Below are 1,099,388 nucleotides of genomic sequence, written 5' to 3' on the forward strand. Positions count from 1 at the left end.
ACCTTTGAAAGTTATCTCATTTAATCCAAGAATGTGAAAAATACTTTTTTTCATTAAGCACCGGTCTCGAGTGTCGCTGGCCAATACTGTCATGGCTTTAAAAAATGAATCTGGGACACCTGAGTGGCTCAGTGGTTGAGCGTCTGCCTTCCGCTCAGGGCGTGATCCTGGAGTCCCAGGATCAAGTCCCACATCAGGCTCCCTGCATGGAGCCTGCATCTCCCTCTGCCTGTTTCTCTGCCTCTCTCTATATCTTTCTGTGTGTGTCTCTCACAAATAAATAAATAAAATCTTTAAAAAAATAAAAAATGAGTCTTCTTTTCCAGGTGGTTTAATTTGTAACAGGGAGCCTTTTGGCCTCGTCCTAGCCTGGTCCCCACCTGTGAGGACAAAAGGCCGCTTCCGTGTCTTGTGGCAGCCACTAGATGGGGCGCGATGACAGTTCTTCAGTGCTTCATCCCAGAACGTTTTCCTTCTTGGGAGCTGCAAAAATTGTAAACTCAAACATCCTTCTAATTTATGAATTGTATTTTTAAAATGAGGACTCGATCCCTTAATTGCTATTGGGCCGACCTGGTGCCTTACCAGTTCTGTGTTTCTAGCTAGGCCTTTGCTCTGTGCCTGCCTTTCTCGCTCCTTGCTGGAGCCATGCCTTCCAGCTCCTTCTGAGGACCGGCGGAAAATGCCCTCAGCACTAAGGGAACCCATGGGGACAGAGCAGCAGTGACTTGTACGTGTTGGCAATTTAGGGAATCAGGACCAGGAGGACGTGTAATAATAACATCCTAATATTTTCTCTAAAGGCCCAAGAAGGAAGAACTGAACCTTAAATCTTTAAAGCAATGATTCACTGTGATGTCTTGTCTTTGCTGTTGGAAATGCCAGCACATAAAGGAGCTTACATCGTTGGCTGCCATTGTGGAAGCGAGAAGTAGACACTTGGCTGTCACATGTAAGAACACCCAGTGCCGCACTGTCAGACCAAACAAACCCAAACAAAACTATGCACCTTGAGAAAAACAGAAAGTAACATGTCATCCATCCTGAGGAGTTCCAGTCCCCAAAATGATGAAACCGTGGCCATCTTACAAAAATCTAAACTTCTATGCCTGAGAAAGTGAGTCTGAAGGATGGTGGCTTTCATCTCCAGGAGGTCACGTGTGGTGACCTCGGCTAATGGCAGGGCCTGGGTGATGTGCCAGGACATCCTCGGAGGCTGGAGCTACCCTCAGCTGCTGAAGCTCTGCTACTGGCAGAGCCCTAAATGCTCCTGCTGAGCTCCTGCCTCTAGTCCTCCAGGAACACCTCTCAGCGGTAGCATCTAAATTACAATCCTTCAGGTAAGCCTGGGAAGGTAGCTGTCAGACTTCCAGCCCCTGTAGGACGAGGGGCCGTATGGATGTGGGCAGGAATATCCTTGTGATGGACACAGAATCTCCAGCACAGCCCCTATTATGAGGATACCCGAACTCAGTCCGCATACTATACTCACTCAACGTTGGGTGATCTGTCCTCACCATGAGTCCCTCGAACAATTATTTGTGAAGTGCAGCTATAGAGTCCATTTCAAAAGTATGCTGTATATTTTCCTCCTTGGAGGCCAGGCTTTGGAAGCAAGCACATTTGAGAATGCCTCCTAGGTGCTCCATTTCCAGCTGCACGACATGGGATCGCCACCTGGGCTTCCTAATGGGGCCAATCACATCCTGCACCTTCAACCATGTTGAAAATTCGCTGATATAAAATATGTGAAAATGCCCTTCTGCTTGACCCACTAAAGTGTTCAGTAAATGTTAGATATATATATATTTTTTATTATTGTGCTTACGTATTTCCATTGGAAATTAGTTATTCACATGCTGGCAGGACTGTTGAGACCTAATGGTCAAGGGTCTTATGTTTTCTGTCTTGTACCAGCGAGCAGCATAGAATCTAACATTTAGGGCTTGTTAAATATTGTCATCATTCTTCTCAAATGACAGCTCCAATTCTAAAGATTTTCAAGAGGTCTTGAATTAATTCAATCAACATTTCATGGATAATTTTGAGGTTAAGCCTGTAGATCTTCTAACAGTCATTGGAACACCTAAATTCTGGTATTTTTATATTCCTATAGGCAAAGAGATTGACAGTACAAAGTGGTGGGACCTCTCAAAGGGCATAAGTGTTGGAGTGGAGAGGGAGGTATCATGTAATAGGAGTGCTTGACTCTGTCCAGTAAGAACGAGGACACTGTTAGAGAGTAGGTCTTCAGAGGATGTGTTAAGGAGTCTAACACTCATGTTGGGTACAACAGAAGTGACATTATCATTTGTAAGATGATGTTGGCAGCTCTGCAGTAGTTGGTTTGTCACGGTGAGAAAGGAAACAAGGAAATCAGTGAAGAGGGTCTGCACCCTGGCAGTCATGCAGAGGACATGACGGAGCAGGTGGGCAGTGGGAATACTTGGGAGGTAGAGCCATCCCGATGATGGCCCTGCAGCCTCCCGGGTCAGAAAGAAATAACCAAGGAAGGCGTGTGACCCACACAGGGTCTATCCTTTGTGGATAGTCCACAAAGACTATCCTTGGTATAGTCTTGGTGGCATCCCCAGTCTCTAGTGGGAAAAGGGTGAGTCTGTAGTTCTGGGCCTCCATGGCCTGCATGGTCTGCACTGACCATGAAGTCCCACAAGTTTTGAAGAGTCCTGTGGGGTGAGAGGACCCTGTGTCCCCCATGAAGCCTTGACCCTGTTTCTATGGTTTCATGGCTTACTCACTGGTTGGGGGGGAGGGGTAGTGTTCAGCATCCATCCTGCCCTGAGCCCCAGCTAGTCTTGTGAAGGCCTCACAACAAGATGGTCCAAGATAAGACCAAACATTTCCAACGCATCTCCTAAGGAGATCTCTGCTGCCCTTGGTGAGAGCAGTTTTAATCCTGCAAGAGCATCAGGGGATAGAGAAATTGATATAGATAAGGATGTGGGGACATAGAGTGCATTTCATTTCATTCAATAGGCTTGTCTGTGAAAGGAAGGAAAGAGATAGGAGAAGCAGCCTGAAAATGTGTCTCTTCATTTGGTCAATTGAAGTGTCCTTTATATTCGGTCAGATAGATGGCACTTCATTTTAATGTTTTGCTATAAAATAAGCCTTTGATTATGTGAATAAGTATGAGAGGCCAATAAAAATGGCCTTCAATTCTGTTATTTTTCAAGTCACTGAAGTTCTCCCTGGTGGCCAATAATCATATATTCGGTACTCACCAATAACAAAACATTTGTTTAAGACATGCCCTCACATGAGGCCAGCCTTTTCAAAGAAAGCAAATACTTACATACTGTGCTCTGGGGGACCTGTTTCAAAATATGCCTCCTCCCTCATCTGCCATGGACCAAAAGAATGCCCCCCACCCTGGAAACACAAACACAAAACGCCTGAGCATTCATTGCTAGCAGCAAATCCTGAAAAAAAAAAAAACATCCTTGGAGACAGGGAAACACTACATGGGGCTCTAAATCTAACTCTTTAGCAGTTCAAATTTACTGCATTTTTTTTCTTTCTGGTAGACTTTTGAGAATAGTTCTAGATTTATAGAAAAAAATGAAAAGTTAGTACAGAGTTCTCACATATTCTGTACCATGTGTCACAGTTAATGAACCATTACTGATACAGGATTAATGACTATGTTCCACAATTTGTTTCTACTTTCTTAGTTTTTACCTGATAACCATTTCCTGTTTCTTACCTGATGGTCCCACCCAGGGTAGCATATCACATCCAGCTGCCGGGTCTCCTTTGGCTTCTCTTGTCAGTGACTGCTTTGCACACTTCCCTCGTAGAGGAGGACCCTAATAGTCCTGGGGAGTGATCCTTGGCCACTGCTTTTCTATTAGGATTTGCCTGATTTTTTTTTCATGTTGAGACTGGGGTTATGGATTCTTGGAAGGAAGATCACAGACATAAGGTGCCATTGCTGTCCTGTCTTGTTGAGTGTACATGTTTGTTTTTTAAGATTTTATTTATTTATTTGAGAGAGATAAAGTGAGAGAGCAGTGGGAGGGGCAAAGGGAGAGGGAGAAGCAGATCCCCCGCTGAGCAGGGAGCCTGAGACAGGGTTAAATCCCAGGACCCTGAGACCATGACCTTAGCCAAAGGCAGACACTCAATCTACTGAGCCCTCAGGTGCCTCACTGTTGAGTGTACATGTTATCAACATGATTTATGACTTGATGCTGGCCCTGAGCGCCCTTCCAAGGTAGTGTGTCAGATTTCTCCACTGTAATACTTCGGAAGGAAATCATATTCAGCCCACACCTAAAGGAGAATTTGCCTTCGTTTGAGGGTAGACTAGTTAAATTATGTGAAATCATTCTGCATGGCAAATCTGTTTCTTCTCCCATATCTATTAATTTATTCAATCACTTACTTATATCATATGGATTTGTGGATGTTTCTTTGATGCTTCGGGTTATAATCCAAACTACTTTTTTGTTGTTGTTGCTTCAACTATTCCAGCTTTGGCAATTCGGGGCTCTTTCAGTTGGATCCTGTATTCCTTTGAAATCCTCCCATCACTGTGGGATTTCCTTACCTCCTGCTCATTGTGGGTGTTTTTTTTTTTTAATAGGTGGAAAATGCATCTAGTTATAGAGATACTTCTCTAAATTGCACTTGGGGTCTTTCATATTCTTTTTTATTTTTTGTCCACTGGATATCTCCTGCACCAAGAGTATGTTTCTGGTTCTCCCTCACCTCCCATGGTTTTTGCCTTATGGAGGAGTAGATGTGTTATTTGGTGCATAAGTATTCATACTTTCTATATCTTAACATAAAATATTGAAAATGATGAGATGGTATTGAATTGGTTTCATGGAAGTTTTTTGATTCAAATTCTACTTTGTCTCTATCAGGATCGACATTCCAACACTCTTGTGTCTCCCCTGCTGAATCACTGCTCTGAGTGTATCTCTAGTGTGTGGCATGTAGAAATCTCTTGCTATGGATGGGACCGGGATGATTGGTCTCAGTTCTTTCCTGTTATTTTTGTTGAACAAAAATGTGTTTTCCATTACATAATTTTGCTAAACGCTTAATATTTTGGGGGTCTATTTGTTTTCTGCAGTGATGTATAGAGTTTTGGAGGATATACAAAGTGATTCAGGTTTAAGTGACTGTTATTACCTATGTTACGAAAAGTTCCCCACCAATATTTCCTTTTAACATTTATCATTCCTTGCTTGCTTTCAAGAATGCTGTAAAAAACCAAAATACCTTTGGGATGCCCCAAACTGTTACTTTGATTTGTCATGTCCTTTTTTTGTAAAATCATTAAAAAAGCCCTTTATAAAGAAATTAAAAGGTATCTGACATTTTCAAAAAGCGAGTCATAATAAAGAACATAACTTATACCACAATGTCAATTGTCAATATCAATATGTAAATTTAATTAAATATGCAATTAAAGTTACAAGACTTCATCCAATTTGAAATTGGATGACATGATCTGAAAATTCATATGAAAATGCAAATGTTTGAGAATAGCCAAGAAAACTTTTTTAAAAGCCTATTTGTCAGATGTCAGTAAATACCACAAAGACAGTAGAATCTTTTAAAAGCCTATTTGTCAGATGTCAGTAGATACTACAAAGACAGTAGAATCAACTCAATATGGTGTTGGCATAGGGATAGATAAATAGATTAGTTTAACCAAATAGCAAACCATATAATTTTGGCCATATAAAATCCAGGAATTCCACCCACTATACATGAGATAAAATATCAGACAGAAATGGCATTTTAGTTCAGTGGCACAAGGGTGGCTTATTTGACAAGATTGGCCTGACTGCCCGTCCATATGAGAGAATGTCAGGCCACAGAACCATGAGTCCCAGCAGTGGCACACACTTCCATATGCACCTGGCCAGAGGGAAGGGCGATGGCAAAGCTAGCAAGTGAAGTGGCTTTTAGACTGTGGAGGTCTTCACAAGTCACAGAAGGAGCGAGATTCAACCTTGTAGGAAAATGGGGACCATTTTTTCCATGAAGTAGAAGGGAGACAATGATAGGTATGTTTTAGGACAGAGCTGGTGGACATGTGAAGGGTCTGTTGGAGGGCAGAGACTTAATGAGGCAGGTAGCTGGACAAGAGGGCTTGGGGGAGGCAAGATGTGGGAATGTTGGGTTTCAGGGCTCCGGCGATGATCTCAGATGGCTGGGGAACAAACCAGGACGCAAACTTGCCTGCATTATCATTTTGCCAAGAGAATCATTCCTTCCTCTGCTTTCAAGTATTTCAAGCGCACTCCCCGGTCTCAAGATCTTTTCTCTCCTGTTCAATAGCTGTAGGGACCCGAAGAGTGCAGAGTGTGTGCTTGGCCACCAACAGTTTCTCTCACACTATATACAGTTCTGCCCTTTCCCAGCTCCTGGAACCAGCTTCCATTACACTGACACGCCCCACCCCCCATCCTGTTTGTTGTAACTGGATTGTAGCCATTAGCTCTCTGGTAAAGAACTCCCTCATGGGAAACCAAAGATTTTGTGGTTCAAAACCTGACCTGGAATGTTCCCAATTATAAGAGAAGGTGCATCGCCCAAATGCTGTCTTATGACGATGAGTGGTGGCACCAACTGGCAGGGCTACATTTCTTTCTGCGACTCGAATTCGGCTGCTGGTTGTCCGAAGCAGCAGGTGGGACCCAGCTGGACACAACAGACCTACAGCTGTTCTACTAGGATGGCTGAGGTGTAAATCTTTTCCAAAACAAATCCTAGATGAGGTTTGAAGTCCATTCAAACTTCATCATGCAAAAGGTCTTCGTAAAAGCATAGAACATAAAGCTGAAAAAGATCTTGAAAATAAACGTCTTTATGTCTTCATGTTATTCTGAGGATTTCTGTTTTCTGTTTTGCAAATCAAACAAAGGCAGATGCTCAACCACGGAGCCACCCAGGTGCCCCAATTCTCATTTTATTCTTCACTCTCAAATCATTTTGCTCTCAGAACCATAATTATTTATCAGCAAGATTAGTCATTTCTCTATAGTCACACAGCAAAAAGGGAAAATGTTGCCATTTAACTCAAGTGTATGCGACCCCCAGGGAACACACTCTCTCCACATTATATTTCCTCCTGGTTAGGCCAAAGCAACTAGTATGAATAGAGAAAAGCCAGAGTAATTTTGGTAATGCATTTTGCCTTTAATGCAAATTGCTTTTGTGCCTATAATCTTAATTTAACTGGATGAACCATTTAATCATGTTGATGTGAGCACTGGGTCTGAAGAGAGTGACACTGTTTTCAGGATTTTTCCTAGTACCCATACTTACTGGCCAGGTTTAGAATGTGGAAGTCATGACACGATTGTTTAGGACAAGCTACTTAAATTTTTTAAACTCCGTTTACTCATCTATACAATGGTTTCTCTAGACATTAAGTAAGAATAGATATAAACAAATCTAGAGAATAAGATTACCTAAAAAAAGCAACACTCTCCTTCCCCTCTGTTATACTTTCCCCCTCAGATCTGGAGTGTTCCTCAACCCCTAACAGATTGTACTTTACGCTTTAGATAATGCTTTTGTGGTGAGGATGGTATTCCACCCCCAAAATAAACATCTCATAGTGGAATTTCAGGACTATGGTAAACAAAGGGGGGAAGGGTAGGTTGGAAGATGCTCCTGTAACATTTTCAAATCTCAGTCACCGGGCATCTGTTTCTTTAAAACGCATTGTGGGGAGGTCTGGGGGGCTCAGTAGGTTGAACGTCTGGCTCTTGGTTTGGCTCAGGTCATGATCTCAAGGTCATGAGTTGGGGCTCCAGATCAGGCTCTGTGCTAGGCACAGAGTCTCCCTGGGATTCTACCCCCTTACTGTTCCCCCAGTCTCTCACGTGTGCACTCTCTCTAAAACAAATAAGTAAGATCTTTGAAAAAATGTGTTGTAGAAATGTAAGTTTGAGCTAGTGTTCATGATACAGTCTGGCATGGTAGAGAAGGGAAGAAGTCTTTGGAAGGGAAAGAGCAGAACAAGCATACAGAGAAGTGAAGATGAAAATTTTCTAAATGAAAACATACAAAAATCAGTGAGAAAATGGTGAAGAAAGAAACTATTTTGATGGACAGCTTTTCATGTTGTTAGTGTGTAATGTCATTTTATCTCTTGAGGTCATAGTGTTCATAATCATTTTTACATCCTGTTCATTTGGATATGAATTGAAGAATCACTATGGATTGCATCAACCAGAGAGGCAGAGGCTGGAGTGGAAATAAAGGATCCCTCAATGCTGAGGTGCAGGAGCTGCCACTTCCACTGTCACAGGACACAGAGCAAGGAGGGATCCAGACAACAGAGCATTCAGCTTCTATTTTTCTGGAAAGTGACAGTTGTGCATTACAATTGTCTGCAGGTGGAAATCGTAACATTGTTCCTCCAGAGATTTTGGTATGGTTCCTCCAGAAGACAAAGCACTGTCCCCTACCACAGTTTGTCCTCCTGCCCTTTGGGGATACAGCACCTTATTTCAGGAGACCAAGTTTCATTGGGCTGTGTTTCAAAGGTTCTGGAATTCTATGAAGACCACAGGAGAAAGAATGTCCTTGTGCCTTGGCAATTTGTAAGTAGAACTTGAAATCTCTGTCAAGTGCACCTCTTTCTTGGGTAATCCTCTCTGAGAGCCATTATACTTAAAGTCAAAACAGAGCCAGGGATGCATTTAACCTCTTCCTGGTGACTCGAAGAGGTCTCTCTGATGAGTAAGGCACTTATGTCCAAAGTATATACACAAATGTTCAGAACTACTGAATGTCAAAGAAGACAGATTGTTGGAAGCATCTGACATATTTTGAACTTTGATGTACAGGAAATAGGCTAGTCAAAAGCATCCTGTTGTCAAGCCTAGGAAATTGGAGAATCACTGAGTTGAAGCCTGAACAGAAAAACACAGGAAGATGAATTTAGCTTTCCTCTTCATCAATGTACTATTGACATGATGACTAACAATACAGCCCTTGGATGAGAAATTGTAAGTAAGGCTGCCAGATACACCGGTGAGGTCTGCTCACCTGCTTTGTCCTCATGAGCTGACCTCAGGCACATCAGCTTTTATTTAATGAATAAAGAGTTGGTATATGATCATTTATTCTGAAACCTTCCCATGTCTCCTTCCATTAACAATCATTTTTAGTACGTGCAAAATGTATGTCAGACTCACAGCATTCCATATGGAAAAGACCTGGACCCTCTTTCCAATGAGTGCTCAATCATTGGGGCACTAGATTCCCTCCCTACAGAATGGAAATTGGTAGGCATTTGTGACATTGTAATCTAGCTCTTCCCTTGTGAGTGATCGGTAACTAGGGAGGATTCCTGGGGGTTATTTGGTGACTTCCTGACACTTTTACATTAGACTTTGTTCTTCTGCTAAAGATGAAGCCAAAGAAGAATCGTGTAGAAGGGGATATTCATCCAATGAGGGTGTCATGACCTCAAGTGCAGGCGGTCAACTACTCATTGTTCGTATTTACACATCTCCCGAGCAACAGGAGGTAAGATGCTCGTAGAGTCACCAAGCCCTGTCTTCAGCCATTTGAGGAGTGATTGTAGCTTAGAGCTCTTGGCAGTGATGAACTCTGCTGTGCCATTTTATTTTGTAAGGATGCTGTGCGAGGCATAACGGCTGTCGTGACATATTCATGAGCCTGGCCAGTCTCTATCTGAGGGAAGGTGCTGTTTTTGCTTCTCTGACCAACCAAATAATTTGTAAGAAACTCTCATCAGTGAGAAGGTGGTACCATAATCACAGGAGAAAAATTCATGAAATCCTTTGCTCCAGATACATTTCATGTTTATTGTGGTAAGAACAGAGGACATGAGATTTACCCTCTTAATGAATCTCTCTGTATAATACAGTGGTGTTAACTATAAACCCAGTGTTGTAACCCAGATTTCTGGCTCTCATTTGTCATCTTGTGTAACTGGAACTCTCTGTCCCATGAACAATTACTCTTCATTTCCCCTTCCCCTCATACTCCTCATTCCCCACCCCCTGGAAAGCACCATCCCACTCTCTACTTATTAGAGGTATCTAAAATAGTCAAACTCATGGAAACTCCGGAATTTTTTGAAACACAGCCAATCATGACTCAGACCTGAAAAGGTACATCCAGTCTATGTCTCCATAGGCTATTGAGTTAACGGATCACAAGAGTGGATTCAAATATGAGTTAACTTTGCTGCTTTGTTCATTTATTTAACTGAATAAACTCCTCCAATCTGCTGTTCTTCTGCTGCCTGTGCAAAACCCCAGTCCTGTGCTTTCCTCTCTGGACACAGCTCTTGAAGGCTTATCTTTAAAGCCACTTGTGGGATAGTGAAATACATTTTAATCAGCAGCCTGTTACGGGTCACTGTGTTTTAGTTTGGGGAGATGTAGTGGCAAACAAGACAAAACTCTTTGCTCAGGGAGCTTATATTCCAGTGGGGGAGACAGACAATAAGCATGTTGAACACACAGAGCGCACAGCATAGGTAAAAGTACTATGTGCTTAGGATAAAATACAAAAGAGGGAGGAGGCATACAGAATGTTCGAGTTCAAGGCAGGTATGAGTCGTGACAGTTTAGTGATACAGAAGTGCCAAGCCTCACAGATGGAGGGACTTCTGAGTGCATACTGAATGGGAATATGGGCTGGGGCCCGTCTTGTGGTGATGGGGGCATGGTGAGCAGCAATCAAGCAGGAGCTGGCCAGGTGCTGAAAGAGGGCCTGGCACATTTGGGTAACCGAGCACGGGAGTGGAGGCAATGGTGGGAGAGGCCGGGAGGAGAGGTCAGAAAGGCCAAGGGGAGCCTGTTGGGAGAAGCCCTGTGGGGATGGAAAGGAACTTAGTTTTTTCTCTGAGATGGGACTCTCTTGTAAAGTTGTGCACAGAGCAATGCCAGGAGACGCTGTGACAGGTTTACACTGATGGTTGTGTGGAGAATATACTCTAGAGGAGCCACAGCAGAAGCAGGCAGGAGGTTAGATGTCAGGGCAATAATTAAACTGGGGGTTAGTTCTAGTTTTCCTAGGGTGTTAGCTGTGAGGATGGCAGGAAGACAACAGGACTCACAGCTGGAAGGAGAGTGGGCAGGAGGGCAAGAGACTCAAGAGCCAGGACTTGCTGGACTAGTGGCCTTTGCCTGAGTCTGGGAAAACTCCTAGGGCGAGATCCTATCTGTGGGAATAGAGAAGTCTGCTTTGGGGCAGAAGTTTTTGGTATTAGTATGATTCTAAATGGAGGGACCAATAGACAAGTGGACAAATGGTTTCAGGAATTGGGTGGAAGAAAGTCTGGAGTGTAGACAGACATTTGGGACTCATAAGCAAACAGGGACCATCTAACACTGTCCAACTGGATGATCCCAGCTAGGGCATGAGGAAAAGTTTTTTAAGCTTCCTCAGAAGAGACAAAGAGGCAGAGATTGCAGCAGAGGCTTGGCCCCCTTGGAATGTTCAGAACAGGCCTGAGGCGGCTACCAGAATGTGGGAGGAATTCCAGGCACCGCCTTGGGAGCAGTTTCCATGCCAGCCTCTCACGGTGGATCCCCTGGCTCCGTTAAAGCTGCATCTTGGGTCTGAATATGACTTACCTGCAGAATCCGGGTCTTCACTGTGTGCTGAGAGGGGTGGTTGAGGTAGCAGAAGTGTCCACTCATTAGTAGCTCTGCTGATGCAAATATGCTGTCACAAATGTAACGAATACTGTAATACTCACCTGTGAAAATACAGCCCCACAAAATTGAACACCTTATTTTGTTCTGAATTCTTTTATTCATACCACTTGGTTACAACTAGACAATAAAGTGTTGTTTTTTGGTTTTGTTTTTACAAACAAAGGATATTTTTTTTTTGCATAATTCACAGGAATGTTAGACACCTAGTAAGCAAAAATACTCCTTGTTAAGAGATAGTAATTTTATAGTCATGTTTTTTTTTTTTTCTTTCACCAGAAATGATCAAGGTCCTGATTTGAACTAGGGTTACACCGAGAGTACTGAAGGTATCTGCACAAACTTCATTTGCACAAGTGTATCTTGGTGGTAACATTGAAATAAAGTACTTTTTCAACTGTATTAGGGTTACTTATTTGCATAAAATCAAAGTAAAAAAAAAAGAAAGAAAGAAAAAGCCTAATTCCCTTCCTAGCACCTCCTAAATAATATTATCTTTTAACTATATTTTGACTTGTGCCTCCTGCATTTAGAGAGTGTCCTGCTAAAAATACCATCTGAGACAGCTGGGTAGTGGATTACAGAAACTACAGCTGTTCTGGGGTAAACTTTTGATCCTTGTCATCAGAGGACCAGTTGCTAATTACTACCATAGCAAAGGTTTTCTTTTTCTTTAAAAAAAAAACTGAAATAAAAGTGACAGAATTAGGCTTTTCATGCAGCGTGGAATACTTTAAAGAACCCTCATGGTACTATGCCACCATATAATGAAGTATAGAAATAGCATGTCTGAATAGAGAACTGCTAGAGGCATCGACAGTTAAAAGCTAAATATATGCAGCATAACTGCATAAACTGCTGGTGAGAGACACATAATCAGGGAGCCAGGACACATACCTTACATAGATTTATAAATTCATTTACAATAAGGTAAAATACATATGGCAAGCACAAATGCTGATCATCCTAAATCAGCCTTACTGAATTGATCTGGCCCCTAATTGAGTGCTTTCAAATAACATGTGTTGAGCACCTATGGCAGCCCAGGCATTTTGCTGGGAACTTTAATATCCATGAGCTCTGTGTGATAACTTTTGGACTATATATTATTTTCCACTTTTTATAGATATGGGAACTTATGCTCACATAGAATGGAGTACTGAGCCTAAATCACTCTGTAGTTCTTATAGATTCACAATATAGAATTAAGAGTTACAACTTGAGTATACAAAATTAATATACAGAAATTTGTTGCATTTCTATACACTATAATGAAGTAGCAGAAAGAGAGGTTAAGAAAGCAATTTCATTAAAAAGAATAAAATATCTAGGAATAAACTAACCAAGAAGGTGAAAGACCTGTACTCTGCAAACTATAAAACATTGATGGAGGAAATTAAAAATGAAACGAACAAATGGAAAGACATTCCATACTCATGGATTAGAAGAATTAATATTGTTAAAATTCCCATACCACCCAAAGCAATCTACAGTTTTAGTGTGACTACTATAAAAATACCAAGAAAAATTTTCAGAGAACCAGAACAAATAATCCAAAAAATTGGAATGGAGTCAAAAAAGACCCCAAATAGTCAAAGCAAACTTGAAACAGAGCAAAGCTGGAGGTTTCAGAATCTCAGATTTCAAAGCTGTAATAATTGAAACAGTATGGTACTGGTACAGAAACAGACACATAGATCAATGGAACAGAATAGAAAATTCATGCATATATATGGTCCATTAATTCATGACAAAAGAGATAATAATATACAATGGGAAGTGGACAACCTCTTCAACAAATGGTGTTAGGAAAACCAGGCAGCTACATGCAAAAGAATGACACTGGATCACTTTCTTACACCATGCACAAAAATAAACTCAAAATGGATTAAAGACCTAAAAGTGAGACCATAGGACCATAGCAACCATAAAACTCCTGGAAGGAAACACAGGCAGTAATGTTTTTGACATTGGCTATAGAAACATTTTTCTAAACACGCTTTCTCAGACAAGAGAAACAAAAGCAAAAATAAATATTGGGACTACACCAAAATAAAAACCAGCAAAGGAAAAGCCATCAACAAAAGGACAAGGCAAGCCAGTGAATGGGAAAAGATATTTGCAAATGATATATCTGATAAAGGATTAGTATCCAAAATATATTTAAAAAAAACTTCTACAACTCAACACCAAAACAAAAACAAATAATCTGATTGAAAATGGGCAGAAGACTTGAATAGACATTTTTCCAAAGAAAATTCACAATATAGAATTATTGGCCATCCAGATGGCCAACAGATATATAAAAAGATGCTCAACATCACTCATCATCAGGGAAATGCAAATCAAAATCATAATGAGATAGCACCTCACATCTGTCCGAACAGTTAAATGATAAGTGTTGATGAGGATGTAGAGAAAGGAGAACCCTCATGCACTGTTGGTGGGGATGCAAACTGGTGCAGCCACTGTGGAAAACAGTATGGAGGATCTTCAAGAAATTAAAAATTGGGATAACATATGATCCATTAATTATTTACCCAAAGGAAATGAAAACACTAATGCAAAAAGATATATGCACTTCTGTGTTTATTTGAGCCTTATTTACAATAGCCTAATTATGGAAGGAGCCCCAGTGTTCAATCGATAAATGAATGGAAAAGGAAGTTGTGTCACACACACACACACAATGGAATATTAGTCATAAAAAAGAATGAGACCTTGCCATTTGTAACAACATGGATGGACTTAGAAGGTATAATGCTAAGTGAAACAAGTCATAGAAAGTCAAATACCTTATGATTTCATTGATATGTAGAATTTTTAAAAATGGAGTTCCTGGGGGGTTCAGTGGGTTAAACATCTGACTCTGGTTTTTGCTCAGATTATGATCTCAGGGTCATGAGATTGCGCCCCAGGTCAGGCTCTGTCCTGGGCATGGAGCCTGCTAAAGGTTCTCTCTCTTCCTAGGGCACCTGGGTGGTTCAGTCAATTAAGTGTTTGCCTTCTGCTCAGGTCATGATCTCGGGGTCTTGAGATCAGGCCCACATCAGGCTTCCCCCGCCTCAGTGGGAAGTCTGCTTCTCCTTCTCTTCCTTCCCCTATTTATGCTCACTCTATCTCTCTCCTCCCCCCTCAAATAAATAGTCTTCCAAAAAAAAAGAGATTCTCTCCCTCTCCCTCTGCCCTTCCCCTCCCCCACTTGCACTCTCTTGTGTGCTTGCTCTCTCTCTGTCTTAAAACAAACAAACAAACGAACAAAAAAGAGACGAGCAAAATAGTATCTTAAATACAGAAAACCAACTAGTGGTCCCTAGAGAGGAGGCAAGTGGGGAGACGGGTGAAATAGATAAAGGTGATGAGGAGTACACTCATCATGATGAACACTGAGTGATGTATAGAATTGTTGAATCACTATATTGTACACCTGAAACTAACATAATCCTGTATGCTAATTAAACTTCAATTTTTTAAAAAAAGTTTCAATTTGAAAACAGAATTATAAGTAGTACAAAGTAAGGACAAAAGAAGCAGAAATTCACATGGTGTGTTCAGCAAACCCATGCACCCTACAGAGGAGGCTCCCAGGACAAACCCTCCAACAACAGGTCAGAAATGTCACCTGTATACCAGAGAGAGGACATATTGAAATGAACAGGTTGTGATTTTTGAATCACAAATGGGCTGGTACTACTATTTTTACCTCTAAAAGGAGGCGACAATGACATTCTGTGTGGCACATTATCAGGCAACTGTCTTATAGCAATAAAAGTATATACTTAGAAGGCATTTCAACAACAGCAAAATATCAAGAATGATGACACTCTTTGTAGAGTGCCCATATATTTGCTCTGAATTAATTTCTGCTACTGCTATTTTGCTGGAATGCTAATGTATTCGGCTAGGGCAGAGGTGTAGCAATGCATAACACCACAGCAAAGGATTTTCTCTGAGAGCTCCTCACTTCCTTTGCATTGTCCCTAACTTTAATGGACCTGTTGTTAATGATGACAAACGTGTAGAAAAATAAAAACAGAATCACAAAAATGGGCCTTACAGGGAAAAAGGAATCTCATCCTACTGTGTAGTAGATGGTAGACCTGTGCCTCTGTCTAGAGAGTGATCAGGGCTGAAGATGACACCTTCTACCTTGTCAACACTCACATCTGTGATGACCTTGAGTCCTACTCCTTGACCTCTAACCTCCACTTTGTGCCTACCCTCTGCAAAACCCAGAGTTTCAATGGCCAAGTTTCCCCACCATGTTGCAATGAAGAAAATGTGGTTTGTCTTGACTCCTTCTCAGGGATCCTATGAGCATAGAACAAGGAGGAAGTGTGGGGGGTAGAACCACATCTCCCAGGGTGGGGTGACAAGCAGGGACGGTCTTCCCCATGCCAGCTGCACATTTGAAACATCTATGGGGGCTTTAATATTCCTGAAGCCCAGGCCACACAGCAGACCAGTACAGTCAGATACTTTAGGAGTGGGGCCCTGGCATTAATGCATTAATACTTCTTTAAAGTAGCTCTGGGGATTCTCCTGTGTAGTGAAGGGATTGAGACCCATGGGGTTGGAGGATGTTCAGAGAACCTCTATCGCACAATGTGCTACTTCTTTTATTTTTAAATATTTTTATTTTTATTTATTCATGAGAGACACACAGAGAGAGGCAGACATAGGCAGAGGGAGAAACAGGCTACCTGTAGGGAGCCTGATGTGATGTGGGACTCAATCCCAGGACCCCAGGATCATGACCTGAGCCAAAGGCAGACATTCAACCACTGAGCCACCCAGGCATTCCACAATGTGCTGTCTTCTGACATGCCTCCATGGTCACTGAGGGCAGGCTACTCACCCCAGAGAACTAGGCTTAAGACATATCCTTACTCGCATCCAGAGCTGTAGCTGTGGTTTGACACAGATTACAAGATAATAGGGACCAGCTGACAACTTGAGGCCTGATGAAATGACATGCAAAGGAGGGATCACATCATGTCTTGGAGACAAACACATGTTAAACATTTTTTCCCCAAGAGCCAGTTCAAAATACAGACTGTCTAAATAATGAAGTATTTCTGACCCAGGGTAGGAATAGCCACCTCTTCAATATATGTGCCTATCTCAAAATTCAATTTTTAAAGATTTTTATTTCTTTATTAAGCTGTACTTGACATATGCATTATATTAATTTCATGTGGACAATGTTATTTATGATTTGCTGTTTGTATATATTGTAAAATGGTCACCACAATAAATCCAGTTAACATCAACACACATGGAAGATGTTTATAAGAATTCATCCCAAATTTAGGGAGTGGAGACAGTTAAAGACATCAATATAAAACTTAGAATCAAATGTGAACTTCCTGATTGTAACTGTGCTCTTAATAAAGTGAGTCAATTATTCTTTGGGATGGTTATGGTAAGCTGTCTGTATGGCATTTGGAGTTTTAAATCTTTATTCCTGAAAAAAAAAAATGTTTACCCACTCAATCCTGGAGAGTCCACGGAATCCAAGGAGGCTTTAAAAATGCACTTGAAAGAGAGCAATTCGTTTTTGTGAAGTCAGCCAGCAGCTACCTATTCATCAATGGAGCAATTAGCAGTTAGCAGTCCCATTTACAAGACGGGAGTTTTAACGATACTATTTCAGAGTCGGTCTGAAGCACTAAGAAAAGCAATTTCAGCGTGGACTTGCCTTCTCCCTGTCATGGTTCATCACGTACAGCAGTAATATTCATGGAAAGTATACATACCGCATAAATATGACCAAAGAGGGTTGTCAATTTTAGGATACCAATCTGGCAGGGGTCTATCATTAACCTTTGGATTTTATTCTTGGGAAGAGCAAACAGCACAGTATTCAGAGTAGGAAATGCTGGTACCTAAGACTTAATGCTGTTTGCACAGTTCGAATAAGAAAGGCAATGTGGGTTTATGAGCTATAATAAATCTGTCTTATATCCTATGCCTACTTGTCTTCCAAACACCTGAAAAATCCTCTTTGCCCTGAATGGATGAGACAAGCATATACCTGAAAATTATTTAGATAATCCAGGTTCCCACAGTTGAGGAAAACTCTGTGATTCCTGAGTTTTATTACCTATCATCATCACTTTGAATTCTATCTTTCATAGCATCGATCTGATAACTGTTGAGCAAGCACAGGAAATGAATATATTGGAAGTCCCAGCTTTTAGGCATCCTCTGAGGGCCTGGAGGGGACGACAGAGTGCATTGGGATTTTCTGTTGGAGGAAGGGTACTGAGTATTCTGTGTTTCTATTCTGAAAGTACACATCAAGTTCACTCAATGTTTGTTCAATACCAGTGTGGTCAGCCACCTTCTCAGGCAGAAAATAAGGCTGGGGAAATATGAGATGGGGTGAAGCAGATTCCAGGCAGGAGCAAAGCCAGTGATGATGCAGAGTAAGCGGGTGGGAAGACCAGCTGAGGACACAAGAGGGACAAGTGTTGAAGTGGCTGCATGTTGCACCTGCCAGGCTCAGTGTAGGGCGATCACACCAGTTGCTTACATTACGGGTGGGAAAGAGCAGTCAGTGAGAGAGAACACATGCAGGGCTCTCATGACAGGACCGTGACAAATGGGCGACCTGTCATTTGAGTTGCCATGGGACCTTCGAGTGTGAAATGCAGACCACAGTGAGGAACGATTTTACCCTGATTTACTTCTGCATCCCCTACACTAATATGTTTGCAGAGAATAGGTGGGTGTGTACCCATCAATGAATATTTTAGTCTACACAGTGAGTGATTCAAAACTTCATTCCCACAGAAATTCAGCAAACGTTTAACTGCGTGGCTGAGCATGCCTGAATTTAGCCCGTGGGTGTGAATCCTGGTGGTGCTGCCACTGCCCAAATGTGTGACAATTAACATAACCTTTCTGTGTCTCCATTTCTGCACGTGGGTGACTGGAATTATGATAGTAACCATCCATAGGGCTGTTGTAAAGATTAAATACATGCATCCTGAAGAAAAACACCAAACCAGAAAATAATACCAGCTACTACTTTCTCAAAAGCCATTTAACCAAGTAGACTAATAGATACCATTATCAAGCCACTGGCTCGTTGCTGTTTTCCCATCTTGGCCACTTCATCAAGTGAATTAGCTCAGGGGCAGAGCTACGGCTCTCAGAGCATGCTTCGATTCATGGATTGCATTCGTCTCATTATCAGGACTGCAGCAAAAACCTGGAAAGCTTCTTTAGAATATATAATTAAGAGAATACCCAACAAGTGATCCATACATTTAGGAAAGCAAGTAGCACAGAAGGACTTAAAATAAAAGGAAATTGCTGATCCAGGTAAAAATATGTTTCTTACTTTCAGCCCTTACTCCAAAGCAATAAATTCTTTTTTAATTTGAAGAATAACATAGACGTACAGAAAAAGCCACAAATTTTCAGCGTCCAGGTGGATTTTTGCCGAGTGGACACACCCACGTAACTAGCAGCCAGGCTGGGCTGGAGAACGGCTATGTCCCATGCAATGCCTCCAGCACACCAAGTGGCCCCTGGGCCTTTACACTGGCCCTGCTCACAAAACCTGGTAATTGCAACAACCTGAGTGTGTGAATCTACAAAATGGAAGTATAGGTCAAGAATTACTGTTGAAAAATTAGCATCTGAATTGAGGAGAGCTGTTAACATAAAAATGACTGATTGCAAAGATTTTGTAACAAAAAAATGTAAACTATCTCAATAATGGTGATGCTGTTTTCATAGTAGGCTAAATACAGTGTATAAAAATAGTTTTATCTGTTTCTTTTTACTTATTACAAAATGGCTAACAGGCATTTCCAATCAGACCTAGCTCACAGTCTTGGTTACACTGGTCAGGGCTAACTGACGATGGAGTAGTACCCTAGTCCACCTCATGCCCATGGCTGGCTAGTCTTTACTGTTCTCGAATATCCCCTTGTTTTACAACCCCACATTTTCTTTATTTATCCATTGTACTGTGAATGGTCCTCTGCATTCCTGCCTCCTCCTTTTTTTCTATTTTCCTGATAACTATGTTCTAGAAACTAGACTTCTATAGCCCTTGAAAGATCCAGGTTTTATGAAATTTCCCTATTACAATTTTTGTATGCCTGTGCTTCTCCTGTTCTTTCTGGAGCTCATTTATCAAATATACTCCACCTTTTACTTGGATCCACGGTATCACAGGCTGGGGCTGCAGTCTTACCAAATGTTTTTCCTTGGCCCAGCATGCATTTTCTGCAATCCACCTGCAAAATCGTCTCCCGACTACCGCACTCTGTTGTAATGCCCACGCCATGTATTTTATAGCCCTGACTCAAGTCAACATACCAATTTTTATTTTAGTCAGAGTGTTTGAACTGCTGAAAAAGCCCCCAGATCTCAGCTTAACATAACAACAGTTTGTTTCTCACTGCCTCACAGAGTTGGCTCAGCAGTGGGTGGTTGCCTGAAGCCTGCCTCTGAGCTCAGTGGTATGTCCCAGGAGAAGAGGAATAACATGAGTAGTAATGACCCGGACATTCTCTGCTGCAAAGTCCTATTAAATCCCCTGCGGTGTCTTCCTAGTGAATTCCTCTACCCTTCAACTTTGGAAATGATCACGTTTCACTCTTTGGTCATTTATTCCCCTCTTTTTTGGGAAATTGCTATCAATTGTAGATGGTACCTCCTGTAACAATAGCCTATGGTGCTTATCTCTTGCTTTCATTTTCTTTTTCCTCTTGCATTGCTTGAATTTGAATGCACCTCTCCATTAAAGTTTTCTTTCCTCTTCTTTTTATTTTCCGTTCCTTGAGGTGTCTTCCTGGGTATTTTGTCTTTTGTCTTAGATTTTCCCCTTCATAGTAGAGGAGCTCTTAAAATAACTGGTTCCTCTACTGTTTGCCTCAAAGAAGATACAACTGCTGAATGAGAAGTGTTATTCGTTGGTGGGCTTGTTAGCTAGACAGACCTCCCTCTCTAGTGATCAGAGAAGTGCCAGGACCCTTAAGTATGGAAAATGGATCGCCTTTATCTAGGGATTCTAAAATCATCTCCATTTCCTTGTTTTCCCCTCACAATTATCTTCAAAGAATAACTGACAGTTACCTGCTTTGTCTTTATGCTTTAGGTGTTATCCCAATGCATATGTTCTGTGTGTCGTTTCCAGAGATAGCCTGTTGACCGCATCCCCCTTCTCTGCCTCTCCCCACATCTGAAGCCTCTCGTGGGCTTTGCCCCTTCTGGCCCTGAGACCACTTCACGGGCCACTTCATCATTTGGATCTCCTTTGTCTACTTTCTGCCTTTGGTTACTGGGTCAAAAGACTTGCCCTCTGATGGCTCATCCTGTATCTCTCCGTTTTAATGCACTCAAGGACTTTTGCTCTCCCTTATTTTCACCTTTGTCAGGTTTGCAAAAAGAGAGAATACTCTTGTCACTTGAACAGAAGATCCAGGTAGTTACACTTAAATTGATCCAACAGAGGATACATCTTTCCCTAGAGGCCAATTGAGCAGTAAGATGGAGCGAAGAGTTAGACATTGTAGAACATTAGGCAGAATATTGATTTCACTGGGCTGTTCAAGTAGTCAGGTGTGCCCATGGTTCCTTACTCTATTTTGGTGTGTAGAGGGTCCATTACTGTCTATTTGAACTGAAAGCCAGGAAATGACCTTGTATTCATGGAGCTCAGGTATTAGTGTAATTTTGAAACTGTGTTTTGAACTAAATTTTATTTGGAGGCTAGTGATAAATGTGGTCTCTCTGTGTGTTCTCAAAGGATTACTAGCCATTTATTCTGGCATATTGATTATATGGGAAATTTCTCAACTTCTCCCAAAGCTCAGGACTTAAAATATGATCCACAGTTTCAACTGATGGTGATTTAGTAGGAATTGTTGCCAAGTAGTTAATAGATAGGGGTGCTTGCTTAACAAGAGATCAAATCTTGTCTTGTGTACTCTACACTAGAGAGTACATTTTGTGGTTAGCTCTGCTGGCCAGCACTTATTAGATGCCAGGAATCTGACCAAGAATTTCACATAAAAGGTCTTGTTTGGTCCTCTCAACAGTCTTATAAGGTAAAAAGCATGATTAACTCCAATTTAGAGATGGCATAGTGGAGTACTAGAGGATTTATTTGCCTAGGATTCCAGGATTGGTAAGTATGAAACACAGGATTTAAGAAGAGGGAATCTGGGCCAGGGTCCAGACACTGAATGATCATGTGAGCATTTCTCCAACATCAGTTGCTGCGAACGATCATTGTGATGTCTGCTATGCCCATTCCTTCAAGCACCATCTTCATGCTCTTTGGCTATATTTGCATACTATCAGAGCTGGTGATAAAAAAAAAAAAACACTTATTTTTTAAAGCATTCACTTTTCTATTTGACTTAAATTTGTTATTTTACAAATAAACCTTCTACCTCCAACTCAAGAGGATAACAGTCATTGTTTGCTGTGTTGTTACTAGGGTGACTGTGGTATGATTGAAAGAAAGATACAGATGATCAAAGGACTAGAATTTTATTTGGCCAATGATGGGAAATCAGAGCATGACACAAAACAAAAGTCAATTCAACACATTTACACATGGAGATATATGGCTTTGCTGGGTCTCATGAAACTTCCTGGTGCTTATGAGAATTCTCCTAGGTGTCCAAAGATTAGCTTTTCCATCCTGAAGGTGTGGGGCTTTTTTTGTATGTTTTTTAATGCCATCCTGGTTAGAACTACTGACAGCCCTGACTGCTCTGGAGACCCCAATGATATAAGTCTCTACAAATAACGTGCCAAAAACCCCCAGTGTGTTCTCAAGTTTCACTGCAAGGGAATGGCTCTCACAGCAAATGTCAGTTAATAGACTGAATCCAAGGTCAGTCCCTGGGAGCAAACCCGAGCTTCATCTCATCGCAAACCCGAGCTTTCAGGCCTGCCTGAGGTGCCTCCCTGCACACAAGATAAACAAAAGTGTTACGTAAAACACTTTTAGCTAGATGTTATCGTCATTCCATGCTAGAAGCCTAAATCTGCTCTCTCTTTTCTGGAAAGGAATTTTAGACTCCTCGGACACCCTAACATCCAATGTAGATTTATTCTTCTAAATTATATTGTGAATTTAAAGAGAAGTGAGAGTGGTAAAAAAAAAAAAAATTTCCATTTTGTGATGATATTGAACGACCTTGCACATATTGTCTCAATTAGCGGGGGCACCCTCTGTCTTTCTTGTCTTGTGCTTTGGGAAATGCCACTCAGCTCTGGCTGTCCCCAAATCAACCAAACCGTTAGTGGACACAGTGAGACATGCTAGCAAACTGTCCCATGAACCAGTTGGTTACCAAGCATTTTCATTTTTTAAAAAAAGTTGCATAAAGTAAAATGACTTTTCTGGGTATGTATATCCTATGGGTCTTAACACACACACACACACACACACACACATATATTTTAAAGATTATTTATTTATTTATTCATAGAGACACACACAGAGAGAGAGGCAGAGACACAGGCAGAGGGAGAAGCAGGCTCCATGCAGGGAGCCCGACTTGGGACTCGATCCTGAACTCCAGGATCACACCCCAGGTTGCAGGCGGCGCTAAACCGCTGCACCACGAGGGCTGCACAACACACATATATTTTTGTGTAACTACCACAATCAGGATCCAGGACAGTTCCATTGCCCCCAAAACTCACTTCTCTGGCTTCTTTGTAGACAGACTTTCTTCCCAGCCCAATGCCAGCCAACCACCAATCTGTTCTTTGTCCCTAGAGCTTTTTCCTTTACCAAAATGTTGTATAAACAAAATCATATCATATGTAACCTTTTGAGATGGACTTCTTTCACTGCATGTATGCTTTCGAAGTTCATCTACCATTTTGAATGTATTAGCAGCTCTCTTCATGTTATAAAAGTGCACAGATATACCATGTTCTGTCCATTCATGCACTGACTAGAGAACATTTGTACTGTTTTTGTTTTTTCACCCCTACAAATAGAAATGCTATAGACATTCATGTACAGGTTTTGTGTGAACATAATTTTATTCCTAGGAGCGGTATTGCTGTCCATAGGGTAGGTGTGTGTTTGATTTTATAAGAGATTGCCAAAATGTTTTCCAGAATGGTCGCTCTGTTCTGCATCCTCAAGGCTGTGAAAATTCTGGCACTGCACATCCTCACCAGAGTTTGTTGGTTATCACTCATTCCTTCACTTGCCCATTTGTGCATTTGTTTAAAATTGTAGCAATTCTAATGCGTAGTGCTATCTCATTATGATTTTAATTGGCATTTACCTAATAGCTTGATATGTTGAACATCTGTGCACGTGTTTACATATTCATTGGTCAAGTGTCTATTCAAATTTTTTGCCACTTCTTTTATTGGATTGTTTGTTTTCTTACCGTGGAGTTTAGAGAGTTCTTTAAATATTTGGAATACATCCTTTGTCACATGTGTAATTTGCAAATATTTTCTCTTAATCTGTCTTTTCATTTCTTTAACTGTGTCCCTCGCAGAGCAAACATTTTTAATTTTGATAAACTCCAATGTATTTTTCTTTTAACAATTTTGCTTTTGGTTTTATACTGAAGCATCCCTTGCCTAGAACAATGTCACAAATTTTTGTTTTCTTATAAAAAATGACAGTGTTACCTTTTGTATTAATTCTATCAACCATTTTGAATTACTTTTTACATGTGAGGTTTACTTTGTGGTTCATATTTTAAAAAAAGCAACCTTTATTTTATGTACTTATTCAGAGAGTGTGTGTGTGTGTGTGCACAGGTGCAGAGGAGAGGGTGGAGGGAGGGTGAGAGAGACAGAGAGAGAGAATCTCAAGCAGACTCCATGCTCAAAATAGAACCTGCCGCTAGGCTTGATCTCACATCCCTGAGATCATGACCTGAGCCAAAATCAAGAGTCCCGCATTTAACTGAGTAAACCACCCAGGCACCCCATGGTTAGTTTTTGTTACTTTGTTGGCATAGATACCCAAGTGTTCCATCTCACCATTTGTTGAAGAAGTTATCCTCCATTGTTTGCTTGGTCTGTTCTGTGTCTTTTCTTTTCGTTTTTTTTTTTTTTTAAGATTTTTATTTATTTATTTATTCATAGAGACAGAGAGAGAGAGAGAGGCAGAGACACAGGCAGAGGGAAAAGCAGGCATCATACAGAGAACCTGACGTGGGACTCGATCCAGGGTATCCAGGATCACGCCCTGGGCTGCAGGCGGTGCTAAACCGTTGTGCCACTGGGGCTGCCCTGTTCTGTGTCTTTTCTTCACCAGTACTATATCCTCTTGATTAAAGTTGCTTTATGATAAAAGTTAAAATTGAGTACTTTTGGGGCACCTGGGTGGCTCAGTCAGTTAAGTGTTCAACTCTTGATCTCAGCTCAGGTCTTGATCTCAGGGTCTTAAGTTCAAGTGCCATATTGGGCTCCACATTGGTCATGGAGCCTATTTTAAACATTTTTATATTTAGTACTTTTGTCTATTCCAGTTCTTTTACCTTTTGGAATAAATTTTAGAACCAGCTTGTCTGTATCTACAACCAGGCCCAAGAACTCAGATCTTCATTTTCTCTTTGATCTGTGGTGACCTTTCCTCAACACCAACTACCTCATTATCCTAAGACTCTAACTGGAGAGTCTAGCTCCAGTTACTGCTCTGCTTTGAATGGGGCTATAGGTTATATTGAAAGGTATCTAATATTTTTCTAGAAACATCTCAATGACTATTATGTAGTAAGTTCTTTCTGAGAAGGGAGACACTCTCCAATAGTTACTCAGTGTTTGACACTCAGATGCATGAGTGCAGCTCTTGATCTTTAAATTGGCCTTTGTTCTAAAAGGTTTGGAAAGGTGGGGAGTTAAAATGATGCATATATATCATGTGTGAAATTTACTCTGAGTTTTAGTTATCCCAGATACGAATATTGGTTTTAGCCATTGTTAAAGAGCAAGTGCTTAACTTAACAATTTATTAAATGAGAAAGATCAGTATTGAGTGTTTTGTTTTCTTTTTGAGGTTTTGTTTTTGTCTTTGTTATTTTTTAAAAGTACCTATTAAAGGTACACATCACAATAGGCAAATGGATATTTTGACCATAAATTCTATGTTTTCGGGTGTAAAAGATAGTAAGTCAATGAGCAATCCAGCTTTCTTTAAAGAAATGAAACATGTTTCTCAAACTTAGTTTCAATTTTCTGGTTTACATTTTTATGGAGATTGGCCGGTTGTGATTCATATCAACGAGTTAAGTCCTACTCTGTTTCAATTTTAGTACCCACTCTACATATTCAGAACATACGCATTAAGAAAAAAAAAGTATTAATAGCAAAAATTGTTAAATACGTAATATTCACACACTCTAAAGTTGGCTTGGGAATTGTCTGACCACCAATTTCCCTAAACAGATTGATGCGATGAAAGCTCTATGATATTATGCTCCAGCCCCAGGTATTTTTGAGATGCTCTACCTTCTAGAACATCCACATTACAGTTGTTCTACTATTTAAGTTTGGGTACACTGCTGTGTTTGCTTGGGAAGAAGAAAAGCCAGCACAGGAATCATCTATGAAGCACATGGGCTGTAAGACTCATGGATTTCCTCTGAAGCCAATGAGGCTGTGGGGTGTGACACCTCCTGGGTGGAGTTGTTAAGGCTAAGAACAAAAGTGTCCTTTCATATGGCTTGGCTGGATTGTGTCCACAGTCATTAATGGGACAACAATTTCACTTTCTGTGAATGCAGTGGCTAGATAATACCAGTCAGGAAATTGGATATAAAATGCATACAATTTTATTTCCCCAATTATTACATCCTCTTCTAAAATTTTCTCCCTTAAGAAGTTTATTGTCTAATTGGTAAAGTGTATTTAGAGCGTCTCTTACGTACATTATAGCCTTTTAACTGATTAAAGAATGAGTTAATAGTTGAAGAATTTAAAAGATTTTACATACTTCCATTCAGATTTGTTAACTAGTTAAATCAGGTTTTCTCATCTGTGGCACAGTTGACATTTGGGGTTGGGCTGCTCTGTGCATCATAGGATGCTCTCTACCCACTAGATGCCAGGGCACTCCCGCTCCTTCCCCCACCACTTATGACCATTTACAAATTTCCCCAGATGTCCCTAGTTGTCCCTGAAGGGTAGGCAGTGGAACTGTCCCCAGCTGAGACTGAGGTAGAGCACAGAGCTGTAATGTATATTTTCACAGAGTTTGTGACTTCAGTTTGGAAACAAGGTTTGTTAAACAAAAGACAAAAAATCATGTTTCAGAAAAATCATGTTAAAATCGGCACATTTACGATAAATGATGTATTGAAATATCTCAATGCTATATCATTTTCCAAATGTCCCAATCTCTCTTTATAAGCATGAATTACATAAAAATCACGTGTTGCTTATAAGTACCAAATTTATTTATTTATGTGATTTATTTTTGCTATAAAATGTTTACTTTTCTGCACAAACAAGCGTATTTTTCTGGCTGCTGGATATTTCTATTTTATGCTGAACTCAATGGGCCATTACAGAGCAGCTGTTTGTGGAATCGTATGAAAACACTTGAGTCATTTTATTTTAGAATCTCACATCTTCACATTCAGCGGTGCAATTTTAAGCAGTTCACTTATGAAATGATGCTATTCTGGTTATTTGGAACTCATTTACATGCCTCTAAGTACCCAGCAGGAAGTCTTTAATAATTGTGGTATGCTATCGTTCTGTTTTACTTTGTTCATCATCCTATAAGAGACTAGTGACTACTAATCTAATTCTATCTTGTTCCTTCTCTATCATGTACTGGGTGAAGTTATGCTGATTTCTGTTAGGCTTTAAATGGAGAACAGAATTGTTTGCTTGAGATAGTAACAGAAAAGCCTTTTATTCATATTAGAACTATTTACGTTCCAAGGGCATGATCAACAAACAAACAGCAAGGAAAAACAGAAACAGAATGAAAAATAGAGGGAACAAACTGCAGGTTGCCAAGGGTGGGGGGAGGGGGGAGGGGCCAAAAGGGTGAAGGGGATTAAGAAATAAAAGCTCCCACAAAATAAATAAGTCATGGAGATGGAAAGCACAGCATAAGGAATACAGTCAATATTGTAATAACGTTGTATGGTGACAGATGGTGACTGCACGTATCATGGTGAGAACTGGGTAATGTACAACTGTGGAATCATGGTTGCACACCTGAAATCAATATAACATTGTATGTTAACCATACTTAAATAATAAAAAGAAATAAATACATAAAAGTGAAAAAATAGATTCAAGGGTAGGATTAAAATGCAATGGCATTCCTTGTCTCATGATAATTTTTTTATTAGAAAGTACTTTTTTTTTAAATTTTAGAGAGAGAACATGCTCACAAGTCAGGAAGAAAAGCAGAAGGAGAGGGGGAGAGAGAATCCCAAACAGACTCCCTGCCAACTGTGGAGTCTGAGGCAGGGCTCGATCCCACGACCCTGATATCATGGCCTGAGCCATGTCAATCAAGAGTTGGACACTTAACCACCAGGCACCCCTAGATAGTAGTACATTTTAAGAAATGCCCCATAAATGATATATCTTAACATGTTTACTCTTAGAAAGCCTCAGGTAATTTAGCAGTAATAAGAAATGGTTTCATAATTTTAAAATGTATTCACCATCGTAGTACAATTTAATGATATTAAAAATATAAAATTTTAAATCCTTTTTAAAAATTCCTTATTAGAAGGACATGGGATAACTGGTGTTGAAACAGTCCATTTAGTGTACTGAAATCCCAGGTAAAGAGAGTCACTTCTTTCTTTGGAAATCAGTAAAAGAGTTGTAAATGATATGTTGACTGCACACCAGCCTATGTCATAGAAGTATGGTTCATCTTTCCCCATCTCAGTGAAGATGACTTTCACCACGGCCTTCAGACATAGTAACTTGACAGCGACTGCAAGCAATTGTACTTAAGAGCTCCAGATTTCTAAAACAAAAACAAACACAAAGCACAGGCCCAAGATAAGAATGTAATTTTAAATTCCTCATTAACTCAATAGTACTCAAGCACCAATTTCTTGCTTCTTTTTGACTACAGAGCCCAGCAAAGGAGTCTGTTGGTGGTTGGGAATGGGGTACACTCTGAAGAGATTGCCAGTGGCCCCGGGAAGGTATGAAACCACAGGTTGGTTATGGGGAGAAGGGTTTTGAGTAAGTGCTACAGGGCAGGGGAAGCAGCTTACACCGGAAACAGGAGGCTTGTGGGTGTGTGGGGTCCACTTCCAAATCCTACAATTTTTAGTGGAACATCCAAAAACATGAGCAGACCTGAACAAAACTGAACTAGCTCTCAGGGATGAAATAAAACACATTAACATTATACAATTTATTAGGGTATCAAGAAAAGCACCTGCAGATGGATCAATCTCTTGCTGGAAGTTTGGAGAACTGTGTACTGCCCTCGCATTACTCTCTCATACCTGCCCACAGCACAATGCACAAATATCCCAGGAAATAGGTGATCTGTCTTGGCAGTTACTTGGCCCTGAGCACTGCTTCTTGCCCTCTGAGCTCAAAGCTAGTCGTACCACCTCTACACTGCCTCACAGGATTTACTCAGTGAGATGCCCTGGTTGATGTGGGTCTCCAATCAGTGGAACAAATGGTGATTACATTTTCATGGTGTTTGGCAGCATGCTTGTGCAAGAGGTATGGGATATGGGCTAGTGAACAGGGACAGGCATCCTTCCTGCGCCCCTCGCACCTGCAGATGCTACCAATCCATCACTGCACTAACCTCAGTGAGGCCTGGGTTTCTTCATACAACAGTGCCCAGGGGACCCAATTCTTTGCAAATTTATTGAGTTGGGACTAGAGTTGAAACCTCTGCATCATCTCTATTTTAATTCTCTCTAGGACACTGACGAGCTTACCATGCCTCTTGGTCTTGACTTTTTTATCTGTAAAATAAAAGGAGGCACATTTTTCAAATCCATCATCATTAGTCTGACTGGAAGAAGGAAGGTGGAATATATAAATTCAGGCTTCGTCCAACTCATGGTTTAATCATAAAAACATATAATATTAGACTGCTTAGGAGAATTCAAGTATTTCTCTTGCTTAGTATGGCTTATCTATGGGAAGATTACACTATTCCAAAGTATTATTAGAGCTCTTGAAAAACATGTATAATAATTCTATTTATAAGGCAAAATTAGGTTATTACCCAGAAATTATTTCTTAGTACTGAGCAGGAATTCTGAAAGTTAAGACCAATTAACAGTAAGGCAATGTCTTTTTTAAAATAACTCATTTTTTCCAGCATTCCTTTCTAAAAATTTTCAAGTCTTAGTAATTAACTCTAGCTTCCGATTGTGCTGTTTTTAGCACTCAGTGTTCACATGAGAGCAATCTGACCAAAATTCACTTAACATATGGAGCTGCAGCTGTTCTAGAAAAATGAACCGAAGAAGACTCTGATGTTGGCCCCCTAAGTCCCAGGTATGGTGACTAAAATGTGAAATTAAGAGTTGCAATCAGGTTCCAGTTGTGCAGCACTGAAAGAACTACCATTGTTAGCAATTTGATTACATAAGAAGCATTCCCTTTAGAAATGGCTAGACCTTTGCAGAAGGGCCAGAGATGTACTTTTGAGGGATGAGGTCATGGTGCCCAAAACTAGCCTCTAGAGACAGCTGTCTTGGCACAGGCACTTCTGTAAGTATGTGTGACCTTGGAAAGCTTTGAAATATCTTTGTGTCTTATTTCACATGTACAAAAGAAAGATAGCACCTACCAGTGAGTGTTCTTGTGTGGTTCACTTGGGTAATCTATGCACAGTTCTTTGAACGCGGTCACCTGACAATGGTCCAACAAATTTTAGCTATTAATATGGGAAAACATGAAAACTATATGTTCCTTTGTGTTTCCTTTTTTTAAATATTTTATTTATTTATTTATTTATTTATTTATTTATTTATTTATTTAATCTTAGAGATAGAAAGAGCACAAGCAGGAGGAGAAGCAGAGGGAGCACAGAGCCTGATGTGGGGCTCACTCTCGTGACCCTGAGATTATGACTTGAGCCAAAATTAACAGTCGGATGCTTAATCAACTGAGCCATCCAGGCACCTCTGAGTTTCCTTTTTTTTTTTTTTAACTTGAAGATTGTCTTATAGAATGAGATACAAAGCAACATATTTGTAAGCTGTACAAGAATGGGTGGCAAAAATACTGTAAATTAAATTCAAAAATAAATAATACCTCAAGAAAGTCTACACAAATAACTTGAAATAGTATTTAAGGCATTGAAAGTATTTAGATATTTAAGTATTCAAGCTGTTCACTGTGGATGAGAAAAGATATGGCTCATGAGCATGAATATCTGGTTAATGACATAGGTGTAACACCAGAGTTGATGATGAGGTCCATAGTCATAGTATGGTGGCCAAAGCCATTCCTCATTAACCAACTGCTCTTGCTGCAATTTGGCTTCCATGATATCCCATTTATGGAGCAAGAGTGGTAATTGGGGAGTACAATATCCCATCCACTTGGAAGATATTTTTATGTAAGTTTGAGTTTCAGTGATTTCTGAATCCTGGAAGGTGATAACCTCTGGATACACTAATAATCAAATGTCAACACTTGCAGTAATGAGCACCACATGGAATTGGGTCACTGTACTTGATTAGGAGCTCTCTAAGGATGCTCCCTATCTGGGTGACCAGAAAAATTGTCACTAATAAAGCTTGATTTCTCCCCATAAAACTTTTCTTTCAAGCAGAAATAGTTTGGTGGGCAGATAACTATTGCAAAGTTTTTATTGGGCAATCAAAATAATGAAAGTGAACTTGAGCAACACAGTGGTTGGAAGCTTCGTATTCTGAAATAGATGAGAGACTTATTAAATAGGAAAAGTTTTAAAATTGCTATTCAAATTGTAAAAATAAAAAAGTAATACTTGACTACATGTAGGGTAAGTATAAAATATAAGATATATCCCTTCATATCTCTGTGGTCTTTGACTGATCTTTATCTCCCCAGAACCAGTTTCTTCACCCCTGAAGTGGAATCACCTAACTTTATCTCAAGACAAGTTTCTCTCTGAGGGCTTGGCCACTACAGACAGAGAAGGCCCTTCAGCCCATGCTCCATGTCCACAGAGTTCTGTGATTGCACTTAAAATGATGAAAGGATCTTTACCTGATCTGATACCTACCCATTCAACACTCATGGACACACACACACACACACACACACACACCACACACATGTACGCACACACACACTCATGGAATTTTAGGTGTTTTGGAGGAAAGAAAATGTTCTTATTGTATTTCCTGCATTAAACAAGGTGACTCCATATGTTTTTGATATTATTTGGAATTAACTGAAAAGTATTAGTTTCCTGGAGAAGTTAAATAAAATCCCTAATGTGAATGCAGTGAATAATGCTTCATTCAATTTAGTGTTCAGTGAAATATGGTGTTTCTTTTTTTTTAAGATTTTATTTATTTATTCATGAGATACACAGAGAGAGAGAGAGAGGCAGAGACATATAGGCAGTGGGAGAAGTAGGCTCCATGCAGGGAGCCCAATGTGGGACTCAATCCCGGGACTCCAGGATCACGCCTTTGACTGAAGGCAGGCGCTCAACTGCTGAGTCCCCCAGGCATCCCAAGTATGGTGTTTCTATTTTAGTTTCCAAGTGGTACAAAATAACCATATCCCAACTCAACAAGATTTTATGGTAAGCAACATTCGGTGAATGAATTAAAGTAGAGGCACAAAATTGCCTTCTGCGTGTTGGACTTGGGAATTAGAGTGAGGTGCTTACATACCGATCTGCTTTTCAGCAGTGGTTTTGAGAAGATTCGACCATGAGTGGTCAAAATATCAGGGCCTCATACTCATTTTTTCTCTCAGCAAGTGTCAAACATTTCTCATTCAAAGCCACTCATAGAAATCAGGATACACAGACACAGAGATAAAATAGAATGTATAAAGAAGTACTACAAAATATGTAAGAACAGACAAAATGGAAGAGTAAATTTACAATGAACATAAAAAAGTTCTGACCTTTACTCCAGAGATTACAAACTCAGATCCATCCAGGAATATATCAGCAATGACTGAGTGACACCAGCAGATGATTGTAGCAATCTGGAGTCCACATGCCCTCTCCCAAAGGGAGACTAGAAACCAGCCCCTGCTGGTTGTTGCTGATAGGAGCTCAGGTAACCCAGTGAGGGTTTTCAAATAAAATTAAATTTCCAAATTTTTTATGGGAGGTCTCTCGATGTTTTTAATATTGTGTGTGCCAAACAAAACATGTCTGTGGGCCATATGTGGCCCAGAAAAGCCAAGATATAACCCTATTCATGTAAATAAGAGTATATTAAATATTTATATCTAAAAATGTAAGAAACACTAGTTTTAATAATCATAAAGGTAATATTTTACCTTCGGACTTTGACAGAACAGGAAAGTAAAATCAAACAATGCAAACAAACAAAAGCAGATATGCATTATGTATATATAAAATTTAGGCCACAATCAATTAGGTTCATCTTAGAACTGTAAGTTCAGTTCCACATTAGGACATCTTAAGTGATATAAAATAAACCTCTGAGGGCAAAAGAGGAGGTAGCAAAATTCAACATCCATTCCAGTTACAAAATAGTACTGTGTGAGACTTAAGGATAAATGAGAGGATTGGTTATTGGAAAGTCTGGTTTCAGGTCAGTTAGCACTGTCCCTCCAACTCTCCCCAGTACCTAGATGCCTACCACTAGACAAAGCATTGCAAAGGTCTTGTTTATAGAAATTTGCCCCCAAATACTCATATTATGGTCTTTAGAGTTATTCTCCTGCCTCTTTACCTAAGATGAAGCTGCTAATTGACAAGACTTGCCCATACAAAGAGAGCTCCCAATTAGCTTTTATTGTTTCCATCTCAAATATAAGTAAAACTTTGGATTACTTAGTGAAACCCTTGTAATAAGAAAGTCTCCATAAGGATTACCTGGGTGACTCAGTTTGTTGGGCATCTGCCTTCAGCTTAGGTCATGATCCCAAGGTCCTAGGATCAAGCCCCACATTGGGTTCCCTACTCAGTGGAGAGCCTGCTTCTACCTCTCCCTCTGCCTGCAGGTCCCCCTGCTTGTGCTCTCTCTATCTCTCTGTCAAATGAATAAATAAAATCTTTTTTTTAAAAAAAGAAAGCCTCCAAGATTAACTTGATCACAAGAGCAGATGATACTGCACAAAATAGATGAGACTCAAAGAGAAAAAAAATAATGTCTATAGAATGATTCAAGAAGATAAGTTTCAAAAAGAAAGTTCATCCATAAAGTAAGAAAAAGGTGCTATACAAAACTGAAAACAAAGCAGCACCAGGAAATTAAACTATGATTTAAGAGATTTTTAAATTATATGATAACAGTGGTGGGAGTTTGAAATAAAGGAGCTATCCTAGAAAGTGGAGTAATAATCAAAAGCATGGAAAATATGAGTGAAAAGATAAACAATACAAAAAATCATTCCAAGAAATTGCACCCAATTCCAATAATTCCACTCAAGAAAAGAACAGAAATAAATAGATGGGGAAATGATAAAAAATCACAAAATAACTTCCCAGAACCAGTGATCAGGAGTGACAGGTAAAAGAAGACCAACAAATGTCCAACCAAATGAATAAGAAAATAATCTCATTGAGTGTATCACCACAATAATTGAGAACAGCAAGTTTAAAGAGAAGTTCCTAAAAGTGCTAGAATAAAAATCACCACAAAGAGATGGGAAGAAGAAAACTATCAGATTTTCCCATTACTAAGAACAGAACTTCAAGTCAAAGGATTTATGCTTCAGAACTGTACATAAGAGAAACTTCTTAGAATTTTGTTGCAGCATGACTTTCAGTGAAGTAAATTTTAAGAACAGATACACTTTCCAATTCTAAGGGTTCAAAGTCTATTCCTACTCATCTTCACTTTTGAATGTGCTTTTTGGGAATAAGCGATGGCTCCTCAAATGGAATCAATGACTGGATACAAGTAGTAGTACTCCCACTTAGAGTAGTGATGAGGGAAGATAAAACAATAGTATACAGATAGTAGACACAGAGAATCTAGAAAGCCAAGGAGGACTGAGGACTCCAAGACATAGTTACATTGAAAAGAGGGTGTATAAGACGTTTGGAATCCATTTCAGAATGTGCAACATCTAATAAAATAATAAAGTCAGATGATACAAAGAAGAAAACGTAATCATAAATGATGTAGTATTTACAGTAATTAGAGGCAGTTCTGGAGAAACAAACAAGGGCACACACACCAACAGAAGATGAAAACTATCTCCATAGTTAATAGATGATAGATTGATGACTAGATAGATAGATGACTAGTTATATGATGGATGGATAATGATGAATGGATAGATAAAGACAGATAAAGTGATATACATCATATTAAGAGAAGCTATTGGTTTATTTATTGCAGCATGATTGACAATAGCCAAGATATGGAAACTGGCCAAGTGTCCATCAACTGAAGAATGGACAAAGAAGATTTTATATATATATATATATATATATATATATATATATATATATATCTAATATATATAATTTTATTATATATCATATTCTATTTATACATGTTATATATAATTATTATTCTAACTACTATTCTATAAAATATATAGTATAAATAGTGTATATATATACTACTATATAGTGTGTGTATATACATATAGAATAGAATATTACTCAGCCATAAAAAAGATTGCAATCTTTCCATTTGCAACAATATGGGTAGAGCTAGAGAGTATTAGGCTTCAGGAAATAAGTCAGTCAGGGAAAGATAAATACCAAATTATCTCACTTGTATTGGAATTTAAGAAACAAAACAAACGAGCAGAGGGAGAAAAAGAGAAAGAGACAAAACAACAAAGAGATTCTTGATGACAGAGAACACACTGATGGTCACCAGAAGGGAGTAGATGGGTCATATGGGGATGGAGATTATGGAGTGCACTTGTCATGATGAATACCGAGTGATGTATGGAATTGTTGATGAATCACTATCTTGTATGCCTGAAACTAATACAACATCGTATGTCAACTGAGATTAAAATTGAAAAAAAAAAAACTTTTGAAAAAAGAGAAGCTATCAAAAAAGAATAAATGTAACAATTGTTCAACCATAGGAATAAGACTGTATACCTGTGAGAATAATTTTGGTTTTGCATCAGGAAAAAAAAAACCCTTATAAACTCTTGTAAAGCAATAAAGTCATAAAAGTAAGGGTAGTTTCATGGAGGGTCATAGAAAGAAATAGAAATATGTTAATTTCACCATCTTTCTACTAGGAAATCAATCAGTAGTGTCTGATATTGAAATCCATCTTTAAAAAGCCAAGAGCAGGACCCCGAACTTTTAAATATTTTTGTAATATCTTTTTGCTTATCCTTAAGAGCATATACTACAAATTCACACCTCTTGTGGTAAAGGAACATTTATCTGAATTTCAAAAATGTCTTTAGCTTCACTTTTTCCTTCTTCTGTTAAATTCAACTTATATTAAATTGTATACCATTAATTGAAATGCTGCATGTTTATTAGTGAATTTATTGGTAAAAATTCCTGACTTAATAGCTGCTATATTTGTAATTCCACAACTGAGAGATTTTTCTGCAGGGACTTCATTTCCAACTTTCCAATGTCATCAAGACATTGAAACTTTTAATTTCACACAGGGCATTATTAAAGTAAATTCAATCTGAGACTTTAGTCAAAGATAGAGAATCAAACTGCAGACTGTCAGTGATAAAGTATTTTTGAGTGAAGAGGTTGTAGTTACAGTAAATGACTTGTCTTTGAAGTCTTGTGCTCCTTGAGTGTTACTTTACTTATCTTTCAAGATGATGAAAGCTTTGGTCCATCACATTCTTGATAGATCTCCATGCCATCACCTTATTTTTTCTATACCTCCTTTCCTAAGAAGACGTATTTTTTATTTATGCAATTTTACAGTTAATTGATATTGCCATGTAAAAACTCAATGTTTGATTTTAAGGTATTCTTAAAGCTTCAGTTATATCCTGAAGGGTCTTGGTTTAAAATGTTGATTACTACCAGTTTGGTCAGTTCAATAGATCAATTGGGAGATCTGACCTTAAAAATGTTGTATAGTTAGACTACTTGGCACTATGACCAGTAACCCACTTGTAAACCAATCAACATCATGTTTTCTCATACAGAATTTTAGATCAATTTGGCCTTACATGAAGGCTGTGCCAAAACATTTGTGTATACATCTTCTATGATGAAGAGTTATAATACATCAGAGATTTCCAGCACAAGTTTAGATAGATGAGGAATTGGGTTTTCAGTAATCAAAAATGCCCAGGATGAAAATTGTTTAATTGGTAGACATTCGTTTATACTTACCAAAAACTTGGAGATACAGATTCACATGCATCAGAGCCAGTAAAATATTATAGCCAAGCGTATATTGATGCCATTTTAATAAAGTTATTTTTACAGTTTCCCACAATTCCCTCAAACTGGAAAGTTACACACACACACACACACACACACACACACACACACACACTTGGGTGTTTAGGTGTTTTCTGAGATTAAGCCAGGCACATGATTCTATAATTTTAGGTAAATGCAGAAGTCCAAAAATCCCAAAGTCATAAAGACAAAGAAGAGTTCCATATTTTCTAATTCTAGACTATAGAATTGGCCAATAGAAATGTCACCAGTTGTAACCATTACTATCAAATGGAAGATTGACAAATCTGACTGCATAAAAGTGTATAACTTAATACAGAGAGTGACATCAGATACAAAGTAAAAAGACAAGTCTTCCAGATACGACAACATGGCCAGTCATGAAAGCTAAATGACATTCCTACTACAAAATACTGAAAAAATGCAGGCTGATATTTTCAGACTTTTTAATGCATGGCTAAGTCCTGTAAATACAAAAAAGTTTTCAATTTTTGGAATTTCCAAAACCAGCACCTTGTCCCTCCCATTGCTGTGGGGCTTAAGTTCACTCCACCTGTGTGCTTTTCTTTTTCTTTTGCAGTAGTATAAACTAAGCTAACTTTATGGAAGTTGATCGGGCAAAAGGAATAAAAATTAAAGCGTATATATGTTTTGAGCCAAGAATCCTACTTTTAGATTTATCTACTCATACAGATGTACACAAAAATACCTACAAGGATTTTTTTTTAATAAAATACACAAATAGAAAACAAATACATGCCCATCAATAAGGGTGTGAAACTATAAGTTAAAGAATAGCCATTTTTCACAATAATAAATACTGGGCAGCTAATAAAAGGTGGGTCTGGGGTGCTGTCATGAAACATGGCCAGTGAGCATGAAATAAATATAGTGTGAGTTCATTAAGAAGTGTGTACATGTTCTCATGCAAATAAATTTACAATATACATATCATTGTGAAGGGTGGTTACCTCTTAGAAAGAGTAGATGTCATTTTGTAATATGATTGCAAAGATCTTTTAAACAAGTTTAAGAAAATCTAATTTTTTATTTGATTTTTTTTGGTGAGAATTTAATCAGGGTCAGTGTTGAAAAACCTGTGCCCCTTTATTTGTTGTTTTCTGCTGAGATGGTGACAGACAGAAGCACTGACTATTTAGGGCACCTGGGTAGCTCAGTGGTTGAGCATCTGCCTTTGGCTCAGGCCCTGATCCCAGGGTCATTAGATGGAGTCCCACATCAGACTCCTCGCAGGGAGCCTGCTTCTCCCTCTGCCTATGTCTCTGCATCTCTCTCTGAGTCTCTCATGAGTAAATAAATAAAATCTTTTTTTTTAAAGCACTGAATATTAAACCCCATTCAAGAAAAAAAATCTGGGGGAAACATCTCTGTAGCTGAAAAAAGTGGAAGTTTGGAGTAAAATAGTATTTATATAATAAAATGTTGAACACAGATATCAACAAAATTCTAAGCTTTATATAAGTGTAGGTGGTATGCCTCTCAATCCATACACTCAGGTCCGCAAGGTATATATAGGATTCTAAGCAGAAAATAGAAAATTCAAGTTCATTTATTTTCATGCTCTGAAGCAGGGTGCCTATCCAATGTTTTATTAAGCATCAAGCCTACTCATTGGCCTGGCTGACTCATGCCAACCACACATCTCCCTGGCCCCTATGAGGCCAGCAGGCTTGACACGGGATGCTGTGGACCTACACACCCACCTTTCAAGGTACACAGACATGATTTCCATCAGAGTCTTGCTACCTGTAGGGGCTCCTATATGCCTAGCAAGGAGGCACTGAGGCAGCAAAGCGCCTGGCCACGATACTCTGCTCTCAGGACCCATAGACTCCCTCCCCTTCCAGGTGTTCTGGAACTCCCATGTCCTGTTCTCTGTCTTTCAAGGTTTTCCTCCTGACCAGGACCCTCTGGAAATGCCATGGTAACATCTCCAATGGGTTTAGTTTTTATACTAGTTGGAGAGAGACAGATTGCCTTTGCTTTCATCCCAGCCAAAATCCCCAGAGGAGGGACATATATAAAAGAATCACAAAGCCTGGCTACTTGCTCAAAATGAGGAGAAAGAAGAAATTATAGGAAGTACCAAAACAATGTTTTATTTCAATAACTTATTTTGGACACATGAAGAAAGCAGATTTAAGCAAGGCAAATTTGAACCACAGTGAAAATGCTAATGGCAAGAAAGCATCAGAAGAAATAAAGATTTGTTTTCTAATTTAAAATCAAATTTTAAATAAAACCATAGCATCCAGTTAAAGGAGAAAGGCAAATGAGCTTTTGAAGCCAACAAAAAGCTAAGATAGATGATCTGCTGGACCTGCCTTCCAGCAGAGCTATTTCCCTGTATGTCATTGTGCTTGGCATGTGGTCCCTGTTCTGGAGGGTCAAGGAGCAGCTGGAATGGAGCCCCAGGTCCCTCTCTCTACCTGGTCCACCATGCCTGAAGCTGCCTGGAGGCAGCTAGAAAACATCCTGACCCCCAGAGAGAGCCTCCAGCCCAAACAGATCAAGTCCCCCAAGCTGCCCCTGAGGTCTGCTACACAACGGGCAGGTGTTCCCAGTTCCCACCTTCTGGGTCAAGGTAACGTCCAAGAAAAGGAATCGTGTTTATCTTTGCATTTCCTGCACACTAGATAATGTCGACTGGAAAACATAACTTACTCTCACATTTCACAACCCTGACGAAAAAATCTAAATAAACAAATAAAGGCAATTCACAAATATGCTGCAGGACAAGGGGAGGAGAAAGGTCTCTGTTTTTGCAGTGATGAGAAACCTACCGAAAACCAGGTGGGGCAGTGAGAGGTGCAAAGGCAAGGGGCTTGGGCTTGGTTTTGTCTCTCTGCCCCATCAAGAGAATTAAAAGCTGAAGTGATGCTGGTGATGAAGCAGAAAAAGGCAAGAGCTACTAGCATGGAGCCCTTGAGCAGGTGGAGGGAATGATGCCTGCCTGCTGGTGGGGAGCAGGACTGGAGACAGGGGACCTGGAGCCTGAGCACCTGTGTGGGGAGCCCTGGGGAGGTGGCTCCAGGAGGGTCTCTTCCAGGTGTTCTCACTCCCTGCCAAATGGGGCATAAGAGCATCAGCTGCAGGTGAGGAAGTCGTGGAGAGAAACCCACCAGCTATTTGACAGATGCAAGGCCTTCTGGGGATCCTCCACCTCCTGCTCTCTGCTGCTCCTCCTGCTTCTCCTGTTCCCCTTTCCTGTAGGACACGTTGCAGCAGGTCCCACTTTATTTTTTTTTAAAGATTTCATTTATTTTAGAGAGAGAGAGAGAGAGAGAGAGAGCACAGGCAGGTGGAGGGGGAGAGGGAGAAGCAGGCTCCCCGATGAGCAGGGAGCCCCATGCAGGACTCCATCCCAAGACCCTGAGATCATGACCTGAGCCGAGGGTAGACACTTCACCCACTGAGCCACCCAGATGCCCTGCAGGCCCCACTTCAACCACAAAAACAATTCTCCAGATTTTAACAACTCTGGCTACTGGTAACCTCCACACTAATAATTTGAAAATTGGACAAAATGGTGATTATCTAGGAAAAACGAAACATTTAAAATTGACTGCAGAAAATATGTGAAATCTATAGAAGAAATTACCAAAGAAAAAATTTAAGAAAATAGGCAACTATTTTCCTCTTTTGAATAAAGTAATATATTATAAAAGCAACATATGATCAAGGCTGAACATCTAACTGATAAAATCCTACATGATCCCTGATAAAATGACTTCTGCAAGTGAAGTCAGGCTATACTGCCCTTTTCTCTGTAAATTAATCCAATGGATCTCTTTTGTCCTGTAGATCATCTACAAACTCCTTGTATAAGCATACACATAAAGACCCCTTAATGAACTAACCCTTCTCTGCCATTTTACTTCCTTCCCTGTTCATTTTATTACACTTCAAGCAGGCTGAGTAATTTGTGTTTCTCTGACCTTGACATTATCTGTCCATTACATCGTAAGCAATTTCTCCTCTAGAATGTCCTTTACTTTCTCATCTTGTTAAATGCTAACTCATTCTTCAAGGCACAGGTCTAGTGTCCATATGCCCATGAGCTTAAATCCATCCTCTTACTGTTTTGTATTCACCTCTATTTTAAATTTTATGCTATCTTTGGGGATAATTATCACCATTCAGTAGATTAACTTCTTTAAAACAGTGATTTTGTTTTAATCATCCCTGTGATGCCCAGAGCAAAGCACGATCCTTGGTTCTTGAAAGCTATGTCTGAAACAGAGTCAATTAGTCCTCATGCCTGGATATATCCACTCTCAGAGCTCTCCTTTTATCCAGGGCTTTCATATGGCACTTAGCAAGAAAACATCCCATTTAAGTCTGTCTTGGCTAATTTATTTGCCTCTTAGAGACACAACATTAATATAATAATAATAATAAACCCCTAATGATTAAAATTACATTATAGCACGACATTGAAATGACATTTTGTGGTTGACAGAATCAAGCACATGACTCAAGCCACTAACTTAAGTCTGCTAGGCCTGCCTTGCCCATGTGCAGAGTTGGAGAAGGCAAAGAGAAAAGGGTGACTTGGGACAGGAAGAAGGGCTTGTTTGTTTCTGCTGCTTATTTTTATTTCTTAATATTTCTGATGGAGGCATTGACTTTGTATTCTCTCTGTTCACATCAGTAAGTCTCAAGTTGAAGAGCCAGCTTTCCTGATGGGGTGAACAAAGTTTCTAATGAGGAGGCCCCTCCATAGAGGAGGTATTTTCCCCTTCCCCTCACCCTCCATGGTTAGTGAGAGTCACTGTTGTGGGGGATTGCTTTTTACCAGCCACTTATTAAAGCCTACTGCACTTACTTTGATCACATCTGTTTCGTTCTCAGGATAAGTAGAGTAACTATACCATTTTGTAGTAACTATTCTGCTATAATCATTGCCCTCCCCATGTACTGAGGGACATGCATACTTCCCATATATAGTTTCCCCTCTGTCTCAGGCAGAAGAAATTGCTTTCTTGTAATAGTTAGTCCCAGTAAAGACAGAGTAAACATATTCTTTAATCAGAATATGTTACAACCTAATATTTATTAGTAATTTGTTTTTGCTAATTTTGATTACCTATGCAAACCCTTAAACAACCGGGCAAATGGATCAATTTGACAGGAAATATCAGTTAACCTAATTGTTTGTCCTTGATTCACTGGCATTACCATGGGATGGCTTTGAGATATTTGGTTTTAAAAGAAAGAAATGGAATAAGGTCAATCAATATCTTTTAGTTATATGAAATTTTAAAGGATTGTCATCATTACAATGTTTGCTTTTAGACGGTAGATGCAAGGATCTCCTACTTGTGCACTAACTTATAATACAACTTTCTAAAAAGAAAATAATATGACAGTGAACTAAGGTGAAGTGATATGTTTCTATTCAGGAGTAAGTCCATTCTCATTTGAGAGTATAAAGCTTGTGCCCCCATATTTCATTATTTCATTCATGTAAAATGTTCTGACTGCAAAATACAGAGAGAGAAAGGAGATTCGTGTTTGTCTGAGAGAGAAGGACATTGGGGGTTAGTGCTAACTGAGATAGTGTTTCTTTTGAGGGTGTGAGATTGTTCTCAAATTCGATGGTCGTAATGATCACACAACTCTGAATATACTAGAACCACCACATTGTATACTTTAAAAGGGTAAATCCTATGACATGCAAATTGTATCTCAATAAAATGTGGTATGGAGAGATTATATCTATGCTGTATTTCAATTGGCCTCCATAGTAAAAGCACAGTAATTCTTTTCTTGAACTATGTTCATTGTTTTAAGACCAGAAATATCATTTTAAGGCTGATATTATTCTTATACCTATTAATTATATAGCTTATTCAAAAATTCTTTTTTTTAAAGATTTTATTTATTTATTCATGAGAAACACAGAGAGGAGAGAGAGAGAGAGAGAGACAGAGAGAGAGAGAGAGAGAGAGAGGCAGAGACACAGGCAGAGGGAGAAGCAGGCTCCAGGCAGGGAGCCTAATGTGGGGCTTGATCCCAGGTCTCCAGGATCATGCCCTGGACCAAAGGCGGTGCTAAACCACTGAGCCACCTGGGCTGCCCTAACTTATTCAAATATTCTTATAACTTTTGACTACCTTCACCTATTTTGCCCACTGGGCACCACCACCACCCGCCCTGGCAACCACCAATCTGCTGTCTGTGTCTATGAATTTGAGTGTTTTAGATTCCACAGACCAGTAAGATAATACAGGATTTATCTTTCTCTGATTTATTTCACTTAGCATAATATCCCATTGGTTTTCATGGCTGGATAATATTCCATGTATACGTATCACAATCTCTTTATCCTTTCACCTGTTGACAGACACAGAGGTTGTTTCCATCACTTGGCATTATAAATAATGCTACAATGAACATGCAGTTACAAATATCTCTTTTAGAGAGTGATTTTGTTTCCTTTAGCTATGGGCTCAGAAGTGGGATTGTTGGATCATATGGTAGTTTCAATATTAATATTTTTAAGGAACCTCCATACTGTCTTCCAGGGTGGCAGCACAAGTTTGCACTTCCACCAACAGTGCACAAGGGCTCCCTTTTCTCCCCATCTTTGCCAACACCTGTTATTTCTCATATTTTTAATGACAGTCATTCTAACAGATGTGAGGTGATATCTCATTGTGGTTTTTACTTGCATTTTCCTGATTGTTAGTTATGTTGAGCACCTTTCATGTATATGCTGGCCATTTTTTAATCTTCCTTAAAACTTGTCTAATTCAGTCCTTCTGTCCATTGTTTAATTGAATTCTTTGAGTTTTTGTAATTGAATTGTATAATTTCTTTATGTATTTTGGATATTAACTCCTTATCAGATACATTATTTGCCATATTTTCTATCATCCTATCGGTTGCCTTTTCATTGTGTTGCTGGTTTCCTTTGCTGCGTGATTAAAGCTTTAAGGTAATTTGTCCTTCAATAAATTTGCTCAGACTCTAACCAACAGCTTATATGTTCTTCCTGCAGCTATCCTTTCAGCCCTGGCTGGGTCCCAGGCAGAGGAGCAGAAGTCTGAAAAGATAGCCTGCATAGGACCCCTTCCACCACTATACCACCTCACCTCTCAAATCCTTGCAAATCACATCTGATTCATTGTTCAACTCCACATTTCCTGGAAGGGTTGCTCTCTGAATCTTCCCCCCAAAAATACCTACTTTGCATCTCTGGGGGGCACTCATTAGGAAACACTGCTGCACGAGCCCATGCTCTGCTGGCATCATCTTTCTGAGGATGAGCCCCTTTGCTCTATTAGGAGAAATGGACTCATGTTTAGCCTTAATAAATAAAGAGCAAGAAGTGATGATTGTGATTCTGTTGAATATTTTTCCTTTTAATTCAGAGAAAACTGTACGGAAAGCAGAAGAGTAAATCCATATAAAAATGAAAAAAGTATTCAAATATTGACCAAGAGCATCATTTGGTATTAACACACAAGCCAGTCTAATCTATCCTTGATTAAAGAGGGAAGATGTATATTGTAGGATTTTTACTAATGCAAGAAGCTATGCCTGGGCCTTTTCTTTGAGAATTTAGCTAAAATTAGTTTCTTCTCCATGCAGAATTTGAATACATTAAAAAAATAAAAGAATAATTGTCTTTCATACAATAAATTGTATTTATATTTCTTTTCTGTTCTTTTTTTTTTCACCAGAGGATAAAATAGATGCTGGAGCCAGGTTTACAAAATACTAACAGCCAAAGCCAATAAAGATTATGATAAAATCCATTTTTTTCTGCAGCTTATAGAGAGGGCTGAAGAAAAATATACTTTACCCAAGACAGCAAGTACAGCCAATCTAGCAAAGCTTTATCAGCCTGTGTATAAAAAGAGGCTGATTATTCTGCAGTAGCTGGACTTTGATGTGTGAATGTTTTATATATATATATATATATATATATATATATATATATATATATACTTTAAAATCATGGTTTAAGTTCAAGTGAACAGGAAGCCAGAGGCATCTTATCTAGTAGTAGGAACATACTAATGTTTAAAGCGTTTCTTTTTTATCTTTTCCTTTTTATCTTGTTAAAAATAATTTTGTAATTAATATTTCAAATGCTTGGCTTGTTAAAAGTCTTAAACGTGAGAATTTAACAATTTTGAGTTCAAAACATTCTAAACAATTTATAATCAAGATACCTATCAATAAAATACACAACAAGCTTGTCAAATCTTTTATCTTGTCATCTTGGTCTCCAAAGAGAGCCAAGGTAAATATGTCATTCTTGGTCTTTTGCATGTACAAACTTGCACATCTCTGGTCAGGAGTTACATGATATCCACCACAACTTTTAATAAACTGGTTCAAAAATAGTTTACAGGTGTAGAAAAATCCCTGCTACAGAATACTTTAAAGAAAATCTCTAAGAGATAGTTCAACAGATTATTGATTTGAAAAATGCTAAAAATAAGTGAGTGGTATAATTCATTTGGATATGAAAGTCTTTTCATTGTGTAAAAATAATCATTGTTTCCAGTATATACACAGTATAAGAAGACTTGATTTAAACCAGAGGCACCTGCTTACAAAATGTGAGCAGACATATAGCTCATATAATTTACCTGGTGATAAATGATGAAAAACCAGCATAATAGAGAGGGTCCTGGGGAGATTTGTTGTTTGCCTAGTTTGCATAATATTTATTTATCTTTGTAAAGGCTGAGGGAAGTCATTCGAGAGCTGAGGTGTGGATGGAGTGGAGTTGTTTCTCTGGGAGAAAGCTCAGCATAAGCAGTGAATGGAACAGTGGGGACACCCACCCCTCTGTTTCAGCACACAAGCCTCAGATGCTCTTTTAAGATGACAAAAGATTTTGGGGGAAAGAATTTGTCTGTCTTATTCACCACAACATCCACAGAGTCTAGAAAAGTGTCAGGAGCATATTAGATGCTCAGCAAATATTTGTGAAATTAATATCTATTTTGAGCAAGTTAAATTTTTAAAAAAAATAAAATTACTTTTGTTTTTCTTGTATGTGAATACATCATAGAAGCTTTGATAGAGAATTTCTATACTCTTTCCCTCTGCTGGAAACGTTGGCCAAAGATTGACTTTCCTCTGAGCTCTCATTTCTTACTCATATAATAGCTCTTGGTGTGGTTTAGGGATTGTTGGGTCTCACGTGAGACAACAGCTGACTGGTTTACTCCCATTTTTCTGGAGCTAACATTACTAAAAATTATGTTGTTTTGAGATGTTTTCAACTTATTCTTTTAAAAGATGTTTTTATTTTCTTTCTTTCTTTCAAGGTTTTATTCATTTGAGAGAGAGAGCATGTGTGTGCACAAGCAGAGGGAGGGGCAGAGAGAGAGGGAGAGAGCCTCCCCAAGCAGCCTCCCCACTGAGTGTGGAGCCCAACAAATGACCCCATCTCATGACCCTGAGATCAGGACCTGAGCTGAAACCAAGAGCCAGATACTTAACCAACAGAGCCACCCAGGTGCCCCATCTTTCTACTTTCTTTCTTTCTTAGCACAATAGTATTTGCTCTATTTATGTCTGTGGCAAATGACTAGAGAATCAAAACTCCTTTTTTGACCATTGTATCTTTTATCCTTGCAGAAATATTAAATAAAATAGTCTTCAATTCATTTAAACATACATGGATAGTTAATCCTTTTTTTTTTTTTTTTTTTTTGATAGTTAATCCTTATAAAGATAATTCTGGTTGCAGAAGTGTTAGAGCTGTGTATAGTTTCCTAAGATTCAGTGCCAGTTGCATTTGAGGGGCCATCTCACTTTTGGATATATGTGTTTATGGGTTTTGTTTCTAATGATGCTAACTTTTAGTATTTCCTAATTCAAAGTTGCTGCAGTCACTTAAATACATCTAGTTGGTGGCTGTAAACTTTCCCATTGGACTTAGCTGCAAGGGATTCTGTAAAACATGGTTTCAGCTTTCCTACCCTTTCTGAACAGAAGAAATCTGAAATGGCTTTGTGGGGAGCCAATCCAGGCACCAAATGTATTTACCTACTGTTGACCAAAGGATGGCTGCCTCCTGCTTCAGGCATCACCTCTGTGGTCAAGGCAAGATGAAAAGGGCAAGGCCAGGCAATCCCTGTCTGTCCTTTAACCATAGAAACAAAATATTTCCTTATACTGGACACCCCTTCCCAGGTGTACTACTTACATCTCCTTGCTCAGAAAGGCTCCCAGGCCACATCGAGCTGCAAAGGCAAGCAGGGAGATTTCTGAAATACTTTGGTTAGTCCATGTATACTGTTTACCACGTGAGCTGAAGTGTCATTCAGGAATAAAAGTAATAAATGATACTTTCAAATAGTCATGCTTGTAGAGATGAGGCACTCTTCCTGAAAGGAAATCATTTGATAACAAATCAGTCCTGGTAACAAAATTCATCCAAGAGATGAATGACAGTGTTGGATTAAAGGATCAACGGTGAGCACTGAATCCATTTCAGTCCCAAAGGGAAGGCACAGAACAGGAAATACAGGGTATAAATATGACACCACATCAGTCCAACCTGGAGTTGGAAGGGGAGACCCCGGAGCAGGACAGCCGAGCTCCAGTGTTCTTATCTTTCATTATGGGGAATCAAAAGAATTACCTAAATCTCATAACTTAATTAATAGAAGCTTAAGAGCAAAAATAAATAGAAGCATAAGAAGCTTAGAAATACAAATTATAGTAATGTAGTCAATTCTATTAATGACTTTAATTACTTTAATTTTCTCATCTGGTAATTACAGGAAAGCAGAGGTGAATATATCATTATTTCTTATTATTGTTCACTGGGATCCAGTGCCCAAGATTCCTTTAAAAAACTGCACGTACATTATTAAAATTTAAAAAGGAATTTTCAGGATAAAATAAACTCAGACTTAAATCTTCCTAAACATGCAAAAGGGAGATACCCACATTCAAACACAGTAAATTGATGACACAGACCTTGGGGAACTTATGTGGTTCAGTTGGTTAAGTGGCCAACTGCTCAGATCATGATTTCTGCTCAGATCATGACCTCAGTATCCTGAGGTCGAGTCCATGTTGGGCTCTGTGCACAGCAGGGAGGCTGCTTGATTCTCTCTCCCTTTTCCTCTGCTTGGAACTGCTTTCTCTCTCTCTCTCTCTCTCTCTCTCTCTCATAAAGAAAGAAAGAAAGAAAGAAAGAAAGAAAGAAAGAAGAAAGAAAGAAATCTTTAAAAAACAAAAACAGAAACAAACAAATAAAACCTCCACAGAGACCATGGAGCAAAAATGAAAAAAAAGAATAGAAGAATCTTTCAAAAGGAAATGGGAAAGAAAATGTGAGAGAAATGATAAAACAGAGATCAGACTTTCCTGTCATATCAGTGAATGTAAATTAAAACTACACCAAGTCATTAATGGAAATGTTTCAGTTTTGATAAAAAACAGAAGCCCAACCTATATGCGCAAAGCAATTCAGTCTAGAGTATCTTTACAAAAAAATTGTCAGACATAAAGAAAAAGAGAAACATTAACTGATAAATGTATACAAAAAGAACTCCAGAGTCATGAGATTGTGTTTGAAGGCAAGGCAACAATATTGGAAGACAGAAAGAGCCACTTTATAATGATTACCATTCACTGTGGAATAAAGGTCTGGATCCACCAGGAATCCAATGGCACCAGTAAACTGTATTCCAAGCAGAGGCCTCTCCTAAGCATTGCGCCCTGGACTCTGATATATATGAGACTTATTGCAAGTCTCTGCAAGGCTGCAGAAGGTGAAGGAGACCAAAGCCAGGAGATGGAGCATAGGGCCATCCAGGGTCAGAAGTCTACTGGGAATCCCTGCATAGAGCCAACCCTAAAGGATTGCCACACATTCTGTGAAGGAAAACAAGTAAATCTGCCACACCAAAGAGGGCAGGAAGGAAACCTGACATGCATAACTTCAGCCTTGAGTGACCGTATAATAGATCTCCCACAGAGGGACACTTTTGAGGGGAAAAGACACTCTAATTATGTTCTAACAGGTTGGAATGTATACCACTTTAGGTGGAAGGGAAAGGAAACTAACAATTTGTAACCACAACCTCATTCTTCAGCCAGTTTTCAACATGTGTTCACACTACCTAAAAGTCTGTAAAAAACCTAGGCAAATAACCTAATTTCACATCATCCTAGATGGTAGTGACCCCATGAGAAGGCTGAAATAAATGTCATCCCTCTTTGGAGGAACACAGTCTCAGTCTTAAAATAGGCCCCAAAGAATTTTCACAGATGAAATGAAATATGAATTTAGGGGCAGATGTCAGAAAACACACAGGAATAAAATAAATTTTGAATGAAAATACAATGAAAAATACAACTGTAGAAAGAGATCCTTACCCAAATAATGAAAATAATTCTATAGAAGGAGAGACAGGGGCACCTGAGTGGCTCAGTTGGTTGAGCATCTGCCTTCAGCTCAGGTCATGATCTCAGGGTCCTGGGATTGAGCCCCGCATCAGGCTCTCTGCCAAGTGAAGAGTCTGCTTCTTCCTCTCCCTCTGTCCCTCCCCCACTCATGTTCACTCTCTCTTTCTCTCTCTTTCAAATAAATAAACAAAATGTTTAAAAGAGAAAGAAAGAGATAAGCATAAATGCTACAATTAATTACTAATTCAGAAGTTCTATAACCAATGTACAAATTCAAGAATTGGTCATTTACAGAGCAGCCATAAAGTAATTAGTTTAATCAAGATTAAAAAATACAAAAGAAAATAAAACAACAATAAAGAGATACAAAACAGAATCATGTGATTTCATGACATTGGAACATAGCCACATTGGAGCACACTTTGATGGTTTCTTACAAAACTGATCATACTGTTAACATATGATGCAGCAATCATGCTCCTTGATATTTACTCAAAGGAGTTGGAAACTTCTATCCACAAAAATATCTCCGCACAGAAGTTTATAGCAGTTAGTTTGTAATTTTATTCATAATCCCCAAAACTTGGAAGCAAGTAAGATGTCCTTCAATAGGTAAATGGATGGGATGCCCGGGTGGCTCAGCGGTTGAGCATCTGCCTTCCGGCTCGGGGGTGTGACCCCAGGTCCTGGGATCGAGTCCCACATTGGGCTCCCTGCATGGAGCCTGCTTCTCCCTCTGTTTGTGTCTCTGCCTCCCTCTCTGTCTCTCATTAATAAATAAATAAAATCTTTTTTTAAAAATAGGTAAATGGACATATAAATTGTGGCATATCCTGACAATGGAATATTATTCAGGGCCAAAGAGAAATAAAGTATCAAGCCATGAAAAAATATGGAGGAATCCTAAAGGCATATTACTAAGTGAAAGAAGTCAATCTGAAAAGACTAGATACTATATGATTGCAACCATATGACAGTTTTGGGAAGTATATGGAGACAACAAAAAGATGAGTGGTTGCCAGAAAGTAGCAGGGAAGGAAGGATTAACAGAAGGAACACAGAGGGTTTTTAGGGCAGTGAAACTACTCGGTCTGATCCTATGATGGTGGATACATGCCATTAGAAGGGGAAGGTGATTCAGATCTGGGGGAGGGGGTCTATGGAAAACCTCTGTACCTTCCACTCAGTTTTGCTGTGAATCTAAAAGTGCTCTTAATTAATTAATTAATTTTTTAAAAGTTTATGACCCTAAAGCAAGAAATTGCTCAAAACAAACAAATGCCATACAGACATGTCTGAAGAGCACAAGGAAGCAGCTGGAAGGGTTGCTACTGGCCAAATCTAGGAGTGGACTCTGCTAAAGGACAAAGAAATCAACACAAAACAAAAAGATTCTTCAGAGAATATTACTGGGACATTTGACAAATTTGGAATATACATGTGGAATTAAAGTATTTTAACAAGATTAAATCTTCTGAATCTGATAACTATACTGCAGTTACATAAGAGGAGAAGACAATGTTCTGTTCTTAGGAAATACACTTTGAAATAGCAAAGGATCAAGAGCATGATGTTTCCAACCTTGCTTCAAGGAGCTCTGAAAAACAACAAATTGTGGCATTTGTCAAACAATTGGTGGATCTGGTATAAGATTACTTATAAGTTCTTTCCATGGTCTCCAACTTTTCTGAAAGTATAAACCTATTTCAAAATAAAACCGAAATAAAAATAGGAGAAGATCCCCTTGTCTTCATTCCCTGTGTTATGGAAAGCACAGAGCAGAACCCTCTCAGGTGCAGCAGAGCTCACAATTGCTGTGTCAATGTGTGAGTTTCACCCACACAACATGGCAGCTCCAGCTCCCAACAGGGTTCTGGGAAGCCGGCGGTTGCTGCAGGTGCGGGCGCCAGGCATTTTGTGCTTCCTGTGCCACAGGGATGCTATTCTTCTGACGGACTCCACCTGTCCTTAGCCCTTGAGTGTCAAGTGGAATGGATCGGTGTTTAGATGAAGGGAAGGAAATAACATAGTATAGAGCCCAGCGTACAAAGTGCTTGTGAGCAAGTGTGTCTGTTTAAGGCTTTTCTTTTAAAGTAGGCTCCACACCCAGTATGGAGCCCGATGCAGGGCTGGACTCACAAGCCTGAGATCAAGACCTGAGCTGAGATCAAGAGTCAGATGCTTAACCAACTGAGCTGCCCAGGGGCCCCTGCTTTCTCTATCTTTCTTGACTTACGTGTGCTGGTTAGACATCACCTTAACCTAGTTAACAACCTGTGATTACCTGATGGCAGCTAACCAGAGATGAAGACGGAATAATAAAAAGAATGTAGTCTTTCTGTGTCTTCCAGACAAATAACCCTTCAGCTGTCACAGATACATCACAGTGATTTTTCAGAGTCTCGCATTTTCCTGGAGTCATTAGCGGATTTGAGACAGGATCCGGCAGGGTTTTGGCCGAGGCCCTTAACTCTGAGCATGATAAAAGAACAAGTTACCAGGAACATGCATGTGCTAACAGGAACGCTTATAGATTGTACAGTGTTCCTGCCAGCCCACCGTCCACCTTGTGGATAAAAGGGGCACAAAGTTGAAGATACCAGAAAGTGAGAAAATTATTGCCTTCCTGTGGCCTTTCTCTCCTTACCTGTGTGAGACGGGAGGGGGATTTCCCCTCACCCAACACCAAATGAGAGGAGATTCCCAGAGCATCTTGGGGGGTTTGACTGGTGACCTTGTGATGTTGAGAGACATGGCCTCACATCTAAAGATATGACATTTTTGGTTGACATCCATCTAAAAGGCCTAATTGCTTCCTAGCCTTTTGGCTAAGACCAAGTGTGACACCTAAAAGGCCTAAAGGCAAGAGCTAGAAGTGGAGCTGCCAACTGAATGCTTGAAAGGCAAAGCCAAGTGGCTGTGCGGACACACTAGCTAAGACATCCACAGTGCCAGGAAATGTCTGCGCTCCCAGGGCCAGCCACGAACCCTGCAGATGGGGGCTGGCTTGCACTTAACCCAAAAGGGATCCCATCCAAGAAAGGATGCCTTGGGGGAGGGAAAAGATCCGCCAGAGGAATGGGCCTCAGGAAATCCAGGTTGAAGCTACATTTTAAGCCATTTGGGAAAGAGGCTTGTGCCAAGGAAATTGAGTCTGGGTCCCCAGCTGGAGATATTCACGAAAGCCGGGAAAGCGAGCTTTGCACACATCCAGCACATTGGGGATGTGGGGCACCAGTGCCAGGGCAGAACTGGGGAATACATACAATAGTGTCATTCCCCGGATCAGCTCCACATCGTGGGCCACATCCTGGAGAAGCCAAGTACGGGAACCAGGAGATAAGGGAAGAGAGACTGAAGAAAGAGCAGATCCCTTTTCTGCTTTGCAGACTTCGTAGCCAGAAGCAGGCCAGGCCTGGGACAGGGAGAAATTCAAATGGGACGAGAGCTTAGGATTCTGATTGTATCTTGAGTAAGGACACTATGAAGCCAAAATGAAACTGCACCCATGACCCAGAGAGTGGGGAAGGCCCCCCTGGGTTCTTTCCAGGCTGGATCCATGGGCAGAAGTCTGTCTGCAGCCTTCGGAATCCAGCATGTTCAATAAAGTGGCTAAATGCTTAATATCTTCACCTGGAGATCCCACAGAAATTTCCATTTCAGGATCCGCAGGCCTGACTTCTTCATTATCCAAGTCTTATCTCCTCTTTTATCCATATGGCAGTGAACAGACCAGTATCAACAGACCAGTATCCCAGGCTTGAGGCTACACACCAGCACCCGTGTTTCTACTCCAAGCTGGCAGAGGTGAAGGAAGCTATCTTGCAACCCCAGCAAGACCTTATTTTACTAAAAAATCCATTCACACTAATTCTTGTTATGAAATCACCTGTTTTAGTCTAGAACCAGGTACCTTCCTGTGAAGGTCCTATATATCTATCTTACCTACACACTTCTCCTGCCCCCTCCCAGAGGCACCAATCACTCCAGGACCACTGTACTTTTTGGGGTCCCCAATTATATCGTGTTTCATGACTCTGTGGCATCATACATCTTGTTGACTCTTTCTTCGATTATATCTTACCCTACACAACTCAATCTATGATTTGAGTTTGTTTAACCTTTTCATAATGCTACATTGTGGTTTTGAGGCTCCACCTTGGTTCCCCCATTATGTCCTGCAATTTACTTCATTGTAACTCATATCACGCATCTTGCCAGGAGTAAGGATTTACTTCTTTTCCCTCACCACACTTCATGCTTGTGTATGCCTTGTTTGACACCGCATTTCCTCACCCAGGAAGATACTTGACACCAATTATACATTCGCCAATTGTTGAATAGATGAATGAAGGAAAGATGGATGAGGGATTTTGTTAACACAGCATATTGTCATTACTGTGATGATGATGATGTATAATAGTAACATATCAGCAATCATTGTAGTTTGCAATGTTTTCATAAGCATTATTCTATTTTTTTCCTTGTAAAAAAGAGAAGGGAGATTAAAGAATGTACACAGTATAAAAAAGTATTTCTTTTTTTCTTTTAAAACAATCATAGCTTTATAGAAAAGTTGGATTACTGTGCAGAAAAAAATTTTTTTTTCCAGAGCCACTGGAGAGTAAGGAGCCAACCCATCATTCCATCAACCCTGAATACTCTAATGTTCCAACAAGGAAAACACAAAGCAAAAGGCAACATTAAACTCAGGAAATTAATACTGTGTTAAAAACCCTCAGGCATGTCTTACAGGTTCTCCTAACTATACCCACAATGTCTTTTGTTTCAAAGATCAGAAGAAAGCACTGCAGTTGTCACATCTTCTCCAACTTCTCCAGCCTGGAAAAGTCCTCTCTCTTCCTTCAAAGTCATGCTCTTGATGCTTTTGGAGATCACATAACAGTTATTTAGTGGGACAGTCCTCCAGGTGAACCTGATACTTAGCCATGATTTAATTTAGGGCCTGGGTCTCTGGCTGGAGAATTGCAGAAGCAACACTGTGTTCTTCACAGTCCATCCTTCAAGTGGCACAAGATGTTGGTCTGTCTACACTGGTGATGTAGGAACTTTGATCATGAATTAAGGTGATGTCTTCCAGGTTTTCCACTGCTAAGCTAATCTTTTCTCCCTTATAATCAGCGCATACTTTGTGAGCACATCCTTTGGAAATACAAAAATAGTTTGTGCTTCATCATACTTTCAAGTTATTAACTTGCTTTTGGCTCTATGTCTCCAGGTCATATAGGGTAAGAGAACTCATTTTTATCCAATGGATTGCAATCTATTACTCTCAATATGTGTTTTCATGCTTCACTTGTCCTTGAGCTGACCAGTGCTGTCCCTTCAAACTGGCTTCTGTGTCCTTTAGATATTCCCAACCATACTTGGAGCACTTCTTTTTCTTCTGGCAAAACAAGATTTTGTGGGGTCATTAGGTAATGCTTTTGGTCCAGCCCTGAAGCCAACCATTTCCCCAAAGAGTCTTGGTTCTTCATATTGGAAAATGGGCACTGGGTCTGCTCATTCTCATGGGGGTGACACTGCTCTCAGTTTTCCTTAGAGGACAGAGTTGGGGGAATATACACATGTGCACATTTATATTTCTTTCTGTATCTAGATACAGGTATTGAAAACAGTGAGTTCACCTCAGCACATCCAACACAATCAGCCCTGAGAGTTTCATTCTAGTCACCTTCTTTACTGTTTTTTGTAACTCTTCCTTTGACAATAAAAACTCCAGTTCTGGGATGCCTGGGTGACTCAGCAGTTGAGCCTCTGGCATGATCCTAGAGTCCCAGGGTAAAGTCCCACATCGAGCTTCCTGCATGGAGCCTGCTTCTCCCTCTGCCTATGTCTCTGCCTCTCTCAATGTGTCTCTCATGAATAAAAATATAAATCTTTTTTGAAAAAAAAACCTAATTCTAATCACCTTAGATATTTACTTTTTGAGTCACTCATCCTATGGATGACCAGTTTTCTGTCTCCCTTGCTACTCTCTTCCCTCCTCAACCTGCTTGGGCTTCAACCTCCCGGCCTGACCACCCTTCAGGGAAGACAACTTCTTCCCACTGCTGAGACCCTGACATTCCATGGCAGACATATCCCTTCCTGAGGAGCACCACCACTATACACCAGTGGGAGCCCCACTCTGGGCCACCATGGCTGTCTATCTTCTGCTATCCAAGCAAGAAATGACCTTGCATTCAGTCCACACAGTGGCACCAGGCTTGAGCCGTTCAGCACAGAAAGGGAAGGGAGGAGGAAGAGGAAGGTCTAGTGAGTGGTTTTAGTAGCAAAGAAATAAGGAATAAGAAATACAGGGCTTTCAATTTTAATTTTCTTGCCCTTTAAACAACTCCCTGGTATTTCTATACTTATAGAGGCTAAAGGGCCTCAGTTGGCTCAATCTAGTGAAGCATGAAATAGCCATATGCCTTAACGGTATTAACGGCTAATTTCAGGAACAAAATACTATTTGGATTCTCCATAAAGGGCTGATCAAATTGAAGAGGCTCACTGAAAGTGTTAGTTACTGATTTCCATTTTTTTTCTTGATGAGTAATGCTTCAACAAATATTCTTGCAAGAAAAATCTGATAATTTCCCTAGGATGAATTCCTGGAACTGAAATAAATTATTGGTTCAAAGAATGAATATTTTTGAAGATATACATGTATATATTCATACTTTGAGGTATATAATTATATATACACATATATATACATATATATATATATATATATAATTGCCCTAAAATATACTAGTTTTACTATAAAATATGTACAAAAGCAAAACAAGTAAAGAACTGGCTTATAACACAGAGACAATTATGTATCTCTTTATATATCACAGAAATTATTTAGAACACCTAGAACTGTTCCCCATGCAGAGTAGATGCCAAACACATCTACTGAACAAATAGTGTTTTCACAAATGCCACGTGACATATGAGTGTATGTGTAGGTACCTACCTACATACACATATACACATGGAATTTTGCATATACCACTATGAAATATATGTGAATATACACAAAATATATATTTGAATATACATAAGAAACATATATATTATGTTTCACAGACTCTCAATGTTTGGCCATTTACATTTGGTTGAAACATATAGGCAAGTTCTAGACATTCTTCTGACTTTAATGACTATTGGAACTTGAACAAATTACTGATACTGTCTGAGAAGACTCCAGAGACCCCAGGCAAAAGAAATATCATAAGAGCCAACAAAGGAGCTATAGAGAGTCTGAACTTCTACTCGGGAAAACAAAAGGGCATTTAATGAGATGAGATGCATGTCAAGTCTAACAATGCAATGCTGGATCAGTTGCAATGTCTTTTCCACCTCTAGATGGAGTCTTGAGAGACTTGAGGTGAAAAGAAATTTGATTACTGGGGCACCTGGGCGGCTCAGTCATTTGAGCATCTGACTCTTGATTTTGGCTCAGGTCATGATCTCAGGGTTCTGAGAAAGTTCCAAAAAAAAGAAAATTTGATTATGATAAAATAAGCCTTAAGAACGAGATATGTTCAATAATGGAAATGGTTGCTGTCTGAACCCAAAACACCCTAAACCTTGAGCTGAGCACAGCTAAAGCCAAAGCGTCAGAGGGAATGCCACACCATGGTCACTTCCGTGAAGGAAGAAATTGAATGCGCTTCAGCCAGGAGTTAGGGCCCTGCTTCTTAAAATGTTACTACATAAAGTTCAAAACATCATTTTGTTGGGGCAGCCCTGGTGGCACAGCAGTTTGGCGGCGCCTACAGCCTGGGGTGTGATCCTGGAGACCCGGGATCGAGTCCCACATTGGGCTCCCTGCATGGAGCCTGCTTCTCCCTCTCCCTGTGTCTCTGCCTCTCTCCCTCTGTGTCTATGAATAAATAAATAAAATCTTTAAAAAATAATTTTGTTAATTTTATAAATGACAAAATGCAACCATTGTGTATATAAGAGCATAAAACACTCATCTTCAACCAATGTAACTGCCACACAGGAGGGAAACTTTGGTCCAGATGTAGACCAATATGATACTCAGTGTACCAATGAACCAACCAAAGGGCCTACTACTGAAATGTACGTTTACAATTTCACTATTCCCTCCTCCACCACAGCATTGTGTAGCTTCTCAAAATAAGGAAACTTCCACATTCGATTTATTGGTAAAACACTTGTTTCTATTTTGTTTTCATTTTTTTAAAGATTTTATTTATTTATTCATGAAAGACAGAGAGAGACAGAGACAAAGACAGAGATAGAGATACAGGCCAAGGGAGAGGCAGGCTCCATGCAGGGAGCCCGAGGTGGGACTTGATCCCAGGTCTCCAGAATCACACCCTGGGCTGAAGGTGGCGCTAAACTGCTGAGCCACCTGGGCGGCCCTCTATTTCATTTTAATTTAAAGTAGGACAGATCTATGAAATTCAAGAATATAATAGGAGGAAGAGAGTAAATAACAGTGCCAACAGATACTAGCAAGAATTTAGAGAAGCTAAGAGTGGGGGTAAAAAAAAAAACCCAACCTAATAAGCATTCATCTCAACCAGGCTGTTTTGAGATTGGGAATGGGCTATCACTCAACTTGAACTTCTGCCATTGGTAGAGAAGACTGGAATCTTTTGAGATAGAATTATGTTGGCTTGGGTCTAAATTGCCACTGAATAAATTGTGAGTGACTTCAGTTCTCATCTCCATCCTGAAGCTTCAACGGACGGCATGATTTGTCATTGATGCACTGCTGGTTCTACTTGACTTTCAAGTATATAACACATTTCTTTACATAGCTCAGAATGCTAGCAACTCTGTATTTTTTGCCTAGTTTCTGCAATTTTTTTTCTACCTAGGACATTTTATTTCGTAAACACCACAGTACTGTTGCAGATGTCATTAGTTATTAATTTTCTGTCTGTTATTTGAATCGTAGATAGAAGTAGAAGCCATGGTTCTAGAAAAAGATGTCTTTCAGCATAGACCAGCTCCTGGCTGAAATTCCCATTATTACTGAATGAGATTAAGCCTACATTGAATTTTATTTAGATAACCTTGTCACTTTCCATTACCTACTTGTAAACAGTTATGAATAAGTGAAAGCCCCGAATGTCCTTCTCAGATTATGCCAATGTCAGGGAAATAAACAGTATCGACACTATATTACGGGCATGCCTTCAGCAGTTAACAGATTCTATTGAAACAAGATTGACAAACTATTATTAGATATTTTGTGGGATCAAACATTATTCTCATATAGGTAGAGTCCACTTCTCCCTTAATTTGGACTTGGTAAATTTAAAATTTCCATTCTCCCAAACGGAACTCTGCTTTTCTTACTGCAGAGCTCAGGGGATTGTGCTTAACATTGAAGTCTCCAGGAGCCAGGGCAGTTGTGTAACAGACATGAAGGCTGAAAGAGGGAGGCTAAAGTTTATAGTGCGCTCCCAGACCTGACTACTGAACAGCAATTTCAGTAACCCATCACGGCACTGCTCAACATGCTCTGTGGGTAGGCTTTGAAACATCCCCTTTCCAGGAGCACACACAATAGATATCCTAATCACTACAATTATCTCTGGATATTGACAATGACCAGATCATATCCAAAAACCATTTTAAAGTAAGGCATTAGGTTTTTTTTAATTGTTGTCTGTTTGTTTCTTAACATACTAGATCAGGGGTCAGCATATTTTAGCCTACAAACCAAATCCCAGTTTCTTTTGCATAGTCCCTCAGCTATGAGTGGTTGATATATTTGTAAATGACTGGAAATTATCAAAAAAAAAGAGGAAGATTTCATAAAACATATAATTTATAAAAAATTCAAATTTTGATGTCCATAACTAAAGTTTTGTTGGCACATAGCCACGCTCTTTGGCTTGTATAGTCTGTGGCTGCTTTCAGGCTGCAAATACCAAGGGTTCTGGCCTTAATCAGTCTAGATACAAACAAACTCTCTGAGATGGTCCTCATCGGAGCTTTGCCAACAGGCATGTCTGATCATCATTGTTTGTGTCTTCATGATGAGTTGAACTACAGGCTCATGCCAGCTGGGTGGCTAATTAATTACAGGGGTCTCTTTGTGTTCTGACAACTCAGAAAATGTCACCAGGTGCTGCCACCCACATGACCCACATGTCCCTCCCTCAGAGCGAACTACACCAACGGCGTTACTAGTGGTTGTTGTCATCAGAAATTATATATAAGCTTCTTTTCTTATAATAAAACCACTTCTTTTTTTTTTTAAAGATTTATTTATTTATTTATTCATGAGTGACACACACAGAGAGAGGCAGAGACATAGGCAAAGAGAGAAGCAGACTCCCTGTTGGGAGTCCAATGCAGGACTTGATCCCAGTACCTCAGGATCACATCCTGAGCTGAAGGCAGACACTCAACCACTGAGCCACCCAGGTGCCCCACGCCACTTCTTTATGATTGGATGGGTAGTACATAAGGTCAAAGTACATATTTGTATCTTTGCTTTAGAAAGTATTACTTCAAACTCAATGACTGCTTCAGAGGAGCAGATACATCAGAAGCACAGATCTCTCTGTGGTGTGCAATATGCAATATGCAATATGCAATATGGTGTGCAATATGATGTACATCCTGGTGATGTGTTCATCCCACCAATGCATTCAGTTAGTTTGGGGGACATTCTCCAATTCACCTAAAACCATGGGCTGGTTTAAGGTTAGGCAGACACAAGCATAGGTCTGGGCTATGACACAATATAATATTGTGAGTTATAAGAAATATATATTTGGTCTTCATCCCCATGTCTGGCACAGAGCTCCTAAAACTCTTGGAATTTCTTAGGCCAAGAAGCAATGAAGTCTTTTGTGATGTTAATGAGGTGACTTTTGGAAAACACCTAAGAATGAGGTCTGGTTGCCAAGAGAATCGACCATGAATAGAGAACTTTCAGGTTGAATCCATCACTAATAGCCAATGCTTTAATCAACCATGCCTCTGTAATGAAGCTTCCATACAGGATGGGACTTGAAGAGTTTCCTTGCTGGTGAACACCTGGAGGCTTGGGAAGAATGTTGCTCTCTGAGAGAACATCAGAAGCTTTGTGCCCTTTTCCCATACCCAGCCCTAAGCATCTCTTCTATCTGGCTGTTCCTGAGCTATATATTTTCATAATGAACCAATGGTCTAGTCTGTAAAATGTTTGAGTTCTGTGAGCCATTCTAGTAAATGTAATGAACCCAAGGAAGGGGTCATTGGAACCTCCAATCTATAGCCAGTCTGTCAGAGCATGGATGACAGCCTGGCTAGTGATGGGCGCCTGAGGTGGAGGGCAATGTTGTGGTACTGAACCCTCAACCTGCAGAATCTGATTCTATCTCTAGGAGATGGTGTCAGGACTGAGTTGAATTGTTAACATCCTGAGCTGTTATCACTGAGAATTGCTTGGTGGTTTGGTAAACTCTCCCCACCCCCGCCACTCTCCCACGCCCTCACCCTCCCACCCGCCCCCCACCTGGTGCCAGACCCACACTGGAATTTGATGATCAGAACCACCAATAGGCACTAATCCCAGAGAAAGGGGCTCTGGGGTCTCCCCACTTGAGGTGTGGATACCAAGAATGCAACTCATAGGATTCATGGGAAATTCACCGGAAAATCTCAAGATAGAGCATTCCAATCCCAACAGGAAATTCTATTGATTATCAATTTCTTATCACTGTCAGTCTTCCTATTTTGATGGATTCCATGTGTATTTATAACTTCCTAAACTTCAGATAAGAGACAAAATAATAGAGAATCATCCCAGAGATTCCCCCCCCCCCCCACACACACACCCATCTTACCAACCTAGTACAAACACAAGCTGGGTATCATCTGCACAGCCTCTGCTCATATCTCTAGTTATTAAATATCCACCCCACTCTTTTTGCACCTTTATGAGTGTCTTCTTCTGTGCCCCGAAATAACACTGTTAAACATAATCCATTTTCCCCAGCCTGGCATTTGAACGCATACCAGGTGATTTGCTACTACACAAAAGCATGAGGCAAAGTAGTGTTCAAGGTAAAAACAAATCTCTTCAAGCTACTTCCATATGTTGTATGGAAGTAAGAAAATAGATTGAAGAACTGAAATTAACTCACAATTACTTAGCATTGAAGAGCCAAACCCTGACAAACTCAACTGAATTATGATGCGCTGCTTTCAAGACAAGTTACTATCAAAAAATCAACACTACACCAAATTTATTATACATCTTTATTTTTGGCTGGGAAAATGAGGACAAACAGCAATTGCTTTGTTCTTTCTAAACTGGTCTCAATTTTGGAGAATGTTGTAAACACCATCAAAGAAAGGAACCTAATATTTAACATGTAACAAGAAAAGTTCAGAATTCTCATGGGAAATAATAAGATAATGGTTAGCCTGGGTAATTTGAGTTAATAGATCCAGGGACCAGCAATCCAGATCCCCATTGATCAGCAGGGGATAAACTTAGAAAGTCATGAGCAACAGTGCTGAAAAAGACATGTTTATGTAAAATAGTTTGCAATTGAAGAGTAAGCAAATCCAGTGTGACTTCAGCTCTAACCAAGAAATCATCATACCCTGAGGTGTATGTAATCCTGCCGTCTGCCATACCAATGAAGCTGGAGGTTTCTAAGACAGAATTAACCCTATGACATTAGGTGAACCTCAGTGGCATAAGGATGTGACAAAATTTGTTGTATATGAGTATTAAAGGAAGAAAACAATTGGCTTAGAGAATACTTTAAAAGAATGGAGTCTGCTTGAATACACTAGCCTATTACTTTATGTGTGGTGGAAAAAAATAATGAAGATACTTTTCAGGGGATGCTTTTCCAAGAACACAGTAGTTTGTGAATCATTTAATTGCATGCAAATGATAGATTCAAGCTAAGAGCATAAGTCATTTGCATTCCCATCACTAGATGTGAGACTTCCACTTTAAAATATTAGAAAGACAGAAACAGGAAGGAGAAAATTCTGGATACAGGGAGAATCAGAGTTTCAAACACAGAAATGGCACATACTGAGAATGCATGTGTTTCAAGATAAATGGTTTAACCATCCTGCCTTATTTCAAATATATTGTAGCTCATTCTTATTTCCTCTAATACCACTAGGCGCACAGCACAAGACAGATGGCCTTAATGCCCCACTATGCCAATATTCGAAATTCCCTGCCCAACTGTAACAATAACGTCCTTTCAAATTTTAATAACACCTGTCACCCAGGGGACTCATGACCCTCTCGAGTTTCATTACATGCAACATTTCCATTAGGTTGGTTGTCTGTTTTGTTATCCTCTGCCAGGGAGGAAGCACATTGGAGTATGCAAATTGGCTGATATTATGACTCGAATTAGTTAATTTAAAAAGAAGTCTATAATAATTGGGCCCACAATCCCCTACACATTGGTTCATCATATATATAATTACTATACTAATTTTTACGGCACTGCACCTTGACGATTAATGTATTTAAAATTGAACTCTAAATGTGATTTCCTTTCAAACATAAGCGAAATCAGTATCTTCCTATGTATTCACACTGGTTATGAGACTTTTCTTGTCAGCTCTGTGTGTATTTATGGAGGACTGTGGACAGACTTTGAACTTACTCTTTCACTATTTCACAGAAACATTGTCCTTCCCCTCCATGGAATGTAATCTCCTTGGGTTTGAAAGCCAAAAGAAATGGAGCCACTTAGATGACTCATGTGGGGACAAGTTAATGGGATAGTGGATCCGTGGGTTCACAGAACACAAATATTAGTGCTGAAGGACACAGAGGACGATCTCATGTCCATGCCCACACTCCTTCTATCAGGTGTGCCCTTCCTGTCCCTGTCGCCACCTGCTGCCTATCTCCTCCAAAAACCCCAGGGCTCACTCTTTCTTATGCTCCAGACGGTCCCCACCTGGATAATGAGAATATTACTCATGGTTAGTATCTGTTTTGAGCAGAACAAACACCTATCTATATTCCACTGATGGGGCTAATTTTAAGTCCTCACAGCCTTAAATATTAATGTATGAGTCTGATTTATCTCAAAGGTATATAACCAACCAGTCACATCAATTATTTCACTGAAAGTGTAAAAAGTGACCTTGAGTCTTTGATTGATGGATTTTACACATGCAACTCGGTGAGTCGAGTACTGAATGGGTAGGGTTGTTGGCAGTCTGGACTGGATTTTTTTTTTCCTTAATACTTTCACACTAATGGCAACAAAACAATAAAAACAATGAAAGGGACAGGTAACATGTGCACTACCCATGCCAGGCATAGTGATGAGAACTTTCCATGGTAATCGAGGGGATCCTATGAAGTGGGTCCTATCCCATCCCCATTTTAGAGGTGAGCAGCCAGAGGCCAGAGAACTTAAGGATCTGACCCAAGGCATGTAGGCACCAGGTGGAGCCAGTGGCAACTCTTAATACCTTAAGAGTTGGCTACACCAACCATGGAAAAGACAGCAACCCAGGTGCCTGGGAGGATGGTATAGTTTGCAGAGCCAGTGGGAAATGAAATAAGGGTGGATTTCGATGTCCAAATCCACGAACAATTCCACAGCAGTGACAATCACAGCTGTCCTCCTAAGGGTGTGGCCCCTGTGCAACTGCATAGGTCTCAGCCCCATGAGCCAGCTCTGCTCAAAAGCCTCAGCTTCCTTGGCTAGCAAATGAAGTGCTGACTACAAATCCCCTTTCTGTTCAGTCATTCCATGATGTCTGCTTTCTTCACTCAGTCTCCATTTCTGTCAGTAGGAGAAAAGAAAGGTGTCTGTGTTTCCTGAATTAACTAGTTTCATTGACTAGTTATATATTCAGGTAAAATCTGGTTTCATGGTTGTATCATATCATGTATCCATCCCTGTGCAACCCTGAAGTTGACTTGGTTGACCTCTTCACTGTACACACATGCACACAGTCATGCACACATTTTTCCTCATATATACTGCCTGTGTCCAAATGAACCTGATGCTTCTCACCTCCCCTAAGTACGGAGAGTTTTGCACCTTTCTACAGATGATGAGACTCATGAGTCACCTATGGTGGATCATCTACAGGAGCTAACAAATCATTTTTTCAGGAGCTTCCAATGTTTTACCTTTTTCAGAAACACTAGTGATGGAGAACTGATAGTTTTATGTTCACATTTATTTTTTAATCTTTGCCGATCAAGGAACTTCAGATTTATTCCTTTCTCATTTTGTATATTTTAAGACATGCAATCTATAATTTTTCTCATAAAAAACGTTTAGTTTATTTATATTGGATGGCAGTGTTTGTGCCTGACATCCAATTCAGATCTCACATCCAAGAACTTAAAAGTGACAATCGCTCCAGATTCTTCACTTTCCACTTCATTTCACGGAATCATGAATTCTCCATCTGTCCCCTGAACTAACATCACAGGACACATCCTACCAGTATAATCCAAACACTTATTATCCAGCTCGATTGCTCTATAACATAATAAACATCACTTGCATTACAAAGACTATGATTTTGTGCTTAAATTTTTTAGATATCTTAATTTGTGTGCTAAGTAGTCCTTAAAAATGCTTTATATATTATTTTGCTAAAGTAAACAAAAAAAATCATTGACTATTTTACCAACCATTTCTTCGTGAACTGGTAAGAGTAAGCTCTTCCCCATGTACACTTTTAATCCTCACACCTATGTGAATCTATTCCTCACATTCATTCTATACCCCAAATTTTACTTATGGAATGACAAAAGCAGTTAACTTTGGCTGATACACTTCAAGATAATACAAATGCTCAACTTAGAATTAATTCCACAAAAGAAGGTATATGAACAGCAAACTAAACTCCCAAATGATTTGAACCTTTAGTTATTTTCATAATGAAAATAAACAGGTGAAAGCTTATTTCATCTTGATAACATAAAGAACACATTTTTGTGTAATATTGACAAAAGCTAATATATTTTGGAGCAATAGCACAGTCAGTTTCCAAGATGGCCTCCAATTGGTCTGCATAATGCCCTCTTCTCTTTTTCTGTCTGTCTCTCTCACTCACACACTCTCTCACATACACTCTCACATACATGCATCCTCTTCCCTCATACACTCTCACACACATTCTCATACATTCTCTTTCTCACATGCTCTCACACTCTCACTCTCACACACACTCTCTTTCATACACTCTCTCATACATACGCACATTCTCTCATACATGCACACACGCTTTTCATTTAGTATGTGCTAATTATGATTCTCTTTAATATGATGAACTTTTAAAACACGAGGATTCTACATTCAGCTAGCTCATCACAGAATATAGTTGAATCCCATAATTAAATTCTGGTGGATTAAAAAATGCATATGACCAAATGATAAACACATTCTATATAGTGCTTTACAGCTTATAGTAACTTTTGTGAATGTTATCTCATTCACCTTTGTGACAACTCATTCAACTGCGACACTGTTCTAGGCTAACTTGTGTCCCCCCGAAAAAAATTCATATGTTGAAGCCTAGTACCTCAGAATGTGACTGCATTTGAAGAGAGGGCCTTCAAAGAGGTCATTAAGGTAAAATGAGGTCATGTGGATGGGCCCAGTGCAATCTGACTGGTCTCCTTTGAAGAAAAAGAGATAGGGATCCAGGCACACAGAGGGAAAACCCTGTGAACACACAGGGAGAAGATGGCCGTCTGCATGTCAAGGAGAGAGGCCTCAAAGGGATATCCTGATTTCAGACTTCTGTCCTACAGTACACTAGAAAATTAACGTCTGTGGTTGAGGCCACCCCATCTGGGGCAGTCTGTTCCAGCAGCTTATACAAACACAGGCACTCCACTGAGGTGAAGTAATGAGGTCCATGTCTCCTTACCCAGCAGGCCTAGGACCTGAGCCCCAAACTTCTGACTCTGTACACAGGCCTTGGGGCATGTAAGCACCTTGATATCTAGAGATAGAAGCTTATGGAGTATGTTTTACCTTTATTTTATGGTCTTGATTTTATGCTAAAAGGTTCACCTTATAGGTCTTTCCAAATACAGTTTACCAAATCTGTTAGAGCCAAGCATAAAACCATACTAACTTCTTTCTTCATAATGAAATGAATAAAGATTTAAAATAAGGAGATACAGCTGGTGCTTCAGTTATTTTGATTGTAAAGGTGGAAAAAATAATCCACTGTATTCATGTTTGAGGTTTTTGGAAAAAATACGGGTAACGTGAATGTAACATCTTCCACTGTGCTCCTGACTTCTAGTCATCACTCCAATGCTGAGTTATATAAAACAATCTATTTGGAACATTAAGAAGGTGGCAAGGTTATCAGATTATGTGGCATGATGTCTGATACTTGCTTTCAGTGTAGTGAGGGAGATGAAACAAGATTGGGAAAATGTTAATAATAGTTCAAATTAGGTGATAAGAACATGGAATTCATTCTACTATTGTGAATTATTTTATGTAAGTTTGACTTTTTTTTCTAATAGAAAAATAAAGGACAAACTCTCCAGAACTTGTCCATGGACTGCTGACTTTAACATTTGGCAAGTGTAATTATCGATTTCCTGATAGACACAAACACAGAGAAAGGGTTCAGGTCTTACTGTGTTGCTGAGGCAAAAGGAGAAACTTGGGACTTTTACCCAGAGCTCAGTACTACTCTGAGTACTGAGGTAGTACTATAGTACTCAGTCGGTCAGTAGTACCTACTGAGTACTACTCAGTACTCACCTATTACCCAGTCTGTTTCATAAACTTTTCCCTCAACAATATAATTTTTTTTCTTGGAAGAATTGACAGAGAATTTACCTCTTAGCTACGGCTCAGAGTCAGACTGTGAAGTGTGCTGAGTTGACTAGAAGCAAGACAAGCCAATGAGAAAACAAACTGTGTGGTGAAAGGATTTAAGAGCCAGGGTAGCTGAGCTGGCCAGAGAACAGGGTTCTGGGTAGAAGACACAGGGAAGCTGGGCAGCAGCATCGGTCCAAGGGCAGTTGTCTTTGACCTGACCCTAGGCCCAAGTATTGCTACAGGCGTGACACAGTGGAGAGAAAACCATTCAGCTGTGGTTGTACAGCCAGGTGGCATGGGAATTGATGTGAAATCCATCTCCAGATGACAAAACCCAAGGCTGGAGTTTAAGGGAACAAGTCCAGCTTCTAAAATGGAGAGTAGACTGGAGACACAAAGATGACAGTGCCATGACTTATGCTGTGCTGTCCCTATGCCATGGTTTGTAAATCTGATCACTCTCCTCTGTAAGCCCGCCCCCTTGCCTTTTGGACTCCATATTCTTCCTGCCTGTAGCCACATTCCTGCCCTGGACATATTCCAATTTTTGCTGTCCATCCCCTCTTCTATCATGTTGCCTTGGGTAATCACCTGATGCTTCTTGCTTCCACAGAAGGTTTACTAATGTCACTAAAACAGATAGAAGTGTCTTCTATATGGAGGACGGGACTAGTAAAATCAGGGTAAAAGAAGAGTGAAACTGAGGTCAATTGGTCAGAGACAATATCCACACAGACTGCCAAAATAAAAGGGAGATATGGAGAGACACAGAGAGAGATGAACAGCAGAAACAGACATGGAGGATTCAACAGAAGCACAGGTTTTGACAGTCAGGAGTTCATTGTTAACTAGGAAAGTAGTCTTGGGACTTGAGGCAGAGACAACCTCTAACATTCATTTTGAGGTCGCTATGGAGTCTCAAGTCATAAGAAGGAAGCATCCCCTCTGCTTAGGAGGCCAGGAATGGGACAGACAACTCCATCTTACTTGACCTACAATTGAAGGAGAATGATGCCATTATTCTTCTAGCTCGGGGAAAGACAGTTCTCTTCCTATTGCCAGCTTGCCAAGAACATCTTGTCTCTCCTTCATTCGTGAATTTGTTTACCTATCACAAATATCTTACACAGCTAGTGTGTGCCAAGCACTACGGCTGCGACTGGGAATTGGATGCACTCTGCATCTTTGAGGAGTTTCCCATGGCGTGAGATGTACAAGAAAATACAATTTCTATGCAAAATAATTTATGGAGAAAGGACTGTATCCTGACTTGAGATAAACTGATAAGAAATCTGTGCACCAAAGTCATTCTCAGTTAAATTAGTGATCTATGCCATAATGGTGGTGAGTAATCAATGATACCGAAATGAAGTGAGTTCAATAATTAGCACACATTTACCTCACAAGTTTGCAGTTTGGTGATTTAGGCTAGTCCTGGCTGGGTGTTTCTTCTGGCCTCAAGTTGCCTTGCTCACATCAAGTGTCAAATGTCTGTGGCTGATGGAGGATGGCTTTGGCTGGATTGACTCCTTTCTGCTCTGCATGTTCCTTGTCTTCCAGTGGGCAGTGGGCTAGCCTGGGCACATGCTCATGGTGGTGGTGGAAGTTAGAGAGACTCAACACACTGGTGGCTAAATGCCATCAGCCAAAGCAAGTCACATGGCCAGTGGGAGAAGAAAGTGAAGGCACAGTACAGAGGGTGGGAAATCAAGCCACTGAGATAATGAAGCTAACACACTGCACTGGGGTGCAGCAAACTGTCATCTTGGTTCTGTCACCAGCATCCAGCATGAAGAAAGGTATCCAATCATGTTATCAATGAATATTTTAGGTATTTAAGATTTAGAATATTCTTGGGGCACCTGAGTGGCTCAGACAGTTTAGCATCTGCCTTCAGCTCAAGTGATGATCTCAAGGTCCTGCGATTGAGCCCTACATCAGGCTCCCTGCTCAGCGGGGAGTCTGCTTTTCTCACTTGCTCCCCACCACCACCACCACCACTCATGTTCACTCACTTTTTCTCTCAAATAAGTAAATAAATTTTTTAAAGTTAAAAAGAAGAATTAGAATATCCTTATTCTATTCTGTGTCAAAGAATTCTTATTCTTATTCTTCCTTAACGAATATTTAAGATATTTAAGAAACATTAATGGTATTTAAGAATATCTCTAAGTAGATACAGACTTGGGGAGCTGGGTGTTCATACTTTACTCAGAACAGCCTAGGATGTGTCATTTAAGCCAAAATATCTCCGTGAGAGGTTCTGATAATCTGTCTTTTTGTTGTTGTTTCTGTATGAGAGACAGACAGAGGGCTCATGCATGCACATGCATGTGCATGATGTGAGGGGGTGGGCCCTCAGAAAAGGGAGAGAGAATCTTCAGCAGGCTTCAAGGCCGACCCAGGGCTCCATCTCATGACCCTGAGATCATTTCCTGAGCTGATATCCAGAGTTGGATGCTTAACCAACTGCACCACCCAGGTGCCCCAATAATCTGTTGTTTTGTGCTGGCTTCCCCTTTGTCACACAGCCCTCCCCAACACTGGGCTCAGCCACACTCTGGATCATGGGGAACAAAGGGTTTCACTGTGCAGGGGGCACATGGAAGTGGGCATAAAGGGCCATGCCACAGCTTTCAAGACTCCAGCCTCTTCTTGTAGTGTCTTCAGATCACACAGGGGCAGCGCTAAGACACAGGTCCCTGCCAACCTGAGAGGGTTATACAAAACAACCACCACTTCTCTGTGACCCAGAAAAGAACACTGCCATGACAGCACCAACAAATGGGTGTTCTAGAATGCAAGGGGCCCTTTATTGTCTGTAGATCTCATAATTAGCTCAAAGGAGACAGAACAAGAAGGCCTTGCTAAGGGTTCTTCAAAGCACTAGGTGAGTCCTTGGCTACTTAGGGAGAGGCTAATCCAATTCATCATCTGTGAAGAGAGAGCAAAGGTGATGGCCTGATCACCCCTAGAATCAAAACCACATAAGTGAAGGGAACAAACATTTCAGAGAGTTACAACTACTCAGTAGGTGTAATTACGTGTCTAAGCATCCTGATATATTTTGGATCCTTGAAATAAATTTGGTTTATTTCAGACTTAATTATGCATTATAGATTTTGTGTGTGTATATGTGTATATAAACCTTAAAGTGTCTTACTTAATGTATATTTATATCTTATACATAAATTTCACATACATGTACATATACACATGTATATTTACATACACACAAGATATTCATATATATCCACGAAAATTCAATCAAATTAACTAAGATTCTCAAAAAATATCTTCTTTGAAAATATTTTATTTATTTATTCATGAGTAACACACAGAGAGAGGCAGAGACATAGGCAAAGGGAGAAGCAGGCTCCCCATGGGGATCCTGGTGCAGGACTTGATCTCAGGACCCTGGGATCACCACCTGAGCCGAAGGCAGATGCTCAACCACTGAGCTACCTAGGTGCCCCCCAAAATATCTTTTAATATTTGGATAAAATAAACTGAATTACCTAAAGGGAAACATACTCCCCCTCTATCTTTTTAACAGAGAAAATCCTCCCATTGCCATTATGTCACTTCCTGAGTATATAGCATAGTGGTTAGCATCATATCATTTTTCAGTGATGCACACTTTGGAGAATTATTCTATCTCTGTAATTTACAAAAGGGCAATATCAATTATAATTACACACAAGTTTGTTGTGGGAATTAAGAATGTATAAAAAGCTTAGCACGGTTCCTGAAACACTGCACTGGACCACACTGGTGTAGTCAAGACTCTATCCCTAACTTGGTGATTCTGATGTTGAAATCCCCAACATTTAATTTAAATAAAATTCATAAAGGACCGATAGTGCACAGAATCCTAGCAGACTCTGTATGGATATAACAAGGAAACCACTATGTGGCAGTTGCCTTACTACATAGAGGAAAACAATATGTTATAATGAAATGACACACACACAAAAAAAACAAAAGTCAAGGGCACTAGAAAGATCTTTGAGCAGTGATGGCTGGAGAATGAGGTGGGCATCCCAGGGGGGTTGAACTTTGGGATTCCTTGCAGGGAAAGGAGGGATTTTGAGAAGCGACAAAGGCAGGGAATGCAAACACTATTCATTTATTAAATCAATTGACATTTATGTTGTGCTACTGGGTGCCCCGCACCACAGGAGGAACTCAGAACACAATGGAAGATATACAGTTTGCTCTGGAGATGTGTTCAGTAGTAGATGGAGGGAGAGAGACATGGCAACAGGCCATTACGAGTTTGTGGGATGGTCCTAGGAAGGCAAGGTAGCTCAGATGACAGGAGGGTAGTAAGGAGGACAGAGGGGTTTCTGGAAGAGGTGACCCATGGGCTCCACCAGGCAGGATAAAGTGGAATCAGAAAGGCAGGGGAAAGGGGGCATTTGCAGCAGAGACTGGAATACGCACACGGCTGGAGGCCTGAGGATAAAAATTAGAAGTATTCCAAGCTGTGAGGACTGCTCACATGTAGAATGAGAAAAGGAGCTGATGGGACTTAAAGCTGACAAGATAAGCAAGGGACACATAATTAAGGGCCGTCTATGCTAAGGATTTAGACTTGTGTCCTGTAGGAACAGGAACTGAAGAAAGGGTTTCAGATAAGAGAGAAAGCATTTGCACTTAGAAAGGCCACTTTGGCTGCAGTGTGGAAGCTGATTGGTAGGGTCAGTTCTGAAGGTGGGTACAGCAGGGGTTCAGACCATGGGAAATGATGGCTTGACCTGGAAGCCTGCTCTGAGGATGAATGGTAGTAGAGGACCCCGCAATAATTGAATCTCACTGTCATGGGATTCCTGGGTGGCTCAGCGGTTTAGCGCCTGCCTTCAGCCCAGGGCATGATCCTGGAGTCCCGGGATCAAGTCCCACATCGGGCTCCCTGCATGGAGCCTGCTTCTCCCTCTGCCTGTGTCTCTGCCTCTCTCTCTGTGTCTCTCATGAATACATAATAAAATCTTAAAAAAAAAAAAAAAAGAATCTTCACTGTCAGGGGAGGGGAGAAGTTACAGATGTCTCTTGGGTTTTTCACATGCTGTTTGTATTAGTCAGGAGAATGAACCAAAGCTTCAGTAACAACACGTCTAACACTGCAGGGGCTCAACACAATGAAGTTTTACTTTATTTGGCACTCAGTGTGCAGTCTGAGGCCAGCAGAGTGACACTCCACCAAACTTTTGTCCTGCAGCATGTCCTGGGAGAATTCTTCCTCTGGGCCCCAGAAGAAGTATGTGAGTGATGAGGGAAACCTCAGGACTAGGAATCTAAGGAGCCACAAAGCTGCTGTCCATGGTTCTCTGCCAGAACACGGTCACACCATGCCCTCGTAGGTGCAGGGAGGCCTGGGCAACATGGTGTTTCTTTGCATCAGGCTGGAAAAGAAACCAGTGTAGCCCAGCGTTGTCTGTGCCAAAGTATCCTATTTTGAGACAGGAAACACTGGAAGAAAAACAAGTTGGGAGAATAAAGCAGAGTTCAGTGTTGAACCTACTGAGTTTGAGTGACCCATAGAACATTTTGGGTCTACAGATGGAGACATGGAACATTAATTCTAAGTGTCAGAGCTCAAAAGATGATTATGCATTGATGTTAGCCATTCCAGGAACAATCAGTTTTTGCTTGGTAGACAAAGCAGGTGCATGTGTGGGGGCACACAGGGAGAGCACCCAGTGGGAGGACCTCGGGGGAAATTAACTTCTAAGGAAAGTGTAGAAACACAGGAGGCCACAAACAGGAATGAGAAAGAGGTACCCAAGACCTATCCTATCGTCCCAGAAGCAGAACCATGGATTAGATGGCTGAAGCGGTAGCAGAATGTACTGTTCTTTAGTATTGCAGAGAAGTCAAGAAGTTAAAACAGAAAAGTCCACTGGCTACAGCAAGAGTGTCCATCAACATCCTTAGAGAGAACAGTGTTGGTTGCCTGTTGAGGCAATTTGCTAGATTTCAGTCAATGGGAGACAGGAAAATAGAGAGAGGGATAGAGCCAGTGAAAGTAGGTGTATCTTTCCAGTGCACCTGCTGTGTAGCTCGGGAAACGGGGAGGTTAAAGAGAATATTCTGTCATTTTTTCTGCATTTTTTTTTAAGGGAGAGACCTTAGTAATTTTAAATATTGATGTGCAAAGGGGGCTTGTTGAGAGAAAATGCAAAGCAGGGTGTATAGGATAACTGACGTACCTAGCACTTTGAAGGGCTCAAGGAGAACAGATTCTGAAGGTGAAAGGATCAGTTTGGAGAAAAGCGAGGCCCTCTCCCCCTTGCACAGGGAGGTGCTTGCTGGAAGCCATGGCAGGTGCAGAGGTGCACACTTCAGGGGGGTGGGGGGGAAGCGTGGCCGAGCCCTCTGGAGTCGGATACTTTTGCACAGATTGATAATCAGCTTCTCCAAGGGTTGATACCCATTCTGTATGGTTTTGCACAAGGGGAGTGCAGGATTTAAGGAGGAACAATCAGAGTCCAGACCACTCTTATCAATGACTTTCCCAAGGGCAGAAATAGGCTGTGTACCCAGCGGGAGAGGTCCACTACTGGCTGACTCACCCAAGCAAGCTGGTTGTGAGATGTTCCTGGTGAGCACCTTGCTTATCAGGCACGTTTGACATTGTTATAAAATATTTTATTTGTGAGTAATCTCTATACTCAACGTGGGGCTCAAAATCACAACCCCAAGATATCATGCATGTTGGGTATTTTTAAGGTGAAGATTGGGTCAAAGGTTGTAAGTATGTTGTATATACTTTCAAAATTTGGGAGAATTTTTTTTTTCAAGTTCTCTAAATGTTTTGCCGACTTTGGTATGGGTAGTAACAATGCCAGGAATAGTGGCAATGTGAGTTCTTGTGTCTCCATATTGTCAATCTGGGATGTGATTTTATATTAAACTTTTGTGGATTGTGACATCTCCTGTCTCATTGTTACTTTTATTTTGATTTTTTTTGTACTATTAGTAAAGGTAAGCATCTTTCCATATATTATTCAGCATTTTAATTTCTTTTTTTATGTATTATTTGGACATGTCCTGCTTATGTTTAGGGTTGTTTATAATCTTTTTGTCAATTCTTAAGTTCTTTTAAATAAAAAAAAAAATGCTATTTCCTCTCCTATGAGTGGCCTACAATTTTTAAGTATACTTTTAAAATTCTCCCCAACGCATACTGCATATTTCTTGCTAAATTTAACCTCCCTTCTGGGAGGACATTATTGTAAATTATATTTTCATTTCAATGAAAGATAAAAATATTAAACAGTGTTTTTGTCTGGGTATATTAATGAAGCCAACCACTTTCTGACCTGTGTTTAATAGTTTTTATTGTATTTATCATACTCGTATATAATAGCTGGTGTTTTTTCGTTTAATTCTGTGATGTTTAAGTATAGAGTTATACATAACACCTGTAAATGATCACTTCACCCCCTCCTTACTAGTTTCATATATTTTTAAAAGATTTTATTTATTTATTCAGAGAGAGAGAGGCAAGACATAGGGAAAAGCAGGTTCCCTGCAGGAAGCCCAAGGTGGGACTCGATCCCAAGACCCAAGGGTCACTCCCTGGGCCAAAGGCAGATGCTCAACCACCGAGCCACCCTAGTGTCCCTAGTTTCACATTTTTTCCACTCTTGTGTCTGTCTGGTTTGACTAGTAACTCCTGAGACAGGGAAGTAATGCCAGCAGATGCTTTCTTGCCCTGCCCTGATCAGCCAGGATTGCTCTCAGCTCTTCTCCATTAAGCAGGAGGCAGGTTTTGACTTCATGTGTGTTCTCACCCAGTAAGGAGTGTTTACTTCTTCCTATTTGATAAAAATGGTTTTCTTTAATCAGGCATGGTGTTGGAATTTTTCTTATGTCACTTTTGCATCAACAGAAATGACAAACCAGTGTTTTCATTGTGATGTATATTAATTTCTTACCAAGGACTTCACTACAATTGCATTCCTGAATAAACCTCTTTGTGTGGGGTCATTCTTTTCATATGTGTTGGAGTCTATTTACTCTGCGAGGTATTCACACGTTGCTGTGTTTTCTTCTCTATGAGCTGAAGCTTCCTTCTGACTCACTCATCCCTTCCGATGCCAGCAACTTCCTGGAGGGAATCATAATGGCCTCTCTCTGTGTTTTTCCCTGGCCTTTCAAATCTACAATGAGACACTCTTACTGGTGGGCTCAAAACTCTGAACTCTTACGGGAAAGGGCGTACTGAGAACTGTGCCTCCCTGATTCTCCTGGACATAAGACGAGAATGTATGGGTGGTTTGGCTGGAGTAGTTAAGAGACATCATTACAGTTATTGCCAAAGAATCGACTTTCAGGTCTCTTCTGTTTTACTTCTTTTTTAATTTTAAATTCCCAACTCATTGCTTTTTTTGAAAAATATATCAGTTCTTTTCTTCTCCTTTGCTTTGTTTTGACATGCAAATCCCAGGAAATGCCTTATTTGTTTTAATCTATTCCTTTATTTTTTAAAATTTCTTTTATTGTTGTGTTCATGTAATTACTTAATTTTTTAGAAAGTAGACTCCACACCCAACGTGGGGCTTTAACTCAGGACCCTGAGATCAAGAGTCTCTGTGCTCTACCAACAGGTGCCCCTTTAATCCATTCCCATTGATTTTTTTTCATTCCTATTGATTTAATCCATTATTTAATGACATCAATGAATTTTATCTGAGTCAGTGAATTTTATCTGAGGACTGCTATATCTACATCTTAAATTTCTGTTACTTAGTGAAATACATATGTCTTCTCCTGAAAAGACCATGCGTCCTTCAAATTTCAGTGAAGTCAAGCCAGAGTCTCTAAAAGGGATGAACGTAAACATTTCCAGCCTGTGCCAGGAGTGTGTGTTGACACTTTTTTTTTTTTAATTTGGGCACACATACAAAATACAGTGTAAACTTTATGTCTTTTCATTTGATAATGACACTCCTAATTTATCCTAAGGAGACATTTAGAAATACACAGACAGCTTTATATAAGAAGTATGTTGGGGTCTCTGGGTGACTCAGTCGGGTTAAACATCGACTCTTGGTTTTGACTCAGGTCATGAGCTCAGGGTTGCAAGATCAAGCCCTGTGTTAGGCTCCATGCACAGTCTGGAATCTGCTTGAGATTCTCTCTCTCTCTCTCTCTCTCTCTCTTTTTTCTTTTTCTCCCTCTGCCCCTCTCTCCCTCAATAGATGAAGTAAAATTTATTCATTTAAAAAAATAAATATATTTTTAAAATAAGAAGACTATCAATCTCAGTTCTATTTACAAAATTTAAAAGCAGCAAAAAAATGTCAAACATTGGAACCATGCTTAAATATAAGCTGTGATACATCCATATAATGGAACATTCTGCAGATGTTTTTTTTTTAATTTAAAAAAATTCTAAGGCACTAAAAGTTATCTTCTTGAAAATAAAGATTCAGGAAAATTATTAGATTTTAAAGTGGAAAAAGAGTTTAAATCTCTTAAGAATAGTATGTCTCCAATTTTGTAAGACAACTATTTCAAAAATACATGTCAACATGTTTATAACAATCATTTATGGATGTCAGAGATATAAATACATTATATTTTAAATATTTTTCTCAATTTCTTCATGTTATTCATTCACTGTTTTTATAGTAGTAGAAAAAAATAAACATTTTTCAAAACAGGTAGGAAATTAATAAATCCAGTTTAGTAAGCAGCCTGGACATATAACTCACCAAATAAAAATGTTTGGAAAGCAGCCTGGTGCTGCTTTTTTTCTAGAACATGCTATCTGTAAATCTTCTGGGTCTCCTGCAGTGATCAAATCTTTCACTTTCAAAATTATTCCTCAGCATGTACATTTAATTGTTAGTTGAAGTGATATACCAAGTAAATAGATTTTAACTGAAGTACTCTCAACTAAACAGGAGATATCTGGTCTTGTGTTTTATAAGATGGAAAGCAGATGTGTATGTTTGGGAGCAGGAGAGAAGAATCTCCCATTTCTTCCTTTTATTAATGGGAAAAGTCTATAAAATAGTTTTGGATATTATTTCCAGACCTGAATGACTGATAGGCAAGGTTAGAACCGTGGGCCACATTTCATAGGAGATATTCATCAGGTACAAAACCGTAAGACAACTGCATGGTAGCATTCTTGATTTTTCCAGGCTCAGTCTTAAGTTTTTAAACATTTTATTGTGGAAATTAAAAAAAAAATAGAAAAGGAGTTAATGTTGTATAAAACTGTTCTCATGAATACTATTCACAACTTACATGGAAGAATTCAGAGTTTCTATAGGACATGAGTCAGAGAGTGGATGAGCTTTCTTAGATCTATTGTAGCAAGTCATTCTAAGTAGAAAGAGCAAGACAAAAAAAAAGGTGTGTGAGTGTGTTTGAATTCCCCTGGAAATTATTGACATTTGAAAACTATTTCTGTAAATTAAAATAGACCTCATGAGGCAAGATGGTGGAGGAGTAGGGTCCCCAAGTCACCTGTCCCCATCAACTTCCCTAAATAACTTTCAAATCATCCTGAAAACCTACGAATTTGGCCTGAGATTTAAAGAGAAAACAGCTGGAATGCTACAGAGAGGAGTTTGTGCTTCTAACAAGGTAAGAAGATGGAAAAATAAATAAATAAATAAATAAATAAATAAATAAATAAATAAATAAATAAAAGAATCCAGTGCGGGAGGGGCCCCGCAAGGAGCCAGGCTAAGGTCGGGCAGCAAGATCCCCCAGGACAGGAAAGCTCAGTCCTGGAGAAGCAGGACTTTAACAATCTTCCCAATGGAAAGGCCCTCGCAGGGAACTCGGGCAAAACTGCTGGAGGGGCAGTGGAGCCTCCAGGTTCTCGGCGTCACTAACAGAGGAGGGGCCTCCAGGGGAGAGCCCACCACACACCGCAGGCCCAGTGCGGTTAAGGACTGGAGCGCGACCCGCAGGGCCTCGGGACTGGCTGTGGTGGAGGCTCCAGGCAGAGGGGGCTGCGCAGCCCCGGGAGTGCGATTCCAGTGGTGCAGGCCCGGGATCCCAGGGCGCTGGGGGACACAGCCCAGGACTCCCCCCAGGACAGGTGGAGGTGGGAAGGACACAGGACAGTGAGGATGCTCCTGCCGCCAGGCTCCCCAGAGCTGTGCATATCAATGCCCCCGGCCCCTGGAGCATCCAGGCCAGTGCGGACTGGGAGCTGTGGTAGTTACTGCAGGAGCTGACTCCAGGGCTGGGGACCTGGCCGCTGCCCCTGATGCTGTTCCTCCTGGTGTCACCTTGTGCCTGGGAGGATCAGGGCTGCCAGGAAACAGGGGCCTCACAGGATAAACAGCTCCCACTGAGCCGTGCACCTGGCAGGGGATGGGGCAGCTCCCCCAGGTGCACACACCTGGGAATCAGCACAGCAGGCCCCTCTCCCGGAAGACCAGCTGGAAGAACAGGGGAAGAGCAAGTTCTTGACCGAGCAGTGCTGGAAAGCTCCAGGGGAAGTCGAGGGATTTACATTATATAGAACCAGAGGATAACCCTCTTTGCTTTTGTTGTTATTGTTGTTCTTTGTGTTTTTGCTAGTTTTCCCTTTTCTTTTCTCTTTTTTTCCTTCCTTTTTCCAATACAACTTGTTTTTAGCCACTCTGCACTGAGCAAAATAACTAGAAAGAAGAACTCACCACAAAAGAAAGAATCAGAACCAGTACTCTCTCCCACAGAGTTACAGAATTTCGATGTCAGAAAGCAAATTCAGAAGCACAAGCTACTGGTGGCTCTGGAAAAAAAGCATAAAGGATTCAAGAGACTTCATGACTGCAGAATTTAGATCTAATCAGGCCAAAATTAAAAATCAATTAAATGAGATGCAATCCAAACTGGAGGCCCTAACAACGAGGGTTAATGAGGTAGAAGAACGAGTGAGTGACATAGAAGACAAGTTGACAGCAAGGAAGGAAGTTGAGGAAAAAAGAGAAAAACAATTAAAAGACCATGAGGATAGGTTAAGGGAAATAAATGACAGCCTCAGAAGGAAAAATTTACATTTAAGTGGGATTCTAGAATGCGCCGAAAGGGACAGAGGACCAGAAAGTGTATTTGAACAAATCATACCTGAGAACTTCCCTAACTTGGGGAGGGAAACAGGCATTCGGATCCAGGAGATAGAGAGACCCCCCCACCCCCCGCGTAAAATCAATAAAAACTGTTCAACACCTCAACATTTAATAGTGAAACTTGCAAATTCCAAAGATAAAGACAAAATCCTTAAAGGAGCAAGAGACAAGAGATCCCTAACTTATATGGGGAGAAGTATTAGATTAATAGCAGACCTCTCCACAGAGACCTGGCAGGCCAGAAAGGGTCGGCAGGATATATTCAGGGTCCTAAATGAGAAGAGCATGCAGCTAAGGATACTGTATCCAGCAAGGCTCTCATTCAGATTAGAAAGAGAGATAAAGAGCTTCCAAGATAGGCAGAAACTGAAAGAATATGTGGCCACCAAACCAGCTCTGCAAGAAATATTAAGGGGGACTCTGTAAGTCCAAAGAAATGATCCACAAAAACAGGGACTGAATAGGTATTATGATAACACTAAATTCATATCTTTCATAGTAACTCTGAATGTGAAGGGGCTTAATGATCCCATCATTAGATGCAGGGTTTCAGACTGGATAAAAAAGCCAGACCCAACTATTTGCTGTCTACAAGAGACTCATTTACCATCCAAATGGTCCTCAAAAAAAAGCAAGGGTAGCAGTCCTCATATCAGATAAATTAAAGTTTACCTCAAAGACTGTAGTAAGAGATGAAGATGGGCACTATATCATACTTAGAGGATCTATCCAACAAGAGGACCTGACAATCATGAATATTTATGCCCCTAATGTGGGAGCTGCCAAGTACATCAATCAATTAATAACCAAAGTTAAGACATACTTAGATAATAATACACTTATACTGGCAAGACTTCAACATGGTGTTTTCTGTAAATGACAGATCTTCTAAGCACAAAATCTCCAAAGATACAAGAGCTTTAAATGATACACTGGACCAGATGGATTTCACAGATATTTACAGAACTTTACATCCAAATGCAACTTTTCCCAAATAGACCACATACTGGGTCATAAATTAGGTCTTAACTGATACCAAAAGACTGGGATTGTCCCCTGCATATTTTCAGACCATAATGCTTTGAAACTAGAACTCGATCACAGGAAGAAATTTGGAAGAAATTCAAACATGTGGAGGTTAAAGACCATCCTGCTAAAAGATGAAAGGGTCAACCTGGAAATTAGAGAAGAATTAAAAAGATTCATGGAAACAAATGAGAATGAAGATACAACCATTCAAAATTGTTGGGATACAGCAAAAGCAGTCCTGAGAGGGAAATACATCACAATACAAGCATCCCTCAAAAAACTGATAAAAACTAAAATACAAAAGCTAACCTTACACCTAAAGAAACAGGAGAAAGAACAGCAAATAAAATCTACACCCAGTAGAAGAAGAGAATTAATAAAGTTTTGAGCAGAACTCAATGAAATCGAGACCAGAAGAACTGTGGAACAGACCAACAAAACCAGGAGTTGGTTCTTAGAAAGAATTAATAAGATAGATAAACCATTAGCCAGCCTTATTAAAAAGAAAAGAGAAAAGACTCAAATTAATAAAATCATGAATGAAAAAGGAGAGATCACCACCAAGACCAAGGAAATACAAACGATTTTAAAAACATATTATGAACAGCTATGCGCCAATAAATTAGGCAATCTTAGAAGAAATGGTCGCATTTCTGGAAAACCACAAACTACCAAAACTGGAACAGGAAGAAATAGAAAACCTGAACAGGCCAATAACCAGGGAGGAAATTGAAGCAGTCCTCAAAAACCTAAGACACAAAAGTCTGGGGCCAGATAGCTTCCCAAGGGAATTCTATCAAACGTTTAAAGAAGAAACAATACCTATTCTACTAAAGCTATTCTGTAAGAAAGAAAGGGATGGAATACTTCCAAACTCACTCTATGAGGCCAGCATCACCTTAATTCCAAAACCAGACAAAGACCCCTCCAAAAAGGAGAATTATAGACCAATATCCCTGATAAACACAGATGCAAAAATTCTCAACAAGATACTAGCCAATAAGATCCAATAGTACATTAAGAAGATTATTCACCATGACCAAGTGGGATTTATCCCCGGGATGCAAGGCTGGTTCAACACCCATAAAGCAATCAACGTGATAGATCATATCAACAAGAGACAAACAAGAACCATATGATCCTCTCAATAGATGCAGAGAAAGCATCTGACAAAATTCAGCATCCATTCCTGATCAAAACTCTTCAGAGTGTAGGGATAGAGGGAAAATTCCTCAGCATCTTAAAAGCCATCTATGAAAAGCCCACAGCAAATATTCTCAATGGGGAAAACACTGGGAGCCTTTCTCCTAAGATCAGGAACACGACAGGGATGTCCATTGTCACCACTGCTATTCAACATAGTACTAGAAGTCCTAGCCTCAGCAATCAGGCATCAAAAAAGGGGAAAAAAAGCATTCAAATTGTCAAAGAAGAAGTCAAACTCTCCCTCTTTGCAGATAACATGATACTGTACATAGAAAACCCAAAAGACTACACCCCAAGATTGCTAGAACTCATACAGCAATTCGGCAGTGTGGCAGGATACAAAATCAATGCCCAGAAGTCAGTGGCATTTCTATACACTAACAATGAGACTGAAGAAAGAGAAATTAAGGAGTCAATCCCATTTACAATTGCACTCAAAAGCATTAGGTACCTAGGAATAAACCTAACCAAAGAGGTAAAGGATCTATGCCTTAAAAACCACAGAACACTTCTGAAAGAAATTAAGGAAGACACAAAGAGATGGAAAAATAGTCCATGCTCATGGATTGGAAGAATTAACATTGTGAAAATGTCAATGTTACCCAGGGCAATTTACATATTTAATGCAATCCCTATCAAAATACCATGGACTTTCTTCAGAGAGTTGTAACAAATAATCTTAAGGTTTGTGTGGAATCAGAAAAGACCCTGAATGGCCAGGGGAATATTTAAAAAGAAAACCATAGCTGGGGGCGTCACAATGCCAGATTTCAGGCTGTACTACAAAGCTGTGATCATCAAGACAGTGTGGTACTGGCACAAAAACAGACACCTAGATCAATGGAACATAATAGAGAATCCAGAAATGGGCCCTCAACTCTATGTCAATATTCGACAAAGCAGGAAAGACTATCCACTGGAAAAAGGACAGTCTCTTCAATAAATGGTGCTGGGAAAATTGGGCAGCCACGTGCAGAAGAATGAAACTAGACCACTCTCTTGCACCATACACAAAGACAAACTCAAAATGGATGAAAGATCTAAATGTGAGACAAGATTCCATCAAAATCCTAGAGGAGAACACAGCCAACACCCTTTTTGAACTTGGCCACAGCAACTTCTTGGAAGATACATCTATGAAGGCAGGAGAATCAAAAGCAAAAATGAATTATTGGGACTTCATCAAGATAAAAAGCTTCTCACAGCAAAAGGAACAGTCAAAAAAACTACAAGACAACCTACAGAATGGGAGAAGATATTTGCAAATGACGTATCAGATAAAGGGCTAGTTTCCAAGATCTATAAGGAACTTATTAAACTCAACACCAAAGAAACAAACAATCCAATCATGAAATGGGCAAAAGACATGAAGAGAAATCTCACAGAGGAAGACATGGACATGGCCAACATGCACATGTGAAAATGCTCCGCATCACTGGCCATCAGGGAAATACAAATCAAAACCACAATGAGATACCACCTCACACCAGTGAGAATGGGGAATATTAACAAGGCAGGAAACCACAAATGTTGGAGAGGATGCGGAGAAAAGGGAACCCTCTTACACTGTTGGTGGGAATGTGAGCTGGTACAGCCACTCTGGAAAACTGTGTGGAGGTTCCTCAAAGAGTTTAAAATAGACCTGCCCTACGACCCAGCAATTGCACTTCTGGGGATTTACCCCAAAGATACAGATGCAGTGAAATGCCGGGACACCTGCACCCCAATGTTTATAGCAGCAATGTCCTCGATAGCCAAACTGGAAGGAGGGAGCTTCGGTGTCCATTGAAAAATGAATGGATAAAGAAGCTGTGGTCTATGTATACAGTGGAGTATTACTCAGCCATCAGAAATGACAAATACCCACCATTTGCTTCAATGTGGATGGAACTGGAGGGTATTATGCTGAGTGAAGTAAGTCAATCGGAGAAGGACAAACATTATATGGTCTCATTCATTTGGGGAATATAAAAAATAGTGAAAGGGAATAAAGGGGAAAGGAGAAAAAATGAGTGGGAAATATCGGTGAGGGAGACAGGACATAAGAGACACCTAACTCTGGGAAACAAACAAGGGGTAATGGAAGGGGAGGTGGGCAGGGGGTTGAGATGACTGGGTGATGGGCACTGAGCGGGGCACTTGATGGGATGAGCACTGGATGATATGCTAGATGTTGGCAAATTGAACTCCAATAAAAAAAACCAACTAGAATACATGAAAGAAATTTATCTTTCTCATCACTGAGAAAAGTAGGTGTGTGCCTATAACCCCCATGAGAATGGATGCCTTCTTTTTGTCCTGGTTATAACACAAATTTTAACATTCTTCTTTCTGTCTTTATTAGTCCTTTCCTCCACTGAGATGTTTATTCCATGAAGGCAGCTGGTCTGCTTCTTATGAGAACTTGTGTACTCATTACATATCTTACATTTCTATTTGATGAAAGAATAAATGAATGATCATGCCTCAGAGTCAGTGACATTTAAAATCTGTTCAGATGATCACATGTGTAACTGGGTTATTTTAATCTTTTCAATGGAAAAGTAATTTCAATAACAAGGAAAAGAAAACTGGGTTTCAAGTATACAATTGGGACAAAATAAACTTCGTTTCTGCCACAACAAAAACAGACAATGTAAGGCAAAAGAGCTTGTATCTATCTGTAAATGGAAATATAAAGTCCTAGGGGAGAAAGACTTCTGATCCAGAAACAGCTTATTAGACCACTGTGAGCTTTCCGAATGTGTTTTAAGAGCGATGATGATGGAGACAGAGGAAATGGGCCATTATATTTATTATTCCTATTTTGAAACATAGAGTCTAAACTTCTCTAATAGTGACTTTTGTTTCTTTTTATGAAACAAGCCCTAGAGCATAACAGTGAAATCATTGCTTCTAAATAAGTCTAAAGGCATTTTCAAAACTACCTGGTTAGAAGGCTAAGCCACACATCCTCAGAAGCACTCCATCTTGAGATTTGTTTCATCAATGACTCTTGGATTTCTAATAAAATTCCTGCAGTGTCTTTCAATTTCAAGTAATTATTGGGAGTCAGTTTGGAGCATTATTTAAGAATGCAGTCTTGGTGCTGGACAACCCAATCAGAAGCTGTGTGACTTGGGGCAAGTTACCATCATCAGGTTCTATTTTAAAGTGTGAATTAATAACCATGGCACCAACGTGAGGATTAAATGTTGGAAATTCGTAGGTACAACTGGAACAGTCTACATAACAAGGTTGCTGTTTCTTCACTGCTCTTATGATATTACCATGATTATTATCTGATTCTCTAGGAAGCCACCACTCACCTTGAGAGCTGCCTAGATGATCAAGGAGCACATGTGCTGAGTGACATCCATGGCCTTTCTTTTGCATTTATTTTCAGTTTCTCTTGTCATTTCTGGTTCCCTCTCTTTAACCCCAGGAAGTTCCCAGACGGGCACCTGCTCACTGACCTTGCCTGTTCCACCAGGAAGGATCATGGCAGCAGGACACACAGTGAGGGAATTCAGTAAGTCCTTTCCACCCAACATGTATTTCAAGAAGGAAGAGCTAAGAAAAGCAGGGCTATTACAGTGAAAATCAAAGTTTTCAATAGTGGGTAGATAGATGGCAATGTAATCCAACCTGATTTTATCTAGGTTAAAGATCATTTTGTAGAATCCTGCATTAATCATAATACTAGTTTACATAGTTGCACCAGGCATGGTCTAATTATTGCATCTATTAATTTATTTGTTCTCTTCACAAACTTACAAGGCAGTTGCTATCATTATGCCTATTTTATGGATAAGCAAACTGAGGTTCAGTGTAAGCTCCTTGCACCAGAACACTCTGATTTTAAGTGGCAGAGCTGTGGAACCATAGTGCATGCCTGTGGTCAATGCACTGCAACTCAAGCCATGCATTCACACACATGTGCATTACACATGTTAACCCAGGAGACTCATCTGCTTGAGGGACCTCAGATGTATCATGACACTTACTGAACTCTTGTGCTACCTTCCTTTTCTTCTGAAAGTAGGAAATCTTAGGCAGTGGCTTTCCTATATACCCTATGGTTTATTCTGAATAGTGTCCATTGTTTGATATATCCTGACACCTTCATGACTAGTAGTTTAACCTATTTCCCAGTTTAAACATTAATAGTCTGAAGTATTTCTCAGCGTATCATGCTTAGGGCAGGCTGCGTCTAGACCTTTTCTCTGACAAGGAAAGCAGGCCTGAGGATGCAGTAGGAACTGAAATATGGAAGTATCTGGGTTGTAGAAATGCATCACGGAATATCCATGGAGTGCTGCTGGGCCTTCTGTCACCTTGCCCCATAACTTCAGCTGTGGCTGTTGAAAAGGCATCAAATCTTGCAAATCTCAGGTCACCCTGGCATGATTTTTTAGGTTATAAAGAACAAGGGGACTCCCCCTGTCTGTGGCCTCCAGGTTCTACCTTGCATCAAGTAAGAATTCATGAGGGGAGAAAGTGAGACAGGATGCTCACACACAGCCGCATGTGTCCAGGTTTGCACCATGTGGTAACCAGTCTGATAATCACTAAGTGCAAGTAACCAGAGCCACGTTAGAAGTTTTTACTGTTCTTGAAATCAGAGGCAGTTTGATGGTCATTTCTACTTATTTCTGCTCTTAATAGAATATAATTAAGTGTTCTGAAACCAAAAACACACGATTATACATTATTGGTGATCTCTTTAAAATATTACTCTACATTTGTTTTCATCTTCAAGTGAAACAGATTGCAAATTCCTAGAATGCTTTTTATATATTAAGGTACAATAAGGGGCTTTATCATTGTGAAATGAACATCAGAGTGATTGGGTCACCAAAGGTTTCTACATTATTCCACATTAAACATGAAATGATCAGTAAAAGTAAGACTAAGGTGACTATGAGTGCATTTATCAGAGAGAAGAAGCCCGGCTACTCCAGCAAGTTAATTATTTCTCTGAAGAGTCGTTACATTTTGGGGAAAAAAAATGGGTAAGTCCAAGCACGTAACTGTATGAATTCTTTTTTGAAACTTATTTTTTGTGGCTGATGACTAAAGCCTATGGCCCTTCCTTGTTCCTCACAAAACTGTTTCAATTGCTTGATTGCACACTTAGCAAATTCCTAAAGAAAAAAGTCACCGAAGGTCCCCTCTCTATAGCAATCGCCATCTCCACAGGCGTCGGTCCAAGGCTGCTCAGAAACATTCATTGCTGATTTTCTGGGTCCATTTCTTTCACTAAACCATTAGCTAGTGTGTGGCAGGGAAACAGACTCGGCAGACTCCTGGTTTTGAATAATCACAAGTCCAGAGCAGAGAAATGATCTGTCAATAGAGTGACTCCCAGCAGATGGCAGTTCTGCTGTGCAGACCTGCCCATTGGATGCCACTGGCACTTGTCACCAGGTATTATGGTCGGCATTGATGGAATTATCAACTTTCTGATCCTCTTCCTGAAGACCCAGTATGTGACCTGCACTCTGCAAAATTTGGCTTCAACCTGCTGCATATGTCACAGAGCTGGACATTCCTACCAGAACTGGGATTTGGGAAGTTTTATGCATGGAAATGATATGGGAGCTTGTTGGCTTGTTGAATGTGCTGCTAACACCACAACACTCGACAAAGTTCTGGTGTGCACTGTCAGTATAATAACATTGTCGAGAGAAGAAATAGATTAGTTTGGCAGACTTCAGTTTTAGAAAACTAGAGAGAATGGCAGTGTGATAAAACGTTGTGCTGGAAAAGACCATTATAATTAATGACAAGAGAAGTAATTTCTAAAGGACTAGAAGGGGAAGAAACTGCTTATTTTACAGGGACAGGGGAGTCCAGTCCTAGAAGAGGATTTTCATTTTGGTATTTGGTTTCCAAACCCTGTGAACCTGTCGAAAATATGGGTTCCAAGAAATAAAGACAGAAAAAAAAAACAAAACCCCAAAAACTGGGCTCTGAAAATGAGGGCTAACACTTTTGTAAATCTGCCAAGATTCTCAATACAACTGCCAAAGTTTTGATGTTCAGAAAAACACAGAGGAACTGCTAACATGCATGCCGCATAAATGACCATTCAGCGAATGAATGCTGTAGCTTATATGTGCCTGCTTTCCCTGGCTGACTAATATATCAAGCATGGTACTTGTTTTGTGCTCTGAAAAACTTTCCCCATTACCATAGTAACCTCTACATGTTGGCGGAAGCTGATGTCATTCAAGGTATTATTCATTCTTAGTGAATTGATACTCAGCGTGCTAATAAGTCTCAGGAAGATAAAAAGCTCTGAGTATACATACTGGTTAAACATTACTTAACCCTTTTACCTCACACAGTCCTCAAATGCCCGCTGAGGGGATTACTGAGGGAAATTAAAATGTGGCCTGGACTTGGGATGATTTTATAGCAAGGGTCACTGTCAAATAACAGCTTACTCTGCTCAGTGGGTTATATTATTGTGTTAGTCTGCTCAGGTTGCCACCAGTAAATGCCACACATAGGGTGGTTTAAACACTAGAAATCTATTTTTGCACAGTCCTGGTGCTGGAAATTTTTATTTCTGGGATACCCTTAACAGTTAGCTGCCTTCTGGCTGTGTTCTTACGTGATGAGGAGAGAGGTTCTTGTGTCTCTACCTCTTCTTATAAGGACACCAGTCCTATTGGATTAGATTCCCACCCTTATAACATCATTTATCCTTAATTATCTCCCTGAAAGCCCTATTTCCAAATACCATCACATTGGGTATTAGGGCTAGAATATATGAATTGGGGGGTGGGGAGGACACAACTTAGTCCCTAGCAATCATCCTACCTCTCTTGTATTCAAGAACAAAAACCTAGTTAGTACATTTTTAGTGTACTAATTTTATTTGAATAGGAAGCCAAGACCGAGTTAATGGATAATAAAGACCAAGATAATCTTGACCTGAACCTGAGCACCAGCCTGGTATCGCTGTAAACCTACCCCTGCGTCTGTATGTTGTAATTGTATGTATACATAAGCGTACATTAAAAATACTAAAAGTTCATTGGCATTTAAGTATAAGAACAAAAGGAAAGAATTGTGACGTTATATTTTTTTACCGATTAATATAAATTCAAACATTCTCCTGCATGTCTCAACTTAGTTTAGTTTTTTTTTTTTTTTAAGGTTTTATTTACTTATTCATGAGAGGCACAGGGAGAGATAGAGGCAGAGACACAGGCAGAGGGAGAAGCAGGCTCCATGCAGGGAGCCCGACGTAAGCCTGGATCCCGGGTCTCCAGGATCAGGCCCTGGGCTGCAGGCGGCGCTAAACCGCTGAGCCACCAGGCTGCCCTTAGTTTAGTTTTATATTTGGATTTGTCTTCTGTTGGAAATATTTATTGTAGTGTTGACAGGAACTCTAGGAGTCAAAAGCTGGATTAACTTTCCACTGAGAATGTGCATAGAACCAATCACCAGGGCCTCCTGGGTGGCTCAGTGGCTGAGCGTCTGCCTTGGTCTCAGGGCATGATTCCAGGGTCCTGGATCGAGTCTCACATTGGGCTCCTTGCAAGAAGCCTGCTTCTCCTTCTGCCTATATCTCTACCTCTCTCTCTCTGTGCCTCTCATGAATAAATAAATAAAATCTTAAAAAAAAAAAAAAAAGACCCATCACCAGTATATTCCAGGTAATGAAGACCCGATTTAAAGTATGCTGTGGGCAGAGCACAGAAAAACTGGTAATACACAATAGTAGTGACTTCCACTTCACTGAGTCATTCAGTAAGTGTGTATACATTTGGTAGGTAGGCAATAACCTTCTAGAAAGCCTTAATTTCAGGAACAGCAAGCAATGCCTAGGTCTGAAACAGAGAAGAAGCATTAGTAACTGCTATGGTCTGAGTGTGTGTGTGTCCCCCCCACCCCCCACCAAGTTCACCAGTTGAAAACCAATTGACCAACCTGATGGTATTAGGAGGTGGGGTCTTTGAGAGATGATTATGTGAGGGCAGAGCTTTCAGGGATGAGATTAATGTCCTTAGAAAAGGAATCCCACAGAGCTATGTGAGGACACAGTGAGAAGTGTGGCCTCCTTACCCTTATCCTTGCATCCTGATCTCTGACTTCCAGCCTCAGGAAATATGAGAAATACATTTCTATCGTCTGCAAGCTCCTCAGCCTGTGGTGTTTTGTTCTAGCAGCAGGAACTAAGATTGGAACTAATGAGGCCAGAGAGGCTAAAGGAGCCATGTCTCTAGGGCCTATGCTCAAATCAGAGGTTGACTTGGACTCTACCAGAGGCCAAAAAAGGAAGAGGTTTGTGTTGAGGGATGTGGCATGCCAAAATTTCATTTGGGAAAAATAACTCTGATGAGATGTTAAAGGTCCCTGGCTTTCCCTTGTCCATTCTTCATGACTGGGCCCTTCCTGCCATTTAGATCTTATCTTAGATACCATCTCCTTAGAGAGGCTTTCCCTCTCCATACAATCTAAATTCTTTGAATAGAACTTGTCTCCAACTGATATTTGACTCATGGGTTGTTAGTTTCTTTGTTTTGTTTGTTTATTTGGTTGGTTGTCTGTCTCTCCCATCTAAAACAAAAGCTTGACAAGAGATGACCCATGTCTGCATGACCATTGTTGGAAAGGAGGTGGTCACATAGGGGTGGTCAATAAGTACCTATTGAATGAAGGAATGAATAAATCTGGGCAGGGCTGGTGACAGGAAAGCCAGTAAAAACCTTATGGCAGTAATGTAAGCAAAGAGTAAGAAAACCCTAATTAAGTTAGTAGTATGGAGGATGATTTGGAATATAGATATTTGAGAAACATTTAAGATGCAGACTCAACTGTATTTATTGCCTAATTGAATATAAACAATGGCTATGAATACTGACACAGAGATCGTGCCCTAATGGGCATAAAGGACCACTTGGGGTCAATGGGACAGGAATGGCAGAAGTTGATGATATGATTTCTGATTGGGGCAATCTGCTTTTTTAGAGGGATAGTATTTAAGTGAGAATGACTTATCAGAGTTGAATATACTGATCTGACTTTAGAAGAAGTGCGATAACACAAGGAATAGATTCAACAGAAGACTAGGAGTGAAATCTGCCAACTTTGGCATGAAAGGATGAACAGGAAGAGAGGAGTCCATAAATAGGAGAGCGGGCAGGGAAATAGAAGGGAAACAAAGTGTGGGATGATTATCAAGGCCCAGAAAGAAGAGACTTCCAGAAAAGTGGAAAGGATTACCATCATAGGGGCAATAGGGAGTCACATAAAATAAATGGAAAAGTGCCTCTGGGATTTGACAATATACAGTTTATTGCTGATTATGGAAACTATGGTTTTAATGAAGTGGTGGAGACAAGCACCGTATTTTGATGGCTTGAGGAGTGAAGAGAAAATGAGTCAGGAGATCCACAGAATTAAGTTATAAAGAGTGAAAATGGCAGAGTGATAACTCAGTAGTGATGGCCAGTGACTGGAGCACAATTTCCTGGGACATATTTGAGTGTATTTATAACCAATAGAGAAAAGAAGTAAAAGCAGGAGACAGACTGTCATGAAGTTAGTTCCCAAAGAAGAGAGGAAGTCTTAGTGGAGAAGCAGGTACTAGTCTTGGAAGGACCCTGGAGGAAACACAGGAGCACACATGAGAGGCATGTGTGCGACTTCATCCCCTGGACTTCTGCTTCATTGCAGATGGGCCAAAATTAGTTGTAGAGGCTCAAATTCTGGTTTGGTTAAGAAAGAGTGACAGAGATGGGATCTATCTACTTACATGAAGCAACTAGAAAATGGGACAGAATATATGAAACAATAGTTGTCAAGAAATGGAGCATCAGACAATGAAGGAGAGCAATTCCTAAGAGATGAGAAGAAGGAGAGCCCCAGGGGTGCTGTGGTGCAGGGGATGATGAGGCATGAGGTGGAACCTGGTGGACTCCTTGACTTGACAAGATGGAGTAGAGAGTCAGGGTTGACAAGAAGGGCTAGGTTCCTATGGGAGACTTCTAGAGAAGACAACGCATGAAAAGATCTCCAAACATGCAGAGGGTCCCCACTTGTGTCCTGAAGAGCACCGAAGGGCCACATTGTCACTGAGAGGGAATTATCAGGTGGGAGAAAGCACCAACTACAGGAATTAGAATGAACACTTCTCGAAGTTTATGTGTCTGTGTCTACAGGTCAGAGTGGAAAGCCTCACTCTAGCCATCCTGCGTTGGGTAGAATACTCAGAAGATTTGGGTCTCTCTCTACTTTCTCTCTCAAATAAATAAATAAGATCTTTTTTAAAAAATTATCAGGCTTGCAAAGAAGCAGGGAAATTCTATCCATAATGAGGAGAAAAGTCAATCACTTGAAACCAGAACTGACAGGGATGTCAAAATCAGAAAGCAGGGCCACTAAACAGGTATTCTAGCTGCATTCCATGCATTCTAGAGCTTCAGGGAAGACAGGTGGGTGAAGTAGAGACAGGGACTATATTAAACCATCTGAATTTAACTCCCAGGAATAAAACTGACAGTGTCTGATGTAGAAAATATATTGGGTGGCTTTATTAACAAATTAAAAAACACAGAAGAAGAGATCATTGAACTTGTAGACATAACAATGGAAATAACTCAAAACAAAATGTGGGGATAGAATCTAGAAGGCCCCAGATACTGTGGGCATCAGTGAACTGTGAGGAGTCCTAACACAGCCTGATAATATGCAAGTTACTAGGATCGTCACAAGGAGTATCCTCCTGTAACTCCTACTCAGTATCTTCTTGGAGGTTCCAGCCAGTTCAATAAGGCAAAAAAGAGAAACGTACAGTATCCAGGCTCAAAAGAAGTAAAACTGTGTAATCTGCAGATGAGATGTTCATCTACACAAAATCATATAGGAGTACCCAATAAACATTTACATATTTGTGGATCGCCATAATCAATTATACTGCAATAAGGCCGTTAAACGTGTCAATTGTTGGAATATTTTCCCCTCCAATAAGGCTTAGGTTTTGATCTTTACTTCTATTCCTTCGAAAAAAATGACTAAGAGAATAGGTCTTTCTGGTGTTTCCAGGGACCAGCGAGGCAGTTCTAGCACTGTAGTGAATGTTACTGAAGTTTTAGGCAAGAAGGAGAGGAGTCATTCATTTTCAAGGCCAGGAGTTGCTTCAGGAAAGTGGAATAAATGGGAACGAATGTCTGTGGGTTATTAACACATTTGCTCTTTTGAAAAATAACTGACTCACAACAATGAGTACTAGACACAGAGGGTACAGAAATGAACAAGAGACCACGTTTCCACTTCTAGGGAGTTCACTTCCTGTTTTAGGGGACAGAAATCCAGCAAGCAAGTGAGGAAACACATCTTAAGAAAATAAAGCAAAGAAGAGAAGACAAGTTTGAGTATGGGGGACAGGAAGTCCTCTCTAGCGAGGTGGCATTTGGGAAGAGACCCATAGAAGTGAACAGATGCACCACTTGCCTGCACCTACAGTGGGAGATGGAAGAGCACCAGGGACTGTGAGCCCAGAGAAGGCAGGGAAGGAGTGGGAGGTGATGACAAGCACAAAGGCCATTAAGACTTTGAAATGGATGGGAAGCCCTGAAAGGGTTTTGGTAAAGGGGAAATGAGACCCCATTTGGATTTTAGAAGGATTGCTCTAGCTACTATGTGCACATGGACTGTAATGTAGGTAAGAGTCACACAGATTGTGATCTAGAGGCCATTCAACAACCCACATCATGGACAACAACGGCTTGGACCAGGTGATGATACAACAGGGTGTGATGAGAAGCTGGGAGACTCTGCCAGGGATCTGAAGGGGAAGCCAACAGAATTTGCCCCTGGACTACATGTGCAAGATAGAGAAGGCTCCAGGCTGACTCCAAGGGGTTTGGCCCAAGCACATGGAAAAACAGCATTGCTCTGTCCTTTGAGGGGTAAGAGTGGAGGGTGCTATGGAACAGCCTTGAACAAATGGGTAATGAGGAGTAGTTCTGTGACACAACCAAACAAAATTGTTTTCATCTTTATGGGGGAAAATATTAGTCTGATTAAACCCAATATCTGATTACTAAGGTCCTTGCTCCACAGTGGTAGAAAACAGGCCACATTGAACAGACCAAAGTCTTGAAGGAACAGCACTCTACATATGACCAATTCAGTCTTTGAATTACCATTCACAGAAAAAAAAAAAATAACAACAACTCCCAAAAATGCGATTTTGAGACCAAACATGAGCATGTATTCATTCTGTAAATTAAATCCTCTAGGTTTGGGGTTTACTGGCCATGTTAAGAATTCGTTTTAAAGGGAGAATGGGATTCTGGTTGCATGCCTGAGATCCCTAAACCCTCTTGCTTAGTTTTCTCACCTTCCCTCCTAAGAGCTGTGAGTCACTTAGACAAGGATCCCTCGTTCAGGCTCTGCTTCTTGGGAGCTTGACCTGAGACATGTAAACACACAGACAGCCTTACCAGGGATTTAGAGATCTGATCACCTAAGAAAGCAAGGACTGCTTTTCATGGTATGACATAGAGATGAACAAGGAAGATAAAAATCACTTGAGCCCCACCATCCACAGACAGGTGCTCCAAGCATGTTTTACGCATCCTATGTCTTTTGCATGTGTAGTAGTTGGCATAGGATTAATCGACAACACCAGCTAGGCTATTTATTCCACACTTGCTTCTTCACTAAACAAGAAAGCTTAGACCCCCTCATCTGCCGTCAACTTTCCTCTAAGGCTTCATTTATAAGGGCTGCATAGAATTCTATGATTTGGGAGATTGAAATAGCAATTGGGGTCACCCGACTTTCTCAGCTGTAGATAAGATTGGCTCAAAATCCCCAAATAATAGACAGTAGAAAGTCCACTGCCCTCAGCAGGATTTCTGTAAATTACTAGGGGTGTTATTTTCTTACCATCAATCCTGACTCTATGTTCAGGCTTCTATTCCATTATTTCTATCTTACCGTCTTCTCACTGTCTCATACAAGTTCTCCTTGTCTGCACTACATTGACCTATATATGAATTCTAGATATTTTCCTTAATAGAAATATCACAGAAGGCATTTGTTTGCACAACTGAAGATTTGGGGAGACGAGGGGCTCCTTTTGCTGCATGCAGACCTCCTAATGCTAACATTAGACATCACTGTTTCTAAGACATTTCTCGGTGGAGGAAATTTCAACTGATCCTTTATTTCTCAGCATTGATTGCTCTTCCTTCCACTCTCTTCCATTTCTTCTCCTTTTCTCCCCAGAGCAAAATGGAGATTTTTTTTTTCTTTTATTTCCAGACACATTTTCAACATTTGGCCGTGCCCTGCCCCCCTAGCTGGGCTGGGCCCCTTTCCTTGAACATTCTCAGACTTAAAAGAGAATCCTTCCTATTTTCCCTCTTATTAGGTGAGGGGGTTGATTTTTTCATGTACATAATTGCTATAATGTCGAATATTTAAAATGCTTCCACATTTTTGCCAATACAAGTAACTCTATGATAAATATGTTTGTGGCTAACTCTGCATCTACATTTCATATCTTCTTATTCTAGACACCTGGGATAAGAATTTCTATATAAAATGTGTGAATGCTGTCATATTTGTTGGAAACCTGCTTTGTAGAAAAGCTATACCACATTGTACCACCACTGGTATTGTAGGTAAAGACCCCTGTCTTCTCTGGATGTTCTCATCCTATTTAATTTTTACCTCTCTAGTAGAGCATAATCTCACTTTTTAATTGGTGTTTCTTTAGTTGCTACTATGCTTGAATATTTTTTCCCATATTTGGTGGAAATATGAGCTTCTTTTCTGAACTGCCATTCAATCTCCTGGGAGCTCTACTGTTGAGTTTAATTATTTTCTTATTAATTTTTAAGAGTTCTTTGCATATTTAGGCCACTAGCAAGCTCTTTGTCAACTATTTTATTTTTCAGCCTGGTACATGTCCTGTGGTTTTCAAGCCTGCAGATGTGGAACGATTTTAGGTGGTACTGTGAGGAGTCATCTTTTCCTTCATGCTTTCTGACTGTGGTGTGATCTGCGGTCTCTGAGGTTGCCGATGATCCCTGCTCCCCACCCCCCATGTAGAGCCTTCCTTTTGAGTGTGGGTTCAACATACTGACTTGCCTCTGATAAACAGAGCACCCAAGAGTGATGCAATGTCATCTCTGACATTCCATGACAAAACAACTACAACTGTGGCTTCTCTCCTGAGCTCAATCTCTCTCCCTCTCCCTCTCTCAGGGGAACCCAGGAAAAAGCTCTGGGGAGAGGTCCACATGAATGAATTGGAAGTGATCCTCTCCAAAAGATCCTGGAGATGCTCAGAAGTGTGCCTGACACGCTGATGGCAGCCTCTAAAATGAACTTGAGTCAAAACCACCAGACTAAGCCGCTCCAGCCCCCCACCACAGAAACTGAGACAATCCATGTTTATTGTTTCAAGCTGCTAAATTTTGGGAGGAAATTTTACCTATCAATAGATAACTAAAATAATGGTTACCTTGCAAATCTGTAAGCTCAACATTTTTTGAAACCCACTTATCTTCATCCTAGTTCTCTTATACCACAGAGCACATGAGCATTATTCACACCAGCCATTCTTATTGGTGTAATAATCCACAGGCATCATTCACACCTGCCTATTCTGCTCCTTCCTGAAGAAACCACAAAACACGCTCTTGCCCGTGTTTTCCCCTCACTCCCTCTGCCTTCTAATGGACCCCAGTGCTTTCCCATGGGGTCCTATGTGCATGGCATGGCATGCTCCCTCCTCCTGGGGTCTGTGAATATAATAAGCTATCTTTTCAATGAGGCCTCTCTTGATCTATTGGCCAAACAATGCCTGAATAATAACAACACTTGTATTTCACTTTATTTTTATTTTTTTAAAAAAGATTTTATTTATTTATTCATAAGAGACACACAGAGGGAGGCAGAGATACAGGCAGAGGGAGAAGCAGGTTCCCTGCAGAGGAGCCTGATGCGGGACCAGATCCCAGGACCCCGAGATCACGACCTGAGCTGAAGGCAGACGCACAACTGCTGAGCCACCCAGGTGCCCCAACAATACCTATATTTTAAAACATACTTATATGTGTGTAACTGTGTATGTATATAGTTACTCTATTACATATATGTGCCCATACACACATGTGTATATATGTATACATGTATGCATATATATATGTATATGCAGTCACATACATACAATACATATATAAAATATATATAGTTGCCCTTGCTTTTAATATAATTACTATATTAAGGTTATTTTGGACAAGGAATTATACTATCTTTTTTTGTATCCCAATGCCTGTTATGCTAACTAACTGGGTGAACTGAGAAAAAGAAGACAGTTTTGTAGTATGCAGTAAAACTTCCTAAATCTTCTTTGGTGACGACAGACCTCGTTTGCAAGCTGCATTTCTATAATTACATTACTTACGGACATCACGAGACACCCACCAGATTCATCGTGTGGGTGTCGGAGAAGAGCCTTGCCGCTCTGGACTGGGATGTCACCTTGCTATTCCGTATATCACTGCAGGTTTTTTCATGGGAATTTATAGTGTTTCTCTTATGGGCAGTAGCCAGTCACACCTTTTGAGCTTACCATGAAATGATACTGCAAGCATCATTACCATCATTCAACATTTATGGGCCATGCAGTGTGAGGATGGGACCCTGAGGTACAGCACTCGGCTGAGATCAATCAACCCAATGCAATATATCCTTCTGACCGTGATGAAGACAATCTTCTAAGAAAATCAGATAGGCGGTAAAACTTAATAGAGGAGATTAAAAAGCAAAAGCACTAAAAAAAAATAACCCTGATATACTGCATTTCCCTCCCAAGAAAAAATAAATACCTAACAATGTATTTTCGACCACATCGCTAATCATATGGGAAACTCTCCTCTTTGTAGAGCTTTAATAGAGACAAAGGAGGCAAAACCAAAAAACTCCTTATCATTATGGAGCAGGGAGGAAGTGACAGGGTTGAGTAAAGCTAGAGGAAGGGTCAGAGAAAGCAGAGGCCTGGGTTGAAACAATCTTGGCTCAGAAGATGAAATGGATGGACTCAGAACAGGTTGAAAGGGTCTCAGAATCCTAGAGAGGAGCATCACCAGAAAGCCACACCTGCCTCAGGGGGCTTAGGCAGGGCTGTCTCCAAAGAGGCTGAGCAGGAGCTCGTGTAGGGAGGCACTGGGTGGTCCCTGCCAGCCTGGCTCAGCCCCACCGCACTGCCTCCTGCACCTGCTGACCCACAGCTGACAGCCGAAGGTCCCAGCACTCTCTGTGGCAGTGGCAACAGGCTATAGAGAGCTTTGGAATCAGAAAACCGGACCTTTATAACTGCCTCACCAGCCAGCTGAATGGTTTTGAGCTCCCCTGGACCTTCTTGAAAGATTCATTTTATTAGAAAAATAAAATCAATGATAGGAATTCAAAGCTTACACCTGAAAGAAGGTGGCTGTGAAATTCTCAAAGGAGATACTCTAACCTAAAATTTATGAATGGGAAAGAGCTCCAGAGAGCCATGGAGCATGCTGAAAACGTCACAATGTCAGCCAGGCCCCGCTGTGTCTCCCGAATAGGAATCTTCGGGTTTTACCAAGACTTCCAGATGATTCACATGCACACTGGGAATTGAGAAACAGTCTTTTAAATCACCTCAGTAGACAGGAGACACTCACCTTACTTCCCAGGCTCCAGAACTCCTGGAGCTCCTGTGCTTATGAAACTCTTCTCAATGCATTGAGATACATTTACCTCTGGCCAATATTCAGGAGAAAAACTTCTTCATGTAAACAAAAAATATAAGTGGTAAAGTTAGAATAGAAGTATACCTCTGTGCCTCCAGTTCAGGAGGGGTAAATGTAAAGAGCATACACTGTGGAATCGTGGGATGGGAGTCGGAGTCCTGAATCTTTCCATCATCCAATCAGGCCACTGGTTCAAGGGCTGCAAGTCCAGGGAACTCACACATCAAATGGGATGGATAATAATCCTAGTTTTCTAAGAAGGATGACATTAAAAGATCTGTCATATATAAAAGTGATTTGTAAGCTATCTAGCCATGGGCACACATTGTTAGTTTTGTTTTTCCTATCTTGAAATGCTCAACATTTTCTATACCTGTGTATTGTTACAGGTAAAATTAGCTACTATCATTCTTGAAACACTGCCTCCTAGATGACTAAGTTATGTATGTCTCTAAATAAAATGCCCATGGAAGATTTTTTCCTAGACCAAAATGACAAGAAAGGAAAGAGTGCCTTCTCCACAGCAAATAGTACACATTTATCTTCTGAAAAGTGCAAATGTTGAAATAGATTATATTTACATTTATTTTTATTGCTTAGATTGAATCAACTGTGAGGTCCATTTCTAGCCACTCATGCTCACAATATTCCTAATCTCTTATTTATGATAGATGCCATTCTGTATGACTTTATAACACACAGGGTTGTGCACCAATTATTTCTCTCATTTTATGGCTTTGCCTCTGTTTTGCTTTTGCCTTTAAGTCTATTCATCTCTTTCTATTTTATAATACTTCTGCTTATAAGCTTCCTTATGCCTTTTCAGAAAGAGAAGAATAAAAAAAACTATATAAATATATCAGATAAGCAAGTTATGTTCGAGATAAGTGTACATTATATATCTACATTACATCCACACACACACACACATATATATATATATACACTATAGAGATTTTTAAAGGCATTTTATGATGGAAGCCAACTGAGAATCTTGAGTCACATAATAATCATGTATCACAATTGTATTGGTATTGTTAATAACACAATATTTAATTGTTAAAAGTCAAGTTTTTGAATATTGCGCTTTCAGAGATCAATAGTGTTTTTCTTTTTATTGTTAGCAATTTTCTAATAAAATGGGAATAAAGAACAACCACAGGAAATTCTAGTGGCTAAAACAAACCCCTTGGGTCTCTAGAGATTTATTTGAAACGATGCCTCATTTTCTCTGGCAAATGTAGTCTACTACAAAGAAATTTCTAAAATGCCCAGAGGTAATGGCATGTACACAATAGATCTGAAACAAAGCAAAATGATTGATTACAGGGATTTCGACATGAGAACAAATGGGGTCTCAGCTGCAAACTGGCATCCGCAGTTCAGGTTTAAGCACAGTTAAGAGAGGCCTGACCTTGGTTCAGAATCCAGCCAGCCCCCAGGCAGGACATGGTTTTCCGAGAGTCATGTGGATGTGAAATGCTTTAAGAAGAACTTCTATCTGCCCTTGCCTCCTGATGATGAGTGAACAGAACTATAGAATCAGAAAAAGTGGCTTTAGGAGTTTCCAGTCTTTGCTTGGCTGCCTCCCATTCTTCAGTGGTATCTTTTTTTCCCCACTTTGTAAAAGTAAAAGTATCCCAGGACTTTGTAACAAATGGAAAAGACATCGTATCTTCATTCACACTGATTAGGAGGGAATTCTCTCTGGTATGTTAGCTCTGATTCTCTCAAACGTTTCTGTTGTTAAATGTGTTCTTTTTATTTTTGGAAGAATTTGTTGCTAAGAAATTTCAGCTAACATGAAAGTAAGAGTTTGTTTTTTTAGTAGGAGGATGATATTCTTCCTTAAGATAGTATCCTACTTACAAGCAGCCTGACACTGAACCAGCTTACTTTCTTTTTTTAATGATTTTATTTATTTATTCATGAGAGACACAGAGAGAGGCAGAGACTTAGGCAGGGGGAGAAGCAGGCTCCATGCAGAGAGCCAAGTGTGGGACTTGATCCCAGATCCCAGGATCCCAGGATTACACCATGAGCCAAAAGTTCAATCACTGAACCATCCAAGTGCCTGTGAACCTGCTTTATTACTTATTTTCATGGCTGCATAAGAAAGAGGAAGCAGAATCCAGAAGATGAGCAGATCGCTGAGACAGCTCTGTGGTGTCCCTTTACTTTCCCTTCTGTGGCACCTTTCCTAAAATGACCCCCCCAAGCTGCTCCTCTGATCCCCCCGAGAACCACTGCTTAGGATGGCCTCTCTTCTGCCTGGCACTTTTGCTTCCCTTTAGTGCTCCTGAGCAAGCATGCGGTCACTTGTGGAATTCCAATCCTACCATCTCCGTTTTGGCACTTTCTTGGATTTCTGACCCAACCAGAGAGGACAGAAAGAGTAATTTTAAGTGCCTGTCTGATATGTGTTTGCAGGATCTGGAAAAAGATTTGATAGACCCTCATGGATGAGCTTCTAAGGTTGTCTAAGGTTCTAAGATCATGGGGGAGGCAGATTAGGGACAGGAGAACTCAAGATATTTAAGAATAAATATTTAAAAATGCTTGCCTTTTAAATTCTAGAAAAGAAATAGTTTTTAAAAGATTTTATTTATTTATTTGACAGAGAGCAAAAGCACAAGCAGGGGGAACAGCAGAGGGAGAGACAGAAGCAGGCTCCTCGCTGAGCTGGTTGCCCCATGTGGGGCTTAATCCAAGGACTCTGGGATCATGACCTGAGCCAAAGGCAGATGCTCAACTGACTGAGCCACCCAGGCTCCCCAGAAGAGAAATTTTAAATATAAGATGGTAATGATCATAAACAATATATCTTCTTGAGCTCAGTATAAATGCTATAAGCCTTTTTTAAAAAATACTTTATTTATTTATCAGAGAGAGAGAGAGAGAGGGGCAGAGACATGAGCAGAGGAGAAGCAGGCCCCATTCAGGGAGCCCGACAAGGGACTCCATCTCGAGTCTCCAGGATCACACCCTGGGCTGAAGGCGATGCTAAACTGCTGACCCACCTGGGCTGCCCAGGTCTTTTAAAAAACCTATAGGGAGAAACTAAAAGCTGTTTTGGCTACGAGAAAATACTGTTCATCACAACAGTTTAAATGAATATCTTACCTTGTCTAATTAGCTTCAAGTACCATAATAGTTATATAAATATATATATATTTTATATATATATAGTTACATAAATATATATATATTTTAAATATATTTTATATATATTTTTTATATATATATATATTATATATATATATACACACACACACACACACACACATACTATTTAAGGACTATTGGAATTGTAATAAGGTTTCATGATCACTTATCCCTGTCACTTAATCATACCTTTAAAAATATGTAGATAACACTCATAAGAAATGACAAAGAACATGGTGCCCTGTGTAGATTAGCAATATAATAACGAATAAAATACCAACCTCAGAGCAGAAGGAGCTACTCCCGATTTCATGACTTTGGAGATAGAATCAGTTTCAGCATGATGGTGCTGACGTGGGAAGAAAGTTTTACTAGAAATGAAAACAAGGCTCAGAGTCTTGGTTCAGGAAATGCATTTCATTTTAGGTCAGCATATAAAAAGTCTATATGAAAAGAGAGGGGTAACTGAGGGAGTAATTAAACTGGCATCAGAGTCTGTGTGGCCACAGGACTAGGCCAAGGGCAGTAGACCCGTGAGACCAGTGTGTAGGGCAGAGTGAAGACCCCGGGGAGGAATGGAGCTGGCGTAACGTTATGAGTCATATCTGGATTGCAGAGCTCATGCGATAAACACGTCCATAGGGTCACAGCTCAAAGAGCGGGATACTCACACTAGGAAAGCAATCTGTCCTTTGTTTGATTAAGTGAACACATTTTAGCCTTAGACCCTTTGTTGTAACTGAAATAGTTTTAATGTAAACTGCACTCTATGTAGCAGTGCTAAACATGCTTTTAGTAAGAGAATGGAGCAGAAACGCGTTGTTAGCTTCTTTGCCTCTGGGTGTTTCAGCAGCACTGATCCTTGTCCTGTCCAGACAGCTCAAATCCAAAAGCAGTGAGAAGAAAAAATAATGGGTAATTATGAGTTATAATGGTGAAATATATTTAAGTTTTAAAAATCACGCTCTAAAGTAAGAATATTTTCAAATTAAAAATGTTTCCAGACAGATGGTAGCTATACTTGTGGTGAATTGTAGCATATCAACTTGTCAAATCACTCAGTGTTTCACCTGAACTAATGTAATATGGTGTGTCAATTACACTCGAATTAAAAAAAAGAAAAGAAAGTTTCCAGATCATTCTTATATTTAGAAGATTGTAAATACTTTCATGAACTCATAGATTTATGTTTTATTTTTTTTTTAAGATTTTATTTATTTTAGCGAGAGAGAGAGAGCAGGGGGAGGGGCAGAGGGAGAAGGAGAAGCAGACTCCCGGGTGAGCAGGGAGTCTGATGCGAGGCTCGATCCCCAGGACATGAGATCATGACCTGAGCCAAAGGCAGATTCTCAACCCACTGAGCCATCCAGGGTCCCAACTCATAGATTTATAAATAGATTTCACACCACATATGTGGGTCTCAATGGCCACTATATCTTGTATGAAGGTTTCTAAACCTCATCGCATTGTCAATAAGCTGTACATATACAAATGACAATAGTGTTTCCATGGTAACTCATGTACGTTAATATTGGCTTGCAACCTCAGGAGTTGGGGGTGGGGGACAAAACTGGCAACTGGCCTCCCATCCACAGAAGGCAACGGGTATCAAAGAAAGAAGGAGACCACTGCAGATTGGTGGGTGGTGGGTATAATAAGCAAGGGAACTTACAAAGCGGGGGCTTGTCTTGGGTTGCTGCAAGGCAAGCAGATCTCTGCATCAGCCTGCCAGAACCTTAAAAGTTTATATAGAGGCCTTAACAATGTGGTTCAGTCACGTAGTCTCCAAGTGATCTCAGGAACATATTACTCTCTCAAGTCTTTGTCCTGGAAAACAGCTCCTGGTGTGGGAATGGTGGGTGGAATGTACATTCAAAGGACAGGAGAGGGAGTTGGAATTTCCAGCTGCCCAGCACCAGCTCACAAGGCCACTTGTGCTCACCTCCTCTGGATGACCACCCTCAGCAGAGAATAGGTACATTTAAGAGGCAAATAGCTTAAAATGAGAGTGAAACTGACATAGCAAAAAAAAAAAAAAAATGTGTACTTGGCTGTAAAGCCTGAGAAGTAGTGCCCAGTATTATTTGGAGAAACCAAATTCTTGCAATCTAGAGGAAAATAGGAACTTCACAAATGATATAGCTCAGGTAACCTATAGTTCAGGGAATCCAAATGTGTTACTTACTCACGTATGGCACAGTATCATCTTTGCAGAGACTTATGAAAGATCATCTACTCTTAAGAAGAAATATTAATTATTAGATGAATTTGAATTAAAATCTGGGAGGCCTCAACTGATTATGTTTATAAGATAATTGCTGGAAATCGTATCATTTGCTCCTGGTATTTTGCTATGCACTACACTTGAGGTAATTTATTTTTAAACTGATTCATTCAAAATGGATGATACACAGACAAGTGGGGTTTTGGGGCGTCATTCTGCATTTTAGAAATTTTGACATTTCAATTGATTTTCCTCATTTCCTTTCATCACAGCCAGTGATTATTCAAGGAAATTCTTACAAGTGGCCTGATGGCAGCCTTAAAGAACACGTAAGTAAAGATTTCTACTCCTGACCAAGAAGGAGTTGTAAAAACCAAATGTACCCTCCTGCCCAAAACAACCAAAAAGTGATACAAAATGCACAGAAGAATATTTTTTAAGGTGCTGTACACTAGTAGTGAAGGGCAATGGTCCCTGAGCCTAGTGCCCGGAGCAGATGGTCAGATGCTGAGCAGGGAGAGTAACCCAGGGGGAGACACAGGCTGAGAACCTGAGGACACCACGAGGACACCAGGCTGACCAGAGTCTGCAGACAGGGTACCAGAGGTGAGAGAGATGAACTAGGAGAAAACCCCAGAAATCTGTAGGCAATCCTCCTCAATTCTTTACGTGAGTATTGATCTGTTCACACATGAAGAAAACACCCAAGGCTGGGAAGTAACTACTCAAAGAATCAGAGAGCAATCGATGGGGTTCACACTGAGCTGTTCTACTTCCAACAGTCATGATGCTAAACCTCATAATTTGGGGAGCATTAGATAGAGAACTTCACATGGATACTTATGTAGCTCAAATGCAGGGGACAATCAGACCTAGATGGAGCATGGCTTTTGTCTACCCATCAGTTTCAAAGTAACATCCAAAAGGATCAGACAATTTCTAAGTAACTTAACTGTGTCACAGAACAAAGCTTAATAATATTTATAAGAATGCAAAATATCTAGCAACCAGAAAGGAAAATTGCAGTGTTTATGCAATCGAAAATAACCAGTCATGCAAAGAAATACAAAAATGTGTCTCATAACAAGAAAAAATAATCAGTGGAAACCAAACCAGATGACAGAAGTAGTAGATAAGGACTTTAAGATGGTGAACTAGAGGCCAGTCCTCCATGCTTGGCGTGAACACAGGGCTGTGGTACCCTGGGAGCTGATAATCATCTTTAGAATGGTGGAATGGGCATCGTGGAAGAGCTTGGATTTTCTGCAACACTGTTATAAATCAAGGATTTCCACCAGTTATTGGAGGAAATGTCACCCAGGTTGTGCTCCATATGGATTTGTGTGTGTGTGTGTGTGTGTGTGTGTGTGTATGTGATTTTACCAGAATATTTGTATTTGACAGAAGAGTTAACAATGGATGATACAGCATTGAGTTATGTTAGTTACAACCAAGTTGTTGGTTATGGAAGAAAAGGGAACTCAGCCCCATCTTCTTGTTTATTGTCTTGTCCTTAGCTTGGACATAGCTTTTCTTTAAAATATTACAAGGGCTATTTGTTTCACATCCTGGCAAGTTAAAGTGAAGATTTGAACAATAAGGTTCTCAAATATTTAAATGATTTCTATGAATGGAGCCATAGGATGGTTTTGTGGTTGTGGATTACATTATTCCCATGGCCCAAGGGAGTGTGCCTTCTCTGAAAGCCATGCAGCCATCAAATATTACAAGAAAGAGGGACGCCTTGTGGCTTGGTGGTTGAGCATCTGCCTTCGGCTCAGGGTGTAATCCCGGGATTCCGGGATCGAGTCCTATATTGGGCTCCCCGCATGGAGCCTGCTTCTCCGTCTGCCTATGTCTCTGCCTCTCTCTGTGAGTCTCTCATGAATAAATAAATAAAATCTTAAAAAATATATTACAAGAAAGAGTCTGGAAGTTCTGAAACATATGCTTTTGGGGAAATATATGGTGCTCTCCTGGATGACCTCTGGTGGTTTGACATTAAAACTATGTCATGGTCAAAAGCAGAAGTGAAGAAACAGCAGTTGGTGCCACTGAAGTTTTTATTTAGCCTCGTTATAAGGAGAGAATGTATACATCTTTGGTTGGATGGGTTCTGCACACAGAGGACAATATTAAGACCTTGCCTCGTGATTGTGGATGACAACGTACCAGTTCATCTTCTCATCCGGATATAGAAAGGTGGACTATACTTTAGTGCCAGATTCTTGGGAAGATTGAAAAATCCCATTAAGTCTAAGAACAAAAGCTAAAAACACATGCTGTTTTAATCAGTGGGCAGTTGTATTTGGGGGATGGAAGAACTGGCCATGAAAAAGCACAGAGCAGTCAGGTACGCAGCAAAGATCTTTGCTGTCTTGATACTGAGGAACCACTGGCACTATGCCGAGTTCAGCAGCTTACAGCGACTGCTATCGTGTGCCGAGCAGGTGTCATGAAGTGCCTGCAGGTGAGGACGGCTTTCGCGGTGAGATGCCAGCGCGCTGCAGAGATCAGTCCATAGCTAGATCCTGCATCGCTGCATAGCTAGATCCCTGGGCAGCACCAGACACGAGAGGATTCAGAGTGGGTGCTCACAGACAAGGCACTAGTAATGCTGTTCCCAATCGTACTCACGTTTTCCTGTCTAAATAACTGCTTGCAGCCTTTGATAGAGTACACAGTGGAAAATCTGGACGTATACAGGGAAAGGGACTCCAGGGGAAAGAAAAGAAAGCAGATTCCCACGTACCGACTGCCGCAGTGCCACTTCATGGTTATTCTGGCAGCTAACGTTTCCTGGGTGGATATGCTAAAGGAAAAATGAAAATCCTCACACTTCAACCAAGGTGGATGGGCTGAGGAGTTGCCTGGGCTTGAGAAACTTCTGCGTGTAGCAACAGCTGGGAGCACACTGGCTGTAGTGCACTCTTGCGTCTGACATGGTTAGTAACCATCCTCCTTGGAGGTACTTCTTCCAGCCTTTCTTTGTAAAAGCACTGGGCTCTGTCAACTTTTATGGGTTCATCTGTGATGCCAACATTACTAAATATGTGATTTGATTCCTCTTAACTGCTTATAAGTAGCATAGGGCTTAAGGAATTACTACAGAGATGCAAATTCAGAAATTGTGTCTTTGGTGTTTTATGATTTTTCTGAAGATCATGGTTAAGATTCAAACTGAGTAAGGGATTTTCTGGATTCTTTTCAGATCGATATATTTGACTATATTTGGGGCTGATTCATTTACCTAATTGTAGCCTTCAGTCCCTTCATCAATGAAATAATTGACCTTTAAGATCTTTTTTCAAACCATCATTCTGTCTTTTCATGAAATATCAAAATTTTCTTGAGGCATAGAACTGAAACTGTCATCTTTTAAAATTCCAAATTAAAGTACCTGTCCCTCTATTGCAGAAAGGATGAAGAATCTTCAGAAGCTTCAGTTCTACCTTAAAGATGTGGGGAAGCATCAGGAGCCTGCTGTGGCAGGTAACTTTTAAATCCTTTAGGAATGGCCCGGGGCCTCTGGGTGGCTCAGTTGGTGAAGCGTCTGCCTTTGGCTCAGGTCATGATCTCATGTCCTGGGATTGAGCACAAGGTCAGGCTCCCTGCTTAGTGGGGAGTCTGCTTCTCCTTCTCCCTCTGCCCCTCCCTCTTTATTAAAAGATTAATAATTTTTTAAATATTTATTTATTTATTCATGAGAGACACACACACAGAGAGAGAGAGAGAAGCAGAGACATAGGCAGAGGGAGAAGCAAGCTCCATGCAGGGAGCCCGATGCGGGACTTGATCCTGGGCCTTCACGATCACACCCTGGGCTAAAGGCAGGCACTAAACCACTGAGCCACCCAGGCATCCCAAAAGATAAATAAAATCTTAAAAAAAAAATCCTTTAGGAGTGTCCTGGGCCTCCTGCTTGTTCAAATCTGGACTATAATTGCAGCATAGACATTTCAAGCCACCAGCTGCAAACATTGCAGAAGCCTGTGTTTTTTTCACACCTATGTCTATTTAGTTTGACTGAGTAGCCCTGTACCCCAAATTCACATACAAAACTGAGGCAAAGGTGGGTTCATTTTTCAGGATTGATTTGTATGGGTCCTGTTGCTATTAATTTATAATATATGGAATATTTAACATAGAGTTTTTGTAAAGAACTGGGATTTGCTGTACTTCAGTATGTACATACATATGTATGTATTTTTAAAGGTGTATTTATTTATTTTAGATAGAAAGAGAGTGAGTTACAGGAGGGGCAGTGGGAAAGAATCTCAAGCAGATCCCTTGCCAAGTGGGGAGCCTGACGTGGGGCTCAGTCTCATGACCCATGAGATAATGACCTGAGCAGGAAAACAGGGAGTTTGACACTTAACCAACTGAGCCACCCAGGCATCTCTCTTATACTACAGTATTTATAATTAATGTGTCTCATTCTTTTGCAAAAATTATGCAAGCTGTTAGATGCATAATAAGAGCTTTCTGAACTTTAAAGATAAAATAAATGTACTGCCCTAATTCAGTTAGACTTTCTTTTTTGTGGCTGCACGAATCTTTGATCACGTAACGCGTGCTGACAGAAGCACCCCTGGCTTCTTACGCTACGCCCTCCTCCGTGAAAGCTTTGCCTTAGATTTATTGAACTCATATGCTTTGCCTTTGGCTCATGTCTGCTTTTTTAACTAGTAAAACTACCTTGCCTCATTATTGTGTTTTTAATCATTTGGGCACATTTAATCAATTGTGTCTGAAACAGGCTAAAACAAATACTTAACCAAAGTTATATTTTAAATAAATAGCAAATAATTGTGTACACATTGAATGTTGGTAATTGTTGAATGTCTATGTGTGTGTAGATAAAAAAAAAATATGAATGAGGGCAGCCCTGGTGGCCCATCAGTTTGGTGCCGCCTTCGGCCCAGGACATGATCCTGGAGACCCGGGATCAAGTCCCGGGGGGCTCCCTGCGTGGAACCTGCTTCTCCCTCTGCCTGTGTCTCTGCCTTTCTTTCTCTTTCTCTCTCCCTCTCTCTCTCTCATGAATAAATAAATAAGATCTTTTAAAAAATATATGAATAAAAAGTCATAGTAAGTGTGTGTTTCAAGGAAAATTGTTTAACAAACTATTTTCATTGTAAAGAAAAACTGGATTTTTAACCCCTTTTTTCTGAACAGTAATTAGTGATTTGTATCTTGAAGAACTTCTCTCAGTGGCAAGGCATTACTGATTTTAAGCAAAGCAGAGAATATTTGATTAGGCGGTGGATATGAACCTGTGGCTTTAACAAATGAATTCACTTGTCCGAGAGGAAGGTGGCATTTCTATACCAACAGATTTACTAAACTAAATAAATGTTCCCAGTTTGAGAATTAACCAACTGCTGTTATTCTCTGGCATTTGTGCATTAATCACTAAATACATTCATCTCTGAAAGAAGTGACTGGTAACCTAGAGATATCACTGAGATATCTCTGTGGCTTTAATATTATTTGATAGATGGTCAGAAGTAAAAAAGAAATCGATGTCAATTTGTCTCTTACAATTTGCATATTTTTCTAAATCAAGATCATTTTGTACAGCAATAAGCATGGTATACAGATAGACTTTTCCATAAGAGATTTACACTGAGTGAAATTACTATCTTTACACCTAATAATTGGATGCGCAAATTAGACATAGTCAACTTCTAAGCCATAGCCCTATTCCTATGTTCTGTGGCTTTAGTCCATATATGGAATATATGAAAGAATATTGCTTTAAAATTCTTTTCTTTTGATGTAAAATTCTTCTACTTTATGTAGACTTGAGATAAATGTAAATTGTACAAATACTCTAAATAAAATGTAGAGATTGTAACATTGGATAAAAAAAAATGACCTGAATATATGGTTTTCATAAGAATCTGTTGGTTTGCAAACTTGGAAGCTTCCTTGGTAAAATCTGGAACCTGCTCCCTCCCATACCCAGAAGGCAAAGAGAGACAGAAGAGAAGCCTGCCAGCCACTCCAGATGGGTCGGTGGAAGTTTAATAAGTGAAGCTTTACACATGAGGCTTGTCTTGGGCTGTGGCAAAAGAGGTAGATCTCTGCATCTGTCCACCAGAATCTTCTAGTTTATAACGAGATTACCTGCATGCAGTCATGTGGACCCTTCCGATGATCTTTTTTTTTTTTTAATATTTATTTATTCATAAGAGACACAGAGAGAGGCAGAGACATAGGCAGAGGGAGTAGGCTCCTTGCTGGGAGCCCAATGTGGGACTCGATCCCAGATCCTGGGATCAGGACCTGAGCCAAAGGCAGACGTTCAACCGCTGAGCCACCCAGGCATCCCTGCCCTTCTGATGATCTTAACAGCACCTTGCTCGCTCAGGGCTGTGCCCCTGAAAATGGCTCCCACTGTGGAAAGAGTGGGCAGAAGGTAAATTCCAAGACCAGGGGAGAGTGAGGTGAGGAGCCTCTGATCGCCCTGGGCCAGCTCACTAGTCACCTGGTGGTCATGTCCTCTTGATGCCCATCTCCAACAGAATCACACTTTAAATATAAAGATACAAAGAATTTTTAAAAGTGAAAAGATGAAAAGAGATACTACGGTAACAACAAAAAGAAGATTGCAAGTGATAAAGGAATCATTTCCTTAGGAGTACATAACAGTTATAAGCATCATGTGCCAAAACCAGAAATTCTAAATATGTGAAATGAAAACTGAGCGAATTGCAAGAAGAAATATAAAAGGTCACGGTTAGAGTCGGGGATCTCCCCCCCTGAGTAATTGAGAGGATAGTGCCTTAGTCAGTTAGGGTTGCTATGATCAATGACCAGAGGCTGGGTGGCTAATCAAAAACACACACTTATTTCTCAGTTCTGCAAGGTGGTGTCTGACATAGGGTCTGGCATGAGGGGTTCTGGGCTACCGGAGACTGTCTTCTCATTGTGTCCTCAAATGGCAGAGAGAAGATAAGCAAGCTCTTTGTCTCTTCTCATAAGGGCACCAGTCCCCTTGGTGAGAGCTCTGCCCTCGTGACTGAATCACCTCCCAAATGTCCTTCCTTCTATCACCATCACACTGGGGGTTAGGATTTCAACATTCTGATTTTGGGGGTACAACAAACATTCAGTTCATAGCAAAGAGATAAACTGGACTTTTATACAAATTGTCAACCATGGGTTAAAACTGTGTGGTGATTTAGAAAACTATACTGTGTTTCTCAGTAATATGTATGAAATACTCCATTTGCTGGCTCCTAAGGACACTTGTAGAGACATGACCAAACTGGATGTGTTGCTTTATGGGGAATGAGTGTCTCCATTCCCGAAACCAATAAGAATTAGCAAATTACTTTATTTCTGTGTTTAAATTGCTGGTTCACCTGAGAAAGATGTATTAGCGGGACAGTAGATTATGAGTGTAGGAAAGCACAAAGAATTCACTGCACACACTTTTCCATAAGATCATTTATGTTCTGAAAAGTGACAAAAACTTTAATTTAGGATGTGCACATAGCCAGGTTCAGTGGGGTTTCTATTTAAGACATTCTTTTACTAGCATGTAACTCATAGGGTTGCTGAGCTGGGTAATGACTGCTTCTGTGCAAGCAAAATAATTACTATTCCAGCATCAGATGTCTCCATGTAAACAGAGCACTCGCCAACAGCAGACCAGCATTTATATCTGAATTTAAAGAGAAAAGTCATCTTCAGGAACTGAACCAATATTGACATTCTTAATAATATATTACCTGTATGCTTAGATAGAATTATTTTTTAAAATCTTATCGAAGTCAGTTGTGTATTTGAAGCCACTGTGGTGACTGATGACGCAGACTGTAATGGGAATTGCTGGAATGCAAACATGATGCTTTTCATGATTTATGGGTTTTTCTTTACACATTTCTCTCTTACTTTCTTCTTCTAAGGTACTAATGTAGACCTTAGATATATAATAGATACATATATCAAATACATAATCTATATTTCAGAAATATAAGCACTTTAGGGACACCAAACATAAACTCTCCTGCTGAATCCATATTAGTATTTTAACTGACACCTCTTGTTTGATGTCTATCAGTTTTCAGTGCTGGTTACCACTGGCATGATCTTGGTTTGGCTCAGGTTGTGATCTCATGGTGCTGGGATTGAGCCCTGCATCTGGCTCCAGGCTCAGTGTGGAGTCTGCTTGAGATTCTCTCTCTCTCTCTCTCTCTTTTCTCTCTCTCTCTCAAATAAATAAGTACAATCTTTTTTTTTTTTTTTTTTTTAAAGTGCTGTTTACTGGAGCTAACTTTTGGTAGAGTAAATTTGTGCAAGTTTCTTCTATTATAGAAATCTTATAATATAGAGAGAAATGGGATGGTTTCACGTAAATTGCAACACAGTAAATATAGAAATGGGCAACAGTCCTCACAGCACATTGCTATTTCTTGGTGCCAGTGTATAAAACGTCAAGATAACAATTAGGTGTTGAAATATTTATTTTATTTTTAATTCAGAATCATTCTTAGTAGTCACTACTTAGTACTATTGTTGAATTGCTTCGATAAAGTCAATGATCCTGTAAATTCATTTTGTAAGAATTGAATCTGACTTGAGACAACATTTTTGTCACATTATGAATGGAAACATCTCCATATCATCTCATAGTATATAAGGTAAGTTAATTCACTTAACTGATCCCATCTTAGCATTCACAAAGTGTATCTCAAGTCACAGGAAAACATGAAATCTAAATGAAAATTAATATGGTATCTCAAAGTCTCAAAGTCACCATTGAATCCACTCGTGAACATGCAGTGTATAAGGTTATTTAAGTATGAAATTTCGTATTCCATCAGAGAACTCCAAATTCTATATTTTTATATGCTCATGTATTATGTTTTATTTAGATGAGAACAATCTGAATAATATGATTATAAAGTCTTTTGAATAAAGTTATTGCATATGTGTTTTACATAAGGCCCTTTGCTATTATGTACTATAAAGTGTGTGTGTGTGTGTGTGTGCGCGCGTGTGTGTGTGTGTGTGTGTGTGTGTGTGCGCGCATCACACTAACCCTGGGATTAATACCGCCTATAGCTCTCATGGCAAAATGCGGACTGTGAAACGTGTTTCCAGGGCCACGCAGAAACACAATTTTGGGGGGTGGGTGTGGAAATCATCTCTTCTGTCGTGAAAACTGCTACAGAAAGCAGATCCCTAGAGAGAGGCTTGACCTTGCCCAGGCTCATCTTCTCGTCCCACGCGGAAATTCATGTTTTGGAGAGTCCAGGAGCGTCTCAGAGGCCCAAGCGCCGGAGCGGGAAGGACGGTAAGGCCCCTGCGTCTCTAGAAGGGTCCCTCGTGTCGCCTGCTGACAACTGCCACCGTCCCCGCGACGGCCTTTGTTCTGGTCGGACTGTCCAGGAAGCGGGGTGCCAGCGCCGGTCACAAGTCCGGGCCCAGCGCGGGGCACCGCGTCGCCGCCCCCGCTCCCCTCCAGCTCCCCGCCGCCCGCCGCCCGCCGCCCGCTCCCCGCCGCCCGCTCCCCTCCAGCTGCCCCGCGTCCCGCACGAGTCAGGAAGGAAAAGTTGGACGAGGGAGCCCATTCTTAGACTGTCGGCAAAGCGAGGGGCGGGGGCCGGGGGAGGACCCGCGGCGCGGGGAGCGGGGCCAGAGGCGCGGTCTCCGCGCGTGAGAGCGTGGGAAGGAGGGAGGCGGGGGCGCGGCGCGAGCGAGCGGGAGCGGCGGGCCGGGGCCGGGGCCGGGGCCGGGGCGGGGGCCGGGGCGGGGGGCCGGGGCGGGGGCCGGGGCCGGGGCGGGGGGCCGGGGGCGGGCGGGGTCGGGGGCCGGGGCCGGGGCGGGGGCCGGGGGCGGGCGGGGGCGGGGGCCGGGGGCCGGGGCCGGGGGCGGGGGCGGGGGCGGGGTCGGGGGCCGGGGCGGGGGCCGGGGCCGGGGCCGGGGGCGGGCGGGGTCGGGGGCCGGGGCCGGGGCCGGGGCGGGGGCGGGGGCGGGGGCCGGGGCCGGGCGGGGGCGGGCGGCGGGCGGCGGGCGGCGCCCCCGACACCCGGAGCCGAGCCGGCGGCCGGGCCGGCGGGGCGCGCGGGGAGGGGCGAGCGCGGCCGCGGGTCCGGGGGGCGGGCCGAGCCAGCGCAGCCCCGCGGGCTCCGAGCGGCGGGCGCCCGCCTGGCTCCGGCCCCGCAGCGCGCCCCGCGCCCTTCCCGAGCGCGCCCCGGCCCCGCCCGCGCCCCGGGAGCCGTCGCCCCGCGCCCCTCCGCGGCGCACCCCGAGCAGATCCCCGCGTGGGCGCCGCCGGCTGCGCGCGTCTCCCGCGGACCCTCCTCCGGCAGGTAGGGCGGCGGCGGCGGCGGCGGCGGCGGCGGCGGGGCGCGGGGCGCGGGGCGGGTCTGGGGGAGCCCCGCGGCGCCCGGGGCTCGGGCAGGGTCCGGGTGCTCCCCCTCGGTCGCGGGGCTCCCCGCCCGGGTCCAGCGCGGAGGGGGGCGCGGGGAGGACGCCGCGGTCCTTGCCCGGGAGGGGGCGGCGAGGAGGGGCGCGCACCGGCCCGGCCGGGAGCAGGAGCCCCCGAGTCCGGACCTCGCCGGGACGCAGCGGCACCGGCCGGATGGGGCCCGGGGAGCCCGCGTCGCTGCGGGAGACGGGGGCGGCGCGGCCCCCCACGGGGCCGTGTCCTCCTCTTTTCTCTGGGCACGGAACCGAGCGACTACTTGGGAGAACAAAGGTGTGGGCCGAAGGAGCGCTCCCGGCGTGGCCTCCGCCGCGCACCGCGCCGACCCCGACCCCGACCGCGACCCCCGCCCGAGGTCCCCATTGTCTCGGCGGCCGGGCCGCCCCCTGGCCGGGTCGCGGGGCAGCGAGGGACCCATCCGGGGCTCGGGGCTCGGGGCTCGGGGCTCCCGCGCCCCTCGGCCCCCGCCCACCGTCCCTGGCTGGGCGAGACCCACCGGCCGGGGGGGGGGGTGGGGGTGGGCTCGGCGGCACCTTGCACGCCCCGAGGGGTAAGGGAGACGGTTTGGTCAAGTTCTCCCGGTGCATCTGCCCTTACCCCGGAGCTGCAGCGCCCCGCTCGCGGCTCGGATCTCCTGTCCTGGGCGTGAGCCACCACGTTTGAATTGTGTGTGCATCGTTTGCCACCTGGTGATTATTTTGCCATTGGAAGAGGATGGACGGTGTTTGGCCGAGCGGGGCCCGGTAACACTGAGCTGTTGGAATGGGCCGAGGGCTGTGCTGAGGGGCGGCGCCAGGGCGGGCCGTGTCCTGCCGGACGGCCCCGCAGCAGCCCGGAGCGCGAGCGCGGGTCCTGCGCCGCCTTCCAGGACCGCGGAGACGTTTGCGGTCTCTGTTGGGGGGAACGTTAAAATGCCCCGCGCACGTTAGCCGTGGGTTCCTGGGGTACTGATGAAGCCCCCACAGTCTGCCTGTGTGTCTCCCAGTGGTTTTCACTTACAATGAGGAGTAAGAACAGGAGACCCCAAGATCAGCCCTGAGCTCCTGAAGTCAGAGCCACGCATGACCCACCTGGACCACCAAGTTTCCTTTGACCGAATAAATTAAATTTTGCTCTCGATGCTTTAAGAGGCTTGGGAGATGATTTGTCAACCATGAGTTAAGAGTCCCTTCAAAGCATGTCAGATTGTGTGTTTGAAGTTTAGTTTATTAATATTATGCAAGCATATTTAACATGTACTTAACATTAACCAGCTACGGTCCCTCCCAACATGTAACCGACCTGTGTGAGCCGCCGAGGTGTACATCTGAAGGACTTTCTGGAAACCAGAATATATGGCCATTGTTTTAGAGATAATGCCCAGGGATATAGTCCTTGCTACAACAATCATCCAGAGTGTGATAGTTACTCACTAGTGGAAAAATAAGTTTAATCAGTAAAATTTCACCTAGAGGGCAAAATGTTAGGGTTCAGTTTATCCCTGTCCTTTGAGAATTGGGGGAGTGGAATTTGTTCAGCACGTACTAAAATAGCCAAAGTGTTTTATTTTGCGTGTGAAATAATACTGTAAAGATTTTCCCTCCCTCTGATCTGAGAAGGCTCCTGTAACTGCTGTGGCAGGCCATGAATGTGGTCTGTGGGTAAGTCAGTACTCCTACAGATAAAGAATGTCCAGCAAATGTGAGCCCACTGCAGGACATGAATGTTCTTTAGGAATAGAAGCATTTCCTTCTCCTTAAGTAATCAGAAGATAAAATGTGTTGAATAAAAACACAATACATAAAATGCACACAGGATCCTAATATATATGCCTACGTGTAGGTGTGTGTGTAACTTGTGGGTCATTTAACGTGTTAAAACATTTGCATAAGGGAGAAAATATATTTCACTGGAACTGGGATATTTAAAAACGGCAGTTTTTTATATTTGACCTCTGGCAAGCTGAGCACCTCAAAATATGTATCTGCCCTTTTGGGATCTTCTCGCCATGGCAGAGGACCCAGAAGACCTACGTCTTGTTTTCAAGGTCAGAGAGTTAGATCTTGGCAAGGTCCCTGGGCCTTGGTCTTTCTACCAAACAGGAGCATCAGACCGGCCAGAAGGTTTGACTCTTACCCCCTAAGAGGGAGACACATGGGGTGGACCTTGCAGAGATGGTATGTTTTTAACAGCAGTGATCAAACTCCTTATATCTCTTCACCCCTTTCTCCTATGGTTCTCCTTCCCCCAACTCTTGTGGCCACTCCTCTGTCCTGGGTCCTTCTCTGTTCTCAGATTAAAACGTCATTCTATACAAGTTTCAGAGAGCAAAGGGTGAGCGTGTCAAGAGAGCAGAAAACCTTTAATTGAAAATTACTTATTTAGTTTCAAAATGCATATAACTTACCTATATGGATGAAAGAAAAAAAAGGCCAGGCAGTTAAAAAAAAAAAAAGGTGATTTTCATCCCAGGTGCATTGAGATGAGGAAGCAGTCCTAGAAGTCTAGTGTCTACACCCTCAGAAATTGAGAAGCTCACAAAAGCAACACTGGGTCACTTGGAAGCTGTTTTCTCACCTGAGTTCTCTCCCCAGATCCTCTCAACTGCCCCTGGAAGGTGAGTGTAGGCAGGGCCACTCACTCCACATTCTCAATTTCCCTTCACTGAATTCTGTTCCAGCTACATGTGTAGATGGCCCCAGACAAAATTCAGCGTCCTTCCGGAGCTCGCCTGCTGGGGGGTGATTATCACACTGTGTTCTGTTTTCATGTGCTCTTGCAATCTCCTGCCTGGGGTGAGACCCTCTGTGTGGACTCAGTCTATATGCCTTTTGAATATTGAACTGGTTCATTAGATGAAATCAAGCCCTTCCACTCACTGGCCTCTTTAAGCAGGGACATTTTTCAGAGACGTGCTAAAGATTTTTGACCATGAAAAGTGATAAAAATGGATTAACAATTCTGTCGTGAATTTCCTGAGAATGAGCAGTCATACAAGTGCATAGAGATTTGACTTTTGGAAAGAAGGTCACCCTCCTTCAAAGACTAGGCTTGTGCTCCCTGGTCTGATGAACTAGATGCCTCCAGAGGAGTCTGGTCAGAGTGGATTTCCTGAGCCCTCCAGAGACGGGTAGAATCAGAGCCTGGGATGGGGCACAGGCAGTCCCTCTGGCTAGCCCTGAGCGGTTTCCACGAGCATTTCATTTCAGAGCCACTGTGACAAGGCCACTCAAGAGTTCATATTTTGCCTCCTCCAGCCACCTACAAGTGCCTGTCTTTCCCAACACAGAGAGCAGTCTGCAGAGATTTTCCAACTTGGTTATTTTCATATTTGATTACAGTAACTCAGAAGACCCACAGCAAATCAGGCCACTGGTTCTAAGGAAGGGTAGGTTCCCAGTATCTAACTGTAACAACAAAGATACATAGACAGAGTGTTGATATTTTCTAATAGGTGGTAATTTTCTAATAGATGGTAAATTTCAAGTGACAGGATCCTATCAACTGGTCTATTTTATATTCCATGCTGGATTACTATACCTTCTATATAATTGTGTTAAAAAGGACATGGTTTTCAGAATTGCAGTGTGCTTGCTTCTGTGGAAATGGAGAAGCTGGGCTCCCTGGATCACTCCCGTTCATTAGAGTTAGCCCAATGCTGTCCAGCTTCTATTCAGACGGAGCCACGGAAGCCCACCTCCACTCATATCCCCTGCCAGAGTAGTGTATGACAACAGACCCTCACCCCTTAGCGGCTCCTGATTCCTCAGTCTCCTGCTCTGTGTTTCTTCCCTCCAGTGGCCCTAGTGTGGCTCTTTGTGCAATCCCTTTGGGCCCTGCTTCTCCCCCATCCTTGTTCCATGAGGGTTCCTCTCCCACTGCATGCAGCTTCGCACCTGCATCTCCTGCACTGCCCCTCTGGGTACTTTCAGGCCTGCATCTGCCTGTGGGACCATTTACCTGGACGACCCGGGCTGGCCTTCAGTGCCCCAAGTGGACTTTAGAATATCTGTTCCTGTCTCCAGGTCTCGTGCATGTGTCCCCTGACCCAGGGGTGGAATGCCACAGCAGCCTTCCCTCCCCACGACTGTCTCATCTGCCACTGTCCCTTTCCCTGGCTCCCCAGGTCAACCTGGTCTATCTGAGAGACACTGCTGAGAGTAGTCTTCTTCATTCTGACCCTTTATGGCTGTGCTTGGGCACGTCTTCATCTCCTTCCATGGCTGAGGGATCCGTTTGTCATTGCTGTTCTAGGCTGTCCCCTCAGATCCTGTCACAGAAGCCAGAGTGATTCGTCTTAAATGCCAGTTTGGCCATGAGGCCTTTTGCTGATAATACTTCAGTGATTTCCTGTTAGCCACAGTATCCAGTACCTGGTCCTCTGCACAACCTGTGCTGTCCTTCTTGAGCCCCTCCTGCCGACCCTCCAGCCTCCTTGCATCAGTCCTTATATCTGCTACCTTGGGACAACACTGAGTTGCATGCAGTTCCCTACTCAGAATTTAGCCTTCCTTCCTTCCTTCCTTCCTTCCTTCCTTCCTTCCTTCCTTCCATTCTTCCTTCCTTTTGTTCTATTTATTTAAAGATTTTATTTATTTGAGAGAGAGAGAGAGAGTGCACGCAAGCACAAGCAGGGGGAACACCAGAGCAGTGGGAGAGGCAGGCCCCCTGCTTAGCAAAGAGCCCAATGTGGGGCTTAATCCCAGAACCCTAGGATCATGACCTGAGCAGAAGGCAGGCACTTAACAGACTGAGCCACCCAGGCGCCCTTCTTTCTTTATTTTTAAAGATTGATTGATTGATTTGACAGAGAGAGAAAGAGAAAGAGAGAGCACACAAGTAGGCAGAGTGGCAGGCAGCGCAAGAGGGAGAAGCAGACTCCCCAGTGAGCAGGGAGCCCGACATGGGGCTTGTTCCCAGGACCCCAGGACCATGACCTGAGCTGAAGGCAGACACTTAACCCACTGAGCCACCTAGGATCCCCGTATTTCGCATTTCTTAATGTGGAGACTTTATTAATTATCGTGTGTGCCAGGAATGTGCTTCTCACTCTGCTTAGCCCGAGTCAGATCCACATCTTTCTCCAATCACCCACAGCCCGGGGATGTCCCTCTTCTGACATCTCCTTACTGCATGCACATCTTGTGCTCGTCCTTAGCGCTACTTGCTCTGCTTGAACATCTGACTTCCTGCTACGCGTCCTTGTGCACCTGTGTGTATGCACGTATGCATGTGTGCGTAGCTTGGTAGATGTTGTATGAATGGTGTCAGCCCTGCAAAAGCAAAGCTGCTTGGCGCCCTGCGAATGCCCTTTCAGATTCCAGAACTGACTGCTCCCTGTGCTCCGACCACGTGGAGTCCTGTCTCACATTTTACTGGGCCTTGCCTCTCTGCCACCACCCCAGACCCTGCCCCACGGATCCCTCTGATTGTGTCCTTCTCCCTCCCATGGAAGTCATCCGCTCATTTTACTGATAAGGAAAAGAAACCTAGAGAGACGGAGTAATTTATTCAGAGTTACACTGCTAGCTCAGGATGGATTGGGACTTGCATAAAGGTCTGGTTATTAATACTGTGCTCTTATCACTAAGCAAAAATCCAGGTTCCTTCTTTTTAAGAGAGAAACAGTTTTCTTTTTGTAATGCTTCTTTAACAAGTACCATATAAAAAACCATCTACAGCCAGGGGCAGCAAATTGTAGCCAAATATAACCTGTGGCTTGCATGCATTGTAGCCTGTAAAGCTATGCCTTGCCTTTCATTTGTAAAGGAGAGCAGAAACAGACAATAGGACACAAGACAACAAAGAAGGTGTGACCAGGTGAGACCTTCTCCTAACCTAAAGCACTTGCTGTCTTGCCTTTTGCAGAAGATGACTGCTGAGCTTAATCCAGACCAACACTGGGGCCCGAAGGTCATGTTCAGTGTAGTTAATACGGAAGTTGACTTTGGTGAATAATCATCATCCCTCCAATAACTGGACATATAAAAAATAAGTTGCAGATTTGCTGCATTTTAAGGAGACAAAAATGAAAGAAGAACCCACATTTCATTCTTTGAATGAATTGTATCCATTGCTTGTTTGGTATTCTTCTCCTTACCCCCCCCCCCCCACGATTGTCATGTAGATATTATCACTATTAAGTAATGTGAGTAAAAAAGTCAGTTATGTCCCACCAAAAAATCGCTGAGAGCACCTTTTGGTTAAAAAATATGATTAAAAGTATGGATGAAGGTGAGTTTGATATTCAGATTCTGAAACTAAATTGAATTATGCGTAAAAATAGGCATTTGAACATACTCTTTTTCTAGAACTGAAATGTTGAATGCCTTCTATTTCACTTCTATCACTAGAATTAGTGTTTTAAAAATAAACTTGGTAGGTTAACGCCTTTAGCATGTGGCACTGTATGCCTTTAATGAACACATTTGAAATATTAAATAATTCCTTTAAGAATGATAAAGTCTTATTCAGGCATGCTCATTTTCTTTTTAATTTAGATTATTGGTTATAAGCAGCTCAGTTATATGTGGTTGAGAGTCCCTGGGTAGAAATAATTCTGTGAGCTCTCAAATCTTCTTTTAAAAAGTCTATTAATATGCCTTTTATCTTTATGATTTGGGACAGCGAGTCATTAACTTTACATTTATTTCCAGTGATTTAAAACTAAATGCAAGAGCAAGACAAAGGAACTTTGGCGTAAGAAATAAAGAAATTTAGCAGAAGAGAATACCAGGAGGGTATTTCTTATGGACCGAAGCTTGCTGTTTTATTTTATAGCTTATAGAAAGAAACAAGTAACAGTTTTCTGGAGTGAAACAAAGACATTTCTCAGGAAGGGGTTCGCTGAAGCTACGCAGACATGAGAATTCAAAGGCGGATGATAGAGTTTTCCTAATATAGATGATAAAAGAGGCACTGAGGCAGGAAATTGCAGTCTGGATAAGACACAGTATGAATGTATAGTATAGTGTAAGTGGCCAAAAGGAGGTGAGCTTGAAACAGACAAGCATATGTTGGAATTCTGGCCCCATGAATACGAGGAAAAACCTTCCTAGACCTCATCTGTGAAATGGGGTGAACAGAGTGGCTGCTTTGTAGGGTAAAATGCGGGATTAAATGAGATTCGGCTTTCTGTACCTGCTTAGCTCAGGGCTTATCCTGGGCAGGAGCTCTGTAAATCCAGGTCCTGGTGTCCTGCCTGGAGAAGAGGGTAGTGTGCTAGGACTTTGGCTGGAGTTTCATTCTTGGAAAGTCTAGGTTACTTAAACAAATTGGAGCACTGTCTAAAAGCTTATTATTCAGAAGCAACGAGAGCGAGTTCTTTGATGGACTTGAATCTACTTACGAAATAACAACTTGGTGGCAGAAATGTGGTGAAACCTTGGGAGAAAAGGATCCCACTAGCTTGTTTTGTACGAAGTTGAAATGGTCTTATGCCTCGCAGATCAGAGTGGATTTTGAAATGCCTAGAGGAAGGAGCCCAGGGGACAGAGGCTATACAATCAGACAGCAACATCATGGCTCTGCAGTCACATATTGTCCTCATGAGGAAGCAAAGGAAGTCACATAGGAAGGGCACATCACTCCCTAGGGTCTGTGAGGTGACATGTAGCGGGGGTGGAGCAGGAGCAGGTGTCCAAGTAAAGTGAAAAAGAGTAACATGAAACCCATAAGAAGAATGTTAGGACTGCATCTCATCATGAGGGCAGGTTTGGAAATGCAAAGACAATAAACAGGCTATTTTTGCAGTGTTTAGAATAAGAAGAGCAAGGCCATGATGAGCCTCTGCTTGGGTCTAATGATGTAAAAAGCAAAGATCACATAAAGATGGATCTCATCATTGTAATTTTGTTCTCCCTCCTCTAAACTAGAGAATGAGCTTAAACAAGGAAAACAAATCAGAATCTTGTATTAAAGCCCTAGATGAGGAAATTAAAACAACAATTCACTTATTTCTTTTAAGTGAATTCAGGTGAGACCCAGGTGAATCGAATGCCAGGGTACAGAAAGAACTACAGGTGTGATTGGGGGTGTCCTCAGCAATTCTGGGACATGATGTAGAATGATGAAACCTTAGAGAACTGGGCAGGTCAGATGTCCTGAGCTTCATAGGACTTCCTAGTGGCTATAGATTGGTGTGTAGATTCCTATAAAAAATAGTACATTATATACATTACATATACATTATATAATATATGTGTGTGTGTGTGTGTGTGTGTGTGTGTATATATATATACACACACACACACACACACACTCATCACAAATAATTTTTAAGCCATTACAAAAACAAGGAACCAGGATAGTTCACAAAAGTTAGTCATTACAAACTCACCTGACAACATATTTGAAAAGCCAGTTACAATTAATGCTTCACTCTGCTCATCTACAAAATCAGGTGAATTAATTTCTAAGGTTCTTATTTATAAGAATTTATATTGGAGTTTAGTTTGATTTTTTTTTTTTTTTTGCTTTATGTCGTGTCAGTTTTTTTTTTTAATTGTGGCAAAACACACAGAACAGAAAGTTTACCACCATAACCATTTTTTTTAAAAAAGACTTTTTGTTTCATGAGAGACACAAAAAAAGAGGCAGAGACATAGGCAGAGGGAGAAGGACCCAGGGATCACGACCTGAGCTGAAGGCAGACTCCCAATCACTGAGCCACCAAGATGCCCCCATTTTTAAGTATACAGTAATGTTAATTGTGCAACAGATCTCTAGAAGTTTCCCCTGTCACACAACTGAAGTCCTGTACGCACTGAAAAACAGCTTCTAATCTCCCTACCTGCCTGCAACCCTTGCACTCACATCCCACTTTCTGCCTGCAAGTTTGACTATTTTGGGTGCCTCCTATAAAGAGAAATCATGCCCTATTTATCTTTTTGCGACTGGTTTATTTCACTTAGCATAGTGTCCTCAAGGTTCATCTGTTTTGTAGCATTTGACAAGGTTTTCTTTTTTTCTTAAGGCTGAATAATTTTCTGTTGTTTGTATGCACCACATTTTGCTTATCCATTCATGTGTCAGTGGGCAGTTAGGTTTCTTCCGCTTTTTTGGCAACTGTGAATAAATAATGCTGCAGTGAATATGGGTGTGCAGATTTCTTTTTGAGATCTTTTTTTCGATATATATCTTGAAGTGGGATTACTGAGTCATATGATAATGCTATTTTAAATTTTTTCCAGTTTTATTGAGATATAATTGACATATACTGTGTAAATTTAAGGTACACAGGGAAATGATTTTATATGTGTACATATTGCAAAATGATCACTGCAATATAGTTAACACATCCATCACCTTACATAGTTACGATTTTACATGTGTGTGAGCACTTTAAAAATCTACCTCTTACATACAAATTATAGTACATACTTATTACTTATGTATAATATAGTATTGTTAACTATGGTCACCATAGTGTACATTACATCCATAGAACTCATTCATTTTATAATTGGAAGTTGACCTTTGACCATCATCACTCATATCTCCCACCTTCCACTGCCTGCCCCTAACAACCACTAATTTATCATCTCTTTTTATGAGGTTTTTGATTTGTTTTAGATTTTGACCTGTAAATGAGATCATATAGTATTTATCTTTCTGTGTCTGACTCATCTCATTTGGCTTAATGGCCTCAAGGTTCATCCATTTGTCGCAAGTGTTAGGATTTCTTTTTATGGCCGAATAGTATTCCATTTTAGTGGCTGAATGGTATCCGTCTATCTGTCTATATCTATCTATCTATCTATCTATCTATCTATCTATCTATCCACACATACTGGAGAACTCTGGTGAAGAATTGAGCAGGACAGGACAGAGCACATGTCTGCGTGGCAATACCCCACTGGAGGAAGGTGCAAAAACATGGCATATATATATGCTTTTTTTCAAAAGATTTTACTTATTTATTCATGAAGACACACAGAGAGAGGCAGAGATATAGGCAGAGGGAGAAGCAGGCTCCCTGTGGGGAGCTCAGTGCAGGACTCCATCCCAGGACCCCAGGGTCACTCCATGAGCTGAAGGTGGATGCTCAACCACTGAGCCACCCAGGCGTCACTATATATGGTTTTTGAGAATTTCCACACAGTTGTCCATAGTGGCTGCACCAGTTTACATTCCCACCAACAGTTCACTAGGGCACCAATTTTTCCACATCCTTGCCAAAGCTTGTTATTTTTTGTTTTCTTGATAGTGGCCATCATAAGAGATGGGAGGTGATATCTTGTGGTTTTGATTTGCATTAGTGATATTGAGCATCTTTCCATACGCATGTTGGTCATTTGCATATCATCTTTTTGTGCGTGCGCGTGGTTTTTTTGTGTTTTTTTTTTTTGTGTGTGTGTGTGTATCATCTTTGGAGAAATGTGCATTTAAGTCCTATGTTCATCTTAAATAGGGTTATTTTATTTCTTATTGAGTGGTAGGACTTATTTAAATATTTTGGGTATTGGGCAGCCCTGGTGGCCCAGAGGTTTAGTGTAGCCTTCAGCCCAGGGTGTGATCCTGGAGACCCGGAATCGAGTTCCGCATCGGGCTCCCTGCATGGAGCCTGCTTCTCCCTCTGCCTGTGTATCTGCTTCTCTCTCTCTCTGTGTCCGTCATGAATAAGTAAATAAAATTTTAAAAAAACATATTTTGGGTATTAACTCCTTCCTGTATATATGGTTTGCAAATATTTTCTCCTATTCTATAGATTGCCTTTTCACTCTGATGACTGGTTCCTTTGCTGTGCAGAAATCTTTAAGCTTACTTTAGTCTCATTTGTTTATGTTTGCTTTTTGTTGTCTATGCTTTTTGTGTTATATCCAAGATATCACTGCCAAATCTAATGTCATGAAGTTTATTTCTTGTTTTCTTCTAGGAGCTTTATAGTTCCAAAGGCTGTTTGTTCTTTAATCTATTTTGAGTTGGTTTTTGTGTATGGTGTAAAGTAAGGATTCAACTTTATTCTTTTGCATGTAGACATTTGGTTTTTCTAGACATTTGGATTTTCCTTCCCCTGTATGTGGCCTTGGCACCCTCGCTGAAGATCATTTGACCACGTACAGAAGGATTTATTCCTGAGCTCTGTATTCTGCTCTCTTGGCCTCCACATCTGCCTTAATGCCAATACTATTCTGTTTTGATTGTTATAGCTATGTAATGTGTTCTGAAATCAGAAGAATGAGATTTCCAGTTTTATCTTTGTCAGGATTGTTTTTGCTATATAGGGCCTTTTGGGATTCTAGGAATTTTAGGATAGTCTTTTTATTTATGCAAAAAATGCCATTGAGATTTTATTTTTTTTATTTTTATTTTTTTTAAATGTTTGTTTATTTATTTATTCATGAGAGACAGAGAGAGAGAGAGAGGCAGAGACACAGGCAGAGGGAGATGCAGGCTCCATGTAGGGAGCCCGATGTGGGACTCGATCCCGGATCCTGGGATCACGCCCTGAGCTGAAGGCAGATGCTCAACCGCTGAGCCACCCAGGTGTCCCCCATTGAGATTTTAATAGAGATTGCATTCAATCTATATAGATCACCTTGGGTAACATGGGTATTTTATAATATTAAGTCTTGCAATCCATCAACATGCATTGTCTTTCCATTTATTTATATCTTCTTTAATTTTTTCAACAGTATTTTATAGTTTTCAGAGTATAGGTCTTTCATCCCCTTAGTTAAGTTTATTCCTAAATATTTCATTCTTTTTGGTGCTATTGTAAATGGGAATGTTTCCTTACTTTTCTTTTAAAATTCTTCATTCCTAATGTATAGAAAACACAACTGATTTTTGTTTGTTTATTTTGTATTCTGAAAATTTGCTGAATTTGTTTATTCTAATAGTTTTTGGTGGAATCTTTAGGGTTTTCTACATATGAGAACATGTTGTCTGTGAACAGAGATAATTTAACTTCTTCTTTTCCAATTTGGATGTTTTTGATTTTTTTATCTTGTCTAGTTGCTCTAGCTAGGACTTCCAGTACCATGTTGAATTGCAATGGTAAGAATGGGCATCCTGACCTTTTTCCTGGTCTTAGAGGAAAAGCTTTCAGCACATGATGTTAGCTGTAGGCTTTTTGTGTATGGGTTTTAAAAACATATTGTGGTAATTTCCTCTTAGTCCTAGTTTGTTGAGCATTTCTGTGGTTAAAGGGGGTGGAATGTTGTCAGATGCTTTTTCTTTGTCCTTGAGATGATCATGTAAATTGTGTCCTTTGTTCTCTTAATGGGGTGTATTATATTAATAGATTTTCAAAGACTGAAATGTTCTTGCATCCCCGGAGCAAATCCCACTTGGTCATTTTGTATATTGATTTTAATGTGCTGCTGAATTTGGTTTGCTAGTATTTACTTGAGGATTTTTCATCAATATTTACCATGGATATTGGTATGTCATTTTCTTTTCATGTGGCATCTTTGGCTTGGTATCAGGGTGATACTAGCCTCATAAAATGAGATTGGAAATGTTTCTTCCTCTTCTACTTTTTGGAAGAATTTGAGAAGGATTGGCATTGATTCATTGTTAAATGCTGGATGGAATTCTCCAGTGAAGCCATCTGGTCCTGGGCTTTTCTTTGTTGGGAGGTTATGATTACTAATTTGATCTGATAACTTGGTATAGTTCAGCTCAGATTTTTTAATTTCTTCTAGATTTAGCATTGGGGTATTTTATATTTTAGGAATTTATCCATTTCTACTAGGTTATCCACTGTTGGCTTGCAATTGTCTCTTATAATCCTTTTTATTCGTATGGCATTAGTGTCCTATCTCCTCTTCATTTCTGACTTATTTGAGTCTTCTCATTTTTCCCTTATTCTAGTGAAAGATATCTCCATTTTGTTGATCTTTTCAAAACCCAACTCTTAATTTCATTCATTTTGTTTTTTCTATTCTCCATTTCATTTATTTGTTTTAATCTTTATTATTTCCTTCCTTCTGCTAATTTTTGGCTCAGTTTCTCTTCTGGTTCTTTGATATGTAAAGTTAGGTTATTGATTCCTGATCTTTCTTCTTTTTGAGTGTAGGTGTGTACTGCGATTAACTTCTATCTTGATACTGATTTACTATATCCTGTAGGCTTGCTGCATTGTGTTTTTATTTTTATTTGTCTCAAGATATTTTCTAATTTCCTTTGTGAAGTTTTCTTAGGCTCATTATTTTTCAGGAGTTTACTGCTTAATTTACACATATTTATGAATCCTCTAGTTATTCTTTTGTTATTGATATTGTTAGTTTAAAAATTCTGTTGTGGTCAGAAAAGATACTTGGTATGATTACATATCTATCTTCTTAATTTTTTCAATATTCTTAAAATTTTAAGACTTGTTTGTGGCCTAATATGTCCTAATATATGACGTGTCCTGGAGAATGTTTCATGTATACTTGAGAATAGTGTGTATTCTCCCTTCGTTGGGTGGAATGTTCTGCATATGTTGGCTAGGATAAATTGGTCTATAGTGTTCAAGTCCTTGCTTTTCTTATTGGTATTCTGTCTGGTTGCTCTAGTCATTATTGAAAGTAGGGAGTGTTAGTCTGGGTTAAAGAAAGAAAAGGAAATTTTTTGTCAAGAATTGGATTGTGTGATTATGGAGGCAGAGAAGTCCCATGATATGATCTCTGCATATTAAAGGCCTAGGAAAGCTGGTGATGTAATTCATCCTGAGTCCTATAGCCTGAGAACCAGGGGAGCAGGTTCCTACTTGAAGGGCAGAAGATGAAATGAGATGTTCCATTTAAGTGAGACAGGACGAAAAAAGGGACAGATTCCTCTTACTTTTGCCTTTTGTTTTCTTCAGGACTTTAATGGGCTGGATAATGCCCAACCTATACTGGAGAGGGCAATAATCTACTGTCTGAGTCCACCAATTAAAATTTTAATCTTATCTGGAAACACTTTCATAGACATAACCAGAAACAGTGTTTCATCTGGGAACCCTATGGTTCACTCACATTAACACATAAAATGAACCATCACATGAGGTATTGAAATCTTCTGCTGCTGTTATGTTATATTCTATTTTTGCCACAAATTATGTCAATTTTTTCTAGTATTTGCGTACTCTGATATTAGGTGTACTTATAATTGCTATATATTCCTGGTAAATTGACCCTTTGTCATTATATCATGTCTTGTCTTTGTTTGAGAGTTTAAACCATTTACTTATAAAGTAATTATTGACAAGTGAGGACTTACTATTGACATTTTGTTGTTTCCTGTATATATTAGTTACTTTGTTCTTTTCTTCCTTTCTTGCTGCCTTTCTTTATGTTTTTTCAGTCTTTTGTAGTGACATACTTAGTTTCCTTTCTTAGTGTATCTTCTAATGTTTTTTCCTTTGTGGTTTCCATGGGGATTACATAAATTATAGTTATATAAAAAAGAACCAATCTCAGATGAAGAACACAATAAATGAAATTAAAAACACACTTGATGGGGCAGCTCCGGTGGCTTAGCACTTTAGTGCCATCTTCAGTCCAGGGTGTGATCCTGGAGACCCAGGATCAAGTCCCACATCAGGCTCCCTGCATGGAGCCTGCTTCTCCCTCTGCCTGTGTCTCTGCATCTCTCTCTCTCTCTCTCTCTCTCTCTCTGTGTGTGCGTGTCTCTCTCATGAATAAATAAATAAAATCTTTAAAAAAAACCACACACACTTGATGGAATAAATAAGCTGGAAGAAGCAGAGGAACAAATTAATGAACTAGAAGACAGAGTAATGAAAAGTGGGCAAGCTGAACAAATGAGAGAAAAAAGAATTATGCAAAGTGAGAATAGACTTAGGGAACTCAGTGAATGATCCCATCAAGTGTAATAACATTTGTTTAATAAGAGTCCCAGAAGGAGAAAAGAGAGAAAATGGAGCAGAAAATGTATTTGAAGACATAATAACTGAAAAATTCTCTAATTTAGGAAAGAAAACATACCCAGATCCAGAAGGCACAGAGATCCCCCCAAAATCAACCCAAGGAGGTTCACATCAAGTAATAAAAATAGGAAAAAAGTAATGGTAAAAAAAATTAAAAGCAGCAAGAAAAAAGAAGTCAGTTACATACAAGGGAATCCCCATAAAGCTATCAGTGGATTTTTCAGCAGAAACTTTGTATGATAGAAGGGAGATACATTCAAGGTGCTAAAAGGGAAGAAATGTACAGCCAAGAGTAATCTATTTAGCAAAGCTGTCATTCAGAATAGAAGGAGAGATAGGGGGCACGTGTCTGGTTCAGTCAGTAGAGCACACCACTCTTGATCTCAGGGTTGTAAGTTTGAGCCCCACACTGGATGTAGCAACTATTTAAAAATAAAATCTAAAACAAATGAAGGAGAGATAAGGAGGTTCTCAGGCAAACACAAACTAAAGGAGTTCATGACCACTAAACTAGCCCCATAAGAAATATTAAAGAGGATTCTTTAAAAAAAAATAAATAAATAAAATAAAGAGGATTCTTTGAGTGGAAAGGAAAAACTGTGAGAGTATGAAAAAGTAGAAAACTCAAAAGCAGTAAAAACAAGTATTTCTATAAAACATCAGTCAAGAGATTCATAAAATAAAAAGAAGTAAAGTATAACACTATATACCTAAAATGTTGGGGGAAGAGGAGTAAAGAATGGTTTCAAACTTAACCAACTATCAACTTAATATAGACTGCTATATGCACAATATGTCACTTATAAACTTAATGGTAACCGCAAATCAAAAACCACTGACATTCAATGAATAAAGAGAAAGAAATCCAGGTATAGCACTTAAGAAAACCAGCAAACCATGAAAGAGAACAAGAGAAGAAAGGATCAGAGAAAAACTACAAAATAACCACAGCACAAGTAACAAAATGGCAATTCATATCTATATCTATGAATAGTTACTTTTAATGTAAATGGACTGGGCACTCCAGTCAAAAGACATGGGGTGACAGAGTGGAAAAACAAAAACAAAACAAAACAACAACAACAACAAAAACAAGACCCATCCATATGCTGCCTACAAGAGACTAATTTCAGACCTAAACACATCTTCAGATTGAAAGTGGTGGGATGAGAAACATTTATCAACTGGATATCAAAAGAAAGCAGAATTAGCAATACTTCCCTCAGACAAAAGAGACTTTAAAACAAACACTGTAATAAGAGACAAGGAAGGACAGAATTACTCTGATACCAAAACCAGATAAAGATATCACAAAAAAGAGAACCACAGGCCTGTATCCCTAATGAACACAGATACAGAAATCCTCTACAGAATACTAGCAACTCATATCAAACAATACATTAAAAACAACATTCACCACAATCAAGTGGGATTTATGCCTGGTTCAATATTTGCAAATCAGTTAATGTGATCCATCACATCAGTAACAGAAAGGATAAAAACCATATTATTATTATTGCACCAGACACAGAAAAAGCCCTTGACAAAGTGCAACATTAATTCATGAAAAAAGCCCTCAACAAAGTAGGTTTAGAGGGAACATACCTCAAGATAACAAAGGCCATATATGGAAAACCCATAGCTAACATCACCCTCAATGGGGGAAAAATTGAAAGCTTTCTCCCTAAGGTCAGGAACAAGATAAGGATGCCCACTCTCACCACTTTTATTTAATAAAAAAGTACTGGAAGTATTGGAAGTCCTACCCATAGCAATCAGACAACAAAAATAAAAGGCATTAAAATTGGTACGGAAGAAGTAATATTTTCACTATTTTCAGATGATGTGATGCTATATATAGAAAACCTGAAAGATTTCACCAAAAAAACCTAGTAAAGCTGATAATTCAATAAAGCTCAGGATACAAAAAATCAATGTGCAAAAATCTGTTGTGTTTCTATACACTAATAATGAAGCAGCAGAAAGAAAAAATAATAAAACAATCCCATCTAAAATTGCACCCAAAATAATAAGATATCACGGAATAAATTTAACCAATGAGATGAAACACATGTACTCTGAAAACTGTAAAACATTGGACAAACAAGTTGAAGATGACACAAAGAAATGGAAGGACATTCCATGCTCATGGATTGGAAGAAAAGATTTGTTAAAATGTGTATACTACTTAAAGCAATCTACAGATTTAATGCCATCCTTATCAAAATACCAGTAGCATTATTCACAGAAATAGAACGAAACATCCTAAAATTTATATGGAACAACAGAAGACCCAAATAGCCAAAGCAATCTTGAAAAAAAAAAAAAAAAAAAAGCAAAGCTAGAGGTATCACAATTCCAGATTTCAAGTTATATTATAAAGCTGTACTAATCAAAACAGTATAGTAATAGCATAGAAATAGATAGCATTATTTACAATAGCTAAATTATGAAAGCAGCCAGAGTGTCCACTGGTAGATGAATGGGATAAAGAAAAGGTTATATAAATGATAGAATAAAATATATAAAATGGAATATTGTTCAGCCATAAAACAATAAAATCTTGACCTTTGCAATGACTTGAATGGAGCTAGAGAGTATAATACTAAGTGAAATATCATATGATTTCACTCATATATGAAATTTAAGAAACAAAACAGCAGATGCCTGAGTGGTTCATTTGGTTAAGTGTCTGCCTTTGGCTCATGTCATGATCCCAGGGTCCTGGGACTGAGCCCTGTGTAAGGGCTCCTTGCCCAGTGGGAGTCTGCTTCTCCCTCTCCCTCTGCCCCTCCCCCCTGCTTGTGTTTTCTTGCTGACTCTCCCTCTCTCTCTCTCAAATAAATAAATAAAATCTTAAAAAAGGAAAACACATGAACAAAGGAGGAGAGTTCCTGTTTTAAGATGATAATAACTTTATAAGAAAACCTCTACTCCTTTATATCTCCCCCCTCATTTTATGTTCTTGATGTCACAAATTACATTTTTATGCTGTGTGTCCATTAACAAAATTTTATAGTTCTTTTTTATGCTATGATCTTTTGGGTTTTATATTATAATTAAGAGTAATTTATGCACCAATACAGTGTTTATAGGATTCTGTGTTTGAGTACATCCTTCTTATCAGAGTTTTATGTTTTCATATGCTTTCCTTTTTATGTCAGCATTTTTCATTTTAATTTGAAGGAGTCCCGTTATCATTTCTTGTAATGAAGTTCTAGTTGTAGTGTATCTCTCATCTTTTGTTTATGTGGGAAAGTCTACTTCTCTGTCTATTTCTGTTTCATATTTGTAGGATAGTTTGGCTGGGTATATTCTTTTTTTTTAATTTTTATTTATTTATGATAGTCACAGAGAGAGAGAAAGAGGCAGAGACACAGGCAGAGGGAGAAGCAGGCTCCATGCACCGGGAGCCCGATGTGGGATTCGATCCCGGGTCTCCAGGATCGCGCCCTGGGCCAAAGGCAGGCGCCAAACCGCTGTGCCACCCAGGGATCCCTGGCTGGGTATATTTTTAATTGTCAAGTTCCCCCCCCCTTTACTACTTTGAATATATTATCCTATTTCTTCCAGACCTTTAAGATTTATCCTAGGAAATCTGCTGATAATGTGAGAGCTCCTTAGTGCATGATGAGTCATTTTTCTCTCGCTATTTTGAGGATTCTCTTTTCATCTTTGACTTTTGACAGTTTATTGCATGTTTCAGTGTGTGTCTTTTGGGTTCATCCTAATAGGGAACTATTGAGCTTCGTGGATTTGGTGTCCCTTTTCTTCCTTAGCTGTGGGAAATTTTTAGCCAGTATTTCTTCTGATAGGCTTTCTCTCTCTTTCTTTGTCTTTCTTCTAGGAAACCCATATGGATATATTGCCTTATAATGTCCCATATATCCCTTAGGCTTTTTCATTTTTCTTCATTTTTTTTCCCTCTCAGATACCAAATTATCAGTTTCTGAGTTTTCTGGTTCTTCTGCTTACCCAAGTCAGATGTTGAACCTTTTTAGTGAATTTTCAGTTATTATATTCTTCAGCTTCAGGATTTCTGTTTTGTTTGTTTGTTTGTTTGTTTCTGTCTTTCGATGATATTCTCATTCCTCATTTTCCGGGTTTTGTTTAGTTTTCTCTTTTTGTTCTCATCAAGCTCATTGAACTTCTTTTGTTGTTGTTGTTGTTGTTGTTTTTTTCATTGAACTTCTTTAATGGGGTTATTTTGAATTTGATATCAGATATTTCATTGATTTTCATTTCTTTAAGATCAATTTCTGGAGATTTATTTTTTTCCTTTCTGTCATCTTTTTCTTTCTTTCTCTTTTTTTTCCTGAGGCTTGGGATTATGAAAAAAACAGCCACCTCTCCCAGTCTTCTTAGTCTGGCTATGTACAGGGAGATTCCTTCACCAGTCAACCTAGTTGAAGACTCTGGGACACATCTTCTCTGTGTGATCTTCCAGTTAGATTTACCTTTTTTTTTCAGGAACTTGTAACCTCTTCCTTCATCTGGTGTCTGTTTGTGGTGCTGCAGGCTCTCTGGTGCTGCACATGTTACTCAGCTCTCCACCATTCTCAGTGGTTCCCAGGCATCCAGAGTATGCTGATTCTGTCTGCACCCCACATCAGGCTAGACAGAAATCAATCCTCCAGTATCCTCCAAAAGCTGGAACACTGCATTCATGTTCCTTTCTTTTTTTTTTTTTAATTCCCGAGATAGAAGTTAGGTACTTTCTCTCAGTCATAAGAGGCTGTGCCAGCTTAGGGGCAGGGCAGCTGTGGGTAGAGAGCAAAGGCTTTCCTTACTCATTTCAATGCAGCTCCTCTCAATGTTGTGCTTGCCTGGCCTACTGTAACTACTTTGAGGTATTTTGATCTCTTTATTATTTTTATAAAGTCAGTATATCTGTGGGAACAAGGGATGAGCTTCTTATTCAATCCCCTTGCTGATGTCACTCCATAGGCTCGAGTTCAGTTTGATTTTAACAAGGCATTATGCATATTTTTTGGGGATTTGACAGAAGGCATCATTACCTTGATCAGCTGTGACCCATATCTGTGTGAAGAAGACCCTGGGTAAGGTGAGATAGTTTAATTGAGCCCAATTGCCTTTAGGGCAAAGTGTTTAATTGACTAGTGTCAGTCTTGAACAATCAAAGATCAACTTTAATGAGACATAATTGAAAGAACAGACAGAGAGGTGTGACTATTATAAGACGAAATATAAGTAGAAGATTGATCAAGGTCAAATCATTGGGGAACAAAATCTCATAGAAGTGGGATCCCAGGTAACCATCAAGACCAGTAAGATATGTATACAACATGAAAGCACTTTGTGAGTAGAAGTTGAACTCATGCACAAACTAGATACAGTGTATTGATTGGTATAGAAACATTACAAAATACATGCAAACTGAAAGAAAAAGTGTACCGATTCATGTTGCCCCTACTCTGTGGAAATGTACTCTTTACACCTTGGTGTATATTCCTCTGTAACAGTGTCTCTATGTATGTGTGTGTATGATTTTGTATACATGTATGTGTGCGTATGAATGTATATCGATCACCATTCATTTTACTCTTTCCCCCATTGCTTAGTATTCAAGTGGTTTGGGTGAAATTGAACCAAATCAAACTTTAGATGTGGACTGTGATTTGGCTGAGGTTTATCAGCACAATAGTATTCTGCTTGCTCTGGTGATTTTTCAGGGGTAAGAATGTGATCCTGGTGAATGTGGTAAGAATTTTCTTCTATTGTTGAGTCAATATCCATCTATCCATCCATCCATTCCTCCATCCATCCATCCATCCATCCATCCATCCATCCCATCCCTTCTCCCTCTTTACATTGTCCTACTACAGCCATGTTTCTGTCATGACAGGAACTGGCCTCTGAAGACCACCAGGAGATACAGTGGACGTTGGATGAGAAGAGAAAGGGGCTAACACTGTCATCAGACAACACCTGACACACTCCCCTGGCACAAACTACCTCTGATTTAGGATTTCTGTGGGTTGTAGAAGGATAGTCAATCTAATTAATTCTTTTAATTTAATCTTAGTCTTTTTTTTATTGACAACTATAACACAAGAGAAAAAATGCATATAACATAGTCAGTTAAATAAATTATTATAAGGTAAGCACATGTATCCAGAAATAAACTATTGTAAGCAACTCCACCACTCACTGTCTTTACTTTTACAGTATTTCTTTCTTTGCTTTTTTTTTTTTTTTTTGGTGTAGTGTTATTATCTTTGCCTTCCTGAACACTGGTTTTGTCCAGACTGTGAATTTTGTGTGAATGTAATCATTGACTATTTGTTGCATGAGTTGTATGTTAGTCAGTTTCACTGATGGATGTATCTCTTCTTCTGAGTATACCAGAATGTATTTATCCATTCTACCATTTCTGGCTTTGGAGGTTTGGGTTTGCAGTTGGGTGTATTGCAAATAATGCTACTCTGTCAAGTCTTAGCATGCTTCTAGATGCATACATGCACATGTGTATGTATGGTGTATACCTGGAAGAGAAGGGCTGGGATAATGAAAATGAATATTTTAGATGATTTAGATCAACATTTTATTTTATTTTATTTTATTTTTAAATTTATTTATTTATTTATGATAGTCACAGAGAGAGAGAGAGAGGCAGAGACACAGGCAGAGGGAGAAGCAAGCTCCATGCACCGGGAGCCCGATGTGGGATTCGATCCCGGGTTTCCAGGATCGCACCCTGGGCCAAAGGCAGGCGCTAAACCTCTGCGCCACCCAGGGATCCCTAGATCAACATTTTAAAGACCTTGGTAGGCTGATATCTGGGTTTAAGAATAAAAGAATTTATAGGGAGAATTTTAAATCTTACTGGCTGTTTCAAAATATTAATGGCATAAGTTCAGAGTGTCAAAGACATACCTTGACCTCAGAATATTTGGAATAAATTGGTGAGTGTTAGTTGACTGGTGCTTAGCATAATGAACCCAATGTTGCTATCATAAATGCACATGTGCTATCAATATTGAAATCTAGTGCCTAATATCCTAAATAAGTGAGTTCACATGTAGAGTAGTGTATTCCTTTTGGGGAATCATATGTAATGAAGGATTTGACAAACTGGAGTATGTATAGAGAAAATAAACTACGATAGTTAAAGCCTGGAAGAAGCAATGTGAAAAGCTTCTCCCAAAAAGGTTTATCCTGGAAGAGGGTAGAGAGAATGTTGTACCTTTCATGTAGAAAATTGGTTACACCAATTTTGTTTTCTCTCTATGGTTGACCTTGGACCAATGGGTGGGGTGGGAGAAGATTGTATGAAAGAATGCTTTATTTGCCTCATATTTTAATATAAATGTGAGCTTTGATAATTCCAAGGAAAGGAGAGGATGATTTTAAAATGTAGAGAGCTCAATACCAAAGAAGTTTCAAATAGAAATGGGAAAAATATATTCCTGAGATGTCTAGATGTCTTGGGTCTAGGATTGTGACTTTTTTGTCTTCTCAGTATGTCTTTCTTGCAAATGAGGCAGAAAAAATTCACAGCCTCAACCAGGGAAATCCTGGATAACCTTAAATATCCTGTGTAGAGCATTTCTCTACATTTTGAACAGAGAAACATTTCTTAGTTCTAAATTATAGCTTCTACTCACCATGTATAACATGACAACTGCACCTGTTTTCCATATGAATAATTACCACTTGAAAAAGGAATGAAGTCAAAACACAGGGACAACTAACCCCTAAGGGTAGGTATGTGTCAAGATGTACAAAATCACATTCCATAGTGATTAACCTTACATGCGGTCTTCTTTAAAGTTCTGGCTTACTTATTACAGAGCAATCTTAATTTATAGAAGTGAGAATTTTGATGGATGGATTTCTCATTGAGAAAAAAAGAATGTCAGAATTGAAGATGTTTTAGAAAGTCAATGATTATTTTAATTTTCTAAAATGATTTAATAAAATTAAAACTGTCAGGCCAAAGGATAGACATAGAGTCAGTGATGTGACCTCAAATTGATACACTTAAAAAAGAAACCATATTCCTGAGCATCTTGGAATAGATGCTGTTTTTAAAGTATTGAAGAAAATAGAAAAAAAGAAATCCTAGTGCTTAGATGACTTTGTACTCTCAAGAGATCAGTAGCATAATAAGTTTCTTAAATCTGCATCAAGATCATCTTACCAGAGGCAAGAAGTCCAGATTTCACACAGGTGAGCACAGAATAGTTTAATCTTGCCTACCAGATGGCTCCAGGTCAGTGGCCAATAACAATTTGTAACACACCAATGATAATATAAGGCAGCCAGCTCTCTCCTTGGAGTGCAACCTGCTTTATAAAAATAAAACAGGCTGGTGACTTTTTCTGTAGCGTAGAAATCTATCCTCTCCCTCTTTCCCTCTTTTCCTTTCTCTCTTTCTTCCAAACTATGGATTTAACTGTACTTAGTTGTTCCTTTATTTGCATAAAAATACTACATATATAAGCAAATTAGATACTTAAATATATATCATATATGGGTTCAAACTATGTAAATAAAAATAAGATTCACATGACCAAAATCAGCCATAGGAACAATATCACACACACACACACACACACACACACACACACACACACCAGGAAAAATTTCCAACTTTGATCCAAAATCCAAATGTTTTCTTAAGAGTTTACAAAAGCTATCTCATAAATAGGCATCATGTAAAAATAAAGTGGGAAGACCATTTGTGGGATTCAAAATAAATGTGCTGGGGAATGAATGGCTCTCCTGCCACATCTTGCCCTGAAAAGAAGGAACTGAAGTGACTGGCATTATATAAATAAACTGAAGATATGAGTTTTGAAAAGTTAAGCATGTGTGCATTTTGTATTGTATCTGTTTTTTAAAATATTTTATTTATTTATTTCACAGAGAGAGGGAGGGAGAGGGAGAAACAGGCTCCCCACTGAGCAGGGAGCCAAATGTGGAACTCAGTCCCAGGACCCTGAGATCATGACCTGAGCTGAAGGCAGATGCTTAACCAACTGAGCCACCCAGGTTCTCCTGTATCTGTTTTAATAAGGGATTTGACTTAATGCAGTCCCATTGAAAGGAAGCCTACCTTCCATCCTTGACACTGTGACTCTGGGACCATCAATTTACAGGGTAGCAGCTTACTAGAACTTTAAGTACATTATCATTGAGGAAATTAGAATGATGATGATCTATTCATTTTCTCTGGCTTCCCATGGCTCTCTCTTTCCCTCTCTTCTTTCTCTCCTGTCCTGCCTTAAGTCATGAAGGACCATCGTGTGACAGTGTCTGAAGTATTATAGCATGTGTCATGAGGTCTTTCAGGTCTGCTCCAGTTTTAGTGAGAATCAAACGAAGTGATGCACATGAAAGTCCTTTTCAAAACTGTAATATGCAGTCTGCACACACTATCATCTATCTATCAATCAATCAGCCAATCTGTGCTACATCTGTAGGGAAAAATAGGAAATTACAACCATAATGAAACCACAGGTCATTTTACATGGAAAAATCCCCCTCAGTATGTATGTGTGAATAGATATTGCCAGACTGTATCTGTTACTTGGATATTAGAAATTAGTTCTTATGTCAGCATTGTGGGTTTGAGTTTCTCATTTTTAAGAAAAACTTTGCAAATAACTACTTATTTGAAGGAGTTACCGATCTCAATACCTTGGGTCAGTAAAATTCGACACATTGAATAAAATTGGTGTCAAGAGGAAAATTGGCTGGTAAAGATCTAGTGACAATTGTATCTATTTTTAGCATTGTACTAAATTATAATATATGTTGAAATTCCCCTTACTCTCGGATGCATGTAAGGCCAGAAGCTTTTCCCATTCTCTGTAGTGTGAATACAGACAACTTAAAAGCTTTCAAAACTTTTGCAGGGCCCTAAGCCCCCAGCCCCCCAGCAATGTCTCCAGCAGGTGCCTTGACACCCCTTTTCTGGGAGCAGAGGACCACCATTCATGAGGGTCGAGGACCCAGGTTACTCCACATCATGGGCACATCCCATCTTGTGTGTGTCTTCTCCCTTGTCCCTCCTCTTCCTCCTCTCTTCTCTCCCATCCTCTCTCCCCTCTCTCCTCTCCATTCCTTTCTTCCAGTTTCTCTCTTCCCTTCTCTTGCTCCTCCAGCATGGCACCTGTAGCCCTCTTGTGCTACATGCAAGACAGAAATAGCACAAGACCTATCCTCTGAGCTTGCATGTTCTGCTGTCCAGGGAGAGAGAGGCAAGTGAGCACAAGGACTGGGAGGGCAGAGGAAGAGCCAGTGTCTGTCCTTGCAAGAGGGGAGCAGACCAACAGGAAGAGGGTGGGTTAGTGAAAGCTGAATGCATAGAAAGACTTCGTGGACACGTCGTGGGGCTTGTGGGGTGCCTGCAGGACACACACTATGATGGTCTGTGGACAATTAGTAAGGGTTATATGATAAGATTTTGTCATTTATTAATGCTATTTTGTCATTCAGTGTTAGTTGACGAGTAGGGCAAACAATAATATTTTAGAATGCAATCCAACTTAGTTTAATTATCAACAAAGCCTGTGTTTAACACAGATGTCTGTTAGAGGAGGAGAGTCTTGCTTTTTGGTTCTTTTTTTCTCAAACGTAATTGGCTGCAATGTAAATGTAGTAGGGGCGGCATGCTGCTTACCCCACTCACCTCTGTGCAGCTGTGTGGTAAATAGCACTGTTCAAACTGATAACTGTTCTCTTTATGTCTAATAATCTGCCTCTGAGCCTGGCATTTGGGACCGTAAGTAGTTTTGTTTGTAAATGTAATTATATTTAATGATCTGTTTTGTAAATACAATGGTTTTTCCTTTTCTGTGGTCAGTCAAGTGAATCTGAATGTAGAAAAAAGAAATGCAAGCTTTATACATTTCAGAAAATACAACCATTACTGTGTATATTTGATACTTTGTTCTAGATTTACATTAAGCACAATTTCATTACCATTAATCTCCAACAACGTAAATATCACGCAGATTTATATAAATGTTGCTTTGCAATTTTCACAAGAGTTCTTCTCCGTATGATATATCTGAAGAGTGCTAAATAGTTATCAATTATTTTCCAAATGTAAAAGCAAAATCAAAGTCATGAAGAGAAGGAGAAAAGAGACCCAAGAACAGGGACTATTTTGCTTAGGTACTGATGATATGCTAGGAAAGATCATCTGTTTAATGTGCTCTGGTACAGCCCAGAACTGGGCCAGAAGTTTGGAAATACACAAATTCTTCCCTGTTTGGAACGTAAAGGCTTCTATGAATTATGTGATCTAAATAACATGCTGGAAAGCAAATCTCTGGCAAGTGTATTCCTGTTTGACTACCGAATGAATAAACAAATGAACATATACATAAATCACATTTAGTATCTGTTACTTGTCTTCCTCATGGATTTAAAATTGTATTTCAGGAGAATCTAGTTCTTGAATCCCATAATGCCTATTTACATACCAGTATCTAATTTTACATGAGTGTATTGGTTTGCTAGGGCTAACGTAACAGAGTACTGCAGACTAGCTGGCTGCAACAGCAGGCATTCATTGTTTCACAGTTCTGGAGCTGGGAGTTCAAGGTCAAGGTACTGAGAGGGTGGTGAGAGCCACACTTCTCCCCTACCTGCTGGTGGTTAGCCTGAGGTCTTTGGCATGCTAACTAATTATGTCTGCAATGACCTGATTCCCAAATAAGGTCAAATTCAGAGATGCTGGGAGTTAGGACTTCAACATATGTATTTGTGGGGTGGGGTGAAGTGGTACAGAATTCAGCCTATTACAGGATATCAAAGAAAGGCCCCAATCCTTTCTACATAGGAGTTATCTGGATGGAGAATAAGATTAAATACAGATTGGGGGATGGAACAGACTCTGTAAGAGGAATACCAGAGTGAGAAGAGCTCTCAGGTACAGCAGTGGGAGCGATGACACAGCTGCCAAGTCTGGTTGCACTAAGTCAGGGAAGTCTTCACAGAGGAGATGGAGTTTGAGAGTTGAAGGATGTGTAGACATTTGTCTAGTGAACATGAACCTCAAATTTAGTTTGCCTTAAAGCAAACTCAATTTTCTAACTATACTTGTTCCGTCTCTTGAATTGGTTGAACTGGATTAGTTCTATTAGTGGAGCCAGTGGAATCTGAGTCTTCTCTTTCCTCCATCACACCTGTTTATCATGAATGTCATCTCTTCTCTCCTCACAAAATCACTGTGTTCTTTCCCTCTCTTACCTTCTGACTGCTGCTGCCCAGCATCAGAGCTTCCTTCCGGAATGCCAAGGATGTGGCTGATAGTTTTCAGTGATATCCCTGAATTTTCATCTTTTCTTCATCATTCATCTTGGACATCACCACCCAATTGACCTCCTTAGTACCAATTTGGTCATTACTCTGCAGGCCCCAGACCTTTAATATCTTCTGCCTGCCTGCCAATCTTAATCAGGCTATCCCACGTCTTCTTACAGCCTACAGTTTCAACCTGAATTTTTTTTTAAAGATTTTATTGATTTATTCATGAGAGACACACAGAGAGTCAGAGACACAGGTGAGGGAGATGTAGGCTCCTTGCTGGGAGCCCAATATGGGACTCGATCCCAGGACCCTGGAGTCATGTGGTGAGCCAAAGGCAGACACTCAAGCACTGAGCCATCCAGGTGTCCCTCAACCTGAATTTCTCAGGTCAACATTAAGTAGAGTTAAAGAATCCCATCTTGAGAATGGAATTTAAAAGTCATGTGGTTGATGTGTCTGCCATATGCATGAATCCCTCAGCACATCCTAGCTAAATGGTCACATCTTATGTCTGTCTGCCCCCAGTTCCAGGAACCTTGCCTATCACCCTGCTTACTTGTGATCATAACTATTTTGAGCTCGTTGGTATGCTTCTCATTTCTGCATCTTTGTTTGTGCTGCTATTATATCATCTTCTTCTTAGACATCTTTGCCCTTGCCTATTTCCTGCCCCCCATCATTCAAGACCTGGCTCTCATGCAGTCTCTGCTATGAAAAATGACTGTGGCATGCAGATTATAACACCTGAACCAAGGATTGTGTTGTAATGACAGGGGATAAATGACAAATAGGATGAAGTGTTGAAATAAAGATTGAAGTGGGGGATCCCTGGGTGGCTCAGCAGTTTAGTGCCTGCCTTCGGCCCGGGGCATGATCCTGGAGTCCTGGGATCAAGTCCCACATCAGTTTCCCTGCATAGAGCTTGCTTCTCCCTCTGCCTGTATCTCTGCCTCTCTCTCTCTCTCTCTCTCTCTCTCTCTGTGTCTCATGAATAAATAAATACATTTTTTAAAAAAATAAAAAAATAAAGATCGAAGTGGTAGTAGAGCATAGGAGAGAAAGAGACGTAAGTGGAATTTGGGTGTAAAGGTTTTTTTTTTTTGTTTTTTGTTTTTGTTTTTTTTTGGGGGTGTAAAGGTTTTTGTAAAAGGTTTTGATGAAGATAGATACTTCATATAAAATTTGCTTTTGAAAATACGAAGATGACTTTTAACATCAACTTGCCTAGTTAACATTATTTCTGATTTTGAGGTAAAATGATTGCCCAGTGGTTTATATTTTTAAAACTTAAGAAAAGGGGATTCCCGGGTGGCTCAGTGGTTTAGCTCCTGCCTTTGGCCCGGGGTGTGATCCTGGAGTCCTGGAATCAAGTCCCACATCAGGCTCCCTGCATGGCACCTGCTTCTCCCTATGCCTCTCTCTCTCTATCTCTCATGACAAAATAAATAAGATTAAAAAAAAACTTAAGAAAAAATAAGACTCCAGTGATGTGGCTAGCCCATGTCCAGAGTATGAGGACCAAGGGTCCACACATAACAGGCATGGAGATTACCCCTGGGTCCCAGTGAGAGCAGTAGTCAAAATCACCTTAGCACATCACTATACAAGATGTGACTGAACACAGATGGTGCAAGGGAAGCTGCCTCATTTCACCTGTTTCTCTCGTGGGTATGTTTTACAGAGGAGCTCTACTGCCGCAGAAAGAACATCTTAATATATGTATTAGGAAGCAAAACGTAACTAAATTATTTGGATCTGCCAACTTTGAAAAATGGTGTTAGGCACTTTTAATTTATAATGGAAATAATTACATTAATGAAATAACAGGTACCATTTACCAATACTTGTGAAAGTTATGCTCTGTTCACAGTCCTGGGACCATGGGGGGATATTGCCTCATTTTATAATTTTATTTAAATCTGTGTGTGGATGTCCTTGTATTGCAGCAGCCTTTTATGGTCCGTACTTCCCATCTAAAGAGGTTGGCACAATATGAGAAGTGAGTCCTGGCTCCCCAGCCTCTGATACTGGCCATCAACTGGCTGGCTATGTAACATTTACACACATCTTGATCTAAGTGGTGTGTTCTGATTCTTCAGAAGCATCACTAGGGGATTTAAAGTGGTAGCTTCATTAGCACATAGATATCTACATCAGGGAAGATACCTACTATTGACATTTTGGACCAGATCATTCTTTGTTTTGGGGACTGTCCTGTGTATCGTGAGATGTTTAGCAGCATCCCAGGACTCAATCCTCTGTGCCAGAAGCACACCCCTCCCACACACAGTGTTGACAACTAAAAACATCTCTAGACATTGTCAAAGTGTTTAGAGAGCAGAATCACCTCCAGTTGAAAACCACAGAACTAGATATTAGCACCAATGCCATAATTTTATTTTTCATTACATCGAGGGGCCATATATTTAGTGGAGAACACCTACTCCCTGAGTCACTACTTGATTGCTTAGCATGACAGGTAGGCTTATTATCTTATTAAAGGGGCTTTAACGAAAATCCCAGAAACTGAAACCCATACATTTATGATTCCTTCAATGGGTAGATTGCATGTAACTGAAATGATATGAAATTACTTACTTTTTACTCATTTTACACATTTTTCATGTGTATTGCTTAAGCAAATGATGCCAGTTTTTAATTTTCTTCTTTCAAGTCTGGCAACAGACGCTGCTCTTCATCTCCCTATGTCTGTTTTTTTTTTTTTTTTTTTTTGGTGGGGGGAGAGGGAGCAGGAGTGATACCAGCTGGTGAATACAGAGCTAATTACAGATTGTTTCCCTCAAAAAAGACACACGTGGGTGACTAACCTCTAATGATTTTGGCAGCTGTTTTGGTCCTATTAAGATAACTAGTAACTGGACAGATACTTCTTTTCTTGGAAGTGTGTGTTGCAATTTTGGGGGATTTGGACACTAGGAGCTTTGTTACAGATGCCACATCTGATGAGAATTTAAGACTATACAAACCACTGCCTCAGAAATCCATTATGTAGCTTATTAATTCACAACCTTTTTGGTAATACTTGACTTTCTGTTAAATACAAATGTACAAATAAATACATTTCAGAAAACTACAGACTCAGAATTAAAACATATATGCTTTAATGTTTAATGTTTAATTTATTTTTAATTAAAAAAATTTTTTAAAGCATATATGTCTTAAAAGTGGAAAATTTTCAGATAGGTGAAGAACGATCTCCTTATACTGGATTGGAAAAAGAATTATTTCAGCATTTAAGTGGTTCTTAAAATGTGTCACATTCATGGTAGCAGTTTGTGTGGAGTCGTTTCCCTGTTCCAAACCCTGATAAGTTAATGGTTTAATTGTATTGAAATAGGCCCTTTAAAAAAATTTAGGGTTGTTACCAAACTAGTATTTCTGTATTAATAAATATTATAATTGAAATCACTTTAATTTAAATTATATAGTTGAAAGGAAGGCTCTTAGTCTCAAAAATAGTCTATACACTGTTTCCAATATCTTGCTTCCCATTTACTCCTCAATCCACTAAGTTTGAACTTAGGTCAAAGTGTTTCCTTAACTCGTCTGTTGGATATTCTATCTCCTTTCTGCCTTTCTTCCCTAGACATCAGATGCACCTGATGGCAATGGTAGTATTTGTCTCCATCATTTCCTTTTGTGGAGAAGCAGTATAATGTCAAGGTTAAAAGCACAAACTTGTTTTCCACCTGCCTGGGTTCAAATCTTTGTTCTGCTATCGGCTGACTCGGACAAAGCCATTACAAGGTGCCATCTTGTTACTTCTCTGTCAATTAAGGTCAAGTTATTAAATTTGATGAAGTTAAAAAATACTGAGATCACAGATGGTGGGTTAATTATCATGAGGTTGGTGGATAAAATCAACCTTCTATGACAAAATGGCTTGTACCATCAGGTGAGTGAGCACAGTTTTCAAAGACAAATGTTTAATGTTGCGGCTTCTTAAAACATGCGATCATAAATATTGCCCTTGGAACATTTAAATTATTTAAATATACCTTTGAGTATTCGTAGAAATTTTTTTTCACAATACAAAGACACTGAATTTCTGTAGGAATTCTAGTTTACAGTAAGTTACAGATTAAGTATACAGCTCACTTGAATTTGATGGTAGCTGGTAAATGAATTTTGACATACATTTTTTTTTAAGATTTATTTATTTATTTATTCAGAGAGAGAGCGAAAGAGAGGCAGAGACACAGGCAGAGAGAGAAGCAGGCTCCATGCAGGGAGCCCGACGTGGGACTCGATCCTGGGTCTCCAGGATCACACCTCAGGCTGCAGGCAGTGCTAAACCACTGCGCCACCGGGGCTGCCCCGACATACATTTTTTTTGTTTGGAAATAAAATATGATAGGTAAATGCATGCTTTCATTCATCAAATGCCTTATATTAATAGTCTCTTAAATTTTTTCATGCTTCCTTATTAGACTGTTAATTAAAGCTTATAGCCTGTGGCTTCAGTTACAGTTTTGAGTAAAGACTGAATCAAAGAATATGGGGCATATAATTTTCCATTTCTATACACTCTCATTAAAGAAATCATTTAGCACAGATTCCTGTAGGTGCTCAAAATTGTGTGGCAATGTGAATTGTATCTGAGCTGTCTTTCTGTGTAGAGTGGCTGTTCTTGCATCTCTGAGGTAACAATGTATGCCAGTAAAAGATTCTTTAATGTGAGAGGGTGGTTTCACAACTTGCTCCTTTCTCTTCTTTTCTTTCTTTCTTTCTTTCTTTCTTTCTTTCTTTCTTTCTTTCTTTCTTTCTTTTTCTTTCTCTTCTTTCTTTCTTTCTTTCTTTCTTTCTTTCTTTCTTTCTTCTTTCTTTCTTTCTTTCTTTCTTTCTTTCTTTCTTTCTGATTTAATTTATTTCAGAGAGAGAGAGAGAGAGACTGTGAGGGGTGGGGGAGTGAGCAGAGAGAGAAGAAAAGAAGCAGATTCCTTGCTGAGCTCAGAGCCCCATATGGGGCTCCATCCCATGACCCTGAGATCACCACCTGACCTGAAATCAGAGATGGGCTCTTAACTGACTGAGCCCCCCAGGCACCCCACAAGTCACTTATTTCTTCTGTAAGTATTATTAACATAGGACTATTAACTCAGTAATAATCCTGTTTGTTTTGCCTACTTAGTTTTTTTTTTAAAGTTCTTTTTAAATTGGCCTTTCTGACATCTCTGTGTTAACAGGTATGCTAATGAGGGAATTCTTTGAAACTGAGGGTGTTACAATCCACCCTACATGAATTTTCCTTTGATATTCCTGTAGTAGTTTCTTGCAATAGTTATTCCTGGACTTCCCAAATATGCTCCTTGTTTTAGGCTTCCCCCATATTTCCTCTGTCGGGGGAGTAAACGCTTCATCACAGTGTCAGTTCACTGCTTGGAACCTGATCCCATTAAGTTGAACACTTGGGAAATTGGGAACTGTAGGATCCCAGAGCATCCACGGAGACTCGAGGAAGTAAGATTACAGTCAACAAGACAAGTGAAAAAAAGTGGTGAGCATACAGAGCTTTAAACATTCACGGGCAACTAATGCTGCATAGAACCAAGCTAGTGTGTTTACCACATTGGACTTTTTTCCTTACATGTTATTTTATTTTAAGTGAAAGTATTGTGAATGAGATGAAGGGTGGAATCCCATAAAGAGACAGATCGCGCAAATAGTTAACCTCTTGGCCAGATGGCACAATTTGAGGCAATTTATCAAGATCTGAGGGTAGAATCTGGGACAAGAAACATTAGGTCCAATGCCAAGAAGTCAGGAAACTAACAGTGAGAAGACCTGGCTTTATCCTGCTTGAATAAATACAGCAATCTTTAAAGTGCAGCTCCTTGTATTAACTAGGAAATCAACCTCGTTCCATAAATTATATTCCAGGTCAGGAGGAGGTGGGATTTAGGATGAGAATTGGGTGAGAGAGAAGATACATTTTGGAGACAGTGTGAGGTCTTTTTCATTTAGTTTCTTTTCCTCCTATTTCCTCTTCTTTCCCTTTCTTTCCCTCCCCTTTCTTCCCTCCCTTCCTTCCTTCCTTCTCTTCTAGACTTTTTTCTAAAAAAGATGTGCTATGGAAAGAAATGATGGTACCTTAACCAACGGGCAAGTTGGGAAGAGGACAGATCATGGATTTAAACTAGTTTAGGGTGCCAGGTCAGGAGAGAGAGTTCAATAGCCATGTCTCAAGTCCCAGAAAACTCTGAGACCAAAGAGAAAATTAGCAAAGCAAAAGTAGAGAATTGCACTTTAGGCATTGGCTGGGCCAGCTCTTTCTCTGGAGCATGATGGTAGAATGGATAAAGCCTTGGTCTAGGCTTGAATTCCAGGTGTGTACAAATGAGCTATGCAAGGAATGCACTTAACTAGTCTCAGTCTGCATTTCTTTAATTTAAAACACAAGGGATTGGATTTGCTTCACAGAAATTGTTGTTTCTTTGTCCCTAAGGAAGCCACCATAGTTTTAAAAATCTCTCTCTATTTTTCTCTTTACCTTTTCATATCCTTAAAAATTTAAATACATCAATCCTTCGTAACTTAAATACTGTTCCCCCAGAAAGCCTTTCTTACTAATGCACCCCAATTTAAAACGATCCCTTCACTTCCAAACCCCATTATCAACCACCAATGATACCTACAGTTTAAGTGTCAAATAATTAAGTATTGCATTATTTTTATTTCATGGTTATATTTTCTTATATATTTTGTTCTGGTCTTTGTATTTTGGACAGTGAGTGTTTCGTGCACTTTTTTTTTTTTTTTTAAATCAGCACTACCATGATCCTTGGAGAGAGTATGTTCTTCATTAAATACCTTACTTTTTCATGGGTTGAACTGTCAATCTGGACATCTTACATATTTCCACATTAAACTCCTTTTCATAACTTAATAAAGTGGACTCTTTTGGAAACTCCCAGATGTTCTACTGGGGAAGAAAAATCATCTCTATATTTAGTTTGGATTTGTCTTTTTCCTCTATTAAAACCCCATCAGGGTTAGCCCCTTGCCCTACTAGAGCGAGCGATGTTTCCTATGCACATGGACCCCAAATGTTGAGGAAAATACCAAATGGATCATTGAGGACAGACTATATCACAGTAAAGTCATCTGCAAGGCACTTTTTTGTTCTTGAACCTCATACCCGTTGTGGAGTGCATTACTGAATTGGCAGGGTAAGTTAAAACTGATGTTGAAAAAGGAGGGGGATCCCTCGGTGGCTTAGGGGTTTAGCACCTGACTTCGGCCCAGGGTATGATCCTGGAGTCCTGGGATTGATTCCCACATCCGGCTCCCTGAATGGAGCCTGCTTCTCCCTCTGCCTGTGTCTCTGCCTCTCTCTCCCTCCCTCCCTCTCTCATGAATAAATAAATAGAATCCTTTAAAAAAAAAAAAGAAAGAAAAAGGAAATTCAACTCCATCCTAAGTCATGTTTATTTAATCAGTGCTGATTTAATTAACCACCAGGATTCTCACTTATAAGTCGGTGGGAATACCAAACACCTCTTTTGATGATCCTTAATTCACCAGAACCCGTCTTCTGATGGTTTCAGCTAGGCAGAGGTGCTCACAGCCTACCTGCGGTGCCTTGTGAGAGAGAGCAGTGACTTCATACAAGACTGTTCCTTTGCTTTCTCTCTCACTAGGATTTTCTGAATCTCCAAATCTCCCCCAACACTTTTCTGCTGTCCTACAGTGAACTCCCATGTTCCCAGGAACTAGTTCCCAGTGCAAGTTTGGTGCTACACAGATCTCCTGCTGCAAACTCTGCCTCTGCTGATTCCAAGTCACTTCCAAGATTTATGGAGGGATATATATGAGAGAAAGACTAGCAGGGATGTGAGAACCCACTCTCCAGCGATAACCACATATAGGGAGTCAGTAGGAGGAGAGATGTCTCCGGGGGGAAAAGAAAAATAGATGTGCTGGAAAAACAGATTAAAAGGGAAGGTGGGTAGTTTAAAAAATGCAGAGCAGAACAGGAGAATGATTATTTAATTGTACGGTGTGATGGGATTATATGGCCAGTTCTTTTGCCGTAGCATTGTTTCTGTTGGAGAAATGAGATTTACGTAGGTCAGATAGCCAGCTGTTACTTAATTCAATCGCGGGACCCTGATTTTCAAAAATAGAGTTTTAGTTTTAGTATGTCACAAGTACATTAATTATATATGATTATTGGCTTAATAAATCTCCACTTGGCTGGAGTATAGGCTCTCTGGCAGCAGAGAATATATTTGACTACCACCATGTCCTTAATATGAGCTAGGTGCCTAGCTGAAGGCAGAAAGTTAGCTTTTAAGGTTTATCTTCAAATTGCAATAGAAAATTGTATCACCTGCTTATTCTGCTGCAGTTCCAATTACTAGGAAGCTTTGACATTTTTAATGCTTCCTTTTTGGAAAATTGTCTTTACCCAGCTATCATTTGGGTCTTAAATTTATTTATTTATTTATTTATTTATTTATTTATTTATTTATTTATTTATTTATTTATTTGCATGCTATTGACTTTTTCTGCAAGTGTTGTCAGTATTTTCTAGATTTTTCTTTCACTTTTGTGTATGATGTCTTTTTGAAATGGAGATATTTTAATTTGGTGACCTTCATAGGTATGGATTTTCTTTAGTGGTCTCTTCCATGGCTTTAGGCGTAGAGAGTGCTCAGCCACACAAACACCCACGTTGCTGGCAGAGGGCAGAGCACGTGTGCAGAGTCTGAGGTGGTTTCAGGGAAGTGAAAAATAAAAGCCAGTGAGCCTGGAATTCTGAGCTAGAGAGGATGTGTGACCAGGTCAGAGGATGTATGACCTTGAGGCTGGATTAAGGACTGTATCTTCGTTCTGAGGGATCTATGTAGCCATTGAAGGGCCAAAAACAGGACAAGAATATGACCAGATGAAAGGCCAGTCTGGTGGTGATGTGGCCAGCAGTGGGAGGGGCCAGGGAGCAGGTAGCCTGTGACCAGGGGCACCCTTACTGTCCATACAGAAGTGGGGGTCTGGTGTGGCACCATGGGGCAGAAGTGGAGGGAAGGGAGTTTGTTTTAAAGAAACATTTTAGAGCTAGAAGAACACACAGGATGTGGGGACAGACCCAAGGTGGGGGGTTTGGAGAAGAGGTAAGGAAACTGTGATGTCTGGAGGGCGGAGGTGCATCGTTGGGACGGGTAGCAGGAAGGAAGCAGAAGCTCACTGTGGTGCATGTCTGTGCTTCACGAAGTTCACTTAAGTGTGGCCTGGAACTCATATATTCTCATATGGCTGAGAATTAGTAAGGGTTGGGACAAGCTGACAGGGTCAGAGAAGAGAAGGAAGGCTGGTTCTGTACTTGGAGGAGCTCTTACCATTAGGGAGCAGACTGAGAGGAATTTGGGGATGGAAAGGAAAGAGGAAAGTTTGAAAGAATATGCTTCTGTGAAAATCAGAAGAAGCATTTATTTCAAGAAGCGGAATAATGACCTGTGTAAAATCTCACTAAGTAGACTGGTCAGGTGAGAACCAGCACCCTGGAATCTTACTGGTGATCTTAAAAGAGCTGTTGGTCAGGATGCCAGGGTGGTATAGTCCATTAAGTGTCCAACTCTTGGTTTTGGCTCAGGCTGTGATCTCAGAGTTGTGAGATCGAGCCCCCTGTAGGCTCTGTACTCAGTGTAGAATCTGTTTGAGATTCTCTCACCCCTCTACTCCTCCTGCTTGTGCTTACTGTCTCTCAAATAAATAAATAAATCTAAGAAAGAAAGAAAGAAAGAAAGAAAGAAAGAAAAGAAGGAAGGAAGGAAGGAAGGAAGGAAGGAAGGAAGGAAGGAAGGAAGGAAGGAAGGGCACCTGGATGGCTCAGTGGCTGAGCATCTGCCTTTGGCTCAGGGCATGATCCCAGGGTCCAGAGATTGAGTCCCTCATCAGGCTCCCCGCAGGGAAGCCTTTGTCTCTGCCTCTCTCTCTGTGACTCTCATGAATAAATAAATAAAATCTTTAAAAAAGAGCTGTTGACCAGAGTGGTGCTATCAGGACAAAAGCTAGCATGGATTGCAGAGGGTGCTAGCCAAGGCAGTAGGCACCTCCTCCTGTTCATGAGGAGAGCAGGGGGGTCTTCAAAGAGATGAGGGAAAACATTCTAATGAGTGTTTGGATGTGAAAGGATGGGTCCAATGAGAGGGAATAGATTGAAGATGCAAGAGAAAGACAATCTGATCCAGAAAGTGAGATTTTCCCTGGAAAAGTGGAAACGAGGATCCAGAGGAGCACAGTGGAACGAGAGAAAAGATACTTGCTTCACTATAAATGGAGGGAGAAAGAAGAAAAAGAAGAAAAAAAAGAAAAAGAAAAGAGGCAGGCTGGTTTGCAGATTTGTTGGTGGAAGGATGAGGGGATTCTAGGAGATTCTATCTAATGACTTCAGTTTTTCTTTTAAATGATGCAGCATGGTTAGCTGGTGACCTCCATTGAGAGTGATGGTGAGGGGTAATCAGGCTGTAGATGGGAGAGGGCCCTTCAAATCAGGTTAAGGGGGCTTACGTAGAATTAGCAGCTTGGATAGTAAGAAATTTGGCCTCAACCAAAGAAAGATCTGGGCTTTTCCCTGGATACTGGGAGATAACTATTAAAGTATTAGAATTTCCCAGGTGATATGTGGGGTACCATTGTCTTTGGTGGGCTTTTAGAAACACACCTGATAGGTTATGCTAATGAATGAACCAGGATGGGGCTTTCCACACCAGGTAGATTTAGGGTAGGGGCTGCCCATGCCAGAAAAACCACCATATAGTTTGTGGTGGTAGCTTTGCTTACCGGTACACCTAGAAACTGACTTTGATCATATGGGCAATAAATCGTCAATCATGCCTTAAATAACGAAGCCTCTGTGAAACTCTAAACACCAAAGCGTGGGTGAAGTCCTGGGGCTGGCTCTGTACTGTGTTTGCTCCACATTGATTCTGGGAGTATAAGGTGTTCATGAGCACAATGCAAGTTTGCATTAGAACCCTCCCAGACTCTGCTCTGTGCATCTCTTCCTGTGGTTGGTTCTGATTTGTATGTTTTCCTAAAAATAAATATAACCGTGATTATAAAACATTTCAGTGAGTTCTGTGAGTTCTTTTAGTGAATTTTCTTTTTTTTTTCTTTTAGTGAATATTCTAATGTGAGAGCAGTTTTGGGAAAAGCCTGTGGACCTGCAGTCAGCATCACAAGTGAGGATGGTTTCGTGTGCACCCTTTGCTCAGACTCTGTAGTTGGTACTTGCCTCCTTACAGTAGGAGTCAGAAGCCTTGGGCAGACTTAGATGTCTCTAGGAAATGTGCTCCTAGCCTCAGAGTTTGGCTACTTCTGTGTACAACCCATTTAATATTTGGGGAAAATTAGTTTTGACGTGACCAGAACTATTCCTTGAGAAGTTGTGACTCAGTCATGTGTCAGGTGAGTGGTAGGATCTAGACTGTTGGAGTCAAAGGACAATGACTATTAAAGCTGTCCCCCATTGTGCCATTGGGGTGGTTCAAGCGGCAGAAAAGAAGAGGGGTCCAGATACAGAGAGATTTCAGACACAGAGCTGACAGCTGTTTTTTCTCCCGTACCACATTTGGAAGCCTTGGTTCTTTTCTCTCTTAAGCACACCTGAGGCAAAAAACAAGCCCTATTTGTAACAGCAGTTCACCTCTGAAACGATCATAGTACATCAGTCACTGTCATGAGTGGGTTGGAAGTGGTGGTGGGGCTCGGGTCATCATAGAGTAGATCAGAATATCTGGGTGGGGAGTACCCTTAGAAAATATCTAGCAGTAGTTTCTGGTTTATCAATCTAGGGAAATGTGCCCTTTTCTCAAGATTGAAAATAAGTGGTTTAAGAAACAATTTGAATAAACAGTTTTTTTAAAAATATTTTATTTATTCATGAAAGACACAGAGGCAGAGACATAGGCAGAGGGAGAAGCAGGCTCCATGCGGGGAGCCCCATGTGGGACTCCATCCCAGGACTCCGGGATCATGCCCTGAGCCAAAGGCAGATGCTCAACCGCTGAGCCACTCAGGTGTCCTGAATAAACGGAATTTATGTAAAAGAAAAACTTTCTGGAGCGGAGGACATGACAAGTGAAGCGGCCATATAATCAGATTCTCTTGGGCAGGCACAGAGCCCCTGGAATTCGATCCCGGGCAAACCCTCTTACCCTTGGGGTTTTTGCCATGGTTGATAGCTGTGCAGATTTGCATACATAGTCTGTGTCCAGAACATTTTCTGGTGAATAACAATTAATCAGAGAAAACAAAGGTTTCCATTTGGGGTGGCATCCTGTTTCCCATAGAAATGAATCCATATTTCCTTGAATTAAAATTTGCCTCAGATAAAAAGATGCAAGAATTTTGGGGTGGTGAGCTCAACTGCATGTATTCAGTTGAATATACATATCCATTGCAAAATGATTCTCTGATTTTAGTACTGGGACTTTTATTTTACCGGAGATTTCACCTGGCTTTCTTCCATCTCCTTATTTTTGTATGGCGATAAAAGCATGTTTTATTTATGTTTCCTCAGATAGGCTGGATATTACTGAAAGTGTTGGAACACAGGCTAATTACCATAATCATTGTGCAATAACTGAAATATTGCCTCTTCTGAATTTAAGGGGTTCTTCTTCTTCTTTTTTTCTTTTTGCATTTCTGCTCTGGCTTTACATTGCATACATCTGTGCATTGTGCATGTGTTCATTCATGGTAGTTACTGCTTCAGCTGTACTACTGGGGAATTTGGGACAGGACCTCCAAACTAGGATGCTGTTTTAGTGATACCTTGTTGGGATGTAATTGGATACCATTTCCCTCCCCTGGGTCACCCTTTGTACATATTGCTGAAAGCGGGCAGTTTCATCCTGACTGTCCTATGGCTTCTGGAGAAAGAGTTCTATAGCACTGATGTAATATTCATCATTTCTAGAAGTGCAGTGCTCAGAACATCCTATACTCACTTGATTGTTCTTGGAGCTGTTTGGTGTCTGGTGATGATTTGTAATGGTGGCAGAACACAGCAAGGAAGATGGGTCATGTGGCTGGCCAAGTAGCTGATATCTGGTACCTCCCTTGATTGTCCACATGTGAGGTTCTTAGCCCTTTGTGTAGGAAATGCTCAGTTTTCCAGTTTTACTCAGGGAGAGTGAGGGTGGAAAAGTGGAATCTCGACTTGCTCTGCTTCTGGGTGAGAACTTTTGGAAGGAGAAGCCTCTACTCTCCACTGGCTCATGAATGGCAGCCAACAAATCTCTGCAGTTGACATAAGCGACAATACACTTGGCTGTTCTGAACTTTTTCTTATTTCTTTAGCAAAGAGGGGAAAGGAAGCGGGTAAAAGCCACCCCCTCCCAAGTGTCAGCAGATCTCAGTTACCATCACTGGTATAGACTTAAATGAAGTAGTGACAACAGCCAAAGTCACAATGGCCTAAATAATAGAGACATTTATTTTTCTCTCTAATCTGTTAGCATGTACAATGTGGGTCTGGCATGGTGCCCCCAAAGATATCAGGGATTGGGTGAAAAGCCAATGTTAAAATTGACAAGTCATCCTTGGTGAGAAGTGAGCAGGATCCTTTATTTTGGCCATAAGTGGGTTACTGGTGACTTTGATATGACAACTTTCACCAGGGACATGTATCTGTGGGCTGGGGTGGTGGAAGCTCAGAAGCACTGGTTGGAAGAGTGAATGTCTGTGATGAAGTGGAGACAGCAGACAGAAATCATGGCTCATGGAAGCTCCACCCTGAATGGAAGAAGCTGGAGAGCTTAAGCTGCTGTTTTCCAGGGAAGCCTATCACTGTGGGTCTAAGGATGGGAGAGGTCCTGCTAAGGCTGATCCTTATGGGCATATTTGGCTCTGCCCAACCCCAGTCTAAAGGTGTTAAGGGAGAGGTTCTTTCTTTTATTCATCTCTTTGTACCTAGTGGTTGGCACTATAACTAGAACACTCAGAATCTCTTTGTGGAATGAATAAAGAAGTCTCACAGGGCACCCCACCATCAAGCTGGTTTCCATACAGGCCCCAGTACTATTCCCAAGCTTGGATCTGCTCTCTGCTTTCTGTAAGAATATCCCATCTAGATTCCAAATAGGATGGACATAAGTTTTTATGTTTTTCTCATTTTCTCAATCAAAAAGGGAATGCCATTAAGTCATATCTCCTCACCCCTGGTTGCCTTTTGTGCCCTCGGTCCTTCCCCCACCCCCTGGCCTCTTTCCAGCCTAGATGCATCACCCCAGCTTTCTTGCTATAGTACCTGATTTAAAAACACACTACACTTAGTTGTTATTTATCAGAATGATTGTTTGCCAGTGTTTCACGTTCTGTGCTGAGTTAAGAGAAATGGATTTGATTAATGTTTGCCAAAATTTTCTAAAAAAAGTCTTTCTTTTAAAAAAAAATATTTATTTATTTATTTATTTATTTATTTATTTATTTATTTATTTATGAGAGATGGAAAGACAGGCAGAGACAGAGAGGGAGAAGCAGGCTCCATGCAGAAGCCTGATGTGGGACTGGATCCCGGGTCTTCAGGATGACTGAACTCTGGGCTAAAGGTGGCGCTAAACTGCTGAGCCATCTGGGCTGCCCAGAAAACATCTTTCTTAACATCAGCAACTTATATGATGCACAAATAATGTTCAGTATCTATTTTTTAGATGCACAAGATGTTTTATGAGTCTATGACCTTGTGAGTGTGTGCAGCAAAGCAGAACAGGCCTGTGTTTCTGGGATTGGTCCGATAGCACTCTGCATGGACCCCTCCTCTTTCAGTTTTCAGTTTTGAGAGAGCTGGCATTTTATCATTTGAGCAAATGAATGATGAATGACCTAAAACATGTATTAAACTTCATGGTTTGTCCAGGAAACCAGGGCAAGGAACTATAAATCGATGATCTGCCTCCCCGCGGGTCAAATAACTTATGATCTGTCATACAGTGAATGAAATGCTGTGGTTAGGAGGAATATTATGGTGGTTATGTGCAGATGTTTCTTACATTGAAAAATGGGTTTATTAATGGCATACTTATGAAGAAAGTTCTAATCAGGAATTCTGTTACCGTATTTAATTAACTAGTCAGCTGTTGAAGATCCATGAAACTCAGATCCAGAAGTGAATGACAATCAATTATTGGTTTTGCTTTGCCCATAGCTAAGAAGAGGATGGTGGCAGACCTCAAAAAGCTCAATCAAAAGAATAGATAAATATTTTATTTTGTTTTTGGTCATTGGTAATCTAATGAGAGGAAACACACGTCTGCCTTCATTTCTGTTTGGCTCTACAACTTGTTTGAGTTTCAAGAGGGTGCAGACTATGTGTGAGATGGAAAAAGAGTATTAGATCATTTGCAAGATAATAGTCACATGTCAAGACGATGCAACCAGTGTCTACCGCTAAATTTCATATTAATAGCTCTGTAATGGGACATATGCATCATCAACAGAACCTTCAGAAAAAGATTTGAAGCTTTAAGGACAATGATCAACTTATTTCTGTAATTATGGGACTAACTTCATCCCTTTTCTGATACAATTCTTGAATTAGATTCTGCATACACTGGACTGTAATGAAGGATACAGATGGGAAAATATTTGAAATCATTAACATATGCATGAATATGCAGTGGTTAGCATATGGTAGGTATACCAAAGGGTATGTAGTATGAATTTTAGATGCCTTATTTTTAAGGATTTTACTTTGTGGCAAAGCCAGTATTTTTTTTTTTTTGTTAGTTTGGAAAAAGCCTTTATTTTTATTAATGATGGCTTTTGAAGATGTCATCCAAAAGAAATGAGCCTGGCATGACCAGGGAACACCTTTAAGGACCCTGGATGTTATAAGAGACAGTTGCTCTCTACAGGAAATTATTCAGAACTTGTGTGATTCTAACCTGTTATGTACTCATTTCTTTTAGAAGCTGGAAAATTGAGGATTTTTTTGCTACTCACAGAAAAGAAACCTACATTAACTTTGATGCTGCAGGATAAATTCTTAGGAGTACACCATCCCTGTTTCTGCACCCATTTCCATATTCAGGGTCAGCTTCCAAAGAGCTACTCTTAGAAATCAAAGTGGAATGGCTTATTTAGATCACATGTATAAATCTTTGTATTTTTCCAGAAGCAGAACTATTCTAAGACCAGGGTCTCTAAGTCAATTAGCCAAGAAAGAGAACTGTACTCACAAAGTTATAGCAAAATTTTAGTTTAACACATGTTAAAAATGAGAACATTGTATTACTCAGAACACATAAAAAGTGGACATTTGAAGATTAGGAACAATTTTAGGTGAGATAAGTGTTGAGATTGAATGGGTATTGTTTTCACTTGACATGGCCTGAGATGAGACTTGCTAAGAAGATTCCAAAGGACAGTTGACACGATTGAATGCTCTTCACTGGTGATTGGGTGATCCCTTACTCTCGGCTGTTTGCCATGGTATTATTCAAACCAAAGTAAGGGAAGTAAAATAAACATTTATATGTTTCTTACCAGTGACTTTAAAGACCTGGGCTATGTGTATCCATTCATTACACATCTTTACATATACCTGTATGAATACTGAAATGAAGATAGGTGTATGTACACTATTCCATAAAGAATGCATCTTTTGATGCACTGTAATATTCAGTAGACAGTTGATTTAACCACAAGGCTGTTGTATTCCATACTTTTTATTTTGTGCTTTCAAGGTCAAGGGTTCAACATGTTCTTTCCTCTTCCTTTTGAACATGTCACCTGAAACATTTCCAGAATCCTTCAAAATAGAGGTCATAGCATAGTAAGCCTTCAGATACTCTATGTTCAACAATTAACGTCTATTTCTTAACCAGAGTTATTGGGTTTTTTGGTCCTGTGCCTTTCTTCAGTGTCTCGAATCCTGTAGTATTTCTTGAAATGGGTTAAATATGCACATTTAGCTGTGGATGTCTTTATTTTGATATCTTATTTACAAATTCCTAGAATGTAGCAACATACTCAAGTTGATATAAATATTACTAATGGTAGTTTGGCTAGTTATTGGCACATTTTTCCTAATAAGAGTAAAGAGAAAATTGATTATTCCTATATTTTAAAATAATATTCTTGAGAAACAATTTTCTATAACTGGAGAAAAGGTGTGAATCAGGGAAAATTATGATGAAGTTTATCTGCATTTTATGCCATTGTTCATTTTTAAATATGCAATTAATTGTTACATTAAGATTGTATTGTCATATAACAGATGTCATGTTTATAAGTACCTCAACATCAGCCTGGGGATGGAGAACAGATCAAACATTGTTTTGTATTCTGCAGAAGCAGATGTTTGATTTCATCCTAAATGATCATGCTTGCTTGTTTTAAGACAAAGCATTCTTCAGTATCAAATATTACAAGCTGCTCTTTGTGGAAAGTATCAAATGAATATTTGGAAAGGATAAGAAAATTTATTATAGAGTGAATAAAGATGATTCCTCTCGAAGCTTGACTTGAAGAAAGAAATTTTAGTGTTTAATTAAAGTTTAATTGCAATCATCTATGTTTATTGTGATTGTAAAATGCACAATAGTAAGTAATTCCACCATATTTTAAAGTTTAATTTGCATTAATGAACTAAGAGCAAAATTGAATCCCTAATTTTCTTACTTGACCAAAGTAAATGTACCAGGTAAACTGATGGCTTTTATTTAAAACTTTTGATCATACACTTTGTTAAAAAAGAGTAATGCTTTCCTTAGTTTATTTTTTCCCATACTATATGCAGTGGTAGATTTTAATGGTTTTCAAGCACTATGTATTCATATGTTTAATATTCTAATTCATGATCTAACTTATTATAGGTAGAATGTGGAGATTAGTCCTCCGTGTGGGGGACAAATCTCCACAGGCTTCCCAATCATGAAACCTTAAATATTAGACAATAAATAAAAGGACACATTAAGTCACATTTTAAAGGTAAAAAGAGCAGTGGCAGAAGGCAGAGTTTGGTTTACACTCTGGGGTAATGCGTGGTGATGACCAAGACCTGGACCCTGCCACCTTGTGGGTGTCTGGATTACCTTCCTAGCTTCCATGAAATGGAGATATTTACCTCCAAGTTCCTATGAGGACCAAACATAAAAACGTGGGGGTAATGTATGCATTTAATAAACTCCTAATATACACTAGTAGTTGGTGGTAAAGGTTGCCATGATGCTGAGATTGTGACCCTTGGCCATGATGGTCCAACTTCTTTCTGTCCACGCTATGCTGTTGTTTTTCTACGTGAATGCAGACTCTCAGGGTTATAAACTACCAGGGTCTGAGTGTGTTCTGACTATGTGTGAAAATGGGGCTACAGACAGCAGTGAGGCCAGGGGCTGCCTGCATGTGGCCTGGAGTAATGACTTTGGATGACAGAGAGTTCTGGAGGCAGCAGTGGTCATTTCGGCCAGAAGCCCAGAGGCTCCATCCTGAGCATGCTCAGGTTTCTTGTTATAAATAAGAAAACTGAAACTGCCCTCTTTGGGGGACTCTTCTGAAAATAGACTTTTCTAGGGCAGTTAGTTTTAGGGCCTTGAAATGTATCAAGAGGACCTTGAAGGTGCTTCTTAGAACTTTCAAGTTTAGGATTTGGCAGCATAATGTGTCTGGGGGACAGATTTATCTCGAAGAAATCTCTCTCCCTCTCTCTCTTTTCCTCTCTCTCTCTCTCTCTCTCTCTGTGTGTGTCACACACACACACACACACACACAGCCCCAAATGTAGCTTATTATAAAACTTGGCTGGCACTTTACCAGTGCTAAATGTTTATTTTCCTCATTTGCTTTCCGAAAGTTTAGCTGAGAAAATATTCACTGTGATAGCATTGGACTGATAACTAAGCCCCAGAAAGCATAATTGTACAAAATGTCATGGTTTCTGTTCCTCCCATTTACAACATTGATGCAACAGAGACTCCCTAATGGAGGTGGGGCTGATGTTTCCACTTCTCACCTCATATTAGTTTCTCAGTATAATCAAAATAATGGGATTTTGTATTTGTAGAACACACTTCAGAACTGACTTTCAAATCACTCAAGGAAGAACATCACATAGGCTGGTAAGTGGTAACTGTTATCCCTCCTCCAGGATAAAGTTAGGGCAGTGAAATCAGAGCTGGCTCAGAATCACTTAGGAAGCTCATATCAGGGCTCAGAACAAAATGCAGGACTGATGAATACTGAGCCATTGTCAACTCACCTGTGTCTGCCAGTAGTAGTATGCCTGATGCTTAACAGTTGGCTCTTTTCAGGGGAAAGGGAACTCTGATAGTAGCATTTCCTGGTTTCTAAAGTGTGAATACTTCCACCATGACTAGTTTCAAGCTCTTGATGTGATGTTCCTGAACACAAAGTTGGGAAGAGGTGGGTATCACTGATTGTCGAGGCTGTTGCAAGGTGGCTGCCGCATACTACTCCTTACACCCACGAGTAAACCTTTCTGGTTTACGGGATCCCTTACAGGATCTTTATTAGGTCAATTCTAAGAGCAACATGGTGTACTGCCACGGTTATAAAGAAGTAGGATATACAATGTCTGTCGTCCCAGAGCTTGATGATAAGATCAGTAAGTGGTGTGTGCGTAGGAGTGCACCATACTATAGGTAGGCTTTGGTTGTCTAGCAGTGGCTGTACAAATGCCAGGTGGCTCAGATCTCTTAAGGCTGGACGAGTAGGGCTGGAACTAATAGATAAAATTTAAATAAGTGGAAATCTGCAGGGTGCAGAACGAGCCATGAGGGCACTTCCTATCCTCCTTTTCTAGTTTGGATAATTCTTTTGACCTTGTCACCACCTAATTCAGGTACTACTGTATTTATACTTTACAAAAGACCGTGTGGTTTTGAGGGAAGACCACTGAGTCATCAGAAGGTCTAGGTTAAACAGCTGATTTGCTACCTTCAGATAGGAGGTGTTGGGCAAATCCCTAGATGTTATTACTTATCTGAGTCTAAGCTTTCTTCATATATGGAATATATGTAGCCCTTTAGAAAAATGGTGGTCTACTTTACAAGCTTGTTTTGAGGACACACCATGTATTCCAATGATAAAAATCAGTTTGCCGGATGCCTGGGTGGCTCAGTGGTTGGGCATCTGCCTTCGGCTCAGGGCGTGATCCTGGAGTTCTGAGGTTGAGTCCCACATCGGGCTCCCTGCAAGGAGTCTGTTTCTCCTTCTGCCTATGTCTCTGCCTCTCTCTATGTCTGTCATGAATAAATAAATAAAATCTTTTTAAAAAATCAGTTTGCAAGCATACCATGCTGTAATGATGCTGATGATATAGTGATATTGGTGGGGGGAATGGTGTGGATGATGGTGATGGTGGTGGAGATGGTGATTATGTGGATGGTGATGTTATGGTGGTGTTGATGATACAGACAGTGGTGTTGATGGTAGCGGTGGTGATGATGGCAATCATCGTGTAGTTACTCTCACTCTACCTGCCCACTGCTATCTTTCAGGTTCAACATAAGAAAACAGAGTTTCTTGGAAGTTCATTAATTATTATAACTAGTTGCACTAATACGAGTTAATAAAACAGCATGGGCAAAAGATCCTAACACGTGTGTCCCTCCTTGCACAAAGTTTCCAAGGTCCTGCTCCCACCATGAGGAGGAGGCTCTGATGGCAGTGGGCCAACTGCAGTGGCATTTCATACAGAAATCAGAGATTTACTAACACAGTCTACCAGTCTGTCTTCCCCTTGGCTATCTTTTGTGTGTTATAACACTTTCACAAGGTGAAAAAAAGAGAAAGGGAACTTATCAGAGAAGAGATTTCTGTTCAGAAAAATGCGGCTTTGCAGGAAAGAAAAGTTACCTAATATCAACATATATCTCACTTCCACCATCTCTAATGTGGATCCATACCTGACATAAGGAATATTAAATAAACAGAACCTGGGTGAGAGTCTAAGGTGTGGAAGGATGGAATTTAACATCTGTAGCCTGGCCTTTCTTACCACATAGAACTTTGTTTACACTTGTTTATACTATAACTGACTTTATTTTCATACCCTGTCATGGTCTCACTTAAAAATGGGAAAAATTAAGCAAATCTGTCTTTTCTCATTAAACATTTTATAAATACTAAATTGTATAGTTGTTATTTCCACAAGTTACAACCGGGTTTGTTGGAGATGTGTGAATATGGTGTTTGTGTGTATGTGTGCACACACGCTCACACACACACACTTTATCAACAATGACTCATTTCATTTAGGGAGAAAATGGTAAAGAGGATAATCAATCAGAGTAACTGTTACATCATGGCAGTATGTACCAATGCTGGGTACACACTATAATAGAAATCAGGGTTTTAAATGGTTGTTTTGTTGGCTAGGAACTGTCTGGAATATCTGTCTTTTTTCTCACAAAGATTAAATGATAAGGTATGATGATTACTTATTGGCTCCAATTTGTTTGCTGTCACTGGTTTTTGTTTGGTCAGATTTTTACATTCCCCTCACATGGATTTTCAGTTTTGCTGAAAACTGAAAATTTTCAGAGATTAATGTTGCCTAACATATTGCTTGAAAAGTTTCTTTATTTATCGTTTAAAGCATAAGATAATTCATGGCGAATTATATTTCAGAAAATATCTTAATATAATAATACTTTATCTTTTCATTTGATATAATTTATGGTATGTAAGCCTATACTTTTATGCTTTTTTAAAAAAATGTTATTTTAATGCTAGAGAGTATTTATAATACTAAAATTCTTGAAACATGGCATGTATCCCCATCTGTATCCGTCACTATTATGGCTCCTGGGAGTGTGTGACGATTTTCTCATACAGATTTTGAAAATTTGTTAGATAGATAGATAGATAGGTACACATTCACACCTTTGTGAAACACGTTTTTCTCCATAATATGGAAACAATACATTTCTTTGTTTATTATATGTTTCTCTCCATAAAAATTATATTCTGAGGAGAGAATTTGTTTTGTTCAGTGTTGGATCCTCAGTGCAGTTCATAGCACGTGGCACATAATAAATACTGAAAATGTACTTGTTGAGAAAATAAGATACACGTCAGCTTCTTTCTTCTCTACCCTTCCCTTCCTTTCCTTTCCAAGCACATCTCTGTGACCTTCAGGCAAAGTCTTGGGTCTCTTCATGATTGGTTTTTACTTATATTTAAGTGAAGTTTATTATAGGTAACATTGAGTAGATAAGTTCTAGAGCAGAAATCGCAAACTGGTAATTTATGGCAAATTTTGGCAGGCATCATTATTCCTTCCCCGAACAATAAATTCTTCTCTAGTAGAGAAGAATAATGTATAATAAACTTCTTCTCTAGTTGGGCGGCACCTGTGAGAACTCTGTGATTTTGCTGGCTTTACTGGGTAGACTGGCAGAGCTGGTGGTCTCAAGCCTCTGCTGGCCTGGGTGCAGCAGGTGCTCCCTGCAGATTACCCAGGTATATCACAGCCACAAAGTCTTCTCCCATTTGACCCTTCCCCTGGATTCTTGAACTAATCATTCATCTTCCTGGCCTCAGAAACCATCTGCATTTTCTGTCTGAATCCAGTGAGTTTGGTGTTGGCACCAAAGGGAAACTGCCTTAAATAGAGAGCTTACTGGGCGTCAGATGATTTTCATAATGTTACCTCTTTTGATTCTCCCAGTGATCCAAGAGGGCGGTGCCTTGTCTGTGTTTCTGATAAAACAACAACAGGACAGAACACAATACAACAAACCTAGATGCTTCCAGGGCATATTTCCATAAAACCTCTTTATGCTTAGTAGTAACTTTAATAATGTAAGGGAGGGCAACTAATTTTATTACTTATTTGATATTAGTGGGTGTTTTGGCTTCTGAAAATCTTATAAATTAATTCTCGAATATCATTAATCAACTCAAAAACATTAATTTCTCATGCCTCTTTATTCTCATATTCCCTCTACACTGTATATACCCAGTAAAGTCTTGTTGGTGCTTATTCTGTGTTAAAAGATATGTGAAGTATTAATTCTGAAAAGGCAATAAGTTATGATAAATATATGGGTCACATCATGGGTTATTTTGTCCATCAGATGGACGTTTCAGACAAGAGTTGTCTGGATGAATTGAAGATGCAGTGACTGCTGAGGTGAGAGGGCATGGAGAGAGCCAGGTTTGAGTTTAACCTCAAACAAATGGGCCTTGCAAGCTTTCTATGGGACTATAGACTTACCTGGGCATCGGGGGAGAGGGATCATAGTTTGTGTGCATGACCCCACATGGGGACCCAGCGGAGGGGCCAGTGTGGCCTGTGTGCTTAGCCCTCCTGAACGGAAGGCAGGGAACCTCCACGAAATGTCCTGTAAATCAGTGATCAGTGTCTTTAATCTCTGTTGCCGCCTCTGTCCTCATCGTCCTGGACTTCAGACTGACGCGGGTCATGCAGCAGTCCACAAGGAGTCCAAAGTCCTCTCAGCAGCCTCTGCCAGGGGCTATTTCCCTTCTTGGATTTGCTTGCTTAGTGCTGGCAACTCCACAGCACATGTGTGCTCACATGTGTCTCTTGACTCGGGTACCACTGCTGGCCCCTAGGTGGGGCCTCTCTCTTGTACCTAGACACAGCCATGGCTGCCACCTCATTCTTTTGTCTTGGTTTCCCAGTCACCTGCCCCTTAGCTGTTTCATTAATCTATTCTTGAAGTAGAGGAGCCTTGAGCCTGTGGTTGCCCTTTACCTTCTTCACTTCCTCCTCTCTTAATCTGCAACCCAGCAGTCGGCCATGGCCCAGTCTTCTGACTGGCTTCTCTGTCCTCACACTTTGCCTGTCATCACTCTTCTACTCATTCTTTATCCCAATTCTTTATGCAGTTGATTTTTGTTCATCCACTGACAATAAGTTTGTTTACTCCATTATCCAGAAAAATCTAGCTACCCTCCATGCTTCTTTCCAACTTAAATTGTGTACTGCACTCTCATGATTCTGAAAAAAAATCCTATACATACACACACACACACACACACACACATATATATCACAGTAGTATCTTCCAACTGGACTGCCATATTCTTGAACTTGAGTAGTGCCTTATTGATAGCTAGATTCCCATATATGGTGAGCAGAAAAATGCTGCCCTAGAGATATCCATGTCTTAACCCCAGATCCTGTGAATATGTCATATGGCCAAAGAAACTTTGCAGATGTGATTAAATTAAGGGTCTTGAGCTAGAAGACTATCTTGGATTATCTGGATGGTTCCAGTATGATCCAAAGGTCCTTATAAAAGGAAGCAGAAGTGTCAGAGTGAGGGACGGATAAGAAGATGCTGCCCTGCTGGCTTTGAAAATGGGAAAGAGGCCAGAAATCAAGAAATGCAGAGAGCCTCTAGAAGCTGGGAAAGCAGATTTTCCTCTGGGCCCCATAGAATGAACACAGTACTACTGACAGTTGGATTTTTTCCCTTAGTAAAACCCATTTTGGACTTCTCAATACCCAAACTATAAGATAAGAAATTTTTATCTGTAATAATTTGTTATAGTGGTAATAAGAAACCAACACACAGGCTCTGTCGGGGGAGAGTAAATATTTGAGGTATAAGAGTGGCTAATAGAATGGAGCATATGATGGGGCATATTAAATTTTATATCAACTCTCTGAGGGGACATCAGTCTTAAGAAGAGAAAGAATATTATATTGGCACATGGGGGGTTTGGGGAGAGCGGTGACACTAGTGTTGGTATGTATCTGGGATCAAGAACTTTCAGAATATTGAATTAATGGATATAATGTAAAAAATGTGGGAAAAAACCTAATACAGCTCCCAGTATGCTAGCAGACATTAGAAAGTGATTAAAGGGGGTGCCTGGGTGGCTCAGCTGGTTAAGCATCTGTCTTTGGCTCAGGTCATGATCCCAGGGTCTTGGGATCGAGTCCTGTGCTGGGCTCAGTGGGGAGTCTGCTTCTCTCTCTCCCTCTGCTGCTCCCCCTGCCTGTGCACACTATCTCTCTGTCAAATAAATAAATAATATCTTTTTTAAAAATAATTAATATCTTTAACAAAAAGTGATAAAAGGTTAACAAATACCTTAGCAACAGGAATTCTCAGTTACTGTGGGTGGGTGAGAATTCAAAATGGTGCAGCCTCCTCAGAAGACAGTTAAGTTGTTTGTTACAAAACCAAACATTCTCTTGCCTTATGATCCAGCTGATGTGCTCCTTGCTATTTACTGAAAGGTGTTAAAATTTTATGTCCACACAAAATCCTGCACATAGATTTGTATAGTAGCTCTATTCATAATTGCCAAAACTTGGAAACATCCAAGATGTCCTTCAGTAGGAAAGTGAAGAAAGAAACTGTGGTCCATCCAGACAATAGACAATTATTCAGCACTAAAAAGAAATGAGCTATGAATTCATGAAAAGATGTAGGGGAATCTTAAGTGCTTAGTCATAGGACCAAGTGAAAGAAGCTAATCAGAAAAGGCCACATACTGTATGGTTCCAACTATATGACATTCTGGAAAAGGTAAAACTATGGGGACAGCGAAAAGCTAGGTGGTTGCTAAGGGCTGGGGGGTGAGGTGGGGAGGGATGAATAGGTGGATCATGGAAGATTTTTAGGGCAGTGAAATGACAGTGTGTGATACCATAATTGTGGATACTGGTCATTATACCCTTGTCCAAACCCACAGGATGTGCAACACCGATAGTGAACCTTAATGTACACTGTGGACTCTGGTGTGTCAGCGCAGAGTCATCAGCTGCAAGGAGTGTACCACTCTATTGGGGAAGGTTGATAATGGGGGAGCCTATGCATTGTGGGGGAAATCTCTGTGCCTTCCCCTCAATTTTACTATGAACCTAAAACTGCTGCAAAAAATGTCTTCTTTAAAAAAAAACCAAAAAACACTTAGGGGCACCCTGGTGGCTCAGGGCTTGAGCATCTCCCTTTGGCTCAGGTCCTGATCCTGGGGTCCTGGGATCGAGTCCCTCATCGGGCTCCCTGCAGGGAGCCTGCTTCTCCCTCTGCCTATGTCTCGTGCCTCTGTCTCTCTGTGTCTCTCATGAATAAATACATGAAAAATTAAAAAAAGATAAGTTAACAAATTTGAATAGAAGCTAATTTTGGTAATACTGCAAAGGAGAAGGAATAACCATGAGCCCAAATTCCCTGCAGTGAACTTTGGTGCAGGCTCTCTGGCCCCTCCTGGGGCAGGATACTCTGGGCCTCTGCCTTCAGTGATCTGCCTGCACTTGGAACTGAACCCAGCTCTTTTCCATGCCCATGGTGTCGATGGGCCAGTTGGCTGGCAGACCATCTCCCTGTCTTTATATCCCCACAGCCGAGATGGCTGATGGGCCAGGAGAAGTGGAGCCTGTGAGCCATGAGCAGTGACAGCAGGCCCTGGGGGCAGTTAGCCACTGGTGGCGCCAGCCCTCCCCCATCTGCTGTGTGACAGAGCTGCTGGGCTGCTCCTTCCAGTGGCGTCAGCCCTTTGGCAGCTGTGCACAGGGTTCTTGGAAAGAACAAAGTCTTTGCAGTTGCCTGGGTAGTCTGGCCCCACTGAACTCTTGGGCTTTTAACTCAAATATCCCTTGTGGGTAAAGACACAGAGCATGTATGCTCAGTGTCAGAACATTATCCCTCAGGTGATGTTGACGCTTAGACTTACCACTTGGGACCTAAATATGGGCTCTTTTGTTCCTTAAAGAAAGTATAAAAATAGTCTTCCACTCACCTGCTAGAGTACAAATGGAGTTTAAAATAGAAAAAGCAAGCTGGCAATGTTAGATTTTGCGGTTTGTGTTTTGTCCTGACTTTTAACTAAGGCAAATGATATTGAATCCTTGATAGCGCTTGGAGATTATGCAAGTTAAAATGTCTGTGGATCCGTAATAGAAATGGACTAAATTGAAAGAGGAAAGCAACGATTCTTGTTTGTCTCTATTTTATTACACTTACCAGAGCTATCCCTCTCTTCTAACTTGCTTTTTCAATTAAAACACATTCACCGAGTCCCTGCTGATGCTTTGGAAATGAACCACTATTTTTCTCTTTTCGTCTTTGTCAGCAATGTTCACTTGCTCTTTGAGAAGGCAGCTCTGAGAGAAATACTACATCCACAGGAACAATGCATGACTGAGAATGCACCAAATATCTTTATGCACCGGATAAAAACCAATTATGCTTCATACTACTGGGCATTGTGCCCATGTCTTTTTATGGAAGCTTCTTCGTTGCCTTTTGTAATTCCAAAATGGCAACGTCGCCATGATGAGCAGTTTTTCCTTTCGTTCCTTCACACACTCATTTTTATCCATTCTTTTCTAGAATATCAGGGTTCCAAAGAATCCATCTCTTCCACCTTTATCTGTTTTCACACTACAGGATCCCCTGGAGTAATTTTATCTTTTCCCTGGTTTCAATGTGCAGTTATACCTGGAATCTTCCTTCCCTAGGTCTTTAGCCAGATTGGTCTCATCTTCTAGACCCTGCTCCCCAACCGTGTAGTAGATAGACCCCTTTCTGTGGCTGGCTCCCTAGGTCTGAGATTGCACTCATTGCCTGCCCCTTCTCCTCTGTCCCACACGGGTGAGGGGCTGGCCTCACCTGCCTATGACTCCGATGCCTCCCTCTCAATTGTCTCATCTCCTGGCCTTGCCCAATTGGCCATCTCTTGCCCATGGTTCCCCCTCTCAGTCCTAGAGTTAAGATTCTCCTCGTGGTTCATTCAGTTAAGCATCTGCCTGTACAGCTCAGGTCATGATCCCAGGGTCCTGGGCTCAAGTCCCACCTCAAGCTCTCTGCTTAGCAGGGAGTCTGCTTCTCCTTCTCCCTCTATGCTTGCTTTCTCTCAAATAAATAGCACCTTAAAAAAAAGAAAAAGAAGACTCTCCTCAATTAATGTTCCTTATTTCCCACTGCAATTGTGCAGTACCATCTAACCTCCAGTCTGGTCCCCATACTCCCATGCTTTCTCCACATTAGAATTTTCCCACACGTCACCCAGTTTTTGCTCCGTAAAATCTTTCCAAGGTTCTGCATGGCCTAAGGGATGAATTCTTCACCCTTAAACTTTGTAGGGAAGGCCTTTTATGATTTCATCCCTGACAATTTTTCTCGGGTTCTCTCTCATCACTCCACAGCTAAAGTTTGTCATTCTTTAATAAGCTCACTGCATTTCCCGGGCTTTCCTTATGGTTACTGTCATGTGGGGCATAAACCTGGTGCAAGGGTTGCTTCTGAAGGTACTCCCAGCAAGCTGTCCCAGAGGTTGTGGAACGGAAAAGTTCACGCACCAAATTAAAATGCCTCAATCATTCTGTGTGCTAACTTAATTTGAAGCACACGGGAAGAGCTAGGGAGGAGATGGGAGAGTTGATGTCTCTAGGATAGAGTGCAAGCAGGTAGAGAAGCCTCTACTGAGTCCCAGGACACTGATGCTGATGGGGTTATGAGGATCCACACTGAGGCTGCCTCCAGGGGCCCATGGAGAGATGGTGCCCTGGGCCAGTGCAACGTGCTTCCCGTACTGGAGAGCAGGTTCACTTGGCCACAGCTGTCCTGTGTTCATGGGCCAGCTGTCATGCATGGGCTCTTTCTGCTTTCCTTGGGCCAAGCACATGTGGGGCAAGTACTGTGTGTCATCAGCGGGTGACCGACTGTCATTCCAGAAGTGACAGGTTAATGCCTTGGTCCTGCCATGGTTACCGTCTGTACACACACTCTTGTTTGTGGAAGCATATTTTACTTTTATTTATTCCATCTGCTTTGGCCTGTCTCCCAGCTCCCCCACTGGCTTCCCAGTTCTTCCTGGGTTCATCTTAACCCAGGCCCTGTGCTTACATCTGAAGCATGTGGCTTCTGTGTCACCAACTGCCAGTATACGTACAGTTTACATTGAACACTCAGCTGGTGTCCAGCCAGCCTGTTTGTGAGTCTCGTCCTTCTAGCAAATGAAATGCCATGAAGCATGCCGTCACGACGTGTGTATCATCTACTGCACGCGCATGTGGCAGCTGTGTGCTACGTGTGCCCCACAGCCCCTCCCTCTTGCCAAGCTGCTTTCCATTCCCCCTTCAGGGACTAGCTTTGCATCTCCTCCCCAGGAGACTTCCGTGAGCCCAGCAGGCTGGACCCGAAGCCCTGGAGGGATGCTGCCTCTGTCTACACTGCTCACAGCACTTAATCATCGTGTACCATAAGCTCCCACTTACTGTTCCATTGGCCCTCGTTACACCAGGAACCACTTGGGGCAGGAGTTGTGTGTTGTTTCTGTGGGCTCCCTGGGTTACCCCCGGCTGTGTTATTCCCACAGTGGGACTATCAGGTGATGGTGTTGACAACAAGTGGCACTGCTGTAGTTTTGCTTCCACCCCCCGTTACAGATAGTCGGGTTTAATCCAAGGCCAGCCTCCCCCTCGGTGTTTAAGGGATCCCCGGTAGGGCTTGAGGGTGCTCATCACGAGGTCCTCTCAGCTGCCCCCCCCCCGGGGCATCCCTTGGCCTTTCTATCCTCCCCTCCTTCCTCGCATCTCTGCTGCTGGCGAATGAGAAGGAGATGTGCTTTCACAGTGTCCCTGGGCTGAAGGCCGCCTCTCCAATGCTGGTTCTGTTGCATCACCCCCAATACCTGCTGTGTCCCAGAGCTGCTGTGCGCCACCCCAAGTCACTGCTGTTCCTCAGTGGCCCATCTGGAGCCCCTCAGAGGTCTCTGCATTTGGGTGCCAATTATCTCCCTTGATTTTTATACTCTGTTCATGGACCCAACATGTCAGTGCTGTGTTGACTTGCCAAAAAATGACAAATTGTACATTACGGCGATACTTGTCCTTTTTGCAATTTGTCTAGTCTGACACTGTGATATTGCCTTGTCATGTAACTCTGACCATCTTTACTTTTATTGGCTTCTTTTCCTGAATCTTTTCTTTTGCTCTTCTTCAACTAAAGGCAGAAGTCTGAGGGCGGCGCTCACTTCACAAACTTTTCTATAAATAGCTGTCTCAGAGTGTTCATCCTTTTGAGTTGCTACCTTCATAGTGTTGGTTCACAGTTCTCAGTTACTCTTCCTGCCATCTTAACTCAGTACTTGTTGTGTTCTTATTGTTGTCTACTTGGTGCTGGTTGTGGGCTGGGGCATTAATGTTTTCCAGATTGTACTAGCTTCTCAAATCAAATCTATATTTACTATCTTTTATTCCAAACCTAGGTGCTTCCACTCTTTGGGTGATGGTCTCTCATAAATGTAGAATAGAGCTGGATATTATCTAATAAGTGCAAACTTCTCAGATCATACAGAACTCTAACTTGTGTATTTATTTTTATCGGCTAGCATTTGAACACCTAACAGGTATTTAATAGTAGTTGTTAGTTAATTAGCTCTTCTCAAAAGAGGTTCATTAAATGTTTGGACCTGTGTGTGTTCTTTAAGCCATCATTTTACCAATTCTTCAAGTTTTCATCAAGTGCTCGTGAACTATAACTCTGTAAGAAGACAAAATGAATCATGGGCACACGCATAAATTGAACTTAGATGATGTCTGCCATTGTATAAGCAGAACGGGAGAGATCCCTGAAGGGAAGTAGCTTTCAGAATTTTTATCATGATGCACATTAACTATTACATTTAACACTGTGCCAAACATATTTGTATGCCATACACACATACATAGACACTTATAACTGAAATGTAAGTATAAATTATAACTGAGGCAAAAGTTTCACAAATAATGTTTGTTACCATATGAGATAGCAATTGTCTCACAATTGAGTCTGTGAGTCTGATTTTCAAGTCTAGAAATAATGCTGGTTGCTACCCACCCAATTGGTTTCAAAACCACAGTTTGAACAAAAACACTATGGTTCATTTGAAGTTGGGGACAATTTCCATGGATTTCTAGCTCAAAGTGGGAAATGGTATGTGTAGTCTAAAAGATCAGAAGAGAAGAAAATTTTCAATTGTATGAATAGAATGGATGAAAATAAGTAAATATATTATTGAAAGGAAAGCATTGAAATGCTTACTCAGCACTTATTTTTTAAAAAAGATTATTTATTTATTTATTCATGAAAGAGAGAGAGAGAGAGAGGCAGAGACACAGGCAGAGGGAGAAGCAGGCTCCATGCAGGGAGCCCGATGTGGGACTCGATCCCGGGTCTCCAGGATCAGACCCCAGGCCAAAGGCAGGCGCTAAACTGCTGAGCCACCCAGGATACCCCTTACTTGGCACCTATAAAGGCAAAGCGGATTATGCAGAGAGAAACTGAAGGACTGCACATGGATTTCCTCTCTTGAATTTTATTGCTATGTAGTAATAAAAAGCATTTACACAATATATATGAATTGGTACACCAGTAGATGGATAGATGATAGATGTACATGAATATACACACATTATTGTACAGTGGGGCTACACATTAAATTGGATTAAGGAACCAATGGTAAGCATCCTCTAAGAGTAATTCAAGTGATCTTTTATTCAAATCTCATTTTCAATTTTATTAAAGAAGGATTCCAAATATGGGAGCTTTGCAGTGAAAAAAAAATACTGTGATTTCAGTTTTCCATAAAGAGCTTGAATTGTCTCCTGCTCTTCTGGCCTCTCCCATTTGGAAGAAGCCTTAGCATGAGTGGAGGCTTCCTTTGTGATGTCTACTTAGGCCTCACTTTGAATCCAAGGTAAAGCTGCTGTGGGCTGCCTGAGTACCCTGAGGGGATGCCCCTCCATGGGGTCTTCTCACACCAGATTTGGGGCTGTGGAGAGGAACACACAGTGGGGGCTCTTGTAAGGTGTTTGCAGATGTCTGGGTAGAATGATGAACAGCCTGAGGTTGTGAGGAAGCTAGGGAGGCATTCATTGTCATACAGACAAAACTACTCCACTCACCCAGTTTCCTCTAAGGCCCCCCCTTGCAGGTATGGGGGTGGGGTTTCTTAGCACCGTGGCAGAGCGGGCTCCTCCCCCTTGCTCCTGCTGCCCCCCAACAGTGATGGGGGACCTACTGGAGGCCCATGAGGTACCCTGGAGTGCAGGGGTAAACCAGCCCTAACTCAGAGAATCTCCCCTACAGCCTGACCCTTAGCACATGCCAAGCACCCCTCTTTTGAGCACGCTGTACTACCTGTGGTAGTCTGTCCTCACAAATGAAGGCAGCAGTGCACTCATGAGGCCTTTCATTTTTCCTCATTTTGTATAAACATTCCCTCAAAAGCACTGGTGTGAATTGAATTGTGCCCCCCCCCCCCAAATCTGTGTTGAAGTCCTAACCCCCACCAACCTCTGAAACTGACCTTATTTAGAAATAGGGCCTTTGCAGAGATAATTAGTTAAGATCAGTTCTTAGAGCAGCCAGACTGCGGTGGGACCAGTGTCCTCATGGGAACACAGACAAGGACACGGACACAGAGAGAAGATAGCTTTGTGAAGGCAGAGATAGAGTCGGAGGAAGTGCATCTACACAACGAAGGATCACCAGTGATTGGTGGCAGCCCCCAGAAGCTGAGAGATTCTCCCCTAGAATGGGACCCTGCCCACACCTTGATTCTGGCCTCCTGGCCTCCAGAACTGGAACAGAATAGTTTTGTACTGTTTTAGACCACTCATTTGTGGTACTTTGTTCCGGCAACCCTAAGAACCTAATGCAGAGACATGTCACTCTTCCAGGAAGATTCTGTAAGAAAAACCAAGGTGGAGTCCCACCAGACTTTTCATGATTAACAGTCAAAAATAAATGTTAGGTTTGCAAAAAAAAAAAAAAAAAAAAAAGTTAGGTTTGCTTCGTGGTGTTGAATGATCATGAATTGGAATTAAAATATCAATGTTAAAATATCAGGGTAAGAATGAGTGGAAAGGCCCATCTGTAAAGGGGTGGTGTTCTATTTGCATGAGGCTGTTCAGCATATACTGAGACTTCAAGGCAGTGGTTGGCTGGCATGTTACCATGTTGCACGGTTGCTATGGCAATATCAAAGCAATGAATGGACCACCTCCCAGAGATGGGGAGGTGAGTAAGTGTGAAATGGATTCAGTTGTACACAGGAATATGCTCAAGCCCAATTTGTCAGGATAACATTTCTGGTAGGAAACTGCATTTTTAATTACATAGACATGATGAATATGATATTAAATATTTACTCTGGGTATTTCAGTAAAACGGTATTTGAAAACTAAGTGTGCTGCAACAATTTTATGCTTTTTATGTATGCTTTGCACTTAATTTCAGGATAACACTGATTTTTGCTTCCATTCATTGAAATTGGAGTATCTAAAGCATAATTTTACATTGACATGGATATTTTACTTTATATGCTCCTGATGTGAAACTGCTTTTATTTGCTCATTTTACATGAACATATTTAGCACATGACTTTTTAGGAACTACAAATGAAATACAAATGAAAGTTGTTATGTATATGTTTTTATTTTTAGATAACATTTGTAAATTGCTTTTTGCATTGAGTAGTGCAAAATATCATAAGGAGTCCAAATCAGTCAAATGTAATAAGTTTTAATACTTTAATACTTAAGCAGCCTATGGTCAAGCCTTATAAAAATAATTTATTCACATGACATATTATTTAACTGTGTTCAGAACTCATTTTTAGCATGCAGTTATTACACAGTGTTACCGTAGGTATGAAATCTTAATTGACGTAATGCTTTATGATAAATGGTTTACTTAGAGTAATCTGATAAAATGGATAGATTTGCTTCCTTTCTTGTCTTACTTATAATGCATACAGTAGGCTTTGTCTATCTCATGAGGTTGCAGAAAACACCATAGAGAGAAAGATCTTTCTGTGAGGTGGTAATTACTGCACTGTGCCTCTGTCTGATATGAAATGCAGTTACTGTTAACAAAATCTGTTAATCAGGCATCATGAGTCTGAAGTGAGACAATGTCTCATATCGGGGACCCGCACATGCTAAGAGCTATCTACCTTCCCATTAATTCAACTTGTAGCATAGAAGAGCATGACTTGTTTACATAACAGAAACCAATATTTGCTCTCTCTTATTCTCTTGGCATAGACTTCCAAGGGCAATGTTCGCCAAATCCTGGCAAAATGCTTGCTGACGATGCATTTCTTCTTGGGAAATGAATTGGAGCTCTCTAAACCAGAGCAATGCCTGCCTGAATGCTTTTATGACTTTGATAGTTGCATGTGGATACATTGATGTTTCTTATGAAAAGGTACACCCATTTTGAATTGAAACTGGGCTTAGTTATTATAAAATGTGTTTCCTTTTGTTTCGTGACCTGAAACTGTGATTGTGCCCTGATAGTTATTTGGAGGCACTAGCTCACCAACATGATGCTGGCCATCAGATGGTCCTTTGAACAGGTGCATCCATTCCAATGCAGGACTTGTTACTGTTATGTGTAAACACACACTTAGGGAAAATTGTGTATTTGAAATATTAAATAAGACAAGCTACTGCAGCAAGTAAGTCAAGCTGATTTTCTGGCACAGAGTCACTTCTGGAATAATGGTACATTGTCTGGTATGAGGGAAGTAAGCCTATTCAAAATGGGATCTTGGGAGACAAGGGAAATATTTCTAAATAAAACCTGACTCCTTTTGCGTGTTCCTAGCTGTCCCTATTCTGGACTCTGTCATCATCTAGACCTTCAAGTTTTACCTGCCCGAGGAAACTCTTCTACAGAAGGCACTCAGTTGTCAAAGGACATTAAAAAAAGGCAGGAAGAGGAGAAAAAGAGCTTATAAATTTTGAAATGACTGCCACAGTGCACACTAAGGCATCCTTTGATGTTGATTTTAAGGGTGTGACAATTTATTGATGAATTCCAGTTCTAGGAAACTTACTACATAAGGTGCTAATGGTACTTGTGTTTAAAATTGGCTTCATAGACAATTGTGATGTGATTTTGACATACTTGTATGGGCCAGTGCTGGTCTATGAATTTTTGTGTGTGACTGGTCTACAATAAGCAGAGGCATTGACAACGTACTTAGACATATTTAGACCTATGTGGCATTGCTGCGGCATCCGCTTGCCTGATTAGGGGATTCATGTAATTAGCATAGAGCAGGTGGGGTACGGTTGAACCTATGTGGTGTGTTGCTGGTCGTGTATCCTTCATACCTGAGCAGAACCACACATTTTTTTTTACCACGTTTTTAAAATGACATGTAAAAAGCTGTAGATATTTAATATATATAACTCAGTAAGTTTGGGGAGAACTGTACCCCTGTGAAATTATCACCAAATTCAAGGCCACAGATATATGCATCTCTCCCCAAAGTTTCCTCCTGCTCCCTTTATTATTATTGTTATTATTCGTGTGTGTGTATGTGTGTGTGTGTGTGTGTGTAGTAAAAACACTTAATATAAGATTTCTCTGAGCAAAACTTAAATACACAATATTGTCAACTATATGTGCTGTGCAGTAGATCTCCAGAACTTATTTTGTGGAACTGAAACTTTGTACCTTTTGACCTTCTCCTCCCTGCCCCTCCTTCATCCCAGCCCCTGGCAGCCACTATTCTGCTCTCTATTCTATGAGTTTGAAGATTTTAGATTCTACACATAAGTGAGATCAGTATTTCTCTTTCTGTGTCTGGCTTATTTCATTTAGCGTAATGTCCTCTAGATCCATCCTTCCATATTCTTGCTAATGGCAGGACTTCCTTCTTTTTTAACATTGAATAATAATGCATTGTGTTTTCCTTATTCATTCATCTATTGATGGACACTTAAGCTCTCTCCATACTTGGCTGCAACCCACATGGGAGTGCACCTATCTCTTCAAGATCCTGATTTCTATTGCAGTACCACATATTTGTCTATAATTAATTTTTTTAAAAAGTTTATTTACACAGAGAATGTAAGAAACATTGGTGTAGGTCAATGGCTTATTTATTTCAAAAGACCCTATGCCATAATTTGGTAAAAGTGAACTGTAAGATATTTATTCCAGAATTAATATATATATATTTATATATATATATGTAAAATCTTATATATTTCTTTTTTCTAAGATTTTTTTCCCTTTATTTGAGAGAGGGGGAGAGAGAGAGAGAGAGAGTGCACAAACAGGGAGAGGAGCAGAGGGAAGGAGAGAAACAGGCTCCCCACTGAGCAAGGAGCCTCACATGGGGCTCGATCTCAGGACTTTAGGATTATAACTTAATCAAAGACAGACGCTGAAGCAGACTCCTAAACCAAGCATAAAGCCTGACATGGGGCTCAATCTCACAACCCTGAGATCATGAACTGAACTGATATCAAGAGTCAGACATTCGATCAACTGAGCCACCCAGGCACCCCTAGAATATTTTTATGTAGAAGAGAAAGTAATTCTGACTCTGATGATGAACAATAAGAATAATTACAACAAAAAACTGCCAGTTTCTGAGTACTGAACATATTTTGGGCTTCATGCAGGGATTTTCATCTCTATTATATTGCTCAATTCTTAGGCCCTAAAGTAGGTGATGTTATTTTCATTTTAGAGATGAGAAAATAAAAATACAGAGTGCTTTTGTTGCTTGTCTGAACCTTATTACCTGTGGTAGATCTGGGATTCAAGCATTTTTCTAAGTCTTGGGTTGTCCTCACTGCAATGATGAGAAAGAAAAGGTTTTATTTATTTATTCATAAGAGACACACAGAGAGAGGGGCAGAGACATAGGTAGAGAGAGAAGCAGTCTCCATGCAGGGAGCCTGATGCAAGACTTGATCCCCAGGACTCCAGGACCACACCCTGAGCCGAAGGCAGACGTTTAACTGCTGAGCCACCCAGGCATCCTGAGAAAGAAATATTTAACTGAATGGACATTTAACTCGATATAAAATAGGTGAGTGGGGACGGGGAAGGAGAAATGTCAAAGTAGAAACAAAATGTTATCTACAGATATGGGGATTGAATGCTGTCGGGCTTGTTTCAGGGTGGTAAATAGAGCAACTTGACTGGGGTCGAAGACTAGTTAATGCAGAATACTAGAAATAACATTAGGGAAATGGGTTGTGGGCAGTATACAGAGGCATTTTAATGCTGAAAGATTGCCTTTAACCTCATAGGAAATGTGGAAATATTTGAACCAAATAAATTCCACAGAGAAAGATATTTTAGTAATTCATTTTAATATGAGTTAGGCGAGGAGAAACAATAGTCAGGAAAAAAGGTAGGGAGAGGATATGGAATAGTCTGGCTTTGAGATTATAAGGCAGAGTCAGGATGGAGCAGCAGTAGAAGGGGAAGGACATTTAGGAGAGGGATCAGGAGAACTGACCTAATGTGATGAGTGAGTGTGAAGGGAGAGGGAAACTGTAGATATCAACTCCAGTGCTTGGAGCCAGGACCCCTGGAGAAAAGACTCCTTGACTGCTTATGGGCAGTTGATAAAGGAGAGTAGCTTAATCAGCCCAGGTAACAAAATTGATTTGCTACCTGCATTGAGATACAGCAAAACCTGCAAAATAAAAATGGCCAATAGACATTTCAAAAGGTGAAGACAGAACCTCGGCATGGAAAAGAGGTCTTATAATTACCTGAAGACTATTAAAATAACTGCAAAGGAGGATAGTTACGGTGCCTACAAGCCTTACCTAAAAATATGAAAAGCTCTGGGTGAATGAAACAAGGTTTATAAATTGGTGTTTTTTTTTTTTTGTTTTTTTGTTTGTTTGTTTTTTTTTTTTAGAAAGAAAGAGGAAGAGGGAGCAAGACAGGCAGAGAGAGAGGGAGAGGGAGAGAAAGAATCTTAAGCAGACTCCAACCCCAGCATGGAGCCTGACTCAGGGCTGGATCTTAAGACCCTGAGATCCGTGACCTGAACTGAAACAGAGTTGGTCGCATTACCAACCAAGCTACCCACATGACCCATGAATTTTGGGTGACAGTAAAACATGAACATGACCAAATCAACTCTTAACATCTTCATTAAGATATATAATTCACAAACCATAAGACTTACCCCTTCAGGGTGTACAATTCAACACTTTTCAGTATAGTCACAGCTCTGCAATCATCATCACAATTAGTTTTAGAGAAGTTTCATCAGCTCCCCACCAAATATTCCCATACCCATTAGTAATTATTTCTCATTCCAACCCACCTAACTCAGTGAACCAGTGATACACTTTTCTGTCTTTATAAATTTCTTGTTTATGCTGGACATTTCATATAAGTAAATTGTATATGTGTGGCCTTCTGTGACTGGCTTCATTCACTTAGCATAATGTTACAATGTAGCACTATTATAATGTAGCCTGTATCAAAACTTCATTTTCCACACTGGCTAGTATTCCTTTGTGTGGATATGCCACATTTGATTTTCCCATTTATCAGTTAATAGGCATTTCTGTTGTTTCCACTTCTTGCCTATTATGAATAATGTCGCTGTAAGCGATCACAGAAGAGTTTTTTGAGGATGCAGATTTTCATTTCCTTTGGGTGTACATCTAGGGGTGTAAATGCTATGTCATAATGGTTATCTCCGATTTTAATATTGGAGGAGCTGCCAAATGGTTTTCCAAAGTGACAGCAGCATTTTAATATCCCACCATGAGTGTATAATAATTCCAATATTTTCATACCTTGCCAACACCCACTGTCTTCTGACTTTTGATTATAGCCATCCAAGTGGGTATGATGTTGTATCTCATGGCAGTTGTAATTTGAATTTCCCTAATGATTAATTATGTTCAGCATATTTTTCATGTGCTATTGGCTATTTGTATATCTTTTTTGGAGACATGTTTACTCACATCCTTTGCCCATTATGTACTTGGATTTTTTTTTTTATTGAGTTGTAAATGTTCTTCATTTTCTGAATACCAGTCCCTTAAAGCATATGTGTTTCAAATACTTCCCTCTTTATATACTATAGTCTTTTACTTTGGTGATGGTACCAATTGTATGACAAAAGTTTAAAAGTTTGCTAGACTAAATAATCAATCTTTTTTCCCCCACTTGTGCTTTTGGTTTCATATCTAAAAATACATTGTCTAATCCACAGCTACAAAGTATATTCTTGCATTTACTCCTAAGACTTTTATAGTTTTGTATCTTACACTAGAATGATTTTTGTGTTTGGTATAAAGAAGGGTCCAACCTTATTTTTTTTGCATCTGTATACCAGGTTCCAGCATCCTTTGTTCAAAAGCTGTTCCCTTCCTCATTTGCACCTTTGTCAAAATCCAATTGACCATAAACATAAGGGTTTATTTATGGACTCTGAATTCTACTCCATTGATCTGTGTGTGTATCTGTGTGCCTGTACTGCATTGTCTAGAGTACTGTAGCTGTTTTGTTTTTAAGTATTGAAATTGGCAAATGTGAGTCCTCCAGTATTGTTCTTGTTTTCAGAATTGTTTTGGCTACTCTGGGTCCCTTGTCTTTTCATGTAAATTTTATGATCAGCTTCCAGTTTCTTCACAATTCCAGTTAGAATGTTGATAGAGTTTATATTGAATTTGTATATCATTCTAGAGAATATTCCTATCCTAACAATATGATGGGTTCTTACCCATGAATGTGAAATGTCCTTCCATTTATTTCAACCTTTAATTTTTTAACAATGTTTTGTAGGTTTCAGTGTACAAATATTGGACTTTTATTAATTTATTCCTAAATATTTTCATTAGTTTTGTTTCTATTGTAAATAGAATTTTATTATTCTTAAATTTATTTGTTTATTTGTTTGTTTGTTTATTTATTTATTTATTTATTTATGAGAGTGTGTGCATGGGCACACTTGCCAGCAAGTGGCAGGGAGGGGCAGATGGGGAGGGAGAGGAAGAGGGAAAGAATCCCAAGTAGACTCCATGCTCAGTTGGTTGCCTGGCATGATCCATGATCCTAGGACCCTGAGATCATGATCTGAGCTGAAATCAAGAGCTGGATGCTTAACAGACCAAACCACTCAGGCACCCTGGTAAATAGAATTTTTAAATTTTATTTTATTTTTTTTCATAACTAGTACAAAGATATAATTGATTTTTACATGTTGACCTTGGATTCTGCAAATTTGTCAAACTCATTTGCTAGTTCTAATAGATTTTTGTGTATGAATTCTTTAGGCTTTCTACATGCAAGATCATGTCTTGTCGATAGAGATAATTTTGCTTCTTCCTTTCTAATATGGATGGCTTTTGTTTCTGTTCACTGTCTCATTGTCCAAGCCAGAACCTCCACTACAGCATTGAGTCAAAGTGGTGAGAGCAAGCATCCTTGTCTTGTTCGGATCTTTGAGGGAAAACTCTCTGGTGTCACCATTAAGTGTGATGCTAGCTGAGGGGTTTTGTAGATGCTCTGAATCAGGTTGAGGAAGTTCCCTTGTCTTCTTATGTTGCTGAGTGTTTCTGGCAAAAAAAGCTGTTGGATTTTATCAGATGTTTTCCTGTGTCTGTTGAAGTGATCATGTGGTTTGTTGTCCCTTCTGCTATTACTATGGTGTGTTGCATGGGTTGCTTCTCATATGTTAAACCAGTTTGCATTTCTGATATAACTTCTGCTTAGTCATGGCATATAATCCCTTTTGTAAGTTTCTGGATTTCATTTGCTTATGTTTTATTGGGGATTTTTTGCATCTATATTCATACAATACCTGTGTATGTGTCTACCCGGTTTTGGTAATGCTAGTTTCATATAATGAGGTGGGAAGTGTTTGTGAAGAATTGATATTAATTCCATCTAAAATGTTTTCTGTAACTTCCAGTAAAGCCAAGTGGGCCTGGGAAGTTAATGTTGAAAACTGATTTTTCTACTTGTTGTCTACTCTGGGACAAAAGTCTGAAATACTTTGTAGGTTCTACCAAGTCCATGTGTCTAGCTGACGTAATCCTAAAGGGAAAGTTTATTTAATTCAAGACTTCATGAAAATTAAAAATAATATATTGAGAATGACTAAATCTGCTCATGATTAAAATGGCACAGTTGTGACTAAGAGCCTTGCCTCTTTGCTGCTCTAGATTTCGATTATTCTGTTTTCCAGTACACTCTTCAGTAATTCTCTACTGAGAATAGGGCTTTCATTTGATATGGTCATTATTTTGGATTAAAACGTCTCTTGGGTCTGTTATCCACTTGCTTAACATTAGCTTTATGGGCAAAACACTTCCCAAAAACATTCTAGGGAGGGCCAAGGTGACATCGACAAGCTATTGTAATTTTGGGTTTGGGTATAATTAAGTATGAGTAAGCCCAGATCTGATTATGCTATTTTTTTGTATTACTAAGGCAAAAGGGAAGAAAAGATCCCCAAAGGCAAATGGTTTGTGGTGCATTTCCCATTCTTTCTTTCTTCAGGCTCGAAGAAAATACTTCATTGATGACTGAATCTCTCTGAACTGTGTAAGTCTAGGAGCTGGCTCACCGATTAAGGATAAGAGAATCCAGTGAGGATGAAAGCAGGGGATCAGAGGATGGCTCGGAACTGAGAATTAGCCCCTGGAGGAAGAAAAGACAAAACTGTCAATGTTGGGGAACTGTTGAGAGTGCTGAAGCTAGAAGGAGTGCAGATGTTTGCATCAGGACAATGAAACTGATTTGAGAAATTACTAAAATAACGAGAGGCTAATCATAGCTCTTGTAGGGAATTAGAATGTTCAATTTGCATTAGTTGTATCATGAGAGTAAGAAATTTCAAGAAAAATTTCAAGTGTGCAAGAGATGGAAGAAGTGAGAAGGCACGTGGTGGTCAGTTTGTGGTCTTGCTTCTGGGTGTGCTTGGGTGGGGTATACTTCACAACAAAGCCAAGCAGTGAATCTAGTGGTTTTACATTTCTGAAAACAAAGTTGGCTACTTGCAAATTCCTGGATATTTATTTTTAAGTGTTTTCATTATGTTTGTTGCTACTATAAATATAATTTTTTTCTTAATCTTATTTTGATTTGCTCATTATGAGTGTATAAAAATACAGATGATTTTGTATATTGATCTTGAATTCTACAAACTTGCCAAACTTGGTTGCCAGTTCTAATAGATTTTTGTGTATGAATTCTTTAAGTTTTCTTTTTTTTCTTTAAAGATTTTATTTATTTACTCATGAGAGACACAGAGAGAGAGGCAGAGACACAGGCAGAGGGAGAAGCAGGCTCCATGCAGGGAGCCTGATACAGAACTCGATCCCGGGTCTCTAGGATCTTGCTGGGCTGAAGGTAGGCTCTAAACTGCTGAGCCACCCAGGCTGCCCGAATTCTTTATGTTTTCTACATGCAAGATCGTGTCTTTGTCGATAGAGATAGTTTTATTTCTTCCTTTCCAATATGGATGGCTTTTGTTTCTGTTCACTGTCTCATTGTCCAAGCCAGAACTTCCACTCCAGCATTGAGTGGTGAGAGCAAGCATCCTTGTCTTGTACGGATCTTTGAGGGAAAACTCTCTGGTGTCACCATTAAGTGTGATGCTAGCTGAGGGGTTTTGTAGATGCTCTGAATCAGGTTGAGGAAGTTCCCTTGTCTTCCTATGTTGCTGAGTGTTTCTGGCAAAAAAAGCTGTTGGATTTTATCAGATGTTTTTCTGTGTCTGTTGAAGTGATCATGTGGTTTGTTGTCCCTTCTGCTATTACTATGGAGTGTTGCATTGATTGCTTTTCACATGTAAAACCGTTTGCATTCCTGGGATAAATCCTACTTGGTCAAGGTGTATAAACCCTTTATATGTTTCTGGATGTTATCTGCTCCTAGTTCTTCCCTCCAGCAAGCTAGAGAAGGTTGTCGCTGCAAGTACCAAGTACCCCTTTGGTACCAGTATTCCACTGAACATGCACATTCCTTAATGGGGAATAATGAAATAAAGTTTAAGATAAACTTTACCTTCCATGAACCATCAAACCTGCTCAGTGATGACTGTTTCTTCAGCTACTTGATGAAAATGCAGACAGGTCTGATGACTCCTCTACTAAACTCTTAGGTAACAAAAAGGCCCATAGCATAAAGTTTTAGTTCAAGAACTTAAAATGTCCAGTGCCAGAGATGCAGCACAATTTTCAAGCTGACCTGAAGTTAATTTTTTCTCTCTTTCTGCAGTTGGGGCCTTGATAAGTATTACTGAGAGAAAAAGAAAGACAGAAGGTGAGATTAGTTCTCTCCTGAGAAATCCTTTCTCCCCAACTTGTTCCATGCAGTCTTTAATCCCAACAGTTGCTATGTCTATGACAAGAGAAGTTTAATTCAAGAATGAAAAAACAAAAAATGCCACCTGTAACTGTCAGTTGACGAGTGAAAACTAGATCCTGAGAAACTTGTTTATATAACAGACTTTCTAATTGCAATCCATCCCATGTCCTAGACTTCAAATGGGAATTATCACACAAAGTAAAGTAGCAAGGTAGCTACCAGGACTGGACATGCACTTGACAACTCTAAAACTAGAAATGGCCACATGGAAAAGAGATGCTATCAAAGAAGCACACCGCACATGATTCCACGTCTCTCTTTCTTGGGTCAGTTCTGTGTGCTTGTAAAGCATCTTTCTTCTGAAAGAGCTGCCGGTGTTCCCCCTAGGGATCATGCCCACCCATCTGTGCTCCCACCAAGATGTTTGGTTGTAATGAAACCTCTGGCATCTTGCTGCCCACTCAGTTCTTCACCTCCAGCCTGATAGTGCTGGTTGAGATATACATCACCGAGAGCACCGTAACCTTTTTTATGTAGTGTTTTCATGTCCTGGCTCCTTTGCTTTCTTTCTCAGTCCTGTGTCGTGATCAGAATTACGACTGTAAGGTGTGCTGAGTATACCTTTCTAGCTTACGTGTATATCTTGTTACTCCAACATCAGAATATTGGAAACATAGTTGCTGAGGAATCGTCTTTAAAGTCTTATTGAGTATTACAGACTGGCTTCTCTTCCAGGCGCCAACCGATGGCCTTTTGGGATTATCCTTCTAGATATTAAATGTCTAATGGCTTCTAATTTTAGTTACTGAGTTTGTCCCAAAGGCAGTGGTGATTTGATAAAAAGGCTCCAAGAGACCTAGGCAAAAGATAAAAGCTAAAAACACATCCATAAAGATATGCAATCCTAAGTATGAATGAAAAACTTTGTGGGGTGTGGGCCATCTCTGTGATCTCAGGTCTCCACAATATGCCCAGAAGCCAGTGATGATCCCATAGCCTCTTCCCCTTTACCTCACTAATGGGTGGTGGTATATTCACCCGTGCTTTTTCCCTGGCTCTTCAACTCCCATTACTAACTATTCTGTGTATCATGAGTCTGTACTCAGTGCTTCCCAAATACAAGTTCCTGGGGCAAGAACAACCTTCAGCAAGTTCCTGAATATTTCCTAATATTTGAGAACATCAATCCTCAATTTCCTAGCTATTGCAGCTCTTGACACATGGCAAGGGCTTTCTTTCTTTTTTTTTTTAAAAAAGATTTTATTTATTTATTTTAGGGAGAGGGAAAGTGAGAGAGAGAGAGAGAGAACATAAGCAGGAGGAGCAGCAGAGGGAGAAGGAGGAGCAGACTCCTGGGATCATGACCTGAGTTGAAGGCAGACGCTTGACTGAGCCACCCAGGCGCCCCAGCACAGAGTTTTCTGAGATGCATCCCAACCCTTGACATTGTTTGACTCAAACCTTGGTTTTGATGACTTTCTTGTATGTGATTCCCTTTACTCATTAGCACATCTCTTCTGATATAATCCTGGTATTAATCTTCCCGGTTTTTATTAACTCAGCTCCTGTTGAAACATCCTGACCTTTCTCTTCTGCCCCAGCCCAGAGATAAGGGCAGGAGAATTTGTCGTCAAGCACCCCTCCAACCTCATGATATAAATGGAGGAGACTGGAGGGAAGGGTGTGTCAGAGCCTGCTGGGAGACAGAGTTATACCACTCGGTATATCAAAAGATATTAAGAAGTGATAATTAGATGTCTAAGTAATGAAAAGATGCAAAGGAAATACTAAGCTATAAAAGAGAAGTAGCAAATGCAAGATGCAGCTGTGACTCCCAGATTTTGGGTAGAAACTTGGTAAAGCTTGAATTTCTGCAGGTGGGAATGGAACTCTCCAGACTAACTGGAGACCAGGCTTGTGGGCAGTGCATGCCCAGGGGGTCACCAACATTGATTAGGATGGAGAACATCCAGAGAAGGAAAATCAATTAAAAACTTCTAGAGGAGCCACTTGTTTTGAACAATTTAGCAATCCAGAAAATAGCATATAAATGTATTTAATACTTAGGCTGCACAGATAGTCTAAGAATATTGAGGAAAATAATGTATATGAATGGACTTATAAGACTTTAACACAAAAGTTTCTTTCTAAAATAAAATATTAGATTCCTTTTTTCTTATGGTAACTGTGAGTGATATTTTAATTAAATTAATTATATTGAATGAACTTACAATGCCATATGGATGCATGTAATTAATACAATAAATATAAACATTTTAGGGCATCATTTTTTCAGTAAATAAGATAAGTGAAAAGAGATACAGGAACTTACTATGATTCACTAAAAACATATAGCAAAAGGGTGAAGTGTATGTGTTATACAAATTTCTAAATGTAGAATCACATCCTAGTAATGTGAATATCATTAGAGATTCTAGCTTGAAACTCTCTTTGTCAGAATCCTAAATCTTATACATATGATACATACAATATGTTAGCTAAACTGAACAAAATCTTCAAACTCTATTACTATCAAATTCTTGTTTGGAGATGATTTCAGTAATTGAGGTGCCTTTTTTCCCTACCTATAAACCTCCACTCTTCTTCTGGCCTATTTAGATACACTACCCGTGTTTCTTGTCATCATGGTCCCATTGGGGTTTACTGCCTGCTGTTTCCCAAAGGGCAGCTCTAGGCAGTGTTATCAGGTAGGCAAAGTATGTCAACAGTGTTTAATTGAGTGAAGCTGTTTGGATTCTTCCAGCATTTCCAGTGAGTTTATTGAACTAATGCATGTTCATTGTTTGCATTTGAGAGAGTACAAATTATTTCAATTCATTCAATAATGAATTTTCTACATACCACTAAAGCCTTTATTTAAAGAATTATAAAAAAAAAGATTTTATGTACATATTCATGAGAGACCCAGAGAGAGAGGCAGAGACTATAGGTAGAGGGAGAAGCAGGCTCTCTCTGTAGGGAGCCCGATATGGGAATTGATCCCAGGACCCCTTGATAACGACCTGAGCCAAAGGCAGATGCTCAACCACTGAGCCACCCAGATGCCCCCATTAAAGCCATTTTAAGGTAAGGTATAAGACCTACATTTTTTTCTGAACTTGGAAACATTTCTTATGTAAATTCGTTCAGATTCCCCAGTACTTTTCATCAGAATAAGCTGATTTTCAAGACCTTCTCTTAGTGGTGACTATTTTTGATTCCAAGAGATGATAGGATGCAGAGAAACTTTATTAAACTCAGTGATAAAGCACCACAGAGTATTTACTCCTTACCCTTGACCTCACATCTCAGTCTACACTGTCCAGTTCTACATGTCTATATTCAGTCTGTGTCATGGATATTAGAAGCACAAAATGGAATAGACATATTTCTAAACTTGTGGATCTTTGAGGAGGAGGATATTCTGGCCAGGGGAGACAGGTGACATCCTCCTACCCAGCATTCAACACACCCTAACCCAGGCAGGGGAAACCAGGAAGATATACAGCAGAACTTTTCAATTCGTAGTTGTAAATATTAGAAAATAGTGTTATGGGAACATATAGCAGGGACGATTGGCAAGCCAATTTGGAGATGGTTTCTATGTCATGTGAAGACTGAGTTGAATCTTGAAGGGATAAATAGATATTGGCCAAATAAAGGATGTGAATGTGTAGGGGGAGGTTGGGGCTAAGGGTTTAGAGTGGAAATGAAGATCCTTCCATACAAAAGGAAAATAAGCTTGCATTAAGCAATATTATGGTACATGGAGTCATTGCCTAAGAGTTTATGATGATTTTGGCATGTGAGGAGTGACCTCCTGGTATTATACCCACTTCAAATAGGATCATGTATGTTAAAGCATTAAAATAATACAAATTGCAAAAAGTTTTATAATGCTAAACTTTAACATTGGTATTTTATATTCAGAAGATGTTGTACAGCAAATTTATGAATAAATATTGTAATATTGATGAAAACATTTAAAGAGCAATAATATTTGGGGATTTGTGAAATTGCATATTGTGTGTTTTGGCTGTTGCCAAACAAAATGATAGGAGCGCCAGTGTTTTCTTGTTTTCATATCTGTTTTTTAAAAAAATATATGTAGGATTTGTCTTTTGTACACATTTATTATCTTCATATTTTCAATCAGAGAAGTTACACAGGATGTAATATAAGAACTACTTTTAGGACTGCATCTGTAAATCATCTTGGGATGTAGAAAGGACCCATACATCAAGCTGACAGGGTTGATGGCATTATTCACTTGCAACTCCTATATTCAGATGCAAAGGATCCTAGAAGAGTGTCTACTTAGAAAAGCTTTCCTGATACATGAATCTAATATTCTTTTGGGTTACCAAAACTTAAAATGTTAGTGCCCTATAGATTTCAACCTCAGATTTCAGTGTGAGCACCACAGGTAAACATAGTGGACTTGAAATATTACATTGGGATGACTTCCCATAGCACCTGACTCGATTTCTAAAACACCAGTTTATTATAACCATACATCTAAACAATGTTCTAAAAATAATTTGAAGCCATAACATGCCTGTAAGCAGAGATTAATATCTGGGCCATAAATCAACCTTCTCAGAGAACGACAAATATATCTGAACACAACCGGGACCTGAAGCAAAAAAATTTATTTTTTCTAAAACAATTTAAATAAATGCAAGGGTACTGCAGAGTATTTAGTAAACAAAGAAACCATCTAAAGAAAGAAATATTTTTTTAATGGCTTGCAATACCATTACCAAGGAATAGCAACTTTCAAAATCCCTTTTCAGAGCTACTGTTTTATATACACATATTAGGTTTACATGGTAGCGATCATCATGTATATGGGATTTTGTGTGTATTCTCAGCTTCTCGGAGCACTAAATGCAATCTACTCAAATTTCCATGTCTTGAAAGGAACACTACCTGTGTGTTTTAATTGCTGCTGTGCCTATTTGGGAAAGGAGGTTTGCCTAATTTGCGCTTTGATAAATGTGACTATTTTCCAGAATGTACCAGTCATAGAGATTGTGCAAAGACATGCATCACTGCTTGGTAAGTGTTAAGGAGAGGAGTTAGTACAGAAAGCAGCATATGTCAAATGTGGCATTGTTGTAGCAGGAGCAGCCATTACACTTTCTAGAAAGTTATCAAAACAAGACAGAAATCAGGCAGAGGGATGCTGGGGTAGCTCAACAGTTGAACTGCCGGGTCATGCTCAGGGTGTGATCCTGAGTCCGAGGATCGAGTTCCACATCTGGCTCCCTGCAGGGAGCCTGCTTCTCCCTCTGACTTTATCTCTGCCTCTCTCTTTGTGTCTCTCATGAATAAATAAATAAAATCTTAAAAAAAAAAAAAAAGACAAATCAGACAGAAAAGCAGACTGAAGAAACAAGAGTAACAATAGGCCACCTCCCTTCCAAAACCACAGCATGCCCAAGGGAACTAGAAAGGTCCTTATGACAAAAGCAAGCAAGGGTTGAGAAGATACTGAGTTATGAAGGTATTTTTCAGGCAGTTATATTTGCAAACTGTTCTACTTCACCTCTTTCAGATACAAGATAGGATTGCACTTTCGAGGCCTGTTGTGGTTGGATTGCACCATAGGATGAGTTTCGCCAAATGAGGTGTGAAAAGGTGCTCTGTATCCTTTCCACACACGCCACTCACTTGTCTGTGTGAGGCCTCAGACCTCTTCCTCCTTCAGAGTGACTGGCAGTGTTCAAGTTTATGCTCAGTAGACACCCCCTGTGCCCCTCTGATGAGCATGTAACATGAAAGACAAAGAAACTTTCCTGTTTTCAGCCACAGAAATTTGGGGTTGATTTCACCACTGCCTAACTTAACTCGTTCTTACTCATAAAATGGTTTGGCCTTTGTGGATTTTATGTACAATGTTTTGGAGTAGCTATTGACTAAATGTGCACTTTTCATATTTGATCGTGGAAAAGACATCAAAAGATATTTTATAGGCTAAAGCAGTCGCAGGTGAAGGAAGCCAAGAACGAACTGCAGTTACTGCAGGTCTGAGGCTTTGGGGATGGTGCCTAATTACACCAGTCATCCTTGTATAACTATTGATAATAATTTCTTTCCCTCCCCTAAGGTCCTTTGGATGACAAGTTATATTGTAGCTCTACAAAAACAACATGTTGACCTCTTTATTCTTACCTTTTCCCACTGAATAGGTTGTATGACTTGTATGTTATTATTAATCTGATTAATATATTTAATGGTCCACTTCCATATCAGTATTTTACTTCTCATGTATCATAGTATTGGAGCTCTTGATAGACTAGCTCCCGGTGTTTTCATTAGTGTACTATGTATTTTCCTCTGCTTTATAATATACCAGTATTTCTTTAGCTCTTTCCTTTTCACTATCTTTTAATAAACACAAGAAAGGTTATTATTTCATAAACATGTAACTATTTAGCCAATAATCACTGTAACAGCAAAACAAATGCCAATATAGAATTGCTGTCAACCCAAAAGGAAAGTGACACCCAGTATGACTCATTTAAGATTTTTCAAATTATTTTCTAGGGTTCCAGGCTGACTATATGTATTGAACACCCATTCTTTTCTTTTCTTTTTTCTTTTTGACCCAGAAATTACATCTCTCTATTTAAAATATTTAGAAACCATTCAAAGTGTTTTCAGAAATCTTGACTCTGAAATATTTGGCAAGAATAGTCCAAATATAGTCCTGTAGTGTAGTCCTTTGGAGCAAAATTAGATGACACAGTGAGAAAGACTAGAAAATAGTGTTGAAATCATGAAACTTGTTCAAATTAACTTCCCAAGTTCAAGTTTCTTGGGTTTAATTCTCTCACATGCACTTTCTTTCTTGACCTTGACATTGTTTCTAAACATCTGTAATGGCTATATATAAGAGTAACTATTCCATGATCCGTGTTATACCCACCTTGAAGAAACAATCAAACATCTATGGTCAGACTGATAAGAAACCTTTGGGTTCTTGACAAGTATTGTCAAAAAGCCTCTGTTTCTAAACAGCATATTTTTAGCATAGACTAAATTACTGGTATATTTTTCTCTAATTCATGCTAGGGAAAAAAAAAAGACCCTGCAAGCATTCCATTTTAAAATATTACACATTTTTTACAAAGAGCTGTAAAATCTGAGTTTTCACAGTGGTTCCCAACCCTTGCAGTACACTATAACTATGTGAATTGTTAAAGAAGAGTAATGCCTAGCTTCACCTCTGTGGGGTCCCATTTAATTGGTTGGAACCTAGCATTGCTGTGATTCTTTTTTTTTTCAATGATTTTGAAAGTTCTGCAAGAATTCTAGTGAATAATCAATGTGGAGAAACACAGTTTTAGTGGATCCTAAACTTTGGTGGGCACACATTTTGGGTTGAATTGTGTCTCCAAGAAGATATGTGGAAGTCATAACCCCAGGAGCTGTGAATGTGACCTTATTTGGAAATAGGATATTTGCATATGTGATTGGTTAAAATGAGGTCATGCTGCAGTAGGACCCTAATCCAATGATTGGAGTCCTTATGAGAAGAGGGAAATTTGGACACGGGATACAGGGAAAGGGAAATGCCATGTGACAACTTGAAGACAGAGGAGATGCAAAAGAGAGAAGGCCATGTGGGGATGGAGGTGGAGATGAAGTAGTGCATCTACCATCCAGGGACCACAAGGACTGTCGGCCACACAAAAAGCAGAAGAGGTGAGGGAACATTGTTCTCTGGAGCTTTCACAGGCAGCATAACCCTGGCAACACCAGGGTTGGATTTCTAGCCTCCAGCCTGGGAGAATGTCTTTCTGTGGTTGTAGAACACCTACCTATGGTCCCTAATTATGGCAACCCTAGGATATTGACAGAGTGTGTTAGGGTCATTTGTTGAATTCATTAAAAATAAAGAGTTTCAGCTCCTGCTATGTAACGACTTAAACCAGATCTCTTGATATGGGTCACAGGTTGCTGAATTTTTACTTCGTTCTCTAGGCCCTTGTGGTCTAGGTGGGCCAGCCCTGTAGACATCACCTGGAGCTTGTTGGAAGAGCAGTCACAGGTCCTGAACCAGATTTCCTGAATCCAGCCTGCATTTGAAACAGACCTCAGGTGATGCATGTGCACGGTTCAGTTTGAGAAGCCTTGCCTCCAGGGAAAAATGAGGCATCCCAAGGCATGAGCTTGGTTGCTGTAGCTAAGAAATAGTTTTTCAGATGAAGAAGAGTTGCAGTCTTTAATGAAATTTGGTTAGTTGTGAAGAACAGAAGCTATTTCCTAAACACAAAGGAACAACACCCAGTATTTGAAAACATAGCTGAAAATTGAGCTCAACAGAAAATATTGATTCTTTTGTTTTTTAAAAGAAAAAAAGCTGGCTCTCAGGTTCATAAATGGTTAATGTCTGCAACCTTTCATTTTGAGGCTGAGCTGCTTTTTTTTCCTTTTTCATTTTTAGCTTACAGTTAGTGGCCTTTCATAATGATTGGAAGGAAATACTACGACAAAAGCCAATTTCCTGGCTTATTTTTCCTGACAATACTAGATGATGTGCTTTAGAAGAAAAAGTATTTGGATTTGAGTTTTAGTGTTGGTGAGCCTTCATTTGTTTGTTAAATGCTTTCTCTTTCTTCTTCTTTGTCCTTTCCACTGTGTAATGACCTACTTTGAAGTTTCAAATAAAGAGAAGTTAAATAGGCTTTTATTTGGCTCTTGATTCTGTCTTTTTCTAGCAAATTTGGAAAAGGTCCTGACTTTGAGTATAACATGGCTGAGTGTAGAGAGAAAAGAAAGAGCTTATCCTGTCTTCCCTCTTTCTGCTGGTTCCCTTACAGGACGTTTCCAGCTCTGCGGGAGAGCAGACTCACCAATATTTGTAGTCCATGGGTAGAAACATTTGGGTTAAAAAAAAAAAAAGTAAGATGTAAAAGATGTTCACCCACTTTTTGAGACATAACAGCTTTGTAAGGGAGCACATCGTGTGTGTGTGTGTGGGGGGGGTGTTGTAGTTAGCTACTGTAGGGATGAAAAATAATTTTCATTCTACCTTTCTGAATTGTTAGGTGAGACTTCTGTAACAGGCAGATTAACAAGAGAAAAGCAGGAAGTTTATGAACATGTATACCTTGTGCATACACAGAGGAAAATGAGTAACTCCAGGAGGTGGCTTAGAATTCAGGATTAAAGGACATCTTAATAGGGAAATGGGAGGAGGATATGGGAGGGAGAGGAAATGATCTTGGGAAATATGAATGGGCCTTTAGAAGAACAAATGGAAGGTATGACAACTTGTGGCAGAGTTTCTCTGGGTATGGGGTCAACTTCTAGTGTCCTGACCTGTGATGAGTCCATCTGACCTGGTTGATAAAACTCTTGGTGATGGGATTTATCACCACTGAGTTCTTTTGTCTTTGAGCAGGAAGAGATGCTCAAGGAAGGGCTCTCTCTGCAGGTGTCTACAGCTCAAAACAACATATTTTGGGCTGGCACATTCTGCCAAAAAAACAACAACAGTGTGCTGCTGTTGAAACGGAAGACTTTTATAATTTTTAATTTATTTGAATTTGTAAGCCATTGTACTCTTTCTAAGGAGAATAGTAATATAGGGGCACCTGAGTGGGTCAGCCAGTAAGGTGTCCGATTTTTGTTTTGGCTCAGGTCATGATCTTGGGGTTATGAGATCGAGCCCTGTGCCAGGCTCCATGCTAGGCATGGAGCCTGCTTAAAACTCCCTCCTTCTCCCTCTGCCCCTACTCACCCAGTCTCTCTCTTTCTCTTTCAAAGAAAAATAAAAATAAAAAAAAATAGTATCTATAGTTCTCTCAAAATAAAATAGCCCTCTGACTATAGAGTTATACTTAAACTGAGCTCTCTTCATGGTGCCTCTGTTGTTAGTTCTGGTGAACATGGATGAAATGCAACATCTGCTACCTTGTAGCATAAGGAGGTTCATACATTATCATTTCAATGTCACCTAGGAGGATAATATTTTGTCTCTTGAAATGTATGAATACACGAAGAATTGTTAAGTGGGGTGAATAAAATGCTTAAAAAATGGAATGACAGCTTTTTCAGGATGGGGGGAAATTTGTTAGCCATTCTTAGTATCAACACAACTCATAAGGGGATTGACATAAACTAAAATGTTCAAGGACATGTTCCAGAGTAGTTTAAGAGGAAAACAGAAGATTCAATGCTGGTATGATTTCAGCTGTGTAAAAGGAATGCTAGAAGTGGATTAATCCAGAAGACTGGAGAATTCCAGTAATGGATTTGGGGAATAAGTTGCCTGGGGGCAGAACCGCAGGGACAGGTGTGAGCTACCAAGAATGTGGAGCTTCCTTGATCTGGACCCACCTGAGATACCATTAGTGACAGAATGATGCTGTCTACTTTATAATTTGCAGCCTTATGGCTAAAAAGCTTCCTTGTATATTTTAACACTGAGGAATACAGACTGTGGTTTTCATATTACCTTTGGTGCGGAGCAGAGATCAACTGGAAAACTGGACAAGGGTGTGCTGGACTAGCTAGTGAGGGTGCTGGCAGATCTAGCCCTAGCCCCTGCCTTCCTCAGAGCCTGCTGTGAATCCTCAAAACCCCCTTCCCCTTAAGACAGGTGTCACCACCCCCTCAAACAGCTACGATGATGTGGCACTTAGAATTTTACCGCATGGGGATTTTGCTATGCTCCCATATGGTTACCAAGTACTGCACAGCAACCCATGCCTCCTGTCTGGTAGAAGAATCCCTTCACTTACCCTCTGAGGAGACTACAGTGGCCCTTCCATGCAGGAGCTGCTCCATACACAGTGGGGTCATGGTGTGTTTCTGCTGAACACAGACAATTTCATCAAACACTGTGTCTGTGAAAGATCAAGCTAATAGGAGATCCCTCAGTTACCCTGTCTGAACACAGACAAAAACATGAACCTTATTCAACCCTGCTAAGAGATAAAATTTACTGAACCCCACCCTTAGAAGTGACCTAATGTCCTAATGTCATCTGCTCCAGAGAAAAGCCCTGGATCCTTGAACCCTCTCTCAAATCACCTCACACCACCTCAATCCTGTTAAGTTTCTCTGTGATGCCGCACAATCCCTAGGAGTGTGCGCTCCCTCACTGCAGTGAGCATTCACCCAAGCTCGCCCCACTTCAAGAGTGCTCTTGCGGGTCTCTGTGGAGGGAATGAATGCACTTTCCCTACCTTCATGCATGCTTATGTCTTCCTACTCTGACAAATTAAGCCACTTCTTGAATCCCAACTGGTTTATTCTCCTCTTGCCACACTCCTCCCTAGCCAGGTGATTAGCACCCTGCCATCCTTTTAACAAATCTGTTGGAATCCGTCATGGGATGATTCGCTCTAAATTTACCTGTGCTAGAATTCCCCATTGCCTGTCTCCCTACGGGATACTTGGATGCTGAAAACACCCAAGTATCCCATAGGGTCCTCTGGAACTTAACATGCAGACACGTGCTTTGACACAATCTCCACCGCTGGGGTAGTTTTCTTAGGCACCCCCAGCCCAGTTGCTGAGCAAATGATAGGTTTTGTACCAACACCTCCCTGATGTATATGACACTTGTGAGCTCCCTAGAAATACTCACACACAGGCTGCACAGGATCCTTGTATGGGAGGGAGATTGAACGAGTAATTAGTGAGCACCCTTCTAAATCAAAATTTCTGTGATGTTATGATGCTCGGAAGTTAGGGAAGAGGAGTATTTTCTTGCTTCTTTATGATCAGTTATGGATTGCTTTTGCTGAAAGATAAGCCACAGTGACTTCTGGTTCATATATATCAAAATGTAATTTATTCCTTTCCAGACTTTGAACTCTTTAAAATATATTCAATCTATATATTTCATGGGTATTTTGGCTGCCTGAATAATTCTGAAATATAAATGTCCAAATCTTGACTTCTCTTGAGAATTTGTCCTTCCTGCACATTTCATCTCTCCCTTTTATAATTAACTTTGTTTTATGCATAGATCTTTTATTTCTTCAAATGACCAGTTGCAGGAGCCTGGACTGTCATATCAGAAAACCACCATTCACATTTCCTATATTAGTTTTCCATAGGAGTATTAGGCTTATTTAATTCATTCCACAAAATTGAACAGAGTAATGAAATCAGGTCAAAACTACCCACCCCAATTTAACTAGAAGAAAGTCTGGATCTGATAAGTGGTATAAGGGGCCTGACTCAAAGCTCATACTTGAGCTGTTTTCCTTCCTTCCTTCCTTCCTTCCTTCCTTCCTTCCCTCCTTCCCTCCTTCCTTCCTTTCCTCTTCTTTCTTTCTTTCTTTCTTTCTTTCTTTCTTTCTTTCTTCCTTCCCTCCTTCCTTCCTTTCCTCTTCTTTCTTTCTTTCTTTCTTTCTTTCTTTCTTTCTTTCTTTCTTTCTTTCTTTCTTTCTTTCTTTCTTCCTTCCTTCCTTCCTTCCTTCCTTCCTTCCTTCCTTCCTTCCTTCCTTCCTTCTTTCTTTCTTTCTTTCTTTCTTTCTTTCTTTCTTCTTTCTTTCTTTCTTTTCTTTCTTTTTCTTTCTTTTCTTTCTTTCATCTTTTGTGAGTTCCCTCAAACACAGGTTTCAATATCCCACAAGATTATGTTCCCAAGTGATTCAACAAGCCTGCAGTTAAGGCGGTGACGTGCTTGTAGCGGAAGGCTAATCTGCCTCTGGTTATCCCAGCCACTGCTCACTGGACTCTGTTGCTGGGCTCTGGTCTCTCTAATCACTATGCGATCAAAGCCATGCTCCACCTGCTGGGGTGTTTTGACACAAAATGAGGACTTGGCCTTACACAGCCTCCCATCCCTCCAATAAATAAAACTGCCAATTGTCACACCTCCTCTTTCCTCCCCCGACTCCCTCCACTTCATTCTGGCTGGTACATTATACTGGTAAACCTTTAACTTTATTAATTGTATTGACTTTGGTGTCATCTGGCTGGCTTCTTGGAGTGTTTCTAGAGACAAAAAGTAGTACACAAGTCAGAGTTTGTTACAAATTCAAGTCTTTAGAGAGTTTTTTTTTTCCCCCTTACCTTGAGCAGACTTAAGACTTCCCTTCTTGTTAATTAAAGATCTGTGCTGGAGTCACCAAAGAATAGTTGCCAAATGCTGTGGGGCTGAATGTGGGGCTGCCCTTAGGTCAACCTGAGTTTTTTTGTTTTCTAGGATGACTTTTTTAAAAAGTCAGGTTTTGACTTACTGGAATCCGCATCATTTGCCTGGGGGGTGGTGGGGGCAGAGGAGGGATGTGTGGACCAGAGCTGCAGGCAGAGACTAGAAATGCAGGGAAGGGATTTCCAAAGGTTGTATTTTTCCTTCTGGTTGGAGCCTCTCATCCACTCTGTGGTAAGTGGGTCAGCTCCAGTTCACTCTTCCTTTTGGGAGGAGGGAATACCCCATGCAGAATTAACCCTGCATTTCCCACCAGCTAATTTTAATTTTCTTATTTTAACCTTAGAATGTGTATGTTTCACTACGAGACTTTTTTCTTTGTTTTTGTTTTTGTTTTTGGTTCTGTTTCTGCTTTTGCTCTTTGAGAGATTCAACTCAGTTTAATGTAGTCATTCTCTTTCAATTCATAGTTCTAATTAAATCTAAAAATAAAATAAATTAAATTCTGAAAGTCTTCCTGAGGAAATCATAAATTAAACAAAGGAAATACTGGCAAAGTTCTGAAATATAAAAAAGGAAATAAGGTGATATTCTCAGTTCTATATGCATTAGAAAATTCTTATGTGTAACTTAAAATTGAAGCTTGTAGTAGAAGAAAAGATACTTTTCTTCGAGAGCACATAAACATTTTAAATGCCTCTATAATGTATATAATACATTTAAACTGCACACATTTTCCTTTGTTTTCACAAAACAGGATTTTTTTTTTGTAGGATCATAGTATTTGATTATCTGAATTTCTCAACCTTGACAATGGCTTTTAAAAGAAGTAATAGCCACCATTTATTAATGCTTCTTGTATGCCAGGCACTATGAATCCTTTGTGTGCATTATCTCATTATATACTTACAGCAACTTATCAGTTAGACATTTTGTTACTCCCTTAAAATGTATTTAGATCAAAGTGGAACCTACCATAGTTAAAATAAACTAAATGATACTGCGGGCTTATGAGAAAAACCTGTCATCTCTCACCCATAATGGGTTTACCTACTATTGCACAACAGAAGTGCATTTATTTCTGTTATTAGTTCTTTGGGGAGATACCTCCAGATTCCTAACAATATGCCAGTTTAGACATAGTCCATAGTCTCCTGATGTCCTTCTCTAATGGGTGAAGAGTTAGCTCATCCTGAACCTTCATTTTTGTCATCCTCCATCAATCTGCTTCCCACCCACTCAGCTAAAAATACATGTCCGATTATTTTTAGTTTCCTTCCTGGTCAGTCACCTTTGTAACCTCAAACAACGTACTTAAACCTGTGTTTATTAGTCTATCCATACATATGCTATCTCTTAACTCCCCATTTTGCAAGAGGCAGTTATTGCTCTTGCATCTCTTCCTGCACTTCTTTCTTTCCTGTGTTTTCCAGTCTCTATCAGCTGTGCCTAGATTTCGATCAGCTTGAAGTATATGAAGTGGCCAATATGCAATTGCTTTTAATCTACAAAAATGGCAGCTCCATATGTCATGTCCAAGGCGGATAAAATTACAGAACATTGCATTCCATAACCATTGTTAAGTCCTCCATATCTGGGATGGTTTTAAAATGGAAAATGGTTTAAAATGGAAAACTGTTAGAAACAGGAGTATACAATGAGGAAGATGAACTCTTCCTTCTTAATTGGCTGTTTCTGTGCTTTGCTTTAGTGTTGATTTTCCTTTTGAACAGCCACCATTTCCTTATTCAGAGACCCAGTTGCTCTACCTCAAAACATACTGGACATGTATTTGTACTGGCAAGGTTAGTCATTAACATTTTGAACATAGCTGCGTTAGGGAGATAAATGAGAAAGGTGGGCAGTGATCAGTATCAATGTTACTTTCATTTATTGATTCTGCAGATATTTTTTGAGCACCCACTGTGTGCCAGTCACTGCGTGATAGGGTGAAGAGTATATGAGACACTGGGGCCTGACTTAAAGGAGATGATAGTCTAGTGTTAGTATTTTATGGCACTCTACACAATAAATTGGAGTGTCTGGAAATATGTGTGTGTGTGTGTGTGTGCACCCGCACGTGCCGCTCATATTAAATCTAGGCTAGGATTCTTCCCAAATTCACTGAGGTTTTAGAGCGTTTTAGATTTTCCTGTGAGTTATGACAGCTTTGTCTTTTTTTTTTTTTACCGAATGCTGATAAAGTGCAGTCATTTTTTTACTCCAGTTTACACATAACTAGTTTTCTCATCTCTAACAAGGGTAGTAAAATTCTCATTTGTGTCAATTGTCCTGAAAAGATTCTGTTTCTATAATTTTTAAAATCAAATTCCAAATTTACATAACAAGTGGATTGTCTTTCTGTGGCTGAAAAAATAATTCTTGAAGGGGTGCAATTAAAGTGATAGTTTGAGGCTTTTTACATTTTATTAGTTTTTTTCTTTAAGTGTTCTGTCTTAGAAAGCATCAACTGTGTTGAAAGTATTCATTTCTTGTTGCTGTTTCATTAAATGGTTTTGATGGCAAAATAGAGAGGAATGGACCAGTAAATATTGATTTCTTATGTGATTACTCATTGGAATCTACAGCAGTATTGCTGGCCTGACATGGCCTCTGCCTTGAGAACAAAACCAGTGTGTATGAACAATGGGAATATTGAACAGTTACCTAAGGTTTAACTGCTCCTCCTGTAGGCATTTCCTTTTTACGGATATCATGGGAAAAAAAGCAAAGTTTGTGCTCACCGAGGCAGTGAATTTGTAACCCCGATGCCATCCTAGGCCACAAGGCACTTCTGTCTACGACAGAGATTCTTCACATGTATGGTCAGTACCCCATAATCACGTTTGGAATCAATGAGTGAAGTTAACTGACACCCCACTCAATGAGCTAAAGACTCAAAGGCCTTCCTTGAGATTTCTGTGAATTCCAGGGCGGGGGGGGGGGCGGGGGGGGGAGGTTTCCAATGTTATGGCTTCTTTTGGCTTGTGACTGCACTTTATGCCAGTTAGGAGAATGTTTGGATTGTCTCACAAAACTGTCTGTGCTCTCCTGGCTTTGTGCTGAGTGAGTTCAGAAATGAAATGAGGGGGATCCCTAGGTGGCTCAGTGGCTTAGCGCCTGCCTTTGGCCTGGGGCACGATCCTGGAGTCCCGGGATCGAGTCCCACATCGGGCTCCCGGCATGGAGCCTGTTTCTCCCTCCTCCTGTGTCTCTGCCTCTCTCTCTCTCTCTGTGTCTATCATAAATAATAAATAAATAAATAAATAAATAAATAAATCTTAAAAAAAAAAAAGAAATGAAATGAGGCTCTATCTTTGATTTTTCTCCCTCACAATTGATGGAAGGACGAGTCAACAGAACATCCATTTGTGATCATATCAGACTTTATTCAACATTTGGGAAATGTTCTCAGTCTTTATGTGCAATGACTTGGCCATCCATCTGCAGAGTCTCCTCTATCTAGATGTACCCCCAAGACCTATTTCCAGAAACAAAATTATTCAGCTGAGCAAAGCCAGCACTTCTCTAATGACTGCTGTTCACCCTAAGTCTTGACTTTTTAAAGCTATGTTTTCTAGTTCTTTGATTCTAATGCAAAACATTTGGCAGCATTGCCCAGAGAGTGTGGAGAGTGTGAGGTGCCGGGGGGGGGGGGGGGGGGGGGGGGTGTCGATGATGTCAGACAGAACTGTCTGCATTTCAGCTCTGATACCTACCAATCTCGGTTATCAGCTTATTTGCCAAACTACTCTAAGCTTCCATCTCCTCCCCTGCAGTGTGCGTGAGCGTAACATTTTACTGCTTCAGAGAGTTATAAGCATGATATGAGCAAGGTGCATAGAGCAGTACCCAGCATCTGGTAGGCAGCCAGGGGCACTCTTGTGTTGCTACTGTGTGGGTAACACCTCTACTGTGGACCCTTCCACACCCAAAGGGCTTCATGTTGGTGGAAGCTCTGCCAATCATCATTAGAAATTTTTGCTACTATACAACTTAGTACATTTAGGGGCTCTGGGGTGGCTCAGTTAGTTAAACATCTGCATTTGGCCCAGGTCATGATCCCAGGGTCCTGGGATCAAGCCCTGTGCATTGGCTCCTTGCTCAGCAGGGTGTCTGCTTTCCCTCTCCCTCTGCCCCTAACCCACGCTCTCTCTGTCTTTCAAATAAATAAATAAAACATAAAAAAAACCCACCTTAGTACATTTAAAAATAGTTTGCTACAAGGGAATCAAGCAGGAAAACTGCAAAACCACAAGAGAGGGTGGGGGAAAAAAATGGGACATTAGACTTGCTGTCATGAAGGGATCATTTGACTTTCTGTTAGAAAATTCTAGTACTTTGAAGTGAAAATACTTTGAAACTTAGCAACCGCTATATCAACTGGAGCACCTTTCCTTCTTTCATTTTACTGTTGCTTTGGGGCATTTAGTACAGGTAGCCCATGACAGGTCTCTGATGGTGAAATAAGTCCTGCCTCAGCTCGTGTCACTGTGGTTTTTATAAATAAATTAGTTTTCTCAACTTTATATTTTCCAGCAGCTCTTATTAAAAAGCAGGTATTTTTGACTACTGGGGAAATATCAGAGACACGTTTTTCACCATGAGGATTTTTTTTTTTGCTTTAGATAAAGAAATATGGAGAGAGGGGAAAAATGTAATTCGAGGTCCCTTTTACTTGAGCGGTTCTTAGATGACTTTGAACTCAGTGTGTAGAGTGTTTTGACCCATATAAAAACCTTACAAAAAAAAAAAGGACCGCTTTTCTGAGAGGTAGGTCAGAGATGATAGTGACTGTGTGCCTCCATTCAGCACACCTGTGTCCTTGGAGATGTGCATCCCGCGGAGCACTGAAATACAGCCTTTGAAACTAGTATTTGATGGACTTTGGTCTGTGTGGTGGACAAGTGGAAAATTAGAAAGCCTCCTAAAACCCACGTTAGAGAATTTTCTGCTATTTATTGTAGCTACACCCCATCATAAGAGTAAATCATTGAAACTTTCAATAGGTTCCATCCCAATAAACTGTTGTTGTTTGTTTTTTAAATGAGAAGGAACACATTTTTGGTCACATATATAGGAGACAAAAGGGGAAAAAGTAATTCTTCCCTGTTTAGAGAACTGGATACATACAGCCACCTAAAACTCCATTTGCAAACTAGTTGTATTGGTTTGTTAATAATGATAATAGAAGTAATTTTTTCAAGTTTCTTTTTTTTAAAGATTTTATTTATTTGACGGAGAGAGAGAGCGCGAGAGAGCAGAGGGAGAGAGCACAAACAGAAGGTGGGGCAGAGGCAGAGGCAGACTGCCTGCTGAGCAGGGAGCCCTACATGGGGCTCAATCCCAGTACCCTAGGATCATGACCTGAGCCGAAGACAGACACCTATCCAACTGAGCCACCCAGGTGCCCTTTTTCAAGTTTCAAGATGATTCTAAGCTCTCTTGTATAGTGTGTAATTGGAGATTGTGTATGGGGGAAATTATGAGATTATCCCAAAGATCCCACAGGCCTAGAGCACACCCTCCTGTACTGTGGACTGTAGCCTCACTCCCCTGGGCTTCCAGAATTTACCCTCTGTATTTCACACAACATTTAGAATAACCCAGTAAGGGGGCACCTGGGTGGCTTAGTCCGTTGAGTATCTTGAGTCTTGATTTCAGCTCAGGTCATGATCTCAGGGTCATGATCTCAGGGTCAGACTCTGCACTAGGCACAAAATCTGCTGGAGATTCTCTGCCTCCTTCTGCCTGCCCTTCTGCCTTCACACATTCTCTCTTTCCCTCAAATAAATAAATAAATAAATCTTTAAAAAACAGAAAAAGGAAGAAAGAAAGAAGAAAGAAAGAAAGAAAGAAGGAAAGAAAGAAAGAAAGAAGGAAGAAACCCAAGCAGGAACTAGGTTTACAGTGCTAAGTATTTGGTTACTTGACCTTTAAGTAATTTTGAGAAAGTGTGATCTTTTCATTCGCGGTCTTGACTTTTCCTAACCACACGGGCACACAACACTTTATTCGTGACTTTCTACTTGTTTGCACTTTTTGATCTTTCCAGTCTATATGTATGTGTTTAGACTCTCATCTCTTGGATATACTTTTTGGTAGTCATTTTATATATAATTGCAATCCTGAAACACCACATTTAGATTTTAAGGTATTGGTAGGAGTTTTTGTGAATATCATGAAACATATTGCCTAAAAACTAGCTGAGGCACTTAGATGTGGTGTGTGTCATGACTCTGTGGAGAATAAGGGGATCAGTGAAACAGCAAGTTTTACTAATTGCAGAAAACCTTGGACATGTTTACATCATCCAAAAATGTTGTAATCAATCTCTGAAGCTTTAAATTGGCAACTTTTCCTAATAGGGATAGTGCATGTGTTCTGAATTGCTAATCAGCACTGAGATTAGTTATATCTTGCTCCTAAACTGAGCCAAAGGTGGCAAAAATTTATGGACTTAATCTAAAAATATCATTCTTTTATTCAATATAAAACTTTGTGGTTATTTGGTGATTTGAGATGTTGAACCTTTGATACGGATTATTTGAATTATTGACAGTAACTTCTAATGTTTAAATTGGTCAGTGTTTTTAAATTTAAATTTAAGTTAAAATTGTTTATTCTTTGCTTTTAAATTATGCTATTAATGTCTTCAGATTAATTTGTTAATTTTCTGCTACTAAATTCATTTTAATGGCTTATTTTTCACAGTACTGAACTATATTTAGCTATATTTCTCTGTTCTGTGGCTATGATTGTACCAGATAAAAGGGACAAAAGCAATTAATCAACTAAATTCAGCATATGTTCTTATGCTATTTTCTTGATTTTTTTTTTAAGAGAAAGAGAGCATGAGGGTGGTGAGGGGCAGAGGAAGATGGAGAGAGAGAATTTTAAACAGGCTCCAGGGAGCCGACGCAGGGCTGGATCTCATGACCCTGAGATCATGACCTGAGCCAAAATCAAGAGTTGGGCACTCAACCAACTGAGCCACCCAGAAGCTGCTGTTAACTTCATTTTTGAAGAACTTACTCATTGGCACAGTCTCGACTCCTGTGAAAGAATTATACCTGGAGCTAAATATGGCCATGAGTGCCAAGAATGGATGTTTCTAAGGAACTTGTCTTAGCAATGTGTCTAGGAATGTTTCCTTTTGTTTATCTAAGAGGAATACCCTTCATCTGGCTTACTCTATATGAAGAAAAAACATCCTTTCAAATGTTCTGATACCCCACAGTTTTCCAACACCTCACAATGTTCTAGTTTTCTATGATATCTGAATGCCCCACAAAATTCTAATACCCACACAGTGTTCCCATGCCCCATGGTATTCCCATGCCCCATCTGCTCTCAGGCCCCACCATGCTCTAATGCCTCACTATGTTTGTATGCTCCATCATGTTCTCCTGTTTCACCCTCTTTCCATGCCCCACCTGCTCTCATGCCCCACCCTGTTCTCATGCTTCATCTGCTCCCATGTCCTACCATGTTCTAATGCCCCACCATGTTCTAATGCCCCACCATGCTCTAATGCCTCATGTTCTCATGCCCCACTATGTCCCAACATCTCTCTGATGAAAGACTTGTCCCACACTCCCAGATGGATGGTGTTGGTATGCAAAGAAGGAATCTGCTTGTCCTTACTGTCCTTAGTGTGGGACCTTTGGGACTGAAGCCAGCACGCTGGAGTATCTCCAGCCCTGGTCAGTAATGCCGTGCTATTGTACACCTTGCTATGAGCTTGTTCCCATAGCTTGACAAACTTGAAGTCCTGGCCCTTTGCATGTGGATTTCACCTCCTCTCTCCACCGTTTCCCACAGTTCCTGATCCTACAGTGCTCTTCACACAGCTCAACTCCAGCTTGTCTAAAAATGGCCCATTTTAAATAGGCCATGTAAACATCATTAAGCTTTCCTAGATTTTTGTAGTTAGTCAGGACCACTTTCCCACAGCACTTTGTGAATCTAACGATCAATAATTACCACTTTCAGCTGTGCAGATTTCTGGAAATTCTGATGTTAGCTTCCATTCCTGTTTCAGAAAGTTCACATTAATGTTTCCATCCTACAGAGCAGCCCAAGGCAGTGTTTAACTGTGACCTGTGTTTACTGAGATGCGTTAGATGCCCCTCATCATGTATTTACTGTTCTTCTTGTAACTCCCACACCCTCTCCCACTGCAGCCACGGTGCTTTTCTGGCTCATCGATTAATAATTTGCCGTTATGTTTCTTGCACCAGGGACGTGAGTAGCCTGGGCCTCACACACTGGCCAGGAACTCCTCACAAACACCTATTCATCACGCATGAACCACCTTAAATCCACCTGTCATCTGAACCCCCTAACGATGTCACACTTCTGTTTTTTTTTTCTTTCATGCTACCCTATTCCTGACCTTCATCATATTCTTCACAAATTTTATCTACTTACATATGTATCTGTGCATAACCTGAATAAATTTTGAACCCATTTGTCCACTCTGTGCAAGGACTGACATTTAGAAACTTACATCCTCATACCCAAAATCAATGTGAGGGATGTGATCAGTGTAAGGAAGTCTTTATCTTCCTTTACTGAAGGACAGTGAAAGGGACCCGGGGCGTGATTCACAGTGACATTCCTTACCAGCTCTTTTCTTCATTGCTTGCTTTTTTCTGATTTTTGCATAAAGCAGGTTTGGGCCTTCTCACCTGCCAGACAGCTTGGCCCTGGCCCTGAGCTCGGCCTGTCCTCTTGCACATCTGCACCATTCAGGTGGACTCTGCTTCTCAGATTCTTAACTGTTTCTTCTTTGCAGAGTGTTGTGGAGCCACTCGGAAGATTCTTCCTCCCTGCCTATGTGTCCTTCAGGTGCTCTGTCCCCCCAGGGGCTGGCCATTTTTCTGATTCTGTGGCATAGACACAGAGGCCCTAGGGGTTTCACGGTGGGGGAGTGGGGGGGTGGGCGGGTAGGAGGGGGAATGCTGGAGGTGATGCCAAGTCAGAGGGAGCTGCAGAGTTAGGAAAGAGGGTGAGAATGCTCTTGGGCCGTGGGGTGACCCTCATGCCTGTCATGGTGTGAGAGCACGTCCCCAGGGCACGGGCCCCTTCTGTGTGGCTGGCATCCCGGATCGTGGCGCCGAGCCCACAGGAGGTGCTACAGTGGCAGTGCCCACTGAACACAGAAGCAAAGGAGCAATCCAGAAGAGTGTCATTGGGCTGCCCAGAATGTGCAGTAATAAGCCAGGGACACTAGAGGGAGAAGGACTGTAACACAACCGGTAGAACAGAAGTCGGTTCAGCTGTGTTTGCTAGGTTGGAAACTTCACTTCTCCCTCCTTGCCTTAAATTAAAAAAAAAAAATATGGTGTGAAATCCTAACTGAATCGGATACAAATGCTTTCTCTTTTTAGTACAGGCCATGATGGCCCCTGCCATCTGTAGAAAAAAAATGTAGGGATGCTGATAGACATTCAGAGATACTCATCTGAGTAGAAGGCTCTTGAGATCACACTGTATCGTTAAACAGATGGGCTAGAATTAACACCGCTAAGAGAAATCTGAAACAATACATACTGGACACAAGAAGGAGTGCTGCGGGGGCAAAACGTGCTTGAGCAGGAACTGCAGCTCCCCAGAAAGTTGTGTATGTTATGTGGAAGGATTCACTTGCATTCTCACAAACATTAGTAATGTAATTCGTCAAATATATGGATAAGCAGGAAATGACTTCTTCTGAGCATGGTCATGTGACCTTCTAGGGCCGACCGCTCTGCTGAAACCCAAGGCTTCCTCTCTGTTTGACCTTGAACAATAACCCCTGCAAGCATCATCTCTTCATCTATATAATGGAGGTAACGATAGTCTGGGATTCGCAGGGATTCAGTGATGTTTAAAGGAAAGAATGCACATAAGGTGACAGGGAGAATGTGATGCACATGCTAACTCTTGAGCGGTACCCCATAGAGACCTTTATGTTCATGTGCCAAATTTCTTAACATTTGCCTGCTTCATTTATCCTCTCCTTGGACTCTCTTTTACTTATTTATTTTTAAGATTTTATTTATTTATTTGAGAGAGAAAGTGCACAAGCAGAGTGGAGGAGCAGAGGCAGAGGAAGAAGCGGACTCCCCATTGAGCAGGGAGCCCAATACAGGGCTCAATTCCAGGACTCTGGGATTATGACCTGAGCGGAAGGCAGACACTTCACTGACTGAGCCACCGGGTGCCCCTTGTTGGACTCCCTTTTAATGATTTTGCTGTGCTAGAATTTTTTTCTTCGACCGCACCTCAAAACGTTTGGGACCGTGAGTGTTTTGTGGAGAAGAGCACTCTTCTGTGATGTTTGAGATCCCTTTGCAAGTTGGTGCATCCAGTGCAATAGACAGATGAGGCCCTGGCAGTGGCTTAGGAGCAGTGGTGCTCTAAGCAAGATGTCTGACATGCTTGGGGAGATGCTGATGGAAGTGCTCTATGATGAAATTGTGTGAGTGTTTCCCCTTCTGCATTCACACTGCAGTTCTAGTAAATCCTCCTCTTTGTATTTGCTTCCCTCTTGGCTTCTGTATTGTTGGCTCTGGCTGAAGCTCTGATAAACAAATGGCTGAGCACTACCTGCAGGGGACAGGTGACTTTGAGGATGAGGAGGGAGGAAAGCTGACCTGGTGAAGGTTAACAAAGGAGCATTTGCCTTTTCTTTCACCTTGGGTATGTGAGAGTATTTTTTCCCCCTGGATAAATAAAAATCTGCTAGAAGTTCATTTCTAGATGCTCAGTAAAAAAAAATTAAGTTTAATAAAAGTATGATAGGAAAGCCCTCAGTGGCACAAAAGCCGTATGTTGGAGTGATGAATTCTTACATGAACTTTAAAAATTAAAGATACCATTAGGTAGCACATATATCATTTTGAAAATAATGTCATATCTTCTGTCTAAATGGGAAAGAAGTATCACTTCAATGATCTAAAAGTCCATATCATTTAACCATCCATAAGGAAGAGAAAGTCAGCATAAAATGGAAGGAGATGCTGCCCTAGGAATATCTTAGAGTCTTTTAGTTTCAAAGACTGGCTGTTGAACCATGTCTTTTGTCTTTACCTGCGTTAAATCACAGAAAAGAGAGCAAAAAAGAAAAAAAAGACCTTGAAAAAGCATCTATTCAATGAATCAAATTAATCATTTAAAAATTCCAAGTTAGAAGTCACATGGAAACAAATGAGAGAGGAATTAATTTGGAACCACCAGAAAAATGACATGGAGCCAGTATTGGATTCTGTTCAATTTAAAAGCAGAACAACTTTTATGTTTTACCATCTGCCTCACCAAAAGCCTGATAAAATTTGAATACTACAAACTTTAGAGATTCCCATATGAGGACAGCTTTTTTATGGCCTTTTAAAGAACACAAAATCAGAATAAATAATGTTGGTGTTTGTCCAGGGATCAAGTTAGTAATTAGTGATTACTAAAAAGATAAATTGCATCTGTGATTTAGAGATTCAGATATTGCATTAGAATGTCTGTCCTCTACAAAACCTCTCAGAAGCCCATCAAAGGGTCTTTTGTTCCATGTAATGAGTAAATGGAGTCCCAGGGAAGGCAAGCCCTTAGGTCATACTCACTTCACCTGCAAATGGCGCAGAGCTGGAATGGAGACCCTTGATTCTAAACTTTTGGTTTTAGGCATAACAATTACTAAACAAAATAAGCAAAAGGCATGACAGAGAAATTATGTCTGCCTGCGAAATTTTCATGTTCCAGTTGTATGTTAAAGTGAGCTAGATAGAAAGAAAGCAGGTAATACAATATGCTTTACATACACACATGCATGTGTGTGCATCTTTGCAGAGATTTTGATCAATTGTAAGCTTTAGTTTATGGATAAGATATGAACATTATAATGTTTAAATTGCCCATGTAGTTGATTCTGGTGAAGCTACCCGTAGATACGGACTGCAGCTTACTTATCTTACAGTCCCATGTCTTAGACATTGCCTGTTAATGAGTGAATGAGCCCAAGGAGAGAGGAATCTTTAATCTGTTAAAAGAAAACAGAGCTAAGATGCTGATGCCAGGAAAAGAAGTGGTGATATGCTTGAATCAAGGTTTTACTGAGTATTATGAGAAAAGATTCTACACGAGTTGGCATATTTGGGCAGTAGACACGAATGAGAAAGATCTGGTTAATATCTGCACACTCTTGACAGATGAATACCTTTACTTTTAAGAAGTCAGATTCACTATTTACTGATTTAACATTTAACATATGCCATGTGACTGAGTTAGAATGTCAAATAAGACATGGTCCTTGCTCATAAGGAGTGCACAGGAGACATCTGAGCAAATGGATAAGTGTGATACCAAGTAATAGATGCTAAGATCACACCTACATCATATACAGGGGAGCTCAGAGGAAGGAGCACTGTTGGGTGTGAGGCAGTGAGCATGAGTGAGGAGAACAGAGGTGGTGGGAATTGAGCAGAGATAGCTCTTTGTCTAATTGCACACTCACCTCCTCCTTTCAGACTCTGGGCAATGTAATGCAGGTTATCAGAACTGATACCTGTTTTATGTTCTTGCTTCTCTGTTTTGTAGACCATGCCTCTCCTGTCGAATGAGAATAGAAACCAAGAAAGGTTAACTCTTAAGTGAACTAGGACTTGAAATTAAACCAGGATGTAATGTGTGGAGAAGTAGCCCGGATGAGGATGGGGGATTATCCCAAGACAGATTTTGAAGCAAGAAATAGCACTGCCTGTCTGAAGGTGAGAAAGAATATAGGTCATGGAGCCCCATATGAGACACACAGGAGTGACCTTGCCTGAAGTTCTAAAGTCATAGCTCCAGGTTGGGAAGGTGGGATTGATTGTGGTCAGCTGTAAAAGTAAGAAAGCAATTTGGACACATTGTCTGAGGATGGCTAAATTCAATTAAATATGATGAAAATATGAAAATACTTCTTTTCAGATTTTTCTAGGTATAGCAGGACGCATTTCAATGTCTGGGAAAATCTGTGATCTTTCTGGATTTGACATTCTGTCTGTAAAAACATTGAGAATGTGTGAATGAGGGATAGAATCCAAATGTGCACTCATTTCTGATGTTCTTGAGACATTCTAAAATTCATCTTCACTCCTTCTCTCTCTTTAATTCCTGACACCCAATTAGCACCCCTATTGATTATGCTCATGTAAGTTAGCTTGACTGTGTAACTAAACATGCTCAAAATTTAGTGTCATGACAGAAGAGGAAGGAACATTTCCCAAATCATTCTATGCAGCCAGTGTTTTCCTGATAATAAAATTAGACAAAAGCATTCCAAGAAAAGATAAGCAAGTGTCATTTGTGAATATGAAAAGAAAAGGTTTCAATAAAATATTAACAAACCAAATCCAAGTCCTTATAAAAGGACTATATAAGGGGATCCCTGGGTGGCGCAGCAGTTTGGCGCCTGCCTTTGGCCTAGGGCGCGATCCTGGAGACCCGGGATCGAATCCCACGTCGGGCTCCTGGTGCATGGAGCCTGCTTCTCCCTCTGCCTATGTCTCTGCCTCTCTCTCTCTCTGTGACTATCATAAATAAATAAAATTAAAAAAAAAAAAAAAGGACTATATAATATGACCAAGTGTAATTTATCCCAGGAATGCAAGGTTGGTTTAACATGTGAAAATCAATTGATGTAACACATTGTATTAATAGAACAGAAGACAAAAACTGAATGATCCTCTCAATAGGTCCAGAAAAAACATCTGACAAAATCCAAAAACGTCTCAGGATAAGAGACATAATAAGCTAGGAATAGAAGGAATGTTCCTCAACCTGATAAACCTCATCTATGAAAAACTCACACCTAAAATGATGTATAATATTGAAAGAATGAAAGATTTATCCCTAGGTCAGGAACAAGGCAAGGATGTCTGCTTTTATCGGTTCAATTCAGTAACATACTGGAGATTCTAGCCAGGGCAATCAGGCAAGAAAATGAAAGAAAAAGGATTGAGATTGCAAAGGAAGAAATAATATCATCAGTTTGCAGATAATGTGATCTTGCATATGGAAAGTCTTAAGGAAACCCCCCCCTCACCACACAAATGTAAATAATAAATGAGTTCTTCAGTTTACAATATACAAGATCAGTAAAAAAAAATAATTGTATTTCTATTAAGTAGTAATAAGCAATGTAATACTTTAAGAAAACAGTTCCATTTACAGATAGCATCAAAACCAGTAAAATACGTAGGAATAAATTTAACAAAAGAAATAAGATTCATACATTTAAAACTACAAAGTACTGTTAAGAGAAGTGAAGGAAGTCCAAGGTAAATTGAAATACATCATGTTTTTATGGATTGAAGGCTTTTTTGGAAATATGACAGTGCTCCCCAAACTGGTATACAGGTTAAATGTAATTCTTATTAAAATTACAACTGGTCTTTTTGAATAAATTGACAATCTGAGCTTAAAATCAATGTATAAGTGTAAAGAACCCATACTAGCTTACACAGTCTTGATGAAGAACCAAATTATAGGATTGATGTTCCACAATTTCAAAATTATTACAAAACTACAGCAGTCAAGACAGTGTGATACTGGCATAAGGCTAGATTAGATATATAGACTAATGTAAGAGAATTAAGAGTCTAGATAAAAACTCTTATATTTGTGATCAATCAGTTTTTGACAAAGTTGTCAAGACCACCCAAGTGAGAATTAGTAGTCTTTTCAGCAAATGGTGCTAGGACAACTGATTATCTGAATATTCATTCAAAAGAATCAAGTAGGGCTCATACTTCATACCATATACAAAAATGAACTTGAACTGGATTATAGACCTAAATGGAAGTGCTAAAACTAAAATGTTAATTTTTAGCAGGAAGCACAGGGGTAAATCTTTTTTTTAAGGTACAGGAAAAGGAAAGTTTAATTTCTTAAACTTTATGTTTTCCCCTTCAAGCTTTATTGAGGTGTAATTAACTGATAAAATTGTGTATATTTAAGGTGTACAATGGGATGACTTGACATATGCATGTTATAGTGAGATGACTAACACAGTAAGCTCATTATTATATCCATCACCTCACTTAGGTACCTTATTTATTTATTTATTTTGGTGAGAATGGTGAGGACTTACTCTTAGGAAACTTCAGGTATACAATATAGTATTATTAACTACTGTAGTTGCTACACTGTGTATTAGATTCCCAGATCCTCTTCATCTTACAATTTTAAGTGTGTACCCATTGACCAATATCTCCTCATTTCCTCCTCCCGTCTGGCAACCACCAATGTACTGTTTGCTTCTGTGAGTTGTACTTTTTAGATTCACATAGGAATGAGATTGTACAGTACTTAAATTTCTGTGCCTGGCTTTTATAGGAGTAAATATTTATGACCTTGGATTAGGCAATGAGTTTTAGATAGGACACCAACATCGCTAGTGAAAACAAAGGGTAAACTACATCAAAATTTAGTGAAAACAAAGGGTAAACTACATCAAAATTAATATTTATATGGTAGAAGGGATACCATCAAGACAATGAAAATACAACCCATGGAATTCAAGACAGTATTTGGAAATTATATATCTAATGAAAGCTTTTTTTCCCCAGAGTATATAAAGTAATTAATTGACAACTCAATTAGATCTACAGATGAAAAGATATTTGGCATCATTAATAATTAAGGCAATACAAATCAAAATGATGAGCTACACCTCATATCCACTAGGATAGTTAAAATAAAAATGTCAGACAGTCAGATGATATCCTGTTGTGCGAGTGTTAAGAATTAGAACTCTAATATGCTGCTGATAGGATTATAAAATGGTGCACGCACTCTGGAAAACAGTTTGGTGGCTATGCAAAATTGTAAATATAGAGTTCTCCTATGGTCCAGCAATTCCACTTCTAGGTACATAACAGAGAATTTAAGACATTTCCACACGAAAACCTATACATAAATATTCTTAGCAGCATAGTTTATAATAGCAAAAAAGTGACAACAACCCAAATATCCATCAATTGAAATAGGAAACAAAAGGTGGTATATCCATTCAATGTAATGTTATCCTACCATAAAAAAGAATGAAGTATTGACCTGTGCTACAAAATGCATGAACCTTGAAAACATTATGCTAAGGGACAGAAGCCGGAAACAAAAGGCCACATATGGTTTGATTTCATTTATGAAATGTCTAGAATTGGAAAATCCAGAGACAGGAAGTAGATGAGTGGTTGCCAGAGGCATTCTTATTATTGTAGGTTTAGTTTTCAAACAACCTAACTTATGATGATCTATCTTCATACTGAACAGTCTATTCTTATACAAATAGAGCACACACTTGCCCTTTCCTGAGCCGACTATACCGTTCTGCAATCTGAACTTCCTTATCCATCTTCCTTGCTCAGCTCAAATGCAGCCCCTTATATCCCAAGCTAGAATGGGTCACTCTCTTTTCAGAGACCCCATAGCACTGCGTAAAGCCCCTGATTTGGCATAAAAAATTTGGCCAAATTTAGCTAATGACTTTCATGTGCATCCTCCCTTCCCCACCAAACCGATGTCCCTCGAGGGCAGGACCCATGCATTTTTGTCAGTCATCTTGTCCACATTAGCCTTTAGATAAAGGCTTTTGCACATAGTAGTCTTTCAATAACTTATTAAATTGAACATTTGAAGAGGTTCAAATGAAAATTGAACATGTAATAGACATTAAGGAGAAAATCTGTTCCCTTGCTCAGTATTTTATGCCCAAATAAATAGAACCAGTTAGCAGGCATCCAGAACAAAAGGAAATCTTTTCAACTAACTGCAATCTCAATTTGTTCTGGGGATTCTTATATCTTCCCTGTTACAGTACGTGCTTCTGATATTTGAGAAAATAGTGGATAGCACCTCTGCCACTTTCTCCTGTAGTTCAGTCTTAGCCATTTGGTGATGAGTCACAGGATGGTAATGACTCGAATCTGTCCATGGGCAGCTGGTTTGTTTTGCCTTCGTGTGTAAACCAATCTCTGAGTGAGTTAAAGGAGGATCTTCTGTCTGGCCCCGAAGCCATGTTCAATCCTAGGAACTAGGAAGGTCTTTGTGCACCATCCAGATTCCTTACTTAGTGCTCTATGTAGATTGCATGCCATATATTACTTTAGGAACTTTTTTTGGAGAAATCTGTCAGAATCTATCAGTAACTAGGTGCAAGAGACCAGATGTAGAGGAGAAAGTGCTATTAGAACCTGATCAGGTCTCTTCCTACAGTTGAATGTGGAAACCCAGGAAAGCATCAGAGCAAAGATAAAGAATTGCTTAAATAAACTTTTATTATTAATAAACGCACCGCTATTATTGTATCCCAACTGTATACCGTGTGGAGGCTTTTCTTATTAATGTGTTGATTGAACAACTGTGTCCTGGGCATTGGGGATTCAAAGATAGATAAGGCTAGGTTTGTGTTCATTGTTTAGTGGAGGAAAAATAAGGAATATAAATCTTATAAGGCACAAAAGGTACTATCTAATAATATAAGTAAGCCAAACTAATCAAGCACAAGGGAGATATTTCTTTCTCTCTACATCTTTCTTGCTTGTATGTTATTTTCCTCCTGTTCATGTACATGTGGTATATCCAATTCTGGGATCAATGCTAGAGGATTTTTTTTCTCAGATTTTTCTCTCCCTGGTGATCTTCCCACACCCAGGGCTTCCATTTCTGTGATTTATAAGAAATACAGTTGACCCTTGTATGACCTGGGTGTGAAGGGAACCAATCCCCTACCCCTACAGGATTGAAATTCTGCATATAACTTTTGACTTCTCCAAACTTAATTACTAAGCCTACTGTTGACTGGAAGCCTTAATGATAATATAGTCGATTAGCACATATTTTGTATGTTGTATGTATTATATTCTGTATTTTTGCAATAAAGTAAGCGAGAGAAAAGAAAATGGTATTAAGAAAATAGTAAAGAAGAGAAAATATACTTTTAGAGCTGAGTTTTAAAAGTTTCACATGGACCAGCAGAGAGCAAGCCCACATTGTTCAGGGTCAACTCTATGTATTTGGTTTCTTTCTCTGTTTCTGGGACAGAGCTCCTAAAACCCTTGGAATTTCCTAAGTAGTGAGAGCTTTTAGAGGATGGGGCCTGGTTGCCAGGAGAACCAACCATAGGATTGGAAGGTTGTAACTCTGAGTCTCACCCCTGACCTTAGGGGAGGGGAGAGGGCCTGGAGGTTGAATTAGTCACCAATGGCCAGTGATTTAATTAATCATGCATAAAGAATGAAGCCTCCATAAAACCCCAAAAGGATAGATTCATAGAGTTTTTGAGTTGGTGAACATGTGAAGATTCGGGGACAGTGGTGTGCTCCATGGGAAAGGGCTTGGAAGCTCCTCTCCCCTTTCTTATGCCTTGTCCTACACATCTCTTCCATCCAGCTGCTTCTGAGTTCTATCCTTTCATGGATGAATTGGTGATCTAGTACATACAGTGTTTCTCTGAGCTCTCTGAGCCGCTCTAAAAAACTAAGGAGGGAGTCACTGGAAGCTCTGATTCTGTGTCAGTGGCTCAGAAGTACAGGCAACAGCCTGGACTTGGGACTGGCATCTGAAGTGGGGCAGGGGTGGGAGGGTGGGAGGAAGCAGTCCTGTGGGACTGAACCTTTAACCGTGGACTCTGCACTGTCTCCCAGTGGAGAATTTCAGAATTGAGCTGGCCTGAGTCAAATGGTACGACATCAGCTGGTGTCCAGAGAGTTGCTCGGTGTTGTATGAGATGCATGCTCCCCACCATGTTGAAATGGTTCCAGGAACCTAAAGAATAGCTATTTAACTATGGATTTCAAATCTCATTGACAACCCAATCCCTTCCTAAGAGCTATGTAGATCCCAATAATTCATTCTCTGCTGGAACATCTCCCTAAATTTCAAGAAGCAACCCTGACTCACTGTGTCTGAAACTGAGCTCATCTGGACCCCTAGTGTCCCCACGTTACTCCTTAGTGTGGTCGGCAGGCATGGTGATCTGGTCCTCTGCGGTCTCTCAAGCCCTGTCAATGAATTTACCCCCAAATTACTTAAAATCTACCTCATCAATAGATTTGAGACTGATTTCCTCTTTTTTATTTTATTTTTTGCAAATGAATTTCAAAAATCCAGAAAAGCATGTAGTTTAGTTTCCTCTGTCTGAGAGCTAGTCACAGGCAGAGGCTTTATCTGTGCCATGGTTTTACTTCAGGATCTGGTACCCAGCCTTGTAGTATAGATCCCATAAATACGGTTACGAAGGGATAAATAAAAGAAGAGATTAAAAGAGACTAGAGCCCATGTTTACTGCACCCTGTGTTCTCTCCAGCACCAGCTCAGGGCCTGTGTGCAGCAGAAGCACTGTAAATATTTGGTGAATTGACAAATTATGGTTTTATAGGGATTGAAGGTTGAGACATTTTGAACAGGTCCTACATGTACTTTTCATCCTATTGTGGACATTACTTTGGCTTTTCGTCTGCAAAAAATCTTGCCTTTTCCCAAACTACCCCTTCCTCCCCCTCCTCCTCCACCCCACCAAGGACCTCAGCAAACCCACAAGCCCTGAGCGTTTGCTGAGGGGCCAGTCTTCTTTCCCTCCCACCTCTAGCACTGCATTTCACTTCCCATCCTGGCAGACTTAGAGTCCTTACTTCCTAAGAATTTATCCGGTCTTCTCTGTCCCCACCACCATGGCTCTGTTTCAAGGCCTCATTATGTCTGGTTTGGACCTCTAATTGACAATTCCTGCTGCCCATCTTACCTTCCTGTGATCTTTCCTTCCCAGAGTCTCACAATTTAACTCCTGTGCTTACAATCTGCCAACCACTCTCCCTCAACTTCAAGAAAGGTCTTAATTGAGTCAGGGATCCCTTTGAAAAGCTGTGGATGCTCTCACAAGAGTCTATGGAAGTCTGTGGAATCCAGATTAAATAAAGCTGGCTGAGATGATGAAGCTCTTTGTGCCACATGCAATGTTCTTAGTGATTTGGTCCTGTCTTTCTCTTTAGGTTCGACTCCAACCACCTCTTAAAAAAAAAATCACTTATTTATTTGAAAGAGAGAGAGCAAGAGAGCACAAGTAGGGGGAGGGTCAAGAAGAGGGAGAAGCAGTCTCCCCACTGAGCAGGGAGGCCACACGGGACTCCATCCCTATGAGATCATGACCTGAGCCCAAGGCAGATGCTTAACTGACTGAGCCACCCAGGCCCCCTGCACCCACTCCTTAATCCTCTCCGTGCCCGTGTCCCTGAAATCCAGCTGGCCTATAGCAGTTGTAACACACTCTGCCTTTGCTTGGTGCCCTTTCCTGGAAAGTCTTTTCTTACTTCTCATGAGCACCCTTCCTCCTGAAGGACACAGAGCGCTGTGCTTGCATGAGTGCCCTGTTTATAGTTGATCTCTGCATTGACCGTATTATATTATAATTGCCAGTTCACCGTGCTAGGAAATCATTCTAAGGGCAGTGACTCTTCAGTGTTGATAACTCTGCATCTGCATCATCTATGTAGCCTGTCAGCTAGTGGTTGTTGAAACAATAAATGTAAGATGAACTACCTTTGTTTTATATCCCTTGGAAATCTTTCTTTTGCTAGACCTCCTGCTGCTGTGTTTGGAACTGTGTTACTTTTTGTGACACTTAAAATTTTTTTTAGATATAATGTGGGTACAATAAAATGAAGGAATCTTACAGCTCAATAAAGCATTGTATGCCTTTATATCTGTATATATTTATATTTGTGTCAAAATATGCCCCAAATATGAAACATTTCTGTCCTTCTAGGATGTTTGCTATTGTTCCTTTCCCATCAATAGTCCACTTTTAAAACTTCTGTCATCATAAATTAGTTATTCCTGCTCTTGAACTTCATGTAAATGAAGAGTTATATATTCGACACCCTCAAAATATACCATCAGGTTCATGTGAGACTTTTATTTTGGTGAAACTTCTTCGCACCCATCACATTACATCCTACCTTAAACCACTTAATTAACACCTCCATATTGGGGTCTAGAGATGTATATCAACATCCTCTGTGCTCTGAAAATAATCCTATAATATTAACAGCCTACTTATGATTGCTAGCAGCTATAATATGTTAAATTGAAAGAAGAGTCTATTAAAGTTGTTACAGCTTACCTACCTCATAAGAATCCAAAATTCCATTCCTCTCTACCTCTTAAATCCTGTGTATATAAAAATGTATCTTCCTTCTCTCAAATAAGTCCTACTTCTTATCTGTAGATCTTTTCTTAATACTTCCCTTCTCTTTGCATTTATGGTTGAGTGACCCTGTACATTGCAGTGCTGCCATGATGGATTTTCTAGGGTGTAAGAGTAAACATCATTGTATTAGCATCATATTAGCATTTTGAGAGAAAGCCCACATAGGACATAAATAATCCATAATAGGATGCAGAATCAGAAGGCATGGCAGCAATAAATAACTGTAGCTCACCTAGTGAAAGAACAATGGGCTGGGGGACAGAGAAAAGAAGCGACTCCCCAACTTTGGATCCTTCATTGCTCATTTTCTACCTTAATTTACCCACCTTCTTACCTTTCGTCTTTTCCTCTCTGTAGATCTATTCCATGTGCCACTTCCCCTTCTCTCTCCTCTCCATCTATATATACATAGTATGTAGGGTTGAGTTAATCAGACAAAAGAAGTTGGGGTTAAGAAAGGCAGTAAGGAATGTTCCAGATGGAAGGAGAAGTATGTGCTTAGGGTTGAGAGTCCCTCGCATGTTCTAGAATCTAAAAGAAAGGCTTGATCCCCAGTCAAGGAAATGGTATGCAGTGAATCAGGATATGGTGAATGCTGTGGCCTGATTGTCTTGGTGAGCCAGTATGTGCTTCATTGTCATGGGATTTTTGACATCTTCTTTAGGCTTTGTGACTCAGTTTCCTCTTCTGTTAAAAATAAAGATGATAGCTCCTACTCTGGAGGTCTGTTATGAGAATTAGATGAGTCAGGACACATATAGTGATTAGAACAGTGTCTGATAAATGATAAGCACTTATCAATTGTTTGCTATACAAAATTAAGCCTTAAGAAGAATTTGAAGTCAGTTCCTAAAACTGTTCCCTGAAAAGCTTATTCATGATTTACTTGTTCTGTACAACTGGTTTGAATATTTATTGTGGGAGTGTCAAAGGGAATGATACTACATGTATTTATTTATTTATTTATTTTTTGATTACCTGAGTTTCAGGATGGTTCTGATATTCGAGACCTGAGCCACCCTAAAGATGAAAAAGGAGGGATCAAACACAGGGGGAGGATTAATACCAGTAGCTTTTGCCAGCATCGCAGACTCTCTTCTGAAGCCAGTTCTGTGAGCGGAACTTGCAGAGTTTGGGTTTCTAGAGAAGAGATGTTTGCAGGATTGGTGACACGACATGAGTAGAAACAGCATAGAAGGTCAAATTAAGTCTGTCCTTCTGAGGTTAGGGAGAAGGGCTGGATGGCAGGTCAGGAAAGAGGCACTTATAGAGAAGAAAGCGGACACAGGGAGGAGATTTTGATGTAGGTGGTGGAGGGTCTTACAGTTTGATTGGAGAAGGATGCACGCTCTGCTTTTTCCACTCACACGTCTTTTTTTTTTTTTTTTTAATTTTTACTTATTTATGATAGTCACAGAGAGAGAGAGAGAGAGAGAGGCAGAGACACAGGCAGAGGGAGAAGCAGGCCCCATGCACCGGGAGCCCGATGTGGGATTCGATCCCGGGTCTCCAGGATCGCGCCCTGGGCCAAAGGCAGGCGCTAAACCGCTGCGCCACCCAGGGATCCCCACTCACACGTCTTACCTCCACTCTGGCTTCCAGCATTTCTGCCTTGCTTTCCCAGCATGGCTACCTATGGAGACAACCCTCCTGTGCTCCCCTGTGCATTCCCTCCCTGTAGTCGGAGTGATGGTCATGAATCCCACCTCTACTCATGCCCTTTCAGCATTCAAATCTCCTGCCTCTTTATGTTTCACGAAAAGGAATAGAATCACCTCACCACTTGTCCCCACCTTGGCCTCTGATGATTTCTCTGGGCTCTCCTCTCACCTGGCCATTCCACAAACTTCTCCTTTAGTCATACCTAAATGTTTGTTTTTTCACATATTTTATTTATTCATGAGAGACACACAGAGAGAGGCAGAGACACAGGCAGAGGGAGAAACAGGCTTCCTGTGGGGAGCCTGAGGCAGGACTCAATCCCACTATCCAAGCCAAAGGTGGTTGCTTAACTGCTGAGCCACCTAGGTGATCCTCCCTTTTTAAATCTGAGCAGGTGTTGAACATCCCCCATGTCACCCCCTCTGCTCACTTCTTTTACCAGATATTTTTCCTCTTATACTCAGGTGTTTACTCAGGTAGACAGGTTTCTTCAAGAATATCTCCAGACCCTCAAGCTTTGGTAGGCTGCTTCATAATGCATTCAAGGTATTGTGCAGAGTCCTTCAATAATTCCTACTTCCTGGTCTATAATTTTTGTAAAGCTTCAAAGGGCAGCAGCTAGGTCTGATCTCTAACTGTCATGTGCACCATGCACACAGGTATTTCCAGGACTGACGGAATTCTATGAAGTAGTGGAGTATGTGTTTAATGCCTGGCTCATAACAAGCACGGAGTAAATGTTTACTGAGATTTGGTGTTACTAGTCACGGATGTCTGCAAGTCTGTCCCAAAGGGTATTGATGTGTTCAGGACAAATCACATACATAGTTTCACTAATATAAAGATAGAACTAGGTCAGTGGAACATCAGGGGTGTACAAATTATTTTGACAATAATTATTGGGAATGCACTTGCCAAGTGCCTAACCTACCCGTGAGAATTATGTGTAGTATGTATCATTACCTCCATTTTTCATCTGAGGAACTGAAATCTCAAAGAAGTGGTCTGACCTTTAAGGAGTGGCAGAAACAGGGTCCATATGTAAGCATGATCACTGATGTGGAAGGACAGGTCACCCACCAGAGGAGCCATGGTGATGGAAAGGATGTGCCATCCTCCTGGGGCTTCATTAGTTTTATCCAGTGCCTATAGAGCTTACTTGTGTTTATAGCTTCACTCTGAGGAGTTCCTCCACTTATCCCTGTGGTACCCCCTTAGGCATATTAATCCTTAAACCAAGGTTTCTGGTGCTCTTTGCCCTGACAGCCCAGACTCTAGGCATGTGAAGATCATTATGGAGAGCTGCCCCAACAATGAATGCTATTTCAACTTTTCCAAAAAGCTTTAGCTTTTGAGTTTGTGAAAGAATTTGATGCCATTTATGAATTTGGGTATTTCACTGTACAATTTTTTTCCAAATCACTTTAATATGCTGTTAAATTTTGTCCATCAAATACAGAGGCCACACTTTAGCTTTTGTAGTCCAAAGGGGAATCTGCAATCAGGGAGTTCATTTATTTTTTTAACTTTGGGGGGATTTCGTTTAGAGAAAGGAAGTCATCAGTGTTTAAACTTGACCCCTTATCTTCCTGTGTTCCATTTTAAATTCACAGGGAACATTGAAAAGGCAAATAAATGAAAGGCAAAGTTGACTTGTGCTTATATGCTCACTTATAGTAGGGCATGTCTTCCACCTCTCTTCTGTGCTCCTCTCTCAGGTCTAGTAAATTATGTTTTCCTGAGTGCTCAGTGATCCTGAATTTAATAAAATATTGCCCCAGACATTACGTGTCATGATCCAGAAGATGCTTTGTAGCAGTTCTAATTCTCGGGTTCTTTGGTGACCCTCGAATGTTCACTGATGTTTTGGACTTTGCAGGAAGCAAGCAAAAGTAGAAGGTCTGTACCTCAGATAACTAATTATAAAAGTAATTAAAGAAAAATACAGAGCATTGTATTACCACGTGCCGGATTGACTGGCACATAGAAAAGTGAATAGAGGGTCAGTTAAGGCTAGGACTAGCTTAGGCCAAGATACATCAAGAAGAGTTTGTAGGTTAAATGGGCTCAAAGTGAATTTCAGTGGATGCTGAGAAATTGACCAAGTAACTTAGTGTGTGTGGGGGGGTGGGCAAGGAGAAGATTCAATTTAAGAGTCTTTTGTTTTTTAAAAGATTTCATTTGTTAATTTGACAGAGAGAGAGAGAGACAGAGATTGAGAGATCTCATGCATGAGTAGGGGAAAGGGCAGAGGCAGAGAGAGAATCCCAAACAGACTCCCCACTGAGTATGGAGCCCCAATGTTGGGCTCAATCTCACGACCCTGAGATCATGACCTGAGCTGAAACCAAGAGTCAGACCCTTAACCAACTGAGCCACCCAGGCACTCTGAGACTATTTTTTTTTTTTCTTTTAAAAGGAATACATATCAATTGGGGAACTAGGAGGGAGAGTTCCAGATTTAATTACCTCCAAATTCTTTCTTTTTCAGGAAAATTAAGATGATCTTTTACATCATCAAAATACTTCACTGAACTATCTCCTTAGTGACAGTTGTTTAGAGATATGCCCACCTAGTTGAGCTTTGTTAGCCAGGCCATCACTAATCTCTACAGTTACCTTTGTCATCATTGAAAGTCCATTTGTATGGGACACCTGGGTGGCTCAGTTGTTTAGGTGTCTGCCTTCAGCTCAGGTCATGATCTCAGGGTCCTGGGATGGAGCCCCATATCGGGCTCCCTGCTCAGCAGGATGTCTGTTTCTCCTTCTCCATCTGTCCCTCCCCCTGCCTGTGCTCTCTCTTTTTCTCTCTCTCAAATAAATAAATAATCTTTAAAAAAGAAAAAAGTCCGTTTGCCCCCCACTTACAGAAAGCCATGCACCCCCACAAATGGATTGAAGAACAAGGCAGAGAATACTTACTCTTTTGTTTACACGTACCTATGTACACACACATTCACACAAACCTAGGTGCAGCCGTACAGACACTAGCACTGTCCATGTCTCATTTACAGTTAAGATATGCAAACTTGTGTTCATTGTCAAATTTTGGTGAATTGGAGCAATATCTGAAAGTGGGGAGGTCATCTTAAATAGTTGTAATACGTATGCTAGAGAGATTTTAAAGTGGTGTTAACATTCAAGTAAATACATTTGCAAAAGTTTACAGATTTCCTTTCCTAGATAGCTACTTTAATTGATACTCATTAGAATTCAAAGCATTTCATTTTGATTAGGGAGAAAAAAATTGCAAAGGGAATATGGGCAACCAGATGCCTTTGTGGGACAGCTAGAGCCTCCCATATAGCCTGTGTGTATGTGCATATATAAATAGATATATATATATATATATCCATATCAACACATGTATATGTATATGTTATATTGCTCTATATTGCATTACATAAAGAGCATCTTCAGCCTTCCATGGAGCAACTTTAAAATTGTATTCTTTTTTACTTTACATTGCTATTCTATGAAAATGTTAGTGCTGATGCTAATGAGTATTTTCAAGCCCATACATCACATGTTTCTATTTAGGCACTAAATGGTGCTCAGCTGGGTCAGCCTCCTCACTGGTCTGCTGCCACAGAAAGGTTGGTCCACGTTAACTTCTCCTTTCCTTCCAGCCATACAGATCTATGGTGTAAATTTCTTCCTCTGTTTGCCCCATAATTACCTACATCTATGTTAAATGGCCATTTATTCTGGAAGGAGATCTGTGTGGCTGCTTGAGGGTGGGGAAGCCTGAATCTGATGTAACACAGACTGACTGGAATTCAGATCAGTCCCAACAGATGGCAGACTGTGGAAGGGGAGCTGGTTAGAGATGCAGGGGCTCTGATGAGTCATGCAAGGCAGACTTGATCCTGGTCCTGAGGCAGCTGTGGGATGACCAGTGAGACTGATTTTCTAGCAAGTACTGACTTCAGTGATGCCAATTTCTTTTGGACGACTGACATCTTTCCTTCTCTGCAGCCAAGAAAAGGGCCCCTGAAGTCTTATAGGGTGCCACAAACTAGAGTATTATTCTCAGGAGAGAAAATGGTAGCTCCATCTATGTAGAAGCATCCGTATTTGTGACAGGTGGTTCTGTAAATTTAATTCACAGCCATTTTGTGTGGATTATGTGTAGATCAAAAACCTGTGTGTGATTTGTTTCATCAAAGTCTTCTATAAACCCCAGCCCATTCCCAGAGCAGAGGCAAAGGTGCCTATGTCATAGAGCTTGAATTTGAATTACGAACACTTTGTGCATGTGATTTATAGCTCACTTGGAATTTTTATAGTAACCTCCTCTATATGAACCCTACCTAAACTGACAGTGTTGGTACACTTGAATTCTAATCTCATGATTTAGTAAAGTGTGAAAAAATGCAGAATTATTAGATTTAGAAATTATATCTGAAAAGGCTGGCATAATATATCACTCCAAAACGAAGTATAAGGGAAGTAGTATCTCACCTGTGAGCTTTCACTGGAAAACCTATTTTGAAGCTATATATCACACATATCCCATTTAAAAAGATATTTAATAATAAGCAAGAGCATAATTTTAAAATGCTCGTCTGTCACTAGAATCATTCCAGTTTCTTTTTCTTTCTTTCTTTTTTTTTTTTTTTTTTGGCCAGGAAATCATTTGAAACAAAACCTAGTGTATAATGATACTAACATTTGAAAGGAAGAAATTATGTGTTTTTTTTAATCAGAAATAGTGTGAATAGTGAGCAGCTGTTTGACATATAAAAGAGAGGAAGGAATTTCTTTATTGTTCCAAATTGCTTTTGAAATGCTGTGGGTGACATTCAAAGATAGCAGTTGGTCATTGTAATAATTATGAAAGGTAATAATAATAAGATACTTGTGCTTTATGAGTAAGTTTTGTTGTAGTGAAAAACAACTTCTTTTAAAGCATGATTGCATTTTAAAAAGATTTATTTATTGAGAGAGAGAGAGAAGAGATGAGCAGAAGGGACAGAGGGAGCGGGAGAGAGAATCCCAAGCTGACTCCACACTGAGCGCAGAGCCTGACTCGGGACTTGATCTCACAACTCTGATATCACAACTGGGGTCGAAACCAAGAGTCTGATGCCCAACCGACTGTGCCACCTGGGCAACCCTGAATGATTACATTTTGTACTTAATGATTACAGTCTGCAAAACAGATAGGTTACTAAGAATGTAGCTAATATAATCTAAATCTTCGCTACCTACTACCATAGCCAACTCTGATGTTATATTTACTATATCAGATTCACAGAATTCTGAAATGATCGATCTGATATCCTGACACTGAGCTTAGTTTCTTAGGGGTGGGTAGAGATCAAGAAATTTTAACCATTTGTAAATTACCATTGTTTTTCTACTTTATAAAGGGAGTAAAGTTATAAAGCCAAAATTATTTTCCCTTTGTAATAATGCCTGCATAAATTTTTGGTTTGATAATGAAGAAAAACGTAAAGCTGTATTTCTTTGTAGTTAAACATAGTCCTATTAGTGTTTTGAGCACAAGTATGTGGTTGCCAGAGGGAAAAAAAGGATGAGAGAACTTTTTAATCTGGAAGAATTCTATGTATATACAGCTCATGCATAAAGGCAGACCCTGAGTATTATAATAAAGGTAGAATACATCTCTTCAGATAGCCTCCTTCAACTCTAAAGTGGGTTGGAGATTGCTCCTTTAGGTTGCTTCAGAGATCCACAGTTCCCATCCTATAATGTCTCCCACACTCCCCTGTGTGACTATCAGTATTTCACCAAACAGTAAGCACTTTGAGGGCAGGGACGACACTAGCCTTCCTTCCCATGTGCTTAGGGTTTGCCAAATATCTATGGAATAAGTGAACCAGAGAATAATAAATGCATTTCCAAATATGGGAGAGGTGTTACAGTTTGTGGGGGGAGAATAATAAATGCATCTCCAAATATGGGAGAGGTGTTACAGTTTGTGGGGGACATTGTTCAGAATGCTTATATAGGGGAGTTTTGAGTTAATAACAGATTGTTTTGAGCCCAACTCAATCTTATTTTCAATAATGTATTTTGTTTGCCAAGAGGATACCATGCTTTATCTGAATCTCATACTTTAATTTTTTTCCCTTCAAAGAGTAAATAGTGTCGTAGAGCTCAATTGTCTTAGATGTTTGTTGAGTATTATGTGGCAGCATGCAATTTTCAGAAAACTAAGAAATTTTCATATTTAAGGAAGGTATGGAGGTGTTAAGAGGAGGGCAAGGGATATCCAGATGGGTAGTGCTTTCTCCAAAGAGACACTGAACAACATTCTCATAAACTCATGATATTGTATGTGCCTACAAAGACTTGTCATGCAGTGAGAAAGAGCCTTGCTCTCTGTCAGATAACAGACATACAGAGTTGTGTCTCACAGTTTTATTAGGAGACATTTGACACACACATAAGGAAATCTTTAAATAGTGGATTGTATATTCCTTGTATATAAAGGCAATTTTTTATTCCTGAAAAGCTCTTAAATGGTGATTGCATACCATAGGTGCTGAATAATTAATTGAGGAATGAATGAATTAATGAAGAATATTACTGATAACAGCTAACAATCCTCATTCTGGTTCTTGGGAAAACAAGTGGAAGTGTGCATTGCAGTTATTCAGCTTATAGCTAACTATTGTTTCCATATGAAGCTGATGACAACTTTTAGTGCATCCCAACAGTATAAACTAGAATGTGGATGGGTGTTTTTCTGTCCTTCTAAACTAGTCCAAGTTGATACTCTGATAAGTGGTAGAATCTGGATTTGAACTCAGGCCATCCCGATCAAACCTTGAACTTGTTCTACTACATCATACTACTAAAATGGTAGAAAACTTGAAAACTTAAGCCATGAGTCTTTGATGCACAGGTTTGAATTCCATAATCTTTGTGCTTAATAAAGGGGCTGCTTTTTAAGTTTGGCTCAGTAGGGGAACCTAGATGTGGGTTTCTACTGTAGAATGATGTACCTGTTCAATGTACTGTGCATATTTGTCTTTCTGAGGCCCCAGAATCTAAAACACAAATTCTAGACTGTGCCAACTCACTTGCAGAGATCATGATAAAAAAAAAAGTATCAGTTTGCAAAAACAATTGGCTTGCATTTGTGAGAGACTTAAATGTGACCCTTTTCTTTGGCTAACATGGCTATTGCCTTATGAGCATGATATTTTTGATTGCAATAATCCTTGAAGACCATATATTTCTTTCTTTCCATTCAGACTTATTTCATTTGGTTGTACAGTGAAATCCATTTCAGTCTGCAGAGGTAGCAGAATCCTAAATTTGTAAAGCTATGCAAATCAGAAGCTTTTTGTGGATAATTTAAGTTTTTCATTTTGCATAGAAAACCAAAAAGATGTGTCGTGAAATGTAATTTCTTCATGACTAGAGGCAGATCAAACGACCTCTCGTCCTAAGAGCTGGTATTTTGAGGTCCTGCTCTGCATTTCCTCTTCACACACAGCAACTGGTGGCCGCTAAAAATAATCAGCTCCGCCACCGGCTAAGAATCTGGTCACATTTGGCTCCTGGACAACGTGAACAAATAAGATTTAGGATCCCTCCTTCAGTTTCTTCCCTCCAGCCCACTCATCAGCTAGTTTGCTGCCATTTGAAAGCTATTGAAAAGCCATTAACAGGCAGGACCGGGAGAGCCGCACTGCAGCACACCTCTATGTGGGCAGAATGTGGCTGCATGTGAGCACCAATTAGAGGACGATTCCCGGGCCTGTGGTACTAGGAGCTCTGTCAATCAACCGTGCTACGCTAGCACGTGCAGCGTGGTGACTCCAGATCCACCAAGAGGCTTAGCTGAACTCCAGCTGCTGAATGAGAATGAGTTTGAAGCTTTTTGCGTGATCATGGAACAGAGCCTCCGTTTAATAATGCGTCCTGAGGCAAACTGTTACCTGAGTCAGGGCTCTAAATAATGCATTTCCTGGGAACGACAGTTGTAGCAGAAGAGGATGCTGGAGCCCATAGCAAGATTGCTGTCTGAGATGGAAAGATGTCTCACTATCATTTCATCAAGTGCTGTAAGTAAGCTGGATATTTTGCTCATACAGTTGTCTTCTTGAAATATTGTATGCAGATGCCACCATTCAGGTGGGTCTTCTGGCCACCTCCAGATGAGTGACAGAGGATGGTGACTTTGAAAGACGTTTTACATGCTGAAATGTATTTCCTCTTCATTTCAGGTTCTGAAATTATTCCAGGGCGGTCCAAATGCAGATAGTGTTAGAAATCTTTAAAATTTGACCTTTTCAAGAAAAAGATACATACACGCAGTAATTAAAAAAAATAGTAATGTGTAGAAAGGAATGTGAGAAGTGTATTTCTGGGTATCAGCATATATTAATTAATACAGGGCTTGCATAAAAACTTAGCTTATGATTGTATGGCTGAGACTATTTAGTTACTGTTTTACTCTCAAGTTTGCCTGCTTCTCCTTGCATCCAGTCGTCAACTTAGAAGCTTGAGCTCTCTGATTATCCTTGACTATAAACTTTTGTCCTTGCATCATTTCACCTTGAAGTGCTCAGGGACTCGAGTGACATCTGTACCAAATGCTCTACACTGATGCTCATAAGGTGAAAAATAGTTTGTCACTGGCTTTTCCCATGAGTCCATAAAGGCTTCCTTCAATGCCTGACTTTTTAAACATTTTTCTAAGCTAGGTAAAATCTGCCTCTGAACCTTCTCTGGATGCTAATCATGAGGAAGGAGACATTTATAGCAAAAATGGCTTGCTAGATATACATGTGGCACTTCTGAAAACTTCTGTACATGTATGTCATGGTCTTAAAGTGGCAGATGACATTAATAGCAAATGCCTGTAATGCAAAGGACATTACAATGTTCCATTTAAAGGAACATTATTAAGGAACATGTTTGAATAGATTTTGAGTTTTGCACTAAAGGGGAGTGAAAAATAATGATAAATGAGAAGGAGAAAAATCTTTACCTTTCTTTTGTCTTTTGTGGAGGATGTATATAGGAATGAAAAATCTATGATGAATGAAAGTAAGAATGCCTTGCTTACTCTTCACCATACCCGCGAGAGGCATGCATGGGGCTTGCAGAACAATTTTAATTCCAAAGGAAATTCACTGATCAGCTTGTAAGTTGGAAAATTAACTCTTTAATTAACAAAAATTGGGAATGTGCAGTATATTTAGGAATTATGAGAATGTTTTTTTTTTGTTGTTGTTTTGTTTGTTTTAATCCTTGAAATCTTGGGATTATGATCTTGGTGAAATGTCTGTAGAAGAGCACTGTTGGCAGGCTTTCATGCTGCCCCTCCTCTTTGACTGCACTAGCAGAATGTCATTATTTCTCCTTCTCGTGCCTCTGCAGAGGAGATTCCCAAAGTCCTCTGCACCATTTCTGCAAGGAACCTGGGTGCTCATTAGGTGGAGTGAACACACCTGCTGGAAGGAAGCCATGGAACCTGAGCGCACACACACACAGAGGGACAGAGTGACATGAACCAGGGACTCAGGGGACAAGTTGGTCACCAAAGAGAACACGAGGCTGCCCTTTCCTGCCTCATATTACTTTTGTTCCAGCTGAATGATTTCAGTTTAGAATTTCAGAAAATTAGAAGTAAGATGTCTGGTCAGTGGAAGCATTTGAGTTAATTCATGCAATCTGGCTGAAATATAAAATTAATGAATAGTGAAATATTTCAAATGCCTGGAAACAATGTTCCTGATGAATTTATCCAAGTAGTTGTATACTGCTTACGAAAGATCCAACTATGTTCTTGGCTTTGTGTTTGATAGTATCTATAAAATGGAAAAAAGCATGGAAAGGTCAAAAACCATCTTCCATGGTGGAATGGTACAATGTGCTAAAGGAGTTCAGAAATTATATTTTTTGTGTGCCACCAGTCAAGGGATGTTTCATAGTCCAGCTGGATCCTGGAGGATCCTTCTGTATTGTTGCAAACAATACAGAAGGAAGAGTGGGGGCATTTACAGAACCAGAGGGTTTGTTGAGAAGGATCATAATCCACAGCCTACTCATTCTTCATGCATCAGGTGTTTCCATATTGTGTTCCCTTGCCCCTCCTATTGGGGTGATCTATTGGCAAGGCTAGTTGGCTCATCTTCTTCACACTATTTCTTCCTCACTTGAGCTTCTACATGCCTGTCTTCTCATTCTAGCCCTGCTCTATCCCCGCACCATGTCCACTTCTGAGCAAAAGCAGCAAAGCAGGAAGTGTTTGGATTCTAGGGTAGGGGCAAGAGCTCCTGAAAATCTGCAACAACAGAATCCTATAGTATCCTAAGGGAGCCTGATGACTGGATCTGGGGACACCAATAAAGAATGCTTACAAGGAACTTTAAGTATCACCTAGGGAAATTCTCATTATTGACTCTGACTCTGGTTTGTGGAATAATTTGTTTTTGTGGTTCTACGTAGCATATATAATTCTGTTAGTTATAATTGTGATTAATTATTCATATACAAATATAAAATCTAAGTATTCATGTATTAAATTTGACTAAATTCAGAATATAATGATATAATTAATTTTAACTATGGGATTATCTGTTACTTTCATAAATTAGCCTATAGTTTCAAATTTGCCTGCAGTGGGCATGTTTTTCCTTTTACAGTCAGAAAAACAAAATTTTAAGACCATGTAAGAGAGAATATAAGGAGGAAGAAAATGCCTGAGACCCACATCTCCACCCACATTCCTTTCCGACTCCATGGGCTCTGGCCTAATTCTTATGTTCTATATATCTTATATAGAAAAGTTAAAAACCAGAATCTAAAAATGTATCATGGAAGCAAGATGTATTAGGAAAGCTTAGAAATGTCACAGCAAAAAATGCTGACGTTTCCTGGACCTCTGTGGCCAAGAAGTGTCTTTGGTTGGATCTGTGGTGCGGTTCTGTCCAAGCTGCATGTGGCAGGTGGCAATGGGTGAAGCCGGCCAATGCCTGTGCTGAGGTGTGAGCAGGATCAGGAGGGAGGAGGGGCTCACAGAGCTTTAGGGCCATGTGAAACCATGGAACAATACATCTGGCTTCCTGCTAACAAGGGGCAGAAGCGTGAGGCCTGGCCTGCATTACATCCTCTTAGGTGCTTCGGGAATGGACCTCTGCCTGGCCCATATCTCTCTCAGTTTCCTTCTCTGAGTTTATGGGGTTGGACAGTACTGTTTGCAGTAGGAAGTGAGTTAGAGTTATTTAAAATAAATATACTCCAGGCCTGTTAGTTCATCCAGGGCAACCAGGGATGAATCATACCATAAAGACTGCTATTTTGCATGCTAAAAAAAATCTCACAGTGCCAAGGTCACCTTATTTTTCCTTTTATCACAGGTTTTCTTTTTTTTTTTTTTTAAAGGATCCAAGGCCTCTTTTTTAAATTTTTATTTATTTATGATAGTCACAGAGAGAGAGAGAGAGGCAGAGACACAGGCAGAGGGAGAAGCAGGCTCCATGCACCGGGAGCCCGATGTGGGATTCGATCCCGGGTCTCCGGGATCGTGCCCTGGGCCAAAGGCAGGCGCCAAACCACTGCGCCACCCAGGGATCCCATATCACAGGTTTTCATAAATGCTACTTGCACTAACATGCCCTCCCTGGTCTTTCACTGATAGTACATGCTTTTCACTTGTTTAGAACCTCGTGATGCTGTGAGCTCAATGAAACGCCAGCAGGCTGGTCCCAGGATCCCCTCCCAAACCAGCATCACAGGTCAGGCCTGTGGTCTTTCACTGAGGCCATCCCACCCCCTCGTCCTGATCTCTGTCTTGTGTTCAATAAGAGGTGCCTAACCCAGCTTGAGCCCGACTTTGCAACCCGTCTGTCCTTACTATACCAGGGCAGCTAGACGGTCATTGAAGGCAAGGTTGGAGCAAAAGTGGACTAGTTCCATTTCCGTTTCAGGCAGCAACCCTCTCCTCACTCCTGCCTTGCTTCCCCAGGAGGCGTGTCTGCTCATCCTTAGAGAATCCTTTTACGTTTCCTGCCCAGAGAGGATAGATGCCATCAGATGTAAACGGTGCATCTTCCTGCTTCCTACCGTTAAATGTGCGGAGGCGCTGGCATGTGATTTTCTCTGTGCCCACTCTGTTCTGTGATGATGAATTGTTCCTCCTTGTTTCCATAGCCAGTGTGCTCTAGACTCTGTCTCCTCTTGCCTCCCTTCTTCATGACCCCTGCCTTCCAGCACCCACAAACTCTTCTCCCCTGAACCGTGTCTGCTAGCATACATACTTGGTCCAACATGGTCATCTTTAGATGATCAAACAAGGCCCCCTTGACTTTCTGTTCCTTTCTGGCCACCAACCTATGTCTTTGTTTTCATGGCCACTCTTGGAAAAATTGCCTATACACACGGTCCCTGACCCTCGTCCCTTGTTCTCCTCTGCAGATGATGCCACTGACCACTGCACGGAATCCACCTTAGACCACCATTATGGGGAAAAATCCAATGGGCATTCATCCTTCCGCTTTTAGTTCATTTTTCACGTGATTTCCACCTCTTCTTTTACAATTTTTGGATTTTTCTATGTTACTGGCAGCTCTTCCTTTGTGTCCTTGCTGGCTTTCCCGATTAGAGGTTGGCCATGAAACTTGGCAGCATCCCTGCTTGACCTCATCCCTTGTGGCTTTAAACCTCATCTATATTTTCCCAAATATGTACCTTTAACTCCAGTGTATCCTTTTCTCTCTTAACAATGTGGGCATCTTTTCTGGCCAATAAACATATATCTTCTGAGTATTCTTGTTTTGACTGCCAAGTAATATTTCATAGAATTTGTTAAATCATTTATTTATTAATAAACTTCCCTTTTTGTTTTTGTTTTTTTTTGTTTTTTATAAACTTCCCTTTTTGGTAGGCATTAAAGTATTCTATTTTGGCATTTTGTCTTCTATTCCTAAAGTATTGATTCACAAAGTCAGTGTTGTTGAACCAAATGGCATGTGTAATTTTATGTGTGGTAAAAACTGCCAGATTTCTTTCTGCTAGGCTATATCACTTTGGTTCCCACCATCAGCAGAGCATGCCCATGCTTGCATTTCTGCCAGCCTGGGATGCTGTCCTTCAGATGTTGTCAGTGCCTTGGTTGAAATAAAGTTTCTCACAGAGGTCTAATTTTATTCTACTAATAATTAAGGAGATTCTCTCATTTCTTATTAGCCCCATCTCTTCATATCTGTTCTCATTTTTATATTGGACTGTTTTTTTTTTATCAAATTTATGTAACCTTTTATATTAAGAAATATCCATATTTCCCTAAATATGTGCTGAAGATAGCTCTCCTGTTTTGCTCTTTTGTTTTTGTTTTGAGTATTTGTTGGCATTTAAGTTTCTAATAATTAATGAAAAAAAATGTCTTATGGACTTTGGTTTTATTTATTGCTTTGGGCTGTCTATTTTAGAATTGTTAGGTTTTATCTTATATAAGCTTTTATTATTTCATTTCATTTTATTTTATTTTATTTATTTTATTTTTATTATATTTTAAATTCTGATCCTTATAAAATTAAGTGTATGTGTGTGATGTGAAATTAAGGTCACCCCCATGTCTATTTCTACATGCACTGAATTATAATTCCATGTTTTTCACATTTTAATTTCAAAATGTACTTGTATTTATTGCTGGCTTCTCTTCAGTCACATGGATTGATTTGCCTTGTTCACAGCCATATTGTTTTAGATACTGTGGTTTTATAGTACCTTTAATAAATTATAAGGCAAGTCTCTTCTGATTTCCAAAATATTTTTATTAGATAGTCTCAAATATTCATGTTTCCATTTAATACTAAGTTTTTCAATTAGTCTTAAAAGAAAAAATTCTCAACCAGGTTTAGAATAAATTTACCTTGCAATTTAAATTTAATAATATTGGAATAAGATCTATGGATCAATAGTACCTATAATTCTACTAAAAATTAGTTTCAATACATCACAAACTATTCCAAACTGCTACTTATCTTTATAACAGCACATTGGTAATTATATTAATATTTTATCTGTTTATAAGAATTTTAAGAAAAAAGGAATGTAAGAATAACTTAATGTCTTATGAACACTGTTTTATTGAATATTATTAAAACAAAAGAAAAAATAATAAAACTCTCATACTGGTGATGAATCTAGGACTCATAAACCTAACCCAATTATGAAAAAGAAATCATTAAATGTGCTGCTGAAGAAAAATAAATCTTTAATGTCAGACTCCAAATCTAATCTGTATCTCCCCATATAAAATTGCATGTTGTGCTCGCTTCGGCAGCACATATACTAAAATTGCATGTTATGTGTATTTATATACATATATATTTTTATATGTATGTGTTTTCTGTGGCCTCAGCCCTGAAATGAAAAAACAGTTGAAGAATATATATAAAATGATAGAATTATTATAGTATAGTCTGTTAACATTTGACTGCATTGTTCGTACATTTCGCTTTTATACAGACTCTTAGGAATGTCATGGCTACTTGTGTCCCAGTGGTCCATCCAATGATAGTATCTTTGTGTATCTCGACAGTGTCGACACTGCATTATTAAAGGCTTGTCATTATATATCCTGCATCCATGGCCTCACTTAACACCTGTTACTCTAATGTGATACGCTCTCTTTCTATAAGTTGTTTGGTGAATGAAATGGGGCTCTTTATGTTTCTAGTGGTTGGCTCACACTTAGTGTCACTTTAGAGATGGAGACATGCCATGGTAACTCAACTGAGCTGGCTATCCCATTCATTCATTTCTTCACTCATATATTCATTAATTCAGCAAATATTATCGAGTTCCTATTCTTTTCCAAGTACTGGTCTAAGGGCTAAGAGTACAAGGCTAGTCAGGCCAGCTCACATCACTCCCATCTTGAAATTCTGATAACCGTGGTGAGACAAGTAAACTAGTAAACAAACAGATGTAGATTAAAGTTTTTGGTAGCAGCAACTGATGTGAAGAAAATAAAGAAATTTAAAGTTTTAATAAATGACCTGGCAGCAGAATGCAGTGAAGGTCAATTCTGAATAGGCTGTGAAGAGATAACCTCGAAGTGATTGAATGAAGTGAGAGAACCAGGAGGTGGTTATCTGATGGTGGGGTGAGCTTGGCAAAGTGGAGAGCAAGTGCAAAGGCTGTGAGGCAGGGATGGGCATGTTTCCTATGGCTAATTCAGAAAATCTAGACTGTCAGAAGTTAACTTCTTTTAAATAATTAATACTTCTTGAACTCATAAATAAATACCACTTTTTATTTCAGTGCTCTTAGCTGCTCAAGCTAATAGCCTATAGCTCCATTTACCTTTACTTCCAAACTTCTTGAAAGAGTTACTTATATATGCCCCTCAAATGCCTTGCTACCCAGTGACTACATTTTAGCCCTTGCTTCATTATTGCACTGAAACATCACATTCTCTTTTTGTTCCTCATTTACTTCAGTATATTTACCTGCTTTGACTCAGTGATCATCTCTAATTTCTTAACCTTTTGCTTTCCTGAAAAAGTCTATGTGTAACTCGTTGACTTACTCTGCTCTCCCAGGTCCCTTGGTCTCTCCACTTATATCCACTCTTCTCAGATGTTTCCATCATTCTCTCATGATCAACATTATACAGTGCACTCAGCTTCTATGTATGGGTATGCTTCTTTTCTGTAAGAAATTCAGTCTACAGAGGAGCCTGGGAAGTGAACAGTGTCAACACATTTCTGTAAATGGGTGTTAGGAGAGAAGCGGAGCAGGGCACCTGGTTCTGCTACGGGGAAGATGTAAGCGAGCAGGCATTGAAAGGTGAGTAGGCATTTCCTGTTGATGGATGGGTGAGGGACCTTGGTGGATGGGAAACCCTGTATAAAAGCCAGTGTTGTGAGCCATGGCATATTCAAAGAACAAACAAAAGGAGTCCCACATGGTGGAGGAAGAAGAACAAATGTGCAATGTTTGGACAAGTATGATGCATTTTCATGGTATTCATTGTGTAAGAGAGTTTGTGGGATAGTTTTGAGAGGAAGGGATATGGTAGGATTTGTCTTTAGAAATGTCATTCTGACCACAATATAGTGGATGAATTAAAGGACATGGGAAAGAGGAACAGACAAGAAAACAGAACAGATGGCAGCTTACATCAGAGTGGGGGCAACAACAGTGATGAGGCATGGTCTGATTTGAGAGGTATTTATAGTAAAGATTTAACAATTTACTGCTTGATTAGTGAAAATTTCTGTGCTTCGCTCTGCTCTTTCTTTTTCTTTATGTGTGTCCTGTTTAGGTCATAAGATCTCCAGCATTTCCATGGATAGCTTCCAGGGAACTCTCTTTGGCTGTGCTTTTGTCAGGCTATCTAGGCCCATGTGGTCAGAACTCAAGCATACCACTCTATTCTATCAGCTCTCCAAACAGGAAATGTCCAAATTGAATCCATGCTCTTCCTTCCTGAACCTGAATGTCAAGATGGCAAAGGCCCTGTGTGCTGTGTAAACATATTTAGACTTTTCCTAAGAGTAATTGGAATCTATTAAAATCTTCTACCCATTAGAGTGAAGGACAACATTTGTGTTAGAGGGATCAAATATGGAGATCCATTGAAGGGAGCAGCAGTGGAGTCAGGTAGGCCAGTTGGGAGGCTTTTGTGGCAATCCGCACCTGGGTGGAGGGAAGTCCATCTTTGTGGGTGACTTGAGAATGGAAAAGAGTGGATGAATTTGAAAGACACTTGAGTACTAGGGAGTCTTAGGCTATTGGACTGATTTAGGAGTTGTAGAGGTTGAAAGAAAGGGAATATTCAACACTGGCACTTGAATGTATTTGCTTGAATTACTGTGTGTATAGTGTTTCTATTAAGCTTCAGATGTACACCAGGGAGAGAGAGACAGGCCAGAGCACATTGGGTCCCATGATGTGCAAAGGAGAGCGCCCAGTAGGCGGTGCATATACAAATCTGACGTCAGGCAAGAGATGTCTACTTAGAGACACGGGGTCATTACCATACTGGTTCCATTCAAGCCATGGTACAGGAGGAATTAGCCAATGGAGAAATAGATGGCCTGGGTCAAACACTTCTGAGAAGCAGATAGAAGAAAAGACGTTCACAAAGAAGGGAGGAAGTCTTCTGTCAAGAACACAAGCGTCACATTTCCAGGAGGCAGGGTCTGTGAAACAACCTGGAATGGTGAGACAGACTTAGGGCACATGTTTGAGGAGGATCTGCTGGGACAACAGACAAGGAGCAGTGTCAGTGGAGAAGAATGAGTGGAATTCAAACTGTAATATCCTGGAGAGAAGTTGAAGAGCACTGTGTACTTTGGCCTTCTAAAATAAAGAGATAAAGGCCAGTGGGTGGGCAGAAATGTGGTTCTCAAAACAGTTTTTCTATTTTTAAGATAGAAAATACTTGAATTAAAAAAAAATATTTTATTTATTTATTCATGAGAGACACAGAGAGAGGCAGAGACCCAGGCAGAGGGAGAAGCAGGCTCCCTGCGAGGAGCCCGATGTGGGACTTGATCCCAGGACCCTGGGATCATGACCTGAGTCAAAGGCAGATGCTCAACCACTGAGCCACTAAGGTGCCCCAATACTTGAGTTTTTAATTCACTGTGTCTACTTCCTCATCTTTGAAAGCTCCATCCCACCTATGCCTCCACACGTGCTGCCATGAAAGGCTAGGTGTTGGGACTTAAAAAAAAAAATCTTTGAGCATTGTCTAATCACTTGAGAAATTAAAATAATGATAAGACAAGGACAACAACAGTGATGCCAATGGAGATTCAGGAGAGCCTAGGCATAAAGGAAACTTTGGTTTTCACCAGTTGTCACAAATAAATTCATGTTAGTGTCATGTTTTAAGAGTTATCATTATATGGGAATGACCCTTTTGTGCCATGCATTGAAAGCTTCTGTTCCACCCACAGCAGAATTATCTTTTCCTTTCCAAGGAGAAAGTATCCTACACCTGCAAAGTCTGTTTGGATAATTCTTTCACTGTTTGGTTTTAAATTAGAATGCAATCTTCAGAAAACTATGTAGAGGTCGTTGTGGACAGTTCAGTAAACATGTCATCTCCACGGATAGTTGTCCCTAAAAAAGCTGACTGGGAGCCCTTCTCCACTTATCGACAGAATGATGAGATGCAGGATGAAAACTGCGACATTGCATGAGTCAGTAGTGCATTCTAAATATCGCTTCCAGTTTTGTTTGGCTCAGCATAACTAGGTTTTCAGTTCATGGGAAGTGGTCAAGGGAGGAGTAACTAAAAGGCAAAACTCTTCAGGGTCTTGTGAGGAAGGAAAGAGAGAAGAGGCTTGAATTATTTATTATCTGGAGAGGAGGAGGGACAGCAGAGACACACATAAATGAATGGATGGTTTTGTGGAAATCAATTGGCCATTCTTTTTTCATTCTGGCTTTTAGCAGAGAAAGAGGAGACACTTGTCTCTGTGGCTGAAAACATGTATGAGGTAGATGAGGGCTATGCCTCTCGCTGCCTCCTATTTAATCACAGAAAAGCCAATTCTGTGGAGTATCATTGAGAGAAGAAAACCATTTGAAGGTTGAATTGTTTCCTCAATTTCTGGTTCATTATGCTTTTCTCAGAGCAACGTTACCTATGAGGTTCAGCCCTAAGGACTGACCCAAACCCTTTCTGCTGGGCCTTCAGTGCAGGGCCACATGTTGCTTCACATTTTCTATTCTTGTAGGATCCTGGATACGTCTTTTTTTTTTTAATATTAAAAAAAAAATTCCAATATAATGATCATAGAGTGTTATACTGATCCTAGTCAAGTGTTGATCCATAGAGTACATCACCTATGGTGGGCCCAGTATGGTGTGTCATGACATTTGTTCTCTGTCAGGTGAACTGTCATCACAGGTGGGGCCGACATGGGTGATGGAGGCAGCACATGTCATCCACAACCACCTGCTACATATGGGAACGCTTGGGCTAGTCCTAGGCTGTTTCAACTACTGTCTAATTTTTTCACTTAATTTTTAGTATCACTTAATTTCTTTAGGGCTTGGTTCTCGATGTCATCATTTGAAAAGTGTAGCTGGTAATATCATCCTTATTCACTTCATAAGCATCTGTGAAAGTCAACCAGTTCATTACTCATCCCTTCCCTCTTTCCCTCCCTTGACCTACCAGGCATTCATCCAACTCTGCAGTCAGCCCTGGGTCTTCCATGAATACCCTGCTTATGGTGGGGCTCACCTGTGCCAGATCTGGGCAGGTTCTGCAGGCCCTCAGGGAAAGAAAGATCATGCAATGAAGCTGGTTTGGTGTAAAACCAAACTTAATGTTAATAATATCGGACACGTGTTAACAATATTGGATAATATTTGATAAATGAAAATGAGCCAACAACAGTAATTAGTTCACGTAATCATGGTCATTAATATTCTTTAATGAAGCCATCTTTTAATGGTGTTTCTATTTCCATGGTCTCTACAACAATTTCTGGGTTGAAAATGACCTCTAAATCTTATAGGGCTTAGTACAGACACTGTTTTTCTTTGTATCTTTATAAAGCCCCAGCATGTTTCTGTACATCCAGAGACATCACTCTTGTCTGGACCCCCTCACCTCACCATCCTCATCAGACATCCCACAGAGTAAGCAGCACTGTGTCACTTGCTTACACGGACTCTGGGGTCAAAGTCCCTGGAGCAGTTATTACCAGTGGTAAGAACTATGGCACACACACTCAGCTGCAAAAGACAAGACAGACCTGCGTGGATGAGCTGCATGGGGACCAGATCAGGAGGCTAGGGTTAAATGGCTGTGGGGACCACCACCCCATCTCACCCTTTATCCTCTGAGCTTCCTTGCATGTCCCCACATGGACCTAGGCCAAGGACATGCAGCTTGGGCCATGGGAAGAGTAGAACTAGTGACTCCAGGTCGCTTTGCTCAGACTGATCAAGAAACCCTTGACAGGGCAGGAGGTGAGGATTCAAGAATTGGGCAGGAAGCCCTTTTCCAGAGTGTTCTCAAGGTCAAGCACTTACTCTCAGCCATGCCTCAGCTCTGCCCGAGATTCAAGCCGACTGTATGTGACATGTCTACCTGGGCTTCTGCATGAGGAGCCAGTGGTGGTTCTGTGAAAGGAAAGAACGAAGTCAGAAAGAAGAGGGACTTCTTCCATTTGTTTTTGGTAGCACATGATTCCTTAATGTATGTGCACTATATCATCTATGCTTAGCAGAGCGTTTAGTACTCTTGTCTTTCTGTGTGATGCAGTTAATTTCACACACGTGTCCAAAGCCTTCAGAGGCATGTGGACAAGTCATATAACTAACTCCATTTCACATTTGCAAGAGATTTTTTTCATTATGATTCAAAACCAGCCATGAAAGTGTTGTATTAAAGGATGACATTAGAGGCACCTGGGTAGCTCAGTGGTTGAGCATCTGCCTTTGGCTCAGGTCATGATCCCGGGGTCCTGGGATCAAGTCCCGAATCAGACTCCTCACAGGGAGCTTGCTTCTCCCTCTGCCTATGTCTCTGTCATTCTTTCTGTGTCTGTCATGAATAAATAAATTTTAAAAATCTTTAAAAAACATTAAAAGTAATGGAAATAAAATCTACTGTACATTAGGACAAGTCCTTATTCTTCCCCTAAATTATAGCATTTATAAACTTGCATGAAGATGTGATGGGCCATTGTTTTGTTAAAAAGTTCTGAGGTTGATATAATCTGTGAAAGAGACAATATTGGTAATTTTAATATTTAGAAATAACCAAATGTATGCCTTTCAAAATCATTTACATTTTTCACTCATTTTTATAAAGTTTAAAAATATATAGTAATTAAAGTGTGACTAGGGCAGCCCAGGTGGCTCAGCGGTTTAGCGCCTGCCTTTGGCCCAGGGCATAATCCTGAGGACCCGGGATCGAGTCCCGCGTCAGGCTCCCAGCATGGAGCCTGCTCCTCCCTCTGCCTGTGTCTCTGCCTCTCTCTCTCTCTCTCTCTCTCTGTCTCCTGTCTCTCAAGAATAAATAAATAAAATCTTAAAAAAAAAAAAAAAAACATAAAGTGTGACTTGATGCTTACTCAGCATCTCAAGTCTTGTATATTCTATGAGTCATTTGGTTGCCATTGACAGAGAATCAACTCATAAGGGTTTAAGCAGAGAATGGAATTTATTGGCTTTCATGTATGCAAAATGGCCCTTATACTGTGGAAGTCCAATTCAGTTGGCTTCAGATAATGCTGAATTTGGGATCTGGGGATTTAACTGATATTATTTTTTTCTGCCTGTTTCTCTCTTTTTCCTCTCTCTCTGCTCCTCTATTTCTCTCTTTCTCTGAGTCAGGAGATATAAGCCATGATAGACATACCTACATCCTACTGGATTGATAATAAAAAAAATAAGACAGGGTTTTTGTTGTTGTGGTTGTTGTTGTTTAGCTCCTCATGTCCACCTATCAAATCTCATGGAAGGGTCTTGAATTGTCCCCACTAGGATCATATCTCTACACTACGATGAGTCATTGATCTTCAATGTGATGGGTTAACCTAAGTCATGTTTCCAGCTCTGCAAGAAGTTGAGTTGAGAAGCCTTTGTAATAACCACATTAGGACCACATGAAAGTCAGAGGAGTGGTGATTCCCAGAAGGACAATGCTCCTAGAAGAAACAATGGGGCTCACTAAGTAGGTAATGATAGTTTCAGATTCCAAATGATGGAGTAGCAAGAAGATAGGAATGAAGATAGAATGTATGTAAAAGGCTGGATGGTTTGTATGGTGTGCTAGTTAGTAATAATCGTCAGTGGCCCAGGTGGAGCCATGGATGATGGACTTGAAGGCTTTGACTAGTTTTCTTTCTTATACCATTATTTTAGGTTAGTATTAAGGCAAACTTTCTCTCTTTTTGAAAAGTCTTCCCAGCAGAGCAGAGTAGTAAGAGACTGAAGCCAAAGGTGTTCAATGTAATAAATAAAACGTGAGTGGTGCCTGCATGGCACAGTCAGTTGAACATGCAACTCTTGGTTTCAGCTCGGGACATGATCTCAGGGTCATGAGACCAAGCCCCGAGTCAGCCTTTGTGCTGAGCATGGAGTCTTCTTGAGATTCTCTCTCCCTCTCCCCTTGCCCCTTCTGCTTGTACTCTCTCTTTATTTTTTTTATTTTTTTTTTTGTACTCTCTCTTTAAAATAAATAAATAAATTTAAAAAACAGACTCGAGAGAAAGAGGGTCCTATTGTTGGATATGGGGATGTTTGTGAATCATACTCTATGTTTTGACATTGCATTTTAAATTGACCTTGAAGAATTTCTTTTATCTGAATGTATTTTATAAATTGATGCAAAGGACAATGGAAATCATTTAAAAAGACAAACTGAGCTTTACGCAGTGGCAATATTGTAGTCAATGAGGTTTAACTGAGGCGCGATTATAGCTAATTAAAAAGACAAACTGTAACCTAGAAATTATCTTAACTTAGAAGAGAAAATAGAAATTTTAGCATATGATTTTTCCCTAATTTTTTCCCCTCTTTCAAAGAAAGAGGGAAAAAAACAGACTGTATAAAGCCAAAATTAAATATTAAATGTGAAATTCGGTTTTGCTTCAGCTCATTACAGGACTGAAAATATTTTATATCAAAAAACTGTCAAATATCAAATATTTTATATCAAAGTAACTGTTAAATAAAAAAAAATCTTTGCAAGACTTAGGGAAATGATGGAATAAAAAGCATTATTTATAGCCATGAAATTACAGTTGTATCGACACATACAAGCTTTCAAGTAGAAAAAAGATATTTAGAGAGGAGCTGTTAATGTACAGCACGTGCTCATTGGTCTTGTACTTGCCATTTGCAGTGTTCATTTTATAATGTTGCTTCAGGACTCAGACTAAAGGCATGCAGGATGCTGTGATTGACTGGTGGGGTCATGGAGGGAGTCAGGGCTCTGTTTCCTAAAAAGGAACCAGTGTGTTGAAACTGGCAGGTATCCCATTCTGAGACAGCCTGGAACACCAGGGAATTTGTCTATTAAAAACACTGTCTGGCAGGAACAGAGTGAGCTGAGTCTCTCCCGCCCTGAATCGAAGATGTCGACTACAGGTGAATTGTACAGATGTGGATTACGAACAGAAGATTGCTTAACATTTGGGAGGCCCAAATGTGTGTATTTAGGGTAGAGGTTCTAAATCTGTTTTATTCTGAATGACCCAAAAGAGAGATTCCCTTTTGAGCTACCTGAGAATTAGAGTTTGTCTGAGACTATTGAATTCCAGAGCATTGCCCTCTGTTGGAGTGGACTGGACAGCAATTACAGCAGTCTTGGAGACAGCCCCTAGTGGGACCATGGTGTTTAGAAAGGCAGGGCATTGGGGAAAAGTCTGGATTTGATTTTAGCGAGATGGCATGCCTGAGGAAGTGTCTGAGAACAGCCATTAGTAGGCAGTTCTGATCTTAAGGGTCTGGACTTCCCCAGACAATCCCTCATTAAGTGTGTATCTTATAAGATAATAGCTAGTTGATATTTAGGGGTGCGGCTCCAAATAACCAGACTCTGTGGATCCTAAATGAAGTGGATTGTCTTCTGAAAAGGAGCCTGGTCATTCAGTACTCTCCATATCACGGTAAATCTTTGTGCTGGGCATTAGCACAAGGCATGATTCGTGTCATAACACAGGGCAGAGCATTGATAGCATGGTACCCTCCATCAACCATGGATTTGGTAAAACATGTGGGTTCACTTGAATAATGAGCCAGGGACATTGCCTCAGGGTGACAATCTTCAGTTTTATTGTTACCCTGAAACAAATTCCACAAAGAATTATGACTATAAATCTATATCCAGTGAAAAACAATTTATCATAATCAAAACACTTGTTTTTAAGGAAATATGAAGGAAATATTAAATGTAGTAAACTGTAGGTTGGTGTGTAAAAACATAAATATGCTCCAGAATATGCCGTAATTTTTATGTCCTGTGTGTTTTGCTTTATTTGTTTTATTTTTTTTAAAAGATTGTATATATTTATTCCTGAGAGACAGAGAAAGAGAGGCAGAGACACAGGCAGAGAGAGAAGCAGGCCCCATGCAGGGAGCCCGATGTAGGACTAGATCCCAGGTCTCCAGGATCACTCCCTGAGCCAAAGGCAGACATGATTAACCACTGAGCCACCCAGGCATCCCCGTTTTATTCCTATTTTAACTTAGAGAGAGAACATTCTTCACATTCTCTCATTAGACAAGCATGCCATAATAATTAGATAGAAAACGAAGACATGATCACTTGATATATATATTTATAAATTTAAAGACAGTAAGTAGTGAGATGAAAAATATTGTTGACTTTCTTGAGCAGAATTTAAATTATTCAGGTTTATCCCCCCCTCATTAAGAGAAGTGTTTCAGGGCAAGATTTCATCAAACAGGCATGGTGGACCTACATCCTGAGATACTTTAGGGAATAACATCTGTATCTTCTTCCCCAATGCAATTTCTTTTTGCTGTTTTGTAAAGAGGGATATGAACCTGCAGCTTGATTACAAAGATGTTAAAAATCTAGCACTTTTTAAAGACTCCAGTGCTTCAGAAGAGGTTTTTTTTTTTTTTTTTTTTTTTTTTTTTTTAAGGCTCTGGGGGAGTATGTTGAAATTGATTATACTCTTGTCTTTGAAAATCCTCACTGTTCTTTTGTTTCATTGTCATTGTATATGCAGTAAAAATAACCCTGGAAGCATGTTATAACAATAGATTCTGAGAATAAAGCTTCTGCTAGGGCAGTTGTTGGGTGCGTAGATACGAGCGCGTGTGTGCGTGCACACACATGGGCGTGCTCAACACCTGTGTGTATACCCAGAAGTGGGATTGCTGAATCCTAGGGCATGTTAATTACCTTCCTGGACAACTGCCTTCTGCCTCTCAGACTTTGTAGCAAACATTTTTATAAAGTGGGATAAGCAATAAAGTTTGAAAATACATTTTTATGAAGCCCTTAAACTGTGTATATATATTTTAAAAACTCTTGTGATCTAGCTGCTTGTGTCTTACTCTCTTTTTTCCTCACTTTTTTTTATGGTGGTAAAACACGTAAAATAACATTTAGCAGCTTAGCCATTTTTAAGTGTATAGTTCAGCGGTCAAATATATTCACCTTGTTGGGACACAGCGCTCTACAAGTTTTTCATCTTTAAAATCTGATACTATCATTAAATAGCAACTCTTGCTTTCTCTCTCTTTCCATCCTTGGTACCCAACATTCTAATTTGTTTCTATTGAGTGGGATCATATAGTATTTGTCGTTTTGTGACTGGCTTATTTCATTCAGCCTGTCCTCAAGGTTCATCCATTGCATAGCATATGATAGGACTCCCTTCCTTTTTAAGGCTGAATAACATGCCGTTGTATGGATAGACCACATTTTGTTTATCCACTCATCATTGATGACATTAGCCTGCCTTTACCTCTTGGCCACTGTGAACTATGCTGCAGTGAATATAGGTGTGCAAATATCTTTTGAGATCTTTTTTTCAGGCTTTTGCATGTATACCCAGAAGTGGGATTGCTGAATCCTAGGGCAATTCTATTTTTAATTTACTATGGAAACTCCATACAATTTTCCAGAGTGGAAACCATTTTTCAGTCCCACCCACAGTGTACAGGGATTTCAATTTCTCCACATCCTTGCCAATTCTTCTTATTTTCTGGAGTTTTTTGGGGGGTGAGTAAAAGCCACCCCCTAATGGGTATGAGGTGATGGCTTATTGTGGTTTAATTTGCATTTCACTGAGAATTTTGAGCTTTTTAAAATGTGCCTATTGGGCATTTATATATCACCTTTGGAGAAATGTCAGATTCCTTTGCCTGTTTTTAAATTTGGTTATTTTTTTAATTGTTGAGTTGCAAGAATTTTTAAAATATTTAAATATTAATTCCTTATGATATATATATATATATCATATATATATATTTGCAGATACTTCCTTCTGTTTCTTAGGTTGCCTTTTTACTGTGTTGATTGTGTCCTTTGATGCACAGAAGTCTGTAGGTTAGTACAGATTGTCAGTGTTTGCTTCTATTGCCTGTGCTTGTGGTGTCTGATCCAAAAAATCATTGTTAGGTCCAGTGTCCTGAAACTTTTGTGTCCTTCTATGAGTTTTATACTTTCAGGTCTTATGTTGAAGGCTTTAATAAGTTTTCATTAATTTTTGTATATGGTAGAAGATAAGGGCCCAGCTTCCTTCTTTTGCATGTGTGCCTTATTATTTCTTGTGATGTTATTACTTTGTTTTTGAAAACCTATATCATTAGGTATGTGCAATCTGTGTAAATTTTGCATCTACAAAAAAAAAATCTTCCCTTTGGTGCAAATCATGAAAATTAACAGAAAATTAAAGTAAATATACATAATCTTACATGAATTTGACTGTGCTTCCTAGAAGCAGAGTCTTGAGAGAGGGCTTCTGAAGCATGTGACAATATATAGATATATAGAGGAAATGTCCATTAGGGAAATGCTGTTGGTGAGGGAAGCAAGGCTTTGAACAGAAAGAAGTGAAACAAAGTAGTCTTGGGTAAAGTCTAAACTTTCCAATTCACTTTGCTCTGCGGTGTAAATCACGCCAGAGAGTCGTCTCTTCTTAAGGGTACATGCTTTTGTACTTCTGTGGGTAGAGACTTCCACTCCCTGGGGTACTGAGTCTGGCAGAGAATTCTTCAGGGGAGAGAACAGCTCTGAATCCTTACCAGCCAATACTCAGAGCAGCTGGAAGGGTGTGGCAGCCAGTAGGGGGATCTGAACAGGGGATTAAGATCACCTACCCTAATACAAAGACTATTTGAGGTCTTTGATATGAAGCATCCCCAAAATTGCAAATATAAGCTGATGCATTTTTTTAAGATTTTATTTATTTATTCATGAGACACACACACACACACACACACACACACACACAGAGAGAGAGAGAGAGAGAGAGAGAGAGGCAGAGACACAGGCAGAGGGAGAAGCAGGCTCCATGCAGGGAGCCTGATGTGGGACTCGATCCCAGGACTTCAGGATCGCACCCTGGACCGAAGGCAGGTGCTAAACTGCTGAGCCATCCAGGGATCCCCAAGCTGATGGAATTGAAATATAATTCTTAGTTGTAAATTCAGTTAAATACACATTATTGCTTATAAATGATAAAATATGCTTTCTTTTCACAGGAAAAACTATGACACTATTTTTAAAAGATTTTATTTATTAGAGCGAGTGTGTGTGCACATGAGTGGGGGGAGGAGTAGAGGGAAATAGAGAAGCAGACGCCTCACTGAGCAGGGAGCCCGACACAGTCCTCGATCTCATGACCCTGAGATCATGACCTGAGTCAAAACCAAGAGTTTGAGGCTTAACTGACTATGCCACACACTCACCCCACTAATGTTATTTTTATTTTAGCTCTTCTGATATGTGTGTAGTGATAAGTCATAGTGCTTTTAATGAGCATTTCCCTAATGGCTGGTGCTGTTTGTCATCCATCTGTGTCAGTGAAAAAAGTCTTTCACGTCTTCTCCCATTTTCCAGTTGGAACATTTGCCTTTTTGCTGTTGGATGTTAAGTTTTTTACATGTTCTCGATGTGATTCTGTGTCAGACAGGTGGTTATCAGTACTTTCCCCCATTCTGTAACATTTTTCTTTACCCTTTCAACATGGCTTTCACATAGCAATGTTTTCGGTTTTGGTGAAATCCAGTTCATTGGTTTGTTTTTCAATTATGGACTGTGTTTTGGTGTCAAGACTAGGAAAGCAAGGTCTCAGTGATTTCCTCCTACGATCTTCCAAATGGTTATAGTCTTATGTTTTACATTCAGCTGTTTGATTCCTTTTAGATTCATTTTTGTAGAAGGTGTGAGGTTTGGATAGAGGCTCGTTTATTCCCTACTAATTCCCACCCTCGCTTGTTGGGAAGACTCCCCACTAACTTGATTTGCATTTTGTCACAAGTGGTGGGCCTCCTGTATGTGGTAATCCTCCCAGGTTCTCTCTCTCCTTTTTTAAAGATTTTATTTATTTATTCATGAGAGACACAGAGACGGAGGCAGAGACATGGGCAGAGGGAGAAGCAGGGAGCCTGCTACAGGACTCCATCCCAGGACCCCGGGATCACATCCTGAGCCAAAGGCCAATGCTCAACCACTGAGCCACCCAGGCGTCCTTCCAGGTTTTCTTTTTCAGGTTGTGTTGATCTAGCTGTCTTTTCAACCAGTATCAATAACAGAAAATATTGAAAGGTACAGGTGGCAAAATAGAGTTCTTTCCTCCAAAACTCAGGGAGGGGATTGTTTACAAAGTTGACTTTTGTTACTCCTAATCTTGTTCATTGCATACTAGATTATTTTGTGTTTATTTTTATCTGCAATGTATTTCAAAGGTTTCTAGAGTACTTATCATGGTTCTGGGAGAGATACATGCTCAGTTAGAGACATAACATCAGTTTTCTCTTTAATAGCAAGGGGACCACCTTGTCAATCACACGAGTGTGAAATGACATGTTTTAAAATTTTTCTAGACATTAGTAAGGCTGCACATCTATTATTAGGTTTGAAAATGTAACTTTCTTCTTGTGTGTGTATATATTGACTTGTACAAAATTCTGGCTAATGGCTGAGTCATAGAATGTGTTTGGCTCCCTATGAGGATAACAGTGTTTATAACGATAATTGGTTTTTCCTCCTTTTACTCATGTTAGGGTCCTTGTTTTTTTCCTTTTATTTTCTATGCTGATGGAAACCTTCATTTTGAGATGTAATAAAAGCAATGATAGAGGGCCTTCCTTTTCTACATTTGCAACAGAATGGAAAGTTTGAATAGAACATTTATAGATATTCTAAAGTTAGCCGTCTTTTTATTCCACTGACAAACATATGCACTGAGACTGTTTACATGTGTATGTGTACATAAAATTAATCTGTAACTCCTTTTTTTGTGATGTTTTCAGTTGGTTTTGGTATCAAGCTTATACTAGTCTCAGATAATGAGTTGAGGCAATTTTCATTTTTTCCTAATCTCTAGGAAAATTTTAGGAAAACAGGTTATCCATTTCTTCAAAGCCCGTGAAATCACTTGGGCCATGCTTTTGACGGTTTTATTTTTTTGTAATTAGATTTTTAACAATTAATTAATGTAATGATTGTAAGTCCATTCAAGTTTTCTCTTTCTTCTTGCATCATTTTTGGTAAGATATATTTTTTCTGGATATTGTCCATTTACCATGTCTTTCTTCATCTTTACTCATCCTTTACTTCCTTTCTACCCATTCGGACCCTCACTTTGTTAATTATCTTCTTTCCTTTTTGTTGGACTTCGCTTTATTCTTTCCTATGAGGATGCTGTGGTCACTGATTCTAAGACGAGATTCTTTTCTAACATGTATATTTAAAGCTGTAGATTTATTTCTATGCACTGTTTTAATTTCATCCATGAAATTTTGAGGTAGACTTTCCTCAGTGATTGGCTATAAAAGAGTATGGTTTCCATTATGTTTTCTTCCTTAGACCTGCTGTATTTAGGATCAGCGTTGTGAGTTTCTGAACATACTGGGAGATACGGCTATGCCTCTAGAGTTGATGTCCTGTTCTCAAGTGTGTTAAGAAAGTTCCTGTATAATTTTAGTTCTTCAGCATTTTTTGAAATTTGTTTTGTGGCCTAAGACATAGTCAGCTTCATAAATCATCCATGAATGTCTGTTCCCCTGAAAACTGGGTACAAGTGTCTGTAAATGTCCTTAGGATCACATTACCTGTACTTTTACCGTTTTTTATTTCCCCTTTGATCTAGCAGTCATGGAGAGATATGCAAAAAACTTCCCACAGTGAGTGTGCCACAGCCTCCATGAAGAGTTTGGATCTCATTGAGGTGAAGGTATTTCTGATAGTTGTACAGCAGAATAATTTCAGGATTCATTTTCCCAGTTCCCTTTTCCTTAACTTTATTCTTTATATTTCTGCTTTGCTACTACACAACATCCTGAGATTTTGGTATCATGTATAGGCCAAAAGAGGAAAGCATGGGGCTCCTAAATTTTACCTAGATGTTCTATAATTACTTCTGAATATAGATCTTTGCTTTTTCTTTGATGTATTTTATTTCCTGGCTCTCACATTTTGTTATATAGAGATGCATATTTGTTGAGCAAGGATTTCTGGCTATAATAAATGTCTCTAATTTTTTATCTAGAATTGCAGCATAGACATATATATAGCCTCCCCCCACCAAGAAAAGCGAATGATACGGTAGATCAAGAAATCCAATACTATCATAAACTTAGCTACACTGTGTCAGTCCAGATAATTTTGTGAGGAAGAGCGATTAGGTTCAACTATGGCATTATTATGCATTTCTATAAGAGCAGAAGTAATAAGCATGTGTTATCTACTATATGTTGAGTGCTGGGTCAAGTGTTAGTAATATATACGATATGTCTGCCAGCAATTTAATTAAATAATTTCATTAACAACAAGAAGAAAAATATTTAACATCTACTATCCTAGATACTGAGAATACTCAGTGGGTAAATTAGTCCAAGTTCCTGCTTTTGGGAGGCTTCTAGATAGATAAGAAAATATATAGTGTAAGCATTTTAGTAAACAGCATTAGCATGAGTATAATATACATTCTAAGTATAATGCTTGATATTGTAGAAATATAATTCTGGGTGATAAATACGAAGGATAAAAATAAAGCAAGAAATAGGAATTGGAAGTATTGTCAGGAAACATTTGTAAATAGAGATAAAGAGGCCCATGAAAGCCTCATGAAGAAGGAGATTTTGACAGAAGACCCTGAAGAATGGAGGATGCTAGCCGTATAGTCTCCTGCCATCAGAGGGATGAGTGTTCCAGGCAGTGGAAACAGCAGGTGCAAACACATTGTGCCTGGGGCATCTGTGGTGCATGGTAGAACCAGAAAGAACATGAAAGGGAGATTCTGGTTCTCTTACCATATCCCATCTATACAATAGTTGGGACACACAGATCCTCATAATATATTCCTAATAAAAAGAATTACCATTCATTGAGCACTTACTTTGTGTAAGACATGTTTTGCAAACTCTGTCCTAGTTTTTGAATATCCCAGCAAATTTGAAATATTGGCTCCTTTTGACAGATTTCAAAAATCTTAGAAGTGTTGAATATTTCACCCCAGGTCATAAATAGAAAATATGATATCTAAGATTGGAACTCAGTTTTAATTTTTTCTATTTTTTTCTGTTAGTTAGCATTGCCTTCTGCAAGTGAATGATTTTGATGATTAAGAATTTTTTTATGATTAAGAAATTTAAAGTGAATGGAATCTTGTCTTCCTGTAATGACTCAGACTACAAATTGGTTAAATTTGTAGTCTGAGTCCAGTTAAACCTTCTGGACAAAGACTGTGACATATATGTATATATTTATATATATATACATTTGTATATGTATATGTATGGGGATACATATATATATATCATATATATGGATAAATAGATATATTAGATATATATATATATATATAGTTATGGTTATAGTTATTTTCTCTTGAGAAGTGGGTAATTCTTGATGCTATCTGCTTCACTCACACTTTGGAGATCTTACTGGAATATCTTTTCCTGTATATTTGTTGTTTCTGATGCAAATAAAGCCATGATTCTCCATGGTGGACTTGATGTAGTGATCGCTTTGAAGCCATCCTGTACTGTCTTTGGGAGAGTACCTCTTCCTATCTCTTTGTTCAGTGATGTGACATTGGTAGTTTGAAACTGACTATGAAATTTGCACTGTGGAAGTACGCAGACCCGACAAATCAAAGATTCCATTCCCACTGTATCAGGGCTGAGTGTTAAATATTTGCTAGAGCCTCACTTGGTAGGTAGTAATGATGTAGTCTTATCATCCAAATTTCTACAAAAATTTGAATGTTCCCTTGGTCACCATTCAACACTGGGGAAAAAAAAATTCTGAATGACAGCATACCTCTAGTTAGATGATGCTAATTATTTTTTAAGAATTAAAACCCAAAACATCAGTGCCTAAACACAGTAGAAGTTCATTTCTTCCTCAGATACAAAATTAAGGGAAGGGCTGATTGGTGGGGGGTGCTCCAAACAGCAGTGGGGAGACTGAGGCTCTCTGACAAGTGGCCATCTTTGCTGTACGGCTTCATGGCCACCATGGTCAGAGGCAGCAAGCTGTAGGGGGGATAGAGTATGATAAAATGCATGTGAGCATTTTTTTTTTTTTTTGTGAGCCAACCCTGGGAAGCTCAAAAATGACATCTACTCAGGTGTCAAAGGAGAAAAGAAAGCTGGTCTTTCCTAGTCAGTCTCTGCCACAATAATGCAAATATGTTCATTTACTATAAATGCATCCTGTGTACTAATGAACTCATATATTATTGTGAGAATGAGGTTCATATAATGTTGAAGTTCTGTTATTTAATGTATGGCTTTTTCTAGGCAAAGACAGCCAAAGCAGCAGGAAAGAATTACAGTTGTTACCAGGGAAGAGCCCTCAGTTCAGGAGCTGGGCAGGCAGGACCCTGTCAGCTCTACTATAAGACAGTTGAAAATGAGTGCCTGCCCAGGACTCCTGTCCCAGGAGTACAAACCAGCTGTGCCCAGCCCAGACTCATGTACTTCTTCTTCAGCCTTACCCACCTGCCTGCCTGGCCCGTCCATATTGTTACCTGAGGTTATTAGTACACTGGTGACAAAGTTCCATAGGTTTTGGGTAGACTGCCTCAAAACTACGTTTCCCAGAACTACATTATTTTTAGTGTGGTATCTTACAGATTGACAGCAGCACATAGACATGACATAGCTGGTCGACCTCTAATTACACAAAAAGAAATTCACAATGCCCATTGCATTTTTAGAATATAAACTAAATGAAAGTTTAAAGCATTTAGAATCAAAGCACGGGGAATTATTTAACAAGGAAATATGTTAAAAATTAATATTTTATACATGTGTAGATTGAATTTCAACAGCCTTGGCGTCTGATTTTCCAAATCATAAAGGAATTAATTTATGAACATCCCTCAGTGCTCCTTTTTGACAAACCGAGAGGATTGCTTGATGAATCATGAGCTGTCACTGCAGACTCCTTAAAAGTTAATTGAAAATTTCACAATAAGGGAGTGCCTGGGTGGCTCCGTGGTTGAGCATCTGCCTTTCGTTCAGGTTGTGATCTTGGGTTCTGCTATGGAGTCCTACATTGGGCTCCCTGCGGGGAGCCTGCTTCTCCCTCTGCCTGTTGTCTCTGCCTCTCTCTGTGTGTCTCTCATGAACAAATAAATAAAATATTTAGAAAAATAAAGATTTCACAATAAGGCTTTGCTTACAAGCTCAACACTAGAGGACTGTTGTGTTTATCAGGTTATCCTCCACCTTTGATCGCACGCTGCTCATCAGCATGTGACACCCTGTGATGTCATTGGTTTTACCTGCTCAGGTTTTCCAACAATTCTGCTGATTCCCTGGGCACCTGCTGATAAGCTAGGAAACTCATGAAAGTCACAGTGTCTTGGGAATGGGAACCCAAGTGCAGTTTTCTGAACAGATTGGAAAGCAGAGGATATGGGCTGCCATTATTAATGAGTTCTCACAGATGATCTGCTTGTGATCATGGCTTTTATCACACAGACAGACTTCAGAGTGATTTGTTTATTTCACAACTGCTGCTGTGTCTTTGTGTTTAGGCCACTGGAGAGCAAATGTGTTATTAGTAGTTATTTGATGCTTCTCACATCACTCTTAGAAATATTTTTATGAACATATATGATTCTAAAATATTGTCAAATGCTAACAAACAATAAGAACAAAATTTCCCAGCTCTGCTTCCCTTCCTGCCACCCCCCCTCATATAGAAATATTAAATATCTGGCTGTAGAAAGTCACTGTCTCTTATTCTGAGTTTCTTTTGAGCCTCTATGGAACATTCATGATTGTCATATAATCATCTCTTTGGTCTTAGACAAGTCATAGCCTCTCTCAACTTCACTTTTTTTATTTGCAAAAGAGAAATGGTCTTGCCTGGTGATTGTGAGAATAACACTTTGCAGAGCATCAAGTGATACAGAAATGGAAACTGCCTTGTCACAACTTGGTGTCCTTTCAAAGGAGTTGGGCAGGGCACCTCTCCAGAGATGAAGCAGTGTGCCCTTTCTGAGTGATCTTTCCAGATATGACATATGATCAACCACATTTTGGAGCTTGTATAGTTACTTTTGCTTGCTTGAGACTTACATCATAAATATATGAAGAGAAGAATCTATAAACACTTCTCTGAATCTGTGTTAGATTCTAGAATTTTCAGTGTTTTAATGTTAATTTTCTGCTAATAGTAAAATTTTAATCCAGTGGTAAATATATGAATTTGTATAATACCATTAGGGTGTTTTGGGTAGTGTTTATAAGGAATATTATCTTGAAAGAAAGTGAAGATTTTCACCTTCAGGAGAGAGAACTCAGTTTGTTAATCACTATGTTAATAAGACAGAGACCACAAGAGCAGTACTATTATTCTATCCATGATTTTGAATTGCCGAAAGAAAAATCTGTTTCATTGTTCAACCATTATGGTCTCTTAGAAATGGATATTACCAATCCCTAGGGAAAGTATTTAGCAATATATTGGTGGAAATAATCACTGTGTCACACAAACAGTTGATAGCCTACATAGCTTCTATTAACATTAAATAAGCAGAGTCATTGGGATACACAAAACCGATTTTATTTGGGTGTGCCGAAAGACTCGGAATGGCTTTCTGCCAAAATTTAACATGCAAAGTTTAGTTGGCATTATTCAATGAAGAAACTTTAATGCATTGGTAGAACTTTTAGGCTTTTGCCTCAGATCTAAAAAAAAAAAATAAGAAAGGATGATTTGCTAATAATTAAGTTGCGTAAAACCACACATCTAGCTCTAATTTTATTAGTTTTTATCATGCGATCTTGAGTAAGACATCAGCTAACTTCGCTTCTGTGAGCTGGGCTCTGCCATTTGCATGTCAAGCAACAAAGACCAGTGAGTGAGTCTCTCACTTCTTCTGTGCTGGGCAGTAGGCAATCAACTACACTCTGTAATGCTCCTGTATTGATGTAATAGGTCTAGTGACATTCTCACTGTGTCTTTTGCAGGTTGCTTTCAGCTATGTAATGTTTTTCGAACCCATGAGATGGAAATTGACCAGTGTTTGCTGGAGTCCCTTCCCCTGGGCCAGAGGCAGCGGCTGGTGAAGCGCATGCGCTGTGAGCAGATCAAAGCCTACTATGAAAGAGAGAAGGCTTTTCAGAAGCAGGAAGGATTCCTGAAAAAGCTGAAGCATGGGAAGAATCAGAAAGTTCACTTTAACCTTGCTGACATGATACAGGATGCAATTATCCACCACGATGACAAAGAAGGTACATGACACAAAAGTTTTCTGATGCGGATTTTCATGGTTTTTGTTTGTTGTTTCCTGGTGGGGAGATGAAGGATAGTATTTCTTTTATTTTTATTTTTTTATATATTTATTTTTTATTGGTGTTCAATTTGCCAACATATAGAATAACACCCAGTGCTCATCCCATCAAGTGCCCCCCCAGTGCCTGTCACTCAGTCACCCCCACCCCCCTGCCCACCTCCCTTTCTACCACCCCTAGTTTGTTTCCTAGAGTTAGGAGTCTCTCAAAGGGGAAAGGAGAAAAAATGAGTAGGAAATATCAGAAAGGGAGACGGAACATGAGGATAGTATTTCTTTTAAATGTTAGGGGTTTTTAAAAAAAGATCTGAAATTGTCAGGGAAAAATCTTCTTTCTAATGAACGTAGTTAAAACTTCCAAGTCTCCTTGTAAAGATAAACGAAATGCAAAATTTTGGTAAAGTTGTTATATATTTTTGAAAGAATCACCTACCTGGAAAGCATGTGATTTCCTTGTGAATTGCTCATTTAAATTTTTAATGAAACTTGTTCTCCTAATGAAATTGTTTCCTTTGATGATGAGATTGTATTGAAAAATTCATTATCTCATTCATGGATAGGAATACCATAGGAATAGGAATTAGTTCTCATTTTATTATTCTTGTCCTACTTGGAGCTCTTCTTTTAATGGTCATCCCCTCTGTGGAGCTGTAAGCACCTCCAGGCACTCTCAGCCAGGTTCACTGTACCCTCCTGCTCATCCCGGGACATCCCAGTGGTGTTGAGTGAAAGAGGGAAGCAATTTGTCCAAGTTCACCAGGGAGTAGTTGTAAGAGCAGGTCTAAATTAGAATGCAGGCAGATATATGCCCTATACTGATTTAAAAGTCATGCAACAACAAAGAGATTAATTTGCAAAGTTATAAAATCTCTTATGTAAAATATCTGCAGGACAAATAAGGCCCAAGTTAGTGTTAAGAAAAATTAATAGTAGTAAAATTACAAACCCAGAGACCAAGAGGAACTATTTAAAATATGTAACATATAATATATTTAATAATATATATTCTCTATTGTAATATTTTGGGAAAACATTGAAGTCATAAAACCTGAATTAATAATGAGGTAGCCATGTCACTTGGGTGATGGACAGGAAGAGATAGGAGTCCTGTTTTCAGAAAACCTCTAAATTAAGTAGAGAAGAAAAAATCCTCATAATAAAGTAGAAAATAATTAGTAAAAATGAAGTCTGGTAGAATGGGAAGGGTTGGGCAGTAGAAGGTGATCATTGAGGGACTCTGAAGGAAGGAAAGAAGAAACCACATGTAGGCTGTGTGGTGAATAGCCACCCAGCCTGGGTGCCCAACATGGAGATCTGTCTGAAAGGAGCAGGGGTGAGGAGGGTGGCTACTAAGGTGATTTGAGGGAGATAGGATGATTGTGGATACTTCAAGGCCTGCTCTTGAGGCAGAACACAATGGGAGCCATTGCATGTTCCTAAGAAGAAACTTTTACATGCTGCAAATAGTATTTAGCAAAGATTAATCATGGATGTAGATCTGTAGGATACAAGAACTGACCCAGCAGCTGTACTCCATTGGAAAATTGACTTAATTTATCAAATATTTAGTTAGTTTTTATTATGAGCTAGGCGGCTATGAATGGGAAGGAGACAAAAATATCTATTTCTGTGATGCCCCATTGTCTGGTCTGTGACAATAAACAATAAGATAAAGTTAGATGCATAGTAACGATAAATGGGGATGAAGACCTCTGGAGGGGGTGAGGAGGGAAGCATACAGGTATCTGAGGAGAAGCATTTCAGGTGAGTGCAGAGCAACCAGGGGGAGCATCCCAGCCTGTGGGAGGAGCCAGTGTGAATAAATGGGGAGCACAGAAGGCAAGAAGCCAACATGGCAGGCTAAAAAGGTCATGGGAAGGATTCCGGCTTTTGTGCTCCCTGAGTTCTGAAGCTCTTGCAGGGTCTTGAGCAGAAGAGAGACCTGGTATCACTTATGGGTTAACAGGACCAGCCTGGCTGATGCATTGTGACTTGAATGAAGAATTTTGAGGGCAGAAGCAGGGAAACCTTTGGGGAGCCTCTGTCAGTAAGCTGGGCATGAAATGATGGTAACTTGGACCAAAGCAGAGTGACAGCACAGTGAAAAACCATCAGTTTGGGCATATACTTCCAAGTTAGAGCTGACGGGAAATGCTGGTGAATGGGTGATAGGGAGTATTTCAGTTTATACTGCTGCTGTAATGAATTACTACTCCTTTAGTGTGTAATTGTAAAGGGCATGAATGTGTCCTCTTATAGTTCTGGTCAGAATTCCAGGGTGGGTCTCACTGGGCTGAAATCCAGGTATCATCAGGCTGTGATGCTTTTTGGAGGTTCCAGAGGAGGATTGCTTTCCTTGACTTGTCCAGTTTTGGCCATCACATTCCCTCAATCCTAGCATCTCCTCCATCTTCAGAGTCAGCAAGGGCAGATGGAATGTCCCTCTCATGCTTCCAGTTCCTCCAGATTCTTTTTCTGTCTTTGCATCTCTCTGACCAAATTTTTTGCCTTCTTCCGTCTCAAAGGCTCACGTGGATCATGTTGGATAATCTCTCTATTTTAAGGTCAGATCATCAATTAGCCACCTTAATTCTTTTTCCCAGACACTGTGACATATTCACTGGCATGACACTAAGGGGAAAATTATGGAACTCGGATCCTACCTGCCACAGGGAGTAACAGACTTAAAGATACCACCAACTTTGTTTTGGCCCAAACAACTAGGAGGATGAGATGTTATTAACAGAGTTAGGAATGCAGCTAGGAGGTCAGAATAGGAGGGGGTGTCATGCTGGCTAGAGATGCAAATTGGAGAGAGATGAGCATATGGCATATGGGCATCAAAAGCCCAACTTGAAAAACAAAAAAAAAGCCCAACTTAATTTTGGCTCAGGTCATGATCTCGGTGTAGTGAGATTGAGCCTCATATTGGGCTCCACAGTCAGTGGGGTGTCTGCTTGAGATTCTTTCTCTCTCCACACCCCCAACTTGTGCAGTGCTCTCTCTCTCTCTCACTCTCTCTCTCAAATAAATAAATAAAGTCTTAAAAAAAAAAAGCCCAAAGACTATATTTCACTTAGGAAATGAGTATAGATAAAAATGTAAGCAGCTCAAGAATTCCCAAATGAGGTAGAACCACCAGGAGCAACAAAAAAAGGAAGGAGGAACATGAGGTGAGGGAGCTGTCCTGGGAGCTAAGCGATGTGAAATTTTCAAAGAAAGTGATTAGCTGCCAAAGATTGCTGCTCAGTGTTGGAGGGTGGGGACAGAATCGACGATTGCATTTAGAAATACAGAGTTTATCAGTTTTGGTGAATTGTTGGTAGCAAAAATTGAGTGGACAGCAATGGAGACAGAGTGGGCAAACAAAAATGGATGCAAAGAATAAGGAGACCTATTGATCGGAGTTTTATGTAGAGGGGAGAAATGATAAGGTAGCTACAGAAGGAAAAGAAATGAACAGAGCTTTTTAATGATGGGAGAAACAATAGCATGTGTATATGTGGAAACAAATCATGTTTTTGGGAGGGAAAAACTGGTGACATGGAAGTAAGGGAAGAACATCTCTGGAGCAAGGGCTTTGTGCATGCATGCGCTGATGAGCTCTGGTCCTCTACTAGAGGGTTTGGTCTCGCTGATTTTATTTTTAATTCTAGTATGTCAGCTCTGACCATAGAGATTCTGATTCAACCAGGGTACTATTCCAGTGTGCCTCCAATACTGTACTGTGCAGAGAGGGTCAAGGACTTCCCAACAAGGGCAATGGGAGAAGAGATGGAGCCAAATAGTGGATGTGGTGATGGGAACTTCATGGTGGCTCTCTTACTGCCTCCAACACTTACTGATGATGGAATCTTGATTGTCAGAGAAGAGGGAGGTTGGGGGGTAGGGCTGGCAGCTCCAGGAAAGAGGAGAACATGTACCTGTGGGAGGATCCATGGACCACGGATGTCTGGGATGAAAACAAAGGACTTACAGGTAGAATGATATATAAAAAACAAAAACAGAAGGATCACATGTGACTCAAAGTTTTCAGAAGTGAGTTGGCCTCTCCATTCCTGAGTTCTTATTCTTAGCTGTTTACTTTTCTACCTTAAAAATTACCTCTAGTTTTTAGAGTACAGTTTGTCCCCACTTTGCCTTCACACATTCTACGTGTATAGACAGATACTATTTTTTAAGGAATATAACATAACCTCATCAATAGGCACTCAGATGTCCTCCCTACTTGAAATCGTTTGTTAACTGTCAAGGCCTGGCCAGGACACATTAACACCTATTTTTAAGTGGAGTACATGACTGTGCAGTATGTATAGCATGTTGTTTGTATATGATCATTGATATAAAAGATGCCAAAATCTAAGCAAGCAGTCAGATTTGATTTTTCCACTCAGAAGAAGCAAGGAATAATTTTTGGTTTGAATGATCCATGATCAACTTTGAGTTGGGTTTTATTTTTTTAATTTTTTATATTTTTAAAGATCTATTTATTTTTATTTAGGGAGAGTATGTGAGTGGACGGGGAGGGGCAGAGAAAGAGAGAGAGACAGAGAATCTTGAACAGACTTTACACTGAGCACAGAGTCCAAAGAGGGGCTCTATCTCACAACCCTGAGATTGTGACCTGAGCTGAAAAGTGAGAGTTGGACATTTAACCAACTGAGCCATCCAAGTGCCCTTTGTGTTGCATTTTATTGAAGAAATTGCTTTTGGAATTGCAAGGGGGATAATGAACTGGTCAGTAAAGTTCCCCATATTGCTTGGTATAATGACCAATAGAAGGCATTTAAAGTGACAGGGATAATAGAAAGCAGGAGAAAAAAATTGCACACACACACACACCCCTGCACAAAATGTTCTTTATACTGTTGCTATGCACAACAAACTCTAATAAACCCTTCCTATATACTATCTTGTTTATTCTTTATGACATAAATTACACAAAAAAATATTTCAAAAGATTCTAGAGAAGAATGTCTTCAGGAAGACAACTTCTATCACTTTTTTTACTTGTAGGAAATAGTTTCTATTACTAATGGAAACAAAGATGATGTTCAGTAACTAAGGTCAGCATTAACATCAAATGATGAAGAATAGTTCAATGACTTTTAGAACTCAACATGAAAGTTTGGCTTTCTAATCAATTGTTAAAATTTTAAGTACATTATTAAGTACATTATGATGTTAAATTAAGATATTTATCCACTTAGGGTTTTAGCTCGAGTAGCCTTACCAAAAACGACAGACATTGGGATGCCTGGGTGGCTTAGTGGTTGAGCATCTGCCTTCAGGTCAGGGCATGATCCTGGAGTCCTGGGATCTAGTCCCACATTGAGCCCCCTGCATGGAGCCTGCTTCTCCCTCTGCCTGTGTCTCTGCCTCTCTCTCTCTCTCTCTCTCTCTCTCTCTGTTCCTCTGTCTCTCTGTCTGTCTCTGTCTCTTATGAATAAATAAATAAAATCTTTAAAATAAATAAAATCTTAAAAAAATAGACATGTATTTCTCAGGGTTCTGGAATTTTTATCCAAGGTCAAGATGTCACCAGATTTGGTTCTCAGTGTGAGCACTCTTCCCCGCCACCTCCTGGTAGATGACCACCTTCTCCTTGTATCCTCACATGGTAGAGAGAGGAAGTACTGGTCTCTTCCTCTTCTTTTAAAGGTACTAATCCCATAATGGAGGCTACACTTTTGTGATTTCATCTAGCTTTCATTTCCTCCCAAAGCTCCTAACTCCTAATATCATCACCCTGAGGTTTAGAGCTTCAATACATGGATTTGGGAGGGGCACAAAAATTCAGTCCATAGTAGATGACATACTACTTCTCTATTTGGAGCTGACCTAAGTATGAATAAATGAAATGTGACTTTTTGGGTTTTTCATCTTCTTTGGGAACTCCCACATGAGTACCAATAGACCTCACTGTCTCCAAGGAAATGTTTTAATCTCTTGCAAATTTAAAGCATTTAATTGCGTTGAAAAGGTAAACATTATCCCCTCTTTAGCATATGTTTTATTTCTGGAAAAGTATCCAGAAAAAAATGTTTATTTCATTATGCTAATCCTATTTTCACTGATCTTTAAACTATTCAAATAGTGAAATGTACATGTTTGTAAAATTGAGACACTGAGGGGGGCACTTGACAGGATAAGCACTGGGTGATATGCTTTACGCTGGCAAATTGAACTCCAATAAAGAAAAATAATAAAAAAAATTTAGACAGTAAAACATATTGCCATAAGAACAACCTTTTTTCCATTTAAATTATTATTTCAAACTTTGTAGATTCTATCTTTGTGTAAATAATTTCATTTTCTCTCTTATTTCCAAGTGCCTTCTTTGGCTGAGTATAAAGAATCAAGTATACTTTTTCAAAGGACAATATATTATTCATGCTAAGGTTTGGATTATATTATTGAGAAGCCATTCAGAATTTTTGTTTAATTTTATGAATGTTGTATTTTTGTAATTGCAAATTTAGTGTTTTTGGTGCTTTGTTGTTCTCTTATGGGAGTTGGTGATATTTTAGTGTTAATGTGCCTTTCGAATATACTACATCTATCAAAAATGTGCTCAACGTTTTTTTTCACCTAAAAAAAAACTTGTTCTAAATTTTATTTTAGGGTTTTTAATTCATTTATTTAGCACCTCCCCAGATTTCTTCCACTCCTTTAATTAAAATAATAATAATAATAATAAATTGTTTTTTTTTCATTTGTGGTAAAAGCATTTAACACATCCCCTCCCAGCTTGGCCTTTGATGGTAAATGAGCTACACAACCAACCCCACAAGCTGTTTTGCCTCCCCTGCCATTTGTAATCCTTTCTTTCTCTTGTCTGGGTGAGTTCTGCTCACCAGGGTGTGGCTAGAGGTGGGGACAGATATTCTTTATGCTCTGAAGTTTGCCCAGTCTCTCTGCTCAGTCTCTCCCTCCCCTTTTTTGGTTACAGTTTAAGAGGACTTATTTATTAACCTATAGGCCTAATATTTTCTAGGAGTCTGTTTTATTCCAGCCACACAAAGAACATCTATCTAAGTGTAGTCACAAGACCTTGCAATGTCCAACTTCACTTATATCAGAAGTTAATGCTAAGGAAAAAAAGGAAAAAAAATCAGGTGATAGTAGTGGGAGACTTGATTTCCTTCTCTTGCCTCTTGGACTGCTGGCCCCAGTTTCCTGGGCTAGCAGGTTGGAGGGCTAAGGTTGAGGGCCAAGGCCTAAGGCTCTGACCTTAACCCTTTCCCTTTCCACTTGTCCTCCCCAGAAGGCTTACCTTTTCCTCTTGCATTCCCTGTACCCCTGCTCTGGTGATTCCCAAATCTGTGTTCAGACTGCTCTCCTGAGCTCCAGACCCTACCTTTCTCCTTTCTGATGGCCTTACATTCCTAACTTGACATTCACAGTTGAATGCCCATCCACCTTTCTTTCCAAACCAAAATTTCTCCTTCTATACTCTACTTCTGAAAGGGTCCTTCCCATTGACTTGGCATTTGGGGGTACTTGGCCAAGCCTTTTCCTTGCCTTTACTGAACTGGCATAGAGGTTAAAATGGTGAAGTAGGTGGTTACAACATAAATACATTTATTTTTAAAATTTATTGTTTTATGTTCTAGTATCTAGAGTATAGATGTAAAAAAGGAGCCAATTATGATATGTTCCTGCTCCAATCTTATCTTTATGAAGATGACGTGTGTGCCATGGCACTGTTTCCTAGGGGTGGCTATGGATTTCTACTGAGTGTAGCTTCATCCTGTCTCCCTAGCCTCCCCGTAACCAGGTGCATAAGTAAGCAGTTTGAAGACTTGACAGCCAATAAACAGATTTAATTTGACCCCTAGAGAAATTGAACCAAGACTCTGACACCTTTAGAATGGTGGTCAGAACCACCAAGCAATTACCACCCAGTCCTGGTTCCCTACACACATTTATTATGAATGTAATGGAGTGTGACGTGTGTTAACTACTCTACAAGGATACATATTTCTAGGTCTCAAAATTAGGCATACATACTTGACATAGAATGTAGATAGACCCTTTCCAAAAGAGTTGGATTCAACCAATATGAATGTCTTATGTATTGTATACTTGGGGTTGGAAAGGAAATATAAAGCATCATCCTGTCGTTAAGAAAGAAATTAGAGAAAAGAACATTCCCAGTGAAAAAAACAAGCATATATATATATTACTGTCTCCATGTTCCATGTTCTAGAATGGTACCAGACCTGGGCAGAGTGAGGGAAATGACCGCTTTATTAGAACCATTCCTATCTTGTTGGGTTTTCAACGACATGGGAATAGAAACTGAGTGAATCTGTTCTTGTTTGGCAGAGGGCGGTGAAGATTTGGGAAGCAGTAGCTCAGGTGAAATGCTATCTGGGGCAGACACAGATGAAAAGATTTTTCTAGATTTTTTAGAGAAAAATATGAGCTTTTGGGTGCCAGGCACAAGTTCATATCAGAAATCTGGAAGGCACAGCGACTGGGTAGCTCAGTCTGTTAAGCGTCTGCCTTTGGCTCAGGTCATGATCACGGAGTCCTGGGATTGAGCCCCACATAGGGTTCCCTGCTCCGTGGGGAGTCTGCTTCTCCCTCTCCCTGCCTCCCCACTTGTGCTGTCTCTCACTATCTCTTTCTCTTTCTCAAATGTATAAATAAAATCTTAAAAAAAAAGAAATCTGGAAGGTTAAGTGAATATTGCTTATAGACATGCTGAATCCAGCAGCCCAGGGGATTTTTGAATTTCACAGAGAATTTTACAGAGCTATCTTCACTGGACTATGGTGCTTTCAATTAGCAAGTAACAGTTGCTAGGTAATTAAAGGTGCCCATTTCAAAACCAGTTATAGAATCATAAAGAATTGGAAATTAAGTGCATTTAGGTTTTGAGGGATTCTGTATGAATTTAATGAGTAACTTACTATTTCACCAACACCAAATTCATATTTCTGACAAGTTGTAATTATTTTAACTGCCTGCTATGTAGTCACGACTTTACCAGGTACTGTGAAAATAATAATAATTAAAAAAAGACAGAAAAAAGTATACTTTGTAAGGCATTAATAATCTCAAAGAAACACTGTTCTTTAACAAAAGCAAACAGAGTAGAAATTGATCCATTTAAAAGGAATCACACACACAAAAATAAAATAAAAAAAATAAAAGGAATCACAGTGGGCATTGACTGGGGTGAGGTCGGGATGAGATGAATCTGAAACTGTGCTCTGTGGGAAATTTTCCCTGCGGTAGGAGGGGAGAGAGGGACTTTTTGGCTGTGAAAAACACTTTGAATGCAGGGAGAGAGGCAGAGACAAGCAGGTTTCTTTTTTTTTTTTTTTTTTTTAGCAGGTTTCTGATGGGACAGCAGTGTTGCTGGGAGTCAGCAGCAATGGTCCTAATCCTGCAGTTGGGAGGACAGGTCAGTTCTTTCCCTGATACATTCTGAGCTGTGCCAGCCTGGCCAGGATGCCTTCTGTGCCTTACCTTCCTCTCCTGCAGATAAGACTGGGAGGCAGAGAGAACCTCTCTCAGAAGTGGCTGCGAGGATTAGGTCGGTAACACATGCAGAGAACTTCAGATGACATCTGTCATGTCTTACCACAAGCACCGTCAGTAGTCAGAAGGGAATCAGGAGATGGTGTTGGAACAGCCAAGAGTGGCTAGTAATGACCCTGACTGGTGTGGGGTCCACAGATAATGGCAGTGGGTGAGAATGTGTAGGAATGAAAGTGAAGTGTTAAGAATGTTGTGGGCAATTATATTATGAACTATGATGAAATAGAAAAAAAGACAAGATAGACAGGTAAGCTCAAAGCATGGACATGAACATGAGATCCTGAGAAATAGCAATTGGATCATACCTTTGGAAATGGATTAAAAGGAGAAAATTTACATTATTAAGCAGAGTGAACATTTTTTCACTCATTCTTCTCTGCTAAGGCAAAGCATGTTTTATATATATTAAATGTGTATAATGTGTGTGTTCATATATACACACACATATATATATATATATATGTATGTATATGTATATAGTTTGGTATACTTACCATAACATGTGACCATCAGCTCCCTAAACACTTCATATTCACTGTTTCAATTGACCCCCAAAATACCCCTGTGAGGTACTGTGCAGAGTAAAATAGTGTCCTCTTTAATTCCTAGCCACCTGGTACCTGCAAATGTGACCTCATCTGAAAATAGTCTTTACAGATGCACTCAAGTGAAGATGGTGTCCTTCCTGATGAGGGTGGGTCTTTTTTTTTTTTTTTTTTTAAGATTTTGTTTATTTATTCATGAGAGACACACACAGAGAGAGGCAGAGACATAGGCAGATGGAGAAGCCGGCTCTCCTCAGGGAGCCTGATGTGGGACTTGATCCCAGGACTCAGGGATCATGCTGAAGGCAGATGCTGAACCAAGGAGCCACCCAGGTGTCCTAAGGGTGGGTCTTAACCAAAGACTGGAGTCCCTAGAGAAGGAGGGAGTTTGGACACAGAGCACACACAGGGAAGGTGGCCACGAGAACATGAAGACAGATCAGACTCCAGAGATTGCTTTCAGCCTTGAGAAGCTGGGAGATGAGACAAGTGTGGAGGGCTTTCCTCTCAGGGTCTCAGAGGAAGGTGGGCTATCCTGAGCCCTGGACTTCAGACTTCAGCGTCCAGGGCTGCAAGAGAGTAAAACCCTGTTTTCTGGGACGTTGTATGGTGGTGTTTGGGAACTAATACAGGTACATACAAATACTGCCCAATTTTATGGATTAGATACTAGGGTTTAAGGACGTTGAACAAAGTGCTCGGGAGGAGAGCTGCTCATCAGGGACAAAGTGAGTTCCGGACCCAGCTCCATGGGAGCCAAGATCCATGCTGCCCACCACTGCCTTCTGCTGCCTCTGGTGTCACACTGTACCAGCCCCCAGGGGGACTCTGGGCTCATCCTGCGTCCCGGTGATAAGCCCTTCCACACTCGAGGTCCTGTGTCTCTGACCTGTTGGACCAGGTGCTCTAACCTGACTATCAGCGGCGTGGGGAGGAGGCCATTCCTGGAGCAGCGTGAGAATCTAGGCGCTCAGGCTCAGAACCTGCAGTGAGCCACAGAAAGTTCAGGGTGACCAGATAGCCTTTCCCTGCATCCATCTGACCCCCATTCTTGTGGGTGGGACTCCTGACACCCTGTGGGTGTCCTTTGGGACACACATTGCCACTCAGCAATGGTTTCTGAGGCCATTGGCACTCTGCTCATGCTGCCAGGCTGCCCAGGGCGCACCATTGAGACCCCTGGCACCTTGTGCTGCCCGTCCCCAGGCCCCCAGAACACAGCTCCCCTCCTGCCACTCCCCCCACAACTCCCTTGACCTCTTCTGCAGCCCTAGGGTCCTCTATCCAGGCCTCAGGAGAAGGAGAGGACTGGATCATGTTGTGAGAAGACATCGGGTAAGCAACTCGCCCCACATCTGGAGTTTGGAACCTCTCTTTCAGAATTTTTTAAGTGTTTTGAGAAGAATCAATTTCTTCTTTATCTATGCGGAGACTGTGTTCCTTCTCCAGTGACTGGGAGGAAAGTTGACTCCTTATTAATTCTGCCTTCCTGCTCCCTTTCCACCTCAGGCCATCTGCTTTCCATTGATCCCAGGAGGTGCTCAGAGGAGACAAAGAATTGATAGAAATGCATCTGGACTCTGCCTGGTTCGTGCTCTGCAGTTCTAAGGATGGGAAACACTCTTACTGCTGCGTCCTTGGAGTCTTTGTTTAAGCTTTGTCCTCTGCCTAGACTGTTCTCCACCCTTTCTCTTTCAAATGAACCTCTCTTCTCCCCTGTAGAACTTCCTCTGACATCCTGAGGCAACACCAATCTCTTCCTCCTCTGTGCTGCCAGGCCTGATTCCTTGAGGTTATAGTCACTTGTTTACATGTTGGTATCTCCCACTGGAACAGGTATCTTGCAAGAAAAGGATCATTCCTTGTTCACCATCCATTCCATTTTTGGTAGACATTCATTGAACCCCTGCCATCTGCCTTGCACCGTTCTAGGCGCCGGAAAGATACAGCAAGGAAAAAGGAGGTTCTGGGCAGAAGAGATGGAGCAAAGGCATGATAAGAAAGCATGTTTTCTTTTCCCGTCTTAATAAACATCATGATATTTCTATCCCTGATCCTAGCACAGACACTGTGTGTTAGTCAAGGTTCTTGAGAGAAATAGGACCAATAGGACATACACACATGCACACACACGCACACACACACACACACACAGAGGGTTGGGGATATTTATTTTAAAGAATTGGCCCTCTTGCATGTGGTGGCTGGCGAGTCTGAAATCTGTAGGCTGAAAATGCAAATAGGAGTCATGGTTGCAGTCTCATGTCTGAAATCTGCAGGCTGGAGACTCATGCAGGGCTTCTGTGCTGCAGTCTTGAGTCAGAATTCCTTTTTCTCTTGGAAGCCTTGGACTTTGTTCTTAAGGTCTTCAAGTGATGGGGTGAGGCCCACCCATGTTGTGGAGAGCAATCTGCTTTCATCAGACTCAACGGAAGAATTAGTCATATCTTTAAAATACGTTCATAGAAACATACAGACTGGTGTTTGACCAAATAGCTGGGCACTGTAGCTTAGCTACATTAAGACATAAAATTAAGCAGTGCAGAGTTTCATGGGGCTAATAAAAGGTAGATCGATTATTTATGAAGGTCCAGGCACTGTTCTCAATGCTTCAGATGTCTTAGCTCCTTGACTCCTCATTTTGGCCCTGTGATCTCAGAATAGGCCTAAACCAGGCTTCGACTCATAAAGCAACTCATCACAGCCTGACAGCTAGTTATGGGAGACTCGGAGACTCAGACTGAAGCCCAGGTGGTGTCCTCCAAAGCTTCCTGGCAAATAAAAGCATATCTGGATTTAAGTAAGGAGTCTTTATTTGAAAAGGCTGTTGTGATAGGGGGAACACAGACCTTAGGATCTGCAGACATCTCAGAGTCAAGTAGAAAGAAGCTTTGCTTTTCTCGGGAGGATTGGCAGAGCCAACAGGAGCTTTGGAGAGATGGGCTGGGAGGTGGGGGAGCCCACAGCATGATTGGGTGAGTTACCAGGGCATTTTTTTCTCTGCGGATGGCTTATTTTTGGAGTGAGCTCTTAAAAGGAAGATCTTCATCCCTTTAGCTTGTGCTTCAACCTGAAGCTGGCCAAGTCCTGGGGCCTGTGGGCCAGAGCTTGGTCAAGCCAAGTCAGCACCAGCAGCTACCTGCCGGGCCGCTGTGAGTTCTCAGTCACAATGGTGCTCCTAAAATCTAAACTATCTGGGACGTCGGTACAGTGTTGGGAATTAATTAGCAGAAGAGCAAAATATTCTTCGTGATGATATTGTATGATAGTATATGTGAAAAGTCAGGACATTTTTCATATTGCTGAAACTAGTATTTATTTACTTCAGCCTCTTCCTCTTCAGTGAATGCCATTCTACTTCTCTTAGTGTTTACAAATAGCTTCTGATAGTGAGTGGCAATGTCAGCAGACCAATGTTGAACGCATTCATTCATTCATTCATTCAGAATTAAGGGCTCATGTTTTCACATGTGCCCAACAGTGGGCTAGGTATTGAGAATACCAAGAGAAATAAAGCTTGCTCTCTGGAATTTGGCAGAAGGAGAGACAGCTACAACAAACAAAAGCCAGCAGTATTTAACTTCTGTAGAAGAAGGTAGATGGGCAGTGGGGACAGTGAGTAAGAGCAGACTGGGAGGTGATGGTGACTACAAATGGTGTCTCTCAGCTCTTCTGAGTTAGGAAACTAAGCCAAAGCTAACACTGGTTAAAGGCCCAAGGTCCCTGAAGGATGTAATGTTCCAGAACTGCAGGTTCTGGGATGTGATTGGGATTGGGGGAGGTTGGCATCAGTCTCTGGAGACCTTGTGTGCTATGCCAGGAGCGTGGGGGTTGGAACATAGGAGAGAAGGGTGTTGGTTTTGCCCAAATGTTTTCACTTGCAGGTGAGCATTCTAGACGGTTATGAATCTTTGCTTTCTCAACGTGGATGTTCCCACCCCTGACCTACCCAGGAGAGAGAATTAAGGCTTTTCTGGTTTTCTAAAGGAGTGATAACATGACAGCAAGAACTCAAAGGCAGAAACTCGTTCCTTTCTTGCTCTCCGTTGTCTTACATGAATGTAAGAAAAAGTGTGGGAGGGAACGATTGGGTTTAACAAGTACTTTAAAAACTTGTAACCTACTAGTTTCCATATTTTAGGGAGGAGGAGGGCAGATGGTGGATTCTGGCACGTACAATAACATATTGTCTCATGGTTTTGTAGTCACACTCTGCTGTGTCGATTTCTTGCTCCAGATGATGTTACTTCTTAGACCTGCTCTCTTCAAATATAAATGTCGAACGAGAATTCATGGCAGAACATGAAATCTATATGTTCTAACTCTCTCCACTCAGGTTTAACTAAGTTGAAACGGAAAAAAACCCAAGCATTTTAGTTCATTGAAATAATACTACAACGAAGGTCTCTGATCAAATTTTAGACAGTGTTGCTGCGGGTATAAACCAAGAATTTTCTGATTCATTGTGCTCAGAACAGCCTCTGAGGAAAAAAAAAAGGACTCGTAATTTTCATAGGAAAGAGGCACAATCTGTCTGAGACCCAGACTGCTGCTTGGTCCACCAGTGCAGCCACACGACGATCTGCAGATTGTGTTTGCCTTTGACAATATGACTGCAGTACACTCCAACGGAAAGTGTTCTACAGGTAGAGTGTAGCTTTGCCACTTATAAAATCAAACAAGTCATTTGGTACGTGCAAGAATGGACAGAGCAGGAGATATATTATCAGAGTTTTTCTGAGGTTTTTCAATACACACACACACACACACACACACAATTTCTAGGAAATGGAAATTTATAAGGGCTGTTTTGTAAAGGAGCCTACTGGTACCAAGGTCAGACTCGCCCACTGGACCCCCTCCCCTCTGGCCTCCCCATAGACCACCACCCTTCCAGTTGCCCCATCATCATGCACCACGCAGGGTCATTCCGAGGAAGAAAAAAACCTAACGTTGTCCAAAGTGGAAAGGAAAAAAAGCTAAACCAAATGAAATCACTGCCCCTTCATTTTACTGATCCTTTATGACAAGAAACCCTCAGAAGAGCTTGTACCCATGGTCCCCCATCTGTTGTCTCCTGCTTGGTGGCTTCTGGACCTGTCCTCTCTCCTTGGTCCCCTGTCTACCCCGTCTTCTAGCCAAGGTACTTCTCAGCCTTCCAACTTTGAACACCATAGTATATCAAAATTTTAGAGCTCTTCCCTATCTACCCTCCATCCTTTAGGAAATCACATTCCATGCCATGTGGATGCCATGGATCCCAGTTTTTACTCCCAGCCAAGACCTTTCCCTGGATGTCAGGCTCCCCTGCAGCATCACATGCAGACCTGCCCACTGTGTACTCTGGGCTTTCTCTGAGGAGCCCTGGCTCTTCCTCCATCTTTCCCACTCAGTGAACTCCTCCCTGCTACTAGTTGTTCATGCCAAATATCTTGGAGGCTTTCTTGACTCCCCAGTCTCTCTCCCACTGCTCTGATCTAGGAGCCCATTCTGTTCACTCTGTCTCTAAAGGGCATTCATAATCTGACCACCTCCAACCACTTTTGTGACCACTGCCTTGTACGCCATCTTGCTTGTACCATGTCTTGCTTGGATTATTTCAGCAGCCTCTTATAGTACCACCCTGCGTCACTTCTCATGCCCCTCTCTGCTTACACATTTTCAGTGGCTTCTAGGCTCACCAAGAGTGGCATCTGAGTCCTTGCCAGGGGTAAGAAGATTCCACAATGTCTGTCCTCTGTCCTGCCCATTCAAGCCAATTTACTGATCTCATGTTCTCCTTTTTTCCCTCACACACACTCTTCTTCAGCTACTCTGGCCTTATTACCTCTCCTCAAATATGCCACAGCTTCTCCTGCCTCAGGGCCTTTGCACTTTTGGATCGAGATGCCACAGGGATATTCATTCACCAACTTGAGCTCTCTGCTGGAATGTCACCTGATCAGAGAGGCTTTCTCTGACTCTTAGGTGAGCCAGCTTCTCCTCAGCCCTATCCCCTCTCTATGCACCTTGCTTTCTTATTTTCATTGCACTCTCACCATGCAGCTGGTTCCTTGCTCCTGTGGGCATATGCCGCAAGATCTCCCAGGAGAATGCAGGTCTACAAGACCAAGAACTTTCTTTGTTTCATTCACTGCTCTTCCCTCAGCTTCTACAACAATGGCTTGCAGGACCTAGGTAATGTAACGTAGGTAATGTTTGCTTACTGAATACGTGAGTGAGTGGAAGCAAGTGAGTGGATGTCTTCCTAAACACCTTTGGAATGTACCGCTCTTGTCAGTCCTCACTTGCCATAGCCTGCTTGTGGCCACCTTCACCTGCAGTCTGGGTTAGCTCCCATGTCCCTGAAGTGATCACCTACCTTTTGTTTTGTCCTCCCCCAGCTCATTCTCTACATGCTAAACATTACAATCTATCCAAAGCACAAATAGAAACTTTTTCTCCTTTACTCAGAACTCCTACTCATAATGATACTAGTTTCCAAACTCCTTTTCCAGTTACTCACCATGTTGATCAGTCCAGAGTGATTCTTTGACACCCCCCACACAGCCTGTCTCCCCCTCCTGTGCCCCCAGCATCTTGTACCATCTTGTCCCTAGAACCTCATCCACATAGTCCTGCACCCCCAGCCCTTTTTGCCTGGATGGTCCCCTTCACTGTTACATCTCCATCTAGCTCAATGCTGCCTGGGACACCTGTACAGAGAATCCAGTCCTGTATCCCCAGGTTGGCTCCCAGAGTGCCATGAGATGTCCCTGTTACCATATGTGTCACCATATGGATAATGGCATGGCCTGTTTGCTTCTCTGCATCTGGAACTAACAGAGGGCTCCATGGGAGCAGGGCTTGCTCTCATTTCTTGCCACTGGATCCTAGCACCTAACACAGTGTAGGTGCTCAGACATTGCCTATTATGTTTTGCATGTTTATCTTGCAGATTAACATAAAATAACTCCACGCAGCTATAAGTTGTTTCCACAATGCAAAGAGGTCGACAGCTCTTCACTTAATTATTACCTTGCCCTATGTCTAGTATTTATCCAAGTATCCAAGTATCCATGGTTAATGTATGGTGTCTGGGTTAATCTCTCCAATGCTCTGGAATGCAGGCTTTGCATAAACTTGCTCTTTTTTTTCTTTTTTTAAGATTTTGTTTATTTATTCACGAGAGACACAGAGAGAGGCAGAGACATAGGCAGAGGGAGAAGCAGGCTCCATGCAGGGAGCCCGATGCAGGACTTGATCCTGGGACTCCAGGATCACGCTGTGGGCCGAAGGCAGGCGCCAAACCACTGAGCCACCCAGGGATCCCAACTTGCTCTTTTTTTGCTGGTTTCTTCATGCAAGTAGAGAGAGCATAATTACTACTGTGAGTACAGTCAAAAAAATTTTTTTTATGCCTAGAAGTGCTTCTTAATCCAACTCTTAGGTTTCTAGTTATTACATACATATTTGGAATTGGACTTACTATGAGGACATGGGAGGGGAAGGCATAGTTTTGGGAAACCCTAAATCCTTTCATTATGTACACCTCCCACCATTGTGGACTGGATTTCACACTGTGCAGCGGGTTTGCCCAGCACATGGTAACCTGATTGATTGCTTGGGAGAAATTCATGTCTTCATTAAGGTCCTAGATTATGTATGAATGATGGTATTGTTGTTTATATTATACATTTGTCAGTGATTTTTTTTAATTTCATTTGTTTTGAACTTCTGTTTTTTTTTTAATTAAAGATTTTATTTATTTATTAATGAGAGACATACAGAGAGAGGCAGAGACACAGGCAGAGGGAGAAGTAGGCTCGATGCAGGGAGCCCGATGTGGGTCTCCATCCCAGGACTTGGGGGTCATGCCCTAAGCCAAAGGCAGGCGCTAAACCACTGAGCCACCCAGGGATCCCTTGTCAGTGATTTCTTATACATTCCATAATAACAGTGATTTTTTTAAAATCTCCATGGTCTTATAGGAAGACTATTTGTCAATGTGAGTTTTGAGTCAGAAATGTTCAGTGTCCTTTTCATGTCCTTGGTCTCATCCATAGGGTCATTTCCAAATTTGACTTTCCAAAGTCCAAGCACTACCCTGATTTTTCCTCTTGTACTTTTAGTCAGAAATCACACAGGCATCTGGAACTATGCCTGAAGCTGCTCTGTTTTTCTATACCCCTACTCACCTTTCTTCACAGGAATGTCCTTTCCCACTACATGCTCATTTGTCAATATATGGCGATTTCTTTTCCCTCAGAAACTCTAGTTTGAAACTTAAGAGTTACTTTTGGTATTTTCTGTCTAAACTGAACATGGGCCTTTATCTTCTATATCACAGATCCCACTGGTGAGTCTTGGGAACAGGTCTGACTTCCACCCTGAATTATGCTCATTTTTGTTGCTGGGAAGGCTGTTTGATCCTTCTACATGGCTTGCCTCTTGTCTGTTGCATCCTCTTCTTCTTTTTCTTCTTCTGCTTCTTCTTAAGATTTATTCATTTGAGAGAGAATGAGAGAAAGAGATGAGTGGGAGGGGCAGGGGGAGAGAGAAAAATTCAAGCAAACTCTGCGCTGAGTTCAGAGCCAGTTGTGAGACATCATCTCATGACCCTGAGATCACGATCTGAGACAAAACCAAGAGTCGTCTCCTCTTCTGATGTTGTCCCAGCCCTCAGGCATTCCCTCCAGAACTCCCCAAATGTAGTTTCCAGGGCATATTTGTGTTATGTTCTAGGGAGGTGAATAGGGAGCAGAAGCAACTGCAGCCCCTGGCTGATACACCTTACTGCCCAGAATGAGGAGCCACCCCCTTGGTCTGGTTTGCTTGCTCCTCCTCAGCTCTCTCCTCTTGTCAGGGATGAGCTTCCTGGTGTGGCTCGGCTGGCACATGGAATGCTGCTCCAGAGGGATAAGAGATACACACATGTTTTGTTTTCTCATAAGACAGTCTCTAAAGCCATCCAGCTGCTTCCTCTCTCTCTCTCTTAGGTTCTGAATGGAATAGTAGGAATGTGATTATGCATTTGTCTTCAGAGACTCTTTCTTCCTGTAACGTAGTTGCCATTCATAGCCCTCCATACTTTTATCCCAGTATTACTTCCTGTGTCTCTGTTCTGTGCACCAGAGACTTACCACCTTAAGGAGCAGCATCACCCTCACCTGGGAGCTTCTTATAAATGTAGAGAGTGGGCTCCATCTGGGACCTGCTGAGTTGGAAATCGGGAATGTAGCAGGGATCTGTGTTTCAACAAGCCCTCCAGATGATTTGGAAGCTTCAGTTCGATTTTAGAGGTTCTCAAATAACCGTGTTTTATCATACTTACTCTTGGGATCTACTGAAATTCTCTGTCCAGGGGACAGAGATGCTGAATGTTGCATAATGTATGGGACAATGACAGACAAAAATAGCTGTCCTGTCTTGAATGGTCCAGTCATCCTTACGGGCAACATGACAAATCTGGTCTCGCAGAGTTGTTGCCTTGCTTTGCATGTAGGGGCTAATTTCCTGCCCTTGTGTGTTTCCTTATTCTGTTTCTTCCACTGATTTCTATCTCAAAGTGTCTGTGTTCCCTTCATTTGTCAAGGCCTGACTAAATAATACCTCCTTCAGGAATCTTTCCTGACTTTCTTAGCTGAAAGAATAAAACTTCTCCGTGCACCCACAGGCATTTTATCCCTGGATCTAGAATTTGCTTATTGGTATCTGCCTTCTAATAGGTTCTTGATAGAAATGTCTTCTCCTCCCTACTCTGCACAGCTCAGGACAGGACTGTGGCTTCTCTTTGATGTCAGCAGAGCTGCTGGTTTATGAGAGGCTCATAGCAGGAACCACTTTTTCCTTCTGTCCTCCTGGCGCTATCGTGGTTCCGAGGGCCGGAAACATAGAGCACTACTGATAGACTTTGTAATGTGCAGAAATATGGAAAAAAAAACAAACAAACAAAGGAACTACTCGCCCGTTACAGTCCATGACCACACACTCACAGGAAGCTCTACACACAAGAATCTGTGTCTGATAAATGAGCTGCTTCCTGCAGAATTGGTGTATGATATAAGAAGCTGTAATTCCAGCTCACTCCAGCTGTGTGATTCTAGAAGCCATTTTTTAATACCCTGGGGCAACATAGAATTGACAGTTGCCTCCATTTCCTTCCCAATTGAAAATGATTCTGTAACAAAACAAGATTACTTTCTTGTTCTAATAAAATGAAGATCACAAACAGTTTCCTGTCCAATTTGAATTCTAGGAAGATAAGGCTTGAGATAAAACCTGACAACACAGAGCCTCAGTGTTCTTCGTCTGAATTCCCTTTCCATGGGACACATGTTAGGGAGTAGCATGCTCATGTCTGGAACTCCAGAGGAAGTCAGCTTGGACTGTGTTCTTGAGAAACAGGTGTATGAACTGGAAGGGCTGCTGGGCATGACTTGCAGGGTACCCTGCTCTTTGTCTGCCTGTGGGATTACCTCAGGTAGGAAAGGTGTTGTATTTGGCCATTTGGACTGCCATAAAATAGCACCCCAGCCTAGGTGGCTTGGACACCAGAAATTAATGTTCTCACTGTTCTCAGGGCCAGAAGGCTCCCATCAAGGTATGGCAAGGAACTCTCTTGCTGGTTTGTCGGGGTCTGACTTCTCATGGCTTCACATGGCTTTTCCTCAGTAGGAGCAGACAAAGTGAATTCTCTGGAGACTCTTCTTATAAGAACATCAGTCCTGTTGGATCAGGACACCCTTAGTATGGCCTCACTTAACCTTAATTACAGCCTTAGAGGCCTCATCTCCAAGTATAGGCACTGGGATGTTCAGGTTTCAACATGGACACGATTCAGTATGTAACAGGTGTGTCTTGGTTGATTTTTTGATTTCAAGAAGACTGTGTTAGTTTGAGCCATTGAAAAGCAGACACCAAGATGGGATTAGATGTGCAGGAGATTTGGGGGAGAATGCTAGCAAAGGGGAGCAAAGGGAAGAGACTTCAGAACTCAATGCAGGTGTGACCCTGGTTGTGTTAGTTTGCTAGGGTTGCCGTCACAAAGCACCACAGGCTTGGTGGCCTAAACAACACACATTTACTTTCTCACAGTTGTGGCAGCTAGGAGACCAGGATCAAGGTGTTAGCAGGTTGGGTTGGGTTTCTTCTGATGCCTCTCTCCTTGGCCTGCAGATGGCCACCTCACTGTGTCTTCACATGGTCATCCCTTGGTCCAATGTGTGCCTGTGACCTAATCTCCTCTTCTCTTAAAGACACCAGTAAGATTGGATCAGAGCCCCCCGTAAGGACCCCATTTAATCTTAATTAGATCTTTCAAGACCCTTTATTCAAATACAGTGATAATCTGTGGTGCTGGGGGGTCAGGACTTCAACATATGAACTTTGGGAGACACCATACAGCCCATAATATCAGTGAATAGAGAAGGAAGCAGAGGAGTGGGGAGGAGAAGTTTCAGTAGGCAGCACAGTTCTGAGAAGTTCTCTACTAGGCTGACAAGCAGTTCTCCAGAGTTGTCTCTTTCTCTGGAGATCCCACATCTCTCAGGAATGGACCTGTCATTAGTGCCCTTACTGTGCCATCATTTTTATTGGGTACAGCTTGTCAAAAGCAAGGCCATGGCAGGATTTGGGTACAGCATGTGGGGCCACCAGCCTGTCCTGCTTTTTGCTACAGGAGTTCTGAGTAGGCATTTTCATGGACACTGGATAGCCTTTTTGTCACATGGTCAAGAAAACAGAGATTTTACAGATAAGAGCCTGTAAAACTGGTATTGAGAATAGACATTCAGGTCGGACTATACAGATAGAAACTATAATCAATATATAATGCGAAGTGAAGTGAGATAGTATACACTGTCCCAAATATATGTCCCAACATGTAGACAGGGTCTGAATCAGAAGGTCTTAGATTCTGAATCTTATAATTTAGATTCAGAAAGAAAGGATGGCAGCCATCATCAAAACTAGTGGGAGGTCTAAATCAAACAGAGACCAAGGTGAAGATACTATGAGATCTCCACATCAGAATAATTCCCTTTTTTTTTCACTTATGTAAAATTCTAACTTCCTGAAATAATATAAAGTCAATCTAGAAGTTATTAAGAAAACAATGGACAATTTGCCTTGGATGATTTGGATATTCATATGTCTGGCAACAGTGGTGTTAAAAGGTACAGTCATAACTGGGGCCAGGAATTGCTTCCAAGACTGGAGTTGATCTGCTCAGAAGGAAATGGAGCCATATGTAGTGGGTGGTAGAATGGATGGGGCATCCAAGGCCACATGCTGTCCTGTCAAAGTGGCTCCTTCCCCCATCTGCCCATCCCACCCCAGTTTTCATGTTCTTCCTTATGGATCTCATGGCTGGCCACTGCTCTAGGTTGACCCTGTGACAGTCCAATACTCAGCCATTTTTGACCAAGAATAGTCACCAAGTTTATATGGTCCAATTTTGGTTGAGTTGTTTATTCTCAAATTTTATTGTATTTTTCTAATATTGTATTTAAATATAGTTGGCATACATTATTATATTAGTTTCATGCATACATCATGGTGATTCAGCATCTCTATATGTTATGCTATGCTCACCACCGTGTGACTTCCATTTGTTACCATACATCACTATTACAGTATCATTGACTATATTCCCTATGCTGTGCATTTTATTCCCTTCATTTATTAATTCCATAACTGGAAGCCCATATCTCCTACCCCACTTTACCCATTTTGTTAATCCCTCCATTGGGCTCTTCCCTCTGGCAACCATCAGTTTGTTCTCTGTATTTATAGGTTGATTCTGCTTTTTTGTCTGTTTTTTCTTTTTTTACTTTTTAAGGACTTTATTTATTTATTCATGAGAGACACACAGAGAGAGGCAGAGACGTAGGCAAAGGGAGAAGCAGGCTCCATATGGGGAGCCCGATGTGGGACTCGATCCCTGGGATCATGTCCTGAGCCAAAGGCAGACACACAAGCACTAAGCCACCTAGGTGTCCCTTTGTCTGTTTTTTTTTTTCATTTTTTTTTATTACACATATGAGCAAAATATATGGTCTTTATCTTTCTCAGTCCAACCTACTTCACTTAGCATAATACCCTCTAGGTCCATCCATGTTGTCGCAAATGGCAAGATCTCATCCTTTATTATGGCTGAGTAATCTTCCATTATATACATATCTATCACATCTTTATCTGTTCATCTGTTAATGGACATGAGTTGCTTCCACATCTTGGTTATTGTAGGTAACACTGCAATAAACACAGGGGTGCATATATCTTTTCAAATTAGTATTTTCATTTCTTTGAATATCCAGTAGTGGAATTACTGGATTATATGATATTTCTATCTTTAATTTTTTGAGGAACCTCCATCCTGCTGTCCACAGTGGCTGCACCAGTTTGCATCCCACCAACAGTGCATGAGGATTCCTTTTTCTTCACATCCTCTCCAACAGTTGTTGTTTCTTGTGTTGTTGATTTTAGCCATTCTGACAGATTTAAGGTGATAAGTCATTGTGATTTTGATTTGCATTTCCCTGATGGTTAGTGAGATTGAGCATCTTTGCATGTGTCTTTTGGCTATCTGTATGTCTTCTTTGGAGAAATGTCTTTTCAGATCCTCTGCCCATTTTATAATTGGATTGGTTAATTAATCAATCAATTAATTATTTTTGGTGGTGAGTTGTGTAAGTTCTTTATGTATTTTGGATATTAAACTTTTATTGTCTATATCATTTGCAAATATCTTCTCCCAATCTTGGAGTTGCCTTGTAATTTTGTTGATAGTTTCTTCACTGTGCAAAAGCTTTTTATTTTGGGGTAGTGCCAGTCGTTTATTTTTTACTTTTATTTCCTTTGTCCGAGGAGACATATCTAAGAGAATGTTTCTTTGGCCAGTGTCAAAGAAATTACTGTTTCTGTTTACTTCTAAGAGTTTTATGGTTTCAGGTCTCATCTTTAGAACTTTAATCCATTTGAGTTTATTTCTGTTGTGACATGAAAGTGGGCCAGTTTCATTCTTTTCCATGTGGCTGCCCAGTTTTCCCAACGTTGTTTGTTGAAGAAGAAATGATCTTTTCCCCCATTGTATATTCTTGCCCTTTTTGTCATAAATTGACCATGTAGGCATGGGCTTTTTTCTGGGTTTTCTGTTCTGTTCCATTGATCTGTGTCTCTGTTTTCATGCCAGTACCATACTGTTTTGATTGCTGCAACTTGGAACTATATCTTGAAACCTAAGACTGTGGTACCTCCAGCTTTGTTCTTTCTCAGTTCCTTTGGCCATTTAGGGTCTTCTGTGGTTCCATATGAATTTTAGGATTATTTTTCCTAGTTCTGTGAAAATTGCTGTTGGGGCTTGGATAGGAATTGCATTAAATTTGCAGATTGCTTTGGGTGGTATGGGCATTTTAGCAATTTAACAATATTTGTTCTTCTAGTCCATGAGCATGGAACGTCTTTCCATTCTTTTGTGTCATTTTCCATTTCTTCATAAATATTTTATATTTTTTCAGACTACAGGTCCTTTACTTCCTTGGTTAAGTTTATTCCTAGGTATTTTATTCTTTTTTTGGTGCAATTGTAAATGGAATTGTAAAAGGAGATATATCACTTTGGACTTTACCCCGTAATACAGATTCAATTTATAATGACCGATTCTACACTATGGCAGAACCCTAAGTAGTTAAGTAAGGAGTTACCTTGAGTGTAGATATATATACACAGCAAAGAGGAAGTAGAACATAAACCCACCTCCTCTGTGGATTAGTAGACTATCTGCAGTGTCCTATTCCTAGGAGTTTGGTAACAGTTATGGCAAAAGTAGTTATGGGCCTGGCTGCAGCGCCAGGTGTTTGGTGCCCTGAATAATTATAATCACACAGATTCTTCTGCGTGTTCCATGCTAACGTTTTCTTTACATTGAACCACACTAGATTGGCCCCTTCCCCCATAGCTGATCTCCCAAATGCAGAAACCAGCAGTCCTTAGGTTCAGAATTCCTGTAGCCTCTGGGATTTTGCTTTTCATCTATTTGAAAAACCAATTATGTGTGGGTGCACGTATTTCCTTAACTTGTAGCTTGGGGTGAGTTGAAAATACATTGAATGTGGAAAGAGAATCTAAAAAGAATGTTATGGATTCACATAGTGGGAGTAATCCACTGATAGAAAAATGAATAGGGGAAATGTAAATTTCAAAATATCAGTGACTTACTTTGGGAGATGTGGTTTGTTGTGGTGTTAGTGCTCTTTCTTCCCCAGTTAATTAAATCAAAGATTGCATTAATAGAAGTACAGCTTCTAAACCAAGAAAGGCAGAAGTCCGGAGGTAATATAAATTAATTTGGGGACCTTGGTACATTTAAATGTAGAGACTCTCATCAGGATCCTGAGAACAGTGAGAAGCCAAAAACCGTTTTATGGAGGAAGAGACAAAGGACCAAGGGTGTTTGGCTCAGAGAAGAGAAAACTCAAATGGGGAAGAACAGCTCTGAGCATGTTGTGTAGAACTTATTCCTGTAGATTGTTAATTTTTTTTCTTGGGACTTAAACTTGTTCTTGATGAGATCTAGTGGGTTAGAGAAAGCCAGGGCTTTGAAGTTGTGGGAAAACAGAAGGTAACTTTGTGTAAGGAAGCCATTTCATGTATTCAGAACAGTTGGCCTTGGGAAGTGGTGAAGAAGTTAGGCAGGTTAATAATGAAACTTTCAGTGCCCGGTTTACTCATCTAAAATAATAGTGTCCACTCCATAAATATATGAATATGAATTTGCAGTGTTGCCAGTATATGTTACGATTCCCACTATTATTATTTTCTTATTATTTTGTACAGACTTGGATTGCTTGATTTTTATAATTTCTCTCCATGTTATCATAGTTCTTGATACCAAAATAATTGCATGCTCAAAACACAACTGTAGGCTGCCATAGAATTGCTCTAGAATTCTTGAAAATCTCAGGATCAGATTTCTCATGAGATTTAACCTCTAGTATAAATTATTTTCAATGCAGAAGGAGAAATTGATGTAGGCAGAGAACAGCCTCCTAACAAATTCTTCTCCTGTTTCCCAAATGTTCTGCACGGATTGGCACTTGAAGGGCCTGGGGGCAGGGGATATAAAATTGTATAACTTTATTACAGCACTTCATGAAAATATATTTTAGCAAAGATGGTAAGATTTGGAATCAGCGGCATGTGAGTTGGTAGTTTGATTTTTAAAATTTTATGTTATACCACAATTTTTTCACAAAGTACTTTTAAAATATATTGTGGATAATTGTAAATTTAGGTATCTTAATGTATATAAATATACATATATACATATATAAGTGTCACAATCAGACACTTAAAAAAAGTCACAGTAGCTAATTCAATTGATAATTTCAAAGAGCTAAAAATTTTATCACGAGATAGTATTATAGTGGTCAAAATGACTTGTTTTACTTGAATGACCCATGAAGATCTCTCCATGAGCAGCAGACATTACAAGTATCCTTGTAATGATCATATTTGGTAGGAATTGACTACACTTTCATTGTCAAAACTTATCTAACTTAAATCCAGACAGATAACCTATTTTTTTGCCCATTTTGTTTATTAACTATTTCTTACAGTGAATGAATGTACAAGTATAGGGAGCCATTTGTTAAAATTTAAATTCAATTTGCCGGCATATAGTACATCATTATTTTCCGATGTAGTTTTCAATAATTTGTCAGTTTCATACAACACCCAGGGCTCATCCCATCATGTGCCCTCTTTAATGCCCATCACCCAGTTACCCGCCCCCCCACCTCCCCTTCTGGGACCCTCAGAGAGTTTTTCAGATGCAAAAGATAAAGCCATAATAGCAGCAAAGGAGCCAAAGCAGAACAGCTCATCCAATACCAAACTGGACTTTGAAACCACCGCAGCCAACATACTTCTAGTTACTTCATTTCTAGTGGAAAAGAACCAATTAACTGAGGAGCAGAGAGAATAGTATAATAAAGAAACACTCTTCAAATTGAGATTCTGTGTTTAACACCCTGCAGTGGGATCTGAGGATGGCCCCTGTGTTCTGGGAGAATGTAGTGAATTATGTACCCCCTTCCGTCGTTTACCTGCTCTGTATATGAACCAGCTCTCAGCTTACCACCCACTTCTCTCTGCACGAATTGTTTACAACACTCACTTTTCAGCCTAGTAAGTCCAGTGCATTCAATAAGATACACTCAAATCCTTTTATTTTTTATTTTTAAAAGATTTTATTTATTTATTCATGAGAGACGCAGAGAGAAGGTAGAGACATAGGCAGAGGGAGAAGCAGGCTCCCTGTGGGGATCCTGATGTGAGACTCCATGCCAGGACCCTGGGATCACGCCCTGAGCCAAAGGCAGATGCTCAACCACTGAGCCACCCAGGCATCCCCCACTCAAATCCTTTTAATGTAAAGGTAAACCTTGGCGCCACCTAAAGTGGAGACAAAGCAAAACAAAAGGAAAATACCCTTGGGGAGCCTCTGTGAGTACTTTGGGCTCCTGGGAAGACTTGGGAGATGGAGAGTGTCAGTTACCTCGCCCTCACTTCTTTTCTCTTCTTTCTGCTCTATTGCACAATGATTAAAATAAAAGCCCTGCTATTTCATTTTACAATGGAGTTATAAAAGAACATGAACACCAGAAAGTGAAGATTATGGGGGTCACCCTAGAGTCTGCCCACCGCCCATTCTGCTGTGCCTTTTTCATGATTAGGACCTGGTAATAAATCCTTATGTTCAGATTTCTCTCTCCATTTCTGGAATGTGCACGCACACACCCTTAGGCACACTGACCACTGTTGATCATTTGGATTCCATATCCTTAGGGAGATGAATTAATTCAGAATTATTTTTGTTGATCTCAACTTTCTATTTAACATAAAGTTTTAAAAATTTGTTGTGTAATAAATGGTCTTAACCATGAAATACTTGTCAAGGACTTTGCAGAAGTAAGTGAATGAGATAAGATTCAGAGCACTTAAACTCTTTTTATAAAATGTTTACAGTGTCAACCTTGAAGGAAAGTTCTTCTGCCTATATATACCACCCCCAAAGTGCAAAATCATGCTCTTCACTGCATAATTTTTTTCTTATTTTAGTAGTGTATGTAATTTGAAAAATTAAAATTAGACAACTTAGCTCATCACAAAGGATTTACAAATATGCTTTTTTATTCATGCTTTGAGTTATATTCTTATTTCACAAATATAGTTTAGGTAAATAATTCTTTCAGTGTGGGTTCTCAATCACCTTTTTACTTTTTTACATCTTTATTACAAAACCAGAGGAAAAAGGTCTATTGAAAGTCACAAGAAGAAGATTCTGTTTGTATAACCTAGATTAAACAAAAGCTCCTTTGGGAGAAAAAAAGAAAACTCAAAAAAAAATATTTTAAAGGTTAAGCAAGTTAGACGAGACTAGAATATTACACATGTATGCCAAGTATCACCATAACATGAACAATACTGAGCCAATTAGTAAATCTCTATAATGGAAGATAGTCACCTTTTGTTGTACTGATCTACATATGTTGTTGTACTGATTTTCTACATATGTTCTATAAACTTTGTTCTACATAATTGCACTGATTTCTTAATTAAACTGCTTGAACTGATTGCTCTGATAATCAGGAGTGATTGTAATCAGTGAAATTAAGATAATCACATTAGCACAAAATACTGGATTTTTTGCACATGCACACTCACACTCACTCTATTTCCAGAGTGTTCCTTCATTTCTGCCTATGGCCACCTGTGTTTGCTGATGGGATGTCTGATTCTTCAACTTCCCTGCACTGTCATCAGGTGGTTCTCTGCCTGGCTCAACTGCTGTAACATTTTATATCCCTTCTATCTCTGTATCTCATTGCTTCCCTGATGTTGTCTGAGTCATTTATTTCTGTAGGGATGTCACTTGTTTGTCCTCTTTCAACTGCTTCTCTCATCCCTTAATCTTCTGGCTAGCTGCCTATCTTCACTGTCAGCCGTACCTTGGACTATGGCTCCCAGTGCATTAACGACTTCAAAGGAGCTAAGTCTTTTTGATCCAATGAAAATAAAAATCTATCTTTTTCTTAGTTTGAGGCTTCAGTGTTTTTTATTATTATACATAGCAGAATCTTACAGAAATGTTTATTATAAATCCTTTTTTTTCATAACCTTAAGTATGTGATAGTCATCTAATTTTTTTTTTTTTGATGATTAGAAAATACAAGATTCTAGCCTAGTACACAAATGAAACTTGTCAAAGCTTCAGCAGCTAACGTCTGAATGCAGCCGATAAACTTGGACGCCGTGATGAGCATTATGTGGGCCAGGCTGAAAGTATGAACATTGTTTGAATAATTATTATAAAATGGTGTTAGTTACAACTGACCATATGATAAAGAACTTACAATCTGACAAAAATGAGATAGGATTATCTAACAGATGGGCTAGATAATGTGTTAATTTGGAATCAATAAATCAATCTGTAGCATTATTTTTTGGATAACTTGAGGTAGGGAAGGGGGGACAGGTTTTATCAGACTTTCTCACAGGTCTTTTTCAAAGTGTGCATTTCCTCCAGCTGTGGGTTTTTGTGTGTGTTGTTATGCAAGGCATGGCACCAGTGGTACTAGTCCTCTGTAGTAGGAAAAGCAGGAGGCCACAGGGCTTTCCTTTCATGCCGTGGGCTCAATCAAGTGCCTGCCAGTTTTATAAGCTTAATGTAAAAACATACATTTGAATACAGTTAGGTGTGCAACTGATTTCCAGAAGGCCAAAGTCTTCCTAAGATAGATGAAGTACTTATGGTACGTAAGTTCCTATCTTAAAGTTGGCCGTGACCAGCCCTATGTTGGTGAACACAACAACATCACAGTGACCAGAGGTGAACTCACTGTACTTTTGTGTTAATAACAAATTAATGTTTGTAATATATAGCATTTATGAAAAGATTGAAAATATCTCTTAGAATTCTGTTGTTATTATTGTTGTTATTAAAGGAAATGCTATATAAGAAATAACCTAGCCCCCAAAGACACATTCTTAGAAAGGTGTGACAGTGGCAGGCGGCAGGGGAGGGGGAGCATGGGAGGAGTTTCTGTTCTAGTATCTGCTCTTCACATTGCTAAGGATCAAAGCCCTGGTCACTGCTCATCTCTAACATAAATAAACATTTTTCCTTTTTCTTTTTTTTAAAGATTTTATTTATTTATTCGTAGGAGACATAGAGAGAGAGGCAGAGACATAGGCAGGGGGAGAAGCAGGCTCCCTGCAAGGAGCCTGGTGGAGGACTTGATCCCAGGACCCCAGGATCACCACCTGAGATGAGGGCAGGTACTCAACTACTGAGCCACCCAGGTGCCCCTATAATTAAACATTTTTCTCTGTCCTCAGTCCCCATTCTTTTGTTTGTAAAATTATGATCCTTACTGTAATTGCAGGTTTTTACTAGTTTTAACGTGCCAAGGCATTTACAAATTACTATTTACATAAGCTTTTCAATGTGTTTTTTTTTTATGTGTCCAAATCAGAGTCAAGCTCTAATGTTGACAACGTCTAACTTGCAAAGTGTTGGCATAATTTTGTTTCCCACATGTTTTCAGGTAACTGATGAGCAGTGTAGGTTTTTGTCACATAAATGACTGTGTGGCATGGGGAAGTGTTTGACTCTACTTCATTTATTCCTTTCAGAAAGGGTCCATTTTGGATGTGGTCTGCCAAATTTTTGCCTCTTGGGGTATGGTGTGAATAACAGAAGGAAAACCAGATAACAAGCATGATCTGGTTGGGTAGTGCAGAAAAGTACTGGGAGACAGAGAGAAAGAGAGGAAGAGGGAGAGAGAGAGAGGGAGAGAGAGAGGAAGAGAGATCATTTGGATTTTGCGGTTTGTTTTTTATAAGCATCATTTTTCATCTTGAGTCCTGAGTGATGGAGGATGTCTTTTTTGGTAATCCCTGTCATTTACATCATCATCATCATCCCAATTTCCTAGATAAACCGAAGTTTTGTTGTTATTTTGGGAAGGTTTGGATTGAAGACAGGTGACTTTTGTGGTCTACCCTAATAGTTGGTTTTATTTATTTTTTTTAAATTATTTATTTATTTATTTATTTATGATAGTCACACAGAGAGAGAGAGAGAGAGAGAGAGAGAGAGAGAGGCAGAGACACAGGCAGAGGGAGAAGCAGGCTCCATGCACCAGGAGCCCGACGTGGGATTCGATCCCGGGTCTCCAAGATCGCGCCCCGGGCCAAAGGCAGGCGCCAAACCGCTGCGCCACCCAGGGATCCCAATAGTTGGTTTTATATTTGATAAATATCAACTGGCTGGAAAGACCCAAGCCTAGCACCCCTGTCACATATGTGAACTTTCAGGAAAGCATGGCACAAGACCTCAGTTTAGAGGCTGACCAGGTGACACCTCAGTAAGTGCTACTCTCAGGACAGAAACAGATTTATTTTTAGTGTCCCTCAGCTGATTGAAAGGCACCGCTTCCCACGACAATATTTTGAAATATCCCTGAAGCTTAACTCATTTTATCCTTGATTCTGACTTTTTGGGTCTTCTCTTCACATTTAATAATGACTTTTTAAAATGATTGATTGATTGATTTGGGAGAGAGAGAGGTAGATATTAAGGGCAGGGAGGAGGACAGAGAGAGAGGAAGAAACAGACTCCTTGCTGAGTGTGAAACCCAACTCTGGGCTTGATTTCATGATCCTGAGCTCAGGACCTGAGCCAAAATCAAGAGTTGGATGCTCAACCGGCCTGAGCCACCTAGTCACCCTGACATGTAATCATGAATTTTTGAACAAAGAACATCATGAATCAGGTATAAATTTTCAATGTAGGATTAAGCTGAGTCAGACATGGACACCAGGAAAAGTTTCCTCTTTAGTGCCTGCTCTTTGAAGAATGATTTCCATCACGCATGCCTTCTATTTCGTTGCTTTTCCATGAGACAGAAATGTCCTCGGCACCTCTGAGACTAACTGAGGTACTTGCTATTCATCAATGTAACTTAGCCAGTGGGCATAATATTGGATTTCTAAAAATGTTTAAGACACAAACTGAAAATTGGTTAATCAAAAATAAAGTATTCCCCACACAGGGACATTAAATACTGATTTAGTGCGGGTCGGGCAATTCTTCCGTGTGAAAACCTAGCACCAACAGATAGATTTGTCTGGCGGCTTTTGTGGTCATGAGCATTCTGGAAAGGGGTGGGCTTGCTCGATTTTGCTGAATGCTGAAGCGTCTGGCAAGTACTGAAATTGGAATTGATAATTTCCTAAGGGGCAGCATTAATCTCTCTTCCTTAATGTGTCACACGGTACATATTTTTCTACATGAGCTCCTCTGGGGACAACAGTTATAAATGCTTAATGGGGCATATGTCTGAGTATAAAAAAGAAAAAAAAATGTAGTGATTAATGAGACTCAAAAGGAAAGTAAGTGGTTGAAGTAGGACCAGGAAATCGTAGGGTTGGTCTAGGCACAAAAGGCTGTGGTGTATTTGAGGCCCCTTGAAAACAATGAGAACTAGTGTCCATGTTCTCATTGGACTTGGACTAGCTCTATGGGACCAGAAACTAAATCTATGAATTCTAGCTCTATGGGACCAGAAACTAAATCTATGAATTCAAAACTATTCTCCCCCGATTGTTATTGGTGCGAAATGTGCATAAGTTTAGTGCATTGGTGAAAAAAAAATCTAAATAAACATTATGCAGGTAAGAAGGCTTAACTAATCCCCTAAAGTTGTTCCCTTTCTATCTCAGATTTACTGAACAACACAAACAGGATTTATATAAATAAAATTCCTTGACATTAGATTCTCTGTAAATATAGTTTTATAAAACATAATTATAAGAAAATGTGTGGGGTGGTCTCCCAGTGGCTCAATAGGTTATGTGTGAGACTCTGGACATTGTTTCAGTTCATATTGTGATCTCAGGGTTGTGAGATCGAGCTCCGTTGGGGGCTCCATGCTCAGCACAGAGTCTGCTTGGGATTCTCTGCCTCTGCCCCTCAGCTCTGCTCCTGTACACTCACTTAGTCTTTTGCTGTTTCTTACTCAAATAAATTAAATCTTTAAAAAAATGTATGTGGCTTAAGTTTATAACATTTAAGACACCACAATAGGGGGGTTATGGCTTTTTTTTAAAAAAATTTTTATTTATTTATTTATGATAGTCACACACACACAGAGAGAGAGAGAGAGAGAGGCAGAGACACAGGCAGAGGGAGAGAGAGAAGCAGGCTCCATGCACCGGGAGCCCGACGTGGGATTCGATCCCGGGTCTCCAGGATTGCGCCCTGGGACAAAGGCAGGCGCCAAACCGCTGCGCCACCCAGGGATCCCTGGCTAATTATAGTAAAATACATCCAAAATGAAACTTACCATTTTAATTATTTTAAAGTATGTAATTCAGTGGCAGTTAACACATTCATAACACTGTGCATCCATTACTACCATCTAGTTCAGGATATTTTCTTTCTTTTCTTTTCCTTTTTTTTCTTTTTGTTTAAGGTTTCATTTATTTATGAGAGAGAGGGAGAGAGAAAGAGAGCAAGTGCACAAGCAAGGGGAAAGGCAGAGGGAGAAGGAGAAGCAGAGTCCCTGCTAAGCCGGGGGCACCATGGGGGAGCCCAACCCAAGGCTCAGTCCCACAACCCTGGGATCATGACCTGAGCCGAAGTCAGCTGCTTAACCAACTGAACCACCCAGGCACCCCTTGTTCCAGGACGTTTTCATCCCCCAGATGGAAACCATACCCATTAACAGCCACTCACCCATAACCCCTTCTCCACTCTGACAACCACTGTCTGCTCTCTGTCTCCGTTTCTACCCCTGATATTTCAATTAAGTGAAATCACACAATATACGGGCTGTTATCTGGTTTCTTTCACTTAACATAATGTTTTTAATGTTCATTCATATTGTAGCATATAGTACTTCATTCCTTTTAATGACTGAATAATATTCCATTGTATAAATATAACATGCATGGTTTATCTGTCAGTCCATTTAGGAACACTTGAGTTGTTTTCATCTTTTGGCTGTTGTGAATAACTCTGCTATGAACCTCATGAACAAGTATTTGAGTACCTCCTTTCAATTCTTTTGGATTTATATTAGGAGCAGGATTGTTAGCGTGGTAGACTGTGTGTCACATTTTAAAGAACCATTAAACTGTTTCCAGAGTCACTGAACCATTTTACTTTTCCACTTGCAATATAAGTGGGTTCCAATTTCTCTACCTCCTTGCCAGTACTTATTTTGATTTGTAAAATTTATTGTAGTCATATTAGTGAGCATGAAGTAGTACCATTGTGGTTTTATTTGATTTGTATTTCCCTAATGATTATGATAGTTAGCATTTTTCATGTGCTTGGTGGTCATTTGTATATCTTCTTTGGAGAAATGTCTATTCCAGTCTTTTAAAGTTTGTCCTCTGTATTTATGGGCCTGTTGGATTAATGTTTTTTATGTGTTATGAAGTTCAACTGTATTCTTTCGCATGTGGATAACCAGTTGTCCCAGTGAACATATTTGCTGAAGAGACTATTCCTTCCCCCATTGAATGATCAGGAACTCTCACTGAAAATCTGTTGAACAGGGGTGACTTGGTGGCTCAGTCGGCTTCTCTCTTCTCTGTCTCCCGAAGAAGCCCTACTTGTATGCTCTCTCTCTCAAATAAAAAAATAAAATAAATAGATAAAGTAAATCTGTTGAACATAGATGTGGGGGTTACAGGTTCTGGATTCTCAATTCCATTTCACTGGTCCATACATTTGTGCCAGGACCGCACCTTTTTTTTTTTAAATCTATTTATTTGAGAGAGAGAAAAAGAGCACAAGCACAGGAGCTGGGGCAGAGAGAGAGAGAGAGAGAAGCATACTCCCTGCTGTGCAGGAGCCAGACACAGGCCTCTGTCCCAGGACCCTGAGATCATGACCTGAACCAAAGTCAGAGGTTTATCTGACTGAGCCACCCGGATGCCCCTGTTTTGATTACTGTAGCTTTGCAATAAGAAAAACAAATTAAAAAAAAAAAAAAAAAAGAAAGAAAAAGAAAAACAAACAAACAAACAACTTTGCAATAAGATTTTAAGTCAGAAAGTGTGAGGCATCCAACTTTCTTTTCTTTTTTTCTGTTTCAGTTTGTTTTGGCTACTCAGAATCTCCTGTAATTCCATGCAAATTTTAGGATCAGCTTTTCCATTTTTGCAAAAAAGGGCATTGGGGTTCTGATAGGGATATATTACAGCTTTTTGATATACAAAATGTCCTGTCTCTTGTCTCCTTTGCTCCCTTGGACAAGCATTTTTATTCTTTCTGCCAGAGTCATTATTACTTAATAACCAGCGTTTCAAAATGTTAGTACTCATTTTTTACAATAATATAGCACATTTTTTATTTTATAATATTTCAGAATGAAATAAAACACATAATAAAATTGGCAATAAATGTGCAACTATGATTTATTGAAAGTGAACGTCATGTAATCACCACTTAACAAAGTAGACCATTGTCTGTACCCCAAGAAAGCATGGTTGTTTTATCATTTGAAAAGTACAGTGATTTTCTGCATTGACCAAAGGGGCAGTAACCATGTCCAATAGATACAGAACTTCTATAGACCAATAAGAACAAAATACTGAAATATACCATAAAATATTGGGTAAAAGAGTGAGATTAGGACCCACAGAAGAGAATATCCCAATGACTAATAAATTTACCTAAAAATTCTCAACATTGTAACTCATCAGCATGCTGCAAATTAAAACCTGTTGCCAAAATAAATAAATAAATAAATAAAATAAAATAAAATAAAATAAAATAAAATAAAACCTGTTGCCCATAAGTATGGCTCCATTAAATAGCCAATATTGATGAGAATGTGGAATAATGTGAAGACTAGTTATATTGCTGGTGGGAGTATAAAATGGTACAACTGCTTTTGAAAACTCTGACAATTTCTAAGAAATTCACATTTATACATACTCTGTGTCCCAGCAATTCCATGTCTAGGTATGTGCCTTATAAAAATGAATGCATTATTTTATAAAAAGACTTGTGCAAGAATTTTGTTAATAGCTGTATTGATGATTGACAATAACTGGAAACAAATCCCGTGGTAGATATTTTGTTCTTACATCTATTATCTATTCTTGGACCAATGCTCAAGAGTTTTAATTGTGATCGATTTAATGTATGTGATACCTCTCCGTGTAATAATTTACTCTATTTTTAGCTCACTGAAGAATTAAAGCATTAAAAAAAATTGTTCAACCTTTCTGGTTGTCTCCAGGGAATCAGTTGCTCCAAAATGTCTAGTCTGGCACAGAAAACTTTATTTCTATGAAATTTCACTCCCCCGCCCCAGTTTTTTAAAGTAGGACATGGAGCCCAACATGGGGCTTGAACTTACAACCCTGAGATCCAAGACCTGAGCTCAGATCAAGAGTTTGATGCTTAACTGACTGAAGCCATCCAGGTGCCTCTGAAATTTCACTTTTAAAATGAGTTAAAAATAATGAATATCTGTGATACAGTTGGAATTCACAAAATATCCTGCACTCAGTGTTTTGTCTGTCAGTTTACCTGGCAAAGAAGGCTGGAGGGGAAATAATGAAAGAATAAAAGACTACATCTACACAACCACCAATACATCAATGAATATTCTACGATGCTGCTACATCTGTCTTCTGAGTTTATCTTTAGGTAGTGGTCAATGACAGATATACTCAGCTAGTTCTCTCCCCTTTGCTTTACTTTTTTTTTTTTTTAAAGATGAAATTGAAAAAAAACTGGCTTGTGAAGATTTATTATTATTATTAAAGTAAAATTAACATAACAATTCTATTCTTTGCTCATTGCTCATCGTGGTAAGGGAATATTGATCCCCTTCACCTGTTTCGCTCATGTCTCCATCCCCCTTTGCCTTACTTTTAAAAGAGGGTAAATATTTGTTTTACCTTTTATTTCAAGTACACTGCATTTTATTAACTTTGAGAAATATTTGTATTATTCTGTTTCTGTTTTTACCATCCTCACACATAAACAGTATTCTAGATTAGCAGTAATATCAATGCTGTACCTCATTTTATTTATCACTTTTTGAAAATGAATCAATTTTTTTTGAAAATGAATCAATTTTTGAAGCTAAGGCTACTTCTAAAATTTGAAATATAAGAAAAAAAACATTTTAAAGTTATGTAAGATAAATTGACAGTGGATTAGAGAGAGAGAGTAAAAAATGAAGCATGTGTTTATATTGTGTGCATTCTGGATTTACTGTTCCTACATCTAGGTGTGAAGAAATACGATGCAGTTAAATATGTGTTGTTTAAAACTGTCACTTTGGGTCTGTTGTGGACTATTTAGAGAGTTAATGATTTAGGATTGGTTTAGGAACACTGGCCACACCTGATCCCTCTGGGGCATATATATCACAATAATACATGTTAAAAATTCTGTAGAACAGGTGAGTTTGTAGAAGCCCTTTTTTGAATATCTTTTCAGCTCTGGGCCAATGATGGCCTTGAAGTGGGGAGGGAGGGAATGAGTTACAAGCAACATTTAAAGAGAGAAACAGCAAATAATTTTCTGAGAGATTCAGGATATCCAGGCAGTGATTCAAGAAGAACTATAGATCCCTCTACTGTGTAATACCTTCTTGTCTGTGTTCTGTCTTCACCTATGGGTACCTGTGAGATTGTAAACTGTACGAAGGCAGGATTTTTTTCTATTTTTTTCTCTGCTACAGCTCCAACTCCTAAAGCAGTGCGTAGCACAGAAAAGGCACTCACTGGATATTGCATTTGCAGCTGCTCCAGTGGGCGGGGTGGGGATCCGCATCAACCTGGCCATGGGAGTCCTGGAGCTCAGTCTCACAACTTCCAGGTTTTAGGTAGATCCAGTTTTAACCAAGCTGAGTAGGAAAGCCAAACTCTTTAGCTAATTGCAAACTAAAAAAGGCAAAAAAAAAAAAAAACAAAAACAACAACAACAAAAAAACTCATTGCAAAGTGATATGATATTGGCCTTCGCTCCCTGAAGCCTAGTAGGTCAGCGGGACTTGGGTGGGTCTCAGCACACATGATGACATGGTACCCCTAGTTGATGGGTCTGTAGTTCTCTTACGAAGTATGGAACCCTGATGGGGCCTTGACCCTGGGGCTCTCCTGTTCTAGGAGGGTGGCTGATAGCATCCCTGAATGGCCTGTTGATGCATATGGACCTGATCTAAATCTGAAAGCATCCATTTAAAGTGTTGACTGAGCAGCCCCCATGAATACAGATCCCAGGCAGATCCTCACTGCAAGCTCCAACGCCAGCAGGGATGGAAACAAGCTAACCAGTTCTTTGGATACTGATGTCCACTGCTTCTCACCCTTCCCAGTATTATAATCATCTAGGTGCTTTGACCTTAGAAACATATGGACATGTTCTTGACTGACTCATTTTAAGACCAGTGACAGGACAGGGTAGGTATATATTTCTAAGTTATAGTAGCTGTTCTAAGCATCCTGAACCAAGATTCACCTTGGGTGGGCTTGGCTAAATATGTATTTTTTGAGAATAAGTTGTGTGTTCCGAGTGATACAGCATTAGAGGCCAAATTCTCAATGCCAAATTAATGGGAAAGGATCTGACATGAGTTCTTAACTTTGCCACTAATTCTCTTGCTCAAAGCGAGATGTTTGAAGGTAATTTTCTGAGATGGTAAAATCCTAGCAGCTTTTCTCAAAATGAATTTTGGTGGCCATCTGCCCCAGAATTTCCTTTAGTGTTTGTTTCAAATGCATGGTTTCTGATCCCATACCAGAGCGCTTGCATTGGAGTATCCGGAGGTGGCTGGGGCTTGATTCTTAAAGGAGGAGAAATAGCCCTCAAGGGTGCAAAGTTTTTCTTGGGGAAGACAAACATTAGCTTTACCATGGTTTGTTGCCCTTCATAGGGCCACTGCATCTGAGGAGATGGACAGAATGTCTGTGGTATTACAGGTTTATGGTGGAGGTTGACGGGGAAGGGGTGATAATGAAAAGAAGTTTGAGAATCACTGAACTAGAAAAACCTATTTTAGGGGCACCTGGGTGGCTCAGCTGGTGAAGCATCTGCCTTTGGCTCAGGTCATGGTCTCAGAGTCCTGGGACTGAGTTCTGTGTTGGGTTCCCTGCCCAGCTGGGAGTCTGCTTCTCTCTCTGCTGCTCCCCCTGCTTGTGCTCACACTCTCTCACGTAAATAAATATTATCTTTAGAAAAGAAACCAAGGAAAATCTGTTTTTAAAAAATCTTCATGTTGTTCTTAGACATCCTAAAATTTGGGTGCTACTTAGGGCAGGAAATCTGTATAGTAAGTGGCACTGCAGTGCAGATAGACATTTCTGTGGTGTTAATAACATAATCTGTCTGTTCCTTCTTGCTGCTTCCCTTCTTTATTGCCATAATGATAAGATAAGCCTTTTAAAGCATCTCTTAGAAGATCATCAATTGTTATGGAAATTATCCCATCTACATTTTTAGAAGTCTTTGCATTGAGGTTTCTGTTATCTTTTCAGGGAGAAAGGAGCCCACCTTGAGTTTTTTGTTGTTATTTGTTGTAACTTTTTTTTTGAAATTAAATCAAATTTACAGGAAAGGTGAGCAAACAAAACAAAGTACTCCCATACACCCTTCAACCAGGTGTACCACTTGCTGACATTTTGCCACCTATCCTTTTATCCTTTCCTCTCTCTGGAAAATGCCTTTGCAGGGCTTAAAACAGGGCCAAGATTTAGAACCCCTGGTTATGCTGTGTTTCGCTTGTCCTTCCCTGTATTGATCTTAACTGAAATCTTTCTGAATATAGACCCACAATCATCATGAGAAACACATGAGCATCATCAGTGGCTGTGTAGCCAGATATCCATGTGGGTTCCTAGGGTCCCCAAAGCAGTTACTGTCACCAAGTTGCTCAGTGTGCTGTATGATATCATCACAGACAAATCATGGTTATGTCCAGAGACTCCATATGAGGACCAATTACCTGCTGGACTCTTGGGGTTGGTTATTGTTGGTGATGGTCGGGACTTTCAGTGGAGACAGCTGCATATTCTGTGAAAGCTCTTTAGCAAGTTTTCTGGCGTATTTTCATCCATTTTCTAACCCCAATAGCTGAAGATTTAGAGACTGTTTCTTTTTAAATATCAAATCATGCCCCCTACACAGACTTCTCAGTGGAGCTCTGTGGCAGCTTGATGATGAAGCCACAAATATACAAGAAATGCTGAATCAGTTCCAAGCAGTGACACTATAAAAGGAAGCCTCAGCTTCATTACTCTGGTTTCCAGATGGCTGTTTTTCTTTTCCTGCGGATTTTATTGTCACTGAAAGACTTGGAGTAGCACTGACATTTTACTCGACTGGCAATTCACATCTTGTTATTCCAAGGTTGCTACAAACCTGGAACTTTTAGGGGAAAGTATTTTAACCTATATTTGGGCAGTTTTAATCAGAAGGCATTAAAATGGATTTTCATTCCTCTTGTGATTTTTTTTTTCCCTTTTGTGATTTTGAAGTTTCTCTACCCCGGTGCTTATCTTGAGAATCCTTGGAGTCTTGCTGACCACACTGAGTTCTACATCTACCAGCTTACCGTGGCTTGGGGGCATCACAAAAATCTATCAGTCTCAGTATCTTTCTTTTGGAAACAATGATAAGATCTGCATCATGGTGTTGGGAGAATTAAAGTAATTCTTATAAATCTAATTTACAGCCCAAGCACTTAGCAAAGTGCTCAGTGTGTGTTAGTTAGCGTTGGAAAAATGTGCCTGATACAGGAAATGTTGAGATATGGAGCCAATGGCCAAGAAAGAATTTTTGAGATGTCTTAGGTGCAAAGAGCTGGTTTTATTACAGCAGGGGGACAGGAGCCGTGGGCAAAAGAGCTGCCTTGGAGCCATGAGGGGTGACTGATTGTATACTTTCAAGTTGGGAAGAGGTTAGGGGGAGCATAAGACTCTAAGGGATTTTGGAAGCAAGGTTTCCAGGAACCTGAGGGGGCTAGCTGTTGTTAGGAAAAAGCCATTTATTACTGTCTAATAAAACCTTAGTCATGAGATCCTTCAGATGTTTATCAGTAGACCATATGGGGGATCATTGCTGACATATATCTTAGAAGATATAGGTGTAGAGATAAAAGAAATTTCCAAAGGACTTTTACATGTTAGAGTAGATTTACAGAATCCTGGAGGTTGGGATAATGTTAAGCTAAGGTTGCTGTTTGCCCTGAGCAAAGTGTCAACATGAGGCAGCCGAGCTCCTAGAGTAAGGTCACTGCCTGTAGCAAGGACCTGTCAGTGGTCTGGAAGTAGTAAGGAAGTTTAATGTTTCTTTTGACTTTACTTCCCACATCATACTGTCTTCTTTTTTCAAAATTCTCTGTTATGAATGAATTATTATGCAAATGGCATTTGCATTATGTCTTTCACAATGTCCAGTTTTAACCCTCAGTAGAGACATAGAATTTAATTTAGCTCACTCTACAGCTTGTGTGTGTGTTTATATGAAAAACATTTCTTGATTTTTGTCAAAAGCTGATTTTGTCTGCTTCTTGAGTGCCCACCATGGTGTCCAGTGGCTACCCCTTTAGCATGTAGTCTGTGGTTCTGACTTAGTTCTATCTGATAATGTAAACAGCCCTTGGGGAAAACAGCCCTTTTATCTAGGGAAAAAAAAAATATGCTCAAATTGTCACCACTTCTTTCCTCCTTGGGTTGATGGGTGGCCCAATTAAGAGGAGTAGGACTTACTTGTCTATCACTATGGTAAGTTCTGGAGTTCTTGGGGGTAGTGTCCTTCTCAGTCCTAAACATTCTTGGACATGTTCCTTATTGACCTCAGGCTACTCCCTGTAGAGTGTTGACCTTGCCCTTCCAGCCCCTGAGAGCCAATTGTTAAAATTTCAGGAATTTGTCAGTTGGTTGTGAAACAGTTAAATAAATTCTATGGTAAAAATTAAAGTACAATTCAGTAGATTGTAATAAAGAGTAATACTCGCAGTGCACCTGGGTGGCTTAGTCAGTAAAGCGTCTGCCTTGAGCTTGGGTCATGATCTCAGGGCTCTGGGATCAGGTCCCACATCAGGTTCCCTGCTCTATGGGGAGTCTGCTTCTCCCTCTCCCCTATCCCACCACTCATTCTCTGTCTTGCATGCACTCTCTCTCTCTCTCAAATAAATCAAATAAAGCATTTAAAAAAAGAATACTCAAGACTTATCACTTCCTAATTAGTTTACTGCATTTTTCTCTCATGCCCTTGAAGGTCACATGCATGTCTTCTTTTCTTAACCCTGGGTTCAGTGACATCACATTGGTAGCTTGAGATGGGAGAATCACACCATGAAAGTTGGCTTGATTTATTGTCTTATGCCTTGTCTAGAGTTAAGTTTTGGAGGACACGTTCATTCAGGCCTAAACTTAACAAACGTGTTATATTAGAACCAAAAATGTGATATAAATGTAATATGATACATTGTTCAAAAACCATTATCTTACTTCCACAGATGTCCCTCTGGTCCTTGATAAATGGGCAATATCTGACATACTTCATTGTTTCATTTTCATCTTACTCAGGAGCCAGCAAACTTTCTGTAAAGGGCCAGATGATAGCTATGTTAAGCTTCTTGGGCCACATAAAGTCCATGTTGCTCATTCTTCTTAGATTTTTGGTTGTTCTTTATTGCTTCTTTTTCTTACACACCCTTTACAAATGTAAAAATCATTTTTAGTTCAGACGCTATATAAATTCCACAGCATGATTTGGCCTGCCAGTCAGAGTTTGCTCACCTCTGGCTCTACTCATTAATGTGTGAAAATATCTACCAAAATGCCAAGGTCACATGCACTAATTGTAACCACAGATTGGCTGTGGATATAAGAGTTTAACAAAAATCATCAATAGTATTCTGTGAGAATCAGTTGGCTATATGGCATTTACAAGACTGAGTATTATATATTTATTTGTAAATTGTGGGCTATACAGCCTTTGTATCAATAAAATGTGTAATAAACTCATCAGGGCATATCTATTTATCCATCTATCCATCCCTCTGTCCATCCATCCTTCCATCCATCCATCTAAGACATCTAGATCTCCATCATCCTGGAGCATTCACCAGCATACCACTGTGGCTCCCCCTCCTCCTGTAATCACCCATCCATGTTTTGCATCTTACAGACTGGTTTCCCTAGACATGGGGCTGGTCCTCCATAGACCCCTCTCTTTGCCGTGTGGCACCCACTCTGCCCCAGCCTGCTTAGTCTGTCCTGTACCCTCAACAACAAAGCTCTGCACCTGCACTGCAGTGGTTCCTACACCCCACTGCCTGATCCTGAGACTATATTCATAATTTAAACAGGTGGTGGGAGCAAGAGACTCCTTCTAGGCTTTGTGTTGCCCCCTCCCTTGTCTTAGCTCAGCTGCTATAACAAAGATGCTACAGATTGGGGTTTAAGCAACAGACACTTATTTTCTCACTGTTCTGGAGGCTAGAAGTCTAAGATCAAGGTGCCGGTGGATTTGGTCCCTAATGAGGGTCTGCTTCCTGGTTTACAGATGGCCTCCTTCCCATGTCTTCATGGGGCAGACAGAGCTGTGGTCTCTTCATCCCCATACAAGGCAGCCAATCCCACCAGAAGGTCTCTATTCACATTACGTACCTCATTCTATCTAATTATCCCTCCAAGGATCCCACTCCTGATACCATCGCCTTGGAGATTAGGCTTCAACACAGGAATTTAGGAAGGACACAAATATTCAGTCCATAACAGTAAGGTAATGAGTCTTTTCCTCCTTTGTTGGAAACCCTGGGATCCACTTTGTTGCCCCCAACACGGTGTCCACATCCTGTAGTGTGATGTACCGTCCTCTCCATGACCCAGTCCTCTGAACCATAATCAGTGTTCCATCCTCGCACTCATCATTCTTCATTGCCTTCTGCATTGAAGGCAATGCCTTCTCCACCCCTTTTGTGTTTGATTTATTACACACTCCTCCTCCTAGTGAATTCTGCTAAATCTGTGTTGTTTATATCCTACACTTATATTCAGCTTTTAAAAATCAGAGGGTTGGAAAAAAAAAAATCAGAGGGTTGAGATGCCTGCCTGGCTCAGTACTTGAGCATCTGCCTTTGGTTCAGGGTGTGATCCTGGGGTCCTGGGACTGATTCCTGCATCAGGCTCCCCAAAAGGAGCCTGCTTCTCCTTCTGCCTATATCTCTGCCTCTCTGTGTGTCTCTCATGAATAAATAAATAAAATCTTAAAAAATCAGGATCAGTAGTTGAGCATCTGCCTTTGGCTCAGGTTGTGATCCTGGGGTCCTGGGATCGAGTACCACATTGGGCTCCTTGCCGGGAGCCTGCTTTTCCCTTCAGTTATGTCTCTGCCTCCCTCTGTGTGTGTCTCATGAGTAAAAGGGGAAAATCTTTAAAAAAAATTTAAAAATCAGAGTTTTGAGAAAATTTAGAATAAACCTTAAGTTACAGATTCTAGGATATATTATTACAGGGTTTTGTGACAGAGTAATTATACTAGTAGAAATTGTTTGGAGCACCAGGAAGCATGACCTACATCTGCACTGTTGGCTCATTCACTCCTGTGAAGTCCCCATGACAGGAGTCCAACGATTGTCTGTTATTCCACTGGCAGGAAACTGAGGTGCAGAGAAATCAGTAGCTCTTCCAGTGTAGTCAGGCCTTGTGGTCAAATCTGTGGAAGCCCAAGACAAGTGTATCATGACTCCTATTATGTATAATTCACTACACATGTGCATGGTGTATTGTACAAAAATCTGACAGCAGGGGCACCTGGTTGGTGCATTTGGTTGAATGTCTTAACTCCTTATTTCCGTTTAGGTCATGATCTCAGGGTTGTGAGATTGTGCCCCACCTTGGGCTCTGCCCCTTCCCACTGCTCTCTCTCTTTTTCAAATAAATGAATACATCTTTTTTAAAAATCTGAGCATTTTATGAATTTGTGCTAATAAAATCTGCCTCATATTCTATTTGTAGTGCAGGTGTTTTTCTATAAAAAAAACAACAACTCCAAAGCCCTGTATTGATATTAGTTAACTCAAGATGAATAATTTCACTTGCTAGTAAAATAAACATTTGGGTCAAAGTGCTATTTATCTTCTGAGGAAACCATCGGTAAATATATTTAATTAACTTTCTGTTGTTGACAATGGACTTTTCAAGATTAAGGGCGAAAAGTATATGAGGGAGCAGAAGTGGGTCCATTTATTATACGTGTGCACGGAGAGAGCCAGGAATGGGAGGGAGAAGGGGCATCTGCAAACCACACAGCAGGACAGCTCCTAGAAATACAGCAAGGTCAAGAAAGAAAGAAGGACTTACCTTCCTGGAAGTTCTCCTGATGGCCGAGGGGTGAGATGCCCAAGTAAGCAAATGGAGGCACCACAACACACCAGGTTACCCTCGATCCTGTAAGATTACTGTCTTTGAGGGGATCCCTGGGTGGCTCAGTGGTTTGGCGCCTGCCTTTGGCCCAGGGCGCGATCCTGGAGTCCCGGGATCGAGTCCCACGTTGGGCTCCCGGCATGGAGCCTGCTTCTCCCTCTGCCTGTGTCTCTGCCTTTCTCTCTCTATGTCTATCATAAATCAATCAATCAATCAATCAATCAATCTAAAAAAAAAAGATTACTGTCTTTGAGAATTTTTTTTTTTTTAAGATTTCATTTATTTATTCATAGAGACAAATTAGACTCCTTCAGTGAGGCAGGAGTCTGAGCCATTCCATACAGGTCTGTGTTTTAATGGAAAAAAGAGTCACTGTTGCTTTAATTATAGTTTTTGTGGAAAATGCATTAATGGCTTTTTATTGAGACTCTGATACTGCTATTAACTGCAGAAACCACGATGGTGCTCTGGGGAATTGATGAGCATTTCTTTGAGGCCTGTCCTGGAGCTAGTGGTGAGGAGCATAGAATATAACAATCTCTTCCTGCTGGTGGCATTCCTTGTTCTAATGAATTCACCTTTGCTGTCCAAATGGAAACATAGGTCATCTTCCAACTGTGCATTTATTCTGATAATTGGCATGTATTTTGACCTATTGGGCCTTATTAATTTAGATTGAAATGGCTTTGTCCCACTGTCTTTCTTGAGAATGGTGGACACATTGCCTAGAGGCCATTGTATAATGGGATGTTTAATGTCCAAAGAATAAACTTTGTTTTAAGTCGGTGGGTCTTAGTGAAATTTAAAAAAATGAAAGTTAAGTGAACCAATGCCTCCATGAACCTCTGAAGTATTTTTTTTTTTTTACTATTTTGCCCTACAAAGGATAGACAAACTAGACACTTTGAAACAATAAACGGTAAGAATGTGCTCCCCTTTCTGAATGCTTTGTGCAGCTGTAATAGGAAATTACATGGACAGACCGAGTTACAAGTGTGGGTATGAAGACAAACGCCACTGATCACACATACAGCAAGAAAAGTCCGAGGGTGGTTAATGTGTCCCCATTGGCTTTGACGGCAGTTTGCATTTGAGATATTAATGACAGGCTCGGGCTTGGGTTCACGGGGTGGGCGAAGCACATACTCTAATTGCTTTCCCTTTTGATCTTTCAGCACTCCGGCTCCTGAAGGAGGGCGCGGATCCGCACACCCCTGTCTCCTCAGGAGGGTCCCTGCTGCATCTGGTGAGAACCCTTGACCGGGGCCGGCCGGAGAGGAGAATCAGTTCTGGGTTCAAAACTCAAGAGCTAAATGATCATCAAAACATGATGCTTTCAAATGATCAGGCTTGGATAACGAGCTGCAGTATTTACTAGTTGCTATGCTGGAGTTTGTAATTAATCTTTAACAAATGGAGTTAGAACTTCTGCCCTAAAGAAGAATCTTTTGAAAATGAAGCAAGTGAATTAAAAAATAAATAATTGCATAAGCGAGAAAATATTGTATTAGGCTCATGTGCCAGAAATTTTTACTGGTAAAAGCCTTCTATTAAATTTTTAACTGAACCAGTAAAAGATGATCAGGAGAGAATTAGATCACATGACAGCTGCTTTTGGTCTTTTCTTCTCACATGTAACTTCATGTACACTTACTACTTTTGTGAAGTTTGAGATGTTTAAGCTCCCTGGGGTTCATTTTTCCCATCTGTGAAATGGGAATATGATCCTGGCTATTGTACTCAGAGTATTTATTGTGATGTATATACCTCACAGCATGCATTGTGATGATCAGATAGATATGAAAATAACTTCTAAGCTGTATAGTGTCTTTGGTATGTTAGATATTGATCAATATATATGTTATAGTGTATGATTTATGATGCATTTTTTTAAAAGGTGTTTTTTTTTTAAATTTTTTATTTATTTATGATAGTCACACACACACAGAGAGAGAGAGGCAGAGACATAGGCAGAGGGAGAAGCAGGCTCCATGCACCGGGAGCCTGACGTGGGATTCGATCCCGGGTTTCCAGGATCGCGCCCTGGGCCAAAGGCAGGCGCCAAACCGCTGCGCCACCCAGGGATCCCATGATGCATTTTTATATAATTTTTTATTCACCATAGCTCTGTGTGGTTAGGAATATGCCTGTGTGACTTTCCTAGTTAGAAACTGAGAAACAGAAGTATTGAAACAATTTGGCCAGGTTCACATAGTAACAGACTGTATACAGAGAGCTTTAGCTCTGGCCTCCGAGGACACATACAGTGTTCTTGCCACATATATTCCCCAGTGATACCTGCAAGGTGCTCATTGAAGTTTTCAGGGAACACACTGTCATTCTAATCTGACTAACTGGAAGACCGACCTTTTCTGTAAAAAAAAAAAAAAAAAAAATCATGTGAATTCATTGTTAATATTGCCAAAAATGTGTTAATTATTGAGCATGTGTGTGTTTGAGAAAGAGAGAGACACACACATCCCCACTGCTTTGTATATAAAATGCGTTTGCCTGTAATGAGCACATAAAAGTGCATCTTAGGAGTCGACAAGTCAGTGCTTGCTTTCTGGACCTCTGATGTAAATGCCACTGTGTCCCTTCATCTAGACCACTGCCATCCACTCCTAAAGCATCATCCCTTTCCCAGGATTAGCAGCATCCTCTCTCATCTCCTCGCCCATCCTTGCCTCCCCTGCAGGCTGTTCCCACACAGAAACCAGATCAACATCTCTTCTCCATCAGAATACCCTAGAAGCTTTCCTTCCACTCAAAGAAAGGCCCAAAGTCCTACATAGAGCCATGCCATGACCTGCCCCCACCATGGCCCCTGCCTCGGTTCCTTTGCTTTTGTTCTCACGCCTCCTTATGGTCCCACCATATTCCCACCATGTACACTCTCCCCATCTTTTCCACTTGGAAAATTGCTCTGCAGGTCTCTGCTCAAGTCATCCAGCAAAACAGGCTTTCCTGGCTTGCCTTATAGCATATTGCAGCCTATCACCACTACTCTACAATCAATTTGATTTTCATCTGGCTTCATTATACTATGTGGGTGCCACCAGATTACAGACCCATGTGATTATGTTCTGCTTATTAGACTGTCTGCTCCCTGATAGCAATAACTGGGCATATTCTCAGCAGCCTGTTGTATCTGCAATGCCTGGGGAAGTGCCCAGGACTTGGTAGATGCTCAGTAGATTGGTTGAGTAAGGAAGTTAATGCATCAACTTACTTAATTAATTAATATCTGATGCTATGATTGCCCTTAGGGGTGCAGAGGTTCAGAATGCATTCTGTGACCATATGGAGTTTAGTTTTCTAAGGGAGAAAAAAAAGAAACCACTGATTACAGCAGACCTAGAAGAGGAGTAAACTGGAGGTAGTGGCAGAGGACCGTACTGAGGCCACTCCTGCCTTGAGAAAACCGTTCTGACATCATCTCCAGCCCTCTTGATCAGACATAATTACTCTTTTTTCCAAGATTTCCTAGTACATGACCCTTGCTTCTGCTACAGATTGTGTCATGATGGGTCATAATTAATGGATAATGTGCCTTTTCTCTCTGATAGATTGAATTTTCAAAAACTGTGACTATCTTAGATACTCTTATATCTTTAGTGTGTGATGGTGTGATGTGTAGGAAATACTCGATATGTCATCCATGAATGAACGGATGAATGAATGGGATCCAAGAACATAAGGACCCCTTTGGCTAATGAGAAGTCTGTTATTTGAGGCCCAGGTCATAGAGTATAAAGACTCAGAAATGGTGGAAGCAGAAGGAAAATGAAATGAGAGGATTAAAATGATAAGGCAGAGGGAAACACTTATTAACTCTCTGTTCACTGCAGATATGTTGCATTTTCATACCATTAGGCATGGGCTGCGAGCCTCAGATAAAGGGATGGTGGAGCTCGAGTGCATGCGAGAAAGCCCGGGGATGGCCAAGAGACCCCAGGCTCAGCGCCGAGTCTCCTCCTTCCTGGTGTGCCTGAGTAAATAAAAGCAAATGAAAAATTGTGAGTTGCCAGAGAAACAAAATTACAGGGTTTCAACATGCCTTAGGTACTGAAAAAGGCAATTTCGCCATCTGAAATGTCAAGTGTGAGCATCTCTACTATTGGCCCCACTTATGGGGCACCCAGTGTTATGAAGCCTGATGTGTTATCAGCATTGAAGCTCTAATTATAGATGCTTAGATCAACGCCTTTGGGAAAAAGGCAGCGCATGTTTGTGTGGGTCATCGAGAAAAAGCTGTGGAATTTGGTGAGCTTTCCAGACTTTTGTTTATTTAACTCAATTATCCTTCATTGGGTTCCTGATTTGAAGTGTAGATTTTGGTACATTTCTCTTAGAAGTGCCAGGAGAACTTTGATATTGGAGATTAGCAATTTTCATCCTGTGCAGGTAGATATCTGAAAAGCAGGTTTTAGTATATTTTGTAATATAAAATCTTTAATTTTATCTTCTTTTAAAATTTTCAACAAATACCTCTGGATTGGCTTGTTTGCCTACCCTTCAGCAAATAATTTATGTATCAAACAGATAGCAGGTGCTAAGTCTTATGATGGATGGAAGGGAAGTAATGACAGCAGGTGACAGTATCTGCACCCCAGGAGGGCAATATAGATGAACACTCAGATTGAAATCTGTGGAAGAAGTATGATATTTGTGGATTTGGCAACAGAATCACATAGGTTTTGCTAAACCACTGCCTAGGGTTTTATATTATGATATCTAATAAATGAGCTCTCGAGAAGGAGCTCCTGAGGGTGGCCAAACCCTCTCGAATGAAACATGAAATGCAAATTCTTTTAGTCTTGTCCTGTGACAGCAGCAGACCACAGTGAAGCTTAAGTGGAATATGTTAGAAGTAGGAACTGCTCTTTCTTTGACCTGGCAAATTCTTGTTTAACATAAAGACAGGCCTTTTCCCAGTGGAGACCCATGTAGGTGTCAGAAGTATTGAACTACTGCAGATATGCAAATACATTCACGACATAGTAGTAAATATCACATGCAGGTTAGAGAATGATATATAAAGTACAGACAGGTAGATGAGATGAGAGAGAAGGGGGCGCATCTTTTTCAAAAGCGGAGAAAATCTTGGAAGCCTAGACAAATTTTTAACAATGACTCAGGTTGGGGAAAGGAGACAAAGTCCTTGTTTTTACATGTCTGCTTCTTTTTTAAAAGTTATTTATTTATTCATGAGAAGACACAGAGAAAGATTGAGGTAGAGACACAGGCAGAGGGAGAAGGAGGCTCCATGCAGGAAGCCTAATGTGGGACTCAATCTTGGACCCAAGGATCACTCCCTGAGCCAAAGGCAGACGCTGAGCCACCCAGGGGTCCCTACATGTATGTTTCATATAATAAAAGAAATTAATAAAAAGTAGTGATGAGTGCATTTTTATTAGAGGCTTAAATTCTGTTTTGATCACTTTCTGCTCTTACAAGAAAGTCTGTGTCTGAATTGGCTGCTCATTGGGCTTCACTGTACACATCTTTCAAGTTTCAGGCACTGGAGGAAGTGGAGAAAATTAGCAAATTAATGCAGTTGCAGCTGTTCCACATCTTAGTATCTTTCAGAGGGAGTCAGAATATTAGGACTGTGGAGGAAATGTTTAAAGAAAGATTTTATTTTATTTTATTTTATTTTATTTTATTTTATTTTATTATTTATTTATTTATTTATTTATTTATTTATTTATTTTTAGAAAGATTTTATTTTAAAACTGGTCTAGATGTTAAAGAGTAAAAATGGGGCAGCCCGGGTGGCTCAGCGGTTTAGCACCGCCTTCAGTCCAGGTCGAGATCCTAGAGACCTGGGATCGAGTCCCATGTCGGGCTTCCTGCATGAAGCCTGCTTCTCTCTCTTCCTGCGTCTCTGCCTCTCTCTCTCTCTCTCTGTGTCTCTCATGAATAAATAAATAAAATCTTTAAAAAAATAAAAATAAAAAAATAAAGAGCAAAAATGGTCAATAGATGTGTGGAAGTTGTCCAGAGTAGTGGTGGGTGACCATGTAACTCCACCCTCTTTTGCTCTTGAAAGCAAAGGGAAAAAGCTGTGAGTGTAAGTGTTGGTGAGAAAATGAATCATAACAGAAGAAAATATGCCCTTTCCAGGGGCCTTTCCTGGAAGTTTCTTGGGTGATGAGGAATGGGGGACATCCATACAGGATGGTGCAACAGGAAGCAGAGAGATAATTGAAGGAACAAGATGGACACAAAAGGATAATGTCAATGAGTAGGAGATCCCAACCATTGTTATGTCTGAGGATGATGCTGGAAAGTGTAGGAAAACCAGAAGCAGAGTTTCCATGGATTGGAAATAGTGACTCCTTTAGATTTTTCCAAGGATGTGATTAGGGCTCAAATTTCTGGCTGGACTTTACTTTTTAAAATCCAACGTCTCTTTGGTCTTTGGAAATCATGGCATCCATACTGTAAGGCCCAAATCCAGAATTTTGGTCATGAATACAGTACCCATCTGAATCTGGAATGAAAATGATAACCTTGTTCTGCATGATGGTTATATATATATATTTTTTTTTGGATTGCCTGTGCTCATGACTTGGGGAGTGAGAAGGCAACAAAAGTGTAAATTCTGGCATTTCTCAGAATGCCACCCGGAACTGAGGGGAGTGAATTTTCAACTTTTGAGTAAATAATAACACAAGACTAGTCATTCAGCAGCAAATTCTAAAAAATTCCCTAGCAAAGATACCAGTGAGATTTGTGTTTTGTGTTCTTTTATCTCTGCGACAGTAGAGCACTATTGAAATCAGAATCCTTCACGACAGGGTAAAGGCAGAAAGGCAAAAATTTTTTACAGATGTCTTTGAACTGGGAGCCCTTCTGAGAAAAATCCTAGTCGACCAGCATTTAGAGCACTGGTACAGAGCCTTTCCTATGGGAACCTGGAAGTTACACCCACAAAGGTTTTCCCTGAGGTCGCAGTCTGAAATTCACCCTCTCAGAAAGGCTTTCCATGCCAAATGACAAATAATTCCCCAAAGAGCTATTTTCATTCCTCCTCCAGATTGTTCATGCTGTTTCCCACTTTGGGATGCTCCTCAGAGATCACATTTATTTATTTATTTATTTATTTATTTATTTATTTATTTATGATAGTCGCAGAGAGAGAGAGAGAGAGGCAGAGACACAGGCAGAGGGAGAAGCAGGCTCCATGCACCGGGAGCCCGACGTGGGATTCGATCCCGGGTCTCCGGGATCGCGCCCTGAGCCAAAGGCAGGCGCTAAACTGCTGCGCCACCCAGGGATCCCGAGATCACTTCTCTTTTGACTGCATTGCCTTCTTGAATTTGGCTATTAACTGGGGACAATATATAGACCATATTACCAACTCTCTGGCTTGGCACAGTCTTGGGTATGTGGTAGGTCTTCAATGTATAGTTAATGGATTATGAATGTCTCAGTCCCTATGTCCCCCACCAAATCCTTCAAGACTTGTGCTGAGAGTGTCCCATACTGTAGTGTCCAATTCTCTTCAGGCTATTGGGTACCCTCCACTGTGAATCTAGAATGTTCTGAACACCCCCAATTTCATTCAACTGGATTGTCATTTTCCCCAGAGCAGTTACTATGTCATTGAACATTACATGTGCATTGCCAAGCACTGTGCCTGGAATAGACTGTTGCCTATTAAAATCTTGGTGATTCAGAGTGAGGCAAACCAATGTTGTAGCTGAAGAAGCAGAGCCTATATTCACTTAAAAGGATAAAAGATTTTTTTTTTTAGGATAAAAGTTTTATTAGGATTTTAAAATTCCTGGATGTGCATCAGTGGTACATCTGAATCTCTTTAGTAATAGCCTGTTTTATAATTAGGTTTTGGTTGAATCGGCTGGAAGATATGTATGTTTGGAATGCAGGTGGAAAACGGTAACTATGATCCAGCTCAGAGGGTTCTGCTGAGGTACTCTGGAGAGGTAATCGGTATGGCAAGGTAATCTGTAGTACAATGATTTGCCAGGGAGAAGAAATGCCATCTTCTCTGATTTATAATGGGATTATGTCTGGATGAGCCACGTAAGTTGAATTAAAAATGCATTTGCTACTGCACACTGTAGCATAGCCTAGCCTACCTTCAATGTGCTCAGAATACTGACATTAGCCTACAGTTGGGCAAAATCATTGAGCACAAACCCAATTTTCTAATCAAGTGTTGAATATCTCATGTAATTTTATTGAATTCTCTACTGAAAGTGACACCACAGAAGGGTCGCATGGATGCAGAATGATTGTCAGTGTATGAGTTGTCTTCGCTCACGACGACATGGCTGCCTGGGAGCTGCGGCTGCTGCCCAGCATCGTGAAAGGGGCTTGAACTGCATGTCGCCAGCCCCGGACATGATCCAAATTCAGAATGCTTTCACACCTTCGTAACGTCAAAAACTCATAAGTCGAGCCATTGTAAGTCTGAGACCATCTGTACATGAAAAGCGAAAATGAGAAGTATGTTCAAGATGACTTTATAATGAGCACGCGCCTTCAGTGTGAGATGATGGCAGAGAAGTAGAAGTGATTTTGTACAGATCTAGGCACTGGCTGAAAGGAGTGGCCAGTGGGATTGATGTTCAGTACAAGGGGCCATATGGAAGTTCTAGAGAGATTTCAAAAATTTTAAAAATTGAAACAAATTCAAATTCATGTTCCTACTGATACAGATCTGTGTGTGTGTGTGTGTGTGTGTGTGTCTTATCTTCTCTGTTTCTGGTTGTAAAAAAGTTTTTGAACTACTGAGAACCCATAAATACAGGTCAAGAAAAATGGACAATGATTAATACAAATTGATTGTATAAGGCATATTGCTTCCCCTTCCCTCACAGCTTCCAGAGAGTTCAGAGATAATTTCTGTTTGTTTAATAGTAGAACTGTGCTTAGCATCTGATATCCACCCAATAACTGATATCTAGATCAAATTAGATGTCCTGGTAACACTTTGCTAGTCTCTTCTACCCTAGTGGTTTTGAAATCAACATAGAGGAATAAAAAGGGAAGTGTGCCCTGAAAATGTATAGACATTGGGAAAACTAATGTGAAGAGGTCTGACCCATGTTTCAAAAAGAAAACCAAAAACTTGCAAAAGATAAAGTTCATGTATGAACCAGGGAATTTACTGTGTGAATTCAGTGTTCATATAAAGCTTTTGGTTTTCTGAGTGATAAATTTCAAAATTATTCAGGACATGCTCGTTAGACAACCAGAACTAAAATACAGGGGCACCTGGGTGACTGAGTAGGTTAAGTGTCTGCCTTTGGCTCAGGTCATGATCCCAGGGTCCTGGGCTCCCTGCTCAGTGGGAAGTCTGCTTCTCCCTCTCCGTCTGCCCCTCCCCGTACTCCTGCTCTCTCTTGCTATCTTTCTCTGTCAAATAAATAAATAAAAATCTAAGAAAAAAGGAACTAAAATACATAAAATATCCTTTATGACAAGATGTAGGGAAAAGACAGAACATTTTAAATTTAAGATTGTCTGTATTTGTTATTTGGTTTCTATGGTTTTTATGGTCTTTTCAGCTGAATTAGTAACACATACTGTGTTTGGGTTTGTGCACTGAGGCACGTTACCTTTGTTTTTGTTTTTTGTTTGTTTTTTTCAAGAATTTTTTTTAATAATAAATTTATTTTTTATTGGTGTTAAATTTGCCAACATACAGAATAACACCCAGTGCTCATCCCGTCAAGTGGTCCCGTCAAGTGCCCCCCTCAGTGCCCATCACCCATTCACCCCGACCCACCGCCCTCCTCCCCTTCCACCACCCCTAGTTCGTTTCCCAGAGTTAGGAGTCTTTATGTTCTGTCTCCTTTTCTGATATTTCCTACCCATTTCTTCTCCCTTCCCTTCTATTCCCTTTCACTATTATTGTGAAAATGTCAATGTTACCCAGGGCAATTTACACGTTTAATGCAATCCCTATCAAAATACCATGGACTTTCTTCAGAGAGTTAGGACAAATTATTTTAAGATTTGTGTGGAATCAGAAAAGACCCCAAATAGCCAGGGGAATTTTAAAAAAGAAAACCATAGCTGGGGGGATCACAATGCCAGATTTCAGGTTGTACTACAAAGCTGTGGTCATCAAGACAGTGTGGTCCTGGCACAAAAACAGACACATAGATAAATGGAACAGAATAGAGAATTCAGAAGTGGGCCCTCAACTTTATGGTCAACTAATATTCGATAAAGGAGGAAAGACTATCCACTGGAAAAAAGACAGCCTCTTTAATAAATGGTGCTGGGAAAATTGGACATCCACATGCAGAAGAATGAAATTAGACCACTCTCTTGTACCATACACAAAGATTAACTCAAAATGGATGAAAGATCTAAATGTGAGACAAGATTCCATCAAAATCCTAGAGGAGAACACAGGCAACACCCTTTTTGAACTCAGCCACAGTAACTTCTTGCAAGATACATCCACGAAGGCAAAAGAAACAAAAGCAAAAATGAATTATTGGGACTTAATGAAGATAAAAAGCTTCTGCACAGCAAAAGAAACAGTCAACAAAACGAAAAGACAACCTACAGAATGGGAGAAGATATTTGCAAATGACCTATCAGATAAAGGGCTAGTTTCCAAGATCTATAAAGAACTTATTGAACTCAACAGCAAAGAAACAAACAATCCCATCATGAAATGGGCAAAGGACATGAACAGAAATCTCACAGATGAGGCACGTTACCTTTGTTTAGAAACAATTCCAGTGGAAGAATGCACTCCCTGAGAAGGTGTGGACGGCCGAGTTAGTGCGAAGAGTGTCCTTGTCACTAATCCTTGGCAACTCAATAAACAATCTTGGAGGAAGGCGCTATCTGTGGTGTTGCTCTCTAAGCATGCTTTAGGAGGCAGAATGCAATGTTTTGATAATGGACTGGGATATTGGGATTTAGTACTTTAGCTATCTTGGTGGCAGCAAGCCCAAGGGGAGCGGTAATTAAAGTAAAATGTAGTGGGGGTTTCTGGAGTCCTGGAGAGAAGACACTTTACACTTTCAGAGAAAGTGAGTAACCACTGTTGCTGATGCACTTGGACTGTGGGGATGACTGTGATTGTAGTCTCTAACTTTGATAAAAGAGGAGAGTGACCCTTTCGGGAGAAGAAGGGTAGTATGCAAGGATAGAATGATTCTTAGAAAGAAGCAGAGTAAGGTGAGTGGGTGGTGACTCTAAAAGAATCAGTAAGTAAGAATCAGTAATCAGGAGCCTGGCTGGCTCAGTTGATGGAGCACGGGACACTTGATCTTGCAGTCATGAGTTCAAGCCCTACATTGACTGTAAAGCTTACTTAAAAAAAAAAAAATAATAATTTCAGAAAATGGCCAAGCTTTTTCAGGGCCCAATGGGAGAAGAATTGTGTCTAGCATGGAGAAGGCTGCAGGAGAGCCTGTTTTTCCAGAGAGATAGATTTAGGTTCTATAGACATTTCTAGGTGAGGAGAATTTCTTCGAAATGGACTAGGTTCCAGAGGTTCACTAGAAGGAAATGCAGTGTGTGGACTTGAGGGCCCTGGGAACAGGGCAGGTTAAGAGGCTCAATAATTCATGGTGGGCTTCATGGGCACGTGGTCCACATGGTCACTCTGGCTTTGTGCTCTGCAGAGCCCATGCTTGGTTTCATGCTCTGCTGTCACCATCTTGAAATTCTTAGTCATTTTTAAAAAAGATGTATTTATTTATCAGAGAGAGAGAGAGAGAGAGAGAGACCATAGAGGAAGGACAGAGGGAGAATCTTAAGCATACTGTGCACTCAGCACAGAGCCTGACATGGGGATTGATCTCATGACCCTAAGATCATGGCTTGAGCTAAAATCAGGAGTTGGATGCTTAACCAACTGAGCCAGATGTCCCAACATTCTTAATCATTTTAAAAATTTTTTATATTTTTTAATTTAAAAAAAAATATTTATTTATTTATGAGAGAGAGAGGCAGAGAAACAGGTAGAGGGAGAAGCAGGGAGCCTGATGTGGGACTTGATCCCAGAACCACAGGACCATGACCCAAGCCAAAGGTATACACTCAACTGCTGAGCCACCCAGGCGTCCCCCTAGTAATTTTTTAAAAATGTTTTATTTATTTATTCATGAGAGACACACAGAGAGAGAGAGAGGCAGAGACATAGGTAGAGGGAGTAGGAGGCTTCCCCATGGTGGGAACCTGATGCAGGACTCGATCCCAAGACCCCGGGATCATGCCCTGAGCTGAAGGCAGACGCTCAACCGCTGAGCTACCCAGGGCCCCTCTTTGTCATGTTTGAATAAGAGGCTCCACTTTTTCATTTTGCACTGGGCCCCACAGATTATGTAGCTTGTCCTGACTGGACCATAGAGGCAGAGGAAGGTGATGGGGGGAGCCGGGAGCCTTGGCCCCAGGAGGCCAGGGGAGACAACTGGTAGAGTCAGAGCTTTCTGAAGGGGACTTAGTGGTGGTTCAACCACCTTCTTGGTGCTCTGAACTGTTGCCAGAAGTTGGTTGAAATGATGAAGAACAACCTGAATCAGGAGGAAGATTTGCTAGCTGGAAGAAAATTCTTTCTAGTGAGAATGAGGTTTACTATCTAACAATAATGTTGTAAGAACATTGTAACAGGAATGTTCAACCATCATAATCTTTTCAGACAAGTGTGATTAGAAGGTATTTATTGCTGTCAAATTATTATTCATGATCCTCTGAAATGTGAATCTCAAAATTACATTACTTGAGAGAAGCTCATATCATTTTCCACACTGTATCTAATTAACTCTTTTGGTAAAAGACACCAAAAAGCCAAACTGTAGGTATCTTTGAATTGTAAATGTGGATTCCTGAGGTGCAGGTTGAGAGTATCTTGACAGGTCACATCACTGTTGATTTTGCAGTGAGTTATCAAAAAGATAAAGAGAGCAGAATAGGAATTGTCTGCACGTGAATTGCCTGAAAGAAATTGGATCCAGGCCCCAATTCTAAAACCTATTTATTCATCCTTTATACTCTGATCCTCATCTTATTAGTCATTTTACCCAAACCTGCAGCTACTGTGGATGGGGCCATGGGTCATAGTGTCCTCATTACTGTTACACATGATGCAGTACATCACATATGCAAAGATCTTAGTTCAAAACTGAAACTAATCCCTCAGAGTTCATGTGTGTCATTGCCCTGGTGCTTCGTGTATCCCAAACCTGATGCCTGTGTATATCTTCCTTCATGTGGAACCTGCACGGTGATTTTGCACTGCACTGACTGTATGTGCTTGAGACTGCCAGGTACTGAAGGAAGATAGGAATGTTCTTTCATGACTGTATTATGATTGTGAACCACAACTCATAGGTCTGTTTTTTTTTTCTTTTTTTCGTGAAATGTCAGTTCAAATATACTTTTTAAGGATTTTATTTATTTATTCATGAGAGACACACAGAGAGAAGCAGAGATATAGGCAGAGGGAGAAGCAGGCTCCTCACAGGGAGCCCAATGTGGGACTTAATCCCAGGACCCCGGGATCACGCCCTGAGCCACAAGCAGACCTTCAACTGCTGAGCCACCCAGACGTCCCTATCAGTTCAAATCTTGTCCCTAATTTTAAAAATTGGACTCTCTTCTAGTTACTAATTTTAGTGCAAATTAAAGAATAAGAAAAATATAAATCAATCCATGTAGTCCCCATTTCCAGTGCTATCAGTCTGTTGGGTTATTATCTGGAGATTGCCCATGGCTCATCAATGCTCTGGTCACTTAAACTCATTTTGTGCTCTGTCTCACTTTGTGTAATCCACATTACTGTCTTCAGGTTCACCAGTCTTGTCTTCTGTGACATCCAGTCCATTGTTGATCCCATCCGTTGGTACGTTTTTTATCTCAGCCATGGTAGTTCTCATCTCCAGGCATTAAATTTGAGTCTTTTGGCTGTCTTCCATGTCTCTGCTTACCATGTTCAACAGTTTCCCAGTTTTTTGAACATGTGGAATGTGGTTATCATAACAGTTTTAACACACAGATTCTAACACCTCATTCTAACAGGTGTGTCACTTCTAGGTTGATTCCCATTGATCACTCTCTCTCCTCCTTGTGGGTCCTATTTGTTTGGTTTCTTGTATATCTGGTCATTTTTTCTTGGATGCTAAATGTAGTGGATTTTGCCTTGTTGGGTACTGAATATTTTTAGACTTTTTTTTTGACAATTTTATTTATTTACTTGAGAGAGAGAGAGAGAACACAGAGAGGGAGAAGCAGGCTCCCCGTTGAGCAGGGAGCCTGACGAGGGGCTGGACCCTAGGACCCTGAGATCATGACCTGAGCCAAAGTCAGATGCTTAACTGACTGAACCACCCAGGTGCCCCTGAATATTTTTATATTTCTGTAAATACTTTTGAGCTCTGTTTGGGGGGCATTGAAGTTATTTGGAAGCAGTTTGATTTTGAGTTTAATGTTTCTAGGTGGGAGTAAAGCAACATTCAGCTCAGGGCTCATATCCCCCTCTGGGCCCCTGCACAGTACCACATTGATTAGGGGAAGGGAACTTATTTTATGCATCTAAATCCTATAAAAAGCATATATGTTTCAACCCAGAAATTTTACTAATAAATATTTAGCTTATTTAGCTTAGATCCTTTAAACAAACTAGTTTAGCAAATATGCATTTGACACTAATGTATGCCTATAGATATAAATATTTAAAAATTAGACTTACACTGGGACTGGATAATTAATAAGATCCAGGGCAAAATGAATATGTGGGATTCTTCAATAATTATTAAAAATTCATGATGGTGACAGTAGAGCATTCAACCACATGCAGGATCCATTTAAGCATGACTACAGAGATCATGCACCCTCGGAATCAGCTCTGAGTTATAATATTTGTATGAGTTTTACCTAGAAATAGTAAATCAAAAAATAAAAGTAAAACAATTTCCTGGAGAGTTTGATTTAGTAGACCATGAAATTTCTATAAAATATAATGATTCAAATTTATGTTAGAAGATTTTTGAATTATAGTAGGTAACTGTTACAAGCTAGCACTGTGGAGTTTTTAGTTGTCGTATGCAACCACGCTGAAGGTAGCATTTATAGGATGGGAGATGAGTTTGGTAGGACCATGAAGGCTCTTCTCTATCTTGGATGCAATAAAGTGATAAAAGTTTATTCTTTGACAAAATTCAATGACAAATCATGTCTGTTTTAAAGCAGAAGTATCATGTGATCAAATCTGTATTTCAGAGAGATAATTGTGGTAAATGATTGAAGATTTTCTAGTAATCCTGTCTACAAATGAGGAAGACCGAAATAGTGAAATTTTTCCCTGTTCTTAATGTCTGTCCTTAGTTTTATTTCCACTGTCTGTGGACACCACTTCCCTTGAGTCATCCATCCTTTATATGTTCCTTACTTATAGGTTAGTTGGAGAACATTTAGCCCCATTTAGCCTCATTTCTCAGCCTCTAAATTGGCATTGAAGTTTTTATCCATGGATTTGCAGTAAACCTTATGATAGTTCAAAATATTTTCTTTTTTTTCCCCCTTTCTTTCAGTGTGCTCGGTATGATAATGCCTTCGTCGCAGAGATCCTGATTGACAGAGGGGTCAATGTCAACCACCAGGATGAAGACTTTTGGACACCAATGCACATTGCCTGTGCTTGTGACAACCCTGATATTGTCTTGCTGCTTGTATTAGTAAGTAAAGCAACTCAGTTTATTACCATCTGAATGTTTGATGGTGTATAAAATGCTTTATACTTTATTAATATTTCACAGTATGTAATACTTTGGTTGATAATATATATATATATATGCATATATATATATGTCATCCTTAATTTTATTGGAGTTACAAGATAATTAGATACTAATGTTGTGGGTCAGAGTTCATCAAACAGATTGTGTGGATGTCATATGAAGCTCTACTCCTCTGACTTTTTTTCTGGGGAATTATATGCCTTAATACTGTGCAAGTGAGTCCTAACTAAAATGGTTTCATAAGTGTTATTTCTTTCAATCCATTCTCTTAATTTTGAGCCAGTTAGGCATACAGTAATGAGATATGGCATCTTTTGAATCTTATTCTCTTGCTTACATCTAGTAAGTCCCTGTCTACAACATTTCTTTACAAGAAAGTGAAAACATGGGGCACCTGGGTGGCTCAGTGGTTGAGTGTGTGCCTTTGGCTCAGGTCATGATCTTGGGGTCCTGGAATTGAGTCCTGCATTGGGCTCCCCCTCTGCCTGTGTCTCTGCCTCTCTGTGTGTCTCTCATGAATAAATAAATAAAAGCTTAAAAAAAAAGAAAATGAAAACACTAGAGCTATTTGATGCTATTGCTTTCGATTATAGCTTAGACCTTGACATTGATCCTCACAACATATCTTAATTATTTTGGAACTGAGATTTGGGATTTTTTTTCCAGAGGGTTTATCTCTAACAAAGATTTTGAGAAATTTTTTTTTAAAACATGCGCATCTCAGTGTCTGGTGATGGGGCTTTTCTTTGCCAGACAGGGTTGAGAAATAGAAACTGGTTTTATTTGAATGATCATGGAGTTAAATCTTTAGTTTTCAAATTAGCATATTCATGATTCTGTAGTGCCTCTTTTCTCACATCATGTACAAAGTTGTATTTCTGATAGTTATGTTCTGTAATTACCTTCATTTACTAATCATTTAATTAATATTTGTTGATTACTATTTTTTATTACTATTTTTGACATAATTCCTGCCCTTGAGGAAATTAAAACTTATTCATTCATTCAAATATTTGTTGAATAACCACTCTGTTCTAGGTGCTATGCAGTGCAAAAAGACATTTATATTATAGAATATGGCAAAAACAAACAGGAGCAAGCCAAGTAAGGATACCACTGAGGCATTTGATTAGTGGATTAAGCAAGTCTGACTAGTCTCCTTGCCAATGTGTAATAGCCAGTCCAGCCATCTATCCACAGAATATCTTACTTTTAAATAAATATAGATGAAACACATTGTTATAAAAATTGTAATTCCTATAGGAATGTGTTCCTGTCAATAATATCAAAAGAAATACTTGTCTTATTTCCAGAATTAAATACCATTGTATTTGATTCAGTGCTGCATGCCCAATATTCTTTCCATTTTCCAAAGATTATTGATGAATGAGAAACTGGGTAGATACTTGAGTGCCTTCTTTCCTCTACTAAGAGAATCTGAGTGAACAAAAATAGCAAAAATCCCTGCCTCTTGGAGCTTACATTCTACTGGGGAGAAGCAGGAGAAAACAAATATGTAAATGAGTGAAATATACAGTATGTATATAGAGAGAACTATTAGAAGGACAGGAAGAGAGCAGTAGAGACTATTAAGGGGTGGCCACAAGTAGAAGGGGACACGTGAATCATAAACCACATGAAAATGTGGTCAAAACTGGAACAGGGCAGAGGGAAGAGCAGGGACAAGCTCTGTGGAGGCGTCTTGTGTTTGTGGGACAGCAAGGAGATCAGAGCAGCTGGAGGGTGACGAGAGGCAGGCAGTGGTGCTGAGCTAATCCCACCCTGGGGCAGGGTGTCAGAATTTTCTTTCACCCCAGGTGAATCAGGGATCCTTTGGAGGGTTTCGGGTGGAGAAGTGACATGATCTGACTTGTGTTTGAGAAGATCACTCTGACTGCTCTGTTGAGACCAGACAAAAGGAGGGAGGGGCGGCATGAGGGAGCATGTAGCAGTCTGTTTTCACCCCTCAGGTTAGACATGGTGGAGGTGTGGGAGGTGACTGGCATTTGGATACTTTGAAGGTCAAGTTGTCTGTGTTTGGCATAGAATTGGATTTAGGGCTTGGCAGAAAGGACATGAATCACAGATAACTTCCACTTTTTGGTCTGAGGACCAGAGGGTTGGAATTTGTGTTAAAAGCATTTGAATCATCTTTTTCAAGTTTCTCAGGAAATCATTTTCTATAAGAACAATTTTCAGTGAGTTGAGAGATAATGATGTGTTTTAGCTTTCATTAAGTAGAGATGTGTGTGCATGTGTGTGTTGCCATTATAGAATGCACAGCGTTAGAACACTGCTATTGTAATTGTATCACAAATGGTTTGTGTTTATGGAGTAGGCTTAGGCACTGTGAATGTTGTCAGTACTCTTTCCAAATGATCTCCAAACTCTAGGAGATACTAATAATTGACTTTTGTACAGCTTTTTCTATGTGTCTGATATCTTTCTACACGCTTTATAGAGATTAATTTACTTAGTCTTTATGAAGCCCTATTACGTATATGCTAGCTTTCTCTGCCTTGTGTAGGTGAGGGACAGATGCTCAGAGATGCCAGCTTATGTGCTGAGGACCAGAGAGTATTGGCAGAGACAGATTTAGTGTCATAACCTGAACTGCCAACCCCTCTGATCTGCTGTCATATTACTAATGATAGAATTTATATGAGCTAGAAGTCTCTAGAGCAGACTAGTAAAATCGTGATTCCCATGCAATATCTTACATTCCCCTTTAAAAGCACAGCTTGCAAACTGATTATTTAGAATTTGCAAGGAAAGTCAAGAAATATTACACATGCACTTGATTCTTGCTATTCACAGGAGGTAGGTTCTGTTACGTCACCGCAGACACTGAGTTAGTGAATGTTGAACCACGGCTCCTGGGGAAGTTCAGCATTCACTTCCTGCAAGGCCTCTGGTCACAACATATTTGTCAACAGATCTGTACGAACCTTGTTTTATATGTCTTTCTCTTTATTTATTTTTTTTATTTTTTTATTTTTTTTTAATTTATGATAGTCACACACACACACACAGAGAGAGAGAGAGAGAGAGAGAGGCAGAGACACAGGCAGAGGGAGAAGCAGGCTCCATGCACCGGGAGCCCAACGTGGGATTCGATCCCGGGTCTCCAGGATCGCGCCCTGTGCCAAAGGCAGGCGCCAAACCGCTGCGCCACCCAGGGATCCCTGTCTTTCTCTTTAAAGAGACCTTTAGAAACATATGCTGTTGATTCATAAACATTGACCTTGTGGCCAATAACCCTGTAACTCATGCCTGCAGAAAGCCTCACCACACACGGGTTTTTCTCCATAAAGTGCATCAATAGCCTTCTTGTACTTAGAAGCGGTAGGAAGCACTTCAGCATCATGCTTGGGGCTCATTTTAAACAACCAAATAGCCAACAAAAGGAAAAAAATGTGAAAAATGTGACACTAAATAGACCATGATGAAGTCTTTATTTTCACTATGAAGGTGAAATAAGAAGGCATGGCATTGTCTTGTGGGACCTCCCTTGCAAACGTGTGCGCTGGATGGCCAGAATTTTCACCACCCTGTGCACGTGCATGAATGATCCTGGAATTGTAGCCCTAGTATTCATTTTGGTATTACAAAAAAATTCAGCAAACAGACAAATTCGCAAGTATGGAATCTGTGAATAATGAGGATCCATTGTTTTTATTACTAAGGATCCATTGCATTTACTACTAAGCAAAACAATTGATACTTTTTAGAATTTTAAGTGCAAAATAGAAATCATCTAAATCCAGTATATTTTAGGAGTTGAGTGTATCAAAAAATGATGAATTTCTGAGATAAATTTTCAAAATTTCAAACTTATTTTTTTCAAAAAAAGTCTCATTATTTTTAGTTTCCAGCACATAGTTGGATAGGGTTTTAGTGTTTCCTAGAAGTTTTACAGATATCTCACTGGACATGTAGAGCATTTTTATGATGTGAGCAATACACTTAGTATATAGTACTTATTTTTATATAAAGAAATCTGTTATCAGAGAAGTTACATAAAAGAATAACATCTCAAATCTAAATGTTTGGGTTCTCCCCAAAATAAAATTTCAAGATGCTATTTTTTATATTTATATATAATTATGCGTGTATTTAATTATATATAATATACAGTATAATTATACACTTTGTCCCCTGAGAATTTTCTTCTACTTACTTTATTGTTGAGCATCTCACATATATACATTTTTAGTTTTCATTCTACATTATCTAGTCTTTAAAATAATTTCTAATTTGCTCCACATTCAAACACGGATGTTCTATAACTCAAAATTATATCTAGTTTTTAAAAAAATAATTTCAAGGTAATTTGCGTTTCTCAGATTTTAAGAAACTTTTCTATTACTCAAGAATAAATCACAAAGGCTGATAAATGATTAACTCAAATTATGTCAGGTTTTATTCTCTCTAAAATCTTGATCTCATATTTATCCTGACATGTTTATGTATGTTTATTTCTAGCCTGTTGTATCAGTGCATATATACCATGACTAAGTGCTTGCAAGATGTGCTCCAAATCTGCTCAATGCCTTGCTTGTGGAAGGGGGGAGTGTAGGCTTGTCTTTGCTATATCTCTGCCATGGGACTGCTTAGGGAACGGTCTCTGAGTACGCTTGCTCAGTTCTCCCATCTTTTCTTATTAGACTTTGGATAAAAGATTTGCATTTATTTCGGTTTTCTGATTTTCCACATCTGATTTTGCAATGTGGCCACAGTTTCTACATTACTCTGCCCTGTGAGTGATTTCAAACCCGGGGCACATCTGCATGTTTTAACAGTCCATTGCATTTGGAACCATAGGAAACACATCCCTTTAATTTGATATTAATTATTTTGAAAGGAAAATAATCTGATTGAGTAAAACACTGTAGGATGCTTCTACTTGAGAAAATAATTTACCTGTCTTAGTGATAAATCAATCCTCTTAGACAGAATTTCTCTTTCTTACTGAAAAACTTTGGGAGGATATAATTTGATATTCCACATGTCCTGGAATTATTTAATAAGCCTCACTCCATAAAGAGTATCTATTCAATGTGGTTACAAGAGATGAGTAATGGATAACAGAAGGATAAAATGTCATTTTAATTAGTTTTATTTTTCAAATGGTGAATTAATTCTGTTCCATAGTACCAGGAGACCTTTCACGGTATTTTTACTCCTTGAAATCAGAAGGTGTAGGGGAAATTTTAGCAGATGGATAGTCATTTACCAAGTGAGGCTCAGCAATATCTTTATCATTGTTTCACTCCAGTAACAATGGAATGATTACTGGAAATTGCTCTGAATGTTTTCTCAATCCTTGGCCTTTTGCAAATGAACATCTGATGTTCATAATTTTTGTGCCTATTGGATGAAGTGCGTCATGGACTGTGTCTAATGGGCAGCATGGAACCAGATCATTTTAATGGGTGCTGCAGGTAACTGCCAGAAGTGAATAATTCTGTCATAACCGAGATAGTAAATGATATTTCAAAAACATACGTACTGCTTACTTTGTGTTAGGTAGCTTAGATTGATAGATCAAAACGAACTCCTTGCCAAACATTACTCATTAGTTGCTTAGACTATTCTTGGGTTAAACACTAGTATAAAAATTTCATATTGTTCAGTTATAATTTATCCTTTTTATCGCTTTGATTTGTTAAATACTAGGACATGAGATATGCCCTGCTATACACAACTGATGAATTTTTGAACCCTACATCTGAAACTAATGATATGTTTACTAACTGAATTTAAATAAAAAAAATAAATAAAAGTTAAATGACAAACCACAAAGAAAAGAAAAGGTGATATCCCTCCCTAGCAAATGAGCTATAAATCCAGATGGTTTAAGCCAAGTCTGATTTTCTAATAGGAGCTGTGGCAGAGGACGTGGCGTCATTATCAACATTTTATGTAAATGACCCCACGTGCAGAATTTAATCTCTTTCTTAGCAGATTCTCTTGCCTTCAGCTTCACTAACAAAGTAAGTTTTCAGGCTTGAATGCCTTCAGCTTCTACCTAACAAACTAACTGTTGATTTTTTTTTTTCCTATTTATTCACAGCCTTTGTTCTATTCTGAAAACTCATTTGTTTGCGTGCCTAAACTGAATTCTCCTTCATTCCCTCCAGACTCTACTAACTGCCACCTGTTGAAGGATTTCTCCATCACTTTTCCATCTTCCATTTCCATGGTTTTTCTATTGGACTTCTATAAATTCATAGTTATGTCGCAGGATCTTCCATCAATTAAAGAGCTAGGGAAAAACCCAATTAAATGTCTTTCCTAAAAATAAATAAATAAATAAATAAATAAATAAATGTCTTTCCTGTAATGGCCAGGATATGTAAGTGCCCCACCCCATCATTTTTATAGTCAAGCTTCTCTGAAGAGCAGTATGCTTTTGCGGACCTACTTACCACCCCCCGGGCCACACTTCAGTGTGATCAGGCTGCCTGCTGCCCATGCAAGGATCCCATCGTGGTCCTTGCCAAGAACATTTTTGACATCGCTGTGATAGATATCATTGTTTATTCTACTTAAACTGTCTCACTAGATCTAAAGGCAAATGGGTCAAAGAAGAAAATTGGGCAAATATCTGTTTTTTTACTCAAGGTTATATTTTGGGGGCTGATCAAAGTAAGAAGTTCAAAGAAGCTACTCTGGCTTCTAAGCCCTGTTCATGGCCATTAAACTTAAGAGCCTCTTTGCTTTTTTGAGGTATACTTGAAAAATTAGATTGCATATATCTTAAGTGTACAACATGATGCTTTGATAGAAGCATACTTTATGAAATGATGACAACAGTCAGGCTATTTACACATCCAGCACTTCACGTGGTGACTGGTACTATTCTATTGTGATAAGAATGCTGAAGATCTACTGTCTTAGTGAAACTCAAGTGTACAGAACAATAGTATTGCTTACAGTCACCATGCTGGCCCTGGGCTCCTCAGAGCCTAATTATCTGTGACTGGAGGCTGGTACTCTGACCAGCAGCTCCCATCTCTGCCACCCCAGACCTGGGTAGCCACCTTTCTCCTGTCTGTTTCTATGAGTTTGACTTTTGTTGTTGTTCTTATATTGTGTTTTTGTAAACCTATCATTTCCTAAACCTTCCCATCACTAAAATCTATGGTAAAAATTCATCCTCACCTATGGTGGAAATTCTCACTCAATGGTCACAGTGATTAAGACCATAAAAGTATTTCAGAAAAGAGGCAATAATGGGTGCTTCATGATAAGTCTATAACTTGGCATAAAATTTGAAGAGTGGAGAACTAAATTACATAACTTTCATAGACATCTGGCAGAAATGAACCTTGAGTTTTCTCTCAGGCTTGGTAAGTTTGAGAAACACGAATTTCCACATCCAACATCTAAGGAAAACTTCCCTAGGCTTCCCTATTCATTTGTTTAAGCTCCCATTTTTAGTAAACTATATTGGCTCTTCAAAAGTTCTTTTCATGATAAATAACATTTTTATCTATATTTAAGACAATTGAAAAGATTTAACAATTTACATTAATATTGTAAAGCATTTAGATTTACTTACTTTCTGAATATTCTTTTAGTAAGATGTTTTATTTTTCTAGTTACAGAAGCAAATACGGAAAAACCAAAAGATGTAAAAGTCATCCACAATCCTGCTGGTTAGATAAAGTCAGTGTTTCTGTTTTAGTACATGTCCTCCTATGTGGGTGAGCGTAGCACACATGTAATACTTGGATTTGTGTTATATGTATATATTGTCTTTTTTTTTTACTTTTAAAGATATTTATTTATTTGAGAGAGAGAGTGTGAGCAGGGGCAGGGACAGAGGGAGAGAGTCCCTATTTAGCCAGGATCCAGCCATGGGGCTCAATCCCAGGACCCTGAGATCATGACCTGAGCAGAAATCAAGAATCAGGCACCTAACTGACTGAGCCACCCAGGCATCCCACATACTGTCTCTTTTAAATGTCACAAAATTATTGCATGCTTTTAAATATTTTGTCCAAACATATATTTAGCAGCTGCATAGTGTTCCAGAGTTCAGATGCTGTAATACTTCTGGATAACTTTAGCTGTTTCCAGTTTCTCACACTTAGAAACGATGAGTAGTTCGTAACTTAAGAGAGCTGTTATTTTCAGTGGAACGTAGTTATCAGTTGTATTTCCTCCAGGAGTGAAGTGGAATGTGTTGAACTAAGAGACCTCTGAGGATGTATATGGATTTCTGTATGTCTGGCTCTTTCTAAACTAGGTGCACTCAGCTGAAGGATTTTTCTAGCTACTACCAGCTGGAGTTCAGCAAATGAATTACACCATGATGCTCTGCTCTAGGATGCTCCTCTATGAGATAATGGGCCAATACTTCTGGAATGTTCCTAATAATGCAGAAGTTGGAAGACTGACAAAACAGAGCCCTAGCTGAGAAATGTTGTGCCATCATGGCCCTACTGTGATCTCACATGGGGCCTGGGCTACTGCTGTCTGGTCAGAGACACCTGGTAGGGTTTACTTAGTGAGAAGCACCACATAGCATTTCTGCTATGCTCCATTTCCTCCTCTGACCTTGTGTTCACTGCCACAGCTCAAGAGAGGCTTTGCCATGATGCAGTAGTGCCCCTTTGTGTACTGTAGCATGGGAGTCATTATACAACATGATTGACTTTCAATTTGAAATGCACCTGCCATGTAGATGGAAAAGGAAAAGAAAGGAAAAACCAGAAGCAGGGCCTCTGTGTTAGTGGGTGCAGATGGAGGTGAAGGACATGTAAGAGAGATACATGGGGCTGGATGAAAAAGATGTAATGATAAAATAGTAAAAGATGGACTGAGTCTCATTTTCAGGTAGGTAGAGTTAACAATTTTAATGCAAAAAATAAGTCAGTCTATCAAATGTTGTGGAATTCAGAGGAAAGGATTCTGATTGGAACCTGGCACAGTCCATTTTGGACAAGGGGGCAGGTAGAAAGTCAACTTCATGATATTGATGAGGGGACCCATATATTCTTTATTTGGTGACAACATGAATAAGGCTCAGAGTTCAGGAAGGTGAGTTGTTGACAGTTTTGGGTTTTTCTTGGCTAAATGACTGTGATACATGGAGTCCCAGCAAAAGAGCTATCAGTCTCTAAATCAGTAGTATCTTGAGTGGCGGGAAATACCATGAAATTGCTATCTGTGAAATTGTCTCTTTCGAATATACGCTAAAGTGGAAGAAGAGTTACAAGCATTAGCCAGCCCTTGGTGTGGAGAAACAAGGGCATGTGTTAAACAGGAGGGTTAAAACGACTTCCCCCAGGAGCTGATCACCAAGGTGAGATCTGAAGGAGGAGCCAGGTGTGTTAATCAGATGCAAGGGGAAGACAGAACATCCCAGACTGTTGAACAGCCTGTGTACAGACTCCTTGATGAGATGAGAAAGGGCAGGTCTAGAGGAGGCAAGGGCTCAACTGGAGAGAGTAGAAGGAGCATGACAAGGAGGAAGAGGTGGTTGGGACCCAGTCAGACACAAGGGGAACCTGGACTGGAACCAGCGATGAGCTATACATGAGGATGGGTAGGTATGTGATCAGATTGTCATGTGGAAATTATCTCCCTTAGCATAGTGATGTTAGCATTGCAGCTTCAGTGAGGGGAGATGAAAGTTTGGACCAGGGTGGTAAAGGGCATGAGCAAGTATGGCAGATGGTTATAGAACAGTATAGATAATATAGTTCTGTTTTATAAGACATAACAATATATTCATATGATCATATATATATAGTTATATATATATATATATATAGATATATATAGTTGTATATAAGTACAATGTAGATATTTTTGTAAAACTGATCTCATGGGACACCTGGATGGCTCAGTAGTTGAGCGTCTGCCTTTGGCTCATATTATGATCCCGGGGTCCTGGGATCTAATCCCATGTTGGGCTCCCCACAGGGAACCTACTTCTTCTGCCTATGTCTCTGCCTCTCTGTGTGTTTGTCTCATGAATAAATAAATAAAATCTTAAAAAAAAACTGATCTCATAATATCCATTCCACTGTACAACCCATAATATTTATGTATTAACATGACAACTTACAAGGGTATATTAAAATTTATCTACTAGATGGTTGCTAATTTATCCTTTATATTACAATGAGAAAATTGAATACAGTGCCATAACAATTGCCTTAGAGATTTTTGTAAAATCTCTAAAATATTGGTTCCCATGAATATAATAAATTTAACCTTTAAAAGTAACTTCAAATGCTTTTAGAAACTTGTAATTTAAAATGGAAATTCTACCTATTGGAAAAAATAGCACATTTTAGTATGGCCCATAATATAAAAGCATTTTAATGGGCTATTTATTACACTACAAGAAAATTCTGGAGGAAATATAGTGCATTAAAACAATATCAATTAAGTATTTACCCACTTTTAAGCACATTACATCTGTGATAAATTTAGTATGAGAGCAGTGTTTTGAAATTTTTATCTTTGTCTTTAGAATATTCCATTTCTAATGCTGGAAAATAGTTTATAATAGAAGTTTCCAACTATTTATTTATTTATTTATTTATTTATTTATTTATTTATTTATTATTTTTTTCCAACACATCTTTTATGATTGGAAGATATGGATAGATAAGAAATATCTGTCATCCAAGTTCCTACAGTCACACTTAGAGACGATTTCATGATAACGTTGGTGTTAGAGTATGATTATTTCAATAGTAACTTAGTGCTGCTACATCTAGGCACTGCCCCATCAGACCACATACAGCCACTTACTGGAAGGGAGATACCTTGATTTTTGGTTCAAATTGTATTTTTCTCAGTTTTTATTCCCTGTAGATTGATGACTGGTGCCCGATGCAGATTTGTCCCATCTATGTGTCCTCTAGGTAGAGCTTGCTTAGGAGTTTATATTTTACTAGTGATGACTTGCATTGAACTCCTTCTGTAAAAGATCACTGTTATGACGACCTCTTAGTTCTGAGGCGCTTAGATTTCCCTACAGTCTTTTCAGCTAAAGAGAAGAGAAAATGTTGAAGTCATTTCCATGAGCATGAGCGGATGGAGAAATGTGGTCTTTTGAATCTAGTCATTAGGGCTCCCTGGAAGAACAGACCTGGCTGTCACACTAGCTGCTAGATGTGGGTGATAGAGTATTTTTTTTTTTTACTTAATTCAGAACTCATCCCAGGGACTTGGGTGCAGTGTTTATTAATAAATCAAGCTCCACAAAGTCAGAAATTCCTTCACAGTCAAATATAAAGAAATATTCAATCTTTAAACCATGTTTGAAAAGCACGTTATCATACCAGGATGGTGCAAACTACTCATTTATTTTGAGGAGGTTCATAAACATCAGACCCTGAACAGTGAATATTTCTGACCAATGCTTTAATGTAATATCTTTGCTGTCATTCATGATTCTTGACACCCCTATTTCTTTAAATGTTATCTCTTTTACAGCAACCAGATCTGGGTATTTTAATATTACTAAATATATGATGTCAGGTAATTTATACTTTGGATTTTTTCATATTCAATGAAGATATTATGAGATCTACACTTTTATGTATATATGTAATTTAATTCAGAAAGCATGAGCGAGGACATGCCAAATGAAAATCACTCTGACAGATTTTGTAGGCTATGTTCTCTTCAGGATGAGTCCATTAAAAAAAATATCTAAACTTTCTGAAGATTTTTACTTTAAGAACTGTATAACTTACAGATAATATAACAGCATTTAAAGCTTCTCTGTTGAAGTGTGAATAGCCATCAGTTGTTTTTGTGCAGATGGGGCAGGAAGGACTGTTTCATAAAACGCACACATTATTCCCCTGTATCTACAATCATTCATATATTTTTGACATTTTGTCTGGTGGGCACATGTTCTGTTCTGCTGTTTATTAAGTCACTGGCCTGTTGAGACTCAGAATTTCAGCGACTTATACTACTAGAGAAACTGAGGAGAGAAGATGAGGGAGTGTCATACAGTAGATGTGATGTAGGAAAAGTGCAGTCAAACTAAGATGCATGTGAATTTAGCTCCATCTGACCGTCCCCCCCCCCCCCCCCCCGCCCCAGCGCATGTAGCATATGCAGGAAAACAGCATGGGAACCAGGTGGCAGACAAAAGTGGTTTTACTCTTTTCTGTAGTAATTGAAGACTTTTAGTAAAATCATTGGGTTAAAAGTTTGAAAACTAGAAATCGGGTAGGAGTTACATAGGAGTCAAGAATATATCTAGTAAAAGATGACATAACATTTTTGGCTTGAAAAAGTAAATTAAAAAAAAAAAAAGGCCCCACCAAAGTGATGCCATAGGAAACCTAGTTACCATTCAGTATTTTCTGTTGGCCTGGAAGTAAAAGTAGGATAAATCTGAAAGTTAATTTCTATATTAATAGAAGCAAGAGAGTCATTTGATGGTGGCATCTGCATGACTGTAAGGCTGGGGATAGAACGATAACTCTGCCAGGAAGCACAAGACTGCACAGCTGTGACAGCTGGGAGGTTGTGCAGCCGAGCCTCCTCTTAGGGGCTGTGAGAAGAGGTCCAGCTTAAAATGCTGCTTATCACACCAACTGATTTTCATATTCAGCAAGTATCGATTCTAGAATCACATTATTGGATCTAACTCTTGCTTGTCCCGCTGCCCTCAGCCATGGGGACACAGTTACCACCTGCCTCCATTCTCAAATAAATGAAAGTGATAAATAAAAGAAGGACCATAGAAAAGGGTCTGTGCATCCCCCATCCAGGCACATCCTGATGAGGTCTTTACAGACCATGCCTGGAATGCAGGTGTCTAGCTCAGCATTGCCCAGAGCCCTTGGACCAGGAGGCCCCAGCCCACTTTGGCCAATCCAGCATATGGAGGCTTTACAGTGCCATGAGACAGGGTGGGATTCTAAGAGGGATAGTCTACAGGGACCCCAAACACCTTAGAAAAACGGTCTTACAACCATGCTTGCCTTGAAATGCAGGTAAAAGTTGAGGAAACTTTTCAGTGGAGTCGGAGAGAAGAAAGGACACCCTGCTGCATGGGCATTTGGCTCTACCACAATCCAGTGTCCCCATCTCTGTTACTCCTCTGTGTAGAGGTTAGTTGGCAGTGTAAATCCTTGAGGGCAGAATGTTTGAGCTCGGGGAGAGTTCATTGGAAGGTCACTGATAATGAGAAAATCTCAACAATGGAATATTTAAGAGAACTCACTTCTGTTTCATCTCCAGATGAGATGACACCTGATCTTAATGATGATGTTGCCCAGGTTTATACAGTCAGTGACATAGCCAGGTGGGGATTCACCTGGGGTTGGTTTGTTTCTAGAGTTCACGTCCATCCCCATCTCTGCCACCCTTCTGTACCTACTGTCTTTCTTGTGCTTTAATGCCAATGGGGATTATTTTGTAAATTTAATTGGACTCTTTAAGTAAACTGTAAACATCTTGAAGGTAGCTTATTTGTCTCATGGTTTTTATACCACTTCTGTATCCTCATCTGAGAACTGCAGATACTAAAATGCAAAAGGAGACCTCAAAACCTGGAATAGAATTATGGGATTTCAGAGTTTGGCAGGGACCATGTCCCATCACCTTATTGAAAGAGGTACTTGAATGGTCCCAGGTGTAAGGATGGTCCGGGGCTGGGTTTAGAGAGGAAACCACCTCTCCACCCTGCAGAACATCATTGATAGATCTGCTTAGCAGTCCTTGAATCCTGATGGATGTAACCTTTTCCTGTTGAAGTCAGATTTATCTGCTTCTCACAAGTACTATTCCCTGAGTTAGTATAAATTCTAATGACTATTTTAGAATAAGAAAGCCATCTTCAGTAAGCTATAAGCTGTCAATCTTCCTCTCAAACTCAGAATAAAAATAGAAACACTATTTTCAAAAGTATCTCTGGTTAACTTATAATGTGAATTAATTAATTAATTCATTCATTCATCAAGTCCATTTTTTATTGAGAATCTGCTGTGTGCCTGGTGCTATACTTGTTCCCAAGAATGTATGAGTAACAAGAAAAACAGGGTCTTTGGCCTTAAACAGTGATACTCTTGTGTAGTACAGAAAGTAAAAAGTGAATATAAACACTAATTTGTTTATCAGTATATGATCACTAATATATTTATATCAATGATTTTATGTATGCTGTGTATCAAATCTCAGCTTTGGGTAGGGCTGTGATGGGGTAAGTATGTGGACCAGGTCCTTGAGTCCTGGGCACACATGAACTAAGATAGAAGGGGCTTCTCATAAGAGGCAGTGCCTTTGAAGAATATCACCTGAAATACTCATAAGTCACTGTGGATTTAGGGTGTAGTGATAAGAGTGAAGGAAATATTGTTGATATATTATGAAAGTGAAGTTAATAGTAATGCAGGTTTTTCTTTTCTTTTAATGTTAAAGTGAGGGAATTTAAAAATGACTCCAAGCCTTCCATGTTTTGGAAATTTTAAGGGATGGTGCAAACACCAGTGGAGGAATGCTCTTCAGTGGGAGGGCCATGTGGCCTTGTTGAATGTGTCAAGTTCAGGATCCATGAAAAATGCACCTAGAGAAGTCCAGGAGGCAGGTGATCTGGGAGAAGAGAGAGATTGAGAGAGATTGGAAATCTTTGCACACACATCAAAACAGAGACCCTGGAGTAAGTCAGGTCAACCTGTCAAATATCAAGTCCATAAAAATAAGCATTTAATTAAAAGAGGGTCTGAAGCAAACCAGTTAAAGGACTGTTAGAGAAACACAAATTGCAGAGAAGACTGGAAATGAGAAGCCGGATTTGGAAGGCCAGCCAGAAGCAGGGACTGTTGTCAAATCCAGGGAAAGCATGCCTCGAGAATTTCTTTGTGGATGGGGGAGCTAGAATTAACAGGAGAATATAGCCATTCGAACATAGTAAAGCAAACGCTAAGGAAGTTGCAAACTGCATCCACAGCTGAAATGTAAGGACATATAAACTCTGCATGGTTTCCCCTTATGTATATGGATATTGCAGTGTGGAGCATTAAAACTGTAATAGAATATGCTAGACTAAAGGAAAAAAGAGAAAGAGAGAGAGAGAGAGAGAGAGAGAGATATTTAGGGATGGAACTGTTAACTGCCCATATTCACAATTTGCTGGTAAACAGATTGAAAAAGGCCATATTTTCTCAGAGTAAAGAACGGAGTTTTCAGATTACCAAAATATGATTTTGTTGAAGATGTATTTATTTATTTGAGAGCAAGCGAGAGCCTGTGCACAAGTGGGGGAAGAGATGGAAGGAAAAAATTTTCAAGCCCATGCCCTGTTGACCTTGGAGCCCACCTCAGCTCAGGGCTGGGTCCCAAGACCCTGAGATTGTGACCTGACCTGAAACCAAGAGCTCGACACTTAACAGGGTGAGCCACTCAGGCGCCCTCAAAATATGCTTTTGAGAAAGTAGAGTACACTGGCTGGTATTGGAGAATAATTACATGAATAATCAATGAAGTGGGAAGACACTGGCTCATTTCATGCAAGGTCTTAGTAAATAAATATTGTGTGGTTCACACAAAACCATGATATGAAGGGAAATGAGAGGCTTAGTAGGTCACGTAATGTAAGCGACTTGCACAAAACCTTAAAATTATGTTCAATTTACCCTAACCATAGAGGACTCTACTAACGTGGAACCCATGATTTCTTTCTTAGCTTTTTCTCAGAATCACTTACTCAATATACTTGCTTACAAAATTGTATCTTTTAATTGGATGGTTGGCCTTTAATTATATCATGGCCATTCATTGATTCAAATGTTACTCAGGCTCCCTCACCAGATAATCTTCGACTTGTCTAAAAGTTTTACTCCTCACTTTGACTTTAGTAGATTTGAAACTTGCCATGGACCCAAGGGAATGGTCATATGTTTTCATCTCCTTTCATAGTTTTGTTCATTGCTTATTCTGAAGAATATTATTCTCAATATAAATATCACATTTATTGTAGAAAAAAGAAATCCATAAATGTAAAGAAAAAAATTAAGTCACCGATAATTCTATCACATAAAGATAGTCGCCAAACATGTTTTGATGTGTTCTGTAACCCGTCTTTCCTCTTCCCCACATAATTAGAATTTATACATTTATCTGATATTGTGTGTACATATTGGTAGCCTGTCTTCTTATTATACACACTTTCTGGACATCTCCAGGTCTTAGAGTTTTCTTCTACAACGTGGTTTAGTGATATGCCATTGGATCATACAAATGTCCTTAGTTAAATAGTCTGTTATTTTAGGCATCTTATACAAATTGTCATTACTTTTTTTTTAATTTTTACGACACTGTTATTACATAATTTCATGATTATGGCAATAAATGTTTCATGACATAAATAATTTTATGTGCGCCATTGCTTTCACTTTAGGTTTGTATTTGTTATATAAACTGATATTTAGAAAGCCAGAGAGTTCTACAGGAAACTTGTCAGATTAGCCAGGTCTTTCCCATCAGCTCTTCCCTTCACATTTTCCGTTCCAGATACAATCACTTTGAACTCCTTTAGATGGTTCCTTTGGTTTTTATATCTATTTCATATTAAATAACTATGTTTCTCGCTGCACTTTGACTTTCATCTTTAGTCTGGGAGATGAGGATTAAACTCTTAGGTCCCCCAATCCCAGGCCCCATCAGGTCCATCTACTGCTATGTGCCCATCTTCTCCTTGTGTCCCAACAAACTTCTGTTATATGAAGAAATATGTACCAGCTTTGTCAGTAGGGCTGTAAATGCTATCCACAGCAATTCACCTGGAATTCATTAATTACCCTTTCTTTCTTACATATTTTGTAAACACACGTGGAATCATTCTGCAGTCGTCCTTTCTCTCCTACCACATGGCCATCAGGAAATCCCAGTGGATCTTCTTTTCATGCAGACAGAAGTTAGCCACTTCCCACTTTCCCAAAGAACTGCAGCAGTGCTACCCATAAATATTTACATGCTCCCAAAGTAATAATTATTGACATCAGGATGTTTATAGAGGGAGCTATAAAAATGTTTTCCAATATAATTTCGACTCATAAAATTTTAAATGGTTGTAATACAGATTTAAACATTTTTATTACCATCAGAATTTACAATCATTAAAATCTCAAAGTACATTTTAATTATAATGGCTTAATACATAGTTCTTAATGAATGAACAGATTCCCCAATAGTATCGCCTACTACATTATCTGCCAACATTATAGAATCAGGAGGAAAGTTGTGTGCTTTTAGTTTTCTGTGCTTAAACAATGGAAACCCATGGGGAAGTCTCTGCCTGAGACCAGAGATGAATGAACACTCTGCCTCAGTTTCTTAAGTTTTCGTGATAGTGGACAGGTAGAAGGCCATTGGTCTTCTGGTTGGTCTGACTCGAGTCCGTGAGAGACAGCCTGCTGAGAAAATGGGTTCTTCCTTCTTAGCCCCATTCACTGGTGGTCATCAGGGGTAGTTCACTCTGTTTCTGCGGGCGCACACCCTACCTGACCCCCTTTCTCCCTAACTGCTGCAGGACTTTCAACTGAGATGTTCAGCTGAGCCTTGGGGAAAGAGGTGGCGATTCAGTGTCTTGGGTTTTGAGGTCTAACAGTTTGTTTCTTCACCTGTTCTTTTGGGTGGCATGATACTTCAGAATGAGAGGGCTTGCTTTCTGAATGTACCTTATAAAGTAGCATTTCTGCCAATTGCCTAATTCAACAGTCATAACAAGTGTAAAATGATGCAGGGAACAGAGAGTACGTACTTTCTAAGAACACGAGCCCCTGTTTTTCCTGATTGCATTTGGTGGCCCTTTGGGTCTTTTGTTCAGTGATTTTAGGTTTCATTTTTGGGAGAGTCTTATGGTTTTGCTTGTCTTTTTATAAAAACAATTTGCTGTCTTTGTTCTGATTTGTTTGAAGCTTTGGCAGTTCTTTGGAGTTTGTTCTTGAAGATGAGCAGAATTGTGAGAAAGTTTTCTTTTCATTCTCAAATAAAGTGAAGGGTCTGTAGTGTTTTCTTTGGTCAATGGCTGGAAGACAGACTTTCAAAAAACTAAGTAGTAAGTTACCTACAAATAAATGAATTGGACAATTTTTTTGAGATCTCTTTCAGAAAGACTTGTAAATTTCTACTTCATCTTTCATTAAAGTGTTTTGTTAGGGACACCTGGGTGGCTCAGTGGTTGAGCATCTGCCTTTGGCTCAGGTCATGATCTCAGGGTCTTGGGATCAAATCCCGCATCAGGTTCCCCGCAGGGAGCCTGCTTCTCCCTCTGCCTATGTCTCTGCATCTGTCTGTATCTCTCATGAATAAATAAAATCTTAAAAAAATAAAGTATTTTATTACACTTGGATTCTTTTTAAGGAACAGATTTACAAAGAGTTCCCTTATACATCTCAGAGCACATTGCACTTTTTTTAATAACAGTGATAATAGAAGACATTCTGGTATTTTTTCTGGTTTGCATTAGATGCTGCCCTTGGAGCTTTTAACCTTGTTGGACCTGCATATTCTGGGCATGACATTTTATAAGTATTCCTTGCCATTGACTGAAATTATTTTTACTTCCTCATTGCTGGTTTTGTTAAATATATGGTATAGTAAGAGTGAGGGGATGAAGAGAGGTAATCAAACCAAATCTACCATCCTCAGCGTTTTGAGGAGCTGGGGCTGAACTTCCCTCCCTCTCTCTTCCCAGCTGTTTCATTCTGCCCATGCTATTTGGAACTTGAATTCAGGACCCAGCCAAAAACTGTGTGCAGAGAAGGATGGTTGATTTAATAGAGTATAGCTTATGGTTATCTTTACAAATAACATATTTAACAAGCTACTCTTTCTTTTTCCAATTAATTTTATTAGTAGAGCTATAATTTCTTGAATGGCCTACTGCATGTCAACACTGTGCAGTGTAGGCTTACACTGAGGTGAATTGGCATCTTCATCAACTGGTAATAATTGGCTCCACTTTGCAAACTGAGGGGCAGAATTGGGTGTGTTGCCCTTGGTCATGAACACCCCAACACTCAGAGCATGCTCTGATGCCAAGCCTCATTTTGTTGTACCAAGAAAAATTCTCTCCTCTCCTCTTTTCAAACACTCCTTAACTATCATGTGCCTGTTTTTCAGCTCCTTGAGTTCTTTTTTTTTTTTTTAAAGACTTTTAAAATTTCTTTGACAAAGAGAGAGAGCACATAGGCAGGGGGTAGGCAGAGGGAGAGAGAAGCAGGCTTCCCACTGAGCAAGGAGCCTGATGTGGGGCTTGATCCCAGGACCCTGGAATCATGACCTGAGCCAAAGGCAGATGCTTAACTGACTGAGCCACCCAGGCGCCCTGCTCTTTAAGTTTTTATGTTCCGTCTTCCATTTCTGAATAGTGTCACCAAACTTACCACCTCAGTGAATGCAAGATACTGGAAATACACCCTTAAATTTTTATGGACTTCAGAAACTCCATTTAGACTTCTTGTTCTTATCTCAATACGTGTTTCTTTCTTTTGAATATGCATTTCTTGTAGGATCGCAAATTTTATTGTTTATTTAATACGAGACTCCATGAATAGTGAATGTTGTTGCACTTCCCAAAACAGTATTTTTGGTCAAATGAATTAAAAAAAAATTGGAGACAATCTTTAACTGATGGGAATCTGGATGACACAGGCACTTGTCAGGTGATCCCTCTAATCTCATGGTACAATTCCTGATATCTTAAAACAAAAAGCTTGCAGAATGCTATTAGAATGGGCTCTGATCTAAAATAATTGCTCGTGCATTATACATTCGTTTGGGACAACCTTCATTTTTTTCCTGCTAGCACATAATGCAAAATTTTCTACAGAAAGAAGTGAAACCATCTGCAATTCAAAAGCACAAAACATCCGCTTCCAGAATTTTCTATTTTTCCTATCATGTTGGATGCCAACATTTTTATATTTAAGTAGAATATTTTGTGGCAGGATATTTGAGGACTGTGTAAATATTCTATTCCTCATCAAAGTTTCGCTCAAACTTCCGCCTTTCCAGCAGCACTCAGGAAACAGAGCATTAGCATCCCATGACTGTCCTCTGAATCAATTATTATGAGAGCGAATGCCAGGTTCTAACCTTGCCATGCCTCCTGCATGCATTTGTCAGTATTCTGTTGTAAGGAAGAGCTTTTTCTTCTCCCCTGTATTCAGGTAGTTCTGTGTTGCTTAGTATCACCGTGGACTGCTGGCTTCCTAGCTATAGTTCTATCCTGCAAAAACCTGGCAAACCTCACCTCTGCCAGTGATCAAGGTTAACTTCATCAGTGGTTGGGACCAAGAGACATCGTGTGCCATCTGATAGGGTACGATGTGACGCACGTGCCATCCCCTCTGTGATTTGTCTGCTGAAAACATTCCTGTAAGGACAAATGAAAGAAGATCTTGAAAAGACAGAGGGATGGTTCCACATTGGAGGGAATTAAAGAGAAAGCACGACTACACACATTGGGGTGGTGGATTACTCCCTGAGTCAAGAGAAATAGCTATCAACAACACAAATGGAAAAATTAATGAAATTTGAGTATGCATGGTGGCTAATAGTATTTAATAATGCTGAATTTTCTGTGTGAGAATTACCCTTATTCTTGTGAAATACATACTAAAATATTAGAGATAAAGGGACATGGTACCAGTACCTGGGTGGCTCAGTCAGTTAAACATCTAACTCTTGATTTCAGTTCAGGTTATGATCTCAGGGTGGTGGGATCGAGCCCCACGTTGGGCTCTATGCTCAGCACCGAGTCTACTTGGGGTTCTCTCTCTCCCTCTCTCTCTGCCCCTCCCCCTGCTCTTGCATGTGCATGTGCATGCTTTCTCTCTCTCTCTCAAATAAATAAATCTTTTTTAAAAAAGAGAGATTCAGGAGAAATAAAGAGAGAGTGCAAAAATAGAGGGCAAGTATAAATTGGCAAATTTGGATAAAGGGCAGAGTATAAGTTTCTTAGAGTAGCTATAATAAAGTACCACAAGCTAAGTGGCTTAAGGCAACAGAAATTTATTGTCTCATAGTTCTGGCAGCCAGGAGTCTGAACAAGAAGTCAGCAGTACTGCACCCTACTGCGACCTCTGGGAGAGGCTCTTTCTTTGTCTCATCCAGCTCCTAGCGGGACCCGGTGTTCCTGGCTGGTGGTGGCAAGGCCCCCAGCTCTGCCTCTTTGTTCATGTGGCCGCCTTCACCGTGTGTGTGTGTGTGTGTGTGTGTGTGTGTTTGCGCGTGTCCCTGGGGCCCCTCATCTGGACCCACCTAATTGCATCTGCACCCACCCTGTTTCCCAAGATGTCCATATTCACAGCTACTAGGGATTAGGACTTCATTGTTTCCTTTTGAGAGAGGAGATGCAATTCAAGTCATAACAGGTACACAGGAGCTCTTTGGGCTACCCTTACGACATTAACTGAACTTGCACTTATATCAAAATAGAGTTACCAGTAAATGTTAGCATGTGGAAAGTGGTAAAATTCCAGTATTAATGTGTTAAGAGAATTATTACTAAATGACAAGATTGGCAAGGATATTCACTGACATTAAATTGTTACATAAAGCAGCCAGAAAAAAAAAAAGCAGCCAGTAAAATGTTTATTTATAAGATTGTGAGTTCATATGTCATCTGATAGGCAGTAGATACGAATCCCATCTGGGGGCTGGGAGGTGATATATTTGAGTTCCATTTCCAACACCAAGGGACATAAGTTAGGACAAGCTGGTGTTTGGGTGGTGTGCCTTAGGGAAAATGTGTGCAGGGTTCCCCATAGGAACCATCCAACCCTCAGCTGAAGAAAATATTTGAGGAGTGGGATTTTGCATAGATAACAATGATTATTTTCATTTCCCTGATGAAAACCAGTCACAATGTGATTGATTGACTTGAAGCCAAACTGAAGAACTTGCCTCACAGGCTATATGGTACAAAGATAACATTTTGGTTGAGCTCTTCTCACTAATGCAAGTTTGTCCTAATTAGAAATTTCTTCTTTCGGGATCCCTGGGTGGCGCAGCGGTTTGGCGCCTGCCTTTGGCCCAGGGCGCGATCCTGGAAACCCGGGATCGAATCCCACGTCGGGCTCCCGGTGCATGGAGCCTGCTTCTCCCTCTGCCTGTGTCTCTGCCTCTCTCTCTCTCTCTCTCTGTGTGACTATCATAAATAAATAAAAAATAAAAAAAAAGAAATTTCTTCTTTCAATAAGACAAAGGATAATGAGTATTGTCAGTGTAAGAAATTTGACATCTGGTGATTATGTGTGGGATATAGATGTAGGAAGACGTTTTGCACAAACACATGCATGTGTGCACGTGCACACACACCTCCCAGGGCTAGAGTACTCACAGGCACCAAATATAAATGAAAAAGTATGTGTGTCCACACTCTATTTTCACTCTTGCTATCCTTTTCACACAGCCAGTTCCTAAGCCATCTGTTTTTCTAAAGTATAGTGTTCAGCTATTTTAAAATAATATTTGAGCTTTAGAAAATGTATAGTGATTGCTTAGACAGTTTTCCTTGTACCATAGAGTAAGTGCAACCTTGGACATGCTTTGTCCTGTGTTTGAAAATCTCATCTAAAGCCCTCACCTCATCCACCTTCTCATACTCTGAAACAGCAAAGGGGAGTAGACACCCGAGCTGGCCAGGCACAGTGAAATGTACCCACCAGCACATGGGGGAAATGAAAGTTTATGGTTACTATTGGCACCCACATTCTGCACTGAAAATAGGGAGTCCTGTATCCACGAAAACACTGTAATTAATATGTGTACCAGCTCAGGAGCACTTTTTGCCAGCTTTTATACTCCGTGCTTTAGAAAACCATTTAGTTGATTCAGCATTAGTGGAATGAAATTTGAAATGTAAAAAGAATGTTGTTTTTTTTTTTTTTTTAAGTATTTAAGAATATCATGTTTGGAAGAGAAACAATATTTTTGAATACATATTCTTTTTCAAATTTCCATATTAAAAATGGAAAATGTCAAGGTGAGATTTTTATTGAATGATTTATTGGCTCTCACTTTGCAAAATTTAGAAAATCATTTTGTACTACTGAGTAGCTCAAAGTATTAAAAAAAAGTAAGTACCAGCACAATGCATTATAAATGTTACTAATTCCCAACCCCACGGGCCATTTCCTTTCCCTATGCTAGAAATTAGACTCTCCTGATGATATTAAGGCAGGTCTCTGACATTTTGAAGAGAAATCTTACTTTGCACATCCTCAGCCCTCAGTTCCAGTGGGATCCATTAACAACCAAAATTGCACATTAATACTTGAGCTAGTCACGTGGAGAATGGTAATCAGTCATGATTCTTATCAATGGTGATTTTTCCCATTTTTGTATTCTTAATAGATGTACAATTTCAGAAGTGTATACAGCTTCTCAGGGGATCTTTGAAGACGAATGTTCTTATTGCACGTGGCTCCATCTGTCTAGGGACCTTTCCCAAGACCAGATGGTCAGGCACCGGAACCGCTGTAGGTGGGGTACTCCTACCCTGTCCAGTGGTGGAAGAAAGAAGAGATGGAGAGGGAGGAGAGGGTGAGAGGAGAAAGGAGAGAGAGGGGAAGGAAGGCAGGAAGGAAAGAAGGAAGGAAGGAAAATGGAAGGAAGGAAAGGTGAGTCACAGATGTCTACTTGAAAAAACAAAGGCAGGAAACATAAGTATGCATATAGTGATTTTGTAATTTTATTCATGCACCTTTGAAAATAAAGGTCAGGCAATTTAGTTAAAAGTTATGAAACTTATAGTTCTCTGCCTTAATTTTTAATAATTAGCCTAAGTTTAGTTTTTGGCTCCTATTTTTTTTTTTTTCGGTAAATCTTTTTTAGTGCCTAACATGTGCCAGGCACTGTAACAGGTGGGGGTGGGGGAGAGTGTCACAGGGAGTAGGAATAAGCTGTGTCTTTGATGAGGGAAGTTTCAACCCCCAGGGAAGACTGGCTTCTGTACAGGGGAGAATGCCTGGTAATTGAGTAGCACAGACTGGTGAGTGATGTATGCGTTGGAATTACAATGAACGAGCCCAGCTAAAATACTGAGCATCAAGTATCAGCTTCAGACTTACTTTGAAAGAGCCTCATTGCTTCTTCTACAATAGAAAGTGTTCTCTCCAAGTATCCCATCTCCATCAGCACCAAGTTGTTCTCCTGTTTATTTTTGTTGTTATTGACAAAACATGTTTCTCGGTGATTTTCACTGTTGCCTTATCTCCAGATGTTTGGCATAGATGAGATTCCAGCTGAAGCATTTATGCACTGGGGAGAAGGAGAACACCTTGATTTACTTCTACTTATTGGTATTGAAATCAGTAATGACACCCTGTGGTTCTCTCTCTTAATTGGTCCTTTAACAATTGATACATAAATAGGTATGCAAAATCTTACCTTCGTGGTTGGACCCCAAAGGATAGGACTCCTTAGTCAAGTCTACTTAACAATATTGCCTGGAGTGCTTTCTTTTCAAACTTGGAATAAGTAAAAAAAAAAATTAAATGTACTAAGAAGACAGTTTAAAGTCTTAAGGACCTTAAATTTATGTGCTTCCATAGCTAAGTGAAAATCTGAAATATAAGAACCTAATTTGTTCAAATACAGGAGTATCTCGATATGATTATAGAAAATAAAAATGTGGTGCACTCTGAGTGGTGAGGTGAGCAATATAGTTCTCTGCAGGGCACAGAGTAAGATATGGACTAGTTTGCCACCTTGATGTACTTTTAGTTCTGTCTTCACAGAATACCCAGAGCAGTCCTTTGGAAACCCTGTGTGGAATCGGTAAGGTATAGGAAAGCTGCTTAATACAGATATAGAATAACAGAAGCAAAACCCCATATATTAGTATGTCAGATTATGAATGTTACACACTGTTTTATGTAACGATAGGAATTCAGCAAGGATATGAACTTCAGTAACGTTGCAGCCCAGAATTGTATTCAGTAAAAGGAATGGTGTAAGACTTGCATTTCTCTGGCCTGAGATCAGTGACTTGTCATTGGGAGGTGAACCTTGAAGAATATCAGTCAGTGGGGAGATGTTCACACCATGTCCTTGGAGAAAAGATGCAAACCATGCCTGATAAATTTTATGGATAAATATGGAGCTCATTGAAGATTTATGTGATCAAATTTTTCTCAAAAGGAAAGGATATCTGTCATTGTATTTCAGCTGGGATGAGCGGTGGCGGGTGGGGGGACATGCATCATCAAAGGTGCTTGATTAAGGGTGCTCTGAAGCTAAAAGATGTGTAATGGCCATACTTAATATACTTCATCTACTAATATCTACAGATTGTGCTTTTTTCAGAAAATCGTTACTGGAAAGAGGAAAACACACACACACACACACACACACACACACACAACTGGAAGCCGTTAGCCCAAGCCTTTATTAGAACATGGTAGTGTGAAAATAACTTTCAGATGACCTTCTGAAGAGAGCAGGATGCTTGAAGAGCTTATAAGGTAGTTTGGGGAAGATTGGTCAAAGTTCATAGAAAAGTTCTCCACAGAGACTCTCCGAAGATGTGGAGAACTTCTGCTGCATTGGAAACAAAGCAGCCAACACAGAGATGTAGTTGGCTCTGCAGCCATGGTTTGGATGTTTGGGGTTTAGCAAGAGGGATGGGGAGAAAGATTTGGGGATGAGGCCTAGCAAAGGTCAGTTGAACGTTTTTAACCATTGGAATTTCTGGGACCCCTGAGTAGCTCAGTGGTTGAGCGTCTGCCTTTGGCTCAGGGCGTGATCCTGGGACCCTGGGATCGAGTCCCACATCGGGCTCCCCGTAGGGAACCTGCTTCTCCCTCTGCCTGTGTCTCTGCCTCTGTCTCTGTGTCTCTCATAAATAGATGAATAAATAAAATTCTTTAAATAACCCATTGGAGTTTCTCAGAAAGTATTGACTGCATTGTATTTGTCTTAAAAAAAAAAAAGTAATTAGTTTCCTACATGATTCTACAGGGTTGTATCTAATACAGACTTTTCCAGACCTGTTTTCTGACCAACATAGAATGGAGAGTTTTGATCTGCTTTCTTTGTTAACAGTATCTATGTTATAACTGCTCTTTTTTTCTTACAGGCTGGAGCCAACGTCCTCCTGCAGGATGTTAATGGAAATATCCCATTGGATTATGCCTTAGAAGGGACAGAATCCAGCTCTATCCTGTTGACCTATCTCGACGAAAATGGTACGTGGATGCTCTGAAAACTGTAGCGAGAGAGATTTAAAGACAGCACGGTAGTTACAGGATCTCAGGTTACAAGATCTCAGACTGATGTGCTTTACCAGATTATGTAACAGGAAGTATTTTTTCCTGTATAGCCTTTCATTGTTCCCACCACGATGCATTGTTGATTTAGCCCATGCAGTCTTGCAAGGCAGCAGAAATCTCGAGGCCAGCAGGGAAGGAACATTTCAACAAGCATGTGAAGTCCATAATTAGTGGCCCTGAGTTTGTGATTATAATCTGCTCTCCACTGGGAGGGCATGGGAATTGAACCAGGACAACTGAATTTTGAGTTAATGAGAGCAAGGTCATCCGAAGTGTGTTCTCCTGGGAGTGGGTGGTCCTTGCAAGAATGACATGCCAGTAAGTGAGGGTTTCAGCCAAGGGCAGCGTGCACGGCATCCCAGCACCCACCGTTGGTGATGCTTGGAAACCCAAATGTTGGGAGAAAGCGCCTTGGTCACGGTGCTGGCCTGAAAGGACGAGCCTGAGCTCCCAGATATATTCCCTGACAAAGAATGTTTAATTGCACAGACTAAACGTATAATTTCATGAGTAAGTTCGGCATTGACAAAGTGGGAGGTATTTGAGATCCTGAGCCCAACAGAGTATTAAGCCGAAGAAGTCTGCCACTGTTTTTTCCTCTTTCTGTTTAGGTATAAATAACAACGAAGAAATTCTCATCCCTTCAAGCATGTTCTTTTGTCAGAGAAAAGGCTTAAAAATTTTAAGAGCCACACAGTGCTTCTGACTCTGTCTTTGCTTCTAAGAAAAGCCCTCACATCTGCCTCTTTGTTCTCTCTGCTCTTTGCCTCCTCCAGATTGCTTGTATCCAAAGGTTTATTCTGAGGATGGTGTAGAATAATAATAATAGTACTTAGCAGCCACAAGTTCTTTAAAAAATTATCTCATTAATTCTAAAAGTGGGGTAAGTACCATTGTCTTCGTTAGGGACCGTGGGAGCCAGGCTGTCCCGCTGAAGGTCACTGGGTGGCAGAGATGGCGGGGGGTGTGCGATGTGACTCCCTCCCCTCCCCGCTCATGTCTCGGGCCTGCTCCTTACTTGAGGGTCACACTCAGATCTCTTAACTTCTTGTCAGTGGTGACTTGTTGGGGACAGATTTGATCACTTCTAAAGGGAGCGAAGCTTGAAGTGATGCACATCCCACTGCTGTGAAGTGTATTATTTGGACCTTTGCAAAATGTGGACATGCAGGGCCCAGTTCTGAATTCGCATGAAGAACTCAGTCGTGTATTATTAGATGAGCCAGTTCTATTTTACAGTTTGCTGCTCTTCTTATTGTGGGTTTCTGATAGCCACCATGGTGAGTATTTCTTTTGGAAAATTGAAATTAAGTATCTTGATTTGCAAAAGACCTAACTTGACTTATAAGCCTTTCCAATTCATCCAAGGATTTTGTTTGATAAGAAATTTTAGTATTTGCAAAAGCAGTACTATCTATTCTCTATAAAGAAAAATAAGTGTATTCCTTTGAGAGGTTGTTTTTATTGTTTATTTTTCCTTTTCTTGGAGTGTGAGAGAGGGCATGAGCAGGGGTTAGGGGAGAAGAGGGAGAGGGAGAGAGAGAGTCTCAAGCAGGCTCTACAACCAGCACAGAGCCTGATTCAAGGCTCGATCCCACAGCCCCGAGATCATGACCTGAGCTGAAACCAAAAGCCAGATGCCCAACAGACTGAATCACTCAGGCTCCCCAAGACGTTGACTTTAACAACGATTAAGGGGAAAAAAAGAGGAGGAGGCATTGACTCTGAATGGTTCGAAGAAAATCTGTCACGATGGTGGCTATCACAATGAGTTTGTAAAATACATGTTTGCTGAAACAAATTCAATTTAATGTCTCTTCATTTTTTAATTCTGTTTTCGTTTGTCACTGCTGTTGCCCTGGCCTGTGCCTCCCACCCATCTGCCCCTCCCTCATGTCATTCATTCTTCTCCCCTTCCTGCCAAGGTCCCTCCTTGCCTATCTGTATCAGCTGCCGGTGCTTGCAGGGAATACTGTCTCATTCAATTTATTTTCTGGCCTCTTTGTTGATGCACATTTTAGAATTATCTGCAATGACAGCGTGGGCTGATAACCACAGAAATTTCTAATACTCCACGACAAGATTTTCATTATTATTTGGCGCTCGGTGTTTTTGGACTGCATTCTTAATAACTCGGTGGTTGCAAATCCTTGAATTTCACGGTGCGGCCCACAGGTTCCAGGCGGAGTAGTTATCACGCCCTCACATCAGGACGCATGTGGCAGGAGGCAGGGCGAGGTCGCGTGCAAGTTGATTACATGGAAATTCGCTGGTCACAAGTTCTAATTGTACTGTCACCACCGACATACACAGTACACCCAAGCACAACAATTAACCTCGGCTCAACGCCTGAGCTTCCCAGGCTGGAAAACGAGACAGCCGCAGAGGGCTGATGGAGTGCTTGAGGCATATTGCATCTGCAGTACGGGGCAAACCAACTGGCTCCTGCAGAAGACAATTGATTATAAAATTATCCAGCAGGCAGCCTGGGTGGCACAGTGGTTTAGCGCCACCTTCGGCCCTCGGGGTGTGATCCTGGAGACCTGGGATTGAGTCCCGCGTCGGGCTCTCTGCGTGGAGCCTGCTTCTCTCTCTTCCTCTCTCTCTCTCTCTGAATAAATAAATAAATAATCTTAAAAAAAAAATTATCCAGCAAGGAAAGGAAACACCGTGGGGGTAGCCCAGGGTGGTCCAAGACACATGCATGGCTTGGGGAAGGAAATTTCCTTTTCACTCCACTCCACATGGGTCATCAACCTCCCCCCTCCTGGGAAAGCCATCCTTTTAGAAAAAGTAGCTCCCATTTGTTCCCTGGAGCTCCTGATCTCCCCTGGTTAGTCCACTGATGTTCAGCTTCTGCCTCTGCTGGAAATGTCCCTACAAAGAGTGCCACTGCATCCTTGGCCCTCTGTTGGCTGGTCACCTGTTCTCCTCCTCTTGCATCTCACTGTGACATTCAGTGACCTCCATCACACTGTTCAGTGAAACGTTGCTCCCCTGCCATTGCTCCCATGCCATGTCCATACCCTTCTCCATTCTCTCTCTCTCTCTCTCTCTCTCTTTTTTTTTTGGATGTGCCCTTTGCACATGCAGATGCCAAAATGTTTGTGGTTGCCAGAGCTTTGTCTTTGAGTCTCTTCTTCCGTCACTCCATATGCTGTTTCTGGCTTATCTCACCCCCCATTCCTTGTGTTGTGACCACCTGCCTGCTCCCAGGAATACTCCTGCAGCTCAGATATCTTTGAGGACCTTCTGCTGGGCAATGAGCAATTTTATCAAGTATCAGACAATTGGAAGTAACATGCCCAAAATAGAAGTTACTGGTCTCCAAGCATGTCTTATCAATATTCCATTTTACCCTTATAGGCAGGAATCCAGGTATCCTAGTGTCACTTTTCTTTTCCTAAATCTCTCACATCGAATTGTAACCAAATTTTATAGATTCTACTTCCCTGACATCCCTCTAATACGTCTGCATCCCTCACCAATCATGCTATTGCTGCTTTAGTTAAAAAAAAACCCTGGGCTTTCTATTTTGGAACAGCCTCAGAAACTGGTTTAGCTCTCCCTGATTATTCTTCAGAAGACTCCCAGATTAATCAGTTCACAGTGACCTTGTATGTTTCTTCTGCCTAATAAGCTTCATTCCAAATGCTGTCCCTGCACCACCCTCTTGAGCATCACCAAGTGTTATGGTGGCAGTGCGTTCCAGTTTGCCGGGGACAGTCTCTCATTAATGCCTCTGGTTAGAATTGAGGGGTAGGGATCGGGTGGAGGGTTATAACACGCTTTGGGCTTGAACATGTTTACTTTTTTTTGCTAGAAGCATCTGCCTTTACCTGCCTGTTCAGAGTGTCCTTAACTTTTGGATTTCTCAGGAAGCTTACTATGGAGACAAAACTTAGAGTGAAGAATTCTAGGAGGTGAGGGAAGGCCATGCTACCATCACAGGGTGGCGGATCGTATCTTAGCACAGTGGTACAGTTAGCCATATACCCCTGGCACAGAAGGGATAAGAGAAAAGGAAAGTGGAACTGTTACAAAGACAGTGTCATCTTAGGAGGGACAGTTAAGGAGAGTTAAGGTAGGGTTTGGGCTGACTTGAGGTGTTGGTGTGATTTCAGCACAAGCACCTCTCAATGGTATCTAATGGAATCAGGCAATAGTAATTAGTGTCACATGTAACAACTTGCAGATTTCAGGCAGATTGTTTCTTATTTCCTAGAAGAAAATATTTCTTAATTCCTGTCAAAGTAATAAATCTAACCAGGACTTGTATTAAGGTGTTTCAGAAAACAGGATGGAAATAAAGCTTAATGTTTTTTTAAAAACACACATTTGGCTGGTTGCCCATTACAAAATAGACTTATGATGTCCAAAGTAAGCGTTGGTTGTTTATTTCCTGGAGCCACTTAAGAACCTTGCTTGGCTAAGAAAAGAAGGCATTTCTGTTCTTTTGTCTAACTGAAAATAGACTTCTGCTTTTTGCCTGAACATAAAACGAACATCTGACTTACTTGACATCATATTTGATTTGAAATTAAGTTTCAAAATAATAAGACAGAATATCATACTATTCCCCTTCTGATATCTTCACTATGGCTGAAGTAGATCCCTTTCTCATGACAGGTCATAAGTGAGCTGAAATGAGTGATCTCTAATCTGTTTTTAATTTGTCTTTTATCTTTGAGTCCTATTCTTCTATCAGTCGTTCAGCTTTAACGATGTGTTTAAATAATTCTCTAAAAGATACATACCACTCCAGAAAACCTGGCCACATTATAAAGTTAGAATAACGTAACCATCAGACTCTTCTGCTATTTCCAACTGTGCAAAATTGAACACTGACATTTGAGAAATAATATTTTCCAAAATTAACTCACATGTCACATTGCATCATCCTAAAAAGAACAGAGTGATAGTTTCATTAGTTGGTTCTTAGCAAACCTCAAAGCAACTCCTAAGAAAAATCTGTTAGATCTTCCAAAATGGCATATGGAGATTCCAGAGCAGGTCATCAGTGCCCCCTTTGTGTCTCTTACTAACATACGTTTGCTTTGGACAGAGTACTTGAAACAAACTACATTAGCCAAATAGTGTATTTTGCTTTATTTTGTTTGATTCTTGCCTCCTTTTTATTTTTTAATTATTTTTTTTAGTAATGTATTATTTTTTAATTTTTTTTATTTATTCAAATTAGTGTTTTCATTTTCTTTTTTTAAATAATAAATTTATTTTTTATTGGTGTTCAATTTACCAACATACAGAATAACACCCAGTGCTCATCCCATCAAGTGCCCCCCTCAGTGCCCGTCACCCATTGACCCCCACCGCCCGCCCTCCTCCCCTTCCATCACCCCTAGTACGTTTCCCAGAGTTAGGAGTCTTTATGTTCTCTCTCCCTTTCTGATATTTCCCACACATTTCTTCTCCCTTCTCTTATATTCCCTTTCACTATTATTTATATTCCCCAAATGAATGAGAACATAAAATGTTTGTCCTTCTCCGATTGACTTACTTCACTCAGCATAATACCTTCCAGTTCCATCCACGTTGAAGCAAATGGTGGGTATTTGTCGTTTCTAATGGCTGAGGAATATTCCATTGTATACATAGACCACATCTTCTTTATCCATTCATCTTTCGATGGACACCGAGGCTCCTTCCACAGTTTGGCTATTGTGGACATTGCTGCTATAAACATCGGGGTGCAGGTGTCCCGGCGTTTCACTGCATCTGAATCTTTGGGGTAAATCCCCAACAGTGCAATTGCTGGGTCATAGGGAAGGTCTATTTTTAACTCTTTGAGGAACCTCCACACAGTTTTCCAGAGTGGCTGCACCAGTTCACATTCCCACCAACAGTGTAAGAGGCTTCCCTTTTCTCCGCATCCTCTCCAACATTTGTGGTTTCCTGCCTTGTTAAGGTTCCCCATTCTCACTAGTGTGAGGTGGGATCTCATTGTGGTTTTGATTTGTATTTCCTTGATTTGCCTCCTTTTTATTACAAAGAAAAACACTCCTAAATGAATGGCATGGAATCCAGGTAGCAGGAAGCTGAGTAAAAATGACAGCTCATGTCCATTGAGTGCTGGCCGCAAGCTGGATACTGTGCTCGGTGCTTTCTGTGTTGTAACTCATCCTCATAATAACTAGTGAAACAAAAATTATCAGCTCCATTTTGGAGATGGAGAAACTGAGGCAGGGGATAGGTTACCTTCTCCCATTGGCCCTAGAAGTGAGTACAAGACACAGCACTAAAACCCAGGCAACCTGACCCCTGAGGCCGGTGCTCTGATGTTTATCTGGGCTCTAAGAGAGACAAATTTGCCACGAGGCAGAGGTGCTGGGCTCTGAGGGGAAGATGGCAGCAGATGTAAACAGACTGAGTGCTCTCTGGCTATTATTGGTCAGATCCTATAAGTAGTGCCTATAGCTTCACTCCTTTGGGATATATATTATTTTCTGAGTGACTGTGTATGCAGAAGACCAGACAGGTTAAGTTCCTTTCCTAGAGTTGCCCCAGGGAGGTCAGCCACAGACCTGCATGGCCAGGGGATCCACCCCCGTGTTGGAGCTCTGGTCCCCTGCACCCTGCCCTCCTCCTCGTTTGTGGCACAGACCCAGTCAGATGAGACAGGGAGAGAGAGTATGTGCTCAGAAGAGAAGCTGGTTCATAGCAGCCACTGGCTGAGAGACAGATGTTGATCATCATCACCATCATCATCGTGATTACTTTCGCTGAGAATAAGGTGGATTGTTTCCCCTTAGTCAACACCTGTGATGTCTAGGAACCAATACGGGGAATGGGATGTATAAATGTGAAGATATGAGCTACTGTGGAGATTCATGATCACGAAAGCTCAGGTTAAAATAAATTCTGAACAGGGGTGAGCAGACCTGAGCTTCCCGTGGCCACACCTTCCTCGGTCAAGTCAGATGGCCAGTTCTTCACTCCGCTTTAGTTTACTTCTCTTTATTAACATGAATAGTCATGAAATGCTTTATTGGAGTATCTCTTTAAATGTATTTTGAAAGCTTTTGAGGTCTATGGGAGAGTTGTGAGAATAACATACACTTCATCCAGTTCCCCCACATCAACAATTTACACGGCTGTGCTAGGTTTCTCCAAACTACGGAGTCAGCGTGGCTACAATACTATTTACTAAACTATAGGTTTATTCGGATCTTTCCAATTTTCTCACCATAGGTAGTTTTCTGCTCCAGGATACTACATTGCTTTTAGAAGCAACTATTTTGGCCAGGAAATTAAAGAGAACAAAAACTGTATTTTATCACTCAATTCAGTTCAGTTCAAATACTTCGAGCAGTGCACCTTGATGATTTCTACTGAACCAGATATGCAGTGAGAGTCTGCCAGGTATAAGGCATCACATCACATCTTTGGGATATAATAAGAGGAAAATTATTCAAGACTATATTCTAGCTGAAAATAGAATGCATGCCGAGAAAAACAATTAAACAGACTTTGAGAATTCAAAATAGAAGAGGGACTTCAAAGAAGAACGTGTTGAAAGAACAGTAAGATAAAACTAAGGGTTGACCCCCAGCAGCTGAGAAGCATCTCTGCCTTCTGTTTGAAAGGCTGTTTTTCCCCTAGGAGTGGATCTGACCTCACTGCGCCAGATGAAGCTTCAGAGACCAATGAGCATGCTAACGGATGTCAAACACTTCTTATCTGGTGGCGGAAATGTTGATGAGAAAAATGATGAAGGGGTAACGCTGGTAAGTCTATGTAACTGACTCTGAAATATTGCTTACGTAGAGAATTTCAGTTGATTTCTACTACATAGAATTAGATACCATTAACTTGTAAAACTATCTCTTTTTCTGATTTAAAAGTACTACATATTTATTGTAAAAATCTTGAAAACACCTGAGTACCCAAAGAGCAAAACAGAAATCATGTATGTCACTGCTCAGAGAAATCCAGGGTTTCCAGGTTGGTGTATTTTCTTCAAGCCTTCCTTCAATGTATGTTTAAAATTTTAGAATAATTTTTGTGCATTACTTAGTGTGATTTTTGAAATAGAGCTTATAGGAGAATGTTTTCATTTTAATTTTAAAAGAAAAAATTATGGGTTACTCCAGTGAATGAATTTCTGAATCCAAGCAAAATCATGTCATTACTTTTTTTAAATATATAGCTGAAAGGCACAGTTGTGGTAATGTAAAAGAGAGTACAATTAAATTTGGATTAATTCTAATATAAGCATAATGTCTAATCATGAAAATAAAAATAATCATTTGGACTATAGACCCATAAAATGTACTGGAGCTGGGCATGCTGGTGTTAAAGTTAATTGTGGTGTATATAATGTATTGTGGCTCAGGGAAAAGATTGAGAAAAATTAAACTAGCAGATGGGAGTATGACCCTTGAAGCATGGGATATGTAGAAGTGTCTGGAACCAGAGATACTATTTTTACCATGGAAAAAATAAGATGTGAGGTTGAACACAGTAATGAGAGAAGTGACTAGTCTAAATGGGTAAAAGTGGTGTGAGACCTAGTACAATTTTAGATTTGTTAAATGCAAATCAATCACCTTGAGACATCCAATAGAATAATCTTCCTAGATATTGATTTTGGACTTTGAAATATAAATTTCAAAAGTCTATCAAAAACATAATGCAAAGTTATAATCAAAGAAAACAAAGCATGTTTAGAATTTATTGAAAAATCACACATTCAAATGGAAAAATATTGTAATTAACCTATTAAAGAGATATTTATTAATCACATCCTGTGAACAAAATAATAATGAACACCACAAAAGTCCTGTGTGGGCTCACATTTTGTTGTGGAGATACATAATATACAATATAAATGAGCTAAATATATAACAAAGGAGAAATAGTAAAGACAAAGACAATGACATGCTGAGTGTATTGTTGACATTTTAGAGACATACAGTTAAGATGTCACTGACAAAGAAATTCAAGTAATGACCTGAAAGAGGTCTGCACTCATTGCAGGTGTGCATGGGAGCATCCTAGGCTGAACATTGGTAGGTGCAAAGGCCCTGAGGCAGGTGTGTTGTGACTTGGAAATAGTACAGAGCTAAGCAGAATAAAGGAAAGGAGGGAGGTAGCTGGCCCAGATTGCACAGGGTCTGTGTACCTGTGTGAGGACTCTGTAGTTACTCTGTGATGGGAACACATCAGAGGGCTCTCAAGAGAGCCAGATATGGTCCTACTTCAGTTCTAAAAGCATCACTTTCTCTGACTGCTTTGTTAAGGATGGACTATCAAGGGGCAGGGCTGAAGCTGAGAGTTCAGTTAAGAGACTTTTCCGGTAATCCAGTGGTTGGTGGTGTGGACCAGACAAAGCTGCAGGAAGCTGAGAAAGTGAGAAGTGGTTAACTTCTGTCTGCATGAAAAGAAGATCCACTGGGATTTCCTGATGGCCATGTGGTAGGAGAGAAAGGACGACTGCAGAATGATTCCACGTGTGTTTAAGCTTGAACAACTGGAGTGATAGAGTTGACATTCAATGAGGAGAAGGCAGAGGACAAGGACAAAACGAGGTTAGAGCAGGAACAGCTTTGGAAACATAGAGCTACAGGTGCCCCTGAACCATCTTCTTGGAGATGTTGAGTTTGTGGTTGGATCCTGGAGTCTGGAACTCAGGAGCTGTCTGGACGGCAGAATCAATTTCGCAAACACTGACATCTATGTGACATTGAAAGCCTTGACCCTGGATGAAATCACAGATTTGATACAGAAGGAAGAAGAATTTTGGACCAAGCCATAGAGCTTAGGAAGAAGAGAACGATCCAGAAATGAGACTGGAGGGAGGAACTCCCAAGATGGGAGGAAAAGCAGAAGAATGAGATGTTTCAGGAGCCAAGGAACGCAAGTATGATGAGGAGGAAGATGAGGATAAGGAGGAAGTGGTTGACGATCAGATACCACTGAGGGGTCAAGTGATTGGAGATGGCGAATTGGCCATTGGATTTCATAATGTGGAGGTCACTGGTCTTCTCATCAGTGAGAAGAGAGAGGTGGGAGGCTCAAAATCTAGACTAGAGTGGGTAACGGTTCTTTTAACACTAATGTCTAACACAGAGCAGAAACCCAGTAGAACTTTGTTTCTCTGTTTGCCATCAAATATTACAACTTTATATTTCTTTTAAAAATACACTGCCAAATAAAAATAGTATGTTTCAAATACCACTAAACAAAAGGATCCACCTACTTCATTTGTCAAACTGTTGAATCAATAGAGAGTGATAAATTGCTATTGTGTTCAATCATCTTCAATTTTGACATTCTTTGTGACCTTTTTTTTTTATTGAGCAGAGAGCATAAACGTTGCAAATAATTGTTTTGTAATAACTAAATGATCATCTTTGAACTTTTTATAAGGAAAGTAACAGTGATCGGAAGGCAAGGAAGCTGTCCCTGGAAGATCACAGCATGTAGCAAGTGGCAGTTTAGATCAATTCTTGTGTCTGAATTGGTTAGACTATCATGTTAAGGACTGCCAACCCAGAGGTGTCCTCTGGATTGTGTGTTTCTGTCTCTTGTTGGTGGGAACAGTTGAGAAGACATTTGTTCACAAATTTCTGATCCTCAGTTGGAATATCATTGTGGTTCAAATTTAGGCATAATTTCCCACAAATTTAGGTTGTACAAAAAAGATAAAGCTACAATTAAAAAAAAAAAAAGGCCTGTTACAGAGCATATGAAAATGGGTTCCTGAATTCCAGCCCATATATGCTCTTCGAAAATCCTGCTGTAATGACTTTCAGATACATTATTAAGGTGCTAGTTCTTTACTCTTTTGTCACAGAATTTGATATATAATATCTGGCCTTGGGACACATTTACTTGGTTTGTTAGAAAAGAATTATTCATGATGTGCAAACATTAAGCAATTTTATTTTGTCTCCATTTGTTATTTCGGTGGTGCCAATTCATTCCTTACTTCTGGATTAAGGCTTAGCCAATGCCATCAGCTTTCTAGCCATTTTTAGGGAATAGACCCTTTATGGTTACTTTATGTCACAACACATAGCCTCAGTTTAGAGATCAGAGTGCCTGGTCCTATATAACCATGAAAAGTCCCAGCTTGTATGAAGTCAGGGTTCACTGATCTTTTTTATGCCTTATTACCTTCTAAACCTCTGGTGTAGCCATGGATTCCATGTCAGAATTGTGTTTTTAATGTGACAAAGATGGTGCCTCGAATTACAAAGAAAGCCAGTTATATGGAAACATCATAATCCTAATATTAAAATTAAATTTGTGATATGTAATGCATGTGCTTCTTTATTAAGGCACTAAGTAACAGATATAACATTACCATGATTTTAAGAGTAGATTTGAAGGTGGGTGATATTTGGAGGTGTATGCTATGACAGCAATGTTATAGGAGCATATTTCTTTTGATGATAGCAACATAGGTGTGTAGCCTAGGTTCACTATTGAAGAATTTGCTAAATTTCAGTTGGAGCTAGAAAAAAAACTAATCATTTTTTAGTTAAAACCCAACCAAGCTTGCAAATCCCCTGAATCTCTCCATAGATCCTGCAGGGGCTGGTGGGCTCAGGTGTTGAGGACCCTGATTTCAGTGAAATCTTGAACCTGCTGTGGCAGAGTGTTGCATCAGACTAGGGAGTCCATGGAAGGGAGGGCAGCCATGGACATCTGTTCCCCTCCAGCTGCTGCCTCTTCAGTGTCACCGAAGTTGAGAGAGAGGAGGGGAGGAGACAGATGGACAGGCAGAGACACAATGAGAGCTGGAAGGTTTTGACTTGACCTTCCTTGGGAGAGTGTCCTGCTCTCTGGGCAAGAAGCTGACCCCTTCGCTTGTGAGGATGTGGATGTTCTTCAGATGTCACCTCTCCACCGCCCATCGCTGGGAACCTCCAGATGGTCCTTGACACCTGCCTCAGCTCTGGGGAGTCAGGGGCACCCCAGCCTGTCTCTGCTGAGCCAAGCTTGCTCTTCAGGCATCCACCTGAAATAGAACTGAAAATGAACATGGCTTGTCCCTGGAAAAACCTCCCTGTGTTTGCTTTTTGCCCATGCAAACTCATGAGTGCAGATGGATGCCAGTGTACCAGTGACTCCCCATCCCTGCACACTGAAGCAGAGAACCAGACTACTTCTTGCCCTATGCTCTTTCTAATCAGGAATCAAAACCGGTAACAGTGTCTCTGCCAAACTCCCAGGGAGACCACTTCTGTCAGTGGTCACCAAAGCCAAGCTCTCTTGACTTGGATTAGGGAGAAATCCAGCCCCCCCCCCCCCACACACAAAAATTTCCCACATGTTCAGTCAGTCAGTCTTATCTCTCATTATGCCCTCAGTTTAGAGGTAGAGCTCGCAAGAAATCTAGGCAGGGGTGCCTGGCTGGCTCAGTAGGTAGAGCATGCAACTCTTGATTCTAGGGTTGTAAGTTCCAGCCCCATGTTGGGCGTGGGTGTAGACTCCTTAAAAAAATAAAACATTTTAAAAAAGTAAGTCAGCTTTTGGACAGCTGTTTTCAAATGTCCATATGTGGTCTCACTTTTAGATATGTACTATCTTCATAGTGAAAACTGTGGTGAGAAAAATCCTCTGTTAATCTATTATAAGACTAGAATTGGAGAAAATTTGAAGTTATTGGTTCAAAATTGGGACTAATTCCTATAGGCATTTGAAGAGCTATTCCTCAAGATTGATTTTCATTTACTCCCCACATAATTTTCATCAGTATTTGACATGAACCTCAGAGTGACCTTCCAGCGGTAGAGTGGCAGGGGTCACACATCGTAAATAAGACCACATTCAATGGAAATATATTTTAAATTTTACACATAGATTCTTTGTAAAAATTAGATTCACAAGAATAAGACTGAGTGAGTGACTTAACAATGAAGACCCAGGTTCCATGTTACACAATCAAAAGGGGTTAAATCTGGGTGGTGAAAGCTCTTCCAACATACAAATGGGGGAAAAAACAGAAAGGGAAATACTGAGATCATTGACTACAACAAAAATTAAAATGAACATTTATGCATCAAATAATGAGCCCAATGAAGAGGCAGATAATAAACCAGGAATAATACTTGCAACAGGTCTTTCAAAGTGTTAATAGTTTTAAAATATTACGTAGATTCATATGAACGAAAAAGATCATCTGTCAATAGGAAACTAATACAATCAATTCACCAAAGAAAATACAACTACCCTATAAATACATCAAGGAGACCCACTGGTAGGACTTAAGCACATTGAAATTATTTGCAGTCATTTTAAAAATACGCAGTGCTGAAGACCAGAGCTTAGTGTCTGTGAGGGAGAGTCCCTCCACACACTGCTGGATGGGGTGTGAATTGGCACCAACATCCTGGAACTCGGTGCGGCAGGGTATGTAAATATGTTGAAAGAATGTTCATTATTTTAGAATAACTGTTCTATTTCTGGGAATTTATTAGAAGGAAAATACCAGAGAAGCAGATATAGGGATTATCCACACAAAAATACAGCAAATACATAAAAGCCCAATAATTAGGAACTGGTCAGGTAGGATGATCCTCAGTCTGAGCTCCATCACTTCACAGATGTGACTTCTGCTGGTTGATCATTCTCTCTGTCTTGACCCCAGCCTCTCCCACCACCTATATGAGGAAAAGGCTGTTTCCATGAGGATTGCACTACCGCAGACTTCTAACTGGGGTCTGGGACTCTTGTGTGTTTTCACATCTGAAAGGTTCTGGGACCTGAGGATGGTTTTGATGAGTAGAAGGAGGCTACACGCCATGCTTAATACACACCACTGTGCCTTCACAGCTAGTGTGCCCGGGGAACGCTGAAGCAAGTGTGTAAATGGTGTGCATCTTCCAGAGTCGGATGTTCTAATACAAGATAAGGAAACTGTTGGGGAGGGGGTGGTTTACGGGAAGAAGAAAGATGCTGTATTTAAACCAATAAATTATGGGACAAACCAAGGTTTGTTAGAAGCACTAGTATTGTGCTCTTACCCTGGTGGCCTGGTCAGCTCGGGTGTCCACTGCCCTTTGCTGTTTCAGAGTATCAGTGCTGGAGAATGCAGAAGAACGTAGCTTCAGCCCATGGGGCCAGGCTCCCCTGGGCCAGTTGCCTACATTAACTCATCCCAGCTTTTGCAGCTGCAAAACCAGGACAGTGATAACTGATCACAGGCTGTACAGGCTAGGGGGAATAATGATAACTTTTAGGGGCGGTGTTTGCGAAGCTGCTCTGAAACCTTGTCCTGCCTTGTAACTAGATAGGTGATTTCCAACTTGCCGTAATTTTCCAGAACTGTCCTTTTGCAATTGTCCTTCCAAGAAGCTGCTAATTGTCTACAGAAACAACAGCTGCCTCTGTGTTTCTCATAAGACCCCATAAAATAGCAGGAGAGGAGTAATCTAAGACACCACAGTGATAAGCACTTTCACGCTTTGGTGCCTAACATCTTCCAGCAAATGTCAGGACAGGGCAGGGATATAACTTCATTTCAGAAAACAGACATTTTTTAAGCTCTAACTTAGTGATGAGAAATGTCCCCTGGGGTGTCTGGAGGCTTGTTTATGGATTCAGAAGTTGAATGCCTGTAGAATCAAGGTAAAGGCTCTAAGCTCTTAATATTTTACTCTGATGAATTTTTAAAATTCTGTTATCTCTTGTAAAGAAGTAGAAAGACTCAAAGTCAGGGGTTTTTGCTGTCCTTTTGAGATTACCTAGGATTGAATTTGTCTGCCTCCAGAGGTGTCACTGGGAGCTCATGCTTTGGATTGCTTTTCTACCCAGTGAGCCAAGACTTTCCTTCTAGTCTTTTCCTTGAAAACAGTGCCTGAGATGGCGGGACCCGGAGTTAGGCTGAATTTGAAATGGTAGAACCCAATTTTTGCCCCGTGGAAAGCAAGTCTTCTCATTGAGGAATTTATCCTTAATGACAAGTGAACTTGCCTTTGTGACTATCAGGTGCTAAGCAACAAATGGACAGCTCTTGGTGCAGTTTTGTATTAAAAGTGGAAACCTTCCCAGATACAGATGTTACTGCACACAGATCAGAGTAACCTTTGAATCATTATCTGATCATTCAAGTAATGTAGACTAAATTTAGGAGCAAGTGAAAGATTGGTTTTCTAGGAGAACAAATGTATAAAGTTATATTTTTCTAAGAAACTTGTGGGTATTTTATCTTGGGACTGTTGGCGAGACTATTAACAAGGTAAATTCTTTGTTTAACGAGGTATGAGAAGATTGATATGAAACAATCTCTTAATGTTTATGCCTTAAATTAGACAAATATATTTGTTCTTTCGGTGCAATGAAGTATCAGAAATAAGCATGGAAGTACACGCTATATATTTAAAGAGCATGATTAAGTCCAAAGGTGGAAAAGCAAATGTTTTTGCTGAATGTTATTAATATATATGTACACGTATTTAATAAGTCCTTTGACTTTATTGTAATTTTATCTTTGTAATAAAAACAGACAGAAAGCTACAAAAATCCAATGCTACAAAACCAAGAAGAAATCATTGGTTTTACTACTTTTGTATTCTTTTTTCTTTTTCCTTCTTCATAGCTTCATATTAAGATGTTCATGAAATCAATTAAGTAGTTACTAAATAACATAATTAAATTGGGTATGATGATCATTTACTTACAAATCAAGGCTGCTGTGTTAGAAACAGGAATTATCTCATCTGAAAGCCCAAATCATTCTCCAAACCCAGATCTCCTCATTACAATGAGCATGCTCCTAGGGCTTCATGCTTGAACCTCAGGTTGCATTTGCAAACTAAACTGGGAGCGTGTTCAAGTGACAGGTGCATGATCATTTTAGGTCCAGCAGGATTAACTTATCCGGTGTGCCTGCCCCATTACCTGTTCCAGAGCATCAAAATGTTCACATTTCCTGCTGTCATTTATGTCCTCGAATCTCCTCCAGTCACATCAAATACAGGGCTAGAATTTCAGAGCCACTCACTACATGTTTGACTTTTGGGCAAGAAATGGTAAAGCGATCGATTATTGTATTTTGTATTTAAAAGTATTCAGATTATAGTAGAAAGGATGCCACAGAGGGAAATTGAAATTATATGAAAAAGTGTTCAAAGTCAGAAGGAAAATAATAATGAAGCCATAAACTTTTGTTTAAAGAACAATGATGTCCACTTATATTAAAAAATAAAATGCATGTATGTTCTTTTTTAAAAGTTATTTTTAGATTTAATATTTTATTAGCTCTCTTTAAACCACCGAATAAATTGTTTCGATGTTCCTGATTTTTTAAAGTTACATAAGAAAATATTTCTTTATTGCAGTTACATATGGCATGTGCAAGTGGCTACAAGGAGGTGGTGTCTCTTCTCCTCGAACATGGCGGAGACCTCAATATAGCAGATAATCAATACTGGACACCACTCCATTTGGCAGCAAAGTATGGCCAGGTAAAGTGATCTCCTAAATTATTTTTAAAAAATAATTATACAATTAATGCATCATTTCATATTTAATTTTTTTATTTCAAATTTATGTACTGGTCAGTATGAAATTTAACTTTTTTTTTTTTTGAAATTTAACTTTTAATGGCATTCTATTAGTCAACAAATATTTTTTATGGTTGAAAGAAAACATGTTTTAGAAGAATACATAAAACATACATTCCTTGGGAATCTGCATATTATAGTCAAAATTGTTGGAGAAATAATACAAATTCATAAATATTTTTCAAATAATGGACTTATTATTTCTTAACGTTCTATAGTCCTCATTTAGTTTATAATTTAATGATTTGTTAACAATTCTATTTGTTCTCTATAGTTAGTAGAAGTAAAGCAAAATTACATTTTATGTTTTAGTCTTTCATTCTAAATTATATTTCATCTTAATGAATGAGGAATTAATAGCAGATTTTTTTCCCTCTGAATTGATTTTTGGCCATAGCTAATACAACTTGAGTTAGTATCGTGCAAATTACTCTCTCACCAGGTATCATTATATTATAAGGAGGAAGCAAACTGACTTTTAAACAATTTTATGTGGCTGAATGTGACAGCAGTGTTTATAATAACTGATTAATATTGAAATCTATTTATGCAACACACAGTATTCTGTGCTGGAGAAAGCCTGAGTAATTCTATTTTAGAAGAGAATTCATTGTTACATAAATATGGAGTCTTGGGTTAAACTTGTTGATTCTCAAACCTTGGCCTGGGGATAACAATCACACCCGTTAAGTTCATAGTAAGTTAAGTCTCTTAAGTACTAACTGGTATGCAAAATACCGATCATAAAATCTGAGTACTGTAGTTGAAATAATTGAAACCATTTGCATTTCACACTACTTTTTAAGACTTTTAAAATTTATTTATTTGGGAGAGAGAGAGAAAGAGAGAGAGTGTGAGCATGAGCAGGGAGGGAGGGCCAGAGGAAGAGAGAGAAGCAGGCTTTCTGCTGAGTAGGGACCCCGATTCCAGGGCTTGATCCCACAACCCTAGGATCACGACCTGAGCTGAAGGCAGCTGCTTTACAAATTGAGCCACCTAAGTGCCCTGCATTTCATGCATTTTAGAAAAAAACCATTGTTTAGGAAAAGTCTTTTAAAATAATAAAAGCATTATTTGCTTTGACAACATTTGCTGTGTGAAAAGGTTCATTCCTTCAATCAGTGTTTCTAACAAGCTCTTTATTAAGTTCCCCAAACTGTGTTTTAATCAAGTGAATGTGTGAGTAAATGGATAGGTTAAGGGCACGAGGCTGCAGGTGGCTGAAGTTGTTGGTCCCAGGAGTCCAGGAGCCCCAGTTCCTCCCAGTAGATCATAGGAGTATTGGGGAATCAGTAACCTTGGTACACACATTGGTGCTGCATTTCTAGCCCCCTACTGCATTGGAGGATGCTGGGTGTGAGGTTTTGTCTTTAGTAAAAAGTAGAGAAGCACACATAGAAGCAAGTATGTTTTTCTAGAACACAACCTGTTGGTCTGTGCTGAAGAAATGGTAATCAGTGAATTATTAGAACATGCTCATCATAGTCAGGGCTCCCTCTGGAAGGAGCTAAATCTGCAAGGGAGCAAGAGCTTGGTAAATGCAACAGAATGCTACTTATTACAACTCAATTAAGGGTTTCATTTTACCCAATTTTTCTGACTGGATTTTTAGATTTGGGATCAAGAATCCTTTCAAAGAATACAAATTGGTTCCATTTAACCACTTTCATAAGATAATTAGGGATCCCTGGGTGGCGCAGCGGTTTAGCGCCTGCCTTTGGCCCAGGGCGCGATCCTGGAGACCCGGGATCGAATCCCATGTCGGGCTCTCGGTGCATGGAGCCTGCTTCTCCCTCTGCCTGTGTCTCTGCCTCTCTCTCTCTCTCTGTGACTATCATAAATAAATAAAAATTAAAAAAAAAAAAAAAGATAATGTTCTCTGGGGGAATTGGGCTAGATTTAACAGGTTTTATTTAAAGACATGCCTTGGACAAAATATATCACTATTTCTGTTATTAGACATTTAAATAATTTTTATCAGAAGCTGGTGTGTGGTTTTTGTTTTATTTGATTGCATGACAAATGAAATATTTGGTATGAGGTGGTGTATTTTATTTGTTGCTGTATTTTTTGGTTCTGTGGTTTCCATTTTTTTTAAATTGAAACTTCTGTATCTTTGATGGAATTTCCTATTTTTTCATTTGTTTTGGAAGGATTTGTAGTTGTTTGTTGAAGCATTCTTATGAGAGCTGCTTTACCATCATCATCAGATGATTCTGGCATGATTTATCTTGTTGTTGTCATCATCCTTTCTCAATCAAGCTGTGACTTCTTGATCTTGGTGTGACAAGTGATTTTTTAATTGCATTTTGGAAACTTCAGCTATTGTGTTAGGAGAATCTTGGTCTTCTATAAATCTATTTTAGTCAGCCTGTGTAAGTTTGGCAAGCAGGACCTGGTCTACTCCAATGGGTTGTGGTTCCAATGAAAGGTTAATTTTCAGACACTTTAAGGTGCCATTTTGGTCCACTTGGCTTATCTTGTGTCCCTGGGGTTCTCACTGCTTTCTTCTAGTGCCCCCAAAGGGGTGGAAGAGGTTTTCTCATGTGAGACTACTTCTTGTCTCGGGGTGAGGTGAGGGATTTCCACAGGGGCAAAAGAGTTTTATGGCTGGGGGCCTGTTGTGGTCGTATGCTCCCTCTTGTACCTGCCTCCTCCCAGCTACTTTTGCCTCTCATCGGGGAGAGGAGTCTCAGCTCCATGGAAGAAGAGTGCTTGCCATGGCACTTCATATTAGCAGATCCTGGTGCTAGACTCACCTGAAGTTGTCTGAGGAACACAGTTGGAATGTGGGAGGGATGCATCAACCAAGCCCTCTTCTGCCACTAAGTTGGGCTGGGAAATACCAGTCTGGGCCAAACTTTGATTGGGTGAGGTTCCTGTCTGTGGTTCCTCCCTTTTGCAGGTCCTAAGCCAGTTTACCTTACTCCTTCCCTCTTCAGAGTCCTTGGGTTTACTGTAATTAGCAGGGAAGATCAAGAAAGAGCCACTCTAAGTTGGAATGTTTTAAAACAGCTGCTGTGTTCCAAAAGAACTCCTTACTTCTGAAAGCATCCTGAAGCTTAATAAAGAGTGACAAAAGAAAGTTAATTTATGATTATTTTCACATGAAACCCATCTGTGGGCAGAAGAGAAATGGAGATGCATTTATGCAACTTCTATTCTAAAATGTCTACTGGGATTTTTGATTCTGTGTGTTGAACATGTCTCAATGTGACTGAATATTACTGACTCATATTTTGAAAGAATATCTAGATGTTTCTGTTCCACTTCCTGGAAGCTATATTGCTAAGGCAGCAAGAATTAGCACTGTCAGAAATTACATCCATTAGGCAATAGGATGGAGCTCCAGATCCTTTTTCCAGTAGTGTGCCTGTGATGTTAGAGGACAGGAATTCTGTGTGAAAATAAGGAATTGACTTTTCAGGGGTACACAGGAAACTCTACAGAAATGGGAAGTTTTACCCAAGAACCTACATTTTTAAAATAAGATTTTATTTATTTATTCATGAGAGACACACAGAGAGAGGCAGAGACAGAGGCAGAGGGAGAAGCTGACTCCTTGTGGGGAGCCTGATGTGGGACTCGATCCTAGGACCCCAGGATGACATTCTGAGCCGAAGGCAGATGCTCAACCACTGAGCCACCCAAGTACCCCAAGAAACTACATTTTTAAAGTGCCTACCATTGAGCTTTATTATAGGATCCTGTTAAAAAACAGGATCAGAGTCTGATAAAATTTGTATCATGGAAAGAGACATTTTATATAACCATGACACAAGACTAATGAATATATTAAACTAATAAGATGGGTTAGCTATATGGTTTAAAAATATGGCATTTGGTTTTAGTAATGAAAGTAGATTTTTTAAAAGGATTTTATTTATTTATTTATTTGAGAGAGAGACAATAAGAGAGCACAAGTGGAGGGAGGGACACAGGGAGAAGGATAAGCAGACTCCCTGCTGAGTGGGGAACCTGACGTGGAGCTTGATCCCAGGCAGACTCTTAACCAAATGAGCCACCCAGGCACCACATGAAAGTAGATTTTTAACGTGTTTCATTTACACAGTTATATTTAACAAAAAAAAATGTTTCGATATATACCAAGCATGATACCTGCCATGCCTTGATAATGTATGACTATATGGACTATAAGCCCAATATAATGGCCACTTCGTTCCTAAGGCTTCCTGGAGATTCCCATCTCACACAAGTTGTAAGATAGAGGAATGATTAATGAATAACGCAGGGAGAATTCATGGATAGCAGTGCTCTCACCCCATTACTTGCCATTTTTGAACAATTTTTCAAACTTTGGGTTTTCTAAATCTATGTGTTCAGTCTAGAGAAAGAGTTACAGACTTATATGGGAAATGTGACCCAGAGCTATGTTTACTTTGCAAGATGCAGACTGATCAAGATTGATGTTTTTATTACCACTTCTTCAGTGCACCAGTTATATTTCTAACGCTGATCATTTATTAATGATAAGTGAATTAAGAAACACTTTACAATTGCTCCATTTATTTTTTCAAAACCAGCTGAAAACCATTTGACCCCAACTTTTTAAAAAGTGACTTTTTAAAAAATTATTTCTTGTATCTCCCAGACACTTCCCTACACAAACACTGTATTTCATTCTGCCTATCCAAGTGATTAAGCCAGCTTTGTTCTGAGGAACATGGCCTTCTCACTGGCTCTGAGCATAGCTCTACCACTGGCTGGCTGTGTGAACCTAACAAGCCTCACTGATTCTTCTTCCATACAGTCTGGCCCCAGGGTCTTCAATCAATGAGAACTATCAACCTCTGGTAAAAGGGGGATTTTTACACAGCTCAGGAGATTCTGGGGAATGATGAAGGCAGATGCATTAGACGTGTGTTAACAACAGTTGGTGTGTGTCCTGGTTAATTGATCCAGTTGTTACATTTGTACAGACAAATGTCTGACACAAAGGTTTCCAGAAATGGCCATTTATCATGTTCAAATGAGGCAGATTTAAAAGCTAATGTCACCTTTATCCTCTGCTTCTCTATGAAATGACTAGCCATTAGTTCCGTATTTTCTAAATCCTTACACATTTTAGTACCAAGAATAGATCTGAAGATCACATGTGTCTATTCCATTTTGCTCCACTAGGCCTGTTCAGGTGGAGTCTCCATCAAAATGTAAGCTTTGAGCAGTGAGGGCTGTTTGCTTGCCCTCTGTGCTCAGTGTCCAGCCAAGTAACCAAAGGAATTGAAAGTATCAACCAAAGTATCAGAGGCAGAGGGTTTTTTTTTCTGTTAGAATATATGATACCAAACCCAAAATAGTATTCTTCAATTCAAACTAAAAAGACAACTATATTAATAGATTATCTATATTAATAGATTTTGAGTAAATTGTATCTCAATTATTTTGTCAGGAAAATCCCATCTGATATATAGAATTATATTTAAAAACTATTAACTGTGAAGATGCCATTTAATATTCAATTTGGAAATAACTAAGAAATAGGTTTCATCTGAATATCAATTTATATGGATGGAAGATTTATAACTCTCTAAAGAAATTTACTGTAAATAAAAATATCTCAGTTTAGAAAAAAAGCTTTAGAAATGCTAACATTTTAAAAGATTAATGGCATTTTTGAAAAAGCTTTAGAAATGCTAACATTTTAAAAGATTAATGACATAGCAATTTCACTTTCTTACAAATACCTTACAATTATAAATACCTTTATGGAGAAGGTAGTTCGTAATTTATAGCAGTTTTTCTTACTGACATTTATACTGGGATGGCATATATTTTTTAACACTTCCTTTTATAAATATGTTAACTTTCCAGTGAGAAAAAGGAGATTCTTGTTCTTGTCTACAACTGGGACCTGAATAATTTATGTGACCAGTGTCTTTGGTTCCACAGTTCTTTCATGAGTCGTATGTACAATAAAATTTGATTCTAGCCTTGGACATATTTTTGGTGTTTCTAATAGGATTGGTCAACACTACAACAAAAGACAAGAAAGTAACTTCACTGATGCTAAAACCAAAGTATCCTTCCCTTCAAAAGTATTTTGTATCACACAACCTGCATCTCCTGATGTTCAAAAGAATCTTTTGTATTCTCAAAAAATATTTTTACCCAAGTTCATAAGTATTGAGAGATACTGAGAGGGTTTATTAATTATTATTAATATTATTTATTTATTTATTTATTTATTTATTTATTTATTTACTTTGGGCAAACATAAAGTCACTCCCTGGTTTTCCTCCCATTGCTCTGAGCACTCAGCATTGACAGCTCTGTGCTCTGTGCAGGGTCCCTCTCTCAGTGTTTACACATCTTTAGGGAATCTCCAACCCTGCAGCTTTGAGACTTCCATGCCCATGTCTCCCAGAGCTGCCTCTGTTTCCCTCTCACTTTGCAGACCCCTGAGGACCACTGCCCAGTGGGTGATCTCTACCAGCCTTCCCTCCAACTGGACTCCTGTACAAAGGGAATGATCAGTTCCTTTCTCGACCCCAGCTGTTGTCCTTTCTAGGTGTCATCATTTACTCACCACAAAACTGGGTATCATCCTTCCTCCTACCTCTCCATCTTCCAGTATCTAATAACTGCCCCCTACCTAGGAATGGCTTGGGGCTAAGGTGAGGTGTAATTACAGCTCCTACCCTATCCAGGGCAACACCATCCCTACCTGGGGATTGACCCACCACCAGCCTGTTGCATCACAACTCCTTTTGCACATGTAAGCTTTGTCAACACAGGTGTCCTCACAGTGTCTCCCCACAACATCTTCTGCACTCCTGGGGATAGGAAACACACACTCCATAACACAGTTTGGGAGTCTGTGTGCCTGGGCTTCATTCCCTAACCTCTCCCCCACCAGATTGGAGCATGTAGCCACACTCGACCACTTCCAATTTCTGGACTGTGCCATTGTGTACCTCCTTTCATGCTCTTCCTGAAATTGTCAAGTGGCTCAATCTTACATGGGGGACCACACGGAGATGCCACTTCAGTGACTGCCTCTCCCAGTTACCCGAATTCCAGTGAGGAGGCTCCCTCATATATCCAGTGTGGCCCCTGTGTCTCTTGAACACATCAGTCATCACAGAGCCTGCAATTGCCCCTTCATTTGTCCCCACTGCCCTCCAGTCTTGTGACAAATGAGTGTGTGGACAGAGCCCTTTCTTATCAGCACAGGGACCGACCTAGGACTGGCAGTTCTGTTCATTCACGAATGAGGGAGCCCGAATCTACCCTGGAGTGGCAGGTGCCTGTCTGTCCAGCCGACAGTGACTGCATCTACGCAGTGGGGTCTCGAGCCCATGAGCCTACATGCATACTGGCTGGCCAATGGGAGGGATGGTCCCTAGATGCACGTGTCTGTCACCAGTGCCCCAGAAGAATGGCATGCAGGCAGAGAGAGTCCAGCCAAGGGTGGGCAGCATGGACAACATCTGTTGGGTAGCATAAGAGGTCATCAAGGAGTCTGACCGGGAGGAGATGCAGGAGAAGGAGGCTGCCACGTAGGAGGGAAGAGGGATCATCCCTGGAAGGATAATCAGATACAGGCAGGATTGGAGAGCCTGTGTTCTCAGGGATGGAGGCAGAACTCGTGTGTCTAATGTGAAATCACAGTTGGATCACAAACTGGGTAACAATTTATTAAATGGTTTTGTATTTTATGCCTGAAATCCTTCAGGGGTTTCTGAGTTGGAGGCATTTACCCATTATAATGTAGAGCTTGCACCAGTGAGGTAGGAGATGCATGCTGGGAGTTCTGGGACCTTTAACACTCCAGTTTCTTATTATTTCATTAAGTGAAATAGCGTCTCAACTGGAAACCAGCTATGTCCAAACACTCATTGCTTATTGTTCAACTTTTTAAAGAGGTCATTTAAATGACCATCATGGAATTAATTTTGCTAAATTCATCCAAACTGAAGGACAGCTCTCTAAAGAATGAAGTCCATATGCAGCGAAACTTGCATGGATTTAAATTTCAGCTTAAGTACATTTTCTATTAGCCACACAGGGTCTCCTTTTACACACTCATCACCCCCCTACACACACACACATACACACACACACACAGTCACCATATCCTCTGGAGCCTTCGGTGATTATAAACGTTCTTGTCCTACTGGTGACAGATTCTTACTGGATTACACACTCGACTTAGTCACATTTGAAGCAGTTTACCTGAAGGTGTTTTGCGAGGGTAAAGCAAATGTTCCAGAGGAGAGAAATTGCAATTAGCACAGGCCTGTTTAATTTAGTTCTATGCCATGCCTCCCTGATTTCTGATGGGAGGCACATGGGAAATACTCTAAAAAAAGAAAGGAATTCTCCAAATGAGAGAAGTTTCCTTCTTCCACACATGAGTGCTTTATTTTTATGGGCCTGAAATAATATGAAGTGGCTTTTATTGCTAAAGATTCTTCTGTAGGAAACATTTTGCTTTTATTCCTTCGGTGCTGTCTGTCTGCACTTTTGGTTGAGAGAAGTGTTTTGCTAAGAGATTGCACAGGTTTCTCTTTGGAGTCTGGACGCACTGAATTGAATTTGGAAATGCAAAGCAATTGTTAGACGCTGATACCTGACATTTTTTGCAGAGATATGAAAGCGTTTAGGTTTATGACTAGTCTTTCAATCTGTGAAAACTGAAGGCAGTCTTAGCTAATTTGGGGCGTTTTCCCCTTTTCTTCTTCCTTTACTTCCTTTGTCCTTCTCTCTCTCCTGCTTTTCATCTCTCTTCTTCTTCTCTTTTGTGTGGTTTCAATGCAAGCACATCACTCTCATCTTTAATATAAAACGAAACTCCTTCCTATGCCAATTTTAATGTCCTAGGAATATGCCCTCTATATTTTATCTTTCATACTTCAAGAGTATCTCTTTCTTTAGTAAACTATTTGGAAATAAAAATAAACTACGTATAAGCACTCTGCTGTAACATAATTTAAATGTTATTGATATAATTTGTGTTCTATGAAACCAACACTCTGGGAAAGCTAACAATGAGCAGACTATTTAAAATCTAATTAAATTTTTAATGAGAATACTAATAAGAACAGTCATTGGTGGGTGGGGAGATGCCTCTGTGTGCAGGATGCAAAGCTTCGTGTGTGGGGAGAATACCATAGCACATGTTACAAGAGCAAAACCCAAGATTGGAAAAACCAGTCTCGTTCTCATTACTATAATAAAGCAAAAAATGGAAACAAAGACAAAATTGAGAAAGGAGACAGAAGGTTAAGAATAACAAAGGAGGGCAGCCTGGTGGCTCAGCGGTTTAGCGCTGCCTTCAGCTCAGGGTGTGATCCTAGAGACCCGGGATCAAGTTCCCTGTCAGGCACCCTGCATAAGAACAATTCCAATTAAAAGCCTAAACACTTTCTTTTAGAAATTGAAAAGTTCATTCTAAAACTTTTTTAAAGATTTTATTTATTTGTTGATGAAAGACAGAGAGGCAGAGACACAGCTGGTGTCTATCCAACTCGATTTAAGAATTTGAATGAGAATATTCAGTTTCTTTACTCAGCAGAACATTAGTAGAGTGCTACTCAGGTTCTGTAGAAAAACAAACAGTAATTAAATAATAAGATGTTATTTTAATGTCCTTCTTTCAATAATATTGGCTTCTTTTTTTAAAAAAAAAAGATTTTATTTATTCATCATGAGAGACACAGAGGAGAGGCAAAGACTTAGGCAAAGGGAGAAGCAGGCTCCCTGTGGGAGCCCAATGCAGGCCTCAATCCTGGACCCCGAGATCATGCACTGAGCCTAAGTAAGGGAGACACTCAACCACTGAGCCACCCAGGTGCCCCCACTCTAAAATTTGTATGGAGATACAAACTACCTATATAGACAAAATTATCTTAAAAAATAAGAAAATTACAGGCTTTTTTCAAGACTTACTATAAGTGTTTTACTTAAAAGATTTCAATATTGGCTATAAAGCTACACTAATCAAGATAGTTGGGGAATGCAATAAGGATAGACAAATACATCAATGAAACATAGAATAGTCTAGAGACAGGCAGGGACATATAAAGTCAATTAATATTCTACAAAAGTACCAAAGCAATTCAGTAAGAGAAAAAAGTCTTCAAGAAATATTGATAAAAAACGGGTGGGTACTGGACCAAAATAAATTTGAGCCTTTTTATGCCATTTGCAAAAACTCGCTTGAGAGAGACTGCAAGTATAAAAGTTAAAATTATAAAGCATTTGGGAGAAAATATAGTATGATATTGTCATGAGCTTTGAGCTGACAGAGTTATTTGAACATAAAGAGGCTAACTGCTAGTAGAAAAAAATACAGATGTTGTACTCTAACAAAAGCAAAAGTTAAAGTATTCTTCTGTTCTTAGAAAAACATTTTAAAGAATATGAGTAGGCAAGCCATAGAACAGGAGGAAATATTTGTAATACACATATCTATCTGACAAATATCTCTGGAACACATAAAGAGCACAGATCACTTATACAAAGATAAACACTCCAGTGATAAATGGGTGAAGAAGTCTTGAATAGACAGTTCACCAAAGAACATTTAGGAGGGGCTGCTAAACAGAGGGAAAGGTGTTCAGTATCCTTTGTCATCTCAGAAATAAGTTAAACTAGACTGAGCTATTACTTCATGTCCAGTATGATAGCTAAATTTTTAAAAATGTCAATATCAAATGTTGGAGAGAATGTGAATCTAGGCATATGTAAAAGCACAATAACAATTTTTTTTAAAGATTTGATTTATTCATGACAGACAGAGAGAGAGAGAGAGGCAGAGACACAGGCAGAGGGAGAGGTAGAGAAGCAGGTTCCATGCAGGGAGCCCAATGCGGACTCGATCCTGGGTCTCCAGGATCACACCCCAGGCCGAAGTTGGCGCCACCCCTCCCCAGGCCACCGGGGCTGCCCACAAAATTATTCAATAGGACGTGGAGCAACAGGAACTCTTGTTGGGAATAGGAGTGTGGATCTGAGCTTTCTGTAAAAACAATTGGAGCTATCTAAGCCATTTTGATGATGTCCTAATCTTTATCCTGGCAATTTCAGTCCTATATGCATGTGTCCTGAAGAGACCCTTGCACATGTGCACCAAGAAAGCCAGATGAGAGAGAATATCTGTAGCAATGTTATTTGTAAAAATAAGTGCCTGAAAATGGCTTGAATGTCCACTGAAGAGGGCAGGTAAATTGTGATATACTTGTACGGTACAGTTATGTGCAGCCAGGAAAATGAATAAATCTTATTTATATCCATCACCTCTGATGATTCTGGAAAATGCAGTGTCAAGTCATGAAAGCAAGGCATCAACGAATATATACCCTGGGATTTCACTTCTATAAATGTTATAAACAGATAAAACTGAGCAATATGTTGTTTGGGAAGTACTTCTGTACAGAAGGCTTAAACAGATCAGGAAATCATAGCGATAGCTCCAAATTCATGAGAGTGGTCAACTCTGGGAAATTTGGGGAAAGGAATAATGTTGGGAAGAAACATAGAAAAATACCATGAATGGCCTATTTTTTTTTTTTATTTTTATTTATGATAGTCACAGAGAGAGAGAGAGAGAGAGAGAGAGGCAGAGACATAGGCAGAGGGAGAAGTAGGCTCCATGCACCGGGAGCCAGACGTGGGATTCGATCCCGGGTCTCCAGGATCTTGCCCTGGGCCAAAGGCAGGCGCCAAACCGCTACACCACCCAGGGATCCCGAACGGCCTATTTTTTTTTAAAGTTGGGTGGCCGAGTCCATTGAGTGTCCGACTCTTGATTTCTGCTCAGGTCATGATCTCAGGGTCCTGGAATCGAGCCTCAGATTGAGCTCTGCGCTCAGCAGGGAATCTGCTTGGGTCTCTCCCTCTTCTGCTCCTCCCCTCCTTGCTCTCCATCTCTAAAATAAATAAATCTTTAAAAAACTAGGTTGGACACACCGGAAATTATTTCATTATTGTTCTTTCACCGGTTCATGTACATTATATGTACTCTTTGAATTTATATTTTATAATAAGGTTTAAGGAATATATCAACCTCTCATCAAGTGGCTTTCTTCTTATAGCTCAAGATTTAAGTTTTTCTGACTTCCACGTGACTTTAGTTCATATCGCCTGTGTGGCTGTGGAGACTGTGGACGGTACCAGTGAGACTTGAATGAGTCGCTAAATTAAAACAAAAAACATATAGCATGTAATTCCTCCCACAAGATGCCCTAAAATAAAGCTGAAAAGTGTTAAGTGAGCCTTTTCAAATCCTCAGCAATTTATTCCTCATCTGATAAGTAATTTTTGGTTTGAATGTCTGTCTATTTTGTTAAAAGGAATTGGAAAGAGTGGAAGCAGAGAGAGTAAGAAACATTTAGGGTGGGATATACTAATGCTCACTGCAGCAGGGCTCTAAGTGCCCTGGAGACCACCCCTGTGTGCTACTCGCTGATGAATCTTCAGTCTCCAGTGCACTGGTTCTTATTTCAGCAAATGTTTGTTTCAGACAAACCTGGTGAAGCTGCTTCTGATGCATCAGGCAAATCCAAACCTTCTGAACTGCAATGAAGAGAAGCCTTCAGGTAGGTTATGAGCATCCTGGGAGGCTGTGCACTCACTGATTCCTTCCTGTCCTTCCAAACTTGTTCATCCATCATAGACATAGCTACAGAACAGTCAGCCTCCCCTGAGAAACTCTGTGCAGATGCTCCAGTTCAAGCACTGTTCTTGAGCTCACCTGCCGTACAAGAGGGTGTTACACAGTGGTTCCTTCCATTCATTGGATGCCCTTGTATTTCACTGCAATTTGCTTTTGGGACTTTAAACTTCCCGGGCCGTGATTCTTTCAATGTCCATTACTTTAAAATATATTTTTGCTGTTACTTATCTAGTTTCTTCTCATATCAAATACATACTTGTTCATCAGGGTAATTTTAGATAATGATAATTTTTTTTCTGCACCAGTCGGTATACTGCAAGAAATCGAGACTGATATTCTCAAGCTAATTTAAAACTTTCAAAATCTAAATTTAATGAGACTTTTTAATAAGTATCTTTTGAAAATTTCTAGAGTTCTTTTTCCCACTGTTCTTTCATATATTCATATTCTAATTTTAAAAAAGAGTGCTTTATCCATTTTCTAGCTTTTAAAATTTGAAAACAAATTTATTGTAAGTTTTTATTAAAAATAAAAATTCTAAATAACAAAGAGAAAGGTGTAGTCTAAGTAATAAAATGATATAAAATCCTGAAGGTAATGATTGAGCTAAATAACTTAATTCTACTTATTCTTGTTAATATACCTCTAATAACCTAAAAGCACTTTATGCCTAAGATTTCTCATAGGAGTATGATTACATGATAAGCCTCTAACTTAAGACAGGATGAGTGATTTGCTCTCTTATTTTATTGGAGTTAAATGTTGTTTCATGTTTATTCATCTTATCTGTGAAAATAAACTGAATATTTATTAACAAACAAAACTCTGTGATGGCATTATAGTTTCAAACTTTAGAATCAGGCTAATGTTAATGATAGTGTAGTACTCTCGGTATTAATGACAAAAGTATGTCTAATGGTAAATATTAAAAGAGCAAATAGAAATGTGTGGATTTTAAAATATTTTTAATGTATTTATTGTGGAATATGTCACATCCTCTGCTTGTTGTAGTTCTTACAGATCACATTTGTCAAGTTCATATCCCCAGCTTCTTTTCCAGAGAAGGGAATATATGATCGACTCTTGGCTGCATGGACTCCCATGTGTCACACTTCTACCTTTTAGGTCTAGTGTGCTAGACTTAAATGTGCCCAAATGGACACCCTAGGTGGCCCACAGTCCTAGAGCCCCGGGTATGACTAAATGTCTAGTCTAGCCTCAGCCCTGGCCACCTCAGGATAGGATGGCTGTCTTAGACAGTTTGCCCATGATGGTCATGCCAACTCTACCATCAATGTAATCCATTCTCCATGCCTTGTTGGTCAAGAGAGACACAGTGATGGGCTGGTAGAGGACTCTCAATAATCATTTGTTGATTGATGGAAAATACTTTCACACACGAGACAAAGACCAATAATGTGGTGAGAATTTTGAGTAAATGCAGGATGTAAAAACATCTAATCGAACAGCAAGAAGAATGAACCAGATAAAATAATAACACAGGGAACAGGAAAGTACACACCCATATTATGACTGAGTAAATGAAAATCATCATCAGTATTATATTATATTCTTGCTATTTTATGTTCCTTGAATTTGGAGTGTATACATAATATTATCTTCAGGACAAGAGCAGTTTGAGGTGAGGTGTGGTTATTAGGTGGGATAGAAATAATCACCCAAGGGGAGGAAGTTGAGCTGCTCCTACTCCTTACATAGATATGATTTAACCTAGACCAAATGCTGATAAATTCTTGGCATAAACATCTTATCGTGGTGGCTGAATTAACTCATCCAGCCCATCAAGCAACACAATTTAAATTTGTAGACACAGGAGGTCATGAGCTTTAATCACAAGGATTGAAAAGGATCAGTTGTGTCCATTAGGTTCCCAGTTGTTATTAATGTGAATTTTTCTTCAGGGTTTTTGACTTCCAGTTTCAGTTGTTAGTAAGTGTTAATTTGATTAATACACATCTATATTGTGCCCAAATATATTCAGATGTCAATGTTAACATATAATTCATAAGGAAATATAATTATATTTTAGATAGAAAAAACAGATCACAGAGGCTGCACTCACCATTTTCATAATGCAACTATTTATTTGTAAATCTGCCCATTTAGTAGAATATTTGTAGAATGCCTACAAAACAAGTTTTACAGTAACCAAGTCTTTGGGAATGTGCAACTGTTTTCATCATTTTGACTCTTATTCATCAAGATGAAGGAAGAGTTACACTGACAATAAAATGACATCAAGCTCAAGCTTAGCTTCTCTGTGATTTTACATTTTACACATCACCACTCAATGAATTTTTTAAATATTTTTTCATTTGTAATTAAATATGCCATGGATAGAAAACAAGATTGTCTTTTAAAATGGCAGTACTGTGATTTTATTCCTACTATAAACTTTTAATGCTTTTGGTTTTGCTCTAGGTGTTGATCAATTTTAGCATTTTAAGCACATCAGAATTATTGAAAATGAACAGTTTTCTGTGGACTCATCACCCACTTTTGCTGATTTTTGCATTGTTTCTTATAGATATTGCTGCATCTGAGTTTATTGAAGAAATGCTGCTGAAAGCCGAAGTTGCCTGGGAAGAAAGGGTAAAAGAGCATTTATCTGTCCCTGCCTTGGCCTCTGAGGAGCCATATGAAGAGATCCTCCATGACCTTCCAACTGTCTCCAGCAAGCTGTGAGTGCTCACGTCATAGATCATGCTCACTGAGCAGTTGATTATTTTATTTACCATCCCTGCTAACCACCATTTTACAGTCAGTATTAAGACAGACTTGTAACTAAATTGAAGCTGGATGTCAACATACTTACCAAAAAATACTTGTTGACAATGATGAGTTTAGCATAATTTTATGAAAATCCTCTTATTCTTTAAAACATTATTATTTTAGTTATTAGATCAGGTTTGTCACCAGGAGACCAAACATGATATTTTAAACATACTTCCTGTTTTGGCTAAACAGAATGGTAAGATTTCCAGTGATGATGATGGTGACTACATTCCTAAAGTAGAAAATACAAATATTCACTTTTTTTCCTCTGTGAAGTACAAATCTCAATGATTTCTGGTTGTCTAAAATATCTCTTAAATACTGATACATACTGCAACAAAGATGAATGTCAAAACGTCATGCTAAGTGAGTGAAGGCAGATACCAGAGGCCACATGTCGTATGACCCAATTTGCATGAGATCTCCAGAATTGGCAAATCCATAGAAATAGAAAGTATATTAGTGGTTGCTAGGAGTGGAGACAGAGGGCAATGGAAATGACTCTTATTCAGTAAGAGTCTTTTGGGGATAATGGAAATGTTCTAGAAGTAAATGTGCTGCTTACACAAATTTGTGAATATGCAGAAAAACACTGAATTGTACACTTTAAAAGTGTGGATTTTGTGCTGTGTGAATCCTATCTCAACAAAAGAAGGAAATACATAAGCAAAAAATATTTCGGGGTGAAAACAAAATCTGCTCTAAACAAGCAGTGGAAGCTTGGTGAAGTTACTTTCTATGAAAAGGTTTCTTTTCTGGCAATGGAGAGTCCTTCTAATACTGAAACATTTGAGGGTCCCCTGAATAAATAACAGCATCTAGGTTCAGACAATTTGAAAAATAATCAAATAGTAGTGATAGAGGTTATATTGGAGGGACATAACTCAATATGAGAGAACCAGATCAGGTCTCCCAGTGAGGAACCCAGACAAAGCTCACAACAGGAGGAGCAAGCAGGCTCGCTCCAGGAATGAGGAGCAAGAAGCTAAGGAGATGCTCTTGGGATTCATCCATCAGAGAATCAGTTCCACTGGCCGGATTTAGCGTGACCTGATTTCCTTTGCCAGGAAGTAGAAAAGATGCTTCCAACGGACACCTCAGAAGGCGGTCGTGCAGAGTACAGGAGCTCAGAGGGAAACTTGTTTCAGTGCTGGTGCCATCACTCACATTCAAACATACTTTTAATTACAAATTACTCTTGATAATTCAAGAGGCTGAAGCTGTGTGTAAATGCATACATTTACTCTACTTATTACTCTACTTACTACTGACACACATTCATTACTGGATTGAACTTTTCAGCTGTGTTGGAAAGAAGCTTGGTTTTTAACATGTAACACATTATGCTAAGTATTTCATGGATTATCATCTGCTATCCTCAAAGCCCTATTAAGCTTCTTTTATTTTCTCAAGATCACAGAGCAGGGTAATGACAGATCAAGATTCATAGCCCAGCAATCTTACCCAGATCGCCTGCTCCTGCAACACATTCGCTCTCCTGTTTTCACAGGTGGAAGAAAAATACTGTCACATTGTTGTGGGAGATAGAGGAAAAAAGCCATAGAAATAAAAGCTAGAGTCCAGTCAGGAATGGTTAACAAAATAAATACCAAATGACCCCAAACCAATGGTTAAAATAGGTTGATATTCTGTTTATATTATTATATTGACTGAACTGATATCCCCAGAATGAAAGGAGTAATGCACACATTTGCTGTGGAAAAGTTTTATTTTTCAAGTGTTGATATTAAAGTCAATACCCAGTATGTTCCATTTTAGTTTCCAAATTACCTGTGGACTTTCCAGGTAAAGAGTTGTTAAAATATAGACAGATTTCAAGTTTGAGTTAAAGCCAAATTCTTTCCTAATAAGTTATTTTGGATAAATACTAACTTATCCATGTATCTATAGTTTTGTCTATGTCTTCTGCTTTTAAAAATGTAAAAAAAAAAACTACCAATTTTCTCAAAAAAGTATTTTTATGTGTATTTTTTATATTGTTGATTCAACAATATGTTTTGAACAGATTAATCAGCGGCCTATTTGTTCTACATGATTAAATATAATTGGTTTGATTACATTCTCTTTTATTGACTTTGAGCAAAGCTTAGAAACTTTGCAGTGAGTTTTTGTTGAATTTCGACCTGCTTTTTCATTGTAGTCCACTGTTATCTTTCTTCAGAGATAGAATTGAAAATTAAATCAGGGCACCTGGGTGGCTGTCAGTTAAGCATCTGCCTTTGGCTCAGGTCATGATCCCAGGGTCCTGGGATCGAGTCCCAAATCAAGCTCCCTGCTCTGTGGGGAGTTGGCTTCTCCCTCTGTTCCTTCCATCTACTTGTGCTCTCTCTCTCTAATAACTAAATAAAATCTTTTTTAAAAAAGGAAATTTAATCAAAGAACAACCGAATCATATTTTTAACTATTTTTTAACTCTGAAAAAAATTGCACGTAGACCTGGCTAGTTCAAAGTTAACAACTAAGTACATTTGTCAAATGTGTTTTATAATTTATAATTTTGATAGACTTTCTGTTTTTCATTGTCCTTAGAGTGTTATAAAGTAAATATGAAGGAGGGCACAAGATAAAATAACAAGAAATTATACTCTGTATAATTGCTCTTCTGAACTGTGCTTTTGTACCAGGAGGACAAATATGGACACTCAATTTTCTCCATAAACAAACTCATAAACATTGTAACGGTCAAAATTTTTTTCTAAAGCTGGTAAATGTGTGTATTGCTAAGAAAAAAAAAAAGAGCACTACTTCCTTTGAGTGTATCTGATACCACAATATGATTGGTTTGGACGACAAACTTATGGAAACATGTAGGAGATTTTTCACATGCCGCTTTTTTTAAAAAAAATATTTATTTATCTGTTTGAGAGAAGGTGGAGAGAGCACAAGAGAGCGGGGAGGGGGTGGGGGAGGGAGAGGGGGGATAATCTCAAGCAGATTCCTTGATGAGCAGAGAGCCTGAGGCAGGACTCGATCTCAGGACCCTGAGATCAGGACTTGAACTAAAACCAAGAATCAAATAATAAATAAATAAACAGACGCTCAGCTGACTGAGACACCCTGGCACTCCTAACATGCTATTCTTTTGATAGAGAACATAGATGAAATGAATCTGAGCACTGGCTTGACTAACAGAAAACATAAATGTATTTCTTCCTCAGATCTCTTGTGCATGATTTACAAACAGGATTTCTTCACACACCAGTTGTTGCAGCCAGTGGTTCAGCCCTGGTGTTCCGGAGGGTTTGGTCCTGTCTCTCTCGTCACCTCAGTAGGGCTGAGTTTCCCCCAAACTGTTTCTATTTGTTCCCTCCATTAAAATAAATGCTATTCTGTGAAAATCCAGGTTGCCCTCATTTAAACCCAGTGCCTTCTTGAATGCTTTGATAATCTGAATTTTTGAATGTGAAGCCTGCTCTTCAGCTGTTTCTAGAAGTTCCTCAGCTTTAGGGGGGTGAAGAAGGAATTAGAACAAAATAAAACTCCAGGAAGAAGGGGAAAGAGCAAGCAGGAGTTGCCACATTGGTTGGTTTTTCTTCAGGTGGGAGAAGCGTTAACAAGAAGCTCACTGCTCCTTTCAGCTCATTACTTTGCCCAAGAAAGAATAGTGCAAACTATTATAAGAGATGTGGGATTGGAAAAAACTTAATGGCCTTCCCTTCTTCTCCATATAGTCTGATGTTTTTCTTCAGAAAGGCTCTTTTCCCACCGTTTATAGGCAGCCCTCATTCTGAGGACTTAACTCGCATTACCACATCGGAATTATCATTGCCAATATCAGTGTTAAATCCAACTTCCTCTTTCTTGCTAGAATAACTCATTCCTTTTACATTATCCTAAGATATATTTTACTGAAATTTTAAGAAATAATTGAATAGTTTCTGATACCTCAGCATACAAGTCAAATTCCCTTTCCAATATCAACTCCTACGAATTGTCCTGTAAGGATTTGTGTGCTAGATTACACACTAGTTAGTTAGAATAAGCACGTCACTCATGCTATGGCCCACTGTGAGCAGCAACCCTTTCTTTAATCAAGAGGAAATTCCTATATTATTGAATTGTTCCATATTCCATGTTTCTTTTCTTTTTTTTTATATTCCATGTTTCTTAAAAAAATATTTTATTTATGTATTTGACAGAGAGAGAGAGAGCCCAAGTGGGAAGGGGTGGGGGAGAGGAGAGAGAAAATCCAAAGCAGACCAAGTGCTGAGTGCAAAGCTGGACACGGGTCTCAATCCCAAAACCTCAATATCACAACCTCAGCTGAAACCAGTAGTCAAATGCTTAATGGACTGAGCCACCCAGGCACCCCATATTCCATGTTCCTAAGATATCTTCTATTACATGAGCATTATTAAGGTGTCTGTTGCCTCACTTTCAAGTTTGTGTCTCAAAATGAGCAGATTAGATTTAACCAGAGTCCTCTCAGCTCCTACCTTCCCTGTCTGTAAAGCTTTGAGGCTTCCCCTCTCTGCTTTAAATTTGCAGCAACTCTTGTCATACTTGACCGCTGTCCCCCCATCTGTTCTTTCTTGCCTTCTTGCCTCCTCTCTATGCAGTTTTTTGTGTCCTGACGTAGATCTCAGGGTCGAGTGTACGGTGACTACCACTGATGAGACAGCTTTGACAGAATGTTCCCTGTGGTGTTTCAACATGGACATGCACTCCTAGGGTCTGTCATCACTGAAAAGTCTGATATGTCCCAACGTTTTCTTTGAATACTCTTTTTCACGGGGTCCTCGAGTTGAATCTACAGCAATTCTGCATAGTACCTGGTGGGGAGGAGTTGCTCACTGAACAGTTGTGGGGGTTCACTGATTCATGGGTCCTGTGTCGTGACCGGACATTAAGACTTGTGCAGAGTGTTTACATGGATCATCACATTTAATCTGCAGAACAACACAAGTACGCTCTTTCTTTCATTTTGTGGTTGTTGTTGTGAATTTTTAAAATATGGGTATCATTGACATACAATGTTACATTAGTTCCTGGTATACAACACAGTGATTCAACATCCTATATGCTGTGCTCACCCCAAGTGTGTAGTTTTCATGCGTCGCCGTACAACACAATTATGGTATCATCCACCATATTCTGTGTGCTGAATCTTTTATTCCCATAACATTTTTTATCTTTGTATGTTTTTCAGTTTAAACATATTGACACATACAACACAAATGCTTTTTAAAAAATATTTATTTAAATCTAATTTAGTTAACATACAGTATGAGTTCCAGAGGTAACACAAATACTTTGGATTCTATCCCTATGTTATACATCCCTGTCTGAGAGTCAGAACTTAAGTAACTTGACTCATGTCACACGTACCCACTCTCATATTGTTTCAGTGAGGTGGTCATTTTTATTTGCAATTTGAGAACTTCTAATTTGGCTTGAAAGAGGAGATTGCTGATTTGAGTTTCCCTGTTATAGCCAGTCAGCTTTAGGTGCAGAATAGTGTCAGTTTAGCATAAGTGTATAACAACCTAAGAAGACAGTCTGTTATTAGGAAAACATTTCCTTTCTACAGAAATGAGAACCATGAAGGCTCCTTGCAATATAGTTGACCGCTGTTCTGCTTTTAAGCTAAAAGCTCAAGTCAAATGGAACAACATGGAGCCATTATTTCCCATCTTTCCATCATATTATTTATCAAACCCTTGGTCTTGTTCTGAATGTCTACATGACTCCCAGAAGTGACCTGTGAGGCCACATACTGTAGTCACTATGGACAGGGACCCCAGAGCCACACATCCTGGTTTGGCTGGCTCTGCACCTGCTGGCTCTGTGACTTAGGCAATTTAGCAACGTCTTTGCCACATGTCCCCTCAAGTGTAAAATGTGGGTGCTGTAAAGCATTTATTTGGTCCTTTCTCCTTGCTTCCTGGGAAGGGAGATGCTCAGTCCTTGCCATAGGACTGCCTCTGTTGTGGGGGATCCCAAGATCCCTGGGATCACACTTGAATTTATGCTAACAAGGTGCCCCAGGGTGGGGGCTGGTCATGGCAGAAAATCCAATGTTGTGATTAAATGACTGAGCTGTGAGCAGCCCGGCCTCTAGGAGGGGAGGAAGACAGGAAGCCAAGTTCAGTGATGGAGTCCATCATACTTAGAAACCAAACCTCAAGGAAGACTGTGCCAACAGAGGTTGGTGAACACCTCTGTATACCTGGAGGGTGATGTGCCCTGATTCCCACACCTCACCTTGAGTGTCTGTGTGTATGGTTGACCCCGATTCGGACCCTCCCTAGGAAAGCTGTCATAGTAAGTATAGTGCATTCCTGAGCTCTGTGAGTTGTTCTAGAGAATTATCAAATCTGAGGGAGATGTGGGAGCCCCAGAACTGATAGCTAGTTGGTCAGAAGTGTGAGTGAGCTTGGAGACTCCCAAACTTGTGGCTGTGTCTGAAGTGGGTGGGAGGTGGCAACCCTGCCCTTAACTTGCGGGGTCCGCGCTATAGGTAGTCAGGGTCAGAACTGTGCTGTGGTACACCACAGGGTGACAATGATGGTGGTAAGATGTGGTTATTCTTGATGACTCAGTGACTTAATATTTCTGAAACACTTAGAGCAGTATCTGGCTCACTGTGATACTACATAAGTGCTTGAGAAATGACAAAAAGAAAAGCAGATGTTTTTCATTAATCTGTGAACTGTCAGCATAATAACCTAAAGAATAAAAACCTTCTAGCTATAAGCTAAGACAATAGAATTAAGCTTTCATTTGGTGTTTTCAAACTGAATGTGACCATACAGAGAAAACCTTATTTTCTAAGCAACTGGAAAGAAAAATCCAATCCCAGAGAAGACCAGCTTTGAGGGGGAGCATCCTTTGATTAGGTTGCCTGGGGCTGGCTCTCCAGGGCTTGAGTCATGTGGCATTGGGGATGGAGACAAGATGTGACTGGGAAAAGTCTAGAATGAGGCAGAACTGAGCAGGGCTGGGGATACAAGGACAGGTGCTGGAGGTAGGTGGGTCCCAAGGCACATAGGCCAAGTGGCCATCAATAAGGAGAAATAACCTGTGGGGCTTTGTAAGAGGCAAAGTATGAGTTTGCAATGTGTTCTTGATCTCAGTAAAACCTGAGACTCATGACAGTCTGGGAATAGACGATATGGAAAGCCTTACATTTTTTGAAACAAGCCCAATGTGCATTTATTTAGAAGCAAAGCAGCTGTGGCTACACAAAGATTTCTACTATGGCCTTTGTTGCTCAATGAGAATAAACACGATTTGCATATTAGTGAAATTTCAGTAATCATTTCCATTGATCTTCATTTAAATTCCATGACTTAGGGTGAAATGACGTAATTATCTATCTTCATTTTATGGAAAAACAGAAACTGAGAGATGTGACAGACTTATGGGGATAGTGGGTTAGTAGCTGCAATTAGAACCACAGTCTTTGCATTCTTTGTTCATGCTCCCCAACCTAAGGTGGGAACAGGCTCCGGAAGATTGTCTTGAGTGTCTTCCTAGACTCATGGTGTGCACAGTCTTGGCATATAAATCTATATAAAAAAATGGAGTTGCAAATGAGGGACATAGCCTTTGACCCATGCCTCAACATCGTACCTGGGGGCTTTCTTTATAGAAATGCCTCCTAGTAATTTCTGCCAGGACGCTTGGATAAGCAATATTGAAAAGTGCATTTTTGCTCTTAGACCTGAAGGGACAATTGTGCTATAGGCATTAATTTCCTTGCTCCTGATGGTTGAACACCACATCTCTGGTTATTCCTGTGAGGCAACTGTTCTCATACATTTACTACTGACCTTGAATGACCTGAACATTTTCAAAATCAGCACAAGCTTCAGTGACCATTTTCAGTAAAATAACATCACCCAAGATAAAGTCAGACCAGACTCCCAGCCCTTGATTCTTCAGAATCTTTAGAAGCTTTGTATTACAAAGTCTTGATAAAGCCATCAATCACTTCCATGTGAATTTGCAGGTAAAAATGGATTCTGTGGTCCAGAGAAGGACAGAGAGAAATGTCACACAATACAGGGACATAATGAGACCTTGAGAATTATTTAATCTGATTTCCAATTTTAAACCATTTATGCTATCCCTCAAACATGGTTGGATAACTAGTTGGTCTTCCCAAGTTGGTTGAAAATTAAACTTGGGTTAAGGTGAAGGTAGAGGGAGGGTGAAGGTAGAGGGAGATGTTTCCATTTCTATTCATATTCTTTTCCTACAGTTGAAGCTGCTCCAGAGATGGGAACTCACTACCTTTCAAAGCAGCATATTCCACTTACCACCATTTTCTTCTCTTTTTATATTATATGCTGAGAGTGTACACATACACTTTGCACACACTGTGTACACACATGTGCATATGTTCTGCTGCTTGCTCTGATAAATGAAGTAAGTTTTACCAAATCCCATCAAATTGACTTAATAAAAATGTCTGAAATGCAGATTATTATTTACTCAAATGAATGATGATAATGTTTCACATAAATTCATCAGATACCTATTCAGAAAAATAAATTATGCTAGACACTTTTCACAGTATAACATGACATATTCACAGAGTTGCTATATTCAACTCATTTTAAGTTAGATTTTTAAAATTTCTTTGCAAATACCTGTTGAGAACTACTAGATAAATATAGAATGTCTTAAAATAGTGTCATTTCCCGCTTAACCATAAGAGAGACACATTGACTTTTTTTTTTTAAAGTAGGCTTTGTGCCTAAGATGGAGCCCAGTGTGGGGCTTGAACTCATGACCCTGAGATCAAGACCTGAGTAGAAATCAAGAGTCAAAAAAAAAAAAAAAAAGAAATCAAGAGTCAGAGGCTTAACCTACTGAGCTACCCAGGCACCTGACATTTTGTTTTTTAAACACAAGTAATATTTTACCAAAGTTTTTTTTAATGTTTTTTTTTTTTTTTTACTTTAAAAAATAAAGTCATTTTTTGAGGGGGGGGGAAAGATATTCATTAACTCAAAGCTCTCCAAGAACTATTTCATTCAAAATTAAACTTTGGATCATTATTTTTTAGATTCAGAAAAGCCCAAATTCCCTATAGTAAATAATTTATGTAGCTGTGTTCTTAGGATTAAAATTGAGAACTATCTATTCAGTACATTACTTTACCACCAAAATAACTGGGTCACATATGCCATTCTTCACATTTGAGTTTTTTCTTTGTTGGCTTAATATATCCCTATATAGTCAATTTGCTTGTTTTCTATAGTTTTCTAAAATTGCCATAGTCATACTGGGCAATAATTGTCGCTTTTGATAGTTATATTTTATTACATTCCTGTTTCCATTTTCAGAAATAAAATCTCAGTTCCTACAGGAATATTTTCTCTGCATGAAATGCCTTTTATGTTTATAGAAAAAGTACATCTTGAATAAATCCAGTAGAGTTCACAAATTGATTGCCTGCTGGTATAGTCCCATGCAGTTTTATCCACAGTCAGGTTAAAGCAGTCTATCCCCAGTTTTACCTAAACTGTCCTTGGATGGTTGCTTTTCATTTTCTTTATGATTGTGGAATTTGCTTTACCAAAGCCTTTTTTTTTTAGAAAATATACTTTTTCAATCCTATTTTTTATTCTTTTTCATTGATGAATTTTTATTCCTAATACTTTTTTTATAAAATCAAAATAAAATTTTCTCATGGAGGAAAATTTGGAAAATGCAGAAAAACATATAGAAGCATGAGAAACCTCACTCATGTCCAAGAAAAGTTATACCAGAGAAATTAAAGATGAAACGAAGACTTTATTCAAGACTATTGCCATGGGGGAGAAAGAGCAAACTTAACTCTGGATACAAAAGGCCAGGGAGCTGTTAAATGCTGGGATGAGCTTGTGGAAAAGCCTGGGGAGATGTTAGCAGGAAGGCTGATCCTAGTGAGGAGGCCATCCATAGTTTGCTAGCTGGTGCTTAAGGAAGTGAGGCTCCTTTCTTCCCACAGAGACCAGGAGACTGGGGCTCCTTCTGTCAATCTTGATGGTTACATTCCAACAGAATGGTTCTCAGGTCCTTGAGAAGGACATTGCAGGATTGTAGAATATTGGGCAGCCCAGATGGCTTAGCGGTTTAGTGCCGCCTTCAGCCCAGAGCCTGATCCTGGAGATCCGGGATCCAGTCCCACGTCAGGCTCCCTGCTTGGAGCCTGCTTCTCCCTCTGCCTGTGTCTCTGCCTCTCTCTCTCTCTCTCTCTCTCTCTCTCTCTGTGTGTGTGTGTCTCATCAATCAATAAATAAAATCTTAAAAAAAAAAAAAGGATTGTAGACTATTTACATCTCAGAAGGATAAAGAAAGAATTTACAATGGAAAGTTCTCTAAAATAAGCACTCTAGCTCTAACATTCTAGAGTTAGGGAGGAGCCTGTCCAAAGTTGAGCTAAGGTGAGGGTCTGTGAAATCCATCTTCATCAGTAGTCCATGTTTTTTATGAAACTACTCAATTTGGTTTATTTCTTCTTATCCTTTATGTGTTTCTTTTTCTTTATTGAATTCTCTCTTTTTTTAAGTTTTTTTTTTATTCGTGAGAGACACAAAGAGAGAGGCAGAGACATAGGCAGAGGGAGAAGCAGGCTCCCTGAGGGGAGCCCAATGTGGGAATCGATCCAAGGACTCTGGAATCACGCCCTTAGAGGAATGAAGGCAGACGCTCAACCACTGAGCCACCCAGTCATCCCTCTTTATTGAGTTCTTATTCTCTCTATATAACTGCATCTTATTTTTTAAAAAATCTCATATAATAAGTATTTTGTTATGGTTGATAAACACTTAATGAGTATTGAAATAAAGAGCAATGGTTACTTAAAAAGTATTGCCTTTTGTAGAAAAAATAGCATTTTAATACATATTAAAATGTTCATATTCATAGGATACAAGTGGATAATTGGTGAAAAAATAGCATTTTAATACATATTAAAATGTTCATATTCATAGGATACAAGTGGATAATTGGTGAAAATTTACATAGAAGTTATCTTATATGAATGCTGTTAACCGCAGTGATTATGGATGCAATGTATTTCATTTCAAAAGTGGGAAAGAAATCTAAAGAACAGTTGTCCCATAGACCTTTAAAACATTATCACATGCCATCAGCCAAGGTATCTGTTTTGTATTTTCTTATAGAAAGTATGTGTAGGACAAATATGTTGCCATTTGATTCAGTTACATTACTTAAAATCATTTTTCTTATATGAATAAGAGTATTTTTAACTAGTTACAATTATTGTTAGTAATAGATTTATGGTATTATATATTATCTTACTGAGTGTGTAAGTGATTTTTAAAGATGTAGGTGAGAAAGTGTGTGAACTTCTTCTGTGTAGTAGCATCATAGATCTGTAGGGTTTGGTATACGCTTAGATACTGTCTCCCCTAACCCCTGCATTTCCAAAGGTGAAATGTGGCCCAGAGATGTCGAAGGTTTATAAGGTCGAGTGGTTGCCAACTTGAGGTAAAAATTGACTTAGGGGTGCCTAAGTGGCTTAGTCAGTTAAGTATCTGACTCTTGATTTTGGCTTAGGTCATGGTCTCAGAGTCTTGAGATCAAGCCCCACATTGGGCTTCATGCTGGGTGTTCTCGCTCCCTCTCCCTCTGCCCCTCCTCACCCTCTCTGTCTCCCCACTCTTAAAATAAAACAAAACCTGATTTAGGATGAGGTCGCTGTTTTCCTGGATCAATCTTCTTTCCAAGTGCACCTCTGGGTTGGAAATAAAATAGAACCTGCTATTAACCCTGTGATTAGATTTGAGATAGGAAAGGAGTATTTTAGCTATTTTAGTAAACTCACTGTTTTTTTCCTTTTAGAAACCCTTTATAATTGGTGATTTTATGTAATTTCTACCTGAGTAGTCACGTCACTGCTTTCTTCATGGCTTTACACTCAAAACACCTGATATAGTATATGCAGAACCTCTCTTTAGTTTTTCTTTAAGGCTTCCTGACAAAGCAGAAAAAAAAAAAAAAAAACTGGTGATTGATATACAAGGATAGATAAGTAAAGAAATATTTCAGTAGGCATGAGGGTGGATTCTGGAGGCAGGCAGTGTGACCCATGGTTAAGAACACAAGCTCTGCATCTCAAGGGGCACCTCCACTCCTGCCTCACTGTGTGTCCACAGCCAGTTCTTCTAGTCTTTGTCTCCCCAGTGTGCTCATCTATAAAACAGGCAAAAAAGTACATATTCCTTATAGTGCTGGTAATATAAGTTAATATGTATAGAATCAATATATATAGAGTACTTAGAATGGAGATTATCATGCCTTAAATTCTATATAATAATTACAATGTTTTATAGGTGGTCCACTCAGATTATAGAAAATATAGGGCAACTGCAATAGTATTCAAATATTTGAAGGGTTCTCATGTCAGAGAAGCATAGGACACACCTTGGGAGCTCCAAGGAATGGTGAATACAAGTTGGAGCAGCAGGCATTATTTCACAGTTGCTCATAGAAGAAATAAGGCCTCTTTGAAGTTATGAATGCCTTATCACTCAGTGGTATTCAAGCCCTGGATACGAAATTTTTATAAGCATTAAAGCATTCTCATTTTATAGTGAATTTTTAAAATTAATAACTATGTTATTGGGAAAGACAGTCTGCCATGGGCCTTGGGCGCCCTCTGAATTGTTGCTCAGTGTGTTAGACCACAAGGCATATGTAGTTAGTCACACAGGCCATCAGGTAGCTCAAGGAGACCACCAAACAAACTCCAGGAGAGGAGCACTGGCTTATCTGCTGCTAGCTCCCCAAAATAATTGACTCCTGACCAGGTCTCTCTCCTCCAACACAATACAACTGCATGTGTAGATGTCCATGTAGGTCTGCCCATGTTGGCCCGTCCTACCCACCATGGAACACAGTCAAACATGAACCCTTGGATACTGTGTGTGGCATGAGTAATGAGGTGCTCCATCTCAGATCCAGGAATCCCTTGTCTTCTGTACCTATCCATGAAATAGTAACAGGCTAACTTGTTAGTTTGTAAATAGAGCAAAATTCTTGATGCTTCGCAGTGTGGGGCACAAACATTACAACTACTTAAATTGCCTGCTTATTACTGTGGTCACTGTGCTATGCCTTTTATGCACATCATGGTAGAAATCCCTCACTGTGGGCCTTTTTTACAGATTAGTTGTAGAGAGTGCTTCTCTCACTTAGCCAAGGTGGCAAAGCTGGAAGCTCTTTATCTCTCCTTCTATTCTGAATGAGAGCCTTACTGGATAAAGTATTCTTGGCTGCATGTTCTTCTCATTTAGGACCCTGAATATATCCTGCCGGCCCTTTCTGGCCTGCCAGGTCTCTGTGAAGAGGTCTGCTGTTAATCTAATATTTCTCCCCATAAAAGTTAGAGATTTTTTGTCTCTTGCTGCTTTAAGGATCTTCTCTTTATCTTTGGAATTTGCAAGTTTCACTATTAAATGTCGAGGTGTTGAGCATTTTTTATTGATTTTGGGGGGGGGGGGATCTCTCTATTTCCTGGACCTGAATGCCTGTTTCCCTTCCCAGGTTAGGAAAGTTCTCAGCTATGATTTACTCAAATACATATTCTGCACCTCTGTCCTTTTCGGCGCCCTTGGGAACCCCAATTAAACATAGATTTTTCCTTCTGAGGCTGTCATTTATTTCCCTTATCCTATCCTCATGATCTTTTAATTGTTTTTCTCTTTTTTCCTCAGTTTCCCTCTTTGCCATCAACTTGTCTTCTATGTCATTCACTCGTTCTTCTACCTTGCTAACCCTCATCATTAGGGCCTCTAGTTTGGATTGCATCTCATTTAATTGATTTTTAATTTTGGCCTGATTAGATCTAAATTCTGCAGTCATGAAGTCTCTTGAGTCCTTTATGCTTTTTTCAAGAGCCACCAGTAGCTTTATAATTGTGCTTCTGAATTGGCTCTCTGACATCGAATTGTAATCCAAATTTTGTAACTCTGTGGGAGAGAGGACTGTTTCTGATTCTTTCTTTTGAGATGAGCTTTTCCTTCTAGTCATTTTGCTCAGTGCAGAGTGGCCGAAAGCAAGTTGTACTGGAAAAAGGAGAAAAAGAGAGAAGAGAAAAAAGAAAAAGAAAAAAAAGAAAGAAAAAAAAAGGTGGGGGGAAAGCAAAAAGAAAACAAAAAACAAGGGGGAGTATCCTCTGATTCTATATACTGTAAATCCCTCGACTTCCCCTGGAACTTTCCAGTGCTGTTTAGTCAATAACTTGCTCTTCCCCTGTTCTTCCAGCTGGTCTTCTGGGGGAGGGACCTGCTGTACTGATTCTCAGGTGTGTGCACCTGGGGGAGCTGCCCAGCCCCCTGCCTGGTGCAGGGCTCAGTGAAAGTTGTTTATCCTGTTTATCCAGTGAGGCCACTGTGAGGCTCAGTGGGGGCTATTTATCTTGTGAAGCTCCAGGAGGAACAACAACAGTGGCAGTGGCCAGCTCCCCAGCCCTGGAGTTAGCTCCGGCAGTAACTCCTGCAGCTCCCAGTCCGCAGGGGCCTGGATGCTCCGGGGAGGGTGGGGGGGCGCCGATCTGCACAGCTCGGGGCGCCGGGAGGCAGGAGCGTCCTTGCTGTCCTGTGCGCTACCGGCCTCTGCCTGTCCCGGGGGGTGGCTGGATCCTGGGCTGTGTCCCCGGCGCCCTGGGCTCTGGGGCCTGTGCTGTTGGATTGGCGCAGCCCCCCCGAGCTGCTCCCGGCCCCGCGGGCGCGCGCTGCAGCCCTTTAGGGAGCTCGGGGCACTGTCCCCGGGGCGCAGGTGTCTGTTAGTGTCCCAGGGAGCCCGAGGGCATCCCTGCCCTCCTGGATGCTGCTCTAACTCCCTGCGAGCCCCTTTCCGCCCGGGAAGGTTGGTGCAGCTCCTGCTTCTCCAGACGGGGCTCTCCTGTCCTGGGGACCCTCGCCCCGGCCTCAGCCCGGCTCCTTGCGGGGCCCCTCCCCCTTGGAGGCCTTTTGTTTCTTTATTTCTTTTTCCCCGTCTTCCTCCCTTGATAGAAGCATGAACTCCTCTGCTTGTAGCATTCCAGCTGTTCTCTCTTTAAATCTCAGGCCGAATTTGTAGGCTTTCAAGATGATTTGAAAGTTATCCAGGTAAATTTGGTGGGGACAGGTGTCTTGGGGACCCTACTCTTCCGCCATCTTGCCCCCTCCCTTCCCAAGGTGGCAAAGCTGGCATCAAAGTGTGGTTTTTTGACTCGGACATGTGTGCTCATTGCAGTCTCCTTCACCATGCTGCCTCTCGACACCCTGTACCCCTGTACCCCTGCCTCTTCACGTACTTCAGTGTCTCCTCATTGAGTAAAACATCATCATCCAGAGCTCAAGGGAAGTAAAACTGACCTCACATTTCTATAAATATGTTCTTTAGCTATTCTTCAGGCCTTTCCTGGCACCAGTGTAGCCCATTCACTAGTTTTATTTTATCCACACTTTCCTAGACTCTGTGGTACAGTGGGAAGATAAGACCCAGAGACAGGCTGTAAAGCAGTGAAACCTTGTGGTTACTGAGGGAAGTCCTTCAGATTACTCCCTTCCTCCCCTATCAATGTTAGTCTACCAAATCATTCTATATACAGCGGCGGGAGGTTGAAATAAAAAATTAATTTATAATGGCATACAACATCAGAATAAATCTAACACATTATTTGCAATATCTTAATGCCAAAAGTTACAAAAATATGGACAGAAATAAATGATCAAAATAAATGGGGAGATATATTGTGCATACAGATGACAACATTCAACATTGTTAATATGTAAATTCTCCCCAAATTGATTTATCAGTTGAGCAGAAAGCTAATCAAAGTCCCAACAGGCATGTTTATAAAAATTCACAAATAGATTTTACGAACTATTTGAAAGTGCCAATGATCTCGAGTAGCTAAAGCAAAACAACAACAACAACAACAACAACAACAACAAAACAAAGCTGGATGAGTCAAAATATTAAAAAAAAAAAGCTGGATGAGTCAAAGTATTTGATTTCAAGTCTTACTGTGCAGGTACATTAATCAGACAATGTAATATTGGTATAAGACTAGACTGTTTTATCAATAGAACACAAAGGAACATCTGAACTCTGACACACACATATTTGGTCAATTGAGTCTTAACAAAGGTATCCTAGATAATTGGCTGGAGAAAGATGTTCCTTTCAAAAATGATGCTGGAACATTTGGACAGCCATATGAAAACAATATACCCCGACTTGTAGAGAGGACCATACAGAAAAACCACTCACAACTCATTATAGACCCAAATATAAAATATTAAACTATAAAATTTCTGAAACCTAGGAGAAAACATTTTTGACCTTGGGTTAGGAAAAGAATTCTTAGATAAGATACAAGAAGCCCAAGGCATAGGAGTAAAAAAAAAAAAAAAAAAAAATTCTTTGAAATGCACTGTAAAGAAAGTGAAAAAATAAGACACAGACTGGGACAAAATATTTGCCACATATATACCTGACGAAGGACTTGAAACCAGAATATATAAAGACAATATTCTGGCAACAGGGATGTGAACTCACATCTTACCAGAGTAGAGATTTTCATGTTGAATAAGCACATTAAAATGCAAATAGAAACCACAGTGAGAAGCCACTAACATACCTACTGAGAATGGATTTAAGAAGAGAGAGAGAGAGGTATTGGCAAGAACACAAAGCAAGTGAAATGCCCACACGAGGCTGATGGGAACACCGCTTTGGCAACAGTTTGAAGTTTCCTCTAGGTTTTTAACCAAGATAAATGAAAGCATGTGTCTGCCCAAACACCTGCACACAAATGTGTACAGAAACTTTATTCACACTTGACAACAACCCAAACCCAAATGTTCAGTGAATGGAGAGCCCAAGAATAGTACATTCTACAGTAAGCTACCACTCAGCAGTAAAAAAATCAAACCATTGGTGTAGATAGCAGCATGAATGAACTAAAAAACATTATACTAATTAAATGAAGTCAGATACAAACAGCTCCATGCTCTGTGATCCCTTTCATATGACGTTTAAGAACAGGCAAAACTGTACTGAAAGCAATAGTTATCAGTGGTTGCAAGGGGCAGGAGGCTAGTGGAGGGAGACAACAGGTTCCACAGAGCAGGCACAAGGACATGGTTGGGAGTGATAAAAATCCTGTATATCACTGGTGAAGTGGGTTACACACACACACATATATCTATTCAACCATTTATAACTAAATATATATATTTGACATATACAAGTACATGAACATCTCCAGAAAGTGAATCTTACAGCATGTAAATAGTACCTCAATAAACCTGAATTTTTTTAAAACCAAGAAGTTCATTTAAGCATTAGTTAGAATCACAAGTTCTATTGTAGAATACATGAAATGGTTATGTTTCTATGTATTGCCCTTGATTAAATATGTATTCCTGCTCATCTGGTAACATTTAGGGAAATGCATTTTTAAATCTTACTAATAAAGTGTTAAAGTGCAAATTAAACATTTAGACTGTGCTTATTTTTTATGGACATTACGCATTAATGGTTTTCTTTTGGCAATGATGTCTATGGAACAACAAAAAAAATGAAGTAGCTTTTATTTTTTTGCCTAGTTTGAGCTATAGTGAAGTGTAATGAGTTATTGTTTGCAATCTTGCAATCCTTGAGCACATCATTCCTCTCTAATTCCCTATTATTTCATTAGAAACTCTATCGCCCATGATCCTATAACATATTTTAAGTTGTATATGAACAATATTTTAATTAATTATATAATCTGTGCCTTCACTTGTTTGCAGTTCACTTTCACGTGTAAATATCTTGCTTAATTCGGTCATGGTTCTGCCTTAGCTTGTAAATTGCATATTGACTTGTCTATTATAGTCATAAATACATTTATAAGTATTTTCTTCTCGGGTTGGAGTATGTTTTTCTTTTAACGTTGAAATTGAATGAAATGTAAAACTAATAGAAAAGTCCACAGATTCCCCATTGATTGTTTTTTTTTTTCCCCCTACTGTGTCAAGAAATGGTTTCTTATCTGAATAAAACAACTTTCTATAACTGAGCTGTCCTATTGTGGTCATGTGTGATTAATATGGCGATGTTAGCAGAAGGCTAATTATAGTATTGATTATTTTCTGTAGCAGTCCCCTGGTGTTGCCAATTGCCAAGCAAGACAGTATGTTGGAAAAAGACATTATGTTCAAAGATGCCACAAAAGGTCTATGCAAGCGACAGTCTCAAGACAGCATCCTTGAAAATGCTACTGTGAATGGCTCCACCAAACCTGAGCAGGTGAGGACACCTTTACTGCATGTTTACTTATTCTGTCATGCTTTAAAATCCAACATTTCAAAACCAAACACTCACAAATGCCCTTTTAAAGAAAAATTAATGAATGCAAAGGTTAATTTTTTTTTAAATTCCCATACTATAAACTGTTATGATCTTACACTGACCATTAACAAACATAGCTGCTCTGGTGTTGTACAAGGATTTGACTATTTATGTCTTGACTTATACATCAGGAATGTAAACTTACACAGAATGCTAATTTTTGAGTATTTCCAGTTATGTCTTTAGTCATCATTTTGATTATTATGTAGAGTATGCTTTGTGTTTCCTTCAAAGATCCAAACATTCTACATAACCAGAGGAAAGGAAAATCAATCACTAGGAGTCATTTATGAAAAGTATCTGTGGTGGTATACTGTGTGTGTGTGTTCCTGTATATCTGTACGTGCCACAGTGCCTAGGTTATGGGAGATCACTCTGATGAGCTTGGGCTTATAGAAATTAGTGTATTCCTCTAGAGAAATAAATGATATTTATATGCTTCATGTTTTATCAATGGCAGACTAATTTTATAAAAGTCAGAGTAATTCTTGAAAATGTTTGGTTTCACTGTATCTCATTTTGAATATTTTAAAGACATTTTACCTAGATTTTCTAAGACCATCTTTTCAGGATTTAATGTTAGTTTCATTGATTTTTGTTATTTCAAAATAACTATTTTGTTATTTAAAAAAAACTATAATTTTTGTCATCTTGAGATACTTTTAAATTTCAGTAGATGTATTTGCCAGCTTATGCTGCCATAACAAAATACTACAATCTGAGTGGCTTAGGCAACAGAAGTTTCTTATTCACAGTTCTGGAGATTTGAAATATGAGATCAAGATGCCAGCTGGTCATATTTCTGATGAAGGTCCTCTTCCTGGCTGCTTTCTCCCCATGTCCTTACATGGGGGGTGGAGTGTAGGTAAACAGGGAGAGAGACAGAGAGAAGAACGGACTTTCTGGTGTTTCTTATAAGCACGCCAATCCTATGGGATCATGGCCCCACCCCTATGACCTCCTTTAACCTTTATTACCTCCTTAAGGCCCCATCTCCGGAGTCACATTGAGAGCCTCCACGTAAGGATTTGGAGGAATGCAGTTCTGTTTGCAGTAGGCAAATTGAGTGTTAGGTAGGATTTAAGGCAGTTCTTTCTTAATTTTCTTAAGAGTCTCATGAGTTTCCTCTAACTTTAAATGCATAGTACTGAGTGGAAGATGCCAATCTGAAAAGGATATATACAGTATGATTCTAGTATTTGACATTCTGGTAAAGGCAAAACTACGGAGACAGTAAAAAGATCACTGGTTGCCTGTAGCTGTTGGGGGGAAGGATGAATAGGTGAAGCACAGAGGATTTTTAGGGCATTGAACAGGCTTTGTCTGATTTTATAGTGATGCATACATGTCATTACACATGTGTCTAAACCCACAGAATGTACCAGAGTGAGCCCTCATGTAGACCATGGACTTGAGGTGATGGCAATATGTCCATGTAGGCTCAACTGTAATGAATGTCATCCTTCTGGTGGGGAGTATGAGTAGTGGGGAAGGCTGTGCATGAGTGGGGACAGGGGTGTGTGGGAAATCCCTGCACCTTCCTCTCAATTTTTCTGTGAGTCTGAAACTGCTCTAAAAAAATTAAGATCTTAGGGGCACCTGGGTGGATCAGTCGGTTAAGCATCCAACTCTTGGTTTTGGCTTAGGTCATGATCTCCGAGTCCTGAGATAGAGCTCATCATCTGGCTCTGTGCTCAGCAGGGCATCTGCTACCCTTCTTCCTTTGCTCCTCTCCCTGTTCATACATATATACTCTCTCTCTAAAATGAATAAAATCTTAAAAAAATAAAAATTGAAGAGAGGACACTCACAACATGATGTCAAGTACAACCCTTACAGAATAGCCTTTCTGATGTTAATGTAAGCTCTTTATAATTATATAATTTATAAGTATATCCTAGTCATTCAAAGCAGTTGGAATCACGTTCTGTTTGGTCCTGAAGAGGGAGTGGCTATTTCAGGATTGTGTTCTGATATTATGGATGGAACATTCACTCGCATCACCCACTGTGGGCACTGTTCTTGGTGGTGAGGTGGGTAGGTGATTCTCTCTAGAGGAAGATTGGCATTATCCACTGACTGGATTATACCTTCATGTTTCATAGGAGAGCTTTAGAAAAGGCTTGTCAAAGCAAGAACATTTTGATTAACATCTTAAAGAGAAATATGTCATGTAGAATTTTTTTAAAAATTGAAACGAAAACCACAGTATCGCTCCTTCCAGATTTTTATAAAATGTGGATTTTATCAAATGCTAACTGTGTGAATGAATATTCAAGACTTAAGCATTTTTGATTTTGATAATCCCTAAAATGAGCACATAATATCCCCAAGAAGGTACAGTTTTTCTTCAGTTGCTTAAAAGTGTGCAAGACATTCTTCCTTTAATTTCCTTTCCATTTGGCCTTGCCCTCCCTTCCGCCTACCCTCTTCTTTCATTCTCTCTCTAATTGCCTGACTTCTTTTCCTCCTTTCCCTTCCTCCATTTCCTTCCTTTGTAAATGTATTTATTTAAATTTAGTTCACACTTGAAACTGAGGTCCAGTTTTTATTGCACTGAATGCAAGCATGTTAGTATGGGTGTGCAGAAAAAGGCTGATGCTCTGGTTCAGGTTTACTGCTGAGCGTCTGACTCAGAGGTTCCTTGACCTCAGAAGCCTCATCTATGAAATGGGTACATGGTATAGGTCTCACAGGGTTGCTATGAAGCTGACAGAAATGAGGGCTATAAAGTTATAACACATTTACCAAGAATAGAGTAAAAATGCAGTAAGATGCATTTAATGTTTTTATTGTAATTATTTAAATGGACAATACATTAGGTTTTGCCAGAATGGTTGAATTTATCTGCTCTTGATGTAATTCTGGTCAACACATGCACTGTGCTTTATTTTTATCAATGGAAATGTAGATGACTTTAGACAATAATGATGCAAAATTATGCTTTATATTAACATTTCAGCACTTCAACATTCATCTGCCTGCATTGTCTTAATCCTCAACATATCACTATGGGCAAATTATTATGCCTTTTCATTACTTAAGCTCAATTTACAAATTAAGCTTTTTTTAAGGTTTATTTATTCATTTGAGAGAGAACACGTGCATGTGTGTGAGTGGGGGAGGGGTCTGGGGAAGGGGTGAACCGACTCCCCACTGAGCGTAGAGCCCAGTGCAGGGCTCTATCTCCAGACTCTGAGATCATGACCTGAGCTGAAACCAAGAGTCAGACACCCAACCGCCTGAGCCACCCAGGCAACACAAATTAAGTTTTAAAATGACTGAGCTCCAGAACTGTCAGTGCATTGCTGAGAATCACAGGTGTATCTTTTACTCTGTGTGTCCGGGGTACTGCAAGGAGCATCCTTCCAGAGCCCTGCTGACCTGTGGTGGTCCTATAGATGGGAGGCAGGTTGGCATCTCCTGGCTGCATGTGCGGTCGTGGACTCTTGAAGACTGGCAAGAATTCTCTTTCTGAGGTCCACAGACACGCCCAGACCCATGTACCCAAAAGTGTAACTCCTCAGCCAAGCAAACGCAATAGTCAGTGAAAGGACCTGACAGGTGTTACCATCTGTTGTAGAAACTTCTAACAGAATAACAAAAGTAGGGGAAAATAATTAAATTGCTATATGGGCATGGTGATGAGTTTAAGCTTTAGAAAATTTAGTATTTCTCAGAATATCACCCTTTTCCCTGATAGGACCATCCCAGTCACCTCACTTATTTTTTCCTGACTTCCTCTTTCTTCTTTATTCATGAATATTTGTTTTTTTCCTCAAGATACTGTCATTTTTCTCCCACTTGTGAGACCACCTCTTGTGTCCACTGGACTTTTTTTTTAAAAGATTTTTTTTATTTATTCATGAGAGACAGAGAGAGAGGCAAAGACATAGACAGAGGGAGGCGAGCCTGATGCAGGACTTGACCCCAGGACCCTGGGATCATGACCTGAGCCAAAGGCAGACGCTCAGCCACTGAGCCACTCAGTGGATGTACAGTTTCTGCACATATACTGCTAATCTTCCAGAGGGAAAAGTCACAAACAAAATGGTAAAGGTTATGGTGTTCCAAGTGGTGTTGAGAAGTGGAGACCAGGAATCCAGGAAGTCAGAATATTTCCAAAACTTTAGTTTCCTTTGGGTCTCAAAATGTTTCTCCAAGTGTTTCTCTGAAGTTCTTCCTGACTTTCTATCCTAAACTATATCTAGTTTATATTCTAGATATTTCCTTTAACCTAGATATATAGGAATATATAACTTCATAGAAATCATAGTGGTCAATCTTAGAGAGGATGTTAATCTTTTTTGTGTACTTGTCCATCTCTGTTTTGCCTTGTGGTATAATCACTTGGTGGACTTTGGCTGTAGACATTATCGAACCTACAGCTAGAACATAAAATATTCAGAGGTGTATTTTTCTTTTTCTTTCCATTTGCTAGCAGGTGACCCAGGGCTTTTGAAATCTTTATAAAGAATGTGTCTGTTTGGGGGTGCCTGGGTGGCTCAGTCAAGTTAGCATTCACCTTTGGCTCAGGTCATGATCTATCTCAGGGTCCTGGAATCGAGTCCCATGTCAGGCTCCCTGCTCAGTGGGGAGCCTGCTTCTCCCTCTCCTCCTTCCTCATTCTCTCTTTCACTATCTCTCTCTCTCTCTCTCTCTCTCTCTCATATAAATAAAACTTTAAAAAAAAAGTGAGAGTGTGTGCCTTTGGTAGCCTTGCTTAAGATTATGAAAGCTTCCTTCCTGATCATTTTGGGATCCTGATGTGATAAATGCCAGGAATGCCTCCCCTGACTGGCTCCCACACTGTATTTGTCACATTGCATTACTGCAGACAGGCTAGGGCGTCTTCACATTTTTACTGTCAGCCTAGTATTTTCCCTAACCCGAGAAACAGCTGTGCCACTGTAGATGGAAATCCTCAAGAATACCAATGACATGTCTGCAATAACTCTTTCGGGCTTGTCGGAACAAATGTGGGACTTCTGTTAGTACTCTTCATGCTTTTTCTAAACATACACCCAGAAATTTGCATGGAGCTTGTTAGAGCTGTGGTTATAAGAGGAAGTTTATTATCTTAGAAATGTAAACCATTTCTTCCAAAGAAAAAAATCGTATTTTTGATTTGTCTCCTTTTTTGATGCTTTGGGAGTTAAATATGTATGCTAACTCGATGGAGACTTTTGTCTTATTTTTGCATTGTTCAAAGTTATTGCTATCCATTATTGGCTTGTAGCATCTCATGTAAATGCATGAGTATGTAGATATGCGTGTATTAATGCGTGCATGTATAATGTGTATAGATATAGATACACACAACCATATCAGCTTTCCGGGGTGCATATCTGCATGTATGTCTCCGTGTACATTTTTGTACTTTCAGGAAGTGCTTGCAGAGACTCTGGAAAGAAAAGATATTTACATCCGTCCCTAAACTGATCATGAAAGTTTCCTTTTATGTCTGTCTCTATATAAAGACTTTTTGCCAGTAGGGTTTTATTTCTTGGAAATACATGCTTACCATTCGTACTTATTTTCTAAACTACTTTTCGTATCTAAGGGCCAAACACTTGCGTCTGTAATCCTGGGATACAGAGCAGTTATCTATATGTAAACCTTCTATCTCATCTCTGCTGATCGCAAGCAATAAATCTGGTGCAGTTGCAGGCACAATGGGCTGCAGTACTTCCTTCCTCTTGCCCCAGTGCCCTGTTGGAGCACATCCCATCCCTTTTCCCCTCTGCTGCCAACCATGCCCTGCTTCTTCCTGCTGTGCTGCTCACCAGCAACTTTCTGGCTCTTTGTGACTTCAGGGCCCCCTCCCTGGCCCTCTTCTCCCACACAGGGAGGCTGTGTGACCGCAGGGAAACCATGTGGCCTCTTTGGGCATTAAGCTTTGCACCTAATAATTAAGGGATGTTGGATGGTATCAATGAATTTCAAACTTTTTATTTTTTTATTTTTTAAAGACTTTTATTTATTTATTCATGAGAGACACAGAAACAGAAAGGCAGAGATATAGGCAGAGAGAGACAGGCTCCATGCAGGGAGCCCCAAGTGGGACTAGATCCCAGAACTCCAGGATCACGCCCTGGGCCAAAGGTAGGCACTTAACCGCTGAGCCACCCAGGCGTCCCAATTTCAAACTTTTTAAAATGATTATTTCACAGCAGATCCTTTCTTTAAAAAAGGGATGTGTGAAAGAAAGCTCCAGTTTTTAAAGCAGAGGAAAGCTGATGGCTTCTGCTGAGAGCCACAGAGATTGGCCTAGAGCCCTTCACAGATGCCTGCCTCACCCCTTCCTCCAAAGACAGTCCTCATGGAAGTTGGCAGGAAGTTTACCTTTGGTGCTTGCAATCCTCTCCAGATGTTTCCCGAGGTAACGCTGCACCCCATTACTGCACACTTGTCTGCAGAGCAGGTGCCTTGTTGGGCCTCCGTGGAAACTAAACCTCACAGCCTCTGTGCGGGACTCCCAGTTGTCTTTCATATTCTAAGAGACAATTGAAAGTGTCTCAGTAATGTGAGGAAGAAAAACATTCAATGTCCCCCAGCCGGGAAGATACTGAGATTTAACACACTTACCCCCATGAATGTAAAAATAATCAATGCCTTACAGGTGCTTCAGTTTCCCTGCATTTTTAGGGTAGGGAAGCTCAAATCAGCATGTAAGATTTTTACCAAATTAGTGCAACTGATGAAAAATGCAGAGGGGAACCCTGCATGGGTCAGACAGACTGCTGGTTGCTTCCCTGGCAGCATTTTGGGCCTATGAGACTCTTTAATGTAGAACTAAGGGTATAATGTTTAAAAAAATAATAAAACAAAAAACAGACATCACACAATCCCAAAACTGGGTTGTCAAAACCGGTTGAAGACTATCAGGAGAGGCAGAGCATTATGACTTTTATTTTTATCCACAAGTACCGACTCTTGGATTCCACTCCTGATGATTTAAGTAAATATTTCTGACAGAGTGTTCAAGCTATGCCTCTAATTAAAATTAACTAATTAATTTTAATTAGACTATGTGATATGCTCTTTACAGGTTAATTCTGGAAGATATTTTCAGGCATATTTCTTTTAAATGCTGCAAAAACAGAGAGAAATGAACTCAGGTGTTGGTTGAATATGTGCATGTGCAGTGAGGAAAGGCTTGTTCTTGACCTTTATGAGGTCTGGAGTATTTTACAAATCAATTTTTAATGCATAAACAACTTTCTTTTGGAAGATAGTGTTTGCCACTTACACAAGTGGTGGTATGTCTAATACCAGAGATCCCACTGCAGGACACCCTTCTGAGAGGAAGAAATAAAACCACTCCTCTGACCATTTGAGATTCCCAGTAAAGAATTTGAGTTTCCATTGTGAATACTGAAGGATTAGAAGCTGTCTGGGCAAGCACTGACTTGAATTTGTGAACTCTTGCAAAAGAGTGCATTTTGCGAACTAGTCACTCATATCAGAGAAATAATCCTACATTTAATTTCTTTAATGTGCAATATTTGTCAATGCCATAAACATTTAGCTGATAAACAGTAATATTTAAGTTCAAATTATTTAACAGTGATACATAGAATAGTAAGATGTATAATGCCAATGTAAATACAAAGGCAAATGCAAATATAGAATACAAACACGAATAAAAATAAAGCAAATAAGCTTACTGTTATTAAAATTTCACTATGTGCACCAATGAACTCACTGAGGCATTGATAAGAATATTCTTGGTCTTTGGCTCCTCTCTGTTTATCAAATGTCTGCTTTGCACAGCATATCTTGTATGTAAAATTAGACATTGCCCATTCCGAACTTGTAAGTAAGGAATTTTTCGTCCAACTAAATCACCCAAATCTATCTTTTTTACTTGAAATATTTCCCAGTTTTTTAACTCTTGTCACTTTCTATTAAATTGAATAGGGAAGCATGTTTTCCTTTATGACAGAATTGTCTTACTTTCATTGTAAGAGTCACATAGAAATGAATAAGAATCCCAACCCAGAATTCTAGTCTTCCTTTAAAAATCTGGCCTCCTCCTACATGTATGTGGAAATTAAATTCCAGGCTTCCTGGGTCCTTCACCATGCCAACAACAGTAATAGAAGAAGTTTTGCTTTAGCTTTGGAAACTCTGTAGATACATGAGCTTTTCAGCTGCTGGTCTTCAAGGACTCAGAACAGCTCAGAGCTGCCTACATTTTAAGCGAGGACTGGGAAAATCAATGTGCTGAAATGATTTTGGCCATCAAATACCTTTGCAGAACAGCAGGTTAACGCTGGGAGTGCTTGTGTCAGCGAGTGTGGGAGCATGCATGCACGCTCGTGGGCATAGAACAGAAATTCTCATCTGAATACATGTCTCTGTGGCTATTGAATTTTTTTTGTCCCTTATGAGTGAACCATTTCATCGTTTAATAACAGTTTCAAACTCACATGGTCTTTAAACTTTTGACATGTAATTGAAAATGGAACATCCAGCTGTGAAGAAAGTTGATTGGAAAGCAATTAGAATAGCTCTTATTTATTTTTTTCCCCCCCGAGGTCAAGCTGATGCCTCCTGCTCCCAGTGATGACCTGGCTACGCTCAGCGAGCTGAACGATGGCACCCTGCTTTATGAAATTCAGAAGCGCTTTGGGAACAATCAGATATACGTAAGTGCCTTTGAGATTGCCTTGTGCACTGCTTTGCCTCGCTGCCAATTTTCACGAGGAAAGGACTTGTTGTTTCTGGTCATCGGCATACCTTAAGGTCAATTTCTTAGAGTTTGGGTTCATTCTGATTTAGTTCTAAGGCAAGTTCAGCAAAGATCTAAATTGCAGAGTTGTTAAGTGAAAGTTAATACCCTGTGGGCAGGGGCGCCTGGGGGGCTCAGTCAGGTAAGCATTCACCTTTGGCTCAGATTATGATCTCAGGCTCCTGGAATCTAGTCCCATGTCAGGCTCCCTGCTCAGTGGGAGTCTGCTTCTCCCTCTCTCTCTCTACCTGCTCCCCCTGCTTGTGCTTTCTTTCTATCTCCTTCTCTCTCAGATAAATGAAATCTTAAAAACAAAAACAAAAACAAAAAAAAAATCCTGCAGAAAGACAACAGTCTTGTTGTTGAGTTTGGTATGGAAGAAGATCTTGCTAGAAACAGCAGGATCTGCAGGTCCCTTCTAAAGATACTGTTTGCTTCTAGTACTTCGCGTGCTAGACCTGGAAATGGAAGCTAAAGGGAATAAGTTCACTGTGCTTGAAGGGTGTCCTCTCTATTTGCATGAAAAGAGATACTACTGTCTCCTTAAGTTATCAGGAAATGTTTTATCTGTAAAGTAAATAATTTATACACCAATCTCTGATAACAAGATACAAATATATGCCTCAGATGACAGCATGGAGAATTAATTTGCTGTGGTTCGGCCCTGGTTATATGTGTTTTGTCTTCCAATATGCAGAACAATTTAGACACTGTGTCATCTCAGTCCCTGTCTAGTCCGTCTGTCTGTCTCTGTCTCCTTGATTTTGTTATATTCCACTCAGAGCAATTCAATCAGAATGTCTTTAGAGAAATCTGATTATGCCCCTAGGTGCTGTCCCTTTTTGATAACACCCTTTCCCCACTACTCTACTAAGAAATTGATTAAGTAATTTTCATGTAAATGTGAAGTCTGCGATTTCCTTTGGAGTAACAAATCATCAGGTGCTGATTAGCCTACAAAATTCAGTGCAGCATCTTAATGTTTGGATGTATTGCCTGACACTGTAAATAGACTAAAAGTTACATCCTTCTATCAAAATGAATGGGATTGAGTCCTTGGCATAAAGTCGTGAAAGGTGATAACTTTGCTCTCTGGGACTGCCCTGTTAACTTGCATATTAGTATTCCATTTTCTCACCTTTCCAACACTGTGCTGATTCTTCTTCCTAACTTTGTAATTATTTTACCAGAAGACCACTGCTTAAATTGTTTTGGATTTCTTCATGTCCTTCATGCTTCTCGAATGCCTCTGTCTCCCAAACATCCACTTGGTCTGCCTTCCACCTTAGTGGTCACCATCCTCATCAAAGTCACTGCCATCTCTTCTCCAACAACCTTCTAACTGTCCCAAGGAAACCTCGTTCCCTTTCAATCCCATCTCACCAGGAGCTAGAGTCATTCTTTTTTTTTTTTATGATTTTATTTATTTATTCATGAGAGACACAGAGAGAGGCAGAGACATCGACATCGGCAGAGGGAGAAGCAGGCTCCCTGTGGGGAGCCCAATGTGAGACTTGATCCTAGGACTCCGGGATCACGACCTGAGCCAAAGCAGATGCTCAACCACTGAGCCACCCAAGTGCCCCTGGAGTCATTCTTATAATGAACAAATGTAACCTTGACACTCCCAGTCTTAAAGCTTCTCTGTGGCTTATCACTTTTCATGAGAGGATAGCCACAATCTTCATTCATGATCCGGCTCCCGGTGGGACTTGATGCTCTCTTAGCCACCAGTGATTGCCCTCTTGCCTGTGTCAGGATTTTCCTTGGGCTAGTTTTCTTCCCTCTAAGTTTTTCTTTCTAGCCCATGAAATAAACAGTTAGCTCTGTAAACTCCCACTTGGAAGTTCTTCAGTCTTTCAGTAAACCTCACCAGACCTTTCTGATTAAGTCACAATGGATCTTTTTTCTCACTGCTTGGGGTTAGATATCTTAGTGGTGATTTGGTGAGTGCCTAGCTGCTGTGCTAGATTCTGGCATTGTGACAATAGGATCCATGCTGGGTTTGCTCACTGCAAGGCCTGGTCAAGCACTTTCCAATCTCAAGTGACGAGGACATCCTATCTGTTTATCAGAGTCAGGACTCCAACTGCTCCACACACTGGACCATCTTCTTAGATACTCTCCGCCCACTGGGTTTCTCCTTCTATCTGGATCATGCAGAATTAATATTCCCTGCTTTACTAAAGCTCACATAAAATATAAATTTGCCACTGCGTGAGACATGAGTTTTCTTTTTTCCATGCCTGAAATATTGAAGGGCTAAATCATTTGGGATCAATTTTGTGATGAGTGTTCCAAGTTATGTTATTTGAACTCGCCTTTAATAGATAGACAAACCATTTAAACATTATTGATTGAATAATAACAAGTGCTTCTCAGAGTTTATCCTGTGGACCATTGGATGTGCAAACTTTTTATTCCCATTATGTAGTGAGAGTAGGCATTTAGAACCTCTTATGACAATTTGATGAATTGGAATTTGACTCTAATAAGAATCCAGGCTTGCATTTTATGTCTTTGTCTGTTTTCAATGCCATGTTTACAGGAATTCATTTTTATTACATTTTAAGAAAGTATCCATCCACGATGAATTGGAAACAGAAGTGTTCCTTCCCACAAATACAAAAGCTCTGGTTTCAGATGTTGTGTTCAGAGTTGGTCATTTGACCTCCACACCCACTCTGTCTACACGTTCCTCCCTGCCCCAGTTTACTCTTCTCCCAGTTTCAGACCTAAGTGCCTAGGTAGAGTATTGATACTGGTCTTTCATCTATGTCCCACATTTGATGTTCCTGCAAATCTCAGCAGCCCTCCTTTCAAAATATGCACAGAATGGACTTTCACTACTGCCACAGGCCCATCGGAGCCAACATAACACATGTTGGCTGAATTAATTGTCCAACCAGGATTTTCATTACTTTTTGCTGTGATCTGACTGGTTATATAAGATGATATTTCAAAACAGTCTGTAAGTTACTCTTTGTTTTTCTTTCTTTTTTTCTTTCCCTCTCTCTTTTTTTCCTTTTGGTGCCAAAATTCAGGAGCAAACATAACTTGCCCTTTTAATTAAGTGTATATCATTTCAGTTGGATATCAGATTGGGAAAGTTCCAAACATCCCACAGCAGTAGGACATGCTCAAACTGTCAAACAAAATGAATTGTAAGAGATGAAGTGTTGGCTTGCTAAATAATGCAAAGAATAAAGGCATTTCTTTCTCTGAATCATTACTGTCAACTGGAACAGCAAAAATTGAGTATGTAATCAAATTTCTTAGTGGATGGCAGATAAATATGGAGGATGAGAGGCTCATAAAGAAAGAAACCCCCAAATAAACACAGGCTCCTGTTGCACCTGGTTTAGCCAAGTAGTCAGCCTGGCTCACTTGACCACTTACTAATTGAACATTCTCCTCCAGGTGACCCCATGGGATGTAGTGGGTCTTCTCTGTAAGAACAGTTCAAGAGGCTAAAGTTGGCAAGCTTGTATCAGAAGTTGAAGTCTCCGTCACTTCAAGGATATGTGAAATTATGTAGACAGATGCATTTCCCCCCAGCTGCCACTGCCCCCCAGCCTGGAATCTAAAGCCTCACCTACCATTTTCGATACCTGGCATGTCATTCCCCTGTCATTCCACTCCACCTCATAGACCCTCGTGAGCCATCTAAAAACAAAACAAAAGATGAGGTAAAGGAAATCTGTAGGTGTCTAAATTAAAAAAAGAAAATTCTTTCTCTGCAAAACATTTACAAGTTACCTTTCTTCAAAGCGACTTCCTGAGAATGTGGCAAAAGCCTATATAAACTCATCCCTTAGGAGTCTCTTGTTAACATTCAGATAGCATTTTTCTAGACTGTTTTTTCATTTATCACAAAATTCACTTGCAAAGACAGTCTCAAGCTCCTTCAATAATTAGATCGACATGGAAAAGATATCTCAGTATGAAAGTGCAATTTAGAAGTATTTTTATTTTATTTGAAAGTTCCTCAGTTTTCCTTCCAGAGCAGATCTCTCCTTTCTCTCTCAGTCTACCTTTTTCCTTCATTTTTCTGAGTAATCTTTGGATGCTTTACTACAAAAGCCTTCTTTTGATTCAGTCATTTTACTTCTTTTTTCTCCTCTCCTTGGCCATAAAGTCCTTCTTTTAAGTCAATGTTGTCTTGAATCACAACATCTAAAGTCGTACACCACTCATGGGTGTATATTTCATTTTCATTTGGGGAACATGCCCAGGTGAACAGCAGCTTCATAAAGAAGGGGAATATAAGAAACCCCTTCTCTGGTTTACCTTAAGCATTACAGAATAGTTTGGCAAACATAGCTATGGATTCATTTTGTATTTTTTTCTGTACTTTATATAAAAGAACTCACCCTGGTGTGTTCTCTTCTGCGTGTGCCAACTTTCATTCATTGTAGTTTTTCTGATAACCATCTAATCTCTTGCTTTTGGCAGCAGCTACCCATTTTTACTTCTGTAAAATTAGCTGCTGTGTGAATATATCCTCTTTATTTGCTCTACAGTGGGGGAGCACTTGAGTTGTCTCCGTTGTTTGGTTATTGAATTATGCTGTTACAACTATGTAAATTATATGCATAATACTGTTATAAACCATCTTGTGCCTTTTTTGGTGACGTGTGCCCAAGGATTTCCTTGGGGGCAGTGTAGAGCCGTTTTCTGGGGGCATGCACCGAGCCCTGGAATGCCACAGCATCACAGGTACCTTCAGCCTGAGTGGATACAGTCGAACACTTTTTCAGAGTGGTTACACTCCTGCCAGGACTTTGGGTTTCCTCAACCTCACCAACACTCAGTATAATCAGTGTTGGCTGTGGTATTAGTGGTCTTAACAGATGCTAGCCATTCTGGTGGTTGTGGTATCCTATTGTGATTTTGGTGACTACAGTGGTAATGGTGACCAGTACATGTGTGTCACTCACTTGGCCATCTCATCTCATGAGGTCTCCATTCAGTTATATTGACATTTAAAAATAACTGGATTGTTTTACTTTTCTTCTTGATATGTGGGGATTTTTATACATTCAGGATATTCTTTGTCAGATATACATATGTCCAAACATTTGTTCCCAATTTGTGGCTTGCATTTTCATCTTCTAGGAGGTCTGTAGATGGATAGAAGCTTGCAGTTTTTGCAAAATTCTTTATGTTTAGCTTTTTTTGTGTCCCATGTAAGAAAATTTGGCCTAGGCCATTTTCCTATATTTTCTTCTTTCAGTTTGGTCGTTTTAACTTTAACATTTAAGGTGTATTACCAGTGTGAAAGTGATTCCACTATGGTACAAGAGGAGGATCCAGAATAATGTTTCCCCAGATATATTCCCCCGCTGAGTTGCGCTGGCACCTTTGTGGTGAGCAGATGACCATGGAGAGTAAGTCTGTCTCTAGAACCCCTTTTCCGTTGTATGGATCCATTTTTGCCTAAACTGGTACTGAGATATCTTAATCACTATAGCAGTATAATAAATTTTGATTTATAGAAGTTGTCAGTGTATCATGGAAGGTTAATATCTTTCCTTTGTCCATGTTTAACTTCTCTGGAACATTTAAATTTTTTTAAACATAACAGATTTTATTTTTATATATTTTATTTATTCATTCATGAGAAACTCAGAGAGAGGGGCAGAGACATAGGCAGAGGGAGAAGCAGGCTCTCTGATGCGGGACTTGATCCCAGGACCCCGGGATCACACCCTGAGCCGAAGGCAGATGCTCAATCACTGAGCCACCCAGGTGCCTCACATTTTTAAATTTTTGATGTAGAAGTCTTGACCATTTGTATTATATCTGTTTCTAGGCATTTTTCAACTTTTGATGCTGTAACACAATGGTATTTTCTTATTGAAAATTACAAGCAAATTTCATTTTTGTATTGTGTATTAGAAATATAGAAATACAATTTGATTGTGAAATTCATATTTCATCTGCCAGACTTGCTAAATTCATTTGTAAATATTGATTTATATGGAGATTCTTTTGGATTTTCTCCATATACTACTGTATAGTATGTAATGACTTTTATTTTTATTTTCTAAATCTTAATATATTGTTTCCTTACTTTCTTTTCATGTTTTTTTTTTTTTCCCCCATGGGATTGCACTCTTAATAAAAAGATGATGAGAGGTGACAGTCCCTATTTCATTTTGGATCTCAGGAAAAAAATCATTAAGCAAGTTGTTTGCAGTAGCACTGTCATAGGTATGGCTAAATTTTATTAGATTAAGGAAGTTATTTATATTAATTTTTAAAGTCATTTTAAATCAAGAGTGGGCATTGAATGTTCTTAAATGCTTTTTGGCGTTTATTGAGATCATCATATGGCTTTTAGTCTTTACTCTTTAGTTTTAAAAATTATGAGAGTTGATTTACTAATATGAAGCCAAACTTACATTACTACAATAAAGCCAACTTAGTTGAAACAGATTATCTGTTGAATGTATTACTGGATTTAATTTGTCAATACTTTGCTCAGGATTTTTGCATATATTTAATGAAGGAGAACAATCTGTAATCTTCCTTTCTTTCAATATACTACTTAGGTTTATAATACGAAATTTATGCAGGCATCTTAAAATGAAATGGTGTTCCAATTCCCCAGTGAAGCTTAAATTTCTTTGTGGAAATGTTTTTAGACATAGATTCAAATTTCTTTTACAGAAAAAAACTGTCAGATGTTCTAAATCTTAACTATGTTCGTTTTGGTAAGATGGTGGGTTATTGTCTACATTTTCTAACTATCCAAACTTAGTGACTAAAAAATGATTCCGAATGTCTCTTTATCTGTTTTCGTGTCATACTGTCTTTAGTTAATGTAATACTTAGGATACTGGTAGTTTGTGCATTTTCTCTCATTTTCTCAGTTGTACTCTAAAGTACTCACCTTTTTATTACATTGTTCAAAACACCACCTTTTGACTTTTGTTTACTATTACATTAATTTCTGCTGTTCTACTGATTATATTTCTATATAATTCGATGTAATTTAATGAGCTCCTTGAAAAGTATACTTAGATAATAATTACCAGCCCTTCTTCTTTTTAACATTATAAATAGCACCTCATGCAATAATTTCCATACTAAGTATATCTTTAGTTGTGTCTCACAAATATGTTATAATCAAAATATTTTCTCATTTGCATCATGGCTCCTTTTTTGACTACTAGATTATTTGCAGATGCATTATATAATTCCCAAACAGTGGGTGGTTTTCTAGATATACAGTATTAATTTGTCTTAATTCTACATGACCAGACTATATGCTCTATGATTCAAGCCCTTTAAATGTAATGAAACTAGTCTTTGTTCAATTTCAATGAATTGTTAGATAACAGTGTTGTATATAAGTCAATCAATCACTTGGTAATTCTCTATTTCAAAATTTTGTCTCCTCATTCCATGAGTTACTGAGAAAAAGATTGTTTAAAATATTGACTATCATTGTGAATTTATTCTTCTCCTTACAGTTGTTTTTGCTTTGTGTATTTTGTGCTAGATTTTAGTTTCATAGATATCTTAAATGCTGTATCTTTCCAACTGGTTTAACACTTTATCATTATGAAATGTTCCTTTTCATCACTTTTATTTTTGTGTATGTGTGAATTGAGTGTTACTAAACCACATTTTTGTTGTTATTATAGTTTGCAGGTATATCTTTCTTTATCTTTTTACTTCTAAATTGTCTTTATATATTTAATACTTTAATCTGGTCTATAATCTTTATTCTTCGATTAGAGTATTTAGTATCTTTATATTTGATGTAATTCCTGATTTGGGGGGGTTAAATCTGTCATTTTATTATTTGACTTCTATTTATTCCTTGTGTTCTTTGTGCCTTTATATCTCATTACTTGTCCCTTTTTTATTACAAAAATATTTTTATTTGCTTTTAGTGCTTTATTAATTTTTCAGTTGTGCATTTTATTATTATTATTATTATTATTATTATTATTATTATTATTTAGCAGCATAGGACTCATTACCACATTTATTTCCTTCAGTGCATTTTGTCATGTGTTTTAATTTTATATTTTTTATCCAGTCTGATTCTCACAAAACCCCTTTAAAAAAGAAATTTTTAGAATGCAGTCATTTCATGTGTTATGTGTTTGCTGAAACAAACCTGTTGGTTTTATCTTATTTGAATTTGACTTTTCTATTTCTTTATTTACAAACTTACAAAACAGTTCACAAAATATTAAAGTATGGATTTTATTTATTTTCTGTATTTTGTGCAATGATTTTAAAATTATGCCATTTTTAATTTTAAATGTTCTATTTATAAAGTCCACAAACTATTTATATCTTTTTCTTTTAACAGACTTTTATTGGAGACATCCTCTTGCTTGTTAACCCATTCAAGGAGCTTCCAATATATTCCACCATGGTATGTATAACATTTCAAATTTCATTTAAAAATGTAGGGGTAGCACCAGAGACATACTTATTCACATCAAGAATGATGTGATAGATTAAGAAGATACTCCAAAACAGTAAGTAAAGTAAAACTTCTCAGAAAATTCTAAATTGAATATTTGCATAATAGCGACTTTAATTTGTTCTGAGATAAAAATGGAAAAGAATGTCATCTTATCAAAAGATTCCTTTACACTTATAATGTGTAATTTTCTTATAATTGTAGTCACTAGACAGACTTGTAAAATTAAATAGTATATTCCTCTACTTTCCATACCTTCTTGACTAATTCAAGATCGTTGGTTTATAGTCCTTATTTCAACATCATAACCTCTTTCAGAAAAGTTCTATGATGTTAAAACAATGAGAATAAGAAAGGATAATATTGAATCTTACACATTTTTCCAAATGACTTTCCATTTTTAATTATGAGACTCTCAAAATTCAAAGAGAAATTGCTTTTGGAAAATTATTCCGGGCAACTGAAAACACAGGATGATTTTCAAGTGGTAAAGAGTAAAAATATCATCATCATGCGAGTGCTCTATTTTTTTGTAAGCACAAGGCTGGTTCCAGTTGAAGCAGAATCCCTCCAAGGGAGCAGGAGCATGAAAAACAGGAAAGGGGAGCAGACACGTATTCCTGAAGCAGAGATTTGCTCATAGATATTGGGTGGGGTGGTAGTAAGAGGGAGACTGGAGGAGAAAAGGGAGGAAGAGAGAACACCTTCTTTGAGCTTCCAAGGAATCAATGAAGAATTCTTATAGAAATACTGCCTGAGATAAAGAGTGCCCCTTCACTACCACAACCCCCACCCTTCTTACCAAAGTCCCTTCTACTCTTGCTTTAAAACTGCTGCACCTTGCCCACTGTCCTCATTGCACTCAGGCTGATCCCAGCCTTAGCTTTGGGCAACCTGAGTGTGTGGGCATGTGACAGACCAGAGCAGGAGCAATCACCTGCAGTGATCTCTGGAGTTCTATTGGAGGAGAAAGTTAACCTCATCTCTGATGATTAAACAGACATATGGACCGTTCGTATTTTTATTTCTTTTTATGTCAGTTGTTAATAATTTTGCTTTTCAAGGATTTTTTTCATTATATTTTATGTCCCAAAGTTTTGCATTTAATTATTCATGAGTCCTATTTATTTTTTAAATGTTTGTAGACTTTTGAATGATTTATTTTCCTTCCCAGTGTTTGTCATGCATGCCTTCTGTGGCTTTTTAAAATCAATTTGCTAGGAATTTCTTGATTGTATTAATCTTTTCTAAGAAAAACATTTCCTGACTTAAATTTTTTTCTACTGTATATTTATTCTTTATACAATTGATTTCTACTTTTTATTTTTATGGTCTCCTTCTTTCTAAGTTCTTGGAGTTTCACTTGATAGTCATTGAAATTATACAGTTATGAGGTTACTTTTCTGCCTTTCATAAATAAGTATTTAGGGCTTTTTATTTTGCTTTAAAGACAACTTTCTGAATCTTTGGTACTTCACAAGTTCTTTATTATTTAATTTAAGAGAGAGAGAGAACCCCTGCTATTTAAAGCTGACTATTAATGTGCTATTATGGTATTATATTGGATTATAGGGTCGACAAGAAGCTTATGGTGAGAGAAAAGGTAGTTTTAAATAATTGCATAAAATATATACATACATAGATATTATGTAAATGCTTCTATAGATCTAGAGGTCAAATACTAACTATTAGGAAAAATATAACATAATAAATTGTTTTAGCATGGCATTACTTGTCATGTTATATTGTATCTCAAATGGAACAGACTTATGATTTTGTGGCTTGTTTGTTTTTAGGGTGTTAACAGGGTGGTAGTTTTATGGCTTCAAATAACATGTTGCATTTGCAGGTCTTTCAGAAATACATGTTAATAGAGAAAAGGAGAGACATTTAGAGACATACTTCTTTATTAATGTAGGAATAAAACATGATACATTGAGATTTTTGCATGAATAGTTCATTAAAACTTAAAATGGTGAGTGCAGCATGTAACTTCTATGTATCATCCTTTATATCCATCATTTCCAATGGACCCTGGTATAGAATGTAAGGGGAAAATAAATATATTTAGGAGAAATAAGCACTGATAAAAAGCTTACAATAAAATTGCCCACTTTTTATAGGCCATAGTGAGATTTTACTGTGTCTGGTACTTTTGAAATTCACTTCCACTATGTAGAATCAAATAGTGTGTACTTTCCTGGTCTATAAGTAATAACTCATAATATAGTTATAGATATTAGGTAGATATAAGGACTTAATTTTTATGTTGAATTAGTGGGCATCCTCTGTAGCAATATTAGTACCTTGCAATTTTAAATCAGTTACTTGTGTACTGAACCACATCAAGTTATCTCATTGTCTTATGGACTTGCAAGAGAAAGTTTCATTTATTTTTATGTCTATTGATTATGTAATTATATGTTTGCTTATTATCTTTATTTTTTATTTTTTATTTTTTTAATATGCTTATTCTTTAATAAATTTTGTTCAGATAGTTTAGTTTCTTCCCTCATTATTTTAATAAAAGAAGAAACTAAGACACTGAATATGATTGTATCTGTAAAGATTATGTAGGCCAAGAGGATAACACTGTGTTTCATATTGAAAAGAACTCCACATGCATCATCTGCAGCTCACTTTAATTTTGTTACCATTAACTATGTTATATTAGGCTTTGTATAACATTCATTTGTTATTTCTAGGAGGCCATTAATCACGGATGTAGAGCACTCTGTGTTGAAATGCATTGTGAGACTAATATAAAACATGGCAGCAGGCAGCCCTGTCCATGAGGTGGCTTCTGGCCATAAGCAGTGTTGATGTGATGTGAACAGTCACTAGGGAGGAGTGGCGCTTAGTGGGCCAGTAGGCAGACAGTTGTAAATGAAGTATCACCAACAGAAAGGGCCTCATTATTGTGCTGCTTATTTATGCTGAAGGCAAGTGACATTTTAAACCTGTAAGAGGTAGGGGAGGAGTAAATGGAAAAGTGGCCAGATCTTTCTGAACAGACTTTGCAAAAAGAAGCATGTATTGAGTCGATTAAACACAATATGCTATACTAGATATTTGGGGATGCTAAGAGTCTCCTCATCCTTAAGAACTGCATTGACATTCTAAAGATAATTCATAAATAATGATAAAAAATAATCACAGATTTCTCTTGTGGCTGAGGACAGTAAGATAGCTCTATTGAGACTGCATATTGTTAACTGATAAGTCAGGAGGCTGGAGGGAAATAAATCTTATCAAATTAAAAAAGGAATGTGGAAAAGCAATGTGATTGGTACAAATCTTAGGGAATTATTAAGAATAAGATTCTGGTAAGATAAGAGGTATACTTGGGAGAATTATCTAGAACTACATTATGGGGACAAAAAAAAATAGGATCATTGAGAAGAAGGCACAGACCAATCTTATAAGAGCAAGAAGTTCAAAAAGCTACAGAATTGAAAAAATCTGATTTAGATCTAGAGTATAAAACTGAGTTAGAGAGTTTGGGTTTTAATTTTGAAAAATAAAGACCCATAGAAAACAAACAAGTCTGATACAAATAATGTTTACAAGTCTGTCATCATCAGTTTGAGAAAAAAAAAATTTGAGCAAGAAGACTAATTAGTAGCTACTGAAATAATCCAAGAGCAAGCCTATTTGGGCCTGTGTGGGGGCTCTAGTGGTAATGGGCAGAAGTTGAGCGAATCTGTGAAAAGACAATAAGAATCTGCAGAGAATTTCACCTGAGGAACAAACAAGAAAAAAGCATCCCTTGAAGATACAGGTTTTGAATTTGTGGGTTGAAGAGAATCTGTAATGAAAAAAAAAAATGGAAGAAAAGAGAAATTGATGAGGAAAACCAGGGTCAGGTGAATATATGAAGTTTTTGGTGATTACACTGAAATAATGTTGAGGTTCTACATTGGATGCAAGATTAGGAATAATTCACATAGATATTTCATTTTGTAAGATTTCTAGGATTCACACCAAGCTTAAGAATGAGGTAGAAAAATAATAGAAAGCACAAAAAAAAAACAAAAACAAACAAACAAAAAAAGAAAAATAATAGAAAGCAATGAAGGAGGAGGAGGATAGGGAAAGGGAGTAGGGAGAGAAAGGAGGAGGGATGGGGAGACCACAATGACAGGGCAGTTGGCGGCTACTACAGAACCAGGTCTAGAGGCTCCTCTCCTCGGTGGCTCAACTGGTTAAGCATCTGCTTTTGGCTCAGGTCATGATCTCAGTGTCCTGGGATAAGCTCTGTTTCAGGCTCCCTGTTCAGTAGGGAGTCTGCTTCTCTCCCTGCCTCTACCCCTCCCCTATTGTGCACTCTCCCCGCACCCTCTCAAATAAATAAATATTTATTTTTTTAAAAAAGAAAAGAACCAGGTCTAATGCATTGTTGAGGTAGTAATCAGAAAGGATGAACATCTTGGTGTTTGTATCATTGTGGAAACCAGTTAACATGTGAATGTCATGAGAGTGGACCCTTCAGCAGTAGATACTCATTGGCCCCTCAAACATTGACGTCAGACTTGTCTCAGGTATTTCTCACTGTTTCTTTTACTATGAACTTCACAAACCAAAGTTATATCACCTTGAAATCTCAATGTGCAAAATGAGATACCATTCCAGATAAAATACCTGGAGATAATTTCTCAAGATTGTATTTTCAAGTACACAAGGGTATAGAAATGATCAACACCCATATTCTTTTTGTCTGTTACTGGCAGTGAGATTAAGGTCTCCCACTGTGTAAAATAGCATCTGGTATGGGATGCCAGTCTTAGGGCTTAATTTAATTTCAGATTCCACTTGGTGCTGGTCTAATATCTCCATTGCCATGTTTGAGTTTGGCGAGTCACTGGTTTGAACAGTTTATCACTTCTGGACGAGTGGGGCTGGAAAGAGGATGCGGCATTGTCTAGGGCTTGTCATGTGGCAGGTCTGCTGCAAAGGGCTCTACATATATCATCATCACAGTAATCACAAAAGGCAATGCAATCAATATAAGAATTATTATTTCCACTCTGGAATTTAAAAACCCAAGCCTATAGTAGATTTGAGAAATTTTCTAAAGTCTTCCATGAATGAGAGGAAGATAATTTAAATCCAGGTCATGTAACCACAGAGCAAATGCATGACAGACTGTTTTCAGTGGCACAAATGCTGAGTCCAGAGGCAATTTTGTTCATTATTATGTGTGAACCTTTGTAAAAAAAAAAAAAAACAGATATTTTTTTTCCAGAATATGTCATCTAGATAAGGCTATATAGATAATGGGTAGGTAATCCAATCAGGCAAGTAGAGTGAAATATTCCTACCATAGTGTGAAGCCAAGAGCCTATGCACATCAAGCTGTTGACATGAGGGAGGTTCCACCAGGTTAGGGGTCCTGGACAGCTGGGGAGCCTCTGTATGGCCTTCTCACCAGTTGTGGAACTGCATGATTGGTTTCAGAAATCAGAACAAGGCAGGACTCTTCAATCTCCCCCCAGTTTATTGGGAAGTGCCATGGGAAGTGGAAAGTAGGAGGGGGGTGATCCATTAAAAAAAAAAGACCTTATTCATTAGAAATAGAGAGTCCAGCAAAGGAAGTTACCCATGACTGAGGCTGATATGATGCCCTCTCACCCATGAGATCCAATAGTGCACTAAAAATTTTCCCTACCCAGAATCCTTGTGTTCCCAGATGATGCAGATGTGGACAGAATAAGGTGGAGAGAGAAGGCATATGGGAAGGGAGTGGCTGTTGCTGGTGGTAGTGGCTGGACCTGATGAGAACATGCAATAATATTGGTAATAAAAATGGTAGTGGCAATGATAACCAGTCTAAAAGTTACATGGCTTGTCAGAACACTGAAACATAAGTGAAAATCTTCAAGCTTCAATAGAAATAATTAAGTAGAATTGATTATTATCTTAATTAAATGCACTATTCTATTAGCATTATTATTTTGTATTTACATTACTTATAAAGCATAGGATCAGCATCGAGCTAAGTATTACCAGGTGGTAGCAATGGAATATTCTACTATATAAAGTCTAACACTGTATGGAAAGGAGAGGATTTTTAATAGAAGGGATCTGAGAAACATTATTAGTTTGGTTATCATGAAAAAACTTAGATACCCAAGATCCCTTACATGTCTAATGTCTAGTGAAACTTGGCCTTAAGAGAAGATGTGAGATTTGAAGCAATGGAGTAGGAGTCGTATATGCTCCTGACTCTCTTCTGTCTTGCCTTGTTTGTAATGTCTAAGGAAATTCTCAATAAGATTTTACAAATGGAGTTTAAAAAGATTCTGTTAAAATTTGACTAGGCCCATGTTAGACTTGGGACATGAAATGGTGTTAGTACAAGTTTGCAAAAGGAACAGAAATTTATCCTGCAAAGTAATAGAGCTGGACTAGAACAGCCTGGTTGGTTTATGAGTTATAATGTATACATCACTATAAACAATTATTTTGTTATCCATTTTATTTTTTTTTTAATTTTTTAATTTTTTTATGGCCATAGACTTGTTATCCATTTTAAAGGAATAATTATAAGTACAAAAATCTGAGAATTATTTCAAATAAAGAAGTGCTTGGTCACATACACTCCTGAGCTTGGGATATAGCTATAGAGATGTGCTAAGAACACACAGTGCCCTACTTCAACTGTGACATTTGTTTTCTGTCTAGAACAGAAAATAAAGCTATGTTATAATTATATGATGTCTCAGATTAGATGGTTTTGTGTGCTATCAACACAGACAAATGCCTTTTCATAAGCAATGACAACCACTCTCCCAAAACTATTATCCTTTCGTGCAGTCTTTTTTAAAAGATTATTTATTTATTTATTTATTTATTTATTTATTTGAGAGAGAGAGAGAGCAGAGCAGGGAGCCTGATATGGGGCTCAATCCCAGGACCCCGGGATTATGACCTGAGACAAAGGCACAGACACTTCACTGACTGAGCCACCCAGGTGCCCCTCATCCAGTCTTGTATATGTTCACATATATGGTTGTCCCACTTACCTGTGGTTTCACTTTCCATGGTCTCAGTTACCCGTGGTCAAGGTCAACTGGGGTCAAGGTCAACTGGGGACCTCCTTCTTCTGATGTAGCATCCGAAGGTCAATAGTAGCCTGACCCCAAGTCACATGCCTGTGTCACTCACTGCACTTCATCTCATCATGTAGACAGCTGATCATCTTTCATCATCACCACTGACCTGACTTCCAACAGCGTAGATTAGCTTTACCTGGTTTTATACTTTATCTTATAGAATGTTCTCTCATATGTCTGATAGATTCCACTTCAATGTTATGCTTGCGAGAATCATTCAATTATTTCTTTTTTTTCTTTTTTTTTTCAATTATTTCTTATAAATGTAGATCATTTATTCAGTTTTATTTTTTTAAAGGTTTTATTTATTTAGTGAGAGAGTGTGTGTGAAAGCAGGGAAATGGGCAGAAGGAGAGGGAGAGAGAGAATCTCAGGCAGACCCTGCACTGACCACGGAGCTCCATGCAGGGCTCAGTGTCATGACTCTGAGATCATGACCTGATCCAAAATCGAGAGTCAGATGCTTAACTGACTGAGTCACCTAGGCATCACAATCCATGTATCCTATTTTTTTAAAAAAGTATTTTCCCTATGATTTTAAATAACTTCAGACATATTATGAATTTGCAGATAAATAGCACAAACAACTTTTTTCTCCAGCCATTTTCAAATGATTTACTGGTATGCTATCCGATCAACCTTGAATACATGCATTGTGCGTTTCCTACAAACAAAGGCATTCATTCACCTGTGTAACCTCCATTCCACCCCTAGAATCAGGAAAGTGCTCCTGATGCGCTGTGACCATCCAGTCAAAATGCCTCATCCAGGTCTTTCCCATCAGCCCCCTAATGCCCATAGAGCCAAAGACCCAGGCCGCCATGACAGGATGGATGCACTTTGATCTTGTCTGAACACATCCCTCCATCTTCTGATGAACTTCCCAACCCTGGCATCGTAAGGCTACCAGTTATTTTGTAAAAGAAAAATTAATTTTGTCTGATATTTCTTCATGACTCAGACATCTCCCCATCATCTAGTGTGTATTCTAATGTAACAGAATTTACTAGAAACTCAAAAGAACTACTCAGGCTGGCCCCATGGCAATCCTCATAAATCACTATGTCACTGTAACTAAGTTAATTTTTGTTTCTCTGAGAAGTTTGTAAATTCTTCTGTGTTTCAGCTGCAATTGGTTTCTACTTGGATTAGAAATCCTTTCTGTCTCACATTACTGAAATGGAATGTTTCTGAGAGTTGTTGCATGTGATGCAATTACCGCAGGTGCCCCTTACTTTGTGGCTTTCTATTAAACTGGATTTGTGTGAATTGCTCTGCTTAAGGACAGCAGAATAATTTCAAGCTTGTGAACCAAGTAATGAAGGATCAAATATCTGCCTCTGTTTTATCATTGTGAACATTTAAAACATGCTGAAAAGGGCATAATTTCCTGAACGTTTCATAATTACAAATGAGTCTCAGAAATAGAGCTTCCTTGGCAGTTTGAATATTGGAAATAAGTCAACTGTGTCCTGACGAGGAAGAGCCTGAACCTTCTCATGGTTGTCTGTTTCCTGCACTGCTTGGCAGGTGTCTCAGCTGTATCTCAGCAGCACCGGGCAGCCCTGCTCGTCCCTGCCACCGCACATCTTCTCCTGCGCTGAGAGAGCCTTTCACCAGCTTTTCCAGGAGCAGCGCCCACAGTGCTTCATCCTTAGGTGAGCCGCCCCTTGCCCGCCCCTCGCCCCCCAGTGCTCAGTGCTGCACTGAGAGCTTGGGCGTGAGGTGGTCCCATGTCTTTGCAATAAATACATTTGACTCATTACAAGGAGGAGCATCTCTCTTCTTAGAAATAGCCCCAAGTGTGGCTAAATCAATATCCACGCACTTAACCTGAAGCTCAATTCATTTTGAAGATTTATTGCTTAGAACCAGTGTTTTTGCTTTCAAACCTCAGAAATCATGGGGAAAGAAAGGTACCCACTATTAGCACCCACTATGTGGTACTGTCCAAAATACAGGGTACAAATTATTACCTTGCGATTGTCGGTTTTCCCACCTGCTTCTAGGTATATACCTTTGCTTGTATTTTACCAAAGTATTGCCCAAAAGTATTTTATACTGAAATATAATGGCAACATTAGCTAATAAATAGCCAGATGCTCAGGGCAATCACTGAAACAAAGCTTCACACTTACCACGCACACACACACACACACAGGAACTTAAGAAGCAGAGGTGAAATGTGATTATGTATTGATAAAGGATTAAAGAATTATTTAGATATTCAAATAAGATCTGCATGAGAATTATGTTTCATATTAGGAGCAACGTCTACCAGAGGGGACTTCTGTAAATCCTCAAGGCTTTGCCCGAGGTATAATCAGTTAAAGTTTTGCATAACTCATCAAAGTGCAATGAAAGAGAGTAAACATGGACACCTGGACAGAACCCAGAAGACATTTGAGTACTTAAATAAGCATTTATTTATACACTTTTACATTATCAATTTGATCAGAAGTTCCATAGTGGGTCAGATGGATGGCTTGCAAACTTCAGTGTTCTGATTTTCAAAATAGCATGCAAAGAGTTGCTTTTACACTTGTTCTAAAGTGTCCCCAGGGTAAGAGAGGCATAGGGGCAGTGGTGGCCATAGCTATTCTTCAGTCAGGTGACTGTATTCTTACCTGCTTTACCTGGTGGATTCTCTAGTTTAACTTTGACCAAAAAGGGGAACATTTTTAAAATAATGAGATGGTGGGACATATACACTAGTATGGGCAGTAATAACAACTGATGTTTATTGAGAACTTAATAAGTGCCAGACCCTCCAGAAGGTGCTTTCAATGTATTCCCTTATCCGTTGCTTAACAATTTATAAGATGGGTATTATTATCAGCATCATGATTTTATGTGTCAGATAACTGCTTATTAGGAGGAGTAACCCCTTGTCTTGGGTCTCCAATTAGTAAATAGTGAATCTGGGATGTGAGCCCAAGAGTACGAATTAGCAAATGGTGATGCATTAGTCTAGGGCCCAGTGGATGCTGTATGTGGGATGTGAGCCCACAGTCTGGCTTCTGGGCCTGAATGAGGCTCCCCCACTCTCACACCCAGACACCAGTACATGGCTGGCTCCTCAGGTACATGGTTGGCTCCTGGGGTTTCCAGCAGCCCATCCCAGGCTTCCCAAAATGATGGCCACGAATCCATGGGTTTTCCTAAATTTTTATTGAATCCACTGAATTCTCTTGAAAGACATTGGTCCATAGCAAAGTTCTGAGTTGCCAATGAATTGTCCTTTGGGAATCTGCCTGTTATAGATTTCACAGTATCTAGCGAGTTCTTCCAGTAAATAAACCCGTTTATCTTTAACCCAATGCTTTTTCACATGGATTTGCTCATGGAATTGTTTTTCCAGTAGGACTTGTTAATATCCTGCAGAAGCAGTATTTCTTTGGGACATTTTTAAAGGCTAATAATGCCATGTATATATCAATTTTTCTAAAAAAAAGAAAAAAGGATTTCCCCATTCAAGTTTCAAGAAATGAAGAAAAAATCTGTGATCCCAAGGACTTATTATTTCTGTCATTCTCTTCTTTCAGAATTGATGTTTTTATGTGGCTTCTTTGTCTCCTTGATTGTCTTGACTAAGATAAAGGCTTTCTGCACGTATTATACTAATTTATTAAAATTTGTAAATTTAGAATTTAGCTAAATACATTGTTAAAGATCATTTTTGAGGGTCTAGTTTGTCTTTAAAGGATTTATTTATTTGAGAAAGAGAGAGATCAGGAGGGAAGGGCATGGGGAGAGGGAAAGAGTCTTTCCCCATGTAGGGCTCTGCTAAGACTATCTGGAGAGTGTAGAGCCCTACACGGGGCTCAACTTCAAGACCCTGACTGAGATCATGACCTGAGCCCAAACCAAGAGTTGGATGCTTAACTGACTGAGCCACCCAGACACCCCAAGAAAGTCTATTGTGTTTTATAAGCAGCATTTATGAAGGATAATTTAAAATTTGGAGATCAACATACAAATATTTCTGGAATAGATGTACTATATAACTTAGGATGAGGGCAGGAATTTTAAATTTTTATTTAAAAATTTTAATTTTATTTTTCACTTTGTTGATAATTATAGGCCCCACCAGCACACTAGGCTTCATCTTGAGGAATAGTTTTTTAATGATTTTCAGATTTTTTAAAAAAGATTTTATTTAATTATTCACGAGAGAGACAGAGAAAGACAGAGAGAGAGGCAGAGACACAGGCAGAGGGAGAAGCAGGCTCCATGCAGGGAACCTGATGTGGGACTCGAACTGGGGTCTCCAGGATCACGCCCTGGGTTGAAGGCGGCGCTAAACCGATGAGCCACCCAGGCTACCCTAATTTTCAGATTTTTGTCCTGGGTTGTAACTGAGAATTTGGTGTTCACCATAATCTATCTTATCTTTAATTTTCTGAAGTCCTTGATGGATGATTTTAATTAATTGTTAGAGCACATGTGACAAAAATCCATTATCCTAACAGTGTGGGGAGCAAATCTAAATTAATGTTATATGCTGAACATACAAGTAACTTGTGAAATAGGCAGTATAGGGTCTGTCTCTATCATGTGCAGATTTAGCAGACCAGGCTGTTCAGATAAGCTTTACAATTCTTATGGGTCCATGTTTGGCACCACCCAAAAACTTTGGTCAATTTCTAGTTGAATTATTGATGGTTTTTCAGATCAAGGAATGTTTCTTGAATACACTGAACTAGGATTTTTAGTTTTAATATGATATCCTAAAGAGTCAACTCTGTCATAAAATATCCCATATCATTTTTTAGTTTTATTCCCTTGCCTTTTACTCAGAGTTTGCATGGAATATGGATGGCCATTCTGAGATGTTATGGGATGGTTAAAATGCATGTGATCTTAGCTAGCTAAGAGAACTGGTGATCATCTTCTCTGCACCTACATGTCGTGATAGAGTGCACACAGTAGTGGGGTGGAAGGGGGTCATTCTCACAACCTCCAGTGCAGCCTCACACTTTCACAGGTGCCTGGGTCTTCATGTGGACCTCTAGCCTCATCTACCATGATAGACTCACCACCTGGTTCAGCTTCCACAGTACATGCTCAGGAAGTACTGATTGAGATTTTTTTGTTAAATGAATGCTGCCTCCCATGCTACCCCTTCTCCAAGAATCAGCTCACCTCTCATCTCATGTCAGAAATGTTATTCTGTTATTCTGTTATTCTGACTCTTGGTTTCGGCTCAGCTCATGATCTCAAGATCATGAAATCAAACCCTGTGGCAGGTTCTGCACTCAGCATGGAGTCTGCTTGAGATTCTCTCCCTCTCCCTCTACCCCCCCACAACTTGTGCTCTTTCTTTCTCTAAAATAAATAAATAAATCTTTAAATAATGAATTGGATGAGTTATGAAGTATGCCTGAGAAATATCAAAGGTATTGTCACTATGAATAACATGTTTGGTTAGTGCTTATTCCTAGATTGAAGGAAAACAGAACACATGGAAGGTTAGACCAACAGCTGCCTCACGAGGCAACTCAGCTGTTTTAAGACCCGCTGCATGCCAGGGACCTTACTCACCTGGTTACATCTGACCATTTTATAACTTAGTTTTAGGAGCTGTTTTCTCTGTGTTCATTTTGAAGAAAAGACAAGGAAAGCTTAGAAAAATTTCATGAATCTCCCGAGGAAGATGTAATGTCTTTCCTGGAAGGCTCAGAAAGATTTAACAAGGTCATGTGGTGAGGCTCTAGGACACATGCATCCCACTGTAGAGGCTGCCTCTTGGGGTCCACCTCACTTACCTTTATTGATGAAGCTGAGGACAAGTGGACGGTGACTTTCTTTTCAGCCTGACACCTGTCTGCTGTGATACACCTATATGTGTGGTTCTACCCTGTGAAACATTGGATGGCAGGCTTGCATCACATTGATATGATGTCCCAGCATCTAGGGACATTGCATGAAATCTGTATGTTGCCTCAGCATCTAGTACACCATAGGACGTGTGACACAATACATATGTACTAAATATTTCAGATGAACAAATCAAAGGAAAGAGTTAGATGATACCATGCACTCATTAGAGGTTGTGCTGTCATTCCCTCACCATTTTAATATCTAAGAATGATCTCTGCTAGTTGAATTGTTTATTACATTCTCCAAAATGGTAAACTTAGGATTTCTCTCTCTGTTTTCTTTTAGTGGAGAAAGAGGATCAGGCAAGTCTGAAGCCAGCAAACAAATAATGAGACACCTAACCTGCAGATCTGGCTACAGCAGACCTATGTTTGAGTCCAAATTTAAGCATGTAAGTTTCTTGTTTGGGTTGGAGAATCTGTTAGGCCAAGAAACCTGTAGTTTATAAATAAAAGGAGACATCATAATAGGACCATAGTTTGACCATAAATTGGTCAAAATTTGTGGAAATAAAAAAAGATTGGTGAAAATCCATGCTGTTAGAGAGAAGGTTTATTTTCTTGTACATATTTTAAAATATTTTGAACATAGTCTCTTTTTATATTTGCTCAGAACACTTGAAAATACATAATATACATAGAAATTGTTGTTCACACAGAAAGTTCCACTTTGGTGTGTAGATACCTTTGGGAGATGGGCCTGATAAGCACCTATAATGGTGAATTACTGAGAGCTGATAATAAAGTTTCAATGTATATCAAAGAATTGATAACAGGAAATATTAATGACATTGATGAGCAGGTAATACACCTTCATCCCCAATATTGAATTTTTTTTGATGTACAACATTGTGTTTGTTAGTTTTGGGTATGCAACATAGTGATCTGATATGTGTATGGATTGCAAAATGATCACCACAGTAAGTTTAATGAACATACGTCACTACACATAGTTAATTTTTTTTCCTGTGATGAGAACTTTTAAGTTTTACTTGCTTAGCATCTTTCAAATACACAGAGCAGTTTTGCTAAATGTGTTCACCATGCTGTGCATTGTATCTACAGGATTTATTTCTCTTATAACTGGGAATTTGTACCTTTTGATTCCCTTCACCCAATGTAGAACTGATTTTCAGTTATAGTCAGTAACACTTGCCATTATTTGAAGACACCTAATTGGGATCCTTCATCCACCTAAAATATTCAAGGAAGAGCCAGAGAGGCCTATGAGCAAGCAACTAAGATAAAGGTCAGAAATACAGGCCACACAATAAAACACAGAAATTTTACCCAAAGACACACCTTGCATGTGCTTGTTCGTTGGCTGGGTCTAATTTTTACACAGTTCTGGTAAGTTTTGTTAGCAGCTTTTACTGGCCACAGTAGACTGGAAGAACCCACTCTGGAACTGCCAGAAGGATCCTGCAATGAGTACGCATGCGAGCAGGAGCTCTAGAGGGTGGGAAAAGACAATTGAATAATAACCTACCAAGAAAAGGTTCAGAACTTGAAGTGTGCTGCTCTGGGAGTCTCCACCTACAGGGCTAACCTTCCAACTTCATCATTTCGTAGGAAATAACTCTAGAATAATCCAAGTTCATGAGAATTGAGACAAAATGAAACTCTCATGTGTGTCCTCATTCTTTTTGGGGCCTCGGGTTCCTACACTCTGTGCTTGCTCCTGCTCATTGGTCCTAGGACTCAGACCCTGCCGTGTGCTGTCACACCCCATCCAAACCCTACTTGCTCCCCTTTTTACTGTGTAGATCCTGGCCCAACAGCTTTCCTGGACATTCCACAGTATGCCCCTAAGACATGGCTGGAGCTGAATGCAGGGCTCCCACATTTCCCCACATTCTCCCCGGCTCACCCATCAAATAAACGTAACAATCACTTTCTCATTTCTCAGTGGGAAACCTGGCTTTCACTTTGATACCAGCCTCTCCCTGCTTTCCCTATGATCACAGTATCTCATCAGTCATACCTGGTGCTGTTTTCTTCTCCAGCTCATAAAGGATCCTGTTCTCTTATCCTTGCTGAAGCCACCTTTGTTTTTTAGGGGTTTTTTGTTGTTGTTGGGTTTTTTTGTTGTTGTTGTTGTTTATAAAGATTTTATTTATTCATGAGAGACACACAGAGTGAGGCAGAGACATAGGCAGAGGGAGAAGCAGGCTCCCTGTGGGGAACCTGATGTGGGGCTCGATCCCAGGACCCCAGAATCACGACCTGAGCCAAAGGCAGACACTCAACCATTGAGCCACCCCGGGCATTCCCTGAAGGCACCTTCAAACACATGTCCTCCCACACTGGGCCATGGTGCCTCTGTCATTTATTTATTCACTCAACAATATCTTTTTATTTTAAAGATTTTATTTGAGAGAGAGAGAGCACATGAGCAGGAGGAATGGAGAGAGGGAGAAGCAGACTTCCCACTGAGCAGGGAGCCCAACATGGGGCTTGATACCAGGACCCTGAGATCAAGACCTGAGCTGAAGGCAGACACTTAACCCACTGAGCCCCCCAGGTACCCCTGGACAGTATCTTAAGTGGCTGTCATGTTCATGTCCCTTGAATTCTGAAACACCATCTTAGAGCCTGCCACATGGTAGGAACTCAAATTTCTATGTGGCAAATGAATGAATACACGAGTAAGATATCTGTAAGTATTTTTGGCACACCTAGATACGGTTAATTATCTCAAGCTACCTAAATTAATTTCTTTTAATAATACCAAATAAATTTAACGTGAATAAACCATCTGTATGTCATGAGGACCCTGTCCACTTTGCTGCGAGTGTGTGAGGCCATACATCATTGGCGTGTCACACCCGTACCCTCTCTCTCGGTGTGTGTTTCACAGTGAAGTCTGGCAGGTGCACACCCTGCCCCTCTAGAATCTCTCTTTGGGACACCCGCATGTCATTCAGCAATTTGATATTTAAAAGTGTCTGAAGACATTGGAATACAAACCGCTGCTGTTATCTTAGATTATTCCCTAGAATGGTGACCTCAGAAAGCTCAAATGTTTAAGATCTAGAAACCCATTGCCCCGAGAGAATTGTGCTATTTGTGTTTGGTTTTCTGTCACTGCCCTCATGATCTGTAGCTGCAGACCAGTTATTTCTGCCATGTCAGTGTTCATGTGGGAAAATTCTGGGCATTTTAGTATGTGATTCTTCATTTAGAGATGAGAGGGAGTTACATTTAATCAATAGATCAATGTAATTTCCTCATATTTTCTACTTTTGAAAAAGAAGTCCTTATAAAGTCAAATCTGTTCTTCTGGATTCCCATACATATGCTGATTCTGGAGATTTTTCTCTTTGTGGCAAATGTACAATAAGTCAGTCCCGCTGCGTATCTGTGGTGACATATATATTCATTAATGACTCCAATTCATGACCATTTATTAAGCTCAAACTATATACTGAGAACCTACATAATTCTACCACACAGCTCAAAATAATTTAACATCTTAGGTTGACTTGGGCAGAAGGCATAAATTATCTCTGTTCAGATATTATAAGATACTGACTACTGACATGAAAGAATTAGAGAACTTACAGAACAACATAGTTACAAAATAGACTTAGGATAACTAATAGAATGATGGGATCCTTTGGCTTAATCATACTGACAAGGAACAGTAACCTCCACTGTAAATTATAGACTAAAGCAGTTATTTATTAAAATGATCCCTTGTGAAAGCACAGGTTGTGTAATTTCTAAACTGCATTCTAGATTACTTTATGTAAATTGGCTTTGCATTTTAGCTTAAGTGAACACATTCATTGTAAGTTGCATTTCTTTAGATAGACATAGCTCTTCCAAATCAGCATCTGGGAATCCATACTATGATATCCATAGAAATTTCAAGTAAAACTATTTCTAATTCACATTTGTTTCATCCATAAATCATAAAATAAATTATTTCTAGCCTCATGAAATAATATTGTGCAGGGTTGAGTATGGCTTAAACTTCATGTCAATTATGCTTTTTTTCTTTCCCCCTAAATTATGATCCTCATGAAGATCATTTAGTGTCCAAAGTGTTCTTGAAAATTACCCAGCCTGTTTTTGCACAGCATCCAAGGGTACATGGGGGAATTAAATACAAGTATTGGGTAAACTTCTGAATTGACTGTAAGTCTTTGTAACATCATAGGGGTTCAGTGAAACTTTGTAGATTCCAGAGACAGGCCAGTACTTCCTGCGTGAAAGAAAAGGCTGATTAAAGAGATGAGTGCATAGAGCATCCTTCATTATGGAGCCTTCAGTAGAAGGCTTGAAGTTCACTGTCAGGTAGGGCAAAAGGAAGTTTCCTTAGGTGGCTCCAAAAGGAGAGAAGTGGGTGAGCTGAATAGGAAAGCCTGTCAGCCAGACTCGATGGTGCAGTATGGCTCGGAGGCCCCAGGCCAGCAGCCATGGTGCGCGATGCTGCCACACGGGGCAACGTGCACAACAGACACACACAGGGCATCTCCACTAGGGATGCGACCTGAGTCTAGCCCACACGGTTTTGCCCTGGATCATAGGTTACTGGGAGAGAAAAGCAGTCCTTGGAGGTTATTCTGGTCAGCAGTTTCTGAAGAATAGTGAAGGAAAGGCAGGAGCATAGGAGGAAGGGCAGATGTGATGGGGTGTCCATCAGCAGAGAACCGTGTAAAGCCGAGGAGTCGAGAGCGTTTTCCTTGTGGTTTCCATCGATGGCATAATGACAGATTATTACCTGGAGTGTAAGGAGCAAAAGAACAAAGTGAAGGGGTTTGGGAGAAGCTGGCTGTTGACAGTCCCTGCTGACCCGTAAGCAGCGCGCTCCATGAGGGCACAGAGGGTGGTGCCTGGAAGACTAGGGAAAGCCTGCACCAAGCCCCAGAGTGACTTCAGGTACCTTCCTGCAGGCTACACACTTATTTTTAAGGTTCACTCAGCTGTCACATTTCTGAATTTTAACTTTACACTTCAGTTGTCCTGCCTTAAAAGTCCACATAGGTCTGCATTCTGCCCTTGCAATGGGCTTCGGAGTGTATTTTACACAATGGGTTTGAACTCCTTCACTGTGGAGATTGCTTTTGCTCCTCTGTACAGTTTCCAGGTAGCTAAGATCAGTTAAGAAGGCTGTTGTTTTTAATCCCTGTATTTGAATTCCAAGCTATAGAAGCAGGGGATTTTCCACAACAATAGGTTTATTGGAACATAAAAATCATGTTTTTGGGGAAAAACCAACTGCCTGGGACTCCTCACTAACTCTGGCCCACATAGCTTTCAACTTTAAGAAACATTCAATTCCATTTAAATTGCTTAAATAAACATTTATTCAGTAACTGCTTTTACAGAGGGGAGTGATGGGATCCACTCAATGATCAAGCGATTGTTTTTTATTGAGGAAGCCACAGATTTTTACTCTTAGAAAATACATGGTTGACCTATGGTAGGTTAACTACAACCGTAATAAGAGTGCATAACTTTTAATGGCACAGCTATTGAAATTTTAGAGGAAAAAAAAAAAACCATACAATTGAAAAAAAAATCTTATCAATAAAATTTGAATCAGGAACTACTGAGGAAATATTTACTTACTTCCCTTTGCTATATTTTTATTTAAAGTTTTGTTATTGTACAACATTCTCATTATTAATTTCTTCCAAAGTTAAGGTGAGCAGTGGAACAATATCAATTTTGCAATATATAGTTGTATATTTCTCTTAACATATTTGTTTAGCGCCACCTATTGGCCAAGTGGATAATTAAAGATAAAAAATGTTACTTTGGTGTAACCCAAATTTCAAGTTTGAATTATGGACCAACAGAGCACAAAAGTATGAAAGATTGTCATATGAGCGCTTTTATTTTGTTCAATGGCTTTAGTTTTCTATAGTTTCATGTCTTCTATGTTATTATTGCAGTTGTAGCAGTCATGGCCGGTGACAAGGTGATTAAGCACACCCTCTTTGGCAGAGAGATCGCCTGGGTTCAAATCCCAGCTCCACTATTACAAGCTCTGAACCTTGAGGAAGTTCCTTAATCTCTCAGTTTCCTTTTCTACAAAATGGAAACATAGTTGTGAGCATTAAAATAAATATATGTATAAATATACATACACATATATACGTACAAGTGTAGGTCATATACATAATTTTATATATACCTTAATTTATATTATATATGTTATATATTTTTAAAAATCTTTAGAATAGTGCTTGGCACAAAAATAAATGTTTACTACTGTTATTAACAAAAATAAAATTAATCATTGATATTTGTTGGGTGCTTACCAGGTGCTCAAGCTGATAGCTTTGTACACCTGACATAATAAGCACTGAAGGAGTTATTTTTGTGTTAAAATAAAGAATAATGTGGTTCAAGGAATTCATGAATTTGTTATTAGCAGAGCCCGAATGTGGGGCCAGCGACTTCTCACTCCAAATCACATGTATTGAACCATTACCCTATATTTCCTGTTTGGGCATATGCTATCAATTATCTTTTATGTCTCTTTTCAATAATAATAACAAGCTGGTTTATTTTTAGTTATAGCACCAAAATAACTAAAAGCCAGAATACATTAAAAAATTCATTCTAATTCTTCTTATGAATTTTTAAATGACTTAAACATAATATACATGATGAAAATATCATTTACTTATGCTATTTATTCCATGACACATTTATTTAATCTTGAATTACTAGAAAAGAAGCAAAAGCAGGGCCTTTAAGAGTACTATTTCAAATTATTTTTCTGAATGTATTTTTGCCATCAGTGTTATCAATTCACTGTTACTATCTTTAAAATGAGGTTATTACAGAGACCTAAATCCTGGGCTTTCTATAAAGATTCAACATGTTTCCTCTAAAAGTTCAAAAGTTTGGGGCACCTGAGTGGCTCATTGGGCTCAAGTCATGATCTCAGGTCGTGGGATCGAGCCCCACATCAGGCTCACTGCTCAGCAGAGAGCCTGCTTCTCCTTCTCCTTCTGCCTCTTTTCCTGCTTCTGTGTTCACTCTCTCAGTCACTCTCTCTCTCAAATAAATATATAAATAAAATCTTAAAATATAAAAGCTGAGAAGTTCAAAAACAAATCTTTTGATATATTTTACGATTACCACAACTTTTAGCACTTTGGATTTGCGATTAGAATCAAAGTATTGCTTTGTAATCTTTCAAAATATAAAATACTTCCAGGTGAACTGAATGCCTTAGTAGATCAGTATCTAGAAAGTTAAAAAGTAGCAGCAACTTTATGTGTTTTTTTTAATTAGAATAAAATTCTCTAAAACTATCACCAAGATTCTAAAGAACTCTCTGTACCAATAAGGTAAAATGTATTAGTGCGCTCCTTCTGGTGGCTGATGCAGAAATTGCATTTAACATCCATGACTTGAAAGATACGGAAAAATACCTTTGGACCTCCAGAGTTTCATACTTTCTGGAGAATTGCTTGGTCATCATTGTTATCACAAACACAATCAATTGTGAGAAGAAATGGTGATTTTTCTATGGTCAGGGATTAAGGAAACATGCCAAGAAGTTCAGATGCTGCGGTTGATCTGAAGGTCTGTAAATACCATCTTGTAGCCCCAAATCCCCACCTCTGAAAGAAAGAGAACACTGGAAATGAGACACACCAAGTAAAACGGCTTCCTCCATAACTCTTATTCCTGTCTCTGTGGGAGAGAACGAGAGAGAACATAATGTAGGGGCTCAGGTTTGAAAAGAGTATGTGTGTCAATACCTGTTCAAAAGAAGGTTATAAGCAAATGTTTAAGTTCATTCGTTCGTTTCAAAAGAAATTCTCACTATTGCTCCTATTAAATCTAACTCCTTTCTTCCAAAACAACAAAAGCATTTCTACTGTTCTATTAAGTGTAAAAGCTCAAATAACCTGTGTTGAGTTGTTTATATTTGGGTGAAGAGCAAGCAAAGCCAAGTGAAACCCTCTGTGCATCATTCTTATTAAGTTTGAGGCAGAGGATGCACATAGTTTACCGTTGAAGAAAGTAAGAAAGTCTACCGTTGAAGAAAATGTAAGACCCCAATACGGTATCGTAAAAGCAACAGAGAACCTTTTAGATAATGGGATAGCTCTGTATCCTGGCTATAATGCCCCAGTTTTATTTTTTAAATGAGTAGTTCAACAAATGTTTCCATTTTGATACAGGTCATGTGCATCTTGGAAGCCTTTGGACATGCCAAGACGACACTTAATGATCTGTCCAGTTGCTTCATAAAGTATTTTGAACTACAGTTCTGCGAGAGGAAAAAACACTTAACTGGAGGTAGGTGTAAAATTAGCAAAGGCAGGAGCTACCACGAGAGGGCAGCAGAACATCAAGCATGGGACCAACGAAGACCCTGGGAAATCAGTGGTGTGGTGTGTGTGTGTGTGTGTGTCTGAAGGTGCACACCTGAGATGTCAGGTTATGACTTCTACAATTACCGTGAATTGAAAAATATTCAGAAATGTGAGGTGAACCTTTAAAAAAAGATTATTGTATAAACTACATACTATGGAACCAACCAAAAATAACTGAAATGAATGATGATGGTTGAACATAGAGATGACTCACATACTCGGTTATGATAAATTATAACTTGAGTATATATTTCCTTCATACAACACACATGATATATTTTAAATAAAACAATCTATGTTTTTGAAACAATTGCATTAAAACAAATCAAAACATCAAAATAACCACCCAACTAAAGCCAAACAGAACTATTTCTTTTCTGGTTTAAATTTTTAATGTGTATTTTATGAAAAGCCGTTATTTAAAATTCAGTTAATTTAGGGGCATCTGGATGTTTGGTTAAGTGTCTGACTCAGGTCATGATCTCAGGGTCCTGAGATTGAGCTGTGAGGTGGGCTCTGTGTTTAGCAGGGGATCTCCTGGAGACCCTCTCGCCTTCTCCCTCTGTGCCTCCCCTCACTCATGCTCATTCTATCTTTCTCATTCTAAAATAAGTTTAAAAAAAACAATTAGTTTTTTTAAAAAACTAATTTAGAATTCACCTGGGATTTTACATCTTTCTCATCAAAACAGATTATCCATGCAAATTAATAGTCTGAATATAATTGTAGATGGGGTGCCTAATGCACTTGGAGGAATCAAGTATTGTAGAAACTGTAATGACAGCTGTTAGGACACAATCACTAAGTGTAATGATTTTAGAAAGAGATCAATCTCATTTGATGCTTTCCAGTACCCTTCAGGAAACAAAAGTTACGTTTGACCATAATTTAGGAACAAAAAGCTTGTATTTTGCAGTAAATGTTTGTCAAAATCCATTATTACTAAATGAAATTGGCCAAGAAAAATGGATAGGAGGAGTCAGAGAAGATAATTTTTAGATGTTGAAGTTAGCAGCTTAAATTCTGCAATAGGAAAGTTATATTTTTAAAATCCATGACTAAGAGCTTTATTTGAGGGTCCAGTGTGTTAGGAAGACTTCAGAAGGAGGGACGCCTGGGTGGCTCAGGGTTTGAGTGTCTGCCTTCAGCTCAGGTCATGATCCTGGGGTCCTGGGATCGAGTCCCACATTGGGCTCCCTGCAGGGAGCCTGCTTCTCCCTCTGCCTGTGTCTCTGCCTCTCTCTGTGTGTCTCTCATGAATAAATAAATAAAATCTTAAAAAAAAAAAAAGAAAAAAAAAGAAAGACATCAGAGGAGAATGGTCTTGAGCCTCCAAGTCTGGTTTCCAGGTCTTGGTCAGTGAGAATGTCCCTCCAAGTGAAGGACATAGCCTGACCTCTTCAACTCAGAGCACTTGACCAGAGGTGGCTGACCATGGAGGCTGGAGGTGGAGGAGGTCCTCACTGCGGGGTACTGTGGCCCCTGCCCCTCCAGGGTGGGGGTCCCAGACAAGCCCTCTCAGCACATTGGGTGACCTGTTAAAAACATAGGCCTGCTGAATGGGACTCTGTGTTGAATGAGATACCCAGTGACTCATGTGATTGCCAAAGTTTGAGAAGCCCTGTTCCAGTTTGAGTAGAGCCGGCCACTGTTTCCTGCATGCGTGGCTTAGAGGACAAACTGCTTGTTCAGACATCACTTGCATGACTGTTTCCTGGATTCGATGTTCCCGTTTCCAAGACGAAGACACAACAACGGGCTTCTGCAGGTCTTATCCAGGACTGATTTAGTTCCCTTTTCTTCTGGTTGGAATTTAGCATGTCCTCTTCAAGAATGTTCATTTAGAAAGTCATCGTGTATAAAAAAAAAAAAAGAAAGAAAGAAAGTCATCGTGTACGTGTCTGCGGCAGAACGGGGTCACACTGCTGTTAAGGGGACATCCCAGGTAGCGAGCGCGCATCCCCGGGAGGCCCCAGCAGCATCACATCCAGGGCCGCTGCCAGAGTACCGTCCCCCACCCCCTGCCACGGTCCGGTGTAGATCCTCAGGGGGACCCCGGGACCCTCCCCAACCCAAAGGACCCCTGGCCAGTGCAGGAGCCTTGTGTGGAAACGCCCCTGGGTAGCAGTGGTGACTGGATGTGCTCTCCCCTGGCAAAGCAGCAGGCTGGAAGTCCAGGGAGGTGGGTGCCCCGCTTCTCTCCACCCCCTCCCCACTTTGTTTTTCCACTCATCCTCTCCTCCTCATTAGCATCCTGGATTCCTTTCCTATCACTCAATCTTATTGGTTTGCTCTGTTCTTTTAAAAATCTGGCAAAGTGATTTTTGTGGTGGTTCTATATTCTTTTTCTAATTTTAAGAGCAAAACACACATTACTACACACACAGGGCCAGTTGAGACTACACTCCTAGGGACTGGGAAGCCTGAAGGGTCCGCCGGGAGTTCAGCTCTCTTTCCTGTGGGGAAGGGGAGAGGTGAGCGGTGTGTGCAGAGAATGTGGATCAGGAGACAGAACATTCTAGCGCCATGCCTTTGGGAGTGCCTGTGGAAGACATGCAAGACCCAGAAAAGCAGAAATGTCAAGGGAAATATGGCAAGTGCCTTCAGATATTCGCTACCACGTGGAAAGGGGCCCGAGAACAAAGCTCTGAGTGCCAGCTCTGCAGTTGGTGGATGTTCCAGAGAGGAAATATATTCCTGACACAAGGCCTTCCCACTGACCTACTGGTGAGGCCCTGTGCCCCTCTCCCCAGGCCGGGTGCGCTCCTGCAGGGGGAAGGCGCAGACCCCTTGGACAATGCAGACAGCCTCCACAGGGCCTTTTGCAAGGTTGATGTAGAGAAGCTACTTAATGCTCCACATTCTCCAGCTCCGCACATGAAGCACCTGCTGCCTGATGACCAGTATTTCGATGCCCAGTGGAGTAATGGGTGGCACGTATTGTCCCCTGGTGCCTGCCAGCCTAGAGGGAAGATTCCATATGGGAAATCTATAGAGTGTATAAGCATGCAAGACCCCCTCTAAGAAAACAGTACAAACTCGGTGGCTTGGAACAGAAGTCTGGGGTCAGCAGGACGGGGCTGTCTTGGTTGTCTCTGGGAGAGTCCTCCCGGACCCCTTCCAGCCTCTAGCAGGTGCTGCCTGTCCTTGGTGGTTGTTGGCTTGTAGCTTTAGCATTTGGGTCTCTGTCTCCTTATCACAGGTGCTCTCCCTGTGACTCCCTCCTCTTCTTATAAACACCAGTCACATTGGAGTAGGACCTATCCTGCTCCAGTATGACTTCATCTTTTCTAAAACAAAACAAAACAAAACAAAACAAAACTATGCTATGTTTTATCTGACACTTGTATGTTCATACTGTTGTGTTAAGAGTTAGCTCAAAAGTACATTGGACAAGGTCCTGCCCTGCCAGGCTTGCAAGATAGTCAAGGAGCTAAGACTTGTCCGGTTCTCTTCCCCACTAGAATGTGAATCACAGTCTGGCATAACGTCTGGCAGAGTCGACATTCAGTAAACAGCAAGTGAATAAAGGAACAAAGGGCCAGTTGAGCCCATGGAAGTCACTCTAACCGAGGGTAAGAAATAGTGAGAACTGTAAAGGAAGAGCGGAATCCAGAGCCCATGCAACTGATGTCACCACACTGAGCTTAGGCTCAGCTCTGACCTTGATCAAACCACGTGGACTCTCAAAAGTTTATTTGTAGAATACAAAGCTCAGACCACAGAGAGCAGGGAGGACGGGTAAATGAATGAAGAAGGATGTGCAGGTAGTGGGGGGACTATGCCAATCTAGAAGTATTCACCCTATGGCATGACCACATCTTAATGTGAGGACATCTGCAGGTACCTTGCTTTCAAGCACAGTCACATCCCCAGGTCCTGGGATCAGGACTCAGGCATACCGTTTGTGGGACGCAGTAGAATAAGGGGGGTCTGTTGTATTGTCTTAACTTCTCAAACTAATTTTTAGTTTTAGAACCTCATCGTGACCCCCCAAACAAAACACGCCAAGCACTTGAAGAGGCTACAAGCCGGTATGACACCTTTGAATAATCTCATCTGTTATCCAGGTTCCTTTTCTGAAAGAAAAACAGAAGAGGTATATTAATTTAAACTACTTCACACAAATTTTAAAGAGAGCTGAGTTATTCAAATGGGTCCCCTGGAAAAAGGCTTCTGAATTTTAAATGTTCACTAAAATAGTAAACCAAACTTGAGAAAGATTATTACACCTCAAACTAGGTCAAATAAATGTAGGTTGCAGGTTGATTTTGTACTTCGTGGTAATCTAGTTTCCCTTAAATCATCAACATTTCTAAAATAGTGGTGATGGGTTTTCTTGGACAGGGAGTATTCCCTTACTCATTTTAAGGTTGATAGATGTTACATGTTTCCTTTTTGGATACTATTGCTCAAACTTTTATAACTTAATGGCAGCTCTCTAATCACGGATGTGGCCACAAATTATAAGAGAAAATTTGAGGCCCAGTTTTACAAAACACCGGCTGTAATAAAGTAGAGAGGGTTTGTTATTTTGAAGAAAATGTAATTAGTAAGTGACATTCTAGCTAACTTTCAGCCCAATATTTCCCCCCAATTACTTATTTAATAATATAATTATTTTGGATTCCCTGGTATATATGCCAGCACTCTCAGGACAGAGTGACGTCTAAGACATCTTAGCATCGCCCCATAGGTAAGTTTATAGTGTAAAAATAGGAAAACTGTGCCAGTGATGATGTTTTCACTTGTCCAGTACCTTTCCCTTGGGACTTTGGGGTAATTTGCAGGTATCAGTAGCTGAATCCCTAATGATTCATATTTTCATCTAAGAGTGTAGAGAGGTTTTCAGGGTATGAAGTTCAAGTGCACTAATGGAATTAATGGCTGGGAGTCATACTGAATGTCATATTCCCAGTTCTTTCCTTTGATCAAGATCACATCTGGTCTTTTTAAGGTCCTTTAAAGTATAAAGTTGCCCTTCATTTTAGAGTATGTGCAACGTTTTGACATACAATTGAGTGTCCTTTTGGTCTTTTCCCCAGTGGACCATTTTATTGTTTCTAAATCTTCAAAAATATGCAATACAGACCTCCACAGTCCTTGGAACTACAGATCACCATATCACAAAGCATTCTTCAGCAAGCCCGCTTGGTGCAGCGCAAAGGGGCTCCCAGGCTGGACCCTGTGTGGGCACTGGGCCAATGTCCCTTACCTGCTTTTCCCAACTAGAAAATTAGACACCAGACCATGCTCTCTTGTATGTACCTTTCAACATTGTTCCATTTAGTTGGAGAGAAGCTACTTTTGTGGTTGAACCTGTCTCCAGTTTACAGTGGAGGCTATGAATGGTTTCCTGTAGCTCCCCCTTGCCCTGGAAAGGGCAGGCAGAGCTGAGAGGGTGGTTGGGAACCAGTGGTATGCGCACCGCCACCCACCCCTGCCCTCAGCTCAGCCAGCGGGCTGGGCACATACTCCCACTGCAGGCGTCCCAGTGAAGCGCAGGTCGCAGTCCCAGACCTCACTGGGCAAGTAGACATTCACAATTGAGCGTTCCACCTACCCAGCGTCAACCTACCTGCCTACCAGATACTTTGTCAGGTGATGATATTGTCTCCTCTTCTGGGATGTTGACGATTGAAGAGGATGCTGATCAGTAAACAGTGATTGAAAGACTTTTAGAAGTTCACCACATCCCAGGAAACACATCCCAAGGTTTTAATGCTTTTCCTGCTTGATTGTGGGATTGTCCCACTCATAATAATAACAAAATGAGCTGTGGTTTTGGAAAGTATCAGACTAATATGAGGACTATTAACTAGCTAAAATAAAAAAAAAGAGGTTGCTCTCTTGAAGTCTTCGCAAACTAAAGGCTACTTCTTTTTTCAGAAATTTTTGACATTTATTATATTCAAAGGAAGTCAAAATCTTTTTCTGTTATGATTCATTTGACATAAGCTTTAACATATTTCTAATGCTTACTTGTGCAAGGCTCACATAAATTAACATTTTCTTTACAATATATTGTTTGGTTTCACTTTGATGTACTTTAGCTCCCCTTAAAGTCTATTTCTTCCCATTTTTGCCGATCGTTCCAACTCATGTCCCCTGTCCTGTCCTTGATAATTTATATCTCAGCGTAAACCAATATGACTCTTTGCATATTGTGATGCATCCTGTCTCTCCCAGGACTCACCAGTCTGTGGGCTCACATGAGTCACTGCAAGAGAAGCCAGATATGCTGCCTTATTCCTTCCTCACCCCATTTCTGACACCTGCCTCAGTATTCCTGGACATCTCTCTGGACCTGATGCTATCTCCCAGTGGTCTTACTTCCCAGAGTCCTTGGGTGGTTCAACAGTCAGAACTTCCTCTGGTTCAATGAGCTGTGGAAAGCCCTTGTGCTCTGGCTCCCAGGGCACTGGAGGCCCCCTTTGAGGTTCTGTGTTCTCATGTTTTCTGAATTTCGCCTTGTTTGGAACACCCTTCCCTCCAAAAGACATAAACTGAGCCCACTTTGTGGTCTTCAGACTAGTTTTTCTTTTCTAAGTCATTGCCTCATTTATATGCATAAATGTTAATTAAGAAGAGAGCACACCTTGTAGCTCAGTAGAAGTGGGAATCAGCCATTGCTGTCAGGCTATGATTATACCTCAATTATTCCCCTCTTAATCCACATAGTCCTTCACCGGCCACATCAAACTGTCAAGCCCAGGACCAGCTCCCTGTTCCTTCAGACTGCAGCCCACAAAGCCACTGTACCCATATCCTCCCCAACCTCCATGCACCCGACCCCACCTGGTCCAAGTTCCCCAGCCTCATTGGACATTTTAAGCTCCTTGGTTGCCTGAGGCCACAGCTTAGTTTTTCCTCTTGGCTGCCTGAGGGAGGCTTGTCTTTTCTCCTGGAATGGGCAGGCTGCTCTCACTCTACTGGTTTCATTTCAAATCACTTCTTCAAAGAAACCCCCTTTTCTTCCCCAACCCGCTCTTTCTAATGTGATCCCTGGATCTCAGCTCTGTTCACTCCAGATCTGTCTCCTTCCTTATTTTTTTTTCCACAGCACTTATCAAAATCTGAAAGTGTCCTTTTCATGATTTGTCTGGTCAGTTGCTGTTTGTGTCTCCTATTAGGATATAAAACTGTTGGTAGTGCAGATCCGGTCTGCCTGGTGTAGAGTGGGCACTCATTAAGTATTCGTTGGATTGAGTCATCTAAGGAATGGATGTAAAGCATTAATAAAATGAGGCAGCCATTCTTCATTTCAGGGAGGAAATTATGACATGAATTCATGCATATCAACAAAGAGTACATATTAGTGGGAGTTTAAATAGATAAGGAAAGCTATCAACATTTAACTCTGTATATATATATATAGATATATATATATCTATATATATATATATATATATTTTTTTTTTTTTAACTAGAGCCAATTCCTCTTCATAATGACAATTTCTGTGTGGTAAGAATAGACCAGTTTGATGCCTCCTTAGTGGCCACTCTGTCCCGTGAGACTTGGTAGAATGGCAATGTGTGGAAGTGTCTGGAAAGGGAGGCGGGTGCAGAACCCACATGTGGGAGGTGAAGAATACTTGGCTCCTGCATTACCTGTGCCCTGAAGACACTCACATGTATTTTAAGCAGAAACTGAAATCTACTCACAATCAGAAATGTCTCCCAAGGCTTCGTTATCTACTTGGGCAACTTAACCTCACAGTTAAAGCAAATGGGGTGAAAAATCTGTGAGGGCCTTTGCTTGTGACTTCTTAAAGACAAACCAGAAGACCGTCTTCATCTTCATTGTTAACATCATCAATTATCCTTAGTATTGTACTTTGTACTCCCAATTGGCCATTCTTTTAGAAGTTTCAGAGTGCTATAATTGATCTTATTTCCTTTAAGGAGCAGCATCTTTTATTGCCCAAAAGCCAGATGAATTTCAACATGAAAAGGCCTACAGTAGAATTTAAATGAGGCAAACATCTGAAAAGCTCCAGCACAGAGCCTGGTACACTGCAGGTGCCTTCAAAACAGTCCCTTCCCCTTGGAGGCCACAGGAAGCCTGGGACCTTTATATCTCTTCATCCTCATGTTAGTATGGGGACAGCGAAGTTAGGAGGAATGTGGAAATTGACAGTGTCAGATTCAGGACCAGGAGCCATACGTAGGCTCCTAGTTGAGGCACCCATCCTCATACCATCCCTTGAGTTAATTTGGAATAATGAAGTCAAAAGAAATGCATAAGGGTGAAAGAGAGAATATTTGGATATATAAATTAATTTGGCAATGTGTGCTTTTGGTGACTGCTAATTGAAGACATGATGGGGCTCTTTGGGAAGAGATCCTAACTGGTCATGATTTATAACTAGAAGCGGGGTGGGGCATGGTGATAGTGAGTGCTAGAAAGTTTCTGGAAATCAATGGGAAGGGCAGTGAGGGCAGGTATTTGTCTATCTTGAAGATAAAGAAATTCATTTCCCTCATTTTTAATAACTGAATAAAAATTAATATAGCTCTATAAAATACTTACATGCATATTATGTCATATATAAACTGCGAGCTTGTATGTTTTTACGGTGCCAAAACTTTCTGAGAAACGTATTTGTATGTAGATTTCTGGAAAGATAGAGGATCACGGGTATATTTCTAGTCAGGAATATTGTTGAAATAAAACATCTTTTAAAACATATAGGTCTTGAGAAGTCAAAAAATCAGTTAGCAAGAAGTTTCTTTCTCCATGTGGACATTTAAATGAATGAGTCAAAACTCCTTAACTCCATACCTATCATTTTCTTTCCTTTATTTCAATGTCATTTCAGATGCAACAAAATGGCTGGCATTTTCTCTATTTGGAAGAATATTAAAGTCTCACAGAAATTTGAATTTTTGGTTGTTTTGTGTTTACTTCTAGCTAAAAGCTCCTTTAAGATTTTTTTTTTTTTTTCAAAATCCTACTGATCAGAATCCTGCTAACCCACAGCAATTTTATTCACTGCGGGAGATGAGCTAACTGGGATGATTACTAATTACACTGTTTTTGAATTTAGATTAAAGGTATTGAAGTCACTCTATGATGTGGAATTTGATTAGTTTTGAATGCTGCTCTAAATGAAGCTAGTATATTGGCTGGGACAAATAGGTCTCAGGTCAGCCTTTTCTCTGAGTACAGAAGCATGATGGTCAAGAGACAGTTGTTCAGCTCTCTGTTCCCTCTCAGTATTTCTGTAGTTGATGACTAAAAAATAATGGGAAGGAACAACTATGGCAGTTTATTTCTTATGCAATTTTAGAAACATCCTCTTGAGCATGGGTAATATTATTAATACTACATGGAAAATGTTTTCAGCAAATAATTTGCTTAAGAAAAAAAAAAGAGAGGAAAGAAAGTGTAGTAATTAAGATTTCTTCTTGAAATTATCACCTGATTTAATACTCAAGGAGAGATGGGAAAAAAACTACACTACCCCATTCTAATTTTAGCATCACCTTTGGGCAACTAATTAAAGGGATATTTTGAAAGAGCCTATCTTTATGCACATAGAACAACTTTTCTAAAAAGTTTCTAATAAGACAACTTTCCTTAATAGGGAGTATTAATTTTGAGGGTTTTGGTTTTTTTGTTTTTTGTTTTTCACTGATAATCATTATGACAGGCTGAATTGACCACTTAATGAATTTTGCCAGAGGGAAAGCATGTATTAGTGGTTCCATTTGTTCAAGTAGATTTGCTATATAAAACCAAAACTAGGGGACCTCACATTTTTGCTTTTGGAGGCAGGACTCTAGAATAATTATCAGCAGACTCATTACACAAGATGATGTTCCTAGTTCAGATATAGGATATAATTACATCCATTTGACTTCTTAAGAATGGCTGCCTTTTAATTAAAAAAGAAATCACTGACCATAGATCCTTACTTTAGAGGGGGAAACTACAGTAATTCACAGTTACATTTGAAACTAAATTCCTTAATTGTTGACTGGCTATTCATAATGATAAGAATAAACTCAAGGACATGTTTTATGTCAGATTATATTTGTGCACAAAAGATCCATGTTGGGTCATGAACAAGGTAAGAATGTCCCCTCTCACCACTTATTTTCAATATTGTACTGGAAGTCCTAGCTAATGCAGTAGGCAAGAAAAAAATATATATATATACATACAGATTGAGATGAAAGAAATAAAACTATCTTTGTTCATAGATGACATGATTATCTCTGTAGAAATTTGGAAAGAATCAAGAACAAAAATCTCCTGAACTAGTAAGCCAACAAGGTTGCAGGATATATGGTTAATATACAAAAGTCAATTGCCTTCCTATATGTCAACAATGAACTATTGGGATTTGACATTAAAAACACAATATTATTTCTACTACCACCAAAAAATTAAGTACTTAGGTATAAATCTAACAAAATATTTACAATATCTTTATGAGGAAAACTACAAAACCCTGATTAAAAATCAAAGAAGGTCTGGGACGCTTGGGTGGCTCAGCAGTTGAACTTTTGCCTTCAGTTCAGGGCATTATCCTGGTCCAGGGATCGAGTCCCACATCAGGCTCCCTGTGAGGAGCCTGCTTCTCCCTCCTCTGTCTATGTCTCTGCCTCTCTTTGTGTATCTCATGAATAAATAAATAAACAAATCTTTTAAAAAATCAAAGAAGATATAAATAGATGGAGAGATATTCAATGTTCATGGATAGGAAGGCTTAATATCGTTAAGATACCAGTTTTTCCCAATTTGATCTATAAATTCAACACAATCGTAATAGAAATCCCAGCAGGCTATTTTGTATATTGACATAAAATTTATAGAGAGAGTTAAAAGATCCAGAATAGCCAATGCAACATTTAAAATGAAAAACAAAGCTGGAAGACTGGTGCTACCCAACTTCAAGAAGTACTCTAAAGCTTCAGTAATCAAGACAGTGTGGTATTGGTGAAAGAAGAGACAAATAGATCAAAGGAACAGAATGGGGAGCCCAGAAAGAGAACCACAAAAATGTACTTAACTGATCTTTAACAAACGAATAAGGCAATTTAGTAGAGAAATTAATAGTCATTTCAACAAATTATGCTAAAACAGCAGGGCATCCACATACAAAAAAAAAAAAAAAAACAAAACCTCAAAATGGATTGTAAATGTAAAAACAAAACTGTAAAACTCTTTAAGAGATACTATAAGATAAATTGTTACATGACCTTGTATTTGGCAATGACTCTTTGATATAACACTAAAAACACAATTCATGAAAGAAATAATTGATAAGCTGAACTTCATTAAAGTTAAAAAATGACCATTCTGTGAAAGGCACTGTTGAGAGAATGAAATGATGAGCCACAGATAAGCAAAAAATATTGGCAAAAAACACATCTGATAAAGGACTGATGCAACGAACTCTTAGTACTCAACAATAGGAAAACAATCTAATGACAAGCAGTGTATGTTCTCATTCATTTGGGGAATATAAATAATAGTGAAAGGGAATATAAAGGAAGGGAGAAGAAATGTTGGGAAATATCAGGAAGGGAGACAGAACATAAAGACTCCTAACTCGGGGAAACGAACTAGGGGTGGTGGAAGGGGGGAGGAGGGCGGGTGTTGGAGGGGAATGGGTGACGGGCACTGAGGTGGACACTTGACGGGATGAGCACTGGGTGTTTTTCTGTATGTTGGTAAATTGAACACCAATAAAAATTAATTTAAAAAAAAATGGTCAAAATATCTAGACACTTCACCAAGGAAGATACATGAATGGAAAATAAGCATATGAAAAGACGCTCTACATTATAGGTCATCTAGGAAACATGAACTAAAACAAAAATGAAATACCCCTGCAAACTTATTGGAATGTCTAAAATTCAAAACACTGACAATACTAACTACTGGCAAGGATGTGGACCAACAGGAACTCTGATTAATTGCTTTGTGGGGATGCAAAATGGTATAGCCACTTCGGAAGACAGTTTGGTGGTATTTCACAAAGCTAAACATAGTCTTACCATACGATCCAGGAATCACAGTCCGTGGTATTTACCCAACTGAGTTGAAAACTTATGTCCACACATAATGTGGATACAAATGTTTATAGCAGCTTTATTCATAATTGCAGAAACTGTAAGCAACCACAATGTCCTTGATTAGGTGAAGGGTAAATAAGCTGTAGTCCACTCATATGATGGATTATTATTCACTCATATAGGAAATGAGCTATCAAGCCATGAAAAGAAAAAGAAGTACCTTAAATATGTATTCTTGAATTAAAGAAACTGAAATGATTACAATCTGAACAGTTTAAATACTGTATGATTCTAACTATAAAACATCTGGGAAAGGTAAATCTATAGAAACAGTAAAAAGAACAGTAGGTGTCAGGGGTTAGAGAAGGAGGAAGGTATGGAGCATGGGTTTTTTAGAGCAGTGAAACAATTTTGTATGTCACTACACTGGCAGATACATGGTATTATGAATTTCTTAAAATCCAAAAAGTATACCACACAAAGAGCAAATACCAACATAAATTTGTAGACTTTGTTTTGGTTAATAATGAAGTATCTATATTGGCTCATCAATTTTAGCAAATTTACGACACTAATGCAGGATGTTAATGAAGGGGAAGCCATGTGTTGGGAGGAGGGAGGGTATGGTGAAACCCTCAAGATTTTCTGCTTAGTTTTTCTGGAAAGCTAAAAACTGCTCTCAAAAAAAAAAATCTACGGATGTTTTTCAAAAGCTCTGTATTTGAAAATAGCTTCATTATCATCTCTTGCAATTAATGAGTTTGTGTAAATTTATGGGAACAAAATTAGTAATGCCATTTAACAAGATCACTTTTTTTTTTCTTAACCAGCCAGAATTTATACATATATGCTCGAGAAATCCAGACTTATTTCACAACCTCTTGGCCAGAGCAATTTTCTCATTTTCTACTTGCTGATGGATGGGTTATCTGCTGAAGAAAAATATGGACTTCACCTTAGTAATTTATATGCCCACCGGTAAGTGACTGCATATTTTCTATATAGTAATTCTGTCTTCGAGTTGTGATGGCATTTTAGCAGTCTTAAATTTTCTTATTTTTCGGAGAAGTGGTAAGTCAAGGAGAGTAATTGGGTGCTGTTAGGTTACAGCCTTCTGTGTAACAGGATTGTAACAGTTTATTGAATGTGTATGGATCTGTGTGTCTGTTTTAACATGTTTCTATTTTCCTACTTTTCAGATCAGATTTTAAAAATTAGTGTGCATATAAACTTTTATATTCCTTTGGGTGTTTTGGATATAACATTAGTAATGCATTCCTAATCTGTGGTAGTCTTTTGAAATAATGGGAGATGTTATTTGGCAATCATTATTCATTAGTAACAGATGAAATTGCATGATGGCTGAAGAAGACAAACAGTACACATAAACTAAAGAGCTGGTTTTCTGCACGGGGGCCAGAAAGCATCTGTTAAAATGCAGGTGCATTGGTCATAGGATGGGATGGAGGTGAGAGAGTCATAAAGGCAACAAGCTGAGAAATGTCTTCACGTTGTGTGCATTTCCGACAACTATCTGATGTGTCTCCCCATCCCCATGAAGACTGGTCCAGATTTGGGTCAGGGTGAAAAGGAAACAGTGAGGGGAGGAAGCCCCATTCAGGAGAGAAGAAGATGAAAGGAGGGAGCAAGAGGGTGCTGGGCATGCTGAGCCAAGCTCACTAGTAAATCCCTGGCAGGGCAGAGGCACTGATCTCAGGAAGACACGGATTTATTTCAGATACCTGTTAACACCTGATTTGTAGTTTATTGAGTGTTTGTGGTTGGATCCAAGAAGAAAGGTGTGTGTTTTCATAATTTTTGAGAAATCTTGTGAGAAGAGTTAAACAGCACTTGGAGAGGAAGGGTGCGTCCTGAAGTCTTGCTGGTTGAGGCAAGTCTATGGGTAGAGGAGTCTATGGGGCATCTCTCTTCATTTAGATGCCAATGTGAGAGATGAGGGGTTTTGGCGGGGGCGATGGGGTCTCGAGGACGCCGAGCTCCTGAAATGGGTTGAAAAGGCATTGAGACAACCTCCATGGTGGCCATTGCTGAGAAGTGTTACTGACAGTGGGACATGGGGCCAGATGAAGAGAATGAAATGATCAAATCCTGATTTACCTGGACATTATTAACCCCGCATTCAATTTACCTGAAGATACCCGGAAGTACAGGGACAATGTGTCTTATTGAGTGGGAGGAAACTAGTCAAGCAGTTAAGAAAGGCCTTCTCAAAATTGTGTTTTATTTGAAGTGAAAGGCTTTGGGGTTTACTGTGCTCCCAAACAACAGGGATTCCAAAAAGAAAGAAAACACTAGTCCTGGAGCATGGGAGCTCAGGTAAAAGTGATAAAAAAAACTAGGGCACTAGAAAAGTTTTTTAAACCAAATTCCCTCGTTTCATAAAGGAGGAACTCAAACCCAGAACTATAAAGAGGCTGAAGTCATTTAACAGCAGTGCCAAAAACTCATTCCCAGGTTTTAGCCTTTGTTTTGCCACGATGAACATGTCCAGTGGGAGACATTGTCCCTGGGAAGAAAAGCATCACATTGGAAAGCAGGGGTCAGGTGTTAGGAGTAGGTGCGAGGGAGGAAAGTCTTAACAGGCTTCTGTGTTTAGAATCTTGCTTACAAATAAAAACTCAACATTTATAGCAGATAATTGGTTCGGGTAGGTGGGGGTTGCCTGTGTATATTTGCATGCGTGCACTTGGCATTTCAGACATACAGCCACTGATGAGTAAAGGACCATAATCTCATCTACTGTTCAAAGAAACAATTTAACTTCTGGGTCTGAGGTTTGGACTGTCTCTCCAAATGTGTGAGCGTGGGAGCAGAAAACAAGCTTTTCTTTATTGAGGTCCAGTTCCAGCATTCATCCCTCTTTGCTAAAGAGAGTTTGGAATCACTCAGGCTATTTAGAAAGTCACAGTCAGGGGTTGCTTTGTGAGAAGCTCCAACAGGAAAGAACTCAGCAAAATCATGAATCATTCAATTCCCTTGAACAAAGAGGTTATTTTATTAAAATGTATTATAAATATCTAATGGGAACAAAACAACATTCCTCAATAAAAATACACACCACAACCCCAGATTCATAAAAATATCAGTTGGAACATTTGTACAATGAGAATTCTGCAGACATAATGTTCTTTAATAATAAAATAAGCTGTTTTGCAAGTTACAGTGCATGATATATCACACTATTTTTGTGGTTTGTTCTGTGTGGGTCTTCTCACTTTTGCAGCTCTGGCAGGACTTGAGGAGTTCATATTTGTCTGATGTATGATTTGGGGTTAGGGTGTAATCTTTATTTGTCTTAACGACCATAATTTTTGAAATTGGCTTGTTTGCAGTCGGCAGTATAAATCTTAACTTGCTAACTTTCTGACTTTCACAACTCTGTGTCCCTTCCAAAATTCCTCCTGAAAATCAGCACTTGATTCACGTGGGAAAAGTCACTGTAGTATGTGAAGAGTACTGTTACTACCCTCACGTCTACTCATCTGATCTTCTTTAAAAAGGTGTCAATGTACCTATTAAATAGACAATCTGAATATGCCTTTGCTTTTGCAGTCAATGCTCATTCCACAGTGCAGCTCCTATTGAAATGTTGATGAAGTATGTTGAATCTTAAGGTAAATACTATAAAGAATTGCAAGTCTGCTTCCTCCAAATGCACCTTGTCTCCTCTTCATTAATAACAACTCATTACCTGCATGAAACAGGAAATACGCCTGTAACAGTAACTGGGAGTTGGAGACATATTCAATATCTGTTCTTATGTAATTGAACTCCAAAGAGAAGGAAACATTGTCGGAGCTGATACTTTATAATTAAAGCTACAAAAGTGTTTTTTTTTAAACTTTGACTCTGTTTTTGGAACTCAAAGTTTTCAAAGCCTCACATGAAAATTTATGGAGGTTTATTTCAGTGTTAAATGCACCTAAAAATACTTTCCTGCTTACAAAATTGGAAGGATACCTAGAACAAGCAGATAGCACTCTTGCTTAACTATGGGAATATAAATGGTACAGATGTGAGTTCCTATAGCTGAACTGCATGGAAATAATATTTGTAACACTTTGCATAAGGGTCTTTCTGTACAGACTGTTAAAACAACAACAATGATGACAAGGAAAAGTCTAATATTTTAAGCAATGGAAATAAAGATTGCATTTATCAAGAATTCCCACTAGATGGCGAACTCTCCACAGAGTCAGGACAAAAAAACCTCAAGGTTTCTTTTTTATTTATGGTTCTTCCTATGATTTATTTCTTCTTTTTCCTGGCTGTTTGTTTTTCAAGTTCTATTTCAGATTCCTTTGTACGGAATAAATATAGGTCTGTGTTCGTGAGAATTGAGCTTTAATGAAAGTTAGAAATAGTCATTAATTGCTGATCTTCAACCCCTTTTTATGGGTTTAATCCCAAAACAGATGGGCTCTGAAATGCAAAGAAGTTATTCCTAATCTTCCTCCTTACTGATGAGCCAGGGAAATGATTGTGATGCCGCATAGTAACATTTTCAGAAAAGGTCAGATTTTGAATTATAAGCTGAAAGCAAGCAATCGTTGACTCAGAGCGCGTGACCTGCTTCTAACCTTGTGTGTTAGTGGAAGGAAACTCTGACTCATCAAGTATTTGAACTTGTGATTGCTGCCTGGGAGTACACCTGTCACAGTAGACGCTGTGGCAATTAACTCTCAGTACAAGTCCTTTTTTTTTTTTTTTTTTTTTTGCTTAGGATTTATTATGCACATTTACCTTTGAGAAAGTCTCACATAATTAAAAAATAGCTGAGGGTAAATGTAAATATTATTTGAGGATGACTCTTGTTGGTTTTGTGATATAATAAAAGATTTATGTGGCCACATAGTTTAGGAAGCAAATTTTGAAAGTGCTTCCCAAAGTTTCAAGATAAGAGGAGTCAAAATTGATTTCTACTGGACTCTATTATTAGTTATCTAAATAATCATCACAATTATAGTGTGTACACCGTAAGGAGCAGCACCCGTCATATTCTAGACCTTGTCCTACTGTCATCCCCCGTGCGTCTCTGAATCCTCAGCTATAAGTGAGCAGAGGGTACATGACCACATCTATGCTGAATGGACCAGGGCCTGAAGACAGAGAGGTTGACCAGGAGCCAGATAGGAACCCAAGTCTTACTCACTCTTGGCTTTAACTCTGTACTGTGTCCTCTGCAAAGCTACCTATAAACTGGCAACCACTGCCTTCGCAACTTTGTGTCAAGGACATTTTTAAGGAAAATGAAAGTGAAAGCACAGTGTTTGTGTACATTTTTAAAATTTGAAACTAGTTAAGCAAAACTAACTTAGGACATTGTGGAGGTTGTCACCTCTGCCATAAAAAGCAATTCTGGGTTACTTCTTTATCAAGTAGCATAATTAAAATTTTAAGCCACAAGAGATTGTATTAACCTAGCTGAAGGTTAATAGAAAGGGTGGGGTCACTTCTGTAAATGGGCAGGTAGGTTTCACTTGTGGAAGCCAACAGCAAGGAGTCAACATCAGGGCTTTCTTACTTCTTTTTGCTCTTGAGTGATGTGTCCCCAGAAGAGGGAGAGGGAGAAAAAAACCCACTCGGACACCAGGCACTTTAGTCTGCAGAACCCTGTAGGAGAATTAAGAGTATTCTAAATTGTTTTTATAATAAGTCTGAAGCACAGAGAGATATGTAGCTTAATCAATGATATTTAGCGAGTAAGTCTAGTAAATGAAAAAGTCAAATTCCAAACCCAGGTATGTGTGGCCTCAAATTTTCTGTTCATTAGAACTCTTTGATTGCAAATGTCAGATACCTAACACTAACACATTTAAGAAAGAAAAGAAAGAAGGAAGGAAGGAAAGAAGGAAGGAAGGAAGGAAGGAAGGAAAGAAAGAAAGAAAGAAAGAAAGAAAGAAAGAAAGAAAGAAAAAGAAAGAAAGAAAGAAAAAAGGTAAGAATAGAGAAAAAAGAAAAATAAAGAGGTTTGTGGGGATCATATAACTAACTGGAAAAGAAAGAAGTGGTGCTGGTTACAGGCATCACTAGATCCTAGAACTCACATCTGCCTCTGTCACTCTGCCTCTCTCATTCTCTCTCTTTCTCTCTCTCATCTGTCTGACTTCACATGTTTTTGAACATGTTGAGGAATGTGACACACACAGCCCTAATCTTCCACATTTTAGGAGCCCTGGAGTGGAAGTAGAAGTTCTCTTTCCTCTCTCCAAGAGGCCACCTTGGCAGGCTGACCCAGGTCCCTGAGTCCAGGGGAAGGGTGGAGGATAGGAGATGTTTAGCCACAGAAGCAGACAGGGGAGTTGGGCATGAGCAAACACATAGCCACATGGAGCCTGTTCCTTCCACTCCATCACGCTCTGGTTGCCAGGCTGATCCCCCACCACCCACAAGAGGGTCAGCCCCTGCGTCAGGACACAGCTGTCAGGAATCCTGGGCAGCAGGTGCAGCTCTGCTCCTGCTGAGTGACTGTGGTGCAGCTTACCCTGTGGACTTTCTAACCGACTGGGCCAAATAGCTACCCATCTACAGGACCATTAATAATGTAGACATATCTCAGGAGGCCTGCAAATAAAAGTTGTAAGGGCTTTCCAGATAATTTCCGTTTGATGTATGTTTACCCCAAAAATATTTTTGGGGATTAAAGGTTAAAACAACACTATGATGAGCACCTTGATGGCTCAGGTGATTGAACATCTTACTCTTGGTTTCCACTCAGTTCACGATCTCAGGGTCTTGGGATCAAGCCTCATGTTGGGCTCTGGGCTCAGTGTGAAGTCTGCTTGAGATTCTCTCTCTCCCTCCCGCTCTGCCCCTCCCCTCTCTCATGCGTGCACACACACACTCTCTCTCAAATAAAATAATTAAAATATTTAAAAATACATTATGATCCATCCAATCTGCAATATTATTAGCTTGTATGTAAGAATTTTGACTTCTGAATATACCTCAAAAATTCAGAGTCCTACTTTAAGTCATTGATGTTTGTTATATGGGGACATCTATTGTTTTTGTTGGTGGTAGTCTTTTGATACTTCCAAAACTAATCAAAGCCATCATGATTGAACACTCTTCATGGATTTTCCTATTTGTCTATTCATGGTGCTAATTATGGAAAGTTGTTTTTGATTTTTCCGTGTTGCAGAAAGGGTACCTGAGAGCTGTGGTTACTTGGTTAACCAGCATGGAGTAGATGTGATATTTGGACTCTAATCTCAATTCTCAATTACTTGTATAAATAGTTTTGAAATTACTCGATAGTGTGAATCAGTTTGCATACAGATAACTTTTAGTGCCTCAACTACTACTTCAGAAAATCATTTGCTGAATTCAACTTTGTAATTCTTTTTAATTCTTCAAAAAATTTTTTAAAGATTTTACTTATTCATGAGAGACACAGAGAAAGACAGGCAGAGAGACATAGACAGAGGGGGAAGCAGACCCCTTGCAGGCAGCCTGATGTGGGACTCAATCCCTGGACCTGGGAGTCACTCTCTGAGCCAAAGGTAGATGCTCCACTGCTGAACCACCCAGGCATCCCTTTATCAACTTTTTGACAATAATAGCATTGTCAAAATTTTGAGGGTACATTAACACATACAAATAAACATGTGTACATATATGTATAGGCACATAAAGATCAACAGGAAACTACCTTTAAGACTATATTAAATGAAAAAAAAAAGACTATATTAAATGTTTCACTGACAATGAGTGCCAGGCACTGTGCTCAGTAATTACTTTTATTATTTAATTCTTTTAGCAATTCTATGGTATAGATACTAATATTGCTCCTGTTTAATAGATGAGCACCCTGAGATCTACAGGATATGTAACCTCCCAGGGTTGTGCAGGAAGGAAATAAACGAACAGTGATTTCAAATCCGGCAGGCTGTCTCCAGAACCCAAGTGCTCAGCCACTTTCCACTGATCACTATTTGTCCTTTTAGGGAAGTGTGATACAGCCAACCTTAGAGCTTAGAAACTGACATGCTGTTCTGAGACATAACATTAATACCATTGTCTGTACCCTCACTATTTGAAGAAGACAGATGAAAATATATTACACTCTTTAGAGTTTTGTTTTTGTTCCTTGAAATTCCAGTTTGGTTGTGTTCACTTTCCCAGTTGCCAATGCAAAAAGAAGATATCCTGATCCCCAAATATTCTCACATTTTTGTTCTTTATTTGATTTTATTTATTTAATTTTGAGACACATAGAGATAGATAGATAGAGGGAGCACCTGGGAGTGGGGAGAAGGCAGAGGGAGAGGGAGAGAGAGAATCCCAAGCAGGCACCATGCCTAGTGCAGAGCCTGATGCAGGACTTGATCTCATGACCCTTGAGATCATGACCTGAGCTGAAATCAAGAGTTGGGGGCTTAACTGAATGAGCCACCCAGGCGCCCAACATCCTTGTTCTTTAAATGCAACACCCAGTGCTGACCATTTTGGTATCCTCTCTCTCCCTCTCTCTCTCTCTCTCTCTCTCTCTCTCTCTTCCCTGGCCAGGTCTGGCCTACTCCCATCCTTTCTGCACAGATTCTTATTTGCCTGCCTCTTCAATCTCCCTCTTTACATTCATGTCAGATTAATACTTGGTAAATTCCAATTTAACTATGAAACCTCCTAGCTCAGAAATATTTCATAAATATTGCTTTTCTGTCATATCAAATAAAGTCTTTTTGATGATACAAGGAAACAGAGCTGGTGAGGCCGTAGGGAATTTGAAGGAAGAACATTGTTAACATGTTCTTTGAGATTCTCTCTATTCTTGTCTCAGACTGCCGCAGAGTGGAGTTGAGTATCAGTCCAGAAAATGTAGTTTTATGCTGAGTGAAGAAATAAGCTCAGTTGACATTAGATGATTAGTCACCATGTTTATCTTTCAGTTATGAAAAAGGAAATCCACTCTTGTATTATGAGAGTTAAATGCTCTGAGTCTTACTTTCCTAGTCAGTAAAATAGATGTAAAAATTTGTAGTATAGACCTTCAATTGACTCTTCACAGTTCTCAAATACAAACTGTTCTGAAAACCAAAAATCTATTTATGACTCATGTGCTGATGAAGAGACTAACATGACCTGAACTCATCTGAAGCAAAATCTAAATGTGAATTGATAGGAATGTATTTATGATCCTTATATATTTCTCACTTATTGAGAAGGTTCGTATGGTTTTTCCCAGAATTAAAATAGTTGATGAAAACATATCGTCAACCTCACTGGGAATATAAACAATCTATTGACTTACAAAAGAACAAATAATCTGGATAACAGAACATGTTTGTCTCCAAAAGTTCAGGATAAAGTGTTTGGGCTTATGTCCATCGAGTTTGTGTAGGTATGAAACCATGGCGGTATTATGTTTCTCACCAAGGTGAAGACTCAAACTTACCTCAGGACTGCAAGGCAAGAGCTCACTGAAGATCACATCCACATCTGTCTCTGTGTCTGACAGCAGGGTCCCTTCCACTTTCAAGATTCTCCTTCCTTCTCCATCTCTCTCATCTCTGTCTCTCCATTTACGATTATTTCCCCCTCATACATAAAAATTATTTTGTTGCATTCTAAATTATGAAGAACTCTATCAAGATGGTAGATGGGCACGGCTTTAGAGGACCATCACTCCACCAGTGGTGGCAATGTCATCTGTCAATGGAGGTGTGACTCTGCACACTCAAGGAGCTTGTGGAGAAAGAGCCACAGGGCATGCTCAAAGGTTAGCTTGGTGACTCCTCATTATTTTAGAGGGACTCATTCACAGTTTCATATGAGGGAGAGTTTATCTCCTTCTTTTCAAAACCTACTCATGTGACGGTAGCAAACAGCATCCCGTGCTCAGGTGTGACCTGAATCCCATCCACCCTATATGTCAGGCTACTGTAATAGAGGTCATTTCTTTTGCCCCCAGCCCTACTTGTCAGTCTCATCCACTGTTGACACCTGGCAGTGCCATATTGGCCTTCCTCTGGGTCAGAGAGAGGTGGAGTGACCATCTCCTGTGACAGGTGAGCCATCCCTACCATCCCAGCCCATGGTTGCTCCAGCCTGGCTTTATCCCCTTCCTGAGTCAGTGACCACACTACATGAAAATATCTCTTGTCCACGCTTTCCATGTGCTCTCTCTCCCATGGGCTTCCAATTTCCTTTGGTAGTTTGCAGGAAGCACTGGGCAGTCACAGCACGGGGGAAGACGCGATGCTGTTTCTCGTCTGGTGCGGAGAACCACGCTGCCGCAATCAGTGCACACGAACAGCTGTTAGCAAAATCACATGCCTCTGAAGTCCAGTCCTGTTCTTGCTGACATTTAGGGTGATTGTGGCCTCGGAGTGGGGTGACTGAGTTTTGTACTTTGTAAATATTCAGTGGTAAAGGCGTGTGAGCTGCTGAAAGCAGGACACTTCTCAGCTGAAAGCACCCAGTTTCTATCGGACCCACCTCTCCCTGCCTAGGTGCTTTGGGAAAATCGTACAACCTGCCTGTGCTTCCCCTCGCTCTTCTGTGCAGCGGGGCCAGCATCCAGCTGTCGTGTGTGTGGTCCATAGAGGCTGCCACTGGACCCATAGAGAAGGGCCAGCCCTCCCAAATGGGGTGCAAGGATCAGTTGCATTGTTACTGTTATGATTGAAGGTTCTTTTCCACTGAAGCCGGGTATGAATAACTGCTGTGATCATTGTGATGCAAGAGATTATGAGTTTGCCTTAGAGCTTTAGCTCACGTGGAAGAACTGGACTCTTGGGGAGTCTTCTCCCCGTGTGTGTGTGTGTGTGTGTGTGTGTGTGTGTATGTGTGTTATCCGATGCAGCTTCACCCAAGGATGTTCCTGAATTTCTGTCATGTGACAAGTCTGGACTTTGATTGTCATATAGCTAAGAGTTCATTTGGGGAAATTTAGTGGGATCTTTTGATGATAATCGGCACAGTCTTTTGAAGAAGCGAAGGTGACAGAGAGCAGGTGTGGAGAGGAGGGGGGCTGGTGTTCCAGCCAGTGACAAGCGGCGTGGAGTGGGGGTTGGCTCCAGTGGCTGGCGGCTCCGCTGTCCTCCCCCCCTTAGAGCAGGGGAACAGAGTGTGTCATGTTACAACCTAAGGCAGAACCTGAACACTTCTGGAAAACTTCCTGTTTCACATTTTCCCTGGGGCAAAAAATCCATTTGAGTGCTTCAAATGCTTTGTCATTCTGCATCAGCTAGAGTAGAAAAAAAAGATTTTCTTTAAATCTAAAAACCTGCCTTTATTTAATCACCAGAGATGGTGACCTCGGTAAGATTTTGGGATGCTTTGTTACCGAACAGGTGTCTCTTGGGGCAGTTTGCATGAGGGTCAGAGCAGACATGCACCTTGTCTGTTATGGGGTAGGTCTGGAACTCATAGCATGATGTGGGTATTTATGTGCACCCCTAGGATAGAGCGTGTGTTTAGGTGTGTGCACACAGACCTAAAATTACAATCCATGCAGTGACAGCTATTGCTGTTTGTTCCTGCAAATCCACAGCCCAATCAGGAGGCACATGGGCAGCATAGTTAAAGCCGTACTGACCAACGTTTGGGTGTGCTAAGTACCCAACAGATTTCATCTCACGCATCCCACGGCTTGGTCTGACCCAAGGCTGGGTGAACGGAATCACCCAATGTCCCGGGCTGTGCTGGAACCTGGGGAGCCATGGCTTTGTCCAGGTCTCTCTTAAATATATCACATTTCTGCCTTTCAAACCCTGATCTCCAAGTAACAGGTGAAAGATTTCTGGCAAGTGTTTGAAAAAGAGCCCCAGAATGATGGCAGCCCCAGAAGAATGTCCCCTGACACATAAGGAGAGGCCGGAGCCCCCAGTGGCATGGATTATAGCTGCTCACCTCAAGTCCTGGGCCAAGGGAGGGTCGGGGAGGTTGGACAGGAGACAGGAGCCTCACCTCTGGCCTCCTCGGAGGGCAAAGGCCCCTCTCCTTCCCACTCGTCCCCCTCCCCTCACTGCCTCCACCCCTTCTGTAGCCCCTGCCCCCAACGTGACCCCAAGCCCCCTCACTTTCACTTCCCCTTCTTGCCTGGAGCCTTCTGCTCCCACACTTTCCTTGCTCACACACTTTCCTTCACCCGCTGCCCTCTTCATCCCTGCTTTCTTGCAGAGTCAGAGCTTTCGGAATTCAGGCCAAGCACCTCGGGCTTCGTGCTGTTTTGCTGGTTTGGGATTTTGCCACGGCGGCGCGCTCTGCTAACCTTATCAGGGAAGGACGTGCAGAGGCCTGATATTTTACAGAATGGCCCCGAGCCAGACCTTGGCCAGCCCGCATTCGTACCCTGATTTTGGACCCTCGGTGTGGGCATCGATGGGTGAGGTGCTACGTGGCGTTTTGTCAGCTGTGTTCCGACGGGGGTATGCTTTCTGAATGAGCTCTCGGCCACCAGAGGCTTCCCGCAGACCCTCCAGGAAAGCGCCGGGGCTCCCCCTGCTTCTGCCAGCAGCGTAGGCCTCGGTTCCTTACGCGGAATCAGGCTGCCCGAACACGCGCGTGCTGGCACTCGGAGCACATGCGTATAAGAAGGTACAGCTGAGTGGCGCCCTGAGCACCCAGATACCTACCAGGCACCTCTAACGCCTGGGAAGCCCACCCCACCCAAACCTGCTGTTTCGCGCCCGGCAACCCCAGCCTTCCGCTCGCCCTGACCAGAGCTCCCGGAGCCTCCTGGATGCCTTTTTTCCCCACCCTCGGGTGAACCATCGGGCTGGCTCTGCTCCTCTTGCTCTGCCCTGCTGCCACCCCAGGCCGTCACCCACGCGTCTTGCTGAGGCAAGGACACACACATCCTCCCAGAGCTCCCTCTGTCCACATAAGTGACCAATCCTCAGTGCAATCGTCAGAGCGATTCTTTGAGGCTCTCTTCTGCTGACCCTAAAGATTTTCCTCACTTCTCTAAGGGTAGCAACCCCCTGACAGGTGTCATGGCTCTGTATGGTCTGGTCCCTGGGGGTGCTGACCTCCCCCGGGACCCCCTGTGGCGCCCAGCTCAGCTCCAAGCCGCTCCTTGAGCCTTCAGCAGACTCCCATCCTCTCCTTGCTCTAGCTGTTCCCTCTTGCCAGAACATTCTTCCTCTGATTCCTTGGCTAACTTCCTTACCTTGTTATGAGTTGGCTCACATCTGCCCTTCTAGTGGGCTCCCACTAGAACTTCCACTTGATCCCAAACCCTACGTTCCCAGTCTCCCTTTACACACTCTGCTTGCTGCTTTCCACAGCACTTAGCACTTTGGCGTGCTCTAGAATTTGCTCGATCATGCACCGCTGCCTTATGTGTCGCTGCTGTGGGATGTAAGCTCCATGAGGGTGCAGATGCTCTTCTGAATCACTGGTAAATTAAAAATGACTGGAATAGCTCTTGGCCCAGAATAAGTTCTGAGGAAATACATGTGCACTATGGCCTATGTGTGTTCTTATCCCCAAAGACATTGCTTGTGTTTAACATAAAAAAGATTTTCAGAATGACGTCATGACTTTCCTTGTTTGGGTTATTTACCACAACCTGGGGCTTTCCAGCACTGGTCTTGGGGTGTTTATTTTCAGACTTGGCTGGATTTCTCTGTTCTGACACTGAGGTCTCTTTGTTACTGAACTCAGCTAGAAACTTCTTACAGAATCCTGGAGGAAGCCAGGTTTCTGCTGCCTGCCACTGTTGCCATCGAGTCAAAACATATGTTAGAATACATCCTGTGACCTCTGTGTTTATATACTTTAAAACTTGGTCTGGCTGGGATGTTGGCTGTATCCATCTCCCCAGCTGGATACCACAGATCAGACTGTGAAGTGTCATGGGAATTTATGGTCAGGTGCATCGGACTTGAGACATTGTGAACTCCTGGAATTGTCTCCCTTGTCGTGAGGCTCTTTCCAGCAACACGGGTCTGAACAGAGCTCCAGAAGCACAGCAGACCCCTCCTGTGCTTTCCTGAGTCCTGGGGAAGGTGGTTCATCGGGCTCTCACCCCCACCCCACAAATGTCTTCTTTGCAAATTCAAACCACTGAGTGAAGCTTACCACGACCTCCTTCACAGACTTGTTCATCCTCTTGTCTGAGGGCTGCTGGTGCTGAGCCTCAGAGGAGGAAATTCTCATTGTTCAAGTCGGCTGTGTCTTATCAGAATCTCTTAGAATCCCATTTTGGGGAGTGATGTTCCAAACTATCTGCACTTACTGGTTTGTAACTGCTGCATCTCTCCCATGTAGAGCTCTGCCTTGCAGAACTAGGGGGGTTTGTCACACAAAAGAAGCCAGTGGGCGCTGCCTCCGTGTGTCAGGAGGCTGTCTTCAGCAACGCGGCTGGGTGTGCGGGCGCACCTCTGATTTCACACCTTCTGCCGAGCCTGCAGGTTGATGGGCTTTGTTCAGCTCCTCCAGTCTATTTTAATCCATTTGTCACACCCTGACGTGTTGGGCTGAACTTTTTCCTGTTCCCTCCTATTAGCAAATAAATGATTTCTGGATTCTGTTGCTCTAAATGTGACATCTCTTTTTCCTGACTCTTGGCGTCGGAGAAAGCGTGTTTCCAGCAAGGGGGGTTTGGGGCCCTGGGATCTCCAGACATCACATTGTACAGAATTAAGTGCACAGTGTCCTTTGGAAGAGTTAGCTGAGCCTCAGCAAGAGGTTCCCCCATGTGCAAGGGAGTTTAACGTGTGACACATGGGGTGCAGGGCTTCATTCTGGAACGGCAGTGCTCCCACTAGTTCAGCTTTTCTGTGTTACCTTCTAAGGGGTTTGACTCATCTTTAAAACAATGAAGTTCTGGGTGCCTGGGTGGCTCATTCGGTCATGTGTCTGCCTTCGGCTCAGGTCATGATCCCAGGGTCCTGGGATGGAGCCCCGCGTTGGGATCCCTGCTCAGTGGAGAGCCTGTTTCTCCCTCCTCCCTTCACTCATGCTCTTTCAAATAAATAAATAAAACCTTAAGCAAACAAACAAACAATGAAGTTCTTATGGGCATCTATTTTCAGGAATAACAATGCAGCAAAGGAAGAGAGGGTGGAGAGATCACGGGGAGGGGGTGGGGGGGGTAAGCCATTCACCAGCCAAGGGGGATAGGCACTCCACAGGTGGTAGGGCCTTTCTCCCAAGCCTGCTTTTTGCTCACTTGCAGAGGTGGTGTTAATCTTCTTCAGCGGTGGCTGGTGGGAACAGGCATTGGGTGTATATAAGGTGACTTACAAGCCGGAAAAATAAAAATAGTAGTATAATCGTAATTGTGAGTTTCTAATAGCTTTGGGGTGATCATTTTGCTCCCCTCCCTGACACATCTAGCTCCCCTTCAAGCCTCCCCTAAATCTGTAAGCGGCTTCCCACTCGTACCACAACCTGAGATGTTGTCCTTAACTCTCCTCCCTCCCACACCCGTCTGTGGGCAAGTCCTGGCTGTGCCTCCTACCTACACAGCATCTTCCTACCACAGTCCTGGGCTGGGAGCCCATCCTCGCCTACCTGACTTCCCCGAACCTTCCTTTTGAGCTTCCTAACACTGATTGGCCCCATGACCAGCCGCACTCTGCTGAGTAGTCAGGTGCTCTTTCTAAAGTAGGAGTCAGACCCTCACTGGCCATCCTGCTTAACCACCACTACCCCGCCCCCAACAAACAGATCAGACATCCTTCTCTTGGCTTTGCCCATGGTCCAGTCCCTGCTGCCTTGGCTCGAAAGCCCCCACGCAGCCGCCCGCTCAGAGGGTTCATCCCCAGGTGCTCCTGAAATGCACTGAAGGGTCCCAAGGGCATTCTGCACAAAGGAGGGGGAGCCCAGAAGACCCATCACACAAAGACGATGGGCAGCTAGTCCCAGGAGACTCCAGTCTCCCTTTGTCTTTCTCTCCCTCATCCAAAAGGAAACATTACCTTCTGGGCCCCAGGCACACTGCTCTTTGTGAGGATGCAGAAAGGGCATGGTCACTATTCAGAAGCTGCTCACAGTGCTAAAACCTGCACGATCAGCAGGTAGCCTTTTCAGTTATAGGTGAGAAGTATCCCGAACATCTGACAGAGGGCTCCAGAGGCAAGTGAGGAGGAGGCTTTGGGATGGCTGCCGGGGAAGGGAAAGAGGGGCAAGATAGGCGGGAGCCCACAGGTGAAGGCGATGAACCTGTGAAGGAAAGGCATCGGGAGCAGAGAAGCAGAATACTGGCTGAGTGTAAAGGCCCTTGGGGACATGCAGGTACCCGTGGCACAAGTATCTGGAGACCCAGACCATGTAGAAGAGAAATAGGAGTTGTATTCGCTAATGTACTTCCTGGAGACAGATAGACAAATAGGAACAATTCCATATGAATGCTGATGGCAGGCTCATTCAGTCAGACTCCTTCCTTCCCTGAACATTGCATGCTGTACAGGGACCAGCGCTAATGGGCTGTGTCTGACTCGTACTCAGTACACCTTCTGCGCTGCTTGTGCTAAGCAAGATCTGCACATAGCATACTACAGAAATCACTCCTTCACACTGTAGTTCTGTTCAGATGAGAGACTCTGTGTTGGGAACAAGGAATACGAACATGTAGAATAACCCAGGGGTTATTTGAGTTTCCAGAGGCCTGGTGTGAGAAATATCCTCAATAGGTGAGAACTGAGAGGGTGGTAAGGCAGATGAGATCGACCCCCAAAACTGCAGAAGGTATTCACCAAGGATAGAGAATGTCCCTGATGGAGAGTAAACACAGCAACCGAACACTTGGTGAAAATGAGTGTTGTGTCCAAATACCAGTGGTGTTCTTAGAGGAGGATGGAGCTGTCATGAGTTATATTTGCATTTTAGGGTCTTTTCCCTCTTGTGTCTCCCTCCAGAGAGGAGCAAGAGAACTCTCTTTGAGTGATTTCTCACATCTCTTGGGGACTGCTAAGCCCATAGGTGCCTCCCACTTCCCAAATGTTCTGGGATAATGGGACCAGGGCACACCCTGGGCACTGGGACTGAGTGCCGTGGGATTCTGACATGCTCTAATGAGAACCACTGTCTCCAGCAGATCAGCTGCTGCGCCAACCTTCAGAAGTTCCCTGAGACTCCTAAAGAAAACTCCAGCTTGTTGAATTGATTCTCAGATAAGACCTTCTGACCTGAAAATGTATTTACATTTTACAAGATTTTTGAGAGTTTGCAAATTTTCCTCCAGAACAAGGTAAAGTCAGGCAGGGCACATATTTTGCTGTGTGGAAACAACCCTAGAGGATGGATGTAACATTTCTCTAGGGCCATGGTCAAAAGTGTTTGGCACATCACAGAAATTCAAACCAATCTGAGTCCTCAGAGCTACCACACAAGGTTGCCTTTCCTGCCATCTCTATCAAGAAGGAAATGAACAGAATGCAGAGACTGCTAAATTCTGGAATGTCCTAACATGAGACATCAGGAAGACTCAGAACCCAGCGAGCTCTCAATGCTATACCATCTTTCTCCATCAAGTTGCTTTCCACTGGGCACGTTTTCAGTGCAGTGGCCAGGACTTGCTCAGGAGGGGCTCTGTCTGAAACATCTCTGTGAGATTTCTAGAACTTTCAATCCTCCCACATCTAACATTTTACAAATCCCACTGTAGTGTCCAGCAGCTCTTCCAGAGAGGCATCTTGAGCTTGCCTTCCAGGCTTTCTCCTCTCCCTAGTCTTGGAGGAAAGGAATTCCAAAGAGAAGGGGGCAGAGAAGCTGGCGAAAGAGGAAATGAAGACATATTCCTGAGGCTTTTGGGAAAAGAAGTGAGGACACCATGGGACCAACTTGGAGGAGATGAAAGACTCTTGAGGGCAAAGGACCGAAGGGCCCATGCAAGTGCCAGATACTTTCTCATATGTCACATCAATAAGTGTAGTGATGTTGGGATGCCTGGGTGGCTCAGGGGTTGAGCATCTGCCTTTGGCTCAGGGCGTGATCCCGGGGTCTAGGGATTGAGTCCCACATTGGGCTCCCTGTGATGAGTCTGCTTCACCCTTTGCCTATGTCTCTGCCTCTCTCTCTGTGTCTCTCATGAATAAATAAATAAAATCTTTAAAAAATATATTTAAAAATAAGTGTAGTTATTAATAGCAACCTAGATCATTATATGACTATATCATATACTATATTATATGTGATTTTCTATATAAATGTTATGTAAAGTGCTATATATTATTTCATATGCTATATAATTAAATTACCTAATCCTACATCTTTTATATCTGAGTGGCCATGTTGGCACTCATCTAGAAACAGGGAAAGTCTTATGTTTAGATAGGTCACCTTGAGTGTATATTAACATTTAAGTTTTTTGTATAAAAGAAAAGTTTTTGTTATAAAAAACTTACAAGTTTTCCATATAAAGACCTGAACATATGAATAATTGAAAGAAAATGAAGTAGTTTGTCAGGTAAAAGGAGTATATGTGGGCAGATGCGTAGATTTAAGTTAATTTGAAGAACCTCATGCCATAAAATAAAATTCATAGAAAGTGAATGGCCCTAAAGCTGTATTTGCTTTTGAGCTTAAATTGCCAAAAAGTAAAATACAGGGCAAAGATATATCAGGCAAGCAAATGATAGCTTTTCATATCAACACTGTATTTGAGACACTTAGTAAAAAATTGATCATATCTAAAAATATACTCAAAATGGATTAAAAGACCTAAATGTGAGACCTGAAACCATAAAAATCCTAGAGGAGAGTACAGCCAGTATCTTCTCTGACATCCACTATAGTAACATTTTTCTAGACATGTCTCTTGAGGCAAGGGAGATAAAAGCAAAACTAAACGATCGGTACTTCATCGAAATAAAAAGTTTCTGCACAGCTAAGGAAACAATCAACAACACTAAAAAGGCTATCTAGTGAATGGGAGAAGATATTTGCAAATGATATATCCAGTAAAGGCCTGTATCCAAAATACATGAAGAACTGATACAACTCAACACCAAAAACCAGATAGCCCATTTAAAAATGGGCAGAAGACATGAACTTACACCATTATTTATCAAAGAAGACATCCAGATGGCCAACAGATGCATGAAAAGATGCTCACCGTCACTCATGATTGGGGAAATGAACATGAAAAGTACATGAGGTATCACCTCAGACCTGTAAGAATGGCTAAAATCAAAAAACACCAGGAACAAGTGTTGGCGAGGATGTGGAGAAAAAGGAACCCTCTTACATTGTTGGGGGGTATGCAAATTTGTGCAGCCACTGTGAAAGATAGTATGGAAGTTGCTTAAAAAGTTAAAAATAGAATTACCCTATAACCCAAGAAATGCACTACTGGGTATTTACCCTACAAATACAAAACACTAATTCAAAGGAATGCATGTACCACTTTTTATTGCAGCATTATTTACGATTGCTAAACTATGAAAGCAGCTCTGCTGTTCATCGATAAATGAATGGATAAAGAAGTGGTAGGTAAATAGATGATAGATTAATAGATAGATAGATAGATAGATAGATAGATAGATAGATAGATAATTACCCAGCCATAAAAAAAAGAACTAAATCTTGCCATTTGCAACAACATGGATAGAGCTAGAGAATGTAATGCTAAGTGAAATAAATCAGTCAAATACTGTATAACTTCACTCAGATGTGGAATTTAAGAAATATAACAAATGAGCGAGAGGAAAAATGAGAGACAAATCAAGAAATAGACTCTTAACTATAGAGAACATACTGATGGTCATCAGAAGGGAGGTGGGTGGTTTGTGTGTGGGGGGGTGTGAAATAGGGGATGGGGATTAAGGAATGCACTTATCATGATGAAATAAATAAATAACATGATAAAAATTTGATCATATCTTAGCCCATAAGGTTGAATAAGTTTCAAAATTAAGAAAATGTACAGGGTATATTCTTTAACACAATGTAATAAAATTAGAAACTAAATCCAGAAATGAAGGCAAACAGAAACATCACTAGAAAACTATGTATTGATCCTTGATGATAGAAACCCAGAGGTATATATAACCAGAAAGGTAGTAACCCCAAATGAATACGAATCCATCGTACAAATATGAAATTGACTGTAGAAGAAATGAAAAATCAAATGAGATGAGTAACCATAGAAGAACCAAGGCAGTTTCTAAACATGAAAGGGGCCACACCCAGGAAATTCCCAAGCATGTACTTTTCAAGCCTTCAAAGAACAGAAAATTGTTTAAATCATTGCAAAAATTAAAGAATGAAGAAAACCCTCTGTTCCTTTTACAGAAGGCAGCAAATACAGAAAAGAAACTCCAGATTTCCAGGAAACATACGAAAAGATACATAGCCTCACAAGTAATTAAGGAAATGCAAATGGAAAGAATAGATACCATTTCAAAATTAAAACATTTGCAACAATAAGAAAAATCAGATAATGCAAAGAGCTAGCTAGCCGTTCACACACTCCTGATGAGTGGGGTTTTAAAAAAATTATTTATTTATTTATTTATTTATTTATTTATTTATTTATTCATTCATGAAAGACACACTAGCCATTCACACACTCCTGATGAGGGGGGTTTTAAAAAAATTATTTATTTATTTATTTATTTATTTATTTATTTATTCATGAAAGACACACAGAGAGAGGCATAGGCAGAAGGAGAAGCAGGCTCCTCACAGGGAGCCTGATGTGGGACTCGAACTCTGTACCCGAGATCACGCCCTGAGCCAAAGGCAGATGCTCAACCGCTGAGCCACCCAGGCACCCCCCAATGAATGTTTAAACTTGTAAAAACCAATTTAATGAACAATTTGGTAATAGATGGTAAAGTTTGACATGTATATAACATATCGTCACAGGTTGATGCAACTCTACAGAAGCTTTTGGCAATATCTGGACACACTTTTGGTTTTCACATCTTGGGGAGCTCTACCAGCATCTCCTGAGCAGAGGCAGAGGGTTCAACAAAACACCCTATGTTCCACAGGATAGTTCCAAACAAAGAATTATCAGACCCGACCCAAAATGTCAGCAGTCCCAAGGTCAAGAAACTGTGGCATAGGGAAACCTACATATATGTGCATTAAAAACAAATAAACAAACAGAAAACATGTGCGTGGTCTTCACTGACACATTTTCAAAACTGTCAAGTGATTAAAAAAGAAAGTTAATTACTGCATTTAAGGAAATGAATTAATAAGTCAGGTATGGTCATGGTGGAGTATTTTAAGACAATTTAGAAACGTGAACCTAAACTACATGTAAGAATAGATCTTATAAATCTACAGTTGAGGGAACAGAACAATTTGGTAAATGATACAATGTAAGTAATATTTATATAATTTTAAATACTAACGTTATCTATTTTATAGATGTATACATTTATAATTTTAAAAAATTAAAATAGACTGAAAAGATAGACACAAAATGATTGTGCTTTATTTCATCTAATAAGGAAGTAAAATAATGCATAGATGTGGGGTTGTTACTTTATCTTTGAAATTTGTTAAAAACAGTGATCAGAAGTAGATATGTTGCTTTTTCACATTGTTGGAGAATGACGCATTGGCTGTCTTTATGTTCTTCTATAAAACTTTTCTCATTGTCAAAAATTTATAGAAAAATTAGTAACACATCAAAAGATATGCCAACACAAGAAAAGTGTAGACAGTTATCTGATTTGTCAATATAGAGGCATAAATAAAACAGTAGCAAATAGAATCTAGCAGTCCATTAAAAGATACTCACTGATCAATATTAGGAACTTTAATTATTAGTATACATCACATCAATAAGAAAAAAGCAAAAAATCAATTGGCCATTTTAGAAGGTACCAAAATACAAGAATAATCAACTCCTAAATCTGTTTTTTGTTTGTTTTTGTTTTTATTAAAGATTTCATTTATGTATTTGAGAGAGTGAGTGTATGAGTGGGAAGGAGGGGCAGAAGGAGACAGATAAGCAGGGTCCCCACTGAGCATGGAACCCGATGTGGGGTTCAAGCCTAGGACCCCAAGATCGTGATCTGAGCATGGAAGACACTTAACCGAATGAGCCACCAGGCACCCCTTGTTTGCTTTTAAAGGAATTACTGGGATAAACACCTTGTTGGTATTAACCTGTGCAATATGAGGCTTTTTTTTTTTTTTTTTAAGATTTTACTTGTTTATTCCAGAAAGAGGGAGAAAAACTGGGAGTTGGAGTAGAGGGAGAGGGACAAACAGACTCCAAGCTGAGCGCAGGGCCCAACTCAGGGCTCCATCTCACAACCCAAGGTCATGGCCTGAGCCAAAACTAAGAGCCAGGTGCTCAACTGACTGAGCCACCCAGGCATCCCCCAAATCTATTTTTTAAAGTAGGATGAAAGAGTCTTCCACATGAACATGCATACAAACTTATCTTAAGTCTTAAGTGAACATCACGTTTAGTTGTGAGATAAATTCAGACATTTTTTAGCATTGATCCTAAAGTTGGAATCATTGTGATATAGGAAAAAAATAGAAAGGAATAAACATTATCAAGAAGGATTAGACAAAATCACCATTATTTATAAAGCAGATGATTGTCCACCTAGAAAATCCAGTAAATCAATGGCAAAGCATTTTTTTATAATGGTATATTTCAGTAAAGTTTTGAATTACAAAACAAATTATGTGACAGTAGAAAGATGGCATGTATACGAGCCATCACCCCTGAGCCTGGACAAGCGGAGACACTGCAGGTCTTTGAACAGTGCTGCTGAGGTATGAAATACCTGTGCGTGCGATGGACCTAACGGAGATATTCACAAACAGAAAGCAGTCATGAGAGCAGGGATTTCTGACTCCCAGGGCTCCAGCCATAACCGACTCACACTGACACACATCTCCTCTTTCATCTGAGTATCTCTGTTTTAGCTGTTTTATGTACTAAAATTACTGAAGATTCGAAGTTTTCATGGTGGAAGCAATTTTAAAACCATTGCTCTCAGGCATTCCAGCCTGCCTAAAAATTATTGATCCATATGTCTGGCTTCTCCTGTCCACACTAACCTCCTACTGGTTCCCACCTAGTCCACTATCCTCCAGTGAGATCACGCATCATGAATCTGGTCCAACACGTTCAATAAGTAGAATGAATTAATACCTCTCCACACCCTTCCTTTTGCGTGGATTCCTCTCCACTTAGAAAACATTTTCATTCTAGAGGTTCATCTTGGAGTACCTCTGTCCTTTGAAGCTTTACCTGACTCCCTCCTCTGTCCTTTGTAGTCACAGGTGGCCTGTCCATCTTCCTGTGTCCAGCGTGCTCTGGGCACAGCTCTAATGTGGAATCCACCATGGTCTATATGTGGTGTTTCTATGCATTGCTGTCTTCATGTAGAAAGCCAGTATCCTAGGATTTGAGGCCATGACTTAATCAACTTAATGCCCTAGACCCTGGCACCATCATTAGCACATAGGAGTTGTGGGATAACGTGGATAAATACATAAGCCTTGTTATATGTATGAGCCCACATGTGCGTGTGTAAAGACTTCTAGTTTTGCTTCGATGAGTCTACAGATGAATTTCATTTTATTTATTCTGTTTGAGACTTTGTCAAGCATCAGATGCCTTTATTTTACCGAACTTGAAAAACTGTTCAAAATTTGAAAAGTTATTGGCCTTACCCCTGCAAATGTTCTCTTTTCCTCCTTTTTTCCCTCTTCTTTTTTTTTCTAGAACTCATTGAGGTACCTGCTATTCCTTCTTTGTTTCCACCCCAACTTCTCTTATATATTTTCCATCTCCATCTCTCTGTGGTTCATTCTGGATGATTTCTCTACCCCTTTCTTAGAGTTTACTAACCCGTTTTGAGCAGTGATTAATGTAATATTTAACGCATGCATTGCATTTTAATTTCAATGACCTTTTTTCCATTTCTAAGAGTTCTTTGTTCTTTTTCACATCTGCTTTTTCTTAAATATTATTTCTTGTTCTCATATTATATTTCCAGTTCTTTTAGTTGTTTTAATCATGCTCATTATACCATACATAACCAATCATTACATTATCTGCAGATCTCAAGATTCTACTAGTGCTATTTATTATGTCTGCCCAGAGAGGATTATTTCTCTGTGTCTTTGTCCTTTGGGGTGTGATTTGGTGTCCTGCCGTGGCCAAGCTGGGAGAATCTTGAGTAGCCTGAATGGAGGGTGAGCCCAGTAGGGACATTTGATGTCCTTTTGCTTTGGTGAAATGCTCCAGGAGGGGTACAAGCCTGGGACCATTTTTATGTTAATTCTTTAGTTAAAATATACTAAGGGCACATGGAGTCTAAATTTAAACCTCTAAAACCAAGGGAAGGCTGGCTGTAATTATGATTTCTCTGAGGGGAGACATTTGCCCACCCAGAATCCACCCAGATAAATTTCCCTGGGGCCTATCTGTAGGCAGATATTTTATGGTGTCCCTCCCACCGAGGTAGGAGCCTTGTGATTGTCTGGCTTTATATAATTTCTAAGGCCAACAAAGTCTTCTCCTTCCCCATGTGGACCTTAACCCCCTGATTGATAGAATAAGTCAGAGTTGCCCCTAATCCAGAGATTAAGATCACAGTCCCCTTTGGATGGCCCAGGGATGGTTCCTTACTCAGTAGGATTCAGCTCTCCCTTCAAGAGACAAGGTCCGCACGGTCCCAGAAGTTTACTAAGCAAGCTTTGCTAATGATATATTTCCTGCTTAAAGAAGTGAAGAGATTATGTTTATCTTCACTATAAATCCAGAGTAAATGGTGGTCTTAGGCTATTTTAAGATAGATCAGCTACCTGTATTTGTAGATTAGGTCACATTGGTAAGTGTGTGTCCATGTGCGTGCATGTGTGGGTAATTAAGCATCTTTACATCCACACACAGGACATGGATGTCACTATATTTGATTACAGCTAGATATTTTGACAAGTTCTAAACACTTCTGTGCTTATTTGGGGAATATTATTTTAAAAAGAGCTAATCCAGAGCCTTAGCTTTTAGATAGGTTAGATTAATCTAACCTTTTATCTGAAATAATATACTCAAAACACCAATGTTAGTGGGAAGTACTAGGTGGTATTACACATAATGATGCCATCTACTGTTGATGACTTGTTGGGTCATACATAGTGTAGTGTGTGTGTGTGTGTGTGTGTGTGAGGGGGGGGGGGCAGAGAGAGGAGAGATATCCAGGCACAAAATCGTTTGTCCTAGGCATGCTTGCAATATCTCACCTGTTTAAATATTTCATGGTAAACAGAACATCATACAATGATGACTGATTTTATTTCTCAATTGTCTCTTACACCACATGCATTAGCTTGTTAAAATAGTCTACATGCTGTACCCATAAACCTTCACCATGAAATTGCTGCTGACTAATAACCTCTGTAAAATAAATTAATAATCAAAAGATACCCTAAACACAGTGAACAGGGGACACCTGCAAGTGATTGAGGAGTTAGGGTAACAAAGTTCTGATACCACACTGAGTAGCTCTTCACAGAGAACCCCTTAAGAATAAAATAAACCTGAGTGTTTTGGCTGGTGTTGCACAGTAGACCACTTTGACTTATATTTCAGATGAAGGATTACTTGCAATATGTTTTGGTAAACTTGGGCCACCTTCCTGGCATGTTTCTGTAATAGGGACAGTGGGCTGGGAAGCACTGAGCTTCCCCGGAGATCAGGTCCTGGACAAGCCTGCTGATGGTACCTGGTGAATGGTTCTGGTGGGATTTACAGGAGGGAGCCCATTTCAAGAAGCAGCCAGGAAGAGAAGTCATTGGGAGTCAGTGCAGGAAATCAGACCCAGGGATGGATTGAAATCCTGCCCTCCACTTGAGTCCCTGCTTCCTGTCTCTCCCTGTTCAGAAAGAGTCCTGGAGAGGAGTCTTATGAGATGTCATAAAATCACCTTGAAAAGGAGCTATGAAAATGCATAAAGGAGCCAAAAAATAGACATTCACCACCATTTGTTCTTTTGTTTTCTTAAAGAATGTTCCCCCAACATTGCTTAATGGTGAGAAATGTCCTTTTTTTTTTTTTTTTTGTTATCAATAGGAAAAACTCACCTCAGCAATGGAAGTTTAAATTAATTCAGAATTAACATTGTCATGTTTACTGCATTGGGTACTACAAACACGTTCTCCTCCTTGTTGCAAAGAAAATTAATTTTGTTTAATTACTTTGACTATTTGGAAATATCTATAAGCCAGTTTTATTATGCATACTTATAACAATCTATTTTGTGGCTTAATTGGCACAAATACACCATGTTTTGAGTCTGCGGCATACCCAGTTCTGCACTCCTTCAGAATACCAGAGAGGCCAACAGGCCTACATTTCATGGAAGATTCTTTGGTTTACCTCTTCTTTGATTAGCAATTGGGTTTCTATATTCTAATTTGTTGTTTAAATAGTAACTCTGTTATTTGATTATTGTTTCTCTGTCTTGCACACTGTAATTATTATTGCAGGCACATTTCCTCTAAGTATCTGCGTTACTTCTAAGTTCACCTCCCTTAGACAGGGATTTGTGTGATGTTTGAAGAATCCCCAAGATCATAAAGCCTTTTAGACAATATGCTGATGAGAGTGAGTGCATTTACAGAATTGTTAACATTTTATTCTGTTACTCATTGAAATGCATACCTAGAGTTTCTGATCAAGCCAGTTGATTGAAGCAGGCACCGGCATTTTAGTATTTTTAAAAAATTGACCTTTTTAAATATCAGTGTGCTTTCTCAGAATTAATAATTAGATATTCATTGCTATAAGATATATTACTATTCTATGTAATATATAACACATTATCATATTATCATAATTTTGTCTTAACATGTCTGTCTCCCCTGCTGACTTGTGTGATGTCTCTGGCTAAATACTGCATCATGTTCATCTTTCAACTCTCAAGAATCACAATTCTTGGCACATGTAGAAACTCAGTATTTCATTTATTTGACTGAAGCCTTACTATCTTTTATTAGCAATTTATAATAACAAAAAAATGACATGTTGTCTATCACGAGCATATAGTTTGTTGTTCAAACTGTCTCTATAAAGCTCCTCTGATTCACTCAAGCAGCATGGACCTCATGTGACATGATCACCTCTATTGGAATAATTTTCATAGTCTATATTTTTGTTTAAAATCTTCCCTATTAGGGAGGTATGAGAAGGTGGGAACCTTGTTTAATGAGGCCTGGGGCCAGTGTGGGGAAGCATGGTTGGCATTAAATTAAACATTTTGAGATACAGTGAATGAAATGATCAATGAAGGACACTTGGCTTATTTGCTGTGAGAATAAGAATGTCCATCCAATGAAAGAAATGAATATTCTGGCCCCAAAGAGGAAAAACATGCAAACATGTTTATGAATACCCATGGTTCAGACATAAACTCCATATTCTTAGCACCCTACACCAAGGCAAATCCAATGCTGGTTGGTACAATGTTCCCTTTCAAAATCTGCTTTACCGACAAGAATATTATTTAGTAGGACCACATCATAATATGCAGTGGTCGCTGAAGTGCAAAATAACTAACCTATGAAACCCCACGGTGATTTCCTGATCTAGGTCATTATACAGATGAGGTACAGTTGTTTAAATGTAATATCATGAACCTTTTAAATGCCATGCATAATCTGACATTTTGAAGTGGATCTTGTAAAAAAAAAATTACTAAAATGGATCCTGTGTTTTTCTTTAGCTAAAACATGTGATTGGTTTTGTTTAGTAAATATTTTCAGTTTCAGAAGGAAGAGATTTCCTATTGAAAATGGAAATCAGAGGAAATTGAAAAGGATGTTTGGAATAGTTGGTGTTAGGAAATCAGCTGCGTCAAGTTCTGAGCCTGGGCAACAGACATAAAACACAACCAATGATGCAGTGTGATTCTTTGTGCTCTGCCTGCTATGGATTTCTGTTTGCTACCCTGTGACCACACAGAGAGCTCCTGCATGCACTGGTGCTCCTGGTAAAAGCACCATTGCCGCAGAAGATGTGGAGAAAGAGAATGCAAGGGTCAACACCCCTCTCTCTATTCTGAAACAAAACTTTCCTGAGATCATCATTTGTTTAAGCTGGAAAGGAAAAAGCAATAGGGCATGAGCAGTCATTTTTTTTTTATAATGACAACTGTGGTTTTTAACTTTACCAGTCTATTTGTATAATTTAGTTCTAAGCTTCAGATTCCCTAACAAATCAGAATATCTCCTGGTTTTAACCTTTGTAATTTGAGGAGCTATTATTTTCATCAAAACTGAGATTCAGGCTTAATTCTTTGAAGTGTTTCATACCTCATAAGGGCTGAAGAAAGCTGCCAGAGGGATTTCTATAAAGTTTAAAGAATCCACGGCACTGAAGAAAAAATTTTTTTAGATTTAAATTTATTTATTATTTATTTATTTGAGCATCTGCCTTTGGCTCAGGGCATGATCCCAAGGTCCTGGGATCAAGTCCCGCATCAGGCTTCCCACAGGGAGCCTGCTTCTTACTCTGCCTATGTCTCTGCCTCTCTCTCTCTGTATCTCTCATGAACAAATAAATAAAATCTTTTACAAAATTAAAAATAAATAAAATCTTTTTAAAAATCTTTAGAAAAGGCCATCAAACTAATTAAGTGAACTCTGTATATTTCTTTTTTAAAGCTGTTGTATTATTTCCTCACTCCCATCTCCCTTCCATAGTCATACTTCTTTCCTATTACTTCTATAAGGACTTAGGGCAGTTTTTTTTTACCTCTGATACTTTACTACATTTTGTTGCTTATACTATTTCTTTACTGAAACATCTCCCAAATAAACTCTTCACTTTCATATTTATGGATCATCATTTAATTTGGCAAAAGAATGATTGATTTTTATGACATTGATTTTTCATTGACTTTTGCCAGTTTTTGGCCAAAAGGAAACATGTAGAGCTATGCTCACTACTTATGTATCAGCCAGCTACATATACCACCTTCTAGTTACATTGAGAACCTACATGGAACTGGTATACATGGAACTGACCAGGTATATATGGAAACCTTGAGATACATGTGGAAGCTTTCAGGTTTTCTAAAACCTACTGTATAATCAGGAATGACCTAGGGATGCCTGGGTGGCTCAGTGGTTGAGTGTCTGCTCAGGGCATGATCCTGGAGTTCTGGGATCGAGTCCCACATCAGGTTCCCTGCATGGAGACTGCTTCTCTCTCTGCCTGTGTTTCTGTCTCTCTTGCGTTGTGTGTCTCTCATGAATAAATAAATAAATAAAATCTTTTTAAAAAATCAGAAAAAAAATTAAAATAAATTTTAAAAAATCAGGGATGACCTAGAATTTATGAGAATCCATGAAAAGCCTTAAGACATGCTCTTTATCCAGAAAGAATCACATGGGTGACATTTAATTTCTATTTATTAAATAAGAACTATTCAATATTTAAATATGTGAATAAATAAGGTAGAGAAAGGAGAGTGTATTAGGATTCTCTAGAGAAAACCAATAGGAGGGATATAGATATACATAGGCAGATACAGATATATATATATATATATATATATATATATCCATATATATGTAGAAAGAGAGAGAGAATATATGTACATATAGAGAATTGGCTCACACAGTTACAGAGGCTGGGAAGTCCCAAGATTTGCAGTCCACAAGCTCGAGACCCAGGAAAGCTTATTCTGGCCTGGTGCCTGGGTCTAGCTGGTCAGAAAGAGAATCCTGGTGAGAAACTGGCAAAAGGGCAGAGTAGGTCAATATTAAGTCACATGGTGGCCAGCTACAGAGGGGGAGATAATGTGTGCAAACTATAACAAAATAAGAATAGTCTGATGGGGAAGAGCCACGTTGTGAGGAGTCTTGGAATACACGTAGGAGAGTTTATTATTTACATGAAATGTTTATGAATTGAACATTGACATGATAACAGTACGACTTGGGAAATTTAATCTGATAGAGGCTTGGGCACACACTCTTTTCCTTAATCCAGAATGACAACTACTTGTTAAGGATGGCCTTGCTTTTTCATGGGGATGCATGTCCAAGCAATTTTCATAGAGTCTGATAAAGCACGACTGTGCGGGATATACACCATTTTGGGAAGTTCATACAAAGGACATCCAAACCTACAAGACTTCCCAGAGAAAGTGGGCCACCAAGAGTGATGGAAATTATCCAGAATGTTTTGTGGGGCTTGGGTATGTGTGGATTATGTTCCCAGCGGAGAAAGCAGGGTGAGTTGGGGGCCCAGAGGTGGACGGAGTGAGGTCTGTATGAGGGACCAAAGGACATTCCGTGTAGCACAAGCTCAGAGGACATGAAGAGGCTCGAAGAACAGAAGGTCTGGCACCTGATCCTGTGACCTTTGGTGAGCCACATCGGGGAGTTAGGATTTAAGGGTTTGGGCTCAAGAAGTGAGTTCACTAAATTTATGTTCCAAAAAGAGAACTTTGCCTTTAGTGCAGAAACTAGATTGGAGGTGAGCAGGAATGGTGAGGGGGGTGGATTTGAACCGCTGGAGACCAGATACCACAGTTCCCTGGGTGTCTGCTGGGGTGCTGCAGGCTTCAGGGAACGTGGAGGAAGGGCCACCTCTTGGATACATAGTGCTCGAAGAATCTACCCAGCCAAGGGAAGCTCTGCACAGTTGTAGGAGGAGAAAGAAGTTTGGGTGTAGGGAATGTCCAAATCGGTCAGAGGGAAAGAATGAAGTAGAATGGGTAATAGAAATAATTTGTTTGAGATGAAAGTAGGATTCTCTTTGGAGGCTAGCAAGTTGAAAGGAGTTGTGGAGGGTGTTTGTGGGTTAGTCAGCATGGTGCTTTTTGCAGAATTAGCACTGCAGAAATGCTTGGTGTGAGGACCTGAGCAGGTCCCAGCAGAGAGCAGGATACCATGTGCTCACCAGCAGTGGACATTGGTAGAGGGTCATGTGTCTGCATTGCATTTTCTGTCATATTTTCATGTGGCAAGAGTTTTGGGGCAGGTGCCTACCTCGGTATGTAAAACACAGGATTGTGATGAAGTTTATCCTTTGCAGCAGTGTTCTGGGCATGACCTTGCACACTGCTTTTCCATAACCATCTTCCCCGAGGAGGATTTCAGCACCTATTCAACCTAGCAATTTAAATATTTATATATTTATGTATATATGTATCTATATATCTATGTCCTGCCTCTCCCCATGCAGTGCACTGGGGCCAGCCTGTGGGGGACTTGGTGTGAACTACAGAGAGCTCCTTCTCCACCTCTGCAGGTGCGACCCCTCTGGCCTTGGCTCCTTAAGCAGGTTCAGGAAGGCCAGACCAAGCCACAGTTTCTGAGCAAAAATTTCTCTCTCTCCCCATTTCACTCATTTAAATATTGATAGTTCTCTGTAAGTGCCTCTGTAAACCGGAAAGGAAAAGTGCCCTTTCCCCTGGGCACCAGGCTCGGGGACTGGTTGCAGACTGGGATTCGAGTCCCCCGACAACTTCCCTCGGTCTCTGTGCAAGATATGGTCACTCCATCCTTTTTTTTTTTTTTTTTTTTTGGCCACTCCAACCTTGGGCTTCCACCCCCTTCTCTTCAAATTAGACATCAACAATCAAGTTAGTGGGCTGTAAGCATTCACTATTTGAAAGATGGTGAGAGTTTAGTTGTTTCACCAGATGTTTTGAAGAAGTATTTTGGCTGATTAGAAAAATATGGACAAACTATTCTGGGAATGTCACAAGACCCAAAGTCTTTCTGAATGCATAAATTATTAAATGGATTCTGTTTTGTTCTGTTTTTCCTGAAGACCACTGGCAGGGTCTCCTTTTTCCAAACAAAATAGTTTGCGGTTAATATATTAATATTTTCATTGGTGGAGATTTATGTATCCGAACCTGTGGTTAATAAAAACCTTATTCATATCCCGTTGGGGAGGGGGATTTAAAATCCGTTAATACTTTCCAGATAGTTGAAAAACAATAGAGAAAAGAATTTCCTTTTCAGGAGCAAGGTGGGGGTGGGTGGACAAGAAGGGGCAGTGTACCGCCTTCACCAGTGAACCAGTAAACAGCGCTGTCTGTGTTGATGCCAGCTGTTTGCTTTTGCCTTATCTGGTTTCTGTTTACATATTAAACATCCCCAAGTAGAAGGCAGCTCTGCCTACAATAGAGAAGACATTGTTCTTTTGTATTTATAAGGGGCAGATAAACCCCTGAGCGAATCATCATGTTTACAGTCTGTGAGCTCTGACTTGGTGAATGGGCCATGCAAGAGGTTTTAAGTAGTAGTATCTTTTATTTGTGTTCAAATCTTCATTCCCAGTGTGTCCTGGGCATGGGCAGGGGCTTGGGCAGTGAGCTGGTTTGTGTCTGGTGAATGGTGATGCCCAGCAAGCACAGGCAGGGAAGCTGTGGGTTTTTTTGTTTGTTCATTAATTAATTTTATGTTGAGATATAATTGACATAGAACATTGTGTTAAATTTAAGGTATATAACGTGTTGGCTTGATATATATATATATGTGTATACACACACACACACACACATACACACACCTCTATCCTGTCGCATAATTATTATTTCTTTTTTATGGTGAGAACAATTAAAATCTAGTATCTTAGCAATTGTGAAGTTTTTAAGTTATAGAGACTATAATCCCTGTGCTGTGCCTTGCATCTCCCAGAATGTATTCATTTACTAGTTGCACTTTTGCTATTTTAATGTCCCTGACACCCAGAAGGAGGACACAGGACCTTGAAATTCCACTGTGGAGTTTTTCCGCAAACAAGTCATTGTTTGTATTTGCTATTCAGATCCTATCACCACTACCTTGAATTCCTGGTCCTCATATCAGAGTGATGCCATTGACAGTTTTTTATATAAATCTAAAGACAAAACTGCCATATGCCTGAACTCTTGCACTCCTTGGCATTTATCCTAGAAAAACAAAGACTTAACATTTGTCCAAAAACCTGCATGTGAATGCTTGTAGTAGCTTTACTCTTAATAGTCCCAAACTAGAACCAACCTAGAAGTTCCTCAGATGACTAAACGGTTTGACAAACTTGTACATACGTTTATGCTATGGCATTCTACTCAGAGATAAAATGAAGCAAATCAGCGATACACACAACACACTGGATAAATTTCTGGAGAATTATGCTCTTATTTTTTGAAATTCATATTTTTAAAGATTTTTAAAATTCATTTATCCATGATAAACAGAGAGAGGCAGAGACATAGACAGAGGGAGAAGCAGGCCCCCCGCGGGAGCCCCAGGGCCCTGGGATTATGACCTGAGCCAAAGGCAGACACTCAACCACTGAGCCACCCAGGTGCCCCAAAACTCATAATTTTATAGAGATTTTTTTTCTAGTTATACATAATTGTCATTGACTCTTGGAAAATAGGGGAATATGGGACAAAAAAGAAAAAGAAGAAATAGACCTTCAGTCTGCCATCTATCCCTCCGTCTTTCTACTTTGTTTTCCTGAGACTTTTTAAACTCACTCATGGAGAGAGAAAAAAAAAAAATAGAACAGCTTCATGATTTAAAGTTATCCAAGGGAAAGTAAAATCACACATCAAGCATGGAAGTTACAGAGCATGTGACGATGCCGGGGTCTGGACGCTGAGCTTTGTGAAGACTGAAGACTGGTGGTTGGTTGATTCTCTATCCTGAGTCTGTGTCTTTGCCCCTGCTTTTAAATACCAGTTTAATGGGAAAATGTTTAAGTAACACATTTCACATCTATTATTTTGCTCTGATTTTGCTGTGATTCATCAATTTGGGAACCTAGAAGTTACTTTTCCTAGACTTTGCCTCAAGAAGGATTGACCGTGCTTAATTAATTGCTAACATTTGGGGAGAAGAAGTGAACAGGAACACTGGTAGAGACAAGGTCTGCTGAGAAGCAATTTTTAATAAGTCTCCTTGAGGTTACCAATTCAGCCAACACTTCCAGTCAAGAATGTTTACTCTTTAAAAATATAACTATATAGTTGATAGCAGTGTTATCGAAATTTCTAGAGAATTGGACTCCCTAATTTCTACAATGTGTTTGTCTTTTCTTTGTTAATGAAACCTAAGAGCATTTAGTCAAGACTGACTTTTCTTAGCAGAAGAATACCACACTCTTCACTGAGTCTTCCGAGAAACATGGGGTCTTAGATCTGTTCCTTGGTAGAATATTTCCACTATTTTTAGCAATCAGGGTGGATGTAACTTGCCTGTCATAGAACTTAGTTTTCTGCTTTTTTGATATAATTTACCTATTAAATCAGCTTGTCCTTACCTGTTTCACAGACAATGGAGTTATATAACAAATAATCCACCTTTAAATACATGATAAAGATAAAGGTAGACTCACTTTCCTCATTGAATATCTCATTTCACATTTTTCCTCCACCACTGAACAGAGAAACCATCATACAATTTTATTCAGTTGAGATTTGTGATGAAATAAATCTCTGACTTTGCATCATTTAATTTACTTCAGTGCAAATTATTTGCTTATTGATAGAACTGTAAATAGAATTACCCGAAGTCCTATTGAGAGCTAAATGTGTTGTTATGACTACAGAGTTTTCATACGTACTAATGACGTTTCATAAGTGAAGGTTAAATATTGCTTAGGCACATGCACATGTGTGTCAAGTGTATGTGAGCATCTGTATGTCATGCCTGGAGTATAAGCATAAAAGAGTTGAATCATACACTTTGAAATTTCTTGGTGTGAAGTGACACAATATTTCACTACAATGTTGTAGCTCAGCGCCTGAATATCACCATCCAGCAGCAATAAAGGTCATCTAATACAACCTAATTTCTGACCCTTGAATCTCTTTTTCAGCAAATCTGTTTAAATGGCTATGTAGCCTCAACTTATCTACTAATGACAGGGAGCTTACTATCTTAAAAGCAGTGCATAGCTATCTAGAAAGTTTGTTTATTAGAAAATATTTTCTTATGCTGCCTTGAAACCTACCCCCTTCTGGGTTTTTATAGCATATTTGGACATATGTAAAAACGCTATTATATAGCAAATTCTCAATAAAAAGTAATATTGATGATGATGATGATGGGATGATGATAATGACAGTATCTACAGATTTACCATTAATGTAGCCTAAATTTACGTATTGCCTCTGGTCAGATTAATGTTTGCAACAGTTAAATGCTTAGATTTTACTCACTTATGCTAAGCCTGTCTTAGTAGTGTGGTGTGAATTTTGGGTTAAGATGTAGGTTTGTGTCTCTTTGACGTAGACTGTGGAATTCTTTACCTTGCCTCACCACCCAAGGCAGTGGCTTTCCCTTTAATCTTCACCACCACTGAATTCCATTATAATGTCAAAGATGCTTCAACCCTGTGTCTGGGAGTTCCCTGGAGGCCCCCACCACAGTGGCAGAGACCCCTGCACAGAGACAGCATTCACTCTGCAGCATTTCCCGGATGCTTCGCTGAGCTGGGAACTACTGTGCTTCTAGCCCACCATGCAAGCCTAGGACTGATCTTCCTCCTGGAAGCTTGTAACTGAGCTAGGGGAGCCCCGGACGCACTGGACTGAGTGTGCACTGGTTGCCACTCATAGCTGGGAAGCATTCCAGAAGCTTCGGCTCCCTTATGCCTTAAATGGGTGCAATGATAGGTCCCCTCTTCAAGGTCAATGTGAAAATTAACTGAAGTAGTCCTTCTAAAACATCCAGTCAAGAATGATTATCTCCTACTGCCTTTCTCTTTGAGTAGAATTAGCCAAACAGTGTTCCCCAATATACAGTTTTTAACATTATATAACCAACGTGTTCCTCTTCTGCTCCAAGGTAGAAGCTCCGTCTGGAGCATTCCCTCAATTTGTCAAGCTTGTCGGAACAAAATAGCAAAGATTCTTGGTTCAACAAGTGACCATATCTGATGCTTCTGACACTGGACTCTGAGATATCTCAGAGTCATCTATATGTTGCCAAACATTACTGTTCCAAGTTAAGTAGGAGTTAGAAGGAGATGAGTAAAAAAAGATTATTTGAGTAGTAAGTGTATTATTTTGAGTCATAAAAGAGATGATATAAAACACATTGAGTTCTAAGATTTCAGTACTGGGAATTGCAGGACCATTAATTATTAGGTGACAAGTTGGAAACGGATTCATCTAGGGTGGTTTTCAACCACTGTGTTGAGATTATGAGAAACCAGAGGAGTATCACTTCCACAGGGGAGTCTATAACCCATAACCTGCAATCATTGTTAGCTATTTCCAAGTGTTAGAAACATCTGGAAATGCGGTCATGCTGCAGATATGGTCGTTAACCTTGCATTCTATTTAATTTATCATGAAAACATAGTCAAGAAGTGAGAACCAAAATCTATTCCTTTCTTCTATTTATTTTAGCTGGAGAAGAACAGAAAAACATATTTTAGAGTTTAAAATATTCTGTGTTGTTAATAGCATTTGTTACAATTTCTCAAAATGTTCCTTTATTTGAATTAGTTATTTATTTGATGAAATGCTTTATTAATGTTAGAACACTCTGGCTAAAATCTACCCAGATGAGCAAGATGTACTATTTCCAGGAAAACAATGCACTCATATTCTACATGTGCATTGCAGTCTGAGTGCAGAAACCATACCACACACAATATCTTATTGGATTCTCGTAAAATCATCATGAACTGGAAATGGAGAATATTTAAGTCAATTTTTAATCTATTTGTACTCCATTTTACAAATGAGAAAATAAAGGTTTAAGATGTTGTCAGAAAAGGTCAAATCAGACTTGATTCTAAGTCTTCAGATGTTTGGTTATAATATTTTCTGGGCATATTTTTCAAGTATTTCTCTGTCCTTGTGTGCCATTTCATTAACAAATGGCATCAAAGGGAAAGTGAATTATTTTAATCTCCAAAAAAATAAACTTTTAATTTTTTTTTCTGATACTAACCTTTCCATTTTAAGATGCAATTTTGCAGGTAGCAAAGAACTATACTTCTAGTGATCATTCTAGACATTACTGAATAGTGGGAGAAATTTTAAATTTATATAGAGGACATTGAGTTCTATTTTGTGGGGTACAGGATGTCATTTTCATGCCAACAAGTTTTCTGGCCACAGAGCAAAATACAACCAATCTTCAAGCATCATTCCTCCGTCCGGCAAACTGCCTTCTAAAATCCTCGATTTTGATTGGGTTTCTCTTGGCCCATTTCATATGTAACAGCCCAGTCTGCAACCATCAAGATTAATTTCACATGGCTTTCTCCATCCAGAATTTAACAGTAGTGTAAATGCCAGTTCTTGCTGCTCCATCCAGCAGGCCATAGCTGCTGGAAATTCTCTACCACAAGGACACATAGATGGGGGATGGGGAAACTTAAATATTGGAAATGACCATAGATAGTGCTTCTCTATTGATGACTTCTTAAGAATTTTAAAAGAAACCATGGCATTTTGCCTATCTGACTCTCTGATGTTAACAAGAGCCACTTGTTCTTTGCAAGAGGTTCAGTGGCCTCTCTTGATGGAATACTTAACGCTATGCAACGATCAACAAATGCTTGGGGGAAAAAAAGATGGCATCGAGGATATGAGAATCAGAAGAATTGAGAATGGTTGTGATTTCCTATCTTTAAGACTTTTTAGTCACTAAAATTTTGTAAATTTTAGGCAAAATGCCTCTGACCATCATAGCCCAGTTCCTCGCTGAAATTGTTGCCCTAGACTTCTTCCTTTTGTTCTGCTGCCCCAACCCCCAACTCAGCCATCCTAGTCAGACAGTGGAAGGCATCTGGAGAAAGAGCGAGAGCCATGGGAGCTGGGCTTCAGCTCCACCCGGACCCTCCACAGGGAACACTAGTCTTCCGACACCCCCCCCAGCTTGGCAGTCCTCAGATATCTCAGATATCTCAGATTCTTACAGCCTCCGCAAGCCAACATTGCCTGGACATCTCATCCAGCTTCTGTCTCCCCTAGAAACACTGAAGCCAGAAGAGGGGCTGCTTTGAGAGGCTACAGCCTTGAGACCAGATCTGTCACCTTGCCTGGCAGATGGGAGAGGCTGGGTCCCTTCTGCAGTGCGAGGCACATGCTCCACTGTACCCAGTCCCAAACTCTCTCCCCTTGTACGGACACTGCTCTTTACTTGTGTGCTTCCAACTCAGCAAGTGACTATTTCTTTTTTTTTTTAATTTTTTTTTTATTATTTATTTATGATAGTCACAGAGAGAGAGTGAGAGGCAGAGACACAGGCAGAGGGAGAAGCAGGCTCCATGCACCGGGAGCCCGACGTGGGATTCTATCCCGGGTCTCCAGGATCGCGCCCTGGGCCAAAGGCAGGCGCCAAACCGCTGCGCCACCCAGGGATCCCGAGCAAGTGACTATTTCAAAGGCTCTGCCGGCCCCCACCCCGGAAGCTGGACTATCTCAGTTCTTCACTCCAGAGCTGGGGCAGATGCTAGAGAGGGCTCACAGCAACCCCCACCATGCACATCCCCAGTTGCCCACTGTGCTCTTCTGGCACCACCACCCATTTCCTTGTCGCTGGCCTTTCTTTATGTCACCATCAATCCATCTTAAATATGGTACCCTTTTGTTTTGTTGACTCGGGCTTATTGCAGTTTTCCTTTTCCCTTCCAGAACATTCAATTCTTTTGTCATCCCTAGAACATTAGCATCTTCTTTGGGGTGAGCTCACCCGGTCACATGGTTGAACTCATATGCATGTTGATGACTTCCAGATCTTCTTTTCTCATCTTTTCTGAATTTCAGGTCCTTAGAGCCAATTACTTTTTTTTGGAATCCTACTCGAACGTCAACCAGTAGTTCAAAGTCAACATGACTAATAGAAAATAGAAGACTTTCTCTCTCAAAAACATAACCTCCCCTTTTGAAAACGTTCTGGTTGAATGGGCCCACTCTCCACCCTGTTTCCCCGGACATCATCTTGAAAAGCATCATTAATACCTCTGTCTCTCTTTCCTCTCTCTCTGATCTGTCCCCTCATCCAGCCAGGTCTGCCCCCAGGACACGTCTGTCCTCTCCCCTTTCCCTCACCACTGCTGGTCTCACTGGATCACCCAGCACCCTTAGTTGCCCTGTCTGTTCCAGGTAATCGTCCACTTGGGGAGAATACTCTTTTTCAAACACCAATCTGATCATGCCCTTTGTTTCAAGACCTTTGGGACTGCCCATCATTTCTAAGATATAATGGAAACTCTTGCAAGAGAGACAAAACTCTAGCTACATCTCCAGCCTCATCAGAAGGCTCCAATTTTGCCAATATACCTGAGTTTCTGTGTACATCATGCACGGTAAAGGCTGTGTGCCTTTGTATGTGTGGCTAAGTATTCCAGGGGCACCCTTACATCCTGGATGTGCTTGGAAAATTCTTATTCAAGTGTCAGCCCTTGGAAGGAAAGCCTCTTTCTCTCCCACAGACTTTCTTATCATCCTCTCTGGGTTTGGTCGCCTTCCTGAATACCTACAAACTCCTCTTGTCCATCTCTATTTTTCTGCCTCCGTACTATACTATACTATACTATACATTGTATATTATATTCTCTCCTTCCTGAGCTCAACAGTATACTGCTTTTTTGTTGTTGAGCTTCCAAGGATGAGCTCTTTATCGTTATATCCTCAGCTGCTGGTATGGTATACTTGGGAAGTGATTGCTGTGTGATTGTTGCATAAAAGGAATAAATCAACAAATTAATCAGCCACCACATAATTACAGGATATTAACAAGAAGAAATTATAAATGACTCTAAATTAAAAATCTTTAATAAAAATGTTAATTACAAAGCCTACGCTAGGACCCACTAAATTTCTAAATGAAATTCATAAAACTCTTGTGACCTTCCTTAGCTAGGAAGGGTACAGCTCAGGTGAGAACCAAGTAAAACACTGTAAATAGGTTCTGGTACAACAAGAACTTTTTTTTTTCTTCCTGAAACATCATGTGCTATTATGTATCAAAGCCTTGTAAACACAGGGTACTCAATGTTCAGGTGACTTCTATTATTCTGGAGACCAAATATGGCGGAAGTGACTTTTAACCACTGGAGTTTGACCACAAGCCAAGCCATAAGACTGTGTGTTTTCTATCCTAACAGGTATTTGAACCAGACCCTACCAGAAGATATATCAACAGCAGAGCATTCTCTGAACAGGGAGAAATTCACTATTTTGAAACAAGCCCTGAATGTAGTTGGCTTCAGTAACTTGGTGAGTCATATCATAAATATTTCACTGAGAAAACCAACATTCTACTAATTTACAAAAGTTATTCATTCAAAAACATTGACTGAGTCCCTATTATATTCCGGATATTGTTGGGAGTACTCACAATTTAGCAGAGAATAAGCCTCAATCTATGCCTCCTAGAGTTCATATTCTCATGGGGGAGATAGACATCAGTGCTGTTCCCTGGGGTCATAGATCCTATGAAGACAAATAGAGAGTGACAAGAGGAAGGGCATCGACTTTCAAGAGGGTGGTCAAGGAGACCTTCTCCCACATGAACTCACAGAGCAAACAGATCAAAGGACTGTGCACGGACCAACTCCAGAGAAAACTGGCAAATCTGAAGGAACTAATTGCTGCTAAGAATCACTTTGAAAAGTGACCTTATGACTTACAACAGTGTGTTTCTGTGCCATAGAAAGTTTTTTTTGTTTATTCTTAAAATACCCACAAAGCATTATGAAGTGGGGAAATACAATTTAAAATGTTCAGATCAGTGCTCTATGATACAAATTTCTGTGATCATGGAAATGTTCTGGATCTGTGCTTCACGACACGGTAGGTCCATGTGTGGCTAGCAGGCACATGAAATGTGGCTAATGCGAATAAGGAAATGAATTTTTAGTTTTGCTTAGTTTTAATTAATTTAAATTTAAGCAGCCTCATGTGGTCAGTGATTACCGAATCAGACAGCATAGGTCTAGTGGACAAGAGATCTGAAATGAGCTAAGCCTGGAAACCCTTCACACTCCCGTCAAATTCTCTTTCCCTTACACATAAGCTGTTCCCTCCTCATTCAGTTTGATGCAATTTTCAATTATGGCCAATTCCTCATTAGCGGTTAGCACAAGATTGCACGGGTGACTTTGGAATGCCAATAGGTTAGCAACCCAGATTTAGCCATAGATTTATATATCTTCTTCTTCTTATAGTAAGTTGATGGTAGTAAGTTCATTTTGTTTTTACCCCTAACCCACATAGACAGGGCTCAAAGGGCAGGGACCTGTGGGAAGGGGTGGGGAGATGGGGATTCGCCCTAAATGAAACAGCTCTGGACACTTCACCCCCGTCCCATTCAGAACTTGGGAATCTAGGAACATACAATCATATGGTATCTGTGTTTTTCTTTTTCTCTCTCTCCAGTTATCCAATCTCTATATCTCTGTCTTTTAGTAACTCCTACCCATTTGCACTTTTCTGCCCTGGCATTCACTACTGTTGTACTTTTTTTAAAAAAAATTTTTTCCCTTCTTCTGTGCCTAAAATTTCTGCTTCCTTATAGGAAACTGGGATATAGAAGTGGGTATGGAACCATTCTACCAAAGTACTCGTTGCTTGGAAACAGGGTTTTAAAAATCCATGATTGATTCTCAGAAGGAAGGGCAACCAGAATATACTTTTTCACCTAAGGTACCCACTAGAGAATCTGACAACCTTTTTGGTAAAAGACATATGTGCATTTTAACAAAAGACACGAAGGACACCATTTCACTGTGATCCTTTAGGGTGATCAGAATGGTGACATTTTAGTGCACTTCGGAGGGATAGATCATGTCCGGTAGGACCAGAAGGGAGATATTTCTGGGCTGGCAAGAAAATTGAACAAGACTTGTTCATAAAGATGCCTTCACCTGCGTCCTCCATGAGCACCATGTCATGGGCAGGGAAATGCCACCCACTGTCTGCGGACACAGGACGTCAGCCCTGTCCTCTGCTCACAGTGCTTCCTAGTGTGGCTAGTTGTCATGCTCTGTCTCCACCGCTAAACTCCAAGACCCTTGAGGTCAGAACAAAGCCTTCCTGACCGTGTATCTCTAGAGTGCCTACTTCACGGGGAACCATGAAAATATACTGAGGAGTTACTGGATTTATTAAAAATATTAAAAAGGGGGAAAGCAGTTGTCAGGTAGTGTGAGGAGTAAAATGTTATTCAAGCCAGCATGATTGAATGAAGTTTGAAACCATAGCCTGTGATTTGCAAGTCACCGAAACCACTTTTAAGTAATGCCACAGTCCTAGGGTATTATACCTGAAAATTACTTACAGACCATCCTTGTCAGTATTCTCATCTTAAAGATGATAGAGTTATATTCTGTGGTGAAAACTAGAAGTTCTGGAAGAAATTCTTGGAGGTCTTAAGGGCTACATTATTCTACTTGTATACTTATAAAGCAAATGCAAGTTGTTCTTAGTAAATTTTCACAGATGACAGCTTTTAATTTTAAAACTGCATATTAGGAAAATGAGAATTTAAAAGATATGTCCCTTGCCCAACATGGAACTTAACCAGTGTACTATTGATATCATTATACTAAGTATTTGTTCCAGAGAGGTTTATTTTTCAGCCTACAGCTTTTCCTTGATTTTTCACTGTCACCACAAAATGACTGCCCATAAACCAAATTTAAGGTCTAATTTCTTTCTTTATGCAGAGCTCCAGATTCTCAGATCTTTTCTTTCAGCAGACACTCTTACTTCCTTCTCCCTTCTGCTCAAAGATAGCTCTTGCCAACATCCATTTCTTTCTCTTTTCCTTAAAATACCTTAAAAAACAATTAGCATTTTTTTAATTCAGGCATAGACGTTTGTATCATGCCTTTCTGAATTTCCCAGCAGAAGTGAAAAGTCCTATAATCTTAACATCAGTTTATCTCAGAGGGGACATAACGAGAAGATGGCCAACACAGAGTATGTCCTCTCAGGAAGCAGCCTCCACCTGTCGCCCTGTGTCAGCCCCATGAGCATGCACCATGGCCCACCAGTCCAACCATCAGGACACAGTGGTTCATGTTTCAGTATGAGATTTATCTAGAAACTGTCAATTTACATCAGAACATCACTTCCTTACCCTCTTTTAAGGAGCAGAGACACTGACTTAAGGGAAATGTACATTGAAGCGATTGTGGTTTCAAGCTGGAGATGGGTGGTTTCTCTTACCAGACACTTGGGATCTGAAAAATTCCAACCCCACCAACAGGGTCCTCATCAGTTTTGTTTTGTTTTGTTTTGTTTTAAGCTATTAGGTTTTTAAAGAATTTGTCTTTTAATCTTTCTCCTAAGCCATTCTATTTTCTGTCTTTGTAAAACGTGTAGGAGGTAGAGAATCTGTTTGTGATCCTGGCAGCAATATTACACATTGGAGACATTCGATTCACTGCTCTGACCGAGGCCAACTCCGCATTTGTCTCTGACCTCCAGCTTCTAGAACAAGGTCAGTGGAACAGAGCTCACCCTCGTGGGTGCGTAGCTTTGCAAACGTGCCAGTAGAGGGAGACACAGTACGGAAAACTCTGGCAGAAGACCCCCCCCCCCCCTTTTCTGCAGGAGTAGAATGCAGAGTGGGAAAATATATACATTAATAATAATTAAAAAATAATAAAAAAGCGGTATCCACTTCTTATAAATGGTTTGGGGAATGAAGAACAACATGTACATAATGTTCTCCTGCTTCCCACATTTACAGAGTTGATTCTTAGGCACATACTTGGGTTTATTTATGTTGTTCTCAATATTCTCTCCCCCCCACCCACCCACCTTTGCTGCCCAGTGCATTTTGGGAGCATGTTATTAGCTGAACATTTTTTTTAAAGCTACTTGTTTTTTTTTAATTTTTTAAAATTTTTTATTTATTTATAATAGTCACAGAGAGAGAGAGAGAGGCAGAGACACAGGAAGAGGGAGAAGCAAGCCCCATGCACCGGGAGCCCGACGTGGGATTCGATCCCGGGTCTCCAGGATCGCGCCCTGGGCCAAAGGCAGGCGCCAAACCGCTGCGCCACTCAGGGATCCCCCTTAGCTGAACATTTTAAACAATACATTACTTCCTTCAAAGGTCTCGCCAAAAACCTCTCTCTCCCCTTTGAAGTTGCTTTGTTAGTCTCTCCCAGATTTTTTTCAAGATACCTTCAAACCACAGATTGTCAGTGAGCATCATGTCTTCATCTTGTATCAAAGTAATTTAACCACGGACTGGGAGAAACATTCAGGGCCACCTGTGAGGGCAAGGAGGGAAGAGACCTGTAATGATTTTCTACAGGAGCCCGACCAGCTCATTAGCATTATGATTACTAGAAGATATTTCTCTAGTGTACTTTGATACTTCAAGCACTTGTTCAGTGTTTTGTAATCCACACAGTTCCTAATGGGGCTATATAATAAACTCATAAATAGTAACTGTAAAGTATCAGGTTCGCCCTCAAAAAACATATACTAACTTTATGCTTCCAATGCTGCTTTAATTTTAGTGGCTGGATTGTTACAAGTATCAACTGAGGAGCTGGTATCTGCTTTAACATCCGATATCCAGTATTTTAAAGGTAAGTTCTGCTAGACTCTGATGTTTACCTTTGTGCAATCTGTGGTCTTCTCCCAGATACAGAAAGTCAATACAACCTTCCTCTCCCCACCTCGTGTACCTCTTTCCATGCACTGAATGCCGAAAGAGAAATGCATGATGAACCCATTTGGTCACCTGACATGGCTCTGTGTTGTGAACCTTGTTAAGCTCTCGAGAGACCATTTCGGTGAATTAGTCACCTTTTCTAGCTAATCGGTCCTTTTAGACAAATTGAGTCATCAATCCAACAGGACATATTCAGGTAAATGATTGGAACTGTTTGTGTATGCCATGTCGCCACCCTAGTCAGTGAAGACTTCTTCCTTCCTCTGTATTGTAAGTTGTAAGAAAAGCTGCGGTGTATTGGGCACTTGTAAACTGACAGGAGAGGTGCCAAGTGCTATAAATGCTGGTATTTTAACATTTCCACACGTTGCTCTGAAGGAGGCATAACTTTTTCTTTAGAACAGATGAGAAAACTAAGGTTCAAAGAGAGTCAATAACTCTGCACATCAGATCACTAGTAAAGGCATGTTTGGAATTCGAATCTAATGCTGCCGGAGTGCTGCAATGACTCTCATTACGCCACACACATCTCTCTCTATTCAGTGGTTTCCCACGTGCACTTCAGGTGTTCCCAGGAGATATTGCCTTACCAGCCTTCCTTTTACTGAGAGTTTGAGGACTCACCCTCCCCCTGATCTTTCTTTCCCGAAATCACCCGTGTCCTTACCTGGTGCTCCTCTTGAACATACTTGCAGATATTTAGTATGTGACTTACCACTCCTGCCTCATAGCTCCATAGGGTTCCTATCCAGCTCTGGAACTTAATGCATCTTCCCATTATCCAGGCGGTTGTGCAAAAGTCATTTTGGTGCCTCTTCCTCCTACACCTCGACTGATGCCTATCAGCTCTACTTCACACATCTCCCTTGGTCTCACTACCTTTCCTTCATTTCTGACACCACTACCTTAATATGTCATTCCTTTCCTAGATCACGGAACAATATCCTCTTTAATTTTTTATCTGGCCTTCTCATACTGTCTACCTTCCCCAATGGCTCAGGAATGGTCTTTCTGAATCATATTCTGCAAATATGATTTTCATCCATGGACAAGAGCCTTTCAGAGATGCTCTCAGATCATCCATTTGGGATAGCCCAGCATGCCCTTTATAATTCAGGTTTACCTCACATTGATGCTTTATTCTGACCCATCTTCCCACCAGCCCTGGCATCTAATTATATCATTTCTTGAACTTCTCCAAAATCATCATGTCTCATGATGTTTTGAGAAAATTTGAACTCACCATTAATACCTAGAATTTACTGTTTGTAAGTTTTTCTCCTTACACCATCCTCGCATCCTTACTAAGCTACCATGTTGCTGACCCATCAACACCCTCAATCATGTTTAGTCTAGAGACCATAATTCCATAATGTCATAAATACCACACCTGCTTTCACAGCCACCTTATTTGTTGATCTCGATGGCCTTTAACTGACAGGTCTCTGAATCTTCCTCACCTGCTGTGTTTTTTTTTTCTTTTATCTCTGCCTATCTGGTTCTCCTGCATCTCTACCTCCATTGACCAACAGCTCTTTCAGCCATTATTTCACACAGTAATCATCTTATTACTTAACCCCCTGCTCAGCCACGTAGCACCGGTTAGCCAGGCTAGCCACAGCCACACAGTATGAGTGCTAGATGCTTCTCTGCTCTCTAGCATCAAAGCTATCACAGGCTCAGCTCCAAATCATCCTCACCTGTTCCCCGCCCCCCTTGGTTTCTTCTGAAAACCTTATCACTCAAGATTTCAATTACCGTCTCTTAGAGAATGACTTGAACAGTTCTATCTGAAGGCTCTAACTTCTTCCCAAACTCCACACACACATTTTGGTTAGCTGGACTGTGTCTCCGAAAATATTTAAAATATGACAAATTTTCCAGATGGCCAGGTTTCCAAAGGCCTTGAGGATGATTCATATTCAAACCAGAGAGCTGTTTTCAGAAACCCTGTTAAGGGGGGCCCACCAACAGTTGGTTCCCTAATAGAAAGGAAATTACAGAGCCTGCATCGAGATCCAAAGCTATGCTCAGGGTCAGTAGCAAATAATACTGCAGTGTACATGGGCCTCACTTTGGGAAACATTTTCAGTGGCAGACACCTCATTTGTTTAGAGCTGTCACATGTTTTTAACATCTTTTGGCATATGAGATTGTGTAAGGAATAAAATAGGTGTGCATGGCCTTGTTTGCCTTAAATGAGTGAAGCCTCGTTCTACCTCTTAGCCTTTCTGCCCTTCCAGGAGATACCATCATACGGCGACACACTGTGGAGATGGCGGAATTTTACCGGGATCTCTTGGCCAAGTCCATGTTCAGTCGTTTGTTTAGCTTTTTGGTGAATACCATGAATAGTTGCCTCCACAGTCAAGATGAGCACAGCAGGTAGGATTGGCAGATACGGGTCTGCTCTGTTATTCTTGTTGTAGCCGACTTAAAAGCACCTCTTACAGGTGCTCTATAATCCAACGCGACACTATAATGAAAACATTTCATTTTAACAAGTGATTTTACCTAAAGGGTTTCATTGACTCTTTCTTAGAGATTTAAACCCCGTCCTCCCACCCACACACATTGGCGAATTAATCAAATCATATCTCATGCATGGGGATGCACATGCATTCTCTCTGGTACCAAGAAATTTTAAGAATTAATAGATCTGGGAAGAAGACTAAGAATATCTAAAGCACTTACCTTTTTTGAGGAGCCCATTTCTCACTTAGAACCAATCGAATGTTATGTTTCCGATTAGTAAGTCTTCCTATTTTGTTCACTTATTTGCAGATTATTTGACAGGAGGTCTCTATGGTAATCATTTTGAGTCATAGCCTTAACCACCTTTAAAGCAGGAGCTTTTCAGGACTATTTGATAATCTAAAAATCATAGACCTACAATGTCATCTCGTTAATGGAAAACTTTGTTAATATTCTTGTCAGTAACAATGACTTTGAGCAGGCCGTTGAGAGCAGAATTGCATCCAGAAGTCTTCACACGTATGCATATCTTTGAATGAAGCCTTTTGAGAATTTGTTGTTCACATAGAGTTCTTCACCAAATTCCTAAAAGTTGCTGCCTTTAGAGGTTTCAAGGAAAACACAAGAAGTAGCATGTATTAATGGGACAGTTTTTAAAGAAAAGTAGACATCTCAGAAGACTTTAAGGACAAAGGGATATGGAAGTCCTCATTAACATGTGTATATATAAATCCCACAGCTTGCGGATCAGCATATTGCAATACAGTCTGGGATTTGCGATACTCGGTATAGTATTATCAGTATTTTAGCAGTTGTACCTTAGAGTTTGGTGTGGTGAGGATTCTTGGATTTATAATTATTTATTGTCAGTTAATTTATAATTTTCCTTTAAATATGAAGATGATTCACAGAATGATACTAATATGCTGTCTTGCAAATTAATCTGGTGTAAAATTATTGGCTGTTCTACTGAAATTGACATTGAAAAAAATTAATATCATAAATCCAGCTACACATGGCAACTTTTAGAAAATTTCTATTTGACATTCAGTTTTTTTAAAAGATTTATTTATTTATTCTAGAGACAGTGAGAAAGAGAGCATGCAAGAGGGGTAGAGGACTGAGTGAGAGAGCAAATCGTAAGAAGACTCCATGCTAAGCATGGAGGAGCCCAATGCAGGGCTTGATCTCACAACCCTGAGATCATGACCGGAGCCAAAATCAAGAGTCAGATCAAGTGACTCAACTGGCTGAGTCACCCAGGTGCCTCTGCATTTGGTATTTAAATCTTACAGAACCATAAATTTATGTAATTGGGAAAATTTAGACATAGTCTCAATATTTGACTACACACACAGGAAAATAGACAAACATAAACCTTGGAAAGCATATTATTTCTCTTTCAGTGGGAATATTGCCACTGTGTCAATATGCAAATTTATGGTGTTAGTGCTGTCTTTTAAAATTCTTGACTAAGCAAATGAATGAGGACAGGGATTAGTAGGAAATTAGTAATGATTTAATGTTTTAGAAGTTTAACTTAAGAAGACACACTATTCTCAGATGAGTCATAATTCCCATGTTTTTCTCTCATTTCTCCCCGGGGTCACCCAAACCTAAATTTAAATCTCAAAATACTCCAAAGAAAGGTTATGTTTGCAGTATTTCTAACTCATTGAAATTCATGGAAAGCTGAAGGATTTGTAGATTTACAGACCTAGTTCCTAAGTCTCAGAGAGGTCTCAAAATTTGGATGAACTTAGGCTTTGACTGTTTATGAATCTCTCAATTTTTTGAAATGTGTAATCATGTCAAAAACATTATATAAAAAATGTGTATCCCCATGGTTCAAGTTGGCGAGGACTCTTGATGTTGATGGGGAGTATTTTTCACACTACATTTTTTTGGTAAATTTTGCAAGAAAAGAACAACTATAAATAAGATGTACTGTAACAAGTTATTAAAAGAAAACAAGTGAAATTGAATCCGATGAAATGTTCTTGGAATGCTGGACTCATTTCCTGGATTACAGCAAAATAGGTACAATATTAATAGTATTATACACTTCAAAAGATTTTACTCTCTCTACCTAGATTCTTTTTTTTCTTTTTAAGATTTTATTTATTTATTTATGAGAGACACACACACAGAGAGGCAGAGACACAGGCAGAGGGAGAAGCAGGCTCCCTGTGGGGAGCCTGATGCGGGATTCCATAAATGACCCCTGGATCATGACCTAAGTCAAAGGCAGATGCTCAATCACTGACCCACCCAAGGGCCCCTCTCTACCTAGATTCTAAATACGGTTGCTTCTAAGTTAAAATCCTGAGGTATAAGGTGGGAGATGCTGATGATTAGTTAATTATGATGAACCAAAGCATTGGCCGTATTTACTTGGCCAGAATCAAGCCAGTAAGATTGCAGTGTGGATATCTGTCAGTCTGTGGCATGTCATGGTCTTGATGTCTGTGCTGGCCGCTGGCACTGGCCACAACAGGCTGGGGATTGACCAGGCTGGAATAGCTCTCATTCAGGCAGGCACACTTTGTGGTCAGGGCACCCCAGAAACTGAAACACACTAAACTTTATTTATTAGGCTCAGTTGACAATAATTTGGTCTAAGTAGGCAAAAAGGAATAATGATAAAAGAGCAATAAAACCAATATATATAGTGTGTTGTATTATACACATTATTATATATAATGTATGTTTAATGTATATTATTATATCACATATCATATACATTATATATGCTCTATACAATATAATAATATACTATTATATATTACATATTATATAATATACTGCATATAGTGTACTATGTATTATATATTTATAATAATATACTACATTTATTTGTTTAAAACTTTAGTTTTAAATGCATGCATATAAACTGCCCTCAGAAGAAATCCCATTAGACAGCCAAGAACAGCACAGTTACTGTGTGAGCAGTGGCAGCTCAAGGAAATTGTGAAGTGTGGATGTCCTGCTTCTTCATTACCCCTCCCGGTGCAGCTCCCTTCAAGAATTCCTACATGAATCAGAATTGTGGCATTTTAACCATTTTCTGAGGTGTTTCTTTCTCCAAGCTATAACTTTGACCTCTAAAGTAAAGGGTACGTAGGGTTAATACAGCCTTACATGAAGCCAGCATGCTCCTGCTCCGTGGTCTTGGCCCTGTGGCTGCTCCCCCTTGTGTCTGCCCAGCCCCCACTGGGCTTGCTGTTGCCTCCCATCCTGTGTCCAAGGGCACGCAGTGCTTTTGTGGTCTTTGGGGGGCATTAAACTACTGGTGCTCACCTTCCTGTCTGATTCTTTTTTTTTTTTTTTAAGACTTTGCTTATTTATTCATAAGAGACACAAAGAGAGGCAGAATAGTCAGAGGGAGAAACAGACTCCCTGCAGGGATCCCAATGCGGGACTTAATCCAATGACTCCAGGATCAGGACCTGAGCCAAAGGCAGATGCTCAACCACTGAGCCACCCAGGCATCCTCCCCCCACCCTTTTTTTTTAAAGCTTCCTGTCTGATTCTTAATCAATTGATAAATTAGACAATGGAGTCACGTATTAGGAGCCAAGACACAGATTCTGTGGATTCTGTGAGGGAGGCAGAAGAACCCAGAGCTGCTGCCTGAGTGCAAGCAAGCTGTTTCTGACCTCTGCTGTCAGGCAGGCTGGCTTGCCAGTGGGCCCGTCAGCTCCAAGCCTCCCACCAGGGCCTCCTCCTGCATGCTCCAGTGAAGGAAGGCCCTCCATGAAGAGGCCAGGAGAGTTAATACAGCCAGTGGAGTTTCTCTCCATGAAAGAAAATCCCAGGACCAGGGACAGCATCTCCACTTAAGGAGATGTGAGTGTTAAGAGTTGATTGGCTCGAAAGACCAAAGGCCCATCTGATGCAAGAAAGTGTGTAGGCTCTGAGACTCCTGTGTTAAGTGGTTTGGGTCTTTTTTTCTTTTTTTTCAAAAGGATAAATTGAACCCATCTGCCTTATGTGTGACAGTCCTCCCCTCCCAGTAGCCAAGATGTGGCCACTAGATAGGTAGGAGGCCCTTGTAACTTACATGTAACTTGCTACTTGTTCACATTTGGTAGATACTATTCAACAATGAAAACATAATTTTAAATGGTAGGGAATAATTTCTTTAAAAAACCCTGATAAGAAGGTAGTTACATTTTATCTGACTTTTCTAGTAGTATTTGGTTTCAGCACCCAATGACCCGTGTAGGCATAAACAAAGTCCATGTTTAAACAACATGGAGGCCTATATGTAGAGTCTTATAACCTCATATGGAGAAAATTGGCAACCACTGAGAACACTGGAAACACCACCTTCTATTCCACTCTTCACTGGCCAGTTTTCTTCCCTGTGAATCCAAAGCTGTGTTATTAGGTCCCTTCCTGGGGATACAGCTCTTCTCCCCGAGGAGAAGTCTTTCCTTGGATTCTTCATTAATTGCAGTCAGACCAACATGGTGGTCTGCTTCTCAGGAGTCCTTAAGATGATTCCCAGGGTCCCTTTTTCCCAGGGAGTCAACTTCCCTGATCAGGAAACCACAGTACCCTTCAGCTTTACGCTTCTCCTACCTCCTGAGTGGGCACAGTCACCTGTCTGCTCTGTGATTGCAGACATGATGTGCAAACAACTATACTTCTGACAGTGAGTCTTCCTGCAGCTCTAAGCAGGTTCTTTTCCAGGGTCTACTGGCTGTGTTCCAGAACATCATCTCAAGCACAAACTTTGTGGCATAGAGAGGATTCTGGATAAATTTCCTTACTACTTCCCTACTCCCGTGAATTATTCTTGCCTCATCATCGTAGAAATCTTTCTCCATTTTGTGATATTGGTTGGACATTTTTAGCAGAGCATTCAAAATGGAAATGCTTACCTGTAAATACCTGTTGTTCCTTTACTTAATAACATTACAAGCCTTTTGAAAAAGATAGTAGGGAGACACATTAAATGTATCTTTCATCTGAAAAAGCAACATTGTGGACAATATTACATTTGCCCACAAGAAAGTATTTCTTTTATTGTGTCAACATAAGTAAAATTGTCCAACTTTTCAGATCTGTGGTGTTATTACTTATATTGGTGTAACCACCATATTAAAAAGTGATTTGTGATGTACTGAAAACACATGTTTTTCTCATGCCTCACCTTTCCTTAGAGAGTGTCATATGAGGAGAATATGTTTATGGCCCTGGGAAAAAACAGAGGTAGGTCCTAAGCCTGTTCTGCTCACAAATTACAGTGCTGTGAATCCTTTAAGTCACCAAATATCCTGTTGGAACAGAAATTAGAAATGTCTCAAGGGGCAGCTGGGTGGCTCAGTGGTTGGGTGTCTGCCTTCTGCTCAGGTTGTAATCCCAGGGTCCTGAGATTGAGTCCCACGTAGGGCTCCCCGCAGGAAGCCTGCTTCTCCCTCTGCCTATGTCTCTGTCTCTCTCTCCCTGTGTCTCTCATGAATAAATAAGTAAAATCTTTAGAAAAAAATCTTTAAAAAAAAGTGTCTCAAAATCAGAGTCCTCTCTCCTGCTACTGGGCTCATGGTGGTGGCTCAGTACCTTCCAGGAAGGGAGCAAAGTGGGCTTCGATGCCTATAGCTACTGTGGGAGGTGAGGGGAGGGACAAGGAAGTGAGGGATGTCTTGATAGCCGGAGGACGGTCATCCCTGACCCTTTCGGGCTCCGCACAGATTCCCACACTATACCTCTCCTTCTGCAGTCCTCAAGGTGTGAGAAGGACGATCATTCATCCATTACCCATGTGTCACCTCTGCCTGGGGCAGTCCATTCAGCAGAGGCTCATAGCACAGCGGGCTGGTCCCCACACCTTCCCAGGATTCTAAAACAAGATGACTACTGGTGATTCTAACTAAAGCAGAATGAGTAATAAACACCTTGATTTAAAAAAATGATAAAATAATTTTGGCAGCTCAGAAACTTGGACCTGTTTCATACTGCAACACTTAACGTCCCCACGATTGAAATGGCAATGCTAGATTTAAAATCACTACTTTCTTCTAAAGTGAAACTTTCATCAGAGTTTTGGTGCAGACTTGGCTGCTCACAGAGGTGACTACAAGCTAGGAGGTTCTCGAGCAGCAGAGGGGTTGTAGGGACCTTGGGACAGTTGCGCAAGTGTCTCAGACACCAACACCTATAGTTTATTTCACTCATTTTTAGCAAATGTTCTGAATACAGTGGTTTACGTTCATGTGGCCAGCTGAGAAGCAAAACCTGTGAAGCGTATTCCTTTTTAGCATTGGACACACCCTAAGAATAAATAGATGGAGTGTTATAGATGGTTAGTGGGTGGAGATGAGGAGGCCAGACAGTGGAGTGGTATTGATGGTACATTTTACTTACTTACCTACTTATGTGTTTGGTCATTCCTTCATTCGTTTGCTCATTCCCTCATTTATATATGTTTGTTCTGAAATCCACATTTTTGGGCAGCACAACTTAGCATGCAAATATATGCGATAAATAAACTGAGTTTCAAGCATACATATGGAGATTTGGGGGTTTGCACTGAGCCTTCAGTTTCTTAAATATGCTTATACTGTATTACGCTCTTACAATATTTTAGTTGAGCTAAACATAAATATTTAGAAACTTTATGATTAATTACACTCCGCTTCAGTGACTTATAGAAACTTTGGAAGAATTCCCCAGAAATGTCTTCAGACACCAAAACCGATGGTTCATTTTATTCATCTTCATCCTGAGTCCTCATGTATGTAAGCTGGTGCCTCCTGGCTCCTCCGAGAACTTTGGTTGGTGTCCAGGGTTATCTGAGGATGAAGAGAGGAAACCAAGTTGTCAGCACTGCACCTGACACAGTGGGAATGGCTGCTTCGGTAAAATCCTCGTGGGTATGGCTGCAAAGGCTTCTGGTTTATGGAAATTTGTCTGTGGAGATGGAGGGTTCTGAAGAGATGCCAGTGGACATTGTGTTGGAAAGCCGGGTTATGGTCTAGTGTCTTTTGTTGACTTTTGGTTCAGTGACCTTCTTTTGGAGAGTGGCAACTAGAAGAAATACATTGTTCTTTAGAAATAGCAATGTCACCGTTCACATACTGAACTGAACTCTGAGAGATGTTTTATGTTTGCTTAGTCTCTTTACAAAAAGCAGAGACAGTGGATTTGCATCAATCAGTTTCTATACTCTATGCCTTTCTGTGCTGACACATCCATGACTTGCTTGCCGACAGCCTGGCTAATTCAAAGAGTGGTGTGTGCTCCTCTATTATTGCAGAAACGAGGTCCATGTGGATTAGAAATCATATTTCCCAGACAGTAGGAGTTCTTTGAGGAAAAATTCACATGACAGGACACCAGCTCCTGCTTGTGGATGGGTGAGTGTGCAGTGCCTGGACTAGGTTCCAGCTGTGGGGCAGAGGAAGCATTGTGGAACAGAGAGCTGATGCTCTGGGCACCTGGGGGCAGGTGGGGGAATAAGGTCCAATTGGAAGGAAGGCTCCAGGCTTTAAGTATGAAGATAATCCTGTCTTTTCCTGGGAGGTAGGGGGTCACCACCCCAGGAAATGTCCAGAGTCTTTGTCCTTCCATCCTTAGATTGATTATGGAGAGAGAGAGAAAAAAAGGAGGCTATTGAAAAGAAATCACTTGTGAGATTTCTCACACTATTAAATACCCCCACTCCTGCCCAGGATAAGTGTAGTGTGGGTTTGAATAACAACCAAAGTGTTGCACAGATATACCAGTAAGAAAGAAAGCCAGGCTGTTTTAGAGAGAAGTTGAAGTTTTCTTCAGTTCTTTTCTTTTCTTTTCTTTTCTTTTCTTTTCTTTTCTTTTCTTTTTTTCTTTGAATTCACATATCAATTCAACGATTTGATTCCTAAAATCATCAGTAGGATGTTTTCTGCATCTTACCCTGCTTCTCAATTCTCATATTTTAATAGAAAGGAAAAATCATTTTGTAAGTTAGCATGGAACTACCAGCCCAAGCGCCAAATGGTCCATGTGCTCCTCAGCAGTCTGGTTGGGGTCATTGCAGAGGATGGTGGTGACAGCAGTGGGGGCAGCTCCCCTGAGGGTCACAGATGATGACACACTCACTGAAATAAGAAAAGAAGAGCACATCCAGTGGGACGTAAATTTTAAGTGCTGTCGTGATGCCAGGTGAGTCCATTCCTCTCCAGCACTGACAACGCTGGAGAGGATGTGAGCATCTAAATGAACATAGAGAAACTGCACTAAGATTGTAACGAGCAAGTTAATGTTCATCTTCAGAAAAATTGCACTCCTTCAAGAGATGAAACGTGCTATTCTTTCTTAATTAGAGAGAACAAATATTTCATGTAGGGAAAATGTAATTATAGCTTTGGAGAGTTCTGCAGGCTGGTTTAAAAAAGAAACCCATGTCAGCATTTTGGATAATCTGTATTTGGTCTGAAGACTGTCTAACTGAATGGCAGAGAGCCAGTCTCTACCTTGGTGCTCTGAAATGAAAATACAGTGGATTTAAAGAAAAGAAAAGAAGATACAGTGGATTAACTGGGTCAGCTAGATATATGGCTTAAGTTTATTTGGGAATTTTGTTTTGTTCTGCTAAGAATTTGGTTAATGGTATATACTATTAATTTTGAATATTTATTGGCGCATATGCACATGTTTGTTGGATTTCCAAGGATTTTAAGTGGAAAGTAATATTTTTCCTGTTTATTAGAATTTGTAGGCAAATTTGTTGTGATTACCCATTTATCTCTCTTTGATGTAATCAGATAGCACTTAATGTACTTAGGAAATGTTACAGTGTCTTTCCTTGGGTCAGAATCTAATTTGAGAATCTGGTGAATGGCATAAACACTCACACAGGCACAGAGTCCCTCACATAATTTCTGGGAATTAATAGACCTCACCCACCAAAACAAAATCCATGTGCCCAGACTGTAATAATTTCTTAATTTGTTGATCAAAGAAATTTAAAAATTCTGAATTAATACCTTAAGTGAAGTTCCTAGTCTCCTGTTAGCTCTTGAGGATGTTTAATTCAAATTTCTTTGGTAATGATTTTGTTGTTGAGATTTATTTTAATTAAAAATTATCTCTTAAAATCTTAGATAAAATCTGTGATTTAAAAAAAAATACCCTGAAATACCTTCTAATAGAGTGACAATTTTTAAAACACTAGTATAACAGTAAGCAGGTTCATGTATTCTGTAAGATTATATTGCATAGATTAGACTTTTAGCTGTAATCAAGTCTTTGTCAAGGATCTTGTCCATCAGTGACAGAAAGTCAGAAAGTCAGTTTGCAATGTGATAGGAGGCCTGAATGCAGCTAAGGCAGAGCATCTTTCTGCTGTGCTGCAGGCAAGCCATTAAAAATATCTTTTGGATTACGATTCATACCTGCCCTGTTTGCACAGATCATCTATACTTTACCTACTGTCTTATAAAAGTTTCAAATCCTGTCTCTAGGTTGTTTGTTTGCTTGCCATGAGGGGGATTTGTCATTACTTCTGCACCTGCTCCTTGTGTTTCACTGGATGCATAAACATAGATTCCAATCAAGGGTGTGTGTGTGTGTGTGTGTGTGTGTGTGTGTGAAAGAGAGAGTGTTTATATTATTCTGTATCGTTCTTAAATTATTTAGCCAGAAGACTTTTTTTTTTCTTTTAAATGTCAGGCGCAACCTATGGCTTCTTAAAAGGACTTTTAAAAGACTATGTAGAACGTAGCCATAATGTTTACAAATGGTTCTTAGGAAGGTATAATTTGTTTTATCTTTTGCAAAGAAACAAGGTCATACTGGGCAGGGTAACTCTTTGTGCTACAAGTTTGGAGATAAATCTTCTCCAAAGTGGCAGCCATTGTGAGCATCCTGGGTGATGAGAATTGTCCATCACTTTAACTCAAGATTCTCAAAAGGGCACAACAGTGTCATTACCCTGCCATGCTACCCACAGATAGGTCGCCTCTGCTTTAGCTGTGGGCTTGCCATCATTCCCTGCAACTGGAGGCTTTTTTATTTTATTTTATTTTATTTTACTTTATTTTTTACCTTTTGTTTTATTTTTTATTTTTTTAAATTTATTTTTTATTGGTGTTCAATTTGCCAACATACAGAATAACACCCAGTGCTCATCCCATCAAGTGCCTCCCTCAGTGCCCGTCACCCAGTCACCCGCACCCCCCGCCCACCTCCCCTTCCACCACCCCTGGTTCGTTTCCCAGAGTTAGGAGTCTCTCATGTTCTGTCTCCCTTTCTGATATTCCCACTCATTTTTTCTCCTTTCCCCTTTATTCCCTTTCACTATTTTTTATATTCCCCAAATGAATGAGACCATATAATGGTCTTCTCCGATTGACTTATTTCACTCAGCATAATACCCTCCAGTTCCATCCACGTTGAAGCAAATGGTGGGTATTTGTCGTTTCTAATGGCTGAGGAATATTCCATTGTATACATAAACCACATCTTCTTTATCCATTCATCTTTCGAAGGACACCGAGGCTCCTTCCATAGTTTGGCTATTGTGGACATTGCTGCTAGAAACATCGGGGTGCAGGTGTCCCGGCATTTCACTGCATCTGTATCTTTGGGGTAAATCCCCAGCAGTGCAATTGCTGGGTCGTAGGGCAGTTCTATTTTTAACTCTTTGAGGAACCTCCACACAGTTTTCCAGAGTGGCTGCACCAGTTCACATTCCCACCAACAGTGCAAGAGGGTTCCCCTTTCTCCACATCCTCTCCAACATTTGTGGTTTCCTGCCTTGTTAATTTTCCCCATTCTCACTGGTGTGAGGTGGTATCTCATTGGGGTTTTGATTTGTATTTCCCTGATAGCCAGTGAGGCGGAGCATTTTCGCATGTGCATGTTGGCCATGTCCATGTCTTCCTCTGTGAGATTTCTGTTCATGTCTTTTGCCCATTTCATGATTGGATTGTTTGTTTCTTTGCTGTAGAGTTTAATAAATTCTTGGTAGATCTTGGATACTAGCCCTTTATCTGATACGTCATTTGCAGATATCTTCTCCCATTCTGTAGGTTGTCTTTTAGTTTTGTTGACTGTTTCTTTTGCTGTGCAAAAGCTTCTTATCTTGATGAAGTCCCAATAGTTCATTTTTGCTTTTGTTTCTCCTGCCTTCATGGATGTATCTTGCAAGAAGTTGCTGTGGCCAAGTTCAAAAAGGGAGTTGCCTGTGTTCTCCTCTAGGATTTTGATGGAATCTTGTCTCACATTTAGATCTCTCATCCATTTTGAGTTTATCTTTGTGTATGGTGCAAGAGAGTGGTCTAGTTATATTCTTCTGCACTTGGATGTCCAATTTTCCCAGCACCATTTATTGAAGAGACTGTCTTTTTTCCAGTGGATATTCTTTCCTCCTTTGTCGAGTATTAGTTGACCATAAAGTTGAGGGTCCACTTCTGGATTCTTTATTCTGTTCCATTGATCTATGTGTCTGTTTTTGTGCCAGTACCACACTGTCTTGATGACCACAGCTTTGTAGTATAACCTGAAATCTGGCATTGTGATGCCCCCAGCTATGGTTTTCTTTTTTAAAATTCCCCTGGCTATTTGGGGTCCTTTCTGATTCCACACAAACCTTAAAATAATTTGTTCTAACTCTCTGACGAAAGTCCATGGTATTTTGATAGGGATTGCATTAAGTGTGTAAATTACCCTGGGTAGCATTGACATTTTCACAATATTAATTCTTCCAATCCATGAGCATGGACTATTTTTCCATCTCTTTGTGTCTTCCTCAATTTCTTACAGAAGTGTTCTGTAGTTTTTAGGGTATAGATCCTTTACCTCTTTGGTTAGGTTTATTCCTAGGTATCTTATGCTTTTGGGTGCAATTGTAAATGGGATTGACTCCTTAATTTCTCTTTCTTCAGTCTCATTGTTAGTGTATAGAAATGCCACTGACTTCTGGGCATTGATTTTGTATCCTGCCACACTGCCAAATTGCTGTATGAGTTCTAGCAATCTTGGGGTGGAGGCTTTTGGGTTTTCTAGGTAGAGTATCATGTCATCGGCGAATAAGGAGAGTTTGACTTCTTCTTTGCCAATTTGAATGCCTTTTATTTCTTTTTGTTGTCTGATCAACTGGAGACTTTAAATAGGTTGTGCTTCCCTCCTTCCTGAGTCAGATGAAAAGGAAGGACTTTACTGAAAACAAGGGACATGATTTTTCAGAATATCCGCACTCCTCCATCACTTCAAGTATGGAAGAGAACTTGTACAGTTAACACCTGACTATGGATTTAAGTGTTTTCTGCTCTTTGGGACTACCACATCACCAAATAGGTGATCTGTAGTGACTCTCAACGGTGTGGGGTGGTGCAGGGCTCAGTGAGCATTGCAAAGTAAAGGAATATTAAAAATAATTTAAATCTCTTTGCCAAACCACACACATCTTCCCTATAACACTCAAGGAAGCATAGGGAGAATTTGAAATGCCCCTCCATTTTTTTTTGAGTATTAAATAAGTGAAGAAACTATCTACATGGTGATAGAAAAATAGAGTAAGAAGAAAATTTCTAGAAAGTAAATTTTTTCACTGTTATTTTGATAAATTGGTAATTAATTTTTCCAAGAAAACATCTGACCAGATAATATATTGAAACTCACTTAATAATCCTAAGTAAAATCTCATTCTTTCTCTCACTCTCATTTGTTAGGTATTTTATAAAATCCTCTTAAAAGTTCAGAAAAGGGGGTCGCCTGGGTGGCTCAGTTGGTTAAGTGTCTGCCTTCTGTTCAGGTCACAATCTCAGGGTCCTGGGATTGAGTTCCACATCTGGCTTTCTGTTCAGCGGGCAGTCTGCTTCTCCCACTCCTTCTGCCTCTGTGCTCTCTCTCTCTCAAATAAATAAATAAAGTCTTTTTTTTTTTAAAGTTCAGAAAAGGTCATAGAGATTATCTGTCCTCCTTTACAGATACAAACCTGGGACAAAAAGAAACTTGCTTCTGAAGTTAGGATTGAAGGTGTAAATGAATCTGATTAAAAGCCAGATGTTTACTTATTAGTTTCACTTTTCTCCCTTAACAATTTAGTTAAATGACCATGAAGATTTAGGCTCTTTGATGGATATTACAAGTCAACAAGATTTGCAAGAAAAATAATCTAAACGTCTAGACTATCGGTTCATCAGTAATTAGGAGTTGGTCCTTGATATTTTGTACATTACCTTATCAATTATAATGTAAAGTACTTATGTCTTAAAAAATTATTGTTTTGAACTTGTGTTATTAATTCCCAAATGTCTCAGAGAAATACTCAAACACCTGCTGTGCATTTGTGGGAAAATGAAAATAGACTTATCCAGGGTTCCCCCTACTATTTAACATATGATATCTTTCTTCATTAACAGTCTGTTTTTGGAGGCGGGGGGAGATGTACTGATCAAGAAGAGTACAGAGAAGTATAGCCAAGTCTCTCACTTACCTACTGTCTAGAATTAACACTGCTAGCATCTGCCCCTTCTGCTTCAGATTTTTATTAACATAGAAGAAAGAGGAAATTGCAGCTAAAACCTCAGTGTCCTTTTGTTTACCAACACAGATTCATTCTTCCCCTTCCACCCCAGAGACAATAATGTTATCAATTCCGTGTAAATTTCCCAGTTTTTTTTAAATTTGTTTAGATGCTGTTTTTTTTTTATTACAAATCTATAATATTGTGAGCCATTAAGTACTGCAGAAATGCTATCCACAGTACATTTATGCTGCACTTCCCTTTTTAAATCCACATGGCTTTTGTGAGTTATCTGTATTGATACATAAAAAGCTAATTCAGTCTTTTTAACTGCTGCATTAATTCACTCTGATGAAAATAACACAATATTTTCATCTATCTCCCTTTCAAGGGACACTTAAGTATCTTTTCTTTTTTATCAATTATAAATAGCGTTGCATCCTTGCACATGTCTCCTGAAATATACGTTTAGAATTTTCCCTGGGGTATATATTTAGTGGCAGGATTGTAGGGAGAACATTAGTTTGCATTTCCCTAATTATGAGTGAGGCTGAACCTGGCACTGTGGGTTCTCCGCCGTCCCATGGTACTGGTAGAGATGCACAGCGAGATTTGCTAAATGATGCTCAGTAGTCTGACGTTAGAGGCCTGTCGTAAATGTCCTTCTCCTATGCTCAAGGTCATCTTACATTTTTTCCTAAAACCCTTATAGACTTTCAATACATCAGGAACTTCTGTTCATATGAAGCATTGATATAATTTTATATTTTTGTAGTCACATAGTCCATTATCCCTACCCCAGCTATCCCCAATTATTAGAAATGTTTTTTTCACTCGTTCTCGTTCTTAATCTATTTTACTAAAACTGTATCAATAATATATTGTTTTAATAAGTAAGTTCTCATAATAACTTTTTATTTTCATATTGGTTTCGGTTATCTCTGGGTCTCTATTTTTGCACATGGATTTTATAATCACTTTGACTCAGTTAATAAAAAAGTTCTTTGGGGATTTTGAATAGAAATGTACTTATAGATTAGTATGAGAATTGGCGTCTTTAGATTATTGATTCTTCCATAAATATGATCTATAGTTCTATTTATTCAAATACTTTTTCCTTAAATAACGTTTGTACTTTTTATCAGTTTCTTGAACATTTTTATTTGATTTTTTTCTAAGTACTTCATACTTTTTGTTATTTTTCAATTACTTTTAAATTTGTTTATTGGAACTCTCAATCTTGCATTTCATATGTTGCCCTTCTATCTAGAAACCCTGCTGACTTTTCTTATTAGTTCTAATAATTTTCCCATGGAGTACCTATTTTCTAGTGTAAATGATCATAATTACTTTTTTTCTCTTGTCTCTTATTTCTTCTTCTTCTTGTATTGCATTGGCTACCACTGTCAGTACAATGTTGATAATTTGTGGTGAAGTGAATATTCTTTTCTTTCCAAATTAATGTAATATCCTTAAATACTTGCCATTGGGTAAGCTGTTTACTTAGGGTTCCAGTATGTAATTTTTCCTGAGTGTTTTCAATCAAGGATGATCAAGGATGATCAGTTTTGTATAATGTTTTTCCTCTTTGTATTAAGATTACTATAACTCTCTCCTTTTTTTGCTCATGTGGCAAATTATATTGATGTGTATTTTTTATGTTGAATAATTCATTTATAATGTGAACTCTATTTGGGCATGATGTCCTAGATTCAGTTTTCTAGTCTTTATTAAGGATGTTTACATTTATTTTCATTGGTGGTAGGAGATTCCATTTTTTTTTCCTTCTTATACAATCCTTCGCTAAAAGGTTTATGTGAAAGAGTAAATTGGGTAGCTTTCTCAGTTTCTCTCCTCTCTAAAATAGTTTGTGCTAAATGAGGATGATATGTGCCTTGAATGTCTGGTGCAAGTCTTTCTAAAATCTTTTAGGGGGACTCCTGGGTGGCTCAGGAGTTGAGCATCTGCCTTTGGCTCAGGGCGTGATCTTGGGGTTCTGGGATCAAATTCCATATGAGGCTCCTCCTGGGGAGCCTACTTCTCTCTCTGCCTATGTCTTTGCCTTTCTCTGTGTGTCTCTCATGAATAAATAAATAAAATATTTTTTAAAAATCTTTTAGGGAGGAGGAGGGTAGATTGCCTTTTGAATACTAATTATTTTAAAGTTTATAGGTCTAATCAGATTGTTTTGTTTCTTTTGTTGGGTCATTTAAATTTTCTAGAAAATTTTCCACTTTAATATTTTGAATGTATTCATCAACTAAATCACAGCTTTGTTTTATAATCCTTCAACCTCTCCTGTAGCTGTAGTTTGACAACTTTGACATTCCTGGTATTTATATCTTTGCCCCAATATCACTGATGAATCCTGCTTGGAACTTGCCTATAAGAATTATTTATCTTAAAAAAATCATTTTTTCACTTCTTACATTAATGTTATTTGTTTTACTAGGTCCTGAGGTTTCATTATATCTCTGTTTCAACTTTCTTTGAATTTTGCTCCCCTTTTTTCCGACTCCCTGAGTGAAATGTTTATCTCCTATTTTTCAATGATTTTGCTGAGCCTAAGTCTATAAAGCACCTCTCAAGGACCTAACACCTTCCAGACGCTTCTCATGAAATGTTCCCTTTGTTGTTTAGTTCTAAATATTTTGTCTTTATGCTGTTTCATGGATAAAATAACAAAACAGTTTGTCAGAAAAATAAATTTGACACACCATGTTGTTCCCTCCTTCATCCAAACTGGGAAGTTTTTTTCCCATTAAATAATGAGATTTCTTTGATTCTTATGAATATAGTATGAGTGACTTCTATTTCTGTATAGACTTATTTAAATCATGGTGCTATTGCCATGACAACGAAAACTACACAATTTAGCAAAATATCTGAGACAAACCTGCTTTCTAAATAATTCTCCTTCTGCTCCATTTCCTTACCAAAACACCCATATGTATAATGATTTCCTGAAGAGCTAAGAACCTTTTCTCTGTAATTGTACATTTGTTTTTCATTATTTTGTGAGATCCATTTTTTTCAAATAGAAGGATCAAGAGGCATGAAAGATATTAGAGTTTTGCCAAAGCATCATGTATGTTAAAATGCTCAGAAATAATTTTAAATTACCATATAATAAATACAAAATAATGGTTAAAATTTTACCACCCTTGTTATAAAAATTACCATATACTGTGGACACAATAATGGTTAAATTTAAATATTAATCATGATAATGTGATAAATTGTTTCAAGAACAGTACAGCTTATTGAACCAATAAATAATTATGTACTTTCTCCTTAAGTACATGTTTTCAGGAGATGGAAGAAAAAGATTTGTCATAACTATGAGAGTATGACATTTTTAGTATCAAACAGGCGTTGTTTTTCCTTTTTGATAATGACTATCATATGATTTGCAAATATTATTGGAGGCCCAAATAGATTCAACAAAATGTGAAGAAATCCAGTGATTTATAAGGCTAATAAAAAAACCTTCTAGCGTTCTACTTCTCTAGCTCTTTCTCGAGCCAAGATTGCAGAGGCTAAGGCTTGTATATTTTATACAAAGGATAAAATTCATTGCATCGCTAGCCATGCCCGCTCTCTTGCTTCATTTCTAACTGGGGAAATGCATTTGGCCTCTTTTCAACCCTCTGATAACCTGTCCTGCTCAATAGAGTTCACCAAATCTGTATTTATTATGCTCCCCTGTGCCTGTCATTTGAGCACAGTGGCAGTTCTGCCAGAATAAATAATGCTGCAGTGCCACACAGAAACGAGAGCAGAATGTCCCATTCTGGCGCTTGGTGACCCTGCCTCTCCCCACGGAAAACACCAGGGAGGAAGTGGCAGGACCACTATTTAAATATCATTTGCCTTTTTCCATTGCAATTTTCTAAATGAGGAAGATGTGCTTTTCGACATTTTTAGTTTTTGTCGGCTCCGTGCTTTTAACTTTCCTCACTTCACATATATACCATCTTATTAAAAATACATTTCCAAGCCTGACTTCCGCGTGGATGTGATATGTTATAAAGTGGTGCTTATAGGGGATCCCTGGGTGGCTCAGCGGTTTAGCGCCTGCCTTTGGCCCAGGGTGTGATCCTGGAGTCCCAGGATTGAGTCCCACATCGGGCTCCCTGCATGGAGCCTGCTTCTCCCTCTGCCTGTGTCTCTGCCTCTCTCTCTCCCTGTGTCTCTCATGAATAAATAAATAAAATTTAAAAAAGGGGGGGGTGCTTATAAAAAAAATGGGCACAATTAGCATGGTTATCATGTATTGGATATTGCCTATAAATGAGCTGGGCTTTGAACTGAGGATTATTGCAGTTAATATTGACATTAGCCATAAGGTAAGTATTGCGGTCTCCCTGTTTTGGGTACAGAAATTGGAATTCAGAGAGGTTTAGTAAGTGACTTTAGTCACACAGCCTGGAAATGATGGACTTGATGTATAAACTCCAAAATGTTGGGATCAAACCCTGAGTATTCCCCAAAATGCTTTCCACATTGATGACAGTCAGAAGAGTGATAAGGCAGCATAATTTTAAAACTAAAGTTTTAAATTCCCTTTTGAAATATAGGTGATTTATTTTTTTCCAGTAAAATTATTTAAAGTTTAAAATATTTGTGTATGGACATGTACCCAAGAGTAAGGTTGTTCTCTGCTTTTTTTTGTATCTGGGCTTTCAGCAGCCTGCACGGTGCTTTGCAAAAGCAGGTGTTCTGCATATATTCATTGAAAAGGTGAATGAACTAATAAATTAGTTAGTCAGAAGCCACTCTCAGGAGAAGCGGCTTTGGTAGATTGCAAAAACGGTCCCAGTTGTTTATTCTCTGGCCATGACTTTCAGCACTTTTATTATCAAGACTTAAGTCTACTTCCCCTCGCTTTGAATTTGAGCTACCTTTGTGACTTGCTGTAGCCAAGAGAATACAGAAAAATGTTGATATACCAATTCTGAGCCCTTATGTGAGTCTATGTTTTTAGATCCCCGTTCACTCCCATGTGCTTAAGTCTGGGCTCACTTTCAGTGAGAGACACTCTGTAAACCAGCCAGTAGCCAGCCAACCCCAGGCACTTGGGTGAGGTCATCCCACACCTGCCAGAGGACTCAGGGATCATAATAAATATGTATTGTTTATAGTCACTGAGTTTTGGGATGGTCAGTTATCCAGCAGCATCCGCTTGCCACAAATTACAGTCTAATTAATTTAATTTTTATAGCTCCTACTTTGAACCACAAACTGTGAGTATGCAAATTGGAGAAAAGCCAGCTCTCCAGCTCTGGGCTCATTTGAGAGATGCTGAGATTCCCCCCGCACACACACTTCCCAAATTCTCGGTTGCCTCATCTTCTCGGCCCACAAATCCCTAACCTTTGGGAAAGGAAGACTTAGGTTTCTCAAAACTTCCTATTAAATTGCAAACACACCCTGAAGTGCTCTTCAAAACCCTACATAGCGAGAACCTCATAAGAGGGAGGGTATGGGTGCAAAGAGAATCACTAGAATGGAGAAAAGGAAGTCTATTAGAGAAGCAGGATCTTTTGCACACATGTATCAACTCAGCATGTGGGACACATGGTACACACAGTACTGTGTGTCTGTTACATCTCGGTGAAACCCAGGAAAACAGAAGAGCATGGTAAGAAGATGGAGCAGCACTGTATCCTGTGGTCTCTAGCTAGTGGGTTGAAATGCTATGTTGATTATAATAATTTTATCATTTATCTGAGTTTTACCTTTTTAAAAGTGTAATAGGAAGTGAGAGATCTGGATTCCTATTTTGAGACTGACACTTAACACTGAAGAAATCTTCAGCAAAACTGTGATGTCTTGTGAAACTTAATTGTACCAATCCCTAATATTGTAATGACCTCATTTCATGTGCCTGCAAATGGAAGCTTGACCTTCATGGGTCTCTGGCTTGTTTTTGGTTTCAAGACCTAGGAGTCTGTGATTCCCAGTCGGGGTAAGTTGGAAAATAGCAGTTATACTTAAATATTTGGTAGCTCTTAAAATATATTTTGCTGGATAAATTGGGCCTATTCATAAGTTGCAGGACCCCAGGATACACTTTTCTGATTGGGGTGGCTAACATTGGATTGGTTTTATGTCACATGGTATTTGATTTTTGTTTTGACAATTTAAAAAAAGACACCTTTTTTACTGATACTCTCAGTAGAGAGTTGCATTTTAAAATAAAAAGTAGTTGCATTTTTAAATCAAATAGTTGCAAATAGTTGCATTTTTAAATCAAAACTACGTGTATCTCAGGGCCAAAGACTAAATCAGAACAATTATAATTACCTAAATTATTATGACCTAAACTGGTTTGAAGTAGAGAAGCAAACACGAAATATACAACTGACTTTTTTTTCTCCATTCTTCCGTTTCTCCTCCTCCTTTTCACTTCATCTTCTGTCCCCACCTGAGCCTTAGATCAGAACCACAGAAAGAATCGGGAAATTCACACTAGGATGGTATTTTCTAGAGAATGAGTTCTATGGAATATTAGTCCAAGAAGCTCATCAAACAAAACGTTTTCAAGAAAGGGTTTATATACGGCCAAGAAAGAGTTGTGCATTCTCTTGGAGACGCATAGAGCACAATGTGCTGAGGAGCTTTGAACCGGAGCGAAGAGCATTAGGTTTAGTTGACCAGAGGACAGAAGACATATTTGAGAAACTCGTTGATAGCCAATTTAAAAAAAAACTGAAGGATCCCTGGAACCCAAAGCTACTTGCCTTCCAAGACTCAGGTCTTCTACAAGTGTTGGTATGCAAAGAACTCACTGTTAGGAGAGTAGCGGCTGACCTCTCCCAGCTCACCACTCCCCAGATCCACTGCAAGCTGCTTGGGAATAGGCACCAAGTCCTAGATTCCTAACTGTTGGCAGGCTGAAGCACATGGTGAGGCCTCACCACACCATTCAGTTATAAGATGAAATAGTGAGGAGCTAGCCACAGACTTCTCCTTCGACTCGCCAAGCGATTGTTGCGAGTCCTTCATCACCTCTCATTGCCAAGAGTTAACACGACTTTCTAGAGCATTCTTATTGCGCTGATCTAACATCAAGGGAAAGGAAAATAGTATTAGTTAGCCAGAAGGTCTAGTTGTCCTAGGAATTTTCCTAAATACCCATGGAGTTGAATGGCCTGCTCTTAAGGCTTCATTGGCAGCTCCATAGTGTCTCCTGTGACATGTTATCGAAGAAATCATCCTTCTGCATTTGTGCTCTAACTACTTTGCACCATGATGGGCCACCTCTGAATTGGCTTTCCCCTTCACAAATTAGGCTAACATGCATCAAATTCAGTGAATCCCTGAGTCTTACTAGAACTGGTAGTACCATCATTGACAGATAAATTTTAAAAGCTGCAGATCAGCTGGCACCTATAAATACTTATACTCATGACCTTCGTTGACTCATCTCTTCTGGTGGCTCTACCCTAACAAATCCAAGCTCCACAGAAGGGCTAGGTCCCCACTGAGAGTCTAGACTCTGCCTGTGTTGGGATCACCACCACAAGCATTGCTTCTGTTCACACACAGGGGGCCCCTTTCCCAAAATTAGTCATCATCCCTCTTCTTTGAAGATCACAGAACATTGCAGATGAAGGCGTTTGATGGTGTCCAGGGAATGACTCCCACCCAAAGTGCCTGGATTACCCACCCCTGCTGGGAATCCTGGCTTTACTCTGCTTTGCAGACCAGTCTCACCTGGTGGGGTCTGACATCTTTTGAGTTTCCCTACATTTTGTCCTGAGCACTCTCTGACTGACCTTGGGCATGTATCTGACCCACCATCGCCCCTGTGAACTCAGGCTCGGCAAAAGCCAAAACATATGTTTCAAATGTGCATTCAGAGCTCGCTCTCCTTTTAAGCCTGCCCTCTCTTTGCTGTGCAGGGATCTGTTTGTGATGTGCATTTCCTCGGTCTCACAGCCTCCTACCAACCAACACAGACTATAAGCAAAGGAGAGGAATCTGTCTTCTTGATGTAAGGTTGGAAGAAACATTTCCTTGGAAAGACAAATGAGCTACAGAATTTCTGTATCACCAAGGATGTTTTTATTTTGACAGATGCCAATTTACAAAAGATAGTCCAAATGCAAAGATACAGGAGCCCAGTTTAGAGGCCTATAGCTACAACACTTCTCACTGCATGCCATATATAATGATCCAGTTGCTCGCTGACTTTGAGAGAGCAGGGATACACCCAAGTAACCTACAGCTGTGTTGATTTCATTTCAGTGTTTTGTTTTGCTTTTTCAAAAAGCTTTCAGGCATGGTGGGCTCCCTTGGCTGATGTGTGCCCTGAAGGAATTCCATCACCTCTCCTTATACCAACATAAGTCAAACATGAGGAGCTTTCCTGGAGATTCTCTCTGACTTAGTTATTCAGATAATTGGTATTTTTGTTGGAGGGGCTTAAGTCTGGTCTGAGAGCATCCCCCAGAAGTGCAATTCTACTTTCAAAGAGCAGTAGGTAGTGGCCAAGAGTCAGCAGACATGGGAAGAGGATAGATATAAATTTCAAAAGTAAATGAGAATAATCATGGGATAAATGCCATTAATTACATTCACCTGCTTGAGGAATATATTTCCGTCTCTTCCTTAACCTCTGGGCCACTCAAGCCTCTTGTTTTTAATTGTCTTCCCTACAGATGTCTTTATACTAATGTTTAAACTTGGGGCTTGAGCCTCCTGTAGCGGCCAGAGTCTACCAGGAGAAGGGCCACTGTACTAACATCTAACATTAGACTTGGCAGCATCAAAGAAAACCTACTTTTGTACGTAGCTCATTTGACAAACATTCACCTAGCAGTCTCTCCATCCTCACCATAACTATGATCCTAGTGTACACATTTTTTCCCCTGTTCTACTGAGATGTAACATGGCCAAAGTGTGTTTAGTTCAGTAGATTTTACACAAGCAATGTGCCTGTGTGGCCTTCACAAAGTCTGGAAGATAGAATGTCTGCAGTGCTTTGGTAGGCATCCTTCATGCACTTTTTCTGTCCATTTTCCCCCCCTCAATGTTAGGTAGGGGAGGGGCATCCACAATGTTGAATATAGCAGTAGTTCCTTCTTATTCTGTCCCTAGGGAATATTCCATTGTAAAGACATGTCTGGACACACACCCCTAGTGAGCTATTTCTTCTCCTGTTTGTGGACACTTGGGGTGACCCCAATTTTTGACTAGATGAATAAAGCATTCATGAATACTCTTGTGTGTATCTTTAAGTGGACGCATGCCTTCATTGCCCCTGATACGTGACCATGAGGTGAACTTCTGGGTCATTCCATGGGCTTGTGTTTAGCTTTAATAGAGGAAGCCAAACCACATTCCAGATTTCAAATCTAAGGCACCCCCAGCAATGTCTGAGGGTTCTAGGTGCTCCACATCCAGTAAATATAGTTTTTATTTGGCTCTTCATTATGATGACTATTTATCTGTATTTCTATCTATTTTCCTAACCATCTCTTTTAATAAGTGTTGAGTACTTGGAAAAGCGATGCCATAATTTGCTTAAATTGCTGTTGTTCTGATGCGAGGGTTATTTGAGACCAGAAGTGTAAAAGTTCATATAAGCTGAATATTATTTAAGATTTAAAAGAAGTAAATTATAGGTAGGTTGATTTTTTTTCCTAATGATGCTTCTGGTAACAAAACATAGGTCTATGTCACTGTTACAAAGGTAGCTTATAAGGAAGAGGGACATATGTTCACTAATAGTAGTTGAGTGTTGATGGTTTTCAGCTGTGAGTGGCAGCTTTCGTTGATAAAGGGGATTTAAGTAATCTTTTATTATTTCCACTTTTATTGCACTTGAGGAGGGTTCCTTTCCTGGATCCCATAGGCCGGAATTAGATTTGGTTCCGCAGCTGGCAGTGGATTTAGGCTGTGATTCACAGGGTTTGCAGATGCAGGGCTAGTGTTTGACCACGGGCATTTGAGTCCTGGGTCCACCTAATGTTGGTGAGCGCTCGTGAGTGACTTAACCTTCACTGCCCTGGCTCAGTACTCTCTGTAAGATGGGGTGATCATTGTACTTACCTCATCAGGTATTTGTTAAGGCTAAATGAAATAAAGCATTGTATTTATTTAAGTTCTAATGGTGCTTGGCACACACTACTCCCTAAGACGGTAGATCTGAGTTCGACCCTCACCCCAAGAGTTTCTGGTATATCCAGGCTAATTAAATGCAACGTTCACCTCAAGAGGTTTCAGCTTTTTACTTCCTATCTTCTCTTTTCAGTGGGAAGGAGCACAAAGGACTGCATTTCAGAGCCATGTTGACGTGTGTGGGGTTTCACTAGGGCTAGAAGGAGGCAGACAGCTGCTTTGGTGACACCATCCCCACCTGTCCCCCAGTTTCTAGTTCTGCTTGTTGGCAGCTGTAAACTCTTTCCCTAATTTCAGACGTGTTTGCAGAAAATGATAAGCCTCATGTACTTACCTTCAGTCAGACATGAAAAGGGAGGAACTTCCCAAAGTGTGCCCCCAGCAGCCCCACCTCTACATCGTCTCACAGACTCAGAAGGCTCCACAGGATTCAGATAAGCTGTGGCATTGGCAGGATTCGCCTCTGCGATGAGGCACCTTGCCAGTTATTCTTCAGCGTGATGGTGGCAGATTTGGTGAAGGCCATCGCATGGCCGACATCCCCAGGAACGTTGTGCCAAAAAGCTCCACAAAAGTGCATCTGACCTGGGCAGGGTGTCTGGATAGCCAGATTGTTCCAGTCTGATGTGCTTTTGTATTTCAGTCTTATCCCGTCCGGGGTCCTCCAGGTCAGGATCAACCAGAGAAGCTGATTCACCTCTGGCTCACTCGAAGCATTTTATACTGGGCAGGGTTCAGCTACTTCCTAAACTGACTAAATCTTTGGGTAACTCTCTAGTTCATCTCCTTGCCGAGGGATGAGCCAGGATAAAAGCTGACCTGTGCATTCCCACCAGACCTCTTGGCCCCAATACAATTAGCACATCCATGTTTCAACCTACGCATTCTCTTTAAATTGGACTTTCCTCCCTTCCCTTTCTAACATACATCAAAACAAAACCAATTTTGATGGCATTTCATATTTTGTCTGATATAAAAGGTGTTGCATTTTACTAATAAGTAAATGCAAGTGAGACAGTTGTGTTGTTAACCATCGGGAAAGCCTTCAGTAGAATTTTAAGGCAGAACCATCTCATTAATACGTTAATTTTGCCTGTGGGATTGACTCTCAGTGGATCCAATGACCTCTGTCTGCTGCCCCTCCTTGCTAGAAATTGGATGTTGGGTTAAATGCCTGTGTAATGCAAGTCAAGATATCAATAAGAGAAATGACAGCAATGCTGATTGCTGCACAGCATGGGCATTCTGCTGGCTACAAGTCCTTGTGACCTTTCTGCCAAGATTGCTGTTGTAATAACAGACACATACTTCATTCAATCGTAGATGATGAAAGAAATTTTGTAAAGAGATGAACACATTAGGTCTGTCAGTAGTTGCAAAATTAATCCTAAAAATGCATTCGTTTTCCCTCTGACATTGGTTTTTCCTTCCTCCGCTTTTTCTTTCATAGTATTTTTATTTTGTGACCGAATATAGTTTGGTACCAGTATCTATGAAATATGGGGAAAAGTCATTTAAACGGAGTGCTCATTCAACCACATTTATGCTCCTTTAAATTGCCAGCTAATAATCTACCTGGCCTGATCTGAGCTGGAATCTTTAACATGTGCTGCTCACCCAAACACACCCGGGTGGCTTCAGCATCTTTCTCCACTTGTCTATGTGATGTCACCATCCTCGTGAGAAGGGGAAGGACACAGGTAGTGTGATATCTTGCCCTTTCTCCTCCTAACTTCCTTCAACATTATGGGCAGTAAGTATGAGGCTGCTGTTGCCAAGGCCACCTGGGAATCGAGCAAGGAGTCAAGGTCTGAGTGGGAGGTTCTGGTGTAAGTGCACAGAAAACATCCATACTTGCAACCGACCCCAGGGCCCACATTGTTCCTCCTGTTTCTGGAAAACCAGACATCCTTCTCTGCCCTCCCTCTGCTGGGCTTCACTTCCTCTCTCTGCCCTGAGGTTATTGCTATCTCTTTCCGCACCAACTCAGAAAAATCCCCAAAAGTGGTGTGTGTATATATATATATATATATATATATATATATATATATATATTTAAGGTTAAGGATAAAGAGTATTATAAGATCCATACAGAACATTAGAAAATTAAGAGATCACCTCTAAGATGACCATTCAAGACATCTCCTGCTAACATGTGCTTTACTTTCTCTATAAAAAAAAATGGATTTACTTTTTAACATGGGTGAAATTACATGATGCTCCTATAAGTGTACAAATGGTATACATTTTGTTTCCAGCTTAGCGTTTTAGCTTTTGTTGTTCAAGAACATTTCCCATGCTTTCATAGTGTCATTATAAACATCAATTAAATACTTACTGGTTATAAAAATATAGATACCTTGGAAAATGCAGAATAGAAAAAGTAAACAAAATCGTTTTCTATTTCTTCTTCTTGGGCTGACTATACTTCTTTCAAGGTCTTCTGAATATATAATTCGGGCTATTCTTTATATGGAACTTATATATTGGTTTCTATTAACTTGATAGATTCACTAAGTTAATCTATCATAGGATGCATGCTGTTTAATTAATCATGTCTTTAGTGTGGGTTATTTGCTATTTCTTTTGTTGTTGTTACTATAATTAAGGTAATGATGAACATCTTTGTTTGTAAGTGTTTGATTGCATTTCTGATCATCGTTTTAGTATAGTTTCCCGTATATGGAAATATCATTCAAATGATATGAACATTTCAAAGCTTTATGCCTCATAACCAAATTGTTTTTTAAGAAGACTCTACCAATTTTATTTATTTATTATTTTTTTAATTAACTACACTCTACCTCCCAACATGGAGCTCAAACTCATGACCTGAGATTAAAAGTCATGTGATCTATTGGGCAGCCTGGGTGGCTCAGTGGTTTAGCGCCACCTTCAGCCCAGGGCATGATCCTGGAGACCCGGATCGAGTCCCACGTCAGGCTCCCTGCATGGAGCCTGCTTCTCCCTCTGCCTGTGTCTCTGCTTCTCTTTCTCTGTGTCTCTCATGAATAAATAAATAAAATCTTAAAAAAAAAAAGTCATATGATCTACTGACAGAGCCAGCCAGGCACCCCAAGACTCTACCAATCTCAACTCCCAACAAAAGTGTATAGAATGTTTCTCATCTTAATTTTTTAAATTTTATTTCTTTAGTAATTATAATTAGATTGACATTTGTAATCTGCCCATAGCCATTTATATTTCTTCTATTAGCTTCATTTCTATAGCAAGTTGAAACAACAATTTTTTTTTATAGCAACTTGCAGGGTCACCTGAGTGGCTCAGTCTGTTGAGCGTCTGACTCTTCATTTCAACTCAGGTCATGATCTCAGGGTGGTGGGATCGAGCCCCATGTCAGGCTCAGTGCTCTGTGAGGAGTCAGCTGGAGATTATCTCTCTCCCTCCCTCTTCTTCTCTCCCCTGAAAATAAATAAATACAATCTTAAGAAAAAGAAAACTGGCAGTGAGTAGAGACACACTGTCTACGAGCAATTGGTCTAGCACTGTATTTACATTGCTTCTAATTGCTGTCTCGGTTTTATAGATGAGGAACCTGCAACACAGTAAACAAAAGTAACTTGCCAAAAGTTGTCCAACTAAAAAGTGTCTGAACCAGGATACCTGCCCAAGACTGAACAAGTCTAAAACCTGACTAGCTTTGTCACCAAGCTCCTACAAGGGAAACAAAGCAGCTTATTACATGGAAAACGCACACACACGCACACAGCCTAAACAAAACAATGACTCACCTTACACCCTCAATGCTGTTACCACTGAGTGAGCATCATCCCGACATCGCCTGGTGTGCATAAGTCACCACGGAGGATGGAGGCACACATGGGTCAACAGATTGGAAAAAAAAAATCTATGAAAATGAATAAGCATACATGTTTTAAAACAATACCCACCTCCAATGGTTTTTAATTTTATTTATGCAATTTATCCTGAAGAGAATTTGGTGTTTGTGTAATCATATTTTTTAAATTTGCTTTTGATTTTTCTCAGAACTGAAAGCAGAACAAATGATCACATTTGTTTTCTTGTGCATTTTTATAGCTTCTTGCTCTAACAGTCTCTCTCTCTAATCCATGTAGAGTTTATTTGGGTACACAGGGTGAGGTACAAAGCTGTTTTTTCCTTCTAAAAAATTAAATCAATTACCTAGTGGCATCCATTCGATTCGATGACTCTGCTTTTCCCTCACTGCTTTGTATTCCCTGCCATGTGAAATTTATATTAAGGGCTTCTAAAATGCTCTCCTTTCTGTTTAGGAAGCTCATATTCGTACCATCTACAAGAACTAATCTTAGAGACAGGATATCATAGAATCATTATGCTATCTTTTTTAAAAAGAAACTGGTCATTTAAATGACTTATTACATATCACCCTAAAGTATTATGATTCTGCACTGATAGTGAACACAACATGCAGGCACAGAGAGTTGGTTGTCATTTGTGCCGTTTGGACCAATCGAGCAGAGAACAAAAGTGTCTGCAATCACCAGGACAGTGAAATAGAAAACAATCCATGATGACGATGGACCATCACACCCATGAGCAGAAAATTCGGACAGCAGTCGTCCTGCTGAGGCTCTAGAGCTGCCATGTAGGAGTACTGGGTGTGTGCCCTCCAGGTGACCAGTGTTCCAGAATCATCCAGGTCTTTCTTTGTGAGAAGCTTCCTCGTGCCCTCTTCCCGTGCTGCCCCCATTCCCGGCAAAATCCAGGCTTTCGGGGCTCCTGCCACCCTCTCCTCTGCCCCGTGTCCTCACTCCCCATGAGGTCCCACATCTACGCTTGCCCTCCCAGTGGACCACAGGAGAGAGAGTTTACATCCAAAGCAAAAGGGTCACGAGGTACTCCCATTACTACATCCAAGTATTATGTTCTTCATTCTTCTCTATAAGAATTTCTTTAGGAAGGTCATAATATAATTTTTGTGGGGGCATGATTGGGTCTATCAAAACACATATCTGCAGCTTCATTGTGACTTGCCTCATACTATTCTTACGTATGATGAAGTTGATGAAGAAGTCGTGTGAGACCACATCAGCTTGTGTATTAACTGGCAAGAGCCACTTGACAGGTAGGCACAGACCTCCTCTCCTTTGGTGGAAGGAGAGACAGAGGACTGTTTCAGAGAAACAAATATTCAATCACCCATGGACCGTGACACTGTAAACTTCAAAATCAGTGCTTTAATAATGTATCTTGTGTTTGAATGAAGCATTAAAGAACATTTATTTTCCCCTGATTTTCAGAGCCTTTGTATTAGACTTTAAGATAACTATTTGCCTGTTTTCAGTTCAAATTGGCAGTGACATGCTGAGTGGCCAGATTTCTGTGACCTGAAGTAGCAATGGGGGGTTTCATGTAAGAGACCTAAGTATGCTTGCTCACTGATCGTTTCCTTTCAGCACACAGACTTTGGATATTGGAATACTGGACATCTTCGGTTTTGAAGAATTTCAAAAGAATGAATTTGAACAAGTAAGTGGGTTTCTTTTGAAACTTTATGAGCTTTGATGTGTTTTTTTTAATTAATAAGTTAACTCTTTAATTCAATAGGGACTATTTGCAAAACTACTTGCAAATACAGAATTAAAATAAGTATTTTACTATCCTATTTTAAAATTTATATCCCTGGTTTATGGATATATTCATCCTTTTTGTGTGATCTGTAAACAACTGGCGTGATCTTTTTTAAAAAAAAAAAAAAAAAGAAAAAAGAAAAACAGAAGCACTCATTTTAAAAGATAGGATGACCTGCTATTTCAACCAGGTCAGAGAGACAGAGGGCATTGCTATGTGAAATTAGGGCAAAGGTCTTCAGAAACTGTGGCCAAAAATCAGAATGGAAACAATCCATTATGCCAAGTACTGTTATTCGTAGGATCATCTCTATGTGACACTCATTCATATGACTATCGGAAACTCATAAAAATAGATTCAAGAGGCACTGATTATTTTTAATCCATTTACAGTTTAGGGTACTTTGAAAAGCACTTGTTCTTTTTTTAAGGATCTCCATAGTAATGTATGAATCATTTAATCAAAGTAAGTGTATCTAAAGATTAAGTGTTAAAGAAGAGAGTAGAAATAGAACTGGCCCCAGCCAGCAGAGAAAGGGAGGTGAACCTATGAAGAGGTGTAGGTGGGAAGAGAGAAAACCAGGCTGTACCACAGCATGGGAAGAGTTACATCAGTGCTGTGGTTTGGGAACGCTTTGAATAGTTACATCACTTGTTCAGCTTTATTTATTTTATTTTTTAAGGTAGATCATGTAGCAGTGAATGACACTAGATGGGACTTTGAAACCCAGTTCTATGACTTTTACAAGAACTGTCCTGATCAAGAGGAAAAACCTGTAAAGAACCTGGATTTCCTTATCTGTAAAATCAGGACAGTAAGAGACTTACAGAGCTGTGGGGTTGAACAAGATGACTGTTCTAGAGGTTCTGGTGTCATTTTCTAGCTCATGTCCCTGTGTAAGAAATAATGGAGAGCCACCACTACTGTTATAAATGAGGACACTTGAAAATCTTTTAAAATTCAGCCTTTTTTTTTTTTGTCATAAAAAGTGGTGCAGCATCTTGTGAGTAGATCCTAAATCATGTTGACTCACCTAATCCAGGGTGAGTCATCATGAATCATATTCTTTACAAAACTTTTAGAAAGTCTGGTATGAAATACGACTAGGAAGACCACAGATTTCTTCTCCTTTCAGACTTCTGTATCCAGGGGTGAGTGGGAGGAGGAGGAGGACTGTGGTTTTGTTTATTCGTCCCTTACTATAAGAAACTAGCAGTGCACAGAGGAACAGGGTGGTTAAAAGACTGATCAGTAAAATGGCACAACAGATGTGAGTCTGCCAGCCTTGACCTTGATGCAGCTCTCAACCCAGGTATTTGAAGGTCATCTGGCCAGCAGTATTGATTCCGGACATTTTTTCCTTAGGAAACATACAGGCTCTCAAGTCTCTAATGAGACTCCCTGGTTTCTCCATCTCCTGCTATGCAACATGCAGAAGCCACAGGTGGAGTCCATGCGTGCCCAACACCCTGCCTCACAAGCCACACAGTGATCTGTCCAGCCTGTGCTGATGACTGGGATGTACAAAACATGAGTGTTGTTTTCTAATGAAAACTTACTACTTTTACTACAATTTTACATACATCCCTTGTTCTTTCATTCTGCTAAATATTTTAATTATATACTTTAGAATATATTCACAAGCTGCGATTTTCATATAACAAGGAATGGCATGTTTTCAAATCTAAAGAGTGGGTCTCTATTAAATACCAAAAGGTATGGGGCACCTGAGTGGCTCAGTCGGTTAAGTGACTGCCTTTGGTTCAGGTCATGATCCCCTGCATTGAGATCCTTGCTCAGCTGGTAGCCTGCTTCTCCTCCCTGCCATTCCCCCCAGCTTGTGCTCTCTCTCTCCTCTTGTCAAATAAATAAAATCTTTCAAATAAATAAAAAGATAGATAGGCAGATAAATAAATAAAAAATACATACATACATACCATAATGTAGTTTTAGACACTTCTGGGTAAATCTCAAGATAAATTCTTTGGTTTAAATTATGAAAAAATATCAAAAAAAAAAAAAAGAACTGTACCCTTTTCCTAGATTTGGTTGGCTCTTGTATACAATAGTAACTAGGAGCCATTTAGAAGAATAAAATTATTTTTTTTGTGATGAATCCAAATCTCAGCTTACAGTGGATTTAGCACATTTCTAAATTTGCATGTGAACTTATCACAAAGGCTTTGGTTTGAATGCTCCATTCTAGATTCTTGAGTTGCTGATAGTATGTGAACTTCTTCATTTTATATTCTTCTTTTTTTTTCATTTTATATTCTATTGCAAACTTTCAACAAAATGTTTAACAAATCAATACTGTGTTCTGAATCAAACCCAGAAGAATATTAGTACCTTTCTAAGTATTTATTTTATTCTTTTTTGAGCTTTTGTGACCCATCTATCGGCTCTTTGCTAGAATGTCAATTCCTATGGTGCTGAATTGTGTCAGGTACAGCATTTTGTATATAATAGAAGCTTAACAAATACAGTTGCAATTGAAATCTTAAGAATGAATTCATAAGAAAATATCTTCATAATGGATCTCCTAGTGGTTTCCTTGCTCAGGAATAAATGTATATATTTCAACTGTTCTTCCATAAGAAGGCTGACAAAGGTTTAGAACAGGGACAGTTTGAGGAGATAGCTAAGAAGCACTTCAAAACCTCAGCATCCCCAAGTACCTCTAAAAGATTTGATAGGCCTTTGCAGTTCTTTAGATGAGAATTTATTTCAGCTAATAGGAAATGCTAATCCTGTTTTCTTTGACTTTTAATGATTTGTTTCTATTTAGAGCTATTTTACATATTATAAGATCATATTTAGAATAAAATATATAACATTATATATGTATATTGAATCTACCGTCCTCATTATTTAAATAATTACCTTATTACCAGCTCACTCTCTGTTATGTAATACTTGATTTTTTGAACCCTACTTCCTTTATCACATAAAGTTTATCTCTAGCTCTGTAAAAGTATCTCCTAAGGCATTGAGGGAGAAGCCCCTCCAGCTGACCCTCTGGCATCACGCAGTCAATGATTTCCAAGATTGTAGTGCCCAAGAGACAGAAAGATAGTGAACGAGACAAGGGTATCCCTTACACAGTGATGCTAGAAAGGAGAAAGCACTTCTCACTTTCTTCTTCCTTTCGAGGCATTAGAAAGTGAGAGAAAGAAGTAAAAATATTTCTACTTCCAGATGTGACTATGTATTTGGAAAAGGGAGAAGACTGAAGGAGACATCACTGTAAACAACACAAGGACTTGATAGAGAAGCTAGTTTCGGCATGAACATGCAAAACCAGAAATTCTTTCTTTTCTTTTTTTTTTTTTTTTTAGATTTTGTTTATTTATTCATGAGAGACACACAGAGAGAGGCAGAGACACATAGGCAGAGGGAGAAGCAGGGTTCCTGCAGGGAACCTAATGCAGGACTCCATCCCAGGACCCCGGGGTCATGACCTGAGCCGAAGGCAGACACTCAACCACTGAGCCACCCAGGCACCCCTAAAAAAACAGTAATTCTTATGTAGCTTAAAAATAGCATGTTAGAGGCACAATGGAAAGTAAAGAGAGACTGACCTTGTCAAAATGAAGTAAGTAGCCTAAGTGAGGGGCTGTGTAGAAGGCTCCTGAAAGTCTCCACTTGCACACAAACAAGTGGAGAGATGAACTGATTTCTCAGATGGAAGGACCTGCTGTCTAGAGATGCCAGTCCTCCCCAACCCATGGCACATGTAGCCCAGGGCAGTCCCACAACAGATAACTGAAGAATGGGTGGCATAATCAGACCAGCTCAGTCCTGCCACTCCCAATAAATATGGAATCAGGTAGTGAGTATCAGTGACTGCTACCCTTGGAACAACAGACACACCCAAAATGCCTGTCAGGTGTTCTTGCTGAGAAAGAAGGCAGAGAAAACCTGAATATAATGAAGTTTCCTGAGCTAATTACTAGTCACCAGGAACTGGGAACAGAGGAACATAATAAAATAAACCATGAGGATACACTCACAAATCCAGCATGTGGGAAGCCATACAGGACAAATGATTTCTTCAACAACATATAAATTGCAAGGGTAAAAATATAGAAGAAGGTGGGTAGCCTATAGATTCAAAGGGATTTAAGAGATATAGAGGTCAGTTAAATATATGGACGTTATGTCGATCCTTGTTTACATATAAAACTAATGCAAAATCTGGATATTTGATGAAATGAAGAAATTATTGTTGATAGAAATTATGTGTGTTAAAGGTACTGTGGATGTGTTCTCTAAGTCCTAGTGTCTTAAAGAATTATACTAAAATACTTAACAATTAAAGAGAATTCCTTGAGATGAGTCTAGTTTTGAGGGTAATAGAAAAATAGGTAAAGCAGAATTGGCCACGAGTTGATAATTCTTTAGGCTTGCTGCTGGCAGATGGGGGTTCATTACATTGTTCAGTATTGAATATGCTTAAAACTGTCCATAATATACAATTTTAAATAAATGATAATATTTTGAGATTACATGAATATTATTTTAATAAATGATAGAATAGTTATGCACCCAATAAGTGGGATTGCAAAGCCTTACATGCTACAAATCTTTACCAAAGACACAAAGAACAAAGTCATGAAAAGTAACGATTTAACATTCAATAATTTTCCTAAATTTCTCACTACATACTTAAAATGCAGCTATGTATAATGAAATACTTAAAGCTACAGAGTTTAGTAAAATTGCATATCAGCAACCTACTGTAAGAATATAGAGAATTTGGGCAGCCCGGGTGGCTCAGTGGTTTAGTGCTGCCTTCAGCCCAGGGCCTGATCCTGGAGACCCGGGATTGAGTCCCATGTCGGGCTCCCTGCATGGAGCCTGCTTCTCCCTCTGCCTGTGTCTCTGCGTCTCTCTCTCTCTCTCTCTTTCTCTCTCTCTCTCTGTATCTCTGTCTCTCATGAATAAATAAATAAAATCTTAAAAAAAAGAATATAGAGAATTTGAAGAGAGAATACATTTGTTCAAACTTAAAGGTTCCATTGCAGAAGATAAAATTGTGATATATGACCTATCTTTATGCCAGGCTTCATCTAAGCTGATTTCAGAAGAGTTGTCAAGGATTTGAAACATTTCCCTGCTTACAAACCCTTTTCTAAAAAGTAAGATTTACTGGAAAGTCCAGATGAACAGTAATTCAATCAGACTTATGATAAGTGTTCAAACACTAAAAAAGCCAGATACCTTGACTTCTAAAATTTTATGAAATGATATTATATACTTTGGCAACCTCAACCTCAAAAAAAAAACATAAAATTTTCAGTTGTGAAATTACTATCCTAGAAATGATACAAAGGTAAATCACACCCTTAACAGGGAGTATCCCATTTTACAGATGGTAAAACTGTTAAGTGCTACAGTCTCTACTGTGTGATAGAGTATTAGCAGCAGCAGAAAGGATCTGTTTTCCTGGCTCTTTGGCATCAGGACAGTGTATGGTTAATTCATTCAACAAACATTTGCATAAGTAAGAAATTCCAGACTCTGTTCCAGGTACTAAGAAATGTGCAGGCCGGGGCACCTGGGTGGCTCAGTGATTGAGTGTCTGCCCTTGGCTTAGGGTGTGATCTGGGGGTCCTGGGATTGAGTCCCGCATCAGGGTCCCTGCAGGGAGCCTGCTTCTCTCTCTGCCTATGTTTCTGCCCCTCTCTCTGAGTCTCATGAATAATAAGAAGAATGAGAAGAAGAAGAAGAAGAAGAAGAAGAAGAGGAAGAGGAAGAGGAAGAAGAAGAAGAAGAAGAAGAAGAAGAAGAAGAAGAAGAAGAAGAAAAGAAGAAGAAGAAGAAGAAGAAGAAGAAGAAGAAGAAGAAGGAGAAGAAATAATGCACAGGCATTGTGGTGTGGTCTGTAAGATGCAAATGGAAGAAGGACCAGTTCTAATCTAATACCATGGGAGAAGGACTGAGAAGCCTTCATGAGGAAAATGTTGATATTTTAGCACCAAATATGGCAGAAATCCAGTACAGTTGTCATCATAATTAATGTCCTGACAACTATTAGGTTTCAGTATAGATCCTGGGCACCTGGATGGCTCAGTTGGTGAACCGTCCAACTTTTGATCTCAGGGTTATGAGTCCAAGCCCTGCATTGGGCTCCACACCAGGTGTGGAGCCTACTTAAAAAGAAAAAAAAAAAAAAGTAGCTTTCAATATTGATCCACTTACCACTCTATTGATTGACCTATGAAAACAAAAAATATTTTATTGTTAAGTCTCATCACATTTAGATCTCAAAATTATACATACATTAAATATCCAACTCAGTTTAAGAAGAATTTGAATGAGAATATTTAGTTTCTTTACTTAGCAGAACTAGTAGAGTGCTATTCAGGTTCTATAGAAAACAGTAATTAAATAATGAGATGCTATTTTAATGTACTTCTTACAATAATATTGGTTTTTTACAGATTTTATTTATTCATGAGACACACACACACACACACACACACAGAGGCAGAGACATAGGCAGAGGGACATAGGCAGAGGGAGAAGCAGGCTCCCTGCGGGAACCCTGATATAGGGACTCAATCTGAGGATCTGGGCATCACTACCCAAGCCAAAGGCAGACACTCAACCACTGAGCCACCCAGGCACCCCTAATATTAGATTCTATTTCTTAAAGACAGTATGGTTAGAAGTCTTGAGTGAGGGTGCCTGGTATGACCAGTAGAGCATACAACTTGGTTTCAAGACCATGAGTTCAAGCCTCATGTTGGGTGTGGAGCCTACTGAAAAAATGCATACATACCTACATATATACATAAATATAAGATAAAACTAAGAAAAGGAAACAAAATAAATGAGACAGGGAATAACAATTTTAAGTATGTAAACTACATTTAATGACATTTTCCCCTCCAGACACTACAACATTAAAAAACATCACCATTTTGGTGTTAAGGAAAGCAGAGCTCAGATAATTTAAGTAACTCACAGAAGTACACAGCATGAAGCTCTGAATTCAGAACTGTCCCCAGAGCCACAGGTTCTCTGAAGCTAGACTTGATTGTGTATTTTCATCCTACATCTTCTAAACTGCTGCCCATCCATGAGTATATTTGCTTGCATTTCTCTTAGGGCACAACATTATTTATTCTGTTAAATATAATATAAATATGTTAAATTTATTTGGCATCATTTTTTCCTATAGCGGAATATTTCACCAAATCCTTTTACTATGTATAAATAAATTAGAGAATGCAAGTGTATCTTCTGTATTGCAGAGCAATTAAGAGGAAATGTTTCAGGACGTCGGAAGAAGAATGAATGGGTTTGAAAATATCCATCAGGTCACCTTAGACAAGAGTGAACTGAGTTCTTTCAGGGATGACCAACCAAGGAAAAGCTTACATTTACAGTGACGGCTGTTTGGATAGAAAGCCCAAATGTGCTGACCAGGAGTATAGATTCATTTAGTTTTCTGCTAATAAATAATCAACAATGGCTATAAGTTCTCTAGCCCCCACCATGAGCTGGGCCCTCTTTCTGGATGATCTCTGACTCTCACGGCAACCCCCTGGGGAAGGCTTTGCTGGCCAAGTGGGCAGTGTGGATGTGCGTCCATCTGGCCCCAAGGCCAGTGCTCCTTGTACTAGCTTATCCCTCTGCCACCTTGTGACCACTATCCTGAAGAGCTCGTTATTTATGGAGTACCTCTTAGCTTTGCATTTAATCCTGAGTAATGACAACTACTTTAAAAAGAATGAATATTTTAGTAGAAATTATGTATTGATTATTGTTTTCAGACCTACATTAACAAGTTAATGTGAAATGAGAAGGCATATTGATTAAGATGAGATTTGTTGCTAAATACACACACACACACACACACACACACACACACTTATCTTTTGTTGAAAAGTGATGAAGAGTATAGTGCCCGACACTTTAAAATATGAGAATTTTGACCAGAAGTTACATTCCCAACAACTGAGTATGGCTTTTATGTAAATGGAAGGATATATTTTATGGACAAGGTAGCATACAAAATATATAAAAATATAGTTTTTCTTTTCATTTGTAGTTTCCAATTCTGACGTTAGTAGATTATAATGTAGAATATAGCAATCCATTTAGCCAATGGGTTTATTGTTGGCCACCCCTCCTGTCAACCCCTCAAATCCCAGAGTAGTAATTACTCCTATTAAAGGAGAATACAAGTATGAATTAAGCCCATTAGAATTTGAACTTATTTTGTGAGCCTGTGTGGCTCTAAGTAAGAGAATCACTAAAAGAAATGTTGAGACAGAGCTTGCCTGGATAAAAACAATACATTTCTTAAAGATCTATTTATTTATTTATTTATTGAGAGCGTGAGCATGGGGAGGGGCAGAGGGAGACAGAGTGTCTCAAACAGACTCTGTGCTAAGTGTGGAGCCCCACGTGGGACTCGATCCCACGACCGCGGGATCATGAGCTGAGCTGAAACCAGGAGTTGACCGCTTGGCTGATGGAGCCACCCAGGCACGCCTGAATAGAAACGATGTTTTTACGCCTGTGACGTAACTTCCACCTAGCTTTGCTTAAAACCTGTTCTGCAGTTTGATTTTGAAGTTTCAAAGGGCAACCAAAAGGGCCAAGGACATTTGGTTTGTTTAGAAAAGAGTAATCCACCAAAGAGAAGTGGAGGGGCAGGGAGAAAGGATGAAACCCAAGCCCACCCAGGGAAGACACCACAGCAGCAGTAGGGCCTGGCATGGGTGGGCACTCAGCTCCTTCCTGCTGACTAGGCTCCTGGAGGGAAGGAGCCCAGCATGCGGCGTCTACACAGCTCCCTGGGCCTCTCGTACATGACATTAGTAGAGGCACTGTTGTCTGTCTATCAGTTTGAGACAGATGGTGCTAAGGGAAAGTAAACAGGCCCTCCCAAACAAGGACAGAGAGAAGAAAGGCCTCTACCATAATAGGATATTCAAAGAAGGCAAAATAAATTACAGATTTTAAAAGCTGAAACAAATCAGAGAAGTACCATTCCCTCACCAGCCTCTGCACCTGCTGTTTTATAGACAATGTGTCAAAATCAGGAATGATTGATTTGTTGGGTGAAGAACACAGAGCAATCTAACAGGCCCTGAGGCATGCTTTGAAAAAGTAAGGTAGAGATTCACAGTATACTTGGTATAAGGAAAGGCCCTGAGAAGTCCTGCAGAGAAGACCATTAACTTAGGTTGGCTCAGTGTTTCTCCAGTGGGGTTCTGATATAGTGTTTTTTAGACAGTATCAATTGACATTTCATTCAATTAGTGTTCTGCTGAACACGTGCTGAAAACACAGAATATCTAAAATCTGACATCATTCCTGCACAATCTGACATCCCATTACTGTAGTCTACAGACATATCTGTATTAATTGAGAAACAAATCAGTGAATGGATTGTGTGTGTTCTGTGCTATCATCTCTTCCAGTATGTTCACCATATCTACATATTAAAATCCCCTGGAAAGCTTTTGAAATACATCAATGTCTAGGCCTCACTCTGACTAGATTGGTTTGGGGTCAGGCTGAGACATCAGCTTTTTCGAAGAGCTCGAGGGCATTTCCAGTGTGCAGTAAGAATGTGAATTGCTGTCTAATGTCTAGGGCTCTGCCTTCAACTGGAGTCAGCTTTAATTAACCTCCTGCTTTAATTTTGTGATGTAAATGTCATGCTCTATTATATTTTTGCTTCAGAGATATTTCACTGAGTAATAAAAGTAAAGGGAGAACAGTTGGCGAAAATTTACTCAAGAAATTAAGTTTGTCATTAATACAAATGATAGGCCATCTGGATAAGCAATAATGTTCTGTTACTAAAGAGTGTTTCCAAGGGGTGCATAATTTTTATTATTAAACCAGTTAGCAACGGCACTTAATGTACAAAGCATGTATTTTAATCAGAGAAGGGTGCATGCTAATTAAACAGTACTTAACAATTGCTCATTTTCATCTATGAATACTTACCTTCGCTTACATTCAGGCTGCTCGGAGGAATACCCAGAAATTTAGTGGAACCCAATTATGATTCTGATGGATGACGTCAAAAAGTAAAAATGATTGCTTTGCATTGAAGTCGATCATATTCTCAGTTATCAATGCATTGATGCTTCTAGATATGAAAACTAATTTTCCTGTAAACGTATTTCACTGTATCTTTCTCTGGTTCTGTCTAATACACACCCACATAGGCACACACCACACAGCAGTTCAGTGAAGCTGAAGGAGGGGTAGGCAGGCTCTGGCCATGAGTGGGGCCACCTATTTTGTGGATGGGATACATTTTTTTTTCCATTTTCAACTAGATATCTGACATAGGCTGTTATATTCATATTAGCACCCTTAGCTACATTTCCTGGCAGTGTTGACGTTCATGCTACACTGCTTCTTTTACATTTTTTTCTGTTTTTTTTTTCCTTCTTTCTCTTCTTTTTCTTTTCTTTTTTTTTTTTTTCTTTCTTTTACATTTTAACTTGGGTTCAAGCAGTGGGTGCTTTGAACAGTATAGGATTAGGGAAAGGCAAACTGTTTTGGTAGAAAAGTGTAATGTACGCATTACTGCAAAATGTTTGAAAACTATTCCACTTTGAACTGTGTATACTCCTCGTGATTTCCTTTACTGCTCAGCATTGCTCTTCTCTTAGAAACACAAAAACATTTCCTTTACGGAGAGCATTCATTGTAATGAAGGCTGCAAGTCAAAAATCCCTCCACAGCCTACTGAGCTTTATACATCCAGCTGGCATTTTCCCTATGGGATTTTAATAAATTACTTCTTCTTTTCCCCCTCCAAATACAAAGAACATGATGTACAATAGAAGATTCAGGTGTATTTTTCTGATCGCTCCATGTCACAAAATACTCTCCGATGCCTCAGCTTAAAAAATTTGAGGCTCGGTAGAGAAGCTGGATGTTTTATGAGTCATCATGACCAGGAGAGTAAGAAATTGAGTTATTGTAACCAAAACCACAGGCCAAATCCTTTTTATGTTAGCCAAAGTTTGGCAGATTACTTTAGGCCTTCCTGGGGGGGAGGGGAGGGAAGAAAAAAGATGTACTCTGACCCCCTCCAGCTCCTTCTAATTTTTCTGTGACTTTCACTACACTCCCACTTGGTATCACCATTTTCACTGAAACAGCAGATCAATTCAGCAAAGCCAAGACTCAACTCAATAAAATATTAGTCAAATAATAGCAATTGAAAGCTCTGTATAATTTTACAAAAAGCCTTAGTCAGTCAGAACAGCCAGGTATATCGGGAGATGCGCAGCTATGAAGCAGTCAAGGGTGAGAGGATTCAGGCAAGTTGTCATGGAAAGTAGTTTTTGCAACTACAGGCCTGCTATCTATTGTGAATGCAGAGTGATAAGAGAATCCTGTTCAGCATGTTTGAGACATCCACATCTAAGTATTTTCAGTTACTGAAAATAGAGATACATGTCCTGTAATTTGGGTGTTTCTTATACAATAGAGAATCATCCAGGGATGTTCTTGTTTTGGAATACTTCATCAGACAGTAATATATCAGACAACACACAGTAACAGGCATCTCCTTATTTTTCATGGCTTCGACCTTTATCTCCTGAGCAATTCATTTCTTAAAATATATCACATGTGGCATATTCTCCAGAACCACTTATAAACCACTTCTTTGGTAGAAGATCGGACTGCTGAGATACAGAATCGACTTATGTCTTCTTAAATGATTTCGTATATTTTTTAATATCAAAAATTTGGAAAAATGACAATTGTATTTATCATATAATTAAGGAGAGTATTTTCCGGCAGTTTCATTCCATAATGGAGTCATTTATTTTCTGTTCATTTACTGAAAATATTTCATCCCGAGTTTTTAACAACCTTTGATAGCTTTCCTTCATCTTTAGTAACAAAATTTCTTCATTATTAGAGGAGCATAACATCTGATTAGATTGGGGAAACATCTCAAAGTATTATTTTTAAAACAAAGCGAAATAAGCTTTTAAAGTCTCCATTTTTCTTGTCTACCAACAGTTTTCAGAAATTTCTGTTTTTCATTTATGACAAAATGAGAGTAATGAGTAAATGTATTGCTTTCCTGGTGGGGCTGCTACAGTGAACAGATGCTACACAAGTTTTATGGAAAGGGCTTGTCTTTCCAGAATCACTGCTGGAGATTTATACTCTGGCGAGTAAGCACAGATCTGGGTCGGCTGGTCTCACTTAGTTTCAATGGAACAAAGCAAGGGGATGAATGTGCTAGGCTGTATCAGTTACAAGGAAGGAAGTATTTTCCATATGATATTTAAATAATGAGTTCTGTCTCTCTCTTTGCCAGCTGTAATGTGCAGACTTATTGGTCTGTGTCCATATTCAAACTGTTTTTGCCTTAACAACCAAGCATGTCAAGTTCAATGTCTTATGTGACATGTTGTCACCGGAGGTGGTTGTAATATTTTTATATCCCGAGAATTGATGGGTGAAAGTGAGGGTTTGTCAAAGAAAGTTTTAACATAAATATGAAGCACTTCCAATTTTACCTGTATCTCAGGGACTCTAGTTGTCAAGGGACGGAGAGGAGAAGTTCTAACAACCACTGGCCAAATCAGACAGAAGGAAGAAACCCAACTTTTATCCTCAATTGTTGACGAGAGCCCAGATATAATTTCCTTTTGGAAAATTTTTAAATACTCAGCTGTATTTTAAACCCCAACTTTGTAAGTTAGTGTTAAAATTATATTTCTTGTTTTTAAATTGAATAATGAGACCGTAAGAAGTCAACAATATCAGGTGAAACTCTTTTCTTTGACTTCTCAAGCGGCACTGTAACAATTAATCTGAATAGACTAATGAATGGGTGTGGAACGTTCTTGAGTCAATATGTCACTGACCTGAAGTCGTCACAGAACGAGTGGATTTGCATGGCCATAATTGTTTTCTTTCTCCCCTCCAATAGCTTTGTGTCAACATGACCAATGAGAAGATGCACCACTACATCAATGAAGTACTTTTTCTACATGAGCAAACAGAATGTGTACAAGAGGGAGTTGCCATGGAAACAGCTTATTCTCCTGGTAACCAGGCTGGAGTTTTGGATTTTTTTTTCCAGGTATTCATATAATATAATTAGATACTTTGCAGGATTTAAATATATTGGAGACAAAAAATTTTCTTTCAAGGGGCCTTTATTTTGAGATATCTTTATATATGAGACTTTGCTGGGTTTTTTTTTTTTCAGAAATTTATTTTTTTCAGAGCTGATTTAGGAGGACAAGTTACCCTTTTCTGAAGGGACATTTGAGGGATTATCAGTTCATTGAAAGGACTAGAAATACCAGATAATTTTGTTATAAAAATAGTCAGCATTGTTTTTGTCAATAAAACTCTCCTTTGGCACAGTTCCAAATCTCCAGTGTACAAAATTAATATTTTATAAGACAATAGTAAGACTAACAAGATCATAGAACAGATTCAATGGAATCTTTTAAATTTTTCTTCAATTTGTAATTTGAAATATGGAAAACCATTGATAGATCTGTATATGGACATATAATCTTAGGACATCTGCCAGTGATGACTCTTAACCTTTATTATCTCTACCTTATAATGCAAGAATCTTTGCCTCTATATCTTTATCATAAAAACAAAAATCTCCTACACAAACAGAAATCCCTCTGTACTAATGTAGAAAGACATGATATACATCTATCAATAATATCTCTACAATGCTTGAACATTGTTTAAGCCTGCTACCTTTCAGCCACTGGAGAGCATAGGATGTAATTTCCTACCCTTTATTTCTATAAATGTAGATTTATATGTTTATTTTATACATTTGCCTAATATGTAAAATATTCTTCTCCTGTTGTCTGCTCATCAACATTCTTTATTTTAATGACAGAAGAAGCCCTCTTCCTCCAGGAAGCCCTCCTTCATCATGACACACATGGTATATAACTTCTCTATGTAAGGTTTAAAAATGTCTTCACAGTGATGGCAGTATATAGTGAGCTGTGTATCTAAAGTCTCAGACACCTGCCGCCCTCATTCTCGCTTGTGGTTATATCCTTGAATGCTAACCAGTGGCCAGCAGCATGACCTTCTTTCTATCTCTTCAATGGCTATCCTTGAGATCTTGCCATGGAGTGATTATTTCCATAGGAGGACACTCGTCAGTTGGAAATGAGAATGGGCATTTTTGTGACTACTCTTTGATACCCATAAGAATGAAGAGCTATACCAAGTATAGGGTGAAGCTTGGATGTACCTGCAAATATGCATACCAGGCAGGTGTACCCCACAATATAAAGGAAGCTTCTTGTTTCCTTCTTGATTACAGTAACTGCAATCTTCTCCTGCTCACAGACATCTGGATTTTTGCTTAAGCCACATTCATGTTTCAACAAACATGCATTTGTCTTATGTCCATGGAGGAAGGGATCAGATTCTCACCTGACTCTCCACATGTATAGTGCATTTTGGAACTGTCGATCTTCATTGATTTCTGTTGTTGAGGTGAAATGGCATATACTTTGCACAACAATTCCATCTCGCTTAAGCCTTTACTTCTGAAGGAATTGAAAGCCATTTTTTATGACTTCTTTTCCATGTTCCGTTTTCTTCTTCAGACGCATCAGCAAGTTTCCAAGTCATAGTTTGACTATCACCATTTTTCATGGCTTGATATCAGACATCCAGAAAACATAATACATATGAATTGTAAAACTTTTGGAGACAATACAAATTGTAATCCTTTAAAAAATATCTCATTGGTATCTGACTACTCTATCCTTGGAAAATATCCTCTTGCTTTTGGAGTAGAGCAGTTTGGCTATGTTGGAAGCAATCACTTCCTTTATACTATGTGGGGCCTTGACTTTGAGTTACTGAAACATGCACTAAATCTCTAAATTCTAGCCTCCAAAGAGAAAGTCTGTCACTGCCCCTGAAACATGAATGCCCATGCAACACCCTTAACTAGTCCATTTACCCCTCCATGCACAGAGCGTGTCTGTGCATACTCGAGTGTGTGTGAGAGGAGTGTAAGTGTAATAGCACATGAAGGAGTATTGTGGCACAATACTCAAATGCACAGGTGAAGAAGCAACTTACGCTCTTAAGTATCACCATCTTACTCTTCAGCAAATAGGTTTTACAAATTGAAATGAAGAACCTGATCTTTCGAAACATCCCAAGAATGACCGGTACTTGCCAACTCCTCATTGACTTTTCTTTTCGGGCTTCTCTCCATCCATTTTGTGTACCTATATTTTATTTTTGCACCTCTGGGCTCTTTATAGGGTCCCAGGTTATCTGAGTATGTGCCATACAGTGGACTTCCTTCTCCACACCCCCTGACCAATCCACCTCTGTGTTGGTACCACAAGTCTCTGGAGGTGTTAGTGACCTAGGTCTTTTGCTGAGGTGTGTCAGCTTGCTTTTTGTAGGCCTATCCAATTCCTTCCTGGTGCTCCTTTCACCCTTTGCCAGTCCTTCTTCTCCTTCCTTCCCAAGGAGGCTGTCTGTCTGCTCACTCCAGAGATAACCTTCAGTTGCCAAATGTCTTGCAAAGGGCACCCCTTGGTAGGTGAATGCCCACCAGGTATAGAGCCTTCCCATGGCTGCCACTTTCAACCTTTCTTCTCTATGGGTGGCACTAGAAGTATTCCAACTCTTGCATACCTGAGACAACTGTCTCTGCATTTTCCTTACCATGAGGAAACTCTAAAGGGCTTGAAACAACTAAAATAGTTCAGCCACAAGGAAACAACTTTCTATTGGCCAAATAAATAACATCATGAAAGGCCTGTAATGTCATGGTTTGGTGACCTCGGGTGAAAATATAAACTGAATCACTGTAGGAGTCAGTATAGATCCCTTCACTTCCTGAGAAGAATTATTTTATAGTATTCACATCTCCATAAGCATGCTGACTTGATGTGAAGAATTAAGATATATGACAGAATAAGGTAAAAATAAATAATATAAATTACCTTATTTTTAAAGGTCGATTTGACATGTCAACAGAAGAACTTTCCTAGGGAAGGAAAGATAAACAGCACGACAGTGGGTAAAAGTTATTCATCCGATGTGTAAACCGCGTGGGCACAATGGTGTCCTCTGTGTGCGGGAAGTGAACTGTCAGTGGTTGAGAAGTTCTTTCAAGCAGCGTTTTCCTTCACGTGAGATTAATTTTAAGTGGTTGCTTATGTATGACTTTAGCTTCCGTGTTTGACAGCTATAAACTGTCAGACTTCTAATTTGAATTTTTACAAGTTATGGCTTCCAACTTTATATGTTCCCGGTCTTAATACTGAAATATTATAGTCACTTCTACTTCCTGCTGAATAGGATTTTTTCTAGAATTTTTATGACTCAACAGGATTGTAGTTTCGGTTTTTGGATAAGTTACTTGCCCACTGTTAACTATGAAGAGGTCGATACAGGCTAGAGGTCAAGAAAAATTATACTTCTCCTTTTTTTGGCAATTTTATTTTTCTTACTGAAATAAGAATATACTTTTTAATATCTCCAGTGTTTTAATGACCTTAAAGCACACTCTTTAATCCATGTATTCATTATCAATCAATTATTAATCAACCAATACTGTTACAGCCTACATTATCTCAGAGTTTGGCCAGGTATTAGGGATATGATAGTGAGCAAACACAAATGTGTGTATTAAAAGTAGATGAATTCATTTTTTTCAGTGCTTATAGGAACATAATGAAAATACAAATGAGCATACCTGCATGATGACAGAACCATCCATTTGAGTGATGGAAGAAACATATTCTCTCTTCTTGATTTTCAGAAGCCATCTGGATTTCTCTCTTTATTGGATGAAGAAAGTCAGATGATTTGGTCAATGGAACCGAATCTTCCCAAAAAGCTACAAAGTCTCCTAGAATCTTCAAACACAAATGCCGTGTATTCCCCCATGAAGGATGGGAACGGGAATGTTGCACTCAGAGATCAGGGTGCGGCGTTCACCACCATGCACTATGCAGGAAGGGTGAGTTGAAAGAGTGGCACAATGTCGCATGCGTCACGATGTTGTCAGGATGAACTTGCAAGTTTTAGATATTTTAGAGTTTCTTATTTTCATGAGTTAAAGTTGGCTGAACAACCAGCACAGTTTTACTTTCCTCAGCTCTTTTATTTTAACCTGAGAAGGACTTCGCATCTTCAGAATGTGGGTGATGAAGCAGGTGGTCAGGGCCTTCCATCATGTTCCCCAGATTCTAATATAACATGAGCAAGAGGGCCGTGGCTTTAATACACACAGCTCTGCTCTGAACTCTGGGATCCCTTCATTATCTAAACAAATATTGGTCTTTTGAGTTTGCTTGCCCTCAATGCAGTTTTTAGTATTAAATTATTTTTCTTAAAGCATATCAACCTGAGTAAAGAAAGCTACTCTCAATTCTCTCTCAGCTACTTAACCAGTTTAGTAAAATATGCTTTCTTTCTTAGGTACCTTCAAGTAGCTCCTCTTACCTGCTTAAAAAATCCTCACACTCTGTAGGCCAAGCTGATATCCCAGGCTCTGAGGTGATGCTGGTCTTTTTAGCCATGGCTTACATGTCACAATCCCCCTACCCCCGCTCCCCCCACCACCACCATCAGGTGATACCTCTGTTCAGGGGACTTTTTCTAATCCACTCACTGTTTCTGCATTCCATGCTTCTCTGGGCATCCACTCCTCCTGCTCAAGCTTGAAATACCCTCCTTGCCTTCTTCCCAAGGTCACACTGTACTGTATACATCTTTAGATACTCCAATCCAAGTCCCACTTACCTTCAATCCAGGCCCATCTATGTTAACTGTCTTCCACTTTTGAATTCGTGGCCCCTGGTTTTCTCCCATTTGGCACTTAGCGGAAGTCACATACCGGAAGGTGAAACCTCCAATCAGCGTGTTTCAGATCATTCCAGCCAATGTCCACTGAGACTCTACTAGGTGCCAAACCTAGAGTATTAGAGAAACAGATGAATAAACTGCATTGTTTGCCCTCACATATCTCACTGTCAGCAAATCAGGAAAAGGCAAATTAACATAGTTATGATAGAATTTGCTTATAATAACATTGGTAATATTAACGAAGCTCTATATTACCCTGAAGAAGGAAGCAATCATTTGGCTCCCAACCTAAGTGTGGAAATATATTCTAGTGGAGGTCAAATGTGGGGATGAGATAGAGTTCAGTGAGGATAAAAGGAAGGAGCATTCTGGGGTAGATGTGGAATTTTGAATAGCATGTGCATCCCCCAGGATGCAGTTGCATCGAGCAGAATCCACTATAGCTATTCAAGTGGAAAATAATCTGGTATGGGAAAATAATCCTCACGAGACTCCAAGCTGAACATTCAGAAATAACTCAAAACTACACCACAGGATGGAGTTTCCAACCTAACCATGGCCTCATCTTTGATCCAGAAGCTTCCAGCCAAATCGAGAAGCTGCTGCTCTAGGTTCTGACTCTCTGTGGCCACCACCCACTGCTGATACCTTTAAAGGGCCTATACCCCGGCACTCAGCATGGAGGAGTCAGGGACACAGTGACAGGGCCTGGGGTTCTCCACTGTGAGAGAAGACGAAGCATCTTCATGATGTGCGTATGAGCCAAAACAGGAGAAGCAGCAGAAGCATGGCCTCCATCACGCCTACCTTTGAATCTTGTGCAATAGTTCCAGATTGGTGGAAGCTAAAGAACAATCAGATGCTAGCTGCAAAGAAGTCTGAGAATCCTCCTGCCTTCGAACGTGTGCAGTGCAGGAAGGCGGCTCTTCCTGAGAGTGCTGTAGGCCTTTCTGCCATGTCCACCCACTCTAGATATGGGAAATGGTACAAGAAGTACAGTTAAGTCTACAGAGATTGGCTGGAAATAAATCTCAAGAAAGGCTCCTTGGGGCCAAATCATGAATAAATATACATGGACTACTGAGGACCTACTCCTCTTGGTTGTGTTAACTCCTCAAATATTTTCAGACAGTGAGGCACAGAGGACATGACATGAAGTGAGACACAGGACACGACATAGGGTGGACTCGGGGAGAGGCACAAAGGACACGACATAGGATAGACTCGGGGAGAGAAGAAGGAGGTTCTGGAAACACTCAAGCAAGCACTGGGTTTGGACCGAAGGAGAAGATCGCAGAGCTGGTGTCCTCAAGAGGAGGCTGCAATGCCAATGATGCAATGCCAATGACACAATCTCCAAAGCCAGTGGGAACTGTAGCTTGAAATGACAGGCGAATCTCTCCGATGGTCAGATGGTTCTAGTGCCAACCACAAGAGGAAATCCGGGAAAAGAGGCAGTCTGGGAGGAAAGATATTCAGTATAGATGTTTTGAATTTGAGGTTTTTAATAGAAACTTCAATAGGATGTGACAAATAAAAGAGGTTGGTTGTTTTTAGAAACATAGGCATATTTGTGGAAATGTGTATCTTGATGATTTCACTTAGGAAGAGCATGGAGAAGATGAAGAAAAGGAATAGGAAAGAGAATCATGAAAACCAAGGGAAAAGAAGGAGGAATGTGGTCAGCAGGAGATACACCTGAGTGGAACAGGTAGGCAAGGAGAAGTTATGGTAGCTTGGAGCAGTAGGATGAACCGAGCAGTGAATGGCCATGGAGAGGGACTCGGTGCAAGATTTGTCACAAACACACACACACACACTCCTAGAGTGTTGTTAACCCATTAACTGCCTTTACGTATGAGAGATTTAACCTTTAAAATTTTTTCTAACAGTACCTAATCTTCTAGTCCTGTATTCGAATTTTTAATATTTTCTTCATATTGAGCATTTATTAATTCTTAGGATTTAGTTGAAGTATTGCAATGAGACATAAGTAGTGATTCTAAGTTTTAAGCAAGTTATCTTAAGTCCGTCTCTACCTGACCTGCCTCCTAAGTCTGTTTGTATTGAATCTTGGAGATTTGTTAGATTGTTCAATAAATGCTAATTGCATGAAACTGAATGGGACCAAGCTTTGGGATAATACTTTGTTAATTATTTTATGTTTGCTTCTAAAAATTGTTCTGTAACCACTTAATATAATTTCAATTGTTTTTTGTTTTTTTTTTAAACTTGGGGAAACAAAAACAATCAGTTTGAATAAATACAGTTATTTTATTGAGCTCTGATAGTGATAAAGCAAAGCAGAGCCAGTCAATTGATTAGCTGCCTCAGAGCCAAACCCCATGGAATTATGAATTTTTCTGTAAAAGTGCCTTTATGTTTTAAGCAGGATTTTCCATAATTGGAGTCAATTTTGTGGTTTTATAAAAATCTTTCATTTAACTGAGATCTACTAATGAGTCTTACCCCAAGGACTCCCTAAGGACTCATTCACATGTTACAGTATAGATTATATGTAATTTGTGGCAATATGTCAAGCCATATGCCTTTCTAATCATCAGATGTAGCTACATATATTTAATTTTGAGCTTTTACATTTTCAAGAAAAGCAGCATATTCTGCATTTTATAAATCCAGAGACAGAGCAAAGAGCTAATTGGTTTAGAAACAGCATGCACGATCTATTTTGGACAGTAGTATGAGCATTCCTGAAGGGCCCTTTGGTGATAAAGCTGATCCCAGGGAAGAGCTCAGTGGCTCTAGGGTTCTTGGGTTTCTTTGTGGCCTCTTTTTTGGCCAGATGGATGGGCTAGAGTGTCGCTCGGATCACCATTTGCTCTTCTGTGACTGGTTTACCTGGTTTGGCGAGTGAAAACTTACCTCACACGGGCAGGATGATCATTGTGGCTGGTAACAATATTGACATCCAGCCTACCAGGAAAGACTTGCCCATCTAACAGTTCTGCTCTGGCTATGAGACCCCGCCATGCTTCTGAATCTTGTTTGGAGCAGAGGCCCCTAGGTCCTTTTAGAGATGTTTAAGTAACATTATTTGAATTATAGCTGAAGATCTTTCCTAAACACATTTGAATTTTTCATTACTCATAGGAGCCTGGTGTATTTTCCAATCTCCATTACAGAAATATTCTAAAGTAAATGGGAAGAGGCTGTGCATGAAATATTAACAGAGTCTCATTAATGAGCATGGATCTGAATTAAAGAAGGCTGAGGGTTTTTTGTTGTTGTTGTTATTTGTTTTAGCAAATTTTAAATCATATATGGATTAGCTGTTTTAGGAATTGCTCTTGAACCTCTAGTGGTGATTTAAATGATGGATAAGCATTAAATCCAGAAGAGTGTCTAATTTTATTGGCTTTTAAAATTAAGAATCTTGAAAGAAAGAAGAATTATGATTTGGAAAAAGACATTGGCTCCGAGGAAATTTGAATTTCCATTAAGGTGATTCTGAACTAACTCTAATAGGAAATAGTATTTTGAAGGTCCTAAATTTTAATGTGAGAAAAGTGAATGGATTAGGAGATACTAAAGCAATCTGAAGTAATAAAAATTAAATCAATGAAAATACAGGTCAAAGTAATAGTTATAAAATATGATACTTGCCTATCTGACCTTTGTAGTCTGCTAATAAGGTCTTTGAAAATTGTTTATTGCAATAATTTTCTTAAACACAAAGTGATTCTCTTTGGAGCCCAGATGAGTGTCCTGTATGAGTGGCCTGGTTTATACAAATCAAGTTGGTGACATTGTTCTTGCCTGAGATGATGTGTCTGTGTTTCTCTCTCCAAACCCTTAAATATTGCAGTGGGCTGAATGGTAGCCCCCCAGAAAGATATGGCCATGTGCTCACCCCTAGGTCCTGGGAATGGAATCTTATTTGGAAAAAGTGTCTTTGCTTATGTAGTTAAATTCAGGATCTCGAGGTGAGGAGAATACCCTGGATTATCTGGGGGACTCTAAATCCAAGGTTATGGGAAGGAAGCAGAGAGAGATTTAGGAGAGAAAAGGAGGCCATGCAAGCATGGAGGCAGGGACGGGAGAGATGCAGCCATGGGGCAAGGAGCTTTAGGGCCCCCACAGGCTAGAAAAGGCAGGAATGCATGTCCCCTCAAGCCTCCAGGAGGGTAAAGATGCTTGATGTCAGAGTTCTGGCCTCCAGAAGAGAATGGAGTGGTTTTAACTCATAAGATTATGTAATTTCTTTACATTTTATTCATTTGAAAGAGCCCCCTACATTTCTCCACCTCTATTTTTGCTCATGTGGTTCTCTTCACCTGGAATACCTCTTTCCTGTCCTTCCAAACTTTACCCATCTTAGGAGCAAGGTCTTGGCCTGATCCAAATTTCATTGATCTCTTCCTTCCCTAATCAATAGCGATGTCTGATGCTGGCATGGCATTTTTTGATTTACAAAGTTCTTCTGAGACCTTTTGTATGAATGTTGCTATGTCAGTTTTTCAGTTAAGTAAGCCTTGGTGAAGTTCAATGACTCGCCAAAGATTGAACAGCTATGCGTGAATCTCCTGGGGGTGCCTTAACAAAGTTCTACAAGCTGTGTAATTGAAACAGCAGAAATTTACCCCACATTTCCAGAGACTAGAATCCAAAATCCAGTGTCAGTAAGTTTGGTCCCTTCAGCAGAGTCTGAGGGAACTCTGTTCCAAGCTTCTCTTCTGGCTTCTGGTGGGTGCCAGTGTCAACATTGCTTGACTTGTAGATACAGCTCCCGGTCTCTGCCTCTGTCTTCCCATGGCCTCCCCTCATCTTCTTTAAAGGCATCAGGCATTGGATTTAGGGCCCACCCTATCCACTGTGACCTCGTCTTATATAATTACATCTTTGAAAGATCTTATTTCCAAATAAGGTCACATTCTGTGGTTCTGGGTGGACATGAATTTTGAGGGTACACTCTTCAACCCACCACAGGGTGGTAGGTCACACTACCCTATTTTGCTTCTCATTTCCAGTACCATGTAGGCCCCCATCTCCATTACAGTGTGTGTGAAATTCTTAAAGTGTTTGTTGTCTATAGTCCTAAAATCCGTGTGATACTGTAGAGGAGATCTGCAGGACACAGGGGGATTTCATCACCGGAGCTTTGAGCAGGACACTGACCCACAGTTGCTACATCCATAGAGTTTGTAATTCAGGAGGATATAATTGTCAACCTCATAAACTTGTTCTGAGGTCACATATTAGGCAAGAAATCAATGCCCCGAAGATTATTTTGAGGTGTCACATCAAATATGAGTCATGGTTCCCCAATAATATCCGAAGGTCTTTGCATGTAGATGCACCACTGTATTTAGCAATATTTTGAACTCATCAATAACAAGTATTGAAGGCTAGAAAATATTTCAGGGATCGTCTAATCCACTGGCTATATTTTCAGATGAGAATATTAGGGCCCAGTTAACTTGTGTAAATTAAGTCAGTAATAAAATGTCCTTCATTAGTCAAAAAATATACTTGTTAATTTTTGTATCTTATTAATGTGCTTAGTGCCTGAAGCAGTACTTTGTAAGTCACATTAGAATATTTATTTTTGTTTATCCTAGTGTAATTAATATCATCACTTCAACAGGGGATAGGGAAAAATGTAACCACCAAAGTTATAATATGATATTTTTTCTCTCTTCCTATCATGCTTGAAAAACTTCAGTGGAAAGTGTAGAAATGGAGATATTTTTCTGTGAAAATTATAATACTAGAAGAGAAAATATTTAGATAATTTTTTAACTGATGATAACATGACATCCTGTTTTCCACTGAATAAACAGGTTGTTTTCATGTTAAGTACCTCTTCCTAGATCTTCGAGAATTTGTGTAAAAAATTATGTTCTTTATCATTTAGCTTCATGACTAATATTTTAATGGGGCAAAGAGGCATGTGAAATTTTATTGCAGATTTTAGAAGATCCTTTCCATTGTTGTTTGCCTGAAGGAAATGAAAGCATTCTCTGCGATTTATATTTTCTGCGATTTTCTGAGATGTAATTTTACAACAGATTAAGAATGTATAGCCCTTTTATATAATGTGCTTGTAGATGTGTCTTTCCGTGGGTGGACTTTGATTATTTTCATCAGGATCCCTTTTTCTGTCCCCTAAACTGCATCCCCACAGATCACGTGGTAATCCCAAACACATAGGCCTTGATCATTAGTGTTCACGTCACTGATTTCCACAGGCCTTTATGAGAACCATGTTACTAAAACATCGCTGATCAAAGTCATGTGGGGGAAGAATGGTATTACTGATTTGTGGCCAGTCTGGAACACATCTGATTTTTTTCCTTCTCCTTGAATAAGATCTACCCCTATCATGGGATAAACTAAGTTTGAAATTTTTTGGTTGAGATTGATGCTGTTACTCAGACCTGAGAGGTAAAGCTACTGCAGGAGATTCTAGGTCAGTACCGATGACAGCACACCTCTTGCCTCTTGTCCTTTCAGACATATTTACACGTATGCAGAGGAAATAGTGGCCTGTTCAATTTCTCAATTCTTTCTGTCACTTGTCAACCAATCTTCACCCCAGAGATCTGTGAGGGACACGATGAGCCCAAGAAGACTTGGAGAGTGAACCTTTAAATCAAAAGAAAAAAGGAGATGAACTAATCAATAGGGAGCCTTCCATTTATTTGTCTCTCTTTTCTCCAGGCAGGATCCCCAGACTTAACAATGAAAGCTTTCTGGCTGTCTGGTCTAAGCCAAACAGATACTATTAAAGGGTATTTGACCAAGATAACTTTTTTCTTTTCTTTTTTTTTTTTTTTTTTCTTGGCTCAAGATATCTTGACCCACACAGAATGAGCTTCATTTACATCTGTATGTGCTCACCTCTTGGGCAGACTTCTGGAAAAATAAAAATGAACTCAGCAAGGCCCCTGGTCCTCTGTTGCTCATATCAGTTTTGCCTCTGGCGTAAATTTCTGTAGGAGACCTGATAAATGTTTCCTTATCCAGGGGTTTGTCTGGAATAGAAAATGCAGGCTCTCATTCAGGGCATCTCACTGTTTCTTCGGGGATTTAATAGGTTCTGTTATCTTCATGGATCCACAGAAAATTGTAAATAAGGAATTGTAGGTTTCTTGAAATATTGATATCTTATTGTTAGTTGATTGGGTTGTTGTTGTTGTTGTTTTTTCCCCCTAAAAGGAACGAATGAGGCCTATTCATAAGTTTCAGGTATGGCAATTTCAAGGCAATGTCTATATTCAGATGCTAGATAAGAACCCTTAACAATAATGCTGTGTGCTCCTAACTTTCTTTGTTTATTAGTATTTATTACATAAAGCGAATCAGAATGAAAGCAAGCAGTACTGTTAGAATCACTTCATGGAAAAGTAAAAAAGTAGAAGTCTCTACTTATAAATATTGATGGCTATAGAGAGATCAATTCACCACTACACACAAAATTGAGACTCTTGTCAGCAAACCTCAGATAGAAAGCTGAAACCACTCGTGAAAAGTTATCAGACCCATTTATATTTGCTTGAAGATGATCTTTCATTTCTTTTCCTATAATCCATTCTTTATATACATTCTGATGTGATGTATTATATTCAAGAATATATTCCAAAGTTTGGAGTTTTTATCACCCGGTAATCCCAACCATCTCTTTTCCAGAAATTATATTTTGCATCACATGAATAACATGGTAGAGAAAGGGATTATAAATTTGGCTGATAAGTGAATTTACTTCCATTCCATAAATATCGATGCTTCCCAGGAGAGTATTTTATATCTCCTGCGAGGGCTTTATATACCCTCAAAATTCAGTTTCCAACATGACATGACTCCTGAAACTCCAGTCTATTTGTTCTGTGGGCTTCACGCCTGCATATATGCTTGTTAAGATCTCTCCTTGGCTGGCATCTTCAGCTCAGCAGATCCAGAAGCCAACTGCACTCAATTCCCAAACCACCTCCCACGCTCTCCTCTCCCTCTCAACCCACTTCAAAAAAGTAAAGCAGTAAAACTGATTTCCCATATTTGTCCCACTTTTCAATTCATGGTAAAATCAGAAACCCAGTTAATTGCCAAAATCAGAACCCAGAACCCTAGTTAATAGCCAAATACCAGTCGATTGCCAGATACCAAACAGCCATCCAAACTTAATCCAAGTGCTTCCTTCTTGTTCACGGCCCCTGGCTCACGCAGGAGCCGCTGGATGGCACCTGGCAGGAGAGGCTCTGGTTACCAATAAAGGGATGAATGGATGGTTTTACTTAAAAGTGTATGAACTTCCTCTGCTCCATTTATCTTTTTGTTTCTCCAGCAACACAGTTCAAAGGTAGAGGTAGTTATTCTCTTTCTACTTGGTAATAACAGACGCGCTCGTGGCCGTGACGGCTGCTTTCCTCATTGGCTGTTCACAAACCCACTCTTTGAAGCAGGGTTGCCACTAACTGTAGGTCTCCCTGGTGGAAGAATGCACTTCCCTTTCCCTTTTAAAGACCGGATCTTCCAGACCATTTTAACACGCTTGTTCTTCGTGGACCTGGTAGTTGAACAAGCACAACTCGGGGGATGTAATCAGATTCAGTTTTATTTTTGGCTCACACTGCTTTTTCAAATATGTTCAGCAGAGACAGTCCTTTCCTTGGAACCAAATAAAAACCCAGGCAGCTCCAGTGATATTTCTGGTCTCCGTCCAGTAATAGGACGTCCTTCACTTGCTTTCATTGGCATGCAGGGACTCGGTTCAGTGGTGAAGAACTAGTCCTTTTAAATAATCATAATTACAAATGTACCTGGAAGGTGAGGTCCCTCCTGCCTCCACTGCAGAGGAGGCCCTGTTCCGTGACCTTAGGAGTTCTGTTTTCTCTCTTTTCTTGAGCTGTGTGGTCTTATGTCCTCGCAGCAGCTGCCCAAGAAGGATGCCTTTTGGCATTCAGGGCTCACCCTGCTTGGGTGCTTCCGTGCATCCCTGTGATGCACCACCCGCTCCTGCCGGCGGGGGGTGTGCTGATGCTTTGGGCTGGCTGCTCCCCCCAGCCCTGGTCTCTGGACTTCATCCACACAGAGTCTCCACACTGGGCTCTGTGACCACCAGCCCCAGCTCACATCCTCTTGGCCAGGATGTAGCCTCACTTGGGTTTGTGGAGCACATCAGGGAAACTTTGCCATGTCCTTTGTAGTTCATCACAAACATTGTGTTCTGTGCTCTCCACTTTGAAGAGCAGACAAGGAGAGTTCATCCCACTACAGCAGGGACTGTTCCTCCCCACCTCCCCCCATAACCTGCCCACTTCTGTTTTTGTGCTGCTTGGTGGAGTCAAACACCAGCTTGCAATGTATTCCTAAGTGGTGGAGCAATGTCAATGTTGGATCCTAAGAGGGGTCCCATGAAACCTCCTCCCACTTGACCTAGGGGACGAGAGGGAGAAGCTGTGTAAAAGCATTTATGGCCATATATTCATGCTCTATAAAGCAACTGCTATTGTGTACTCACACTAGGTATGAGAGCAATAGATCCATAGAGGTAGACATTGAAATATAAATCAATTACAATAGATAGAAGGATAGACAGATGATAGGTAGATAACAGATAGATGATAGATAGATAGATGGATAGATAGATAGATAGATAGAGATAATAGATAAGTAGATAGAGATAACAGATAAGTAGATAGATAGATGATAGATAGATAGATAGATAGATAGATAGATAGATAGATAGATGATAGATATAATAGATAAGTAGATAGATAGAAAGATGATAAATAGAGTAAACACACAGAGAGATAAACACACACAGGCAAATCAAATACCCATGCTGCCAGAAACCCATGAAAGCTATCTCCACCGTGATCTGGGGTATCCTAAAATGCCTGAACTGTCATTGAACATGGCTCCATTACAGAAACTTTAGCTTTGAGCACTTCAACTGTGTGGAAATATGGATTCCCATATCAGAAACACATTGTTTATGTGATAATATAACCAACAGTTTGGTTTGTCCTTAACTTACTGCCGGGTGAGGTAGCATGAGGGCGCTGCTGAAAACACCCTCATCCTACTGGGGTATTTTATATGTAGACATGGATAGTCTCTAGATAAGTTGGATGAGCATGAGAGCAAAGGGTGATTAAGGTATTTGCAGTGTGAGTCGTGAATCTCTGAGTGAGGCCATAAAAGGCTCCCTGGGGAATATTGCACTGGGGTTTGGCACTTGGGTGTTTCTCTGTTCCCTTCTTGATTCTGCCCCAAATAAGGATGGAGAGTCGTCAATCATATTTATGTTTCCAGCCTTCAGTGCAGTGCTCTGCTGGCTGTCATCTCTTCCCCTTCTAGCTTGTGAGGCTGCGCATCCAGGCCTGAGTGATGAGATCCATTCTGCTCCCTCCACAGGAATCATTTTCTGGGCACAGATGAGATCTCCGATCACACTCACTCTTTCTAGAATGACTGGCTCCTGTTGCTTTGTCTGCCGTCCCCATTAGCTCCTTCTGGCCCTGCATCATTGTGTTTGTTTTCCTCTTTACCTTCAAGAGCTTCCTTTTCTGGCTTCAGGTGTATTGAACAGTGGTGAGTGTGGTCTCTCTCCCTGCCCTTTACTGAGACTGGAATAGATAAAGCAAGCAACTGGGAATGGTTGAGGTCAGGCAGGGTGCAGTCTGCAAAGGAGGCCGTGCCAAATTTTCGGGAGGAGGAAAGGAGTACAGAGAATAGGTTCCACAGGGAAAGTTGAGACAGACGAGAGACATTGAGGTGACCCAGAGATGTGGCCCCGTGGAACACCCACCTCCTCTGAGGCTGGAGAAAGGAAGGGAAGTGGAGGTGGCCCTGGACCCTGTGGCCAAAGGCAGTGCCCCACCCCACCAGGGCTCTGGGGTGAGGATGGAACCCATGTGTGGGGAGAGAAGAAGAGTCTCCAAGGGTCCTACCCTATGGTCTTCTGCCTCTGGCCCCCGCTGCAGCCCCGCTGGACAGCTGGAACTGAGCACCGCCAGGCAGACAAGGGCAGGGACCCTCCACGAGTAGATAGTGCATGTAAACAGGACAAGGCATCGCTAAGCACGATGTGTGGCCAGTCTTTTTTTTTTTTTTTTTAAGATGTGCATAGACAAGGATAGATTTGATAGATGATACATAAATGAATATTGGCTGTCTCTGAGAAAAGGAATTACAAGTAATTTTTACTTCATTATTTTTATGGTTTTCCCAATTTTATGAATATACGTGTATTATATTTTATAAGGTGTCTATAAAATATAAAGGACTATAAAAAGACTTACCCTAGCTATTTTACCTGATTATTTTTTTCGAGATGTAGTCTTTGAACCCTGTCAATGTCCTCAATCTGATGAAGATTCTATGTAGTAACCTTGGCTATTAGCCACATCAGAGGCAATTTGAAAGTCTAAGTAGGTGATATCCACTTGTGCCCGTTTACTGTGTTCATATGTATCCTGTTCCTGTTACCTTAAAATAATTGTCTGTGTTGTGGGCTATGCTGGCAAAATCACCAAACTTGAGTATGAACTGGCCCTGGTGAACTTGACATGAAATAAATAAGAAACCGACTTTCAGAGAAACCAGTGATGTCATGCCTGTAGCTGATGATCACTGTCTACATCCCATAACTGTGTTTTCAGTTGATGGGTGGAAATGAGAATAAGAACTCTTCTTTATAACCCTGAGTCCATTTCCCCTTCTACTGCAGCACATTTTTACTTGTTTTTTATTTCCCCAAACTGCCAGCACTGTTTATGGCTTACCTAGGGTACCATGGCAATCAGGGTTGCTTGAAAAATACTGGGTTCTATTGCTACTGTCTCAGACAAAAATATTTGAAAATCCTTTCTGAAGAGCTTTTTAGAAATACTATCCTAAGAAAAAAAGGCTGGCCATAAGTATGATTATAGTGTTGTCTCATTTTTAACTTCTCAGCCATTTTTAGATATGCCAATATCTACTTTAGTCATTGTGCTATATCTAAAATGCCCGGGACACAGTTCTCTGCAAACTTATGCCCTGGGCTTCCTTATGCTTGCTGCCTGCGCCCCATGGGAGGACAGAGTTCGAAGAGCAGCTTATGCCACTGGTCCCTGGAGCCAGGATTCTCATCCTTGCATAAACACCAGGATCAACTGGGGAGAAGGTTAAAAATGCAGATTCTTTGGTTCTGCTCTCATCAGTGATGATTCAAGAGGGCTGGGGGAGTCTAAAGTGTGTGCATGTTTATTAAGCCCCAGAGAATGCTCTCCTGTAGGTAACTTATGACACCTGTTTCTAGAAACACTGGAGGTATTAGTACACAATAGGTGCTCAGTTGAGCACAACCATGCATTGCCTCCTGCAATGTGCCAGGCCCCCGCGGGGAGAACACAAAACAGGTGCTGGAGCACACAGAGCCCAGCTCCAGCCGATCTTCCTTGCCAAGGGGCAGTAAACCAACTGATCTTGCCTTCCACTCAGAGACTGGAAAGCCAGTGACGACCAGGGAGTGCTCCCACCTCTGGCTTCCGTTTCCTTAGGGATCAGCCAAGCCTGAGCTCAAGGAGGAGAATACCTGTGGTTGGCATTTCGTAGCTTTTCTTTGTGGACCCCAGAAATGAGGCAGCTTGATAAAGTATGATTCATAGTACCGGTGAGAGCTTGACTCTCCCTTTTACATACAGAGCTAACATAATTTATCTTTTGATCATGTGTATGACGGTCCCAGAGTGTTACAGCAAGGACTTTCCGGAAAGCAGCACATGGCACCTGCTCCCTGGTTCACACCATACTCCTCCACGGGCCCCCAATGCCTGAGCATTGCTAACGGCTCAAACACAAGCTAAATGCTAAGTTTCCTTTGGAGTCCTTTCATTGAACAGTCTCATTCAGAAGGAATCTCTGAATGTGGAGACAGCTTCCTTAAACATTGGTATTGGGCTGGATGCATATAAATGTCTCCATTACATGCATGAGGGACGCTGCCACTTAACACATGAATCCTGTCTTCTAGACCTTAAGAGGAAAAGAAAATAAAGTCTGAGGTCCAGTTATGTAAAGACAGAGGGGAGAAAGTAAAGAAGTATTTAAAAGCCCAGACTGGCCTCTATCTTTTGCTGCTTTCATGTTTTTCTCCTTTCATCCCTGAATAATAAACCAGCAAGGACAGGCAAGGCAGGGCAGCAAGAGAGCCGACCCAAGTGACCTAGAAAGGCCTCTGCCTCCCACCTTCTCTTTGCAACTTTCACAACGCCTATCCACCGGTCTGTGGGTTGGTCCCTCCTCCTCAGGGGCACAGCTGAGAGGACAGACCTTGCTCTGTCGTGACAGCACAGACTCTCAAAGTCATGTGGAGATCCTTAGAGATGTCCTATCAAGAGGGCACTCTAGTAGAAATCATGCGTGATTTCTAGGGTAGATGGAGTCTGTCCTTGGGTGTTTGCCTTGCATAGCAATTTCTCTGTCCATTCCACCATGATTTGAGGCTCACCTCCCTTCGGATACATGGGAACCAGGGCCATTTGTCTCACGGTTTTGTGACTTCTGTGGTTTCTTTTCTCTGCTGTTGTTGCCTCTTTGGCCTCCTAGAGGCCGTTGCTATCGGCAAGGTCCCGAGCCACGGTGGAGATGGTGGCAACCTTCGTGTGCTGACTCCCCCCAGAAGACTTGCTTTGTTTGGAAGCAATTCCTTTGTAGAGTGACACATAACTTCTGACTGATGATACTACAGGATGGGCAGCCCTATTAGCAGCCTCAAAACATAGGACATAGAAGACTCCATGAATCCCTCTCAGGTCAGTGGTGTAAACAAGTTCTGGAGCAGGTCAGAGAAGAGGGTAGAGGTGAGCCTGAGAAGTAGGTATAGGGGCGTTAACTAGAAAACCAGGTGCTGGGCAGAGCTAAGTGTTAACCATCTTGTTTTTGACCTTCAAAATCACCTCGAGAGAAGCAGACAGACAGAGGTAGAGAGAGAAAGCAAGGTTGGCGCTGTCTTCTATGTTCTGTAGACAAGAAGGCACAGCATGTTGACCTGGTTGACCAGCAGGTGCCATGCCTAGTGGGAGCTGGAACTCAGAAGGCATGCTGCCCTGCCAGGCTGGTGCTTTCTCCACCAGCAGCTGGAGACCTTCCCCCACCCCCTACCCCACCTCATGCTGGGCCTGAAAACCAGACTGGGCCTTGGCAGCTGGAGCCATGAGATTTGCCAAAAGGAAAGGCAGGATGGATGTCAAGGGAGGGATTGGTCTGCCGAGTGGACAAATAAAGTGAGGAGGAAGGTTGAGTGGAAAGGTGCCCCATGTGTGACAATCCTGTTGGGCGAAGTGGACATATTTGTATAGGTGGTGAAGGTTTATTGGGGGATCTGATGGGAGTGCTCATTGACTTTAGTGCTTTTCCATTCCATCTTTTTCTCATAATTAACTTTGTGCTCTTGCATTCTTTTAGGATAAAAAAGCACATGTGTGCTACTGTAGTCTCCATTATGTTTTTTTTGTTTTGTTTTGTTTTGTTTTTTGCTGTAGCCACCTCATTTTCTGTATTTTTTTTAAAGCAAAAACAAAACAACCCTTTAGTTACATGTATTAAAATACAGTTTTTCTTTTAGGGCATGCAATTTTGAAATAGATAGGTGTATTTCATATTTTTGTGCTGAGTTTCTGAATTTGTATTATACCCCTAGCTCTCTGCTGCAGCAGGAGGTGTCAGAGGAGGCTGAGTAGGGGGCCAGGACTTTCACCATCACCCAGAGGTAACCAGGCCACAGCTTCCTTCTCCCCAAACCCCCTCAGTGGGGGCCATGTAGGAAGCAGTGAAGAAGCATGCCAGCCCCTTCCACCTGTTCACCCCACAGCCAGGGAGATAGGACGAGGGATGCAGGAGACCAGAACACTTCTCTGCCCAGCAGTGACTAGAGCACCTTCCTGATAGGACATCTCTAAGGATCTCCGCAAGGATATAGAAAAACTCCACAGCACTGCTGACCAACAGGACCCACTCATTTACAGAACACTTAAACCAATGAAAGCAGAGTATGTAAGCTTCTTAAGTACCAACAGAACATGTATTAAGAAAGGCCATGTGCTGTGCTGTAAATCAAAACAAAAGAAGTGAAGGAGCACCTGGGTGGCTCAGTGGTTGAGCATCTACCTTTGGCTCAGGGCATGATCCTGGGGCGCTGGGATCGAGTGCTACATCAAGATCCCCACGGGGAGCCTATTCTCCCTCTGCCTATGTCTCTGCCTCTCTCTGTGTGTCTCTCATGAATGAATAATTAAATCTTAAAAAAAAAAAAAACTGAGAAAGTTCAGAAAGTTTAGAATTCTATAGAGTGGGCTTACGGCCCCCAATGCAACTAAACTTAAAAATCAATACTAGAAAAATAGCAGGAGGATTTCCACAATTATTTTGGAACTAAATAATGCCCTTCTATATAATTCATGGATCAAAAAGGAAGTCCCAAGGTAATTAAAAAGATATGTTGAACTGAATGAAAATGAAAATGCAACATACTGAATTTATCAGACATAGCTAAAACAGTGCAGAGAAGAAAATTTATATCACTAAATGCATGTGATAGAAAAGAGAAAAGTCTCAGCTGATGACCTGAGCTCCTATCTGAAGAACCTAGAAAAATGAGAGCAAAATAAAGCCAAAGCAAGCAAACAGAAGGCAATAAAAAAACAGGAATCAGTGAAGTTGAAAGAAGTAGAGAAAATCAATGAAACAAGGAACTGGTTGTTTGAAGATAACCAAGAAATGACAAACACGTAGAAAAAATGATGAAGAAAAAAGAGAAAAGACACAAACTGCAATATATTTGGAATAAAACAGTATCATCACAACCCCTGGGGACATTGGAGGCAATACTACACTCAACTGTCACAGACAACAGCTTCAATGAAATGGACCAATTCCTCAAAAAACACAAACAGCCTCAATTCACCCAGTGAAATACATCACTGAATATCTCTATAACCATCAAGGAAATGAATTTATAGTTTAAATGTCCCCAACAAGAATGTCCTAGTCCCCAATGGTTTCAATGGAGAATTCTATCAAATGTCTAAAGGAAAATTAACATTAAATTTACAAAGTCTTATCTAGAAAATAGAAAAGAGAACACTTCTCAATTCATTTCATGAAGCTAGTATTACCCAGTACGAAAACCACAGTGCACACATAAACACACACACACACACACACACACACACACACACACAGAGCTGAACATCACTATCCTTCCTGAATGAAGATGCAAAAAGACTTTTACAATAAGCAACTATAATTTCACAATATGTAAAAGGAATTATTCACCATGAATAATTTTTCTGGAGATGCAAAGCTGATATGAAGTTTTAAAATCAGTCAAGATAATCAACCATGTTAACAGACTAAACAGAAAAAAACAGAAAAGTCACATGATGCAGAAAAAGCATTTGATAATTCAACATTCATTCATGATACAACACTGAGAGAAATAAGGTTAGAGGTACATTCTCAATTTGATAAAGAACATCTACAAGAATCCTACAATTAATATAAAATTTAATAGTGAGGGGAGCCCGGGTGGTTCAGCGGTTTAGCGCTGCCTTCAGCCCGGGGCGTGATCCTGGAGACCCAGGATCAAGTCCCACGTCAGGCTCCCCGCGAGGAGCCTTCTTTTCCCTCTGCCTATGTCTCTGCCTCTCCCTCTCTCCTTGTGTCTCTCATGAATAAATAAATAAAATCTATTTTAAAAATTTAATAGTGAAAGACTGAGTTTTTCCTCATAAGATCAGAAAGAAGGCGAGGATGTCTTTCCTCACCATTGTTATTAAACATAATTCTAGAAGTTCTAGGAAGTGCAATAAGGTAAGACATGAAATTAAAGGCAGATATATTGGAAAGGAAGAAATAAATCGATCCTTTTGTAGATGATGTGATTGTCTATGTGTAAAATCCTGAGGAATCTACTAAAAAAAATGTAAAGGGAAAAAGCCTCATAGGACTAATAAGTGAGTTCAGCAAGGTCACAGGATACAACAAATGTAAAATAATCAACTGTACTTCTATATACTAGTAAGTGGCACCAAAATTAAAAATACGATAACATTTACAATCACTCATAAGAAATGCAAGTAGATGTAAATCTAAGAAAACATGTTAAGGATCTATATGCTGAAACCCGCAAAACCATGATGAAAGAAACCAGAGAGCTGCATAGGAGACATGTGATGTTCATGGGTTAGAACACAGCATGGTCAATAGTCTTACTGGCAATCAGCGTAGTAATACTTATCTGCAATTGCTACACAGGTTTAATCCAATTCCTATCAAAATCATAGCAAAAAATTTGTTTAGATATAGATTTATAGATAGATAACATTGCTCTAAAATTTAGATGAGTTGTGAATAAATTGGAATAGTTAAAACAATGTTTTAAAGATTTAGTGAGAGAGAGCAGGGGAAGGGCAGAAGGAGAGAGAGAATCTTAAGCAGACCTCCAGCTGAGTGCGGAGCCCAAAGTAAGGCTCAGTCTCACGACTCTGAGAGCATGACCTGAGCCAAAACCAGGAGTCAGATGCTGACCTGACTGAGCCTCTCAGGCGCCCCAAAATAATTTTTATAAAGAAGAATAATGTGGGAAGAATTCATCAATTTAATTTAATGTCTTATTATAAAGCTTCAGTAATCAAGACATAGGTAAGGGGTAGACATCTAGATCCATGGAACAGAGTAAAGAGCCCAGAAGCAGACTCATGCCAATATGTTCAGCTGATCTCGGGGAGGTGAGTGTGTCCAGAAACTGGCAGCATGTGGGATCTGTGCACTCAGGTGAATGTCCTGCATCTCCACTGCATTGATGTTAATTCTCTGGTTGTGGTTGTTCTGCAGGATGTTACCATTGGAGGGACCTGGGTAAAGGGTCTACAGGATTTATTGGTATTATTTCTTACAACTGCAACTGAATCTGCAATTATCTCAAAATCAAAAGCTTAATTCAGAAATAGTTTAAGGTGATGGTGGCAGGTTATATGTAGACATAACAAATGGGCATGAGTGGATATCATTTACGTAGATTTTGAAATTGCCTTTGACAAGGCCAATATTAACTTCGTTGGCTTGAAGAAATTGTCATGGTTAAAAGACAAAATTTGGAATCAGATTTATTTTATCTAAAAAATGAAAGAAAATTAAAAATCCACACCTATGTGTTTGGTATATGTGTGTATTTCTTGGCTCCATCTACTGAAAACTATAAACATCGATAAGCCCATCTATAATGTGCCATTGTGTACCTTTTAGGGTCCGGGGGGGAGTGTCTCTCATTTTGATTTTCCCCTCAAGTATGCAAGGACATCTTGAGGAAATACTTCATTCCAGATTTGGGACCAGGAAAAAATATTCTTTAGAACCGTGTGTTAAGATTCCGCTAATGCCAATTTTCTGTAACATGTTCTCAGTCATTTGCATTATTATATCATGATGATACAATACCTAACTATTATGAGCAGTGTCTGAAACTTGGGTTAAGCTGTGAACTCAAATCCTGCCTTATCTTACAAGTAGGGTCAGAGGCTCTCAGACTTGGAGCACCATTCAGAATATTATTTAACACATGACATAGATCTCTAGCGGTTTTCCCATTTTGACAAAAATAATTAAGCTCGCATGCTTCAAGATTTGTTAATTTTATACAAGTAGAAACTTATGCTAAACTCTATGCTTCCTACAAGCATCAAACTGCCTGAGTTGAGCATTTGCACTTGTATGTGTCTGCTAGATATTGTTTTCTAGGTCACCTGACCAACTAGAGGCTCCCACTGGGAAGTTCTGAACTTTCGTTGTAATGGGAAACCTTTAACTCTTTCTCCGTATAGCCTGATGCAGGTGCCATTCATGAGACCTTTCCAAAGCAGGATATAAAAAGCACAATATCCAAAACATGATTTTGTGATAATGAAAGACTCATCAGCTCAGTCTTCAATGACATGATAGCACAACATTTTGCTGTATTTGGTAGTAATGTAACAAAACGTTTTTGTTCATTTCATCAAATTTATTAAATGGGCCTAATGGACAGGCTTTCTGCTAGTTGTTGAGGGGAGATGGAGCTGAATGGTTTGTAGTTGCTGCACTCAAGGTGCGGCAGGAATTTTACTGCAGCATTTAGCAATGACCAGTACAAAATGAGGCTGTAACAGGAGCAAAGGCGGATGTGGAATGTTTTTAGAGAAAATCAGAGTCCAATTTGTGTGTGTGTGTGTGTGTGTGTGTGTGTGTTTAATTCAGAACCATGTTTTCATGCTTTCTTCATTGTTTTTAAAGATATATTTTTAAGTAGTCTCTGCACACAGTAAGGGGCTCGAATTCAACAGCCACAACATCGAGTCTCATGCCCTGCCCACTGAGCAAACCCTGTGTTTTCTTCATTTTAAAGACTTCAGGTTACTGTTTAAATGATCCAAAAGGACTCTTTTAATAGAAAGACCACTGAATTTCTCAAATTGAAATCATGCCTTCCTCCCCAGACCTGGCAGAGTCCTCCTGACTGGTTTAGTGAGTTTTCTGTGTGGGCTAGGGTCCTTGAGAATAAAAGGAAGCTGCATGAGTGTGAGTCACCACCATTTTCTCTTAAACTCACAGTCAGAGGTGGACTTGGAAAATTAGAACAAGAGAGGTGTCCCTGTTTGATGTGCAGAAAGGGAGCACCCAGATGGGAGCTTTGAACTCTTGGGTGACGTGAACTCTGAAACGCCTCCCTAGTGAATCATTGAAAATGTCCTTTGAGTCAAATTATTATTTAAAGGAAATTATTTTTGTGGCCATGTTTAAACATTGGTAACCATGCTGTTTTCCCTCATTATAGGTAATGTACGAAATTGTTGGAGCAATTGAGAAAAATAAAGACTCCCTCTCACAAAATCTTCTATTTGTCATGAAAAGTAAGTTTTTCCCCTATCCTTAAAATGCCACGCATTCCTTTTTTTCTCCATCTCTGAACATTGTCCTCTGTAATATGCCACTAGCTACAGGGTAATTGAAATATCTTTTACATTCTAAAGCCCAGAATAATAAAGAATGGATCTTTCCACACTGTACATTGGCTACAATTTAATTTGAAGTCTAGTAGAAACCATAATTTAACTAAGCTTTTAGCAGATCGAAATATAAAATACCTTTACCATTCTAGTGGTATGAATATAAAAGAGCTCTTTTGTGAAAACTAATGAAGATTAATACAGCTTCCAAAATTATTTAGGCCAGAGCAGAGTGAATTTCATTACTGAAGATCAAGTCTGGAGCACACCTAAGGGTGGTATTTTATTCTTATGTACTTTCAGTTATAAAGAATTAATGCCCACGAAGTAGAGGGAGTACACAAATTTAATATGTACAGGCACACATGCATATATGTATCAATACAAATTTATAGGCTCCATCTACTTAGTGAATCTTAGCCCTTTATATACCTGCATCTGTTTCTATGCAAGGCTTATATATGGTGCATTTATATGTATCAATATGTATACTTTTTATCTACTCTAGTCATTATTTTCTTGATAGTTTTCCACAGCCCTTGGTTCTAATTTTCCTGACAACCTTTTTAATGAATTAAAATGTATCTTTTGTGCTTTAAGTTGCTCTACTTGAGCTGAGTCATCTGTCTTTCCTGGAGGAAAGAAAGCCTATGCTAGTCTTTCGTGAGATAGCTGGACTCCTCTGAGCTAGGAATAAGACATACATATCACTGCTGGCTTGAGGACTGTATTTACCTTTAATCAAGCAGCACAGATGAAATAGATTGTTTTTCACAGGGAATTACTCAGCTTGTTTCCCAGAACTTCCAGTGATTGAGTTCTGTTAAAACTGAGACTGGGGGGAGGAGCATGGGATGGGGAATAATATCGTGTAGAAGAAAAGAACTGAAATAATTGACACTGTTCATTATCATTGGAAATATACTCCTTCTCCTTTTTCATTATTTGACCTTCCAATTATAATGTACTGCCATCTAAGTCATATCTTTTTTGAAGATCTAACATATAGCATATTTTTGAAGTTGGTGCAATGCCTTTTTCTTTATTTTTGTATTTCAGGTGATAGAATATATATTCAGAAAGAGAATGTGATGGCGAGTGATATTGTGATTCTCCATATCTTAACTGAGTCCTTATATTTTAAAGTCATTATTTTGTGTACACTTGTTATTAAGTTCCAAGAGAACACAAATTAGTCCCCTGTTTTATTCTAAATAGTTTTGGCATCTGGGATGCCTGGGTGACTCAGCGATTGAGCATCTGCCTTTGGCTCAGGGGATGATCCTGGGGTTCCAGAATCCTGCCCCACATCAGGCTCCCTGCAGGGATCCTGCTTCTCCCTCTGCCTGTGTCTCCACCTCTCAGTCTCTTGTGAATAAATAAATAAAAATCTTTAAAAAATAAATAAATACTTTTGGCATCTGAACAAGTGGACCAAATTTACAATGCATTTGTATATGTTTATACAGGAAGTGGCAGGTGTTTTCCATAAAGGACCAGGGAATAAACACTTCAGGCTTTGCAAGCCATAAGGTATCTGTTGCAACTTCCCTAGTCTGCTGTTATAATGAGAGAGCAGCTGTAGACAGTACAAATGGACATGCCTGTATTCCAATAAAATTTTATTTACAGAACAAGCAGTAGGATGGATTTGATCCACAGGCCATAGTCGCTCACCCATTCTATCATTGGAAAAAGATGCGTGGTTGCGGTAGTGAATCTGTGCGGTAGTGAATCTGTGGTAGTGCGGTTATGAATCTGTGAAATGTTTTGATGCTGTAAACAGTTGTTAAAAGTGAGAATGATTTATAGATAATAATAAATTTTTATTTTTGAGTACCTTGCTAGGTACTTTGTTTATAGTATCCAATTCAATCTTCACATTATCAAAAAGCTCCCAGTTGAGGAAGGTGGTAGGGTCTATTGTGGGATCTGAACAGATATCCCTTAGTCTGTGGGACACCAGGCCAAGTGGAGGCAGGTAGCGTGGAGACACAGCTAATGCAGAAATGCAATGAGTGCTCTCATCTATGCCTGAAACGGGAAATAAAGTCTACTTGACTCAGAAAGGCAAAAGAGTAAAATCCAGAGTATTAAGTCTTTTTATAAAAATAAGCATATTTAAGATTTACTGTCAATAATGTTAACAGCTCTTGAGTCTTGTCTCCGAGTACCTCTACTTATCTGCTCGTAAACTGTGCACCTAAGTTAATCTCCCAATTTACTGGCAGGGAGATACTTGATGCAATGTTTATAGACCCCCCGCAGGGGATGCTTTCCATTTCCACATAAACATAACTGTTTATGTTGAAATGATTTCAGGTTTAAAGTTATGAAATTAGTAGCAAGAACTCCCATATGCCCTTTCCCAGATTGATTTCTTCCTTTTTCTTACTCAGTCTTCTCCCTCCCATCCTGTCTTCCACTCCCCACCATCCTTCCCTCTATGTGCATGTGTGCACATGCATGAGTTCGCGAGTATATGCATGCGCACCATGCATATATGCATGAGTGTGCATGTGCACATACATGCAGGTGTGCATATATGTGTGCATCTTCATGTGTGCAGGCATGTGCATATATGTGTGTATGCATGTATGCACATGTGTTTGTGTGCATATATGCACATGCACTCTTGTGCATGCATGTGTGTTCATGAACATATATTTTCTGAACACTTTGAGAACAAGTTACAGGCATCATTGTGCCAAAACACTTTGGTATACATCCTGAGGTGAAGGACATTATCTTACAAAACATGAGTCAACTGTTAGAGCATTGAACATTAACTCGGCACGCACATCTAGACCTGCGTTCTGTCCCTTAGTCACTCACCCCAGCCATGTCTTTCATCATGATTTCCCCCCAATTCAGGGCCAGTCACTGCATTTAGTTGTCATTTCTCTTCAGTCTTCTTTAATCTGGGACATTTTCTCTGCTTATCTTTTCCTTTCATGACTGACATTTTAAAGCCTAAAGGCCAGTTATTTTGAAGGCTGTCCCTCAATCTGGGTTTATTTGTCCTTTTCTCACAATGGCATCAGCATGCCGCTTCTTGGCGGGAATCTCGGAGAGGAACTGCAGGGTCCTCACCCATTATGTTCAGGGGGCACAGTGACCATTGGAAACACCATTGGTGACAGCCTCATTAAGGTGACAGCCTTCAGGTTTCTGTAATCGAGAGCTGCTATTTTACTCTGTAATTGACAAGTAGTCTGTAAGGAAGTTTCTTCCACATCAGATTTCACCCACTGACCCGTGTCCATGAATGGTTCTTGCCTGAATCAATGATTTCTCTGGTGGTGCCCAAATCATGATTTTATACCCTGTCTTTCCATCAACTGTGATGTGCAATTGTAAAAACTCCCCTTCCTTATTAATCAACTAATTAAATTGTTATCAGTAAGGACTCCTAGATTCTTACTTTATCCGATGAATCACAATCTATTACTATCATTATTTAGGCGCTAACGTTGCTCATGGCCAGTGAGAACCCCTTCAAGCCAGCTCCTACATTCTTTTTCATGTTCTCCTCATCTTGTTTAGCACTTCCTTATATTTCAGCCTTCCAAAATGTTCTGGGATATTATCTGCTATGCTTTCAAATTGGCCATGTGCCCAAGAAGCCTAGCTTTATTTTAGAGAAGAAGGGTATTTAGAAACAGTGAGGTCTGAGAGCTTGGCGAGCCCATTTCCACTAGGTTGTCCTTGCTTTGAGGCCCCTTCAGAACTAGACAGTTAAAATCATATAGATAATATAGAGGTATGTAGCACTATATTAAAAATCATGAATTTATTCTGATAGCTCTACATTGAATCCAACACCACAGGGTTCCTTCTTGCCTTCCTGCATTCTGTAAGTGTTCTTCCCTTCTCTGACACTTATTCTCAGTTTGTTTATTATGTAGTGACTTTCTTCTGCAATCATTGCTCCTAAATATATTAGTCTAAGCAAGCAAAATAATCTGGGTGTGCAAAAGGTAGAAAAACTGCTTTGCTGCTCAGCAGTGCTAACTAGCTGATGGGTCAGCATGATCCTAAATGATAGGTACATTGCTTCACATTTTAATCCTGTATAATCATAGTAGAGAGGTCAAGGTCATTTTGTAAAAAAGGAAACTGAAGTGTGACAATGGTATACATACAAATGTAGGTAACATGAGAAAGGTGCCTTAGAGATCTCTAAGAGCCGTATACAGTTTTCACTACACTAATCCAATTTGTAACCAAATTTAATAGAATTTGTATAGCCTAACATCTATAATATATTGGCTTTTTACCTTTGTAGCTTAAGTGTTTCCCCTAACAACTGGTACAAACAAGTGAGATAGAGTCTCCCATAGGTTTAAATAATTTATATACCTCCCAGAGATGGGTTAGATCCTGGGAAATGTTGTTTCTAGGGTGAGAGGGGTTGCTGGCAGAAACCACAAGTCTTCATGACTTAGCCAAAGCATTGGAGACTCATAGACCCAAGCAGGTGAGACTCGGTTCCCACCCTAGAAGAGTGGAGGTGCCACTCAGAGAGCCAAGGGCCAGTTCTCAGGTGGTGGACAGGGGACATGGGATTAGGACCCCTGGCCAAGGTCAGGGAAGGTCAGAATTCATCAAGTGGTGTAATTAATGGTGGGGAAAACAAAATAGGGGTAAAGGGAAAGATCAACCTCTCCTTTACATCTTACACTGGAAATGTTGTAGTGTAGTGGCCCTGGAAGGAAGAGTGTGTTTAATGTTCATGTACATAACATTTTGAACACCAGTCACAATATTCCCTTTATTTCTTTCCTAGCTAGTGAAAATGTCGTGATCCATCATTTGTTCCAGTCGAAACTGTCCCAGACAGGATCCCTCGTGTCTTCCTATCCTTCTTTCAAGTTCAGAGGACACAAATCTGCCCTGCTCAGTAAGAAAACGGGAGCTTCTTCAATTATTGGAGAAAACAGGAATTATCTAGAACTCAGTAAGGTAGGAGTTTCTATGATCCTTATTTGGTTATTCTTAAGTCCGCATAGTACATTTACTTCTTTTTTAAAAAGTGCAATTCTGAAACCGTCGGAAATAAATTGATATTTTAATTTAAGAAGTTAAGGGAAAGGGTGCTGCCTGGAGTATAACCATCAGAGAGAGGAAACAGTATAGGAGAGTCCCATAGTATGAAATTTGATAGCAGGTAGGGCATTAGTAATTTCATTAGTTGTCTCTGCAGCATCCTATCTGTGACTCGTCTCTGTGACTGTCCTTTTGATGAATGGGAAGTAACTGCAGAGACAGTAGCCTTCCAGGGAATACACTTAGCTACCTTATTCTGTTGACATTAATCACTTCAGAGGTTTTTAGTCTCTAAACAATAAATTGTAGTTTCTCTTACACATTATGTATTTTTCTGGTGCTGGAATTATTTTTTACTGTATAGTTTGTATATTTTAAACTTACTTTTGTATAATACTAGTTTTCAATGTGTACTTGTCCTACAGAAGTGAGGTTATACTTATAAAAGTTCTATTTGTAAAAATAGAATTGAAAATTCAGAGCGGTTGTCTCAAACTGATAGGAAATAGGTACTAAATGTGTTAACTTAGGGATCCCTGGGTGGCGCAGTGGTTTGGCGCCTGCCTTTGGCCCAGGGCGCGATCCTGGAGACCCGGGATCGAATCCCATATCAGGCTCCCGGTGCATGGAGCCTGCTTCTCCCTCCGCCTGTGTCTCTGCCTCTCTCTCTCTCTCTGTGACTATCATAAATAAATAAAAAATTTAAAAAAAAATTAAAAAAAAAAAAAAAAAAAGAAATGTGTTAACTTGGAGGATTCAGTGCCTGACTGTAGCCTGGTTTGCTGTGCTTGCCTCTACTGAAACTATAGAGATGAGAAATATGTTTGGGAAGGTGTCCAGAACAATCAATTTTAGAAATTCAGTTGTTGTAGCTTGTTGGAATGCATTTTAGCTTACCAATTAAAATAAAAGCATAATTAAAATCAGCTCTATTTTGGAAGAATGGCAAGACGTATATAACATATTAGAAATGAGTGAGCACACTTGTGTGTGTGTGTGTGTGTGTTTAGCCAGTGGACTGTACAGCTAGGGATCCTTCGACACAGTCATTCCTGTACCGTATGAGCACAGGTATTCAATCTCACTGCATACAAAATGCTATTTTTTACATTAAAAAGACAAAAGGTCACCCTTTGTAAAGAAGATCTCTACTCCTGAGGGTTTCACTGAACCCTGTGGCCCTTCCTTTCTCAATCATCCTGGAAATCAAGAGCAAGAAATCACCACACACCTCTAACTGTAATTTTTAGCCTTAATTATTAAACATTACCAGGCATAGATGCCATTAGTCTTTTCCCTAAAGGACTGCAAAAGGAAGATAATTCATAGTGGTTCCTCCTCCCAGAAAGGGAAATTGAGTGTTCAATTTCAAGGGTTGGAGATTTATTTATTACGATTATTCCTTAAGTGTTTCATTCCTCACTTCCCTTTGCACTGCCCACATCCCTGCGTGTGACCAGCAGGATGGGACTCTACCCGCTCTAACTGAGCATCACACTTGACTTTGTGTTTGTAGAAAACCAGTTGATCTTGGACCAAGTGCTTCATTTTACATTCCCTTGTCAGTTACAATTGATCATTCAGCTTGACAGTTCATGTTAATGGAAGGAAATGAGCTACTGCCACAGTAGCAATAGCACCACATTGACAAGAATGTTTCACCAGGTTTTTTTTTTTTCCCTATCAAGACCTCTTTATTGTAACATAAATGATTTGGGATCAATAGATTTGTTGGTCTAAGTCTGGATGATTTTGTGAAATGCAATCGTACATTAGTGGCTGGGGTACCTTTTAACCCCTGGTGGAATTTAATTAATTACCTTCTGCCCTTTATTTCTTTCCCCATTGGCTTCATTTCCACTGACTTCCTTTACCTCCATTATCATTTAATCTTTGCTACATATGATTTTTTAAAGAGCTGTATATCATTACTTATGGAAGAAAACACAGACTGTTGCCATTTTTCAGACAGATAATTTACTAACTCCTTTTAGTAGTTAAAAAAAAGAAGAAGAAGAAGAAGAAGAGGAAGGGAAAGAAAAAAAATGGTAAGAAATTGATTGCGGTTAAAACTTAAGGGAATAAACCAGTGATTGTTAGAGCATCAGCTTTTTTTTTTTTTTTTTTTAAACATAAGATTGTATCCTTTTCCCTGGCAGTAAGCTACAACTTCCTGACAAACATGCACTGTGGCTATGCAGCCGGGGCACCTGCCTCAGCTTGTTGTTCCGCAAGCAAGTCAGGTCTGTGTTTATTCTCAAAATTAAAATAGATACAGGATGGCAACTTCTGTGGACTTGAAAGGTTGGCAAGTAATGGTGTTAATTTACATGTAGTTGTCCATTTCCCTAATTTATAGTACCAGCGCAGAAAAATCCTTTGGTACGGATTTTTTATAGTCTGCTCTGAATCTGTGTCATCCTCTGAGTGAATTTACATGGATGGGAGGGTAATTTCTTTTCTTCTAAATGGAATTTAGTCAAATACTACTAAAATCACTATGCTGCACACCTAAAACTAATATCAATGATACTTCAATTAAAAATAAATGAATGCATACTGACAGAACTCAATCTGCTCACCCTTTATTTTCATTTTTATTACAGCTATTAAAAAAGAAAGGAACTTCTACATTTCTTCAAAGACTAGAACGGGGAGGTCCAGTCACCATTGCATCGCAACTCAGGGTTAGTAGATTTTTTTGGTTTTCTAAAACTTAGATTTTGATTTTATCAACTGTAGAGGGCTTATGTGTCATTTTTTTCCCCATTTTGACCACTCGAGTATCTTCAGAAAAAGTAAGCACTCGCATGCACACAAACACACACAGAGACACAGCACAGAGAATTCATAATAAATAAAAGAGTTATAGATTAAAGATAAACATTTCTATTGAAAAACTCTTTATATTTTTGATCGGTGTCTTCTTAGGAGAATAAGCTGTGTTTTGCTTTTCTCCTTAGAAATCTCTAACGGATATTATTGGCAAACTCCAGAAGCGTACTCCACACTTCGTCCATTGCATCAAGCCCAATAACTCAAGGCTGCCAGATACTTTCGATAATTTTTACGTGTCTGCTCAGCTACAATATATTGGGGTCCTGGACATGGTGAAGATCATCCGATACGGATACCCTGTTCGCCTTTCCTTCCCAGATTTCCTGTTAAGGTAAATTCTGCTCTTGAAACATTATGTGCGCTGCTTAGTGTGGCATTCTGACGATATGGTAGCAAGGATCTTCTGTTTTGTTGATTTCTTCAGGTTTTATTCTGTATATGCTTGACTCTTTGAACAATGCGGGGAGGGGAGAGGCCATGGAAATCCACATTTAACTTTTGATTCCTTCACAACTTAACAACTACTAGCCTACTATGGACCAGAAGCCTTACTAATAACAAAAAAGGTGGATTAAGACATATCTTGTATGTTATACATATCATATACCGTATCCTTACAATAAAGTAAACCAGAGAAAATAAAATGTTTTTGAGAAAATCATAAGGGAGAGAAAATACATTCACATTACTCTACTGTATTTATCTAAAATAATCAGCATGTAAGTGGACCTGCACAGTTCAAACCTGTCTTGTTGAGTAAACAAAATACTCTCAGAAGCAGTGAAATGCACTGACCAAGCTTTTTGTAAAAGTTACTAAACTTTGATACCTTGGACACCATTTTCATGTTACTTTATATGGGTAGGTTTCCTTGGATTTAATTTCTAAAATTGTTGCATATAACATTTACATTAATTTTTTTATTTAAAAGACCATGGGGGTGCCTGGCTGACTCTGGTGGTAGAGCATCTGACTTTTGATTTCATCTCCGGTCATGATCTCAGGGTTGTGAGATCAAGCACCACAATGGGCTCCAGCTAGGCATGGAGCCTGCTTAAGATTCTGTCTCACTCCCACTCCCCAAAAACAAGATTCTCTCTCCCTCTCCCTCTGCCCCTTCCCCCTCAAAAAAATAAATTAAAAAAGAACATATATATGTGATTATTTTCTCCCTTATGTCTATGAACAAAATATTTTTTTTAGATCAGGGTAAAACTACACTCATTTTCCAAATCCAGCCTACTACTTATTTTTGTAAATAAAGTTTTATTGCCGTATAGGCCCTGGTGAAAATAATGACAATGTTTGTTCTTAGGCAATTGAAAAATAATAGGGAAATAAGCAAAAAAATGAAAGGAAGAATTTAGTATTCCTGTATAAAAGAAGATAAAGTTCTGAAATAATATTAATATAAAATATTATCAATATTACAAGAATAAAGCCTAGCATTTGTGGTTAAAATTAATTGTACAAATAGCATGGAAAATCTGTTTGACAAACCATTCATTTAAGAAAAGAGATTTAACACTTTGTTGACCAGATGTTCAACACTAGTGGCTCAACTAGTGCTGCTGAAGGCAGCACTAAACTGCTGAGCCACCGGGACTGCCCAAGATGAATGTCTTTTAAAATTAAGTACAACATTACATCTATAAAAAAGATGGGGGGGTCGCCTGGGTGGCTCAGTCGGTTAAGTGTCTGCCATCAGCTCAGGTCATGATCTCTGGGTCCTGGGATGGAGCCCTACATCAGGCTTTCTGCTCAGTCTGCTTTTCTCTCTCTCTCTCCTTCTGCCCTTCCCCACTGCTTGTTCTCTCTCTCTCTCTAATAAATAAATAAAATATTTTTAAAACTAAAATTAAGTATAGCATTTCACATATATGTATCCCTTGCTCTACCATGACCTTTAGGCAGGGACCATGTCTTCCTCACTAATGGTGTTTAATCGGTGCTTTCAGGATGAACTTGGCATTGCAGATTATCGTTGTTCAATTTAAAGCAATATTTCTACATAACAGAGACCATAGCCATGGTTTGTTTAAAAGAGTAGCAGGAAAAAAAATTAAAAATAAAATAAATAAATAAAAGAGTAGCAAGGATGGGAAATGATACTTTTTGGTAAATCTTTGTATTTCTTTCACCAGCCCTTTACTTAAAAAAATTGAGATGTGAATTCTACTTATCCTTACTTGCGCTGGCATATCAATAGAAATTGAATTATTAATTTATTTCGGTGGAAATTTGCCACCATCTTTTTTTTTTTTTAAGTAGGATCCATGCCCAGCGTGGAATCCCATGTGGGGCTTGAACTCACCACCTGAGCTGAAATCAAGAGCCGAATGCTTCACCAACTAAGCCACCCAGGCATCTTGCCACCGTCTTTTTTAAATGAAAGACACTGCCACTCTGGGTTCTTGTCACAAAAAAGACCATTGACCCATAGAGAAATGATCAGTTTCTGTAGAACTTGAATAAAATATAGTTCGCCTACTGTCACATCAGGAAATAACATAATTTTTGTATTTAAGTATAGTTAACACACAGTATTACCTTAGCTTCAGGTGTGTAACATAGTGATGCCACTATAATTTAATATTTATTTAGAAAGCTCGTTGGAACTTTGGCATTCCCTCAGGCAATCAAGTATCATTATATAAATAAAGATCAGAGGTGCAATTTAATAGAAAGTTTTGCTTGCCAGAATCAGATAACAGAATGTATTGTTCCTCTGTAAAATATTGATTTTTCTCTTCACATCACCTTGTCTTAATTGCTAGAAATAAAACAAATTACTTTGTTTAGTATACAAAAAGGCATATGATTGCCACAAGAATATTGGACAGAGAAGAAAAGGATGCCCTGTTTTGAAGCAAGCACCTACTTAATTAGAACAGTGTTTATTGTTCTTAAAATCCAACATGACATTAAATGTGGGTAATGGATATTTCCTGTGGAATCTGTTGGTGGATGCGATGATATTGCAAATTGGCTTTGGGGTATTTTGGCTTTAATAACTGTCAGTCATTCTGAATCTTCCTAACTGAAACTGGAGAATTGCATGAGTCTAGAGGATCCAATTTTGATTAAATTTAGAGGTGTGCTTGCTGAGTGTTTGCCGAATAACATCCATAGCATTCAAGTGGGATGATGAAGATGTAAGGTCCTGTTTCCCATGATGAGAGACTCCCCAAGTTTGGAGAAAGGAGGAAAAGAAAAGGAGCATTCTGATATGTAACTGGAATTCCTATTGCTATGAACTAAATGTGTGTGTGCGTCCCCCAAAACTCATAAATGCCCACAGGGACTGTACTTGGTGATGGAATCTACAGGAGGTATTCGGCGCGGAATGAGCTCATAAGGGTGGAGCCTGATCTGATAGGATAGGTGTCCTTCTAAAAAGAATCAACAGAGAGCATCCTCTCTCTGTGTGTGCTCTACGAGGATATAGTAAGAAGGCGACTGTTGGCAAGGCAGGAGGAAAACTGCGTAGAAATTAAATTGGCAGGTGCTTTGATCTTGAAACCCCCAGACTCCAGAACTGTGAGAAAAAAAGAAACTTCTGTTGTTAAGCTGCCCAGTCTGTGGTATTTTGTGATGGCAGTCGAGGCTGTCTAGGATACCTGTGTCTGCAGGGTGTGTTTCTGTGGTGTCAGTGGGTAGCAAAGCTGCACAGGTTATGTTGGGAAGTTTTGGGTGCTTGTTCTTGTCCGAAATGCTCTTGTAATGGAAGAAAATAGAGTTTAGGTGCACATATCCCATGCTTTCCAAACCTCTCTTATCCTATCTTTTTATCCATTTACTTGGTAGTATTTACTTGACGTTGTAAGTTCACTGTAAAATATTGATTTTTCTCTTCATCACTCAGGCATCTTGCCACCATCTTTTTTAAATGAAAGACATTTAAATTCTTCAGAATTTAAATTCACTCAGGCATTCTTTCCTTCAGAAACTCTTTCATAAAATCCCAAATTGATCTGTGCCTTTTCTCTACACTTCAGAAGGGCTTGCGTAAGACACTTGTTATTTGTTCCCTGGAAACAGCCCTTTAAGCTGTGCCAATCTCCACCACTGGACCAGAGGTTAGGAGACTATAGCCCATGGGCCAGATCTGGCTGTCACATGCTTTCATATGGCCAGAGAGCTAAAAATGTCTTTTGCATTTTTAGATTGTTATATTTTAAATGGTTATGTACATACCAGCATCATGGTCTCAGTCTTATCCCTTGGCATACAAAAGCCTAGAGTTTACTCTCTGACCCCTTCTGAGGGTCAGGCATTACCACAGGCATGCCTGGACTGTAGCAGAATGCCAATCACTCTTCATGCTTTTCAAGCCAACTCAGTGAAACTGAATGGAAAAGATCTCATATGCTCTTCTGTTTCAATACCTTTCCCTAATGTTGGTCTGGTTCTTCAGTTTGTGAGGCTTTTCAGGTGCCATTGCAGATGACAACTCTCAGCAATAGGTTCTGTGGAAGATAAAACCCCACATCAGTGGCTTGCAACAGCAAAGCTTTATTTCTCTCTTGCTGACCATGATTTAGAAATAGTACACCTAGGCTCAAGCCACCTCTGATCTGAGCCTCCTTTTCATGACGAGCCCCAGAAAGAGCCAACATGCCCTGTGTCAAAGGGAGAAGAAATGGCCGAAATGCCTGTGACTACTTCTGCCCAGCTGTGGCCTTTGTCACTTGCTTATATTACATTGGTTAAAGACAGACCCTTGGCCAAGGCCAACAGGAATAGGGTAGAGAAGTCTCCTACTCATAGGAGATACTATACAACACATAACAACCAATGGGAATGTGTGCACCCCTGGCTCCATTTACCTGTCGCTGTGTATCAGACCACCCCAAAATTTCATGGCATAAAACAACAGTGTATTTTTTCTCCTAGTTCTGTGGGTTAACTGGGCTCAGCTGGGCAATTCTTGCTTGGAGTCTTTCCAAAAGTTACAGCCATGGAGCAGAAGATGTTGGTGTTAGCTTGGCTGGATGTACCAGATTGCTTCTTCGCTGATGCATCCAATGTCACAGTGTTCATCCAGCGGAACAGTCTGGACCTCTTACCTGGCAGCTCCCAGCTCTGAGAGCAAGAAAGGAAACTTGCAGTCCTCCTAGAAGCTGGGCCTGGAACTAGTGCAGCATCACTGCTCTTGTATTTTATTGGTCAAACAGTTGGATACCAAATCAGATCTTTCCTCTGGAAGAAGCAGTGGGTAGTAGCCAATGCCAGAACCAGCTACCATATCCTCTTAAAGGGAGAACATGCAAGTAATTGGGAACAATAAGAAAAATCTTCCATAGTCATGCCTGTGCAGAAGAATTGCTATTAATTCATTGCCCCACAGTAGGCACATGTGAATTCAATGTGTTGAATAATGTAATACCATCATGTTTTTTTTTTCCAATTCTAGAATTACATGAAGAATAATATGAGGAAATGCTAGGGAAATTGTTCATTTTTTTTTTTTAAGATTTTATTTGAGAGAGAGAGAGAATGAGCAAAGGGGAGGGGCAGAGGGAGAGAAAGAAGCAGATCTCTGCTGAGCAGGAAGCCTGATATGGGGCTGGATCCGAGGACTTGGTCCCAAGACCTGGAGATCATGATATCCTGAGCTGAAGGCAAACTCTTAACCAACTGAGCCACCCGGGCGCTCCCTAGGGAAATTGTTTTGAGGAATCCTTCGTGGTATGTACCATGCCTTTTACCTTGTAAGGTGCAGTGCCGTCATTCTCCAGAGCCCTGTGTGCTTGTGACATTGTGATGAACACCACTACTCAGTGATAAGCCAGCGGTTACCAGCTCTCACTCCTTCTGGTCTCCTCGGAGCACGAGCCTCTGAACTTTTATCTTCTTCCAGATATGGCATGGAAATCTTTTGGAAACTACCTCTGGATGCTGGGTGGCAAGCTTTTGGGTGTCATGCCCACCGTGCATCTATGGATTTATTGATGGTTGGTGGGGAGGGTAGGACAGCATCACTCCAGGATTGGCCCTTTGGGGAGGTGACCTTATTTGGAAAAGACAGACGGACTTGTCTGAGAAAAGTACCCCTGGCACTGGTATTATGCTTGGCATGGTGAGGGAGCATGATCTGTCCTCTGAGATTGTCACTGGATGAGATCCCTCTTAGAAATAGTCTGAATCGTTTAGCTTGTTTAAATGACACAGTTGTTGCTGAAAGGTCAGGCTGTGAAAGAACACAGCCGTGATATTAAATCGGGTGTGGGGAGACAGATGAAAAAAGCCACACTTCGGTTTCTTGGACTCAGTTCACGGATAGCGGCTGCCCGGTGAAGCAGCATCGCCAGAGCCACAGGTCTGAGCTGGAATCTTCTACAAGTTTTCCTTATTACATGGACAGGCTCCCAGTAGCTGTCAATGTGTCTTTAATAGAAACATGAATTAATAAGTTCAGAAGCTATTAAATGCTCTAAAAGCTTCAATTGGCAAAAAAGTATATTTTTTTCAGGGTGAATTTGCCAAGGTTGACTGTGTTCTTCCTGCTAAAACCGATCTGCAGGTTGGCTTAATGAAGTTTGAGAGGAGAGGACCTGTTAGTTTCCAGTGAAATGTGACATAGGAAAGACAAGCATAAGGCATAGGTTCTAGGAGTCATCTCAATCTAAACATAATTCTGTATTTCTTTATTGGGGATCTGTTGTGGTGTTCAGTGGATCGTGAGTCGTAATTTCCCCCATAATGTACTCAGGGCATGTGCAAACTTTTTCTATAAAGGGCTAAATAACCACTGTCGCAGGCTTGGATGTCTAGAGGTCACTGCTGCAGGTGCTCAGCTTTAAGTGGGGTCCAGCACAGCCAGAGACTGTTGGTGGAGGAACAGGTGAGTGACTGGACCAGAGAACCATACCGGGGAGAACAGAGGGCCAGAGGGCAGGTGTTTTGGGCCCCAGAGCCCCTAACCCTTTATCCAGTCCCATCCCCTTGTTTCTGGTGGAATTGGGGGAAAGTGTCTACAGAAAGGGGGCAGAGGGACACCTGGGTGGCTCAGTGGTTGAGCATCTGCCTTCAGCTCAGGTCGTGATCTGGGGTCCTGGGATCAAGTCCTGCGTCAGGTTCCTCACAGGGAGCCTGCTTCTCCCTCTGCCTGTGTCTCTGTCTCTCTTGAATAAATAAATAAAATATTCTTTTTAAAAGAAAGGGGGTAGATAAGGAAAGGTCCCTGATGTAGCTTTTGTGCTTTCATAATCTGGCTCAGATCCTAAATTGTGCCCCAACCGGCTGTATGTGCTCTGAGGACAGCATTCGTCGTCCATTTCTGCCTTGTGTTCTCACCCACTCTTATTTAGTCAAGCATTTTACCAAATCAGATGTCATTATGATGGAAAGGCACCTATAGCCGCAGCTGATGAGTATCCCCCGCTGTGTTACAGATGCCCATGGTGGGTCACGCTCCAGATCTGCGCTTAAGGCTCATTATTCTGTTCCTCATCATAACCTTTGCAGACAGCTACTCTCATCATACAGATATGAGTTATTATATTGTGACGATTGCCAGCTTTGATTTAAATGTGCCTTGAGAGACACCTGGGTGACTCGTGGTTGAACGTCTGCTTTCGGCCCAGGGCATGATCCCCGGGTCCTGGGATCGAGTCTCACATCAGGCTCCCTGCATGAAGTCGGCTTCTTTCTCTGCCTGTGTCTCTGCCTATTTTATATATATATATATATATATATATATATATATATATATATATATAAAATAAAATAAAATAAAAAATAAATGTGCTTTGAGTGCACTCATCAGCACCGAGTGGGCCCGGGCGCTGTGCTGAACGTTCCACGACTCATTCATTCATTCGATCCTCAGCACACCTCCGGGACTTGAGTTCTTAGTAGCATTCCTCTTTGGTAGCTGAGAAAACTCCAGTCCCCAGGACTTAGGTACGGGCGCACACTTCTGGTCTCTGAGGGTGTCTTTAACCACCCCACGATAGTGGTGGTGTACTGACATTGGCCATGTTTCCACCTTCGTGCACTTTGCACTTCCTCTTTTGGCCTGATTGTTGCTAGCAGCCACGGGCAAACAAGCACGAGTGCCAGAACAGCACCATGACCTCACCATAAATCCCTGGGGATTTCTCAAATTCTGGACTTCCTTTGTTCTGCTTCCTGAAAAACAATCCAGTTAGTTCCATTCACTTTCAGGCCAGCAGTATCACCATCCTCACCAGCAACCTTGCATGGTCATGCAGTGACAACAGGGCAGCTGGCTGATGGAGTATGGACGAATCAATCATGACTTCTGAAAAATGACCTCCAAGAGACTAAGGAAAGTGATCCTTGCAGACGGAGAACCATGCAATTTCATTTAAAATAGCAAAAAAGTAAAAACAAAAGTGTTACAGCTTTCTAACGATAACTTGGAAACAATACCCGAAACTGACCAGTCTAAAATAATGTACTAAATAATTCTACTTGAGTAAGCATCCATATGAAACAAATAAAAGCAGGGTGATTATTGAAATTCTGGGAAAATAGACAAGAAGCTACATGTGTTAAATATTTTGAAAATTCTATTGTATTTCCAATACAATTTGGGAAGTACATTAAAAAATGCAGTCCCAGAATTCTGAATCTTATTATTTATTACTTGAGTTATCTGGGTTTCCCCACTTCTCTCCGCTGATATATCTTAATGTTTTTAATTATACATTATATCTGGCAAACCATAATCACAAAACGATCTTGCTTTCGGGGCCAAACCAGTTTTAAATAATCACCCATAAGTTTCTTGTTTCATTACTTAAAAACTATTTAATTTTGTTTATAGAACAATAGTGGTTTTTAATGTGACCATCAGTATGTGATAGTTTTCAGTGATTATATCTGAATGATCTCAGTAACTCAGGAGTCTATAAAGACCTGGGTCATCGTTGGGATCTTTTAAGGGACCTAATCAATAGCATTGTTTTTCCTTAGTCAATTTTTGACCAAAGTGAGGAGACAAATGATCACAATGTCACCTTTCAAAGATACTGCTTGGCATAAGAGCCTTAGTGCCTGCCAATAGAGCCAAACCTAGGGTGGTCAGACTGACTCCTCAGTTACAGATAGCAAGGACCCAGGTAGACTTACTTGGGTCTATGGGAATGAGGGAGGCTGTTCAGGGAAGGCTTGGAGCCCGGGCTAGCTGAGGAAAACAGCTGTGAACACCTAGCAGGTTCATTAGAAGCTGAGAATGTTCTGTTTTTCCTACCAAAATTGCCAGTTAGATTAGTCTACCACTGCCCTTCCCTTTGGAAGTGTGCAGGACTAGAGTGGCCAGAATGTCATCCCACCTTTATCTGTAAGGAAACAGCTGCAAACAAGATGCTGCCTCGGTGAATCGCTGTGGTGTTGTGTGTTCTGGAACGTTGGACTCCTCCAATAAGCCTGTCAACAACCTTGGGGGATGGCTGGTCCCCTGAGGGGACACCCTGTCCTTCAGCATGTCCTCTCTCCATCCTCATGAGTACCTCACTGCTTTTTTTTGTGCCCTTCTGGGACCACTCACGAGGAATATAGATTTTGCACCCAAAGATTCTGAAGTGGGCCAACAGAGCATTTCTTTAATTGATTTCAAGGCCACTCTGTATTCATGGCTGAAAGTGCATTTTATTTCCAATTGCAAACGCTGTCTAGACATAGTGTCCAACTGAGTCTATCATAGATTCTGCAACGAGAATAAATGAAAATATTAAAACAAAAGAGAAGCTCCAATAATAAAATACCAGTAGCCTAGATATTCCCCAAATCTGACTATAAATTTTCTTCCATTATTAAGTTCCCTGTGAGAAATGAAAGTTCAAAAATTAATATGTCTTGTAAATGGAAGTCCAGAGATACTCAATTCCAATGGAATTGAAATCCCAAATCTGATTAACTTGCCTTGCTGAGTTAAATGTCTAGAATTCCATATGCATAAGTTAAATTTCTATTTCTGATTCATTCTTTCCAGTTTCTTACTCGGCTCAGATGAGCTAAAGGGGTTCCAGATATCCTGGCTGAGCTGGGCCCCTTCAACAGGATGGGGTGAGAGATCAGAGCTGCCATCTCAACACAACAAATACTTATTTGCTCACAGTTCTGGAGATTGGAAGCCCGAGAGCAAGATGCCAACAGGGTTGGTGTCTGGTGAGGGCTCTGCCCTTAGATTGCAGACAGCTGCCTTCTTGCCGTGAGCTCCTGTTGCCTTTCTTTTTTTTTTTTTTAATTGTTTTTTTTTAAATTAATTTTTATTGGTGTTCAATTTACCAACATACAGAAAAACACCCAGTGCTCATCCCGTCAAGTGCCCACCTCAGTGCCCGTCACCCATTCCCCTCCAACACCCGCCCTCCTCCCCTTCCACCACCCTTAGTTCGTTTCCCCGAGTTAGGAGTCTTTATGTTCTGTCTCCCTTCCTGATATTTCCCACACATTTCTTTTCCCTTCCTTTATATTCCCTTTCACTATTATTTATATTCCCCAAATGAATGAGAACATACACTGTTTGTCCTTCTCCGATTGACTTACTTCACTCAGCATAATACCCTCCAGTTCCATCCACGTTGAAGCAAATGGTGGGTATTTGTCGTTTCTAATTGCTGAGTAATATTCCATTGTATACATAAACCACATCTTCTTTATCCATTCATCTTTCGATGGACACCGGGGCTCCTTCCACAGTTTGGCTATTGCGGCCATTGCTGATAGAAACATTGGGGTGCAGGTGTCCCGACGTTTCATTGCATCTGAATCTTTGGGGTAAATCCCCAACAGTGCAATTGCTGGGTCGTAGAGCAGGTCTATTTTTAACTCTTTGAGGAACCTCCACACAGTTTTCCAGAGTGGCTGCACCAGTTCACATTCCCACCAACAGTGTAAGAGGGTTCCCTTTTCTCCGCATCCTCTCCAACATTTGTGGTTTCCTGCCTTGTTAATTTTCCCCATTCTCACTGGTGTGAGGTGGTATCTCATTGTCGTTTTGATTTGTATTTCCCTGATGGCAAGTGATGCAGAGCATTTTCTCATGTGCATGTTGGCCATGTCCATGTCTTCCTCTGTGAGATTTCTCTTCATGTCTTTTGCCCATTTCATGATTGGATTGTTTGTTTCTTTGGTGTTGAGTTTAATAAGTTCTTTATAGATTTTGTCCTGTCGCCTTTCCAGGAAGAGTGCACACAAAGGGAATGAGAGGGTGAGAATCAGAGACAGAGAAACAGGCAGAGAGAAAGAGGAAGAATGCTTGCTGGTGATGAGGACACAAATCTTACTGAATTGGGACTCCACCCTTATGACCTCTTGTAACCTTAATTATCTCCCAAAGGAAGACCCTATTGACAAATAGTCACCAAATCCTGGGCAACAGGGCTTCAGAATAGGAATTTTGGGGGATGGAGCAATAAAATTCAGTGCATAGGAGTCCTCCTTCTGGGCATGACTAATTCACCCTCGCTTGTTGTGTTGTTGACTCACAGCTCACCTCTGATCACCTTCACATTGAGAGTGAGTAAAGAGTAGATGTGAGGTTATTCGGGCACTAATTTCATCCTACATACTAAATGTAGAAATCTGTCCCTTGTCTCTAGAGCAGGATACCACAGGGAAAATTATTCTAGAATATAATATTTCTTGTTTCCCATGACAAAGGTGACTGTATAGTATATTGACCAAACCAGGAATGTTTTATAGGGAAATGGGGAACCATTAGTATTTTTTATAGGAATCCAGGTATAAACTGGGACTGTCCCTGGCAAACCAGGACAGTGGCCACCCTAGATACCCTGCACCCACCTGCTCATGAGTTTTGGTGCATTGTCAGGAATCTTTTATCTCTGCCATCCCCAGTAGATACAGGCTCTCCTGAGGAAAACCTTCTGCTGTGTGCACATAATAGGTGGCCAGCCAGTATTTGTTGAATGAACTAAGACATGAATTAGTAATATTTTCTCTTTTGTATAGTTGACCTCTAAATTTGGTGTCCAAGATGTGGTGTTCATTGATATCCTGAATAAGATTCATTAGTAAGCCAAAAGAGTTTTAAGTATCTAACCAGCCTAAAAGGTTTGCCTTAATTATGCCAAGATATTTCCATTTTAGGGCAGCCCTTTAGACTTTAGTATGAGTCAATGATCCCAGGCTTGCCTTTGCCATGGTTTAATAATATTCTCACTCTCCCCCAAACTACTGTGAGTCATTCTCTGAAATTTCTAGTCATATGATAACTGTACAACAATGCCTAGATGCATACTCCCATAATGGTTTAAGAAATAGCTTCATTTTATGTTTTTTTTTCCTCTGTTCTTTGAAATGCTTTGTTAACTAAAGGCAGTTTCTATGATACCACAGGGATGGGGAACCAATTTTTGCAGTAGAAATGTATTTAGGAATAAAAACATCGAATCACAGTAGACTCTACTGATGATCTATGTTTAGAGGAGACGCTATTTTTAACTAAGTAATTTACAGTTAGAGCTGACCCACTTTGTGGTCTTCCTACAATATACTCACTTGAACCCTCTAGTATAACTATATTAAGACCCTATTACAAAACTTGAAAACTTACTTTTTGTGGCAGTTCAATAAGTAAAAACTTATATTGCGTGAAATAAATACTTCTACATTTAACAATATATTCAATTTCAGAATAAAAGCAATTTGTCTTATTGTTAGGAAACTCATATTTGTAAAAAAAATCATAGTTTTAAAAACATGGTGATGATAAAATATTTTTAAACTTCAATAGTCTTACAAATCTCTTCATTTATGACAAAAAAAAAATCCCAACATATTTCTGTATAGGACCTCAGCTACTTTCTCCACAGCTGGAGAAATGGGATAACTGATATTAAGAAGGGACTTATAATATGTTCAAAACAATGAAATCTGCAGAAAAAAAATGAGTCCTATAGAATAACCTGAAAATTATCAATGCATATAGTGAGGGACTCCAGAGTAAAATACTTTAAAAGGAATAACTTGAACTATCTCAACTGACAGATGATTAGAGATAGGGGCAATGTGACTTTTTTTGAGTTCTGATCATCATGACACAAAAAACCAGAGTCCCATTCAGGAAGTAGAATACCAAGTGTGGCATTCATCGTATTGGTGCCCTCCCTTTTGTAAAGAAACTTCTTTTAGGGCTCTACAAAGCTAAGAAATGGAAGTCATGGTTTATGCATTAGATTTAGTAAAGCAATAATTATTTAACAACACAGGAAAACAAAAAATTGTATCTATACATTTTTCATTAGATGTCCTACACATCATTTCAAGATTGACCGTTAGAGAATTATCACATAAAAAAACTTTTTACTTGTTTTTTTAGAGAGAGAGCAGGCATGAACAGTGGGGGACAGGCACACAGGGTGGGAGATAGAGAGAGATTCTCAAGCAGATTTCATGCTGAGCAGGGATCCCCACACAGGACTTGATCTGAAGACCCTGTGGTCATGACCTGAGCTGAAACCAAGAGTCAGATGCTTAACAGACTGAGCAACCCAGGCTCCCAGGGAGGGGGGGCGGGGATTTTAAAAAGGAGTCATTACAGGGGCTATTACAAATCTACTGGTCATGTCCCAGTGAAAGGTATATTTGGAGCCAGTATCCATGAGGATAATCTGTTTTCTGTGCCCAGTACACCCCAACGTGAAGATCAACGTTGATACCATAATCATCTTCCCACACCAGAATTAAGCAGTTTGGCACTCCTTAATTAGATACTTTTATATGTTGACTTCCAATTAATTATTATGCTTTGATCATTACTTCAAATGCACATTCTGATTCAAAATATGCATCCTCCCCCAGCCCCAATCCAGTGCCCTTATATGGCAGTTGATTGAAGGTCTATGTTCCATTCAGGTTGCCTGCTTCACAGGCACCCTAGCTTCATAGTACAGGTTGGATCCTCTTAGTGAATACTCTTTTGCTGCACATCCACTGACAATGATTAATTTCAGCATGCTATGATGTACCTTAGAAATACAATGTTAAAGGCACTTTTTTCCCATTCTAGCTCTTTATTATTAGAATAGAAAGATTTGGAATAAAGTTTTCTCTTCCCATTATACTATAATATCTTCTTAAAGTCTTATCTAGATACAACCTTAGTGATACATACTAGTCTCCTATTTTATTTTTTTTTAAGATTTTATTTATTTATTCAGGAGAGATAGAGAGAGAGAAAGAGAGACAGAGACACAGGCGGAGGGAGAAGCAAGCTCCATGCAAGGAGCCCGATGTAGGGACTCGATCCTGGGTCTCCAGGATCACGCCCTGAGCTGAAGGCAGTGCTAAACCGCTGAGCCACCCGGGCTGCCCCTAGTCTCCTATTTTAGATGGTGTTCCTGGCACCTAACACAGGGCCTGATACAAGGTTGGTGCCTAAAAATTGTGTTGCTATTCTTAAAATGATTGACAAAATATTTAGGCTATCACTGGCAATTTTCTAGGAAATACTCTTAGTCCTTCCACCTCTGCTAATGTTTTTAAAACCTGTTATTAAATACTCAGCGCATGTATGTGCACATGTGCACGCACATACACACACACACAAGAGCACACACACACATAAGCACACAACCCAAGCATTCTTTAGAGCAAATTCTTTAAATCAATGACTCTCAATCATGCTGGCTCAGTAGACTCACTAAGTTTTTTTCTGAAAATCATGGATAGCTGGGTTGGGGCCAGGGCAGCAGGGAAGGTTGCCAGGTAAGGTACAGGATACCGAGTAAAATTAAAGTTTCAGAAAAACAACAAATATTGAAAATGGACAAAAATGATGACCTCTGAAGGGTACTATGACATTGCTGGGATCACAGGTTTAAACACTGCCCTCTCTCCCCTCCCCTCTCCTTCTTTCTCTCTGCTCTGACACGCTTTCCTTCCAGATAGTTCCAGATCAACTCCTATGTGTCAAGGATTCTGTAGCACTAGCTAATTGAGGGTTTTTGCCATTCTTATAGAGTAGGATATTCAAACCCATTATTTGTATAAGATAGCCTTCCACGTTCTATTTGTTTTACATTAATGATTGCTAAATATTGAGTAAGAATACTGGGTAAAAGAATGGAGCATCTTTATATCATACTATGGTGTCTAAATTTGGTGATCTCTACTGAAATTATTCAAAAATACTAAGAAAAAATTAAATTATTTCATTCAGTGTATATTTTGACCTATGTCCTAGCTTGCCAAGATAAGGACTATCTACTTTAGCCTAAAGAAAAATACAGATGAGTATTTTCTTATACAGATGTATATTTCCATATACTGTTAACACAACTGCAAGCATATATAGAAATGTGGCCATTTAGGATGTGAATAGGTCTTGAAGACTCTCACTAGCTGCCTAAACTGTTATGACCAAATTACACTGGAAAAGCTACACACACATGAAAAAATAACATGTTTTTTCTATCCTTCAGTATATCCTATTGAAAATAATCTTTGTCTGTTTATACACTTATGACATCAAAAATGCAAAATACCAGTGACTAACATTTGATAGTTTTGCTGTTGACCATACACTCTCAGAACATGTGTTATGTGAGCTACATATACTTTTCATCAACATTTCAGATTCCTTACTGTGAATCCATTTTCCTTTGGTGTTTACTGAGCATACAAGCTGGACATCAGAAGGAACGAGTACTTTGGTTTCCAAAACAGATTTTTTTTTTAAGTTTCTCTGAATTCTTTTCATGAATGTTCATTTGATTTACTTCTAAAATTTTTACCAGTTTTAATAAAACATAATTGACATGCAATACCTGCATCTGTTTTTTGGTTTTAAAAAATGACAAGTTTTGATGGAAACCTACATCCTAGGAACCATTCCACAAATCATGTTGGTGAACATACCTGTCATCCCACTAAAGATTCCTCGTACTCCCTTGGTATTCCCAGCTTCTCACCCACCCCTGTTTCTCCATCCCCAAACAAGCATTGGTTTGCTTTTGTTCATGATAAATTAGTTTCATTTTTTGAAATATCAGACAAATTAAATCATTAAATATGTACTTTCTTGGTCTGTTTTTTTTTTTTTCACTCAGCACGGTAATGTTGACATTCAGACATGTAGCTGCGTGTATCAGGAATTCACTAAGAAGTGTCTTTTTGTATGTCACTCATGTGTTGACAGATCATTAGGTTGTCCCCAGGTTTGGTGAGTACAAGTAGGACCACCATGACCACTCATAGACAAGTCTTCATATGGACATGGTTTCATTTTGGGGATGGAGTTAAGCATAAAAATATGGGAGTGAAATGGCTGAGACTGATGGTTAGTATAAATTTAACTTTTCAAAAATACTGCTAAACTGCCTTCCAAAATGGGCATACTACTCTGTATTCCCACCAGTAGGGCATGAGAAGTCAGTTATTCACAAAATCTTCAACATTTGGTTTGATCAGTCATCTTGTTCTAATGGATGTGTGCTAGTATTTCATTGTGATTTTACTTTGCTTTTTCTAATGGCTGATGATGTTAAGCATCTTTCCATGGACTCATCCATGTCTTCCTTGGTGAATTGCCTGTTCACATACCTTGCCTAACTTTTCATTGGGTTATTATTTTTTAGAGTTCTTTGCAGATTCTGAAGACACATATGAATTAAACATTTAACTGGCAAACATTTTTCCCCAAGAGTATGGCCTATCCCCTAGGTTTTGAAAAGATTTTGTAGAATTAGTGTTAATTTTTCTTTCAATATTTGGTAGAATTTACTTAGTGACACCATTTAGGTGTGGAGATTTCTTATTTGGAGGCATTTTAAGTATGAATCCAATTTCTTTAATAGTACTAGAGATATTCATGTTATCTATTTTATCTCATTTGGGTTTTAGTAATTTTTAGTTTTTGAGAATTGGTCTATTTCATCCAAACTGACAAATTTGTCTATGTGAGGTTGTTTATATCATTCCTTTATTATACTTTTAATATCTACAGTGTCGGTGACAACATCCTTTCTTTGCTTCTGATACCAATAATTGTGTCTTCTGGGTTTTTTGGTTTGTTTTCTTTACCAGTCTAGGGTTTTTATCAATTTTATGAGAGTTTTTAAAATTTTGTTTATTTATTCAAAGAACCAGCTTCTGATTTTGATTATCTCTCTTGTTTTATGTTCAAATAATTTCATTGATTTCAGTTCTTATATTTATTATGTCTGTCCTTCCACTTGCTTTAGATTTACTTCATTCTTCTTTTTCAAGTCCTAATGTGGAAGTTTAGATTAATAATAGGAAGCCTTTCTTTCCTTTTTTTAGATTATTTATTTATTTATTTATTTATTTATTTATTTATTTAACAGAGGGAAAGCAGGAGAGCATTAGCAGGGGGAGCAGCAGGGGGAGAGTGACAAGCTGACTCCTCACTGAGCAGGCAGCTTGACATGGGACTCAATCCCAGGACCCTGATATTGTGACCTGAGCTGTAGGCAGACACTTAACTGAATGAGCCATTCAGGCACCCCAGGAAACCTTTATTTCTTTTCTAATATGGGAAATTAATATAAAATCACCTTTATTTATTTAAACAACACCTTTGGGCTGATGGTGAGTTTACTTTTTTTTCCCCCCGACCTCCTGGCCTGGAATCCAGGCATCTGTAAACCCAGAAGTCAGTACTGGTGCAAACAAAAACAGCTCCCAAAGAAGTCCTTCTTCAGGCTCAAGGGACAGGATAGGAAACTCCTAAATCTCCAAGTGTGTGCAAATACACTGTTTTTCATTTCTTCCCTCCTCTCACGGCCCACTCAGGGCAGTCCTGTGGCAGATGACACTGACTCCTCTGAGGAAGGGGAACCTTCCAACCCAGTCAGAGGAATAGTGGTCCCAAGAGGGTAGCTTGAACCTCTAGTGAGATAGGCACTCCCAGGAGTGCACAGAGAAGAGGGGTAAAAAAGGCCCAGACTTCAGGCCAGAGAACAGGAAAGGAGAGATCCAGGCAACGTGAAAGTTCACACGTCGTCCGTAGTTTACAGTACAGTTCATTGCTGCTGTTATTTGTTCAGACTTTCATTTCTGAAAGATATTTATATGAGGTAAAATACGGTAGGTTGGCATTGTTTTTTCTGCTAGTATTTTAAAGGTACTACTTCTCTGGGTTGTACTCTTTCCAAGAAGAAGTTGGCTATCATTCTTTGCTCTCTGTGCAAGATTTGTCTTTTTTCTTCCTGTGTGCTTTTACAATGTTCTCTTTTTCACTGCTTTTGAATAATTTGAGTATACACTTTGATGTGGTTTTCTTCTTGTTTCTCGTGCTTAGGGCTCATTGAGGTGCTTTGCTCTATGGGTTTCTTGGATCTGTGAGTTTATAGTTTTCATAAAATCTGGAAATTTTCGCCCAAAATTTCATTGTTTTTTTGTCTATCTCCCCGATTAGCTCCTCTAATTTAGATGCTACAATTCCATGTATATTCAGTATATGAGGTTGTCCCACAGACTCTCATCACTGATTAGTGCAAATCACGGATGCTCATCATTTTTTGGTGGTGTTTCTCTGTTTCATTTTGGATAGTTTCTATTGCTATGTATTTGGATGCACTAATCTTTTCCTCTGTGATGTCTTTTTTTTTTTTCCTCTGTGATGTCTAATCCACACTTAATCCAATCCAGTGCATCTTTTGCTTCAGATATTATAGTTTTTATCTCTAGTTCAGTTTGGATTATTCAAAAATCTTTCACATCTTTCACATTTTATCTTTCTTTAGTATCTGTTTGTCTCCTAATTCCATTATTTGCCATTTCTGGGTCATTAATTTTTCTCTTTCTTATAGGTCAGATTGTTCTGCTTCTTCACATGCTTAGTAATTTTTCATTGACTACCAGACATTACGAGTTTTACTTTTTCAGGTGGCTCATGTTTTTTATATTTCTGTAAATAGTTTTGAATTTTGTCTAGAAAACAATTAAGCCACTTGGAAACACTTTGTTGTTTTGAGATTTTGTTCTCATGTTTTTCTAGATGAAATCAGACTAGCATGTAGTCTAGGGCTCATTATGTCCTACTAATTCTGCAAAATAATTGACTTCTTTATCCAGTGCCCCATAAATTGTGGGATTTTTCACTCTGGCTGGTGGGAACAGCCTTACTTGTTTCTTAACTTTGCCTGGGATCTTATTCTCTCCTCCACTTGGGCAATTCTTTTCCAGGCTGTAGGTAGTTTATTCACGTGCACTTGCTGACAGTATTCTGCTAGAGACTTGAGTGGGCTCTGGAGGTCTCTGGAATCTTCTCTTGGTGCAGCTTTCTCTTCTCAGACTGCTCTGTGAACTGAAGCTGCCTTGGCATCCTTCATCTTCCAGAGCCACCTCCTCAATTTAGGGAAATCTTTGGGCTTTATTTGGGAAGTCTGGAATCTCCCCTCATGAAGGAGCTGGGAGGTCTTAGGGCTTATCTCATTGTGTCCTATCTCTCAGGGATCATTACCTTCCCTGTCTGATGTTCAGTGAATGCCCTGAGAATCATTGCCTTACATATGTTGATTGGTTTTAAGTTGTTTGAGGATGGAGGGTAAGACCAGTCACTCTTCCCCCATCTTGACTTGAAAGCAGGAATTTATGAATTTATTTTTTTATGTTGGTTTCCTACTAGATGGGTACTTTATCTAATAGATTGTTTCTGGGCTATCTTGCGAACACTTATAATCTGTTCTTAAAACAGAGAACTTTCTAAAATGATGATGTTATTTGAAAATGTGTATTTTTTTGAAGATTTTATTTATGAGAGACAGAGAGAGAGAGAGAGAGAGGCAGAGACACAGGCAGAGGGAGAAGCAGGCTCAATGCAGAGAGCCTGACGTGCAACTCAATCCCAGGTCTCCAGGATCATGCCCTGGGCCCAAAGCGGCGCTAAACCGCTAAGCCCCCGGGCTGCCCGAAAATGTGTATATTTTAAAGATAACTCTGATAGTTCAGATAATGGTACACTTTTCTCCTTTGATTATTCAGATTATGTGTACTAATTTTTCCTAAACAGACTTGTATCTCTGTATAAAAATTAACAGAGAGCAGCTGGTATTTTATAAAATGATGATGCTAGACAAGAGTTTTGGATAGGAAGTGGAGGCGAATACTATATTTGTTTGAATGTGCATGGGATTTTAATTAAGCTAAAATTAAGCACGTTAGAAATTGTCCAGGAAGCTGATGACTTTCATTCTTATTCTTAGGGAATACATGGGTTGGATGTCTCTATGACCAAAATGGTCAGAAATGCATATTTATGTACAGAATTCTGAACAGGCTTATGAACATTCTGCCCCTTATCCCATGCCAAAAAATACTTTGGCTCAAGAAAAAAGTGCCACCTGCTTTGCCCACAGTAGAATTTCAAGACTTAGCAGGAAATCTCCTAATCTCTTATTATCAACCAGTACTTTAACACAAGTAAACCCTGAAACATCAACAAATTCTTAAGACATTCCAAAAATTAATAAATAATGAGAATAGGAGGTTATGCTTTTTAAAAAGTACCTTTATCCCAGAAATCTTTATATCAGCCATTTCTTGCAAATACTGCTATAACTATTTATCAGACATGTATAGGAATAAGGCTCAAAAAATTAAGATTTAAGCACATACTTCTGGCCTTTACTATATTTTATTGCCATTCCATTTCAGTGGTCAGGGAAATTATAGATATGGCTATAGATGTAGCTATATAGGTATGTTTCAATAATTTGTCTGTTTCAAAAAGCAAAAGTTCTGATGAAGACAGGCCTTGAAAGATATGAACTTTATATATGATTCTTATACATTCTCTCCTCAGAATTCTCACACATTATTTATTTATTGGAATATTTAAAATTAACAAAAGTAGCAATCGTAAATAAGATCTAACAAAGTAAAATGTTATATTATGTGTGTATTTTATTTCCCTCAAAATGTTATTTTACTTCTTGCCCTAAATCTTACCGAAGTGTTTTCTAAAGACCTAGAAGCTTGAAAGCTCAAAGACATGGCTATAAAAGTTATTCATTAGATTTAATCCTAAAATCCTGCAGACTACCTGCGGCCGTTCTGAGTGTTGGGGATACAAAGATGAGAAAGCCTTGCCCAAGTCCAGGGCATCTCCCAGTGGAGTTGAGGGCATAGACTCATTGGAGTACTTCTGCAAGTCATCAAATCCTGGAAACAAAGCCTGTTTTCTCACCAGGTGGAAGTGATCAGAAGAAATTCCTAGAGGAGTCTTGAATAATGCTAAGAAATAAACTTATTGAAGGACATGATAGGAGAAGCCTCAGTCTTAGAAGGAGACCTAATGATGAGGTTGGGTAAGATTAATATCAAGAAAGGGAAGAGATGAGAAGCATCATAAGGTATACAGGGAAAGACATTCATACTACAGTAACATGAGGACAAGCAAAGAAGGAAAAAAGAAGCAAAAAAGTGGTAGCAGAGAGAAAGGCAAGGCCTATGTATTTTAGGATACGAAACACAGAATTTATCATGTAGCTAATAAGCATTAAGTGTTTAAAAGCAGGAAAATAATGTAGTTTTATTTTCCTTTAAGCAAGATCAGGGGACAGCAAGCTATGACTCATGGACCAAACCCAGTTAGCAGCCTGTTTATTAAATATAGTTTCTCTGGCACCGAGCACATCTATTTGTTTGCACATTGTCCTTGGCCACTTTCATGTTACAAAGGCAGGGCTGAGTAGCTGTAATGCAGAATTGATGGCTCACAAAGCATAAACATTTGCAGTCTGGCTCTTTATAGAGAAAAGTTGCTAACCTCTGGGCTGGATCTCCCTAGCATAGACTTTCTTAACCTTGACACTTGACATTTTGGGCCAGATCATTTCTTGTTGTGGAGGGCTGACCTGTGCATTATAAAATATGTGGCAGCATACGTGGGCTCTACCCACCAGAGCCCAGGAGCACTCTCCCCGACCCCACCCCCATCATGACATCCAAAAATGTCTCCAGATCCTGACAAATGTTCCCCAGGAGGGAAAACTCACTTCTGGTTGAGAACTACTTCTAGCAGCTAAGTAGAGTTTGGTTTTAAGTGAACATGACCACAGCTAAAGTTAAAACACTGGAAAATCAAGTGGAGCGAAAACACCGATGTGAAAACCAAAGTATTTTGAACATGAAAGTAATATCACTTGGTGACTGTGAACACAGGGCTTCAGACAGATGAGGATTGAGGATGGCTTCCTGAGGTCATGCCCGCATTATAGCCTGGGTAATGGTGCCCCTAACTGAGATAAGTAATAGCAGAGAGGAAGCAGGTGTCGAGGGAAAAGAAGGAACTGGGTTTGGATGCAGGTATCAATGGCTAATGGCTATTGAATATGTATATTTGAAGTCCGTAGATTATAGCTAGGGTTGTTGATGAAAACCAAAGAGCATCGTGTCAGAAAAGCCACAGGAATATGAAGCCTATGGGAACCGTGACCAGAAGAGTTTGTGCAGTAGAGAGAACCAGACATAAGGCGTACAGATTGTCCATTGCATCTCTAAATTAGGGAATGATTCACCAAGGGTGCTGGGAAGAAGAAAAACTGTGTAGATCGAGGCATGCGTGATAGTGAAGAAGTTTCAAAAGATATAATGAGACGAGGGAAAAGGGAAGAGAAGAGATTGTGGTCAAGCAGTCCGTGCCCTCTAAGAAATGCTGTAAGGAGAGTCACCATTTCATACTGGCCACAACCATTTCCAAGAAGAGCGTAGGTGAGAAAGACACTCAGCTTACATGTTTCACAAGGGTGGGTTTCTTATAAACCTTGCACGCGTATGTACGTCGCACTTGGTAGGTGGTGATTATGGCAGCAGGAGAATGGGTTTCCAAGACCACCAGCATCACAGCAAATAGTTGCATGGATCTGTGGGCGAAGTGGAGGGTCTGGGATTGAGTCCATGGAGCTGTAGCCCGCATCTTTTCCTCCCCTAATAGAGATCTGTGCTCACACGCAGGATATACCGTTCTGAGCAGCACACATTTTGTGCATCACATATCAACGTAGGCTTGAAGTTGGTCTGTTCTGTCAGTTTCACTGAAGTTCATCTACTCAGCAGTCCTGTTTTTAGACAGTTTAAAATGGTTTTAAATAAATTGGCCACAGACTTCTTTTAATATCATTCAATCTGAACGTGTAGAAGAAGCATCTGAGGAAACAGGAGTACTTGAAAAACTTTTAAGCAGTGAGAACGAGGAAAAGGAGGACTGTTAGGGAAAAGCTGGCAGGGCAAAGCAGCCCCAGGAAGGACAGTCTGCAGAGCAGATTCCTCCTCCTGACCACATCTGCTGCTCCCCCGAACTGCTGGTACCAACCCAGCCGCACCTCCTCACCACCTCCAGGAGGGAAGGTGAGAAGCCCAACAGTCACCCCCAGCTGAAGAGGGGGTGACCAGGTACCAGGTAGACAAAAATGGTCTAATCCCTTAATATGTTAGAAATAAAAATAGGGAAATGATTGGCTCTGGAACTGTGTACTTCAACTTGGTCAGTAATAAAATATGCTCTGTGATAGTATAGTCGCTAGTTTTTATATATTGGCATAAGGGGATGGTCACCAGGAAAACAATATCCTTTAGTTATTATTAAAATAATATTAAATACTTTTAAAATTATTCTGTATTTGCCTTATACTTATTTATACATGAATATTATAGATTTAATTATACTTATATGTAAAATAATATTTAAAAAATCATTAAAATTTTATCTTCTCCCACTTCCTCATTTTTCTTTTCTTCTCCTCCTTCCTTTGCCTACTCACTCAACAATAGCTTGTTGGGTGTTTTCAACATGCCAGCTATTGCGGGGTACTTTAGGGATGAAAATATGGAATGCATAGAACATTCTGTCTCAGAAGCCAGGGAAATCAAAAAGGACAATGTGGAGTGATGTGGTCAAAAGGATGGCAGTCAGCATATAGACCAGGCAGTGTAGCTGTCCAGGGAAGGGATTCCTAAGATTTCCTGGAGTATATGACATTGAGGTGAGATTTGAAGACCACTTAGAATTATCCATAAGAAATAGAAGAATGGTTGTCTGTACAAGCATGTAGGTGATGAATGGTAAGTTCACAATGAGGTGAGTTCACAACTCACCCGAATGGTGAGTTTAGTACATTTTAGTGTGGGAGGAGTGTGAGGTCCTAATGGCTGGGAGGTGTTTAACCAGGAAAAGAACAAAGTAAGGACTGCATCCTGAAGGACCCATAGTGCATATGCTGATGATGGGGAGTCCCTGAAGGATGTTGAGCAAAAACAGTGTGAAAAATTGAGTAGACCGGGCAAGGCAGGTATATCCTGGGCACTGTTGATTGCAGTCATTGAAAAAGAAGTAGTTGAGGCTTTCTGGAGATAATTGAAGTGAGATGAAAAAGAGGTCACACATATCAGATCCAGACGTTGATGAACAGGTGTCAGCAGACTCCAAGTTGCAGATGGGGAGGTGGACACATGGTGGATCCAGTGAAGCAGGACCAATGGGGAGTATGTGAGGGAAGTGGGGTGTGGAACTTCCAGTGTGCTTGGGAGAGCCATATTGTGCCATCTGGCAGGCAACTCAATATACTGAGGTGCGCTTCAGGAAGATGATGATTATGTTCAACAGACACACACAGTTAAAATCATTAGCTCATAAAGGCTAGCTACAGCCTTGGGTGTGTCTGAGGTTACTCAGGGAAGATTGTCTGTTCTCAGGAGAGCGGGAAGCAAGTGCGGAAAAGCACACACACTTAGTAGCAGGAATGAAGGGGTTGGCTGTGAAGGGAGACTGGGGTGTAGTGGGTTCAGAGTGGCAGGGCTACTGGGGAAGCCATTTCAAGGAGGGAGATGTGGGTGGTAACAAATGCTACAGAGCAATCAGGTTGTATGGAAACAGAAAAGTGTACCGGGAGGGAAAAGCCCTGAAATACAGTTACTAGATTTGACACATAAAATGTTAACTATCTCGACACATGATGTCCCCATAAAGTGATGCGTATGGAAGCAGAGTCATAGTTGCAAAGGTCAGAGATCATCTTGGGAGGAAGACATGACCTGAGTCTGACTGTTACTGGAACGCAAACCCATCCCTGCCCATTCTTAAGCTCCACACCATATGGTGCATAAGTATCATTTTATAAAAAGGTAAAATCATGACTCGCATACAAGGTAAAGCATCTCAAAGATTTTATTCAGCTCCTTATGAAAAGAGGAAACTAATAAGATGTTAAAACCAGTTCAAATGAAATTCTGACTCACAGAAATTTATCTTCTCTACTGACAAAATTTATTTGCACTGCCAAGGCAAACTTCATTTGCGTCACTTTGGACAGGAATTATCTACATTGTTATCAGTTTCCCATAGCTTATGTTCTAGTCCTGCAGAGCTATAAAATCGCTTAGTCAAAAGCAATGAATTATCACACCTCCATAAAATTAATTTCCAGAGGTTCACTTGACAATGGTCTGCATTCTATAGAGAGGATACCCAAAGGCAAGACAATCTTATTCACCAATATTATGCTTCCACTACCAAACAAAATGCCATACAATGTGTTAATTTATAATGCTCATAGGAAGTAATATGTGGTAAGAATTGTATAAAACAGAACTTTTAAGTGTGTGCTATGTCAAAGGTGTATGATATTTTAATGGACATGAAGAGACAGAGCATTAGTTAATGCCACTGATTTTAAGCATGTCTTTTTCTGAAGATTTTATGTATTTAATTTGAGAGAGGAGAGAGAGAGTGTAGTGTGCGTGTGCATGTGTGCAAGCAGGGGAGAGGCAGACGGAGAGAGAGAACCCCAAGCAGGCTCCACACCCAGCGCAGAGCCAGATGTGGGGCTCACAACTCTGAGATCATGACCTGAGCCAAAATCAAGAGTCTAACGCTCAATTGACTGAGCCACCCGAGCCCCCCAATCATGTCTTTTTTTAAATTAAAACTTTAATTAGAGATATTATTACTTATCGGTGATAGATAAATTAAGATTTCCAAGCAGTATTTACACACAATGGAATACTATTCAGCCTTAAAAGCGAAGGAAATTCTGCCATTTGCAACACGGATGAAGCTGGAGGTTCACATAAAACACAAAAAGACAAGCACAGAAAGACAAATACCGTATGAGCTCACTTACATGTGGAATCCAAAATAGTCCAACTCATAGAAGCAGGCAGTGGCCTGGTAGCTGCTGGGGAAGGGGTACTGGGGGAGAGGCCACGGGGGAGGCCACGAGGAGGGGAAGGTCAAAGGGCACAAAGTTCAGTTCTGCAAAACGAATAGTTCCGGGGATCTACTGCACATCATCGTGCCTACAGCTGACGATACTATGTCATATCATTAAATAACTTTCTAAAAGGGTAGATCTTATATTACATACTCCATTCACAGATAAATAAGCAAACAGATAGGGCACTTGGGTGGCCCAGTGGTTGAGCATCTGCCTTTGGCTCAGGTCATGATCCCAGGACCCTGGGATCCAGTCCTGCATTGGATCTGAAGGGAGCCTACTTCTCCCTCTGCCTATGTCTCTGCCTCTCTCTCATAAATAAGTAAATAAAACCTTTAAAAAAAAATAAGCAAACAAATAAAACTAATGAGAGTTGGAGGAACTTTCAGAGGGGACGGGTATGTTTATGGCATAGATTGTGGTGATGAGTTCACAGATTTATCGTAATTTCCAAACTCATCCAGTTAAACACAGTAAATATGTACAGCTTTTGTCAACCATACCTCAGCAAAGTGGCTCTAAAAAATGTAATTAGAGTTGATCCTATTACGTGTTCAAAGTGGGGGTTAAGGTTGCTGAACCTCCATGCAGTTGAAAACCTGAGTATGATTTTTTTTACTCCCCCAAACTTAACTACTAATATCCTACTGTTGACTGTAAGCCTTATCAGTACCATGAACAGTCAATTAACACATATTTTGTGAATGTATTATATACGGTATTCGAATGAAGCAAACTAGAGAAAAAAATGTTAAGAAAATCAGAAAGGAGAGAAAACATGGTTATAGTGGCGTTCTATAAAAAACCCACTTGTCAGTGGACCCACTCAATTCAAACTCGTGTTGTTCAGAGGTCACTGTGATACTTTCCCAAATTAACAAACATAATTAGGTTCAGATACTGATCTCCAAGTCATCGTTCAAGCCTGTCTCACACTCTCAAAGTAAATGTCCAGAAGACAGTTTCATTGCTATTGAAATAGTATGATCTAGGTGTGGGCCAGACTGTTCCTTGAAGATCATAGTCCTTCTTCTTTGTGATCCGCTGACCAGTCATAATGACAATGACATTCTGAAGAATAGGTTCACATGGTAGTAAGCAACTCAGTTCAAAGTCTGAGAAAAACTTACTGAAATAATAAAACTGCCATTAGCTACCAATCTCCATAAGATGTTTTAGCCATTCCCAAGGAAAAGAATTGCCCTCTGATCGGGAGAGAAAGCACTGGAATAAAAAACATTCCCAATAAATAAATTGACCTGCCTTGGCTTCCCATTCCTACTCGAAAGATAGGTGGTCAAACTGACCCTGGTGGCTCTTTGCTTCGGGAGCAAATTGCTTTAGAAATGGGATAATTTTACTTAAACTGCTTAGCTTAAAGAGGTCTCTTGTTTAAAGGCTTGAACAACCAATGAACATCTGTTCTTTTCAGTTGAACTAAACAAGCTGTTCTTGTACCTGATAAATACAAGCTATGGCTCAGCCAGTAAATTCTGCAAAGCACAGAGGAGGAAGGACGCAGGCCCATCAGTTTCAATGTGTAGGCACTGGCAGTGCTCAGCATCCTCCTGGGCTGTGTCATCAGGCCAAGAGCAGCAGGACTGCAGTTGCAGGAGCAGCCTGCGACCATCATTTCAGCCTGATTACAACTTCGGTACACCAGAAGGGCACGGTCTCCAATGTCCCCTCTGGTAGATGGCTCTGGGGTGCCGCACAGGCACGGGTGGGGTTTCTGTGGAGGGTAATACTCCAGGGCTGATCAGAAGCCAGTCCAAACCTGGCTGAGATAAATGGTAGGGCTGCAAAGGCTGCTCTGGTATGGGACTCAGCGTACATTTCGCACACCCGGACATTTCTTATTCAGTGTTTCTCTTTCATCCATTTATTGACTACATAGAACGTTGTTACATTGCGCAATTAAAATGAAATGGAGGGACTGGCTTAAAGGGAGAGAACTTGGGGGCATTGTCATGTAAATCCTTAGCAGATGTTCGGAATTCATTTGTTATCTGCAGAGCTGTCCTGGCTAATCCCAGGAGCTGAGGTCTAGTCTAGCATTCTTTTTTATTATTCACCTCCCCTATTGTCTGGGGTAGGAACCCCCTGGCTTGACTGCGTGGAGTTCCTGATTGAGTGTCCTGGGGAAGGCTGCATCCCAGGCGGGGGGTCCACTTCGCCACAGGCTGAGGCTCCAGATGCTTTGGGGAAGAGGTTGCAGTGGAAGCAGACGAATCTGGAATCTTGGCCCTAGTTGTTCACACCCACCACCCCCACCCTGTGCGTCCCACTGGCTGGCCCAGCAGCAGCTGAAGCGAAAGCAAACAGCGCACCTTCCCGGAGAGCTTGCAGCAGTCAGCCTGGGGACTTTGGGCGACTGGGGAGCCTCCCGGCCTCTCCAGGAAACGCTCGGGAACTCCAGGATTCCCTTGCCCCTCCGTGCCACCTCCTGCCTCTTCCCGGGTCCCTCCCAGCAGTGGTGTGCAAGCCTGACTTGGAGTGTGAACTTTGAATGCTGTGTTTTAGTGTCTTGACAGATAAATGCCTAACCATTATGGCTGTGATGACAGTAAAGTCATACCATGATAGTGTTCTTACAATAATAGTAACAGAAGCAACACCCACCACCACAGTGAGATTGAGCAAGAAAGAGGGTTAGAGAGAGGGAGAAGGATGGAGGGACGGAGGCAGGGAGAGGGAGAGGGACAGAGGCGACAGAGGGAGAGAGAGGGAATAACCCCAGGTCAGAAGATCTGGAATATAATGGACTACCATAGAGTCTGGCTTTTCCATGTTTTATCTTCGTAATATTCCTCATTTATATATTATTCTGCATCATGGTCACCTTTATCCTTTCAAACCCAGTAACAAAAGGGGCAAGTGTCTGGTTTTATCTCATCTCCCCCATGACTTAGAGAAGCCAGATTAACCCCTAGCTCAGCTATAAACTAACTCTGAAGGTGTCACACACCTTCGGCAAATGTTGTCCTGGGGTTGTGAGAATTCCATGTTGGTGTGCGATAGCCTATCATCGCACCTGGAATTTATAGGCACTTTGTGAGTTTCCCTCCCTCCCTCCATCTCTCCCACTCCCCTGCTCCATTTCCAACCCCGGAGACCTGCACACAGGCCGGTGACACTAACCCTGCCAGCAGAGGGCCTGGCTGCACCAGGGGGCAGCTCCTCCCAGCCCCTCCCGGCTCTTCCCAAGGACTATCCTCCTTGGGGCTCTTTAACCAGGAGGCACATGGAGACGTGAAATACCACCATGCCTTTGAATTGTGTGTCCATGCTTCTAAAGATGACAGTAGCCACTTTGCCATAATTTGGAAAGAGATGGGAATCAGTCTTGATCAGTGGCATAACCAGGAGGCGTGGGACTGTCATGGTGTCTTTTTCCCTTAATCAAGTCATATGCAAATCCTATGAGCAATGATAAGTTTAATGTTGATCTCAATAGATGCGAAAATAAACTCGAGTCCAAATTCGAGGAGACCCAAAAGCTGTGGCAACATACAGCTAATGTCCCTTCCCATCCTTCCAGTAAATATACAGGAGGAGTCGTGGGTGTGTGGACACAGGTGAGGTGCTGGGGCATGGATCAGGCTGACAAGCCCCAGGCAGAGGGCACGGCAGTTGCAAAGAAACCTGGGAAGGCCAGAAGTGGTTTGATTAGCCTTGAGGCGAAGGAGCCATGTGAAGCTGGGAGCAGACCAAGCAGAGCGACGGGCAGGTGCACATGATAAGGGCTCCGTACGGGAGGCTGAGCCATGTACCTGTACAGCTGTGAGGGAACAGAGCCGGCCCCCTACAGGTTGGAGAGTTCAGGCGATGAGCCCTGGACACACCTGCGGGGTCTTTGAACACTAAGTCATGAGGAGAAGAGAAAGAATGTGCCCACTTTGGGAACACAATATGTGTGTGTGAATGATGATTTTTAACAACTTTATCTCTTTGCTTTCAGGTCTTTTTCTTTAAAAGAAAAAAAAAAGTGCTCCTCTTTAGTTGAAAAGCACTTCTGCAAATCCTGTCTGTCTCTGCCTCATCTCTCTTTCTTCTCCACTACCCCCTAAGGTTGAAATAGATTTTATTTCTCCCCCAAGCCCTCTATGCTCCTTTTTCTTCCTACTTCTCCCTATTTTCATGATGTATGTCAGTCCCGTTGCTAGGCAGCTGTTACACTCAACCCACCACTCAGCATTCTGAATGCTGGAAATTAGCCCCAAATAGCTAGAAAATCACCCCTCCGCACCTGCACTGTGTTTGCTGTGAGAGCATGCATATGAGGAGCAAAATGAGCAGTCCCGGCAAGTTCGTAGAACAAGTGAAATGCGTCCCTATTTAACTACAGATAGAGAGCTACGTTTCTGGGGAACATGCGAGGTAGAGAAGCCCTGTAGTGAGTGCCCTGTGGGAAAGTAGCAAGGAAATGGTTATAGAACAAACCACATCCTTGTCCTATCAGAGCTAGAAATGAAAGAACAAAATAATCTGGAGCAAAACAGCAGTACCCCCAAAATAAGCATGAATAGAACGTAGGCTGTGTGTATTTCTATAAATGTTGCGACAAGCTCTGTTTTTCTTCCTTGACCCTGAAAAACAAAACGCTTTGCTTGGTTCTATTTCCCCTTCGGGCTGTGGACCTTTTCATTTATTTATGCAGAGAGTCAGCAGCGCCCGGTGCTTGTGCCCCCCCCCCCCACCTGCTGCTGTCTTGCTGGCATCCCGGTCCGGCTCTTCTGTTCCCTGGCAGGGCTCGGCATTCCCCCGTCACCCACCAACTCCCTTTCTCAGTGTTGACGGGCTCTCACATGTAGACTCTGGCCATATTCAAATCTGCCTTCCTTCAGCTGCTCTGCCGTTGCTCAGCCGAGTCCTGCCGTCCAGCCTTCCCCTCTCTCCTCTGCACCCCCCCCCCCCCCGCTGCCCCTTCCTCTGGCCTCCACTCTAGAGCTCCAAGGACATCCCCTTCCCGACATCCGGTTTCTCTTCCTGTGGATGCTCCAGTCCAATTCCTGATGGATGAGCTCCATGGTGCTTCGCCAACATTGTTTTTTTGTTCCTAAGTCAGGTATGTCCGTGATAAGAAAATTTCATGAGGTCTTGAAAGATGAAAACCACATCTTTTGTGAGATATCGTTCTGGTCAGAAACATCACACGTGAGCATATGCAGTCAAATGAGAGTGTAGCTTGACCTGTTTTGGTAACCTGTGCATTTCCTGGCAGGGTATCTTGCTCGTGATAGGTACTCAATAAATATTTGCTGAAGAGAATTAAATTTTAAGAGGTCTGGAGACCAGAATTTTCACAACAGAATTGTGCTTGAGCATGAAGAGATGAAATCCATATTCAGCAAACAAACCATTCCAGAAATTGCATCTGAAGTTGTTGTTGTTTTGTGAGCATTAACTTGTATTTTTCTAGGGAAGTGACCCTACAGTTTCATGGTAGGCTTCTCAAAGGAGTTAATGAAGAGACACTACTTTCTTTCACCTGACTCTGTGGCCACTCCATAAGCACTATCTTATCTCCAGATTCACAAGAAATAGGACATCAGTGTTCTTAAGATTAGAAGGAACGATCACTTTGGAAAACACAAATATGCATCTCATCACATGCCTTAGATTCTCCTGGACACTTCTCAGTTGTTTGTCCTTCTCTGTCTCTTCACCTTCATTCTGTCCCTCTTCAAATATAGAGATTTCTGAACGAACACAGCCTATGATCTACGATATGGTCCTTCTCTCTACTGTGATACCTGTTAGGAGCTCAGTCATCCTGTGCCTGGTGGTGTGTGTTGTACTCCAACCTTTGATGTAGAGAAGGAACTTAATGACTAGCATGCAAGTTAGAGAATTTTTTGGTAACTGTGCTAGAACTTGCCATGAAACCCCACACTTCAATATTGGCCGTTTGGGTTGTGGGCTAGCTAGAAGAAGGGAAGTTGAAAGTCGGCAGACACATTCCCGAGAGAAGCAAGACAGACCTTTTGGTTTCAGTCTCAGGGACCCATGAGGACCCAGGACGAGGATGTCTCCTGGGTGGTCCGCCCCATCCCACCCATCAGGCAGAGGGTCGGTGACAGGTGAAATTGACCACAGCTGGGCAGCTGGCAGCCAGCGGGCAGTGACTCTGTTTCGGGGTGCTGGCCAGCGCCTGGTCCGCACATCCTTCTGGGGCTCCATCAGAGTCTTCCTGTGGTCCTTCCTGATCCTTCTGTCTGTGCAGCATTAGTCCAGGAAGCAGTTCCTCCCCCCAGTGCACTCCATCTCCAGGGATGGATGTCAACTTTGTCCTCCAGTCTCTTGGGTGGTGCTGGACTCCCTCAGCATCCACATCCGTCCATCTGGAAGCCCTTCTGTGTTGGCTGCCAACATTGCACGGGACTCCTCCAGCCCCTCCCACTTCAGTGCCTCTATCCTGGGCTGTAGGAAGGGCCTCTGGATACTCTCTCCCTGGCTCTCCACCTCACGATGCCCGCTCCCAGGAGACAGCTTCAGTGAGACTCTGCCAGGGTCAGATAGTAAGACCCATCTGTACACACTGGGGCTCCCCAGGGCTCCTGGAGTCAAAGCCCGAGTGCTTAGAGTCTCCTGCCTAGTCACATCCTTACCTGTGACTCTGGGTCCCTCACCTTTCCTCTGCGTTCTCTGTTCCAGCCACATTCACTGTCTGGCCCTGCTCAGGGCTTCTGGATTTGCTGCTCCCTCAGCTTGGACTCCTGTTCCCTGAAAGGCACCGCAACATCCTTCCTCACCGTCACATACTTGCTCCCAGTAAAACCTTGCCTGCCCCATTTTTCCCACCTCTTTCCTTGTATCCGACATCCTTCCTCATGTGTGTTGCTATCCTTTCTGTCTCTATCATATTTAATGTAAGAATTTTCATTTGATTTGTCCCTGCTGCATTCCATGTACCTTTTTTTGTGCTCAGTCAATAATGCTATTGGTATTGGCCAATTGACTGAATGAGCCCAAATGAATGAGCCCTGGCACTCGGATTCTGGACGTAGAATTAGATCCCAATCATGTCCTTCAACCCAAACCAGGACAAGACAAGAGCGGGTTGTTGAGGAGACTTGACATTGACATAGTCAGTTGACGTGTCTCAGACACAGCCAGGTGCCAGTCTAAAATACAGGGATCTTCCTCATCTCGGACTAGAGAAGCTGAGCAGGTGTAGGGAATGGAAGCTGTGAAGTCCTATGTCCGATGACACCTGTGCTCACCCCCATGTGCTGCTCCAGGCTCATTATTACCCCTCGCACCTGGGTTGGAGTTTCTGTGAGATCATGTTTTAGCTCCGTGATCGACCTGGGACACCACCTATAGATGACACTCACATTCCAAAAGGCAAGATGTTTTTAATGACACTAAAATAGCATACCTCATGCTGTCTGAGATGATGTGTTTGTCTTTTCAGCTGAAATGTCAGAATTATACCACTTTTAGGTGTCACTAGAACAATACGAAATGAGAAAAAAAGCACCAAGTGTAAGATCTTTGTTCTGACTTGTTAATACTGTATTCAGATACTTGAATTATGTCAATTCAGTTCTCAGGGATAATTAGCAAAGCTCCAGAATGAGACAATTGTAAGAGAATAAAAAGATAATTTGAGTGATTTCATTTCATTGTGTAGCTCTGGCTAAATGGTGGGAATGTGCTGGCTTTCCTGAGTGCTTGAATGAGTCTGGGTTTCATTCTGAGCTCTAGCTTATTGTTGGGGTACCAGTCACCCCAAGGTCAGAGGACCTAGAATTCTTACCTGTGCACATCCCGTGTGCTGCTGAAGATGCTGAGTGTTAGCCTTTTCTGTCTCTCATGCTCTGGCCCTCCCATTTCTGCTCTTAAGCTATCTAGGGCTGGGAGCCTGTTTCTTCCTGCCTAAACTGTGTCAACGATGGCCGAGAGACTGTCTCTGCCGTCGCACTGCCCTGGTTTCAAATCCTCGCTCAGCCACCATCTCTTTCAATGTCCTAACAGAGTGCCACAAACTGAGTGGCTTAAAAAAACAGAAATGTACTCTCTGACACTTCTTGAGATCCCTCCAACCTCTGCCTTCCTCATCACATGGCTTCCCTTGTGCATCCTCGTCTGGTCAAGGCATTCTTCTCTTCCTAGAGGGACACCACCCTATTGGACCAGGGCCCACCTTAATGCGCTCATCTTAACTGCATGACATCTGCAAAGACTCTATTTCCAAAGAAAGTCACATCCACTTATCTTTTGGAGGGGCGCAGTGCAACCCATAAAATCATCTGTGTGAACTTGGGCAAGTGCCTTGATGTCTGTAACCGTCAGCTTTTTCACTGTCAAAAGAAGATTACCATGCAGGCCTCCTGCAACTCTGAGGAGTATGAAATGCACCCCCTCCATCCCCCAGCCCGGTTTCTTGGCCTCTCATCCCTTATTCATACTTACTGCGTGCAAAGGCAAACCAGCAGACCACAGAATGCACAAAGATGGCCCATCCCCTGGGAAGCTCACACACTTTGAGGATGACTAGTGCTTTTAATACCATACAGAATTCGTGTCTCATCCTGAAAAACACACGCAGACATAACTGGGAAGGGGGAATGACTTGTGAGGTGGCCGGCCACGGGCCCCGAACCAATGCTCTGCAATGTTAGAACCTGAGGCTGTCTTTACTTCCCCACCCAGTTTCTGCCCTGTTCAGACACACTGGGCAAGTACATCATCTGTCTCCTTGGAACCATTCAGATGTCATAAAACCTAATCTGTGTTTGCTCACTGGTGTGTGTATGTCATACACCAGCATTTCTGTAGATGCCCATACGTTTTAGAGGTCAGCCCCACTGCCCTCTGCACACGTTATTCCCAGTCCCGGCCCTGCACACACACATTCCTGTTCTATCCACTTTCTCTGTTCTGCTCTACTCTAGAGACACCCTTGTCTCTTCTGCAGCAACAACACACTACGACCAGTAAAAAAGATAAATACCAACTCCAGGGCTTCCTGGGTAGGAGATCTCATTCTTGCCTCTTATAAAAAACACATCACTAAATACTTCCGTGTGCCACAGATCCTTGCAGTCCATTGGGTGGAATCAAACTGATGAGCGAGATTTTTCATACCGTTGCCTCTGGCGCTTCAGTTTTCATGTGCAGGCTCTGCTACCTGCTATTTTTACACCCTCCTGTACCCTGAGCTTGATTCATGAGCAAAAATCTGTGTATGAGAAGGAAGGGTTGTGGCCGACACTGATGGATTGAGTTTGTCTGACACATGGCTACCAAGATTAGGATCACTCTCAACCCAGGACAACTCATATACTGAGTGCTCAGGGGGTAACGCTAAGGATATAAAGAAGGAAATAAATGCCTGCTCCTGAAAAGTTCAAAATGTGTTTTTCTCAGCATGCATCCTACAGCCACACAGTTCCCACAGCATTGCCCCACGGTGCCATACCTCACTTCCCTGTGACACTCACAGAAACAAAGAGGGGTGGCTTGGTCTGCTGTGGCTGGTGGGATGGGGGGGGGAGGGCATGCCCTGTCCTCTCCCAGCTGCTCAGAGGAACCCCAGAAGATAAATACCTGTGGGCAATGCACTTCCTTCCTCCCTGCTATATGAAAACAAAGAACTCTTTAGAAGTTGCCAGATTTGCTACAACAAACTTGAGATGGAAAGCTATTTTACAGAAAGTCACAGAGCACTTAGGTGATTGACCTTTTTAGCATTAAATTCCCTGAGCAGCCCTGCAACCCCCTGCAACATAGGAATCATAAAGTCAGTGCTGCCCAATGCAGTTACTAAATCCTTGCCTGTTTCTTCTGTCTCTGTGCTGCCTCTTGCTCTTCCTCTTCCTCCTCCTGCTCCTCCTCTTCTTCCTTCTCCTTCTTCTAATGCAGTTTTACTTATATGTCACGTAAAATACCCTGCATGCAAGAGAAATTTTATATAGATCCTTTAAGTGGCTGATAGAATTTTGAAAGACATTTTTTTTTAAACCCATAGAAAACCATTATACTGCCATGGATTTCAGCTAGGGAATGACAGTCAATTATTCCGAAGAACTTTCAAAAAATAAATTAATTAAATGTCCTTCTAGAAGATTTAAAATACTCAATATGTAACATAATGGGAAGAAGCTACTATACCTCTCACTTAAATAAAACTTCTGGATATTTTGATACTCATTTATTATAGATTCTAACTATATATAGGTCCACTTTCACATGTCAATAAAGAATTATAAGATTTCTTAAAAGATATATATATATATATATTTTAAAAGATTTTATTTATTTATTCATGAGAGACACAGAGACAGAGAGAGGCAGAGAGGCAGAGAGAGAAGCAAGCTCCATGCAGGGAGCCCGATGTGGGTCTTGATCCCAGGTCTCCAGGATCACGCCCTGGGCCGAAGGTGGTGCTAAACCGCTGACCTACCCAGGCTGCCCAAAAGATATATTTTTAAAAGCATTCTAAATATTTCTAAATATTTACATTAAAGCTATGAGTTTTCTTTCTCTTCAGTTTTCTTTCATTAAATGGTTTCCATTATTCTGTGATAATAGTGTCAAACATACATGAAAGGATTGAAATGTATATTTGGCTCATTTTAAAACTCATTTTCCACCTAACAGAAGAGGGTTATTTCCTGGGTGGACAATGTGAAGTGTACAACTGATGGAGATGTGGAGGTTTGTAGGATCATGTAGGGATTGGGGAGGATTGATTGATTGATTGATTGATTGATTTTTACTGGCAATACTATTCTTTATTTTTTTTTTTTTTTTGAGGGAGAAGCATGCTTTCTTTACAGCACCTGTAAACAAGTCAGTGAAGTATACTATTTTGAGTTTCCCCACATATATATTATTATTATTTTGGAATGTTAGAATACCACAACACCAACTGCATTACATAATAGTTACTGAAGGCAAGTCAGGCTAAAACAAAGGTAGAGTTTTATGGCTAAAAATATTCATAGCAGCAACTTTTAAAAGATGATTTTATTAAATCAAGTCATTGCACTTGGTCATTTTATTGCTATAGCAAAACAAGGCCATTATATTTTTAATGTTTTCATTTCTGATTTTAACTGATTGTCTTATTCTCTTCATTTCAAGTTTAAATGCAAGCATAAAATGTTTACCAACAAATCAAGAGAGCACTTGGTTTTTGTTTTTTTTTTCCTGTGATCACAGTAAGAAGCATAAAAAAGAGAACCCACATTCTCTTCCTATCTTCAGGCTTAAATTTTGTAAAGAGGTAACAGCTTTATAGTAAGACCAAACCACTAAATCTCAGTGGTCACACACAAGCACACACACAAATACTCCCAATATTGAAAAACAAGTAGGAAAATTAGTAATATTATGTGTTTCAAAGAATAGCAAACCTGAAAAATACATTCACTAATAATTTGGCAATAACAGAATCCATGCTGTTCATCTCTAGTCTGTCATTTATACTCACTTATAGAAAAAAAAGAAAAAAAACAATGATTTATCTCCCAGTAAAGGCTATTATCATTATGTACCTTTTTGTGATATGAACTTTATGAATAAAAACAAAATTTCCGTATCAAGAGCAAATACCAGTAAATTGCTAGATTGAAGTAATCATTTTTTCACTTTGAGTTTGGCTTTAAGAACTTTACTTTTTGGTCAAGGACAGAAAATAGAGCCACAAAACTTTAATTTTCCATTCTGACTGAGGAACATACAAAGCAGATACTTTAAATGTATGTCGGCATTCGTGACCACCTTCATTTTATGCACTGGTGAGAAAAATGACCAAGAAAAACTTTAAGAACACCCTGAAATCTGCTAGAAACTTCCCTCACCCCATTAACAGGGTGAGGAGGGGTCACTCCAGCCAGAAAGCTAGAGAATGACTTCTAGGATACAATGTTTTTATTTCTAAGGACTTTCATTAAAAGAAAGTAAAACATAACTTTTTTAGCAAGAAGGAAATCATTCAACAAGTCATTTAAAAATATTAAAACAGGAATTAACAATTTTGTTGAGTAGTGACCTCATCAGAAAATCCCAGACTTTAAAGAGTTAAAATGTACACGCTCAATGCACAGTCAGGTTTCGGGATTGGGGAGGATTTAAAAAGCAGGGTGACAAAGACAGCTCTGTTGAACAGAAGCATTTGCTGGACAAACTCAGTCATGGCTCTTATATTCCTGCTGCTTTTCACAGGTACAAGCCATTGGCCGATACACTCCCGGGCGAGAAGAAGCAGCTGTCTGCCGAGGAGAAGTGTCGCCTTGTTCTCCAACAGTGCAAACTGCAAGGTTGGCAGGTTAGTGACCAGCAAGTTGCTCACATAGTGGCTCAGGGTTGAAATAAGTGAGCTGAGTCATTGGGGGAGCCACCAGGCTCACCGGCAAGAACTTTGATGTTTGGCAAGAAGAGACAGTCCGCGTATTCCCTGGAAACGCGGGTCTCTCTGACTTACCGGTGCGGCAGCACGGTGGCCAGCACGTGAGGGAAACCAGCAAGCTCCCTTGGGAGCGTGGATGAGGACTTCGTGAAGCCGCCTTGTTTGCCCAGCTGTCAGAGTCACCTGTCACTCAGGCTTTCCGAGGGATCCGAAAGAGAGCAGAGATCAGAGACGGCTGCATGAACACCTTGGTTTCTTGGCTCCTAGCTGGTAGGTGGTCAGCGTGCTTCAGACCCACTTCCCGATTCCTCAAGGGCCATATCTCCCCTTTTTGTGGTTTCTCTTTGCTGCCTCTCAGCCACCCCACACTGACAATGTCCCTGTCCCTTCAACCTCACTCTGTGGCATAATTTTCCTAACTGGAAACATTTCACTCTCTTCTGTGATGCCCCCCTTGGTTGGCAGCGTCCAGGGGCCCACTGGAGAGATAGATCCTCCTTCCAGAAGGAAGAACTAATGTGATACAGAGTAGCATGGGGGGCCCCAGAAACAGTGGGGTATGGTTCTGATTTTATTCAGTACCTGAAACAACATCGGAATGCCATCAGTGACTAGTGTGCAGAACAGAAGGTTTGAAACCTCAGAGAACTGAGGTCATAGTGATGTGAGAATGGGAAACAGAATTAAGCCCCAGACACCCCTGGACGTTTTTCCCTATAAAAGAACAGAACGTGCTTAGGTGATGGCAAAGAGCGTGGCAGCTAATGGCTTTGGCAAAATATAACCATTACCAAAAAGCTGACATAAATGTCATATTAAAGAGCAGTAGGCAACTCCAAGAGACAGTGTAAGATAACGGATGAGGCTAAAGATGAGGGCTTTCCTTCAGATGGTTCAGAAGTGCCCGACGTGCGTGGCGGCGCCCACTCCAGGCGACACAGGCAGAGATTGCTGGCTGACATTGCCACACTCATCTGCCTGCAACGAAGGACAAGGAACCTAGAATGTCAGCACTGATGACTGATGGCTTAATTGTCTGTGCCACCCGATCTCTCTTTCTATTATCTTCTTTACCTCGCCTTTGTTTTAAACTAATAATGGAGCTGAGCTTTAAATAGTCTGAAGGAGGAAGCGCACACATCTGTAGTCGTCATGGATGCACATCCTTGCCGGGAGGTTGCAGTGGGAAGAGAGCACGGGGGAGTCACTAACACACAATGGTGTCCGCTCACCACTCTGGAACCGGGGACAGGAGATGTGGGTGGGTTCACATAGGAACTGTTCCACAGACTCGTAGGTAGCTGAAGTCATTTAGACTGAATCTTTGCCAGAGTTTTTAAGTATTTGAGTAGTAGTGGTTCATGAATACGTAACTCTCAGATTCTTGTGTTGTATTTTTTCCCTTTAAAGAATACTCTCCGAGGGTCACCTGGGTGGCTCAGTTGGTTAAGTGTCTGCCTCTTGGTTTTGGCTCAGGTTGTGATCTCAGGGTCCTGAGATCGATCCCAGTGTCAGGCTCCACTCAGTTCAGAGTCTGCTTGAGATTCTTTCTCCTTCTCCCTCTGCCCCTCCCACTCATACTCTTGGTCTCGCTCTATCTCTCCAGTTAAAAAACAAATAATACAGATAAGGATAATATGTTTACTAATACTGAAAAGAAACTCAAGTTGTAGGAAAAGGTGAGGGAACTTGGAACAGTTTCTCCAAAAGCAGGGAGTAACCAGGGTGCGTGAGGAGCATCAATCCTCTGATACCTGTGCGTAGAGCATGGGTCACACATGGTGACTACTGGGAGGCAGTTGGTACACCTGCAATACTTGAGATTGCAGCTGGGGATGGTATTAAATTGGAACGTGCATTGGGACTTTGAACAAGGTCATCAAAATAAAAAACAGAAATGGGTCCCCGTTTCATTACACTCGTCTACTTTCTTCACTCCTTAATGCCCCACGGGAGACTAAAAATATGGGACAAAAAACAATAAATAAATCCATCTATTCACTGCACGTTTGCTTGTTTGTTCCATATTCAATAGTTAAGAAAGACTAATTTCTTCTCCAAAATGTAACTTTTCATATACTTTATAAAGAAAAATCATTGACTTCATAGAAATAAAGCCTATCTCTATTATACTTTCACACTTTTATGCTAGAATTTTTAATTAATTAATTTAGAAAGAGGGAAGGGCAGAGGAGAAGGAGAGAGAAAATCTTAAGCAGACTCTGTGGCCAACCCAGACCCCCCAGCTGGGCTCAATCTCACAACCATGAAATCATGACCTGAGCCCAAATCCAGAGTCAGGTGTTCAACCTACTGAAGCCAGCCAGGTGTCCCAGCAAAAGAGCTTTTAACATATCATTTATTCCTGACCTGGAAAGTCAGACTCTTCAGTTTCAAAAGCAAAGCATTTGTTTGAAATGCGTTGGTCATTGTGGGAAGAATTGTTATTATTTTCCTCTGGGTGGTCAATCAGGGCAAATTGAATGAGGAGCCGTTGAAGCAATGTAAGGTCCTAAGGGGCGGCTGTTGTTTCTGTAGCATGATTCCCAAATTGCCAAGAGTCACACTGTATGTTTCCATTAAGCAGTCTGTGTTCATCCTTTGGCTCTGAGGGGTTACCAGGAATTGATAGTCATTCTTTTCCATATTTTTAAAAGCAGCACCAGAAGACAGCAGGCATCAGAGCCATCCTTTGCTGTGTGAAACTGCATAGAGTGTTAGCTAGAAATTCTATTCTCTTAACTAAAAATATGATGATCCGCTCACTGTCGCTCTGATAGATCTCGGAGGTGTTGTGAGATTGCTTCCGCTCCCCTTTTCATTAATCGGGCTTTGTGCAGGGAAGCCTTTGAGGCGTCAGTAGGGGGTTCTAGCTCCATGTTCTCCCACTTCCGTGCATTGTAGTGACTCCATGGCATCTCCTGTTTCAGCTGCGAATAGAGACATCTTCCCCTCAGTGCCATGGGGTTTGTTTACCAATCCATGCGTGCTGTTTATTCTCTGTGTGGTCTGGCGTCCGTGTGTGAGGCACTGGAAATTTTAATATTTTATACATGATGATTCCTCTCATCTCCAGAATGTGTTACAACCATTCAGAGCTTTGGTTTTATTTGATTTAAACCTAATAACAACTGTACGCTGATAAAGGAAAGTCTGCAGGGTGAGCGGTAATGACCTCATTTGAGACATGAGGAAATGGAGTCTTGCAGATCAGCATACTGATCAAGGTATTAGGTGCGGTTAATGTTTAGTTTCAGTGGAAAGGCCCCTTTGCTGAGACCGCATCTATGTCTTGCTATGCTGTGTTCTTTCCACTGCATTTAACTCGATCTATATCTTTTAATGTAACCATCCGAAGCCCTTTTATTCAGATTACAGAACTTGAAAGGCATAGATTATGTATCATAGTGTGAGCTTTGATCAAAGGCATTTATAGATCCCTTTATTATTCTGAGCAGATTGCTTCTTGTAGTTAGTATCTTTTTATGTTGATAATTCACCTGGTAGACAAGGAGAGTCACGCTGACTCCATCCCGTTGCAGGCCGAGTCTGATCCCAATCTTTCTTACCCAAACCATCAGCCAGTGACCCTTACGTAGCTCAGTGCTTTTGGACTCTCCTTCCTTACTGCATCTTGAAACACAAAGGAGGAGAAGGAGAAAGCGGAGAGAAAGAAAAGAAAGATAAGATGGACACCAAGACCTGGAATCAAATGAGGATTCTCAGGAAGGGTTTGATCTCAGTTTTAGACCAAGCTGCTACTCTGGTCGTCCCCAGGCAGCCCCAGGAATGGGAGACAATGACGCTCCTGGAAATGGAGTCAGGGTCACACTCGCTTCCAGCTCACAACTTGAGTGAAGTTGGTCTGAGAATGGTTGTAGTGAGCCGTTTGAGTAAATCCCCAGTTTGCAGTGTGTCAGGCTTCACTCCCTGCCATATTCTAACTATCCAGTATTCTGCACCTCTCCAACATTTGTCCTCTCCTCTCTGCTTTCTTCTTACCCCTCACATTGTCCATCTTCTGTAAGATTACAGGCAGTCTCTCCATCACCGAGGATTTGTGTGTGTCGAGTTTGCTCTGTGTCCCCAGCACAGGGGGCAGAGGAGGAGGCATGGGATACAGTCGCAGATGAGTCTTGGTCTCTAAGAAGCTGCCAAACCATACTCTATATTTTATGTGGATACGTGGACATTTAAGAATGCATCTAGGGAGTTGTTTTGAGATGATAGTCAAGTAGAAGTTTAGCCCGCATCTATGATTAGAAGGTAAATGTGTTAATAAATTACCTATGGAATTAAGAATTATTTTTAAAGTTTGTTACCACCCCATAAATACAATTTAAAGAGAATATTGTATAGGGCCAAATTAATTATGAAAAACCTGTTAATCACACTGCTTGTGTTTTGCTCTAAAGCATTTTCGCCTTCAGATAATAAGTAACCTGTTGTGTATTTTACACCAGGAGCCTTCACTTCTAGAAGGAGCCTTCAGCCTTCTGTCACATGATTCCAAATGGTCACCACAAGTTTTAGAGAACTTGCTCATGATGCTGTTCTCTTAACATTCTCAACATCGCAGATTTCACATCAGATGCTTTTATTTTGAACAAAAGTGAAAAATGATCAGGAGGTAGTGGTGGTTGCCAAGGAGCCCTACTTGCTGGTGGTTTCTTGTTCATGTTTACAAGTAAATGATAGGTCTTTAAAAATATGGCAGCCTAGTCAGAGCCTCATCCTTATTTCAGGTGGAATTTAAGCTAGTTGTTGTAGGAGGGATGGAAGGTTCCGGAGGTAATCTGAGTAGACTGACTCAATATGATTGACTTGCAGAACTTTGGTGAGAGCCCCTTGTGATTTCTTCCAGGATCTCAGTTTTCTGTGTCTCACCGGATATAGTTTTCTTTATGAAACAGATTCTTCAGATTACTTCATATGTGGAAAACATACAAAGAATTTGAATTAAGTCACAGTCTGAAAACAAGTTGCATGGAGCTGCTTGTTATTCACCTTCTGTTGTTGGTTTTTAAAAGTTATTCAGGTATTTGCTCCATCTAAACAGACATTTTCAGTTCAGTCCTCCTTTAAGGGTGTTTTGAAATAATCCCTCCAAATCCAGGCACATTTAATCAACCACTTTCTGCCCTGATTTCCCCATGCCACAGAAAAGTGACTGGCAGGCATTTAGGCCCATGTGGAACATGCTTGTTTTGCTATGTTATGTCATTTATGTAAAGTGAAAACTTTTGAAACTACTAATTCTAAGTGGAAAAATAAATGGTATAATCTGATTTTCACACATTTTATATGAATCAACTGGTTATAGGATGATTTTTTCTGTGTAGTTATTTGAATGCTATATTCATTTGAAAGCCATCTGGTGGGATGACGAAGGGAGAAACAAATCTGTCAGAGTCAGCCCCTGCGCTGCCAGGGGCGCTGCTTCCCCACACAGGCACTCGGAGCACAGGGAAAGTCAGTGCAGGGAACGGTGGCCCTCGCTTGGGGAAGCTTTCACTGGTGAAATGTCACTGTCCTTTCAAACAGATTGTGACAGCTTTGGGGCGGAGGAGGCTTTGTGGAAAGGTAGAGAAGAGAGTCCTGTGAGGTGAGGCTCCTTTGAAGCAGGGAAGATTACTGGAAGCTGGAAGAAGAAATGGAGAGCATGTGACATGGTCTCAGGGTGAGAAGGCAGATCCAGCAAGACTTCCGGTGACTTTCCTCAAGATTATACAAGCAGAAAGTGAGAGACAGAGCTAGAACTTCAGCTTTGTCCCAACAACCCATGTGACATGATAGCTACTCACTCACATGTGAGCACATGCTTGTGTGTGTATGTGTGTGTGTGACATAGAGCAGGATCGCTATCATGTCAGACATAATAACAAGGGGCTCTCACAAAAGACAAACCCTAAATCTGAATGAAATACACTTTTCCTATTTTGTTCACTAACAAAAAAATTACAAGACTTATTTTCTTTACCACCAACTTCTAGTGTGAGTTTCAGGGGATGGCCTAGATTTCATGGTGTGTCTCCATAAAATATATGATCTTTGAAGGAGCCACTCTTACAGTGTTGAGAATCATGAGATTAACATTTTACCATAACATTAAATAAAATCCATTGGATGAAGGATTTATTATTTCATTAATCTAAAATAGTACAGTAGAGAAAAGATAATAAAAGTAAGAGCAAGAAACTGTTAAAGTTTTAAGCACCTTCCACTTTTTTTACATCTTCTAAGACAAGACAATGGTATTAGAGCCCTTGACTCTTATTAGCACAATAAATTAATGGTTTATAACCTTTGTTTTATTACTCAAGGAGCACTTCATAAATCAGCTGTAAGTACAAGCTAGAAAATAGCCTATAAAATTATTCTTTCTCTCACATTCCTTCCCTTTCTCTAGAATTATTAATGTTGAAAGTAATAAACGTTAGTGATCTTAGCATATCTCTTGGTACTGTGTGCATTATAAACTGAGAATTACTATATAGATGCGTGTATAAGGGCTTTCCTTTTTTCTCTTACATTAGACAGACATGTGCATACATATGAGCACATTTTTGTATGAAAGTATTTATTCTTGATAAGAAATTTGAAAAATAGAGAAAATTAAAGAAGAAAATATAAATCACCCATAAATGAAGTACCCAGAGATAGGTATTCCAAATGTGGGGTGTGTATCCACTGACCAAGCTTTTAAAAATGATGCTTACAATGTCTGATTCCTGGTCTGTGTGTCTCTCTCCTCTTTCACTCTGAACTTCATTGAGTAAAAATAGTATGTTTTCATATACATATATGTATGTGTGTGTATGTGTGTGTGTGTTTCATCATTACATTCCCTTACATCCCTGTAGAGTCTGGCACATAATAGATACTGAATCAGTATTTGTTGAATCAATGAATGAACCTACTTATTACCAGATTTTCTACTTGGAAGTGAAGGTATCCACCATCAAGCCTTACGGACATTTATGATACCTTCTCCTTTAAAGTAATTTCACATCGTTCCTCTCAGCTTCCTTGCACAAAAGACTTAGTATAATATCTGTGACATAATAGTAAGTGAAATCTAGCTGTGCCTGGTCCTAATCCAGCTCTTATCTCTTAGAATGCTACTTCATTTCCCCCGGCTCCAGGCTTATGTTTGATTAAGGCAACAAGCATTTATTGAGCACCATTGATGTTCCTGAAGTCACACAGGAGCGATATGGTACAATGAGAAGGCATAATGCTATGTCCCTCATACGTGGCATATAGGCTCACAGGATTGGGACCGGGAGGGAGATCAACAATAATAAAGAAGCACAGAGTGGTTGGGATCCACTTCAGGAGGGAGCCCACAAGGACCCTGGTTTAGAGAGGGCAGGTGTCATGAAGGACATCTCTCCAATGAACACGTGTGGGCTGAGATCTGAAGACTGAAGAGCAGGAGGTGCGGTCTGGGACAGGAGCAGAGTGTGCCAGCCCTGAGATGAAGTCAGCTGAGGGCTGGTGGTGGCCGGAGCACTGGGAGAATGGTCCATAGGGCAATGTTTCTCAACCTGGTGTTTTCTTTAGCCACACAAGGGAGGAAAATTAGCAAGAGAATTACTCCTGAATTCATTCCTGGAAAGGGTGAAACAGTCCTCACTATGACACTGGCTTGCGGCCCCCCAAAGCTCAGTTCTCCTGGACAGTAGCTAACAACAGCTCAACAGCTCCTAAAAAGTGGTGGAGCTGTCCATGTGTCATCCAGTGTTCCATCTTGTATGCATCCATCTCATTGTCCCCAGTTCCAGGTTTATTTAGTCCTAAAGCAAGCCTTTATTAAGCACCTATTGTATACTACAAACTTGTAATAGCAAAGGAGTTTTTTGCAGATCAGGAACCAGTTTTACTCCTTGGGAACATCAAGTCACCACCTTTAGTACTGGGCTTAGTGGTAAGCAGGGGTCAAGTCTGTGGGATCTTGGTTGCATCAGAACACCATGTTATGCTTTAACTTCATTTTGAAGCTATCGATAAGCTTCAGAGAGGATGGTGACATGACCTGATTTATGCTTTAAACATGAAAAAATGCATTGCTGGACAGCAAGAACAGAGCTGGGAGGCCGGTTAACAGGTGAATGTAGATGGAACAAAGGACAGCCAAGGCAGTAAAGGGACAGAACACGACTCACAGTGATCTTCAATAGATAGGCCTATTCCATCACTTGAAGAGCTAAGCCTCTTTTCAAACCGACATTATTAACAAGGGCAAATTTGCTGCACAAAATATGTATGGATCTCCAAATGATGGAAGCACCTGGCCCTCTAGGAGTTCAAAGCAGAAGATGGTTCACAAAAATAAATGTAGATGAATCTTAGGGAAAATGTGAACACACCACAGAACAAATATTTGGGAAATTACAAAAGCTCTGTAAGTATTTTTTTTAATACCTAAAAATGCTCTTCAGGATGAACAATATAAGAGCCGGTGCCCAAGATGAAGCGCCAGTAGTATTCCTTGTTTTAGAAGTAGAGCGAACCTCAGAAGGCACAGATGGCAATGACTTGGCAGATGATGGTGCTGGAGAGCCCTCTGTGTTTCTCTGTGTGCAGGCCACGGGCAGGATGACGGGCTGTGATCATGCGGCCACTGCTGTTAATCATTTATAGCATACACATTCCATGAGACAGGTAATTCTTATTCATATTCTCAAGGCCATTTTGTTGAAAACAGAGACCAGACGGTGTCCCTTCGATGACTACATCAACTTCTCCGAGGCACTGTCTCCTCTCCAATTCTGAAGCTGATCAGCATTGTTTGGGTTTGGCCTTGGTTCACTTTGCCCACTGTGTGACTGAGCTGAAGAGGTTTACTTTCCCAAGTGCTCTTGACCACAGCAGTGTGATTTCTGTAATGACGTACTATGTAGGCTCAAACAGTGAGTTATTCACACTAGTCAGCTCAAAGTAGGAGTTTTTGTTCATCTCTGCTTGCTGTACAGGTCATACTGTTCTAGGTGAGAATAATTAATTTTCTTAACCTGTAATTATATGTAATTTGAGCCGAACCACCTTCCTCAAATACCGGAAGATGTGGTACTCCATTCGATGTGTGTGGCTGTAATTATCTTCTCTGTGTTGAACTGAAACTTCAAGAATAGTCTATTTATAACAAAGAGAACTTGTATTTTAGCATAAATGTATCCTCTGAGGATGTTTAAAAATATATCTAGAGCCAGGCTGAACATTAGAATATTTCCAGTTGGTAGTTTCTCAAAGCTACCATGAAAATGTACAGTACTGAAATATCAATAATAAAACATACACACATAGAATAGTGCCCATCCTTAGAAATGTAATGAATCAAAGAAGCAAATAGGGGAAATATGTGAATTCAGCCTGAAGAAGATGAATTTTGGTTAAAGGGTTGTCTTACTGAGCTTCTTGGAAGGATAGATCATGTTCTATTCTTCCTTGTAGTTCTAGAGCCTAGCAAGATGCCTGGTATCAGGAAAGCCCCTGGTCATCGTTGGGATGGATGGATAGATAGATAGATAGATAGATAGATGAGTGGATGAATAGAGGGATGGGTGGGCAGGTGGTGATTGGATACAGGGAAGGATGTATGTGTGCATGGACGGATAGAGGGATGGATAGAGGAGTGGATGAGTGGATGAAACGATGGATGAATGATTAAATAGATGGAGAGGACAGACACTTGGTAGGATAGATGGGTGAATAAATATGAGAAAAGAAAATCAGGAAAGCTATAATGATACAATGTGCCCATAGTATGTGAAAATGACACACAATAAGGCATAAGTGTAGGGCTTTTCTTGGGTGCATGTGGAAGTGTTGGGGTTTGGAGCTGTTTCTGTCCGGAAGAGATTACCTGGTAGGTACAGAAAGTGCTTTGCATGGTGAAAGTAGAAAGAAGAGTGCTTTAAAAGAACACAATGATATCCTCAGATCAGCAGGAAGGAAAACAAGGCTGATGAGAGACTGATGCAGACATCAAAACACGTAAAAGAAAGACTGGTGCTCAGAATGTTGTCAAGAAAGCTGTTTTAAAACTGGGAAAAGACCTTCTTTGGTAGGGAGTTTTTGGGAGTGCTAATATCATGGTGAATAATGACCACCTTTGATGCAACTATATAACATGATATATCTTGTCTTTTAAATAAGAAGTGCTTATAAGAATAATGCTACTGTTTTTAAAGTAAGGAATATTAAAATTTTCAAGGATTAATTCTTTGTCAGTAATAATGAAAAGAAAGCATTTTTGCAGCAAAAAATAAGCATTCACCATAAACTATTACTAAATGTATGGTAATTATTAATAAAGATATGTCAATAATTATAGACCTAGTATCTAACATAACACTTAGAGCAGTAGTGACCTTATTATTATTTTTTTCAGTAGTGACATTATTCAATGCAAACTCCATGCATGAGAATGCTGCAGGCCCTTGATGGTGTCTTAAGTCTCTAAGAGAGAGTTTTCTGCTCTCACAGAGTGTGTGGGAAGCTAAAGTAACAGTAAATAACACTCATTTTAAAAGAGTAAGAAGTGTGAGCTCTTCAGAGATTAACAAAAAGGATATTATGGAAGGATCCCTGGGTGGCTCAGCAGTTTAGAGAGGTTTAGAGCCTGCCTTCGGCCCAGGGCATGATCCTGGAGTCCCGGAATCAAGTCCCACATCGGGCTCCCTGGACAGAGCCTGCTTCTCTCTCTGCTTGTGTCTCTGCCTCTCTCTCTCTGTGTGTGTGCTTCTTGTGAATAAATAAATAAAATCTTTTTTTTAAAGGATATTATGGAGGGCTTTGAATGCTGAACCCAAAGGTTTACATTTTAGCTTCTCGGCAATATGGAATCATTGAATATTTCTGGATTATTAGTAATTTGGAGGCAATGTGCAAGATGAGTCAAAAGCAGGTAAAGAATTAGAGGGCCAGATAAATTCTAGATTTCAGTTTGCGATAATCTTATAGGAGAAATTTGTTGGCACCAGAAATATGCAAGGTTAACATTTTTGTTTCTCACTCTTTTCATTGGATGCATTTTTACAAAATGAATGAGTTCAAATAGTTTAAGCAATTTTTTTAAAATGTATTTAAAATGAACTGCTTTTTAAGATCTGAGTTCTTGTTATCGCTAGTGTCCATTATAATCACCCTTGAAATTCTGCTGTCTTCCTTTTAGCATTCCATTTACTTTTATATCCTTCACCTTAACAGATGTAACTTACGATCTTTATTTTCCAACATCAGCCTAGCGCACATGATCTCACAGTCAAGTTAAGTATTTGGACAGGTACACAAATAATGACAAAAACAGGAACTCAGTGGTATTACAGAGGTACAGACTAGGTGCATTAGGGATGTGGATGTGCTATTATAATGAAATCATTATTTTAAGATACACGCTAAACTCAGAGTTCACCAAGCTGTCTATGTTGTAAAGGGTGAATAGGAGCTTATCCAGTAGAGGATTGAAAGAAAGGCATATAAGTGTATGTTAAGCCAGAAGAGAAAACCAAGCTCCCATTTTGGAATAGTGAGCAATAGATATGGCTTGAGAATAGATAAACCTCGATGCATTGAATAAAGCCATACTATAAAAAGACAAACAAACATTTCAGAAGAGTTTGAATATTTTTCTGAAAATCGTGACCTGCTATTAGATCACTTCAGGCATGAAAGTAACATGAGCTCGATGTTTAGAAAGACCGCTCTGAACATAGTTTTGCCCCAGTCTCCCAGTCTGTGAATGGGGGACATTCCTAAAAGGGCGAGGCCAGTATTAGGCTCCTCCTGCTGGAATCCCAGGATTGCCATGGAAACCGTGAGTGTCTGTACCCCTCACAGGAGGGCCACCTTTACCAGCAAGCTTGCCCCACCTTCTGTTTGTCCTCACCTCTGTGATTGGAGGCAGCCTTCAGTGATGATGGGGAGAAAAGGGAGAACATATTCATAGGTCCCTTTGATCTCTCTCCAGTGTGTCATCCAGGCCACCTACATGCCATCCAACAGCTGCCTATGATCCCCCAGCCTCCACCTCTAAAAAATCCCTGAGAACTGTAGCAGTAATTGAAGCTTTCGAAGTCGTCAATGACAATTTTGTTTAATCTCTTAAAATCTGTCACTTCAAAAAAAAAAAAAAACCTAATGGTTTTCTAATAAAAATAGCGATGACTATAATTCACAGATGGTTTACTTTTACAGGAGTCAGAATGACATTAACATTTTAATCTCAGATCAGAACACTCTGCATCTAGGGAGTACACAAGCAGAGGGCTCAGAGGCTCAGTAGGAGAATGTTTTAACCTCTCCTTCTCTTTGATTATGAGAAACATCTTTTTCTAAGAGAATGCAACCAAAATAAAAACTGTAGGTGATCGGAACATTTGGTTGCATTTGAATGAATCCTAATGCATCAGATTTGGTATAGCACACTAAGGCACAGATTACAGAGTAACTTTACAGGAATTCATTCCCATAGGAAAAATTAAAGTGGCCAGGATTTTTCTCCTGATCAACATCATTAGTAGACAATGGAAATACAGAATCTGGGTTTTTTTTTTTTTTTTTGGCTAAAAAAGATTCCTAGATTTATGTCCCAGTAATACTTAGCCCGAGTGATAGCAGAGGACTTAAGACTACAATGTGTTACTCAAAACAGTTTCTGACAAAGAAATCCAAAATACTACTAAAAGATGAATTTCATTCTTTAAGGAAAGAAGAAGCATTTATTATAAACATGACATCTCTAAAAGACCAGCAAAGTCAAACAAATGTTAAAATTTCCAGTGAGTCTCTCCAAATATTGCCAAACCACAAATAAATTACATGGTAAAAATATAAGTATAAAGAAAGAAAGAAAGAAAGATAGATAGATAGAAAGAAAGAAAGAAAGAAAGAAAGAAAGAAAGAAAGAAAAGAAAGAAAGAGTCTGCCCATTGGATAAGTATGAAGTATACTCAAATAGCTGAATAGAATTTTTTAACCCATCTGAATGTGATGGTAGAACAAAACCCCCGCCATGCAAGCAAAGTCTCTGGCTTCCTTAGGGGGACACTTGTAATGTAAATTCAGGCTTCTGTCCCTTCCCCCTCCCAATGAACCAAAAGCCCAGAAGCCTCCTTCATTTGCAAAGTCTTTGGATTTACCTCTGGAGAATTTTCAAGGGCATAACTATACCAAACCTCACCAGGAGCTTTGGAAGCTGCCCTATCCTCTGGCTCCCAGAGGAGCGTCTGCCTGTCTAGCGCCACACCTTCTCACATGCCCTGTGCCTCACATTCCTGCCCAGCTCCTCCCTTGCCAGGGATCCCAATCCATGGATCCCAGGAAGGAGTCCTTTTTTTTCCTGCCTGCAAGACATTCAGATCTGCCTTGTGAAGCACTCAGACCACTCACTCCTTAACTACCCACCTTCCACCTTCAGGTCCTGTGATGTCTCTAATACACTGTGAGAAAAACCTACTGCTTCCATATTTACCCCTCTTCTAATTTAGCTCCCATATGTGAACTGAAAACTGGACATTCCTGAAAATACTCTGTTATGAGGTTTCACTTTTTCTCACTTCCTGTGTCTCAGTGGAGGAGCAAGGCCAGCTGACTCATTGCTCCCCAGCCTTCTGTGTTACATCTATACCATATGTAGAACACTTTCACCCCACTTTTCTTTTATCGCCCCCGTCATTTGTTCTATCACCTACTGGCTTCCATAACTTATCTTCAGTTTGCTGAATGACTTAGGGTCTGGCTTATGTTTTCATTGTCCATCATATCTTATTTTCATCCTTGAAGACAGTATCATCCACCGCTATGACTCATCTTATACCAGGATTTCACAATTCCTTATGTTCTGTTTCTAATCTGAATCCACCCTCCCCACATCCCTACCACTTGTGAAGTTCAAGAATATATCTTCATATTCTTAAGGAGATGTAAATATATGTGCATAATGGCAAATATACAATGCAATATAATAAGAGAAATAAAGAATCATTCATAGGGTGTTCTGGGAACACAAATGAAAGTCATCAAAGCCCTACTAGGTGTAGATAAATGAGTACCAGAAATCTAGTAATGGAGGTAGGGTTTGATTTCAGTCATGAAGGATAAATAAGAGTTGGCCAACAGACAAGCAACAGTGGGTTTTCCAAATCTGAAATGTCAATGACATTATATTGTCCCACTTCACCAAGTGCCTCCCAGAGCCAAGCCCAACAACCCATTCTTCCAGACGGTTTTAAGAAGGAACTTTATAAATTTCATATAAAACTTCAAAAAGTATTTTTATGAAGTTTAGCCAAGATCCTCTTTAAATCTTTCAGTGCATCTACATTGTTCATAGAAAAATGTCTAGGTTTTCCTGGAATACTTTTCAAAATGTGGCTACCAATTATGTGTGTTGCTTCTTCCCTCATCACTGTTCATGCAGCTATGCCTGAGGATAGACTCCCTGCCCCTTGGTGTTCACAGGCTGGCTTTTCTATCCCATATTCATCTTCTCCCTCTATCCTTAGACACCGTGGAGAATTCCTACCCATCCTTCAAGACTACATGGCTTAGATAACTTGCTTCTCAGTGAATCCTGCCTGACCCGTCTTAATCACCTCTTCTCTTTGGTGTCCCTTAGACATGACTCATTTTTGCTCACTGTTGGTCATCCCCAGAAGCTTCTCTTTGAGGACAGTATCCTCCTTTGTATCCCCAGGATCTAGCACAGTTCTCAAGATAAACCTTCTTCGGTGTTTTAAATGGCTGTTAGATATATCACTGTAAAAGATCTTTGTCATCCAATCCAACACCCTTCAGCGTCTCCATTTAATTAAGAGAGTGGAACTAGAATCCAGTTGTCTTAATTCCATCACGTAGGTCTTTTCCCATGTCGAGCTCCTGCCATAAATTAGTTCCCCTAGCTATCATTACTGACTCCCACCCATTGTGTAGAATTGCTAGCTCTCACTCTTCTAGACTTGCAGGTTGGGACACAGGTTTGCATGAATTTTGCCTCTGGGATTAAGCTTCCCACCATGAGTTGCATGCACACCACAGTCAACGATGAATAGAAAGATGCCATGCTCCCTCCTTCCCAGTGCCTGTCTCACAGATTTGTTCCGCAGCGCTCACAGACAGTACCAACTGTTCTTCCTGTTGACTGCCAAAATAAGTCAGCAGTTGGGAAGGGGGAAAAAAAGAGACTATGAATTATGGAAAATAACTAGGGAGAGGGAGTGGCAATACAATGGGAAAAAGTAGCAACTCTCTGTACTTTCCCACCCAGGTGACTGTCTCAAATTTCAACAAACTAAAAGAAAACTAAATGAAGACCAGGATCCAAGCCACTGAAACAGGACAGTATTTGAGAACTTTCCCCATTAATCGGACTCACCAGCCTGGCCACCATAATGCAAGACTCAGGCCCCAATCGCTTGCACAACCGTGTGTTTCATTAAGACAGCAGATCATGGCGAAGGGGGCAGTTAGGTGGAAGGATGAGGAGTGAAGTGACAACATATGTTTGGAATAAACCCAGTTTCCATATGAAAAGGTTCGTAAACCACCTCTGGCCAAGCCTTCTGGAGACAAGTCTGACCTATAAACCCTTCAGTGCCTAATGGTGTGTGCCTACCTGCAAGCTTTGGGTGTCATTGTGATGTATGCCAGGGCTGTGGAGTGTTAGCATCTTAACATCCCCAGCTCATGCTTGGGATCACACGTGTTAGTCTTCTTATTTTGGTGGCGTTTATCTCAAGTGCTAAGAATATTATCACAAGGTTTGCCTGAGCAGTTTTTTTCTTAATCTCACAGAGTATCACCTCAGAGCTCCCACAGCACCTCATGTTAGTATTTACCAGGCCCTTCTGTAATTATTTATGTTTGCTTCTCCTCAGAGCCTGCATGAGTTTACATCGTGAGGGGCATTCCTCACACCTACCACACTTCTGTGAATTCTTAGAAGATATGCACAACACACAAGGAAATTATTTTGAAGATGCATGGATGTGGTTTATTGTTTTGTGGCTTTAAGACTTTCCTTTGGCAGCTGTCATCCTCAGTAGCAGCACGTCTGGACTAGCTCGCATACCACTATAGCTTTTGTAGAAGCTGATTTGGTGACTAGCTTTTTAAAAATTCCGGAGAGAAATGCTCATTGTATTACTGTTTACACAATCATCTAGAAGATTATTGCTCATAGATGACTTTGTTAAGACCTTTTACTTTTGTGCTGTAGCTCTATAATTGTGGTTGTATAAACATTCAATTTATCATAATACACAGTGTAGTGGGGAAAAAATAATTGAAACAATTTTGTGTGTCAGCTTTATGGTTTTTTTTTTTTTTTTTTTTTTATCTTTCTGTTTTATTGTTTTCCTTTTCAGAGACTCAACCCCCCTGCTTTGAGTTGAGGAAAGAAAAGAATCACAAAGGGAGGATGAGGGTCTAGAATGTGAGCGTTGTTGATGGGGATGGTCTTACCTTCTGATGGAGTCATGGCCACTGTTCCTCATTGGCCCTGCAGGGTGCAACCACCACAAGTCTAGTATGAGGGCATTTGCAAATATTAATGACCATATGTGCACACAGCAAACACACTTATTCGAATAGAACCTTTGGGATTGTGAGTAAATGTAATAGTGTTGTTAAGAATTAAAGAAGATGTACCGGAATTAATTTTGTTAGCTTTGTTTCTTCTAATCCTCTTCTGGAAAAACCTCTTGCCTGACTGTTTTCCCATCATCATTTTTGGCACCTTCATGCTATTTAATGTCTCCCTGCTGTTTGTGTTTTAGATGGGAGTCCGAAAAGTGTTTCTAAAATACTGGCACGCCAACCAGCTCAATGATATGTGCCTGCAGCTGCAGAGAAAAATTATAACCTGCCAAAAAGGTAACAATTACACCCTAATCTTTCTGAACCTCTTTGAGCTGAAATACAAAATCATTTAATGCACCCCTGAGTTGAAACATTAGTGGGATCTATGCTGTAGGGGGTCCCCTCTGTCCTTATGATGACACTGTATGTGGGCAGCTTTCAGGCACTGAGCCAGCACGGTGGCTCTGTTTGCTCTTTACCTGTCTCTCAACCAGCCTATGCACATGCTGCTCTCATAGTTTATCTGGTACACATTCCATCTGAAATTTTATATCAAATTTTCACCTAAATCACAATTTGGAAGAGGGAATATTCATATCTTATGTACTCAGCCATCACCTCGCAAATATTCATGCTTGTTGATTTGCTCAGAAGCACAGGCCAGAGAAGTACCTTTGAATCCTCAGTGGGAACCCCTCCACATGGTATGTAGGTACAGATATGAGCCAGATAGAGGCCACTTCAGTCAGCGCCACTGGTGTGCTGGGATTTGGAGGACTGGCACAGGCAGGTTAGCCAGAATATGTTTTATGTAATTCGACATGTGCCTTGGGAAAAACCCTTGACTTTTGTTTTTCCTTTATGAAGTGACAGTAATATTGGAGTATAATCTTCAATAGCAGACAGCTTCACTTTAGTGTTGGGGGAGATTTCCATGTAGAATTTTTTTCCCTATTAAAAACCCAAGTGACCACTGAAAATGGGTACATTCAAAAAATTCTTAACTCACATAAAATATGCATATAATGAATAGACACTAATTTTCTAATTTTCTTAAAGATTTAATTATATTATATATCATAAATAAAATATTTAAAGCTTTCCTAAAGAAGGAGAAATTATAGGCTAGTTTTGGGGAACCTGCTGTAATGGGCTTAGCTCTCTGATATCTCTAACAAGGTTAAACACAAGCATGACTCGCAGGATGCAGAAATCAGTTTCATTCTGTTCAAGCCTCTGTCCATGGAGCCCCTGCTCCTCCAAGGGGGTCCCATCATTTTCTAAGGATAAAAAGCCCTGCTACATGCTGGTGACTCAGCCTATCTCCAACAGAATTTTACATTTCCAGTCCAAGTAATGCTCAAATTTCAGAATTACTTTGCAAGTTAAACCATCTTTCTTGGCCACCTCAGGCCCCGCAGGTGGGGCATGGGCACGGCTCTCACCCTGTCTGTGCAGGTGCGTGTAGACCCTTGGGGCTGACAACACAGGGAAGGGTAGGGGCCCGGGCAGTGCCTCTGTGTAATCTGGCATTGGGTTTCTCTGGTGGGGCTGCAGGTGTTCAGAGGCTCTTGGCATCCTCGGGAGCACAGAAGCAGCCCTCTGTACTGCCCACCGCAGAAGTGGCACAACCCCTCCTCAGGACAGTCACTTTTAATTCTCCCTCGGCCTCTAGGCATCCACAGACGGTCTGGGCCTGAGTGCTCTCATAAAGCCTCTTTATTTTTTTTTTTATTTTGTTTTTAAAGATTTTATTTATTTATTCATGAGAGACACGGGACAGAGTGGGGAGAGAGATAGGCAGAGAGAAGTAGGCTCCATGCAGAAGCCCGACGTGGGACTCGATCCTGGGACTCCAGGATCACACCCTGGACCGAAGGCAGGGGCTAAACCGCTGAGCCATCCAGGGATCTCCCCCATAAAGCCTCTTTAAAGGACTCCAAGCAGGCAGCTCTTTCTTGACAAGTACATCTAGTGTCCAAGAAACACAGTGTGGGACCCTGACAGGTATAGTGCCTTCCAGCAGAGCTGCCAGGCAGTCAGCACTTGCCAGCACCTGCTTCAGGTCCCATGGTCCACCTTGTCCTCTGAACTCTGTGGTCCTGTGGCTGTTTTTCCACATGGTCTCCTGAAGCCGGTGTCACCAGGCTGGAGGTCAGCGTGGTATGGGGAGCCCCGTCTGATGGAGGTAGTCCACCGTAGCTCTGGGCAACTCTTGCTTCCCTCTGGGTTATGACAATCTGGCCTCCTTCACTTCATCCTTCCTCTCTGTAGGAAGAGGGTCCCAGGTCAGTCTGCACCACCGCCTTTGCAATTCCTTCTGTGGGATCAGCCGCATCAATGGCTGTGCCATGTGGGCACCTGCGGCAGCAGCATTACCTGGAAGCTGGCTGGAAATGCAGAATCTCAGGCCCTCACCACCTCCAAAATCAGAATCTGCACTTGCAGCCTCAGCTGACGCATATGGGGAACCCCCTCGCCAAGACCAGCGCCTAACCCCTGAGCTAGGGAGCCAATGGAGAATCCCATTTACTGTCATGTTATCCGTACATAGAACAGGATCTCAAATTCTCCTGGAAGTCTTCCTTCAATCAGTTAGAAGAATCTGCACCCCTTCTTCCATCGGGGATGCTCCACTAGAGACGTCTCCTCTCTTTAACGACAAAGATTAAGCTGGCCCTACTGACCTGAAATGGAAGAAACAACCAGAATTCTAGTTATTCCTTCACCTTTAAAGATAAAAATTGAGATAGGCCTTAAAACAAATGGCATCACAATAAAAACCCAAATTTCAGATTGCATGAATGAAATAATGGATATAAAAGCATCTTTAAAATTACAGGCTCTTCAATGCAAAGCACTAATTATTGATCTTTATTTTTACATCTCTTGGAATGGTCCCTTCCATACTTTTTGCTACTGGGAAATTTACTCAAAATTTATACAAGCTGGAGTGACTTCCAATTTTACAAGGGTTCTCATTTTTCCTTCGTATGTGTCGTGGGGAAACAAGCTATAACTAAGCATTTCAATATTAAATGGAACTACTCCTAACAGAAGTCTCTTCCTGATCCTAGCTGTTCGTTTTGTCCTGGAGGAAAACTGTCTTTAAAATCTCAGTGCTGCCAGTGTCACAAAAGCCATCTTTAACTTGTCTGAAAAGAGAGCATGTATCAGTTCTCGATTATGGCAGATTTGTTTTTACTGCTTGCCTCTTATTTAAAGATACCAACTTTTAAGAGCTGGGATATCATTTTTAAAGAATTTTTAAAGGCTGCCACAGGAAGTGTGAGAAAATGGAGTCCCCCGGATGCAGGACAATAGGTCCCCGGTGAATAGGCTTGTGGTGAATAGCTCTGCTGTGGCGGGGTCAAAAGAAGTCTGGCAGAGCCACATTAATCTTCCCTTAATTCCAAAAGATTAAACATCTTGAATATACCCTCACCTTCACCCTTCCAAAAGTCAATGTCTCAATTTTTTTAATGTAACAGGAATGAGCAAGCAAACAGATCTGTTGGAGGTTTTCTGTTCCCCCCCCCCCCCGCCCCCCCCGTCCATCTCATGGCTAACACGTCTGCATTTTAATGCCACATTTTATATTCTGGGTAGTCTGATTGTACCTTTCACTGTTTAATTGTTTTCCCCTTTAGATTAGTTCAGCATGACTGTTTTACAGTTGACTTGATACAACCGCATTCCAAAGTAATCAAACATTTAGTATTGCCATTTGAAGAAAGGAAAAAAAAAAAGCCTTAATCATTTTAGATGTCTGTATATTATTTGCCTCTGGAGCCGTGATGGTGGAAAGTTTGTGTTCAGCTTTCCATCTTCTAATCAAGTAAAATCATCAAAATAAATATCCTAGATAACCCGCACATTTATTCTTCTAGAGCCAGGGAATATTTGAAAGCACTTAATGTTTTACAGGCCTTCCCCCTCCCACCACCACTACAAATACAAAGTATCTTTGCGACGTACATTGGTTTTTCCCTGAAATTCTAGATCTTCTTATAATTCCAGCAACTCCCTCTGACCTTAGACACTTAGACTTGGAAAGAGCAGCGTCCTAAGGTTGAAAGGTCCACGTAGGAACTCCCTCACCTACACCTGTTCGCAGCATCCAGCAGAAGGGGCCCTTTACTGACTCCCTCTCAGGAGACAGTCTGAGCTGTTCACATCTTGGCTCATTGCTAGAAAGCTCTTCCCCACATTGATCGAAAATATGCTTCCCTCTGACTTCTCTGTCGGTGCCTTGCTCTCTGGAAAGCTTCTCTGGTGGTCCGAGGTGAGGAAATGAGCTTGGCACATTCACGCACAGAGATTTGAAACTTGGCTCTACCACTCATTGCTCATCGCTTGTGTTTACCTGGAGAAGTTTTCTCAGCCTCACTCAGCTGCTCCACCGTCGGGTACAAAGTGGAGATAATGGTTTATTAATTATCCCTGGGTTTCGGTATGAAATGATAGAGTGCCTAACACATGGAAGAGACTCTCAGTGATGGGCATTGTTATTTCTATTTTCAGGTCTTACCATTTGCTACTGACATGTTAGCGATTTCAGAGTGTGTTCACTCCCTTATTTCTCCCTATTCTTACACATCTTTCTAGCTAGTGCCACTTTGCTGGAGAGCAGAAGGCATGTCCTAAATTCACACACACATTCTCTTTGCAGAGTCTTAAATGCAGTGTTCATTTCTCTAGGAGTTAACTCATAGGCTTATTAACAATATGTGCATGATTTTTTTGAAGACTACTTCCCCAAACCTCAGACATTTCTGTTGTACTCTGTTATAATGAGAGATGAGCCGTGTATCCCAAAATGGTCCAGTTGGAGCCACCCTGCAGAATTCCCTGGGGTTTGGACCTGAGTCCTTCGCCCTGATTTTCATCCAGTCACGTCCAGCCTGTGTTATGAAAAGAAGTGGGGATATCTCATTCCTTAGTTTAAGGATTTTGCCTCTCAGTGTTATCATTGCTGAATTTAGATACCTTTTCAGATATGAGATGAGAAGATTTTGTAAATTCTTATTCTGGGTTAAATGTGTCTTATGTTATAGCTGCTAAGATATAAATGTGTTGTGACCTGTTTGTGGGTGTCTGGGGTTTTGCTTTTACTCCTCTAACTGACCCATGATTGTATTCTTTTATGGAAGTTGTAAGAGGATTCCTGGCACGCCAGCACTTGCTTCAGAAAAGGAGCATCAGACAGCAAGAGGTCACGTCCATCAACAGCTTCCTGCAGATTACAGAGGACATGGGGTTGAAGACCTATGATGCCCTGGTCATTCAGAACGCTTCAGACATTGCACGTGAAAATGATCGGCTGCGCAACGAAATGAATGCTATTTACCATAAAGAGAAAGTGGAGACCAGAAACAAGCCAGAGGAAGGAATCAAAAGGTAAAGGCAGATAGTATGCAACTTTAATTACCTTTGTCATTGATCCAGTGGAGTCAGGAAAATACTGATAGCCCTTAATGCAGAGTTCAGTCAAATATGACAGTGGTTACGGGAACAGGCATGGATGCGTGCATGGCTTGCTATTTGAAACCTCTGAGCAAAAAAAAAAAAAAAAAGAAAGAAAAAGAAAAAAATGAAACCTCTGAGCAATCTAAAAGGGTCCCTATTCGTGCTTTCTTTTCATGCAATAGATACAACGTGATCGTTTCGCCATATGAAACAGTTATCGGTTCCCCTAGATGCCGCATCACTTACCATCTCAAGGCCAAAGTTTTAAGGCAGCTCATATTTCCATCTTAGCAAAAATACGTAGCCGGGTTCTTGACATCTGTATACAAGTATTATATATGTAAAGGTGACTCAGAGAAACTTCTGGAAATCTGACCCAAACAATGGAGAAGCTACTCTGAAACAGAGAAGTAGTGAAATCAATGCTTTGTATGAATTATACTTCCCTTAGTAATTTGTCACAGTTCTTCACCAATTGGGAAAGTTTTAGGGGAAAGCTTTTTATTTTAAAGTCCGCTTAGGATGCTGAGCTTGAGATAGAAATGTGGAGGCGACCTGGTGCATCTCCATCTTATCACTCCTACCTCTCCATGAGGGATGGGGATACCCTTGATCCTCAGCTCTCCTCCTAGGAGGACGGGGACCTGGGCCAGGCAGGTGTTTGGTTTTCCATAGGAACTTGGCATTCGCTGGTGGTTTCTCACTGAAAATGACTCCCCTTCGCCTCAACTGCCTGTGTCAAATGATTTTTTATTAAAGATGAAATGGTGATGTGTCTCTCACTAATTAGCTTCAAATATCTCCATGATTAAATACTGAAAAAATTCCCTTTGTACGGAAAACTGTAATTAAACATTACAGGGAAAACAAATTGTTCACTGAATGCCATACTTTCATCTCCGGCTAGTTCATTTTCTACATGGGTGTCTGGCTGTGCCTCGTGGTAGATCCCAGCCCGGCTGGTACTCTGCCACACAAAGATATAATTACAAAAACAAATGCTCAGAGACTCCTTGTAAAACGAACGCATTGGCATCTCACTAGTACATGATTACATTGACATGTGAAGCCAGAAGGGATTTTTTTAAACCAGATAACTATTAATTTTATCTGACTTCCAGAATAATATTTATTATTTTCGCTGCTGGAACTAAACAGCCACCCCAATTTCCCAATTTGATTATGTATTCATTTGCCTGATAGAAAATTAAGTGAAGAAGTATCTTTCTATTTATTTATTGAATACCAGCAGTTCGCTTGGCATTGCACGACCAGATGGAATAACAGAACAAAAATAATAATTCTGCACATCATTAAATAATTGCTTGTGGAGTTTAAATGGTAAGGAAAAAAGGAAAGAGAAAAAGAGAGAGAGAGAAATGTAAATCTTTGATAGTTTTAAGTCAAGTACATACTCTTTGGCAATGGGAGACGATGATGAACTCCCAGCATTTGATGCATCAATAACTCTCTATTAAGATGGATTTTCAGAAATTATCATTCAGATTGAAATTCTAGTTTTTTGATTTGCTTAATAATCAGACTGTGAAAAATTCATTCAGTGAATGCCTGATAGAAAACGTGGTACTCCTTAAGAAATGTTGCATTTGTGTGAGATTCTTCAAAGGTCACCGTGATGAATCCCCACGGTGCTCGTTTATCAGAATGCAGGGGTCGGAAGGATGGGCAGCTCGCTCTGGATGCCTGGGTTTCCAGAGCGCTCCGCACGCATCCTCCAGCAGTGGCGGGGAAGGCTGTTTACCCCAAAGCCGTGATTATGTCTGCTTGAACGGGTTCATTGTTGCCATCTGAATAATGCATCTGGGCCCCTCTCTCGTGGGGTGCTGTTTGTGTTTTGTTCCCCCAAGAGCTGAAGATAAGGGCGGACCCAAGCATTTCCACTACAGCTCCATCCCGGTTCCCATGGCGGTGGATGGCCTGATCCAGTCGCTGGCAGGCCCATCCACCCGGTCTCCTTCTCTACACTCGGTGTCCAGCCTGGATGACAGCAGCGGCCTCCCGTCACCACGGAAACAGCCTCCACCCAAGCCAAAGAGGGACCCCACCACGCGGCTGAGCGCCTCCTACGAGGCTGTGAGCGCCTGCCTGTGGGCAGCGGCCAGGGAGTCTGCAGGTGAAGGTCAGCGGAGGGAAGGTGGGGAGCGCCTGGTCGAGGCCCTGATGCTCTGCCTTCGGATCTCAGTTCCCACAGCAGTATTGTTGCCCTAATCTATTTTTAATAGAAATAAGTCCACTTGTTGGCTTGCCAGCAGCTCTTTAATCATTAAATATAAATAATATGTATTCAGTTCTCCAAGCATCTTAGGGAAAAGCTACTTATATATCATCTCCTTGCTGCCCATCCTGACATCAGCATTGTCAGTGCGGGTGAGGGGCCGCAGACCAGAGCCCTTCAGAGTGTCTTTCCTCGACCGGGTAAATGTTCACTGATGAAAAACCAAAAAAATTCATCAGGCTTCCCAATGATCACAATCTAATTAAAAATCAACACTGCTTTATCACGTGTGAAGTGAAACGTTCAGGCAGAGAGGAATCACACCACAGCAAAACCCTGTCCGTGGAACTTTGGGGTCTAGCTAAGGGAAGTTTTCTGCGTTGGTGGCCTAGAAATATATATGCAAAAAAAGAGGGAAACTACAGTCTTCTCTCCATGAAATCTCTCACTGATTAGTTCATGTGACTGTTATTGCTTAATTATTAATTTTTCAAAGAGTGAGCAACAAAGGCAGGACATCTTGGCGGAACAGGTACTGATTCCACAGGGGTTAGGTGTCCCCTACCAACAGTTAGGCCACATTGTAGGCCCATGGGGATACATAATAAAACCAACAGGATCATCTTTCCTGGTGGTGTATCAGTTCTAGTGTGGGAAGTCAGATGCTCCACACAGTGAACAGGTAAATACATAAAGTATTTTAGCAGATCACAGCTGCAGAGAAAAGTGAACAGGGTAAGAGGTGGTAGTGGGGGAGGGGGGGCAGGGGGCATGAAACATGATGGAATCGTGTGTAGATTTCTCCAGAAAGTACCAGCTGAACATGGATCACAATTCCTTCTGTAAGCAGATGAGCCAAGAATACAAACGTGAGGCAAAGCCATGCACTTGCTTATCTGTGGGAGAAGATGGGTGACCCCATGGAGACACTGCAAAGACCGTGGCTCAGAGACCACGAGCAATGAGAAGGCCCCAGCTACCTTCAAAGATGCTTTTGATAGGTCACTTTAAGAAAGTGGATCTTTAAGAGAGTATTTAGTAGGAAGAAAGAAAAGCCCATTACTATTATAATGTAGGAGTCATGTCATGACAATATGGAGATGTGGGAGAAATTCCTAAGTTTGGGGAGAGGAGTGCAGTGTGTTTCTCATGTCATGGCAATAAGAACAGCCATGAAATGTGAAAATGGAGTTAGGGCAAGTTTGGAAAGACAGGCTTCAGTGGACATAGATGTAAGCACAGATATGGTGTTAGGGCAGGATCTCCAGAGACAAGGAGTCTCCTCTGATGCACCCCCACAAATTATAAGAGGCTGTCATCTAAATAAATCATAAATGGAAGTGCATCCCATTTCCAGCCCTACTTTTGGACCTCTGCCCAGGATATACGGTGTGGAGCTCAGAAAGGTGTATTGAAATCAGAAGGAAGACCCCTTTGGCTTATTGGAAGAGGATGAATGACATCCAACAGGCTAACCCTGATGAGACGAGGAGAATGTGGACTAGACACAGGGTAGCATGAGGAGCTGAAAAACCAGGAAACAAGATTGAACATTACAGTGTGTGTAAGATGGCTCGTGTCTGGATTTGAACACTGCACACATCCCCTATAGATTAGAGTCAGTTGGCCCCAGAATATCTAAACATCTAAAAACTCCTTCTGTCTGTGCCCTTTCCAAAATCATCTGCCCTGGACTTGAGACTCTGGAGTAGTCAGGTGGTACCAACTAGTCATGTCATTGGGAAGGGAGTGAAAGTATTGGGGATCACGTCAAAACACGTCAGTGAAAACAAAGTGACTTAAGAACCATAGGAGTAGAAGGATGGTGGCCATGGAAATTGGAATCTGCCAAGGAGTGTGCAACAACTCACCTGCCAAATCAACTAGCCCTAAAAATGGATGGCGCTAGAACGTCAGGTCCATATCTGTCCGTCGCTGGCAGTTGGTGACCTGCACGAGAGGGACGGGAGCGGGATGGGGTGAGGGGGTGGTTTCCCTTCCTGGGGGGCCGCCAGGGTTCCCCCCCCCAAACGCCACCCCGCAGATGCTATGCTGCGTGGAGTAGGAGGGCCGCTGCGGTGAGCCTTGAAGCCTAGGGCGCGGGCCAGGTGGAGCCGCGGCAGGTGCAGATCTTGGTGGTAGCAGCAAATATTCAAAAAAGAACTTTGAAGGCCAAAGTGGAGAAGGGTTCCATGTGAACAGAGGTTGAACATGAGTCAGTCGGTCCTGAGAGGTGGGCGAGCGCTGTTCTGAAGGGGCAGGCGATGGCCTCCGTTGCCCTCAGCTGATGGAAAGGGAGTCGGATTCAGATCTCTGAATCCGGAGTGGCGAGCTGGGCTCCGCGAGGTGTCCAGTGCGGTAGCGCAACTGATCCCCAAGAAGCCGGTGGGAGCCCCAGGGAGAGTTCTCTTTTCTTTGTGAAGAGCAGGGCACCCTGGAGTGGGTTCACCCCGAGAGAGGGGCCCGAGAAGAAGAAAAAAAATACCCATAGGAGATAAAACATGTATATAGAAATAGATGTCAGGAAATAGCCACTCCTGCAGGGAATCACCAGGCTCTTAAGTCTCACTGTTTAAAATACACGATGTGATACCATTAGAGTTGCAAGACTTTTATGAAAAACCTAAGTTCTTAGAACCTAATTTCAGCCAGCATGTGACTGAGGTGCTTGTCGGGGTCTCCCCGACACCCCCATGAACTCAGATTTGGAGGCTAGCCCTGAAGGCAGAGTATTGATTGCTGTCTACATTATCTGTTCCTTCTTACAAGATCCCTCATGTGGACTTTAGGACTGCCACTGAACTTCCTGCCGTTAGAGATGAACTCTTCCATTGAACCTGCTGATCCGATGGAGCAGGTGTGCTAAGCCAGTTTTTTTTAAAAACATTTATTTGTTTATTCATGAGAGACAGAGAGAGAGAGACAGACAGAGAAACAGAGAGAGAGGCAAAGACACAGGCAGAGGGAGAAGCAGGCTCCATGCACGGAACCTGACGTGGGACTCGATCCTGGGTCTCCAGAATCACACCCTGGGCCAAAGGCAGGTGCTACACAGCTGAGCCACCGGGACTGCCCTAAGCCAGTTTTTGTAGCATCAATGAGTCACGGGCTAGCGTGGGGCCTGGTCACCTGTATTTCCAATCCATAACTGCAAGGTGGCTATGCCCTCCTGAGATAAACCCACCATGCACAGGTGTGCTGGCCTCGTTTATGCTTTTGTGGCAGGGGCTGAGGTGTCCAGTACAGAGGCCACCAGCCCTGTGTGACTATTTACGTTTAAATTGAAATTAAGTAAAATTTACGATTCAGTTCCTGAGTCATTAGTCACAAGGCAAGGGTATGAAATCTCCCAACATTGCAGAAAATTCTGTCAGACAGCCTTTATTCTACATGCCTCATGTTTGTACCCCGAGGACAACGCTAGATATTTTGCACCTCTCAATATTTCACAAAACTCTCTTCCTTCTATGGAAGGTAGGAAGAAACTTGGATTGCTATTTAAAATGCTCTGGTTTCATAAGAACCAGGACCATAACCCAGTCCACTTCTTACCTGAGCCATTCCTCTTGGCATCTTAAAAAATCGAGTTCAAACTCTCTTTTACAGGGAAAGCTGCTGAGTCAACTCCAAAGGTTATGTAGTGGAAGAAGGTCGGATTAGAGAATGAGAGCCAAGGATCTTAGAGAAACCAATGATTAGGTCACATTAAACCTTGTGCCCAGGTCTGTTCATATCAACACATGCCTTTCCTATAGGTTTTTATCCAGTAAACACGATCATAATAAAGACAGGCAATGGAGAGAGCTCATTTTTTTCCATTGCCTTCATGCCTGAAAAGCATGAAGCAATTTTATGAGCCAGTAAATTTTGATACTTGTGTGCAAACTATTAGCAAGCTGGGGCCAACTATTTGAAAGTACTGCTGACCCTTGAACAACACAGGCTGGAAATGAGTGGGTCCATTTATATGTGGATTGTTTTCTGATACATACGATACAATACTGTAAAAATATCTTCTCTTTCCTCCTGATTTTCTTAATATTTTCTTTTCCCTAGCTCCCTTTATTGTAAAAATACAGTATATAATACATGTGCAAAATACGTGTTAATGGACTGTTTTTGCTATCTGTTGAGTTAAGTCTTCTACAGCAGTAAGCTGTAGGAAGCAACGTTTGTGGAGAGGCAAAAGTTACGGGCAGATTTTCAACTGCAAGAGGAGCTGGCACCCTTCACCCCTGCACTATTTAAGGGTCAACTGTGCTCTTTGCTAACAGTGACCAGAAGAGAAAGAACAAATCTTCCCCTTTTCTTTGTTTGGGGGTTTCCAGCTCATGCACACTCTGGAGACTTGATTCTCTCAGCCCATGGTGCAGACTTGCTCCCAAACATGGTGTAACTAGATGGGGAGATTGCAAGAGACAGGTTTTCCTCCAGGAGCTCTAGCCTCCACCATTTACCTTCTGTCATGTGACCTCCACACCCACCACCCCTTCAGACTCCAGCATCCCATTCCTTAGAAATAATACCTTGAGGAATCCATAGTTTTTAAGAGAGAGTTGCTATATAACTCCATTCTCAACAAGACCATTTATATGCATGGATAAAAGAACAGTTCATCTCTGTGGCTCAATTTGGAAAGAACATTCCATATCATTTCTTTTTTCACTGTCTGGTTTATATCTTTACTCTAGAATTGCCCTTGGCACACAGTAGGCACTCAATAAATATTTATTGAACAAATGCATGTTATAGAGATATATTTCTTTATACTACTTCCATTAAAGCAGAATTCAATTCTTATCAATAAATCAAAATGAGCACAATTTGGCTGGGTTCAAAATGTACCTTTAAGATTTGCTGGATTTGGCCTGTCAGTGTATTTTTCACAGAAGCCCCTGATTATATTTTTCTACTAGCTGAAATTTGATAGAAATTAGGTGTTCTGTGAACACCATCCTGAGAATATGTTACTGGATATAGGAGAACAGGATTGCATGTTTCATAACTTATGACACATGACTCCATTCAACATATAGTAATGAAGTGTATTCCATGAGGCTGGCTCCCCTCAGAGGGCCCTGGAGACCAGTGGGGGAGATAAATGGGCAAACAAATTATGAGATAAGCAGAGTACCAGCAAAGAGAACAGATGGTGTGGAACACAGAGCAAGGGGGATGACCCTTTTTGGAAACTGGGGATAGGTCAGGAAGGACATTTCAGTGACATTATGCATGTCGAGTGAAGTCCTATGGGTAAAGATGGGATAACAGCAAGCGTTATGGACTCTTCTCACCAAAAAAAAAAAAAAAAAAAAAATGTTATAAGGTCACAAAATATCGCTGCCCAGCAGTGGAAGCTCTTTTTTTTTTTCCAATTTGTAGCTGGTTGTAAGTCGATTCTACATTCACTCATGTATGCAGCTAGCCCACTGGCCAGCTACTCAACATTTATTTCAGCATCCTTTATGTCCATGCCTCTGTGCTAAGCATGAAGTTTGCTCTGAAACTAGGCAAAACCACACTGTAAGGATTGGAATTACATACACACACAGATACAAATATTTTCTTGATAAACAAGCTTCTCCTTCATTTTTTCTCATAAACATGTAGGTACCTGGTTTTCAGTGATAATTAGGCCAAATAACTTGTGTCTTGCTCAAAATGGTGACTTAAAAGCCACCTGGCATGCCTTAGCAAACCTTCACAGGGCAAGTATTCTGTACAAGAACATTTTTATTTCCTAACACAACCTCAAAATGACTTAAGTCCCTAGATCATTGCTTGGTATCTCAGAGAAGAGTCAAGTTTGAGAATGTGAGGTTTAACACTTAAGCTACTGTTATAACACAGGCCTTGCCCTCAAGGCGTCCTGTGACCTGAAATGTCTACATGACCCCATCTGGATGGAGTCACAGATGTTTTACCCATAAATCTTAGAACTCAAAAAATTGTTAAGAAAATTCTTTTTTTAAAGAAAATTCTTAATAAAAGTTCATTTTCAATAGCCCTTACATCCATATTTGCAAATGAACTATTAGTATTTGTGTGAACACACACACACAGAAACAGCCGTAAAACCAAATGAGACTTTAATACTCTGTGGTTTTCTGGTTGTATTTTATGAAGACTGAAGCTTTCTAGTTCTCACCCTCAAAGATTCAAAGTCAGTAGTTATGGGGTAGGGCAGGAAACTGTACCGTCTGCAGCCTCAGTAAAGCACTCTCGATGATCTGATATTGCCACACTCCACACCGCACTCACTCCACAGAAACCACCCCATCACTCATGATTAATTTCTGGTTGTGTGATAATAACAAGACCCTGATGATGGCAGCGGGCACTAACTCCATGTTAATCAGGTGCCAGGCATTATTCTAAGTATCTTTAATAGAACCACCCACAGGAGCGGGACCATCATCATGACCCTTCTGTGGATGAGGACACTGAGTCAGGGAGCAGTGGTATAACCTGTCTTATGTCACACATCCAAACTTCCGACCCAGGCAGTAGGATGTTAGAGGCCAGTCTCTTGTCTGCCTCCAAAGAAGCCATGCTACTTCTATATATAATAGTTTAACACAAAAATTTTTTTATCTGCATCAAAAGCAAACTTTGAGGGAATATATCCATTATCTCTTGTTGCTTAACAGCCCATCCAAAACTTAGTAATGTAAATACAACAGTCATTTTATTATTAGTGATCAGGTTCTGGGTATCGGCTGCACTTCTCTGGGTGGTTCTCAGTCAAGGTCCTTCATGAAGCTGCAAGTGGTGGCTGGAATCATCTGAAGGCTGGGCACTTGCACTTCTGCTGCCTTGGCCATGTAGGGAATGGAACTACATGGGTGTCTCTATCTCGAGATGTTTTCTCCTCGTGGTTAGTGCAGTGGGACAGCTTCAGGGGAGCTGGACTTCATACATAGAGAATCAGTGTGGCAAAGGCACATGCTCCAGGAAAGAGGATGCTGGGCAGCCTTGGAAGTCACGCAGCCTCACATTCATGACCTCCCATCTGTCAGGCAGTCCCAAGCACATCCAGGGTTAAGAAGGAGAAACAGACTCTACCTCTTAATAGGACTAGAAACACTATTGTGGCCAATTTTTGGAGAATACAATTCCAATCCACCCACTAGAAAAAAAACAATTCCCACCCTTCCCACATATGAAATACAGTCACTCCTCTTCCAAACTGTCCACAGCCTTCTCTTCTCACCCCACCAGGCCCAGACCAAAAGTCCCCATCTCTCATGGTCTTGGTCAGACCCAGGCTTCCTGGACAGCTCTTCCAAGATGCCCCACTCTGTCTGAGGACAGGCTCTCTACTCCTTGCAGTGAGCATACCCAGGAGGGATGGGTGTGGATGCTCTTGACTGGAGAGCAGGAGTTTGGGAGGCACACAGCAGTTCTGAACGACACCTGGGCATGGTGTGTGGCCTGGTGCCTGGAAATGATTTTCCATGACTCTTAGGGCCATGCCCTGCAATCTTGGCTCTCCTTTGAATTATAATTCCTAATCCATCAGAGCACCTTGTTTGGGGCAGATAGTTCTCTTGGCCTCCTTTCCGCTCATGAAATCTTGAGGTGCCAGATCCCTCTCCATTTCGTAATGACTCTGCCCCTTTCTGTGCATGCTGATACAATTCCTTTATAAGCTTTGTGGGTTTCTTGTGAGTCAATCTGTAATCCACTCCAGTGGTGAAAAGCCACAGACACTAGCTTTTTTGAGACAACCTCTTCTCTACTCCGGGGTCTCTACAGGAGCTCTGTGGAGCAATACTCTTGATATTCCTAGAAGTCCTGTGGTTTTGCTGCTTTGGAAGTGTGCACGAGACACTACTTCAGATCTTTCTGAGGTCTTAATAAAGGCTTTCAAAGTCATGATCTTGGCTTTGTCTTTAGATATGTTTTCCTGGAAATGCCCCAGATTTTATCTCTGCCTGGAAGTCACATCTTCACTTCAAAATTATTTGCCATCTGGACAGCCTGGCAGTGAGGAGCCATGTTATTTTCAAACCCAGAAAGTCCTGGCTCTTTATAGTTACTAGCTCTTTCTTTAGCTTATGTCTTTACTCTCACATTTTACTAGAGGCAGCTAGAATAATCCAGAAGGCAGCTTTTACACTCTGCCTGTAGCCCTCCTTCGCTAGATCCTCCAGCTCCTTGAACATGGGTTTCTATTTTCCACATTACTGCAGGTGACAGTACTCCTAACCCTTCTGTGGCGGCAGAAAAAGGTCCGTGTTTCCTCCAGCTTCCAGCATCTTCCTCACTTTCCTTGAAGCCTCCCCAGTAGCATTTCTTGAGTATCACCATACCTTCACTAGCATTGTCTTCAAGGCTCCTCCAATTTTTCAAAACCACTGCCATCTTTTTTCAGGTTATTTTATAGTAGCACTCCACAGGTACCAATATCTGCATTAGTCCTCTTTTTCTGTGTAACAAACCTTTCCAAAATTTCGTGGCTTAAAAGAACGGTGATGATAATCCCCTCTCTCTCTCTCACAGTTCCAGCAGCTGGCCAGGGTCAGCTAAACCGTTCTACTGGCTCTGCCACAGCTGTGGTCAGACAGTGGCTGGTGCTGGAATCATTGAAGACTCAGTTGACTATATATTTCTGGCATCTGGTCTGGGGAAGCCCAGACAGCTGAGAGCTGGAGCAGATGGAGTCCCCTGGCATCTTTTACTTCTGTGGCCTTTCTACATGTTCTCCACAGCAGGGCTGCTTCAGGATAGAGAGACTTCATGCATAGAGATCAGGGCCCCCAAGACGTGTCCCAGAAGAGCAAGAGCCAGACAGAAGCTTTACTGCCTGTGGTCCAGCCTGAGAAGGCAGGTGGCTTCCCCTTTGTCCTAGTTTATTCATCAGGGGCAGCCACATAGGCCCTGCCAGTTTCAAGGTTCTGGGAGAGCATGTGGGATTGAAAATATTGTTGAAGCCAGTTTTGGAAAATACAATCTGCCACAAATCCTTTAAGTTATTCAAATCTTCAGAACAATTCTGTAATACTAATGTTAAAAATTTGTTTGGTTCATTAAGTTTCGAGAAGCTTATGAGCTGCTTGTGTTTTTAGCACATTGAAAGGCTTTGGAATAATGCTTATGAACTGCAGAGTTGTGCATTTTTTGGGTATTTTCTGCTTTTAAAAGTTGGCTGCTTTGGGGAACCCTGTATAATACTGGCTTACAAAGATGTCCAGTGGGTTAGAAAATTAGCTTTGTTCTTTTCTTTTCTCTTTTGGATATCTCCCATTTGATTCCTGTTCACAGTGTGCCAGAGTAGGAGCAGAGCACTTTACATACTGTATCTCCTCCTCCTTTTATTCTTCTGAGATGATTACTGATATCACTATACTGGAGCTTAGGGAGATTTCCCCAAGACCTCTTGTAAGTTATAGGTTGGACCCTGCCACCCCCACCAAACACACAAACACAGCTCTACGACCCCTTATTGTGTCGTGTTGTTCCTGGTCCTCACAGCAGGTGTTCCATTCCAACCTGTGAGAGAATTGACTTGTCTGTTTTATTTACTTTATTTACTGTTTTTATCATCTGACACCTCCCATGAGGGCAGAAGAAGGTAGGGAACATTCTGTCTGTGTTCACGAATGCGTCTCAGTTAAATGCTGCTTGAATGCACAACTAAGTGAATAACTGCATGAGTGAATGGCCACTTTGAGATTTGAATCCAGATCTATCTGACTTCAAAGACTTACTTTTAGCCATGACACCTCACTGACGCCCCACAACTGGAGACAGAGACAGCTCTCATACATGCTTAGTGACTGGCTGTCTCAAACGACTCAGGACCTCAGCAAAATTAGCTGCACTTCTATTACAAATTCCTACAGATTAATAAAATACTAAATTAATAAAATAATTCAGGATTTTTTGAGAAGTTTTGCTACTTCAGCAGAGCTTTATGCAATTTTCTGAAATGAACAGCTCAGTTTCTGGAGAAATTATAGTTAATAAGAACATGATTACAATTTATAGTAAGAATATTTTAGGAAAAGGAGTCTTTTGGAATTTGTTTTTTTTTTGGAATTTTTAAACATAACCTTTAGAGTCAGATTTAACTAATTCTCCCTTTTTCATTATTTTTTAAATATCTCCCCTGTTTCCACTTAAACGTTTCCGCCTTAGAAGATTTTTTTTTTTTTTTTTTGATGAGCACTGGGTGTTATTCTGTATGTTGGCAAATTGAACACCAATAAAAAATAAATTTTTTTTTTTTAAAAAAGAAGATTTTTTTTTTTAAAGTAATCTCTATGCCCAAGGTGGGGCCCAAATTCTCCACCCTGAGATCCAGAGTCACATGCCATGTGCATCGCGCCAGCAGGGCACCCCTCCACCTCCGAAATTCTTAGTGAAAAATGTCGCACTCTTGATTTACCTATGTTTCTGTGTGATGTGTTTCTGATAAGGAGTCGTATATACTGTAAAACTCACCCCGGGCTCGTTTTTCATGAGGTTCTTTTCTAAGAAAATAATCTCTCCCTGCACATTGGTGTTTTTGTTTTGTACACTCTGCCGTTTACAAGGAGCTGAGGCATTTCCTACCAGAGGTATCCATAGGCCACTAACTGGCCAACGTGCTGTGGGCCCTAGGCTTTGTCTTCTGGTCCCTGAAATGCTGAGGATCCCTCAGCCAACAGTTACTCGCGGCTGGGTCAGGCCCTCAGCGTGCAGGTGTAGTAGGTTCCAGCAGCAGATCTGACAGGCCCTTCCTTCCCAGGCCTTCGCCAGGCACATCCCTTGGCAGGTGCTGGCAACCCTGGGCCCCTTGCTGCCCGCGGGACGCGCCCCTCCACGGGTAGCTTAGGCCCCCGACTCCAGGAGCTGGGTCGGAAGGTGGAGGGAGGCCGGCGGGGTGCTGGCGGCGGGCCCGGGGTCGGGCTAATACCTGCTGTGCCTCCCCTGTTCCCTCCGCAGTTCTCACCAGGCCCCGGCCGCACAGCGACGACTACAGCACCATGAAGAAGATTCCTCCCCGCAAGCCCAAGCGCAGCCCCCACACGAAGCTCAGCGGCTCCTCCGAGGAGATCGCGGGCGCCCGGCGCAGAAGCGGCCCGCAGCGCGCAGCGGGGGTGGGGGTGGGGGTGGGGGTGGGGGTCCCCGCGCCCCCCGCGCCCCCCGCGCCCCCCGCGCCCCCCGCGCCCCCCGCGCCCCGCGCGCCCCCCGCGCGCGCCCTGCAGGAGCCCGAGCCCGCGCCCGAGCCCGAGCCCGTCTACATCGAGATGCTGGGCCGCGCCGGCAGCCCCGAGCAGGCGGAGGCGGTGTACGAGGAGATGAAGTACTCGGCGCCCCCCGAGGCGGCCGCGTCGCCCCCTCTCCCGGGCGGCTGTCGGAGCCCGGGCACCTGGGCGGGCGGCGACGGGGCGGGCCAGGCCGCCGGGCCCTGCAGGGACGCGTGCGACATCCCGGCGCCCTTCCCCAACCTGCTCCCGCACCGGCCCCCGCTCCTGGTGTTCCCCCCGACGCCCGTCACCTGCTCCCCGGCGTCCGACGAGTCGCCCCTGACGCCCCTGGAGGTGAAGAAGCTGCCGGTGCTGGAGACCAACCTCAAGTACCCCGTGCCCGCCGAGGGCCCCAGCCCGCCGTCGCCACAGCACGCCAGGAGCCAAGAAGGCGCCGGGGACCCGCCCGCGCCCCCCGGCTCGCCCCCCGCGCCGCCGCCCCCCGCGCCCCCCGCGCCCCCCGCGCCCCCCGCCGCGCGGCCGCCCGCGCACTTCGCCTTCCCCCCGGAGCCCGCGGGGAGCGCGGCGGCCCGAGCAGCGCTGGTGGCCGGCCCCGACGTGCCCAAGGCGCCGCAGCCCGGCTCCGCGCCCGCGGGAGGCCCGGGCGGCCCCCTCCCCAAGGCCCCCTACTCCCCCGGGAGGGTGGCCAGGGCCGAGCCCTGGAAGGCCAGCGCCGGGCCCCCCTCCCCGGTGCCCTACAGCCCCCCGAACTGCAGGGCGCTCGGCAGTCCTCTGGACGAGCTCACCAGCCTGTTCAGCTCGGGAAGGAGCGTGCTCCGCAAGTCGGCGGCGGGGAGGAGGATCCGGGACCCCGAAGGTAGGGGACGGCGGACCCCCCACCCCCACCCCCGCACCCGCACCCTGAGCTGGATGCACATCTGCGCCTCGCGGGTGCATGCGTGCGCGGGCCTACACCTGTCTACACCCCCCCCCCCATACTGCTGGACCCGCGGGGGCCCCTCAGGGCAGGTGATAGCCTAAGGGGTCCCATGCAGTCGCTGTGCACGAGTAGGGAAGCGTTGCTATTTCCGTCCTGCAGGGAAAGGCTCGAGATAGAAGTCCCCGTGGTACTAAAACCGGGCTCAGTCAAGGTTTATGACTTGTGAGTATTAGAGCGAGATTGGAGAGGAGCCGTTGTTCTCTTCAATAATGCTTCCTTCCAACACCGAAGTGGTATTTCGGTCGCATTGTGCTGCCGATTCCCGTGTGTCCCAGGGTTCACTCATTCATGCCCGAGAGAGAGTCCTTCTGTTGGGCTGTCCATCTCACTTCCACTCCCGGTGTCTGGGGTGAAGACCTGTCCATCACTACCTTACACTTAATACTGCTCACCTTTTTATTGCTTTGAATGAATGTTTTTCTTCTGTTCATGTACCACCCAAAAAGCATTTTAACTTGGTTCTGTGAATTCTTGTATCTTCTCATTGAGCAGCTCAGCCTCAGGTGTGGTTTACACTGGCATTCCACTCACATGAGTGAACATGACACTCAGCTGTTGTGGCCAGAGGCTGTTGCCGTGAAAAAAAAAAAAAAAAAAAAAGTCTGTATTTTGTGTCCCTATAGAAACAGGATGCAACTAGCAAAAAGATCCTCATAAAGAGTTCTTGTTAGCCACACACTGCTACATCCAGATAAGGTGTTGTTTGGCAAAGCTTCTTTTAATCATCACAATAATGTAAATTATCTTCCAAAAAAACATTCTAAGGTTTTTATACAAACCCAAAATATTTCCTGGTGTTCTGTGTTTTGAGGAAGAATCACATTAACATAAAGCATCCTCTCTTTAAGAAAGTTGGAACAGGTCCCCATCGTCATGATGCCATTAGTACCCACCCCTCCAGGTAAAAGGCAAAGATGAACAGCCTCGCTTTACAGAGATGGGGAACTTCAAGGTGAATAGGTTAAATGCCTTCCTAAGGTCAAGTGGTAGGTTGGAAATAAAAGGTTCGCTGATGACGTAACTTTTTCTGTGCATGTCAACCTGCTGTCTCCCCCGCAAAGAAAATATATAAACATGTTCACCTTTGTCATTTGATTAGGAACATTACTTTTCTAATAGTTAGGAAAATTATAAAAACTCCAGGAAATCCAGACAGCAATCTGAATAAGTGAAAAGTAGATCAAGGCAAGAACGCTTCACAAATGAATGAATAACCTACTCCCTATTTATTCAGACAAATACGCTGTCTGTTTTGCTAACAATTTCTTAAGTACAGGTCCATTAATAAATGAAATTGTCCTTACAAGTAGAAGAATGAATTTCACAAGTCATATATTATATTTGAAGGAGCAAAATGGAATCTATGAGAAAAGCTTAAATGAACAAATTAATATTTGCTTTTATAACTAAGAGTAAATTAAAACCTCATAAAGCTCATTTTACTGTGGCTAGGAACCAGGTGAATTCTTCTTGACTCTGTTCGGGAAAGTGAAGTGAACGGATTTCTAGACACACCTTGTCATCTGGAAATCTCTGAGCTGAGGACTCCACTCGGTGTAGTGGGAAGTATCATGGGGCCTCCAGATATAGTGTAGTGCATGAATTTGCTAATTATATTTCCCTGAGGTGGCATTAGCCAGTATTTGAGAATATGCCTCAAAACCTCAAGATGACACTGTGAGTTCAAATCAAAAATGATAAAATATTTGGTATTTTCTACCATGGGCTTTTAACAAAACAGTCCTCGTTTGAAAAAAAAAATTGGCTTGAGCCACTCATAAATACATGAATTGTATTCATAAATACATGAATTGGCAACTTCTGCCCCAGCAGAGTCATTGTAATAAATGAAAATTTAACAATATGAGACCAGGTCAACCCACACACCAGATTGCAGGAGTTCCAACTCCACCTTTGAGAAGTAGGTAATTCTTGATAGTCTGTGGTGTGGGAATTAAGTTTGCACATTTGCACGGTACGTTCTCATGGGATCTTGCAGGTTATTCTTTTAAAATAAAGGGGCTATAGATAAGATGTGAAATAAAAAAAAATCTTCACACTGGAGCTAATCATGGGAGTTGCTATGTGATGATTAAGGTTTACCTAGTTTGATCCTGCAGTCAGTAATCCATTTTATTCTGAATGAATTGAATGACTCCTATTAATGATTTACTATAGTCTTGGGACTTCTTCACTCTAAGGATTTAAATCTTCTACTTTAGCCTCTTTATATTTAAAGATATTCTTATTGTCACCTGAAATGGCTTTCTCACCAAATAATCCAGTGGGTGGCTAATTCACCCTCAAGGCACCTAAATTAATTACAGCTCATTTCTTGCATTTGTGGTCTGGGGAAATTGTTCGGCAAATTTTGCAGAAGCGTTCAAGATATTTCCATCGCTTCTCTGGAAAGTGACCTTGAGGAGGAGATTACACTGCTTACTATTACCCTGCCATGGGCATTAAAATATGAAGTTAACATCTGAAGGACCATGAGTTGTGTGTAGTGATGTAGTAGTGAAGTCCTTTGGTATGTAATTCTGCTCCATCACTACTCTGCAGACTTCAATATAGGATTTCACAAATATTATCTTCCCCCAAACAGTTCATTTTCTTTTGACTTGTGGGCATGCGATCTGAGGCATACGGAGTCACTCAGATTCAAAGAGTCCAGGATGCATGTCATACAGATGGAAGGATGCGGGTGGCGATGTGCCTGCAGCCCGAGAGGAATCGTGTTGGTGGCCAGTGGCCATAGTGCTTACTGGGCAGTTACTGTTTTAATGACCCATTTAATTTTCTCAAGACAAAAAGTTACCTGTTGCTACTAACCCCATTTCACAGATGGGAAAAATAAGGCACAGAAAGAACCCACCCCTCTTCTCTTAGCGCCCTCCAGCTGTGAGAGACAGCCCGTGACTTGAGTGCAGTGATTCGGCCACCAGAGGCAGTTTTTCTAACCTGAGTGGTGGTGCCTAGGACAGCAGGAAACAGAAGATAAGGGTTTAAAGTTTGCATTTGTTTACATGATGTGCAACAGGTCGGAGTGCAACAGTTGGGGTGGAGAAAACTGTTTCATAAATTTGAAAATGCCAAACATGTACTTGACAGCTTGGAAGTGTGTATATATATATATATATATTTTAAAAATAAAAAATATATATATTTTAGGGCTACCCTTTGTGTGCCCCCCAGCCCTTACCATTAAGAATGACTAAATGTTTAATTATCTATGCCTTTCTAGATGCAATGATTCATTAATTCACAGAATGTTTTTCTTCTGATACTATAATATGACTCATATTATTATGCCAATTATTTCTAGTTGCTTAGTTTCAAAAATTATAAGACCTAATTCGAATGCAAGGAGAGAATCATTGGCTTGTGTAGGCCACTAGGGTGCTCCATTGCTCCAAATGGCATCCCAGAGTCCGGTTGAGTTTGTCTAGAACATGCAATAAAATGAGCATGTTATTTCTCCACTCATTGAAAAGACCAGGATGAAAGGACTTAGAAATGCAGCACACCTTAGAAATCTAGAGAAGGCAGGAGGAGAGCCAGGCTGGATTAAGAGTAAGTCTGATTTGCAGAGTATTTTCACAAAAATTGTCATTACTTTTGATGTTATGCATCCATAGTTTGTAAGATATAAATAGGTAGTTAAAAATGATGTAAAGAACAACAAAAAATGTACAGCATTTCTTTACATATAGTAGGTGTTTTTAAAGTTGACCTTATGGAAGATTTCAAACATACACAAAAGTAGAGGGAATAGATTAATGAACTCTCTCCATGGCCAATCCTGCTTCGTCACCAGTCTTGCTCAGTCACCTCCTTCCCCACTGGATTATTTTGAAGTACATTCCAATATCAAATCAACCTGTTAATAAATATTTATAGAAACATTTTTATACGAGTACTTTAGAAAAAAATAAAAGATTTATTCCTAAATCACTTTAATTAGTGTAGACCAGTGAATCCATTTCAGCCTTCACTGACATGAGCCTGATGCTTCTAAGAGAACCTGCTTCTGCAAACCAGGGCATCATTTTTCATGATGGAAACAAAACGATTCTCAGGGGGTTAGCTTTCCAGTGAAGGAACACTGGCCTGGGAGATCTTCCACATGGGCTTCCAGGGCAGCCCCTGAGGTGGGCAGCTAGTTCAGGCGGCCCCTTCTACTACCATGAAAGATAAAATACATTTAAAAAGCTGGATCTCTAAATATTCCACCCAAACAGAACCAAGAGTAAAAGACCAGCATTCCAAAAGGCATACGTTTGCTTCTGAAATCAATATTTTATGAGGTTTAGATTCTTCTATGCCAAATTAAGCAGTTACTTATTCATTGTTTAGCAACAAGAAGAATGCTCTAAAATCACTGAAATGTCATGAAATTACTGGCAGAAGTCTGACTTGCTCAAGGGCTATGCCTGTAAACTGCCATTCTCTTCCTGTGCTTGAAGCACAAGTTTGGACACCATCTTCATTCAATCCCTGACGCATTCTAATGAGATCACAGCATAAGAAACAGCCCTGCCTCGTGCAAATCTCAGCCTCCCAGAATGGGATGCCATGCTCTGCATCCCATAGGCTTCCAGCCTCTACGCCGGCTCTCCTAGCACTTTGTCCTGTGCAGGGCTGCTCGTTTTCCTCCAAGCACGGTTTCTCTCTGTGGTAATTTATTTGGAGAGGGGTGGGGGGTGGCCTGAGGCATTTTGAAAATCATGAAGGGTGTGGATGGACAAGCACATAGTTTACTGATGTGTTACTGTCTGCGTTTCTGTCTCACATAAGAGTCTGCCTCCCATGAAAGCAAGGCATTCCTCTGCATTCTGTAGTGATTTTGAGTCAACACTAAATGTTCCTGATTTTCCAAATGAGTAAGTCCTTTGGAAAGATGAGCTTGACATCCCAGAGAAGCAAGTTCTCCATTTCTCACTAAGTGGCTAGGAGGTGAGGGTGAGCTGCAGAGGACTTCCCCATGCCAGTGAGCCCAACCTTTGACAGGAGGAGACAATACCTCTTGGTGAGAATAGGATTTTTTTCACCAAGTTCTTGGCCACACTGCAGTAACAGGGAGCCTCTCTGCTTGGGACATGTTTACCATCTTTCTAATTTCCCAAATCATACTTGGCTCATCTCCCTTTACAAATAAGCTTTCAGAGGCGCCTGACTGGCTCGGTCAGTTGGGAATCTGCCTTCAGCTCAGGTCATGATCCTGGGGTCCTGGGATCAAGCTCCATGTCGGTCTTTCATCGAAGAGCCTGCTTCTCCCTCTCCCTCTGCTCCTCTTCCTGCTTATGCATTCTCTCTCTCTCTCTCAAATAAATAAATATCTTTAAAAAAAATAAGCTTTCAATTTTAATAAATTCATCAGTAGCCAGACTTTCCTCTGTTAGAGCACAAAGCTCTTTGTCTTCTATAGGAATTGGACACTTTTTTAAAATGTCTTAATATTTGTTGTGAATGTTTGTGACATTCTTCTCCCAATTTAAAGCGCCTTACCTTTATAAATGCCCAAGAATTTGCACGGGGCAGTTGTGCAACCAGGGGCCCATAATGGACTTGCATTAACTTGTAGAGCTCATTCCCTAACCCATTTACTTAGTGTGAGCACAGGGCTTGCTACTAGGAATCAAGAAGTGGAGAAATCCCAGGTTGCTCCTGCCCTCTCATAGACCGTAGGAAGCAGATGGGTCCATCGGATTCCAATGAGTGAAATTCTAGTGGAGGAGAGAGGCTTTAGCCTGAAGGTCATAAACCATTGATGGACCCGTGATTGAGCTCCAAGTGGCCCATGCTCCGGGTATTATGCTTGTTTCCTGTTTGGTGGGGAGACATCATGGACTTCACTAGCTGTCGCAAAGTGTCAGTGGCCAGGGAGAAGCAAAGGTCCACTGCGGTGGCTGTGCCCATCACACTGCTTGGTGAGTGCCTGCCAGGGAGAGTGGGAGAGCCTCACGCCAGGGCTGTCCGGTGAGCAGGGAGAGTGGTAGCCAATGAGGCGAGGATGGCATTCTCCAAGTGTGGAAGCAGGACAGTAGGCTTGGCAGCCAGAGGAATCAGGGCGCATGGAGACATGTGAGCTCGGGGTACCTGGTCCCGTTAGAGCACAGCTGTAAAGGCTGTAGAACAGGCAGAGAGGGAACAGAGGGTACTACCTGTCTTGCTTGGAATCAGGGCAGGATGAACTTTCTACCTGGAAGTTCCATGACTCAGCTCTGAATGCTCACCATTGTTTCTCTTCATCACGTGGGAATGCAGCAGGAACTCTTAGGATCTTCCCTACAAAGAGTGAAAAGAGCCGGAGGAGGGACATGAACCAGAGGGATAATAGCAGTTCTAGGTATGCACATGTGATCTCCTGTACTGGTAAATACTCAGAAATGCTATGGAACGTTTGTTAATGCTATTCTGCTAATAATATTAATAGCCGATGTTTGTGAATGGTTCTTTGCTGTTGGCCAAGATCACAGATGTCTCCTTGGCCCTGCATGAGGTGAGTGAAGCAGATGTTAGCGTCCCTATTTGCTAACAAGCAATCTGAGAGTTGAGGGGTTAAGTGATTCTCCCGTAATCACAGGAACTAACCAGTCCCAGAGTCAGGAATCAAACACGGCTCCTTTCTCCAAAACTTGGGAGAAATTTCTGTTTCTATTATACTAGGCCATTCTCAGTCTCCAAAAACATTTAAAAATCTTAAGTGATATAGAGTCCCTATCTGAGAGAACAATCCCTTTCTGAAGTTAAATGTAAACTCATGACGAGGAAAAGATAAGGGAAGAGGGCATACTTTTTCTTTTCATTGACTTTCAACGGCCCCCATAATTGGGATAGGAGAAAGACATTGGAAAAAGCCTCCATCTTCACCACTGGGTGATGTTCTAGACAAAACAAAATAAAAACAAAAACAAACCATAGCAGTTCATTAGTTTCTGAATTATGTCAATCTGGAAGCAAAGATGCAGGTAATGGCGAAGTTAGAAACATGTCTGGACAAAAAAAAAAAAAAAAAAAAACCGAGTGTCGGGTGTCCAGTCAATCAGTATTTGTTGGGAAAATATTAAATGCACGGGTCTGATGACCATGGATGTCTACTAGACCTTGTACTAGACCTTGCAGCTCCCTTATCCTTTGAAACCTAGGCAAAAACCAAGCAGAGGGTGGTGACAATTGATAACGTAGATCAACCTGATCAAACATATTGACTGTATATCTATAGCCACTAGCATGCCAGTCTTACTAGAGACATATATCTTGCATAAATAGCTCATCATTTCCAAAATGAGCCAAATGTAGCCGAGAAGCCATCATGACTGGGATGTTCTGTGATGCACTGTCAACCGGAGAAGAATCTATTGTACCTGGAATTCCGAAGGAAAAAAAAAAGAGGCAGTCTTTTCAGAAGTGGATTATCTTTCATAACCCGTAAATATTTTTCATGCTATCAACCCGATAAAGCAAGCAGCTATTGTGTATTGTGGGTCTCTATACGGGATTGTGAATTAAACTCCCACAGGGGGCTCCAAAGAGAAGCCCGGTGCTTTATCTTGTGAGGCACTCAGCAGCTCTTCTTAAGCAAGTTAATAAAGACCTTCCTGACAATCTGCATCTCATTATTGCCACATAATACAACATCCTGGGGTTTTCTTCCTTTTGTGAAGAAATGCTTAAAAGCGACATGGTGCGTGGAATGTTTTCCTAAAGACGGGCTGGATTGGTGCCATGTTCTCTTTCTCCTTAAGAGTATTGGCAGAGGAAAACCTATTTCTTAATTACCTACCAGTGTTCAGGTCCTTTATGCCGACTTGAATCATTTTTATGATTAATCCTCAGATTAGCCTAGAAAATCTCACACTACCTGTGAGTTAGCTCTATCCAGTATCACTTTTTATCCAGAGCTCCATTCCGTGAGTCCACAACAGTCACGTAGCATCCACTGTGTGCAATGCTTCGCATACTTTTTTTCTACTCTGGCTTTTACTTCCATCTTTTTCTAATTTCTCCTTGAAATCTGCAATGTTTGTATCCACATACTGTATGTTTGCAATGACTGGCCTGTTGCAATCATACTTGTTACTTGTAGTAAGACAGTAAACAACAACCTTGTTCCTTTTGCTCCTCACTTGGGTGACCAGGTCCTAAAATGTGCAGGGTCCAGACAATGGCAGGCATGAGCTAGATCTGACATTACACAGGTTTACATTGGAACACTCACTGTACCGCGATGCCCGAGAATTTGTGCATTACCTAAACTGCTGGAAAACCTACAGAAGAGCTTTTCCACACCCAAAGCTCTGGCCCATAATCAAATCTAATTTTTCAAAGGAAAATTACTTTTAAAGAATAAAAGAACTGATATATACACACTGAGTTGTGCATATATCAGTTTATCAGTATATGGGGATATTTCCCAGGCAAATGTGCATATTTGGGATTTGGGTTTAATTATTCTTTGATGTGGAAATATGGACAATTCATGAAAAAGTAATTTTGAGAAAGAAGACACGGCCAAAGCAGTGGAGAAAGCTGTGATCCCTACAGAAGCATTTCCATGTTACTGAAAAGTGAACCAATCTCCCAGCTATTAAATTATCTTCTGACATCACCTCCTTTTGCTGGAACTACATTTGCTTAACCTGTTCTCAGGTGAGGTCACCAGCTCATGGAGCCAGGCTGGTTTTCACAGCAGGGTGGAGGGGATTTATCAAAGTACAAACAACTAATTTAAAGTGGGAGCCCCCAGGTACTTCTAACAGCTCATATGTCCTTTCCTTGGTATATGGCCATTGCCCAGATCCTATAGAGTGAAGAATATTTATTTATGTATTTTCATGAGAATTGTGTTGACTCTATTTCACTTCCCGGTATTTAACTACCGTTATATATAGCTAGTAATAGAGTCCTTCTTGGAGTCTTAATAGATAAATTGCTTTAAAAATAACTCCTGAAAAACACAATCTACATTGCTCCAGTTCGAGGACGTTAGCTTTCATTCCACTCTTACCATGTTGTTCTAATGCCTCCTTGGCCACCCCTGATCTCCACACAGACCTTAGCACAACTAGAGGTTTCTCTTATGTGTCATACAAGACAGGCAAACTCTAATTGTGAACATTAATTTCACTGGTGGAGGTGCCGTGTGCAGGATGTCTCCTTCATCCACTTATGGAGTCTTGAAATTGTGTCTAATTTACAGAGGCTGAGGAGAAACAGAGGACAGAGCCACTGAACTCATGTATGGTGATGAGGGATCATAAAAACGTCTTTCTAATCTGATGATTATTAGAAAACCCAGTAATATGGTTCAGCTGCTAATCAGAGAGCATACTTATTGCTGTGAGGATTGAATCCATCCTAGGAACACTTTGTGATGATTTTAGGAGGAATGTTCCATTTTTTTTCAGATAATAAAATCATTCTATGACATGGTCCCAAAACATGCAGTTCTTCTCAGGACTTAAGAATAATTAGAGGGGGGACAGCCCCGGTGGCGCAGCGGTTTAGCGCCGCCTGCAGCCTGGGGTGTGATCCTGGAGACCCAGGATCGAGTCCCACGTCAGGCTTCCTGCATGGAGCCTGCTTTTCCCTCTGCCTGTGTCTCTGCCTCTCTCTCTCTCTCTGTGTGTGTCTCTATGAATAAATAAACAAAATCTTAAAAAAAAAAAAAGAATAATTAGAGGGTTAACTCCAGGCAAGATAGTTCAGCTAGTAACCGTATTTTCTATTACTGTTTGCCTGAAGTTTTCAAAGAGGTTTGGAAAAGTCATCAAGTAAGAAGGACACACTTCACTCATTTTTTTTTTTTATTCAAAATACCCACCAAGGATCTATTTTGTACCAGGCATTGTACTGGATTTTCAAAATAAAATGTGGGGTCTGTTCAGAAGCAGCTCATAGCAGGGAAACATAAAAAATCCAATGTATCCATGCGGTAAGAGATGATTTGCGTGAAGACACTCTTTGGGCATCACAAAACACTACTTACCCTCAAAGCTTGTGAAATGCTGCTTTTTTAAAAATTCAATTGGTTCTATTCTCCTTCATCTTTAAATGCTTGTCATGACCCACTAAATTGATTTCTCAGACTGTAAATATGTCTTTTGCAACACTGATCTAGAAGGTAGGATTTTTATGGAGGCACAAGACAGATTTGAGACCAAACACAAGGACAGAAGGTGCCAGGACAGGAGGACCCCGGCCCTCATGCTACAGACCAGTTTGTGCTTTGTGCTCTATCCTGCACTGATTATAGGCTTTTTAAGATTTTATTTATTCACAAGAGACACAGAGAGTGGCAGAGAGAGAAGCAGGTTCTCCATGGGGAGCTCAATTCAGACTAGACCCCAGGACCCCAGGACCACAACCTGGGCCAAAGGCAGATGCTCAACCACTGAGCCACCAAGGCATCCCAGATTATAGGATTTTGTACAAGGACATGGTGACATAATCAAGTTGTGCTTTGGAGTAACTACATTAGGGTATGTGGAAAGGATAGGTGTCTCTCTTTGATTTTTCTATATTAATTTAAATGTAAACATATACACTTTAATAATGATTAATGAGAGATGCTTAGTGGTGGGGCATATGGGAAAGAGAATCCTACCTTCTAACTGGCCATTTGGTAGTGGGGAACCCCATCTTCCTTCCTGGATGAAATGAGAGTCCATTGGAGACACAGGTTCAGCCTTGCCCTACAGGGTCCCAATTGCTCCTCCCTTCTGAGTATCTGACATCAACACTATGATATGTCACTGCAGCGGCTGAAGGGAAATTTGCTCACATGCACATGTGATTTGGAGACAAGGAATTAGTAGCGCCAAGCAGCCTATCTTTGGTAAAAGATGCTATTGCAGAAGCTACCAAAAACACAGTGCCCATGGCTCATCAGGAATTTCAACAAAAATTTAAATCTATCTAGATATTTTTTATTTTATGTTTTAAAGATTTTATTTATTTATTTTTGAAAGGAAAGAGACAGTTTGAGTTGGGGGAGGAGCAGAGGGAGAGGAGAAGCAGACTCCACCCTGAGCAGGGAGCCTGACACGGGGCTCAATCCCAGAACCCCGGGATCGTGACCTGAGCCAAACCAAGAGTCAGATGGTCAACCAACTGAACCACCCAGGCACTCCATACAGATATTTTTAGTTCATTACTGAAGGCCTCAGAGCTACTGGCTTATTGTCAGCCAATGTGGGCAGATGGGGTTGCTCCCTAAGAGATGAGCAGGGTACCATTCTTTTGTTGTTAAAATATTGAAGCAGTTGGATATGACTGCTGTCCGAGGGCCTGCGGGGCTCCCAAGTGCACCCCCACACCCTGGGTGTCCTTGCCCCAGGCCTGTCCAGTTCCTTCTTGGTTAGATGTTGACACGACAGGCTTAAGGTATGTATATGGTTTGTGCCTATTCTGTGGGCCCCAGCCTGTGCCCTTTTGGTTATTAAATATCTGAGGTGGGTAAATTTTGTGATTACTCCTGAACAAGGATTTTGAAAAGACTCAGCATACACCACTGCTATTTTTTTAACTTTTGCTGATTTTACTGATTCTTCCTCACCTGTCACACCATACCAGTGAAATTAGTGTTCACAGCTAGAGTTTTCCTATCCTGTGTGACACGTGTGTGAATCAGCCAACTCTAGTTGTGCTAAGGTGTATGTATACAGAGAGGATCAGGGGTGGCCATCAGGCACTAGAACATCGTGGTTAAGGCCGAATGCAAGCTAATATCCCTGAAATGGAGCAACATAGAGTATATTTTTTTAAGGACCAAAGTAGTTCTTCTTAAAGCAAATTGTCTATTAAAACAAAATCCAAGAGGTACTCAATTACTAGCTACATATAAAAGTGAACAAATACCAAGAAACAAAATAGACTCAACATAGTTCTCGTGAAAAATAAATAAATAAATGCTCTTTTGGGCTCTCTAAGATCTGAGGGAGGGGGCACTGGTCATTTACAGAAGAAAGGACGCACAAGCTGGTGGAGGTGCATGCGACTCCTCTGTGTTGCTTTTTAATGATGCTGAGCATCATTAGCTCACCATCTGTGACGCCATGCGGGTGTCACAGATACTGCATGTTTCCAATAAAAGAGCAGAAGATTATCCTCCTCACCTTTGCTTTCTGGAGAAAGCGAGGAGGACCCATTCACCTAACTAAAGCTGCCCAGGCTGACAGAGCTGCTTTGCAGGCACTGCGTTCCACGACTCCTGGATTTACATTACCACCTGGCACTTAGGAAATGTAAAAATAACAGCAATATAAATAACCACATGACCTATGAAATTATACGTGAGGAATGGGTCTCCGGGCCAGGCCAGTGTGGTGTTTAGATGTTGCATGTTCAGCTAATTATAGGAGAGGCGAGCTACCCAAGTACACGGAGAGGGAAGGAATTGGCGTGATTTGTTTCCCATTATGGCAGGGACAGAATAGATGGGCACAAAGGGATCCAGTTAGTTAAATTTAAAAGAAAATTGGCACAACATAATTTTCTGTGCATTTTTGGGTTCTAAAAACCTTATTTATACTGACAGTCATTTTTTAGCTTTACTATCAATACATTCTTCCCCTGCTCAGCACATATGTTGTTGAAGATATCACTCTATTTCCTGATTCAGTTGGCGTTTCTAGCACAAACCCTCTCCTTCCACTTGGCAGGGGAGTGGGTGGCAGGAGTGAGGAGTAGGGGACACAGAAGCATTTCCATTCTACCCCACTTAACCCAGAAGATAGCGTTTGTGGCACTTTCTGCCACAGGAGAATGCCTAAAACACAAGTCCAAGAGGAATTTTGATCTACTCGAGGGTGGCGATTTCTTAAGGATTGTTTAAAAGTAGGAAGGTGTGCTGGGGGGCTGGTGCTAGCCTTTTAAGGTTGGTAACCCTGGGCAATTACTTTTTCTCACCCCATCCATCCTTTGTGATTGCTATGGTGCTCTATTTTTTCTGTTTCTTAAGTAATCATTTCTATAGAAATACAACCGAATTGTGGGACGTGGGACGTGGCTGTGTCATAAGGATAATCACATAGAAGTCTCAGGGTACTGTCTCCAGGTCCCCCTTCCTGTTAGATTCTAAACGCCACTCTTGATACCATTCTGCAACTATTAGCAGATGGATGATAAAGTCAGATTCACATGGCTTAGGGTCGGTCAGTTGGATGTGCACTGTACAAAACATACGCAGACTCAGCCTGCACCCCTCTTTGTCAGCAGCCACACCTCCCATAGTAAGACCCACCCACCCTGTCACACCTCCTGCCTTGTGACACAAACCCATGTGGGAGGTCTGTCTGCTTATTTGAGGTTGGGATCAGACATGGTCTGCGTGTGGCCTTATAGTTGACATTTGTCTTTCTCTGAGGCAATATGCCATATGTTTGGGCTATGCACTCATGTATTTTTTTAAAAGTTTAATTCCCTTCCTAGAGACCCTTGTTATAGCAGAATGCAGGGGAGTTTGGGGTGCTGAATCCTAATTTGTATTTCTTCCTTACATGCAATAATATCAGATTTTTAGAAAAATCAGAGATGTAAAAGACAGTGCTCCTTGTAACACACACTGGATGCCGATTTGGGATCTAAGCGATCCCATCCAAATTTCATTACGCACCATCTATGTGTATCTGTAAGCACAGTCTAGCTGTAACTCCTAAATTTTAGGAACAAGAACTTGAGAAGTAGCAGGACTATGCCAGCCACGTCTCTCAGTGTTTGTACCTTTCCTTAATGCCAAAGAGGAAAAAACAAGCACATTCCCTCCACGCGGTAGCCTTTCCGAAGAGAAATTTTCCTATAGAGTTGCAGAAGGAATTAGAGCCAGCATGAGTAATGAGTTTAAAATGTATTTTCACATTTTTTCTGCCTTACATAGCACTCTCAGTATTTAATCAGTCAAAGAGCAATAGTTTGTTTTTCTCCTGCATTACTGAAACCTGGATCCTGTCTCCTGTGTTTCCAAAATACACTCTAAAATTATCTCAAGTTAAGGTAACCAAGAAAGAAGTGATGTGTTTAAGTGTTATTAAAGAAACATTCCGTTGCTCATTCCTTACTCATTCTCCTCAACCTTTCTGCAGCTTGCCTTGAGGTCGGCCTCCCTCTGCCCTGCCCTCCCCTCCGCCCCGCCTCCCAGCCCACACCTGCCTGTTGGTGTCTGTTCCTGTCCACTATCTCTGTGCCTCGCCTGCCTGCTGTGGCCGGGCTCCCGGGAACACTGCTTCCTTGCTGAGAGATCCTCCCTACTAAAAGACGCTTGAGTCTCCCCTACACATGTTCTTTTCAGTCCTAATAAATGCTCTGGCTCATTCAAATAATTGCCACTCCATTTAACCCTTGAGCATAGGGCTGTCACTTGAAGAGCAACATGCACAGCCCCAAACTTGTCCTATGTCCTGGCACCTCGCTGGCGCTGACTTGGTCCAGTCCCCCAGCTCCAAGGGACCTGTAACTTGGACCCCCCGACCCCTAGTTCTCCCCTCTGCCCGACTCTAAATGCTCCCTGCTCTTGTCTCTGATCTCTCCTCCAGCCTCATCTAGCTGGCCCCCTTTTTTGCTAGACTAATCCCATTTTAAAAATGCAGTCTTTATGTTATGCCCTTACCTGAGTACTTCCTGGACCCACTCTGGTGATGTTGCATAAGCTGCAAACATGCCCGCTTCCAAGGCAGAGTGTAAAGAACCAGATCCCCTCTCCCGTCTTCTCCCCTCCTATCCTATCACCTCCTCTCCTCCCTTCTCCAAGCAAAAAGGCTTTCCAGACCATCCTTTTCTGCAAACATTGGAGCTTATACCATGAGGAGCAGGTGTGGGGTGTCTTTAAGAAAAAGAATAAAAATGACAAAAATTTAGGGAGTGAATGGAGCATTTATTGAAAATGAAGAAATAAAGCAAAGCACCCATTTATCAAAGCTGTCTTATGGAAGTGTTAATAGTGCATGCACTGATTGACTGGCTCTTGGACCTTGGATGTGACCTTTGCAAGTGAGGGTGGGGTCTGCAGCCATCACTCCATAGACTCCTGGTCAACCCACCCATCTGCCCATCTCTAGGCACCAAGATTCCAGAGCCAATACCTGCCAAACTGATTGCAATTTTCTGACATTAGAGATCGCAAAGCCAGGTAAAGTAAGATTTTTTTAAAAAACTGAACAATATGCATGAACTTGGCATATTGGTGAGACAAGGATGGAATATTTATCAGTGATAATTGGTAGCACAACAGCAAAAACCTAAATACACACTGTGGGTCAGGAAGAGATTTCAAATATCCCAAAGTCCTTTCTTCCCCTCACATTAATACGGCAGGTGGAAAGCAAACAGCTCTGGCCCTTTGAATACATAGAAAATTTTCACCTCGCACAATGTGAAATTTTCCTTAGGTTGTAACTTTAAACAAATAGAGATTAGAACTCAAAGGTGTGTTAACAGTGGAAGTCCTTTCATGTTTCCAGGAATCTTGTGTGAACAAGGAGAAATGGTGATTGAGATTTGTCCATAATCATTCACATGGAATCTTCAGTAAATTTGTCAACTATTTTAATTGCAAAACATGTACTTTCCTTCTAGAAAAGAAAATTTTCTACAGCAATTTTGTTGTGACAATTGGCTTATTATTTATTCTGTTGTTTCTCTTTTTCAACAAATGTTTTATTGAGCACCTACTCTGTGCAGGCACTGTTCCAGGCTCCCATGGAGCACTTGTTTTCATGCTGCCAGCACTCCGGAAGGCGTCAAGCAGAAAACAAATGCTTGAGACGTATATGTCCTCGGTGAGAAGGATGACATAGGAAATTAGAGCAAGGAGTAGGGACAGAAAATGACCTGCACCAGAGAGAGGAGTTATCCTCTGGAAGGTGGTCTGGAAAGCCTGTCTGCTCAGGACAGATTTGAGCAGAGCCTGAGCAACATGCAGGGCTCCTAGCTCTCTCTGGGGAGTGAGCTGGGTTAGTAGAAGAATATCAGGCACACCTGGCAAGGGGGTAGCTGGAAATGAGGTCCAGGGTGCTCAGAGTATCAGGTGGTGGACGGTCTCTGCCACGGGAAGCCTTTGGGTCTCGATCTAAATGAAATAAGAAACCAGAGGAGAGACTTGAGTGGGCTAATGGCATGAACTGACTTAGGTTTTAAGGCAAAGTTTCTCAGCCTCAGCCCTACGGGCATCCTGGGTAGAAATTCCTCATCATGGGGGCTGGCTGCGCATTGCTCGCGCTTCATAGCACCTCTGACCTCCACCCACGAGATACCAGTAGCAGCCCCCTCCTCCTGGGTGAGGACTAGAAACATTTCCAGACATGGCCAAATGTCCCCTGGTGGGCAATATCACCTTCTATTGAAAACCAGTTTTCAAAGGATCACACCCCTCTCCCCAGTGTGATATTTTAGTTATATAAAAAACGAACACAGCAAAGCTGAATTTTTCCCGTATTCACATTTAGAGATTTGCTAGAACTCTCCCATGAGATTGAGATTCAACTTAACTGTGTCCACATTGTATCTAGTGTCAAGGCCAAGGCTTTCTCTTTGAGTCAGATCCCAGGGTGATTCATTTCTCCCGGACCTGTACAAACAGCACCAGGCAGGGGTCACAGAGAAATCCTGTTTACAGGCTGGGAGAAACAGCACAGGTATTCAGATCACCTCGTGTTGTGGAGCACCCAACCAAAGGATGCCACTGAGTTACACAAACCACTGATCAGACGAGATGCTGAGATACTAAAGTGACTCAGACATACCTTCAGTCTTTATACGGGATTTTACAGCACACACTCCCGTGCTTGTTTGCTTAGATTTACTGAGAGTCTGAAATATTTTCTTTTGCTGTGACTGTGACCGACTTTTCTTCACCCTCAAAATCCCAATGGCCCCTGCTTGGAGGCATGAACAGGCTTTGCCACTTTGTGTGCTCTGGATCATTCCTTTTAGGACTCTCCATAAAGTGTGCATTTTGTATATGTGCTATTATAGCTAAGACTTCCTCAGACTCGGTGTCCTCTTGCTTTTTCACTGCTGTTAATTCCTTTACTTTGTGAGTCTGAGTCAGGGTCACACACACACACTCTCAACAAGCAATGTGGCAAATGCTCCTATGCTAAACTGACCCTTTATGGCAAGGTCAAACTGGAGGGTTTCTGCATTTGCCCCTCACTGTGGTTGAGTCCAGGCATTAACATGTTGGGGCACAGATGCTTTTGCATGTTTGGATTTAGTTTGGAGCAAGGGTGTTTATGAGCAGAGGCTGACACAGAATTTAGTAAACTGAGAACCATCCCCACAATTAATATTGATGAATAAGGATAACCCAAAAGTGGAGACCTCTATATTGATGTTGCAACTCCAGGTCAGTGGCCAGAGTACAACGCTCAATCTATGGTTCCCAGTTCATTACCGCTGAGGCATGGCGATCCAGGAGAGCCACAGAAAAGCAGTTGCCTTATCCTTTAGATCAGCAAATGAAATGAAGGAAGACTTTAAACAGAGGGCCAAGCGTAGGAATGAGTGTGAGTGGGTGGTGGAGGCTGCGTGCCTCAGTCTGAACCCAGCTGCAACCAACGGCTGGTTATGAAATGTTTGCATGTAGCTTAACCTCCTCAAGCCTCAGTGACCTCATCTCGAAAATGGGTGTGAAAGCGACAGCTCTTCAGAAGTAGGAAAAGCAGAACAAACCTCGATGTTGCATCTAGCGGAGGGTTGGCTCATCATAGACGCTCAGGAGATACTATAATTATCATCAGAACAAGGTGAACTATTATCATCAGATTGGCCATCAATTCTTACGTTTTACTTGAAGAAGGACTTCTTCTCTTATGCCAACCCACAGCTATCCTGAGTAGACCTATGCTTTTAAGATAAAAATATAAAGAGACCACATTAAATGCATTTTGATCTCAAAATATATATATATATATATAAAGAAATTTTTAGTAGATAATGTAAGAATCACAGCCTAACTTGTATGACAGGTTTAAAAACAGTCCTTGGCTACGGTATACCCTGCTGATTGGAAATATTTTTAAGGCTTTAATAGCAACATTGGAGGTTTTGACTGTAAATATGTGAACTGTTTATGGGCTGGACATTGGTTAGGAGGGAAGCTAGCATCTTGTTTGTACTGGGAGCCTACACAGTGTCTCAGAGGGTAGAGTTTTGTCCCACTAGAGGTGAGGGGACTGTCCCCATTGACCCAGTGAGGGACTCCCTGGCTCATAGCTTTCAGTAAGCCCCCTTTGCTCTGAGAACAGAACCTCTGTTCATTCCTGCCATGGCCTCCCATGGCCCTGGGCCATGTGCCCGGGGCCCCCGCCCCACCTGCCCTCTGCTTCTGCATGCTTAACTCATTAGGATCCTACTTCCAAGTTCCCTCAAAAAGATGAGCTTTCCTGCTTCTTCAAGGCTTCACACATGTGGGTGATTATCTTTCTAGGCAGCCAGTCTTCTCCCTCCTTCTCTGAGCCTCAAGGCAGCCCTTAGGGGGATGCTTCCCTGGCCACACTGCCAGGCGGGGCGACCACTCACCCCTGCTGCCCGCTGCCCGCGGTTAGGTTTTCTGCCCCGCCTGCAGGTCTCTGCCTGTTTGTTTACTGGCTTGGCTGTGGTCAAACCGGGAGGTGAGCTCCAAGCCCCGTCGGTGTCATGGTCATTACTGCATGACCATGTGGAGCCCCTGAAGGGTGTCGAACACATAGTAGGCATTCAAGAAACAACTCCCTTAGCTTGAAGAGAGGCGGACGAGTCTGTGTCCTGGGACAGCTTTACTGCCAAACCTGTTTTACTAACTCTCAGGATTTCGTGAAAGGGCAAACTAGAGTGGACCCAATGAAAGAGGGAGTCTCCCAGCACCAGCCTACGCAGTGACTGCTCGTTGGCGAGAACTCAGTTGGCTCCTTCCATCACCTGCTCTCAGGTTCCTCACTGCTCTTACGTGCACTGGCTGGGCCAGGCCTTTCCACTTCTGTTTAAATGCAGGGAGCCAGGGGCTACAGTGGATCCCTGGTCACTGAAATCTCCACGCCCCCAGCTGGTTTTCAAAGACCCTGTTGCCTTCATCCTATCTATCCAGCATTTCCTGCTCTAGACAGCAACAGCCCTTCCCCCGGAGCAGACCTGGCTCCTCTCTAGGCTGCACACTCCGCTTGTAAATGACAGGCCCGGTGGCTCATCCGACCAAGGGCCCTACTGGTGAGGACAGGGGCACCCTGGGTTGAGGGAGTGTGTCTAGAGAAGCAGGGAAACACGGGTCAGTATGGAGCCTCTAAATAAATGCTTGTCACCTGCTTGTAGCGCTGTTGGAATGTAAAGCTCGGGGCACCGGGAAATCATGTCTAGAGGCAAGAGTTAGGATCATGTTAAGACAAGCCTACAGAGATAAGTTCTGGGGGGCTGGCCTTTTCCCTATTTTCCTTCCCTTCCTCTCTTCCTCCGTCCTCCTCCTCCCTCCTTCCTCCCTCTATCCTCCCTCCATTCATCCTGCCTTCCTCCCTCCCTCTATCCATCCATCTTTCTTTCCTCCCTCCTCCCTCCTCTTCCATCCATCCATCCATGCCTCTCCCTACTTCCTCCCCCTCCCTCCTCCTTCCATCTATCCTTCCTTCCTTTCCTCCCTCCATCCTTCTTCTCTTACTCCTTCTTTCTATCCGTCCCTCCATCCATCCTCCCTCCTTCCATCCATCCATCCTTCCCCCTCCTTCCTCCCTCCCTTTCTCATTTCAGATCATTGAAGATAAACAGTTTTGCTGCACATAAAGTATAGTAAAACAAATTATGCTTTTTATCCCTTTCAAATAATCTGGTAGCCTAAAACTTTAGAAAGGCCTAACCTAAAGGCAGTCAGTATCTACTGGGTACCAACAAAGAGCAGAAACAGTGTGCACATCCTCAATACTGAGCAAAACCTTCCAGATGTTGGAGATTTTTGAGGTCCCTGGGGAAGCAAGAGCCAATCCCAGGCACACCTGGCCAGCCTGAGAGAGAGACCATGACACCAAAAGAGGAGAGGGGAGGGGTGGCGAGGGCCGCATCTGATGCCATGGTGCACAATTGCGCTTGATTTGCACACTCGGTTCATGCGTAGGCCCTGCCTGAGGATAGTACAGTAGATTTTGCTCCATTGCTCCAACTCCTGGCATTTGTTATATTTTACTTTACTATTACTACATAGTATTTTTACAAAAAAGTCTTCATTGGCTCTTCAGCATAATTTGGACAATGGCTTCTGTGTTCATTGATCTCTGAACACTCAACATGGGACATTCAGTGAACAATTGGGTGATGTTAGTGTATAGAATGCAGAAGTAGGGTTTTGAAGTTAATACTCTTAAATGGATACTAACAAATTTTGTAATGATACTGAAAGTCTATTTCTTATTTTTTAAGTCTATAGGATTGTCTCAGCTCTACTTAGTTTAATAATTAAGAAAAATACTGAAACATGAATTTATTGCCATGCTTCTTTTAGGTAGTAGTGTTTTCAAGACAGACAGTGCTCTAGTGACAAGTTGCTAGACTCTGACATCAAAAGCTCTGTATAGATATGCTTGAAAATAATACATTATGAAACACATTATCACCACTTAATAATTCCCATTATGTTTAATAGTGTTGTGGCAAAATTTGGTGAGTATTTTGTAGGCCGTAAATTTAATTAAGGATGATTATTAATTTACTATTTCAAATGTAATTAATATTTATTTTTATGAGTTTTATTAGTTTCATCTACTATTTTATTAAACTAATCGGTACATTTTACTCAAAAAGAATAATCCTTTCTAAAATTTATTTTAGGTTTTGAAACTAACATGAACTTAAGTGGCCGAGATGATCCTGGTAGATCAGAAATTGCATCTGAAACTCAAGATAGAAATGCAAATAACCATGGAATTCAATTACCTAATTCACTATCGAGTGCTATCACTGCTGAAAATGGGAATTCCATCTCAAATGGTAAGTGCTTTTTAAACTCAGAATTAAATAGATGAAAGTATTAAGTTCTGTCAACTTTCTAGGGAGAATGGATTTGAAAGATAAAAATGAAGTAAGCTTAAAAACTGTAACATAGATCATAAATGTCACTGTGGGGTATATTGTAGCATTATATTGGTTAGGTTAAAGAATTACAGTTTTTTTCCTTGTTAGTTGACTTTTCAGAGATTGCTGTGGAGTATATGATATCTGGGAACCAATATAAAATGAGATTATACAGAATGGAAGGAGGAGATGGAGTTGCTCTAATGATATTTTTAATTTGAAAAATACCTTTTTCTTCTCATACCTGAGTAGTATGAGGGAAAATAATATTGAAGGCATGATAACCACCAGACTGGCCATAAGCATTTAATTGGAATGTATCAATGAATGTGTCATCTAGAAATTGGTTATACTACATGTATCAAAAAATTGTCTACTAGTGTCTAAACAACTTATTTCTCTCATACGTAAAAGTAACCCATGGCTTCTAGAAATGGCTATTGGGAAGAGTCAGACCAATGTTTTCTTGAGAACATCCAGAGAAGCTGGCCAAAACTATTGTTTTTTAATCTGATTTTTCTTCTGATTAAGAATCTTTAATTCTTAAACTATTATGACAATGAGATCCAGGGAGGAGGCTGAGGAGGAGGTATGGAATGCCACAGGGACCAAGCAAGTAAACCCACATTCTAGGTTTTTCTCCAAGGGCCATTCAGAGCACTGTCTTAGTCCCCAGAAGGCAGCTCAGGATTCCAACTGGATTCCTGATGGCCTCCTGGATTGTAGGGACAGACTAAGTCCAGGACCTAGAAACCACAGCTCAGTTATGAATCATCTCAACCCCTGAGGTTAATGGTGGGCCTTCAGGATTGACAGGGACCACAGGTGTCTGGGAGGAAATGTGTGTTTGTGTATGTGTGTATGTGTGTGTATGTGTGTGTGGTGTCCCAAAGGACAGTTACAACATCGGAGGCTTCAAAATGATCGAAACCATGTTTCAAATACAATATTCAACATGCAGTCAAAAAACCAGGCACATGACAACACAAAACAAGATAAAAAATTAACAAGCAGAAGCAGCAGTCCCAATGCATCCATGGGAGCCATTGGAGTTCAGAAGCATGTCCTTTAAGACGAGTATGTTTACTATACCCAAGGAGATGAAAGAATGAGAATCAGCAAAAATGGGGAACTATAAAAACATGCCAAATGGAAATTCTGAAATTGAGAAATAGTCATAAAATTAAATACAATAGAAGATGAGTTTAAAGTTAATTAGACACAGTCATTTAAAAAGGGAAAGAAAAAAAAGAAACCTGAGGAAGTGGAAGATAAATGAGAAACTGTGAGAAATGAAACACAGAAGAAGCAAGAGAAGATTGGGGATTCCAGAACACAGTTTAGAGACATGAACGGTGTGGTGAGAGAGGCACTGGAATTCTGGAGAAAGGAGAGATGAGACAGGCAGTGGGGAAGACTGTGCCAATGCCAATACTTGTGTGCAAATGCTAATTGTGTCCTCATTCATAATCATCCAAAATGGACACCCATCAACAGGTGACTGGATCCTGTGGCTCTGTAAATTTACCACCACCTGACCACTGCCTCCAGAACTTAGAGGCTTAATTCAGCAGAATGCTATTATTTCATACATTCTGTGGGTCAGGAATCTGGCCGTGGCTGAGTTAAGTGCCTTTGTTTCAAGGTCCTTTGTGAGGCAACTATCAACTAACAGTTGGCCAAAATTCTAGTCATCTTGAAGCTTGATAGAGAGATGGTCCATCTTCAAGATCATTTACATGGCTACAGGTAGGTTTCATCTGCTTCCTAGCTCACTCATACAGGCTTCTCCATAAGGGTGGCCTCACACCAGGGCAGCTGGCTCCTGCCAGGGCACGCAGTCCATGAGAGAGTGAGAAAGAGCATCTGAATGGAAGCCATGGTCCTTACATAGCCCATCCTGGAGAGAACATCCAGCACCTCTGCCACATTCTGTTCATTGCAAGCAGGTCACACATCCAGATCCCTTGGTGGGAGGGGGTTATATGAGGTGTGAGTGCCTAATCGTGGGCTCACTGGGGGCCATTTTACAGGCTGACTAGCACATGGATAAACTATGCAAAAAAAAGCAGAGGGGGGTGGTACACTACTCTCACATGCAACAAAATGGGTGACTCTCAAGCACATTGCTCTAAATGAGAAAAGAATCAAAGACTACGAGTATGATTCCATTCACATGGTGTTTTGCAAAATGCAAAACTATAGGCAAAAAAAAAAAAAAAAAAAAACAACAACAACAGATGGTTGGTTGCCTGAGGCTGGGTGTGTGGCAGGAGATGGACTGCTGTCTTGCTCCATTCTTGCTGCTGTAACAAAATACCTAGACTGGGTGGCTTATAAATGGCCGAAACATAGCTCCAAGTCCGGCTCTCCTCCAGCTGGCAGATTGCCAGTCTCCCACTGTGTCCTTACTTGGTTGGAAGAAAGGAGCCAGTTCTTTGGGGTCTCTCTCATAAGGACACTAATGCCAATCATGCGGGTGCCACTCTCGTGACCTAATGTCCTTCCTGAGGCACCACTTCCTACAACCATCACCTTAGGGGTTAGGATTCCAACATATGAACAGGAGTAGGAGGGTACAAACATTCAGACTACAGCAGACTGTGGAAGGGTATGAATTGCTATCCACAAACAGGAACGCATGTGTTCCTAGAAATTTATACGTGTGGACATCTGTCTGTCTGTAAATGTGACTTTTGTTAAAATGAAACAAGCCTAATTAGAATAAATAAGAAGAAAACTGCCCCTAGGCATCTCATAGTGAAACACTGGTAACTGAGAGTGAATATTAAAAGCAGCCAGAAGTAAAAAAAAAAAAAAAAAAAAAGACAAACTCTAAGGAGCAGCAATTCAAAAGACGATTCAAAAACAATAAAGTAACATATTTAACGCGCTCAAATAACTGCCAATCTAGGTTTTCATAAATAGTAAAAAACTTCTGTATCAATGCACAGGACTTAGGGTAGTTTTAGAAAAAAAATAAAAACTAGAAGAACTAAATACCGGCAAACCCAGAAGGCTCAGAGATACAAGCAGGAAAAACGAATAGTAAATAAAACCGGTGTAATCAGGAGAGTGTAAAGCAGAGTTTACTATCACACTTGGATAACTCAAACTCGCAGGCTATAATTTCGAAGGCAACCACTGAAGGAATAATAGTGGAGTATATAATTTCCAAACTAATAAACAGTAAAATAGAATAATAAAAGTCAGTCCACCCAAAAGATGGCAAAAAAGGGTAAACAGGAGCTCTCTGACAAACAAGACAAATAGAAAGGTCATAGATGGTAGGCATAAAAACACCTCTGAAAATAACTAAGCTTGAATGCCATGAAACCATAAGAGACTCATTTAGTGTGAATTTGCATTAAAGATAAATTCATTAATAAAATATTTTAAAGCCTAAGATCTCTGAAAAGCGTATAAAATATGAGAATGCTACAAATTTAAATGTGAAGGAACAGAACAGGGAATGGTATGCTATGCACATATTAACAACAACCATTCTCATTTGTCTGGGAGTTCTAAATTACAACTCTAAGGGATCAGTAGATTTCGGAAGAAATCACAAAAATCCAGAACTTTGTAACTAGTGTCAATGAAAACATAACAGAACTTGTGAGACACTGCTAATGTCTTCATCAGTGGAAATGTATGTCTTTAAACATATGTATTACAAAAGAAGAAAGGGCAAAAATTGATTTTTCAAATACAAGTTAGAAACAGAGCAACCATTAAACACCAAGGAAGTCGAAGGAAAGATATAATAAAGGTAAGAGCTAAGTTATTGCAATTTGTAACAAATAACAAAACCAGAAGTCAGTTTTTTGAAAAAAATTTCTTTTTGAAACATGAATAAAACGGACAACTCTCTTGTAAGGAAAGTAGACAAATAAAGAAGGTGGCACAGATGGCTACTCTAGGGTTGAAGAGGAGACCTGCCACTGACCTTCCAGAGCTTGAGTATGTTATGAACACTTTATGCCAAAATAAATTTGTGAATTTAGATGAACACATTTCTAAAAATAAATAAATAACTACAACAATCAAAATGGACCAAAAAAATAGGAAAGCTAAATAACAATGTAAATATTAAATCAATTGAAGTTGTAATTGAATACTTTTCTGTGGGGAAAAAACAAATGACTTTCCTGGTAAATTGTCTCCAAATCTTAAGGATGAAAGAATACCAGTGTTACATAAACTCTTCCAGAGACTAGGAATACAGAAAAAGAGGAAAGACAGAAAACCTTCCCAGCTTGCATAAATAACGACCTAATTTATAACAAACTTGGCATTGCAGGGCACTGGGGGAAGGATATTCATTTGCTATCTATGTGAGGGAAAAAATGAACTTCATCCGTACTTTGTGCTATACACACAAAAGATTTCTAGCAGATTATAGACCTAAGTGTCAAATGGAAAATAATAAAATTTGTAGAAGAAAATATAGGCTTATTTTTTAACCTCAGAAGTAAGAAAAAAAAAGACTTCTTAAACAGGCCACAAAAGAGTGGTAACCACAAAGGAAAAATAAAATTATATATATAGAGAGAGTGGGGGCGAGGAAGTATTTTCTTTTTTTAAAAGATTTTATTTATTTATTCATGAGAGACACAGAAAGAGACAGAGACGTAGGCAGAGGGAGAAGTAGGCTCCCTACGGGGAGCCCAATGCGGGACTTGATCCCGGGATCCTGGGATCACAACATGAGCCAAAGACAGATGCTCAACCATTCAGCCACCCAGGTGCCCCAAGAGGAAGTATTTTCAAAAACTTAACCAACAAAGGGTCATATTCGGTGTTTACTTAGAAACAAAAGACTATCAAATAGGAAATTGGATGGAGGACATGTATAGGCACTTAAGGATTCTTTAGAATCCACCTTCACTGGTAATTAGAGAAATGCCCATGAAAAGCACAGGAGATACTACTGCACACCTTGCAGAACGGCAGCACTGACCAACAAAGAGGGGAGGGGCTCTGGCAAAAAAAATCCTTGCTGCCCAAGGGAGGACAGCGATTTTGCTGGAGAAAAAGCAGCCCATGGTGATTGGGAGAGAGTGTGATGGGGGCTTCTGAGTCCCTGACACAGTCCTGTTTCTTGACTCATGTGCCAATTACAGTTCCACAATTTAAAAAGGTAAAACAGAAGAGAGAGGAGGGAGACAGGATGAGAAGGGAACAGAGAGGGAAACAGAGAGTCCATGTTATGCATCCAGGACAGTGGGTGGTCCCAATCCCATTTCAGGTTTCTTCTAGGTCCCAGGGAACATAGGGAAGCTGAGGATCATTGCTTCTCAGCTGAGCATATTGCTCATCCACAGATGCTTACTGCTGAGATCAGAAGCAGGAGGAGGGGAGAGGGAATAGGATGAAAACCAAGCCGGGCCATTCCTATCACAAGTCACACATTATTTCGGGGCTGGTGGATGGGGGTAGTCTGGGGATAGGTAATTGGTCGAGGCAGGGTTTATTCGAGTTTAGCATGAAAGTCTCCAGGGCAACGTGGAAATTCCCTGTTGGCACTCAGAAAATAAGATTGTTTGAATCACACACACACAGAAAAATTCAAATGGTTTTACGAACCATACCCCACCGTAATAAACAAGGATGATGAATAATGATCAGAAATATGCAGGTCATAGGGAGCCTGGGTAGCTCAGTCAGTCAAGCATCAGACTCTTGATTTTGGCTCAGGTCATGATCTCAGGGTCCTGAGATTGAGCCCTGAGAGAGTCTCCATGCTCAGCGGGGAGTCTGCTTAGGATTCTCTCTCTCTCTGCCTCTACCCCTCCACAACATGTGTGTGCACACACGCACCTTCTCTCTCTCTCAAATAAATAAATCTTAAAGAAAAAAATAAGTACAGGGTTCATGAGACAGAGGCTTTTTGGTGCAATGGGGGTGGGAGAGTGACATCAGTTAGACACAGGAGAATTTTTCTACCAGCAGCAAAGACTTGTAGAAAAAAAAAGTGCCCTACCAAATTGTATTACCACCACAAACGGACAAAAGTTCAGGCAAGAATGATACGGGCTCCCAGAACCCCCAAGTATCAGCTTTCCTTAACATTTTTCTCTTGGCCGAATTTCGCAGCTTTTAAAATTAAGATATTATTATTCATATGGCATTTTTCATTTCATGCATGTTATACAAATTATACATGTTTTGGAAAATAGAGGGAAGAGTAAAGAAAGAATAAAAACTATCAATTTTTTACCTAGAAATACTCTAAACGTTCTAATATTCCACTGTGTCGAACTTTGTTTTCATAAGATTATTATGTGTATAGTTACGTCATATATTTGGCTTTACTTTCATAAAGTTTGAATTATACATACGTGTAGTTTTACTATTCTGCTCTACTCCCTTAGAAGTATCATGTGGTTTATCTCCGTGTCAGCAAGTACAGCTCTGCTTAGCTTACAGCTAGCCGTTAAGTGTGCTCAGTGATGGCACCTCATCGTATAAGACTGCCATGGTTTACAATAACCAAACCCTATCGGTTGGAAAGCAAAATCATCTCCTGATTACCCACCCTTAAAGTAATACTGTAATGTATTATTCTAACTTGATTAAAATAGGTATTTTGTAAAGCTTCTCAGGTTAATGTTTGATATTCAGATTTATGCATATCTGTTTAGCTAGAAATATAGAGATCTTTTAAGATCGTTTCTTTTAATATGGTTACTTTCTGAAATCTCTGATGCTAACTCTTAGGGAGTAGGTAAAGATAACAACAAAATTATGTGCCCTTATATTGAAATTAAGTATTTCTAGAATAATAAAAATGGAATTTGAGTGACAGCAATAGCAAACAAGTATGTGATAGAAGTATATTTCACAAGGGCTACATATATCTAGTAAGAAAATAATTAATTCCTGTTTTACTTGCAATTTTGGAGTATTTAAAGATCAACACCATGAAAAAAAAGGAATTTAAAATATGTTCAAATGATGAAAACTGAATACACAAATAAATATTTAAGAAAGATGACCATAGACTCATTCATTTGTGCTAAAGTTTCAGCCCATGCTTCTCCCTAGCTCACCTTGGATGACGTTTATCCTATCATAAAGAAAAAGAAAAGAAAAACTTCTTGTCACCAAATTATTAAATTTGTCTTTGTCTTGAGTCAAAAGCCAAAAGCTTTGGCTTGAGCAACAGTCCTGGAAAACCTAACAACAAAAAACTCGGAGTTTTACTCTAAAAGTCAAAGTAAAACCAAAAACCAATGGAGCAAACAAACAAAAAAATCCTCCATACCAAAATGGAAATTTTTGTGGAATACATTGCCTGAAATTAACAATATCAAATTAAATATTTAGGACTCTCGGGCTTCTAAACTTCAGCATGTAAAAAATTTTCGAGCCCTAGAACACAGGTATATACATTGCCCCTTAAATCTTCTAGGGACCAGGTTTTACAATAAAGCTAGTTCTGTGTTGTCATTAATTGATGATCACTTTGAAACCTCAGGAGATAACATGCACAGAAGAAAAATTATTGCAATTGGGGTTTCAGTCTTTAAAAGCTACCTGCAACTTCCCCATAATGACGACAGTACTGAGCACAATGCCCTGGATACTTAGCACTGGGTAGGCAGACACTGATTGGAACGATGTTGCAGGTTACATGGGAGCCACTGAGTTCTGGGCAGGGTGCAGAGTCAGAAAATTTCTCCTTGTCCGTATGATACAAACTGAACAAATATTACACATGTGCAGTACATGATATATATGTGATCATTATAATTCTGAAAGCGGTTACTGCTCATGATTCCTAATTCACAACGTAGAGTCAGTGTGCTTTCTAAATAAAGGCACGAGATGGAAATAAATGTTTAAAATAACTTGAAATTCTAATTGAATCAGAAATAGTGTTATTTTCTAGGAAATTATTTCTCTTGAATGCCAGTATCTGCATGCTACCTCTGCTTCCCAGAAATAATTATCTGTTTGTTCATTTGCTGAAATATAGTTATGTGTGGGTAATTATAGCTATCACTTACTTTAATTGCCATCCTTTTACTAATGTGAACACAGACTTAGATCTTTTTTGGTATACTTAATTATTCCCCGGACTTGTGGTTATTTATCATTAGATTAAGGAACAGTTTTTAGCGTTAGGACATTTTAGTTGTATCACACAAAATATTGTGAGCATAAAGATGTTTATTTTGCGGAGAAATAAAGATATAAAAAATCCTAGCTAGGCCATTTTATGTTCAGTATGACTTTCTTCCTTGCTGCTCAATGAATATACATTTTATTGCTGGGCATCAGGAAACAAATGGCAATTAAAGAATACAGCCATTACATTTGGTTTTCCATTTATCATTCTTGAAGATTGTTTCTTTTTTTTACTCGAGTTATGTTTATCCTCGCTGCACAGTAAGGATTATCTGTGGTGTAAAGGGCTTTCCACAGGGAAGGACTGGGGGTGGAGGGTGGGGACCATCTGCAGGACCAGGAGCTCTGCATTCTTTACATCGGCTCCAGCACCATATTGAAACTAGCACCACCAGAGCACCAAACCACAGTGATTCTGGAAACATCTAAAAATGCCTTTTGTCAGCCCTGCTCGAGATAGATCCAGAATGCTGGCAAAGGATCCTTTCTTTGAGCCCATGAAAAACATTCAAATATACATTTTGCAACATCACTTTGTTTATGGGAATTGTATAGATTCTTTGGAACTCATATTGTTGTCTGATTCAAAGGCCAACTGCCAGAGGAAGCAAGCCTTCACATGACAATCTGGAATATTGTGCAAATATCTATTTTCAGCAGCAGAAGGTAGCTTTGCAAAGAAAGCTAGCTCCTCAGGCATTTAGAAGGCCCTGCCCCACTGCATCTGGCTAAAAATATTTTGAAGTCATATCAAATAATGGCTAATTTGGATTTCATTTAATTAACTTTTCCCCACTGTAGTTGAAAAGTCGGGATTCAAAATGGCTGGGTTGAAATGCCCACTCACCTCTTTCCTGGCACTGCTGCATGGTCCCTGTGTGCCTCCATTCAGACCCCAGCTCTCATGCTTACGAACTCCATGCCTTGGAGCAAATTACTTAATCTGTATGGGTCTCAGTTTTCTCATCTTAAAAATGGGGATAATTAAAGGGCCTGCCTTATGAGATTGTTATGAGGGTTTAGTACAATGATGTTAGGACAAATTGGTGTTCAATAAACGTTACCTATACATAGGTATCATAAAAGCTTAGATACTAGAGAGCTAGAAAATCACTGAAAATGTGTCTAATAAAAACAAAAATGCATGATGTAGTTGAAGTATAAGGCAGTGAGTTAATTTGCCCAAGACCATACAGATTATAATGATAGAATCGATGACTAATGACTTACTTACACATAGACCCCAGTGCCCCGTGTGTGTAGTCAAACATGCTTATCATTTTGGTGGCCTACACTGGTATTCAGTGTGATGACAGACATTACAAATTTGGAGCCTCAGAAATGAATGGAAATCGAGATATATGGCTGGAGTTCCAGGGAAGGCTCTGTTTTTTCCCTTAGAGGGTTAGAAGATTCAAAATAATATAAAGGACAGGTTGGCATGAAGAAGCCTAGTGAAAGGCAAGTGCACATCAGTCAACCAAAGCATTTATGAGGCACCAGTTGCATGCAGCCCTTATGCAATGCATGCAGAACCATAGGAAATCTAACCGACTCAGGAGGTGCTCTGTTTGGAAAGGGGATCATATGTAGTGTTAACAATACATTTCAAGAGAAATCACAAAACAGAACAGCCAGTAACAAGTGTCAGATCAATGACATAAATAATGAGTGCTCTGTTGCCTCCAGATGGAAAAGATTCCTGTGGGCTGAGATTTTTTTTTTTGAAATATTTTATTTATTTATTCATGAGAGACACTGAAAGAGAGAGAGAGGAAGAGACACAGGCAGAGGGAGAAGCAGGCTCCCTGCGGGGATCCCGATGCAGGACTCGATCCTAGGACCCTGGGATCATGGCCTGAGCCAAAGGCAGATGCTCAACCACTGAGCCATCCAGGTGTCCCGAGGATTGGGATTTTCAGAATGGATCAGATTCAGAGTAGAAGGGCACACTTTCCAGTGAAGAAATGATGTTGAGCTTCTGGACAAGAGAACAGGGCACTCTAACAGAAGTTAGAAACAGTTTGAAGAGGAGGTTTATTCTGTGGGTTGGATTTGAAGTTCAAGAGTCAAGGGACTCATAGCTGTCCACGGTGATTACATAAATGATGCTAATAGCTGGGGAGTTTCAGAGGAGTTCCAGGATGGAAAGATAGAAAAGGCAGAGTTTTCAAGGAAGCTGGAGAAATGGGATCATTTTTAGCCTCAGAGGAAAACATTTAAGGAGAAATGAGGGGAAATCTGACCACAGAACCATGTAGAGTGCCAAGCTTTTAGAAATCTCCCTTGAGAAGGGCAGACCTGGAGATACAGAATAAATGATCAGAGATAGAGGAGCACAGATGTCCAATTTCACAAAAACTGAGAGAGGCATGACTTAAAGATAAGGGGGTACTGGATAGGCTGGGAGGACACGAAAGGAGGATCAAACCTCATTGCTATTAGCTCAACAAACTTAATTTCAGGGATTGTGACCAGCAGGTACTAACTGGTTCATTACACAAGATTCAGAGACACACCACCTTCTACAGCCCGCCCCATGCTTCTGTTCTTAGAAGACTTTCCATAAACCCGTGGGGTTTTACATGGAAGCTTTACCACCACAGAGGCTATTCCTTTTCAACATCCCCCTTACAAATCTCAAGGGAGTCCTGGATCAGGATCCACACCACACATGATGGGGAGAATGTCCTGAACCCCACTGCCCCTGAGCATCCTGGGGAAAGATTCCTTGCAAAGCTCTGAGCAGGACCCCACTCACAAGGAGAGGATGTACAGAGTCTCCTCCCTCTACCTGGACCCTTGATCAAAACTCAAGGCTGATGACTTCCTGACTCCCCATCTGCCAACCCCCAGTGCAGACCGGCATGTTCTATAGTGTTACTATTACATCAGCGGGTGGGGAATGCCTCCCCCAAGCCTCTGCCTGCCTTCTTTGAACAGAAGAGTGGGGAATCTGGGGGGCAGGATGTGGATGGCTGCAGAAGACCTGAGCCCTTGCTATAATTTGGAAAAACATGGCTCCTGAAAATGATGGCTTCATATCAAGTGGGCTTGTTTAGCATTTTGAGGCCCCCCGTTGGGGCCGTGGAAAGGACATGTTGAGGGCAGAGAACTGTATCCATCGGGAATGTCACTTCAGAATGTGGTCTGAGGAGAAGGCTGTGGCCACAAATAACGTAGAACATGTTTGTGAATGTGCAGACAATCTTCTGGGATACAAGCCTTCAATGGAACTCAACAAATAAATGTTCAGATTAACCTGAACAGGATGGGACATCCCCTCCACACACATCACAAAACTTCAGCTCTGTAGGAACACAGTAGAATTCTCTACCCCAAGACTTGGGGGCTTTTCTGGGGCCTTTGCATAGCACACGGTAGCTGCAGAGGAAACCCCTTGCCAGCAGGAGAGATACATGTTAAGAATTGACAGGTGAGATGACATGATTTCTAGGTCTTTTTTTTTTTTTTTTTAAAGATATTGAGAAGTAAGTGAAACAAGATTAAAATAATGACTATCCCAAATCTTGGTGATGCGCAACTAGAGTTTCACTACATCTTCTCTTTACTTTTATATGTGTGTGAGGTTTCTGTAATAAAATGTTTTAAACACTTGTTATCTTAATAAGTAAAGTGGGTATGTTAATGTACTTCTACGTGCATTTTTTGAACATTTATTGCTTATTTTTATTATTTAGTGCTTACTTACTTTCTTTCCTCTCACTACATATTCTTTGCCATGTTTTAAAATCTGACAGCAGGTTCTTTATTTTGATCTGTAGGGTGCTTTAAGAATAGGAAAGCCTTTTATTTAGTATATTTAAATGTTCTGTATTGTTCTTTTTTAGTTGGCATTTTATTTTTATGATATTTTAGCATATATTTATTTTTAAATGTTCAAATAGAGATACTAATCCATTTTTTCCTTCATGGGTTTTCTTTTTTTTCCCTTTGGTGTCATTTTTAGATTATTTGCCTTTAAAATGTGCTGCTTCTCATATGGCAACAAGATAAAATATTGTATTGTTCAAAAACAAAACAAAATTAAACTCTGCCTTCTAACGTCCTCAGTGCTTCCCAGTTATAACTCTATCTTCTGGCTCCCACTCCCTTTGGCACATTGGCCTGAGTGAGCCTCTCCCACCTGTTTGCTTCAACCATCAAAGGTTTTCTGCACCCCAGGCTAGTCGGTCTCCTTTACTCCCTCCACCTGCACTTTCATGATGGGGAGGAGACACCACACACACCAAGGCTCACAGCACCCCTCCTCCCTCAACCGCCCCTCTGCACCCGGCTCTCCATCCCCATGCCTTCACCTGCCCTACCCTGACACCATCTGTCCCTCACTTGTTGACCCTGCCACAGGCTCTGGGATCCGTGATTCCTTTATTCAACAGGTAAGAAAGGCCTCTTAACTCACCACTCAGGTAAAATGGCATCATATCCCTTCCCCATCTCAGAAACCCATGGTGCTGTCCATTGCCTACAAAATATTATCAAATGTCTGTGGAATGGCATGTCAAGTGCTTCCCCTTGACCTTCCCTACCTTCCAGTACATCTTGCAGGGTCCCCCCCTCCCCCAGCCACACCCTCTCAGGGGCCCTTCCACTGGGTGTGGAGCCATCTGGAAATTTGATGTCTTTACCTAGAGTTCTCCCAAGCACGTGCACCTTGACTTGTTCACCTTTCAGCGCATTCTCCTCCCAGAAGACTCAGATCCTTTGATGTCTCCACCACCACGTGCCTCCAGTCCCTTCATCAGAATCCATCCCTGCTCTCTCTAGGACCCTGCTCAATGTCACCTGTCCCCACTGCCTGACCCGTATCTCACTCCACTGTATGTTCTGGCTAAGGGTCACTCCTTTCTGTTTCATTGCATTTCCCAATGCCTTATTCAGAGGGTGACCATAAATCTTAACTTTATTTAATTGACACTATATAAAGCACATCACGCTACTAATTTGGCTCTGAGTGTGTATCCTCCACGAGCTGACTTTGTTTTTATTCAGGGAGTAAACTTCTAATTTATAATTCAGTTTTGAAAAATGGACCCCAACGTTCTTCCCCTTCCTCAGATTCCTGGTCTTAGTAAGATGTCCCTGAAGTAGATTTTCTAGATGTGGATGTTTGTCTTGCTTGTGGGTCATCACTCTGTTCCCCTCACGGACAACCACACTTTTGGCACTCTTCTTTCACGTGAAGCCCAGACTCTTTGCTGTGCTGGGCTGTGTGGACACACAGTTTATTGCTGACTATCTGCTTATCTGGTTACCTGGAATTCCAGCTTGTAACTGATCTCAGATTTCCATCGTCCCATAGGTTTACCTGAAGAAGATGGATTCTCCAGGTTGTCTGTGAGCAGCTCTACACCCTCATCATTTCAGAGACAGAGAGAGAGCCACACCACCACCTGGTTTACACACCAGACCACTCTACCCGTGTTTGATTGGCCCCTTCCCCACATCTGTTACACCAGTCCTGAATACAGTATTCCCCCAGCTAACCTCAGACATTACTGTTGCTTCTGGCCAGGACCCATCTTCCCCCATGACCCCCATTTGCAGGCCTGTCGTTTTCCAAGTGCCGGCCCCAGTCTGCCCAGTCTGGACAAAGCTAACCTTTCCATGCCAAGGCATTTATATATATAACAGGAAGATTGACTGGGGGCCTTGTTATGTGTCGGTGGGGTCTTGTGGACTTCCCTGAGAAACTCGCTGACTCCTGTAATTGCAGAAGTGTGCCATCATTTGCTAATGATCTTTAATTTAGGAAGTCTGTATATGTTTAATCAATTACACCATCCTGGTTAATGATGATTTTAGGTAAGAGTAGCAATCACTTCATAATTTTAAGTCTCTGGATTGAGCTCATTCCATCAAGTGGCTTTTCTTTTTTTTTTTTTTTTTTTTTTCATGTATTTATTTTTCTTAGCGAGTCACCTGTGATGATATTCCATCCCTCTCTCCCAGGGATGATCTTGCCTCCCAGCGGGCATCTTTGGCTATCACACTGGTGAGGTGCTACTCCCATCTGGGGTAGAGACCAGGAATGCTGCCAAACCTCGTACAGTGCACCGGGCAGCCCCACGGCAGAGATACATAGCCCAAAGTGTCAACTGTGCTGAGGTTGAGAAACCCTGCTTCTATCCTAAGGAATCGTTATTTAACCCTCTGGTGCTCTAGAGGTCCTTTTGTATTATTTTGGTGGAGGACATACATTTTCTCACAGCTGCTCTTTATCCTACATGGTTGGTTAGGAATTGATCGCAGTGAAAGGACAGCTACCCTGACCTCTTCTGCCTAAAACTCTACCCAGTCTCTTCCTTGCCTTTGCATATGAAGGACCACGAGTCAACAGAGTTCATGTGACGCGTAGATTTGATAATGTCTTGTCTGTCTTGAATCCCCGCTTTGCCTCCCTGCAACTCCACAGATGAAACACCAACTTCCCTCTGTAGCCAGTCAAGGAAACCACTCACTCTGTGTTCTACACGTGCTCTTCCTTCTGCCATCGCTACTTCACCAGGCAGCCCTCAGTCTCCAGGAGAGTTTCCCTCCTCCTTTCCAGCACTTCTTTACTCAACTTGTGCCTCTATGGAACATTTCTTGATTCCCACCGCACTGCTTTTTTCCAGCATATTTCCTCTTCTCTTAAATGGATCTGCAGCAGTACTTGTGTCCCCATGTTCCCTTGGGAAATTTATTATTCAGGGAATATTTACTGACCATTTCAGTCCATGAACTTGAACAATTTGAGTTTATTGCAGTAAGTACACGGCTTGTCTTATTTGGGGGAAGGATACACAACTTAACGACTTCTTGGCATTGACCTCCATAGGTTTACCTGAAGAAGATGGATTCTCCAGGTTGTCTGTGAGCAGCTCCACGCCCTCATCATTTCAGAGACAGAGAGAGAGCCACACCACTCAGGTAATGACCCCGACATAGTCACGGTTGTCGTAATAGCTGGAATTAAGTGACGAGCAGACTCCCATGAAAGTGTGACCAAGAATGTATGTCCTTCCCACACTAGAGAACACAGTTGTCCTCACTTAGGCCCTAAGTGTCTTCAGCTCAATGTCCTTCTTTCTCCTCTTCTATCTCAGAGGCTCCAGCTTCTGTCTCTAGCTCCAGCTAGAAAGAGAAGAAGAATGTCCAAAACAAACAAAAATTAACAAATACTTTTAAGTTGAATATTGTAGACATAATTTATGTTGTGGTATTTAAAAATCACTGTCAGGTGAAGATGACATTACATCCCTGCAGTGATGCTAACACGTTCTATGCATTTGACCTCAGCCAAAGTAGGAGGACTTCAGGGGCCAGAGGTGTGGAAATAAAATGCTTGAGGCACCTGTGGGTTTATGCCATTATCTCTCAGTTTCTACCCCTAAATTCCACATAACACATATTCATTTATAATGTGGTAGTATATGGGGCACCTGGTAGAAGATATAACACTTGATCTTGGGGGCTGAGTTCAAACCCCACTGTTGGGTGAAGAGCTTACTTTAAAACAATAAGTAAATAAAGGAAAAGAAAATAGAGCATATGGTCAGAACACTATAAAATCAACATGAGATTATAGTCCACAAAGCTCTTTGATGCGTTTCAGGGATTTTGTGTGTATGCTTGATGTGTTCAGCCTTAAAAAGTTCACCAAAATAAAGATTATCACTTCAAGAAAAAAAATCACGAGGGTTTTTAGAAAGAAAAAGGATTTATATATGATCTAGTGTTCTTTTTATGCTGAATTTTAAAATATGGTTTTAGTCATTATCTTCAGAAAGATGAGTTTGCATTCAAGATGACACAACCAACAATGTATAAAGAGCCTGTTACCAATATTGTCAACATTATTGCTTTAATAACAGGATTATTTCACATGAAGCTACAGTACAACTTTTATGATGTCAAATATCTACATAAAAATCTTTAAAAGGGGGCCCTGGGTGGTTCAGTTGGTTAAGCATCTGCCTTCTGCTCAGATCATGATCTCAGGGTCCTGGGGTTGAGCCCTGTGTTGGGCTCCCAGCTCAGTGGGGAGCCTGCTTCTCCCTCTGCATCTGCCATTTCCCCTGCTTGTGCTCTCTCACTATCTGTCAAATAAACAAATAAATTCTTTAAGGAAAAATCTGTAAAAATAAGTCAGTCATGTATCCCGATGTTTCCATAAAATCAACAAGCCAGCCCATGATGCACTTTCATCTGAATATTTGGCGTTATATAGACAGGTCCATTGTCATCAGCTGAGATTTTTCTAAATAACACTGATGAGGGAGTGAGAAAAATCAATAACTGTAATCTTAAAAATAAATCTTACAGTAGGCAGTCTGCTGAAATCACTTACACCTTTATATAGGTACTGAAATAGAAAGAAAATATGGAATGGTTACAGTAACAGATCGTCCTAATCTCCCCCTCCGTTCCTTGGAGATGCATTCACTTTGCTTTGTAAGCCTTACAGATGCTTTATCTAAGGTAATTCCCGGGGGGGATCCTACTTACAATGAACTTGTAAGACTGATTCCGGTACCTTAGAGCCCAGAGGCAGGCCAGGTGACACCCTTTCCAGGGCACCCACTGCAATATAGTTCATAGAAAAAGGGCAGCCCGGGTGGCTCAGTGGTTTAGCGCTGCCTTCAGCCCAGGGCCTGATCCTGGAGACCTGGGATCGAGTCCCACTTCAGGCTCCCTGCATGGAGCCTGCTTCTCCCTCTGCCTGTGTCTCTGCCCCTCTCTCTGTGTCTCTCATGAATAAATAAATAAAATCTTAAAAAAAAAGAGAGAGAGAAAGGGTTGATTTTGAAAGAAGGCACATAAGGTAGGCAGCTTTGTAGCTCTTCCCCTGATTTTTCTTAGATTTGGCTAAGAAGCACAGAGAGATGGGAAATAACACCAGGAATACGTTTGTATCCCTAGTTTTCAATGCAGGTGTTCTGTTCAGGTGCACAGTGTCTCTTTTCCAGGAAGCAGGAAACTGGGCTCATTTTATTCCTTGCAAAAGTGCAGGCATCCTGTCATGGTAGGACACATTTCTCACTGTTGACAAGCTTTAAGACTTACGTGAAATTACACATGAAATGGCCACATGCCTTTCAGCATAAATGTGTCTTGTGTGACATTTATACATGAAATGTGGACACCTACAGACATACTGCCTTTTAGATTTTCTACTGATGCAATTAGATAAGAATTCTATAAAATCAGTCCTGGGCTGATTAGATATATAGCAGTAAAATTAAATGTTGACTACAGATTGAATTTCTCGTTACAGAGATCTATAGTCTAATTAGCATCATCCGTGATTTTAGTGAAATCTCTAAGATAAAATGTATGTGCATTATTGTATATAGAGAAAACAGGAAATAGATTCAGTAATTTCCCAAAGATCATAGGGAAAATTCAGGATGCCTGGTTTGAATGGATGCCAAGATCATAAGTCCTGTTTCTGAGAATGAACTTACCAAAAACCCTTTAAAAAGAATGGGGGAGGGCGCCTGGGTGGCTGAGCCAGTGAAGTGTCTGCCTTTGGCTCAGGTCATGATCTCAGGGTCCTGGGATTGAGCCCCACATCGGGCTCCCTGCTCACTGGGGAATCTCTTTCTCCCTCTCTCTCTGCCCTTCTGCCCTCCCATGCCCACTCATGCTTGCTCGCTCACTCTCTCTCTGCCTCAAATTAATTAATTCTGAAAAAAAAGAATGGAGGAATCATCCAAATTTTCATAAAATATGAAGAATTGTTAGTCAAGACAAAATTCACAGTGGCCATGGTGGACATTTGTAATTTGGCTTTATAGTTGCCAGTCACATGTTAAGGTTTCTCATGATGAAACTGTAAGGGGAGAGACCCCCCCACCCTTTCCCTCCGTCCTTTGAGAGCTAGACAAACACACAGTCAGTCTATCAACCGTGGATAATGGAGTGAGAGACATATAATGGAAGGATGAGAAAAGCAGATGTCACCAAGGGGGTGACAGGTGACTTGATGGCTCCTTTCCATGGCAACTGTTAGGCAGCATGTGACCACTGCCAGCCACTGAACCCACCTTGATTTCTGTCCCCTTGCCACATGCCTTTGTCTCACCTTCCAGTAAGGGCTCCACCTGCTCAGATGTGTAGAGTTTTTGTTGCTTGGATAAATAAGAACTTGGATACTGATAGAGATGTAGAACATTTTCTTATGAAGGTGGCGCCACAATGAGTAGTCGTGGTTTCTTTCCTCCAGGTGCAAGCATAGAGACAATGCAGGTTACGTCCTCTTCCATCTCACATTATTTACAAATTTGCAGCACATAGTGACTTTTCATAAAAGTAGTAAAAATAAATTTCACTTGAAACATTTGTAAATTGTGAAAGCTGGGACATTCGCGCATCTTGACTGTGGCTGGGTTCGTGTGTGCTCCTCCTAGGGAAGGCTCGGTAGGTCCTTGCTGTGCGGCAGGCCTTGCACGGCCCTCAGCACAGGTACAACTGGCAGTGAGTGTGATACCATGAAGTCTCACACGCTGGCCCCGATGGGGTGGGCGGCTCTGTGGCACTTCCCACTGCTGAGCTCTGGAATCTCAGAGGTCATAGAAGCCACTTTAGGTTGGTTTTGAAATTAGATAGCACTTATAAAAATCATATGCCATTTATCTACTTAAAAAAGTAGCTTTTTAAAAAGAAAAGTGAGTGCTATTCAGCATGATGAGATCCCTCCAAAGTAACCCCATGGTAGGAGACTCAGCGAGGAGTGAAATTCTGAGAACACCTTCCAACTCAGAGTGACTTAGCGTTTTTTTGCTGTGCTTGCCATCCTCTGCTGACTCAGAAGGCCGGGTAACCTGACACAGGATCCCCATGGATTATAAATAGAGCAAAATCTTGAACCGTGTGGCAGGTGGGGGCCCAAAGGCAGGAAGAATACAAGGACAGAGTGAATAAAATAAAATGTTTAGTTCTTGCCCTTGGCCTGAAATTGCTAATTACATATCTGCTCAGGGCTCTCTGCTTGATATTAAAGAATGAGCTGTTTCCTTTTTTCGCTTGAGCATACCTTGTTTGTATTTACATCTTCCTTTTTATTTTTCCAACTTCCACTTCACGCTCTCTTATTCCTCTCAGATGTCTGTTCTCCACAGCGATATCGTGTGGCTTATGAGCTTTGATTTTCACTGTGGCCATTTATCATTATTACTTACCTTTTTGTTATATAACTTTTTAAAAGAAGTTAAGAAGTTATTATTAATATCTGTCATTTTCAAATATTCATTGTCAGAAATCATCGATGGTCACTGATAAAATAGTGCCAATCCAGCACCCGAGAGCTTAATAAATATCCAACCTACTCCCGACACAGCCACCAAAGATTAGGTGCCCTAATCAATGTATGATTGATCCACAATCAAGAGACAAACTGTTATGTGGTTTTTTTACTGAACCATCAAAGAAACCTTTCTGTAATGTCACATATCAACAAAAAGAAGTATTGCTGGGCTCTAAATAAAGCCAGTGCCTTCCTAGAGTATTCATTGTTTTGTCACTGTGGACTGCCTGAAATATATCCTGGCAGGAAAAAGAAACAGTGTGCTAGATAAAATAACAAAATGTAGACACATTTAGTTCAACCATTAAGGGATCATTCTAAAGCACATGGGAGGAAATAGAAATTAGATAACCACTTCAAAAGGACATATATGTGTGACTCATTGATAAGGTACAAACAGAAGCAGATCTAGCATAGAAAGATCTTTCACGCAGCTGAGGTTTCAGGGAATCAGTATGCACCCCTTGTGATTTCCATATTATGTGCAAGAATGAAGGCAGTAAATTAATTTGATGGTATGAGTTGAATGGCAGTGTTTTCAACAGAAAAGAGACCAATCCCGTAGAGATATATTTCCAGAAACTTGGAAAATAAGAAAACAAAATAAAATCTTATATTTTGTAATTTTCCTTCATAAAATTGTACCATATGTATATCCAAAATATATTGAAATGCATAGTGTTTTTCTGGTGAGCACATTGACTATTATCAATGAAGAGATAATGCAATTTTAAGAACTATTAGAAGAATAAGAAGTAAAAAGGTTTTGTGCTGTCTCTACATGCTTACCTTCTGCAGTGAGCCAATACCATTGCACAGGGGAGTGAGTGACATCGCAGCAGAGATAATGTGGTTGACTACAAATACTAGCTAACTTCAGAATTTCAATATTCATTTAATTAACTAAATTTAATTTTTAAAATTAAAGAAAGGAAAAAACCAGAAGAACTGGCTATGAATACAGTAATTCATACAGTATTTAACATGGGGGTAGAGAAAGTAGCAATTAGTTTTCAGATAGAATAAAGAAAATATATATAACATGACAAGTCTGCCCCACAATATAACAAGTGTTTACAAACAGGGCTTGCTGTATTATCTTGTTTTGTTTTGTTTTTTTCAGGGTCAGTATTCTGACCATCAATTTGGATTCTAACATAGTAGATGCTATCTAAAATATGCAGGTTAGACAGATTCGGGAGGACCCAGCACTTACCAGGGATTTGGATAAAATGTGGCATATATGTGATTTTGAAACATATTTTGTTGTGCTATATAAATGTAAGGGAAAGAAGCACAGTGAGCAGTAAAACACTCGACTCAATCTTAACACTTTTGCATATTTGCTCTGGCACCATATATATATTTTAGAGAAATCTATACTCCAGGTCCTGATCCCATCCCTGCCTGCCACGCTGGGGTGTATCCTATTCTGAAATGACTGCAGAACCCTTGTGCATATTTACACTTTCACTGGTACGGATGTAGACATAAACTAAATCACATCCACAGGTCATAATGGATGCTTGGCATGCTTTTAAAATCATGTATCAAAATAAATAAAATTAAATAAAATAAAATTAAAAAATAATAAAATAAAATAAGTATCACTCTGAGCAGATTATTCTGAAGATTGTTTTGCTGTTATACTTGTTGAGGTGATGTTCCCCCATTTTGATACATGTTGCCCTCATTTGCTGTTTTATTCTGCGTATTAGCTCAAGGTTAAAGGTAAAGGCCTGCAGGTGGAGCTGTCCAGGGGAGGCAGCAGGAAGGGAGATTACAGTGGACACACTCAGAGGCATGGAGCACAATGCTGCATTCAAGTTCCCTCAAAAAACGCAGCAGGGAACAAGTCCATGGGAAGAGAAAAGCTGAGGGAACACCAGCCCATCTGGAAGGGTTGGTCTCACCCTGCTGCCATCTTGGGCCCCAGTGGATACCAGACTCTGGCAGCCACATTGTCTTCCTCCAGATTTTCACAAGGTGGTTGGAGGTGCCTCTCGGGTCCTGAGAACCCTAATCCAGCAGGCTCCTTGAAAGATGCAGAGAAATGATGCTGAACACCCAGTGACAATATGGTAGCATGGACTTTTATGCCCAAACATTTATCAGAGGGCTATAAGCAGGAACAGCATTAGCACAGATTCTTACTGGTGCCTCTAGAAGCTCTCTTTCAACACCTTAAAAAAAAATATATATATATATATATATATGTATATATATATGTATATATATATATAATAAATATTTTATATTTTATATATATTATGTTTTAGGTGTAAACATGCCTCTTCCACTTTGAACTTTTCTCAGAAACAAGTTTTACATAAATATATTCATGACATTTCTTAAGAACAAAGGTTTACAATTGGACAAAGTGGAGTGGAAAACGTTATCAAAAACAAGTTTGCAAATTATTACTGCTACAAATAATGCTACAGTGAAAATGATAGAATATGCCCCTAACTCATAATTAGAGAAAAAAATATATCCAAAGGTTTCCCCTAGAAATGGAAGTGCTGCATTTCTGGGTATGCACATTTTCAACATAGGAGTTATTGCTAATTATTCCCCAACATAGTGGAACCAATTTATACACCTCTAAAAGGGAATGCTTTGCATTTCTGTTCTGGTAATCACTTGGTTTCATGAGTAATTTTTTTAAACCATTGTGATTAAGTGCAAAAAAGATCTTCTTATGGTTTCATTTTGCATTTCCCTGGTTGCTATGATGTGTTTTTTCATATGTTCTCAGACCTAGTAGTCCAAAGGCATCATTTTCCTATTTCTGAACAAGTTTGCATGAGTTTCTTGATGATTTTCAGGAATTCTTTACATATTCTGGGTCATATTCCTTGCTAGTTGCATGCATGACAAACATGTGGCTTATAGTATTTTCTTAATCTAACCAGAAGCTTGTCAACTTTGGGGCACCTGGGTGGCTCAGTAGGTTAAGAATCTGCCTTCAGCTCAGGTCATGATCCCAGGACCCATATCGGGTTCCCTCTTAACAGGGAAGCTGCTTCTCCCTCTCCCTCTGCCCCATCTCCTGCTCTTCTCTCTCATGTTCTCTCCCTCAAATAAAATCTAAAAAAAAAAAAAAAAGTGTATCAAATTTATTGATCTTTTAAAAATAGCTTTTGATTGTATTGATATACTCTATTATTTTTTTCATTGATTTCTGTGCTCTTTATTATTTCCTTCCTTCTGCTTGCTTTGAGTTTAATTTGTTCTTTTTTTTTAGAAGTTTATTTTTTATTTATTTTTTTTATTCATATTTTTTTTATTAATTTTTATTGGTGTTCAATTTACCAACATACAGAATAACACCCAGTGCTCATCCCGTCAAGTGCCCCCCTGAGTTTAATTTGTTCTATTTCTAGTTACTTAAATAGCAAGCATAGATAATTGATTTGATGCCTTTTTTCCTAATAGTATTTAATGCAATAAATTTCCAACTCTAGTTATGTTAGCTGCATTCTGAATATTCTGATACATTTTGCTTTTATTTTCATTCAATTAAAAATGTTTTCTATTTTCCCATAGGATTTCCTCTTTGACTAATGTTTACCTTCCAAATATTTAGGGACATTTCAGATATAGTTCTCTTTTTTATCTCTAGTTTAATTGCCTTATGATCTGGGAACATGCTTTGTATAATTTTATTTCTCTTCAATTTATCAGGAATTCTTTATGGCCCAGGATATGGTCTATCTTGTGAAATTTCCATGCGCATTTGAAAAGGAGTATTCTGCTATTGTCAGGTAGTGATCTGGAAATGTCTATTGGGTCAGTTGGCTGTCAGTGTTGTTGAGTGCTTCTGTATCTTGGCTGGTTTTCTGTCTACTTATTTTATTGAATACTGGGAGAAGAGCATCCAAGTCTCCAACTATAATTGAGATTTTTGCCTACTCTTTCTTTCAGTTTAATTAGTTTTTGCCTCATATATTTGGAAGTTCTGTTATTAGATGCATAGACCTTTAAGATTATTGCATCTTCTTGATGAATAGATTTACTTATCCTTATGCATCTTTTCTTTTTTATTTCTAATCATACTCCTTCTTCTATGGTCTGCTTTGTCTGAAATTAATATACCCACTTCATCATTCTTTAGATCATGGTCAGCAAGGTTTTTTTTTTTTTCCACCCACTTAATTATTTTTAATCAGCTGTATTAAGATATAATTCACATACCATACAATTATACCTTTAAACTATACAATTCAGAGTTTTTTAGTAATTCCTTAGGGCTGTGCAACTATTACCACAATCTAATTTTAGAGCATTTTCATCCCCTCCCCATCCCAAAGAAAATCCATCTCTTTACTTTGAACCTACTTATGTCTCTGTAGTTAACTTGAGATTTTTATAGACAATACATAGATGAGTCATGTTTATTTTTATCCAATCTGATAACCTTTGTATTTTAACTAGTGTGTTCAGACCATTTACATTTAATGTAATTATTAATGTGATTGACTATAGGTCTCTCCATTTTATTTTATTCTGTTTCTCACCACCATTTTTTGTTCATCTATTTCCCAATGATGCTTTATTTGGATCATTTGAACATTTCTTAATATTCTATTTTAATTTATCTGTTGGTATTTCAACTCTATGTCTTTGTATTTTTTTTCATAGCTGATTTAGCAATTGGAATATATACACACCCAACTTTCAGTCTGTTTGCATCAACCGTAATGTTCCTTTTAGCCTTTACTTTCTAGTCACCACATACATCTACGTACATCTACAGTGACAAATATATTACATCTACATTCTTTACAGTTGTCCCATATTTTACATCTATTTTATAGTTGTTACATACTTTACATCTACATACATTGAATGTATTCTCCTAGGCAATGTTATAACTTTTGCCTTCAAATGTCATGCATGCTTTAAACAATTTCTGTGGAGAAAACTCTTTATATTGTCCCAGTACTTATCACTTCTGCAACTTTCCTTCACTCCTAAGTTCTGAGTTTTCTTCTACTACCATTCCCTTTAGCAGGCCATTCAGAGCAGATGGAAGAATGGTCCTAATTTGCCTAAATCTGGGTGTGTCTTTCTTCTCTTATTCTCCAAGTTTTGAATTCCTCCCACAATTCACTTGTTTTGGTTTATTTTTCTGGTCCTCATATAGATGTGTATTTTGTTCAAGATTTAGTTATAATTACTGAGATAAATAGGCTTCAGTGGACTTACTTCATGGTGGCCCAGCTAGTGTATTTATCACACATAAAGTGAAGAAGGTTAATATAGTGAAATTGATTAACCCTCATCTTTATAAGTTATGCTTTTGTTGTACTGTTCAAAAAATCTTTCTTATCAAAAAGTCCAAAAACAAATCTCTTAACTTGCTGCCATGAAGATCTCTCTCTCTCTTCTCTCATCTATATGTTTAGGGTTTGGGGGTTTTTGGTTGGTTGTTGTTTTTTTGTTTTGTTTTACATTTAGGAGTTTAAGCTACCTGGACTTTATTTTTGAGAATAGTGTACATTGACAATGTAGTTTGACATTTTCTTGTACCAATAACAATTGTCCTGTGCCTCTTGCAACATAGGACCAAGCTTCTGACTTCCTCTCAATGCTGAGCATTGCCTGAAATGGACTATTTTCTGCATTTATCTCTGACCTTTTAGACCCTTGAATATGACTTTCCTCTTGATGGCCTTCCTTGAGCATTGCTTCTAAGCAAAGTAGTTAGTTGCCTCCATAAATTTGTTCCTCTAATTCTATAATGTACATCTCCTTTATATAATCTATTTTCTGTATTTTAATTATATGTGTGTGTGTAGACCCTATATACTTTTGAGCATATAGATAATGCATTGGATGCGTCTTAATCATTTTGTACTCCAAACACCAAGCACTCAAAAAATTGCCGACTCAGTGTAATTGTCATCTGGTAGCAGCTTCAGATGCATTAAGAGAAGCAAACTGGTAGGATATTTCCTAATTTTCTTCAAATATTTAAATTCAATCTCATGTTAAAAATGTACCAATAAACTCAGTAATGGAATCACAGGCAGTTACATTACCGGTTAGAGGATATAAAAGTCACATTTTATATGGTGATTAGGTTCTAAAGTTGGCATGTTATGTGAAACTCACCTACAACAAAAAAGACTCTAGAATATCCCTTATTTTGCCTGTAAAAAAACAATATGTTTTCTATATGTAAACAGTATGTTTTCAATGTATACCACTTTGTACAATTATATGCATATATTTTTGCACAATGTGTAAAACAACTTAAAGCATTAAGAACATAATATTTTTAATCTAAGGAAGTGAATTGCACAGAATTGAATTTTCAGAGGTTTGTTCATTCATTCATTCATTCATTCAACAAATATTTCCCGAGGACCAAGTTGTGCAAGACACAGATCTAGGCACCTCTGGTCTACAAAACAAATATCCTTCCCTTCATGGGAGTTAAAATCTTGCACTGGGAAGCAACCAATAAGTAATATATACATACGTGTATAATATACTAAAAGGAAATAAAACATATTAAGAAAAGTAATCAGGCTAAGCAAACCTGAGAGTGACAAGAGTGGGTATGGAGGGAGGTTGGGTTGAGTAGTGAGTTTAAGAAAGTAGATCAACAAAAGCTTCATTGAGCAAAGGCAGAGGAAGAAGTCAGAGAACCAGTGATGCTGATGTCAGGAGAGCGCATTCCAGTTGGGGGAACAGCAAAATTCCTCAGACAGGAGCACACCTGAGTTGCAGGGTGGCCAAGGGGGCCATTGTGGCCAGTGGGACATTAACTCCATGTGTTAGTAGATGTTTAAATGAGAGAAGTTGGAATTAGCATTAGCTGTGTTAATTCTAGAAATGGGAGACTTTTACATTATCAACTATAGCAAGAGGCTAACTGTGAAATACCAATTATGCCTGTATGACTTTGTTTTTCTTCAAAACCCTTGGCCAGGTTTGGAAACTCTGGTCTGCTCAGAATATAAGTGAAGGACAATTGTTTGCCTTTTCTGTAAATGGAAAATATAGACAAATATGGCTTTATTCTTGCTCAAGATACAAAGAACGGGAAAAGAGGTGCCAGGGAGCCAGGCTGCATATTCCCTGACTTGTTAGGTGTGATGCTCTGGGCATGGATGTGGCCTGACATTTTTGAATACAAAATTCTAGCTGAAGAAAAACGTAATTTTCTGTTGCACTGAAATTGTAATCATTTAGTTATGGTGAGAAGGTTTATTTTATGAAAAATAAAAGAAGAATTTATTTTACAACCTTAGTACACTTGGAAGACAGGATTATTCTCTAATTTCTCTGATTACATTATTATTTGAAACTGTCACTTTGTATTTCTGACTCTGTCAGAAATAGGTTCCAGAACAGCTGAACTGTGATATTGGGAAGAAATGTCATGAAGTCAATGATATAAAAAGCCTAGATTTTGAAGCCCAAGTGGATTTAAATTAATTTTATACGCTTCCAGGTGATTTTTATTATCTATTTCTGGAGAGAAGTCTTGATTAAAAAAGATTTGCTCCCCTCTCTTGCCTCCTTTGGCAAAATCTTCTCTCTTCTCCTTCTAATCCTTCCTGGTATCTGTTTTCCCTTTCTCTATTTGTTCTAGCATCTGTAGCTGCATGATTTTCCATGACTATGTCTTAAAGACACTGTAATGGGCCTCAGTGTCACAGTGACTGCCACCGTGCCCATCAAGTCCATTTCCAGCTTCCCTCACCATGCAGAGTAATCCTGTAATTGACATCCACTCAGTGGAATCGGAGCCATAGTGAGAGGAACCACTTCCAAGTTTGATCTATGCAAACCTTCCTTTGCCTGGTGTGCCATGTCCCTTCCCACTTAAAAGTTGGATATAAGGGGCACCTGGATGGCTCAGTCAGCCATCTGCCTTTGGCTCAGGTCACAATCCCAGGGTCCTGGGATAGAGCCCTGCATAAGGCTCCTTGCTCAGCGGGGTGTCTGCTTCTCCCTCTCCCTCTGCCTGCTGCCCCCCCTGCTTGTGTGTTTGTGCTCTCTCTCTTTCTCTCTGTCAAATAAATAAAATCTTTTAAAGAATAAAATAAAATAAACAAGTAAATAAATAAAAGCTGGATAAAGATGCCAGAAGGTGCAGAGAACACTCATGACAACACAGAAGGCCATCCACTGATCAGAAACACCCATTTGGGTGTCAATAAGAACAATGTACTTCTTTTGTCCTGAGCCAGTGGTGTTTGTGTCTTGTCTCTTATCTAAGATCTAACTAATACCACTTCATCACTTATTTAATGTTGTATGTGTAATGCTAAGCATTATTATTTATGGTACTTAGTTATCTAAGTTTAGCTTCCATTTTGTAGTAAAAAATTTTTAAGATATCAAAAATTGTATCTTCTAATGACAGGATCATTAGAATGTTGCTTTTTAGACATTTGAATACCAAATAATGATCAGTGGTACTCCCACCAAACCATTTATAAAAATCCAAAGCTTAGAACTCTTAACAAATGGTCTCTCAGAAATTCCTCAAAACCAACAGACTTAATTTTTCTCAGGGACAAAGTTGATCCCCTCTAACAAACTGAAAATCCTGAGAAAATTTCATACTTTTAGGACCTTTTTGATGCATTTAATGATTGTGAAGGAGTGCCTTGTTTCCTTCCAGTTTTCCAAGTGGATGTCCCTAACTGGTAACTAAATTTTGGAGGGAAAAAATCAAGGTTGATGACAGTGAATATGTTGTCCCAAGCACAGTAAATTCCATGGCCAATGGAGTTGTTAAACTATGTCCTCTCCTAATTACAGCTGATTGTTTAAAAAATATACTCGGATTACATTATTTTATTAACATCTACTTTCCTAAAGTATTTTTTCTCACTCTAATTATATTTAATGCCACAATACACACATTATGGTTGTTTCCAGGAAAAAGTATTATGAGATATTAATAAATTAACAGATAAACTGTGCCTTACAAAGCAATGCAAATCCTGGCTAATTGAACAAGTGGGGGAAATCCTTGTTCATCCTTCTACATGGCTCCTCCATCCTCCAAAGGCTGCTTACTACCATGGTTTGACTCTTGCTTCCCTCACTTCACACCCATGACTTACCTTCTTCCTGAGTATGCATAATACTATTTATTGCTCCTTCAAAGCCAACTCTCATGCCCAGTACCACATCACGTGGTGCTTTTCTCTCTTATGGTTGTGCTTTTTTGTTTTTGTTTTTGTTTTGTCATTGTGAGTGTGAAAGTGAAAAAAATATGAATACAATCCCACTCAACCCAAATGTCCTTCCTTCCTTTTTGTATCCTCTGCATCCTTTTACTCCAAAACCACAGCCCAATATGAATTTCTTGGCCAATGTATCACCTTGAAATTAGTTTTGTCTCTGTCTCTGCTGTATTCCAACAACAATAATTATGCATACTATGCTTTAGTCAGTTAATGCTGTGTTCCCTCATGACATGTTTATGGTTGTGTGATGTTTAAGCATCTTTCTTCACCTAAGTCTTGATGCTTTTATGTCTTGTTGCTCAATTTGCACGGAAGCCCTTTGAGGGAGTAGGTCACACGGTGAGGTTCTGAGTCCTGTAGAAGGCATCACACTACCTTCTGCTTCACTGAAAGAACACGTATTCACGATCTGCACCCAAGGAAGACTTCCGGAAGGTCAAGTGATTTATTAGCACTCTGAAGGTCAGCTGAACTCAGCAAACTTGAATTTGTGTTCTGACTGTACCGCTTACTAGCCAAATGAGTTTGGGCTTTAAAGATGAATTTCAGCACCTTTGAAATGAGTCTAAGACAGAGCCTGCTTATTTCACATATTATGAGAAACTACTAGGATAGTAACATGCCAAAAGCTTTAAGAATATAAGATGCCTGGGTGGCTCAGTGGTTGAGTGTCTGCCTTGAGATTAGGTCATGATCCTGGGGTTCTAGGATGGAGACCAGCATTGGGCTCCCCACAGGGAGTCTGCTTCTCCCTTGCCTATGCCTCTGTCTCTCATGAATAAATAAATATTTTTTTAAAAAAGAGAATATAAGACAATATCATGAAGATGATGTTAAAATAGGCCCTCAGAAACCTCAGACGATTCTATATTTGGGCATACAAACTGGGGCTGCTATGGAGAGAAATAAAATTCTAGGTGTGGTTACATCTGATTGGACTGACAAAGTCTGTGTGAGAACGGATGGTAACAAAGCAGGAATAATCAATGTGGCTGAAAAATACAGGACTTTCTGTAACCTGCTAAAGTGTGTAGACTTGATTATTCAGACCAAGGCAAATTGGTAGCATTGAAGATTTTTGAACACACAAATTATATGAATATATCTTTTCTTTGGAGTGATAAAATCTAGTAGATTAATTGTCCTCAAAAGTACCTCCTGGTGTTTGCAGTAAGTCTCCTATAAAATCCCAAGAAAAATGTTTTAAAAGAAATTGTAATGCTATTACTTTCTGTATTTCCAATATAAGAGATTTATGTTTTTCTATATATTCCATGGATTTGAACCCCATTACTATAATATCTCATTACTATAAACATACCCTAAATATATGTTATCAATTTTTGTTACAGTCTATAGTTGCTTACACTGATACTGCCATGTTGTCTTAAATGAATTGAGGTAAAAGAACAGAGCTCATACAAAATCCATATCCCGAAGTGTCACAAATTAATTACATTGAGTGATGTATAGTACAAGCATAAATTTCTATTTTATAACTTTCCATTAATAGGAAGAAATATACATTCACTCATCAGAGTCCATTTTTATTCATAGCTATTACCTAAAAGCAAATCCAAATACATGTCCACTTAAATGATATTAAATGTGTTGTAATATAATATTACTTATGAAAGTTAAGAACAATACTAAATTTTTTAAGAAATCAAAATGTACAGATAAGGTACAACCCTAAAAAAGCTAAACCTTCCCTGCCCTCTTCATTGTCTCTGTCTAGATATAGCTACTCTTGTTTACAATAGAATTTGTAAAGTGCCTTTAAAGAGATATTTTTCCTTTTATTTAACCTTTTGTCAATAAAGGAAACAACAGCAACAAGAGAAACAAAATAGTAAGAATGAACTTAATTGAGTCACTACATAAATAACTATTTCCAAATTAGAAAGAATCAACTTTTATTGCATAAGCCAGAGATGCTGTTAGCACATTCAGATCATTTTCTTAAAATTTTTTAGAAGTATAAAGATATATAACCCTTTAATCAAATATTTTTTTTCTTTTGAATCACATATTACTTTATGCCACATCTTTACGACCTATTTAGGTAGACTTTGGCTTTACCAACTGTGCTTTTTGAATTTTACTTTTTAATGTTTTTTTCCTCCAATGTCTTGTTAGCATCAAGTAGAAATGGGATTTGCATTTGAAACACTAATGTTCACTCTTCAGTCAGCCAGGATGCTTCTTTCTTTTAATTTCCAAATGTCAGTAAATACGTCTTTTCACCTTTGGGTGAATAGTCAATAGAAAAATCAACTCTGTGGCAAATGAACAGCAACATGATTTTACATATGAATTATTTAACAAAGTCTATTTTTATCCTGAAAGGGAAATACTTAAGGTAAAAATCAGCAGCAAATTATTAATTTACATTTATTAATATTATTCACAGAAACGCATATCCACAAGATGTAAAGAAATTTATATCTCATTTTTTAATTAGTTCGTCCCATAGAACTCTATTAATGACACCATAGAAAACTACTGAAAATTAATAAAAAGATAGCTAAGTAATAAACCTCATGAAGCGCCTTACATCGCATTTTGTTTCCCTCTGGATTGTGAGAGATTCTGTGGATTTTGACCCTGGAAAGTGAGCAAACTAATGATCAGTGTCCCACTGAGATGAAGAACTTTCATGAACTTTACAACCCTTTATCAAATTCTGTCTTCAAGTCTGCCTGATACCTCTAGACATTAGAAGGCACAAAATACTTTACAATTCTGGGTGGGGAAATGGAAACTAGAGTCATGTCTCAAGCATGAATAAATATCTAAATACCAAAACAGCAAGATCTCTCAAATACAGAATAACCCCCCCTTTTAAAGATTTTATTTATTTATTTATTTATTTATTTATTTATTTATTTATTTATTTTTTGAGAGAGAGATAGCACAGAGAGAGAGGGAAAAGCAGCGCCCCCCCCCCCTCCCCCCAGAGCAGGGAGTCCGACGCGGTACTTGATCCCAGGACCCAGTATTATGACCTGAGCTGAAGGCAGACACTTCACTGAGTGAGCCCCCTGGGTGCCCCTAAAACCCATTTTTTAAAAATCCCCAAAGTGATTTGCTGAAGTATTAATAGCCAGTGTTATAAGTGGCACTATTTTCTCAGAATTACTGTATCGATGAAGTAATCGAAAGGAGAGAATTTTAACTGCGGATGAGTATTCCAGTCCAGAGGGAGATGCCTGGACCATGGTCATTCAAGTATCTGCTCACATCTGCTGGGAGCTTGAAACAGGGCATTCAGAGGCACCTGCTTATTGAGTGTGGATAGCATTGCTTCCCCTTCCATCATCTTTCTTTGAGAGCAGAAAGGAGAATTTGAGGCCATAGATTTGGGGTGGTCTAGCAAGACAGGGGGTTGTAGCTTACACACACCCCCTGCCCCCATCCCATGCAGCTCACGTGCAGGTGACTCCCATGATGATGCCTGGGCTCCGGGAGCTGAGCAGTGGCTCCATCTGTCAGTGCCTTTGAGGGGCCAATTGTTCCAGCTCCCAGTGAAACTGTGACTTTTTGCTATCTCAAACCAAATCACCGGTGGCTCCTAAGCTTTGAAGCTTTCGTATTTCTTTCAAATGTCAAATTTAAAAATAAAAATCACAATATTTTCCATCTAATAATATAATTAGATTTCCACTGATTTTGCTTTCAAAGGCATTTAAGCTGACAGATGGTCTGCATCCTTTCCTAGAAGCTTGAGGTTTGTACCTGTTAGTATCATTTTCCCTCCATGACACCCAAATGTAATAATTCTGGGCATGGGATGCCTTAGTCTGTTTGGGCTGCTATAATAAAGTTATGTGGACTGGGTGGCTTGTCAACAAGAGAAATGTATTTCTCATGGTTCTAGAAGCTAGAAGTCCAAGATCCAGGTGCCAGTGTGGTCAAGATAGGGGTTTTTTCCAGGTTGTAGGCTTCTTTCTGGGTCCTCACAGGCAGAAGGGGTGAGAGAGCTCTAATCCCATTCTTGGGGACTCCACCCTCATGACCTCATCACTTCCCAAAGGCCCCAACCACAAATACCACCACACTGCGGGGTAGGATTCCAACATGTGAATTTTGGGGGTACACAAACGTTCAGACCACTGCATAGAATAAGCTTGTTGGATCATCTGAGGTGTTGCAGTCTTTGGCCACCCCAAAGACTGGGGTGACTGTCCCACTGTCTTTCAATGGCTCCACCCACGAGCCATTCAAAGCCATCTAGGCATGTCTGAATTCAGAGTAACTAATGGGTCTGGGACCACCCACACCTGATGTGATTTCAGGGCAACAGAGCATTTTTAATAAGTTTCCAGGGTTTTATGGTGTTTGGAGGAGCTGTATCTGAATCCGTGACATGTGAACTACCTCTCAAGTGCAAGAATTTGCTCAGGATTAGTCTGGCATTACTTGAAGACAGTCTCTTATTTCCTTTTCCTGTCTTTGACAGGAGTGAGGTGCCCAATGCCCCCAAGTTGATGCAAAAAAAGTGAAAACATAAATCTAATATACTGTGTAAGAAGAGATTTCAATACAGAGCAAGCAAAACCAATGAAAAGAGTCTCCTTTAAAATAGTCAGGAGACCATCTGGGAGGACAAATTTATGCACATCCTCCTGAGAGGAAAAGTGCACTTTCTGCCCCTGTAAGACCTCTGCCTGGACTTGAGTCCTTCCTCGCCAGGACACCTGAGTCCTTGGCCTTCTTCACTTGGAAAGGAACCAACTTTCAAACGTTTTGATCCCTGATCTACATGTTAACCTTATCAACCCCAGTTCAGCTAGCCTCAATCCTGCCCTGTCTTCCTCTGAATGCGAGTCAGGTTTCTACCTGAATCCATCTCCCAAGTGGCAATTTGGATTGCCCAAATCAATGTCTGTTTGCTTAAATTTTCAGCCAATTCTTTCTAGGTTGATGATTGTGATCAACTTTCTCCCTTCTCTCAAGCATCATCCCCCCCCCCCACACACACACACACATTAGGGTTCCACAATAGGAACTCTATTTAAGCTCTCCACATACACTGGGTGCGTTGTGCTGAGTAGAGATTAATTTACTCACTTTGGACTTGAAAGGACACCCCTGGTCTGAGCAAGCAACACATTCTACTTCCAAGGATTTCTACCCACTTAGATCAACATTTTCCCACTTACACATCTTATGTGACCCTTTTTATTTTTTTTATTTTTTTTTATTATTTTTTTATGTGACCCTTTTTAAATGGAAACAAAATTCCTCTTAACCTTTAACATTTAAGTTAATTTATTATAATGGTAATTAAATGTAGACACACATTGTTGCATAAGGTCTCTTGTATCCTTTTGCCTCTCCTTACAGCTATGAAACCAAAGCAAATTTAGAAATGCAGTGTGACAAAAGCCAGAAGAGCAAAAAATTAAAGTTTATAACATTTGTGCTAGGTATGATTTTGTTTAGCTGGAAGGAAATTACTGATGACAAAGTGAATTTGGTCCTGACTCAGATTCCATGAACTTGGTCCATTTCTACCATCCTTGGCTGTTGATGAACCTAAGACCCTACCACTTCTCTCAGCTTGAACTGCTAGGCAACTGTTCATCTCACCCATGCTGTCATATCCCTTAGCTCTTTCTCAGGGGAGAGGCCTGATTTGCATATTAAACCCATTTACTCTTTTCTCATTGGTCTGCAATGATATCAGTAATATTATGTGTGTCATCTTGCTTGTAAATTACATACGAAGTGATAGAATAAAGCCTTGCTGAGCACTAACTTAAAAAGTAGGTATTCAGAGGATCCAAAGCATGCTTGTAGTACTTTTGATAAAATATCATGAGAAGAAAAATGCAAAAAACATTAGATTCTCCAAAGAACTTGAGGACCCCTGAAAATACATATACAAATCCCTGTTTCAGAAACATTACATTTAACAGTTGTTTAAATTATTCACTAAAATCTGTTTATATTATTCCTGAAATTCAAAGATTCTCTGGACCTTTCATTTCTTCCTGTGTAACTTTCTTTAGTATACACACATATAAATATATACATATTTAAACACATATATACATACATATATAAATATGTATAAATGTATATAATAGGTATGTTATAAATCCAGTGTGTTGCCCAGTATTTTGAGAGCTTCTTATTGATAAGGAAGAGACTATGTTATATTTCTGTAGGGCCCTAAATTGTGAGCAGTGCTTTCATTTTATGTTATCTGTTTGACTCATCAGGATAATCATAAATCAGCAGTGTTTAGGGATTTTCTCAAATCCAAGAGTTCACAATGACAGAAGCATAGTACCCCACAATTGCAGGGCACCAGCTAGTGTTTTAAGGCCATCTTTTAAGAGCCCACATATGTAATTCAGGTAACTCCTCATCTGTTTTGTTGAGCTGGATTGTAACTGTGATCCCACTTTACAGATGAGGAAGCTGGTGGGCTTGGTCACCGGACTGTCACTAAGTGACAGATGTAGGATTCAAGCCCAGAATTTCACTTCTAAGGTCTGGGCTGTCAGTCATGCTGCCTCTGCTCAAATGAGGACCAAAGTGTTCATAGACTAGTGACTTTCTGTGAAAGAATTAAGTCCAGTGTCACTGCTGGCACTTGTCTACATCAAAGCCTATGAAAACACCTCTTCTCACTTATTCTTTCCCCCTTCCCAAGTGGTGGCAACTTCATTTTTTTTTTTTTTGCAAACTCATTTTTAATCATTCAGACCAAATGATATCTTCTCTGTGAAGTTTCTCCAGACCTTCCTCCATAAGCGGTATGTCCCAGGTAAATGGGGAAAATGTTTTAAAAATCTCTTTCTTTTTGAGCTACTCCATCTCTATGCCATGTGCAACAAAGTTAAGATGGCTGTGTGTTTTGCATCCTTCAAAGTTCCTCTAAAGGCAGGGTATTTGTGATATTTGTGGAGCACAGGGATGGGACAGTGTGGACACCCAAGGGTTCATGGATATGGGACCATCCTTATGTTCCCAGTCAAACACTTGCTTTTTGGTTCTGAAAGATAATGATTTTGTGTCCAACAACTATAATATAAAACATGCCCCAAAAGAAAATAAATAAGTGAGTAGCTGTCTGAAGTGACGTGGGGTGAAGATAAATCGTTGAAGCAGTGGTAAACGAGCTTCAAGTTAGAAGACACCAATATGGCACCCTCTAGTCAACAAAGAAATCAGGATAAATGAGACGGGGCAGGGGGTGAAGTCAGCAGACTCTAGGCACTCATTTCCAGCTGCATCCCTGATCCCCAGTGTCAGTTCCTCTCTTTCTGAAAAGAAATGGTTCCCTTTCACCACTACAACTAAATTTTTAAAAATTGTTTTTTCATCACAAGTAACCCCCTTAGCCTCTACCTCCTATATCATCCCTCTGGTAACTGACAGTGTGTTCTCTGTAGTTATAAGTTTCCAAAACCAAAATTTTTGTTTAAAAAGCATTATTGCCTTTTTAGTAATAATGTATCATGAAACAGGAAATAATGGTAGAGGAAGCTGTGAGAGTTTTTGTTATTACCAATAGGACATGAAATTTAAAGAATGGCGAAACACTGATTCACACGTTTTTTACAGCACTGAGTAACACTGTGAATACTTTGTAGTGTTTATGTATTACTTGACCGTCATCTAAATAATATCCATACTTGCATCCATTTGCTATTCTAAAATATTAAAGCTCTTTTAGTATCTGTGATAAGTGTTATTTTTGTGCCTCATAGTCTAATAAATTCAATAAATCTAAATAATGCAGATGAAGCATCATTAGTCGGGGCACACTGTTCTTATCTCCTGATTTTCTGTTTATCATCTCACAGATCATAGTTTTTAAAAGCCCTCTGAACTTCATTCATTATGTTGCAAGTAGTGAGCTACCATGTATCCTTACACAGAATTTTAACTTTCATTTAAGGAATAACCTGTGAGAATTCTTTGTTTTTCTTTTTTAAAGGAAGATCAATAATGCTAGTATGTTACCATCTTATATATACCATTCTGGCAACTATCTTTGTTCCTATTAGATTTTACTCAATACCTATTAATCTCCATAATAGACAATAAAGTTCCATGGGATCTCTCAGTGAAGGGGTTTATTCTGAGCATTAGTTGATTATTGCAAACATCAGTCAAATTTTTGCTTATCAAGGAAGCATAGAAAGTTCCTGGTTGTTGATGCAAAAATGGTGTTCTTCTTTACTTACTACATTATTCAAGACATCAATATCCTCATTATGAAAATGCTTTCTAATGGTTTCGGTATATAAGTTTCACCTTTCATAATATACTTGGGAATTAAGATATTTTTAGTAAACACTGAGAAGCTTGGAAAGGGTAGAGAGTCCCCCTTTTTACCCACACAGCAAAGCAATAGCTTAGGGAATTTGGGACATTTTGTGTCAAAATCTCTCCCCACCAGCCTCTGTCAGATGAGCAGCCATAGGAAGTCACTTGTCAGCAGACTGATGCTGCCACGTGCAGTGGCCCCAACTGAAAATGTGGTCCTGTTATGAAGGCCTCCATTTTTATATCATTTTTGTACCTTTCTTGCTTTCTTTTATATTAATTGAGTATTTATGATTTCACATTTTCTTTATATAACTTCCAATTACACATTCTCTCCCTGTGTTTTCTGTAGTTGTACTAGAGAAGAAAGCATGCATTTTTTGATTTACTGAATATTAGGGAATTTTGTTACTTTGGTCATTTTACCAATACTTTTAGAACCTTGGAACATCTAAACTCCACATAACCACTCCTGGCTTTTGCAGATTGTCACTAGCATGCCTTCTTCTTCTACAGCTAATGTATGGTCTGTAAGACATCCCAAGCATATAACTTTGGTTGACCCATGGATTTAATTCTGGTGTCCTTAATTCTCTCTTAAATTTCCATTTTTCTATCTGGGATCATTTTCCTTCACCCTCACAAGTACCTTCACCTGAAAAAAAGTGGGAGACTTCTGATGGAAAATTTCCTCTTTTTTGTTGTCTAAAAATATCTTTAGGGCAGCCCGGGTGGCTCAGCGGTTTAGCACCTGCCTTTAGCCCAGGGCCTGATCCTGGAGACCCGGAATCGAGCCCCACATTGGGCTCCCTGGATGGAGCCTGCTTCTCCCTCTGCCTGTGTCTCTGCCTCGTTCTCTCTCTGTCTTTCATGAATAAATAAATAAAATATTTAAAAATAAATAAATAAATTAATTAATTAATTAATTAAATATCTTTATTTCACTTTTTGGGGAATACTTTTACTGAGAATAGTTTTAGGTTGAATTGCTTCCAGTACTTGAATCTGCTATTCGCTGTGTCCTGGCTTCTGCTTAGAAGTCCACTTTCAAAAGATGAATGGATAAAGAATCTGTGGTCTATGTATGCAGTGGAATATTACTCAGCCATTAGAAACAACAAATACCCACCATTTGCTTCGACGTGGATGGAACTGGAGGGTATTATGCTGAGTGAAGTAAGTCAATTGGAGAAGGACAAACATTATATGGTCTCATTCATTTGGGGAATATAAAAAATAGTGAAAGGGAATAAAGGGGAAAGGAGAGAAAATGAGTGGGAAATATCAATGAGGGTGACAGAGCATGAAAGACTCCTAACTCTGGGAAATGAACAAAGGGTAGTGGAAGGGAGGTGGGTGGGGGGATGGGGTGAGTGGGTGACGGGCACTGAGGGGGGCACTTGCCGGGATGAGCACTGGGTGATATGCTATATGTTGGCAAATTGAACTCCAATAAAAAAAATTTTAAAATAAATAAATAAATAAACCAAAAGCAGAGGGTTCAGAGAGCTTCCAGGTTGGAAGACACAGGGAGATTTGGGGAGAGTGGTGCTTTCAGAAAGGATGTGGAAGTTCCTTGTTCTTTCTCCATCCCTGTGCATTTCTTCCATCTGGCTGTTCCTGAGTTACATCCTTTAATAATAAACCAGTGATCTAGTAAAAAAAAAAAAAAAAAAAAAAAGTCAACTTTCCCTCTCATTGTTGTTCCACTGAATGGAATGTGTCTTTTCTGTTTGGATTTTAAAGTTTTTTCCTCTGTCTTTGTTTTACTATGATCCGCCTTATATCTTCTTGCTGTTGGCAGTGGCGTGTGTGTGTGTGTGTGTGTGTGTGTGTGTGTGTCTTTTGTGCTGTTTGCTGAGCTTCTTAACTGTGTGTATACTGATGCCCTTTGCGGGCTCTGGAGACTTATCTCCTTGAGTATTGCCTTGTCACATTCTTTGTCTATCTTTTCTTTCTGGAATTCCTTTCATGTGTGTCTGTTGGGCTATCTCTTCTGTTTGTCCATCATTTCCTCTCTCCCAAGCATTTCATCATAGGTATTTTAAAGTCTTTATCAACTCACCCTAAATCTGGATCATCTGCAAATCTGTTCTGTCCTTCGATTTTTGGAATTTCAAATTTTGGAATTTCCTGGTCTCTCCACGTGTAATTTCTGATCACACAGTCAGCGTTGTGGGTAAACAAACTGTAGATGCTGCAGACAATGTACTCTATCTGAGACATTCTACCAATCCCGTTAGGGGTCAGAGGCAAGAGAGGACGTCCTCAGTCCAGTCAGGGACTGAGCTGTGGTGCAGAACCAGCCTGCCTCTGCTCTGCCTCTGATTCCCAGGCAGCACCTGCTGTGCTTTGGCCCAAAGAACTTGTCAGGTCTCTTTGTTCCTCAGCTCTGGGAGAGCAGAGACCAGATGCACAGATGCGCTCCAGCTGTGCATTTCAGAGTCCCCGGGCTGCTCTCCAATGTGTGTCCCACTCCAGGCAAAATCTGCAAGTCTTGAAGATGAGACTAGTCAGGTGCTTGAGGGTTTTACCTCCCCCCCTTCGCTGCCCCCAACCCCAGATTCTTGCTTCTGTAGCACCTCGGACATTGTAGCAGATTTCACTCTGCTTTTTATAAGCTTTTGGCCTAAGGCAGCACTCCTGCATACATCTGAACAACTTAACAAATGTCTCTTGGGGAAAATGCTCATCATTTGAGGGTCCTCCAATTCCTGATTTGTGCCTCTAATCTCCTACAACTGCAAGATATTGTATGGTCTCTCTTTCTTCTAGAAAGGGCTCTCTAGACCCACAGAAGAACTCAGGGTTGGCAAAGTCCCAGGAAGGGGTGGGGGGATGGGGGGGTGGGGGGTGGGGGGGTGGGGGGAGCAGCTGGTAATTATCTGTTGAGAAAGATTCTCCCTGTCCATAATTTTAGTTTCGCTGGTTCTCCATTTGCCAGAGCTATCCGATGCTTACGATTTTGGTAATTTATCTCTTTCTTTGTTCATCTTTACAATGGGAACAATAACCTGCCATGACCTGCAAAATCCTATGCAGATGTGAAGGTTTCTTGTTTTGTTTCTAATTAGATCAATGTGAAGTTATGTTACTTAACACAAATGATACCTCAAGGAAGTTGGGAGGAAAAATCAGCTGAGATGGTAGAAATATTCTTCCATCAACTACATACTTTCTCATAAGAACGAATCCCACGGCAGTATCTTTTGCAGATCACTACTATGAGCTGACCATGTGCCAAGGAACATATATACAGGTGCTCAGTATCCATACAGTGACTGAGATTGCAGCTAAATGTAATCGCCAAGCGTACACAAGTGGAGAGTAGAGGAGCTAACATACAGAAGTGAAGGAAGCGTATAGATTCCACTGGATCCGAAGTCAGGAAAGGAGAAAGAGAGCATGGCCTTTAGCCTAGATAGGGTCCTGGAAAAACAGTTGTTCAATCAGTGATAAGCAGGGCAGAGTAAGACTTCAGAAGACGCTCTGGAGCTGACCGGATGCGACTTTGGGCAAATTACCTCACCTCTTTGTGTCGCAATATCCTCATCTATGAAAGGCTGGGTGCTGTACAGGAGCAATCCTCTCAGGAGGATTGCTGAGTTAATGCTTCTAAGGTGCTTAGAAAAGTACTTGATACATATTTAGCACTCTAAAGTGTTTATTAAAAAATATTTTTATACTCTCCCTTTCTTGGCTCACTTCCCTGAGCATAGAGTCAGTCTGGCTTCCTCAGGAGCCTTCCCAGCAGGAGGATCTCATTTCCAGGTCCTTCAGGTGCAGTCCTGGACACTGGAGAAAAGACCCTTTCCAGAGGGCATGCTGCTTCAGTATGGAATCCTGGAGGTCCCTTCAGGGTCAGGACAGTCGCAGTCGTATCTTTCACACTTACACGATTTTTCTCTGGTTTTCTGCACAATTTGGGGGACCTCCTTTTGCTAGTAACTCACTCTAGAAATCTCGTTATGCGCTGCAGATTTGGGTTTGACTGCCCAGCTTCTGTGGTTTATCACCTTGTCTTGACATTCTGCCCATCTCCTTGATTCTAGCTTTAAATTCTTCTTCCATGACAGGTAGTAGGCTCGGGAGTCCAGGTGTAGGTGTTGGTTCTAGAATAGAGCACCGATTGCCCTTGCTGCCAAGTGATTGCTTTCACATAGGAGCCAACCGCTAGGTCCTGCTTTCATTTACTCTTTGGCTTTGATGGAGAGGCTGAGAAGGGCACCAGCACAAAATAACTTACTTTGGCAGTGGGTTGAGATATCCTGTGTCTCCAGAATTCTCCCCAGTATTCCCATAGTGATGTCTAGCACACTCACTTTAGAATGGCCAGAAAAATGGTAGGCTCAGAAGCGAAAGGAAGAAGCCCATACAACTGCAGTCATGATGCTCTCCTGCAATGGCTCCTAAAGATCTGTCTCTGTGGACACAGAGGGCTCACAGCTGCTAGTTGAGATCACTGCTTTGATTTGTGGTCACAAACTAGAGCACTCTGACGCCACAGTCAGGTTGCAGTGTTTTCAAGTGCAGATAACCCTGCCTGTCCTGAGCTCCTTTGATTTGGCCTGGGCTGTCCTTGGCCACGCCCACCCCCTTGGAAACCATTTCTGTATTCGTGTGATTCTCTGTAGACGCTGACGGTGAATGGGCCCTCTTGAGTAGCCCCATCTCTGGGTTAAGCCATTGTAGCCAGCAGTAGGGTCATGCTCGCTTCAAGGCGGTTGAGCGGTACTGCACAGATGGGAGGACCCTGGAATCCTGGTGAACCTTTAGAGACCCAAAAACTTCTATTACAAGTAGCCTCGCAGCTGTGATGAATGAGGAAAAAGCATGAGATGTCCTAAGAATGTATATGCTAATAGAGGGCAAAGGGCAAACAGAGGAGACTGCCTCTGGAATCACCTGGAGGGTTATGTCCTTAGCCAGTGTCCCGTGTCGTGTCCGTCCTACAGGTTTTGTTGTTTGCCATCATGGGGGGTGGGGGGTGGAGGGAAGGGAGGGCTTCCCGTGCAGCAGTGCCCTGGGGAGTGCTCTGCCCCCGCCGGCCCGGCCCGAGGCAGCCCGCGTGGCTCACCTCCCCTATGCTCACAGCAGCCGCTGCTCCCTGTCCCCCTTACCTCCCGCAGGTAATCCACCAGCTGAGGCTCTCCGAGAATGAAAGCGTGGCCCTGCAGGAACTCCTGGACTGGAGGCGGAAGCTGTGCGAGGGGAGAGAAGACTGGCAGCATCTCCTGCACCCCTCGGAGCCCAGGGCGCCTCCCCCGCCGCCCTGCAAGAAGCCGAGCCTGGTGAAGAAGCCCGAGGGGGCCTCGTGCGGCCGGCTGCCCTCGGAGCTGTGGGACTCCAGCCTGTGAGGGCCGCGCTGCAGGCGCCCAGAGCAGAGCCGCGCGGGGCTCCAGGGCCGGCGGGGCTGCGCCACCCGGACCGGTGCTTCGTGCGCGCAGTCAGCCCGGCGGAGGCCCGCAGTCCGCGTGCGTGCACCTGCGCGTGTGCTTTCTCGCCGGCTGGGTGGCGTGCACTCTGGGTCTTAGGCTCCGCGGGCCTCGGGCGCTTGCTACCCCCACGGAGCAAGAGAGGGGCCTGGAGAACCCGGGGGCAGCGCCGGGGGAGGAGGCGGAGAGGAGGGGCGCGCACGCCGGGGGCCGGGGCCGGGCCGGGGCCAAGCCGAGCCCGTGCCCTGTTGAGCCCCACAGCGCGCCTCTGTCCGCTGCCCTCCTGGAACACACTCTACAGGACCTACGTTTGATTTCTTTGCAGTTGTGTTTTATTGGAATTACAAACCTGATCATTATTTACATGTTTAGGACCTTGTTTTATAACCTGATACAATTGGTGGTGCTCCCTTCAACACACACATTTTTTTAAAAATGCATTTCTAGAATTTTCTTTCCTCCACACGCCTTTTTTTTTTTTTTTTTTTTTTAATTAAGCCTGAAGGACCTGAAATCCTCGAGACTATGTCACTGCTTTAGCTTGGCCAGAGTGGAGCCCGCGCGCGCCCACACGGAGCCCCAGGTTCTCGGCTCTCCTGGCCTCAGGGCACAGCCTTTCTGTGCAATGTCTCTGCTCAAGTGCACTGCGAGCTCTTTACCCACATGTCACCTCCTGGCGTCACCCTAGGTTCCGGGAGCTCAGTTACACACGTGTGGCTTCACATTCATAGCCAGTGGTGTGACCGGGTCGGTTCCACTTGCAGTCTGCACAGTACAGAGGAGCCGGTGGAGATGTGCTGCTGGTGCCCCACATCCCAAGGTTTCTGTCCCCTCCGAGCTGCGCTGCATGGCTCACCTGCTGTATCTCCTCCACCCTCCCAGTAACACAACCGCCCTGTTTACCCGTGTGCTTCTGTGGCTGTCCGGAAGTCCTCGGCAGTGCCATCAGGCAGTGCCATCAGGCAGTGCTACTTGGAACTTTGTATTCATACCAGCCTTTGGAAAGTCACCGTACCAATAAAAGGTGCAGCTGTGTTCTTGGATGGTTTTATTTATTCGTGGTTGCTACTGTCTCCCTGGAGCGATGAGCAGGGGTTGTGAAGCCATCCTGTCCCAGCGGCCTTCCTTCTGTTCTTACAGCATTCTGCAAGCTTCAGACATTCGGGGTTTATTGTAAAAGAAAGGTTTTATGATCATTCAGGTGTAACTGCTATGCAGGCAGATGTCAGTTTTAAGAGTAGTATGTTTGTCATTTAGGAATAGTAATAGGCCCACCAGATCCAGAGATGATTTCCATGAAAAAGACAGTTTCTTCCCATGCTAAGGGAGAAGGCCTGGGTTAATCAGGGGGCAGAGAGGCCAGGGAACCTGAAGACCAAAGCCTATATTATGAAGCCCCCTGGGAAGGACTATGTGAGGCACAGTTTACAGGTGTAGAATTGGCAAGTTTGAATGATTTCAGATGCTCCAGGTCAGAGGCTGTCCCTGGTTGTCTGGTACCTGGCCCTGGGCAGGGGGCAGGGGACAGTGGCTGGAGAGGGAGCCACCAACAAAGGAGATGTCTGGGTGTGAGCTCCAGAGTGGTTGGAGTGGTTTACTATCTGTAGGACTTGACTAGCTCAGGAGGGACAACTCCTCCAGGATCATCAGGGACCCGGGGGTTAAAGCATCAGAATACAGAAAATGAAAAGGCACCATTAATACATGGTTAACTTCCTGATGCTAATAGGGAGGCATCCTGCTTAACAACCTCAGAGCCCCACCCGCTGCCTCACTCCACCTTCTCCCTGACTCCCTAACCTCAGCCACCAAGCAATGGAAGAAGCCCAACACACACAGTATATTTATTTGGACCAGGGTGAAAGGTAAACCATTCAGGCGTTGCACCTTTTGAGAACTTGTTTCAAATGTGCACTGAGAACTTGCTATGACAATTCTGGGTGCTTTGCACACATTATTTCTAACATAGTCGTAGACCTCCATGGTAATTACCATCTAAATACTCATCCTGGAATTAAAACTTTAAGTAGGCTATCAGAACGTAAAACCTCGTCCTAACAGTTCCAAAGTCCGTGCCATTTTCAACTTGATATGCAGAAATTTTCTGCGTATCAGAAAATTTATATATATCAGATATATATCAAAACATATCTTTAAAAATTTCAAACTAAATGACTTGTTAGAGATACGGTGGTATGTGAAACTGTGAGTTAAGACTTACAGGGAAAGCTTACATGAAGTAGGCTGTCCCCAGCACGTGTGGGTCCAACCGACACCACCCTCTGTTCTATTAACCTAGTCACAGTTTAGGGCTCATGTAGGTGTAAGCTGACCTGTTGCCTGCTAGAGGTACCTAGGGCATCCGGGGTAGTTTATGTGTACTGAGTCTCAGAATCCCTTTGTCTCATTTAAGGTTTGTTGTCCTTCTAGAGACAGAGACCAAACCCTTTGAAGACTTTCTAGAACACCTTCAGGTGCGTATTAACCTTACTTCAGAACATGTCCGTGTACCTGTTCTGACATGATGGGATAGTCAGCAGACTCAAAAGATAACCGTTGATAGTAGAAACGGTATGAAGAGTGATAATAATAGGAGATAAAGTCCGAGTCTGTGTGTGTACTTAAAGTACTCTCGGAATGGTTCTTTAACGATCACAACATTATCAACAAAATAAACAGAGGTACTATTCTGGTTGATAAAGCACTGAATGTTATTCCACATAAGGAGGATTTAAAAAATATGTATGTTTGCAGTATACTTAATGATGGCATTTTAATTGCTATCAGACCATAAGGTATGAATTATGATATATTATTGGGCCTAAGACCTTATGTTTAGCAATATAATTGGTATGAATTATTACCCTGTGTTCAAACACTGCCCAGTCTTATTGCTTTTTTAAAAAATGCTTTATGAGTGGTCTCTAAAAACTAGTATCAAAATGTTTATAGTGGGTTAAAATGATTTAAAAAGTATTTTCTAAAGTGGAAAAATATATCATTACTATTCTTAAATTGTGGTTCCTAATTTAGCAGAATTATGCTTACATAAATCAACCCAATAAAAGCAACAACCAATTAAAATCGTAGATTTGTAAATGAACATCACATATGAACATTACATAAGTGAACAAAAAGTGTGTTATGAATTCCACAGTCCAGGAGGACAGACAAGTCTCTGTCAAAATTCTATTGCTATCAATTTCCAGCAAGGTGTCTAACTCAGCTCCTATCACAATTAAGGGCATAAGGTTATTATATAATAACAATCTGGGGATGCCTGGATGGCTCAGCGGTTAAGCGTCTGCCTTCGACTCAGGGCGTGATCCTAGTCCAGGGATCGAGTCCCACATCAGGCTCCCTGGGAAGAACCTGCTTCTCCCTCTGCCTATATCTCTGACTCTCTCTGTGTCTCTCATGAAAATAAATAAATAAAATCTTTTAAAAATAATAATAATGACATTCTGCAGTGGGACACATTTCACCCCTGGCTATGACTCTGCACTGCTAATTTTTTCCAACTTTTAAATGTATATCTTTAGCTAAAAGTTAATAGGACTTATTTTTATGTTTATTCTCATCAGGAAATTTTCAACAAAAAAAACATTAAATTAGCTGAAAGAAAAACAACTGTGTTCTGAGTAAAAGTTCAGCATAATTTCACTACATTTTTCAAATTGTTTTTAGCTGCACATAAAAATCCATGTAATGCAGATGAAAGCAATTATATTTCTATTTATGGTGCAATGGTAAATTCTCTGCAATGCTCATGGTTTCCCAAAACAGTAGCACTGCTTTCAAAAAACTAAAAATACATTCTCTCTCCCCATTCTACTTCCTTTACATCTTATTCATAAGCAATGACTTTATCAAACAGATTCTACTACAATGTTCTACCCATGTGAGTTACAAAGATACCCATATAGCACAGCGTTGTAGCATGCTGAGTGACAGACTGGAAAGAAGTACCTTTGTAGTCTGTTCACTTTCTCTGAGTACTGCAGACCCCTGGGCAGCTCCATTATTGTGGTTCCAGTAAGTTTCTCTAAAATCCGGCATGCTTTGTAAAACTTTAAAGATGACTTTTTCAAAGGCAAAAGTCTTATTAGGTGCCTAGAATGCATCTCTATTACCTGTTCTAATTTCTCAGATCGGTTTCAGATTTTGAAAAAAAAAAAAAAAAAGCTATTTATGCCTAAAATTTTTTTTGTGTGCTTTGACATTGGCACAATGCAATCCGTGTTTTATGTAGTTTACCTGATTGCTACAATGGCAGAAGACGACCTTGGTGTCTTCTCATAGGAAATATTAAAGGTGAATAAATCTATGCATTCATTTCCATTGTTACTGCACAAAAGGAATGCATCGAGTGTGTCTTTGCTTTGCTTTGAATTAGTCATGGGCAGACAGCCGGGGGATCTGCTAGCTCGCCTTTCCCAATAGCCCCGGGGAACGCGTGCGGCTTCAAAGAATGGTGCGTGAGCTTGCCCACATGACATTTTCCTGATGTCACCACTTAGTTTCTAAAGTCTAAAGAGAATGAAAGAGGATGAAACTATTGATAAATCCCAAGAGGGGGATCAAAGCTCTATAGAAAAATGAAATAAAACCAAATTCAATTTGAGGTTTTGATCTTTTAAGATTTCAGCAAACAAAAGGGCCAGAGATCCATGATCTCAAACAATTGGTTGAAAAGTGTATGAATTCTGTTACATTCTGAAGAAAGATTTTCTTTACTGAACCTGTTTTTGGGAATCTGTTGAACTGAATTTAATCAAATTGGGTCTTGAGTGATAACAAGAGGAGCAGATTTGCCCAACTGAGTCCCTATTAGGGTCCATCAGCATTACTATTGAATAAAATAACCAACCTTAATATTACAAAAGTCACTTTTTGGATCCCTTTCTGTATAAGTCACCTGTACATACATGTGGTTGTGGGGGAAATAGGTCTCCAGAAAACTTTGCAATTGGTGAACTGTTGTTATTCCCTTGGGCATAGAGGCTGTTATAAAAAGATAACATTCTCTATTTTAAAAAGCAAGAAAAGTTCCCTGGCAGAAGAGAAGAGAAGCCACAGGAAATCCACATAGTAATGGCCTCAGCTCCTGAAGACTGAAGGGTCAGGGTTGGGGGAATTTGAGGCGACATTCTCTCGTTACTGATCACCAGGAACTTACCTCTCAGCCCCATATGGAAAAACAAACCCTGCAAAGACAGAGAGTCGGTGCCAGGAGCATTCACAACCCAAAAGTTTGCCCACAGTGACTAAGAAAAAATTCATTAAAGATACAAGTTACTATGTCTCCCAGTTTTACTCCTAGTAGTTGGTGTTAGACCCTAGTCAGTATCCAACCCTGTGTTTCTTCTCAGGTAGGCTAACTAGTTGAACCAACAACCACAGAAGCTAGTGCCTCTACACAATAAAACTGTGTCCCTATTCTAGTTTACTCCCTGAAGTCACAGTCTTACACGTTGACCCCAAGCAGTCATCCAGACACCAAGGGTCCTTCTTGCCTCCCATGTCTACAACCTCCTAGAGGCCTGTGGAGGGCTCCTTGTTCAGCCAGCAGGTGGATTGGAGCACAGAGGGCTGGACATGGGGGAGTCAGCCTGCCTTCTGCTCATATTCCATTGGCAAGAAGTCATCTGCATGGTGACTCAACTGGAAAGCAAGATGGGAAATGGCCCTGACCTATGACCCAGAGGAAGGGGAAATCATTTGGTGAACAATTAGCCAACGTCTGTCACACCGTGTGAGGTAGAGCACTCCTAGCACAAATATCTAAAATCTATTTTCTATTTCCTTTTGTGTTCAGAAGTTGCCTAGGGCAATTTCCCTTCCACCAATCCCGAGTGCAGGAACTCCCTACATCCAGCCACCCACCTTTCCCAATGTCCCACGGTAAACTGTCCTTGGCCACCCTGGAAATTCATATGATGAGGATGGGTAGGAGATGAGAGGAGAGATGCGAGCATTCTCCTTTGCCTAGTGGCTCCCACTCTGGGTCTGGCAGTAGAACAAAGCTGCCTTTCTCTTGTGGGAGATTCCCTACATGTCTTCTCTCTCACCAAGCCCTGGGCATATCAATGTAGTTCTGTATCCAGGGGTGCCAGCAACATCTGAGCCCATGGTCATCGGGAGAAATGCCTCTCTTCCCTGAGGTCTTCCTACTCTCCATAGGAGACTTCATCAGATGGTGCTCTTGGCCTCTCAAAGTGTTTGTCTAAGGACCAGCAGCAATGACATCATCGGGAGCCCTGCCCCCAGACCTGCTGAATCAGAGTCTGCATTTTAACAAGACCCGCAGGTGATTTGTGTGCTCCAGAAAGACTGAGCAACATGCCCCGGACTCGTTCGTGCTGGCTCCCTCTGTGGGACCATCTCCATCTTTATCATTCTGAAGCTAAGGAAATCATGACTCACGCATGTCAAACCATCTTCTATACCCATTGGCAGAGTGATGTCACCAAAGGTTTCCTCCAGGTAAAATCAAGTGCTGAGAATTATAATTTTCCCAGACGAGGAACCCCATCACTCACTCCCTCTGCTGTCCTGGGAAGCCTGCCCATTTTTAACTCGATGCCTTCGGAAGTAAAAGTCCCCACCAAAACTCTCTATGAATGTGCTCGCTCAGTCTGGCTTCAGAGAGTGTCAATGATGAGAAGACAGGTTCTAAATTGCTTGTTTGTTGCATTTCTAACAGTCCTTGTCTTCTGTCTCTTGTGCTTGTACTTTCACTCTGCTCTGAACTGCTGTGACACCCTCACAAGTGATTCTTAATATGTCACTAGTCTTTGGTTTTCAGCACAACTTCAATATTTAAAGAGTACAGCTGATGCTTGAACAATGAGAGGTGCTCACCCCCTGTACATAGATAGCTGAAAACCCATGTATAATTTTGACTCCCCCAAAAACCTACTGATAGCCCACTAATGACAAGAAACCTTACTGATAAGAGTCAATTAACATATTTTGTATGTTACATGTATTGTATACTGTATTCTGACAATAAAGTAAGTAGAGAAGATGTTATTAAGAACATGGTAAGAGAAAATGCATTTATAATACTGCACTTTGTTTATCAAAAAACACCTGGGGGCACCTGGGTGGCTCAGACAATTAAACATCTGACTCTTGATCTCAGGTCAGGTCTTGATCTCAAGGTCTTGAGTTCAAGCACCGAGTTGGGCTCCATGTTGGGTGTGGATTCTGCTTATGACAAGCAAAGAAAAAACATCCGCACACAAGGGGACCTGCACCATTCAAACCTGTGTTGTTCAAGGGTCACCTAGAGTTTGCTTTATACTTTAAGTCACAGTGATATTTTCATTTATAGCTATTCCTGGTTCAAAGTTTCCATCTTCAATTTGTTTACAGGTTTTACATTATACTTAACACTGAATTGGTTTGGATTTCCATCTCTTAAATCAAGAATAAGCCTTCCCATTGCTCATGCCAACCCATTAATGCCGGGTGAAATGAAGCGAAAACCAATTTGCTCTCAATGAATTCAATTGACATGTGGTCTGTGCTTTCAGTATCATCTCCAAATAAGAAAACATAATGGGATCTTTTATCCTGAGAAGCACACCACTGGAAAATAAGTCAATGTGAGAAATGCTCCAAAATTTAAAACTGCCTTTCCAAAAAGCAGACTCTTCCAAATTTTACTTCTTGCTTGCTTTCTCATAGCCTGTGTTTCCTAGTTTACCTCCATCTATGACCCCTTTTGCAGCCTCTTCACTTTGCTGTCTTTATGAGAGTACAGGTCACATGTTCAAACTGTGGAGTGGGTAATTCATCTGACAGCAGTGGTGGTGGCGTGTGGCAGCAGCGTCCCCATCCCCTACCACTGGGCTGTGCCTGACCTGACTAGGACCTGCTTGGGTTGTGGGGGGGATGAGCAAGAGCCAGGGTTCCTTGTTCCCCTCTTCAGCAGGTGAGGTGAGGGAGAGGGAGCCATGGAAAGGAGTGTCATGGGATCCCTGGGTGGCGCAGTGGTTTGGCGCCTGCCTTTGGCCCAGGGCGCAATCCTGGAGACCCAGGATCAAATCCCACGTCGGGCTCCCGGTGCATGGAGCCTGCTTCTCCCTCTGCCTGTGTCTCTGCCTCTCTCTCTCTCTCTCTCTGTGACTATCATAAATAAATAAAGAAAAAAATATTTAAAAAAAAAAAAAAAAGGAAAGGAGTGTCATTACACTCTTGTCTTGGATTAGTCTTGAGCATGAGAAAGACACAGGATATATAATGTGCCCTACCAACATTTTCGACTGAGAAGCAGGACTTATATTTTGAGGGACACCTGGGAGGCTCAGTGGTTGAGCATCTGCCTTTGGCTCGGGGCATGGTCCCGGGATCTTGGGATTGAGTCCCACATTGGGCTCCCTGCGGGGAGACTCCTTCTCCCTCTGTCTGTGTCTCTGCCTCTCTCTGTGTGTCTCTCATGAATAAATAAATAAATCTTCAAAAAAAAGAAAAAAGGAACTTATATTTTGGTACCAAATTCATAGAGAAGCCCACTGAAATTTTCTCCATAAACATGCTTTATTTTGATGTATGCTACACCTGAAGCAAGTACATTTATTGAAAATTAAACATTTTTCTAAAGCTTCTCCACTCCATATTTGGCCTTGAATGTGTGATCCTGTTCAAACAGACACAATTCCTGCTCCTAGGAGGTTAGAGTTTGGGGAAGAAAAGCAGTTAGACAAATAACTCCATGTTTGACTATTTAAAATCATGTCATCAAGTGCTGTGAAGGCAAACTACAGAGTATTACAAAAATCTGAAGGAAAATCTAATTTACTAGAGGAGTGATGGAAGCATTTTCTAAAATAGTATTTAGATTGGAACATACATCTATGTTTCTATAGGATGAGAAGAAGAATCTATCACTCAGAGGCCCTGTGGAGAGTAGAAAGCCTTAGGAGTGGGAGAGAAAGCAGATGCAGGCATTCTTTTAAATGACTCCTCCTGTCCACGTGCTCAGTCCTCCACATACACCTCCACTACAGCACTTGTCAGTTGGTATCATAATTTCCAACCTTCCCACTAAATCATGAGGACTTAAAAGACCTTGGTATTCCTCAGACTCCAGCCTTTGGCACAGCAGATGAAGCAACCCACAACTCATGGATGAATAAATGCAATGATGCACAAATGAATGGACACCAGTGAAACTGTTTTCGTGGTATCAGACTGTAACTCCTAACATCCTTCTGCTCCTTTTCAAATCCCGAAAAATAATATAAAAACATTTTAATACTTAAATCATGATATAGGACTTTTGATGGGCTAGGAAATGGGAGAAAGTCTTGAGTGACAACAGAATTTGGAAAGGAAACCACAGCCTAAAATGACTGAAATAAGATTTGGTGTCAGAATATATTGCCTTCCTATGTATAAGTGTTTGAGCATGAAAAATTCTTTCGCCTGTCATGAGCCTAATATGCTTAACAGTAAACGATGTGTAATGTTTATATCTACCACGTACAGTCAGTATTAAAAGAAATGGTACATATGGAGGAAGTTTGAAAACTGCAAGCGTTGGTTATCTGGAGTTACTGCCTTGTTACGTAATTTGCCGTGGCTCTTTAAATAGCAAAGGAATACTTAACTTTTACTTTTCTTAGATGATCTCAGACAGCCCTGAGGTAAGAAAGAAAAAGAAGAAATATGTCTCCTATTTGTTATTCTATTTTATCTCAGGAAAGCTAGAACTAATGGCCAGTCCCTCTGATGTGCAGAGCGTAGGAATCCAGTATCCACTCATTCACAATGAGCCCTGAACAGGGCTATAGAAATCTAGGTTCTGTCCTGGCTGCCTTTTTTTTTTTTTTTTGTAATGTGGGATGTGTGTGTATGTGTGTATGTGTGTGTGTGTGTGTGTGTGTGTGTGTGTGTGTTTTGGGGACAGAGAAGGGAGAGGATGTCTAGGTGATTTTTCTAAAATGCTATGATTCTTACCATAAGATAATTGACATTTTTTTTGGAAAAAAAGAGAAGAGCTTCAAGATTGTTTTCCCAAGCAGGAAGTATAAAAGTAATGGTAGACCCCAAAGGAGGAGAAGGCATGTCTCTAGTCAAACAGAAGAATAAAGCTCATTCAAGGCAACAAAGTTAATTTTAAGAATATATATATATATATATATATATATATATATATATATATATATATGTTAAAAAAAAAACAACAGGAAAATGTCTTCAAGGATTAACTGTGCTAGAAGCAGGAGCCCACTGTCTTCAAAGTGGCCGCCAACACTTATCACCCAGACGTGGCGTTTCTTTCTGAGTGATGAAAATAAAAATGATTTAGAATTGGAAATCAAGCCCCTCCCTGCTGGTGTGACAGTGTTAGACCTTGCTTCAGGCAAGCCCAAGGAAAAAGACAAAGAAACACAAGGAATTCATGGTGCCAAAGCTTATCAAAGTCAAAATGATATCTTTTTAAAATGGCAAGTAAGGTTGAAAAGATGATTTAATGGGAAGGAACACCTAACCTGACCAAATGGGGGACTTAGGAGAAAGGGGGAAGCTCCAAAGCGCACACTTCTTTCACATTTCTGATGGTGGGTACTTGGAAACCTAAAATTGTGGCAAGAACTGAAAGTGGGATTTAAAGAATTACTCTGTGAGTGTGCATAAAATGTAGGAGGATCCCAAACCTGAAGCAGTTGAGGAGGCCCAAGGCCACTGTCCCATTGCATGTGTTATATACATGGAATATTATTAAAACTGACACTGAACCAGACAGCCCTTAAAAAAACACCTTGTTTTTTTTATTTATTATGTGTTTGTTTTGTCCATAGTAATCTTTCCACCCTGATTATCCTGAGGAGGTAAAAAACCAGAATGAATGAGTTCCTAAGTGAGATTTCCAAAGGGAATAGATGAGCTCATTGATACAACCAGTCAATATTGTTGAGCACTTATGGTCCCAGGGCTTACAGAAAAAATACAAGAAGTTGGAACTCCAGGTCTTGAGTGTATAAAAATCAGGACCATTGAGTAGAATAAGAGTAGCAGTAATTCTTAAAACAAAATCCAGCCTTATGAGAACAGGTTGATTGGAGAGGATAGTTAATTATCAAACATGGATGAGGGTGCCTCCCCAATTCACCAAAGGCCACCACCAAAAATGGGAAAGAGCAAGGAATAAATGAAGACTGATGAGACTGGTCCCTGTAAAGAGCCTTGTAGAATACCCACAAAAATTCTTCAATCTTGTACAGCAGACGTAAAATGTCCCTGTGCATAAACAACCGAAGACACTCATCAACAAGAACAGAGGAGCATAGGATTTGATGTCATCTCAGGGTTTTTGTGTTTTGCTGTGACCTTTGGTAATTCCCATTCACTCCTTCATTCTGCCCCACCATGGCACCAACCATGTCTCTCTGTGCTCCCTCATAGCAATGAAACTACTCCTTCTGACCAGATGGGAGTCTGAGGCCAAGGTAGGACAGGACAAGCATCTCAACCCAATGGCCCCGAATACAGAGATGCAGCTTTGTTCTCCACAGTGGATCAGACCACATGAGGGAAACCCAGCTGCCCTTTGTCCTGCTGTGTACATCGGAGGGTGGGCCCAGTGCATGCACCTTACTTTGAATCACTTGTGGGTCACCGCCAGGCTGTTTCCATGATGTCATTTCTTGTTCATCATCCACGAAGATGTTTGCCCACAAGCAGTGGTAAAAGCACAAAGGACAGAAAGGCCTCAAAAGGAGAAAATAAAACACAACAGAGCCAGCCCACATACTTTCCATGTCACAATCCCCACAGCCTGACATTCCGTTCTCGTCGATGAGGAAACAATATAATGTACAATCCTGTCACCATAGCTATGAATAACTTGGATGACTTCCAGAACCACACGGGTACAAGGGAATATTCTGTCCTTAGTAATCACATCAGTGTTTGGATGTTTTCTTTCTGAGACCATGCCTCTCTGTCTCCTGCCTGCCACGTGTGAAAGTTCTAATTTTCCAGTCACACGTAAGCCCTGATTAGTGGTGATAAGGCAGTAAGTGGGACCAAATTTTTTTTAAGCGACTTAGAAAACCACAAATAACTCTGAGTTCCAAAACACTCTATTAGCACTTTCCAGTCCTAGTTTAGAAAACCAATGGGAAAAAATGTAAAATGAGGTGGGTTGGGAAGGTTTTTCATCAACATGTAGCTGTAATTTTGAGTAGGAGTTTTGTATTTAAACCCCCTAATGGCAAGCATGATTAAGAGAAGCTTGGCTTTACTGTTTACAGCAAACCTTGATTAAATACAAACAAGCTAATGGAACAAAGGAGAGAGAGAAATCTCTTCTAGAACGTCCTGGGGTCCTTCCCCAGAAGAATGATCCTGGAGGAAAAGCAGACAGGAAGTGCAGAGTTGACCATCTGGTGTCTGTCCCTTTCCCTACTATTTTCTTCCATCCTTTGTCCATCTGTAGAATTTGCCTACTCTAACCTATCTTTTGAGTTTCAGCTTTTCAAAAAGTAGATATTACACCAACCTGTTTTATATTCAGCATCCATCACTGTAGGCTTTATTAATGTTAAGGAATAAGACCTATTATTGTGCTGTGACTTCCTGAGATGCTTTTCTGAGGTGAGAAAAGCTGAGACATCTGTGTGTGCATTTTCCTTTGGACCTTAGATACCAGAAGCTGGGAGCATGAAGATGGGGCAGCGTGGAGCAGGGACAGGTGATCATATGCTCTTGGGGGCCTCTTTCCTCCCACTGTGTCCCCATTCCCTTCTGTTCCTGCTTCTATAAAAGGAGTGAACACATAGCAAGCATCACATAAACCAGTATCAGAAAAACAAAAAAAATTCATCTGTCGAGGGGAAAGAAAAAATCCGTTATGGTGACAGAACAGTTACAGCCAAGCGCGTAAGGAGTAGAATGTTGGCAGTAAATGGAAACTTGTTTCAGAGGGTCCGATTTTGAGCTCAGGGAAGATGTGCAGAGTCTTTGAGAGGCAGAGCAAGATGGGGAGAATAAATAACGCTCCTGACGGCAACCCAGGTGGAATGTGAGGATAAGCCAGCAGGTAGTTGAGGCTAAGGGAAACAAACTCTGTGTTTTCACAACTCGGAGAAGACTTGTGGAAAAGCTAGTTCTTACAGAAAACAACTATATTTAAGAAGGAGGTTCATAAGTGTGCTCTAGATTAGGCAGCAGTTTTATCTCCTCTCTTCCTTGTCCTCCTGCATCATTTTCCTCCTACTCTCCTCCTTTTCCTTCTTCTTCATACTGCATGAGATAAGAGTTAAGTGTCATCACCTGCTACATAACATTAATTCAAAATGAACCTTCTGAGGCATCTGTATAGCTCAGTTGGTTCAACATCCACCTCCTGGTTTCAGCTCAAGTCATGATCTCAGGGTCATAGAACCAAGCTCTACATTGAGCCCCACATTGGGCTCCACACTCAGCACAGAGTCTGCTTGGGATTCTTTCCCTCTCCATCTGCCCCTGCTCCCATTCTCTCTCTCTCTCTCTCTCCCCTCAAATAAATACATAAAATATTTTTAAAAAGAACTTTCTAATCTCAAGAATTTGAATTAAATGAATGAATTACATACATAATAAGTAATAACATATACTACAATGAGATACTAATAGTTTGACTAGTATAATTAACATACTGTATATAATGTATAATAATAAAATAATTATTAATTACTTGAGTTAATTCATATCAATTTAAAGTTAACTGTCTCCTCTATCCTTCCTTTTTACCTGACAAAGATGCCGACCCATACGTGACTGTTTATTTGGAAGTGCAACATTGTGAGATCCTGTAGTATTGTGAGGTGGCATAACACCATGGACATTTTGCTCTAAGTTTCAAATGTATGCTGTACACCCTAAAGAAACCACTGAAATAACAAAATAGATATAAATGTTATATCCTGTAAGCCAACATAAGAAATGAAGTAGAATTATAAAAAATACTCAATTCACAAGAAGGCAGGAGAAAAGGAGAAATAGGAGAAAAAAAGAATTGATGAGACAAACAAAACAAATCAAGGGATGGTTAGCTTAAACCTTACCATGCCAATAATCATACTACATGTAAATGCTCTAAACACTTCAATTAAAAGATAGAGGTTGTCACAGTAGACAAAAAAACCTGAGAACCAACCCTATACTGCATTTTAAAAATGCACTTTAAAAATAGACACACAGGGGTGTCTGGCTGGTGCAAATCAATTGAGCACCCAACTCTTGATTTCAGTTCAGGTATTGATCTCAGGGTTGTGAGTTCAGGCCTCATGTTGGTCTCTGTGCCGGGTATGTAGCCTACTTAAAAAAAAAAAAAAAAAAAAAAAAAGATACACAAAGAAGTTAAAAGTAAAACTATGGAAGTACATTATGCTAAAACTGATAGACATAAAACTAGAGTAACTGCGTTAATATCACACAAAATAGATTTCAGAGCAAAGATTACCAAAGATAAAGTCAGTTCATGAAAGACTCAATTCATTAAGAATATAAGTAATTCTTGGAGTGCCCAGTTGTCTCAGTCAGTAGGACATTTGACTCTTGATCTCAGGATTGTAAATTCAAGCCCCATGCTGGGTATAGAAATTACTTAAAAATAAAATCTTTAAAAAATAGTATATGATATTTCTAAAAGTTTATGCACATTACAATAGAGATCATAAATATGTAAGAGTTACAAATCACATATTGATAAAGGATAAGTGTCCCGAGTATCTAAGAAATTTTATGCTCAGTAATCAAAACGAAAAAACTCAATACAAAACAAACAAACAAACAAAAAAACAGGCGAAACTATTTAAACAGACACCATACCAAAGAAAGCATATGAATGACCAATAAGCACATGACAAGATGCTCACATCATTAGCCACTTGGAAAAGTAAAAGCACATTATGATGCCACTACATACCAATTTCAATAGCTAAAATGATGAAGAGTGATACTATGAAGTGTTGGTGAGGATGTGAAGGGACTTGAACTTTCATACATTGCTGTTGGTGATATAAAACAATATAACCAGTTTGAAAAACAATTTGGAAGTTTCTGAAAAATGTAGATTTCTCATGGGATCCAACCATTCCACTTCTCTATACTTACCGAAGAGGAATGAAAATGGATGTCCATACAGAGACTTACAGAAGACTTTCATGGAAGCTTTATTTGTGATAGACCCAAACTGGAAACCATCCAAATGTCCATCGGCAGGAGAAGAGATAAACAGCAGTGCATCTGTACAAAGACATACTGCCCAGCAACCAGAAAGGGTGAACCAGGCACACACTACCACATGGGTGACTCTCAAAGTAATTATGCTGGGAAGGAAGATGGACAAAAATAGTACAAAATGTATGATCCTTTTTATATACGTTTTCAGAAAGTCCAAACTAATATATAGTGACAAAGTCATGCATTGGAACATGAGGATACATTGAGGGTTGATGGATGTCATTATTATGATGGTCTCATTATTATGATGGTTTTAATCATTTCACAGGCATCTACACACGTCAGAACTTATCAGATTATGAACTGAATAGATGCAGTTTAGTACGTGTCAGTTATACCCAAGGAAAACTTTCAAAAAGAAATTTTTAAATTTTTAAAGAAACGTTAATTATGGGGCTTTGGAAGAGATTCTTTTAAATGAAGACTCACACGCTCCATCTTTAGTGGTTTCACAGCAAATATTCCTCTTCATATCTGTCTCTCTTACTGGAGCTCCTTAAAGATTCAAGCTTGTGTCTCTGTACCTAGCAGAGTGACTGTCACATGACAGTTGCTCAGTTAATTCTTTTAACTAACTGATTGGCCAAACAAATCAAAGCTTAGTCCCCAAGGTCATGAGACAATGCCAGGTGGAGGACAAATGCAAGGTTGTGAACAGACTGATGAATTCAATGAGTCTACCTTTGGTCAAGGAAGCAGTCACTAGGATGTGATAAACCATCATATGTAACAAAGGATTTGTTTTAGATATTTAACTTCAGGCAACTCTAGGAGCTGGGGAACCACTTGATGGGAAGCTGTTTCCCTGACTTCTGGTGCTATAGCTTGAAGTCAGCAGAGCAAACAGGAAAGGAAATGAAGTGAGGATGACAGGACCTACTGAACCAGCCAGGGGGGACCCCATAGGATAGAAATTTTTCCTTTTCTCAAGACCTCCAATCCTCCACCTTTAGTGATGGAGATGTCCTTCAGGAGAAACTCACCCCTTTGTCATATAGAAGAAAAAAGAAAATGGGGCACAAGGGTGGCTCAGTCGGTTAAGTGTCCAACTTGGTTTCAGTTCAGGTCATGACCTCAGGGTTGTAAGATCAAACCTCACATTGGGCTCCATGCTCAATGCAGAGTCTGAGATTCTCTTCCCCTCTCCCTCTGCTCATGCTTTCTTTATAAATAAATAAATAAATAAATAAATAAATAAATAAATAAATCCTTTTAAAAAAGGTGATAAAGATAATCTTAATCACACATTCACCTTGGTTTAACTTGCAAAGTCGTAAAAAAATGCTCTCATCAATCAAAATGTCTATCTCATTACTGCCCAGCATATGTCTTATACCCCACTCCTTTTCTCATCACGGATTCTTCTCAAGTCTTCCAAAGGAAAACCCTAATGCTCCCTGAGCATGCAAGGAGCCAAGCACAGTGCAATGATTTTGCAAGTTTTTATGTGCTACAAAGTGATGTTTATAGTCCTGTGGGGCCAGAACTCCTTGTTTTTATTTCCAATCTTTATTTAGAAGATGAAAGCTCAGTAGATAATTTCTGTCTGACTGATTGGTTAAAGGTTCTGAAGTCTAGTTTGGTTTATAGAGCAACCTTCTTTCCTATTGTCATTTGAGCAAATGCCAAATTTAGTTTGACTTCCCTATCTACAGAGCCAATGGGATTTATTTAAAGTAATGTAGGGAGTTTTCTAGATCAATATTGCTAAGTGTTCATTATCAAGAATCCCCTGAACACCACCTGCAAGTCTGAATTGTTGATTTGAGGAAGCTAATTGGTTTCTTCTAAGTTCCTTGAATTAATGCTGACATTTTCCAAGTGATACTCCAACCTTAATAGTTCACAAAGGCATTTTATGAGCTCATTATACAACATCGAATAGGTGTACCACATAGAGGTCATTTAAATGTAAGGGTGTGACAAGGAAAGCCAGGATGTTCAGAATGACAGGATCATGGGGGCTTTTCTTTCTCTGACAACAAGTTTGTTTTCTTTTTTTAAATGATATGGAAGATATCATGGAAAACCAATTGGAGAGGAATGAAGAATACTGAAAGACATATTCTCTATACAGAAATGTCATCAAAATAGTTTTCATCATATTAAAAGTATAATTTGCAGTTCAGTTAAAGGGCCTGAAATATGATACAATGGTTAGGTGCTCTCTCTCAGGAGCCTGATTTAAGAGGAATCCACTTCTTCAGCTTGGAAAGGAAGATCGTGGCATTTGGTCTGATTTAAACTATGAACTGTAGCTTTATAAACATTTTTCCTCATTCACTCCAAGTACTACAAATAAAGCTTTATCCCTTTGATAAAGCATGCTGATGACGAAAGAAGAAAGAAAGAAAGAAAAAGAAGGAAGGAAAAAGGAAAAGAAAAGAAAGGAAGGAAGAAAGGAAGGAAGGAAGGAAGGAAGGAAGGAAGGAAGGAAGGAAGGAAGAAAGAAAGAAAGAAAGAAAGAAAGAAAGAAAGAAAGAAAGAAAGAGAAAGAAAGAAAGAAAGAAGAAAGAAAGAAAGAAAGAAAGAAAGAAAGAAAGAAAGAAAGAAAGAAAGAAAGAAAAAGATGGAGGAAGGAAGGAAGGAAGGAAGGAAGGAAGGAAGGAAGGAAGGAAGGAAGGAAGGAAGGAAAGCAGGAAGAGAAACCAAGCAAGCGATGTCGTTTCTGTAGAAAGTCGATAATTGGCTTTAACTGTAACCACAGAGCTTACTCTAGAGATCCCTGGATTCTGCACTGAGAATGTTCCAAGTAATAGTAGCTAAATCTCAAGAGCTTTGGGACTAGAAGCAAGACCCAAAATACCTGGAGAAGAATATTTCTCATGATGACTGAACTAGCACAATTTGTTAGGTTAGGAATAAAAGGGGTTTTCATTTGTTTATTTTTTGGTGCAGAGGTTCTGTCAAATTTGCTAGGCTAAAAAATTTAGTCCTCTTTCCAGAAAATGATCCTTTCTTCTTAAGGGACTTAATCTTTTTCAAGAAATTGTGAAAATTTAAGGGAGATGCTCAGGAAGTGATGAAAGATAATCTCACCAGCCACTTGTATGAATATATCATAGCCATCGATGCACACGCCACTTTCATGGCCCAAGGCACCCAGGACAGCATCCACTCCATCCCGGGGACATTCTGCTGCATACACCTGCATCTTCATTCTCTACCCAGATTATTCAAGATGACTCTCATAGAACCATAATCAATGTGAAATCAGTGAACTTTTTTTTTCCCAAAAAGTAAACAGGAAGAGAAATCCAAATATTAAAAAAAAAAAAAAAAGAGGCGAATCAAGAGTAAAAAAATTAATCCCTTAAATAAAATATTCAGAATAAAATATTCTGGAAGACAACTGCTGGACCCAAGTGAGGCTTAGACATAAGTGAGACAAAGAACTTTGTGTCACACCAACTGAGCTTTGGGGGTCTGTCACCACAGAATAGTCTAGCTCCGTCTATCTTAACCAAAGTTTGGGGACCCAAATTTAATGCAGGCATACCTTGTTTTATTGCACTCTGCTTTTGCTTTATCGTACTTCACAGATACTGTGTTTTTTTGTTGTTGTTGTTTGTTTTGTTTTGTTTTCACAAATGGAAGGTTTGTGGCAACCTTGAGTCAAACAAGTTTACCAATCCTATTTTTCCTAAAATTTTTGCTCATTTTGTGTCTCTGTCACACTTAAGTAATTCCCACAATATTTCAAAATTTTTCATCCTTGTATTTGTTGTAGTGATCTTTGATCTGTGATTATGACTCTCTGAAAGCTCAAGTGATGGTTAGCATTTTTTAGCAGTAAAGTATTTTTCAGTTAAGGTAGGTACATTGCCTTTGTTGACATAATGCTATTGCACACTTAGTAAACTACAGTATAGTGTAAATGTAACTTTTATATGCCCTGGGAACCCAAAAAAATAATTTGACTTGCTTTATTGTGATATTCACTTTACTGCAGTGGTTGGAAAGAAACCCACAATGTCTCTAAGGTGTGCCTGTACAGCGTTTGCAGTCTAGGTGAGAAGATTACAAAACCCCTATTGAAGTAAGATTCCTGCTTTCATAATAAATTTACTTATTTATCAATATATATATCAAATCAATTACACAAAACAGATTTTGAAATTGAACAATAAGCTGTAGGATTACATAGTTTTTAAAGAGAAGAGTAAAATGCTTAAACATTTTGAACCATATTTACTTTAAATTCTACGTATTTATTAGACATCACTATATTGAAAGCAAATAAAATGGGTACTGGAAAGAGGGGCCAGCACTCCTTTCATTGATAGCAAATCAGCATAGAAGAAAACAGGTTAGCTAAATGTCTGATTTGAATGCAAATATTTTTCAGCATTGAGAATTTTCAGCCAAATAATCTATTCTAATCTGACACGCTAAAACTAACTTTCCATTATACAAGTTCTTCCTCAAATCAGAGAGAACTTATATAATCCATGTTGGTGAAGCTTTAGAGGTGACAGGGCGACACCCATGTGACCCGGGGCCATCTGTCGTCTCTGAAGGGGTGCTCCGGGACACGTGGCAGTCTCTCTGGGGACTCTGTTGAAGGCCAGTCCTCATGTCTGCCAGGGGCCAATCCCCACAGGCCATACTATATCATTTAATCAAAACCTGTTTCTATTTAATCTTGCTGATTATGAAGTAGACAAGCCATAGAGATTGAAGGACAGAAATTGAGCAATAAGAGAGCATAAAGATTATTAGCTAAGTCCTTTATTGCACAGATGAAGGAAATCATGTCACAAAAAAAATCCAAGAGGCTTATAGAAACCCAGCACATAGGCAGCGATGGCCACTACAGCTCTATACCCAATTTTCTGACTCCTGGTTCTGCGCCCTTTTTATCTGCCTTTGAACGGAACATCATCTTAACACAATTTGCGAATTCTAAAGAAACTGACTTAGTACAAATCTGATTTAAATATTTATGGGACTGAGAATAAGCATTCTTGTCACTAACGAACATGGGAAACCATCTTTTTTTAAAATATAGAATAACCTAATAAGAGGCAGATTATTAAAATATAGAATGGGTTTTAAAGGTTTTGTTCAAATCTCATCTCTCCTGCTATCTATCTTTCTGACTTTGGATAAATTACTGACATGATATGAACCTCAGTTTCCTTGCTTATCAGGTGGGATGATAAGAAACCCCTGCAGAGTTCCTAGGGCAGCTCTACTCACTGGTACCAACAGTATGGCCCTTAATGTGTGACAGAATCAAGTTTCCATGCATGCTGGTGCTGCTGAAGGTCTTGCAAAATCCCAATTTTAGATTTTAGATTTGGGGGCTCGCATAGTGTATTTTGATCACCAGTTTCAATTTCGGATTTTGTGTATCCTGGCAAACAGTCTCACAGTACTCTTTTATTAAACCACTGATGTAAATATTTTCCAGTGAAATCAACACTGTATACTTTCTAGAAACACAAGTCAACAAAACCCTATCTTGCTTTCATGCCAATTTAATCGCCACAGCCAGCAATATGATTCCATTTTAAAACTAATTACTTCAAGGTGGCAAGAAACATATAGAACTGTATTTGTTTAGGTTATTTGCAAGAGGAAATATAGCCTGTCACCAAGCACATTCTACTGATGTGGTATGTGGTTACACATTAGGAAAATAGAAACACTAAAAATTGTGTAGCAGTAAGCATTGCCCTGGTATGATGAAGTGTGAGAAAAATAGAACACAGAACTCGAAAACCAGTAGAGACCCACACTTCCACTGCAGTGAGATGTTTGTGCAACACAGGCACACTGGGCCGAAGGGATTCAGAGATGACACTCTCAACTCTGTCTCCCACCCTTACTCACTTCATCCTCACTTTCACTTTCCAGCAGCAAGCATGCATCTTTCATCTTGAAAGAAAAACAGAGAGTTACAAAATACTATTTTATCCCCCATAAAAATAAACACTATATGCACAGGGCACTAGTGTGTAAACTGTATAGCATTTAAAAATGCTAATTCCTATAAATATGAAATTTGTTTCTTCTTTGAAAACAACACAAGTTTAACTGTGTTCCTACCCAGAGTTTAGCTGTACAATCAGGTGTGCAGCACAGAGGGACATAAAAGATATGTGTTGGAGTCAGACCTGTGACAGAGGCACTAATTTACAATACTGCTCTTAGGTTACTTTAGAATAAGTGTTGCTTTAATACTTTTACATTTTGAATTGTACAATTGAAAAGGACTTCAGTGAAAATTTAGTTTTGTCAGAGTTTTTTTTGTTTATTTGTGTGCTTGTGTTTCAGTGTTTGTTGTTGTTCTTGGTGGTGGTGTGTGCGTGTGTGCACGCGCATGTGTGTGTGTGTGTGTGTGTGTGTGTGTGTGTGTGTGTAACATGGGGAAAGGGACAGTCCTCTTCTGAGGACCTCTGAGTCTGACCCAGACTTGAATGTGCTAAAGCAAACAGAAAAGTCAAAATGGGTCCAACCACTTGACTTCCCAGGTCAGCTATCAAACCAGACACTATGGGATTACATCAAAGAGCATATTAGAGATGCCTGGGTTAAGGGAGGAAAATGCGTGTAGCATTCCTGACTGCCATGATAGGGCATGAACTGCATAAGAAAGCTGTCATCACCATAGACAGATGCTTGTTATGTAAGCCACTGGACTCCCTATAAAGAAAGTGAATACTGATTTAAATAAAAATGTAAGCAACTCAAGCAAGGCCTGATATTGGAGTTACCCTGGACTTTCCTGCCTGTTTCCACACAGATAAGAATCCTAGTCTCTAATGAAACCGACAACTGCATTGGCACATAATTCCATGACAGGACATGTGAGCACAAATAGTTGAAATTGCTCAGAGGGAGAAAGTCAAAAGTGCATTGTGCAATCCGACTCTTTGGAATGTCAATGTGATTCATGAATCACCTGAGAGGCTTTGCCTCAGTCCATTTAAAGACATTATTCAAAGGAACTCTGTACACATCACTGCCCAAAAAGGAGACTTTTCTTTTTCAAAATGAAATGAAATCTTCAGCTAATTTCTCAGCAGCAGGTGTCATGACTACTGAATATGAGATAATCTACTATGTATTTAGCCTTTGTGGGATCTGAAACTTATACTCTAGGAAACTTGGATTTGTAAAGAGCATGGTACAAAAAGCAGAAATCCTAGATTCTAGATTGTGCCAAACCACTTCCCAGACAGGTGACCTTGAGCAAGTACCTTAATCTCACTGAGCTTTCATTTCCTTCTATATTAAGGAGTGCCCAAACCTTTCATCACGCTGGAGTTATGTGACCACACAGGACAAGAGTGTAAGGTTCGATGAAGTCTAATGCAGATGGACATTATAATAATTACTATAACATTTTATTATAATATAAACAGAAGCTTCTGAAATTTATTCTGAATAAATTTTTAGTTGAAGATAAAGGAGTAAATGAAACTATCCAAGAAAACTCATCGTGATAGTCAGAAAGAGGCAAAAGAAATAAAGCCATGAGGAAGACTAATACTTAGGAAGAAGGCCTGCCCAAGAACAGGTGAAGAAGAGCAAAGTAGGGATGCTGGAAGTGGTGCTAACAGGCATATCTCATGAATAGAAGACACTGATCTGGAGAAATGGTCTCAGGCATCATGCAACACAAGGGCAAGTAGGAAGATCACAACTAAACTGAAATCTTTAGGTTTGAGGGGCACCTGGGTCACTCAGTGGTTGAGCATCTGCCTTTGACTCAGGTTGTGATCCCGGGGTCCTGGGATCCTGTCTTGCATCTGGCTCCCCACAGGGAGCCTGCTTCTCCCTCTGCCTGTGTCTCTGTGTCTCTGTGTCTCTGTGTCTCTGTGTCTCTGTGTCTCTCATGAATAAAGAAAGAAAATCTTTTAAAAAAATTAGGTTTGATAATTAGGAAGACACAGCTAGCTCTGTTTCTATTAACTGACTTTTCTCCTGGTTATGGGCCACATGTCCTGCTTTGACATCATGCATATTGTTCAGTGTCTGAATACCTGCCTTCCTTCCAGAGCAGTGGGCTATGTTTTGGAAGGCCGTTAATTTCTTTGAGCATCAGCTTGACCCTCATGAGTCTTTGATGGGTTGTTTTTATGCTTTGTTAGAATGGATTTTTGGGAAGGCTAGTTTAGCCTTACTCCTGTGATATGACCTTTCTAGGGGCTCTGCTGCATGCCCTGGTATTCAGCGAGGTCTTTCCACTCAAGTTAGATGGAAGGGAAATATCTCCCAGCAATATGTGAACCTCAGTAGTTTTTTTTTTTAGCTCAGAGTCCCCTGATAGTTATCTTTCCATATTAGTTGTTCTGTACTCTACCATTAGTTCAGAAGAATGTTCTAACAGAGACCCAAGGGAAACTCACAGTAGACTGGAGTTCGTTCTCTGCGTGGTCCCTGGTTGTCAGGGAATTTGTGTTTGCCCCACAAATTCCAGGTATGCATTCTCTGTGAAGTTACCTTTGAACCAGCAGTCTCAGTGTCCCTGAATTCTGATCTCTATCACCTCACCTCCATGAGGCCCTGTGCTCTGCTTAGGCTCCTTCTTCCCGGGCCATAATGTAGAAGAATCATTCAGGCAGAAAGCCAAGACATCAAGGGACCACCTCATTCGTGTCTTTCCTGTCATGGATTATGTTCCCATACTTTCTTTTGTCTTTTATCTGCAAAACACATATTTTATACCACTTTTCTAGCTGTTTGTGGCTTGAGGGCTAGTTTAGTACCAACCACTATATTTTGGCCTGAGTCAGAAGTCCCATGAGGGCTCTTACAAAAAGTATGTTCAGTAATATCAGAGGAAGCAGAAATGAGTTTTCAGAGGATTGGGGCATAAATGGAAGAAAGAAATGAGTTGGTACATCTAAGAGACTAACAAAGAAGAGGGAAATGGGAGCATGACTTGAAAAGATGTATTAATCTTCCTTACTGCTTGTTTGGTTATCTATAATTTAATTCAGACAATACTGCTTACAGTTAATGCTTGTAAGTACTTAGAGTAGTGCTGGACTCATCTACTAATATAGGTTTCTGAGTACAGAGCACTAGAAGATTCAAGGTCAGCAATACTTATCACAATTGTAAAAAAATTATTGTGTATTTTCTCTTTAATGACTCTCTTCCCACACAGATCATAAGCTCTCTGTGGGCTATATGGGTAGGACCAGTGTCCACTTTGTTAACTCCTGTCTCTCTACCAATTACCACAATGCCCAGAACTCTGGTTGGTAACAGGGACTCAAAACTCACTGGTTGGATAAATGAATGAGTTAATGAACCTTGTAGGATTGAGTCCCTTACCTGTGGGATCTGAGTCTGTCTCCTGGTAGCATCAGAATTGAGCTGATAGAGCTGATAGAATGCCCAGTCAATGCCTGCTGTGGAGCTGGAGAACTGATGGGTACGGGGAAAAGCTGATTCACATATGCTCACAGAAGTGGTCGGTATGAGCACTCGAGAAGACAGAAAAACATAGGAGTGTTTTCCACACAATGACCTTCAAAAATAGTGTGTGTCGAGGGGTGGAGGGAATATGAAGGAGAGATGACCTCAATGAAAGCCAGTCTTCCCTGTCTGAAGCTAGTGTTTCCGTTTGTACATTTGACAAAAAGCCCACGGAAATACCTGATGTAATCTTAAATAAAATTAATATAAGTTGGCAATTTTTTAAAAAGCAAAAGCCAAATCAAAGCAATGAACCTAACTTTTAACAGGTTCGTGGCATATCCACATAGAGAGGAAAACTTGCAAGTAACTTTAGGGAATATTAATGAACTGAACTTCCCTAGTGGTTTGGATGCTAAAACGGAACTGGAGAACAACATTATCCTCTTTTCAATAATCGTACTGTTGGTGATAATATTGAGGTAGTCATCCTGAGACATTATCACGCCATGTGTAAAATGAGTAATTGGTGTGAGATAAATCAAATGAGCAATCATGTTGTCATTGAAAATGGGAATTTACAACACGGAAAAGGATATACATGTAAAGTGGTTGAAATGAATAATACTCTGTAGTCCTGAATTTAATTTGCAATTATCAATCAATATGAACTCACATTGTATCTCATCTTTGTGGATATGTGTGTGCGTGTGTGTGTGTGTGTGTGTGTGTGTGTGTGTGTAGCTCTGTCCTCTGAAAATGTCTAGAAACAGTGACTAATCCAGGAACAATTAGCACTCCTACTACCAAAACAGTGGTCTCTAATACTGTTTCCCACTAAATGGAATCAAGACTCCTTGGTGAAGTGACTGCTTCCAGCTTGAGGAAGAAAATGTTCAAGATAAGTCTGTAATATCTAGTCATTTAAGAAAGCAAGAAGCTACCAAAGATTCCTGGACTTATGACCAAAGAATTCAGGAGCCATTTTCAAGAGACTTTCACTAGCCAACAATGGATAAATTTAAGATAAATAAGTGGAAGTACCTCAAAGATGTTAATTTATGTGTTTATAATAATACTCTAATTTCATACGTCATATTTAGAGTGTACTAGGAAACAATGCATTGTTTTGAAAACTAGTAAATAAGAAGACATAACCAAGCATTTATAATGGTTTCTGTAGATTTTCTAGTAGAATTTACCTCAGGGTAATTGGATAGTATGTGAGGGAAAGATATTCTTTATAGACACATTTTAGACAGTAAATTAAAAAGGAATGATCACATTAATATATCACCATTTTACAACTCTTAAATTATTTTTAATCTACTCTAGGCAGATTATTAATGAAAGCTATCTTTACAAAAGGAGGGATGGCCAGACATCACACACTTCCTGATTGAAACCCTTATACTGCCTATAAGGAATTCTTGCCTAAAAAGTAAAATAAAATAAAATCATAACTCAAATCTCATTGAATCTCTAGGTCTAAGGACCAATTTGCAGAAAATACAGGACACAAAGGAATTACACAGGGACATGGCAAAATGTGGACAAACAACCAGGTTCCTTCAACTAATAAACTGCAATGGGATATACAGTGGGTTTAGTCAGAAGCGCGTGTGACCTTTGATCTCGGAGTTACAAGTTCAAGCCCCACATCGGGGGTAGAGATTCCTCAAAAAATAAGATCTTAAAAAAATAATAAACTACAAGGAAGACAGCAGAAGCCACATTGTTATTTATTAAAAGCGATTTAAGAGACAAGTCAAGCAATTGCAGTGTTTGGACCTTTACCAAATTCCTGAATCAAGCAAACCATAAGAAAGGAAGAGAAGATCAGGAAAATGTGACACCGAGTGGATATTTAGAAATAGTAAGGAATTATTGATAATTTTTGAGTGTGATAATGGTGTTGAGATCACATTTCCAAAGAATCCTTACCTTGCAGAAATGCATTAAAATATTCTTGGAAGAAATGATGTTGTTGTGGAAAACTGACCTACCTCCATGCTTCAGACCCAAAATGTACCAGGAGGACAGAGTTGAGATAAAGAGGAACAATTGGCTTTATTGCTTTACAGGGCAGGCTGTGGCCTTCCAACACCTGCAAGCCCACCCACAGGAAGGGGCTGTGGGGATTTACAGGGAAATACAGGATCTAGCTGGTTTGGACAGGAATTGTGTCTGTGCTGCCAGCCTGCTTCCTCAGGTTTCGTGGGTGGCACCTGGGTCCTGAGAAGGGAGGAGGGCAGGTTACTTTCAAATTGAACTTCACTGAAGCCATTTTGATCCTTTTTAAAAAAGATTTTATTTATTTATTTACAAGAGACACAGAGAGAGTTAACTTTTGAAGCTAGGTGGTCAGCACATGAACTTACTATGTTATCCTCTCTCAATACTTCCTATAGGTTTGAAATTTCCACAGTAAGAAATTTAAAATAATGTCTTTTAAAGTGCCATGCCATGGATAGTAGTTTAACTAAAAGGAGTTTTGACATCTGTAGAAATATAATAGATCTTGTGATAGTAAAAAGATAGTCAAAGTTAACATTTTCTAAATTCCAGAGGGAAGGATGGAAGGAAGGATGGAAAGAAGGAAGGAAAAACCATAGCCAATACGCAAACTTTTTCAGTATTTATATAAACTTTTAAAAAGTGATGAAAGTAATAAGTCTCTGTCACCCCCCAATTACTACAAGGTAAGGTCAATTTTAAGGCATTTTTACTTTTAAGCTCTGGTAGCATGCCTCGAGAGGCATAACCAAGAACTCCTATGTGGAAGAGCATATAACCCACTGAGCAACCTGTAGCAAGCTCTAGCACTGCACAGCCGCAGCCGCAGCTAGCAAGGGCAGGCCGGGGTTCTAGGGGCGTGTGTGGCCTCAGGGGTGGGCAGCTCCTGCCCTGACAGCTTTCCTTTGGGAGCAAGCTCAGGGCTGAGGCCCGCAGGGGTGAGTGCTGATACCCACCCCCGCCCCGGGGGGCCACATCCCTCCAGACAATACTCCAGTCTCTAAGGCAGATTGCAGTATTTATCACCACTATCTTCCCAGGATAGGGGAGTAGTCTTATTTTCTATCAAAATCCTTCAGCATGGTCCTATTCTAACAAAATCGAGCTCCCCTGCGATGATGCAGTGGGGCTAGGGATGACCACCTCTCCCAGCAGAGCATCCCCAGCACCACCCAGCAGCACCAGAGCTCTCTTAGATGCCTTTTTCACTCTTTAAACTTGCCAAATTGTGTCACCTCTGGGCTTGGCTTTGCTAGTATGTAAAACGGTGGGTTGTCTGGAATCTCTCAAAATTCTCCACCTTTGAGTCTCTTCACTGAAAATATCTGACTTTTTCTACCTTTCTTCTTACTTTTCCTTTTAAATGTCAAAAAGCACCCTCTCCTGTAACATTTAAACCTTGAGGCTCAGTCTTGGGTTTGACACACTAAACAAATTAACTGTTTTCAACCGATTAATCATCTTTCAGTTCCAGTGAAAATACAGGTTAGTTGTGCATGAGGAAGTCTGCCCATTTTGACTCGAGGACGTCTTTCAGGTAGGTGAGCCAGTGGTGATGAAAGGATCCACTGCAAGAAGCCTCTTCTCATTGCATAAATACAGGCCTGAAGCCTCTGTGCCAGCTGTCACACGCAGACCCTCTGAAGGCAACTTGGAAGAAGTGACATGCTGCCATCACTCATGTTAATGCCTATTTGTGCAATGATATTATTTGAAATAATCGACCAATTCATCAAAGGGAATGGCAGACTTGGGTTGTGGGGGGAGGAGAACGTGCTTTTTCAGTACTAATGACAAAATGACATTTCTGTTTACCATATTTGTCAGCTCTAAATAGTCAATAAATGTTTGCAAGATTTCCAAAGTTTGGGATGTGGTTCACTTATAAGGATATGCAATTTTTCAAGATTTATGGAGAGGGTGTTTTTCCATAAACAGTCAGCTTTGATAATTATCAGAAGAACGATTCATTATGTCTCAGAAGCTAAATGCATGATAAATGGGATGCCTCTTATGGGTTGCAATTTTCTAAATGTAAAGAATGCCTATTTCTTTGATAATCGCCGCAAATTCATTAATAATAATTGTAAAGCTTTTCAGTGCAGCAGGTGGGTAATAACATGTGAGTATAGAATAGTATGGTCTTTATATTAAATTTTTCTTTTCATTCTTGAAGAAGACGTAACAAAGCCCAGAATAATCTTAATGTTTGCAGTGAGCCTACCCAGAGAGTCCTGAGTGGTTAACAGCTCACAGGGTCAGTTCCTCTGTCCGTCTCCAAAGCCAGCTCCTCCCTCCGCCACCCAGAAACCCAGCTGGAACTTGGAATCCGAAGAATGTGTTTGCATTATCAAAGAACTCCGGCTTTTCCAAAAGGTCCACGCTGGGATTCCATTCTAGTGACTTTACTGAAGGCATCTAATTACTCATTAGTTAGTTCCCACAATCTGTTTGAGAACTTGTTTATGTTAACTGAGAGGGTCGGGAGCCTAGTTAGGAGTCTGGGACAATCGCACATCAAAAATAAGATAAACACGTCCGGAGTAATCAGAGCGTCCCGAACCCTTGAGCTGGAGGGAATCAAGAGATCACCAAGGCCTCTCTGATTTTCCAAAGGAGCACATGGGAAAGGTCACTCCAAAGTCACTCCGGGAAATGTGCCTGCCTGGGATCCCATTCACAGCTCCTGGCGCAGGCGCTTCCTCAGACAGTACTTAATGAATGCTTGTGGAATTGAAAGAACACAACTTGGATGTGCATCCTTCCCTGTCAGACGTCTCATTCTAGAAACACAGAGGCCCATACTTCAGCCAGGCAATGCTATTAGGATGGCTCCTCCTTTGGCGCGGAGGGAGGTGGCTCTGGCCACAGCACAACCATTACCCACAAGGAGAGAGAGAGCAAAGCACCCCCACCCCGCCTGTCCCGGGGTCAGGAGACACCCGGGAGCACCTGTTCTCTGGGAGCCGCTGGCTCCTGGGAGTGTCTCTGCTTTCGCAAAGACAGAACCGTGCCTCTTCGGTAAGATATCTCCCCGCAAACAACCATGTTCTGGTACCTGTTCCCACTGTGTTATGGCCACCAGGCCACATGGATGGGACAGTCATTCGTTCTGATGCAGAGAGGCCTGGCTGTGGTTACTAATTTTATATAGCAAGAGGATGAAACCGTGTTGTCTAGGGAACCGGATAAGAGTAGAGGGGTTTGGGAACTGGGAATTTTATTCTGGCTCAGATGCTAATTCTCCTGTGACCCCAGCCAAGCCCTATAAATTGTTACTATCTGCAAAGTGAAGATAATGGACAGGCCCTTTTCCTCCCCCAGGAGAGTCCTGGGGATTAATTAGGCAGCTCATTTGAGATTCAAAGTGCTGTGAGCCTACAGGAAAAGTGACTGGAGAACAAAGAGGCTCACACTTCATCCTAGCAGGCCGGAGACCACACCAAAGACAGTCGCAGGAATCCATTGGGTGGCACACCAGTATTTGTTAATTAACTGGTATTAGGAAGTCATTATGGCTACCAGGGGTTAATGGAAAGATTGAACTTACTCAAATCGGCCTATAGAGGTATAAATCGAGGGCTCCTTTGTTCTGAAGGAGAGGTGGGCCCTTCCTTCAGCTGCCAACCTAACTAGAGTGTGCTTCCTGGCCTTTCCAGCACCTTTTTGAAACCCAAAGTGGGTAGTTTGGACCTTGAACAGTTTCTTTTTCAATGAAAGATGCAATCTTCTAACTCTTAGTCTGTCAGAAACAAAAATTCTTCTTAAAAAAAAATAAAGAGAAGAAGTTAATTAATACTCCTTCTATAATCCTTTCACAGAAAGGTTCCATCTGGTGCTCAAGCAGCGGGACCATGTGAGCCCTGGCTGGCTGCACAAGCTCACACTCACACACACTGGTTCACACACACCCAAATATGGAGGCGAGCAAGAAACCAGAAGAACACACCAGGAGGATCCTAGAGGAGTCCTCTGCCTGGCACAGGGGGAACAAATGTGAAGGTGCAGGGCAGAACAAGACAGAGCTAGGATTTTCGAAGCCTGGTCAGCTTTGCAAGAGAAGCCCAGAGGAATACAGACCAGCAGGGAAAGTTACGGCTGGAAATGAGACTTCGGTACCTTTGCAGGGCCAAGGACAAGGGAGAGGCATCCATACAGATCCCCAGGCCAGCATTCCTAGGCTGGTTCCCACCTCCCTCCCCATGGAGCCCAAACACTAGGTTGGTTGGATGCATGGAAATGCAGACTCCTTTGACCAGTTGCCACCAAGCAGCCTGCTCAGATGGCACTCAGTATAGACAGCCAGGGTGCAACTCCTATTCCTGGGACCGTTCACCCTGACAGCCCTCGTTCTAGCTGTCCCCTTCCTCCAAAAGGCAAGAAAGCAAGGACAAGCCAACCCCGAAGCAGGACGAGAGGAATTGGGAAGAATCACTTTTCTATCTGTTCCCCTGGCTTCTCTGGTCCCAGAAGGCAGCACCTGTGTACACCGAGCCTTATACCAACATCCTCACAAGGAAGAGGCACCACGGTCTGATGATGGAGAGATCTCTGGGAACACAGACCATGGTCCTGACACTGCTCTCACCCAGGGGACATCGTCCGTCTCCGTTTTCAGGACTACTATCACGGGCAGCAAGAACACAGAGCTGGTGGTGGTTTGGCCCTCTCTCTGATCTTGGAATTCTTGAGCCCTGGGCAGCCAGAACTTGTCAGGTGTTGGGGGGCACCTTCCTGTTTAGGATAAAGGAGGCATCACCAGACCAGCTTTCGTGTCTCCACCAGGGAAGCCCCCTGGGCAGAGATTCCAGAGGGAGGGCTGACTTCGTAAGAGGATCTGAAGCCACAGTGGAGTGTTCCCTCCTGCCTTCCAGCTCAGCAAGACCGGAGAATACATATTTAAAGACTTAAAAAACACATCTTTAGAGAGCAGAGTACCCAGGGACACAGCACCCAGGGTGCAAATGTAAACACAGAAGTCATCTAACTTCAGAAGATGGCCAGGCCCTTCCCCCGGGCTCTGGATCCTGAGCCCCCAGCCTCCCCCTCCCGCTTACTCACCTTGCACCTCTCCTCCTTTGTTCTTGGCTCACTGGGGATCGGCAGGCACTGGGAAGGCAAGCAGAATCCTCCCACATCCAAGTAACAAGGCCACCCCGGTTAGGGCCCGGTTAGGGCCCGGTTAGGGCCCGGTTAGGGCCCGAGGTGCAGGGAAGGGTTTGCGGCAAGGGCAGCAGATGGCCGCCGCTCTGACCTGCCCCCACCTGAGACAGGTGCGCATCCTTCCGACAGAGGGGCCCTCACTGTTCTCAGAGGAGGGGAGAGGCGCGTCCTTACCTCCCAAGCGGGGGCTCCAGAAGAATCAGAGCAAGTGGGCTGCGCTGTTTGCTCATGCCCCTCCTGTTCTGGACCTGTCCTGATCCTCCGTGATCACCCAGGTCCCCCTTACCTCTGCTTACTCGCCTCATCCCTTCCTGGTAAGTTCTGTACTTAATACAGAACTCCTTAAAAAAAAAAAAGTGTGTATATATATATATATATATATATATATATAGGCTGTTCGATTCGCCAACATATAGTATAACACCCAGTGCTCATCCTATCAGGTGCCTCCCTCAGTGCCCATCACCCAGTCGCCTCATTTCCCTGCCCACCTCCCCTTCTACTACCCCTTGTTCGTTTCCCAGAGTTAGGAGTCTCTCATATTTTGTCTCCCTCTAACTTTTCCCCCATTCCCCCACTTAGTTTCCCTCCTTTCTTCTATAATCCTTTTCATTATTTTTTATATTCCGCATATAAGTGAAACCATATAATGATTGTCTTTTAAATAAAGGTGTGTGCTTCCCCCTGGGGGTCTGTCTTTGTCAGCCAGGGCCTCAGGACAGTGTGGGCAGCTCCCTCTCTGATCTCCTAGGCTCCAGATTTCTTACACCAGGCCCTGGCCTTCCCCACCCCGGCAGGGCCATTACAGAGCAGCACCAAGCACCCTGGAGAGTCCTGGGGGGCTTGCTATGTTTGCCTCGGCCCCACTGGGACCCTGGAGCATGCGAGGTGCCTTGGCTACCCAATTATGCAGACGCTATGTTGGATGGTGCTCTCCTCCACCTGCATGCATGCACCCAGTGGAACTCCTCACCAGCTCTCCATGCTCCCTTCTGGAAACCAAGGAAGGCTTGAGAGCCACTTTCTCAGGAAGAACTTTAAAAACAAAAATGTTGTCCATTAATAAAGATTTCTTACAACCAAAAGTGTTCAGGTAATTTAGAGCCCAAATGGCCTGGGCCAGGTGCCCAAAACTTGCTAAGTGGACCCCAAAACGCTCTGAATGTTCCATGCAGGCCAGTTGGTTCATCTGTAAGTCTACAGTGGCATCAGTACCTCCTTATTAACATTGCTTCACCTCAAACACAGTAAGTACCAACGGCCTTAACCACCATCATTGATGATCCCTGGCTCACAACAACCCAGAAAACAGGACAATGAAAGGGCAAACATTAGACAAGCAATTAGAAACAATGTTCTAGGACTTTTATCTCTAAGATTTTTAGGATTATTTTTACCTACGGTACTAAGTATACCATCAGTTATTCAGTCTGCAAACATTTACTGAGTGCTGAGGAGGAGAGTGGGTGACCAAAGTTCTGGATCTTAGTCCTATTTCCTCTTGTATTATTATTTTGGTACCAAGAAAACCCCACAGACATTGCTGGAGGCAGAAAGGGCCCCATGAGGCAGGAATGAGGCAGACAGTCAGATAGAGAGGGCACAGTGACACAGCAGAGGGCTATGTCCCCTGAAGGTAGGAATACAGGGGCAACCTGTCTGCAACCATGTCAGAAGGAATGTTGTCCTGATCTTGCAAAAGATGGAATTTGTGAACTGCCAGAGGAAAGCCTTTTAGGGCTTTGTTCCCTTGTAGTGGCTAGAGCAGACAGGATGGGCATCGAGGGGTGACAAGGAATGGGTGGCTTCGCAAGCCAGGGATGAAGTTGTGAGCTCCTCCCAGGGAGTAGAGGAGAGAGCAGGGCTTAGATAACCTGAGGAAGGAACAAACCGGCCCCTCTTATGAAGGCTGCCAGAGGAAATACAGGGTGACCGCTCCAGTGTGTCAGATACACAACCAGGAAGTGTGTAGTGTAAGTGTGTCCCAGGTATCACAGGTGGTCTACTTACACCATCCTGCAGGTTCTGTTTCTCCAGAGAATCAGCAACCCTGAGAGACTGTGAGATGGGGGGCTGGCACGCCCAACACCTGCAGGTGGACGCATGGAACTGCTCATGTTGCCATCTGAGTCCAAATGCTGTCTGCTGCCAGAATTCCCTCCTCCTCTGGAGAGGTTAAGGTTTTTTCTATTAGAGCCTTCAACTGATTAGATGAGGCCCACCCACATGATGGAGGACCCACAAGCTGTTTTATTCAAAGTCACTTGATTAAAATTCTAATCTCATCTTAAAAATACCTTCACAGAGACATCTAGAAAAAAGTTTGACTGGAGATCTGGGCACTATAGCACAGCTAAGTTGACACATGAAACTAATGATCACGTTAGGCAAGATAGCTGGCTGAGCACAGTTTTGAAAAACTAGTGAATTTGAAGCAATTCACAACACATGCACGGGAATCTAATCCCAGAGGTGCTGAGTCATACAGCAAAACAGCAAACACACAGTCCAACTATCAGAAGGGCTCCCGGCATATGTCTCGCTAATGAGGAAATCCGTTTTTTGAGACTCAGTCACCTAGAGATGCTTTGTTTTGCTTTGCTTTTTCCTTCTTTCTTTGAAAGGGCAGAGCTTTCTGGAGCCAATTGAAATGTGAAGTGTCTCCGGATGGCTACAGACAAAACAAGTCTTTACAGCCAGCTCTTACTCATTGGGCCTCAGAGGCACTTGGTGGGCCTCTCATTCCAAGGCCAAGTTTAGCTCAGCCCTCTCTCCTCTGTGAGGGTGAGAACCTTGGTCCAGGTGGACCTTTAAACGCATCTAGTGTTATTTTGTAGATTTAGAACCTGAAGAAGCTCTCTGTGTGCTGACAGGAAGCTTTCTGCAGTCAAATGTCCCCCCAGGCCAGAGCTTGCCGTGGGCGGGGTTGGGCCTCAGAGCCCCTGCCCTCACTCTCGCTCTCTGCAGCCTCCCCTCCAGCTTTCGGCCTCTGCCTGCGTGGCTCGCAGCCCCTATCTGGTGTCCTTGGGATCCCCCTATCGTACAGGAAACCCATCCTGGAGAATAAAGGCCAAACCCCAAAGTAAGGCCCTTCCCCTAAATTTAGTCCTCGAAGAGAGATGAGGAGTTTGAATACTTAGCATGGAGAACACCTGCCACACCCCAGGCTTTATTTTGTTTTCCTTCTTTGGAGACTCAGAAAAACTTTGTCCTTGGCTCCCAGAGGGCCAGATGATGGGGCCTTATGTCCCTGAGCCGCAAGGGGAACATGGGGGCGTTTGAACTCCAACCAGAGCCAGTTCTAACAGAACTTGCCTGTGGACGAGGTCTGCTCCTTCCCAGAGAACTTACTTGAGGAAATCTCCCCGGACCCATCTCAATTCTTGTCTTATGTTCCCAGAAAGGCTGTGTTCAAACGACCCCCGCTGGGTTCTCACCCTATTCCCAGCGCATACAATTCACCGTGAACCTGAGAGCAAGCGCTTTATTCCCACTTCTCAAGTGTTCACCCTGGGCCCCAGACTGCTTGAGAAATTTCACATCCTAACTTCTTTAACCAACAACCCCAATGGGGTAGGTACTCCAGATAGTACCTGGCCTCAGAGCTTGCTCTACTTCCCCTGCAAAACCATTGTTTGGAGACATTTCATAATGACCACAACTGACACACCAAACAAACTGTCCTAGAACCCTCTAAAAAGTGTTTTCACAGAGCTCCTCTCATTTCCCTTCCATCACTGCCTGTGAAATAAGGCATTCTTTTCCTTCCCACCCACACTGTCTCCAGTGGGACCATGAGGGAGAGCAGCCTGGGAGAGGTGGAGGCTCAGCCTGGCCTCCCCAGGGCTTGCAGGGAAGTGTCCAGCTGCTTGCGGGTGCTCGGCCTGCCCGGACACAGGACAGCTGACTGCGTCATCCCACATGGTGTCAGAGATCCGGTCCCCTGCTTAGCGTCAAGGTCTTCCCAAACTCAAGCAAGTCAAAAAAGAGATTCATTATCCTTCCTCCACAAACCATCCCTCCCAACTCTCTTCCCAACTTCGCAGTGATGACCGTCTGTCTTCTGGTCTCCCAGTCTCAGAACCTAACAGTCAGCCTTGGGAAGTGCTGTCCTTCTCCCTCTCACAACCAAACCAGGCTCTCTGCACGTCCTTGGGAAGGCCCGTGTACAGCGGAGACACCGTGCCCACCTGGCAGGATCACGCCTGGGGGCACAGTGATGGGAAAATCAAGATGCTCCAAAGGTAATGGTTTTATCAGCTCATGGAGGAGAGGAAACTGGGACACAGATCATGATGATGCAGGGTAAGAAATGACAGGGGCACAAGAGAGGGATGAGATCCTCACTGATGTGCTGAGGGATCTCGGAGCAGGACATGCTCACCTCCATGCTGCTGAGACAGAGAAGCAGCCTGGGAGCTGAAACTGCCACCATAACCCTTCCAGGTGCTCCCGGGGTTGGCCGGCATTAGGGAAGGAGGGTGAGTGGCTGTCAGTGTGCCCTCCGCAGTTTCAGGGCCTGCCTGGTGCAGGGGAAGGCCTGAGGTGCCACCTGTGCTCAGATGATGGGGTTTCTCTCAGATGATGGCTCTGTGCACCTGCTCACTCCTGCAGTTCATGAGCAAAAGATGCATATTTTTCCCCCTGGTCGTATGTCTAAAATCAGTCTTTCAATCCATTTTACACCGGCATCTTATATTGTTACTAGACCAAACTTTGGTTACAGTACAGAAAATCATGGTCTACCTTGCGTGCGATGCTGTCTCCGATGTGATGCACTGTGTCATGGGAGCTGGGGCAAAGCGCCTAACCCCACACTGCCCGAACTCTGTCATCTGTCTGGCCTGCTGATAGCCCAAGCTTTGGTGGTTGTGAAAAGCCCAGAAAGATGACCGCACAGGAGCACATGAACAGTGGTTTGGGGCATAGTCCATTTAATAATGTCAGCCATCCAGCAAGAATGAGCTCTATTCGCTCCCTTTGTCCCTGTTGGTAGCATGACAGCTGGGCCACCCTGGTGCCTGTCCTGTGCTTGTTCCATGTGGGCGTGGAATAGGCGGGAGGAGAAACAAGCACAGCAGGCTCATCCCGACCTGGCTGATTTTAACTTCACTCCTGATCTTTTCAACAAGGGATTTTTCTGGTCTGTGGTCCTGTTCTTCCCAACACAATGTTTCCCTGTGGTGGATCTAGAGAAACCCCAGCATCTGGAATGCTACCTATTGAAGCAGCAAATACTTAATGTGTAAAACTCATAAAATTTGAAGTAAATGTTAAGATACTTGTAATAATACTTCTAAAAGTATAAAATGTGAAAAATTTTACCCTTGCCCCTCCAATGCCACCCTCCAGAAGGAAATCGTTATGTTCAGTTGTCGATCTTTCCAGACTCTTCCAATGCAAATAGTATGAGCTGAATAAAATAGTGATTGCTTGAGAAATGATGGTGATTGTTGCTTGAAGTGAAATGAGCAACTTCACACGCAAAAATAGGACTGAATCCCCTCTGGCCGGTGGTAACATTGCTTGGATTCTCACCCCTGAGTCCCCATCCTGACTTCTCCCCTCCTGGCTTCCCTCCTGTGACTCTCTCCCTGCTCACACGTGCACACTGGGAAGCTCCGTCTATCTCTCCAACACCTCTGTATCTCTCGGTATTCTCTTCCCAATAATTATGAAATGTGGGACATTTGGGGGGATTAGAGTGGATTTCTTTCAATGGTGACAAAGCTGGTCTTGAAGGGAAATTTGTTCTAGATGTTTTTCAGAGCCAGAAGAAGGGCCACTGAGTCAGAAGAGCACACTCCCTTGGGGCAGTTTAGTTGATTAAGCATCTGCCTTCAGCTTTGGTCATGATCTCAGGGTCTGAGATTGAGCCCCATAGTGGGCTTCCTTCCCTGCCCCTGTTCATTCTCTCTTTCTTTCTCTTCCTCAAATAAATAAAAATTTTTTAAAAAAAGAAGAGCACTCCCTGCTCTTACTTATCTTTCTTTCTTTTTCTTTCTTTCTTTCTTTCTTTCTTTCTTTCTTTCTTTCTTTCTTTCTTTCTTTCTTCTTTCTTTCTTTCTTCTTTCTTTCTTTCTTTCTCTTTCTTTCTTTCTTTCTTTTTCTTTCTCTTTCTTTCTTTCTTTCTTTCTTTCTTTCTTTTCTTTCTCTTTCTTTCTTTCTTTCTTTCTTTCTTTCTTTCTTTCTTTCTTTCTTTTTTAAAGATTTTATTTATTCATGAGAGACACAGAGAGAGAGGCAGAGGCACAGAGGGAGAAGCAGGGAGCCTGATGCAGGACTCAATCCCAGGACCCCAGTATCACAACTGGAGCCAAAGGCAGGTGCTCAACCACTGAGTCACCTGCCTCCTGCTGCTGATAGATGAGCCCCTCCTGCTCATCTTTCAACTGAAGTCTATGCCCACTCCTCCCAACTGCCTGAGGGCACCACAGAGCGGACTCTCCCTGTGAGGCTGGATCTTGTCAACCTCTCTGATGGCCTTAAGGGCTTAGGAATCAACATTCAAATGCCAGCAGGTTTTGACCCAGCACCCTTATTGGCAGAAATTCATCTAAGGGAATAAAGAGACAGATGCAAAGATAATATGTGAGAGGATGCTCACAGCATTGCTCCCAATAAGATACATAAGAAATCTAACGACCACTAATAGGTGCATTGTTAAATACATTACTGCACACACAGACAGATGTGTCCGTTAAGAAGGGTGAAGCCTTATAATGTGACCTTTAAAAAATCATATGTACAAATATGCAAACACGGAGAAAATTCTGGGAATAATATAAAAACATTAGCAGGAGTTTTCCCTAAAGAATTACTAGCGATTTTTCTTTCCTTGTCATTTATAGTATTACATGTTTCTTTCCCCACCATTGTCATGTTATCATTTATATAATGAAATCAGCTCTCTTCATCTTGGAAAACTCATGGTCTATCTTTCACTGTGCCTCCCCTGTCCTGAAGTTATCACCCAGTTTTGTGAGGTCCAGAGAGATCATGTTAGACCCAGGTCCCAGAGCCGACATCCTACTATTGATTTATCCCAAAGGGAGGCAAGAGTGTCATCACTCAAAAAAGAAGGAGGGGGGACACCTGGGTGGTTCAGTGGCTGAGCATCTGCCTTCAGCTCAGGGCATGATCCTGGGGTCCTGGGATCCAGTCCTACATCGGGCTCCCTGCATGGAGCCTGCTTCTCCCTCTGCCTGTGTCTCTGCCTCCCTCTGGTCTCTGATGAGTAAATACATAAAATCTTATTTAAAAAAAAAAAAAAAAGGAAAAAAAAGGAAAAACCAAAAAGAAGGAGGGGAGACTAGAGGAAGAGAAAGTAGGTGAGCAAAGGAGGGACCTCATGTGCTGGTGAGGTTCACCATGGTCTATCTCTTAAATTGAATTTGAATTGTTACCATATATATCACCAGTAGCACCGATGGTCTAAACTCACATTGAAGCATATGATGAAACAACCTATTCGCAAACTCTGTGAAGCAAGTGCCACAGATGGCTGTGGTTTTCCTGTGAGTCGGGGTGATAGATGAATGGCTCCCTGGACCCCTGCCCTTAATACTGGGCTCATTCCGAATACAACTTTGGCTCACATTTGACATTGTCATTTCAATAAGCACAATCCTGTGTGTCACTCTTTCCTATGTAAGTGGAAGTGGGAGATTGATTTCAGGTTAGCTTTTTCATATTATTGCAAAATCTACTCTGGATGGGTTTTGGGATATGCGTGCTTTCTGAGGTTATTGCTCAGAGAAAAAACAAATAAAAAAGCCTCACAGGGCCTAACGCACAGGAGCCTTTCTCAGGTTCTGCCTCCCGCTGCTGATAGGACCTGGAGCCCTCCCACTGCCCCGCTGCATCCCAGAGAAAAGTTGTTCGCCCCCAGAGCTCTGACGGCCAAAAGAACCCACTCCCTCACTGTACTCCAGCTGTAGCAATGCTGGCCCCACTCTGAGGGGGGAGGCTGTGTTTCTAATAAAAGCCAGAAAGCTTAATATCTTGAGCTATTTTCAACCCTGCCTCTCGGACACATTTGGCTGTCTGTTTATTTTTGTTAGAAAGACAGACTTGTTTTTCTGCCAGGGGACTCTCTAACACCCTCTGCCTCCAACATCTGCACAGAATAGAATGCTTTGGAGGGTCACATGAGAAAAACGCTCCCTCTGAAGGGGGCGAGGAGGATAGTAGTGTTTCTGTGTGAAGCAACAGAGTGTGTAAGAGAAAATGCCAACCAGGCCACACCAAGGAGCCATTGTGATGGCCGTGCTTCAGCAGAAGAGGGATCTGAGGCCAGCGAACAAAGGTGAAGGGGACACTGCAGGACTCTCAGCTCCTGCGCAGTCAACATCTGCTGTACAGAACACAGCACCATTCTGCAGCGTTCAATATTCTCCTTGTGTGCCAGAGCCTAAAAGGGTACTTTACAAAGCTGTTTGCTTATTTATCATTTGTCTCTTTTCTCATTTTGCAAACTCTATGAAACAGAGCGTATGTCTAATATACCCACCAATATACACTGGGTTTGCTGCCCACAGCAGATACTAAACCAATAGCTGAAGGAAGGAGGAGAGAGAAAAGGAAGAGGGAAGGAGGGAGGGAGGGAGCACGGATCTGCGCCCTCATCCAAAGACACTTCCTGCGCCACCCACACCAGGTCACCTGCTGCATGAAGGATCGGGACACTCTCTGCAGCACCTTGCTGCCTGCTTTGCAGAAAGCAGAGCCATCAATAAACATCCACTGAATTGGGTATGTTCCTCCGTGCTTGTTGGACTAACAATAGATTTGCAGGGCTGGTTCCTGGGGCTTAGCAGAAATGATCCTACTACTCAGATGCTTTGCAAGGTAAAGATGGGTGTGTGGCCAGAAATGCAGTGGTGGTTCCCATAACACCCTCCCAGGGTGACAAGCATGGGTTATAATACTTGGAAAAAAGGAAGATAGGAAATCAATATACAATCCTACCTTTTCCCCAATGCTGCATTCGACTATTCAGTTCTACTCTAGTCTGTTTACCATCAAATACACTATGGGTTTGAACTCAGTTTTGGCCAATGGGTGATCTGGATGTGCGTTTCTCAGTTTTCTAATCTGTAGAATGGGAATTATTTTTTCTGTCTTGGCAGTAGTTATCCTCATGATTGAATAAAGGCAGTCTTCGACATGATTTTGTAAAGCATAAATTACTACACAACGTATTGCTCCTGTTAAAAATATCTGGCAGATATTTAGCCCTCATGGTGTGTAAGTATCTTGCTGAGCACTTCAGGGCTAACAACATTTATAACTCACAGCACCCCCATAAGGAAGTTATAGCAGTGACGGTCCAATGATCATTTATCAACATGGAAATGGACACAGATAATGAAGGAGGCAAGTCCATTCCCTCTATTGTGATAGGGAGGACCTTCACCAATCAGTAACACCTCAGAGCAAAGGGACAGGCTTGGGGTTCCATGGAGGCAGGTGGACAAGGACAAGTGGGGCACAGAGTTGCCCGTGGGTCTGTGGGAGGCAGACGAAGGTTTTATCTGGTGATTGAGGAAGTGTGAAGGTGAGTCTTATCCTGGAAGAGTAAGAGTGGATGGTCTCTCCCGGTTAGCGGTTTTCTGGAAGGAACAAAAGAGGATGGTGGAGGGAAAAGGTGGTTCACCATCGCTCTTTAGCAGGAACACAGGGCTGAAGAAAAATTCCACACTATCACAGGTTTAAAACCATGCCCAAGAATACACAGTGAGTAGTTCCAGTACTGGTAGTACTAGCAGCCCTAGTGGCAGGACTGGTAAACATTTAGTGATGGTTTACTAAGTGTCTCATCACACACACACACACACACACTCAGATCTTTATATGCATTCCAGTCCAATAATTTTATAAGGAAATTCTCTTCTTCTTTTCTACTTTACAGATCAGAATGCCTACAATGCTCATCCCTCAGAGATGTAAGCACCCATACAGGGTCAGAATGGTGCTGGTAGAAGGAAACATGACTTTACACTGAGCTCCGGCTCCCCAGTCATGGTCCCCCCACCATGGCATGGAAGACTTTGTGACACCAAACACCCTAGTCTGGCGATGATGATAGAAAATTAGTCTGTTGAAAGCCCGTCTTCCTTTCCTATATGGCTTTTAAATTCAAATATCACATTAGATTCCTAACTCTTACAAGATTTCTGGTAAGGGATAACATATCAGATGCTGGTGGTTTTTAAGTTTAAGATCATTGTGATATTAATTTTAAAAGGAGGCTAGGAAACAAGAGGTGGGAAATGCAGCACGAAGGACATCTTTACATTAAGTTACCGATGCTAGCCTACCATTGTGTGCTCTGACTAGCGCCCACAGGATGCACAAACGCTTGCTTTCAGGCATCATCCTCTAAAAGTGAACCAAATGAACGAGGGTAAGATCGTCTATGGAGAGTGAAATTATAAACCAACTGAATGGTTCAGGACAGAATGAATGTAGGTTACTCTAAGAAAATGGAAGGGCTTACTAGTTACCTTTACAATCAACTGACTTCATGGAAAGAATTAGATTTTCTGGGGCACATGGGTGGCTCAGTCCATTGAGTGCCTGACTCTTGATTTCAGCTCAGGTTATGATCTCAGGGTTGTGAGATCAAGTTCCACAGTGGGCTCTGCACGGGGCGTGGAGCCTACTTAAAATTCTGTCTTTCCTTCTCCCTCTAGAGCTCTCTACTCGAAAGAGAAGAAGAGGAAGAAGAAGAAGAAGAAGAAGAAGAAGAAGAAGAAGAAGAAGAAGAAGAAGAAGAAGAAAAAGAAGGAAGAAAGAAGAAAAGAAAGAAGAAAGAAGAAAGAAGAAAGAAGAAGAAGAAGAAGAAGAAGAAGAAGAAGGATTAGATTAGCTGAAGAAAGGACGCCTCTTAAAAAAAAAAAAGAACTAAGAAGTGGTTGAAGAAAAGTAAGAAGGTAGAGCTGACCTGTGCACCTGGCCCAGCCCCATCTGGGGAATGCAGGCGGTCCCTGTGAGGGAAGCTGATACCCTTCAATATCTGGAATTGTTCTTGAAGGCTTCTTTTTCTAATTACGTGCTCACTAGGCAAGTTTAAGACTACTCAACAGAAATCCTACTATCTTCTTCGACTGGGGCTATGGTTGGTTAATAGAAAAAAGAAAAGATTAATGCACAGAATTATACACACAAATCCTACACACCTTAAATATTTTGGTTGAATGTCATAAAACCATATAAATACTTATTCACTCATGTGGATGCTTTTGCTAATGGTCCCACCAATTGGACTTGTCATGGTATTTATTTATTTTTTTTAAGATGTTATTTATTTATTCATGAGAGAGAGAGAGAGAGAGAGAGAGAGAGAGAGAGAGGCAGAGAGACAGAGACACAGGCAGAGGGAGAAGCAGGCTCCACGCAGGGAACCCGATGTGGGATTTGATCCTGGGACTCCAGGATCACACCCTGGGCTAAAGGCAGGTGCCAAACCACTGAGCCACCCAGGGATCCCCCTGTCATGGTATTTCTTGCATTAACAGTTAATAAATAATAGAGTGTCTATGAATTCCTGTTTCTATTTATTGATGGCAGAGCAAGAACTTTTTAACTCCCATGCAAAAATTTAATTCAGATGACTTAGCTCTAGAGTTTTCTCCTTGGCATCTATAGCTGCCTATCTACACTAATTTGAAAAAGTTATCTAAATATAAACCAAAACAAAATTAAGGTTGCTTTCATCAAATTCTTCCAGATAAGTTCACTTCAACTTTCATAGAAACTGTCTCAGTATAATCCTATTTCACTGTATTCAATCTTACAGTAGCCTGTTAAAGTACATGGTTATCATGAAAGCACACTGTCTCTAGGTACAAACCTGATTCCTGGCAGGGGACACCGAGAAGCACTCAAGTGAACATTGGCGAGCCGACCACCAGTGCACAATGGATTGGAGAGTGGCGCTGCATAGAGTGTCTAAGAGGGAGGAGAATCCATGAGTGTCAGGTGCTATGGAGGTGTCTCTCTGTCACTTGGTCTTCCATGTAGCTGCCACTCCAGGGAGGAGGGCAGAGTGCCAGCAGTGCCTATCACTGCTTTTCCTGCTAAGACATTAACTAGGCTTTTCGCTGTACCTTGGTCTCTGCTGGGTCTGCTTTCATTTATTCACTTAGTTGTCCCATTAGTCATCTATAAACTAGGTAATTAACTCACAAGGTGCCAACATCCAGAAAGTGAGCGATTTTCATCCCTCCCCCACCTACTTTTCCAGCCAACAAGTGCCCCCTCCCCTGACAAAGCATGGCTACCAGATTTCTGAGTTTTTGTGCACTGCCAGATTCCCTTTTCAGGGGCCTCTGGAAAATAGCAGCTGTCCCCAAACCAGAATGAATCCACTGAGGTAAATGTTTCATGTGACCCCACGGTGGGGGGGCCATGGCGCCCACTTAAGGACACCCCCAAATTGTGCCACTCCCTCTGTGTCTCCCACTCATACTTATTTTATCCTTGGCAGGTGTAGTAAGTAGAAAGTATTGCATTACACATCACATTAAACTATTTTGTGTGAGACTCATTAATGACAGTATTTAGAATTCTGTTGTAAAACCAACATCAACTGGTCAGTTTTAATGATTTGAAGGAGTTTGTTAGGACAGCATTCCACCCCTGAAACAACCTGGGTTGATGTTGCCCATGAAGGTACCAGAATAGGCCACTTGAAATGTGCCTCTTTGGCTTATGGATTACTTTCAGCTAAAGGCAGACACAGGACAAGCCCTTTACCTCCTGCTAACTGCCTGAAATATAGAATAAATTTCTCCTTTTGTAAAGGAAATTTCATTGGTAAAAGTGTCTCTGTAGGAGGAAAAAAGTAACTCTAAGAAAGGAGTCTTATGACCTGAGAGGCTCTTGGCTCCAGAACAAGATGATGTTTATTTGCCACCCCTCTCCTCCTAGAAGCTCAAAACTCCTTTCCCTTTGTGGGGCCTACTGCGTATACAGGCCGCCGTCACCCGGCTGCTGTGTTGAATCTTGTCTTTGTAAAAACTCCCATGTGTGTAGTCCATTGAATTGTTTTTTTTTTCTACAGTTAATCTTTTTACCAGTTTGATTCATGGACTCCAGCCACTGCACAAAGGTGGCTCCTCCCTTCCTGGTCAGGTCACATGTGTAGGAAAATAACTGTCCTCTGTTTCCTAGGGTTCATGTAGGATAAGCTTACAACTATAAGCCAAGAAAAGAGGCAGGATGATGGGTTCAGGTTTCTTAACACTCCTAGGACAAACGAGCTCTGAGTCAGGAAAAGCTCTAAGAATCCCGGGCAGCAGTTCCCCCGTTGGATTCAAGCAAGCAGAGTTCTGCCTTGGGGCCTACACTTCAGAGCATCTCACGCATCTTTCTCTCACATACATGCATGCACACAAACACACAGGAAATTATTTAAGGGCACATGGGTCCCTTGGTCACTCATGACCCAACACCCTGTGCTGGGGTATACTTTCTATTACTTTAAGCTTTGCTCTCAGGATTAAGGCCCACAGACCCAAAGCAACACCTTACCACATCTCTTTCCCAAACATCTCTAAAACAAGAAGCTACCATGTCTAAATGCAAAGATTTGGGGTGGAGCCATTGTGATGTAAGTGAAAGGCTCTGCCAAATGGCAGAACAATTTAAATGGCCCCCAGGTAAGAGAAAAGGCAAGTTAGCACTCATCTGGCCGTCTCCTGGAGCTAGGATGGCCTGAATGTATCCAAGGACCCTTTCTCAGGAGTGCAGGCCCTCTGTTCTCTTGCTCCCTTCCCGGGCCTTTTGTGAGTCTACAACATTTCTACTCAATTGTTTTATGTGTCATATGTTACTACTCACCTAAATATTGCCCTCCATGAAAAGAACACTCCATTCACAATATTAATGAAATCACCTCCTCTTTCATAACTTGCTGACATTCTATCCTTAAACCAAAAATTTGCATAGCTTGGTTATTTTGCCATTACGTACAGTTATGAGAGAAGCAAGGATAGAACATTTTTTATTTGATGCAATTGGTGGTATAACTTGATGATATAGAGACATGGGACATGTGGGTCGGCAAGGCCCACCTGTGAGGACGGTGATGTGCATGAATGGGCCTTTCCCACCTCTGCCTCCACTGCTTGCTGCTGGAAGCTCTCAACTTGCTCTCACCATGAAGACAGCTGTTCATAATGACCTTATCACACCTCCAAATTATTTTCTTTGTTACTGAGGGAAGATCCTTTCCTCAAAGGAAGAACCAGTCCTCAAAGTGCTAAAGCAGAGGTTAAAAGTAGATGACCGTCTGACCAAATGCAGTTGACCCTTTCCTCATGGAGAGAAAACCAAGAAGTTGCTGATATTTACAAATTTGGAATTTGCACACCACCAGTTCCCCCAAATTAGATCTAAAACGCAGGGCCTGCATTTCTTCAAGGCACTATTGGTAGGGGCTGCATTCTAGCAGCTTCCATCAGACACTGGGTCTGCCATTCCTCAAGGACCCCACTGTTCCTTCTCCCAGAGACCAGTGTGGCCTTGGTCTTCATGGCCTTTCTTCCTCCATTATTCTTCCAAGGCCAGGTTATTCACACCTGCTTGAGCAGGGCATGCACGGTTGCACATGTAGGCTGTAGACACGGAACAAACTCTCTGGAGAGTGGCCTCTGGGTTGCCTGGCCTTCAAGCCTGGGATCCTTCAGCTGGAGTTCTGTGATTGCTGGGTGGTGACAATCCGCCTGTGTAGATAACATGTGCACAGGTACTCAGGCATGTGGACAGATCTCGGCAGAGTTCGTCAGGCTGAAACACAAGCAAGCCAACCACTGAATTTATTTTCCAAACCTGAACTTCATTCCCATTGGCACAGGGTCCACTCCAAAAACACAAATAAAATAATGCAGGAACGGATTGCCTGCTCTGGAGTGTTATTTTAAGAACTGGTTGATATGATCTCAGCATTGAACCAAACCACCCTTAGAAATGGGCCCCTTGTTGTCTCCTGTATCCAGCGTAGACTTTGAGGTTTTATTCATTTTCCAATTAACCTTCAAGTCATCCTTGGATTCCGTACTTCTAAAGACCGGATATCATGTATTCCTCTCACTGGCAAAATACATTCCCACTATGGAGAGTGCATGCATCTGAGATCTGGAGCAAGCAGGAATTCTGTTTGTGTGCCTGCATCTGGAAAATGAATCAGAGCTTCTATTAGGCATGATTACCCTTATTAGTGGATATGACTTTCAGCCCGGCCTCTGGGATATTTATCACCAACGGGACTGCAAAGGGATTATGAAGAATAAAAGATCCTTATTCTAGCATTCAAAATAAAGAAGAAATAATACAGAGTACTTTACTGACATTTTGATGACAAATGGGGAAGAAGTTCGAGCTGAAGCTGCCATGCAAGCTTATTGGATGTGATTTTGCAACGCATGAGATCAGCTTTGTATTAATTAAACAGTAAAAACTTACCACTTGCTGGTGGCCCACAGGAGTCCACGAACTTTAGTTTGTGTGTCAAATCCAGCCACTGTCTGCTTTTGCGAGTAAAGTCTTGTGGCAGCCAGCTCTCCCCTCTCACTGACCTACTGGGCATGCCTGCTCAGGCACACAGCAGCAGAGCTGCAAGGCTGACGCAGAGACCTTGCCCACTGCAAAGGTGACAGTGTCTGGCCCTTTACAGAAAAGTTTTGCTGACCCTGCCCTTTGAGACTCAAAATCCCAATGATTTGAAATAAATAATTGATGGGCAATATAGCTGTGCTCCCGAACACATGTGTACATCAGAGGTAGACAGACCCAAATTAAAAACCTGACTCATATATTCATTCAACAAACATCCTTGGAGTGTCCACTCTGTCAGGTTCTACCCTAGGGATAGGGATGACAGAGCAGACAAGGCAGCCCCTCCTCTCTCTAGGACCTTACATTCCAATGGGCCCATCAATTAAAGTTAGAAAATAGAAGAATGTTTTCTGAGGCAGGTCAGTTTCCTTAGCAGTAAGAGAGTTCAGGAGTACATAATTTGTAGTTAGTATGAGGATTACAACAGAAAATAGAGCGAAGTACTTACTACAGTGCCAGGCACAAAGAGATAGCTCCATAAATGTTCATTATTACAATATTAGTCTCAATAAATAGATTAATGAAACATTATTTTTACTATCTCAGTGTCAATTCGCTCCAAAAATAATTTACTTTGGGGTCCTGTTGTGCTCTAGCCAATGGTGTTGTGTAGATGAATCTTGTGAAGTGGGGTGGGCTAGACACAGGACAACTGCCCTATCACAGGAGGTTCTACTGAACAGTGATGATTGTATTTTGGAAAAAATACAATTTAATAATACCCTATATTTGGGGTCAAAGTGTCTTGCTCACTGGTTCTAAATGTTTGACAATTTCTAAGGAGGAAATTAGGGAAGCTGTTGGATGGAACAGATGGATAGAAATCCATCATCTCCATGAGACCTAAGCCTTTGGGCCAGACTACCACATGGCACAGCTGGGAGTGGATCCAGCCACGGGATCTTTTCACTGACCTGTGCACTCAGATAGGGCAGGGACCAGGGGTGGGGGCGGGGGGAGGGAATGAGTGCTAACTCTAGCTCCATGCAGGGGCTGCAAGCACTAGCTGGTACCTCTCAAGACAGCTATGTGAACTGGGCATCATCAAGGATGCTGGGATCCAGGACAAGGGTGGAGACTCCCTCCTGGCCTTGGTGGAGCATATCTGAGTTATGAATGAATTCACGCAAGCAACATGGCAATGCACATTTGTCCCCTGCAGTGGTGGGAGACACTGGTTGAGGTCCTGAGACCAGTTCCTGGCCTTGAAGGCAGGCCTAGCAGAGCAGCAGTCCCAGAGTCATCAATCCTTGATGACTCAAAGCTCTCAAAACCTTGTAAAGATAGCTGGGAAATTCTTTGAAGAGAGCTAATGTCTACCAAGTGGACGGGTGATATTGCATGGCCCAAAAGCTGGAATATAAACATCTATGCACACTCTATAGCTGAAGGCTGGTGAAGTCTGGCCTATGTAAGTTGTCATTTATTGTTTTCCACCAAAAATAGTCCATTTGAAGGCCTTTTTACATTATTAAAGTCAACAATTCATACTTCTCTTTAGAATATAATAGAAGTCGCTCAGTTGGAATAGATGACTCTTGGCAGAGCAACCTTAAATGACCCAATAGTCATTTGTAGCTCTGTCTCTGTCTCTCTGTCTGTCTCTCTGTCTCTGTCTCTATGTGTCCATCTCTCCCTCTTTCTTTTTCCTTCTCTTTCTTCCTTTTTACTCCTTTCTTATTTATTTATTTATTTATTTATTTATTTATTTATTTATTTATTTTGATTTCTTGAATCAGGAAAAGAAACTTGGTTATTCTGCCCACTTCTTTCTCATCATTTCTCTGATGGACAATTACAGGTTTTAAAAAGTTTTTTTGATTAGTGGGACTTCCTGAGTACATCATGGGGCTTCATGTTGGACAGAATGAAGTCTGTCCTGCCCAAAGCCTGGTTTCTAGGGTCCTGTCACCACCTTGTTTGGCTTTTGTGGAGCTTTTCTCTTTAGGGTGGACACATCTACTTCCCTCTACTAAGACAAGGCCCAGCCGCCAGAAATTGTGTTCTGCGGAGGAACTTCTTCCCACTTAAAGGCAGAGCACATATGCTATTTTCAGAAAATGGGATTGCTCAGAGCTGTGTGCTCTGCAACCCCCAGCACCTCCCCAGCACTCCCCTCCAGCCAGCCCTCATCCACACAAGGAAGGATGCCAACTCACTAAGACCCACTCCATTCCCACCTGGGCTGAGCCCAGCAAGTTCCAGCCTTTGGGACAACCTGCAGCGCCTATCTTCCACCACTGATGGTGTGCCCTGCCCCAGGATTTATGTAGTCTCCGGTGATTCTGGCTCAGGCTAGTGGAATCTGTCTGCTTCTGCTCTTTCCTCCACACTCCCCAGAGGATAAACCTCCAAAAGTGCATCTGAGAGGCAACCTGAGCACTTCAGCCCATCCCCATGCTACTCTCGGTGATTCCCAGCCCCGGCTGCACCCACGTCATCCGGCAAACCTCTACCAACTGCAATGACAGGGAGTCATGAAAGGCATGTTTGTGATCTGAGCCTCATATCAGGAGATGACAGTACCATCAGGTGCTAGAGTGGGAAATGATCACCTGTGCCACTGTCTTGCAGCCATCTGGGGCTGAAAGCAATAATTGTGACCACACGTGAGATCCAGACTTCTAGCTGGCTATTTGGTTTTGACCAAGTGAATCCTCCTACAACCAACAGAAGGTCAGCTGACCATGTGTGTTCCACACGTGGCCACTTCGAACCATAGATGGCACAGGTGTGCTCTGGGACTTTAGTCAAATGCCTGTGTCCCCAGGCCCCAAGAAGAGATGTGCCCGAAACCCTCTGGAGAGCCCCAGGCCTCCACGCCTGCATGGGTGTATTTTCTGTGCACATTTGCTTTGGCTTGGATCTGACAACACTCACGTCTGGCTGTGCCATGGGGAGTGTAAAGTGAGTTGGAGGTCCTGGGAGGGAGATATAGTGGTATAGAAATTCCCCTATAGAAAAACATCCCCACATTTGACAACTTACATTTATTTCTACATTAACACTTCTCTGTTCACAAAAAAATGGAGACCCATACGTTCTCTTTATGAACAACCTCCTTGGTCTAATAAAGACCTGCAGAAATCCAAATTATCTTCTGCACTATGCCCTCTTTCTTTCTATTGCCATTCTTCCCAAAACTATACACATACCCAAATATGCATTTTATTATCTTGATACAGACCATTAGACTTTCATGATATATTGAACTGTCACTGAATCATAAGATTTTTTATATGGAATTTTTTCAGCTAAGATAAAAGCAAGGTTAGATGCACCAGTGGGATTAATATTTATGAAACATAATTTTTATAATAAAGTTTTAAAAATATCTCGAATATATCTTCTCTTTCCTTTTGGTCTAGTTAGATGGGAAAAATTACTGTCCTTAGCATCTTAATTAAAATAACATTATAATGTTAGCAAAAAGAAAAAATGATTTGACATATTCATGCGGTAATTACATTAAAAAAAGATTACTCTCCATTAGTCTTCCTGATTGTACTAAGCCATCTGTGCTTGTAAAAATAATAATAAACAATGAATTACATATGCCATATGTACTTTGCTGCTTAATAGTAATTAAGCAGTAATCCCAAAGCAATCACTTGTTAACTGTGATAATTGCTCAAAGGTAATTATTTTGTAATAAATGATAATCAATTATTTATAATATTAACAATAGTTTTCTAATTTTTTTACCTTTAGAAATTGCTGGTAGCCATATCCTATCTTGGAAGCTGAGCTGGAAAATCACTAATTCTGTTGTGTTAAGAACAGATTTTCCACAAGTCAAAATTCTAGTTATGGTCTATTAGATTTGTAATATGTGTTTATAGTATTTTAAAAAATGAAATAGCTATAAATATCTCATTTACCTTTTTATTACAAATAAATGGCTTTAATAAAACTTCTAATACAATATAAAATACAGAGTGATCAATATTACAAAGAATAGCATGAACATGAAAGTAACAGAACATATGACCTAGGTAAGAATAGGTGGATAGAAAACAAACTTTGATTTGAGGGGGAGGGGAAAAACATAAAGTATAACCACTTATTCACAATTGCATACTTTTCTCAATGTATCACTCTTGATTTTAGCTTTAAGCAACCTACTGTCACTTCAAGAAATGATGTATAATACTTAAGTATGGCATTTCTTATAACAGAGAGGGAACTAAATCATACATATTTAAGCAATAAACCAGTTTAGAATATTTATGATTCACAGGAGGTGTTTAGTCTTATTTTTAATATAGCGATGAAGAATGCATTGGGCTGGAACCATTCTTTCTGAATTTCACATCCAAGGAACAACACCCATGGTTCGGTCTGTCCTCTGGATTCCTAATAGGACAAGGAAAGAATATGTCCAGCTGCCTCTGGATCAGTGGTTCTCTTGCCCCAGGGGGACATTGGACATGCCTGGGGGCATTCTGCTCTCTTAGATGGGGTTGGGGTGCTGCTGGCCACCCGTGGGTAGAAAACAGGGATGCTGCAGGTAGGCTGCCCAGCACCAGACAGCGCCCAGCAGAGAATGACCCAGCCCGACATGTCCATGGTGCCAAGGATAAGAAACCCTGGCCCCAGATGACTTTTTTCAGTTAGATCATTTACGAAGGACATCAAGCATTTCAGCTTTAAATGTTTCAAATCGAAATTGAAAAAACCAAACTACCGGGAACTTTACTCCCTGCCTCTTCCAGCAGAGCAAACAGGGAGTATCACAGAAACAAAAATTTCTCTCTCCAGATCTGGTTTTAACCTGCAAAAACCAAATCCCACTCTGGCTATTTTAAGCCCCCCAAGAAAAGAATATTAAAGAAAATTAGGCAGCTCAAGAAATCGTTAGGAGGACAGCACTGAGCTTTCTATACTCGCTGCAACCCACGTCACAGGAGCCCCTGGTACAGAAAGCCCACCTGTGTATGCTGCAGGCCATGGTGTCCAGGGATAGGGACATGGCCTCTGTCATCCCCCAGGGAAAGGAGGCCCCCTCAGGCCCTTTGCTCCTTTTGAAGGCTTCATGAGCAGGTTCTGACAGATATATCTCATGGGCGACATGGCATCCACAGGCACTCTGCGTCAAGGGTGTCTGCAGAAGGGACAGGTGTCCTTTTTGGGGATATGGGGTTCCACTAAGTCTGGGGACTGGGGATATGGGGTTCCTCCAAGACCCAGAGGGTTGTGCAGACATGACTTGTGGTCATAGATGGCACTTGTGCTTCATGCCTGATCTCGGGATTAAAACTGCTCCTTGTTCTTGGAAATAATAGGACTTGAATCATAGAAGCCCCATGTTTGAGGGCTGGAGGAGACATGAGGACTCGTTTACTCTGACTACTCCCCTTCTTGCCCCAACCCCACCTCCATCTGTGTTCAGTTCCTCTCCTACTTTGTGTCTTCCTTCTTTCCCTCCATGAGCCAACAAGTACCTATCTCATGTCTGTTCTGTGTCAGACACTGGGCTAGAAGATGCTGCATTGAGCAGAACAGGCAAATTCCATGCATTTATGTTCAGATTGGGGAGAGAAAACAACAAAATAAATAAGTAACCTTAATAAGTATCTCTGGCTACACAAACTCAGAGCTACACATACAGAGGTAAATATTTGGACTGATCTCTTGTTATCCAAATTCTCGTTACTTGCTATCTGAAATTCAGGCGTCAAATAAATTCAGATAATGCATTATCTCTTGCTATTAAAACTCAGCACCCCAACTCGGGAATCAAATAGCACCAAGGAGTGAAGGCAAATTTACACAATTGCCAGACTGTGATAAAGGCTAGGGAGAAAAACAAGGCAAGGAGAGTGACAGTGACAGCCCCGAGGGGGGAGGGATTGCAACAGACTGGTGTAGAGAGCCTCCCTGGGAAGGTGCTAATTGGGAGAATTTCCAAGCAGTGAGAGACCAGTGCAGAAGCTTCGGGAGGGAGCCTCCTGTGGGTTTGAGAAGCTACAAGAACCCTGGTGAGGTTTGACACACTCCAGGGAGACACAGAAGATCAGAGACCTTCCAGAGGCCAGACCAGGCAAGACTGGGACAACTGTTGTAGGGACTTTGGTGGCAGGAAGGAATAGAGAGCACCGGAGCGCTGTGAGCAGAGGAGTGGCCTGTGCACTGAGCACTGGGTAGGGCTGAGTGGCTGGGGGTAAAGAAGGGCCACAGAAGCCCGATCACTAATCCTGCATGATGGGCAGGTGGCTCTGGCCAGGGCACTCCCCGGGGAGACCAGGAGGTCAGATACTGGATATATTTTGAAGGTAGAGTCGAATCAATTTCTTGATAGATTAGATGAAAAAAAGGAAAGGTCAAAGGTGACCAAGTAGAGGGAAGGTGGCCTGAGATGGGAGAGGCCACAGGGAGGTGTATGTGTGCAGTGGGGTGTGTGAGGGAGGCAGAGGCTCTATGTGGGGTGTTAGGGCTCAAGGGCTCCTGGGCATCTGAGTGGAATGTGACCCGGGCTTTGGGAGAGTGTGGGCTGCACAGACATCTAGAAATCCTAGGGGTGTGTGCGGTATTCAGCAGGATGCACCTGGTTGAAGTCACTGAGGTCATTCCTATAAAGAAGAAAAGGGGACCATGCACGAGATCCTGGAACACTCCCATGGGAAGAAGGTGGCATGATGCAGGATACCCAGCAAAGGAGACTGAGAAGTAGGAGAAAGACCAGAATGTCCTCCTCCAGCATGGAGTAAAGGAGTGTGGTGGGCACTGCTGGAAGCTGAAGCACAGTGTCAGTGGTTGAGCAGCAGCAGAGCACCCTGCAAGAGCGGCGGGCTCAGTGGGGTGGTGGGCCAGGGCCCACTGGGGAGACTCAAGAGGGAACAGAGGTCCCACGAGACACAGCAGCGTGGAGTGTGCAGGAAGCAGAGGGAGTGGGGAAGCTGGAGGGAAGACTTGCGGGTCTGGATGGTGGTGAGGCTGATCCCACACAGGACATGAAATTATGACATAGGAACACGAGCTTCTAATGAGTTAGGGGAAGGTCTGAGGGAGCAGGCCCACATCTGCTCCTAATGGGTAACTTCACACCTTTGACTAAGGCCTGGGCCATCTTGGAAAGTCCCAAAGTCCCTGCCCTGCAATACGAGCATCTTTCCAGCTCTGGCCTTCTGTGCTGAGCTTGCAAGCTCTGACATGGAAGCTCTGGTTTATTCTCTGGAGTCTGAGTTGCAATTCTGCTCTACATCTACTGCCAAAAACATGACCGAACCACTTATTACACTGATTCAGGATTGTCTTAAAATTAATTCATAAAATTTCTTCACCCAACATCTGCTCTCACAGCTTCTACTCACATTATTTCTCCAAATCCTTCCCTCTCTCTGTGCCATTGACAGCCCATCATCATAAAGAGCTTTCTGGAAGCTCTGTAGAAAAGGGTGCAGGGGAGTGGGTAGGTGTTGGGAAGTTTTATCAGAAGACATGTATATCATTGCTCCTGTTCCATTTTGTAGATGGCTGAGGTTGTTAACCCTTTGATTTTCTGAATACACCTGACTTTCCAGACAAAGTCAGACAGTTTCCTCCACTTTCTGTTACATTCAGCCCACTGTGACCTTATACTTGGTAGGAGCACAAGAACCTTTCGTGGGGCTCTAGTGCTTAGATACATAGCCAGTCTAAGAAGGAGCCGACTCTCCCCAGGGCATGGGTTGGGGTAGTGCTGGTTGAAATCATGTGGTAGGAGGGAGGCAAGCAGTGCCCTACATGAGACTTCTTTCTCCTTATCCAGCTCTGTAGGATCCTATGGCAAGGTCTGAAACATGGCTTAAGGTGCCAGGGACTACCTGCCTTCCTCTGGGTGTTCTCAGAAGGTAACTGAGTTCTAGATATACTGGATGCTAAATTAGTATTATTTCATATTCCTGAGGACCAGTGTAGATGACCAAAGGTTAGAAGTTGGAGCCCAGGGAAGCTAAGGGATATGCAGAAGATGGAGGGACTCCAGTGAATAGAATCTGTGAAGGAAAAGAGATAAGCTTGGAAGGCAGGAATGGTTTAGGAATTTGCTGTCAACCAAGATACTTATGGAAAAGAGAAAAAGGTATATTAGAAAAGTTTGGGGAATCTCAATTCAAATGTGCTTTACTTACTCACTTATTCATGGCTAAGAAAGCCATAGTAATAACCAGGGTGGTACTAATATATGTTTAACAAACGGTTCTCCAGAAAGAGCAGAAGCCCTGATTTTGTAGGAGCTGCTCATTTCTTTGGTGTAACTATTCCCATCACGGCTGGTGTCAAGCTACCGACATGACCTCCCTAAATGAAGAATTGAGGTAACATGCCCATGATTAGCTCTTATAAATTGGTAGATACCAGCTCCACACGCCCCTGGAGCAAGTAATACTTATTATGAATGTATGTGTTAAGTCTAGTTCTTGCAGAATCAACCCTGAGTCCAGGATTTGGACATATGTGATTTATTAAGGGTGCGTTCCCATGAGAGCAGGACAAGGTAGGGAAGGAGCAAGCAGGGCTGCAATTGTAGACAGTCCCACAGTGGATTGTTCAGCCTGGTCCCAGGAGGGACTCTGGAGTTGACAACATGGTTCCATGTTGCCCTGGCTCTCAGACACTCAGCGCTCTGTGGGCGTCTGCTATTTTGCTTTAGTGGTGGTGGTCTATGTACCTGTTCCCTCCTTGAGGTCAAGATACAGAGGAAAGAAGGACTTTTTTCACTAGCAGTTTGGAAGATGGAAAAAGCAAGGACTTCATTGTGAAGATTAATCTTGTGAAGGGCTTTGAAGGGTCAACAGGAGTTTGCCTGCAAGACAAACTTTGACAGAGGGAATCTGACATAGAGCACAGCTTGTCTGGAACAGTGTGTTCCACAGCCAGGGTGTTCCAACCCTGGCTGAATATTGGAATCATCCCTGAAAAGGGATTCAGAAGCCCTTAGAAAATGCAGGTCCTGGACCCCACCACCAAAATCTGGGATTCGATTATTTTAGACAATGGTATTGTTAAAAACGGTGATTTGTCCATGTGGTCAAGGTTAAGGATTAGAATAATATAATTTGGGGGCAATCTGCCAGGGTTATTTTTTTGAGTACACACATAGTTTAGTGTTGTTGGAGTGTATAGTGCTGGTATGCATGTATGTAACAAAGCACCTTGCATGGCACTGTCATACTTCCTGTTATGTTTTGTTCTCAAGTAACTTTTGGTAAAGCTACACACACATACATGTTAAATATTAAAAATGTATGTAGCTTTGCCAAAAATTAATATATATGGAATAAAAGTATTTCAAATCCAACTCCACTTTTGCCTTCTCTGAAAAAGTCTCTTCTCTTATTCAGCACTTGTACAACACCTCTTCTCATAAATCTAGTTGTATTTAGAGCCAGTTAAGTGCTTGACTATCTACTTAATTGTATTATTCTCTAATTACTTCTTGCCCATAAATCTTTTCGTCAGGGATTAGATTCTTCCAGAGAAGTACAATGCTGCCACACTTTCTTGTATCCTCCATAGCTGGACCCCACTGAAAAAGGGAGACTTGTTCTTCCAGAGGGTCAGTGTAGGGGCTGACAGGTTACAGATCTACATGAGATTTCATGGTCTCTTTCATTCAAGTCTCTAGCTCAGTGTATCACAGCCAAATAAAGTATCTCAACATTCCAGAAAAAGAAGACAGCAATTTGGGACACCTGGGTGGCTGAGTGATTGAACATCTGCCTTTGGCTCAGGTCATGATCCAGGGGTCCTGGGATGGAGTCCCGCGTCGGGCTCCCCATGGGGAGTCTGCTTCTCCCTCTGCTTATGTCTCTGCCTCTCTCTGAGTGTCTCTCATGAATAAATAAATAAAGTCTTTAAAAACAAAACAAAACAAGAGGACAGCAGTTTGATGGTTGGCCTCCTCCACCTTAAGATAATTCAGAAGTTAGGTGAAAAGTTGTAGGTCTTGTTGGTTTTTCTGTAACAGATATAAAACCCAGCTGTAGAGTCAGTATTAAAGACAGAGCTGTCCCCATGGTTGTCAACCGCCCTCTCTGGGAGCTTCACCCTGACCCGGGTTATGATCTGCTGTGTGTCCCATATCCTGGGACTGTGTTTACAGTGCACTAAGTTAAGTGAAGGTTGGGCAAATACTTGGATAATATAATCAATAAAAAACAGTCAATACAGTCACATCTTGGTAATGTTTTCAGAAAATGTCACTTGTTTTTAGCAGAAGAAAATGATCAAGCCTTTAGCACAGTGCCTGGCACAATCTGGGAGAAAAACGTGTAGGTGTAGAAGCGGCATTCTGGAAACGATCAATCAGACACATATTGTAGTGAGACAAGGTCCCTGTGAATATCCAAATATCACATGAGACAACGTTGATCCCCATCATTTCCTCGCTCTGTAGAACGGCTCTCCAAACAGCTAACATTTATCTTGCCTGTTTTGAGTTTGGCTCAGTAGGAACAGGCAAACAGCACAACTCCCCCTGATAAGGTAAATATTGTGTTGAGATAATTGTTAACTTTGGAATGAGCCCCACTGTAGGGCGTGTTTAACCACTAGCCAAAATTGCACACTTCTCTCTAATTAAGCAGACCTCCTTTTTCCCAAAACACGGGCCTGTTGAGAACAAAACAAGCAGAAATGAGCCCAGATTCTAGATTAGAGAAAAGGTCTGGATCATCTTCGGGATGAAGTATGGGAAATTCTCCTATGTTAGCACTGTGTATATTCCCAGTGTTTTAAAGAATATTTCATTAGTGACTGTAACCATTAATTGAGGACTCAGGCTGTACCAAGGCTGTGCTTTACAAATGTCTTACATTTTATATCTGTCTCACAACAATAACTAAATGGAGTGGCTGCTCCTCCAAGAAGCATCCCCTGATGTTGCAGAACTGAAGTAGGTTGTCCCTCCTGGCACCGACTCTGGCCCTTTGCACCTCCCTGCCCTGAGAACGTGTCTGTCACCACACTTTCAACCCTGCACTGCAATGAGCTGTAATTGAAACTCCAGACAACAAGTGACTGTGCATTTTAGGGTGGGATGCTACTTCTTAATCTGCCTGGGGATGTTTAAGAATTGCCTTGTATACACCTAAAGATCTATATATCACACAGCTCATTATTGTGAAAATAAGACCACAGGCAAAAATTTGGAATCATGGCTTTTGATGTTTACTAATGTGAGAAGAGGAAAGGACCTGACCCCCAGCCGCAGCTCGAGGACTCTCACACCTCAGCTCCTCAATTCTTAGCACATTGGGTTTTCAAGGTCTTTTTATCCTTCGGTACAGCCCATGACCTCGTCCCACCCTTATCTTTCCAGGAATTATCACAGGATTATAGGGGAGGAAGACCCTTCCCCTCAAAAGTAAACAAAGGCGGATAATATTTATTTAATATGTGATTAGACTATACATTTTGAAACAGAGAAAAAACAAAAAAAATAAAATACATACTTGAAAAGAAGTTCATATGAAAGTTATACATTATGAAAATAAGCTTAGTACAACAAACTAAAAACTGAAGGGGAAATAGAAATACATTCTCAAAGAAAACGTATTTGTTCAGAAAAACAAACAGGAATATGAGACTGAGGGAGCAAAATAATGAGGATTTCTCATTGCTACTTGCTCGCATGTTGAAAAGTTCTACTTCTTATGGGAAGGCTGTTCTCCTCCTCAGCCCTTCCTGTAAGCAGGACAACTGAGTATTCCACATCCCTGAACACAGAGATTACTAGAGGTGAGGGAATATTTATCTTTCTGAGCAATAAAGCCATGTTAATTCTGGAATTCTCAGGACATTTTCCTTGATGTGCCGAGATAGTAAAACATGCAAAAGTAAAGCCAACACGGAAAAGGATACTCAATGACTTTGAACTTCTGGATTCAGCTATTCCTGAAGGTTTTACAATGACGTAAATGTAATATTTATTTATTTATTTATTTATTTATTTATTTATTTATTTATTTATTGCTTGAATCCATTTGAGTTGTATTTGTTGGTTAAAGTACCCAAGAAATAATGAGTGCCTGAAAAGTATGCCTATAAATCAACTAATTGACTTCAACTTACCCTCCAGAGTCAGCTACCTATATAACTCACTTTAGTTAGTTCAGTATTTCCTTGATTCAAAGAAATGAAAACTGGATAGGAAACGACACCTGGGGTTCCATTTTCCCCAGTTCTTCTCCAAATAATAATATATGAAGTATGCATTTATATTGATCTCTGCTCCAAAACAACAACAAAAATCCTTACGGATCAGAAATAGACAGTGATGAGGTGTCTGGGAGCTCAGTTAGTTAAGTGTTTGCTTCTTGATTTCAGCTCAGGCCATTATCTCAGGGTCCTGGGATAGAGCCCCACTTTGGGCTCCCAAAGCACTCAGTGGGGAATCTGCTTGAAAATTCTCTCCCTCTGCCCTCCCTCACTTGCATGAACTCCCTCTCACTCAAATAAATAATTAAATCTTTAAAAAAAAAATAAGTAGACAATGCTAAGTTGGAAAACAAAGCTGTGCTACCCATGGAAATAAGGTCTGGAAGTAAACACGGGGGCTGGAGTTTCACTGCTGTGCAAGAATCAGTGACAAGTATTGCTGAGGAGCAGAAATAAGCTGCTTGTGTGAAGCCAAGGGAAGAGAAATAAGCTCAATGAGAGTGAACTTGGGCTGACATAGCTCTACCTGTCTGTCTGATATTGCAGATAGAAACTTGATATTGTCTATGTCTCATGAAAAAATAAGAGACAACTGCATAAGGAAGGGAACTAGGTAGCATTGTACATAGATATGGGAATGTGTAATTGGCTCAGAATTCCTAAAAGAAGAAATGACTAAGAATGTACAGTAAGAAAGAAGTACATGCAGAGGGGGAAAAGGTGTAAACAGGAAAACTATGTTGTACAGGAAAAGATCTCAATCAACATTTACAAAGAACACAAAGAAACTCATTGTCATGAAAGTCATCATCAGACTTGATGATGGGAGAGTTCACACCAAAGAAAACAGAATAATGAATCAACCTAAGAAAATAAGAGAGATGAGAGGGAATAATATTGTTAAGACAGAAAAAGGAAGTTGTTAAATAAAAACGGATACATTAAAAAAAACTGAATGGAAATCTTGGAAATGAAATACAATCACCATATGTAAAGTTCAATAGAGGAGAGAAATAGTAGAGTAGAAACTGTGAAAAGAGAATGGGTAAAATGGTAGAATTAGGGAAAAAAAAATCACCTAGAACACAGAACAACAACAAAAGGTGCCGAAATTGTGGAGGGTAGATTTCAAAGTCCAGCTTAAACTACAAATGGAGACAACAGTAAAACAGTTTTCAAGCCTTGAAGAAAAATAAATCTTCACATTAAAAACCTAAAAAGTGCCAAGAAAGGTACATTTTATAAGGAAAAATTTCTAAAACTGCACATATCCAAATAGTCATAATTTAAGCCCTGGAAAATTTATTTCAATATGATGATTAGGGTCTCTTTCTCTACTACTTAGAAATGTTATATTGCATTTCTGGCACAAGTGGAAGAGATGAGTACCATGATCAAGGATTTGAAGGATGGTAATTTCTTCCAGATCTTTATTCAGCTCACCTCTTGGGCCTGTGCATATCTTTGATAATGACAACAGAATATCATAATCTTAGTCAAAGGTGACCCCATCATACCTGCCGCTCCAGATGTGGTTTCATTATTGGGTCAAACTAGCACATGCAGGGCACCTAGTATGTAGCTCTTGATAAGACAGATGCATTTTTTCTTCTCTAAACATGTAGATAAAGATCACCAAAGGTTTGCTTTCAGGTGGTAGGGGTAGCAATCTACCTTCTCTTTCATACTTCAAACTACATTCATATTCTGGTCAGCAGAGCTCTTGCCCACCTCTGCACCCCACAGGACATCATGCCAGGTATTGATGGTACTGTGCTTATTGGATCTGGTCAGCAGGAATATCAACTTCCACCAAACACTTCAGTAAGACACTATTCGTAAAATTCAGAAGGCTGACATGATGGAATTTCTTAGGTCCCAGGGGTCTGGGGCATGTTGAAGCATCCTTTCTACAATGAAGGACAGGTTGCTGTATCTGATGCCTTTTCTCTCGAAGAAAGCAAGGAAATGCCCACTGAGTGAGCCTCTTTGGATTTCTGAGGCAACATATACCTCATTTGGACATGATACTCTGACCCATGTATTAATCATCCAAAATGCAACCTATTTTAAGTAGGGCTCAGAAAATGACTCTTCAAATGATCATAGAGTATGAAGATATTTGTGTCCACGTGAATGTTCAAAGAAGAGCAATGTTAGAAGAAGAGGTCTTTAGTAAGCAGGTGGATAGGTGATGTGATCTATCCAGGTGTATCAGTCTTTCTCCCCAGCTACTCTTGCTGTGCCCAAGATTGCGAATCCGAGAAGGCACCGAGGAGCCGACACCGATGCAAGCACACGAGGGTTTATTTACAAGCTCGAGCTTGGGTCCAAGTGTACCCAACACAGAGGAGCAGGGACTTGGACCCCAAGGTGGGTTACAGCTGGGTTTTTTATAGGCTGGTCTAGGGGATTTTCAGAAGGGGTGGAGGAATTTCTCAAGTTCTGTTTACATTGTGATATGGGGCTTAAGGGCATTGAGCTCTGTTCTCATTCTAATATGGGACTTTCTACCAGGGGCGTGGGCTCTGTTGTCTTTCTGATACGGGATTCTCTGCCTAGGGCAATTCTGAGCTCTGTTGTCTTTCTGATATGGGATTCATTCTGCAGTTTTTCCTATAAAGTTCAGCTCTTATTCCCAGGGGCCTAAGATGGCTGTACTTGTGCTAGTGCTAAACTTGAGGTGGAATGGCCTTGATTTTTCTCATAAACAAAGTGACCATGACACCAAGGATGGAGGTATGCATGGACTCAGCTATATGGACTTTCATTCACTGGGATTAATCTGACTTCAGGCACTGCTGAGTGCCCACTCTGCCCACAGACCAATCCTGAGTCCCTAGTACCTGAGGGAACCATTTCCTGAGGAATAAGACATGCATTTTCTGGAAAGATGATTAAAATAAGACTCTCTCTTCATGGAAGGGAAGTCACTTTGTTCTCATTGCCTGTAATGCTTTACCAAGAACACTGTCTAGGATCTTACTTAAAATGCATTTTCCATTATCATGGTATGTCACTCAGCACTGCTTCTGATTAGGAAGCTCATTTTATCACAAAGTGCAGGGATTTTCTCTTGTTTATGGAATTCACTTGTCTTATCATGTACCTCTTCACCTTGAAGCAGCTGACCTGATAAGACAGGTCAATAGCTTGTGGAAGAGTTTGTTTTGGTGCGACTGTGTGGCCAGTCACAATGTGCTGGGCTCGTGTCTTATAGAATGTGGCATATGCTCTCTTAAGTCAGCAAGGAAGATGTGGTAATACCAGGACTCAGGGACTCAAGGGAGAGTTGGTGCCCCTATTGTTCTTTCTCTTACTAATACTTAACTTATAATATTTTACCTTTTGTCTTTGCAATTTTGGACTGTGATGATTTATAGGTTTTAGTTCCCAGAGGAATGCCTCCACTGGGCATTTTTGCACCAGTGGTTCATAAACAGATGGCAAGACTACCTCTGGCCACTTTCACTTCTCATGCCAGTGAATCAGTAGTCAAAGGAGGGGGTTACTGTACTGGCTCCAGTGATCGATCCTGATGATTAAGGGGAATTGAATTGTTTCTACAAAGGGGGGCAAGGAAGAGTGTTTCTGGGATATTTCTTACTTTTCTCATTTCCTGTGACAGAAGTTAATGAAATTTTTAATGTCTAATACAGGTAGGATTGCTAGTGTCCTGAACCCTGCAGGAATGTTGTTCAGTGCATCCCAACAGGAGATGATGAGCTGAGGGTCTTACTGAGAACTGGATACTGGAACTCAGGCTTAGGATTCCAGCACAGTTGGGTCTTGGGCCTCAAGAGCTCCTCTTATGCAGCCCCTCTCTGCATAAGGTGATGGGACACGTGGTGTGTGCCCCTCAGGGGGAAACTCAGCATCTGTTTAGGATCTGCCTGAGGAGTCATGAAAGATGTGTTTGGGATGATCCTCCTATCAGGAGATGACAAGACTGATGTTTCTAGAATCAGAAATAACCACATATGCATCTCGTCCCTGGATCTCAGCTTGCCTGCCAATCCTGTGGATTCTGGACTCGAACCTCCAGAATTGTATGAGCCAATCCCTTAAATTAATTCCTTCCCCTCATTCTTCCTCACTACATCAAGTGGCTATTTTGTTATTCTTTAAGTTTATAATGAATAATAATGGTTGGGATGCTTCTTGAGTAGTAAGAGAGCATACTGATAAATAGTAATTGCTTGATAGTTATGGTGAACAGGTAGTCTCTGTAGAATGTGAAAACCTTTGGCTAATTCAGGACAAAATTAAGTAAATTAGAGAAAATAATGAATCAAATCAGCTATTTAGAGTCATGTAGAATCAAGAGGTTATCCTAATAAAGAAATTTTTCATTTAGTGCTTTCTCTTTTTTCTACCTAGACACAGCCAGCGTCCTTACGTGTTCTTCACATCTATCACTGAGAATGGCATTTCACAGGATGACACAGAGCCAATCAAGATGGTCAAAATAAGCTATCCTGGTACTTTTCCACTAATGGTTAATAAAAGGGAATAAAAAACCAAAAATCTTTTCTATTTGGTAGAAGCCAGTGTTCTGAAAACAGGATGGAAAATAAAAGGCATGAGCATATTTCATGTCAGAACACCATGGTTTGTCTGGAAAGAAGTGCTGAAAACCTGTTTGCTGTCATGTAGGCTTAGTCCAGTGGACTGGCATGTTCCTAGAAGCACTTTATTCCTCACCAGAAAGGAGGGTGGAGTGGAGAGAAGCGTTCATCCATTCATCAGGTTCTATTTCCATGGATGAGGGGGCTATTCACAAAATGAGATGTGCTATGGCTGAAGAGGGAGGGATGTCAGAATAGATTTTAATAGATCTCAAACTACCCCTGACACCCCTGCAGGACTCTGGTTATTACCCCTGGAAATAGTTGCATGTGAGTTCTAGGGCAATGCAAGACAATGAGTTTCTTAGTGATGTCTCATCCTTTGGTGGTGTTGAAATAGAAAAAAATTATTATAGAGAACGAACTGAGGGTGGCTGGAGGAGGGGTGGGTGGGGAATGGGCTAGGTGATAGGCGGGCATGAAGGAGGGCACTTGGGATGAGCCCTGGGTGTTACATGTAAGTGATGAATCACTCAATTTTACTCCTGAAACCACTATTAACCTATATGTTAACTCACCAGAATTTAAATAAAAATTTGGGGAGGGGATGCCTGGGTGGCTCAGTGGTTGAGCATCTGCCTTTGGCTCAGGTCGTGATCCTGGGGTCCTGGAATCGAGTCCCACATCAGGCTCCCAGTGGGGAGCCTACTTTTCCCTCTGCTTATGTCTCTGCCTCCCTCTGTGTGTCTCTCATGAATAAATAAATAAAATATTTTTAAAAAACAGGGAAGAAAAGAAAAAAACTAAATTGGAAATATTTACAAATTAAAGGAAATTGTGTGTACCTAGCCATCTGTAATTTGTTGATTTATGTGTGTGTGTGTGTGTGTGTGTGTGAGAGAGAGAGAGAGAGAGAGAGAAGGAGGGAGAGAGAGGTTAAAATTGGGGTACGTCTGTGCTGCATATTGTTAGTAAAAGGTAGAGAAGTCAAGTTTCTATATATTTTGAAACCATTATCTCTTTAAATAATAGAGCAAAAAGTGGTTGCCGGGTGGAAGCTGGTTCCAGTCTATACAGATAGCTGCAGTGACCTAAATTATCAGCCCACAAACGATCAAACCCCCACTGAGCATGGTGCAAGGAAAGCTTAGTTTCTGCCACTCTGCTTGCATGAGCGAGTCAGTCCAGGGGAACACATTTAGCAGTCGGCCACCTGCAGAACAGCCTCTGGAAAAGCGCACAGCCCTGTGTTCTCCCATCAGCCGCCTGGTGCCTGCTTCTTTGGGCTGTGCTTCTGCATCACTAAACGTAATTTTATTTTATTTTTTAAAAAGATTTTATTCATTTATTCATCAGAGACACACACAAAGAGAGAGGCAGAGACACAGGCAGAGGGAGAAGCAGGCTCCATGCAGGGAGCCCAATGCGGGACTCGATCCCAGGTCTTCAGGACCAGGCCCTGGGTTGAAGGCAGTGCTAAACCGTTGAACCACCTGGGCTGCCCTAAACATAATTTTAAATAGTAACATATTCAAGTGAGGAAGGGTGGCATAGTCTCAACCTTACCTCCAATTAACCCGCTGGAAATCTCAGTAAAGAGATCACTTCTCTTCCTATCAGAGAATTGATGGCTGGTTGTGGTGCTGCACACAAATGAAAGTCACCCTCTCCCTAACGGTTGTATCCTTATTTCCAAACGGTAGCAGAAGCTTGAACAGTGACTCCCCTCCCCAAATAACCCAAAACGGTTCCATACAGTTCACCTATTCAGAGACAAGAACTCAAAACAATTTTTATTGTCCACTTTTGTCGAGGACAAAAGAATGGATTTCTTCTCCTTTCTCCAAACCCCAACACCAATCATCATTTGGCGGTATTTTTTCGAAGGTCTTCAGTTCAGCTGTATTTATTTCTGTTTTCTAGGAATTTGGTTTTTTTTTTATTTTTTTATTTTTATTTTTATTTTTTTAGGAATTTGGTTTTGACGAGCAAGTCCTCTTAGAGCATCACAAAGCTGCCTCTTGAATTTCATAAGCATTAATTTTTTTTCTCTAATGAATTGGTCAAATGGAAGCTGATAATTAGCTGGATGTCTCCACCTTGAGTGGGAAACACTGAAGAGTGTTTGGGCTTCTTTGTCTCATTTGTGGGATCTGGGGGCTCAGAATAGCACAGCCTCACGGAGCCTGCCCCCCATATGTGAATCCGCAGTACACAGCAGGGCCCTTCATCCTTCATAGTAGAATCTTCCTCCAGTGTAAAAGCTTTGTCTTATGGGATTATCTCAGGATAAAATGAAAATAGACATATGCCCCTGCAAATTAGACTGGGATCAGGAGTGTATTAAGATAATTGTACTTTCACCAACCTGCTCTGAGTGGTTCCCGCTATGGCATGGCTGAGTAGATCATCATTTCCATTTGGGCTACAGTCTGAAAGTGCCCATTACAGATCCCTAAAGTGAGTTAGACACAATGACTTCAGAGAAAATAATATGCCGCTGATGGTCACGAACAAGACTAGTCTTATGAGCTATTATTTTTGAGAACTGCTTGGGGTGAGTCTCCACCATTCCAGCCTTCAGGGAGAACATTAACTTCCCGCACCCAGGACTGTATTTTGCACTTCAGAACCCTGGCAGAAATCGGCTTATACCATTCATTAAGAATTCTCCATTTATTTGTAAATTGGTGAGAAATACTCAACACCCTTGCGGAAAGAAACCACCAAAAGAATGTGGCTTGAACGTTAGCTATCTATGTGCTCCTGCAAATTCAGAAATAGAGTAGGATGGTGTGGGTTCTACATGTTTAAAATGAAGCAATTTGGGAATTCCTGGGTGGCTCGGTGGTTGAGCATCTGTCTTGGCCCAGGGCGTCCCAGGGTCCTGGAATCAAGTGCCCCATCGGGCTCCCCACAGGAAGATTGCTTCTCCCTCTGCCTGTGTCTCTGCCTCTTTCTCTGCATATCTCATGAATAAATACATTTTTAAAAAATCTTAAAAAAATAAAAGGAAGCAATACTGTCTGCTTCACAGCAGAGGGTCACTTTGGTCCATCCTTCTCCCCATTGTCTATAATAAGCTGTTTTGAATGCAAAAGGGAAAAGATAAGCATTTCTTCTTCCCACCATCATTATCTCAGAAGGAAACATGCCTGTCCTGACAAGCAGAGGTACTAGTGTCAGGGATAGGTAACTACAAAACCCTCCCAAAGGTGAGGCCTGCAGGTAGGAACACCTTTCTCACCGCTATGGAGCATCAGGTCACCATACAGGTCCTAGGAAAAGCCCCTGGTTGTGCTGCCCTGGACCTGGATTCCAAACCTACCCCTGCTGTGCAACCTAAGGCGGCACACTTGCCCTTCTGAGGCTCGGGTTCTTGCCTAATCTGTAAAATGAAGACTAATACTCCTGTCTTAATGTGTTTTGAAGGTTCAATGACCATGTAAAGCTCTTAATTTGATGCCACGCCCTAGGAGCCACTCAGGAAGCGATTCCATCCACCTGTACATTTGGAGGAAACTCCACATAAAATATACAGGTTTTATCCTTGATGCATTGCCATAAAAACACCGAATTCTCCCTTCCAAACAAGTTCATCAGAGAACCAGCTGCAGTAAGTGAAGCAGCCTCACACAAAGAAGCTACAGAAGAATATTCCCCAGCACAAGAAGGGTTTTCAGCACGTATCAGAAAACATGAAAGGCACCAGGTCGAGGCAGAGGCTAATCTGGAATCTGACAATTCACTGGAACTCTTACAGACCTTTGAAATCAAGGTCATGTGTCTCCTTAAGGCCTCTCTGTGTGTCTCTCATGTGACATGCTCTTGAAGAAAAATTTGCTGTGGAAACGAAGAAATCAGAGCTCAAGCTGTATACTCCCTTGTCCGTTAAATAGTTTTAAAACTAAAGAGCTCCAGGTTGTAATCAACTTTTCAGAGTAGCAGATGTCAAAGGCTTTGTCAAAAAGGCAGAAATCCATACCAAAAGGAGAGATGAGAGCAGAGGTGTGGACAGTGCAGGAGATCTTTCTAGGACACAGCGTTGTTGGGACATGCTTGGCTCTGCGGCAGCAGCGGCCCGGACTCTGAGCTGGCCTCTGCCTCTGCTTGTCCATCGGGGCCGGGTGGTGGGGGGAGGGGGCTCTCTGCTCCTGCCAGCCCTGTCCTCACTCTGCAGCTGAGGCTAAGAGCAGGAACACATTGGCACTTGTGACCAGGGGAAAGGTGCGTCCTTCTGGGTGTTTCGTAACAGTGCTGGATGCTTGGCCCTTCAAGGACGAGGACACGGAGCTCATAACTCGCTGGCCAAGGATGCCATGTGGCCCTGACTCCATGACAGGGACCCTTCCAGGCGCCCAGAAGTGTGGGGCAGGGGAGATAAGGCAAACAGCTCAAGTGAGGCTGCAGCCCCTTACCTGAGCATATTTATGCTGACTTCAAAGCCAGGGCCATAAGCAGGTGCACGGACAGGTCCTGGGCGTCATGGGAAAGAAAGACCCACAGGTACTAAGATTGCGGACTCGTGACTTCTCCTTTCTGAAGATGGTGCCAGCTGAGCAGCATCGAGAGAGCCAAAATGACCCTGGTGCCTTGGAGCCATCACAGACACATTGGTTTTGGACAGACGTCATAACAGCAAAACAGAGCTGATGATGGTTTAATTAGAGCAATCACTGGGTGTGGCTCAAACCGCTCCGAGCACTGTCACTGGGCATGTTCCACAGTTATTCAGAAACCGAAGGCAGGGCAGTGAAGCTAAGGACTGCCTGCCAGAAACTTCCAGAAAGTATCCCCTCAAGAGACTGTAACACCAGCCTGTTCCTACCAGCCAGGCTATTTCACCATTGACCAGCGATGGAAATGCAGTCATTTCAGTGAGGAGGTCTGCGATGTCCTAGGTTGCAATATTGTGACACCGAACTGTCATGCATATCAGTGAAAACTGTTTCTGTGTAATATGTTAAGATGTACATTTTTGAGTAAATATGCCCTAATGCAGAAATTCTCAGGGTGTGGTCCCCAGGCAGCAGCATCAGAGCTACTTAGACACTTGATGGAAAGGCAAATTGCCAGGCCCAACCCAGGCCTACTGAACCAGAAACGAGAGGGCAACCCGAGCAACCCATGTTTGCCCTATAGATGATTCTGGCACTCACACAGTGTGAGAACCACTGCCCTAGAACACATTATTTCAGGATTAACAGAGATTTTAAGAGTTTATCTCATATAGTAGTTCTAAATCCTGGATGAAATTAGAAATATCTGGAGAGCTTATTAAAAAAATACACACGTCCTGGTCTCACTCCCAGAGACTCCAATTCAATTTGCTTGGGACAGGACTCTGGCATCGTGTCCTGAAAAAACCTCCCCAGGTGTCTGCATGGTGCGGCCAAGTCCAAAAATCACTGAAGCCCACCCCTCCTTCTACTGATGCTCTGGAGGAGGAGGCAAGAGAGGCTGAGAGGCCCACGCCACAGCCCGTCAGCCCCCACGCAAGCACAGCGAGCCTCACGCAGCATTGAGGAAAATGTGTGCCGTCTTATCGTATAAAATCAAATTGTCAGTGCATAGTTTCAAGACTCATCATCTGTTTTGGCCTGGATGAGTCATAAGCACACATCTCTGTTATTCTTCCAACTGTTCATTAACAATCCCTTTGCTTTCACAACCATCCTCGATTTTCGTTCATATCCAAAATTGTTTGTCTCGTAAGATGACAAATTGTTGACGTTGTCATGATGTAAGCAACGGACAAGGAGGTCACCATTTCCACATTTGGTTTCATCAGGAGTCTTTCCTGTTGGTGTCACATGCGTCAATAATCATGGCATCAATATTATGTTTCAAGGACAGTGTTTGTGGTCTTTGAAAAGCAAAGAGTGGATCTAGTTCAGAACCAGATGATTCAACCAGAAGTGTGATGTTCTTACATTTTCTGAGTCAATTTAATTTTACAAGAAGATTGTATCACGTTTTTCTTTGATCCAAATCTCGGTGGCAGCAGGGAAAGGCTGTGGGGACCTCTGCACCCCCAGCACCTGCACCTCCTTGTCCTGCCCCCCTCCCTGGGGTTCCCAGCCAGGTGGTCCTAGTGCCGGCAGCTAGAATGACTGGTGCCATTTAGCTGCTCCCCCCCTCCGCCCCCCTCCCCCCCACACATGCTGGACAAGGCTCTGCAGAAGGCAGATGGGAAATGAAGGCAATATTTTTCATCCACTCTGCTGATTTTTCCACCTCCAGACAAAGCCAGAATTTTCCAGACTCTCCCTCATCCGCTGCAGCCCCTTCCCCCCTGTGCTCCCCGTCCACCCCCCCCCCGCCACCCGCCACCCCCCCCACCCCCCCACCCCCCCGGCCATGTACCCTTTTCACATGATAGCTGTGAAGAAGACAGAACTGACTCAAGGCCTCAGGACATGAAAGCATAACACGGACAGGATTGTTTGATGACGTTTGCAACCAATATTTGCAAACTGGGGCTGCACTGTGGGCTGTGCTGTGGTGCATGCTTCTCCCCACAGTCCAGTCTGTGCTGGGGAATCAGGGTTCCTCACAGAGGACATTGGTTAGTGGTGGCTGGCCTTGCAACCTGATCCCTTCCCCACTGTCACCTTGGGAAACAGGCTGGAGGTTACTATAGCAACACGACCCAAAGCCCCACCACTGCCACTGCCACTGACTTGTAGGCTGGCTGGGAACCATCATTGTTTCCATACTGGCTTTCAGGGTTTGGAACAGGACTCTAAATGACAGATCAAAATATAAGAATCAGTGTTTCAGAAGGGCCTGGAACTCGATGTTCTGTTTCCAGACACGACTCTGAGGCCTCCAGTGTAAATTGGCTCTGTACAAGGGGTGCACAGGCCTCTTTCCACAGCAGTTAAAATCTGAAGAACAGGTGCTTGACGTCAGCCTCCGAAACCTCTTGGAAACACAGGCTAGAGGAACTTGGGGGGCACAGCGGAGGGCTGGTCAGGCCGAGGGGTGCCCGTGCTGTGCCAGGATCCTGTTGAGGACAGCTGGTGGGGTGACAGGCCTGTCTGTAGGTCAAAATGGCCTGGATATCCCTCCCACTCTGGCCACAGAGCCTCACTATTCTAAGGGAATGCCTGCAGCGGATCTTCTGTTCTTCTGTCTTCATGAACAACCCTGCTCCTCCTTCTCTTGTTCTCCACTCACTAATACTTTATTTATTTTCTTCAAGACTGTTACCAGAATCTTCAGCTGCAGGCTTTCACTTCTGCACCTCCCATCTCTAGGCCATCCTCACAGGGTCCCTGGTCCATGGGGTGGAGAGGAGAGCAGGGAGGAGGGCAGGCCCCACTCGGGCATGGCCGGGCCAAGGCCTTGCTCTGCACCTGCCAGCATCTGAGCTAATTCCTCCAGAGTCCCTTTCCTTGGTGGGAACAACACCCGCCTTGCAGAGCTTGTCAGGAATAAGTCAGATAATGAGTATCAGGTGTGTGGCCTGAATAGGGACTAAGGGCGGAGCTGTTCCCACAGTCAAGCCTGTAAGAGGCCAACAAAGATGACTGGCCACTAGAGTGTCACTCTTAGGCTTGGGCAAGGGATGTCCCGGTCACGGGCCTAATGCATAACATGCTCTCTCCTGGTTCTTCCCCACCCCTTTTCCTTCTAAAGGGATGAGATGCCTAATGGGCCAAGGGGACATGGCCCCCTGGAGCCACACTTCCTTGGGTATTCCACACACTGTAGTCCAGGGGATGCAATGTTCTGAGGAAATGGCCTTGAGTTCATTTCTAAGGACTGTGAGCACACCCACGTCCATCTTCCTGAAGGGTTCCACAGCCCTGGGTGACCGACAGGGGGCTGTTTGTGGGTGGAAACTGGATGGGTGCAAGCCCCAGGGTGGTGAGGAGGTTGTGGGCTGTTCCCTCCTTCTCCCGGTTCTGGCTCTGAAACAGGGGTCTGAGAATTCTGAATGCCAACCTGGCCATTCCGGATGTTATCTCAATGTGTGTGTCAAAGTAGGCACACAGAATCTATCTTATTTAAATGTTTGCTGGCTTGATCTATGACGTATATTTATACAAATGGTGTGAAGGCGTCGTTTGCTTGTTGAGTTGGCTCCCACTGACATCTGTGGCCACTTCACACACACAGAGTATGCATCATATGTGTGCACACCATGTCCATTAACACCGAGACCATCCTAGGCAGCAATCACTTTGTGTCTTTTTTCTAAAGGGCTTTTAAAAACCTGTACAGCGATTGGTCAGGTCCAACACCTTGCAATGCATGCGTTAAAAATCCAGTAAGAACATTGGTAAAGGGGCCAGGAAAGAGGGGGAAAGAGCTAAAATTCATTGCTGGGAAAAACTTTATTCCAGTTTCCTTCTTTCCTTCTTTCTAATCAGCTTTCTAGAATTTGTAATCCCCGAGAAAACATGACAGCTAGACACAGAACTAAATATCTATGGTTTAACGAGAACATCAAGGCAGTCTCATCTGGGGGTAGATGTTCCCTTTCATATTAGAACACATTTGAATTGTTTTTCTGCCCTGACCTTAGATTGTAGATTGTCTACGTGTGATACAGATCCACTGGGCAGAGATGAATCAAATCATGCCAGGGACGGATTTTACAGGAAGAGCAGGTGGTTGCCTAGGGCAGTGCAATATTTCCTTGAGTCTATAATGGGAGGGTCTGTAAGCTGTGAGGCGGTGGGTGCCTTTGTGGCTCTTTTTCCCCATCTTGCCTAGGGCAGCAAAGTCCCAGCACCACCCTAGGGCGTATGAGGCAGAGTATTTGAATATATTTACATACCTAATTGAAATGGGGGAGGCAGGGGAGAGAGGAGAGCATTTGTTTACTATTTCCTGTGCTTCTGATGAGTATTTAACTTTCTCTGTCCCCACTATGGCCCCGTGACTTCTCAGGGCCAGGAGAGATGGTGCCAGAGCCAGGCTTTTATATAGGTGACATGAAGGTCACATCAGGAGTGTGCCAAGCCAGGGAGACCAGAGGGACAGCTGGTACTCCTGCCTGCTCCCTTTCTCTTCTGTGCCCCTCTCTGGAGAATGTGTACATGGTCCTAACAATACGGTCGACTTCCTGAAACAGGTCCAAATCCGCACCTGGTTCCCACAGCTGCCAACACCATCTGTGCAGGCTGTCACACTACTTCAGGTTGTCTGATCCTGAGGGAGCCAGACCTGACTCCTTTGTAGTGCACATTCACTGTGTGATGGAAATTATTCATGTGCTCATGCTGAACCAAAGAGCCCAGGAAATGCAACCAAACTGCAATGCAATGTGATGTGCCATACAAAGGACGGAATGATCCAGGATGGACTCTGCTCAGAAGCTGATTCTGTGATATATTGACGGTGCTACGTGGGAATGGTCACTTGCAAGTCAAGTTCACCATAATGACCGCAAGCCTACGAGGGACAGGCAAACAAACTGTTCAGAGGAAGTCTGGAGGCTTGTCCATTGGCTGAGAAGTAACAAATTTTAGGAAATACTAGGGAATAGTCTCTTAAATTAGCCAAGATCCTTGGAATGGTTGCTGGAGTCAGTTGAAGGCCGAATGGAGACTCCATGGGGGTAAGTTCACAGCTCATGCACTTCATGTCAGCAAAGGGATGCTCTGTGGCCAGTGAAGCACCTCTTCTTTTTCCACCACAGGCAGTGCAGCTATAAAAAAGAGTGGATTTTACCCCAGAAGACTATGACAAGAAAGAACAGGGGAGAAAAAGGAGGCGGCTGGAATGATCAAAGGTGCAATCCTTTCTGGATGCCTTGTATAGGAAAAAGCATTCTGTAACCCTTGGGAATTACAGCTTGCAATTGAACCCTTCCCACATCAGCAGACTTTTCCTCTTTCTTTCTAAAGTAATTTTAATTTTTTCCTGATGTGTGTGATATTTGTTTGTTTAGAGTACTTCCCAATTAACAAATGTGCTCTATATGTAGAACCCGGGGGACCTGCTCTTATGCCAATATGTCCACATAACTCACTATTATTGGGAACTGAATATGTATTTCAGTGGAAGAAAAGAAACCAGCATAACCCAAATGAATAAGCTTTAGTAATGCAACATTTACAGGTGACATTTACAGTTACAGGTGACTTTTCCTGAGAAAACGCATTTAAGCCTAAAGGTTGAGGATAAAAAGGGATCTGAAAGATCATCAAGCCAGGACTGACTGGAAGACTCAGACTGAAGCCTGAGGTCTGAGGCTTCGGGGGACCCTTTGGAGTCAATTGCAAAAAGTTCTATGATGGCAGGGGAGTCTCCACACAGAGAAGGAGTGATGAGCAAACCATAGAGACCAGCAGTAGATGCTTTAAAAAACTCTGAATTTTACTGCAATAAAAAAAGAAATGAAAATGGCAAAATAGAAAATGGCAATTTATGTGCCATAACAAGATTAATACAGTGTCTTTATATCTCTGTAAAATATGCCCTTTGTGCATGGTGGTTCATAGTCATTGGTCAAGTCCAGGAGCTCTTGCAAATAGATGAAGCTCAAAGTTGGGTTTCGCTTATTTCTGTGTGCATAAAATGCAGGTTTAGTAACAGGGCAAAGAGCAAACTGTCCTATTTTGAGTGGCTTTGCCTTCATCTGAGGTTGGTCATTACTATACCCGTCTGGCACTTTTTAGTGGCATTCCCTAAGACAACTGATAAAAGGTGGGAGATGTTATCAACTGATAAGGAAACCTGGGTTTTTAGTTTTGACAGTAAAAATATCTATACGGATTTGGAGAGTAAAGGACAATATAATCAAATCCTGCCAAGAACAAACAAATCATGGTACTTGTAGCTTTGACACACCTGTTGAACTTAAGGCTATGCAAAATTGGACTTGAAGGTGAGCCAGCTCATGGGCTAGAAGCCCAGACATATTGATGCAGCCACTGGTTTCACATGCACGTCTTCTCTGTCTGTCTCTCCTTGTTTCCAATTCCAGTTGCAGTGAGTCTGTTCTTAGAATTCAAATTCATAAAAAGCCACACTCTTGACCATAGGATTTTTATCCTTCTTATTGTTTCCTTACCACTGGAAAGAGGAAAAATAAAGAAGCCAAACAATTCATGCTCTCCTATTTCTTATTTTTATGAGCCTTGGTAATTCACAAGAAATAAAGAAAACATATGCAAAATAATTTGTCAGAAGATTTTATTGCCAAAAGTCTTTCTTTCATGTGAGCCCTTATTCACAGTCAGCATCTCCATAATGACAAGCTGGCATTTGATTTTGAAGATAGGCATACCAATTGGCTGGGCTTGCTATGTGAGCTTTGTGGAGAAGATCCCATAATAAAGTCCCTGAAAACGGCTGTGAGAGGTAGCCTGCCAGGAACAGAAGGGTCTGAGGTGTCAGCTTCTATTCTAACACTATCTACTACTCTCTGTGTTCACCTCTGCAGGACCACCTTTATCCTTATACAGAATAAAGGAGGGAAGATAAGGATCAACCAAATCATTGCTCTCCAAAGAGTGCTCACTGGTACACAAGTTCTGGAAGTCCACTTTTGATAAAAGGATAGACTTTTGTTAAATTAGGAAATGCTATCTATTGTATTAGTGATTTTCAGTTATTCTTTCCCAATGAAAGGATTGGAAATGTTTTTAGTTATAAATTAATTTAACTCATATTTCTTCTCAATCTCTACAGATGTGGAAAAGTCTTTGACAAAATTCAACATCCACTCATGATAAAAAATACTCAAGAAAATAAAATGTTTTCTTAATAAGAATATGCATGCCATATGCACACACCATCCATCTATACAGATCAATCTATACATAGATAGATATGGTCTCCAATTCACCTTATTTTATTATTTTATTTTATTTTATTTTTAGTATAGTTAACACACATGCGTACAATATAGTGATCCAACATTTCCATACATCACCTGGTGCTCATAATGAAAAGTGCACTCCTTCATCCCCCCACCATGTTATTTAATAGGAGAAATTCTATAAGTACTAGAGATATTTCCCTTAGGATTAGGAGCAAAGCAAGGATGCCAGCTATGTCTGCTACTGCTCAACATTTAGTAGATGTACTGGCCAATTCAATCATACAAGATAAATCAATTAGGCATGACAATGAGTAAAAAAATAAGACTTTCTTTATTTACGGATGGCAATACAGTCTATTGTAAAACCTCAACAAAAGAATTCTGTGGTGTAATAGAATATAAACTTAACACAAACATAAATAGCTTTCACGTGCACTAAGCAGAGAAAATTCCACTTGCAATAGCAGTAGGAAATTTAATACTTAGAAATACACCTAACAAGAACTGACCGAAACCCACAGGGGGAAAATTGGAGAATATTTGAGAAAGTTTCAAAAGTCAACTTGACCAAATGGAAAATCAGTTCTGCTTTTTGGACATGATGACTCAACATCACTTGTGTTCTCTCTAGGTTGCTTTCTAAAATCAATGTCGTCTCAAAAAAAATACCAACAAGCCATGTGGTAATGTTAGACAGCTTGATAAAATTCAAAGGAAAAACTAACATGCACATATACTCATGAGAAGTCTGCAAAACTTTTTTTTTTTTTAATATCTCAACACCTTTATTTAGGTCTAATATCATATTCAGAGCACTCCTTCAAATTGCCTTTGACATAAATGGCCTAAATCCCTGTACGCATCAAACACTCTTCTACCCAACCATGGACCTCTTTCTTTCTCTTAGGCGCACATCATCTAATTTTTTTAACACTGGCCTGGACTTTTTGGAGAAGGTGGTATAGCTCTTCAGAAAGGCTTCAAACACAGTCTCAGTATTGGGGTGGGTACCGAGGAAGGCTTTCTCTAGCACATAGAGGTCAACTCCCTTATCTTCTGGAAGTGCTAAAATGAAACTCAGTCCAAAGTCTATGAGCACAATGTTCAGCTGTTCCACGGGGGGTTTCAGGAGCATGTTCGAGGTGGTGAGATCACCATGAATGAGGTCTTCATCATGCATTCGAGCCAAAACCTGCTCAACTCTCTTGGCTAGGCCAAGGAGACTTTGAGGAGTTTTTTCAGTCTCCATGGTAGACTGAATATAATCTTGAAGAGTCACTGAGCCTTCAATTTCTTCCGTGTATAAGCAGTTGGAAGTATAGAATTAGGCCCAGGTACATATGGAAATTTACACATTTACAATGACAGTCTCTTGAACCACCGGAGAAAAAAAATAGCCTTCTTAATAAATAGTGCTAGAATAGATGAGTAGCCACTTGGGAAAAGATAAAATTAGATTCATATTTCATTTTATACTTCAGAATATACTCCACTTTCATTAAGAAACGAAATGTAATGAAATCTTATAACTACTAGAGGAAAAATGGTCAAATTCTCTCTGAACTTGGTATAGAGGAAAGCTAACTATGGCTCAAAATTCAGATGCAATAAAAGAAAAGATTGACAAATTGGATAACATAAAATATATAAAAACTATATGCCAAAGACTCAGAAGCAAAAGGCAACTGAAGCTGGGAGAAATTATACAAAACAAATAACTCAAAGAGCTGATATCCTTCACATATAAACGTCTCTTAAAAATTGAGACAAAGGGTAAAATATTACAGAAAATGTAAAAAAGATATGAACAGATCTCTCTCTCTCTCTCTCTCTCTCTCTCTCTCCATTTAGCTGGAAGTCTGCCAATTGTATTTATCCTCATAAAAAGCCAGCTTTTTTTTCAGTGATCATTTTTAAAATCAAGTGTTCTTTTGGTATTTTATTCACTTCCATTCTTTCTTTTCCCTTATTTCTGTTTTGGTGTTGATTTGACCTTCTTTCTGTGTTCTTAGGGTGGAAGTTTGGATCACTGATTTTTGAGACTTTCTTCCCCTCTTTTGTATCTTTTTAAGGCTAAAAAGTCTTTCCAAGCATTGCTTTAGCTGCATCTCATAGGTTCTATATGTCACGACTTCCATTTTTCCCCATCCTCTTAATTTAACAAATATTATATATTTAACAGCTTGAGAAATACAGAAAAATTAAGAAGATGCTAGAGAGAGCTCCCATACAGTGGCACACCCAGCTTCCCTTGTTAACAATACTATGGCAGTAGGGTGCACTCGTTACAGTTAATGAACCATATCGATGCTTTATTATTAAACTATGTCCATAGCTTATTCAGATCCCCTTAGTTTCACTTAATGCCTTTTTCCATTCGGGGATCCCATCGAGGATCTCACATCACATTTTCCTGCCATGTCTTCTTAGGCTCCTCTTGGCGTTCTTGGTTTCTAAGACTATCCTTGCATTTGACAATTATGAGGGCTGGTTAGGTATTCTGCAGAAAGCCTCTGCATGACATTTCACTGATCTTCTTCTTCTGATTAGACTGGGGTTATGGGTTTTTAGGAGGACTACCCCAGAGATAAAGTGCCATTTGCATCAGACTGTATCAGGGGTACTTATCAATAAGACTCAATACTGTCCATGTTGACCTTGGTCACCTGGTTCAGACTGTGTTAGGTCTCTCCACTGTAAAGGGGGGAGTAATGTCCTCTCGGATGAAGAATCTACAAAACTTATTTGGAATTATTCTACATGGAAGATTTGTCTATTCTCCCTTATTTATTTAGTCATTTATTTATATCAATATGGACTAATGGATATTTATATAATGGTTATTTATATAATAAGACTTACATATTACAGTTTTCACATCATCTTGCCAACATTAAATATATTAGTAGAATAAACGTCTAAAAGTGGAATTGCTGAATCAAAGAGTACGTACATTCCAATTTTGATAAATGACTGAATTGCCTTTCTTAAATGTTCTCATTTTTACTCCCCCCAGTAAGGTACAAAAGCAACTATTTCAGGACACCCTTGCTAACACAGTGCACTACCAAATGTATTGAACTTTGCCTAAAACAGAATTGCGGGATGGTTTTCATGTGTTTGCTATTTATTCATTGGCTCTAACTCACCAAAATGTGTTTTCTGTGATCCCTTTCTCAACCTCCTTTCCTCAGATCCAGACACACTCTCTCAGCCTCCTTTACTCAGAGCTGGACACACTCTGGGGAAACACTTAATTCCCATCTTGTGAATGTGAGGTTAGATCTGGCCCTCTGGGTTGCCACTGACTTTCAAAAATTGGACTCCGTTGACATTTCCTGGAATCTGAGATCACAGGTGTCCACCTTCCATGTCTTCCATGTTCGATACCCAATGCTTTTAATGACAGACCATCCTCTTATTCTTTCTCCTTTCTCCCTCCCACCATTCCTACCTTCCTTCCTTCCTTCTTCTTTTTTGTTTATTTCATCAAAGGTGAGATTTATCTGTTTGCATCTTGCTTGGAGTAATCTCTAGAGGAGGAAGGCCAGCCTCACTTCATCATGGTAAAAGCACGAGTCCTTACCAACTTTGAATTGTTGGGTATCTACCTGGTTTTGAAGGATTTCTTTGGAAGAACTTGGTGATGTTTTCTTTTTAGTCTCCCATGGGCTTGTCTGGATAATTTGAATCTCAATGCAGTCGCCTGCTGGGGTAGATGCGCCCCACCCCCCATTGTTAGATGGTTCACTAATTTGAGAAGCATGTTTTCTATGGCTTCAAGTAAGTGAACGATAAAAGCATTTGACTGGACTTAATCGTATCAGAGCCTTTTGGCTTGCTGTTCATAACTTCCTTTCAGGTTCATATCGGCACATTAATCACCACTTTTTTTTTTTTTTTACAGTTATTTGCTACTTTACATTGCATTCAATTTTACTCAGTCAGCTCATGTCATCCTGTTGTTTCCATGAACATTTTTTAAAAGGTTCTGTCACAAGCTTTGATGAGACCCAGATATACAATATCCGTGACATCCCGTGAGCTGCCAGTCTTGTAAAAGCATCAGAGAGCAAATGAGGTCTGACTTGTTGGCAGTGAACCCCGCTGACTCCTCGAAACTATTACTCCTCCTTCTAAAGGGCTTATAAATCCATTGCCTAATCACTTCACAATCGGCTCCCCCACTCGTGCGAGGAACTGCCATGTCATCCAGTGAGTGCATCTGAAGTTTCTGGCACTTGTGACTTTGTACTCTCACTTTCTTTGTGATTCTCCAAGGATAGCTGAAATTGGTTTTGCCATCATACATTTATGTTCTGCACACCTTGGGATGAAATGCAGGGGTACCTGAGGACTCAATCTGTCAGGGAGCTGGCGCTCTCTTATCTGTTCAGCGATCCGGGACTCCACTTGCCACAGCTCCAGGTGTACACCCCGGGCTTCCCTTGAAAGATTGATCTTGCAAGCAGAGAAAGTTGGTGGAAAAGCAGCAGAGGAGCGGTTTTACCTTCTGTCTTCTATTAACATTGAACTCAAACTGTAGGCTCACACAGTTCTTGATAGCACTGCTTATTCTGAGCCTTCCCACAAAGTTCCCCTGGTTGTTAGTCCTGTGGCAAATAATCTTTCCTTTTAAAATGGGGATACTCAGAGCACTACCTGATAGTCTTCTTCAAGGACAGAGATTCTACATTTCACATGCTTAGAACAGTGTCTGTCACCTGCAGCACAGCATCAATATTAGCTGACTCATTGCCATCATCATTATCCGTGGCGTTCTAATGGGCAAAGTCACTCTGACATTAGCTTTCCTCTCTTTATAGCAAAGGCTGGTGGTTGCATTTCTATAAGTTCTTGATTATGTGTTTTTTTATGCCTGACTTTCAAAATCTGAGCTCTTCAAAGACATGATTTTAGGATCAGCCTTTCCAGTTTTCTTTCTCACCAAGCTCACCAGTGATATAATGAGGATTTTTTTATATTATTTATTTGTATCCCATGGTTGCTTCTTTTAGAGTCTCCGACAATGAGTTTCCTTTTCTCTGTGTACCCAGTAGAACTACCAATTCTTGCTGATTTTACCTTCACAAATCTGCTGGCTTCACCTCCTTCTCTTCATCTCTCTTCTGCTAGCTTTCACCATTATCTGGCATTTCTCCTTTTTATTACTTCAACATGTTTTGTGCCAGTTTCCCTGATGCTAGCTAGATCTGCCTTTGGTTGCCCAATGGATATTTCAAAGACATTAATTTAATAATGATACCAGCTTGCTAAAGATTTTTTAGCATATTGAAACCTCTTCTAAATCAATTATCAAGAAATGCAAACACCAAAAAAAAAAAAAATCAGCAAAGTTTGTGCTCATACATATCACTTTCACATTTGTTTCATGTATCAGCATTAAATACACTAAAAGGAAAATCTGACCAGGCCCCACTTCTAAAAGCTTTAACTATGTGTTCTCCACTAACTTGAGAGCTTTGGAGGATAATGAACCTGATCAATAATTATTATAAACCTGCACAAAGGGAACAGATTTGTTACCTCTTAACATTGCTTGGAGTTGCCTTAATCTCTGAGTATTGATCTATGTGAACATCTGCAAATGGGATTTCTTCATGATACCACAGCTTGAAAATCTCTAATAGAGCTATGTTGGTTCACCCTTAGGAGCAGCAAAGATGATACTTTATGTGAGCAATGGAATATTTAAGAGAAGAAAAATGTTAAAAAGAACTCTTGGGCATTGGCATTTACTAATTCTACCATCAAAGTTTTTAAAGTGTTTACTTTCATTGGAATCAAATCTGCTATATACATATAAAATAATAATAATTAGATGCATGCTTGTCCAAAGAAGTGCAAGTTGAAATTGAGAAAAATGACCACTCGTGACATAGTGAAAGCTCTGAATAATTCAAAGAATCACAATTGATCTTTTGCTCCAAACAAATGGGTAGGTAGTTCCATACAGATAGATATTGGTAAATACTAGATATACATGTTGTTGTATTTTCATTCACTTAAAAAAAATACTTTACAATCATTACTAACAGATTCTCATTCTCTGCTAGTGTAGAGACACTGACTAGTGCACAATAGATCCTTAGATAAATTCTTGCTAAAGTAATAATTTATGTGAATGGAAAAAAGCCAACTACCTCCTAGAATTGATGTTTTCCAAGAGAACTATCTACAAACTGATCTCATGCCTTCCCTGTCAGCACACCCGTAGTACACATTGGTTTTAGAACTCTTAAAGATTAAACTTCTAATGTAAAAAATGAACCAGGAAAAAAAACCAAAGAAGAAAAGAGAAATACCCAGATACTATACAAAAATGTCCAACTATAGAAGTACATGTCACAAAAGTGATTCTGGAATTTACCCAGGAAACTGGTTAAGTGTGTACCTCTGGCTCACTGCTGAATGTGTTTAGCAGTTCCTCCTTTGCCAGGTCTGCTTGTGTGTATCTTGATGACATTTTCTTTTTCTTTTTCTTTTTTTTTTTAAGATTTTATTTATTCATAAGATAACACACAGAGAGAGAGGCAGAGGGAGAAGCAGGCTCCCTGCAAGGGGTCTGATGCGGGGCTCCATCCAAGGACCCCAGGAACACGCCCCGAGCCAAAGGCAGATGCTCAACTGCTGAGCCACCCAGGCATCCCTCTTGATGACTTTTTCAAACAAAGGTCCCTCCTCAGTCAGAATGGCTAAGAAACAGACACAGATATCAGGAGATATTCTATAATGGGGGGAAAAAAAACAACAGAAAGATCCAATATGATGGTTTAGCACAAAAGAAGGTAGATCACATTCCTTGCAGGAGGGTTGGGGCTTCCAGAGAAGAAGAGATAGGGAAAGTGCTGAGCTCTGTCTGGAGGGATGAGCAGAATATTCCACATGCACTAAGGGTCTGGAAAGGGTCTCAGACGATGAGAACAGCAGGTGCAAAGACCAGAAGCAGCAACAGTACAGGCTGTTCAGCAAATTACAACCAATTTGGAGTGATGGATCATAGAGTTAGATAAGGATTAAAGCTAAAAGTCCCTCCGGAAAAATAAGAATGCATCATATTTGGTAAGGAAGGTTATTTCAACGAATAACTTTCTCCTGAAGTGTAATCTGAATTCTATCTCTGCCACTGATTCTTGCACACAACCAGACAAAAGCCATTGTTCCCATATTCTCTGTAGGTTGTGGAGCTCTCGGCAGAAACAAATATTAATAATGATAAACTTGGTAAAATTGGTTAAGTGCTAAGCCCATAATTACCATTTCTCTAAAGACCTTTTTTGCAAGCAAAAGCACTCAAATATTGGCAAATCTTGATGGTTCTGCCATGTCTAGTGATGAGGCATGCTCAACATCCACTTGGGGTATTGAAAGACCAGCAAAGGAATAGTCAAAACAAAGTTTAAAATATACCGCACATGATTAGCAGTCAATACTTGTTTATTCATTCAGTTACTATCGGATCATGGCTGGAGGATATACTGGTGTAGAAAGGCTTGTGATCAAAAGTAATAAGATGTAGGATCAAATGTTGTCTTCTAGAGAATAACCATAAAATGACTGCTGCTGGTTCTCTATGGTGGCTAAATGAAATCTACCATCCAGGTACAACCAGGGACTTTGGATCATGTCCAACATGCCTGAAAAATCCTTCAAGAGATCCCTGATACTCCCTGGTACCTCCATAATCAAAGCCTATAAGAGCTGACAAGAGAAATTTTAATACATTTCTACAAAATACTTGATTTGGAACAACAGTAGGAATGAATGTAGTAGGCTCAGTCCTAGCAGATCAAGAGTAGGTACTATGCTTGGACTATAGGACACCAGACATCTGTATCTAATTGAGGAAGAGTGGCCCAGGATCCAGAGGTGGGGTGTCTGTGTGCATCTGTGGGGAGTGGTAGGTGGCAGATGATGCATGATGCAAATCTGAAGTTTTGCTTCTATGATCTGAGCTAACATTTTTTCTCAGCTGATGTTCTCATGAGTGAACACACTGATGTCAATCAGCACAGTGAAGCTATTAACTATTTAGAGTCTTTAATACAACAAATATTGGTGCATGTCCATGGAAGTCAACTGTGTCTCTTCAAGACCTCTTCTAGTCATGGAATATACCCTCCCATGTGAAGCTATGACTGCCCAGAGGCAAATCACACCTTTCCTGTGACTGAAGGGACGTACAAATCCTTGATCCCAAAATATAATCCCTCTGCACCCATAGTCAACCAGAACATTAGAAACTTCAGACCTCAGAGTCATACCTTAGGGTACTATTTGCCAGAGCACATGCTCCAAAACCAGTGATGTTGGGTGCCATATGTGAAAATAAGCTCTGATAGAATGTGGTATATTAAACTATATCATATAGATTACATATCACATAAATATACATTACACATCACATCATATATATATATATATATATATATATCACTGTAACGTAAGGAAAAAATGTACCTCAAAAGATGATTTAAAAATATACTGCTATAATTAATAATATCAACAATAAATGGAAAACATTTTGAGTTGTTAATCTATGCCATGTGGTGTCTAAGCTTGTTGCATATTTTCCTTTCATCTTCAAAATAAACCTATGCACACTTTCCAAACCTATAGAATGTACAGTACCAAGAGAAATGATATAAACTATGGGCTCTGGCGTATAAAGATGTATCGGTGTATTTTCACTGATTTTTTTTAAGATTTTATTTATTTATTCATGAGAGACACACAGAGAGAAGCAGAGCCACAGGCAGAGGGAGAAGCAGGCTCCATGCAGGGAGCCTGATGTGGGACTCCATCCTGGGTCTCCAAGATCACACCCTGGGCTGAAGGCAGCACTAAACTGCTGAACCACCCGGGCTGCCTTATTTTCACTGATTGTAATGAATGTCTATTCTTTTGTAGCAGGGGAGGCCATATCATGGGGTGGCCAGGGGCATATGGGAACCCTCGGCTTAATATTGCTGTGAACCTGACACTTCTCTTAAAAATTAAAGTCTATTTGAAAAAGCCCTGAGGTAGGTACTATGATAATCCCTATTTTACAGATGAGAGAAAGAGTCTCAGGAAAGACTGGCATCTATCCTGTGTTCACAAACCAACTAAGTGGTAGAAATGAGATTCAGGGGCACCTGGGTGGCTCAGTAGTTTAAACATCTGCCCTCAGCTCAGGTCATGATCTCAGGGTCCTGGGATGGAGCCCAATATCAGGCTCTCTGTTCGGCAAGGAGTCTGCTTCTCCCTTTCCCTCTGCCTCTCCCCCTGCTCATTCTCTCTCTCTCTCTCTCTTTCTCAAATAAATAAATAAATTCTTAAAAAATAATAAAAGAGATTCAAACTCACATAGCCAGGTCCGGAGCCCACACTGATCTGTATAAAGTGAAAATACACATTTTTTTTTTTCAATTTTAGAAAAATGACATCACTAACTTTTCCTTTCTGCGTTTGCTTCAGAATAATCAGGATGTTGGAGATAAAAAATAAGTTATTGAATATTTGTCCTAAACATCTGAAGTTCACAAATAAATGCCAAGGAAAAGACCTTTGTTTTAAAGACATAAGATAAAGAAAGATTTTTTGTGGTCTTGCAATTCTTTTTTTCCCTCATCTTTGATTATTCTTTCAGTATCTGGTCATCCTAGTGAGGATTACACCCTGATTTCAGTGTAATTACTGTATTATGGCTAAAATAACTGGATGAAGATTTCCCCTGAATCTAGTTCCTTATGAGAGTACCATAGCTTTGCCTTTTCTTTTATTTAAATTGCGTGCCAACCACTGTTCATCTGCTTTTCCTCAAATATTCCTCTTGCCTGGAATGTTCTGTTGCTTTCCAAGTTGCCAAGTCCCATTCATCATTTAATCACATTTGCTCCCCCAAAGTCTTCTTTAATGAAGACTGCTCCCCCTTGGGAGTCCCCCCAGCACTGATTCTGTGTCCTGCTCAGACCTCACTGGAGATTGACTCTTCTCCGCCTTGTAGTAAAAAGGCATACTTCTTACTACGTACTCCTTACCTCTTCAGGTAGATCATACTCCTTACAACTCCAGGTAGATCACATTTTTCTTTACACACTATATATTCTCAATTCCCACAGAGCTAGGAACAAGACGTAGCATAGACAAGGTAGCCGACAATTTTACGCTGATTAAAAATGCTTCATTTGCCTGCAAAAATGGTTGGTAGACATCAACGAGAATAAGATTCAGTTAATTGTCAGGTAAACTGGCCTAAGCAATGTTTCTGATAGTCGATTGAAGTAATGCTGAAAAATTATGTTAGATTTAGATGGAAATAAAGATTGGTCAAAAAACTTTTATATTTTTTTCTGGACATATTTCAAGATATGCTTGGTGAATTAAAAGTACTATAAAAACTCCATTTTCCTGTTTTAAATTGTTTGATTTCCATATGCAATTTAAATAAATAATGAGAAAACCTTTGTCTTTGCATGTGGAAATTTTGAATTGTTTTCCACCCACTTCGGCCTTCGGCTGATGCAGGTATTTCTAACAAACCGATGCCATTTTAACTAGTTAAATTCATCCCTCGTGTATTCAGTTAAAAAACAAAAGTTTGTGTTTTAGCAATGAAACACATTCACATTTTAAGAAAGTAATTCTAACAGTTATAAGGTATTTAACCTAAAGAAGTTAAATTGCAAACATTTTTTAAAATTGTTTTTTAAATCATCGTCCTCAGGTTCTCAACTGAGAATCAGAGAAAACTGTTTTCTCAAGAGCAGTAATATTGCCCAGAGTGGACGACACCAGCTACATCAGTCTGTTGGGCTCTTCAAACATGGATCCTGATGCGCTGTGGGTACAGAATATAAAAAGAGAAAGTAAAACAGGTTATTTACTATTTTATATTGATTATGTGTTGACAATAATATTTTGGATCTATTGTCTTAAAGCATTAAGACTAATTTCACATATTCCTTTTTATTTTTTAGTAGGCGGCTACTAGACTGTTATAAACTGCTTATGTAGCTCACATTTTGTTTATATTGGGCATCATTTTCAAGAGAGTAACTTTTTAAAAAATATATTATTATTATTTTAAATAATAAATTTAATTTTTATTGGTGTTCAATTTGCCAACATACAGAATAACACCCAGTGCTCATCCTGTCAAGTGCCCCCCTCAGTGCCCGTCACCCATTCACCCCCACCCCCTGCCCTCCTCTCCTTCCACCACCCCTAGTTCGTTTCCCAGAGTTAGGAGTCTTCCATGTTCTGTCTCCCTTTCTGGTATTTCCTACCTATTTCTTCTCCCTTCCCCTCTATTCAAGAGAGTAACTTTGAGGAAGACTTTAACCTCCAATAGAGTTGGATTCATGCTTTTACAAAAAGACTTGTTTTTTTCTGAAATATGCCTGCATAGGAATTCCCTCCATCTGATAAATTACTCATGAAACAACATGAGTAATTTGTATTAATCCAAACAGGAGAAAAAAACAAACAAACAAACAGAAAAAAAGGAAGAAAAAGGCAATTAGAGTTTAATTCTTCTCAATTATTTTTAATATGTGATTTTAAAAACATGCCACACAAACGCCTCAGCTTTTCACTTTTGGTGGAAAAATTGATTTGAGGGAAGGACTGATCCCTCTTCCACCAATATGACAAGTCTAAAAATAAATAGATTATCTGTATCAGCTAATAAGAATGCAGCAACACGGCACTCTGGAGCAGATGATTTCTTCTGTGCTATGTTGATAGAAAAACTGACAGAGAATATTTAAAATTCATTGCTGGGAGACTCCATATTATAATGAATCTCATTAGTAATAATTAGGGTTTTTTTTCCTCCCAAGCTTACATGGCTGATACCCTGGCTTTTATAGGTCAAATAGCTTAAACACTGGACAGCCACCTTAACAATTGACAACATAACATCATTTGGTTCTTTAAGCATTTGTCCTATGCTTCGATCAACTTTGAAGCAGACAATTTTTGTGCTCTTGGCTGAGTGTCCACACTGGCCTGACACAGCTACATGGCAGATTTTTAAAAATCATGACTGGAAATGGAAACATGCTTGTCGCAAAATCACCAATGACTTAATCACGATTATAGGCAGGCAAGAGGTCAAAGCAGCCACTTTTGTTCCCCTGTCTAAAGAGTTCTTTTGGAATTCATTATGGAAAATCATGACCCTCGCCCCGTGGACCTCGTCTGGGAATAGTGGGGTGTATCCTGATGTAAATGGGCAGAGGAACTGTTTTCTTGCACTGGGATCAGCCTGAAAGAGTGTAATCTAATTACTCTGTGTTTCACTTACATGTGCACACAGGGAGAGCTGTTTCTTTCTCTTGGCAGGGGCTGCAAAGTGCAGTCGTGCTGTCTGCGAGGGGTGGTAACAGGACTCCTGTCCTGCGCTGTGATGGGGACAGCGGAGGCCACGCAATTAGGTAAGTGTTTCTGCCACATTACCCACATAGCCTGCCCTTCACACGTGCCCCAGCCATTGTGCCACTGAGACAGCACAGCTATCGAATGTTAATGCCAACCTAATTATATATTTTGGCTTCCGTTTTTGCAATAGGCTGTACTTAAGCAAAATTTAGTGCCGTCTTCTGTGTTCCTACAGCTGGATAATTACAAGGTCCTTCAGTTTTCGGAGCAGGAAATTAATGATACAAAGATCAGCAGCTATTTAAAGACAGTGCGCTCTGCACTTCCAGGGACGCACTCCTGGAAAGCGTGTGGAGCTCTGCGAAGGCAGTCCTGAGGCGGGAGGTGAGGAGATGCGGGTTTCATTCAACTTCAGAGTCAAAGGGTTTTTATGCTTTGGGTCAGTGTATTGTCAAAGGCAATCTCTATAAAAACATGTCTTTCTTGTAATACTTCCACCTACATCCCGCCTAATAAATGCTCCTTAGATGGGGTTTGGCCGGGGAAGGTATTGGCAAAGCTGAAAGCTAGAAAAACAGAACTTCAGTTCTTCAAAGTCCTCTGATTAGCAGAACAGAAATATAGAGCATTAAGGACTGGAAGAAGCCCTCGAAATCATCCAGTCAAGGGGTATTGAAAAGTGTACTTTTGAACTACAAATACATCTAGGCAGAGGTGAACCTGTAAACCTGATAAAGCTGGGGCTGCCCAGGGTCCCTGGACGCGCCCACTTGTCCTGAGGTGGGAAAGCTTTTGAGCACTACTCACAGCTCTGTCTCAGGGGAGAGAATTGGCATTGCTGATAGAGTTATATTTCCAATATTACATTGTATTGAAGGCTAATATATTATTAGCTAAAAACTGTTAGCTACTGCTCATGACAGAAGAAAAAAGAGCTATTTAGAGTCAAAACCTACCCATCCTCCCTACAATTCTATTCCCCAGGTTGGCCACTGCTTTGCTTTGGTGCTGTAGTCTTTAGAAAATGGGACCTGTTTGGAACATCTGGGTGGTTCAATGGTTAAACATCTGCGTTAGGCCCGGGGCATGATCCTAGGGTCCTGGGATCAAGTCCCACTCCCCTGCAGGGAGCCTGCTTCTCCCTTTGCCTGTGTCTCTGCCTCTCTCTCTGTGTCTCATGGATAAATAAATAAAATCTTTAAAAAAAATGAAACCTATTTGTCTTGTGAATGTTTTGAACATCACAGGCTGGAGGCAGGATCATGAAATATTTCACATGGAGTAGGTGAAAATATTCTGGAAGAAAGCATGTATTAGGCAAAGTCAAGTCAGTATGTTAATTAAAAAAAAAAGTTCCTTGAAGATACCAAAGCAGGAAAAGGAATTATTTTACATGAATTCATTCTTTCTTCTTCTAGGTAAAGAGGTTGTATGGCCTTTTGTCATTTGGCCTTCGGGCTGACACGTGTAGAAGCAGAAACCGTGGTCATCTTTGCAAACTCTTGAGGCAATAAAAGAATGCCTGACCCCTGGCAGATAACAGAAACCAGTGGAGGTCTGCTTGGTCTTCCTGCTGTTGGATGAGAACAGTGACAATCTTCCAAAGCTGTCCCTTCTTCTGTTTCCAAGGACTTCCTTTCTTCTCTCTCTCTCTTTTTAGAAAATTGTGTACTCAGATGTGTTTATGTGTGTGTGGTTGTATATATTTATGGGTGACTGTGTGGTTGTGTGTGAGTGTTTGGCTATGTAAGTGGCTACGTATGCACCAGATTTGTCAAGTGAGCCCAAGGGATTTGAATCCAAATCCCGCCCCCAGCCCCCCATCCCTCCCAGGATGGTCAGTGCTCACACCTGATCATGCATCAGCATCAGCTGGAGATCCTGCTCAGCTCAGAGCACTGGGCCCACCTCCAGACTTTCTGATTCCCTAGCTCTCTGGGATGCGCCTGGGATGCTGAATTTCTGGCAACTTCCCCAGTGTGGCTAACTCCACTCTCCAAGACAACCAAACATTCTGTTATCTCCACAGTAGGAGATAAGAGACCTACTGCCAGGGCAGTTAGAAGGACTCAAGTATATAAATGTCTTAGTATCAGGCCTAAAATAGTAAAAAGAACCTAACCACTAGCTATCTTAGTTTCTGGGGTCCATCATAACAAAGTACTGGGAACTGAGTGGTTTAACATGACAGAAATTGATTCTCTCACAGCTCTGGAGGTCAGAAATCTGAGATTGAGGTGTCTGCAGGGCCCTGCTTTCCCCACTACCTCTGTTCTTGCCAGAACGCTTTGTTGTTGCTTGGCTTGCAGATGCCTTGCCTCTGCTGCCATGCTATGTGGTGTTCTCCCCGTGTCTCTACCTCACACAGTATTCCCATGTCTATAAGGACAACAGTCACTGGATTAATGTCACCCTTGGGGACCTCATCCTAACTTGGTGGTATCTGAAAAGACTGATTTTCAACAAAGGCAACCTACACATGTTCCAATGGTTAGGACATGCACATGTCTGTAGTGGGGGACACACTACTACTATTCATGACATCAAGGAACATGAAGTCTGAGTGTTTCATACCTTCTCTCCCACTTCCTTCCTTCCTCACTCCCCATCAGTGTCAGGAGCTTTCTGATCTAACATGCAGCACGAGGACTAACATGCTTGCTCCTGGTGATCACTGGGGGCCCCAGTCAGGTAGTGGGAAGACAAACCTGTCCCCATGCATTCCTACATCCTGACACTAAATGTATCGCTTTATCATCAGAGGTAAAATCAGAGCAGGGAAAATTAATGCAATTTTGAAGAGTACCAAATCATGCACCATGGGAATGTCATGCCTAGAAATTTGGAATTTTATTACAAACTCAAGGGGGTTGTTTTAAAGGCAATTTTAGGGGAGCCTGGCTGGCTCAATCAGCAGAACATGTGGCTTTTCATCTCAGGATTGTGAGTTTGAACCCCACGTTGGGTGTAGAGATTGTTTATATAAACTTTAAAAATAAATAACTAAATAAAACATAAGCAAATTTAGGTCTTCTCTATGACTATGGTGATGACATTATTTCATAAGCACACATAGTTGTACTTCAGAAGATAACAGAGGTACCGTTTTCTGAAAATTCATAGGCTATTTTGTTTCTTTTTACAATACAGTTCAATAACCTGTGTACCACTTCATGTTTCAGAGTAAAAAGATGCATATAGATGCCTTTGATGCTTCATGTGATTATTTGGCTGCCAAATTAGAGTGATTCCATCTTTAATATCTCCTTGCTATAGGAATTATTAGTCTTTAACCGGCAAGTACGTTCAGTTGACTTTCCGAAAGGCAACAAAGACACAGGATATAGTGTTTCCCCAAGTCACTTGATCACACATTCTCTCTCACAATGATCAGGCCCTAAACTGGAAAAATGCTACACCGTGAACACGACACAGGGTGTTGGCAGTTTTGTCATGCTTCAGGGCCTTCTACTAATCTAGTATCACACTGATATTTTGGCTTTGAAACAATCCAGGAAAAAAATGATGACATGAAGGTAATAATTACAACCAAAATCTTTCTCTCTTTGGACTCGGCATAACATACGCACCACCCACTAGGCATCAGTTTGAAAGATGAACAAGAAAGAAGTAGGAAAAAGTAAGCAAAGGACAACTTTGTTCTTCATCCACCATTTGGAAAATGTTTCACGTTTAAGATTAAGATTTCCAATCATGTGAGTTCAATATTACAAGTTTCATCTAAGTTCTTTTAAATATTTCAATAGTATTGGTTTAAAATCCAGTGTAAGTACTGGTCTTTTCTTGTACTTAAAAAAAAAAAAACAATATTTCAAAGTAATGGCCTCACAAGCATGAAATATTGCACCCTTTGATTAAATTTTGTAGCCCCTGATTACATGAGAGCAGTGAAATATGAGTGGCTCACTAGCTGGCAACAGATAGGTTGTTAATATATCTATATCGCTACTGTATTTAGGTATATCCAGATCCCTCTGTCTACTCAGAGGTAGATTAATGAGGAATACTGCTATGATCATATAACATAGAGGTGTCAAGAAAACTAAAAAGAGAAATTCAATTACTTCTATAATCCTTCTTACATTTCTACTTTACATAATTCTTCATCATTACAAGAGGCCACTGGTTCTTTAATTCACTTTTCATTATAGACCATCTTGTCATATACTCCAACCCAAACTACTTAGCTGGTCACAAAATTCTAATATACTTGCAGTTAGGAGCTTTAGATCTTGTTCTCTCCATAATTAACATGCCCCAGATTTGTCTGAATTTTCCCCTTTATTTGTATATCTAATCTGTTGTACTGTAAGAAATAACTATAGTCATGCCCAGTAGGCAAAATATTACTTAAGGTAAAAACGTCATGGCATTCATACCTGTATATACCCAGGTGAAATGAATTATTGATGGACACAAGAAGAGTAAATGTGAGAGGCGATCCTCAGGTTTCACAATCATTCAGGACACACTGACGTATAGACATACTCCCTGCAGGCTGCATGACATATAGTTGCAGTTACAACAGAAAGAGCAGCTTTGACATCCTGTAATGACGGATGAAATTGAAGTTTAGCATTAGTTACAAAATATCCTCCATCGTGTCAGATACTTATTAAAGTGTGATTCTCCTGTGGCCTTGTCCTTGATCCCTGTTTCAGTTCTTAGCATGCTTGGCCCCAGTCTCCTATTTCTGCCTGTACCCATGAAGTCAGTATTTCACACAAAGTGGTGTAAGGACAAGGTCGATGTTACAAGGATAGCCTGGCATCCACATTCCCCTGAGCACACTAGACCCAAGGCCTGTGGTAGCAAGATTATTAATCAATCCACCCCCAGCCTAAAGTGGGAGAACATGTCTGGTACTTCCATCAAGAGCCTAAAGAAAGATGTATGGGAGACAATCCAGTAAGGTGAATGCGGGGAGGGAAAGAGCTTCAGGACAGAAAAGCTTAAATCAAAGAGAACTCAGCATGAAGGTGGATCACAGTCTCCCCATATCTTTTTAAATTTTGATTTGTGTATTCCACTGAGAAGACCCAACTGAGAACCAATATGCTATAAAATCTGTTGACTCTGTAGAAAAAGGAGGGAAGAATCTTATCACAACTTTGCAGCCTTCATCCAAGGGAAAAGTGTTGGTCACTTCCTGCACTGTCTTGATCCTCCTGTCCTTTGGGGAAGGTTTCCACAGCCCCTCTGCCACCCACATGCAAGTCCATTTTTCCCATAACAGACAAATGCATGGCTTTCTGGGGTCCTTTGTGCCGGCTCCTTTGATATGTTTCTCTAAATCCTATTGACAAAAAGATGGTCCATAGAGGTGAATTTTCAATAGGGACACTCGACAGGGTTGCTATCTGAAGGCAAGGAGCAGATAAAAGATCCCTGCTTTGTACATTTGCCCCCAGACCAATCCCAAACCTGATCACCAGGGCAAACGTGTGTGAGGTATCTGCTTGTGTTGCACATTACTTTACATCCTAAGGACAATCCAGAGACATCTACCTGCAGGCCCTGGTGTCATGAAGTAGATGAAGTCAGGGATGGACCATCCAGTTCAGCCTCTCCAGTTCTCGAAAGAGACACCTGGGAGAAGTCAGATGGGTCAGGTGATCTTCTCATTGTTGAAATGACCAACCATACATATGAAAGAAAGAAAGAAAGAAAGAAAGAAAGAAAGAAAGAAAGACAAGAAGGAAGGATGGGAGGAAGAAAGGAGGGAAAGAAGGAAGAAAGGAAGGAAGGAAGGAAGGAAGGAAGGAAGGAAGGAAGGAAAGAAGGAAGGAAAAGAAGAAAGAAAAAATAGAGAAAAGATAATTACTTTAAAATGAAGGTATTTTATAAACTATATGGTATTATGCCAATATAAACTAACATCTGGTTAAGTAGTTGAACACTGAAGTGAAAAACATGTGAAATGGTAAGTAACAATTGATTTGAACTTGACCTTGAAGGGCTTAGTAGAAAAAGCGAGGACGCCCTCTCTCCTTGTGCCAGAACTCTCAATATCAGCCTTCCCTGGTCTAGCTTAACAGAGCGGTGCTGGAGAGCCGACCCACAGCCGCAGAACTGTGCACGCCGCCGGCGTTACCAAACAGAAATTGATGTGTGACCTGCAACCAATCGATCACACAGAATACTGCCTGAAGACAGAGAAAACCCAGAGCATCTTCAAAATGCACCCACCCCCACCATTCATTACCCTATAAGTCACACACAGGGGACTACAAGATTCACAGTTTGTATTAAACCATGATCAGTTTGTCATTCCCAGAAATCGCTAGGAAAACAAAAGAACAAAATTGATGAAATAAATAAATGAAAATAACCCGAGTCACACAGTATTAGAAAGATACATCTTCATACACGAGTCACAAAAATTTATCACCCTTTCAGCATGTAGTACACCACATCACCATATATTATCATGTATTTTACTGTCTTGTCTTGGCAGGGTTGCCATGCTTGGAATGCATAAAACTTGTGTCCATGTTCTGACGGTGAGCTGCCTCCGATCCATGTTGGAAGTAGATGGGATATCAATCAGAAATCAATGAAATATGTAAGAGCCATTGCATTTGTGTGTGGTTAAAAGATCACCCTGTCCCTGTTCTAAGAGGCTAAGTGCCCAAAGTTTAATGATGAAACAGAGCATAATCTACGCATTAACTTAATGAAGGTCTTTTTACAATTTTCATCAATTGTTCTCCTTAGGTCTCACAGCCATCATTCCCATTTTGGGGATGAGGAGCTCGAGCCTTAGAGAAGTCACAAGACTTGTTGTGTGAGTGCCCCGGGGCTGCAATAAGGAAGCTCATTAAAGGGCGGCTTCATAGCAGAAAGTTCCTCTCTCTCCAGTCTGGAGACCTGAAGTCCCAAATCAAGGTGTCAGCAGGGTCATGTTCTCACTGCGACCAGGGGTGAGAGGTGGGGATCCCTTGCCTGTCGCAGCTCTAGAAGCCCCAGGCACTCCCTGGTCTGTAGCTCCCTCCTTCCTGTGTCTGGCTATGTCTCCACGTGGCTTCTGTATCTTCTTAGGTAACTTCTTACCAGTCACGTTGGATTAGGGGTCACCCTACTCCAGAGTGACTTCATTTTACCTTGACTAGTTATAACTACACCAACCTCATGTCCAGCTACAGTCACATTCCAAAGCACAGAGGGTTAGAATGTCAACTATCTTTTTGGGGGAAACAGAATTCAATCCATAACACATACTCTGCAATCATCAAGCAAATTAATGGCCTATTGGGATCAGAAATTTGATTTCTCACCTTCTCCTACACTCTTTCCACAGGATCGCAGGGTAAGCGATGGTGGGCACGTCCACGCATTTTACAGTACTGAGCAAAGACAGATCCATGCAAGCCACTCAGGCAGAGTTTGGGCGAGGGAGAGACACTATGGGCCAACGAGAGGGACAGTGGCTCCAGTATCACATAGATGACATTTTCCTGGCCATGGGGACCAACAACAAAAAATTCATCAGACAACAAAAAGAAATACAAATTAATAGAGACATGTTGGTCCATGATAAGTACTCTGCAGAGAAGTAATAGCGTCCATGAATGGGGCACATCTACTGGGCAGTCTGGACGCAGCTAACTCAGATGGTCCCTCCATCAGGTGGCTTGTACAACCTCCTCGGGGCAATTTACTGGTCTTACAAGATAAGTTTACAAGCAGATCTCAGGACTGTTCAGATAGTTCCAGATGCACCACCACCACCTCAGGATCACATTATGGTGGGCTCCATGTTGATCCCCTTCTTCACATCAGTGACTCCCACCCATGCTTGTGCCTTGTTTGGGCTGTGGTCTAGTCCCCAGTGCTACATTCTACTGCAGAAGCTGTGAAATCTGCCTCAGGACCCTTGCTGGATTCTATGTCTAGAAAATTAACTGAACTCAATGTCACCTAAATCTGTGTGTCTTTGTGGAATGGAGATGAAGCAGGACCACAACTATGACTTGCTCTGCGTCCATCGTCTCTCCCTTCCCAATGTCTCTGGTCTCTGGCTTCCTACATCCAAGGCTAATCATGCCTCGTGCTCTATTCCTTAGTCTTCTTCATCTCTTCTAAGATCTTGCCTCAGTGGTGGCTCCACACACAAATCTAATTTCTCGCTGTCTAGCAAGCTGAGTTTGTGTTTGCACATGCATATGCAACTTTCCAAAAATCATTGCCCCTGATAAGCATGACCCCCTGGGTTAGCAAGGCAAGGCAAGTTAAAAACAGAGATAATGTCAGTTTGAAGAATCTAGGAAACATTATTGCCTTCATAGGTATTCTCCATGATATGGGAATTAAGTAATATCCTGGGCCCAGACTGGCTCAGAGAGAGGATTTTACAAAAAATCAAAATTTCAAGAAACTATAAAGTCTGTCTTTTCTGATTCAGCCTTCTCTCTGGCACAAGAGTTCAGTGGCCTCACACTCACAGGCCTGGTGGGGCTGGGGGACCTTGCTGAAGAGAGCTTTCCCTCTGAGGTCTCTTCTCTACATGTGAATAGACTAGTTTGAACCCTTCTCTCTTCCCTCTTGGAACCTCAGTGCTTTCCCCATTGTGGGCGAGTTAGCAGTCCATATCTGATCACATCCTTAGCAGAGATACTCCAGATCAGTTAACAAAGAAGGCAATTCAAAGACAGCAGTATGCAGATGTCTGGACATTCAAAAACCAACTGACTTGAAGAAATTTCTAGCAATGGGAAAGGAGTCAAGTAAGAAAGGATGTGCACACCAAAATTAACCAGGGGATGAGCTAACTATTGACCTATTTTTCCCCTTTACTTCACAATCAAACTCCTTGAAGGAGACGTCATGGCCTCCGCTTCCTCATCTCCCCCACGGTAGATGAGTATCTTGTTTCTGTACTTATTAAACCATAGACACTTGTCACTTCCCAAAAACCCATAATTTGCATGATAGTTCTACGGCCTCTGGCAGGGAATATTTTTCGAACCTATAAAAACTCTGTCTTTGATTCAGGGCAGTATGAATTTTCCTCTTGTCATTCATACTGCTCTTTCTCAATTTCTCTCCTAGATTTTTTTCCTTTGTCTGACCTCTTAGAAGTTGATGTGCTCCAAGGACATCTTTCTCACCTTGCAGACCTGAGTGTGAGACTTGTCAACTGTGGGAGGAGCTGTACAGCCTCAGGCAACTTACCTAACCTCTTTCAGCCACCACATATTCCATTCCAAAGTGGAGATAATGTCAGAACCAACTTCACTGGGGTGGGCTACCACTAGGATCAAAAAGGCAAAGCCCGCCTTACACAGAGTGAGTGGGGAAGACGTGTGATATTCCTTTTTATGTCTGCACCTTCCTTCTTCAAAAACTGCCCCTCCCATCCTGTCTCTTCATACTTCATGTGTCTCCTCAGCCGCTGTTCCTCAGAGAGGTGGGTTAGGATCCCCCTCTTCCTTCTGTGTGGCAGAGTGGAGCGCCCCCCACTCAAATTTCCAATTACATTTTGCCCATCTTCCTGGTAATGTGATCATTCATTGTTCCTGGGCTCTTTTACTGGATTCTCCTGTTGGTCTCCCTTCATAGGCTATGAGATTTTTAAGGGCCAGAGATTGTATTTTGTCCTGTCTTGTTCCCAGCCCAGAGCGATGGGAACCCCACATGTGTTGACTGTTGTGTTAGTTATCTACTGACGCAGAACAAATCATGCCAGTTTATCAGCATGTATTAGCCTGCTCAGGTTTCCATAACAAAGTGCCATAGACCAGGCAACCTAAACTACAGGCATTCATTGTCTCCCAGCTTCTGGAGGCCAGAAGTCCAAGATCAAGAAGTGGGCAGGTGCACTCTCACCTGCGGCCTCTCTCCTTGGCTTGAAGGCAGCTGCCTTCTTCCCGTGTCCATGCACAGCCTTCCTCTGTGCACACGCAGCTCTGGTGTCCCTATTCTTACAAGGACACCAGTCTTCCTGGACTAGGGCCTCTCCCTTATGGCCTCATGTAACCTTGATCACCTCCTTAAGGGCTCCATCTCCAAATACAGTCACGTTGGGGTTAGAGCTTCAAATTGTGAATTTGGGGTGGAGGACAGAGCTCAGTCTCAAACACACTTGAACAGCATTCATTACTAAGGGTCCCTGTGCATCAGGAACCTGGGGCTGGTGGGCTGGTCGTCTGGCTCTCGCTCTCTCAGGCTATGACCAAGATATCATTCAGGGAGGCAGTCATTCCGAACTCCACTGAGAAGCTCCCTTCTGAGTTCACTCTCAGGGAGTGGGAGGAAGGGCCTCAGTTCCTTGCAGGCATGGCCCAGGGCCCCGCTCTGCCCCTGTCCTCTGGATCCCTCTGGCTTCATCAGAACGAGCACTTGAGGAGAGAGAGAAGAAAGATGGGCAGTGTGCAGTGTCACAGCCCTGCCACCTGACCTCAGGGGTGGCCTGTCACATCTCTGCTGCATGTGCTCTGCTCGTTAGGAGTGACCTACAGTCAGGGGTACAGGGTGGGAGCTACAGAAAGCCTGAATCCAGGGGTGGGACTGTGGGGGTCCAGGTGGGAGAGCTGCACGCAGCTGTCCACCCTCCAGCCAGGGTGGGGACAGGCTTTCCTGGGACACGAGCAGTAAGGCTTATAGTGTGAGAGGAGGTAATTACGGTGATGACCATATTGAGAATAGCATCATAGATTCCCCCCATGGCTCTGTTTAAAGTGCACGGAGTACTCTCCAAAAGATCATTTCTAGGAAATTGGACTTTTGGCAGAACGTATCACTTCAATCACAACAGCTCTGAATAAAATGAAAAGTCATGATAAGGTTTGTACGTGCAGTACTCACACCTGCCATCTGGCTGAAGAGGCGCCAGTCCCGTCCCTCCCTCCATCCAGCAGGCGGACAGGCCATGAGTAGCAGGCTCAAAGGCAGCTTTCAGGAAGGAGCTGCTCAGAGGGGCCAGGAGCTCTGGGTGCTGAGCTGCAAAGGGCCAGAGGTCAGCTTCTCCAGGTGAGAATAAAATGACAGGCACGTGAGCTCGACCAGGCCTTTATACCACTGGTACACTATGAACCCAGAATTGTGCATTCTACGGTCAGCTATGATATGTAGTTATTTTGAGTTATTAAATATCCGTTACTGAATATTTAGTATTTGCCAGGGTTGTTTTTTCATGCAAACTAATTATGTGCAAGGCCTTTTATTGCCAAGAACTAAATGCTGGTAAAACTAATTAGCATGAAAATAACTGCCCCTCATCTAAGGAGGGTTATGAAAGATCAGGATAAATATTTAATTTTAATGATGTTGTTAAGCTCTTCTTGATTATACAGGAGACTCTATCCAGGGGCCTTCGAAGCTCCTTCACAATAAACAAGTGACACAGAACATGTCACTAAGGCAAAGCGTGCCTTTGCTGAGGTTTTTACTGGTTGAATTGTGTCTCCCTCCAAAAAGACGTGACGATGTCCTCTAACTTCTCAAACTTACGAAATGATGTTATTGGACTTTTGGCAGAACATATCACTTCAATCACAAGAGCCCTGAATAAAATGAAAAGTCATGATAAGGTTTGGCCGTACCCAAACCTGCCATCTGGCTGAATGGGGTTAAGAAGAGGTCATTAGGGTGTACCCTAACCCAATAGGGCTGATATTTGAAAGGGGGACATTGGGACCCAAGTGTGTACACAGGAGGGCACCATGCTCATACTTGGTCCTCAGACTTCTCTCTTCCAGAACTGGGAAAGAGTAAACTTCTGTTGTTCTGTGGTCCTCAGGACACGGATGTGGCACCTCCACTTACTGGTCAATAGCTGAGGCTCTGGGATCAAGAGCCAAACTCATTTTAGGTTCATCCCTGTACCCTCTGCTTGCCTCTGCCTCTCGGACCCTGTCTGCCGACCCCGGACATGAACTGCCCTCTTGTTGTGCTGTTCCCATCCTAGAATTAAGGAGAGGACCTCACTTGAGATTTGGCCTCCAGATGGGCCCTTTTTAGCCCCTGCTGGCTGCATAATTTTACCTTTAGCCTCTTACTTAGATTCTGAATATATTAAATGAAATTAGAAGGGCTCTATTAAAGAGGTTTACAGCAACAGTTAAGCCTTCCTGGCCATGGCCGAGGTGACGTAAGGATCCAGGGAACACAGAAAGCCTCTAGAGATGTTGCATCAATGCCACGAGAGACAAGCTAGACTAAAAAAAGGAGGAAAGACAAGGAAACGCAATGAAATGTACTCACTTCTTTACCCACTCCCTGGAGAGGCGAGTTCTTGGCACACGGTTTTGGCCAGATATCATGCTGGGAATGGAGGGCAGGAAAAAAAAAAAGACAAATTCTCAGTTGAGGACTTCCGATCTGTTTTGCCTCCTGGATCATGATTTCCCAGTGGAAATCTTGGACGCTCCCCTGGGATGAGGAAGATTCTGGGATTCCCTTCCCCCGGCTCCGGCCACTCGGACCAGGGAGGTGACCTGGCCCTGGCTGCTCAGACCCTGGAGGTGACCTTCCTCAGCTGAAGGAAGTGCCTTCTCTGTGTCACACTGGGGCTAAGCCCTCCGAAACCAGCGCTCGTCCTCCTGACCAATCACCTCCACTCCTTATCCACCTCGGTGAAATCCACCGGATAACATCTCACTTCTCCATCCCCTTGGTCTGTTCTAAGCTTTGCTGTAAAGTGTTAATGTTTCACCTTTACATCAACTCCAGTCCACAGTAGAAGTCACCATTACGAAAGAAAAGCCCCTCCCTGTGTGTGTGTGTGTCCTTGTACATTTTTCTTGTATATTCGTCCTGTATGCAAAAACTCTACCACCAATGTGTCATGGCAAGAGGCAGGCTAATTTTTTAGAGATCACTCAAATAGCCATAAGTCTCCAGAATGCTAACTTATAGTAAATACCCCCCCATCCGCCCAACACCACCAGGGACGTCACAGAGTGCCACGGGCAGGTGGAGAAAACATAGCAGGCTGCAAACAGATGTCACCTCTTTCTTTGTTCTGATTCCACTGCTGCCTGGTTTTGAATAGCCTTGGCCCCGTGTGTTATGCTCTCCTCTCCAACCAGGCAGCGGGAGATGTACAAAAGCACAGAAAACGTTGGAATCTGCCAGCGGCAGCAGAGGCAGTGGCAAAAATAGAAAAATCCATTCAAAGCATGTGGGTCACTGGTCTCAGAATCCCCACATTGGCATCGGCGGAAGGGAGGGACGCAGGCAGATCCCCGTGGTTTTCTCCTCATGGGGCTTCCTGTCCATCCTCTGGGCCCAGGGAACCGGGGTGGCGCTGGCCATGCTACCTTACCTGAGAGGAAGGCCCCATCTCTTCTAGGCACTCGAACCCAGGCTGGGAGCCCCTTAGTGCCTGGCATGCCAGCCCCGGAAACGTCTTCTCCTTGTTCCCCTGCCCCACCTGCCATCCTGGGCACGAACAGCCCTGGTCCTGACAGCTCATCCTGCAAGTCAGAGGTCACCTCCAGGCTCAGGACCCCTTTGTCCGCTCCTTATGGAGGAACCTCCCACACTAGATGGAGAAGCAGCCGCGGTCCCTTGTGAGGCCCTTGAGGGAAGGATGGCATCCCCCAAGTCCATCCTTCCTGTCTCCCTTCCCTTGAGCCTGAGCAGCAGCCTTTCCCAGTTCCTGGGGCTGCTGTGGGGAGCCTCCACCTTCTCCCCAATGTCCTCACTCCGCTGCTTTCTTTAAAAAGTATCCCCAGCATAATGCGAGGCCAAGAGTGAAAGCAGCTTCCCCCTCTACCCACATTCAGTCTCCTGGCTCATGACCGCCACCCTCCCCATGTCCCATGTCCTCTCCATCTTATTGAAAGAGAATGGAGGAGGAAGCGCACCTGTGTGGAGCACTTGCCAGGTGCCAGGCACCTATCACGTGCCATATGCAGTATTTCCCGGTCCTCACTGATACTGTGTCACCGGCTGTGCCTCCCGCAGGTGGCTGGAGGCTGGAGAATTCTCAGTGCTAGGCCGGTAGCTGCCTTTCCTTCTTTCTCCAAGGCAGCAGGCTGTCGAGTCTCCACACCGCTGCTTCCTGTTCTCTCCCATTTCATCTTTCTGCTCCTGCTCTAAGGAGTCACAGCACTGGGAAGATGCCCGCCGGCAGGGTCCCAGCATCTGTCCTCAGCATCCATGCACAAAAGCCCAAGGACCGGTCCAGGAAAGCAAGCACCTTTGCTGGAAGGGTGAGGGTAGAGGAGACAGAGCCACTTGGAAAGGCTATTTTCTGCACTGCACTCAGTAGTTTACACATCCCCATTTTACGGAAAGTTAGTTACTCAAGCCTCATATCCAGAAGAGGGTGATCCATCTGACTTGAAAGTCCTCTAAGGGTAGGGGTCAAATCACTTTATCTTTATCTTTACTTGCAGAGCAAGTAAATGCAAGGCTATCTGTCCCCTTGGTGGGCAGCAGCCTGAACCCCCTCGGTGTTCTTTCCCAAGGCTCCTGCACACATCTACTCTCTAGAAAAGTCCCCTCTACCCCCACTGGGGAGGAGGAACTAGAATCAGGCATCCCCCAACCCCTGGGCTGGACATCAGTGGAAGGCAGAGCATATGACTATAAATTATATATGTGGCTAGTGGTAGTGTACATATTAATTTACACTCCTATTTTATTAAGAAAAATATCTTAGAACAGCTTTTTATTGGATCAGCTGTGTGTGGGGCAATACTGAACTGCTGTGCCCATATAACCATCCCAATGTTCCAGCATAGCAGAAAAAGTGTCCACCTTGATACAAAGTTTTCCATTTTTTTTGAAGATTTTATTTATTTATTCATGAGAGACACAGAGAGAGGCGGAGGGGAGAGAGAGAGAGGCAGAGACATAGGCAGAGGGAGAAGCAGGCTTCTCATGGGGACCCTGATGTAGGACACGATCCCTAAACCTTGGATCACACCCTGAGCCAAAGGCAGATGCCCAACCACTGAGCCACCCAGGTGTCCCACAGATTTCCCATTTTTAAGCAAATATTTCATATATATCTAATCATTGTTTCTGGGAAGTATTACCTTTTACACTTGGTATTGCATTTCAAGCACTGACCGTATTAGTTCAATATTATTCGACCTACAGTAACGTATTATTGTGAAGTTTTCATAATTCTTATATATATAGGATAGTATTGTGCTGAATAAATAATTGTGTTTTTAACTGTTCCTCTACTTCCCCCCCCCTTTTCATCTTATATATCATTCCATCAAATATACTTCTTCATCAAGCTTCTTTTTCCTAGTTAGATGTAGAACCTTAGGATGCGTTCCCAGAAAAGTAATTACTGGACCAGGGGATCCCTGGGTGACGCAGCGGTTTAGCGCCTGCCTTTGGCCCAGGGCGCGATCCTGGAGACCCGGGATCGAATCCCACGTCGGGCTCCCGGTGCATGGAGCCTGTTTCTCCCTCTGCCTATGTCTCTGCCTCTCTCTCTCTCTCTGACTATCATAAATAAATTTAAAAAAATTAAAAAAAATTACTGGACCAAAAGACGTCTTGACTTAATTGCTATCTAGAAGGCTGTGCCCATCTTACTCCCATGAGTGGCTGACAGGTTATTTCACAGGATTATCACCATTCAAAAATATTTTGCCATTTGATAAGTGGAAAAAAAAAAGTTGTTGGATGTTTGTTTTTATTTATTCCACACGTGAACCTGAATGTCTTCTGAGATGTTTGCTCACCTATCGTATTTTCACTTTACACACTATGTGCGCCTACATCTCCAGGAAGGAACTGAAACTCTTTTTTAAAAATTGATAAAAAGCCTTCATTTTGTAATGACTGGATGACTTCGCCTCTGCATCGCCATCCAGTCTATGGCCAGCCACTCCGGAACTGCAGAGCCCCCAGGCTGATGTATGCCCACCCACCCCCACCTCTGGGCTCCTGCACACGGATGTCTCCTCCATGGCCCCTATAAGTGAACATCAGGTCCATTGTCCCTGCCAGCACAGTGATCCCTTTGCCTTGGTGTCTTGGCACGACGAGATGCTGAACAGATGAAAACTGAATGGAAGTATCTTTGAGCAGAAACATTCTTTCTGAGGTCAAGGGTGTCTAGACTCATGGAGCTGAGTCACAAGCACAGAACACTCAAACCCCCAGGGGATCAGTGGGGACCCTGGTAAGCCGCTGGTCACTCCTACTTCTAGTCCTCAGACAGTATAGCCACTTCTCTGAATGTTCTTCCCATCTGCCATGGAAGTTCCTACATTTTGAGCTCACTCAGTGCAAGCACCGACTTTTTCCAATCATCCAAGTGTGCTCATGGCCTTCCCACCATTTCCCACAGTCCTAGCTAAGGCATTACATCTTCTGCTACGGAGTCTCCTATCAGTATGTCCGTTCCCTTCTCCCATTCAGCATCCTGCACTCCCCCGCACCCCATGACTAACATCCTTGGAATCCATCCCCACACAGTCTCCCAGTTTCTGCTGAAAATGTCAGTGAGATCCCTTGTGAAGTGCATTTCCTCCTTTGGCAGGTGCTGCCCTCCCCCAGCTGGGCGATGCTCTGATATGGAGGATGGGTGGGAACTGGTCCTGAGCGCCTGTGGAGGTCTTGTCTGTGAGGCAAAGAGCACCAGACAGTCTTCAAGCAAGGCAAGAGTGCTCCCCATTAGCAGGGACACATGGGCCACTTCTGCAGGTTCAAGGGGTGACAGGTGTCTGGGGATTCAAGATTTGCAAGTCCATTGGTCAATCTTTGGAAGGGCCGCGCTGTTCTAAAGTCAGAGTCCTAAGGACAGTATAGCAAATGTACTGGAGTTGGAAATAGTCCCATCTGGGGCCCTCAACCCTACAAACAATGGAGTGCTATCTGATTCTTGATTCTCAGCTTCTTCTGCCCTCCAGTCTCTATATTTTGCCAAAGAAGCTGTCTTAGTCAGCGCAGGCTTGATATAACAATACGCCATAGATGGGGGAGGGCTTAAACAACGGACATTGATTTCCCATGGTTCTGGAGGCTGGGAAGTTCAACATCAAGGTGCTGGTGGATTCAGTTCCTGGTAAGAACCCGCTGCCTGGCTTGCAAATGGCCACCTTCTCCCTGTGTCCCCACATGGTATCTCTTCCTGCTGTTACAAGGGCATGAATCCCATCAAGGTTCCACACTCAGGGCTTATCCTAAACCCAAACACATCCCAAAGGCCCCACCTTTTAATGCCATAACATTGGGAGTCAGGGCTTCAACATGTGAACCTGGGGAACACAGATATCCAGCCCATAAGAGAGGTCCTCTGACTTCTACTCTTGTCTTCAATTAATCACTCTTGCCTTTCATTATTTTTCTCTAAAACAGCATGCCTCAATTTGGGCACTGTTGACATTTGAGACCTGACCACTCTTTGTTTGGCGGGACTGCCTTGTGTACCATAGGGAGTTTAGGAGCCCGCCCAGACTCTACCCACCAAAGGTCAGTCAGATCAACAGTTGCCTTGCAGTCATGATAACCTGAACATCTCACATCACCACATATCCCCTAGGGAGCAGAATATACCCTTGATCATCAATGGATCAATGGATCTCAGATCCATTGTTCTAAGCTACAATAAAGAAACACTGGATTCCATAGTCCTTATCATTGCTTCTCCCTGGAACCTCTGAAACACCTAATGCATCTTCCTGTGAGCTCCCTTCTACCTCCGCCCCAACCTGGATTACCTGCAGTAGATCTTTCAGCACTTACAGCACCCCTGCACCCCAGAGGCTATCTGGGCTCGGTGTTGCACAGGTGAGGGCTTTCACGGTGGGTCAGCCTCCACATCAGGACGATCTTCATGGTGGGATGGCCTTCATGATGGGTTGAGTTTCATGGCAGGATGGCCTTCATGGTAGGGTGGCCTTCATGGCAGGCCGGGTTTCATGGTAGGATGGTGGCAGGCTGCACTTGCCCTCAGCTCTTACAGGTCAAGTTCCCAGGAAGCTGACTTAGACACACATACGTGCGTACAGAAAGTGTGCCGGGGATGGCAGTTGGGAAGGGCAGCCCTAGGGAGTCAGGAAGCAGGAGCTGAATGGCAGCATGCTACGAGACATGTCATGGAGTTCACAGGGAGCTGTGGGTCAGGATACTTCCTGACTGGTGCTGAGAAGGAAGGCAAGGAGGCTGCATTTTTCTATGTCACTGGACAGAGGAGTTATGGGCTGAATGTCTGAGTCCCCCCCACACACTCTTAACCCTCAGTGGGATCATATGAGGAGGTGGGAAGGGTATTAGTTCACAAGAGTGGAGCTCTCAGGGATGGGATCAGCGACCTTATAAAAGCAGACCTGAGAAAGATGTCATCCTCTTTCCTCCATGTGAGGACACAGAGAAGAGTTGGATGGTCCTCAACAGAAGTCCACCATGCTGGCACCCTGAACTTGGACTCACTTCCAGACGCTAGAAGTATGAGAAATAAACATTCGTTCTTTAAGCCCCCAGTCTATGGTATTTTTGTGATAGCAGCCAAAACGGACTGAGGCAGAGGCTGCCACAGAAAGGGTTAGCATGGGCCAGAGCAGCCCCTCCAGGGGAGGTGATTCCCAGAGGGAGACTCAGGCAAGGGGCAGCTCCCTGCAGCTGCCAGGATGCAGACATCTCATTATGTCAGGTCTGTTACAGTAAAAGGGCCTCTACCCAGATAACCCCCGCCCCGGGGCTGCTTTCTCGCTAGCCTCTGGCCATGTCAGGCAGGCCGCGCTTTCTCACCTCCGGCTCTCAGCCACCAGCGGACCTCCGGCCCTTGTCCAACTCCATTTATGTTTGTTCCATGAACAAGTGAATGAACCAATTAGCAGCAGGGTTTTTTTTCAAGCAAAACAAAACAACCCCTTACATATTTACCAAGGCTAATTATGAAAGATGAAAAACATGTTTTCTCCTTTTGTAAAGTCTCTCCCGAGCTTAGAGTCACGCTTGGCATCTTTCCTTTCTGGACAGCGCTCCCTCTGCACTTCTGCTGATTCCTGCAGGGAGTGTGGCCACATGGGAAGGTCTCCTCTGCGCTGCTCGGTGTGTTTCAGTACTGTCTTGGGACAGATTCCTTTGGCACCATATGCCAGACGCAAATGTGAATTGGACTTAGAGGTACAGCATGAACACATTATCTAATTAATTAACATTTAAAGGCTCTCTGAAGAAGAGATCACTGGGCAGACGATGTGACATGAGAATATGTAAATGATTAAACTCCAGATTTGAGGAATTTAAGATATTTTAATGGGCACCCAAATTTATGTCCTGGCTGTATCTGCTCACTGGAGCCTTAGGCTTTTGGGACATTATTAGCGGGTGCTGGATGCAAGCCCATTTTCCAGTTCAGGTCGGAAAACTTAAACTACTCAAAGTCAGTCCTGAAGAATATATTTTCACTACTTATTAAATAAACTGTTGGTCTGTTTTCTGTTACCAAAAATTTGTCTTGTAGGAAAATGGAAACATGATAATGAGTGCTCTGCGCTTAGTTGATGATACCAGGAGAAAGGCATTAAAAGCCATTAACACAGCACACAGAGTATTGATGGAGTTCACAATGCTTCCTGCATGGGTTTGCCCTTCTCACCAAAACAAGCCAGCAGTGTCTGTAGGTAATGAAAAGGTACCTATTAGGAACATAATGTGAGTGAGTGAAGACGTTCCAGTTGGGTCAGAAAAGCATGTGTATTTTTGGTTCTGGGGTCAGGCCACTCCCAGAGCCAGCTGTCCTCTATCTGAATCTAGCTGCACTGTGACCATGGCTTTTCGGTTCACAATGTGTGCAGGAGAGCCAGCAGCGACCAGGGACTGTCCCTGCCCTGGGATGCACTCAGTGATATCACATAATCTCCAGCTTGTAAAACGCATATATGTATACAAGTGCTTGCTACTTCCCACTTTCCAAGCATGTAGCAATAAGACCTGTTTAACCAGTAGAATGTGACATCAAAAAAAAAAAAAAAGAAAAGAAAGAAAGAAAAAAAAAAGAATGTGACATCAGAGGGATCAGGAAAGGCTCTTATGTTGTCCTGTTCCTGCTGCATGCGCCTACTGAATTCCTCATGGTCTGCTGGTAATGCACCAGGTGAAAACACAAAAGCCACAGAAGTGCTTCCTGTCAGACCATCTAACAGTGTCCACCCACTGGGTGCCAAGTGGAAAACTGGGCCAAGTGTCTTAGGAAGGCAAAGCGAAAAGCAAAACAAATCTCTCATGTTCTTTCCGAGTAGAGCACCTGGCTTCTCTGTGGACTGCCAGGAAAATTCTCTGAGCAGGAGCCCTGTCCTCTCTCCCTTCTCCCTGACATCACAGTGCTCACATTCCCTCTGTCACCTGCTGAAATGGTTCACGAGTGTCGTCAGTGTGTGGCACACAGATGGTCTAGGGGTGCTGACAAACTCACCAGCGCCAGTAACACTTGGAAGATCCGTCTTCTCTAAAGTCGGGACAGGTCGGGGGTTGGGGAAGGATTTCTACCATCAGCTCATCTACAGACAACACTCACATTAACCCACAATATAATCAGGCCAAAATGATCTCAGTGTTGCTTAGCTGAAGGGGATTGCCAGCCCTAAGGATCCGAATCACTAGCTAAACAACCCTTATGCACTCTGCTAACCCAGAAGAGGGAAAGAGACCCCAGAGGCTCCAGCAGGTTCCAACGCAGTGAAAGAGCTGTGTTGTTCTCCTTGGTTGAAAATGCCTGGTCAGATAACAATACGTCTTTGATATGGGACAGTGATACTGATCTGGGTGCATCTGTTCCTCTCTGCAGCTGAAAACGACACCACATGTGGCTTCCTGTCACTACAGTCCCTCAGACTTGGCTGGGCCCTAGGTCCATGGGTCCAGCTCTGTTCCCCTCTAGCTGTCGGGAGCCATGCTTCCTCTTGCCCTTCAGCGAGTGTGGCCACAGCTCTGCTGCACAGCACCCTAAACACCCTGTGCAGGTCCCTCCAATGGTAATTTGCTTTCATTTCCATTGGCTGCTGGAACACAAACAGAACATTTAAAAAAAAAGGTAAAATTCTTACAAAATAAGCAATCAGAAATAAAACAGCCTTCAAGAAGAAGTGGTCCTTTTAAAGCTCTGCTCCTCAGGGTAAATGATTTATACCTGTTGTTTTCATTTGTAGTCAACAGTCCTGGAGTTGTATAGAATATATTATGGTTTGAAGAAACATAAAATACTGTTGGCTCTATTAATGTCCATGCCCTGGCAGGAAAAACTAGACCATGTGGAAGACACCCTGATTTTCACAAACCCACATCTAGTACTGGGCAGATAAAAATCTGATGTTGATTTTTTATTTGATTACACCTGAAGAGCCTAACTTCAGAAACAGTGGTCCTTGAGAACACCATGCCACTGTTAATTGTTACTTTCACCCATGCTTTCAAAATATTTTATGTGTTAAATGAATATCTTAGGTTGAATTAGAATGTTAAATGCTTAAAGTTGAGAATATGATTACTTTAAGAGATATCAATTTGATTTATGCTTTATTTTTCATATATTTTAATATGCATGGGTGTGTGTATTTCTTTTTAGATGAACCATGGCTGGATTTCTACTATGGTGATAATTGGAAGTTAAGAGAATGAAGAGCAAAAGAACAATAGCAAGTAGACTCATTCTCTCTGTTGTGGGTTGAGTTGTGTCTCCAAAATGATATGTTCAAGTCCCAACCGCCTGTGTATGTAGCCTTATTTGGATAAGGTCTTTGCAGATATAATGCAGTTAAGATGAGATCATAGGGTGTGCCCTAACCCAATGATTGGTGTCCTTATAAGAAGAGAGAAAAATACATACACACACACACATACACACACACACACACACACACACGTAGTGATGGAGACAGAGACCATTGTGATGCATCTACTAGCCAGGGAATGCTGGCAGCACTGGGGACTGATTCTCCCTTAGAGCCTTCAGGAGCCTGGCTCTGCTGATATCTGCATTTCAGACTTCTGGCTTCCAGAACGATGGAAGAATACAATTCTATTGTTTTAAGTGCCCCAGTTTGCAGTGATTTGTTACAACTGCCCTAGGAAACTAACACAAGCATGGAGGAAGTAGAGTGGTGGAACGGGGGCCACATCCGCAGGACCCCTGTTGTATCTTTAACCTGGGAACTCCAAGTTCTGCAGAAATGCAAATTGTTGTACCAAGGTTCCCAGAGAAAATTATTTCTACCCTCATGTGAGTTACCATAAAAACAACCTGAATTAAGAATGTGCGTAAGAGTAGTTGATAGGAGAGGCAATCCATGGGTGGGGCACTGAGACAGGAAAGGTAGGATGGTCAGCAGTGCAGGTGAATGTTGTGAGCAACAGGGCACAATACTGCTGGGAAGCCACCTGGAATCATCCCCGGATGAAGCCGGGGGATCCGGCTGCTCTGCCTCACTTGTAGTCTGCCCTCTGTCGGATCTTGCATATTTCTTCAGACATAGAATGTCATTGGACAGAAAGACCAGGAAGCCTGGTGCATGGCACCAGGTGGTGCTTGGAGTGGCTGAGGGCGTGAGAGGCATGAGCAGTGCTTACAGCATCTGCTACAGCTTCCCTTCCCAGCAGCAAATCGGCAAGCTAACAACAAACATGCAAGCACAAACATAATCCTTAGTATGGAGGGTAATAACCGGGGGCATGGGGGTGGAGGGTGAGAATTTTTAATTCCAAAAGATCTTCTAAGAAGAGAAAGTTAAGGAAAGAAAGCTGGGAATATTCAGAATTGACCAGAATCAGTATTGGTAAAAGAATATATTAGTACAGAATATAGATGCCTTCAACATTTCTTTCAGAAGTGTGACCAATCCACCTCATTTATAGATCTGGTATTTGCAGACTCATCTATGCATCAAAATGTATTTGTGGTATTTTGTGCAGTGGCTTCCACATTTTGTGTTTTCTGTTGGCGAGTTCACTGTTCACCACCCCCACGTGTGGTGCTGCAGACCTGTGTACCAGTTCCTAAGTGCAAGAAGGTGTGATGAGCCTCTTGAAGAAAGTGTGTCAGATTAGCTTCGCTCCTGCCAGATGTCTTCCAGCAGAAACACACCTACGACAAAAGTATGAATTGACTGGTGAAAATGTTGTAACCAGAGCTTGGAGGAACCTGACCCTGTATCTACCCTAGGAACAAGGGCCCAGCATTTGTGCATTCTGCGTTCACAGTGACTTTATGGAGCATAATCCCTACTAGTGGTGAGAATCCACTGCACTGTGACAAGTTTTCAGTGCGATACTTTCAGTGAACTGCCTTTGTCCAAAACACAGCTACAATCAACCTGTCAGTAAAGACAACACTACCCCAAAAATCATTACCCTGTGTTTATTTTTGTAAGACCATTGACTTTAGGTTTAGTAAAGGGTGAGAATAATTTTTTCCCATTTTGCTTAACCTCCACATTAATGAACTGAGATTTAGAAAATAAACAAAGGCACACATGTGTAAATAATGGTATCCCTTTTGTTTTAAATATGAGGAAAAATAGGTCAAAGTCAAGTCATGTGTTAATGTATTCCAATTAAGAAAACTGGAAAAACAATCCAAAAGCACTTGATCAAGCAGTTGTTTCTGGAGATTCTTAAGAAGGCTAACCTGGTAAACAGAGGCAGAGGGATTCAGAAAGACGTTCCTGCAAAAGGTTTTTTTTTTTTTTAAGATTTTATTTATTTATTCATGAGAGACAGAGAGGGAGAAAGACAGACAGACAGACAGAGGAGAAGCAGGCTCCATGCAGGAAGCCTGATGTGGAACTCGATCCAGGACTCCAGGATCATGCCCTGGGCTCAAGGCAGGCTGAGGTACCCAGGGATCCCCCTCCTGCAAAAAGTTAATGACAAAAGGAGGATTATGGACTTTTAAGACCAAGGCTGTACTTAATTACAGATTTAAAATGTCTTATTTTAGCTTGAACCCCCAACTCCCCTCAAGGCAAAGTATTGGTGTTTACCATTCTTTTTTTTTTTTTAAGGTTTTATTTATTTATTCGTGATAGACACAGAGAGAGAGACAGACAGACAGACAGAGGCAGAGACACAGGCAGAGGGAGAAGCAGGCTCCATGCAGGGAGCCAGACATGGGACTTGACCCCGAGTCTCCAGGATCACACCACGGGCCAAAGGCGGCGCTAAACCGCTGGGCCACCACCGCTGCCCAGTGTTTACTATTCTTAATTGCTGGCTTTACCAGTTCTTCAGAGAATGAAGGAAAACGTGTCAGCACCCAGCTCTGTGGAGGCTCCCGTGTGTTCCACCGTCCTGGTTATGTTCACCCAACACCAGCTCTGGCCACATGCTTTTTAGATTTTTTTCTACTTACAGAAGTTAAAAGCAGAGAGTTTCTCTATTATTTCAGTTCCCCAAGTTAAGAGGAACAGAGTATTATTGTTTCAAAGTGTGAGTCAGGAGAATATTTGTATGGTTTAGAAGGTCTTAAAACTCATGAGTTTTGAGATGTTTGAGATCCAGGCTCTGCCAGCCGGTTTTGTTTTTGTTCTTGTTTCTGATGTTGTTGTTGTTATTGTTTCTAGAATATTCATAGACTTCCTCTCCAGAAGGCACTGCACATTTGTGTGGGATCCCAGATTGCTTGGGTGGCTGTGGGTTTTCAAGGATGTCCGTACAGCCAGAAGAAAGCGGCCTTTGTTACAGGCTCTCATCTGTACATTGAAATCTGTCCCATCTCCGGAAGAGGAGCTGGACATTAGCCACCTAATGTCCCATCTTCTGCATCCAAATGCTCCCAGCACTTGACTCAACTCTTGGCTCCTTGCATGCCCTTTCCTCACTTTGAGCCAAAGTTACCCCAACACAGTCTTGTGGTCTCCTGTTGGGATGATGCTGAGGCAGACAGCCTGGATTGAGGTGAACGCCTTTGGGATGCTGGGCAACGTTGGGGTGTCACTGTGGCCTATGGGGAAGAGCTGTGACAATGCAAATCCCTTAGTATTTCTGTGGGAAAGGAAAAAAGAGACAATAATTGTTCAGCAAAAGTTACCATGAGTGGAGATCTGATTAAGATGTCCATGAGAAAAGAGAAAGCCAAGAAAGGATGGCAAGGAACAGAAGATTTGGAAGAGATTTTAATGTGTGGCTCAGTCTCTGCTTCTCATGGCTGCTGTTAAATGAGGTACAGTGTCTCCCTCATAAGAACTCTAGGACTTCCTGGAATTGCGCTGTGAAGTATGAACACATGACCTCTTCCCTCCTTCCATCCTTCCCTCCCGTTTTTCTTCTTCTTTTTCTTCTCTCTCTCTGATTTCATGGAAATATTGTAATGAGCAACTATGGGGACTCAGCTATAACAGTATTTTTTAAAGATCCTTACAGACTAGATGAAATTTTAAAACATTTTTTAGAGATTTATGTATTTATTGGTAGGGGGAGACAGATGGAAAGGAAGAGAGAGAATCCCAAGGAGACTCTTCACTGAGAACAGAGCCCGACAAGGGGCTCATTCTCAGAACCCTAAGATCATGACTAGAGCAGAAATTGAGTCAGACACTCAACCAACTGAGCCACCCAGGCACCCCTAAAATAAAATATTTTGACAAGCATCTTATCCAACCGATATTATTTGTAGATATACAAATGTGCTTGACATTCCACTTAGTGGGAGGGGTATAAGGATGGGAAGACATGGCTCTCCCTGATGATGATGAGGCTTGGCTCAGAGAAGAGAATCAGGGATGTGTTTGACAGCCACACCTGGAGGTCATTGATGAATGAACTGGTGTCAGTATGAAAGGAAATGTGCAGCCTTCCATGTGTGCTCTTTCTGGCATTTTTATTAATGATTCAGGGCAAAGATGGAAGACATTCTATCCAATCTGCAAATCCCAAAAGCACGAGGGATGGCAACTACAATGGATGGCCAAGTAGGAACCAAAAAAAACCCTTCTAAATACCCCCATAGACAAAACCTACAGTTTAATGAGAGTGGATGTGATGCTCAGTTCCAAGCAGGAAGGCCTAGGAAGGTGCTTGGCACCTACTAGATGGGGTCGGGCACCTTTGGTTCTCTTGGTGCTTCAGCATCTCCTGGACAGGACCCATCACTCCCTGCCACTGTGTCCCCACTCCTGGGGGGCAGGACTTGGCCTTCTGAAAAAGGGAGGAGATGGAGAGGGGAGTGATGAGCATAGGGATGGGAAGCAAAACTTGGGCAAGTGACAGGTGACAATCAAAAGATTAAGGGGAAAACAGGAAGTTAGCCTAGGGATACATGACTCGGTTCTGAGGTCTAACATGGAGACTGATGTGTGGAGGCTTTAGGCACAGAGACAAAAGGAAATAAAAAAAAAAAAAAACAAGACAACAGGGAGAGCCTCAGGACCTGCTCAACCCTCCAAACACAGAAATGTCTGTTCTCATGGTTGGTGAGTTTGTGACTCAGGACTTAAGGTAAGAAGTTTGAATCATTAGCAGGAAGAGCTAGAGGGGATCTGAGCCTCAGATACTGCTTGCAGCATCACTTCCCTGGAACCAGTGCTCTCACAGGGAAGTCCTGGGAGTTTTGGGGCATGCTCCCTGACCCAGGCCATTGCTGCCGTCCATCCACCCTCTTCCTGGAGGTCATGCAATTGTCCGTGATCATTGCAAGAGCACCGAGCATGTTCCCAAAGGCAGAACAAAAGGTCACTTTTTGTCCCTGTGCTCACAAAATTGACTCTGCAAAAGACTCTTTTGTGGCCTCCTAGTAAGTCTTAAAACCTCCCACATTGGAGAGATCACCCAAATTTCTGGCCTTTGTCAGTGGCTGGAAGTGTTTGGTGACCTAATGGAGGAGGATCTGATTGCTTTTGTGGCCTTTTCTCCTTTCCTGAGCTTATGGCCTCTGGGCCAAATTTCTCCAACACTGTTCCTCTGGTTTCACTTTAATTGGACCCATCGGTGTGTTACAGGGGATTTCGTAAAACTGAACATTCTATTAGTTCATTGTTTCCAGCTCCTAGCCCTAAATGCTGTCTCTACAATACAGTTTCCTGGGGGTTTCCCCGAGAGTCTGTCCACGATGCAGCAGATAGTGCCATGATGAGGGAAAGAATCTCAACGTGACAGTGAAGGATACACAGGAGAGCCTGTAGGGAAATCCAGGGAAACCACCACACCACTGCACATCACCTGTGAGCGTAGGAGCTGACCAGAGCACTTGGTCAAGGTGAGCTGTGACTGTCCTGCTCCTGCTGCCAGTGGCACCACTGCATCCTTGAAGTTGCTGCTGCTGTGGCCAGAGGAAAGCATGATGTCATGCTATGTGAGCATCTCACCTGCACTGGGTCCCACGTTCCCCCCAGGCCCAGCAAGATGGGGAGGATGGGCAGGAGGATGAAGATGAGGAAGAGTGAGCCTCCCCTTGCACAGAGACCACAGCTTCTCTGTCATCACTGTTAAATATTACAGAGACCAGCTCTGCTTAGGGCAGGACTTAACTCTGAAAGCAACGCATGAATGGTTGCCTTTCCCATAGCCTTCCAGCAAGCAAAGAGACGTGGAGAGCTGAGCTATATTTGCCTGCAAAGCAGTTTGAGGGGAAGCCCATGGGGGCATCACAGAGGAGCACAGGACGCTTTGGGGACGATGGGTGCATGCATCACCTTTGTACTGGTGGGTTCTGGGTGTGCACAAATGTCAAACGTGGAAGATGAACACTCTGAATATGAGAACTTCTTTATTGTTAATCATCGTAAAGAAAGCCGTCAAAATAAAATCTATATGTTTTCTTCTCATAGAATAAGCTGAGTTTTGAATCGCACTGTGTATTTCACCAAATATGCAAAATATTTTACCAGATCCAAAATCTTGCCAGTATTCTCCTATCACTTAATTATCAGATTAAATCTCCCAATACTTGCTCTGATACCCTGTCAAGTTTTATAAATCACTGAACCCTTTTCTTCTGCCTTGTCATTACAGAAGCTTGATACATGGTTCAGTGATGCATTCTCAATTTTGCTTCACTAACTTAGGTGCTATTTATAAGCATGAAGTGGGATAAAATGATCCAAATGTTTTTTGTTTGTTTGTTTTTTCCTTAGGAAGACCTATCTAATTTCTTCCTGTTTAGTTTCCCACATGAGGCCTTATTTAGGCTGTGTCTATACAACGTTTACTTGTTCCTATATTAAGTCCAGCAGTCCTTACTTTCAAGGAGAGGGAAGATGATGTTGTCAGCAATTTACTAAGCCAGAGGCTCCACGTGTGCCCCAAATGGGCTCTCTTCTTGGAAGGTACTCATAAGATTTTTTTTTAAGATTTTATTTATTTATTTGTGAGAGACACATTGAGAGACATAGGCAGAGGGAGAAGCAGGCTCCCTGCAGGGTGCCCGATGTGAGACTCGATCCCAGGACACTGGGATCACGATCTGAGCCAAAGGCTCAACCATGGAACCACCCAGGCATCCCACCAGTGAAATTTCAAAGCCTAAGTAGGTCAGAGGGGGACACCAGACACTGACCAGAAGCTCCTGGTATTCATTTGCCGTGCTGGGGATGGACCTGGACACATTGTCCTTTGCATAGTGAGTACAGACAGACATTATCAGGCACTGGACACCGGCTCTGGGGCCCCTGGAGCAGGGAGCTCCTGACAAACCTCCTGCTGCCACCCACACCACCCACGTCAGCCTTGCACGGAAGACCTGGCTTGCCACTTCCCACTCAGCTCCCGAGTACACAGCATCCATGTGCTTGGATCACTGCTGGGAGTCAGGACAGGGATTTTTCCCACTTTCCACAGGAGATCTGAATAAAACCAGAATAGGATTAGAAGTTAAGGGCCCCAGTCACTCAGCTTGCCCATTTAGGAAGATGTCCAAATAATTAACTGATTTTCAGTCCTTAACTTGCACCTGAACAGGGCAAATCTGGTCAAAGTAGAATATCTTTTGCTATACAAATTCTCATTTAAAAAATACTAGGTCTAGAAAATGTTTCAAGTCTTTGACTCAGCCTTTCCCCACTGGAAGTCTGTCTTAATGCTGCAATCAGAAACAGATCTGAGGATTTAGATCAAAGGTGTAACTTATAATTTTATTATCATTAATATTTGTCATAAATCACAATACGTGAAAGTACTGACATTATTTACATTAATGAAAATTGGAAAGACCCCATTTTTGAGTTATGTAAATCTGCTATTAATACATCCATCTTATAAAATGTGCAGATGTTAAATAAAAACATATTTACTAAGAGTTTTAAGTGCTATGAAAAAGAATCTATAGTAGAATGTTTACAAAGCCACAATAGAAATTAGAGCAATTCATGCAAAATGAGATGAATGAATCAGCTGATGCCAGTACCGTGCACACTACATTGCCTGACACATGGTGTGCAATCAACATTCACCACCACCTCACCAAATACACACCCGGACATCAGATACAAAGTCATGATGCAGAGCACAGCCTCCAAAATCAAATTTTGGGTAATATCATTTTTTACATCCTTACGCATTTTCTAAATTGTGTGCAGTGATTTTCTGATATTGTTAGAACAGAATTATTTACAGAAATAGGGAAACTGCATCTCCATGGTCACACTTTTTGTAAAAACCAGCAGAGATTAAATTCTAATATTCACAATATGAGATGGAGGACCTATAATTTAACCTCCAAATCGACCTTTTTTCAAAAGTAGTTGTTACTGCTGATATTGAATGATTTCATCATTTTGATAATTTTTGAGTTATTTCAATCTGCTAATCAATAACTGGGAGCTTAATGGTTAAGAGCGTTTTGCCTTTCCAAAATGTATTTACTGGAAGTATGTGTGTGCGTTTTCTTTTCAGATCGTGTATTTTGTCGTTTCCAGGTTTTTACGATTTGCAATGGGCTGTCCACAATCCCTTGTAAGTGGCCACCAAAGTGACCTGCCTGGAAAACACTGTCCCTCTGCACCTCTCAGGAGAACTGCTCCTGTGACTTTCAGCTTGAAGTTGGCAACTCGTGCGCATCCTCGTGGCTGCTGTGCACCTGCCGCGGTCTCCCGGGCTCTTCCCACTCCTTGATGAGGGAGGCAGTGAGAACAGCACCATTCAAAATGACCCGTGAGCTCTTGCAATCAGGAATAAATTGAATTCTTTTAAGGAGCATTGTTTTCAGCGGCCCCTGGGCCGTGGTCTGCGTGCATCACTTGTCACACAGGCCCTGCTGCCGTGGGCGCCCTGTGCCGCTCTGACTGCGCTCCTGGTCCTGTCTCGCCCTGGGCTTCTGAGCGGCCCTGGAATGCTTCCCGCTGAAATGAGGGCACGGCTGGGGAAGGGCGTTGCTAAGCACAGAACATTTGCTTCTCCGCTCATCACCAATTCCCAGAATGTGTGTGTGGAGTTGCCTGTTTCTGTACTCACTTCCTGATGCTTATAAAAAGCATCGGAACAATTGATAAACCACCCATAATAAGTAACCAGACATAGTGAAATCATTTGTTACTCAAGCCTACATAATTACAAAGGAGAGAAAGCCACGGCCTCCTACAGCTATTGCTACATGATTGCAAAAGAGCAGTGGGTTAAAGTTGTATTTTATTTTTCTTCAGAAACTCTATTCGCCAGAGAACATAAGTTGCACCATTCCTGTTGCTCATACTGATAACTCCATAACATGGGCTGTTTTTATAGGCGAATGAATTTGCAAAATCAGACCCAGTCTTCCAGATTATGCTGCCTTCGTTACAAATATCAACAAAGTCAGCAAATAAAGAAGTCTCAAAGGAGCTTTCTAGCAAGTTCTGCTAGCATCACTGGACTCCTTTGGGAAGGATTATATAGCCATTGTTTATTCACTCATCTGTTAACTAAATCACTAAATACATATTGCAAACCTACTGTGAGCAAGGCTTTTTAAAGGAAACTATGCCGGGTGGGAGAGAAGACACACTGAGCCATAAATACAGCTGGGAGTGTAGTAGAGGAGGTAAGTTATACCTGCAGATATCTAAAAAATAAAGATAGGCAATTCCTATCTCAGGGAAACCCAGGCAAAGCCAGAAACCCCACCCTCTCCTTGACCGTCCATGTTCTGTCCGGTGCCACACGTTTCCTCCTCCCCATCCCCCTCTATGGAGCACATGGCACCGTGCCAGCCTCCTAGGTGAGCACCCAGCCTTGTTCCCCTCTGCAAAGTAGTCCCTACTCCAACAAGTGTGATATTTCAAAAACCCAGATCTCATGATTGAAATCCTGGCATAAAACCTTAAATAGCTTCCCGTTTCAGTTTACAATCAAGACTGAAATTTTCACCAGGGCCAGTGTTGTCATGGATGTTGACATGGGTAGTTGGCCCGTCCACCGCTCCGAGCTTCTCCTGTGTCACGGCTCCTCTTGTAGTCTGCTGAAGGCTCAGTCTTTGGATTTTTTTTAATGTGCTGCCTCATCTCCTGTATGAGAGTCCTCATAGTACTATGCCCTGGAATATTCTGGAATCCTCTCCTTCCATGGTGTATTAAACTCCAAATCTTCCTGCTGACCTCAACTCCAAGTAACCATATCTTCCTCTAGATCACTAGGCTGGATTATAGTATATGTTCGTGGAGCAGCCTACATTTTTGGGTAATTAGCCTCATTTTAATTAGATACAATTGTATGTGACAGAAGAGTGGAAACACCAATGGCTTAAAACTAGTCTATGCTTCCTTATATAAAAATTATGGCCCTGAATAGAGCCAAATGAAGCCCTGAAGGTGCCAGGGACCCAAGGTCCATCTAGGACTATATCCTAACCAAGCTCAAAAACCATGGGCAAAAGGAGGAAATAGGGAAAAAAGAGCCATGCTCCCTTACTTTAATAATACATCTCACAAACTACTTTAATTTACAAGTCGTGGGCCAGAACTTATTCAGATACCACACTTAGCTGCAAAGAAGTCTAAAAATCTAGTCAATAATGGATGGTCATCGCACAGATAATAATAAGGGTATAAAAGGGAATAAAGCTGCTGATGGTATCTTCTCTGTCATGGCATATTTTCTAGGTTGTAAACTGCAAGAAGACAAGACCAGATCAGTTTATTCACTACTGTGCTCCTGGAACCTACCTGGCATACCAGCAGCACATAAGGATGATCCATAAATATTGTTGAGTCAGGGGATGGTTGGATGGATGATCGGACAGAAGTTCTACAGTTGTCCAGAGATAGAACTCATGCCTTTCAGATTGGAGGGGGAAAGAGAGGTGATGAGGAAGTGTCATCTTGAAGGTATGATCTGAACCAGGATAAAATATTTGACCCATTTCCTTTGCAGACATAGGTTATGAATCCTCCAGCCAGAAAAGTGATGGGAATTAGGGCCCAGAAAGTATCAGTCTCAACAGATGAGGAGAGAGCAGTAAGAAAGACACAGTGGGGAAATGTGAGGAAATATTGGTAAGGTAGACTGAGCCCTGATTGCAAAGCATTGTTTAGAGCGTGTGTGAAGGTGTGGGCACAGGTCCAGTGAGCTCAGGGGCTGTTAGGGGCACCAGTGGTGTCTGAGTCACATGCAGGGCACCTGATCCAGCCAGGACTAGAGTACAGGCATTAAGTCATCTTAGAGCATGCAGGTCATAGATCACAATTGTCCCTCTTGGACCTTCACCCTGTGGCATCCTCTTACACCCCGCACTGCTGGTCTTGCCTCTCATTTCATCAAGAAGACAGAAGGGACGTCAGGAGAGGAACTCCGTCCCTACCACCAGCCTCGCCAGCCACGCAGCACTGTGCTCCCACCTCCCTACTTCCTCCTCCATTTCAAGGGATGAGGCATTCTTTTCCCCCTGGCAGTCCCGCTGGGACCTCCTGCACCATCTCCTCCCTTTCTCACACAGTTGGCTCCCACCTCCGCCTGCCAGTAGGTCACTTTCTCTGCATGGGCTCATTGCTATCTGCATACAAATGTGTTCTGGTTTCTTTTACTGAGAAATAGAGGGCTCTTTTGACTGATTTCCATCCACTAAAATCCCCATGTCTTTGCTCCCTTAGATGACAAAGCTTCCTGAAAAGATACAGGAAGCTCTTGTCTTCACTTATTGGTCTCTCACCCTGCCCGAATTGTCCTCTCCCTCCAAGGCTTCTGGTCTTTTCCCAGAGGTGGTTCTTTCTGGAGGGGGGACCACTGGTGGCCATGCTGCCAGCCCAAGGTCTCATCCCTCCTGACTCTCCAGGCTCCTGAGACAGAAATACCCTTCACCTCCATGCTCCCTGGACCCAGCTCATGTTTGCGTCAAGTCACAGTCCCCTTTGCTGGGGCCATAAGCGCCGAGTCCTGATGGGACTCTATCATCATCCTTTCTCTCCAGATTATCCCATTCTGTCTGACTTTAAATGATCTACATACCAATGGCTCTCTGGCACTGCTTTGGGATTTTACTAGTGTCAAGAAAAGGGGGATCTAAATTAAATGCCTACTAAATCAGTCTTTCCCTGGGGTAAAGATACCTAGAAGGTGGCTATAAAATCCAAGAGAAGTTAGTGACTTTATGGGTAAAGAGACTGTACTAATTTTCATTTTGATGCCTTTGCTATTCTGCATTAAAGAAGAGACTGGCAATGACCATAGCACAACAGGTGGAGAACCAGGAGGGTCCTGGGTACCGTGGAAAGTTCCAGCAGAGAAATTAAAGACAGTGTGAACAGAGAAAAGAAAGAGGAGGATATGGTGAAACATCTTAAATAGTGTTACAGTGGACAAACATTAGTATGTAGCCCAGTAAAATACATTGAGAAAAGATGCTCTAAAGACATAAATGAAACCAAGGAAAAAGCCAGCCCTGGGCACCGTAAACATCGCTGCAATTAAGAACCACGGTAGGCAAAAAAAAAAAAAAAAAAGAACCACGGTAGGCGCAGGAGAGAAGAACAAACGATTGCATGGGTTCTCGTTGTAGAAAGAATAGCAGGTTCCAAGCCATTTATTGAGACAACCCTGAGCATCAGTCTCAGGGTGAAGGCCTCACGCATCCAAAAAAAAGGGTGGTGTGGGAGACAGCTCAGCCATACCATGGAATGTTCTTTCCAAGACATTAATCATCAGTTCATCTTGAGACAATATTAAGCAGCAATTTGTTTTCTGATTATTCACTTAAGTCAACTCAGATATAAAACAACAGACAACTTACAAAGATATGGATCATAGCCAATGGGAAGGGAAGTCGCATAAATGAGGAATTGATGATTGATGATAGGAAATTGCAGAGCAGATAGAGAGGCCATACTGCCTCTTGCATATAGCTAAGGAGGGTGGCTGAGTTATAATTCCATCCTGCTGCCCTCAGCTCTATTGATTTTCCTACTCCTTATACATGAAAACTGACAAAAGGCCAAGGGAAAGACTCCAACAGATTTGTTTCTAATCTTTGGTTTGAGTGAAACCCATTAGGGCCCATTCTGCTTGATGTCCAGGTGAGCATGTGGCCCTTTCATGCCATCAAAAAGCGAAGTTATGCCCATGTCACTTCCTTTGTGCTTTGGAAAACTGCAGTCATTTGAACTCCTCTGAAATGGGATTTCTGGAGAAAGCACCAGGAGTGTGTGACAGGGAGGGTGCCCCGGGCCGTGCACTGAGTGGGAGCCCAGCAAACCTCCCAGTGCCTTCGGCTGGCTCAGGTCAGCAAGGGACAGAGCCCTTCCCAAGTGTTCCGTAGAAAAATGGCAATTTTCTCCCACAAATAACATGACATTCAATTTCACCCAGTACCCACACCTGGCCTTTGAAGGTCAAAGAAGTGGCTGTGTGTTTTATTTTATTATTTGGTGGCAAAAGAATACCAGGAAAGTGGGAGAGTGCTATTATTATGCCTGTTCTATGATGTGCACTGTGATTTAGAGAAGCATAAGGAAAAATGTCAAATGTAAGGTATTTAATGCAAAACAAAGCAAAGATAATCTCCATTTGGTAGAACTATCTTAATCATATTATATCTCCTGGCCAACCAGCAATATTTAGGTTACTATTTTACTTCCCAAATTTAATCCTGAATGAAAATTCTTGGAAATATTCTTCTGAAATGATAGGAACATGAGAATATTGGGATACTTTATGTTTCTAAATGTATTTGGTTATTTTCATCCTTATTATGTTATCTCCTAAAGGATTTCAAATTAAGAAACATAATTCTGAGAAAATAAATGTCATCAAAACATAGGCAAGTCAGAGCTCAACACGATGCATTACAAATAACAGACCATTTCCATGTGTGTGTTTTTTTCCTACCGTTTCCTAAATTTCTGCATAGCACTGTTGCTTTAGTGCCTTCTGGTGATTGCCTGGGAAGTACTTTTTCCTAGAAAAGATTCACAAATGGACAACGCATGAGTCTGGTATCTTCATATACTGAGACAAGATCAAGCCCAAGTCCATGACTAAGTTCACCAAATATGTAGTAATATTTTTGAGACCTGTAGAAAATGGATCTATACAACCTGCTTTTTTGCCTGTCATGTTGGCCTTTCTCTAAATTGTTTCCAATTTCTTGATTCAATTCTCTAAATGGATTCCAGATTCTGATTGCTGTCAGAGAACCCACAATTATACATAACAGGCGAGGAAAAGTCTCCCCAGTATTAAACAAATAAGACAAACCTTGATAGGGATAGTAAATAAAATAAGAGATCTGTAATTAATTTTTTAAAACATAACTTTGCTGGCTTGAGCAAACCTTCTTTTCCAATATCCACATCATTTTTCTTCCATAAGAATAGCAGATAATGAGCTATTTTGAATTTGTTCTCTTTACTTTTCTTCTCTAAATGAATTACCCTCAGAAACATTATTAAGTACCTTTGAAAGTATAATTTCAGTGTCAGCAATATAATTCATTAAAATTAAAAAATTCAAGTACTCGTTATTTCTGTATTTTTACTAAAAAACCTAACACTGTGACAAATATCCTTATAATAACTCTTTGCTTTAAGATTGTTGTAAGATAAGTTACTACTATTTTTTAATTCATGTTTTTAGACCCTAATCAGATGGCAAGTTCTTCAGATTAGGAATGATGTCATATATCACAACCGTATCATATAATATTTGTATTATCAAATCAGTGATAAGCTGAAGTCTATAATGAGTGCCTCTCAGGAAGGTGCCTGTCAAAACTTGGGACAATACAAATTAAGATTTATTTTAGTAAATCCAGCTATGATATAAACATAAAGCAGGGATAGAAAATCAACTTAGAGAAACAGATAGGCACTCGTGTCTATGAAACTTAACTTCAGCATAGTACAAGAAATTTTCATGGCTGAAGAAAACCATCATCAAAGGTTTGCCGGGGGAGGGATGGGGCCATGAACACACTGATAAAATTATAGCAACTGACAGGAAGGTAGACATTGCTTATCCAGTGTTTATGGAGGCAGAGTTTTATTTAAATACTTCAAAGTGTTCTTTTCCCCATGAGCAAAACCATCTCATTTAAAGAATTAATGCCAATCCTTCTCAAACTCTTCCAAAAAAATTGAAGAGGAAGGAACCCATCCAAACTCATTTTATGAAGCCTGAATCACCCTGATACCAAAGACAGATGAGGACGCTACATAAAAGGAAAACTATAGACTCATATCCCTGAGGAATATAGATGCAAAAATTCTCATCAAAATATTAGGAAACCAAATTCCAAAAAAACATGTTAAAAGAATCATACACCATGACCAAGTGGGATTCATCCCTAGGATGCAAAGATGGCTCAACATACATAATCTACCATTGTGATACATCACATTAATAGAATGAAAAATAGAAAGCACATGATCCTCTCAATAGATGCAGAGAAGACATTTGACAAAGACAACATCCTTTCATAATAAAATCCCTCAATAAACTAGGTATAGAATGAACACGTCTCAACATAACAAAGGCCATATATGACAAGGCCACATGACTGGGAACAAGACAAGGGTGCTCACTGTCCCTCTCCTACTCAACGTAGTGTGGGAAGTCCCAGCCAGAGCAATCAGGCAAAACAAAGTAATAGAAGGCAATCAGATCAGAAAGGAAGAAGCAAAGCTGTCATTATTTGCAGATGATATGACCTTACATATAGAAAATCCTAGAGACTCAACCAAAAGCTCGTTGGCACTGATCAACAAACTCATAAAGAAACAGGATACAAAATCAGCATACAGCAAGCAATTGCATTTCTGTATACCAACAATGAAATTTCAGAAAAAGGAATAAAACAATCCCATCTCTGTAGTCAGATGAGAATGTGAGAAGGCTCAGTCTGGGCCTCTAAATCCTAAGTTTTTCTAAGTTTTCTATGTCTTCCAGCCTTCTGAGATAATTTGATTTTTCATGTTGGTGCCTTGAGGAGAGAAAACTTGTTTGCTCTGACTTTCTGCCTCCTGGAACTTCTGAAGGTATTTCTCATTGAAATTAAGATGCAGGATTTAGTTACCCAATTAGCAAACACTTCCATGCACAGCAGCTATTTGCTAGATTCTGTGCTAGGCATTGGGGATAAAGGGACAAGCAAACCACGCGTTACTCTCAGGGAGCTTGCCATCTGAGAGAGACCCAGCAGGGTAAGTGGCCACTTCAGTCTGGTGATAATTCCTGTGATGTGGTTAATCCGAGGGGCCTGTAGTCAAGTCAGAGGGCAAGTGAGCATTAGAGAATATTTCTATGATGAGATAGCAAATCTGTATGAAAACATGCAGGGGAATAGAAGTTAGTAGGGTAATGGGCGAAGATTGGTAGCAGGGGGTAGGAAATGAGGCAAAGTGGCTTCCAAGTAGAGAAAAATGTGCAAGGCATTTTGTAGTCAGGGAGTTGCAAGTCCCCCTGAGCGGGTGGCACACAGGCACAAAGTAACAGCCACTGAGGGGAGGCAGAAAGCACAGCATGAAGATATCACTGCCGAAGTTTTGTAAGCAAGGAAGTGACTTGATCACTGCTTTTTTAAATGTCTCCATCATTTATTACATGCCTGCCCTGCTTGGTATTATTATAAGCGCACACATTGTGCTACAAGGTAGGAGTTACTACCCTCATTTTCCTGCTACTCTCGCTTCCTTTGTCTAGAGTTGCACAGCTGGTAGCTGCAGAGCTGGCACCCTGACCGAGGTCTCCCCGAGCCCCGAGTCTTCCTATTGCACAAGCTTGCCTAGCTGAAAGCAAGCGGCTGGACCCGGGTGCGGGCAGAAGCCACCTGCAGGGGGTGCCACTCCTTGCTGAGGAGGATGCTCCCCGGGCTTCCTAACCCAGGTGAACAATGACAATATTAAGTAACATTGGGTTCAAGGCCACCCACTGTCAAAGACTGTTGGTAAGATCCTGTTAGGTCTAAATTGATCTGTTTTTAATGATCTGGCTTTAGCTCCAGGCTCCAGCAGATGTGTAGTTTAAGCAACGCTGAGATGAAAGTGCATATGGTCAAGGCCATAGGCGAACCACAACAGCGGGCTTTGTCTGGAGAAGGGAGGCTTTTGAAGTGTCCTGAAGAGCATTTAATGGCAGAAGAGAGGGCTTTGGATACACAGTGAAATGGAAAAAGCAGGCTGAAAAACTGACATACTCTATATTGGATATTATGTTTTATAGACAACTCACATGCGTGTGTGTGCACACACACACTGTATGACTAGAAGGGAAAATGCTGGAAGAGACTATGTCAAAACACAAACAGTGTAGGCAAACAGAGTAGCAGATCGATAAAAAACTTTGATTTCTATTTTCCAAATTCTCAATAATGAACATGCATTGCTTTTTACACTTAGGAATTATTTTAGGGGTGTCCGGCTGGCTCAGTCTAGAGAGCCAATGACTCTTGATCCCGGGGTCATGAGTTCAAGCCCCACATTAGGGATGACTTTGCTTTAAAAAAAAGGAATTATTTTCTTCAAGAAGTTGTCACAAGAAACATATGAAAGTGCCTTTTTTAATGAAGTATATGCCAATAAAAATGCACAAATCATAAAGGGTAAGCTCGTTAAGTTCCCTAGGTGGACTCCTCTTTGTAGCCAGCACCCAGATCGAGAAAGAGAACATTACCAACATCTCCAGAAGTCTCTCACAGGCTCCTCCAATCATTATCTCCTTTCAAACATAAACTCTAACACCACAGAAGAGTTGTTTCTTTTTTAATTTTATGCAAACGGAGTGGAGTGCATTTGGCTTATTTAGATCAACACTCTGTTTATGAGACTCCATCGATGCTCTTGTACATAACAATGGTTTTCCACCCTCTTTGCTGCATCATACTCAGTGTGTAAATATGCTGTCTTGAGAGTGTTTCCACATTGGAGCTGTGAGAGACGGTGCTACTCTGAACCTTATATAGACTTTTTGGTAAATGTATGTGTGCGTTTCTTTGGGTCCATCTTTGGGAATGGAATTGCTGGGCCATATTTGATGCATATGCTGTACTTCATTGGGTGTTCCAGAGTCCATCCAAGTGATTATGCCTTTTACCCTCTCACCAACTGTAGGTTAGGTGTGTTATGGTTGATCCACATCTTCGCGGACACTTGGTCTTCCAGTAGGCGCGTAATGCAATTGTACCGTGGCTTCCATGCACATTTCCCTCATGAATATTGAACGTGTGCACCTTTTCAGATCTTTAACAGCCAGCTGGAGATGTGCTTTTCTTGGGTGACTCTTCTAGCTTTTTAAACCATCTTCCTCTTGCATTATTTGTCTGTGTCTTACTGATTTATGAGAGTTGTTTGCATCTTCCAGATACAAGTCTTTTGTGTAATAGATGTACCTGCAAATATCTTTCTTTACTCTGCAGCTTACATTTTCACTCCCTTAATGGTCTTTTTTGTGAACTGAATTTATTAATTTTAATGTGGTACAATTCATCATTTTTTAATGATTAGTGCGTTGGGTGTTCTATTTAAGATATGTTTTTGTATTCAAAGTCATCAAGATATTCTCTTATGTTTTATTCTAAAACGTGTGTTATTTTACCTTTCACATTTAGATGGGTTATCCAACAGGAAGTGATTTTTATGTATAATGTGAGGTCTGGGTCAAGATTTGTTTGGCTACTTTTTTTTAAAAGATTTTATTTATTTTTTCATGAGAGACACACACACACACACACACACACAGAGAGAGAGAGAGAGAGAGAGAGAGAGGCAGAGACATAGGCAGAGGGAGAAGCAGGCTTCCTGCAGGGAGCCCGATGTGGGACTTGATCCCAGGACTTCAGGATCGTGACCTGGGCCGAAAGCAGGTGCTCAACCACTGAGCCACCCAGGGATTCCAGTTTGGCCACTTTTTAAGATCCCCAAACAAATCACTGAAAAGTAATTTTAAAAACTATATTCCCACCCCTCTTCCCAAAGACAATAATTCTTTCTGACAAAACAACAGTAAGCCAAGAAGTGCCCCCACCTAGGGAGGAGGGGCAGGGACCATCATGAGTTGCATAGAGATGGAATACACTTTGCACACTTGTTACTCATAGCAACTCTATGAGCTTGGTCTATTTATTCCTACTTTATTGATTATGACAATAAGAGAAGGAAACAATTCGCCTACAGTCGCATGTTTAATAAATTCAAGAGGCAGGACTCAAACTCACATTTTATCTGACAAAAATCCTTGCTTTTTCACTGTTCCCTATTTACAACGTAAGTGAAACAGGTAGAGATTATTCACCGAAATTTAAGTTTGCAGCCTCCTTCCATCAAGACTATGAGATCCAGTCCTATGGATTGTGTCCCATCAGTTCTGTGTTTCTGACCCCCCAGATCAATAGGAGGGCAACCGATTGGATTGACTATATTCAATTTGATTTATTTTCTAAGATGACTGCAGTCGCTGGATTGATTCTGCTGTGGTCCAGTTATTTTAGACATAAAGACAGTCCCTAGGATGGAATTAGGTGGCTCACTCTGATAAATTAACACTGCATTTGTCACTAATACCATTTGCATTTGAATGAACTTTTCAGACCTCTCTCAGGAAGAAAAGAGGATCCCATACATTACTCAGCTTCTGGGACCCTTCAGTGACTCACTTCCAAGAATCATTTATTTGGAAGTGACCCTGGTGAAAAAGCTTGCCTAATTGTTGTGAAAATCAGAGCTTTATCTTGTGTTTTCCTAAGCCCTCTTTCCACAAACACATTAAGAGGCAATTGCTGCTTTATGGTCTCAATCATTTAAGAGGAAGGAAGGCTAAAGCTATTCAGCATTTGCATGAGGACATCCTGTTACCTGGACACACAGAGCAGTATTGAGATGAGTGGTTCTCTGAGCCACGTGGTAAATCAGGCTGACCCTGGTGTTTTTGATGCCTCTCTCTCCTCTTCCCTCTTCCTCCCCCCTCCTCCCCTTTCCCCCTCCCCTCACTCCCTCCTCTCCCTCTTTCTCCTCCCCCTCCTCCCCTCTCCTCTTCTTTTCCTTCTCTCTCTTCAATGCAACATGTCACATCCATCTGCTGGCATGCATTTTCTCTTCTCATGACGTTAATATTCTAAACAAACAGACGTATTACATCAGTCTAATCAATACAGTCTGAAACTCATGACCATCAAAGTTATGGAAATGTATTTTGTACATCTTCAATGTTCAGCTAAAAATCAATAAAAATCCATTATCTAATATTTCAACTGCTACACACTTGAGACACATTTAAAAATAAATCTCTCCAAAGAAAAAATTAAACAGTCTTATGCCATTACTAATTATTGATATTTACATCTTATAATACTATACTTGGTGGGCAATTATTGATAATTAAGTGTATAGCAGATCAGTCTCAGAGGAAAAGAAATGTTAAATTGTTATACTGAGATATTTCAGATACTTTTGTGCCTGTTTCAGTGAATATTAACATTTTAAGAGCTACGCCCTCCTTCAATATTATTGGTCACTGTTTCTGAACATTGATATCGATTTAAAATGTGTATCTAGGAATCACAGATACTTAATGTCAAGTTTAGGCTGTTATTGTAACAGCCTGAAACTATGCCGGATTTAAAGAAAAAGCAAGAGAGACGCAAGGATGCTTAGCTATTTGAACAGTAACACCCAACATCCTTAATGAAACAGAATCTGCAGAAACAGTTGAGATCTGATGAATTGTTTGTCGGGAATGAGACAGTCTTAAGCTGAGAGTGGCTACCATTGGATGTTAATTTCCTTATAGCACTCCCCACCCCGACCCCAAAGAGGTACATGAACTGTACAGATATGTTGTATAGACGAGGACATGAAGCCTAGAGATCTGGGACCAGGAGACCAGAGTCCCCTGCTCAGGCTGGTGAGTCCTTGAGTCCAGACTGAGTTTCTTTCAGGACCTGCATCTTTCAGCGTCACTGGGTGGCCTCTGTGTCCAGCAACTCTGAGATTTGAGGGCATTTCCACATCACTTACCTCACACCTGAGATGTTTACATACAGGACAAGTGCTTGGAAGACAAAACATCAGTAAAGATACAGCAAATCTTGTACTTCACAATGATGAATCGTATTTGGCACCTTAATGGCTCCAAAAAAGTCTATTGACATGTAGTCGTCAACATTTGCTGAGAGGGCCTCTATGCATGCGTTCACTCCACAATCATTTATTGAGATCCACCCAGTGTTGGGCACTGTGCCAAATACAGGCAACATCGCTCTGAAAAATGGCATGCCAGCTCAAGATGTAGGGCAGGAAACGAGTTGAGCAGGTAGGTACAGAGTGATAAACTCTGGGCAGAGAGGGTCCTGGCTTAGCTTTGTAGTGTCCAGAGGAGTCTTCCTGGAGGAGGTGACCATAGATCCAAGTTTGAAATAAGAGGTGGGACTTCCATCAAACAGGTGATGGGAGCAAGCCCTACTGGGAAACAAAGGCCCATGTTCACTGTCAGGCTGGGCCATCGGGTCTGAATTCATCTGAGGGCAATCTGGAGTCATTGAAGGATCCAAAGCAGCAAAAGAAGGTGATCACACTTGGTTGAAAAAGTCAAAGTCGGGGATCCCTGGGTGACTCAGCAGTTTAGCGCCTGATCCTGGAGACTCGGAATTGAGTCCCACAATGGGCTCCCCGCATCATGGAGCCTGCTTCTCCCTCTGCCTGTGTCTCTGCCTCTCTCTCTCTCTCTTTCTTTCTCTCTCTCTCTCTCTGTGTCTCTCATGAATAAACAAATAAATAAAATCTTAAAAAAAAAAAGAAAAGAAAAAAACAAAGTCGCTCTGAAAGCCATGAGAGAAGATGAATTGGTGGAGGATGAGGAGGCTCTTGTTGGCGGCGCCTGTGAGGAGGGCGAGCACTGGACACACACTCCGGAGATTGGAACTGATGGCATGACATCGGGCAGAGGCTGAGGGAAGACCAAGGAAAGCCTTAGGCCCCCGGCAGAGGCCCCCACCGGCTAGTGGCCTCACTAGGGCAAGGGCAGGCAGGGATTGCAAATGAGGACAAGGGGAGGCAGAGCTCATGAATTCAAAGGTTGGGGTGAAGGTGCTTGGGTGACATGCCTGGAAGACTGCATTGAGGTGGCAATTCAGCTGTGGAAGCAATCAGAACATAGCTAGGAACTCAAGGGGGGATAGAAAGCCCTGTGCTAGGATAAAGGGTATAACATGAAAAAGCCAAAGGATGCTCCCCAGGAACAAGCACCATTAGGCTGCAGAGAAGGTGAAGCCTGAGAAGGGATTGAAAGGAGCAGCCAGGGATGGGGAGAGGTTGCATTCTCTCTCTTTGTTTACTCAAAATAAGTACTCTGATTATTTGTAAATTATCAGAGCTTATTATTTAAAACTTGGAAAATATAAAAGCTCGTGGATATGAAAATATGATTTCCCCATAATCCCATCCCTCCAGAATAACCACATTTCACCATTTCCACACGTTTCAATTTTATGCATCAGTTAAAAGAGTACTACTTTAAAAAAAAAACACACACATATAAAGGTCCAAGTGAAGAAAGAATTTGCTTTTTGGTTTTTGCATTTGACTTCTGTAATTTAATACATAGTGATCTACGCTTTTATTTTGAGGGAAATGCATTTATTATTTTAATATCAAATAAAGAGAACCGATCAAGTTTTCCATAGAACTATGTAGAGATGGGTTGTTTCCCATCTATGGAAAATTATTCTTATGGTGGGTATTTTTCTATTAAACTATTTTTAAATCGCCTTCTTAAATACAGAAACCCCAAAAATGTAGTTTTAGATTTTGTAGACCGAAATTCAAAGAAACCAAGTTTCAGGTTTTCTGCACCAAGAAAAAGCCTTTCTATACCTTCCAGGCCGGGATGGGGAGGACGGACTTCAGGACAGTACGTTCCTCCTATGACATGTGTATCGCTGCTCTTACTGGGGCCTTCCATTGCTCTCGTCATTTGTTTGTGTATGTGTTTCTTTCCCGACTCTGGTAAACTATCCCTAGGCATCTTCTCAAAAACAATTTTAGAGTATACATCAGGCATAAAATTGTTGGCCTGCGTGTCCAGAGTCTGCAAAATTGACTTAAACCAAGCTCTGGGCTGTCTGTGGCCACCTGCAGCTCGAGAACTTTCTGTGTGTCTGCGTGCAAGTGGATTCTCAGCCTCTCCTTGGCTAGATGCTGAAGAGAGGACGCCACAGACCTGACTGGCAGGCTTGTAGCCACAGGGCACAGGAAAGCACGATGGCCACGTGGACAGGTGTGGAAGAACACCAAGGAAGGAGCAGGGTGGGGGGGAGATAACTTTCTTCAGGACTAGGGTACAGCTGAGACATCTTTGGAGGAGCTTGGTGTGGACTCTACTCACCTGTTCCAGAACATACAGAGGTCATCTTGCCACTGGGCTCAAGGTGGGGGCCCACCTGGCTCTCAAACTTCAGTGCCCTGTTTCCACAGGTGTCACCGCTCGTGACCCAGGCTCACCTGGGGATGACTCTGGGACTGCTGGCAGGGACACAACCTTCCCAGCTCCCATCCATGCCCAAGAAATCCAGAGCAGCCCCGTGTGTGGCACAATCCTGGTTGCTTCGTCTTTTGCCAACAGAATAACTCTTCTCAGCAAGGATGAGTTCTGAGAGATGTCCTCTGAGGTCTCTTTTATAAGATTCACCTACACAGGGAGTTTAAAAATTGCACCTCAACATAAGAGTGGCAGAAACGTGTGGGTTGTTGCATTTTGAAATTGTACGATGTTTCCAGTGGTGCGGTGAACATCTTTGGAACTCACACAGTGTGTCTCAGATTGGAGTCATCTCTACACAAAGGTAATGAATTGCACCAGTATGAGAGCAGAGGAAGTGATTTTCATCATTTAATAGGTACAGATTGGAATCCAGCCTGAGATTCACTGTGACTTCTTTCCTCCATGTCCAGATCAACACAGAGTACAATTTGCTCAAAGCCAAGTACATTTTGCTGTGTTCCTTGGAGCAGAAAATATTAGAAGAGGGAGTACATTGCCATTCTCGATGGTATTCAATAAGGGATGTGTCTAAGGGCAAAGTAAGATCCTTAAAAATGAAATGTACTCCAAATTCACCCAGACTTTTGTCCTGGATCTCCTAACAGCCAAGAGCCACTCGAAATGACAAATGGGTGCCTGTGTCCCATGTGAGAGACAGGCACCCCCGTGGGGGAGCCAGGTGATCACCATCTCTTGCAGCTATCAACTTAGGTGTAAAACGGAGAAGTGGTTGCCTAAATTGTGAAATTCAGCAAGACTTAAAAATATACACTTTCCCGATAACATTTCCCTGAGTCATTTTTCTTTTCAACACAGAATCCTAGGAAACCTAGCTGTCGCCTACATAATGGTTTGAATTCTGAGATTTTTAATTCTGGGTTTGAAAACTGATTTTAAAATAAAATACCGAGACAAAATTCTGTTTTCCTTTATAAGCAATCTCAGACTCAAAATAATTTACTCTCTGCAGTTATATCATTAAAAAATCCATGTGGATTGCTTTTGCATCCGGCTTCTGTCTAAATTTGTGTATAATAACATGAGCCTCTTGCAGAGATCTGCACACACTTGCGCACGCGCATGCACACACACATGCGTGCACACACACACAGCACAAGCTGCCGCCGAGCCGGGTCCTGCTAATTATCCAGCAGATCCTGTGGTTGTTTTCCTGTTTTGCCCGCTCACACTGGGGCAGCGTGGTGCGCTCAGCGCTGTGGTGGTGCATGGACTGTCTGGCCTGTGGAGACCTTTCTGTCTGGGACAGTACCATTCTGTCTAGACAGGGAGAGACGGTACGTTTTGGTCGTTAATCTCAACACCAAAAGCCCCCCAAGCAGCTCTGCGGAGAGGCTGCCTTTAAAAAGGTTTGAATTCTAAAAGCGCTTTTCTGCAAAATGCTGGAAGGTTGCACTCTGATTCAGTGGCATCATGTCTGGCCCTGAGTGTGCAAAGTGGTGTACCCTCTGCAATAGTGAGCAGCTGGCTGCGAGCAGGGCTCTTCCAGCCACAGCAGTTATCTGTGAAAGAGAGCAGTTTGCTTGCAAATGATGAGCCCGGTTTCCCTTGTCGCAAAGGAGAGACTGACTGGCCAGAAAAGACACAGCCGGCTTAAAACACTGTGGCCCTAGAACAGCTTGGGGCTTCCCGGCCCCCAATTAGGCCTCGCTATAAATGCACCAGCTTTAACCTCAAAAGTCAAACTCTTAGCCGTGCGAGGGGATTCCAAGAAACATTAAACATCAAATAGAAATATTATAATCCACGCGAAGCTTATTACTCTGCAGGTGTTAACCTGGCAGTTCAAAGTGGCTTCTCCTGTTTAATGAAGGGAATTAGCTCAATAAAAGTTTATGTGCTGCATGTTCTTCATATTGTATGTGCATTCTTTCTATTATGTGTTATTTCACTTTGCTATAATGAAATCTTCAAAGAACTCAAATGCCCTGTGGCTAACAGATTTTCCAGATCACACACCATGGGACAAATAACTTGCATTTTTTTTTTTTATTGTACCTAGTGAAAGAAGTTTTATTTTGTTTTTCATTGTACTCGGACAAAAATCCAGAATTCCGTTTCTCAGGCTTTTTAAAGCATCTCTCAGGAAAAAAGAAACTATAGCCTGTTCACTTTGAACTAATCATAAATTCCCATTTCAAAGAACTGACTAATATTCCCAGAAAGGTACTTTCTGAAGACATGTTTTGCATAAGAGATCTTATGGTAGCGAACTAAAAATAAAAGCCTGGTACTGTACATAGAACTCATTTACTTTCTCAGAAGATAAATTTTAAAAAGATGTATCTTTTTTTTTTTTTGAGAAAAGAGCTATATTCCTCTATGGGAGCAGGGTATAAAAAGCAAGGCCCAATATGACCTTAGTATATCTAATTCCTTATCTATTGCTGCAAAATGAATTTGAAAAAAATCAGACCAGTTTTGCTAGGGGTTCCTGGGGATACATTTTCATCTCCTTACCCATCCCCCAATCATGGGTCACGCATTCACTGCCGATCCTCCAATGTCATCTGTCAGCTTTCCCCTCAACTTGGGCACATCTGTCACCCTAGGTTTGACCAAGTATTCCACATTTATTAAATATTGGATCCTTGAAGACACTAAAGCGAAGTTATACGATGTTTTGGCTTCCATCTGGCTGATGACTAATAATAATAATGCAGAGACATACATGACTAGTACTCAGGATCATGCATGTTAGGAATAATGAGAGAATATTTAAGGGTTTTGTTCTGACCCTGAACTTACAAATCCCAGTTTTTATCAAATCTGAACGATAAGCATATTAAATAGTATGATTCCTACCCTGAATAATACCTTGCACTTTACTAGCAGTAAATTGTGTGTGTGTGTGTGTGTGTGTGAGAGAGAGAGAGAGAGAGAGAGAGAATGAGAGAGAGAGAGCTGGAAAGAAGAAAGGAAGGAGGGAGAGAAGGAGGGAGGGAAGAAGGGAGAATATTTAATGACAGTTGCTGGCCAGGACACTCAGTTCTTCTGAGTAGTAAATTCTTGGGTGGTTGCTATAATTCCTGTCTGATAAAATGAAAACTCAAGGATCTGCAGAGTAGTTCTTACAGAAACCCCCTTTTAATTTGGCACCTGTTATGGTATCTCAAAGAAAATATCAATTTAACTGACAGTTTTTGAAAGAAAGTGGATCTCATAATAAGTTAAAATTTCCAAATATTGGCTGCTGCTTGGCTGTCTGGAGCAGGTGCTCAACCTAATCTTACATCCTGAGAAACTGAGGCAAAAGATGAGCTCTTATTCTTTGGATAAAAGCAAGAAAACGCTAAAAAAAAAATCACCTTATCACAATTCCCTTGTTGAAGGGCATCTGATCTCTTAATCATGTCTTACCATCATAATTTTCATAGTTTATCCTTAGATTTCTTTTCTTTCTCCTGTTTTAATAATAAATTTCCCAGGAAATTGCCCTATAACTGCCACATAAGGAAGACAGATGTTCCAGAGAAAGGAGCAATTTTATTTTACAAGGTATCTTTTAACATATGCATGTGAAGTCCCATAAATTGTTAAAGAATAGCAACTTTGGGTAAAAGGTAAGGTTAAACAAAATTTGGAAAATATGATTCTGCAAAAAGCTAATGTGATATAATCATGTGTGCCTCTAAAGATCAAAATTTATCAAAGAGAAGAATCTTGAGTACCTACAGAAATAGAGGTTAGTGTGCCTCTGGCTTAGACTTTAACCTCTCCCAAACACGACTCCATTAACTCAATGTTCTATCACCCATACGACTCTGATCACTTTGAAAGAGGGTGATTTTCTTTCCCTGATTATAAAGGTAAATAATATTCCTTGTGAAATTTTTTGAAAAAAACAAAAGTAGAAAAAAAGAAAATTTCTCACCATGGTATTACCTAGGCAGAACAAATACTAATTTGTCATATTTTCTTCTAGTTTTTTTTTTCCTATGCAAAGGAGAGAGAAGGAATAACTTGAAAAACATATAAATATAAATGTGTTGGGGATCTTTCCTTTTTTATTTAGGAAATGGTGCCTGCAGTAGTCTGAATACACAATCACTTTGAAAAAAAATAGGATTTTGAGAAATGCTCAGAGAAAATTCAGCTTCTTACATTCAAGATGGAAATATTCCCCTGTAAGACACCACTGGGAAAGACCAGGATTTTGTCTGTTTCCATCTCTGGCTGGGAGGGGTCAATGGTTCACATTTCCAGGTTCATGGGACATTTTCATCTTGTTCTGCCCTGAGAAAGGGTCTTCTAAATTCTACCATTTCCTCCTTTAACATTCCAGGGGCCAGTCTTAGTGGCCCAGAGTATGGCTTTGCACTGGATGGAGCTCCAGACCATCAGGAAAGAATAGGGGAGAGTTGTCTTTTCTGGTGGGTTGGGGAGCATAAAAAATCCAAAGGTTAAGAAGTAAGTGAAGGCTTGAACTGGACACTTCCTCTCCACCTGTCCCCATCCTACCCACTGCCAGGGCAGCAGGAAAGAAGAGGGGCAAGAGGCATCACCCTTGCTCTGGGCACCCTACGCCTCAATCTCTGAGAGTTGGGGCATTCCCTCCACTGCACACCACCGCTTCCATCAGCTTTTTGGTTACCTTTTCAGATGCTGGGCACCTCCCCAACTTCTGAGCCCATCCACCTAGTGACCATAAAGGCTTTCTGCAGTTGCTAGCCCGAGAATGGTTTTTCCAACCTTGGGCTATTTCTCCAAACCAACATGTTTCATGCCTCATGTTTGAAATACTCACTTCATGAAACTCTGCTCAACTTGGTGACATTTGAGCAAGCCATTTGTCTCTTGAGGGAGATGTTGACCTACACAGAATAGACACTTGGATCCAATTTCCTTTATAAAATGTGAATTCTTCAGAGGAGGCAATGTAATAGCAAAATGGGGTACATTAAAAGTAGACAGACCCTACCTACCTTCTTGAATGAACCTCTTAGAAGAGACCTGTGTGCAGAAAACCCAATCATGGTCAACACGATCTAGATGAGAAGTCAAAGAATTGGACTTATGCCACCATAAGAATTAGTATTTACTCCTTTGCTGAATTTTCCATCCCTGCAATACAGTGTGGTGTGGCTGCCTCTATTTATCAATCAATCAATCAATCAATCAATCAATCTTTATCATCTTTCTACCCTTCTGTTTATAGATTCATGAAAAATTTGTAAGTACATTGTATATTTTAAGCTGTACTAGTATCATGTGACTTTACCATGTATAGTGGCTGTGAAGTGTTTCAATTGCTTGGACAGCATAGTCATGGACAGCAATGTATTTTGCTTAGAGGCTATTTGTACAGGTTTTTGGTTGTGTGTGTGTGTGTGTGTGTTTTACATCTGTCTTTAGTCTTTAGAACATTTGGAGAAGTTCTAGAAGCTCTGAAAGCTGGAGATAGTCACCACAAGGTCTACATAGCTTCCTCTCTTCTCTTTCAGCTGTGTTTTATTTTTTAAAGTAACTCATCTGAACGCATCAACTGAATAGCAGAGCTATTTAATAATGAAACATATCTGAATGCTTTCAACTAATTCTTATCTTTGGATGAGTGTTCTTTTGGGGCTCTTGGTGGGGTTTGGAATTTCCCTGTCTATAAAACTTCCACCAAGCTTCCAAATACCATGCCATCAGCTGATATTTAAACAAGTGTTTTGTTGCTTCTACAGCAGTCTTTATATAAATATATTGCATATGTATGAGAACTAAAATGTCATGAAATTTTTGTATTATATTTCTCTTTTTTTTTTTCTTTCTCTCTCTCTTTTTTTTTTTTTGCCTGTAATTCTGATTGTTTCTTTAGACTTGTTATCCAGATGTACAGAGGGGGGAACGGTGACATGTTGTCTTGAAGTATATCAATAAATGGCTTTCAAAAAGGGCCCAGGATCATACCCAAAATTTTCATCCTTCTCCACTTTAATTTTTTGTTTGTTTGTAACTCTCCATTTAGAAGAAAATTGTTGACTTTAAAAGTTGCAAAAATACTAAGAATACCTGCATATCCTTCACCCCAATTCTGCCCATGATCACATCTTGAGTAGCCATAGCAAGATATAAAAATTAGGAAAAAAATAACACTGGCACAGTACTGTTATCTAACTTGTACATTTCATTCAAATTTCACCAATTATCCCACTGACTTCCATTTTCCGGTCCAGGATATCCTCTCAAGATTACACATTGGTTGCACTTGCTGCCATGTTTTGTGAATTTCTTTTAATCTGAATCTACCCTCAGTCTGTGTTTTAAGACCCTGACTTTGGAGGATTACTAGCCAGTTACTTTATATAATGTCTTTCCGTTTTGAGTTGTCTGGTATTTCCTCACAACTAAATTCCACTTTTGTGTTCTTGACAGAAGAGATATTATGTTCTTGGTGTGTCACACCTAGAAACACAGGGAGATTTGCCCTATTACTGATGACGTTAACTTGGATCATTTGGTTAACGTGACTTCTCCCTGGTTTCTCCACTGATGGAAAAATCTGTCTTCACAGTAGATTCCCAATTAATATGTGTTGAAGAAAAGACAAAAATAGAAAATCACCATTTGGTAGACACCATAGGTGGTGGTGTCTGCCAGGTTTCTCCATTGGTGGAGAATTCAGTAGCATTCCAATTAATAAATATAGAAAGAATGACGAACATAGAAAAACCCCATTTGGCAAACACCTCTGTAAACATTGTTTCAGGCAAAAAATCATCACTGGATGCTAAAAGTAGTACCCAAAATATGATGAGAAACAAGGTCTTTACATAATCTCGAATTATCTCTCTATGTGATACTCATTAATTACAAAGAAAGAAAAAGATAACCTTATGATGGAAAAACATAGCTAACCACAACATAATTTCATAAGCATTCCCAAGGAAAAAAATGTCATTAATACAATATTAAAAAGTTGTTTAATTTGAAAGGAAATATAATATGTTGTAACATATGCTGGTTATAGTAAACTGGCCATTCACGTTCTCTGAAAACTTCTCTCCTCATTGTGTTACTGTCTCATCTGTTGATTTATGCCCTGTTTTCCTGCATGAAGGACATTAATCTATTGTTTGCTGTATTTGTTGAGATTCTTCCTAGGTTGTCGTTTGCTTTTTAATATTATTTATGCTGATTTATGAAACAGTGAAGTTTTTTTTTATGTAGTTGACTGTATTGATTACTTCCATCACTCGCTCTTCCATCACTTCGTGATTATGAAATTCGTCACCATCTTGAGAACAAAAAAATATTCCCCTGCATTTTCTACCATATGTGATCATAGGCCCTCATGTGTTTTTGTTGTTTTTTTTTTTCAAAGAATAATACATTGCTTCATAAAAATGTAATATGGAATCCTTCTGTTTTTCATAACTTCATGATGCTCTTATTATTATTTACTGTTCTTGCAATATGTCAGTGTGTTTCTAATTCATCTATTTAACTCATCGATCCACTCACCAGGACCAGAGTGATTTGTCTATCAAGACTTTATGTCCATAAAAAAGGCCTCTCATTACTTTTCTTTCTCAAAATTTCTACTCTTCAATTTCTTATGGATAATATTCCTGATAATTCTGAAAGACTGTGCCTATAACCTCTACCTCTAAAAATTTACCACAGGGATTTTGATTGGAATTACACTAAATCTACAACATAAGCTAATTTAGAGAGGAGGAAAAAGATTTTTATTCAGTTTCCTGAATAAAATTTATTTTTATGTACCTTTGGGGAAAATGATAGTTTTATGATTTTAAAAAGTTTAACAACAGCTATGAAAATATAAGTACCTATGAATCAGTATGTGGGCTAAACAACAAAAATATGTCCTTCTTTGGGCATTAACCAATTGAATTAAACTACAAATATTTTTAAATGTTTACCATGTGATAATGTTTAGCATAGCTTTCTCTAAAATCATCAGAGGACCTTCCAAATTATTTGCAGATCACTTAGAAATTGTTTCTGTGATATTTTTAACATTGCTTTCACCATGTAAATGAAGACCCAGCCGATGTCAGCACTGAGATAGGCAGCTGCCTCAAAGTCTTCCAGAGTCTTCCAAAGTCTTTACTCCCTACTGGAATGAGTGTCACTAGATAACTTGCAGTCCGATCAAGTAGACAATTTATATCCTCCGCCACGTTTTCAGCCTGCTCTTGAATGAACTTTTTTGTACACACAGCAAACTCCAAATCGTTTTTAACTCCTTGGTTTCTCTGTTGTCAAAGTCACAAACATCATTTATTGGCATGTCCTATTTATTTGTTGACATAATTAATTAGCTCATTTTCAATACAAGGAGATTTTCAGGAACAGGTCAGCAGCCTCACTAACTGAAGATAGTTCAAATTGTCAAGCCAAAGAGAGAAACAACTTTTTTAGAATGAGTTTCATTAAAGTCAGATGCGAAGGGACTTATTTTTCTAATGTTTACCTGTTTCTGCATTCAATTGCTATTAAAGTCCATGGACAAATTTTGACGTCATTTTCAAACTGCTTTTGCCACTCCAGCACTCCCAGGCTACAAGTGACACCCAAACAGTCTTCCAATTATCCTTAATTGAATCCCTATCTTCTCAGATACATTATATAATTTCCCTGGTGTTTATTTGGTGCACAGTACCGACATGAGATTATCTGAGCTAGCAGTGAAATGCTTACTTAATTTGTATCTTTTATAACACTCCCGGAAGTAGTTATCTTATCATGGCTTTGATGTTGCAAATTTAAATGTGTATAAATGTTTCTAAATTTTGGCTGCAACTTCAGATTTTCTCCATAGATTAATCTTGATAGCATCTGTACAAAATCCACTAAGATTTTATTGTAAATCTTTCTATTTAAAATTTTCCCATGTACCAGCAATGAGGTTTGATTTGTTTTTTTCAGATGACATTCCTCGCAGCTGCCTAACATCACCAGCAAACATCGCTAAGATCAAAAATATTGAATTTCACATGAAATTATTAAAACAGTTTTGCATGAAACCTTTTTCATCAATAATAATTGAAATGTTACTGCCTTGATATTTACATTTTTCCAAAATGGTGCTATTTTATTTGAATAGCAAAATGTGTTGTGGGTGACAGGCCTCATAATAAGAGACTCTCGTTGAAATTAATTTTTTTAAGTTCTATTTAACATTTACCATCTAAAATATTCAATAACGTCTAACTGTTAAATATTGCTTAAAATTCTGGTGGCTCATTCTAAATATTTTCATGTTTTATCAACACTTTTTTTTTTAAAGATTTTATTTATTTATCCATGAGAGACATAGAGAGAGACAGAGGCAGAGTCATAGGCAGAGGGAGAAGCAGGCTCCATGCAGGGAGCCCGATGTGGGACTTGATCCTGGGACTCCAGGATCATGCCCTGGGCTGAAGGCAGGTGCTAAACCATGGAGTCACCCAGGGATCCCCTATCGACACATTTTTGATATGAATGTTCAGCAGTTTTTATTTTCCTAATACTTGATGGTATCAAAATGATTCATGATGCTATCTTAACATTTTTTTTTTAAATTTTCATTTATTTATGATAGTCACACACAGAGAGAGAGAGGCAGAGACATAGGCAGAGGGAGAAGCAGGCTCTATGCACCAGGAGCCCAACGTGGGATTCGATCCCGGGTCTCCAGGATCACATCCTGGGCCAAAGGCAGGTGCCAAACCGCTGTGCCACCCAGGGATCCCGATCTTAACATTCTTTATTTAGATGTCTTGCTTTACTTGGAGCTTTTTGGTGGCAAATAAGGGTGAAGGGCCACTTCTGAGAGGAGTGGGGGCAGTAAGCATCTCCAATCGCAGATTTCACTCACATTTCCACAGCAGAAACAGATTAGCTTTAGATTAGCAGACACTTTCCACAATTTTAGAAATACTGTAGCCTCACATCTCGCGTGTGCACACACTGGGTGCTATTTGGATTTATTTCTGTTGAATAAATCCCACACCCACAAGGAAACCACTAATTCATTAATTATCAAACCCTGAAAGGATGCCTAGTAAAGAACCTCAGAATTCTGAACTTGGCCCTGCTTTATCTGATACCTGTTTTCTGCAAAATGTTTATTGAGATATAATTCCCATTCTCTAAACTCCACTCCCCTGAACTATACCATTTTTGGGTTTCAGTAAAGTCACAGGGTTGTGCAACCCTAACAGCTAGTCTTCCTCATCACTACAGAGGAAACCCTGTGCCCACTCCCACCCACTCCTCGCCCCATCTCTTCAGCTCCTGAACATGGGTGCTGTGAACACTCAGTTTCCTGCATGACAGGGACAGGCAGTTCTTCAGCCACCTTACAGACAAATACCTCTTCTAGAACAAGGATGATTGTTTCTTCTTTTTTTTTTTTTCTTTTTTTGCTAATCTCTTCACAAGCCCTGACATGACACTTCTCAGTGCAGGTAAATACATGATGTTGACAAATACCCCAGGTAAACAGCTCCGAGTAGACATGTGTCGTCTCCAGGGTGTTACATTAGAAATGAGTGCCACGCCAGGAGGAAATGCTCAGGCATTTAAAACAATATTCTGGAATTTATGGGTTGGTGCTTAAAAATAATAGCTCCAAAATGCCTCAAAATATGCGTGTACCAAACAGAATTTCCCTCTGTATTTATTGCAGAGTAATAAAAATGTGCAGAAAAAGGGTTTGATGGTGAATAGTCTTATTAAAACCTAGGAGCCTTGCAAACAGCTACAACATAGCATCGGGCCACATAATGTGCACCCAGCTATAATTCTGTCCAGGAGGGCGCATAAACACCCCTGACGGAATTAGAGGCTTATATGGAATGGTAAATGGGCCTTATTGTTTATAAATATAATGTCAGATTACACTGTGGAGGTGGCCATTGTGCTATTACTTCTCAAAAGCACAACAGTATATGGAATTCTGTAGCTTTTCTTAAGAAAAGTAAAAGACACATGAAACCCGGGTAAGGTATGGGATCCAGGCTGCTGGGTGGAAAGAACAAGGCAGGGAAATTCTCTTTGAGGGAAATATGCAAACAATACAAAATTGTGAGCATTAAAAAAGATTAGCTCTGACATGGGGTAGGGGATTTTTTCTTTGTCATTGTTCAAAGCTGAATAGCAATAAGATTGTAAACTGCAGTGGTTCATAATAGAACGAGGCCCCCTTGTATAATGAGGTTCATTATAAATGACATGCATAATTCCAATCCTGTTCTGTGTTGATTCCATCTTTTGTTGAGGAGATAGACTGCTTTAATAGGCCCAAGGAGCCACGCCACACTTAAAACACACTTAAAACTATTTTGCGGGAGTGTTTTGTTTTCTTTCCTTTTTCAGTAGGGTCAGGGTACACTTTAGACAGAAATGCCCATCTGGATGTAGCATCGTTGTGTAACAAAATGTATTTCATTCAGTGCACTATTTAAAAATTCTCCAGTGATGAAAGTGCGCATGTAAACATCGCCTGGTGAGTTAATTTCATCTGTTACTAACCAAAATATGCAAACGACATCGGGAAATTGTTTGATTAGCGTGCATTTTCAAGGCTGAATATTTATGTCTGCCAGCCCACTACCACCGCCACTCCCATCTTTTGAGGAAATTAAACAGGGTGAGAGCTGGTGTGAAAACAAAGACAATGCAGGTAAAGGACACACGTGGTCACTGTGGCAATGGGTCTCAAAACTCCACTACGTGAAAGCAGGACAAGGACAGGGCAGCCCTGGTGCAGAGGGACGCCCTGGCACCCTGTGCAGCCACCCCTCCGCCGGGGGCTCCGCAGGATGGGGAGAAGCACATTCCTAGGGATCCAGCAACTGCCCGACGATGTCTAGGAGCTCTGCCTCCTGCCCCAAGCTGTTTTATCTGTCTGCCAGGTGATCTCCTTTGCTGTTTGGTTGGAAAGAAGCAAAGAAAACACTCCCCAGGCTCCAGAAGTTCTCCCAGAGTGTGCTGTCGGGGGCGGAGCAGGAGCACCTTGAATTTGCAGGTGTGTTCCCCACGTGCCCGCCTAAAGCTAACAAGCCAGAGGATTCTGTGGTTTGCAGGGCTTTTTCTCGATTGTTGTGAAATCTGCTGAATTTCAGTAGGGGCAAAGGCTACCAACAGTCTTAGGTAATACACACCCCATCCTCTCTACAATAGTCCTAAGTGTTGGCACAAATGTTTCACGTGACTGTGATACAACGTCACAGCCAGGCACGACCAAAGAGCAGGGTCAGAGATTCCGTGGAGAGGTCACACGTTGAGGTTCTGTATCATTGCCCGCTATTTACCCACACGAAGCTTCCTTTAGGCTAGTCACACGCAAAGAGTTCTCCCTCGGATTTCTTCCTTCTGTGTTAAATGTACAGTGTTGCTGTGGAGAAGTTTGCAAATCACAACACGTCTCCTAAAAGGATGGCTATTGAAGTTTGAGAGAAGACGCAGGCGAGAGTGAGAGTGGAGGCAGGGTGGCACGATGGCAGGGGTGCAGGCTCGGTGGGCAGATGAGGCTAACCGCTGGAATGGAGCAGCTCTATAATTAGACTCCTATCAATTAGACATGAAAGAGGCTTATTAGTCCATCTCAATCATCTCTAAAGGGACCAGCCTGAGACTGTTCCCTGCAGAGCATTTTCTATACTTCGTCTATATCATTTTTAACAGGCTGGTAGGATGACGTGCTTCCATTAACCACGTGGGCAGGGGCTTTACTGTGATTATTAAGTAACAAGGAGTCTTTGATCTTAGCAGTTTTGAGCACTGAAATTTTCACCTGGAGTTGATGCTTGTGAGGCATATATGAAAAACAGACCACTGTGCATGACTGTAGTTTCAAGTGTACTTGAAGTGTACTCTCCTACATACACACTCCCACACACAGGGACACTCACTCTGTTCTCAAGAATCTCAAAATCAATAGACCCAGGAAATAATCTCTTATCTGTGAGAAGGCGAAAACCCGTGCTGGATGGGAGATGGCTTCCTTCAATTATCGATCCCGGGATTCTTGAGAAAGAACAAAAGAGGCAGCCTGGGCAAGGGGTGGGTCCGGTTTCTCCTCCTGAAGACCCAGCACCTGACCCATCAGGTTTCAGAGGGACCTCCGGCTCTTGTTCAGTTGCTTGCACGTCACCTACAGAGAGAATATGGATCTCCTATAAGAACCAGAGCGGGAGGCTGCGGAGGAGAGTCTGGGTGAAATCCTAAAACACGGTCCGAACCAGGCAGCCAGCGAGCCCCTCCGCAGAAAGCAGTAGTGCCTGGACCACCAGCAACCGGCAGGGGTCAGGAAATCAGAGCTGCATCTCGGAGCTGGAGCTGGAGCTGGAGCTGCGGCAGACAGCTGCTCCTTTACTGAGTGGCTGGGAGACCTCGGGCAAGTTCCTGAATCTCGCTAAAGCCAGGCTCTTCATTTGCAAAAGTCATTCATTTTTCCTTTTGACAAATGCTCCATAAGCCTCCAACGTGGGCTGCGCTTCCACGGGGGCTCATGGCCCGGCTCGTGGCAAGTGCCCAACCAGTGTGTGCTTCACCCCTGGTTATAATAGTATCTGGGTTGTGTAGGCACTTTTATAGGATTTCTTGATGCTTCTGTCTGAGGACAAGATGGAGGAATGTGGACGGCAGGAGAACATATTTGGTAGAATCAGTATCTTCACACTTATGCTTTCTGAAAGAATCACACTCTCAGGAAGAACGGTTTACAGGTCTCTAATTCCTTCCTGCCTTCGCTTCCTCAGCCACCCTGATCTGGGGTTCTCTTCTGGGCAGTCACAGAGTTGGCCGGTACTCAAGTCCCTCCCGTGCCAGTGCCATGGGGACTGGCCAGGGATCCCTGGGAAGAAATGGCTGCAGGAGCCCCAGGGACTGACAGGCAAAGAGGGGACCTCAGCCAGAGGAAGGACCCTGTGTGGATGTGCCAGGTGGGGGCTGGGGGTGCAGGAGGCCAAGATTCAGTGGGGAGAGCCAGTAGGGGCTCCTGGCTGGGGTTGCAGGCAGGCGGGGTCTTGTAGGGTTGGGGTTTCAGGTGACACTCGTGATGGACTAGAGGGTAGAAGGCTTAGAATAACCTTTCTGCCTGTGGCCGATGATCTCCACCAGGCAGGTTGAACAGGTGCCTCCCCTTCCGGGCGCTATAATGTGGCAGCTCCCTAAGGATGCGCTCATTCCTCTGCCCTGCTCTCCTTCCCGGCTGGCCTCCCTCACTCTCTACCAGGCTTTGGTTTGTTTTGGGTTTCTATCCCTATCTCTCACTGCTCCTTCTTTAACTCCTTTATAGACTTTCCCTTTCTCTGACTTGTAATGCTGAATCTTGGCTATTTCTCAAGTTTGGTTTGGTTTCCAAGATCGGTTCTCCTCTTAGGAGCTAATATTTTCCCAAGATGATCATGCCCAGTGCAGGTGAGACACCTACTCAAGGATTTATTTTCTTTTCCTGGAACTTGACCAAGTTCTGTACAGTTTCTTCTGTGAGTTGCACGCGTGCCCACGTGTCCGGATGCGTGCACATGTTCATCTTAGTTACATGGGGGGCACCTGCTCAGTGATAAGCATGGATTTGGGAAGAGGGCAACCAGGAAGGTAGACAAGATCCCCACTGCTATGGAACTTACATTCTAGAAGGAAGAGATCACTGATAGACGAGTAAACTAATGTATAAATAGAAATTTTCCTTTATTCATGGACAGGAAGAAAAGGGACGTGATAGATGTCGAGAGCACTGCAACTCCATCTCTCTCCCCGGGACTTTCAAACACCTCTAAAATCCATTTTGAGTCATTCAGCAGATATTGAGCTCCTGCCAGGCACAGGGAATCCAGGAAGACCAGCTTCATTCGTACCGGTCCCAGGCTGTCACTGAGTGCTCCCTGCTATGATGAATGGCACCACAGTTCACTCTGCAGCTCTTCTCAGAGACTTGAGCCTGATCCTAAAGGCAGCCTTCTCCCCAGAGCTCATCAAAAATCCTAACTTTGTGGATTCTACCCCTTAAACAGTGTTGCAAATACAGCCATTGCGTTTTAATCTCTACCAATGTATTATCAACTCAGACACATCCTCTCTGGACTATTGTCACGATTTGTCACACTAGTCTCTCCCATGTCCAGGGCTCTTAGCCTCAGCACTAGTTACAGTTTGGGCCCGGTAGTTCCTTGTTGCCAGGGGTGTCCTGTGCATGTCAGGTTGTTTCAGAGTCTACCTGCTAGTTTTCAGCAGCCACCCTCTTTTATGATGAGCTAAAATGTCTGCAGACACAGTCAAAAGTCCTCTTGGGAACAAACTCATGCCAGTTAAGAACCACTGTGATGGGGCAGCCCTGGAGGCCCAGTGGTTTAGTGCCGCCTTCAGCCCAGGGTGTGATCCTGGAGACCTGGGATCAAGTCCCAAGTCGGGCTCCCTGCATGGAGCCTGCTTCTCCCTCTGCCTGTGCTGCTGCCTCTCCATCTCTGCCTCAAGCGAGATCCCAGAACACATCACTCCCTTTTCCTGCATCTTTTCCTCCCCATCCCGAATGCTCTCCTTCCATCTTTCCAACTGACACATGTTCTGCTCATTCTTTCCATCTCTTTCCAAGTGTTGTCTTTTTGATAAATCCCTTCTTGATTCTCATGCAGAGTTTGGTTCTTTTTTTTTTTCCTGTGTTCCCAATGCATTTTTTATAACCTCCATAAAAATAAAGACTCGACTGTATTTCAGATTCTGCAGATGGCTATTTTCTCAGTGATCTCTAAGGTTCTTGAATGCAGAACTATGTATCTGTACATCCTGGGCTGCTAGGACATAGGGCAGCACTCTGCACATGCCTGATGAATACATGAAGGAATCCTACTTTGTACGTTATCTTGTATCATGTATTTCGATGATACCTTATGTTATCCTAGAGCTATGGTTCTTAAACTGTGTGTTGAGAGGCCTCTGGTGAACCTCAGGAAACACAAGGAGACACAGGATATTTTGCACATTTGAGGGAAGCTATGTTCCACATCTGTTGTCCATCTCATGAACTATCAGCTCAGTAATTCAATCTCAACCTTAGCTCATGTTACTCTTCATTTGATGACATCATATCTCAGTAGGGCCAGACTTTTGGCTTTGGTGTAAGAAAGCAAGTTGTACGAGAACTTCAATATGAGCAGGAAAAAAGGGCGCTGTGTTCAATCCAGTCCAAGATTAAACAAGTTGTGCGGTGGCCAACAGGTGTGCACTTCCCTTGGCAAGGGATTATGCTTATTTAAGAGTGAAGTCCATAGTTTTGCTTTCAATATTTCTCTATTATTTTCTTTTCAGCAACAACTAAATTGCCAGGATATAAATAATCATTAAGATGTTTGAGCCTGTTTAATAAATTATAAGTACACATATGTATTTAATAAATATATACTGTTAGATATTTCTCTTGGCCTCAGCATGTTATGAAAAACAGTAAGGCATTTAGGGTGCCATGAACAGAAAAAGTCTGGGGAGCTCTTCCATAGAGAGAATTAGTGGTCGGAATCCCTAATTGTAAATAGTAGAGAGTGGTTCCTGCCAATATCCATAAAAATAAATGAATTTATTGGCAGCGAATTGTTGAGTTTCGCAGAACCAGTGAAATAGCTTTAAGTCCAGGCTTGGAGCTAAGCTTTACAGACAACTTCTAAAACAACACTTTCCACAACAGGCCAGGAGACCAGTTCTAACAGAGCTTCTCTTTGCTGGAAACTTGGTACAGCCTCTACAGAGAGAGACAGAAGAAGAGAGACATTGAGGAAGGGGCAGGGACAAAGACAGAGCACCTACCATCTCTGCTCCCACGTCAGACCCCAGGCAGCCACATAGGGCTGGCAGAGACAAAATCACACCCACGCACACCTTTGCCTGCCTACAGTGGAAGTCGAGAGGGAGGTTTCCTGCATGGAAGCCTCTAAGGATGCATGTTCCAATTAAAAATGAATGTGTAGTGGGAAAATTTTGAATCTTTCTATTTACAGAAAGGGAGGAACTGGGAAAGAATAAATTCAAAATGTTTTGAGAGTTGTCTCGGACACGTGAACCACTCTGCAGTGGAAGTCAGTTGGGCTTATTTTCTAAGATCACATGGACACAAGGACACACAGAAGGAGACTAAAGCTCAGGACAGGAAGAAACCCCCAGGGCCAGACTGTCTGAGGCTCCTGTCCCTGCCTGGGTTGGCGTATGGCTGAGGTACTTGGGGGGTGCCAGAGAGCTGACCCAACCTGGGGTCCCTGATTCCTGGACAGCTGGTGCTAGGACTAACACACAAATGTGTGGACACAGAACGTATAATATAAAGTGGTCTGGATAAGTATAACCATACTAGTGAAGGCATATTCCAAACACTATTGTCAGTTTACACTGTCCTACAACTACTGACACGCTCTCATTGGTAACAAGTCAAACATAATCTTTTTAGAAGATTTTATTTATTTATTTATTTATTTATTTATTTATTTATTTATTTCATTTGGAGAGGAGGCATGAGGGGCAGAAAGAAAGACTCTCAAGCAGACTCCCTGCTGAATGCAGAGCCTGATGCAGGGCTCCATCCCATGACCCTGAGATCATGACGGGAGCCAAAATCAAGAGGTGCCCACCTAACCAACTGAGCCACCCAGGAGCCCCATGAACCATAATTCTTAACGAGGCTTATCTCTCACTGTAGAATATCCTCTCACTAAAAAATTAGAAGCAAAAAAAGAAAACAAGTCAGGTATGCCTCACACCATATAACCCAACAGATGTTACGTTTTGGGTTATTTCCAGCTGGGTTTTTTCCTCTGATTTTATTTTCAGAGTTGTGACCCCCATTGTACTGCTTTTTTCATGTGTCCTGGTGTAATGGACCATTCTATCACCCTGGAGCATACTGGGTAAATTGGTATAAATATTTTTTATCCATAGAATGTCTTATTTTCCTTAGAAAACAAACACCAGATTTTCATAAAGCTATTAGCATTTGAAATGATGTTAACATATTGAATCAAATTCTTGCTACATTAAAATAGACATTTTAAAGGGCTTCGATACATGCTACAAAATAAATTTAAAGTATTTGTAAAACAAAAGAGGAAGAGAATTTGATTTTCAATGCTATGAGAGACATGGAGAGAAACACACAATGAATGAGTCGATGAATTTCTGTAGATGATAAAAATGATAGAATTCTTAAAAGATGAAAAGAAGGAGCTTTAAAGCCATAGGCACTCCTTTCTGAGGGGATGGCACTGGCTGCTTAAGCTCTTCACAGAAGCTACCTGTTGAAGAAGAGGCTCCATGTCCAGTGCAGATTGGTTTCGCGCACGCAATGACTCCTTCTTATCCTTGTTGAGCAAAATAACAAATCAAATAAGAATCCACTTCCAGTGAGCTGGGAATAAAAATGTGTTTTCAGAGAAAGAACGACCCTCCTATGCATCCGTTTAAGTCTACTGCTCCAGGAGGAGTTGAGTTGGAGTTATGGAAAAGGAGGATATGGAAAAGCCTGGAAAGATGGCTCAGTTAGGGCTGATAGCTAGCAGGAGGGCTAACCTGCCTGGTATGGGCTTGGGGAAGCATGTTTGACAAAGGGAGAACCTGTGCGTCAATTATTCCTGATAGACACCTGTCACCTGACACAGCTGAGAACATGTGGTTTATGGAGTGCTCAGAGCACAGACGAGCCAGAATCCTGCCTTTGTGATGTAAATTCTTCCCAGTCTGGAAGCGGTCCGCCTTTGGGCAAGTGCGTTAAGTTTTCTGTGTCTGGCTATGTCCAAAGAAGCATTCTGCTCGCAGACACACCACAGCTTCTGACCACCCATACCAGTCTGCACACAATGACATGCTCCAATGAGGACATTTCCCAGGCATGTGTGGGACAGCACATCCATCCTACCTAAGGCCATGTTTCACAATGCTTTAGGCAGACAAATAAATCCTCTGTCTGTCCAGCAGGTGTCTGCAGTTTGTGTGCTTCCTGCTTGTGAATGCTTCCATGCCTAAGACATCAGCGAAGCCCAGAGAAGATAAACATTTCTTGCCATTGGGAAATTTACATTTTCCTCAGTGTATTCTCTACTTATCTGCCATGAATTAGAATGTGGCTGTCCCAACTCCATCATTTTGGCCATTGTCGCAAGCAGTACCCATTATCTTGACCAACCCAATTGTATGTAACTCAGTCATATAGATTTTCTTTGAGCTAGAAGACAGTCTACATTACTGCAATGACGCACTAGGTTATCAAGACTCAAGTGGCTGCTCTTTTTAAGGAGTAGGTTCGCCTACATCAGCAACTAGTAAGTTTAGCATTGAGCCTCACTGCAGGGTCCTTTGGAAAGAGCACAAATGTCCCAACAGAGACCCAGGTGTGAACTGAGAGTCAGATACCTTCTGGTCATGTGACCTTAAAATAGCTCTAGGTCACCCCGTGTCTCAGTTTGCTGTCTGGAAAACAAAAGCCAATGCTTCTTATGTTTTCCTCTCATTAAACAGTGAGAATTTTAAAACCTTCAGATTCCTAGATATTACATTTTCTATTCAAACCTTTGCACATTCTCAATCTTATTTATCTGATACAATTTTTCATTTTCCTTTCATTCTGTGTTTCTTCTTTCCAGCCTGGTTACTACTTACTTTTTAATGCCTTGTAATAGGCTCCGAGGGCTGTTGGACTTACTAGTTGGTAAATTATAAATAACAAAGAAATTGGTACCTGCTTAATATTCCAAGTCAAGCATTTGCAAAAATATAAAATAAGCAATGTATGTGAAAATATTTTGGAATCATAAAGCATATTATATATACCTATATGTAATGCATATGCATTATGTATTTGTAACACATGGACATATGTATATATGTGTGGGCACATATTGAGAGAGAGAGAGACAGACACACAGACAGACAGACAGAGATTACCAATGAAAGTCCAGAAGAGACAACAAAAGAAACACTGCCATCCTTTATCTTTGTTCTGGGCTGGAGTCCCCATCCCCCTGTGTAATGGATCCATCCCAACAAGCAGAGGTGGCACAGTGCGGGAGGCCAGAGTGGCCGAGTTGAGTTGGTGGGCTCCGGGCTTCCTGTCCAAGGGCGCATGGGAAGATCTCTGTAGTTGGCTGAGCACCAGCATCACCAGCATATCAGTTACCTGTGTGTCCTGCCACTTCTTCAGTTTCATTAGATAAGCTGATTAAATAAAGCAGCCAGGCACCTCTGAACAGCAACACGACATCTGCCTTAATTTCTCAAGTAGTTTTATTATTATAAGTTAAATCTATGAATACAAGCAGAAGTTAGGGTTTATTTGTCTTGCCTGTTGGATTAATTTTCTGCTGCCTGATATTTTGTGTTCAGATGGGGTTTTTTGTTTTGGTCTTCATGAAGGAATGGTTTAAAAAGCGGACATCTAAAATGTCCTCTCATCTGGTTCTATAACTGTGGGGAGGTCTCAACCATAGCACACCATTCACAGGCACACACACACAAGTGCGTGCACACATACATGCACAGTCGCGTGTGCACACCCACACCTGGACTTGCACACTCACACGTGCACATGCCCACAAAGATGGGGAGGTCAGTCATCTTTCTTTCCATCCATTTTAACCGAATACAATTAATACAATTAAGCCTAAGAGAGATGGGAACCTTGACCTTATCATAGGTTTCATGCCACTAGAATTTGTGTGGACGTAGAATTTCTAACCTAAAGTTAATACATAGCAAGGCCAAAGAAGTATAGGTTCTAACATCTGTTTTTCTACCTTCAACACACCTATTCTTTCTAGCTTGGATTTGTATCATTGTAAGGACTTCACTCTTAAAGCTGTTCCACACCCTGTCCCAGGCATTGAAGTAATATAATCCAATAAGGCCTCATGTCGGTCAGTCAGACAGAGACTGGGCTCTCCCAAGAGTGCTCCCAGGAAACCAAGTTCCTATGTACTGCCAGGTGATATTGAAAGAGTCCATTTGGCCTGAGGAGACTGCTGTGAGGTCAGATAAGCCTAGAGCCAAGAGCTACCCAACAGACCTTCACGCACTGCACTGTAGATCCCCAAGGACTCTGTAGGACCGGCAAGGGTCATGATGACTCATCGTCTGGACCCAGAGCTGTGAGAGGATAAAGCAAGAGTGGGCCAGCCCCAGGCTGCAGTAGAGATTCCATCATGGGGGGTGGGGGACAAGGGAAATTGCTGCAGAAGCCAAAGGGCTGTACAGGAGATAGCGTGAAGACAAGCACCCCAGCATCACCTGGGAATTCAGCAAGGGGAAGATGAGGGAAATCTCGAAAGACTCAGTAATTACTCAAAACAGCCTAATTCCAGTGTTTCAAAGAATGATTAGCGAATGCCAAAAATGTGCCAGACACTATTCTAGGGGCACTCGGTGCCCAACAGAGGCTGGTCAAATCCCCTACTGAGTACAACGAATTTGGTTACATTCAGACCCATAGCCCAGATGGTAAGAGCTTGTGAGGAAGGCAGAGTCACTGGAGATACAGAGGTGGTTTCATTTCCTGCACCTGTGGGTTCAGTGCAGGTAACTTTGTGACCAGCCCTGGCCTGCCCCCCACACCTGCCCTGTACCTAGCTTTGCTCTCTCTTCTCTTCCTTCCCTCACGTGGCAGGTGCATGCTGTGTGCTTATCATGTACCAGGTATGAAGCTGCACACTGGGTGTCCCAGTGGTCGAGACAGACATCCAGCCTCAGACTGAAGAGGGTGGGGAGGGGATCCAATACTGGCTGCATCACCGCAGAGTAGAAACGGAGATAAATGGTATGTGAGTAAAGTTCTCGGAGCCGCGGCTGAGAACAGTGCTGAGGGCAGGCAGGGCTGGGGGCCCATCCAAAAGAGGCCTGGCTGCAGCTAACCAAGGCTGAGGCTTTGAAGGTTGGAGAGAAGCCAGTCCTGTGAGCACACATCGTCAGGCCACAGCTTTCTAAGAACTAAGACAGAAAAGAAGCCTTTTAGAGAATTTAGACTTGTTCTCCCTAGAAAATGAGGGCAAATTCCTTATTAGCAGTTCACAGCACACCCTTCCAGACGCCACACACAAATACCCCTCTTGTGTCTCATACCACATGTGTGTATTCTGAGTGTTCTGCTGAGTGTTCTTCACCATTGCCTGAGTGGTGGCTTGGCAGCACCTGTAATGACACACTGTCGTTGATCCAGCTTTTGGATATTTAAACCACCTCTAGAGGACATTCTTGTTATCCCTCAGATACATTTCTAAACACAAATTTTTTGATTCAAAGAGAGTCCAAAGTTGGCTTGCAAACAATACTGTGATACTGAAGATTTTCCTCATTTAAGCCCTGGCATGTTCCATCATGTTGTGGGCAACTTATATTTAGTCAAACATTTCCAAGTTAGATATGTGCACATGGTAAATAATTTTAATAGTGCAATGCCAGGTAATGACAAACGCTGGAGCCCCCAGCCCTCCAGGTCCCCGAGTCTCCCTCCCTGGACACCGATGTGATTCCAGATGTTGATACGTATTTGCACCGTTTCTAAGTTGGATGATTATGGATACATCTTTAACAAATATTTTTGTATAAATCTTATTGTGATCATCGTTTTCCTTTCTTTGGGGAGTAGAATGGTTGGTTTATACAGTAGATGTATGTTCGACTTTGAAGAAATTGCCAAGTCATTTTCCACTGTGGTCCTACCTTTTATGGTCCCACCAGCAATGAATGAGTTTCTGGGAATCAACATCCTCATGACTATTTGTTGACAGACTTTTTAATGAGCCCTTCTGTTGGTTGTGAGGTGGTATCTCACTGTGGTTTTAATATGCATTTTCTAATGACTAACGAAGATCTAGTACTCCAGGCATAAGAAATAATATTTATGAAGACCCCAAAGGGGAAAAAATGCTTTTTGGAAAATTCTTATACACGATCTTATAGAACATACAAACATAAACATTATTAACATTTCAAGTTATATATTTCCAGATCTCTCTCTATCTCTATCTCTATCTCTATCTCTATCTCTATCTCTATCTATCTCTATCTCTATCTCTATCTATCTCTTCCTCCCATAGACACGCACATGTTATTTAATCAATATAGTGGATATCTGTTATGGACCAAATATGTCCTCTCAAAATTAATATGCTGAAGCCCAACCTCCCAGTGTGATGGTGTTGGGAATTGAGGCCCCTGGAAGGAAATTAGGTTTAGAGGAGGTCATGAGGATGGCGCCCAGTGATGAGGTTCATGTCCTTGTAAAAGGAAGATGAGACAGGAGACTGCTATCTCTGCTAGCACGCACCAAGGAAAGGCCATGTGAGGACAGAACTCCAAAGGGCTCCCTCTCCAGAACCTGAATGCCCTGGCACCGTGATCTCCGACTTCCAGCTTCCAGAACCACGAGAACTAAATGTTTGTTGTTTAAGGCATCTAATCCATGGGACTTTGTTACAGAGGCTGGATCGTTTACTAAATATTCTTCTTCGGCACCATTTCCACACATGGCACGGAGAGCCACTACTGGGACGGCCCACTCTGATTCCGCCTGGCACCTTGATCCTTTCAAGGTTTTCTTTACAATTTGCTGGGACGGGACAAGAGCAGCCCTCTTCTAAGACATGGCCTTTTCTGGGTGGTGGCCGGATGCCTGGTCTCTTGCAGGGCACCCTCTTTCCACGTGCAGTTTGCCATAGGCCAGCATCGCCCCTGACTCACAGCTTCCCAGCTGCCTTCTCCTGGGCCAGGGGTCCCTCCTTACTTAGCACTGCTTCGTATTTGCCCACAGACATGCAAGGACCCTGGGCACCTTCTAGGGCTCTTAATGGCACACATTCCTTCTCTCTTTTGGGTCCTGTCCACAAATTCAGGCCACCTGGCAGCTTCCAATCCTGCTTCCCTGGGGCTCCATTTCCCTGCCTTGAGCGCGTGGAAAGCTGTATTGACCCAGAACTGTTGTGTGTCTCTTCTCTCAGGGAGCCCAGTCTTGCACTTCCTGTCATCTGACAGCTGAACATAGTTGCTTCTTCAATTTAGTGCAGTTCTGGAGTCACTTATGCTGGTAGGGCTATGCTAGTCCCAATTACTTTATCATGGCCAAAAGTAATTGTCTTGTTTTATTTATAAAATTATTGTGCTGTTACAAATAAATCTTCAGTGGGTATATGTATAGTTCTCTCTATGTAGATACCCTGAATAATTTTATTTGGCTACTTATTAAAAGTAATAACACCAAGTAATATATAGTCTTGAAATCTGTCTCCTAATTTTTCTGTTTCTTTATGCCCTGGCATGTGTAATCAGTCAATGGGCAACTTTAAATAATTAGTTTTGCAATTAAAAGAAACACATGTATATTGTATACTTTTCCCCTGAGTCAAGTAGAACTATAATGAAAAAACAATCTTTGCTCATTCATTATCTTCGGAAGGAACCAGCACTGGCAGTTTCTTATGTATCTTTCAGAAGTTTCTAGGTTTGTGAACATCTATAAATATATTTTATTTTCTTTGTGTTATGGTACAGATGAGAATGTATTCCTTATGTTGTGCATCTTTAAAAAAATAAAAGCATATCTGGAATAAATTTCTGTATTTGCATAGATTTATCTATCTTCTTTTTTTAAAATTGCTCTACTTTCTAAAGGTACCATAATTTAACTAATCAATTCCCTACTGATGGACATTTATAGGGTTTGCAGTTTTAGTATTTCAAACAATGCTACAAAGTAAATCTTGCATACAGATGTGAGAAGATACAAGGTCCCAAAGTGAAACTTTGGGTCAAAGTAAAATCCGTCTTTCATTTTGTGGGGTATTCCCCAAATGCTCTCTCAAGAGGTTCTGCCAATTTTCACTCCTACCAATAGCAGAGAAGACATCTGCTGTCCCATTGTGAAATACTGAATTTTCAGTGTCGTTGCCAATCTGAAAGCCTAAAAAAAATAGCATAGCATCTCATTTCTATATGTTGTTACTTAATTATGAGTAAGGTGTTGCTTACTTCCCTTTCTTTGTATTGGTAATTATTTAAATTGCTTTTTGATGTCCTTTGGATCATAAACGTTAGTGGGACCAAGCTGGATCAGGTAGGTATCGCCAATTTTATGGCATTATATGAATGAATCTCATGAACCATGTGCTTTACCCCCAAGAAGACGTTTCTGAAGTTGTATGACTTTCTGGCATTTATGAGAGCTTTATTTCAGTGAATTTTATACTCTAAATTCTTCATCCATATCACTTTTCTTTGTAGTGTTTGATGACACCTGTTTTCCCTTACTGTTATGTACAAAATGGGGGTTAAGTCCTCCTTAACAAATCTGGTTGTAAGAAAAACAAAACTCTCCCATCATGTTTAGACCCCTGGATCTTCGCTGACTGCTGTTCTCACCATACTGTCCTGGTGGCATCTCCTGCCCATGCCTGGGAGGGGTCAGGTAGATGTTGGTACTGTAAGGGTTGTCAGTTTCCTGATGGGAGGTTGGGTGCCCCATTAGGACAGATCAACTATGAAGATCTCTTGGAGCAAGTGTTATTAGTGTGGCTCCTCAAGGGCCCAGTTCCATCTTTTGTGGGATTGGAGCAAAAGCTGACCACGGGGACTTATTTCTTGAGGCCTTCTCCCAGGTTTTCTTGAGATCTATTTAGCAAGGCTCTGGGACATGGGGAAGACCATACTTGAACTTGTGTAGTCTGAGCCTCAGACAGAGGCTGCTTCCTACTTCTCTCCTAAATCCTGGGTTTTGGCAGCCCCATTGTGTACCAATACAATTAACCTACACGTGGTGTCACAAGCAAGAGAAAATGCTATAAATGGCACACAGAATCTCCAAGGTTGTAAAATGAGAGTTGGTACTGCTGGCAAGATTTCTTGGCCAAAAGAAGGTCCATGGTAGAGAAGACCAAGCTGAATGGCAGGTGTGACCACTAACTTAAATTATGTAAGCCCTCACCTCATTCATCTGGTGATCTGGACATCAGACATTACCACCTCCTGTGAATAGGCTTTTTTTTTTTTTTGGTGAATTCTTAAATAGCCTCTTAGCCTCCAGTGTGGCTTCATAATTGTGACCTTATAACAGTTACCATGGAAAGAATTCCTAGATTATAAATAATGACAATGTGAGTTTCTTAGTTACCAAGTATATTTATAAAATGAATGCCAAAGGTACATGACATTTAATTCCAAGCTATTTTTAGAAACCAAAAGATAATGAAGGAACATACCTTTTTTTTTTCCTCCAGAAAGAAAGAATTGTACTATTTCTCCAAATCTAGTTAGAGAGCAGTATATCTATATGGCTATTAGAAAAAAATGAAGGGTGTTTAGTAATATACTATTCTTGGGAGTTTAAGAAAAGCATTTGCAATAACATGGATTTCAGTGTTAATTTCAGTTACTATGACCACATATCAGAAGTAGGTTGATAAAAGTTATCTTGGTTAAAAAAAGATGCAGTGTTCCTACATTTTCTCACCAGATACATAAACTGGGAGAAAAGATATGCTTTCCATTTTACAAAATACTTTCATTACTAAAAACCACTATTTCTTATGTAGAGCTCTTGAAGGCAGAGGCTCACCAGGTCAGAGGAGCTGTGGACCAGAGAAGTCAATGAGGGTTCCCGAGGAACACAGCACAGAAGAAACACCACTCAATGGGCTTCAAGCTACTTTTTCATGTGCTACCAAAACACAAGTTCAAAGAAGATACTGAAGTGATGGAAATGCAGTAATTTTTTATGCAGTAATTTTTAATTTTGTCTTTTCCAAATGCTATTCCAGGAGATGCTACAAGGAAATTGGTTCTTTAGGTTGGCTGCAACTTCTCCCTTCTGAATCTTAAATTGAGCCCTATCTTTCATCTTCTATGCTGAAACATTACATTCAGGAACTTAACAACTGGAACCTCTGGCATTAAAATTCTTCTCTCTCCATGTATGTTTAGTGTATCATACATTACATATTTGCAAGCTTTTTTAGTTCAGTTTCAATAAATATTTACTGAACACTGTATTCATTTTCTGTGGCTGCTATAGCAAATTATTACAGACTTAGTGGCTTAAATGAACATCAACTTAAGATCTAATGGTTCTGGAAGTCAGAAGTCTGACATGGACACCCTGGGCTAAAATCGGGGTGTCAGCAGGGCTGTACTTCTTGGGAGGTTCTGGGAGAGAATCAGTCTCCTTATCTCTGTGGCTTCCAGAGGCTTCCACAGTCCATGGTTTGTGGTTCTCTTCCTCCATTTTCAAAGCCACAATGATGAATTGGGTCCTTCTCACATCACACTCTGACCTCTTATATTCTCAATTCTCCCTTTTATGAGGATATTTATGATTGCACTGGGCAACCCCCCCTAGATAGTCTGGGATAATTTCCCCATCTCAGGGTCCTTAATTTAATCACATCTGCAAAGCCTTTTTTTGCCACTAAGGTAACAGCCCACAGGCCCTGGAGATTGGGATGCAGATATCTTTAGAGGGGTGGGCAGTTATTCTGCCTACCATTAGCATTGGTTTATTCTTTCAAAAGAAGTTTCTCAAATACCTAATGTGTATTCAATACAGCTGAGCAGATGAACAGAATGATAATGGATCCCAATGCTGAAATAGCTAATCATAGTTTACATATTCATAGTCAAAGCAAATACTATCTAGCTCAGATAACAGACAGAGAGATACTCTGTGCTTCCCCAATATTCACTCTGTCCCCTCAGGTCTAGCCCTTCTTCCCATGCTGGTCACACTTCTTACTTCTTGTATCTGTTGTATTCTCAAATCTTCTCTACCAACGTTCATTTCTCCAGTCATACGCAGCAAAGGCGGAGATGTGCTAAGTATGCAGTGCGGAATGCAAACTGGTAGGTAGACATAGTATCTCTGCATACGGCTGGGAGTGGAATCATCACCAGTGTGTGGGGCCTAGCCTTTTCCCTTCTTCTTTATTTCTTTTTTTTTTTTTTTAATTTTTTATTTATTTATGATAGGAACACAGTGAGAGAGAGAGAGGCAGAGACATACAGGCAGAGGGAGAAGCAGGCTCCATACACCGGGAGCCCGACGTGGGATTCGATCCCGGATCTCCAGGATCGCGCCCTGGGCCAAAGGCAGGCGCCAAACCGCTGCGCCACCCAGGGATCCCTTCTTCTTTATTTCTATGTGTTCATCATTTTGTTCCTTCTTTTTCCCCTAAATCTATAGGAAGTCACAGTGTTGTAAAATTAAAAAGTATTTTTAACTGAGTCTCATAATCACAGTAATTAGTTTAATTAATAGCAGGTAACTTATCCAAATTACAGTTCAATATTAACTTCATAGCTAGGAATAAATGAATATGAATTTTATAATGATGCCAGTTACAGGTCAAGTCTAGCTCGAGAAGGCAGCTCTTGGTAATGGCATGCTTTCCTTTCTTCCGAGAGCTGTCATCTTTGAGGTAGCCTCAAATGTTTGAGATGGCATTCAGACCAATCTGGAGGCTAAACTTTAGTAAAAAAAAAAAAAAAAAGTCATCATCATATTCCAAACATTCAAGTGACTTCAAGTCAATTATCAAAACTCCTGCAGGTTTTGGATGCCTGGGTGGCTCAGTCCATTAAGCATTCTGACTCTTGGCTTTAGCTCACGTCATGACCCTCAGGATTCTGGGATCAAAAACCTGCATCCAACTCCATGCTCAACATGGTGTCTGAGATTCTCTCTCACACACTCTCTCTCTCAAATAAATAAATCTTTTAAAAATTTACCCCCATAAATCTTGGAGTTCTAAAACACAGAAGTAGGACAATGACACACCAGGTTCTACAAATGACCAGGAAATAAGATGAAATTCAACCAACATCCCCAAACTGCAGGAAGCTCTAACACCAACATCTTTACCACCAATAACAGTGTACTTAGGGGAGTACAAACTTGGAAGTTGGATCAGCACACTTTGGGTCCTAACATAGTGGGAAAACTTGGACAAATGCCTTAAATTTGCTATCAGTGTTTTTTTGTTAAATGAGGATCTCGAGCTACTGTAAATGACCTCTAAGATTTTTTTTTCATTTAGAAAGTATATTTCTGGTCTGTAGTACCCAAATATTTTGGTCTCAAGTCACCTTAAAAATTATTGAGAATTCCAAGAAGCTCTCGTTCTTGTCTACCATACCTACTGGTATTTATTACATTAGAAATTAGAGCTCAGAAAAAATTTTTAAATATTTATGAACTTCTTTTCAATTAAGAAGAAATCATGGTAGCATAAATGGTAGCATAAATATGCTACATGGTATTTATGCTACATGGTAGCATAAATAACATATACCTATGAAAAATAACTCAGAAAACACATTTCTTGGTACGATGGCCACCATTTGACATTTTTGAAAATGCTTTAGTGAATAAAAAGCAATCGGGTTCTCATATCTGCTCCTACATTTGTTATGCTGTGATATCAAAGGTCATAGAAACTTTGGTAAACACTTACTACATATACCCTTATGAGACAGAGAGTAAAGGCAAATGATGTGTTAGTGCTGTGAAGGTTGGTCTCGTACTCTCACCCACCCTTGGTGGGATCCTGCCCCCCACCCCCCAGGATGTTTTGTCATCAAGATTCAGCAAAGCATCTCCACTGTAGTGGGACTCAGCGAAGTCTGGTTCATTGATCTGCAGTGCTGACTCTCACTTTTGATATGAAAACCATAGCTTAGGGATCCCTGGGTGGCGCAGCGGTTTGGCGCCTGCCTTTGGCCCAGGGCACGATCCTGGAGACCTGGGATCGAGTCCCACATCAGGCTCCCGGTGCATGGAGCCTGCTTCTCCCTCTGCCTGTGTCTCTGCCTCTCTCTCTCTCTCTCTCTGTGACTATCATAAATAAATAAAAATTAAAAAAAAAAAAAGAAAACCATAGCTTAACAGTCTAGTAAATTCTTCAAGGTCAAAAGGACACCGTTGTTTTTCCTATTCTTGCATAGCCTTCTCAGGCTTTTCCCATCCTTTGTTTTGCGCCTCATTCTAAGATCCCGTGGTTGCAAAGTAGCTGGCATGAGTCTGAGCTTCATACCATGACTACAATTGTCCTTCAGTTCCGTGAGGGGTTTTGTAAAAGCAAAGAAATCATTGCCAAATACTCAGCAAATGTGCTCTTTGACATCATTGGCTGTGTTTTCACCACGTGCTCTTGCTTAAACTCAGTTCTATGGAGAGAAACCAGCCCCTCGGGTTGGCTTAAGTAAAGCAAGAGCCACCCCAAGAACTGCAGGTGGATCTATGCTGCTCTAATTTGTGGCCACGTTATAGAGAGTCTGTGCATTCTTGAGAAGGAGAACTGGACCCAGCGAGGAGGCAGGCCACCCACAGCTTTGACCACAAGGAACTCAAGAGGTATTAGGTAGGATGGAACCAAGGAACTATGATGGAAGAATGTTCTGAGTCCCTCAGGGATAGGGTGAACTGACTCTTCATCAAGCCACCATTTCTTTTTGCATGATTTAAAAACCATCTCCTTCATATTTGCATTGTACAACATCCACCAGAATTTAGTATTATTTCAAGTGTAAGTTACAATTCATAGAAAGTGTTAGAAAAGTGCCAGGACCTTCTTCCCACAGCTAATTTCTTCAGCATCCACCAAATGTCCTAGTTCAACTAGAAGCTGGAACTTCAAGTAAAGAAACTTCAGTTTGGGGCTAGTTTATTTATTTTTCTGTTCCACTTATTTTTGGATTTATGTTTGAATTTATGCTGACTTTCCTAAATATGTTTATAAAACTCTGTAGTCCTTTATTATTTTTATTTCAAGCTTAAGCTGTGTACTCCTGCCATTAGCTATTTAATGCAAAAAGGCAATTGCAACGTGAAAAAGCAATGGCAAATAGTTCCTGAGGCTTATTAGTGTTTTATTGTAGGCATAATTCTTCTTTCCGATCTACACTGTGATTACCTATTCAGAGGAAGCACTTAGTTTCCACTTAAAACATAGGAAGACTTTCCATTACCATCAACTGGAAGATTGTGAGCCAAGCAATAGGAGACTATAAGCACAATACAAATGCTCTAAAGCACAGTATGAGAAGCAGACTGTCCCCTTCCAAAAAAAAATTGTATGTGAAAACCTCTTTTTTTTCTGAATAATCAATCACAAAAGTCATTTTTCCATGCTTAAAATGTGTGTAGCTGGGTGAAAAGTTAAAACACACACACACACACACACACACACAAAAAAAAAAAAACAGATATTCCAACCTCAGTTTAGGCTAAAAATAGCAACTTACATGCCCAGGTACATTCACGAGTATTTACTTATAATGAATCTTTAATAGTGATTAGCACGCAACCTCACCCTTTTGAAGTCAACAAAACCCAGGGCATCAACTTTCTCCAGTCACAGGATGCTTTGATCAGCTCTCAGGAAGAGAATCTAGGATAGGACATAGCAAAGTTCTTATACTCATGCAGAGCAGATATGGGTTTAGGCAAAAAATCCATGGAAACTAACACCACTGGGAAAGTATAATACTAGGTAGTACATTACATGATTCTGAGAAAGTCTTCCCTGAAAGCTTACACTCATTGAAATGAAATCTTATAGCCCTGTTTGATTTTTTGGTAAGAATAAGAAAGCATGACTGTAATCTGCAAAGCCTTGATATGTCTGCTTTTGCTATGTGACTCGAGCACGGCTGTTCCTTCCAGTGTCCATGTGCAGACCAAGGAAGAGGTCCTACCTCACCACGGTGATGCGGTTGCCATGAAAATGCATCACTCAGACCTCCTGCTGCAGGACCATGAAAGGCTGGGGCTCCCGCTGCTGTCTCCTGTGTCCATGGCCACAATCCCCTCCCACAGGTTATTCATAGACAGCCACCAAGCCTGGCAGGCTCTTCCCATGATGTGCAACACGCAGCCACCGGCAACTCTAGTTCAAGACTTCTCATTCTCCTGGCCAACCCTCCCTTAGAAGGATCTGCTCTGTGGTCCGAGACTCCTTCTACCCAGGCTGTCTTCCCTTCCTCCTTCCTTTCATCAGTGTCAGACTCGCACGAGGCTCACATGCCCTCCCACTGTACCAGCACCCAGAACAATCTATCCCCTGCGCGTGTAGTCCTGTCCTGGTGTCTGCATCTAGGCATATCTGGGTGAACTCACTTTGCTTCTCCTAAGTTCACTAGAAGGCACCATCCTTAAACAGAATGTGAAGCCTCTATTGAATAACACACTAAAGTATGTTCAAAATACAAATTGTAGAATTTTCAAGAAGTGAAATTTTATCACAGCCCAATAAATGCATAATAATGAAGTTAATAAAGAACTGGCCAACAAAGTACCTTTAATAACTAAATGTTAAAAACTTCTAAATGTTATAATACTTGTTTTGGCTGAAAATGGGTCAGCTTAGCACATGGGTACAGGCTGACAATGAACCGCTACTGAACCTCAGCCCCATCAGGTTGGCACTGGAAGTCTGTGAGGAAGGGAAATCCTCCCCACAGACAGTTTTGGGTATTTTATCCAGTTACCCATATTGTATAGAAAGACAAGTGAGCGAGGCAAAAATTTACCAGGACTCACTGGCAGTGGCAAATGGTTTGGCTGCTTGGTCAGAGGTCTGGAAGAAAAATACTGGAATATTGTGTACAAGGGGGTTCAGGGACCATGCAAGAAGAGACAGCTGAAAAAAAAAAAAAAAGAAGAGACAGCTATGGGGATGGTCACAAAGTGAGCAAATCTCATATCACACATTAATGTCCACCAGAGACTATTGGCCATGGATTAATGTCTGCCAGAGGCCATCTACCATGGAGGAAATACTAAGCAGCCATTTAAACAGAAAGGCTAGGCCAGATGATGTCAGCTGGCATCAATCTTTGGTTACCTTGGCTCTGGTATCATGACTGCCTGAGTGGAGTACCAGGGTGTCAGCGATTAAGGCTAGTTGGGCCCAACAGCAAAATTCCCCTTTCTCCATGGATAATTTACTACTGCTGCTGCAGAGCACCCAGCCTGAAAGCAATGAAGATGAATGCTGAGCCTCGCTGGTGTGGCACCAGCACTGGAGGAGGCCAACTAACCTCTTGGTAGCAAGTTGATTCCTCTAGAATTGATGGCAACTTAACTTGCCTGGCATTGACATGTATTTCCACCATGGGTTTGCCTTTCCTACCCTGCAGGGCCTCAGCCAACACCACTCCCCAAGGACTCTCAAGAGTTTAGTCATCTGAACCACATCATGTTGGACCAAGAGCCCCATGTTACAGGAAAGCTGCTGAAGAATGAGCAACAACCATGGGATCCAGCTATCCTATCGCAACACACACCATCCACAAGACTACTGACCAGTAGGGCAATGGGGTGGCCTCGTGAAGGCAGAGCTAAGGTGCAGTCTTGGAGGTGATACCATATGATAATGGGACACCATTCTCTATCACATATCATATATCCCAAATCAAACACCATTATACAATGTTGTGTCTCTAATATGTAGAATATGTACATCCAAGAACCAAGATCTGGAAATTAGAATGGCCCCATTTTCTCTTACCCCTACAGTGACTTGCTTAGGGAATTTATTCCTCTTGACCCCAAAATTCTAGGCTCTGTGGGTTTAGAGGCAAACACTCTCATAATGATACACACAAAGAATCCCATTAAACTACAGCTACGCCTCCTGCCCAGGAGCTTCAAGCTCCTTGTGCCAAGAGACCAGCAGATAAGAAAAAAGAGTCACTGTCTTCACAAATGTAATGGATCACAATCATCAGGAGGAACTAGGACTCCTATTACCAATAAAATTGGATAATAAATATATTAGGTACCCAGGTGACCCACTGGGGTATCTCTTCATAGGCCCCTCTCCAATTTTGATGGTAACTGAACAAATGCAGCAGGCATAGCCTGAAAAAAGAATAGGGACCGGGGACTGGAGTCCTTTAGGGAAGATGAATGGATCCACAGGTAAGCTGCATGGACCAGCAGAGATGCTGGCGAGGATTGAAGGAGATCTAAAGTGAGTAGTGTAAGGAGTGGAGTGGTTTGAATCCCTCAAAGCCTTATAACCAGCTATAGTGAGTGATCTGGATTTGGTAGCACTAGCCTGACTTGATAAGCTCCCAAGGAGAGGCCCACCCAGAACTTAGAGGAGTCATTCCCATTGGGGTGATGGAATGAGGCGAGGAGCACAGACTGGGCAGGCAGGGGTGCACTCAGTGGGGGATGAAGCATGCTTCTTATCCTGCTCCCCTGCCCCCACACCCCCACCACAGGACAGGGCACTGGTTTCCTCGGCTGCCAGCAGTATTCCCAGCCAAGCTCCCCTCTGCGAAATAGTCTTGGCGAGAGGCAGTGAGAGAGGAGAACTAGGTCCCTACAAACTGTGGGCCTTTTTCCAGGCTGGGCAGCTTTGGAACGGATTACATAAGGAATTCAAGGATCTTAAAAGTGAGTCTTTTACAGCTTCCCCTTTGCCCCCAAAACACATGTAGAAACTTCGTGTACCTCCCAGCGTGTTTATAACCTCAGTGTGAAGACAACCTGTCACCACCAGGTCTCACCTGAGCTATCATAACACAATTCTTCCTGGAGTCCTGGTGGACATGTTCTTCCCTACACCCTCGCCCCCAGTATTATGCTTGCTGCAGCCAGAGGGGCATTTTATAAATTGAAGTCATGCCTCTGCTCCACTAATCCTCTCCAGCTGGCTCCCCATTGTTCTTGGGATCAAGAAGCAAATTCTCAGCATCACTTACTGGCCTCACAGGACCCACACCCTCTTGGACTCTGCAATCTCCCCTGCATTCACCATGGAGGAGCCCCTGGGACTTGTGGCTCCCTCCCTAACATCTCACTGCTTTCTTTCTAGAATGTTCTTTCCTCCTTCCCTTTTTATCTGCTGTGTTTTATTCAGATTTTCTGCTAAATTTTTGCTTTCTTGGGAAAATTGTCCAGATGCCAGAGAGGTTAAATGCTCTATAACAAAGGCGACTCTGTATTCTAACTTATCTGGGCAATCCAGGTTACTGCATCCTCTCATTTACTCATTTAATCTGGTCTCCAACCTATAATCCAATCAATTACATAGTTACTTGTGCTTCATCAAAAGTATTCCAGCTATTGAAAATATGTATTATTTTTCTTTTTTAAAAGATTTTATTTATTCATCTGAGGGAGAGCATGAGAGAGTGAGAGAATATGAGCAAGAGGGGGCACAGAGAGAGAGGGAAAAGTAGACTCCCCACTGAGCAGGGAAACCTGCCAACATTTCCATCTGGGACTTCCAGTCTCCAGAATTCTGGGGGCGAGGATGGAAATTTCTGTTGGTTAAGATGTCCAACCTGTAATATTTTTTTTTACAGCAACCCTACCACACTAATGCAGAATACCCACCTTATTTTTTTTAAGATTTTATTTATTTATTTATTTATTTATTTATTTATTTATTTATTTATTTATTCATTTATTTATTTAACAGAAAGAGAGAGAGCACAAGCAGGGGGAGCAGCAAGCAGAGGGAGAGAGAGAGAAGCAGGCACTGCTGAGTAGGGAGCCCAACGTGGGGTTCGATCCCACGACTCTGGGATCATGACCTGAGCTGACGGCAGATGCTTAACTGACTGAGCCACCCAAGGGCCCCTATTTTATTTTTTAATACCTGTTTCCTTAGAATAGCTATAAGACTATGAAGGCAATAATATGTCTATCATGTCCATGATTGAATTCCCAACATATGGTAGAATCATTGGCACATAGTAGATGGATGCTTAGCAAATATTTCTTGAATGAATGAGAGTGACTGAGAAAATCATGGCATTGGGACATTATCAAACTACTTTCCCCAAGAAAGAACCCTGTCGGTTTATACTGCCACCTATTATTTATGACAATATTCCAACAGGCCGAAGAGTGTGGAATGCTAGTCTTTAAAAAAATATCAGTAAGAATATAATGGTTGCAAGTCTTGCTTTAAATTGCATTTCTTTGATAACTAGGAAGATAGACATTTTATCCCCACCATTTATGTTCCATTGTAAATTTTCCATTCATTTCCTTGGCTCTTTCATTTATTATAGTCCTTGTAGTGTTATTGTATCTGTGAACAATTTTATTTATTATAGGTATTGATTCTCTCATGTGGTTTATTTGATGCAAATATCTTCTCTACTATTGATTCATATTTCTTTCATTTTGGCTGCTTTTCATATTTTATATGATTTACATTTTTATGGTAAAAACCTGTCAACCACTTCTTTCATAGTTTCCTTGCTTATCTGGCATACTTTTTCCAAAATTGTAATTAGTAAAGTTTTGTTTTGTTTTCATTTTTTCCTGGATTTTCGTAGTTTCTTGTTTGATTTTTAGCTCTGGGTCAAATTTTCTTTTAACATACATGGTATATAGTATGGATTTAAATAATTTTCTCTCTGTAATCATTGCCTACATAACAACTTAAAAAAATAGCTAATTACAGATAAACCTTAGTCCAGCACCTTCTAATTGATGACTATTATAGCACACATGAACTACTGAGGTGCTGTTTTTGTGCAAACAATATCAAGAGATCAGCTCCTAGGGAAGAATGCCTGGCAGTCTCAGAAGGTGGGCACATGCTCATCTTATGAATTATGGTGTGTGCATCTACATTTATGGGCCTTAATGGTCCCTTTTCATGTGAGCTGCGTGAAGTCCTCTAAATCAAAGTCTTCCTTAGGATATCAAGAAAATATAGCATGGGACTTATGTGAATGATACATGGAGTTGGACAGCTTTTCCTTGTATACACAATAGTCATCCCACTAAGTAGTGCATATGAGGATTGTGATCCTTAGGAACACGATTTGCCTGTAGTTCTTGGTAGGGAAAGCCTTGATCTGGTGAAGGCATGGAAGAGGAAACGGTGTACGCCAAAACGAAGGTTTCCTTTCCAATGAGAGTTTAGAGGCAAGTCAAAGACCATAGTGGTCTGACATTCTTTTAAGTAAAGTCTTTTCATTTGTGATTTTCTTGATATTTGCTGATTGATACCTTCCTGGACTTGCACACACAGCCTTGTGAGGACATGCATGCATTTAGAAGAAGAAGTCTGTGTGTATACCACAGGAGTATACAGGGACTCTGTACTTTGAGTCCTGAGGAATATCAACCCTTCTTCACAGCAGCTAGTCCAACTGAACCAAAATGGTGGCTCAGAGATGTCTACAAAAAACAGATGGAGTGGGGATGGGTAAAGCCACACGTAGCTGAGACCACACACACTCTCACCGGGTGTGCAGCAAAAGCACATCCTTTTCGATCAAGTCAAAACATTGCACAAGATTGAGATTTCTGCTACTCACTGATAAACTATATGCTGACAGAGTATTCATACAGCTAACTTTTGACCATTCATTTCCAAAAGCCTCATAATAAACCTCATTTGCATTCTTTTTTTTTTTTTCTCAGAGAACTAAATAGATTTCAGCCCATTTCTTTCCATTTATTTGAAATAAAGATTAGGACTCTCATTTGTTTTATTGCTTTCATTTTTGAGAGGAAAAAATGAATGCATCCATGCATTTTTTTTTCAGCAAAGAATGAAGATAGGAATTCTCCATTAGCCACAATATAGTCATTTTATTTCTAACTCTCTTTTTAGTTAATTGGATTAAACTTTGCTTTTATGGATATGATTATTGCTATTTCCTTTTATGATGATTGCCGTGTTGTTTTTCCCCTTCATTTGACCTTGTCTTTTAAATGTGACGATGACTTCATTCAGGTGGTAATCTGAACGCCAAACTTGAACATGAAAATAGAAAAGGTAGAAAGAAAAAAAAAATGCATCAGTTTTTGTTTGCTTTAAAAAAAAAAAAAAAGATTTGAGGAGAATATCTTCAGTAATTAATGCATTGTTAACCTGAAGGTCGGACTCAGGCAATACTGAGTGCTGCTTTTAAAAAAATGCCCCCCAAGTCTTGCTTGCCCTCTTGTAAAATGCATATCATCCATTCAACAAATCTTTATTGATTATGCCAGTCACCATAATAGGTTTTGGCATTACAGCACTAAACAAAACAGACAGAAATCCCTGACCCTTTGTCTGGGTTTTGGATACTCAGCAGATGGCATCTGCCACATACACCCATTCAGTGTTCTGTTTCCGTAGGCCAGAGTAGTTTGGTATGTTCTTTTCCTTCCTCCCAGCCTTGTTCGGGAGAACTTTAATGGTGCATAAAATTGAAACAGGGTAAAAAGAGATCTTGAGACCAAGGCTGTTCTCAAAAAATGTTGCAATGTTTAAACTCCAACTAAACTGGTACAACTGGTACCATGGCTGAAGTTCATGGCCATGGTATGGCCCATGGTATCCTCCATATTTCTATGAAAGGAGAAAACATATGTTGTTTTCAGACCTCTAAATCACATTTTGGGCTCAGACAAACACTTTTTTTTAAAATTTATTTTTATTTTTTAAAGATTTTTATTTATTTATTTATGAGAAACACACAGAGAGAGGCAGAGGGAGAAGCAGGCTCCCAGCAGGGAGCCTGAAAGGGGACTTGATCCCAGGACCCCGGGATCACACCCTGAGCCTAAGGCAGATGCTCAACTACTGAACCACCCAGGTGCCCCATCTTTTTTTAAAACTATCTTTGATAATCTGATATCTACAACAAGTAAAATCTTGCCATGTCAGCATTTAAATTTTTTAGAGATTAACCAATTTGTACTCAGAAAAATCAATCAATCAATCAATCAAACAATGAGGCAAGGACAGTCTCTCAGAGCTACAGAGAACCAGAGACAAAAGCCTCGGATACTCTGTTCCTGCATAAGTGAAAGACTTTCTCATGGATTTCTGCATGGCACTTCTGCCTCCAGACCTGACACAGCTAAAGACTATTTCCAAACCCTATTTTTGGTGGAGTAAAAACTAATAGCCAGCTGCTAGTCCTGGTCCTGAAGAGAGAAGCCTTCAGTGTAATGAATGATTGCTGGTGATTGATGAAGTTGGCTGGAGCCAGGAAAGAATAGCCAAAATGCAAGCCCAGATCTGTAGAAACATGAGTGCCTCCATGAGACAGAGCTACGACATGCAGCGCCCATCTAACCAAAAGAGAGCGAGGACTGCGGTTGGCGGGGTCCTCATGCACCCGCCAAGGCTGGGCTGGAATTGGCCTGTTCACCAAATGACCTCGCAGGATAGGAGCACACTCTGGGGTGTAGAATCGCAGGGAGAATGAACAAAACAGTACAAAGGGGTGCTGGAGCTTCAGACAGGTTTTCTTAAGCAGTTCTTATCACAGAGGATAGTGTATTTCTGAGGTCAGGGAGGATGAAGGGAAAGCTCTGGGGGAAAGTTCAGGGGGAGATCCAGGACTGTGATCCACAAGCCCTTGGGGCTGCATTATCTCCTCACTGTGCTTGCAACACCTCTCCCCTGCAGAAACCTCTTCTGCCATGGTCGAATGGATTTTTAAAACGTTAAAGTGCATGAAGATATATTTGGGTTATCATAGATTGAGATGTTTACAATAAATATCATTAGACGTGTACTGTGTTACTGCAAAGCAAGAATGGAAATCACTAATGTACCAGTTTAATGCTGCTGTAAATAAATAGAACGATTTGAGCTGAAGGGCTGGCAGTTTCCTACCCATACCTGGCAAATGTTTTAAATAAAATGAAACCCCTTCAGTAATATGTGCTTTCAGCCCAGAAAAGTGCTGTCTTCCTCAAGTGCTTTTCTTTTTGCCAGTTTCCAGAAGCCAAACCAATCTGGAACCAAAGGACTTCTTCATCTTCATAGCTAACAAAACTCTCACACTTGATAAAGGAAGTGAGAGACAGTGGGAGGATTCCCACTTTTGTGGGGTTTGTAGTGGTGCTCCTCACTCCACATGTATTTTCCTACCTAGTAATCTACCATCGGGATCTTCCTATTCCAAGTATTTTCTGCAGAGATGTTGAGGGAGGATGCCCTTTGGGTATTTCCTTGGTCTCACCCTCTGAAGCGTAAGTGCGAAGGCAGCACCCAGAGCTGGCGTGCACCTGTTGGTCTGCATCCCTCTGACGCTCTTCACTTCCAGTCCAGTAGCTGGTCCTCTCCCAAGAGCGGATGCAGATGACCAGGTCAACACAATGTTTGGAGACAGAGACATCGGGGCATGGGTGCTGTGTGTTGCAAATTCATCACTCTGGTGACAGAATGACGTTCTACGAAATGCAGGACATACTTGGCTCAAGCAGAAGACAGGAAGTTCAGGCAAAAGGAGTGAGGGAACAGTGTATTTAATGACTAAACCTTTGCTATTTATGTGAACTTTCCATGTCACAACCTCAACCACAAAACTCATAGATACAAGTGAAGAAAAGTATTGAGCTCTTGGCTGCCAGTGTCCTTTCAAGAGGCTGAAAAAAAAAATAAACAAACGAGAAATGTCTGCTATTGAACAAGTAGAGCTGCTCCATGCCCAAATGTAAAGTGAAATGATTTTTTGGAATAGGGAAGACTGAGAAGCCCAGTTCAGGGCTGTGCTCACTGGCATCCCATCCCCCTGGTTTTGTATCAGAGGGATCATTATAGCGGGGACCACGGGACTCACCTCCTGGTGCTTCTGATTACACCTGTGCTTGAACATTGGGTGACCAAGTTTACACAACACACACGTGAGCTGTCTCAAAAGCCTGTTCGTTGATCTCTTCATCCACTGACTTAGCAGATGCCTGTTGTGCCAAGCACCGAGGACGCGGAAGGCAGGATGGGTCCTCTGGCTGCAAATGTGCCCGTCAGTGGAGCCCCCACCCCAGGGGACAGCAGTGGATTTCTTCCAGTTTGCTTTCTGTGAACTGGAGAAGCTGTCTCTGTCTGTGGTCTCGGCCCAGAGCTGTTTATTACAAGTTTTACCCTTTTATTTGCTCATTTCATGGCCTTCAGCCACAGAATCCCTCAATTTCCTCATCTGTGTAACTTGGAAAAATAACCCTGAACTCCCAGGGATTAACCAATTAGGGATGTCAGAGGCTCTGGAATTCTCTTTCATGGTTTTTCTGTATTATTTTACTTGGAGTCATGACTGTGCTGTATCTGTTGCAGTTTTGTAAATTATAAGTAATAAGTCATTTTTCCTGTTACGTTCACCACTATTGATCTTATTTCTGATTAAATATGCAGTTAAATGGACCCCTTTACACTTGGGGTTTTCCTTTCTACTCCAAGGAATTCCTCACCACAGGGAGGGCTGTGCCTTCACATGCCTGCTTCCAAAATAGATTGCTTTAGTGCTTTTGAAGTTATCTGAATGTTTTACATCATTTTGCTACAGAGGAGGGCAAATTTGGTGGGGGTGGGGGAGGAAGACTGCCTGAATATATCAAGATAGTTCAATGTATTTCTATATGTTGAAGATAATAGAACAATTGATGGATTAAATATTCTAATAAAATGTATGAAGCCAAAGACGTATCTACTGTATCCAGAAGCATCTAAGTACCATGAAAATACTTCCTATAGTTAAGTAATGAGTTATACGACTGAGTTATTTTTAAAGTAGTACTTTGTTTATCATAATGTCTTTTTATAATCCCTAACTTCTAATTAATGCAAAATAAATCACCCACCTAGCACATTCTGCCATTACCAAATTACCTGCACCTTGTAAGAGAATCATTCCTTATCATACTTTGAAAATTTCTTTCACTGATGGCATTTTCTTAAGTTTACTAATAATACATATTATTATTGTATATGTACAATATACATATGTATATTATCTGTATGTCCTAACGACTAAAATTTATTTTTATACAAAAATTTGATTCCATTATGGCACCCTGAAAAGGGTATTTTGCCCTTTTTTTAGACCAACACATGCTCCATTTTTATTCAAGAATTTCATGGCTTTTCCATCTAACTCATAAACACATTCATTCTGTTACATAGTGTGGCCTGGGAATAATTCCAGGAACAACGAGTCCCATCCCTGACTTTTCTTTTCTTTTCTTTTCTTTTCTTTTCTTTTCTTTTCTTTTCTTTTCTTTTTTTTAAAGATTTATTTATTTATGATAGACACACACACACACACAGAGAGACAGAGAGAGAGAGAGAGAGAGAGAGAGAGAGAGAGAGGCAGAGACACAGGCAGAGGGAGAAGCAGGCTCCATGCACCGGGAGCCCGACGTGGGATTCGATCCCAGGTCTCCAGGATCCCGCCCTGGGCCAAAGGCAGGCGCCAAACCGCGGAGCCGCCCAGGGATCCCCGCTGACTTTTCATTTTCAAAGCCACTTTCTTTACTTGTAAAACCCTCCAAGACACAGTGGGCACCGCGGCTCCCAGGGCAGCCTGGGTCCCCCGAGCTGAGAGGCCCCCGCGGTACCTCCCGTGGGCTACTCAGGGCGCCGAGCGGCTGGTGGTGCCTCCGCGGCCCGAGCTGTCTCCAGTCTGCCCGGGGCGCGGGGGCGCGGAGGACAGCGGTCCGGGCTCACCCCCAGGCTGCAGGCATTGTGTCACCGGCCGCGTGCAGGCCCAGGACACCCCGTCCCTGCCCACCCCCCCCCAGCACAGGGAAGCCGAGAGCCCCTTCCTCCGAGCTGCCCCGCAGGGGGAGGCGCGCCGTGGAGGGGGCCGCGGTGCTGGACGAGCACAGCCGCGCCACGGCCGTCGGGGAGGGCGGGTCCACCGGGGCCAGGAGCGCGGACGCCCCGGGCCTGGCGCGGCCACGGCCACCGCTTCCAGGCCTCCGTGTGAAGTAACACCTGTCGCGTCCGAGGGGGAAAGCAGATCCCGAAAGGCCCCGCCACGAAGCGTAGTGAAGCGGGTCGTGGACTCTCCACGTCCATCAGCAGCCGGGAGAAAGGAGGGGTCCCCAGGAGCCCCGGGGGCAGGGCCGCGCCGAGGGGGACCCTGGAAGGAAGGGCCGGCGGCACACCTGCCCGCCGGGGAGGAGCCGGGCCTCGGCGGCCGCCAGGAGCCCGCAGACGGCGCATCAGAGGACGGGTGCCCGGCAGCGCGGCCGAGGCCCCGGGCAGCCCCAGCAGCTCCAGCAGCTCCAGCCGGGCGCCCGGAGCGGGACACCCAGGGCGCGTCCGGGGCACGAGCGCTGAAGCCGCAGTCGCGGGACCTGCCGCAGGCCCCTCACAGGCACCCCGATATGCGGAGGGAGCCAGCTGCCCTCGGGGAGCAGAGTTAAAGCATGTATTTGCCCTCACGCGCCGCCTTTGAAAGACTGGCTAAGGAAGAGAGGCTTTTGTGCAATCTCATTACCATGCGCCTTGGTGTCATTTTCTTCCTGCTCTTTCGTGCTAGGGTTGGCCGCGCGGCCCGGAGCAGTGAATTGATCGTTTTCACCAAATTTGGGAAATTTTCACACTTTGTTTTTTCAAAAAGGGTTTCTGTCCCTTTGGATGAGGCGGCTCGAAGTTGCCACACAGATCAGTGGCGCTTCTCTCCCCAGGTCAGCCTTTTCCCCGCTGTGTCGCTGAGATGGTCTCTCTTGCCGTGTCTTCAGGCTCATTCTTCGCTCCCTCTGTGACGTCCGCCCTGCTACTGATCCCTCACAGGTTCCTCCTCAGACAAATGTAGCTTCTATCACTAGGAGTGTGGTTTGGCTCATTTCTCCATCTCCCGGGTCTGCCTCTGACGCACTCAGCTTGTCCTGCTGTCTCTTGAAGACAGACACAGCGGTCCTAGTGTCCTTAGCTCCTGCTTCTGTAGCCTGTGTCATTTGCAGATCTGTTTTGGGTCTGTGTCTATGTGTCTGCTCCTTTTCATAGTGGTGCCCTTTTTAACTGAATGGCAGACATGATGTATTTTCCGTGTGATGGATGTTTTTATATCCCTGTCAATATCCCTGGGCTTTGTTCGAGGATATGACTAAGTTACTTGGGGACAGTTTGATCCTGTGAGGTCTTCATTCAGTGGGACCAATGCCTCCTTCGGTGCAGGACTAAGTGTACCTCCCGCTTAGACAGACCCTTCTCATTACCCTGCTGATACCCCATAAATTACAAGTTCTTTCCTCTCTGACTGGTGGGAACACACTCTACTCCTGGCTTTGTGTGAACTCCTGGCTTTGTGTGAACTCCAGGGACTGTCCCCTTGAGCCTTATAGGGTGTTCTTGCCCCAGCCAGGGGACGTTTCCTAGTGAGCATGCAGTGACCATCAGCCACAGACATGAGGGGACCCCTCTGCTGATCTTGGGAGCTTTCTCTCTCTCTCTCTCCGCAGTTGTCCTTTCCTTGTTTCCTTATGGGGGGGGGGGACCTCTCTCCTTCGGCCTGTATGGGTTCTCAGGGCCATCTCCCCTACTCAGGGAAAGAGCCAGTCTCCTGGGGAGTCATCTTCCTGCTGCATCTGGGGGCTGTCACCAGGCACGAGTGCTGACAACCATAGGCTTACTTGTTTGCTTCCTGTGAGCCTCGCTGTGCCGTTCTAGCTGATATCCAGTGTCAGAAAATCCTTGTTTCGTACTTTTCACTCTTTCTTCTGTTGTTGCAGGTAAGAGAGAAATCTGGTCCCTGTAACTTCATCTTGGTTGGAAGAAGAATCAAAATAATCAAGATGTATTTTTCTAAAGTTATAAAAGGTAAATGCATGGAGGAGATAGATCATCCAAGACTGCGTCAAATAATGACAAAATTAAACAACCCAGAGAGAATATCTATGATTATTTACAATAATCTCTTATTTATCTATTGTTAATCCATCGGTTATTTTATCCAATAAAATAATGTGTTATTAATTCACTAATGGCTTTCAGGGTGACCCGCTACATTCTAAGAACTTAGATGAATAATCTCATTTATTACTCTAAATAATCTTTTGAGATAGGCACTTTCAAAACTCTCATTGTAGGGACGTGAACACTAACATGGAGATATGAAGTAAATCGCCCAAGCAGGTGAACTTACTAGAGCTGGGACTGAACTGATGTTCTCACTTCAGAGCCTGGACTCTGACCATGCAGAAAAACTTCAAAACGACTCAGAACAGATCCTTGGTGTTCCTTGGCTTGTGGTAGCATACCTTCAATCTCTGCCTCCATCTCCATCCACATGGGCCTTCTTCCCTGTGTCTCAGGGTCTCTAAATCTTTCTCTCATAAGGACTCCAATCATTAGGTTAGGGCTTACCCCAATCTGACCTCATCTTAAATTGATTTTGTTTGCCAAGACCTTATGTCCAAATAAGCTCACATTTACAGATACTGATGTTAGGACTTTAACATATCTTTTCTTGGGACACAGTTCAACTCACAAAAAGAATCAAGAGTGGAAGCAAGGGACACCTGGGGGTGGCTCAGCGGTTGAGCATTTACCTTTGGCTCAGTCCTGGGATCGAATGCCGCATCGGGCTCCCTGCGGGGAGCCTGCTTCTACTTCTGCCTGTGTCTCTGCCTCTCTCTCTCTCTCTCTCTCTGTGTGTGTGTGTGTGTCTCTCATGAATGAATAAATAAAATCTTAAAAAAAACAACAACAAGTGGAAGCAAGAAGCTCAACTAAGAAGCAGTGATAACAACCCAGGTAAGAGAGATGTTATTATTATTAGCTTGGATCTAAGTTGTGGTAGAAGAGCAGTGAGAAGTGGTCTCACTCTGGATATATTCCCTATCTTTTCAGCTTCTTTTTTTTAAAAGATGTATTTATTTTACAGAGAGAAAGAAAGAGTGGTGGGGGAAGGGCCAAGGGAGAGAGAGAGAATCTGAAGCAGACTCTGTGCTGAGCATGGAGCCCGACGCAGGGTTCAAGCTCACGGCCCCGAGATCACCACCTGAGCCAAAACTTAAGAGTCAGAGGCTTTTTTTTTTTTTTTTTTTAAGAGTCAGAGCTTAACCAACTGAGCCACACAGGTGCCCCTCTGTCTTTCCAGCTTTGATGTGAATTCATACAGGCCACAGTGGTGGATGGAACATAAACCTGGGTGGAATACAGAGTGGCAAACTATTTGTGGCTTTTGTGTTTGAGAGGCCCACACACCTACAGTAGAGCTCAGGTCCCCTGGCACTGAGCTGCAGCTGCTCAGCCCCAGGAGGGGCCCCTTCTTGGCCATGCGCCTCTGCACTGGGTGCACACCCCCTTCCCCTGACCATCTCAGCCACTCTCCTCAGACATGTGTCTTCCACCAGCAGGCTTACCTCTCTACTGGAGACCTGTCTTTAAAAGTCATTGAACAACTTTGTAACACAAAACGTATGTATCATAATACTTATCCAGGACAGATGGTTTGTAGCAGCTCCAGGTTCATTGGTGGGCTGAACACTGTAAAACACTCGCACAGACTAGGAAGTGTATCAGTCAGGAGAGCCTAAGCACACTGGTGGCTATAAAGCAGCCCTGGGCTCTCAGGGGCTGGGCAGCACAGACTGATTTCCTGCTCCTGTTCTGTGTCCATCTGGGGTCTGCTTTGGCTCTGTTCAGTGTTATCTTCAGTCTGGGACCTAGTCTGATGGAGTTGCTCTCTGGGTCACTGTCAATCTTGACGTAGAAGGGGAAGGGAGATAAGAGGGACCAAGAGGAGGCTTCTAAAGCTTCTGCTCAAGGACAGTGCATGTCTCTTCCTCTTACTTTCTATCATCTGCACGAGTGACATGCACTTAGCAAGGTGGGAGCTGGGCTTACACACCCCTCCCAAATCTTCTATCTGAAGGAACACTTACAGTTCCATGGTCAAGCCTGATATATATGGGCAGAGAAATATCATGTCTCCAGGGAAGGAAAATGAATATTCTGAATAATAAAATCTACCCCAAAGAGGACAGGCTTTCCCTGTTGACCTCACTGACTCAGCCTTACCTTTTCCCAGTGATAGCAGAGCTACCAATTGCAAGGTCCTGAACAGAGCAGCAGAACGCTCTGGTACATATGGAAATGCAAGAACTGGCACTGAGAAACAAAGTCGTTGCTCCCAACCGGGTGCGGGCTAGCGAGAAACATGACTAACTCAAAGAATGTGGGAACCTCCACTTCTGCACTGGCAATTATCACTTGGGTCTCAACTATTCAGACAGGCACCTGTAGGGCAGGGTTCAACTCCTACCCTGTCTGGTCCATGTAACACAGGCATGAAAAATTCAGAACATAGATGTCAGTCAATAAAGAGAATAAAAGTCTATCAGGGACTTGAACAAAGATATTCTCTTAGAGTAAGGACTTCACAGCCCTGGGGAAACAAGGTAAAATGGAGTTTAATTGTCTCATTTAAGAAACTGAGATTATTTTATTCACATAAAAATGCCTTAGATAAAAAATATAATTGCTGAGACCATAGACAACACCCAAGAGAGGAGCTCTCTGAATCCATAGCAAGCTCTAAAAGCTTCATTTCCCTCTTCTGAATGTGGTGCAGAAGATCAATTTAGCTATAGAATTAGGAACAACAAGCAGCATAGAGAATCACACAGTGAAGCCTTCAGGAAAAGGCTGACTTGGAGCTTTCTGGATGGTGTGCGTGATTTCAGAACCAGGACACACTGCATGGAAATACGTTTTAATTGTCATTGCAGACAACCATGCTGGTGCATGAGAAACTTTCCAGCAAAGAGGGTCCGGTAGTCAGGCAGAGCCTCAGGCTGGCTGACCATCAGCTTCAGAAACTGTCATTTTCTGCAAAGTCTTCCCTAACTGGAAATGGGGCTCTATGAAGAAGGCTTCTATATTGTCCTCATACCTGCGTTCTTGTGCATCATCACAAATAGCGCACAGGCACAAAACCTATGCTGCACAAAGTGTTTTTACCATACTTTTGTGTGTTGTATCAACAAGCAAGTATCAGTCATTCTCTCTCCTTCTAAGTTTATATGTGAATATGTGTACGTAATGTATATGGAACTTATGAAGTCCATAACTATGAAAACTCATAGCCACATGCATGCAATGTGTCCACCCATGGTATGATGTTCATGAGCAGAAAACCATGCCAAGGAAGAGAAGACTAACAACATAACCAAAATGGAGCATTTTCAACACCCAAGTCCAAGGATGCTCATTTGACCCTATCGATCACATACGTGGCTGTCGTGATACGAGGAAGGCACCAAGGGCTTTGCCCTAATATCATGGGATGGGCGGAGGAAAAGAGCCAAGGAAATGAGAAGTAGGGAAACTAGAGTGCAGGAGGGAAAGAGGAGTTCATCAAGCACCAAATGAAAGAATGAGGATTGAAAACATGCCTGAAGCTCCCAGTGAATGCTCCAGAAGAGATTTGAGGGTTGTAACCCAAGTTCATTTGCAGCACCTAGATGGGCCAGCCTCCGTGTGTCCACACCAGTGTGCACAGGTGCCAGGCTGGACGTGACCTTTCATCACTGCACCTTGATTCCTGCACCGTGGGAATGCGTCTCCTACTGCAGAACCACGTGCATGTGTACATCCCCCCACCCCAGCACACACACCACTGGGAGGGAAGTGAAGCCCATCTTCACTAGAGGTGATGGACGCTGGTTCTTTCTCCATTTTATTCAGTTGGAACCATAAGGATCATGACCCACAGCCTGGCAGACTTGTGTTTGAGCAGCAGCAGACGTGGGTGCCCATGTGAGGGAGGCCAGCAGCCTATGGACACCACCCTCGGGTGGCTTTTACCCAGAGCTGGGCGAGGGGGCTCGTCTTGGAGGAGCAGGAGGCTTGGTGGCACCGAGGGTCCCAGCACTGGGCTCTCTGTTCCAGGAACTGTAGGTCTTAGAGGGGGGCGAGGAGGGGAGGTCAGGAGAGGAGTTGTTCTAGGTCAGGGAAGGAGCCGGCTCCCCGTGGACCCAGCCCCAGCTCTTCAGCTGAGGAAAGGGAGATCCAGGGACCCCCACCTCAAGATTCTCTCCCGTATGGGGCCTCCATTTTATTCGCTAGGCATTAACTGGGGCTGTGGAATTGGGCCTTCTCTCCGGGCATCATTGATTACCCCAGGATGGAGCGATTGTAGCCGAGGAGACAGCTGAGGAAGGCAGCACCCGGGAGGTTGTGGAAACAGAGGAACAGTCAGAACATGCTTCCTGCCCCTTCCCAACCCCCTCCCAATTTCACTCTGCCTTAAGAGTACACCACTGATTTGTGACTGTGTACCTCTCCCCATGCCACAGGCAAAAGTCGGAAAAGCCCATGGTCCTCCCCGGTCCTGACCCAGAGACAGAGGAAACGTGTGTGTGTTGACCATGAGGAGCTTCTCTATCTGCTCTTCTGGGTCTGGAGGGTGTCTGCTTCCTGCTCACTCCCGCCCTCTTGCCCACGCCCTGCTGTTCCCTAGAAGGCAGGTCATGTCCACACTGCACTTAGAGGTACAGGCTAGGAACTCAAGGAGGGGGGCATTTCCTATCTTACTGAGGGCCCACCCAAGTTAAAGAAATGAATGTACTCAGAGGTAAACAAAGCATCCTGGGAAATCCATTGCAGCCCAAGTGCTCTACAGGGGACACTGCATGGTGAGATTTCTTTCCTCCTCCTCCTTAGGGGCACACGCATGCACAGTGCACACTCAGACACTCACTGGCACGCATCCACTCAAGGCTGCACATGTTCCAAGTTCCACACTTTCCAGCTTCGTTATTCTCTTGGCTTCTTTTTTCCCTCCCCTGCTTCCAGCTGACCTGGCAGTGAACCCAGGTTGGACACTCTGGCCATTCTCTAGTTAGTATTCCATCCTGCTTCTCTCCCTGGCTATTCTGCTCTTGGTGGAGAAGGTCCCAGTGAAAGAGACGCTGGGAGAGATAGGGACACCGCGGAAAGGATGCTGATAAGCAGAGATACTTCCCTGTATGATCTTGCCAGAACCAAACCGCTCTCCCTCAAAATGTGCAAATGCAAGTAGAGATTTTTTTTTTGTTGTTCACACCAAATACAAAATCGTATTAAGCCAGCCACACCCTCTCTAAGCCAGAAGTAGGGTCCAGGATTTTTCACTTCCCAAATTTTTCTCAAAGTAGGTGGTTCAAAGAACATGTTAATAAGATCAAAGACTGATTCTCAAGTAGAAGTTAGACAGACTCAAATAGGCCATCCCTTCCATAAATATAAGTACATTCTAGAAAACAAAACCCTCAACACACTTGATTCTACATAAGTATCCATTTTGTGGAGAAATTGTGATGCTGAACATAGAATGTCTCATACAGGTAAACTTAACTGAGCATTTATGTCCCAACCTGAGAGAGATGCAATTACCTCTGTTGTGTAAAGAAGAAATGAGAGGCCAACTAACCTTCCTGGAAACACACAGAGTGAGCGGTAGATCTAAGATACAAACCCAGTTCATCCTGCCAGTCTGCATGCTTAACGACAAAAATATAGCCTCTCAGCATTTAACACTCCACTGTAGGGAGCTAAGAAAAGAGCCCCTGTTTATTCTTGGTCCATAATTATTGTCCTATAATGGTGCTTTATAAGCATGATATAATGAGCTGAACGTTATTATGTCAGAAATAACCAGATACTATCTATCAGGAAGAAAGTGTATGAACAGGCAAAGACAATCATCTAAATTAACTCCCCAAGCTAAGGGATAAACCCAGCTTCACTGGAAGGCTTAGGTTAAAAAAATGCTTTGTTCATTAACAAATGTAGACAGAAATTGGCCATATTTCTTTGCTTTGAGTAAACCTCCCTCCTGGCGGAACGCAGGTTGCAAAGTTCAAAACCATTATTCCCTCTGGATGGCATGCACGCCATCAGTTTACCACCAGTGGGTTTGCTGGGTAGAAAAGAAAACTCATTTGATTTTTCTATTTATTGGCAAAGATAAGGGATTAAATGGAAATAAGCTGTAGGTATCTTATTTGTGGGCAGAGGAAAACAATCTAGGCTCTGTCTGTTATCCCGTTGGCTTTATCTTTATCTTTTCTCTCACCTGGAAACTTTGATGTCAAAAATATTATCAATTTCCAAACAGTTCTGATAACCAAGCAGCATAGACTTGAAGGATTCAGTTTATATGAAATAGATACATAGCCTTTCTCTAGGAAAAAAAAAACTCATTTTTTACTGGGATTAGACAGTCAGCATACAATACGGTTGCTTAGAAACTTTCCTTTTCGAACACAAATGCAACAGGAAATAAGCTTCCAACAAAGAAATCAAGTGTTGCTAAATAAAGATATCTTCCCAATGACCAAATCCTTTGCCAAAGGTGACATATCCTTTAATATCTGTTTGCAAAGACAGTCTTTTGTCTTATGTCATGGATACAAGCTGGAATGGGGCAGATTTTACTTTTGTGATTTGTCTCCAAAGCATTCTACTTTCTAATTCATAATATAAGTTTAAGGAATCTAGATTTGATTCAAGGCTCTTCTGTAAAGTTTTCTTTTTGCCAATGCTCTTAGGAAATGTTCTGGCTGGACTTGTGACCATTTTACATCTTCTGCTACATTTTAATTTGAGATTTGACCAGTTAAAGACCAGTGGGAGATGGAATTGGAACAGCACCCCCTTCATGTGCCCGGCCTCCGCAGAGGATGGGTTTGGAGTTAGTTTCATTAGCCTGCTAATGACGATCCTTTCTTTCAGGTCTTCACTTCAGAGATACACATCTTCAAGTGTTTTACCTCTTACTTTCACATGGGTTGGAATTCTGAGCAAGATTCAGAAAACCATGTCACTGGATGTGATCGTGGATTTCTGAAATTTCCCAGGCTTGCACATTTCCATCCCCCTCTGGCTTCCTTTGGACAAAATTCAGAGTAGAGCCAGTGGCCAGCACATTCGAAGTGTTCTTCATGTGTTTGCGGAATAAACACAGGGATGAATGTAGTTTATGATTCCTAGTAAATTTCCCTTTAGTTTTGCAGTGTAGATTTTTTTTTTAAATTATTGTAAATTAAAGCCTATACGCAGAAGAACACCCAGAACAAAGATACAATTTAGTGAACTACTTATAAGGCACATACTACCATTCATGAACAGAACAGACCTTTGTCAGACCCTGCAGAAGCCCTTCCATGGTCCTGTCCCCCTGAAAGACTCACTCTTCTCAACTTTTGTCATAACTACTTCCTTGCATTTCCTTACGGATTGCTCATCCAACTGGCATCCCCACATGCTGTAATTGAGGTTTACCCACCAAAAAACAAACTTCTCTTATTTCACAAGTCTCTTTCTAGTCACATTACCTTGCTCATCCTTTAGTTCCCTTAAATTAAACTGTTCCAAAGATCTGGGATACATTATTCAGCCCCAAGAGAGCCCCACCGTCTGGATTTGGACAATTGCATTCTCTTTGTGCAGCTCAACAGGCTCCTCTGTCCTTTGTTTTTCCAGATTGACGGTGGAATCTCATTTGATGCCTTTGGCAGGAACATGGGTGATGTCAAACTGTTTCATCAGAAGGCACAGAATATTTGAAATGTCTTTCATTTCTGCTGGTAGCTATCATTTTTTTTGTATATTTTTTTATTGGAGTTCAATTTGCCAACATATAGTATAATGCCCAGCGCTCATCCCTTCAGGTACCCCCCTCAGTGCCTGTCACCCAGTCACCCCATCCCCCCATCCACCTTACCTTCCACTACCCTTTGTTCATTTCCCAGAGTTAAGAGTCTCTCATGTTCTGCCACCGTCTCTGGAAAAATCAGAGAGGGTAGCTTTCATTTATACTCAGAGCCCAAGTCCATTCCTTCAATGGAGTAGCAAAATGATGATATTTCAATTCTATCATTTAAAAAATATTTTGGGGCAGCCCCGGTGGCTCAACGGTTTAGCACCACCTTCAGTCCAGAGCGTTATCCTGGAGTCCCGGGATCGAGTCCCACGTCGGGCTCCCTGCATGGAACCTGCTTCTCCCTCTGCCTGTGTCTCTGCCTCTCTCTCTCTCTCTCATAAATAAATAAAATCTTAAAAAAAAATTTTTTGGAATAATTTTAAAGCAAGAAATATTCTTTCCTCTCTGGTTCTCTTCTTACACTCCTCCAGTTTCAAAGACATCTCCAAAATGCAATTGATTATTATTTTTTAACATCATTACAAACTTAAGAATTTATATCTATTTGATGGTTTCAAATCATTGAATTTTGATCCTTTTTGAAGCTCAGATTTTTCTCTTTCACTCAGCAGAAGCCTTTTGAAATTGGCTCTTGAGTCTTTTGACCTGATCCTACTGATGTTCATAGCTTCCTTGCTGTCTGGTACTGCAAGGTGCTCCAAGCCGACGCTGAAGTCTACTGCAGATTTGGGGTCAGCCACTTCTCCAGGAAGCTTGTTTTTTGTTGTTGTTGTTGTTTTGTTTTGTTTTGTTTTTTGTTTTTTTGGTTTTTTTTTAGCTTGGTTTTCTTTGGTGAGAAATGGCAACACAAGACCACAGTCTTGGCATTAGGAGTGTTCATTGCTACCTGACAAGTCATTGTTTTTAGGCCTTTTCAGCAGAAGGAGTTTAAAGCTAAACACTTGATAGATGATTTAATGATCTACTTAATCATAAAATATTTATTGAGTATGTTATCAATGTTTACAATTTAAATTCAGGCTAAAAGAGCTTATATTTGACCTATTCTATGTTAAATATCTGTTTACCTCTTTCAGGCCAAGGATCCTGGCTCTAAAAGATGCAGATGATGAAAAACTTATATCGTTCTATAACTATTCATGGCTTTCCCATGTCACAGAAATAAGAGTCTCAGAATAGCAATAAGATCAATCCCAATTTTTTTAAGGACTTTTTAAAAAGACTTATTTATTCATTTAAGGGAGAGAGAGAGAAAGAGAGAGCATGAGCAAGAGCATGAGCAGTGAAGGGAGGGGCAGAGATAAAGGGAGAAGCAGGCTCCCCATCAAGTAGGGACCCCAACATGGGACTTGATCCCAGGACCCTAAGATCATGACCTGAGCTGAAGGCAGATTTTTCACTAACTGAGCCACCCAGGTTAGCCAGCCACTAACATCAACCCAGGTGCCCCTACCAGTCCCAATTTTGATGATTAAACATAATTAAAATTTATATATGTATCCAGATTCTCCCTTCAATTTTTGCCCTGTCCTTTCTTGTCCTTTGCTCTGTCTTGTCATGACCTTAAGCATTCCAAGTCAGGCTCTCTGAATGCTCACTTAGTCTGATACCCCTCAGTGATTTCATGCTCAATTGTCTCTACTGGGTCTTACGTCAATTTTTCTGGAGTCACTTTGGTTGCCTGAAGCTTGTTCTTTAGTAGATTCTGTAGGAAGGGACCAGGGAGGGAAATTCTCTAGATTTATCAATGTTTTATTCATAACACTTATATATTGATAAGTCTGTCAACTTATAAAGAGCCCCTTCTTGTGCTAATCTATATAGTTTTATAGAATACGGCAGCTTGCCTTCTGGCCTCCCATGTCCTCTGTCCTCTCCCCCACATCCATTTGGACCTCCTCCTTCTTTCTTCTCCATTGTTATTACGGCCCTCAATTCTGTTTTTTTCTCTAGTTGCTCCTCAATATGGAGCTTGCCCTGAAAGTCAGTCCAAAAATTCATTTCCAAGGCTTCTTAGAATCTAGATCTTGTCTCTAGGTCTGACCACAGATGCTTCATACTAAGGACAAACAGCCCTTACTTCCTCTATTGGCAGGTTGGGTACTTCTTCTGGCCACAGTCCTTATTGCTGCTGACACCACTTCCCACATGGATGTAGAGAGCATCTGGGCCTTGATGGTGTTGACTGCTTGTTTCAGCAACTTGTGTTCAGGTTGGTGGTGGCACCTTGTTATTTCATTTTATTATAAAAATTGTCAATGGATGCTTTTTCTTTGATCATTTAATGGCTATTTGTAACCTAGGCACTTGGGGAAATTCAAAGCTATGTTGGCACCATCAACACCATGGCTGATAGTCATTCTTTCAAAGTCTTCTAATTATATTGTGTACTTATCTTGCTACTTCAATGGCATTCTTGATATTTTCAGGGATAAGGACCTCAACACAAGTCTGGTTTTATGTGCTGGGGTAAGCCCATAATACCTGTGAATTATATTAAATGCAATAAGTTTAGTGGAAATTGAAAGCTGGACAGAATTGAGAGGTCAGCTAGATGTTTTCAATTTATAGCCCTGGAATTTGTGTTATTTTTCCTAAAGGTGTCATTACTCTATTTTTAAATTTTTTTTAAATTAATGAAGGGTTCTATTTTTTTTAAATGAAGGGTTCTAAAAAGTATAATGTAATAAGTATATCAGCCCATTCTTTGAGTTTTCTGAGTTTTTATTCTTTTTTTTTTTAAGATTTTATTTATTTATTCATGAGAGACACACACAGAGAGAGAGAGAGGCAGAGACACAGACAGAGGGAGAAGCAGGCTCCATGCAGGGAGCCCGACATGGGATTCCATCCCGGGTCTCCAGGATCACGCCCTGGACTGAAGGCGGCGCTAAACCACTGAGCCACCTGCGTTGCCCTAAGTTTTTATTCTTCAAAAAGCTTTCTCCTTCCCAAATAATTGTGACAGAAGTCTTCATGGGAACCTGTTTTATTTGTATGTTTATATGGGTTACTTTTGTTATTGATTTTAGCAAACGTTGAATGGAACTGAAAGTTATTTTGGTGTTGCAAATGAGGAAGGGAATCTCACTTCATTATCTTTTCCTGCAGATGGAGACCCGATTGTTCCAACACCATTTGTTAAATAATCAAATCGGTTTTTTTCCCAAAGGAGTATAAATACCATCTTTATTATTTATTAAATTCATGTATATATTGAATCTGTTTATGAATTTATTTATTTATTCTTTATTCATCTATTCTTTCCTAAATTTGCACTTCTCATTTCTTCCTCTTATCTAATGACACAACAAGTTTTTCCAAACCAGGGCTACACAGGTTGGTGACAGTGAACATCAGGCTGGTGTTAATGGGAGTGCTTCTAGGTTTTCCTTTTAAGCATGATACTGTGCTGCCTTTTGGATTGATATATAGAAATATTCATACCTAGTTATTATCTGTTTATTACTATTTTGATAAGATATTCTGTTCAATTAAGAATAGATGCTAAATTTTAATAAACACTTTTTTATCTTCAGTGGAGATGTTTGTGGTTCTTTTCTTTCACTACTTTCATATAAAACTTGCATTGATAGGTTTTCTAATATTGAATCATATCTCTTAAAATAGACACCCTTACTTCTTCATGGGGTGTTTTTTTAATATAAATTTGTATTTTGTAAGCTAATATTTGGTTTAGTATTTCCACTTCATTATTCCTCAGTGAGACTGATCTGTGGCTTTTCTTTCTTTTTCTTTTTGCTCTCCATGCTCACCTTAAAAGAAGAATGCAAAGCTATTGTCTATGCTCTGAAGCAGTTCAAAGGGTATGGAGGTCATCGGAGTATTGAAAGATTGCCAGAAATCCCCAATGAATCTCTCTGCTACATCTTAAGAGATATGATTTGTCAAGTGTGGTTATTTCTCTTTTGATAGTCTGTTCTGTTTATTCTCATTATCTGGGATCAGTTCTGCTAGTGTTTCCAAATCATCAATTTATCCTGATTCTCAAGGTTGTGTGCATAGATTGGATCAAAGTAGACTCTTATAATTGACATGACCCTTGAAAAATGTGTGTATTTGTGTTTTAGCCCTTTTGTCCTCATGTATAAATTAGTTATGGGTGAATCCAGTATTAAATCTTTTTGAGATTCTTGTTTTTGAACAATTGCTTCAACCAGTTTTTTTTTCTGACTCATGCATTTCTATTTGTATATTTATTCTTGCTCTCCGTATGGTGCATTAGGTGAGCTGTAGTGTTCTTTTCTAATTTGTTGAATTTTGTGTTTATCTATGTGATTTGCACACCTTGTTTATCAATACAAATAAATAGTGAGGCCTATCAATTATCTTTTGAGTATTATTTCAGCTGTGTGGCACAGATTTTCATAGATTGCATTTTATTATCATTATTTCCTATGGATTATGCAGTTTGAGTTTTGATTTTTATCCTAGAGTTTAAATTGTTTTTTTGAGGGGGCATAAATATTGGTAATTATAGACAGCAGTGTTTTATTGTTTCCTACCTCTAAAAGTAATTTGTGATTTCATTCTTTGCAGCTAGGACAGTAATACAAACCTGCCCCCGCCAGCTCTGGAAACAGTTCATGACAAACAGGAGTCCCTGTCCTAAGCCCGCATGCCCCTTTTTCTGACTTATCTCTTCACCTCTCCTAAGTAAACATGTAAATAATTCTTCATTCCAGCCCATGGTACTTTAAAACAGAGTAACCTCTAGTTTGAAATGTCTGTACAAAATGCAAAAAATGATAATTATTTACTAGATTTCAAATCTGATGGATTTACTGATTTTGGTTGTGAAATTTTAAATCAGCAGCAATAACGAGCCCCAACCTCACAGTTGTTTCCCTGTGTATAAGGGCACCAAACAAATGATCTCTGTGAAGACAGAATCTTTTTCTCATTTGATGACTGTGAATCCAGCTAAATAATCTTTCTACTTTTTGATAATGCATAGCACATGTGAATTGAAAGCAGTGGCAAACGAATTAATTCCAATGACAGTTTTCTTTTGTGAAGGTCAACTATTTGACATGGAAACGATATCACAGTATAATTTCTTTTGACCTGCCCACAGGAGACCCAACATGCTCTTAAGATACGACACTTTTTGTTGATACGAAATGGATACTTATGCAACCTGGCCACCTAGATTTGGTCAGGTGGCAGTGTAGGGGGAACAGATCTCGGGGCCTGAGGAAGGCTCAGGACCCCACAGGGTAGACTCTGCTGAATATTTATTTTCGAGCTAGATATATCTCTCTTCTAGAAATCTATTAGTTAAGGCTTCTTACAAAAGCCATGATCTGGATCAACAGAAGCCTAGGTAGGGAGGCTGAGGATGATAGGTGCACGTCTATGATATTGGTGTGGACTCCATCATCTTTTCAAATCACTAAAATGGAGGCCCATTAACATCACTATTTTAGCTAATTGTTATTGAGCCTATTCCAGCACTTACCTTAAACACTTCCTGTAGTTCTTACAGCGTACCCTCCGAGGTGGGCATTTTTGTTGTCCTCATTCTACAGATGCGGAAATGAAGCAAGTATTTTTTGAGTGAAGCACTTTATATGCACTAACTCCTTTAATTCTTATAACAACCCTGAGAGGCAGGTCATTCTATCTTCCACATTTTACAGATGAGGTTGAAACATGGAGACTGTCACTAGCCCAACAGACTTGTAACAGCCAGGCTTCCAACTCAAATCTCAGGCTCCCAGAGAACAGACTTGCAAGCTTCAAGCTCCTGAATTCAACTCTGATGCAGCCTTTGAAAATCCTTGCACTGGGGATCTCCCTTGTTGTTAACAATACAATTCAACGAGTGGTGCTCCTGAAGGATTAAGAAACACAGGAAGTTTTAGTTACGCTATTCGTTTACTTCTGGTCAAACAACCTGGACTGAAATGAAGTGGAGTATGAACGTACATTTCATCAAGCCATTTTTAACCATCAGGCCCGTGTTGTTCTACTAGAGAATGTCTCAACTTCAGAATAACATACTGTTCTCAAATGTTTTCTCCCATCAGGGTTGCAAATTTCTGATGACTTACCACGTTTCCTGATTGCTGATCATCCTAGTGAACATCACACAACCTGAGTGTGCTAACACTTTAAGGGAAGATGTAACTCAGAATGTAATGTTAATACCAAAGGTTCAGCAAGAGCCATATTGTTATTATGGGCTTATCTGTCAGGTTGAAGCATCGGGAATATCTGGATGAAGATGTCAGTTCTCACTGAGAACAACAGGCCCAGAAAATGTGACTTATTTACTTAAAAGCAGGAGAAAATATCACAGCCAAGCCAACTGAGAGAACAGAACACTTGAAAGTGCTTGTGGAAACCCTAGTAAGCAAACTGGCAGGACTCTCATCAGATCTCTCCTTTGTGCTTCTCGAAATGTGGAACATGTGTTTGCTGGATCTTCAAGGGTAACTTTCATTAGAATTAGAGATAATAAAGTAAAGTCCTATGATTCTCAAAGATCAGCATCTGTATTTTATCCTGCAGTTCCATGTATTGAGGGATGCCCCGCCAAGGTTTTATTTGCAGAGAGCTCTCCATTTACCATCTCCACACCTTGGTCTCTGGATGTAGAATAGGGGCTTGAATCAGCTGATCTCTGATCCTTTTCCAGTCCAACTGGATAGAACTTGGTATTTAAAATCACCAGGCCCCTGGGATTTTACCCGATGTCTTCACATAGTACATGTAGTAGTATTAAATTTCTTCCCTTCTCTTTTGCACTCAAGAAGCCCTGTAAATCAGTGCTCACCTGGGCATATGGCTATGACTAACACCCCTTCTGACACAGTGATAAATGGAAACACAACAGAATCATCACTCCCTCCCTTTTAAAGGTGAAGCAAGGATAGACACAGGCAGAAAATACTTACTCTAAATATTCAATAGAACTTAATTTTATTTCCCAATCGAGATGGCTTGGGGTCCTGGGCAGCAGGACAGACCCCCACCCTTGGTTCCTGTGGCGTTTGCCCATCTCCAGGAAATGATGCGTTCCCATCAGGTTGGACTCTCTCCTCTCCTGAAGATGTCATCAAATGCCATAATGTACACGTATCACATTTGCCAGGGATCGCTTAGCAACAGAACTCTGTGTTCTGCCAACTTTCTCTTCATGCTGACAACCTAGATTTCACAGAAATTGTGTTTTCTAGAAGGTTTTAGGGATCAGGAAGGTGACGAAGGGATGCCTCATCGCAAACACAGACAGATACTGGCACCAGCTGACCCTGTTTATGATTTCTGGGGATATTTTAGATGTTATTTTAATGGCATGCCATTTGACAACAATTTATTTTTAATCACTGGCTATTAATCAGCTACAGATTGACGTCAGTTACCGTATAAAGCTGATGACATAAAGTCCTGTATTTGTGCAGAAATATAAACTTGATTTTAGCCACAAACATTAAAAGCCAGCATAAAGCTAACGTGCTGCCAAGAGGATGTTAGTGCATTAGTGATGTTTACCCATCTTGTGAAAAACAAGGCCACATTATCTTACACTTATTCATTGTAGGATCTGGGACTTGTCCTATGGGGTGAAGGATAAAGTACAGGATCTGATATGTTATTTTATTTTAGCTCTTCCATTTCTCTGGACTCATGCTGTATAGGGAAAGGAGGCAATGTCCCAGATACATTTACTGCAAAGGAGAATAGTATTACCTATGTTTGAATGTAATAAATACTCCTCATTTTAATGACAGATCCTTATGTAATGATTTAATATATGATTTATTTTAAAAGAGTATCTCCTCATGGCAATGACAAAGTCACAATGGGCAGAATAATGTTATTTTTTTCTAAGGAAGTCACTGCTTCTCATTCATTATGCTACTTGCTTATTCTACAGATGCAATATATAGATAATTGATTTTTCCTCATATTTCTTCACGAGATTATTATCTGATGATAAGAGAGAAGATGATATTGTTCTTTTTTCATGAAAGTCATACCTACATGTGGGTCTGAATTTATCATAGGAGAATTGGTATAACATTATCCACCAATATTCTGGAATTCCTTACGTCTGCCACTAACTACCACAAATGAACTGAGGTTTCTGTAGGTAAGTTACCAGAGCAGTGAAACATTTTTCACACTTTTAAGATATTTAGAACTGAATTATTAAATGGGTTCGTCTACAGCCAGACCATCTGAGGCTGAAATTGATTAAGTGATGGCAGCTCAACAGCAAGTTGATGGGCAAGCTTGACTCCATTTTCTCTTTCAAGGTACGCACTAAAGCAGGCTGTCTCCTCAATGTGTTTGTTCTACCAGACACATATTTGTTTATGATAATCATTCATTCCAAATATACTGCATCTAGAGTTCTGTTCCACTCAGAGCATGCACACACATATACATGTGTGCGTACATTCACACACACACATACATACGACTTCACAGACTTTAGGCCATTAAGCAAGCTGAAATGTTCAAATAATTACTATATGAAAATATTTTTAGGCTTTCAAACTGGAGCCTAGTCACATGCCGGTATTAGCCTATGGGAAGGGTTGTCCCCAGGAAGAAAATTGCTGTACATTCTTCAGACGTTGCAGAGGATGTGGGTGCTTTAGTGCATGTATTTTGGAATTAGACAATCTGGAGTTTAAAACCTTATTGTGATGTCCTCTCTCTGTCACCCTGGAAGTCTACCTAACCCGTCAAAGTGTTGACATTGTCAAACTGAAGATGGTGATTCCCACCTGATAGGGTGGTTTATGTGATCATGTAAGGAGATAATGCACCTGTGTGCTCTCTGCAGGGCCTGTCACACAGCATCCACTCAATCAATTGCATATGATTTTGTGTTTCCACTTATCTGGTGTAAGGCACAGCTTCCTACTCTTCTAGGTTGGATATTGGCAGCTGTAAATTTATCTCTGTTGTCCCATTGAAGGTTATTTTAATCTAGGAACACAATTACATCCCTGAAAGGGCCATGTGAGGAATGGAAGAATCAGAGGGAGACAAATACTGGTGTGGATGGAGTAGAGCCGATTATTTGTGGCAGTTCTGGCCTAGCTTGAGTTGTACTGCTCCTAAGGGAAATACAGTGTTAGGTTCCTATAAGCCCCTGGTCACCATATTTTCATCAACCGATCAATACATAGACTTGACTTATGTGTTTTTCTCTTTAAAGATGCTTTATTTAGTATATATTATTGATGCATTAACACTGAACTCAGAGCCAACAGCACTCTAGCTCATGCCTGAAGAAGCTCATCTATCACCTGCATTTTTTCCCCTCATAGACAGCACTTTGGCAGTATGCCGGGGCCATTGTAAAACACCGAAATCACACACAGAAAAGCACAAAAATGTGAAAAACATGGCACTAAATAGACTGCAAAAAATATGCTTGTTCACTCCATGAGAGCTGAAACAGGAAGGCAGAGCACCATCTGCTCAGCCTCAGCTGGGAACATGCAACATGAGCAAATCAAACATTTGGCCACTCATTGCATGTCTGCAAATGACCACACGAGATCCATTGCATTTGAGTTGGGGGGGGGGGGTCACACGAAAACTCTAATACATAGGCTAATTTGCAAACACAGAATCTGTGAGTGAGGAGCATTTCCTGTACATGAGTCATGTACCTAATAGACTAAGCTCATCAATGCCTGGGAATGGCCATACTGCAGTTGAGAGAGCTTGTTTTCATTTATAAAAATGGACAATCAGGAAGTCTTGTGGTTGGATGGAATCATACTCAATATTCCTTGGTGTCAAATAACCTCAGTTCATTGGTGAAGGAAGCAAATTGGAATAATGAAGAAAAATAATTTCAGCAAGATTCACCTAATTTTAGTAGAACATCTCCTTGCAAAAGTCAAAGAATGTGAAAATTTGGGATCACTTGTTCATTATTCTTGAAATAGTAACTAAATGCCTACAGTGCTCCTACTCATTTAGGAGGTGCTACAGGAGCTAACAGAAGATAAACAGAATATCTATACTTACTGAGTTTACAACCTAGCATTCCACTTTAAATAGTATATAGTCCATATTCTACCTTAATATCAGGAAGGTTGGGGTTCATGAATGTCCCAGAATAGTGGCCCATGACCTGGTGAGTCAGAGCTGGTATTTCTCAGAGGTAGGCACAGTGACACCCTGTCCTGTCCATGCTGTGTGGGCAGGCAGTGTACACCATAGGGGGATGCTGGAGAGTGAGATGTGAAACTTCCCAGGCCCCAGACTTTGGAGCATCTTATCTGTGCTTAATATATGATACTTGGAAAGGCTTAAACTGCCCAATCAGGCTGGACACTACTAGTTCTTAGAGATGCTTCAATGGATGTCAGAACCAAGATGTAAAGAAGATTTGACAGGGCTGCAGCAGTGGTCAACTCTAACAAAATGAAATTTAAGTCTTCACTTGGGTCTTTAAAAACCTAATTGTATGTACCCAAGAAAGAATGGCCCAGCTTAGCAGCAGTTGACATAAAAACAGCCCAGGGGTTTCATGGACAGTCAACTAAGACCAGTTTACAGGGGCTGTGTCCTAGGCTATAGGAACTGATGTGAGTTTGATATAGATCAAAAGACAAGGAGAATATAGCCCCAATTGTCCCTGCAGGGAGACTACCATGGAGCATGGAGAAAGAACTTGAAACCACACAGTGTAAGTCACAATTGGAAGACTGGGGGTGTTTCCTCCTAAAGACCGAAGAAAGTTAATTAATTTGAATTATTCTCATGAGAAAAAAATTAACAGGCATTTTTTTGTGTGTGTTTTCTGGGTGGAAGGTAAGGTGGAATAGTTGTGCTAGACTTTAGATAGAACCACTTGTTGCTCACCAGGGCAGCCTGCTTGAGAGGTGACAACTCCCCATCATTGCAAGGATCAGATGAGAACCATGCCAATATTCTTAGCTCAGTCTTCTAAGATAATGCATTGGTGTTTTCTTGCTCAAAGTGAGGTCAAACCAACTCCAAAATAAGAGAAATGAGAGGGTGTCTTCTTAAGGCCAGGCAAGCACACTTCATTTCTGTAGGATTCCTACGGACGTACCAAAGAAGGCAGCTGTTTCATGGGGGGTATGTGGCAGGCCACAGGTGTGACAAGATGCTCCTGAACATGAGCCAGGTGTTGAGTAGTACATGACAGATAGGTCCTTTCCTGCGGGCCAGTGGCCACCAGGGGAGAGGCTGCTGAGAAAAGACAAGGTGTGCCCAATTTTCCTGGGTTTTCTTAGCTGCCTGGAGGAGGCTGACTTGGATTTGTCACATGGAGGAAAATCAAAGCCTTTGCTTCTAGAAAAAGAATTATGAATAGCTCCCTCATTGGAATCCACATATACCACAGTACAGGAGCATGATTTTCAAGTATCAGTATACAGAGGAGTCAACAAGAAAAAAATCAATGAATTATGTTTCTTTTTCATATGTTTATAGTTTAGCTTTTTTACCTTTTTCAAAATTTCATAAATTAAGTCAATTGTCTTATTTGAATACAGGCCGCTCTTGAGGAAATGATATTGAAAGAAATACAGTCTTATAGATGTGAAAGTGACATGACTCCTTATGCCATGAGATTTTAGTGGTGATCAATATCAAACATAGACCTTTTCTTTTAAAATATGCATTCAATCCTAATTTGCATAGAAAGATTCTAACTGTATTATAGTCTTGAGCCTTTTCCCTTCATGCCTTTGACCATTAGCCATGAGAGATGCAACAAAACATGAGGTACTGATTTTTGTCTATCAAAATGACAAAAAGAAAAAAATTATGTAACCTATTGACTGAAGGGCACCTTGAACCAGCTATTAACAATGTTGAGACTTTGTGGGAGGGCAGGCCGCAACCAGCAGCAAAAACACTAAAAATGAGTATATATCATATCCAGCAAGTGGACTTCAGAAAATGGAAGAATGTGGGCAGCCCGGGTGGCTCAGTGGTTTAGCGCCGCCTTCAGTCCAGGGGGTGATCCTGGAGACCCGGATTGCATCAGGCTCCCTGCAGGGAGCCTGCTTCTCTCTCTGCCTGTGTCTCTGCCTCTCTCTCTCTCCTCTCTGTGTTTCTCATGAATAAAAATAAATAAAATCTTAAAAAGAAAAGAAAGAAAATGGAAGAATGTGCACAAACATTTAACTACGATGGTAAGCAGGGCAGAACATGAAAAAAAATGGATATAAATATCCAAGAATGGTGGTGTATCCATTTGCTACCATTAAAAGTCCTGTTGCATTTAGTAACAGGAAAAAAAAATGAGACTATTTTTAGGAGAATAAATAATAAAACAATATAATTCGTATTATATAAAGAACATATATCTATACGTATTTGTGGATAGAAAAAGAAAAGAAACATGTGTAATATATTCAAAATTTTTTATTTCGGGAAATCCATACTATACACCAAGTGGAGAGAATAGCATAATACATTCCATTGTGCCCATTCACTGTGCTTCGTGATAGCTCAGCCAGTTTTGCTCCATTTATATCACCATTACACTCCCCACCCCTACGGACACCAGCTGATCACATCAGTCATCAGATCACATAATTTGTAAATACTTTATTATAAATGGCTCAAAACTAATGACTTTAAAAATCAAATAATAACAATACGATTAATATAATATAAAATAGAAATACTAATTTCTTAATTTTATTAAATGTCAATATTTTAATTTTCCCAATTATCTGTTTTCTTAAATCAGAATTCAAGACAAAACATACACTGCAATGATTGACTATGTCTTTTAAGACTCTTAACTTTTAGATTATTTTCCCCTTTTTTTGTTTGTTTGTTGCAATTTGTTTCCTGAAGAATCTTGCTGATTGAATTCTTTGATTTTGTGTAATGTGTTTTCCTGTCACTCATATTTGTTAGAAACTGATGGTACCTGTGATGTCAACTAATAATGTTAACTCATTATTCGATTCAGGGTGGTGAAATGGTGATGTTCTAAACCCATCAATGGTGGAGCTTTTCTCCTCTATTTGCCAATTTTCCAAATAGCTAGCTGTTTCTCTAGCATCTTCTAAACAAGCAAGAAGGCCAATGAGGTTTTTTTTTTTTTTTTTTAGATCATTATGAACTAAGAGATTGGAACATATGTGATACATTTCAATGCCATTACTATCACTGATGCTCATATTGTCCATTGGCCAGTGGGGTTGACTTTGGGTGGACCCCTGCAGCTTCCTCCATGACCCTAGTGATCTTTGATAACTGCTCCAGTACCCCCAGTGACCTCCCTCCTCCCCCTGCTGTGGTGCCAAGTGGCCCCTGCCCATAACCACCAGTGATTCTCAGTCCAGTTGTCCAGCAACACCCTCCAGCTGGTCCACAAAATTTCTGAACCACAGAAAGTGAGGCATTCAAATGATTGACGTTACTTTCAACTCATTCAGTCTTCTGACAGGAATAACCAATAATTCTGGATTATTAACCAAATAAATATTATTAACCAAATAAATACAATTAACCAAACCAAATTTAACCAATAAATAACCAAACAGAACATGTTAGATTTATGTGTGCATGTGAGACACCTATGTGTATGTATACAGAGAGAAAATAGAATAAGGTCAAGAGGACTAGAGCTGAACTTCTCCCTACACTGTATTTTTTAGATTTAATTTGGAACTATGTAAATGTTTTTTAATAATTATACGTAATTTTACAAAGCAGTGCCTGAAAACTAAAGTATGGTGGGTAGAGGATGAGCCTGTGTATTGAGGTGGTGGCATACGTAATCACACACGGAAGAGTTATTTCAAGGATTTTTTAAAGCAGTAATTTCACTGTGTCTTGTCAGTGTCAGAAATGTAAGGACAAAAAGAACCAACAACTAAAAACAAAACATGGAAACATAAATTTCCTTTCAAAATCATATTATTAATAATAATATTGCTATTATTTTGCTGACAAGAATTATGATATAATGTACAGTAAAGCAAATACATAATTCTGTTATTTTTTTTTTTTTTAGAAATCAGAATTGAGGGACGCCTGGGCGGCTCAATGGTTGAGCATCTACCTTCGGCTCAGGTTGTGATCCCAGGGTCCCAGGATCGAGTCCCACATCAGGCTCCCTTCAGAGAACTTGCTTCTCCCTCTGCCTATGTCTCTGCGTCGCTCTCTCTCATGAATAAGTAAATAAAATCTTAAAAAAAAAATCAGAATTGATAACATAGAAGAGAAAAACAAATATAAAAATCAAAGAAGTCTGTTTTGCTGCCTGGAATCCTAGAAACTCATCTTCCAAGTAGAATTCGCCCATCCTGTCTCCTGAGTCACCATTTTGGGGATGACGTCCATTCCCCCGCCGCACTCCAAAAATGAGAAGCAGAGGAGTGGAGAAGCCAGGATGCACTTTCAGCCTCACTCTGGAACACACGGCAAGACGACAGTTCTGTCCTCCTACTGCAGTATTCCAGGGTGACAGCAGCGGCAATGAATGGGAGTGTGTGTGTGTGGTGGGGGTGGGGGGCACAGGGAGCGTGGGGAAGCGGAAACCAAGGAGGGAGGGAAGGAATAGTTTTTCCTATTAGGTAAGAAAGAAAAATAAAATAACATATAAATAGGCTACTTTTAAAAAAAAGATTTTATTTATTTATTCATGAGAGAGAGGCAGAGACACAGACAGAGGGAGGTGCAGGCTCCGTGTGGGGAACCTGATGCAGGACTCGATCCAGGAATCTGGGATCACGCCCTGAGTGGAAGGCAGATGCTCAACCACCCGGGCGTCCCATAAATAGGCTACTTTTTGATTCAGTATCAACCTGCATCATTTCAATTGCACCCAGGCTGGCTCAGTGGTTTAGCGCCTGCCTTCGGCCCAGGGCATAATCCTGGAGTCCCAGGATCGAGTCCCACATCGGGCTCTCTGCATGGAGCCTGCTTCTCCCTCTGCCTGGGTCTCTGCTTCTCTCTGTGTCTCTCATGAATAAATAAATAAAATCTTAAAAAATAATAATGACACCCAGGGGTGCACATCCCCTCACAATGTGCAGTTCTGTCCACATCTCAGAGCTTCATACAATGAGAACCCTAGCACCTTCCAGGGAGCTTGAGCCACTTTCCATTTTTATCATCATGCCAGAGACCGGGCTCAGGCTGAGCCTACACCTGCTCATTCCCCCAGTAGTACCCCTGGGAGGCTACAAAGGGGTCTGAGAAGCTGACACAGAGGCTGGGGACACTTCCAGCTGTACCTGACGCGGTGGCTCTTCAGCTTGCCTGTGGCAGTCGGGTCAGGTGCCTAAATAATCTCTTGGGATTGCAGTTCCCATTTGTAACAAAGCTCAACATCGTCTCCTGCCTCGAAAGGGAAAACAAGACTTCTCAGATGGGAGCAATGATCGGTTTGTGTTTACATGTTTGCTCCCAGGGTTGAACTTGGTACAAGCTCGACCTGGCAGCCAGAATCTCAGCAGGCTTCCCGGTGGGAACGCGATCGGCCGTGGGCTCCCGGGAGCCAGGCGTTCGCCAGGCACAGCACTTTCCAGTAACCCCGGTGGAGAAGCGGGTGCTTTCCACCATCTACCTGCACAGGGTTTGAGGGGCAGAGAGCAGGGCTGCCCAACGGCCACACTACGTCCACTTTCTGGCTTTTTCGTGGCTCCTATTTCAGAGTTAGAACTCACCCGGCACCGCCCTGTGTTCGGCGTTGTGAAAATTGAAGTCCAGCATCAAAGAGTCACAGTGACGAGCAGGCTCAGATCTGGGATAAGCTTTTTTTTTTTTTTTTTTTTTTTTTTATTTATTTATGATAGTCACACAGAGAGAGAGAGGCAGAGACATAGGCAGAGGGAGAAGCAGGCTCCAGGCACCTGGAGCCCGACGTGGGATTCGATCCCGGGTCTCCAGGATCGCGCCCTGGGCCAAAGGCAGGCGCTAAACCGCCGCACCACCCAGGGATCCCTGGGATAAGCTTTTTGATCAAGGAGCAACACCCAGCATTGCTCACCAAGTTGTTTCTTACCACCTTTCCTGAACCATCGTTGGCTATCCTCTGTCTCTGAACTCAGGACTGTGGGAGTGGCTGAAATCTGCCCCTCTCTGGAGAAGGTAACTGGAGGAGAGCTGCAGGAGGTACAGAGTGTGCCAGGGGTGGGAAAAATGTGAGCTTGCTCACAAGTCCGGATTCCTGGGTGACCTCCACATTCCACAGACCCGACCTGCGACCCGTGCGTGCCGAATTTCAGCTGAGAACTTTATTGGTCTATTAGTAGAGGTAACTTTAGAGGTAACTGAGTAAGCTTGTTCTTCTATTATAATGCCCTCTTCTCTAATGAAACAGTAGTTGAAGCAATCTTGGTCAAAACCAGGCCTCTACATATTCTATTTTTGAAACGATATGTGGACATACTGCAACCTGTTTCCCAGATTGGGGCTGTGATGATCTTTGTTATCCTTGAGTAAATATGACTTCCTTCCATTACTACACAAACACCACTTAATATTTACAGTATTCTGGAACACCCTTTCTGAACCACATGCTTTGACTTTCCTGAACCTTCCATTTTTCTCATGAAATAGACGTGAAAGATTACTTTCTGTCCAAATGAATACCTGTAACATATGTCCTAGCATCTTGTGAGATCTGGAAAGAGAAAGTAGTGTAATAATTAGCATTGCAAAAATTCCTATTCTCGTTCCTATTTATTAAGCAAATGTTCTTGGAAAGGCCTTTAAATTATAATTTATATGTTGCATATATATACATATTCTTGGAATTTCACTCAGATTTTTCTGCATAATTTTTAATGCCTTAAAATGCTTACATTTGCATTCAGCTACTCTTCTGAAGATTAATAGAACTAGCAAAAATAATCAAATTATGAACAATTTAAAAATAGGAGTTTGAACATACATGCCCATTTTTTTTTCCTTTTCATTTTTCTCAGCTATCATTTGGCCTGAAGCCTCAAAGATTTGAGAAAAGGAAAAAAAATCTAAATTACAAAACAGTTTATATCTTAGATTTTATCTCTTCTTTGTCTCTTTATAGTATAGACTCTGTTCTGGCCCACCCTGGCTTAGGGGTGGTGCCCAATGGCAAGGGGCAGCCTTTGCCGGCCCTTTACAAAAGGGAGGAGCAAGGACACCTTGCTCCCCAAGGGATGCCACTTATCCCTTTGTGACTGCCACTGGTGGGACAAGGAGCTCTCCAGGACACAGAGGAGAGAAACGTGTTTGCTGGTCCATTCAAATGCAGCGAGATCTTGCTCCACTTTCAATCCTTGATGGTAAACCTCTCTAGAATAGATCTTAGTAAGCAAAGACTTATGGCATCCTTTAGCCTCTGTTTCATGATGAATTATCATACAAAGAGTGTAGTTATTTTGAACCTCACATATGACAGTATAACATGCAGGGCGGGCTCTCTCTAAGTGTATTCCCTAGGTCAACGACATCAACACTGGAGAGAGATTTCAGAGTTCCCTAAAAAGTAATACATCAGAATTTGTGGGGATAAGGACTCCATTTTAATAAATCCCTGGTAACTCTGATGCACTGGACAAGTGGCTACATGTCATACAGCAGCGTGAGCATATGCTCCTATAGCATAAGGAAAGAACAGTACGAGGAAACCACAGTATAAGGAGTAGGCGTCTACACCAAAGCCACAGCAATTGTGGTGTAGGACATGAGTTCCGTGACTTAGAACCCACTCCTGATCATGGTGGCGAGTAGTAAAGTGATGGTGTAATGCTTTTTCTGTTGTTGTAAAATCCAGGTGCAAAGCACCCCAGTGTATTGACTGACACATTGGTGGTGCTCTGTAGCATGGTGTCACTCTGATCACATATTTTCTCTTTAATGTTCAATTCTCTTCTCAACTGGTTACCAAAAAGGCTATGTGGGAAAGAAGTAGAAAATGAATGGCACAGGGAGTAGGCAAAGGCCTCATGGCATCCAAAGCACCAGTTTGGAATGAGAATGGCTGGATTGGCATCAGGCTTCTCCAATTTCTCATCTTCCACCTTTACCTACACCACTTGAGCTGGGCTGAGAACAGCCCCACAATGTCCACGGCATGTGTGCCTGGTCCAGTACGAATCCTTCAGCTCTTTAGTGACTATCCAGTGCAGCTTTAACCCCACTGATGATAACTTCCTTCCTGGAGCGTGCTTCTCTGTGCTCTCCATGATGCTGCATCTTCACGCTTTTCCCTCTATTTCTTTGGGGCTCCTTCTTCACCTTCGGTCCAAATCCCAAGTGTGGGCATTCCTCGATCCTGAACTCTGTCCTCTGCTCTGTGTAGTCTCTCACTGCTTGTCATCGACAGCCCATGGGGTCCAAACTCCCATCCGCCCATGAATGCCTAGTAACTTCCAATCTCCACCCAGAGCTCATCTCTGGGTTGCAGACTTGGGCTTCCCACTTGAAGTCCCCACCTGGCTGTCTCAAAAGCATGTCAACTGAACAAAGTCTTACTCTCTCTATGCCTCATGCCTACTTGGTCCTTCTCTGCTGTTTCCTACCAGTGAATGGCCCCTCCACCCTCCATCTGCTGACTCCTTAGGCCTTTGTTTTCCTCACTCCCCATACCTACCCATCGAATTGGGTGCTTATCTTCCAAATCCCAGCGCTGTCCCCCTTGCTCCGCCTATCTCCAACGCCATGGACCTTGGCCAGGCTGCAGCCACCTCTCCTCTGGATTAATGCAATGGTCTCCTAATTACTTCTCCATGCTTCTTGTCTTTATGCCACAGTCAGAAATGGCCTTAGAAAAAGACTAACTCGGTTGTGTCCTCCTTCCCTTAGGGTGATTAACAGGATTAAGTCCTGAGCTCAAGCCCACTCTTGTTTGGGGGTTGCTAGACTTGGTTGACTGAGCCTGGCTGTTCCCTTCTCCTTCACTAGACTCTGAATCTTCAGATCACCTGTTCCCACCCACGTGAGGGCACAGGGTCAGATGTTCCCTCTGCTTATATACGTCCTCTCTTCCTTTCTTTGATGGCTAACTCTTCACACTTCTTTTACATCTCCAATCAAATATCAACCTTGGCGTGGCCCTCACTAGCCACCAGGCAGAGCCAGGCTCCCTGTTATGTAGTCTCCTAGCACCCTGCCACTGCATTTTTTCCCTTCTTCCCACACATTTCATGCTTGTATTTATTTGTGTGGTTACTTGACTTTTGTCTGTCTTTTTGAGGAGACCAGAAGCTCCATGAAGACAAGAACCAACACTGTTTTGCTCCTTGTGAGGATTGAGGCAAAACAATCCTCCTCCAGCTGGTTCTCAGCAAAACTTCAGGGAATCCAGGACAAAGACAGGTAAGCAGAACGTGAGTAAATCCTCATTATCCACAGGATCCGGCACTGCCTGCCTTCCTTCTTCAAGCTTCAATCATAAGGATGCTCCGTATCTTTCAGGATCTCATCCCTTCACCGTGAAAAGTGAGGAGAAAGGTGATGGTGGAGAAGCCTGGAGGCGCAGATGTGAAGCAGACTGGCCAGGACAAGGAGGAAGAGTGGGGCCTAACTACCAGTGCCGCCATTACTACCACCGTCATGTCCAGGAACTTCACCTCGGTTCCCAGAAGAGATTTATCCTTGTTTCATTTTGATATCAAGAATGAGTAGAGGACATTATTCTCTCTCTCTTTTTTTTTTAATTCTCAAGAAGGGTTTGTAAATGTCTGTAATTGCATTTTCCCTGAAAATCTGGAAGATTTCATCAGTAAAATTGCATGAGGCTGATGATTTTCTTTGAGGAAAGACTTTTAAATACTTACTCAATTTGTCTAATGCTTATGAGATTGTTTAAACCTTCTAATTCAAATAGAGATCATCTCAGATTTTTCAAAAGCCAATTTTAGTATATTTCTAGGAACATATCCCTGTTTAGATTTTTATAATTTTGAAAAACATTTCCAATCTCTACTTATGCTCCTCTTTGCAGCCCTACTGTTGACTATTTGAGCTTCTCTCCACCCCCATTTGATCTCGATCAATCTTGCGGGAAGTTTATTTGCCATTGTTTCTGACAACCAGTTTTTGACATCGTTGACTCTGCCTATTTCATTTCTTTCTTCTTAATTTGTCTTGTCTTCCCTTCTACTTTCTGTTGTTTTGCTTTTCTTAAATTCTTGAAAGGAGCTTGGCTTATTAATAATTCATTAATTTTCTCTTCTACTATAATGTCCTGAAGTTATCCGTGAGCTCTTCTGCTGCTACTCCGTGTGCCCAGACACCTGCTATTCTAGGTAGTGTTTTCTTGCATTCTTTCCCTTTGCATTTTGGCTTCTCTTGAACTGATGTTTGACCTATAATTTAGAAGTTTTCAAAGCCTCTCAATATATTCTGTTTCTTCACATTCCTGTCCTCTTTCTGATTTAGAAGTGGGTTGCACTGGAGTCCAAGAATGTGGCCTGCTTTATTTTGACTCCTTGGAATTCATTTAGACTTACCTTGTGGCACACGCAGTGCACGAGATTGATGTGAATGTTCCTTGAGTAATGAAAATAATAGCATCCTCAAATTGTTGAGCAGAGTTTTCATTATATGGCCATTATATCCAGCTTGTTAATTGTGCTGTTGAAATCCCCCTGTCTGAGCTACACATTTTCTGCCTGACCTGTCAGTAGCTAACCAAGTTATGCGAGTGCATCCCAGGCTGCCAACGACTTTGCTCACATCTCCTTCGAACTCTATCAATTGTTTGTTCTTATATTTGCAGCTATTTTATTACATCCATAAATATTTCAAATTTTTATACCCTCCTGGGCAATTTAAACCTAAGTTAAGATATAATGACCCTCTTCATCTGTAATAATAGTTTTTACCTTTTAGCCTTTTGTTTTCTGATATTAATATGACTGTGTCAGATTTTTTTTGGTTGTTATTTGCCTGGTACATGGTTTTCGGTTAATTACCTAAGCAATTTCTATGTTCTTGTGCTTTAGGATTATCTCTTGTAAAAGGCATATAATTTGATTTTCAAAGTCCCATCTGGAAAGCTCTATCTCTTACTTCCCAAATGTATTCCTTGCGATTATTAATATACTTGAAATTATTTCCACCACTGCACTGTGTGCTTTCTATTTGGTCTTCTGCTTTCTGTATCACTTTTTTTTTATTATTCTCCTTTCACTTATTTCATATACATGACAAATATTTTATTTTATATATATTATTTATATATATTTTATACATTTCCATTTAAAATAGCAAGCCTAATGTTAATTCAGTATATCTACTCTTCTCATGAACAAGGCAAGGACCCAGGATCTCTCCTATCACCCCTCCCAAGGCTCACTTGCTATTGCTTGCCATATGATCTCAGTATTAATTTTATCCCAGTAAATTAAACATTTCAGTTACTGTCCTATAAGCCAATATTGGCTAAACTTGCCCACCTGCTCCCAGGCCACTTGCTCAGAACGCTATTTTGGAGGTGCTTTTGATTCTCTCTGAAGCTGTCCCAGAAAATCTCTTTATTTCACTCTTGATCTTGAGAGATAATTTTGTCATTTATAGGACTGTAGACTGACGTTTTTTTTTTTTCATTCCTTTATTTTTTTAAAAGATTTTATTCATTTATTCATGACACACAGAGAGAGGCAAAGACATAGGCAGAGGGAGAAGCAGGCTCCCTGCAAGGATCCCATTGTGGGACTTGATCCTGGGACTCCAGGATCACACCCTGGGCCAAAGGGAGGTGTTAAACCACTGAGCCACCCAGGCATCCCTTTCTCATTCCTTTAAAGATATCATTCTACTTTCTTCTGATTTCATTGATTTTAATCAGCTCAGAAAAATTTTCAGTTATCAGCCTTTCTTTATTCTCTCCCTCATATTCTATTTTCTTGGTCATTTTACATCTTGAGTCTGATTCTTACAGTATGTGAAGTCTTTGAGAATTGCAATAAGTCACTTGTACCTTCTGCTTCTTCTCCCTTGTAGAGACTTGTTTCCTTACCGTGTAGTAATTTCTGTTTTATTGTGAACTAATACTTGGCCAAATGTAATGTATAGAAATCCCTACCGAACAAGATTGAAGGTTATTTGCTTCAGAGGGGGCTTCCCCTGAAATATATTGATGTCACCTGCCTGGAGAATGTTCATATGATGCCTTAGCCTGGAGGTTCCTTGAACACAGAGTTGTGTCCCGTTAAACTCCGGACCCACATGAGATGGAGCTCATGACCCCATATTCTCAGAGAAGACTGTTTCCTCTTGGAGAAGAATAGAGTTAGAGATGTTCCTTCGGATTTCCTTGCAGGTGGGCAGGCAGGTTTTTCTCCTCCACCATTTATCTGAAGCTGCAGTTCTTTCAATTGCCCTAGCTCTGTGTAGTGGCTTGAATTCAATAAGGACACTTTGCAAGCATACTCAAAGCCCAATCTCTTCTCACCAAATGACTCCATTAATCCCCAGAACTAGGATGTCACCATTGGCTTTTGTCACCAGACTTTGTCACATTGACTCCTATGCTTACCTCACTCAGCTCTGGCTTCGTTTTATTCAGAGGTTTTTTTCCCTAGCCCTTAAAGAGTTCTTTCTGGAGTATGTGTGTGTGTTTTTATGTGTGTGGTGACCAATGGGTATTTTTTTGTAACTTATTCAGGATGAGGACATTTGAGAAAACCTGCTTTTTTTGTAAAAGAGGTGTTTTGACAACTGGATTCCCTTAAGTGTCTAGTTTCTATAGAATGTCTGAAGCCCAGTTAGCATCAGGTATGAATACACATGTGTACTTAAAGCAGAGACTGGGTTAAGATAATTGAGAAGACTTTTTGCTAATTTCCTCTCTCTTCCACCAGGGAAGAGATACAGGTGACAAGCACTCTATAATCACTGGTCCATCCAAGGACCCTCCTATTCATTTTGTTTCATTGTTCATAGAATCACAATAATTTCCATACCAAGGCACTAACTCCATTGTGTTTATTAAATGTCCTTGGACACAAATGTATCTATGAAAGACATACAGTATAAATGTGATCTTAAACCATACAAATAATTGTGTGGTACAGAGCCTGTTTTGCTTTCCTGCTCAATCCTTTGTTTTCAAGATCTCTCCGTGTTGCTAAATTTTGCTTCACACTGTGACATAAAATGCAACCGTAGGTTTTCATAGTGCTTACTTGTTCACCTAGTAATGGGCATCCGTATTTCTTCCAAACCCTCCTCCCACAAACTCTGCACACATCTCCACATGGACCTGCATGAGCTTCTCTAATTCGTGATTCATGCATGCTTGCCTTTAATGAATGCCGCAGAAAGCTCTCTAGGATGAGTGAAACTGAGTCCTCTCCTTCTAAGGAAGCAGGGTGCCCACTTGATGCTTTGTAACTAGTTGAAGGACTAGGGTTCAGGTTTGGAACACACACTAGCCTTAAAGTGGTAAGAAACAAGATTATGGATATATTTTGAAAGTGGACCTCAAAAGATTTTCTGGTGGACCCAATTTGGGGTGTGAGAGAGGAGAGTAGGGAAACTCCAAGGAACTGAAACTGAGTCCCTGGAATTGTTGGAGATGTGACCGGTGCATGAGGACTAGATGTGGGGAGGAAGATGAGGCTAGGAATGCAGAAGGAATTAGCAAAGGATCTGAGTAGGAACTGCAATGAGATTGAAGGAGAGCCAATGGAGTATACCGCCCTGGAAGACAAAAGAATAACATCCATCAAGGAGGGTGGAGGAATGTGCTTTGCTGAATACATTTGGAAGACAAAGTAAGAGAATGAAGACCCCTGATGACCGCAATAGCAGAAAGGAGGCCAGCAGCTGTCAGTGACTGGGGGGAGGGGAGTTGGAAGGGGTACTAAGCATCTATATTGTAGGATTGGGCTCAAGTGAAAATAGGAATAAATTTAGACCGTGTTTTCAAGGAGTTTTACTTTTTTTTTTTAAGATTTATTTATTTATTTATGATAGACATAGAGAGAGAGAGAGGCAGAGACATAGGAGGAGGGAGAATCAGGCTCCATGTCGGGAGCCCGATGTGGGACTCGATCCCAGGACTCCAGGATCACGCCCTGGGCCAAAGGCAGGCGCCAAACCACTGAGCCACCCAGGGATCTCCGAGAAGTTTTACTTTTAAAGCCATGTCTACAAGGACTGAGAGATCCCCGTGTTTTGTATGTTATTTTTTAAGTAGTGAAACTTATGACATCAATGTGGTGATGGAACTGTCTCAGGGAAGGAAAGCTCAGGAGCATGAAAACGAGGAGGGTCCTCTGGGACGGTATCTGGGAGATCTAGACTAGCACCTGCACGGAGTGTGGCCCTAGGTGGAGGCATGAACCAGTCACCTCTGGGAGCAGGTAGGAAGACAGAGGACTTCATACAGACCTTGGCATATGGGTAGAAGCAATTCGTGGAAGTATATGAACATACTCATTTAATCACTTCAAGCCTGAGAGGAGAAGCGGACACCTGCTGCCTTTCAGGGGTAAGGACAGAGTGAAACATAGTCATTCACGTGGGTGAACAAGCAAATGAACCACAGAAATATAGTATAAGCCCCAGAAGCACTAAGGGCGCCCTTGAAGTCCGTGCCTTTGACATAGGACCAGAGTGGCGGTTGGCTTTTCTTCATAAAAAATTTAGGCTGAATTGATGCCAGCAAGGAATAGGCAGAAAGTTCCGGTTCATCTGTGATTTTGATGAGTATCTTGAAGCAAGAAAGGGGCGAGGGGCTGAAATGTACTCAAAGGCATGGTGGTTAATGGTCGGCCGTGGAACTTAGGTGGGATAACAAGGAGACAGGGGGCCCCAGTGGATAGAGGGATGGTGAAAATGAGACCAGTGGAGTGTGGCAGCAGGTGGAACCCAAGAACCACTTGGGGCTTAGGGAATCAGTGGGGAGGGTCTGGAAAGAGGGAAGGTGGTGGTCAGAGAGTAGCAGGCGCAGGCTTGAGAAGAAGGTGGAATGGCATTTGTTGACAATGACGAAGGTAGACTTTGACCTTAAGGATCAACGTCTGCGGCAACGTCTGCGGCAAGGCGGGATCGAGATCAGTGCCAGGTGTGTAAGACACCTCCTAGTCTTCTTTCCCGTGGGTGCCCTTGCTCTCAGCTCTCCTGACCTTCTGAACTTTGGGGGTCCCCTTGGGAGGACAGGAGCTGTTCTGGAGACTTGAATGAAACTCACTTTATTCGTGGCCCTATTTTTGCTGGGAGAGGCTTTAATTATCATTTTAATGTCTTCAAGGGTTATCTGTCTACTCAACTTCTCTATTACTTCTGACCACTTGACCTTTTATGATTTTTTTCCAGAAATTTCCCTTTCAATTAGATTTAAAATGTATTATCCCTAATACTCTGTTTATTTTAAAATCAATTATATCTGCTATCATTTCCTCTTTTTCTTTGAACAGTATTTTTAAATTTTCTTTTGCCAGAGCAAATTTTTTTACTAATATTTCAGAGGAGCAAATTTTGTTCATATTTATGTTACCAACTGTTTCTGAGTTTTATTGATTTTGCACACTTTTATGCTCTTCCTGTTCCTTTGTGCTTGTTCTTATTATTTTTTTCTAGCTTCTTGATTTGCATGCTGATCGCTCTTTTTTTTTTGTCTAATAAATGTGATCGCAGCTATAAATTTCCTCGAGCACATTAGCAGTTTCCCACAAAACCTGACATACTGTGCTCTCACTGTTACTCACTTGTAAGCATTTCCCAGATTCATTCCATATTTGTTTTAACACAAGACTTATGTAATATATTTTTGTTTCTTTCTTCATATATGGAATTTTTTAAGCTATTCTTTTTTTTTTAATTGGGCTACAATTTTCATGAATTATGGGCAGATGCTCATGTCCAGAAGAGGTTCAGAATGCACCGAGGGTGTATTTGTCGCAGAAGTCAGGGTGGGTCCCCACGATCCACCCCCTCCAGCCGTGCCCTTGACACCACATATTCTTTCTGCCTGGCCATGTGCACGCCCACTGTTACTGCTACCTACTTTGTCAAATGAAGTGTCCCCTTTGGGTCCTTTATAACTATTTTGCCTTAAATTCTGTTTTGCCTACTCACAAAATCACTATCTTAAGTTTTTTACTGGTTTCTTTTTGATAGCTCATCTTTCTTCAAGTCCTTTATTTTCAGAAATGCGGTGTTTGTTTGTTTTCAGTGTCTCTTCCTAACAACTACTTTCTGGATCTGTGCAATTGTTTGCTTTTTCCTCATCCAGCAAACCTGAGAAGGCCTGACCCATGGCAAACTTAACTTATTTACCCTCACAGGCATTCCTGGTACTTTCTATTTTGTTCTCTTTGCTAAATTTTATTTTTATTTCTTTTTTTCTCCTTGTTATTTCTAATTTGGTAGGTTTTTCTCTGGTGACTTGTAACAAATTATTCTACCTTAAACTTTTTGTATTTCTCCTTATTTTATTAAGACTATAATTTTTCTTATCTTACTAATTTCTTAAGTAAATCAGTTTCTACACCTCTCCTCAGAACAAGATATTTACATACTAAGCAAGGTCTCTTCTCTCAGGACTCCTTAGCTGTCTCTCCACCTGTCTCGGCGCCTGACTGCGCCCCAAGCCCTGCTGCTGTCACCAAGAGCTGGGTTTTGGATTTCTACAAGCGTTCTTCTCCTTTTGGTTGTTGTTGGCGGTGTTGTTTTGGTTTTGGTCACAGCATACTGAGAAAACAATAAAATGTACTAATTTGTTTATGTACCTTGCTGCCCATATATCATAGTGTACTCCAGAGTTTACTCTCTCCTCAGAAGTTCACAGCACCCAAGTAAGTTTTCAAAGAAGAATTTGCATGCCAAGCATTCTGTGGCCCTTTATGCAAGAGAATACATTTATTTCATGCCCATGTTAATTAAGTAATATTTATGTGGACCCAGACAGACACCAAGTGCTCCCAGCTCCAACACTCGGAAATCTGACTGTTGTTTTCCCATATTTCATTTGCCAGGCTAGACTAGAACCTTCATTCTGGTCTTCAACCTTCAGAATGAAGGTTCTGGTCTAGCCTGGTGAACCATCCATGATGTAGCATTGGGGTCTTGCTCTGTCACCTTCCTTCCTCCATTGCTTTTAACTTCATTGTTTTAATTATTTTATTTTCCATGCAAAATATTTCCATTTGCCTTATGTGGTGATGTCTTGTCTTCCATTATGTCACTATGTCAGACTTCCATTATGTTCCTTTATCTTTGAATTAGTCTTTGGGCTCTGGACCTGAGCTTGTTGGTCTGAATTGATCTCTGCCCCCTATGCTGTGTCATTTTCATGCAAAATGCTAAACTACTCTTTGCTTTAGAATGGAGGTAAGTACTGACATCATGGACCTACTGGAAAAAGTAAATGAGATGAAGTAGGAAAGCTACTAAGAACAGTTCTTGAAATATGTTAACTTCTCAATAAATGTGAGCAATTATTATTTTAAGTTTTTATTTAAATTCCAGTATCGTTACCATACAGTGTTACATTAGTGTCAAGTGTACAATATAGTGATTCAGCACTTTCATACATCACCCGGTGCTCATCACAACAGGTGCACTCCTTCACCCCATCACCTATTTAACCCATCCCTCCATCCACCCTCCCCTCAGGTCACCATCAGTATGTTCTCTTGGTATCTTTCTTTTTTTAAACTCTCTGTTTCTTTGCTTTGTTTCTTAAATTCCACATATGAGTGAGATCATATGGTATTCGTCTTTCTCTGACTGACTTATTTTGCTCAGCATGATACCCTCTAACTCCATCCACATCATTGCAAATGGCAAGATTTCATTCTTTTTTGTGGATGAGTAATATTCTTTTGTATATTTATACCACCACTTCTTTATCCATTTATCAATCCCTGGACACTGGGCTGCTTCCATAATTTGGCTATTGTGAATAATGCTGCAACGAACATATTTTTAAAAAATATTTTATTTATCTATTTGAGAGACAGAGAGAGAGAGAGCATGAGCACACAAGTGGGGGTGGGCAGAAGGAAAGGGAGACACAGACTCCCTGCTGAGTAGGGATCCTGACTCAGGACTCCATCCCAGGACCCCGAGATCATGACCTGACCCGAAGGCAAGCACTTAGTTGACTGAGCCACCCAGGTGCCCCTGAATTAATGTTTTTCTAATCTTTGGATAAATTCCAGATAGTGCAATTGCTGTATAGTGGGGTAGTTCTATTTTTAAATGTTTGAGGACCCTCCATACTGGTTCCCAGGGTGACTGCACTAGTCTGCATTCTTACCAACAGTGCAAGATGGCTCCCCTTTCTCTACGTCCTTGCAATTATTCTTTTTTTTAAAAGATTTTATTTATTTATTCATGAGAAACACAGAGAGAGAGAGAGAGAGAGGCAGAGACACAGGCAGAGGAAGAAACACGCTCCATGCAAGGAGCCCAACGTAGGACTCGATCCCAAGTCTCCAGGTTCACACCCTGGGCTGAAGGGGGCTCTAAACTACTGAGCCACCCGGGCTGCCCCCCTATGTTAAGCTAACCTCTGTATCATCTATTAATTCTATTCTCCCTGCGAGAAGTTATTTAATCTCTGTTCTTTCTCCCACTGGCTGCCAGTGGTCAGACATCTTGTTACTTTCTTCTGTGAAGACATATTCAATGGAAAAACAACCAGCTTCTGAATCACCTGGGGTCTCTCACACCAGTTCAGTACCCATATCCATCAAGTGTCCTACTTTTCATCTATGGCCCACTGTGGATTCAGAGACAGCAGCCCCAGTTAAATATCCTTTTCTTCTAAGGTATCTACTTTTGCTTGATTTTCTAGCTTAAATTATTGATCTGAATAAAAAGAGAAAAGAGGGAATGTGGAATTCTAGAACCATGGCCTGGGAGGTGATGAAGGATGAAATAGTGCAGACCTGGAACTGTGAGAAACGCTGCCTCCTTAATTTTTCCTGCCAATCCTCAATACACCTTCTCAGCTTCCCGTGCCCACCTCTGCCCCAAAGTATGTCATCTTCTTGAGCACTTGTGGAAAGTTCTCAGAAAGAGGGTACTGGGATGAGGAGAAGGCAGGAGGTCATCCCTAGTCCTTGTGTGGAGAGGTGGCTTTGCAGGAAGGAAAGGCCACCTGCCCACATTGGCCGCTTCTCAGCTCGTGGCATCTTTCAGCTCACAGGGCTGCACAGAACTGATAACCAAACCGGCAGAGCCGAGCCAGACCATGTGACAGTGGAAATGTTTGTCTCACGTACTCAAAGGGCAACAGCACATCGCAATTTGAGCCGTACATTCTCAGTCATGTCAACTGTTTCCCTATAATTATTAATGCCACCATCTTTCACTCCCAAGAGAGTGTCCTGGTTTGCATGATAAATTGCATCACTACACCGAATGTACACCTCATAAGCTGTGAGGAAGAGCCGACCAGAAATGCCACATTTCAAGATGAGGAAGTGACGCATTTATGTCCTATTGCCGCTGTCACAAACTGCCACAAACTGAAACTTAGAAAACAACAAAAATTCATCAGATTACACTTGCAGATGTTGGAAGTCCAAAATGGATCTCACCAGGTTACAATCAAGTCGTCCGCAGGGCTGGTTCCTTCTGGAGGCTCTAGGGAGAATCCCTTCCCTTGTTCCCCAGCTTCTAGAGGCTGCCCTGTTCCTTGTCTCACAGCCCGCTCCTCTTCCTTGAAAGCCAGCGGTGGCTAGCTGGGGGTTTTCCACATCGCATCACTGAAATAGTGGACCTCTTGCCTCTTTCTTTTGTCCATAAGGACTCCTGTGAATATATGGGGCCCGTTCAGCTAATCCAAGGTCATTGCCCCATTCACACAGCATAGTCCCCTTTGCAACATGAGGTCACTCATCCACAGGTTCTGGGGATTAGGACATGGATTTTCTGGGGTGGAGAGAGGGCATTCTTCTGCGCACCCCAAGCGGCTGTAAGAACTAGGCCCACCTGCTTCTCCTTGGAGATGAGGTTAGCAAGTCTGACAAGCAGGGTAGAGGAGGGTGCAGAAGGCTCCGATGAGCGCGCCCCGGAGTAGGGGTGTGGAGCGCGGGGTCTGGGGGCGGGGGGATGCGTGTCTTTTCAAAGTCCTAGAGAAATAACATAGCAGCAACAGCAGCCACACCAACAAACAAAGCCTTCCGTGGGGAACTGACTGCAAGCAGAGCGTGGGGTGAGGGCTTGGAGAGGATCGTCGCTAGCCCGGAACAGGCTCCGTGAGTCACCGGCACCCACTCCCGGTACATGAATAAGCACCGAGCGCCGCGCTAGGAAAGGTTACATATGAATATTCAGGGGGTTATTATCCTTGAGAAGGAACTGAAAAAAAAAAAAAAAACCCAACAGTGTTTTACGTTGCCAAGTGCTTTACGCCCCAGTCCAGCTCGAAACTGCATGCTTCTCCCTCTGCTGTTGTTTCAGCCTGCACTTGACTTGTGGGAAACCGGTCCCCAGAGGGAGGCCCGTGCAGGGGCGGGGCCAGGGTTGCCGGATTCCCAGGGCGCAGGGGTGCAAAGCCTGGGAGGGATGCTCGTGTAGGGCCCAGGGAATGCACAGTCTTCCAAGGCTTGTGCCTGCCGATGCCCCAACAGCGGCCACAGACACTTTGGGGTGGGGTGTGTGGGGGCAGCATCTTCTGAGCTTCACTTCTCCGCAGGTAATCTCAGGTACCCTGTCCCAGTGGTACCACTGCCACCTTCTTACTGTTCTCCCTCCTGGTCTGGAAAGAGCCAGGACCAATTTTTTTTCCAGTTAGAAGTTTTATATATTTGTATAAATTGCAGTTCTTCAGAGGAAACATAAGGGAGCTGGAAGTCACTGACTGCAAGTGCAAAGGGGGCACCGGCCAATAGCACAGGTGCGTGGTCACTCCAGGACTTCCGCAGAGACTCTTGTAAGAGAACCAAATTAGATGGTGAAAACATCAAAACACAAAACAGGGTGGGGAAAGAGAAATTTCAGACTAGAATCTGGAGGAAAGCCCTTAGGAATATAATCAATGATAAAATGAGAGTGTATTTAATATATGTTGGACACTCTTCTAAGAATTGTTCCTATATTATCGCATTTGATGCTAATACGCTATAAATAGGCTTGATTATTTCCGCTTCCAGGAGATAAAATGGTAGCACAGCCATGTTAAATAACTTTTCCAAGGGCATTCTTGTTAATAAGTGACCAATTTAGAAACATACATTAACACTTAAATGTCCCCTTTCTTTGTACGACTGAAAAAGAGTGGATGGCATTTAGAAGCAGAAACTTTCTAGAAATTCTACAGCTGTGTTAATGTCTTTTTTCTCCTCACCAACAGGAACACTTTGAAGGAATTGAAAAATTTCCACCACTGACATCTTGGTCTGCTTTACTGATTCAGTCAGTCTCTGTAAGCATTTTCAAACATTATGAGAATATTAGTGTCATTTTGCATTTGTTGTTCAAGTGGCTTTGTTTGATGGAATGCCTGGGTGGCTCAGGAATTGAGCTGCTGCCTTTGGCTCAGGTTGTGATCCTGGGGTCCTAGGATCGAGTCCTGCATCAGCCTCCCTGTAGGGAGCCTGCTTCTCTCTCTGCCTCTCTCTCTGTCACTCATGAATAAATAACTAAAATCTTACAAAAAAAAAAAAAAAGTGACTTTGTTTGATTCAGATAAACCTTTTCCAAGACTCTAGGTCTACACACTGGGAGCTTTACCAGTTACCTGGGGCTGCTGTAACAATGTACCACAAACCAAGTGGCTGAAAACAACAGAAATCTTGCCCCTCATGGTTGTAAGGGTTCCTAGTCACATGTCAGCGGGGTGTGCTCTCTCTCAGACCCTGGGTACAATCCTCTCTGTCCTTGCCTGGCTGCTGGTGGCAGCAGCCAGCCTCACAATTCCCTGGATTATATCTACATCTTTCTTTCCTCTGCCTCTGCCTCCTAGTGGTCTCCTCCCCATGGGTCTGTCTTCATTCATGTGGCACTTCCTCCTCCTATAATGACACCAGGAATATGGGATCAGAGCCCCCGAATGACTTCTTAGCTCAATTATATCTGCAACAACCCTACATCAAATGAGGACATATCCTCAGGTGCTGGGGGTTGGAATTTCGACATGTCTTTCCGGGGAACATCATTCAACCCATAACAGGAGGCTAGAAAGTCCTCAAAGTGCAGTGATGCCTGTATTGCATTTGTAAATTTATTTAGCACATATTTGCATACCTAGTACATATAGTCCTAGGCTAGATATTTGGGGAATTCAGCTGGGAGTAAAGTCAGTACCTGCCTCACAGTGATTCCAGCCTAGCCAGAAAGACAAATATATAATCGCAAGTGCTTGTATATAACTAGGTTGTAACAACAGATGGAGTGCATATTAGCTTGTTAACACCCAGTCCAGGGGAGACGGTGAAGGAAGGTCCCCCAAGGTGGAGAGAGTTGGGCAGTCTTAAAAGGTGAATACAGTTCACAACAACTGGGGGTGCAGGAGATGCTGAGATGGACCCAGTGGGAGGAAATAGAGTTTGCCAAGTCCCTGAGGTGAGAAGGACCATTAAAGCCAGTAACCAAGACTGTAAGCAGGAGAAGGGATTGAGAGGACAGTGGGGTTTGGAGAGACAAGAGGGCCAACCATGGTCTCCAGGCCTGGCTCCGCCTTCAAGCCACCTCAACACTCAGTAGAGTGCAGAGACACAGGGTTGCCTCAGTTCATCGAGCTGGTCCTTGAGTTGATTCTGTGAAGCCTTTCTTATTCACCTCATTGATTTTGAGGTAGTTGGGAAGCCATGGAAGAGCTTTCCATGAGGGCGTAGAAAGAGACAGCCTTCCTATCCTTTTGGGGCCAGCTCCCTGGAGGGAGGGATGTTGATCCATGTCTTTGTGCGTGGCTGGGGGACCCTTGTTTGTCTCTGTCCCACGCCGTCTGGAGGTACAGTCCTGTCTGGCAGTGTTCTCCTCTGAGTGCTGAGTGGAATCAGCGGCCTTCCCCACCTCTCCTGCAACAGCAACTGTGGGTCCTTGCTCTGCATCTCTGATGGCAGGAGCACAGGAGGCTGGAGCCAGACCGTCATTCCACTCCAGCCACTCAAGGCCGTTGTTCCAGTTGTCCTGGCTGCTGTTTCTTCTGCCACCATGCTGCTACCCAGGTGCCTGACCCAGAGCAGTGATGCTTATTTGCCTTCTTGGCGTTGCCTGGCCTCCTAAGTACTCTCTGTCCCATGGGACAACCTTTCCACGCGGGGAAAACCAACACAGTCCCTGGACCATCCCACACTCTGCTGCCTTCAGAGCTGTGTGTGTCAGTGTGCCCAACTGGAACACTGTGAGTCCCAGTGTGGGTCACAAGTTGATCTCACCCACACTGTGCCTACATTGTCACCTTTTACGACTGAGTCACTGTCATGCTCCCCCTCACTGGAGTCGCCTCTGTTCTCCCAGTGTGAATCATCTCAACCTGATTTGCCCTCCATCTTCCTGATAGAAACTCTCTCCCTGTGCCCATGTGAGTCCCACTTAATCACAGTGGCTACCAGTCGGTGGAATCCAGGTGTCCCCAAAAGACCCTATAGGAAAGGGTGTGTCACCTCTAAAAACAATCAGCACTCCTCCCCACTGGAGTCTCCAGAACACTTCTTTTTTTATATTCTTTTAAAGATTTTATTTGTTAATTTAGAGAGACAGTGCACAGGGGGAGGGGCAAAGGGAGGGGGGTGACTTTCAAGCAGACTCAGCACTGAGCTCTGAGCCCAACTCAGGGCTCAATTCCACAACCTGGAGATCATGACCTGAGTGAAAACCAAGTATTGGATGTTCAATAGACTGACCCACCCAGGTGCCCTTCCAGAGCATTCCTAAGTCTTGTGGCTTAATAAGCATAATAAAGACTTTTGTCTCCATTATACTTCTTGATAGAAACATCTTCATTGGTCTTGGCCTTCAGTTATGCTCCCTATGAACATGAGTGAGCTCTGCATGGAGACCTCCCAAGCTGGATGACCACAATCAGAGGCAGTTCCACCAGCAAAACAACCAAAGCCAAAAGCATCGCATGTGATGTCTGAATGGCATTAGGGTTGATTGCTGTGAACTGTGCGCTAGGTTATGTCACCGGGCAGGACTGGAGGCCAACAAGTTAGTGTTTCTGACATTCGGGATGTCTGTGACACTTGATCTTCCTGTTAGAGTCCCCATTTTTCAAATCTGCTTTCTTTTCATGTGCACCTTAAATTCTACCTTGGCTGAATACTATTCATACCACTTCTTTTTTTCTCCTCCTTTCCTCCCTCATGCCTTCCTCTGTCCATTTTCCCAGGTAGGTGGTTTCCATTTATCTATTTTTAGACTTTATGACATAAGGTTTGAGTTTACTTTTCTGTATATGTAAAATCTGAGATAGTTTATCTTTTTTTTTTAAGATTTATTTATTTATTCATGAGAGACACAGAGAGAGAGAGAGACAGAGACATAGGCAGAGGGAGAAACAGGTTCCATGCAGGGAGCTTGAAGCAGGAGTTGACCTCAGGACCCTGGAATCACACCCTGAGCCAAAGGCAGACCTTCAACCACTGAGCCACCCAGGTGTCTCTAGTTTACCTTTTAATAAGGTATTTTAAACCACTCTTGTTAATTTTTATAAAAGGAATAGCACCGCCATAATGGTTACCTTGTTTTCCGTGTCCCTTCTTATGTTCTTTGTCTTCTTTTTCCATGCCTGAATCCTGCCCCGCATCTTCTAGCCAGTAAAATTCTGTTCCCTCCACAGAGGCAACACTGTCCCTCCAGTCTTCTGGTACCCTCCCCTTCCACATCTCTCATCACTGCATCATGGGAGCTCATACTCATCTTTGCGGCTCACTTTAAATGGTTTTACCCTGGGAGATCTTCCTTAGCCCTCCACCCCCTGCATCCTGTACATTCTGACCTGATAGGATTGCATGCCATGTCGAGTTTCTTTGTGACCAAACAAGCTCCACAAGGTTATGGACAATTTCATAACCAAACACTTAGCATGGTCTCTGGGACAAAGTGGGTTCAGGACATCGCTGTGGAAGAGTTGAATAAGTTAGCTAAGATGCCCAACTAGCCAGTGGACTATGGAAGATTGTAGGAAGGAGTGGTGGTCTTTTTGCTGTAGGAGCTTTATATTTGTTTATTTAGCCTGGCTTCGTTCTGTGCCTGATCAGAATCAGCCTGTGGTCAGCCTCCATGCCCACTGCCGAGTGACCCCTGGGGAATGTGACCCTGTACAGCAGAACTACTGCAGTGGCAGGTCATTTTTGTAGCTGTGGGTTGGGCTCTGAGCTACGTCAGGGCCTCTGAGCCCTGTGTGTTTCTAGTCCAAGTTTGGCAGTTAGGGTTCACCTCTGCTCCCAACTTCTCATCACCAGGTGAAGAGGAACAGAGAAGGACCCCCTTGACTCCCTTCCCTGATATGTTGGGATATCTGTAGCTTTCGCTGTCCGCTTGGATCAAGTCACACCACCGGAGGGCTCTATACCTAGACTACGTTGCTTTGGTTTTTTACGTAACTGAATTGACAGACATTTTAAGAACCACTCTCCCAAAACTTGAACTACTTATTGTGTAAATTTCCATAGTTTTGCATATACCATTTTTGAGGACCCATTGGAAAATCCCACGGGTATGTAAGTTGCAGAAGATGTGTTCCACCTGCTTAGCTGTTTACCTGTTGTGTGTTCCATCTCATCACACTATGGATCTTTTTTTTTTTTTTTTAAAGATTTTATTTATCCATACATGAGAATACACAGAGAGTAGAGAGAGAGAGGCAGAGACACAGACAGACAGAGAAGCAGGCTCCATGCAGGGAGCCCAACGTGGGACTTGATCCCAGGTCTCCAGGATCACATCCTGGGCTGAAGGCAGCGCTAAACTGCTGAGCCACCGGGGCTGCCCCTCACACTATGGATATTTTATGCATTTTTGATTTGGCTGCTTGGAGGCTCAGAGTGCAACATGCTGCTACCTCCCCCCTACATGGGCCATAACATGTATATTTCTGCAGGCTCATTTTCCTTTGTTTATTTTCTTTGTCCTGATCACTGTGAGTATTGATTTTACCCATTTTCTGTTATAAACATTTCTGTAAGCATTAAAAAAAAAGATGGGGGCACCTGGGTGGCTCAGTCAGTTAAACGTCTGCCTTCAGCTCAGGTCATGATCTTGGGGCCCTGGGATCAAGCCCCCTGTAGGGCTCCTGGCTCAGTGGGGAATCTGCTTCTCCCTCTGCCTCGGCTTCTGCCTTCTGCTCACGCTCTGTCTTGCTCTCCCTCTCAAATAAATAAATAAAATCTTTTTAAAAATAAATCTTAAAAATAGATGAACTTCTGATTCCTAAATTCTTATTCTATATGCCTTTCCCATCAGCATTACCAATAAGGAACCAATACAACTTTTCTTTAAAGTCTTCATATTCACACAATTACCAATATGATTTCAATCTGTTACTTAGTGGAACTAAATCCCTCTTCCTTGCCTCCTTTTTTTCCCTCTTTTTTCTGGTTTATGTGGTCATTTGTGTGTAACACAAATTTCTCTGTTCTAATACCAGTTTTATTTATTTCAGAGCTGAGCTCCTGTCACTGTTGCTCTGCCAGACGGCCGTGTATGCACGTGGCCCAGAGATGGAGAGAAAACGTGGGCTCCTGCTGCCACTAACAAGTCAGGAGCAGGGACGCTATCAGGACAGGCACCGTGAAGTCTTTGCTTCATTATTTCTCACCAATTCTAGCTTGCAAACTGTGCTCTCCTTTCTCCTTTATAACAATAGCACCTGACCATTTTGCTTACCAGAGCTTTCATATCACTTTTGCAAACACAGTGATGTCACCTACTCACTGTTTTTCACCTGAGAAAACTCAGGTGGGAAAATCCAAGATGCTTTATTTGTTCAAGAGCAGGCAGTGAGCTTGAGAGTGTCATCTCCAAAGCTGATGAGAGCAGGATTCAAGTCTACCTCTCTTCCCCATCTCCCTGTAGCAGTAGAGATGGATGGTGAGTGCATCTGCACTAGGGGTATTGTGAAGTCAAATGAGCTTATGAATGCATAAGACTGAAGTCCAGTGCTTAAAACAAAGTAAGATCTCAGTGGCTGTTTGTTGAAAAGATAAAACACTGGATTTGAATCGGGGACTTCTGCTTCCAGACCCAGTATTCCTTTCCATGAAAGCACATTCTCAGTCTGGAGATGGTTGAGAGACCTTTGTGAGACAAGTGGAGAAGACCCAAAGGTGAGTGCCGAGGTGTGAAACCAGGAGGCAAGTCAGCTGACCCCCACGCAGGCAATCTACACCCGCAGACAGAGCCTCAGGTCTGCAGACTTCTCCTGTGAACAAATGCAAGAATAGCACATTCTCACCAAGAAAGGACCTTTTTTCCTCGGTAGTAACACCCAAAGGTTGGTATTTTAGGCCCAAAGTGGACAGCTAGCGCATAGGGAAGGACATTGGGTTGTGACCCTCAGAGTCTTGCCATCTGCCCAGCAAGGTGGGTCTAGAAAAAGCTTTCAAAACACTGATGTGAGCCTTCCTGGAAGAATAGTATCGAATAGACCTGACCAAGCCCTTCAAATCCATAGTGACCCAGAAAAGAGACTTACTCTGTGAAGCTATAACTGAGGTACAAGGCCAGCCTCTGTTATGGATGGCTGGTGGCTAACCAAAGTCCTGTGCCAGAAGAAATCCTTACATTGCATTTGGGCTGAGTAGAAAACTTCCACCCATCAGTGATGTCTGTCACCAGCCCGGAATAGGGGACGACACCAGAATGTTCGCAGCCCTCAGCCCTCCCACCACCTGCCTATGGACTGAGTGAGTCATCGCCGGTAACGGGAGAGAGAACCAGTTTTCCCGTCCTCTGCACCCTCCCACTAAATAACGCCGCACAACGGAAGCCGGGTATCAATAAGACAATTTTATGTTTTTGGATGCCATAGCATTACTGCAGCTTTCCTAATAATCCAAGGACCTGAGCTGTGTAGTACGATTCTCGCTGGGAATAAAACATTTCCTTCAGGAGGTTCTAAAAGTGAGAGCAAAACAATTTGTATTTGTTTAAAACATAATGCCGTCTATAATTAATGGGATAACTCTGGCTCAGTAGAGCTTGAAACCACTCTGTAGGTTTGAAGCTGGGTTTCTAGTTCTTGAGATGAGGAATACATTTACCCTTAAGCTTTTATTTTATTTTTTTTCATGGAAAAGGTGATTTCCAGTGATGGAACACTTGGTTTCCTTTTAGTATCTTTTTGACTAGTGTTATTTGCTACTGAGTGGGAAAAGCAAGGCTAATTCCTGAAATCTGCTTTTAAGTAGTGGCTGTGAAACAAGGGAGTGTTAAATTGTGTTATCATGATCTCTCTTCAGCCTTTTCTCCAGGCCATAATTTAAACTCTTATTCTGGTTTTAAAAAGAAAGGGTTTTGTTGTTATTATTTAAGTAGGCTCCACCCAATGCAGGACCTGAACACAAGACCCCAAGGTGGAGACTGAGCTGAAATTAAGAGTGAGATGCCCAATCCACGGAGCCACCCAGGCATCCCCCAAAAAGAAGTTTTTAAAAATCAGTTGAAAAGTGTTTTTTTCTACCTTGAAATGCATTTTTTAAAAGAATGGGAGCTTCCCTTTTATAAATCAGTATCCAGAAGAAAAAAACTTCTGAGCCATTGCATTATTATGGAAGCTTCCGCCTCAACACACATACATCCAAGTGTACAACAACGTAATACAAAAGGACCCGAGTTCCCCTCCGGTGACCCTTCCCACCAGAGTCTCCTTCACCTGCCGGCAGGGGTGCAGGAGGGGCCACCTTTTCTTGTTCACTTAAGCAGTCTTCCCAAAACTTCATTTTTGGCCTGCGTTCTGTTGCACACTTTGGCCTGACGCCTCAGAAGAACTCACCTGGAGAAGCCCAGGGAATAGTTCCAGCTTGGGAGGATCGAATTATGGGTGCAAGGATCATCCATCACAAGGCAGCAGGAGGACGGTGATAAGGGGAGGTGCGTGGAGGAGGTGGGCGCCTATGTTGTGGTAGAAAGGGGGCTAGAACTTTGACACAAATGGATGAGAAGAGAAAAAAATAATCTAGGTAGGCAAATGGTTGGAGAAAAAAAAAAAAAAACACCCCCTTCTGACCAGCCAGGGGAATGATGCGTGGCCCACCTACCCATTTGGCCTCCTGCTCCCTGACTCGGACCCTTTGCTGACCATGACCCCAGTTTCTAGTGTCATTAAAATAATAAAAGTGCACTGAAAATGTTCGACAGGTGTACCCTGACTCTATTTACTTCATTTTGGTTAAATCTCTTAGCTTCTCTGTTTCTGTGTCTTCATATCTGGTGCCTTTCAGATGCATGATTCTGTGACAATCTCCCTTCCTCCAGGAAGCCTTCTTTGATATGTCCTATGTTCTCTTCTGTGTTCTTCAGGTAATTTCTTTACAACCCTCCAGGGCAGACACAATGCGCCCAGGCCACTGAGAAAACATCTTGTACACAGAAGGTTTTCCAAAACAGCAAATTGCTGAATTAATGAAAGAAACAAATACTAAGGGGAACTTCCGTGTCTCTCTAGTAAGACACAAACCCTGGTGCAGAAAAGAACTTTCTGCTGCCATTTTCATCTCCAATGGGAGGGCAAAGAGTAAAAATTCAGCAGATGTCTATTGACAATCGGATGGTAACAAAACTTGTTCAAAAATGGAAAAGGAATGGTATTTAAATATTTGCAAATATGCAAATCCTCTTAATAGGGTAGCACTTTACATAACTTAAAATAATTCATGAGGCATGAATACTAGGATGCTGGGAAAAGTTCTGCCCTCTTTTTCCTTGTAGGAAGAAAAATGCTTTCTTCAGTTTTACCCCCAAGATTCTTCTGGAAGATAAAATCCTCATGAACTTCCTAAACTAAAGCCAGGCCTTGGGCACATTAGGGATTTTTCCATATTAATGTTTCAAATCACTGGGCAGTATGACATAAGAGAGGCAGGGCATTTTATAGATGCAAATCAGCAGACACAGGGCAATAGAGAAGCTTTTGCTGATGGTCAGGCTTTGTGAGGGCTCCAAAGGAAAGCAGGCCTGCGGGCAGGTACAGGCAGGTGCGGGCAGGTGAGGGCAGGTGTGGGCAGGTGTGGGCAGGGCTCCTCCCCGGGCACAGAATGCAGGCCACTCACTGTCACTGTCTTTCAAACTCAAACTTAACTGTCCTCTGGAAGCAGTAAGAAACTGAGAGCCTTCCCACTTTACCAACTGGGAAAATGGGATCAAGAAGGATCAGGTCACTCCTCCTGGAAAGTGACAATAGAGCTATGCTTGTTTCCAACTCTAGGTTTCCAGAATGGGCCGTGGTCTTTAGAGAGCCTGTCTGTGCCTGTAACTCTCTCTCAGTTCCTCACTTAACTCTCTGAGAGTGACGGGCCTTCTTCCTGACCCAGGCTACATGGCATATCCTTAACTCCCCGCTTGCGCCTGGACTTCACTGATACCCTGGAGCCCTCAGAATCTCCTTCCAAGTGGAGAACATCTTTTTTAATAGTTTATCACTGTATCCCCAGCTCCATCTAACACTGGTGCATGTAGAGGTCCTGTTTTGACAGCTAAGCATTCACCATTTCCTCTTGTATTCCCTACTGCGCTGCTCATTCTAAGCTGATGACTGCTTTCTTTTACCTGCTATGAGCCAGGCACTATCCTAGGTGCTTGGTAAATACTACTGAACTCCATGCCCTCATATAGCTGACCTTCTACCCAAAGGCAGACAATAAAGACCAAACATAATAGGTAATTAAATGACAGAGCATGTTATGAAGTACTAAGAAATACTGTAGAAAAAAGTATAGAGCAGGATGAAAGGGACCAGAAGTAACAGCAAGTCATAATTTTACACAGCTTTTCTGAGCAGGTATCCTTGAGAAGGTAAGATTTGGACAAAGATTTGAAGGAAATCCAGGGGAAGAGTATTTGGGTGGAAGAGCCAGGCAGTGCAAAGGCCCTGGGGCAGGTAATTCTGAGTATGTTTAAAGAACAGGGAGGAAGTGAGTGCAGATGGAGCAGTGTGAGCAGGAAGGAGAATATTATTGAAAATGAGTTCAGATGTAGGGTCTTGTAGGCATTATAAGAATTCTGGTTTTGTTCTGATTGAAAGGGCTAGGCTCTGCAGGTTTGGAGCAATGGAAGGGCTTAACGTGCCTGACATTATCAAAAGGTCATTGTAGGTATCAGGTTGAGAATAAGGAGAATAAGAGGAAACTAAGAGCAGTTAGGCGGCCACCACTGTAATCCAGCCAAGAGTTTATGAGGGTCCAGTGCAGGGCACAGCAGTGGAGGGGAAGATGTGGTTGGCCGCCAGATAGAAAGTACTTGGAGACCAGAACCCGAACCGTTTTCTGACAGATGGTTTTGTGGCCTGAACCATAGGAAACATGTGACTGCCACCAACTTGAGCTAGGCCCGGCTGTAGGGACAGATCAGATGGCAGTGCTGGACGCGTTGAATCGAGGTGCTACCGGAGATGCTGGAAAGTCAGGTGGTGGAGCCAGGATGGAGCCTGGGGATGGGGTCTGAGCCAGTTACTCACGTGTGCGCCTCGAGCATGCTGATGGTAGGAATTTATTTATTTAATTATATATTTATTTAAAAAGAATTTTTAAAATTTATTTTAGAGAGAGTGAGCAAGTGAAAGAAATAAAGCACGAGCAGGCAGAGAGGGAGAAGCAGACTCCCTGCTGAGCTGGGAGCCCGACATGGGGTTCAACCCCAGGGCCCTGGGATCATGACCTGAGCTGAAGGCGACACTTCACTGATGGAGCCCCCAGGCCCCCTGATGGTAGGTATTACAAGCCTCGAGACAGGAGACAGGGGTGGGGGGACAAGGTGACTGAGGGATGGACATTAGGGAAGACAGGGACATAACGAGCACCAGGTATTGTTTGCGACTGACAAATCACTGACCTCCACCCCTGAGACCAGCAATACACTATGTGTTAATTAATTGTATTTAAATAAAGTAAATAAATAGATACAATAAATAAATAAAAGCCTTGAGACTGGAGGAGAATCAGCAGGAGAACCCGTGATGCCCTGGAAGAGAGGACAGTGGAGACATCTGTCCTAGGACACCCAAACCCTAGAAGGCCAAGGAGAAGACAAACGGCCACAAGGGAGCTGGGAAGGGACCACCAGGGGCACAGGAGGAGAGGCAGGTGCAGCGTCCTGGGGTCATTGAGGAGGAGGGAACCACCACCTATGGGGACCCACCGTTGCCAGGTCAGGTGAGCTGACTGCCGAGATTGGGGGTGCCAGGGGCCTGGATAGGAGCAGCTCTGTGCAGAAGCAACTCGGAAGGATGATCTGCTGTGTTTGGGAGAGGACAAGAGGAGTTAATTCAGACTGAGCAGAGGCGGCTTTTCCGAAGAGTCTGGCTGCCGAGAAAAGCTGGAGGGGAGATGGAGTCAGGAGAAGGTGGGTCGGAGACAGAGACTGTGCGTTTCCATGGTGATGGGATGCATGCAGAGGAGAGGAGGAAGTGGGTGATGGAGACAGCGGGGAGCTGCTGGAGACCTGTCCCCGAGGAGAGGGAGGATGGACCAGAGGCCCAAAGGATGGGAGCAGGAGCCACCACAGAGGCCGTAGGAAAGGACCAGGCAGGCAGAGGCCAACCCCAACATCCAGGGGATTCGGAGCCTCTTGCACTCCCATTCAAAAGTCACACACCCAAATCATCAAAATATCAGGGGATCATGTACTATTTTTCTAGACCCCACCCCTTCCCAGGGCATGTGTTATATCTGGTCATTCATGAGGACGACTTGCCATGGTCTTCAGGGGAGCGGTGGCTGGTGGCAGGTGCCCCAGGTGCAAGAGACTTTCCAGCGGCCTGTGGGGGCGAAGGTCCACAAGGGAGGCATCCTGCAAATCCTTACGCTTCGTGGCTTTCTCTCCTGTGGCTCGAAACGGCAGCCCCGGTCCCCCTTACCATAATCACCCTGTCACTGCACCAGAGGGTCTCACACACACACACACACACACACACACACACACACACAACCACCCCCCCCCGACGGGACTGGGACCAGGCTGCAAGAGAAACACCTCCCCGGCACGTGGCAGCCAGGGCCCCCTAAAAACAAGCCAAGGAAGCCGGGGCAGGACGCACACGGGCAGCCCCTGAAGCCATGTGGCCACAAACACAGCAGCTCCAGTGCTGACCCCTCCCTGCCAACCCGGCTGGGGGGTGGGGGGGCTCGAGCAGCACGGTGGTCACGGGAGCACAGTTCGTTGAAGTGCAAGATCTGCTCAGGCTTCTCCTGCCAACGAGAAGCCCACCGAGGAAAATGGGCTCGAGCCTGGAGGCTGGCACATCCTGTTAGACGGTGTGATGATCACTTCACGTGAACACGATGGGGAAAACCTGCAACTGCACTGCTTTGACAAAACTATGTTCACAGCAAATATACCGCAATACACATGATAGTGGGAAGTTCACCCATATGGCTGTAAAGCATGATCAAAGGCTCATTTTCAGCTAACGTGTGAGGAAGCACGCTCTGTCCAGAACCCCTCGGGAAGCCCGGGAGCAGAGTGGCTGGCGTCCACCAGGCCAGCGGTCTCGGCCTCCGATGCTGTCGTGCTTTTCCCTCCACACGGAGTGTGGGCTGGATTCCCTGGAGAAAACCAGACGCCCCCATAAATGCGCAGAAAAGGCGGAAGCTCTGCTTTCCATGCCCTCCTGATGATAAAAGTTGACAGTCGGCCAGCGAGTTGCTGTCCTGCTGTTGTATTCCTGCTGTAACGTCACTGGGCAGAGAACCCCAGCCTGGTCCCTCCGAGTCCGGTCACTGCCAGAGCCTGACAAGTGAGAACAGTCACAGTGGCTTAAAATTGTCCACGTGGGCCCAGGGTCCACGCACAGAGGCGGGCCCTCCATCAGGACGCGCTCCCTGCGGTGGCCTCCGCGCCACCCTGTCCGCTCCTCCGGGGTGAGCCACACACGCGTGTGCTTTCCCCGACACAGAAGGCCCCGCGCACCAACAGAATTCCTAGTACCCTAAGAAGTTCGTTCGCTCTTCTTCAGTATCGCCATCCTGTTCCCCTTACTCCCCAGAACCCCTCCTCCCCAAATGACCACACTAAAAATATTCTCACAATAAGGCCCTTCTCACATGGAGGAAAAGCCAAACAAAAAACCCCTCGCATTTTTTACTCAAGATAGAGAGGAATAGACTCAGAGAGACAACTCGGAGAGAATTTTGTGTCAAACCCATTATTATGCTTCATTGTTATAATAACGAGTGTACAGGGGTGCCTGGTGGGCTCGGTCCATTAAGCCTCCGATTCTTGATTTCCGGTCAAGTCGTGACCTCAGGGTTATGAGATCGAGCCTGAGTGGAGCTCCATGCGGAGTGTGGAGTCTGCTTGGGATTCTCTCTCTCCCTTTGCCTCTCCCACCATTTCTCTCACTCCCTCTCTAAAATAATAATAATAATAATAATAATAATAATAATAATAATAATAATAAATGAATTTACAAAAGGATGCATTCATCAGGAAATATTTTGTGGGACCACATATAAAACACGATGAGATTTGAGCTTCTCATCATGTTTAAAGACCCTACTGTGGGAGATACCACATGACCCTTCTCGGGTGGAAAACTCCAAACGCAAAGGAGAGGGAAGCGAGCGCTTGGGGACCACTTTCTGGGGACTCCCCTCTATTCCCACCTGCATGATGGGAGGAGATGAGCACCTGCTCCACAAGACTGCTGGTCCGTGACCCCAAGATCAGGCCCCGTGCCCTGGGGTATTTCTATGCATTTCTTTCTGTGAAGTGACCACCAAGAACGATGTGAAACATTCACCAGCTCCATGTAATATCTTGAAAACCCCAGAGGGAACAAGAAGAAACAAATCTGAAGCCTTCAAAAGGAGGGAAACAGAACATTGTTGTTCATCGTTCCTCAGATACACACACAGACTGTATTGGGTGAGCTTTTGCCTCTACTTTTAAAACCTACCTGGCTCGATGGAACAAAGTTAACATTCTATTCTCGCAGCTTGAGGACCTTCTGAGTTGCAGCAAAGCTTGAGTGAAAGACCTCAGACAGCACCCTTGCTATCTCTAACTTAGGACATTCTAGTCAGCAAATATTTAGTTAGCAAATCACAGTATCTGCTGCTGTGGGAGGGGCAACACCATGTTCATGTGGGTTTCTGGCCTTGCGGGGTTCACAGTCTAGTAGGAGAGACAAGTTATGCCATCACAGGATCATTCAGCAGCTTCTCTCTGCTTTTACAATAAAAGCCACGTTCTCTGTGGCCGTGCAGGACACATGCCACACCCACGTCCTCCCCTGCTCTGCTTCCACCACATGGGTTCCCACCTCTCTGGAATGTGCCACCCCCTTCGCTTTGCTTGGATGCATCCCAACGGCCCTTTGGATCTTAGCTTAAACATAACTTTCTCAAAAACAAGTATCCCAATGATGAAAATCAAATGAGACACTCGTGCTCATCTTCCCCCACGCTCGCCCATTCACAACATGCGTGTTTCTTTGTGCAAATGTACGACCTGCGCCTCCTCTGCTTAACTGTGCTGCATGGGAGAGAAAGAAAAGCCGTTATGTTCACTCTCGCACCTTGGCTAACATTATTCCAGGCCCCTACTAGGCTCTCTGTAAATATGTTTGATCCATAAACAAATGCATCTTAAAATGTGTGTTTAAACAATCCACTTGCATGTCCTCAAAATGCTACACGGGATAAATGTGATCATTCCCCACATGTCCAGACGGAAAGAAGAATGAAGTAACCGCATCCTGGGAAAGCTTTTTTTCCATCGCTCCATAAACATGTAAATACCCCTACCTGACATATCGGAGCTTGAGTCAGGGAGAAGAAGAGGTTTGGAAGGCGTGGAGGGACAGACAATGCTGCTTCCAGGCATCACATCACAGTCCTTCGTTCCCAGGGTGGGACGTGGAGGTGGCAAGACAAAGTTCAGTAAGCACCACAGCTACTAGCCAGGTGAACTTCCAAGAAGCCCGGGGTTTCTTCTTGTCTCCAAGATGAAAATGCTGGCAGTAACCACAGTGGTGGAACGGTGATGGGCAGTGAGCAAGGCCGGTCCCCTTCACGCCATGCATGCTGCCATGAGGCCAGGACAGTCCCAGAGCTGTGCCTGTGATCTTAGCAGTGGACGAGAACCTCGGCTGCAGGGTGGCTCTGCACGGTTGTGTGACGGGATTGGATCTGCCCAGGCTCTAGGGGCGTCGGCAGCCGCCTTGTCTGGAGTAGGACAAAGAGACCGGCCTCCAAAGGGCACGCCTGTCCCCTGGCAAGTGGGAGTCTTCCGGGTCTTGGGACATTTTTTATTTTGGCTTTTCCGATTCTAGCTTTACCTTCAGGAGGTAAAGTGATTGAAGACAAGGAAAGTGTCCATTACTCGTGCTGCAGCTGATCTGATGGCCATGGCTTCTCACGTGCAGAGCCGCGGAGGGGGCTCCTACACAGAGGAGTGGCATTGGGTACACGTCTGTTCTCTGCTTGCTTCTGTAAAAGCTGCATTCTTGCCTGTAAGACAGGAAGAAGTGTTTTATGTGAAATCATTAGGATACTTGGTCATTGTCACAACTTTATAATGCCAAATTCAAAGGATTTGTTGAATAACTAGTTGAGAAATTGAACTTTTAGCATTGCTTTTGGCTCAGCCATCTGAAATGCCACTTTCACTTTGTTTATTGCAGAATCCATCGTTCAAGTTTTAGTTAAAATCTGGCCTCCAAAACCAAACCTTCCCCAGAGACACCAGCTCAGTGGTCTCGCCTGCTCCGTCCCGTCTATAAGGCTAATGTGTATTATTAGCCATCAGTTTTGTTTGAGAAATATTGCTCCTGTTGAGATGACAGGCTCCCTGACAGCGAGATAATGTGTTTAGAGAAATCTGGTTCTTGTGTTTATCTTCATCCCCTCCATCCTTGGTCACAGCGTGACTGGACACAGGGGCTCTTGCTCTGGGTCTGTCCAATGGAGGATGAAACCTTAGCTCAAAACTGTCTCTCCCTATGGCACTCGTGCTTGCACACACACGCATACACATGCACACACCCCTCCAAGCCACCCTACCATGTGCCAAAGTTGGAGGAAACTCCATCCCACAGGGTAGATGCTGGGGCCGGGATCTGCTACGGGGCAGGGTTGCAGCACTTTATTAGAAGCACACAGACAACTGTCGGCCATTCCTCTGCTTCCTCTTTCCTGCACAGTCATTCAGCAGGTGGCCTACTGCCGTGGCACCAATGGATTAGAAGACCCACACCAAGCAGACAGTGTGTCCTCTCAGCACCAGCTTGCCGCGGTGTCCGAGGTGGTGGTGCACAGAGTCTGCTCTCATGGAGGAAGGAGTGGGGAGCAAAAGGCCTTGCTTGGGCCCCATAACTCTGCTTAATCATTAGCCCAAACTGTAGAATTTCGCGTGCACCAGATACCAGAGAGAATCGTGGGCGAGCCCGCTGTTTGTTTCGCTTTCAGGTGTAGACATCCATGAGTGTGGCAACCCTGGCCAGGGATCCTCCAAGTGAAGAGGAGCAAGAAAGACACCCGCCTCCGAGGCCCACCCAAGATTCCTGGAATCTTCTGCTTAATAAGCATGGTTGAAATGAAGATCTGTTTTAAAATTACAAAGATCAGAAAATAGCATGTTCTCCACTGATATGCTTGGAGGTGCTGGTATCTGAAGATTTGCCACCTGTCGAGTCTCCGTAGAAAGGTGGGTTCTGGGGTTTTCTGGTGTCAGGCCTGTGCTCCCCCAGCTCGAGGAAGGCAGAGTGTTTGATAAGCATTAATGCATTCTTCCGGGTCCGAGGTCACTACACAATCTTCTCCGTGGTATAAGCAAAGGCAGGTGCTCTCCCCTTCCAGGACCAGGACATCTCTGCATTTGTCTGTTACCATCCATGTCACATTGCATTATGACCTCTGTAACACGTGTCACGCTGGGTTTTAGTTGTGGGTCTCTCTCGCTCTCAGCTCTGAGCTCTCAGATAGAGGAATCATGACTGATGCATCCCAGAAAACCAGCATCTGTCCCAGTGGCAGAAACACGGTTCAGCGAGTGGACGGACCAGCGACAGCCACCAAAGCTGTCCTTCCTCGCACATGCACCAACCACATGAAATAGTTTAATTTAAAATGATCCATTCACCATATAACAGAAGATGCTGTAATAGGTTTTTTTTTTAAATACTTTCTATTCTTTTTTTCTCCCACATCACAAATGATGCGTATAATACAGATTTCTAAATTGGGACTTACAAACCCTTTTCATAGGTTCTTTTTTTTCCTCTCGGTCCTGTGTCAAAGCCCTTGATATAAGGCACTGTCATCAAGAATGTATAGTTAAAAAAAAAAAGAATGTATAGTTTTGGGGCACCTGGGCAGCTCAGTTGGCAAAGCATCTGACTCCTGGTTTCAGCTCAGGTCATGATCTCAGGGTTGTGAGATCCAGCCTCATGTCTGGCTCACACTCGGCACAGAATCTGCTTGAGATTTTCTGTCTCTGTCTCCCTCTACCCCTCCTCATCCCACTTGCATACACGTGCTCTCTCTCACTCTCTCTCTCTCTCAAATGAACGAATGAATAAATAAATACATACATAAGAAGAGAATGTTTGGATTTGTTTTCCTAGGTGTGAGGTTCACAGTAGCAGATGAGCTCTGACAAGTTTCTGCATCTGCAGCCTTGTCAGCCCTGGAACAGACAGGGCTCGGGTGGTGTTGGGGCAGTGAAGGGAAGCCACCAGCTACAGAAGCTCACACCTGCGGACAGCCATCGTTCATGAAGGTGGCATCCCCCCGTGCCACTTGCTTTTTCTGCTGCTACCTTGTGTGCAAGTTTGGGAGCATACAAAGCAAATCACAAACCATCACAGGTTGGCTAAGGACTGAGGACGATAACACTCTCTTCTAGAGGCGGAAGAGATGGAGAAGAAAGGGGCCTTTGTTTCTAGAAGGATCTCAGAAGTTTAGAGAAGTTCTGCTGTTAACAATGAAAGCATCTGGGGTTTTCCATTCGAAGATACAGCTGTGCACACAGTCACTCAGCCGTATGATGGAGATACATTCAATTATTTATATCTGCATCAAGAATTTTGTGGAAAAGCTCTGTTTTCAGATTCTCACTGAGCAGATCGCAATTTCGTTTTTTGACAGGTTTCTTTATTTATATTTACCACCTCATGCAGCCACCCAGAAGCCCAGGCAAGGTGCTTTTAACTGGAAAAGAATATATGGCAGCTGTACTGTGCTTTAGATTTCCTCCCATTGTTTCCTTTGCTGACGGAAGAACTCGTCTTGTAGGGTCTCGTCCTGTGGCAGAGGGCCGCTGAGGCTGCTCCCTGGCGCAGGTGTCACAAGGCAGGCCGCCCGGCAGGAATCTCTGCATCGGCTCATTCCGCTGCTGCAGACATGCTCATTTAGACAACCCTTATTTCTGGCTACTTTACCGCCAAGTTTTCAAATCTCCTCCTAACTGGTCAGCCTGCTTTCTTTTCTCACTGGACCATTTCTGCCTGTTCCTACACAGCTGCGGGAGTCAGATTCTAAAATGCAAACAGGATTATTTTACTCTTTTGCTTAAGAACCTCTCAGGGACCCAGGCTAAGGTACCAGCTTCCAGAAATTTGTAAGGTGCACCCCTCTGGCACCTCCTTACCCCATCTGTGCACCCCTGCTCCTGCCTTGCACAAGCCACCCTATGCTCTTGCTCCAACCACGCAGAGCTGCCTACAGACCCCAAAGGACATGCTCCTCCCTCTCATCTCATCCCTTCTTCCTCTGCCAGCCTGCTTTGGGTTCAGGAGTGCTCTGTCCCTCTCACTGCAGCCCTGCTCTCTCTCCCCCTGCAGTGAGTGACCGCCTCGACTGGGTCAGCGACAGGCCAAGGGCAGGCACTCTGCGGTCAGCGGCTCCCCACTGATGGCCGGCGGAGAGGCCGCAGCTTGAGGAGCGAGGTGCGAAAGCCGGGAGCACTCACAGTAGTGGTCCAGGGAGGACCAGGAGGCTGAACAAGCCAGGTGGACCCGACCCTCTGTGGGGACAGCTGCGGGCAGGCATGAGGGTCTGCTGGGTGCCACGGTGGGTCCCGCTTCCCTCCGGTTCCCAGGATGGGAGCCAGGGCCAGAGGAAGGACAGAGGGAGACCGTCTCTGCACAGGAGGATTTCAGGCGCATCCGCTATCATGAGCTGGGCTGGCGGTCGCTTTGCCCTCAGCTGAGGACGAGAGTTGGTGGTGAAACTGAGGCACACAGGCCTGCAGGCGAAAGTCAGGGACACATGGACAGAGGCACAGAGATGCCACCGGGGAGGCACGCTCCCAGGGCACCGGGAAGAGGCGCCAACAAGGAGGACGAAAACTGACAGGGGAGAACCGCGTATGGTGAAGAGCGAATAGCAAGTAACCTGGTGTGTGCATGTCATAAATTCGGAGGGCAGGCCATCTGCTGAGAGTCTCGGGTGCAGGTGGAACGGGAGCATTTGCTCTGGTCTCTACGTCGCTCAGAAGCCGCTCGGGCCTTTGCCTGATTAAATCCGGCTCCTGAGTGCACGCATTCCCCTGGGCACATCCAGGGAAGACACTTTAAGGCTTCCCAAAGATTTTAAAAAATAAACTGTTTTATAAAAACAAGGATGTGTGTGTGTGTGTGTGTGCGCGCGCGCGTGCGTGCGCTGTAACAAGGGCTTTGTGTGAATAAAATCGCCACAATCTTTCCACCTTTCTCCCCCCTCCCCCCAAAATGAGAAAAGTTTGTATTTGATTGAAAAGGTTGAGCATCTCCAAGTACAACAGCACAGCTTGGAGACCTTTATGCAAATCCAAGTCTAGTCAATCACAAATATTTGCAATGAATGATTTCTCATAACTGTAATCCCTATCCTGGGAGGTTTTTCTTTCTCTGAAATACATGCATTGTATCTCAGGAAAAATAAAACATACGACCTACCAAAAATCATCAGACAAACCTCTAACAATGTATCTCAAGTCAACATGCAGTTTGGGTCAGATCAGATTGTAAAAGTTGCCGTAAAAACTGCTTTCTGGAATTATTTTAAGTACTCACTCTGTGTGTTCCAAACAAAATCAAGATGGTAAAGATGGTAGACTCAGATGTACATTTCTGGACCTTTGACCTGATGTTTTTAAAGATCTTGGTAAGTTTATTTTGCATGTGTGGAATTTGAAAGCATTGGCTCTCATTGCTGTTGACTTCAAACCATTTTTACAAGCTCTATAAATAGAAAATATTGATGTTTTTAAAAAGGAGTGTTCACTGTCTTGCATTTTCTCCAGCGAAAAGGGAAGTACGGGAGTGTGTTTTTCTATCTACAGACACAGCTGCCCTTCACCTCAGAAGCCAGTTTCGATTCCTTCAAAAGAATCAAACACAAAAGGAATGCATCCAGCTTGTTGAAACAGAAATCTCTTGAAGGTGGCTTCCCATTTATTTCAGAGCCACCCACTCTTCTTTTCTCTCTCCCCCACCGATGTGGCGATCAACGCCCCTACCCGTGCTTTGGAATAATACACGTGGCTCTTAGAGCTTCTGAAAGATCCTGAAGAGCAATGCAGGCTTGGCCTCCCCCAGGAGATCAGAGGGGCCCTCTTCTCTGATAATTGGAGCCTCCCTCAGCCCAGGGGTGCAGGATTCAGTCACTTCCTGAGCAGAGGAGCCTCACTGTCATACTGCTTTGCTTCGGAGCCTCAGGAGGACTTATAAATATGCATTTACAAATGCATCCCTGCAGTGGGGCAGGCATAAATCCCCATAAACTGTCGCTATGCAGAAAGTAAATTTTACAGTGCTTGCCACCAAGGCCGACGCTCTTCTTCTTTTCCAATTAAAACAATTTAACCTTCTTTCTGAGTCTGAGATTCTCTTTCCCCCTTTTCCATGTGATTTTATGACCTCGAAAATTTCTCCTAGTGACAATTCTTTTTTAACCTACATCTCGTCAATGTTCCCCAAATCACTGTCTGTTTACCTACGTCACGTTTCTGCCTTTACCTGTAATATTCATTTTAAGACACTATGCAATGCAGGGTTCTCTGCATTGTTACTTCCACGTACCGCTGAAAGGACCCACTCCCTGCAAAGCATTACTAAGGAGTTTCTGTGAGTTGTAGTGATCGATGTGAGGATCATGCCTTTTCTCAACTACGGAGATGAAAGAGATATACGAGATGACATTGCAAATCACATCCACTGCCAAAACAACAAAAAAAGGTAGGGGGAGAAATTAGCCACCGTCCTTCCTCTGTCCCCTCCCAGATGCCCGCCCCTCCCCCACACCGCCATCTGTGCTGGCTCCTACACTAGATTTCTCTATTAACAAAGACCCACCTATTGATTCTGCTTGAATTCACCACCCTGGCTCTCCTCCCTCTCCTTGTGCCCCCAGAAAACACAATTCCTAACGGCGATCCCTTTGTCTGCAGTTATGGTCTGAAAAGCCATGTCCACCCCCTCTTGGGCTAGGTTTCCAATGTCACAGGGTTTCAAATGTTAACTCAGGTTACAAATCAGGAGGAAAATTCAGAGTCTGTCCTTTCCGGTTTTTTTTCCCAACAGTTTCTAGGACCTACGTAAGAAAGAATTCAACTCAGATTGCACGCCGCCTGGGGAAAATAAGGATGCCCTTCCCAGTGAGTAACCGGGCTAGTTAGAAACACGACTTCATCACACAATCAGCATTTTATTAAAAAATTAATGCCTGTGAAATGAGTTTTTGATACAAAGCTGCCTAGCTGTGACTTTTTTGGTTTTAAAGACATTAATCTCTTCAATAATTCATCTTTTATTTCTTTAGCCTTACTAAATATTAAACAGGTTAAAGTTAAATATTTGAAAACTCAGTACAGCTCGAGTACCTCAAAGAAGGTCCATGGCAAGGAGCTCCAGTGACACTGTCTCCTACGAGTGGTTCATAAGGTGTAGTGATGGTGCTATTGGTGGCTGTGAGTCAGGGGTTCTCCTTGCTTGGATCTTACCTGTTGGGCAGGAGAGTCATCCACACATGCATCCTTGCCTCTGAGCTGCTGCCAATGTCCCAAAGGGTCACCTGTGATTGACAGCAGAAACAAGGATTCCAAAACAGGGGGAAGACTTGCACCTGTTAGCAGCAGTGGGGCCCACCCAGCTCCAGCAGAGAGAGGGACAGTAAAGCCTCCCTGACCATGGTCAGTTCTGGCAGCCTGGCCAGGTTATCAGCCCCCCAGCTTTTGTTCACTCACCCCTACCACTTGATGGTCACCACATTCCCTCCCCAATCTGGTTAATTGAGGCAACAGCTGGGTCCCTTTCCTGCTGAATAATCTACATGATTTCACCTGAGTTGATCTGCATGAAGAGATATAAATTCCTTTCCTATCTGGCCCCCTGATAACACACACCTTTTAATTATTAGCAGTGTTAGTTTCCAGTAGGCCGAGAAATTAATTTTAGAATGCGTGCTTGGGACATAACTTCCAGAATAATATTCCTCGGGTGATTTCTACGCAGGCTATCAGCATTGCTGCATCTCTGCGATGTCTTGTTAGGACTGATGACAATTACTACACTACCAATGTTTAGAAAACTTTTTTTGCGTTGCAAATAGCTCCTGCCTGTTGATGGTGAGATGGGGGTTGCTTTAAAGTAAGTGTGTTTGGTCTGAATGTCCACAATAGCAGAAACCAAAGCTTCTTCTAGATGGCCAACCAGAAGCCTCACCCCGAACCCAGAAAATCCCATCTCCTGTTCAAAACAAACACTGGAGAGCAAATCCCCGAAGGTCAAACCGTGCTGTGCTGGCAGTTCTGAATCCAGCCCCAGACGATATTTCCACCAACTAGAAGAGAGTAAACTTGACCATATCAAAATTTGACCTTCTGATTAGTGAGTATCCATAAACAAGCTGGTAGCATCATCCCGGGGAAACAGGTGGAAGGGGAGTATGACTCTGTGAAGAGTGTAGGTACTCAGACAGCAGGGGTGGTGCTGACTCTTCCCGGGCTTCCCTCCCGCTATCCCCTTCCTTGTCCCCAGAGCTCCATCAGCTCTGCAGCACAAAGACTTTTGATGCTCTATCAAATAGAGGCTTCTGATGATGGCAACAGAGCTTTTTAGGAGGTGGAGAAAGCTGTAGGCGCATACTGGACTGGAAACACAATGAAAATGCTAATAGGGGACTCAGATCCCACTTTCATGTTTTATTAATGACATCTGCACCATATTTGTAAAATAATTTGCATAATATGTTAATTCTCCAAAAGAGGGGGGAATGGGAGCTCATAATAGCATAGGAAATCGGCACTTTCCCCCAGGATGCCAGAGCTCCATAATGCTTCAGACTGTTTTTTTTTTTTTTTAATAGAGATCCTTATTGGGCTTAGGTTACATTTAAAAGCCAGTCAAGATTAAAATTTTAAATCTACTTTTGGGGATACAGACTCATTAGTAAATGTTCATCATGGCTTCAGACCCTGTATAATAGTTTTGTTTTAAAGATGTAAGGAAAGATTCAGCAGCAGCTGAGCCACACAGGGAAATGAGATGCAGGAGTGCTAGTTGCTGACAAAGGCACTGGGAGTCTGGTCTCGGTACTGACAGGAGGCTTCCCGGAGTGCCACTCATGGTATCCGTCAATGTCCTACTCTGGCACTTCTTTTCATAGCACATGGAAATGCCACACCACGACTCCTTTCGCAAGTGGAGGGATTTGTCAGAATTGTTCTAGAACTTTCTAAGGAGACAATGAAAATACCTGGCAGAGGAACCAGTTTAAGGAAAAAGACTTGAGGGCAACAAAAGTGCCCTCTGGCACAATGATAAAGCCATAGAGATGCTGAGGGACGCTTGAGTAACACCAGTGCGGCTTTTAGTTTAAAGATGCTGGGTTGCGACTCCTCTGACAGTCTCCTGTGCACAATTGAGCTTTGCCTTTTCAAAGTATAACAAGTTAGTCTTTATTAACGCTAAGGAGTGCTGGTCCCATAAGTACACCCGCTTCCAGGTTTTTAAAAAATAAAATTTGAATTTCCCTTGTTCCCAGTCCATCGAAGCTTTGTAAGTTAGCAAAGTTCACTTGCAGATCATGGTGCAACTTGCAAGCCAGAGTCCTAGGTGGAATCGTGGTGATCTGAAACCTTTTTACAGAGGAGGCTTTCACAAACACATTCCTCAGACCCAGAAACGCTTAGTCACTGGAAAAATCTCGGCATATTTCCCTCTGCATCCACTGCTGTAAACTGTTGAGGATCAAACAGACCACTGGAGATCCCTCTCTTTGCCATTGGATTTTGGAAAATGCTACTTACAGAATCAAGGCAGTATTTAAAAGTGGCCACATATGTAGTCGAGACAACCAAATACTCTAAGAAGGTACAGAAAAAAGAAAGAAAAAGAATTTTAATGCATTGCCTACTTCCTCCTCTATTTCAGGAGGAAAGAGATGGCCATCTAGCTCTTGGGAGGAAAGGTTGGATTTTTCAGTGTTGGTCTGAACAAAACACTTGCCACCTAGTAACTTGGAGAGATTTGCCAAATTGCCCCAAGTACAGAACTTCTCACTTCCCCTTCAACGTCAAGTGGATTTCAAGCTCTTTTCGGGCCTTCGGGTATTCTAGTCATTGAATGAGGTTATACACACGTGTTAGTAAACGTCACTCATTCCTTTCTTCGTTCATGTAATGGCTCCTCTGGGCACAGGTACCATGCTCTGGGACAGGACTGGTGTCTGAGAGGGCTCCTCCCTGAAGGTTGGGGAAGTGCATTTCTCTCTACGCCCTATTTCTCAGAGGCTTAATTGCTAAGTGAGCCTTGCCTTTGACAACCTGATTTCTTCCTAAAAAAATGGGGAAATGAAATGGGATTCTCGGTATTTTGGCACCGTTTCTGTGAGGGATAAGTGTCTAGATGAACGTTGTCTGGGTTTATCTGCGTATTGAAACACCTGTAAACTTACCAAGAGAGCAACTGACCGTGGAACCGAGAAGCTACGGTAAAAACTGTGGGACCCCTAGCAGTTCTTTCAACAACAGAACAAAATCCTCCCCTGGAAATTTCAACAGACTTATGGGTTCTTCTCTCTCCTTGATAATTCCCCCAAAACAGACCGAAGATGTTAGTTGGTTCCACTAGCATCAGTTCTGGTGGAAGGCTGTGCATTCATGCAAGCTCAGCCTTGGCATTGGAGACCCCAATGATTGTGTGTCTCCCCAAATTCACACGCTGGAATCTTAACCCTCGAGATGATGGTATTAGAGGTGAGGCCTTTGGGAGATGATCAAGTCATTAGGGCAGAGACCTCCTAGTTAGGATTAGTGTCCTTATAAAAGAGACCCCACAGGCCTCCCTTACCCCTTCCACCATGTGAGGACATGGCAAGACGTCTGTGGCCAGAAGAGACCCTGCACCCGCCCATCCTGGCACCCCGATCTCAAATTTCCAGCACCCAGGACTGCAAGCAGTAAATTTCTGCTGTTTATAAGCCACCCTGCCTGTGGCATTTAGTTACAGCAGCCCAAACAGACTCAGACACTAACAAACTGCTAAATAAAATGCAATCTGTCTTCTACCTTGACAAATAAATCTGATTACAAAATAAATTAAAAGTGAGTAGGTCTAGCTGTTCTGACGATGGGGTAGACATGTTTAGGTTGGTAGTCACATGCAAAATTAATAAATTCTTATGTATTTATTTCATACAATTTTCTTTGCCTTTATTTGGAAAAAACCCCACTAATTATGCTACTATAATGAAGAATTTCCCTCATGATAGTCGTGCAAAATACAAACCATAAATTAATGAGTGGCAAGAGAGTAGTACCAGAATATTCAAGCAAGCCAAGAAATATTTTTAGAAATGTCATTAAACACTTATTAACTGCTTTTATTAAAATAATGTCAATATCCACCGAGTTCCATGTCAAAAAATGAGAATCATGTTCCAATCGTTTAACATCTAGGCCTGCATAGATACAGATTTAAGAGTAATTTGACTTATTTTATGCTGCATAATGTTCCTCTATACATCTTATCCAACCATTGTGACATCTGTTACTAATTCACAAATACCTTTGAAACAAAAATTGGTACATGAAGAGAAACAAGGTATGGAACCTCCACATTACTGGGGAATGATACTTCATTATCCAAGAGTCTGTTGCATTTGTGCTCTCAGAGAAGAAGGATTTGACAAGCTAATTAATTTGTCTTTTCTTTTACCTCAGTCTTTCTGCCTCAAATCCCCTCTGTGCCGAGAAGCAGCCTCTACCGTCTGTGCTGGCGGCACCAACACAAACCTTTGTGCCTTTAGCTGCCTTATATGTCAAGGATGTAGCGGTGGATGGAAAGATGGAATTTCTGGGAATTGCACCATGTCATGTGATGAGCCATGGAGGGTTCTGGGTCACACTGAGACCACGCTGACAGCCACAGTAGCTGAACTAGAGCTCGGCACCCAGCAAACCAAGGTAGGGGCTCTTTGGATGACTGGCCGGTCATACCATTATGTGCCAGCTGATCACATGTTAGCCTGGCACCTGGGAGGCCCTCCAAATATTTATTAAGTGGGTGGATGAAAGAATGATGAAGGCAGAGTAAATGAAGAGAAAGCTGTGTTTGCCATAAAGGTAGTCAGATGTGTCGACAATTTTGTGACACACAAGGGGACGCGCATTGGAAGTTGGGTATAACTGGAGAGAAAGAGGCAACCCACCTTCCAAAGAAGGCACGCTTTCCTCTCTGGACCTGACCACCCGGCCTTTTTTCCATATGAAGCGGCAGTGCCCTAAGGGGACCCCGGGCTCCTGGCCTGGGCCCCTGCTGCAGCAGGAGTACTGACCTATTACCACAATGGCCAACTTTTAAAGATCTGCTTAACAATGTGAGGCTTTGCTTCTGAAATCTCCATGCTTCCTTTGCAAACCCAAAGAGAAATACCAGAATCAGGCCAGAAAGTGAGGCTGTCCTTTTGGTATTTCCACACCCCGCTGATAACAGGAAGCCAGCACAGTAGTCAGTCAGCCTGCAGGAACCAGTCGCCTCCCACTGGAGCTGTCCTGGGCAGCACAGGTAGCTAGCGCCTCTGCACATCACTGTTACCCTGGGGTGACTGGGAGGCGACAGGTGGGTGCAGCAGACAGAAGGCGAAGAAGCTCAGGAAACCAGAATTGATCTGTAAATAGAAGAGAAACACTAAATATTCGGGCATGACCAGCAGGGATTTCAGAGGAGCCGTGTATAGATCTGTGTGGTGTGAGCTTCCCTGCCTCCACTGCTTGGTCTGAAGCTCCATAAGGAAAGAAACCCAAGGTTATTCATCCTTGAATTCTCAGGGGTTTGTACGGTGCCTGGAAAACAGGGAGCACACCAGAAGTGCTGGCTGTTCACAGACTCTCTGCAGCCTACGAATCGCTCCTGCCACAAATTCCACATTCAGCTCTCAGGACACCCACCATGGCCCAGGGCTCCAGTTTCATACCACCGCCCCCTCCTCTTTTTATACCAAACAGAATTTGGGGAAGACTCATTTAGTGAGGCTCATCTCTCCTAGACACTGGTGCTATAACATAGGCTGGGCTCGGGCACCTGGATTTTGATTATTTTTGGCGGAGGGGCGGGAGATACAGCCTTACATTAAAGTTTTAAACCGGAATTTGAAACAGAACCAGCCCAGAGTTTTATTATCGTGGACCAGGGATGGTTAGAAAAGACAAATGTCCTATTTTTTATTTTCAGAAGGATGGGCTGACCATTCACCACATCAAAGCAATGCTAGCTGCAAGGGGTTCTCCCACATTCACTGATAAACGTCCCCAAACCCCACAGACCGAGTTATTTCCTGGGGCCTTGTGTGCTGTTAGATCTTCCATCCATCTCTGAGACCAAGCACTTTATGCAGAGTTCAAATACAGCAGTTGCTCAATAAATGCACAGAGAAAAAAGCAATGAAACAAAGGAGGAAAGCAGATGGATGGGAATCAGGGATGAATGGAGAGGGTCTGCTCCCTCCCCGGCCTGAGCCATCTCTGAGCACCAGCTCGGAGACTTTCTTCAAGCTCTGAGCTTTAGGGGCATAGTTATCAAATTTCAGAGCATCTGTGACTAGCGGAGAGCATGTTAAACCACATACCCCCGAGTCCAGATCCGGCAGGTTTGGTGTGGGGTCCAGGAGTCTGCCCTCCTCACAGGACTCCAGTCCCAGTGAGGGAAGTGGCCCAGGGACTGACAGGGACAGAATCGCTGCTCTGTGGCAGGGAACCCTGAGCCCCCAACTGCACAGAGGTTCACACTCTGGGGCAGAGCCCACACTGCTTTCTGAGAAGGACAATGGCTTTGCCTTCAGCTGCCCCTACAGCCCGCCTCTGTGCCAAGTGGGGTAGCTTTCCCATCAGGTTTCCTAATTTTTTAAGGGAAGAATTAACTCTATCCCTGCTTATCTGGCCACCAGGGTTTAGGCGTCGGTCCCCAACCATCAATTAAGGCCATCTGCTTCCATGCTAACCATTGTCATTGTTATCTCCTGCGGCCCAGCTGCCTGCCAAAGCCTGCTTTCCATGAAATAATATTGAGGAAGATAATCTAAGGATGCTCTAATGCAGGTATACCAACTTCTGTCTCTGGGCCCAATGAATGACTAGATACAAAAAACATCTTAGTGAAATTATACTTCACATTAGGTCTGATTTTTATTGAATTGTACCTCAATATTATGTCAAGCTCTATGTAAATGAAACCTATTTATGCATTTGTGGTGAAAGTGGATGTGGTAAGGCTGTCCAGTGTTGTGTCTGAATCTTGCAGACCAGGAGCAGGGCATGAGGAGAGTGGTCCTCCCTTCTCAGAATTGCTGGGTGCTTCCACTTCTCTCAGGATAGGTTGAACAGTGCTCAAAATTTGGGTTTAATGTATGCACTTCGAGGGGCACCTGGGTGACTCGGTGGTTGAGTGTCTGCCTTTGGCTCAGGTCGTGATCCTGGGGTCCTGGGATCAAGTCCCACATCGGGCTCCCTGCTTTTCCCTCTGCCTGTGTCTCTGCCTCTCTCTGTGTGTCTCTCATGAATAAATAAATAAAATCTAAACAACAACAAAAAAAATTATGCACTTCACTGCTTAGCCTACTTGGTTTCCTAGGTGCTGAATTTTTCATATGGTGTTTGTTTGCTTGTTTTCTTCTGTTTTGTTTGCAAGACGCCTTAACTCCTTTTTGGAGAAAGATACACATTCCTGAAAAGTCAAAGTGTTAGTGTGATCAATGACAAAATCATTCAGTGTCACCTTATTATCAATTATTAATATGACACATCAGACAAGGAACTAATCATCCTTGGTAACCAGGAACAAGCCTTGGGCATGGGCCCCGAGGCACACCAGGGTGGCCCAGAAGATGAGGCCACTGCCATGCTTGTCCTGTTTCCATCCACCTACCCCTCCCATTCCTCTTGTCAGAAGGGGCCTGGCAGGCTCCTTCTGCAGGAATCTCATGTTTTTATCCTCAGGAGAGTTCTGAGCTGCCCTCTTGCAACCTCTTCCCACCTCACCCATATTAGGTTTCAGCTGCCTCTGGGCGCATGGCTCCCAATGCAGACTCCCAGACGCAGAATTCTGCTAGTTCTGGAACCTGTCAGAACCAAATAACACTATGCTGCTGCAGTGAAAGTCTTGGGTGAATATTAGACAAGTCGATAGCATGAGACTGCATCTGGAGGGTTGCCTGTTCTCAGGGAGAATGAACCAGCAGTTCTCAGGGAAGATGAACAAGCAGAAGTTGCAGTCATACCTGTGTGCCTTACATTGAAAGCTCTGTAATCTGTAATCTGGATGGTCTAGATGCTCTTTCCTTTGTAGATCCTGGGTTATGGCTCTAGCCCACAGTTTCGACCTGTGACTCAAAAAAATCCCTTTCATGGACAGATAAGTTGCAAAGCCCCTTGTCTTCTAAGGCACCGGACAGAAACGATCTATGAGGGACGTATGTTTACCTGTAACATACAGAGTCTGGAGTCTTGTGTGTTCCTCATCATAGGTTGCACTGTTGTTTCATGTCCCACTAGGACGGGAAGAAGAACATGAGACAAGGCTTTCATCTCATTTCAAATTTTGGATTTCTATTCATTGAGGTTTTCAGTATCTTATAATGGACATGCAATAAACTGCATATCTTACAAGTATACAGTTCCACTTGTCACATGCATGTTTATCTGTGAAGCCATCACCACTATTGAGAAAACGAACTCATCCATCTTGAGGTGCCTCCTCATGTCCCTTTGTGATTCCTCCCTGACATCCTTCCCCTCCATCTCCACCTTCACCTTCTCTCCATGGAGTTGCCGATCTGATTTCTATCTCTGTGGGTCCATTTCCTAGAACTTTATTTAGGTGGAATTGTACAGGTTCCACTTTCTACCTGACTTCTTCCTTGTAGCTTAGTTACATTAAGATTCATCTATTTGTAGTATACATCATCTGTTCATTTACTTATTGCTAAGTGATGGCCCATTGTGTGAACAGACCATTGTTTTGAATAGACCCTTCATCTTTGATGGGGTTTTGGGTTATTTCTACATTTTGGCTATTACAAAGTCACCTGCTATAGAGAGTCATGTATAGGGATGACTGGGTGCCTCAGCAGTTGAGCATCTGCTTTGGCTCAGGGCGTGGTCCCAGGGTCCTGGGATCGAGTCCCTCATCGGGCTCCTTGCAGGGAGCCTGCTTCTCCCTCTGCCGGTGTCTCTGCCTCTCTCTGTATCTCTCATGAATGAACGAACGAACGAATGAATGAATGAATAAATAAATAAATAAATAAATAAATAAATAAAATCTTTAAAAAAAAAAGAGTCATGTACGTTCCTAGGTGTAAATGTGCTTTTATTTCTTTTATTTTATGGCCAAAAATACAATCTATCTTGGCAGATATTCTACATGTGTTTGAAAACACCTTGTACTCTGCTTGGTCCATAATTGCCAGTTAGGTCAAGTTGGTTGGCAGTATTGTTCAAATCTTCTACGTTCTTGCCAATTTTCTCCTTTTGTTGATTATTGAGAGAGAGATATTGAAATCTCAGGCTATGGACTTTTCTGTTTTTTCTTGCAGAACAATCAGCTCTTGTTTTGTGTATTCATAAGTTCTCTGGTACATAAACCATTAGGATTGTTGTATTCTTTTGGTGGATCGATTCCTTTATCATTATCAAATGAGCTTTCTTCTCTTTTAAGGTTTTGATTGACTGAAATATTGAGGGTTTTCACTGCCCGATCATGCCATAGGAATAATAGCTAAGTTAAATGTGATTAGGGTGATGGTAGCCTGGCCATCAGTGCCCAGCAGGTGCATGGGAATTTTAGGGATGTTACAATGTAGAACATCACCGTGATCAATGTGTTCTTAGAACTGATGATCTATAGACACTATAGCAGGTTGTGAAATTGATTACTTTTAATGGAAACCTTCCAGGAATATTCTCTGGCAAGTCTTTCATTCACCTTGGGTTACCATCTATTTCAACAGTGTAAATTCTTTTGAGCTGCCCTACAGAGTGACACGGGAAATGCAAAATGTCGGTGTGGGCACGCAGTGTTAAGGATGGAGAGTGCTGTTTGTGCTTCTCCCTGAAGGGACAGTGACTAAGTGCCGGGCTCTGGCTGCCCTCCCCACGTGGAGGCTCTCCTGCCCATGCCAACCTAGACAGCTCTGCGTTTATTTTGTTAAAGGTTCCCTTCCTCTCATAATTCTGTCTACCTCCTGGCCAACTCTGCATGGAGACCCCACAGCACTGCACATGGAAGATGTCCCAAATTGAAATCGTTATCTTTCCCTTGGTCTGCTCCCCTGTGTTGAGATGCTCATTCTCAGGTGATCAGGAGAGCGTGGATATGATCACATACATGTGTGTGCACACGTATACACACACACACACACGCACACGCACATACCACTCATTCCCCATTCATTTGGTCCTGGATGCTCTTCCCCAAGCTCCCCCATGAGGCTCCTCTTCCAAGTCTCTCATCCCCCTCCCCTCTCCTTTCTCACATAACACCTTCACTCTGGGCCCCCCTAAAATTCTCGTTATGCCCGGCACGCATTGCCTTTCCATTGAGTTGTGCCACGAATACACTTAACTTTTAAATTCACATCTAGAGAATGACTTCTCAGCTGCTATGACAGGACTCAATCTGTTGCCCTCAGCAGAGATTCTCCCACAGTCCCATGGCAGAGTTAGCCATGCCCTCTGAGCTGGCCCTGCTCTCCGCTTGCACCTGCAGTGAGGTGCACGCTGCGCATCTGGCGCTTTCTGCGGGCTCTATTCTAAGGAAACAGACCCTGTTCTATTAACGACCCTCCTCTCCCCTCCGCCATCCACCTCCACATGTCAACTGGAAAATGCAGGTGAGAGGGCTTTCTCCCCTAGCTGCCACTCCTTATGGATCCTATACAGTCCTCGATCTCTTCAATCCTTGTCCATCCTGCCGGGTGCATCCCCCCCGCCCCCTCCGCTCCTGCAGCTCTGAGGCAGCCTGCTGGTGGCTGGTGCCCAGGTCTACACGGCTCTGGCCGCTCACCTTTGTGGTGTCATGCATGCCCTCACTCTTCCTCATGACAGGTACGTGCTTCAGCTATGCACACTCAATGCTGCCTTGGGTGTGTGCCTGTAGTTCTCAGGTTATCTTATTAACTCTCCATATAATGGGAGGGAATATTTATCTACCCTTTGGAAGAGCATTATTTCTGGGAAATAAGCCTGGATTCCTGGCAGAGTGTAACCAGGAGGACCATTGCCCTGTAAACAAAATCACATCCGTGCCACGCCTAAACGGTGTGTTCGAAAGGACCGTGTGCCTGCAAGCCAGCCCAGGGCCAGGGTAGGGCACGAGCATTCCACAAATGCTTGCTGGGCCCCTGGCCCCTGCTCTGTCTCTAGAACATTCTAGCTTCTCAACAGTATGAAGCAAAAGCAATCATTTCCCTCCCTCCCTCCCGCCTACGCGGGTAGAGCAAGACAAAATGAGAAACCAGTAAAAGTAACTTTGAAAACTCAGCATGTATAGGACTAAGATTGCATTTCCATGAACTTGACCTTTAATTACAGCCATGCATGAGCATGAGAAGCAACATCAATCAACTATTTTGCAAATCAGTAAAAAAGAAAAGAAAAAAATTACAGGCAGTCAAAAGAGAGATTTAATTCTTTTATATACTTCTCTTCATTCAGTCCTGGTCAGAAACCAGTCCGTTTCTCCCCAAGAGCAAGAGGAAAGGAATATAGAGCTTGACTCAGGGATTTCCAAAACAATTGAAGTGCTATGGTGTCTTTCTTATGTATTATCCAAAAGTGGGAAACTTTTATTAATCTGCTCATTGTAAAACTCAGGAAAATCGTCCTGGTTTTGCTTGCAGAATAATTTGCCTAATGCTTAAGCTGATATTTTATTTTTACTTCAACAGTTTCCTCTCAGACGTTTTCAAAGTCAGCAGCTCTGACTTCAACGGACAAGTATCTCCCAGGCACGGTGTGTGTATAGATAGAAACTGCAGTCTTTAAGCTTACTCCCCAGATCATAATATTAAAGATAAAATTTAAGTAGTAGACTTAAAAGTAAGTAGACTTTAAAGAAAAGTAGACTTTAAAGAAGTGTAAACAAGTATGTCTACATTCTAAGTAGTCATATACATTTTATGCAGATGCCCAAAGCTTTCCCAATACACATGTTAACGCCCTGAAAAGAAAGAAAGAATTTGAATGTATTGTCTCAAAGTAAAGTATTTGGATTTTTAAATTTAATATAGTTTGCTTTCCCATTCAAAAGAGCATTACCATCTTCCAGTAAAGAAAGTAATACAATTCAGAGGATTTCTTTCAACTACATAATTTTCAATAATTCATAGTGCCTTAGGATTTATTTTAAAAGAAGCAAAGTCATCACCAGATTGCTTACATTAATTCCTGTAAAGCCACATTCAAAATTCGTTTTGGGCCTCTGACAAAGGCTTTTATATTAAGCTTTTATATTAAGGATGCTTTTTTTTTCATTTATTAAATTCACTTATGTGAGAGTTAACAAAAGCTGTTTACTTGAAGATTTAAACAGGCTATATAATGTTTTCAGTATGTGGAAAAATGCATGTTATCTTTGCCTTGCACTTATTAAAAGAAAAAAAAAGGACAGACTTTGCAGCTGGTCTGCTCCCCCTTAGACGTTTCTAGTTTATTTCTGGCCCCCATTGCCCATCTGTGCCCCCAAAACCAATGTAGATGTTTTAAAAAACAGGTTCTACTCTAACAAAACAAGAGTTTATGATTCACTTTCAGACTTTGTTCTTTCAACCCACTTGTTTGTCCAGGAAAACAGATTTTCAAGACTTTGCACACACAGCAGGATCTTCGTGCCCCTGTTTCTGCTCCTCCCGTTGCTCAGATGACACGACTTTTTGGCTCATAAAGCATGCATGAGAGATAAGTGGAGAAAAACACGATAATCTTGTGAGGGTTTTTCCCCAGTGATGTACCATCCCTAGCCCAGGGAAAGAGCAGGGTTGCAAAATGACCCAGCGACAAGGAACCTGAATGCTTCAAGTCCCCCAGTCCATGGGCTGCTGAATGTCTGACACACCCAGACCTGCCGCTGTGTTACACTGTGGTACATGTATCTAAGCTGTGTTGTGTCCTTTTGCTCTTTTCTCCTATTTTGCTATTTTGCCTCTGTTCCATCCCCTGGTGCTGGCTTCCTGCTTGGCATCTTCACCTTCTGCTACATTTGGTTAAAATGATGGTCCTCCCATCAACCAGCCTGCCACCTACTCTGAGGTCTCAAGGCAGGTGGTAACGCCTTCAAGATCAATTACAAAAAAACCTTCCTGGATTTCTACTTGGAGGAAAACAGCCAGCATGGAGGGCGGAGGGCTTGCCATTCAAATCAGCTGGAGGTAGAAGGCACTGTCTTGCATTTCTAAGCAGGAGGGTAGAGATAAGAGCCAGTAAAGTTTAAACACCTCTCCTTTTAAAGACAAGGCAGCTATTGCAGATGAGTGATAAGTACAGGACACCAAGGTCCTACTGTGTCATTGGGCTCGGCGAGGCCTCGAGGTGCGCCAACATGGTGGGGAGCTGTGGCTGTCACTCTGCCACCATGCAGACCTATCTGCTGTCACGTGATGTGGACACAGCACCCACAGGCTCTGGTCTCCTGGGGTCAGTCAACCACCCGGGAAGGAAATATTAAGCCCAACATCTGTCTGGAAAGGCAGCTTTGACCCTTGTTAGACGAGAGAAGGAAAAAAAAACCTCACAAATGCGTCTGACTCATGTTTTGCGTTGGGAGGTCCCTCCCAGAACAATGCGGGTGCAAACCAGGGAGTGTGTGCTGAGGGTGCGGGCCTGGGCCTGGCCTGCTCTGAGCTCACAGCCTCCTCTGTGGCCTTCAGGACTCATCTGCAGGGGGATGCGGGTCCCTGCGGGCAAAGCCAGAACAGCTGTCAGATGATGGGGTCTGGCTTCCTTCCACCTCCCCCTGAGATATAACTACAGGCAAAGCCCTGACCACTTGGAACCTCAGAGTCCTCTTTGGGCAGGCTGGCTTGGCTTCCCTTATGGGATTGTTCAAGGGGTGGACACAAAAGCACTTGATGAAACTCCAAAAAGACTGCATGTGGCTTTTCCACTCTTTGCAGTTCTATTTCTTCTAGATCTTTCTGTAGCTGCCGCTGACCCCCTCCAGCTCCTTTTCCCTGACTGTCTGCTCTATCCTTACCAGTAATTCCTTTGTTGACTTCAGTGACTCCCTTTATCAGCTTTCCCTCCTCTGTCCCCATTTCTGTGCTCTCTATACCAGTGGGTTCAGAAAAGGTCAACAAAAGCCTACCGGCCTGTCATCTTCTCATTGCCAAGAGAAGGACAGCTAGAGCCATGTTCCTATAAATTAGAAATGGTTCCAACAGAGGCCCGATTCTGTGTGCTGGAAAATGAAGGACAAGGCTGTATGTCTTCGATACCTTGGCTCATGGATGAGAGAATCATGTACAATTTTCTGCAAAAGCCTAAAATAAGTTTATCCTAAGAAGGTAGATTCATTTTTTTTCAAAGATTTTTTTAAAAATTTTTTTATTTATTTATGATAGTCACAGAAAGAGAGAGAGAGAGAGGCAGAGACACAGGCAGAGGGAGAAGCAGGCTCCATGCACCGGGAGCCCGATGTGGGATTCGATCCCGGGTCTCCAGGATCGCGCCCTGGGCCAAAGGCAGGCGCCAAACCGCTGCGCCACCCAGGGATCCCCGATAGATTCATTTTTTAACACACAGACCAACTACGGAAGATGTGTATGTGTGCCCATGTATGTGAAAATTGTTTTCTATATACTACTATTGACCAAGAAAATACTTGCAGGCTGAAGTGGTATCATAAAACATAATTCAGAAATTATTTTTCATCTGATTAGAATAAGAGTGGAAAAAAGAGGTGATGGGGAAGAGAAATGTGAGAGATGGAGAGACAGAGATGGGGAAGAGAAAGGGGAGAGAAAAAGAAATCTTACCTAAATATGAACACTTGGCGCATACTGTAGGACACTAGTTCCCAAAATTCCGTTTGTAATAAAATGTTCCCAGGAAAGTTTTATGACGTCAGTTTTAAATCCAGGTCCTTGGCCCCACCCCATAGATTCTGATCTGGGCTGTGGGCTGGTGTGGGCTGGTGTTCTGCTCCCATGCACCCAAGGGCACCTGTCTACATTCAGGCTTCCAGGTTAGTGAAATTGTCCCCAAATCCATGATTCATGTTACATGCCTTCAGGGGGCTTGGAAAATAAGGATATCGGGTGTTGGATGGGGTCCAGGCATCGGTCCTTGTAAAATCCTCCTGGATGATCCCCAGACTCGGCCAATGTCTAGAGTGATGGTCTGAAGGGTACTCACTTTAGGCTAAGAAAATCGGGTTATAAACCCAGCTCCCATACCCAGTTGCGTGACTTTGAGCACATGATTAATAGACCACCCCCAGGGCCTCTGCATTCACCTCTGGAAATTAGGGGGTGCTCATTTCCACCCCAGTGATCAGGGCAGTGGCTCCCAACTTCGGCTAAATAACTCAGTCATGTGGGAGGTTTGAACCAGGTCAGCGCCTCCCCGCCCCAGACCAAATCCGAATGTGCGGCAGCAAATGCAAGCTTGGGTGTCTGGGGAAGCTTCCCAGAGGACCTCGCGCCTGAGGACCCGGGGCCTGGAGATTCGGGGAGATAATAGTGCCTGTATTGATGTTCTACTACTAATAAGGGAACTCATAGCTGACACACACAGTGTCCTCACTAGGTGGGGGGGCACCGCTACAGCAGCTGGCACGCGATGACTTTGTTCATCCTTAGCACCTCCACCAGGTAGATTCTGCACTTTTGCAGGCATCTCCCCCAGCTACTGGCTGCTGGGTAAGTGTTCCCTTCCCTGGTGCAGACAGAAAAAGGGGCCAAGTGGGTCCAAGAAAGACATGCCCTCTGGTTCCCTGGCAGCCATGCCCAGCGATTTGCAGGCGGCTGGGACCGGCTGGCATTTGCTGGCAGTTGCAGAACTGGTGCCTGCAGGTGAGGGATCATCTATTGGAAGCAGGCAAGCATCCAAGTGGAACAGAATATTCAGGAAAGAGACAAACAAAGGGTTTTCTTGGGTCTCTGACAAGACAGGAGAAACTCTAAAGATTGCATTTGACATCTGTTAGCAAAAACTTTGGTTACAACTTGTTGCCACTTTTTGTATCTTGGATTGAGGAGTTGGTGCTGCAGCATCTCAGATTCTCCTCTTGGTGTTTGTTTGTTTGTTTGTTTGTTTGTTTGTAAGATTCTATTTATTTATTAATGAGAGATACAGGGAAAGGCAGAGTCATAGGCAGAAGGAGAAGCAGGCTCCACGCAGGGAGTCGGATGCAGGACTCGATTCCTGGACCCCAGGATCACACCCTGGACAGAAAGCAGGCACCAAACCCCCGAGCCACTCAGGCGTCCTTCCTCTTGGTCTTTGAACTCCCACCTGTTCTCTTCCCGAGGAAGTTCCTGGCACCCATGCTCTCAATCTTTCCATCTATGAAATGGAAATTTCCTTGGTATCCATCTGACCTGAGAATCCATGTGATATGAGCAATCATATAACATATGCTGAGTGAAAAATCTCTAAAATGGCATGTGAGGTCCTAAGGATTTCTCCCACTAGAGTTATCTAATTTTTTAAAAAAGAAAAAGACAAAAGGTGTGCTTTCTCCACACCTCTCACGGGAAGACCATGCTTTCTGTGTCTATTTCTACAAAAACAGTTTCATGTGAGTTTTATGGTTGTTACCCACTATAATAATTAAGTAACAAAAACCAATGTGGAAGATTATTTTCCCTGAGAATCAGAACAGTGATAATGAAACAAGGCCAGTAATCTTGCTTTAATGAAATGGGGAATCCAACCTACTACCTCAGAGAAGGCAATAAAATCTCTTCCCATATCAATAAAACTCAGTTCTTTATGTTTATATTATGTAAAGCAGTATGTCCTGCTCCCTGAAGAAGATAGCGCCTGCCCGATGGTGATTTTTTCAGGAGCATCTTATAGCCGACTGCAAATCTGATTGGTGAATGAACAGGTCTGTTTATGAAAAGTCTCTTCATCACACCACTAGGTTGCCTCGGTGGCATTTTCAATGGTAAGACAATTTGCACAGCCAGTGCATGCTTACAGGAAATTAGGGAAATGAAATGGTAGAGCTTAATGCATAAAGGCAAGAAATTGGTGTAAAATTTGTGGGTGCTCTAGCCACACTTTCTAGTAATCCTTCCAACTGTGGATTTCATCTAGAAAGCCTTTATTCTGAAACCAATTTAAAAAGTCAATAACCATTAATTATGCAGAGACATTTGTGTACTTCCTGCTTTGTACTTTATTTCAAAATAGGCTTTCCCTGTTTTGTCTGTTTGTTTGCCGCGTCTATAGGGAATAGGATGATGTAGAAACCAATTACACCATATTCCCAAACACTGATGGTTTCCCCTGCCTTCCCCATAGAGGTGACATGACACCAAAGCAAAAACTGCTACTTCTCCTTTGGGCCCTTGAGGAAGTAATGAAGAGCCAGCTCGCCGGCTGCAGAGTTCTACTCAGCTGCCCCACCTGCCGTGTCCAGGACGGCCTCTCTGCTGCTGGTTACCCCACATATCAGCCCCCGGAGGGCAAGCCCTGCCACCGGCTGCTGGCTCCTTGGTCTTGAACCCATTTGACATTGGCCTCTTCCCCCCTTGACATTCTGACACACAGACAATGGCCTGTAATTTTTCCTGTGCTTCTTTTACTGAGCTTCTCCCTGCCCCTCTGGATTTGGACTGGTTTTTTGCTGGACAAGGTGACCCTTTATGAAGGGCATGTCCCGAGGGAGCACATAGTGACCTCATCCTGGCCAGGACACACCAGGTACAGAATATAACTTCTTGGTACTTGGCCTCTGGAGTCACTCATTCATTACGCAAAGTCTTTATCTTTGTGCACATCCTGGAACAATACTCTTAAATAAATACTCTCCGAGGCATTTTACTCCATGGCTATTTACTTTGCATTTCCATGATCTCAATGGAACACAGAAAGGGAGGAGATAGAAGGCTTGGCAAACAATAATTTGCCACCATCTACGCACAAGGGGACAACTGTGAGAGACATTGTTTTGTTTTAAAAGAAAGACACGTCATTGACTTGACATCATGCATCTGTGTGTGGACCAGAGTCACTTAGGAAATTCCACTTGCCACAGCCTGCTAGATAACCTCTGTCCCGGGAGAATGGGGCCACGTGACTTCGGAGTGAGGTGGGCCTTGCAGCCCCACGCCTCAGCCCCGAGATCTTGGGCAAGCCCTTGAGATTCTGAGTCTCAGTTGCATTCTTCCATTGAGCACGCCACTAGGTCTCCCACCTTCTCCTGGGGACACGTTCTAGGTTTAAAATCAGATACTGCCCCCTGACTGTACAGAAGTCTGAATATTCAAGGGAAGCGATACAAAGGCATGGATTAGCAGCCCACCCACTTTTAAAGTGATCACCCTGACACTATGCGCCATGATGATTAGCATCATCGTCACTGTATTATTTTTATTATCAGATTTTTTAAAGCCTCGTGAGATTAAAAATTATTTTTGAAAGGTCTTCAAGTCCACAAAGGAAAAAGAGAATCAAACTTTACTTTAGACGCGCCCACATTTGTCAATGAAACCTTGGCTGCTCTGTTTACCTACCTCTTCCTCCTTCTCATCCTTTTCAATTAACTACGAACACAAAGATCTGCCCTCACCAAATAAACACAGATTCCCATGAAGACCTGCCAAAAGGAAAAACAAAAGAGGAAGAGGATATAGCATTTCTCAAGGTTCACTGCATTTGTTCCTACTTAAGCCAAACTGGTTTCATTCATACCCTTACAAAAGTGTGTGCTAGATTTTATGGTAACAGCCACAGGTAGGCTACGGCAGCAGTGGGCTACCAATTTGTTTTCTTTCACTTATGGACGCTGGAGAGGATCTTGGCATTCAGATGCTGACTCTGAATCTTTCTGAGGTGGCTCACAACAGGGCAGGTTGGAGAAAGTCATGTGTCCAGTTGCGACTGGGTTCTTCAAGCTCCACAGGAAAGCAGAGGACATATTCATGGATAATCTCTAGGTGCTGGTGACCAATCTGTTTCTCCTCACATACCTCGGACCCAGTTGTACAGAGTAGAATATCTTTTTTTAAAATACAGACGTAGGAGCTCAGACATTTTCAACCTCATTGGTCAATGACCGTAGGATTACATGGTAGACTGTGCTTGTAATTCATGCAGGTCCTTCTTTAGCTCAAAACAGTCTAGGCACTCATCATTTAAAAATTCTCCTTAGAGGGTGAGTGCTCTTGATTAGCCTGACTGAGAGAAATCACCAAACTTTGGGGGAAGCTTGATTTGGGGCAACAATCAATATTTTGATGCTACTTCAGTAAATGTGATCAGTTCTGGAACTAGATACTATTGCTCATAATATTAAAGGAAGTATAATTACACATAAAGGGGTTTCCTTTGGAAACGACTAGAAGATGTCTCCGAATAAAGACATGCCTTCATCATAGCAGGATTCCCCGGGAGGATTGTGTGGCTTTCCAAAGTAACTCTCCTGACAGGCCAACAATTCAGCTCCATTACTCCGTGGCCTTCATGCATTTTATTTAATGACAACGGTGATCTTTTTTTTATAATCGCTTGCAATGAAATAGCATCTCCCTCTGTTCCCCTGCCACCAAGTTCACAATACACAGAGGATCTATATGGGGTTGTGGAGGAAAGACGGGAACATAATCATAACCAAGTGGAGCAATTGCTTATACCAACCCAGTGAGAAATCCCAAGGATGTTTAATGAAGAAGAGATACAGCCCGAAGCAGCCCTCCTCTTCCTGAAGAATACCTCAGTTCCACACCTTTAACCCCCCATTGGGAAGTATCACGTGGAAAGCTATGGCCAGAGTGCACCTGCCCTGGTGAACAAGGAGCAGTACATGTGATGTGATGTCACTGGCTGCATGGCGTGATGTTAAGGGGAATCACACCAACACATCATAACAATTAATTCAAGTAATGAATGATTTGGTGCTTGATTATGATACTAAGATATTTGCTTGTGAGTCTGCCTGATGTCTGTAAAAGTGAAGCTTTCTTTCATTATTCCATTTATTCATCATTGACAGCATTCACTCAAAATATTAGAGGGGACCCTGAGAGCCATTTTTCAAAATTAATAGTCAAGATTGACTTGTGGCACTAATACAGAAATCTCTGGAATAAGTAACAAAGGTACACTTGGAAACAGACCCTCGGAAGAGTGTGGAGACAATCCCCAGTCATAAAACAACAAGCAAACTTCCACTGCATGAGAACGGTCTGGTGGGAGCATCATGAGAGCCGCAGGTGAGCAAGGGCCCGAGGTGGCCGTTCACGCAGCTCAGAAACGTTGCTGCCTCCAAGCTGGTCGGTGGCCAGGAGAGGCTCGGGGAGAAGTAAAATGTAGAAACCACTGAAATGATGAGAAGGAAGAACCTAGCCAGTATCATCTCTGCATGAAAGAATTAATTTAAATTAGTACCATCTCGAGGGATCCTTCCAATCAGCTACAGTGATGAGAAAAGAAATTGTCAAAATGGGACTGAGGACTTATTTTATCTAAAGAAACAGGTCTGAGATTTTGGTAGCAGTTCTAACTTTTAAAATAGTAAAGCTATAGATTTCTATAACTTTCAAGATATGGGAGTGGGGGAGGTAGATTCTATTATGTATGTGACAGCCCCCACCCAAAAGAAAGGTGAGCTCAGAGTCTTACTTAAAAAGCCTCCCCAAATTGACAGCTCTCACAGAGTACGCTGGAATTTGGGGGTAAAGATAGAATCTTCCCTCAGGTTCGAAAAACAGGCTCTTATTCACATTTTCTATTTTCCCATTGACATGAAAATTGCCTAAGAAAAGTAGAAGTCCCGAGGGTACACTGCTGTTCAACTCATTCCTTTCCCTTCGCTTCTCATTGTTTGGTTGCTCTGTATGCATGAATGTGTGTGTGTGTCTGTGTATGTGTGTGCGTGTGTGCCCAGGTGCACGTGTGTGGGTGTGTGCATGCATAAATGTGTGTGCACGTGTGTGTCTGTGTGCACATGTGCGTGGGTGTGTACGCCCGTGCGCACTTGTATCCCTGTGTATGTGTGCGCATGTATATGTGTGCGCACATGCATGTGTGTGCCTATGTATGTCTGTGCATGTGCATGGGTGTGTGCGAGTGTGTGTGTTTCTTCATGAAAAATCTTTCTTAAATGGAGGCTATGACCTCATCAGCAGGAGAACTGAAGCATGCATCTTCCCAATACTAGGCCCATCCTTCTTTTGGGACACCTAGGGTTTATCTTGTGAAGCTGGACAGACATTTAAGCAGCATGTCAATTGTCTTCCCCAAGCATAGTCACTCCCAGAGAGGCAAAATGGTATGAAGAATAATTTCAACACCACTTGGCTCACTGAGATTTTAGAATATGCCTCAGGCTGTTTCGGAGAAATCTGTGCATTCAGGTTACATGGAGAACTGTGTGTCAGCTTATTTGGAAAGGCAAATTATATCTGATGTGCTTGCAGTTAGTTAGTGTGGAAAACACTGTAAAAGCCCATTGTCAACTTGTTTGTTGATGTTACATATTTCATTAATCTCACACACACACACACACACACAGTACTGCCCACAGCTCACACTCTAAGACTGCTGGCGGCTGTCCACCGGTTCCCTCGCACACTGAAGGGTGGTAACTGTGGTAGTGAGGGTAGCCCTCTTTTTCAACTATGTTCACGGGAGCTAGGAATTGGGGTTGATGTATGATGGTTAATTTTATGTGTCAACGTGACTGGGCCACTGAGTGCCCAGACATTAGCCAAACATGATTTTGGGGTGTCTATGAGGGTGTAGCAGGACACTGTCCTTTCAGAGGAGATATCGTAAGGAATTTAGATGCCAGAGAAAAGTGATTTTTCTCTGACTCATTTTGTTCCAATCTCAATGATAGATCAGGGTTATCTACACAGAGACCACATGTGCACGCGTGTCTAGCACACCAGCCCAGTGTACAGTCTCCTTTCTCAGGTATTTTAGAGTGCTGCTGAGTTACTTTCTCCAGCTCCCAGCCCATATGCAGTGCAGAACATCAGTACCTCCCAGGGCCTGCGGGTCCCCCCTCCTTTGACTAGAACATCCTTTCTGAGGGTCCCTGTCCAATGGAACCCTGGCAAGGAACCTGATGAGCACCCAAGGAGTTTCACCAACTTCTGAGTAAAGCTTTTCTCCAATAGAACAAACTACCTCTTATTTATGAAAGCCTGTTCTTATGTAAGAATGGAGTGAGGCTATAAGGAAAGTGCATAGCAAAAAAACAAAAGCAAAAACCAAAACAAACAAACAAACAAAAAAACCCAAAACACAACAGAGCAACTTGACAGGCAACACATGGGAGTTGGAGATAATGATTGGGAGTGGAATAAAAGTGTAGGTAGGGGTAGAGGTGGAGGTAAAGGTAGGGAGGGGTGGGGCAGGGGAGGGATGGGGGTAGGGGTGGGGTGGGGTGGGGTAGGGTGAGGTGGGGTGGGAGTGATCGGTAGATCATAAATCAGATGCTCTGTTACTGCACAAGAGAGAGTGTTGATTGGGATGAGCCAGTGGTTGAATAGCTTGTGCTTTTTCTGTCTCTTTTTCAATGTTCTCATGTCTATATCTTAAGAGTCAATGTGGATTTACATGCATTCCGGTCTAATCTCCCAACATGGATATCAGGCATGAATATGCTACCCCTCACTCTATAACCAAACCACCTGGTTGCAGGGTGGGGGGGGAGTCAATTTTTTGCCAAAAAAGGGAGAGTCAGAGTCACTGTGTTAATCAGGATCTGCACAGACTAGCTCTAGCCACTGCCCAGGACACCTGTCAGTCAGCTGTACCCTGTCAGGGCTATGGGGCACCTCCCCTGACTGGCACAGCCCCACCTAAACCCATTGAGTTAATTGCTGTCCACACGTCATTTCTTAATCTGGAAAAAGTTGGCCTATGAGCTTGAGCTTGTGATGCCTGCAGATTTTACCAGAATAGCACCTGTATCATCACTATGTGGAATATAAATACAAATGTGTGACATTTCTGGCATTGGTTTATTGATTTTGGATGGTTCTGGCTCCTTTCAGAGGTGACTTCCTGGGTATCCATGTCTGGAAACGGTAATTTGCTATTCCCTCGTCACCACGGTGAGGGTTGATGCATTGACCTACTTGAGATCAAAAAGAAGGTCTTTCTGTGCACAGTCCATGCTGGACTTGCTTCAATGATGCTGGATGCACAGCTTTCCTGGTCTTCCCACTGGCCAGCATCAGAGGAGGTGAGCATCCAGACTACCAGCTGCACAGGTAAGCGTCCAGATGAGCCAGCCCCCGTGAGCCTGATGCCATTTCCTCGTCTGGTTCTCAGGTCCATTGTCAGAGGTGACTGAGAATAAGCCCTTCCATTAATACAGAGTTGGGAGAATGTCTTCCAGGGGAAAGAAATACCATTTTGGTTTTGTCCTGTTGATCACACGGGGAAAATGATGGCAAGTTGTCAATTGGTGGTAATGTTTTGTCCACTTTGACATTCTCAGAGCAGAGCACAAAGAAGCATGAAGCATGAAGCAGCAAATGCATGGAGAGGGGGCTGATTGTTTTGTCAGGAGGCTAGGAGATCCAAACCAGAAGATACGACTCCAGTGATGTCTCCGAGTCTCACCATGTGGTGAGAGCACATTGTATCAATCCCTTTGGAGAGAAAGGGACAGGAAGACAAGAAATGGAGGGTCATTTTTGGGCAAGAGGGTTCTAGTGCATTTGTCTTTTAAGGTAAGTCAAGAGACTTAAAGCCAACATCTGAGGAGGTCTCCACTGGGCTGGAAACAGGAGCACATGAGCCATATCTGCAGTGAGTAGACGTATGTGATTTTGCAGAAGTACTTGGGCATCCCAATGCCGCACTGTCTCTCTGAGTTGACTCCCTTCACGCACAGATTCCCACAGCCGCTCTGTTCCAATCATAATGCCAAGCCCCGAGCTAGAACAGACCACACATGTGTAAAGAATAAGAAATAAACACAAATGTTCACTTCAGACTCACCCACAAACTGCAGTCACATAGTCTGATGTTTATTTGTTCATTTTGTTTTTATTACACTGAATTCAGTGCAAGCACTTGCATTTTCCTATCAGCTAAGTCAGAATCAGCATCTCATTCAGACTCACTCCTCACCTGCTAACTCACTTGGCAATGTCAATCTGGGCCCACACAGACGTTATCCTGAAACGGAATCTTGGAGACCGTATTCCTTTCCGAGAGAGAAAAACTTTCCCTGCTTTCCCTTCATACAGTCAAGGATAATTTTAAGTATTTGTGAGCCACTGGTTTTCCACAGTATATTTTATTTTGCTGGAAACTGATCTGCACATTATAGGCCATTAAAATGCTTGCACAGCTTACATGTGGATATTACACATGGATAAAGCTTGTCACCTCAAGCCTGGAAAAGCATCTGCACCAAATGTGGAAGAAATGAAAAACTCAACATTTTTAAGTGCCTTGAAATAAGAACACCCAATGGTGATAGAAACATGCAGATGGCAGACAGGTCTCTGTTCCCCAGAACTCTTGTCACATGCCCCCCGAGACCCTCCAGCCTCCCCACCCCGTGGTGGGGTAAAGCCGGTGCTGGTTGCTGGCCGTCTCTGGCGGTCATTGGGGGACCCATGGTATCGTCTTCCATGCCAGCTCATTCCTCTGCTTCAGAAAAAGGGAGGGACAAACCGTAGTTTCCTCTTAAATTAAGTGCTTTCCACACAAGTTAGAAGTCCATAGGCAGGAGGCTGAATCTTTCTGGGCTTTGGTTTCCTTCCCCATCAAACAGAGGTAAAACTGAGATGTCGCCAGAGTGACAGTGATGACCAGGCCACTGGCCCCTTGGCAAAGGGGCCAAGCATGCTGCCATCTCCCTGTCAGCCTCTGGTCTTAAGCCTCTGGCAGCTGTTCCACCTCGAGCTCCCACCTGCTCCTCCCCACACTCCTAAGTTCTCTCTAGCTTTACTTCTCTGTCATATATATATCAAAATAAAATTCAAGAAGTCAAGGAAGAGCAAATATATATATATATATATTCTTTCTCTTTTTTTTGCACTTCCTTGACTCTTCTTGAATTTTATTTTGATTTTTTAAAAAAATATTTATTTATTTATTTGAGTGGGGAGGGAGGCAGAGGGAGAGGGAGAGAGAGAACCCTAAGTAGACTCCCTGCTGGGCCTGGAGTCTGACTCAGGGGTCAGCCTCACAACCCTGAAATCACAGTCTGAGCTGAAACCAAGAGTCAGATGCTTAACCCAGGCACCCCTTCCTGAAATTCTAAAGTAAACTTTTTTTGTAAAGATTTTTATTTGTTTATTCATGAGAGATGCAGAGAGAGAGGCAGCAACATCAGGGAGCCCAAAGCAAGACTCAATCCCGGGACCCCAGGATCATGCCCCAAACCAAAGGCAGATGCTCAACCACTGAGCCACCCAGGTGCCTCTAAAGTAAACTTTTAAGATCAAAGTCTAACCTGAATGAAGAAAACAAAAAACAAATCTTAAGTATCCAGTAAATTTGAGGGAACGCATCTGCACATTCAGACCTACATCAAAAAGTAAATGCTTCCACACCCAGAAACCCCTTTGTGCAGGAAACCCACTTATCCCACACAGAGGTCACTGCTGTGGGACACAGCTCACCCTAGATTAATTTTGCTTGGATTCAAGGCATGCACTCCAGAGTCTAGCTTTTTTCACTTCACACTGTATTTATGAAAGTCTCCCTTGTTTGCTAATTCCACAGCTGCATAGCAGGGGTCTGCAAACATTTCTGTAAAGGGCCATGGGCAACTCTGACTCCTCTACTCTGGCACAGAAGCGTTCCACACATCATCCTGGCTGTGTTCTAATAAAGCTGAGTCTATGGGCACTGAAATTCAAATTCTGTATCTTCTCACATAATATGAAATGGTACTCTTATTTACGTTTTTCAGAATATTTTACATTAAAAATCTAAAAACCGTTCTCCTTTTGCAGACCATAAGGAGCAGACAACAGTTCATTTATGCTTTCTGTGCCTCAGGAACATTTTCTTTCCATGTCTGATCCAGCACAAAAAGATTAAAGCTGATACATATCAAAGCAGTGGCAATGATAATCCTATGTCTAAAAGAAAATGAAAGCCATTAATTTTAAGGGAAATTGCATATTTTGGGGGTAAAACACCTTTTTATCAATATTTAGTATCTCTAAAGCTACACAAAATTCCCTTTTAGTAAATCCATGAAATTGCTTATCATTTCATTTTCCTATAATAAAATCTGCTTTATCCTAAGCATGATGATTCCCTCTCCACCCCACTCCCCCTCAAAATAGAGAGAGAAACCCTCTAATTCATTTTTATTTTAGTCATGGGCCTTGCATAGATTTGTTTTGTTATGTGTGACCATTTTATTCGCCTGGATTTCAAACCACTTACAGAACAATAGGCTTCGATGCAACAATTTGGAGTCCTGTTACAATGTCCAGTTTTAGTAGTTTCCCTAGGATAAAGTATTTTTGAATTTTAGCATTCAGTTGACAATTGAACATCTAAAACACAGCTAATTTGAAAATTGGGGATTGCCTATAAGGATTAATTCATATAACTCTTTTTTCAAGCTACATCCCATTGAGATCCAGGAGCTGATAAAGAGGTAAGACAGGAGATTGGGGGCAAGGAAGAATATTAGTGTTCATCCATCCATCCATCCATCTATCCGTCCATCTATCCATTCATATATTCGACAAAGATGTTGAGTCACTCCCATGACAAAACAACATCTGTATGGTAAGATATGCTGCAGACCTTGACAAACCTTGCTCTAATTAGAGAAATAAGGCAAACGCTTCCAAAACAGAAGACACTGATGCAAAATAGTATATGATTAGGTGGCAAAGAGCCTGCACTACGAGAAACCAGAGGCAGGAAGCATCGTGATGGGACAGAGCAAACAAAGAAGGCGTCATGGAAAATTAAGAGGAAATTGAGCTTTGAAGAATTGAGCTTTGCTCTTGAAAACAGACAATGTGCATGGGTGTTTTGCAGATAAAATGGCATTCGGGACAGAGGAAATAGTCTGATCAAAAGAACAGGGGCCAGAGAACATAGTAAGGCAGATTCCCTAGTTAGAGGAAAATAGCATTTGTTCTTTTGTTATTGAGTTGTACTTGGTCCTTTTATAATGTGTATATCAAACCCTCATCGGATATATGGTTCACAACTACTTACCCCAATTCCATACATCATCTTTTACTGTTACTGTGAAATCAGAATCTGAAAGAACCAACTCCACTCTCACGTCCATTGTGCTCTTGACCATGGCCACAACATGGAAACACCTGAATGTCCATCCATAGGGGAATGGATTAAATAATGTGGTGTACGCAAATGATGGAATATCACTCAGCCATTAGTTAGAAAGAAAAGAAATCCTACCATTTGCAACAACGTAGATGGACCTGGAGGAGAGTAGGCTAAGTGAAATAAGCCTGACACAGATTGAGAAATACTGTATGATCTCACTCATGTGTGGAATCTAAAATCATCAAACTCCTAGAACAGAGAGCAGAATGGTGACTGCCAAAGGCTGGGCTGGTGGGGTAGGTCAAAGGGTACAAAGTTTCAGATCCACAAGATGAATAAGTTCTGGAGAGCTACTGCATAGCATAACGCCTCTAGTTGACAAATACCATATTGCGTACTTAAAATTTGCTAGGAGAGTAGATCTTAGGTTAAGTGTTCTTACCAACCACATACACACACACACACTAATAATAGTAATAATAATAATAATAATAGTAATAATGGGGACAGAGGGAAATTTGGGAGTGTGCATCCCTGTCTATGGCCCTGGTAGTGATAATGGCTTCACACGCGTGCATTTGCCCCCAAACTCACAGACCTGTATACATTAAGTATAGACAGATGTCTACATGTCTGTCATACTTGAACAGTGTTTTTTAAAAAGCAAGAAAAAAGGCAGCATTAGCATGCCGGTGCAGAGATTAAGAGGAGGAAGGCACACGGAGGTCAGAGTTTGGTAAATTTTCAAGATCGGAGAGTAAAGAATTCTTTAAAGCAACATTTCAGGAATAATTAACCCAAAAGCCATGCTAAGGATGAGCTGGAGAGAGACACTGAAGGCAAAAATGTATGAGTTCAAAGCCAAGAATATAAATACAGATGTGAAGTGATAAACCCCCACCAGCTAGGAGAATGGAAACACACAGCTGTGTGATCTATGGCAGTGAGCAAAAAGGAGGAATCAAATATTCAACTCTTCATTTTTAAATGTGTTCGAGTTGGAAAATGTTGCTGTCATTGCCAGAAATAGGGAAGTCTGGGGAAGGAGCTAATTTTAGTGGAAAAGGAGTTTGGTTTTTACTGTGTTGAACTAGATCATAAATCCACAATGGTTTCATATTAGATAAAAGCTCTTTGAGTTTCCAAAGAAAATTTTACAGTCTAAGGCCGGGGGAGGAAAACTGTAGCCTCCAGGCAAACCCTGCACGCTGCATGCTTTTATGAATAAAGTTTTATCAGAACAGGGCTTGCCTGTTCATTTACATATTGCTCCTGGCTGCTTTTGCAGATTTGAGCAGCTACAAGGGCAGATTTGAGCGGCTTTGACAGAGACCACAGGACACCCCCCTCCCCCCCACAAATGGAAAAGCCTTTGTGTTGACTGCCAATGGAAAAAGAGGAAGAAGCATGTACCCCGGAGGGAGGAGGAGGGCAGAGACAAAGAGCAAAGGCTTTCCAAAGTCATAAGTACAACCATGGCATCAACAGGGCAATTCTGAACTTTCAGAGGAAAGGTAAGAAGATCCCCCAAAAGGCGGATCCGATTCAAAGGAAGGAGAGGGAATGGGGCCTGACAACACAAGGTTTGATTGGCTGGCGTGGGTCTCGGAGGTAATCTGCAGGTGCGGGCACTTTGCAATTCATGTAAATAATTTAAAAATAAAATAAAATAAAATAAAATAATTTTAAAAGATGGGCATCTAGAGGAAGCCCGGGTGGCTCAGCGGTTTAGCGCCACCTTCAGCCCAGGCCATGATCCTGGAGACCCGGGATCAAGTCCCCCGTCAGGCTCCCTGCATGGAGCCTGCTTCTCCCTCTGCCTGTGTCTCTGCCTCTCTCTCTCTCTCATAAAATCTTAAAAAAAAAAAAAAAAAAAAAAAGGGGCATCTAGCCAAAGGTAAGCATAGTGGAGGAAGGAGGAGCTCTGAAAATACTGCCACAAGGCTGAAGTTCCAAAGAACTAGATTCACAAAGTGCAAACAAGGGACCTTGTAGCCACATTTGGAATGAAAAGGAGAGTCAGAAATTCAGAGCAGAATGCAGAAGGGAGTGTGGTCTCTGGTGGGTCTGGCTTTGAATCTGGCTTCAAATCTGGCTTTTATCCTTCTTTCAGGTGACCTTGGACGGATTTTGTGCCTGCACAGTGGGACTTGATTGGAAGCTGCCAGCGGGAAGGGTGCTCCCTCAGAGGATGATGAGAAGGGAATATGCTGGGTACACTATGTGGTCCATCATGAGAGTTCATTACAGACTTGCCCCCATCACCACCAACAACAACCAGCAAAGAGAATAATTTCAAGTTTGGTTTGAGAACATTTAAGAAAGGGAAGCATGAGTTTATAAAAAAAATAAATAAATAAACTATAAAACAGTATCACAGTATGAGACAACATAATTATTTCCCAGCCTTATGGAAGTATAGTTGACAATTAAAAAAAATTGTATGTACTTAAGGTTTACAACTTGAGGATTTGACTATACATGAACGTATCTACCAAAATGTCACTTCAAAAGTACTCATCTGGCAGGTAAAAAGAAACTGACAGGTAATAGGAGAACAGTCATATCTCAGGAAGAACCACTGAACATAAGGCTGTTGGACAGAAAGAAAAGTAGGCATGGACGAGTATTCAAGGCTCTGTCTGGTTTTGCAGGGTTCTAGCAATGCCCTGGGAATCAACGGTCGAAGTTACAGGGAGCGAATTCCTGGTGGGTGAGGCCCAACCACTCAGTGCTTCACTGAGCTTTCTGAAGAAGGAACCATTCACAGGAGTTCCTTCCATGGCTCAGCCTTGCACCCTACAAGCTCCCCGCATCATCTCCTTTAATGCTTACATCACTTTGGGGGACTGAGATTTCTCTCCAAAAGGAGAGTTCCTGGGCCCTGAAGGGCCTCTCAAAGAAATACTATAAAGAGACTATGGCATAAAACAGTAATAAAATCACAGAATATGTAATGTCCCTTCCAAACCCATGGGTTTTGGTCTCCATGACCCAGCCATAGAGGGCAGAAGGGAATCCAGAGCCCTCATCAGTAGGGACCCCAGAGACTGGGGGCAGGTGCAGGAGGGGACCACTCTTTCCTGTGGGAGGGGCTGTGCTAAAGAGAAAACATGCATCTGTGAGAAACCCCACTTATGGATCCTTCAGAACCGTCTTCTTGAGAGGAGAAAAAAGAGAACAAAGGTTCTAGAATTTTAAAAAACAAAGTTGTTGTGACGTACAGAAGAAAGAATGTCTTTAGAAGACACATGGGGCTCTGTGTACTGTGTCTCCTTTCTTTTCCATGCTTCAACCAGCTTTGTTGCCCTTCATGACCAAAGTTTCTGGAATTCGTGTTTTGTTGTTTCATTGTTTTGTCCATGGAAACTGTGAGGCATGGGCCCAGGTACTGGGAAGAGGGAGTTGTGGCTGAAGAAGGGGGAGAGCGGTATGCCTCCCCTCACCTCCCCTGTGACTGGGGAGGCTCAGAAACCATTTCGTGAGCCTTTCCTCTGACACGTGACCACTCTTTCCAAAGCAGGATCATCCCCAGAGCGCATTTCTTTTGCCTTTTTTTGTTAATTTCCCTAAGTCCCTGAGGCGTGCCCAACTTCTGGCTGGCCCACAGTTTCTTTTTGCAATCATGTCTTTGTCCCCACAAAGGGCTTAGTTCCCTCTCTTTTGGACCAAGAAGGGTGCTCCTAACCCTGCCCATTTCACAGTCAACTCCTTTGCTGAGGTAGCAAACCATTTTCTTATGTGACTTACCATGTGAGTTTCAATAGAATTCCTGAAAGTTAAACACTAGAAGTGTTCTGAGCTACAGCAAAGTTATTGGGAAATTGGAAAATGTTTGTGCAATCTTCCAAGCAGGCCACTTGGGAGGGCCACATGTATTTGGCTCTATACATTCCAGCACATCTGCAAAAAAAAAAAAAAAAAAAAAAAAAAATCGTTCATCTTTTCTTATATATATATATATATATATATATATATGTAGTCACGTATCTTCAGCCACTCTGAATATGTGGTGGTTCCTTTTTATGTTTGTGAAACAGGCTTATAGCCTTTCCATCCTAGTGGTTGTCATGGCTAATTACTCTCTCATTCCCAGGAGTGGAGAAAAAAATAGAGCCAAAAGAAGTGAAGGCCCCTTCCAGAGGCTTCTGAGAGTGAATATGCATAAAATACACTTTTGAATAGAGAACAGAAGGAAAGAAATACATAGGAACACTAAGGACACATTTTAATTACTGATCCATTTATGTCACTAGCTTGGCAGTGCAGAAACAGTCACCCTAGTCTGATGGCCTGACTCAAAGTGTGCAGGAGTCAAAAATATGAAAGCCCCCAAATACAACGCAGCCACCTTTTATGGCTGGCAAGGAGTTTTGAAAGCTGTGACTTTCTCCTGTATTCCCTGTAGTCTTTTAGAAACCTGTTTATCAAATGTATAGAACACTTTTGTTTATGATAGCTTATGATTAATCATTCACCAAGGACACGAGGCCCTTTGTACCTATTATTGTCAAGCATTTGTTTGGACTGTGTTTGACCCTTTGTACCCAAGTAGTCTGTGTTGGAGCCATTTGAAAACAGTCTACCCTTCTGAATGTGCTTATGACTCTTACTGAAATCCCATGGCTCCATTACTATAACATCCTGCTCCATAGTAGAAACCAAAAGTACAATTCCATTTACAAAATCAAATTTATTGTCAGCCCAAGATAAATGCACTCACCTTGGGTTACTTGTTAGCATTCTAAAGTAAAATTTTAGACACTGTTTTGGGCAATAGATGGCCATTTTGTGACCAAGGGTGTCCGTTAAGCATGCCTCTTCACAAAAACACAGGAACACCAGACCTGTCCTCATCTCTGCTTTGGGTGTGATGATCAAAGTTCTTCACAAGTACACCTCAAAGGAGTAAATCCATACATCTGATTACTTGGTGACCAGAGGATCCTGACTTCCAAAACAACAACACAGGTCAGAGGAAGAACAGTATGTGTTATTGCAATGGTGTAATCATTCACCAATTAGATGTTTCTTAGATGAGAGGGTGCCTGAGTCGTCAGTTCTCTCCCTCACTCATGCGGTCAATGAACACTCATTACAAGGCTGCTGTGTGAAGCACCTTGCAAAAATCGGTCAGGGTGGTCTGTGGATTCCAAGAACGTCTAATCTGCACTAGTCATAATGTACCCAAATTAACTTCAAAACAAAGTTGTAAATGTGCATGCCACGTGTCTGATACGGATGGCAATTGATAAGCGTTGGGAGCAGGGTTATATACGTGTAACTTTTATCAGAGATCATTCTATGGCACAAATAGATTTGGGGTGAAGGAATGGCTAGGAAGATTTTCATGAGAGGGAAGTACCAGGAAGAGGAAGTAGAGGCAGTAAAGTCAAGGTGTCAAGAATTCTTCTAGAGAGTCTGGCTAGATAGGGCGTCCCTGAACAGGGCCAGTGTGAGGTGGCTGCCAATCGATGTCAGGGAGGTATTTTATTTTATATGAGTTATGATAGCTGTCAAAGGATGGGAAGAAAATGCCCTACTGTCAAGCAAAACTAGAATAACTGTTCAAACTCCAGAAGTAAGAGTGTTGGCAGACTACGTCATATTTTTCCATGTGCAAAACACTGTGATGTTGACTAATACTTTCATAGCATTTTCTTTTTCTTTTTTAAAAAGAGTTTATTTATTTATTTATTTGAGAGAGCGAGAGAGGAGGAGCAGAGGAACAGAGACAAGTGAACTCCAAGCTGAGCACGGAGCCTGATGTAGGACTTGATCTCAAGACCCTGAAATCATGATCTGAGCTGAAATCAGGAGTCAGACATTTAACCAACTGAGCCACCCAGGTGCCCTCATAGCATTTTCCTTAATGGAAGAATTTCCCCGTGAGAATTCTAATGTGCTTACTTCTTACCTGATCTCAAGGGTGCAAATTCACGTAAATAAATCAGTAAGGAATTTTCAAAATGTGTAAAAAGAATCAATTGATTTGACCTGCTGCTTTTGTCCTCCTGGGTTGTGAGCTCTGACCTTGTAAGTGGATGTTGATAGAGGCCATGGCATTCTAGAGAAAATCCAATGATGACCTTTGTGTACTTTAAATCAACAAATTATCAGATTCCAACAACTCTATGCCTATTCAATCACATTAGGGGAGACTGCTGAATTTTGCTCAAAAATGCTTTCGAAAATGTCAAATGACCCCAAGTGTCAAAGGAATCTCAATATAGGATGTGACAATATTCAGAAATTATATTTCCCTCGGTTCCCTTCATCCTTTGCAAACAATATGTTCCTAAATTGTTTTTCTATTTGGGACATTGAAAGTGCATGTATTCATAGGGAATCTTGGTTTTCCTGGGCTCAGGAAGGAAAACCAATAGTTAAAGATTGATGAAAAATCCCATGTTGTCTCAGTATTTCTTTAATTCCTTTCAAAGCATTTTATGACGACATGATGTAACTGAGAACTAGGTTTCACTCCAAAATAATTACTTTTCAGGATACTTTTCAGGAAACATTGTTCTCATTTGGATTTGGAGGACTACAGCATGTTGTCATGTCATTATGTTCAAAGTTCTTAACATCACTGATTATGTAGTCAGGAAACAAGAGAGCCCTGCGGGACACACTCAGCACATAAACCAGACCACAAATATTTTAGGATCATTTCATTTCTTGAAAATGCTTCAAAATTCCAAAGCCTTTTATTGGAGGCAAAGGAAGAAGCTAACTTTGGAAATGTAGTGGAGGCTCCAGCCTGACATCCACTTGTCCATATTCCATATTTATCTGTTTGTACATTTATTACTTCTTTCATGAAACATTTATCAAGTGTCTACTGCATTCCAGGGTGGGCTATTCTTCAAAACTGTAGTATCTCTGAGGTAAAAGGATTTTATTTTATCACTGGTTGAAGGTGTCCCCTCCTAGAGCAACAACTATGAAATAATAAACCATTTCATCCTCCCCTCAACTAGCTCACACTCCACAACCCAGAAAATGCAAAGACAAGTTAGAAATGTTCCCTTGGAGAACTTGCTCCCTGCTCTCGTCTCCAGCCGAGTCTCATAGTATGTAGCACTACAAGCTTCTGTATTTATCATCACCCGGAATGTGTTTGAATAAGACCATCTGTGAAAGCATTGCAAAAACATATCTATTATCATTCTGATTCATTTTATGGATGATTCCCTTCAGATGTTTGAAAACATGAAACTTGAACACATTTAAAAAAAAATAACTTCTTATTGCTTTGTTGTCTTTGTTTATCTTTAAAACATGGTTTATTTCATCTTCAGGCTATAAGACATCTCGAAATAATGAGCTAAATCTTGATCATCTATAGGAATTTCCAGGGACATAGGCTTGGACTATCTAAAAGAGCTCAAAAAGATTTTTTTAAATAACAGCTTTATTGAAATATAATCCACAAACCGTAAAATTCACTCTTTTAAAGCATACAATTCAGTGGTTTTTATTCTATTCACAGAGTTGTGAAGGCATCGCCACTGTATCTTTGGTGCCACCCAAACAAACGCTTCCACGGTGAATTAGCTTTTCCCTTCTAGGCCTCCCCGCCCCAAGCTTCTAGTAACCACTCATCTCCTTTGTGTGGTTCTGGATTTGCCTGTTCTGGATATTTCATATAAAGAATCACACAATGTGCGGCCTATTGTTACTGCTTCTTTCACTTAGCACAATGTTCTCCAGGGTTGTCCATGCTGTAGAGTATATGAGCATTTCATTCTTTTTCATAAAATATCAAATATTCCACTGTGCGAATATACCACACTTTGTTTATTGATCCATCTGTTGATGAACATTTGGGTTATTTCCAACTTGTATACTATGAAAAATGCTGATAAGAACATTTGTGTACAAGTTTTTGCATAGACTTAAGTTCTCAATTCTTTTGGATGTACACCCCGGGGATAGACCTGTGGGGTCATATGGTAAAATGATGTTTGACATTAGGTGCGTTACAGGATCTGTGTCCCCTTAGCACCCAGGTTTGTGGTTGTGCTGCTTCAAAGAACGAAGTAGACCAGACGAAAAGTGGTGGGCAGCAAAGTCTATTGAGCAAGATTATAAAGCTCCTGGAAAGGGAGAGGACCCCAAGAGGGTTACGCCCCTGAGTTTCTAAGTTTAGAGGGTTTTATGGGGTCTTTTGCATAACTCTCAAGCAGTCAGGGTGTCCTGAGTCATGCTGATCAGGGCTTTGGTTACATATTTATCTACCTATTAGGTGAATGTCCATGTGCTGATGGTCCTTTTTTTGCTGATGTCTGGGGGCTTAAGTCTTAACTGTCCCTTGCCTGTGATATTGATAGATGCTTTTGGTTAATTGTCTTATTTTAGGATGTTTTGCAGAAGTCATTTCTGCAAAGGTTGCAAAACAGAATGTTCGTGCAGTCCCGTCCAAGCTGTAAAACAGGATGTGTGTGCTGTTTTATTTTCACTGTTCGGACTACACATCTTGTTGGGGACCCTGGCCCTGACTCCCTGACTGTCCAGCTAACTCCAAACAGGAAGAAGGGTCAAAGCATTTTCCAAAATGACTACACCGTTTTGTATTCCCACCAGCAATAGGTGAGAGCTCCAATTTCTCCACATCCTCACCAACACTTATTTCAGAAAGATTTTTGTACTTGCATGTGAATAAAGTAGCTTCATGCCTCAGATTTCCCCTCAAGGAATAGGATGAAAGCATAAGGTAACAATCCTATTTAAAGGAGGTGAGACATGGTGTCCTTCTTGATGCCAACAGCTCCTCAAATCCCTGTGTCCCTCTGTGTGCCAGGATGCCAGGATTCTGGGAAGAGAAACCCTTGCAGCCACTGTGCACTCTCCGAGTGACCCAGCCATTGTCTCTCACACTTCCCCTGGTCCAGGAAGGAGCATCACTTCTGGGCTGTCAGCAGATCTCCCTGATGCAGACAGAGAATAGTGTGCCGGCTGAGAGCAATCAGGTGATACAGGTCTTTTAGGGCTGTGAGCTTGAAGAGCTCACCATTAGTCTCTCCTTCCATAGAGATTATTTATATATTCCAATTGGAACTTTAGACCTTTCTAATGATTATTATGTATCTTTTATGAAGCCAGTGTTCAGTCATCTGATAAAGGTTTCATACTGTCAATGGCTAAATGTTTCCCTTAGGCACATTCTTTAGGCAAAATTAAGATGCACAGCATGCCCAAGATGACAGCCAGAAGCAACCAATTCAGCGAGTCTTCAGGAATTCATGATTGGAATAACATGTTCAATGAACTCACCTTTTAAAACTTAGAACAGATTGCCAGTGACCTACAAATACTTGAAATTCTATTAAAATACTATGACGTGGAAATTTATAGTGTGCTGTAGGAAAAGAGTACAACCTTACCCTTGATGGAGCCAGCATAAGTAAACAACTGTGGAATGTGCATGATTTGAGATATAAGTGTGTGTGTGAAAGTGAACTTGATTTTACCAGATTAGGTGAAGGGTCTTAGATGAATTTTGTCGGGATGTATACATTACATGCTGCTATCTGAGACTGTTAAATAATACACAGACACACACCAGCACACACATGCACGCCCACACATGCATACATATATTATTGGATAATACCACCCACATGATCTTACCACCAATACACTGCCATCACGAAGCTCCTTGCAATCGCTGCCTCTGAAAAATGCTCACAAAATAAAGTAGCTGCTAAAACTACTCGATACTATTCCCAAAAGTGTTCATTTCTTTTTATTGTTACCTTTCATACTCTTCTTACTCTGGATATTGAGTCAATGTCAGGGATGGTTGCTGATGGATTTTCTCATGAACAGAATAGGAGCCAGTGGGAGGAGGTTTTGGTTTATCCCTGGAGACCTGTAATCTCTTCTACTTTTAACTGAAGGACATTATCTCCATCCTGTCCTTCTGGTGTTGACCAAGATTTTCACATCAGATGTAAAAAACCTAACAACGCACTTTCTTATTTGCTAGGCATACTGTAACCAAGATTATTGCTCTGTTTGGAAAAAGATCACAGCAAGAACCACAATATCACCTCAAGCCCATGGTCAGCATTTGAAGAATCTTTAGGCATGAATTCAACCTGCCCAGGCCACCTTGCAGAAACAGACAACCCAAGAATCCGATGAATCAAATGCTCTGTAAAGGCTCCAGAAAGGACCGTATGCTCCATCCACTGTGGGGGCTGTGCACCCACCACAGCACCTCCACTGCTCAGTGCTCCTCTCTGTGTGATGTCCATCTCTCTCTAGAAGGCACACCATGGGGCAAGGGTCAGGTCTTGACCATTTTTTGTGTTTCTAGGGTCTCCAGTATTTGATAAATGTGGGACCATCCGTGGGGTTGATCACCATCTTTCCAAGTCCTTTGCCTAATGGAATACTCTATTATCACTTCCACGGGGGCTGCACCATCACTTTTGTTGGTATTGAGGAGGAAAACATCCTCTCTGCATTGGAAGTCTCTGGCTAGAATGGAGAATTAACCTAAGACAGGTTAAGAGGAGGAAGCACAAATAGGTTTGTACATGTCCACGGGAGCCCTACAGAAAACTGAAGACCCAAAGACATGGCAAAACCACCTACTAGGTTGAACAAAGGCAATTGAGGAAAAGTAACAATAAGGAGAGACAAAAGGAAGGTAAGAGTTAATTTAAGAAGGTCTATTTGTACAGATTTCTCTCCACCTTCACTCCCGTCCCTGGTGATAAGAAGCTCTCCTTCCTCCCCATTCAGGGTGGGCACCTTTCATGGGGGGCGGGGGAGGGGTGCCATTAGCTCTTGCTTTTAGGTAGAAAGGGGAGGGACAAGCATCCTTTCTACCCCCTGTTGTTTTTCAAGTGCCTTCAGCTCAAAAGAATCCTATGTCAAAGCATATTTTCAGGTGACAGGTTTCACCAGACTTCATTTGTTTATGCAAATAATGACTGTATGCCCTTCATACAGTTGCTTTAGAGAAATAAATGAAGTGTGTGTGTGTGTGTGTGTGTGTGTGTGTGTGTTAGAACAGTGCCTGGCATTTTTAAAAAAGATTTTATTCATTTATTTTAGAAAGAAGAGAGGCAGAGTGGCAGGAAGGGCAGCGGGAGAGGGAGAAGCAGACTCCCTACTGAGTGGGAAGCCCGACTCAGGGCTCCATCCCAGGACCCTGGGATCATGACCTGAGCTAAAGGCAGACGCTTAACCGACTGAGCCACGTAGGAGACCCAGTGCCTGGCATTTAATAACTTTTACATAAGCATTGTTACTTTTAGTTTAAGGAAATGATCTGTGTAGGTAAATTTCCATCAAATTTTAGTCCAAATTTTAGTCCAAATTTTACTTTTAAAAAAAAGTATGAAAATTCAAATATATTTACCTTGCACACAAACTCAAATGACTTTAACTTAAGTTGAACATCTAGCCTATAAAAATACATTATTAATGTAGTTAGTAACCAAAGTCCAAACAAATCCTGAATCATGACATCAAATTATTCTTTTGTTTTTCCCAGCTACAGACATTAGCAGACCAGAGAGAAGGTTTGCTTCAGAGAGTCTGCAGGTGACCTGTTTATATGTAATTACTTTATCTGTTATCCAAGTATTTGTCTTGGACAGTTGAAATTATAAGCTTCTTGACCATTTGTCTCATTCAATAGTGAGATGGATAGCCTACAGGCTCTCAATAAACATTAATTGAATGAGTAATTGAAAATAAACTTGTATATGTTTTCCCTTAAATCCAAGCCTCTGCTAAGAGTTAACTTCTGTGATCATCTAATCACTTCCTATTTACCAAGGACAAAATACAGTCAGTGATGAGTCACTTTTTATCTTAAACTCTACTCTAGTTTTGGTTTCAATCACAAACATTACAGGTTTGATGTGAGCTAGGTGTTTCAGCTAAATGCTAAAACGGACTGAGCATATCCCTAAACTTCTCTTTTCAAAAATCTCTAGTTATTATCTGTTTGTGTTGCCTGGTTTTACTTAAATTATGCCTTCTTGGCTTTGTCCTATACCGGGTGATGGGTTGATGTGACTGCATGAAACGTATGGTCCATGCTGGGGGGATTCAGCATCATGAAAAAGCCAAAGATAAATGGAGCTTAAAACTAGTTGCTGAGATACTGGTACATACTTAACTTCTCATCTTCAAACTACCATTTAATATCAAACTCCGCAGCAAAACTCTTAAATCATGAACATATAAAGGATGTTCTGAGAGTCATACTGTCTTCACTCGCCAGCCGGGGCTGCCTCTGGGGTGAAATCCATACCCACCAACCCCCACTGGAGGACCATTTTTCTCCTCAGTAAAAACTTCTCTTCTTCCATCTGGCTCGTCATCATGATTTTGCAAGCACAGAGAGCTCTATTTACATAAGAGCAAATTCATGTGTGGAAGAGTCTGATCAGGAAAAGCAGATCCAAACTTCCAAAATTAATACATCAATAGAGCGCTCTAGCCAATTTTACATAGGATCAGACTAATCAAATTTGGCAACATGGAACACTTATCGTAGGGGAAAATCTCCAAATAAACGCGTTTTGCAGCTGGTTGGCTCTTCAAATGGAGAGGGGAACGAGATTTTCTTTTGGAGACAGAGGGAGAAAAGCGATTTTTTTATTTGCATAATTCGAAAAAAAAATTGAAAATGGAAATGTTTTTCATGATCTTACCAGGCCCAAGCCCAACATAAATGGTTCTAACTCAACAGTCCAGGGTTATGGCTAAATGACATGTTCCATGAATAGAGCATTCTGGAAAAAAAGCTCCATGTATCATCTTGCTGAATCCTCAGGCAGCCAGACAGCCCTGCCCCATCTCATCCTACACACTATTTATGTGTTTCCATTTGCATGAACCTTCTCTAAGGTTTTGCCCGGTTGATTTTTCAAGTTAATGATAGGGCACTTGGGGAAAGATTAATGTCAGGAATGCAGAGCTTCAGCAAATTGTTGAAGAGTTTCACCATACAATTAATCTCTCTCTTTCCTCCATTATGAAAGTGCGAGGGATGAATGCAGGGAAGCCGTAATAATGCAGATATCACGGGTCTGTCTGCGAGAGCCAGGAGAGTCCGCTATAAAACTGATAGCAAGATGGCTCTGAGCTCTAAATCATTCCTCCTCCCTGCTCCTCACCGCTCCCTTCCTTGCCAAGGACCAGGTGCCTCAACACTGTTTACCCTTCAGCCAACTCTGAGACAGTGCCTTAAGCAGGACTACTGGTGGGGGGTACCTGAGATGGCAACTCAATTAGGGCTATGCCACACTCCCCATCTCCCTGGGTGTCCCCTGATGCTCTCTTTATTTCCACCCAGGACAACTCTCTCTCTACAATGGGTTACACGAAATAAATACCTCTTCTCTCCAAGGTGATGCTAAGTAACAGACCAGGGTGATGTTCAAAATAGTCAACTGGTAAGGCCCAGAAGACCAGTGAGGAGGATATAGGCCTCTGCTGAAGCCCTGCTAACCCCTTACTTACTGGACTATGGTTTTTCAGGGACTCCAGGGAAGGAGGGAGAACACAGAGACATGCAAGTGAGGAACACAAGATGCGTGGGGACCACGTTTGTCTCAATGGGAGGAAGTCTGTCAATGGCTCTCATAGCATCCACGGTCCTGTTTCTCAGCCTCTTCACTGACCCTACCCAGAGCTGGGCCCCCTACACATCTCAGTCACAGGAAGACCCAAACATGTCACCTCTCTCAGGAGCCAATGAGCGTAATGGTAATCACATTTCCACCCCAGGGGACTGGGACATGTTTACCCACTGGGCCTCTTGAATAAGGCAGGTGGGGCAGTGCCAATCAAGCCACAGAGCCTTTCATACCCAGTAGTGCAGACTGTCCTGGCTTTCAGTGACATGCTGTGGGCTGTGGGCTGCCAGCCTGGAGGGGTGCCCAATGGGGCTTTTAGAGCACAAGTGTGAACTTTGCATTTTGAAAGAAAAAAAAAGTTTTTCCTCTTAATTTAGGTACATAGTGGTTTTGGAAGAAAAGTTTAAAATTTAGAGGCTAAGTCACTTTGTTCCAAGATTAGCAGGAGCTGAGGGAGAAGCAGGAGTCTCTGGAGAATGCAGGTGCCTGAGAGGCAAAGATGGCTTCCATATGTGGGGAGACAAGGGAATATGTGCCCCCTGCAGCGGGAGAAGGAAACGAATAGTGTTAGCTCCGTGCACTGGGGCCTCCTCCTGTTTAGGACATGTTGGTCTACTCGATATTTGGACAAACAACCATCAAACATGATTTTGGGACGTGACATCTCGTATGAATGAGAAGACTGTCCCAATCACCAGTGGTGGAAGAATAGTTGGTACCACTTTCCAGATTCTGAACAACTATCTGAATTGTGTTCTTTGATTCCTTTTGTTACTCTAGCTGAGATTTTGGCAAGACCAGTATTTGACTCAAATAAATAAAATTTACAGAATCCTGCTGAATTATGTCTAGTCCAGTATGTTATTCCTCTCATTTATGACTTCACCTGGAGGACATTCAGCACTGGAACAAAACTGCTACCACATCAGCACATCAGTGAGCAGGTGGTCTCCTCTCAGGGCCCCTGCCTCAGACCACCCACCTCCATGCAGGCTGGCAATCTGCCACAGCGATTGACTTCCATCATCTCTGTGTGCTTATGTCGGGGTCCATGTGCCTAAATCAGAAGTGAGGACTTGGGAGATCCCTGCAAAGACTTCTCATTCCATTGCCATCTTCACAGTCTATAAATAAAGAGATTTTGAAAAGTGAAAAGATTCTTTATTCCTAGGGGGAGAAAAAGACATATGCAAAAGATAGGGTGGCTTCTTACCCTTTGCCCTCTCACCCTTCACTTGTGTTTGTGGTTAAGAGGTGACTCATGCATCACCGCACCCTCTGGGTTCAGGGCATACCCTGAAGGACATCAGTCACATTCTAGTGAAAGGGGACAGGTTCAGACCCAGTATGGTCTGGATGCTCTCCTGTCCACGAAAGTATCCTGATAGAGTTCAGGGAGGAAGCATCCTCAGTACCTTTTTTTATAGGCCACAGTTACACTGTGCTCAGACGTGAGCACTGTCACGTGGCTACATGGTCAAGACTCCAAATTGCCATGTCTTATTTTGGTATCACTTGGAAGATGTAGGGCCCTCAGTTGATCATCACAGGAATCCTGAGAGGCCACAGCATATTTGTCTTAGGGACTTGAGACTTAAAACCCAAGAGATTGAGTAAAGCGCACCCCATCTGCCTGTGAGCTATGTAGCCTCCTCACTCCCACTGAGAAGGGCCAGTCCCTCCTTTCTGTGGGATCCCATGACAACAGATGGGACAAGAAGTGAGAAAGTACACTCGGTTACAAAAATATAGCCTTGCACTCCTGGCCTATAACACTCACTGAATTTAAAGATGTTAAGTACCTCTGTAGCAATACAAAAGGAGATGAAGAACCTCACTAGGAATCCCATGTGCCGAGACCACCATTCCTCTCCTCCTCCCTAGCACACTCCCTGCTGAAGCATAGCACTGGCAAGCTGCCCTGGAAGATTAAAAGTCCCCTGCCCCTGTCTAGGTGTGCAGCCAGTCAGGGGATTAAGGCAGGGCACAGCCTGATTGCAACAGAGGAAATCAGACTCTCTCTCCCGCAAGTCTGGGGTCAAAATATAGAGGCCAAGGGCTGCTAAACCTACAGAGTCATCAACAGTGCTGCCTACTTGCTAAAATGTATGTATAACCTCCAAATCAGTAACAGTGGTACTTTTGCAGCCATGCACAGACATGCAAAGTGCAGATCTCTTAGTCTCTGGATGCACATCAGTTCTAGTAAGACTGCACTTGGCCTTCTTGTTTCATCTTTCATACTGTAAATGAGTGCCTTTTTGCAGTATTTAGTGCCATGTTTTATGCCTTTCTATGCTTTTTGTTAGTGATTTCACTGTGTAAAATGTCTCCCACATATCATGCTGAAGTGATACTGGGTGTTTCTAAGCTCTCCTGAGCCTGGGATGTGCCTCTCAGAGAAAACCTGTGTTAGATGAACCTCTTCCAGGCACAAGTTGTGGAGCTGATGGCCACGTGTTCAATGTTCATGTTCATGAATCAATAATATATATTAAATAAGGTGTCTTTCAACAGAAACACGCATAAAACAAGGTTTTGATCAGTTGATGAAAGTGTAATTGACAGGGGCTCACAGGAACCTAACTGTGTTTTTCCCCTAGGAACAAAGTCTCAGTGTTGGCTAGTGATGACTCCATACAACAGAACTACTAGAAGTAATCAGGATCGACTCTGAACCAGACATTAAGATTATCAGTTTCTGCCCAGGCTTGGTCAAAGCAAGGACCCATGGCCTGCAAACAGTGCTGGGGAGCAGCTGCCCCCGGAGGGGGAGGTGAGAAACTGAAGATTTGGAGAGAAGTCTGCATGGATAGGAAACCACTTGCTTCTCATTTTCATGTCCCTGTGTACTCTAGCTGTGCAGTTGGTTGCTGGAAGATCCCCCATATCCAATAGTAAACTCACTTGAGCTCAGGCAAGCATGGATGCTTTTCTGTTTCTTTTCTTTTTAATTTTATTTGTTTATTTGAGAGAGAGAGAGAAAGAGCACAAGCAGAGAGAGAGGCAAATGGAGAGGAAGAAACAGGCTTCCTGATGAGCAAGGAGTCCCATACAGGCTCCATCCCCGGATCCTGACATCATAACCTGAGCTAAAGGCAGACGCTTAACCAACCAAGCCACCCAGACACCCCTGTTTTTCTGTTTCTTACAGACACATTTTTGTAGAGCAAAACTAGCCACCCACTGCTACCAATAAACATCTCATAATAAGATCTTCAAATTGAGCACTAAGGAAATGGAAGAGAAATTTAGCAGATAAAGTTTAGATCCTGATCAATGACTAATACCCATAGTATTCCTATGCTCTGTAATTTCTAGTTACCCTGTACTTATTTGGAACAACTTCTACTTTTCTTTTTTAAAAAAGTATTAAAAAACATTTATTTAATATTTCCCTATCACCTTCTCCAAAGTATTATTTTCTCCCTTTCCTGCTTGACTTTGGCCAAAGAACTGAAATCTTGACAAAAAGATGAGGCAGGGCATATTGGTTTGGAAACCAGAGGTCACTTGTCATCAGAACTAATCTACAGCCTCTTGATTAGATGGTCTTACAAGAAATACAAACCTGTTCAGCTTTGCAAAGCTCTTTCCACTTCTTTACTGTTCAGGATAATTTGTACCTCATGCTAAAGATCAAAGCAAAGCAGAAAAGATCCAGAAAATCCAATATCTTTCTCATTTATTTAGCTGCTATGATAAAGAAAGGAAGGATTACTACAGTGTCTAGAATGACCGCTCTCTGACAACTGCTTCCTATACATCAATGATAAGGTGCTTGGTGATCTTGCAAGGTTCTTCTCTTGGCCGCCTCTTTCCTCAGAAGGATGCTGAGGACTCACACAGATTAGAGTAGTCAAAAATCACACAGAGGCAAAACTAGGATTAAAGCTCAAATTTATTTGACTTCAAAGTCGTGCTGTTTTCACTTAATTGTGTTGTTCATGAAGGAGTGGGGTAATGCCCGGAGAAAAGTTTCCATAAACTGGAGTTAGAGCAAACAACAACCCAACATTTCATATTCTTCCACAAGGATTTCGCAATCCAATACAATCTGTGATACCCTGAGGACAGACATAGAACAAAACAAACCGGCCTGCCCATTCTCGGTGGCATTAGTCACTGGAAGTTCTATTGCCAGTGACACCCACTGTTTCATCCTAAGAGCAGAAGACCCCATCTACAAGCTGCAGTTGGGCTCTAGGGTTTGTCTAGCCTTCTCACACAGTCAGAGAAGGCTCCTGTGTTCGGCCCGCAGCCCTGTTTCCCCTGGAAGCCAGCTTCCATTTCTACTGGACTGTTGTTCCTATGGATGGGAAAGGGTGAATCTGGAACATCCAGTTTCACAATCTTTAACTTGTAGTTGACTGAACTGCAGTGAGGAGGAACAAGTCTTACTCCTTTTTGAGAATAAATATATTATACTTTATACACACTGAAAAGCACATGGCTTACATTATGTGTAAAGTAAGGGTGGTAGAGTGCGCACAGCTGGAAATATTTGGCCCCGCAGTAAATGTAGCATATCTGGTCCAGAGCATTTGTATTATAAATATATGAAGTGTTTATGTGATCCACTGGTTGCCATTAATATGCCACTAAAACCCAACAAATGGCAGAGTTTTTGACACAACTTCACTGGTATCCATGCAGAAAATATTTATTCATGGTATCTCTCCAATCTGGTGCTTTTGGAACTTCTCTGTCTTCAATTCATGAATTGCACGTGTGCTTGGTGACTGATGTGTGGATGAGATCAATTAAGTGACATCATTCTACAAGGAAGAAAGCAAAATGAGACCAAATACATGCACATAAACTCTAGTTACAAGCTTCCTCTGTGATTCCCTCAAGCATTTGACCTGCAAACATAGTCACCAAATGTAAGAAGAAAGTGACCAAGGGCCCTAACTCACTTCCCCTCGCCAACGGACACCAGGTTCTGAATATGCTCTGCCCTGTCTTCTGAAACTGACCCCGTGGGAGACCTGAGCCCTGCAGCTCAGCGACTGTCCCCCCTCTTGAGGGTTCTGATGCCCAAGGAAAGGAAGCTGCCTCACCGGTGGATGGAGGCAATGTCCCCCAGGCCCCAGTTTCTTAGGAATCTCTGCAGAGTCCCCAGGTACCACCTACTCTCCTGTATCTTTCAAGAAAATACAATGGCATAAAACAATTGTGCCACTGGTTTTCAAGAATTGCTCTAAAATTTGATCTTTTGCCTGTAAACCCGACGATATCTCAAAACGTCATTTAACAATGTGACCTAAGCCTCTCTTTCACTGTCCACACCACTTGACAGCAAGTGCTATGGTCACACCCTGCTTACCCATTCTCTCTCAAGTCAAGAATTATTTCAGCTACTCCTTTCCCCTCTCCTCTGGTTTTCTTTTCTTAACCCACGTGCAACTGTCTGATCATCCATCATGTAAAGAGTGGATGTGCATGCCTCAGAGTGCCCTGTGCCCTGGGCGAGGGCAGCAGAGCTGGCCACATGGACCATCCTCTTTGTGCGGCAGCTTGATGCTCTCTACAGCTTGGACCAAGGGCTACACATATTCCATGCTCATGAATACATTTTGGCCCAGTGATCATGTAAATTACAATATTTGGGTGTGCATCCAGATTGTGCCAAGATGGAGAAAGTATAAAAAGAAAAAGCAGCTGCAAATTAAGTGAGTACATCCTTGCTTGCGAGAGTTTGGTTTTATGTTGGCAGATAAGGTGTGGTGGTCACTGAAAATGACAAATTTGGAAGAGCTCGGGTGGGGGCACGGGACCTCGAAAAAAATGACAGGCAAAGCTGTCTCTGACAAAAGCCAATTTTCAGTTCCAGAGAAAATCATGGTTGGATCGTCGCACTTCAATTCATGCATTTCTTTGTTTTAACTTCTTCATTTGTGAAATACAGTGCCATCGTTCTACTTAATGGCATTATAAAATAATCAGTGAAACATGGTAAATTTGAATTATCTGTGCACATCTTGAATCTCCAGTAAATAATAGAGGAAGGAGAGGTGGAAATCTGAAAGCCTCCATAGGATAATGGAACCAGGAGCCATAATCAACCAGGTGTTTGTGAGGAAGAAATCATTCCATAGACAACTTGATTGCTTTTTTGATGGAATTACAAGATTTACAGATGAAAGCAATGCAGTTGATGTAATATGTCTAGAATGACAATTAAAATACATTTGATACAGTATTGCACAAAATCCCATTTGCAAAATCCATTTGTATGTGTTGGGACTGTCACTAGAAGAGAAAGCCAGGCAGAGACTGCCAGCGCATGAAGAACAGATAGTACTATCTTCTTGTTACATACTTTAAACCCTAACTTACAAAAACAACAACAAAACTGACCTTTGATTCTGAGTTGAAAATCTGTTTAAAAATCAACAGTCAAAAGATTGTCATACATATTGACCTCGTTGAATATCTGGAATTTTCGACATGGTGCCAAAAATTGATAGGACTTTGGATCATCAACCAGAGATTCTTGAGCAAAAACTAAGAGTGGCATAAAGCTCTGGTGACATAAAGAAGCATAGTGTGTGCCCTTGGAGCTCTAACTGAGGACAGTATAATTGATGTGTTGGAGGCATTTGCTAAAAAGTGACTCACAGTGAAATATAATGCATGCTTTGAGGGCATGGGAAGAAACAGCCAAGAATTTCAGGGCAGAAAAGGATGTAAGAGAGAAACCCCAATGCGAGTGGCTTACAAGAGGGCCCAGTGGCAGTGAGTGTGTGTCCAGTGGGGGGACAGAGTCTTCAGTAACCAGCGCCCACCACACGTCATCACACACCTATACAGGTGAAGTCTAACACAAAACTAAACAAATGCAGGAACACCTGCCACGAAATAGAAATCAGAAAGCACAGCGCTTCCCGACTGCAACGTCAGGTACTAAAGAATATGAAGCGGCATTTTCAACTTAGAATTCTAACATCAGTCAAAATGTCACGTGGCGCGGAAGAATAATGACCTTTTCTGGCATGTGAAGACCTGGGGATAGAATTCAATACATATGAGGGAAAAAAAGGAAGCATTCATCTCCAGTTAAAGGATTAATAAGCCAGGAGATGGAATGAAAACACACTGCCTGGCTCTGCAAAAAGAAGCAGATGTACAAATGTAAACAGGGGTTCCTACCTACCCAGGTAGGGGACACGATGTCAGTGTGGGGATGAGCCAGACATGGGGACACGATCTCAATATGGAGATGAGCCAGACATGGGGACACGATGTCAGCGTGGGGATGAGCCAGACAGAGGAACATTATGTTAATGTGGGGATGAGCCAGACTTGGGGACATACTGTCAATGTGGGGATGAGCCAGATATGGGGACACCTTGAGGTTGGTCCCACCAGCAGCTGGATGCTGTCCCTAGTACAGTGGAAGCCGTCTTTATTGCTTACTGGGTAACACAGCTTGAGAATGACCCAGGGCGGGGCTGGGGGGGTTGCGGTGGTGGGGAGGCACTTCTCAACTGCCTTTGACCAGATGGGAGCCACAGATTATTCCTGTCTCTGCTTCTCAAAGAGGCAGCCCACCACTGGTAGCCAAGCATGGCAGGAGGAAGAAGGCCGGTTCCCTGCCTCAAGCTGAGACCAATGTTGTGCTGCAGACCCCTTTCCAGAGCTCCCATGGGATCAGGCGATCATCACTCCAGGCGAGAACACAGCTTTGACTACGTTTGGCTCCATTGAGTTTCTGCCACTTGCAACAAAGAACCTAAGACAGCATCCTTAACATAAACAGGGAAGTTCAGCGGTGAATCATTATCTTGTTTTAGAGACAAGATAATTAGCTTGTTCTTGGACACATTGAGGTGGAGATGCCCAAGGCGTAAAGAAATTTGTATAACAGCCCTTTGCTAAGAGAGAGGAATCAATGACATTGAATACCGGATATAAATCTTGGGCTGGGTACTGAATCTTTCCATTGAAATAAAGTTGTAGGAGGGGTATTCCTGGGGAATGTTCAGGCACTGATATTAATAGGGCTGTCAGATTCCGTGAATGAAAATAGAGGACATCTAGTTAAATCAGTGAATTTGCCCACAAACAGCAAACAGTTTTTAGTATGAGTTATCCCATGCAATATTTAGGACAATCAACACTAAAAATGTGTCATTGTTTCTCTGAATTTCAGCTTTAACCACATACCCTGTATTTTTTCTGACTGCCCAGTTAGTAAGGCGCCTTTGTAAGCTGCCAGACACCATGATGTTTTTTTACCTTTAAAAAGAGCCATTGCTTTTCTAAAATATTGAGGAGATACAAGACGACTATAAACTACATGTAGGTTACAAAGAGTAGTGATGAGATTAGAGCTCTCGTGCCCACCAGCTACCAGTGTAAGAAAGATCACGCCCCTTAACTCAGGAGGTCTCGTCCACCTTCCCCATCTCCCTGCCAGCATTTCCTGTCACACACCACCTTAGTGGTCTGCTCAGCATTGCTCTTTTAATTGTGCAAGCTGTCATCTACACGGATTATTACGTACAGCACAAGTGCAGTATAAGAAATTATACAGAGAAACCTGCATAACCGCCCTCTGGGGCCAGAACATGATCAGCGTCCACCCGGGAAAGTGCCCCCTGGAAACCTCCCTCATGGTATTCGGCTCCCCTCCCCTATAGAAAACCACCATCCAGGTTTCTCGTGAAAATCACTTTCTTGCTTTTCTTTACAGTCTTGGCATCTTCGTGTAGATTCCTCAGCGATATTATTTCCTTTTTCCATCCTTGAAACTTACATTAAACGGAATCATTTATTTAAAGTGGATATTCAGCATTAGTGTGGTAGGGTTGCTGTAACAAAATACCACAGGCTGGACATCTTAGCCAACAGAATCCCCCCCCCCCCCCAACTCACAGAGTTCTGGAGACTGGAAGTCCCAGATGAAGGTGTTGGCACGTTTCTCCTGGAGCTGCAGACGGTCACCTCTGGCGGGTTCCTCATATGGCCTTTTTTCTGTGTGTTCATGGGTGTCTCTTTCTGTTTTCATAAGGACACCAGTCATATGGGATTAGGGCCCACCTCAGTGATCTCAGTTATTTTAATTATCTCTTTAAAGGCCCTACGTCCAAATATAGTCACACTGCATGGCGGGGGGGGGGGGAGGTTTACATGTCCACATATGGATAGGGGAACCCAATTAAGCCTAAGATGCATTCTTTTGTGAAATTTCCCCCACCCCAATACTGTATTTGTGGAGTTTGCCCATTTTGCTGGACACAGTAATATATTGCCATCTAGATTCCCATTGTGTATATCTAAATAACTTCACTGTCACTATTTACAGTCGGTGAACACCCAAGTTATTTCCAAGTTTTGCTTTTAGAAAAAAACACTGCTTCGTACATTTCTCTCACTGTGTCTCCTCGTGTACAAACATAATATATAAACACATACACACGGTGGAATATTACTCGGCCATGACAAAAGGATGATATCCTGTCATTCACTAGGTTGGACCCGGATCAGGTTATGCTGAGTGAGATGAGTCAGACAGAGAAAAACACATATACCATATGATTTCACATATACATGAAATCTAAAATAACTAAACCAACAAGCAAACAAAAATGGAAATAGACTCATAAATACAAGGAATACGTGGGTGATTGCAGGAAGAGAAAGGCAAGGGAGGATGGAAGAAACAGCCAAAGGAGATTAAGAGCTACACACTTTGAGTTGCAGCGTAGGTAAGTCATGGGGGTGTAACATGCAGGGTAGGGGATATGGTCAACGACACTGTAACAACTTTCTACAGCGACAGAGAGAGTGACCATTTCATGATGTAGGTAAGTATCAAACCATTGTGCTATACACCTGACACTGATACAATGCTGTGTGCCAATTATTCTTCAATTTAAAAAGTTTATTGCCTGAAGTCATAGTATTCTCTTATTAGTATCTTTTTCATGTGTACAACTATGGTTATAAACCCCCATCTCATTCTTTTTTTTTTTAAAGAGTTTATTTATTTATTCATGAGAGACCTAGAGAGAGGCAGAGACATAGGCAGAGGGAGAAGCAGGCTCCTCACAGGGAGCCTGATGCAGCACTCGAACCCAGGACCCTGGGATCATGACCTGAGCCAAAGGCAGACGTTCAACCACTGAGCCACCTGGAGCCCCACCTGCATTTCACTCTTGATTGCTGTCCCTGAGACTGTTTTCCCCTTTGCCAGTGTTTTGTTAATTTTATGACTATTTTGATATACTCCATATTATGTTTATATCTCATTAATTTCTTCTATTTGTATTTTTACCTCACTTCATTAGAATTACTTGGTAGTCTATATGTACTTCCTAGATCATATTAGCTGAATGATTTTCACTGTGAGATCGTACAGTTAGCACCAAGTTTTGGTTGCTCACATGCCACAAGGTTTGCTATGCAGTATTTTCACTATCATGAAGTTCAGGGTATTGTATTTTTTTATTTGACTCCTGAGTTCTTTGGTAATGTGTTCTGTAACTTCCAAACTTGTCTGAGTTTTCAGGTTATCTTTCAGTTACTGGGTGCTAGCTTAAATGCATTATGTTCAGGGAGCACAACCTGTGTGGCTTCAGTACTGTGTAATGTGTTAAAATTGGCTTACTAGCCGGCACCTGATCCATTATTATCAATGTCTCAGCTGTCTTCTTAGTTAAGAGATACAGTGTTCTGCATATGACGACTGAGCCTGTTTCCTTCCTCATGTGGTCCAGAGCTTCTAGATCATTCTGTGTTTGTCTGCTTGTTCCATCATAGTTACTGAGCCCAGTGTGCTAGAAGTCAGCCCCTGTGATTATCTATTTCTTCTGTCAATTATTGCTTTATAGGTTTTGGCATGCTTGCATTATTAGGCACATGCAAATCCTAGGTGGGTTTTTTTGGGAGGGGTGGGTATATTTAACCCCTTATCACTGTGTGTAACCTCTATGTCTATTAATGCTTTTTGTTGTAAAATTTACCTTATCCCACAGTAATATTGCTACATCATGTTTCTTTGGTAAAATTTTACAAAGAATCATTTCCTAACTTAAAAAAAAAAACTTAATTTATTTGAGAGAGAGAGAGAAGAAGGCAGCGAGCACAAGCAGGGGGAGGGGCAGAGGGTGAGGGAAAAACAGATTCCTGCAGGGAGCAGGGAGCTCGATCCCAGGACCCTGAGATTATGACCCAAGCCAAAGGCAGACGCTTAACCCACTGAGCCACCCAGGTACCCCATTTTCTGACTTTTAACATTAATTCTTTCAGAATGCTTATATCTGTTAAATTTATTTTTTTCATTCAGGCTGAAACCATCCTGGTTTAACCAGGCACTTCATCCCTTTATAGTTAGTGGGATGGCTGATGTGTTTTGATTTTATTTACTATTTAATTTTATGTTTTCTACTTGTCCCAGATTTGTGTACTTCTTCTTTCTCCCTTTCTAAAATTGACCACTTTTTCATTCCATCTTTTCCTCCATTTGTCTGGAATTATGTACTCTCTCTATTCTTCTAGTGATACTCTAGAAATTGCACCAGACATGGCTCATTTACTTAAGTTCAAAGTTAACCAAAATATTCACCGTCTGAGATTACATACAGACTCGAAAACAGTGACTTTGTTGCCCTCCATCCTAATAAGAATTGTTAATTTTTGACTAAACAACTTTTCTTCATGTCTTTAACCCCATAAGAAACCATAATTATTGTTTTATATATGTATTATTCATCTAGTTTAACCCACACTTTTACCACTTTCTACTCTTTCTTACTTCCTCATTTCTGATGTACCATCTGGAATACCTTTCCTTCTGCTTAAAGTGTATCTGCTGGAATTTCCCTTAATTAGAGCTTCTTGGAGTCGAAATCTTTCAGCATTTGTTTTTCTAAAAATATATTTATTTTGTCTTTATTATTTTAAGATATTTTGTTGGATCAGAATCACAAGCTGGCAGTATTTTTTTCCACAAAAACATTGAAGATATTTCATCATCTCCCTTCCATCATTACTGTTAATATCACAGAAAATTCTGTCATTCCTCTGGGTGTATGATTTGAACCTGAAGTCCACAGTTATGTGATTTCTTTTATGCTGCTCTTTTTGTGAGGGCACTGTTATTGCATGGCCCCGGCATGATGAGAGGCAAACGATTTCAAACCCTGACCCTGGAGACCCTTCCTCTCATCTCAAGTCCTTGTGTCTACATGAAGACCAGGATCAGCTACTGTCTGGAGCCCTTGTCTCTGCTAACAACCACAGGGCACAGGCCCACCTACCCAACACTCAAGCTTTTCAGTATAGCTCCTATTCTGGAATAATCTTCAGGGTTTCCTTTTTTCTTGGGAGGTTGGCTTTCTATTTAATTTCTGTTCTCCTTGCATTTTTACTTAGCATATCTAGGTATTTGTAATAGGAGTGTTCTACTTCAATTTTGCCAAGCACGCTGCTGGAACCAGAAGTCCCAGTACTGGCTATGTCTGTCTAGCTTGTATTTAAATTTTTCCAGAGCGTGGCAAAATACGAGAGGCTTCCCAATTAATTCAGTGACACTTCTGTAAGCCTGATATATTTTTAAAAAATTGTACTCACAAATCAGGAGGAATTATTGGCCAATTTTCCTTATGAATAGAGATATTTTTAAAAATTAGCAAATTGAATCCAGTAGCATATTCCATCATAATGCATCACCATCAAGTAAAATTTATTCCAAGAATACAAGAATTGTTTAACCTTAGGGTATATATCAATACGATTCAACACATTGCAAAGAATGATGACTTGAAAGATTACTAAGATAATATTAATTTTAAAAATCAGGATATTAAGTCTTTGGAGAATAATTCCATTTTTATCCAAAAATATATGTATCTCTTTGCAGCCCCACAGAGGCCAGGATGAGCACACAGAGATGCTTACAGTGCCTCCTCCCAGGGGCAAGATCACAGGTGACTTGTTTCCTCCATAATACTTTCCTGAGCTTTCCAAATTCTCCGCCACAAGGTAAGTGTTACCACCTGTTAGAAATTACGTTGAAGTTTCAGTCTCTCTTGTCAACCATGCAGATTGAAGCCCTCACTCTGGCTGCAGGGACCCCCCAGAATTGTTAGGTCTCTTCTAATACTTTTCCAAAAAAGGACCTCTAAAAAGAGTACTGCCACACCCAGACATCATACTCCTTCTCTGAGCCACCTTATTGCTCAATTTACTTGCTCACAGCATCTACCAAATCAAATGCTTTCAATTAAACCCCAGCTTCATTGTGAGGGTGCCCAGCTGGGTCAGTTGGAAGAACATCAAATCTTGATCTCTACGTCAAGTTCAAGCCCCATGGTGGGGAGGGGGGGAGTGTAGAGAGTACTTAAATAAATAAAATTTTCAAATAAATAAATAAATGCTAGCCTCATCCTGCTCCCTGCAGTGGGACTTTCCAGTCAGACACAACACAGAGTCTTTATTTTTTTCCCCCAATCTCTGTAGCCTTGAAGTCCCCTCACACAACTTGGTATTGAATTCAGTAATAATTTGTCATTTTTCCTGGTAACCGTTTGCACATTAATCCAAAGCCAGCATATGTATATCAAAAAAGCACAAACTTTTTCATGGTTTTCATAGATTTTACATTTTTCATTTATTTTATATCTCAGCCACCAGCACATTCCATAATTCAATACACAAAATCGATAAAATAGGTGGTAAACCTGGCTCATTAGATATTAGTGAAGAAACAGCACTCTTGAGGAAAAAAAAATATGAAAAAAGCCCAGCACATTTTTTGGCTCTCCACTATAGCAAGACAAATAAAATTTAAAAGAGAAGTAGCCCACAAAACTATGTGTGCCTTCGGTGAAAGGAAACCGATGCTAACTTAACCAAAATGTGAAATATTCAGTCTACTTCCCTTCCTCCCCCCTTTCTTTCTTCTCTGCTAATAAAGGTCTGATCATCACTGTTTTGCAAATTGACTAACCAAGGCAGAAAAGCTGAGTGCCTGACTTGCAACTTGCGGGGATGACATCCACAAACATGGCAGGTGCTCTAGGCTCATGCTGGAACGATAAGCCCAGCAGACACTGGGTTACCTAGACTGTAAATGAGAACAAGAATCTATGTAATTACTGAGAGGAATAAATCAGTATTTGCAATGGAAGCCCATCCCCTGAAAGTTTACCAAAGTCTGAATATTACTGAATTAGCTACACACTTCCTGAACAAAAGAGAAGCATGCAGACATAGGATGCTACAGGAGGAAAATGTGTGATTAACTTATTTCACAGAAAGTCTGCATTAGGATCTGTCTGTAGTGTCTAGTCCTCATTTGGCACCTGATAATGTCACAATCACCCCCTACACTATTGTGATTGGGGTTGGGAAACATGACATGACATGTGGGTCTGTTCTTCCTGTCACTTGATAGATACCCACCCTGGGACAATATTTCAACTCTCTGCCTTGTAATGTATCCGTATTTGGAATGGGGACATAACATCTGCATTAATGACTTCACAGGCTTGGTTGTGAAGATGGCATATATGAAACGGCTTTTTTAAATGGCCAGATTTAGGGGCACCAGGGTGGCTCAGTCGGGTATGTGTCTGCCTTTGGCTCGGGTCATGTTCTCGGGATCCTGGGATGGAGCCCCACGTTGGGCTCCCTGCTCAGCGGGGATCCTGTTTCTCCCTCCCCATCTGCCGCTCCCCCTGCTTGTGCTCTCTATCTCTGAAATAAATAAAATCTTCAAAAAGTAATAAAATAAATGACCAGATTTAGTAGGCTAGAAATAGTGCTGAGATTATAGCAGTTGGGAGGAAAAGTGGTTTACAGAAATCTGATGAAGAGCTGCTGTATCTCCTACAGAGAAGGAGGCAGGTGACAGGCGGGGCGCTTGCAAAGGTAGGGACAACAACAGACTCCAGCTCACAGCTACAACCAGGATTGTGTGTGAAGACAACCCTTCTAAGAAGAGCTACAAACACTGAACAAAGCACCAAAAAAGAGGCAGGTAAAGACATTCACAAGCACCCAAAGCAACCAAGACCTGAGGATGTCGGGCTCCAAAAGGAAGCTCAGTTCCACACTCTGCTTCACCCTGGAGGCTCTGCGATCTGTGGCTCTGCTGAGGCCAAATCTACCAGCAGGAATCTGCGGCTCCGAGGGTTCAGTGTCTGCCAGGATTCCTGAGGGCACCCCCTGCGTGTCGGAGAAGCCCCAGGGCAGAAAATGAGAAGCACCTGACATCATGGGGACTGGCATCTCTGCAAAATTCATATCCACCCATAACCTCAGAATTTAACCTTATTTGGAAACAGTGTCTCTGGAGATGGAATTAGGTAGATTCAGATGGGGTCACACTGGAGAGGGTGGTCCCTGGACCCGAGTGTCCTTATGAGAAGGAACAAGGACACAGACACCCAGAGGGAGACCACACGATGGGGGCAGATGCTGTGGGGAGGCTCCAGAGCCCAGACCCCCAAAGGCTGCCCCCACCCCGGAGGACAGGAGGAGGAGGCGGAGGCTTCCATTCCCCGCCATGCTCAATGTGTACTCATTCGTTACAGGTGCCTCACAGACATAGTGTGGACCCCAACTGGGGGCTAGGGGCTGCAGATTCCCCAAGCTGCCTGAAGATGGAGCAGAGCAGGTGGCTGCAGGTGAGAATTCACAGCAGCGCCCCACCCCCAGCCCACTCACTTCCTGCTGCCCAAGACCAGGGGCCTCTTTCCCCACTGCTAGTGCTGTGGGCCCTGCCCACCCCACCTTTCCCCTCTCTCTAGGATCCCGAGTTGGTCGGGTGAGGTTATACTGCTTCCCCAAACATTTTACAGCTCATTATACTCTCCCTGCCCTTAAACCATTCCTCTGACTTTACACGGGGAAGATGCAGACTCCCCAACAAGCAAAAAACGATCCCCCAGGCTCAGCCAGCTGGGGAGAACAATCCTGAACCCTCCTGTCTTCATCCACTCCCACTTCCTGAGGCCACACCGCCTCTGCCCCACCTCCACCCCCAACGCATATCTCTGTCTCTTAGGTGGTAAAAACATCATTTCTTTACCAAGCTGTGTTCCAGGGACTGGAGCTATAATTGAACTCCTACCTCTCCCCTGATCAGAGGAGGAATTAGATCTATTATGCCTGCCACATGTCTTTTATGATGCGAAATTATATTTGATTGCTCATGATTCATTTGTAGCAGCAGAACTGACCCTCTTTTGTACATTTGACTTGTCACCGGAGTTGTACAATATTATTGATTGAGACATTGACCCTAGTATCTATTAGGGCTTCCTTTACCTTAATGGTTTGTTTAGATTTATAAATCGATTATTTTGATAGTTTTAGTTGTACTAATAAACTTTCTCACATCGAGTGAAAATTGACTTGCCCTGATCTCATCATTAAGCCCGTGGCCAGTAGACTGCATTGAGCATAGCCTGCAACACCCAATCACATGTCGTTATGGAGAAGCTGGGCGCCTGATTCCTGATTTATAACAATTTCATAGCATGCTATTTGCACAGTTTATATTGTTCCTGGAAGTTAAACAGAAAGCCATAATTTACAGAGGAAAGACTTAGAGTTTCTGGCCTTTTCAATTTTGGAAAGGGTGGGTAGTTGCTGGTGCTCTTTAAATTCAGACGATGCTCCTCTCTGAAGCAAGGTCTGCAGCTTTTCCTTAGGCTTAAACCCATCAAAGTCAATTATTGGAGTAAGTTCCCTGTATTGCCAATCCTCATTCCTTCTCTTCCTCTTTCTCCAACTGCTTTTACTGGCCATTTACACTGGTTGTATTCATTGGCCTTGATCCTCTGCCTCTCAGAGTGAGTGAAGCGCTGGAGATGAGTTTTCTCAGCAAAATCAAATGCATATTGTCATGCTTTGATATGTATTGACATTGTTTCTTGTAAAAAATGTCTGTGGACCACTTTTTCATTTTTTTAAAAAGATTTTATTTATTTATTCATGAGAGACACAGAGAGAGGCAGAGACACAGGCAGAGGGAGAATCAGGCTCCCCATGGGGAGCCTGATGTGGGACTCAGTCCTGGAACTCCAGGATCATATCCTGAGCTGAAGGTGACACTCAACCACTGAGCCACCCAGGCATCCCATGGACCACCTTATCAGTCTATTTTCCTATTCATTTGTTGGTATTCTTTGAGTCTGTCTTTAACCTAATGATATTTAAATGTTGTCTTTCAGTCACATAAGCCATTCTTGAATCACTCTTTTCAAAACAACAAAATACTTTATAAAGATTATTGAGTATTTGCCAGGCCCAGTGCTTGAGGGATCAAAGAGTTAAAAACATAACCCCCTGCTTTTGAAGAATTCACAGTCTGGTAAGAAGGCAAGCATATGAGGAAATAATTCAAATTCATTACATATCACTTATAAGTAGGTTCCGCTACAAATAACCTTGGCTTACTAAGTAGAAATTCTCTATCTTTCCAGAGCTATTGTGGTGGGTTTGCCACCAAAGATCTTAGAGACTCAACCTACCTCTAGCTCACCATTTCATAATCTCTAGGATACATCCCTTTTTCTCATGTTCCAAAAGAGTTGCTAGAGCACCAGCAGTCATAAGTACATTTCAGTACACAGGAAGGATGAAGGACTATGAAGAAATAACAAAGGGTATACACAAGTTATCTATTAAGTACAGTTTCTAGATGCTGTCGGTCAATACATCTGTTTGTATTTCACCAGCCAGAACTCAGTCATATGACCACACTTGCAAAATATAATCTTACTAAACAACAGCCACTGGCCCAGATATAAATAATGATTCTACTTCTATTAAAGACACACACACACACACACACACACACACACACACACACACACACAGACAATGAGGGACAAACATTTGGTTGAACTATATGTAACTGCTAATTTTTGATGTTTCTTGATCTATAAAAAAGTCAGTTACACATAGTTCACACACACACACACACACACACACACACGAGTGGTCTCTGCTGTACCATGTGGCACAGGATTGTGCATGTGAAGAAGAGTAGTGAGGACACAGTAACTGCTGGAGGATCTGGGGGAGGCTCCCAGGAGGATGTGGTATTTGAGTTCATTCCACAGGGTGGGTTCTAGTCATTAGAAGGGGGAGAGGAGTGTGTAGTCCAGCCATGGCCCAGATTTCCTGAACCATTAATGAGATGCTTGAGCCCTGATGTGGGTTTGGACTGCTTGCTATTTAGGGCACGTGGTAAGAAGTAGGTTGGAAGATTGATGCGATAGGACCAGATTGGAAGTCTGTAGATGCCATGCCATGGGGTTGGGACTTAGTCTTGTCATCAGTAAGGGTGCAATGGAGTTGGATTTATTTTTTTAGAAAGAATAACACTTAGGTGATGATGAATGGAATCCACACCTTTTCTTTCTTTTTTTTTTTTTTTAACACCCAGAAAGGATCTTTTTAGATACTTTAAGTGGCAAGTATCTAAATACATGTGCAGGTTGCAGCTGCTGGTTTTATCCTGGACCTATTTTGTAGGCCATTTCCCCAGAAGATGAACGACACAGAGAGGAATGACCACCCTTCTTCTTCTTGCATTCAGGTGTGAGACTCAGCCTGGCAATAGGGGTCACCTGCCTGTGGAAGAGCTAGGCAAGCAGGGTGCTGCTTCCAGGTGAAGCGTCAGCCTGGGAAGTCCTTAGGTCAGAGAGAAATGGCTACAAAGCCAAGCTCCCTGCACTTTGAAGGGGCAGCTTGGCCTGAGAGAAGGCTGACAATTTCTGCATATAAGAGCCTCCACCGATTCAGCTTCTCTCTGGGGTCTCAGGGCACCCGGCCCCCCTTCAGCCACTTGCTGGCACAATACCACCCTAGCCTGCTGCTTCCCACTGCTGGGCTCACATGTTTGAATGCCCAGCACCAAGCATCCTCCCCGCTGACCCCCCCCCCCCCCAGAAAGGGAAGCCCCATGAGAGCAGGATGGGTGGCCTTGCTTTGAGCTTTCGTGGTTGCCATGGCAATGCATCCTGGTGCCCCCCTAATGGGTCTGCTGGAGCTCTTGCCTCTGACTGGGTCAGTCCTCTGCCCCCACTAAATTTGCAGCAGCCTGAGGACCTGGGTCTGAGCAGACACACCCCCATGTCTGGGCTGCTAATGTCTTCCCATATTCCTGACGGTTCTGTTCCTCCCCGTTACCACCAGCAAAAGCTCCATCATTCAAACCAGACATTCCACTCCCTGAGCTCAGCCTCCTTCGATCCCATCAGTCCCCTTGCCTGCATCATCTCTCTCCCTCCCCACTTCCCCACTTAGAGGCTCTGTGGACCCTCAGTGGCTTTGTCCCAAGGAGCCTGGGTCCTTGCTCCTCCCCCGGCCATCAGTCTGCCTGGGAACTGGGAGGGGGTGTGACTCAAAGTCTGCACCATCTCTGCACCTGTGCCCACACAGAGCATCCTGCAGCACCTCACACAGCCAGGTGTGTCAGGACCACTGGGAACCCGTGGCCATGACCCTCACCAGACCCATGGCACCTGACCTGCCCACCCAGTTTCTTTAGTCAGCAGCACTATTGTGCCTGCACCACACCACTATCCCCCGCCATCCATGCTCTGCAGCTGCCTCCTGCCTGCCTGCTTCGCCACTCAGCTTCCCAGTCTGCAGGTGTCTGTGCACTGCAAGGGTGACTTGCTTCAGACTCCTTGGGAGCTAACATCTGTGGCCTGGCTGCCATTTTCCTATGCCATCTTGGGCCTGATGTTTCCATCCTGGGACCTCATGCCTCTCTTATTTCTCTACCTGCATCAAACAAGCATGTAGTTATTATTTTCTCAACTTTCTTGAGACTGAGCTTCATACTGTTTCAGATCTGAGACTTGCACACGCTGTTTCCCCGTGGTCTCTCTCTGTCAGCTCCCTACCACTATGCCCAATGAGCCCCTTTTCATGCTCAAATAGCCACTTGGAAGTCCCTTCCCAGGGATGGCTTTCTCTGGCTTCTCTGCCTTGCTTAGGGCCCTCAGGATGATGCTCCCATCATGTCATCCAGTCCTAGCTGCATTTAGTGTATGGTTATGATTGCATGGTTGAGCTCTAACCTCTCCACTGTCTTCTAAGAGTTCAAGCTCTGGGTCCCTGTGTGCTCCCTGCCCAGGGTCCAGGGGGTAGCAGTTCCCAGGTGGAAGTGAGCCACAGAACATTGTTGGGGGCCAGGATGACCCCAAAGACAATTTCCAAAATTGCATGATGACCCTCAATTCCTTGACAACTGGTCCTCCATGCCCACTGAGCCTATCTGGCACACAGGGTTAGGGTTCCTCCTTGCATGAGAATTGGGAAGTAGGGAAGGGAACAGAAGTGGACAGAGTTCTTGGGTATGCAGAACGCTCCTGCTGAGTCTTTACCACCTTCCTCTGAAGCCGATGACTACCCAAGGGCCATGATCCCTGTGGATTGTGCTGGCACTGAATGCTCACTTCTGAGGGGTGATGGCCACAACCCAACCCAATGTCACACAAGCAATAAGAAGCAGTTCTCTATAAAGAGGTTGAGAAGTTAAGGTGTTCATGGGTTTAAACTGAAAGACGAGCACAGATTAGAATTTGAGTGACTCACAGAACTTGTGTACATCTACTGCCCAAGACCACAGGAGATCTACCCAGGAGGACATAGTGATGATGTCATAACACATGCCCCAAGGCTCTCAGACCATTGCCACCATGCACCCCCACTGTGCAAGGTGTAAATGATATCATTACTAAGGTAGAAGTTCTTAGCCAATCACGGCTTGATTTGTTAGGAAAAGAGAGAAAATGAGCTAAAACTGTGATTTTGCACTTACAATGTGCCACCAACAGGTTTTCCCAAGAGATCCTTACCTTGATTGACTGTTCTCAGCATTAGGGTTGAAGAAACTAGGACCATAAGCAAGGCTGTTGAGATGTGCTTTTCTGACAAAATGAAGGAGAGGCCTGGGAAGTCAGGCTCAGGCTGAATGGTTGTTTCTCTGGGGTGGTAGACCAGAAGACACAGAAGACATGGGTCTTCAGCTCTGAGAATCCAGTGTCCACTATGGGGGGTGGGTGGTACACTGTCACAGAGAGCAAGGGGAGGAGGATGTTCCTGATGCAGCAAGCAAGAGCTGTGGAAGAGGACATGAACAGGAGCAAGTTTGCAGAGATGTGGCAGAGAGGCAACCCCAGGAAGGTTCTGAGTCACAAGCAGGGATGACACAGGGAGAAGAACACCCTAGGGTATACACAGGGGCACGGGAGCACAGTGGAAGAAGCCAGATCAGCTGCCTTACACACAAGCTTTTGTAGCTTATATAAGAGAGAGGAAACATTCCAGGTGGATCACTTAAGCTTGTTTCATCCAAGAATGAAGGAAGGAGGGAAAGAGAGCTCCCAGTGCCAGGTCCTCTCCCTCAATCTCTCTCTTTTTAATTTGTGTTGGTTTTTTTTAAGATTTTATTTATTTATTCATGAGAATACACAGAGAGGAGAGAGAGAGAGAGAGAGGCAGAGACACAGGCAGAGGGAGAAGCAGGCTCCATGCAGGGAGCCCGATGTGGGACTCTATCCCGGGTCTCCAGGATCACGCCCTGGGCTGAAGGCGGCGGTAAACTACTGAGCCACCCAGGCTGCCCTAATTTGTATTTTTAAACATGAATTTAGATTGTGGCTAGATCGATATCAAACAACTGAACTGGACTTTGGTGCCACCCATCTGCTCACCGGAGCTCTCCTTGCCATCAAATGGGCAAAGCAATCTTGCAGCAATCTGCCTCGGTCGGAGGGGTGGCCAAGGATGGATCAACCAAGCTGCAGTCCAATCTCACACGCAGGCACAGAGTCTCGATGGCGTTTGTAGTGGCAATTAAGTCTGGCACAAACCATATTTAGCATTTCATCATATTGAACAGCTAAATGCCACTTATCTCACCGTGGCTGCTTGAGAACATAAGCACAGAAAGATTAGGCCTTTAGCATAAATGGGGAAAAAAGCACTGGACCAGTAAAAGCTGTTATTTAAATGCCCATGGTCTCACTGGTCAGAGATTAACTCCAGTCTGTCACCTGCTCTGCCCAAAACCTGTGAGTGCTTTTAAAGGGAAGGCCGTCTCCTCCTTATTAATATTTAATAGCATTGGAAAATAGGGGGTTGTTGTGCTCTCCTCGAAGGAATTATATATTTAAAGTGTTGTAAATATCCATGGTTTTAAGCTGTTCTCTGCTGCATGAAAAAATGCACTGACCATCATTTGCTCCTGTCCTTATAAGTCATGTGTTTCTTCTCCTAGCGACACCAGTGCTCATCCTTGCTCCTTTCCAAATCTGTGGTTTCTGAGCTGTTGGAAGGCTGCTGCCTTTCCTTGCTGGGCGTGCCTCTCCATCGTTGCCGTCTCCCCTCTCCTCCGCTGGAGGAAAGGCTGTTTTTGGAACAGCCTGAAGGAACACCCTGAAGCCACCGCCACCCTGTCCTCGAACATGTGCCTCACCCACTACCCAATCGAAATGGGAGAGAAGGGAGCCAACGTGGACCCAACTGTGTCCCCCTGGAAATTCAATGTGTTGAAGCCCTAACCTCCCATGTGATTATATTTGGAGATAGGGCCTGCCTCCTGGAGGAGGCAATGAAGCGTAAATGAGGTGGTACATATGAGGTTTTAATCCAGTAGGACTGGATTCTGTAAGAAGAGAGACAGCGAGCAAAGGCCATGTGAGAACTGGCAAGGGGCTGGCCGTCCGTCTGTCTGCCAGGAGGAGGGCTCTCGCTAGATGTGCCCCTGAGGTGCCTGATCTCTACTCCAGCCTACAGGACTCTGAGGACATCCATTGCTCTTCTTCAAGATGACCTGTCCATGGTGTTTTGTTATGGCAGCTTGAGCTGACTAATACAATGTCAACTTGTCACTTACCCTTCAGGCCACTGTGTGACCATTCTGCTCTTCTCTCTTTAAATCACCGCTATGACAGGAATCCATCAAAATCCTAGAGGAGATGGGCTCTCTGCATGGAGCCTGCTTCTCCCTCTGCCTCTGTCTCTGTCTCTCTCTGTGTGTGTCTCTCATGAATAAATACAATCTTTAAAAAAAAAATCCTAGAGGAGAACACAGGCAGCAACTTTTTTACCTCAGCCACAGCAACTTCTTGCAAGACAGGTCTCTAAAGGCAAAGGAAACAAAAGCAAAAGTGACCTATTGGGACTTCATCAAGATAAAGAGCTTCTGCACAGCAAAGGAAACAGTCAACAAAACTAAAAGGCAGCCTGCAGAATGGGAGAAGATATTTGCAAATGACATGTCAGATAAAGGGTTAGTATCCAAGATCTATAAAGAACTTATCAAACTCAACACTCCCCCCCCCCAAAAAAAAACAATCCAGTCAAGAAATGGGCAGAAGACAAGAACTGACATTTCTCCAAAGAAAACCTACACATGGCCAACAAGCACATGAGAAAATGCTCCACATCACTGGCCATCAGGGAAATACAAATCAAAACCCCAATGAGATACCACCTCACACCAGTGAGAATGGGGAAAATTAACAAGACAGGAAACAACAAATGTTGGAGAGGATGTGGAGAAAGGGGAACCCTCTTGCACTGTTGGTGGGAATGTGAACTGGTACAGCCAGTCTGGAGAACAGTGTGGAGGTTCCTCAAAGAGTTAAAAATAGACCTGCCCTACGACCCAGCAATTGCACTGCTGGGGATTTACCCCAAAGATACAGATGCAGTGAAACGCCGGGACACCTGCACCCCGATGTTTACAGCAGCAATGTCTACAGTAGCCAAACTGTGGAAGGAGATATGATGTCCTTTGACAGACAAATGGATAAAGAAGATGTGACATATATATATGTGTGTCATATATAAATATATGTATGTGTCACATACATACACACATATATATACATACTCAATGGAATATTACTCAGCCATCAGAGAGGGTGAATACCCACCATTTACATCAATGTGGATGGAACTGGAGGCTATTACGCTGAGTGAAGTAAGTCAGTCGGAGAAAGACAATCATCATGCGGTTTCACTCATGTGAAATATAAGGAATAGTGAAAGGGATTATAAGGGAAAGGAGGGGAAACTGAGAGGGGAAAAAAATCAGAGAGGAAGACAAACCATGAGAGATTCCTAACTCTGAGAAACAAACAAGGGTCGTTGGAAGGGAGGTGGGTGGGGGGATGGGGTGACTGGGTGATGGGGCACTAAGGAGGGCACTTGATGGGATGAGCACTGGGTGTTATATGTTGGTAAATTGAAGTTAAACTAAAAAAAAAGAAAGAATGAAATGAAATAAATCACTGCTATGGGCATCTAGGTGATTCAGTTGTTTAAGAGTCTGCCTTTGACTCTGGTCATGGTCTCAGGGTCCTGGGATCAAGCCCAGCATCAGGGTCTCTGCTCAGAGGACTCTGCTTCTCCCTCTACTTCTCCCTCTCCCTCTCTCTCTAATAAATAAATAAAATCTTTTTTTAAAAAATCATCACTATGGTTGTTAAATGGCTTTCTGGAATCACTGAAAAACCGAGGCCATAACACGAGTATATTGTGCCTAATAGGTACAAATAACATTTTTTATTGTCATAAAATATGCTCAACATAAATTTACCATTTTAACAATTTTTCAGTGTTCACTTCAGTGGCATGAAGTACATTGACATTGTACATCCATAACCACCATCTACCTCCAGAACGTTTCCATCATCCTAAACTAAAACTCTGTCCATGTTAAACACTACCTGCCCTGTCTCCCTTCCCCCAGGTAACCTCTGTTCTGCTTGCTGTGTCTACGAATCTGATGACCCCTGGTACCTCATATAGATGGAATTATATGATATTTGTCTTTTTGTGTCTGGCTTATTTCATTTAGCAGAAAATCTTCAAGGTTCATCCATGTTGTAACATGAACCAGAATATCCTTTCTTAAAGCTGAATAATATTCCATTATACACACACACACACACACACACACACATTTCATTCACCCATTTGGCAAGACACTTGTAGTTATTAACTTCATTCTTTTATTTAGATGACTTCTTTGCTAGGCTATTTTTTTCTTATTCCTTAAAATATGTTATCATCTATCCTAGAGGTTCTCAACCCTAGGGCAATTTTGCATACTCCCCTTTCCCCACAGGGGACATTTGGTAATGTCTGGGGCTTTCATGTTGTCTCAGTGGAGGGTGACACTACTGCATCTGGTGAATAGAGACCAGGGATGCTGCTAAGCATCCTACAATACATAGGACAAGCCCCCAAAATAGAGAATGATGTAGCCCAGACTGTCATAATGCAAGGTTGAGAAACCCTATCTAGAAGACCCATATTTTATTAGAAAAAGAAAATATTTTATTTATTTATTTGAGAGAGAGAGAGTGAGAGATCAGCAGGATGGGGAAGGGCAGAGGAAGAGGGAGAAGGATACTCTCTGCTGAGCAAGAAGCCCAACACAGGGTTCCATTCCAGAAACCCGGGATCATGACCTGAGCCAAAGGCTGATAACCAACTGAGCCACCCAGGTGCCCCAAGACCCATATTTTAAACAGGATTATTTGGTGCCTCAATCTATGTTTCTTTGCTTTAGGATTCTGCAGGCCCTTATGAATACTCCACACTAGCCAAGAAACAGGGCACCCTCCCTCTGAGCCAGCTCCACCTCCCCTTGTTTCCTGCTTCCTCCCTTCTGTCCCCCAGCCAATCTGTGCATCTGTGCTTCCACAACCTCCCTTCACTCTCTGCACCCTTATTGATAACCCTGAACTTCAAAATTTGTCCAGCTTAGACTAATGGTCAACCACTTCAACTCTTACCAACGAGACTTCCTTTGCCATCTGAACCTGAACTGTGTCCACAGGGCAGAGTCTACCTTCTGGTCATCTTCATTGTCCTCTTTCTCCCGTGCTGTGGGGCTGCCTGGCCTCACCGTATATTCTCTACGTTTCTTTAGCCCTTGCTTCACCACTATGATTTCCCAAATGTTTCTTACCTTGGTTTTTTCCCCCCTGACTCCTAATCTACAAGGACACTCGCCATCATTTCTCCTCTCTTGGAGCACTCAACCCTCCACATCCCTTCCAGAGAAATGATTTCATCTCTATTCACAGACCAGGTCAGGAGGCATGAAAGCCTCTCCATCTTCTTTTTCTCCCTTTATAATGTCTTTTTCTCATGTCTTTCCAGTCTCTACAGCTGCAGGAACTGGTTTCTCTGCCTACGCACACAGAACAGAGGTCATCATGCTTCTCACAGACAAATGTCTCCATGATTACTACTTACTGATCCCCAAACGTAGGTGCAAACTTCCAGAATTATTTGTAATTGTAGACTTCCTGGCTGGCATAGTCTGACTTCTGCCTCCACCGCTAAAGTGGGATTGCACCAGTGAGCACCAGTGAGCTCCTCACTCCCACACGACGCATTTTCTCCATTCACAATGACCTCTCAAGATCGTTTGACATGACTAGCTTATGTTTTTTTAAATTTGACTTCTGTGACCCTAAAATAATGTGGCTCAACTGCAACCTCTTTGGCTTTTTCTTCTCTCTCTCTCTCTCTCTCTCTCTCTCTCTCTTTATTGGCTGTTCTTCTCCCTCCCTCTATTCTTCTTAAATATTAACATTTCCTTAAGCTAACTCCTTGATCTCTTACTCATGTTCCTATGTTTTCTTCACTGACAAAATCACCCACTAGCAACCTTTCTTCACTGTGAGACATTGAGAAGAAGTCCCATTTTTACTTTATTGTGGAGTTAAATTTAACATGCCCATCCTTGTTACATGTCCCTTCTGCTTTGTCATTACTGCGAGTGGCACCCCCTTCCTTCGTTCTCCCATGCCAGAAGCTCTCCAGTCCTCTCTGACCCCCACACTTTTCCCTGTGCCTTAGGGCCAAGAAGCCACCCACCCTCCCACCTCCTTTGTTCCCTTTTCTTTATCCCATGTCTTTTCCTTCTTCTTCAATCCCCACACCACCTCCAGAGCCCAAGCATTTTTACCTCATGGTGCTTCTAACCCCTCTTAACTAGTTTCCTTGCTACCATTTTTCACCTTCTAATATATTTTACACGATAGCAAATTTAATGCTCTTAATATCTTGCTCTCTACCTGGTACTCCTTGGCTTTGCCTGGTTAGCTATGGGAAGCACTGGGTGGGCAAGAGCTGAGCCACGACTCCAGGTGAAGAAAGAGAATTCATTAGGTCTATGCATCTAGCTATGGAAGCATAATCAAGATTTGTGTTCTCCAGCAATAAGCACTTGGAAATGTGTGTCTGGAGCGTTGAGTAGCAACCAGGAGATTGTCTGAAGATGGGCAAGGATGCGTGGAGTATGCATGCCATTCACACAAAAGCCCGGAACTTCCCACGACAGTCAGCCTGGTTGGAAGCAGAGGCGGACCGCGTCTGTATCCCTGGAAACCAGCAGGTTCAAGCAGGTGGGCAGTAAGCTTTGGGGAGATACCGCCGGCAGACGCTGAAAGTTGATTCATGGACAGATTGGGGCTTGTTGGCAGAATGCCCAAACTCTGGAGAGGCTGAGCTATGTTGGGGTAGGCTGGAAACACAAAGTATAACACACTTCAGGGACATGTTTGCCAACCTCAGAGCAGGAACTAGAGCAAGACTGGATGGCGAGCAAATGAACTACTGAATTAGGACATCCTCCACTCCCCCTGCCGAAACAGACTGCCATCACTGGACAGCTGCCATCATTGGGAAAGGAGAGGAAAACCAAAATCCATCAAAAATCCTCAGCATAAAAGGAGAAAAAATGAGTGGGAAATATCAGAAAGGGAGACAGAACATGAAAGACTCCTAACTCTGGGAAACGAACCAGGGGTGGTGGAAGGGGAAGTGGGCGGGGGGTGGGGGTGACTGGGTGATGGGCACTGAGGGGGGCACTTGACAGGATGAGCACTGGGTGTTATTCTATAGGTTGGTAAATTGAACACCAATAAAAAATTAATTTATATATAAAAAAAATCCTCAGCATATATTCCTTTTCTGTAGGAAAATACCCAAATCCCTTAGCGTTTCAAAGAGAACTGCCCCTGCCCAGAAAGTAGACTTGTGTATCTTTTTAATCTGGGACCCAACCTTCACATATGCCCTATTTTAGTCAATGCCCTAGGCCATCAAACATACAACTTCACTTTCCCACAATCCTTACACTCTGGCCTATCCCGACATCATCCGCCATTAAAATCAATTCCTCCATCCCTTCTCCAGTGAGGCCTTCCTTGAGCAAACATGGCCCATCCTGTCTCCCTCTTCTGGACTCCCTTCGCAGCCACTGTGTAATTTATTTCTCAATTAAACACATATGTAATCATCTGCCTGTTGTTCTGAGCTTACCTTTAACTTCTCCTATGATTATGTCTTCATTCCCCAATTAGAAAGAAAGGTCCTTGAGACCAGGAAACTGACCTCACATTTGCCATTTTATCTCCCATGGCTCTCAAAATAGGGTTGTTTACCTAGCAAGTAATTGCTAAATATTTGATTTAATTGTCACCATTTCCTTTAAAATGAGAAAGCCCAGAGCAGAGAACACCTTCCTGTCTTCGTGCCTTAGCCGTACATTTTGTGAGTTCTTCTCATTTACATTACTCTTCTGATAAAAGCGTTTGCCATAGTAACAGAATTTGCCGGTGATGCTCAGTCTTTAGTAATAAGCATGGATGCAGATTTCTTGGCGGAAGCTGGAATGCATACACTGACAATTAAAAAACCAATATGTTGAGGAAATATACCAAATGATTATTTCTCTTTTGTTTTTCCTCTGAGTCTTTATTTAAAGGTCTTTTCCAAAAGATAAATATTGTCACTCATTTAACTGTGTATTTCAAATTGCTAGAGGTTTGGGGCTTTGCTTTTTATGTTTGTCTTTATACAGATCCAAGAGCTGTGAACAATTGAATCAAGTAGGTCTGGCAAGAATATCCTAAGATTGATAGAAATTTATTTTTCCTTCCTTCAAGATGAGAAGGCCAGGGAGGGACGGGGCTCTGGGAGAGGGAATTGTAGGCAGAAGGCTACATTTTTCTTTTAATAAAGCCATGGTGTGGGAGTTAGAGTACCCTGTTATGTCTCTGCTCCCCAAACTCTCAGGGGACTTGGTAACTGCTGAATAGTGTCTTTGTCTAAGGTAAGCTGGGCTTATGGGGGGCGGGGGGTCAGTCCTGGTGATCCTTGAAAGCCAGTTGAAGAAGGTGTCCTGACTTCTGCTGGCCTGCGGCTCTTACTGCAGACGGTATCCCCTATTAGGCAGAGATTTCTGTTCCTCCCAACCTCGGCAGCCCCTGTGGATCCCCCTGCCCTACCCGCTCCCCATAGCTTCCAAGGCACCGCGGGAAGTGCATCTCATCACACAGGGCTTGCTTTCACGCCCCTGCAAGGTCAGACAAGCCAAGTCCCTGTGATTGTCCCTCAAGAAAGTGTGACTTCCAAAGGCTAAGCTTCCTGGGGGGACTTAATTATAAGAGGCAGCCCATGTTCCTTTTGGCTTTTCTAAATAAGCTGAGCTCCTTGCTGGTTGAGAAAAACAAGAACATATTGACAGATTGATTTCTTTTCACATGCTGATTTCCATCATAAACAAAAAGTCTGTGCTGTTCAGGAGCAGAGGCAACACGGGGTACAGTTTGCCTTATTTTATCCTCATATTTCCAGGGCACATGTCGCATTCAGAAAAGACACCCACTCGGACCAGGGCTGGAGAGGGGGCTGCGCTCCCACAGTTTTCTCCCATTTCATTATTTTTCCGCATTGACAGCCATTCCTTTTTCTCACCTCTTGACTTTGTTGAATTGACTTAGACTTTTTTTCCCCTTCAATCGTTCATTTTTCACTAGCTTCAGTGCATTTGCAAATTCGGGTTTTGCACATCATTTGTCCAAATGAACTATTCTTCAGGAGAAATAAGCTAAGTTGAGTTGTGCAAAAACAAGAGTTTGGTTCTGGCTGTGTCCACACCCTCTACCCACCCAGGTGTCTTTATGTCCGCAGCTTCATAGCCAATTTTATGCTCACTGCAATGAATTCAAATTGTGCAACAGCGCAAAAACAGTATCTTTGTGTGTTGCTTGGGTTCCAGTGGTTTTGATTATGCAGTAGCCACCAGGCTACACCCGAGCACTCTGTTTACACAGCAGCTGATCCAACTCAAGTTGCTATAAATGAAACTGGATCAGCCCTTCTAGATCAGAAAATGAGAAGATGCCTAATTTTCTGATATTCCCAGGCTTTTTGCTTTATGTGGAAAAAGACCACCTCGGGAAGACATTTGCCCTGCTTAAACCTCTGCACTTTGTCACACCGAAACGGGAATTGGTACCTGGCAACTTGCAGAATGCCTTAGCACTAAGATGTTCCCTTTTTTTTTTTTAAGAGGAAGATTTCACAAAGATATTAAAAAGAATTGTAAAATGTAGCATCTTTTGCTTAATTTTATGTGACCAATAAATCTCTGGAGAAAAATCAATGTATTAGAAACCACACATTTTCTTTATCGCTTCTACATGGAAAAACATCAATTGTGACAAGGGAGTTGAATCATTTGTAGGCATCAGGAAGATTCTGGAAGGTCTTCTTGGTGATTGTGTCCTCCACTGGAATCCTCACTTGACAAGGAGTAGCCAGTAGTGGGACTGCCAGGCCACCCAGGAAAAACACGAAATGGCAAACAGATCTATGGCACTCAGTCAGCCTATAGGCTGGAGTTAAGATTCTCAAAACACAAGATAATAGTTTATTTGCACCCCATGAGGGCCCGGAGCACAGGATTCCAGGTGAGGGTCTGTTCTGAGGTTGGGCTGTCATCTCAGGGAAGAAGGTGCTGGAGTGCAGCAAGTGGGACCCTTGAAATTATCCCCCAAAAGAAGCATCTGGTAAATTTGCCCAAGTTCCTCGAGACAAAACTGTAAGAAGCTAAGAAATTAAACAAATTTAAACATGTAAAAGGCAGTGAAGAAAGGAATGAGTCCCATTTGGAAAGCTGCATGGGAGTTAGGATGCAGGTGGGACACAGGCCCTGACCCATCTGGGACAGGGCGGCAGCAGGGGATCCAGAGGCCACAGAAATGACAATGAGTAGGTGTCAGTGGGGAGAGCCTGGGGGGGGTGGTTATGGGGTCCAGCCCCAGCAGTGAGGGGGCCAGGTTGCCATTCCACAGCACAGGAGTACTCGGGACCAGCCAGACGGGGCCCCGAGGTCAACACTCCCATCTGTGCTGGGCCCTCTCACTGAGTGATGAGCTGACTTACTCCAGAGGGTTCTCCAGAGTGCAGAGTCCCCACTTCTCCCGAAGTGAGGAGCTCAGAGTCTAGCATCATGTCACTAGGATATTAGCAGGAATGTCTTCCCCAGGGTGGAGAATGATAGAAAGAAGTTCCACAGCCTTGAGGAGCAAATATAACATGCTAAATCAGCATGTTGGACCAAAGGGAAAAGCTCCTTTCTCTAGTAAACTTAAAAAAAAAAAAAAAAAAAAAAAAAGCTAGGGAGAGGTGACAAGGATAGGAAGGTAGCATCTCCACTCAGACTTTGTGGACATCTGAAACTGAAGCCCAGAGCAAGACTCTGTCCTCCCTCCACCCTGGCCTCAGTCCTCTTTCCTGTCTCAGCATTTGATGCATGTAGCCAGAGACCCAGCGTGCCCCTTCCTCCAGCCCACCCCTCTCAGTCTGGCACCCTGCCCCTCTCTCCAGGGCCACCCCTCCCCACCTCCCCGGGCCCTCGCTGCTGCTTCCTTCCACTTTCCCCCCCAGGGGCTTCATGCTGGGCCATCCCCCATCTGTAAGCTCTGTGGCCCGCCTGCCCTACTGCCAGCCCCTGCTCCTGCCCCCCTGCCCTGAACCTCTGCAGCCTGCCACCCTGCCAGCTCTCCTCCAAGCCCTCACCTAGCAGGGGTGTGTGTGTGTGTGTGTGTGTGTGTGTGTGTGTGTGTGTGTGTAACTTCCTGCTTCTCAGAGGAGACCACTCACTGATTAGGGCCCATCCTAACGCACCCGGTCTTAAACTGATGTCCTCAAAAAGATCCTATTTCCAAACAAGGCCACTTTCTCAGGTTGCGGATGGACATGAAGTCCTGAGAATCTGTTCCAACAGCACAGCCCCCCAGTGTCAGAGACATATCCAAACCTTCCTCACTGGGCCTCCCAGTCCCCACCACCCCCACTGCCCGCCTTGTGCACCTGCAGCACCCTTCCCTGGGGCACTGGCTCCTCTCAAGACTCAGCTTTTGACTGAAATGGCCCTTCTTCAGAGAAGACCTCCGTCACTTATCTAAGTGGGTTCTTCTGTTTTTTAATTGATATTGACTTCATATTTCCAACTTTTTCCAACTGGAATGTAGTCTCCCTGGAGGTAGAGAGGGGTCTGTCTCCTCCATCAGCGGGGCTCTGGGCCAGAGGGGAGGGGATTCCTGGAGGGTGATGTGACCCACTAACATGCCTGTCTCCCGTGCGGCCCATTCCTGTGAAAGAGAGGGGAAGCCACCCTGTCATTGCAGCCAGGCCCAGCCTCAGCATTCCATAGGCCTCCCTCTGCATCAGTAACCCTTGAACTTGCTTCACTGACACCCCTTCCAGAGCCTTCTCACACATTTCTTTCTTAATCCCTTCCAGTAAAAGTTACTGTCACAGACACACTGTACCTGCCTGTCCTGCGGCCATTTGAAGGCCAACAGACTGCTGTCACATCTGCGGGCATGGGGCCTGCTGAGGATCCCTGTCCGCCTCCTGAATGGGTTTCTGTAAAGTCTGTGACTTCTCCGCCCTGTTTGCAAAAAGAGGTACGGCGACAGCTGCTTTAGCTTTTGCAATCCTTCTTGCTATTTCTTAACACACCTGCAGACTCTGTGAGATCCGTGTGGATGGCCCTGTGGGTACAAACGTCAGCAGCTTCCCACAGAGGACTGAAGCGTTTTGAAACATGATGCTGGCCGATCACGTCTCCCTTTGACGTCGTTGGGGACAGAGAAAAGGAGGCAACAGGGAAGCAAATGTGATGTTGAATGGGTGCCAGGTGACAAGCACCGTCAGGCTTCTGCATCGCAGGTGGGAAAGGAAAAAGGCATCATCCATGGCGTTGGGGGAGGAGTATTTAAATATGTTGGGGGTTGTGAGTAGTAAAGAAAATACATACTGTCTCCCATCACAAACAGAAGGCCTGGAGCGCCTCCACAGGCTCCTTGTGAGGAGGGGCCTGGCCTTGGGTGGAGGAAGCAGCCCCCCCCCACCGCCCCCGGCGGGCTCCCGGAGGACCCCGGGCGGCCAGGCGCAGCCTACCTTAGGTCTGGGCCTCCCGAGTCCGGGTTTGGCACCAGCGCGTGGGAGCGGGCCAGGTGCCAGTCCAGCAGATGGCTGTAACGACAAGCATATGTCCAGTAACAGGTACACCACCGCCTCTGAGCGTTAATCAGAGCCGCCGCCTCTCGCGGGGGGCACACACGGCCCTCGGAGCGGAGCTCCCGCTGCGCGCCTCTGGCGCCCTGCGGGGCTGGGGGAAGGCTCAGCCTGCGCCCCGCAAGCTGCCCTTCCCAGCGCGCCCCGGAGCAGGTGCACACACACCCCCGCAGGTGCACATGCCCAGAGCTGGAGCAGTCGGGCTCCGGCACCCCCGCTGCTCCCCTGGGGTTGGACCCCCTCAGACTCTCCGCCTCCGGGCAGGGGGCCTCTGGAGGTGCGCAGGGGCCGCACCCCACCCTGGCAGGCTCCACGCCGTCGTCCTTCCCTGGGCGGTCTTGCGTGAGGGCGCAGCCGGTGCACATGCCACATTGGCTTCTCACTGGGAACCCACTCCTCTGGTTGTATTTACTCCCCACGAAGATGAGCAGATCTCGTGGCACAGGACTCTTACGAGGTTGGGCTTTCCTTCCTTCGGGGACTGGCGCAAACCCAGCCTGCAGGGCAACCCCATCTTGGTGCTCGGTCAGAAGAAAGGGGATACAAAGAACCCTCGCATGGCAGCACCTGGGCGGGAATTGGAAGCTACGCTCTGCCTCCAGAGGCCCTGCCTTCAGCAACATCTGCTTTGTCTCTCTGTTTAGCATGGTGTTCGGGGAAGCCCCTCAACAGTGCTGCTGAACCAGGGAATAGAGGAAGGAAGTGCTCAAAACCACCCTGTGTTATCCTTCTAGAGCTAAGGACCTGAGGATTTCTAACTTTGTTTTACAAAAAATAGAAGTGGGAACATGGGGTAAGACTGAGGGCTAGGAATTAAGATACATACTTAATGGATTCTCACAGCCCCTGTGTGAGGGAGGTAAGCACACATTATACCTCATTAATATGAAATAAACAGTGACCTTTGGAGTTTTATACATTCATTTACTCAACAGTATGCTCAAGAGCAGGGAATGTAGGAACCAACCAGCCAGGCAAGGTTTATCTGAGCAACCAGGTCTTCAGTAGAGCAGGGATGAGGTTGGAGGTGCAGGTGGAGGCCTGGAAGGGCCTTGTTTCCACCCTGGGGGTGAGGATTATCTTCAGCTTAGAACCTTGGACCACATCCTGAGGAAACAGGGAAGGTCTGTGGAGCTCCCCATAACATGAATGTCAAGATCATAGGACTTGGATAATGTCTCAAATATTATCAGCATGTATTAAATGTAAACCCATAAATTTCGTTTCCCCAAAGGCCATTTCTGTAGCAAGAGTCAGCCAACGTTTTCAAATAGGTCCAAATAGTAAATATTTCCAGTTTTGCAGGCCATACAGTCTCTTTCTCAACTACCCATTTGACTTTTATAGCATGAAAGCGGCTGTAAATGGTGTAGATACAAATGGTTGTAGCCCTGTTCTAATAAAACTTTATTTGCAAAAGCAGGTGGCTGGCCATATCAGACCCACATACCAAAGTTTGTTCACTCTTGGTTTATAGCACTGAAACAAAACTGTTGAGGTCAACAGAGGGTTCATGCATGAAATAGGACACTCAGAAGAACTTATAGAGTATATATGACATAAGTGTTTCAAAATGTAAGTTCTACAGTAGAATATTAAACCAATAGGCTTTTGTTCTGAGGTGCACAGAATCTTTGAATCTCTTAAAAAGTGTAAGTAGAATTTTGTGGCACTACTTTTCTAGCGACCCAGTCCACACTTGCCAGGACATACCCAAAGTGTTAAAAAATATAATAATAAGGAATAAAAACCATGGGTTTAGAAGAAAACATCAATCTTAAAATGGACAATTTCCAATTTCCTTTCTACTAATGATGGTGCCAGTCACCACCACCACTGTCAAACACTCATCACAATGAGCATGGCTTGAACTATTAGCGATGCCATTTTCTAATCTTTCCCAAATCACATTCCTGAACCCAAAAGACTTCATGGATGAATCAGTGGAAGGGGAAAGCCGACAATCTCTAGTCACAAAGCAAAGCCCCTGGTTCCTCCTTCCATAATAGCTCTGCCCATAAACCACACTTCCCTCTGGGTCTCATGAAATCCAGGGGTATTCCCAGGAGGATTAGTTCCCTTCAGACAGGTCAAGCAGGAAATAAGGCCAGATTACTCAGAGGTAGGGGAATGTTCTTACAAATTCCTTTTTACTATTTGTTTCTTACTGAACATGCCAAAAACTACACCTTATAACTTTGGCAAATTCATTTTCCTCAGTCATGTCGGAGAGTCTCTAATCCCCAAACTGTGGTTTCTATAGGTGAGAACTGGGACATTAAAATCTTATAGAATCAATTTTGAAAAACCAAAAAACCAACATTGGGCACATGATTATGCCCAAAAGGAAAAACAAAACAAAATCACAGTCCAGCTGAATATCAAGCAGTCTCGAATAGAGAGAAGACTTAAAGACTACAAGTAAAGATTCTCAAGGAATTTATATATAAAATCTTAATTAAAAGCCATGTGTATTTTGTTTTGTCACAAAAATAGAGATAGAGTTGAAGAATCCATGTCTCAGAATCTTGTAAAATTTTAAAAGAGTAACCAACACAATATTAGGAAGAAAAGTTGGAGGATGGATGCCAACTTTGAGACTTGCCACAGAGCTGCAGTAATCAAAAGTGTGGTACTGGTGAGAGAATAGACAAATAGGTCCATGGAACAGGATAGAGAGCCCAGAAAGAGACCCACACGCAAATAGCCAAATGATCCTTGACAAAGGACAAAGGCAAGTCAATGAATATAGGGTCATCTTTTCAAAAAATAGTACTGAAACAACTGGACATCCACAGTTAAAGGGAAAAAAAAGTGAATCTAGACACTTACTTTATACCCTTCACAAAAATTAACTCACAAAAGACCACAGAACTAAATGTAAAAAGGAAAACTATAAAGCTCCCAGAAAATGACATAGAGGTAACTCCAGATGATTCGGATTTGGTGATGACTATTTACAGAAAAAAGCACGATCTGTGAAAGAAATAATGGGCAAGCTGGTCTTCATTAAAGTTAAATTTTTCTACTATGCAAAAGATGCTGTCAAGAGGATAAGACAAGCCACAGCAAATTGTGAGAAAATATTTGCAAATGACACATCTGACCAAGGACTGTTACCCAAAATATATAAAGAACTCTGAAAAGTCAATAAGAAAATGAACAACCCAACTTAAAAAATGGACAAAAGATCTGAACAGACGCCTTACCAAAGAAGATACACAGGTGGCAAATAGACATATGAGAAGACATTCAACATTGTACATCATTAAGGAATTGTGAGTTAAAGCAATGAGAAACCACTGCACACCTATTAGAATGGCCCAAACCCAAAACCCCAAACTGATAACACCCAACGCTGGTGTGGATGTAGAGCAACAGGAAATCTTATTCACTGCTGATGGGAATGCAAAATGGCGCAACCACTTTGGAAGACAATTTGATAGTTTCTTATAAACTAAACATACTGTTCCCGCATGACCTAGCAATCATACTCCTTGCTATTTATCCAAATGAGATGAAAACTTATGTCCACACAAAAACCTACACACAGAAGCTTACAGCAGCTTTATTCATAGTTGCCCAAACTGGAAGCAACCAAGATGTCCTTCAGTAGGTGAGTGGATAAATAAACTGGTGCATCCAGACAATGGACTATTATTCACTTCCAAACAAAGCAAAACAAAACAAAACAAACAAATAAAAACCAAGTGCTCTATGTCTCAAAGACCAGGAGGAAACTTAAATGCTTATTACTTAACAAAAGAAGCCAATCTGAAAAGGCTACACCATGTATGATTTCAACCTATGACATTTTGGAAAAAGGGAAAGCTATACTAATGGTAAAGAGATGAATGGTTGCCAGGGGTTGGGGAGTCAGCAGAGGGGTGAATAGGTGGAACATGAAGGATTTGTAGAGCAGTGGAACTATCCTGCCTATACATTTGTCTAAACCTATAGACTGTACAGCACCAAGAGTGTCTTCTCATTTAAGGTATGGACTTTGGGTGATAACAATGTGGGAGTGCAGCTTCATCAACTATAACAAGTTGATCATTCTGGTGGAGGTATTAGTCAAGATTCCCCAGAGAAACAAGACCAACAGACCAATAGAATGTGTGTATATTTATTGTAAGGAATGGGCACAGGTGATTATGGAAGTTGACAAATCCCAGGATTCACAGTCTACGAGCTAGAGACTCAAGGGAGAAAACAGCATAAATTCCAGTCCAAAGGGTGGCAGACTTGACACCCAGGAAAAGCCAATCTCCCTGTTGAAAAGCATCCAAGCAGGAGGAATTCTTTCCAACTTGGGGGAGGGTCAGCCTTCCTTCTAGGCAAGCCTTAGGCCCACACACACATTATGGAGGGCAATCTACTTTACTCAGTTTACTGATTGTTAATCTCATCCTAAAACACCCTGACATTGCGGTAATATGTGCATCTGTGAGGGCAGGACATATATGGGAACCCTTTGTGCCTTCTGCTCAATTTTTCTGTTAACCTAAAACTAAGCTAAAAAAGTAAATCTGTATTAAAAAAAAAAAAAAAGATTAACAACTCCGAATGAACAGCACCCTTTTCAAAACAGTAACCTCTGACTGTAACTGTATGAAAGTTGAATGAATCTTACAAAAACAAATTTCACATAAATGGAATTGAGTAACCAGATTTACCAAACAATTGTTCAAAAGTGGCCCCCAGAGCAGGTATGAACTCACACCCCAAACACGTGATAATAATCCTAAATTGGCCATTTAAATGTCTATAATGATTATTCTGTTAGTATTGTGGATGAGGATTTCTGGGTATAGATAAAAGTAATCAGGGAAATCTTCAGGTAAGACCTTTCTGCCACCCCCAGTGTAGACAATACAAGACCCCATTTAGAAGCCCACATTCAGCACATAGCCCATTTGCACCAGGGCATACGAAGGCCCTAAAAGCTTTGGTAAAAATGAGAGAACATAGATTTTAGTGACTATGGCACCAGATTTGATGGATCGTTAGCTCCATAAAATCAGAGGTTGGCAAACTATTGCTTAAGCTTCAAATATGCCCCACCACATGTTTCTGCAAATAAAGTATTATTGGAACAGTATTATTGCCTATTTGTTTACTTATTGTCAGTTGCTGCTTTTGTACTCCAGTGGCAATTATAACATCCAGCATCTGGACACAAATCCTATAGGATGTAGTGTCTGCCCCTTTGTAGAATAATCCTGCTGATGCCTGATAAAGTTCATCAATTGTCATTTTTTTTACAGGGTAATTTGTCCTCCTTTAATTTTATAAGAAAAAAAAGATACCACCTGTTCTAAAGGCGACACGTTATCCTGCATTGGATCCTGGACAGAAAAGGAATAGTAATTGAAAACTAAGTGAAATCTGAATGAAGTCTGTGTAGTTGGGTTAAAAGTAATACAGTCACATTAATTTCAAGCTCTTCACAGGTGTATCGTGGTCACATAGGATGCTACATAGGATGCTAATATTGGGGGCTTCTCTGTACTATCCAGGTAAATATCCTGAAATTTTAAAATTACTCCAAAAATGTTTTTAAAAAGTTTATTTCAAGAAAAAGAGAAACTCTCAGCAAATAGATACTCAAAATATGCATTCAGAATGTAAAATTAAGTCTGTCTCCAATCGTAGCAGCGATGTGGCTATGAGTCATCCATTCATTTATTCAACAAACATTTAAGAACTTGTAACAGCAACCAAAAAAACTCTTTTACATAAATACAGATAAACATCAGTATGCTTTTCAAATTTGAGTAATTTTATCCAACTGAATGTTGGAACCTGTTAAAATGTTTCTGACGCAGGTAATGCTATCAAAAGTAAAGGCAGAAGGGATGGAAGATTCTTCCAAGGGCATTGTAGACAGGTGAGTGGAGCTCCAGATATGGAGGTAATTCAGAGGCCGAGCAAATAAAAAGCTTTCATTTTTAATCTTCCCAGAGGAAGGTTTAAAAAAAAAGAAAAAGAAGAAGTACGAAATGAATACTTCCTTAAAGTATTTATGAGAAGAGAAGTTAAAAAACATCTTTGCACATCTGCTCCTTTTGCACGGGTTTAGGTTTCCTCCCTTGGACGCCTTCCAGACCCGAGCACCAGGAAGGCATTAACCTAGAGTCAATCCAAATTACTGAGGCTCGGGGACCAGTCTGAGTTTAGGCTGCTTTGTGACAGCACATCAGAGAGAACTTATTTATACCCCAGACAGATCGTGCTACGTTCAAACGGTGTTCTGGATGCCTGGAAGCCAGATACTTCAAAAGGCAAGAGTAGAAAAGAGAAATATGCTCTGGGGCCACATGCGCACTGGCGCTCCCAGTGGCCCTCAAGCTGGTCAGACCGAGGCCACGACACCCCAAAAGAGCGGCAAGCATGCTTGCCTTGGGAGATTCTGTAAGTCCTAGGATTTTATTTTTATTCTATCAATTGCACAAAGAAGGATGGCCCTCCTTGCCTTTTCTTCCTAAGGACATGCCCATGCGCGTGGTTTGAGCTTGTCGGGCCATGGCAGGTCCCCCGCCTACCCTAAGGGGTTGAGCCTTCTAAGGGCCAACAGTTAGGAAGAGCCTACTACTGCACCCCACTTCTCAGAGACTGAGGCCGTGTGGTAAGCTCTGCAGTGACCATATATGTCCACTCCCTCCTTTCTTGGTCTCAGTTTCAGCCTCCCCACCCCCAGATTGAAGGAGTTGGAATAAAAAAACTGGGTATCCCTGGGTGGCTCAGCGGTTTAGCGCCTGCCTTTGGCCCAGGGTGTGATCCTGGAGTCCCGGGATCAAGTCCCACATCCGGCTCCCTGCATGGAGCCTGCTTCTCCCTCTGCCTGTGTGTCTGCCTCTCTCTCTCTCTCTCATGAATAAATAAATAAATAAAATTTAAAAATAAAAATAAAAAATAAAAACACTGAACACCCCTTGGGCCTTGAGATCTTAGGTACTGTGGGGGGGGGGGCGGTTCAGTGACTTCTGGCATGTAGGTTCTCCCTGTGACCCTGCTGGGGACCTGTCTTCCAGCAAAGGTTCCTGCTCTGGTGCTGGGGCGTGGAGATTCTGGTATTCCGCGTGGGGCACCCTTCAGAACATAGCCCACGGGAGCCTCTGTTCTGCTAGCCTCTGCGATTCAACACAGGCCACTGGGGGGCTCTCAGGAAGGACAGGTGAGGTGGGGCGGGGTGTGTTCTTTGGTTTCTACTTCTTGTCTTTCAGTGAGAGTCATGGTTTTCCTTCCATGCTGGAAATGAACTGTTTCTTTATCACCAAAGACCTGGGTTAGAAGTCCCAGCACCAGAACTAATCCAGAAATTTGGACTGAGATGGATGTGGGGTGCATTCAGCCAACTGACCCATCTCAGAGCAACAAGATGACCTCAGATGACCTGACGTCAGGAGCAACCACTGGCCATTTGAAAATGTGGGCTGAGAAATGCTTGGTAACTGACCAGTTACAAGCAAAACTCACCTGAGATTTGGTAATGGAGCTACATCTAAAATCAAAATGGGGGCACCTGGGTGGCTCAGTGGTTGAGCATCTGCCTTTGGCTCAGGTCATGATCCCAGAGTCCCGGTATTGAGTCCCATGTCAGGCTCTCTGCAAGGAGCCTGCTTCTCCCTCTGCCTGTGTCTCTGCCTCTCTCTCTGTGTCTCTTATGAATTAATAAAATCTTTAAAAAATGAAATAAAACAAAAATAAAATAAAAATGGTTCATCCTCACATTAGAAAGACAAAACGAACCATTTTTTCTATTAAATTATAAGTATATGCATCTGTTTTTTCTGTGGTTCTTATTCAATCTACTTTTCTGGGTCTGTGATGGTAATACTATATATAATTTACAGAAGTGCTTTTCCTGTTCAAGAGTATATTTTGCCTTACATGACCACATTGTGATTTTTTTATATAAATATCTTAAGAACCTAATAAAATTAACCATACTGCCATTTCATGAAATGCGAATATCTGCTCAAATTATACTCTGTGCTTTCATATTTTTCTACTTAGGTACATGTTTACCAGTGCCATAGCCAATGGCTTGTCTTTAAGCACACACTTCTGTTTAGAAAGTTGGGGTATTTATATATTCTTGCCTTTGAAAATTTTATAGTTTAATTCATTAATTAATAGTTTTCCCTTTTTTATGGAATGCTTCACAAATTTGCATGTCATCCTTGTACCGGGGCCATGCTAATCCTCTCTGTTATCTTTCTAATTTTAGCATACGTGCCGCTGAAGGAAGCACTAATTAATACATTTTGAAGTTTTACGCTTTGTCTTAAGCTAGTTGTCATAATCTTATAATAATGTCAGAAGTCAGACTCTTCTTATATCTGATATTTCCAATCATGTAAACTTATGTTTTTGTTTTGTTTTTGTTTTTTTTAAGATTTTATTCATTTATTCATGAGAGACACAGAGAGAGGGAGAGAGAAGCAGAGACAACCGTCAGAGGGAGAAGCAGGCTACATGCAGGGAGCCCGACGTGGGACTTGATCCTGGCACTCCAGGATCACGCCCTGGGCTGAAGGCAGCACTAACCCGCTGAGCCACCCTGGCTGCCCCAAACTTACGTTTTAAAAATGTATAAATGCACATGTATAAATGATAATTTTACACAATTGTACCTAATATATCTGGTTGAGCAAACAACCAGAAAACTTTGCAAGTATTATCTTGAAGCTAATGAGAAGAATGGATGTACTCGAGTCACATTTTACATATGTACACAACCCTGTTTCTCTGCATGCATCTGGGTAGATACATAATGATGTACTGCCCACGATTTTCTGAGCATGAGGAGTGAAAACCACAACTCAGTTGTGTATTAGAACCGGCAGGAGTTCTTCCCGTCGAAGGAAGCGATCTGATGATAGCAATGTTGTAATACAGTCTGTGGTGAGTTCTTTTAAGACATGATGTTCTGTTCTTGTCACAATCTAAGAAAATAATTTGTGAAAGAAAATGCAAAGAAATGAACATATATGGCTTGCAAATGTCAAGGGAGAATAAGGACGTACCTTCTTAAAGACATGCTGCCTGAGTGTTAGAGGGACCCCAGGACTCCGTGTGCACGTGCGCATGCGCCCACGTGCCTGTGGGTAAGTGTGTGTGTGGGGGGGGGTGCGTGCATGCATGGATTTCTACATTCATAGAAGATGAGCCAGAAAGTGCCCATTGATCTGAATTGAACTGGCTTGAACTTGTACACACTGGAATTGCATGAAAGGCGTCCCCAGAGATTTTGGAGGAAATGAACCAAAACCCCTGTTTCCAGTTAGGGTGGAATTAACTCTATAATTGAGTCTGGCACAGTGACTCTGCGAGCTAGGAATTTTGATAGATGGTGTTTGTGAGCTAAGCCAGGCTGGAGTTTCAACATAAATGACATGCTTGTTTCCAATTTCAGAAGAGTTAAATTCTAGAGCAAGGATGTCTTCATTTCTCTTTCTCCTTCTCTTCCTCCTGAATTTAGAAATAACTTGCAATAGAACAACAAGCAGGGATTTCTCAATGGATTCTCCCAAAGCAGTGACAGCTAACAGGAGGAAAGCCTGCCTCTCGAGGAGAGAGGGTGGGAACAAACCCAGAGTGACCCTGCAGCAGCCTACTTGGGGGTCATGCGAGCATCCCAACTCAGCCACATGGGCCTTCCAAGCAGCCCCTTCGAGGGGCCACTAGCCCATTTCCCCCTGGTTGCAGACAGGGAACCCCTTGATCCCAGGTCACCCCACGGGCAGGCAAGAACATGAGCATCAGAGGTGCCATAGGCAGTCAGCAGGCTCTGGGGACCCAGTTCGGTTCTGGGGAAGATGCTCTGGGGGCCAGGCTTGGTGTGTGGGAACTCCTCACACGAAGGCAGAAGAGCTGCTCACGGCACATTCAGGACAGCTCACTTGGCTAAGACCGAGCTCTGTAGTTTGAACCTGGCTGCTCCCATGTAATGAGCTAGGGAAATTTTCACCCTTCTAGGACTTGCCTCATGTATAGGAGGGAGATAAACATAGCAGTTGTTGTGAGGAAAACATGACGAATTGAATGGAAGAGCTTAGGGCAGGGCCTAGCACTTCCTAGGACTAACAAGTGGCTTTCTACAGACGGTGTATTTCATCTAAACCTCTCAGAAGGAAACAGGGCCTGGAAGTTTTGTCAGCCAGGGGGCTCACCCATTCCTTGAAGGGAAGAAGAGAGCCATCTGGATGGCAGCAGAAGAGTGTCTTCTGTGGGAAAGGGCAGGAGGTGGCGGGTCACCCTGGATGACTGCACCTAAACCCAGAGTTCACTGGACTTTCCAAAACCTAGAGACAAGAAAGGAGATGGCTGCTTCCCACTCACTCCCATTTTCTCTTCTGCATTTTCTTTTAGACAGAGGCTTCTACTAATCCAGACAACAGGAATAAGAAATTGGTCTAGTGGTAAAATTCTCTTTGCCACTGGGTCCCATCTTGGCTAGTTTTGATCTGAGAACTCTGCCCCACATATGCTGCAACAAGAAGAAAGCTCACGACGATGAGGACCATGTCCTCAGCAAGGTCAGCTGCCTCATGTTTTGCAAAAGCCTCCCTTAGATGTCACCACCTCACCCATGGGAGAATTAGCTGTCCGTTTTACTGGTGACAACCAGAAGGAACAAGCAAAGCATTTGCCTTCCAATGTGCCAGCCAATAGCCATGGAGTCCAGCACCCAAGGAGTCAAACACCCAAGAGGTGAATGAGCCTCAGTACCATGGCCCATGCCTGAGGCTGTCCTGCCATCAAAATCCAAACACTGCGTTTCTACAGGGTCCTGAGTCTCAGATTTGCAAGGCTTTGATTTGTATTTTTAAGAGAACTGAGTCCTATGAAAGCATTTATATTAAAGATGAAATTATTTAATTTGACAAAGGAACGAGTCTCAGGAGATTCAGAGGGAAGCAGGCAGGACTTGGCACATTTCCTTTATTCTCTTATCTTAAGCCCTGTATCAAAGAATGTAAACAAAAGCTTTTTCTTTTATATTTATGTGCATCTGTCTAAGTTGGCAATATCAATATGCTCCACACGTAATGGTATATATTTGCTTACTGGGATAGACTGGATTAAAAACTGTTCATCTTTCTGGATGGGCTCTTGCAAGCTACAGATTCAGAAATCCTAAAAGCAAATCTTACTAGGGCAAACACATTTTCTCTCTAGCAGTGCTGTCACGGAAGGGAATGTGCTCTGGGACCAGTGCCCATACATTTCAGCTATGATTTTAGAACATCATTTTAAAACAAATATATACATATATATACACACACACATATATATGTGTATATGTATGTATGTGTATATATATATAAAATCTCTAAGTTCACTCCAGCTCAATTTTGATTTTGGTAATGGCTTGCCAACAGTAAGGAAGAAATTACAAGTGGATCTGGTATTTGTCCCTGATGAATGCTGGTGCAGATAAACATATCCGCTGTCGATGACGAGCACGCGAAATTTCTCATCACTGCTTTAAAACAACGATGGCCGCAGCTCAGAAGCCTCACTTGTGGATCTCAGGGGATGGATCTCGAAAGTACACTTAAGAATTTAACCTTTTCAGCAAAGGGTATGTTAAAAAGAGTCAAATTCCAGAGAAAATGGAGAGAATCTAATAAATATACATAGATTTTTTTTCCAGGCCAGGAGTCCATTTTAGATATCAAATATTTGTTGCAAAATGGTCATTGCAGTTTTGAGCCTGCTGGTGGTGGCTACTGTGTGCAGGGCATATTATGGGAACAGAGGAGCGCTACCCTGGGATTCATCCAATTCAAGCATATAACCAAAGTGCTTGATATAAATACAGGAAGGATATCCAATGTTGTCTGCAATCCTTGGTGCTTACATACATATAGCCTGTGTCTTTTATAGTGCTGGACCTCTAAGTAGGACTAAACTATGATTTGTTTGTTTGTTTGTTTGTTTGTTTGTTTTTAAGAGAGAGAGGCAAACAGAAGGAGAAGCAGGCTTCCTGTGAGGAACCTGATGAGGGACTCAATCCCAGGACCCCTGGATTACTCCCTGAGCCAAATGCAGGCGCTCAACCACTAAAGCCACCCAGGCACCCCTAAATTATGATTTTTTAATGTAACCTAAAGTATGTCTGTGTTTCTAAGTTTCTCTCTCTATATATAGATATGTGTGTGTGTGTGTGTGTGTGTACACACACATACACAAATGCAAAGATTAAGAATTTACTAAAAATTTAAAGTAGTGGTATTACAGAGCTAATTAAAATAGTCATATATATTCATAGGGAATTACTGATAATAAATAAGGTATATTTCACAATTGAGTATTACTGAGTCACCAAAATAGCGTTGGACACAGTATCTGATAAAGGAAAAGATGTTCCCCAAATAGTATTAAGTGAAGATAAGAAAAGAAGGTTTCAAGTATGATTGTCTTTTTATAAAAATAAGTGCACAGAAGAATACTGTAATAATAACCCCCCGAGATTGAACTGTGATTATCTCCAGGCAGGGGGATCACCGGATGTTTCTTCCTTCCTTTAGTTTATCAGCATCTTGTGCTTTATTTTTATTGACTATATGTGGCTTTTATCCTAAGAAGAACCATCAGTGTGCCTTCAGGGTTGAAGCTGGGCAGGAGGCCGCTGGCTCCTGGGACAGGAGCTTGAGATTTCCAAGTAAGCTTTTGACAACAGGAGCAAGTTGCAGAACTTAAACACTTTCGATCCCAAAGGTGTTCCTCAGAAAGCTTGTGCCATCACCATGCAGTCCCCTTCTCCAGGCAGACCTCCACCACGGAGCCACACTCCCAAAGCCTTGGGTTCCCGGGCTCACCCATCCTTTCAGCCAGGGTGATTCAGGCCCTCACTGCCCTTCTGTCTTCCTTCTGCCCATTCAGTGTGGAGGCAGAGAGAAAGAGTCATTCAAACAGCTGCCAGAGGCACAGAGAGTTATTTGTATAACCAATGAGTTCTTCAGGAAAAACAACAACAACCACATACTTACCAAAAAAAAAAAAAAGTCTAAGTCAATTGTGTAGGAAAAATACTTTGAGGCACAAATGAGCAAGATAGTAAATAAGGTCTTGCTCTTGCCAGGTGCCCTGATGAAGCCCACACTCCCAGGGGCAGCAGCAGCAAACAGGCATGCTTGAGTGCTCTATGGCCTGTTTTTTTCTTTCTTTCTTTCTTTCTTTCTTTCTTTCTTTCTTTCTTTCTTTCTTTCTTTCTTTCTTTCTTTCTTTCTTTCTTTCTTTCTTTCTTTCTTTCTTTCTTTCTTTCTTCTTTCTTTCGTCTTTCTTTCTTTCTCACTTTCTCTCTCTCCTTTCTTTCTTTCTTTCTTTTTTAAATTTATGTTAGAAAGAGACAGAGAGAGAGCAGGAGTGGAAGGCACAGAAGGAGAGGGACAGAGAATCCCAAGCAGACTCCATCCACACCGAGCCCAATGCTGGGCTTGATCTCAAGATCCTGAGATCCTGAGATCCTGAGATCCTGAGATCCAAGAGTCTGACATTCAATCAACCGCCCCACCCAGGCATCCCTACATCCTGGTTTCTGAGCACCCTGCCCTAAAGAGAGGGCCCAGCAGACTCAGGCTGCCCTATATGGAGAACGTGGTGCAAGCAAAGCCAGCTTCTGCTGGCCCTGGGCTGGGGTCCGACTCAAAGGTGCCAGTTCGGTGGTGAGTCACCCCGTGGCCAGGGCCTGAAGTCCCTCACCACTTATCGTACCCATTCTGTGAATGCCATGGGTTGGACACAGTCTGCACAGTGAAGAAACAAAACTACACAATCTTCTGTTCCTGCTTTCAAGGAATTCTCATCAAGTAGAAGAAGGCAGATGTACAAACACATACTTCCATAATGCATGGATCCCAGAAGTGGGTTTCACAGGTCAATGAATTAAAATGGGCTGAGGCATAGACATTAAAGAAAGAAAAAGCAAAAAGTCCAATTTCGGGTTGCCAGTTAGGACAATTTTCAAAGTGACAACAATTCCTCTCCCCTTCTTGCCAAATACTAACATCATCTCATTAAAAAAAAAAAAAAAAAAAAAAAAAAATTTGTATTGTGAAAAAAAAAAACCAGGAAGGACATAATCTCAAAATATAGAACAGTCCTTGCCAGTTAGAAAAGTTACTCTGACCTACCACTCTATCATTCTATCATTCTCAATGTCTAGGACAGTCATTTTGCCATCCTGCCAGGGCTTAGTGAGCATTCCCGATGTAGTAACATGGCACCAGGACAGGACCATGCTCTTGGGTATGTTTGAGAGGGACCTTTGCTGGGTTGGATTTGAGTCCCCTCAAAATACATATCTACCCAGAACCTCAGAAGGTGACCTTATTTGGAGAAAGGGTCTTTACAGATGTAACTTTAAAATGAGGTCATATTGGATTAGGTGGGTCCTCATCCAGTGGCTGGGGTCTTTCCAAGAAGAGAAGGCAGAGGCACAGGGAGGATGTTCTTGATGAAGGAGGCAGAGCCTAGAGTGACACATCTTCCACCAAGGATCCATGAGCATTGCCAGCAGAAGTTAAGAGAGAGGCATGACCAGATTCTCCCCCTAAGTCTCCAGAAGAAAGCCCTGACACACTTTGATGCTGACTCCTGACCTCCAGAGCCATGAAAGAATTTCTGTTGGTTCAGCTTCCTGCTTTGGGGCGCTGTGTTGGGCAGCCCCAGGGAACCGATATGAGGATGTGGTTCCACAGAGAAGGTCTGTAGAGATGGGACATTTGCACCTAAAGAGAAAGATACCTTTCAACCGCCAAAAGGGGAGGTCAAGGGTCAAGGGACTGGGGGATCCAGGACACTGGAACAGTATGAACCAGGGCCCAGGCAGCCTGAATATAGCAGCGGTGGGGTGTGCTGGGCACAGGGCAGAGCAGCCCAACTGGAAACCGGGTTGCACAGAGCAGGTCATGGGGGAGCAGTTGGAACTATATTCGGGTACTGGGTCTCAATCCTGCAGCCAGTAGAGACCCTGGTACACTGTTCACTTACCAAGCTGACTGCTATGAGGCCAGTCGTTTCTCAAGATTGGAAGGAAAAGGTTTTAATAAAACTTCTGAAAGTTGGAGAAGTGGTCAGATCTACTGGGTGACTCTTCTTATGAAGGAACCTAATCGTTAGACATGACCCATCTCTTCGAAGTGTGACCTTTTTCCAAGATAGATGCACATGGTCTCACAGCCATGTGTGTGTGAAGGAAATCAGCAAGTCTTACTGCACTATTACTCTCACCACCAAGCCCAGAGCTGGGCACCTATGCTTCATTTTCTCATTCATAAGCTGGGGATCCTCGTCATCATCACCATCATCAAACCTAACTCATAGTCTTATGGTGACAATTGAATGAAATTATGTGTATATATATAGCACCGTGCCCGGGATGCACATAGTAAATGCCAGCTAGTATCATGTTTATTATTCTTTTCATTTTTATGAGATAAATTATTTGATAGAGAATGAACACCATGGCAGAAAACCAACTGGAAAAATTTATGATACGTTTGACTCAAGAATAATTTGATGTGGTCATGAAAGGAAATGTAATTCAGATTCCTAAGGGGGGCTCTGTGTTCATACACCCTGCCCGGGGTGCAGGGGTGGGTGCAGGGGACTTGGCCACACTCCCAGCTAGGATGTCAGAACTTTCCTCTAATGTTGTTCTCTTACAACTTTTCCTCTGCCTCATTTGTAAGCAATACCAGCATATGTCCCAGGATCCGTGTCACACTGAGGTGTCCTTACCTCAGGGTGGACTCAGCAGTTTAGACCATCTTTCTCTGGTTGCACAGGTGAACAAAGTTCAGCAGGTCACTTCCAACCCCGTTGCCATTGTTCTTGCCCTTGGGAGGTTTCTCTTTTGGGGTCCTCACCTTTCTTGGACAGATTGGCAAAGAGCTGCATAAATTAAAGCCAGAAATAAATAAATAAATAAATAAATAAATAAATAAATAAATAAATAAAAAATAAAGCCAGCACCATTTGTCAAAAAAATACAAACATTTACCCTACCAATATTTGCCTTTTAATTTTGTTCTTGCTTTTGGTTTTTATTCATTTAACCATTTTGCATTTCATTTTTACATAATTGAATCTACTATTCCCTCTGCAGTTTCTTCTATCGATTTATGCTTAGAAAGCAGCCTTCTGAGGCTGGTTGTAGTTCTACTTATGTTTTAATTTAGATCCCTTTTATTTTTTTATTTTTAAAAAATATTTTATTTATTTATTCATGATAGACATAGAGAGAGAGAGAGAGAGAGGCAGATACCCAGGCAGAGGGAGAAGCAGGCTCCATGCTGGGAGCCAGATGTGGGACTTGATCCCGGGACTCCAGGATCACACCCTGGGCCAAAGGCAAGTGCTAAACCTCTGAGCCACCCAGGGATCCGCAATTTAGATCTTTTTAAATTTTATTTTGACTCTCTAATCCTTCTGGATTTTTTCTGTACTTTCTTTGAAGTAAAAATCTAAATATTTTTGTCTATTGCTTTGTTGTGTTTTGACAAATATTACCTATATCCTAGCATTATTTACTAAAAATGTCATTTTTTGCTTGATTTTTAAAATGCCAAAAACAATAAATAAATAATACAATAAAATAAAATGCCAACTTGACCAGATGATTAATAAATTCTTTATCTACAAGCTATCCTCTCTGATGATTGTGCTGTAACAAACCTCCCAGGGAACCAGGCTTTCCCATGGTGGCTGCCTCACCCCAGCTGTATGCTGCCCTTTGGCTAAGAGGGTCTGGGCTAGGGTTCTTTTTGCTGGCTAACTGGCATTTCCTGAGTAAACATTAATTCCACCTGCATCTCAGTGAATAAGTCACTGAAGACTGGGGTGTTTAGCAAATGTACAGCCTGGGCCAGACTGAGCATGGCCAACACAAGGGGCCCAGCGTCTCGATACAACTTGTTTCAGAAGGCCACTGCAAGAATCCTGACAGATCGCCTTGGGCTCCGGCCACACGTGGGCAACAACTGACAGACTGCCTTCACCTGCCCAGACAGACTTTCAGAATCTACTTAACGGGTCAGTAAGAAGGGCAGGAAAGGAGCCAGGGGACCACTGGACGTCCACGCGGTAGAGGATGTCAAACTGCAGATTCTACGTGGAGGCTCCTGGGTGGGTGACTGCCACAGTGCTTCCATTTGGAGTCGAGACAAACATCTATTCCCCTGTCACCTCCGTCCCCACTTGCACCACCACAGACATTTCTGATCAATCATCGACATGCAGATCTGGGGGAGAAAGTCTCTTATTCTCACCGATCTCCATGCCTATTAATCCTAATAATAGGCAATCATCATGCCTATTAACAGGGCATAATATGGTGAGCTTTTATTAACACTGTTCTAGAAATCAGCTGAAAGTATTAAAGCATTTGTTCAGGCCTTCCTCTTCTCTGTGTTACTTTCTCCTTTCCAAAAAATTCCCTCCTAAAGCCACTGCATGGGTTGGAGCTCAGTAGATGTCTATGCTGGGAGGAATGAGCCACAGAAGAGCACATCTGAGGAGCTCCTGGAGCCTAAGTGGACATGGGGGCATCCAAGGGGGCATGGTGCCACCATAATATCAGAGCCCAGTGGGATGGCATGGAGGTAACAGGCTGGGGCTGGGGGCATCCAGAGGAGCACAGTGCAAGGGATGGGGGCTGGGACTGGGAGCCTGAGCAGGGTGAAGGGTAACTCTGTGTGGAGGGAGGTAGGCTCCAGACAGGACAGGGCAAGGAGCAGAACCGGAGGAGCCAGCAACCAGACAGGACGAGGGGCCAACAGCCAGAGCCTGCATCCATGTGGAAGGTATGAGTAGTGCCGGGAGAGTTTATGGGTGAGGGCAGTCCAGAAAGGGATGCCAGAGCACTGACAGGTGGGAGGAAGCCCCCATGGGGATGTGGTCTAGGGGGAGGCGACTGGGAACTCAGCACAACAGTGATAGTAGCTAGGGAGGCTCACTGCTGGGGACAGAAGTCGCAGCTGCAGACAGGGGCAAAGCTAGGGCCCTGTGTCCTGGATTTGAACCAGGGATGCTGGCATGAACTCGTGGTTTTCAACATAAATAGATATGTCTAGATGCAGGCATGGATGTGAATGTGCGTGTGTGTGCCCTCTGGCTCCTTCCCCTGAGATCGGGTGCCCGGGGCCCAGACTTTGCTTCTAAATCCTGTCCTCCCTGCAGAGATGGCATCCTCTGAGCCTGGTGGAGGTGAGCCCACAGGCGAGGAAGGTGACACAGGCCAGCCTGAGCAGCTCCGTGTCAGAGCCTCCCGAATCTGAGAGCCTCTGAGCATCAGGAGAGGTGATGATGGCAACAGAGTGCAATCCGCTGAATGAAACGAAGACCCGGAGTCTCTGCTGAGGGAGACAAATATGGAAATGCACAGATGAAGTGTTAGACTAGGAGCAGGACGTGTTAGGGCTTTCAAGGCAGATCCCCACAGATACATATTAATCGCCAGGGAAGGGGAATGGGAAACGGGCAGACACCACCTCCGTCCAGTGACCAGAAAGCACCGTCAGTAAAGAGACGGATCGCTCCCGGGTCCTTCCTGCCAAATACACGACCCAGACCCAGTCCCCGGCACTCATCGGGCAGACCCGAGTTCTCCCCACGGCAAGTCCAGGGAGCCTGAGGAATGTTTCTAGAACAGCTGAGTGCCACAGGTGGTTCCAAAGTGGATCCTGTTGTTCAAGAGGACATTTTTAGGGCAATGGGACCGCAGTCTAAGGATTTAGGGGAATGACATCCTGTGGCTGCTCCTCTGGTTTCCTTGGTTCCACTGCAGTTGTTTGGGGGAGTATTCATGTGTTTAGACAATCCACGCAGAAATACTGGGGGTGATGGGACATCGTGTGAGGTGATTCGTTCTCAAAAGTTTAGGAAAGCACTTATTTGTGCTATGTTCACAACTGTCCCATGGGGAGTTTATGGTTGTTTAAGAGCTCTGGCAGCCGATCCAGGGTGCTTCCCTGCAGGGGTTGGGGTGGGCGGCTCAGGGGGAGCAGGAACTGCTGGTTCAGCAGCCCCTGTGCCCCCACCCCCAGGCACTCCTCCTCCGCTAGCTCCGGCACTGGCCTGGAGGGGTGCCCAGGGCACCAGAGCAGCAGCCACGATGACACAGGCACACTCTAGAAGGCCGGCACAGGGTGCCAGCCTCACCCCAACCCAGTAAAGGACAACAAGCCAGACAGATGATGCCAGTCAGCTGCCAACTTGGGAGGACGGGGAAGGCTGAACGGCTCCCACAGACAGGGCCAGGAAATGCGTGTCCTTGGAACTCAGTCCAGCGAACACCCTGTGGGAAGACATCAGAGGATCTGAGGACCGGGGAGAATGACAAGGCTAAAAATAACTGGAGTGCACGGATGCTGGGTGCTAAGGCCTCTCCTGGCACTACTTCCTGTGACCATGGTGGGTGTCCCACAGGCAAGGGTAGCTGGTGCCGCCATGGGCCCGCGGGACGTGTGACCCGCATGATCACTTTGCAGCATCCACAAAAACTGGATCTCGATGCCATAGGCCTGGAACTAATACAACATTGTGTGATCATTCCACCTCAACAGAAGCATTAAAATAGAGATAAATAGGGGCACCTGGGTGGCTCAGTGGTTGAGTGTCTGCCTTTGGCTCAGGGCATGATCCCGGGGTCCTGGGATCACGTTCCGCATTGGGGTCCCTGCAGGGAGCCTGCTTCTCCCTCTGCCTGTGTCTCTGTCTCTCTCTGTGTGTCTATCATGAATAAATAAATAAATAATATCAAAAAAAAGAAATAAATAAATGAACGAATGTACAAAGTGGTACAGGTCATTGTATGGTTCGGTCCTTGGGGTCACCCTAGACAGGGGCCATTTCTCTGGCTGCAGTGAGGAGGCCTAGACGGCCCAGCTCCCATGCCCACCTAAGCCTTGTGGCGCGATCCACGCATCCTCCAGGGCCTGCGCTCACCTCTGTGCAGCTGCAGCATCCTCACCAGCACACTTTGCCACAAGGTAGTGTGAAGTGGCAGGAGGCCATGGGACAGGCTCTAGACCTGGCATGATGCTAGCAGGCCCTCTGTGGTCCTCCTGGAAGCAGACAGCCCCTCCTGTCTGAACCTCCACTGTCCTCCCTAGGCTCTCCAGGACTCTGGAATAGCGCAGCCTAGCAGGCAGAGCCACATCTGGTCCTGCAACTGAAGCATCCAACTCGGGGCTCCCGGCCCAGGGGGCTTGTTTTGGACTTCCCCATCTAGCTGCGCCTGATGCCACACACGTGGGCCTGGGAAGAGCTGGGGCCCTGGTGACAGCCCCACCCAGGCTCTCCGTTGCCTCTTGTACTGCACAGAGAAGGAGGCAGGGGCGGGACACAGAGGGCCTGTGCATGGGGCTGCCCTCCCATCCCTTCAGAACACTGTTCCAGCACATGTCTTAGGGCCGAACTGAAAGGCTGGAATAAGAAGGCCGTCTAAGGCCTCATCCTCCACACCTGACCAGGAGCCGGAGCTCCGTACCTCTGTGTCTGGGGCCCTGGTCCACCAGGTCCTTTCTCATCCTTCCCTCAGGGAAGCCCTCACAGGGGAGGAAAGCCACATCTCAAAGCTTTCCTCCTTCTGGACGGCCATGTGGTACCATGCCGGCTGCTCTGGGATCAGGAAGGTGTCCTTCTACACTCACTTCTTTTCTGCTTGGTGTGTATGCTCACATGTTTGAAGCAGACGAACATAAAAGGAACACATAAGCTATGAAGTACTGTAAAAACCTAAGGCATAAATACTATTATCCTAGTTACTTGTAGGAGCATGAGGTGGAGTACACAATGAGGACCAAAGTTACTCCTTTTATCTCCCTAATAGCCACTTCTTATAACTGCGTGCTGGTCATCTCAGCCCCTTCTGGAACCTCTGATTCCTCCGACCTCCCCATCAGCCCTGCAAAAGGCCACAGTTCAAAGGCACCGCTGGAATCACAGAGCGCCCCTACCAATATTCCTAACAGTGACCCCAATAAAGCCGTGCCGAACATTCATGATTTTGCCCAGTATATAACAGGCACTTTGATTTCTCGTCATTCACAGCCATTAATCCTCCTAAGACTCTGACTGTCTTCAGCAGAAGCCATGGGTCACTTACTGCATCTGAGATCTGTAAGGGCCAGAGGTGGTTCTTCCCAGCCCTTGGTGCTCATTCAGTCAGGCACCCTGGGAACTTCTGGGAAATGCAGGCCCGAGGGCACCCAATCTGGTCCTTCCAGGTAGGTTGTCCCCTCTCCGGGGTCAAGAGCTCTGCAGGCAGGTCTCCCCTGACTGGGGTTGGAGGATTTATGCCCTCCTCCCATCTGGGTCAGTGATATTTTCAGACCTTTATGGAAGGCTCCACTTCCCTTCACAAAAGCAGCTTCATGACAATTCTAGAACAACACCCTACATTAGCCCAGGAAGTGGGCTCTGTCCACACGGCACCAATCGATGTGGACATGCAGTCATCAGATCAGCGTGTGTAGAGGTTGGAAGAGAAGCAGCAACCCGGAGGAGGCCCTGGCTTAGCAAAGATTAAGTGCTTGTGGTCTCTTTAAACAACAAACTCCGAGTTTTCCCAGCTCCATTTTGGCAGCTCTGAGAAGCTATCACACAGGTTGTCCTGCCCTGTTGGCAACATTCTCTCCTTTTAGTTGGTGCCCATCCATCCTGGTTGTAGACCACTGCCTCTACCTGCTTACCAGGGCTGTTTGAATTCAATGTCCACGCCCCCCCCCCTCGCCTGTTCCTCCCTCCTCTCTTCCCTTCCTCCCTCCCATCACCTCTCCCCCCTCCCTCCCTCTCCTTATTCCTAAATAATACATAGGACTATGAAAGGAAAGCAAAATTCTTTCATCAGCTCACTATGAAATTCACTCCTTTGTGATTTTGTTTTTTAAAAAAAAATATCAGAAAGGGAGACAGAACATAAAGACTCCTAACTCTGGGAAACGAACTAGGGGTAGTGGAAGGGGAGGAGGGCGGGGGGTGGGGGTGAATGGGCGACAGGCACTGAGGGGGGCACTTGACAGGATGAGCACTGGGTGTTATTCTGTATGTTGGTAAATTGAACACCAATAAAAAATAAATTTATTATAAAAAATAATAAAAATAATAATAATAAAAACCCTACGGAGCAGATATGCATTCCTCTATCAAAGTCTTCAGGTCCAGGCCGATTGTCTGTGTGGGTCTCCGTCCCTAAATTCATGATGACCTTGTCTATCTGGTTGGTCTCAAAAGCTCCCCCCCCTCCCCCAGTTAGAAGCGAGGCTCACTGGGGGCACGTGCACACACCCCATGTGTGGGGCCGCCCAGCAGGAGCCAAGGACCCGAGGAGCCCACACCCCCAGGGCCTCGCAGGGCTCCACAGGAACCGCGGTCGAGCTGTTCCGCCACCAGATCCATTTGGCTCTATTTAGGAACTAAGTACAGGAAGGTAGTTATTGTACAAGATTAGTTTCCTGTAGGCCATAAATTGGCAGTAGCAGAAAAATACAGGATGAATTTATTAGCGTGCAAGGTCAGCTGAAAGGAAGAGCAGGCGGCGAGCACTGTTTTCTTTCTTTCAGCTCCCCTCCCAAACTGCAGCCAGCCTGGAAAAGACCCTCTAACTGCTTAATTACTTCTTAATAGTTTTAAGCAAATTCAAAAGGCTGCCAGGTCGGGGACGCCTGGAGGCAGGGCTGCTGGAATTTGTCAGGAATGCCTGTTTGTCCCGGTGCCTCCGACACCTGATTAGAAGCCCCTACAATCTTGGCTCTGTGAAGGTTTGTTTGTTGTTTTGGTCTGGTTTGCCTTATTTGGTGTTGATTGGCAAGGTATTTACTTGGAAGCTAGGATTTTACATTTGGGCATAAAAGAACAGCTTCTAACAGTTAAAAAAAAGAAGTGCCTCTTCTTTGAAAACACATGGTTACCCAGTAGCAGAAAGGTGGGATGCACTCCTTATAAAGACATTTATCCGTGCAAGAGAAAACCAGCCTTCCTTACCTGAGCCTTTCCCCTGCTAGAAACATAACCCTCCCTTGCTCCTTTTGATATTTTTTCAAATGGCTTAAAGCTGTCAGGTAAAATTAGGCCCCACTAGTCTGAGATGAAGTATTTGGATCCGGTTTTCTAGTGCTTTTGCATGAAAGGTTGTAATTCAAATTTTAATTATACTGGAGATCTGCTGTGAGTTCTGGGAGATCCCTCCTCCTCCCTCTCCTCCTCCTCCTCCCCTCCCTCCTCCTCCTCCTCCCCCTCCTCCTCCTTATCCCCCTCCTCGGTTACTAAGAGGCCCTAGTGCCCCCTGTCTCCAGAGTCTGTGCATGCCCCTGCTCTGAGCCCAGGCGGGACAGGCAGAGGTGCAGGGAAGAGGGGAAACAGGCCACTCCCCTCCACCCCTTCCTGGCAGAGGAGAACCTTGCTAGGAATGTGCTTTCCTAATTTCTTCAGGAAGTGCAATACTTTAATGTAGTAAAAAGGCGCGGTGATCAACATGTCCTCACATAGGAAGGGCCCAAGTAACATTGGCTAAGTGAGGGAAACCCCCTACTGTGCCCTAGGGCAGCACCTGCTAATGCCTAGAAGCTGTGAGGGGTGCTGTTGCAGCAGACAGATGGAGGCCCAGAGCTGCACGCCCACTCTTGAGGTGCAGAAAGGCTGCTGTCTGGAGCTGAGACGCTATCCCTCAAGCTCAGGGAACCGTAGTGCTTCTCCAGGGGACCCACTGTCCAAGCTCTGCTGCCCTCATTAACAAGGCCAAAAGAACTCCCTCCTAAGGACGAATCTTAAAAGAGAAGTTCTAGATGTGCTCCATGGCATCCTTCCCCAGAGCTCAGAGGAAGGGCCCCAGAGCAGATGGGTCAACATCAGGCCCAGTGCCCACCCACTCTGCCCTGCTGGGCATCTGAGGGGCTTGAAATACTCCCACATCCCATGATCTGTTGAAGGATTGGATACTAGTAGCTTGGCTAGACTCTCCCTCCTCCTTCACGTGGGCCTGGAGTCGGTGCAAGCCCCAACTGTATCTGGCTCTGCTGGAGTCTCCAGGCCAGCCCAGACTCAACTTCTTGGGATCTTCCCCAAGCCAGCTGTCACAGTGAATCCAGAAATTGAGGGGGAAGTTCACATCCTAAACCATGCCAGAGAAAGACTTCCCAAGGCCATCTGAGGCCAAACATTAGTTGGCAGTTTCTTCACTGATTCAGGGAGGTTAGTCCCTACCCAGCCCAAACTCACGGCCCCATAACGGGATGGCCTTTCCTTCCTGTATGGTTCTGATAGGTTTCTGCCCGCCTTGCAAACCTTTGCTCTTCCCCCAGTTCCCTGCTTCGGGGCTGCTTCCCAAAAGCTGCTGTGTAGCCAGCTGCCGCATCCCTCTGAGGATGGAAAGTGGAGACTTTTGCTCCTCTGTCAACCCGCAGAGGCTCCTCGCCTTGCAGTCTGAGGTGACAGATGCAGCCTCCAGATGCCACATGATGTCACCGGCCGGCTGGGGCACCTGCAGTGGCTTGGACTTGCCTGCCTCTTCTTAGCCAACACAACCCTCCCTGTGCTCACCCACTGTGACGATGTACCAAGTGGGTCCCATTGAGTCCCCAGTCATGTTCAGGGGAGAACCCCTCACCCTCGCACAGCTCACAAAGCCATAGACCCCACCAGGTACTCAGTATCAGAACCTCGCCGGACTGCACACCTCTGAGGCTGCAGCAAGGACAGGAGGCAACAGAATCTTCAGGACCACGAAGCCACGAAGTGCTCCCGGGGACTCTGCTCTATGTTTTGAGAGATTATCAGAAACAAGAGATTGATTCTTGTTCACCACCCCACCCCCACCTGTGCACATGCACTATGGCTGGCTCTTGACCCAGGGAGATCGTGTGCTGCCCAAGTCAAGGAGTGAGCAAATGTTCTTCTCATCAGTGACTTCAGAAAATCCTGTTTCCCCAGCTCAGAAAGCACAGCTCAGGGAAAGCCTGAAAATAACCATGCACAACCAGCGGCAGTCACCCATCACAAGGGCACGGTCAAAGCCATTTCCAAGCCAACAGAACAGACAGACCCAGGCAGGATAAGACACAGCAGTGTAGCACTGAGTGAATGACCCACCAAAGAAACACAGGCACATCAGTGGGTGAGTTCCAGGCATTTCTGGCCTAGGATTTAGTACATTAGGAAACAGTATATTGCATTGGTATATTTCAAAAAGACCTCCTTATCATAGAAATGAAGGAACAGGAGCACCTGGTGGGGCTCAATGGTTGAGCATCTGCCTTCAGCTTGGGTCATGATCCTGGGGTCCTGGGATTCAGTCCCTCCTCGGGCTCCCCACAGGGAGCCTTCTTCTCCCTCTGCCTAAGTCTCTGCCTCTCTCCCTCTGTGTCTGTCATGAATAAATAAAGAAAATCTTTTTAAAAAGAGAGAGAGAGAGAGAGAAAGAAAGAAATAAAAAAAAGAAAAAAGAAAAAGAAAAAGAAATAAAGGAACAAAATGTGGCACACTGTACACTGGAATATTATCCAACCGTTAAAAAGAGGGGGTCTAGATATATCCCTCAGCATGGATGAGCCCATGTGAAAGAAGCCAGACACAAAAGGCCATTAATATATTATTCCATTGATTTGAAGTATCCCAGAATTCCCAAATTAATACACACAGAAAGTAGTTTAGTGCCAAGGGCTGAGGGTACAGAGGAATGGGGAGGGAAGTCAGAGGGATGTAAGGCTTCCTTTTAAGATGATGTCAGTATTCTGGAATTAGGCCCCATTCACAGATGCACAACTCTGTTATCATACTGAAAACAATTGACTTGTACAATTTAAAAGGGTGGATAATATGATACCTGAATTATACATTAGAAGAAATAAAACAGGAGGGCCGGTGGCAGGTGGAAACAGAAGTGACTCCCCTCGTCCATTCTATCTCCACACAGGGTTTTAATGCTATGCCACTTTTATGCAAGACTCTCTTCCGGGGCAAAGGGCACAGGTTTGGATTAGTAGCTGGTGTCACAATAAAACTATCTAGAGGACTGGTTTGCTCGGTGTCTTGGCCAACTCACGTGTCCCTTTTGAGTTTCAGTTTTAATGAACCTGTAGTGGAGTGAGGAGGCATCTGGAAGGAAATGCCAACTTGGGCAAGACCTTCGTTGTTTTGAATAACTTTGGCCTGGACACCATGCACGTCTGTCCATTTCAGTACAAATCCCAAACTCAATGAAATGTGCTTTCAGTTAACTAGTGTCAGGGGATTTTCACTTTCCTATCTATAGGAGAGGGCTTCTTTGCCAACTTAAGCTGGATTTGTGGGCAAGCTGATTTCCCAACCCAGGTATGCTGACTCCGTGTTCTATTATGCACATTCCCCAGGCCCTGATGGCAACACAGCCTCTGGCTGGGAACTCCAGTTTCCACATGAGCAAATGTTGAGTAAGAAAATTATATTTCTTAATTGATTAGACTCCAAGGATAGATATACAGGGGAAATGGCGTGGTGTCCCTATAACCTCAGATCTGGAAGACATGGAGTGGCCCCAAATGAGGTGAGTATAGGTGTAGACAAAGAGACCCCATTCTACCCCCCATTCTCAGGTATTTTAATGGATCCACCCTTCCACATGGTCCCCTATAGTGGCAAGTAAAAGAAACAAAACCACAGTTGTCAGGCCACACGCCATGTGAGGACTCACCCAGCTCCCTGGTTTCATGTTATTCATACAACCAGCTGCCATCTTCACCCTAGTTATCTGTATGCACATCCATCTTTGCTTCCAGCCTATCTCTCCCCCTTCCTGTTCTTACTGTGTTCACACCCTACATGGCCCCTGGAGGGCCAGACCCCAAAGGAAACAAACAAAAGAGTTCCTCCCACATCCTGTTGACCACTGCCACAGACACTACCTATGTGTCAACCCTTGAGAAGAACAGCATGCAGAGTGTGGAGTGATGGAGGGTTCCACTTGCTCCCTGCTCAGGGGCTGGCCAGTCTGTATCTTGGCCATCTCTGAGGGTCCATCCCACCTGCCCTCCCTGAGATTCAAAACCCTAGAAAAACCACCTGCCACATAGTAGAAATGGAACCTGTGTGTGCCAAAGAAATGAATGGAGGTTAAGAGCATTTTAGAGCTTAAATCTGAGGCTTAGATAAAATTACATTGTAGGCCCCCAGAGCTTCCTAAAGGCCAAGAACTGTGGTTTCTGATCCCAAGGATTCCACCATGATGTTGTGTGCACAGTGGGGACCAGGCAATGCCTAGAGAAGAGACACCTTCTGCAAAGCTGAGGCTCTTGGTCTTGAGCAGACAGGATCAGACAAGTGAAGGCAGAGCAGACAAGGGATTCGGGAGGGAGCGTGTGAAGGTGGAAGGCAAAGGAGAGGACAGTGGGGTGAGCTCTTCCTGAGGGCAGGGTGCGTGCTTCCCATGCTCCACCGACATGGCCTCCTCATGAGCCAGATTGCTCCAGCAGGGCTGTAGCTGTACCCAACACAGGCATCCCCCATGTCCCCACTGAGCACAAGATAGGCAGCCAGAAATTAGCAGCCTCTCAATGAACTGGGTGTCCAATACCATCTGAGAAGAGCAGAGGGTAACTCAGCCCCTTCTGTGTCAGTTGTCTCATGTTCAAAATAACATTTTATTTGATAAAAGAGTCCTCAGATTGTGTGCCAGGAAAAAGGTGAAGCCATGGCCCTTGCCATTCTAGCATGAACAAAATTAACAAAAATCCCAGAGTTCTATACGTGGGCTTCCCAGAAAGCTCCAATTATTCCCTGAGAGCTCATGATGTTATAGTAAAGACTATTAGGCATCAAATTCCATGGGTCCCTATTACAAAATTAAAAGTGAAGAAGGGAGTGCTTCGTGTCATTAAAAAAAACAACACTGCAAGTACCAGATAAACAGATTTTGTTCACAGTGGGAATAATAACATCAAATACTTGTGTAAAATTATAAGCAAAATTTCTTAACTTTATTTTATTTTATTTTGCAGAGTGATTTAGTTCATGTGATTGATTACCATCCGATGATGATTACTGAGAGTGCTTATGCCAAGTGTGGGTGCAGCCACCTTACCGGTGTCACCTTGCTGAAAGCCCTCCACTCCAGTGGGGTGGCCACTGTGATCACCCCCCTTCTATAGGTGAAGAAACCTGTTCACAGAGCTGACAAGGTTCAGGATTGGCATTTCAGTTGGGCGTTCTGGTTCTAGCACCCCTCAAGTGAATCACCACTCCTGTAATCCCAGGACAGTTGTCAGGCATGGCAATTTGGGGAAAACTTTTTTTCTTACACACTGAAATATACTGAGCCTGTAAAGCATTAAACAGGGATACCTGGGTGGCTCAGCGGTTCTTTGGCCCAGCTGGGGATGTGATCCTGGAGACCTGGGATTGAGTCCCCCGTGGGCTTCTCTCTCTCTCTCTCTTTCTCTCTCTCTCTCTCTCTCTGTCTCTCATTAATGAATAAATAAAATCTTTTAAAAAATAAATAAAGCATTAAACAGAGTAAATCCCAAACCACACCTATACCACTGCAGTGGGCACCAGCATGGGCTCGAGTTACACCACAAGCTCTCTGGGTCATGAACTGCATGGCCTCAGCCAAGTCCTAGAAGTCTCTACCTTAGTGCTCTCTCTCACATGGGGATGAGGTTGGCTCTCACATTGGAGTACTGTGAAGATTAATGAGTTAGTACTTGCTGAATGCTTAAAAGAGTGTATAATAAAGGGTCCTAAAGGTGTCTGTAAATTCTTGTGTCAATTTTGAGCTAGAGGAAGATGAGTGTGGAAAAACAGCAGGTTAAGAAAGGGCAGATTGCGTAGGTCAACCTAACTGGAGCATGTGTCCCATGGAATAGTACCGATCTGCAAGGAGGGGCCTCGGACAAGAGGTTTGGCTGGGAGCATGATGCTCTGAGGTGCCTTCCGAAGCCAGCTGGCAGTGATGGCCTGGAGACAACAACACCTGAAGGCAGAAGAGCCTCCCGGGAGAGGAAGTGGGAAACTCCATCCATCTGAGAATCCAGGTGGCTCAAGGAGGCAGGACAGGGATGGTAACCTAGACGAAGGAGAGAAAGAAGGGAGAAGCAGGGCTCAGCAGAGGGCCTGGGAAGCTCAGGATGAAGAGGCTTGCAGGGCGACTCTCACGTTCCAAACCAGGTGAGGAGTATAAGCAGGAAACTGGGGAAACCACCTTGAGTGGTTCACACCACCAGGAAGAGCAGGTGTTGGGGTGGAGGTGAGGAGTTTGCAGGTGAAAAAGAGGGATTAGATCCAGGTTGGAGATCGGGATGCCATCTGCCTGGAAATGAAGGATGAGACCCTAGGCATGAGTGTGATGTCTGGAAGAGAAGACTGAGGGACGAGGTCATGGGAGGAGGCCGGGAGGACAGCTACAGCAGCGGCTGGGACGAAGCCACTGGAAGCAAGGAACACAAAAACCCAGGTGAGCTCAGGGCATCAGGAGCTGATAGGTCAAGGGCTTTCTGGAACGGCAGACCCATCACTGGCCAGATGCTGCAGAGCTACAAGAGGACAACAGGGCTAAGGACAGGCCCTCAAATCCGGCAGCCATGAGGTCCCCAGTGGCTCCAGAGAACAATTCAGTTACTCCAGGAGCAGGGTGAGTAAATGGTAAGAGACGGTACACGGTTCTACGGTTCCCAACTAACGTGGTCCTAAAAGTATGGACCCCAGACCAGAAGCATCAGTGGTGCCTGGGAACCTGTTAGAAATGCAGATGGTCAGGCCCTGTCCCAGACCTGTGGGGTAGGGGCAGGGTGTGTGTGTGTGTGTGTGTGTGTGTGTGTGTGTGTGTGTAGTAGGTGGGGTTTGGTGTAAATGTATGCATGTATATAGTACAAGTGGGGGGGTATAAGTATGTGGGGGGTGTTTGGTGTAGATATAAGTATGTGTGTGATGTAAGTGTGGGGGTGGGGGTGTAAGTGTGGGGGTAAGTGTAAGTGTATTAGGGGTTTAAATGTGTGGTGTGATGTGTATGGTGTGGGTATAAGTGTATGTGGTGTGTGTTGGGGTGAATGGTTGTGAGAGAGAGTGTGTGTGAGATGGGAAGAGTGTATCTTTCTGTTTGAAAAAAATCTTTGAGAGAACATTTAACAAAAAACTACCACAAACTCAGCAATGACCAAATAAGGCTTATAGTCTATTGATCATAAGACTATCTATAGGTATTTGTAAATAGTATACTTGCATGCTACACTGGGAGTATGAGCAAAATTGGGGAAATCTAAATATGATCAGTGAATTGTGTCAGTGCCAACATCCTGGTTGTGATATTGTGCTATATATAGGTTTGCAAAATGTCACCACTGGAGGAATCAAGGTAGAAGGTACACAGACTCTCTGTGTTACTGCTCACAATTGCATGTGAATCTGTAATTATCTGAATAAAAATTTCAATGAAAAAAAATGATCTTGAGTCATGGTTTTCATATTTTTAATACATTTGTTTTGAAAAGCTGAGGCTCCACATTGTATACATTGTATACAACGCAATGAATATAAATGTTATCTCGTAACACATTAGTCACCTTAAAGATGAAAAGCAGTGAGAAGGATAAGTCAAAGGGAAAATTAGTGAAATTAGAATAGTAAAACAACGTCCAGATGGATGAGCTATCAGATAAGACGGAGTACTGAAGCCTGGGGGCTCCATGCAGACACATATGTTAGATGAATGTTAGGTACTTGGATCTTTGCTTAAAAATTAAGATAGATTCAAAGCTCTTTCCTTTCAGTGTTACAAGAAAAACCCTACTACATTATTCAATTAATTTCTTCATCATCTCTAGGAGAACAATAATGTAGACCTGAAGAAAAAAAAATACGGTTAAATTATGTTCAAAGTCCACACATGCCTTATTTATGAATTACAACGCAAATGGAAATTCTTTTCTGTTAGTCCCTCCAAACAGCTGTAACGTTAAATGCAAAATTGGCTAACTTCTCTCTCTCTAATTGTCAGACTGTCTCAATGTTGTCCTAATAAGGGTGACCCTGATCACTCTCCCTGCCCCGGGTACATTCCCTACCCCCCACACTTGGCTTTCCTTCTGTGTTGTTCCTACAACAGTTATCATATCCTAACATATTATATTGTAACATGTTTATTGCATCTAGAGTTTATTATCTGCCTTTCCCTTCCAGAAAATAAGCTTTAAATGAGGGCACAGATTTCTAGGGAATGGCAGAGGCGTCCATTGATATAATGGAGCTTAATCAGGCACAATAAATATTTGCTTATTGAATGAATGAATTATAAGCATTCAATAGTCTTATTGTCCCTCCAAACTTTTGGGGTAGGAACTGAAAGAAAAGTCTATTCTTTTTTTTTAAATTTTTTTTAAAAAATTGTATTTAGTTATTTGAGACAGAGAGAAGAAGAGAGAAAAACCATGAGTAGGGGGAAGGGCAGAGGGAGAAGCAGGCTTCATGCTGAGTGTGGAGCCCAATGTGGGGCTCCATCCCAGAACCCTGGGATCATGACCTGAGCCAAAGGCAGATGCTTAACCGACTGAGCCACCCAGGCACCTTGAAAGGTCTGTCCTTGTTGGCCCTGCTACATGGACATAGACAGGTCATGAGCCCCTGGATCAAGGTGAGGACAGAGGAGTCAGGTTTCCAGCACTGCAGCAGGACCACTGAGCACCTGCTGTGTGCAGAATATTGTGTTGAATGCAGGAAGGTATTGAAATGTGACCAACCAAGAGATGGCCATGTCCTTGGTAGTTTCCAGTCTCGAAGGCATGCAAAAACACATCTACCAGTGATGACCCAGCCAACGAGGAGATGGCCACTGCTGGAAGAGATATAGACCAAAGCTATGCAATTTTGCATCAAAGAAATGAGCCCCACCACCACCACCACCACCTCCTGTGCACTGGGACTGGGCCTTCCCACCTGTGGGAGAACACCCAGAGCACGCGCAGGCAGCTGCAGTGGTGGGGCTTGACAGGGAGCTGATCCTGCCTTGAGAGGCAGAGATGCAGACACAAGGGCAGAGGTGGTTACAATCTAGAGTATAGAGTGTTTGGAGGCCAAGTGGAGACTGCGTGGAGATGGTGTGCAGGCAGCCAGCAAACACGGGTTTACAACCCAGGGTCGACTGCAATGTACGAGTAATGATGCAAGAAGTTCAATGGCGGGGAGCGTGTGCCACATGTCTCAGAAGCACTGATTGCCACGATCGGGGCAGAGGAGGGGGGGGTACCAGAGCTACCTACTCCCAGGAGAACTGCCCTCCAGTGTTTTATCAGCTCTTCCCCTACCTTAGCTGGATCAAGAGCCCAGGTGGAGATGCCTACCCTGGTCCATGTCCCAGAGACTTTATATATTCCCTAGATGTCTCACTTGGGCTTGAGGGAATACAGGATGGAAAAATACAGTTGGTGCTCCCTGAAGATGTGTTTACTATAGCCAACTGCACCTGACTTCTCCAGCAGCTCACTTCAGTTCACTCCCCATATGCTTCAAGCCTAAGTCAGTCTACAAAGGAGCATCTACTTGACTTTCCAGATCATGACTACCCAGGGCGATGCTGTCACCAAGAGACCTTCCAGCCTCCACCACAAATCCCCACAGAGCCTGTGTGTTACTGCGTTTCCAGCAATGGGAATGGGTCTGGGTCGACTGGTCCCCACTCCCCAGCTGCCTGCCTCTCATCAGGAGCACAGGACACACTGTGAGGTAAAGTCCCAGGGCCAGGCCACATTCCAGAGCAGTGAGCAGAGGCTCATAGAAAACTCCAGCACCAGTTCCAGGGACCAGACAGTATTGTAGGCCACATCACCTCCACCCTCCTTCTGGCTATGAGAGATGCAAAAACTTGAATTTTGCTTGACAATGGGACACACAACCAGTACAGCATATTTATTCAATTGGTGCTCCAGAATATCGATGTATTGCATCATCTATTTGTCAACTTTTTTTTTTATTTGTCAACTTTTAAAATAAGATTCAGTCACACATTTATTTTTCTTTCTCATAAGTTATCCTGACTGATTACTGTGTATATATCTAAAACATAGACATTTTTAAAAATCAGAGCTACAAAATCACAGACACCTTTAATGTGGAAAGAATGTCAAAATTGCTTCTTTATAATAAACCCGCATGGAATGGAGCATTAAAAAAAAAAAACAAGCTTATGTTATAAGGATGTATTTTTTTGAGGTTTTCTTGGAGGAAGAGTGTATTCATATGTAGTCATATGTCATGGTCACCATCCACTAAAACTCAACACTTAACCATGAATCTCAGTTATTCTTCCTAGAAATCCAGGCTTATTCATCTTATTTTCCAGGTGATGAAACTGAAGTCCATGGTAATTAAAGCATGTCTAAGGTCACACAGCTGACAAAAGTCAGACTGCAGGATTCTGACTTCTAAGCATTTTCCAGAACATTCTTAATGTGTGCACATGTTCACGCACATATGCACAGACCCTTGCACACACACTGCCTGCAAAGTTCTGAATACCAAGTAGTTCATTTTTGCTGTTCTTTGGTTCTTCCAAAAAGTTACTTTTTCTCCCTAAAACAGTAATTTCAAGCACAGGGTTCTTCAGGATGAAAAAGGGTATCTTTAGAACTGAGCCTGACTCATACACTTCCAATTTCCTCCTAGAATACCTATGAACACACAGCAAAAAGATAAAAATGCAGCACAGAGGAGCAGGACTGCCCGCCAACCCGCTTCCAGAGTCTGGGAGGCGAGAAGGACAATAGTACATTGGGCAACAGCCCACAGACATTGCCGAGGCCTAGGAACCAGAATGCAGGCAGCCTGGATGAAACGGGGGCCGGGTCCTCCACCTGCAGCTCTGTGCCCCCACATGAGCTCCTCACAGTATAGACTTGGTTGTCTGTCCCTCTATGGCATGGCAGCTGGGTTTTAAGGAAACTAGATGATAAACACCACAGACTCAGTTGTGTATTAAAGAAAACATGTTCTCTAACCAAGGAGAACTCAACAGATGTCTGCCCTCCCCTACTCATACCCCCACCACTGCCACCGATTGCCCTCACGCGAGTCTCTAGAAAGCCCTCCCTGCTCCACTCTCACCGCATCCCAATAAATGGCACTGTGATCCAGGCTCTTTAGAAATGCCAGTTGGCACCTCCCTTCTCGGTGGCTCCCACAATCAGAAGTTACAAGGTCACCATGGCAAACCTCTCTGCCCATTGGTCCACCCCTGACCCATGTGGTACTCTGAAACTTTCCTGCTAGAGTCTCCCTGGGTACCCCGAACTTGTTCTTAGCCCTCTTCACCGGGCTTTCTTCTCTCTCTGCCTAGAATGTTCCCACCCTGTCTCTCCTCCTTCATCTGACACATTCCTTTTCATCCATGAGCATGGCTCAAAGAGTGCTCCCTCACCAGCCAGAATGGGTGGCCCTTTCTGACACGGCACACCCTGAGGACATCCGTCAGGCCACAGCAGAGGCACCGGGGTGCTGTGATCTGTTACTCCCCTGTCCCACTCTGTCACCTCCTGGAGAGAACTGCAGTCACTCATTCAGAGCCACGTGCTCGTTCAGCCCACTTCCACGCAGGCACTTGCTGGGTGTGCCGCCATCGGGGCCCAGGTTCTGGACTCCTGCTGCCCATGAATAAGCAACCCTGTAAATGAACAGCAGCAGCCCTGAGAATGATAGGCACGCTATGGCTGGAGCTTCTTGCATTTCTCTCCAAAATCCAACCTAGGTTTTGACATCAAAGTGCATACCGGGTAAATGTGTTGAAGGGTCTGAGGTGGTAGACGCGTGACCATCGTAATGGGGTGGCGAGTACAGAAATATTTGTGGTGAATGTGTGATAAATGGCAGGAGGAGGGAAGAGGAGAGAAACCAGGTGGAGACTGACAGGAGAATTCAGCAGGGAAGGTGCAGGGAAGGCGGGTCTCGTGTTTTACGCAGTGGTGAAGAGTCAGAAGAAGGGAGATGATGACGACCAAGAAGACCAGTTGATGAAGAAGTTTCCTTGCAGAGTGTCTGTGTGTCTTAGCTTGGGCTGTCTAACAAGACATCATTGGCCATGGCTTCAGAGCAAGGATGTTTTCCTCCCGGTCCCCGGGCTGGAAGCTAGAGACCAGGGTGCCCCAAGTCGGTTCTGAAAGGAAACTCTTCCTGGCATCTCGCTGCGTCCTCACTGCCATACCAGAGTCCTGAGGGCGCTTCCTTTCTTCATGAAGACACTCAGGCCAGCTTGTGTTCCATCCTCATGACCTACCCTGACCCTCAGGACCTCCCAAGTCCCCCCTCTAAAGACCATCACATCGAGGGCCAGGGCTTCACCATACCAGTTGGTGGAACTCAAACATTCAGCCCATGACAGAGGAACAGCTTCCTTCCCCCCTGAGCTTAGGAGAGACAGGAACAAAGAGGTGGATCAGGTGGGGTGTGATCCACAGCCGAGGGCTTGGTCCTGGTGATTTCCGTCCCAGGTTTCAGATGACCCCTGAGGAGAACAGGAAGGACAACTGTGCAGATCCAGACAGAGGACCTGCCCCAAAGCAGTGCCAGCACCCGGCTGTTCAGACACATCCTTTCACATCCTTGTCTGACCTCCAGGAAGACCGGTGCCCGCTCAGGTGTGAGGGGATGACCCGAGAGGCGGGGAGAGGTGTGGGGCCAAATACGGAAGCCCATCCCCAGCAGGTGCTGCTGTCCTGAGCACCAGCAAAGCACAGCAGGCTGCCAGTCCCAGAGGGATCCGCGTGGCCTGTCTGCTGATGTTTGGCGGGGTGCTGTCAGTACCACAATAATGCCTTTTCTATGTTTTGCTCCATAAAGCAAAGCAGATTCGCTAGCTGAAACTATGCTAGTATGTAAAATATATGTAAGATAGTTTGTAAGATTATGTTGCAGCAAATATGTAAGATAATTTGACCTTATTCCCAGCTGAGCCTAACTCAGCCTAACTTTCTTCTCCGGTTTGTTTCTACTCTGTCAAAAATACTTTCTACTGTGTATCACCACGTGAGTAACCTGCTAGCACCTCTAGTCCCACTTCCAGCAATTGGGATAATCCAGCTCCATGGTAGGGCCCTCTCCAGCTCAAACCTGCCACTGCCCCAGGTGCTGAGCCCTCCTGGAATCTGTGGCACCAGAGCCAGTAAGGGTTCGGGAGATGTCAGTGGATCTCAGAGGATCTGTTTGGCAAGAGGGACACATGGCTAGAGAGAGAGCCGACACCTGTTGGGGCACTTCCTCGCCTCACATTCCTCTGAGTCCAAGCGTGGCTCCCTGCAGCCCCGGGGCCGAAGGGGCCTGGCATTGCCTCTGCGGACCTGGGGCCACGGCCAGGGCACCAAGCGCACGCAGGCAGAGGCATTGCTCCTGTGCGAGGAGGAACTTGGCCTGCAGTCAAGTCTAAGTTTGTAACAGGAGCAGGAAGGGGCGGGTGTGTTTTCAGCAGCCAGCAGGTCAACTGGGGAAAAGGTGATGTTTACTGCAGGGCACTGGGGGGACGCTCCGGAGCTAGGAGCCGCCAGGCAGGCCGAGCCCCTGCACTGGCCTGGCCAAGACCGCCGCTGCCTTCGGGCCAAAGGGGAGAGTTAAGCAAGCATTTGAGAAAATACAAGATTAATATCTGGAGCCCACGAAGCCTGTGTCGACAGGAGTAAATGAAGCGAAGCGTTAAGAAACTAGGCTGGGCAAATCACTCGAAAGTCCCTCCTTGACGAGGGGTCCCACTTGGTGGGATCTGCCCTCTGTGCTGGTTACATATGCTGGAATCCACGGGAATGAATACCTAACACTGTCTCCAGACCTTGGGAGGAGGGGGAAGAGAAAGGAGAGGAGGGGAAGGACGAGGAGGGGGGAAGGGAGGGGGAGGAGGGAAGGAGGAAAGGGAAGCTTGGGGAGGAATGGGGAGGGGAAGAGAGCGGGGCTGTATGGATAAATCCATATGCTATTATATAAGGGTCATTGTGCTCCCTATGTTCCTCTAGTTTACACTGCTGATATTTGCCATTTGCTGAATAATTGCAACCAGGTCACGATAAATCTCTTAGATCAAATCAAGCCTTTTGAGGCCAAATATAAAAGACATTGGATGGAAGGCACGGGGCAAATCCTGACTTTCCTAGTGAAAGGGTCATGTTGTAGCTGACATTTTAGGGTGTGACAGAAGAGCCACTACCAACTGAAGCATTGGGCAATTATTTGGGACACTTTGATCAATGGAAAGAGCAAATCTTCAACATGCAGTGGGAAAAAAACAAAATCAAATAAAACCAATTCTTCCTTATTTCCGGTAACTCATTTCTGAGCATAAATGGTCTTGGAAAATGCCTCAACTCATACTTGTGACAATCGAACAAAGCCATTCTCTCCAAACAGCAGTTCTTGAAATTAGGGAGTGAAACGTCACAAAGTCACCAACCGTAATAAAATACTGATGTTTAACTCTATTTTCAGAACTAAGATTTTTCTTTGGCATGCTTAAAAAGTATGTGACGTCTAAAGGCATGGGATGGAAAGTCACAACTAGCTGAAGGACACGTAGCGATCCTTGAAAATCCAGCTGTCACGCCACCACTCATCTGTTCCAAGGGATTCTAAGGGCTTGGGACAGCTCACACTTATCCATGTAAGTGCTTCTGGCAGACCAGCTGTAGAAGGTGCCAAAGATTTAGGAAAAAGTTATTGGGGAGCTTTCTAAATCGAGGAGGTTTTATCCATTCTCTCAACTTCATGTGTGCAGGGGATCTTTCCTTTCTTTCTTTCAACAGAGGTCCATCACTCCCTAGGTCTTGTCTTAGAATATGCTAGAATGCACTTTTCAGAAACGAGCTCTCCACCTGCAAGATTGAAGCCACCCAGGTTTCTCACAGGGCTCTGATCTTATATATTTTAATGCTTTTCCTGGTACTTTTTCTGAGATGCTATACACCATTTTTGAAAGAGGTACACATAAGTTATTCAGATAAAACACAAACAGGAACAAACATGGCCCCACCCCCACAACCCCCCCCCCACCCCGAAAACAAACTTTGGTGTCCAGGAATCTAGAGTTTAAAAACTCAGCTCATTTGCTTGTTCAGTCTTTCATTCATCCAGCAAGTAGTTAATGGAAGCTGATTCTGTCTGCACTTAGACACCACTTCAGGCCAGTAAACTATTCCGAGTACCTGTTCCCATGGAACTGACATTTGGGAGAGGTCAGCAGGGGACAATTAGGTGGCACTCGGTAATCCAGCGTGGCAGGTGGTAGCAAGGGCAATGGTGGAAAGCAAGCAGGGTATCGGGGATGGAGAGGGTTTACCTGGGCGGCCAGGGAAGGCCTGAAGATAAGGTGACATTTAAACAGGGAACTGAAAGAAAAACTCAGGGCAAGGTATGTGTTACCTGGGACAAGAGCGTTCCGGGAAGGGCTGGCAGGTGTCCAGCCTGGGGCAGCACCTGCCCTTTAACCCCCTGGAACGATGGGTCCATGAGCCTCCGCAGCTTTGTACATTTCAACAGCCTCCAAACGACCTCTTTTCTGAGATAAGTATAAAGTCAAAGTCCTTAGGATTGACCTTCTCTGTCTATCCAGGCTTCCAGAGCTCTTTCCACCAGACGCTGCCTGTCCTCAACCTCGGACGCAGGTTTCAAGCCTCCCTCTTATGGTTTCCACCAGCATTCACCGCTTGGCGGGCAGAAAGTTCGCTGAGACTGCAGGCAGCACGTCTGCTTTGAGAAGTGAGCCCGCTCCTGCCCAAGCTCGTCTCAATAGCTTCCTGACAAGTGTTGCAGAGCTCCCTCACTTGACCCATCTCCCCTTGAAACCAAGAGCCATGAACATGCGAGAATGAACAGGAGTGGGGTCCTGGCTCCCCTGGCCCTGGGTGGTAGCCAGCAGCCCTCGCCAGGGCACCTGGTGTCCTGCAGGAGGCCTGGGGTCCACGGTGCGGGAGCGACATCCCGAGCACCTTCCCAGAGAGACCAGCCCAGGGAAAACCCTCATGTTGCCAGAGTCCATTTCATAAAAGACTTACCATCTGCCTAATAACATACAGAGAAGCTGGGTAGTGAGGACTTGAGTGCTCATTGTTAGTCTTTTCATATGTATGTATTTTAATAAAAGTATGTATTTCACAATTAATATGCAATAAGTAGTCATAGATATTTAATAATAAAAACATTAATAAACACACCACCAGATGCTTTGAGCTTTGCTAGTTCAGGAGGCTGAATGTATCCGTCTATTTATTCATTCATAACATTCGCAGTGAATGTTTAGGCTCCTCCCTGTCAGACAACCCACCATTTCGTGGCACTACATTTATTTGTCCTTAACGGCTGATCTTAGAGGACGATGTCATTAAAACCTCCATAATGTCATGCCATCCTGCCACCCTGCCTGGGAGAGGACATTTCTTCCCCTGCACTAGGGTTGTGGGGACACATGCCAGCAGGGTGGCATCCCCAGGCCTCAAGCCCCACGGCCAAGTGCAGCTCACCCGGGTTGTGGGCACCTGTGTAGGTGCCTATCATCTTCTGTGCATTCTTTATAAATCCTCCCTCGCCTCAACACAGCAAGCTGAGTCTCGGGGTTGTGATGTGCACTTGTGAACATCAGTTATTCTCTGTCTTTGACACAAGCACCGTGGCCACCATGACTGGTTCTCCCCGAGCCTGGCTGGAGCAGTGAGGCCATCTGATGCTGGAGGAGTCCCAGCTCCCAGCAGATCAGGAGAGCAGAGGTCTCCCCTCCATGAAGAGCTTGTGCCAGAGGCACAGGAAGGAGGCCTAGGGGGGATGGAGGGCAGGGGGTTGTCCTTCCAGTCCTCTGTGCCTAACACTGCACATCTGCCTTGGCAGGGCCCAAGGGACAGTGGAAAGATGAGACCAAAGCCAAGCAGTCTTCATTCTACTGATGTAGTTCTCACCTTTACCTCAGCCCCCAGGTAGGAGGAGAGGGCACCTGACAACCAGAAGTGTCTTTGCAGATAGGAGCTGGGGGACCTACAGCCCATCTGGAGTGAACAGGGCGTCACAGCAAGTCACCTGTGCATACATAACCTGCTCCCCACCGATGTTTGCTCAGAGACAGAGGCGTTTCTCCAAGATAGATCTGCTGATCAGAATTTAGCACTTTCTAAAGTGTTCTAGTGTTCTAAAGAAAAAAACAAATAGTATCTTTGCACCAATTCCCAAATTCTAGTCGGAACCTCTTGAAAGAACTGAAGAAGCCCTTGGGAAGCCATCCAAATGCAAGATCTTCCTACATTGGCTTCCTGATTGTTCACAACCGCCACATCAACCCAAAACATAATGGAAAAACGCGGGTGACTTGACTATGGTCTCTAAAGCCTTCTCTTCTCGGGAACAACTTTTATTTTCTTACCAATAGTTCTACATGGTGACATGTGAGCACTGGCACACCTGCACTCAGGTGTACACGCAGTCACAAAACAGCGCGGATGCTGCGGGACGGGCCTGCTTATTGCCCATGCTGGCCTCATGTTGCCAAACCCGATCTGCCGCTTACATGTGGGTTATGACCCACTAACCTGATCTAATGACCCTCAGGTAGTCACGACCCTGCGGCATGAGAAACAGTGGCTCTGGGTCAGCTCAGGGGTGAGGGACAGTGAGGGTGCACCTCCATCTTCCCCTGTCCCCCATTGCCAGGTCATGTCCTGCCATCTCTGAGGATGGACAGCAAATGCTTGAAGCATCAAAGCTAATGAAATCAGTGCTTCATTTGTAGACCTTCTGACAGTTTAATTTGTTTTGTGAAAGTATTAAAAAAAAAAAGTTTCCATAAAGGCAAAAGATTAATGCGTAGAAAACCCCACTGCCCTCTCCATGCTATCTCCACTGCCTACCTGGTTCTCCTGATTCTCTCTCCTCTCTACCACAGGCTGGCAAACTGCGGTCCTGGGGCCTGATCGGGCCTAGGCCTGTTTTCGTGAAGTCGTGCTGGAGCACAGCCACGCTCCTTGGTGTGTGCGTTGTCCATGGATGTTTTCAGGCTACAGGGGCAGAGCTGGGCAGCTAGGGCAGAGAGGGCTGACTCACAAAGGCGAAGATGTTTACTAGCTGGCTCCGTGCAGGAGAAGCTCACCCACCCTGCCTTGAGCCAGCTCCAAGCTCCTGGGAAAGGACATGCCTCACAAGACTCCAGGGCTCCTTTCCTGTGTGATGCTGTTTGTTCACAAACTGTTTACTGAGATAACAAGAGGGTGGTATTATTTCCGTTGTGGGTTATGGGTGAGAGCAAATAAATGATGAAGTCATCCTCAGAAACACTACGCATCTTATTGGTTTGCAATGGACACTTTCTCCCAGGTCTTCACTTAACGCAATGACACAGGAAAGTGACTTCAGGCTCCTGGGATTATGATCTGTTTGATTGTCTCACCCCTATTTCATTTTTAAAATATATATAAAATTCACAACCTGTTTTGCACTGTATTTATGTTTATATTAGAATTGCTCGCCACCCAGTAAAATTCACGGTTCTGGAAAAGTGATGTTTGTTCCAGAACATCAAGAACTCCATAACAAGAGGCAACACAACTGGTGTCCTGATGAGAGCAGAAGAGAAGCAGACAGGCAAGGAGAAGTCTGTGTGAGGTCGGAGGTAGACTTTAGAGCCACACACCCACCAGCCTCATACCGCACCCTGGTCTCAGCCTCCCCTTCCTGAGCTGGGAGAAAATATAATTCTGTTGTCTCAACCACCAGGTCTGTGGTGCTTTGTTGCTGCAGGAAATGAATGTGGATATGTGAATGTCACTCAATACATTCATATTTTTTTCCAATTTAATAAACACAATATTCTACATGGAATTGAAGCCAGAAACTCAGTTCCCCCAGTGGGCCCCCGCTGGGGGCACCCCACTTCCTACCTTCATGTGGAGGGAGGGGCTTCCCGGTACCCACCAGGTCCTGCTTACTCCCACCCCCATGGTAATACGGATCCTTGTGTTTGAAACATCAGTTCTAAAAAAAAGAAAAGAAAAAAGAAAAAAGAAAAGAAAAAAGAAAAGAAAAGAAAGAAAAGAAAAAAAAAGAAAAGAAAGAAAGAAAAGAAAATAAAAGAAAAGAAAAGAAAAGAAAAGAAAAGAAAAGAAAAAAGAAAAGAAACATCAGTTCTAAATAGGGAGTAACAGGGATACCTGAGTGGCTCAGTGGTTGAGCATCTGCCTTTGGCCCAGGACGTGATCCCTGTGTCCCAGGATCAAGTCCTGTATCGGGCTCCCTGCAAGGAGCCTGCTTCTCCCTCTGCCTATGTCTCTACCTCTCTCTCCGTGCTCCGTGTCTCTCATGAATAAGTAAATAAAATCTCTAAAAAGTTAAAAAAAAAAAAAAAAACATAGGGAGTAATAGTCCAGTAGCTATAAAGACAAACACCACTTGAGTTATCTCCATTCTGTCTTTCAGGGTGATCATTTTGAGCTTTTATTTATAGTCAAAATCTAAAACAGTGAGACAGGGCAAACTGCAAGACTTGTTTGGTAACTGCAAATACTAGTTCATAAAATATTTTAAGGAATTTATACTACTTAAGTGCAATTTTTTTAAGATTAAAGAACAAATCAATAATATATTATTATTTCTGATAATTTCATGATCATCACTAAAAATATCTATGTTATATGGAGGAGGGGAGTGTTAGGAATCACCTGATGGGTGATATTCTGGAGACACCCCTGGGGGCAAGCATACATGAGCAGCTGCCTCACCTCATGTATCACCCTCACAGAGGCCTACCACTGCTCTTATCCTTGTGCCTATAAACAAGCATACGGTGGCACTTAGATAGGTTTTGGGGATACAGAGGTTACAAAAATAAACACACGCAGTCTGTCTTGAAGCAGCTTGTAGTTTATGGGAGACACTAATATGCAAATGGATATACACAGACATGGTTTCCAAACCAGTTTGTGTACCTGCTGTAGATAGAACATTGGTGTCTTTTCCCAAATTCCTATGTAAGGCCTAGCTTCCATACAATGGTATTAGGAAATGAGCCTTTGGGAAGACGATTAGATCAAAAAAGTGCAGCCTCCATGAATGGGATGAGTGTCATCATGAAGGAAGCTGAGAGATCCTTTTTTGTCCCTCCCACCAGATGAGGACACAGGGAGAAGAAGGCCGTCTACAAACAAGCAAGTGTGCCCTCCCAACCCTACAGAAATGTAGAAATAGCCACCAAGTTTGTGGTGCTCATATAGCAGCCCAGATGACCAAGACCACAGCCAAATCAACTACAAATCTTCTTTAAAAATAATGTAGTCATCTTCTCTGGTAAACAGTTTTGTAGGTTCTTATAAAGTTAAATAGGCACTTGTCATAGGACCCAGCAATCCCACCCCTAGATATTTATTCTAAAGAAATAAGATTATGTGTTCAGACAGAAGCCTGCACATCAATGTTCACAGCAGTTCCACTCCTAACTGCCCCAAATTGGAAACAATCATAAACGTCCCTCAATGGGTGAATGAGTGAACAAAGAGGCCCCTCGGTACAAGGGGAACAACTGAGCCATGGAAAGGAACAAACTGGACACATTCATCAGTGTGGATGGATCTTGAAGTCTTGTGATGAGCAAATGGAGAGAATATCAAAGGTCGTATTCTGTAGGATTACATTCGTAAGGCATCAATGAGCAGACAAATCTGAGGGTGGAGAACAGGCTAGTGGTGGCCAGCAGCACAGGGTGGAGGAAGGCAGCTGTACAGGGACAGCTGGAGGGAGGGAGCATCTGGGGTAGGTGGAGCTCTTCTGTATCCCAGCTGTGGTAGTGGCCACAGGAGTCTATATACCAGTCAAGACATGTAGAACTGCACACCAAAGGAAAAATGTCATCCGACCTGCTGGAAAGTCCAAGTGGTAGAGAAGTAAGTGAAGACAGGACCATAAAAAACTGTAAAGAGGCTTTAAATGAGTTGTGAATGCAATGGGGAAACAAAAGATTTTTTAATCGTGAGAGAAACACATTTAGGTCTGGGTTTTTGTGGGATCATTCTGTCGACAACTGGGAAAAGCAATCAGAGAGGGTTACGTTGGAAAGCAAAGGAAACCATTTGTATTCCATCACAAGAGAGACCAATTAGGGATGAGGGATAATGAATTCAGCTCTGGTCATACTGAGCTAGAGACACTTATGGGACATTGAAGCAAAGATGTCTACAGGGCACTGAATATACGAGTCTGATGCTCCAGAAAGAAGTCTGAGCTAATTGTAACAGGTGGTAGTTGAATTTACCTGTGGGATGAAGGAGCCTTTGGTGAACCGGATTTATGTTGTTCCAGCCTTGACTTTCCCATTTTCTTTCCCAAAAGAGTTACCACTTGCTGTCCAGTCAGGGTGTCGTAGAACCCTGGTGCAACAGAATTTCCTATAAATTGAGGTAACTTATCCAGGCTCTTCCAATATCCAGGCTTCCAAACTACCACATTACTTGTAAAACATCCCAAACATGTTTCAAAAGTCTATAACTAATCTTGAATACAACTGAAGTTATTGTTTCCAGAGGGTTAAATTGCCATGCCTTAGAGCCTCAGGTTTACACCTCGCTCGGTCCTTTCTAGGTAAGTCTCAGTAAATGAAAATACAGAGATAGATATCACCAACATGCCAAACTTGTTTCCTAATTGGTGATTTCTTAAGAATTGTATTTTGCTTAGCAAATTTGGAAGGAAGGAGACCATTGCCTCCAAAAATGCATCATTGAAAGGATGTCTAGTCTAGAACTGAAGCCATAGACATTTAAATGGAATAAAGTCATGGGACTGGGGAGGAGAGGGACTGCTCTTTTCTCATTGGAAATGAAGCTCATAGAGGAAACCTGCTCTTTGTGGTTCTTTTGCTTGGGTCATTCCTAACCCAAAAAGAGTGATTTTCCCATGTCCGTGCTCACTGACTCCTAAATATATTGTGTTATTGGCTAACTTTGCACCTCTAACATCTTACTTTGAACATATAGAAACTATGGAAATTGTGAAATTGTTGCATTTTAGGACCTGAGCTAAAGAATAACTGAAAATAAAACGTGGAATACAAGAAGACTCAATGGATTCAAATCCACGGTTCTAAGTCTAGTACAATTGTAGAAATTTTAAACTGCTGCTCCTTCTGATCAGAATCTCGAGAGAATTACACAGGGCACATTGCACAGAGCACTCTATTTTTCCTATTTCTCAAATTTCTGTTTGTTTGGATTTTTTTTTTAAAGGGTAGGTATAAGTCCTTAGCTGAAAATGTGACAGTACTGGAAAAGAAAAAGTGGGAACAGCCATGGAAGAAACATGTCTGTGAGTCTCCAAGGGAGCCTCAGGGAAGTGCCGCACTCAAAGTCAAGAACAAGTTTGAAAAAAAAAAAAAAAAAAAAGAACAAGTTTGCCCAGAGCCAAATATGGGGGGTGAAGGGTTAATATGCCCCCTAGCACCAAGTGAGAGTCAGAGGACACTTCCCTCCCAAAGATAAAGCCCAAACACTATTTTCTAAAGAAAACAAGTTTCTCAGGTTGGTTTTTGAGGCATCAACAGAGCAGTCCAGAGCCTCAGGCCAGCGGAAGAAGAAAGACAGCGGGCTGCAGGAAGGGGAGTTACTGGAGCTGTAACCAGGATGGCACACAGGGCCCTGGGATGCCAAGGCACCTCCCAGGGCCTCAGGGGAGTGTTTCCATTTGGGGGGGTCATGCCCCCCTCACAGACAGCTGACACACACCACTGAAACTCCGGCTCCAGACACTTCACAGCTTCAACCTGAGACAATGCTTCTTTCCTCTCCCGGAGGTCTACCTCTGAGAGGAGAGATTCTCAGCACCTGTTACTATAAAGACCAAGAGCTAGGGGCACCTGGGGGGCTCAGTGGTTGAACGTCTGCCTTTGGCTCAGGGAGTGATCCCAGTGTCCTGGGATTGAGTCTCGCATCAGGTTCCCTGCAGGGATCCTGCTTCTAGGGAGAAGCCCCCCCCAACCCCCCCTCCCGACTCTCTCTAATAAATAAAATCCTAAACAAACAAACAAACAAACAAACAAAAGAGCTATTGGAAATTCAGGTGGTGCAGAAAATATGGGGAAGGTCCCCTAGCTGGTCCCCGAGGGGGAGACCTGGCACAGCTCCCGGCAGCCACGGGCCACCCACCACTCATCGGTGGCGCTCTTCAAGCCTGGAGGAGGAGTATTCTTTTCTCTTTTAGTTTCTCTGTCCTATTTTTCCAAAAAGGACATAAAGAGTTAATAAGTCACTGGCCCTGACTCCTTAGGAAAAGGGCTATTAGGGCTTCTCTTGGCTTAAGGGCGCTGCGAAAAATCACTGAGCCGACAAAGGAGCCATGAACCAAAAAACCAGGATATCTCTGGGCCGGGTTATCAGCTCTCAGCAAACAGCCTCCCGGGTTTGGCACTGGGCCCAGGAGGGGCGTGGGAAGGGAGAGGTCTCCAGGATGCCTGCCCCATACCTCCCCCACATTCAGGGCCCTGCAGTCAGCCATACAAGGGAGAGGCCGGCTCAGGAAACAGATGTGCGCTCTGCAGAGGAAACGCACACTCAGCGCCCATGGTGACCGACCCAAGCCTTCATTCATAAAAACGAGCCCAGCCAGGGGCCACCCGAGACATGAGACTCATGACCATGATGGCCAGATACAGCAGCTCACCTCGAGCAAACAGAAGTTATAATACTCCCAAAAATCAGCCAACCGGATCCTGAGAGGTTGGAGAGGGGTTTGCATCCACAAAATTAGAACCAGCTACCATTGCAAGAAGGAAGTGGGAAGAGATCTAAGAGCAGAAAACAGCCCTCAGAGGAGAAGGAGTCACTGGCAGGACAAGCAGAAGATTGCAACGTAAAGATTCAATTGAAACACCAGGCCGGTCCTCCAGGCGACCTTGACCTCCATCACTCTTCTGCAAGCGGCAAAAGCGATTGACACGGGACCACACTTCCTTGGTGCAGGTTCAGTTGCACCAGTGTTGAAGGCAGTGAAATCAGCACAATTATAATAACCATGGGCTGACGCTGAAGGACATCCATGGTGTGAAAGAAAAACGTGTAGAACAAGTGGATACTTTTAACCAATAGACACTAAACACACACACACATAAGTGAGACAAAGGAATGATGGACACACAGATACATAGATAAACATGTGTAAGGACACAGGGCACCCAGGGGCAACGGTGGAAGAGATGAAGCCCTTGGCTCTTTACCTTTACCAGTTGATACTCTTTCTCTCTTTTGAAGTACAGCTTACTTTTGAAATTTTTTAAAAATGAAGATAAAACAATTATGGTACCTTCTTCAGGATGAGAGCAGCAGAGGTGCATAGGAGATAGTTAATCAGTATTTGTGAAACAGATGAATGAATAAGACAGTATTTTCTACCGACAGAAGTATACTTCCATCGGAATGCCTTTCAAAGTATCTCCTGCAGCATTGACAATTCAAGCTTCCTACCTCTTCTAAGGGACATTTAGTAAAGATATTTCCCTAGATATTTGTTCATTTCAGAATGTGTTGTCACGTGGCTGTGCATGGTATTGTTATACTTTTGGTGTCCATATGGTTTCTTTGTTTAACAAACACAATGATTTTCTTTTAAAAATGCCCTTCTGAAAAAAAATTAAAATTAAAATAAATAAATAAATAAATAAATAAATAAATAAATAAATAAATAAAAATGCCCTTCTGAGTACTTTACAAATGGTGACTGACTATAAGGATGGGGATCCGAGGCACAAGAGGGTCAGGTGGCCTTCCCAATTCGTGGCAGGCAGTCGACAGGGCTGTGGGCACCTCCCTGCCAAGCTCTCCTTTCCAATGCCTACCACCTGCCCTCTTCCTCTCCTCCTGGGACGAATCTTGCCCAGGATTTGTCAATGTTAAAATTACATTTTAAATATCAGGCTCTGAGTTACTATATTTATTCTATACTTTTTCAGATTTTATTCATTATTTTCCACTGTGCATTTATTTATTGCATTTGTACTCATGTCAGGTCATGACCCCTGTTTATTGTTTTTGATGCTGTTTTGGTTCTGGAGTGGAATGGAGAGTTTATTTCCATTCTTCCTTATTTATAGATAAAAATCCTGAGGACGTATAGTCTCCCCCAGCCCAGTCTGGGTTTTGGTGTCCCAAATATTATGACATTTCACTGTTAGCATTTCCTGAACAATCTCTTTATCTAGTTTTAATTATCTCTGCCACTGAAAGACTACATATGGAATATTTCTAATTTCCACATAGCTTTTATACTGAACTTTTGCTGTGGCTTTAATTCTATTTGCTGTTGTTTACATCATCAAATGCACTTTGCTGAGGTTTGAATCTGTCAGAAGAGGAGAATCCAAGCTTGGGAGATCCTTCTCTCTCCGTGAAATTTGGCCTTCAGCCTTGGTATGTTTCTGCATGTTCTCATATGTTACGTGCCAGAAGCCACTTACCCTCACGTGTATGAATAAACGTGTTCTTGGCATTCCTGCTGAGCATCCTCTTCCCTCTGGGGCAGGTATCACACTGGTGCATCTCAGAAATACTTGCCCTATTTTGTAACAGTTGAAGAAGTACGTGGCCCTGGGACATCATTAAACAGGGGGATATGCCCAACCTGGGAGGAAGTGGGAGAAAGTTTCCTTAGGTAGGGAATGTTTCAGGCGAGTCCTGAAGGACCCATGGATATTGCCTGGGTTACAGGGGAAATGAAGACTTTCCAGCAGAGGGAACAGCATCTACAAAGAAGCAGAGGCTGTGGGAGCACGGTGTCCTCATACAAGTGAGGGAAATCCGTGTGGCTGGAGAACAGCGAAGGAGGCAAGAGGTGAAGGACATGGGACAGGACGAGGCTGCGCAGCCAGCTGCCCCACGGGGAGACCACATCTCTGGCTCCCAGGTCACAGCCACACGCTCAGGCTGGAACAGAGAGACAGAGGAGGGCAGTCCTGGCAGAGCCCGGCTGGAACCCTGGCACTGAGCACCTGGATAATCCCATCCCCAGCACGCTTCGCTCTATGACCCGAGTCATCCACAGACAGAAGAAGGCAAGAATCGCGAACCTGGCTTCTTCGGGATCCCCCAGGCACTCTGCACCTTGCGCCCTATGCTTCTGCATGGCACCACCCCAGCTGGGGAGCTGAGCTCTCACAGACGTGCTCAGGTCAAAGCAAGCAAATGAGGGTCATTATCCACACTCAGTTACTCTCCTTTGCCTCCTATAATTCTCCCCCAGCAATCCCCAGGTTGGAAATGCAATCGAGAAGATGTCCTCACAGTGGGAAACTAGATTATTCTGGGAGAACAGAGCATAAGATCGAATTCCCAGTCCCCCCTCCCTTTCCTGGGCTTCCTTTTTGGGAATGTGCCTTGGGGTAGGTGAGCTTCTGGAAGGGAACAGAAGGCCTGCTGGTGACCACCGCCCTGGAGGCTTCAGGACCATGGCCTGGCTTCTCCATCAGAGGCCAGATTATGGTCAGGGAGAGAAATTAGGCCCATTTTATCTCATTTATCCTTACCCAAGAACTGTGAGAGGGATGGCCCATGGTGTGTGATTTATTTTCCCATGCTTGTGCATTTCTGATTGCCAGAGTAGTTTAACACAGAAAAGCCTTCCCTAGACTGGCACACGCACCTGCAGCAGGGCAGGTCCAATGCCTCTTGAAGGACTACACGGCTGGACCTCAGCTTCTGGGAGCGGCTCTGGGCCCGGCCCCCTCGCATATCCCACCTCAGCTTTCTCACTAGATGTGCTTTCTCACTAGAGAAAAAGTCAGCAGCAACATGAGTTAGAGGCTCTTCTCTGAAATTTAATCAAAGTACAGCAGCAGATAGAAATCATGATAGAAAATACGTAAAATGCAAGGAAACAAAATCACAACATACATTCTTCGCATATAAGGTTTTCGTTCAGAATATCTGATCCCAGGAAAGTCCTTCACAATAGGTGATTTCTTAGCAAATCAGGTCAGTCATCAATAAGATATTAGTTATGGACTGAAGTTATCCACAAGGTGTTCCTACGTTGTTGATGATATTTTAATCATCCATCCCTGGAGTAGGATGAACACAAAATCAAGTAGTGTGCTGAGCCCCAAATGCTATTAAACAAACCGAGTGCATTTTAAGGCCCAAACAAAGAATGTGTTTTGAATGCCCACGGAAAGCACAGTGGAGAAGGTGGGTCTGAGGAACGACCATTTAAAGCAGAGGTAGACCTATGTCACCTGAAACCCAAGATCCCCTCACCCTAGGTCCCCTTTTTGTTGTTGGGAGCGCCCATTCCCTGGGGAAGGGACTTTGTTTTCTTTCAGCTTTCTGACATCATATGATGCAACCTGATGCAAAGCGATAGGCATCTTGTCACAGGAGAAGTTTAAGGAGGAGGGAGCAGTTCTGCAGCTGGTATGGCAACTCTCCCGAGACCCACCGGAGGTGGGAGCAGAGCAGTTACAGAGCAAGGCAGAGTCCTGGGGGAGTGAGGGGGAAACATGATGTTTCCGCAAGAAAATCAGGATCTAGTCATTAAAGGAAAGATTGGAAATGATTATAAGCAAGGGATCATGACACGGGTCTTTGAGAAAAGGTGATGCTCATCACAGCCCGGCTGTGTGAATAACACATGTGTGGCAGCCAGAGGGTTTCAGAGCAGCCACAGAAAGGGGGCCGGTGGTCCTTGGTCATCCTCTCCAGGCTGGGGACCCTGGGGGTGGGATGGGAAGCATCTTCTCCTGCTTCCTTGCTTCCCAAGGAACAAGGGCAGCCTGGTGACTGTGGTGGGTGACAGCATGAATAGAGCATGTTCCTGGGTGCTGGTGCTTCCTCTGTGTGTGTGTGGGGGGGGGCAGGGAAGCCTGCTGGGGGAGTACCAGTTCACATCCCCAGGAGGTGTCTTGGTGAGGCCACTGTGGGGCCTGTGCACCACCTTCCTGCCACCATGGCCCAGGTGGGAGAGGTGTCTGCTAGGTCTCACACACACATGCACACCTAGTGCACTGTTTCCCACAGCGCGTACTCAAGAAATAAGGCTGAGTCCCTGCATGAGAAGTAGTTATAAAATGGTTTGCTTTCTAGGTGGATAAATGAATGAATTGGATAAAGAGCAAAATACAGGCAAGCAAGATATTTCGTGAAGCTGGCTTTTAGTAACAACCTTGTCAAATTTTGTCATATGGTAATAAAAGCAAGCACACACCATGGACATGCGTGTGGCAGGTGCCAACGTAGGGGCATCACAGGCATTGAAACATAGCCATCCTCACACTACCAAGTGTCACCGGTGAGGACCCTAGGGCCCAGGAATTAGGCGGCAGGTGATCAGAGTTATTAGGGCTGGGGGCAGCCACACCTGCCTCGGGGTGCTGGGGCCAGTCGCTGGACTCTGGGTCTCCGTGTAGCAGGAGGCAGTCATGGCCACTAGAATCCCTCTCTTCTCCTCAGTGTCATATTCGCGCTTCAGTTCGTCCTGCTCAGATTATGTATATTCCAGATGTGTTCAAGCTTTCAGGTTATGTGGCTAACGGATTAGCTCGGATTAACCTGTCATGGCTTGTTTACTGCTCTCTACACAGCCTACAGAGATGGGTATTCAATCTGATTTCCTCATCGCTAAATATGAAAGAACACATACGCTAGGAAGCGTCCTAGCTCACCGTTTATCTTAAAGCCCAAACAAAACCGGATTCATGACAATATTTCAAATGCCTGTCAGGGGCTCTGAACCAAGAGATCACCATCATTTGGGTTTTTTTAGGATTTTATTTTAGTTGAAGCAGAGTTACTAAAAAAATAATTTTTAAAAAATGTTTGGAGCAATTTTTCTCCAATATGATTGTGAAAACATCATGAAACAAATTTTACATACTTACTAAGGACATCCAGGTGTTCCCAGATACCAAAACATCTGCAACTGCGTGTAATTAACAAGCATCATGGGACACCTTTATCATGGTTTAAAAATCTTTAGCAAGAGATTAAATAATTTTTTAAAAATTATTATCTCTTGAGAAAAACCTGAAAATGCAACTTTCATATGTTGAAAATGGGCTCCAGGTAACTGAAGGTCTCTTGGATGAGCCACATGTTGGGAACCTGAGGAGCGACAGTTCTGTGGTTCTCTTCCTCACACACCCAGGGAGGAATCACATGATGAGGCCCAACCTAGGCATCCTTTTGTCACCACCAGTCATTCACTGAACGTGTACCCTGGGCCAAGCATTACCATTGCTTGGCGTTTGGGATTCCGAGATGAAAGGGGAAAACTGCCTGTCCACAAGTTTCCCGGCAGGAAGGGGAGGTGAGAAGGAGCTAGCTGGCCAGGTCTGGGAGGCTCTCAGGGAGAGGGGACATCTGAAGACCCGGGTCTGTAGTAAGTGAGAGGGGACAGTGCCATTGCTAGAAACGCAGGGAAGGAAGGCAGCAGTGAGGAGGAACCCCAGAGAAGGTAAGACGCTTGTTGGCTGTGGACGAACAGGTGGGAATTGTTGCTCAGTGGGAAGCAGAGAGGATGCCTCAGTGATCCAATGGCCAAGTGGCAATGATAATAGGAATCATCCTAGCTGGAGAGAACGATTTTAGTAGAGAAGAAATAGAAATGTAAGTTAGAAAGGCAGATTTGGATCAGAGTGCAGTGATTTCCAAATATTAGACTAAATGGTGTATCCTGTAAATAATGGGGAATAGTGAATGCTTTGGGGAAAATTAGTAGCATTAAATAAATAATTAAAAACATACTACGAGGGGTGCCTGGGTAGCTCAGTCAGTGGGGCACCTGACTCTTGATTCAGCTCTGGTCATGATCTCAGGGTCATGGAAAGAAGCCCCACATTGGGTTCTGCACTCAGTGAGGAGTCTGCTTCAGGGTTCTGTCTCTCTCTCTCTCTTTCAATCCCTCCCCCCTTCCCCCTACTTGTGCACTCTCTCTTTCTCTCTAAAATCAATCAAAAAACAAAAAATAAATAAAATAAATAAGCATACCATGAGAGCTACAAGAGTTGAGAATGTCCTAGAGAAGATCCGACACCTACTCCAGCTCCTCTGATCAGAGGCTCTTCACATCTCGAATGGTGATTTCTGTGCCCCTGTGTTTCCCACAAGGTCTAGTAGGAAATAATTACTCAATATAGATTCTATTTAAAAATGAAAGGAGCAGGGAAGTATGGCTCAGAGTGGTTGAGTTAGTGGCTTGCCTACGGTCACCCTGCAGTGACTGGACCCTGGGTTTTCTGATGTCCGTGACCAGAACCCCTTCTGGCTTCATTCATTGTTATGTTTTATCCACATAAAGATAGCTACCCAGATACATGAACTTCCAGAAAGTTGCCTATATTTTTCTCTTTACATATGGATACCCTGCAAACATGTACATTAAGTCATTAAAGTTTAAAATTAATATATAAGCCTACAACTTTCTGAAGCCAAACTTCTGATAGGATCTACAAGCTATATTACCAATTCAAATAAAGAGAGAGAGAATAAAACCCTAATCCTAAAAATGCCCCTCCTCCCCCACACTAATTGCTCTCCAAGACTATTACTTCATTAATTCTCTATTCTCTTGCAGCCACTTTGTCCACTCTAGCCCTAGGCAGAAGAATATACTAGAAGCAAGAACCACTATGAGTGTATAATTTCAGAAAGTAGGTGATGAATATTTGACTACTCTTTATACCGTGCTCTCTACTTTTGTAAATTTTTAAATATTTCTCATTTTAAGAAAATGGGAGTGAAAAGATAATATCCCTTAAAAATCAATGTGTCGTTCAAGATCGGCTCATTGAGTAACAATCAGAAGAAAACAAGGAAAAGTGAAGTCTGGGTAAACGGGGCATCTTCAGAATTGCTGTTAGCAGGTGGCTGCAGGTGTCCAGGAGCATGAAGAGTAGGGAACCCCCCAGGTGATTTGCGAGCTGATCGCCTACCTAAAAGCAGGGGAAGACTTGCCATACCTTCCGCCCTGTTGCACAATGGTCCACTGAACAGACAGCTGCCTTGTTTCAGGAAAGAGAGCCATTTTTTTTCACCCAAAAGCTAAAAACAATATTGTGATTCAGAAAAGATTAAAAGAATTTCCAGAGATGATCTGAAAACTAAATTAGTAGGAAGCATGCACTAAATTTTACAAATCACGAGTACTGACTTTATTTTTGCTCCTACACCAAAATAGAGGCTTATGCATGGGCACAGACCATGGCAACCAATGAGCCAGAGCGGGCTGGGAAAGCAGTGCACTGTGAACGCCTTCACTCTGGTGCCTTCCATGGAGCTGACACTCTGTCTGAATGTCTACGGTGCATACACACGTCTGAATATTAACTGTATAAGGCAAGACCATACCAGGAGGCATATTCTTATGTTGTTGGCTGGAGTCCTTGGCCAATCCAAATACAAAGTAGACAGTTGTAACTCTGAGGGCTTGCGGGAACCTACAACTGAGCATATCTCCCTAAATCATAAGCACACTTGTGCGTCTTTGTTTTATCCATTGGCTATTACTGAGAGATGATACATCCCCAGGTGTATATCCAATGTCTCCTGTCACCTGGCCATAGAAAGAACGCCAGAAATGTTTGCCCTTGAACACAGACATCAGTGATTACAACTCTCATTCTATGAGAATAAGTTGGAAACATTGGTACATCCCACATATTTATTAATATACATAGTTCTATGTCCTATACACATTGTTCATGCAGACATGGGTAGAAGATAACTGTAAGGAAGAAGCCCTGGCACACATGAGTAAGTGCACTCAGATATGTGAGAAAGTAGGAAACCAGATTTGTAATTGCATTTCAGAGTCCAAGCACAAGATACAGTGCTCTGTTTATGAACATGCAAGTTGCAGCAGGTACAGGCTCCTGAAAATATGAATTATTTCGTTCACACACTGTTAAGATGTTGTTTAGAATTCAACAGGTTTACTGTTTCTGTTTTGGATGAGATTAGCCACACTCAGCTACAACCTGAAGCTAAGACACAGGCAGAAATGGGGATTTTAGACTGACATGATTGTAATGGGATGCTTGAAAGGAAGAAAATGCCACTCAGAGTCATGTTCTCCAGTGTGCAGGGGGCTCTTGCTAAACATGGAGCTAAGTGGCCTGGAACTCTACCTGCAAGTAGGTTAAAAAATAACCACAGTCCTCCCTTCTCCTGCTCCTGTCATTGAAGTATTTTCTATTTTGGAGGCCTCTTTGGAAATGCAATACTCCTGGGAGTGTTCACACCTTCGGTTATCAGCTAACACTTGGAGAGGGAGCTGTAAACAGCCCAGGAGAAAGAATGGGGCTCAGGGTGGAGGGGAAGCTGGGCCTGGGGGAGGACGAGGATGGTTAACCACTCAACACATCTGTTGACTTGCCGAGCAACAGACTCATTCACCTACTCTGGAGCATTTGGGTATAAGAGTTGGGATTCCCAAACCGGGATGCCATCACTTGGCCAAGATTAATGATGGGTTGTGAGTTGTTCAACCATTTCAATACAGTCTCCATCCTATCTTAGAAGCAATTTCAATAAACTTTGGAGATGGGGGGACAGTACAAAAGTCACCCTAATACAGTTGAAAATTATTGACTTTTTCCTTCAAAGATGTTTAGACCATCCCTGAGTGGTGTTTGTGTATGTGAGGCCAGTCTTCCAGCATTGCAGCCAAGATCCCCTACAAAACCTGTTGCTAAAGGAAAAATAAGCTTCTCTTCCATTTCAGGAATCTGTTTTTTCTTTCTTTTTTTTTTTAATGTAGTTACAAAAAGTTGGTTTTGCTCATGATGTGGACTTCTAAGATCTACTCTCTTAGCAACTTTCAAATATGCAGGTCAGTGTTACGAACCACAGTCACCATGTTGAATGACACATCCCCACATGTCAAGGATTCTATTTTTAATGTTTCTTACTACTCCGGATGTAGCATTTATTCATTACCTTCAAATATCTACTTATATTGGTCAATTTGGGCCAGAAACCTGTCACAATGCTTTCTTGGAACAAAACCACACAGAAAAAAATAATTTGTTGAGGATTTTGTTTGTTTGTTTATGTTTTCCTCGTAGATTTTCCAGAGGCATTTGAACTGAAGAAAGTTTTCAAAGTTTAATTAACATCTTTGGGTCTGTAACAATATTGGTGTATCCTAATGGCCTCAAGTATTTCAAAAGTAGCTCAGTTTTGGGCATTGGAAATACATATTTTGCTAATACTGCCCCTCATCTGTGATAACAGAGCTCATTTAAAGCCCAGAGAGGCAAGATCAAGTAACCTCCCAACTCTGCTTTCCCATAGATTTGCGTCTCCATTGCCATGAAATTTTCTTATCACTAATAACAAGTAGCAAAACACAGGTGGATTTTGCTTCATCTCCCTTATTTTCAACTTGAGGCGACCACATTCAGGAGCAATGGAAAGGTCAAAACTGTCAGTACTCTTTAAAGAATATTAGAATTATTTGAAAATAATCATTAAGAGGGGCACTTGGGTGGCTCTGTCGGTTGAGCATCTGAATCTTGGTTTCAGCTCATGTTGTGATCTCAGGGTCCTGGGATTCGGCCCTGCACTGGGCTCCACACTCAGCACCAAGTCTGCTTGAGACTCTTCCTCTCTTTCTGCCCCTCCCCACTTGACCACACACACTCTCTCTCAAATAAAATAATCTTTAAAAAGAGAGAGAGAATAATCATTAAGAGAACACATGTTTGATCTTTGAAACTTTAATTGGACATATGTGGTTGAGCTCCTTCCAGGTAGCTGGCACTGGGGAGAAAATGGCAGCAGGTACACACAACCCATTGCCCCTCAAGATGACATCATGGGGCACTTCACTAATGGGTCTTGCTATGAAATAACCAGTCACATTGGAACTCTGTTGAAAACACTGAACTAATGATCAGGAGACTTGGCTTAGAATCTCAATGTTGCTGTTTAGTGGTTGTATGGCCTCAGACAAATCATGGCCCCTCCTAGGTTTGTCTCCCATAAGATGTGACATTTGGCCCCAGAGAAATGATGCCTTTTTGACCTGGAATTGTCTGATTCCATGGAAGGAGTCACATCCATCAAGGAGGAAAGCCAAGGTTTGTGACTGGAGTGCCACTCACTTGCCAGAGGGGTAACATCTGTGACAGGAACCCTCTTGCCTGGGGCATGTACATCCACAGTACCCCATGGCCTCCCACCTCTTGCCAGGTCCTCTCTCTGCTCAAAGACATCACTTTAGAATCTTAACTGCTGGGAAAGAATAATTGCTTAAATGCATAAACCAACTGCTGAAACCAGCCATATTTTAGGGGAAAAAAAGAGGGCAGCTCAACTTCCCATTATGTAAAAAATTTATCTTACTTTTATATATTTTTTAAGATTTTATTTATTTGTTCATGAGAGACACACAGAGAGAGGTAGAGATGTAGACAGAGGGTGAAGCAGGCTCCCTGGAGGGAGTCTGATGTGGGACTCAACCCCAGGACCCAGGGATCATGCTCTAAGTCAAAGGCAGATGCTCAACCACTGAGCCACCCAGGTGCCCCCAAAATCTAAAATATTAAGTCAGGCAAGGGAAGTAAATATATTTTGAGTACCAACACAATGCCTTGTCTTACCATTTTTACCTTGCTAGGACCAGAATTCCACAAAATCAACAGGAATAATAATTCAGTTGATCCGATTTAATTAAAGCCACCAAAAATGAAAGGCAATCTCTTGCTTTAAGATTTTGTCTACGTTGGGGCCCTTGCGTGGCTCGGTCAGTTAAGTGCCTGACACTTGCTTTGGCTGAGGTTATAATCTCAGGGTTATGAGATCAAGCACCATATCAGGCTCCCAACTGGGCGTGGAATCTACTTAAGATTCTGTCTTCCTCTCCTTCTGTCTCTCACCCCTCTGAAAAAAAAAAAAAAAAAAAAGATTGGAGGCCTCAGACAATTTTAGGGGAAAGTCTATTAGTTAACCATATAAACACTATAAATCTACTCTGATTTCCCTGAATCTCTGTATTGAAATCTTTATAAGATCAGTAACTCTCACAGAAAGCAATAAATGTTAAAAAAAAAAATGTATAAGTAACCCAGAGAGACGACACAGTCCAACCCCAAATGGATGTACTTGAAATGTATTTTGCTGATCAAAAAATGGGCTATATAAGATATAAAACCTATAATGTCTGATGTGAAAGCCTCAGTCTCCTTCTGCCCCCACGTCAGTTTCTAGGCAAGCCAGCTGAGAGAGAGAAAGATCTTTTTCAGTGGCCTCCATGAGGGCTGGGGGCAGAGGGGAGCCGAGAACCCTCCACCTCCATGTGAACCCTCCAGGACTGGCCACAAGCACATTTCCCTCCACTGACCCCTGGCCCACAGGATAGGAAGCCAGGCCGGTTCTGAAGCAACACTGACTTGGGGGTTATAAACAGTGACCTATTCATAAACAGTCTATACAGCATTGTACCAGGCTAGCTTTTGTTCAGGACCAAGACCCTGTTGCCAGAAATAACAACCACCACACTTGCCCTTCAGTTCCAAGGCAATGGCTTACTAATGAGATTACCTTCTTCATTCCAACGGATTCTGCTACTATGTGGAGACTGGGAATATGAGAACTCCTACTTAATTTAATGTCCCCTGAACATTAGTGACTTGAAAAAATCATTGTTGTTTGGATGACATTGTTGACATTTGAGACAGAGGAGCCGTTCACGATGGGGAAACTCAGCGCTCAGATCCAGCACACTGGAGAGACTGGGTGAGGCCAGATGAGGGAGAATGACCCACCATACTGGTCACGGCAACATGCTCCAATGCAAAGTGTGGGCTTGAATTGATCTCCCACCTGCAAGCTGTGTGGTCTTGGGCAAGTTTCCTAAAATCACCATCTCAGGGGCACTGGGGATATTAGATGGCTGGGGGGATTACGTGAGATGATGCATTAAAAGCATCTTATACCGAAATGCCTGGGTGGCTCAGTGCTTGAGTGTCCACCTTCAGCTCAGGTAGTGATCCCGGGGTCCTGGGATTGAATCCTGCATCGGGCTCCCTGCAGGGAACCTGCCTCTCCCTCTGCCTGTGTCTCTGCCTCTCTCTCTGCGTGTCTTTGATGAAAAAATAAAATCTTAAAAAAAAAAGCATCTTATACCATACCTTGCATGTGTTAAGGGTGTATGATTTGTGGCGTGTGTGTATGTGTGTACACAGCCCTATACATACATACGTATAGCACTTTTGGTATTACTGTTTTTATTTCATTGCCAGGACTGTCATGACAAAGTATCACAGATGAGGGGCTTACACAACAAAAATATGTTCACTCACACTTCTGGATGCTCAGACTCCAAAATCAAGGTGCTGCTGGGTTGGTTTGTAGGAGGGAGAGGAGGGAGAGCATGCTCCCGGCCGGTCTCCTCGTCATGTGGATGCTGGTCTTCCCCCTGGCTCCTCACATCTTATGTCCTCCGTGCGTGCCTCTATCTCCAACCTTCCCCTTTCAATAAGTCACCAGTCATATTGGATCAGAGCCCACCCTAAACCTCATTTCATCTTGATGTCTGCCATTAAGACTCCACCTCCAAGTGCAGTCATATTCGGAGGTTAGGACTTCAAAATATCAATTCAGAAAGGACACAGTTCAACCCATAGCACTGCTGCTGTACATAATAATGGTATTCGTTAATATTACTGTAATTATGATTATTCTTGGAGCAGAGATCATTCATTGCAAGGAGTTCATGATGTCTTTCAATGTAACAGATGACTTGCAGGGGTGAGGGGGCACGTGCATGAGGGAACGGGTGAGCAGTGGGCGGGTTAGAAGTATTGTTAAGGACTCGTATCCAACAGGGATGGGCCAGCAGAGCTCCCAGCATCTGGGGGATAAATTGCAGATGTGAACAAGGAAACCTGTCAAGAGCCCACAGGCCATGGGAACAGGAGGACAAAGCAAGGATCTCTGTCACAAAGGAATTTTAAGATCAGAAAGAAAGTTGCAGATGCTGACTTGGGTTCCCTTCCCACCTCCCACACATGCCAGTTTAACCTCTATGAAGCTCAAGGCCAGCTAAGGCTGATTGTCCTGGAGCTGGAAGAAAGACACAGTGGGTAATGTACAGAGAGCACCTTGCTCAGAGCCCACGCATCCTATGCACACCAAAACATCAGGGTTCTTTCCTTCCTGCAGTTACATGAAGATCTACAATTATGGACATTTGTGCATGGCCCCTGCAGCCTAGAGACCAGCACAACATGAGATCCTGGAGAACGAGCCCCGGGTACTCCTCACTGAGGAGGATGATGAGCCATCTGCGCCTGTAGGACCAGAGGTTGCAGAAGACACCTATCTCCTCAGAATGTCCTGAGGAAGCCGTCCCAGGAGGTTACCCAGAGTCAACGGTCGGTCTTGCATTAGGTTACATTGTCACCACATGGATAGCATTGGGAACAGAAGCTTCATGCGGTGGAAGGCACTCCATGGACATCTGGTCTTACTTAGAGACTTGTTCTTGTCCCATTTTGTTTGATTTTAATATAAGAGAAAAGTTGCTTTATTTTGAAGGCCAAACTCATTTTCCTAAGAAACCTTACTATTATTTCATATATACCTATTAGCCAAGTATGATTGAATTACAACTCAAACATGAGAAATAAGAACGACCTTTTAGAAAATCAATGGGGGAAACACACACACACAAAATCGAATTCAACATAGCTAATTCAATGCGCTGATTGGAATTACTATTGTATGTTGCCTATGAGCTACTTCTACTTTCTATGAAATCTGCTTTTAAAAAAAAATTTTAAGGAAAACTTGGAAATGCTCTGGACAGCAGAAAATTCAGGTAACAGATGACTTACACAGGGACTCTGACTGATAGTAGATTTCTAGAGCAGAAGAACTTTGGAAAAAGAGAAAGTAAAGAAGCCCTGGGGTGGTGATGGGGGGGCGGGGTGTGGGAGCCAGGAAGGCAGCAGAACTCTCCTATTGATTTGGCAAACGGCTTCTATTATTCCTGGAATTTGCTTCACGATTGATGGTGAATTATGGGATGAGCAGAAGGATGAAATATTTTAAAAAACTAATTCTTTAAGACACAGAAAGGAATTAAAGGCCACTGTGAAATGGAATGCAAGTCATGCTTTCATCAAAGATAACTATTTTTTAATCAACAACCTAAATATTTCAAGTGCACTTTTGTGAGACAAATGTTTTATTGGGATGAAAAAAAAAAACATGCCTTTTGCAAAGAAATAAAGAATATAACCAAAAGGACTTGTAAAAAGTTCAGAAAAAAAAATAAGTAAAACCAATACATCACGGAAATAGTAATTAGAAAAAGCTTATGTGCACCCACCAAAACCCGGGAACACTCAAACCAAAACGTGGGATGGGGCTTCGCAGGATTTTGTTGCACAGCAGCTCAACCCGAACGGAGGCAGCGAATGCTCATTCTTCACAGCGGCTGGTTCCAATATTAGAATATTCTTAAATGAGAGGAAATTGGTTTGTGGTGACCTCCTATCAATTTCAGGGAAGATGTTAAGTTTTGCTTATGATTTTCAAACCGTAAGCAAGAAGTGACCCAAGTCAAGTTAGCTTCAACTTATCTTGCAAAATAAGCTAAATTAAGCTTTGCTTATAGGACTAAATTGCTTTTGTCTGCTCAGAGAATTTTCAAGTCTGTTCTCTATTTAAGTTTGATTTCAACAGACTGAAATGTATGTATGTGTACATATGCATACATGCACATATGTACTTATGTATAACAGCATAATAGTCACATAGTATCACGTATGTCTATATATACTTTGAATTACATAAATACACTAAATATACTATATATGCTTTGTATCACATATACACGATACCATCCTCACACAGCCACCATCTAATGAGGATTTATTTTCCCAGTAGTAATCACCAGGGCTCAAAGCCTATGCTTATATTTATGTTAAAGTTTAGCTTTACACTTAGAATTCATAGCTGGTCTCTCATGCACAAATGAAATTGAGTATTTATTTCACAGTTTTCAATAGAACTTCATAAAAATAAGTAAAAGAGAGAGACTACTGCTTTTGAATAAGAAGAAAATTGGTACTTTACATGATATTTATAAGAATGTTGTTGGAACCCATAGCAAGAATTTGCTTTGGGGGTGAACAGGTGAATCGGCAATGCCCGTGTTAAAAAGAGTCATTAACTCCTTGGCCATGCTTTGTGTAAGGGCTTTTGGTAAGGAACAGTCACAGGATCTGGAAGGATCCCTCATTCTCATCAGGAAACCCCCAGTTCCCGCATGTCTGCCATGTTTAACGGATGCTGTGCTGGAGAGCTCAGAACTTAGTAGGACCAGAAGGGCTCCAGCTAGGGTTGGACTCACAAAACACCACTTCTGCTCCTCAGAGACCAGCCCTGGTGTCTGAAACACACAGTAACCCAGAACAGAGTTCACGTTCTCTGAAACCTGGCAGCAGATAAGACTCTGACAGCCTGCTTACCTTTGGCTAGTTGGCTAAAAGATCAAATTTTACTACCTGTAGGAGATAGTCTCTGATCTCATTCCAAATACCTGAATAAACTTTTAAAGCCAGAGTGCAATTGCCTGGACACATTTCCACAACCATCCACCCAGCATGCACTATTGACTCAGCATGGCGCTGGGGGCTATGGGGGCCAGGGACAGTCACAAAGTCCCCTGCTCCCTTCACTGCAGATGGAGTGACAGGAGCAACACAAAACAGGAGAGAACTCATCAAAATTGCTCTGGTTTTTGTTATTTGGTTTTCAAATATGAACCCTGGATAGAGCCAGCTTTTGTCTCTCAAGCTATCAATGAAAGAGAAAGAGCAAAATCAAATGACATCAGTCGCACCGCCACGTCTTCATGGGTCTCATAAATACAGAGGAAAAGAGATCAGGAGGGGTCGGGATGGTTGGGGGGGGCGGTGGGCTATCTAAAGAAGAGGGTCTCAGCAGGACTTTGAAGAAGTAGGGTCCACATAAGCAAGTGAGAAGAGCCCCAGAAACCTATAAATCTACCTTTCCCATTTTCTCATTAGTGCTTGTCAGCATCACTTACTCTTAAAATGCTGTGCGAATAAAAAGCATTAAAAACAGTTCAGTAATTAAAGAGAATTATTTCAAAGGAAGAAATTTTTTGTTTTTATAATCTCCTCTTTGTGTAGAGCTAGCTCTTGGTTACATCTGCCACCGATAGCCTTTGCTCTGTTTACTTTAAAGAATAAGCCACTGTTTGATTTGGTTTCTCGTCTTCAGTAAACCCTGGTCTCTCGATTCTCTATTCCAGGAAGGAAAAAATAAAAGAACAAGTCTCTTTAAATATCAGAGCAATGGTTACTTACAGACACAAACAGCCTCAACATTTTATATAACAGTGAGTTAGGAACATGTGTAAGAATTTTCCAGCTGGCAGCCTTCATTTGGCAGGTGTACCTCAATTGGACCAATCACTTTTTAATTGGCTGTCAATTCATTTGGTTTTTCTGGTTGCACCACGCCAGAGCCCACAGCATGTGTTTATTTCAAAAGGTCATTCACTTATTCCACGGTTCAAAGGGACCATTTTGTTCACTTAAAGCATCATTGTAAGGATACATGAAGACATAGCTAAGAAAGGTGAGTTGGAATGGTGGGTAAAATTGGTAAGAAAACCTGGGAAAATCTACCACAAAAAAAAAAAACAAAACAAAAACAGACATAAAATGAAGCACCATTAAAAGTGATGAATTTTTTTAATTTATGTAATTTTATTCCATTAAACAAACGAATGAACACCACCCCCCGAAGAAAAATCCCAAAACCAAAGCAAAACATCTATCTCTATAGCAAATGACATTCTTCAGAGTGTTACTAGCCACTAAATTACTGTAGCTGTAAATACTTCTTTCATTTATTTTATTCATCTACTACATTGGCAGCATCTTCTAGTTCCCTGCTTGATTTAATCTGGAACAAATGAAAAGTAGTCATTTATAGAAATTTCATTTCATACATAGATCATGATAGAGTCTCGATTCGTACTTCAGGGTTCACTGGCTTGGATGAACCCATTTCCCACAGATCAGCCCACTTCTGGTGAACAAAAACCAGAATGGTCCTAGAGTTTATGTTTTATCCAGAAAAAGCCATTCTTGTAGAAAGGATGAGAAAAAAAGGTTTCCAAAACATAGCAGTCTTCTTAGATATGATTCCTTCTGTTTGATGAAAACACTCGATGGCCAACAATGTGGTTATCTTCAGAGAAAGAAGGGTTGCTGCTATTTGGTTTTACCATATCAAAATATTTGATTTACAAGAGGTTTTTGTAATTGCCCAACTGTGCTTTTTGCAGATGTTTGGCCTGTAAAAATGCTGAAGTTTACGATTTCTATGCTACCTTCTACCTGTGTTTACAGAGGTCTCAAGATAGAAGGCAGAACCACGTGGGACCTGGAAGTATTTGAATGAACTCCAACCCTTATAGTCTCATGACTTGCAAATCTGGGGTCTTTCTGAGTCTGATTTTCCTGAAATGTGGAATGGCGGGGATGGGGGGTGGTGTCTGACCTGCAGCAGGGCTCCTGGGACTGCTGGCTGGAGTGGGGTACTCGGTGGCTGCGTTGCTCTGAAGGCTATACGAGCAGCGACCAGTGTGTGTCTAGGCCCTTCTAGCTGTGCCAGGGCTGGGAACAGAAGCCAGGCATCTTGATCTTGATAATTTTCCCCAAAACTGATCCTGTCTCTCCTTAGGCTCACCCCTGAAAATGTGGAAATGGAGAGCCCTGTTGTCCTCTCCAGCTACAGAGGCCGAGTCCGGGATGTGAACGCCAGTGTGGTGGGGCCGGGATGGCTGTGCGCTCCAAGACCAGCCTTTCCTGTTGTTTATATACTGGATAATCATGGGTCCTGTCCACAAACATTGGACCAGCTCCAGGGGCATGTACCAAATAGAACCTCAGATACAAACCAGAACAAACCACTAATGTGCTGAACCGCAAACAGAGCCAAATTCAAAGCTTTTATTCCAAACTATGAACAGAACCACAGTTTCAAAAATACCAGTCTCAATGAGAAAAGAGTCTCAACGAGACGTTACTACAGGAAAGATCTAGAAAACCTTTTTCAGTGTGAGAATGTTATTTCTTATTCCACTTGCTAAAATTGCTGAATTTGTTATTCAAACAATAACCGAAATAATCTGATGAACCCTACGTGGAGCACTGTTATGTTTACCTGAAGATCCCTCAATCAAATGGAGATATAATCAGTGTTACCAGTTTAGGTATTTCTACAGCATCTACTCCTGTGACAATATCAAATCTATGTCTCTATGAGACAAGTACATTGATTTTTTTTACAGCAGGATTTTTTTTCAGCTCCAAGAACAGCTGAGTGCTGCAAAACTGAGCAGATGGCCACATGGAAGAATCTGCTTGGTTGATAAGATAGTTTAAAAGAAAAATCACCTTATTGCACATCCTGAATGACTGTCAAAGGAGGTCACGAACAGTGTTTGATTGGACCATACCAAAATATTTAATGTTTTGAATTTTCCTGAGTATATGATAACTACCACACCAATACCCTGGACTTTCCTTCATCCTTTTGTGTTTTTCTTTTTTTTTTTGCTTTTAATTTTGTTTTTGTTTTTTTTAAAGATTTTATTTATTTGAGAGAGGAAAGGGATGAGCAGACACAATGCTGAGTGTGGAGTCTGATATGGGGCTCAATCTCACCATCCTGAGATCATGATCTGAGCCGAAATCAAGAGTTGGACGCTCAACTGACTGAGCCACCCGGGGGGACCCCCATCCCTTTGTCTTCAAAACCTGGGCCGTGTGACCATGGCAAGCAGCCCGGGCAGTGTGCCTGCAGACCCGGTCAGTTGCTACAGTGACCCCACAATGGTCTTTATAATGATAACGTGTCTGACGTGACTGCAACTGAGTAAAACATAATCATTATAAAATGCAGAATACCTCAAGATATGGTGCAAGCACTCAGCCAACCCCTGAGCTTGAATACACTTAAGTAATTTTGCAAGTCTGCAAAAGAGTAAAGTCAGGTGTTTATCAGAGAAAAGAGATTCTTCTTGGGAGGGAGAGATCATTTTCTCGGTCTGAGAAAAACTGCACTCCAGAAAGGAATGTCTCACCCTCGCAGTGATGGGTAGCTTCTGCCTTGAACTGCAAACCTGCAGATTAATGAAGATAGTAAAATACCGCACATCCTCCTGCCTCCAGGTATAATATTTTATTCATAAAAGAGCTGTGTGAGCCTTGATTTATATGGACTTTCATTAACAGGCAAAATTCAATCACAAGGTTTCCACGCATCCCTCCAGGCTTCCTTGAATTCAACACCCTGTTGTATGGCGATGGGCTTTCTGCCCTCATCGGGGATCCGTCCCACAAAGAAAAACCAAAAGGGAAAACAGCCAAGGTAGAAAGGTAGCCCAAAGGATGGTCTGCAGTAGGAGTGTAAGGCAAGTCTTGTCCTCTCTCCCCGCCCAGGGTGACAACGGGTGGGGGTGGGGGGGCATCGCTCACCCGAGCCTGGTCTGACCAGGTAGGACCCTGACCTCCGCAGGCAAGCAGGTGCCGCGAGATGCAGTAGAGCCAGTATGTGGAGTCCTCCCCGGGGGAGTAATGTGCTGCCTCCATTGTGAGGTCAGATATCCAGAACTTTCTGGTAAGTGATTTACTTTCTCCTTACATTGCAAATGTTTTCCAATTAGCCCCAAAACTTTAAGAAGTTCAGAATGGCCCCAGATAGAACTTTGGCTACACATTTATCATCATTTTTATTCTCCAGTGTTTGAGTTTATCTGGGTCAGAGCACTCACTCATGCATTCATTCACTCTGTTCAGAGTCATCCATGGAGCGATAGCAAAATTTCAGGGAAGGCATAAAACCACCAGGTAGGGTCCCCCAAATTGTTGTGACTCTTTGAAACTTCTCTAAAGCATTACCGTGTAACACAAGTGCATAAATGTCTGCTAAGAAGGAGAGTGGTGTGCTGAGTCTCCGGAGGGATCCCAAAGCACCACAGGATCTGAAGGCCAGGATTAAATCTTTAGCCTCTCCTAAGTCATTTCCTGTCTGTGACATCTGGCAGGACCACCCCTCCCCGCCGCCTCCCCCCACCCCCGCATGCCAGCGCACCTCCTTCAGGCTGCTGAGAGCAGAAGGGGGCCGAGGCAGGGACCCCTCCCCGAGCTGCCTGCTGCCACTCCCAAGGGAAACAGAGGGATCGACCTTGCCTTATCCAAATTCTAGAATTAATTTGGTGCTTAAGATCAGAGGTGGGCCAACACAGGGATTACCTGAGGTCGCCGTTGTGCTGACAAAGGCATCTCTTGAGCACGGTGAATCGGGGCGATGGCCCTGGGCCCAGAGCCGGGATCTGAGAAAAACACCCATGGCAACGACGAGGCAATGAGTCCTCGGTGACTGCCAGAAATCTCAGTGACCATCGGAGAGGGAATGCAGATGTTGTCCAATTTAGAGCAGCAACAGCAACATCAACAACTCAAAGTTCCAAGTGCTGCACGGGAGAAACCCAGCTGGGGTCAGGAGTGGCTGGAGCAACCAGCACCGGGGTGGTCAGCCTCACAGCCCCCGCTGGGGGCCTCCAGAGCAGCGCCTGGCCCGACAGCCCTGCCGCTACCCCTTGCCAGGCGGCCCTCACGGAGGAGGCAGTTTCTTTTTTTTCTTTTTTTTTTTTTTGAGGAGACAGTTTCCACACCAAGCCTACGCTTCCTCATCTGAAATGGAGCATCTACCTGTTAGGCTTTGCAAGGATGCGATGCCAGCCCGTAGTAAGTGCTCAGTAAATGACATTTGCTGTTATCACCCTCCTCCAGGCTCCTGTCTGTGCGAGAGAGAGTCCATAAGTGGGAAGGAAAGGGCACGGAGGAGGGCAGCTCGTCCCTCTATCCCAACAACTGGTGCCCCGCGGAGGGGCTCTCCCTGCTGGGGCTCCGCGGGCAGCCAGCTACCCAGGGGGAGGGCGTTCTCGCCGGGACACCTAGGAACATCCGAAGGCAGGGAGAGGCTTCAGCAAGGAAGAAATGGCAAGAGCCACACAGAAATGAACGCTAGTGGCAGCCCCGGCCCCTTTGTACCTCCAGCATCTCTGGCCAAAGGGATACAGACACCTGAGGGGCGCTAACTGGATGGGTGTTTCTCACACGGGCCTCCTCTTCCAGGGGAGAAGCTCGGCTTCTGCTGTTCTGAGTGGGGTCCTGAGAGCAGGAGCACCTGGGACCTTGCTGGACGGGCAAGTTCATGGCCCCCCCAGGTTCACTCCGCAGGCGGGACTCAGCCGGGCGGGACTCAGCCGCGTCTCTTCCTGAGTCCCCCAGGGGAGTCCAGGGCAGCTCCACTCAAAAAACCCGCGCTCTAGATCAATCCATGGAGCTTTTCGTTTCATGAGCCAATGAATTCCTAATTTTTTTTTCGCCTCGACATTGATTATAATAAGAAAAACAAAACCAAGATCGTTTTGAGTTATTTTCATGGAAAAAAATGAACTTGGTCTTTTTTGTAAATTATAAGAGAACGTAATTATTTTATAATGATAAGCTTTTCAATACAAGGGTTCCTTTGAGGTTGTGTCTAGTTTTGCTTTGTTTGTTTGTAGGGGAGGCAAGGCATCCCCTCCATGCTTGTAAGAAAGAGCCTGTTTGTAGCTTCACAGATGAAAGCAGTCTTTGACGCCGTGGGGACAGCACAGTTGAGCATGCTGCCTGTCCTTTACCGCAGGAGTGCTAACCAGAAAGCAGCGAGCAAAGAGCCCAGGCCACAGAGAAGTGGGCAGAACTAGATATGGCCTAGCCATTGGATAGCTCCGTTATGGAAACGACATCATACTCTAGCAAAGAGAAAATTCTAGAAACTGAAGTCTTTGCAAAAGGGTTGGAAATGAGGCACATCCCTGGTGTGCCCAACAGGTTGGGAGCCAAGGGCCCAGAGAGACACCCTGGAGATCAGAGTGAAGGGGTCAGACGGCAGGGGGCCTGCTGGTTCACAAGGCAGTCAGCCTCATGACATTCCCAAAGAAGCAGAATGCAGCCTCGTGGTTTAAAACACTGCCCAGAGTTCAAAGGCTGAGGGCTTACGAGGATCCTTTGGATCTGCCAATCAAGAAGGCTGGTGAGCTCTTCCCCCAGAGTGGAGGAGACCATCACGCAACTAAGCTGGGAAGTGAGTATGTAGATGCTGCAAGCAGCTGTCTTCAGGATGAGGGGGTGAGGAGTACACTAGGGTAGAGTGTGCAGGGCAGGTGCGTAGTGTAGAGCCTGGAGCGGAGCTTTCCCTAGGGCCTGGGGAGGGTGCTTACAGGCTGAGTGGAGGAGTAAGTACAAAGCAATGATGTGGGGTAACCGATGAGCCAACATCCTTGGAAAAGTAGTAAGTCCACAGGTGCAGGGCTGTGTGTGTGTGGGGGGGGGCAGGGGGGAGGTGGTGGGAAATCACGTGGCTGGGGCAGAGGTGAGCTGGAGCCCCTGTCTTCTGACTCCTGGGCTCCTGCTCTTTCCATCCAGGTGCCTAGGCTATATCTCTCCAGAGCCATCCATCTAGGAACCTAACATAGTGTGAAGCACCTCACACGCCAGAGGAGTTGCTATATGTGCACAGCCAGAGAGAGTAGCACCTCCCCAGGGGTGCTGTCAGGTGAAGGACTGTGGCTGGAGCTCCCACCCCATATTAGCTTCACCAGCCCCTCAGGCCACCTCATGCACATATTAAATATAAATCAGAACATTGTACTCTGTGAAATTCAGCACCCTCCCTGGGTCATTACCTCTTTGCAGGTCACAGTTCTCTTGTTAGGAATCAGGAGATGTCACTGCCCTGGGAGGTTTAGACACCAGAGGACACAGGAGAAAGAAATTGTGGTTGCAGAGCTCAAGGTCAAGTAAAGGAGACACCCAGTCAGCTGTGACCAATGCTGAGCTGGGCCTCCCATGCTGAGGGAGGAAAACCCAGGGGGCTCCCGGTAGATTCTCAGGGGGGGTCGGGAGGTGGTAAAGGATTCCATCAGAGGAGCAGGGGGTGTGCCCAGAGGGAGTGAGAGCAGTGTGAGTGTGCCAGGACATACAGGAGCTATCCTGCAGGAGGAGGACAGGAGCCTTAGGAAAACAGCCAGCAGGGGTTCCTGGCATGGGCAGGGTTCCAGAAACCCCAAAGCATTCCGGGCCTGCACAGAGCAAGACGCAAACTCCCCAGGCACGTGCTGCCAAGCTAGTGTGCTAGTGTTTGGGCTTTCCTCTTGAGGCCATGGGGGAGGGGGGCTTGGGAATGCTGAGAGACAGCTCTGCCAGCGTGGTAGATGGGAAGGACCCCGGGCTGGGCACTGGGGCCTTAGAGACAATCCAGGCACAGGGCAGGGGTGCGTGGATCTCCGCATGGAGGCCGCGAGGGGCAGATTCTAGAGGGGAGATACCTTAACTGGGCTGGAGCAGGAGTGTGCAAAACCCCCTGAAAATGTACTCAAGCTTTGCATATGTGTGGAAACATGCTTTTCCTCCTGGGGGAAGTTTAATTCTTAAAGAAGTGCACAATCCAAGAACACACCCTGATCTGATGTTGAGGATGCTCAGGTGTTAATGGCTAGACTTGGGCATTTTACTGGATGAGGCCGAGGGGTAGGAGGGATACAGCGTTGCTCCAAGCTTCTGGGTCCCGCACAGGGTGTCTGGGGACCAGTGTGCAGACGTCCACTCGAGTTACATGAGCCATGGAGAAGGCGGGAGTCAGGAGGCGCACCCAGTCACCGGTCTGCAGGTCTTTAGGCAGCTTTAATTGGGTTTGTTCAAGCACTGAACAAAGCCGGTCAGGTCCAACCGAGGGAAGACTCCTCGGCCGTGTTCCTTCACGCGCCTCCCCTTGGAGGATCCTTGTCTCAGCCGGAGCCGGTCCTGGCCTGGAGCAGGGAGAAGGGGATGCAGTCTGTGCAGGTCTGGTCGGAGAACTCAGCCCAGGAAATGAGCTACAGCCTCACCCCAGGCAAGTGCAGAGCAGCTTCCTGAGCAGCAAGAGGCCTGCTCCCCACATTCCAAAGGTAGCCGGCACCAAGACAAAGGAAGCACCAGAAAGCCAGCCAGCCAGCAGCTCCCCTGTCCACACTGCTTTCAGCTGCTTTCAGCTGGTCCCAAACAACGGCCTGCCAGCCCCCCAGGAGCCCCGGGGTGGTTTCACTGAGCGGAGGGTGCATTGCAAATTAAAAACAGCAGCCTGCCAGTCAAAGGCAATGTTTTTAAGCACAGAAAAAGGACTACCACTGTGGGGGGCAGATAAAAGGGCTTCTGAGCGCCTCAGTAGCTGCTCACACACAAAAGCACCTCTGTGCCTTTAAACAAGAACTCCTATAAGTGTCCCAGGGTTTCATAACCTGAATGCTGCCCGTAGTGATGTGGTTTGGAAATTAACCTAGCTTTTCTTCCCACTGCTGTTTTGCATATTAATTAAAGTGTTTTCCTCAGATTCAGGAATGCCTGCAGGCTGGCTGGGTCTGCAGAGGCCCCGCATTCCCCGCCCCTCCCGCCCCAGCCTCGGTGGAGCAGAGTTCAAGGATTACCATCTTCCCAAGCCGGCTGCACATACCTAGCCCCCCACACCCGACCCCCCCCCCAAGCTCTGTTCTAGGGAGCACGCGCTTTCGTAGGTCCTTTAAACAGTCATCACTTCTTCCCCCACAAGGACTGTGTAGAGTTAAGGCAGGGAAGCTGCCTTGTGAAAGAAATCTTTGACAAGGTGTCTACTGTTTCCTCCACTCTACTTACCTCCTTCAGGGGCCTGTTTGTCTCTCTTTTTCCTCTCCCCACACCCCAGTGCTGGGAAAACATGCAAACAACTCAGATGCCATGAAAAAGTTGTTTTAATTCATGTAGCTTTTGGAGAATCATGGTGGTCTAACGTTGAAGACCAAAATGTAGAGTTGCTCAGCAGAGTCCCTCCAACAGGAACCAGCAGAGTCCCAGGTTCCTGCACCTGTTTTCATGTGGGACTCTGTGTCTTGATTTGCAGCTCTGAATATCATTTTTAAGAACGGAAGAATCCTAGTGGTACTTAAGATATTCGATAATGCCAAGATTAATTTTCTAGCTAAGTACATGTGGTGAACATATCAGAGACTCTAGATAATAAGATTAAGTCATAGTGACTTCCGTAGGTTATGGACATTTTATTTCGGCGCATGCTTTTCAGTTTGGAATTATGAAATTCTTGGATTATACTAAATAAATATATTTCTTCGGGATTTTAGGAAACCCATTTGTTTCCTATAAATTCAAGTGTATAGTGATTTAAACTGTAAAATATAAAATGCAGGGACAACTGGTAATCTATAATGAAGGCAATTAAGTTTATTTACCAAAGGGCAGATGATTCCAAAACTTATATAACAGACTTTTTTTTTACATGTAGAGGTAGATACTGGTATAAATAAGTAAACCCAGCTGATTTGTTGGAAATAAGATCAAGCTACTCTATTTCCCTACTTAGCATTTATCATAAAATCCTAAAGGGGTCAATGGGTTGGGATTCACTGCAGAAGGGTTTGGCGTGCCAGGCAGGGTGGCCTCCACGCCATTCGTCAGCTGTATCATCAGAAATGCTATCCTTGCTGCCTTGCTCCACGGAAATATGTCTACGGCCCGCCCGTCCTGGCAGGTGTGTGTGTGCCAGGAGGATGACAGGAATCCTGGTGTGAACGCCTTCAGTGGCAGGGAACGCGGGGTCTCCTCTGACTGTGAGCACCCACCCACCACCAGACAGGGCCTGCTTCAGGACTGGAAGGGTCCACGTCCACTGATGGTTCTGCGCAGAGAAGGAAAGGGGAGTCAACCCCTCTGGGGCCTCTTCCAGCTCCAAGATTCTGGAACATGTCCCAGGTTGTCACAACAAAGGATTCACAAAGGCTGTGCTGAAGCATGCCCCGGGGTACACCAGGAGCGCTTTGAGGAGGGGCAGAGCAACCATCACTGCCCATGTCAGGTGCGTTCTGGTCGGAAAGATGGACAACACACGAGATATTTATCTTGTGCAACGCGCAGTGCTGTAAAGAGGGACACGTGTTACAGAGAAAGGAGATCGGAAGGGCGTGTATGAACTATGGAGGCGATGGCTGGAGTTTTTATGTAAACAAGTAGCCAGGACAGAAGTCCCTGTCTGACTATCCTGGGGACAGTCCCTGTGATGAGGCTTTGGAATATAGGCGAGGGCCATCGCTGATGACCAAGAAAGAATTCTTGAGATGTCTTTGGGGCAAAACGGTGGTTTTATTAAAGCCCAGGGACAGGACCCGTGGGCAGGAAGAGCAGCTGCCCTGGGCCTGTGAGGGTGGTGAGTATATACCTGGGAGTGAGAGGGGTTTGAGGGTAGCGTGCTCTCTGGAATTTTGGAAGCAAGGCTTCCAGGACCTTGAGGGGGCTGGCTGCTTTTAGGAAAAGGTCACTGATTACTGTCTAATAAAACCTTGGTCATGAGACCCTTCAGATGTGTATCCGTGGGCCACGTGCTCAGGCGATGATTGCCAACACGTATCTTGGGGGTTTAGAGATAAAGAAGATTTCTAAAGGAATTTTTACGTGTTAAAGTAGGCTTACAGGCTCCTGGGGCCGGGTTAAGATTGCCTTCTGCCCTGAGCAAAGCATGAACATCGAGGCAGCTGCGTCCGTAGAGGAAGGTCCCTCTGCCTCTGTCAAGGGCTTGTCAATGTGCAGCCCCAAGCCTGTGCCTGGTCCTCAGCTAGTCCTCTGTTCCCGCATCACCTGCAGCTGGACTGCACTGGGGCTGCTGCAGGGGTTCGGGAGGAAGCTGGAAGCCCAGCGGGGAAGCCCAGGGGACATAGACACGAATGAAGGGAATGGCAGGGAAGGCTGTGAGGGTTCTACCTGCCCCAGGACCTGGGGAGGGGGTGGCACTGGGGAGCTTAGCCCATGGGACCGCACCTGCATGGGGAGCCATCCTTCTGGAAGGTTCTCAGGACACTGTTGGACTTTTGCTCTGAGTGAAGTTGGGACACATCTGAATAGAGAATCAAGTGAAAGGAGCTGAGGCAAAGGGAGAGACCCCCGTAAGGAAGGAAGCGAGCCATCCTGGAGGGAGTGAGGCTGCGGGAAAGGAGGTCCCCACGGGGGGTGACACCCAGGGAGACAGTCTTCTCTTACTGCTGTGGGCAGGAGGGAAGAAAGCCACCTCTGCTGAGCCCCTGGAAGGATAAGCGCCGTGGAAGGATGGAGCGCCATGACATGGGCTGGGGGGCTGCTCCGGACAATAAGGAGGAGGGGGTGCTCAGCCTGGAGCACATCAAACCCTTGATGCCACCAGCCGCCCCAGCGCACCGTCCAGAAGGGCCGGTAGCCTTGCTGGTGGGTGTGCACAGGTAGCAAGTAGAGCCGAGGCCCAAGGCCTGCAGAGTGAGGGTGGGAGGTATTGTCAGTGAGGGGACAGCCAAACTAAGTGCAGCGGGCAGAGGTGAGGCAGGAAGAGCAGCGAGTGTGTTCTGAAAACCCAGTGCCTATTTGTGTAAGGAGGAAAGATTGGTGGTGTCAGAGGTAGCCACCCAGTCAAATCTACCTGACTGGAACATTGCCCGGGGGCGGGGGGGGGTGCATGGGAGGGGGAGAGATGAGGAGAGATAGGGGAGAAATAGAGACAGAGATGGGAGAGAGATGAGGGGAGATAGATATGGGAGAGTTGAGGGAGAGATGGGGAAGAGATGGGGGAGAGACGGGGAGAGAAATGGGAGAGAGATGGGAGAGAGATGGGGGAGAGATGGGGGAGAGATGGGGGAGGGATGGAGAGATGAGGGAGAGATGGGGAGAGAGATGGGGGAAGATGAGGGGAAATGGGAAAGAGATGGGGAGACATGAGACAGAGATGAAGAGAGATGGGGTAGTTGGGAGGAGGGAGGCAGGGAGGGGGGCAAAGGAGAAAAGGAAGCAAGAACACATCTCCTTTGTTTGCCTGCTCACGCAGAACCAAGACACCATGCACCAAGAGGAACCTCAGGTGCAGTGCGGGAACATGAGACATCTCCTTCCTATAGTGAGGATGTCTGTGCATCTGCGGCTGATAGGGTAAGACGTGTGGCTTTGGGGGCTAGTTTTCCTTTTACTGAAGATATCTTGGCCTTGGGGAGGGAAAGCTAGGCCTTCATCCCCCAACTTAAGCCGCTATTTTATTTCTTGTAAAGTCTTCACATGTTCAAAATACAGCATGTACGTAGTATGGAGTTTGACCTAATTTTCAGTGAATGAGGGAGGGAGGTAGAGGGTTTCTCAAGCCCCAGTAGCATCAGTTGGTTAGATCCTCTAAAGACACATCCAGGGCTCCCCTGATGAATAGGTTCATTAAATACAAGAGGCTAGAAAACAATGACCCACACTTTCGTACATTTGCAGGTGTTACTCATCATCATATCTTAGAAGAACAGACCCGCCAAAACATACAGTACAGAGTATAGCTACGTTCCCCAAACTGGCCACAAAAATAATTTATCAAAATCCAAACTAGTTCCCTATGGTGCCGCGTTTTCAGACCAACCCACAATTCCACAAACAAATGATTTTGAAGACCCAAACATTCACATTCTTTGAGAAATCTTGCAATATCGCTACAAACACTTTAATCAGGGAGAGGCCACCACCCCACCAGATTTAAGCTCCCCTAAAGCTGTTTGCTCCTTAGCAACCACGAGGCATACCTCTCCAGGCTACTCTTTTGGAGTATTTGCACATTTCTACAAGGATTATCCCTGACTTATAAAACCATAGTTACCACCGTGCTCATAATCATAACTTGTTATTTTGACTCAACGTTCGAAATATTTGCAATCTGTGAGAGTCAAGGTTTGTGGCCGATGAGATGGTCACTTGTTCCTGCTCTCAGAGTTGAGGGTGAAAGAGATGCCCCAATTCAGAGGCAAATAAGGGCCAAAAGGGTGCCAAGTGTCAGTACTGGGTTTGAAGGCATCGGGGAAGTCTTCATGGGGGAGGTAACGGTGGAGAATGGCCTCAGAAGCTGGGCCACTAGCTTTCGCCAGGCAGAGCTAGGGGACTGGGGCACAGGGCCCTCAGGCACAGGGTTGTGCGTCTGCTTGAGCTCAGGCCCGCTGCTGTGGTGAGGGGCCACACTGACGGGCCATCGTAGATCAGGCTGCCACAGAGTCATCAGGGCTGGGAACCCTAAAAACTCAATCTGGGACTTTATCTGGTCACTAAGGGATCGGTTGAGGTTTTGTATATGGAGCAATGACATAATCCAAGCTGAATGGCACAGGATTCATTTGGCCATGCAGCAGAGGTGGCCCGATAGCCAGAAAAACACGACAGGAGTCCAACATAATAAACGATGTATTACCGTGGAAATGGCAAGGAAGGCTCAGGTTCCAGGGACACCTCAAAGACCAAATCTGATTGGATGTGGGGAGGCCCCAGGGGGTGCGGAAATAAGCCGTGCATGCTAAGTTTTAGCCTCACCACTCAGAGAAAATGGTCAGGAGGTGGAATTGGTTTCCAGGGAAGATGACAATCCATTTTTGGACTTGTCCAACCTAAGATGCCATTAGGAAAACCAAAAGCACGCAGGCTGCTGGCAACTGCAAGAGAGGATCAGGGCTTCTGGGATTTGAGCTTACAGCTCAGCTGTAAGCCCTGTCCCTGCACCCCTGTCCCTGCTCCCCCCCCCCCGTGCCCCTGCACCCCAGCCCCTGCTCCCCCGTGCCTCTGCACCCCTGCCCCTGCTGCTCTCCCACACTCCTGCACCCTAGGGCCCACAGAATGGGTCTCAGGCAGCCTTGCCTCCTGCTTTAGCTGCAAGCTGTCCCCAGGGAGACTAGGATGCCAGGGGTGGGTGCAAGGCCCGGCCCATGCTGGTGCTCAGAAATGCTTCTGTGACTTCAGGGAGCAGGGACACGTCCCCTCCTGGAGAGGGAGCTGCTCAGGGGGCTGTGAGCTACTGTCTGGATGCCTCGAAGGCTGTCACCACAGCACGGTCAGAGTCGAAGCCAGAGTGCAGAGGGGCAGAGAGTGACCAGTGACTGGGAGGAAACACAGATGGGCCCATCGGCCTCCTCTGCCTGGAAAACGGCCTCCTGCGGCCTCCTGCAGCTCAAGCGCTGTCCTTGATTCTTCACAATGGAATTAGTGGCTCCAGCCTCTGGTGTCTCCATGGTCTTTGTTCTTTATGCAAAGCCCCAGTGACACAATCCAGTCATTGATATGCTCACCAGTCCCTGTGCCATGACCCTGCCCACAGGATTGGGTTAAGGCCCCAGGCAGGACGATGCCCCCCAGCGCCCAGGAGCAGAGTATGGCTGTGGAGGCAGAAGGAGGGGAGGCAGGTCTGGTAGGAGGACTGGGGAGGGAGCCCGGGCACGTGGACATGGGGCCCCCGGCACAGAGCCAGGGCCCTGCTAGGATCACAGGAGGCCCCCGTCACAATCGTGCAGGAGAAAGGACTAACAGAGAGCATCAGTAAATCTAAACTGCGAGTAGAAATTATGGGGTTGACTTGGGGGTGATCTTGGTGGGGGACAGTCGGGAAGACCCCTGGTGGGGCTTTCATGGCTGGCCTCTCAGCTTCAGGATGACTGGGGTAGATGGCAGGTGAAACCCAGGCGGGGCAGGAGGGACCAAGAGACTAGAGAGAAGGTCCTGCTGGCTCGGGACAAGTTCAAGGCGCGCCCGTGGCCACAGGATGCTGCAGGCTGACAGCTCCAGCACTGCAACCGCAGACACCTGTCAGCCTTCCCCTTTGCTCTGAAGCCTTTGCTTTGAGTTTGCGAAGTGGTTGGGTGACTGCTAATCTGGACGGGCTCTCTTAGATTTTGTGACAAGCAGACTGCCTGGTCCCTGCCCTGTGGTCCCCCCTAGCCAGCATGTGCGCCCGGGCTTGTTCCACACAAGGGGGGATTCTAGGAGCGCAAGCCTAAGCTGCAGGGCTTCTTGAGGACAGGTTTGGGACATCCCTGACTCTTCATCCCCATTCTCGTTGCCACAGCAAGTTACAGCTTGGCCACACTCAGGAGAGGAGGGAGGCTGTGGCAACAGGAGCCTAAAGGCTCAGACGGAGGATGGGATGCCCGGTGGGGCCAGAAGCTGGGACAGGAAGGGGACAAGAAGGGGACGATGGAGTGGCCAGCCAGGGGGCTTCTGAGTTTGAAACCTTGGCAACGGATCCCTTCTATCTCCTGACAAGGCCTAATGAGGGGATCTTGGAGTTCTAGTGACTATTGTCATCAGCCCCACAGATTGTCGCATAGTGAACTGAGTACAGGATCTTAAATGATTTAATGCTTGTCACTTCTGATCAAATGGATGCATGTGTTGAAGGGCCTGTGGCCTGAGACAAGTGATTAGTATAGATATTTGCTGAGTGAGTCTAATTCAATCATTTATGAGATAATTCACATGTCAGCAACATGAGGCCCAGAGAGGTAAAGTAATTTGCTCAACATCACACAGGAGAAGAATCTTCTTGAATCCTAGTCTGTTCTTTCTCCTTTTCATGCTTTTTTTTTTTAAGATTTTATTTATTTATTCATGAGAATACACAGAGAGGAGAGAGAGAGAGGCAGAGACATAGGCAGAAGGAGAAGCAGGCTCCATGCAGGGAGCCCGATGTGGGACTCGATCCCGGGTCTCCAGGATCACGCCCTGGGCTGAAGGCAGTGCTAAACCACTGAGCCACCCGGGCTGCCCTCTCCTTCTCATTATTTATTTTATTTATTTAATTTTTTATTTTTCCTTTTTATTCTTTATTAATTACTGTTTTGTAAGTGATAGAGAAAAGAGACTGATGGAAGAGACAGTAACTTTAAGTCACATAATTTTTCCTTAAGTTACCTTCCCCCAAAGTGTGTGGCTACGTGACACACGCTATTGGCAAAATGGATTAGCCTATAATATCAGGAACCAGATTCTCTGCCACTCACTTAACACAGCAGTTTGGAAAATCAAACCCAAGAAGGTGGTACCTTTATTTTATAACAAATCATGCATGATTTATTTCAGCCTCAGAATGTCCCTCGACAGCCAATTCCAGATTTACTTCAGAGCCTCTCTTGGGTTCCAGCGTTCAAGGAAGACTTCAGTAAGAGAGGATCCTTGTGGTTTTATCCTTAATCTGCTTCCCAGCATTTTCTTTTGTCAGGAAACAAGTGGGGATGCTTTCCCCAAACTGCACGATGGTCCTTTGGCTAAGACCACAGAGGCAGCCAGGACACAGGCGGGGGCTTCCAGGTGAACCTCCCAGACGAGCCTCCCAGCCTCGAGCTTACTCCTCCCGAGTAAGCAGGAGCCATAAGACGTACCTGCGCACAAGTGATCCAACGAGAGGACATCTGTCCGCGAACAAGCAGGAGTTATCAGCAGGTGACAGCTGGAGCCGGTTTTACAGACATCTCATTATAAAGGAAAACGTGGATCCTGTTCATCCTATAAAGGATCACGTTCTTATGCATTGGTTATATAAATTTACATTGTAATGGTATTTAATCTTTCATGTCTGGGGGTGCCCAGGTGGCTCAGTGGGTGATGCACCAGGTCATGATCTCAGGGTCCTGGGGTCGAGCCCCGCATTGGGCTCCCTGCTCAGCGCAGAGTTGGCTTCTCCCTCTCCCCCTCACCCTGCTCATGCTTTCTCTCTCTCTCTCTCTCTCTGCCAAATAAATAAAAAAATATTTTTAAAGGATACATAATAAATAAATAAATAAATAAATAAATAAATAAATAAATACTTTCATGTCTGTATGAACATTCAGATATGTATGTATGTATGTATGCATTTCTTATTCAAATACATGGGTAAACATTATCTAATACTAACTAGATAATTATTTTTTCCTTTTCCGTTCTCAATCACTTCTGAGACTCTAAAACATTTAAAGGGAAATTACTGTATTGATATATTGACCTGTCGTAGTGTGGGTGGGCATGGCGGATGGTCAGTGACTTGTCAGCCATAGAAAGGCGCATGGACACTGCTTCAGCTGTGCTGGAAAGCCACTGGGGAGTGATCTGGTCTGGTTTACATTGTCTGCATCTCACTGAGGTTTCCAGAGAAGGGGATGGGATGGGGAAAGCTCAAGGGGAGATGCTTGGTATCTACAAGGGGAGCTGGTGAGAAGGGGCAGGTGAAAGCACCAGGGTTTGCTGGAGGATGCCATGTGGGGTGCTGATGAGAGAAGAATCCGAGGTGAAGAACCCCAGCTTCTAGGCCTGTGTATTTGGTGGGTGGGGAAGACTGGTGGGCAGGACAGGCTTTGATAAATAAAGGGGTCCCTTTTGAGGCAGCCCGGGTGGCTCAGCGGTTTAGCACCACCTTCAGCCCAGGGCCTGATCCTAGAGACCCCAGATCAAGACCCACATCAGGCTCCCTGCATGGAGCCTGCTTCTCCCTCTGCCTCTCTCTCTCTCTCTCTCTGTGTGTGTGTGTGTCTCATAAATAAATAAAATCTTTTAAAAAAAGGGGGGGGGCCCTTTTTATTACATTGCTTCCATGGACATCCAGGTGTGTCATCGGCACACAGATGGAACTTGGGGCCCTGTGATCTCATGAGATTGCCATCCCAGATTCCATGTTTTGGAAAGAGGTGGCAGTGAGGCGGAGAGGGAGAATGTTTGGCAAGAACAGCCAAATGGGGGATTCAGGGGGGATGACAGGTCTAGGCAAGAATATGATTTGCTGTGCTATGTCCTGATGAGGTGTGCAGTCAGAAGTTGTGTCCTTGAAGTGGAGACACGTGGAAGTCAGGGTCCAGCACACAGATTTGCAGGTGCAGTCATGGATGTGTGATGGTGTCCAGGGAAGGGTTTGAGGTGATGAGCAGTGGGACAGAGAGTAACACCGATTTCTAGGACAGGGAGAGAAAATGCATCAATGGAAGGAGCCGTGTCACACATACTCGAATGTGCAGGAAACGTTTCCCCATATCTGGTTAGTGTCACTGTCCTTTCTTACCAAGCACAGGGATTCTGGTCCCTATGCAATACAAAACTAAGAAAGGCAGGTTTGATGTGGTTGATCACTCCTTAGCACCACCGGGTAAATTCACAGAAAGGAAGAAGGAAAGTTGGCTATGGTCACAACACGGTAGGACCCCAGGGTCCCAGGGAGGGAAGAAGCTTTCCTGCGACTTTGCACAATTCCACATCATTTCTCCTTGAAATTCCAGAAGCCAACTTTTGCATGTATCTCTGTGATAAGTGGGTGACAGATGGAAAGTCTCCTTGTCTGTCTCAGGGTTCAACAGAGATTACTTCCATGGCATGATGGCATTGGTGGGACAATCAAATGAGTCACACAGAAGGACCCAGGCCTCCCAGTGGGACCATGGCCTTCAGCTCTTCAGTGCCCTGTTAACCAGTTGCAGTTACCCTACTACCATGTCAGGAGTTGATCTTGGGGTTTGTTAGTCTTGTCACTAGGGAAGGAGAATTTGAGGAAGAATGGAGAAGGTATGAGATACTGACTTTAAGAGTTAGGTCCTCTTCCCACACACATTTCCCACATAAGCTGAGTTCTGCATCCTATGCCCCTTGCTGCCCCAAGGACCATCCCTACAGCAGCAGCATCACCGGGGGCTATTGGACATCCGGAGCCTCAGGCCTACCCCCAGGCCCACCCACTCACTCAGATTCTACATGCTAACACAATCCCCGGGGAATCTGTGTGCACATCAACAGCTGAAAACATTATTACACATTATTAAATGACATCCACTTGAATTTTTCCAAAGAAAAGCTTTCAAAGGGACTAACCAGACTCCTCATCTTTCAGGAGAAGGCTCACCTGGCTTATTTCAGGTGTGCCCCGAAGCACCAAAGAGAAACTGTGCAGATAATCCCCTTAGTGGCTGACGTGGCTTCATTCACGCTTCAAAGAGTGCCTTCAGGCCTGTTCACGGGGCTGTGGGTAACAGAGGCCCTCTGAGCCCTTCCCCTCTGCCTACCGCTCAGGACGGATGTCTAAAGTGGCTTCACAGCAGCAGAGATCTGCTGCCCACAGTTCTGGAGGCTGGCATGCCAGGAATGGGGGGGTCGGCGACCCTCTTCTGGGTCTCAGACCACATATGTCCTCATGCAAGGGGAGCCCTCTAAGCCTGTCTGACCTCAGGACCTCGGCACCTCTCATACTGTCACCCTGAGGGTGAGGTTTCAACAAACTAGTCTGGGGGTATGCACATGTTCCGTCTAGAGCAACAAACAAAGATTAGAAATTATTTTATAAACAACAACACAGAAACGATTTTAATAGATGTTTTAAATTTCCTTACATGTGCCCTTTGG

General features: G+C 41.7%; 1 protein-coding gene, 6 long non-coding RNA genes, 1 other non-coding gene and 1 pseudogene across 25 annotated transcripts; 3 read left to right on the forward strand and 6 right to left on the reverse strand.

Moving 5' to 3' along the window:
• Positions 1 to 112,326: 112,326 nt before the first annotated feature.
• LOC140599318 (uncharacterized) lies at positions 112,327 to 115,062 on the reverse strand. Its single transcript, XR_012002054.1, has 2 exons — positions 114,909 to 115,062; positions 112,327 to 113,264 (listed from the first exon to the last, which is right to left on the reverse strand). It is a non-coding gene; the product is annotated as an uncharacterized lncRNA (long non-coding RNA).
• On the forward strand, positions 114,108 to 705,231 carry MYO16 (myosin XVI). Of its 17 annotated transcripts, XM_072760999.1 has the most exons (36): positions 228,481 to 228,564; positions 229,516 to 229,649; positions 255,635 to 255,898; positions 265,303 to 265,375; positions 302,690 to 302,760; positions 317,051 to 317,194; positions 343,341 to 343,449; positions 351,154 to 351,278; positions 359,844 to 359,969; positions 372,556 to 372,631; positions 375,257 to 375,410; positions 393,621 to 393,771; positions 402,417 to 402,527; positions 410,946 to 411,011; positions 419,708 to 419,835; positions 424,346 to 424,451; positions 432,219 to 432,336; positions 445,274 to 445,421; positions 484,438 to 484,549; positions 487,661 to 487,778; positions 488,812 to 488,883; positions 491,213 to 491,354; positions 520,455 to 520,527; positions 533,576 to 533,728; positions 537,434 to 537,634; positions 558,299 to 558,374; positions 563,260 to 563,435; positions 566,126 to 566,206; positions 566,483 to 566,688; positions 604,715 to 604,817; positions 621,680 to 621,776; positions 626,636 to 626,882; positions 628,820 to 629,091; positions 640,120 to 641,241; positions 662,149 to 662,307; positions 675,851 to 676,308. In XM_072760999.1, exons 3-36 carry the CDS (start codon positions 255,869 to 255,871, stop codon positions 676,177 to 676,179), a joined length of 5,475 nt encoding a protein of 1,824 aa, XP_072617100.1. In that variant the 5' UTR covers positions 228,481 to 228,564; positions 229,516 to 229,649; positions 255,635 to 255,868; the 3' UTR covers positions 676,180 to 676,308. The 17 variants fall into 17 exon arrangements, 16 of the variants coding, with proteins under 16 accessions (XP_072617102.1, XP_072617106.1, XP_072617096.1 ...); XM_072761001.1 differs by lacking the exons at positions 228,481 to 228,564; positions 229,516 to 229,649 and adding an exon at positions 114,108 to 114,195 and having other exon boundaries at positions 265,306 to 265,375; XM_072760997.1 differs by lacking the exons at positions 228,481 to 228,564; positions 229,516 to 229,649 and adding an exon at positions 114,147 to 114,195.
• Positions 242,861 to 243,022, forward strand: LOC112927519 (U4 spliceosomal RNA; annotated as a pseudogene).
• LOC140599317 (uncharacterized) lies at positions 676,259 to 681,267 on the reverse strand. The gene is made up of 2 exons (XR_012002053.1): positions 680,618 to 681,267; positions 676,259 to 677,664 (listed from the first exon to the last, which is right to left on the reverse strand). It is a non-coding gene; the product is annotated as an uncharacterized lncRNA (long non-coding RNA).
• Positions 705,232 to 905,594: 200,363 nt separating the features above from the next.
• Positions 905,595 to 911,345, forward strand: LOC140599218 (uncharacterized). The gene is made up of 3 exons (XR_012001904.1): positions 905,595 to 906,308; positions 909,403 to 909,535; positions 909,624 to 911,345. It is a non-coding gene; the product is annotated as an uncharacterized lncRNA (long non-coding RNA).
• A 35,579-nt stretch (positions 911,346 to 946,924) lies between these two features.
• On the reverse strand, positions 946,925 to 953,828 carry LOC140599219 (uncharacterized). The gene is made up of 3 exons (XR_012001905.1): positions 953,755 to 953,828; positions 951,174 to 951,241; positions 946,925 to 948,367 (listed from the first exon to the last, which is right to left on the reverse strand). It is a non-coding gene; the product is annotated as an uncharacterized lncRNA (long non-coding RNA).
• A 33,870-nt stretch (positions 953,829 to 987,698) lies between these two features.
• On the reverse strand, positions 987,699 to 1,001,370 carry LOC140599220 (uncharacterized). Its single transcript, XR_012001906.1, has 4 exons — positions 1,001,266 to 1,001,370; positions 998,802 to 998,953; positions 992,657 to 992,779; positions 987,699 to 988,551 (listed from the first exon to the last, which is right to left on the reverse strand). It is a non-coding gene; the product is annotated as an uncharacterized lncRNA (long non-coding RNA).
• Positions 1,001,371 to 1,013,699: 12,329 nt separating this feature from the next.
• Positions 1,013,700 to 1,043,074, reverse strand: LOC112927512 (uncharacterized). Of its 2 annotated transcripts, none has more exons than XR_012002055.1 (5): positions 1,042,998 to 1,043,074; positions 1,032,917 to 1,033,069; positions 1,017,044 to 1,017,118; positions 1,016,410 to 1,016,531; positions 1,013,700 to 1,014,682 (listed from the first exon to the last, which is right to left on the reverse strand). It is a non-coding gene; the product is annotated as an uncharacterized lncRNA (long non-coding RNA). The 2 variants fall into 2 exon arrangements; XR_003236553.2 differs by having other exon boundaries at positions 1,013,700 to 1,016,229.
• LOC112927520 (U6 spliceosomal RNA) lies at positions 1,025,310 to 1,025,417 on the reverse strand. Its single transcript, XR_003236554.1, has one exon. It is a non-coding gene; the product is annotated as a U6 spliceosomal RNA (small nuclear RNA).
• Positions 1,043,075 to 1,099,388: the final 56,314 nt, after the last annotated feature.

The sequence above is a fragment of the Vulpes vulpes genome, chromosome 6, assembly GCF_048418805.1.
Source record: "Vulpes vulpes isolate BD-2025 chromosome 6, VulVul3, whole genome shotgun sequence".
NCBI lineage: Eukaryota > Metazoa > Chordata > Mammalia > Carnivora > Canidae > Vulpes > Vulpes vulpes.

Bases quoted from the DNA above. Each gene is read 5' to 3' on its own strand.
- MYO16 (XM_072760990.1), top strand. From the start codon at position 228,537: ATGTCTCACTATCATTTCATCAAGTGCT. The intron at 445,422-484,437 runs GTAAGTGACTGC...CTATCCTAACAG, and splicing joins AGTAATTTATATGCCCACCG to GTATTTGAACCAGACCCTAC. The intron at 488,884-491,212 runs GTAAGTTCTGCT...CTGCCCTTCCAG, and splicing joins CGATATCCAGTATTTTAAAG to GAGATACCATCATACGGCGA.